Below are 901,877 nucleotides of genomic sequence, written 5' to 3' on the forward strand. Positions count from 1 at the left end.
GGTACCTTGTTTTTTTAGGAGTGGTTTGATCCATCTAGACCTTTCTACAGCGTAAAATTTACAGAAACATATCACATGCAGCGTAGATTGATCTGACGTATTATCGCACGGGCACTTACAAAGCGTTCTGGACCAATCGTTCACAGTGGGAAATGTAATTAGGCGAAAAAATACATCAAATCTAAATCTTGTCAGTAAATATCTGTCAAAGCCCTTCAGACACCAAATTAAATAAGGTTGAATTGTAAACGAGGCTAGGGTGAGTTGATGTTGCAGTACGTTTTTTTTATTTAGTTCTACTCCTAGCCTTAGTGTTTCTAGATGGTTCCAGCAGAGCAGCTTTAAGTCCTTCCTCGTTATGTTACTCAGGGATTCTGGATGATAAAAAAACTCGGGTCTCCCCAGGTCATTTGTAAACTTATAAATATAAGACAGCCATGGTATCCTAGTGGCCTTATCCATACCCAAAGAATCATTAATGATATCTCTATTTAATACAAGGTCGGGCAAAGTCCAGGCTCTATGCCATAGCAATAGAGGTTGCATACTGATCAGGTCGCTGACGTACCGAATGGCCAGCTCCGAATGACAGTTAAAAACAGATGAGCTTTGAGGAATGGCTAGAATAAATCTTAAAAAAGCATTTTCTACCTTTTGAATAGGTGAAGAGTCGTGGATTCCCCAGACGCATGCCCCGTAAATGGCTGTACTTATGCACTTAGCCTGATAAATTTTTAACAGTATTTCAGGTGGTCTTTTCCCCATTTTTTTGGCAAATATCATAAGTGTAGCCGTTGCTCTTTTAAACATCAGTGACCTACTTCTGATGGCTGGACTCCAAGAACCTGTTTCTTCTAATACGATACCCAGGTAAGAGAAAGTTTTTGTTGACGCAATTTTCTCTTTCCCAGCGAACAGAGGACAATCTCTGTTCTTTCGTCTTCCACAGGTGATAACAAATGTTTTAGTTACATTAAGTTTCAGGCCCCTGTTATCCATTAAATGTATATATGTATCTAGTGCCGTTTGTAGGCCTATTTGGGTTCTTGCCATTATCACGGCATCATCGGCATACAGGAGCAACACAATCTGTTTATGGTTTACCTGCGGAGAATCACGGACCTTGGCCACCAGTTCTTTTTCCAGATCGTTGGTATATAAGGTAAAAAGAAAAGGGGCGAGTACACAGCCTTGCCTTACTCCCCGCTTCACATGAAACGGCTTAGTGCATTCTCCATTGAGGCCGAATCTCACTTTGGCCCTGGCGCCTGCATAAAGTTGTCTTAAGAAAGATATTAACACCTCATCCACCTTCATATCTATTAGAATCTGCCATAATCGGCTATGAATTACACAGTTGAAAGCAGCGCTTAAATCGACAAACGCTGCATACAATTTGCTGTCCTTTGCCTGCGTATATTTTCCTAATAACAAGGAAAAATTTAAAACCTGCTCTAATGTACCCCAACCCTCCCTGAACCCATATTGTACCGGAGATAATATATTTTTATCTTCCGTCCATTGCTGCAGACGATTCAATATAACCCTACCCGTGACTTTCATAGAGGAGTCTAAAAGGGATATTGGGCGATAGCAAGAGGGGTTTTCCCGATCCCCTTTTTTGAATATAGGGATGATTACTGAATCAGAGCAGGTTTTAATGAAACCCAATTTACAGCTTGCCTCAAGCACTCGAGTAAGAAGTGGGGACCATAATTCAATCGAGTGCTTAAATAAATCAATCGGGGTGCTATCCGGGCCCGGAGCTTAACCTCCCTTGCTTTGTTTGATGGCTTCTGTAATTTCCTTATTACTGATAATTATATTAATTTGCACAAATTTATTTGGGCCCTCCTGGGTTAACCTCCCCATGTCTACGATTTTATTAACCCCTCCAGGATTATAGACTTCTGCAAAGAAGTCTATCCAAGCATCTTCTGTTATCGCCACCTCAATTCACGCCATACCCCCTGGGCTAAAAAAAGGTGCCTTGACTGCTCCCCAGAAAAAGGAACTGTCCCTTTTTAACGAGGCCTCATATAAATTAGTCCAACCCTCGTTTTTAATTTACGCTTGCAGGTCTTTCTTGCTATGTTATATTCCTTCCTCCTTTTTTTTTACTTCTTCATGGTTTCTCGTGGTGTTATGCAGGGCCCTTTTCAATTGTACGTGAGCCTTTGTACAGGTCGAATCAAACCAGCTATTTTTACAAGTTTTAAAGTCTCTATTGGGGCGCTGTACATTTTCTTGTATTATCCTAGTAATATCCGCAAAGGAGTCTAATATGTCTGAGTGTGGAACCTCCTCCTGCAGACACTTAGTAATCGGTATTATCGCCTCCTTTATTATTTTCATGTTGGTGACCTCCGGGTCACTCTGCGCCCATCTAACGGCATATCCGTTTTGCCTGCCCAGTGCACATCCTTTGGTCCAGGCTAATCTTTCTACCAGTGAGCAGTCCTTATCCTGGGGGAGTAAAATACTAAAGCTAAGTGGGAGATGATCACTAATTCCTATTGTGTGAGTTACAAAGTCAGCTATCCAGGTTGCGTGGCTATTGGAGATAGCAATAAAGTCAATCAGGGTACTGTGACCTCTCCCCACAAAAGTGGGACTAAAATCTACAGTAGGTGAGCATAACATATTGACAAAACCCAGGTTGTAAGTGGCCATCAACTCATTAAAAGAGTCGCCCCCGTTGTGATGGGCGAAATGGGGCTGGTGGTCGGTATCATCTACCTCATAGTCGCCACATCCGCTCAGGAACTGTTGGCAGAGGTTATGATTAAAGTCACCGCCCCATATGAGAATGGAATCCCTCCCTGAATTATCAATCATGCTCTTAACATCCTCGTTGAGGGCACGCACCATATCACTTACTTGGCCCTTTTCTAAATTATTATACATATTAATAATTATTAACTCAACCTTAGAAGACGCATTCATAACAATAATTTGATAGTGACTACACGTCCTCACCATTTTAGTCGTTACTGCCCCCATAAGATTTGTAACATAGACACAAAGCCCCCCTTTATGCCTCCCATGGCTAGAATGGCCTGCTGAAACATGATATGTTTTAAAACCATCAATGTGAATTTCCTCCAGAGACCATGTCTCTTGCAGACATAAAATGTCTATATTTTTAATGAAATTTGCCCAGATTGGGTTATTTATCTGGGAGCGAAGCCCCGATATATTCCAAAATGTAACCCTACCCCATCCCTTAGCACATATGCCTTGAGTTCTATGGGAATCCATTAAATCCAGCTGATTACCTGGGCTAACTACCATAGTGTGTTCTAGGTTAGGTGACTGTTTATCACTAGGAATATCCCCGATAACCTGTGTGGGAAGTCAATCGACTCCTTCCATTCCGCACAGCATAGAAAAACGGTTAAGGGTGGGGATACTAAAACCAAGGTGGGCAGTACTAGGGCCGCAAGGGGCAAGGGAATTAGGAGAATAATCCAACATTGATTGTGGGTAAAAATAGCTTAGGTCGTGTGTTGCAATTTCGTCCCTGCCTCCCACGGTGTACCAACGTTGATATATCTCACAGCACCACGGTCCCTAAAATTGACTAGGATAATGTCCCCTCTTATGTCCTTTGGTCTCTTCCCCACCCATGCTACTCTCCTTACATTAAGGATTTCACCATTAATGCTTGCCGGTAATGGTCTATTTGTGCACAACCAATAGATTACTTTATTCTTTAGCTTTTGATAATCCTCAACTTTTCCCTCCGTTAATTCTGGCACCCCAGTTATGACCACTACGTAGGGTACCGCCTTGGGAGGAAGATCTATCCTATCTTGATTTTTTCTGCTACGCTTTTTAGGGGAGAACCCAATGACAGTTGTCTCAGAGGTTCCCTGTTTACAGGCCTGCGCTTCTTTTCTCTCCCCTCTAATGACAGCAGGGCCTTTGTCTATATTTTGGGGGACCAAATTAATTTGTCCTTGTGCGGGGCTAGTGTCCCTATATTGTATCTCAGTAGCTAATATCTGCCCTGATATAGTGTCCTGACTAGGTGCTATGTGTTTGCTTTGTCCTATGTCACCAATCAATTTTGAGTGTTTTACCGTTTCCTTCTCAATACGTCCCAATTGATCACTCATTCTTTTGACTCTTTCTAACAACGGGAGTATCAGTGACTTAAACAGCTGCTCCATGCTCCCCATTAGCTCTTTAATGGTGACTGTGGACGGGAGAAACTGTTCAGGGATTGTCTTTTTTATAGAAGAGCGTATATTCCCTGCAGGACTATGGGATATTTTTGATAATTTTGCACATCTATCACCCTTATTACCCTTCCCACGCTTTCTTTTTTTTATAGTGGCACCTGTGTCTTTGGATTTACTGTGTGTTTTGCCTTTCGGGTGAGCTCTATCGGGGGTTACCAGTGGTTCTGTCTCGAATGAGGTTTCCAATGATGTTTCTACAATCAAATCATTTTCATGTGCCTCATTTGAGAATATTTGGATTTGTTGGGTACTTAACGAACCTTGGGGCTGCTCGAGATCAATTGACCCTGTAGTATGATCATTATCTATCCTAGTTCTCGGGGGGTAACTGCTAATCTGATGGCGCCCATCGAGGATCACTTTTTGTGTGCGAGTTCCAGGGAAATGCGCTTTTCTGTCAAGACTATTTCCTTTTTCAGCACCGATGTTGCCCTGGTAATAAAGCCATCTAAAGTTCCCCTAACTGAACCTCCCACCAACGATATCTTCCCTAGAGTATTGCGTTGACTCATGGTCCCGCCGTGGATTCAATCGTTAAACAATACTGCTAGAACAACAATTAAACAGGTTCTAGCAGGGCGTTACTGCTTAAGGATAATACTTGTAGCACTATGTGCGTAGGCTGAGTATAGAGCTGCTATAACAGTGTTAGACAGTGCAGTTTATACTCACAATCTTTTTGCGTTGTATGTCCCGGATCCAAATGTTAGTGGGGTGGCCCAGTCCAGCCTCGGCCACCCCCGGACGGCCACAGACGGTCCCGCCCTTGTCCCAGGCTTCGCCCGGGCTAGTCCCGCGCGCGTCCCGCGATGCGCGCTGGGACCTTGATTTAATAGGACTGGGGAGAAACGAGACACAAGGCAGGCAGGCGGCGGGCAATCAGGGGAAGAGGCACCAGCTGTAAAAGAACAGAGGAAGCTGGACCTCGCAGTCCCCCGCGCCCGTGTCCGCACAACAGTAGTCCCAGTTCACCGTCCGTCTCCACCGGAGGCAAAAGCAAAGCAGTCCCAGCATGATTCCAGAGTTTGAACAGCAATGGGCAATCACAAGCTGTCTGCGAACAGCATCCGCGAAGCGGGGGCCGTGAGAGGTTTTAAAGAGGCAGGCAGGCAGGCAGGTGGCGGGCAATCAGGGGAAGAGGCACCAGCTGTAAAAGAACAGAGGATGCTGGACCTCGCAGTCCCCTGCGCCCGTGTCCCCACAACAGTAGTTCCGGATCACCGTCCGTCTCCACCGGAGGCAAAAGCAAAGCAGTCCTAGCACGATTCCAGAGTTTTAACAGCAATGGGCAATCACAAGCTGTCTGCGAACGGCACCCGCGAAGCAGGGGCTGTGAGAGGTTTTAAAGAGGCAGGCAGGCAGGCGGCGGGCAATCAGGGGAAGAGGCACCAGCTGTAAAAGAACAGAGGATGCTGGACCTCGCAGTCCCCCGCGCCCGTGTCCGCACAACAGTAGTCCCGGATCACCGTCCGTCTCCACCAGAGGCAAAAGCAAAGCATTTACTAACAAACCTCTATACATATCAAATCACAGCCCCACATAGGAGCTGAGATACTTATTCAGATATCTATTGGCCAACTTAAAGTTTCAAGTCTATCATGCAGAGAAGTAGGGCTTGGATTATGCCTCGGGCTTGCTATACTTGAGCCTGTCATGCAGTTTTACTGCTGGGCAAACCATCACCTTTAATAGTCCTACAAAAGGCATGAACTTCTCTTCTACTGTTATGTTTCATATAGGTACCCTAATATAGGCCCGGGTAACATCATATCCCTTCACCTACATTACCTCCCCTACACTTTAATGAGCCTTTTAGGATTGAATCTTTACCTAGTTCTAGTCCTGGGTGCAGAAGGAGGGTTTCTCCTAAACAATAAAGTCCTATAAGGGTCTTTGAAACCAGGCTGGGGCTACCCCACCTTCCTCCCCATATCTACGTACACGGTTCCTCCCATATGTCATCCGCAACTCCAACAATGGCTAATACAAGCAACAAGGGACAAAGGAGCCCTAGATACTTTCTGTATAACTATGGCACCTCTTGCTAATGTTAGTTAGAGGGAACCGAGACTTCTAGGCCGACACACTTACCAGAGGCACTGAGGCTCCTGCATGCAGAAGCTCCAGCTGACAGTGGTCTGAACATCCCTCATGGGGTGTCCAACTGGAGACCAAGAAGGGCTTCTACATTCTCACACTTCAGGTAATGGGGTTCGACTAAATCCTAGGAGGATTCTTGGCTTTTCACCTACTCACATGCTAGGTACACTTAGGTACATCTACATAGGCATCGTAGGAGTACCCACACTTTTATCATGCGTTTTATATTCATGTATTTATTCATGCTTATTGCAAAATGGTAGAACTGTACTATCCTTTTATATTCACTGGACTACTAATAATATATCTCTGCTACAGTCTAATGGTTATTGCAGCTCATATATTTTACACAACAATAACAACTGTTCAATACACCCTTATTGAAACGCCCAGACTGTTTATTCTGTGTATCTCTGAGATACACTAAAATGAGCATGAGTGACTGAGGGAAAAGTAGTATATTGTTTTCACGATCTTGAGGGATCAGGGCTGTCATGTTCCGAGGTTGCCAGAAACTAATCTCTCCCCGATAAGAGGAGACACTAGTGGCACTGTGAGGTAGCTAAATGCAAATAGGCTAACATTTCTCGGTGGGGGTATATGGAAACAATCTGCCACCAATCCCACAGTTTATGTTATCCAAACATGCAGGTCCTGTATGGGTAGTATAGGAACTACACAACATGGCACCACCAACGTTGGTTGGGTACTTATTTAACCGTAGTGTCACGGTCCAACGGCTCCTCGGAATCAGGGTGATGCTAATAGGGGTCCACCTCCAGCTTTCCCCGCACTCTGAATATAATAACTTACAGAGCACGGTAGTAAGCAGGTGAGGGAAAAAACGCCGGGGCGGGAACCGCTGAAGAAGGGATGCCTGCAAAAACAAAGTGCCATATATTAATACAAGGCCCTCACACTTCTCTGCCTTATAACTCTATAGACTCAACCCCTACCTGATAAGTCTCAGACTTAAACCCCCTCTTTTAACCGAAGTGATAGGACGAGATGTCTTCTCTCGTGTATGGAACAAGATTCCTAAAAATACAAAAACACCTGTTATCCCTATTCTTCCTTACTGGTTCCTAGTAAAACCCCTATGCCACTTCTACATACCATATGGTCTCGCCCCTGGAATTCTGACCGTCTAACCAACAGGATAGGTTTTTTCCGACTGATAAACAAGAAGTAGTTAAACAAAGTAAATAGTTCAAGTGTAAAATTCTAGTTAGTGGAATTTGACTGTAACTACACCCAGACAATAAGCCCTTCAAAAATTGGCTCGTATTATATCATTGTATCATTCCAAAATCATGATGAACGAGGTTCTCTTACCAAAGACAGAAGTTGAAGTTCCCTCTGTTGCAACTCGTATCACGGGAGGGTGCAATCCTGCGTCTCCCGCACCAGAATCTGACCCAAGGTATTCTCAGGGGACTTGAAAAAAGGGGCTCAAATCACGAGAGGGTGCACTCCTGCGTCTCTCATCTCAACTCAAAGCCCTTGTATCCGCGGAACAGAAAACCAGCCGAGAGGGTGCAATCCGGCGTCTCTCGCACCGATTCCCACACGCTCCCACGCTAGAGGGTGCAATCCGGCGTCTCTCGCACCGGGTCACACACGTTCCGACGTGAGAGGGGGAAAATCCTGCGTCTCTCACCTCAGCGCCGCCAAGACTCCTGAAAATCGGCCTCGGAAGGAAAATGGCTCCAAACGTCTCCTTCACCGACCACTAACACCCTCGCACTCGCACTGCACACAGGCAGAAACTCCAACAATTGTAATCCCACAGCCGCGGGATTACCTCTACAAAAGGTACAGTTCCTCTCAACCAAAACAGGAAAAAACACGGAGGACCAAGACGTACGTGTAACTCAATGTCCCAGCAAGACAAAAATCATGTGCACCGCACCCAGCGCCTTCCCTGGCTATATGGCCTCTCCCCACTCCTGTAGTCCGCAGGAATTCTGGGAGATGTAGTTCACGAATTTCGACATTGGGTAGGCACACGTCGGACCCTGACACGTAGAATCTGAGTAGTTCAGTCATGCTAATTCTCAGAGACCCCTACTCACAAAACACCAGAGAAGTTTGGAGTGGGTGGACACAAACTATGCCACTGCTGAGTGGGTGAAATATCCTATTTATTGGCTGCTGGTTAATCAAGCTTGAAGGATATGGAGTTCCTAAACTGTGCATAACACCTTATCTTAGTTCCCTCGAACAAACTTCTTCATTTCAAAATGACTGAGAGCAAAAATAAAACAATATTAGAGTGACGCCTCTCAGCGGAAGATGAAGAATTAGATGGAATACTCATTCCACCTACATTCAGACTTACTATAACCCTAAAACTACTAGAAAATGGTTTATCAGCAAGGGGTGGCTTAGTAGCCTTTGTGATTGAGGCACACAAATCAACAAAACAGAGGTATTCTATTCATCGGTTACATTCCCAGAAGCAGATGCTAAAACACATAAATTTCACTCTTCCACGGAGGGAGATGCACCAGCGGAAAATGGTCCTTGCGAGGACATAGAAGTTCTAATCACGTACCAGAAACCTTTTTACTTGTTTAAAGGTGCCCTACCCCACTTAAGACACACAGTAGGATTAGGCCGGCAGTGAGGATGAAACGGGGCAACATGGCCAATATTAGTGGCCTACACACCACATCCTTCCTGACATTGAATCAATGCCACAATCTGACTTACTCATACAACACAAAGATTTTATTAGAATCTACAGAAACCTGACACAATTCATCATGCTGACTTTCACAGTCCAACCAACAACAGTTGAAACAAATGGAACTCAATCTCAGGGTACAGCAACTAAAATAACTCAACAAACATTATACGAGGTAATGGGCAAAATGCCCATGAAACATGAACAAATACCATTCTGGGTAGCTCAGAAAATAACTCAGCTCGAGGTGGTATTCCCAAATACTACCACATTTGAAAAACACAGAATGTTAACAATCTGTTTGCCCATGGGGATAACACCACAATTAGAGGATTGCACCTCTTGGAGAACAGTCTTTGCTGCCATATATACCAGAACACATGGTATTCCTTCATTAGCGGTGATACCTGATGTATTAAGACAAATACAGAACGAGTAGGGAGCAGAGCCTGCTCTGAACTTGGGGATGAAGTTAATAAATAACTATGACCAGGTATCAGCCATAATACTAGCTAATGATAAAAGGGAATCAATACGCCAACGCCTAAGGGAGTTCGGTCCATTGGATCAACAACACGAACTACTCAAAATAATTGAAACTGCATATGCAGAATTAGGCAGGGACAGTTCGGGGGGATGCTTTAAAACCACAACTGATGGGCAGTCCTAAAAAGGACACTTCTAAGCAGACAACTGCTTCTTCTAAAAAGAAGTGGGATAATGAAAAACAACAAAACTCACAGAAGAAAATCTCAATCCCGAGGTAGATCTCCTCCACAGGAGCCCTCTGAAAAGAGGTATAATCTCAGGAAGAGGGATAAGATTAGGAAACCTGACAGGTATCAGGATACTGATACACGTTCCTCTCATTCCTTTTCAGGACTCGACAAAAACCTCCCAGACAGAAGGACGGTCGGAACACAAAGTAGAGCGTACAAAGTCCAGAGACAAGCAGCACACTCACGACTATACTTCCCAAAAAAAAGACAAGCCAAAACTAAAAACCTCAATTTAAGAAAAAGAAAGTTGCAGTTCTGAAGATCAGACATGCCCAGAATTCTGAGGATGCAGCTTCTGAACAGGGAATGGCCGCATACGATGCTAGACAGTGTGGCAGAAGTAACACTAGCTCGCCAGAACCTTATGGAATTTCTGGTGACAGCCGACTTGAATGATTACATCATGATGGAAACACCAGACACAAGGGTGAGTGTCCAACATAAGTTACACAAGGTAACACTCCAAATGGAGGGGGACAAGCCCAGGAAAGTTAAGGGTCTCTTTTGGGAAAATCTGTCATATGGGTATGACATCCTATTAGCAGAACAAGATTGCCCGCCAGCATTCGTTATGGAGTGCGCCAGGGGGGAAACATAATTTTTCCAGCATTCTCCGACCTCATTCCTATACATCTTAAAGATGCATATGCATGGGAGTGGGCAGTTGCCCTAGCTCCAGCATTGTATAAAAATCATGCAGGGTGGGATGAGGAGTCAACCCACCATGTGATCCTGTTAAAAGTTTCACCAAATGCTCAGAGGCAATACCCTATAAAGCAAGAAGCTAAACAAACAGGTCAGGGAAATCTTAGATCAACTTGATACCAAGGGGTGATCGAAAATTGTACCTCACCAATGAACAACCCTTTGTTTCCCGTATCAAAACTGGATAATTCATGCCATCTAGTTTTAAATTACAGATATTTAAACACTTGCAGAAAGACATTCGCTGTCCAAAACGCACACAGTGCCGCATTAATGAATAACATTGTGCAGAAAAAATACAAAACTACACTTGATATCTCAAATGGATTTTTCTGCCAAAATATAGCTCCTGAAAGCAGTATTTGACCGCATTCTCTGCGTTATGGTCCCAGCGACAATTTTGCTGTCTACCCCAGGGATAAAAGAACAGCCTGAGGGTATTCTCAACAAGAGTAACTGAGTTACTCCAAATTATTGATGAGGAAGCGTTTTCCTATGTGGATGATATTTATCTGATGGACAACGACTTAGAGAGGCACTTGCCCAGGGTGAGCACCATTATTATGGGATTCGCCTCTGAGGGCTACAAATGTTACTTTGAAAAATCAACACTAGCCCACCTCTGTCCTGTTTCTAGGATATGAGCTTTCAAGTGAAGGGAAAAGCCTGGCAGCTAACTTTTTAGAAAAATGGGCACTGCTCCAACCTCCAAAAACATTAAAAAACCTACAATCAATTTTGGGATTCCTAAATTTCGGCACAACATACATTTTGGATTACGCAGAAAGAGTAAAACCTTTCTATGACTTAATAAAACCTGACTTTTCAGGTAGACATTGGACACAGGAACATTTGAATATCCTACGTTCATTACAAGAAGACATGATTGCTTCCAAACACCTATAGACATGCGTAAATGTAAGCAACTTTGTAATCCGTGTAATAGAGGGTCATTGCGGGTATGCTTAGTTAACCTCCAATGAAGGTGAAACAGTACCATTCGCCTACAAAACACACCTGTACACAAACGCAGAAATGCATATCACTTCAGCAGAAAAAATCTTGACAGCAGTTGAGACCGCTGTGACAAGAGAAAGAGCACTGGCTCAGGGGAACACATAATTGTCATAACCCCGGTACTGGCTTTAGAAGCTGTTACAAAGGCTAGCATTCCAAATGCTAAAGCTTTACATCCGAGATGGATACAATGGGTTAATTTTCTCACTGCAACAGACGTTGAATACAGATTTGATCACAGTCAAAAAACACAAGCATTCCTGCACTATGAACAAGAATATCCTCTACCAAATGAACTCTTGCTTCTAGATCAGTATGAATATATTACACTGACGGATCTGCTCAACCTGCCATAGGGAGTAACCAATATACAACACGGCATATGTAATCGTTAAAGGTCGCATGCAGGATGGAAAGTTCTATCCAAGTTGCACCAAAACGCAATCTCGAGGAGACTGCACTGCTCAGTTGGCAGAACTAAAAGCACTGTTACTGGCACTCGTAAATACGGATCACAAATTCCCCACACTAATTGTGTGTGATTCCTTTTACTGTGTACAGTTGTACAATGAGTACTTACATCAATGGGAACTAAACGGGTTTAAAAATGCGAAACGTGGCACAGTTAAGCATAAAATGCTATGGGAACCGGTAGTAGAGTTGAAACATGAATTACCACGGGCGCACGTGATACACACATTGAGTCATTAGCGTGATGGCGTTCAAGTTGAAGGGAATTCATTGGCTGATGAAGCCGCAAAGGGGGCTGTATGCACGGCTTCCGTAGCTGCAATCACTCACTCTAAAACGAGAATCAATGGTGATATAATGGTGGCTGTCATTGCTTCATGCAAGTGCAGCTCAGCAGTACCTAAAGAATGTCCACTCAAGTACTCCAACAAGTTAGATGCACACAACATTCCATATGCTCAGATTCCTGGAGTGGGGGATAGGGTAATACCAAATGTGGATCGTAGGCAAGGTGTATTACTGGCAGCAAACAAGGGTTTGGGCTCTGCGCATACAGGCGTTACAGCGACTATTTTATTATTGAAACAGCACTATTGGTGGCCAGGACTAACAAAACAAACTAAGGACTATGTCTTGAAATGTGACATCTGTCAGCAGATGAAAGGATCCACCATAACAAGCCCAGCACAAACACCACTATTAAAATCAGACAAACCTCTCACATGTGTGTATTTGGACCACTGCAGCCCCATACAATCTGAAGGGGCTTACAAGTATATCTTGGTGGCAGTGGATTCATGCTCAAGATTCCTATGGGTATGGGTGTAGCCTCAGCGCTCGGCTGACGCTCGATCTGTTAACAAAGATTTGCAAGTCATTCTAGGGACATACGCAGTTGGCACGTTACATTCGGATCGTGTCCCTGCAATTAGCTCTCGGGCTTACAAAGAGGCCATGTAAAGTATGGGTGTAGCATTGCGGTACTCCTCTCCATACCATCCTGAGATAAATTTGGTTGTGGAGAGAAAAAACACGGGCCTTAAAGCAATCTTTAACAGCTAGGGTATTAGGCAAAGGCAGTAGTTGGGTAAATCACTTAAATGAGGTAAAGAAAGCCCTCAATTAAGCCAAGAAGTTCTCTAGGGGGTGTCACTCCATATGAGGTCCTATTTGGGACAAGAATGTGGGTAACAGATCTTGAATGTGAAGGCGCAGTGGCAGATGGGAAACCATTTGATATCTATGATCGTTTGGCTGTTTTACAGGATCTAAATGGCTCCAGGACAAGACAAAGTAACGTCCACACAAAACAGGCCGCCACTGGGGAAGTCAAGGCAGTCACGGCAAGACCTGTCTGGATCCCAAAAGTCAGGCATCTGGTCAGTAAAAAAATAGCAGAGAAGAAAGAATTCGGGCCATCCTTGTCATACCCTCTACACCCTGTAAACCGACTGTCATACCCTCTACACCCTGTAAACCCTGTAAGCATTATCAGTGTCTAGCTATACTCTATGGAAATACTTCCAGCTTATGCTCAGTTGTGTTTTTCTTCTATGCTGCGCACTAGCACTAGCTTCTAGAGACACTATGTTGTGACTAATTACTTTTATGTCGTCTGTTAACTTATTAATGCCATAATGGTCGAGTTACTGACTTCTTAATACACATTTCTAATAAACATTTCTGCTAGCTTTTATAGTTTCTTCTTTTGAACAGCTGTTTGTTTTTCAGTTCAACTCGTTGCACATAAACACTAATTATGACCCTCGGCTGCCGCCATAATTCTTCTGAGACTATTTATAGGGACCACGCCCTGCTGCTCCTTGCAGATTATTCTGGCAGCTTGCAGGACGAGTTCTCTGCTTTCATCCATGCACTTCACAGTGCGTGCGCCTCACCGGTAATGTTCGTTTCAGCCCGGTACGGTTTCCTGTTTGACTTCTTTCAGAGGCACGTTCCTGGCAGGTAGGAGACTTCGATTTAAAAGTGCTCCTCTGCTTTGCCAAGATTCAAACACTCCCAAGTGTTTTCATTTTCTTTGAGCTTTCCACTTTATAAATTACTGTGTTTCCAATCCTGACACACAAAAGGTTATTTATAGACTGATTCTGAGAGCTTGCATACTCTGACTTGGTGGCATATTGTTAACAGTTATTTTAGTGAACCTGTGGGAGCTCCTATTCTTTGGTTAAGCAGCATATTTTTAAATGTCTTTCTCAGTCAAAAACTTTATTTATCTTTGTGAACATGTGAGATTAGAGGGAGCAATTACATTATGACAATAATATTTTTTTATTTTTTTATTTGTAAAGCGCGATATTCATCCTATTGGGATATCACAGCGCTGGGTGTAGCAGAGAAGTGGTGAGACAAATTGTGATTAATAGGGCAGCCGTAGACGGTAGTGTTAGGGAAATAGATTTGTTTTGAGTTTCTTCCTGAACGTCATGTGTTCATCGGTTAGTCGTAACTCCAGTTGAAGCTCATTCCAATGAAGTGCTGCAAGGTGCGAAAAAGAGCGTCCTCCTGTCCTTCTCTTACTGATTATTTTGGTCTCAGCTAATGCTAAGGAGCTTGACCTTAGGCATCTGGGTGGAACATAACATTTTATTCTGTTCTGGAGAATCTTGGGGCCTGTGTGATGAAGTGCCCGATGGGCGTGCCCTAGGAGTTTAAAACGCGCTCTTTGGTGCATGGGCAGCCAGTGAAGCTGTTTCAGACATTTTGTCGCGGAGCTGTATCTGCTCTTATTGCACACCAGTCTAGCTGCTTCACTCTGTATGACCTGCAGACATTTAAAAAGATAATCTGGCATGCCGATAAAAAGTGCATTTCCGTAATCCAACCTGCTGACAAGCAGTGCCTGCGTAATGGTCCTCCTGCTTTCCAGAGGGACCCACGGAAATAGTCTTATTAGGAGCTTCAGGGTGGCGAAGCTTCTGCCATACAGGATTTGCTCGTGATCTTTCATCGATAAGGTATTGTCAATGGTGATGCCCAGGTTTTTGACACACTGTTTTGGTGCTGGCGCCAGGCCCAATGAGTGGGGCCACCAGGATGAATGGTTATTGTCAGTTGGGTGTTGTCCGCATAGGAGCAGATTCCGAAGCCCCATTTCATGCCAATCTTTGCCAAAGATGAAACATAGGCGTTGAATAATGTTGAGCTTAGGAATGCTCCCTGAGGGACTCCACAGTTGAGTTTTTTTTGGGTGGATGAAAAGGTACCCAACTGTACAGTTTTAATTCTATTACATAGAAATGAGCTCAGCCATTGAAGAGCCTTAGCGTGTATCCCTTTTTCATACAATCTTTCCTGTAAAAGTTGGTGGGAGACCGTGTCGAAAGCCACCGACAGGTCTAACAGGATCAGGGCTACAGCCTTTCCCTGATCCAACAGTAATCTTACATCGTCTAAGACAGCCAGGAGAGTTGCCTCCATGCTGTTGGTAGCCCTGAAACCTGTTTGTGTGGGGTCCAACAGCTCCTTTGATTCTAGATAGTTAATAAGCTGTCTATTGACAATTTTCTCCAAAACCTTGCAGAGGTAGGGAAGCTGTGAAATTGGCCTGTAGTTGGCTGGATTGTTTACATCAGATCCTACCTTTTTCAGTAACGGAGTTACTAAGGCTTGTTTCCAGACCTCTGGAAAGTCCGCTGTTTCCAGTGGTTAAACAGCTGTGTGATGTAAGGGCACAGAATAGGTATGAGTTGTGAAAAGATAAAGTGCGGACATGGGTCGAGAAGGGATCCTGATTTGACTTCCCCTGTTGCTTTGGCAATCTCGTTTTCTGTAAAAGGGGCGAAGTTATCTAATTGCGCAGGGCTGTCCGGGTGAGGGTCATTGTTTTCCCAGTTGACGGTATTTACTGGGGAGATGTTGTTAAATGACGAGTAGATCATGTCTATTTTGTCCTTGAAGAAATTACTAATTGAATGTTGAATACATGCCTTAAATTATATGTGAGATTTGAAGAACTGTATAATTAATGAGCATGTGAACCTATATTTGTGAACATTACCAAGTAGCGCATGCAGAAGGAATTAACAGCCGCAAGACTAGAAACAGCAACCTTGGCCAGTCGAGTGTCACAAATACAGAATCAGCTTCTGGCAAGTCGTACTACCACAACTGGGATGGTATCCGCTGGTCCTACTCCAACAGTTTCAGTAACTGTTCCATCTACTGTACCTCTTGCTTCACCGTAAAGATTCTCAGGAGACCCAAGTAAACTCCAAACCTTCTTGATACAAATTAAATTACACTTTATGGTTAAACCGTCGTCCTTTCTAGATGCGCAATCACGTATAGCCTTTCTAATTTCACACCTTAGTGGTGATGTGGCAATGTGGGCTGTGCCCTTGGTGAATATAGGTGATCCTCTACTATATAACTAGTCAGCCATCAAAACTGAGTTTGAAAAGGTTTTTGATAGGTGTACAATTACTGGTTCAGCTGACCGTGAACTCCTTGAACTCAAACAAGGGAATAAAGACTTAATTAGCTATTTGACACAATTCAATCGACTCATTGCTGAAACCAATTGGCCTGAGGAAAAGAGAACAGCACTCTTCTATCAAGGTTTAAAGGATGACCTTAAAGACCTAATTGCTCCAATAGATCCTCAGCCTCGGGATTGTGCAGAACTTATATCACTAACTTTACGTTTGGATCATCGATTAGCGGAGAGAAAGGGTGATAGAAGGAAGTTGGAGTTTAAGTGTTCAATACGCCCTAGAGAAACAGTAAATCCACCAGTCTCTGACCACAGTGAACCAATGGAAATAGGAGGTTTAAGAAAACCACTTTCTCAAGAAGAAAGGGATGCAGGACGCAAGTCAGGTGTGTGCCTCTATTGTGGCAAAAAGGGACACTTTGTTAGGGAGTGCCCAATAAAACCCAAAGGAGTTAAGTCAATAACAACAGCTGTTTCCGAACAGGAAAACTAGGAGGCTCGAGGAACAACCAGGGGAATTCCTCGAGTAGGTTTCATGATTCCTCTGATCAAGTGATAGCTAACACTCTTCAAATAGCTGCTCCATATCTGAATCTAAACATCTCATTCGTAATACCAGGTGTTCTTGAAACAGAAGCCATGGTAATGGTGAACTCAGGGGCCACAGGATATTTTACTGATGTAACCTTCTGTTCTAAACTACAAATACCGACCATCAAGAAAAATAAACCAGAATCTGTACTCGCAGTCGATGGTACAGTCCTTACTTCAGGATTAATCACACATACCACTGTTACGTTAACCATGATTATTCACTCAATTGAACATAATCATACAGAGGATCTTCATTTTGATTTAATTGATGCACCACAGTTTGGCGTAATTCTAGGGATGCCCTGGTTGACTCAACAAAACCCCACCATAGATTGGGCCAAAAGGAGTATTACCTTCAATTCAGAGTGGTGTCATCAAGAATGTCTTTCATCCTCAACAAGTCTGAAAAAAGAAATCTTAACTACACAAGAAAAACTACCGGAGCACATTATATAGCCACTGCAGCTGAGCAAGACATGGAATTGCCTTTTCAATACACCTCTTTTTATGATGTTTTCTGTGAGAAAAGCGCAGAAATCCTATAATAACATCATGACACAGACTGTGAAATAGAATTGATTCCTGCAGCAAAAATACTATGCAGTAGGATATATGCTCTTACAGAAGTAGAAAATCAACACCTGTGAGAGTATCTAGATAAATTCCTGGAAAATGGATATATCAGACCTTCTAGATCACCCGCTGCTTCCCCTCTCTTCTTTGTACCAAAGGCGAATGGTGATCTTTGCACTTGCAGAGATTATAGAGCACTGAACAACATCACGGTGAAAAATAGGTATCCCCTACCGCTTATTCCGGTACTCCTTGATCATGTACGAACTGCACACATTTATACCAAATTAGACTTAATAGGGGGTTACCATTTAGTTAGGGTTCGTCCTGGAGATGAGTGGAAAATGGCCTTCCCTACGAGGTATGATCTTTTTGAATATTGTGTAATGCCATTCGGGTTATGCAATGCCCCCGCGGCCTTTCAGTTCTTTTTAAATGATGTCTTCAGAGAATGTTTTGACAGATGCGTAATAGTTTACATCGACGACATACTTATTTACTCTAACTCACATTCTGAATATGAGCTCCATGTTAAAACTATCTTGACCACCCTGAGAAAACGTGGTCTTTATTGTAAACTCTCTAAATGTGAGTTTCATATTTCGAAAGTGGAATTCCTAGGTTTTATCATCTCTTCCCAAGGAATCACCATGGCATACCGAAAGGTACAAGCTATTCAGGAGTGGCCAGAACCAAAATCTATCAAGGATGTACAAAGGTTTGGGGTTTTTGCCAATTTTTACCAGTGGTTTATTCAAGGTTTTTCCACCAGGGCAACCCCATTAACAAAATTATTGCAAAAAGGACACACTTTTCAATGGAACTCCAAAGCAAACAAAGCTTTCCAAAATTTAAAACTGGCCTTCATGACAGCCCCAGTCTTGAAACATCCAGATTTGTGAAAGCCTTTCATTGTGGAAGCTGATGCTTCGAATACTGCTATTGGAGCTATACTATCGCAACGAGAAGAAGGAACCAAACATCTCCATCCAGTCGCTTTCTTGTTAAAAAAGTACCTATCGGCAGAAATAAATCATACTATAGCGGAAAAGGAATTATTGGCCATACGATTAGACATTTAAAGAATGGCAACATTATTTGTTAGGAGTACATCATCCTATTACAGTATTTACAGATCATCGTAATTTACAGTTTTTACGCTGTGCAAAAGTCTTAACCCCTCGACAGTTACGATGGACTCTTTTCTTTGCTGAGTTTGACTTTACCATCTCACAAGAAATGGAACCAACATAGATCCCGTCAAGCTGCACAGCCAAACCTTATTTCGAATCCAATGAATCAAATTCATCTGTATTCTCTGTTTTTCTCCTCTTTTTCACCAGTCTTTTTCAATCACTTTAAACTTTTAGTTTCAATTCATTATATTCAATCTCTATGTATCGTCGTTGTTCAAAAAAGCGCAGGAGTCCTCAATACGTTCCACATGCCATGTTTTTATTCCAACAACCCAATGCATTTCGGGAATAAAATCCCTTCATCACGGGTATCTATAATTACAAGCATACATATTAGTTTTAACTGTCTTGAATGACATCGTACAACAATGTATATTTTTTATCTCAATATAAAACCCATTACTGATCAGTTGTACACCAAATTTTATATTACGAATAAACAAAGCTTTTGACAATGCTGATTATGCCTAAAAAATTACCTCCAGCTTGCTACTTTCTAATCTTACTCCAGCCTCGTATTTCACACATTCATAATGGCGCATCAGTTGCAAACTGCAATCTCCCTTCCCTAGTTTTGTATGTATAATAAGGATAGTTACACTACATCAACCAACACTAACACTGGCAAACTTCTCTATGCTTACCTTGGCATGCTCATCCCTATAACTTCTTAAAAACATAGTGTCAAAATTCCACATCCATTATGGCAATGCGCGGCAAATTTCATATGGCAAATCATTTTGTTTCCGTCTGTGACCCGTATTCAATGCCAAGTGAAATGTTAGAAACTTACTCCTGTGCGTTCCCGCCCTTTTTAGCTATTCCCTAACATAAGGTACAAGCTATTTTTGAATGAGATTCGCAATGTCATGCCAATTCATAAAGTATTGTCTTGGAAAGAATTAGATAAAAAAAGGTCAATGATTGATGGGCTTCCATTTCAAGGTCATTTGCTTTATGTCCCAATGAAAAAATTACAGAAAAAAGTTTGACTTTGGTGCAATACCCACCCATTAGCAGGTCATCCTGGATGCACTAAAACCTTTGATTTGGTAAGTAGAAACTTCTGGTGGCCTACTTGGAAAAAATATGTCATCACTTATGTACAAAAATGTGAAGCTTGCATAAGAGCCAAGACAGACCACTCACCCAAGAAAGGTCTTCTGTTACCTTTACCAACACCAACCCATGTGTGGGAAGACATCACTTCATCACTAATCTACCAAAAGATCATGAAAAACCAGTTATCTTAGTCATAGTTGATCGTTTATCTAAAATGGCGCATTTCGTAGCATGTGATAAATTACCAACAGATGCAGCTCTAGTGGACTTGTTATTATATCACATAGTAAGGCTTCACGGACTACCACAATCTATAACAACCGATCCTGTTTCTCAATTCACTTCCAAATTATGGAAAGAATGGTGTAATGCCTCGCAAATTCAACGCAATTTATCCACAAGTTTCCACCCTGAATCAGATGGACAAACCGAACGAATTAATCAAATACTTAAACAATATCTTCGGTGTTATTTAGCTCACACACAGGCCTCTTGGGTGGACCTATTATGGGAAGCTGAGTTTGCAGTATAACAATCTAATGCATACTTCAACTAAAATGTCACCAACCTTTGCCACCCATGGATGGAATCCAAGAGCTTTGCCTCTACTAAATCAAACTACTACTCGAATTCCTCATGTAACATCCAAACTACAACAAATGAAGAAACTGATATTGTCACTTCAACAGCATGTAAATAAGGCCAAACTTAGTTACAAGAAATTTGCTGACAGAAAAAGATGGCCTAGCGAGCTATATGCGCACTTTCACACCCAAATGCTCACTTATCGATCATCCGAACAAACAGACATAAACATTAAAATGAATAAAGTAATGTTAGCAATAGTGTAATAATAGAGCTGTTTATGTTCGTACTACATATTGAAAAGCTTAATATACTTCTTTTTTTTTTCTTTCCAGACATTGATTTCTTGTTAAATACTGACAGTTACAATGCAAAAAAAGTCAGAGAAGAAGGAACCAGAAACAAGGATACAATGTCCAAAAGGGTCAAAATATGGAGAAAGTGGTAAAAGAGAAAGGAGCTGCTGATAAGAGGACAAAGACATTTCTGAAAATTGTATGTCATCAACTTGAAAAAGTACAACATCAAGTAATTAAAAAAGAAAGTGTATGACCAAGTAAGAATGGAGAAAAAGTCTATGAAATTTAAGGGAATAAGAGTTAGAATGTTCCACAGTAGAGCAATTCCTAATTTATCAAAAAGTATGAAGGAGTATAGAAGAAGAGAAGCAGCTATACAAAAGGAACGTGTTGGGGCTGTAGTCCAAAAGGCATTTGCTCTCAATGTGGTGCAAGGCTTTACAAGTGACGCATCTCGCTAGATGCCTCACTTTGTAAATGGGCTGCAACCTGGCGCATTGTTTACGTTGCCGCTGCGTCATTGAAAAGTGACGCAAAGGTAGCACAAATGTGTTGCAAGGGGCTTTTAAATATTCCCCCAGGTGTTTTATTTTTTACCCAGACATAAAACATTTTCTGGTAGTGATGTTGTCTTCAGTACAAAAAGGCAGCCAACACGTGTACCGTCCAAAGGCTTTCTCAAGGCTGCAAAATGAGATTTATAATAACTTATACAAATGAATGGATGACATAGGGTGCAGTAGAATATCATTGTGGTGACCATCCCCAACAGGAATTATATGCCATACCGAAGTGTAATCAAGGAAAAAGATATGGAGAGCCAGAAAAATAATTAATATAGAGTGGTATCCCAGCACCTATGTCCATCAGTGCAGTGTGGGGAAAATAGAACACATGGAGATTCTGGCAATGTGATGTTTAGATTTAGCCAATACAAGTTTATAGTGAGGCCATTATAAAAATATACCTGTAAAAAAATATTTGCAGGCAAAATTGAAGGTGTCCAGTTCAAGAGCAAAGAAAAGTTTCACTGTAATATAGAAGCATACTATAAAACATCTCAAAAGAGTAGACCCATATACTAATTCAGGACGGTAAGGAATGCTATGCACTATTAGAGAGGCATGAGCAATTAAATTGACAGCATAGTGCGAATGGTATTTTGCATCTAAGGCAGCATTGCGCAGCACACCAGGCCAACAGTAGAGACTAATATAAATCAACCATATAATCACTAGAAAAATTGCCAAACCGGGGAGCATCAACCACTAGGAAGTGTTCAAAAGTGGACATCATGTCATGTACATTTAAAAATACTCATTCATTAAGAAATAGGCAAGCCATGACTGTATGACACATAAAGTCGGTGGAAAAATACAAAATGTGAAGATAGCATGTGCGTACCTCGGAAACACCCGTACCACATGTAGCAGATGACAAGCAGGGTAGAGAAGTGTGGACCTTGATAAAGATCAGAAAAGAAACGTTATATGAGGTAAGTATACCTCATAAACATGACATTAAAAAAACACACCTTAGATTGACTTGTAGGAGACTCGAGGAAAAATAAAACCACAGAGTGGGTGCATGACTGACACATTGTAACATTCTACCAAATATGGAGGCAAAAAGGGTCTGTATACTTACGGATGTATTAAATACTCAAAAACGGCTCAAGAATATACCTCAATAATATCCAAAGAAAATAGGTTACCAAACATCATATGGGAAGTTGAATATGGCAGCGCAGGACCTTGATAAGCCTAGATCACAACAAAGGAACATAGTTACGAAGAAACCTATATGTAAACCGGCAAAGCGGTTGCATGCAATAAATTCTTTTTGATAGCACGGAAAAAGACTACCTTGTAACTTGAAGAAGCCTCCCCGGTGTTTGTGCCAGGTTTGAGATGTGATGCAGGCCCAGCTGTTTGACTCTAATAGAGTCACAGATAGTGAAAACGGACTAAAGCAGGTCCCAGGAGTTGGGCAGCAAGATGAAGGTCACCATCTTAGAAGGTCGGCCTGTGTAGAAAATGTCATTCTCTATTGCAGGCCTCCTAAATATATATTGCAAGAGTAGCACAAATCAGAGCAGAAGAAAAAATAGGGTAAGAGGAGAGCCATTGTTAGCGGAAAGAAAGTACACATGTGTAAAGATACTTAAAATGTTCAGAATTTGTGCAAGAACCCCAAGATGTATAAGACAACGGAAGAGTCTCTTAACGAGTTAGAGCAGAAAAAGAGGAAAAACAAGTATGTGCATTGATAAACAACTTGTGTCACGTTACTTAGTGGTAACTGTTAGCTAGGGTCATAGTGAGAAAAGTGAACATTCTACCTGATTCATATCCTATACATATAAGCGAGTGGTTCACATGACAATATATATGTTCATCCATTGCGAACAGTTATGAAAATGAAGACCAAAGTAACCAATCATGAATCGCAGACAGACAGCTACTAAACATGCACCATTATTTACATAGATGATGACTGTCAATGGGTTCAGTGCCCTCATGGGATAGAATGTTACATTCTATAGATATTAATATACTCAGAATGACAATTTGGACACAGGTGAAATAATTTTATTACTACAAAAATACATGAAGATCCCTATCTGCATTGAGAACCTCATCCAATGCCCGGAGTTAAGTGATCCACCTATTCTCCAGACATCTTAAAGTGCGGGTCCTATCTCCAGCCCTGGGCAAGGTTCCAACCACATCTATACCATGGAACCTCATTTGCAATATTTCTTTATCTCTATGTATTGTGTTGTAATGTACTGCCAATGGAAAGTACTTGTTATTGTTCCTTATGGGCCATACATGTTCTTGAATACGTTCTCTCAGGGTTCTAATGGTAATCCCAATATTATCAGGCCACATTCACAGATAATGCACTATACATCATATCTGCTATTACAATTGATACCACTAGTAATCCGGTGTGTCCTCTTTGTATTATATTGGAAGGTGGTTGTCGTATTCATAGCATAACAACAGATGTTACAGTGAGCACACTTATGAAAAACCTCTGTAGTTCCAGTTACCAAGTATGTAGTGTGTTGGGTTGGAAATAACTGTGGCATAATGTGTCTCTTAATGTACATTCCTTGCTACACGTTAAGGCAGGTCAAGTAGTGATTGCCTCTTTTAAGGTGTGGTCATCATGCAAAAAATGCTAATGGTTTTTCATGAGCCTGTAAATTTGTGGTGCAAATACATTGCAAGGCACGATGATGGATTGTTTTTAGTGTTTACGTGGCCCAAATTGACCTGTACATAAAAAGGGTGATAGGGAAAGCCCATCTAATTACAGACCAATATCACTCCTAGATTCACTAGTGAAAATTGCAGGCAGAGTGGTTTTGACTAAACTACAGGATTGGGCAGAAGAAAAGAATATCCTAACGCCAGTACAATACGGATTTTGACCAGGGATGGGCACAGTGGAGCAAGTTTTACATTTTGTCCTATTACAGGGGAAATATACTAGAGCTAAAGAGGGATGTTTCTACGCAATTTTCGTCGACCTTTCGTCGGCGTTTGACTGCGTAATACACAACAAATTATGGGAAACATTAGAGGGGATGAAAGTGGACCCAGCTATTGTTCTCTTTTTGAGACAATTATACTCGAATGCTACTGCCAGAGTAAGGTTTGGGCTGATGGGGGAATGCACTAGGTCTTTCCGCATACAGAAGGGGGTGAGGCAAGGATGCGTGCTGGCCCCATTCCTTTTCTCATTATATACTAACAGCTTGGAGAAGGAATTGGGTGCCAGCAGCATTGATTCCCCAAAGGTTGGGAATAGACAGATCATCTCCCTTTTGTATGCGGACGACGCTGTGCTGATGGCAAGAACAAAGGTTGGTGGCCAAAGAGCTTTAAATAAATACGTAGACTACATGGAGGAGAGGGGCCTTAAACTTAACGCTAAAAAGTCCTTTGTGATGGGATCCGGAAAAGGTGGAGCAAGATATAAGCAACTTAGCGTGGCAGATCTTCAATTACAAGCTACAAAAACATTCCCATACATAGGAGTCACAATAGAGTCAACAGGGGCTTGGGGCCCCGAGGTGAAAAATAGATCTCTAGCCTTTAAACGCTCGGTTGCGGCTGTGAAGCATTTTGCTAGTAAATTGGGGAAAAAACAACCAGAAATAATGCTCAGCATATATGTGGCTAAGTGTAGAAGCATTGCCCTGTATGGAGCGGGAATATGGGGATACCAGGACGCTACAGCTCTCCAAATTATTGAAAACAACTTTTTCCGATATCTCCTGTCCCTTCCGAAAAGTATATCAGTCTACAACTGCCACATGGAACTAGGAATGGAATATTTGACAGACCTGATTAAAATCCAGCCAATTTTGCTCTGGAGGAGAATCTGGGTGACGCCAGAATTGGGCCTAAATCGAAAAGTAATTAATGACGTCATGGCCCTGGACAATGTAAAAAGCATCAAATGGCTTGAGTACGTGAGGAAAGTTCTCATGGACATTGGAAGGCCAGAATGGTACTACTAAGCATGGGCGTAAAATCCGCTCCGATCGCGAATTTTTCGGATTTTCGGCAAATTCGCAATCCGCGAACGCTCGCGAATTTGTCGAAAATCCGTGAATCCGCTCGCGGCGGATTTTTTGCTTGGTTGCAGCGCGCGGCGTGGTGCACGGCGTTCACTTTCCGTCATTTAGCGTTTGCCGAGTTGTTTTTCTTTGCGAGTGACGCGCCATTTTAGATCTTGCTGCGTGTTCCCGCGGGAGTTTGGCGCCCGCGAATACGTAATCGCGGCTTGCCACCTTGCACAGCACACCTCGCGAGAGTTCGCAATTGCGAACACGTAGTTGCGGCGGAAAGGAACAATCTCGCACTTGCGAAATAGAGATTTTGCAATTTCGCACAAGAAAATCACCAGCAAACAGGATAAACCTTCAGAAAATTATGATTTTTATCAGAATCACTCCTCAGGTTGACATTTGCATGGCCTTTTTTTTTGCAAGGAGTCCATTTTGGGGGGGGGGGGGGAGGAAGGAAGTGCCCCACAGTCTCCAACTTCCTGTTCCTGTCCAGCAGGCTCCTCCCAGTGCTTTGTCCATCTCCTGGTCACTTTCATTTGGATCTGGAGCTGGAAGGATTACTTTTTGTGGGTGCTGCTGGATATTTGGATTTGAGGCCTTTTTGACTGTCTTTGGATCACTTTTGGATTAGAAATCAACTTTCACAAGTAAGTTTGTTTGGGGCATTACAGTTGCTGCAAGTAAAATTTTGGAACTTTTTCAGAACATTAAATAAATTATATTGTGGGTAGCCACAGTATCCAGTAGGACCAGGGTTGGTTAGGGGTGCATGATACAACTGTTTTGTTGAATTTAAACACCATTGAGGCCATGGATGGGCTGGGATTGTGCTGATTTTTGTCCTTTTTTTGGGCCTGCTGGTGTGGCCCTTTGCCCAGGGGTGGTGAGTGTTGCATGGGCCTAGTCTTTCTGTGGGGTGTCTTCTTGAATTTAAACATAATTGAGGCCATGGATGGGCTGGGATTGTGCTTATTTTATTGTTTTTGTCGTTTTTGGGGGGCTGCTGGTGTGGCCTTTTGCCCAGGGGTGGTGGTGCATGGACTGAGTGTGCCTGTGGTGTGGTCTCACTCTCTTTAATGTAAACATCATGGATGGCATTGGATTGTGGTGATTTCTGGCTGTTTTTCTGTTTTTTGGGGGTGTACTGTTGATGTGGACTGGCCATGTGGGTGGTGGTGGTGGCCATCTTGAGTGCTGGCTGGTACAGGCAACATGTGCTTTGGGTGTAAGGGGCCATTTTGAGGAGAGGCAGTGTCTGAGGCCTGCACTTATTTTGCCTACTTTTCATCCATTATGCCCAGGGGTAGTGAGTGTTGCATGGGCCTAGTGTTTCTGAGGGGTGTCTTCTTGAATTTAAACAGCATTGAGGCCATGGATGGGCTGGGATTGTGCTGATTTTATTGTTTTTTGTCGGTTTTTTGGGCCTGCTGGTGGGGCCCTTTGCCCAGGGGTGGTGAGTGTTGCATGGGCCTAGTCTTTCTGTGGGGTGTCTTCTTGAATGTAAACATAATTGAGGCCATGGATGGGCTGGGATTGTGCTTATTTTATTGTTTTTTGTCGTTTTTGGGGGGCTGCTGGTGTGGCCTTTTGCCCAGGGGTGGTGGTGCATGGACTGAGTGTGCCTGTGGTGTGGTCTCACTCTCTTTAATGTAAACATCATGGATGGCATTGGATTGTGGTGATTTCTCGCTGTTTTTCTGTTTTTTGGGGGTGTACTGTTGATGTGGACTGGCCATGTGGGTGGTGGTGGTGGCCATCTTGAGTGCTGGCTGGTACAGGCAACATGTGCTTGGGGTGTAAGGGGCCATTTTGAGGAGAGGCAGTGTCTGAGGCCTGCACTTATTTTGCCTACTTTTCATCCATTATGCCCAGGGGTAGTGAGTGTTGCATGGGCCTAGTGTTTCTGAGGGGTGTCTTCTTGAATTTAAACACCATTGAGGCCATGGATGGGCTGGGATTGTGCTGATTTTATTGTTTTTTGTTGTTTTTTTGGGCCTGCTGGTGGGGCCCTTTGCCCAGGGGTGGTGAGTGTTGCATGGGCCTAGTCTTTCTGTGGGGTGTCTTCTTGAATGTAAACATAATTGAGGCCATGGATGGGCTGGGATTGTGCTTATTTTATTGTTTTTTGTCGTTTTTGGGGGGCTGCTGGTGTGGCCTTTTGCCCAGGGGTGGTGGTGCATGGACTGAGTGTGCCTGTGGTGTGGTCTCACTCTCTTTAATGTAAACATCATGGATGGCATTGGATTGTGGTGATTTCTGGCTGTTTTTCTGTTTTTTGGGGGTGTACTGTTGATGTGGACTGGCCATGTGGGTGGTGGTGGTGGCCATCTTGAGTGCTGGCTGGTACAGGCAACATGTGCTTGGGGTGTAAGGGGCCATTTTGAGGAGAGGCAGTGTCTGAGGCCTGCACTTATTTTGCCTACTTTTCATCCATTATGCCCAGGGGTAGTGAGTGTTGCATGGGCCTAGTGTTTCTGAGGGGTGTCTTCTTGAATTTAAACACCATTGAGGCCATGGATGGGCTGGGATTGTGCTGATTTTATTGTTTTTTGTCGTTTTTTTGGGCCTGCTGGTGGGGCCCTTTGCCCAGGGGTGGTGAGTGTTGCATGGGCCTAGTCTTTCTGTGGGGTGTCTTCTTGAATTTAAACATAATTGAGGCCATGGATGGGCTGGGATTGTGCTTATTTTATTGTTTTTTGTCGTTTTTGGGGGGCTGCTGGTGTGGCCTTTTGCCCAGGGGTGGTGGTGCATGGACTGAGTGTGCCTGTGGTGTGGTCTCACTCTCTTTAATGTAAACATCATGGATGGCATTGGATTGTGGTGATTTCTGGCTGTTTTTCTGTTTTTTGGGGGTGTACTGTTGATGTGGACTGGCCATGTGGGTGGTGGTGGTGGCCATCTTGAGTGCTGGCTGGTACAGGCAACATGTGCTTGGGGTGTAAGGGGCCATTTTGAGGAGAGGCAGTGTCTGAGGCCTGCACTTATTTTGCCTACTTTTCATCCATTATGCCCAGGGGTAGTGAGTGTTGCATGGGCCTAGTGTTTCTGAGGGGTGTCTTCTTGAATTTAAACACCATTGAGGCCATGGATGGGCTGGGATTGTGCTGATTTTATTGTTTTTTGTCGTTTTTTTGGGCCTGCTGGTGGAGCCCTTTGCCCAGGGGTGGTGAGTGTTGCATGGGCCTAGTCTTTCTGTGGGGTGTCTTCTTGAATTTAAACATAATTGAGGCCATGGATGGGCTGGGATTGTGCTTATTTTATTGTTTTTTGTCGTTTTTGGGGGGCTGCTGGTGTGGCCTTTTGCCCAGGGGTGGTGGTGCATGGACTGAGTGTGCCTGTGGTGTGGTCTCACTCTCTTTAATGTAAACATCATGGATGGCATTGGATTGTGGTGATTTCTGGCTGTTTTTCTGTTTTTTGGGGGTGTACTGTTGATGTGGACTGGCCATGTGGGTGGTGGTGGTGGCCATCTTGAGTGCTGGCTGGTACAGGCAACATGTGCTTGGGGTGTAAGGGGCCATTTTGAGGAGAGGCAGTGTCTGAGGCCTGCACTTATTTTGCCTACTTTTCATCCATTATGCCCAGGGGTAGTGAGTGTTGCATGGGCCTAGTGTTTCTGAGGGGTGTCTTCTTGAATTTAAACACCATTGAGGCCATGGATGGGCTGGGATTGTGCTGATTTTATTGTTTTTTGTCGTTTTTTTGGGCCTGCTGGTGGGGCCCTTTGCCCAGGGGTGGTGAGTGTTGCATGGGCCTAGTCTTTCTGTGGGGTGTCTTCTTGAATTTAAACATAATTGAGGCCATGGATGGGCTGGGATTGTGCTTATTTTATTGTTTTTTGTCGTTTTTGGGGGGCTGCTGGTGTGGCCTTTTGCCCAGGGGTGGTGGTGCATGGACTGAGTGTGCCTGTGGTGTGGTCTCACTCTCTTTAATGTAAACATCATGGATGGCATTGGATTGTGGTGATTTCTGGCTGTTTTTCTGTTTTTTGGGGGTGTACTGTTGATGTGGACTGGCCATGTGGGTGGTGGTGGTGGCCATCTTGAGTGCTGGCTGGTACAGGCAACATGTGCTTGGGGTGTAAGGGGCCATTTTGAGGAGAGGCAGTGTCTGAGGCCTGCACTTATTTTGCCTACTTTTCATCCATTATGCCCAGGGGTAGTGAGTGTTGCATGGGCCTAGTGTTTCTGAGGGGTGTCTTCTTGAATTTAAACACCATTGAGGCCATGGATGGGCTGGGATTGTGCTGATTTTATTGTTTTTTGTCGTTTTTTTGGGCCTGCTGGTGGAGCCCTTTGCCCAGGGGTGGTGAGTGTTGCATGGGCCTAGTCTTTCTGTGGGGTGTCTTCTTGAATTTAAACATAATTGAGGCCATGGATGGGCTGGGATTGTGCTTATTTTATTGTTTTTTGTCGTTTTTGGGGGGCTGCTGGTGTGGCCTTTTGCCCAGGGGTGGTGGTGCATGGACTGAGTGTGCCTGTGGTGTGGTCTCACTCTCTTTAATGTAAACATCATGGATGGCATTGGATTGTGGTGATTTCTGGCTGTTTAGGTCGAGCTGATGTTGCATTCATGCGAAGCATGAATGCATCAGCTCGACAACTTATGCTGCCCGTATTTAGGAGAGTGGACAGCTACCAGACGAGCGCTTTGACGAGGTCGGATTTCACCTCGGGAGCGAGCGTCTGATAGCTGCGCATGCGTGGTGCAAGCCCTGGCTCTCACACAGACACAGACAGCCCCCACCCCTCTGCATGCACGCACGCACACACACACACAGGCGCGCGCATGCACACGCAGGCATACGGCACACATACAGGCACACATACAGGCACACTATCCCCTACCTCGCATTCTCTCTCAATCACACACAGTCACGCATGCGCACACACTTTCCTTCGCGCACACACGCACACACGCGCACACACACTCCCACCTCCCCACCCCCCCAGGCATACACAGAGGCACGCACGCACTTCACATCAGCCCTGGGCCCCACTCACCGACTGCGCTCTTCCGGCGGGGCTCCTCACGGCGCGGCGCGTCTCATCCTCTAAATCGGGTCTCCCTCAGGTCAGAGGAGCCCCGCAACAGGCGCCACACTCCTCCTTTTCCCCGGCCCCCTCCTGGGGACCCGGGCTACCCCGGACGTCAGGGCGCTCCATGCGCCGGTAGCTCGCAGCTCGCGGACCTCGGGAGGCGGGACTTCCGGTCGGCCGCGAGTGGATTGGCCGGCCGGGCAAGAGCTTCCGGGTCGCCGCAAGATCAGCTTTCAGCGGCGCCGGCACACGGAGCTCGCTTCTCCAGGCTCGGACTGCCCCTGTGACTTGGATTTTGCCCACCAGGACCGTCCGAGGGAAGGCGGTGAGGACTCGTTTTTAAAGGTAGTTGTATTTGTGATGAAATGCAGGCTGTGAAGACAAAAGTTCCACAATCGGGTGCCTGAATCTGAATGTCTCACTCCACATGTGCAAGTATTAAAGCAACCGGATAGCAAACACAATCACAGTCATATGAAAACGAAGGAAGTACTTCAGAACATGGGTAACAAAAATATTTTTTTTTTGATCCATTTCACGGTGAAGCCTGCAACACATCTTCCTGCCAGCAGGTCTCCCAGCCTGTTCCCAACCCGTAGTTATCTGTCAGCCCTTCTCCCAGCGCACAGCTCTCCGAGCCCATACCGTTTCCTGGCCGCACAGTTCCCTTTCCCTGTTTCTGCCCACATGTCTCGGTCTGCACCCCTCCATGCCTGTACCTCTCCCCGGCTGCTCCGCTCCATCAACCTTCGCAGCCCATTGCTCTTCCTGCCCACACATCGCCATACATTTTCCCAGCCGGTTCTGCCCTTTCTTCCCTCCTCCTCCTTTCCCCCCTTCACCTCTACCCTGTGCTGTCCTAACCTACTCCCTTTTGTACCTCAGCCCCAATGCCTGCTACTCCCAGCTCCATTCACCGCGCCTTTTCGCCTCCTTCCTCAGGTAATAATAACTCCTGCGTCACATAGCGCTTCATAAAGCGCCGCTGCCATATCTAAGCCCATGAAATAAGAGAAGGTAAGAGATGGTACTATCAGTGAGTGCTACTCTCCGGTTTACTTTGAAAACATGGTCACACAACTCGGGGGTTTCCTGCAGCTTGTGTTGGGGTCCTCCAGCCTCAGTGATGTGTGGGCGCCCTTCACTGGAGCAGGCTCCCAGGGTCACACACTGAAGCAGCGCTTGCACTGCTGCGGGCACCGAGGGTGCTGCACTGACTGTGGTGGTGGGCCTGGGCCAGGCCAAAAAATAGCCGAGCTTGAGTTGTGTACTTCCCTCAGATTCATCCAGTGTTTTTTTAATGACCTTTGAATCCTCCTGGCATGCGGCTTCCTGTGTTTCAGGGGGAGGAAGAGGGAACAATGGTGGCTGCGGTGCTCTTACCTCACTTTTTCTCAGAGATAGAGGCTCAGCTTTATCTCGTGGGCTAGGTGGAAAGTCTTCCCCAGAGAAGGCTCCGGGGACCGGCCTCTCAGACACACACTGGCTGGTGGTGGTGGAGTTACTCTACGCCCAGAGTCTAGCCTCTCAGACAGAGTCAAACACGGCCTCTGTGGTGGGGTTACCCGGCCTCTCGGACACAGCCTTAGTAGTGGGGTTAGCCGTCCTCACGCACAGTGACTGTGGGTTCTCTAGTGAGAGACAGTGCTGCGGCACTGCGAGTCCTCTAGTGAGAGTGCTGCAGCAGTGACTGAGTGCACCAGTGAGAGAGAGTGCTGCAGCACTGTGAGTGCTCTAGTGAGTGCTGCAGCAGTGACTGCGTGCTACAGTGAGAGAGAGTGCTGCAGCAGCGACTGCGTGCTACAGTGAGAGAGAGGGATGCAGCAGTGAATGATTGCTCCAGTGAGAGAGAGTGCTGCGGCACTGCGAGTGCTCTTGTGAGAGTGCTGCAGCAGTGACTGTGTGCTCCAGTGAGAGAGAGGGATGCAGCACTGTGAGTGCTCTAGTGAGTGCTGCAGCAGTAACTGCGTGCTACAGTGAGAGGGAGTGCTACAGCAGTGAATGAGTGCTACAGCAGTGAATGAGTGCTAACGTGAGAGAGAGTGCTACAGCAGTGAATGAGTGCTCCAGTGAGAGGGAGTGCTGCGGCACTGCGAGTGCTCTTGTGAGAGTGCTGCAGCAGTGACTGAGTGCTCCAGTGAGAGAGAGTGATGCAGCACTGTGAGTGCTATAGTGAGAGAGAGTGCTACAGCAGTGAATGAGTGCTACAGTGAGAGAGAGTGCTACAGCAGTGAATGATTGCTCCAGTGAGAGGGAGTGCTGCGGCACTGCGAGTGCTCTAGTGAGAGGGAGTGCTGCGGCACTGCGAGTGCTCTAGTGAGAGTGCTGCAGCAATTACTGAGTGCTAGTTTTAGTTAGTCATACACCATATGAATGTTACAGTCTCTTAAAGTGAAACTCCCCCCAAAAGGAGTGTTATCTTCACAATATTGAGATTACAGGGGTATCCTAATAAACATAATATTGGCTGGTGATCAGGAGCGATCTGCTTCTACTCTTGCCCTTCCGGAGCAGCTATGCCAGGCTGTCTAGGGTATCTCTTTTCCAGTTTCCTAAAGTGTGTATATCTAAGATGTCTTTTATATTTGAGTTTTATTTATACCATTATTTGCCGCATTATTGACAAATATATATGATTTAGTATCCTGAAGGCATGCCTTACTTCACTTCCCATTTAATAGGCTGTTCAAATACACTGAACATAATCTTCACAAAAGTTATTTACAAAAGTTTAATCTATTGCCATTATAAATTACAATAACTTTTATTTAAGTATTAATAAAAAAAATTTAAAAGCCATTGTTATTTTTAATATCAATACATCTAAGTCACGTAAATACAACACATTGCATTACAAATGCTATAGGTATCACATTTGCGAAAGTTAAAACTATTAGCATTGTAAATGACAAAGCTATTAATTTCGCTATTTTCAAAACCAACACATAAGTAAAACATTTGTCATTTACAAGACCAATAGCTCAAACTTTCCTAATGCGAGACCTATTGCATTGCAAATGCTTGTTTTCTGTTTGTTTTTTGGGGGTGTACTGTTGATGTGGACTGGCCATGTGGGTGGTGGTGGTGGCCATCTTGAGTGCTGGCTGGTACAGGCAACATGTGCTTGGGGTGTAAGGGGCCATTTTGAAGAGAGGCAGTGTCTGAGGCATGCACTTATTTTGCCTACTTTTCATCCATTATGCCCAGGGGTAGTGAGTGTTGCATACTTGCATGTCCCTAGTCTTTCTGTGGGGTGTCTTCAATGTAAACATCATGGATGGCATGGGATTGTGCTCATTTTTCTGTGTTTTGTCAATTTTTTGGGGTGTATAACTGAACTGATGTTCCTCTGTCTTCCATTGCTTTTAGGTGCACAAGAAGACTCAAGAGAACCACCAGTGCCAGGAAGAAGTCCTGCAGCGGTGTGTGTGTGCAGCATAACGTCACGCGATGTCACGTCTGGACACAGAACCCTCTGCAACTCGTGCAACTGCTGCCTGCTGACCTGCTCTGAAGAAGATGGCCCCAAAAAAAGTAACCCGTAGCTCCTCTAGCAAGAAAGGTGCCAGTAAGGAGCAGAAGAAGCAAGTTACCAAGGACACTGGTGTGCCGCCCGCCCCTTTTTTTGGGAGTAAAAAAAAAAGTATGCCTGCAGCAGCAGCGGGATCTGCTGGGGACCAAGCTGGCAGCAGCACCCCCGCTCCATTGGGCTCAGTGCCACCACCACCACCACTCCAACTTAAGTCCAAGCCCTTGAGTGCTGCAGAGGCAGCCAGTATAGTTCTTCAATCACCATCGACCAGTGATGTTGGCTCATCGCAAGAAAGCAGCAGCAATGTCCCTCAATCAACACAGGTTGTTGTAGCTCATCTGACGAGTGTTGAACAACCACAGCCGCAACAACAATCACATGTGCAAGTACAAGCCCAAGTACATGTGGAAGGAGAGGCAGCGCAAGGAGATGCGCAAGCAGAGGTGCATGGAGGGTCACAAGTGGCCACAATAGTTGTTCCTCCCGAAGTAGGGGCACATCAGGAAATCGACAATCAAGGCGAGGTATCATTTGAGGAAGCCACTCCTCCTGATGATCCTTCATTGTCTTCCACACCCCTAGCAAGGAAGAGATCAAGGGGGGTGTCTACATCTTCTTCAAGCACACCTCCTTCTGATGATACGGATCAAACTTGGGAACCAGCACCACAGCCGTCTGAGAGTGAGGCACACCATGATCCGACAAAGGTAGTTAAGCGTAAAAGGAAGCTCGTCCAAAGTCTCAGAGTTATGGAGTGTGATGAGGCTCAACAAGAAGTGGCGGATACTGCTGCTGATGAAGACTCTGCCAACGACGACCCAGTCATCATAAAGGTCACTGCAGCCCCAGCGGGCATGCAGCAAACAGACATTTTGACCCTAGCCCGAAGAGCTGCTGAGCGTGATGATGATGATGATGTTGTCGATGAGGAGGCAGTGGAAACACCACAATCATTGGAGTTAAGTAGTACACCAACTCGTCCCGCTTCCATATTTCTTTCTGGCAAGAAGAGACCTCCGTCAACCTCGACCTTAATTAGTGGCGGTGAAAGTGCAAAACGTACAAAAGTTGGGCAATCCAGATCCTCCACTTCATCTGGCATTAGCTTCATGACCACCACCACCAGTATCGCCGCCTCCTCCATGTCCCACAGACACTTCAAGTCCCCAGTTTGGGACTTCTTTACTGTTTGTCCAAAAAATCCAAAGTTTGCCATTTGTACCATTTGTAAGCAAGCAGTTAGTCGTGGTAAGCCAGGTACCAACTATGGTACCGGAGGCCAGAGAGGTCATCTTAGGAGACAGCACACTGTCAAATGGTTTGCGCACCTAGATGCGATCAAGAAAGGCCGAATTCAAGGAAACGTTGATGTTTCATTTGATGATGACGAGGAGGAAGAAGACGTGTCAAACACTTCCCTTACACCCAGTACCCCTGTCAGCAGCACACCCAATGTGAGGCACACTAAGAGTGTTGGAGCGACTGAGACACCAACGCACAAAAGTTCACCAGCGAGCAAAATTGGGTCAACGAAGTCATTATCAGCCCGTAAATGCTTGGTCCAGGGCAACATTAGAACAATGCTTACTTCAGACGTGCCATATGAACGCAACCACCCACTGACGCGTCTGTATAACACTAAGCTGGCTAAAATGCTAGCTGTGGACCTTCTCCCTTTTTCTTTTGTAGAAGCGGTAGGTTTTCTAGAATTAGTGGCAACGCTCTGCCCTAAATGGAAGGTTCCTAGCCGGTTCTATTTTGCCAGAGTTGCGGTTCCAGCACTATATGAAGATGTGCTGGAGGCGATTGGGGCAGCTTTGCAGAAGAGTGCTGTTCACACAATACATCTGACAACAGACATGTGGACCAGTGGCGCAGGCGCTGATTACATGTGCATCACTGCACACTGGGTCTCTTTTTCAGGTGTTAAAGCAAAGCTAAACGCAGGTGTTGACCCGGACCAAGTTTTTAAAGCTGCTCGGAAACATGCAACACTAGCCATGTTTGGCTTGGAGAAAAGTCACACAGCAGAAAACCTTTTGGAAGAGTTTAACAAAAAGGTCTTGAAAATGCTATCCCCCCAAAAACGCATGATTGGTTATGTTTCCACGGATAATGGCGCCAATGTAGTTAAGGCCATGTGGCAGGGTGACTATTTTAGAGTGCCGTGTTTGGCGCACTGTATCAACCTGGTAGTTCAAAAATTCTTGAGTGATAAACACAGTCCAGCGTTCGAGGTAATGGCCACCTGCCGCAAAAAGTGCAACCATTTCAGCCATTCTTTTAAGGCCCGGAAGCATCTGAGGAGACTGCTACTTGAACGTCAAATGCCAGTGAAAGCACTCATCCAGGAGGTGGCAACACGTTGGAACTCAACCTTCTACATGCTTGAGCGTCTGTATGAGCAGTATACGGTACTCGATCACTATTTCTTCACAGAGGGTACATCTCAGAAGGAGGACATGCGGTTGGGTGCGGCGCAATGGGACATAGTTAAAAGCCTGACAGACATGCTTCGTCCTTTATTTATTTATTTATTTATTTATTTATTGGGACATTTATTGAGCGCTGCGCTTACGCACACCGGCGTGTCCACGCGCTGAGAGTGGGAGTAGACAGATGACAGGGAGCAAAAACATCACGGGCCCTTATTTGCTATAAAGATAGGTTTTTAATTTTGCCCGGAATCTGGCCTCATCTAGTTCCAGACGCAGGTCCGTTGGCAGTTTGTTCCAGTAAGTTGCCGCCAAATATCTGAAAGACCTGCCTCCCATGCGGGCCTTCTTGATTCTTGGGGTCCTCAGTAAGCCACCCCCTGTTGATCTAAGTGCCCGTGTTGGTATGTAGGCTTCGATCAAATTCGTCAGGGGGACGGGTGCCCTGCCATTCAAAATACGGTGACAGGTACATAGGGCTTTATACTCCACTCTTCTCCTTACAGGGAGCCAGTGTAGCTGCTGGAGGGCCGCCTTAGAGTGCGCCCTTTTTGGCAGTCTGAGTATCAGCCGTGCAGCCGCATTCTGCAGCACTTGCAGCCGGGCCATGCTTTTTTCTGGCGCTCCCAGGTACAGCAGGTTCCCATAGTCCGCCCGAGCTGTTACCAGGGCATGAACCAGGGTTTGACGTGCTTCCAGCGGGAGTAAGTCCAGGACCTTTCTCAGCTTCTTCAGAATCCCGAAGCAGACTCCCACCACCCGATTAATCTGGGGGCCAAAGGTGAGCCCTACGTCAAACCACACCCCCAAATTGCGCGCCTCTAGGCACGGGGTAGGGGTGGGGCCAAGGCAGGAGGGCCACCATGCCGGCGACCAGGCAGACTGGGCTCTCCCTACCACCAGCACCTCTGTCTTGCTGCCGTTCAGCTTCAAGCAATTGTTGGCCATCCATTCGGCAAGATCTTTCATACACGAACGGAAGCCATCGGCAGCAAGACAGGGCGCCTGCGACAGGGAGATTACCAGCTGCGTGTCGTCGGCATAAGAGACTAGTTGGAGGCCATGACTCTCCACGATCGATGCAACAGGCGCGACGTACAAATTAAAAAGGGTAGGGCTCAAGGACGAGCCCTGCGGCACGCCTTGGCCCAAAGGCACCCCCCTAGAATAGCAGTCTCCCTGCCTGACTTGAAAACTTCTCTCATTGAGGAAGTCTTGGATCCATCTCAGCGCGGTGCCAGAGATGCCACCTCTGTTCAGACACTGTAGCAAGATGTTGTGTGCTACAGTGTCGAACGCCGCGCTGAGATCCAACAAGATCAGAGCCATAGTTTGGCCTGCATCCACGCCCTCTCTCAGATGTTCCGTTGCCATGAGGAGGGCGGACTCAGTGGAATGACGTGGCCTGAAACCAAACTGCGTCGCATGGAGCAGTCCCCTTTCCTCTACGTGCTTCATAATTTGGATATTAACCACCTTTTCCGCCACTTTTGACAGAAAAGGCAGGAGGGAGATGGGCCTCAGATTTTCTAATACCTCGAAGCCTAAATGTGGTTTCTTCCTGAGCGGGAGCACCACCGCCTGTTTCCATCCGACCGGCAGCTTCCCTGACCCGAAAGATACACCGAGGATATGCCTTATATAAGGCTCCAGGACTACCAGACTGTCTGCCAAGCGTTTAGGCGACACCGGGTCCCACGGGGAACCTGTTTTTACAGAGCGGCACACCACTAATAATTCCTCAGGAGGAGGGGTGCAAAAGCGTGTAATATGCCCTGCCGTCTCTGTGTGCCCTATTGCTTCCTCTAGGTCCAGCCCTATAGGCCGAATAGGGAAAGTTGAATAAATCTTCTCTACTTTAGCGGAGAAGTAGTTTGCAATTCGGTCACAAGACTCCGTAGAGCAGCTCTCCGGCTCTGTAGATGCCTGCACCGACGTCAAGGATTTATAGATGCCAAAAAGTTCCTTGGCAGAGTTTTCCGCCCCCTGAATTTGTTCCGCAAAATAGGCTGCCTTAGACTTTTTTATCAGCCTGTGGTGAATGCGCCTTTTTTCCAGAAATAGATCCCTGGCCTGGTTGTCATAAGACACCCTCCAGACTTTTTCTGCCCGCCTACAGTCTGCCTTTGTCAGTCTCAACTCAGCACTGAACCAAGGAGCTGAGCGATCTTTCCGAGCGCCTGTAGTAGTAGGGCGGCAGAGTGGGGCTGTCTGGTCAAGCGCTGCCGTAATGCGCTGATTCAGATTGAGGACAGCTGTTTCTATGTCCTCACCCCCTGGCAAACCGTCCCTAGTTAGGGCTTGGTTAAAAGCTGCCACCGAGAATTTGGCCCACTTCCTCCTAAGATAGTTAGCGGGTACCTGGCTGGTTTTGTTGGAGTTTCTACTCTGTATGGAGAATGCCACCAGGAAGTGGTCGGTCCAGGGAAAGGGTTCAACACCTGACACTTCCACACCTTCCCAATTAGCATAGACCGGGTCCAGGAGGTGTCCCAGTCGATGCGTAGGCGACTTAAGTTTCAGGTCCAGTTGCAGGGCAAGCATGTCCCGACCAAAATCCTCAACCCCGATAGCCTCAGGGCAGTTGAGGTGCAGGTTGAGATCTCCTAAAAGGAGAAATTTATCCCTGCGCAGGGTCGCCTCCATGAGGCTTTCTAACAGGCTCTCCCTAAACTTAGTGCAGGCCCCTGGGGGCCGATATACCAGACATCCATTAAGCGTCATGGCCCCATTAATTTTAATCGAGAAGAGACCCGCCTCACTCTCCATGATCGGCGTGCGTTCTAAGCAGCAACCCAAAGTGTCCTTAAAAATAATCGCAATCCCCCCTCCCACCCCCTCAGGCCTATCTTGCCTGACCCAGGAGTAATTCTCCGGTGTAGCTTCAATAATGTCAGAGTCGGAAAACTGATCTAACCATGTTTCAGTTAGAAACAGTAAATCAAGTTTTTTTTCCGTAATCAGCTCGAACACATCGAGCCTGTGTTTACGTAACGACCTGACATTCAGGAGGCCGCAGGACAGTGCCTGCTCCGTAGTGTCCCGCGGCATAGTAGTCATGCGAAAGCTGCAATGAGGGCATACCCTGTCGCTGCTCATCATCCCGTGCATACAGGAGGAGGCAGTGTGGGGGCGGAAACCAAGTAGTTGTTCCCTAGTCCAGTAGATCTTTCGACCAGGGGTAGTAGCCCTAGGCCGCAGTCGGCCGCGGACGGGCGCAGACGGGCTTAACTCTGGCGCGACTCCGGCGCGCCACCGACGTGCCCGCTGCGCTCGTCCGCTGCGCTGACGCATGGGGAGATGTTTAAATAGGCTGATGACCAGGGTGGGCGGAGTCAGCAGGGCAGGTTGGGAGGGGTTTTTAAAAAGAGAGTAGCGTCCAGCGCTCGTAATCAGCAGGACGGCGAGGCTGGGCTGGGCTGCTTGTAGTCAGCGATGGAGAGACAAAGGTATTTTTAAAATCAAAAGTCAAATGCCACCCGCGAGCAAGTCCTCTGCCACAGGACTGCTCGAGTACAGTGGCGAAAAAGGGGGCGGAGCCTAAATAGGCTGATGACCAGGGTGGGCGGAGTCAGCAGGGCAGGTTGGGAGGGGTTTTTAAAAAGAGAGTAGCGTCCAGCGCTCGTCATCAGCAGTCCTTTTGAGTTCTTCACGCGTGCAGTCAGCCAGGAGGACTGTAATTTGGGAAAAGCTATCCCATTGTTGTGCATGCTGGAGCACCAACTGATGGTGGTGTCTTTTGAGTTTGAAAAAGATGAAAAAAAAAAGACCATTTTATTTTGTCTGAGAAATTATTAGAGCGCCTACGTGGTGATGAACGTCTTAAAAACATCAAGTCAGAACAGCATTACATTTGTGCTACTATTCTGGATCCACGCTACAAAAAGGCACTGGCAGGCGAAGCATTCTTTCCTTTTGCTGATGCAGATGTTCAAAAGTACAAACATTGGTTAGCCTTGTCAGCCAAGAGGTTTGAAAAAGAACGGCAGGTTATTGAAGGAGAAGACAGTACATCAGCATCAGCATCAGCAGGCCATCCCCAGTCACAAGAATCCACTTCTGCACCTGTGGCTGGGGCACAAGTGACCTCTCAGCCGTTAAAGGCAACTGGATCATCTGCACCACACACAACAGTATCAGTGGCTGTTGTAGAGGATTGGCTAAGTTTGCTTGGGTATGGTTCTCGAAAAAATGTCAAAGGCACAGCAAAAAGTAAGCAAAGTGGAGGAACCGTTGATGACCTTGAGCCGATGGTGCAGGACTATATGAATGACTCAACAGAGGTCTTTCTTAATGATGAGCCATTGCAGTATTGGCATGGCAAAAAACAATTGTGGCCACAGCTCTCCAACCTGGCTATAAACTATTTGTCTTGCCCACTCGCAAGTGTGTCTTCTGAACGTGTTTTCAGTGCTGCTGGTGGCATTGTAACTCCCAAACGGAGCCGCCTCTCGCCCAAAAATGTGGAGCGGCTGACAATGATCAAGATGAATCAGCACCTCATACCACCAGATTACAAAGTACGAGAAAGCACGCCGCATGAAGACGAGGAGGACGGCAACGTAGATGAGGGGATTTGTTCTCTGTTCGGTGGCACTGACCTCATCCAGCCTGAATTCGCAGAGTATGATGACGAAATCTTCTTCTTATTCCCTGACACCGAGCCCTGAAAATGAGACAATGAATAAAGAACTTTCTTTTTCGTCCTTATTCACTTTTATTCCTGTTTGTCTCTCTTTCTTTGGTTTGCACAGTTAATTTAATTCAAACTTTAATCACCTAATCCCAAAAACAAGACCATCAGCAGAACTGTCTTCACTTGTTTGCTTATTGATTTGAAGGTGCCGCAGTCTACATTCCTCAGGTTCACAAGTTCTGAAGAACATGCTCCTCTATCCTCCTCCTCCAGACTGCGATTTCCCTCAAAGCAGAGTGCTGGATTACGCCCAATGAAGAAAGACTCAGCACTTGTGGGGGTGTTGTACTTCTTTGCGGGTGAGTTGACGGATTTGGGCCCATTGCTGTGAAGCTCTAATAATGGACAAAAGTGTTTTGGACCAAATATGAGGTGGAAATTTCTTGCCGTTTTTGCTGACTTGCTTGCCTTTGGGGTGCTCTTTGGCGGGGTTCCGGGTGTTTGTGGGTGATTTTTGGTGTCTGGGAGCACTGCTGCGACAATCTAATCTTGATTGCATTTGCTTTTCAGGAAATCCGTGGTGGAAAACAGGAGTTATGATGATTGATGATGATGACCTAGCTGCACAGCGCCGCGTTTGGACCGAAGGCCGAGAGATATTGTAAGTATGAGATTTAGCTTTTTCGCTGTTTGGGGGTGTTGTCGGGTGGTTTTTTCCGGGTGGGTTGGTTGGCGGGTCTTGCCTGGGGCATTCCTGGGAAGGTCTAATACCGGATAGAAGTGTTTTGGACAAAATCCTTAAGGAACAGCCTTTTTTTTGCTATTTCTTCTGTCATCTTGCTCAATGTAGCGTTTTGGGGGGCTTCCTGCTGTTCGTGGGTGGGTTGCGGCCGGGGTCTCTGTCGAAGCACTGCTGCGACAATCTAATCTTGATTGCATTTGCTTTTCAGGAAATCCGTGGTGGAAAACAGGAGTTATGATGATTGATGATGATGACCTAGCTGCACAGCGCCGCGTTTGGACCGAAGGCCGAGAGATATTGTAAGTATGAGATTTAGCTTTTTCGCTGTTTGGGGGTGTTGTCGGGTGGTTTTTTCCGGGTGGGTTGGTTGGCGGGTCTTGCCTGGGGCATTCCTGGGAAGGTCTAATACCGGATAGAAGTGTTTTGGACAAAATCCTGAAGGAAACACCAGTTTTGGCACTTTTTGTAAGTTAGGGTTCGTTAGGGTTAGCCCTAGCAGCAGGATTGCATGTGTTTCGGGGGGTTCTATTGCAACGCAGTTCTGGTGTTGTAGAGCACTGTTGGAGCGATGCTGGCTATGGATACTTTTGCTTGCTTGCAAGTGGTTTGAATACAATCCACGGTCTGTATTTGGGCCTACTGTTACTTTCAAAGTACGTTTTGTAACCATTTTTCTGCTAGGCATCGTTTTTGGAGATCTGATTGGGGTTCTTCTACATTTTTGCGACTGGCTTTAGTAAGGGTCTTGGTGGGAGCATTGCTGGGAAGGTCAAATTTTGTTCTAAAACACAGTTTACAGTACACCTACCTTGAGGGGAAAGATCCGCTATAATATTTTGGCCATACTTATTTATCCTTAAAAAGGTGACTCAGACAGAGCACGCAATTTCAAAAATATTGTACTGTCTATTAGGGAAATCAAAGTGTCACTTTTTGAACCACACAGCGTACATACCTTTTATTTATTTATCAGTGGTATTGTAATAGCACTTCCTGTTTTCCGTTCAATAATTACAGGCCGGGTTTCAGTCAACATCCGCCAGGCAGGCAGTGGACAGGGTGTCTTCTGTCAGTGGTCACCAACATTGATGGACGAAGCGTCAGCTGGAATGGAGGAGTGCCGCCAATAAGAGGAATTGTTTGCTGCATGCAACTTACTTACCAAATTCAACAGGACAACTCCAACAACATACGCAATACAGATACAGTATCCATTGTTTTATTCTATGAGTGTGACTGCATGTGCTTAGCTTTAGTTTGTAACCAAAGATTGTCTTTATCTTCAATTATTGTTTGTCCATGCTCTGCTTTTTTTCTTCTTCTCTCAACAAAACCTACCCAAAAAGAAACCCCCATTCCCATCCATTTTACAAACCCTAACCCTCTTCCCCCGGGCTGTGTTGTTTTGCTTGATGTCTGACTAAAATGACATCAATAATTCCACACACTTGCTGGGGAGGATAAGGTCATAGCAACAGGCTGGTGAAGGAATACAAGGATATATTCTAGACTTACTCAGCTTCAGTACTATATCTTCTAGTAGTAGTAGCCAATGTCAAATAAATTCAACGCAAGTACTAGTTATACTTGCAAGCAAATACTTTACCATTTGTTAGGCTACATTATGGCACTGTTCTGTCTGTCACCTGCTATATTCTCGATCGTACCGTAACCGTTGTAATGCTACAGTAAGGACAAACAAGGTTTCGTTTTCTTTTTTTCCATAGGCATGCAACTGCCACTGTGTCACACCACTAGTACCACCGCAATGAGGAAATGTCACCCGCCCAGGATTGACAACGTTAATCCCCATTTCACGTGGAGCCAGCCCTGGGCCTAGCCCTAATTTCTAACACAAATTACAGGTAAGATAAGCGTTTGGTGGGAGGTAGTATAATGGAGTATTATTTCGGAGTAGACAAGAGATTGACGGTTGTACTACTAAAGTCCTACGACTGTTCAGGAAAACAAAGTTACTGTTACACCCCCGCCCCCCACCCACCAGACTGAAAAGCAGTAAAAAACAGGTATGGTCAGATAAAGTTTAAAAATATATTTATGTAGCCCTAACAAAATAATCTCCCTCACCCACCCTAACCCCAACGATTGTCTTTGAAACGTCCCAAAACGATCCCAACTCCCAAATCCCACCCCCCAAAAGTCTATAAAAAAAGGGCAAGGGACACTCCACTACTGGAGGGTGCTGGTGCTGGTGCATTTTGCGGCATGGGCATCATACTCCTTGCGGAGGGTGGCAAGCTCGGAGCGGAGGCCCTTAACCAAGTTCTTATACTTCAGGACCTCCTGCTCCAGGTTGGACATTCGGACTCGTAGGCGGCGTTGGCGTTCCTTGCAGCTCCTGTGGGGGGCAGCTGGTATTTCTGTTGCTTGGCGGTGGCGGTTGTCTTTGTTAGCCCGGCTCGGTCCCGCTGGCTTAGTTACGGAGGAGGATGCAGCGGTCCCAGTCGAGGATGTTGTTGTTGCCCCGCTCGACTGCGTGTCCTCCTCCTCCTCCAGGGCCACCAGCCGCCGATATTCGGCGACAGTGGCCTCCAGCCTCCGTTGCCGGGCCATTCTAGCCTGCTCCCTCCGTGTTGTTGATTTGGAAGGAGCAACTATATGAAGAAAGAAAGACATAGTCTGTAACCAATGCTCCTTAGCATTAATAACACAAAGTGATTGAGCCGAAAGTTGGGTCACAGTACAAGTAGCAAATTGAAAGCACAGTACATAACTATTGAGGACAGTATCTATGTAACCTCCCACTTCTGCATCCTTGCTCTAACATTAGTGGTAGTTTAATGAACAAATTCTACGACCACTATGGACTTCCATTACAGTCGACTATGACAGTACACCAGTCTTATTCTTCTTCTTCTCTCTTGTTTAGGGAAATTGGTACGTTATCTTATGCAAGCCGGCAGAATGACATGGACAGCACAGTGAACTTGCACCCGAGAAAAAAAGTTGCACACCATGATGAGTGAGACAGACTTGCGTTACTGTACCGGTCCAGTACATGCAGGTGGTGAAGCTATTACTTTTCTATTACGGGTGTCACTGAGAATACTCTGTTACAAGGGCTACTGCTTAATTAATTTACCTTTCACCCTACAGTGCAAATGAGTACTAGAAAAGGAAAATGAAGAAGCTAACTAATTTGATTATCTATCACTTCACATGGGACGTATTTGATGACATATGGGATGACTTTAGGTGCTTTGCTTAATATTGAGTGAACAGTGATACACCCACACATGAATGACGTACTACAAGTAAACTAAAGTTATTAAGAGAGGTACGGAGTGTCCACCGTAATAACCAGATATATGCTGTGATTGCAGACGCAATACAAAGTACTGCTACTATTCATGGTAGTATTGGACACATTTACAATTTCTTTTCCTTGCCTTCCCTGCACTGGAACGGACGTGCGGGTGCGGTGGTACATGCTCTTCAAGGTAACACTTAGTTCATCTGGCGACCATCTACTCTCTCTAGATACACATGTGCTATCTAAGAGTCAGAGAATACCATGCTCCAGGCATCCATTCAGTCAAAGTATACGCACACATACAGTTTCTGTTTCACCCACCCAGGCTGCTGTCCTTCCACCCATCCTTGCTTCATCATTGACCCAGCCATGCACCATACCATATTCTTTCCTTCCCAGCCACCTCGGGGGCCAAGCAAACACATATCGTTCTTCTTTGCCAGCCATTATACAAGTTCGCGTCCCACTTACTTACACCCTTCTTTCGCTTTTCGTTCATCCCATCCATCACGTTCGTCTAAGAACTTATTGGGATTCTTCTCACCAAAAACTTCACAGCTAAGTCGAAGTACATTTCGAGGAGGCTACTACCTGGTTGATTTGTAATACACCCGTGCAGAAAGCACACTATGCAGTCTTCAATCTCAATAAGTAAGGAATATATGGCTTACCTGTTTCCGCCACCACCGTTTGAACCCCCACAGGACCGTCCGCCGGCTCTTGCACCGCCTCCTCCCCAGAGTCCTCCGAGTCCTCGCCCAACACAGCCACCTCCGCGCTGGCCCCGTCACCAGATGTTACACCTACAAAGTACATTTAAGAATGTTAGAATACACCACTCACTACTATATAATATTTGGTCTAGGAGAAATGTTAAAAAAACTGAATACAAATAATAATTTGTGACTGTCTACTCCAAAGTAAAAATGTCCCTTTTTCCAGGGAAGGCTGTTGTCTTGCTGCACTTTTATGCACAACTGATGAATGCTTGCTTTTGATTTTTAACACGCACCACTTTTTCTCCTAACAGACAGAAGCTTGACTCCTAAGAACACGACCAGGATCAAGTTCAAACCAGGTGAGAGCTCGGCTCGACCACAAGAAATGTGTCCAATTAATCGTCAGCACTAAACACTTTTCCGTTTTCAGTTAAATAGTTTTATGACAAAGTAGATTTTAATAAATGTGTTTACTTTTAATAAAGCTTTTAAACTTAAATAGACTCTGTGGTTTTTGTTCCTCCACACTAGAGTGGATGAGCTAAAGGTTTTGGAATTTTTGCAAGCATGAGTGCCTCTGACACTTCTTGACTGTGCTGTGACTCCGTACTCTCTTGTCCTGCGTACGATAATCTAGAGATCATTGGGGATCAATAATCGGTGACTTCGGGAGCTGAATGACTCTGCCACACTATCTAGTCAGTAAGGAGACAGTGCATAAAGCTATTGCTGAATAGAATGGGAGTCCAATGGAATTGCCAAATGTCCAATCTTAGTTAGCTACACAGACAGACTAATAAGAATAGTCTAGTAATACCACAGGGAGTCATATTCGAGGCAGGATAAGAATTTATATCCAGTCTACAAGAAGATCAAAGACGATTTAGAAAAAATCGAATGAGGAACGCTAGGAAAAAATAGGTACTCTTTATTAAAATGTAAACTTACTGGGGCCAGCAAAGGAGCCCTCGCCTGCCCGATCCTGGCCTGCATCCTCAGCACCCTCCTCCTGTGTCCTCTTGCCCTTGGGGGGAGCTGATGTACAACATGAAAGAAAGAAAGACCAGAAAACATGGATGAGATTTTTCAACCAAATCAAACATTTCAAAAGAACAATAACAAAATATTTTGGAGAAATAGCAAATAGATAGACAACTATTCCACGGGATCTATCTCATGTGGTATACTACGTTATTCGTATTGCCTGATTTGCGGAACGTTGACTTAGAAAGTTCCTATGTAACTCAATAAACAGACTACTAAAGAGGTTTGCCTAGGCCTGGCACTGCAGGCAGCAGTCCGCAGCACGCGAAGTGACAGACAAAGTCCATCCTGCTTGCAGATCAGTGAATACTCAAACTATCAATCCACCCACCACCGCCACTATTTCTTCTTATAGCCATGTGTCTAAAGGAAGGACTGGACTTCAGTCTGTTGGGGCTGATTTAGAAGTCCCTTGTGGCTCATTTTCCTCCATTGTTGCGTGCCTTTTGTGACGCAGCGGCAGAACAAAAGACTCGCCATGGTGTTGGTGCGGCGTATATATAAAAAAAAAAACACATATGGGCATATGGGCGATGCATCACGTTGTAAAGCCCTGCGCCATCAGGGGGCGTTCCGGCGCAAGGGAGGGCGTACCTGCGCAGGAACGAATCCTAAAAGTGGCTGAGGGAAATGTACAAGATGTCAATCAGTCACTTTTAGGACAATGATGCATGACTCAAACCCTGCGCGCTTGAAGCCGACGTACGGCTTGATGCAGCATTGGGGAGATAGGGTACCCCAGAGCATTGCTGGAGCTGCGCCATCGTTGGCACGCAACTCCAGCAATGCGCTGCCTTTACGGCACAGATGCGTAAGGCTTCTGTGACGTTTTGGGCCAATGGGTGGTGGTGGCATGGCACACAATTACTGACGCATCCCTGCTACTTTGCAGGGATGCGCCGGTAATTGAAAATATGACCCTTAGTGTCTAGAATTACGCAGTTCTTATCTTTACACTACACTCATACATAATTTCTCAGGCCAATGAAATGCTTCTGAACACAACATACAAAACAAAGAAGCATAGTAGCAAGCAAGGCTACTGAGAAGGAGAGCAGTGCACCTGAAATGCATAGAAGATTTTGAAATATAATTTACCTCAATGTAATCGGCAGCATTATTGCTCTTGGTAAAGAACAAAGATTTGCAAATAACAGAGCCGGATAAAACAGAGTAGTAAATGAATAGCTACTACTACTCACCAAGCCCGGGGACCTCTACGCCGAGCGCGTCCAGCAAGTCCCGTTCCCGGTCCATGACATCGGTCCAGCGGTGGGTGGCCTGGTTATATGTGCGCCGGACCCCAGAGAGCTTATACATGGCCCGGCACACCTTCTCCCACCGCTTGCGGCGCTCCCGGATGCCATAGCCAGTCGCGATCTTGCCGCCTCCCAGGATCGTCTTGGGGAGGCGGCGCTGGACGTGGAAGATGAGTGCCGCCACTTCCTCCGCGCTGAAGATCTCCCGCGGCACCACTTGCTCCCCCCTCAAACGCCCGCACGGGAGCCGGGCACGGGGTGCGGGACCCTTCCCCTTCTCAGGGTGCTTCCCGGCTCCCTTTACCATGGTCTGGGCAGAAATACAGTTAAATGATAAACAAGAAATAGAATAGTGAAGAAGAAAATAAAAGAGTTTAAAAAAGTAGTTTAAAAGTAACTAAAAGCAGCAGAAAACACAGAAATATAGAGCTAGAAAAATAGAGGGATAGATAATAAGTAAAATTAGATCAAATAAACTTCAAACAAGCAAAGGATGGCAGAGATTGAGAGAGGATAGAGAAAGCATGCCCAGAACCATAGCAATGAATGAGAAACAAGATGGCCGCGCCCGTTCACGACCGCGTGGGTAAGTTCGCGCGAGATTTTCCTCGCGAGCACGCGCGAAATTGTACTAGCGAGCAGCACACTTTGCGAGATTACACATAGCGGCCGGAAACGGAATTACGTCACGCAAACAAGATGGCCGCGCCCGTGTACGACCGATAGGGTAACTTGGCAAACGTATAGCTAGAAGCGCCTCGCGAACACGCGCAAGATCACGCGAACATACACGTCGCAAAAAAAACAATTTTGTATTCGCACGCATTCGCGGCTTCCGAAATCGATCTCGCACGGATTCGCGCCCCAAAAAACACGCGAAATTGCAGAAAAAACGATTTTAGCTAAACTGAAAGCAATGAGCAGGTGCAAAAGTTCAAACTTAACATTAGTAACATTCAAGGTAGTGCTTCCTGAGGGGCCCCTCCAGAGTTTGCACCTATTCTATGACCCTGCTATGACCCAAACAGCAGGCTCATAGAATAGCTACAAGTAAAAGTAAAAGTAAAGTCCACATTTGTAAAGCGCACAATCACCCGTAAGGGTCTCTAGGCGCTGGGGGGCCGTCGGGAAGATTAAGCGAGCTATTGCCCAGAGTCACATGGTGCTGGGCTAACCTGCCGCCGGAGCCGGGGATCGAACCGTGGTCCCCAGATTCCAGCGTCAGTCGCCCTGGCCGCGGCGCCACACCTCTCCCTAAGTAGACCATAAAGGTCCTGTGAAAAAAAATTTCACTGCAACAAAAAGCAAATTACAGATAAGGAAGGAAGCAGGTGCCAGCCAGACTGGAAGTTTCAAAATTACTGACACATTAATGACCCACAAATTAATTGATGGCAGTTGAAGAAGGGCAGGTGTGCTTGCTTTTTTCAACCACCATAATCTACAGTGATAAATAAACCTAATGGGTGGCAGTGAGGATGTACCAGAGGGTGGCATGGGTGTCCCAGAGGGTGGCAGTGGTGAAACAGAGGGTGCTGTGAACCTGTGATGATAAACCAGATGTAGAAACAACATAGTCGCGGCCGTTGCGAGCCGAAAAGTAAGTTTGCAATTGCGAACTTGTCCCAAAATCGGCGCGAACGCGCGCCAACACAAAAAACGGGAAAATCCGCAAATCCGCTAGAGTTCGCGTATCTTCGCGGATTGCGAATCCGTAAATCCGCAATTTCGCGTACGCGAGATCCGCTAGATCCGCCCATGCTTAGGTACTACAAACCTGAACTAATTGGGAAAACCCCCAAGAAAGCTTTAAGAAACTTATGTATGGAGCACTTCAACATCCTAAGGCTTGGGAGTGAGGTCAGTAAAAGATCTGTGCTCGAACATCAGCCGTTACTAACTACGTATAAAATACAACCATACTTAACCATCGTGACTTTGGGGTTTGAACGCTTTGTCCTGACTAGATTCAGGTTCAACATTTTTCACCACTTGGTTTCATATCCGGATAAAAATGACTGGAATAGAATTTTGGCCCCCTGTCCTTGTGACAATGTATCCGTCCAGTCCACCTTCCATCTTGTATTACTATGCAAATTGCATAAGAAAGAGCGTGCTAGATGGTTGAAACAATATTTGAGAGGTGGGGCATGGCGGCAATGTAGGCCAGCTTATTTGAATCTGCAACAACTAGGAAACCCTCTGTGTATTAGGACTATGTCGATGTTCTTAATAAGTGTGTTGAAACAATGGAACTCACTATGCACTAATGACTAATCGATCGATCACCTCAATTGATTTAATACTTTTTTAAATTATTTATTATGTGTATTTGTAATGTGATACCTTTTGTATGAAATGCTTTTATGATTTTTAAAAAAGGTGAAAATCGAATAAAGCTCTAAAATTGAATTGAAATTGAAATTGAATTGACCTGTACCTCTGAGAAGAGTATCCCTTTTAACCCTACCGATCTAATTTCTTGCCTCCTTGAGTGTTCTCACAGAGTAACCTTTAGTTACAAAAATGTTTTCTATTTTCTGCAATACAGCTCTGAAAGTGGAATCAGAGCTGCAGTTCTGTCTTGCCCTTATCAATTCGCCATATGGAATTGCCTTTATTTGAGATGGGGGTGTGAACTGGTGGCAAGCAATATGGCATTGCAAGCAGTTGGTTTCCTGAATAGTTTAGAGCATATCTGGTTCCTCACTATGTACAAGGTGACATCCAGGTAATCAATACTAGTAGCACTATGCTGGTGAGTAAACCTGATGTTATAGACATTGGACCCAATTCACAAAAGTAAACTGAGACAAAAGTCTAACTTTTTGACTTTTGCTATTCACAAAGGGCATTTACTACTTGTGAATGCCCTTTGTGAATACTAAAAGTTGAACTTTACAAGTTTCAATATTCACAAAGGGAATTTAATATGTACCTATATTCCATGTCAGTTAAGAGACACCGTTCCCTCCAATACTTTACCCTCTCTGCAATTTTGATGTTAGTATCATGGAAAAAGGCAAGTGAAGTTTTTTGGTATGCCATGTCATCTACTAACTGTCAGTCAATTTCTGCAATATAGTCACATGTATTCATAACAACAATGTTCCCACCTTTATCAGCCACTTTGTAGGTAATCTCATGGTATTTTGACAGTGTCAAGAGTGTTTGTCTCTCTTCCTTGGTGATGTTGGGTTTTTATGTGCTTATGTTCTTTAGTTCTTTCGTTATCTGTTTGTAAAAGATGTATATAAGACCTTCTAAAGGAAAAGGAGGCAAGAATTTAGAGTTGGTCTTAATGCCGCTGCCTGTATCTAGATTGGGAATAATGCCAGATCCTCTAAAATGTGTGCACGTGAGGGAGTATTGCCAGATGTGTGTTCCAGGGATAATAGGATCTGTATATCTTGTAAATCCTTGATAGTCATGTCATGGTCTCTGGTAATTGATTGTACCAGAACGTCAGAAATCCCTTTTACTTTCAAGAATTTATGAAGTTTTAACTTCTGAACAAATTTGAAAAGATTGATATGAATGACTGTAAAATTTCTACTCGTAAATGCTCTTCGTGAATACCAAAAGTTGAACTCCACGAGTTTTAGTCTTCACAAAGGGCATTTACCGAAAGTCATAATGTTAGACTTTTGTCTCATTTTACCTTTGTGAAGCAGGCCCATTGTCAATGAGATATTGTGTAAAAAATGACAATGACTGTATATCTCCAGTCCAGACCAGAACATGAGCACATCATCTATGTATTGTCCCCAGTAGACTACGTGTTCTGCCAACTCGGGTGGGCATGGATTCCAAATATGTTTTCTTAAAACAAAAATGTATAGATTCGCAATGGATGGATATAATTTTGCCCCCATGGCAACTCCTTTAGTCTGTCGATACCACTCTCCTTTGTGAGTGTAGATATTATTTTCTAAAAGAGTCGTGATTAGGTCAATTTAACATTTCTAAGTGTTCTAGCAAGTTGGCATCTCTAGTGTCAAGAAAGTGTTGAACAGCGTCAATCCCCTCTCTTTTTGGGATACTAGTATATAATGAACATACATATAACATGACCAACAAGTTGCCCTTGATACACTAAAAGCCTGATATCTTACTCAAAAAGTCCTTATTGTCCCTTATTTAGGAAGGCAAATTGCAATCAAAGGGTTGTAAATATAGGTAAATAAATTCTGAAAGCTTCTCTGTCTGTGACCCAAAATCAGATATTATGGGTCATCCAGGTGGAAAGGCACCCTGTTCGTGTATTTTTGGGAGAATATAACTTCTGGATAACTTGGGCATAGGATTTAATATATACCTATATTCCATGTCAGTTAAGAGACACCGTTCCCTCCAATACGTTCACCTCTCTGCAATTTTGATATTGGTATCATTGAAAAAGGCAAGTTAAGTTTTTTAGCCATGTCATCTACTAACTGTCGGTCAGTCTCTGCAAAGTAGTCACATGTATTCATAACAACAACATTTGCACCTTTATCAGCCTCTTTGTTGGTAATGTCATGTGTTTTAACAGTGTCAAGAGTGCTTGTCTCTATTCCTTGGTGAAGTTGGGTTTTTATGTGCTTCTGTCCTGAGGCGTAATCATCCTACAATTTATATAGTTGTTTCGTTATCACCTTGTAAAAGATGTCTATAAGACCCTCTGAAGGAAAAGACTGCAAGAATTTAGAGTTGGTCTTAAAGAACTGTCTGTATCTAGATATGGACTAATACTCAGATGCCCTAGGATATGTGAAAGTGAGGGACTATTTGGCAGGAATAATAGCATCTGTATATCCTGTAAATCCTTGATAGTCATGTCACAGTCTATGATAACTGATAGTACCGAAGCCTCAAATATCCTTTTTACTTTAAAGAATTTATGAAGTGTTAACTTCCAAACAAATTTGAAAATATTGACATGTATTATGACTATAAAGTGGGGTAATGAAGTAGGGGCAAAAGCCAATATCTTTGCTTCAGATTTTTATCTGCTGCTCATTAAGACTTACATCAGAAAGATTAACAGCTGTCACATCATTACAAACTGTTTTACTGCGCTGTATGTCAACTATTCATTTGTCTAAGTTATTATAAATATCTTTTTGAAGCCTTGAGAAAGCCTTTGGGCGAAACATGTGTCAGCTGCCTGTTTGTACTGAAGCGTGAACCAACAAAGAGTTTGGCTTATCTGCTGTAAGGCCAAGCTTTAGAATTAAGAAACAACAACCAGATGCCAGTACTGCAAACTACTTCTGTCACAACTTTGTTCTGAAGAGCAGAATTAAACTAGTTCTTCAAAACACCTGTTCGTTTGAATCAATCCATTTATTTCAGATTATAAATCAAAACCACATTTGTAAACATCACATTTTTCTTTTTATCAAAAAAGTCATATTAAATACACAGGAGAGAGAAAAAAAGGGGGGGAAGCACCCTACCTAAAAGTGTTTATATTTTCTTGTGTAACGCATTCTTGCACTCATTCGCTCGTGTGTCCGCATTCATACTCATATATACAATTTCCAAGCAACATGGATATAGTGTTTGGGAAAGAGAAAAAGGGAAAGGAGGGGGAGAAATTCTCCAAAAATCAGTAGCTCGATTCTGCAAGCTAATGTTAGACAAATAATATCAATAGAATCATATTATCAGGAGAAACATTTGAAATTTAAACTTTGCACACTGGCCATCTAAACCATTAGACACACTTCACAAATGATTTATTCTGAATTAACACCGATTGGCCTAACACAATGATGGCCGACGCGTTTCAAGTTCCCTGTGTGAGGAACTCTCTTCAGGACCTCAGATGGTTCTGAAAAATAATAATAAGAAACTTTGTCTTACTGAGTTGTAAGAGGAAATAGTGTCCATACCCACTCCCGTCCGGGAGCAATGGCTCTCTTACCTTAGCTAATTCTCATGTGTATGATAGCTTCCATAGTGACATTCATTCACTAGAAAATATTCTAATAAAATAAAATAAACAACATAAGAATCTTATCTGAATGTCTGCACTGTCTGTGAATGTCAATTACAAGTATCAATGTCAGTCCTTACTTTTGAATGCTCTCTGCTGGATCGCAATGGAGGTTTCAGCTGTCCCAAAGGCTAGTCCTGGGAAAAGCCTGTAACAACAAATAAAACACGTCTTGTTTAGGATTTGTTCCTGTTACTGTCGTGGCATCAGGGCAGGTCCAGTTTTAGCTTGCATACCTAGAAAGTCGCTCTTCTTCGGGAGTTGTGCCGAATATCTTGTTGATTTTTGGAGCCAATCTGCAAAAGTGAGCAAAAAACGGGGGTTCATGTGAAGTGCGCAATTATCGGCGGTCAGTTATCATGAGCTAAATGTAATCACAAGCAAGTTGGAAATTGTGTCAGAGGCTTGTGACCTAATCTGTGGTTTCTACGTGACCTTTGGGGAAAAGCCGATAAAGTGGCGGAGGCTTGTAACACGATCTATGCTTGCTGCGTGACCTTTGAGAAACGCCGGTGTTTCGAATATTCAGCCACCCTCCTGTCCTGATTTATCCATGCATTCTTAGACTAAATTGCAAGCATCACAGGTACGGGTCTGGCGGTTGTGTGTGCGCGATTTACCTCAAGCGTAGCCAGGGCTTTAAGTGGTGAAAAAAAACTGGGGGTGCTCTAAGAGGGGCGGGGCAAACCTCAAAGGGGTGTGCTCTGACATGATAAAAGTCCACATTTGTAAAGCGCACAATCACCCGTAAGGGTCTCTAGGCGCTGGGGGCCGTCGGGAAGATTAAGCGAGCTATTGCCCAGAGTCACATGGTGCTGGGCTAACCTGCCGCCGGAGCCGGGGATCGAACCGTGGTCCCCAGATTCCAGCGTCAGTCGCCCTGGCCGCGGCGCTACACCTCTCTGGCCTATCTAAGTAGGGGTGTGGTCTAAATAAATATAACTAGTGTAGCAGTACCCCTGCTCTGACAAACCGTCAGCTCTAGGACTCCTCAGTGTCATCAGATTTGGAATTACCCGCTCAGGCTCGCTATCTCCCCTCCTTATTACAGCAAGGCTATGTATGGATAACGCCATACACCCTCCCCAGTACCCCAAGACCTGTGCTGTCAGCCTGGGAAATGCCCAGACAGACACCTCCTGTATAGGGCACCTTCACGTGAGGCTGAGTGTACTAGAAGCACTGCTCCCAGAAGGCAACGCGGCTTCGCAGGGGTGAGTTTTAACAAAGCCACCACCCCTGTCAAAACATGCCACAGAGTCCTCATACAACGTGGCTCACCTGGCATGACATCATGCCTTGATCTCCACTACTCAGTAGTGAGAAAAATGAGCATGCGCACATCGATGTACATGCTCTCACTGCAGTCCAAGAAAAAAAAAGGATAACTGACTACCTCTGAGAGGCCCGAAAATAGAGCCTGATTCGAGGCACCCTAAAAATAACTGCCAGTGCTCAGACAGACCCGGGCCAATTAAAGCCCTTAGTAGTGCCATCTACTACCATGTTACTCCGAACTCCTTATGTAATTTACTTCACTCTATTTTAAAGCACTCTGACAACTGTGGGTAAAGTACGCGCTTTATAAAAACACATAAATAGGAGGCATCAACCTAGCAGTCGCGAAAAGATTCGACTTGTTCGTGAGATCGGGGGTAGTTCGGAGCGCAGCCATTCATAGCCCTGCCGAGTGCATGCATATCAGTTAAATGAGAATATATGTTACTAATTTCCTCTGATCCCCCACAAGCATTGCAAATTGCCATGCACATGTTGGTTGCCGTTAAGCAAAAAAAGCTGATAGAGTCGCTACTGCCATCTCTTCTTTGGTTGATAACAGGTGAGTGGCTATGGGCTGGGTTATGACTGAACTGATTAATGTCAAGGCAGAGGCTCAAGTAAGGGCGACGAAGTGGGCACTAATTCTAGCACAGGAAAGTGGCTCCTGTGTAAAACGTCACTTGTTAAATGTATTCCAAGCGATGCTGTAAAAATGAACTTGCTTATAAAAGTAATAAACGCACCAGCTTTACCCCCCCCCCACCCCCGCCCCATCGTGAGTGTCAGCACATGATGATCAGCTTCCCGGGCGCACACACACAGATGTACCCGAGCGAGTCCTTCACGGGTCTTTAAAATACCATTTACTTACTAACAGAGGCTTTGTTGTTCTTCGCGACCCTTCTTAGAGCCCCTGCATCTCCACTCTGACTTTCACTGGCACTAGTTGCACCTCTGCCAGCAACCTGAGCAAGCTCCTAACTTCAATTGCTGAGGAGGGAAACATTTTCGTTCATACATTCGGATTCTCTATTCTAGAATGGTGACGTTAAATAAAACACATCGGTCTTTAAGAATAATAATACAGAATGAGACTATATACTGAATGATACCCATAGGAAATAAAACAATGAATGCAAATATATTCATGTTTAAGCGTAAAAATAATGCAACTAAAGCTACCTATTACTTAATGCCCATTGGAAACAACACAGGACCACAAACATACCCTCACGCGTAATCGCTCAACCTTGATGGTATCTTCCGGTGATGTGCACTCCTTCCCAGATCCACTCGTTCTGTCATTCAGACCTGCTTACCAGCCAACGGTGCCTGCTGTTCTAAATCAGCATATTGTACATCACAAGAAGATTCTTTCCGTATTAAGCTCGAGTCCAGACGCACTCGCCACTTTTTCTCAGATTCACCACATTACTTACGTTCCATCGCTTCCTATCTTCCAACACAGCTGTAAACCTTCCAGTTCTACTCACTGTAGTCCAAGAAAAAAAAAAGATAACGGTCTGCCTCTGTGAGGGCCGAAAATAGAGCCCGATAGAGACCCCTCTTGAGGCACCCTAAAAATAACTGCCGGTGCTCAGACCCGGACAGACCCGGCCCACTTAAAGCCCTGAGCGTAGCTCCTTGTTGTATCTCTCTCTGGCTGGCGTCTTCGCAAACCGTCTGTGCTCCACTGCGGAAAATCTCGTTCTATTATGCCGCGAGACGTTTCTTTGGAGCTTCTGGGATTTGTAGTTTTGCTAAGGACGCCCGTGTGTGTTTGTGGGCGTTGTCAATAAAGTTCTGGTTATATTCGCATATGCAAATTCCTATTGTCGCTGTTCCGAAATAAAGTTCACCTTTCGACTGACTGATACCTTATTAGTATGGCTGCTAATTGGATTGGTTTATCGAGGATTATTTTCTAGTTCTTTCAAAAAGATGTAACTTGGTGTGCGGTATGGCCGCTTCTAAATTTATTGTGCAGGTATATCTGGGAGTGCTTTAATGAAAATGTGCACTTCAGTGCAGTGATTAAAACGTTATTTAATTTTGACGGATGAGGTTTGGGCCGTTTTTAGGTCTCGCCTCTCAATGCGCATGCGCATTGAGCAGAGCGAGACTATAGGGGCTTAAATAAGCTTTACCTAGACTGGCGATTGACTGGCGATTTGATGCTGTGCCCGTGCGCTTTTAGGTCAATGCGCAAGCGCATTGACCTAAAATGCGCGTGCACATCATCAAATCGCCAGTCAATCACCAGCAGCACTCCTCCCACACCTTTGAAGTGAAGCTTAGCTTCACTTCAAAGGCCCCTGCTGCTTCACACCCTCATCGCTGCTCTCCCCGCTCTGCCCCCTCCCCTGCCCGCCGTGTCGCATTTCTCCTCCCCCCTCCCCTTCTCTGCCTTCTCTCGTCTTGTTCAAACAAATATGCTTTTGTTTCACCTTTTCCTGTAAGAATACTTTGATTAGTGGTAGTAGATTTCTTGTACTTTTTATTTCCTGCAAATTAACTGGAGTGATAAGATCTCATTGAAGCAAGTGATCGCGCTATAGCAGTCTGTCATTGCATTTCTCCTCCCCCCTCCCCTTCTCTGCCTTCCCTCCGTCTTGTTTTTTTTACCCGCTCTGCCCCCTCCCCTGCCCGCCGTGTCGCATTTCTCCTCCCCCCTCCCCTTCTCTGCCTTCCCTCCGTCTTGTTTTTTAAACGCAGCGCTTACAAACATAGACAGCATACACAAAAGCTTTCTCAAAATACAGCATGAGAGAATTCTTCACACACACAGACACACACGCACGCACTCACACACAGACACACACACGCATGCACTTGCAAACAGACTCACATGCATGCACTCACATACACACACCCACATGCACACTCAGACACACACACACATGCATGCACACACACTCACATGAATACTCCAACTCAGACACACACGCACACAACTAGCACAACTAGCGGCATCCTCCCCTGCCCGCCGTGTCGCATTTCTCCTGCCCCGTCCCCTTCTCTGCCTTCCCTCCGTCTTGTTTTTTAAACGCAGCGCTTACAAACATAGACAGCATACACAAAAGCTTCTTCAAAATACAGCATGAGAGAATTCTTCACACACACAGACACACACACACACGCATGCACTTGCAAACAGACTCACATGCATGCACTCACATACACACACCCACATGCACACGCAGACACACACACACACACACATGCACACACACTCACACTCACATGAATACTCCCACTCAGACACACACGCACACAACTAGCACAACTAGCGGCATCCAAGGAGTGTTATGTTTTCCCATCCCAAGGAAAGCATGTGCAGCACATTTTCTGCCACATACGAGAAATATCACAAACTCTTGCGTAGGATGTATTTTTATGTAATTTTGTATGCTAAAGTACTCAGAGAATAGAAGAGTAATTAAATACTTAGTTCCCCTAGAGCTTTGACAAGGACATTCTCTGCCTTTTCCAGGAGCAGTTAAATGTGTTTCTTCTTTGCCGCTATGCAACCACACAAATGACCAAATAGCTGATGCCGATTCACAATTAATTTGAAAAAAAAACGTCTCCGTAAGTCAGGAGACAGGCAGGAAAGGCTACAAAAAGAAGGTAGCAAGCCTCGCCTGGCAGCATTGTATTAAGGGGAGCTATTTTTGGTTCATTAAAATGAGCGATCACGCACTAGTGGCCCGTGACCAGTTCTTTGCCTGGCTAACCTTGATCCAGCTTTTGCCCATGACCAGGATTATGATGCATCAACCGTCTTGTTATTTTGCCACTAACTTTACCAAGAAGTGGGCTACACTATGGTAACATCACTCTGTGCTTTATGTTATCTTGGATTTCAGAGAAACGACAGCCTTCCCCCTTTTAAACCAGCTGGCTTCATTGCCAAGCTTGTTTCCTTAGTATTGTGACAGCGGAGGTTCCTAAGTATTGAGGACTCCCCAAGGCTTTATGCAGCTCGGTTTGATGTAAGATGAGCGAGTGAGTGAATACTCCCACTCAGACACACACGCACACAACTAGCACAACTAGCGGCAGGCTGAAACACAAAGTAAATAATAAATAAAAAACAACATGTAATCTTTGACAGGGATTACACTGCCACTGACAAAGGTAAACAAAAGTTAGCTCAGGATCTGCAACACTGCATGTTCTTCTCTTCGCTCAAGTTTGACTTGCAACTGTGGGGAGGGGGCGGTGTATTCGCCAGAGCACTTCCACCTCATAATCTGGAAGCATAAATCACCACGCCCTCCCTCTCCCCATTGTTCGGCTCCCATTTCCTGTAAAGTTCAATTCACAGTTTCTGTATTTTGTCGTCGCCTTTACATAGTGCATTACACAGTGAGTTACAGCCCTCAGTTCACGACAGGCGACACTGTTTCAAGCTGTTTTCAAGCTTTCAAGCTTTATTACAAATCACAAAAAAGAAGTTTATATTTCATTTCTGTTCTTGGATTTTCGTCACAATAAAAAACACTGAATATAATCTTCACAAAAGTTATTTACAAAAGTTTAAGCTATTGCCATTACAAATTAAATAAATTATTGAACAATTAATTTAACAAAAAAAATAAAAGCCATTGTTATTTGTAATATTAATACATCTAAGTCACGTAAATAAAAAACATGTTGCATTACAAATGTTATAGGTGTCACATTTGCGAAAGTTATAACTATTGGCATTGTAAATGACAGAGCTATTAATTTAGCTATTTTAACAAACACATAAATAAAAAAGAATTTAATTTAAAAGACCAATAGCTCAAACTTTCCTAATGCGAGACCTATTGCATTTCCAATGCTTGTTTGTGCTTGCATCCTGAGCGCTGTTCATGACTCCATGTTTCTCAGTTCACATTCACATTCTAGATGTTTGTTAAGACAACTTGCATGAATTGTGCGGGCAGGTATTAGAGATTAAAAATCTCTGATAATTAATTCAGTCCTTCTGTGGCTGTGTTAAATTTGATGATTAGCATCGCTTCTTGTTTCGATAGCTTGGCCTCCAGGTCACCTCCTCTAGCAAATGTGGTTTTGATTTATAATCTGAAATAAATGGATTGATTCAAACGAACAGGTGTTTTGAAGAACTAGTTTAATTCTGCTCTTCAGAACAAAGTTGTGACAGAAGTAGTTTGCAGTACTGGCATCTGTTTGTACTGAAGGCATCTCTACCAGATGTGCAAAGAATAAAAATAGCTAGTACATAAACCTCAAGTCTGGAATAAGGAGATCATTATTTTGGATTGTGTACTTTAATACTGGACTTCTTAGTGTGCTTCGAATTTCGTTCATTGTTTATTGCCTACCAGGGGATCCTGTGTTCTGGCTACTACACTGTATGTAGCAGAGTTTGTATACTAACAAAGCACCATATCAATATTGTTTTTACTATTTGGATTGTCATTCCCTAACTTATCCGTATAGTTTTTGATGTGCGGGGTTCTTTTGTCATAGCCACCACTGCTTTGTTCATTGCTTAACTTTTGCAAAGTTTTTAGTGGTGAATGGTTACATACTTCCAGTACTGAGCCTTTCTTTAATGAAGAAAGCTACTTGCAAGAAAACAAATTAGTTCATGCAGTTGACTAATGTGGACGACTTTATGAGGTGAAAGACAGTTGTCCTATTAAGAAAGAGGTACTGGTACCTAGAAATGTAGAGGAAGTCATTCCTGAAGCAGTGCAGGGAAGGTGTAGGGAGGCCCCTGTATATAAAGGGAACTGTAGCAGTGTTTGTAGTGTTCAGCAGTAATCTATTGATATGTTGAGAAATTTCCTATATATGTTTCCCAGCAGAAGTCTGAAGCAGAAAATAGCTACTTAGTAAGGATTAGATGCATGCAAGTTTAGGAACTATACTAATTTACAAGGCCATTCACTAGCATGTCTATCAAATACAGTGTGCAGAAGCACGTTTCATAACTTTAGAATGTTAGCTATTCACACTCTAAAATCCGAAAACTAGTTAGGAGGCATTACTATGTTAAAAGTCCTGCCCTATGTTTAGGATAAATTAATACAGCTCTTTTGCATGGTACAGTAGCAGAGGGAGAACATTTTTGTGATGATGTTGAGTTTAGTTTTTTTGGTCCTGAAGAGCAGTGTAAGGAAAATGAGTACTTGGTATGTGCAGTAATTACTGTTGATAACTTCCAAGAAGAGATTAGAAATCTTAACAGTGTTTCTTCAGAGATACCAAACTCTGTTTGCATTAGATGTAAACGCACTCACTAGAAAAATCTACCTTAGAAGGTCCATTTGTATGTAATTAGTGAAAAAGAGAACAATGATAAGTGACAAGGATTTGTAGCTTACTTGTTTGTATGGGTTCGCTTTGACTGACAAATTATAGGTAAGCACTGTTATAATAAGATAGAGGATAATAAAATGCCAGCTAGAGCAGTCCATAACAAGTTAGAACTAGTTTCAATTCACCAGAACTTCAAGATCTAAATGTGCATGAAATAACTCTTATCCAATGTATACATCCATTCCAGCTATAGTTTGTAGGGAGTCAAAGACAGGGAAGTTACCTCCAACTGAGCTCCAGAAACATCTCAAGGGTAGAGTTGTGTACTTGCCATTAGAATGCAAGCAGAATATTGAAATTGCAGGGCTATAGAGAGATTTGGAAGAAGCACTAGCAATTCTAGTGAATGGTGTTCCTACTAATAGCTAAACGATGTCGCAAGAGCAGGTGGGTGTTACTAAAGTGAAAAATGCAACATTATATCTGGTACAAAATAATATTTATTATACAGATACAGATGTTCTTTAAAATGTAGGACATATGCAAGATGAAACATCATCATCAAAAGGTCAGATTGAAAACGTAGCTCAATCTGGATCAGAATACATTTGTGAATACTATAGCATTCACCCTCTTCATTCTGAAAAGATCATTGGTGATGCTACTGATCTCTTTCAAATGAAAGAAGCAAGAGGAGCTACCTTCAATGCGTGGGGGAGAGAAGTTTAGAATCTCAGTATTTTCCGCATCTGTTTCCTACTGGAGTAGGTTGTAGAAAGGATGACCTACCTGTATGAATACCAGTAGCTTAGTACAGATCAACTAGACTATAAACAGCGAATCCTAGATGTTGCCAGCGGATTCCCTATATAGTCATTAGACTTCTGACCATTAGCAGTGACATGAGCCATTGGTTTAATATATAGAAGCCGAACCCACGCACAGAATCTTGGCCCAAAGCCCAGGTGATGGAGCACTGCGAACAAAAAGGGCAATTCTACCATGTCGAATGCCATCTGTGCATCCAGGGACAGCACCACCGCCGGTTCCTCTAGGTAGCTCGCACGGGCAAGAACTCAGTGCAAGCGCCTCAAATTGAGGGCCGTATTCCTGCCTGGCATGAAACTAGACTGATCTGGATGTATGATTGCCGATAAGTTGGGCGTTAGCCTAGTCGCCAATAGTTTGGCGAGGATCTTAGCCTCTGCATTAATCAATGATATAGGGCGGTAGGAGGTGCACCTATCAGCTGGTTTTCCCGGTTTCGGTATAACCACAATGGTGGCCACGCGCTGATCCAGCGGGAGTTCACCCACTCCTCGGCTGTCAGTAAACATATTGAGCAAATGAGGGGCAATGATTCCAGCCATTCTCTTATAGAGTTCAACGGGTATACCGTTTGGCCCCACGGCTTTCCCGACTGCAGTGCCGCCTGTAGTTCTTCAACTGTGAGATCTGCCTCGAGTTCGTCCGCTGCCTTAAGGGTGAGCCTGGGCATATCTAGATCTTTCACATAAGTCAACGCCTCCTCTATTGTCATGTTAGAGGTTGACGACTAGACAGCCTGAAAGTGGCGCGCCAGTGTATGCACTATCATTCGCGGAGTCAGTTGTTACTTGACCCTCATCCAAACTCAGCTGCGCTACCCATCTGTCACCCTTGTCTCTTCTGTCCAACCAAGCCAGCAATTTCCCAGCTTTATCACCGACGTTGTAGATCTTGTGTCATGTGGCTTCTATCAGTTGTTTGGTCAACTCTGTCAGGTGTTCTCTATGTCCCCTCTGCATGATATGCAGGTTGCGGGATGTGTCAGGGGTTGGGTTATTGGCATGTTGGACCTCTGCGGCTTGCAACTCTAGGTCTAATGAGTGTAGCTCTAGCTGTTTCTCCCGTTTATGTGCTGCAATTGAAGCGATGGCCTGTCCCCTAAGAACAGTTTTATATGCTTCCCACAGGATAACCGGGGAATCAACTGACGTAGCGTTTTCTTGAAATAAAAGCCTGTCACTTTTGTGACTGCCTTCCTAATCTTGGGGACTTGCAGATAGCCAGGGCGTATCGGTTAGATGCGGCGTCTCGTCTGTTGGTAGTGTGTATACTGCAGGAGTATCGGGGAGTGGTCAGCGATCCCTCTGGGCCTAATCTCTATGCTGTCTATGCTCTTAAGACTACCCGCTGACCCCAGGAAGTAATCTATTCTTTTTAAACTATTGTGTACCCCAGAATGGTATGTGAATTGCTGCACTGTTGGGTGGTGCCGTCGCCACACATCCGTGAGCCCAAGCGCATCCATAAAACTCCCAAGACGGGACACTCCCGTGCTACCCACTCGCGCAGGATATCTGTTAATTGCCATGTCCATAATGGTATTGAAGTCCCCTCCAAGGAGCAGCTCTCCCTCCTGTAAATCCAACAAAAACTCACTGAGGTCTGGAAGCGCCACTGTGTGTAGTAAAGGAGGAATGTAAACAGAGACTATGTTAAGAGGCCTCCACTCCCTTTGGGTGATTATTGCTGCGAACCACCCCGACTCACCAGTTTTGGTTTTACGTATTATTATTGGGAATTGTTTCCGCACCAGTATTCCCACCCCCCTGGACCCCGAAAGAGCATTCTGAATGTACCACCATCTATCCAACACCTTGCTCATGGTGCCGGTGAGGTGTGTCTCTTGCTACAATACTACCGCCGGGGCTCTCCTCTCGATACATCGCAGGACCAGAACCCATTTCATTTTGTCCCCCAGGCCATGCAAATTCCATGTAAGCAGTGATAGAGGTGGCACCAAAGTTAATGGACTTGCCTCAGACGCCATACAGCCTATATCACTCACTGACATGTCCGGCAGGGCTATTAAAGGGCGTTACGGATTTGCAGGTGTGAGTCATGCACCCTGTTGTGTGTGCTTATACTGCATAACCAAAAACTGTTTCCAAACTTAACCTAAGACCTTGGAAAGAAAAACATTCAAACAATCCCATTCCCCCAACCCCCTCCCTGGTTCCCTGCCATGCGGACTCAAAACTGCCCCCCACCCCAACTCAGCATAGCGCTCAGTACCCCAACCCTTAAACATTACTTGCATGTGCGGGAGCGGGAAGTTAGAGGAAGTCCGTGTACCTCCCCTGCCCCAGAGTTCATAGATCCTGAAAGGTCCATTGTCGCTTCTCAGCTGAGACAAGTCCTAGTAGGTGTCTACTTATGTTACCCGTGCGTAGTGCAGAATAATCACATAGTGTCTCACTCGCTGGCCTCCTCCTGTAGCTGTCCACCCTCCTCCGTCCGCCGCTCATGTACCTTGAGGTCTTCCTCCACTCCAGGACGTCGACGCCGCTCGTTGGAGCGACCGGAACTCTTCACCTGCCTGCATCCCTCGAGCCAATCATGGGCCTCATCCAGTGTCTCGAAGAACCACATTTTCCCATCTGCTACTACCCAGAGCCTCGCTGGAAATAACATGGCATACGGCAGTTTGCGGGCTCTCAACTTCTTCTTGACTTCCAGGAAGCTCCTCTGACGCGCTGAAACCGCCGCCGTGTAGTCCAGGAAGAAGGATATCGTTGAATTCTGCACTCGTAGGGGAGGCACCAAGCAGGCTGTTTGCAAAATGGCATCTCTGGCGTGAAAATTAAAAATGCGAGCCAGTACTGGTCGGGGAGGGGCTCCAGGTTTGGGCCTACCCCCGGGCACCCTATAAGCACGTTCTACTGAAAAGAAAGTGGAGAGCCCTCTAGGCTGTAGTCTAGTTTTTATCAGTTCCTCCACATAAAGGTCCATAGCGGGGCTCCCCTCACTTTCAGGAATTCCCGTAATTCTAACATTGTTCCGACGGGAACGCCCTTCTTGATCATCCACCTTCGCTGCCATACGTTTGTTTTCAGTCTCCAACTGTGACACTCTCTGAATTAGAGTGGTAGTGTCCCTCGTCAGAGATGCAGTTGCTTGCTCTACCTCCGTGACCCTGGCAGACATTTTCTGGAAATCTGCCCTGAGGAACGTCACATCTGCAGAGATTGACCCCACTGTTGTCTGCACATTAGTTAGGGTGGCCATTATGTCTTCCAGCGTCACTGTGGGTGCCCCCGCCTCCTCCGAGGTTTTATCTGTGCGCCGAGTCAATTCTGGCAAAGGGGGAAAGTCTTTACTGTACGCAAATTTGTCTAATTTTCCCTGCTGGGTCCCGGGGTTCCCTTTGCCACTCATCCTCAGTCGGGCAAGCGCTCCCTCCAGCCACTACTCCGTTCTGCGGACCGTATACCTGGCCGGGGGCCACTGCAGAGAAGTCCCTGGCTCACCACACAATACTGCAGCTTTCAATCCCCTGACCACTGTCCGGAGTGCAGGGGGGCCTACCGCTGTCCACCTGTCACATTCAACACCTGTGGCCACCTATCTCCAGCTGGGACCACTCATATTGGTAGCACGGGGGGCCCTCACGGCTCCCCAGTCCAACTTCATGCAATCGGCCTATTTATTTAATATTGGGTGCCACCCGCCGCCGTGATCCATACCCCGGTGCAGGCGCCCACATTCTTGTACCTGCGTGTGTACCAGCTCCCCTCGGCAGCACCAGCCGGGGCCAAGACCAGCCCCCTCGTCACACAAGTCCCACACTTGCCAGGTTAGCCGGTTCAGCTCTTGGAAGAGGCCCCCCAGGCACCTCGCCAGGGGCGCCACACACAATCCAGGGCACAGTCCCCAGGAGCTCCGATACCGCCGATTCATGAGCGCCAGAACCGTCACTCGCCCCCCTTCTCCGGTGTTCGCCGGATTAAGACGCCAGCAGTCTGGAGCACCCGCTCACAGGAGCGCCTGGTTGTAATGAGTCGCGCGTGCCGGCCCACCCGGTGGGTGTCTTTGATTCGCCTTTCGCACGGCCGCCGACCTTCTTCGGGAGCAGCCGCAGGCCATGCACGCAGTACTTGAGCCGCGTCATGAAAATGTAGTCCCCGGCTGCAGCTGTCCTTGTAGGCCCTCCCTCGCGGCACGGTCTTTGCGATGTTACGACCGGCGAGGAGATACCGAAGACAGCTCAGTCTTTGCAGCTCACTCTCCGCTGCATGTTGGTGACCTCTGGTTACGTTTTTAATTGCGGATCAGTGTGCGGATGATAGAGGAGTCGGCCTCACCCTCGGAGCCCCGTTAGCCTGCGGCCATCTTGCTCGGTAGCAAGCCTTGAATATTTGATTTCCTGGTAAGTCCCTAGAAAAGTGAACCTAGTGTTCCAGGGCCTGTAAATCTAATGCTACTAGCGGGCCTGCAGCACTGATTCTGCCACCCACGTGAGTAGCCCCGAAAAGGTAACTCAGACCCGCCATTGTGGAGTCTGCGCGCAGTTTGTAACTATCATGTCGACTTGGCCAGTGCACACACTTGCCAGTCCCTCGCCTTCCCTTTTCTTACATGTCAGTCACCCCTAAGGAAGACCCAAAGTACCCCTGTGGGCCAGGTGCAGTGTATGTGAAAGGTAGGGCATGCCCTGGTGTGTGTGGTATGTCCTGATAACGGATTACGGCCAATTTCGTTTTCGCTATTGCAAGGCTCCCTGTTCCCCATAGGACAGAATGGGGAGTTTGTTTATAATGTCTTATGAATATAACTGGCCCGGGAATTAGGTAGGAAAATAAAGTTTAGTATGCCTGAACTCAGAATCTAAAGATGCATCTTTTATTGAAGGGGATTTTTACATTCTATGATTGAACATACCACTTTTAGAAAGTAGGTATTTTCTTGCTCAGTCATCCCGTGTGCCTCTGCTGGAATGTGGATTGCCTGTCTGGGTTTTGGATGACAGAAGGCTGGGGAGCAGGAGTGGCTCCACATAGTCTAGGTGGGTCAGGAAAGGGCTGAATAGACCTGGGCAGCAATTGGGGAAGGGGGAGGAGATTTCCTTGCACCTCAAAGGGCCTGGTCTGCTTCTGACAATGCCGTCTCCACCTCCTGCCAGGAAGTCACACCAGAGATGCCTGGGCACAGACACTCTCTGCCTAAAAGATCAAAAGATTTTGGGATATAAATATTGGGGCCCAGACCCTGAACTTTAGAACTCTTTTGGACCAAGAAAACTGTCAAGAAGAAGAGCTGGAGAAGCTGTGAGGAGGATCTACCACTTTGCTGTGTGCTTTGCTGTGTTGGCCTGCAGCGGCTGCTTCTGTCTTGGGCAGTGAAAGTACTGGACTGAACTTTCTGCAATCTACGTTTGCGAGTTTCTCCAAGGGCTTGAGGTATAGCTTGCCCCCTGTTCAAGAAGTCTCAGGAACAGCAAAGACTTCAAGCTCTTCTGCTCTCAGCACTGGGAACTGTTTGTGTTGTCCTGCAACAGAAGAAAAAGCAATCATACGCCGCTGCCGACTGTGTCCTGATGGCACCACAGAGGGCACTGCCCCAACGCCGCACCGTGACCCTGGTCTCACCAACGATGCCTGCTTATGCCGCCACTGAGCCGCTGCTCGCACCGCGACCTGTGGGCACCGCACTCCACACTGCCTTCCTTTACGACGATGCCTTGTTATCCACAACAATGACGCTCCAGGCTGAAATCTACGCCGCTGTTTGCACCGAGGTTGGAGGATTGCTTGTAAGGTTACACGATGCACTGCTCTCATCCCACCTACCGATGCCAGCGCCATCGACTCCAGTTCGTCAGGCGACAACAGCACTTCAGCAACAATGATGCCATTGCTTGCGCCGTAACCTGCCAGCACCGCGATGAGTACCGCATTCACTGCGACCCTTATCTCACCGACAACGCCATCTGATGCTGCCTCTGAGCCGCTGCTCGCACCGCAACCTGAGGGCACCACACGCAGCAGCACTGCACTTCGCACCGCAGCACCCGACGCCTGCCGACACCAGTGCATCTGACTTCAACAGAGAGGAGTTCGATCTGCAACGCGTGTGACTTCGTCGACCCCAATGACTCCCACACCGACCTCCGGAATTGACGCCTGCGGACGCAGTGCTTTCGGATGCTCAACGAGAGGTGGCCGGTGCCCTAAAAGGTATCGTTTGTGGGTCTTCCGGACACAGTAAAAGGCCTGCAATGCCGCGGTCAGCCAGAACTGTTTGGATTTGTTTGCTCACAACGCTGTGATAGCCCCGGACGGAGCTATCGACATCAAGGAACTGTTTTTTCAAGCATAATTTGATAATTGAAGATTTATGAGTACTGTATTGTCGATTTGTATAGTTTTTGGTGTTGTGTTAAGTATATAAAAATATTGGATATTTTTCTAAACTGGTGTGGTGTCCTTTTGTAGTGCTTACACTTTATTAATGTTGGTTATGTGCAACTGCTTTAAACACTGCCTCTAAGATAAGACTGACCGCTCCTGCCAAGCTACCAAGGGGGTGGGCAGGGGTTATTTTAGGAGTGTAACTCCCTCTTCCTGACTAGAGTGGTGGTTTCTGCCTGGCTTTAGCACATGCCCTAGCCTACCAAAAATCCAATTTCTAACAATCTGCCACAAAACAGATCCTCCTCTCAGTGATGTTACTTATATCTTTTGGCGTAAAGAGAACCAAGCTAGATGTAGTCCACATATTCACATGCTGCTATGGGTAAAGGATGCCCCAAAGTTTGGAAGAGATGTTGATGAATCTGCCTTGTCATTTGTACAACAGTATGTGACATGTGCCATCTCAAAATATACTGCTGACAAGGGTTTGAGACAACAGGTTTAACAATTTAAAGACAATAGTTGTGGGAAATACTGTCATTGAAGATGTCGTTTTGGATTCCCACAACCTGTGATCTCAGAAAGAAGAGTGAACAGTTTTTTGTTCTGTAGACAGGCACACCATTATAGGCAAATCACAGAAAAATACATACAACCTGAGAAGAACTGAAGCTTCAAAACATATCAATTATAGAATACTGCTACAGTTAATCTGAAGATGTGGAATATAAATACATATCTGCTATTTGTTGCTGACAACTCCATTGCTGTTGCACGCCACGTGACTTCTTATATAACAAAGTCAGAGATGAAAGATGTGGGAGGAGATTTCAGCAGAATAGTGTTTTACCAAGAAATTGAATAATTTCAGCTTGAAAATGCTTTCCACCAGAGGAATCGGGTTGCATGAATGCTCGGACAGGTTAAGCTCAGATAGTTTATTCTCCAGGTTTAGAGGAATCCCGTGTTTAAGTCTAGGCCTTGCAAGTAGTCGTAACAGAGTATTACATTTTTTTCCAGAAATAATATCTTGCAGAATTGGAACCCAAGAGTTCAGACATTCTGAAGACCCACAAGCTGGATACATACTACCAAAGTAGGAGTCCTCATCTTGAAAACATGAATCTCTATGAAGCAGTTCAGCACTATACATATAGTAGTAATCTAACTGAAAATATAGAACAAGGAAGATATGCAGTCCTTCAATGTGATGGTTGTTTAGTGAGACACAGCAAAGGAAATCTAATTGACCACAGAAAACATAGTAGTCAAACTTCAGAGAAAATAGAGTTTTTCTACTTGGCACATTTGTAGTTGTTCAAACCATGGCATGCAGAATCATAATTACTTGGACACTATGACTGTTATGAAGACTCTTTCAATGCTGTGAAGGACAACATTGAATGTTCAGTATTTCCAACCCTTCCAAATGTTGAAAGATGAGATTGAACAGGAAGAAAACACCGCTGCTGAGATAGCCAAGGTGTGTTCTTAAAGCAGCCAGAGTTCGGTACCAGTAAGTCAAGATTCTCTTGGAGAGCTAATAATTAAAAATGAAGCAGCAATAGCTATGAATGATGTGGAGAATCCGATGCAGCAAGCGAAAGAGGAAACTGTAGATTTTGAACAGTTAGTACAACAACTGAATAATGAACAGAAAGAAATGTTTAACAAAGTTAAAGATAAAATAGAGCATGGATTCCTGCATGAGAAAAACAGTGTAAATGTTACTCATTTAAACCAGTTCTACTGGAGATAAGTGGTCAAGCTGGCACTGGAAAACGTTTCTTGATTAAAGTACTCACTGGTTTGTCTTCAGAAGACTAGAGATTCAAATTTGTCATTGTTAAAAATGGGGTTTCTGGTTGGCTAGGGTATTCACCTAAGTCATGCAGAACCCACCGTTCTAGCCAGGATAAGGGAGTTCCGCACCCAGGATAATCCCTGCTCACCCACTTGGTAGCTTGGCAGAGCAGTCAGGCTTATCCCAGAGGCAATGTGTAAAGCGTTTTCACAAAACACACACACAAGTGACAGACTAGGCACACCACAAAAGAGACTTCACACAACGTTCTACAAAAATGTATTATTATAGGTAAAACACATTAGACCACAAACCACATAATCAATTCGCATTTTGCGATGCAGGGCGTGCAACAAAATTAGTTTATTTAATGTAATTGTTTACTTACCTGCAATCATCCCTATTCCGGTGTTTACCACCCCCCACACTGCCCCTCCCCCGCCTGTCTGCCCCACGGATCTCCCTCCACGGGCCGTGGCTGTTCACCTTTAGAACCAAAGGGGAAAAACACAGCTCTGTAGTACACCAGAGCCCACCTTGCTCCTGCACCAATAAAGCACACAGACAGCTTGAAGAGCAAAGCACAAAAGACTACGTGAAACTGAAGCCTGCAGTACAAAGAACACAGAAACGTTGTTGTCCCTGAGTTTCCCAGAACAGGAGGCCAGCACACACAGGCCTTTGGAGAGTACATCACAAGCAGGATACCACAACAGGGCCAAACGAGTCAGTCCTTCTCCTGCACCACAGACAGAAGCAGCAAGTGCAGGCCAGCCCATCCCTCACCTAGATAAGGCAGTGCTCCTCACACAGTCCTTCCACTCTTCTTTTTGGCAAGGTCCTATTGTTTCTTGAAGTAACAAAGTCCTGGGGTTTTAGGTGTAATACTTATACCCTATTTTGTCATTGTTCTCTTTGTGGCAAGGGTCTCTGAACCCAGTATAAACCAGTCTTTTCCTCACTGGTGCAGCATGACCACAGGGGGCGGAGACAGTATTGTGAAAAAGGAGACACAGCCCATTCAGGTGCAACCAAAAACTCCTCCCACCACTCTAAATGCAGACCAAGTCTATTCAGACCAGCGATGAGTCACCCAGGCAAGGCAGGGAACACCTCAACCCTCCCCAGTGACTGTCTAGAGAGAATGCACATTCCAGCTCCTGTCACTCAAACACCAGACACTGAATACACCAACAGCGAGAGGTACACAGAATGGTAAAGTAAGAAAATGACCACTTTCTAAAAGTGGCATTTACAAACACAGAATTTAAAAACCACCTTCACAAAAAGGTGTGTTAATAAATTCTAAGTTCAGAGCGCCTAAACTCCATTTTTCAATCTTGTCCCAAATGTAAGTTACACATGTAAAAAATGTACAGTACAAGCCCAATGATAAGCCTATGGGACAGATAGCCGTTCAATAGTGGAAAAACTAAAAACACAGTATTTCACTTTCAAGACATGTCACACACACCAGTACATGACCTACTTTTCACATACACTGCACCCTGCCCATGGGGGTACATTGGGCCTACCTTAGGGGGTGACTTACATGTAAGAAAAGGGAAGGTTTGAGCCTGAAAAACATTTACAGGGCTAGTCATGTAGGTGGCGCAACCAGTGCTGCAAGCCCACTAGTAGCATTTGATTGACAGGCTCTGGCACACACCATGCACTTTACTAGGGACTTAACAGTAATTCAACTTATGACGATCATGGATAACCAATCACATAATAATTGATACAGAGAGCATATGCACTGTAGCACTGATCAGCAGTGGTAAAGTGCCCAGAATCCAATAGCCAACGAAAACAGGGTCAGACAAATGGGAGGCAAAAGGCAAAACTTTGTGGATAAACCTGTCAAAAGGGTCAGGTCTAACAGTCATGTGTAGTTACTGCAACAACAGGATTAGCTGCACATAACATTAAAGGAATTACTCTTCATCGACTATTAATGCTACATGTGTAACATGACAATAAACTAGAATAAGAGACATTATCTGGTGATACTTGTCATGAGGTAGCAAGAGTATTGAAAAAACTGAAACTTTTAAATATTGATGAGGTGAGTATGATTTCAAACCTAATTCTTGCTTGCATACATTTAAGAATTCAGCAGATATTAAGAACAAACTATGATGTACTGTTTGGTGGGAAACATGTAATGGTATTTGGGGACCTCCCACAACTAACCCCTGTTAAATGACAACCTGTTTTCAAAACACTTCTAGATAATGAAACAAGAAATTCTCTAGGAAGTATTGGCAACATGAATATTTGACACATTTTTTAATACAAAGAATTAGTGGGAAATATGCATCAGGCATCAAATGTTGAATATGGATATATAATGAAAGACATTAGAGAATTAATTCTCACAAAAGAAGGGAAACATGCTTTAAAAACTTGCTTTATTAGGAAACTAGTTCCATCTAATATTACAGCAGCAGAACTAATGTATAATTTCATCAATGAAGAGAAGTCTACAGTGTGTTTAATGCCACCCCTTCAAGAGTGCTCCAAATTCAATGAAGAATTCCTGCAACTGGAGAAAAAACATATTTTGGAAATTACGGCTACTGATAAAATGGAACATCAGGGAGTAACAATACTACTCACAGATAAATACAAGCAAAATTGGATTCTTTGGAGAAGTCTGTATCAAAAACGGCATGGTTAGAGAAGTGGTTATGTGTCTGCAAAAACTTTTGCATAATTTTGGGAAGAAATGTAAATGTTGAAGAAGAGTTAGTAAATGGTGCTTTAGGTAAAGTTATACATTTCATTAATTACCCAAATAGAGATTAAATGGAATACTAGGTCATACAATTTGATATAGTTGATGGTGTCAAGCAGATTGGTTGATGCATTGTACGTCTTTTGCTTGTGAAAGAGTTATATGTTCAGCGAAAGCAGTTACCGCTGGCTCTAGTCAATGCTGTAACCATTCACAAATCGCAAGGTTTAGGTGTAAATGCAGCTTTTGTTAATAAAGGAACTACCCTATTCAAAGAAGGAATGTAATATGCATCATTGTCATGAATTAGAAAATTGTCGTTTATTTCTTGAATTGGTTTGATGTGAGGAAACATAGGGGCATATTACCAACAACTAGCGATAATTTTTGTCTCTAACTTGTTTAGAGACAAAAATTATCGCCGCACATCGGCGATTTTTATCGCAGATAAACCTTGCTATTAGCAAGGTTTATCGCAAATGCGATAAAAAACGGCCGCAATGCATGAATATCGCTGAAAAGTCAGCGATATTCATGCATTATCGAGCAAATGCTCTTAGCCATGTTATCCACCTCCCATTGGATAACATGGTGAAGAACTGCTCAGGGCAGGTGTTAGCTTTTGGAGATATTCGCGCTTAGCGCGAATATCTCCAAAAGTTGGTAATAGGAGATAGCGATGTTAGTGACTGTTTCCAGTCGCTAACATCTTGGCACGCCCACTTTGCATATCATTAGTGATAAATATCACTGACATGCAAAGCGGGGCCCAAGATGGTCGCTATCTCCTGTTAGCTGTCACTAACTGGTGTTAGCGACAGCTTGGTAATAGGGAGATAATTTTATCTCCGCTTTCTTGGCTTTTAAAGCCAAAAAAGCGGAGATAAACCCCCTTGATAATATGCCCCTTAGTGCTGATGCAAGTTGTGTAAGGGAATACAATTGGTTCAATCAATCAATCAGGGTTTTTAAAGTGCGGCTACTCACCCGTGAGGGTCTCAAAGCGTAGAGAGGAGGGGATGGGTGCTGCTGTTTTGTCTAAGTGCAGGGGTTCAGTCGAAGAGCTTCCTGAATTGGGTCAGAGATGGAGATTGTTTGAGGTGGAGAGGCAGGTCTTGGTGGCGAGGTGGGAGAAGTATAGTCCTCCGGTTTTAGTCTTGTGGATCCAAGGGACTGTGGCAAGGGATAGCTGGGTGGAATGGAGGTGTCAGGTTGGTACATGGAATGAGAGGCGGTGGTTCAGGTATTCTGGTCCTGCATCATGGGGGGCTTTGTAAGCAGGCATGATGAGCTTGAAGGTGATTCTTTTTGTGGACTGGGAGCCAGTGGAGTTCTGGGAGGTATTCAGTGATATGGCTGTGGTGGGGGATGTTGTGGACCAGTCTGGCTGCAGCATTTTGGACATTCAGTAGTTTCCTGGGGAGTTTCTGGGTGATGCCGGTGTAGAGTGTGTTGCCGTACTCGAGATTACTGCTGATGAGTGCGTGGTCAACTGTTTTTGGGGATTCGGTTGGGATCCATCTGAATGTCTTTCAAAGCAGGTGAAGCATGTGGAAGTATGACGAGGAGACGGCATTGATCTGTCGGTTCCTGGTGAGCGAGGATTCCAGTATGATGCCAAGGTTTCGTACATGGTCCGTGGGAGTGGGTGGGGTTCCCAATGTGGAAGGCCACCTCTAGGGGTGGGCGGAATTTGCGTAATTGCGTTATGCAAATCTCAGCGAAACTGTAAAAAATCTCCACAAACACGCAGAAATTCCGCGAACACGCGGAATTGCTTGTTCGCAATGCTTTTTTTCTGTCCGCAATCGCTGTTTGCGTGCTCAGGGAGAAATATCTCGCAAACATGCATTTTCAGAACGCGAAGAAGCAAAAAACTTTGGACAATTTCGCGTTCTCCGTTGAACGCGAAATTACCCAAATTCCGCAAATTCCACAAGCGGAACGGAATTTACCACCCAGGCCTAGCCACCAGGAGTCATCTCAAGCTGAGGGAGCGCATCCCAGGACGAGGACTTCGGTCTTGTCCGAGTTGATTTTGAGGCAACTGTTTTTCATCCAGGTGGCAACGGCCTTCGTCCTGCTTTGGAAGTTGTTTCTGGTGATTGTGGGTTCATTGGTGAGAGAGAGGATCAGTTAGGTGTCATCGGAGTAAGAGACGATGTTGAGTCCCTAGTTCCAACGGTGGCCGCAAGAGGGGCCGGGTAGATGTTGAAGAGGGTGGGGTCATGGAGGAGCCCTGGGGGACTCAGCAGCTGATCTCCTTAGGTTCAGGGAGAAACGGAGGTAGTCTGACTCACTTTGTTCAACCAGTGGGGAAGGAGTGGATTCAGTCCAGGGCGTTGTGGAGACACGTGATTAGGGTGCTGTGGGAGTCGGTGTTGAGCCAAGAGGTTCCGAAGGATGAGGGCTGCAGTTTTTGCCTGGCTGAGGAGAGAGCAGATCTTGTCAGTGGCTGCGAGAAGTGCAGTCTCTGTGCTGTGGTTGCTTCTGAAGCTGGATTGGGAGATGTCCAAGACATGGCTGCCTTAGACTTTTTTATCAGCCTGTGGTGAATGCGCCTTTTTTCCAGAAATAGATCCCTGGCCTGGTTGTCATAAGACACCCTCCAGACTTTTTCTGCCCGCCTACAGTCTGCCTTTGTCAGTCTCAACTCAGCACTGAACCAAGGAGCTGAGCGATCTTTCCGAGCGCCTGTAGTAGTAGGGCGGCAGAGTGGGGCTGTCTGGTCAAGCGCTGCCGTAATGCGCTGATTCAGATTGAGGACAGCTGTTTCTATGTCCTCACCCCCTGGCAAACCGTCCCTAGTTAGGGCTTGGTTAAAAGCTGCCACCGAGAATTTGGCCCACTTCCTCCTAAGATAGTTAGCGGGTACCTGGCTGGTTTTGTTGGAGTTTCTACTCTGTATGGAGAATGCCACCAGGAAGTGGTCGGTCCAGGGAAAGGGTTCAACACCTGACACTTCCACACCTTCCCAATTAGCATAGACCGGGTCCAGGAGGTGTCCCAGTCGATGCGTAGGCGACTTAAGTTTCAGGTCCAGTTGCAGGGCAAGCATGTCCCGACCAAAATCCTCAACCCCGATAGCCTCAGGGCAGTTGAGGTGCAGGTTGAGATCTCCTAAAAGGAGAAATTTATCCCTGCGCAGGGTCGCCTCCATGAGGCTTTCTAACAGGCTCTCCCTAAACTTAGTGCAGGCCCCTGGGGGCCGATATACCAGACATCCATTAAGCGTCATGGCCCCATTAATTTTAATCGAGAAGAGACCCGCCTCACTCTCCATGATCGGCGTGCGTTCTAAGCAGCAACCCAAAGTGTCCTTAAAAATAATCGCAATCCCCCCTCCCACCCCCTCAGGCCTATCTTGCCTGACCCAGGAGTAATTCTCCGGTGTAGCTTCAATAATGTCAGAGTCGGAAAACTGATCTAACCATGTTTCAGTTAGAAACAGTAAATCAAGTTTTTTTTCCGTAATCAGCTCGAACACATCGAGCCTGTGTTTACGTAACGACCTGACATTCAGGAGGCCGCAGGACAGTGCCTGCTCCGTAGTGTCCCGCGGCATAGTAGTCATGCGAAAGCTGCAATGAGGGCATACCCTGTCGCTGCTCATCATCCCGTGCATACAGGAGGAGGCAGTGTGGGGGCGGAAACCAAGTAGTTGTTCCCTAGTCCAGTAGATCTTTCGACCAGGGGTAGTAGCCCTAGGCCGCAGTCGGCCGCGGACGGGCGCAGACGGGCTTAACTCTGGCGCGACTCCGGCGCGCCACCGACGCGCCCGCTGCGCTCGTCCGCTGCGCTGACGCATGGGGAGATGTTTAAATAGGCTGATGACCAGGGTGGGCGGAGTCAGCAGGGCAGGTTGGGAGGGGTTTTTAAAAAGAGAGTAGCGTCCAGCGCTCGTAATCAGCAGGACGGCGAGGCTGGGCTGGGCTGCTTGTAGTCAGCGATGGAGAGACAAAGGTATTTTTAAAATCAAAAGTCAAATGCCACCTGCGAGCAAGTCCTCTGCCACAGGACTGCTCGAGTACAGTGGCGAAAAAGGGGGCGGAGCCTAAATAGGCTGATGACCAGGGTGGGCGGAGTCAGCAGGGCAGGTTGGGAGGGGTTTTTAAAAAGAGAGTAGCGTCCAGCGCTCGTAATCAGCAGTCCTTTTGAGTTCTTCACGCGTGCAGTCAGCCAGGAGGACTGTAATTTGGGAAAAGCTATCCCATTGTTGTGCATGCTGGAGCACCAACTGATGGTGGTGTCTTTTGAGTTTGAAAAAGATGAAAAAAAAAAGACCATTTTATTTTGTCTGAGAAATTATTAGAGCGCCTACGTGGTGATGAACGTCTTAAAAACATCAAGTCAGAACAGCATTACATTTGTGCTACTATTCTGGATCCACGCTACAAAAAGGCACTGGCAGGCGAAGCATTCTTTCCTTTTGCTGATGCAGATGTTCAAAAGTACAAACATTGGTTAGCCTTGTCAGCCAAGAGGTTTGAAAAAGAACGGCAGGTTATTGAAGGAGAAGACAGTACATCAGCATCAGCATCAGCAGGCCATCCCCAGTCACAAGAATCCACTTCTGCACCTGTGGCTGGGGCACAAGTGACCTCTCAGCCGTTAAAGGCAACTGGATCATCTGCACCACACACAACAGTATCAGTGGCTGTTGTAGAGGATTGGCTAAGTTTGCTTGGGTATGGTTCTCGAAAAAATGTCAAAGGCACAGCAAAAAGTAAGCAAAGTGGAGGAACCGTTGATGACCTTGAGCCGATGGTGCAGGACTATATGAATGACTCAACAGAGGTCTTTCTTAATGATGAGCCATTGCAGTATTGGCATGGCAAAAAACAATTGTGGCCACAGCTCTCCAACCTGGCTATAAACTATTTGTCTTGCCCACTCGCAAGTGTGTCTTCTGAACGTGTTTTCAGTGCTGCTGGTGGCATTGTAACTCCCAAACGGAGCCGCCTCTCGCCCAAAAATGTGGAGCGGCTGACAATGATCAAGATGAATCAGCACCTCATACCACCAGATTACAAAGTACGAGAAAGCACGCCGCATGAAGACGAGGAGGACGGCAACGTAGATGAGGGGATTTGTTCTCTGTTCGGTGGCACTGACCTCATCCAGCCTGAATTCGCAGAGTATGATGACGAAATCTTCTTCTTATTCCCTGACACCGAGCCCTGAAAATGAGACAATGAATAAAGAACTTTCTTTTTCGTCCTTATTCACTTTTATTCCTGTTTGTCTCTCTTTCTTTGGTTTGCACAGTTAATTTAATTCAAACTTTAATCACCTAATCCCAAAAACAAGACCATCAGCAGAACTGTCTTCACTTGTTTGCTTATTGATTTGAAGGTGCCGCAGTCTACATTCCTCAGGTTCACAAGTTCTGAAGAACATGCTCCTCTATCCTCCTCCTCCAGACTGCGATTTCCCTCAAAGCAGAGTGCTGGATTACGCCCAATGAAGAAAGACTCAGCACTTGTGGGGGTGTTGTACTTCTTTGCGGGTGAGTTGACGGATTTGGGCCCATTGCTGTGAAGCTCTAATAATGGACAAAAGTGTTTTGGACCAAATATGAGGTGGAAATTTCTTGCCGTTTTTGCTGACTTGCTTGCCTTTGGGGTGCTCTTTGGCGGGGTTCCGGGTGTTTGTGGGTGATTTTTGGTGTCTGGGAGCACTGCTGCGACAATCTAATCTTGATTGCATTTGCTTTTCAGGAAATCCGTGGTGGAAAACAGGAGTTATGATGATTGATGATGATGACCTAGCTGCACAGCGCCGCGTTTGGACCGAAGGCCGAGAGATATTGTAAGTATGAGATTTAGCTTTTTCGCTGTTTGGGGGTGTTGTCGGGTGGTTTTTTCCGGGTGGGTTGGTTGGCGGGTCTTGCCTGGGGCATTCCTGGGAAGGTCTAATACCGGATAGAAGTGTTTTGGACAAAATCCTTAAGGAACAGCCTTTTTTTTGCTATTTCTTCTGTCATCTTGCTCAATGTAGCGTTTTGGGGGGCTTCCTGCTGTTCGTGGGTGGGTTGCGGCCGGGGTCTCTGTCGAAGCACTGCTGCGACAATCTAATCTTGATTGCATTTGCTTTTCAGGAAATCCGTGGTGGAAAACAGGAGTTATGATGATTGATGATGATGACCTAGCTGCACAGCGCCGCGTTTGGACCGAAGGCCGAGAGATATTGTAAGTATGAGATTTAGCTTTTTCGCTGTTTGGGGGTGTTGTCGGGTGGTTTTTTCCGGGTGGGTTGGTTGGCGGGTCTTGCCTGGGGCATTCCTGGGAAGGTCTAATACCGGATAGAAGTGTTTTGGACAAAATCCTTAAGGAACAGCCTTTTTTTTGCTATTTCTTCTGTCATCTTGCTCAATGTAGCGTTTTGGGGGGCTTCCTGCTGTTCGTGGGTGGGTTGCGGCCGGGGTCCCTGTCGAAGCACTGCTGCGACAATCTAATCTTGATTGCATTTGCTTTTCAGGAAATCCGTGGTGGAAAACAGGAGTTATGATGATTGATGATGATGACCTAGCTGCACAGCGCCGCGTTTGGACCGAAGGCCGAGAGATATTGTAAGTATGAGATTTAGCTTTTTCGCTGTTTGGGGGTGTTGTCGGGTGGTTTTTTCCGGGTGGGTTGGTTGGCGGGTCTTGCCTGGGGCATTCCTGGGAAGGTCTAATACCGGATAGAAGTGTTTTGGACAAAATCCTGAAGGAAACACCAGTTTTGGCACTTTTTGTAAGTTAGGGTTCGTTAGGGTTAGCCCTAGCAGCAGGATTGCATGTGTTTCGGGGGGTTCTATTGCAACGCAGTTCTGGTGTTGTAGAGCACTGTTGGAGCGATGCTGGCTATGGATACTTTTGCTTGCTTGCAAGTGGTTTGAATACAATCCACGGTCTGTATTTGGGCCTACTGTTACTTTCAAAGTACGTTTTGTAACCATTTTTCTGCTAGGCATCGTTTTTGGAGATCTGATTGGGGTTCTTCTACATTTTTGCGACTGGCTTTAGTAAGGGTCTTGGTGGGAGCATTGCTGGGAAGGTCAAATTTTGTTCTAAAACACAGTTTACAGTACACCTACCTTGAGGGGAAAGATCCGCTATAATATTTTGGCCATACTTATTTATCCTTAAAAAGGTGACTCAGACAGAGCACGCAATTTCAAAAATATTGTACTGTCTATTAGGGAAATCAAAGTGTCACTTTTTGAACCACACAGCGTACATACCTTTTATTTATTTATCAGTGGTATTGTAATAGCACTTCCTGTTTTCCGTTCAATAATTACAGGCCGGGTTTCAGTCAACATCCGCCAGGCAGGCAGTGGACAGGGTGTCTTCTGTCAGTGGTCACCAACATTGATGGACGAAGCGTCAGCTGGAATGGAGGAGTGCCGCCAATAAGAGGAATTGTTTGCTGCATGCAACTTACTTACCAAATTCAACAGGACAACTCCAACAACATACGCAATACAGATACAGTATCCATTGTTTTATTCTATGAGTGTGACTGCATGTGCTTAGCTTTAGTTTGTAACCAAAGATTGTCTTTATCTTCAATTATTGTTTGTCCATGCTCTGCTTTTTTTCTTCTTCTCTCAACAAAACCTACCCAAAAAGAAACCCCCATTCCCATCCATTTTACAAACCCTAACCCTCTTCCCCCGGGCTGTGTTGTTTTGCTTGATGTCTGACTAAAATGACATCAATAATTCCACACACTTGCTGGGGAGGATAAGGTCATAGCAACAGGCTGGTGAAGGAATACAAGGATATATTCTAGACTTACTCAGCTTCAGTACTATATCTTCTAGTAGTAGTAGCCAATGTCAAATAAATTCAACGCAAGTACTAGTTATACTTGCAAGCAAATACTTTACCATTTGTTAGGCTACATTATGGCACTGTTCTGTCTGTCACCTGCTATATTCTCGATCGTACCGTAACCGTTGTAATGCTACAGTAAGGACAAACAAGGTTTCGTTTTCTTTTTTTCCATAGGCATGCAACTGCCACTGTGTCACACCACTAGTACCACCGCAATGAGGAAATGTCACCCGCCCAGGATTGACAACGTTAATCCCCATTTCACGTGGAGCCAGCCCTGGGCCTAGCCCTAATTTCTAACACAAATTACAGGTAAGATAAGCGTTTGGTGGGAGGTAGTATAATGGAGTATTATTTCGGAGTAGACAAGAGATTGACGGTTGTACTACTAAAGTCCTACGACTGTTCAGGAAAACAAAGTTACTGTTACACCCCCGCCCCCCACCCACCAGACTGAAAAGCAGTAAAAAACAGGTATGGTCAGATAAAGTTTAAAAATATATTTATGTAGCCCTAACAAAATAATCTCCCTCACCCACCCTAACCCCAACGATTGTCTTTGAAACGTCCCAAAACGATCCCAACTCCCAAATCCCACCCCCCAAAAGTCTATAAAAAAAGGGCAAGGGACACTCCACTACTGGAGGGTGCTGGTGCTGGTGCATTTTGCGGCATGGGCATCATACTCCTTGCGGAGGGTGGCAAGCTCGGAGCGGAGGCCCTTAACCAAGTTCTTATACTTCAGGACCTCCTGCTCCAGGTTGGACATTCGGACTCGTAGGCGGCGTTGGCGTTCCTTGCAGCTCCTGTGGGGGGCAGCTGGTATTTCTGTTGCTTGGCGGTGGCGGTTGTCTTTGTTAGCCCGGCTCGGTCCCGCTGGCTTAGTTACGGAGGAGGATGCAGCGGTCCCAGTCGAGGATGTTGTTGTTGCCCCGCTCGACTGCGTGTCCTCCTCCTCCTCCAGGGCCACCAGCCGCCGATATTCGGCGACAGTGGCCTCCAGCCTCCGTTGCCGGGCCATTCTAGCCTGCTCCCTCCGTGTTGTTGATTTGGAAGGAGCAACTATATGAAGAAAGAAAGACATAGTCTGTAACCAATGCTCCTTAGCATTAATAACACAAAGTGATTGAGCCGAAAGTTGGGTCACAGTACAAGTAGCAAATTGAAAGCACAGTACATAACTATTGAGGACAGTATCTATGTAACCTCCCACTTCTGCATCCTTGCTCTAACATTAGTGGTAGTTTAATGAACAAATTCTACGACCACTATGGACTTCCATTACAGTCGACTATGACAGTACACCAGTCTTATTCTTCTTCTTCTCTCTTGTTTAGGGAAATTGGTACGTTATCTTATGCAAGCCGGCAGAATGACATGGACAGCACAGTGAACTTGCACCCGAGAAAAAAAGTTGCACACCATGATGAGTGAGACAGACTTGCGTTACTGTACCGGTCCAGTACATGCAGGTGGTGAAGCTATTACTTTTCTATTACGGGTGTCACTGAGAATACTCTGTTACAAGGGCTACTGCTTAATTAATTTACCTTTCACCCTACAGTGCAAATGAGTACTAGAAAAGGAAAATGAAGAAGCTAACTAATTTGATTATCTATCACTTCACATGGGACGTATTTGATGACATATGGGATGACTTTAGGTGCTTTGCTTAATATTGAGTGAACAGTGATACACCCACACATGAATGACGTACTACAAGTAAACTAAAGTTATTAAGAGAGGTACGGAGTGTCCACCGTAATAACCAGATATATGCTGTGATTGCAGACGCAATACAAAGTACTGCTACTATTCATGGTAGTATTGGACACATTTACAATTTCTTTTCCTTGCCTTCCCTGCACTGGAACGGACGTGCGGGTGCGGTGGTACATGCTCTTCAAGGTAACACTTAGTTCATCTGGCGACCATCTACTCTCTCTAGATACACATGTGCTATCTAAGAGTCAGAGAATACCATGCTCCAGGCATCCATTCAGTCAAAGTATACGCACACATACAGTTTCTGTTTCACCCACCCAGGCTGCTGTCCTTCCACCCATCCTTGCTTCATCATTGACCCAGCCATGCACCATACCATATTCTTTCCTTCCCAGCCACCTCGGGGGCCAAGCAAACACATATCGTTCTTCTTTGCCAGCCATTATACAAGTTCGCGTCCCACTTACTTACACCCTTCTTTCGCTTTTCGTTCATCCCATCCATCACGTTCGTCTAAGAACTTATTGGGATTCTTCTCACCAAAAACTTCACAGCTAAGTCGAAGTACATTTCGAGGAGGCTACTACCTGGTTGATTTGTAATACACCCGTGCAGAAAGCACACTATGCAGTCTTCAATCTCAATAAGTAAGGAATATATGGCTTACCTGTTTCCGCCACCACCGTTTGAACCCCCACAGGACCGTCCGCCGGCTCTTGCACCGCCTCCTCCCCAGAGTCCTCCGAGTCCTCGCCCAACACAGCCACCTCCGCGCTGGCCCCGTCACCAGATGTTACACCTACAAAGTACATTTAAGAATGTTAGAATACACCACTCACTACTATATAATATTTGGTCTAGGAGAAATGTTAAAAAAACTGAATACAAATAATAATTTGTGACTGTCTACTCCAAAGTAAAAATGTCCCTTTTTCCAGGGAAGGCTGTTGTCTTGCTGCACTTTTATGCACAACTGATGAATGCTTGCTTTTGATTTTTAACACGCACCACTTTTTCTCCTAACAGACAGAAGCTTGACTCCTAAGAACACGACCAGGATCAAGTTCAAACCAGGTGAGAGCTCGGCTCGACCACAAGAAATGTGTCCAATTAATCGTCAGCACTAAACACTTTTCCGTTTTCAGTTAAATAGTTTTATGACAAAGTAGATTTTAATAAATGTGTTTACTTTTAATAAAGCTTTTAAACTTAAATAGACTCTGTGGTTTTTGTTCCTCCAGACTAGAGTGGATGAGCTAAAGGTTTTGGAATTTTTGCAAGCATGAGTGCCTCTGACACTTCTTGACTGTGCTGTGACTCCGTACTCTCTTGTCCTGCGTACGATAATCTAGAGATCATTGGGGATCAATAATCGGTGACTTCGGGAGCTGAATGACTCTGCCACACTATCTAGTCAGTAAGGAGACAGTGCATAAAGCTATTGCTGAATAGAATGGGAGTCCAATGGAATTGCCAAATGTCCAATCTTAGTTAGCTACACAGACAGACTAATAAGAATAGTCTAGTAATACCACAGGGAGTCATATTCGAGGCAGGATAAGAATTTATATCCAGTCTACAAGAAGATCAAAGACGATTTAGAAAAAATCGAATGAGGAACGCTAGGAAAAAATAGGTACTCTTTATTAAAATGTAAACTTACTGGGGCCAGCAAAGGAGCCCTCGCCTGCCCGATCCTGGCCTGCATCCTCAGCACCCTCCTCCTGTGTCCTCTTGCCCTTGGGGGGAGCTGATGTACAACATGAAAGAAAGAAAGACCAGAAAACATGGATGAGATTTTTCAACCAAATCAAACATTTCAAAAGAACAATAACAAAATATTTTGGAGAAATAGCAAATAGATATACAACTATTCCACGGGATCTATCTCATGTGGTATACTACGTTATTCGTATTGCCTGATTTGCGGAACGTTGACTTAGAAAGTTCCTATGTAACTCAATAAACAGACTACTAAAGAGGTTTGCCTAGGCCTGGCACTGCAGGCAGCAGTCCGCAGCACGCGAAGTGACAGACAAAGTCCATCCTGCTTGCAGATCAGTGAATACTCAAACTATCAATCCACCCACCACCGCCACTATTTCTTCTTATAGCCATGTGTCTAAAGGAAGGACTGGACTTCAGTCTGTTGGGGCTGATTTAGAAGTCCCTTGTGGCTCATTTTCCTCCATTGTTGCGTGCCTTTTGTGACGCAGCGGCAGAACAAAAGACTCGCCATGGTGTTGGTGCGGCGTATATATAAAAAAAAAAACACATATGGGCATATGGGCGATGCATCACGTTGTAAAGCCCTGCGCCATCAGGGGGCGTTCCGGCGCAAGGGAGGGCGTACCTGCGCAGGAACGAATCCTAAAAGTGGCTGAGGGAAATGTACAAGATGTCAATCAGTCACTTTTAGGACAATGATGCATGACTCAAACCCTGCGCGCTTGAAGCCGACGTACGGCTTGATGCAGCATTGGGGAGATAGGGTACCCCAGAGCATTGCTGGAGCTGCGCCATCGTTGGCACGCAACTCCAGCAATGCGCTGCCTTTACGGCACAGATGCGTAAGGCTTCTGTGACGTTTTGGGCCAATGGGTGGTGGTGGCATGGCACACAATTACTGACGCATCCCTGCTACTTTGCAGGGATGCGCCGGTAATTGAAAATATGACCCTTAGTGTCTAGAATTACGCAGTTCTTATCTTTACACTACACTCATACATAATTTCTCAGGCCAATGAAATGCTTCTGAACACAACATACAAAACAAAGAAGCATAGTAGCAAGCAAGGCTACTGAGAAGGAGAGCAGTGCACCTGAAATGCATAGAAGATTTTGAAATATAATTTACCTCAATGTAATCGGCAGCATTATTGCTCTTGGTAAAGAACAAAGATTTGCAAATAACAGAGCCGGATAAAACAGAGAAGTAAATGAATAGCTACTACTACTCACCAAGCCCGGGGACCTCTACGCCGAGCGCGTCCAGCAAGTCCCGTTCCCGGTCCATGACATCGGTCCAGCGGTGGGTGGCCTGGTTATATGTGCGCCGGACCCCAGAGAGCTTATACATGGCCCGGCACACCTTCTCCCACCGCTTGCGGCGCTCCCGGATGCCATAGCCAGTCGCGATCTTGCCGCCTCCCAGGATCGTCTTGGGGAGGCGGCGCTGGACGTGGAAGATGAGTGCCGCCACTTCCTCCGCGCTGAAGATCTCCCGCGGCACCACTTGCTCCCCCCTCAAACGCCCGCACGGGAGCCGGGCACGGGGTGCGGGACCCTTCCCCTTCTCAGGGTGCTTCCCGGCTCCCTTTACCATGGTCTGGGCAGAAATACAGTTAAATGATAAACAAGAAATAGAATAGTGAAGAAGAAAATAAAAGAGTTTAAAAAAGTAGTTTAAAAGTAACTAAAAGCAGCAGAAAACACAGAAATATAGAGCTAGAAAAATAGAGGGATAGATAATAAGTAAAATTAGATCAAATAAACTTCAAACAAGCAAAGGATGGCAGAGATTGAGAGAGGATAGAGAAAGCATGCCCAGAACCATAGCAATGAATGAGAAACAAGATGGCCGCGCCCGTTCACGACCGCGTGGGTAAGTTCGCGCGAGATTTTCCTCGCGAGCACGCGCGAAATTGTACTAGCGAGCAGCACACTTTGCGAGATTACACATAGCGGCCGGAAACGGAATTACGTCACGCAAACAAGATGGCCGCGCCCGTGTACGACCGATAGGGTAACTTGGCAAACGTATAGCTAGAAGCGCCTCGCGAACACGCGCAAGATCACGCGAACATACACGTCGCAAAAAAAACAATTTTGTATTCGCACGCATTCGCGGCTTCCGAAATCGATCTCGCACGGATTCGCGCCCCAAAAAACACGCGAAATTGCAGAAAAAACGATTTTAGCTAAACTGAAAGCAATGAGCAGGTGCAAAAGTTCAAACTTAACATTAGTAACATTCAAGGTAGTGCTTCCTGAGGGGCCCCTCCAGAGTTTGCAACTATTCTATGACCCTGCTATGACCCAAACAGCAGGCTCATAGAATAGCTACAAGTAAAAGTAAAAGTAAAGTCCACATTTGTAAAGCGCACAATCACCCGTAAGGGTCTCTAGGCGCTGGGGGGCCGTCGGGAAGATTAAGCGAGCTATTGCCCAGAGTCACATGGTGCTGGGCTAACCTGCCGCCGGAGCCGGGGATCGAACCGTGGTCCCCAGATTCCAGCGTCAGTCGCCCTGGCCGCGGCGCCACACCTCTCCCTAAGTAGACCATAAAGGTCCTGTGAAAAAAAATTTCACTGCAACAAAAAGCAAATTACAGATAAGGAAGGAAGCAGGTGCCAGCCAGACTGGAAGTTTCAAAATTACTGACACATTAATGACCCACAAATTAATTGATGGCAGTTGAAGAAGGGCAGGTGTGCTTGCTTTTTTCAACCACCATAATCTACAGTGATAAATAAACCTAATGGGTGGCAGTGAGGATGTACCAGAGGGTGGCATGGGTGTCCCAGAGGGTGGCAGTGGTGAAACAGAGGGTGCTGTGAACCTGTGATGATAAACCAGATGTAGAAACAACATAGTCGCGGCCGTTGCGAGCCGAAAAGTAAGTTTGCAATTGCGAACTTGTCCCAAAATCGGCGCGAACGCGCGCCAACACAAAAAACGGGAAAATCCGCAAATCCGCTAGAGTTCGCGTATCTTCGCGGATTGCGAATCCGTAAATCCGCAATTTCGCGTACGCGAGATCCGCTAGATCCGCCCATGCTTAGGTACTACAAACCTGAACTAATTGGGAAAACCCCCAAGAAAGCTTTAAGAAACTTATGTATGGAGCACTTCAACATCCTAAGGCTTGGGAGTGAGGTCAGTAAAAGATCTGTGCTCGAACATCAGCCGTTACTAACTACGTATAAAATACAACCATACTTAACCATCGTGACTTTGGGGTTTGAACGCTTTGTCCTGACTAGATTCAGGTTCAACATTTTTCACCACTTGGTTTCATATCCGGATAAAAATGACTGGAATAGAATTTTGGCCCCCTGTCCTTGTGACAATGTATCCGTCCAGTCCACCTTCCATCTTGTATTACTATGCAAATTGCATAAGAAAGAGCGTGCTAGATGGTTGAAACAATATTTGAGAGGTGGGGCATGGCGGCAATGTAGGCCAGCTTATTTGAATCTGCAACAACTAGGAAACCCTCTGTGTATTAGGACTATGTCGATGTTCTTAATAAGTGTGTTGAAACAATGGAACTCACTATGCACTAATGACTAATCGATCGATCACCTCAATTGATTTAATACTTTTTTAAATTATTTATTATGTGTATTTGTATTTAAAAATCATAAAAGCATTTCATACAAAAGGTATCACAATACCTTTTGTATGAAATGCTTTTATGATTTTTAAAAAAGGTGAAAATCGAATAAAGCTCTAAAATTGAATTGAAATTGAAATTGAATTGACCTGTACCTCTGAGAAGAGTATCCCTTTTAACCCTACCGATCTAATTTCTTGCCTCCTTGAGTGTTCTCACAGAGTAACCTTTAGTTACAAAAATGTTTTCTATTTTCTGCAATACAGCTCTGAAAGTGGAATCAGAGCTGCAGTTCTGTCTTGCCCTTATCAATTCGCCATATGGAATTGCCTTTATTTGAGATGGGGGTGTGAACTGGTGGCAAGCAATATGGCATTGCAAGCAGTTGGTTTCCTGAATAGTTTAGAGCATATCTGGTTCCTCACTATGTACAAGGTGACATCCAGGTAATCAATACTAGTAGCACTATGCTGGTGAGTAAACCTGATGTTATAGACATTGGACCCAATTCACAAAAGTAAACTGAGACAAAAGTCTAACTTTTTGACTTTTGCTATTCACAAAGGGCATTTACTACTTGTGAATGCCCTTTGTGAATACTAAAAGTTGAACTTTACAAGTTTCAATATTCACAAAGGGAATTTAATATGTACCTATATTCCATGTCAGTTAAGAGACACCGTTCCCTCCAATACTTTACCCTCTCTGCAATTTTGATGTTAGTATCATGGAAAAAGGCAAGTGAAGTTTTTTGGTATGCCATGTCATCTACTAACTGTCAGTCAATTTCTGCAATATAGTCACATGTATTCATAACAACAATGTTCCCACCTTTATCAGCCACTTTGTAGGTAATCTCATGGTATTTTGACAGTGTCAAGAGTGTTTGTCTCTCTTCCTTGGTGATGTTGGGTTTTTATGTGCTTATGTTCTTTAGTTCTTTCGTTATCTGTTTGTAAAAGATGTATATAAGACCTTCTAAAGGAAAAGGAGGCAAGAATTTAGAGTTGGTCTTAATGCCGCTGCCTGTATCTAGATTGGGAATAATGCCAGATCCTCTAAAATGTGTGCACGTGAGGGAGTATTGCCAGATGTGTGTTCCAGGGATAATAGGATCTGTATATCTTGTAAATCCTTGATAGTCATGTCATGGTCTCTGGTAATTGATTGTACCAGAACGTCAGAAATCCCTTTTACTTTCAAGAATTTATGAAGTTTTAACTTCTGAACAAATTTGAAAAGATTGATATGAATGACTGTAAAATTTCTACTCGTCAATGCTCTTCGTGAATACCAAAAGTTGAACTCCACGAGTTTTAGTCTTCACAAAGGGCATTTACCGAAAGTCATAATGTTAGACTTTTGTCTCATTTTACCTTTGTGAAGCAGGCCCATTGTCAATGAGATATTGTGTAAAAAATGACAATGACTGTATATCTCCAGTCCAGACCAGAACATGAGCACATCATCTATGTATTGTCCCCAGTAGACTACGTGTTCTGCCAACTCGGGTGGGCATGGATTCCAAATATGTTTTCTTAAAACAAAAATGTATAGATTCGCAATGGATGGATATAATTTTGCCCCCATGGCAACTCCTTTAGTCTGTCGATACCACTCTCCTTTGTGAGTGTAGATATTATTTTCTAAAAGAGTCGTGATTAGGTCAATTTAACATTTCTAAGTGTTCTAGCAAGTTGGCATCTCTAGTGTCAAGAAAGTGTTGAACAGCGTCAATCCCCTCTCTTTTTGGGATACTAGTATATAATGAACATACATATAACATGACCAACAAGTTGCCCTTGATACACTAAAAGCCTGATATCTTACTCAAAAAGTCCTTATTGTCCCTTATTTAGGAAGGCAAATTGCAATCAAAGGGTTGTAAATATAGGTAAATAAATTCTGAAAGCTTCTCTGTCTGTGACCCAAAATCAGATATTATGGGTCATCCAGGTGGAAAGGCACCCTGTTCGTGTATTTTTGGGAGAATATAACTTCTGGATAACTTGGGCATAGGATTTAATATATACCTATATTCCATGTCAGTTAAGAGACACCGTTCCCTCCAATACGTTCACCTCTCTGCAATTTTGATATTGGTATCATTGAAAAAGGCAAGTTAAGTTTTTTAGCCATGTCATCTACTAACTGTCGGTCAGTCTCTGCAAAGTAGTCACATGTATTCATAACAACAACATTTGCACCTTTATCAGCCTCTTTGTTGGTAATGTCATGTGTTTTAACAGTGTCAAGAGTGCTTGTCTCTATTCCTTGGTGAAGTTGGGTTTTTATGTGCTTCTGTCCTGAGGCGTAATCATCCTACAATTTATATAGTTGTTTCGTTATCACCTTGTAAAAGATGTCTATAAGACCCTCTGAAGGAAAAGACTGCAAGAATTTAGAGTTGGTCTTAAAGAACTGTCTGTATCTAGATATGGACTAATACTCAGATGCCCTAGGATATGTGAAAGTGAGGGACTATTTGGCAGGAATAATAGCATCTGTATATCCTGTAAATCCTTGATAGTCATGTCACAGTCTATGATAACTGATAGTACCGAAGCCTCAAATATCCTTTTTACTTTAAAGAATTTATGAAGTGTTAACTTCCAAACAAATTTGAAAATATTGACATGTATTATGACTATAAAGTGGGGTAATGAAGTAGGGGCAAAAGCCAATATCTTTGCTTCAGATTTTTATCTGCTGCTCATTAAGACTTACATCAGAAAGATTAACAGCTGTCACATCATTACAAACTGTTTTACTGCGCTGTATGTCAACTATTCATTTGTCTAAGTTATTATAAATATCTTTTTGAAGCCTTGAGAAAGCCTTTGGGCGAAACATGTGTCAGCTGCCTGTTTGTACTGAAGCGTGAACCAACAAAGAGTTTGGCTTATCTGCTGTAAGGCCAAGCTTTAGAATTAAGAAACAACAACCAGATGCCAGTACTGCAAACTACTTCTGTCACAACTTTGTTCTGAAGAGCAGAATTAAACTAGTTCTTCAAAACACCTGTTCGTTTGAATCAATCCATTTATTTCAGATTATAAATCAAAACCACATTTGTAAACATCACATTTTTCTTTTTATCAAAAAAGTCATATTAAATACACAGGAGAGAGAAAAAAAGGGGGGGAAGCACCCTACCTAAAAGTGTTTATATTTTCTTGTGTAACGCATTCTTGCACTCATTCGCTCGTGTGTCCGCATTCATACTCATATATACAATTTCCAAGCAACATGGATATAGTGTTTGGGAAAGAGAAAAAGGGAAAGGAGGGGGAGAAATTCTCCAAAAATCAGTAGCTCGATTCTGCAAGCTAATGTTAGACAAATAATATCAATAGAATCATATTATCAGGAGAAACATTTGAAATTTAAACTTTGCACACTGGCCATCTAAACCATTAGACACACTTCACAAATGATTTATTCTGAATTAACACCGATTGGCCTAACACAATGATGGCCGACGCGTTTCAAGTTCCCTGTGTGAGGAACTCTCTTCAGGACCTCAGATGGTTCTGAAAAATAATAATAAGAAACTTTGTCTTACTGAGTTGTAAGAGGAAATAGTGTCCATACCCACTCCCGTCCGGGAGCAATGGCTCTCTTACCTTAGCTAATTCTCATGTGTATGATAGCTTCCATAGTGACATTCATTCACTAGAAAATATTCTAATAAAATAAAATAAACAACATAAGAATCTTATCTGAATGTCTGCACTGTCTGTGAATGTCAATTACAAGTATCAATGTCAGTCCTTACTTTTGAATGCTCTCTGCTGGATCGCAATGGAGGTTTCAGCTGTCCCAAAGGCTAGTCCTGGGAAAAGCCTGTAACAACAAATAAAACACGTCTTGTTTAGGATTTGTTCCTGTTACTGTCGTGGCATCAGGGCAGGTCCAGTTTTAGCTTGCATACCTAGAAAGTCGCTCTTCTTCGGGAGTTGTGCCGAATATCTTGTTGATTTTTGGAGCCAATCTGCAAAAGTGAGCAAAAAACGGGGGTTCATGTGAAGTGCGCAATTATCGGCGGTCAGTTATCATGAGCTAAATGTAATCACAAGCAAGTTGGAAATTGTGTCAGAGGCTTGTGACCTAATCTGTGGTTTCTACGTGACCTTTGGGGAAAAGCCGATAAAGTGGCGGAGGCTTGTAACACGATCTATGCTTGCTGCGTGACCTTTGAGAAACGCCGGTGTTTCGAATATTCAGCCACCCTCCTGTCCTGATTTATCCATGCATTCTTAGACTAAATTGCAAGCATCACAGGTACGGGTCTGGCGGTTGTGTGTGCGCGATTTACCTCAAGCGTAGCCAGGGCTTTAAGTGGTGAAAAAAAACTGGGGGTGCTCTAAGAGGGGCGGGGCAAACCTCAAAGGGGTGTGCTCTGACATGATAAAAGTCCACATTTGTAAAGCGCACAATCACCCGTAAGGGTCTCTAGGCGCTGGGGGCCGTCGGGAAGATTAAGCGAGCTATTGCCCAGAGTCACATGGTGCTGGGCTAACCTGCCGCCGGAGCCGGGGATCGAACCGTGGTCCCCAGATTCCAGCGTCAGTCGCCCTGGCCGCGGCGCTACACCTCTCTGGCCTATCTAAGTAGGGGTGTGGTCTAAATAAATATAACTAGTGTAGCAGTACCCCTGCTCTGACAAACCGTCAGCTCTAGGACTCCTCAGTGTCATCAGATTTGGAATTACCCGCTCAGGCTCGCTATCTCCCCTCCTTATTACAGCAAGGCTATGTATGGATAACGCCATACACCCTCCCCAGTACCCCAAGACCTGTGCTGTCAGCCTGGGAAATGCCCAGACAGACACCTCCTGTATAGGGCACCTTCACGTGAGGCTGAGTGTACTAGAAGCACTGCTCCCAGAAGGCAACGCGGCTTCGCAGGGGTGAGTTTTAACAAAGCCACCACCCCTGTCAAAACATGCCACAGAGTCCTCATACAACGTGGCTCACCTGGCATGACATCATGCCTTGATCTCCACTACTCAGTAGTGAGAAAAATGAGCATGCGCACATCGATGTACATGCTCTCACTGCAGTCCAAGAAAAAAAAAGGATAACTGACTACCTCTGAGAGGCCCGAAAATAGAGCCTGATTCGAGGCACCCTAAAAATAACTGCCAGTGCTCAGACAGACCCGGGCCAATTAAAGCCCTTAGTAGTGCCATCTACTACCATGTTACTCCGAACTCCTTATGTAATTTACTTCACTCTATTTTAAAGCACTCTGACACCTGTGGGTAAAGTACGCGCTTTATAAAAACACATAAATAGGAGGCATCAACCTAGCAGTCGCGAAAAGATTCGACTTGTTCGTGAGATCGGGGGTAGTTCGGAGCGCAGCCATTCATAGCCCTGCCGAGTGCATGCATATCAGTTAAATGAGAATATATGTTACTAATTTCCTCTGATCCCCCACAAGCATTGCAAATTGCCATGCACATGTTGGTTGCCGTTAAGCAAAAAAAGCTGATAGAGTCGCTACTGCCATCTCTTCTTTGGTTGATAACAGGTGAGTGGCTATGGGCTGGGTTATGACTGAACTGATTAATGTCAAGGCAGAGGCTCAAGTAAGGGCGACGAAGTGGGCACTAATTCTAGCACAGGAAAGTGGCTCCTGTGTAAAACGTCACTTGTTAAATGTATTCCAAGCGATGCTGTAAAAATGAACTTGCTTATAAAAGTAATAAACGCACCAGCTTTAACCCCCCCCCCACCCCCGCCCCATCGTGAGTGTCAGCACATGATGATCAGCTTCCCGGGCGCACACACACAGATGTACCCGAGCGAGTCCTTCACGGGTCTTTAAAATACCATTTACTTACTAACAGAGGCTTTGTTGTTCTTCGCGACCCTTCTTAGAGCCCCTGCATCTCCACTCTGACTTTCACTGGCACTAGTTGCACCTCTGCCAGCAACCTGAGCAAGCTCCTAACTTCAATTGCTGAGGAGGGAAACATTTTCGTTCATACATTCGGATTCTCTATTCTAGAATGGTGACGTTAAATAAAACACATCGGTCTTTAAGAATAATAATACAGAATGAGACTATATACTGAATGATACCCATAGGAAATAAAACAATGAATGCAAATATATTCATGTTTAAGCGTAAAAATAATGCAACTAAAGCTACCTATTACTTAATGCCCATTGGAAACAACACAGGACCACAAACATACCCTCACGCGTAATCGCTCAACCTTGATGGTATCTTCCGGTGATGTGCACTCCTTCCCAGATCCACTCGTTCTGTCATTCAGACCTGCTTACCAGCCAACGGTGCCTGCTGTTCTAAATCAGCATATTGTACATCACAAGAAGATTCTTTCCGTATTAAGCTCGAGTCCAGACGCACTCGCCACTTTTTCTCAGATTCACCACATTACTTACGTTCCATCGCTTCCTATCTTCCAACACAGCTGTAAACCTTCCAGTTCTACTCACTGTAGTCCAAGAAAAAAAAAAGATAACGGTCTGCCTCTGTGAGGGCCGAAAATAGAGCCCGATAGAGACCCCTCTTGAGGCACCCTAAAAATAACTGCCGGTGCTCAGACCCGGACAGACCCGGCCCACTTAAAGCCCTGAGCGTAGCTCCTTGTTGTATCTCTCTCTGGCTGGCGTCTTCGCAAACCGTCTGTGCTCCACTGCGGAAAATCTCGTTCTATTATGCCGCGAGACGTTTCTTTGGAGCTTCTGGGATTTGTAGTTTTGCTAAGGACGCCCGTGTGTGTTTGTGGGCGTTGTCAATAAAGTTCTGGTTATATTCGCATATGCAAATTCCTATTGTCGCTGTTCCGAAATAAAGTTCACCTTTCGACTGACTGATACCTTATTAGTATGGCTGCTAATTGGATTGGTTTATCGAGGATTATTTTCTAGTTCTTTCAAAAAGATGTAACTTGGTGTGCGGTATGGCCGCTTCTAAATTTATTGTGCAGGTATATCTGGGAGTGCTTTAATGAAAATGTGCACTTCAGTGCAGTGATTAAAACGTTATTTAATTTTGACGGATGAGGTTTGGGCCGTTTTTAGGTCTCGCCTCTCAATGCGCATGCGCATTGAGCAGAGCGAGACTATAGGGGCTTAAATAAGCTTTACCTAGACTGGCGATTGACTGGCGATTTGATGCTGTGCCCATGCGCTTTTAGGTCAATGCGCAAGCGCATTGACCTAAAATGCGCGTGCACATCATCAAATCGCCAGTCAATCACCAGCAGCACTCCTCCCACACCTTTGAAGTGAAGCTTAGCTTCACTTCAAAGGCCCCTGCTGCTTCACACCCTCATCGCTGCTCTCCCCGCTCTGCCCCCTCCCCTGCCCGCCGTGTCGCATTTCTCCTCCCCCCTCCCCTTCTCTGCCTTCTCTCGTCTTGTTCAAACAAATATGCTTTTGTTTCACCTTTTCCTGTAAGAATACTTTGATTAGTGGTAGTAGATTTCTTGTACTTTTTATTTCCTGCAAATTAACTGGAGTGATAAGATCTCATTGAAGCAAGTGATCGCGCTATAGCAGTCTGTCATTGCATTTCTCCTCCCCCCTCCCCTTCTCTGCCTTCCCTCCGTCTTGTTTTTTTTACCCGCTCTGCCCCCTCCCCTGCCCGCCGTGTCGCATTTCTCCTCCCCCCTCCCCTTCTCTGCCTTCCCTCCGTCTTGTTTTTTAAACGCAGCGCTTACAAACATAGACAGCATACACAAAAGCTTTCTCAAAATACAGCATGAGAGAATTCTTCACACACACAGACACACACGCACGCACTCACACACAGACACACACACGCATGCACTTGCAAACAGACTCACATGCATGCACTCACATACACACACCCACATGCACACTCAGACACACACACACATGCATGCACACACACTCACATGAATACTCCAACTCAGACACACACGCACACAACTAGCACAACTAGCGGCATCCTCCCCTGCCCGCCGTGTCGCATTTCTCCTGCCCCGTCCCCTTCTCTGCCTTCCCTCCGTCTTGTTTTTTAAACGCAGCGCTTACAAACATAGACAGCATACACAAAAGCTTCTTCAAAATACAGCATGAGAGAATTCTTCACACACACAGACACACACACACACGCATGCACTTGCAAACAGACTCACATGCATGCACTCACATACACACACCCACATGCACACGCAGACACACACACACACACACATGCACACACACTCACATGAATACTCCCACTCAGACACACACGCACACAACTAGCACAACTAGCGGCATCCAAGGAGTGTTATGTTTTCCCATCCCAAGGAAAGCATGTGCAGCACATTTTCTGCCACATACGAGAAATATCACAAACTCTTGCGTAGGATGTATTTTTATGTAATTTTGTATGCTAAAGTACTCAGAGAATAGAAGAGTAATTAAATACTTAGTTCCCCTAGAGCTTTGACAAGGACATTCTCTGCCTTTTCCAGGAGCAGTTAAATGTGTTTCTTCTTTGCCGCTATGCAACCACACAAATGACCAAATAGCTGATGCCGATTCACAATTAATTTGAAAAAAAAACGTCTCCGTAAGTCAGGAGACAGGCAGGAAAGGCTACAAAAAGAAGGTAGCAAGCCTCGCCTGGCAGCATTGTATTAAGGGGAGCTATTTTTGGTTCATTAAAATGAGCGATCACGCACTAGTGGCCCGTGACCAGTTCTTTGCCTGGCTAACCTTGATCCAGCTTTTGCCCATGACCAGGATTATGATGCATCAACCGTCTTGTTATTTTGCCACTAACTTTACCAAGAAGTGGGCTACACTATGGTAACATCACTCTGTGCTTTATGTTATCTTGGATTTCAGAGAAACGACAGCCTTCCCCCTTTTAAACCAGCTGGCTTCATTGCCAAGCTTGTTTCCTTAGTATTGTGACAGCGGAGGTTCCTAAGTATTGAGGACTCCCCAAGGCTTTATGCAGCTCGGTTTGATGTAAGATGAGCGAGTGAGTGAATACTCCCACTCAGACACACACGCACACAACTAGCACAACTAGCGGCAGGCTGAAACACAAAGTAAATAATAAATAAAAAACAACATGTAATCTTTGACAGGGATTACACTGCCACTGACAAAGGTAAACAAAAGTTAGCTCAGGATCTGCAACACTGCATGTTCTTCTCTTCGCTCAAGTTTGACTTGCAACTGTGGGGAGGGGGCGGTGTATTCGCCAGAGCACTTCCACCTCATAATCTGGAAGCATAAATCACCACGCCCTCCCTCTCCCCATTGTTCGGCTCCCATTTCCTGTAAAGTTCAATTCACAGTTTCTGTATTTTGTCGTCGCCTTTACATAGTGCATTACACAGTGAGTTACAGCCCTCAGTTCACGACAGGCGACACTGTTTCAAGCTGTTTTCAAGCTTTCAAGCTTTATTACAAATCACAAAAAAGAAGTTTATATTTCATTTCTGTTCTTGGATTTTCGTCACTATAAAAAACACTGAATATAATCTTCACAAAAGTTATTTACAAAAGTTTAAGCTATTGCCATTACAAATTAAATAAATTATTGAACAATTAATTTAACAAAAAAAATAAAAGCCATTGTTATTTGTAATATTAATACATCTAAGTCACGTAAATAAAAAACATGTTGCATTACAAATGTTATAGGTGTCACATTTGCGAAAGTTATAACTATTGGCATTGTAAATGACAGAGCTATTAATTTAGCTATTTTAACAAACACATAAATAAAAAAGAATTTAATTTAAAAGACCAATAGCTCAAACTTTCCTAATGCGAGACCTATTGCATTTCCAATGCTTGTTTGTGCTTGCATCCTGAGCGCTGTTCATGACTCCATGTTTCTCAGTTCACATTCACATTCTAGATGTTTGTTAAGACAACTTGCATGAATTGTGCGGGCAGGTATTAGAGATTAAAAATCTCTGATAATTAATTCAGTCCTTCTGTGGCTGTGTTAAATTTGATGATTAGCATCGCTTCTTGTTTCGATAGCTTGGCCTCCAGGTCACCTCCTCTAGCAAATGTGGTTTTGATTTATAATCTGAAATAAATGGATTGATTCAAACGAACAGGTGTTTTGAAGAACTAGTTTAATTCTGCTCTTCAGAACAAAGTTGTGACAGAAGTAGTTTGCAGTACTGGCATCTGTTTGTACTGAAGGCATCTCTACCAGATGTGCAAAGAATAAAAATAGCTAGTACATAAACCTCAAGTCTGGAATAAGGAGATCATTATTTTGGATTGTGTACTTTAATACTGGACTTCTTAGTGTGCTTCGAATTTCGTTCATTGTTTATTGCCTACCAGGGGATCCTGTGTTCTGGCTACTACACTGTATGTAGCAGAGTTTGTATACTAACAAAGCACCATATCAATATTGTTTTTACTATTTGGATTGTCATTCCCTAACTTATCCGTATAGTTTTTGATGTGCGGGGTTCTTTTGTCATAGCCACCACTGCTTTGTTCATTGCTTAACTTTTGCAAAGTTTTTAGTGGTGAATGGTTACATACTTCCAGTACTGAGCCTTTCTTTAATGAAGAAAGCTACTTGCAAGAAAACAAATTAGTTCATGCAGTTGACTAATGTGGACGACTTTATGAGGTGAAAGACAGTTGTCCTATTAAGAAAGAGGTACTGGTACCTAGAAATGTAGAGGAAGTCATTCCTGAAGCAGTGCAGGGAAGGTGTAGGGAGGCCCCTGTATATAAAGGGAACTGTAGCAGTGTTTGTAGTGTTCAGCAGTAATCTATTGATATGTTGAGAAATTTCCTATATATGTTTCCCAGCAGAAGTCTGAAGCAGAAAATAGCTACTTAGTAAGGATTAGATGCATGCAAGTTTAGGAACTATACTAATTTACAAGGCCATTCACTAGCATGTCTATCAAATACAGTGTGCAGAAGCACGTTTCATAACTTTAGAATGTTAGCTATTCACACTCTAAAATCCGAAAACTAGTTAGGAGGCATTACTATGTTAAAAGTCCTGCCCTATGTTTAGGATAAATTAATACAGCTCTTTTGCATGGTACAGTAGCAGAGGGAGAACATTTTTGTGATGATGTTGAGTTTAGTTTTTTTGGTCCTGAAGAGCAGTGTAAGGAAAATGAGTACTTGGTATGTGCAGTAATTACTGTTGATAACTTCCAAGAAGAGATTAGAAATCTTAACAGTGTTTCTTCAGAGATACCAAACTCTGTTTGCATTAGATGTAAACGCACTCACTAGAAAAGTCTACCTTAGAAGGTCCATTTGTATGTAATTAGTGAAAAAGAGAACAATGATAAGTGACAAGGATTTGTAGCTTACTTGTTTGTATGGGTTCGCTTTGACTGACAAATTATAGGTAAGCACTGTTATAATAAGATAGAGGATAATAAAATGCCAGCTAGAGCAGTCCATAACAAGTTAGAACTAGTTTCAATTCACCAGAACTTCAAGATCTAAATGTGCATGAAATAACTCTTATCCAATGTATACATCCATTCCAGCTATAGTTTGTAGGGAGTCAAAGACAGGGAAGTTACCTCCAACTGAGCTCCAGAAACATCTCAAGGGTAGAGTTGTGTACTTGCCATTAGAATGCAAGCAGAATATTGAAATTGCAGGGCTATAGAGAGATTTGGAAGAAGCACTAGCAATTCTAGTGAATGGTGTTCCTACTAATAGCTAAACGATGTCGCAAGAGCAGGTGGGTGTTACTAAAGTGAAAAATGCAACATTATATCTGGTACAAAATAATATTTATTATACAGATACAGATGTTCTTTAAAATGTAGGACATATGCAAGATGAAACATCATCATCAAAAGGTCAGATTGAAAACGTAGCTCAATCTGGATCAGAATACATTTGTGAATACTATAGCATTCACCCTCTTCATTCTGAAAAGATCATTGGTGATGCTACTGATCTCTTTCAAATGAAAGAAGCAAGAGGAGCTACCTTCAATGCGTGGGGGAGAGAAGTTTAGAATCTCAGTATTTTCCGCATCTGTTTCCTACTGGAGTAGGTTGTAGAAAGGATGACCTACCTGTATGAATACCAGTAGCTTAGTACAGATCAACTAGACTATAAACAGCGAATCCTAGATGTTGCCAGCGGATTCCCTATATAGTCATTAGACTTCTGACCATTAGCAGTGACATGAGCCATTGGTTTAATATATAGAAGCCGAACCCACGCACAGAATCTTGGCCCAAAGCCCAGGTGATGGAGCACTGCGAACAAAAAGGGCAATTCTACCATGTCGAATGCCATCTGTGCATCCAGGGACAGCACCACCGCCGGTTCCTCTAGGTAGCTCGCACGGGCAAGAACTCAGTGCAAGCGCCTCAAATTGAGGGCCGTATTCCTGCCTGGCATGAAACTAGACTGATCTGGATGTATGATTGCCGATAAGTTGGGCGTTAGCCTAGTCGCCAATAGTTTGGCGAGGATCTTAGCCTCTGCATTAATCAATGATATAGGGCGGTAGGAGGTGCACCTATCAGCTGGTTTTCCCGGTTTCGGTATAACCACAATGGTGGCCACGCGCTGATCCAGCGGGAGTTCACCCACTCCTCGGCTGTCAGTAAACATATTGAGCAAATGAGGGGCAATGATTCCAGCCATTCTCTTATAGAGTTCAACGGGTATACCGTTTGGCCCCACGGCTTTCCCGACTGCAGTGCCGCCTGTAGTTCTTCAACTGTGAGATCTGCCTCGAGTTCGTCCGCTGCCTTAAGGGTGAGCCTGGGCATATCTAGATCTTTCACATAAGTCAACGCCTCCTCTATTGTCATGTTAGAGGTTGACGACTAGACAGCCTGAAAGTGGCGCGCCAGTGTATGCACTATCATTCGCGGAGTCAGTTGTTACTTGACCCTCATCCAAACTCAGCTGCGCTACCCATCTGTCACCCTTGTCTCTTCTGTCCAACCAAGCCAGCAATTTCCCAGCTTTATCACCGACGTTGTAGATCTTGTGTCATGTGGCTTCTATCAGTTGTTTGGTCAACTCTGTCAGGTGTTCTCTATGTCCCCTCTGCATGATATGCAGGTTGCGGGATGTGTCAGGGGTTGGGTTATTGGCATGTTGGACCTCTGCGGCTTGCAACTCTAGGTCTAATGAGTGTAGCTCTAGCTGTTTCTCCCGTTTATGTGCTGCAATTGAAGCGATGGCCTGTCCCCTAAGAACAGTTTTATATGCTTCCCACAGGATAACCGGGGAATCAACTGACGTAGCGTTTTCTTGAAATAAAAGCCTGTCACTTTTGTGACTGCCTTCCTAATCTTGGGGACTTGCAGATAGCCAGGGCGTATCGGTTAGATGCGGCGTCTCGTCTGTTGGTAGTGTGTATACTGCAGGAGTATCGGGGAGTGGTCAGCGATCCCTCTGGGCCTAATCTCTATGCTGTCTATGCTCTTAAGACTACCCGCTGACCCCAGGAAGTAATCTATTCTTTTTAAACTATTGTGTACCCCAGAATGGTATGTGAATTGCTGCACTGTTGGGTGGTGCCGTCGCCACACATCCGTGAGCCCAAGCGCATCCATAAAACTCCCAAGACGGGACACTCCCGTGCTACCCACTCGCGCAGGATATCTGTTAATTGCCATGTCCATAATGGTATTGAAGTCCCCTCCAAGGAGCAGCTCTCCCTCCTGTAAATCCAACAAAAACTCACTGAGGTCTGGAAGCGCCACTGTGTGTAGTAAAGGAGGAATGTAAACAGAGACTATGTTAAGAGGCCTCCACTCCCTTTGGGTGATTATTGCTGCGAACCACCCCGACTCACCAGTTTTGGTTTTACGTATTATTATTGGGAATTGTTTCCGCACCAGTATTCCCACCCCCCTGGACCCCGAAAGAGCATTCTGAATGTACCACCATCTATCCAACACCTTGCTCGTGGTGCCGGTGAGGTGTGTCTCTTGCTACAATACTACCGCCGGGGCTCTCCTCTCGATACATCGCAGGACCAGAACCCATTTCATTTTGTCCCCCAGGCCATGCAAATTCCATGTAAGCAGTGATAGAGGTGGCACCAAAGTTAATGGACTTGCCTCAGACGCCATACAGCCTATATCACTCACTGACATGTCCGGCAGGGCTATTAAAGGGCGTTACGGATTTGCAGGTGTGAGTCATGCACCCTGTTGTGTGTGCTTATACTGCATAACCAAAAACTGTTTCCAAACTTAACCTAAGACCTTGGAAAGAAAAACATTCAAACAATCCCATTCCCCCAACCCCCTCCCTGGTTCCCTGCCATGCGGACTCAAAACTGCCCCCCACCCCAACTCAGCATAGCGCTCAGTACCCCAACCCTTAAACATTACTTGCATGTGCGGGAGCGGGAAGTTAGAGGAAGTCCGTGTACCTCCCCTGCCCCAGAGTTCATAGATCCTGAAAGGTCCATTGTCGCTTCTCAGCTGAGACAAGTCCTAGTAGGTGTCTACTTATGTTACCCGTGCGTAGTGCAGAATAATCACATAGTGTCTCACTCGCTGGCCTCCTCCTGTAGCTGTCCACCCTCCTCCGTCCGCCGCTCATGTACCTTGAGGTCTTCCTCCACTCCAGGACGTCGACGCCGCTCGTTGGAGCGACCGGAACTCTTCACCTGCCTGCATCCCTCGAGCCAATCATGGGCCTCATCCAGTGTCTCGAAGAACCACATTTTCCCATCTGCTACTACCCAGAGCCTCGCTGGAAATAACATGGCATACGGCAGTTTGCGGGCTCTCAACTTCTTCTTGACTTCCAGGAAGCTCCTCTGACGCGCTGAAACCGCCGCCGTGTAGTCCAGGAAGAAGGATATCGTTGAATTCTGCACTCGTAGGGGAGGCACCAAGCAGGCTGTTTGCAAAATGGCATCTCTGGCGTGAAAATTAAAAATGCGAGCCAGTACTGGTCGGGGAGGGGCTCCAGGTTTGGGCCTACCCCCGGGCACCCTATAAGCACGTTCTACTGAAAAGAAAGTGGAGAGCCCTCTAGGCTGTAGTCTAGTTTTTATCAGTTCCTCCACATAAAGGTCCATAGCGGGGCTCCCCTCACTTTCAGGAATTCCCGTAATTCTAACATTGTTCCGACGGGAACGCCCTTCTTGATCATCCACCTTCGCTGCCATACGTTTGTTTTCAGTCTCCAACTGTGACACTCTCTGAATTAGAGTGGTAGTGTCCCTCGTCAGAGATGCAGTTGCTTGCTCTACCTCCGTGACCCTGGCAGACATTTTCTGGAAATCTGCCCTGAGGAACGTCACATCTGCAGAGATTGACCCCACTGTTGTCTGCACATTAGTTAGGGTGGCCATTATGTCTTCCAGCGTCACTGTGGGTGCCCCCGCCTCCTCCGAGGTTTTATCTGTGCGCCGAGTCGATTCTGGCAAAGGGGGAAAGTCTTTACTGTACGCAAATTTGTCTAATTTTCCCTGCTGGGTCCCGCGGTTCCCTTTGCCACTCATCCTCAGTCGGGCAAGCGCTCCCTCCAGCCACTACTCCGTTCTGCGGACCGTATACCTGGCCGGGGGCCACTGCAGAGAAGTCCCTGGCTCACCACACAATACTGCAGCTTTCAATCCCCTGACCACTGTCCGGAGTGCAGGGGGGCCTACCGCTGTCCACCTGTCACATTCAACACCTGTGGCCACCTATCTCCAGCTGGGACCACTCATATTGGTAGCACGGGGGGCCCTCACGGCTCCCCAGTCCAACTTCATGCAATCGGCCTATTTATTTAATATTGGGTGCCACCCGCCGCCGTGATCCATACCCCGGTGCAGGCGCCCACATTCTTGTACCTGCGTGTGTACCAGCTCCCCTCGGCAGCACCAGCCGGGGCCAAGACCAGCCCCCTCGTCACACAAGTCCCACACTTGCCAGGTTAGCCGGTTCAGCTCTTGGAAGAGGCCCCCCAGGCACCTCGCCAGGGGCGCCACACACAATCCAGGGCACAGTCCCCAGGAGCTCCGATACCGCCGATTCATGAGCGCCAGAACCGTCACTCGCCCCCCTTCTCCGGTGTTCGCCGGATTAAGACGCCAGCAGTCTGGAGCACCCGCTCACAGGAGCGCCTGGTTGTAATGAGTCGCGCGTGCCGGCCCACCCGGTGGGTGTCTTTGATTCGCCTTTCGCACGGCCGCCGACCTTCTTCGGGAGCAGCCGCAGGCCATGCACGCAGTACTTGAGCCGCGTCATGAAAATGTAGTCCCCGGCTGCAGCTGTCCTTGTAGGCCCTCCCTCGCGGCACGGTCTTTGCGATGTTACGACCGGCGAGGAGATACCGAAGACAGCTCAGTCTTTGCAGCTCACTCTCCGCTGCATGTTGGTGACCTCTGGTTACGTTTTTAATTGCGGATCAGTGTGCGGATGATAGAGGAGTCGGCCTCACCCTCGGAGCCCCGTTAGCCTGCGGCCATCTTGCTCGGTAGCAAGCCTTGAATATTTGATTTCCTGGTAAGTCCCTAGAAAAGTGAACCTAGTGTTCCAGGGCCTGTAAATCTAATGCTACTAGCGGGCCTGCAGCACTGATTCTGCCACCCACGTGAGTAGCCCCGAAAAGGTAACTCAGACCCGCCATTGTGGAGTCTGCGCGCAGTTTGTAACTATCATGTCGACTTGGCCAGTGCACACACTTGCCAGTCCCTCGCCTTCCCTTTTCTTACATGTCAGTCACCCCTAAGGAAGACCCAAAGTACCCCTGTGGGCCAGGTGCAGTGTATGTGAAAGGTAGGGCATGCCCTGGTGTGTGTGGTATGTCCTGATAACGGATTACGGCCAATTTCGTTTTCGCTATTGCAAGGCTCCCTGTTCCCCATAGGACAGAATGGGGAGTTTGTTTATAATGTCTTATGAATATAACTGGCCCGGGAATTAGGTAGGAAAATAAAGTTTAGTATGCCTGAACTCAGAATCTAAAGATGCATCTTTTATTGAAGGGGATTTTTACATTCTATGATTGAACATACCACTTTTAGAAAGTAGGTATTTTCTTGCTCAGTCATCCCGTGTGCCTCTGCTGGAATGTGGATTGCCTGTCTGGGTTTTGGATGACAGAAGGCTGGGGAGCAGGAGTGGCTCCACATAGTCTAGGTGGGTCAGGAAAGGGCTGAATAGACCTGGGCAGCAATTGGGGAAGGGGGAGGAGATTTCCTTGCACCTCAAAGGGCCTGGTCTGCTTCTGACAATGCCGTCTCCACCTCCTGCCAGGAAGTCACACCAGAGATGCCTGGGCACAGACACTCTCTGCCTAAAAGATCAAAAGATTTTGGGATATAAATATTGGGGCCCAGACCCTGAACTTTAGAACTCTTTTGGACCAAGAAAACTGTCAAGAAGAAGAGCTGGAGAAGCTGTGAGGAGGATCTACCACTTTGCTGTGTGCTTTGCTGTGTTGGCCTGCAGCGGCTGCTTCTGTCTTGGGCAGTGAAAGTACTGGACTGAACTTTCTGCAATCTACGTTTGCGAGTTTCTCCAAGGGCTTGAGGTATAGCTTGCCCCCTGTTCAAGAAGTCTCAGGAACAGCAAAGACTTCAAGCTCTTCTGCTCTCAGCACTGGGAACTGTTTGTGTTGTCCTGCAACAGAAGAAAAAGCAATCATACGCCGCTGCCGACTGTGTCCTGATGGCACCACAGAGGGCACTGCCCCAACGCCGCACCGTGACCCTGGTCTCACCAACGATGCCTGCTTATGCCGCCACTGAGCCGCTGCTCGCACCGCGACCTGTGGGCACCGCACTCCACACTGCCTTCCTTTACGACGATGCCTTGTTATCCACAACAATGACGCTCCAGGCTGAAATCTACGCCGCTGTTTGCACCGAGGTTGGAGGATTGCTTGTAAGGTTACACGATGCACTGCTCTCATCCCACCTACCGATGCCAGCGCCATCGACTCTAGTTCGTCAGGCGACAACAGCACTTCAGCAACAATGATGCCATTGCTTGCGCCGTAACCTGCCAGCACCGCGATGAGTACCGCATTCACTGCGACCCTTATCTCACCGACAACGCCATCTGATGCTGCCTCTGAGCCGCTGCTCGCCCCGCAACCTGAGGGCACCACACGCAGCAGCACTGCACTTCGCACCGCAGCACCCGACGCCTGCCGACACCAGTGCATCTGACTTCAACAGAGAGGAGTTCGATCTGCAACGCGTGTGACTTCGTCGACCCCAATGACTCCCACACCGACCTCCGGAATTGACGCCTGCGGACGCAGTGCTTTCGGATGCTCAACGAGAGGTGGCCGGTGCCCTAAAAGGTATCGTTTGTGGGTCTTCCGGACACAGTAAAAGGCCTGCAATGCCGCGGTCAGCCAGAACTGTTTGGATTTGTTTGCTCACAACGCTGTGATAGCCCCGGACGGAGCTATCGACATCAAGGAACTGTTTTTTCAAGCATAATTTGATAATTGAAGATTTATGAGTACTGTATTGTCGATTTGTATAGTTTTTGGTGTTGTGTTAAGTATATAAAAATATTGGATATTTTTCTAAACTGGTGTGGTGTCCTTTTGTAGTGCTTACACTTTATTAATGTTGGTTATGTGCAACTGCTTTAAACACTGCCTCTAAGATAAGACTGACCGCTCCTGCCAAGCTACCAAGGGGGTGGGCAGGGGTTATTTTAGGAGTGTAACTCCCTCTTCCTGACTAGAGTGGTGGTTTCTGCCTGGCTTTAGCACATGCCCTAGCCTACCAAAAATCCAATTTCTAACAATCTGCCACAAAACAGATCCTCCTCTCAGTGATGTTACTTATATCTTTTGGCGTAAAGAGAACCAAGCTAGATGTAGTCCACATATTCACATGCTGCTATGGGTAAAGGATGCCCCAAAGTTTGGAAGAGATGTTGATGAATCTGCCTTGTCATTTGTACAACAGTATGTGACATGTGCCATCTCAAAATATACTGCTGACAAGGGTTTGAGACAACAGGTTTAACAATTTAAAGACAATAGTTGTGGGAAATACTGTCATTGAAGATGTCGTTTTGGATTCCCACAACCTGTGATCTCAGAAAGAAGAGTGAACAGTTTTTTGTTCTGTAGACAGGCACACCATTATAGGCAAATCACAGAAAAATACATACAACCTGAGAAGAACTGAAGCTTCAAAACATATCAATTATAGAATACTGCTACAGTTAATCTGAAGATGTGGAATATAAATACATATCTGCTATTTGTTGCTGACAACTCCATTGCTGTTGCACGCCACGTGACTTCTTATATAACAAAGTCAGAGATGAAAGATGTGGGAGGAGATTTCAGCAGAATAGTGTTTTACCAAGAAATTGAATAATTTCAGCTTGAAAATGCTTTCCACCAGAGGAATCGGGTTGCATGAATGCTCGGACAGGTTAAGCTCAGATAGTTTATTCTCCAGGTTTAGAGGAATCCCGTGTTTAAGTCTAGGCCTTGCAAGTAGTCGTAACAGAGTATTACATTTTTTTCCAGAAATAATATCTTGCAGAATTGGAACCCAAGAGTTCAGACATTCTGAAGACCCACAAGCTGGATACATACTACCAAAGTAGGAGTCCTCATCTTGAAAACATGAATCTCTATGAAGCAGTTCAGCACTATACATATAGTAGTAATCTAACTGAAAATATAGAACAAGGAAGATATGCAGTCCTTCAATGTGATGGTTGTTTAGTGAGACACAGCAAAGGAAATCTAATTGACCACAGAAAACATAGTAGTCAAACTTCAGAGAAAATAGAGTTTTTCTACTTGGCACATTTGTAGTTGTTCAAACCATGGCATGCAGAATCATAATTACTTGGACACTATGACTGTTATGAAGACTCTTTCAATGCTGTGAAGGACAACATTGAATGTTCAGTATTTCCAACCCTTCCAAATGTTGAAAGATGAGATTGAACAGGAAGAAAACACCGCTGCTGAGATAGCCAAGGTGTGTTCTTAAAGCAGCCAGAGTTCGGTACCAGTAAGTCAAGATTCTCTTGGAGAGCTAATAATTCAAAATGAAGCAGCAATAGCTATGAATGATGTGGAGAATCCGATGCAGCAAGCGAAAGAGGAAACTGTAGATTTTGAACAGTTAGTACAACAACTGAATAATGAACAGAAAGAAATGTTTAACAAAGTTAAAGATAAAATAGAGCATGGATTCCTGCATGAGAAAAACAGTGTAAATGTTACTCATTTAAACCAGTTCTACTGGAGATAAGTGGTCAAGCTGGCACTGGAAAACGTTTCTTGATTAAAGTACTCACTGGTTTGTCTTCAGAAGACTAGAGATTCAAATTTGTCATTGTTAAAAATGGGGTTTCTGGTTGGCTAGGGTATTCACCTAAGTCATGCAGAACCCACCGTTCTAGCCAGGATAAGGGAGTTCCGCACCCAGGATAATCCCTGCTCACCCACTTGGTAGCTTGGCAGAGCAGTCAGGCTTATCCCAGAGGCAATGTGTAAAGCGTTTTCACAAAACACACACACAAGTGACAGACTAGGCACACCACAAAAGAGACTTCACACAACGTTCTACAAAAATGTATTATTATAGGTAAAACACATTAGACCACAAACCACATAATCAATTCGCATTTTGCGATGCAGGGCGTGCAACAAAATTAGTTTATTTAATGTAATTGTTTACTTACCTGCAATCATCCCTATTCCGGTGTTTACCACCCCCCACACTGCCCCTCCCCCGCCTGTCTGCCCCACGGATCTCCCTCCACGGGCCGTGGCTGTTCACCTTTAGAACCAAAGGGGAAAAACACAGCTCTGTAGTACACCAGAGCCCACCTTGCTCCTGCACCAATAAAGCACACAGACAGCTTGAAGAGCAAAGCACAAAAGACTACGTGAAACTGAAGCCTGCAGTACAAAGAACACAGAAACGTTGTTGTCCCTGAGTTTCCCAGAACAGGAGGCCAGCACACACAGGCCTTTGGAGAGTACATCACAAGCAGGATACCACAACAGGGCCAAACGAGTCAGTCCTTCTCCTGCACCACAGACAGAAGCAGCAAGTGCAGGCCAGCCCATCCCTCACCTAGATAAGGCAGTGCTCCTCACACAGTCCTTCCACTCTTCTTTTTGGCAAGGTCCTATTGTTTCTTGAAGTAACAAAGTCCTGGGGTTTTAGGTGTAATACTTATACCCTATTTTGTCATTGTTCTCTTTGTGGCAAGGGTCTCTGAACCCAGTATAAACCAGTCTTTTCCTCACTGGTGCAGCATGACCACAGGGGGCGGAGACAGTATTGTGAAAAAGGAGACACAGCCCATTCAGGTGCAACCAAAAACTCCTCCCACCACTCTAAATGCAGACCAAGTCTATTCAGACCAGCGATGAGTCACCCAGGCAAGGCAGGGAACACCTCAACCCTCCCCAGTGACTGTCTAGAGAGAATGCACATTCCAGCTCCTGTCACTCAAACACCAGACACTGAATACACCAACAGCGAGAGGTACACAGAATGGTAAAGTAAGAAAATGACCACTTTCTAAAAGTGGCATTTACAAACACAGAATTTAAAAACCACCTTCACAAAAAGGTGTGTTAATAAATTCTAAGTTCAGAGCGCCTAAACTCCATTTTTCAATCTTGTCCCAAATGTAAGTTACACATGTAAAAAATGTACAGTACAAGCCCAATGATAAGCCTATGGGACAGATAGCCGTTCAATAGTGGAAAAACTAAAAACACAGTATTTCACTTTCAAGACATGTCACACACACCAGTACATGACCTACTTTTCACATACACTGCACCCTGCCCATGGGGGTACATTGGGCCTACCTTAGGGGGTGACTTACATGTAAGAAAAGGGAAGGTTTGAGCCTGAAAAACATTTACAGGGCTAGTCATGTAGGTGGCGCAACCAGTGCTGCAAGCCCACTAGTAGCATTTGATTGACAGGCTCTGGCACACACCATGCACTTTACTAGGGACTTAACAGTAATTCAACTTATGACGATCATGGATAACCAATCACATAATAATTGATACAGAGAGCATATGCACTGTAGCACTGATCAGCAGTGGTAAAGTGCCCAGAATCCAATAGCCAACGAAAACAGGGTCAGACAAATGGGAGGCAAAAGGCAAAACGTTTGTGGATAAACCTGTCAAAAGGGTCAGGTCTAACAGTCATGTGTAGTTACTGCAACAACAGGATTAGCTGCACATAACATTAAAGGAATTACTCTTCATCGACTATTAATGCTACATGTGTAACATGACAATAAACTAGAATAAGAGACATTATCTGGTGATACTTGTCATGAGGTAGCAAGAGTATTGAAAAAACTGAAACTTTTAAATATTGATGAGGTGAGTATGATTTCAAACCTAATTCTTGCTTGCATACATTTAAGAATTCAGCAGATATTAAGAACAAACTATGATGTACTGTTTGGTGGGAAACATGTAATGGTATTTGGGGACCTCCCACAACTAACCCCTGTTAAATGACAACCTGTTTTCAAAACACTTCTAGATAATGAAACAAGAAATTCTCTAGGAAGTATTGGCAACATGAATATTTGACACATTTTTTAATACAAAGAATTAGTGGGAAATATGCATCAGGCATCAAATGTTGAATATGGATATATAATGAAAGACATTAGAGAATTAATTCTCACAAAAGAAGGGAAACATGCTTTAAAAACTTGCTTTATTAGGAAACTAGTTCCATCTAATATTACAGCAGCAGAACTAATGTATAATTTCATCAATGAAGAGAAGTCTACAGTGTGTTTAATGCCACCCCTTCAAGAGTGCTCCAAATTCAATGAAGAATTCCTGCAACTGGAGAAAAAACATATTTTGGAAATTACGGCTACTGATAAAATGGAACATCAGGGAGTAACAATACTACTCACAGATAAATACAAGAAAAATTGGATTCTTTGGAGAAGTCTGTATCAAAAACGGCATGGTTAGAGAAGTGGTTATGTGTCTGCAAAAACTTTTGCATAATTTTGGGAAGAAATGTAAATGTTGAAGAAGAGTTAGTAAATGGTGCTTTAGGTAAAGTTATACATTTCATTAATTACCCAAATAGAGATTAAATGGAATACTAGGTCATACAATTTGATATAGTTGATGGTGTCAAGCAGATTGGTTGATGCATTGTACGTCTTTTGCTTGTGAAAGAGTTATATGTTCAGCGAAAGCAGTTACCGCTGGCTCTAGTCAATGCTGTAACCATTCACAAATCGCAAGGTTTAGGTGTAAATGCAGCTTTTGTTAATAAAGGAACTACCCTATTCAAAGAAGGAATGTAATATGCATCATTGTCATGAATTAGAAAATTGTCGTTTATTTCTTGAATTGGTTTGATGTGAGGAAACATAGGGGCATATTACCAACAACTAGCGATAATTTTTGTCTCTAACTTGTTTAGAGACAAAAATTATCGCCGCACATCGGCGATTTTTATCGCAGATAAACCTTGCTATTAGCAAGGTTTATCGCAAATGCGATAAAAAACGGCCGCAATGCATGAATATCGCTGAAAAGTCAGCGATATTCATGCATTATCGAGCAAATGCTCTTAGCCATGTTATCCACCTCCCATTGGATAACATGGTGAAGAACTGCTCAGGGCAGGTGTTAGCTTTTGGAGATATTCGCGCTTAGCGCGAATATCTCCAAAAGTTGGTAATAGGAGATAGCGATGTTAGTGACTGTTTCCAGTCGCTAACATCTTGGCACGCCCCTTTGCATATCATTAGTGATAAATATCACTGACATGCAAAGCGGGGCCCAAGATGGTCGCTATCTCCTGTTAGCTGTCACTAACTGGTGTTAGCGACAGCTTGGTAATAGGGAGATAATTTTATCTCCGCTTTCTTGGCTTTTAAAGCCAAAAAAGCGGAGATAAACCCCCTTGATAATATGCCCCTTAGTGCTGATGCAAGTTGTGTAAGGGAATACAATTGGTTCAATCAATCAATCAGGGTTTTTAAAGTGCGGCTACTCACCCGTGAGGGTCTCAAAGCGTAGAGAGGAGGGGATGGGTGCTGCTGTTTTGTCTAAGTGCAGGGGTTCAGTCGAAGAGCTTCCTGAATTGGGTCAGAGATGGAGATTGTTTGAGGTGGAGAGGCAGGTCTTGGTGGCGAGGTGGGAGAAGTATAGTCCTCCGGTTTTAGTCTTGTGGATCCAAGGGACTGTGGCAAGGGATAGCTGGGTGGAATGGAGGTGTCAGGTTGGTACATGGAATGAGAGGCGGTGGTTCAGGTATTCTGGTCCTGCATCATGGGGGGCTTTGTAAGCAGGCATGATGAGCTTGAAGGTGATTCTTTTTGTGGACTGGGAGCCAGTGGAGTTCTGGGAGGTATTCAGTGATATGGCTGTGGTGGGGGATGTTGTGGACCAGTCTGGCTGCAGCATTTTGGACATTCAGTAGTTTCCTGGGGAGTTTCTGGGTGATGCCGGTGTAGAGTGTGTTGCCGTACTCGAGATTACTGCTGATGAGTGCGTGGTCAACTGTTTTTTGGGATTCGGTTGGGATCCATCTGAATGTCTTTCAAAGCAGGTGAAGCATGTGGAAGTATGACGAGGAGACGGCATTGATCTGTCGGTTCCTGGTGAGCGAGGATTCCAGTATGATGCCAAGGTTTCGTACATGGTCCGTGGGAGTGGGTGGGGTTCCCAATGTGGAAGGCCACCTCTAGGGGTGGGCGGAATTTGCGTAATTGCGTTATGCAAATCTCAGCGAAACTGTAAAAAATCTCCACAAACACGCAGAAATTCCGCGAACACGCGGAATTGCTTGTTCGCAATGCTTTTTTTCTGTCCGCAATCGCTGTTTGCGTGCTCAGGGAGAAATATCTCGCAAACATGCATTTTCAGAACGCGAAGAAGCAAAAAACTTTGGACAATTTCGCGTTCTCCGTTGAACGCGAAATTACCCAAATTCCGCAAATTCCACAAGCGGAACGGAATTTACCACCCAGGCCTAGCCACCAGGAGTCATCTCAAGCTGAGGGAGCGCATCCCAGGACGAGGACTTCGGTCTTGTCCGAGTTGATTTTGAGGCAACTGTTTTTCATCCAGGTGGCAACGGCCTTCGTCCTGCTTTGGAAGTTGTTTCTGGTGATTGTGGGTTCATTGGTGAGAGAGAGGATCAGTTAGGTGTCATCGGAGTAAGAGACGATGTTGAGTCCCTAGTTCCAACGGTGGCCGCAAGAGGGGCCGGGTAGATGTTGAAGAGGGTGGGGTCATGGAGGAGCCCTGGGGGACTCAGCAGCTGATCTCCTTAGGTTCAGGGAGAAACGGAGGTAGTCTGACTCACTTTGTTCAACCAGTGGGGAAGGAGTGGATTCAGTCCAGGGCGTTGTGGAGACACGTGATTAGGGTGCTGTGGGAGTCGGTGTTGAGCCAAGAGGTTCCGAAGGATGAGGGCTGCAGTTTTTGCCTGGCTGAGGAGAGAGCAGATCTTGTCAGTGGCTGCGAGAAGTGCAGTCTCTGTGCTGTGGTTGCTTCTGAAGCTGGATTGGGAGATGTCCAAGACATGGTTTGCTTTGGTGAACTCAGACAGTTGGGCGTTGATGGCCTTCTTGATGGCCTTGGCTGGGAAGGGGAGCATGGAGATCAGTTTGAAGTTCTTGAGGTGTGTCAGGTCCATGGATAGTTTCTTTAGCAGAGGGTTTTTCTTGATATGTTTTCAGTCATCGGGGAAGGTGGCGGTCTCAATGGAGCAGTTGATAGTGCAGAGGAGCTCGGTGATGGCGGTGGCTGCTCTATGAATGATGTGATGCTAGCATGGGTACGAGGGCCTCCGGAGTGGATGCTCTTCATTAACTTCAGAGTGTCGTCTGTGGTGAGCAGGGTCCAGTTGAGCAGGATCTGTTGGGGTGTGGCATGGTTGGTTGTGGTAGTGTCGGAGATGGTGGGAGGTCCTTCGGTGTCAAAGTCGTCATAGATCTGCCTGATCATGAGGTCGAAGAAGGCGCCAAGTTTGTCACCAAGGTCTCAAAAGGGTAGAACATCCATGGTCTCGTTGTTGGGCAAGGCAAAGTCCTTAACTGTGGTGAATAGTTCTTTACTGGTTAGTCCAGGAGCAGAGAAGTAACGCTCTACCAATAAACCACTAGGGATTAGGGGGTAAAAGCAGTAAAGGCAGATGAAAGCAGGGACAAAGGCAGATAGAAAAACAGAAGAAAAGAGACAGAGGGTAGTCAAGCAGCAGGGCAGTGATGCTCTACCACTAGACCACCAGGGAAGAGGTGCAGGCGGGTACCTGCGGGTGAAGGAGGGCCTCAAACCACTGACCCTATGGTCAGTAGATCAGCAGAAGGGAGCTCGGGGCAGCAGCTAGAGGCAGAGCTGTGCAACAAAGGGAGCAATCCACTAAAGCTCTGTGGACTGCCCTTAAGAAGTCTATATGCTCCAATTTTAGGCCAGTACCCTGTTGATGAGAAACTGTTAATCTGTCCAAAGCAGAAGATTAAAAAACAGTGTATGGATGCTCCAGAAATGAAAGTACACAAGTAGAATCCAGAAGGATTAAAGAAGAGAAAATTGGTAAATGATGGAGAAGTTGTAGGTTTGCAGATTGAAAACAGTTTAGGGGTCAACTGCTATGCAAATGTTCTTTTGAACGTACTGTTCCATTTATCACATGTAGTAAGCCAAATTGAGCAAAAAAGTAACCCTGGGTGGAGTATGCAGAGTGGCACTCCGCAGAGTTAAAAAAAAGCTCCATGGAACACCACTCTGCCCCAGTCCCACCTACAATTTATAAAAAGCTGAAAAAAACACTTAGCTGCTCACTGGTGGTGTTTGCGGTCCATCTTCCACTTCGCTGTGGTGTCTCTTCTCCTTGCCGCCATCCTCCTTATCATTGTCGATCGTAACCCCCTACGTTTTTCGTCTTGCATGAAAATATAGGGGTTTGCAGCTGCAGCAACGAGGAGGTGGCGGCGAGGTGGAGAGACACCACGGCGAAGTGGAAGATGGCGATGTGGAGGATGGTCCTGCAGACACCACCAGAGATCAGCTAAGTGGTTTTTGTTGTCTTTTTTTGGGTGCAGGGGCAGAGGGGCGTACTCCACTCCGCCACGGAGTTGTAGTTTTGCATCTACTCCACGTTCCCAGGGGAGCGCGGAGTTGGTAAAACTCAGCCAACTCCACTGGCGGAGCGGAGTATGCCACCCGGGCTTACAAAAATGAGATAATAAAATCTGTTCTGCACTTTATAATTTGCTCCAACATTTACTGAGTGACAGAAGTGCAATAGATTCTGTTTCAGGTATCCGAGATATTATAGATATATGTACCATATCAGTGGTGTTTTCTCTAAATATTCAGCAAGACGCACAAGAATTTATAATGGTAATACTAGGAGTGTTAGAGCAAGAAAAAGTAAATATTAGTGAGTTATTTGGATTGAGTTACAAATAGAATCATGACCTCGAAGATTGTGGATCCACTGCCACCAGTGTAATTAATTCTGAATGATTCCTCTACTTGGAGTTAACAGATACTAAAAACATGACTTTCTCTATCTCTTCCTTTCTCTCTCACACACTCTTTCTCTGTCTCTTCCTCTCTCTCCCATTCTTTCTCTTTCACTCTCTCTTCCTCTCTGTCTCACTCTTTCTCTCTCTCTCTCTTCCTCTCTCTCACACTGCTACTCCCTTTCTCTCTCTCTTCCTTGTATCTCACTCTTTCTCTCTTTCTCTGTCTTCTTCTCTCACTCTTTCTTTCTTTCTCTCTCTAGGCAGTGGGAGTGGATGGGGTACAGCAGCCTGGGTGCGCAGAGGCTGGCAGACACCTCTGGGCGGGGGCAGTCGATGGGGTGCAGCAGCCTGGGCGCCCAGGGGCAAAACAGAGAATTAGGCGTGTGCAGCTGTATGTACTCTGCCATTACCGATTCTATACTATGTTTCAGATGACTAAACTTGAGGGCTGCACTATGTCCCGGCACATGGTTGTAGATACACTGGTGGCAGAAAGGTGAGCTGTGAGGATTTTCTCCAGTGTCAACACTCACTCTCCCTCTCCATCTCTTCCTTTCTGTCACTCACACTCTTTCTCTTTCCCTCTCTCTCACTCTCTATCTCTTCCTTTCTCTCTCACACTCTTTCTTTGTCTCTTCCTCTCTCTCTCATTCTTTCTCTCTCTTCCTCTCTGTCTCACTCTTTCAATCTCTCTCTTCCTCTCTCTCTCACACTGTTTCTCACTTTCTCTCTCTCTTTCTTGTATCTCACTCTTTCTCTCTTTCTGTCTTCCTCTCTCACTCTTTCTCTGTCTTCCTCTCACTCTCACTCTTTCTTTCTTTCTTTCTTTCTCTCTCTCTTCCGCTCTCCCACTCTTTCTCTCTTTCTCTCTCTCTCTCTCTCCTTTGATGGACGCCTGACGCACAATCTTATTTTGCTTTTTGTCTTGCAGGCTGTGATTCACAAATGGTCCAGGGATGACACGCCATGGCTGTACATCGTTTTATTTGTTGTTGTTTTGTTTAAATAAAATGTTTTATATGTAAATCCATACATGACTGTGATTCTTATTTGTCCACCCTCACATGCATCTTCCTAATTATAATTGTGCAACATCATACAATTTGTTATGTTCCACATTTCCTAAGGTTGCTGTCACATTTGTTTGTGGGCCGGTGAGGGGGGGATGGCGGACAAGAGGCTGGCGGCGGGGGGTGGCGGAGCGGTGTTGGGTGTCCGAGCTGCATGATCGTTGGTGCCATTGCATCTGTTGTCATTCAGGTGTGGCTCTGGGCTGGGATCCTTTTCATGTTGCAGGTTGTAGTCCAACTTTACACCAGCTAAGAGCAGCTGTAAACTTCCTGATACTAACTCACTATCACCTGTTTTGTACTCTCTTCGCCAAGCTTGCTGGTGGTTAAGAAACTTGCGAAGTGATGTGTTTGCTGCTTTTTGCACATGAACACCTACTCTACATCTTATTGGCAATATTTGCCAGGGTCATCTGTGACAATGCTTTTTGAGGCTGCTATAGCTGGTAAACTGGTGATATGGGCTGTTTGCTCTAGCTTGTGAATGGTGCGTTAAATTTATCAGCATTTTAGTTGTGATAAAGTGCTGTTAACTCAGCAATGTGTCCTTGAGAATATACCCCTCTGTGTTTGAAAGACTTAAGAAGTACTCGGGTGCCGCGATCACCTTGGCTTTCACATGAGGGGCCGCGCTGAAAGCCGCAACACCATTTAATTCTTTTTTTTTTTAAGTCCCCGTTCACTAATTTACATTCGCCTCGGGGACCCCATCCCCCGAAGCATTCCGACATGTTCATTATTTTTTTAAAACAGCGCGGCTCCCGCCCTGCCATAGCAAACAGCAGTGTCCCAGGAGTGGGCACTCCGGGACACTGCAGGAGCTGGCCCTTGGGGGTGGCGGTCCCCAGGGCAATGGAGGGCTCCTGGAGGGGGGCGGCGTGATCCCCTCCCAACATGAGTGAGGTCCCGGGGAGGTTGTGGTCCCCGGAGCTGCGGGGGCCCCAGTGGGCCCCGCTATTATTTTTTAAGAAATGCCCATGGGACCTAGCCCACCCGGGGGCCTCATTAAAATAAAACACAGGAACCTGCGCTTCATTGTTTTTAAACAAATTCGGAGGAATTCGCGACCCCAGCATGTATTGCTCCCTAATTAAAAAAATAAAATCTTTTTTGGGCCCTGGGAGTCTTCCTGGGACCCCCTGAACAGGCCTCTGGGGGTCAGGGTGTTTCTACCCTGCCCCCTTCTCTTGTTTTATATCTTTGTTTCTCTGTTTTCTTGTTACTTGCTTCTACCGAGTCACAAGATGGCTGCCAATACTTCCTGGTTTGGAGTGTTGGCAGCCAATCACAGTAAAGCTCGTGCTCGGGGTTAGGCTCCACCCAGATATCAAAACTTTTATTTTTTGACTTTCCCAGCAACTACTGAACGGATTTATACCATTTAAAAAAAGTTCACTTACTGATCCAAGCACTACCTTTCTGCCAAATATGGTGTAATTCCATTCAGTAGTTTCGGCTGTAGCCTTGCCCAAAGCTTCCCAACGGAAATATATTTTTTGACTCTTATTTTTTGAATTTCTCAAAAACTACATTATTCTATACAACATCTACTCACCTGGTACTCTGGATGTGCAATTAGATCTGTATACCACTGCCACGACACTTTGATTGTATACTTATTAAATGTAATAAAGTACAGTGGGGGGAATGTATAACATTGTTCTGCATTCTGTCCATCAACTGTTGTTTTTGCATTTGTCACCCCGAGTGGGACGGGTATGCTCAGACGTGAGTCCCGTGCTCTCCATGCCACTGGAATCAAGCTATCCTGGCTGATGAGGGCTAGGAAAGTTACAAGATATGAGTCTGATATTTGAAAGCATATGTGGCAAATATACCACTACACATTTAATACAGTGTTAATCATAATACGTGAGCCAAACAAAAAAAGACTCTTCTGTCCTACAATATTTTAAATAGTGCTGGGACCTACTCTATTTCAATCCTTATAGATAGATATTTTCTAGGTCCTAGAGGGGTCAGAGTACTGGTCAAAAACTCTATGTCTGTGCTTATCTAATCAAGCCCAAACATTACAAACATATGTGTATTGATTCCTTTTAGGGTACTCTTGGCGTCAATATAAAACTGCCAATGCATTTCAACCTTCAAACAGGGACCAAAAGAACATTTTTAGGTGAAGGTCTTCATCAGGGTGAAGCAGAGATCATGTAAGACTCTGCAAGGTTCCGGATGTTGCCGTCTTACTGAAGCAATAAAGGCATGAGCCATGTGGTGTGGTCAACCCACCTTCATCAAATGAATATATTCTTTGCACTTTGAGAAGCCTCAAGGGTCGTGATGTTTTGATGCTGGCGGGAATGTCTTCATTTCGTTAGTCTCGATGTATCCTCCGGAGCGTGGAGTGGCTCAGTGTTCAGCTGGTTCCCATGGCTACTTCTTCTAAATAATGGTGCAGTCTTCTGTAATCCCAGCAGCAGAGCAGTGTGCAAATCAATTTAATATTATTAATATTTTATTGTCCATTGTGGTCGCATGTCGAAATCCCCCCCCCACCGGGCCCCACAACCCCACTGATTTTACCTGCACGGACCGCAGCTGGCTGGGGAGCCAAAATGTATGGCTGGATTCTAGGGCGATGTAGCATTTGAGCAAATGTACGCCCTGGACTTTCACCCTCCCCATACCTCCTCACAACTGCGTTTTTTTCCCCACAAAGCTTTTTTCTCTGTCTTCTGCTTTGTGATATTCTGTCATTAATTCAGCCAGCTGCTGAAGATACGACGGCTGAGGGTGTGGTGCTTGATCTAGCTCTAATAACTGTTTCTCTAATTGAGATAGCGTGCATCGCAGGTCTGTCAGGATTCCAGCGTGTTTGGATATGCAGATTCCGCTTATGTAGACCTTGAAGGATTGAGAGACGCGAGTCCCGTGCTCTCCATCTCTACTGGGGTGACTGTATGACATTGTTCTGCATTCTGTCCATCAACTGTTGTTTTTGCATTTGTCACCCCGAGTGGGACGGGTATGCTCAGACGTGAGTCAAGTGCTCTCCATGCCACTGGAATCAGCTGTACTGGCTGATGAGGGGTGAAAGCCCGAAACCGGTCCTAGGATGCTTGTTTCCAGTCCAGGGAGGACCTGGCTTGGTAGTTCGGGCTGAACTGTTCCCATGGGGCACAGGGTCAAGACTGATTTGCATATGGCTAGGTTCATACTGGAATGGCATGGTGAGCAAAAGAACAATGGATTTAGACCCAGATCTCTGTACTGGGGTGAGTGTATGACATTGTTCTGCATTATTCCCATCAACTGTTGTTTTTGAATTTGTCACCCCGAGTGGGACAGGTATGCTCAGATGTGAGTCCTGTGCTCTCCATGCCACTGTAATCAAGCTATCCTGGCTGATGAGGGCTGAAAGCCCGAAACCGGTCCTAGGATGCTTGTTTCCAGTCAAGGGAGGACGTGGCTTGGCAGTTCAAGCTGGACTGTCCCCATGGGGCACAGGGTCAAGACTGACTTGCATATGGCTAGGTTCAAACTGAAATGGCATGGTGAGCAAAAAACGATGGATTTAGGCCCTGATCTCTGTACTGGGGTGAATGTATGACATTGTTCTGCATTCTGTCCATCAACTGTTGTTTTCCCATAATGTGGGTCATGAGTTCACAGTTACCTCATTTAACTCGAAGTATTCTACGATTGCCTGTCTTAGTTCAGATCTGAACACTTTATCCCTTAGGGCCATTTCGGGAATCTCCATTGTCTCTCTACTGCTCCTTCCCCAGGAATACACAGTTTCACCAGTACCTGCTAGTGATCCGAGAAGGTGCATGGTAAATGATGTATGGTATACCCGGAGCAAGGAGCCAGTAGTCCAAGTGGGTCTTTGTGTTGTGATATGCCGAGTAATGCGTATATATTGCTGCCTGTGTGGGATGTTGGTGGCTTCATGAGTCATATAAATGGTAGGCTTCCTTAAGGACTCGTAACTTACACCTGGATCTAGGTTTTGTGTCAGGTGTGTTTGCCGTGCTATCTTGTTTCGGGTCGAGCAAAATGTTCAAATCACCACCAATGCACACCTGTGTTACCTCCATGTGGTCAATTTGGGTTAAAAGGTTGAGGTAAAATTCTGGATTGTAAGTGTTTGGTGCGCATACATTGAGTAACGATATGGGGTTTTCTAGTATGTACCTAGCAGGTAACATCCCTCGGTGTCCACTCGCACAGCCTTCAGGCAGAACAGAACGTGTTTCTGAATCAACATAGAGATGCCCCTTGCGTATGTGCTAAAGCTCGCGAAGTAGGATTAGATCCCCATATGTCAGAAACGTTTCCCCTTTGGGTCAACTTATCACACAACAACAGTTATTGTCCACACACTACCAAACATAAATGTCGCTATAGACAACAGACAGGAACACATAAGGAGTATAGGTGATTAGTGTTTACCAAAAAATGTACATTTTATTTCAAATAATTAAAAACACATGATGAATCAATAAAAACAATTAGTACATGTCAAATTAAAACAAACTATGGGAAATATACAAAAAGGAAAAATGGTTCCAATTAAAAGAGTGATGAAACACGCAAGTTTAAGGGCACTTAATCAAACTCCAATTTGTTGTATAATCATGAAAGGAGTAGTTCCGTCCATTCACTTTGCATGTCAAAACTCAATATAAGCATCGACGCGTTTCGGTTTTGGCCCTTGAATTTTATAGCCAGCACCTTCTTCAGGATAAAAATGATAATTTCCCACACAATATATACAAATCTGAAACACAAAAATATACATATACATGATTATCTAGAACATATTTAAAGCAGTTTTTTCTCAACACCTATAGTCCAACATATATTACACAAATACATCAAAACATTCCTGTTATGTATCACATACATATGGTAAAAATCAGTTAACATTATAAACGTCACACTAAAATAAGGAATAACACTTTAGTTTTTTAACAATCAAATACAGTAAAGCCGTTTATAGATTAGTATGCTCTCGACGTTTTTAAGTAAATTAAAGAATGTTTAGACTAGCAGATTGTTATGTCCAGTTCCAAACACTTGCTCTACTGATCAACTCATTATTTTTAGTCAGTTACTAGAGGATATCTATCAATGGGAAGTATATATTGTGGCATAATTGCCATGTTATTTACCTCATAAGGGGTTACAAACGACCCTCAGAATGGTTCTCAGCTATATGAGTATACATTCTCATACAGTGTCATCGGCGAGAAAACAATAGCCACATCAGTACCTCGGCTTTCTATAACGAGAATAAGAATATTCAAAATTTTCAATAGATCCTAAGTCAAGAAGGGTGGTGATAATCTGCCTTATAAATTCTTTACACCGAAAAGAATCCCAAATATTATCGGTGCCATTTCATAAACATATATCAAAAATTGTTTTCCGTAGAGGCACCTAAATAATCATATAATGGGAAAGTGAATGTGAATATGCCATTATTGGATGAGGGCATTTTGCACGATATACCTATTACTGTATATCACACAAACTTTTTATTTAAAGATTGAAGACACGCTATAACATACTGGTCCAAAAGAGCACAGGCTTCAAAAATTAGCGGTCTATCCCCAAAACACGAGTACTATCAACCCCACAATAATACGGGAAAATCACAAAAACACTTTTTGTTTATACCTGATAATGGTTAGGTTCACTGCATCAGCTTTAACGATAAAATTTGTAAATAAGAGTCACAAACGTGCTTCTTAAGCTGTTTCGGTTCAAGGCTCTTAGGCTATCATAGCCCCCTTTCAGCTAGACCGCCTGCAGCCTGAAGATTAAAAGAACATAAAAAGGGGATCGTAAATAGAGACCTCAATGTCTATTTACTTCTATTCAAAGTCGTAGCCCCTTGCTCCCAACATACCTGCTGTTCAATAAGACCATGAGTACCCGTCACCGAATCTTGTATCAGAATGCCGACTAGTGAGATTCTACAGCGTTCTGTTTATATAGTTTAGGTCTCCCGCGCTTAGGGATGCGACAGCAGGAAAGCCTCAATTTACTTCCGGAAAACACTAACTATTTCCGGTTCGCGGCTCTCCTCAAACCATCAACATAGACATAGGACATGTGTTAAAACCTGAGTCGGGTCGTGGACAATCGATATTTGCCCGGCGGTATTGCCTCTGTGACCCTCTAGTTATTTAATCAATGAAGAGGCAGGCGCTGGAGACTGGAAAGCAGGAAACAAGATTTTTATTTTCTCCGGAGGAGAACACAACGAAACGGACAGAAGGTATCGTTCTGAGGTGCTCTAGATACATTTCTGAGGCCTGGCCTCTTATACACTGTTTTATGACTTTATTGTAGATTACACATTCATGTTAAAGCTTTGATGTATGGAAAAGACATTCCCGGAACTCCCCTTTGAGCCCGTTCCCACACACATTTACAGTTGAAGTCCCCACCCTAGTCGCAACAGGTGATGAGTATCACGCAGCTGGATATTCCGCCGATTCACGGAATGTGGGGGATTTGATCGGATCTCATGGAGTGGGGGCTTTGAACAACCCGGGGATCCTTTGATGGGGGAAGCTTTCTATTGTACGGGGAGGGGCAAGGAATGGTATCGGCAGAGCTGGGTGTCGGCCTGGGAACGGGGAAGACAAAACGGGCACACGGGGAAAAAGGGGGTTTGCATCTAAGGGCCGGAGATCATGAAAGGGAAGCAGGGAGGTTTCGCGCTGGGAACAGGATGAGGGCCTGGGGCGGTTCCTATATGCATACCGTACGTGTGCGTCGTAAATGAGGTTTACATCAGTTATAAAAATATAATACATCGTACATTTGTAATCAACATTTGTAACGGGGATCCTTTCATACTGTTCGTCGAGTGAGTTCTCCTTGTCTTTTCTAGCCAAGTGTACAAAGGATCATATAAAATCTCAGAACATCAAGTTTATATTAGTGCGAAGGAACACCACAAGGTGTTCGTAAGTTCCGATTGATACCAGCGCCATTTTGGGCGGGGCCGGCTCAGTCCGGAAGCAGCATCAGGGGGAAATGTTTCCCATTACTGGCAGTTTGGACCAGAGTCCTTTTCGGCAGTTCTAGAATTCATGCTAACAGAAGGAGTGGCAATGTCATGTTTGCTTCGTTGGCGACCAAGGCAGCCGTCCCTTATCGGAAGCCTGCAAAGGCCGAAGGTTCCGCCGGGGACCTTTGTAGGATCTTCAAGGCTGCGGAGATGCTGTCGGAGATGGGGGCTCGTGCTCCAGGGGGCAAATGTTCGAGTTATATTGCCGGTCAAAGTTACTCTAGTGGCCGGGGCCCGCCTTCCAGCGGACCCAGACGCCATTTTGAGGCCCTACAGGGGCCACTCTCGTCGAGTTTGCAAGAGTGGGAGAGATCCTTCGGAGTGAAAGGAAGAGGTCCCTGTTGTGTGAAAGCGGGACGTTCAGCTGGGGTGCAGCTGTGATGCCCCCACCTGGGGGGGGGGCGAGGGAGACTCGTTCGCATCGTCTCCTTCTCCCGGTGCACTCCATGCCGCTCCTTTTCATCGCCCCGCATGAAGGTCTCTCCACATCCGGTGTTTCCCAAGTCCTGTGCTCAGTGCTGAGGGAGTATGGTCACCTGTGGCGCGCATTCGGCGCGGCACGAGTATCAGTGCAGTCATTGCAGGTTCGGTGTTCCGAAAATATGGCCACCATTGCACGTTCGGTGCTGCGCAAGTACTGGGGTGCCACCATGGTGTGTTCGGTGCTGTGGAAGTATTGGCACCATCGCCTGACTGGGGGTGTTCGGCGTCGGGCCGGGGGCTGGGAGACCTCCTATCGGTGGAGGTGGGAGAGGCTCGTCCGCGTCGCCTCTCCCTCCCAGCCCAACTTGGACAAATTGTTGTGGAGGCACGTGCAGGACATCCCGCCGTCCAGAGCTGCTGCGGCTGTTACGGAAGAGAAAAGGAAGAGGTGCCTCGTTCTTCTCTGGACATGTGGCGGGACTACTTAAGTCTATCCAGGCCCGTTGCGGCTGGCTGAGGAGACATGTGGCGGGACTACCTACAACTGCCCCGGCTGCTGGCTCCTGCCTCTCCTCCGGCTCCCCCATACGTTAAGATTTCCTGACCAAGAGTTGGCGGCCGGGCCCGCCTTATATGGGTTGCCGTTGGTTGGGCGTAGCCGTAACCCTGCCCTACTTTGGAAGGTTCCAGAATGGGGGGGGGGCGAATGTTCTGTTTGACTTTCATTTTCTACAGTTTACCGTTATCATTCCTTGTTTGTTGTGCTAAATTAAAAGTTCAAGTTCATTAATGGTCTACGGATTTTGTTTTACCATTTCTTTCTTTCCAGGTTGCTTTTATGCTAAGTTTCTGCTAACAGAGGTTGAGTAACACGGAAACACGTGTAGAGGGATGACGCAGATTTGTACATTACATACACACAAACTCAGACGGGGGACAGTACAAGTACGACATACAAAGACCCAAGACGAATATAAAACAGTTATTGGTCATAATTATCTCTTTCCGTCTGTGAATTTGAAACGAGGCTGGGTTCCCGTCTTGACGTTGCCCGACCTAGGAGAACTTGAGCATGCCGCTGAAATTGTCCTGGCGAAATCTGTGCCATCGGGCATAATCAAACGTGGTGGTTCTGTCTGGTCTGTCTATGTAAGTCGGGTTCTTCTTTGTCTCGCGCTTTTTCTCGTACTGCCGGTCTGTCGTTCCTGTCGGCCCTTTGCCTTTACTCACGCTCAGTAGAGTCGGGCATTGGGCTTTCCAGTGTCCGACATACCTACAAAAAGCACATTGGTCTGGCCCTAAGTCTGGTCGTCTTTTGCATAGTGTCGGGGGATAAGTTGTGGGTAGCGATGTCCTGGGGTTGTCCTGTCGGTATATTTCTCTACTTGGTTTGTCCTCGTCTTTTCTCTGTCGTTGCATAGCCTCTCTGCGCCACATACCGAGACTGTCGAGCATAATTGGCGTTGTCTTATTATTTCGAAGGGCTATTTCTAACGTTTCTATTTTATCAAGGTCAAAGGATCCTGCCAGTGGCCACTGTTTGTCTTGACTCTCTTCGGTATACCTGTGCCACAATTTATTATAGGCTATGGTGACTAATCCATAGTTTATGAACATGTCCTTATTAGGGGTGCCTTCTAGTGGAGCTATATGGTCCACCTCTAATAAACGGTCCGGGCTAAACAGGCTATTAATCAGTGGGGAGAAGACAGACATGACGGCTCGTAACGAGGGACTAAAAAGTCAGCACTGCCTATCTTATCACTAGGTGCAAAGACTGGACAGAATATTTCTATTCAACGTTGTTTGCAGGCAGTGAATACCTCATGGATCAAAAAATAACAAAAAGACCAATAAATAACAATGGGGAGAATGAGTAGGTCCGCAAAGATCTGCGTTACCTACCCTTTTCACTATCTGCAAAAAGGGTGGTCTCTTCCCTGTTTGCAGACAGGGAATCTCCAGGAAACAATAGTTTTGCGAACAACAGTTCAGTTTCAAGTAATTATTGAGTGGGGGAGAAAAAAATAAGCACGGCTGCTGCCCTACCTATCCTCCACTGCTTGCAAAGAGAGAGCCCGTTGTTTCTCCGTTTGTAGACAGTGAATCTCCAAATAAATAAAGAGCAATACTAGTATTTTTAAACAATCAAACAATCAAGCACTCATTTCGCAACTTGTCGTGATTACACGACCTTACCCGGACCATGTGGACAGTTTCTTGTCTTCCGAATCCAGCGCCCGATCGTCCTCTTTTTCTCGTATTTCTCACGGCACTCCTGATGGTCCCCAGTCAGGACCGTAGATCACTCGAGAGAGGTCTGTTCGGAACTAGTGAAGTTCGGATGATCGGCTGCCAGACGAGGGTCTATTGGGCAAGAGCTCTCCCGATCGTTGCAGTCGTTCACTCTGTCGTCGGGACCTCTCCCACTGGATCCACGAGTCGCTGATGGGCCCCACGCTTGGGACGCCAATTGTTAAAACCTGAGTCGGGTCGTGGACAATCGATATTTGCCCGGCGGTATTGCCTCTGTGACCCTCTAGTTATTTAATCAATGAAGAGGCAGGCGCTGGAGACTGGAAAGCAGGAAACAAGATTTTTATTTTCTCCGGAGGAGAACACAACGAAACGGACAGAAGGTATCGTTCTGAGGTGCTCTAGATACATTTCTGAGGCCTGGCCTCTTATACACTGTTTTATGACTTTATTGTAGATTACACATTCATGTTAAAGCTTTGATGTATGGAAAAGACATTCCCGGAACTCCCCTTTGAGCCCGTTCCCACACACATTTACAGTTGAAGTCCCCACCCTAGTCGCAACAGGTGATGAGTATCACGCAGCTGGATATTCCGCCGATTCACGGAATGTGGGGGATTTGATCGGATCTCATGGAGTGGGGGCTTTGAACAACCCGGGGATCCTTTGATGGGGGAAGCTTTCTATTGTACGGGGAGGGGCAAGGAATGGTATCGGCAGAGCTGGGTGTCGGCCTGGGAACGGGGAAGACAAAACGGGCACACGGGGAAAAAGGGGGTTTGCATCTAAGGGCCGGAGATCATGAAAGGGAAGCAGGGAGGTGTCGCGCTGGGAACAGGATGAGGGCCTGGGGCAGAGCAGCGCCGAAGAGGGGTTTATGACTCAAGGCAGGTGCAAGCAGGGGGTGGTCTTAGTGAAGGCGAAGGGCTATGTCAGGGGCCAGCGGCATGCAAATGGGTTCGTTCTGCTCGGGGCATCTTAAAAAAATGGCGGGCGCGCACGACAAAAGTGTGGCATCAGGGGAAGAGGCAAGATGGCGCAGATAATGTTCACCAAAACGTACTAATTTTCAACACATGTCAACTCCTCCATGTACGTAGAGGTATATCGGGCCCGCTTACAATCAACCCATCATGGCCCCGGTCCTAGTCAGTAAATTACGAGCGTATTCCTATGCATTTCATATCAAAAACAAAGTTTTGACATAGTTTAACGCAACAATCAGAAAGCATATATTTATGCAATGGAATCATTTTCACTAAAGTCATCCTATACAGAAAGTTGATATTTATTTCATTAATTAACAGAAACCGGCATATCTTCATCTCAGTAATTAAAAGTTAATGTTTGGCAGACAAATTATAGTGCCTAAAAATTATCACCAATTTACATCAGTAACATATTTAGTAAAAATAATAAGTTCAATACTCAGATTGGTTTAACATCATTTTCTCAGGTAACAACATATACTAAGTCTATTGCGGAGAAGGACTAATAGTCACCAGTCATTAATCATTCCTTGAATTACAAATTCAATACATAATGAACATCACAGTGCATTTTCATATTATATAGACTCACAATGTCATAGTGTCAATATCATAATATTTAGCAGACATGAGACAGCTATACATTACTGTTAAATTTCAGTGCATCACACTCTACTGCAAATCTCAGCGAAGACAGCTTCTAATGCACTCACAAAGTATAACCGTATCTACTCACATAATGAGTTTCCATAGTTCTACTACTGTTCTTTTGTATTCAGACCATTCCTAACAGTGTCAAGATATGAAATGTACCACTGTTCACGTGCTTTACGTTTGGAGATTGCATTGCCACCTCTTTTACCTATTTTAATTTTTTCCAGGATAAACCACGAGAACTCATTCTCATTGTGGCCAGCTTCCAAAAAATGTCCTACTAGAGGTGCTGTAACCTTTTTTGTCTTTATGGCTGATCTATGCTCTTGAAATCTGGTTCTTGCCTCTCTCCCTGTTTCCCCCACATATCCACGGCCACAGGGACAAAGGAGAAGATATACAATGTTGTTACTCCTACAGTTACTAAGGCTCTTAGATTTTAATGTCTTATTGTTGTACTTCAATTCATTTGTCTGTAGGCATTGAGGACAGATATTACAGCCTCCACATCTGAAATTACCTAATACTACACTGTTGTCCAATGTTCTTTGAGTGGGATGACTTTCCTCTCTATATGTATGGACCAACAAGTCTCGAAGATTTTTATTCTTTTTGAATGCAAATATTGGTTTTTCCAGTTTGGTTGTTTCATCGTGATTACGGATGTGCCAATTCCTATTGACTACATTCTTAATCTGATTGCTCAGAGTAGAAAATTGGCTAACAAACACCATTTTCTTAAAAGGCTCTTTTTCACGCACTTCTTTATTCACCAAAGCTTCACGGTCATAAAACCTAGCCCTTTTCATGGAGTGAGAGAGAAGTTTTTTTGGATATCCCCTATCCTTAAATTTATTTTTCAAGATTTCCGAATGTCTATAAAAGTCCTCAAGTTCCGTACAATTCCTCCTCAGTCGGAGGAACTGATCCCCAGCCCGTGGCAAAAGCAGGCAGTGTGCTTTGTGATAAATCTGTCTCCTGTATAAAGGCGATATCTACTTGATGTCGCTGTAAATAGTGAATGACCTCTTTGCCTTTACATTTGTTATGTAGCCCCCGTATATTCCAGGATGCTAACATGACATTGGTGAAAGGGCAAAACCCTGTCCTTATTACTCAATCTTGCAATAAAAAGTTAGGGAGCAATACTGTACTTGTTGCTGCACAGCATTAGTAATTTTATCAGAAAGAAGTATTTGTGGTACCAACTGAACGTTCCCTACTATACCCTTCGGATGTATGACGTTATAACGCATACTATTACTCCGCAGACCATTACAACGCGACTTTTACTCCGCATACCGTTACAACGCATAGCGCCTTGGGGCGCTGGATAGTGGTAAGTATAATTTACTATTCTAACTCCAGTCCCCGTGGACCCTAGGGAAGGTGTTGGATAGTAAATTATACTTATTCCCTATCCTAGAGCGCCCCCCAGCGCAATGCGTTGTAATGGTATGCGGAGTAAAAGTCGCGTTGTAATGGTAGTGCGGAGTAAAAGATCCGTTGTAACGGGTGTATACCATACCCTTCCCCTCCCATCTCTGTACCATTGACAAGGGGGAAAATCCAAGCTTTACTTTAATCAAACCTGATAGTTTCCCAACTTGTGTAACAAAATAGTGTGAATACATTTGGGAGGTGCTGATGCCATGCCGGATAACCGATTACTGCATAGTTTGCTATATGATAGTCTGCATTTCATGCATAATATGTTTTGAAGTCAGGTGCGCAGTGCAATATGCCTCTCCCTAGTGGCCTGATGCAGTCTTACTAGCGTCTTTGCTATGCGCCATGTGTAGCTCAGCTGGAGGAAAAAGGGTCTGTGCTGGCCCAAGCTGAAATCTGGTGGCGATCTTGCAGGGGAGACCATCTGGCTTGCATCGTTGGCCTTAGACAGAGTCGAACAAAAGTCTTGCTGGTGTGTCAAAGTTCCACGATATGTTGTTCACATCTACACTCATGAATGCAGGGTACAGCATCCCATCTTTCAGACTGAGGTGCCATAACATAACATAAACAGCATACTTTTGGTGGCCATCCTGGACCATTAATGTGAAGTCCAGGTAAAGGGACACCAACGAGCCCTGCCAGCTTAGGGGGCCTTTTTCCCTCGCCAGACTCAACACCTTACGTATCCCTATCCCCGAAGTTGAGCAGACAGGCAATTATCGAGCAGGGTGGGAACTCGGGGTCCAGGTGAGACCCCAGAGTATGGTGAACTCTTTCCACTAAAAATGCAAGAAAGAAGGACTCACAGCCAAACAGATCAGTGAATAGTTGTTCGACAAATCCATTAAGGCGTCCAGTGTTGGTGAACTCCGGTATTCCTAGTATGCAAGCATTGTTACGCCTGGTTCTAGCTTCAAGGTCTTCATTCTTCACGGCCACTGTTTTAGGAGCTTTTCTATGCATTCCAGTCTTTCGTTGTTTGAGCTGCTCCATCTTCCAAGTCAGAGATCCTTCCTTCCGCTGTGTCGAGCCGTCCCTCATGTTCATCTAGGTACATCTCCATCGTATCCAAGCATTTATCGAGTGCATCAAACCGGGTGTCCAGGGCCTTGAATCCTACCCTAAGCTCCAAATCCTGGACGCACAGCTGTGTTAGTTTCTGGTGCACCTTCACCCTCCGCCATATCCCGGCCAGTCGTTTGCCCAGCACCTTTGTTATTGTCAAAGTTTAATTTGCGTTGGTTTGGGTCGCCATGGACCATCAATCCGGGCGGTGTGCATGGCCCGCCGCAGGTGCAGAGTGAGCAACAGAGGGAGGGTCTTCCGTGAGACTCACATGCAGACAAGCGCTAGTGATGCCCTAGTAAAGCAAGGCCAAGGGGCATCTTTTTGCGTGCCCAATGGGTGCTCTTGGACAGGATTGTTGTGGCTAACGCTTTCCCTGATCTCCTTCCACTACTTCCTGAACCAACCTGGCGATAGGAACCAGCAGTCCATGAGAGGTGAGCCAGCAGGGGGCTCAAGGCCCAGCACTTCAGTTCCAGCCCGCGGGCAGCTGCAGGCCACTACTATTGCTTCTGTGTGGGTGGGAGGCTTGCTGTGTCCACCCAGTCTGGCCTCAGATTCAGCGGAGACCCAGGCAGGAAAGCAACCAGAAGGAGGCCCCCCAGCCCCAAGCGGCCCTGCGCAGCCCGGCTGCTGGCCCCCAGGTTCACCCGTGAACCCTGTCACAATGGGGGCTCCAGGGGCAAAGTGGGAACAGCCTTACCTTATTCCTGTGGCGGGGGTGTGGGCTGCCTCCGGCACCTCCAAAGGCTGCATTCACCATGTCAGCCACATGCATCAGGCCTTGCCGGCCCATTCTCCGGGGTCAGACTGCTGCATTTCCAGCGTCTCTCCTCCACACTGTTCTGGCAGCCAGTTAGTGTATGGTGGGGCGGTGCAACCTCTTGCGGTCTGCAATCAACATACGCCTCAGGGTGAAAATGTCCCTCAAGCGCAGCTGCGCACCTCACCATGAGGCCCTAGCCGGTGTCCTTTTCCCTGGCAGTGAAGGGCTGCCATGAACTGGCCGGCAGATTTTCAATCCCTGCTGTATTTCTGTTCACTGCTGCACCTTCTGCGGCTTCAACACCCAGGCCAGGATGTGCCTCCTCTCACACACACTGAAGTCCCCCAGCCTGATAGATTTAGGAGAAACCTTGAGCATATTTTCAGATGTTGCATCTCTATTCCAGGCACCAACCGCCCAGCCGCCTCCTCACAAAATGTCTGGCCACCTGTCTGTTGCCTCAGCTCCCAGAGCAGTATACTAGGGCTGACCACTTGATGAGCAGCAAGACGCCCTCTGCGCCTCTGCTCTGTAGTGGAAGGGGTGATGGAGACGGTTTCAGAGCCTCTTGGCTGACTTGACACAAGATCACAGATAACTCCTTGGGTTCAGAGGCTACCTTGTTTGTAATTGGGCCTCTGAGGCAACATTTTCATAACCAGCAGCGATATGTGGGCCATCCTAGACCAGCAGCCCATGCACCAAATGCTCCAGCTCAGAGAGGGTTCTACTAATACAACAGATACACAGTAAGGCCCAGCCTTACGTCAATAAAAGTAGCTGGAAAATAAAGAACAAATATGCTATTTATGCCATGAGTGCACAATGTACTCTGCTTTAAACAGCTATCTTTGTCGGCCCTTAGCAATCTTCCTCTATTTCTAATGTTTATGACATTCAGTGAACATAATGTGACGCAGAAGTATGAGACTGCAATTACACACAAATTACTATGCATTAGGAGTTTTTCTTTAGATAACAAAACAGGTCTTTACAAATAGGTAGCAAAAAAGGATGTACTAAAACACTGAAGTTCCTTACACTTTGAACAGCACTCAGATATGACCATGGATGGATATACAAAGTTCTTTACTATGAGGAAGGGAACCACCATATGTGCTTGAAACTATTTGCCCTGGGGGATGGGGCTGAATGCTTACCATAGCTTCATAGATCTCCGTGCGGCTTCTGCACTTCGGGGTGGCGTTACGAGGTCCTAGCTTCATTTACCCGTCTTTGAGGGAGGCAGGGGCGGATTCTCCATTAGAGCTTAGGGGCTGTGCCCCTCTGAAATTCCTACAGATTTTCATAAAAACATATTAAACAGATCGATTTTTTTAGATATACGATCATATCTCTAAATAAATCGATGTATTTAAATCTGGTCTGGGCTGTCTGTTTCGAGTTGCCTGCCCTGCCTCTCTTTGAAGCAGGAGACCGTAGCCAGGCAGTAAATCTACTTTCGGAACTGTGATGCAGGACACAGGGTTTCTGTTTTAAAGCCCTTTGTTGCCATTGTGGTCTATGGTTGTATGTACTCTATAGGCCAGTGATGCAATCAGCATCAGAGTTTCAGGCATTATTTCAGATGTCCGTCATTCAATAGCATAGATCCCACCATTTCATCATACGTGAGAGTGGATGTAAGCACGTCTGATCTGGTGCCTTGTTGTAGGTAATGTTAAGTGTTTGCAATTAAATGTTGTGTTATGTATATTGTGCAGATATCCATCGTCATGCTTACCTCCCCCACTGTGACACCCCAGACTCTCGCTACAGATTGCTGGCTCCATTAGAAGTGAAGCTGCTGTATTTGTTCCCCTGCAAAATGGATCCAAATTACGAGCAGGGTTTTTGTTCGCTTGCGAAGTTGACCCAAATATCCGGGTCAAGAAAGGTGAGACATATGTGTTTACAGTGGACAGTTCTCTGATGTATGACATTAAAACTGGCTGTGTCTTCATACCCCTAAGGTAATACTGATGCCAAAAACATGGATTGACTTGCATACAAAGAATGTTAAAAAGATTACGGGAATGTATTTCAGCTATTTAGTTCCCCTCTTATTTCACATGATTAATATTGCATTCCCCAAGAGTTATCTATTTTATATTTTTGTTGTTTATCTGTATTTTCTTCTGGGCCTACTTTTTAGGCTTCAGCTTTTTAAGGGGCTTTGTTTAAGCGTGCAGGCACTAAGGCTGTAGCCAAACAAAGTATGTGTGTCTGTGGGTTGGCCTCTCTGCATAGCACACAGAACAAATGTTTTATATTCCATTTGTAACTGAAATTCTGTGAATATGTGCTTAAAGGGGATACAATGAAGTCAAAATATTTGCATGGCAAAAGTAAGAGAAAATAAAGTGCTTAAATTTGAGGGAATGCAGTTCATGCTTGGAGGTGGTGAAGTGACAGAGATGTGAGGATGTGCATTCAGGGAAAAGTGAAAAGAGGATGCTGAAGAGGAAAGAGAGATGGTTGAAGATGTGCAGACGAACAACATATGCAGAAAAAAAGAAAATAGATATCTTTTTTTTATTTTTATTTATTTTATTAGCGGTACATGAGTATACAGCTTACAGAAGGAAACATAGAACATAATACAATTACATGGTTTACATGCGTCATAGTCTTTGAACAAAATGAAGCCAAGTCCATCTAATACATACATTTCCATGTTAGGTCGGCCGCTACTGATAAAGCCCAGTATTCGTACATAAAGCTTCAATATATGCAACAAAAGAGTAAAAAAAGGAGAAAAAAAAAAGAAACCACGGAAAAAGAAGTATTACAATTCCACATCCAAATAAGATAACACTGGGCCCCAGATTTGCAGGCCCAGCTTCCGCTTATGTCCGCCTTTTAGAGCATACAGACTGTACTCCGAATTGATTTTTGCCAAAAGCCTAGCCCTCCATGCATCAAAGGATGGGGGGTCCTTTTGCAACCAACTTGAAGCTATGCATAGCCTTAACACTGCTGTAACTAAGAAAATCAAATATATAGCATTCCTGGGTACTTTACCTTTATTTGCACCCATCTCTACACCCAGCAGAATCTGCATAGGGGACAAATCTGTAGGCGACCCCATAATGGCCGTTAAAAATTTATCGACATGCTCCAATAGTTCTTTTAATTGTGGACAAGTACAAAAGATATGCAGAACATCTGCATCAGGGTTATCACATCGAAAACATGTACCCTCTTGTCCGACACCCCATTTAGCAATCTCATGTGTTGTCAAATATAGATAAAAGATAGTTTCGTAATATTGGGCGGACAGGTTGGCGGCCATAAAGAATCAACGGGCTAAGTTAATAGAGGTCTCCAAGGAAATAACAGAACATCCTAATCTACTCTCCCACTTGCGATTATGTTCTTCCAAATCATTGGGTTTTGCTTCTAGCATACAAGTGTACAGTACCCCAATTCTTACTGCCTTCCGAATGGCTTCTATAAAGGGATTACTCCGAATATTCCAGCGAGCAGGGAGCAAATGATTTCTGATTTGTAAGTATTTAAAAAAATCTGCCCGGGGAATCTGATATTGCTCCCTGATCTGATCAAATGATTTCAAACCCGCTTCCGTGTACAAATCCCCAACTATTTTTATACCCTTACTCCGCCAGTTCTGCACTGTCCCACCCCAGAATATGCTCGGGAAACATACAGTAGCTGTTAATGGGGTGTACCAAGAGACCTTCTCAAAAACATACATTTTCTTAATAGCTTTCCACACTTTCCAAGCTGCTACTACTATCTTGAATCTTGTACGCTTGTAATAGCTTCCATCTAGGCGTATAAACAAACAGTTTTTAGCATCTTACCCCAGCAGCATCTGATATATGGAAGGAGATTCAGCGGCCTCCATTGGTCCTACGACTGTAAGGAGTATATTCATATGTTGGAGCATGCAAGCATAATAGTACAGTGTGAAATCCGGTACTGACCACCCCCCAACTCCTTTAGGTAGTACCATGTAACGAGGTGCTCTACGGGCTTTCCCGCGTGCCCATATACAATTCATGCATATAGTCTGTAGTTGCGCCAAATAGGTGCGTGGGACTTCTAGTGGAACACATCTAAAGAAATACAACATTTTGGCAAAAACATCATTTTCAACACGTTGCATCTACCAACTAATGATAGATGCAAGCATTCACACTGATCAAGTTGTCTGCGGGGCCCCTTGTAGAAGCCTTCCCCAATTAGCGTCAATTAGAGCTGAATATGTTACTTCCGGTAATACCCTTGGATCATTAAAGTTCTTCACATTATGGCATAAAATCTGCGTTTTGGCTGTCTTTAATTTATACCCTGAAACTGACCCATATTCTGCCGCAAGCTGTTCTACCGCCAGTATTGCGGCCGCAGGTTTAGAATAGACCACAGCCACGTCATCTGCATAGGCCAAGACGCGGTATTGTTGCTGCTGAATAATTATGGATTGTATCTGTGGGCTAGACTCAAGCATTTTCAAAAAAGGATCAATATATAACGAAAATAATAATGGGGAACAGGGACAGCCCTGTCTAGTACCACGCAGAATTACTACAGCTTTTGACTCAAGGCCCAAGATATATATCTTAGCAACAGGTTGGGAGTATAGCGTTTGTATAGCACCTATATATTGCTGCCCGAAGCCCAGACACCGCATTACTTCCCATAAAAAACACCATGACACTCGATCGAAAGCCTTCTCGGCATCTAACAAAATAAGGCTCAATGGGTCGCCAGTGCTATTGGCGTGGTCTAATAATGCAAATACTCTGCTAACATGGTTTGTTGTGCCCCGCTTGGGAATAAATCCATGTTGTCTTATAGAGACAAGAGACGATATTACCGTGGCTAGCCGAGTAGCCAGAATTTTGGAATAGATTTTGCCATCCGTATTTAATAAAGATATAGGTCGGTACGATGCTGGAAACTCCGCCGGTTTGTCTTTTTTCCGAAACACGACAATGCTGGCTTCGGCCCATGATTTCGGGGACAATCCACCTTGGGCTCTTCTGACTGTTGATAACATATCATCTTTTAAAGACTCAAAAAAAGCTTTATATACTTCCAGTGGTAATTTATCCGGGCCCGCAGCCTTACCTACTGCGAGTTCATTTATAGACTGTTCAAGTTCCAGCATTGTAATCGGGCATCTAATCTCATTGCATCCTCCTCCCCCATATCCCGCTCACACTGTTGAGATATCCATTCCCTAACTTTTTGAAAATCATGATGATCGTCCGTGTATAATGTCTCGTAAAAACTTCTAAAGACTTCCAATATACCATTCTCAATCTCAACCCGCCGGCCACTACCATCCAGAATATAGTTAATTCTCTCCGCTGCTGCCTTCATCCTTAGTTTTTGTGCCAGATACCTACCACTAGCTTCCCCATATTCGTAATTAAGATGCTGCCTAACTACATATTTTTTAGCTGCCTCTTGGCTCCATTGGAGATTTATTTTCGCCTTGGTAATTGGTAATTGCCACTTCGGCTACTATTGCCCCAATATCTACACCGGCATGATTTCCCTGCGCTAGAGTCTCTTCAGTTCTTGCCAAGCCCTGATATAACTCCTGCAGTTTTAACGCCTGTTGCTTTTGGTTGTACAATCCGTAACTAAAAGTTTCTCCCCTAAAGGCGGCCTTGAATGCGTCCCATACAAACTCTGGGTCGGTACTACCCCGGTTGATGCGAAAAATTCGGGGATCCAGGTCTTCATGTCTATGATAAACTTTTCATCCAGGAAAAGCTTCCGGTCAAAAGAAAACACCCTGGTTTTGTTCACAACTTCAAAACCTGGAATGGTGATTACCACAGGGCCATGATCAGAAGTGACCCTGGGGTAAACCTGTATGTAGGCTTTATTCAAAAAAAATTGCGGGGCAAAGAAATAGTCAAGCCTCACCAGCTTTTTATGTGGTCCTGAGAAAAAAGTGTATCCCGGCTCAGGACCCCTCAAATGTGCCCAGACATCCACCCACCCATGAGCTGCTATTAATGAAGATAGTGCCTTGAATACTCTAGTTTTCCGGCCCTGATACCTCAAATTGTTCCTTAGTGCATCTGATTGCACATGTATGTTCAGGTCACTGCATGTAATCAACGGGGTAGGCCATGTTGCTAATTCCACATTTAAATGCTCCAGAATTGCTGCTTCATCTAAATTAGACCCATATATGGAGCATAATGTCACTATCTTTGCCCCAACCTTAAGCTCTACAATCACCCACCTCCCTAAACCATCCATCGCTACCCGACCAGTGTTCCCAATATATTTTTTTGCTAGAACTGCAACCCCCCTGGAGGTACATGTTTGTTTAGTTCATGCTACAAGTTCAAAGCCCAATTCATTTAACATTTTTCTTTTAGACCACGGTATGTGGGTCTCTTAGAGAGAAATGACATTACACTGGAGTATCTGGAGCTCCTTAAAACCTGCTGCCTTTTATTAAGCGGTACAAAAGGGGGTGGTGATGGACGGAGCATCTGAACCAATCAAACACTCACTCCCAGTCAACAGATCTGGGTTTGATCCATCACCGTTCTTTAGCCCACTCTACCACCCCAGTTCAGACATGGCCATATGCAAATCAGTCTGACCCTGTGCCTCATGGGAACAGTCCAGCCTGAACTGCCAAGCCATGCCTTCCCTGGACCGGAAACAAGCTTCCTAGGACCGGTTTCTGGCATTTCAGCCGTCTTCAGCCAGGCTTGCTTGAATCCAGTGGCAAAGTGAGCAAGGGACTCACGTCTGAGCATACCCTGCCAACTTATGGCGGACAAAGCGGTACAAAAAAGGGTGGTGATGGACGGAGCATCTGAACCAATCAAACACTCACACCCAGTCAACAGATCTGGGTTTGATCCATCACCGTTCTTTAGCCCACTCTACCACCCCAGTTCAGACATGGCCATATGCAAATCAGTCTGACCCTGTGCCTCATGGGAACAGTCCAGCCCGAACTGCCAAGCCATGCCTTCCCTGGACCGGAAACAAGCTTCCTAGGACCGGCTTCTGGCATTTCTGCCGTCTTCAGCCAGGCTTGCTTGAATCCAGTGGCAAAGTGAGCAAGGGACTCATGTCTGAGCATACCCTGCCAACTTATGGCGGACAAAGCGGTACAAAAGGGGGTGGTGATGGACGGAGCATCTGAACCAATCAAACACTCACACCCAGTCAACAGATCTGGGTTTGATCCATCACCGTTCTTTAGCCCACTCTACCACCCCAGTTCAGACATGGACATATGCAAATCAGTCTGACCCTGTGCCTCATGAGAACAGTCCAGCCCGTACTGCCAAGCCATGCCTTCCCTGGACCGGAAACAAGCTTCCTAGGACCGGTTTCTGGCATTTCAGCCGTCTTCAGCCTGGCTTGCTTGAATCCAGTGGCAAAGTGAGCAAGGGACTCACGTCTGATCATACCCTGCCAACTTATGGCAAACAAAGCGGTACAAAAGGGGGTGGTGATGGACGGAGCATCTGAACCAATCAAACACTCACACCCAGTCAACAGATCTGGGTTTGATCCATCACCGTTCTTTAGCCCACTCTACCACCCCAGTTCAGACATGGACATATGCAAATCAGTCTGACCCTGTGCCTCATGAGAACAGTCCAGCCCGTACTGCCAAGCCATGCCTTCCCTGGACCGGAAACAAGCTTCCTAGGACCGGTTTCTGGCATTTCAGCCGTCTTCAGCCAGGCTTGCTTAAATCCAGTGGCAAAGTGAGCAAGGGACTCACGTCTTAGCATACCCTGCCAACTTATGGCGGACAAAGCGGTACAAAAGGGGGTGGTGACGGACGGAGCATCTGAACCAATCAAACACTCACACCCAGTCAACAGACCCGGGTTTTATCCATCACCGTTCTTTAGCCCACTCTACCACCCCAGTTCAGACAGGCCATATGCAAATCAGTCTGACCCTGTGCCTCATGGGAACAGTACAGCCCAAACTACCAAGCCATGCCTTCCCTGGACCGGAAACAAGCTTCCTAGGACCGGTTTCTGGCATTTCAGCCATCTTCAGCCAGGCTTGCTTGAATCCATTGGCAAAGTGAGCAAGGGACTCACGTCTGAGCATACCCTGCCAACTTATGGCGGACAAAGTGGTACAAAAGGGGGTGGTGATGGACGGAGCATCTGAACTTATCAAACACTCACACCCAGTCAACAGATCTGGGTTTGATCCATCACCGTTCTTTAGCCCACTCTACCACCCCAGTTCAGACATGGCCATATGCAAATCAGTCTGACCCTGTGCCTCATGGGAACAGTCCAGCCCGAACTGCCAAGCCAGGCATGGGGTGGCAGAATGGGCTAAAGAATGGTGATGGATTAAACCCAGATCTGTTGACTGGGTGTGAGTGTTTGATTGGTTCAGATGCTCCGTCCATCACCACCCCCTTTTGTACCGCCTTTTATTGAGAGCATTCAAACCCCTAACGTTAAATGTACCCAATCTAATAGCCTTAACCGACATCGAAACCAGAGTTACCACCCTGAAAAGGACACATAAACCACTTTAAAAAAACTGCCAATACTGCTGTAAGCTGAACTCATGCACCACTTTTATTTTTATTTTAACCCCCACACCCTCTACCCCTCCCTCCTGCGACCCCTCCCTCCCCAAGCCTGACCCCTCCCCACCCCCGCACCCCCACCACCCAAACTGAGGCTTAAGGACCATGTCCTCTGTGATAAAAAAGTGATATGTGCAATGCCCCCCCCCCCCTTGGTCCCCCCACCACCCAAACCCTCTCTCTTCCAGAGCATCCTGCTGAGGTACATTTTTATATACCCATATTAAAAATCATATGGTAGCGAGCGGGCCTCTCCCGCATACCCCGGATATTAAAGAATCGTCAATAAAGAATAAATAGAAGCACAAAAAAAGTCCAAGAGAAAGAAAAAAAACAGAAAAAAGAAGAAGAGAAAAACCATCCCTGGGAGAGAGTGAACTTTCACTATACTTTCATTATACAGTGATATGCAAGAGAGCAGGCATTTAACATTTTTACCCCTTGTCCATATCATTTAAAAAGTCCTGTGCAGTAATCTCCGATGTAAAGTATCTTGTTTGTCCCTTAAAGATGATCTTTAGTTTTGCAGGATGAAGAAGGAATACCTGGTCCACTTTCGCTTGCAAAGGTATAATTAGCTTCCGAAGTTGCCAACGTTGATGTACCGTTGCCGGACATAAATCAAGGCGCACAAAAAACTCACACCCCATTCCAACCCGTTTCTTCTCAGGTCGTGCCAAATCATAAATTGCCTCCCGCAACAGATAGTTATTTAAGCAGATTAAAATTGCCCTAGGGTATGTGTTTTGATCTGGTTGGCGCCCATTCCTTCGCTGCCGCACTACAAATGGAAACCTGTGCGCCCTGATCACCTCGGTTTCCCAACTCTAGTCCTTGAGCTCAGGGAAGGCTTCCTTGAAAAGTTGAACAATAAATTTCCTTGGGTCTGCCCCTTCCTTTGACTCTGCTATGTAAATGTAAATGTTGTTGTAAATGTAAATGTTTTTGTACTTGTATAGCGCACAGCTACCCAACAAGGGTCTCCTGGCGCTTGTACTCCTACCGCTGAGGAACCATTCCTGGCTTTCCTTGTGAAGTGTCCACTCCTGGACACCCCCATGGTGAAACCAGGCATCCCCAGCGCTGTTGGGGGCCGTTGTGGAGATTAAGCAAGCTATTGCCCAGAGTTGAAGCGTGGGGCCCATGACTAGAATAGGCGCTGAGGCGAGAATATCAGGTCAGAGGAATTTATGAGCCCGAGACCCGCCGAGGCAGGAATCGAACCCTGGTCCTGGGCCTGAGCTCTGCATCAAGGTCTGCCGCTCTAACCATTTGAGCCACACTTCTCCGCTATGCCCAAGACGCGCAATTTTTTCCGCCGCGAGCGGTTTTCTAGATCCGTAAGCTTCCAATCCACATCCATTTTATACTTTTGCAAAGTCTCTATAGCTGATTCCTGTTTCACTAGGCAGTCCTCGGCCGAAGAAACCCGTTCTTCAACCTCAACCACCCGAGTGGAAACCTCTGCGCAAGTCTTAACCAAGCGCAGCACTGTGTTTTGGAGCTTCCTCACTGCCCGTTGCGCGCGCAGACCCTCTGCCATAGTCTCTGGCCGATGGGCCATAATGCTCTTATAAATCATACCAAGGGTGATAGTATCTTCCTCAGGATCATCATCCAAGTTTGGCTAAGCATACGGTAGGCTCTGCTCGTGTAGTGGCCCATCCCCGGTTTCAAAAAGCTTCCTCACTGTCTCGTGAGATAATGTTTGCTCTAAATCATCACCTTCCTCTTCGTCTGGAGCGTCCCCCCAGTCTCCTGCATTACTAAAGCTATCATTATCCTCATCTTCATCATTCTCTTTACCAGGAGCCGTTGATAGATCCGACATGGATAAAACTTGCCTTCGGACCCAGCATACTCCACATCGCTACCCTTGTCCGTTGCTGGTATAGTAGGAGCTGAACTCAGCCCTGCCAGAGGACCACTAACACCTGCGGTTGATGCAACAGAAACTACTGACTCATCAATCACTAAGATGCTTGCATTGCATGGTGAGCTTGCTGATGCAGTTGCCTCCGGAACACCTCCTACACTAGAGTCTGTTTCATCATTAGCGGTCCCAGTTAGAGCCCCGGGAGCAGCCTGATCACTAATGACAACCTCTGTGCCAGTTTTCGCTTTCAGACCCTGTTTTTTGTTGAAGATTGTTGGGACAGTCCGAAGTTTTACTGGATTATCCTGCTTCTGTGATACCGCCTGTGAGCTATGGGCAGTCGCTGACTCCTGTTGCACCTTGGCACCTCCAGCGGGGTTCTGGGTGCCCCCTGTTTTATGCAATGTCATAGCTACATTACTGTTAAGGCTGGCGTTACCGCCCCCGGTATCTCTGCTTTCACTTCTGGGCGTGCCAATGAGCCCCGCACTCTCTACTTCCCCACTGTGACCCAGGGCTATGCTGCCTCCCTCCGTCCCCGTACCTGCAGCTGTATTTGCCGCTGTATTTGCCGCTGTGCCGCCACGGGCCCTTGCACCACCTCTGCCCTTTGGTGCCATTCGATTCAATCGGCCGCTCCCGTTAAGTCCGAGTCTAGTGTGACTCTTCTACAGGTTGCCGCGCTCCACTCCCCCTCCGCACAGCGCTGACTGCTGCTCTCGGTATTCCTCCAGCTCCTCACACTGCACACACCTCCGTTTCTTGCTGCCGCGCTCTCTGTGAGCCGGAGCCCAAGCCTGCAATACGCTGCAGTCCCAATCTGCTACAGGTGAGGAGACCGCTCCAGCTGCTCCGCATACGCCTCTCCTCGTCCGGTGTCTCACCCGATTCCACGTCCTCCGCGACCTCCACACCTGCAGCCTTCAAGCCGGCATAGAAAACGACAGAGAACAGCGCTGCCACCAAGCTCCGGTACGTCGTCGGTACTCCGCCGATTTCCGAGCCTCCTGCTCTCGAGCAATTCACCCACCAGTCAAGGGTTTAGAGAGAACCCTTGAGACCATGCACACACCACCTCACATGGCCACTACTGCGGCTGCCATCTTGCCCCGAGTGAGTAAATAGATATCTAACATGAAGCAAACATAACTGAAGGCCAAAACTCATTCCACAGGCCTCAATGCTATTTAAGTCACAGACTCACAGTTTTAGAATTAAAATATTATCAAAGTTAATTATGTATAACATATTGTTGTTACTCATTTATCTTAAACAGCTAACACCTATTGACAAAGCCAATCGTACTGACAGGCATTAGGTGTATGTCAGTTGATGTGTAATTTTTTTGACCACAATTACTTATCAGAGAGAAACCAAAATACCGGTCAGGTTGCACACTATGGGAATCACAGAAATGTATTTGAAATGTTCCTTTATAGAGAGCCCCCACTTTTTTCATCCCACTTACACACCTGCCTGTACCCCTTTCTATATGACTGGTTGCAGCCAGCAACTGTGAGTGGTTCTCGAAGTAGGTTTAGAGCATATTTTTCCAAAGTTAATGCTGCATGCAGTGCAAGACACTAGGCAAGCATACATTTTAAAGGGCTAAAGTTGTCATGCTGTAAAATTTGCACATTACAGTAACTGTTGAACACATTAATGCAGGAAGATATGGAGCAGTTTTTAATGTGTTTAATATTTCAAGACTATACATTCCCACTGCTTTATAAGCCTTGCTTTATCACTAAATTCAATTTGCTTTAAAATGCACCGTTTGCCAATCTTTTTTTCTTTTTTTTCATGGGAGAGGGGCTCACCCCTGACTCCAGGTTTGTCCAATGAGCTTGTTCACATTGCTCGCTATATCAAAGTCATGCCCAACGTTTACACCCCCTACCACTTTCAAATGTCACCAGCCGCCACTGGAAGGAGGCTTGGCATTTCGGAACACTGTGGCATTCGGAATATGCCAGCGTTTGGCTTTTTCCAGTCACAGAGCTGCAATTGTGAAAAAAACATCCAACACTTCCTCAGTCAAAAGGCCAAAAAAAGACCTTGACTCTCCCTCAAAAGTACCTTTGCATCTGGCGCTGCACAATGTCACAGAGGAGCTATGAGCACTACAACCTAATATGATGGATACCAGTGCTTCATTTCAACGTGTTGAGGAGAAATGGTATGTGCATGAACAACGTATCTCTAACAAAGAGTTAGCATCCTAGAAGATTTCCCTCCTTTTAATCCTCAAATCTTTCCGTATGTAGTACAATTTAAAAACTTCTTTAGAAAAAAAATCGCCCTTACAAAGAATGCAATTCACGTATCACATAGTGTCAAAGATAATAATCCTAAATACAGCTATTAACCGCACATGGGAAAGTGAAAGATCTCCGTTATGGGTTTCTGAATGGGTTTTGCTCAAGTGGGACACAAAATGCAGTCTAGTCTAATATGGACTCAAGACTCTGCTATTTAGAGCTGACATTTTTAACCTAAAGAACAGTAAATGTGACATCGCTTATCTGTCAGAGGCAAGCTCAGAACGTATAGCTAATCTCCATGCAGATCCAGATTGTTCTGCCTTGCAAATGTTTTTCAGTGTCAGATTGCTTTTCTCCTCTCGTCTCTCAGGCAGTACACCTCCAATCGCCCTACTGGCGCAAAGCAGTAGGGTAGAACCGCTTCTATGTGGGCTCTGCTTACTCCCAGCTTTGGAGGTGGGATGAGGCTGGGATAGCAACTCTAGTGTCCGGGTATAGCCTTATAGCTGCTGTCGAGGGCTATAACGATGGAGAGGGTCTTTAACAACTGGTATAGCCTGAGGCAGAAGGGCTATAAGGCTATTAGAATAATCCAACTACCAAGGGTAGAATATTCTAAATTAAAAGGGGAGAAACATGAAGACACATATTAGAATGTTGAAGCTCCAGGCTTATACCAGCCATTCCAAGCCAGGAGCTAACCCATTGTCTTCAATGGTATTTACACAAGGCTTCAGGGAGGTGCATTTTGAAAATGATGGGCCAGGTCCTGCAAGCAGGGCTAGCTTGATAAGATGTGGCGGCAGAGGTGATCAGGCAATCAAACTAGATGAAAGTTGTTTCTTTTGAAGCCAAGTTCTGGGTTGACAGGATAAAGTGCAGATTCTTTAACCTGTATAAGGCAGGTTCCAGGGCTTGTGAGATGGAATCTTTATCAGGGGTGTCACATTCACGAAGGCCAAAAGGCAGAGAAATTCCATTGTGTCTTACAGCATCCTTGTCCTCCCTCTACACAGTACATGGGAACAGTTTCACTTTGAGAAATAGAAAGCTCCCCCCTTAGGGTGTTGATATCCATTTTTTGTTTCCACAACTATGGTAGTAAAATATGAATTCACTCGATTGGGATTCGGAAAGAGCAGGGGACACCCAGTTTACTCCTTTTCCTACAGAACCGTAACAGTTGGAATATGTACACTATGAGTCTGAAAGCCATTTCTGCTTTCCTACTCGCAATGTACTCTTACCACATTGCAATATGCCTTTTAGCTGTCGCAAAGCTTGTGATTTTGCACATCGCAGGCTTTGCAACCACAAAAGAGGCTTTGTACATAAGACCATATGTGGCACATGAATGAAGGAGACCTCTATGTCAGATTGTTTTAAGCCATGCAAGTCCACTTTGCATGACTCTGAGTGGCTTCAAAAATCTGGAGAAACGCACCGCAGCGCAAATTACTGCATTGCATTACTCTGCCCTGGGAAGGCCTTGCATGGGTATTGTGTGGGTGTTTCCATGCAGCTCCCATAGATTTGAATGCTTTCCCAGATTTACAAAAACTTGTAAACCTAGGGATGCACCAAAATCTTACATCTTCCAAGGGGAGGCGTAAAGAGGAGAAATATCTCTGTATCTCCTCGTTTTCTTCTGTTTCTAGCTGTGCTGCATTCTGTAATACACATAGAAAGAGGAATATGCCTCCGAGGAGTGTTTTTGTGCAGGAAGGTGCCCCTTCATGCATTAAAATGATCCTGCATGCAGCTCAGAGACCCTTGAACGTGGTGCAAGGGTACCTGCATTGGTACTAAGGTGCCAGAAGGGTGCCAGCACAAGAAAAAAGACAGGAATGCACCCTATTGACTTAAATAGGGCTCATTCCTGCCCTTTCCCTGTCTCGCAGTGCAGCGCAGAAATGTGACTTGCTGAAATGCACTGTGTCACAAGCTCATAACTGACCCCATAAAAGTTCCATCAGTGTGCGCAACTGTCCACTGAGCTTGTCAATTACCTTTTTGCGTTCCTTTGTTCTTTTCGGGTGCGCAAAAAAGCACAAACGCAGTTTGACATTTCCGCCAAGTGAAAAATCTAGTGCGGAAAGATGAATTCCCATGCGGTAAGAAGCTAAAGGGAAACCACTGTAGGCTAGAGGGCAGTGTGCTGCACTCAAGGGTGGGTGTGCTGTGGGATCCTGAACCCATCCAACCCTAGGGGCAGCCCTGATACATGCATTGCTGCTGCAGAGATATAGGGGCAGATTTACAAGCCCTGTACACCACATTTGCTGCAGCGCCATGCTGACGCATCTAGGGAGATGCCTCACGTTGTAAAGTCCTGCGCCACATGTGGGCATTCCGGCGCAGGGGGAGGCGTTCTGGCACAAGAACACCTCCTAAAAGTGGCTGAGTGAAATCTACAAGATTTCACTCAGTCACTTTTACGGCCATGCTGCGTCAAAACCCTGCGCCTGCTTGAAGCAGGCGTAAGGATTAACGCAGGATGTTAGGCATAGGGGCACCCGAGCCTTGCTGGAGCTGTGTCACGCTTGCGACGCAACTCCAGCAATGCGTCACCTTTACGGCAGCAGATGTGTCACACATCTGTCTATTTTTGCCCCATGGTGCGCCGCATTGTAAATGCAGCGCAAGAGGTGTCTGCCGTGATGCACAATACCTGGCGCATCCCTGCTGATATGCAGGGATGCGCCAGTTATTGTAAATCTACCCCATAGTCTTTATGAGTACTATGCCAGCCCCTAGAAGATTATTGGGACTTTTCACAAGTTATTCGGCAGATCTGTAGTATTTTAGCCAATACATTTGGCAAAGTCAACCGAAAAGTGGGCTGTTTTTTAAACTACTTTTATAAGCAGAGGACTCTTCCAAACTCTCCTGCTCGCTGAGGTCATTCGCTCAGTACAATATGGAGCTGCAGTTAAATATGCTCAGAGCTGCTTTTGCATCACAGTCCAGCCTCGATGGGTGACAGTCACTAGACTAAGTGTAACTCTCTGAACCTTCACTCTTCTTTCACTTGTTTCAGTTAGGTGTGTGTGTGTGTGTGTGTGTGTGTGTGTGTGTGTGTATGTGTGCGCGCGCATGCGTGCTTGCGTGTATGTGATGGAACGAAAAAGGAAGGAAGATAACTGTCAATGTCCAACTTACTTGTCAACCAGAATTCGACATCTGAGCAGCCAATAATCTCCATTATATCAAGGTTCGTACTGATCTATAGGCAATCAGGCAGTGCCAGAATGGCTGCTTTGGCAGATCAGAGTGTAGGCCACTATTTTGGCTGTTTTTGGGCTTGTTTAATGTCTGGTGGGTGGCTTTTAAATATTGATTTTCAAGATATTACCACAAACATTGCCTGAAGCAAGCACATATTTATGCAAACCACCGGTACAGCTCTTTTTCAAAAGTTCCCAAACTGCCCGCTTTGCAAATATGGGCCACAGTTTTAGCAATTTGATTGGCTATTGGAGGACAGTTTTATTTTGGTGTCCAAGCTTATTTCCTAGCCCGACTCTGAGGTTGTCACATCAAAGGTGCTGCGCGTGTTGAACTTGCTTTACGGTGGCAATCGTAAATCCCTTTAAACCCATTGCCTGGTAACGGTACTTGCAAAATCCCTCTGCTAACACGGCCAAGGCACACTTTTATCTTGCGCATGCACTTTACCCCATATAAACGAAATACCCTCTGTTACTTGTTCCTTCTGTCGAAGTTAATCCTACTTAATAAAAGTAAAACTTTAACTTGGCAAGGCAGCGAAATCTTATATAATCTAGGAAAGAATCATTTCGACGACCTGCCGCAACTTGGGAGTGGAAACCGCTGCCTCCCTCCTTCTCAACCGAACATCTCCCCAGTCCGGAGAGTAAGCGCGGGCCATTCCTCCATAGAAGGCCCGGACACGAGCAGCTTTGGCTTGGACCGCGCTGGGCATCTGAAGGCAGAAGAGGAAAAGCAGGGCAAATTCCAGCAATTCCAAGCCAACTCGGGGAGCAAGGTTAAATCAAGGACCAGCCTGTCTGGAACTAGGAGCAACTCTAGCCTTCAACAGACTTGAGACAAGCACCGTCTGCTAATAATAAAGACACTCCTGGTTTCAGTATATCTGTACTTTTGTATATTAAAGGCATACATAAGTATTCTGTTATCCCCTACAAGTTGATTTTGGGGGAGCATAATTTCCCAAACCTACCTCAGATTAAACTCGCTTGCTGTGTTCCTGCGTGGGCCACCATGGCATTTGGAGATCTCCTTGACCAGGTCGGCGGCATGGGCCGCTTTCAGTATATTCAGGTCACCTTGCTAGCCATCCCCATCCTGATGATGGCCAGCCACAACCTGCTCCAGAACTTCACGGCCGCCTTCCCAGAATATCACTGCCAGATCCATGCCACAGAAAATGACACCACCTGGGCCAACGTGACCGAGAAGTTGGGCTCTACCGAGGCCCTGAGAGCTTTCATCCCATTGGATGAGAATCAAAGACCTGAGAAGTGCCTGCGGTTCACCAAAGCCCAGTGGAGGTTGGTGAACCCCAACATCACACGCGACAACACTACAAGAGCAGACACGGAGTCCTGCTTGGATGGATGGATTTATGACCGGAGTGAATTTGCTTCCACAATCATCACGGAGGTAAGAGATCAAAGCAATTGCACTCATGAGACAACAGCATGTATTGAGTTTGTCCATGATCTCTGTTTTGAAGATTCCTCTACTTATGCTGTCGTTTTCAGTTTACCTTTTGCCCAAACCAGGGCAAAAGTAACAGCACATTGCTTTCAAGAGGAGCCCTCATCTTTCTTCTAGGTACAACAATGTATTCATATTCAAGCCCCCCCCCCCTTGATATTTACATAAGGCCACCTGGTCAATAGGAGCACTGGGCTACTGTTTACTAGACTCAGCACTAACAATTAAAAGATGTTAAATAGGCTGCCATTTATTTCAAGGTTAATTAGTGTCACAGAAAGAAAGTTACTAGAGAGTCCTGGGCTTAATTTCAGAAACACCTTTTTTTTTTTGGTTAGTTTAAAGAGCTTTATTGAAGTAAATTAGGAAAAGGTACAATACACAACAATATTAATAGGAAAATGGGCCTAAAACAGCACACTAAATCTTGCTGCTTAAAAATATGACAGTGTCTTCAAAATTCAAAACGTGTATTTAATTAATATGCAAAACCTTTCACCTTAATTTGATTGATTATATATCAGTACATTGAAAAGTAAAAGTGAGTTTTCAAACATGAACTGAGAAACATTCATTCTTCCCCCTACCCTGACAACAATTCGAATAGTGAACTAACGAGGCAAGTCAGTTGCTATGTGCACTCTTTGGGTGGCTTTGGTTACTATTATACAGGAACAACACAATGTTTTTAACACAGAAGCAGTTTCGTACAGAGCACACACCGAAATAATGAATTTCGGGGTCCTTTTGTATGTGATTATGAAGATAAAGTAGGGAAAGTGAAATTAAACAATTGCCTAGGATCACAGAATTTGGTAAAGCGGGGAAGCCGGGATTAATGCCAGGTTTTCTGGTTTCACATTGTTCCATTCAGACACTAGATGTATATTGCTCCCTTTGCCTACACCCACCTTACCTTCAATCTTCCTACCCCCTCGCCTCACCACTACCCTCTTGGCATCAATGGCCCCAAGGACACATCACAGACCAAACTTTTTTGTGCCTGGGGAAATGTTTGCAAGTACCCAAACAATAACCAGTAGTTGCTGAATCCGACTAAGTTAATTGATACATCTTGGGGCAATGAAGAACCCTTTGTCTTTTAATGAAGTTTGTACATGTTGGCAGGGAGTGAAGTCGTCATCGCTAGCAAACTCAATATGTAATAATCTAGCGTCTAAAGATGCTTCAGCCAAAATTGTGGGACAAAGGAAATTATATTATGTTCTTTGTTTAACTCTGTACCCTATGACTGCACGGAATGTTGGCATCAAAACGGTGAAATTACAGATTGCACGTTTGTGTGCATACAGTCGTGCATCATTTACGAATTGCCTAGATTACTGCGGCCTACTTTGTACTGACATTTGTACATTCATTTGTGCACAAAATCGACGATTTTACGATTGATTAGTGTAGGAACTGCATTTTGTAAGCTCACCCGGTCCCAATGTTCAAGCAAATTTGTACAGGCAGCAGTACAATTAATGTACTTTTGTGTTGTTGCCCATGTGAATCAATGCAATTATTGTAAATCCCCTGGTGTTGGTACTATCATAATATAACACATTAAATGGATAAACAAATGGACAATAAATACATGAATGATAATAATAGAGATACATTTAAGTCTTGTTTTGAATGTGTGAATGTGCGTTCTTTGTGATTAACTTACTTCACCAACAGCATCAGTCTGATGTATGCTTCTGAAGACAACATATTTCATGAGTTGAACCTTCCCTCAGTTATCACAGGCACCAATGCCCACCCAGTAATAAAAACTGAGTTACCAAGATTCAAATCTTGTCATCTTTTTGCTGCCGGACAATTAATGCCAGAATGCAACCATTTTGACATGAAAGAACCACGTGACATGAGAAGGCTAAAGATCTGGGGTAGCCAAGCTCTAAAATGCAACATCACAGACGTCCACATGACAGAAACGTTGCAAACATGTCACTGAGATCAGGCTGTTGCTATGATATGTATTTAAAACGTGTTTCCTGATTTCTATCCATCTCAGTGGTTTGCTAAAAGATTTACAAAGTGCGACAATTTTGTAATTGCAAGAAAGCAAATGCTGCAAAATGCATGGCAGTTCAAAAATGTTCTGCCTCATCACATTTTCAGTAGAACAGAGTTTCTGTCCTCAGTAACGAGGACATTGTAAATGCAGAAGCAAGTGCAAACATTTCTCTAGTGCCATAGGAAACGCATTTGGACCGTAAACCGCCTGGGATAAAATAAATAAATTATACCAGCCCACATTCTAATATTACACTAAATGAGCGACCTTGCCATTACCAGTGGTGATCAGGATGTTCTTCGTTCCACATGAACACCTTTAGAAAACAAGCATTGCAAGGTCAGTGGCTGTTTTCTCGTTGACCTACTGGGTTTGCCAATGTTTTCTGCCAATGCTCTGCAGCATCGGCCAAAAAAGAAACAAAGTGCGATGATATAAGTACGCTCATATCTCTCCTTCATGCGCGCACCAGTGGAATGACACAGGCGCCAGTTTTTTTTACAATTTGTCAAACCAGGATAGCAAACACCACAGGGATTAGAAAATATAAAAATTTATATTCTTTTGTGGAAAAGGGTGTTTTTTGTAATTCAGCGTGATCTGGCAGCAAATGGTAGTTGCCAAGTCTAACAATAAAACAATATATTTAATGGACTGCGAGGATGGGGGAGCAATGGAGGAGCAGGTGAGAAGCAACCGGAATTGGACGGGGGCAAAGAGCAACATAAATGTAAAAAACACCACACCGTGGAGCAGCCTGACAGTAAATAGCAAAAAGAACATGTGATGGAAAGAATGTGAACAATGTCAAACATTAACCCCAGTACAGAGATCTGAGCCTACATAAATCATTTTTTTTGCTCCCCAATCCATTCCAGCTTAAATCCAGCCATATGCAATTCCATTTTGACACAGTCCGGCCGAAGTGCCAGGCCAGGTTTTCCCTGGACTGGAAAACAAACATCCTAGGTCTGTTCACTGGACTGGAAAACAAACATCCTAGGTCTGGTTTCTCAGGGTTTCAGCCCTCATCAGCCAGGCTAGTTTGACTCCAGTGGCATAGAGCGCACAGGACCCACATCTGGGCACCTGTCCCCCTAGAGGTGACAAATGCAAAAAGAACGTGTCATGGACAGAATGTTGAACAATGTCAAACATTCACCCCAGTACAAACATCTGAGCCTAAATCCATTGTTTGTTTGCTCCCCATGCCATTCCAGTTTACGCCCAGCCATATGCAAATCAGTCTTGACCCTATGTCTCATGGGAACAGTCCAGCCCAAACTGCCAGGCCACGTCCTCCCTGGACTGAAAACAAGCATCCTAGGAACCGTTTTGGGGTTTTACCCCTCATCAGCAGACTAGCTTGACTCAAGTGGCATGGAGAGCACAGGACCAACGTCTGAGCATAGCCCTCCCTCTTGGAGTGACAAAAAAAAAAAGAGAACAGTCCAGCCCGAACTGCCAGGCCAGAATTTCCCTGGACTGGAAAACAAGTATCCTTGGACCGGTTTTGGGGTTTCACCCCTCATCAGCCAGGTTAGCTTGACTCCAGTGGCATGTAGGGCAGCTGCCGGACCTGCAACAAAAACAACAAAAAAACATTTGCCTTGACTGTGAGGAGTAGGGGAGCAACATAATAGAGAATAGGAAGGATGAAGGAGAAGCAATGTAGAATAGGTTTGGCCTTCTCTTTTGCTTTTGTGAATGAAAGGGATGCATGTGAGTGAAAGAGATTGAGTATAGTTGTCTGATGGATGATAGACGTTAAGGCAGTGGTTGAAATAGGCAGGTTCACCTTTTTCAAGTGCTTCGTAGACGTGGAGGAGTATCCTGAATGTGCAGCTTTTGCACATTCAGAGTGTCGTTCTCAGAGTGTAGTTCTCTGAGGTGGGGAGTGATGTGTTTGGGATCTCTAGGATAAGTCTGGTGGCAGAGTTTTGTATGGCCTGGAGTCTTTTTGTGATTGGTTGGAGAGGCCGGCATAGAGTGCATTGCTGTAGTCCAGTCTGCTGGTCATGAGAGCCTGGGTGTCTGTGCATCTCATGTTGGCTCTTGAAGATCTTGCATAGCATTCATAGTAGGAGGAAGCAGAAAGAGGTAACTGTGTTCACCTGTTAGGTTATCATATGTGTTTTGTCTAGGATGAATCAGAGTTTTTTGGCGTGGTCTGTAGAGTTGGGCGTGGGTCAGAATTTGTCTGGCCACCAAGAGGAGTCCCATGGAGAGCTCTTGTACCCAAAGTTCAGGACTTCTGTTTCCTCCATGTTGAGTTTTAGGCAGCTCTCTTTCATCCAGTTTGCCATAATGGTCATGCAAGTTGTGAAGCTGGTCCTAGTGGTGTTGTTATCATCTGCGAGGGAAAGAATGAGCTGAGTCTCATCAGCAGTCAAGACAATTTTGAATCTATGAGCACTTATGACCAGGATGAGAGGCATATGTATATGTTAAAAAGGGTTGAGCTGAGGAAAGATCCTTCTGGGACTCCACAGACAGGGTTTTTGGGTTCAGCGGTGTAAGGTGGGACTCTGACGTGCAGGGTTGTAATGGAGAGGAAGGAGGTGATCTGTCTCTGGGCAGCTTCTTGTATCCCAGAGTTGTGGAATCATGAGATGATGGTGCTGTGGGATATGGTATCAAAAGCTGTGGAGAGGTTGAGGAGGATGAGATCTGCAGTTTCTCCTCTACGCTGGTGTTATTCTAGATGGTTGGACTGTTGCCAGTTGATTGTGTTCTCCGTGGCTTTGGAAGGGAAGGACAGGAGTGAGATTGGTCTGTAGTTACTGAGTTGTTTCAGGTCTGACAAGGGTTTTTTCTGGAAGGTTTTGACCAAGGCATGTTTCCAGTTGCCTGAAAATGTTGCGCTGTGGATGGAGGTGTTGATGATGGTGTAAAGTACACGCAGATCAAGGTTCCTCCCAAGTTGTAGATATGGTGTGAGCTGGGGTAGATGAGGGCTCCTGAGAAGATAGATTTCATAATTTCATTGGTGATTTATGTGGTGAGGGGGGTCCAGTCCATTAGTTGATGGTTCTTCTTGGTGGGGGTGGGCAATAGTCTGATAGGGTCTTCTTAAGTGTGTCGGGATTCAAAGTTACTGTACATCTTTCAGTATTTTGTTGTGATAAAAGTAGGTGAGTTTGTTGCAGAGGTACTGTGATGGGGTGATGGTGGTGGTGGCTGCTGAGAGGTCGGAGAATTCTCTGATGATGTTGAAGATTTCTATGCAGTTATTGGAGCTGGTTCCCACTCCAGGCTGCTCTGATCTGGGCGTGGGATCTTTTAAGTGTGGATTTGTAGGTGTTCTTTTTGTTGGCATCTCATCAGCTTCTCCAACTTCCCTCCAGCTGTTTGCAGTAATATTTGAAGTCTCTCAGGTCTTTTGTATACCTGCAGACTTGAGTGCTGGTTCTTGTTTGTCTGGCTTCCTTCAAAGGGGGGGTGGGGGGGTAGTGTGTTAGAGCAGCCTGTGATCAAGTTGCTGAAAATCCTTTTCTTGCTCCACTAGCATCTGAAGTTGCTGGCTGGCCTTGGTATTATGGAGAAGGGTACATTGATGTGGAGTGTACAGTGTAGTGGTCCGTCAAGGTGAGCGATGGTGAGATGGCTGAAGGTAACTTTTTGAATAGCTGTGAAGGTAGGGTCGTGAGTGTATCCTGCGTTGTGTGTCAGCCCTTAGATGGTAATGAGGCTATGCTCCAAACGAGGGATGGACACAAGAAGAGGAAGGCAACCCATCAAATAAGAAGCAAGCAAATGATAGTGACAACTAAGCTAATGAATGGTAGGCAACGGGCGGTCTCTAATTCAACTGTAAGTGGTATAGTCCATAGTAGGTCGTTCACAAACACCATAGGTAAGAGCTGTCTTTAGGGAAGACCTAAAAATGGCACCAAATAATGAATTTAAGGCATAATATTTCATATACATTGGCTTAAAACACTGTAGGGTCATACCACATAAAGTAAGCACTGGAAGTGCTAATTCAAGGCCTTGCCTCTGCTAATGTTTTGATCTGAAAGTTGTCTTGAATTAGTAGAGGAGCTTCAGCAGCATTTTACCACACTAGACTATTACAGAGCATAGCAGAACACATCATATTAAAACACAAAGCAGAATAGCACCTCAACAAATACAAAGCAGTACACAACACAACAAAATAACCATAGCAAAATGCAACATGACAAATATGTAGAAGAATTTTTCTTACACATTAGATTTTGAACGTTCTAGTTATCTGGAGCCCTATACATTTATTATTACTATTTTTCTGGATGGGGAACTATACTTTCACTTCAGGGTGGCTACATTTACTCATAATATGGGCCTTAAATGATAGATTGTTTTGCCCTGTTTGTAATGCTACTGTTGAATATCTGGCCCATGGTTTATATAAGATAAATCACGAAGAAGATGGATCGAGCCTATTTGTAAGCATCTGGGCACACGTTGCTGTATAGCTCTTAAATTTCTGAGATCTGACCCTCGCCCATTATATTCTAGCTCTATTGCCACATTTTTGGGCTATATGTGGAAAATAAAAAGAAGGGCTGATAATTCTGAAAATTGATGGGGGTGTGGGTTGATTGTTTGCCAACCCTATTATACAAGACGTATAGGGAACCAGTTACCTACCCTGTATAAATATAGGGGTATATTATCAAGAAATTGCAATAAATATCGCAAAGCCCGCTCATCGCTGTTTTACTTATCGCCGGCTATCACTGGATTCCATCGCCGAGTTAGCGCGTTATCATCAGCGCTTATATCCAATGCGATACAAAATCCAGCAACAGCGGCAAAATGTGTGCATATCGCTGTAAATCCAGCGATAAAACCTCAGTGATAGGGAAATCCTTGATAATACACCATGTTGGACTTAGCCTGACAATCCACCTCCCATTGACGAGATGGCTAAGTCAGATTTTTTGAGGGGTTAAAATCTGTCAAAAACTGTGGTTAGCAGGACTTTTTTCATCGCTACGAGGTTGCGGGCCGCGTTGTAAATACTGCGATGTTGTGCTACCGACCTTTCTCATGTTGTTACAGGATGGCACGCCTACTTTGCATCTTATTAGCGATGTATATCGCTAAGATGCATAGCGCTAGAAATTCGGCTGCTAACATGTGCTAATGTATGTTAGCGCCGCCTTGTTAATAGGCCGATAAGAATATCACCGCTTTAGCGTCAAAAAGTGCCGCTAAATCACCGATACTGCCCTTGATAATATGCCCCATAGTGTTGTATTGTGTGCCTCCTTCAGGACTTGGATTTTTTAGGATGTTTTTGAATGAGTTTAATTGCATGTCTATCATGTTTATGACTTGCCTCTTTCTTGCATCTATCATGTAATTTTAATATTTGATTATTTTAACATGACTGTTTTATTGTAGCATTGTATCTGCTTTTCTTGCCGGAAAAAAGTTTATTGATTGATTTATTGTAACACATTACCACCACCACAACTCTGTTTTCATAATTATCTGGTAATAAATAGATGTTTGTTCCAGGCACTGCCTTAGTTACTACCAAATATATACAACAACATCTAGCAAAAATGTTCCGATCTGGCCCATAACCTTTAACAACAGTTCCGAAATGGAACTTGCAAAACATTCCAGATCGTTTCCATAGCTTCTCAGTCTGTCATAGTGCCCAGTATTTTTCAAAAGAGTCGATTGATGTACGAGAATAGGTGGAAATGGCATGGGCAGTACAAAATACATCCGAAGCACATTTGCCAAGTGTGCCCCACAAATAAATTTCTACTATAAAATCTAACGTTAACCGAGTATTAAACAATGCGTCACGACTTAATGTCCACCACTGACCATGTGCCTGTTAATAACCCAAACAAATACATGCACCGGAATCTATCATGTGAGTGCCGCTTTCTAGTGCCTGAGTACTCCCTTTATATATGTGAATATTGCTCAAATAAGATGTAGACATTTATACTGTAGTACTACTCTAGTATTTTAATGTGTTGCCTATAATGTTATGATAATTTGTCAGCCGGTCTGGGATGCCTCTCGTATATGCTACAGCACTGCTCAATACACCAGCCAGACAAGGGTGACTACTGGGGCACAAACAGGTCAGGGCGGCCCACTGTGTGAGTGAGGTGCTTACCAGGGCACAGAATGCTCTACTGTGTCAAGGAGCTGTTCATGGTGCCAGGGCTGCAGCTCGATGTGCTAGGAACGGTCATGTTACTTATTACCTCCAGAATAAGGTCACTACAGGCTCAGTTCCAAAGCAGTAGACTTCCATTAAATTACACTTATCGCCATGATGTCAGAGACCACACTGTCCTGCAACAGAAAGCAAAATTGTTCAGTCATACAAAGTACATATTGAAGTACCAGTTTTTACACAATTCCGCAGTAAAAATGAAAGCACTATGGACAAGCCAGCATCCACACTGCCCCCAGTATGTTAAGCAACACTGCCTAGTCAGTTTGGAAAATACACACAGTATGGAGGGCTCGTGGAACCAGGGGTATGTAGGTACATTTAAAAGGTAAAAGAACCGCGCCAGCAAAGTAGTCCCTTGTGGGCGTGTCTGCATTGAGCTGTGGGCGTGTGCTGTGGGCGTGACAAACGCTGGGGGCGTGTGGTGTGTTCCGCCCTTCATGCCATGTCTCATATCGTGTGCTAATCCCACCCTGCTCCCTTTAAATACCCCTGCACCCCATAATCATAACCCACCCTTACTTAAAATACCCCAACACCCTTAAACACTAACCCATCTTAACCCTATAAATATACCCTGTACCCCAAAACCCAAACCTATCCCTAAACCCTAAAAATACCCCTGTACCCCAAAACCCAAACCTAGCCCTGAACCCTATAAATACCCCTGTACCTCAAAACCCAACCCTACCCCTGAACCCTAAAAATACCCCTGTACCCCAAAACCCAAACCTATCACTAAACCCTAAAACTACCCCTGTACCCCATAACCCAAAACTATATCTGAACCCTTAAAATACCCAAACACTCCAAAACATATACCTCAGTTCCCGCAAAAAATATACCCCTATACCCATACTTGCCTTATCCAAACATTAAAAAGAAACATGCTTTTACCATTCATGCATTTACAACGAATTTAGTTGTAAATGTATGCATGGTAAAAGCATATAAAATGTAATGCCATGCGTTATAATGGCATTGCGGAGTTGTTGTAGCTTACAACATGAGGCGGAAACACAGTGAAGGTTCAAACTTTTATTCAAGTACAGCAACACAACATCAGCGCCGCCCGCCGCATTCAGCCAGCAGATCGTCAGTGAGCTGTCAGCGTGCGGCACTCGACTTCGAACCTTCACATTCCCAACATTCCACCGTGACGCGTGAAGCAGCACCACGGTGTGAATCACGTTACAACATACCCCCCTTTCCTCTACACGCAGGTAGGGAATAAAGTTATGGAAAAGGACAACAAGAGGGCAGGGCAGGTAGGGAGCAGAAACATAGAATATAAACAATGAATCATCCTACAATGAAATCGTGCAAATTTTGTGGAAGTCTCCTGGCCCGAAAGGGTCTCTGACAAGATTGAGCACTATGAAAATCATGAGGCACATCATTTGAATTAATAGCTCTTTGACCAGTGCTCAAGTTGTCCCCACCAGGGCCTGGCGCCCTCACCTCTGTGCCTGTGTGAGCACTGTCAAGCAATTGACGATCATGGGCCAACATGTAACCTGAACATGAATTCTTGGTGACAGCATTACTAATCAAGGTTTTAGGAGAATGGTCGCGTGAGCAGTACTCTACGTAGGTTCCATTTTCCCCCATTTTCCAACACAACATAGGAGGGGTACACTTTCTTTACCTTGAAGGGTCCACGAAACTTACATAGACCTCTGACCCATCGTCCAGAACGGACTTTGACCCAGTCACCTACAAGTATGTTGGACAAGTTCTTTTTCTCGTCGTGCACTCCCCTGGAAGCATGTACAGGAATGCTCACATCGCAACCACCACCCTTTTTCCCCTCAACCAATTCTCGGATCCAAGGAGGCACTAGTTTTGAAGCTGGTTTTCTGCCCCGCATGGCCATAAAGGGAACCACTCCAGTAGTGGAATTCTCAGTCGTGCGATAGGCCCACACCAGTTCACTCAAAGTCTCTTCTATGTCAAGATTATTAGTGAGTGCCAGACTTATCGCGCCCTTAATCATGCGATTAGCTCTCTCAACAATCCCATTGGATTGTGGGTTGTACAAGGTGGTGAACGAATGTTTAATACCACACTCACTCAAAAATTCTCTCATCTCATTGGAAGATAACTGGGTGCCATTGTCCGTAATAAGGACTGAGGGATAACCCTCCTCTTTGAAAATCATGCGCAAAACTTTAATAGTAACTCGGGTGGTTATTTCTGGGAGTAGGTAAGCAATGAGCCTTCGAGTATGGACATCCATAACCACCAAACCGAATCTTTTGCTGGGGTGAACGCCCGGCATAGGCCCGATAAAATCGAGGCATATGCTGTGCCACACTACACCGGGGTCATGGATGGAACTAGGGACGGATTGGGGTCCCACCTTAAGTCTCTTCTCACATTCACAGCACTCACTGCACCTCTCCACCCAAATTACCCCATCACCGTCCATTCCAGGCCACCAAAATTCATTTCTCAACCGTTTTCTTGTAATAGTTTGGCCCAAATGCCCTTCATGCGCCAAATCAAAGAGTCTTTTACGAATGTCAAATGGGGGAATTATCTTATCACCACGCATGATGACCTGATCAGCGACAATAGATAACTCATCAATGACTGCATTAAACGGTCTAACGCTGATTGGCAAGGTGCTTTCCCTACGTCTACCCTTAGATATGAGGTTCTTAACGTTTTTCAAAACTTCATCATGAGACATGGCTTCTGCCCACTCTTTTTTACTGACTGCGCCACAACTCTACTGAATCACATCCTCGACGCAAGAGATAGCTCCTTCTCTCTCTTTCTTTGACACTCCTGTCTTGTCTACATCTTCCCAGTTCAAGGATAAACGTGACATACAATCAGCCTGTACATTACGCCAGCCCGAAATGAATTCAACATTGAAATTGTACTCCTGTAGTCTGGTGGCTAACCTGGCCAGTCTGGCTCACCCCTTTCCTGTTCCTCTAGGCGAGAGTATTTTCAACAAAGGCTTATGGTCAGTGCGAAGTTTAAACCTACAACCCATACATACATCCTGAAATACTCCACACCCCAAGCAGCTGCCAAGGTTTCCTTTTCTATAACAGAATAACAGCGCTCAGTGGTAGTCAGGGTACAAGATGAAAATGCCACGGTTTTCTCACTATTGCCATCACACTGCGATAACACAGCCCCTATGCCAGTATCACTTGCATCAACAGTGATAATAGTCTTCCCTTGTACATCAAAAGGAACCAAAATGCCTGCATTACATATCTCCATTTTAATGTCATCAAAGCACTTTTCCTGATCATCCCCCCAACAGAACTTGACTCCTTTCCTCAAGAGCACCTTCAGTGGTTCAGTTTTACTCGCAAAGTTCTTCACAAACTTTGAGTAATACTCAATTAGCCCTATGAATGAGCGTACTTGATCTCTATTGGTGGGAACAGGAGCCAATTTTATGGAAGCCAGTAGGTCTCTCTTTGGTTTCACACCATCAGACGAGATGGAATGCCCCAGATATTCCACCTCCGTTGCCAAAAATGAACACTTTTCCTTGCGCAATGTCAAACCAGATTCTAAAATCCTCGCAAGAGCATCTTGCAAGGCAGAGTTATGGTCACTCACACTCTCACCAAACACCAAAATGTCATCTTGGAAATAAATAACATTCTTTACACCTTTGAAAATCTCTGTGACCATCCTCTGACCATCCTCTGAAACACACTTGCAGCTGAACATAGCCCAAAGGGCATCCTCTTAAATTGAAATATCCCTTCGTTGGTGATGAAGGCTGTCAAGCGTTTCGAAGATTCATGCAAACATATCTGATGGTAAGCATGACGAAGGTCGAGTTTCGAAAAGTACTTTGCACCTTTAAGCAATACCATCATTTCGTTTATGTTAGGTAGGGGAAAAGTGTCAGGGATTACATTTTGGTTCAAACTCCTGAGATCAACACAGAAACGAAAATTTCCGTCAGCCTTCTGCGAAATTACAACAGGGGAAATCCATGATGAGCACTCAATTGGCTCTATGACTCCATTGGACAGCATCTCATCCAACATTCTTTTCATCTCACCTCTTACCATGATGGGAACCTTTCTCAGTTTGTGTTGTACAGGGACAGCATTACTTTTGAGCTTTATTGTGTGTACATATCCCTCTAGATTGCCCAGCTGATCTCTGAAAACACCTTTACCTCCCTCCAAGATGTCTTCCACTGATAGGTCATCCACCACCATAACCTGTTCAACAGCGTGTGGGTCAATTCTGATATGTAGGTCAAATTGGTGATACCACCCTAAAATAGGGGGCCCAGATTCCGCTACATACACTTTACCCCTCAAAGATCTTCCTTTAAACACAATATCTGTTGCCATGTAACCTAGTAAGTTTATCTGCTCACCTTGATACCCCCCAGGGTTTATATCTTTGGGCATTAGTTTTTTGTTAGGCCACTCCCGCTTGTAAATTATTTTTGGTATGATAGTATATAGTGACCCTGAGTCAACCATCATTGTGAATCACGTTACAACAGGAGTCATGGTACTTTCGTAAGGAAAGTATGCGGAGTGATTGTATGCGGAAAGAAAGTTGCGGAATAATGGGTGTTTACCCACCCCCGTTAAGTACATTGGTGGCACGGCGGCCCACATCTCCAGCAACATACTCATATTTTTTCACCACCCATTTGAAAAATGCACAGGTCTCTCTCATTGATGGCCAGCACCGACATACCCTTTTAGACACACCTCCCGCCACAAGTTTTAGAATTGCGAACTTTAGAGCTAGGGAGCTACGTTCGAATCTCGGCATCAGCTCAACATCCTGTGATTCTAGGCAAATCGCTTTGTCTCCCCGTGCCTACCACAAATGAATGTGTTCTTCTGTAATGTAAATTGTGCTCATGCCATGTTGTCGAGTTCGCGCTATATAATATTGCAAGGAAAAATAAAGTAGGGAAACTCGAGTTCACACACTACTGAACGCGCACTCTTAAGTGCATCAGCAGTGCACTGTGAATCGGAGTGTTTCACAGGCCCGTCACAGATAAGAAATGCTATCTAAACGAAATCCTACAAAACAGTATACTACTGGCCGGCAGCAATTCATACCCGGACGTCGGGACGGGCTGCTAGTACTACATAAAGGTTTGAACATAAGTGTTACAATCCCTTACAACATTTCTTTTTAGTTTTTTTAGTGTAGTTGACTTATAATGTTTTATAAAAGGCAACACATAAATATTGACAGACCTTTTCATAAATATATACAAAACGTATAAAGTGTCAATGCATAAATTCATGGCAACAGGGGCGTACCGAAGTATTGATTAGATTACTAAAACAAAAGGGCAAGGCCCTGATGCGATAAAACCCAAGTGGGTAAAATCTATATCAACCCTCAATAAATCCATAAATATTGATATTAAAAACCATATCAAAATGCCAAAATAAACCACATGTAACATATGCTCAAAAAAGCGTGTAAAACCAGTGCAAAATAAATGATATAAGAGACCAAACTCCATTAAAAAAAAAGAGGTTAAAAACACATTTAGTTGGTTTTGAAAAAGAAAAACCACACTGACATAGTGCAACAAACAAGGGCTGGCACCTGTAGACTACCCTTTGTCAAGATGTACAAATGACGGGGGAATTTGCTTAAAACTCATTGTTAATTTTACAATCTACTAAGGTGCAATGGTGGAGAGGTGAGGTGGAGACTATAAACATGTATAGAAATCCTCACTCGCGTTGAGGCCCAGAGGAGACTTACAGTCAAGCTCCACAATGTACCTTGTTTTCAATGATCGTAAGATGGCTTCCCGATTCCCTCCCCTTCTCAGTGGGGAACTGCATCTATAACAAAATACTTTAACAGCTGACTGTTATTGCCGTGACAGTCCTTAAAGTGGCGTGCGACAGGGTAAGCGGCATCACTGGTGTTGATGGCCCTTATGTGCTGGAGTATCCGCTTGTGGACCTGCAGCTTGGTACTACCAACATATTGCAGGCCAAACGGACACTCCAGCACATATACCGCAAACTCTGTTCTGCACGCCAGCTGACTGTGGATAATCCGGGGGTGTCAGAGAAAGGTGTAACATATTCTGTACGACTCACCCCATGTTTGCAAGCCTTGCATGTTGAGCACTTCTGGAAACCCTGACTAGCCTGTAACAATGTGACATTGGTAACTACCTCAGGACTAGATTTAACTAGAGCATCACTCATAGAGCGTGCATTTCTGAAGGCAATGTCAGGCTTCTTAGACATCAAACTGCCAATGATGGGATCGTGACAGACCAAGTTCCAATTCTTGTTAACAATTTTACGGAGAGCTTGGTGCTGTCGGTTAGACGTCAGAATGAGTCTAACCGGTTGCTTAGTTTCCGTGGGTATCACTGCTCGAGATTTTTTGTAGAGCAAGGCCTCCTTCCTCGGAACAGAATTGGCTTTCCGGATAGCCCTGTCTATCGCTATCTTAGTATAAGCCCTAGCTAAGAAGCGCTCTCTGCATGCTAGGTGGGCTTGTTTACAATGGGACTCAGTGCTGCAGATGCGTCTGATACGCAGCATCTCCCCCTAGGGGATACTGCGTATCAGATGCGCCGGATGATGACTTTTGGCGTGCAGCACCGTGTTCCCAGCTGTGGGCTTCCTGTAATGAACAGTCTCCAAGTGATTGTTGCTCACCACTACCTCCACATCACGAAAACAAACCCGGTTTTGACTGATGTTAGATGTAAAATGTAAATTAAATGCATTATTGTTGATGCTATCAATGAAATCTGTCGCCTGTTGTCTGGAACCACGCCATATAAAGAAAATATCATCAATATAGCGGAACCAGTGTACCATATGTTCAGCACAAATGTCATGGAAAACGCCATGGAGGACCTGATCCTCCCAGTAGCCCATATGCAGACAGGCATAACTGGGAGAAAAGCAGGCCCCCATGGCCACCCCTCTGATTTGTTGAAAATATTGATTGTAGAACATGAAAAAATTGTTGTGTAGGCAAAAAGAAATCATGGCAATCAACATTTTGTTATGTTCATGCATTTGAATTTGTCTGGTGCCCAAATAAATTTTTATGGCTCTCAACCCGTCATTATGCTGAATGCTAGTATACAAGGCTGAAACGTCCAATGTCACTAACCAGCATTGAGAATACCAAACTACATTGTCCAATTTTCTAAGGAAATCACCAGAATCTTGTAAATAAGATGGCAAACATTTAACAAAATCCTGGAGAAAAGAGTAAATGTAAATGGTAGTATTTTCCAGCCGTCCACTTATGGCAGAGATGATGGGCCTGCCAGGGGGGTTTGAAGGTTTTTATGGACTTTAGTGATCAAATAAAAAACTGGCATAACCGGATGATCTTGTTTGAGGAATTTGAATTCCTCCAGGCTCAACAGGCCTGCACTCCTCCATCCCATCAGGACCGTGTAGAATTCAGCCTGAACTGTTTTCACAGTAGCCACATCACAACGTTTATAGCATAAACCATCATTCAATTGAAGGTATGCCTCTTCCAAATAGAGAGACCGAGGCCAGAGCACGACATTGCCCCCTTGTCGGATTGGCAAACAATGATGGTATTATCCGCCTGCAATTTCTTGACCAAGTTATTGTAGCTGTTGTTCTGAGCCCAGTATTTCTGTTTCTCTTTTAACATTGTGGTACACAATTTCTTTATCCCAGAGATCGTTAGTTCATGAAAAATATTGATATTGTCATGCAGCATCAGCGGTGTAAAGGTAGATTTAGATTTAAAGCGCGTGTGACTTGGTGAGTCCAAAACCAACTGCTCTTGTGATGACCCCGAGCTCGGCACTTCATTACGCAAAGACGTCTCATCTTGTAATACTCCAAGTCATTCACTGCCAAACCAGGTGAAGAATCAGCTACTACAATACCGGGCATTTTAGGTTGGAATTTGTTGCTCAAAAAGTATTTCTTCAGTTTCAACTTACGCATGTATTTATACAAATCCACTCGAGTCTTGGCGTAGTTGAAATCGCAAGCCGGACTGTAAATTAATCCCAATGATAGAATGGCCATGTCAGATTAGGTAAGAGCAACCTGCGTAAGATTGAGGATAGAAGAGTCGCCTGTGGTTTGATGGCTAGCATTGTGTGTTGACATTAACTCTTTTGATTCCATCTCTTTTTGGGATAGTACTTCTTTTTGGGGTTTTCTTGGAGCTGCTTGGCGTCGTTGTTGCCGCTTTTTGTTGTTTCTTTCATTATGGGCAGATTGGGTTTCCTCCTGGGTCGTAGGGTGTCTCGCCTGTCTTGCCGCAGACAGTCCACCTCCTGCGCCAGCGAGAACCGGGTAAACCCCAATCGCGGAACGTTCCTAGCTGCTTCTGTGTCCGACTCACTGTCGGGCACTGAACTAATGTCAGATGCAGAGGATAACATATCCGATGTTGGCCATTTAGCACAACAATACTATAACAGAGCCGTGCCTTATAATTTGGCTTGGAATAAGTTACAACTGAAATGGGCTGATCTCTTCTAGCACCTCTCACAGAATATAGGAGTGAGCATCGGAGGTGGCAGCAGATTGACTTCTTCTCTGGCAGTGCATGCAGTGCTGTTGAAGCTGCTGTGGCTAAAGTAATTACCTCAAGGCTATAATCTACCTGTTTAACTTTAAAACCAGACGCTAGAGGGCGTCCCTCTGGTGTTCCAGCTGCACAGCCCGTCCTTGCACGTGGAAGCAGCTGTGGAGGAAAAAAAGGCATTTCTTGGTGGGTCCAAGTGCGGTGCCAGTAGACGACAGTGCCGAGCGCTGTGGATTGCACACGAGCTGATTCAGCTACATCAACCTGCATAACATGCAACGCACTCTACCAAAGTCATATTTGTTTACCTTTTGGAGGCACTGGCATGTTGATAGTTATCTGATTTCCTTGTGACCCAGTCTTCTTTCGATACCAGGATTAACATTTTATTTCCAAGTCTGGACACTTGTTGTCTAATTTACAAGAAACTGGTGCATCGCTGGGTTGAAAGTGGATGTAGAATGTACATATGTAGTTTGGTGTTTCCCTAGGGGAGATTTGACTTTTACTGAATCATAAAATAACACAATGGCGCACTTGAAGAACAGAAAAAGACAGAAATAGAAAATAGCGACACAAGAAATGCTCCAACACTTTCTTTTACAGAAGCACAACAGTGGGCCACAAAACAAAACAAGATAACACAACAAAGCAGAAAAAAACACAACACAATAAAACAAAAGCTTGACACCAGAATCACAATATAATCTTACACCAATGTAGGAGAGTGGATTATTAGTTGGGCTGCATGGTGGTGCACTACAACTAATAATCTCATTATTTCTGGGGAAACAGACATAACATTGCATGTGTTACATCGCATGCTTTTACAACGCGGTCGTTACATCGCAAGTTGTTTCAACGACTTGCTGTAGGGGGCGCATTGGTGTTCGTTTTAAAATCCAACACCTTCCCTGCTGTTGCACATCTGGAGTAGGAATAGTAAATTATACTATTCCTAAATCCAGCCCGCACCCCTACAAAAAGTCGTTGAAACATCTTGCGATGCAATAGTTTGCATTGTAACAACACCATCGTTGTAATGACAGCGTTGTAAAGGCATACGATGTAACACATGTGATGCAAAGGTATATATTCCTGTTCCTGAGCATCTAGTAAAGTTTTCAGTAACTTAAAACTGAGCTCAACAACTGGTACTTGTAAAACAGAGCAGAAAGGCTTAACTTAAGAAAATAGGCAAAGCATTTATAAGTACCAAAACAGAAAAAAATCACAAAACACATGATAAAAATCACACTCCAATTTGCAAAAATAGAGAATATATTAATTGCAAAATGACACCAAAATGACAAAAGTTAAATGCTAGGGAACCAGAGATTTGAATGTTTGAACTTTTCAATAAAAATAGCACTAGAAATTACAAAGTGCCAACTGGGGGCAACTAGTCACCCCTATCCGAGATACAGTCAAAAGTTAAGGGCAATTGCGATGGATTGCCAGTTGAATACTGGGAACCTGGTTCATCTTGGTGGACAGTTTACCTTCTGACCCTGAGAACTTTGATAAGAAATAATTGTTGTCAACAAGTCATAGGCAAGGGAAGCTGCAAGCTGGATCTGAAGCAGGGTTCGACAATGACAGGTTGCTGAAGGATGGGGTCCTGGTGTGTTATTGATGAAGACTGGAAAGCTCTGAGTGAGTCCAAAGTGTGTGCGCAGGAAGACCTCAATGCCAATCGAATGCTGCTCAGTGTTGGTCCCGGTGAAGCCATCAATGTTCAAAATTCGAAAGGTCTAATCTCCTCCAGTGGGACATGCTGCCAAGTTGAAGGTTTCGCCTTGTCATTTGATGGGTGCGGCTTTGAAGGCAACCCTGGTCTTCGATGGTTGTCCAGGCAGAAAGTTGGCAAAATGTTTTTAAGTTCCACTTCCTGCAGTTTGAGGACAGGCGAGTAAACTATAACACCAGTCAATAGTCCAAGACATGGGGAGACACCACATGGGGGTTAGGACTACAGAAACACCAGCAGGGTCAAGGGCAGGTCCAGTAGAAACTGGTCAGCTGGGCTCTTCCAAGAAAAACTCACTCTGAAATCCTTTTCTTTGTCCTGGGTACAAATGGAAGCAGCCCTTGTGGTTATCGCATGTCTCAACAGCAGGTGCAGTCCTTCTTCTGTCTCTCACCAGTCCATGGGCCTTCTAAAGAGTGTTCCCAGGCATTCCATATTTGTGCCTGGCACTACCCTATGGGTGGAGGCGACACCTGGCCCTGCCTTAACCGAGAGGGCAGAGCTCATGTGCCCACACTAGAAGTGTGACCAAGGAAATGAGCAACCACAACTTTGTGGTCACTCAAAATGGGTTCTGGGTGCAGCTACTCTCCCACCAGGATTGGAGCTTGTTTGACTACTGAGAGCATCAGGTCTGAGATACATCTAGCAGTAACAGGGTATGCATGCATTGAAGAAGTTAATTGTGTTCCTAGACCCAGGGCAGATGATCATCTTGTCAGAGGAGCAAAACAGCTCTCTACACCCACAGCCTCTGCCTCAGCTCTGGAATCCACTTCACACCACGTCAAGGAGCTATTGGGCTACTGGGGGACAGTTGGAAGCTCATGCCAAAGGACATCAAGAATATATATATATATATATATTTTTTTTTTATTCCTTATATACCATGATGGGCATTCCTAATGGGAATCCACAACCTCTCTCTACTGATCCCCCGATTCCGGCCCTGATGTTCGAGACCCGTACAACGAGAGAGGTGTGTAACCCTCAAGCGACTTCTGCTTTCTTAGTCCACTCCATTTCATGCTACCATGGTGACCCAACGTAACTTTCGAGGAAAAGAGCCAGTAGAGCCGGGTGGAATCATTGGAATATCCGTTACCTATTCCGCCATGCAACAAGAGCTGCCCAAACCCTATCATGACTCATACTGTCACACACCATATCAGATTCACTTATAAGAATTATGTGTTTCAGACACTCTGAGAAAGTAGGGACCTTTATATCCTTCCAGGACCTACATATCTCTCGCCTTGCTAGGATAATTACGTAAAAAATAAATTTGGACGATAGGTCATTAAGATGATAATCTGAACTTTGCCCAAAGAGGATTGTTCCCGGAGTTACCACCAGTTGTTTGTGGAGTACATCTACCAGAAATTCCTGTACTTCGATCCAGTAACTTAATATTGCCGGGCAATCTACAAACATGTGAAAGTCATCGGCTGCAAGATGTTTGCACCTAGGGCAGTAATACTCTAAACCAGTGATCTTTACACATTTTTTGGGTGATATATATGCCCTATGCATGGTATAAAGATGACTTCTTTTAAGTGGGGCAGGTTTAACCACTGCATGAAGCATCGCAAAGGAGTCCCTCCACATATCCTTGATGTTGTTAGGATTTAGACTAGAAACATTACACCAAAGTTTTTGAAATTCGGGATCTGTCACCCCCACTGTATCGAGCATAGCCCAGTACCAATACGACACCTCCTGCTTCCATCTGCTCTTCCTTGCTATCAATCAATCAATCAATCAATATATTTGTAGAGCACGCTATTTACCCGTGAGGGTCTCAAGGCGCTGAGGGGAGGGATGGGGGGGGGAAGCTTCGCTACTGTTCGAAGAGCCAGGTCTTGAGGAGTCTTCTGAAGGCAAGTAGGTCTTCGGTCCGCCGTAGGTGGGTAGGAAGGGTGTTCCAGGCCTTGGCGGCGAGGTAGGAGAAGGATCTGCCGCCTGAGGTTGTTTGTTGTATTGGGGGGGACGGCGGCGAGGGCGAGGCTGGCGGAGCAGAGCTGGCAGCGAGGGGTGTGGAAGCTGAGTCTGCTGTTCAGGTAGGCTGGTCCGGTGTTGTGGAGTGCTTTGTGTGCGTGGGTGAGGAGTTTGAAGGTGATCCTCTTGTCGACGGGGAGCCAGTGTAGGTTTCTCCGGTGGGGGGTGATGTGGCTGTGGCAGGGGACGTTGATGATCAGTCGGGAAGTGGCATTTTGGATGCGCGGTAGTCGTCGTAGGTGTTTGGCTGGGATTCCGGCGTAGAGTGCGTTGCCTCAGTCCAGCCTGCTGCTGATGAGGGCCTGTGTCACCGTTCTTCTTGTTTCGGTCGGGATCCACTTGTAGATCCTGCGCAGCATGCGGAGGGTGTTGTAGCAGGAGGAGGAGACAGCGCTGACCTGTTTGGACATGGAGAGGGAGGAGTCGAGGATGAATCCAAGATTGCGTGCGTGGTCGGTGGGTGTGGGTGCTGTCCCCAGAGTGGTTGGCCAGCAGAAATCGTCCCAGGCTGAGGGGTTGGGTCCGAGGATGAGGACCTCCGTCTTGTCTGAGTTCAGTTTCAGATGGCTGCTCCTGAGTCGAACTTTGGATTGGATACATCAAAGCCCCAGGATTTGATATTTTTTGTATACAGGAGACCCACCTTCCTTGGGTAAAAAGAAATCTGATGAAGTTTAGGGGTTTGAAATCCTAGCTTGCTCATCTCAAACGTCAACAATCAGAGGTGTGGCCATTTTAGCTAAACCCTTTGTAGGGGGAGCTAAGCGTCACAAAGCTGATAGCGTAGGGAGATGGGTGATAGTGGAACTTAATTTAGGCTATACATTATGTGTGATATACGGTTAAAATCAGGATGATCCTGAAATTTTTGACTTTTTGGAAGGGGAACTAGCTAATTTGCCAACGCCCATAATGCTTTGTGGGGATTTAAATATCTCAGTAGATTGGAATAAATCAGATGACTACTCTGGGCGGAAACCCAAAGTGTTCCGAGCACTCTATTCTCTTATGAAGTCACATGGTCTCAAGGATGTGTGGGCGGTAAAGGAACCCTTAGATCCAGGTTACACCTATTTTTCTAGCCCCAATCTGACATATACCAAATTAGACTACTTTTTGATTTCCTCTATGGAGTTGAATAAGGTGCGAATCAAGAAACTCCCAAAGTCAATATCAGACCATAATCCTCTAGTGTTGCATTATGATATGCCTAAAATGGAAAGGAAACAAACCAGCTGGTCTTTTGAGAGAAAACTATTGTTAGATACCAGATTTGTGGAACATCTTAAAAAATGGGCTGTGAAGTTTTATGATACTAACAGATATAGCACGTCTCGGAACAGCGTGTGGGATGCCTTTAAGGCCTCTTTACGGGCAGAGACGATAAGCTGCTCTGCTAGGATCAGGAAAGATGATAAGAGAGAGATCGAGAAGCTTATAGATATGCTAGCGGTAGCTGAAGAACAGCATATTAAGGACATAGGCCAGGGACGGGAGGGACGGGAGAGTTTAAAGAGAATAACTGTTATTAAAGCTGACCTGCAGAAAATAGTTATTCAGAAAGAAACTAGCGAGTACCAGGTGTCTAAGGCAAGACGATATGAAACAGGGGAACAGACGGGTAGGACACTGGCTCTGCAGATAAGGCAAGAGAGGACTAATAACTTAATCTCCCTTATACAGGACGAAGATAAGGAGTATACGGAGCCCAAAGACATTTTAAGAGTCTTTCAGAATTTTTATCAAAAGTTGTATAATGAAGAGGGCGATATTGGTGAGCAGGTTTTAGATCTTGGTTATGCGGATGGTGGTCCGGGTTTAGATGTACAGTCCAGAGAAGAGCTTGACAGAGACCTAGATATGCTGGAATTAACTAAGGCCCTACAGGAATTAGCCGCAGGTAAGGCAGCAGGCCCTGACGGAATCCCCCTCGAGGTCTATAAATGTTTAGAAAAGGAGATCGCTCCAATTTTACTTGATCTATTTAATGGGGTCTTGTGGTCAGTTATAATACCTGAGTCCTGGAAGGAGACTAACATCGTTATCTTCCATAAGAAGGGGAAACCTAAGGAACTACCGGGGTCTTACCGCCCAATATCGTTAATTAATGCTGACACAAAATTATATTCTAAGGTCTGGGCTGGCAGGTTGGGGGGGTCATTGGTCGTCTCGTTTCCCCGTGGCAGCATGGGTTCATACCTGGGAGAGGCACTACGGAACATACTAGAAGAGCAATAGCGCTATTTGATGCCCATGGTGCCACGGGGGGGGAGATGGCCATGATCCTCCTCGATGCGGAGAAAGCCTTCGACCGAGTGGTCTGGGACTTTCTCTGGGGCATTCTGGCCGGTAGAGGCTTTGGTAATAACTTCCTGAGGGCAATTAAGGCTATGTACCTTGACCCGGTTGCTCGTGTTATTGTTATGGGGGAAAGGTCTGATAAAATAGTGATTAAGAGAGGGACACGCCAGGGTTGCCCTTGCTCCCCGATCCTGTTTTCCCTATATATAGATCCTTTCATACAAAAAACTTTAGCCTCTCGCCAAATTAGTCCTGTAGTGTTTAATGGCTTCACTACAAAATTGCTTGCCTATGCCGACGACTTGGCGATAACTACGTCTGACCCACACCAAGCAATGCCTGCATTGGTACAACTGGCTAACGAATTTGGGCTTCGCTCTGGCTATCGGTTAAATGAGGGGAAAAGTAAACGCAGATTATATGTTTCAAAAATATTCTGAAGACAGATTATAGATTTGTAAACTCAGCCGTATATCTTGGGGTCAGAATTAATGCAGCAGTTGAGAAGATGGTTGGAGAGAATTATCTTCCCCTTATTAATTCAATCGAAAAAGATTTGAAAAGAATTGACGTGCTACACTTATCTTTGATTGGTAGAGTGAATGTTTTAAAAATGACTATGTTCCCCAAAGTTTTATATCTGTTTAGAGCTATCCCACTGTTGCTAGAGGAAAGTGTGTTGAGGAAAATTGAATCCATATTCGTTAGGTTTGTTTGGCAGAATGGTAAAATTAGACGCTCAATTAATCATATGTCACTACCCTGGGATAGGGGAGGCCGGGCAATGCCGAACCTTAGATTATATCATCTGGTATGCCTCCTCACACAGATGAACATACTGAGTCAATCGGATCCCCTACCATCTGAAGGTCAAATTGAGAGTCAGGACCCTCCCTCTATTTTCGAGCTATTATTGGGGAGGAAGGCCTATGGGTTACTGCAGTGTGAGGTGGATCGAAGGTACTATAGGAAGGCAAGGTATAAGATTATTGAAGGGGTCTGGGGAACCTGGAAAGCTATTAGTAAAATTATGAAGATCCCCAAAATAAACACCAATATAAATCTCTGGAAATCTAACCTATTTCCACATTTGGGCCAAAGCGCGTATTGTACAGTATGGAGAGAGCATGGGATAAGATGCCTGGGTGATATCATGAAAGGCGGTACTGTCCTTAGCTTTGATGAGCTACAGAAGAAATATGGGATCCCCGGTAGCCACTGGATTTTATATGGACAAATTGCTCAAACACTATCCACATATAGACCAAACATTCTGCTAACCCCAGATAGTCAATTGGTTGAATATTTAAAGAAAGGGGGAAAGAAGATAGGTACAGCCTACAATCTCTCGCTGCCTGGCCTCCCAGATGATCTGGAAAAAACAGAGGCCACTTGGGCGCAAAAATTGGGGGATCCGGATGTTGATATAGACCTAGCTCTAATTTTACGTAAGAAAGTATTTCGAGCATCAAATTTGAGGTCTCAACATTATAAGACTCTGTTTAACCTCTACTATACCCCAGCAAAATTGTATGGGTGGGGACTTAGAGACGACGATAAATGTCCTAAATGCAATAGAGGTCCAGCAGATCTACTGCATATGTTTTATCACTGTCCTAATCTGGTTTTAATACGTAGTGAGATAACTCTGTTTTTGGAGGGGCTGCTAGGTATTAACATCAACCTATCCCCTACCCTGCTTCTCACAGGGACAGACAATAAACATAATGTCGGGAGAGATACCCAAGCGTTATTATTCATCGCAGTAGCGGTATTACGAATCCTTATCTCTGCTGGGTGGAAGGATACCATAGCCCCCACGTTTCATATGTGGCTGTCCAGATTGTTAGGTATGCATAATTTAGAGGCATGTCTATACGAATTTAAGGGGAGGATAGCGCGAGAATTTGGCAGGAATATCTGGGAGCCTCTTAAGAAATGGAGGAACTTACAAAAAGACAGGTTTTATGAATATATTATCTATGAATGTTTTAAGCTGATCAATGTTTTTATATTAGAAATATGAATTTCCCATGAAATATGAATGTATTTATATTGTTATCGAATTATGCTGACTAATTTATTGCACATTCTGAATTTTATATCTTTATAATGTATCAATTGAATATGTATTGGACTTTAATTGAATTACACCTTATCTCTCAATAAAAAAAATTAAAAAAAGAAGTCCCAGGATTTAGTTGCCCGCCATCCAGACAGCTGGTAATATTTAAATCTGGTCAAGGTCCCGCCTATCATGCTGGATAGTGACTCCCAGTCCAGGAGCTGCGAGTCTTTCTGTAAGTCCTGCCAGCGCATTAGAACTGCCATTTTAAGGGGGCGGGATAGTTGATCATTAAGGCAATCTGGAGTACCTGGAGAATCCCAGATCAGGGCCTGGGATGCATAATATGGAATTCTTAAAGTTTTTCTGATATACAGCCAGTTCTTAAGGGCGCATCTAGGATCTTTAGCCTGACCTTCTTATAAAACTTTCGATCACCATATTTAAAAAGGAAATATTCTTGCCCTTGAGGTATACCGTGTAACAAGGCTTGGAACAATAAACCTAGGGAAGTTGCATCTGTATTATCGGCCAACATTCAAAATTTTTTAAAGTGAAATGAGTGGCAGTAAGTAAATAAGCCTGGTAAGGCTAAGCCTCCCGTTCTTAGACTCCTCCTTAGCTTTTTCCAAGAAATTCTTGGTGACTTGGTGTTCCAAATAAAGGAGCCAATTTTCCCTTGCAGTTTGGCGATATCTAAAGTCTTAAAGGTTAGAGGAATTGAGTTAAATAAAAATGTTATTTTGGGTAGTATGATCATTTTAATTAGATTTACCCTTCCAAAGATATTTAAAGGGAGGCCAGACCATCGTTGCAACAAACCACAAACATCCTTATAAACTCTGGTCAAATTTAACTTCAATATTTCTGAAATATTTTGAGCCAGATATACTCCCAGATACCTCATTTGTTACTTAGTCCCTGCTGTCCCCACCTCCTGGTTCCACTGCATGATCTCGGTTTTATCCTTATTTATTTTGTACCCCGAAATTACTCCAAATGATTCTGCCTGATCGAATAGTCTGGGAATAGCTTCAGTAGGATTGGAAGTAAACATAAGGAGATCATCGGCATATAGCGCAAATTTTAGTTCCAGATCTGCAATTATAAAGGGTTTGATCAAGGGGTCAGATCTTAAATGGCAGACAAAGGGTTCAATGTAAAGGTTGAACATAAGGGGTGATAGGGGACACCCTTGCCTGGTTCCACGAGAGATTGAGAACCAATCTGTGAGGAGTCCGTTAACCAAGATTTTAGCTCGGGGATTAACATAAAGAGATCGGATTGCTGACACAAAATTAACAGGGAAACCAAATCTATTTAGAGCTGTCCACAGATACGACCAGTTCCCTTGGTCGAAAGCCTTAGTGGCATCAATGGCTACAAGGGTCAAAGGGGTCTTCTTATCTATAGCGACATCTATTGCCGCAATAGCCTGAAAAGTTAACTCATTCAGCTGCCTCTCGGGGATGAAGCCTTTCTGATCCTGGTGTACAATTGTTTTGATGACTCTCACCAATCTTGTAGCTAAGACCCCTGCAAAAATGTTATAATCTGTGCTTAACAGCGAAATCGGTCGATACGACTCGATTTTAAGGGGATCTTTATTAGGCTTCAGGATCAGAGTTACTGTGGCTTCTGACTAGGTTTTTGGGGTAGATTCGCCCGATAGATAAATTCTGTTAAACAAGGTCGTTAAGACAGAAACTATTTTTTCTAACCCTATCAGGAAGAGTTCTATTGGTAGCCCGTCTGGACCGGCTGCCTTGACTTTGCTCATTTTTTTTATCTGTGTTTGGATTTCACCTTCTTTTATATTTGAGCACAAGAATGTCCTATCTGCTTCTGATAGCTGAGGCAACCCTAGCTGGTTCAACCAATCTTCTGCTGTTTGAGTCGAAAACAGGGTATCTTCTTTATATAAATTTTGCATGAACAGTTTGGTCTCCTCCCGAATCTTGTCATTATCATGTGTGATGACACCTGTGCTATGCAGAGATAGATTTTTAATCTGGTTTCTGACCCTGTCTGTCCTGGTTTTCCAGGCAAGAAGTTGTCCGCATTTTTCCCCGTAGGAAAAACTTTGTAATATACTAGCGTCCCACCTATCCTTTAGAATTTTATCTAGACTTGCCTGGTATTCTGCACGTAGGCTATCTAGCTCTCCTTGTATACGCGGTATATTGTTGTGTTGATTGGCCGATGCCATCTGGAGCTGCTGTTCTTTTAACTTGATCTTACAGAGGCTTTCTACTTCCGTATTCCTTCTCGAATTGATTCTCCTGATCATCTGAGTGGTCAGAAATCCCCTAATAAAGGCCTTAAATGCCTCCCACACAACTTGATCATTTGCAGTACCAGAATTGAGTCTGAAGTATTCCACTATCTCCGACCTTATATTATCCTTAACCTCCTCTTTTAATAGTAAAGACCTATCCAATGTCCACCTTCTCTCTCTTCTCTTTTCCTGCTTAAGCTTTATTAGCAATTCCACCATAGAGTGGTCAGAGAGTAGGGCCGGAACGTAGGCTATAGAGACTACTGCTGGAAAGAGGACCTGATCTAATAGAAAAAAATCAATTCTAGAATGGTGCCTATACTTGCGGCTATAATAGGAGAAGTCCTTTTTATTGCCGTTTTTCACCCACCAGATATCTATTAGATTGAAGTCTTTAATGATATTTTTTAGCTCAATTTGTGATTTACGAGGAGGGGTATATTTAGCCCGGGAGGTACGATCCAAAGTTTCATCCAAGATCAGATTAAAGTCCCCTCCTATGATAATTGGTATTGCCAGAGCTGAAAGACTGGCTTTTAGGCTTAACAGAGCCCCTGGGTAGTCTTGATTAGGCCCGTAGTATACTGCACATGCTAATGGTAAGCTTTCCACTGATAATAATACAACCAACCATCTCCCCGAATGATCAGTCTCGAACTTCTCTACCCTGATCCCAGCATTAGTACGAATTATGATTGCCACTCCCCTTGTATTGACATTCTGATTGGAACAGAAAAGATCTTGGACCCACCTATGTTTACCAAATGCTACCTTGCACTCATGGGGCTCTAAGTGGGTCTCCTCAAGTAAGCAGATATGGGCACCAGATTTATTCAGAAATTCGCAGACTCTAGATAATTTCCTACTGTCCCTTAATCCATTGACATTCCAGCTGACAATTTTTATTCTGTTAAGAATACTGCTCATCTAAGGGTTTTCAGAGTAGACTAAGTTTTGTTGCAACTCTATTCCCACCCTGGAATTGGACCTTGTCCTTGTCCTTGTCCTTGTTTTTATGGCTATAAGTGGAATAATTTTTCCCTTTTTTTCCCCTCCACCCCTGCACCCACCCACCGCCCTTGAGGAACCCCTCCCTTGTGACTTTGGTGATCTTGTCGCCTGTTGGGAACCCTCTTGTCCGACTCAGGATAAACCCCTATGTGTGCTGTACTGTTTAAAGAACTATGACCCTCTTAATAGAAAGTGCAATGTTTTTCATTTTATTTTATATATTATATATAAGATTTTTTTTTTATTTGCTTGTGCCTCATGGCCCCCTCTGAACATTTTATTTTTTTATTTTTTTATTTTTACCCCATAGTGCCCCGCCCCACTTTATTTTGTGTAGACAATTATAGATGCCAATGTAAGTGCAAGTGCAGGTCGTATAACGGGGTCATTAATAATGTGTTTATCACTAGTATATCACCAGTTCAGATTCAGGCTTAGAATAAAAACAGGTATCTAAGCATTAAGAAGGATGAAGGGAGGAAGTCATTCTAGCTTTGAGAATATTTAGGTAGATTTTTTTTTGCAGTTGTTTAAAGCATAAATTCAACCTCAAGTTATTGGGGCACTTTACATGTGCGCTAGTTACATTACACAAGGTCACATACATTTTTTTAGTACATAAAGATTAAGCAATTTGCCTTGAATCACAGAATGATGAGTCAATGCTGAGACTGAAACCTAGCTTTCACGTTCCAAACTCTGTAGCTCTGGCAGTAACGCCACATCCTCAGGTTAAAGAATATTTTTTTAAAGTACCTTTGGCAAAACATTTGCTACAAATACAACTTTACCAATGATTTGGATTTGTAATAAATATTTTAAAAAGTCCAAGAATTAACTTTTTTGATCTGGTCCCTAGGTGGAGATTATTTAGGTTTAATATTAACTAACAATGTTATTCATTGGAACAGCTAAACCTGATACAGTGAAAATAGCAATTGGGGCCTTGTAAGGACATGTTGTAGATTAACTTTACACATCCTGCTTTTAAATGCCATGCCCCTTATATTACATGGGCACTAAGGCCCACTTAAGGGTAACATAATAATATTTAAAAGGAGACAAGTCGAATTTGCAATTCAAATCTGCACACAGGTACTGGTGGAAACCCTGCAGTCACACTTTGAATTGCCACTTTAATGGTGGAACAATATGTGTTGCAGTCCACTAGTGACATTTAACTTACAGGCCCTGGGTACACTTTATACCACATACTAGAGACACATAGGTATGTAAATTTGGCAATTAAAAATTCCAGCATGTTTTAAAGTCAGAGCACATGCACTGGGCTAGGCAGACAGAGTCCCAGTGTGAAGAGTAAAACAAATAAATAGAATAAGTCTATTAAAATTGGGGTGATCTTGCCAAAAGGAGCATTTTCTTACAACAACACAACTGAAATTTTTTGTTTTTGTTATCTTTATTACTACGTATTAGGAGGCTGTGTTACAGGTGATTTGTTGTAGTGTTGATCTGTATTGTTACCACAGTTCCATCTAGGCTGCACATCTGTGTGGTCATCCTGCTTCCCTCTTCATTCTGTGATGAAAGACATTATCAACACACTCTCGTGTTCACAAGTCATTAAACATAATGATGAAAGTAGTGACATTATCACCCTTTTGTATGCGTGACATAAATTCTCTCTCAGCCTGTTCCCTTTGGTTTGAAGCACAAAATGTAACTAGAGAGACTAAGTCAGGAAATTGATTGCAAAATGGCATGTTTCAAAAGCTGTGCAAACAAGAATCCAGTTTACAAGTCTTCCGTTCTAGGTTTGTTAGCAAGCTTTCCTGACTGCCCGAGAATGGCGCTGTTGACCTGGACATAAGCTTCTCCATAATAACGAAGAAAAGGCATACTGCTGTCTTCATGGTTTCTGATAGGCCAGGAAATGCTGGGAAAGAATGTGCCCAAAAGCATGCATATCTCCACAGTTTGAAGAAACATTTGCTAGGACCTCTGCCTGCGCCTATCATAGATAGTTAACATCTCTCTGCATTATATCAGAAAATCAACGTTGACATTAATTAACGCATGTTGGAAATGACCATCATTGTGTGATGTACCCTCAGATGTTTGACCTATCAGTTTAGCTGACTTTGGAACTCTGTGTACTTTACCCCAATTAACCAGAAGTAAAGAGCCTGTGCTCACCCGTTTATTTATGGTTTCATTGGCCTACTTCTAATTAGTATACTTAACATGCTTGTAAGTGCCTAGTACACGGTACGAAATGCACCCAGTCCTAGAAGATACATGCCTTTTTTGACAGCAGTACCTATTAAGCAATGCACAGTATCATCTGTGCCAACATGTCTTCAGGCATACTACATAACCTGACTATCAGTTCAAAAAATCCACTGCGAATCGTCGTAATAAACCCTTTTTGACAGGTAAAAAATGTCACCCCTATGCAGGCCTAGTAGCCCACACGGTGAGGTGCCTGGTATTTAAATGTAAGTCATGTAGAAATTTAAAGCTGCATGTTCTTACCATGAGGAGCCCCCAAATAGTATTTGCACAGTACGAAAACTGGCTGGCAGTTAGAGATACACTGGGGAGCGACATTAAATAAAAATGATACTATCTCAGGGCAGGGGCCAGCTAGTGAAATGATTCAGCCACTTTTCTTAATATTTAATAAAAACGCAACATAATGATGAGGTTGGATTTTTTTATTATGAAATGTAAAGGCAAAGTTACCTTTAGAAAGTTACTTTTCCCCTGCAAGAACCTCCTGGAGACTAATATAAATGGGACTTCAACATGTCACACAGCTGGTGAATGGAACTGACTGAGGCCCAGCAACATAATTTATTTGAAAGAGGCCTCCTATTTCACAAGCAGATGCAATACGACACCTGGACAGACGGCTTCTTTTCAGGCAGCAAACACAGTAAAGAGAGACCTGTCCCTTGAACTGCTTTAGTGGGATCACAAAGGAGGGACTACTCATTTCTCTGTGCACACCTATAGGTGGACACACAGGCTTAGCACAAGGAGGAAAGGGTTTCACCATTTTGAATTTTAGAAGTGAGGAACACTGTGATATTGTTTGCAGTAGAGCAGACATGAACTGCTGCAAAAAAGGGTAGTGTTACCCTTTGGAAAATGTACCTTATTGGTCAGGGATGGGGCAGAAGTCGCACCACCCACAAGCTAGGGCATAGCATACCTGTGGCACCTCAAGACACCCCCTTAAGAACTGCTGGAAGAACAGAGGAGGGCTGGAACTGCTGTCTCTGAACTAACTCTGAAGTAATGGTCCTGCTCTCTATTCTACCCAGGTCAAATAAGTCATTTGGCTGGATTTTTGTTTAGCTACAGGCCACAAAAGCCTTTTCATGCAACTTCCAGCTGACCAGAACCAACAAGGCCTTACCTGGAAGAACCCCGTGGCTTCTGCTGGAGTGAATGTATGACGTTACTACGTCATCCATTACCCCGCAGTATGTTAAAACGTGGACGTTACATCGTCTGCGTTATTACCACGCATGGCTTCACATCGCAAGTCGTGTCTACGACTTGCGCTAGATTGTGCCCTGGATTTAGAAATAGTATAAATTACTATTCCTACTCCAGTTAGTACAATAGCAGGAAAGGTGTTGGATTTAAAATCCAACACATTCCCTGCGAGCCATCTAATGAAGTCGTAGAAACGACTTGCGATGTAATGCCATGTGTGTTAACAATGCAGACGATGTAATGTCTGCATTGTAACCTACCCGCGTGGTATTATCAGCGCTGTGAACGCTGTTTCCCGCTGGAGTGAGTCCTGACCCCCAAGTGCTGTTCCTGAATTTATGGAACCCTTGGCTCTGCTTGGATGGACTTTTTTTTACCACCCCTGAAAACCTAGAATTTGGAAAATCTTTTAGACTTCAAGTTCTCCACAGCGGACTAGAACCAACCTGCCATGCCAATACACCCAACATGCTTTCCTGCTGTTTTGAAGAAACAGGTTTCTACCGCTTGGAGCTTCTCCACAGCAGCATATCTGATTCAGCAGGCATTTGGTGAAAAAGTATCCAACCTTGTGGATCTCGTGTTGGATGTAGCACACAGCTTCGCCCCACTGGAGGATTCCTAGTTAAAAAATGAGATTAAGGAAGTACTGGACTTGACCCGATCTCTGAGATCAACTCCAATCATTTTGCCTTTGCTCCACCTATTTTTCTGAATTCACTTTTGTTGGCTTTAGGACTCGGTGTACTTTACCATTGCTAACCTGTGCTAAAGTTCTTTTGCCCTCTTCTTTAAACATGGTAAAATTGCCCTACACCCAATTCGCAAATTTACTTTACTTGTAAGTCCCTAGGAAAGTGTTACTATGGGTACCCAGGGCCTCTAAAATGAATGCTACTAGAAGGCCTGGAGCCTTATTGTATCACCCACTTAGCCTTTTTAAACATGTCCCAAATCTGCCATTGCAGCCGGCTGGGAATTTTAAATTGTCAATTTGACTTTGCAAAATAACCCCCCTGACAAATCTAAACCTCCCTAATATTACATTAATGTCACCTCTAAGGTAGGCCCTAGACAGCTCCTAGGGTAGGGTGCAATGTAATAGAAAAGTTAGATATGCACTTGTCCTGGAGGGAAAAAAGACAAATTCATTTTTCACTACTGTGAGGTCTACCTGTCCCATAGGATAACATTGGATTACCTTATTACATTTAGTAAGTAATACAATTTATTGGGCGCAAGTAGGAAAGTCATGTTTGGTGTCTGTAATTTTAAATCCTCTTCAATGGAAAAGTCAGATTTTAATCCTGAAAATGCCACTTTCATAAAGTTGCAATTGAGGAGACAAGGGCCACCCTGCTCAAATGGAACTAGAGTATCTATTGTGTAGCAAGGAACAGTGGATCCTGTGGACAAGGTACTCCCAATCCTATTTTAATCACTTCATCACATCTATACAGTTCTGGCCCCACACCCGCACTTCACCAAACGGCAGTTGGATAGAAGATCTCCGGTAAAGTGCCCCTCTGTGAGGTGAGCCCGTTGGGTATTGCACCGCCGACCCAATGAGGAGCAGCCCAAATGATGAAGCATGACACCTGAAAGGGTGTTTGAGGGCATTAAGATCCAGCATATGGATCCCCAACTATATCCTTCTTGGATATAGTGGGACCAAGTTACCTGTGACTCCAGCAGCTGTGACTCCAGCAGCTAATTGACACTGAGGAACAGCACAATCCCCTTTTTATTTGTTTATGTCAGAGAGGGACACAACAACCATATACAACAAGACACTGCTGAATGTAAGTTACTTATATAAATGTGTTTTTTAAATTGATTAATACAAGTGCATGGTGTCCCAAATGAACATCGAACCTACAAACACATTGGTGACAATTGTGACATACAAATAGATTTCAAATATTTACAAAGCGACCAAAAACAGGGCTATTCAATATTTGGTAGCTGCCTTCTAGTCCAATGGTAGTGGCTGACAAATGGTTCACTTTTGAATTTTGTCGACAGCGTTTTGACCCCTTCGTCAATAGGGGGTCTCTTCAGGACCTAACATAAAGTGACACCTGAAAGATGATAATCAATAGATAAGTAAAAGACCAAGGGAGAGAGCACAGCAAGGTGGCTGTGTGGGCTGGTAGTGGTACCTGGGTTAAAGAATCCACTGTCAAGGTCAGGGGTGTGCACCACAGGGACATGTAAATAAAGAAGAGGGACTCACACGGGGCCCAGCCGGGCACTGGTTTGGGAAGGACAAAATAAAGAATAACATGTGAGCTACATTCTGGTGCTGCGAGGAGCAGTGATATAGTTTTGATACTATAAAAGACTTACCCCAGTGAGGGGAGAGCTGACAGTGTATTGGCATACTTGTGGTTAAATCACAGTATCCATGGAGTAAGAACAGGGCAATCCGTGTTGATTAGAGGTAACTCTAGGATAAAAACAGTTTGGATATACAATTTAGCAGACAGAAAAAAAATACAAGGAAAAACAGCTGATTGCTTGGATTGCTTGTGCTGTCTTACCCGATCTTTGTGAATAATAGCAGGCGTGAGGCCACCGTAGTAGACCACGCATCTGATCTTCAGTAAGAGGATTGAAAGCGAGAAGCACTGTAGTCTGTCTCAGCTTGGAAATGACATGGTGTGTGTAGCCGCGGTGTATTAATGGTGAGAATACACACCCTAGTGGCCACACGTTCTCTTACGAGGCAGACATGGCTTCCTGTTCATGGAACCCGGCACAGGATTGTGTTCATTTACTCATATACTCACAAGATGCAAAACACGTTCATAAAGAATGTGGATTACTCACCGCAAATTGTACAATATGGCTGTGAAAAAAAAGACTTCCATTCAGCAGTGACTTGTATATGGTTGTCGTGTCCCTCTCTGACATCTCTTTACCCATGTGTGTTGCCATTTTGCTATAGAATACTAATTATTATTTACATTGTCCACAGGAACCAATGTTCCTTGTTCCTTGCTACACTTCCATAAAGTTGGCATTTTCTTGTCCTTAACATTTGGTACCTGCAGCCTGTTCCTGATTCAAAAGACTATGGGGCAGATTTATCATTCTTTCACACAGCTCAGCAAGCCACTAAGTATGTGTGCCAAATCCGTTCCGCTCAAGGAATTTGCAGATTTTCGGCAATTTTGCGATCCACGAATCTCACGAAATTGCCGAAAAATCAGCAAATCCGCTGGCGATCGGATTTTTTTTTTTGCACATGCCTGAGTTGAAGCTCAAATTCAGTAACGTTCAGCGAAAAACGTTCCGCCCAAAAAATTAGTGAGCACGGTCGAGGCTAGGCAGGTGTGCTTCCTCCCTATATCTACCGCCTACAATTAGATGTAATCCTTGATGGAGGTCTTTGCATCCACAAGTTTCTCGAGCGCAATCCCCGTGTACTTCCTGTGACCAGGAGGCTGCTTCCTTCTCATCTGCTGCTCTGATCGGTCTCTGACTCTTTATAAACAAGAGGCATGTGAACTCGCATGGAAGCCCCACCCATTTGGCCCGGCCCCACACACACTAGGGTATGCAGCGTCTTCCTGCCCTTTCCTCACTATGATGGACAGCTCACTCGAGGGACCTCGGCGCCTTTCGGCGCGGTGGCAAAATTACAGACACACGTGGTCACTGGAGACAACTCTTCTGGCCCTTTACGCAGCTGTAGTGTAGCAAAAGCACTATACATTTACCCAACGAGGTAGCACTTACTGATTAGCCAGTAGAAAGTACTCCAGTTGGGTAGAGGTCTGGCACAACGCGGTGGCATCTTCGTGGATAAATATGCAGGCAGGATTCATTCTGGCACGATGCTCCTGTCACAAAAATTAAACCTCAACAGGAAGCACTTATAGATATAAATAAAGCAGGTGCCCGAGTTGAAGCTCAAATTCAGGCACACATTATAATCAGCCCAAACAACTAGTGAGCACGGTCTAGGCTAGACAGGTGTGCTTCCTCCCCATATCTACCACCTACAATTAGATGTAATCCTTGATGGAGGTCTTTGCATCCACGAGTTTCTCGAGCGCAATCCCCGTGTACTTCCTGTGACCAGCCCAAACAACTAGTGAGCATGGTGGCAGGTGTGCTTCCTCCCCATATCTACCGCCTACAATTAGATGTAATCCTTGACGGAGGTCTTTTCATCCATGAGTATCTCGAGCGCAATTCCCGTGTACTTGCAGTGACCAGGAGGCTGCTTTCTTCTCATCTGCTGCTCTGATCAGTCTCTGACCCTTTATAAACAAAAGGCATGTGAACTCGCATGGAAGCCCAGCAGGTTTGGCCCCGCCCCACACACACTAGGGTATGCAATGTCTTTGCGCCCTTTCCTCTCTATGATGGACAGCTCACTCGAGGGACCTTGGCGCCTTTCGGCACGGTGACAAAGTTACAGACACATGTGGTGACATATATTTGTGCAAATCCGCGAGTTCGTGGATTTTCCCGCAAACTCGTGGATTTTTTTGCAATTTCACGAGATTTCGCGGACCGCAAATCCGCAAAATTCACCCATACTTACAAGCCACCTCGCTGCACTGCAAGAAAGGGAAAGGGCAGGAATGCACCATATTTACCATTATACAGCATAGTCCTGTCCTCTCCTTGCGCTGGCACACTTTTGGCTACGTAGCGTCAACGTAGGCACCAGTGCTCCATAGTGATGGGGTGACTGCCTTGTAGGCAGGGTTGTCCTTATGAAGGGAAGGACTCTTTTTTGAACAATAACAATCCTGAGAGCCATGTTCTTCTTTTTATGAGTGCTGCAAAATGCAGCACTCGTAGAAAGAGAGAAAAAAAACTAGGTGAAATAAAGATATGTCTCTATATGACTCCTCTCCTGGGGGAGGCGCAGCATTTTTAAGCATTCCCATGTCTACTACTAATGGTAAAATCCATGGGTGGGTGCGTGGCAACACCCACCCTCCACCCTTGGAATGCCTTCTTGCTGCAGAGTAAGGCAAGGCAGCGATTTGCACTGTCTTGTGTTGCCCTGCTACCTGAGGAAGAAGGACTGGACCTGCACCTTGGACCCAGGACAAAGAGAGAGGCTCCAAGGGCTGGTTGGCTGGCCTCCTGTTCTGAGCTACAGGGACATAAGAAGCTCAAACACTACTTAACCCTGCACCTGGACTCTACGTCCTGTGAGTCCTAAACCATTAAAATTCCATAACACTGGCTCTACTAATTGGATTTGTATTGTTATGATTTCAAATAATTTATTAAAGTTTACTCTATTATTCTAAATTGGTGCGGAATCTTTCTTGTGTTGTATTTTCACATTATTACTGTTTCTGTGCTGGATTAATCAGTTACAAATTCCTTCTAAGTTATGCCTGACTGCTTTGGTTAAACACAGGTTAATTTAGTTACTTTTTGTGGTTCACTCTGGCAAGCATTGTGGCTGTTGCTTTAGTAGGATTTCACCCTCCTCAACCAACAACACAATCCCTTACAGTCCGTAAGTAGACGTCTGACCCTAGGGAGCTTGTGCAATTGTGCAACTGGAGCTAGATCTTCCCTGAGCATGAACTTTGAATTTTCCTACTTGGTGATTTTACGCCTAAACAATCAGCTTCACTGAGCCATTTTTCACTCGCTATCTGACATTGTAGAACCCATCACAGATATAGCATGTGGCATTGGCCCGCTGAAAGATTTTGACTGCAGTTTTCTCTCAACATAACAAGACCTTTTATTTTTTAAATCCCGAAGTGGGATTGTTATTTTAAATAAAAAAGATAATTGCTCCCCGCCATGTGCGTTTTCTGCCATGGCGAGGAGAGAGAAAACAGACTATCTAAATTAGGTTCGCGGAATTAGAGGTATGCCTCTGACAACCCTTACTCCACAGGGCCATCGGAGACGTTAAGTCTAAGCAGAGACGGGGTGGTCTTCGCTGTGATTAAACATAAGGTCTGCCCGGAAATACATTATTATGTCTCAAAATCTGACCGGGTTGAACCTGTGTTTGTGTTACCAACCTGCCCTCCATTGCAGTCGATCTGAAATCATGCTTGAATCCAGGTCTAATGTATCCAGTTTTGGTGTAATTTTACTAATTAAATTTGACTCTCTATTTCTAGTTTTGTTTTGGATTTTTATTGTTTGATGTTTTGACTTTATTAATGTTTTACTACTGCATAAATACTTTACAAGTTTTCCTAAGTTAAGCCTGCCTGCTCTATACCATAGCTACCAGGGAAATGAGCATGAGTTAATTCAGTGACGTTGAATGGTCACCAATCCCAAATAATAACATTTCTTACAATGTGTTATTGTTCTAAGCTAATTATTTCCACTAGAGTAACCTTCATTTGGAAATCTCTGGCCATGCTTGCTTCTAAAACATCTTTTACACATTTGAAATGTTGTTATGAGCTACCAAAGCAGGACAACAATGCCCTTTAATATCTGGTACTTGTATTGCAAAGCTGATGAGGATGAAAAGTGGAGCGTACATTGACACATGTCTAGCCTGTGATGCTCACAATCTGAACTAGTTTGCTATCTCAGATAATTTGACAAGTAACAGTCAGAATACAGATAACCCTACAGGTACAGGAAGGAATGGGCTAGAACTTGCTTTAGTCAAATGTTAGGCCTAGTGAGCATTGCTATCCAGCACTGTGATTGCTAGATATGTTATCACTTTCCAAAGTGTGAAAGGCCAGGCCATACTTACCAAGATTCAAATATGAAATCTGAGCCTAGTAGGCTACACACACTTCAGTGGAGTACTTGGCTTGAGCTACTTTTCAAGCATTAACAAAGCTGCATGAGGAGCTGATTCCTTTCCATTGAGCAACCTGATAGGATGCCTTAACAGATGGTACTTCTAGTTATAGTAAAACAAATTTGGAGTGTCAATAGACTATACCAGTTTTTTCACAAACTGTGGTCCTATGACCCCCAGGGGTCCATGACACATTCGCAAGGGATCAGCAGGCAGTCGTTTTAAAAGCATTGAAAAGTTCCTTGTATAATTAGCAGTTTTCGAGCAACAATAAAAGTGTCAAGATAAAGGCAGTTATTAATGTACCTGCTGGAGAGAGATGAGAGTTTTGTCTGGGGGCAGCTTTAACTTATCTAATGTAGTACCAAGGGTTAACATGCCAACTGCAAAGAACGTGTACCATGCATTTAAAAAAAATATATATATTAGGTGCATAGGTCAGTGGGTTACTGCTTTTGTCACAGAGATTCTTTCGTTACTGTACTGTTCAGTTCATAAGTGACAATCGTAATCTAGCACATTGACTTATAAACTGTCATCAAAGAGCTGCTTGCAAACTGCATGGTACAATTTAGTAACTTATGGTTTTTCCCAGTCTTTCATTATCCTGATGCTGCTAATAATGTTTATTAGGGTAGAAATGCATTTTCATTGTTAAAGTCATTGCTAACAAATGTGTTATGTCTTGAATCCTGAGTGTGTGCTTCTACAGACCAAGCACTCTTTAAAAATGCCCACCAACATGAATGACGTGAATCCTACACTTTGTAGGTCCCTTTGCCTTATGCAATATTTTCTACACACTGATTTACATGCATGATTCATTGTCTCTATATGTGTGTGATGTAAAGTGCTCTGACTTCCTACAATGGCATGAGAGATGCTATAAAACAAATGAAATTCATGTTACAGAAGGGCTATGGAGAGATGAGAGGCAATGTTGGATGGTGATAATAAGGGAATCATTGAAGAACCCCAAAAAAGATTGTCATATCCTGGTGCATAGTAAGGTCTTCATTTACTATTCTTGAAAAGCGAATACAATTCAATATATAATGATAGATGTGTTGTAGACTGCACCACTGTTTCCTAAATTTCTTTAGGGGGAGAACCTCCCAAAGCCCCCATCTGTAGTGGTTAGGCTCACTCACTGCTCTTGGTGTGCATCGTAAGGATACTGTTCTGAAAACATTTGCCAGGGCTGCTTTGGGTTTCCAGTCTGGCCTTGGCAGGAGCAGGAGCCTCATACTTTGTAATAAAGCCAACCATTTCAAAGTTAGTCACGGGGATGCAGCACCAACCTTCCCATTAAAATTGTACGTTTTTTGCTAATTCTTTCAATATAAAATACTAAGGGGGATATTTACAACAGAAGTGGCAGGTGTGTTGTTAGCTTTCTTGGTTTAACAACACAATCTGCCACTGCAGAAACGCAGGGCTGCACCATGTGTACAAGACTATGGTGCAGCCTGGGGATACACTTAGCAGTGTAGCGCCAACGCAGGCACCCTCGCACCATAGTGCAAGGGTGTCTGCGTACAGGGGAAGATTGCTTATGTACAGGAAAGTCCCCCTTCCTGCACATAAAAAATCTTGAAATGCTGTTTAGTCACTTCTTTGTGTGCTGCTTAATACAGCACACATGGAAGTTACAAAATGTCATTTTTTTTTAAAGAATATGTGCAGGAAAGGTCACCTTCCTGAACATAAATAATCCAAGGGGTTTTGCTTATGCAAAATGGAGGTGAAATAAAGCATTTCTCCTGGTTTTGTCAAGTTAAGACCAGGTTTTCCCTAGTCTTAATTTTTGTGCTGCCTCCTTTTTACAATGCCCTTGTAAATAGTGGGCTGTGTCAAAATCAATGGGTGCTGCAGTGGAACCCCCTCAGCAACACACACTGCTCACCCCTTTCACACTAAGCATTGCGTGAAAGGGGGCCTTATTTACAAGGCAGCGTTAAGCCACGTTAAGTAGCTTAACGCTGCCTTGTAAATAAGGCGAAGCCCCTATCGCCACAGGAACATCACAAAAAGTGACGCTCCCATAGTGATAAGGTTTGTTAATATGCCCCTAAAATCCTTAGTAATTCAAGTATTTGTTTTGTGTGCACATGTGTGTTTATTTTTTTTCTAATTGCTGTTTTATTCTTTGAAATTTAAATCCTACAAATTGCTCAGGAGTCCCTGGCTTCCAGTGGTGACTCAATGGGGTTCCTCAGGAGTCAAAAGTTTGGAACCACTGAACTACACTGTCTGCAGATTAGAAAAGGAGAACCGTGGAGAGGGTGACAAGTTTAGAACATGTTTACCTCTGGCAAACCTCTAAAGCTGGGTGAAGTTAGCAACACTGCAGAATTTGTAGTAGTCCTACTTACATTTGCAGAAGCCCCTGCTATTTCATTTCTCAAGGAGAGTTAAAGCCAGTCCTGATGACATCATTGCAAGATAAACAATTCTGTTTCCATATCCAGAGAATAGGGAGTTCTCAAGACAGATTAGAGTGTCTCCTCCAGGTCTAATAATAGGGGTGGGCATACAACTCCGTTCTGCTCACGGAATGTGTGGAAATTTGCCCCTTCCGCCTTCCGCGATCTTGTTCGGAGAAATAGGGCAAATATCCGCACACTCAGGCGGAACGGAGTTTGCCTTCCGCCCGCTGTATTAAACTTTCCAAAACATTATAATACCAATTTAAATCACCTTACCTTATCGGGGGCATCCCCGGGCTTTCTTCATCTCCATCGCGCCTTCTTCTGGGAAACTACGCATGCGTGGGCGCAGTTTCCTAGAAGAAGACGCGATGGAGGCAGGGTGAAGCCCGGGGCCGCCGCCAATAAGGTAAGGTGATTTAAATTGTTATTTGTAATGTTTTGGAAAGTTTTAATATGGCGTGCGGCAGGTGAGCAGGAGGCGGGGGGCGCGTAACGGAGCTATGCGGAGAGTGCGGATATTGGTTCCATCTCCGTGACTCTCCACGTAGACCCCTATGCGACGTACACCCACCCTTATCTAATAGTTCGGCTTTACAACTACAAATCCATAACTAAAAGAAGCCCAATGTCTAACAATGTGAGATGTGTGGCTGCACTCTAGCTGCAGAAAAATAAACACAGAGAGAATTAAGAGTCTATGATGCGAGCACCAGAGGCAAGATGGCGCCTGTACGACAGGCGTTTGTGTGAGGTGCTCCGTTTGGGCGTTTCGTATGAAGGCAAGGAAAAAAAAGCCGGCGCGAAACAGTGCGCTCCGTTGTTTCAGAGATTCACTGCCTGCCTGCCGCTCCTAGATGAGATGAGACGCCGCTGAGACGCCGGGGAGAGAGGAGGCGTGGAGGCGAGGAGGCGAGGAGGCGAGAGGAGGTGAGCTGGACGAGCAGAAAGAAAATGCTGGGCGAGATGGGCGGCTGCTACAACGACTACGGCCACGACAGTGCTTAGAAATATTTAGAGGTTACATCAACAGCGTTTGGAAACAGTCTGACAAACTTGTTAGAACACGCCAGACTTAAGGTACGAACTTGCGAGAGTGACTTGCGAGAGTGACTTGAAATAGAGTTGGCGTATAGATAGATAGCAAACAAACAACAAGTAGTTAAACCAAACAAACAAACTTATATAGACTGGAGGATACTATAGCGCTATTCTCTACCGACCATTAGTGAACTTGAAATCTGGAATCTGGCAATTGAAGGTGTGTCGAAAACCAGGGCTGGTGTAATAGTTGAAATAGCTGAAATAAAACTGCTGTAATACTGCCAATACAGACTAACGTTTTGGAATTGGGCATTGTGATATAAAGCTGCCCTCCATATTCTGGCCGGGTTCTACAGAGTGAAAGATTGAACCCTGTTGTGTGTTTAGTAATTTATTTATCATGGCCCCCAAAACAGCCCGTGGTGGGAAAACAAGACCCAGTGGTGAGAGCCAGATTGGAACTCGGGCTGCCCTGGCCCTGGCGGCAAAATCAAAACAAAATGGGAATAATGATGAAGTTGATGCTAATCAAATAGGTACTCCGAAAATACCACAAATGTTCAATACAAAAGCGAAAACCCCAATGGTAAACACTCTGTCAGCTGGAGTCGGAGGTGGAGGGGGAAATAAAGTCATTGATGATCAGGTGATATTAGATGTAGAAAATGAGCCAGATAAGACTTTGGTGGAGGCACTTGAACAACTAATAGTCTCACCGGTAGTCTCTCCAGCTGTTTCACCAACTATAGTACAAAAAACTGTGGCTAAATAATAATAATAATAAATAATAAAGAGCTTGTAAAGCGCACAGTAATGCCATCACGGCATGTCCCCGCGCTAGAACTAGCCGTGAGCCAGCAGGAGAGAGATCCAGAGGACTATGCTGTGTATAAGTGAGTTTTCAGCAAGGCCCTAAACCGCGCTTCACTACTCTCCAGTCTCAAGGCCAAGGGAAGTTTGTTCCACTGTTGAGCTGCATGGAGCGCAAAAGAACGACCACCTATTCTGGCCTTCCTCGTCCTGGGAACTGTCAGCAGTCCGGTCCCCTCCGAGCGAAGGGTCCTGGAGGGTTCATACCGGCTGACTAGATCCTTTAAATAAGCGGGCGACCTCTCCCAGACGATCCGATGACAGAAGAGTAGACACTTAAAATGCACCCTTTTCTTCACAGGCAGCCAATGAAGCGCATCCAGCGCCTTCTGCGAATTGGCCCTCCTGGGTCTTCTCAACACCAACCTGGCGGCGGAGTTCTGGATGACTTGGAGGCGGCCCAGGCTACCCTCGGTCGCCCCCAGAAACAGTACATTTCCATAGTCCAACCGCGAGGTCACCAGTGCCTGTGTTAGAGTCCTTCTGGCCGCAAGGGGCAGGAGGTCTAACGTTTTATTTAGGGTCTTTAAAACTCCAAAACATTTGCCCACAAGACGCCTAATGTGGCCATCATACGAGAGGGAGGGATTCATCCAGATTCCCAAGTTCTTTGCTTCCTCACAGGGGGTAGGAGTAGGACCCAAGCATGAAGGCCACCACTCAGCTGACCAATTATCGCTCTTTCCCCCAACCACCAGCACCTCTGTTTTAGAACCATTGAGTTTTAAACAGTGGGAGTCCATCCATTCTCCCAGTGCCTGCATGCAAGATTTAAAGTTAGTTGGAGTGTTGGAGGAGTTCTGCGATAGAGAGATCAGCAGCTGGGTGTCGTCGGCGTACGACACCAATTCCACCCCAAAAGATTGTACCACTTTTGCCAGGGAGGCCATATAAAGATTAAAAAGAGTGGGGCTAAGAGCCGAGCCCTGAGGCACTCCCTGATCTAATGGCAGCTCTGCTGAGCGACAGGTCCCTTGCTGAACCTGAAAGCATCTCTCTGAGAGGAATGACTGTAGCCAACACAGCGCTTGACCAGCCACCCCAGCTTCCTTCAGACACCGCAGCAAGATGGAATGTGCTACGGTGTCGAAAGCTGCACTCAGGTCGAGCATAATTAGGGCCATTGTGTGACCTGCATCATGATCCCATTACTGATGTTGTCGCTTGTGCCGATACTGATACTGATCCTGATCTTGAAGTAGATCCCTTTAGGATTGAAGCGGCAGAAGGGGCGGAAGGAGTGGTAGAAGGAGTGGAAGGCGATCCAATTAGTAGCAAGGATAGTGAATTTTACTCACTTTCAGAACACTCTGAGGGCTCTGATTTGGAGGGCGGCTTAGAGGATGAAGTGGAGACTTCCTCCCTGGAAAACACAGCTAATTTACAAATAGATAGCAATTGGAGTGAGGAAATATCTAATGGTGATATGACTGCAATAGACCTGGATCAATGCCGCCAGGGAGATCAAGCAAATGCTACTGAACAAAATAGCTTTAGCCCTGGAACTTCAAACCAAACTCCGGTAGACATTATTTTGAAAGCCATCTCTGACCGACGCCTGGAGGCTAAAGCTGAACATTTGAAAACACACAATGCCTGCAAAAAACTTCAAAACACTGTGCGACGGCTGGCGAAATCATGTAACGATTTTACTGATAGAATGGTAGAAGCGGAAGGTCGTATTTCTTTACTAGAAGATCAGGTAACACTTAATAGAACTGACATCGATGGAATGAAAGCTCAGAAAGACGACGTGAATATAAAATTGGTGGATTTGGAGAATCGGCTACGCCGAAACAACCTGCGAGTTTTGGGTGTACCTGAAGGACACGAGGGACAGGACATCCGAAAGTTTGTGGCCGAACATTTTGAAGAAGCTTTCCCGGAGGTTAAAGATTGGCAGTGGTCTCAAGAGATTCAAAGGGCACATCACTTTCCATTTCGCAAGCAAACAACACGGGGCAATCAAAGTCATCAATACCCTCGTGCAATTCTGATATCTTTAAATAACTTTTTGGCAAGACAAAAATTATATGATCTTGCAAGACCAGATAAAAAACGCTCTGGGAAGGGTATTGAATTCTTTGTACGCCCTGATTACTGCCATGCTACCGTAGAAAACCACTGGAGAATGCGCCAGTTAATTGTTCCATTTCAAAAGAAGGGCGCTCAAGCCTTTCTCCTTCAACCTTCTACACTAAAAACGATATATAAAGGACAGAGTCGGTTTTTCACAGCTGAGGCTCCAGCGAAGGAATATCTAAACTCTTTAGCATGAGGGAAAATTATTGACTTTGAATATTCATTTGTTTACATGGTCTACTCCTCATGCTATTCTTGTATAGGTTAACGGATACGCCCAAACTCGAGAGACGATCTCACACCCATCAACGGGGCGATAGGCCCCTTTGCCTTAGTGTTGGGGGAGGGTCACCGGGGGTGGGGGGGGGGCTTTGGTGGGGGGGCGGGTTTGGGGGGGCACGTGGGGTGTGCTGGGGAGAAAAAGGGGAAAAAAATTCAGTCAAAGCCGTAGAATGTTTAGACTAAATATACTGGTTTTTTTGGGGTGTAAATATGTAAGGTACCTATTCAACAGCCATGACTAGCTGCAATCTTCGTATATGTTCATTTAATGTATGTGGCCTTAATAACATTCAGAAGCGAAAACGAGTGATGCATGAGATACGTTTGATTCAACCAGCTATAATATGTCTCCAAGAAACCCATATACCATGGTCAAATAGAAAAGTTTTGAATGATCTTGGGTATACAGTATTTGCGGCTTCTCAGCAATCTACTATGAATCGAGGAGTGGCAATATTGGGGCGAAAATCTATAGCCACGACAGGTAAAATTAAAGTGGATAGTCTGGGGCGTTGGGCAATCGTTGAATGTGTCATAGGGAACGTTGTGGCTACTATATGTACGGTATATGGATCTAACATTGATGACACTGCAGTGATAGAATTTTTGAATGTAGAATTGGCTTTATGGGGCACTCCACTATTTCTACTTGGTGATTTTAATATTCATGGCGAGCTGAATACGTGGGACTGGGGGTTTAGTAGTCGATACTTAGGTAGGAAGCCTAAAGTATTTAAAGAATTACGGCAACTACTATATCAACATGGTTTGATTGATGGGTGCCCCTTAGCTAATCCGAGAGATCCTGGATTTACTTTTTTTTCCTCACCTCACAAGAAATGTGTGCGTCTTGATTACATTTTTCTACCCCGCTATATGGCAGAAGGATCTAGAATGTCTGCAATGCCACGTATCACATCTGATCATGCCCCTATTGTGATAGACATCCCCTTGCTTAAAATCCAGCGTATAATAAGGTCTTTTACATTCAATAAGAAACTGCTTTCAGACGAAACTTATTTGCAACAAGTTTTAGTATGGGCTCAGCAGTTTTTTTATCTTAATAGGGGTTCTACCTCCTATGCAATGGTTTGGGATTGCTTTAAGGCAGGCTTACGTGGCGAAACTTGTAGCTATGGCTGGAGTCTTCAGCAGGAAGGGAAAAGAAAAATGGCACAACTTTTGAAGGATTTAACAAATGCAGAGCGTGATTTAATACATGAAATAAGCCTACACCAAGATAGCAGTTTAGCACAAGACAAAGTTGCTAAATGTAAAGCTAAGATAAATGGGGTGTGGAGTCAGGATATAGCACGCCAACATAAATGTTAACGTGCTGAAAGATATGAATATGGGGAAAATGTGGGAAGATGTCTAGCCCAAAGAATGCGGGGGCGCCAGACAGCACAGCGGATACATTCTATAGAAGATAGCCACGGTACTTTAGTAGAGTCACCAAAAGGTATTCTTCAGGTATTTCATGACTAATATACAGATTTATATACCCAAGAAAAATTTTCTATTGATTTAATTGATCAATATATAGATAGACTTGACTTAACTCAGCTAGACTCCATGAATAAAGAAGATTTAGAGTTGCCAATTACAATACAAGAACTTGAAAGCGCCCTTAAAGAACTGGCGCTTGGGAAGGCCACCGGCCCCGATAGACTTCCTTTAGAGATATACCATATACTGTTTCCTATTATTAAAGACGATATGCTGGCAACGTTCTTAGATGCCCAAAATGGAAATCCCCCTCCATCATAGGACGATGCTAGTATAATTGTATTTAAAAAGAAAGATAAACCGCCACATCTTCCTGGGTCATATCGACCCATTTCTCTTATTAATGTAGATGCGAAACTCTACTCTAAAATTCTTGCGAATCGGCTGATTCAAGTTGTTCCGGTACTTGTCTCCAATCAACAACGTGACTTCCTTCCCGGGCGGGGCACGATTAATCACATACATCGTGTCATTGCAACTCTAGATTATGCAACTGCAAAACGTACAAACGTTGGTTTGGTGTTTTTAGACGCTGAAAAAGCGTTTGTTCGCGTTGCATGGGTATTTTTATGGGCAATCTTGGGAAAAATGGGGTTTGGGCCACGATTTATATACGCTCTACAAGTGATGTATAGACACGCTAGGGCCAAGATATGTTTGTCAGGTCAAGAATCAACAGCAGTTAACATCACTCGGGGGACACGCCAGGGGTGCCCATGCTCACCATTACTATTTGCCATGTACATAAACCCACTTTTAAAAATGCTGATGACATCTCCACATATACAATCTATGGTTTTACCCGGGGGCAATATACGTGTGTTAGCTTACGCTGATGATGTAGCAATTATAACATCTGGGGCCCGATGTAGGTAAATGTCATTTACCGATTTTAAAATCCGATTTTTACCGAATCGGTATTCTGAAATCGGAAAATAATATGTTGATAAAAATAATCGGAAAAATACCGAATCGGTAACATTCGGTATCGTGTTTCGACACTTACCGAATCGGTATTTACCGAATCGGGAAATACCGAATCGGGAAATACCGAATCGGTAGATACCGAATCGGTAATGGCAATACAACCGTATGGGCCAAAAGGCCCATAGGAATGCATTGGCAAAACCGATTCGGTATTTACCGAATCGTTATTTCCAGATTCGGTATTTCCCGAATCGGTAAATACCGATTCGGTAAATACCGAATCGGTAAACACGTGATCGGCAAACAAGGAAGTGAAACTAATGAAAGCAGCCAATGAGGTGGAAGCTCCCTCCCCCACCCTAGCAGGGAGTGGCAACCCAGCAGGTGCAACTCATCAGAACTTTCTTGAGAGGCAGCCAGAGCTGAGCAGTGAGAGTGAGCAGCAGAGAGAGTTTTAGGAGATCTGTGAACACAGTGGAAATGGCAAGCAGCTCTGAGAGCCAGAAGGCTGACAGAAAGCGCAAGGTCAAGTTCAGCAGCATGGAGCTGCAAGTATTGGTGGAGGAGGTGGTGAGGGTCCACAGGCAGCTGTATGGGAGGCTGTCCCTCACAGTCCCTGAGTCAACAAAGAGGAAACTGTGGAGTGCCATCAGTGAGAGGGTCAATGCTGTTGGTGTGACTGCCAGGAACATGGATGACCTCAAGAAGAGGTTCTATGATATCAGGAGCCTCACCAAGAGGAAATTGGCGTAGATCAACAAGCAGGCAGGACTGACCGGTGGCGGCAGGAACCCCGCGCCCCCCCTCACTGAACTGGAGGAACTGGTGTCCACAACGATTGAGAGGGAGAGTGTGGTTGGAGTTGGGGACATGGACAGCTCAGCCAGAGCCAAAGCTAAAGGTAAGAAGCATGCACAGCATGACACACCCTACCAGACACCTCCCCATTGGCCCCCATGTACAGCCAAACCCCAGTCCAGTACAGCTAGCAAAATAAATGAGCAATGCATGATGGGAAATGTAGACAGCTAATGTAGGAACATTTAACAGTGCACATAAAACTGAAATGCACCTTACGAAAAAATCAGAGTAATGAAAATGAAATGTGCAATGCATTTATTGTAGTGACAGGAAGACATTTCCACTCAGTTGACAAATGCTACTTTATTCCTAGGGGCGCCATCAGGTAGTGGAGCAGCAGCTGCACAAGTGTCAGCTCCAGCAACAGCGGACAGTGCGGTGGCAGGGCCAAGCTGCATGGATGACTCGCAGGAGGTGGAGGACAGCAGTGCCATGGCTAATGAGGATGACTCAGGACATGCCCTCTTAGTTCCCCACTCCCCCCAATTGTCACAATCCCCACCATTGCAGTTCTCACCAGAGAACTCACCCACACGGTCCCAGCCAGCACCTGCCACAGCTCCAGCCAGGAGGAGTATTGTGGCCCCATTGTCCATCATGGAGGGAGCAGCGGATCAGGCACCAGCACCCGCACCAGCACCCACACCTGTGACACCTGTGGCACAGCAGGCCACCCAGCAGACCAGCACCGATCGGCCCCCTCCATGCATTTCCAGCAGTGCAATTCCATCACGGGAGGGCAGTGTCTTCCAAGGGCTTGAGGGGAGCATGGTCCTGTAGTGTAGTTCCTATCATCCCAATAGGCTCTGCGCATTGGAATAATACCTACAGCAGTAAAGGCCTAGACCAGACGTTAACTAGGTCTACTACTGTCGATACTAGACTTAAAGTTTTGGGTTTGCCAGCTAGCTCAGAGTTCACTAGAAACTTTCTCGAATGTTCAGGAAGGACTTAACTTCCCTGATTAGACAAGAAGGGATTTAGTTTCTGACAACCATAGAACATGACAACTTTGATCTCCCCTAATCAAGAGTATATCTCGAGAGTCGTGTGAACAAAAGGCAATTTATTTTACTCAGTCAGTACGTGCATTCTTAGTCTCATCAGATTGTAGAGAAAAGGAAGAGACGGGCGTGTTCAATAAAAAGGTGTTATTTATTGATCAGTCTCTTTTCTCATACAAGAGAAATGGATCGATATTATTGCAATACTTATAGCTAAGTAAAGTGCATACATTAAAAGCAATAGTATAAAATAATACTGTAAAAACATTGATATGGTTTCTAAGCCATAAGATGTTTTAAAATGAATAAAATATATTACATACACATATACATTTGACTAAACGTACTCAACTGGTGTTTCTAAATACGCCTACCCCGTGTACCTGACCTAAGCCTAATACGTGGGCGGGAATAGAAAGTTACAGTTTAAGTTAAGTTTGTTTTTGCCAAGTGAATAACTAAAGAATTCTCTGTGAGGGGTTATTCAGTTCTGTACCTGGAATCTAGGTTGAATGAGGGATGGTATCTCTCGTCTCTGGTCTCGATATTCCAGGCTGCCTGCGAGGGCTACCCAGAAACGCCGGTGCTGGATTTCTCGGCAGGAGAAAACAGCTTCTCTCAGCGCGTCAGGAAGGCGGGGCTGCGCCAGCGGGGTCTGCTCTGCTCTGGGCTTCGGCAAGTATGGCTGCTCCGTCTCGTCACCACCGCGTGTGTTTGCATAGGGCAATATCGGTAATATTTATACCTTTAAGGTGCCGAGATTGACGTAAGGATGGACATAGATACGTCAATAAGGATGTCATACGACTTGCTCGTTGGCACATTCTTTTACTGAAGTTCTCGGTGAAATCAAAACAATGACCGCAGGGTTTTGCCCAGGTTGTCATAGGTTTGATTTGTTATGAGAACTCCGTATGCCTTATCAGGGGCTGGAGGAATATCGCTTGTCTAATTAGATCGCAAGCGTTATGACCTAATCAGATAACACGTTCCTGTGCCGTAGTGTGACTGCGTCAGATAACGGTATCTGCATCATGGGGGTTTTCTGCCTCATGGGCTGACTGTTAGTTAACTTGTTGGTTTGTTTAACCAGAATAGGGTCAGGAATAGGGGGATCGATTCAGAACCTATAGGAATACATCACACCCACTCCACGCTAACTATGGTCATATTTACTAATCTATGCATAGTAAAACATAGTACAACATACTATAGAGTATTGTGTATACCTTACCACCCCAAAATACATAAATGCATTTTGAAATTTTCAAATATACGGAAAAGTTGCAATCATATGTATTGTATGCACTCAAGCTGTATAATAATGCTAAGGTAATCACGCATTTGTATACATTATTGCTTATTTGGTATATGAGAATTTACACATGAAATGGCTCTTAATACAGAAAAAAAGTTCGAGACCATTCCATCACAGAATAAGATATTTATGAACATACCAGCGGGCAGCTAATGTCTATAAGCTATCTAAAATTTAGAAACCTTAGTTCTTTAAGAATAGTTCTTACTTTAAGCAGAAGATAGTGTCCCGAAAAATATGAAAAAATATTTTGGGGCTGCTGAAAAATTGCTCTCCGTGAACTGGAGGAAAGATTGTTCATGTGACTTTATTTTTAAAGTTGAAGGCCGAATTCAGGGAACGCCGTGTGCGAGCTTGTTCAAAAGTCTCTATTTCTGCTCTGGTGAGAACATCATATCATTTAGGCTTTCGAAAAAACTGTCAACAGCTTCCTGGGAAAGTTCCACTAACTCGGAAATAGGTGTAATCATGCATTCGTGCGCATGATTGTTTCCATTGACATTCTGATTTGCATTGCTGACAGAAGGTCGTACCTGATCGATGCTGCTTTCATCTTGAACTTCACTACCCATCAATCGTAGTGGTGAAGCTTCCACGAATGCCGTCATCAGGATTGGTAGCCTTTGAGGGCAGCACAAAGCATGAACCTTGATCGGGCTCAACAATGTTTCTGCATCCATTGGCGCATCCGATTGTAGCGTCAGACAGGTGTCTAACACGCATTCTTCTCCGCATAGCAGACACCTTAATACAGGTAAAACACATCTTTGCCACATTGGTCGAAATGATAGAAACCAAGTCATGTTCAGGTCTCTAAGCCGGGAGAGTCCCAGGATTTTTGATATCCGGTCCCGGTATCCAATGGCTAGGATTGTTTCTTCCCTTGTCGCAAGAGTTTTGTCTGTGACATGGGTTGCCATACCGAAAAATAAGGACCAAGAATAGGATTCCTGCAATTAGTCCCAAGATCAGGGGAAGTCCGCCAAAAATCGAATGGACGAAATCTGGAAAAATACCGAGTATGGCTTTGAATAGTGTTAATGCCATCGAAAATACTGTCTTAAATACCTTTGAGACCCCATTGGTATCAGAAATATTTAAGATTTCGTTTAGTATTTCTGCGAAATGTATGGGGGAATTAGTTGATAACAATGAATGTATCTCTGCAGTCGTCCTTGCGACTTGTAGATCATACGTTTCTTTTGATGACGTGAGCCTTGTAGGCGTCTGAAGAAGCACTGTTTTCATTCTGCTTAAAGTATCTATTCGAATAGAAGTAATTTTCAAATTGGGCCATGCCCTTGCCTCCCTGTCTGGAAAGGAGCTGGGGAACAATGAGCGTCCACAGCACTTGACCTTCGCAGTCGTAGTGACTAGATAAGGAGTCCCGGGCATAAGACTACAACATCTGCGGTCTACAATTAGAATGTAACTCCCATTATAGAGTCTTTGAAAGAATGGTTCTATTTCTGTTGCAGGTGCGCCTTGCTGGTGACATGAAAGGTTGTATGAATTCCCTTCACAGGCTCCATGCAAACTAATTCCGTTACACAGAAGCGTGCCGCTTAGTGACATCGCACAATTATTGCCACTAAGAAACACTTTCTGTCCTTTATTACTGACACATGCATGTGAATAGGGCAGGTTCCATGATGTTTTAATGTACCCCTTTCCCAATTTCTCGTACATGCCAGCCTGTATATATTTTTGGCAGTATTGAAACCTGAAGGTTGAGATTGGAATATTTATTATCCCATGTATTATCCATTCACTGACAGGTCGTTCTGACATTGTCACTGGTAATCTTTCGAGTTTTTCAATGCTCAAGATTGTATAATCAGCACCCTTTTGTGCCATACTGATTTGTCTATCAGTAAGGTTAAAGATTTGGAATAGTGACGTTGTGTTGATTAAACGCCAAGGCACATAGCCTGAACGCAGATTTTGTAACGTCCAGCCAAGCTGTACAATAGAGCGCAATTGGGACTGACCGTGTTGTAATAACAGTAAGTCTTGCGACAATATGTCGATTGCTGAAGACACAATGCTGTCCAAAGAAAAAATTCTGGAGGACAGAGTCATTAACCCATTGTCTACTACAGAAAGTGATTTTTCCAAATTAATACGGTCAATTTCCCGTATTCTCTCTGCTGTTTCAATTTGAGTAACCTTCCAGGCCTCATTGTATGCTGCATATACAGAGGCTGCTATGAAACGTTTTTGACGCTGTTTGCGCGGTCCCATAATGAAATCACGCAAGTCAGCACCATCAGTAAGTAAAGTTAGGTGTTGTTTAATTTCTGCCAGTGTGGAAGTTTGTAGCCATTGAAGGCATAATTTGCCCACACTGTAGGTGGTTATTATCCCTGGGTGATGTCTTTGGGGATATCTAGGGTCTGCCCTGGTCATTTTGATGTGTTCTGTTTTGGTTTAATACATAATTTACGTCTATCTCTTCATCTGTAGAGCTATTGCTGAACATTGTTGGCTTTGGAATAGACGGTTTATTTAAGTCTTTGATTTTGGCTAGGCCAAGACAGGTGGTTTGTTGAACAGTGTCATTTAAAAATATCATTTGTTCTGGGATCATGCAGGCTCTAAACATAGATTCTATGCCCTGCACTTGCCATTCTTTTGTACCCCAAACACTTTTCAATTCAACATTCTTGTCCCAATAATCAAAACCAAAAGTATTCATTTTTTCAAAGAATGAGTCTGAATATATCAATTTTGTGTTGGTTATCATGGTCTTTGTCCCTGTCTTGTTTGACAATTTAAAATAGAATGCTTCAGCATTACTTGTGTTAAAACCTGAAAAGTATGAATATTTGTCATAGAAGGTCCTTGAGCTTCCTTTTGGAGGGGTTGCACAATGTTCCCATTGATTATAATTTAAAACATTTCTAGGTTGTGCAGATCTATGTAAAAAATGGTTACCATAGTGGTTATAACAGTACATACTATCATAATTTGTAGAACCCTGCAAATAATCATGTTTGGTAAATTTAGCAGACATTACTAAGTCAGACATCATATTATTAATGCTTTCGAAGTCCCAATCATCAGCAAATGAGCTTGGTTTTGCAAAGTCACTCAATGAGATCTTAATTTGGTGTGGATATTTCAGGATTTCGACCGGACCATAAATTTCATAGTCAGTGTTGTCCCAGGCTACCCCACCCGGTATCGGATTGGCTGTGAAGTTGACTGAAGAAAGTTCTCTTTTCTCGACGTGTGAAGATGTGTGTGGTTTGAGGATCAAGTTGATTTTCTGACTTGCTGTGTCCATTTTAGCATATTTTCCCTCAATGAAGCGTCCCAAAGTAAGTACCATGATGAGCCAAAGTATGAGGATAAATGCACCAAAACCCACCCAAAATTCAATCCATGGAGAAATCAGATATGTTTCTTTCAGTTGTTTCAAAAGTTCTTTAGCTTTATCTTTAAAGGTTTTTGATGATGGCTGTGTCTTTGATTCACTGAAGCCTTCAGAGGAATCATCGAAGTTTATGAAGTAGCCGGATGCAGTTCTGTCAATTGTTCCAATTGGTTCAGGATTTCTGTTTCTTGCATTTTCACTTGGTACTTCATTATAGATTGGTGTGTCTCTGCTAAATGTTTTTATTTGGGTTTTCAGAGGTCTGAGTTCTATTGCATTGTTGCATAGTCCTTGTTGTTCTTCTGTAGGCGTTTCGAATGTGATGAGCCTCTTCGTTAGGACCTCTGTACTGGTAGCAAACCTTGGTGTTCTGCTACTTATTGGGAGTCCACTTGGCCTACTGTTTGTTATCGGCCACATGTTGTGGTTTTACCAGGTCCATGGATACAACTCGGTTCTCCTTTTTTCCAGCAAGTGGCGGTAGTACAACTGATCTTGTCCCGTTGACAGACAAGACAGGAACTGCTTTTCTGTAAGAAGGCCCAAATTCCTTCTTTACCGCGATCTTTTCCCTGACTAGATCCCCGACTTTTGGAATCCAGACAGGTCTTGCTGGGACAGGTGGTGGTTCTTCAGTGGTTGTTGGCTGTTGTTTCAATTTTATGTTGCTCAGGTCTTTTCTTGTTTTGTTTAAGTCCTGCAAAATAGCCAAACGGTCTTTGATATCAAAGCTTTTTTCTTTCACCACTGAAGTCTGACTATCAATGTCAGAGATCAACATCCTAGTTCCAAATAATAATTTGTACGCACTGAATCCCTTCAGAGAATTTCTTGGCAAGTTATTTAGACTACGTTGGACACTTATTAGATGTTTGACCCACCCAGCTCCCGAACCTAATATCCTTTCCGTTATAGATTGCTTTATGCCTTGGTTTTTTCTTTACACCATCCCGTATCCCTCAGGAAGGAAGTGAGAAGATTCCCGCTGGGCTATGCTCATTTGGTCATGTTTCCCCTCAGGCTGGAGGGCTAGAGTGAAAACAATGGTCAAACGTAGCATGCTCTTAGCGTATATGCCATTTAGACTCGCAAATCTTTGTATAACAGTCCAGACGTCAGCCGAGTGCTGGTGATCTACATTATAAGTGGAAACTAGCCTGTATATGTTAATCGCAAGCCTTCCTTTTTACTCTTGATTTTTTCTGGAGTAAAACGACGAGGTATTAAACTGTTTCTCTCCCCACTGCGATCTCTGTTGCAGTTTGGGCAGTTTTTTTACAAACATGGTGTGACGCAGGCTCATGCCTGGCCACCAGTACCGTGATTGTAATTCTTCCAGAGAATCTTTTAGTTTTAGGTGTCTGAGACCCTCACCCATATGTGCGTCTGCGATTAACAAGTTTCTCCTGTCCATGTTTGGAATCACTCTATCCCCCACTCCAGGGATTCGAGCAAAAGGGACGGAGTTTGGATCGATTATGTATGTATAATTGAGTGGATAGTTGATCGGTAACGCTGAGCAGTCGCCTTTTGATGACGTTTTCACCGCCAGTACTGTTTCACCGTCAATGTATTTTAATGTACGCTTTTTTCGAACTACGGGAGCCGATTTAGTGGCTGCCGCTGTGGCTGTCTCAGCCAATGAATTCCCTGCAACGTGAACGCCATCACGCTGATGACTCAGTGAGTGTGTCACGTGAGTCTTTGGTAGCTCTTTTTGTAAAAGAGCTATTTGTTCCCAAAGCATTTTCTGCTTTATTGTTGCATCTGTGTCATCTTTGTAACCGTTTTGAATCCATGTCTGCAAATCCTTGTTATATGATTTGACGCAGTAATAGGAATCTGACACTATAAGTGTCGGGAATTCACGATCCGCATTATCTAGCGCCATTTTCAATGCCATTATTTCAGTCTGTTGTTCTGAATTAGTTTCTACTGAGTGTGTTTTTGTTAATAGAGGTTTTAGTTTACCTCCGCGCCACACTTCTTTTGTAATCCCACATGTGGGGTTGTATGCCTGTTCTCCCCAAACGGGGGGTTGAGCATGTCCGTCTGTATAAATTACACAGGCGTAATGTCGTAAAGGCAGAATGTCGATTGGCAGAGGGAATGTTCTTTCATATTCTAGATTTTTTAATTCTTCTAGTTCTGGATCAAAGTAATAGTATACTTTGTCCGTTGTGATTGAATTCACCCATTGTATCCATTCCGGATTCAATGTTGTTGTTGGTAAATTACACGGTGTTGTTAGTGCCTCAAAGGCTGATTCAGCTGTTCTGACTGTGATATGTCTACCGTCAGCTTGATCTTTTTCTCTAGCTATTGCGGTTTGAACTGCATGAACAATTTTTTCTTTGTTGCTGAAATTCTGTTCAGCTTCTGTGTACAAGTGTGATTTGAATGCAATTGGTACCTTTTCTCCCTCATTAGAGGTCAGGTATGTGAATCCGCATCTCCCTGGGATGACTCGAATCACAAGATTGCGTGTGTTATCACGTGTTTCTAATTTTGTTTTAATTAGCATGTCTGTTTGTAGGGATCTCAAAATTTCTGTGTGTATTTGAGTCCAATTGGATCTTTTAAAATCGGGTTTTATCAGATCATAAAGGGGTTTGACCCTTTCTGCGTAATTTGCAATGTATGTTCTTCCGAAATTTAGGAAGCCTAGAATTGACTGTAAGTTTTTTAGTGTTCTAGGTGCTTGGAGTACGGCACATTTCTCTAGGAAATTGTCAGCCAGGCTTTTGCCTTCACTTGATAATTCATATCCTAAGAACAGGACTGTCAGATGGGCAATTCTGGATTTTTTAAAGTTGAATTTGTAACCCTCTGCTGCGAACCCAAGTATTATGGTGTTCACTCTTTTCAAGTGAGTCTCCAAGTCATCATCTGTTAAGTATATGTCATCGACATAAGATAATGCTTCATCATCATATAGTTGTAGTAATTCTGTTACTCTCGCTGAGAATACCCCCGGGCTGTTCTTGTACCCCTGGGCTAACCGACAGAATTGTTTTTGAGTGCCATTTATTGAGAATGCAGTTAAATATCTGCTCTCTGGTGCTATGTTTTGACAAAAGAATCCATTAGAAATGTCTAATGTTGTTTTGTATTTTTTGCGCACTATGTTATTCATTAGTGCAGCACTATGTGAGTTTTGCACTGCAAAAGTTTTGCAACATGTGTTAAGGTGTCGGTAATCCAAAACTAGACGGTATGAATTGTCTGGTTTGGAGACCGGAAACAAAGGGTTGTTCATTTGTGAGGTGCAAGTTTCAATCACCCCCTGGTATTCTAGCTGATCTAGTATTTCATTTACCTGTTTTTTAGCTTCTTGCTTAATTGGGTACTGCCTTTGTGCAGTTGGTTGTGATTTTAACTGGATTTTGTGAGGAGGAGAGTCCTCATCCCATCCCACGTGATTTTTATATAAAGCAGGAGCTAGAGCCACTGCCCACTTTCTAGCAAGTGTGTATTTTTTATGAATAGGAATTTGATTTGAGAAGGCAGGCATAATTACTTCTTCGCCATGAGGGCACTCCCTGACAAACTCTGGTGGCCAGTCTTTTTCAGCTAGAAGGATATCATAGCCCTTGGAGAGATTATCCCAAAATAGTCCCCTTATTTTTCTAGTCTTATCCCCCTCTATACGCAATGTTATTTCGTATATTTTGTGAGGTTTGCTAACTCTGGTGTCCGCAGTTTCCACTTGAAGATATTCATTCGTGTCCACTGTCTCCAGATGATTCATAAGGACTTTGCGAGCTATGCTCACTTCTGCTGCGCTGTCTAGCATTGTCTGAGCCCATTCTCCGTTTTTCAGTTGTGTCCTCAGTATTCTCGGCATTGTTAACTACCTTGATACTGGCTACCTTCTTTTTTGTAAATTGTAATTTCTTTTTTAGCTGAGCAGGTTCCTTGTCTTTGGACTTGGCGTGCTCTTCTCTTTGTTCTGATCGTCCTCTTCTTTCCGATTTCTGCGAGGAAGTCTGAAAAGATTGAGAGGGACGTGTATCAATGTCTTGATATCTATCAGGCTTTTTTATATTATCCCTATGTCTAAGGTTATATCTTTTCCCAGAGGGGTCACTCTGAGGTGACCTGTGTCTTTGGTTCGGAGATTTTTCTCTTCGCCTAGGAGACCTTCCTCGGGACTGGAATTTCTTTTCTTTAGGATTGGATTGTTTGTTTCCATCCCAGTTCTTTTTTGGTGATGTAGAATTATTATTAAAAAATATTTTTTCAGGACTTTCAATTAGTTGCGGTTTTACTGGTATTCCACCTAAACTATCTCTCCCTAGTTCCTCATAGGATTTTTCTATGATTCTGGCAATTTCAGCTGGTTGGTCTGCTATATCTGTCTCTTTTAACCTCTGGCGGATCGCCACGTTTGCTGCTTCACCTTTTATGTTGGCTAATAATATAGCCGAGACCTGCTTGAAGTCTTTCAGTAATTTCATACCAAGAGTTAAAGCGGGTTCTGGACCATATTCATCTTGAATTTGTTTTAGCACATCTGGTATTACCGAAATGGATGGAACACCGTGCGTTTTTGTGTAGATGGAAGCAAAGACTGTACCCCAAGTGTCACAGTCCTCAATGTGTGGTGCGATTCCCATTGGAAGACAGATAGTCAGAATCCTGTGCTTTTCTAGCGGGGTAGTGTCTGGAAACACCGCCTCTATTTGGGTGATTTTCTGCGCTAGCCAGAATGGTATTTGTTCCCGTTTAGCCGGTACTTTACCTAGGCAGGACTGGATGTTCTGTGGTGTAATTTTATTTGTGTTCCCCTGGTGAGGGGTCAGCTGTGGGAGTTTAATCGCTGGCTGAATTGTTGAAGTCCGCATCACATACTGGACTAATTGTCTATGTATTTTTATTAATTGTTTTAGCTGTGTTAACAGGTTAGCTGCAGACATCCCGTCGATGTCTGGATGTGGTGTGTATCCGGCTAGGACCGGCCACGTTGCTCCTGGTCTACCTAAAGGACCGAGCCTGGTGATGTGATTATTATGTTTTAGGGCGCCATCAAATAAGAGCAAATGCTCTTGAAATTTGAGTGGTACTTCCACCTCCTCGAAAGGAGTGTACGTTTCAGGAGGTTCCTCTATTTTGTAATAGTGACAGTACTTTGTTACAGGATTTGCTGCTGGAAAGTTTATCCATGAATAGTATACCTCTGTCTGCGGATATTCGTGTGCCTCAATTACGAATATGACTGTACCACCTCTAGGTGTCAGTCCATTTTCTATAAGTTTTAAAGTTATAGATTTTCTTTTAATGACCGGGATGAGTATTATATCCGGGTCTGCTTCCTGCATGGTAGCATCAGCTGCTGCGAGTTCAGTTGCTAATCTAACTGCCTCTCTTTCTTCATCACTGTCTCCCATTTTACTGACAGGATGGTTATTTTTTTGTTTGTTTGCAGATCAGGTTTCTTATGGAAACAAAGATTAGATGCACAATATTTTGGAACAGTGTATCCTTCAACGTTGACTATACCAAGAACCATACATAGGAGTTCCCTCCTGCGAGGTCTGGCGGATATAACCTTTCACCCACTCCAGACGTCTTTGGAGTATTATGGGAAAAGGGGTCTGAGTGAGAAAGCACGACTGAGTTACTCTAAATGTCTTACGTTAGTTTTATCGCCCTTTCCAAACGCGTTGGGCGCCATGTAGTGTAGTTCCTATCATCCCAATAGGCTCTGCGCATTGGAATAATACCTACAGCAGTAAAGGCCTAGACCAGATGTTATCTAGGTCTACTACTGTCGATACTAGACTTAAAGTTTTGGGTTTGCCAGCTAGCTCAGAGTTCACTAGAAACTTTCTCGAATGTTCAGGAAGGACTTAACTTCCCTGATTAGACAAGAAGGGATTTAGTTTCTGACAACCATAGAACATGACAACTTTGCTCTCCCCTAATCAAGAGTATATCTCGAGAGTCGTGTGAACAAAAGGCAATTTATTTTACTCAGTCAGTACGTGCATTCTTAGTCTCATCAGATTGTAGAGAAAAGGAAGAGACGGGCGTGTTCAATAAAAAGGTGTTATTTATTGATCAGTCTCTTTTCTCATACAAGAGAAATGGATCGATATTATTGCAATACTTATAGCTAAGTAAAGTGCATACATTAAAAGCAATAGTATAAAATAATACTGTAAAAACATTGATATGGTTTCTAAGCCATAAGATGTTTTAAAATGAATAAAATATATTACATACACATATACATTTGACTAAACGTACTCAACTGGTGTTTCTAAATACGCCTACCCCGTGTACCTGACCTAAGCCTAATACGTGGGCGGGAATAGAAAGTTACAGTTTAAGTTAAGTTTGTTTTTGCCAAGTGAATAACTAAAGAATTCTCTGTGAGGGGTTATTCAGTTCTGTACCTGGAATCTAGGTTGAATGAGGGATGGTATCTCTCGTCTCTGGTCTCGATATTTCAGGCTGCCTGCGAGGGCTACCCAGAAACGCCGGTGCTGGATTTCTCGGCAGGAGAAAACAGCTTCTCTCAGCGCGTCAGGAAGGCGGGGCTGCGCCAGCGGGGTCTGCTCTGCTCTGGGCTTCGGCAAGTATGGCTGCTCCGTCTCGTCACCACCGCGTGTGTTTGCATAGGGCAATATCGGTAATATTTATACCTTTAAGGTGCCGAGATTGACGTAAGGATGGACATAGATACGTCAATAAGGATGTCATACGACTTGCTCGTTAGCACATTCTTTTGCTGAAGTTCTCGGTGAAATCAAAACAATGGCCGCAGGGTTTTGCCCAGGTTGTCATAGGTTTGATTTGTTATGAGAACTCCGTATGCCTTATCAGGGGCTGGAGGAATATCGCTTGTCTAATTAGATCGCAAGCGTTATGACCTAATCAGATAACACGTTCCTGTGCCGTAGTGTGACTGCGTCAGATAACGGTATCTGCATCATGGGGGTTTTCTGCCTCATGGGCTGACTGTTAGTTCACTTGTTGGTTTGTTTAACCAGAATAGGGTCAGGAATAGGGGGATCGATTCAGAACCTATAGGAATACATCACAGTCCGAATACAGCGGATGCAGGCCAAGTCCATCCTCGCTTGCCACCGCCAATTGCGTCAACATAACCTGCAGATGGGGGAGTTGACAAAGGGTATAGTTGATTTAGTGGCAAGTAACCGGGAAATTGCTACAGGGATGGGTCGAATGACAACTGCCATGACACAGCTGTGTGGCAAGATGGACCAGCATGAGCACACAAGGCGCAGGGATGCCAGAGTACAAAACTGGGCAATTAACCGGCTTGCCGCAGCAACAGCCCTGCTATGCCGCAGAGGTGCAAATATGGAAGAGTGCCTCACTCAAAACACTGCGGAGGTGACCAGGGGCATGGCCCGCATCACCAGTGCCATGGAGACACTCATAATTTCAAACGCAGTGGTGAATCCTGCCCTGGACGTGGCCGAGGCTGGGGACAGCAGCAGCCGCAGCAGTCCGGCCAGCGCAGTGTCCGAGCCGCGCCGGAGCTCAAGGCGCTCTGCAGAGGCAGCCGGACATGCAGAAGGGGGGGAGCTGCATCCCAGTGGGTGTGCAAAGCGCAGCAGGAAATGACACTGCCAGTGTGGGTGAGGCAACCCGGCCCTTTTCCTGTCCCCACATTATAGTTTATCTTTTCATTTGTTGCACATCAGTGCTGTAACGTTGTACCAAAAATTAAACATAGCTTTTCTTCACATACATAACGTGTCTGTGCATCTGTACTCACTCAGAAATAGTTGTCTGTTATCTCCTCACGTCTGAACCTGCCATCACTTGGTGTAGACACTCCAGCAGGTTGTGTTTGTGGCACAGCAATGTCATCGTCAGGGTCCTCGTAGTCAGACAACTCTACCTCTGTGCCCTTCTTGACCGCAAGGTTGTGCAACATTGCACTGACAGCAATTATCTTGCAGCAGGTGATGGGGGTATATTGCCTTGCACCTCCGCTCTTGTGCAAGCATCTGAACCTGCTTTTCCAGATGCCGAAGTTCCGTTCGACTACATTCCTTGTGCTTTTGTGCGCACGGTTATACTTCCTTTGGCTGGGTGTTGAGGGGTTGAGGTAGGGGGTGAGAATGAATGAGCGGAGGGCATATGCACTGTCGCCTAGAAGGAAAAGGGGTGACATTACTCACATGCATACATGTACTTCACACTGCTATTGAGGTTTTGGGGGTCTGACACTGTGTCTTACCTAGGAGGTATCCTTCACCGAATTCCCCTGCCGTTAGCCGTGCATAAATTCCGCTATTTTGAAAGATGTAGGAGTCATGGGTACTCCCTGGAAATTTTGCTACCACGTCAGTGATGACACACTTCGCGTTACAAATCACCTGCACATTTATGGTGTGCCGTGACTTCCGATTGCGGTATACGTATTCCGTTTCAGCAGGGGGGCAAATCGGAATGTGTGTGCCATCTATGCAGCCAATGATGTGGGGGAATCCTGCCATCTGGTAGAAGTCTGCTTTTGTCTGTACCAGTTCTGCATGGGTTGCAGGGAAGGAAATGTATTGGTCCATCCTTTGTATCATGGCATTAAGGAACTTGTGGAAGAACCTTGACAGGCTGCTCTGGGTCACCCCTCCTGCCACAGCAACTACACTTTGATAGCTGCCAGACGCAAGCAGGTGTAGGCTGTATAGCACCTGCACGTGCACTGGGATTGCGTGTGCCCTTGGGGTGGGGTGCTGCAACAGGGGTTGGAGGTCCCTAATGAGCTCTAAGATGGTCTCTGAGTCCAGCCTGTACCTCTGTAGGATCTCTGCATCTGTCAGCATGACCAGGGTGATCCGCTGTCTATACACCTGCTCCTGTCTCAGCCATTCCCTCTCTCCTTCCTGCTGTAGCCGTAGCCATCTTGCAATGACATAAATGCCGCCATGGTGCAAGAAGAATTGCATTTTGGGTCCATTTTTATAGGTTGCACCTGGTTACCACCTGATTCCAATCTATGGTAACTACCGATTCTTAAATACCGAATTTGACGCTAATTCGGTATTTCAGAGCTTTCCTATATCTCAATCTTCAGTTTTTCACACAGAATCGGATTTATACCGATTCGGTAATTTTACCGATTCGATGACTTTACTGATTCTGTGTTTTTTTCCGATTCGGTATTCTACCGAATCGAATCGGTGATTTTTCCGATTCCCTATTTTTACCGAATCGATTTGTTACCGATTCGGTATATTTACTGAATCTGTGTAATATCCAATTCTGTATTCTAATGAATCGGTAACTTTTCCGATTCGGTATTTTCCCCGATTTGGGCGGTTTTCGGACTGCTACATCCCGATTGCTTGATACCGATCGGTAAGGGCCGAAAATACCGATTTTCGGCCGTTACCGACCGACCTACATCGGGCCCCTGATCCGGAATCTGCATTACACGAGATCGAAAACCTGACTCGTGAATTTGGTAATGTGTCGGGGTATAAACTCAATATCCAGAAAACTCAGGTTATATGCTCATCAGGACTCTGCCCTAATGACAATCGGGTTACTACAGAGGCTAAATATCTTGGCATTAAAATTAGATTGTCGCTTCAAGAGTTAGTCACGGTGAATTGGTCAGATATATTACAATCAATTAGAAATCAACTTGAGAAAATTGAATGCTTACACTTGTCATTGGTTGGGAGACGCAATGTTCTAAAAATGCTATTTTGCCTAAAGTTTTATATTACTTTCGATCAGTACCATTGTAGATACCTGTATTACAACAGAGGAAACTACAATCTATAGCTGATAGATTTCTATGGGGTTGGAAACCGGCACGTAGGGCGTCCAAATTTATGACACTATCAATATTACGTGGGGGTTGGGGAGTTCCAAATTTTGCATTATATTATTTGGCGTGTCTTACGCAGAATATTAAGTACTATGCGATTGGAGGAACTCCCCCTATATTTGAGAGCCCGGATATTTTTTCTCTTTTACTTGGCTCACAATCCCAGCAAATGCTACTTCGTTTTTTAGAACCCAGCTATTATAAAAGAACTAGATTTAAATTGGTGATGGCTGCATTTAAAGGATGGCGGTCCATACGGAAGCTTATCTCCCTTGGGCGTATTAATTTTTATACTCCATGTGATTCTATAGAATTGCTTCCGTCAATATTCTGGGACTATACTATGGGTATATGGGGACAGAAAGGTATGCTAACTATAGGCAATATGGTTAAAGATGGTACAATCGCCTCTTTTCAGGAGTTAAAAGATATCTATAGTCTTTCCCAACATGACTTTTTTAAGTACTTACAAATACGGGATTTTATCTTTAAACACCCAAATGCTTTATCCTTTTGTCATAATTATTTCATCGATATGCTCAAAAAACCCTTTCGTATTGGGACTATATACAATCATTTGGTGAAACTACAACAAGATGATTTGGGATCACAGGAATCCAAATGGTGTAATAGAATGGGCACACTGGCTGTTCCCTTTCATGAATCAATTTATATAGCTGATAAAATTATCTTGTCTGCCAATTTATACTCACAACACTATAAAACTTTATTTAACCTTTATCATACGCCATTTAAAATGATGAAATGGGGTAATGCTAACAACGGGAAATGTTATAGATGCCAATCTGATCAAGCAGATATTGTACATATATTTTCAGATTGTCCAGTGTTAAAATCTTTTTTTATATCTATAGAAATATTTCTAACTTATATCACAAAGTGTGATGTCGCAATTTCAAGAGAGATGATTATTTTCAGTTTATCTAATGATAATAACTTGTTTTCAGGATATCAAAATCATAGATATGTTATATTTATGGCTATGGCGGTTGCTCGCCTATGTATATCTTCAATGTGGTTGAAGCCAGAAGCTCCTATATATGAAATGTGGCGAGCAAAGTTTTACAATGTTTTTTACTTAGAATTTAACCTTTATCGGATTAAATCTGCTAGCAAAATGCACAAAGGGTATAAAATTTGGCAGGCATTGATTGATCATTTGGATTCATAAAAAAAAAAATGACCGCTCTCTCTATTTTTTTTTTTTGTTAAATACGATCATTCCGTTGTTTATATATCATGTTTTTGATATTGTCTTTTTATATTTGAATATTTTTGATTGTATAATTGCTATATAAAACTGTCTGTTTTATGAAAGGCTTTGAACGGAATCAATAAAAAATAAAATAAAAAAAAAGAGAGAATTAAGAGTCTACCTCTCCCTTGCTGGAGTGTGGCACAGTTTCATCAAGACAGCGAACATTTGAACATTTTCAATTGTATAAGGCTTATTAAGGTTGTTGAATCTTATTGTACTATGCATAGGCCAACCTCTTGTTTATCCACAATGAACTTAAGCTGCTAAATGTTGCTTTATTACAGTTTGAGCTGGAGCTTTAGGTAGCACAATGCCTCACAGCATGGTGCAGGATGTGACTTCTTTAGAGGTGACCAGGCCGGCAAATTCATAGGCTAGAGTCATAATAGCCAAGGCATGAAACAAACCATTGAAATATTTGGCATGTAAACCATGAAAAATAGGACACTGACTCTTTAAAATAAAAAAAAGGTTAGTTCATCACTATAACACATTAGATTAGATCACTAGTGTGACATTAATTGAAAGTAATAGTTTCTAAACATAAAGTTAGACACCTTAGAGAATATCTTTATGCCATGACAATCTTTTCATTAGTCAACCAACAAAAGTATTGTTTTGTCATGTACCCTATGTATGTGACAAATGTTCTTCTTATCTGTGAAACAACATTATTGCCTAATAAACCAGAAAGGAGACACATTTGATATTTTCTGTACTATATTTCTTTATAATGCTCTCAAATTGGTCACAGAGGGAAAGTGACCTTTCTGACCTCCATGGTCCTTTGTGCTTCCTCCTGACTATGACACTGGACCTTCATATTTAGCTTGCTAACCCTCCCTCCCTCCTGACTGCCCTCTGTTGTCCATTTGTGTGTCTCTGACTTTTCCAGCATACTCTCTGTGGTTATCTTGCTGCCCCTTCCTGTGCCTGCTTCCCCTCCATGGTTAGCATGCTGCCACTACCACCCCTCTCACTGCCCTAGATAATCGATGAGCGTGATCCTGCCCCTCCCATCCTCCCTCCATTGTCCGTTATGTTGCCCATGCCCTTCCACATTTGCCCTGACTATTCGTTTGGCCTGCTACTCCTGCCACCTCTGTTCTACCTTCCATGGTCAGCTATCTGTCCCTGATCGTGCCGTCCTGCTCTCTGTGGTCAGCTTCCTTCCCCTGACCCCTGCCACCTGCCGTCCATTCTCTATCTGTGTGCCTCTAACCCCTCCTGCCAGCCTTTCCTTGGTAAGCTTGCTGCCCTTGCCGGGGCCAGCCTGCTCTCGATGGTTGCCTTACTGCCCCCCCTCACCTGCCCTCTGTTTGCCATCTATGTGCCAACTGCCAGCCCTTCATGGTTAGCTAGCTTCCCCTGCTGGTCTGCTCTCCGTAGTCACCTCGCTGCCCCTGACCTATCCCCTGCAATCCATTTTCTGTGTGCATGCCCCTACTCTCTCCCTCCGGTCCTTTGTAGGCACATTGTAGTGGCACTGCCCACCCGGCCTGCCCTCTGTGGTCAGCTTGCTGCCCCTGCCGCTCACTCTGTTCTCTCATTTGAATACCTCTGGCCGCTCCTCCCTGCCCTTTGTGGTCAGCTTGCTACCCCGTACCTTCTGGCGGTGGTCAGCTTGCTACCCCGTCCCTGCCCTCTTCCCTTGCTCTCCATTCTCCTTTTATGTGGCCATGCCTCCTCTCATTTGTCCTCTGCTGTCCGCTGTTCTGTCACTGCACCATATGCCTGTTGTGGGTGGTACCTTGGTTCCCTTGTGCTACTCCACCTTGATGTCTATTTTCCGTGTACGTACCTCTGCTCTGCCCTCCACTCCTACCCTCTACTGTCCTAGTGCTGCACTGCCCTTTCAGCCTGTACTGCCTGGTAACCTTGTTTTCCGTGCATCCATCCTCTCTGTTGCCTGTGTGCATGCCACTGTTAACTCACTCCTAACATCCATGGTCTGTTGTACTGCTACTGCCCCTGCCTGGCCTGTTTATCTTTCTGCCCTGCCACCATACCAGCTGTTATCCATGTTAATTCCCCTACCCCTATCTTCGGGCCATCCACTGGCTGTTGTGCTGTAACTGCCCCTGCCACATGCCCTGCCTGCTAAAGCTGCTGAACTGCCCTGCCTCCTCGCCGATGCACTCAGTTGCCCATGTGTGTGCTCGTGTCCCCTTCCTGTAGCCCTCAACAGTCCTCGGTGCTACCACTGTCCCTGCCGCTTGTATTGCCTTTTCAACTTGCTAGCCCTGCCTCCTTGCCTTCCAATGTCAGTGTCCCTCTCCATGCCCCCCTCCTGTCCTCCATCATCTGTTGGGCTGCCATTGCCCCTGCTGAATGCCCTTTATTGGCAGCTTACTACCCACTCCCTCTCAAGCCCTCCGTTGTTCATGTGCTTGCCTTTATCACCTGCCTTCCGTGATCCTTTAAGGTGCCACTGCCACATGCTTGCCTTGGACAGTTAGCTGCCCCTACCCCCTTCAGTACGTTGTCCATATGTGTTCACTCCCCTTCCCACTACACCCTATGGTCTGCTGAGATTGTCCCTGTTGCCTGACCGGCCTGCTCAGCTTGCTTCCTTTCTGTCTCCCCACTGCCCTCTATTGTCTGTGTGATTGCCCCTGCCTCTTTGTCCCTGCCCTTCGCAATTCTTTATGCAGCCACTGCCCTACCACCTGCCCAGCCTGGTGAACTTTCTGCCCTGTCCCTCCGTGTACCTTCCCTGTTGTCCCTGTGTGGGCCCCTTCCCCCTTCTTCCTGCCCGCCGCTATCCATTGTGCTGTCATTGCCCCTGCTGTCTACCCTCCCTGGTTAGCTTGCTGCCCTTGACTCTTCCCTCTGCCCTGTATATAGAGAGAGAGAGATAGAGAGAGAGAGAGAGAGAGAGAGAGAAAGAGCGAGCGAAAGAGAGAGTGTGTGTGTGTGTGTGTGTGTAAGTTTGTTTGCGTGTGTGTGCGCCCCCGCTCCCTACATTCCTGCCCTCCACAGTCCGTAGTAACACCACTGCTCCTGGCATCTGTTTATTCTCATGTTAGCTTTCTAGAGCACTAACCATACTTACGATGATAATGTTTTAAGTTGCCCAGCTCGAAAGGCTTCGGGGGCTATAAATCTGCAGCGTTCGCGGCCGCTGCGCAGCAGATGCGCCGCTGCCAAGCCCGTCTGCGCCGGTCCGCGCCTGAACGCTGCCGGCTGCCAGGAGATGCTGCCCATTTGTGACCTGGCCCATCCTGCCTGCAGGTTAGTATATTCAAGGGAGAGACTGATGCAATTGGGACAGACGGCCCCTCGTATTTGGGAAGGAGGCACACGCCGCACATAATAGAGTCTCTCATAGGAAGATACTGTCCTTATTGCAGCCGCCCATTAGCTGACAGGGCCCATTTGGCAGGTACTCTGGAGTATGACCAGACAGGACACCAAATGGTCTAAGTCCAGGCTGTGGAGAGGGGGAAGCAGACAGGAGGGAAATCATCAGCCCCCCTGAAGGGACTCTATCTTACTGTGCGATCTCTTCCCAAACACGTGGCTGAAATTTGGGAGCTATTGGATGACACCAATCCGGATCCGGACACGGAAACTTGACTAAATAATGAGGCTACTCCCACACTAGCAATGGCAATTCCGGCAGACTATTCTGTTGTGCGTTTAGACAAAGTAGGTAAGAGAAGTGGAGGTCTGGCTATTGCAATACGCCCTCCATACCAGTGCAGCAAGCAAACTGAATTGAAATCGGCACTAGTCTACCATCCTCCGGGAGGTAATAAAAGAGAATTCTGCATATCTCTTTTAGAAAGGTTGGCCCCTTTCATACTGCAGGCAACTACATTTTTATTAGTAGGGGATTTTAACCACCATTTGAAGGCTCTTACAAACAATGAATCGGCAAGTTTGCATGCAGCCATGGAATTTTGGAGCTTTTCTCCAGAGTAACCAGCCCAACCCACCAGGCAGGCCATGTATTGGATACTATCTTTTCTAAAATGTCAGACCTAAGACTAGACCCCCCATTGGAGGTAGATTGGACAGACCACTTAGCACTACATTTCTATTGGACTCTGCTGAAGTCATTTGTGCGTCCGCAACTTTGCACAGAGGTACGTAGAGCCTGGAAAGTGGTAACAGCGTTCAGTAGGCTCTATACCCTTCCTGGATCGCTGAGCAAGAGTGACTGTAATTTGGCCTGTTATTTGAGGCCTCGATCACAGATGCTCTTGATGTGATTGCACCTGTGAAGATGGTGAGAATGCAGGCCAGAGTAGCCCCTGCCCCATGGTACATAGCCACACTAAAAAAAGGGAAGGCCTTATGTAGATCACTAGAAAGAAGGTGGAGAAATTCCAAATCGTTACCAGATGAAATTTGTTATCGTGAAACCCATAGAACTTATCTAAACAGCTGCAATGTAGCCAGGAGAGCTCATCTAGGCACCCGGATTATGGAGGCCAAAAACACATCATTGGAGCTTTTTGCAATTCTAAGAGAGTTCACAAGCCCGTGGGCCAATTACCCGCTCCCGCCAGCAACCCAGGAGTTCTGTGATCATCTAGAGTCCCATTTTACCAATAAGATTGACACCATATATTGCTCCTCTGGGGCAGTAGAGGATTCAAATGAGAGTCGGACTCTTAAGGCAATCTCTGGTTCGCCGAGCCTAGAAGAATTTTCCATCATCACGGGAGAACAGGTGGGTGCCTTATTGGCCAAGGCTAAATCAGGATCGATTTTAGACTCTTTACCACCAAGGGCCATGAATGAGCTTGCCGCCATCCTGACAGATACTCTGGCAGAAATATGCAACATTTCCCTAACTACAGACACTTTTCCACGTAACTGGAAAGTAGCGCATATTAAACCTCTGTTGAAAAAGGCACTAGCAGATCCGACGGATGCACAAAATTATAGACCCATCTCTCTTCTCCTGCACTGGTCCAAAATCATGCAAACAATAATAAATCAACACCTCTCAAATTACTTAGAACAGAATAAGATCCTGGACCCCTCTCATTCAGGCTTTCGGGTAAGTATGGGTGAAATTTGCGAATTCGCGGTCCGCGAATACATGCGAAATTGCAAAAAAAGTCCGCGAGTTTGCGAATTTCACCGCGAACTCGTGGATTTTTGTGCCATTTGCACAAATATGTGACAACGTGTGCCTGTAACTTTGCCAGCGTGCCAAAAGGCACCAAGGTCCCTTGAGTGAGCTGGCCATTATAGTGGGGACGGGCAGGAAGACGTTTCATACCGCTAGTGTGTGGTGGATGGGGCCAAACGGACGGGGCTTCTATGCGAGTTCACATGCATTTTCTTTATAAAGGGTCAGAGACCGAGCAGAGCAGCAGATGAGGAGAAAGCAGCCTCCTGGTCACAGGAGCTACACGAGGATGGCGCTCGGGAAACTCATGAATGCAAAAATACGTTTGGCACAGGACCCCAGAATCCTTCAGATGTCCAAGATAGCTCTGCTGCGCGTGTTGGTACAAAGCCATTCTGATCCTGCTCAGTGGGTTCAGGCGCATGCAGCTGCTGCTGCTGGACAATGTCCCATCTAATACTAAACTGCCCCGTACAGGCATATTCTGGCGCTGGGCAGTAGGGTGCAGTGGCATGCGGGTGCTCCACGCCTGGTACATACGCATACCGGTGCCAGGGGGATACATGTTTATTGGTGCTATGTAGCAAGTTATGACTTTACATTTTGACTGCACCAGACTGTGGTACCACCTACACGGAGAGCATCCAGGCACCAGACTTCATGATGCAAGAGCATAATGGTGCTGTGCAGTACGGGTATATATGTATTGGGGGCAGAGGGACACTTAGCACAATGTGTGCTCACACCCAGAGGCCTCCCAGGCATTTGAGCACGAATGATTTTCACACTGAGAGGGCTCCGGGGCAGTTCATCAGCACGGGGGCTCACACCCACTGGGCCCGGGGCAGTTCAGTAGCATGTGGTCTCACAACCCCTGGGCAGCTCAGCAGCGCAGGGGCTCACACTCACAGGGCTCCCTGGCAGTTTAGCAGCGCCACCCTCTGGTTCATCACTGCCACCCTCTGGTTCACCACTGTCACCCTCTGGTTCATCACTGCCACCCTCTGGTTCATCACAGCACCCTCTGGTTCACCACTGCCACCCTCTGGTTCATCACTGTCTCCCTCTGGTTCATCACTGCCACCCTCTGGTTAATCACAGCACCCTCTGGTTCACCAATGCCACCCTCTGGTTCATCACTGCCACCCTCTGGTTCACACCTGCCACCCTCTGGTTCACCACTGTCACCCTCTGGTTCATCACTGTCACCCTCTGGTTCATCATGGCCACCCTCTGGTTCATCACATCACCCTCTGGTTCACCACTGCTACCCTCTGGTTCATCACTGTCACCCTCTGGTTCATCACTGCCACCCTCTGGTTCATCACAGAACCCTCTGGTTCACCACTGCTACCCTCTGGTTCATCACTGTCACCCTCTGGTTCATCACTGCCACCCTCTGGTTCATCACAGCACCCTCTGGTTCACCACTGCCACCCTCTGGTTCATCACTGCCACCCTCTGGTTCATCACTGTCACCCTCTGGTTCATCACTGCCACCCTCTGGTTCACCACTGCCACCCTCTGATTCATCACTGCCACCCTCTGGTTCATCACTGCCACCCTCTGGTTCACCACTGCCACCCTCTGGTTCACCACTGCCACCCTCTGGTTCATCACTGTCACCCTCTAGTTCATCACTGCCACCCTCTGGTTCACCACTGCCACCCTCTGGTTCATCACTGTCACCCTCTGGTTCATCACTGCCACCCTCTGGTTCATCACAGCACCCTCTGGTTCACCACTTCCACCCTCTGGTTCATCGCTGCCACCCTTTGGTTCATCACTGCCACCACCTGGTTTGCCACTGCCACCCTCTGGATCATCACTGTTACCCTCTGGTTCATCACTGCCACCCTCTGGTTCATCACAGCACCCTTTGGTTCACCAGTGCCACCCTCTGGTTCATCACTGCCACCCTCTGGTTCATCACTGCCACCCTCTGGTTCACGACTGCCACCCTCTGGTTGTTCACTGACATCCTCTGGTTCATCACAGCACCCTCTGTTCACCACTGCCACCCTCTGGTTCATCACTGCCACCCTCTAGTTCATCACTGCAGCCCTCTGGTTAACCACTGCCACCCTCTGGATCATCACTGTCACCCTCTGGTTCATCACTGCCACCCTCTGGTTCACCACTGCCACCCTCTGGTTCACCACTGCCACCCTTTGGTTCATCACTGCCACCCTCTGGTTCATCACAGCACCCTCTGGTTCACCCCTGCCACCCTCTGGTTCATCACTACCACCCTCTGGTTCAACACTGCCACTCTATGGTTCACCACTGCCACCCTCTGGTTCATCACAGCACCCTCTGGTTCAACACTGCCACCCTCTGGTTTGCCACTGACACACTCTGGTTCACCCTGCCACCATCTGGTTCATCACAGAACCCTCTGGTTCACCACTGCCACGCTCTGGTTCACCACTGTCACCCTCTGGTTCATCACTGCCACCCTCTGGCTCACCACTGCCACCCTCTGGTTCACCCTGCCACCCTCTGGTTCATCACTGCCACCCTCTGGTTCATCACTGCCACCCTCTGGTTCACCACTGCCACCCTCTGGTTCACCACTGCCACCCTCTGGTTCACCCCTGCCACCATCTGGTTCATCACTGCCACCCTCTGGTTTATCACTGCCACCCTCTGGTTCATCACTGCCACCCTCTGTTTCATCATGTCACCCTCTGGTTCACCACTGCCACACACTGGTTCATCACTGCCACCCTCTGGTTCACCACTGCCACCCTCTGGTTCATCACTGACACCCTCTGGTTCATCACTGCCACCCTTTGGTTCATCCCAGCACCCTCTGGTACACCACTGACACCCTCTGGTTCACCACTGACACCCTCTGGTTCACCAATGCCACCCTCTGGTTCACCACTGCCAACCTCTGGTTCACCACTGCTGCCCTCTGGTTCATCACAGCACCCTCTGGTTCACAACTGCACCTTCTGGTTCATCACAGCACCCTCTGGTTCACCACTGTAGATTGTGGGGAGAAAGCACACCTGCCCAGCCTCAACCGGGGGCTGGTTAATGTGTTACTGAATTTGAGCTTCAAGTCTGGCACCTGCTTCCTTATCTGTAAGTGCTTCCTGTTGTGGTTTAATTTTTGTGACAGCCCGGAGCATTGTGCCATACTTGTAACTATTCTCTGACCCTGCTTCAAGGGTCAGAGCAGGGTCAGAGAACAGTTGCAAATAGGCAACAACTCTGGAGGCGCCGCTCAGGAAGCACTTACAGGGTTACAGCAGGTGCCCAAGTTGAAGTTAATTTCTTTATAACCATTTTGTAAATGGTTACAAAGAAAGTAGCTTCAACTTGGACACCTGCTGTAACCCTGTAAGTGCTTCATGTACTTCAGTTTTTGAAAATCCGTCCCGAACGCGATTTCGTGGATTTTTCTGCAATTTCGCAAGATTCGCGGACCGCGAAATTGCAGAAAATCCACAAATTCCGTGAACGGAACGGATTTTACGCCCATGCTTACTTTCGGGCATCTTATAGCATGGAGGCTGCCTTGCTTGAAGTTACGGATACGCTTAGGATGTCGCTCGACCGGGATGCTCCAGTCATGCTAGTGCTGCTGGACCTGTCGGCAGCTTTCGACACCATCTCCCACCACATTCTGTTTAGCAGGCTGCTAGAGATTGGAGTCGGAGGCTTAGTCTTTAAATGGATTCAAAGTTATCTCTCTGATAGGACCCAATCTGTTCAGCTCGATGCCTATGTATCATCTACAGCTTCAGTGGACAAGGGGGTACCGCAGGGCTCTATATTGAGTCCTACGTTATTCAATTTATATGTTGCCTCCTTGGTCTCAATCAACAGAAACTGTGGGTTTGAAACCATATCCTATGCCGATGATATGCAGATGATTGTACAGAAGGATCCTGCCAAAACGAAAGCTAAGTTTTTAAGATGCATGATCAACATAGCAGATTGGATGAAGAGGAACTTTTTACAACTAAATTCCTCAAAAACAGAGATTCTCCTGCTTGGCAAGGCTGTTGACCTGTGGTCCTCAGACTAGTGGCCATCAGAATTGGGAGAGGCCCCTCCCCGAGAAGTTGGGCGAAGAATCTTGGGATAAAGATTGATAATCAGCTTTCAATGGAGGAGCAGCTGAAGACGCTTGCAGGCTCCTGCTTCGGGACCATGAGGATGTTGAGAAAGATCTTCCCCTGTATCCCAACTCAGCGCCGGGAAGACTCTTATTCAGGTGCTATTAATTAGTCGCCTTGACTACTGTAATTCCTTGCTGGTAGGAATTAGGGAGGACCTATTATCCAAACTACAGGTCGTGCAAAATACAGCTGCCTGCCTTGCCCTTGATAAACCAGCCCTAACCCCTTCTTTGCCTCTACTACGCCAATTACATTGGCTTCCAGTCAAGAAACAGGCCACCTTTAAGATATTGTGCCTGGTCTTTAGGTCCTTGCATGGATTGGGACCGGCTTGTCTGACTAATCAACTAAAATGGTATCATCCTGCACATCAGCTCAGATCCAGTAATCGTAAGCTGCTGTGATGCCATAGAATTAAGGTAAAAATGGGATTTCATGCCTTCTCCTATTTGGCACCTAAACTCTGGAACAACCTCCCTGAACAAATTCGGGAATGCCCGAATCTGTCCCAACTTTAAAAATTGCTCAATACCTGGCTCTTTTAATTCGCTCCTCACAGACTGCCTGTCTTTCTCAGGCGCCGAGAGATCCCCTTGGGGATGATGATTTGTGCGCGATATAAATGACCTAAATAAATAAAATAAACAGCAGTGATTCCATTGAGACGGTTACAGTTATGCCACGCAATTGTCATAAATAAAAAATTTAGCTCTCTACTTCTTTATTAGAGCACTGTGGTATCAATTGATATACTGCTGCTGTTGTTTAAAGTACAATATTTTAGTCTGCATGTAGAATCTTTTACTAACACGGATTAGAACTACATTAGAGAACTCATAGAAAATTAGTCCTCATGTTAGCTTACTATAGCATTAACCATAAATTCCATGACAAAATAAACCCCCTCATTTTGTTTATTTATAAAACAAATGTTACAAGTTTTACATCTTTGTTTCCATTTAGATAGTGGCAGGTGTATCACAATTTTGTCATGAATACAAATATAAGCGCTCTATTTGTTTATTAGATCAATGCGGAAGGCTGCAAAACACTCGAGAATCAACTGAAAGGCTGCTGTTTCTGTTGGAAGAGTGTTTTACTCTGAATATCAAAGTCACATGGGTGAGGAAGATAGTGTGAATTTATAGAGATTGTGCTCTCTTTTTATCTCTCTTATAGAGCACCATACAATACCTCTATGAGAAAATCATGAGAAAACACTGTTTTCTCTAAAACTTGGCTAGTCAAATCTCTGTAGAGAATTAGCATTTTTCACCACAGGTACGAAAATGCATATTAGAGACTAAAATCTGCTACCACCCCTTTATGTGCCCATTCTTGTGACCCTCAAAACCCGCTATTACCTACCATGCATTTCATTGGGGACCATGACCAGAGTCCTGTAATAGTTGCCACTATATGTTGTCCATGTGCGGCCAGTCAATCAAGGGAGGTCCCTTTGGGATGCCCCCCCAAAATACCCCTAGGCTTCAGGGTATGTTCAATCTGTCCCCTTTTATATTTTGTAATTCATTTTCAGGACGCCATTTTTCCTGTATCACTTTCTAAAATTGTCTATGAGAATTAACATCAGAAATCAATGTTTTGGGACCTCCCCTTTTTTCTTGAATCCCACTTGAAGGATCTCCTCAGAAAACATTCCAGGAATACGCTTATGTGGATTAGTATAATATATTTGTTTAAAGTGTCATGAAGATTAATAAAGATTCATCAAACAGAGCAAAAGGCAATAGCAGAACAAGAAACGCTCTTCATATGAAAACTCCGACCTATCTATAACTACAAAAGTGAGACTGAAACTGTGTAGTATATACATCAGTGTTTTATGCTACTATCACTGCTTTTCCTGGACTTAAGAACAACAGCTGTCACCCAACAGCTCAATTATAAAATTTTGATAACAAATGTTCCTTTCCAAGGCCGGTAGTCCAGTTTTCAAAATATGCAGTATGGTTTATAAGTATATTGCCACCTGTTCTGCAGATGAACTTCCATAACTCTTTAATTAGTTGTGATATTTTAAGTAACCCTTGGCGAAGCACTACGCTATGCTCGTGTAGTTTGCGCAACTTCGCACTACGCAAACTGCACGTAGCACAGTGCAAACATGAGTAGCGCAGCGTAGCGTAGTGCAGCAGTCATTTTTTGCTTGCTCGCGGTCCTCAACGTCAAGTTGGCGACCGCGATCAAGCAAAATGACATCCCCGCGAGCCTTTTTCCTTGTTCGCGATCAGCAACATCAAATTGCCAATCGCGAGCATGGAAAATAAACGTCCTGGCGAGATTCTCAATGCGGGGAGGTCAGGTTTCTCATTGCCAGTGGTCACGCATTCTAGCGACCGCTCGCAATGAGAATCTACCAGTCCGCGTTGAGAAAGCTGCAGCTCAAGTAAAAATATACTCGAGCAGCAGAAAAGAGCAGCTCGCACTGTGCAAGATGCTGTTTTCAATGATTGCACAGTGCCAGATGCTTGTCCACACTGTGCAATCATTGAAAACGACATCTTGCACAGTGGGAACATGCTACTATGCAGTTCACGTAGTGCTACAAGAAGCTCGCGCAGTGCGAAGAGCACTTCGCATAGCTACGCGTAGCACTACTTCGCAAACTACACCCACCCCTAGTTTTAATTCAAGGCCATTTATGCAATTTCAGATTTCAATGAAGAGAAAGAGACATGGCTGGTGAGAACGGAGAAGTGCCCTGATAGTAGGCTTGGGGAAGAGATGAGGTGAAGGGGCGGTAGGTTGTAGTTTGCGTTGCATCCATGGTTGAATATCCAACTTGCTCTGAATTTCAACCATTTCCTATTTCACACTTCCAATATTTTTCAGGTAATAATGCAGAATTGTTTTTCTCCCTCACCTTTCTCCTCCTGCCCCATTTAAGATTATGTCTCGCTTGAAGCACAAGAAGAAAACTTATTAGAGGGAACATTGGCCGATGCTATGTTTTTGTTCTGTTTCTTTTCCATTTTGATGGTGCGTTGATAATTATTTGGTGTTGTTTATGGTTGCAATATTGTTTTGGTACATTTACTATATTGTAGTTATTAATATATATTATTGTAATATGGTGATGTGTCGTTGTACGCCACCTGACTTATTTCTGCTTCAGTTTACACAAATATTCATGCCACACACTTTCACCCCCTCAAAACTGCTTTTACAATAACGTGGTAAAATGTGTTTGCAACAAAGACATGTAATAGCGCCACCCAAAAATGTGGGGCTATCTGCTAAAAAGTGTAGAGAAATGATAGATAAATTCAGAGCGATCAAGATTAGACAGTCTTGACATTCAGCAACAAGGGCGTTCGACAATGCTGGTGTCTGATCCCTAAGGAACTTTTCGAACCCCTGCACTTATTATTAGTATTTTTATTAACATTGGGCCAGATGTAGGTGGCCAAATACCAATCGCTAACACTGAAATTCGCAGAATTTCAGCATTTGCGATCGGTATTTGGCTGAGAGCAATGTAGGTGAGTTTAAATCTACTAGCAAAATAAGGCATCCCAAAATTTGCGATTCCTTATTTTGCTCTTGCATTTAAGGAACCGCATTGCAATGTAGGTAGCACAAAAGAAAGTGCACTTTAGGCTGAAGAAATCGCTAATTACCACCAACTTCAAGTTGGTGGTAATTAGCGATTTCCTGTAAAAAAATCACTTTTTTGCTTTTTTTAAAGTGCCATGTGGCACACATTCATGCCCTTAGGACATGTATGTGCGCTACATGTGCACACATGCACATTTCAGGGGTGCAACAGCTATTTGCTATTCTTTAATAGCGAATCACAAATTGTGAATATCTTCCCATTCATTCCAATGGACCTCCTAGACCATAGGAAGGAATGGGTAGGTATTCCTTATTAACCAATCTCAATTTGCAATTCGTTATTAAGGAATATTAAGGAATCGCTAATATTTGAGCGATTCCTACCTACATTCAAATTTGAGTCCTTAATAGTGAATCGGTAAAATTCGCTATTAAGGACTCGCAAATTTGATATTACCTCCATCTGGCCCATTATTTTTTGCATGTTACGCTGTTTCTCACAGCACTTTTACCAAAAGTGATGCCAAAAATTGAGGTTAGCAATAAGTAGTACGCTTAGTGAAGGAGTAGGATTGGGAAAACATCAATGGTTGTAGAAAATAATGTAAGAGGGGCAGGCTCCACAAAGGAATATGTTTTAGACAATTGTTGAAAAATATCAAAGAAAGAGGATATTAGGACAAGCAGTGGCGAAGCTAATACGGCTAAGCTCCAAAAGGCTGGTCTACTGACTTTGCCAATGCTTTTCACCATTGGCATGCAAACGTATGGGTCAAGAGGCAATCGTCTGCAGACTGGTAACCTTAACATTTTAAGTTAGCTCATTTTAATATAACTGTCAAAGCACACAAGTGTTGTGATATGTGCGTATGTATGTGTCATTACACATGTCAGCCATTTTTCATTTACCGTTTTAACATGGTGGACAGCTATGTTCAAACAGTAAATTAAACAGTTTATAAAGAAAACAGGTGCAGGCCAAAAACAGAAGTGTGTGCCCAAGTAGAACTTTGCAGTTTCCATGCCCGCAAAAAGAAACAAATAAATACATAAATATATACGAGGTAACATGGGGAGAGGGATGGGGACAAAGATGAGTATCTTCGGGCAGTGGGGGAGTTAAAAAAGACAATTTGGGGCGGGACAAAAGCAGCAGGAGATATCAAGAAAACACATGCACTCCCAAGGAGTGGTCAGGGCTTTAAGTGGGCCGGGTCTCACCGGTGCTGAGCACCGGCAGTTTTTTAAAGGGGACTTTGAAACGGGTCTCTATCTGGCTCTGTTTTGTGCCCTTTTTCCGGACTGCAGTGACACCAGACTGCTGTCACTAGAGTCAGGAAAAAAATGGACCGCCTGTGCCAGGGCACAAAACAGTACCCGATAGAGACCCGCTTTGAGACAGCAGCACATCGATGTGCAGGTGACCACACTGCTCACTTCCCAGGAGTGGAAAAGTTACGGCATGATGTCATGCCAGGTGAGCATTGTCGGGGAAATGAAATCCTTTAAAGAGAGTAATTTTCTCTCTGAATTTCCCTTCTCTTTTTGAAACTCAGGAGCAGCAACATTGTGGTGTCACCAGGGCTTTAAGTGGAAGCTTTTTCAATATTATATATAAGCCATAGTTGCTGCTTTTTATTTTATGCAAATAACAACCAATGACAAAGCCAATTGTGTAGTGTCTTGTGCTTTTAGTTGGCTTGTGCAGTCCTGGTTTACAACCATTGTCGGTGTAGAACTCTGCCAGGCCCGGACTGGTCATAGCGGGCACCGGGCAATCCCCCAGTGCGCCGCATGGGTGGGGGCTGGTTTTGGACCCCTGGGGGCCATTTTTGTTACAGGGCCGTTTTTGCAGCATAGCTGCAAAATCGGCCCTGTAACAAAATCGGCAGAAAACCGGCCCGGCAAAGTGCTCGGCCGGCCCCCCTTCCCCCTCCCCTCAGAGTGGCGTGGGGGGTGGGGGTGGCCGAGCACTTTGCCACGGTCGGTTGTGGTTCCCAGTCCGGCCCTGAACTCTGCCTCTGTTTGAGTTCTGCACCGGTCGTTAGGCGAGAAACAGTTTGCCAGGAGACTGCGTTCCTAACGCTCTGCCTGATGGCCCAGATTAAATAAATCTAATTTCTTCTGCAACTTGCCTCCTGTAGTCGGATCACCACATCTTTCTTGGCGACATGACTGGGCCATCGAGAAGAACCTGTGTGCTTGCGTCTGTCAATCAGAACATGCTGTCAGCAGAATCAAATTCAATACTAGAATTGGTCGGAGCTGCAGCAGTGGTGACAAAGCGGAGAAGTGATTTCATGAGGCAGAGCAGAGACAGAGCGACATTTTCATCGATCTGTAAAAGTTAGCAGTGAAACGCATGGCTGGATCTGCGTTTCAGTGAGGTAGTGTCATGTTAGTGCTCAGCACGTGATGACGTCGATGCAGTGAGCGAATTCTTTGTCAGTGGAACACAAGTCAGCGGCTCAAAGCCTTTGTCAGTTTCAGTTTTCTAAGACAGAAGTGCCGTGTTGAAAGGGATTGTGACGTCAGTTTTTTCTTGTCCTCTGGTAGTTTTATTAAGGCACAAAGGATTTTGTATGTGGGATTATTTTACCAATAGTATATTGGAACCACAGTGAAGAGACAAGCTTGTTTTTACTATTTGTTTTTCATTTTAAGTGCTATGTATCATTTAATGTGCATTTTTATTAGGGAGAATTAACACATCCATATACTGTACTGTACCCACAAACTTTATTAATAAAAAAACAAAAAAAACTGCAGTTATCATGCAGTCAGTGTCACCTCCTCCAGCATTTTTAGAAATGCCAGGTGATCCACCGATTAAATGAAAACAATGGTATGATGGTTTTGAAAATTATCTTGGTGCAATAGGAGAGGTACGTTTCAGAACGGAAAGGAAGAGATATCTTCTTTTGCACTCCTTAGGCTATGAAGGAAGAGAGATTTTGAAACATCTTCCTCCGCCTGTTGTTGCAGATGGAGAAGTACTTGATGAATATCAAGAGACTTTAAAGAAGTTACAAAACAGATTTGATGTACAACCCAGTTTGGTGGTTTGGCGACACAAGTTTTTTTTATGTGTCCAAAAACCGGGGGAAAATGTTGACACATATATCACTGCCTTAAGGAGGTTAGTTTCTGAGTGCCAGTTTGAGAACCTTGCAGATCAATTAGTTTGTGATCAATTCATCTGTCACTGCACGGATAAAATGATAAAACAGAAACTGCTTTCTATGGTAAATCTAACGTTGGAAGAAACCATTAAGTTGGTGAAAAGCATAGAAACATCACAGTTGTCTGCCAAAGAACTTGAACCTAAGGCTAGTGAGAGTGTCTCAGCTGTCAAAGTTAAAAATCTGAAAGATTCTAGTCAAAATGAGAAATCTGGTGTCATTTCTGGTGAAAAATTTCATCCTTTTTCCAATCAACCATGGGCGTCCGCAGGGGGGGGCAAGGAGGGGCGCTTGCCCCCCCCTGGAGCAACTCTCCTTGCCCCCTGTCAGGGCTGGCTCTAGGCTGGTGTGACCAACTTAATTATGATTTAAAAGCACCTGCTGCACGTTCCTTTCCTCCTGCAATTACGGGGCCTCACAAAAATGTCAAGATAAATCCTGTGATTAATGTTCTTCCTAGCCAGAGATCAGAGCTTTGTGTAGTTGAGTTTTTGAAGTATGTGAAGGTAGTACAGAGGGTTAATATGCCTGCTGCAAAGAACGTGTGCCAAGTAGATTAAAGAGTGCATTTAATGTAAATAAATCAGCAGGTTACTGCTTTTAAAAGAGCCATCCTCTTCTTACTTGCAATTTATAACTTAAAGTCCTAATATAAAATAGTGAGGTAATAACTTTTATCATAGAAGTGCATACACTCTGCGAAGTATAGAACATTGATTAATGTTGCAAAAAGGGTTAATTTGGGTAGAAATGGAGTCTTATTATTAAAGAAAACTCCCAACTATGCTGTTTCTTTTTCAACTCTGTGTTTGTGCTTCTCCACACCAAGCACTCCTAAACTATACTGCCTACCAGTATGGATGACATGTGACTCCTACACTTTTAGGGGCATATCATCAATGGCCAGTGATAATTATCACTGGCTGTGTGTAGCGTTCAAAAAATTAATGCCACATATCACCGGATTCTATCGCCTGGTGAGCGCACTATCAGCAAGGCGCATCGCGCAGGCGATAGAAATCCAGGCAAACGCGGCGGAAAGAGTCGAAATCGCCGGAATTCCAGCGATAGAAAACCGCGGTAGGGAAAATCTAATCTATAATGGGAGACGTAGACTCAGCATTACAATCCATCTCCCATTATAGATATGGCTTAGTAAGGAAAATAGCAGGCGTTACAAAGCGGCGAAAAACCCGGTTTGCGCTGATTATAATATCGCTATGTGTGTTAGCGATACACTTGAAAATAGAGAGAATCAGGGTTAGTGATGATATCCCATGTTGTTTCACTGGACACACCTCCTTTGCATCTCATTAGCGATGCAATGCGATGCAATGTTGAAACCAGCGCTAATCCCATTGAACACGCGTTAGCGTGCTCTTGTAAATAAAGCAATATTTTTATCGTCGCATTTCATCCGAAAACGGACGCAAACGTGGCGAGAAAAATATCGCTAGGCTTTGATAATATGCCCCTTTGTCCTTTGACTTTTGTAACATTTCCTATACACTGATTTACACAAGTATGATTGATTGTCTGCGTAACGTGTGTGCGTGATGCAAAGTGCTCTGACATACTTTAATGGTATGAGTAGTGCTACATAATGAATTCAATGCATCTGAGAGAGAGTTGTTATGGAGTCTTGGTCACTGTTAAAGGGTGCTAGTGAGAGAATCCGTGGTGGAAGTGTTCATTGGGGGCGCCAACTAACATTTTCACACTGGGTGCCACCAGCGCTAAAGCTGGCCCTGCCCCCTGGGGACGCCCATGCCACTATGCATTACACATGGTGCTCCAGCCACGGTTCCTCTCCAGCTCGCACTCTCTGTTCTATTCCGAAGCTCCTCTGCATTTCAGGGCTCAGTAGGACAAGACACAGGCTTCATTTTCCTGCACCGTCCCTTTGGCACTCTCTTCTAGGTGAACTCCTGTGCATCTCATCGCACGTCACATCTAGACAACACCTGGAGACTCTACTCTTTTCTAGATCCTTCTGAGTACCCTCTGCCCCCCTCCCCTTCTATCTTATAATTTAGTCAGAAGCGCCAGGAGACCTCGGACTTTATAGCACGCTCTGACACATACCAAGATTGAGGCAAAGTCTTTTCAAATAATTATTGGATTATAGTGATGGACTGCCTAGAACAGTTGCTGTTAAGTAAATTACTAAGCAGAAAGAATAGTCACATTTGAATAAAAGAGTAGCGTCTGCCTCTTGCTCTGGTGTTGTTTTTGTCCTCGGGCTGCTCCCCGCCCGGTCTCATCTCTCTGAGAGCCAGTGCCCCCTTTGACTCTCTACCTGCTGCCCACCCCTTCCCTGCCTCTTTTCCAGGTTCACACCTTGGTGCTTTCACACTTAACGTCACCTCCAGCTCGCATTTTCAGAGAGGGCCCCGGGCTCCCTATCACCGACATGAGGAGGAGGAAGAGAGAGGGGGGACAGAGGAAAACTTGGTGGGGTCGGGGACATGGATACGGTGGGGGTGAGAGTGAAAGAGGAGGGGGAGAGAAAGATAGAGAGAAGCAATGGGGAAAGAGAGACTGAGAAGTAGGGAGGAAGGAAGATGAGAGAGCAAGTGGAGGAGGAGTGGGGGGTCTGGGTGAGGGAGAGCAGCTTCAGAGAAGTGAGACCTGTGTTCTAACTCTGCCAGTGAAGACAGCGGGTTCAAAGGAGAAAGAACCAGGCCAGACAGAGTAGGTCCAGGAAGTGTGCACGGAGGCAGGCTCGGTGGGTCCGGAAGAGGGACAGGGCAAGCAGAACAGCTCCAGAGAAGGGCGAGCAGAACTGGACCAGGGCGAGCTGATCGGACCAGCAGATCCTCCCTGAACAGGGAGACGGCGCGATACACAATCAGAATGTAGTGTTCAGCTTTTGTGGTGCTAGGGGGTAACTTGAGAGTTCAGGGTGGGTGTGGGTTTTAAGGTAGTCAGGAAGTAATTTTAAGGTTCACAGCGGGTTAGGGATTGGGGTGCCAGGTGGATAATTTTAGGGTTCAGGGTGGGTATGGGTTTTGGGGTGCCAGGGGAGTAATTTTAGGGTTCAGGGCGGGTACGGGGTTTGGGGTGCAAGGGGGACAATTTTAGGGGTCAGGGCGATATGGGTTATGGGGTGCCAGGGGGTAATTTTAGGGTTCAGTGGGTATGAGTTTTGGGGTGCCAGGGGGACAATGGGGTCAGGGTGTGTATGGGTTATGCCAGGGGGGTAATTTTAGGGTTCAGGGCAGGTATGAGTTTTGGGTATAGGGGTAATTTTAAGGTTCAGGGTGGGTAAAGTTAGGGTTCAGGGTGGGTATGGGTTTTGGGGTGCCAGGGGCATAATTTTAGGATTCAGGGAGGGTATGAGGTTTGGTGGGGTGGGGTAATTTTAGGGTTTTAGGGTTCAGGGTGGGTATGAGTTTTGGGGTGCTAGGGAGTAAGAGATGGCTGTGGCAAAACAACCCTATGGTGTATGAGATCATATGCAGCCTGCTTCCTCCCCGCTCATGGCTCCTCCTGCGCCCCAGTGTTTCTTGTGCCACACCTGGCACACATCATGTCGGAGGATGGTGATGACGTTAACATTTTGCCCCCCCCTGGAAAAATTTCTGCGGACGCCCATGCAATCAACCTAACATTTGTTACAGGTGTGGATACAGAGTCTACACGTAAGGTAGCACGTGTCCTGCTAGATTTGTTACTTGCAGGTTGTGCAACAGACAGGGACACTTTGTGAAGGTGTGTCAAGCAGCTAAAAATAAACAACCTACTACAGTCAAATGAGTGCAAGATGAGGTGCACAACAATGATGATGATTCTGTCAATAGAGAGTTAAAAGATAGGGTTGTTGTTGTTCATGATGAAACAGTCAAGGTGGGAAATCCTGAACTTCGCGTTGACCCCTACGTTGAAGTCGAAGTTGGAGATAAAGAGTTAAAACTTTTGCTGGACTCTGGGGCTTGCATTTCCATTATCACGTAGAATATTTTTGAGGAGATCTGGCCTAATAGACTTTTGTTGCCATCGGATCGCAAAGCAGTCTTATATGAAGGCCGGGAAATCGATATCTCTGGTTACATTGAAGACATCTTAGAGTTTAGAGGGAGGAAAATTGCGGGGAAAGTGTATGTTGCTCACAAAGGATTGAACATTTTAAGGTGGCTCCATGGAACTCAGGCCTGGTGCCAGTAAGCAAGTTCGAGTTGTGCGAGACAATGGAGATGTGGAGGAAATTATTAATACATTTCCTCATGTGTTTTCTGGTGAGCTTGGAAAAATCAGTGACTACCAACACACCATCATTGTGAATGATGGCACCAGACCTGTAAAACACAAGCTCAGGAATGTTCCTTTCAGCATTAGACAAGATCTTGAGAATGAGTTATCTTCCTTGTGTAGGAAAGGGATTATTAATCCAGTGGACCCTTCTCTTTGGCTTTCTCCACTGGTTGTAGCTCGTAAACAGAATGGGGAACTGAGAGTGTGTGTGGATCTCCGCTGTCTTAACAAAGAAATTTGGGTAGATTCACACTCTCTCCCAAATATTAATGAGGTACTTGTGGAACTGAAGGATGCTAAGGTGTTTTCCAAGTTGGACTTAGCCTCCGCTTATAACCAAGTGGAACTTGCTCCATAATCCAGACATCTCACTGTATTTGTTTCTCCATTTGGTACTTACCAGTATGTTTGCATGCTGTTTGGCCTGGCGTCTGCGGCATCAGTCTTCCAGCGTCTGATGAATAACATGATCAAGGGAATTGATGGGTTGTCTGTATTTCAGGCTGATGTTTTGGTTTATGCTCCTGATCACACTAACTATAATGCCATTCTCCAAGAAGTGTTGTCTAGGTTTCAGTCCAAGGGTGTAGTTTTGCGCAGAGACAAGTGTGTTTTCTTGGCTGAAGAGGTTGATTACTTAGGACATATCATCACTAAGCAGGGTATTCTTCCTAAGTCTAGATTAGTAGAGTCCATTGTGAAAGCCAAACCACCTTCTGACAAGACCACACGCAAATCCTTTTTAGGGCTTTGTGAGTTTTATTCATGCTTTGTACAAAATTTTGCTACGAAGTTAAGACCTCTTTCTCAGATGCTCATGAAGGGTTTGGGTTTGAATGGACACATGAATTCCAGAAGGTATTTGAGTGGGTCAAAGAACAACTTGTTTCACCCAGAGTTTTAGAACATTGTGACACTGATCTTCCCTGCACTGTAACTGTGGATGCCAGCAATGTTGGTGTGGGTGCTGTGTTGAGTCAAGTAAAAGATGGCGAGGTTAAGACCAATGGTTTTGCCTTAAGAGTGTTGTCAACCTGCTGAGAAAAAGTATTCGGTAATTGAAAAGGAAATATTAGCTTATTGGGGGGCAGTTATGAAGTTCAGAAATTACATTTGTGGAAGAAGGTTTTGTCTCCCAACTGATCATAAGCTGTTGATTTTCATTATAAGTGGAAAGAACGTTAGAGGGTTTACACCTCATATTGCTTGCTTATCATCTAAATTGTTGCAGTTCGATTACTCTCCAGAGTACATTCCTGGCAACAAAAATAATTGTGCGGATTATCTGTCACGATCCTCAGACATTTTTGAAGATCCTAAGATTATGCACGAGGAGGACAAAGAAGATTATATTGTTGCTGCTGCTGATCTTCCACAATTATGTGCCATTATGGAGAATGATTGGTGGAGTGCTCTTGCAAAAGATGTTTCATTATTGTCTGTTATGAAGCATGTGGAGACAGGTTGGCCTAGGGAGAGAAACTTTTTGATCTCAAAACTTATGTTCAAGTAGCTGATGAGTTCACCATAGAGGATGGTCTACTTATGAGATTTGACAAACTTGTTCCACCTGTGTGTTTGAGAGCGGTTATCTTTGCCCATGCCCATGAAGGACATCTGGGCTCCACGATGACTAAAAAAAGAGTGAGACTATCCTACTGGTGGCCCATGATGGACAAAGAGGTAGAGAATGTTGTCAAGTCTTGTGTTGTTTGCTCAAGTTGTGACAATACTGCTAAGTTGTCAACTCCTCCCCTTTCTCCCATTGAGTTACCTTCTGCACCTAGGGTGAAGTTGGGTATTGATATTATTGGTCCTTTCCATGTGCTTGATTCATCTTGCAAATTTGCTTTGGTTTTGATGGATTATTACACCAAATGGCATGAAGTCAGGTTTGTGAGGGAGGTTACTTCCTCATCCGTTGTTGAATTTCTTCAAGACATTTTTTTGAAAGAGGGTTTCCCTGAATTTTTGGTATCTGATAATGAGCCCCAATTTTTAGCTAGTGAAGCTGAAGAATTGTTAGTCAGTAGTGGTGTTAAGCATCTCAAAAGTTCACATTTCTACCCACAGACCAATGGTCTTGTGGAACACATGAACACGGTATTGGGAGAACGCATTCAGTGGGCCTTAGCGAACAAGTGTTCTTTTTGTAACGCATGCTCTGGTTTTATCGCACAACTCCACACTCCTCTACAGGAGTGTCTCCTTTTGAGTTGTTGCACGGACGCAGGGCTGCCGCGACTTTTTCGCCATGCTGGATGTGTAGATGGGTCAAAGGTGGAAATTGGTTGGATACATGTGTCAGGAGACGTGTGTGTCTCTCTCAAGAAAAACAAAAGAGTTATTTTGACAACAGGAAAAGAGTCAAGGAACTTAGGTTGCTTGTTGGTGATAGTGTGCATGTTAAAAAACCTGTTCATGTGTGAAAGGGTGGACCCAAATGTGGTCCTTCTTTCACTATTACTCAGGTGAAAGGAAATTCTGTTAAATTGGAGAATGGGCAGTGGTGGAATAAGTGTTTCTTGGTAAAGTAAAACATGTCTGATGTTTTATTTGGTGGGTCAGATTCTTGTGATCATAGTAAGTCAACTAGTCATGCACAAGTTGTTGTGAAGCGTAGTTCTAGGTCTAGGAACATTCCTGCACATTATAGAACTTAGTTTGTTTTTGTTGTGACTTTTCCTTCCACAGGATCTTGTTCTTCATTTACTGTTAGTAGTAATGTATGTTAACTTTTCTTTTTACAGGTTTTGGACTTTTATGCTTTACTTATGTATTTATTCATTCCGTATTACTGTGTTTCTTTTGCACGTATCTCTTGTAGGTTACTTTATGCCTAATGTGTTTTCTTCTTTTCATCTTTCTTCTTCACTCTTCTTAAGCTCTTGTTTTTTTCTCTTCTTTTGCATTTTGGGGAAGACCCATGTAGTGTCTCATGCTTTTAGTGGGATTGTGCAGTCCTGGTTCACAACCATTGTAGGTGTAGAACTCTGCCTGTGTTTGAGTTCTGCACCGATCGTTAGGCAAGAAACAGTTTGCCAGGAGGCAGCGCTCCTACCGCTCTACCTGATGGCCCAGATTAAATACATCTAAATTCTCCTGCAACTTGCCTCCTTTCGTAGGATCCCCACAAATTGTCCTGACTTGTTGTAGATGTAATGTTACTTGTTGTATCATATATCTGGATGCAATGACAGACACAGCAAAATACAAGTCGGTTGGCACACTAAGCTAACCACAGATTTTTAGCTTACGTGTTTCTAAGCCAAGCCCTTAAATAAATTGGTCACGCACCTTTGAGAGACCCCACAGTTTGTTCATCCCACTTAAAGCCCTGGGAGTGGTCATTAGCAAATTTTTTAAACGAGAATCTAAGCATACAATGAAAGGAAACACTTCATCCAATCAGGAGACTAAAATGCTCCTGGTCAGGCCAAACACAAAAAGATCGAGAAAAGCTGTCAAATCAAGAACAGACAACTGAGATAGACAGCAACATGATACAGTTATGAGCAAGAGGGCAAGCTCTCATGCACTCTAAATCTGTTTTTGAAAACCTTAAATTTTGTCAACGCACAGCTAAAGCTGTCCATAGTGGATACCTAAATTTGATAGTGAAATAGTGGAAATGTGTAAAAAATGGTGGCATCGCAAAAGATCCTAGAAATATGTTTCAGTGAATTTAATCTTTACTGCTTCCATCTGCTGTACTATGCATTCCAAGTCCAGGCAAAACTAACATAACCTTTCCTCCTTTTCAGTTGAGGACAAAAAGGTGAACAGTAAACTGATATGACTGGGATTAAAGAGGTGAAACAAAAAGTATGGCATTTAAGAAGAGCATGAACTGTGATCATTTAGCATTTAGCTAAGCATTTGATAGGATTCTCTGTTGCTGATTGTCCTTAGAGAACTCTGAAGTTTTCCTTACCAAGAAGTGAAATTTTCAACCACTCCAACAGCTTTGTTACAAGTGCCTGAGTAATCCTGAAAGGAGGGCGCAACAGAGGTTACTTGCAGGATCAGAATTACAAGATTCCCATTAAAAGTGCAAGTCATGAACATACGGGAGCCATTGTAAAAGCACCTCCTCTTTCTTACACGTTATTTGCCCAAAACATGTAATCAGGAGTATTTCTATGTCCCAGAATTACTGATGCCCATTCCTTTTGTAACTCTATATGGACAGTATCAGGCGGTTTTATGGCCCACTTGTAATGGGCCCGCCATGGTTTTATCTCACATCACTTTGTTTTCTTGCACTTGTTTTACCTTTTCTCCACACTAATGCATGACAACAAACATTAGTTTTCAAGCCACTGGTGGGCAACTTATGGCTTCTGGATTCCTCCACACCATTTAACAGCTAAATCATATCCTTAGTGCACAGTCTTGGGTAGCTTGGGCTCACATTCGACTCAGATTTTGATGATGCCTAAATTTAGCTCAAGGTTGATGCCTCTAACAAGTATTTTATTAAATTCTTCAATTGACTCAACACTATTTAAAAATCGATCAGAGGATGCGGGTTAAAGTTCTACAACCAACTGCCTGCAGCCTTTCTATTAGCGCCCAGACATCTCCTCACCCTGTACCACACTAAGCTTCTCCTCTTTAACCACTCTCCTACCATAGTTAACTATACCAAATCCGGAGGAGGCATCAAGACACTGGCTCTATCAATGATTATCAAGGCAGATCCAACACCAAAGCAGCCAGCTTTCACCTCTTGCAGAATCCTAAATACAAACAGCTTCCACTGAGCAGTGGTGTGCACCCTAATAAGCTCCCAAAGTAGGCACTACTTATACCCCCATGTGGAGCTCTTCATCTGACTAGATCTCGAAATGGCCAAAACGAGTCTGTCCCACAGCCTCAAAACGAGAGATTTCTAGACTGCTCTCCTTCCAAATGATACTTTGGAAGTCCATCAAAGCATGAACAAACATGATAGTTCTCTGTCTAGTCTGCAAATACTTTGCAAGCACCATATTGCTCTTAAATGCACCAGTACAACAATCTTACATATGTGTTGCTGCAGTTTGCGAAGTAGCGCTACGTGAAGCTACGCAAAGTGCACTTCGCACTACGCGAGCTACGCATAGCACTACGCGAAATGCGTAGTACCCTGTTCACACTGTGCAAGATGCCGTTTTCAATGATTGCACAGTGCGGACAAGCATCCGGCACTGTGCAATCATTGAAAACGGCATCTTGCATAGTGCGAGCTATAGTTTTCTGCCGCTCGAGTAGATTTTTTCATCGAGCGGCAGCTTTCTCAACGCGGACTGGTAGTTTCTCATCGCGAGCGGTCGCGAGCATACGCGACCAGTCGCAATCAGAAACCTGACCTCCCCATGTTGAGAATCTCGCCGGGAGGTTTATTTTCCACACTCGCGATTGGCAACTTGATGTTGCTGATCGCGAATGAGGAAAAAGTCTCGCCGTGATGTCATTTTGCTTGCTCACGGTCACCAACTTGACGTTGAGGACTGCGAGCAAGCAAAGAATAACTGCTGCACTACGCTACGCTACGTGTGTTTGCACTGTGCTACGTGCAGTTTGCGTAGTGCGAAGTAGTGCAAAGTTCGCAAACTACGCGAGTGTAGCGTAGTGCTTTGCCCAGGGTTAGTTGTTACATGCGAAATGGCTAACATGTCGAAGCCGCTATTATTAAACCAGTTTGATGTTATTTTCCTCAAATCCTGGTCTATTTTCTGGTCATATTTCAACGGCCTTGAAACTGTATATGTGCCTGGAAATACCAGGCTACTTATAGTGCTATTTGGGGTAAAAGCAGGGTTTGTTAGCTAAAATCGTGACTTCTAGCCCTCTCGGAAAAGGGCCCCAAGAGGGTGTACACATTTCAACCTGGCATTAAGACAATAACATACATACCAATATGCTATAGGTTTCCCAAAGAAGCTAAATAAACTACAAGAAAGTAAACAAAGGTAAACATCTAGTAACCACCTGGACCAGCTTTAGATGACTGCCTCCAAAGCAGGAAGTTAAATCCCTTGGTGTCTGTGCTGCTTGATCGTGTCCCTGTATGCTGATATTGACTCTCTTGACCACTCTGCTCTCTCTTCCCACAGTGGAACTTGGTGTGTGATTCCCGCCGGATGCAACAGATGGCACAATCGATATATATGGCGGGAGTGCTGTTGGGAGCAGTGGTGTTTGGAGGATTGTCAGACAGGTAAATTTCATTTCACTACGATGCATAAAAAAAATCTAAGTAATTGTCCTTTCATTGTTTGATCGTAGCCAGAAAGGCTCTTCACCACACTTTCATAATCAAGTGTCAACTGATATAGGCAACTATCTGTTAAAATAGAAACTAGTCTTGTGTTTCCGCCACAGTGCATTACTCGTTCTTGTATGAGCAATTATGAAGTACTACTTTGAGTGGAATGAAAAAGGAGGCAGGAGGATCATTAAAAGGGGTGTGGCCAGGGTAACCAGGAATTATTTACAAGAGGTGTGTCCTATACAATTATGGGTGTGTCAAACACATGAAAATCAGAATTCATGTTTAAAGTTAAAAACTGAATGTGATTGTTGAATGCCTGCTTTTCTTTTGCGATTTCGCGGATTTCAAAGATTTAAAAAAATAATAATTTGACAAGAAAGAACATGAACAAAATATTAGCCTTTTGGGTAGCTCCGACAAGAGCCTGTGTGATGAGAGTGTGTATAAGACAGCTTCAGATAAAACTGTATGCAGAGTATCAGGTTGCTTAGAAATACCCTGTTCCCTTTCTCTGTAGAGTGAACTCCATCACTTATATATATTTCTTGTACATCAAATGCAGATTGTTGTTACAGATAGAGCCCATATTATGTTCTCTGAGGAAAGCAGAAACAGTTTTATTAACAGGTTTCCTGGCTTTGTCAATCTATGGACAGAACTTATTTGACCACTTCCATTTCTGTCAATGGAATATTTTGGATCACTGACATTATATCGACCACAAAAATATCGAGATACAACAATATCGAGGATAAAATATCGAGGGACAAAATATTGACTGCCTATCTTCAAACAGGTAAGTACTAAAATATCGACTCAAAAATATCGAGTTACAAAAATATAGACTGTCAAAATATCGTTTTTAAATTAAGTTAAAACTAATATAATAATAAATATATTTAATATAAACGTATTTAAAATTATTAAATAAATGTAATATTAATAAATAATTAATGTAAATTAAAAAAATATATAACAAAAATAATACATATATATATATATATATATATATATTCCACAAAACCGCCGTCTCAATCAGTTTGTAAAGACAACAAGTCGAGGCCCATACTGCTTTTTGAAGTGAAATTTATTCGACGATTACACCCAACGCGTTTCGCAGCCTCAGCCGCTTGCTCACGAGTGAAGAGTGGTATTAAACAATAAAGTTATATACAAAAATAAAAAGGAAACATTGTCATGTGACTAAAGTAAACAGTGAAACCAGACTCTCCCAGTTTCAACACTTCTTCATAACTAACGATACAATTCACTCCTTGTATCATAGTCTGAATAATCACATATTGCACATTTGCATTCCAATAATCAATGTAAATTAACTGCTTTGATCACACAATTATTCGTGACATTCTATTCATCAGGACTACTAGTCCCACAACACCTTGTTTTACTGCCGGTTTTTGTTTCAATTCGACAAATTCCTTAGCAGCGTTCAGAGCCACACTTATATTTTAGTTGTAAATAGTTTGTTACCATCAACTTCGATGGTTGCATTATATACATCTTTTATCGAGCTTCCATGTGCTTAATATTCTTATCCCCTTTCAAAGGATTTATACATCCATTCCTTACACAGGCATTCTATACTTTGCCCCTAACATCATTAAACTATGCGGGCATTACACTGACAATTCAGCCCCAGTGGGCTTTTATATTTAACAATGTCCTTGAGAACATACGATCATACATTTCTATTAGCTAGGGACATCTATTGTCTCCACTCTTAAGCTCAAGTGAGCTTATATATCCTTATTCGACAAATAATAAAAACTTATGCCAACATTTGCAAAGATTAGAGCCTGAATAATTGTACGGGGATTTCACGGCATATCCGTTCAATTTTGCCCCAGTGGGCATAATATTCAAAAGTAGTCTTGTTGTGCACAATATCTTCATTCACACGACTAGGTGGCTCTGAAGAACGTATTTCTAACATTGTGGAATGCACATTTCTTGAGTTATCTGAAAATGAGAGAGTATACCCATTAAAATTGGTAGTGATATTCGTTCATAAAACCTTACATTTTATCATTGTTTCATCTTTTCCATATATACATTGTAAACAGCGTATTTTAGTTTTAAAACTGATTAGTACCTGCACATTCCTATCCAAGATGGACTGCTAACCCCTCATCCGCATTATGGCCTGATGGGTATAGTGTTTGGAATTTGATTATAAATCTTGATTCCAGTCTCCTCAATTCCTTGACACGATCTCCGTCTCTCACCCTCTTGGGTACACAATCCAGTACCATAAAGGATAAGAGACTGGTATTTTGTTTGTGTTCTTTATAGAAATGACGCGCAATGGGATGTTGTTTTTCATTGTGGTTGATTGCCCTCAGGTGCTCCATCACTCTCTTTTTGGCTTTATGAATTGTGCTGCCAATGTAATAAAGATTGCATGGGCACCTGAGGGCATACACTGCATATTCCGTCTCACACGTCAAATGCTTTTGAATTTTGAATGGACAACAGCCGGTTGATAATTTTACTGATTTACAGTTTGCACTATATTTGCAGGCTTTACATCTCCCGCAGACATAGAACCCTTGTACTGGATTCCCTGTTGTTGATCCTAGTTTCGGTAGTAAAGCTGGACTGACTAGGTCTTTAAATGACCTCCCCTTCCTAAAGGTAATCTGTGGTGATTCACTGACCGCTTTTTCCAAGTCAGGATCTGTTCCCAATATGCTCCAGTGTCTATCTAGGCATTTTCTCATTTCATAAGCCTTGTTGCTGTATGTTGTTACAAATCTCACTTTCTCATTAGTCTGTGGCCTTTCTTTAATCTTTAACAGATCTTCTCTATTTTTTGATTCAACTTTCGTACACGCCGTCGCTATACATTGATCACTGTAGCCCCTTTCCTTGAAGCGTTTGATCATGATAGCACATTCCTTCTCATATCCCTCAACTGTGCTACAATTTTTTTTCGCACGTAGTAGTTCTCCATAGGGGATACTTTGGATCAGGCTATTTGGGTGACAGCTACGCGCATGCAACATGCTATTTCCCGCTGTGCTTTTACGGTGTAAAGATGTCTCAATTTTACCATTCTTTACCTCCATCATGACATCTAGAAATTCCATTTTTTCTGAACTGATTTGGTGGGTGATCTTCAGATTTAGCTCATTTTTATTTAAGCTTTCTACAAATGTGTCAGCTTCTTCTTTTGTACCCTCCCAAACACAGAAAACATCGTCTATAAATCTTGCCCATTTTTTGACGTGCTTGATGTATAGTTCATGGGTTTGGACCACCTGCTCCTCCCACCAGCCAAGGTAGAGACACGCAAAGCTGGGGGCGAAGCAGGTGCCCATCGCTGTGCCAATCAATTGTCTATACACTTGGTTATCAAAGGTAAAGTAATTCTCCGTCAAACATCTTGATATCATGATAATCAACATTTCAGTGTGCCTTAAGTAAGAGACTGATCTTTCACCAAAGTAATGTCTGCATGCCCTTATACCTAATTCATGAGGAATACTAGTATATAGGCTAGTAACATCTAGACTTAGCATTAGATACCTGTCATTCCATTCCAATTCTTTGATCATTCGTAGAAAGTCCCCCGTATCCTTAATAAAGGATGGTAATCTTTTCACAAAAGGCTGCAGAAAATAATCCGCATACCTAGAGGTATTTTCTAAGCCCGACCCCCTAGATGATACAATTGGTCGTCCAGGCGGGTTGTCCCTATCCTTGTGGACTTTAGGTAATAGGTATAATACCGGTAATTTGGGGAACTTACAATCTAGGTAATCATATTCGTTCTGTTCCAGCCACCCCTTGTCCTTCCATTCTTGCAATTTATCTCGGTATTCTTTGTTGGATGTTTCGTAATTACTTTTAGAGCTTTTCTCATACTGACCCACATCATTCAACTGTCTAAGACCTTCCTTCACATATCTCTCTCTCCCCCACACCACCACATTGCCCCCTTTATCGGATTTTTTAATCACTATAGTAGGATCTTTTTATAGTGTTTGGATAGCTATTTTTTGCTGAGATGTTACATTTCTTTGGGCCCGGGATGGAGTGTTTGCCAATTTCTTAAAGCCATTTTTCACTCCTCTCTCAAACACATCCAAAGCTTCATTCTGAATCTGCGGTATAAATATAGATGTGGGCTTAAAGTGACTTTTATAGCTGAGATCTATTGCAACATTGTCATTGACCAAATTTAGAATCGGATCAGGATTAAAATCCACTTGATCACCTAACTCATTCAACAAATGCAATGTATCAATGTCATTTATGCAAATGTTACTGACCTCATCTTCACATACATCCTCTCTTCCTATATTTACTTTCGTATTAAACCATTTCTTTAGTCTCAATTTTCTTGTGAAGTAAAATAGGTCGATTCTTGCTTGTGTATAGTCAAATTCATTTGTAGGAACAAATGTAAGCCCCTTTGCCAAAACATCAATCTCATCATTGGTCAACATCCGATCAGATAAATTCAAAACTGTTCGTTCATTTAATTCTGTTTGTTTCATTCTCTGGTCTTTTTTTGCCACCGGGTGCGGGATCCCACTGGGCTCTCCGTTACTCCTTTTGGCGTTTCTTGTAGCCTTTCTACGCCTCTTCCTCCGCGACCACGCCCTTGTCCTCTTTGGTTGCTTGTTCCTGGATTCCCCTGTACTGTTAGCCTTTCCTGGGCCATCAGGGAAAATTCTTTTAAAATTTTGTCTTTTACCGATAGATTTTGTATTGAAGCGCTCTCACTGGTAGTGGCCACAGATTTTGGAGTTGTATTTACATCAATTGTATCTTTATCTCCATTGATTGTTTTCGGTGCCGCTGCCATCACATTGGCCGCTTGTCCTCTCAAACGATCAAACTTTTTCGCAAAAGTTAAAATCTGACCTTTTTCATAATCAATGAAATCTCTCATGAATTTGCGTTGTTTCTTTTCTTTAATCTCCTTTTCAATCCGCTCCAGTTTCGTTTCAATCTTAGCCATATCTCGGTCGAACTCATCTGCTTCACACATTGTTTTTAATCGTGATATAACATATTCAATCACTTCTGTTAATTTTTCACAATCACGACTCGCATACTTGACCAGTAGCTTCAACATTACCATAGAGCAGTGGTGATTGTTTTCCGCCCATTCCTCAATTAAATCTGGGTCCGGGTCGCTAAACATTGGAGTGATGAAGATACGAAGTACTCGGGGCACTCGACCAGCCTCTATATATTTTTGCAGTGTAGTGGATTCCCACCATTTATTCTGTTCCAATTTCAGGTATTTCCATAGACGATCCCACTGGGCTTTTTTAGATGTGTCTTTGCCCATCGTCAAATCAATTACGCTTCCATCTTTTGGTGCTAGTACTGAAGTTTCAAACATTCTGTTTGCCGCTTCGCACTGTTTTTCATTTCTTGAAGTCGCCATTGTGTTACTTCGCACTTCGTGCGTGTTCACCTCCTTCTGCTGACCGCCGGTTGATCCTTACATTCACCGGCGTGTCTCCATTGCCCGGTAGTCAATCAGCTTCTGTTCGTGCACGTAATACGTGTTTATCCAGCAGCTCAGTTGTTCGTAACTCACTCGTACTGTGCTTCCGAGTGTGTTTACTGTGTTTCCTGCTCACGAATGCTGCACGGGCGGGCGCCGGCTTTTTAACCAAAACACCATTCTATTTGACGAAGATAAGCCCGCGCCTCTTCTGATGGCGGGCCTCGACGGGGTTTCGTCTTACCCCAAGTAATTCCACAAAACCGCCGTCTCAATCAGTTTGTAAAGACAACAAGTCGAGGCCAATACTGCTTTTTGAAGTGAAATTTATTCGACGATTACACCCAACGCGTTTCGCAGCCTCAGCCGCTTGCTCACGAGTGAAGAGTGGTATTAAACAATAAAGTTATATACAAAAATAAAAAGGAAACATTGTCATGTGACTAAAGTAAACAGTGAAACCAGACTCTCCCAGTTTCAACACTTCTTCATAACTAACGATACAATTCACTCCTTGTATCATAGTCTGAATAATCACATATTGCACATTTGCATTCCAATAATCAATGTAAATTAACTGCTTTGATCACACAATTATTCGTGACATTCTATTCATCAGGACTACTAGTCCCACAACACCTTGTTTTACTGCCGGTTTTTGTTTCAATTCGACAAATTACTTAGCAGCGTTCAGAGCCACACTTATATTTTAGTTGTAAATAGTTTGTTACCATCAACTTCGATAGTTGCATTATATACATCTTTTATCGAGCTTCCATGTGCTTAATATTCTTATCCCCTTTCAAAGGAATTATACATCCATTCCTTACACAGGCATTCTATACTTTGCCCCTAACATCGTTAAACTATGCGGGCATTACACTGACAATTCAGCCCCAGTGGGCTTTTATATTTAACAATGTCCTCGAGAACATACGATCATACATTTCTATTAGCTAGGGACATCTATTGACTCCACTCTTAAGCTCAAGTGAGCTTATATATCCTTATTCGACAAATAATAAAAACTTATACCAACATTTGCAAAGATTAGAGCCTGAATAATTTTACGGGGATTTCACGGCATATCCGTTCAATTTCGCCCCAGTGGGCATAATATTCAAAAGTAGTCTTGTTGTGCACAATATCTTCATTCACACGACTAGTTGGCTCTGAAGAACGTATTTCTAACATTGTGGAATGCACATTTCTTGAGTTATCTGAAAATGAGAGAGTATACCCATTAAAATTGGTAGTGATATTCGTTCATAAAACCTTACATTTTATCATTGTTTCATCTTTTCCATATATACATTGTAAACAGCGTATTTTAGTTTTAAAACTGATTAGTACCTGCACATTCCTATCGAAGATAGACTGCTAACCCCTCATCCGCATTATGGCCTGATGGGTATAGTGTTTGGAATTTGATTATAAATCTTGATTCCAGTCTCCTCAATTCCTTGACACAATCACCGCCTCTCACCCTCTTGGGTACGCAATCCAGTACCATAAAGGATAAGAGACTGGTATTTTGTTTGTGTTCTTTATAGAAATGACGCGCAATGGGATATTGTTTGTCATTGTGGTTGATTGCCCTCAGGTGCTCCATCACTCTCTTTTTGGCTTTATGAATTGTGCTGCCAATGTAATAAAGATTGCATGGGCACCTGAGGAATATGCAGTATATGCCATCTTGGATAGGAATGTGCAGGTACGATGTTAGGGGCAAAGTATAGAATGCCGGTGTAAGGAATGGATGTATAATTCCTTTGAAAGGGGATAAGAATATTAAGCACATGGAAGCTCGATAAAAGATGTATATAATGCAACTATCGAAGTTGATGGTGACAAACTATTTACAACTAAAATATAAGTGTGGCTCTGAACGCTGCTAAGGAATTTGTCGAACTGAAACAAAAACCGGCAGTAAAACAAGGTGTTGTGGGACTAGTAGTCCTGATGAATAGAATGTCACGAATAATTGTGTGATCAAAGCAGTTAATTTACATTGATTATTGGAATGCAAATGTGCAATATGTGATTATTCAGACTATGATACAAGGAGTGAATTGTATCGTTAGTTATGAAGAAGTGTTGAAACTGGGAGAGTCTGGTTTCACTGTTTACTTTAGTCACATGACAATGTTTCCTTTTTATTTTTGTATATAACTTTATTGTTTAATACCACTCTTCACTCGTGAGCAAGCGGCTGAGGCTGCGAAACGCGTTGGGTGTAATCATCGAATAAATTTCACTTCAAAAAGCAGTATGGGCCTCGACTTGTTGTCTTTACAAACTGATTGAGACGGCGGTTTTGTGGAATTACTTGGGGTAAGACGAAACCCCGTCGAGGCCCGCCATCAGAAGAGGCGCGGGCTTATCTTCGTCAAATAGAATGATATATATATATATATATATATGAAGAACCGCTCCAAAGAATACCACAAGCTGCAGCACCCTCGCGGAGAAAAACGGACAACAACTCAGGTAGCGATTGCAGTGTCTCTTATTTTATTTCTTTTGATAAGTGCAGCGGAAGTGCCATAGACCGGACGCGTTTCGGCGACCCTGTCGCCTTGTTCACCGGAATAAAAGAGTATTTGCCATTACACACCAAACTTGTTTAAAAAACGGCAAATCACCAGTCTCAGCACTTTACTCTATACCACGTGACCACATTGTGTAACTTGATGAACATGGTAGACAGACTATCTTAGTACATGGTAATTCGACATATATGACAAAAATATTTGCAATTAGTTATATCTGTTCTAATACTGTTTTGCAAATGCCAATTTAATAATTGTCATCAGAAGACCGCATGATTGAGACCATTGTAAATGCGAGTAATGTTCAGAGAACATGCATTATAACAGTACAAATACATTGATAAATCGCCATGGACACCACGGTTACCAGAAACATGTCTATACCCATGGTCAAAAGTCCCCATCAGCTATAGAAAGAAAACACATATGTATCCTCACTGGTTAAAATCAGAAAGAAAGTGCTGTAGTGCCTATAAAGTGCAAAGTGTAAAGTGAATAACTTCTATGTGCAAAATACAATAAATTCCCCAGCCGGGGAATCTAATACGGGAAAGAACTAGCAAAGTTTGAGAACAAAATAGCATTACAGAAATTGTACATAATTAGTTGCAATGTCCAATTGGCTAAAGTGACTAGTGCCTAATCAATACCTGACATCAAAAAAGTATCTTTAAAAAGATGTATATAGAAAAATGTAAATGTATTGCAGGTCATGTCGTAATAACTACCAGATGTTTAGTAAAATCGGATAAAAGCATAAATTCATAATAAATTCACGTTAAAATCCGTATTCCCCAAACATCAACAATAACCAATCTTAATATCAATAGCAATTTCATGATATGAAATTTCATATATATACATATTTCTCGATCATTGCAAAGCAAACTTAGTCAGATAAACACATGTCAAGAGTGATGTGATCAGAGATAATGATACAGATCTTCACAAATATTGAGGCCCTTTGGAATCTTGGTATCTAACTCTAAAATATATTTAGTCTCCAACCGCCTGAGTGACTTGTCTCTATCACCGTCCCTTTTGGTTGCTGGCACACTGTCAATTACAAAATAGGACAAGACATTAAGATTGCCCCCATGTTCTGTCTTGACATGTCTTGCCACTGGATACGAATGGTCAGAATTGACAGTGGCTCTCAGGTGTTGGAGAATGCGAGCCTGAACTGGCAATTTGGTGCTCCCTACATAACGGAGTCCGCATATGCAAGATAAAACATAAACTGCGAACTCCGTTTTGCAGTTGAAATTGCCTTTAATCTTGATCTCCTTATCATCAAAGGCACACCGGTATGTTTTGGTATTGGCACCGAATTTACAGGCTCTACAACTGCTGCATTTAAAAAAAACATATTTAGAGGACACCCAATAGTCTTTATTGATTATCTCCGGACTATTGTTGACTAAATCAGACCTCATCGAGTAAGCTTTGCGGTAAGTGATGTCTGGTTTAACAGGCAAGATACTTTTTAAAACACCATCAGTTAAGGCTATGGGCCACTGGGAATTCAGGATTTTTCTAATTGCTTGTGACTGTTTGCTGTATGTAGTGATGAATCTACATGAGGCTGTCACTGTAGAACTTTCCACAGTCGTGGAAGTACCAGAAATCATAACTGTCTCTTCACCAACAACTGGTGAATTTGGTTGTAGCAAACTGTTTCTGTCGATAGAATTTACTTTCGACAATGCTACATCCAAATTGTGCTGTTTATAGCATCTGGCTAACAGTCTTTTTCTAGCAGTTTCCCGTGACTCTGTCCAGGCCTGGTCTGTACTGCATGCGCGTTTTATTCTTAAAAATTCACCGTAAGGCAAGCTGTCAATGGTGTGACGCGGGTGAAAGCTAGTCGCATGCAGGAGCGTGTTACCAGCTGTTGGCTTTTGATATAGACTAGTGGTAATGACCCCTTCTTGTGCTGTGATTTTGATATTGAGAAAGTTTACCGTGTGTGCACTGATGTCGCTAGTGAAGGCTAGATTGAGCTCATTGTCATTGATACTGTGGACAAAATCCAAAGCCTGCTCTCTATTCCCTTTCCACACGATAAAAATATCATCAATATAGCGCCACATGTGAGCTACATGGGTTTCATATAGGGCCTTATGTTGGCTTCTGAGGACATGCTCCTCCCACCAGCCTACATGAAGACATGCATAGCTGGGGGAGAAGCATGCCCCCCATTGCCACTCCACGTTTTTGTCTGTAAATCTTGGTGTCAAATAAAAACACATTGTTAGTCAGACATCGTCTAATCATTTCAATCAACATTTTGTTGTGCTGGTACATGCCAATGTTTCTTTGGTCCAGATAGTACTGCACTGCATGTATACCGTCCTCATGTTCTATACAAGTATAGAGTGCAGTAATGTCCAGAGTCATAAATAGCATATCCTGCGTCCATTCGATGGCATTGAGTTTTAATAAAAGTCTCTTGAGTCCTGTAAATAGGTAGGCAAACTTGTAACAAATTCCTGCAGATAATGGTCGACATATTTGGACGTATTATCAAAACAACTGTTTATGGCAGAGATGATAGGTCTGCCTTGTAGAGGGTCTAGGCCTTTATGGACTTTTGGAATGAGATAGAATAGGGGCAATACAGGATGTTCATTATGTAAAAACTTAAATTCCTCTTTTGTGATTAGCCCCTCTCATTGCCATTGTGATAACACGATTTTATAATCACTGCTGATTCTGCGCACAGAGATACCATCGCTGCGCTCATAGCACATATTGTCTCCCAATTGTCTAAAAGCCTCTGCTCGGTACTTTGTTTTGTCCCACAGCACAATATTGCCCCCTTTGTCCGCATTGTTGATGACAACATTTTTCTTTTCTTTCAGTTTTTTCATTAATTGAAAATATTCCCTTGTTGTTCCACTAGCTTTGGTTTTGGATCTGCAGGAATTTCTATACAGATGTTTCAATTCATCATTCACCCTCTCATGAAAGATGTCCAGGGCGTCTCGAGGCATGATGGTGCTTTGAAAGGGCTTTTCCCTGGTAGTGAGATGTTAATGTCTTCTTCCTGCGCCACATTCTGGGAACACATAGTATTGTCCTGATCGTTTCTTAGCGCTAGAAGTGTTGCCAAGGCTGGCATTGATCCTGCTGCCAAACTTGTGCTGGCGTGTGGGACTGGTTGTGCAGTGGTGGTGAGAGTACGTCCGTGGTTTTTAATCAGAAAAAACTTTTGTAATTTTAGTTTTCTAATAAACTTGTATATATCCACACGTGTCTGGACATAGTCAAAGTTGCTCTCTGGACAAAAACTGAGACCTAAGGATAGAAGCTGGGTCTCCGCAGCGTTAAGTTCAATGTCTGTTAGATTGATGATAGTTGGGGGATTAGTTGACTCATTTAATTGCGCCACGTTTTCTTTTTCTGGCGCCCCCTTCCTCCGCCGTTTTGCGCATTTGCGCCTCTGTTTCCGCCGTCTGTTTTTGGTTTGCCTGATAATTGACTGGCTCTCGGTCGAAGGGTCTGAAGACGTTGTTCCCTGATAAAAGCCAGTTCTTCTGCAAAACTAACCGGCCCCAACAGAGTAAAAGAGGAAGTTGACCCTCCCGAACTGCCATCTGAATCACAGTCTGGGCCCTGGCCAGTAGTGCCTGTCTCCAAGTTGAAATTTGCACCCCCTTCAGCATTTGTAGCTGTTGATATATTTGCCTGAGCTCCTACTGTCTGTCCCATAGATCGTGTAAGGGCTTTTTGTTTTTTGACATTGTCATATTTACGAGAGAAGGTGAAAACTTGACCTCTCTCATAATCATTTTTGTCTCTTGCAAAACTTCCAGACCTTGCGCGTTTTTATTGTTTCTTCCTGCTTGTTTTTACGGTCGTGCATTTCCTTCAATAGTTTATCCACCATGTCCTTGTTGTCATTAGTAGTGAGTTTTTCCAAATCCTCCGTTAGTTTTTGTATTGCTTGTAAGTCTACCTCACGATCTACTTTGGCAAACTTAATTAGTAGGCAGACATTGCGCATAGATGCATCTAAATTATTCTCTGCCCATTGTTTTAACAGTTCAGGATTTGGATTCTCAAAATTTGGCGCCAGCAGTATACGTAAACCTCTTGGTACTCGTCCTGCTTCGCGATATTTATCAAGCGATTTGATTTCCCACCATTTCATCAAAAACATATTATTAAATAAACATATATATAATATTTTTTACCGCAGCATAGCAAAATGGTTACAATTTATTGTAACAACTCTAGTGAGTTCAACAGTAGCAAAAGCATTGGATAGCGTAGGGGTAAAATTTACTATTCCCAATCCAGTGGGTGCAACAGTAGGGAAAGTGTTGGATAGCGTAGGGGTGAAAATTACTATTTCAACTCCAAAGAGTGCAACAGTAGGGAAAGCGTTGGATAGCGTAGGGGTAACAATTACTATTCCCACTCCAGTGGGAGCAACAGTAGGGAAAGCGTTGGATAGCGTAGGGGTAAAAATTACTATTCTGACTCCAGTGGGTGCAACAGTAGGGAAAGCGCTGGATAGCGTAGGGGTAAAAATTGCTATTCCCACTCCAGTGGGTGCAACAGTAGGGAAAGCGTTGGATAGCGTAGGGGTTAAAATTACTATTCCCACTCCAGTGGGTGCAACAGTAGGGAAAGCGCTGGATAGCGTAGGGGTAAAAATTACTATTCCCACTCCAGTGGGTGCAACAGTAGGGAAAGCGCTGGAGAGCGCAGGGGTTAAAATTACTATCCCCACTCCAGTGGGTGCAACAGTAGGGAAAGCGCTGGATAGCGTAGGGGTTAAAATTACTATTCCCACTCCAGTGGGTGCAACAGTAGGGAAAGCGCTGGATAGCGTAGGGGTTAAAATTACTACTCCCACTCCAGTGGGTGCAACAGTAGGGAAAGCGCTGGATAGCGTAGGGGTAAAAATTACTATTCCCACTCCAGTGGGTGCAACAGTAGGGATAGCATTGGATAGCGTAGGGGTTAAAATTACTATTACCACTCCAGTGGGTGCAACAGTAGGGAAAGCGTTGGATAGCGTAGGGGTAAAAATTACTATTCCCACTCCAAAGAGTGCAACAGTAGGGAAAGCGTTGGATAGCGTAGGGGTAAAAATTTCTATTCCCACTCCAGTGGGTGCAACAGTAGGGAAAGCGTTGGATAGCGTTTTGGTAAAAATTACTATTCCCACACCAGTGGGTGCAACAGTAGGGAAAACGATGGATAGCATTGGGGTAAAAATTACTATTCCCACTCCAGTGAGTGCAACAGTAGAAAAAGTAAAAACTTCATAAATAAATATAATTAATAGAAATATTATTACCAATTAAATTTAATTTCCAATACCAATTACTTTTACTTACCAATTACATTTTATTTAATGGACAATTATTAATTAATTAACAATTTTTATTAATGTACATAATTAATTAATTATTTTTAAATTACTTCCCACCCTATCCCCCTATAAACTCACAACCCACTACAGAAAATAATTTACTAAATATTAATTATTTATCAATTAAATATTTATAATTAATTACCAGTTATATTTTAATTCATTACCAATTAATAATTAATTAACAATTATTATTAATTTACAGATTTAATTAATTATAATTAAATTACTTCCCACCCTATTCCCCTATAAACCCACAACCCACTACAGAAAATAATTTACTAAAAATGTATTATTTATCAATTAATCAATTATTATTAATTACCAATTATATTTTAATTAATTACCAATTAATAATTAATTAACAATTATTATTTTACATAATTAATTCATTATATTTAAATTACTTTACCACCCTATTCCCCTATAAACCCACAACCCGCTACAGAAAATAATTTACTAGAAAATTATGATTTATCAATTATTCAATTATAATTATTTACCAATTAAATTTTAATTATTTACCAATTAATAATTAATTAACAATTATAATTATTTTACAGATTTAATTAATTATAATTAAATTACTTCCCACCCTATTCCCCTATAAACCCACAACCCGCTACAGAAAATAATTTACTAAAAATGAATTATTGATCAATTAATCAATTATTATTAATTACCAATTATATTTTAATTAATTAACAATTAATAATTAATTAACAATTACAATTATATTACAGATTTAATTAATTATAATTAAATTACTTCCCACCCTATTCCCCTATAAACTCACAACCCGCTACAGATTTATATTACACAATTATTACAAATTATTAAAAACTTACCTTATTTTCGATTTTGTTGTTGTCTATATTCTATCTAGTCGATATTATGTCTAGTCTATATTTTTGATTCGATATTTTGGCTATTAATATCGATATTACTCAATATTTTTGTAGTCTATATTATGTCTGGTCGATATTTTGTCTAGTCTATATTTTTACCTCGATATTATGTCCAGTCGATATTTTGGAATCGATATTATGTCTGTTTACCGAATATTTTAGAGTACACAAAGACAGTGTTAGGAAAAGTCGACATCAGTTCTGCAACATTATCTTTTTATTAGGATATCCAGCCCTTCCCCAGTCAATGTGCCCAGGTCTTTGCCACCACAGTGCACAATCATGAGGTGAGGAGCTTGGCAATCCACAATGGATTTAACCAAAGACAGCAACTGATTAAACTTTAACCCTCTCTGGCCAAACCAGGTAATCTCTCCATTTGCCAACCCCAAGTCCCAGACAACACCTCTGTTTTTTGCAGTGTCTTTAGCCCAATAGCCATAGCTATTGCGAACAATCCACACTCTAAGCATTTTGAAGTGAAGGAGCAATAGCAGTCAGGAGAAGGCTGGAGCTGAAGGAGGTAGTTTTCCAAATGAAAAGCAGTTAAAATGGAGGTGCTTTTATTTTATTTTTAAAAGATATATTTAATTGGATGCTGTTAGCATGAAAAGGAATACAATTAGGTAGTGTGTTGGATGCCTTAGCAAGAAGTCCTATTGTTGGCTCTTGTTTAAAAAAAGAAATGTAATACAGACATGGATATGCTTTTGAATCTGTTGAGTAAGCCACACCTCCTTTATATAATTTGGAAGTTGCATGTTCCTTCTAGAATGTGCTGTGAACTTGTGACCTACTGGTTCCACTGGTGTGCTAGGTACACTGAACTAAGAGTGTATTGGGGAAGGGTGTTAAAGAGACAAATGTTTTTTAAAAGTTGAGGAGTTATGACACAATTTAATTAATGGCAAACTTTATTTTCCAACTTAGGACTATGTAACAAACTGCTGTTCAGTATTTCAATTTAAAGAAACATTGGCTAAATATTGGTTTGGGCTAGTTAGACAGGAACCTCATTTTGAAAGAGAAGGAAAGGGTTACCAGATGCCAACCATTCACAAGTGGATATAAAGTAGTCTAAAATGAAAGACATGATTTTATTTGCTGCCTTCCTCGTGATCATAGAGTGGAAAGTTGATGAGGTTGCCATTTTATAGTTGCTTTTTGTGAGAGTGGTGTGCCATTCTTGTGCTTAGTTTTTACAAATCTTAACAGTGTCGAAACAATCCAGAAACAGCTAAAAAAAACATATAATCTTCAAACTCAATTCACTCGTATGTATATAACTTTTTAAGTATAAAGAAATGTACATTAGAAATGCAGATGTATATGGGAATTTCATTAAAAAGAGTATCACAGTGATGTGAAAAAAAATATATCAGATGAACTGTATCTGGCAGCTGGTATGTCTTTAAGACGTTAGTACGGTTAAAAATTACCATGAGCAATGCCTTAAAAATGACAATGTTTTAAATATCTAAGCATTATATGCAGAATAGATACATCTTTATTATTTGCATTCTGGGAGTTGTGGTAGTTTTAGTCCCAATATTAAACAGGAGTAGTGTATTCAGAAATAAAAGATAAGAAAATGTGTTGTGTCTGTATATGAATTATAAAGTGGTGATACTTATTAGGTATGTATTAGGAAGTGTTTGTCAATGTGGTTTTAACTTATATGATCTGTTTGCAAATACTTAGATGGTGACATGTGGCTGTTGTGGTGCAGATAGTTATATGTACGGTGAGACTTTTGAGTTTACCTAAAGATGCAGAGAACTAAATATTTTTGGAAAGATGACCTGAATGTGTATACTATTACGAAATAACATATATATTTCGACATGGTGATCTATGTTCTTTAAGGCTGTTGAAAATGTCAAGTATATGGTGAGGGTGGTTTATTTCTGTAAACATGCTATGTTTAAAATTGAGGAGAGTTAATTTTACAGATTATTCTACTAGCTTCACTTGGCCTGTAACTTTTCTTTGAGAAATGCTGAATATATGTTTTAAATACACAAGAACTATTTGCGAAATGCTGTAGTTGTGCCTTAAAGAAAAGGTTTTGTGCTTTGAAAAAGTAAGAATTGGTTTCAGTTTTAGAAACGTACTGATTCATGTGCATGCTGAGTAACAGAGCAGTGTATGCTTTTAGAGAGCCATGTTTGCAATTACATATCAAGTGTGATATCTTGACTTTTTCAATCACCCATGCACTACACATGTACTCTTCCAATCATGCAGGCACTAATTATGTACTCATTGAACTACGCAGGCAACACCCGTGCATTCTCCTGATTACCCTGATAGTAGCAATATAGTCATGTGAATACACAGGCACTAACTATAGCCCCTTCGACGCTCATGACGAGCTCATCTCGTCATGAGGTGCGCCTCTCGTACGCTCATGACGAGCTGAGCTCGCCATGAACCGCGGGTTTTTGCGAAAGTCAGCGCACGGCGGGAAAATGCACCGCACGCATGGGGATAGAGATATTAAACCATCGATGTAGTTCTTACATACTTAGGGAATGATGCAGGCACTACCTAAGCACTCATCTAATGATCCAGGGAGTATTGTTATACTCAACCATAAACACATGTATTTACAAGTTTTAGTGAGGAATATGTACTCTTCTAGAACCATCTGGTAAATTATATATGTAACCTGTCACACATTTTTGCTTGTACTCTGAAGAATTACTTAGCTATATGCTGTGATAGAGATGAATGAGCAGACTTTTATATGCAGTGTTTTTCGAAATTTTAATCTGACACATCTAAGAAGAAAAGTATTGAATCTGAGGTTCCGTGATTTCGAACCAGACTTCATTTTGTTTGAGTTGTTCAAGACGCCATTTTTGTGTTGCCCTCACGTAGGCCGTGGAGGTAACCGAACGAATAAAGTTGCATGGGCCTCATTGTTCATGTATGCATTAACAGGCCCTTTTCTGATTTGTGAGTGAATTGCAGAGAAACTGAGCTCTTCACCTGAAACTGACCACGCAAAACCAATTTCCCTTAAGTTTGATTCTTGTCTAAAATTGCTAATCAATGTTCAGGATATCGTTAACTTTTAGTTTCCTTGCACATATCTTATCCTAATCAGCATCTGAATTGTTTCTTTCCTTACGACTTTTCATTACATGGGTAGTGCTTTCAATTATGGGTTTGTCCGGCTTGTGGAAATTGAATTTGGGACAGTCCTAATAATTAACTTTTGGGTTGTGTTACTGTAAATTGGGTTTTTGTTAATGTGATACTCAGTTAGAAAATGTGTCCTATTGGTCAGAATTTTGCGCAGTAGGTGTACATTTATAATGAGAACATGGTGTATAAAAAGCGATGTTTTGCTCTATGAAAATTGAGCAGTTTCCTGAGTTGTACACCGTGTTGTATTGCTTGGTTTACTGTTACTAGCTGCAGCTAATAAATGTGATCTTTGACGCCATCCAGAAGTATTCCGTGTCTCTGTATTCCAAGACAGGAGAATCCGAAGACTTCGGGTGTGTCCCTGGCACTGCTGGGTTCTAAGAAAACCCGGTTCTTCAGTTGGCGCCCACGTGGGGCGACTTCAGCGGTACCGTTCCAAGCCTAAGGATCGTGAGGAGCCACGTGAGGAAATTCTGGAGGAAGGCCGCCACTTCTTTGACCCTTGCATGTCGACGTGGACCGAAAGTCTTTTCTGCGAGGCTTCCCGCTTTCCGACGGCTACGAAGGACTGCTGCCCTGACTGTCGCCCTGTCTTGGACCCTTGATTGATCCTTTCTAAAGCGAGACGATAGACGGTCTTCTGGTGGCGTGACAGATATTTTGCTTAAGTATAAGTGGGTCGCTCCCACAATTTTGTTTTTGTTCTTGGTTTTGTTTGATTCGGTTGCTGCAACAATCGAAGCCGAGGGGCTCGTATATTTGCGAGTGTATCGATAGTTGATAACCCCTTGAAGTTTGAAGCTAGATTAGTGAGCTATAAGATGCCTGGTCTTAGCAAAATTAGGAAATGGTTTAGTTGTGGTTGCAACAGGGATTCCCGATTGGAGGATTTGTGTCCCATACCTGCGGTTGGAACTCCGACTTATGAGCTCTATTCAAAACACGGAGTGGGTCCTATTACTTATAATGAAGTATGGGTCCACTATACAAGGAAAGATGGTGTTTTACGATGGCCCCAACATGGTAGTTTCGAATTAAATATTTTAGATAATCTGGAAGTTGCGCTATTTAAGAAGAAAGCCCGGCCGGCAATGTTTGACTCTTTCCGCCTCTGGCGTAAGGAAGCCAAACAGCGAGAAATTAAGCAAGCAAAGAGAGATAGGAAAGATAAGAATATGTCAGTACTACAAGCTGCTAGGCAGTTTAAGGAAGATGGAGAAGAGCGTGCGAGTGAAGTCTCAGATAGACAACGTTGCATGGCCATAGATAAATGTTATCCGGCGTTGCCGCCTTCTCCTCCGAAAGTAATTGAGGATCTTGAAAAAGATCCTTTGATCTCACATTTACTGAGATTGCCACCCCCTTATGTGCAGGGTGCTACTGCGCCTCCATTACCCCTGGTTGTTCCACCCTTTGTTGTTCAACCTCCTGCTGTTGTTCAGGCACCCGGTGCTCCACAGATGGTTTTGCCTCCTACTGCGCAACCCACTCTAGAGTCGCCAGCTTTGGTACCAGCTTTGCCTCAAACTCTTTTGCCTTCTACTTCTGTATCTTTGACTCCTACTGTTCTTGTTCCTACACCTCTTTTGCCTTCAAATACTTATTCTCCTGTTCTTATGTCTGCTTAAAACGAATGACTGAGACTGTTGTTAATCTGTTGTCTCCATTGTTTGGGTCACTGAATATGACCCCTGCTTCAGAACGTAAGCAGAGTCGTAGTCAGCTTCCTAGTTCCGAGGAACGGACAGTGTTGGATTTGTTGGCTCGTAGATGGATTTTAAATGCTTCCAGGTATAATTTGCCAGCGGTTATGGATGTTTTTTTTCAGTGGGAGCCGCCTAAGCAAAGGTATGTTTTTGATGTAATGTGTTCTTTTCTTCGTCAGGAATGGGAAAATAACGAGTTGGGTTTAATTCCGCACTACTTGATGTTCAGTCCGAATTTGCTAAAGGGACGATAGTAGAATCTAATGTTATCGATGGCATGGAGACGATACATGTTTTTAGATCTCAACTTCCGCCTCAGACATTGTATGAACCTGATTCCTTCGTTAGGAGGAAAGTGAAGCAGTATCCTGTGAGAGAAGTTCCTCCCGTATGGAGAGACGCAGTTCAGGCTAATTTAAATTTGGGTATTGTGGCCGCACTGGCTCATTTTCAGCGAGTATGGGTACATGTCCCTTGGAAGAGAGCAGAGGTCTTGGCTCTTAAGCAGACCTTACCTGACCCTCGTAAGAATCCTGCTGGTTATTACAAGGAGTTGTCCCAGACAGTTGATGCGTGTATTATGAATTTAGCTGACATAGATATGTTAATGGGTAATGTAGTTCCTCAACCTTTGTGGGCGAAGATTCGTCATGAGAATCATGCGCAAGAATTAGGAGATACGTGGGCTAATATTGTTGCTGCAGATGGTCGGCAAGTAGGAGGTGCCAAACCTGAGCCCTTAGTTGCAGAATTACCTGGTAGGATTATTAATTTAATGAAAACTATGATGCCTCCTTTACGAGTGAATTGGGACAAGTTAGCAGCATGCAAGCAAAAGAAAGATGAGAATGTGTCTGATTTCTTCACAAGGTTTGAGGAAACGTTTATTGATCATAGTGGTCAGGACATGAGTACGGAAGGTGGTCAAAGGTTGTTCGTGGACAAATTTGTCTTTAATTTGCTTCCTGAACTTTTTAATAAGTTAAAGGACTCTGAGAGTTCATGGGCTGTTTCTTCGTCGGCCCAGATATTGGCCACTGCACAATATTATGAGAATAGGGATAAAGATGAGAAGGATAAAGCAGAGAAGAAAACTAAAGATTTAAAGACGAAAGTTTTTGCGCAGCAAGCTTATCCGCCTCATCAGAATCAGTTTCAGCAACCTCCACAGTTTCAGAGATTGTTACAGAAGCCTGAGCCTTATGCTCCGCGATTCTTTCCTGGTCCTAATCAGTGTGCTTATTGCAGAGAGGAAAGTCATTTCAAGAATAGTTGCCCGGCTTTGTTACAGCGTGCAAATGGTGTATCTGGTCAGAGAGGTCGTGGTGGTTTCCAACAAGCTCCTAGGGGTAGGGGATGTGGCGTGTTACCCCAGAATGAACGTTCCTCTTCCCTTCAGAATTCTGCGAATTATTTTGACAGACTGAATGTTCCGAGTGGTCAGTCTACACAGTACTATGTTGATGATTATTATGTCGAGAGTGAGAGTGCTGGTTATAATGATAGTTAGGACAGCCATGGGCAAAGAGAGGGAGTAATGTCAGTTCCAGTAGACCAGAGTGGACCTTATGTTGAAGTGATTACATCAGGTGTGGCAGAACCTTTTCTTTTGGATACTGGTGTGACGAAGAGTTCTATTATGCACTCTAAACTTCCTGGCGCACCTTTGTCTGGCTTGACCAACGTTTCCGGAGGATTTTCAGGCGCCCCAGTTCGTAATCCGGTTTCTAGTCCTTTGTCCCTTTCTATTGGTCCTTGTGAATTGGAAGCTCCACTTATTCTAATGACTGGTTGTAGTGAGAATCTGTTGGGTTTGGACTTGCTGAAAAGACTGCATGCGACATTACATTGCTCTCCTTCGGGAGTACATCTTACCTTGAGTAAGAAAGTGATTTCTCCGATGTATTTGTCTAAAGATTGTCTTCCACTGGAATTGCGTTCTCTTCCTGATACACTTTGGGCTACAGGTCCCAATGATGTTGGTCTTTTGCAGATTCCACCCTATGTTGTTACCCTTAAGTCGAATGCTAGGCTACCTCGTATTCCCCAATATAAAATATCGAGCGATGGCGAGAGAGCTCTTTTGGCGATCATTTATGATTTGGTTGAGAAGGGTGTAATTGAGGAAACGAGAGGTAATGTGTGTAACAGTCCTGTTCTGCCTGTCCTTAAGCGTACTGATGCTTCTCAGCTACCTGTGTACCGGCTTGTGATCGAACTTCGAGAAGTGAATACGATTGTGGTGCCACAGTTTCCTGTTGTCCCTGATATCACTGCTTTGTTGACTTTGATTCCTGCTTCAGCAGCCTGGTTTTCAGTTATCGACCTGAAGAATGCTTTCTTCAGTATTCCAATTGCTGAGGAAAGTAGAGATATGTTTGGCTTCTCTTTAGGAGGCCGAAGCTTCTGGTTTAAGAGAGCTCCCCAAGGTTATTGGAAAAGTCCCTCCATCTATAGTCAGGCTTTGAAAACTCAGCTTGATGATTTTGTGTTGCCTGCTGGTGCTAATCTTATCCAGTATGTTGATGATTTGCTGGTTGCTGCTGATAACGAAGAGATTTGTAAAGAGGCTACTCTTTCTTTGTTACGACATTTGTCTGACCTTCATCATAAAGTGTCACCTTCCAAGTTACAGTATTGCCGACAAGAAGTAACCTATTTAGGTCATCTCTTGGCAAAGGAGGGAAGAAGGTTAACCCCAGAACGAATTCAAGCGATTGCTCAAATGAGTGTGCGATCCACACAGAGAGAAGTGCGTGCTTTTTTAGGTATCACCTCGTATTGTAGGCAATAGATCCCCAATTTTTCCTTGCTAGCGAAACCTCTGTTGGCGCTGACTCTTAAAGATACTCCATATCCTCTACCTTGGTCTGATGATTGTCAGAAAAGCTTTTCTGAATTACGTGATGCATTGTGTTCGACTCCAGTATTGGGTACTCCTTTCACGTTGAATGTTCACGAGAGAGAAGGTTGTGCATTGTCAGTATTGACTCAACAATTTGGAGACAAGCAGCGCCCATGTGCGTATTTTTCAGCTATGTTAGATCCGGTAGCTAAAGCATTGCCGAGCTGTTTGAGAGCTACAGCGGCAGCGGCTGTTTCTATCCGACAGTCTGCTGGTTTGGTATTGGATAATACGTTGATTGTGATGGTCCCACATGCAGTGGATACTTTATTAAACAAGACCAAGACACAGCACCTTACTAGTGCACGTCTTTCAGGTTAAGAGTTGACACTGTTGGCTAGCCATGTTCACATTAAACGATGTAATGTGTTGAATCCAGCTACATTGTTGCCGATCTCTACAGAGACGGATGCTCAAGAACAGCATGATTGTTTTCTTCGTACAGAGGAAGAAACGAAAGCTAGAGTTGACTTAAGGGAGACTCCTCTCACGAATGTTGATGGTACCTTATGGGTAGATGGTTCGTGTTTCAAGCTTCCGAATGGTGAGATGACTGCGGCATATGCTATCACAACTTTACATACAGTTGTTGAAACAGCACGCATAGCACAGAATTCAGCGCAAGCAGCAGAGTTGATTGCATTGACTAGAGCGTGTGTGTTGTCAGAGGGAAAACGAGTGAATGTCTATACTGATAGCCAGTATGCGTTTGGTGTTGCCCATAGTTTTGGATGTTTGTGGAGAGAAAGAGGATTTCTTACTTCCCATGGAACTAAAATACAGCATGGGCAGTTGGTGAATGAACTTTTGGAATCACTTACTCTCCCAAAGCAGATTGCAATTGTGAAGTGTAGCGCGCATAAGAGAGTTGTGGATGATGTAGGTCGAGGGAATGCGTTTGCGGATGAAGTTGCGAAGGAAACAGCGAAAGACATGATGAGCCGTATGTATGTTGCAGGCCCTGCTAATTGGGTTATGGCTGGTGGAATGTGTGAAGACACCATAGAATGTGTGAAGTCAATTCAGGCTGAAGCTATAGAAAAGGAAGTGAGTGCGTGGAGAGAAAGTACGGGTATGTTTGATTCGACAGGTTGTTGGGTCGAGTTGTCGGAGCACCAGAGATAGTTGTTGGCTGATGCGTATGTGCTCCCAGTGGTTACTATGGCTCATGGAATGGCTCACATTAGCTCGAAAGGAATATGCAAGTTGTTGGCTCCGGTATGGCAGAATGCTGGAATTCCTAAATGTGCTGAGAATTTGGTGAAGCATTGTATGATTTCCTTGATGCATAATCCTGGCAAGGGAACCCAACTCCAGCTGGTCATTTTGCTCCCCCAACTTATCCGTTTGAAGTGATACAGCTAGATTACATTCACATGGAGAGATGCAACAATTTTAAGTATGTCCGTGTGGTTGTTTGTGCCTTTTCCAGATGGATAGAGGCCTACCCCCTAAAGGATAATACTGCCTTGTCTACAGCCAAGGTTTTGCTCAAAGAGTATTTCCCCAGATTTGGTTTGCCGAGAATTGTATGGTCGGACAATGGGAGTGAATTCGTGGGTCAAATCATGAAGAAAGTATGCGTTGGTGTGGGTATCAGGCAGAATTTCCACGCAGCGAATCACCCCCAGTCTGCTGGACTTGTTGAATGTTACAATGGTACCTTGAAGCTGAAATAAGTTAAGGTACAAGCGAGCACTGGTCTTACATGGCCGGATGCTTTGCCGTTGGCTCTTTTGTCAACAAGGAGGACAGTGCATTCTTGTGTGGGACTTAGCCCATACAAAATAGTTTTTGGTCGTCCAGCGAATGTTTGGGGTGTGCCTCGTCCCAAGGAATACAGCAATATTGAGTACCCTATGTTGGTGGATTACTTACATGACTTCACTGCTAAATTACGTGTTCTCCACCAGCAGGTCTATGACATTTTGCCGACAGCTACTGCAGATCCAGGCCATACGATGCAACCTGGAAACTATATTCTGACCAAGAATTTTCAGCGCACCAAGAATTTGAAACCAAGATGGACTGGTCCCTACTTAGTTCTTCTGGTCACTAGAACTGCTGTTAGAGTAGCTGGCAAAAAGAACTGGGTGCATGCCACCCACTGTAAAAAAGTTCCTTTGCTCTTATCGTATGATCAGTGGGTGAGGGATGGAATAGCTGACTTAGATTGTGAGAGAGTTCCTAGATTTGTGCCTTTTAGTGATGCTCATTGGACATGGACACGATCAGAGCGCGAGGATGATGATGTTCTGCAAGCTGCTGTGCCTCCTCATCTAAAGATCGACACCACCAATCCGGAACTTTTATTTAAGGATCCAACTGTACCTGGTAAAGAACGCTACGATTTGAAGTCAAGAAAGCCTATTGCTATCGACAAATAAAGATTGGAATTTTTTATGTAGTGAATTACACCTTGTCAGATCAAGAGACTTTTTTTCTTTTTTCTTTTTTGAGTCACCATCCAGACTCAGCTGCAGGGTCACGGTACAGCCTTAAGCGGTGAGCCGCGTATTTACATAAGGTCTGTGGTTCAGGGTCGTTAGTGCGATCTTGGCGCACACTTAAGTGAAGAAGATAATAGCCGTGAGCAGCACATTAGAGAATGGAGTCTTTTGGGTCTGTTGAAGGTGTTAAGAGAGTTGATCCTAAAATGAAAATGTGTATATTGATTCGTAGCAAATGTTTTTTGATATTGTGTTTTCTAATGCTTTTGAATATTACGTTAGCTTGTGTGGGTTGGATTGTCTATGTTACGCAACAGACGCTTGTATCAACGTCCCAACCTACTCTTTCTTTCTCTACTGTTTCCCCACATGAGTTTCATACGTTGCCTGAACATGAACAGACACTAAGATCAGAATTTGTAAACAATTCGTTTATACAGATGTTGCATCAGCATCAGCTAGTGGTAAATACCACGAATTGTTGGGTTTGTGGTCTTATGCCACATACGACAGATAAGGGAATGCATATTTGGTTTTGCCTTTTTCGCCCAATGGGTCAGTATGGGCACTCCAAGCAATGTTTATCTATACGAATGAAGCATCTCCTGTACGTTCCGTTAAAGATAATGCGAGTAATAATGCCTTGATACAGGGGATAGTAGATATAATCAGAGATATTGATGCGTATAATGCTATCCCTAAAGATGAGGTACGAGCATATGTTGGTTGGAACAAGACGAGATATAGTAGTAGTCTGACAGAAAAGGAGAGACAGAAAAGGTCTCCTCCTATTTGGATTGTACCCCACTGAGGTCAATTTTGTCTGCAAGGTAATGGTCAGAATCCAAGAGCTCAGCTTGGTAAGAGTGTGTGCGTTCACACCTATGTCTATACATCCCAGAAATCTCCACCGTTGGTGCCAGCTAAAGGCACTTATTTTGTTTGTCACGACAGAACATATACATGGTTGCCTCCTGATTTCTCAGGCACATGTTATGTGGCATTTTTGCTTCCCCCTACATACACAGCTGCTTTCAATTACCATAAGACAAGATATGGTAGAGGTGTTATCGATGCGAAAGATACTGTCGCACAAGAAGTTGGAGGCTTCTTTAAGGGTGTTCTGCCCTTTTGGGGTCCTATGGCTAATGGTAGAAATATTTGTCAGCTTACGAGAGTGGTCGAGGCCACTATAAATGAGACTGCAGGTGCCCTTAGCAATATTACAGCTGAGCTTCAAGCGGATCGCCTTATGACATTACAGAACCGCTTTGTTTTAGATATTATACTTGCAGATAGAGGTGGGGTATGTAAATTGATCGGGTCTAGTTGCTGTGTTTTCATACCAGATAACGCCCGACAGTGTACCAAGCCATCTTGAGGTTACATAAGTTCGCTGAGTCTATACATGTAGACTAAGGGAACTGGTCATTGATAGAATGGTTTTGGGAACTGCTGTCCAAATGGGGATGGAAGATTCTGATGTTTCTTGGTATGGCTTTAGCAATCCTTTTCTCGTGTTGCTTATGCATCCAGTGTGGTCCCGCCATTTGTAGTCTTTGTGCTACGATCTGTGTGAGTAGACCAGTCTCGAGAGAAGTGAAGGATAATAAGATGATGTTACAGCAACACCTTGACGACCTGATGAGAATAGATATAGACCTGGATTCAGATTGACGTGAGTTTAGGTTATTGCCTACGTAATGGCAAAAGGAGGGTCTGAGGTTCCGTGATTTCGAAACAGACTCCATTTTGTTTGAGTTGTTCAAGACGCCATGTTTGTGTTTTCTCACGTAGGCCGTGGAGGTAACCGAACGAACAAAGTTGCATGGACCTCATTGTTCATGTATACATTAACAGGACCTTTTCTGATTTGTGAGTGAATTGCAGAGAAACTGACCTCTTCACCTGAAACTGACCTCGCAAAACCAATTTCCCTTAAGTTTGATTCTTGTCTAAAATTGCTAATCAATGTTCAGGATATCGTTAACTTTTAGTTTCCTTGCACATATCGTATCCTAATCAGCATCTGAATTGTTTCTTTCCTTATGACTTTTCATTACATGGGTAGTGCATTCAATTATGGGTTTGTCCGGCTTGTGAAAATTGAATTTGGGACAGTCCTAATAATTAACTTTTGGGTTGGGTTACTGTAAATTGGGTTTTTGTTAATGTGATACTCAGTTGGAAAATGTGTCCTATTGGTCAGAATTTTGAGCAGTGGGTGTACATTTATAATGAGAATATGGTGTATAAAAAGCGATGTCTTGCTCTATGAAAATTGAGCAGTTTCCTGAGTTGTACACCGTGTTATATTGCTTGGTTTACTGTTACTAGCTGCAGCTAATAAATGTGATCGTTGACGCCATCCAGAAGTATTCCGTGTCTCTGTATTCCAAGACAGGAGAATCCGAAGACTTCGGGTGTGTCCCTGGCACCGCTGGGTTCTAACAAAACCCGGTTCTTCAGAACATGAAATGACACAGAGACACAGTGGTATAGAGACACATAAATAGCTCTTATGTTGTGTTTTTGGATTTACAGGATTGAGACATTGTATGTACTTTTAAGCCTAAGTTGATGTCTATTTAAAAATTGAGTACATAAGGAAAAAAGCACTCTTTTAGTGTGTATTTGTGAGGACTGAGATATGGCGCAGCTATGCTGTAGGAGAGGGTGCTATAATATTAAAAGGTAACTAATAAATTACGTCTTGTGTTTTGGTTTGAGTTTTGGTACATTGAAGTTAGTACTTATGTAGGTAGGGTCATTTGTAGATTCAAAACTGCAACATAACATAAAAACTGTTTTTATATTATGCGTAGGCCAGAAGTAAAGTAGGTGGTACATTGGCTAGAAAATGAATTAAACAGACTTTTACAGAACAATATTAGCTTAATTAATGACAGAATACCTACAAAATTTCAGAGGGAAAAGGAGCAGAAGCACCTACAGTATCGATGCAGAACTGAGACTCAAAAGGGGCAAAATAAAGAAAAAGTGTAGAAAAAAGATCTACTTGTAAGAGGACAAACAGCCAGATTCATCATAGTAAAATCGGCTCGCAAAGGGCAAGATTCTGAGAAACTGGCCCTTTGCGAGCGCTATTTTTGCATTTGGGATTCATCATCCCAAATGCAAAAATCGCAAATCTAGAACTCGCTAAATTGCAATGAATTGCATTTAAGGAATCTCAATTTGCGATTCCTTAAATGCAATTCATGAAACATTTGAAAATTGCGAATTCGCAATCTGGGGCCGCTATTTACCGCGAAGTGTAACTACGTGGTAAATAGCAAAAACTTAGAAAAATGCACTTTAGTGCATTTTTCTAAGTTGTATGTTACACACACACATGTCCTTTGGACATGTGTGTGCGCAACACCAGTGTACATGACCATTTCAGGGGTGCTGCAGGGTGTCCTTTGGACACCCTGGCACCCTTGAAATCGCTTCCTTATTTGCTATTCGCTAATTGCTAATCGCAAATAAGGAATGACTCCCCATTCAAAAGGCCCATAGGAATGAATGGGATAGCCATTCCTTATTTGCGATTAGCAATTAGCGAATCGCAAATAAGGAAGCAGTAGAAATCGCAAAAAAATTTGCGATTACTACATGCATCCCGTTTTGCGAGTCTTTAATAGCGATTCCTTAAAAATCGCTATTAAGGACTCGCAAAACGGGACATTGATGAATCTGGGGGAAAGTCAATTCTTAAAAATATATGTGGATATTTCCAAAGATTATGAAATAATGAAAATAAAATTCAAACTATGAGAGAGATTAACTGTGGACAAAATCTATATAACAAGAACAGGGAAGAATGTAACAAAGGTTGTTTCATAGTAGAGTAGTTATAAATTTACAGAGAAATAAGTGGGGAAGACGGAGAAATTCACTGAAACAGAAAGTACACGTTGAGAGAGTAGTTGATAAGGTCTTTGCTGTGACGGTCAAGCCTTTTATTTTGATTATAAAAAGAATGAAGACTCTTAACAAAATGGTGTTGTGCATGAGGAGACAAAACCAGAAAAATTATTAGTGAATAGAAGTAACTTTTGTACAGTTTTTATTGGAGAATGCATACATGATTCTAGTACAGAGTCTTTCTGTAATGAAGAAAGCTTTCTCTAGTACAATAGATTAGTTCATACTATTGATTACACAGGACGATATTATGAAATTAAAAATGTCACTTCTATAGTGAAAGAGGTGATGGTACCTAAAAATGTAGAACAAGTTATTGGAGAACAGGTACAAGGAAGGCGGAGTCAGGCATCTGTGTAGAAATGGAATTGTAGTAGTGTTTGTAGTATTGAATAGCAATCCATTGATATATTAAGGACATTTCTACATATATTTCCAAGGCAAAGTTTAAAAAGAAAATAACTACTTTGCAAGGATTGGATCCTTGCAAGATTAGAAAGTATACAAATTTGCAGGGATGTTCACTAGCTTGTCTATCAAACTACAGGGCAAATTTATGAGGAAGTGGTGGAGCTTAACGCCATGCTCCGCCACTTCTGAAAAACAGGGCTGCACCCTATTTACAGCAATAGGGTGCAGCCCTGCGTTTACCCCTACTCTGCCTAGTGCCAATGCAGACACTGCGTTATAGGGGAAAATTGTTTATGTGCAGTAAGGTGTCCCTTCCTGAACATAAACTATCTTTAAATGGAGTTTTCTAACTTCTATGTGTGCTGCTTAATGCAGCAAACATAGAAGTTGTAAAACGCCATTTTTTAAAATGATTATTCATGTACAGAAAGGGACTCTTTCCTGCACATAAACTATCAATGCTATTTTGCTGTTTCCATGTGTGCTGCACAACGCAGCATAGGTTTTAATGTTTTCCAGTGCATGCTATGAAGGAGAAATACGACCTGCTCTTTTAACCACGTGGCAATTTTTAAAAAAAACAGAGAGATTCTCCTGTAATCAAGACTCGCCTAAGCAGAAACATGTTGGGACAGTGAGCCTTTTGCCTGCATATCTTCATGTGAATAAAACCACATTTACCACCACAGCCTGAGCCGGTGCACTTCTTGTCAAGAGAAGATAAAGAAGGGAGTTTGGTGATACATTCTCAGGAAGGTCAGGGGCTCTTTACGAAGCACATGTGTGGTGGATATATATATATATATATATATTCACTGAAAAAACCATAGGTTATAGACCATATATAGTTAGGAATTAGCATTTAAAAAACCTTATTTTACTCACACAAAACCATTGAAATTCCATATATAGTTAGTTGCACTAACTATATATCGCGCACCTGCAATCCACTGCTGATGATGTCACATATTACATCATTCATGACATGGTCAGTGACATCACTGATGACATCACTGATGACATCTCAAATGACATCACTGATGACATCTCACTTGACATCAATGATCACATCACTGATGATATCATTCATGTGACAATACAATGCATCTCCTCACATTTTAATATAACCTCTGTTTCACCCAGTGTTAAAAACAGAGTATAATTTTTGAAACCATTGACACACCAATACTAGTTACTACATACGTACTCACTGATTCCTACGTCTACACACACATTCACTCATTCACCCATACAATCATTCATACATACAATCACTCATGTTTACAACACAATCATATGCACTCATACACCTATACAGACACTCACACTCTGCCACTCATCCATGGAGTTACTCACACACCTAGTCAGTCCTGTAAAGAATCAATCACACTTCCATTTTCTACTCTATACAGTTAAACATAGAGCACCTTACGTTTTCAACCATATACTAACACATACTTACTCTCTTATACAATCATTGATACAAGTACACATTGATCTGTACAGAGTCACACACCTCCCATCCAGCCACACACACACTCAGTCTCCCATGCAAATACTTGGGCAATCAATCAATAACCCATATAGTTAATCATATAGCTACTGATCAAAACATGCAGCAGTTTACAGAACAACAGACATAATGATGCACAAATTAAGACACTTTAGTCACTAACCCATGCACTCAGTGAGACACATTTAATCACTCACTCATGCATTCAGTCATGCACCTACTAAATCCTTTGTCCAGACACTTATACTTCCACTCATTCTTCAATATGTAAGACACATTTTAACTTTACAGAAACATACAGTCACTGGATGTTGTCATCAGTGATGTCATCAGTGATGTCATTTGAGATGTCATCAGTGATGTCATCAGTGATGTCACTGACCATGTCATGAATGATGTAATATGTGACATCATCAGCAGTGGATTGCAGGTGCGCGATATATAGTTAGTGCAACTAACTATATATGGAATTTCAATGGTTTTGTGTGAGTAAAATAAGGTTTTTTAAATGCTAATTCCTAACTATATATGGTCTATAACCTATGGTTTTTTCAGTGAATTTTCAAGGTTTTGTAAATGCTAATTCCTAACTATATATGGTCTATAACCTATGGTTTTTTCAGTGAATTTCAATGGTTTTTTAATAGCAAATATCATAAGCTGTCGAATGTCAAGTACGTGGTAAGTGAAAACATTTTCGTGTTTATGCACACTGATCTGCTTTGAATGGTGCCCCCCCCCCTCATTTCTATTAGGAGTACTCTCTCTTTGCAGATAGTGAAAGGTAGTTAACGCAGGTCTTTGCCCCCATTGTAATCCGTCGTGCCTGCTTCTCTCTCCATTTGATTCATTGTTATCCAAGTATTTACTGTTTTAGAATTAGTTCTCTTTGGTTCATTCTCTATTTACAAACAAACACAGAGTCGCAATACTCTGTTTAGTCTTTGCAGATAACGAAAAATCGTGTAAAAAAAAAGAAAAGGAATCGAGCAAAATCAGTAGGCCACTAATGGGATCTCTTTTTGACCTCGCTAAAATAGAAACATTAGGAACAACCCCTCATGACAAATACAAAACTAGTGAGATGAACTGAACTCCACACAATGATGGCTGCAAAACAGCTCTGCTCCGCCACCCACCCCGCCCAAAATAACGATAAAGAACGGCTGCCATGATTGGTTGCGGAATGACCACGACGGAGCTACGAAATGGTGCTGCTCTCATGCTAACCCCAGCTTCGGTCTGAAACATCCAGAAACACTGTAGACTACCAATTCGATCAGTTCCGATACCGCCCCAATGTAACCCGGTAGAGAAGAACTAGCCCTCCCCTCTTTGACTAATAGTTCTTGTTGCCTGTCCCTTCTGTTGTCATTTAACAGAACTATTTAGCCTGCTGAAAGGGGTTGTGTTCCGACCGCTGGTTGGTGGAGACATTTTGACTATATTCTGTACCTGCGTTGTCGCGTAATGCGTCATATGACGCGCCGCGTTAGCGCATCCGGAAGTCATCCGGGGCGCGCAGCGCGTAACGTAAGCATAACAAGTCATGTGACTTGTTAATAAAACTTTTCATTGGTTCATTTTACTTTTCTTATTGTAATGATGAAAGGCTTGGTCATATGACCTAAAAATTACGCTTTTCATTACTTCCGAACATTATTTTTTCTTAAATATATGTTATAATGTTCCAGGCTAATGTACTTTCCCGGAAATTTTACAACTGTCCTGCAAGTAAAATATATTCTTTTTTCGAGAAAAAGAGCGTTTCTTCGTCCCATGACGGAGCCGTTGAGCAAAAGAGGGTCGACCTGCTGTCTTAGTCGCCGATACGCCTGAATATGAGATTCTTATCGATCACTTTATGTTGCAGGAATAGAAAACACAACAGCCCTTGACCATTTATCTTTACTGCGTTCCTTCGTATTATACCTTTTACCCTTCATGTAATTGGTCTGCTTTATTTCACTTGCCTTTTAATGATTCTAAAACAGTCACTATTATTAAAAACTTTACCAATGTATATACTACTACCATGTTTTCTTTTAAAAACCTTTATTGTGAAAATTTCATTATAAAAATACGAGCCTATAACCACGTGGGCCTGCCACGGAGCAAACTGTAATCGTATATGATAAATAGACATTTACACTGTAGAGGAACATAACGGGCGGGCCATTAGGTTGCAAGAACTAAGGTGTCTAACAGTTACGGAATCGGTGGACGTACATTTTATAATTAAAATACGACAGGGCCAGTTACAATAAAATTATCTAGATATACATTTGCGGGCAAGTACCATGGGTGACGTTAATTCGAACTTTCAACAGTACAGTAATCAATAACACATCAGAACTTAATATCAATAGGGATGTCGAAATATTCAATCAATTCTCGTCCCCGCCCGCCATATGCTTCAAAACTGCATACGTATCTCGTGATTTCAAGGTTCTGCAACCAGTACACAACAAGGAGTTACGAGTCCCATTTATTCCGGCGCCATTTTGGGCGAGGACGGGCAGGTCCAGGATATAGTCAAAATGTCTCTACCAACCATCGACTATGATGATGTTCATATGCTGTATTTATTAGAGTAACACTCAGATGTCCACATGAAATAAATTTACCACAATCTAAACATGTCATTTTAATCTTTCCAAAGTTCTTCTAAATATTTGGGACCGTTTCCCTTGCCTCTGAAGCTCTCAGTGCCACTTCTTTGATGAATGTACTAGCAGGTCAGGGGTTCTCCTCCAAATCTCTCTTTTATGCAGCACTATAATTAATTGGTGCCACCTCTCCATATGACGATGCATGGTATAGTTACCACAACTATATTTTTTTTCGGTTCCTCTAGAGAGTTCATCGTGGCAGATGAAGCGTGTAACGTACCGGGCATTTACCTTTTTTTGCATGTACAGGAAAGGAAAAAAAAATCGAGCGTCCGAGTTCTAAGGTGTCCCAGGGCCATTTTAGTGGACCAGGCCCAAATCCAAAGAACAGGCCGCCATTTTGAGAGTCCTGTTGCAGCCGCCTGTCGCTGTAGCATCAAGAGCAGCCGAAACTCAGCTGAATGGCAACTGAAACGGTAAAGGGGCGCCCCACTACAGCAGACGAGCCAGGCCCAAATCCAAAGAACTGCTATCTCACAGGCTAATGGGGCGACCCACGCCGAGTTTCAGCATTGTAGGATGACCACACAAGTACAGCAACTTGCTAGACATCACCTCGGTGCCATCCGGATCTCGGCGCCCCACTGCAGATGAAGTGCCTCTCAACTATGAAACCACCACGGTGACATCCGGATCTTGGCGCGTTGTGCTGCCTTCGGCCTATTCGCACATCGGTCCGCTACTGACGCCATCTCACAGGCTAATGGGGCGACCCACGCCGAGTTTCAGCATTGTAGGATGACCACACCAGTACAGCAACTTGCTAGACATCACCTCGGTGCCATCCGGATCTCGGCGCCCCACTGCAGATGAAGTGCCTCTCAACTATGAAACCACCACGGTGACATCCGGATCTTGGCGCGTTGTGCTGCCTTCGGCCTATTCGCACATCGGTCCGCTACTGACGCCATCTCACAGGCTAATGGGGCGACCCACGCCGAGTTTCAGCATTGTAGGATGACCACACCAGTACAGCAACTTGCTAGACATCACCTCGGTGCCATCCGGATCTCGGCGCCCCACTGCAGATGAAGTGCCTCTCAACTATGAAACCACCACGGTGACATCCGGATCTTGGCGCGTTGTGCTGCCTTCGGCCTATTCGCACATCGGTCCGCTACTGACGCCATCTCACAGGCTAATGGGGTGACCCACGCCGAGTTTCAGCATTGTAGGATGACCACACCAACTTGCTAGACATCACCTCAGTGCCATCCGAATCTTGGCATCTCAACGCCTAGTGGTATCTTGCATACAAAAAATATTGTTACGCTGCCTTTGGCCCCATTCGCACATCAGTCCGCAACTTAGACATCACCTCGGTGCCATCCGGATCTTGGCATCTCAGCGCCTTGTGGTGTCAGTCAGAAAATATTGTTGTGCTGCCTTCGGCCTATTCGCACATCGGTCCGCTACTGACGCCATCTCACAGGCCAACAGGGCGCCCCACGCCGACTTTCAGCATTGTAGGATGGCCACACCAGTACCACAACTTGCAAGACACCACCTCGGTGCCATCCGGATCTTGGCATCTCAGCGCCTTGTGGTCTCTTCTACACCGGAAATATAGTAGAAAATATTGTTGCGCTGCCTTTGGCCCCATTCACACATCAGTCCGCTACTGACACCATCTCACAGGCCAACGGGGCGCCCCACGCCGACTTTCAACATTGTAGGATGGCCACAGAAGTGCGACAACTTACTAGACACCACCTCGGTGCCATCCGGATCTTGGCGCGTTGTGCTGCCTTCGGCCTATTCGCACATCGGTCCGCTACTGACGCAAACTCACAGGCCAACGGGGCGCCCCACGCCGACTTTCAGCATTGTAGGATGGCCACACCAGTGCGGCAACTTCCTACACACCACCTCGGTGCCATCCGGATCTTGGCGCGTAGTTAAGCTGCAGCAGCTGCAAATAAGCTTCAGACAGTGTTACAACCGCTGCTCAGAACTCTCAACTATGACACCACCTCGATGCCATCCGGATCTTGGCGCGTTGTATTGCCTTCGGCCTATTCGCACATCGGTCCGCTACTGACGCCGCCTCACGTGCCAACGTATTTTCTCCGCATTTTATACCCTATGCCGCATAACAGGTCATGTGACTTGTTTATAAAACTTTTCATTGGTTCATTTTACTTTTGGTTTCCTAATGATGGAAGGCTTGATCATATGACCTAAAAACAACACTTTTCATTGGATGAAAACTTTTTTTCCCCCCCAAACGATGAAAGCCCCACCTTGTTTCTGGATGTTTCAGACTGAAGCTGGCGTCACCATGAGAGCACCACCATCTCGTAGCTCCGTCGTGGTCATTCCGCGAGCAATCATGGCAGCCGCTCCCCACCAGAAGCCTGCAGGAGTCGGGGACCCCAAAACTTTTGATGAATTCTCAAGGCGGAGGGGACGCTTTCGAGAATGGGGTCCAAGACCTAGCAGACAAGCGTCCGATTTCCAAGGTGTCCCAGGGCCATTTCAGTGGACCAGGCCCAAAAAGGAAACAGCCTGCCGCCATTTTGAGAGTCCTGTGGCAGCCGCCTATCGCTGCACCGCAAGAGTGGGCGCAACTCAGCTGAATGGCGGATTTTGACACAGTGGACCAAAAGCGGACGGAATGGCAACTGAAACGGTAAAGGGGCGCCCCACTACAACAGACGAGACTCCACCTGGAGAGGCCCGTTCACGCCGCCTCCCCCGGGGCGCTCCACGCCGTTATTCGGAGCAGCATTGTAGGATACCAAAACCAGTGCGGCAACTTACTGGACATCACCTTGGTGCCATCGTTCTGCTGCCTTGGAACTATTCGCACAACAGTTTGCTACTGATGACCCACCCCCCGCGACGCCCCACGCCGTTATTTGCTGGGTGGCAACTTACTAGACATCACTTTTGTGTCATCTTGATTTCGGCGCGTTCTGCTGCCTTGGAACTATTCGCACAACAGTTTGCTACTGATCACCCACCCCCCGCGACGCCCCACGCCGGAAATCTGGACGTTGTGCTGCGTTGGGACTATTCGCACAGCCGACCGCTACTTCGTTGTTTTTCTCTAAAAATGTTTATATGTTATTACTATTTTTGTTTTCTTGTATATATTTATAAATTATTAAAGTTTTATAATCTTACTACTTTGTCGGAGTGCTATATATTTTTAATGTGACACATAATTGTAAAAACTTTGATGTACAAAGAGTCATCCCTGGAATCTTCCGCTTCAGGCTCGGTCCCCTCCCCAATCACAATACAGGATGGTTTTCAGATAATAGCAACGCTTCTGCTGTGACGGATCTCATCGAGTGTGGGCCTTGATCTACTATAACTCCTTTGAAGAGGGGTGATTCTTTACAGCTGTGGCCATAAACTACATCTGCAGGGCTAGCTGATACCCTAGGACCAGCCTGGACAATCGGACACAGAGGAAAAGGAGTGTCAGAGGGTGCGGTAGTGAATAGGGCGAAAGGGAGGTGTCGGGCGGGCACAGGGTGTGATTCTCAGGGAAGAACAGCGCAGATGGGGGGAGGTTTATTACCCATGCATAAAACAGAGAGCGGGGGTGACCACTGCCTGGGGGAGATGCTTGCGAGGGTGGGGAGCCATGCTAAGGATCGACAGCGTTCACAGAGTGGATCTGGTCAAGGCATCTAAAATGGCTGCCGTGCACGACAAAAGTGTGGCATTTGAAAAAAGACAAGATGGCGCACACAATGTTTTTCAACAATTCCTGATTTCCTTCGAATCGAACGTTAACAGACGTTGGGGCATATTACCAAAGTTAAGCGATATTTATCCCTAACGATGCATTGCAAAGATTTTTTTACCGTCAGAAATTATCGCAGATAAACCTTGCTATTATCAAGGTTTATCGCAAATACGATAAAAAACGAGCGCAATGCATTAATGTCGCTGAAAACTCCGCGATATTCATGCATTACCGAGCTAATGCTCTTAGCCATGTTATCCACCTCCCATTGGATAACATGGCTAAGAACTGCTCAGGGCAGCTGTTACTTTTTGGAGATATTCGCGCTTATCTCGAATATTTCCAAAAGTTGATAATAGGAGATAGCGATGTTAGCGACTGTTTCCAGTCGCTAACATCTTGGCATGCCCACTTTGCATGTCATTAGTGATAAATATCACTCACATGCAAAGTGGGACCCAAGATGGTCGCTATCTCCTACTAGCCGTCGCTAACTGGTGTTAGCAACAGCTAGGTAATACACATATAATTTTATCTCCGCGAAGCGGAGCGCTGTTACAGATATATATCTTGTTTTTGAACGTTAATTTCTCAAAATGCACTGAAGCACATATATTGAGACATAGCAAAGGCACATCGGGCTACCAGTCCCTAATATTTTGCCAAGTTTCGTGCAAATCCATTCAGCCGTTCGATTATTGACATTTAGATACGTCTACAGCCTGAATGGCTGAACGGAATTACACCAAACTTGGCAAAATGGTACATCAAACCTAAGAGGTCAGGGAGGATCTACTATGCCCCCTTATGGTCATTTGCCCCTTCGCTTTGGCCTCCTCTTGTCTCTCGATCCTACCGAGAGACAAGATGGCGGCCGCTACGTACTGTTTGGAATGTTTACAGACACCGGAGAGCCAATCAGCTTCGCTTCGCAAAGCTCCGTAACGCGAAAAGTACGCGAAGCGGTGCGCTGTTACAGATATATATCTTTTTTTGAACGTTAATTTCTCAAAATCCACTGAAGCACATATATTGAGACCTAGCAAAGGCACATCGGGCTACCAGTCCCTACAATTTTGCCAAGTTTCGTGCAAATCCATTCAGCCGTTCGATTATTATTATTATTATTTTTTTTTGCCCCGCGGGGCCCTTTTAAAACCTCCACATCAAACCTAGGGGGTCAGCGAGGATCTACTATGCCCCCTTATAGTTATTTCCCCCTTTGTTTTGACCTCCTCTTGTCTCTCGATCCTACCGAGAGACAAGATGGCGGCCGCTACGGACTGTTTGGAATGTTGACAGACGCCGGAGAACCAATCAGCTTCGCTTCACAAAGCTCCGTTGCGCGAAAAGTACGCGTAGCGGAGCGCTAACCGGTCCGCTGTTACAGATATATATCTTTTTTTAAACGTTAATTTCTCAAAATCCACTGGAGCACATATATTGAGACCTACAAAAGGCACATCGGGCTACCAGTCCCTACAATTTTGCCAAGTTTCGTGCAAATCCATTCAGCCGTTCGGGCTAAAAGTGAGGCCAACCGCCCTATGGAAAACTCAATGTTAAAAACACGTTTTGGGACCCCCCTTTTTTCTCGGCCCCCACTGGACGAACCCCCCCCAAATTTTCAAGGACTGCTCAGAAACAAAATGTGCCATTTTCCTGAAAATTTCAGCCAATTCCGTCCACAAACGCCAAAGTTATTAGACATAGAATTTTCAAAAAACCCATAGAGAAAAAATCCTAACTATATATACCTACTGGCGACCGCCAGTAGGTAATACTAGCAGCCCGTCCCGACGTTGTCTGGGTATGAATTGCTACCGGCCAGTAGTATATTGTTTTGTAGGATTTCGTTTTGATAGCATTTCTTATCTGTGACAGGCCTGTGAAACACTCCGATTCACAGTGCACTGCTGATGCACTTAAGAGTGCGCGTTCAGTAGTGTGTGAACTCGAGTTTCCCTACTTTATTTTTCCTTGCAATATTATATAGCGCAAACTCGACAACATGGCATGAGCACAATTTACATTACAGAAGAACACATTCATTTGTGGTAGGTACGGGGAGACAAAGCGATTTGCCTGGAATCACAGGATGTTGAGCTGATGCCGAGATTCGAACGTAGCTCCCCAGCTCTAAAGTTCGCAATTCTAGAACTTGTGGCGGGAGGTGTGTCTAAAAGTGTATGTCGGTGCTGGCCATCAATGAAGCGACCTGTGCATTTTTCAAATCGGTGGTAAAAAAATATGAGTATGTTGCTTGGAGATGTGGGCCGCCGTGCCACCAATGTACATCCCGGGGGAGGGTAAACACCCATTATTTCGCAACTTTCTTTCCGCATACCATCACTCCGCATACTTTCATTACGAAAGTACCATGACTCCGCAATGCCATTATAACGCATGGCATTATATTTTATATGCTTTTACCACTCATACATTTACAACGAAATTCGTTGTAAATGCATGAATGGTAAAAGCATGTTTTTTGTAATGTTTGGATAAGTTAAGTATGGGTATAGGGGTATATGTTTTGGGGTACTGAGGTATATGTTTTGGGGTGTTTGGGTATTTTAAGGGTTCAGATTTAGTTTTGGGTTATAGGGTACAGGGGTAGTTTTAGAGTTTAGGGATAGGTGTGGGTTTTGGGGTACAGGGGTATTTTTAGGGTTCAGGGGTAGGTTTGGGTTTTGGGGTACAGGAGTATTTTAAGGGTTCAGGGCTAGGTTTGGGTTTTGGGGTACAGGGGTATTTTTAGGGTTCAGGGCTAGGTTTGGGTTTTGGGGTACAGGGGTATTTTATGGTTCAGGGGTTTGTTTGCGTTTTGGGGTACAGGGTTATTTTATGGTTCAGGGCTAGGTTTGGGTTTTGGGGTACAGGGGTATTTTTTGGGGTTCATGGGTAGGGTTGGGTTTTTGGGTACAGGGGTATTTTAAGGGTTCAGGGCTAGGTTTGGGTTTTGGGGTACAGGGGTATTTTAGGGTTCAGGGGTAGGTTTGGGTTTTGGGGTACAGGGGTATTTTTAGGGTTCAGAGCTAGGTTTGGGTTTTGGGGTACAGGGGTATTTTTAGGGTTCAGGGATAGGTTTGGGTTTTGGGGTACAGGGTATATTTATACTGTTAAGATGGGTCAGTGTTTAAGGATGTTGGGGTATTTTAAGGAGTAAGGGTGGGTTATGATTATGGGGTGCAGGGGTATTTAAAGGGAGCAGGGTGGACACCCGGTGCTGGAATGTACAGAACCTGGGAAGAAAAAACAATCAAATATTGGGCACAACGCTCGCTTTTTTTTGCGTAATCCCACGCCCTGCATAGCCCACGCCCCCAGCACACGACCACAGCACACGATATGAGATATGGCATGAAGGGCGGAACGTACCACACGCCCCCAGCGTTTGTCACGCCCCCATCACACGCCCCCAGCACAACGCAGACACACCCACAAGGGACTACTTTTCTGGCACAGTTCTTTTACCTTTTAAATGTATATGGTGGGTGTCTGCATAGCCTATGTCCTTCTGCTGCAACTGCCCTTTCCAACGCTGTATTGGATGTTGTGATTGGTGCTGTGGTTCCTGAGATTACCCGCCTCAAAGGTTTGGGCTCTCTCTTTATTATATTAGTATAGATACATATATATATCCATAGCGTCCTTTGCCTGGATACCAATGCGCATGCGCGGGCGGCCGCGCATGCGCATTTCTCCCGAGAAATGCGCATGCGCGGCCGCCCGCGCATGCGCATTGGTATCCAGGCAAAGGACGCTATTCAAAGATGAAGACCCGGACGAGCCCCGGACAAGGTAAGTGCTTTTAAGTTGTTTTAATCCGTGTAAATGCTTAAATAAAGTATCTAGTGGAGGGCGGGAGGGAGGCGGGTGGCGGCCGACTCGGCTACGCTCACGGAGTGGGCGTAGTGTTGCCGGCTACGCTGTCTACGCAAAATGCGTAGAAGGCAACACTACGCCTACTCCGTGGGCGTAGCTGATTCGGACGCCCACCCTTAGTCGAAAAGCCTTACGCGTTTCAAAGCAGATTGCTTCTTCCTCAGAGGCTCGACTGATGCAAAAGGACACACCCACAGTTTTAACACATCCCACGCCCATCTCGGGGCAAAGCATTCTGGGTCCTGTAGTGTGTCCTGAAAAATAACACCCACAATTAGGTACATCAATGTTCACTTGCTGCCCTTTACAGTCTTTATAAGAGCCCGCAGATGGGCCCCAGCGTGGCGATGCCCATGCGATACCAACCAAGTCCCACATGTTAGGACATATCAAGTCAGCCCGTGGCCCACGGTTTTAGTGGTGGTGCGTTCCCCGCAGCAAGGACTGCCGCGTATTAAATTCCAGCTCCAGGTGTCCCTTTCTTGGAAACGCACTCGCAAAGGTTGGTGTCACAATCCTTTATTAGGAACAAACATCTCCCAACGCTGTAGGGATTACAGCATGTCGAAAAGCCTTACGTGTTTCAAAGCAGATTGCTTCTTCCTCAGAGGCTCGACTGATGCAAAAGGACACACCCACAGTTTTAACACATCCCACGCCCATCTCGGGGCAAAGCATTCTGGGTCCTGTAGTGTGTCCTGAAAAATAACACCCACAATTAGGTACATCAATGTTCACTTGCTGCCCTTTACAGTCTTTATAAGAGCCCGCAGATGGGCCCCAGCGTGGCGATGCCCATGCGATACCAACCAAGTCCCACATGTTAGGACATATCAAGTCAGCCCGTGGCCCACGGTTTTAGTGGTGGTGCGTTCCCCGCAGCAAGTACTGCCGCGTATTAAATTCCAGCTCCAGGTGTCCCTTTCTTGGAAACGCACTCGCAAAGGTTGGTGTCACAATCCTTTATTAGGAACAAACATCTCCCAACGCTGTAGGGATTACAGCATGTCGAAAAGCCTTACGCGTTTCAAAGCAGATTGCTTCTTCCTCAGAGGCTCGACTGATGCAAAAGGACACACCCACAGTTTTAACACATCCCACGCCCATCTCGGGGCAAAGCATTCTGGGTCCTGTAGTGTGTCCTGAAAAATAACACCCACAATTAGGTACATCAATGTTCACTTGCTGCCCTTTATAGTCTTTATAAGAGCCCGCAGATGGGCCCCAGCGTGGCGATGCCCATGCGATACCAACCAAGTCCCACATGTTAGGACATATCAAGTCAGCCCGTGGCCCACGGTTTTAGTGGTGGTGCGTTCCCCGCAGCAAGGACTGCCGCGTATTAAATTCCAGCTCCAGGTGTCCCTTTCTTGGAAACGCACTCGCAAAGGTTGGTGTCACAATCCTTTATTAGGAACAAACATCTCCCAACGCTGTAGGGATTACAGCATGTCGAAAAGCCTTACGTGTTTCAAAGCAGATTGCTTCTTCCTCAGAGGCTCGACTGATGCAAAAGGACACACCCACAGTTTTAACACATCCCATGCCCATCTCGGGGCAAAGCATTCTGGGTCCTGTAGTGTGTCCTGAAAAATAACACCCACAATTAGGTACATCAATGTTCACTTGCTGCCCTTTACAGTCTTTATAAGAGCCTGCAGATGGGCCCCAGCGTGGCGATGCCCATGCGATACCAACCAAGTCCCACATGTTAGGACATATCAAGTCAGCCCGTGGCCCACGGTTTTAGTGGTGGTGCGTTCCCCAATATATATATATATATATTTTTTTTTTCCTAAAGTTCGAAATCAACACAGCAAAGCTCACGCTGAAGACGAAAAGCGAGTAAAGCCACAAACTCCGTGCTTTCGTTTCAGTGCATTTTATTCGTGAAGAATAACAGCCCACCAGTCACCATGACGCGTTTCACCTCAGCCGAGGCTTGATCACATGTATATATATATATATATATATATATATATATATATTTCAGCTTCCAAAACACCAAGGCGCCGCACTCCCAGGCGGGTGCTTCCGTTACGAGGGTGCACTCGCAAGTCAAATACTGCTCCTCCTCCCAGTAGCGTGTCTCCCGCAGAAGAAAGGAAAGCACTCACGGAGGTACTTTTTCAAATTTTATTTGAGCACAGCAAACTGACGCGTTTCGGTCGGAACCTTTGTCAAAGTTTACCGAACCGACAGAGGCGTTGACTTTTAATGCATCCGGGTCAAAGAAATAAACAAAGGACATACCTTTTGGGAAATGGAGAAAGGAAAGAAAGGAAGGGAACATAAGCGCCATATTGCAGTGTGTACCAAATACAACGATAAAGCTGGCACTGTAAAAGGCATGTACGTTATACAATACAATCAACCTATACATAATTAATATAGAAATCAAAATTGAAATAATATGGCGTGCCCCTTCATAACATTAACTCCAATTAATGTACAAATGTATAAAAATCTGTGGAAATCCACTTTGTTCACCATATTCCCACAATAATCCATTAGTGATAAATCACATGCGAGGAAAAAAGATGCAATCAAGCCCTGGATGGGCTGGTCCCTTGATATTATGGCTATATAAGCCAAGGAGGACCCTTACTCCATATTCAAGCATAACTAAAAAGCAAAAGCAAACCAGACATAAACAACAGGCCTCGAAACCTATCATAAAAATCCAAAGCATATGCAGCAAGATATAAGTCACAGGAATACTCTAATCCCTGAAATCTAAAATTATAGATGATCAGATACAAATATAATATCAGATGTCCATGATCATATAAGCTATTCGAATGAAAATACCCAAGTTGTCATATTTACAGTTTTTCTTTCATTACTCAATTCATAGTGTAAAAACAAGGGACGATTAAATGCAGAAGAGTGGCAAAGCACCCAACTCAATCAGAAAATCAAAAAATCAAAAAATCAAAAAATCAAAAAATCACAAAATCCTACTACTCAAGCAATCCAACAAGCAAACTAGCATCATATATCCCCTAGCACCATCTAAGTGTATCTGCAAGATTATAAAGTCGTAAGAGGTTGCAATTTTCCATTTAACACTCGACTGGCGATACATAAGGTGGCAATTCTGAGAGGAATAAAGATGATTACTCTCCTAAATGGGATGACAGCTCTTCATGTATGTTCATCCCCATTGGCATTTTTGTTTGCATGTCAATTATGTACCTTGACTCGAGTCGACGGAGTCGGACAAGCCTGTCCCCTCCTCTCGGGTTCAAAGGTACATGATCCAGACCAGAGAAACTTAACAGATCCCTATTGCGGTTGTGTGCTAGATCGAAGTGGCGTGCCACTGGGTACGCCTCATCGAAGTTGGCTATCGCACGCATGTGCTCCAAGACTCTCAGCTTAAGGGGGTTTACCGTGCTGCCAATGTATCGTAGCCCACAGGGGCATACCAGGCAGTAAACACAGTACGGGGTCGAGCAAGTTATAAATTTGTTGATCCTACGTTGTATCCCAGTGTTAGGGATAGTGTAAGACCGAACTCTCTTACTAAACTTGCACGCCTTGCATTTCCCACAAGGGGAAAAACCACAGATTTCACCGAAGGCGTTGGTCTTAGGGGGTTCTGTCTGATGGCTCTGTACCAGATCGTTCTTGATGGAACGAGCCTTCCGATACGTGATCTGAGGATTAGCTGGTAAATCATCCTTGAGAAGATGGTCAGTCTGTAGGATATGCCAACTTTTCTTGATGGTTTTACTCAGAAAAGCCGCATCCTGGGAGAAGGTAGTTATTAATCTGAATTTCCCCCCATTCTTCTCTCTAGTTTTTTTGCTCTTGCATTTGAACAGATCTTCTCTCTGTGTCGAGTTGGCTCTTTTATAGGCATCATTGAGGATTTCCTCCCCATACCCTCTCGACTTGAACCGGTCCATACATTGTTTGGCTGCCATTTGAAATTCCTTAATGTCCGTGCAGTTACGCCTCATCCTTAACAACTCCCCATAGGGGATACTTTTCACAAGGCTAGCAGGGTGACTGCTGGTGGCTCTCAGGACACTATTCCCTGCTGTGGGTTTACGAAAAAGTTTGCTTTTTAGTGTGTCACCATCTACATAGATGGTTACATCGAGGTAATTCACAGTTGTTTGACTCACCTCACCTGAGAATTTCAAATTCACATTATTTTCGTTCAATACCCCCATATATTGTTCAGCAGACTCAGTGGTACCGTTCCAGACAATAAATAAATCGTCTATGAAACGATACCAGCTGATCAAATTGTGGGTCCATGATACATTCTCAGCCCCCCAGGCCACCTGCTCCTCCCACCAGCCCACGAACAAGTTCGCGTAGCTGGGGGCGAAGCAGGTTCCCATCGCAGTCCCTGACAACTGCCGGAATAAAGCTTTTGGAAAAGGAAAATGTTATTTGTTAGGCAAAATTGGATAAACTCCATCAACATTTGACTATGCCTCATAAATTTCAAAGGTCTCTGGTCTAAGTAGTATTTCATGGCCAGCAGACCATCACCATGGTCAATAGCGGTGTAGAGGCTGGTGATATCCAACACCATCAGGGTATAGCCTTCCTTCCATTCAATTTTACTGAGTTTTTCAAGAAAATCCGTAGTGTCACGAATATGTGACTTCAAAGTCAGAACAAAAGGTAACAGAAAATAATCCACAAACATAGATAAATGTTCAGTGAGACTCCCCTGTGACGCAACAGTCGGTCTCCCCGGAGGTGCAGTAGGGTTCTTGTGCACCTTCGGGAGGTGATCAAATGTAGGGATAACAGGGTTAAGCCGTCTCAAAAACATGAATTCTTCCATTTCTAGGAGGCCTTCGTTGTGCCATTTAGTAATAAGCACATGATAGTCATTGACACTTTTCTGATATTCTTTCTCATTGATCATTTGGTACGTAGATTTACACCCCAATTGTCTGGCCGCCTCTGTATTATAACTCTCTCTTGTTTGAAGCACAATGTTCCCGCCTTTGTCTGCAGGTTTATACACTACATTCTTGTCATTACATAATGATCTTAGTGCCAGTTTCTGTGCATTAGAGAAATTGCCATCCCCATCCGTTTTGACAAAATGCTGTTTCTTTCGAAATGTCTTCAGGTCTTTTATAACGGCATCTGAGAACACATCGATGGCATCATATACCAGTTGGGGGTTGAAGGTAGATACAGGTTTAAACGGGGTGGTATCACCCTCTTGTACCACTCCTGTGACGGATACTTGTTGAGAGACCCTCAGATCAGTGTGATTCTCCGTCTCAGTTCCATCACACAGGTCCTCCATAACCATCAATGCACCCAAATCTTTGATCATGAGACTGTCTGTCTCCAAAGTTCTCCTAGTTTTTCTCTTATGTGTCGTGGATTGAATTTTAGTCTTAAAAAACGTATGCAGCTTCAGCTTGCGGGTGAACTTGTACAGATCAATCCGTGTTTGTGCAAATTCCAGATGTCTACGCGGGCAAAAATTCAAACCTAACTGCAGGACTGATTCCTCCGTCTCAGTCAGAATTTTATTCGTTAGGTTCACAATGGTTTGCCTTTCCTCTTCCATTACTGCCGTTTGTTGAACCCCCTCTTTTTGCTCCGTGTTACAGGGGGTGAGGTTGATTTTGTTGCGCCTCCTCTGCCCCCGCCTCGTTTTCCTCCTGCTCCTTTCTCCGGGGGTTTGCCTGCCCCCCCGCTTCTCCATGATTGGCGGATCAACTTGAACTCCTCGTGAAAAGGAGTACGCACAAGTCCTGATCGTAGACGTCCCGATAAATCCTCATCTGAGGAATTCTCTGCCGCAGACGATTCTGAGGTTGCAGATACCTCAGGTTGTGCTGGTGGGGCAGTTGACGCTTTCTTTAATAACTCTTTGCGTGGTGCATCATATTTCTTCGCAAATGTTAGCACCCTACCCAGAGCATAATCCTCCTCATCTCTGTCGAATTTGCTTTCTTTCCGCAGCTTGATTTTTTCTTCATACGCCTTTAATCGTATTTTCATCTGGTCCTTAAGTTCTGTTACTTTGTTTTGATCTTCTTCCTTGGATAATTCATCCTCTAAGACTTTAATATCTGCTAGCGCTTTATCTCTATCGCTCCATGCGAATTTAACTAACAGTCTTAAGCTCCCCTTACAGGCTTCCGCCGTGTGTTCAGCCCACGCATCCAGAAGCAATGGGTCTGGGGACTCGTATGCGGGCACTGTGTAAATCCTGAGGCCCCTCGGGACCCTGTTCACATCGATATAACTTTGAAGCGACGTGCCCTCCCACCATTTCCTGATTTCGCGCTCGCACATATATGTGTATATATATATATATATATATATATATATATATATATATATATTCCCACGTTATAGTTAGTTGGACTCACTATAGTTCGCGCGCCCACAATCCACTGCTGATGATGTCACATATTACATCATTCATGACATGGTCAGTGACATCACTGATGACATCACTGATGACATCTCAAATGACATCACTGATGACATCACTGATGACATCATCCATGTGATAATACGATGCACCTCCTCACACTCTAATCTAACTTTTGATACACCCAGTGTTAAATACAAACTACCATTCCTGAAATTATTGACACACCAATACCCGTAACTACATACGCACTCACTGATTCCTAGGTCTACACACACATCCACTCATTCACCCATACAATCACTCATACATACAGTCACTCATCAATAGAACACTATCATATCCACTCATACACCTATACAGACACTTACATGCTGACACTCATCCACAAAGTTACTCAAACACCTAGTCAGTTATGCAAAGAATCAATCACACTCCCATTTCCTCAACTACAAAGTTATACACACTAAACCTTACTTATTCAAACATATACTAACACATACTTACTCTCTTTTACAATCACTGATACAAGTACACATTGATCCATACAGTCACTTACGCAATCACAGGCTCTCATGTTTAGTCATTTATATATGCCAACTCTCACATGCACTGTGTTTTACATATGCACTTACTTGGACATGGAGCAATGAGATTGCTATTCACTCACCAACACACCCATGCAGACAGTCAACCACCCATACAGCTCTTTCCACATGCACTGTAGAACCCATATACCAAGTGAATCAACTGCTCACACATATATGCACAGAGTCACACACCTCCCAGCCACCCACACACACACTCACCCTCACATACAAATACTTGGACAACCAATCAATAACCCATATAGCCACTCATATAGCTACTGATCAACACATGCAGCAGGTTACACAACAACAGACATAATGATGCACACATTCAGACAGTTCAGTCACTAACCCATGCATTCAGTAAGACACATTTAATCTCCAACTCATACAGTCAGTCACGCACCTACTAAATCCATTATCCAAACACTCATACATACACTCATTCTACAATATGTTAAACACATTTTTAATTTTTAATTTACAGGAACACACATTTACTGGATGATGTCATCAGTGATGTCATCAGTGATGTCATTTGAGATGTCATGAGTGATGTCATCAGTGATGTCACTGACCATGTCATGAATGATGTAATATGTGGCATCATCAGCAGTGGATTGCGGGCCCGCGAGTTATAGTGAGTCCAACTAACTATAACGTGGGAATTTCAATGGTTTTGTATGAGTAAAATGTTCAGCTAACTTTAACTGGTGTGAAACCTATGGTTTTTCAGTGAATTTCAAAGGTTTTTTAAATGCTAATTCCTAACTATAACGAGTGTGAAACCTATGGTTTTTTCAGTGGATTTCAATGGTTTTTTAAATGCTAATTCCTAACTATAACAATTGTGAAACCTATGTTTTTTTTAGTGAATTTCAAAGGTTTTTTAAAAGTTAATTCCTTACTATAACGTTTGTCAAACCTATGGTTTTTTCAGTGAATTTTATAGTTTTTTTAAAAGCTAATTCCTTTGTATATCAACTTTATAACCTACAATTTTTTTTATTAGCTGTTTTTTACAACAATTAATTATATATATATATTTTTAATTATTTGTTCAATGTATATATTGTATACACTGTTTTTCCCCGTGGTGCGCTCAGGGTATGCGTTCCGGAGCGTGCACCTGGGAGCGCACCCAGCGCTTACCCCGTGAATTTTTCCTTCAGGATCCTTCTAGGCCCCCCTCAGAAAACCTAGGGGCTCAGGGAATGTCTACCCTGCCCCCTTTTAAATATCGAGACACAAGATGGCGGACTCTCCGGACTGTTTAGAATGTTGGCAGACACCCGACAGCCAATCAGCTTTCCGCTCGCGCACGCCCGTTGCACGCCGGGTGCGCTCCCCGGTACGCGTACCTGTAAGCGCTCGAAGCGCGCATATAGATATATATGTGTCTTTGAAGTTAATTTTCAAAAAAACCACTGGAGCAATTTTCAGCAAACATAGCAAAGGCACATCTGCGTACCAGTCCCTACAATTTTGCCAAGTTTGGCGTAATTCCGTTCAGCGGTTCGGGCTGTAGACTCGTCAGACCGTCCTATGGAAATTAACATGGGGAAAACACGCTTTGGGACCCCACTTTTTTCTCAGCCCCCGCTCCACGAAACCCCCCGAAACTTCCAGGGAAGGAGCGGAGCGGAGCTGGCCAAAATTTTGGAAAATTACATGCAAATTCCTCAAGCGGTGCCAGAGTTATTCCCAATAGAATGTTGCGGATTTCCTATGGTAGCCAATCCTAACTATAACTACCTACTGGCGACCGCCAGTAGGTAATATATATATATATACACACACACACACTTGGACACTGATGAAGGCTAAAGGAAAAGCCGCAATGCATTCGCCAAGTTAATAAAAGGGCTTCCAAAGGTTTTCCCCCTGTGTGGCCGCTGCTCTCTCTCAGGAAGGAGTTTTTTGGATGTGATTTCGCATCAGCCAGAGACACGAAACAGAGGCCCCCACTTTGTAAGATGGCCTGGACTTCACTGGCTCTGCTGTAGCAGCTTCTCTCATGTTCCAAGGTATTGGATGGTCCAGGCCCGCCTCGGATTTTGGGAAGAGATTAGGCGGTTGTGAGGGTATTAACCTCATGCTAGGTGGTGTGCACTGTCACTGCTGCCCCCGCCATATGGAATCCTGACTTTTGGGACTGAAGCGGTTAGGGGACCGGAGGAGGCGTTTTTTATGAACTTACAAGCAGGAAATTGGGTTTTTAAATTGCACGCATCAGACCCTGCGCCCCACACAACCACATGGTGTTAACCTCACCCCCTCCCACCACTTACCTGGATCCACAACAATGGATTCTGGGTGTTGGAGTTCACTTGAGCATCGTGAACTGAAACAGGTGAGCGGACAATCAAGGGGTGGGGCGGACTCTAATCAACAAAAGGGAGACATGACTTACTATCAGCTTGCAGCAAACCTCCTACATATGGCGGCAGACACTCTATCCACTCACATCAAGGACAAACACTGTTGACCACAGATGGTATTTCATGAAATATGATTTATTGCTAACGTCAAACAAGGACCCAATGCGTTTTGGCTCATAACCTCCAGTTTTGCTTACAGATGGGCGTTGTTTCTCCACAAACAGCTTTTGAAGTTTAAAGAGAAAGTGCTTCTGTGCTTACAAAGTTCAAAAACAAAGACAAAATACTAGATACTTTACTTAATTCATGTACGGGATAGATATGACACAGCAGGGCAAGAAGCTGACTAAAGACTGGTGGGATGTGACGTCTGCTGATTTCCCTCTTATCTCCCTACAGCAGGATGAGTGGGACTTTTCCTTTAATCCCACACATGAGGAATCAGAGTAAGATTTGTACAGTATCTTTAAGTGGGGCATCGAATCTGAGGGTACCGCCCACAATGATGAAGTCCCAATAGCAGGACCATCAAGAGTGCTGGGAACCAGGAAGGGGGTGTGTGTCATCACCGGAGCGAGAGAGGACAAGGAGTTGGAAGAGGATGCGCGTGGAGAGGAGAGAAGACAGCCGAGTGGAAGTTGCAGAGCAGAACCGCCGAAGGACCACAGAAAGCCAGGAGGCCAACGTCCCGCAGTTCAAGCAGCCAAGCTCCAGGAGGAGCGTGGCTCTCTCAGGTACGAGAGAGGTTTGCAGGTTTTGGTTGATCGGAGAAAGAGACCCGATGAATAGGGCAGCAACCTCCCTACCGGTTCCCAACGGGTTACCCCATCCTATGCACTTCACTGTCCCGATGCGGTAACCACTGGTGATCCTTCACACCGTCTTTTGTATCCTTGTTCTTTTGTTTGATGGACTATACTTCGGAACCCTTGTGCCTGCGAGACCCGACGGAGGTGGATGCGAAAGAGTTGGGGAGAATCCGTAGATCAGGATCACCGGGATAAGACGCCATTATCCCCAATGCTCAACAAAAGACTGACTACTCAACGGAGACGTGTCTTTCATAAAATAAAACCTTCCTTACCCGACCTGGTCCTCTGCCCCCTCATTTTGACCCGCTACAATTCCTTAGTTTCTCATTATTCAAAAGTTAGAAATAAGAATAGGGTTACTTGCAAGTCAACAAATGATAAATACAAATACTAATGCGATATAGAGGGACAATTGGGTTCACTGTTATTATCTCAATTTTATGCATGAAAAGAATTTCAAAATGAAAATGAATAAAATTAAAATATACATTTATTCCACATTATTCTTACCTAGTACATGGTGATCCGACTTCCCAGCATTCCCTTAATATATTAGAGCCCTTGTGGGCACAGTAAATCATTCTTATAATCAAGCAAAGGAAATCTAAACCTCCGGTGTTACAAAAAAGATTGAATTGGATGGATCTATAAAGATAATAATGCAAGAAAATATATGTCAAAAAGCCACAAAAAAATAAATCAACAGTGAAAATGTGACAAAGTGACATTAAAACCTCAAACCGAACAGGAAGACTTGCCAGCTCATCAGGTGGAACTTCAATGGTGAGCTTCTAGGTTATATTTCTAAACATGGGGTTAATTTCTTACTTCTATTCAACCTTCACGGCTCAACTGTTTCCAGATTGATAATGTACTTTGATTTCAATCTGCATAATCTGAGTCATCGATCTCACCCTCGCTGATGTTTTTTCTTTCTTTATCAAGACGAAAGAATGTCATTAATGTCCAGTCCCACCTATGTTTTTCTTGGAAACGTTGTACCATAGGATTTTTGGAATCATTATTTGTGATTTCCCTAGTGTGTTCAAAGTTACGTTTCTTTACTTGGATAAAATTACCTCCAATGTATCTTTTTGGGCAGGGACACTCAATACAATACACAACATGGTCTGTATTACATGTTTTGTGTTTCCAAATTTCATAGGGTTTTTCCAGAAATGGGACAAAGTATGTTGTTCTACTGGGAGTGTATACAAATTTGCATTTGTGTGAAATTATCATTTCTTTTGACAATGCCACATTTTGTATGTCTTATGTTTATGGATATTAACGTTATCCAAAATATATTTTCATGTACAGTTTTCCACTACATAATCAACCCCTTCTCTGCTATGCCGTTTCCACGCTGTGCTAAGCTTTTTTGGCGATTTGGGGTTCTTTGAGCTTAGGCCTCCATAGCTTTTTGTCCACATATGGTATCCATGCCAAGTTTGCGCCCTTTTTTTCCAACATCGTTGAAATTCTAAAGGTACCCAGGGTTTGTATATTGTTCTTGAGAGGAGTGAGAAATTAGCCAAAATACTGTTAAATTGTGGATTTGTTTGAGAAAAATGGGAAAAAAGGGTTGCAGTGCTAAAATAACCATCTTCCCAGCTTTCAAAAACAGGCAGACTTGAATTAAAAAATACATTTTTCAACACTGTTTTGGCATTTTACTGGAAGATAGCCATTTTATTTGTTTGTGCTTTCAAACATTGTCAGTTAGTGAGGGTAACAGGTGTGAAACCAGTGGTGGATCCCGGAAAGCTACACATTTCTGAAAAATAGACAGCATTCTGAATTCAGCAAGGAGTCCTTTGTGTAGAACCTTCATGGTTTTCCTATAAAAAGTAAGAGCTGAAATAGTAAAATATTGAAATTGAGTTAAAAAAAACAGCCAGTTGTGTCTGGGGTTTACATCTGTAACTTCTTCTTACTACGGCAAATTTTCAAAAGCAATATACCGTTACATCAGCTGGACCCTTATGGTTGAGGGATAGATAGGTCTTGTAGGTTCTTTAAGAACCGGAGATACCCAGAGCCAACAACCGATGTGCATCTTACAATGGTTATTCATTGTGTACTGCCAATACAGCAATTTAAATGGTAAATTATAAAGAATGGAAAAAGGGTATGAAGGAAAACACTGTATTTCTGAAGTGTATACCAGAAACTGCATTTAGGAGTAGGGGTTGTTTGTACATCTCTGAATTTATGAGTGCCCTTACAGACATGTGTTTCAGAGAGCTTTTTTGTAAATTTTCTTCTATGTTAGACACTTGCTTACATTTGAAATGTGCAAATGTAGAGATATTCAATTGGTAATAACAAATGTTCTATTATTTCGTATTCCCAGATGACCCAGTAGAATGCATTTTTTTATAAGATGGCTACCTATGGATTTTGGGCCCAAGCTCGGCCAGCACTGAGGAAAACCTACCAAACTAGCTCCTTTTTGAAAGAGCCACCAGGGAAAATCTAGGGTCGGGGTGAATTTTGAGGCTCTCACTATGCTTTTTTTCCCAGAATCCCATGCAAATCTCAAACTTTGCCTAAATAAGACATTTTCCTTGCATTTCCATGAGGAAAGTCCTGGAATCTGCAGGCAATCACTATTTTCCTACCACCCAGCATGTCCCTAAGGCTCCCAAAAACAACAGTGCACTACTTGTGTTGGTAGGCCAAGTGCCAGTGACACCAAATAACGCCAAAAACAGCATAGGCAAATCAAATTTTTCCACTGAAAAACAATGGTGTTTTTGCAATGTGGGTATCTTGGGATTTTGGGCCCCAGTTCATCGGGAACCCAAGAAAACCTACCATATCAACACATTTTTGAAGACTTGACATCCCGGAGAGTCCAGGGTGGTGTGACTTGCTTGGCTCTCACCAATTTTTTTTCCAACCCAGAGTCAAGCTCAAACTTAGCATAAAAACACATTTTCCTAGTATTTCTGCAAGGAAAAGTGCTGGCATCTGCAGACATTCACCTATTTCCTGCTACTCAGCATTCCCCCAAGCCTCCCAATAAAAACCGTGCCTCACTTGTATGTGTAGGCAACGTGCCAGCTACATGGAAGGGTGCCAAACACAACCTAGGAACATTGCATTTTTCCACTTAAAAATGATGTGTTTTTGTAATCTGGGTAGCTGTGGATTTTGGGCCTCAGGTCAGCTGGCACATAGTGAAACCTACAAAACAACCACATATTTTAACACTTTACACCAGGGGGAGCCCAGGTTGTGGTGACTTGAGTGGTTCCCACCAGGATTTTTTACCCAGAATCCTTTGCAAATCTCAAACTGTGCCAAAAACCACACTTTCCTTGCACTTCTGTGAGACATAGTCCTGGAATCTGCATGCAGCCACAAATTTCCTACCACCCAGCACTCTCCCAAGTCTCCTGAGAAAGACAGTGCCTCACTTGTGTGGGAGGCCATGTGCCGGTGACACAAAAGGACGCCAAATGCAGGCACATCGCATTTTTCCACTAAAAACGAGGTATTTTTTACAAACTGGGTCGCAGGGGATTTTGAACCCTATCTCAACCAGCACCTAAGGAAACCTACCAAACCATTAAATTTTTTAAAACTAGACTTCTGTCTTGCTTCGCCTTTCAGATAATACAGCATCTCCCACATGGTGGCTCAAACACGGCGAAGCAGGAGACATAAAACACAACAACCTAGAAAAAGTTTTTATTCTACAAAATGTAAAGACTCTTTCTTTTTAGAATAAGGCATGGGGTTTTTATTTATGCAATGCTCTCTAACAGAAAGGCTTTCCCAGATGCCAAAATGAATCACATTCAAACACACATAGAGATATATATTTATAATCATGCAATAATAAAACACTTGATAAATGCAACAGTTAAATAGATGAATAATACTAATAAATGAACAAGCAGCAAATATTATCAGGTAATACTCAAGCAACTGTACCGGACGTCCTACAAGAGATAAGCTAGATTATATATATATATACGCACCTCCAGCAAGCGCGCCATTGCATGCCCGCAAGAGAACCCTTTTTGTTGTACAGCGGAAGCGAATAAGGGCAGACAGGTGACGCCAAAGACTGTCTTTGGCATGGACCTCGGTAAGCCTCGAAAATGGGCTATCCTGGGGCACAACGGACTTTACATTTTCAAATTAAAGCGCAAAACAATTTTTCAATATCACCCAATGAAGGGTAAAAAGAAAGGAAGCAGGAGTGAACCACGAGCACCATAGAGGCTTCAACGTGGAAGTAGAAAGTGGTGGTACGGAGTTAGCGTGGCTGCACAGGAGAGAACTTGAGAGAAATTCAATAGGTCCTGTTCGGGCTCACGCTACCGGAGCATGGTTTCTGCTACTAAGACGGGACAGATGGACAAAATTATTTTAAACCCTTAGATGTGAAACACAGTTGCCATTACGATAGAAGGAAGTGCAGTTGAAAAGCTACGCCCCAATTCATGTGCTTAGCCTCTACTCCCGACAATTAATTGGGAATTATACATAATAATAGGTGCAGCATATTTGTTATGTATATACAAAAGGCCTAGTCCTGATGAGGCCCGCAAGTTAATGGGCTGAAACGCGTCGACAACCTTGGATACGGACACCCTATGATTTGAGATTTATTGACAAATATTAATCAGCAGTCTAAAGAATAAGGATCAAACACTGTTCTCTCAAATACTGCAATGTCATAGTCGTAGTCATAGGTTCTTGTATAGCGCACGATTCACCAAAAAGGTCTCAAGGCGCTTAGCAGAGAGAGACGAAAACCATGAGTTCAGGAGAGGTAACACAGATTAGTTGGGAAAGAGCCATGTATTCAGACCCTTCCGAAAGGCCAGATGGTTGGATAGGGACAACAGATGGAGGGGCAGCTTGTTCCAGAGTAGGGGGGCTATATAGGAAAAAGCCTGGCAACCATTTCTCGAAGTCCTGGCCCGTGGCTGGACCAGGAGGGATTTGGAGCTGGATCTTAGGACTCTGGGGGGGTTGTACCAAACCAGTTTCTTCGCTAAGTAGGAGGGCCCTGTACCGGAAAGGAGCTTGTGGACGATACTGAGTATCTTGAAATGACTTCTTTGGCGCACCGGGAGCCAGTGTAGCTCCTTGAGACTGGGCAGAGAGGGAGACCTAGGGGACAGCCCAAGCACCAAACGAGCTGCGGTGTTCTGAAGGGTTTGTAGCTTGGTCAGCAGACACTCACTAATGGAGGCAAACAGGGCATTGCCGTAGTCTAAACGGCTGATGATGAGCCCCTGAATCAAGGGCTTCCTAGACTCAAGGGGAAGCCATTTAAATATTTTACGCAATTTGCGCAAGATACCATAGCAGGTGCGAGAGACTTGATTGACGTGGGATTTCATAGAAAAGGTGGGTTCAATCATAATTCCCAGATCGCGTACCACTTCTTTGAGCTCTGGGCAGGGTCCCAGTTCTTGGGGCCACCAATCTTGTGTCCATATCAGCTTGGCCTTACCAAACAGCATTATTTCTGTCTTGCTGTAATTGAGTTGAAGTTTGTTGGCATTCATCCAGTCCCTGATCGAGATCATGCATTTCTGAAATCTGGAACGGGTGTCAAGAAAATCTAAGCTGCAGGTAATCAACACCTGAGTATCGTCCGCGTAACACACAGTGGAGAAGCCGTGTGATTTTATAATATTGGCCAGGGGGGTGAGATACAAATTAAAAAGCAGGGGACTTAGAATAGATCCCTGTGGAACTCCTACGGAAAGGGGGATCTTACAGGATTCCAGGGTGTTTACCTTTACGTAAGTGTGCCGGTCTGCTAGATAACTCTCAAACCAAGCACAGGATTTGCCTCTGACATCAATCTCCCACAGTCGTTAGTAAAGAATGCTGTGAGAGACGGTGTCAAAGACTGCCGACAGATCCAATAGGATAAGGACAGCAGACTCGCCTCTATCAAGAGTGAGACGGATGTTGTCCACTATCTCCATTACTGCAGTCTCCGTCCCGTGGGCGGCACGGAACCCCAACTGCGAGGGATCAAGGAGCCCCTGTTCTTCAATGAAGGTTGAGACTCGCTTGTTAACAAGATGTTCCAATACTTTTCCAAAGTAGGGCAGAAGCGAGATCGGCCTGTAATTGGACAGGATAGTGGGGTCGCTGGTAGGTTTCTTAAGAATAGGTTTAACCTGAGCCACCTTCCAGCAACTGGGGAACGAGGCATTAAAGATGTTTGTGAGAGAGCTGGCCAATGACGGGAAGCGCTTGCTACACTTGCGCGGAACCAGAGAAGCTGTAGGGGAGCCCGATTTCACCTTCATAAGGGTTTCTAACACTTCCGCTGTTGTAGTGGGTTTAAATTCCAAAATGGAAGGGGACTTGGTATGAGCTGGGGTAGAGAGGTAGCAGGGGGGGCCTCTCCGGTTTGAGGGATATCTGGTTTAGGGGCAATAAATGTGGAATAAATCATCTTGATTTTGTTGTCGAAATGAGCTACGAGTGAGTTAACCCACTGTACAGTGGGGACAAAGGCTGACTGCTCCACCTGCGGGGAGGTGAACTCATTTACTATTTTGTAAAGTTCTTTGCTCGAGTGAGCGGCTGTATTGATCTTGTGGGTGAGGTAGGTGGATTTTGCAGCCCTTATATTTTTCAGGTAATTGGAATGAACCCGTTTATAGTTCAGGCTATTTTCTGACGTTCCAGTCTTTCTCCACAGCCTTTCCGCCGATCTACTGGCGGATTTCTCGGCTTTAAGCTCCTCCGTAAACCATGGGGATGCTATTGTTTTAACCTTGACTGTGGTTTCGGGTATGACTGTGTCCAGAGTGCCCCTAATGGATGCTTCTAGCTGGACTGCCGTTAAATCGATGTTAATGATACGGTGATTGAGGGGTATAAAAGCAGTCGAGAATGCTTCCGGGGTCAGCTTGCGCCAGGGCCATATTAGTTTAGTATCTCAGCAATTAAGGGTCCTGGACTCAGTATGTTTGCAAAAGCTAAACTTTACAAGATAGTGATCTGTCCAAGTCATGGGTAGTGGAGGTTCGCAGTTAAGGCTGGACAGGTTGGTGAAAATTAAATCAAGGGTGTGCCCTGCCTGATGTGTGGGTCCTACCACTCTTTGCGATAATGATAAGGTTTCCAAAGTTGAAAAATAAGTGGCAGGTGTCATCATCATGGGCGAGTTCCGCATGGTAATTGAAGTCTCCTACCAAGATAAAGTTATCTGTGGCCAACACATGAGAGACTATGGTGTCATGGAGAACGTTAACAAACTTAGCTTTGTCTCTCGGAGGTCTGTAGACTAAGGCGGCCCTCCCCAGTGACGTTTTATTATACATGATGTTAACTATTGTTATTTCAAGCAAGGGGTTAACGAAATATTCGAGCAGGGTAATGGAGATGGGGGATCTTACCCGCCACAGCCACACCACCGCCTCTCCTACCTTCTCTGTCTTGCCTGATAAGATGGTATTCCTGAGTAAGGCAATAGCTACATCGGGCGAGGCTTGGCTATGTAGCCATGTTTCAGTGAAGAAACAAATGTCAGGTTGCTCAGTGTCTAAAAGGCTCCATACCTCCAGGGCATGCCTGGGGATAGATCTAGTGTTGAGATATAGAGCTGATATCTGAATAGAACCTGTGGTCGCACCAGAGTTCTTAAGTGCAAGGCGATCATGGCCAGGTAAGGACACAGTGGAGGCAGTGGTGTTACTGGACCTATTCTTCTCTATGCATGATGTAACATGAGTATAGTGAGAGTTAGACGAGTGTTTAGGATTGAGAGCGATTAGTTCCTCCTGAGAGTAACAGAACATGATGGCTAGTAATGGTAACCTTACCGCTAATACAGCTGTGGATTTGGCATGGGTTCAAGGCAACAGGCGGAGTCCTGGCGCGGACCTTATTCCCCTCCACAGCGCGTCCGCGCTGTGGAGGGGAATATGTAAGAGGAAGGGGCGGGGGCAGTTCTGATGACGCTGCCTCGTGTTCCGTTGCTTAATGTCCCTCCGCAACAATCGGCACAAGCCGTGGGGGACCGGGCACCAGCAGGAGGAGCACAGAGGGGGTAAAAGTACTTACGTTAGTATTCACCGCAATTACAGAGATAAAAAACAGTATTTTAAAATAAGCTAATTTATTTAAAGACCATGTAAATCAAGTTGCCGGTACCTGCTTTCGGGCTATCGGGATGTTAAGACGAGTCTTCCCCTACATACCGGACCATCACAGGAAAACGCTTGTACAGGCTCTTGTCATCAGCAGGTTGGATTACTGCAACGGTTTGCTCCTCAGAGCTAACGAGGAACAACTTAATAAACTGCAGGTAATCCAAAATACAGCAGCAAGGATTGTCTTTTTAATTTAAATTTTTTTTTTTTTAATTTTTAATTTAATTAAAAAAAATTTTTTAATTAATTCATATAAAGAATAGGGGCAGTATGAAATAATGAGTGAATGTTTAACCTATTATTTCCAATGCTTTATAGAAGTTTTTGTATGTTGACTTTATTGGTCTGTAAATAGTGTAATTTATATGTTTATAGTATAAAAATGAACGAGAAAAATGAATATACAAAATATTTGAATAAATAAAACAAAGTTTCAAAAGAGAAAGACATATCCGGTGGATGTAATTGATTGATTGAGGTAATGACTGGTAACTGACATAAAAAAATCTTACAGATTTATTCTAACAAGGAGTACTAAGGTCGGATGGGTAATTGATAAACCTGTTTGAACATTTATTTGAATGAATTGGTCCCACATCATCACTTTTTGTGTTCATGTCCACGAGCACCATAAGGCACTGCAAACTCACAGTGGGCGTTCCACCAGGGGGCTAACATTTGAAACAGAGGGCATTTCCTGTTGGTTCACTATCATTTGAGCAGATATCAGCGGCGCACCTTTGAATAAGTTCTGAGCAGAACGAAACATGCCAGTACTGCCGACTGCTTCACTAATCAAAGAATGTAAGCTTCGTTGTGGTGTGCGGCTAATCTCCCTCTGTAAGGAGGATGTCTGGGGAATATATATATATAGTCTTGTGTCTAGTAGCCCCGAGGTAGCTGCAGCTTCATGGCTTAGTGGAAGCAAAGGATTTTTGAGATGCTCTATTTGTAAAGCATGTAAACACGGTATTAGCAAAACAGAGGTTACTACTCCTCTCTCTCCCTTTCCTATTAAAATCAGACAGAAATTAAACTGCAAATCTGAGTTTGTAGTTTACGTCCTGGAATGCCAATGCGGGTTGAGGTATGTGGGAAGTACTCGACCGCAAGTGCATAAGCGAATACTACAGCATTTGCGAGCTATCACCCACGCAGATGTGACATACCCTGTAGCCAGGCATTTTGAAAGTAAACATGGAAAGGATGCATCCCTACTAAAGTACTTTGCGATAGATTGTGTTCCTCCCCAAAGGAGAGGTGGTGATAGGGAGTCTCTTCTGGGCAAATTGGAGACTCGCTACATAATACTACTAGATACCAAGGCACCGCAAGGTCTCAATACTGGGGAGGACTGCCACACTTATCTCTAAATACTATTTTTAACCTCATGTTATCTAGACTATGCAATGTATCTCTTCCTTTGTCCACACTATGTATTCTTGTAATAAGTTTTTACCTTTACTATTGTAATGAGACTCATGAAATTCCATTTGAATGTTAAACATGTCCCTGAAAATCTCCATGGACCATTTTAAATTCACTAACAATTTGTTAATCTTATCACAATTTTGGGAGCACTTTTGTTGCCATCACTATGTTTACACATGTAGCGATTTTTTGCACATGTACAGTAACTACAACTGGCTTTCAAATAAGCAGCCCACTTGGGCATTACTGCAAGTAATTAGGAGTTCATGACAACGTAACCTTAATTTGCAATTTGCTTTGTACAGAGTTTGGTGTTTTTAATGGTTATATTTTATCTGTATATAACTATTTAATTGGCTTTTATCTTTTATATTATTTTAAAAGTTGGATATAGCCGTTGCCATGTTGACTCTTGTAAGTATATGCCTAGTTGTTGTAGATGGTACGTTCTGGTTAATGATATCTGTACATACTAAACCAGTAGTGACTATTATTGTCTTGGGAATATGTGCAATTCGGACATTTATGTCGAAATGTAAAAGTTGTAACAACATGGAAACACTAATAGTATGTTTTCTGTTTCCATTGCATGTGATGGCACCTTTGCACTTTAAAAGGGTGATCAGCCCTCTTGACGCTTGTCATGTGATCAAGGCTATCTCTAGCCGAAACGCGTCATGGCGGACTGGTGCTGGGCTAAAATACAATAAAAACATTTGCACCTTCTCTGGGTCTCGCTGTTCCTGTTTGCTGTCTGACAGTGATTGCTGTTGCTGTCCATTTGCATCGCGGGAACACCACGTACCTCATATATATATATATATATATATATATATATATTTTTTTTTTTTTTAACTCAGAGCCAAGGAATCACGGTACATTATAGAACTCCAAAGTATGAGTCCGGCTGGACTCAACAATGATGAGGAACTTTGGACACACCTTGAATAAACAGTGGCAGTATGATATACATAACATGCAGTTAAATTGTTGGTCAATTGGTATAATATGTGTATAAAAACTGTAAGAATACTGTAAATTAATGCCATGCATGTGAAGACACATTTATTCCATGAACATCGCACATTCCTTATTTTCCACATGGGAATTGGAAGAGATAGGAATATCCTATGACAACAATTCTTGTTAGACATGTCTACGTGAGATATAGCCCATACAGGGCATAATTATGCTAACGTAGTAGGTTGAGTAACATGGGAATTAGATCTAATGTTTACTTATCAGGTGGATATCTCTTGATCTCCCTTTTACCTACTATGATCAAAATTTGAGACAGGCGAAGTATAATGCAGATAATGTAATTGTTCTGCTTACAAAAGTACATTTGTCTCAAGATATGTCTCTTTTTTAATCCAAATATTTTGGTTTATATATTTCGTTAAACCTTGTTGCACTTGCACTTTACAAAATGAAATTGTTAATGCATTTTTTAACCTCCTACAAGATGGCTCCCATACAAAATGTTATTGTTGGTCTTGGGTTAAGAGTCCATCTTTTGTTTTCATGGCTATGATGACGTTTTTGGAGGGTTCAAAATGGTTGATACACTAAATGTTACTCGACATTGAGAAAGCCGCGAGGCGAAACGCGTCTGTCGAAGGGGATTCGGGGGAGAGGACCTATGCACCAAATAAAGCGTCTTTAGCTTTACAACGAGCTCCGTGTGTGCTTTTCATTGCAGCAAAATCCGAACTGTTTTTGCGTTGTGAAGGAAATATATATTATATATATATATATATATATATATATATATATATATATATATATATATATATATATATATATATATATATATATATATATATATATATATATATATTATAAATGTATGCATCGGAGAAAAGTCCGTTCAAACCAAAATCCACATTCTATCCTCCTATGCCCAGAGACAATATTGACATCTTTGCTGATAAAGTGATCTCTGATCTCAAGGAATTAGCTCTCTCAAGCAGCAAGAATGTCAAACAAAAATATCAACATCCAAAGAAAGGAATACGACAAGTTAATGGAAAAATTGAAACAAAGACCGGACATTGTAATACGCAACGCTGACAAGGGAGGCAATGTAGTACTATGGCCTTTTGAGATGTATGACAAAGAGGCCATGCTTCAATTGCAGGACAGAGAATGCTACATTAGAACCAGTAGCACAAACATTTACAACATCAAGGAGAGATACCACGCCAGCCTCTACGATTGGAGAGGGAAGGACCTCATCTCTAAACAAGAACTAGAATTCCTGAAAAATGACTACCCAATCACTCCCCAAATGTATTTGATCCCCAAAGTCCACAAGAACCCGAACTGTCCACCTGGGAGGCCGATAATTTCTGCTATAGGTAGTCTATTTGAGAACACTAGTAAATACATTGACCACTTCCTGCAACCAATAGTGAGAACTTTGCCAGCTTTCCTTCAAGACACCGGGGATTTTTTGAATTGTATAAATGATTTTGCTTGGACTGAAGATCTTAATTTTGTGACCTTAGATGTCCAGAGCTTGTATACAAGCATCAGACATAGGGATGGTTTAAGGGCAATGCAACACTTCCTGGGTAACAGAAATATAACTTTGTTGCAACACACACTGATGCTGTTACACATGGCAGAATGGTGCCTGGAGAACAACACCTTCACGTACAACAAGCTACTGTACAAGCAAACACAGGGGACGGCCATGGGTACTTGCTTCGCCCCCAGCTATGCTAATTTGCATATGGGCTGGTGGGAGGAGCAAGTACTCATGACCCAACATCTTGACGCCTTCACTAACAACATTGTCTTGTACAGGCGATACATAGATGATGTCTTCATCTTGTGGAGGGGTACAGAAGATAGAGCCCTCCAATTCTCCAAGGCCATAAACAATAACAATCTAAATCTTAAATTCACTTGTACGGCCAGTAAAGAAAAAAAATCACCTTCTTAGATGTTGAGGTTTTCCATGAGGGAGGGAAAATACAGACCCGCACCCACAGAAAAGAGACTGCAGGGAACACCATCTTACACTCAACAAGCTTCCACCCCGCAAGCCTCAAAGATAGCATCCCATATGCTGAATGCATAAGGATGAAGAGAAATTGCAGCTTACAGAAAGACCTCCACTCCTGCACAGACAACCTCTGTGCCAGACTCAAGGAAAGAGCTTACAGCTCTACCACCCTCAATAAAGCAAGACTTAAAAGTGACCATCTAGACAGGTCGGTCTTACTCCAAAAAAAGCCCAAAGCTATGAATGACATCAGAACAACTGTCATCAACAATATGCCCAGACTTATTACAGGATACAATATGCACCATAAGAACATTAGGAAAATCCTGTACAGACACTGGCCACTGATCAAAAGTGACACAGTCATTGGTCAGAGTTGTGCCAAACTCCCACAGTTGACCTTTAGAAGAGCAACTTCAATGAGCCAAGAATTGGTTAATTATGCACCATCTGCTCCGACCCGAAAGATCTGGTTACATTACCAACCTGGCTTCTACAAGTGCACTAAGTGCAAAGCTTGCCAACATGGTGTTAACACGAAATCGGTCGCATTCCCATTTAGGAAATCCCCTTTCAAAATCAGACAACACTGCACTTGCAAAACAGACTTCGCAGTGTACGTGTTAAAATGCTCCTGCAATTTAACCTATGTGGGGAGCACCATACATCCAGCCCATGTGAGGATCCTCCAACACCTTAGGGCAATTGTCAATGACGATCCAGCGTACCCTGTGGCTCGTCACATCAATGCTTACCACAGCGGTAAAAGCGAGGAACTCACTTATTTTGTGTTGGACAGTGTAGCACCCAACATCAGGGGAGGGAACAGACTACAGAAACTGAGACGACTTGAATCCAAATACATCATAGAGCTCAACAGTAAGATCCCCTTTGGGCTCAATGCTGATGAGGCACTTAGTGTACATCTATGACATGTCACCAGCTTATCGTGTGAACATCCCTACTCACCTTTCCTGAGATAAACCCAACTACTGATTAACATCTAGTTTCACCATCCTAGGACTTGGTCCTTTTTTAACTCACTTAGTACACCTATTATTCCTTTTTTATTAACTTCTTTTCCACCTTTATCACACACACTCACCACTAATTACAACAACCATGTAGCTCTAAACATGCTCAGTAGCCACTATGACCTCCTAGTCCCCCCCCGCCCCCCTTTTTTAATCAAGTGACACATGCCTGTCCCGCCATTAATGACACCCGCTACATTTATCAGATTCATCAACCTCATATCGTGATACATCTAGGCATTTCGTCAATGAGACGTGAGCCAAAGCCCACTTGGGCAGGACTCCAAACTTGCCGATTATCACCACCTTAAATTTCACGCACAGCGTATTAACAAACCTTGAGGTCCCCTAAAATAAATGTATAACACCTCTAGTTAAACTGCACGCAATTCGCGCAGGCCCGTCTTCTACACGTGCACTTGCACCTTTTCACAGTTTGTACCTGAAATAGTTAATTGGCGGCGCGCGGACAGGGAGAATGCACTGGCATGCCCTGGAGTTCATCGTGCATATCACATTGTACACGGTGCCCTCACGGCCCCCTAAACAGGAAGAATATGAGGGGGTAGCGTACATACAGAGCCCAATTAATTTCCCTCGGGACACCGAGGATTCCGTGCCCCTGAAGGTCGATTTGACACTAAAATCAAACAGGCCTGCGCGCTCGACACACACCTTCAGACGCGCGCGAACAGGGATGCACCAAACACACGTCGTGCAGGGACAGTGATTCAGCAAAAGAGGTTACAGACTACTGAGCGGCCACAAACATATAAACGTGGAGTTAGGAACTCTTCCATGTCTAAACCGGCATGGAACAGACAATAGTCATTTAGGTTATTTTGATTAACCTTGTCCAGACAATGTGTTTAAAATTATTTCTACAGGTAATGCATACACAGTGACATGAACCGCTAATTGTAAAGATTTATTTACAATGATTTACGAAGTTTATGTTTGATGTGTCACAATGACTTGCATGTTTTACAGTGCAATTAACTCTTCTATGTTTACAGTCAAACGCCTAAATATGTCACATGGTTGTTCCAACACCTATCAAAAATGCACTAGTATAAATAAGGCTCACTAACTTGGTGTAAAGCAGATGAAGTGAACAAGGCGGACTTGTCCGCCGAAACGCGTCTGATCGTATGTATTGGTGAATAAAAACCTTTGATTTGACCCACGGAGTCGGTGCCTGTTCTTCTGAAGCCTAAGTCAGGATTGAGAATATATATATATATATATATGTGTATATGTATATATATATTACGAACAAGTTGCTTGAAAGCAAAAGACGCACTCAGGAATACTGCGCATAAAGGGTTTATTGCCCAGCTGACACGCTTCTTTTTTTTTTTTTACTACAGCATAAAGGGTTTATTGCCCAGCTGATACGCTACGCGTTTCGACAATAATACTTGTCTTGATCACACGTGAAAAACCCCTGCCGGTCACAGTATGATATACACATTTTGTACATATTCATGAACAAAGAAGAGGGTTACCCCTGACCTCCACAGCTAAATCTAATGTTAGATCGTGTGGCTGGCCGCCATCTTAGAGTGGCATATCTTTTGTATACTTTCAGAGCGTGATGGACGATAATTGCTTCAAAATCAACTCATATTCACATCCAAGACCACATTATGGTTATTTACACATTACAGGGTTCTTTTCGTACTGTAAGCATGCAAATACTTTCGGTCTAGTGCCAGAACTGTGAGCGCTTATAAAGTGGATGTGAAATAAACGGGTGCCAAAACGACATGTCCGTGCATCGGAGTCAATTAAATAGAACGATTGTATAGGTCTAGTGCCCATAATCAATCCTCCATATGGGGATCCTCAGTTCAAAACAAAATTGCCGTACCAATACATATGTCCTGCAGGGAACGGTGCAACGAAAGTTATAGAGTGAAAAATCTTCTATCATACATGTGCTTTGTGTCTCTCATCCACAATTCAAACTGGTCCAAGGACCGTGAAATAGACGTGACAGGAGTGAGAAAGATCTTTCAATCCTCCTAAAAAACATAAAACTTACAGTTAAAATATGCATTAAAATCAGTTGAACATTTTAACTTCTTCATTACACACAGTTTCTTCGTTTCTTTTCTATTCTAATTGTATATAATCCATCGTTATCACATCCTGGGCACACAAGTCTCTTGTAGGTATCTAATCCTCATGAAGGTGAGTTGCAAGCTCTTCATCCCAATTATGCCCCCCAGGGAACTTGGTTTCGAGTTCCATGATCCAGCATGATTCTTTCTTCCTCAACGCTAGTTCACGGTTCCCCCCTCTTCTACCAATATTTACCTGCTCAATTGCAAAGTATCTCAAGAGGTAGTTGTCAGAGTTATGGTGTTCCTGGAAGTGTCTAGCAATGGGATAATGGCTATCTACATGTGGAATGGCCCTGAGGTGTTCTTGTATCCTCTTCTTAGCCATACATGTAGTGCTGCCCACATAGCTCTTTTTACACGGACACACAAGTACATAAATGACAAAGGTGGTAGTGCATGTCAAAAATTGTTTGATCATTTTGGGTTCCTTTCTGCCTGGTATGTCAATGTGCTTGACCACAATGCTAGTTATACAGGCTTTACAGTGCCTGCAGGGGTAAAACCCCTTTAGGCCTTGTAGATGACGTTTATTTTCAGTAATGTCCCCCTTGATCAACATATCCCTGAGATTCCTGCCTCGTCTATAGGTAATCTGAGGTCTATCTTTGAGACTTGGGCCCACTATGTTGTCTATCTTAAGAATATTCCAATTACTGGCCAGGATTTTACGGATCTTATCTGATTGCTGGTTAAAGGTAGTTATGACACAAGTGCCTCTCTCAGTATCAGTATCAACCTCGGCAGCTATCGGATTCAATGTATCACTATGATTTATAAGTGACACTTTTTTGACTGCTTTAATATGGACCCCCTCTGGGTACCCTCTTTCCCTGAACCTTTTCAACATATTTTCTTGCTCGGCAGCAAAGCTAACCTCATTGCTGCAATTTCTTTTTGCCCTCAGTAACTCACCGAACGGGATACTCCATTTCAGAGGGTCCGGATGAGCACTGAGGGCATGGAGTAGGGTGTTTCCTGCCGTGTCTTTCCTATGTAATTTAGAAGTGAGATTACCATCAATCACTTCTATTACAGTATCAAGGAATTCTACACATTTCTCATTGATGTTATATGTCAGATGTATATTATAGATGTTAATATTGAGTTTCTCAATGAACAGGATTGCTTTCTCACGTGTGCCCTGCATATGACGAACAGGTCGTCGATATATCTGACCCAACACCGCGCCGGGAACGGGAATGGCGTGGGTCTTAAAGCGACGGCTTGGCAGACCGAAGGGACGATACACACCGTAAAGGAGCACTGACTCGAGCAATTATGTTTGATGAAGAGGCACGGCTGGAGGCAGCCTCAGAAATGTTTAAAGGCGCAGGTACACAGGCACGTGGAGATAAAAGTGGCGCAAGCAATCGGAAAACAGGTGGTGCTTCACTGAAGGATCTCTTTGTAAGGTTGGAGAGACTCTGTGAGCGGGAGATCCGCAAATGGTGGGAGGCAACCTCCCTCCAAAAATATGTGGAATGTGATCGAGTGCCACGAGGTCTAAGGATCTATACAATTCCCGCCTACGAAAATCCCAATCCGCAATTATTAAAAGAATGAGCAGAACTTTCGGCGCACTCATACAAGGGAATGCTGAAGCTACTCATCAAGTTTGCTTGGTGTGATAGAGATGTAACACTACGGGAAATAGCAGAATTGGAAGATGAAATCACCAAGGACACAGACAAAGAGAGGCAGAAGGAGCTGCGTGAGGCAATGAAAAAACACCTCCAGGCATATGAACAAAAAATAAAACAAGGTAAACAGGATAAATTCGAGAGAGACAAGAGGGATTATTTACAAGGTCGCATCCTCACATTCGCGAAAAAGTACGATCAGCCAAGGAAAAGGATCTTGAGCCATAAAAGTATGAAAACCACACAACGGAAAGAGACTTCGGAATCTGAGGTTACAGAGAATGAGCAAAGTGAAGATGAGAGGGAAGGTGGAGCTTCTGGGTCAGCGAGCAATGTGGCATCTGCATCTGTATCTGCACCGGCCCCTTGTTTAGATGAGTTTCAGGTGATCCGAGAAACGAGAAGTACAGGGGGCGAGGAAAATCGGTGGAACCAAAGCCACAGAGAAAGCAAAAAGTAAACGTAGGACAAGGCGGGGCGGGTGGAGCAAACGCCGGCAACGCCTCACCAAGGATCACAAGAAGCAAGAAATTCTGGAATCGTTGATAGGTACCGAAACCCTAACAGTTGTAAATCTTACCTCTAAGGTGTTATCTAAAACTGAAGAAGAGGTATTACAACTGGGACTTAGCTTCTGCCCGAGCAAAGACTCTGAATATATGCAACTCAGAATCGATCTCCTCAAATTCTGCAGAAAATTTAAACTGTTGAAGTATTTCAAAGGCAAAGCACGCTCTGAGATACCAAAGTTTCCTGGCGAAGAACAAATTAATCTTACTGCTGGTGATATTGAAACACTGACTGTCATGATGGACTTGGCAGAAGAGGGCATTCCTATGACGTTGATACCACCTTCAGCCCACAGTAGGACTTGGGCGGGAGTGGCGCAAGTGAGACCGGGAAGTCCTTTTAAACCGAAATCACGATTCTGCCCCATGATGCCTGCTGATGCAATTGACACATTCGCGGATGCTATGGAGCAATAATGGATTTGAAGAACGATGAAAAAATTGTATGTAAACCATCAGACAAAGGTGGAAACGTTGTTCTGATGACAAAGGATTTCTATGTAAAGGAAGCTCTAACCCAATTGAACGATCAAAAGAATTACATGAAAGTAACGAAAAGGACATTTGATGATAGTGTTCTTGCATACCGCTCTCTGTTGAATAAGTGGTACCACAAGGGAATGCTTAGCAAGGAGGAATTTGCCTACTTGGAATGCAAACAACCAAGGGTACCGACATTTTACCATCTGCCTAAGCTGCATAAGCTTACAACTGGTCCACCGGGACGTCCAATTGTTTCGTCCGTGGGAAGCCTGACTGAACAGATGTCGAGGTTTGTGGACTATTTTCTCTTTGACTTTGTGAAATTGCTAAAGTCGTACATAAAGGACACAAAAGACTTTCTGCTTAAAATTGATGACCTGAACTGGAATGATGACATGGTAATGATGACACTTGACATTTCGAGCCTATATACGAGTATAGACCATCTCCAAGGGGTAGAAGTGGTGAGACGGTACTTGGAGACCTGGCCCATGAACTTAGCTGCACACAATGAAATGTTATAGGAATTCATAACTTTCTGTTTGAGTAACAATATATTTTTGTTCCAGGATCAAATTTTCAAACAGCTGTGTGGCATGGCTATGGGCACCTGCTTCGCCCCCAGCTACGCAAACCTTTTCGTGGGCTGGAGGGAGGAGCAGGTGGCCTGGACGGAAGAGAATGCCAAATGGACACAGAGAGTAGTATCCTGGAGCAGGTACATAGATGATTTATTTATCATCTATCGAGGTACCGAGGAGTCAGCTAGGGCATGTGTTGATGTACTCAACAAGAATGATTTGAATCTTAGGTTTACGGGCGAAATTAGCACAGTGACAGTTAATTTTTTGGACCTTAGGGTGTTCATTGCTGAAGGAAAAATCTGTACTGCATTACACAGAAAACCGACAGCAGGAAACTCTGTACTTCACGCCAGCAGTTGCCATCCAGGGAAAACAGTATCGAGTATACCATATGGTGAAGTCCTAAGAATTAAAAGAAATTGTACATGACAATGTGATTATGAAACAGCGGCCAGAGAGAGTATAATAAGGTTACAGTGAATTGGTACTTGCTGAGGCTAAATTGAAAGCTGACAGGAAGCCAAGATCAGAACTAGTATCTAAAGTAAGTCCTATGATTTCCCAGAAGAAAAGGAAGGGCAAGAACAGCATGAGATTGATCGTGGAGTATTCTAGCGATGCTCAGGAAATCAGGCAGAAGTGCGTTAAGAACTGGCACATACTTAGATTGGATCCCATCATTGGTAAAGATCTACCGAGGTCTCCTCTTATTACATATAGGAGAGCAAGGTCACTGAGATCTAGTGTTGTTCAAAGTCACTGTGGGAGAGATGAGAAAAGCTCGCCATTTGGTAAATTGGCGGGATTTTACCCATGCCTCAAGTGCAAAGCGTGTAGAAACAGCAGAAAGGTGTCTAGTTACCTAGTACCAGGGATGAAGGAACCTAAGAAGATCAAAAGTTTAATGAACTGTAACACAAGCCACACGGTATACTGTCATGTATGTCCGTGTGGCTTGCGGTACATTGGGAGTACTACACATCCTACTAAGATTAGGATTTTGGAACATCTCAGGGCCATTCAGAATAAGGACCCCACATACCCAGTGGCGAGGCATTTTGAGGTGTTTCACCAAAGCAACAGAGATCATCTCAGTTTCTACTGTATGGACCAGGTGCCTGCAGATATAAGAGGTGGGAACAGGTTACTCAAGTTACGAAGGTTGGAATCGCTACACATAATTGAGAACCAAACCAAAAGACCAGGAGGTTTGAACAGCGGAGAGGAGTTAGCTGTCCATTTATGAGTCTCTGTATAATTTAGTGTACCATGGTGCGTAACTGACATATTCTGGGGTAAGCCCATCCAGCTCTGAATTGTTTTGAAAATGTATATATTTTTAATAGCTTGCATTGTTATTTGTGTTAGCCCATCCAGGGCGTAATATCAGACAGTGTACTTTAACTGCATTTGTACCACTTAGTAATGGTGGTTTTTTGATGCAAGTAATGTGTCCTTTCTTTATGTTTATGAACGGATGTACTTAAACTCTGACTAATGGTGGCGCCGGCCTCTAATTGACGAATATTGGACTCGTCCCTGCAAGTGCTGCGTACTTTCTGTACTAATAGCTTTGGTCTGCAAGGGACCAGCGTGGTGTCCGTCACCCCGCCCAAGCAGCACCCGGTCGCGAGTGAGGGGGAGCTGACGGAAAACATTCCTGCAATATATATATATAGATATATATATTCCCCAGACAGCCTCCTTACATATGGTTTTTTCAGTGAATTTCAAAGGTTTTTTAAATGTTAATTTCATACTTTAATATTTATAAAACCTATATTTTAAGAAAATATATTTTAGAACTCTATTATACTTCTTTTTTTTAACTTTAAAAATTATGTAATGTTTTATATCTTCCCCAAAAATATTTATATCATACCGGTGTGTACCAGGCTCCATCACCACGCAAATCCAACCACGATATAACTCTAAACTCGTAAATGATGCGCATTTCGTATCCGACAGATTCAAGGCACCGTGTCCCGCATAACATCATATACATATGAGGTCGCGCCAGCTGCTAGTTGGGTATGCCAAGCCCCGCATTACGTCATGTACGTATGGGGTCCCACCCACTGTGCATTGCATATGCAATAAGTGCACGCTGCCAGGCCCCGTCTTAGGTCGTAGACGTATGTTGTCGCGCCAGGTACGCCATTCCCTCATTTTTTTTTTATGTCTCAAAAGTATATGTAAATAACTTTAAACTGTATATGAGAGAAAGCGATAATCTAAAATATTTTAAACATTTATATATTTCTAACTGTAATAAACTTATATTATAGTAAATATATTGTCTCAAAATTGTGTCGGGTGCGGACTCCTTGGGCGCTGAGTGCCCGATTGCCATGTGACCTTAAAAAAAGCATTTAATTAGTTCATAACATTTCCCATTGTAGCAGTTGCCAAACATCACCCATTTTAGTCATTCTATCTACAGCATTTTATGATACACATCTCTTCTGCTTAGAGAGCTTTTTTGAAACTTTTTGCTATATACACATATCTTACTCTACATACAACATACAACCACCATCTTCATCAATATTCATCGTCTGTAAAGTAACCTAACACCTGTGAGAGCCATACACCTAAAAGTTACATAACCGAAGTTTTCCCCACTGGCAAAGGTAACATGGTTGCATACGCTGTCCACAGCACAATCTAATGTAGTACGGCTCAGGGGCAGTATCATGCATAGATAATGAACACACGGACACAGATAGATAGCGGAAGTGGGTACGGGCACGTGCGCTTGACACCTTTTTATTACCAGGGTCACATATCCAGTGAAGTCTGTGGTGGATGCGTGTGGAGTGAGTGTAAACCAGCCTTCAGGGAATGGTTGCTGCTATCAACATCTACAACAGTAATCATGGGATCACTTACAGACATTCAATAATGAAAGAATCAATAGTTTGTGCTGAAGTAAGATAGGGACAGTAGATGTTAAATAAGACACAAAAATATTCTATTGTAAAAGAAATACAACGTGTGGTATACTGAGACACAATCAATAGATCTGAAATAATACTCAAAAATATGTTATCATAAAGGGTCCATCAGTTCTAGTGCACTCAGATAGCCACATCAAAAGCTTTCAGCATTTGCACAGCCAGCGATGATGCGTGTTACGGGCGGGCCGTACTAGGAGTAATATCTGTTGCCATCAACAAGGCATCATCTGCAATAGCGACTCGATCTGAATTGTGAACACTGGTGTCTGCAGTGACGGTCAGAAAGAGCGATCAGCAAGAGCCCACAGCTACATAAAGTGGACTTGAGCTGCCCAGTTTGTCATACGGGAAGCAAGAAAAAGAGCGTGTGTAGCCTGCGAGGATGCCTATGCGTGGTGCAGACACAGAGCACTGCAGCAATTTCTTTTCCTACAGGACTACCTCATCTGCAATACTGACTCAATCTGAATTGTGAGCACTGCTGTCAGCAGTGTTAAATAAAGGCAGTACTCACACAGACATCCATGAATATTTTTACTCACTTCCTCTTCACAAAATACAACACAAATTACAAAAAACTCTGCAATAAATAAATCAAAACAATTCGAATTGCGATTTGTGCTGTCCACAGTGTAGACTATTCAGCATTCCTTTGGACGTGCAAGATACATTTGGTCACTGTAGTAAACCTATAAGTCATCTAAAAAAAATTCTTCAACCAAGTATACTAAAAGGATATTGTGTATATTTCAATAGACGTTCTATTTACTTGACTACTGGATTCTGTAATTAAACAATCACCACTCGATCTAAATTGTGAGCCCTGCTGACCACAGTGTAGGACAAAGGCACTATTCATTAACCCCTCATAGCCACGTACTGTTGAATTCGAAAGCATGGAGTTGGTTGCACCAGATCAGAGGGGGTACACAGAAATAATCACAGACTTGAACTTCTGACATCCTCAATCATAGAATCAAGACCCTGTTTCACTGTTAGGACCTGCTGTACCGCAGTGTACTCCACCCACTGGTGTCAACCAAGCACAACATTCATGTGCAGCATTTAGCTACGTAAGCACAGTGTCTGATGTACCTCAACGGATGGAGTTCTATGAAAACCAAGCAGCTAGTAATGTCGGTCAACTTCCATTGTGGGCTCAAGACCCCGTTCCACTGTTGTGACCTAGAGTAGGTTGCACCTCGTTGAAGGGAGTACCTTCATCTCCACTCTCAGATGAAGTTCTAACATCATCCATTGTGGTACCAAGACACCGTTCCACTGTTGGGACCTAGAGTTTTTGCACCTGATTGGAGGTGGTACACAGAAATAATGACAGACTTTAACTTCTGACATTCTCAATCATAGAATCAAGACCCCGTTTCACTGTTAGGACCTGGTGTACCACGGTGTACTCCACCGACTGGTGTCAACAAAGCACAATAATCATGTGCAACAGTTAGCTACGGCAGCTGAGAGTCTGAAGCACCTCAACAGAGAGGTTCTATGAACACAGAGCAACAGGTAATATCGGACATCTTCCATTGTGGGATCAAGACACCGTTCCACTGTTGGGACCTGGAGTTGCTTGCACCTGGTTGGAGGTCGTACACTGAAATAATCACAGACTTTAACTTCTGACATCCTCAATCATAAAATCAAGACCCCGTTTCAGTGTTTGGACATGCTGTACCGCAGTTTATTCCACCGACTACAGTCAATCAAGCCCAATAATCCTGTACAGCAGTTAGCTACGTAAGCACAGACTGTGATGCACCTCAACAGAGGGAGTTCTGTGAAAAGCAAGAAGCAGGTAATATCGGACATCATCCATTGTGGGATCAAGACACTGTTCCACTGTTTTAGGCCTAGAGTAGGTTGCACATGGACGAAGGGAGTACCTTCATCTCCACTCTGAAATGTATTTCTAACATCGTCCATTGTGGGATCAAGACACGGTTCCACTGTTGGGACCTACAGTTCTTTGCACCTGGTCAGAGGGGGTACACAGAAATGATCACTGACTTTACCTTCTGACATCCTCAACCATAAAATCAAGACCCCGTTTCACTGTTCAGACCTTGTGTACCGCACTGTAGTCCAGCAACTACAATCAATCAGGCCCAATAATCCTGTGCAGCAGTTACCTACGGAAGCACAGAGTCTGATGCACCTCAACGGAGGGAGTTCTATGAAAAGCAAGCAGCAGGTAATTTCGGACATCGTCCATTTTGGGACCAAGACTCCGTTTCACTATTGGAACCTAGAGTTGATTGCACCCGGTCAAAGGGAGTACCTTCATCTCCACTCTCAGATTTAGTTCTAACATCGTCCATTGTGCGATCAAGACGCCATTCCACTGTTGGGACCTAGAGTTGATTGCACCTGGTCAGAGGGGTACACAGAAATTATCACAGACTTTAACTTCAGACATCCTCAATCATAGAATCAAGACCCCGTTTCAATGTTCGGACCTGCTGTACCGTATTGCAATTTCAACTTCATGCATAGCAATCACTGCTTCATTTTCCAGTATTGGCTGTCCTAGAGGATCTTCACTACATGGACCACTATTTTGACTGTCTTGAGAACTTTCATGAGATATTTCAGCTGTAATAATCTTTTCCTGTTCAACTTCATCATTCAACATATTTAAATATATAGGAAAAATTGTACATGCATTGCTATCTTTACAAGCATTAAAACAATCTTCTTGGCAGTCAAAGTCTCCAAGTAATTCTCTTTCGCTATTCCATGGTTTAAACAGTTGCAGAAGTGCTAAATAGTAAAATTCTCGCTTATCTGAAGTTTCACAACTAAGGGGCATATTATCAAGAACGGGTGTTACATTATCGCCGCTTTTATCGGCAGGAAACTGCAGATAAAGCGGCAATAATGTGCTTGATAATATGCTCTATGAATTCCAATCGAAGCCCATGTAAGATGTGAAGACATCTAACATGGGCTTCGATTGGAATTCATAGAGCATATTATCAAGCACATTATCGCCGCTTTATCGGCAGTTTCCTGCCGATAAAAGCGGTGATAATGTAACACCCGTTCTTTATAATATGCCCCTAAGTTTCTTGTGGTTTATGACATTACCCTTTGCATGTTTTACTAAACAACCATGACATACAACTACTGCACATTTTCCTTCTTTTAAATTCTGTTTAACATTTCTTTTTAAGCTGTAATGTTGAAGTACTTCATACAGACATAGCTGTTCCAGATCCCGACTCCTCTTCGGACAGTATGTGTCCAACATATTAGTTTTAAGAATTTCTGTACTGTCAGGTTCATTTTCTGCTAATTCTTTAATTTCTTCAAATGATTTTAACACTCTATTTTGTTTGCAGGCAAGACTTAAACTTACCCAAATGATTCCTCGTGGCTTTGAATATAAACTTGAAGAGCACAAGTGGTCTGAACATTCATACAATCCAATTTCTCTGTGGAAAAGCATTTTCAAAGTAAAGCTGTACAATTTTTTACTAAGGCTTTTCTCTTGTGCAATTTCTTTCCACATTTGATGCATCTCTCTTTTTTCTGATTTTGTTATGTACGATGTAACTTAACTTGCAACAGCAATTGAGTTATCTGCAACATACTGAATGTCCATGTTCACATTCCACATTTTTAATATGACAGGATTGTAATCATTGATGTACTTTGACACTTCTGTTCTTTTTAGGTTGTAGGTATGCTTTGGAGATTTTCGAATTATTGTGTACCTTACAGAAGAAAAAAATGAATTTACTCTTCCTTTACAAATGACTGCACAGGGAAAACCAAACCAACATTTGGTGTAAAATTTTCCTTTAGACTTGTAGTTTCTTCTTCAATACTTTCCACAATGGTGACTTTGGAAATGTACAACTTGCTGTCTCAAACTTCTATCTCCTTCTTCTCAATCTCGCATGTCACATAATGTTCCATGAAACAACAATACTGTTTCATCAGAATCATTTCCAAATTTAAGTGCATCCTTGATCCATAGTAGCCTATGTATATGCGGTGCACCTCTTGCTTGATACTCCTTTCTCCAAAAGAAATCGGTAACTTCTCCAAGAGGTGCATTCTTTTTATTGCACATAAAATACATCATAGCCTGAAACCTATCATTAAAATATCTGCACACATTTACAGGATCCAATGAGCACAGTTAACCAGGAGTATTTATTTCAACATTTTTTATATTGGAATTCGCTTCTCTTAAAAACTCAAGCAAATCTTCCCGTGCATACTCTGCACAGCTCAGTGTGCCAAACAAAGTTGGTGTACCTAAGCTCGGTAACATACACTTGAGTTCTCCATGACGACAATACTAATACTCATTTGTTCCACGTTGACATGTCATCAAACTGATTAACTGTGCTTCTAAATTTTCATCTGTTTCTTGAACTTTCTCCATAAATTCTTTCACAGAAATAAGAGTTTGATGAACTCCAGCTTTAAGTATGTGAATCACTCTATACGACAGAGAAGACATATCACTTTCAAACAAAAGGTGAAATATGTATGGAATGCACTGTCAAAATCTAGGATATTCAGAATATAATCTTGTTGACCAATATTCTGAAGCTACAATCTGTACAGGTTGATCTTCATACCTTCCACCTTCTCCAGTAGGAAGCAGCTCTGGAAAACAATGACCTTCCAAGCTTTTCTCCCATACACTCATTGGAGTTCCCTGTGCTTTTTTCATTTCAAATAAGTCAATGTTGCTTCCTATTACTTCTTTTGAATGCAAAGGACGTATTGTGTAATGTTCATAAATCTCTTCAGTCCTTGACTTGTCCACTTTCTGTATTTGATCACTCGAAATTTCAGATTCACAGCACTCTCTCTGCAACCCAACGCAGACAACTTTATAGATAGTATTTTTAAAAATTGTAATCTATGTATTTACGATGATATTATCAACCAAACGGCACACACAAAAAATACCATTATTAGCCTAACAATTTTATCTACAACTTCACAAACATAACACTACACCCAGGGCTTTAATTGGAGGGGAAGGGGCTGTCTGTGGGGGTCTGAATACCAGCACTTAATTTTTAGGGGCCTTGAAACTGGTCTTTATGGGGCTCTATTTCCGGGCCTCGCAAAGGTAGTCAGTTTTTTTTTATTGCACTGCGGTGAGACTGTAAGAGCATGCACATTGCTCACTACTGAGAAGTGCTGACATTATGCCAGGTGAGTCGCATTGTAGGAGAAGGGAAATCCTTTAAAGGAAGCCATTTTTTCCGAGGATTTCCCTTCTCTTTTTGCAACGCAGGAGCAACATCATCATAGGGTGATTAGCAGACAGACCACCAGGCGCGCAATGCCCATTGCCCCGGACTCTCTGAGACAGTTTCCCGGGCGCATACACAGAGCCGCACCCGAGTACTTCACAGGTCTTCAAAAGACCATTTTTTTGTAAATGAGACTCTGTTCTTTTTCACCCCTTTTTACAGACCCTACATCCCCAATCTGCCTATTGCTGAAAGAATTAGGCTCCCCTGAAATTTCGCTCTGGATGCGCCTCTGCAAACGACCACAAGCAGGCAACTCCAGCACGACCCTACTCTAACCTTACATACTGTCTTGTTTTAGTGCTACAAAAACACACGTTTGCCTGACTCACTTAGTTCTCACACCCCCTATTTAATATGAAAATAAAAGCTTTGCAATTCATATTATATTCCTATACTGTGCTTCACATGGAAATATAGAACTGCAGGTTCTCACTAACCCAAATTAGCTCTCTGGTATACTCTCTCAAATGTAAGAAGTACAGGTATTCATTATCTGTGAGTCACAGCCACTTTAAAGCAGTGTTCCTATATATAACTGGACAAAATGTTATGTTTCTAAATTAACGTCTAACACTAAAAAGCTTCTTTACATTTCTTTCGCTAGATGAACCTTTGTTTAAAAGACCACCAGAGAAGGGTGGTGAACTATGGTCCATAAAGAGCAACTCAAAGCTTTGTTGTTCTTTATAAGAAACATCTGCCTGTCAATGCTTATCGCTAGCCTTTTAGACCCCTTAAGAGGCTGGGTGGATGAGTATAACACGCCGCATTTAGGATCGGGTGGAGGCTGCACGGAAATAAGAGTGTATAGTTGAATAAGGAACGAGTGGATGCAGGGCCAGATGGATGAATGGATGAATGTATCAATGTATGGATGGACGGATAAATGAATGCATGGACCAGTACTTAGGATAGACGGGTGGGCTGATAGATGCTTAGGATTGGATCTGGGACAGATGCATCTACGGATATACGGCGTATGGCTGCATGGATGGCACAGTGCTTACCATAGGCGAGTGGGCTCATAGATGCTTAAGATAAGTGCAGAAACAGATGCATGTATGTATGTATATAAGTAGGAATGTATGCATCAATTAAACTATGGTTGGATAGCACAGTGCTTAGGATGGATGGATGCTGGGCTTTAATTAGGCCATCTGAGGACCGGCATTTATTTTCAGGGAGCCTCCAAACAGGTCTCTATCAGGCTCTATTTTCAGCCCTCACAAAGATAGTCAATATTTTTTTGTTTTTATTACACTGCAGTGAGAGCATGCACATTGATGTACGCATGCTCATTTTGCTCACTACTGAGAACTGGAGACATCATGCTAAGTAAGCCACGTGGTAGAAGGAAGGGAAATCATTTAAAGAATGTTTTTTCCAAACATAGGATAATTGGAGGGGATTTTCTAAAGCACCCAGTGCTACTTTTCTTGATTTAGACCACACCCCTACTTGCATACCCCACACCCCTTTAAGAGGTTTGCCCCCCCTTTTAAAGCATCCTTACTTTTTTCCCACTTAAAACCGTGACTACACCATAGTAACAAAGAAATAGTCTAAGCTTCCATTGAAATCTTCAATGGCACCAAGATTCATAATTTGCCATCAATGCTGGATTTGTTATCCACAGAAATGTTGTGTAATTTGTGTAGCTGTCTGCTGGAGCACTCATTACCAAAAGGTATGAAAACATGGGAATGTGCCAGAAAAACATATACCATACCATAAAGCGATTCATAAATGGGCACACTGCCACTACACCACCCTCTTCCCCATCCTTCCTTAACCTTACAAAATCAAAGAAAGAGCCCCAGCAAACCTAGTAGAGCCACTATAGCAATACAGGAACTTAATTTCAACAACTGTCTGCCGAAACGCTCATCAGCAAAGCGTATTAAAACATTCACATGTGCGGGTAAAACCTATACCATGCCATAGGGTGCCTAGCGGTACTACCTCACCTTTAGTAGCTCGACATCTGCGTGTTACTAAATTCTGTGTTTTAATGACCAACATACCCACCTCCCCCACACCCACCCCTGCACTTGCTTAACGTACGAAATCAAACAGAAATCCCCACAATTGCTATTAGCGCCACTATACCCATAAACAGGGTTAATCTTAACAGGTGTGTGCCGAACACTTATCAACAAAAAGCATTCAAACATGCAAATTGGCGGGTAAAACATAAACCATCCCATAGCACGGTTTATAAACGGGCCCAGTGGCACTAGATTACCTTTACTACCTACACATGTCCATGTTACAAATATTCGTGTTATAATCAGCAACATACCAACCTCCCCCATCCCATGCCCTTGCTTATCCTTACAAAATCAAAAAACGAGCCCGAGCACTCTCGTTAGCGCCACTATAGACGTACATAGCCTTAATGTCAACAGGTGTCTGCCGGAACGCTCATCAGCAAAAGCTATTATAACCTGCAATTTTGCAACTAAAACATACACCATAGCATGACACGGTTTATAAATAGTCGCAGTAACACTACACCACCTCCACACCCACCCTTGCTTAACTTTACGCAATAAAAGAAAGAGCCCCAGCAAACGTAGAAGCCCCACTATAGTCATACAGAGGCTTAATTTCAACAGATGTCTCCCGAAATGCTCATCAGCAAAACGTATTAGAACATGCAAATTTGCAGGTAAAACACATTCCATAGGGTGCTTTATAAGTGCTCCCCCTGGTACTACATCACCGTTAGTAGCTCGACATCTGCACATTACTAAATTCTGTGTTTTAATCACCAACATACCCACCTCCTCCACACCAACCCCCGCCCTTGCTTAACCGTACAAAATCAAACAGAAACCCCCCCATTCCTAGTAGCACCACTATACCCATACACAGGGTTAATTTTATCAGGTGTCTGCGGGAACACTTATCAGCAAAAAGTATTCAAACATGCAAATTGGCCGGTAAAACATAAACCATCCCATAGCACAGTTTATAAATGGGCCCAGTGGAACTACATTACCTTTACTTGCTACACATGTCCACGTTACAAATGTCCATGTTATAATCAGCAACATACTCACCTCCCTCAACCCCGCCCATGCCCTTGCTTAACCTAACGAAATCAAACAACGAGCCCCAGCATCCAGTTACGGCCACTATAGCCATATATAGACTTAATGTCAACAGGTGTCTGCCGGAAAGCTCATCAGCAAAACGTATTAAGACATGAATATTTGCTGGTAAAACATATACCATGCCATAGGACGCTTTATAAGTGCTTACAGTGGTACTACAGCACCTTTAGTAGCTCAACATCTGCACGTTACTAAATTCTGTGTTTTAATCTCCAACATACCCACCTCCCCCACACCCACCCCAGCCCTTGTTTAACCGTACAAAATCAACCAGAAACCCCCACCATTCCCAGTAGCGCCACTCTACCCATATACAACGTTAATTTTAAAAGGTGTCTGCCCGAACCCTTATCGGCAAAAAGTAATCAAACATACAAATTGGCGGGTAAAACGTAAACCATTCCCATAGCACGGTTATAAATGGGCCCAGTGGAACTACACCACCTTTACTAGCTAGACATCTATATGTTACTAAAGTCATTTAAACACTCTGTAGAGTGTATAGCAGGGGATGGGGAGAGTGTCTCAAAAGGGATAGTGAAGCTGAGCAACGGTAAAACCCGGACCACTTCAACACCTACGTATATCTACCACAGGGACACAGCCTAACAAATAGTATCACTTACAGGCACATGTAGTTCTCTAATGTCAACAAAGTCATACAGAAAATATTCCGCACATTTTCATTTCTTTTTTATCTCTCACACATTTATAAAATATCTACTCTAAAGAAGCACTCCCCAACCACTTCTATTCCATAAGAACAGACACTCATTAATAAGTTTACTACCATATATTTTAGTAAATCTACCTTTTTATTATTCACTAGTCAGAAACTACGAAAACTATTAACTATACCCAAATGCAAACCAGAAACCATGTTCATATATCTCAACCTATCATCAAACAATTCAATCTACGTACATATAAACGGAACGTATCACTTTCACTATCTCCTTCTCCTCTCCTTATAATCTCCAAACACTCTAGACGGCCTCACAGTACAACAACCTACCTCGACTTACATTAGGATCTGCCTCTCAGTGTCAAAATTGAGAGCACAACCTGCCCACATAACATTTCTGGGTTTCTTTTTATCGCTTTTAACTTAATAACACATGCATCTCCTACCAACATCCCCCACCCCACTATTTTCACAAAAAATATAATTTGCAAACGTGCGAAATTTCGTTTATCTTGCCCAAATACATTTCAAGCCCAAATTAATGCTGTACCTCATTTTCTAATCCATACATTCCTTTAAAGATGACAAACTACACTTCTTCTTTGTGAAACATTCCTAAACATATATAAAGTACTTATTTAACAACAGGTCAAACTTTATGCATATTTATAACCAATATCAAACAACACACTTTACTAACACTATATTATTTTGAAATAAAAAATACTTTCAAACTTAAAAACATCACCTCAAATACTTAAACACTACTACAGAACACAAAACACACCTTGTTCATTTCTAACTCACCTTTGTAGTTGGTATGCAGATTTCAAATGTCACACACGTGTACAATTCTTTCTTTGTCACATAGTACATGTAAAGCACCGATTTCATCAAGAAAGGAACCAGTAAAGGCACAATTTTTCTGTCACCCCTCACATAAATATATGTAAAGAACAAATCAGAATGCTTCTTTCCTTCAACGACATTCTAAAACTTATCTCCATTGGTTAATTTTGAATTTTACATACGTAAACTACTTAATATTCCGTCTCACATACAGGTCACAAGTTCAGTCTCTTTTATCACCACACTTTCTGGAACATTCTACGACACCTGCAGGTTAAAGTTCATCATTTTTTTAAACCTAACGATATAGTTTTGCAACATTTTATCGAACATTTAACGGCACGTGCAGGTTAAAAGTTCACTATAGGGGTCAGTAGTTCATCAGCTTTATCCCCAACTGCACCTCAACTTACGCCCCCAGCGCCATAATATCCGTAGAAGTCAGTGCTTTCCACTTTAGAAATACCGAATTCATTTGATACGTGCAAATTTACCTTTGCACTCCCTATATAACACCCCCTAAGCACCATACACAAGTTACACTGTTCGAAACAAAAGTTTCTCTGAGTAGGTATAACTACATGCTGACACTACTTGGACAGATGCGGCACAGCGGAAAGAGCACATGACTTCATAGCATATGACACACAAATTGGGCTCACTCTTTCATCCCCGAGTCTGGCAGCACCTCACCTTAGCAGCATGAGACTCTAGACAGTACCTCATATATTTTCCGTACCCCAAAACTTTCAGACTAGTAAGAGTCAGTAGTTCGTCCTAGTAGGTACAAACACATGCTGACACTACTTCCACAGCTGTAGGGCAGCAGCCACAGCACATGACTTCACAGCATAAGACACACAGTTTGGACTCACGATTTAATCCCTGAATCCAGCACCACCTCACCTTACGAGCATCAGACTCTACACAATACCTCACTAAATTTCCATAGCCCAGCACTTTCACACCGATAGAGGTGAATACTTTGCTTCGCACCCCCTCCATACAACAACCTAAACATGCCACAGAGGATACAGTTCTCCTACCCTCCTCTTTCCCTCTTTTTTTGCCCTTTTTTCCCCTTACTCGCTTTAACGGAATCACAAAATGGTGGCCAACACTTCCTAGTTGCATGAGACTCTAGACAATACCTCACATATTTTCCGTACCCCAGGACTTTCAGACCAGTACGGGTCAGTAATTTATCCTAGTAGGTAAAAACACATGCTGACACTACTTCCACAGCTGTAGTGCAGCGGCCACGGCACGTGACTTCACAGCAAAAGACACACAGTTTGGGTTCACGCTTTAATCCCCGAGTCCCTCACCACCTCACCTTACCAGCATCAGACTCTACGCAACACCTCACAAAATTTCCGTAGCCCAGCACTTTTACACCGGTACGCCACAGAGGTTACAGTGCTCCTACCCTCCTCTTTCCCACTTTTTTTCCCACTTTTTTTCCCTTACTCTCTTCAACAGAATCACAATATGGCGGCCAACATTTCCTAGTTGCATGAGACTCAAGACAATACCGCACATATTTCCGTACCCCGGACTTTCAGACCAGTACGGGTCAATAGTTCATCCTAGTAGGTATAAACACATGCTGACACTACTTCCACAGCTGCAGTGCAGCGGCCACGGCACATGACTTCACAGCATAAGACACACAGTTTGGGCTCACGCTTTAATCGCCGAGTCCCGCACCACCTCACCTTACCAGCATCAGACTCTACGCAATACCTCACTACATTTCCGTAGTCCAGCACTTTCACATCGGTAGGGGTGAATACTTTGCTTTGCACCCCTGCTATACAACACCCTAAACACACCACAGAGGTTACAGTGCTCCTACTCTCCTCTTTCCTACTTTTTTCACCCTTTTTACCCCTTACTCCCTTCAATGGAATCACAAAATGGCGGCCAAAACTTCCTAGTTGCAACCACTCGCAGAGCTCGCAGCCAATCAGCACCAAGCTTGTGCTTGTAACGCCTCAGCCAATCAGATGGCAGAATCCCAAATATCGATATCTGTAAATTTCGATATTTCTCAAAAACTACTAAACGGATTTACACCAAAAAACTTAAGGATGCTTTCTAGACCAAGACCCTTCTCCCTGCCAAATGTGGGGTAATTCCATTCACCCTTTTTTCTTGGCCCCCCCTTGACGAATCACCCCCAAACTTTCAACATAGGAGCTGGTATCAACAAAGAATTAGTTTTGAGAATTTCATGAAGATTCATCGAACTACTTGAAAGTTATGAGCAAAAAAAAAATACTCTTCCTATGGAAACTACCTACTGGCGGGGCCATGTGATCGAGGCAGGAATCTGCCGAAACGCGTCATGATGGTGGCTGGTGGTGTTTTTGAATAAATTATAATAGCTCCAAACCTGGGTCTACGCTCGTCTTTTTGCAGTTCAGAAGTAGCTGTGCGAGGTACGAGGTTTGTGGCAAATATATATATATATATATATATATATATATATACATACATATATATATATATATACATATATCCACGAGAATGATATCCAGTCCCCGTGATGCATTCTGGAATGTATAGTCCAGTAAGGCGCTTGAGGGAACCATAACCTGCCTGTATGGCTATTTTCTGTATGGGCATGTCACTCCCCTGCGCATTTAAATGAATATTCACTGTCCTTTTTCAGTACTTCCTTAAGAGGTCCCTCGTCCAGCTACAGGACTTTCCTGCACATGCCACTAGAGCTGGTCATATGGTAACAACTCCAACAGTATAGATACCAACAGCGGTAAACTCATTCCTGCATGGCGGTGCAATTGCCGATATCAAATACCGCTCCAAAGTTCACCATCAAGGCAATCCTCGCACTCTTGTGGACGGGTGCAGCCAGTATGGCGGTGACCCATACGTAAATTAAAGCTCCAGTTTCAACAAAGAAGAAACGCCGGACTCACAGGGCCCCATCAGAATGCTTTAATTAACAAGGAACGCGTTTTCGGCGTGCTGCCTTCATCAGCTTGTTAAAAGTATAACTGCGTATTCTGACAAGATGTCACTTTAAACCATAAAATCATTTATGGTTGGATGTAGCAGTTTCAACAGTGAAAAAGGTCTGCATCCACGAGAATGATATCCAGTCCCTGTGATGGTGGATGCAGTCCTTTTTCACTTCTGAAACTGCTACATTCAATCATAAATGATTTTACGGTTTAAGGTGACATCTTGTCAGAATACGCAGTGATACTTTTAAAAGCTGATGAAGGCAGCACGCCGAAAACGCGTTCCTTGTTAATTAAAGCACTTCTGATGGGGCCCTGTGAGTGCGGCGTTTCTTCTTTGTTGAAACTGGAGCTTTAATATATACATACATATACATAAATACTGAATACTTCAGATGGTTTCTTTGGATGTGCACCCTGACTCATTTACACATCACAAAAAAAGCTCCTCAAATGATTAAAGCCACTGGCCACACATCACTATAATCAAAACTCAAACACCTCACCTGGTGTAAACACTGCATTTTAGCCCACTCCTGACCAGGGGATTCAACAGCCGGGGAAAAGAGCCTCAGCAACCCGGGTTCCGCTGTACCGAAGCAGACGCATCCATCCCCATTTGGATTCCAAAATCCCAGTTTCTAAGTCATCAACCCTGAACTTTATAACGTCAAAACACACACTAGAAGGTTCGAAAGTCTACCTCCCAGCACATGGAAACTTACCAGGACTGGCCCGCTTCCAGGGCCAAGCAAGTACTCTATGGCAGAAAGGAGTTCCTATGTCCCCTCTACATTCTCACATGTTCCAGCTTTTATCTTAATGAAGCTCACGAAAGCCTTCCTGGGTACATTAAACAATCTCTCACAAAAACAATCCTTGAACGTGATTAACCCAAACAACTTGCAAGCGTGTCTGTGAACGCAGTAAAAGCTCAAGCCAGGCAGAGTCAGAATTCAGGATGACATGAGGCCATGTCAAAGCCAATAGTAAGAAATTAATAATACTACCAATGTACAACACAGTGCACATTTGTGCACCACTGCATATAGCATCACATACTTTATCTATCAATGTACAACACAGTGCACATTTGTGCACCACTGCTCATAACACTGCACTTCGAGAACAAAAAGAACATTCCACACCTCACTCTTTCTCATGCTTTCAAATGCACATCCCACACGTTCTGTTATTGGCAAGGCTGTTCTACTCTGTGACAGCTCCCAATGAAAGACTGCAAGATTACAAGAAAGAAACCTTTAAGAGAAGAAAAGTATAAGCAGGACGTCGTACATTCAGGCTAGGATTAAATAACACACCAAAGTCAATTAAAATAATGGTAGTCAAAGATCATAATAGCGTGTCAGAACACAAGAGTGCCTCTAGCACTACAACCCCCTATGTAGACCAGAGTGAGGTGTCTTGCGTGCCTCTCCTCAGATATTTTTTATCACAAATCACCTGCAAAGCTCAAACTTTGCCTAAAAACACATTTTCCTTGCATTTCTGTGAGGAAAAGTACTGGAATCTTGAGGCAGCCGCAAATTTCCTAACACCCAAAGTTACCCCATGTCTCCCATTAAAAATGCTACCTCAGCAGGGACCAGAATGATTCTTGTAGGGAATATATGGGATGCGATGATTAATAGACAGAAACAGATAAAAGTTACAATGAGTACTAACATAGATAATAAAACAAAGAGCTCCATCATCATGTTGAGACAGATTAGATATGCATACATATAAAAGATTATAACAAGTGTGTGTACCCCTACGATGCTACTCCGTGTCTAGGGTGTAAATGTATGGGTTGCCAAGAAAACCATGTCTGGATGATCCGACTCTTTTATCTGTTTGGTGAGAGTGTATAACCCTGTCTTGGTCAATAACTAAACACCGGAGATGCCGGTCAGCTGCTAGGCAAAAGCTTCTGCAAGACCCCTCGAAATCAGAAAAAGTGTCTCCTCTTTTTATGTTAGAAACAAAAGGCTACATATAGAAAATGGCTTACTAGCCTCGGGTTGAGACTGTGATTGGGCGATCATTGTTTGTGTTATACAGATAGCTGTGTTGCCATATGGATGTAATAATAAAATATATTTGTTTTACGCATGTAAGAGGCCTTGCACCAAATGCCAAGGCAGTGTTATAGGATTCTCACTAAGTCTTCTGTGTCAGCAAGGTTGGTGTTTCTACAAAACCAATCTAAGCATCACAAATGCAAAATGTGTGTCAAAGGTAATGTGGCAAAGAGAAGGCACTTTTAGTAAAAAGGATTTGTGTAAATGCAAGAATGATACTAATTGCTACAGGGCCTAACTTGGGCACATGACACCCACTCCTCCTTCATACAAAGTCGGTGAAAGCTATTAAAAGCAAGAGAATCACCCGTTAGTTTAAACAAAGTTGCTAACAACTGTGCATTGTAAAATTGCTTCAAATCATATTTAAAAATAAGCACTTATGCTATTTGAAAGGCCCAAAGCACAAAGAAAGCCAAACATATATATACAAAATATAAAAGCACTTAAAACAAAGGCAATTTGAAAACAAATTTGGAAGTAAAACAGGCCAAATAAAAAGTTTCCACCACATGGGAAGTCAAATGTTTACATGTTCCACGTGGTAGACAAAACATAGCTGTTCCCACTGTCCACAAAGGATGTTCCCAAAGGCAAATCTCGGAGTAAATCAATAGAGTAAATATGTTCCCATCCAGCCCCCACAGCAGCCGCTGAGGGAGGAAAAACAGCTACCTGATGTTTCATTTAAACGGAGCTCAGATCCAAACCACTAGGTGCAGAGGCAACCCAGGGAAGCTAATAGAATGTGACAAGGAGCAGAAGTATTCTCAGGGGACAGCTGTACAGATGGGCCTCCAGCAGGTCCAACAGAATGTGTATTTTCCAAGGTTCATCTAACTGCGATCCCAAGCACAGGTCCAGGACACACTCGTAAGTGCACAAGAAGGCAGCGAAACACAGGCTGTAAACAATTAAGCCATACAGGTTGGAAAGACAGAAACCAATGCTCATCCAGTTCTTGAAGCAGAGGTATGCCAAAGAAATGCAATATGCATTCCCAGCACGACAGGATGTGAGGCAGTGTCAGCTCAAGTTGTTCCCGAACTGGGACATCGATTGCCGAGAAAAAAAGAATAAAACCAGTAGCCCTGCAACTAGGATCTGGACCAGCAGAAGACTCCCAAAGATGCCTCCCAAGACGGAGTGGATTAAGGATGGAATAATTCCAAACACCTTCTGGAAGGTTCTGACCAACCCAGAACCTATGCTCTTGAAAAACCCTACAATTCCAGTTGTATGAGACGTATAAAAAATATGATGGACCAGCTCTCCAAAATGTAGTGGGAAGTTAGTACAGAGAAGCGACTGTATCTCCGAAGAGGGACATGCCACCTAAAGATCAAACGTCTCCTTGACTGAAGTTAAGGCCACATTTTTCTGAAACAATAAGGCTTTCAGTTTGCTCAGGGATTCAAAATGCATGGTGGTAAGAATAATTGAAGGCCACACCGTGTTCTCCCTGACTACACAGGTAGGAGGAAACAGGCCTTGTGTGAGACATGCTACAATAGAGGATGTGGTCACCACATTGGCATCCCCTGGCTTCATTCCACAACAACCCTGATTGTTCAAAATCAGGTAACTTCCATTCGAGGAGAGTCTGAAAGTTGAACATACCACAGCTGTCGGAGAACCTTTTAAGTGACAAGAAAGATTCACCACAGATGCATTGCATGCCCTGTGCAACAAATTGTCCTTGCACACTAGGGACCTACTTAAAGTAATCTTGCAGTCTAAACCGCTGAGAAAAACTTCAGTGTCCTTATTCCTACACCAGAAAGTGAAATATTGTTCCAATTGTTCTTGTTTGAAACCTTCACCTAACACTTCACACATGCTCATTTTATGGTGTTGTAGACAGTACTGAAAGTGAAAAGTGGAGATCGGCAGTGTAATGTACCCATGGATTATCCTATCAAAGAATGCTACCTCTGCAACAGTAAAAGGTAATCTGTATAGCTTTTCAATCTGTAACACTGTGTATTTAGCATCCTTCCATGCCTTAGTTATCTGTTATTCTGAAAGATGGTAAGGTGAAAGGTTTGTGACGTTAACGTGTCACCAGGGCATGTGGCCAGAACATAATATTTGCAATGCCCATCTCAACAATAGAATCGACCTAAGTAAGGTCTGCTCATGTTGTAATGCAGATAAGTCTTACTGAAGCACTTCTATTGTGGATGAAACAATGTTACCCAGGAAATAGATTCCCAAATGATAATGTAGTCATGCCGTTGTCCACAACCGCAAGAGATTGTTCTAAATTAACCCTGTCACTCTCACATAGCCTTTCTGCAGCTTCTTGTCTGCAATATTTTCCATATCTCGTTATAGACAGCGTGAAGGAAGTGCTTTTGATATGGTTTACAAGGACACACTTAAAAAGTCTCAATAAACCAGTTCATCAGATAAAAGGGATAAGTACTGCTTTACCTAGGACAGTGTGAAGGATTTTAGCCAATCAATGCAGAACGTCCCAACCCTATAAGTAGTCACCACACTTGAATGTTCACTCAACAGATATCATGTCAGGCCTATATGCTATAAATCAATTGATGTTATCTAGGAATCTGTCTTGACATTTGTCAATGTCTAATAGCCTTACTAACCATCACTTCCAATTGGGATCTGATTAGTTATGTCAGCTTTTACGCAGTATAGTATCAATAGTGTGTTCATTGTATTTGCTACCAGTTGTCATATCGTGTAATAGTGGAAACCCGTGGTGAGTACACACCTGAGTTCCCACTCTTACACGCTTCAACAACTGGTAGCAATCCATCACTTTTGCAGCTTCATCAGCCAATGAATTCACTGCAACGTGTACACCAACAAGTTGATGACTCAATGTATGGATAAAATGACATAACACACATGAGCACTCAAGTCTATCAAGAGAGAGAAAAAGACAAAAGAGGCTGACTATATAGAAGGTGTCTCTTTAAAGGACAGCTTTCCTCACCCACCAGAAGTGGCATGCTTCATCATTAGGAATCCTCCTCACACCATGAAGCCTAGTCATGGTGTGGGATACAACCCCTTGCTGTGAGGGAGAAGCTTAGCGATATTTTATGTGTGAGAAAGGGGTTATTACCGAAACCCAGGGCGAGCTAACAAAGTGTAGTGAGGGGTGCAGTGTCAGTGGTGAAGTGGATTAACTAACTACATGGTTTGCCACATACTTTTTACTCTGGCTACCTTGAGCTAGGATTAAAAACAGAAGGTACGACAGGAGATATTAGATCCAATCCTACTTAGCTTAGACTGACAAGTTTCAGCAAGTGACCTAGAGAGTATTGTGGCTTTCTTCAGGGTCTTAAGTGAGCTACTGCTGTGAAAGTGATGTCTAAAATATATGAATACATTGTTTATAACAAGGCAAATAAGCCAGTATACTGAATTTGATACAGAACCAGTGACCTAAGGGTAGCAAGATGGTGAATTCACTGGTGATACTTTCACGTTGATGGTCGTAATACACAGTTTAGTCTCCGCTTTTTAATTGCAATTTTAACTTACATTTTGGTGAGGCTATTGGATCGAAAATAGGATGCTTTGCTTACATTGCACTATTGTCATACATGTAACACTGTATTTTTGCACCATACGCACTTGCACCTTTATGTAATCCTATAGGGGTCCCAATCTATGAGCACTCTTTTGCTAGTTTAGTCTCCGCATCTTAATTGCAAATTTAATTATCTATATTAAGCTGGTACTTCTTGATCTCTTAGTTATCTTTGTTTCTATAATGAACTACTGTAAAGCTTGTATTATAGAACTCCTTGTACTATATACACTTGCTCTTTGATGGTCGTAATGACTGAATAAAGTTTCTGACTGAGAGGATTCACCAGTAAGGGGACAAAAAACAAAATTTAGAGCACTTTATGGATTGGTAACAGCTTAAGACAAGTCAGTCAATTTGTCACTTTCAGAAATCACATAGTCTGACAAGAAATTTTTTTCATGAATATGTGTTGAAAAGGCAAGGGAATCCCAGCAACACCCACCAAATTGTCACTCACAACTGGTGTTGCGCAGTTTCTAATAGCTCATAAGACACCATGAGACAATGTCTAAAAATATGAAGCACTCACCTGTAGAAGTCTAGCACAGTGCCCCAGCTGTCCTTAGCATAAGTGCCTAAGGTGCATACGCGATTCCAACCTGTTTGAGAAAGGTTGCAACGTTAATGTCATATCTAGAATCAGAGGTTTGTGGCAACAAGCATGATAAAAAGCAGAGAAAAAGTCAACTCAATGTGTACTAAGAAAATCTCAGATGAAAGAAGTCAACCCTCCCTTTGTGTTTGTGTTATCCCAAGTAAAGAGAGTATGCCTTAGTGTGTCTATTGCCAAAAAATGCAAGTATATTACAATTATTATGATAATCACTGAGTGCCTTCCTTCCCAAAGCGGTGCGGCTAACATACTTACAAAGCACCCCTGTAGAGGCGCGAGTATATTGCTAGGTCAGGAGGCTACATAAACTGCGGTTCTAGTCTGGTTACAAAAGATATAGTTGTGGTGTACTGCCTGCAGGTGCAGACAGTAAACAGCATATATTACATGCCGTGAAGTGCATATGCTAATACCACAGCAGGACACATGGGACCCATCTGAACAAGAGGGCGGGATAAAGGGTTTAAATTGGCAAAATAGGAAGGTTTCAGTATATTTAAGGCTCCCGGTGTTCCGTTTAAACGGATTTTTACATATAAATACAGCCGGAACACTTTTGGTTTTTCTCTGTATTTATATATAAAACGGGACAATACTTATAAAACAAATGCTTCTCCTGCATCTGTGCTCCTCTGTAAAATCCGAGTCAGAGGTGCACAGGGGCGGGCAAAGGAAACGGGAAACTGCTGACTTAACACTGCTCCAGAGATGGGGGAACTGGGATCACTGTGTCTGCAGAGACACTCCAGCACCTCTCACAGTGGTAGTTTTCACAAGATAATTGCTGGAGCAGTGCAAGCAGCCGATGTCCATTGAGAGGTGTAAAAACACCCCAGGACATTCGGCTGCTGCTCCAGCAACCTTTTGTTTCTTGTTGTATGAGAGGGTGATGGAGGTTGAAGTGGCGGGAGGGGGGGGGGCAGAAATGCCTCCAACAACTATTAGCATAAAGCCTGGCTGCATCTCTCTGTGACTATGCACGCTGTTGGGCACTGAGGCTGAGTGAGAGGTGAGCAAGTCAGTTAGCATGACTTAATTTTTCTATTTAAAATGTATTTACGTGCAACTTAAAAATAAAAAAATAAACAAGAAGAGAAATGACTGTTGCACCACCTGTGCTCTACATTTTCTCCATTGTGTCCATATCAAAGCACTATTCTGTAAAGATGAAGATACAGGATTCTTTAGATATTTTGGCGATTTACAATGCCTCATGGGGTAGGACATCTTCTAGTGCACACTAAGAATGATCCGATATTCTAAGAGCAGACACTCTCTGAGATGGCTGATTAGATGTGAGTAAAAGAGGCAATAATGCGTTGACATTTTGCAAGACAGCTGCCCAAATGAGAGCTTATGAAAAATCACTAATTCACTCATCTTTTCTTAGAGGACAGGGAAGAAATTTGCTCCCAATATGTAAAGTGCACTTGGTGTAGGCTCCAATTTACAAAAAAACAGCTATAACAAACTGGTGCAAGTGTGCATGTCAATTTAAATAAATGTAGAAAGATACTAGCTTTAGCGTTTTTTTTTCTTGCGTCAAAAATAAACGTGGTTAAATACCGACAAAATGACCAAAAAATAAATATGGATAAATACAGACGGAAATGTGAAAAAAATAAATACCATAAAGCCTGGAGCCCTAAATATATTTTATGCAATAGTATACATTCGGTATACAACTGAATCTGCAATGTGATACAGTTTCTTGTGCCACTAAACTCATGATGTTCCCATGAGTCAGGACAAAGGGATTTAACTCCCGCCATGAATAGAATTATAAACAGTTAGGTGTAATGATCATTGCCGGGACACTCCACTATGTGAACATACAAAAAATGTACCAAAAACTGGAGTCGGAATGACTCGCTGGGATCAGGAAGGATTACAGTTTACGTCGAGGTGACCAATCATGGACCTAGCTTGGGTAATTCGAAACGTAAAACTGAACCTATTGTGGTGCCCGAACATAACCGTGACCCACCGCATTCTAGTGTAACAGACACTTAAAGTGCCAAACCACTCCATTGCATAAATGAACATATTGCCGGAGTGAAAGAAAAGTGGCACATAAAATATGAAAAGACGTGCATCCTGAATCTGTGGATTAAGGAAGCAACAGTAATAAGGAAGTCCAAACTAATGCCCGCCGTACATGAAAATGCACCAAAACACGCCACAGTTTGGAAACTGTTGAGTTAATCAAAGAGACAAATAGGCAAAAAGACAAAGGGGTAGATGTATCAAGCCTTTTGCGATTCGCAAAGGCCGAAATTCGAATCGCAAAAGGCTTTTTTGCATTTTTTCACATGTATCAAAAAATCCAAAAATAAGGAATCGCTATAATTTGCGATTCCTTATTTTGCCTAAGCATTTCAGGAATCGCAAATTTTGCGATTCCTTAAATGCGATGTATGTATCTTTTAGAGATTGCGAATTTGAGTAAAGAAATCGCAAATACCACCAACTTGTAGTTGGTGGTAATTTGCGATTTCTTTTAAAAATGCCCTATTTGGCATTTGTGAAGGTGGCATGTGACGCACATGTACATTTCAGGGGAGCAGCAGGGTGTCTTTGAGACACCCCTGCACCCTTGAAATAATTCTCACTTTGCGAATAGCAAATTGCGAATTAGCAATTTGAGAATTATTTCACAATCATTCCTATGGGCCTCCTGGCCCATAGGAAAGCATGGGAAATTATTCCTTAATTGCGAATTCGCAAAATGTGAATTCGCAAATAAGGAAGATTAAGAAATCGCTCAAAAAATGCAATTTTCTACATACATTCCATTTTGCGATTTCTAAATAGCGATTCCTTCAAAATCGCTATTTAGAAATCGCAAAATGAAATCTTGATACATCTACCCCAAAAAGAGTGGAATGCTATGGTGTTCGGAACAAGGCCGTGACCTATCCCATTGCGAAAACACTGACACCAGGAGGTGCCAAGCAGAACCAGATTTTTTAAGCATTCTCTAGCCCAAGGCCAAGAAAAAAGTAGCCCAAAGTGGCCCAATATTGCTACTTTAAGGAAGGAGGGGCAGGAACAGCGTGAAGCAGGCAGTGAATGTACTGGAATTTATGTTACAGCAGGCTGCCAAGTAAATATTTGTCTAATAAAGCGCTTTAACATACTTCTTTGCTGGAGCGCTGTATATATATATATTTAAAATCTGGCAACTAGCACAATCCAAAATTTTACCGCACAATCGGGAGAAATATTGCCCAATTGTGTTTGATCTAGCTCAATCTGGCAACACTGGTGCCAAGCCGCTCTACTGTATGAATAAGCACATTACGGGAGTGAAAGGAGCGGCACGTGGAGCTCATTAAAAACCTACCTCTTGGATCATAAAGTGTATGCTAAAGAAGCAAATGACAATCCGGGTAGTCAATAAATTGATTACAATCATGCACGAAGACACGTCTTAATAGGGAAAAAATTTATGTATGATCTACAGGATTGTGAATCCTAGTCAGACCAAATAAGTTGCAGTGGTGCAAGAAGTTATGCCGTAGTACGCCACATGTAAAGAAACTCAAGCAAGGTAATAGAGGCGGCTTATTGAGTGTCCCATGGTTAACTCACCTCTCTAGTTCAGGTTGGCCCCTTTTGCGCGTTACCGGGGTACCGGAATGCCGTTTGATATGGGATCCTGCTAAGCATTCTTAATGCAGGTTGAACCAATTCCAGTCTGCTTCCTGGTTGAAGTGCAGAGGCTGCCAGAGTTGGTAGTCAGCCTGTCCTAAGCGACCGTGCTAACATAAGGTGCCTCCCACGTAGTATGTCCGGAATATGAGTCCCTGCTTGAGGACAATTGCCTGTCAGACAATTATTTACCAATAAAGGATATTGAAAAAAGTAAATAATGCGAAAAGAGTAAGTAAATCGTATATTAGCAATTCTGGGTGTCATGTGAACATTGTCCCATATGAAAGTTGAAGAGTAAATAAAACAAATCATAGCAGTTTTTGCAATCATGTTTGTGGACTGATCGTAGTACAAGAGAGTTCATCGAAGAAATGAGAAGGAGGGTGGTGTGTTTTTTCCCCTTACTTGTATGTACCAAGAAGTAGTTAAGGTCATGGACCATCATAGTAATTTAGTAGATGGTACCATCTCGTAAGTGTGGTGCATTCCATGGCAGAGAGGAAGACTGCAGGTGTATCATGCATGCCAATGTACATCATCAAGTCCATTTTGTACTGTGCCCAGCCTAAATACCCATCTCTGCTCAACTCTTGATAGAGTTTTCGAGGTCTCGACTATGCAGGGCGCATGAACTGCATAGGAGGACCTTTAGATGTCGCTCTACTCTTTTTGGAAGCACAAACTCGTGCTTGTTGCGGCATTTACCTTTTGGGAGCGAGCATGGTCATGCCACAAGCACGAGTGTACTGCTAGAAAATGAGCAGACCGCACGCGCATGCATGCACCACTCACGGGCTTGTTCCTGCCTTGCAGTTACCAGCAACACTAGCGCGTGCACACGCACCACTCCCTGCAGGGCTTGTCCTTTCTTGCGGCTGTCTTCTACTTTCTCTTTCCCTCTGTATCTCCCCATCTCTCTTTCCATATATTTCTTTCCTCCAAGTGTTCACACTTTTTCTCTTCCTCCTCTTCCAATCCTTTCCTCTCTCTCCGCACGCTCGCTCTATTTCTCCCTCTTCAGTTTCTCGTGTCGCTCTCTCACCCCTCGCGCATACTGCCCTCAATCAGTACTCAGTTGGCACCTAATCTACTTGGTCACCTTTCCTCCTAAGAACGAATATTTACCCAACTTTCAGTCAGTACTGAACGTTTTCTGTGCGCTTCCTGCCTGAACAGAATCCTGAGTGCTCCTTTGACCTGGGGTGACGGGCTGTGCCTGCCTTTGACAAATACTGGAATGCGCAGCATTTTTTACCTCTTGATTATTACACAGAGGAACAAAAGGGGTTTGCTGAAGAGCCACGTATTGGCTGGATTTTACACAAGGGCAAAATGGTGCAAAACGAACAAGCGCTTTGCTCCCAGCTTACATAATTATATTGAGGCAAACCGGTATTTTGTCAGACACAATGTTTGTTGCACATGGGGAAAAAGAGAGCAAGTCTGCATCCTGTACCTCTCTCCCTCCTGTTCTCACCTCTCCCTGCATCTCTTGTATCCCGCATTTCCTACCGTTTCATTGCTGCCCTCCTCCCCGTTTCTGTGCCTGGGCGTCCTTCTCCCACCACCTCTCTCCCCACAAATCTCCTTCAAACCCTCCTGCATCTCTGTGCTCCCCCCCACACCTGCCTCTGGGCAGGCTCCCTGCCATCTCTCGCTCTCTCCAGGCTCTCTTCTCTCTTGTCTCGACCCGTGAGGTTTCTTCCTCTGTGTGACCCTCTACCCCCTAAAACTCCCTTGCCCCACCCTCCTCCTTCCCTCGACCACTACTGCCCCCGTTTTCATTCTCACGCCCCGTCCCTGATCTCGTCTCATCCCGAGTTCTCCTTTCCACTTCCTGCATCCTCATGTGTCTCTCTCTCTTAATCTCTCTCTCTAAATCTCTCTCTCTCTAAATCTCTCTCTCGCTAAATCTCACACTCTCTCTCTAAATCTCTCTCTCTCTCTCTCTCTAAATCTCTCCCTTTCTCTAAATCTCTATCTCACTCTGGTCGGTTGACATGCTAGCTGTCTATTTAGGAGTAGGACGTAGCTGATACTCAACAGTTTCTATGTAAGAAACATTCGTATAGCCAATAGGTCTTGCTTTTGGGACCTTATAAGTATTTAGTTATGCAGAGCAATATCCTTGGTGCAACAACATCAACCGTTGCATGGCAAAACACTTATAAGGTCCCCAAGGCAAGACCTATTGGCTATGCCAATGCTGGTTTTAAACTGGGTGCTGTACATGACAATTGGGTTTATCCAGGTCTGTCCACCTCAGATCCTCTGCATTGTGGTTCTTCTCCAAGAAGTGTTGTGTAAGTTTGGTTGCTTGTTTTTTGCATGTGATGGTGCTTTTGTGTTCCAGTATTCGGATTTTAACTTTACGCGTTGTCATGCCCACATACCTTAGATTGCAAGGGCAAGTAATCAGATATATGAGTCTCTCGTTGTTACAGTTTGAATGCTGTTTTAGTACCCAAGGCTTGTCTGTACCCATGTCAATGGTCTTAGTAACAGAAGTCTGTTTGCATACCCACATGAGTCACACAGGTTGTACCACACTTGATTAGTTTATACAGTATTTCAACCCATGAGCTCACAACAAAGGTAACAAATGACCATATTTGTCCTAGGACAGAAGGCCTTCTCTCTAGCAGTTACGCAAACAAATTGAATGTCCGCCATCGAGGAAGAAGCATAGTATTTGGGAGACCCCAACACATTGCTGCACATATTGGCCTCCATTTAGTTGCAAAGTCCAATGGCATGGCAACCCTTGTTCCATGGCCAGGATCGTCCATAGCCTGTGATACCACTGTAACAATGATGGGGTATCCCTTTTTTCAAATGAAAGGCTATTGTTAGCAATAGCTGCTCCCAAGCACTGGAAAACCATAAAGCATTCAGTTTTAGACATCCCTTCCAAAGTGGGGGGCTTCAAACCAAGCTGTAGAATATCCGGCATGAAAGGCCGTGGGTGTCCCTGGACCTTTGCTAGCAAAGCTGCTACTCTTCCGAAAAGGGGTCTACCAGATGACACGCCCACTAAATGTGCAGAGCATTGCCTCTAGCTCTACAGCCCCTCCAACAGTTATGGTTGGAATTTGGAAACAATCTGTGCACATGGGAAGGGGTATAATGTCACAGATTTAGACGGCAATTAGATATCCCTGCCCATCTGTTCCCACTATTTTGGTGATACCTGAAGATTTAGGACTCATTCCCAGTCTTTATTATGGAGATGTCTCTGGGGATTCTCTCGAGCAAGCCCTGCATTATCTAGGAGTCTCCTGAAAAGCTCACCGGCAAACCATTAAAGTATGGACTACCAATTACCCAAATGAGAGGCGTAACAATCCGACCACCTCCAGACAGTCGGAAGCACTCTCCAGAAACATCCAATGAGGTCTGCGCTAGAAAATGCTGCTTAGATGAAGGGCCTGAACACATGGAGCCAGTGTGGGATGGCCCAAGAGTAGGAGACCATGGGCCCTGCCCACCGATGTGACCAGGTCCTCAGCACAGGCTGCCAGGCCCCGCTCATCACTGCTTCAGGTACTACCATGCCCTGTGGCAGCCACTGCTTTTCTCGACCTCGCTGCAGTTCTCAGTACCTACCACCTCAGTGCACTGCTGCTGCGGAACATCCAACCAGAACGAAGGTGGGCCTCTCCCCATCTAGTCTTTCATCAACTGAGCACAGCATCTAGGGCATAATTGAAGGCCATGTCCCGACTCGCATAGCGGGAAACTAGCGGAGAACGGCACCGGCTCAGCTGGTCATCCTCCTGAACTGCCCTGGTAGAAGGTATACAATGGGCATTGTGTGGACAATCACAAAAGGGGCTTGTGTGTGGCATGTCCCCACCATCACTGAAAAAGTGCGTGTTACTGCAGAACTGTCTGCTTATCGGTCACGCAAAATCCAGAATGACCAATCATGACAGTGACTGCACTACTTTGGGTCATCTTTGTTTAAGTTGCCGAAACATGGGTCGAACTGGGCGGGTGGTTATTCGCACACCCAACAAAAGCCCGGTGTAAGCGGTGAGCTCCCCATTGTCAGCTGAGCTGCTTCACGATGGCGCCGGCACTGGTAGGAGTCGGAGTCGGAGCGTGTCCTGCCGAGCTGTGGTATCATGATACTGACAATTAGTAATTGAAATCCGTTCTGATCGCCATTGGACCGGTCTCCACTGTAGAAATGGGGAAGTTGGGAATTCAGACAAGAGGCAAACAGGTCTATCCGACATGTGCCTCGATTTCCAGGCCGCCCCTATGTTGTCTTTGTCTGGGATGTTTCTGCCAGTACTGTGATCTTCTGCGCTAGGCAGAAGTGCCAGAACTCTTGAGCAATGTTGGCTAACGGACAAGATCTCGTACCTCCTAGGCAATTTATGTATCTCATCGCTGACACATTGTCCATCCAGAGGAGGATGCAACAATTGCTCTTTATTAGGTAGATTGACTTGATGGCAAACAAGCACGCCAACTGCTCCAAACATTTGATGTGTAATTTCAGTTCTTCTGCTGACCAGCGGCCGCCAGTAACTAAGTCTCTGCATCTTGCCCCCCAACCCCAGCGACTGGCTTCTGATTCAACACCAACATCGGGAGACACTCCGAAAATGGCCTTGCCATTCCAGGCTTCCATATGTGTTAACCACCATAGAAGTTCCTCCTGTGCTTCGGATGACAGAGCAATCATGTGATTGTAGCCTAACTTTTGTTGAAGATAGTGAATCTTTAGGCGTGGCAGCGCTCTGAAGTGGAGAGGACCGGGAAATATTGCTTGAATCGAGGATGCCAGAAGGCCAACAATCCTCGCTAGGGACCTCAAAGAAACCATCTATTTTAACAATATCGATTTGATTTCCCTATTGATGGACTTGATATTGGATGGATGGAGGAGCAATTGAGCTGATACTGGTTGATCTGAAATCTCAGAAAGTCCACTTGTTCAGAGGGAGTCTTCATGGACTTTTTGGGATTTATTACAAGACCCAAATTCTGTAGAAGAGACATGGTCCACTGAAGATTTGTGATCAGTTGAGTCTAATCTTGTGCCAACAGATGCATGTCGTCTAAGTAGATGATCATGTGAACTCCCATCTCTTGCAGGTGAGTAACCACTGGTTTCAATAACTTGGTGAATACCCAAGGAGCTGAGGAAAGGCAGAACAGGAAGGATTGGTATCAAAACAACTGTCCTTTCCATTGAAATTGGGGACATCGTTGATGCGGGTAAAAATTGAAATTATCAGATAGGCATCTTTTAGGTCTAATCGGACCATCCAATCATTTTCTAACAACAGATCCCTTAATAGATGGATACCTTCCATCTTGAAATGTCAGTAAATGACAAAAGGGTTGAACTCTCTGAGATTTAATACTAATCTCTGGACTCCTCTCTTCTTTTGTACCAAGAAGACGTTACTGCAAAAACCCTCCAACATGAGGGTTCCTGCAGCAATAGCCTGCTTTGTCAAACGTCCTAGCAGTTCGGAGGCTTTAAAAGACTGTTCTTGTAAGGAAAAATTGAGAGGAGGGGTGGGCCTGCTGGAAAGGAAGACACACCAATTCTATTTGATATCCCTGAACACTGGTCAGGATCCTTGCATCTGAAGTACTCTTTGCCCAATTTTGTAAAAAATGCATCAATCTGCCCCCCAAGGGAATCGAAGAGAGAAAGAGAGGAAGTGTTACCTGAGGATTTGTCGTTAATTTTTCTGGAAGCCTCGATAACGTTCACAGATACCATGTGATCTAGTGGGATAGAATCCGGCCTGGTTCAGCTCCTGACTATATCCTCTGCGTCTGGGAGCAAAGCCACGTTGACGACCTTGTTGGTTGTAACGGTTGGTCGAACATCCTCTGCCACGACTGCCCCTACCAGAGAGGGGATGTAACACCTTTTTGAGGGAGGACTGAAATTTGTCCAGGGATGTGAAGGTATTTACGAATTTGGCAATGTCTTTCACAAAACGATCACCAAAGAGTTGACCTTCAGCTAATGGGCCCAGTTCGGTGGAGGCCAATTCCGCCAGTTGCGGATCAATCCTCAATAGAAATGATTTACATCTCTCGGAGGAAAGGGTACAGTTCGCATTGCCGAGGAGGCATATTGCTTTCTGAGTCTATCCAGCTAGGACTTCCGGTTGGTTAGCTGCCCCCGTTTCGTGAGCCTGAAGGGCCAATTCCCGGAATAAGGCTTCTCTGGCGAATTATAAAAAAATGATCACCGAGGCGAAAAGAAATTATTTCAGCACCCAAATTGAGACCGCAAAAAACTCAAATAAACAACTATTCGAGGTTGTTAAACAATTAACCGGGAATACACCTGATCTGGCTCCGCCCCCGTCCCAATTGTTCTGTGACGCATTGGCCGACTTCTTTTATACTAAAGTTAGTGACATCTATGAAGCTTTTGCTGCCAAGGAGGATCCTCTTACTCTTCCCACTCGTCTCATACCATCTGAAAGCTTTCTCTCCCAATTCAAAGAAATAACTGAGCAACAAACCATGGATGTCATTAAATCTATAAAAACAGGATCGGCCTTAGACCCTTGTCCTCCTAAAGTTCTTCAACCCGTACTGGACTTAATACTTCCTATAGTCACGCAACTCTGTACAAGGATGTTTGACTAAGGGAGCTATCCTAAAGCTCTGAAGAACACTCTCATAAAGCCACTTTTAAAAAAGCAGCATTTGGCCATAGACGAGCCGAACATTTTTAGACCAATAGCCAGTCTCCCGTTTTTGGCCAAGGTAGCTGAGAAAGCGATAAATCAGCAGCTGTCCGAGTACCTGGAGGAACATCAACTATTGGACAACACCCAGTTTGGCTTTCGAAAATACCATGGAACAGAAACTGCCCTTATTAAAGCCGTTGATGACATCAGGGTCATTAGAGACCAAGGGGGCACAGCAGTACTTGTACTGCTGGATCTCTCTGCGGCTTTCGACAAGGTCGATCATTCCATCTTGATCGACCGTGTCGGAAGGATGGGCATTCAATCGAGAGCCTTAAGCCTTGACAAAGGGAGATTGGAAGCCCTTTGATTAGTTGTCACCTGTGGTCGCGAGGTGCCAAAGTACCGCTTCACTGAGAACCAAGGAAGAAAGATGTGAGACACCGAAGAGTCATGTTGAAGTGGCAATTTATTTGCTAAGTTAAAACACATCAATAAATGCATATCATTTCTCTATCTAAGCAAAAGCCATTAAGAAGCCTGACTTCACTCTGTCAGGATAAAAGCCACATTCTTATTTCTATAATACTGAAAAGTTTGCAAAACAGACTTGAATAAAACTGGCGTAAATAATGAACAATTGGGAAAAATGGCGCAATTAGAACCAGTCAAAGAATCAAAAAGGTACTAACACACAATGAAATTCTAGTGCCTAGAAGCAAACCATTCTAAAGTAAAAATAGACATTTAATATACATGTATATATCTATATTCTAAGAGGCCTTAAAGATGCAAGGAAATGGGTGTAGATGAAAATACTGCAACTAGTCAGAGAGAGAGAGAGCTAAAAAGCAAAAGGTTATCTGGATTGGGAGTTACAACCTGAGAGATAGGCGTGATGTCCCAAGTCAGATAAGAATCACCGGCCGGGAGGACAACGCTGTGCAGAGCACTCGTCGAAGTGTCCTGAGCTCTGGGCAGAGTGTCGGGCCTGTTATACTTATTCTGCAAAAAAATGGTCAGACCGCACTGACGTAGGTAATGGCGCAGGTGCTTGACCGCACGCCTACAGCATGACCACACGCCTACAGTGTCGGCGCTAAGGTTCTGAGAACCTCGAAGTGGCAGGCCAGGATGTCAAGAGTTTGGGCGGGTGGTCTATTGTGCCTGACCGCAGAACATAAACAAAGGTTATACGAAGCGTACCTGTCTCCAAAAATACATGTGAGACCGGAACTTGAAGGCAGGCGTTGCCATCACAGGACGCTGCTGCGGTCTCCTCTACGAGGCTTGGAACATTGCATATGTATAAAAAATGAAGCGAACAATATGTGTGAAATGTCAAGGGCGTAGCAGCTGGGCCCCCGTTTGTGTGGGTGCACCTGTACTTGTAACTGTGGAAAGTTTCTGTGGTTTTGTGGTAGCCTAAGCTGTATCGCTGTGTTGTGCAGAAAAAGAAATATATTTTCCCTGCAGTTATTTTCATGAGCAACGGGCCTAGTAGAGTATATCGTAAAGAGTACCTTGAGGCAGTGGGCCTTGGCCTGGGCCTATACACAGGGATTCCGGGAGGGGGGGTGTATGTGCTACTCCTGGTTGACTGGGCATGGTGGGGATGGTCAAGCCACCTCTGGACATTAAAACCCTCCAACATTCCCCTCCTCTTGTTCATTCTTTGAACACACTCCTTACGGAGTATCTTGGAGATCTCTTGGCTGGGATGGGGGGCAGGGTGTGTCATTAACGTAACACTCTAGCCCGCACTGCTTTCCTTCCTTTAGTTCGACATACTCTCCGTCTGATTCACTGAGTATTTCGGCATATTCCCCACCTGGCCTATTAATCAGACGTTACTATCTAACAGATACAGGGCCCCCACGTGGGGTGTTTCTACTAGGGGAAAGTGGGGGAGCTGTGTGTATCTTGTTAGTGGGAGGTAGATGTTGCTCGCTCACTCATATCTAATTGTATCCCAGTCCCCTCCCAATGAACACCGTCTTTGTCCTCATACTCAGCTAACTGTAAATCCCTATGCTAGTGTAGTTTGTCCCTACTATCTTGGTGCTAACTTTCTTTTCCTACAATGGCACTCATCTGCGGGAGGCAACACAAAAAGAAACAGCAAAAAATAAAAACATTTTAGAACTGCCACAAACGTATCCAGTCAAAGTTCAACAAATCAGTGGCTATCTCCTATGACACCTCCTCCAGCAATCCATTTCTTTTCTATCTTGTTCAAGTTGTTGATTGAATTGGTCAGTCGAGCCATTTTCTTCGTTGTTGGAAATGTACAGCTCACTCCTTATCCAAAGGCATACTCTCCTCTCGGTATTCCGAAGCCAGAGTCCTTCTGCCTTGGTCTGGGGCATCACAATGATGGTAAAGGGAAAAGAACTGGACTCTGCTCAACCGGCAAACCTCCTTTGGTTGGACTTTGAACACTGTCCACCCTTAGAACTGAGCACACTGCTCTTGTCCGTGGTGCCAGATAACAGAGCCAGAGATGGGCATCGATGTTGGACATATTTGCTGTTGGAACCATCATGGTGACTTTGTGCAATGTTCTAGTGAGCTCAGGCTGCTCCTTCGTAAGGGCTGTTGGTTATTCATCCATTCTCTGCAGGCCCAGTAAAATTCAATTTGGATAGGGTGTCATATTTATTGTCCGGAAAAAACTGTGCTGTTTGCTGTGTGCCGTCCCACAGGTAACATGCCATTCTAGAAAACAGAGAACACGTGTCTTTTAGTTTGAAATTAGTTCATACTTTTGCACATTTTTATTTTATAAACCCTAAGTAGACAATCTGTCTATCTTAACTTTTAATCCTAGTCTACCCTATGTTGCCCTAATAGCTCTTCTTTATACCTTAACTAACCTTGGGCACTCAATTTTGCCATGGGTGTAACTTCGTGCGAATAACAACACCACCGTTCTAATCTGTCATGGGCAATGGAGAGTGTGGGGGATGTAGCAATGATAGTCTAACAGAGAACCTTCTATCATAATCCCATTGATGTTGCAAAAACCTACACTATGGGCCATATCATGAACAGTCATCTAGCCTTGTTGCCTTCACTTTTATTCTGCATGTGTCAGTGATGACCTCATGCATCATAGAGGTAGAGGGGTAGTCCCTTCCTGTTCTATGTATAAACACTTTAGAGACAGTGGCCTCAATAATCTGACATTAGTTTGTGTATCCTGCAGGATGTGTTCTATAGTCTGTCGTCGTATCTGCCTAGGTGAGAACATCTATCTGTTCTCCCTGCATGGGGAGTGTATGAGTCATGTAACAGTGCGTTTTAGTCTTCTGTCTACCTATTGTTGTCGTCTGACAGTATCTCATACTGTGTAGAGAATCGTGAGTAGGATGTTGTCTAGCTGCTTGGGAACTATTTCTTATTATTGCATTAGTGCTTCCATCAGTGGAGGGCGATGAAGACACATGTTACAATTATTCTGGGGTGCCAACTGCGCTGGTAGAGGGACTGTTCAACCTTTCTGCATTCCTGCAAGGGCCATTTACTCCATGTGCTAACAGATCTATTGGAGGTGACTTTGTTGCTATAGGCAACTTCAAAAATGTGAGCAATACAAGTCTTCCTATTAACACAATGAGACAAAACCAATTCAATCTACCTAATGCCACTTCTGCCAGTATTGCAAAATATTATAATACAAAATACATAACTTTAGATAAGACACTTCTGGGCGTCAGGTGTTGTGGCTACGTCTGAATCCATAAACGACCAAGCTGTCACCGCCTTCTTCCTTTTGGACAGTCAAATGGAACCAAGTTAATCTTCTCTAATTTGCAGTGTTGACCATGAAGCCTGTTCTGTCATTTCTTTCCTCTTGGCAATGGCGACAGCTGCTTGTTAGTAGTCTATTATTTCCAAAAGTCTTTGGGCCAAGATCTGTATTCCATTATTGATATGTCAAAGGCCAGAACTGATGTGGCCCTATTTCCTGGAAACCTGACTTTGAAAGAAACTTCGCAGTGCATGTTAGTGTATACAAATATTTTTCATTATTTCAGAAGACTTTTCACTTGTGTTAATGCATAAATAATAATTTTGTGAAACCTTGGAACATCCATTAACTTTTAACAAAATGCACTATGCACCAAAAACATGATACTGTCATAATTCCAATGGTATGCAAACTTTTAAAGCAGGTAAAAAATATACACAACCATCTGAAGTCTACAACTGTACTTCAACCGGCCTGACAATAGTAGTGCTTATTTACTGCTGTATGCTGTATGTTGCTAAAGCATTTCACTAAACTACTTGAATTAGGTACGTACCATTTCTTTGCAACTTAAAAATAAACAGGCCTTGCCAAATCCAGTAGGCCTCAAATATTTTGTTAACCTTTTGGCTTTTTCAATGCACATACAGTATTGTAGTCCCTGGCTTATGTACTGCTTAAAAAAAAAAGCATTTTAGTACACTCACCTTCCAATATGAGTACACACTATTCCCTGCAATTTTGAAGAACTTTTAAATTTATCAATATGCCCATACATTCTACTTCTGCTCTGTATACACATATATATACTTTTACATATATGTATATATGTATATTTCTCATTCAGTTTCATCCTGCGATCTGTTCTTCAACTGCCTAGAACCTGTCGTTACAAACCACAGGAAATGTATTTCCTGTCTGGCTCAACGCCCAGAATCTGTGGTTGGCAGGGCAGCCCGAGAGAAAAACTGCTAACTCTTCTGATTATTGTAACATCTAAAAACATGTGTAGTTTAGTTATATGCTATGCCTACCATAATATTTAATATCACATCAAACACATCCTAATCTTGTGCACCAAAGGGCCTATACATGCTAGTGTATTCCATTCCACTATTTTATCCCCCTATTCTCCCACTATTTCTTTCCATAAGAAATTGTGGGATATTCTTTTATTTTATTATTATCTGCTCCGATATCTACTTTGCTCTAAAGCCAGTGGCATCATTCAACTTGAACGCGAGCCAAAATTCCAAAAACCCTATTTTGTAATGGCGAACAACAACTGTCAGTGCCCTGTTGTAACACCCTCCCCGATCTGTTCCTGCATTCGGACCATTGCTTGCCTACCTAAGCTGGTACTGAATTTGGATGCTGGTAAGAACAAATTATTTTGTACTTAGTACCTGGGTGCTGCAGTTATCTTTCTTTTTGGGGCATAATTTTGTATATAGGTGTCTGTTGTTGCTGTTGCATTGGAACGTGCATTCACAGGAGCTATTGTTGGACTTGGGCCACATTCATAGGGTCTTAGTCCTTGTTGGGTGGGACTCATAAATTTCTGGCCTTGGTCTTGAAGTCTAATGCGGCACTGTCTTTGCATGTGACCTATTCTGTAGCAATAATAACAGGTGCGTTGTGCTGGCTGTAATTGGACCCTCAGTTCTACCATTCCATTCACTCTTCCCTGTATACCCCATTTTCTGGTGGCATTCTTTCTGTTATTTATATAATAATTTTGTTGGTCATTTCTGTAGGCAGGTTGTGCTGGTATGTATTGTACTGGGGGCTGCTGTTGGACATACTGCACGGCAGGTTGTGGTTGAGCTTGCACATATTGCACGGCTTGTTGGGGTGGGGACTGCACATATTGTATGGCTGGCTGTATTTGCTGCTGGGGCAGTGTTTGCATCTGCTGAGGGACAGGCTGTGTGTTAGGTGCCAGTGCGTTCTGGGCGGCCTGTGGGAACGTGGTAACTGCTGTCATCTGACTGGCAGGTGCAGCCAGCATGAGAGTGTCTAGGGTGTCTTTTCTCCTATTAAGTTTCTGTTGAACCAATTTGGCAGCTGCGTTCTCTATGGCTAACTGTCTGCTCTTTTCCTGTTCTATTTTCTTTTTGCAAAAATGTATGATGTGGTCTTGGATCTCAGGCCACGGTTTAGACTCCATGGCTACTACTCCATCTAATCTTTCATGGACATCTTCCGGCAGCCCTCTCTTGACCATATGGTAGAAAAGTCGGCTATTCCGAATGTTGGAGGGGCGTCGCCATAATGAGATACCTGAACGTGTAAATGCAGGAATGGTCTATTAATGGGGGATGGTGTTGCCGTGTACACCTCCCTAAAGATCTGATACGAGTTCACCTCCTACCCCCTCAAGGACACGGACATATATATCTTCTTGTAATTTGTGTTCCTGTGTAGGAGTACAGCCCGGGAACTGAAGCTGGCCGCCAAAGCAGGCGTCCGCTATTTCGGACTGGAGCGGGTTCCTGGGAAAAAGACTTGATAGTATTGTCGGGCCTTCCCAACTTTCAAGTTGTAAGATAAAATATATGTGAAAGCCAGTAGTTGTTTTATATACAGTAGAACTCAGTATCCTATTCATAGGGACACTAGCATATATGCCATGCACTAAGTCTTGGGGCCAAGAGGAAGTAAGTGCGGTGAGTATTTCTAAGCCTAGGGGTAATAGGCGGATATGTATGTGGATACAATCTGGTGGTTTTTGCACGGGGGTGTAGTAGGAGATACTATTATTTCTCTTTGTTGTGCTTTGAGGTCCCCGTTCGGGATGTGCGGGGGTAAGAGAATGCTGGTGCTATTGAGAGCCTTATTTGACGGGTACGACTGTAGTCAATGCCCAATGTCTGCAAAATTGTGATCAAAACAGCACTTGTTAAGGGTGTTACGTAAATAAAGCATGAAGGGTGACCGTCAGAGATACCCACGACGTTGTTGTTGAGTAAATATATCGTGAGTTGGGGTGGGTTTTGCCTATTAGAGTTTTCGTTCATAACCTTCGTGAGTTAGAGCAATGAGGTCGGCTGGCAAGGGCGCGCGGGGATGCGGAGTCCGCAGAGTCTGGTGACCAGTCGTGCAGTAGTGCTCTCAAGAGGGGTGTTGGGTGGTCTTGAGAATGTGGGTGAAAAAAATAGGAGTCGGAGTCAGTGGGTGTGGGAGAACGTGGAGCGTCGGGGTATGTGGGGGAGTATGAGGCTGCTGCGGATGAAGACACTGAGTGGGTGGACTGGGTGGAATCCAGTGAAGATTCCTCGTTGGTGACAAGGATAGGGGAGGAGGAAGCAGACTGGCGGGGGTCACCTAGGGATTCAAGAGACTCAGACCGGGGAATAGATAAGGCGGGAGAGCTAGGTGTACTGTCAGGCGTAAGTAGGTGGGGGCAGGTGGTGTCAGGAGATGGTGGGGTGAGAGATATATGTGGGAGGATGTTGTATCTGTCGGTCAAGGAAAGTGCAGATATGCGAAGTTGGGTATAGGGCGTGAAAGTGACCCCCAGGACTTCCCAGGCTTTGTCTAGGATATCTCGGAGGTCGTCAGAAAGGGGCGTTAATTCGCTAATAGTGGTATTATGGACAGCAGAAGGAGTGTCGTACACAAAATGGATGGTGCAATTGACAATATGCGGGGGGCGTTGGACATCCCGGGTGTGGGGCGCGGTGGGGTCTACGAGGTACGGGATGCGTGATCGTGTATTGCGAGGGGTGGGGTTGGAGTCTTTCTTACCCTTCCCTTTTGGCTAGCAGTTGCCTGGGCAGATGGTAGACAAAAGGAACAAAGAGAGTCGGTACCTACCTAGCAGGGCTGCAGTAAGTGGAGAGGGAACACCAGGATGCAACCCGGACACCAGGCCTACCTAGCAGGGCTGCAGTAAGTGGAGAGGGGACACAGGAATGCAACCCGGACACCAGGGAAATGGCAGGCCAGGCGCTCAGGTGATGCGTGCAGAAGCGGGGATCCCCAAGAGGTAGGTGTGGGGTGTGGGGCCAGGGCAAATCCGGTGAAGGCAAATATGCCTTGTGTTAATAGAATGCACAAGAGCCAAGACAGAAGCACAGCAGGCCATAAAGCAAGGCAGCAGGCAAGGAAACAAGGCACACGAAAAACACATATCAAACATGACATATTAGTGTCAAATAAATAATAACACAATACATAGGATGCATCTGTACAAAATGCAAAGTACGGTAGACAGACCTAGTTATGAAATCTCACTAAAAAAGAAAACCCAGGGAATGGGCAGCGCACTGTGGAAACAATCTTAGATCAAAAACTTGGGAGAGGCGTGACCAGAAATGAAAAGAGAATGAATATGGAACGAGAGAATAAAAGGTAAATATATATGTATTGTATGGTGTCGCACCCAGTCCTTGCAAGATGATGTCTACGAAGGAGGAGATGAAAACAGGGGAAGGTGTGAAAGGGAGGGGGGGATGGACCCATGTGTGTGACAGCACAGGCACGACGCAAGTGGCAGAAGGCAGAGAGAGAACCGTAACCCCGTGTAGCAAGATACAGAGGAACAGTACTGTAGACAAATTAGTGCAAGCGAAGTGTGGAGGGCACTCAAACCCCGTAATACAACGCAGTGGAAACACGCATCAGTGAATGAACTATGGGACCATAACCCACAATAGAAAGAAAAGGCCTTAGCGCCCATGCGCCAGAGAGAGGAAATCCGCCACCTCTCCTACAAACCAGGGGGGGGGCAGGGGACTCAAACCCCTCCTCCCATACAAACCAGAGGCCACCTCTCCTACAAACCAGGGGGGGGCAGGGGACTCAAACCCCTCCTCCCATACAAACCAGAGGGGGGACTCGAACCCCTCCTCCCATACAGACCAGGGGGGGACTCAAACCCCACCTGGGGGTACCCTAGGACGTACCTCCGGACTAAGCCATAGAGAAAATACTAAAACCTCAAGACTCACAAACCCAGTATGAACCACAAAACCTAGAACCAGCCAACCTAGTACCCGGAAAGAGGAAGAGAGGGCTCATCCTGGCCAGACAGACTGCCTACAGCGAGTCGGGAGCCAGCCAGAAAGGCCCCAGAGACCCCACCTCACAATCAGACACCAAGGGCAATTCAAGGAAAAAAAATGTATCCTTGACTTACCCCGCGGTGGTCAGTAGAGGAGACAGGACTCTCTGGGACAGTCCGCTGGGGAACTCCAGAACCACCGCAGACACGAGCAGTCGTGGCAGGAGGACTTCGTGGTTGCCACCTGACAAAGGGAGATTGGAAGCCCTTTGATTAGTTGTCACCTGTGGTCGCGAGCTGCCAAAGTACCGCTTCACTGAGAACCAAGGAAGAAAGATGTGAGACACCGAAGAGTCATGTTGAAGTGGCAATTTATTTGCTAAGTTAAAACACATCAATAAATGCATATCATTTCTCTATCTAAGCAAAAGCCATTAAGAAGCCTGACTTCACTCTGTCAGGATAAAAGCCACATTCTTATTTCTATAATACTGAAAAGTTTGCAAAACAGACTTGAATAAAACTGGCGTAAATAATGAACAATTGGGAAAAATGGCGCAATTAGAACCAGTCAAAGAATCAAAAAGGTACTAACACACAATGAAATTCTAGTGCCTAGAGGCAAACCATTCTAAAGTAAAAATAGACATTTAATATACATGTATATATCTATATTCTAAGAGGCCTTAAAGATGCAAGGAAATGGGTGTAGATGAAAATACTGCAACTAGTCAGAGAGAGAGAGAGCTAAAAAGCAAAAGGTTATCTGGATTGGGAGTTACAACCTGAGAGATAGGCGTGATGTCCCAAGTCAGATAAGAATCACCGGCCGGGAGGACAACGCTGTGCAGAGCACTCGTCGAAGTGTCCTGAGCTCTGGGCAGAGTGTCGGGCCTGTTATACTTATTCTGCTAAAAAATGGTCAGACCGCACTGACGTAGGTAATGGCGCAGGTGCTTGACCGCACGCCTACAGCATGACCACACGCCTACAGTGTCGGCGCTAAGGTTCTGAGAACCTCGAAGTGGCAGGCCAGGATGTCAAGAGTTTGGGCGGGTGGTCTATTGTGCCTGACCGCAGAACATAAACAAAGGATATACGAAGCGTACCTGTCTCCAAAAATACATGTGAGACCGGAACTTGAAGGCAGGCGTTGCCATCACAGGGCGCTGCTGCGGTCTCCTCTACGAGGCTTGGAACATTGCATATGTATAAAAAATGAAGCGAACAATATGTGTGAAATGTCAAGGGCGTAGCAGCTGGGCCCCCGTTTGTGTGGGTGCACCTGTACTTGTAACTGTGGAAAGTTTCTGTGGTTTTGTGGTAGCCTAAGCTGTATCGCTGTGTTGTGCAGAAAAAGAAATATATTTTCCCTGCAGTTATTTTCATGAGCAACGGGCCTAGTAGAGTATATCGTAAAGAGTACCTTGAGGCAGTGGGCCTTGGCCTGGGCCTATACACAGGGATTCCGGGGGGGGGGGGTGTATGTGCTACTCCTGGTTGACTGGGCATGGTGGGGATGGTCAAGCCACCTCTGGACATTAAAACCCTCCAACAGCCTACTAGCATCTTTTTTGTCCGGCAGAACTCAGACAGTTACGCTTGGGCCATTTCAATCAGCTGAGTTGACATTACCTTGCAGGGTTCCACAAGGCTCATCCCTGAGTCCGACACTTTTTAATATCTATGTGTCGGACCTAGCTGGAGTCATCAAGCATTATGGGATGGGCCTTACCTCTTATGCTGATGACACCCAGCTAGTCCTCACCATTAACAACGACGGGGAAGAGGTAGCGGAGCGTTTTCAGCAGGGTCTGAAAGCAATAGGAGAATGGATTTCCTCAAGCTGTTTGAAATTGAACTCTGAGAAGACCGAGGTGGTTATCTTCGGAAAACTTGCCCCTCGCTGGTCTTCCGTTTGGTGGCCTGCATCATTTGGAACCTTGCCCAACCCTGTCTCAAAGGTCAGAAATTTGGGAGTTATGTTTGACGAACATCTCAACTTTTCCGCTCATGCTAACCAGACAGCAGCTACAGCTTTCTACAAATTAAAAATGATAAAAAAAATTCTGCCATTCCTGCCTGATAATGCAGGCAAAACTTTGGTTAGCACTTTGGTACTATCCTCACTTGACTACTGCAACGGGCTTTTTGCCAATGCTCAAGTGAGGGTAGTTAACAAAATGCAATCAATTCAAAACGCTGCAGCGAGAGTATTATCCAAAACACCCAAATTCAATTCTATTGCTCACATCATTCGGAACTACCACTGGCTACCAATAAAAAAGCGTATAAAATTCAAAACATTATGTCTGGTGTTTAAAGCACTGCATCAACCTGGCCCGCAGTTTCTTAGGAGTCAATTCCAACTTTATCTCCCGGCAAGGCAATTAAGATCTGCGACCTTGCTCCAATTAACGGTGCCGCGTACCAGGACTGTCAACTGGGGTGACAGACGTTTCCCAGTCGCGGCAGCTAGACTGTGGAACTCACTCCTGCTTCCAATCAGACAAAGCAATCCCTCTACGCATTTCGGAAAGATGTGAAGACTTGGCTATTTGCCCAGTAAATCCTGTTGTAACCACATGGGAAGAGATATGAGTTAAGTTTTTAGCGCCAAGACGACCTCGGGCAAACGTTCGCGCTTAATAAATTGCAAAAATAAATAAATAAATAAATTACAGTATCTTTGCCAGTGAGCCAGAGACATCGAAGAGCTTATCTTGTCAGGCTCTAAGAGTTCTATCTATGCCTTTATGGGGTCTTTTTGGTATTTTTTGAGAAATGTTTGCATAGAGGTATCTATTTTTGGAGTAAGGGCTGTTTTCTTCGGATGATCTGAACGGGGGCATTCTGATCTGTGTCGGGAGCTGAATTCTTTATCAAAGCTTTTACGCAGATTGTTCTGGATATATTCTGCCAACACAGGGGACCATTCAGAGGATTAAGGGTGGATTATACTAGAAGGGCCAAAGGTGAAGGGAGATGGATTAACTGGGGACAAAGAATGTTTGCCTTTCTTAGTGCGTTTGCTAGGGCACGACTCCTGGGAAGAGTCCGTATCAGTATCCCTGTCGGTGTGAGGGGGGTTGGAGAGGAAAGGTGGTGTCGAAGGGGCCAGTGGATCCACATTGTAATCATGATCTTTGCTTTTTGTGTAACCTTGGTGTAAATCTTAACATGGGGCCAAGAAGGGGCCTGAGGTTCAAAGGGGGGAGGGGGGAGAGGGTACTACCTACCAATTGGTCCAAGCATTGAGATATATGCAGAAGTGCCAAGGACAGGGCCTTATCCAATTTGTTATCTAACGTGTTAACAATGAGGGTCTCCATATTCCCATATTCTCATCATAGTAATAGTCTTCATCTTCTGAAGGACCAAATGCAGCTAGCTCCTGTTCATAGACTATGCTGTCCGACATCTTTAAGGAATATGAATATTCTTATCAAAATTCCACAGTGGGAAGCTAATTATTCAACTCTGACCAGCTTAGGAAGCAGGGTGTCAGAAGGGAGCAAAAAGCTGGAGCAGTGAGGCCCACAGGTACCAAAACAACTGTGACTGCAGGATTTATGGGGAGCTGAAAGCCCCTGTTGCCTAAGATCACCATGAAGAGTTTCCAATAATGGAAGCTATATATAGCAATAATATGTTAAATAAGCTTTTGACTATGGAGAAACAACTGCCCAGAAAATAATATCAAGCGAAGGCCAGGCACTGGCACACCACTGTCAGGCTGTAAGCCATCCGTTGTGCAAGCCCAGGGTGAAGCGTCATCCAGCGTGTGTCGGGAGTCTGCTCCGTGTGCACTAACACGTGCAGGCTCCCGAGAGGATACGCGCTATCAGCCCAATTGGGCTCTCTAGCGGTAGCGCGAGGAGCGTGCACCGCGGCGGCACAGCGTCTCGGGCAGTAGAAGGCAATAAGCCTAATTATGAGGAGGAACACAAGGACGAAACATCGCACCACGCACTGAGGAGATCAGGGAGAAAAGTTTCTATTGAACAAAAATGGGAGAAGCGCACGTCGCAGCCACAGTATCGATACAATATCATCATTAAAACATAATCTTGAGCAATAACTCCATAAGCACATATAACCAGCAAGAACAACATTCTAAAATAACAAGGCAATTATCTTGACTGCGGAGCAGCGAAGAAAGAAGCAGTAAGATGGTGCCTCTCTATTTTGTAGACAAGGGACTGTTCTGATTGGTGATTGAAGGAGGCGTGGTTTAACGCCTCATGGGATTTGTAGTGTTTTAATATTTTACAGTTTTTTTATTGGCTGCTGTAAAATGAGTAGGAAAGATTGAGAACCATAATCTGAGCCTCCGGTCCTGCCATAGAATCGCCTATTCAAGTGCGACAGACTCACTGCATCTCGCACGCTGTCTCCATAGTAGCCATTGGGCACTCATAGTAAGTGACCCCCAGTGACGTTAGACACTGTGTGGTGTTGGGTGTGCACTGTACAGTAACAGCCTCAAGCCTGCCTGGAGCAGAGCACACTACGCCCTGCCACTGCAACTTTCAGTATTCAGACAGCACTGTATAGCAGCTATCAGCTTGACAGCTGAGTGGTGCCATAATGCATGATTTTGCATTGCATTGCAGTGATGCAGACCACCACACTGAAATGCATTACTCTAACGCCTGAATCGTAGTACTTGGCAGGGCCTCAGGGACTCGTACTCACATGTAGAGCATCAGGGCAGAACTAAATTGCCACATAATCATTACCCATGCAGATCTTCCATCACAGGGACTGGCCAACCATCAGCAAGAGGCCACGGGTACATCAGGGCAAAATCAGAAAGAAGAGGCAAAGTCCTAAGCTGAGACAAAAAGCATCCAGCAAGTCCGCCATATTGGCCACAACACCACACATTGCTTATTTATGACCATTCTAAAATTGTGCTGAAGATATTAATCGATATAGCAAGCATCTTTCGTTTCCAGATTAGGTGTTGCTGCTTCCAGGACACACAAGGTAACTCTCGCTAGGCATGCCATTAGGCTGAGACCCTGCATAACACACAGTACAGGTACGTTTGCTACTTTGTGCAGCACATGAATTATGTGTATTTAATAATGTTTTTAACACAATACCATTTAATATTATTAGAGCTTGGTGGTTTGTGTTTGAGATGGGCAAAATAGGATGCAGGGTCTCGTGGCTTTTTGGCCCACCGCCTTCTCGTACTGGGGACATTTTGCTATGCAGTCAATATTTCATTTTAAATCTGAACAGTTGGCCAGTTATTCTCTCACATAAATGTATTTACCCATTACATTGCACAATACAAATGTATAAATTCACTGTCTTTACATTGATTTTTTGACAAATTTTAGCAAAGAAGGCATACAGCTTTTGAGACATTTATATGGCTTATAGGCGGCAGGTCCCTGGACGCCACACACGGTATAAGACACCAAATTAGGAACATATTGGGCATGTCATGTGATGGATCTGCCTCAGGATAGGAAGCACATATGCTCTTTGACAGTTTGTCCAAATTTTACACAGGGGCAACTATCACAGTCTATAATGAGTTTGCTCTCATATAACAACCTGCATAAGTTTTTCTAAGTTCCATTGAAGCCTAATTGGAGTCTTTATCTATGGTGAGCTACGTTACTTGACATTTTACACGCTGCTCTTGGGTCTATTTTGCTACAGTGCATTGTTGCATGGCCTACAAATTTGGGATATGCAATACCTTGGCCTTAAGACATGACAAGCTGATTGCACTTTTGATACTAATATTGCACCAAGGGTAAACCTTCAACACTGTTACAGTTTCTTTAATGACAAACATATGCTACACACATATTTGTCTTACTATATCCTTAGCACATTATGGCCCTTTTACCAATGAAGTACAGTGGAGTTGAACACTGGTGATAAAGAGATACTGGAGAACTCTTCCTTAACCCCTTCGACGCTCATGACGAGCTGGGCTCGTCATGAAGTAGCCTCCCAGCACGCTCATGACGAGCCCAGCTCGTCATGAATAATGGGTTTTTGTAAATCCCAGCGCAGCAGCAGAATATGATGAGCTTCCATGGGGTTAAGAAACTAGAAGACTCCAACACAATGTTTTCATGATTGTGGCTCTGGTGAAGAACATTAAGGTGGGGTCAAATTCTTCTGAGACAACAAGCTGGAGAAAAGGGTATGGATCCATGCTGGCTACAGACGATGGCTAGCTGAAGAGGTGGACTCAATAAAAAATCAATGTCTTCAATTCACTTGAGGTAATTCAACACCATGGTTGGCCCAATAAGCTGATCAAGACCCAAGGGCATTTGTAGCAATATAAATAGCATAACATTTTACTGTGGATTCATCTCAAAATAACATTTGCACACATACAGATTTATAAACCATCCAGAAATGATGATCAATGATTATAGCATTTTAAATCCACCAACCAAATAGTTGAGTTATAAAATATATTCACTTTATATAATGCATTGTAGCTGAAAATGTGAGTGCGCTGTACAGTGATCACATGAATTAACAAAATGCGAGTCTATGTCTTTGCAGAAATTCAATGGTGTTTTGACCTCTATAGTTAGTGGGAGGAATGATTCTACTTTGCCTCAATGTGGGGTATGCCATCTGGTATTGGTCATCACAAATGTGGAGACTCTGGGGCCAGTAAATTCATCTCCATTACCAATGTGTTCTATTGCCAAAATAAGACATGATCTCCAGTTTTTTCAATAACTGCAACTATAAAAATATTCTACACTGCATTAGGTGCTCATGCTACCTGCTGTATTTTGCACAGGCATCACTGAAAGTCAAAACACGCATAAGCCAACATGGGGATAAGATTACATGTAGAGTTCAGAATACTCCATTGTAGAACATTAAACTTCTTCTAATCGCAGTGAAAACGATATCCATTGGCAAGTGATTGACACTATGAAAATAACCCAAATGGGGAGATGTTGGACTTTGCCTTCTCTGCAGGGTCACCCCAAAACTTTTTGCCTTCACTCCTCCAGTTTTCCGAACCTGTTTTTGTTGGCTTTTAGGACTCTATACACTTTACCACTGCTAACCAGTACAAAACTGCTTGTGCTCCCTCCTGGTAAAATTATCTTACACCAATTGGCACATTTAATTTACTTATATATCCCTTGTAAAGTGGTACTACATGTACCCAGGGCATGTAAATTAAATGCTACTAGTGGGACTGCAATACGTATTGTCCCACCCAGTTAAGTAGCATTTTAAAACATGTCTCAAGCCTGCCATTGCAGCTTGTGTGCAGTTTTAAACTGCTAATTTAACGTGGCAAAATAAACCTTTTGCCTGGCATAAACATTTCTTTTTTATACCTATCGCTTACCCCTAGGGTAGACCCTAAACAGTCCATAGGGTAGGGTGCATTGTATTTAAAAAGTTGGTTGTGTACTTTTAAGATTTACTTGTCCTAGTAGTGAAAAAATCTTACATTAGTGTTTTCAATACTGAAAGCCCTACCTCTTCTATAGGATAACATTGGGTTACCTTATCACATTTAAAAAGTGGGAATGTTTTTTTGGGAACAGGTACAAATATCATGTTTGACCTCTAATGAGCTGTAATTTAAAACTTCTTTAATGGTAAAGCTGTTTAAGTTACAATTCTGAAAATGCCACTTTTAGAAAGTTAGCATTTGTTTTCTCTAATCATTAGGCACCTGCATCCTGTGCTCTGGGTCACATGACTAGATGTAGTTGGCAGCTGACCTTTGTGTATTCCTCCCAGACAGTATCACAAAGGAGGACTGGGCGTTGGTAGGATGTGCAATCCTGACCTGATGGGAGGAGCAGAACTGTCACCTACAACACTTGCACATTAAAGAAGATCCCTTAGCACACACACAAAGAACTTCACACTGGCCTTTTGTGACCCCAGGCACACTGGAACTCGGGCAGCTGAAAGAAGGAAATTCCAGAATCAGATGTGGGTGGAAGTCTAGAAGCTTCCCCCACTTTAAAACTGCCACCAGATATAAGTATTGGACTTTCAGAACAACTCTTTAGTACTCTCGTGGACCTATGGAAGACTACAGAAAGACTGCCTTAAAATACGGAGTTCTGCCCTGCTGCTTCAGGTCTGCCTTTTTTCTCAGAAGACTGTCCTGCTGCTTGTGGTCTGCCTTGTTCCTCAGAGGACTACCCTGCTGCTCGAGGCATGCCTAGTGTCTCAGAGGACTGCCTGGCTGCTACCAGAGGACTACTCTGCTACTTGAGGCCTGCCATGTTCTTCAGAGGACTACCCTGCTGCTTAAGGCATGCGTTGTACCACAGAACTCTGCCCTGCTGCTCGAGGCCTTCCTTGCTGCTTGAGGAAGTTAGGACCATCTCCTTGAACCTAGGACTACCACAGTGACTCCAAGGGCCAGTGGGTGGCCTCCAATTCTAAACTACATGGTCACAACAAGTTCCAGTGATCTTCCTGGAACTGTCCAGTTGGCCTGCTGTAACTGACCCAGCCTGGACCTCCAACCGAACCTGACTCGGTCTGCAACTGGACTTACCAGAGCCCTGTTGGCCTTTGTTAGAAGGAGTGTCTGAGCCCCAGTTTATACAATTTTACAATTGTGCATTTTTACATATGTACCTATCATATAAATCCTTCTTGGTATTATTTTGACACACTTCAACCCCGCCTGAGGCTACTCCTGCAGCTACTATTATGATGTTTCAAAAATGATTGTCCACCATTGGACCATACATCAAGTTTCAGCTAGTAGAAGATAATGTCAGTGCCTATTGACTCTACTATCCGTCTCAGTGGGATTATGTAATTGTAGATCAATGTTGCTCTGAATCATGATATATAACTGTTTATTGTGCAACCAGAAATCATCAAGGTGCTATTACATGAAATGTTCTGCCACTATTGCAAAATAATAATTTTCAAATCTTTGTTTTTAACATGATGTTTAATCATTTATTGCACACAGGTACGTCATATCGGAGGTATTATACAGTAGTAACTGCTCCCACTGTTGCTATTATATTGATTGAAATTATTTAACACAACATAAATTGGAACAAACCTAATGTTGAACATTTTTCATTTTAAACCCTTTGGTATTCTGTGAATCAGACCGGGTAAAGTTATTCCTTCAAATTGGGACACTTACACTGCACAGGCAGTACAAGTCGTAACTGTAGCGTACTACTTGGCACAGTGTAGCAGACCCATACTGCTGCTACCTATGCATTGCCACGTGATCTCGCAATGTGTCAAAAAATAATTATGTCACTCCCCCTTTGTACATGGTCCCTAGCACTGCTATTTTGGCAGTTTGCGCAACATTGGTGAAGTCAGCTTCTTGTAAATTATTCCAGTTTTTACATTTATTGGAACACTTATATATATCCTTCAAAAATTTTTGAGTTCTTGATTGAGTAGAAATCTTTGCAACCTAACAACATATTGGATTCTGGCCACGATAGTTAGACTCCATACTCGACTGTTTGCCTTCGCCCTGTCATTGTTTTGACCTTGCAGACATCATACATGCCAACTACATATATTTTTCAGATTTTAAGATTTTTGGACCATCATTGTTAGCTTTACCTCTATCACGTGGCCTCTTTAGCTCATCTTTCATTATTCCTATGTGGAACCACTACACTATTCTTCTATATGTGAGTGTAGCATGTTTTCCGTGCATTGGTCCCTCTCACTCTGCATTTTATCCTTCTGACGCCCTCTTTCTGCTTATTTCTCATGCAGAATCACCACTCTACTCAACATGATTTACTTATTCGTATGTTTGGTGTAAGTAAATTACTCCGTTCAATCTCTTCCCCCACACCACCTCTCCTGTCTTTCGGCAATTCAATTATTTACCTATACCCTTTTTTCCCTGCTTATACCACGCAAATTACTAGGCCCACAACATCAGTTTAATCTTCAGCATCCTAGTGTGATATGCCTTGTCCTCAATTTTCCGATTACGGGTGCGTCCGTAACATTTCCATACACAAACAAATAATGGTCTCAAGCTGCGCAACTGTTGCATGGCATATCACACTGGGATATTGTGTAAACAGACTAGGAGAATATTGTGCTCTGAGAAACTCTATCTTCATAACTATGGTTTGTGCAGCCTTCATTGATTTTGATACCTGATGAAGTCGTGCTTACGACAAAACACGTGGTGGTTTAATGCACAATGGAATAAAGCACTCGTAAAGAGCAAGATTGAACACAACTGAAGACTGAGCGGGGGATTTACGTTTCCTGGCGCTTCCCTGCAAATCAGCAGGGATGCGCCAGGAAAGATGCGTGACGCAAGTTTACCCTTGCGCCATGATGCGCTGCATTATAAATGCAGCGCATCATGGCGCAAGGATAAATAGATGCGTGTCGCATCTGCCGGCGTAAGGTTGAGGCAGTGCTGGAGTTGTGTCGCGGGCGCGACGCAACTCCAGCACTGTTCCAACCCTGCCTTTGTACAACATGCTGCGTCAAGTCTTACGCCTGCTTCAAGCAGGCGCAAGGTTCTGACGCAGTGTCGTCGGAAAAGTGACTGAGTGAAATCTTTTAGATTTCACTGATGCACTTTTCCGAGGCGTTCCTAAGAAGGAACAACCCCCCCCCCCCCGCGCCGGAACACCCACATGAAACCTGACACAGGTTTCATGTGGTGCAGGACTTTACAACATGACGCATCTCCCTGGATGCGTCACGCTGTAAATAGGGCGCAACGTGGCGCATGGTTTACGCCACCGCTGCGTCACAGAAGTGACCCAACGGCTGCGCAAATGAGGCGCAAGGAGCTTGTAAATCTGCCCCCCAATGTTTGTCCAGTTCTGCTGCTTACACATGCGTGTTAGAAAACCCTTTCTATTTCCGGATTCTGTAAATCATTGGGCGGGCAATCCTGGAGCAGGAAATGGAAATATACAGGTTCCGCAATTGCTGATAGGTACCTTGGAGAGCAGTCATGGGAGTGTTGGGGAGGATGTGAGGTGGCTACTTCAAGAGTGGGTTGCTGCACCCTGCTGGCAATTGGGGGTGGGCAGGAATAATGTGGCAATGCTCCCGGGAACAATGTGCAGGTTTAGGGCAGGGGACCACTAAGACCCCAGATTCTGGACCTCCAAGTTGGCAAGGGATAAACAGCAGCCACAAGGTGCCACTAATTTAGTCCCCCCGCCATGTCCCTGAGTGGTCCAAATAATTATTTTAACTGGATACTAATTGTATCTACATATAGTTCGAAACAAGCACAGGCAAAGCTAACAGGCCTGATTTGCATTTTGAGTAAAAACTAAAAGTCAGACACATTTTCTTTGCAATTGCTTGTTAGTAGCGACCCTGTATCAGGATCTGTTGGATACACTTTACATTAACAGAAGCGCACTCTAAAACTGCTGCATAAGCGGGTGCACTGAAAGACGGCAGTGGCCATGCTGGAGATCGGATGGCCTGATCTCATGAAGTACTTACAAAGTGTTCCAAGATCATGCATTTTGTTGAGGCTCTTGGAAGACTTCAGCCATCCTGAAGTCCGGCTAACTCAATATGACTCAATATGAACAAACACATGCCAGCGGGGCAGCCATTTTGAATGAAGGCTAATATTTAAGTACTGGCTAAAGGGTGAGAAAAATAGTTGTAATAGTAAAGAAAACTGAAAACAATTGGTTGATGTATAAAATGTATGTGTGAAATACATTTCTGACTGATGAAAAGTGTAATGATTGAGTGTACTTTCGCCAAGTAAAATAGTATTTCATACTCTCGAGCAGAAGCACTGGAAGATGAAGAATACATCCTAATATCAAGCAGCAAGATGTTGAAATTCAAACACATTTCTGTACTGTGCCAATGTGAATAACAATGTCTCAAACGAATGGAGAAGGGGCTGATGCAAGCAAGCCAAGGTTTTAAAGGAGACCAAAGCCCAGCCCTGGTTCATTAATTTAAACAGGCCTGGCAATGGATTTACCGGACCTAAATATGGTGGTGAATTGTATGTCAAGAGGCTACATACCTTTCCAATGCTCTACTTGTGACCTGCTTTTGTTACAGTACCTATTAAGTGTTCACAAAAACGTAGCCATTGGTGAGCATTATGTCAAACTACAAACCCCCTACAGCGCTGCATTGGTTAAGATCTAAACCTCACAAATGTAGGGTGATAACAGATATTGTATAGTGTTTAGGTACGGACACTTATTTCATTACTGTACAGTGTCTAACTTGAGCTTTAACTCCTAGTTGATATCCACATGAAATTGCTGTTCTCTTAAAGATGTTACAGGTTCATTCCATCTTTATTGTGTTTATGGTGCATCTTGTGTTGTGTTGTGAGTTGTGCTTTCCGTTAGTTTGATTACTATTTTGCTGTAAATATGCTGTGTCCTTATGAAATAATATTAAAGCACAATTTAATAACAGTATGACACTGTTCCTAGTATTGCCATTGCCCTGTAAGTTAAGCCTTGCAGTTGTTAGCTGCACTCACCCAGAGAGTCAAGGTGGCTTAGGTGAGGCCAATTTCTGCTTTGGACCCAGATTTACAAAAGGCTTGATTTGCCCTTGCGTCACTTAAGCCAGATTTACTAAGCCACGCAATGCCACCTTGTATAAATCTTGAGCAAACGCAGCGTAAATCACTGCCTTGCGTTACTCTGCGTTGGAAAAAGTGCTCCATGGGTGGAGTATGGCTGTTCTCATGCATCCACCCGGGGGTTTTGGCAAATTCCCATATATACTAAGAATAGTAAACCTGTGAATGCGCCAAAATGCTAGGCCATCCCAACAGAGGTGTAATGAAGACAAATATGTCTATTTCTCCTTGTTATTTCCTCTTTCTACATTCTGCAGCACACATAGATAGAGGAAAATTCTTCTTGAGATAGTTTTTCTGCAGGAAGGTGTCCCTTAATTCACAAATACAGGCACCCTTGCAACATGGCACAAGGGTGCCTGCACTGGCACGAAGCAGCACTCAGCGCACCAGTGCACAGAGAGAGCAGGAATACACCATATCTTAGTGAGTATGGAGCATTCCTGCTCTCCATTTGAAGCAGTGCAGCAAGCTGTCTTGCAGCGTTGCGCCAAATGTTGGTTAATCTGGGCGATGGTATCTTTTCTCTCTTTCAATAAGTGCAGTGACCCTTTGTTGGGCCTGGCCCTGTGTGGAGTCCATTTTGTGGTGTGCTTAGTGTGTTGCTGCGGTTGTGTGTCTGTTGCGCAAACGCTTTACACATTTCCTCCGGGTTAGGCCTGACTGCTCGTGCCAAGCTACCAAGGGGGTGAGCTGGGGTATCTTGGCGTGTAACTCCCTTGCCATGACTAGAGTGGTGGTCTATTCTGGCTTTGGCGCAAGCCTTAGCCAACCAGAGATTCCATTTCTAACACCCTTCCAAATGCCTGCTCTAGAGTACTCAACCTGATAGAGCCACAACATAATTGTGTGAGATGTAATACATGATTATGTGTCAAATTTATGTTTTGCCTTCCTGCAACTGTGCCCTTGTAAAAAAAAGATTCAGAGTATACCCCTCAGATATCTACTTATGTGGGTCACTGAGGCAGTGTAAGACTCACACTGAGTGTTTCCAGGTCCTTGGTGACAAGAATAGAGGCACCATGTATCTTTGGGTATGGTGATAAAATATGGCCATGAATTACATGTTGCACTTCCTAGACCTGAAACTCAGTCCTGTGCTGATCAATGCTAATACAGACAGAAACACTGGGAAGGGCATTTATTACATTTGTAGGGAAAGCAGGGCTACACAATTTACCTCAATGCAAATGCATAGTAGAAGTGTACATCTCCAGTTTTTGTATAGCACTTAATGCTTGCTTGTTGCTTCTTATTATATCAGATAAGACAATTGTGGCACACCTAGATACAAATAATTCTCATGCTCACTCAATGTTGTAAAGCAGAGAAGCTGGGATGAGAATACAGGGTTTCTAGGTCCATGGTCAACAAAGTAGCCTATAGACCACGGGGCAGATTTATGTTAACTGGCGCATCCCCAGGCATGCGCCAGTTAATGTGCGCCACAGTGCGCCACAGCTCCGCCACCCATGGTGCGCCGCATTTACAATGCGGCGCACCATGGTGCAAGGCAGGGAAGATGCGTGACGCATCTTTCGGCGTACGGGCGGGGCATTGCTGGATTCATGTCACAAGTGCGACATGACTCCTGCAATGCACAGGGGTCACTCCTACAATGCATGGTGCGTCACCCTTACGCCTGCTTCAAGGAAAGGAATTGACGTAGAAAGTGACTGAGTGAAATCTCATAGATTTCACTCAGCCACTTTTAGGAGGCGTTCCTGCGCAGGAACGCCCCCCCCCCTGCACAGGAACGCCTCCTTATGGCGCAGGGATTTCCATCTCCTAGATGCGTCACGTTGTAAATAGGGCGCATTGTTTGCGCCGCCGTTGCGTCAAATTAAGTGACGCAATAGAGGCGCAAGGGCCTCATAAATCTGCCACCACATCTCTACGTACAGAGAGGCAATATCTGAATGTGGTGCACTGGACGATTATAGAAGGTCGCTGCAGAAGTTGATTAGCACGCAAGCAGAGACAGGATCACTGACATCTAAACTAGAAGAGCACTGATTGTACCTATAAATACGGCATGATGTCAAAAACGCCTAGCATGCTCCACAGTCCACAACCCCTGATTTTTGTGTGTGCTCCTTGCCTCAACAGATATGGGCGGCGGGCTCTTCTCATCTGGTCCTACTTGCAAATGGCGGTGGCCGGGTCAGCTGCTGCTTTCTCACCAAATTACATCTCCTACTGCATCTTCCGCTTTTTAACCGGATTGGCATTGTCTGGGATAGTTCTGAACTGCGTAAGTCTGAGTAAGTAACAGTGACGTGCTGGGGTGAAATGAATTAAAGGTAAGGAGCTAAACGGGAGAGGTTTGTAACTACCAACATTTTCCACAGTAGGATTCCTTTGATTTAACGTCGTCGGTAGCAAACATTTTCTAAGTTGTTAAATCGTAGATTTATAGTCACAAGTACAATATGATTGATAATGTAACTGTGGTAGTAGAGGACAAATGTAAAATAAATGTACCACTTTTGTATAAATTCTGGGGATATTGAGGGATTTCCTTTGGGATGTGGGATGGATAACTGTTTGCTTGGTTAGTTTACAGCAGCTCTATGTGGTTAAAGAGAAGAATTTTCCATATTCTTTGTGAAAAATAATTGGAATACATTTTTCGAAAATTGTGTGCATTTAGGCTCCAGTTAGACAGATGTAAGGTGAATTACCGCTTGTGTGGCCTGCCCGATCTAATTTTGAGCTGGGTTACTGTGTTAACAGTCTATTTCCCCAAAGGGGATCTCACCCCATTGGCAAAAGTGTTTTGGACAAAAGAAAACAGGCGACGTTGTGTTCACCATGCCATGGTGAACCTATTCGTACAGACAGGCCCTCAAAGGAGGGATCTGTCAGTGGGGAGGAAAAATTATATTAATGTCCCATAAGAGCTTTTTCCTTAGAGCACTGTATACATTTGTGCAATTTTCTGTAGCGGCTGCACATTTTTCATAGTGAAAGCAGACAGGAAATGTGCCAGTGGGAATGGCGTTATAATGGCGCCAGCTAAACTGAGCAGCGCTTCCTACACCATGTACACCTATGGATGCATTGTCAAAAAAACCTTTCACGATAATTAAGATGTTAGTAACTCAAAAAAATCATATTTCCCCCACTTTTATTAGAGGTGGGGAAATCTAGAGGTGAGCAATTAGGAAATATGATGTTTTTGCCGAACTTCACAATACTTACAGTTCACCTCTGATTGAGGCCCTAGTTTGACTCCATTCACTGTAAAATGTCCTGACTGGTACTGGCCACATCAACCTTCTGTCATGTTGAAAGCTGCTAGCAATCTCTAGTGGTACAGTGTGTGCTCGTTGACGTGTATCTCTGTGCCAGCGTCAAACTTACCTCAGAGCTGCCCCACTACTTTGTTCCAGGTGTGCTTTATTCAAATGTTCCAGTCAAGAGTGCTCCACAGGGCAAAAACCCACAAGTCCACTCTTTTCAAGGAGGCTGAACCCCATAATCTCATCATACAATTGGTGCGATATAATTTCGAACCCCATAACCTCATTATACAATTGGTGCGATATAATATGGAATAGCCGTGGAGTATCCTTCAGCGCACGATGGTACTTATTGATAAAGCCCAGAGTGCGCCTCTCTACAAGACAGGCAGGGGCATATTCTCAAGGACTTATCGCAGAGTTAGCAGCACTTTATCGCAGCCAAAGTAGCGATAAATATATTGCCCTATTCACAAGCTGGTGCTAACAGCCGATATCACCAGTTTTCCTCCGATAGCAGCAGCAAAAAACATCGCCACAGATGACCTCGGCAACTAACGCTAATGAGATGCAGAGTAGGCGTTCCCGTGCGAAAAGCCACAAAAACACTACTTTGCAACATTCTCAACGACCAGCCAGATCAGCGATAAGATCCTAAAACACGCGATAAGGCACGTTAGCAGCAGGGATTTAACACCTGCTCCTACCTGGTGTAAAGTCAGACAACAACCTGCACCATAAAAGGGAGCCCAGCCCAGAGCCACACCTGAAGAACAACATGGCACCCCCCCAGACAAAGATATGTTACATCAACTTTACTAAATCATGAACAAAACAATTCAGCTAATATCGGACAATTACAACACTTAACATTCATGTGTGGTCAGAAAAAGGAGAATCATTCATTCACTTTAGAATTTCCAAGCAAATCGTTTTATTCAAATTAAACTCAAAATAACTATTTGGAAGAGTCATGGTGGTTCTTCTCAGGACAATCTGTAAGTCACAGCCTGCAAGACAAAATTCAAGATAAGAAGGTGTGTCATGCGTTCATCACGGGACAGAGAGAGAGAGAACGATCAAAGAAAGAAAGGGAGAGAGAGAAAGAGAGTGAAAGGAGGAGAGGGAGAGAGAGAGAGAGAGAGAGAGAGAGAGAAAGAGAGAGAAAAAGAGAGAGAAAGAGAGGGAGAGAGAGAGAGAGCGAGAGAGAAAGAGAGAGAAAGAGAGAGAAAGAGAGGGGGAGAGAGAGAGAGAGCGAAAGAGAGGGAGAGAAAGAGACAGTGAAAGGAAGAAAGGGAGAGGCAGAGGGGAAGAGAGAGAGAGAAAAAGAGAGAGAAAGAGAGTTAGAGAAAGAGACAGTGAAAGGAAGAAAGGGAGAGAGAGTGCCTACACTGCGGACCCAGGCGTCACTGCTCACCTTCTGCCACTGGTGTGTCTCCAACCATGTGCCGGTATACACTGCAGCCCACCAGGTCTCTTATCTGAAACAGAGTTCAGATTCATGAATGGCAGAGTCCATACAATTGCACATGCCATCCTCGCTTGCCCGCCCCTGCGCACACAGGCTGCTGCAGCCCAGCCCCTCCTGTCGCCCAGCGGTGATTGCCCGCCCCTGCACACCCAGGCATCAGTGCTCACCTTCCACCACCGGCGTGTCTCCAACAGGGCCCACCACGTGCTGGTGCGAGCTCCAAGCTCGGGGCCCACAACCTTGGCAGCCTCCCATCATGCAGCCTCCCACAGCGGGCCACCAGGTCACACATTTGATTCTGGGTCTTGATTTCGCAAGGGTAGAGATCATATCAGCGCACACAGCATCATAGCAGGCTGCACACCCGCTCAGCTCTTTAGGTGCCACTAACTCTGTGAACCGCAAGGCAACACCACGTGGCGGTAGGCCTGGGCTGCCCGCTGGTTCATGCCTGCACTGCGGTAAATGCCTTCTGGCGCTTTCTACGTTTTACCACTATGCTATTTTATTCTGCATTACTCACTGCCCCTCCTTATTACACATAAACCTGTCCCACCACACCCCCACGTCCTGATGAAGACCCCGTTTTAAGGTCCTATGGTTACCTAACTTTATGCTTGGGGTCGAAACCTCGACAGACCTAACCCCGTACCAGCATGCAAAACCAGTATCCAGGATATTCACACTAGCGCATGCAGCATGGTTTTCGACCAAATTAAGCTATGAACATTGATTGTATCTTTCTTTAAACTGGCTCTTTGGTGATGCCAGAGTGGAATAATTCATTCATGTACTTTCATGTTTAGGACCAGCATTTTGCACTGTGTTTAATCTCGCACATTCCCCTTGTCTCACTTAACACCCCATCCCACCCATCCAATCCCTGGAGCACTAATGTACTCTTATTATGAAAATGTAATGTATGCATTCTCAGGCACATTGTGATTAAATAACAGTGTGCTAACTTGATATATATATGCATTTGTGTTTCTATATTTACATATAAATCATATTGGTATTCTCTGTTTTAACTAGACACTAAGTACTGGGACCTGTCAGAACCGTAAAGGATACACTGGTTCGGCCCCCTCAGGAACAGACGCTAATTCCTCAGTCCCCTTCTAGCCAAGACCCAAGACCGCTTAGATATACAGTCTTCAGTCCTCACCAGCAAGGGAAAGGGGAAGTGGACAGACAAAACAAGAGAGACTTCTTCCTCGTCAGGTTTGCTCGACAGCCCTCAGGTTGGACTCGCTGCAAAGGAAAAGACAATTCTTTAGCCCTCTCTACTTAACAAATTTTAGTTACTCTGTCTTATTATTATTATGCCCTCTATGTCTTACCTAAGCAAACTAGGAAGATAGCCACTCTCTATAAGTGATGTCTGGAGAATTACTACTGGTTCACTGGAAGAATGAACTCTGGTCTTTGGAATTTTCGTGACTAGAACAATGCTTCAATGCACTCTGTGATCTGTGAAACTCAAGTCTATAACTCTGAAGGTACAGTCTTTCGACTCTGAGAATATTTCAGAAAACTCCACAGGAAGTAGTCTTTCATCTCATGTTTTTTCTCTCTGGACACGTTTTTGGAAATTCACGTTCTTAATCAAAATCTTTCTCCTCAAGATGTCTCAGTAAGGCTCTTGACGCAATGCTCATCAGCTTCTTTGCCAAAGTGAGTCCTAAAGCGTCTTTAGTTCATTGCCTGGAGACTTCTCTCAGATAACTCAAAAATAATACTCTTACTTGAAGGTCTTTGAGGGAACTTCTCTTGACTGAAGTTTTTCCCCAGCTCTGACTCCGCCACACAATTTCTCTCCTGAACTCCGACAACGGGATTCTTCCAGCTTTGACAATACTGAAGGGAAAAAGGCGAATTAGGAAAAGTCTTTTTCTATAATACAAAGCGTAATGTGTTACTTTCCTTAAGGTTTCAGTTCAGCCGCCTTGTACACAAAAACTCTGGTCAAAAGAACTTTCTCTGAAGAGAGCGTGAGGTAAGCACGCGTCTCCGGTATTTTCCTCAGTTGAAGTGCGCAGCGCGAATTGCGCGCGTGCGCGATATGCAGACACTCTCGAATCAACTGCAAAGTAAACCGCCACGCAGGAAACGGAATGACTTCCGCACTCCCAAGATGGCGGACCTCCGCAGCGCTGTCACTAGGAATCTCAATGAAGTTTTCCAACAAGGGTTTTTTAGCTTGCACCTTCTGCTCGATCCACCCTTCTGGCGAGGGGGTGGACGGATCCTGACAGTACCTCCCACCAAGGATGCTCTCCCCAGCCGGGCTTTAGAAGGATGAAGTTTATGGAAGTCTCTGAGCAACTTGGGGGCATGGATATTGTCACTTGGCTCCCAAGATCTTTCCTCTGGACCAAAATTCTTCCAGTCAACCAGATAGTATAGTGTGCCTCTTCTGAACCTTGAATCTAGGATTTTGTGTACTTCAAACTCTTCCTCACCATCTACCTGCACTGACTTAGGAGTTAAGCTTACTCTCAAATGCTCTGGGCTTTTCTTAATTAAAGAGACATGAAAGGTGGGGTGAATTTTCAGAGAAGAGGGCAGGTGTAGCCTAACCGTTACTGGTCCTAACATTTTCTCCACTGTAAAGGGCCCTAAAAAACGGGGTTGGAATTTTCGATTAGCTTTTAATCTCAAATTTTTTGTGGACAACCACACCTTTTCTCCAGGGCAAAAAACCGGATCTTCTCTCCTCCCTTTATCTGCATGTTTTTTTATAAGATTCCTTGGCCTTGGACAGGTTTTCTTTAACTTGGGCAAGGGACCTCTGCACTCTAGAGACTATATCATCCACTGCAGGGACTGAACTCTCTTCTTTTTCTACAATCAAAGTAGGGTGTCTACCATAATTTATATAGAAAGGCGAATAACCAGTGGAAGAGTGAACAGAGTTATTATAAGCAAACTCTGCAGCCCACACCATCTCAGACCATTCCATCTTTTGATCCAATAGGTATAGTCGCAAGTACTGCTCCAATTCCTGATTCACTCTTTCCGTTTGGCCATCCGTTTCTGGATGGTAGCTTGTAGAAAATCGAGTGTCTATTCCTAATCTGTGGGTAAAGGCCTTCCAGAAATGCGAAACAAACTGAGTTCCCTTATCCGAAACCAGGACCTTGGGAATTCCATGCAACCGCACAACATGTTGGGAAAAAAGCTGTGCCAAAGTGGGTGCATTTGGAACCTTCTTCAAAGGGATAAAATGTGCCATTTTAGAGAATACATCGACAAACACTAAAACTACGGTGTAGCCTAAACTAGAGGGTAGTTCCACTATCAAATCCATTGATACCGTATGCCAGGGGTGAGGTGGCACCGGTAGTGGTCTTAACTTCCCCTGAGGTGATCTCCTATCTGCTTTTCCTCGCAAACACCTCTCACAAGAAGTTACATATTGCCGGATTTGCGGTTTCATGTCAGGCCACCAAAAATTCCTCTCCACCAATTCTGTGGTCTTGAGAATTCCTTTATGTCCTGCCAATAGATGATCATGACAAGATTCTAACGCCTTTTCTCTGAGCTCTGATGTCGGTAGAAACAAACGCTGATCCTGATATGGCAACCCATCTCTGATTTCTCGACCCTGCTCTTCCTGAGACCAGTCTTGCATTTCTTGAATGGACATACTTTCCTGCACCTTGTCCCGCAGATCACTTGCCGTGGTTACCATAACAATCTTTTCCTCCGGAATGATGCTCTGTTCCTCTCTTCCAGTTTTCTCTGAGGTGGCTGAATCTATCCTTGACAACGCATCCGCCTTGGCATTACTCTTTCCAGGGCGAAAGGTAAGGACGAAATCAAAATCCGCAAAAAACAATGACCATCGTAATTGTCTGGCAGTTAAGGTTCGTGCTGACTTGAGGAACTGTAAATTTCTGTGATCCGTAAATACAGTTACTTTATGTCTCGCTCCCATCAAATAATGGCGCCATTCCACAAAGGCGCTCTTTACAGCCAAAAGCTCCTTGTCAGCGATTGAATAATTACACTCAGGAGGATTGAGCTTGCGAGAATAATACGCCACCGGATGTAACTGACCAGTATCAGGATGCCGCTGTGACAAAATTCCTCCAATGGCAAGATCAGAAGCATCTGCTTCTACATAGAAGGGGTCTTCGGTTCGCGGATGCAACAGTATGGGAGCTTGAGTAAATGAATCCTTCAGAAATTGAAAAGCCTCCTCTGCTTCTTCCTTCCATTCAAACTTGACTCCCTTTTTTAAGAGTCGAGTAATGGGGGTCACCTTCTGTGAAAAATCTGAGATAAATCTCCTGTAAAAGTTCGAGAATCCCAAAAAACTCTGCACTTCTTTTACCGACTTGGGAGAGGGCCAGTCCTGGACTGCTTTGATCTTCGTGACATCCATGCTCACTCCTTCAGGGGATAACACAAAACCCAAAAACTCTACTCTGGTGACATGGAAGGCACACTTTTCCAGCTTGACGTAAAGGTGATTCTCCAATAACTTACTCAAGATTGCTCTTACATGAGGAATGTGCTCTTCCATACTGTTGGAGAAGATCAAAATGTCATCAATGTAAACCACTGCCACTCGATCCAAAAACTCCCCCAACACGTCATTCACGAAATGTTGGAAGGCAGCAGGAGCATTACAAAGGCCATATGGCATCACCTGATATTCGAATAATCCATATCGAGTCCGAAACGCTGTCTTCCACTCATCTCCTGAAGCCACTCTAATAAGATGGTATGCTCCCCTAAGGTCCAACTTGGTATAGACCTTAGCATTCTTGACCTGGTCCAACAGCACTGAGATTAAGGGGAGCGGGTATCGATTCTTGACAGTTACTTGATTTAAGGCTCGGTAGTCAATACAAGCCCGCAGATCTCCATCCCGTTTCGGAATAAAAAAAAGAGGCGAGGAGACCGGGGACTGTGAGGGTCGGATAAATCCATTGGTCAAATATTTGTCTAGATATTCCTTCAGGAAACGATTCTCCGTCTCTGTGAGCGCATAGATTCGACTGCAGGGCAAAATTGCTCCAGGCTCGATGTCAATCTTGCAGTCGTAGGGTCGATGCGGAGGAAGGGTTTCTGCTTTCTTTTTATCGAACACCGTTGCTAAGTCTTGATACTCAGCTGGAATTGACTTAACTTCCACTGCACAGATTTGGGCCGGATGAACAGAGGCTAAAATCTTGACCTGTGACTCCTCTTCTGGAACCTTCTCCTTACCAAAGCAATATTCGACACAATAAGGTGAAGTCATTTCAATTGTTCTTCGACTCCAATCAATTCTTGGATTGTGTTCTGTTAGCCAAGGAAGTCCCAATATCAACTGGAACTGTGGTGCGTCAATCAAGTTAAAGGTGATGTACTCTGAATGCCCTTGTAAACCTGTTAATCGAAGTAGCTCTGTTTCATGAGTGATAGGCCCCGAGGACAAGTTGGTGCCATCCACTGCTCGCACAGGTTCTGGAGTAACCTTCTTTACAAACTGAATGCCATGCCGTCTGGCATACTTTAAATCACAAAAATTGCCTGTTGCTCCTGAGTCAATCATGACAGACACCTCTTTGATTTCTTGATCTCGAAATTTCACCACAAAAGTCGCAATTAAATGTGGAGCAGCCGACTGGAGGGTATTCATAATATGCTGAGATTTTTTAGTTGACTTTTCTGACGCTTCGACCCGTGCAACTCTCTCTACGGGCGAAGCCGATCTTTTACTGGCTGCGATGTCTTTAATCTTTTCGGACACTCTCTGACAAAATGCCCAGAACCTCCACAATAAATACACAACAGGGAGTTCCTCCGTCTCTCCTTTTCTTCCTTTGACAACGGACCTCGAACGGATCCAATTTGCATGGGCTCTTCTGCGGACGTTGTCTCAGAACTCTTTTGAGAATCACTTCTCATTCGATCGAATCGAGGAGGTATGGGTCGAAAGTCCTTCCTTTTTTCATGTTTCCGCTCATTTAATCTGTGATCCAATTGCAACACCAAGTCTATGAGAGCGGAAACCTCTGTGGGACGCTGTGGTATTTGAGCAAGAGCATCTTTCAACTCGTCTCGAAGGCCTCTGTAAAAAATTGCAGCTCTTTTCTCCTCTGGCCAATTAGTTTCCACTACCAACTTATTAAAGTTAGCCAAATATCCCACCAAATCTCGATTTCCTTGCTTAAGGTCCAACAGCTCATTATCAGTGGATTGAGCAAAAGATCGTCGATCGAAAATTCGAGCAAACTCCACCTTGAAGTTTTCGTAATTGGTTAGGATCGGATCTTTTTTGGTGACCAATGACATTGACCAAGCAGCCGCATCTCCCGTCAAATAAGACAATATGAATGCTACCTTAGCCTGATCGTCTGTGAACATTACAGGGCGACACAAAAAGTGTAGGGAACACTGCGTCAGAAAAATTTGGGCCTTCATCGGATCCCCCCCATACCTCTCTGGGGCTGCCAAAGGAATGACTGGGGAAATAGAGTGAATTACTTGAGTCGAAACCCCCGACGAGGATGACTGCTGTGGTGTAGCGGTTCTAGGTAACGGCCCTGTCGTTGCTAGACCTTCTAACCTCTGACGAATTTGCATGGTTTCTAAACTAGATCTTTTAACTTCCTCTCTTAAAGATTTATTCTCCTCTAAGGCACTATTTAACTGTACCTGCATACTTCCTAAAACTTCACTCAAGGTTTTTAAATCGAAGCCTTCCGTCATTCTGTCCGGGAGGGGACCTGATTCCTCAATAGAGGCAGGCACTTCAATCTGGCAGAACCGTAAAGGATACACTGGTTCGGCCCCCTCAGGAACAGACGCTAATTCCTCAGTCCCCTTCTAGCCAAGACCCAAGACCGCTTAGATATACAGTCTTCAGTCCTCACCAGCAAGGGAAAGGGGAAGTGGACAGACAAAACAAGAGAGACTTCTTCCTCGTCAGGTTTGCTCGACAGCCCTCAGGTTGGACTCGCTGCAAAGGAAAAGACAATTCTTTAGCCCTCTCTACTTAACAAATTTTAGTTACTCTGTCTTATTATTATTATGCCCTCTATGTCTTACCTAAGCAAACTAGGAAGATAGCCACTCTCTATAAGTGATGTCTGGAGAATTACTACTGGTTCACTGGAAGAATGAACTCTGGTCTTTGGAATTTTCGTGACTAGAACAATGCTTCAATGCACTCTGTGATCTGTGAAACTCAAGTCTATAACTCTGAAGGTACAGTCTTTCGACTCTGAGAATATTTCAGAAAACTCCACAGGAAGTAGTCTTTCATCTCATGTTTTTTCTCTCTGGACACGTTTTTGGAAATTCACGTTCTTAATCAAAATCTTTCTCCTCAAGATGTCTCAGTAAGGCTCTTGACGCAATGCTCATCAGCTTCTTTGCCAAAGTGAGTCCTAAAGCGTCTTTAGTTCATTGCCTGGAGACTTCTCTCAGATAACTCAAAAATAATACTCTTACTTGAAGGTCTTTGAGGGAACTTCTCTTGACTGAAGTTTTTCCCCAGCTCTGACTCCGCCACACAATTTCTCTCCTGAACTCCGACAACGGGATTCTTCCAGCTTTGACAATACTGAAGGGAAAAAGGCGAATTAGGAAAAGTCTTTTTCTATAATACAAAGCGTAATGTGTTACTTTCCTTAAGGTTTCAGTTCAGCCGCCTTGTACACAAAAACTCTGGTCAAAAGAACTTTCTCTGAAGAGAGCGTGAGGTAAGCACGCGTCTCCGGTATTTTCCTCAGTTGAAGTGCGCAGCGCGAATTGCGCGCGTGCGCGATATGCAGACACTCTCGAATCAACTGCAAAGTAAACCGCCACGCAGGAAACAGAATGACTTCCGCACTCCCAAGATGGCGGACCTCCGCAGCGCTGTCACTAGGAATCTCAATGAAGTTTTCCAACAAGGGTTTTTTAGCTTGCACCTTCTGCTCGATCCACCCTTCTGGCGAGGGGGTGGACGGATCCTGACAGGACCACACTCTTTATGTACCATATTGCACCCAGGTCCCAGCGACTTTAATGGGTATACCCCCTTTTCTGTAACATATTCTGAGCAGGTGCACACCTGCAAAGTATTCCTATCTTGATTAATTCTAGCCTTGACCATGGTGGAGAACGAACTACTTTCATATACGGAGGATTATATAAATCAACTCATACAAAACCCTTCCAATATCTCTCTTTCAGCCACTACCCCTAACATAGATTTCATGCTCAATGACAAGGTCTCACGCTTAGAACGCTTAGAAAAGAAATTGATATGCACTCGCCTTCATGGGCATTTGTTAACTAAATATTTACAGCAGAACATCATACCTGTAGGCCTATAGATTAAGATCGAACCAGCCATTTTTGTCGATGTCCCCAAGTTTAAGGAGGGTTTTAGTTTTGTGGCCAACAACTGCTCCCGGCACTGGATGGTGCTGGGGGTAGAGACTGCAGCAAACTAAGAAACTTGAAAAGCTGGCACGTGATGTACGCCTCTTCGACAAAAAGAACGTCTACCCGTACCTACACATGGACTATTATAAACAGGACAACCAAGGCCATTTCACAAATCGGAGCAGAGGTGGCTACAGAGGACGACGCAACTTCACCACTTTTTCAGAATCATCATGTAGCTCGGGAAGTGACTCCAAACTACCAGGTCCCAGTTCAGCCTACAACTACCAGTACCAGGATTTCGGATATCCACTGCAACAGTCTTTTTTAGGCCAAGGCCAATGGAGACCCCAACGGGCCGCAGCAACAACTGGGCCAGAGGACAATCACGGGGCCAGCAACCAAACAATACGAACTGGGACGGGGGAAGGGGCCGGGCCCAGAAACAAGTCACCTTTCGACCAGAGAATCACGGAGAGATATCCACCAGACGGAAAGTATACCGGTGGTAACCAATCCAGCAATGACTACTCCAACTAATCCGGTGGTTAACATTTCAAAATACATCCTGCAGGAAGATGAGATCAAAATTCTCAGTAGGGGCCTATCTTACGTCCCCAATGCAACGCCACACAAATTTGCCTTGAAGAGAGAACTGTATAGTTTCGTCAGAAAAATCCGCTTATGCTACTATTTCAAGAACTCCACAACCCAACAGAGAACATCGGTGACAGGATTAAAAGTACCCTCTACATTTTTTCCACCAACATATGCAATGACCAGCAACATTTTAGCATACGAGAATGTAGTCTCATGTGATGTGGATAAACTTTTGCATGAACCCAAGTACACTAAACTCAACCTCAGCAGAGTTAAAAAGGCTGCCCTCAACGCCCATAAAGACAACAAGGAAGTGGTGATAAAACCTGCAGACATGGGAGGGGCGATCGTGGTGCTCGATGTTGATAAATACAAGGAAGAAATCTACAGACAACTGACGGATGGGGTCAGTTACCAAAAACATCTGATGGATCCCTCTAAGACCCTAGCACTTGAGATCCTACAGGTTACCCAAAGAGGTCACGACCAAGGTTTCCTTTCAGACCAGGAATTTTGATTTCTCAATGAGAGCTATCCAAGACTCCCCACGATCTACACTCTTCCAAAGGTGCATAAGAACATGGCAAATCCCCCTGGAAGCCCGATTGTTTCTGGGTGCAGGGTCAATGCTTAAACCCCTGTGCCAATATATCGACTACTTCCTCAAACCGATTGCCGAGAACACCCAGGCATATCTACGGGACACAACACAAACAATTAACTTGGTGGATCAGCGGCCTTTTGATCCCACACGACAACTACTAGTCACATGCGACATTGTGTCGCTCTACACCAGTATACCGCAACTAGATGCCTTGGAGGTCATTGAGAAAGCTCTCAACCAGAGAACGGCACCTGTACCGGTCCCAACGGACTTCATCATTGATCTTCGAAAAATCGCCATGATGAAAAACTTTTTTATTTTTCAGAATTAATTTTTTCTCCAAACAAAGGGAGTGACAATGGGGGGCAACTTTTGCCCCAGATCTGGCGATTATTTTCATGGATGACTTTGAGAGGAGGTTCATCTTCAGTGTTCAGAATCCATATAGTGACAACATGGGCGTATGGGTTCGGTATATAGATGATGTCCTTTTAATCTGGACTGGAAACAAAACTAACCTAACATGCTTTCATACCTGGCTGAATGAAAGGAGACCTGATATCCAGTTCATTCTACAATCGAGCCAAGAACAGATTGATTTCCTGGATATCACAATCTTTACAGAGAATAACTTGCTCCACACAACCATATACAGAAAAACGGCTGAACGGAACTCTCTCCTGCAATATGATAGCCACCATTGTAGGGGATTAAGAGATAATTTACCAGTTGGGCAGTTCCTGCGCATCCGCAGGAACTGCTCAAAGAAGCAAGACTACATGGCAGAGTCTCAAGACCTTACAGATCGCCTTCTGGAACGGGGTTACCCAGTTAGGCTGATTAAGCGAGCGCGCAAACGAGCATGATATAAACCACGTGAGAGCCTCTTACAACCAAGGGACAGAAGCGACTCAAGCTTTGAACGGATGATATGTGTGACAACATTTTCCACAAGAAGCAACGCTATCAAGAAGATTATAAACAAATATTGGAACACTGCAGCCGGATACACTGTGAGGTACTCTGTGCACCCCTGGTGGAGCACTGCAAAAGACTTGGGCACACCCCTGACAGTCTGAAATGGATTGCTCTAGAAAAAGTTTCACTTGATCCAAGGGGTGGAGATATAACCATGATTTTGAACATTCATGAGTCTAATTGGATTACAATATTTGACTCCATCAATAATGGACTGAATGAATTGGATAGCAGTCATGCCCAACTGGCAACACTGAACCGATATTTCTTGCACTTGTATTCCTAAGTGTACAGCCTGTTTCAGTATTCCCAACTAGCAACACTGGGCAGATAGTACTTATACCTGTATCCTTAAGTGTTCAGCCGCTTTGCAGTATTATGCACGAATTCCCAGTCACACAAAGAAACACATCTATATTAGTATGTATTCATGTGATACACGGTGGACAAATTTACCCTCGTGCCTGTGAGGAATTTGTTTAGCCTTACACATGTTCATGAACACGTACTGCGACCTGACGCTATCCTAGGACTCTTTAATGTGCATAACTACATTTGTACTGAGTGCCTTCACCCCTGTGTTGTTGAGGTGCGCGCTCCAATTATAAGGCGAATATACCTGGCATTCGTCACAATTATATTCTCTCTGAAGGCTCCCTTCTTCAATGCTTTTACGGTACATAAATTGCAAAGTTGGTAATATCATTTTCGCATATAACGCCTTCACCCTCGTGTCAGAGAGGTGCGCGTTATTATTATCAATACAATTCTTTATTTTGGGACATACTCTCAGTCTCTTTCATTTGTTAAGACAATGTGTGGGTATTGTCACAGTTATAATCTCTCTGAATGCCCTTTTCTACAATTCTTGACCGTATCGTTTTATAGTGCACATGTATTGGAACTGTAGATACTTTTAGTAACATATTTAACGCCTTCACCCTCGTGTCAGAAAGGTGCGTATTATCATTATCAATGTAATTTTTCATTGTGGGGCAGACACTCAGTCACTTTCATTTCATTTTGATATGACACACTTAGTCTTTCCACTATGGCCCCTCACGCATCGCGCGTGAGCTGACGTCAACGTGCGTTTCTTCATAACCCTTGAGGCTCGCGGCCCGTGTGACTGCTGATGCTTCGGCGATAACACAGGACCCTTGAAGAATCCCTGGTGGCTCCTTTCAGAAGTACGCAGTATTTGGTGTGTGTATCTTAATGGTAAAGTGCGTTTGACTGTGACTACAAGTTTAGGCTGTACAACGCACTCCAACCCTCTTGCCCATCTCCTTTCAGACTCTACCGACCGCTGTAGCGGCTTTCCTTTTCCTTACGGTGTTGAGAATACGAATACGTCGTGCAACGTAAGTAATTTCCAGCGGTGATAATAACACGGTATTTCACCCACGCCACACCCTGTTAATCGTTATTGTGGCCTCCTCCATTTTGTATCTACCAATCCCATTTCTATCTATCAATCTCTTTTAGTAACTCGCTGACCCAGATGGCGGCATGGTTTACGATGAGAACCAAGCTCTCTTGATCACGATATCGCCCCGATCCAAGTGAGTTTTTATTACCATACCACTGTGCAAAATAATTAATCAGTTACACAGACGTTCCATGACCATATACTGGCCCACCCCCCTTTTTACTATGTTTTGTAGGTTACCTTGCGTTCTTCATTTTGGAGCCGGCTGGCCCAATTATTGATGGCACTTTCCATGGTAAATGCCTTCTGGCGCTTTCTACATGATATCACTATGCTATTTTATTCTACATTACTCACTGCACCTCATTATTACAGATAAACCTGCCCCGCCACACCCCCCACTTCCTGATGAAGACCCAGTTTTAAGGTCCTATGGTTACCTAACTTTATGCTTGGGGTCGAAACGTCGACAGACCTAACCCTGTAACAGCTTGCGCAACCAGTATCCAGAATATTCACACAAGCGCATGCAGCATGGTTTTCGACCAAATTAAGCTATGAACATTGATTGTCTCTTTCTTTAAACTGGCTCTTTGGTGAAGCCAGGGTGGAATCATTTATTCATGTACTTTCATGTTTAGGACCAGCATTTTGCAATGTGTTTAATCTCGCACATTCCCCTTGTCTCACTACACACCCCATCCCTCCCTCCAATCCCTGGGGCACTAATGTACTCTTATTATGAAAATGTAATGTATGCCTTCTCAGGCACATTGTGATTAAATAACAGTGTGCTAACTTGATATATATATGCATTTGTGTTTCTATATATTTACATATAAATTGTATTGTCATGCTCTGTTTTAACTAGACACCACGTACTGGGGCCATTCTCTTTATGTACCATATTGCACCCAGGTCCCAGCGACTTTAATGGGTATACTCCCTTTTTAGTAACATACACTGCAGTCCAGCAGGGCTCACACAAATCCTTACCCATCAGGACTGCCAGGACGGGGCATAATCGCAGGCTGCACACCTGCTCAGCACTCAAGGTGCCCCTACCTCAGTGCACCGAAAGTCACCGTCCTGTGGTGGTCAGCCCGTGCCAGCCGCAGTGTATCCAGTCCCGGCAAGTCTGTGCAACGCAAGTCATGGACCCTTTATGATTGAGTCTTGTGGTGCAGACGCCATCATGTCACCTCCAGCAGTGGGGAATGTGATGTGGTAGGGCCCTAGGGCCTCATGCATAAATAAAGCCACACGGAAACACCCAGATAGAGAGTGGAAATGATGTCCAGCAGGTGCGCCCAGCCCTTTTTATTGGCAGGGTCACATGTCCTGTAACACGTGTGCTGGATGGATGTGGTGTGGGTGTAAACCAATTAATTAAAAAAGACAAGGGGACCCAGCGGGTAGCCATGGACCATGGGTATCAGTTAATTTCAATCAAACAAAGGTCCAAAGCAAATTAGGTATAATCAGACAATGTTCTATAGACCACAATAGGCTCTATATATTTCTAGTCCTTGTCCAGCCGGACAGGGAATTTATTAATCAAAATACTTAGAATCATATTTCAATTGTCTTAGAACAACAACACATCATTGTCGTGAAGCACACTCCTGTGCTGTACTGTGGAAGGAAGGATAGAGGAGAAAAAGGGTGTTTCAGGCAAAGGAAAGGCCTGCCTGCTGCAGGGTACTGTTTAGAGTCACAGATTACCAGTATCGCCTGAAGTGGTACATACACATACAAATATATAATGAATCACTGTATGCCCACTCAAAGGAGTCGACGTTTCGATCCCGGGCTCGGATTTAAACAAGGGATCATCTTCAGGACCAATTTAATTTAATTTAATTTAATTTAAAACCGGGCAAAATAATTAAATTGGTCCTGAACCAAGGTGACTGTCGCAGGGTGCATCTGGGGACAGTGGTAGGTGATGATGCGGAGGGCAGAACCAAGCAGAAACAGGTCATATGGCGGAGATGAATGCTACAGCGTCCTTCTTTCCACTGAGGCAGAATCTTCTTCATCTTGGTCCTTTGATGTATCATGTGCCTCACATGTGGGGGTGTTGTTTTGTCTGCATCACTGTGTGGCAGTGACACATCAGGGGTCAGAGGTGGAATATCTGCGGCACTGTGTGGCACTGACACTTCAAGGGGCGGAGATGTGGATGGAGTGGTAGCAGCGGCATTCATCCGCGCCAGGCCTTGTTTCAGCAATGCCATGAGGAGGGTCTGCAGGGCATGGAATAACCCAGCTGCCTCTCGCTGGTGTGCAGCCGTGGCATTCGTTCTTTCCGCCTGCGTCTGCTCCATGTTCTCAATGATCTTCCTCTGCATGTATCCCAACTCCCAGATGACATCTCTGAAGCCACTCTGACTAGACAGTTGTTCTTGTCTCAGAGTCATGACTCCAGCAACATCAGCCATGGATCGTTGGAGAGCATGGAGCTGAGTGTTGGTGTCCGTTAGGGACTGTGAGTGGTCCCTGATGGGACTTAGACACCCACATATGGCATCTAATTTGGATGCCATGAGGTCGAACCCCACCCACACCTGTTCAGCCATCTTCTCCTGGCACCCCAACACATGGCGTTTGAAGGCCATGTGTTGTTCGTGGGGGTCCTGGGAGACAGCTGTGATGGTGGGTGCTTCCTGCTGTGTGGTCTCTGCAGGGGCTGGGGTTTCCTCGATGTATCTAGGCTGCCCTGCTCCTGGAGGTGGGGTGCCGAAGCTGTCTATGAGCTCTTGGAGAGTGTGGGTATTGAAGATGGGGAGATCCTCTTCGTGATCAGTGAAGAGTTGTTGGGTCTGCTCTGCAGGAGGTGTTGATTCTCCCTCTGCAATGTGAAGGGGAGATGCAGTTTAACATTGTGTTCACATGTATGTTGACGCATTGTACATGTTTACATACAGACAGACTGCATGACAGTGTACATTGTGACTGTTTGGAAGGAGCTGCCTATTTGATGCGGGACAGTGGACATTTCGACAACATCATGGATGGATGTTTGTCTTTGTTCATTATCAACTCACATTTCCCTGTTATGCCAAATGTGATTGCCCATTTTCTACACACAAAAGGCACCAGTCTTGTCTTCTGTTCTGTTGTGAACGTGTTGCAGTTCGTACCACATTGTTGTCAATGTTGATGTGCTCTGAATTTTGTATGTGTGTGCTGCATTTCAAGAGCGTCACCTCTGCAGCTCTGATTTTGCTGCCCCTTATCCCTTTCATGGGGTGTACCTTTGACTTCTGTGCATATACAGTGCTGAGATGTTGCATACTTGGGTACATTGGGCTCTTGGTTGGAGTTGGGAGTCTGGGGCATGGTTTGTCCGCAGATGTGTTGTTGACGTCAGAGGTGGTTTGTGCAAGAGGATGTTTCAAAGTGTGACCTGCTCCTTCACGGATGTGGTGCACACTCAGCCACCTCAGTGTCATGGCGTGCAACATTTCATGATATATTGACAGCAGCAGTGCTATTCGTCATGCAGTGTCACTTGCATTGTCATTGTTGCTCACAGACACTCCGCTTTGCTGGGTTTAGCACATGTGCATGGGTTGGTTGTGAGATTGGTGGTGTGTGGGAGGCCCCCCTCTGGGCACATAGTCGACGGGGGCCTACTTGCTGTTTCTAGGTGTTCTGCAGTGTGCCAAGGGGGTCAGGGACATGATCCAGAGTCATTGTGGGTGTGCACTGTGCTATACTTAATTGTGCATATGTGTCATTGGTCCCATTCCCCCCGTCCCCCCAGTCCCTGGTTGTTACTCACCGTGTTGCTAGTGTGACAGGTCATGTTGAGCAGTGTCAGGTCCCCCAACTCCTGCCACCGTCTTCACACTGATGACTGTAGACACCATTTCCTCCATCCCATCCAGCTCCTCCTGTGGTGCTGGACTTCCACCTCCAGTCTGCATTGCTGCCTTCTGGTTGTTGCTGAGTTTCTGCTTGTTTTTGCGCTTCACATCATTCCAGCACCTAGTCTTGACCTCTTCCATTGTCCTCCTCAGCACTCCGACTGCATTCACCTTGTCCACGATGGACTACCATATTCCACTTTTTGTTACCAATGACACAGTGGAAGTGAGGAACAGTAGTTAATGGTGTTCTATCACCTCTGTTATCAGGATCCTGTTTTCCTGCGTACTGAACTGCGTCTTCCTCTTCTTCTTGTCCTTGCCCTTCCCTGACCCCGAGGTTCCAGGCTGTTCCTCCGTGGGGCTTGTGGGGTTCTGGTTGTCCTTTGTACTTGCTCTGGCTACCTCCATTGTGCTTCGCAGTTGTTTTGGTTTTGTTTGTGGGGTTTTTCCTACTTTTAGAGTGATTTTTCCCACCTGACGCGTGTGAATTGCAGGCCTGGCAAAGATTATTGCTGATCTTTTTTATCGCGGTTGGGCCCAATGCAAATTTTTTCACGTTCGGGTTTAGATTTGTATTGCCGTCCCGGTGACTTTCTCGCGTACATTTGACGAGTTATCTGGAAACTATCACATGTTACCTGCGTGTTGTTGTGAATAGGACGTTAACACAGAGTTATTTTCCTGTGATAGATGGCGATATGAAACATTGCCTTAACCTGTTTTGGCGATGGTTATCACACATTCTTGAGAATATACCCCCAGGACTCTTGCAAGCAAATCATCACAAATTACATGATAAATCGGAACCCATCACTATAACATAACTTGTCCTTCAAATTAGCAATATTCAAAGTGAAGGTTCTAAAGATGGAAGGATCAGAACGTGATGCTATACCTCATTGACTTTAATTACACTGTGAATAGTAACTTATACAATTGACAAATCCCACTATTTTGAAACCTATGGGTAGTGGCACCAGACCACCAGCCAGAATGAGTCACTGTATTTGAGGGATGAAAGGGCATCAAAAGTATTCAGAGAATTGAAGCCATGAATTTCTTTTCCGCTATACCTCAGACATGTGAAACACTTACTGGCTGTAAAGTTGCTGCTTAGGACTTTAGTCAGGCAGGATAAAATCAGAGGCCAAGTTTCCAATCGGTGAGGTCTCATGCTGTCCTCATGCGATGCCTTCAAATTTTGATGTTCCAGAGTATCAAACATGGGCTAAAACAACCTTAGACGAGGATTATAAATCAAAAGGCCAAAAGGGACTACTCTTATGTAGCTTCTCATGGGGCTTTTGTCTACTTGTTTTAAACATGTACCACTAACATTGGCATTCACATAGTAATGATAACATTGTCTCCAGTGAACAGAACCTCCACACAACATGATGCCTCGTCTTATGTCCCTCACATTGATGCCCTTGGCACAGGTATTATGCCCCAGCCAATGCAATGTTGTATCTTTTTTTTGGCTTAGAGCTGGGCACAGCGCACATGTGAGGACAGCAGCAAATGGAATTCCTGTAGTATAAGCAATAGATCAGTACTTTTTTTTTAATCTGGAAAACGTCTTCTTCCCATCACTGAGCCCCGACCCCAAGTTTGAATATTTAAACCAGTGTTGTTTGTACCTGTAAAGTAAATTGCAAATAATATTAAGAAGCCCTAGAGGTATTGATGTATTAAACACAGCTAATCTCCTCTCCGATGCATCACATTTGCCAAGTATGGTAATGAGATGGCAATAACAAAAGTCAAAGAGGAAAGTTCTAATAGATACAACTAAGGGTCCAATCAGGTACCATCACTTACCTGAACATCTCAACTTCTTTGTTTGCCTTGCTTGGCACCCAAGGTCACTAGTGTACCTTTGGGAACGGGGATTGCTGTCAGCCTGTGGATTCCACAGCTAGTGGAGATGAAGAACCTGTATAGAAAGTTCAGCACCTGCAATTTTCTTGTAGAGAACTCTAACTGCTTTGGACAAGAAGCTTTCAATCAAAGCTTCCCTTACTGTTTTTATTGTTTAAAATCGCTTTCAGTGAGAAATATGCTTTCTTCTGTGCCATTTTTACCACTGCTTGTTGAGTGAAAGTTCAAACATGTGGTACTGATGATGCCACAGATAGAGTACACTATCAATAACAATAGTAGGCATATAAATGAAAAGGAGGTGTCAGAAATCATTCGGGGGCATCAATGTAAATAAGGGTTAAAGGGCCTCAAACTTGGTGGTTGGGGTTATTTGCCACTGGTGTTCTGGAGTCCAAACTATGGCGATGCAAACTGAACAAAGCGCATCCCACTGTAAGGGTAGTGAGGAAGAACAGCCAGCATGTCTCAGGAAAGTAGGTGGGGGTAGAGTTTCAGAGATCAAGTGAATAAACAATAGGGGCCATACACAAATGTACAGCTCAGACCTTTTCTTTTAAGAAAAACGAAGTGCTTTAATCTCACCAAACCATAAAATGGTACATAAAAAAGCAGCACTTCTGCCTAGCACTCTACAGATTCTACAGGGATCTAGGCAGGAAAACAGAAAATCTGAGACCTAGGCACACATACAGAGACTATGGCAAGGTAGAGCAGTTTTCCTGTAATCTAGTAATCTGTGACCCATAGATCAGTCTGTAATCCTTGACAGTGGCCAAGGGTATGCCCAAACGTTGGCCCCTTGCTCGCCGAGATCTGTGACTGGGGCTGAGTGGTTGAAAAGTTTCAGCACTCTGTCCATCACCTTGTTGTGTTTGCTATGTTCTCCCTAAGTGGCCAAGGGGATGCCCAGACGTGGGTCCCTTGCTCGCTGTGCCACTGGATTGAAGCTAGCCTGGTTGATGAGGGTTAATACCCCGAAACTGGTACCAAGATGCTTGTTTCTGGTACAGGGAGGTGATCCAGCGCGGGTCCAAACTAAACCTCCAAACCATCACTATATCCCCTCGGATCTACCACACACTACTCGTCGGTGGGGCCCATAACACCGCGAGTCACTCATTCACACAAAATCACCCTGCTCCCAGGAGCAGTGAAAACTAGAGGAAGAGATACTGGATTTTAGTGGAGTGTCATTTCATTCGCTAATATTTTATACACTATATACATCTGCAGTTTATCAATATTACCATGGTTTTATCCTTAAGAAACATTAAACACCCCACCATTTGGTCAATGGATCAGCTAGTAAAAGTTAACTAATGGACAACAAGACCAGCTTAATTCTCCATTTATTATATTTTTATTTAGAGACTTACTCTCCTAGCATGACCTTATTTTATTTAGCCGTAATTCAGTAATCACTAAAACATTTAATAACCTGGAGAAAAAGAAAAGTTACATTCAAAGCAGTTTACATTTATTAGCAGAATAGTTAAAAAAAACATAAGTCAAAACAATATTACCAAGATTTCAGTAAATGGACATCAGGGTTAGGCAGTTCCCAAAAACCGCCTCTCTATTCTGTCTTGATGTTCACCTCCCACCCGGACTCTGCACCCATTAAAAGTTAAAGTCAAGAAAAATATCAAAGTCTTTGCACCATAGGAAAGTTCATCAGTCCGACAGCATGTTGTGTGCTAAAATAAAATCAAACGCAAGTCTCCTTTCTTACTTCCAAATGTCCTCTTTTATACCCTTTTTCCCCTAACTTATCTATCTAAGATTTGAAACTTTTACGGTCCTCGATTACTCTCATTGGTCCGTGTAAGGGGTGGATGAGCATAACCTCATCTCCTAATTGTCCATATTTCCGCCAAGTCATCGTTATAATCAAAAAGAGGTTTTGATTGTTCTTTAACAGTTTTTTCACTTGTGTCCTTTAAATTGTCACTTTGGGATTAATTTCCAGGCTCACGAAAGGGTCATACAGATTTTTGGCACTCTTCTACACTTCCAGGCCACGCTGACCTTGACCCATGCTGTACAGGCACAGACTGCTTGCACATCTCTCGAGCATAGTCGCGCATGCGTAGATCACCACAGTTTCAGAGTCTCGCAAACCTCCATTTTCTAGTAGGCCGCATGGGCCATAATGGGAACTATTATAGAAACAAACACAATTAAACGTTAGATTTCGGAGTATAGCCCTTCTGTTTACCTCCCCCCATTCTAAGGTAATCCTGTTAGTTATTAACAAGAAATTTAGCGACATTTGTGCATTGTTTTCTTACCATTCTACCTCATTTCTGCCACAATAAGACATACAAAAAGCATACATACACAGGTTTTTGTTAGATTATGACATTTGCGTACCATGTTAGTATAACAATTTCACTCAATTAGTATATTAAAATTCGCAACACAAGCAAATTAGTATCCCACGTGTATTTATGAGTGTGCATTCTATTCTACGTTGGTTAATTTCAGAACCACACTATTAATACATATTACTGTTATGGGAAAGAGATTTCGAGAGGGGTATACAAAACATTTTGTTTTCACCCTCGCTCCATCAACTCCCTCCTTTGGTGATTTATCGCCAAATAACACCCCAAAATTTTGTTAATTTTATCATGACATGTTTCAAATTCTTTTAATTAGTATGTGTTATACTCTAGTTTCTTTCAGTTTCTTTCTATCTTGATAAAGTTTCTCTTTGAACTCTTCCATTTCAATGTCACCCTTTTCACGTTATCTTTCTTGTCTCTCTTCAAATTCCTTTTTTATAGACTTTTTAAGATTTCTTCTTTTTCTAAGTTTACAACCTAATCTAAACCCAGATCTGTGATGGGGCATGAATGGCTGAAAAGTTTCAGCACTCCGTCCATCATCTTGTGGGGTTTGCTGTAATCCTTGACAATTCAGAAAAGGGGGGCCGACAACGGCTGAAATGCCAGAAACCGGTCCCCGGAAGCTTGTTTCCTTCCCAGTATAAGAATTGGCTTGGTAGTTTAGTTTGCCCTGTTCCCATCATGCACTGGGACAGGAACAGACTAATTTGCATGTAGCCAGGTTCTGAGCTGGGATGGTGCAGTGAGCTAAAAAACGGTGATGGATCAAGCCCTGATCTTTGGACTGGGTAAGAGTGGTCTGCTTAATTCAGACACTCTGTTCATCACCACCCCCTTTTCGTAATCCTTGACAAGGCAGCTCGTGTATGGCAGCTAGAGTTATTGTGCAGGTGTTATCCTCAATGGTCAGCCAAGCTCATTCTGGTGGCCTGCCTCTTTCCCTTCATGTCAACCTTTGATGACTCCTTTGTTTTGGTGAAAACACATCAGATATTAGTTCCAGCTATTATGGTGGGGAATCCTTTTCCTCTAGTCCTTGGTCGTGGAGCAAGATCCTTAGATCTACAAAGGGAGAGAGAGCACAGGTTCTCTTTTTTCACTATGACTGTCAATGGAGTGGATTGTCAGTTATGAAATTGGGGTAAGACATACTTTTACAATGGTCGCAAAAATTAGTTGCAATTTGCAACCAGTAATTTTTGCGAACTGGGCTTTTTACTAATAGATTGATGTGCAAAATTCAGATTCAGACTGAGTCGCACTCCAACCTACCTAATTAATATTCATTAAGTAGTTTTCAAATTGTGACTCAATTTTATCGTCCACAATCATAGGGATATGGAACGTCAAGACTCAACAAACCTCCATGTCTCTGATAGTTTTTAAATAAAATATGTTTTTCAAACGCAGCTTCTTTTGCTTTAAGGAAAAAAAACAGTTTTAAGAAAAAATAATAGCTTTTTAAAAGAGGTTCTCTCAGAGTTTTTCATGAGCCATAGACACTGCATAGTCCCCTAGTTACGTTTTTCACAATTCCCGAAAGGGAAATGGATCCAAAGTGACCCCTGCACTTTTGTGACTGTGTTACTACCCTAACTTGGAAGTCAGTACGGTTTAATGGTTTAGGCCCTTAATCCTGGTCACTACCATTGGTATCTATGTTATCGATTCACAATTTGGAAGACATTCCCCCAATCAATCAATCAATCAAAGATACTTGTATAGCGCACTACTCACCCGGAAGGGTCTCAAGGCGCTTGGGGGAAGGGGGCCGCTACTGCTCGAACAGCCAGGTCTTGAGTTGTCTCCTGAAGGCGAGGTGGTCCTGGGTCAGCCTAAGGTGGATTGGGAGGGAGTTCCATGTCTTGGCCGCCAGGTAGGAAGAAGGATCTGCCTCCGGCGGTGGCTCTTCGGATGCGCGGTACGGCGGCGAAGGCGAGGCTAGTAGACCGTAGCTGGCGGGTGGGCGTGTAGAAGGTCAGGCGGTCGTTGAGGTACTTGGGGCCCAGGTCGTGGAGGGACTTGTGTGCGTAGGTGAGGAGCCTGAACGTGATCCTCTTGTTGACAGGGAGCCAGTGCAGGTCCCTCAGGTGGCCGGAGATGTGGCTGCGTCGGGGGATGTCCAGGATGAGTCGGGTGGAGGCGTTCTGGATGCGTTGGAGTCTTTTCTGTAGCTTGGCTGTGGTTCCGGCGTAGAGGGTGTTTCCGTAGTCCAGTCGGCTGGTGACGAGGGCCTGGGTGACCGTCTTCCTGGTTTCGGTCGGGATCCATCTGAAGATCTTGCGAAGCATGCGTAGGGTGTGAAAGCATGATGAGGAGACTGTGTTGACTTGTCTGGTCATCGAGAGGGAGGAGTCCAGGATGAAGCCTAGGTTGCGTGCGTGGTCTGTTGGCTTGGGAGCGGTGCCCAGGGCTGGGGGCCACCAGGAGTCGTCCCAGGCGGAGGGCGATGGTCCCAGGATGAGGACTTCCGTCTTGTCTGAATTCAGTTTCAGGTGGCTGTTCTTCATCCACTCGGCGACGTCTTTCATCCCTTCGTGCAGGCTGGCTCTGGCGGTGTCGGGGTCTCTGGTGAGGGAGAGGATCAGCTGGGTGTCGTCGGCGTAGGAGATGATGTTGAGGTTGTGTTGGCGTGCGATGGCAGCAAGAGGGCTCATGTAGATGTTGAAGAGGGTGGGGCTGAGAGATGATCCTTGCGGAATGCCGCAGATGACTTCGGTGGCCTCGGATCGAAACGGGGGAGGCGGACTCTCTGTGTTCTACCGGTGAGGAACGAAATGATCCACTCCAGTGCCTTCTCTTGGATGCCGATGTTGCTGAGGCGTTGAACTAGGGTGTGGTGGCAGACAGTGTCGAATGCTGCCAAGAGGTCCAGGAGGATGAGTGCCGCTGGTTCCCCGTTGTCGAGCAGGGCTCAGATGTCGTCGGTGGCTGCGATGAGGGCGGTCTCTGTGCTGTGGTTGGCTCTGAAACCGGACTGCGAGGGGTCGAGGGATCCGTTTGTCTCGAGGAAGGCGGCAAGCTGTCTGTTGACGATCTTCTCGATGACTTTGGCGGGAAAAGGGAGGAGCTAGATGGGGCGGATGTTTTTGAGGTCGGTGGGGTCCGCTGTTGGTTTCTTCAGTAGCGCGCTGAGCTCAGCATGCTTCCAGCTCTCCGGGAAGGTGGCGGTGTTGAGGGAGGTGTTGATGACGTCCCGGAGTTGGGGTGCGATGGTAGAGTGGGCCTTGTTGAAGACGTGGTGGGGGCAGGGGTCGGTCGGAGATCCGGAGTGGATGGTGTTCATCGTGCGGGCTGTGTCTTCGGTGGTCACCGTGGTCCAGGTGCGGAGGGTGGCGGTGGGGGGCGTTGGTTCGACGGTTGGGTGCGTGGATGGTACGCTGAAACTGTTGTGGATGTCGGCAATCTTGCGGTGGAAGAACGAGGCGAGAGAGTCGCAGAGATCCCCCTTCCAAATTGCAAACTGTTCGCATTCCCATTTTAGCAGCTGGTAAAAGTTTACCAACTCCTAAAAAGGCATTGGTACATAGGAGAACCTGTTTTGCAGTTACAAATGTTCCTATTGAGAGAAGCAGAGCATTTGGGACCACAGAATAGATTAATACATCTGGGTCTTGGTTTCTTGGTTAGGCAAAGAGTTTGAGAGACCCTCGGGTTCATGAAGGGTGGCTCCAGACACACACCCATAGATATCTGCCTCATCCCTGAGTAGGCAGCTGGGGTTCACCTCCTCAAGCTGACTACTCCTGTGGGAGAAGGTGTCCCCTTCTTTCCTCTCAACAGTAAGACAGAGCACAGGTTTTCCAGCAGTGTGAAGATTACAGGTGATGCCCCCTCATCTCAGGTTGACCCTTTGAGGGTGGGTCTGTGGAGTGCCTTGGTCCTTTATAAGTTAAGCAGCTTGGTCTTGGAGCAAAGTGGAATGGTCCAGGACCCCCTTTTATCTTTAGTTCCCCTTTGGGGATGTGGATACACTGTGTACAGTGTGGGTACACGTTTTCCCTCCCGTCTCCCATATGGCAGTGCTCAGGAAGGACTTATCAGAAATCCTCTCCTAAATAGGTCACAAGAAATGTCTAAAGGTAGCTCTTTTTCCTCCCATTCTACACTTCAGTGTCTGAAGCTACAACCTTCAGCTCAGGAATGCAGGCAATAGACTTCTAACATGTGGTGAGACAGTATCAACAGCTCAACCTTGTGCCATGTCAAAACTAGAGACACTCCAACATGGATCCCACTGGCTACAACATACATACTCTCACAAACAACATAAAGTGCTTCTAGCTGGCATGGTACAAACAACATGCAGTCGCAAGAAACATGAGGATGTCAGCATAGGTTCTGGGCATGACACACAAGCGGAAATTCAATGAACAAGCCGGTAGGCATTTCGCTCTTTCGTAGAACAGGAAAAAAGGCTGGTCCAAACAATATTCATTCAAAAACAGCATGCTGTCTCCACATGTTCCAGTGACAAAGGCAGTATTCTTATGTCAGTTAAGCCTACTCTTTTGGCATTCGCACCTGGCTTAAGAGTCGAACTCTTGTAAATTTTGAGCCTAGGCATTGTTACACCCACAGAATTGTATGGGCGGGGGCCAAAACAAAGTCAGAATACCAGATCAAATTCTGTTGGTTAACTCAGGGAAGGGCTTAATGAGGTCCACCAAGCAGGGGACATTCCCATCTCAACATGAAGAAACAAAGAAAGAAAAGAACTGGTAAGCAGAATTCCTGATAGCTTAAGAGGCATGCTTAGATCAACGCACTCAACCTTTTGAGGCAGTCCCTCTAACACCAAGCAGCTCGAGACACCATGGCTTCCAAGGAGTTATTATTTTCCTCATGAAAAGCTATGGTAGTAAAAGGTCTAGGCAAGTGAGCAGTTATTACTTAATTTAAAATAAGGCAGAACCTCCTTAGATGGATGTCTGGCTGCCACTGAGGTGGTGGTGAGGGGGGACTGACAGAATCAGATGAGAGGGGGACTATGGGAAATGGAATCCCACGTTTAGCCTCCCATCTCGTTGGCATACAGTCAGTCCTTCAGGAGATTTTCCATAATTAAAATGTTTTACATCAATATCAACATTAACATATACACAGAAATGTATTGAGAATGTATATTTCAAGATAGCTTAAGCATATTGTTGAACATTGCCCTTTCTGAAGGGTCATACTCAAACCTTTTGCCTTCACTCCTCCATTTTTTCTGAACTCGTTTACCACTTCTAACCATTGCTAATGTGTTTGTGCTCTCTCCTTAAAACATGTGAGATTGTTTTACACCCAATTAAGTTACTTATAAGTCCCTAGCAAAGTGGCACTCCATGTCACCTGGGCCTGTAAATTAAATGCTACTAGTGGACTTGCAATAGGTAATTGGGCAACTCAATTAACCCTTGTGTGCTTGGGTAGAGAAGCTGTAAGGTAAAGATACCTACAAGGAATTTATTAGAAAACAAAATTGAAATAGTTTTTCAAAAAGTATTACTAATTAGTGATAACTAATAACTCTAACAGGAACAGATCAAAGAATTACTTTAAATTAAATTAGTAAATAAATTGCGGCAATCGGATTGTAGATGATACAAAAGTATATTTTAAAAAAGAAGTCATAAAAAGATACACATATCATAATGCTCACAAAACTAGTATACATGTGAAAGAGGTAGGCCTTGATGCAGTCAAAAACTATCAAGAGTTTTTCACTACCAGGATATGTAAAACTTAAAAGTCATGCCCCACTTTTAAAATACACTGCACCCTTCCCTCTGGGAGACTTATATGCATTAAAAAGGAAGGTTCAGGCCTAGAAAAAGGTTTACTTTACTAGGGTGAAATGGCAGTTTAAAACTGAGCACACACATGCTGTAATGGGAGGCATGAGATATGTTTAAAGTGCTACTTAAGTGAATGGCACAATCAGTGCTGCAAGTCCACTAGTTGTAAGGTAAAGATGCTTACAAGGGATTTATTGGAAAACAACATTTAAATAGTTTTTCAAAAAATATTATTAACTAGTGATACCTAATAACACTAAAAGAAGGAACAAATCCAAAAGTTACTTTCAATTATATTAGTAAATAAATTGTAGCAACCGGGTTGTAGATGATACAAAAGTATATTTAAAAAAAGATGTCATAAAAAGATATACATATTATAAGGTAGAGACAAGAGGGGAGGAAAGGCCCAGTGTTGCCCGAATACAGGAAGGAGATCATTTACACCCCAACTGCAAGTAGCAATGCCCTGCAACGGGCCGGAGACTATGCAGGGGGTGCCCATCACACTGCCTGAAGATTGACTCGCCCATTGACCAATTACAGGCTCGAGGAGAATCACAAGGCCCTGGTGGCAAACTGCCACCACAGCAACAAGAAGAGCAGAAGACACCCTGTCCAACAGACAGGACTGGACTCCGAGAGGTCCATGATGGGAGAAGATGCACAGTGCTATGAACAGGACAGGACCGCAAGAGAGCAATGTGAAGAGAACCAAAGACATGTGGTCTGGTGCGACCTCACACAAGAAAAAAGAATAGAACATGTGCAACGTGTGGCACAAGCAAGAACTGAGAAAGGAGAGAGTGTGCCACCAGGCCTGTCATACTGTAGAAGAGTGTGTGGCCAGACCTGTCACACTGAAGAACCTGCCAACTACAGATGTGCAGAAGTGATCAAAGGTGACAAGACCGAGGACTCATGTCACTACTGGACAGTGTACCCATTGATACAAGCAAGCCACCGAGGGGCAGTGGCGTCCCTGGTGACAACCCAGTGGGAGTGCTGAAAGTAAGCCATCTGCAGGGAAGAACCGCGTGTTTGCCCCACGCTTCCCAGGTCAACCGCCCAGCCACCACCAGTGGCTGCTGGATGTAGATAGCATCCCTGCTAGCAACCGCACATGCCGAAGGAGAAGAACAGCACCAGCAAACATACCAAGCTACTGGTATGCTAGGTACCTCAAGTCATCTTCACTCCTTTTAAGTTCTAATCACCTGCTGTACAAGTCATCTAATGGCAAGAACAACAGGAACGAGTCTTACACCCACGAACCACCAAGAGACGAAGGAGGCACTCCTGGCACTGTGAGGGACCAATTTTCCAGTGACAATATCTGCTAGAACCATCCGCACCTGGATCCTGTTGGCAAGCACATCTGACCATGTGTCACCCACCCTTGCGGTTGCACGAATGGCTTGGCCATGGTTTCTGTCAGTGATCATACAGCCCATGTGCAGCACTGCACAGTCCACATGATCCAATGGCAACCCATCAGAAAGGGCCTCGAGGGAATCCCCATTGGGTAGATGGTCTGGAAGCTGCTCAACCGACAGGTACTAGGAGGGACTGGGTCTTCAGAAGAATTTAATGGAGTGAGGACGCTCCCAAAGAAAACTCTTCAGTGCATTTTGCCAGTGTTTATAATGCACCCCAGTTTGAACTTTTGACATTAATCACACCACCGCAAAGGCAAGTGGGACAGGCCAACATTGTGTGAGAGGACTTTGACCTAACTGACATGCTGTTGAATGATCCGGACTAATTCTACACCCTGTTTGTGGCCAGAGTCATCTAGGTGATCCCCAGCTGCATCTATCCATCTGCCCAGTCTTATCCTTTGGACTGCCGCTCGAGACTTAGAGGCTCAGCGGTGTCTAGTTTGCTTTATTTATTCCCACAGGTTGGACTTGTTTTTATTTTCAATTTAGTTTGGGAGGAATGTAGTGTCCTTCAGGACACAGACGTGTGTTCTAGCTCATTACTGTTTCGCATAAACTTCCTGAGGGCTGGCTTTCACACACACACATCAAACACAATCATCACTGGTCAGGTGACCCTGTCAATAAAAGGTCCTGAGTGCACGTGCTCATGGCCAGTTCTAGTACTGTTACTCTGATGCAGTAGCGGCCCTCGCAGGTAAGAGCGGTGTGAGGGTTTGGCCGGGTGGGGGGTATTTTGACAGATGATTGAATTTTCCCTTGTGGTCGTCTGTCGAATCCCCAACCCAGCCCCACCGCCCTACCATGCACGAGGCGCTACTGCTCTTGTGTCTGTGTCCATTATTGATCTAGGCTGTAGGCCTAGGGCCCACAATTTTACAGTCACTACCAAATGTCGTGTCCATGTGCTTTGACTTACCTGATCATGATGTTGAGAATGACCTTAGCACAAAGTGAACGTGCTAGTGCACGAAAACACATACCAAACTGTAGTGTGATGACACATACTCCTCCAGTGATCAGTACTGGTGAAGCCATCAAGCATTTTGGTGCAGCATAGCATCGCGTCTACTACATCAAGAGCCCTCCTCCTCGTCCGAGCCATCACAATTGAGGTTTTAAGCCTCCTAAATAGAGACAGGATTAAAAAATTGGAAATGCTAACTAACCCCATCCACTTTAGCTGGGAGCTATAAGACCAGCATTCCATGAGCACTTCTCTTTTTTGTTCCCTGTGGATGATCCATGCATGCCAATAAACCTAATTCAGGTGGGAGGCTCCCAATTTTGTTTTAGCCAAAAATGAATTTATTTTTGATGTCTCCTGCCTGAAATTGCATCTGCTTCGATAGAAGTCAATAGAAGAAATACATTATCCCCAATAGTTTTTTCTTTTTTAAATCTCGCAATTTCCCTTTTCGAAAATGTTATCATGTATGATGATCATGAGATGGGACAATGGAATGCTGAAGTGCGGAGTGGGCAAGTGCTTCCATCATAAAAGTGAGTTTTCTCCCCCTGCTGGGCATATGTTAGAGGCTTGTGTTGATCAGATGAGGGGAGGCTAGCTTGTCGTTCCTACCTCCTACTGCTGCTAATGGATGTAATTTTGATCTGTGTCTTTACTGGGAAGTGCAGTTCATTATGGTGGGACAGGCTGTATGTGGACTGATTTGCGATGGTGTTCAGTACATGCGCATGACTCTCAGTTTGTTTTTGGGTGAGTGGTCTAGTTGTTTCATGTACATCACGCTCCCGGAAGCAGGGTAGCACTCATGAGTGATGCAAATTATTCAAGCTTTTCATTTGAAAAGGAAAGCTGTGCAGGAAAATGGGGTTGTGTGTCGTGGTTTTGATTTGAGATTCCAGTCTGAGACAGTGAGTTGATTGCAGCTTTCTGGAATTATTGTCTTTCTTTTGCTGCACTTTGGGGAAACATTCATCAAAGTAAAGGCATGATTTGCTCTCTATCTCATCTTCCTCCTCCTCTTTGCCTGGAGCTTCCAGGTCTTGTTCTCCTTTATCTAAGAGACCTAAGAGGAAGGAGTTGGAAGGAGAGAAAATAAAGAGACTCATTTGAGAAATGTTGGCTTCTTTGTGGTCAAAAAAGGACAAGGATAAAGACCCAACAGATTCTGCTGTATATGCATATGTTTCTGATGACTCAGATGACTCTGTATTGCCAGGATCCAGACTAAAAAAAGAAAGTATATTCCAAGAGATATGTAAGCATAAGTGATAAATTATGTTAAGGAAAATATGGGGTTTCCCATTGGATGAAGTCCATAGTACGTCCAAAGAGTCAGTTTTGAGGCAATTCAAGAAACTGACGTGTGTCTGTATGCCCATTCATGATTATATGATGGAATTGATCCTTATGAATTGAAAGATACAAATAAGATTAATCTGCAGGAATTCACAGCACAGTTATATCCCTTTGATGAAATGGAAGATGTTCTACCAGTCTCAATATATGCTGATTCAGTAGTCACACGTCTTGTTTGCAGATCCTCCATGGCAGAAGAAAATATCCTAAAGGATCCTAGAAAAAAGAAGGTAGAGGGAGCTCTCAAAAAATGTCTATTCAGGAGCACATTCGGCCATAAGAGAAGGGATTCGTACTGCATATCCTTCCCAATCTATAATAAAAGACTGTAAAGCTCTTGTTAAAGCTGTTCAAGAAAACCACGATGTTTCAGTGTTGCAGGAGGAAATTGAGAATCAGGTGTAGCTACTTTCAGACATCTCCTTTGATTTCGTGAGAGGCTCCTCACTCCTCATTGTTTGATCTTTTCTGGACTTTGAAATGTGATGGCTAATACTCCTGAGCCTTTGGAAATATTAGAGTAAACATCTTAATGGCTGATTCTGACAGTAAACTAGTGCCCGATCTGAGGACAGCTCTCTCATGTCTTCAGCAGCATTTGTCTGTAAGTGTATGTTATTAATATACTGTTTTGCTTTGGAACAGTTTGCATCAGCTTCTGATCATTAAGTTGAACGTGTTGAAAACACTTTGCATAAACACATTTTTTTAGATAAAACATCATCACATACTTAGGATTTCATTAGGCAAAAGGCAGATGTTCCAGCCATATTCGTAGATGAACCAGGCATGCAGAGATTAAAGTAGTACCAGACTTTTGACAGTTATTTGATTGCCATCAATGGTACTAGTTTTGACCCTTTGAGGAAAAACGTAATGATATACAATTGCTTAGGAATAGAGGGTCAGAGTATCTTCAATCATTTACCTATGTTGGGACCTCCACCTCAAGATGTTAAGGTGAGTTTGTGTAAGCAGTGAATAGAATAGAAAAATACTTAATATACAAGTATAATAGTGAAGAGTTAAAGAGTTTTTCCTCCACTGCAAAATTAACGAGTCGATTGATGGGTTCTCAGCAGATTTAAAAAACCCTAATTCCACGTGTGAGTTTAACAGGACACTACATAGTTACTTAAGGGATCAGATTGTAGTTAAGTGTTTTGATGGAAGAACAGCATCCAAAAATTGAACATTGACTTCCGTTACTCTTTTTAAATGATCATATCTCTGTTTGTTTCTCGTTTGCGTTTCCTTCGCTCTCCGGCATACATAATTCACACCCGGAATCCTATAACAAACACTTCTCCTCTGTTGGACCTGGCCCTTTTGGCAGGTTCACCCCGAAACTTTTTGCTTTTTCCTAGCCAATTTCTGTAACCTGGTGTTGGTGATCAGCGGTGAGGATTAGGACTTGTGTTTGCGCAGTACCACAGCGACAACTGGCTACATTACAAAACTCTGCATTTTAGATAGTCACATGTTGGGGATTATTGTTTATGATTTTGTTTTTCCTCAAGAGTGTCATTTTCAAATGGTGTTCCTGTGCTTTTATGTTTAGTGGCACACGAGAGAAAATGACAGAGTGGGACGCCAGTAGAGGGGGAGGTTCCCTTAGATAAGGAATCCCTTGCTGGGTCCAGTGCCCAATCCCTGTTCCTATCCCCAGAGGTGTGGGTAGATAGGAAAGAGGGGGAGTGGAGGAGAAATGGCTCGCTCAGTAGGGTGGTTATCCCCTGAGTGTAGTGTGTCTGGATTCCCCAGAATGGTAGGATCCAGTGGTGGCAGCTAAAATGTGTCGAGTGCCTGAAGTCCCATTCCCAGTTCCCAGAGTATGGTGCCTGGTGCTCAGTAAGAGGGGTACAGGTTGAGAGTCAGGGGCAGTGAGAAACTGTCTCACCAGTCTGGAGGGGGAGTGTGTGGATGAATGGTGTGTTGAACTGGAGGAGTTGGCGTGAGGTTTTTTGGTGATTAAAGTAGCTTGCACAGGAGGTGTACCTCTGGTGGTGTGCAGGAGGTCCTGCAGAGGCACTGGTCGAGAAGGTGGACATCTGGCAGCGAGTTAGATGTCTTGCAGAGGCATTGGGGAGTGATTCCAAAAGGAGTGGCTTGTATATCTGATGATCCTGTGTAGGGGAAGAGGTTCATGTGTAGCCCAACTGGGTCCCAGTAGAATGAGGAGGGTGTAGGGACTCACGTCCTGCCTTAATGGAGGCGGCGTGAGTGTGGGACGGCGTGTCCCACGGTGGCCCAAAACCCTGTGTCAGGGCCTGGAGGGTTCCCTAAGGGAGCACCAGGTAAGTGTCCGAGGGAGCCTAGGGGGGGAGAGAGGCAGACTCAGAGCGGCCCCGTCAGACAGCGGGCCGCTCCAACGTGTGGCCCCATGCCCTCGAGAGCCTAGAGGGCTCCAACGCTGGTTCCGAGCCTACGTGGCTCCAACGATGGGGCAATGTTGGCTAAAGGGCCCCGAGGGGCCCGCGCCCCTACCAGTGCAGGCACAGTTGGCGAGAGGGTCTAATGGCTTCAAGGAGCCCCTGAGAGCCCCGTGTTGTCCCCCGTGGGATTCCTCCATGCTGGGGACAAGTTCGTCCTCAGTATTTTGGGGGACATCATGATGATCTTCAGAGCCCGTGCGTGGCTCCACCAGTGGGGGCACTAATTATGTTGAGAGCCTGTGAGGCTCTGGTGATGGTCCCCAGTTGTCCTTTTCAAGTCCCAGAGCAGGAGTCCGGCAGTGGAGCCAGGCTTATTTGAAAGGCCCCAGAGGGGCCTGTGCTGATCCCGTGGGATACCTATCTAAGGAGCCAGGGTGCTCCTGGGGCACAGTTGAGTTCTGAGCCAGATGGCTCCAGCGCCCCCATGCTTCCTTCCCGAGCCTAGTGGACTCCCCCATGTTTGACGCAGTTTTGTCCTGAGGGGCTAGTGAGAGCCCCAGTCGCAGTTTGAGTTTACAGCTGCACAGCAAGTAGTGGGCAGCTGCACCGTTTAGGCGCAATTGAGAGAGAGTCCCTGAGAGGGACAGAAGTGGCACAGAGGTGCCAGGCTTTCTACAGCTGCGCAGCACTTTGTGCCAGCTGCAACGTTTAGGCCCTCTTGTGGTCCTCAGCTGGCCAGCAAGTAGTGGGTAGCTGCAACGTTTAGGTTTGCGCCGGTGGCGCACCCTTGACTGGCGCTACATTGGCAGCGCGCCCTGACATTCTGGACACAGGGCTTTTGAGTCCACTTATTGGATGGCCAGTTGGCCAGGGGGGGCTGGTATGTGGATAGGGCGCAAGGCCCTAATGTGATTTTTGCACAATGTGATTACTTACTAGGTTTGTGATGATAATTGCCTAATGTGATTCATGTGCTTTAAATGTGGTGCTAGGAAATGCAATGCATCTAGTATGTTTTGCGCACCCTGTGTCAGTACCTCTAGAGATGGTTTTACCTGTGGAGGTTTGTGTTAGTGATATTGTGCTTCACTATGATTTACGCCCCTAAAGGTGAGTTATGCTTAGGGGGTAGGGTCTAATGTGTTTAGACTAGTGAGGAGATTGCCTACTGTATTTATACTAGTTAGGCCTAATGTGAATTATGCATAATGTGCAATGCCTTTAGGCCTGTGATACCTCTAAAGGTGCTCATGCTTAGAAGTATGCTTTGCCTAGTATGTTATACTAGTGAGTTTGTGTACCTGCGTGATCTAGGCCTATGGTTATTAGTATTGCGTAGTGTGTACCTACCTTTACCAGTGGTTACTGGTTGTGTTCTACAATTGTTATTTGGTGCTACAATTGTTCTATGTTCTAAGTGCTAGTTCTACCAAGTGCTTATTCCTTGACAGTGGTCCATGTGGCCCTGTCCCATGTAAATAATCCCTTGTGAATATTGCCCGTGCCAGTTGGCACAATGTATATGGTATGATTACTATCTGATGTGTTTTGAAAATACAAAAGTTATTTTTATATAACCTTGTGTGGAGTTCCTTTTGTAGTGTGCCTGGGATGTTGTTGCTGTGTGCATGCGCAAATGCTTTACACATTGCCTCCAGGATAAGCCTGTCTGCTCGTGCCAAGCTACCAAGGGGGTGAGCAGGGGTTATCTTGGCGTGTGACTCCCTTGCCCTGACTAGAATGGTGGTTTCTGCCTGGCTTTGGCGTAAGCCTTAGCCAACCAGAAATCCCAGTTCTAACATCCTCCAAGACCCCATTTTGCAATAAATTGTTGGACGAGTGCCAATAACACGAAAGGAGCCACTCTTATGGTGGAATGAGAAATGTTATGATAACTCCACCATGTGTCGGAGCCCACATCAGTGACATTTGAACCAAATAGTAGTCCCAATTGAATGATTACCTTCAACATGTGAATCACCCTCTACACTGTTCCATTAACCTGAAGTATGTACAAAGACACACAACAATGATTAATGCCAGAAGAAGACAAAAAGGTCTCCATGGACTCTGACTTTTTCTGTCACTAAAAATGCCAAGACTGCTTCCCTCTGAAATAGTTATTTGAAAAAACAAATGACAGCACTGGTGTATTCTCTCATAAAACGTGCATTCAACCCACTTGGAATGGTAATCAACTATAATTAGACCACACCTCTCATTTTCCTCTCAATGTATCAACCAGAGACAAAGGGGTATTTAAGTGAGTAAATATTTATTTTCCTCTCTGCATTATATACACCCATCTATAAATAACTCCACATTTGCGTCCATACCAGTCCGCCATTGGTTCATGAGGAGCTTTCTGTCAAACCAACATGCCCGATGTGTGCACATTTTATCCACTAGGGAAATCAGCAAATTACCTCTAAAACAGATCCTTCTTTAATGGTTAGTTCACGTCTGACCTTGGCATACAACTTCACTTCTCTCTCCAAACTATTTTCCCTGAGACAAACTGGAGCAATCAATTTCTTTAGTAACATTTGACAGGTAACTTTTTCAGAAAAACGTACCCATTTATCTTGAAAGAGATGGCCTCTAACATCAAAACCCCATCTATCAACCCTACTCCGTATTTCATGTCTTTCGTGGCATGATTATCTGAAACTGTTTCCAAGTTTTATACCAGGAGCTATGTACTTCGTCCCCCGCTCTGAAATTCCCTGGTAATCCCTTGATTTATATATAAACAAAAGGGAGGACGAGAATGGACTATGTTTAAAGGGGTCCAGTGTACTTGTCCAGAGAGCAAGAAGCAAAGTTGTACACAGTTCCCCTAGGGGTAGACAGGTAATAAGGTCTCTCTCCCAGGTTGCTGAGAGCAAGCAAGGGGGTGTTATATGCTAGAAGGTCAGCAAGTTCCTTGACGGAACTAAGGAAGCCTCACACAACTGATGAGCTGGATGACATGTCTCATTCAGCCTACTTGGGATGTTGTTTAAATCATCGGCTTCCTGCTCCTACGTCAGGCCGGCGCTGCAATGCCTGACGGGTAACAACAGGTGTCACTCCTTTACGGAGATCTTTTGTTCCTTGCCGTGATATGTAGAAATGTGTGAGGCTAGAAAAAGTGAGGTAGTGAGCAAAAAGTGAGTTATTTAAAAAAAAGTTGGATAGTCCACGAGGTAATCTTTATTCATGTGGCTAACCACTTTGTTAAAAAGTGCAGAGAGGGGTATTGAGGACCAGAGTAACCATTAGTGTGGCCTCATTTCAACCCTCCAACTTGGTCAACATGTGCTACAGGATGTTAGTAATACAACCTGATAGGTCTAGGTCTATAGCGGGCGAGGAGTCCTGCATCACCGTCAGACCAAGGCGAGCCCACTGGCAGTCGGCCGCCATTAAGAAACGGGCCCCGTTTCTTAATGGCGGCCGTGCCCCAGGACCCCACCGGCTGTTCCGCGTGCATTGACACGCCGTTTGTGTGGGGGTAGGTTGTACCGGCGCAGTCTCCTCGCCGCTAAGGGTTAGGTCCTTAGCGCAGTCCCCACAGGAACTAGCCGCGCAGACTGCCAGTGGGCTCGCCTTGGTCTGACGGTGATGCAGGACTCCTCGCCCGCTATAGACCTAGACCTATCAGGTTGTATTACTAACATCCTGTAGCTCATTTTTTTGGGCACCCAACGAGTATATGAGCACACCGGTCCTGAAGAATTGCCCCTTTGGGCATGAAACATGTTGACCAAGTTGGAGGGTTGAAATGAGGCCACACTAATGGTTACTCTGGTCCTCAATACCCCTCTCTGCACTTTTTAACAAAGTGGTTAGCCACATGAATAAAGATTACCTCGTGGACTATCCAACTTTTTTTAAAACAACTCACTTTTTGCTCACTACCTCACTTTTTCTAGCCTCACACATTTCTACATATCACGGCAAGGAACAAAAGATCTCCGTAAAAGAGTGACACCTGTTGTTACCCGTCAGGCATTGCAGCGCCGGCCTGACGTAGGAGCAGGAAGCCGATGATTTAAACAACATCCCAAGTAGGCTGAATGAGACATGTCATCCAGCTCATCAGTTGTGTGAGGCTTCCTTAGTTCCGTCAAGGAACTTGCTGACCTTCTAGCATATAACACCCCTTTGCTTGCTCTCAGCAACCTGGGAGAGAGACCTTATTACCTGTCTACCCCTAGGGGAACTGTGTACAACTTTGCTTCTTAATCCCTTGATTTAACCAGAGGTCATTTCTTGATATGCGTCCATAAACCATTACCTGGAAGGCCAACACCTTGGGGGCATCTGCAATAAGGTAACAACAATCTGCACCCATTACAGCCAAGTAGCCTCAAACTCATGTTAGCTAATATTGGTAGAACGTGTCCACCTGCCAATTCATCCTCAAGCTGTACTGGAAATAGAACAGGTAAACAAACAGACTAAGAAGTGTTTGAAGCTGGAGGGGATGAGGAGGAGGGCCTAGGTATTAAAATAGAAGAAAGTCTATTTGGAGCACTTTGCTAAGTCTGTCATTGTGTGAGGCTCACCACTCAAAGGTAAGGACTGGGAGGAGGAAGGCAGGTGAGATGGTAATGAAGCACTTCAAGGCAAAAAGGTCATACCATTTGGGAAAAATTTTGACCAATTTAGTGACAGTGAGATGCCTATTTAAAGGGGATTGCTAATTTACCCTTTTATCGTTTTCTTTTCTTGACTACCTCAGCTCTGGAATGGATCCCCACTAATGTCCGCACCATCACCGGAACCATGAACGGGTACTGCTACTCCGTTGGACAGCTGATCCTCGTGGCTGTGGCCTATGGAATCAGAGACTGGCGCTGGCTGCAACTTGCTGTCTCACTGCCTTTTTTTATATTCTTCCTTTACTCCTGGTACGTTTCCATGACTTTAACTACAAAAACAATAGCTTATTACTCTCCAGCTCGTATATTGCCCCTTACACTTTGCTAATGCATCACAGTCAGTAGATCTGTCTCAAAGTTATTATATTTGACAGTGGGATAATCACCTGTCACGTGAAACGCATGTCTGTCATTGAACATTCTCACTGTCACACAATAGGTATTTCTGCCTTTGGGGTACTCACCCTGTCACACACTCAACAAATTTAAAACTGGGTTGCTTTCCCTCCTATATGGAGAATAATATATCTTACATTCAATCATTCTCACTGTATTAAAATAAGTAACTCTCATGCTGGAGTACAATCACACTAAAAATATATCAAAAACTGAGGTCCTCTATCAGTCAGAAGATCAAATAAATGTACAACTTGGATACCCTTTTGAGATGCGGTTTGCTTGTGCTATTGCAGGTGGTTTGCAGAGTCAGCCCGCTGGCAGATTCTAGCAGGAAAACAAGAAGCCGCTGTTCAGGCACTGAAGCGAGTGGCAAGGATAAATGGCAAAAAGGAAGAAGCGGAAAAGATTACATTGGAGGTATGGAGAAGCAAGAGGTATAGGCAACAATATGATGTTCCTCCTGTTTCAAAATGAGCAATTTATTGCAACCTACGGTTCAGCTCCATCATCTATACCTTAATTTGTTTTATGAATCTGAGAAGCTAGTGGTCTCTGAATACAGGGAAGAAGCCAGGCTTTTCAAGGATCTCAAATAGTACACGTTGAAGCCTGTTCTTCAAATACTTTGAATAAAATGAGATAGCTTTTAAAGACAGATCAGCATCCCTATTTGAACAGCCAAGACAGCTGGTTTCTAGTGTAGTGCTATAGTCAAGTCCTATCGCACCTGGTATTTGTGATAGCTGTATAAGTGTTTTTCTATCAGTTGTGCCCATCTACCTTCTATACATAGTTTGTCATTCTTCTTTCTTCCTCTTACATTCCCTTTCCTCGCTTTCCTACCTTTTTCTATCATTCTTTCCCTACTTATAGCATCTTCTACATCCCCTTTTCTCTCTTTCCTCAACTCCATCCATGTCCCATTTTCCTGTACTCTTTCTTCTTTTCTCCACTGTTTCCTTCTCTAGACAGTTCAGTGAGGAAAGTGGTGTATGATATTGTGTGGTTGTGGGATCTCACTGTGTTGCACACTCATGATGCCAACTTGAGCTCCGTCAGGCTAGTTTTATAAACCTTAGCTCATCCCTGGGTAGCTGTGGCTTTGAGCAGTCAAGCTTAAACAAAGGAACAAGTGCAAAACATTTAGAAGTACCAAACATATGAAATAAGAAATTCACACAACAAAAAATACATCTGACAACAATTTATAAAAATAGATATTATTTCTATAACTTTTAGGCACCTAAATGAACAAAATGAACAGAAAGCTCCAACGATATAGATTTTTAAGTAGATCGAAAACACTGTTAACTTTTAAAGCATTGTGGGCCTCATTTAGGAAAACTTTTGCATTGCTGCATGAAAACAGCGATGCATCAGTTGTTACTGCGGCCTCTTGCAACACAATGGATGCGCAATGTTTAATGTACGGCACTCCTTGTCGCACGGAGCAGATAAGTCAGTATTTCTGATGTATCTGTAGGCGCAGTAATGACGCATTGCTGGAGTGTGTCGCAAAAGGGACACAACTCCAGCAATATGTCATTACACATGGGTAAGTCCCATGTTAAATGTGTCCGCAGCAGTCTTAGGCCTGCTGTGAGGCGGGAGCAAGATTTTGACACAGTGGCATCCCAGAAGTAGCGCAGTGAAATCTGATAGATTTCACTGTTACCTCTACAAGGCTTTCTACGGGGGAATGCTTACCCTGCAGACATTCTACCTGATGCACATATAATGGAGCGCAGGGCTTCACAAAGTGACGCACCTACTTAGATGCGTCACTTTGTAGATAGGGAGCAACATGGCCCATTTTGTGGACCGCTGGTTCATCACAAAAAGTGACCCAAGGGTGGTGCAACAGTTTTGCAAGGCCTCATAAATAAGGCTGTGTTTGCTTACTCTGGCCCACTTTGGGTGACCAACTCCAGCAGGAGGGAAGGGCAAGATGGTCCTGAGGTGTTGTAGGACAGTTACCTTGCCATCAAAGCCATCCGCAGTCCAGTTCCAGCTTCTATGGATGAACTGATATAGACTTTTAACAAAAGTAGTCCTGATGCTGGGGATACAGGATCCTGAAGATGTTGAGGATGCAGTGTGGTCGACATAGGTCTTTCTGAAGCTACTCCTTGTTCCTCAGTGGAAGGTGGGGTGAATTTGGCCGCAAGGGATGATGGCTGTCTAAGTCCTCTTTGGTCTGGCAAAAGTCCACTTAGCACTGGGCTATTGGTCTCCAGTCACAGCAAAGCCAGTGGTTCCCTTTAATAAAAGCTAGTGTCCGTCTTGTTCTGTAAAATTGCACTCCAACAACCCTCTTGCAGACTTGAGTGCAACTTTTGAAAGATGGGACTGTGCATCGGTGGTTAGTGGTGAACAGGCAATTGTGGCTTCTGACAAGCCAGGACGGGCTTCTTCAGCTTTTGTGGCCTTGATGCTGTAACAGGAAGTCAGCCAACTAACTTTTGGAGTACACCGCTTCTGCCCGAGGCTCATGAGTGATTTTTTCACAACCCAGGCACCACAGACACAGTCTTCTCTTTGGTAGCTCAAGGATCAGCAGGTGCAGTCCAGTGCTTGGTGCAGCCTTTCTTGCCAATGCCAGGGAACTAGAGGGAAGTCTTTCTTTGGTCCTCTCTCTAATCCAGATGTGATGTGAGGTCAGGGTGTCACAGGTACCACATTAATACCCAGAAAGATTCCTTGTGGCTAAAGCCTGCAATAACCTCCCTGTTGACCTGAGGTAGTGCCCATCGGAGACTCTGTTTCAGAAAAAAACTTAAAACGTGGCTATTCCGCCTTCCCCCGGATGGCCGGAAATAGGCCATAGGTAGTTGTTCCATGGGGGGGGGGCTATGGTTACAGGGTGGGGGTGGGTCATGGGCGCAGTTGCTATGTACTCAACTGGTGTTTTAGCACATGGACGCTCCTTAGGAGTCACCAGCCGCTCTAAAAGCTGTATAATAATAATCATAAAGAGCCCTCGGGGATTAGGTAGTTACTAGCCATTGGGCTAATAGGACTCTCCCAGCCTGATGACGACTACTTCCTGAAATGTGTGGCATCTACCTATCTCAGTGTGAACTAATATTCCCACTCCCAAGATGGTAGACCCCTTGAGCTTGAGCCCACCCTTGAAGTGTGGCTACCTGGGGTTACATGCCCGGGTACAACTTGTTTGGCAACTGGTTTCCCCCCGGACTAGTTATATCGCCATCTTTATTCTGGTAACCGTTCATGAATCACAAACGGAAAAGACACTTTCCATCAGCTTCAGTGTCTGTTTCAACTCTGAGTGACAATGCCCTCCGGGTCTAGAAGCAGTAGCATCCGGGAGGGCGTAAGCTGAGTTGAGGGATTGAGGAACCTGTCTAGTCTGCTCACCAGTCAACAGTTGACAAGGGAGTGGCAGGCAACATCTCCGGTAGTCTTGCCTTTTGTTCCCCTTCTCAGCCGTGTTACTATAGACACTTAGTCGGTGCTGCTAGGTGGCCCGTTCTTCTGTTGCGGAAGATGTCACTTCCAGTTATAAATCCATCTCTGGAGGCGTGTGTGTTGCCATGACAATACAATGCTATTTGACACAAGATGGCGTCGGACTGTCCACTGTCCGTACGTACGCGTGCATGTTAGCTTGGGCTGAATGGTGAGAGCAGCCATCTTTGTCCATCCCTATGCGTGCATGGAAAGCTTTGGGAGAATCGATATCAAAAGGCACTTAAATGGCGAGGGCAGCGCATGCGCGCTGCTAACGCCAGACGAGACCTAACAATAGGAAACGGTTGAGCATGAGAGCTAGCACTCAGGCTGAGGGAAACAGGAATAGGAATGGATGGGCTCAACTGGCTCTCTTATTTTTTTAAAGAAAGGTGCTTTCATGTTTATTAACCTTCCTGCTTCTAGGAGATTGTTCCTTTGAAGTGTGGAGTCCCACAGGGATCCTCACTAAGCCCCACACTCTTTAATATATATGTAAAACCACTAGCAGCCATTATTCAGGAGTTTTGGGTGTCACTGTTTTCTTATGCTGACAACACGCAATTGGTAGCTTCTCTTGCCCCTGGGAGACCTTCCCTGAAAAGTGCTCTTCAGTCAGCCTATATCCCTAACAGGAGGTTACGATCTTCTAATGTAGGTCTCCTGAGGATGCCGTGTGTTCACAGATCCAGATGGGGTGGCTGATCATTCTCCGATCTGTCATCAAAATTATGGAATTCTCTGCCAAGGGAATCAAGAACAGAAGCTAATGAGACTTATGGGCCGATTATGATTGCGGTTTTTCCGCATCCTCCGGGCCGGCGGAAGCCACCGCCAGCCCTGAGGATGCAGAAAATCCGCTGCAGAGCCTCCAAAGACCCACCGCCATATTAGGATGGCTGGTGGGTCTGGAATTCCGTCCGCAGCTTTTCCGCCGCAGTCGCCTTCCGACCGCGGCGGAAAAGCTCTAACATGGCTGGCGGTGTCTATCAGACACCGCCAGCCATATTAGGATGGTGTGAAAGACATGCTTTTCCGCGGCAGCTTTTCCGCCGTGGAAAAGCATATGGACTTTCACTTGGACTTGCAGCTTGAAGCTGCACCCGCCGCAATTTTAAAGATAGAGGATGTGACCGCCACCCTGGCCCACGCCGGCGTAATGACATCAGTTCCCTTTTGTCCGCGTCATCGACGCTAAAGGTTTCGAGGGATCCTCTGTAGCTGTTAGTAACTTTGTTGCTGTTTGTTTCTTTTCGGTGTCCTCTTGCTTCTTTGTGTCGAGATGTCCACGAAGAAGACTGGATTCAAGCGGTGCGGAGAGTGCGGCAAGATGATGTCAATTACGGATCCGCTCAAGTGCTGCGTGTTCGGACCATGACGTTGAGGAATGTTCTTCCTGTAAGAAGATGAATCCCAAGGCTCTCTGTGAGAGGGAGGCAAAGCTCCTTGTTGCCAAGTTGAAGAGCAGGAAGGATAAGAATAGGTCGAGGTCACAGACTTGACGGTCGAGGTCAAGGTCTCGCTCGAAGTCGCACTCGAGGTCGTCTTCAGCGCATGCTCCGAAGTCGTCGAGGAAGAAGCACAAGAAGAGATCTCATAAGTCTCGCCATCACTCTGGGGAGGACTCGAGCTCGAGACCAAAGTCGCAGGTGAAGTTGCTTCGCAAGGATGTGGAGACTCCGACTCCGGAGGTTCAAGTCTCCGAGGGTGAGGCTTCGCCTGTGAATTCACCTGTTCATTCACCAAAGCTGTTGTCGAGTTCTTCTCCGGCTCCGACTCATTCTTCTGACCAAGAGGGGGAAGGAGAAGAAGAGGAAGAGGGAGAAAATGAGGTTTTGTGGCCTGCGGGTTTGTCGACCCCGGTGCACCAACCTGAGGTAGAGGTCGAAGTCGAGAAGACTCCGCTCCCTCGAGAGCAACCTATGGGCTCTTATCCAGCATTTCCGGCTTCCGGTCAGGACCCTACTCAGTTCCTGAATGTACCCCTCTGGTGCACCGGTTGGTCCCATGGGTCCATTAGCATACAATCTGGGTATCCCCCAGACTTACGCTCCTGCGCCTTTTATGCCATTCATGCTGGCTCCGACGCCGCCTTGGCTTTTCTCGGCGCAGCCGAAGACTTTGACGCCAAAGCCTTCGACACCAAGACCTTCGACGTCGACACCCTCGACGCCGATGCCGAGTCCGATCCGACCTCATGTTGAGCGGTCTAGTCCTCCGGCTTCGGGCTCGACGCCAGCTCTGGCGAAGTCGATTCCGGATCCGTCGACTTCATTCCTGAAGGAGGGGTCGAGGCGTGAGGCACAGAGACTTCTGGAAGAGCAGAGGTACCGTGATGCAGAAGCGGAAGAGGGTGAGCTGCAGGATTCAGAGGATCTTTTCGACGATCTGAGAGAGGCTAGAGGTCTTGAGCTGTCTCCTGATTGGGATTTGGCCTCTGTTTCTGACGGCCCTTCTAAGGATGTGACACCTTATCACGTGGCTATAAGAAAGGCTGCAATCTTGTTGAATATAACACTTCCTACTGCAGAGTATAAAGCTAATATACTGACTGGGGTCCTCTGTGGTTGAGCCTATGCTCCCTTTCAATGATGCTTTGGCGGAGCCTATATCTGAGGTTTGGAAAAGACCGCTTACAGCCCCTGCTGTTTCGAGGGCGGTTGCGAGAAGGTACAGGGTGGCGCCTGGTGACCCGGACTTTTTATCCACGCACCCCTTGCCAGAGAGCTTGGTTGTGCAGGTGGCCTGCTCGAAAAAATCTGCGGGCGCTTTTCACAGGTTCCTGGGTGGATAAGGAATCGAAGAAGCAGGACCAGGCTGCGAAAAACTATTTTCCTCGGCAAGCATGGCGCTCAAATCAACTAATGCTACTTGTCTTATGGGACGCTATATCCATGCATTGATGGATTCAGTCATACAGCTGGTGGAGGATAGGAAGGATTTCCAAGAAGTGATTACTGACACTCAGGCTGCTGCTAGACTGGTCATCCAGAGTGGTCTGGACACTGCTGACTCGGTGGCAAGCGTGATGGGTTCTTCAGTGGCCACAAGAAGAGCGGCATGGCTTAAATCCTCTGAATTCTCTGCGGATGTCCAGGCTGCCTTGATGGATTTGCCCTCTGATGGGTCAGGGTTGTTTGGAAAGAAGGCTGATGCTGCTTTAGAAAGGTTCAAGAACAGCAGAGCGACAGCGAGATCTTTGGGCCTACAGTCCAGAGGTACTGCGGGGAAGAGGTTCAGAGGTTTTGGCAGGTCTTCCTTTCGGACCTACAGGCAGCCACAACAGCAGCAGCACAAGTCGTAAAAGTCGTACAGAGGCAGGCAAAGAGCTCATCCTAGAGAACGTCAGGCCTCCTCCTCCTCCTCTACCTCTTCCCAACCCCCTGCCACCACAGCAAAGCAGCCCTAGATCCGCCATTCTGGATCATGTGGGCCCAGTGGGGGGCCGGCTTACCCGTTTTCTACGAGATTGGGAATTGATTACATCGGATCTTTGGGGTTCTCAATCTCGTGGAGATTGGGTATGCTCTTCCCTTTGGGAATTTCCCCCCATTACCCTCCTTGCCAAGGATTGTGTGCGGAGGACCACCTGCTGCTCTTGCAGGAAGAAGTCCTGGCTCTGTTCAGAAAGGGTGCGGTAGAGGTGGTTCCAGAGCAGGAGAGGGGTCAGGGGTGCTACTCCCGGTATTTCCTGATCCCCAAAAACGATGACAGACTTCGTTCAATCCTGGATCTCAGGATCTTGAACCTTTACCTGAAGCAGGAGAAGTTCAAGGAGAAGTTGAAGATGCTCACCCTTGCGCAGGTTCTTCAAGCGCTGCTGGAAGATGACTGGATGGTGTCGATTGACTTGCAGGATGCATATTTCCACATCCCCATTCTGAAGTCGCACAGGAAGTATCTCCGTTTTACGGTGGGATCGCAGCACTACCAGTTTGCGGTCCTTCCGTTTGGTCTTACTACTACGCCTCGAGTCTTCACCAAGGTGATGACAGTAGTGGCTGCACATCTCAGAAGGTATGAGGTTCCGGTATTCCCTTATCTGGATGATTGGCTGATCAAAGCAGAATCTCCGGAGAAAGTGCTCTATCATCTGCAGGTCACAACTCAGTTGTTGTACAGGTTTGTTTTTTCAATAAATGTACCCAAATCTGACCTGGTACCCTCCCAGCGCAACCTGTTCATAGGTGGAGTACTGGATACAACTGTATGTCAGGCATTCCCTCCACCTCAAAGAATTCGCGACATACAGGAAATGATTCCTTTATTTCACAATGGAGTGGTCGTTCCAGTCCTGAAGGTCCTTCGTCTGCTCGGTCTGATGGCTTCCTGCATTCTGTTGGTCAACCATGCACGCTGGCTTATGAGGGCACTCCAGTGGTGCCTCCGCAGGCAGTGGTATCAACACAACAGAGATCTCAGGGAGTCCATCAGGATCTCCAGAGAAACTGCAGCAGATCTGTCTTGGTGGAGTGTGGAGGGCAATCTGTCTCAAGGAAATCCTTTCCAACTTCCTACAGCGGTGGCCACAGTGATGACGGATGCATCCACCCTAAGGGTGGGGTGCTCATCTGGGGGATCTGGAGATCAAGGGTCTATGGTCTCCAGAGGAAAGGTTGCTTCACATCAACCTTCTGAAATTTCGGGTGATATGTCTGGCGCTCAAGGCCTTCCTCCCTTCCCTTCGCGGGCGGTCGGTTCAGGTCTTGACGGACAACACCACCGCGATGTGGTATGTAAACAAGCAGGGAGGAGTAGGGTCGCAGTGTCTCTGCAGAGAGGCTCTGCGTCTCTGGTCCTGGGTTCAGGATCATCAGATTTGTCTGATGGCAAATCATCTGGCCGGAGTTCTGAACGTGCGTGCAGACAGTCTCAGTCGGCAGTTCTCAGCCGACCACGAGTGGAGGCTTCATCCAGAGGTAGTTCGTCACGTCTTTTGGACGTGGGGGACTCCTCAGGTTGACCTGTTCACCACTCGCGAAAATGCTCACTGCCCGTCATTCTGCAGCCTCCAGTTTCCTATGCAGGGAGCCTTGGGGGGCGCGTTTCAGTTGAGATGGGACTCGCAACTCCTTTACGCGTTTCCTCCCATACCCTTGATTCCTCGGGTTCTGAGGAAGATTCGCCAAGACCGGGCCCAAGTTACATTGATCGCCCCGGATTGGCCAAGAAGGGTGTGGTACACAGATCTTCTCCACCTCTCCTTGTGCCCGCCGCTCCGTCTCCCTCTCAGGGCAGACCTCCTCTCTCAGATGGAGGGGCAGGTTCTACACCCCCACCTCCAGACCTTACACCTTCATGCCTGGAGATTTAACGGGGCAACCTGAATTCCTTTTCTCTCCCACATATTGTGGTGGATGTCATTCTATCGGCCAGGCGTGTCTCCACCAAGTCTATCTATTCATACAGATGGTCTAAATTTGTGATTTTGTGTGGGGAGAAGACGGCTGATAGCCAGAAACCGGTCCTAGGATGCTTGATTCCGGTCCAGGAAAGACATGGCTTGGCAGTTCGGGCTGGACTGTTCCCATGAGGCACAGGGTCAAGGCTGATTTGCATATGGCCATGTCTGAACTGGGGTGGTGTGGAGTGCAAAAAAACGATGAATTTAGGCCCAGATCTCTGTACTCGGGTGAATGTATGACATTGTTCAGCATTCTGTATGAAAAAAAGGAAAGGGGTATCCCCGACTAGAGTTCCTAATTTCGGGATATATAACCGTGTGTCAATACAATAATTAGGAACAAGGTTATAAGGCGGACATTTACTGACAGGAAAATAGGAACACTAAATCATAAACAGAGTGCACGGTACAGATAAGGTTTGTGCATTTTTATTGAACAATAATTTATAAAAGAAAGGAAAAAACAGTATTTTTTACATTTATTATATTTTGATCTCCTTTATATTATACATTCTGCAACGGCATGAGATTGTCCGTATTTGTTTCTCTATGCAGATTATTTATACTTTACAGTTTTGATACTGTATAGATGATTATATTAAAAAACATGGCTAAAGATTTGATTACTATTACTACGCGCGTTTCGGCTGTTTAGCCTTCATCAGGAAGCCATGATGAATTGTTCTGAAGTACCTATGTAACCACAAAAAAGAAATAATGAAAAAACATATATATGAGAAAAAGGTTCCTATCAGTGTCAGTATAGTATCCTAATAATATTTACAATACAAAGTCTAAAAACATCACATCTATACAAAATAGGATGAAAGCTAAAAGGAAAACAGTACTGAGGTAGATTACACCACATTAATTCTATTTAGTGCACATATTTACAACTATTTATATACTTTTCTGTACAAATTTTTATATACATATTTTCACATATTCAGGATGGTAACTTTCTTAATGCTTCAACATGGATTATTACACATGCAATGGCAACAATATCTTTTCTATACATTTGTATACATTTGAAACAAGGTGGCCTCTGTAATTGGCATGCCTTCAGGGATGGTGATTGTGATGGCATATGCTCTCACATAATGAAGACCAAACAGATGGACAAAGGTGATCTGCTTGTATAAAACAGATACCAGTTTTGAATTGGAAGATAATGACATAGAAAACTGGAATGAAACCCCAAGAGGCAACTAAGTAAAAAATATATATAGAAAAAATGGAGAGATAGAAAGAAAAGAGTGCTCACCAGAGACTGATAGATGTAGCGTCCTGCGATGTTGACACAGGAGTGGTGAGTAAGATGTTTTAGGTTGCCAGTGGTGAAAAGTAGTACTCTAGTGGAATGATACAATGGGTTATTTATTATGGTTGGAACATGGGATGAAAACACAGTAAAAATGTATGACTGTGAGATATAATAACGAGGAGTACCTATATGTGGACAGGATCGATGGTGACCATTAGTGATATGGTTGTAAGTAAATGACCATCGTCGCAATAGGCATGGAACTATGGAAGGCATGGGAAATTAAAATGCATGATTAAAAATTCTTGAACAATACAGTCACATTTATGGACAAAAAGTGTGCTAGGAATGAAAAGGGGGGGACAATATTGGGGTCCAAATATGTACCGATGGTGGAATGCATTGTATAGTTACTTAAAAAGATTCGCAATACCTATCTATAGGTTGCGCTGCATCCTCCAATGAAAGAGTCTCTGGGTCTTAAGTTCTGAGGATGGTCGGGTGGCGGTGATGGAGCTAGTCAGCTATTTCTCTGAAAATGAGAAATGGTGCCCGATCAAGATGACCAAGAATTGAAAAGAGAGACTAGTGATGTTATTGGTAGGGACAAAACGGAACGGGCATACCTCTTGCTGAAGTCCGATATATGCCCCAATGACGGATTCTGTCTACTTGCGGTGGGTTGATTCGTAGCATGGGATCCAAGACTCTCGTGGAGTTAATCTGGGGGCAGGATGGAACAGTTAGAGTTAACCAACCACAAAGAGAGAGAGGTTCTATGCGGATGGATAAGGGGCTGGGATGAATGAGAACCACGGATATGTACCTGATAAGGCGGTCCGGCGTGCTTCCCAATCGCGGGTGCTGGCTAGTTCGCGTGCCGGCCGCTAATCAAGGAAAGAGGAAAAAGGGCCATTACAGGTTGTTCTATTGGTGCACCGAATGTGTGCGCACAAATCAACGGATGTGTACCTGGTCAAGGAGTCTGGCGTGCCTTCCAATCGTGGCTTCTGGCAGGTTCGCGTCCCGGTTGCTGTTCGAGAAGGGAAACCGCAATTCCAGGTTGTTCCTTTTGTATACGAGTTGCGCGCGCATAAAGGCGGAAGGTCAAAGCGAGCAGAATTTGAACCCGGAACTACAAAGAGTTCTCTTTGAAGGGTTCGAAGTAACGTGGCGGCCATATTGGAGAGGGATATAAGTGCTTGTAGTTTTATAGAGATGAGAACGGCAATGTGCTCTTGTTCTCTATGCGGCGATCATTGTAACGTTACGGCCAAGTTAGAAAGAGTTGTGAATACTAATTATATGGCGAATAATAAAATTGACACTGTGTTATTGTGTGTCTATATGACGGATGATGTGTATAATAAAAACAAGTAATGTATATGAAAAAACATTGAGCATAACTGTTATGTCGATGTGTCGACCCAAATTGCTGAAAAATGTCAGTAAAAGGTCACAGCGACCAATGTTGGAAGATTGTAAAACATGATAGCCAATATGGATGACTTAGGAGTGCCAACTGTTAGGGATGGGATAAACAATATTTTGTCTTTTTCCTATTGAAATTCTTGGTTCTATGGTGCAGTTATGATTCCCTGGGTTGACATGGCTATCTATGTGGTCCACAACATATTTTCAGAATGTGGACTGAATGTGTTCCACATCATAATATAGTGGTGTCGATATACAGATGTTGAGGGAACCCCGATAGATACATTAACCATAATTGTATTTGAGTACCTGTTCCCAAGGTATTTCGTTATTTAACCCTTTTGTATAGATGTCCAGAGAAAAAATCCAGTACACTTCTCTGCATTTGCGTATCTGAGTACTCAAAGTGCCTGAGGATTTACGTATTTTTTCCAAGATATACCACCGTATGTCACTGGGGTGGTGTTGGGCCTCTTTGAAATGTTTAACTAGAGGTGCTTGGATTTTCCCCATGCGTATGGCCGATCTGTGTTCAGATAGACGGGTGGACATCATGCGGGCGGTTTCCTCCACATAGCCCAGGTTGCATGGACAGAGCAGTAAGTAAACCACATTTGTGGTTTTACAGTTCGTCATGGTTTGGGACGTGAGAGTTCTGGTGTTGAAAGTCCACTGTTTAGTTTCAATGGCTGAGTCACATGCAATACATGTGGAGCATTTGAAATTGTCCACAACCGGTTTCATATCGCTAATAGATCTTTGTACGGGTTCGGTGTTTTTTTGTTCCATTCTTGACCGTACGATCTTTTTTCTATAGGCGAAAACTGGTTTGGGTAGCTGATATTCCTTGGGTTTTGTGGCATTCAATATATGCCAGTTGGAAAAAACTATGTGCTGGAGTTTTGCGTTCATAGTGGAATGCCTAGTGACAAAAACCATTTTAGGACTAGGTTCTTTGATCTGTGGTGTTAAAAGATGTTGTCTGTCAAAGAACCTAGCCCTTTTGTAGGATTCACGAATTAGGCGCTTGGGGTAGCCTCGCGATATGAATTTGCTTTTCATTTCTTCTGCTCTAGTGTCAAAGTCTGTGAGTGAGGTACAGTTCCTTCGAACTCGAAGGAATTGCCCAAATGGAATGCTTGATTTTTGAGCCAGCGGATGATAGCTGGTATAATGTAGTAATGTATTGCGAGCGGTAGGCTTCACAAACAGATCTACAGTTAGTTGGCAGTCCTTGCTAGAGATGCTGATGTCCAGGAATTCTACACATGTTTGGCTGGTTGTAGCTGTGAAGAGAATGTTCTGATCACAGAGGTTTAGCCATGACACAAAAGTATGAACGGATTCTATTTCTGAGGACCAAATGAAAAAGACATCATCAATAAAGCGAGACCATGATGTAACAGACTCGCTAAAAGGGGCAACATCATTATAGATGAATTTGGATTCATATGAGGCCATGTATATATTCGCCACAGTGGGCGCACATGAAGCCCCCATGCTTACACCCTTCGTTTGTTGGTATAGAGAGCCGTTGAAGTCAAAGGTGTTTTCCGATAGGACTATTTTAAGGCAATCTATAATGAATGTTTTAGAGCATTCTACCTCATATGTATCTATAAACCAGGATACAGCTGTGATTGCTCCTGATTGCGGGATGTTCGAATATAGAGCCTCAATGTCCATGGTGACCAGCCATTGTGTTTCTGAGTTGAAGGGCAATTTTTCTACTGTGTTAATGATGTCCCTCGTGTCTTTTATGTAGGACGGAATCCTCGAGATGTACGGTCTTAAAATGGTATCCAGGTATTTGGACAAGGGTTCCGTACTAGACCCAATGGTGGTGACTATGGGTCTATAGGGTGGATCCGTGCTGTTTTTATGAATCTTGGGGACTCCATATATCGCAGCCATCTTGGGTTGATTTACATTAAGGAATTGCCATTCCTTATCACAAATGATGTCATCATTGAGTGCTTTCGTAGTCAAGTCTAGAATCATAGACTGCACTCGTTTAGTCGGATCTTTTTTGATCGCGATGTAGTGCCTCTCATCATGTAGTAACTTCTCCATGTTCTGGACATATAGATCGGTGTCTAACACCACAATGCCGCCTCCTTTATCACAGCATTTGATGGTGATATCTTTGTTAGTTTTAAGTGCTGTTAAGGCTTGATGTTCATCATGTGTGCATCATTGTTCAGCATTCTGTCCATCAACTGTTGTTTTGCGAGAAGTCCATTGACCCTTTGAGGGCTCGCTTGTCAGATATACTTCTGTTTGCGCTTTCTTTAGCGCAGCAGGGTTTGCTGTGACTACAGTTAAAGGTTATCTATCGGCTTCGTCTGCTTTTCTCTGCCTGCCGGATCAGCCGTCCTTATTTAAATCTCCTATTGTTTTAAGATTTCTGAAGGGCCTTACAAATAAATTTCCTCCTACTCCTTTTATTGTGCCTGAATGGGACTTGAATCTGGTGCTTACTTTTCTAATGGGTTCCCCATTTGAACCTTTACATAATTGTCCCTTGAGGTTGTTGTCCTATAAAACGGTTTTCCTAGTTGCAATTACCTCGGCAAGGAGGGTAAGTGAGCTTCAAGCTCTTAGTTCAAAGCCCCCATTCTTGACCATTCATGCTGAACGATTGGTTCTTAGGACCAGGGCTGCTTTTCTGCCTAAGGTGGTAACTCCCTTCCATCTAGGACAGTCTATTACCCTTCCTACCTTCTATCCTCCCCCTCACCCTTCCAAGGAGGAGGAGCGGCTTCACCGTCTGGACCCTAAGAGGGCGGTGAGCTTTTATCTTGATAGGACAAAGGACTATCGAGTTGACGACCAGCTGTTTGTTGGATTTGCTGGCTGCAGAAAAGGAAGAGCTGTGAATAAGCGCACACTTTCGAGATGAATGATTCTATGCATCAAGATCTGCTACGCCCTGGCTGGTAAGGAACCTCCAGAGGGTATAAGAGCCCACTCTACTAGAGCAAAGTCTTCAACATCTGCCTTGTCTAGGAGTGTACCTGTTGAGGACATTTGTAGAGCGGCAACTTGGGCCTCCCTCCACACTTTCGCGAAGCATTACTGCTTGGATACCGAGGTGAGGAGGGACGGCCATTTTGCGCGTTCTCTCCTTCAGGACTTTCTGGTATAGGGGAGTGGACACCCTCCTCCAGGAGTGGGGACTGCTGTCTGACTCTTTTCACAAGGTGAGGAATCCACTGGCAGATGTATCCATCAGAAGAACAAGTTACTTACCTTCGGTAACGCTTTTTCTGGTGCATACGGTATCTGCCTGTGGATTCCTCACTGACCCACCCGCCTCCCCGTTGTCCACTCTTCTATACCTGAGTAACTGTGATGTTAATATGTTTTTATTGTTGAAGGAAAAGTTTTATTTCAATTGCTTTTCTGCATTGTTTTCACACTATCTGTGTTATCTTGACATTTGTGTACTGTGTATACTGTGTATATATCTACTGATGTCGGTCTGTCCGTGTGCCTCGAAGGCACGAAAAAAGGGCGGAACTGATGTCATCATGCCGGTGTGGGCCTATTATGGAGTCGGTGGCGTCGGTGGAGTCGCACGCGGTGTCGTGCCTCTGTGACGTCGTCCACGTCGGCGCGAAGCTACAAAAAGAATTTCCGAATGTTGCTGACGCAAGGGGATTTTTCACAAGGTGAGGAATCCACAGGCAGATACTGTATCAACCAGAAAAAGCGTTACCGACGGTAAGTTACTTGTTCATCAGTGAAAAGTGACTCTGCAGTGTCTTTGGACAACTAGGCGAATGTCCTCATTAATATGAAGTTACACTTTCATTTTCTTGAGTCCTCCTCAGCCATTTAACAACCAGGGGAACTGACTCACAATTTCAGACTAAGCATTGATGTTGTAGTTGAGAGATATCAGTCCAATGTCAGCAGAAGTAGTGGCAAAGCTAAGTAGGCATGCACACAATGAAGTTCCTTGCAGAACTTGAATCGGCCACCGCACTGTTGTAGTTTTATGTCTCATGGTTGCTGTAAATTAACCTTGACTCTGTAACGGTTTGGAAGCAGCCCACATGTATACTTTCATGTTTGACAGGGTAAAGCGTGGCACAGGAGATAAGTTATAAACTTTTCTACTGGCATGATATTATATGATGTACTACTGTCTATAATAAAGGCTATGAGGCAACCATTCACGTTTAATGCAATTTTGGGAAAGTTGCCAAGTTAATTTTGTCGCACTGTTAGGTGATCCTTCTTTGTCTTTTGATCTTCTTTTGAAGAAGCTAATTCTACATGTGCATGTCGTTCCTTAGTAGATGTCATCAACGCTTATCTGCCTTCTTCGTTGGCACTGGATAATGACATTAAACAGCCTTTATATGATGGAATTGACAACAATCGACTTTGCTTGGTATCTACTTGTCGTAACTCATGTCGCCTTTCTGCCTTGCGGGCATAGTGAGACTGCCTCTGGAACCTTCTAGCATCCATTTTCTCTTCTCGCAGTGATTTGCTCTCCCGCAGCCTTTGCATATCTGTCTTATGGCTGGACATTTCGCTTCTTAGGGAAATGAAAACCCACTTTGGTGACATAACCTTTTCTCCTTCAGAGACGTCGACTTGTGTGCATCTATTTTGTGTCTATGTTAGTATTTCATGGTCAATGCCGACTCATTGTGCACTGTTCCTGCTTCCTTATCAGTAGCTTGTTGATCTGCTTGTTCTTCTGCTCTTGCAGCCATTAGTATTGTTTCTAAACTGAGTGCCTATGTCAGCATGTGTCTTCTGAAAGAGTCTAAAAGACAACCATCGATGAATCTGAGGCGCATGGATGCTTCATCTTTGAAGTCTCAGAGATTACAGTGTATTAAGTCTCTCATTGAATTCATCCATCATTTTGCTAGTCAGTTGAAAATGTACCTTTCATAGTCGACATTTTGCTATGTATTGAACTTGGCTTCCAATGCTTCTTTTAACTTTTGGTACAGCCTTGCATCAGTTTGTGAGACTTTATTTAGCACTTATTTCACACCATCACCAGCAAGGTTTTTCAAATACATAATAATTTTCTTATCTCTTTCTAGCATATCTAAGAAATCATCTAACGTATTGATCCATGCTGCCCATCTGGCACCAATGTTCAGGATATTTGCTGTGTTGAATGACGGTGGTGGTTTCAGAAACACAGTAGCACTATATTTCGAGCTCCCTTCTGTCATCTTTGAGCACATGTGCTGTTCAAACAGTGCTCTTCCTGCGAAGCGGGACTGGGAACCACTCCACGCACTACCCCCATGCTTGAGCCCGGTTGTCCTGTCCGATTAAAGGTCGTGCGGCGCCTTAATTGCCAGGGCCAGTAATTACATTTCTGCGCTGCGGCTTTGACTCCATACGCACCACCCACAGACTGCTTTGCATCGATTCGGGCGTACTTGGCACACGTGACAAGTTTTCTGTAATGTTGCAAACTCTCAGGGAGAACAGCCTTGTTTCTTAGGGGGAACTTACCCGTACTTATAGCTGTTGTAGTGTCTACCCCAGACCAGAAGCACGCACATGAACACGCCACACATGGAGCTCTGCAACTGACGTCTTTATTCTTCAGCATACAATCACACACTGCATGTTTTGCATTCAAGTTTTTATATCCACACCTTAACATCTCCCTCCTGTTTAGTGTCCTCCAAGTACCACATGGGTCCTAGCGTATAATCTCAAGACACTACACTACCCTTGCAGAACTTATTCTGTGTGTGAAGAAAGCTTGAATTTCTACTACCCTGTGCCGTACCTGTTTGTGTTTAGGAAGGCTTGTACTGCTACTCTCAGAAAGTAAACAGCCATAATGTAAAGCTATCAAAATACATTTACAAAATATTTTACACTGATAAAATTAGAATGGTTGATCATTCTTATGAGACAATTATTTCTAGTGTTCAGGGTCAGACTGGGACAGAAATTATACCTGTACACCAAAATAAAAGCGGTCTCCATTAGCGGATAAAATGATAAAGAAAGTGCACCACATTTACGAATTGGGACTGTTTTGAACTTGTAAAGACACACTGTAAAGGTGTTTTCCAAGGTATCGGACACTGCATGCATTACTGTTTGCAGCAGGCAATGTCTGTTGTAATTTCAGGGAAATCAACAGTAAACACCAGTCCACAAGACCATAAACCGTCCCACAAACAGCCAAAATAGTGCCCCACACACTGTCCTGGCAGTCCAGCATTCTGCCACTGCTAGATTGCCCTACAGGCAGTGTCTGCTCCTCTGTTAAGGCAGGGGAGTGTCGCCCCACCTGCTGTGAGCACAGCAGGCCTACACATTAATAAAATGGTAATAATACCATTTTATTTCGGATGCAGGCTCATGTAGTTACAACGTGAGTGCAAGGGATGAGGCTGATTTGTGCAATTGCACTATTACTGCAGCCCCTGCCAATTTGCATGTCAGATTGGCTGGCTGCCTTCAGCCGGCCAATCTGACATGCGCACTTCAGCCTACAATCCCAGGGCTGAGAAACAGCAGAGGGATTGCAGCAACAGGGCCCCAGCTGCAAAATGAGGGCTGGGTTAGCTCGCTTCTCAGCCAATCCTGAAGCTGCTCTGCAGCTCCAGGATTGGTTGGAATCATGTTGCACACGGGAAGAAGTCCTTTCATCGCTGCCTGCTGGAATCACAGCTGAGGAGAGAGACACCAGACGTGGCTCTGTGCAACATATATGGTAACTTTATTTTGGCATCATGCTTCACCATAGTTTAATGTTGCCAGCCACCACTGCCTACAGACCAGTCTGATCCTTAAAAAGCAGCACACAATATATAAAAGGGTGGAAAAATTCAGAATACAACATAGAAAACAGCAAGTTTTGGGTACTAGGCACTATGCATCAACAGGGCAACCCTTTTCTGTCTGTGTCTCCACGTGTATGTGACAAAGCAAGAAACAGCAAATACAATTGATTGAGTTGTGTCTGTCTTAAGTATCCTAGTTGCATTTTTGTAGTCCCTGATGACCAGATTGGGTCACAACAGCAAAATCTATTTACTTCTATGCATATAATATTGCGCGCCGAAATACAGGACGTGGTCTACAGTTTCCTTAACCGCAGGACAAAAAGGACAGCTCAGGTCAGGTTCAGCTTCGGCACGGAGATGTTGCCACTTCGCATGTAAATGAACGAAGCAGTAAGGCCCCAATGCGGAACTTAATATAAAAAGCTCTTGCAGCCGGGGGCTCAATGGTATCAAAACACTCTTCCAGGCAATAGGTGCATTTAAATTCCGGAAAACACGATGTCAGGGTAACTCCTCCCCCCCCCCCCCCCACCCCCCCACCCCCACCAGTCCTGTGGGATTTACCATCTAAAACAACAATAAAAAACAGGCCCACCAGACCATAAAACATGTCACTTTGTGAGCTGATTTTTGCTTATTTGAAGGCCTGCCTGATCAACCCCTCTAGTGTTGCCACATTGCACCATTTACCAGTTCAACCCTGTTTGCTACTGTCTGATGTTTCCTCTGCTCTGCATTGTGTGTGAAAGAGATGGCAGCTGTTGCTTGATCTCCACTTCCCTTCTGCGTGTAAGCACATTTCTCCACCATGGGATCTTCACTTACCTTTGTGAACACAGAATTACTCTGCACGTGAGCAGGCTACTGTAACACTATGTAAAAGCAAAAAAACCTCTCTCTTGGACTGCCTAAGAAATTAGCAAATCAGACTCTGGTACATCTCCTTGGCTTTTTATGACCTTACCTTACTTATTATATTCCCATGATGCACCTCAAAAAACAGAAATAAAAATGGAATTCCTCACAACTTATATGTCTTGTAAATGTGACATGCACTATAACCCTTGAATATATCACTGAGTTGATACGATAACCTACTTCATATTTAACTGGTTGGTGAATGAACCCCAGATAATATTGTTAGCAATTTGCACTCCCTACTGCAACACTTGCCATTATTAATGGCAACTTACATTTCATGTATGTTCCCACTGCCAGCCCACTTGTATTAAAAACTAGGAGGTTCGAGTCTCCATTCCGGGATTAGCAATGCGAAGGCGAGTGGCCACTGTTGCCGCAAAGCATAATTCAATACCTGACAGTTAAGTATGAGCATCTGATTCAGACATTGTGGTAGGAAGATTACATTGAAAATCCATTTGTTATACACAATTCAATGTACAGGTTATAGCAGCCCAGAATGTACTCAGTTTATTTACAAAGAGCAAACAAATATGTGCGGATTCTCGGCTTTGAGTTGCCGCACCTTGGGTAGTTGGGATTGGTTTTTGCATTTCCAAATAAATCGGCTAGAGGGTGGCTAATAATTTGTCTTCACACTTCTGTAGTACTGGAGCTGTAAATTAGCAGCTATGGTAATCTTTGAACTCTACGGAAGCTTCCTAATACACTATCACAGTAATGTTTAGGTCGAGCCTTTCGTCAGCACGCATGCACTGCTCTGTGAGACATGCAGTATCTCCTCTATGGACATTAATCATGCCTCTGGCTTCCCATTGGTTCTATGTGTGCTTTTAGAAATTCCCTTCTTTTCAGTGGCTAATTTTATAATTTGTCCCGCTTTAAGGTGGGTGGTTCCCATCCCTGGCGAATGTCCCTGTTATGTGTAGTATTGCACTTTAGTTTTATTTCATTATGTTTTGTGGTACTTCTTTTTCTGTTTCTTTGTTTCTAATTCTGAACAGCTCTTCATGCATTTTTGTGCATTTCCCTTAATTAGCGAGGCCCCCTAACTCATCTTTAAAATGCACAGCATGTTTGAGGGAACAATGCGAGCACAGTGTGCATGAGACTGCGCTGATAATTCTGAATGGAAGTTGGTATATTGGTTCAATCGATCACACGCACGCTTGTAAGTAAAAATATAATTTCAGTTGTGCTACCTGTCCATAATTTTGATAGTACCGAGAAGCATGCTCACCTCGCTGCTCTTATGATCATTGTTACTTATGCTTTCTGCACCTTAATCTAGGCGCTATCGTACTGCATGGGTAATGTACATCAGTGAATGAGAATGTCTTTTGTAAATGGATGGAGGAGTGCCCGTTTTATCCTTACTTCGATGTCTGACAGTCCCGGCCGGGTTAGATAGCGGTAACAAGCAGAGGTGTTTGGTTATTGTAGACCGCAGCCGAGCTGCCGTAGTCCCTGACGCGACAGATAGGGGTACACCTTGCTCACGAGGCACCACTCCATTCCTCTTCATTTTCTTATCCTGCCATGCTTTATTTGCACAAGAGCTATGAGGCAGAATAACCATTCCAGCCAGCTATGTGTTCTGTGTACACTCCATGATAGGCATATCAATGTAACCAGATCTCAACTATCCGAATTTTTCATGGGCTGTTGTTCAGTACTCTTGCAGTTGCACACAGAATGATATAGGGCTGTTGACTTCAAACGAGGCACTTGTCTTTTTGTCTGAGTGTTAAACAGCCTTGTTTTTATTGCAGCTCTTTCTCTTCGCTCCCCTCCTTGTAGTTATTTGAAGCTTTAATAATGTATTTACTATGAAGTAATGATGGTGCTGTTGTGTTTAAGTTGATTTATATATATGTTTATTTAGTTATTTTGGCTGCCAACATGTTGTACTTTATCATCTTCAGAGGGTTTGAAACAGTGTAAGCAGACTGAATCGCCTGAGAACTCTGCACCATCTCACCATCAGCACCGCACCACCTTCCCATCAGTGTACCACAACCAGCGCAGCCCCACCTCAGGACAATGGCATCCCCATCTCAGCAGCAACTTAGCACCAATGCAGCACCACTCCAACACCCGCATAGCACCACCTCAGCATCAGCTCTGCATCACATCAGCACAGAAGCAACACAGCATCACTCAATACCACCTGAGCACAAGCTCAGCACTACCTACGCACCAGCACAGCACAACCACCTCAGCATTACTCTGCACCACCTCAGTATGACTCAGCACCACTTCAGCATCACTCAGCACCACCACATCGCCACTTTAGCACCACCGCAGCATCAGCACAGCACCACATCAGCATCAGTGCAGCACTACCACAGCACCACTGCAACACCACCTCAGCATTACTCAGCCCCAGCACAGCACCACCTCAGCACCAGTGCAGCACCATCTCACTACCAGTGGAGCATTACCTCAGCATCAGTGCTCCAATTACCACCTTAGCATCAGGCCTTATCATCAGAGGAGCACCACCACAGCACCACTCAGAGTCACCACAGCATCACTCAGCACCACCTCATCTCCTCAGGATCACTAAACACAACCACAGCACCACCTCAGGTTTAGCACAGCATGACCTCCGCATCTGTGCACCACCACCAGCGAAGTACCAGCGCAGCCCTACCACAGCATCAGTGCAGCAGCACCTCAGCACTAATGCAGCATCACTTCAGCATTAGCACCACACCTCCTCAGCGTAAGTGCAGCATCACCTGAGCACCAACTCAGTCCACCTAAGCACCAGCACAGCATCAATCTAGCACCACCTCAGCATCACTCAGCACAACCTGAGTACCACCTCCGTACAAGCACACCACTACCTCAGCACCACGTCAGTATAACTCAGCACTCAGCATCCCCTGAGCACCACCACAGCACTACCTTGGCATCTGCACAGCACCACCTCAGCATCAGCCAGCACCACCTCAGTTTTAGCACAGCTTGACCTACACATAAGTGCACCACCACCAGCGAAATACCAGCAAAGCCCTACCAAGCATCAGTGCAGCAGCACCTCAGCACCAATGAAGCATCACTTCAGCATTAGCACGGCACCACCTCAGCATAAGTGCAGCATCACCTGAGCACCAACTCAGACCACCTAAGCATCAGCACAGCATCACTCAAGCACCACCTCAGCATCACTCAGCACCACCTGAGTACCACCTCCGGACAAGCACACCACTATCTCATCATCACGTCAGTATAACTCAGAACTCAGCATCCCCTGTGCACTACCACAGCACCACCTCGGCTTCTGCACAGCACCACCTCAGCATCAGCCAGCACCACCTCCTCATCAATGCACCATCACCACCAGTGCAGCACCAACTCAGAATCAATGCAGCACGAGCGGAGCACCACCTCAACATCAGCACAACACCATCTCAGCATTAGCACAGCACCACTTCCACATCAGTGCACCAACACCAGCACAGACCCATCTCAGTAGCAATTCAGCACTGCCACAGCCCCACTGTAGCATCAGTGCAGCATCTTCTCAGCATCAGCGCAGCATCACCACAGCACAGCACCAACTCATTATCACTCGGCACCAGATCAGCACTCCCTGAGCACCAGCGTAGTACCACCACCGTAGCACTACTCAGAACCACTCAGCCGCTCCTCAGTATCACTCACCATCACCTAATCATCACCTCCACACCAGCAAACCACCACCTCAGCATCACCGCAGTCTGACTCAGAGTCTGGCATCTGTTGAATCTCCCCTAGGGTCCGTCCACTGCTCGTGTTGTAATTCAGATACTATTTCCCAAACTCCACCCTACCGTTGTTGAGGTCCTCCCATAACAAAGAAAAACTATAAAAAACAAGCATTAGAACAGCAGGAAGACGTCGCAAGCATTGCAAGAACAGAAAAACCAGAAGACATTGTATATGTTAATTCCTTTTTAGGTCTTGCATAGCGTTGCGTCGCTTTGCGAGGCATGCAGTATACACTATAGCTGGGGGAAGCTCCGCCCACTTTCTATCCATCATTTACATAAATTCAGCATTGTGATTGTTTTTAGCTTCTTAGTCCCATCTCCTGACGGTCATGTCGTCAGTTTTGTTCTTCCGAGACTATCAACCCCTTTACTTTAGAAAACGTTTTGTTCTCCTGCCTCTCCCCGTACCCTCCCGCAGCCCGTTATTTTTTTCACCACAACCGGCCCCCATTCTCTTCCATTCGTGCCTTCTTTAATGACCGCAATTCTGTTTAAAATGCAAAAGGGCTCGCGTAAATACGAGTCAAGTTGCATTTTCAGTGCTTGTTTATTTTATGATTGGTGGCTGATTTTGCACTCTTTGACAAAACAGTGGCATTTTTCCAATTCACTGTCACTGTGGGAGGCAGAGACAGCACAGGCAGTGAAGTGGCAGCCGGCCTGGCCAGTCACCGGTCGGCGCTCCTTGTTTGTGTTTGAAACTAATATTTGTGGCTCACTTGCTTGCAGTCATGGTGGAATATCCTTTTAAGTCAAAGGCTGATTGTCCACTAGATCCGTCTGTTGAGAGGGACAGTGTAGAGGAGAAGGGGCGCAGTGGCGGTGTGGCAACACTTCTCAGTTTTACAGGGTCTTCCGCCATCTCAGTGTCTTTTCAGCAGCAGGAGGGGACATCTTCCAATGACATACTCTCCTGTCATGTAGCCAAGCTCCCCAGTAAGCCCGACGATGTTTATGGACGAGAGGCCCACTAACTTCCCACGCACCTCTAGGGAGTTCTTTACTACACGCACTATTATGCAGTGTATTTTTGGCACCTCATCTGTAACCCGGCTCAGAACTTGTAAACCATCCACGTACCACTCAAACGAGCCCACTCCCGCAAACAAGCACAAGCATAGGCAAAACTGAAATTTCACGCACTGGGGTGCACACGGCACGGCGCATGTTTTAGTATTTAATCCCGTCTTGAATCAGAGGTAAGTACATATTTATGCGCACATTTATTTATTTGCTCAGTACTCACGCTTGTAGTAGCAACTCAACCTTAAACACAAACTGCAGGCAAGGTGGCCGAGCCTGCACATCCCTCCTTGGTTAGGAGTCTATATTTGATTTCACAGAGAGCTGAAAAGGGGTTTACTTATCTTTACAAACCTGACAACTGAAATTGAAATATAGCAAAGCCACGCCCCCACATTTACCCAGACGACCCATCTCTTCGAGTCAATTAGAGAGTCCTGTGCATTTTCTTTTACTGATTTGTAATCAAAAGCAAGCAGGGCAGTCTGTCTTTCCCTTGTGTTGCTTAGGTAATAGCTAGTACCTTAAGTTGGATGAAAAATAAGTTGGGGAAGTCTTTAGAGCAGTGGTATTCAAACTTTTTAATGCACCCCCACCCCCGATAATTGGGCATCCCTCAGATTTTTTCACAATTATTCTATTACAACAACAATGTTTAAAAATGTTTAGACTTATTTGAACATTACAGTGAAGTTCAGTTACCGTTTTAGAAATGCAATTTAATACATGATTGCTAAACACACTATTCTGGTCAGGCAGGCCTTACACATTTTTAAAAGTATCCACAGTGTGATTAATAGAAATGGGGGTGGGGTTTTGAAGAATATTTGGAGTCCCCTCCCTTTTGACACCTTCTCCCAGCCAGGATATCAATGACAAAAGATGTTACTGATGGTACGTTACAGAGCAACTTTCTGCCCCCCATTTTTTTGCTTAAAACAAAGCATGTTATCAGCATAATGCTTCTTTTAGCCAGAGCCTTGTGCCCCACCCCCGGAACACTTGAGGCCCCTTAGCGGGGCCCGCCCCCTAGTTTGAAGACCCCTGCTCTAGAAGGAGCATGGCCAAGGAAGCGTGCCCAGAAAATCTACCATGGGCATGAACAATTCAATTAAGGGCGGAGCTTTAAATAAGTAAACTAAAATGCTGTGCTTCACACAGCTACAGCAGTTGGCTTTGCCAATGCTTGTTAGATGTATTAGATACATAAACAATGATTTTGTTGTCAAGGATTGGAATTGAAATTGTTTCAATTCTGAAAATACAAGCCCCAGACTTAAACATGTACTAAGCTGTATAGAAACCGGTGTGACCTACAGAGTGTTTCAAACTCTCAAGTTATCACCACTTTGTTCAACAGTCTTTCACTCTGCTATGCTTAGGCCCCTTTTCTCACCACATTTTTCTCAAATCCTTCATCTGCATATCTCATACTTTCCCAGGAGTACAACTAGCACTTGTTGGACCATGGCTCTGGTGCTAATGCAGAGAGGCCTAGCACTGGATGTGCATGGAGATGAAACACTTTTATGAGCCGCTTATAGGCAGTGCGAGAGACTCACACTACCAGGTCTAGCTCAGGTGAAACTCTGCTTTACTGACATCGTGTTTGCTGAGCAGTTCAATGAAATCCAGTAAAGCAAAGGAAAAACAGAGACAAGCTGACCCCCATGTTTAGGAGATTCTGCCTGCCTTGTCAGCGAGGATTAAATTGAGTGTGTACAGGTAATGATGCAACCTGCTTCCCAAGGTGATCCAGAAGTAATGGAAGATTAGGTTTAGATTCTGTTAGTGATTCCCTTTACGGCCAGGAAAAATGTATGCCCTTTTCTGTTTCAATTGTCAGTAGCACACACACCTCTGGAACCGTTACCTCTGTTAGCACCGAACCCCGACAGAACATCTCTGAAGAGACTTCATCTGGCGATTTGAAGCTTAAGAGGTTGCAGCTTCATGCTTTAAGTTGTTCGGAGGATGTGGCTGTTGCGATTTAAGATTCTAGGCACCTGGCAACCTTAAAGGTTTCTGCTAGCCATTGGAGATCATTCTCTATATGCTATTTCTTATCACCTAGGAATTATGACCCGATAAAGATTCTTTAATTCATAATAGATGGGCTTGCAGTTTCAAAACTGTGTAGCCAATGGGCAGCCATGAGAGCCTTTAGTAAACCAGAAGCGGAGAAATTAGATCAATGGATTGCCAGGCTATTCAGAGGATATTGTCTTAAGAGCCCAGTGATTGATTGTCCTCTTCCTACTTTGAAACTTCCAAAGGTTTTAAGAGCGTTCAATTGGCTCCTTTTGAGTGATTGAAGATAGTGAAACTCCAGTTTCTCTCTTTTAAGGTTCTTTCCTGGTGGCTATTTGTTCAGGGTGAAGAGGTGGCGAGTTAGAAGCATTGTTTTGTTTTGACTCTTTTCTTCGTCTCCTTACAGACAAGGTTATCTTGAAACCGAAGCGGTCCTTTGTGCCTAAAGTTTCAATGGACTTTTATGTATCACAAGGCCTGGTTCTTCCATTGTATTCTCCTAACCCACCCACACCTGAAAAAGTTAACTTAAATATTCTTGATTTGCATCAGTTTATGTTACGAGGTCAGCATCTTTTAATAAAGCGCAGTCTGATTTTGGCACATTTGGTTTGTCTTGCCACGGGTTGCAAGCTTCTTTAGTTGTGCTTGGCAGATGGTTGAAAAAAATGATTATCCTTGCATTTAAAATCTCTGACATGGCATTGCCAGGCCCAGTTCAAGAAAGGTTTTCAAGAGGCATGAAGGGTTCTTTAGCTATGGTAAAGTGAGCTTCCATAAAAGACATTTGCAAGACAGCCCTTGTTAAAGTCCCTCCCCTTTGGCTAGGGGCTTTAACGCGGGAGTGGTCCTTTAATAGCTGGTATAGCCCGCTACGGCGGGCTATAAGGCTATAGTATATACTTATATGGGTATGTACTTTCTGGGCTCTGGAGATCAGCGCTAGGACTTGTCTGCTTCCACATAGGGACTTGTTTTTCTGTTCAACTGCCTCTATTTAACTGTCTTGATAGAAAACGACCAGAAGAGGTCGGTAAAATACCAAAATTGCTATCTGCTGAGGGACTGTCTTTTTTTAATTTTTCTGGCAACTGCCTCTATTTAACTTTCTTGATTGAACACGACCAGCAGGGGTTAGTAAAATACCAGAATCACTTTAGCATTCTCTAGATTCCAGTCCATAGAAATTGTCTTCCACAAGCACCCATAGACAATAATATTTTTTTCAAATCTTGTATTTTCAGTGTATTGACCAACGAAGGCCCTGCTTTTATATTAAAAACAGAGATTTGGACTACCATTTCCCATTGAAAGGCAATATTTCTCTCCATGTGTTCCCATACCTGGCGTGTCACGCAATTTGGTGCTTACTTTTCCTCCATGTTAAAGAACAGTAGATGTTTCAGCACCCAGGCTAATGTGCTGCATAGCTAAATACATATAAGGTCCCAAAGGCGAGACGGATTGCATTGCAAATGCTTGTTTAATAGGGTCGTTCATTTGGACATAATGTCTACTTGGTTATATATAAAATTAAAAAAATGCTTTATAACACTTTATTATAACTTCTCAACATGTGCCACAGCAGCTCCACTGCTCCACAACATAGCTTAAAGACATTGGCAAAGCCAATAGCTCTGGATAAACACTTATAAGGTCCCGAAGGTGAGACCTATTGGCTTTGCCAATGCTTGTTAGCTTATTTGACCAGGTGCGAGCTATATCCACATTCGTATCAACCATATATTAAAAAAAAACAAAGCATATATTTTTCTATACTCACACAGCTTGGCCCTCATCCCAAAATGTGCATCAGTGGAATATTTTCAACATTTATGTCAGTGTTGTTTACTATCAGTAAAAACCTCTGATCCCCAAATACTTAAACACAGATCCATTGGCAAAGCAAATTTGGCATGGATATCTATTCAAAGTGCTCAGAGCCCCACCCTGAAACAACTAACCCAAGCTAGTAAGGCTATGTCATGCCTGGTTACTGCCACATCTGTCCTTAAATATATGGCTTGTGATATTTTATGACAAAGTGGCATATACCGATGAATTTTAGAAACTTCAAATATCATGCAACAAGCCAACGACGAATGCACTCCAGTCTTAACTGCTTGGAGAATTGATACCATCAGTTGCTCTGTTCGAAATACAATTGAAATCTCTAAACAGCATGTAAGGCTCATCCCAGTTGCATTCTAATGCTAATGAGTTGAAGATTTTTGAATAATTTCTCCTGCAGCCATATACCGAACAGATAATAAATTATCTAAATTATATTTTATTCGAGCAATCGAACTTTGCCATCGGGTGTTCGCTAGCGTAAGAGCTACTTGTATGATCCTATAACTCACTTAGATTGCAACTCCTGTTAAAGCACTAGTGTGTTCTGTACATAGAGGTATTTTCATCGTAGGCTGTATCAGCTTATTGTAATATTATTGTTCTAAACATTTTCTACTTTCTGAGTTATTCCCCGAAACCTTGGGGCTTCCCCTAAGCCTCCCTTCCAAAGGACGTCCTTCTTACTTAAGTTATACCTTACTCCTTGCCGATCAGCAGTGACAGGTTTGCTCCCTTCTATAATAACTCACATAAGACATCTGGTAAGTTATTAAATGGTTTATTGTCAGAGCATATAAATCAGCTTCCTGACACTAGTCATCTCCAATCTTCAACTGCCCTGTAATGTATTGAAGCCCCCCAACCTTCCAGAGTAGAACACCATTCCTATATCATTCCTAGAATACATCACAATGTCAGCATGTGATCATTACATCACATCATTACACCTTCTTGCTGGATATGCTATTATGCATACAACAGGTACAACGCTCCTAAAGGTCAGATAGATCACTGTGTCTTTAAATGCTGCACATCAAGTAGAAATTTTACAAGGGGACTAATGTATCTCATCTGGTGCCATCTTTCATTAACTTTCTAAATGCCTGTGCCTCCTCGATCTCTTGCATGATTTTAAATTCTCTTTTCCATAAGACTCTCAGATTGGATTGCTGGGCGATTTGTGCCTGTCCGTCAAGGGCTTTCATCTCTAAACATATGTCAGGAAATTCTGAAAGAGAATCCAGAAATTGATTTGAATACCTGTTTGCTTCCTGCCTTAACCATATATCTAATCTTTCACTTTCAGTTAGAAAAATAAGTAATGTTTGTGGCTGTGGACTCAATTTGGGTTTATGAAATATAACATGAGTGACATATGTTTAAGGCTCTTACACTGGCCTATGGTGCCCTCTACAAGGCAGGCCCTCAGTATCTTAGGAGACCCTTCATGTTCTATGTGCCACCCAGACATTTGCGCTCCACAGGCTAATGCCTCGCTGTCGTACCTAGGTACCACTTGGCTAGAATGGGCGGCTGCTCCCTTTCTGTTAGAGCGGCCATTGCCTGGAATGCCTTACCCTTTGAACTTCACAACTTTTGTGACCTCAGGCTGTTTAAAAAACATTTAAAAACTCTGTTATTCAAGTAATCTTTCAGCCGGGTCCGTTCCCTTCTGACTCCATCTTTTGACTTCCGCGCCGGGACACTTCCGAGTAGCCATGCACACTATAATTGAGGTTAACATAACATACCATACTAGACAGATCACATTCCTGAGTGGTAAATGTTTTTAACAAATCATTCAGTGCCTGACCCATGTACTTTTGGTCTTCAAAATCTTCAGAAAGACCCAAAAATCTTAAGCTGGCTTTTCCTGAGCAAATCTTTGCTCTTTTGTTTTAATTACATTTAAGCATTTTCATGCCCAGATTTACAAGTGCAATCTAATCCAATACAATAGAATTTGTAAAGCGCGCAGCAGCTTCCGAGGAAGCGTTCCGTTGTGAGTAGAACGAGTGTGAAACAAACAAGAACTAACAGAACCCACATACAGAAAAACTACGCATCACAAGAAGTCTACAATCGTTTATGAAGAACAGTGTCAGGAGGAGCAAAACGCAGGGCAGTCGGCAGGGAGTTCCAGAGTCTGCCATTCAGAACTGAGAAGGAATGGCCCCCTCTTCTTGTCTTGCAAACCATGGGAACGCGCAGGAGCTTTAGAGCATTGGATTGCAGCGGTCTGCCCCGATGATAGGCTGGCAAGCTTCTTCTTAAATAGTGAGGGCCTTTTTGTTCAAAGGCTCTTCAGGCAAAGATTAATGCCTTGAATTTATTGTGTTTGGCAATTGTCTGCCAAAGAAGACTGCGTAAGGAGTCTCACACAGATTAACGAACCAGGATCTTTAAAATTAGATGTGCTGCTGCATTTTGAATGATCTGCAAATGGTGTAGCAAGTAAGACGGTGGACCTAGGTACAAGCTATTTGTTTGTTTAACTGGTAAATAACTAAGGCTAGAATGAGGATCTTACGATTATCCTCAGGAACCCGATGGAGCGTCTTCCTGAGAGATTATAAAGTAAGAAAGCACATAGCTGAAACAGCTCTGAGCTGCGGTTTGATAATCAGTATATAGAAAATTTTCAAGATAACCTTCAGACAGTCCTTGAATACATCCAAGGCATCCACATCCATCTCCCGAAAGGAAAGCATCAACTGGGTGTCATCGGTATACAAAATCATCTTCATACCCCATGCATCAAAAAGACTAGCCAAGGGGGCCAGATAGACATAGAAAAGGGTCAAACTCATAGCAGAGCCCTGAGAGAGCCCACAATAAAGTGGTTTGGCGGATTACTTGAATTGGGGAAAAATACCATTTGTGATCTGTCTTTCTGATAGAATATAAGCCAGGCCTGCCCATGGACACTCACGCTTCACAACCTTTTCAGCAGAATAGAGTGGAAGACCATGTCGAAAGACACCGACAGATCTAAAAGGACAACCATAGCTGGTGCATTTGATCAAGATTGCCCTTAATGAATTCAGACACCTCCAATAGAGCTGATTCTGTGCTGTGGCCTAATCGAAAGCCTGATTGTGTGTCATGTAGGGAAGGGCAGAACTTGTGGAGTTGTACTCCATGGAATTCCACGGAGTAACATAAAACCTCAGCAGAATTCTGCAGAATTCCGCCCAGATCTGCAACAGCATGAGCTTCATACAAGGAACCGGAAAGTACTGGCTACATCCCACACACAAAAAACAGGCACTGAATTTACTGGGATCTGTACTGAGGTAACATCATTTGCCTTCGAGTTTGTGGTTATGCTTGAAAGGGCTTTGGGTTGACCTCATGAGTCACTGTGACACCACAAAATGAACGCCATACCTTTTTTTGTGTAGGGTTTCACTCCATTTTCCAAGCACCATCCAGTGCTATCTCGAGTGACTTAACTCAGAATTTGCTGTGTCAGAAGAAATGGGCACAATTTATAGATAGTCGCAAAAAAGCACTGGGCCTCTGTCCAGCCTGACTCCGGTCAGAACTGGTCGCTCCTCTCGCAGCTCGCCCCAGCCATTTGTGCCAGCGACCTGCATCCTGCCCTGCCATCTGTGCCAGCGACCCGCATTGTACCCTGCCATAGTGCCTGGTATCGTTGCCTGCATTGACATCTATTGTGCCAGCTGATTGTGCCTGCGACCGGATTTTATTTTGTGCCAGCTAATTGTGCCTGCGACCGCATTCTGTGCCCTTGACTGTGCCAGCGATTGTTTGTCTTGTGCCCACGACCTCCCAGCATTGTTGTTGTGCCTTTAGCCCATCCACGCCGCCGCTGCTCCCCCGCGGCCCCACCCCGCTCCCTCCAGCTCCTACTGACCATCCTACCCCGCCCCCCGCCTCCCAGCTGCCCCTCCCTCCCACAAACATACCTTAAGCTGATAGCGCGAGACTAGGAGCTGTGTCCAGCCTGACTCCGGTCAGAACTGGTCGCTCCTCTCGCAGCTCGCCCCAGCCATTTGTGCCAGCGACCTGCATCCTGCCCTGCCATCTGTGCCAGCGACCCGCATTGTACCCTGCCATAGTGCCTGGTATCGTTGCCTGCATTGACATCTATTGTGCCAGCTGATTGTGCCTGCGACCGCACTTTATTTTGTGCCAGCTAATTGTGCCTGCGACCGCATTCTGTGCCCTTGACTGTGCCAGCGATTGTTTGTCTTGTGCCCACGACCTCCCAGCATTGTTGTTGTGCCTTTAGCCCGTCCACGCCGCCGCTGCTCCCCTGCGGCCCCACCCCCGCTCCCTCCAGCTCCTACTGACCATCCTACCCCGCCCCCGCCTCCCAGCTGCCCCTCCCTCCCACAAACATACCTTAAGCTGATAGCGCGAGACTAGGAGCTGTGTCCAGCCTGACTCCGGTCAGAACTGGTCGCTACTCTCGCAGCTCGCCCCAGCCATTTGTGCCAGCGACCTGCATCCTGCCTTGCCATCTGTGCCAGCGACCCGCATTGTACCCTGCCATAGTGCCTGGTATCGTTGCCTGCATTGACATCTATTGTGCCAGCTGATTGTGCCTGCGACCGCATTTTATTTTGTGCCAGCTAATTGTGCCTGCGACCGCATTCTGTGACCTTGATTGTGCCAGCGATTGTTTGTCTTGTGCCCACGACCTCCCAGCATTGTTGTTGTGCCTTTAGCCCGTCCACGCCGCCGCTGCTCCCCCGCGGCCCCAGCCCCGCTCCCTCCAGCTCCTACTGACCATCCTACCCCGCCCCCGCCTCCCAGCTGCCCCTCCCTCGCTCCGCCCCCCTCCACTCTCCATTTATGACAGATGGACCTTCGCGCAGCGTCCACGCGCAGCGGCCGCGCCCCATGCGTGCGAAGGCGCGCCAAAGGTAAGCCCGTCTTCGCCCGTCCGCGCCTGGACCGCGCCCAGTGCCAGTCCCCCTGGTCCACGCAAACCCCACTCCACCCGCACAACGTACGACGCCGCTACCCTCTCTGCCCTTAACCCCGGACGCACACCACAATGCTGCAAAGCTGCCCCAGGACACACCCATGGACCCTTCACCTGTCACTCCTGCAAGTTCGCCTGCATCAAGACCTACACCAAATCCACTAATTCCAAACACAGTTCCGACTCTAACAACCTGAAGTGCATTCTGCTGAACACCCGCTCGGTCCACAGACACGCCACTGAACTTTGGGACCTACTCGACACGGCCTCTCCGGATGTCGCCTTCCTTACAGAAACCTGGATGAACACCTCATCAGCGCCCGACATCGCCATAGCCATCCCGGACGCTTACAAGATCATCCGAAAAGACCGCACCAACCAAACAGGAGGAGGCATCGCCATCGTCCATAAGAACACCATCCGAATCACGACCAGCTCCGACGATAACATCGCTACCGCCGAACACCTCCACTTCCAGATCCACACCGACCCCAGGACCACACTCAGAGGCACCCTCATCTATAGACCACCAGGAACCCGCACTCAATTCAACGAAGACATCACTGACTTCATCAGCCCACATGCCCTCAACTCCGAAAACTACATCCTACTGGGAGACCTCAACTTCCACCTGGAAAAGAAAAACAACAGCAACACCACCACCCTTCTGGACAACCTGGCCAACCTCGGACTCAAACAACTTGTTGACACCCCCACCCACCTGGCCGGACACATGCTCGACCCCATCTTCACCGCCACCAAGCACATCTCCTTCGACCACACCACAACTCTCCATTGGACGGACCACAGCGGCGTTCACTTCAGCTACAAAAAGACCTTGACCCTCAACCCCCCACAACCTGTTCCTCGAAGAAACTGGAACAAAATCACCGCCGAACAACTCTTCACATCGCTTAACCCAAACCCTCCTGCCATATCATCGAATCCAAACCAAGATGCCTCCAAATTCACACAATGGATCACCCACAGCGCTGACGAACTAGCACCCTTGAAAAAACACCAAATCAAACTAGGTAGCAAAAAGGCCCCCTGGTTCAACGATGACCTTAAGAAATCCAAGAAGTTATGTCGTACTCTCGAGAAAACCTGGAGAAAAAACCCAACCTCTAACAGCCTGACCACCCTCAAGGCCGCCACCCGCAAACACCACCAATTGATCCGATCCACCAAGAAATCAGCATTCAAGGACCGACTCGACAAAAACGCCCACAACAGCAAGGAACTATTCAATATCGTCAAAGAATTTACCAACCCCACCGCCGGCACGAACGACATCACTCCCTCCAAAGACCTCTGCGACTCCTTATCCTCTTTCTTCCACAACAAAATCGCCGACATTCATAACAGCTTTGAAAACCAGTCCGAGGAACAGTCCTCTCCACCCACCCCCGAACCAAAACAGAACTCTCACAACCTTCGCGCCTGGAACCCAATCACTACTGAAGACACCATCCGCCTGATGAACTCCATCCACTCAGGATCGCCAACCGACCCATGTCCCCACTACATCTTCAACAAAGCAGACTCCATCATCGCACCCCATCTCCGCGATGTCATCAACTGCTCCTTCAACTCTGCTACCTTCCCAGAAAGCTGGAAACATGCCGAACTCAGCGCCCTCCTGAAGAAACCCACAGCAGACCCCTCTGAACGTAAGAACTACCGCCCCATCTCACTCCTCCCATTCCCTGCCAAAGTCATTGAGAAAGCCGTCAACAGTCAGCTCGCCGCCTTCCTTGAATCCAACAATTCCCTCGACACCTCACAGTCCGGCTTCCGAGCCAAACACAGCACCGAAACCGCACTCATCTCAACTACAGACGACATCCGAACGCTACTGGACAACGGAGAAACAGTTGCCCTCATCCTTCTTGACCTCTCCGCCGCATTCGACACAGTCTGTCACAGCACTCTCATTCAACGCCTCAGCAACGTCGGAATACATGGAAAAGCATTGGACTGGATCATCTCGTTCCTCTCCGGGAGAACCCAGAGAGTCCGCCTCCCCCCATTGAAATCAGAGGCCACCGAAGTCATCTGCGGAGTACCACAAGGATCATCACTCAGTCCCACCCTCTTCAACGTTTACATGAGTCCCCTAGCATCCATCGCGCGACAACACAACCTCAACATCATCTCCTACGCAGACGACACCCAGCTGATCCTCTCCCTCACCAAAGACCCTAACACCGCCAAAACCAATCTACACGAAGGAATGAAAGAAGTAGCCGAATGGATGAAGAACAGCCGCTTAAAACTAAACTCGGACAAAACGGAAGTCCTCATCTTAGGATCATCCCCATCTGCCTGGGACGACTCATGGTGGCCACCGGCCCTAGGTACAGCACCCATACCTACAGACCACGCACGTAACCTGGGCTTCATCCTAGATTCCTCCCTCTCGATGACCAAACAAGTCAACGCCGTCTCATCCTCATGCTTCAACGTACTCCGCATGCTCAAAAAAATCTTCCGTTGGATCCCCACCGAAACAAGAAAGACAGTCACCCACGCACTGGTCACTAGCCGACTGGACTACGGAAACACCCTCTACGCCGGAACCACAGCCAAACTAAAGAAAAAACTCCAACGCATCCAAAACGCCTCAGCCAGACTCATACTAGACAGCCCTCGTCAAGCTCACATTTCCGGCCACTTGAAAGACCTCCACTGGCTCCCCGTCAACAAGAGAATAACGTTCTGTCTCCTCACCCACGCACACAAGGCCCTCTATGACCTAGGACCCGAATGCCTCAACACACGTCTGTCCTTCTACACACCCACCTGCCAACTACGATCATCCAATCAAGCCCTCGCCGCAATTCCGCGCATCCACATATCCACCATGGGAGGAAGATCCTTCTCCTATTTAGCGGCCAAAACCTGGAATTCTCTCCCCACTCACCTCCGCCTTACACAGAACCACCTTTCCTTCAGAAAACAGCTTAAAACCTGGCTATTTGATAAGTAATGTACAACCCTCCCCAAGCGCCTTGAGACCCTCTGGGTGAGTAGTGCGCTATACAAATTCCTGAACTTGAACTTGAACTCTTCCCTACATACCGCATAGCAGCGTTAACCACAATAATCTGAGTAGAATAAATGTTAATAACTATGGTACCAATTCACAAAAGTAATCTGAGACAAAATCCTAACTTTATGACTTTGACTATTCACAAAGGGGATTTAGGCGTAGTAAAGTTAGGATTTCTAACTTTACTACCCTTAAACTGAGACAAAATCCTAACTTTATGACTTTGGGTATTCACAAAAGGCATTTAGGAGTAGTAATGTACTACTCCTTTTGTGAATACGGAAAGTCGTAAAGTTAGGATTTTGTCTCAGATTACTTTTGTGAATCGGGCCCATTGTGTATCTCAAACTGGCCATGAAGCATAACAAGCTTTTAAAACTATCACAGTTTTTCGGACAGCTGGCCGAGCCCAACGTTGACAAAGTGTACTAGCCCAGAGCTCATTAAAGCAGCAAATGTCCATGCCTTCTGCCTGAGACACAGGCCCCGGTTGACCCCCAGAAGCAGCGAGAGACATAGAGTATGCAGAAAACAAAGCCCTAATCAGCCTTTCAGTCAGGAGCACAAACAGAAGGTGTTCACTTTACTATAAACTAAGACGCTAAAATTTGCACTGTACCTTATCCTTATTTAATCATTCGCTGTAAATGAGGTCAATATGTCTGGAAGGATGGTGGTTTGGGCGCCGATGGTGGAGGCGGCGTGAGCAGCTAGCTCCATGCCCGATCCCACCGATAATCCTGAAAACTGCCTGGGCTACGGCTGTACTTAAGGGAACAAGCGTCGGAACGACTAAGAAAGCTCTCCTGCTCACCAGCGTGATGTCCGGAGGCTCCAGGGTGCCCCTGCCACGAAGTTTGTTCCCGGAGGAGCTGGAGATGGAGCGGCAAAATGGCGGCGGCGCTTGGCTGGGGAAACTGGGCTGAGCCGACCTACTCGCTCTATGGTGGCACACGCGTCCGAAGCGGGAGCGCCGAGGGGGCGCAGAGCACAGACTACTGTTCCGCTTCCCCGATCGACGCTCTTGATGGAGGCAGCGGCTAGCGGTACAGCACGGACGATGAGCCGACGAGGGGCTCGGTACAACTAACAGGGCGCCCGAACAGAAAGCTGATTGCGTTGCACCGCATCTATAGTGTCGCCCGATGACGGCGACCACAGCGGGGGTGAGGCGACGTCCGGGCGATTAAAAGTGGCCCTTGCATGCCGATGCGCTACTGGTGGCTCACAAGTGGCGGAAGCGCTGAGAAACCGAAGTGTTTAGAGCGGATGGCGCGCACCCACTAAGGAGCTGGCTGAGTGGCTCTGTGACCCGGCGGGTGTTGTGTAGCGGGACGAGCGCTGCGAGGCCCACAGAACAGACTGGAGGTCGTGTGGCGGACGGCGGACTCTTCCTGGGACCTCTGGTGAGTGGGGTGGTGCGGGCCTGGTCCCGGCGCTGCGGAGGTGGGGGCGGGGGCAGGCCGGTAGCGCCGCACAGCCGGGGATCGTGGGTGCTCGGCCAGGGGAGCTGAGTGGTGGGAGCGACCACAACACCGCCTGATAGCAGGACACAGTGGACTCCGAGGCCCAGCCTGATATGCCTTGATCGCTGGTACAGAGGGAGCGCAGGGGGCAGACAACGGCCAGCCGGGACATACCCTGCTATTGTTTTGTGGGCGGCGATGGGAGTTCGGGCATGTGGAAGTCACTGAGTGCTTGCCCGGAGGTCCAAATACCTTAGAGGGGGTATCGTACGAACTGTGTCAGGAGAGGTGCAGCGGCTGGCAGGGAGCGTGATAACGGGTAGGGTGCTGGGGCCTACGGAAACACCATAAGGAGCGATGATGAGCCAGCACGCCTGAAGATACCCTGACATTTGTTGTGGATTGAGGTGGGAGGACAGACGTTGCTCTTTGCTGTAAACGCGACCTATGCAGGGCTGCGGACCTAGGGTGCGATAAGCCGTGTGATTTTTGGATCTAATTGGTTGCGCACAACTCAAACGTTTGTCCGCGCAGACAGTGGTGGAGGTGTTATTGCGCAGGACGAGGTCAGTTTGCGGAGCAGTAGACCACTTCATCACTTACAATGAAACCCAAAAGTAAGAAAGACGACACTGTGGAGCACGAAGACGCCCATGATGAAGGGGATGACAATGAGGGCACGCTTTCGGAGCGGAGGCTGAATAAACGCCTAGATCAAATCCTGGACGCCATAGCGACGACGAAGGACTCCCTTCATCAGGACATAACACAAGTCGCGACGGGGCTGGGACTCCTGAGGGCGGACCACTCAAAGTTGTCTGACAGGGTCAAAGAGACTGAATCGGTCATTCAAGATTTGAAACCGGCGGTGGTAACGGTGGAACGCAAACTGGAAAATGCGTTGAAGCGCCTGGCGACACTAGAGAAAAAGGCCAAAGATTCTGAAAGCCGTAATAGACGTAACAACGTGCGGGTGGTAGGCCTGCCGGAAAAAATAGAGGGAACAGACATGATAGCCTATTTGGAAAACTGGTTCAAAACTCAGGTTGCCCCGGAGGGTCTCTCCTCCTTCTTCACACTTGAGAGAGCACATAGGGTCCCATCCAAACCGCCTTTGCCGGGCCGCCCTCCCCGACTTGTAGTGGCCAGAGTCCTTCATTATAAGGATAGGGATCTGCTGATTCGGAATGCACGCTCAACAGGGCCTGTCAAGGTGGAGAACTGTACTGTCACGATTTTCCCGGACTATACTCAAGAGATACAAAGACGCAGGGCCTCGTACTTGGCTGTTAAAAAAGAGCTTAGAGATGAGGGGATCCAATATTCGCTGCTGTTCCCGGCCAAATTAGGAGTGAACATGGATGGTTCGACACAGTTTTTCCTGTCGCCCGAGGAAGCTTGGTCCTGGCTCGAATCGTACAGGACAGACACAGATCGTAGGGGCAAGGAAGACAGAGGACAGTCTAAACCACCGCGGATGCGCCTATCACAACGTCGCCGCAAGAAACGCAGAACCCAACAAGCCTTACAGCTCACACAAGTAGCGGCTGACAAACAAGGAGCTCTGGCGGCAACGGCGGCGATAACGGGATCGCAGAAGGAGGACTCGACTAGGAGAACGGATTCCGATGAGGACAAGAGACACTCGGGCACTGAGGTATCGGACGAAAACAGCACCAAGGGCCCGGAAGTGACTCCCATTGCCCTTAAGGCAGCCTGTAGTGACTACTGAAGGATAGTACTGTGTGATCTGTTGAGGAAGTTTGGATGGGGACTGATAATGTGTTATTGGGTCCTGTTCTGGGGGGGAGGGTCATGGGTGTTATTCAGGAAGTTGAGAGTTCGGGGTTCGATGGTTCTGGTGTGGGCTGGCGAAATCTGGGGCAGGAGACATTGAGGGAATCTTGCAATGGGGACATTACCTGAATTGAAATGTGTTACATGGAACGTACGTGGATTGCATACTATGTCCAGGCGCCACAAGGTGCATGCATATTTGGTGCGCCGTGGAATCCAGATAGCAATGCTTCAAGAGACCCATCTTAACAAGCAGGAGTGCACTGCGTTGCAGAAGCGATGGCGGGGCCAGGTGTTTGGCACTGCCTACTCTGCGTTTGCCAGGGAAGTCTTGGTGTGGGTGAGAGCGGGGATTCCTTTCCAAGCCACAGATAGTGTTATTGACCCGGATGGCAGATATGTGGCGGTTGAAGGGAGATTGTATGGAAGGAATGTGGTGCTCTGCAGCATTTATGCCCCGAACACGGATCAGCCCCGATTCTGAGACAACATTTCGGGAACATTGGCACATTTTTTGGCGGGTCAGGTGATAATGGGGGGTGATTTTAATTCGATCACTGATATAACATTGGACAGGTCACATCATCCACCACTCGTTGATTCCCTGGTCCGCAGGATTGCGAAGCAGAGGGCGGATTGGCAAGATAGGTGGGGGTTGACTGACATATGGAGGGGGCACCACCCCGAGGATAGGATTATTCTTTCTTTTCCGCGCTCCATGAACTGCATGTTAGAATTGACACTGTCTTATGTAGCCACTCATTAGCATCTTTGGCAACACGCTCTGAATATTTGGCCAGGACCATATCCGATCATAATCCTCAGCTGGTGTCCTTTCAGTGGCAGCGTATGAGGGCCGCGATCCCCACTTGGCGATTACGTCCGGACACCCTGGAAGATCAGGTCTTTAGCTCCGAAATTCAAGATGGCATTGAAAGCTATTTCACTGTAAATAAAGAGTCGGCATCTACTAGAGGTATAGAATGGGACGCATTTAAGGTAGTGTTGAGAGGGTTGTGCATTAGTAAATACTCAGGTGAACGAACGGTGGTACTAGCTGATGTTAAAAACGCGGGAGATAGAGAGGCAGAGACCAGAGCAAAAGGAACTGCAGGAGCGGCTCTTAGCAGCTAAAGAACTAGTGGCGGCAGAAACAGAGAGATTGCGGAGCTGTGATTATAGACAATATATGGTGAAGGTTCATGCTGAAGGGACAAGGCGGGCACGCTTCTAGCGAGACTAGCAAACCCGGTGTCAGGAGGGTGCCCGGTTTTGAGCGTGCGTACGGAGTCGGGAGAAATGGTCTATTCCCAGACTGCGATCCTCTTGCGCTTCTTGAGCTACTACACAACACTCTATCAAAGTCACTTGGAAGCGGAAACGCTGGACATAGAGGGCTACCTGATGGGGATTCAGCTCCCACAGTTAGAAGAAGAGGATGCTGAGACTCTGGGTCAGGCTATAACCTTGGCCGAGGTAAGGGGAGCGATCAAGCAGATGGCCCGGAACATGACCCCAGGAGTGGATGGCCTCCCCATAGAATTACATGTAAAATACATTGACATCCTGGCACCCCACTTGTTGGAGGTTTATAACGAAGTGGTAGAGCAGGGTCACCTACCACAGTCCATGAGAGAAGCGCTGGTCGTCCCCTTGTTGAAGCCTGGGAGGGAGAGTAGTGATATGACCTCTTATAGACCGCTTTCTATGTTGACGGTGGACTATAAAATATTGAGCATACTGGCCACGAGGCTACTACCCCATATGACTGCATTAATCCATGAGGATCAAGCAGTGTTTATTCCAGCTAGGAATACCTCGATAAATATCCGCCGCCTCACACGAGTGTTGGGGAGCGACCTGGGTGTGGATATGATGCCAGCACTGTTGTCCGTAGAGATCGTAAAGACGTTCGATAGCCTGGAATGGGAGTACCTCGATAGGGTGCTGGAGAGATTCGGCTTAGGCGTGCAATTTCGACGTTGGACGACGGTCTTGTACTCCTTAGCAACTGCCAGGGTGCGATTGGGTTCAGTAATACCCTCAGAATATCCGGTACGGAGAGGAACGAGGCAGGGGTGTTCACTTTCGCCCCTGCTGTTCGTACTGGCGATTGAGCCACTGGCGGTCCCCACTAGGACGGGGATAACGTATGGAGGCCTTGTATGTGGTGGAATTCCGCACTACATTTCATTGTATGCAGATGATCTGCTGTTGTTCCTGGAGGACACGAATGTGGCAGTAAGAGGGGCGGTGGGCATGCTATAAGAATTTGGGACACTGTCGGGCCTTAGAGTTAATTGGAATAAGACATGCATTTTCCCTCTGAGGGCGGACATATCCCAGCTGCAACTAGCCGCTGATCTGATCTGGGAGCGATCGTGCTTCACCTACTTAGGAGTTCGGATCTATCATGGTGCTGATAGCCTGTTGGAGGAGAACATAGGACGCTGTATAAGAGCCCTGAGTGGCTGTATGGCATTTTGGGCAACTCTTCCCCTCTCGGTGGTGGGGAGAGTGGCACTGCTCAAAATGGTGTCTTTGCCCCGCTTGCTCTACTACTTCCGTACGCTGCCACTATGGATACCTCCACGTTTTTTTCGAAAGTTACGAACGCTCACCATTGACTTTCTATGGGGACACGGGAGGCGACGAGTGGCGCTGGATACGTTGTTGAGACCGAAATCGGAAGGGGGGCTGGCAGTCCCTAACTTCGAACTTTATTATCTAGCGGCGCAGCTGCAGATCCTTACACAGAATGTTTCTCTTTTCCTCATTTCCTGCTGCCCTACCTGAGGATTCCTATCTCGACGTGCAGCGGCCGGGCTTGGCTCCGCCAGAATCTCGCCAGGATACCGACCGGCCGGGCTTGGCTCCGCCGGCCGGACTACAGCCCCCAGCATCCACAGGGGGGCTGTAACGACGCAAACGACCAGCGCGCCAGGCGGCGCATCATCATAAAGCGCCAGCAGGGGCCGAGTTCCTCGTTTCTCTTTTCCTCATTTCCTGCTGCCCTACCTGAGGATTCCTATCTCGACGTGCAGCGGCCGGGCTTGGCTCCGCCAGAATCTCGCCAGGATACCGACCGGCCCGGCTTGGCTCCGCCGGCCGGACTACAGCCCCCAGCATCCCTAGGGGGGCTGTAACGACGCAAACGACCAGCGCGCCAGGCGGCGCATCATCATAAAGCGCCAGCAGGGGCCGAGTTCCTCATTTCTCTTTTCCTCATTTCCTGCTGCCCTACCTGAGGATTCCTATCTCGACGTGCAGCGGCCGGGCTTGGCTCCGCCAGAATCTCGCCAGGATACCGACCGGCCGGGCTTGGCTCCTCCGGCCGGACTACAGCTCCCAGCATCCCTAGGGGGGCTGTAACGACGCAAACGACCAGCGCGCCAGGCGGCGCATCATCATAAAGCGCCAGCAGGGGCCGAGTTCCTCGTTTCTCTTTTCCTCATTTCCTGCTGCCCTACCTGAGGATTCCTATCTCGACGTGCAGCGGCCGGGCTTGGCTCCGCCAGAATCTCGCCAGGATACCGACCGGTCGGGCTTGGCTCCGCTGGCCGGACTACAGCCCCCAGCATCCCTAGGGGGGCTGTAACGACGCAAACGACCAGCGCGCCAGGCGGCGCATCATCATAAAGCGCCAGCAGGTCCCTCGTACCGTGAGGGCGCGCGCGGGACGCGCCGGGCTAAGCCCGGTCAAAGGGCGGGCCCTCTGTGGCCCTCGGTGACTGAGGTAGGCTGGGCTGGGCCAAGTTATTGACATTGAAAATTGAACATTCAAAGTTATATGTTTTGTAGTTGCACCTTATATCGTTTAAACTGACAGGTTTGACATTATCTCCGGCAGGATTTCATCTCCAGACACACCTTCACTGTTTTAGTATTCCTATGGACTAATCTTAATTTTACATTTTGTGTGGTGTTAAAGTCTCAACTGCTCATCTCGGCTTTTGTTAAGGATGACGGCAAAGAAACTTCGATCTGGAAGATTATTGGGGGGAAGGACTTGTGTAAAGACAATATCCAACCCCCTGAGAAATAAGTCTACTAATAACTTTCTATTGAAGGGACAAAGCCAGCTATTGAAATTGTGGGAAAAACCCATTGATAGGGTTTTGCCAGCAGATGGAACTGTAGACTCTGATATTGTTCTATCTGTGGATCCTGCAGGGGTGGAAGATAAAATAGATTCCTTTGTGGTTGTGATGGACTCTACCCATGCAGGGCCTGCTGTGAAGAATTGCCTTGTGTACTCTGAAACGAATATTGATAGTAGGCACTCTGTACCAAACTCTGAGGGAGAGCAATATAATAATATGACATCAGCTCTTAAAGCTACTGTGCCTAATATTCCGATTGAAGGTCTGCGTCCTGTGGTGGGTACTAAGGGTGATTCCTCTATGTCAAGTATTGACCTAGAGCTTTGTGGGCGCTATTTGGATGGTGGTAGTCTGAAACTACCAGAGGATATTAAGTCCCGAGTAGGAGCTACTCCCTCTGGTCTATTGTTGTACAGTAGTACTCCTTCTATAAACTCTCAAGATATGCCTTCCATACTTAATGTCTCCAGGAGCCATATGCTTAATTTGTCGGCATTTGTTCTCTTGCTCCTTCTGGGTATCATAAAGATGAAAAACCTATTTCTGAATCCTTGATTGCACTGGAACACTTATTGGCTTCTATACTGTCATTATTGGGCACATTTGTTGGAAGCTCTGATTGCATTCTGGATTCAGTTACAAAAATATTGCATGCTATGTTGCTAAAAATCCCCGAAAAAGTTTCTGATCCTGCTTGTGAGGCGGATCCACACGGGGCAATGGAGGGTGGTAAAGCTTCAGTGGGAAATGTAGGCATAAATATTCCAGTGGTAGTTCAAGAAAATGAGCCTACTGGAATACCTACTGGAATACCTACTTCTTCCGCATTCAATTGTGTAAAGGTTTCTGACCTCGAAATAGAGGATGAAAGTATGATTGTTCCAAACGCAAAAGCTGGAAATGAGTTATTTCCAATTTTTGCGCTGGAAAAAAAAGGGCCTCAGGACGAAGATAAAGTGAAAGAAAATAATAAAAAAGAAAGCGAAAGTCCTAAAAAGAACAAAGGAAAAAAAAGGAAACCTGTGCGTAAATATAGGAAGAAAAGACAGAGGCAAATCATTTTTCAAGATCCTATTGCTTTAGCTGGTAACGATGAAATTGTTATTGAGTCCATAAATGGGTCCCTGGGTCCGGATGTTGTTACTCTCGCCTCTGCCTTTGGAGATGAGGTCCCTTCTAATGGATCTCCCGCTTCTATAGGAGTCCATTCCCCTGACAATGGAGGAAGGTTGATTTTTCCACCAACAACAGAGATAATAGGACTTATTCCGGTGGTATCAAGGTCTCTTAACCCTCGAGCTTCTCCTTTCTTGTTACCAGAAGATTTTGTTGTACGTTCCCGAGATTCGCTGACAAATGAATCAAAAAGCTATGTTGATACCCTAATTGTGGACTTTTTTCCATTATTTGATTCTGACCTGCATTTAAATAGGTCATGGTTGCTCAATTGTTTCAAAGATTTTGAGACCTTAAAACGTATTCAATCGAGCGATATTGATTTGGTTACCCTGTTAGGCGGTGACAATGTGTCTAGTATAAGGGTGAAATTCTATTCTAAAATTATTGTAAACCTTATACTACAACAGGTCGAGAACTTTCAATGTAGAGGAATTGATGTCTTACCTATCTTCTTTTCAGGAAAGGCTACTCTACCCCAAAATGGGTTTGTTCAACAGGGCAATGGGCAAGATGGGACCCTTCCTTCTTTCAATGACCTAAAGATCTGGGTTTCAAAGGGCAAACGTTTGGTTTCCCAGGTTTTGCCTCCTCCGTTAAATCAGAATGCGCTCCTTGCAGAGGACAATCAACGGTGGAATTGGCTACCTGGTGCCTTGTCTAATAAAATCACAGACAACCCCAAACTGTTTCAACATCTTTAACAATAAATTGAAAATTATATCTTGGAATGCAGCAGGGATACATAATAGCCCAGAGAAACTAGAGTTTTTGTTTTCTCTGGAGGCAAATGTGATTTGCATCCAAGAAACATGGTGTGTCAATAAACTATGTGCAGGGAAAGACTACTTTGTGCTTGAGGCTGCGGCCTCCCCTTCAAAGAAAGGGCACGCAAAAGGGGGAATTGCTTGTTTCTTGTCTAATAGATTGCAGTGGAAATTTTCCCATTATGTAGATCCAAGTAATCTTTTTCAAGCAATTACAATAGATAATTTTGATAGTATTGGTAATAAGCATTCTGTTGTAATTATTTATGCTTACATTCCCCCCGAAGAATGTTTTAATATTTTATTGAAGCAAGTGTTTCTTTATATTAAACAGATTAAAGAGGTTTATCCACCCCCTGAAATTATATTAGTTGGGGATTTGAATTGTAAAGTTTCTAATTCAAGTATGGATTTATTTAGAAATATACCTAAAGAAGAGGCCTACCTCATTCCACAATTACTATTCCCAGATAAAATAAAAACTAACAAAAGAGGGAAGATATTGTTGGAAGAACTGTTTGCGGCGGAGGGGCTTATCCTAAACGGTAGGCTCCCCTCTGATTTTCCTGCTAAATTTACCCATAGGTCCTCTCATAGCGAGTCAATTCTGGACTATGCGATTTCTGATTATGGTTTTTTCTCGCTAGTCCAGGATCTGATGGTATGTCCAACAGCATTGAGTTACCACAATGTAATTAGTATAAGCATCTCTTTACACCCGCCTCCCACTGATTCCTGGTCATTTTATAATAAAGGAGTGAATTTCCATAAAATCTCGGGTAGATGCTTTTGGAATCCAAGTGCCAAGAAGGGTGTGCAGTTTATTCTCCATAAAACCATACTAGAATTAAGTGATTGGCTGGGTTTTGAAATTATTTACTTTGAAAAATTTATGAGGGAGATCACCTCAGTTGCAAAAAATTCTAGTCTACCAAGGAAAAAGTTTTATTATCCTAGTGCAATGCTCCGCCTGAATAAAGAAATAAATAAATTAGTGCGGGAGCAATTTTTATGTAGATCTAGTGAATTAGCAAATAAAATATCTCTGCTGAAAAGAAGAAGTAGACTAAGAATAAAACTTAAAAAAGAAAAAGAGGACTCACTGTGGATAAGTCTAAGGGAGGCCGTTGTACATGGTAAGGCTAGAGAATTTTGGTCCATAATTGGTAAGGAGTGTGGAGTAAGAGCTAGCCCCCTTCCTATCCCCATTTCTGAAGAGGTATGGACCTCTTTTATTTCAAAGCTATATGAGGTGAATGGCACAATGTCAGAGGATAGTAGTTTTGGGCGAGAAGTTGAGTTGCTATTGATTCCCCCTCGGAGAAAACTATTGAAATGGCTATTAAAAACATGCGCTCCTCGGGAGCTATGGGACCTGATGAGTTACCCATATCTGTTCTGAAGCAGGATCCGACTCTATGGAGCAAGATACTTTTTCCATTGTTTAGATCTTGCTTCATTTCCAAAGTGGTGCCTGCTTCATGGAGGGGAAGCATACTGGTCCCACTATTTAAGAAGGGAGATAGGGATAAACCTATGAATTACCGTTTGATAGCCCTTCTTGATTCAATCGGAAAAGTTTTTGCAAAGTGTCTTTTAATATTAATTAATGATTGGGTTGAAATAAATAACATTCTACCATTGGAACAGACTGGCTTCCGCAAAGGGCACGGCACACTAGATAACCTCACCGCCCTTCAGGTGATCTCGGATAAATACATACATGTTCGAGGGGGGGGGGGGGTTTGATGCTTTTATTGATTTCTCCACAGCGTTCGACAAAGTAGATCGTCTTACGCTGTGGAGAAAATTAGCAGCATTGGGTATGCCGTCTCACTTATTGGATCTTGTACGGTCTTTACATACGGATACCTGGTGTCGTGTGCTGCAAGGTGGAGAGAGGGGTCTCTCACAACCTATTCCATCCTTAAATGGACTTAAACAGGGTTGCCTTTTAGCCCCACTATTGTTCTCTCTATACATTGCTGACCTTCCAGCTTCTTTGTCTGCTTGTGCGGGCATTGCCCCGGTTGTGGGGGGCTCTTCTATCTCCTGTTTGATGTATGCAGATGATATCCTCATACTTGATCTAACTCCCAAGGGTTTGGGTAATCGTCTGCAGGCTTTACATCTATTCGCTGAGTCCCATTTTATGAGGATAAATGCGTCAAAAAGTAAAATTATGTGCATTTCAGGAAAGAAGAAATCTAGGTCAGAAAATGTTGGATGGACCATTGGTGGTCAGAAATTAGAGGTAGTGAAATCTTACACTTTTTTGGGTAAAATAATTTCGGCCAATTTGAGCGAGAAGCCCCACATTGATTATAACTCTCGTAAAGCCCTTGCACATGGCAAGGGCTTGTGTTCCCTTTACTTTGCTACAGGGAAAAGACATTTTGCATGCTTATTGGAGGTATTTAAGGCAAAAATTCCTGCAACGCTACTTTATGGAATAGAACTTGTAGAGCTGAAGCATTGGGGCTTCTGTCACACAGTTGAAGGAAAAGTATTGAGATCTCTATCTACTCTTAACACAGCCTGTTCGCTGGCCGCATGTAGGCTTGAATTCGGTCTTAGGAGTAGCTGGGTTCAGGGATTATGTGCTTTAGTTAGATGGGTGGCCAGTTTGGCCAGAGGAGAACCGGGATCATTGAGAGCTCTCCTTAAAGGAGAATTGTTGGGCAACTTTAAAGAGTTTTCACAAATAGTTAGGAATTTTAGAAAAGCTGTGACACTCCTAGAGTTGGAGGAAAGTACTCTTTTCTCAAATTCCCCGTCTCAGCTAAAATCCGTGCTGAAACAGGCTTCATGGAAACTCTGTTTTAAATTAGATAAGAACGCCCTTCAAGAAAAGAGGGGATGAGATCTTCTTCTTAATACTTTTTCTATAAAGCTTGCTCAACCGTATGTGACATGGAATATTCCACAAGGAGTTCAAAGACTATGGTTTCTTTTAAGACATGATTTATTACCTTTAAATCTCCTTTTATCAAAATGGTATGGATCGTCTTCGTCATGTGACCTATACAATATGGCCGTACAGGAACAAACTCATGTATTATTCTTATGCCCTGCACTGTGCTCTTTGCGATTGAAATGGTTAAGGTCGATTTGCCTTCAACTGGGTATCCTTAACGTGAATATCTTTTTGCAGGCTTTGTATTTCCCCCCTAATGAAATGTTTTGCTTCCAAATTTTTAACTTTTTTAAAGGTTTTTTAGCTATTTATTAATGAAATATGGAGGTGTTTGCTGCTGATTATCTTGTCTGTTGTTAATTGTTGTAATACTGTCTTTGGATCTTCTATGTATTCAAATATACTTTCATTTATGTATTTCTATTATGTATTTTATGTGGCCCTCTTTTGAGAGCCAAAAACATAATAAATAAATTGATTGATTGATTACACAGAATGTTGCACGAGAATTTAGGGGCCCGGACCAGACCCATGGGACGGGAATACAGAGACATGTTCTCTCGTATATCATCATGCAGCAACAGCTTGAGGTGCGGGACTTGACCCTAGAGGAGAAGACCCTGAGGTTGTGCTGGAATAAAAGTCAGAAGTGGGCGGGAGTGGCACACCCATAGGCACCCGAAATCCCTCTGGGCATGTTGACAGTACTGCCACACGGAGGGGACTGGTCCCCATTCATGGAGTGGCAAGAAATGGGGCTTCATATGATAGGCGACCTATATGCTGATGGCGAGTTGTTACCCTTCCGGGCGGTGCAGGACCTATTTGGCCTCCCTGACGGGAATTTCCTCTTGCACATGGCTGTAACGACGGCGATACGGAAGCATTGGAAGACTGGGCAATCAGAACCAAAAACCACGATGTCTTGCCAATATGTGGTGATGGCGACAGGCTCGTTTAAGGCGGTCACTTGCCTACATTCTCGAATGTTACATGAGGGTTTGGAACCATTGACAGTTCTCAAACAAAAATGGGAGACGACTGTTGGGAAGCCCATCCTGGACACAGCGTGGGGTCATATCCTGAGGAGGACGTGGAAAGAGTGCAGGAATGCTCGGTTTCAGCAAGTGCACTTTTTTATAGTGCACAGAGCTTACCTTATCCCGGGGAGGATCCGGAAATATTTCCAAGTACACAATGCGTGGTACCCTAGATGCTTGATGCCCGATGTGGAACTAGATCACATGATGTGGGACTGTCCGAAACTAGGGCTCTATTGGTCTGAAGTGGGGGCTCTTCTTAACGAAGTTACTGATAGGCAGGTAGATTATGACATGGCGACTTGTCTGTTGCTCTGGTTTCCTCACACGAAAAAACCAAAATTACTAGTAAATTCATTGATCTAGGTCTCATATTAGCCCAGAGAGAGATTACCTGGCATTGGAAATCGAAGGAGGGTCCATCAAGTAAAAGATGGGCGAGCGAATTCCATAAATGGGCCCGTAGTGAAGGTACTGTTAGACTTCGACAGGCAGCCCGTACAGCTAATGAGAAGAGTCTGGAGATGGCACGAGCATGGGAGGAACTAGTACGAACACTAAGTAACAGTCAGGCACAGGAAGAGGACTAGGGAGGGAGGGTTCTGAATGCAGTTCCATGGGATACACAGATGGATGAGTATAGATCCTGCAGGTTTCTTCCTTTTAGGAGTCGATATAAATGAACCAGGCTCACACCAGTAGCGGTTAAGGGGGAGGGTATGGGTGGGGTAGTTGGGGATCCTAATGTTGGTATAGGAGGGGACTGACCATTATGGGCCGCGTGTGTTGATCTTTGTGTGGTACGATTGATCAAGTATTTCCCTACTTAGGGGATGGTACACTGTGTTTAGTTTTCATGAGACGATTAATCAAGGGGGCAAGATGGTTGGAGGTGGGCCACCAAGTTATACTTGCAGTAACTACCAGTAATTACCATTTGAGCTATAGGACTGGTTATTTGTTGGGACCAGGGGATGGGGATATAAAGAAAACCAGATACTAGATGATCCTGCAGAGCAGATGTCATTGTTTCTTTTGTGCTTTTCCATGCTTATCACCTTTTGGCTCTAACCGTCCGGCCTCCGGGATGTGGGCTAAATGGCTGTGTGATGCTTAATTCACGATATCTGCGGGACATTTGTAAGTGACGGGACAGTTGGAACAAATGATTGTATGTTTTCTAAATCTGCAATAAAAACACAGTTTGAAAAAATAAAAATAAAAAAATGAGGTCAATATGTCTGGTTCATAAACAGTATAAGCCTATTCCAAGAATCCAGTGAGGTGGTAAATTATCGTGAAGCCAACACTGTAGGCACACCTCATTGAGATATATATCTGCACATGTAAAAACAGGCAAAAAGCATAAAAAGTGCAATAAAATACTGCCTTGACTTTGTATCTCCCACTGCTCTTGTATATCTGCAATGTGTAAAGTGTTGTGCTTCTTTAATGCACCTTCTCGCCTCCTACTGCCACCTTTTGTGTGATACACGGTGTGTTGATATTAATTGTGCCCTTTACTTATCATCGATCACTTTGATTTTATTTTTAAAAAGTCTTCAAGCTCCGCACACAAATTGGCCAATGGAGTCAAGTAATATTGCAAAGCACTGGGAGACCAACAAAAAATCACAACCCTGACAAGTTTATGAGTATGGAAAGCATTTTCAAGTTTTTTCTCTGTCTCCGCAAGTTTCCGTTAGATTTCCATTCGTCCATTTTGTCATCTACGTCTTTAAATCTTGTTCGTTTCTGACTCACTTCTTGCCTTATTCACAGATGACACTGATTAGATGCTTTAATTGAGTCAAGAATCTGGTGCGGAGTTGCTTCTAAACCTGATCGTTTTTCAGAGTGCACCTTAGATATAATATTTGATTTGATTTTTAATATCTGAATCAAGACGAGATATTTATTGTGTGTCCTTTTTAGGCTGATCACACTCAAAGCTAATATTATCTTCAAAATCAATAACATATGACCTAATTTAGGGATTGGCAGATGAATCTCTGTCCATTAAGGTGGTGGAGGCATTACTTCTGCAATCCTGATGGATTACGGTTGGTTTTGATGACCATCCACAAACTTTTCACATTTTATTATTTTTCAGATACAAACTCATAGAGCAGGAGTTTGTTTCTGAAAAACGAAACATATTAGTTGTACATTCTTTACCTTAGAATTTTCGCCAGGTGTCAGTCTTGATCCGGATAATTTTCAACAGCAGTAGCACTGCATGTCAGTAGATGGCTTCAGTCTGCTCCACATCCGTCGTCGGGGTCGTGGGCGCCATGATGACATTGAGAGACCTATATAAATGCCACCTATGCGCACTGATGTCAGTTCTTAACACAACTACCACACCAGAAGTGCAGAGCCATGAAAGATACTGACCACTGGTGTGTCAAAACTAGAGCCTTTTAGAAGAGTCCCTATCCCTAGAAATGAGTTCGCAGAGCGGGGAGGGTGGGTGGGGCGGTAAGGAATCTGAAGCTAATATATGTCTCTACCAGATACATCGTTACAGAAGGTAAGCAAAGTGTTCACCTGATAGAGACTATTTATAGATTCATTCCTTTAGAATACACACCCCAGCAATACCAACCACGGAGGAGGGTCTGCAAACCAAGATTACTCCAGGAAGTTCTGGAGGACCAAACGGGCAAAAAACGCATACCTCCCGACTTGGCTATCCAGGCAGTAGCGTCTGATAAATGTGTGCATGGATTCCCATGCCGCTGTCTGACAGATAACGCAGCTGTTGCTCTACTGGAGTGAGCACGCAACCCCACAGGAGGCTCCTTCTTCGCCAATGCATTGAATATTTTAATGCAGAGGACAACCCATTGAGAGAAGGTAGTTTTTGCGCAGCCCGACCTTTTTGGGTGTCCACACAGCCAATGAAGAGTTGATCATCAACCTGGAAGTCTTTAGTATGATCAAGATAAAAAGGCAACACAAGTTTTGGGTCCAGACAGTGAAGTCTCCCCTCATTCTTGGAGGGATGCGGGGGAGGGTAAATGGTAGGGAGAGTGATGGAGTGTTTCACATGAAAGGGTGTGACCCCTTTAAGGAGGAATGAAGCCTTTGTTTTTAGCACCCCTTTATCTGGATGGAGAGAAAAAATAGAAGCTTGGGAGACAAAGCCTGAAGCTCTGCGAGCAGAGGTTATGGCAGCAAGGAAACCGTTTTATGAGTAAGAAGCCTGATAGAGCAACTATGAAGAGGCTCAAAGTGAGCACACATAAGAAAGGTCAAAACCAAATTTAAATCCCATTGGGGCATTATGAAAGGAGATGGGTAAACAAATGAGTAAGGCCCTTAAAGAACCTATTTACAATGATAGACTTCAACAAGGAAGGCTGATCTGGAAGTCTCAAAAAGACAGAGATAGCTGTAAGATAGCATTTAAGGGTGCCCAAGGCAGAGCCCTGCTAGGCAAAGAAAGTGTGTACAAGAGGACCTCTGAAAGAGAAGTGGAAACGGGATCAACAGGCTTTGCTGTGCACCATGCCACAAACGTGTTCCATCTACAGTTATATACCGATTTGGTGGAGGGACGCCTGGCTGCCAAAATGACTTCACAGATGTGGGGTGGCAGGTTGAAAGCTGCCTTCTGCCACCGCTCAATCTCCACCTAAAGAGCTGGAGGCTGGACAAGTTTGGGTGAAGAACCTTCCCCTGCTGCAGTGACAAAAGATCCTCCCGAAGCGGCAGTCTGATCGGAGGAACAATGGACATGCTCAGAAGGTTGAAATACCAGACTCTTCATGCCCAATCTGGAGCCACAAGAATTACTTAAGCCTGGTCATGTTTGATCTTTTTAAGCACTCTGGGCAGAAGTGGTATAGGTGGAAAGGTGTAGAGAGGGCTGTAGCTCCACTTGCGACGAAAACCATCTCTGAGCGAGCACCACCTTGAAACTCCAACACACAATATTGCTGACATTGCGTATTCTCTTCAGAGGCGAACAGATCTAAACAATGCTCTCTCCATCACTGAAAGAGACATTGCACCACCTCCGGATGGAGACACCATTCGTAATTGATCAGGCACCGACGGCTGAGTTCGTCTGCTTCGGTGTTCAGTGAACCTGCCAGGTGTTGAACTACCAGGGTTATGCCCCTATATATTCCAGCCATGCTCAGAGAGAGTGAGCCTCCTGACAACAGGTCCATGACCCCACCCCACCCTGTGTAGTTGTAGTACCACATGCGGTGGTGTTGTCCGTGAACACCTGCACCACTTTCCCATTGAGAATGGGAAGGAATGCCTTCAGTGCCCGTCTAATCACCTGGAGCTCCAGAAGGTTGATATGGAGACCGGACCCTGCCAGGCGCCAGTTATCTCGCCGAGGTGGCCGCCCCATCCCAGAGACGATGCATCTGTCACCACTGTTCGATGTGGTTGGGGAAAGAAGAGGGATCTACCTCTGACCCAATCTTGGTTCATTAGGCACCACTGCAGTTGTTATGCAGTTCCCTCCAGGATCTGGATGTAGTCAGAAATATTCTTCTGATGCTGCACACACTGGAACTTCAGGTCCCACTGCAGAGCCTGCATATGCCACCTGGCATGATCCAGCAGCATGATACAGGAAGCCATGAGACCCAGCAGCCTCAGAGTCATTCTCACTGAAATCCGGGGCAGAGCCTGACACATCAGTATCATAACCTGAATATCCCGGACTTGCTGCTCTCAGGAAGATAGGCCCAGAACTGCACTGTGTCCAGAACAGCCCAATGAAAGGGAGCATCTGAGAGGGAGTTAGATGTGACTTTTGCATGTTGATAGTGAACGCCAGCGAGTGTTGGATGTTTGCCATGGATGTATGTCATCATAACGCATGCCTTTACAACGCAGGTTTTACAACGCAAGTCGTTACAACGACTTGCGTTGGGGGGGCGCTGGATAGTGGAATAGTTTAACTTACTATTCCAACTCCAGTCCCCGTGGATAGTAGGGAAGGTTTTGGATAGTAAATTAAACTATTCCCTATCCCGCAGCGCCCCCCAGCGCAATTCGTTGTAATGACTTTCATTGTAAAACCTGCGTTGTAAAGGTACTGCGTAGTGAAAGTTGCGTCGTAAAGGATGTTTCCCGTGTGCCATAGTCTAGAGGTGGAAAACGACTACCAGGGGCTAGCTCACCTTCAACAGCCAGTTGTTGAGATAGGGGGAAACTGGTACCTCTGATCTGCACAGAGCTGCGACCTCTGCCATCCCCTTCATGAACACCCGAGGGGCACTGGTAAGGCCAAAGTGGAGCACAGTAAATATAAGGTGCTCATGAACCGCAAGTAACATCTGTGGGCAGGCTGCACTGGGATATGGAAACACATCCTGCAAGTCCAATGCTACCATTCAGTCTCCTGGGTCTAGGGCAGAATGGACCTAGGTCAAAGTGAGGATCTTGAACTTCTCCTTTCAGAAGAAGCTGAGGGTTCGGAGGTCTAAGATAGGAGGTAGGCCTTTGTTCTTCTTGGGTACCAGAAAGTAGCAGGAATAACAACCACATCCAACTTCTGACACAGGGACCCTCTCTATATCCCTCTTGACTAAAAGAGATCCACCTTCCTTGTGGAGAACCGCTGAAAGATCCTCTGACATTCAGTCGTAGGAGGGTGGCCTAGCTGGAGGGGTAGTCTCAAAGAGGAGGGAGTAGCTCCTTCAGATGATCTCCGAAACCCACCTGTTCGACGTGGTGAATTGCCAGTAGAGGATGTGATGGAGAATCCTGCCTCCGACTGTCTATTGATGGGCCTGAAACATCAGACTAGGAAGGTTTGGAGGTGGTGTTAACCCTAACTGGTAGACTGGCCAGCCCTCTGACTCCTTGACCCTTGAGAACACTTGATCCCACGTCTATGGCCACGCAGAGGCTGGACAGCTTGCATGACTCAGTGGCTGGGCTGAATAGGATGTCGCTGGATGTCCCTTCCGTAGCCACAAAAGGGACGAAAGGCAGACTGAATTGGACGAAGGCAGCCGTGAGGCCCAAGGATATGGCCGTAGCTCTAGATCCCTGAAACACTCAAGCGCTGAGTCTGCCTTGTTGCCAAAAATGTGAGTGCCATCAAAGGGCATGTCATTCAAAGTAGATTGGACAATCCACTGAGAAGCCAGAAATTCTCAACCAGGCGTCTGAGTGCTACAGACGAGGCAACCATTCTGCCCAGTGAATTGGTGGTGTACAGTTCACAATGTGTAGTGAATTTAGCTGCGCTTCTCCCATCCACCACGGCCTGGGGGAGAACAGCCAGGGCTTCCTCTGGTCACTGAGGCAGCACCTACGCAACCATATCCCAGATGGTATGGAAGGCATGTGGTATTATCCGACTTCAATATCAAGCTGGAGGAAGAAAACATACTCTTCCCAAGATGGTCCAGCTTCTTGGATTCCTATCTGGGTGTGCAGAAGGGAATGCCCCCCCTGAAGATGAGGCTTGGATAACCAATCTCTCAGGGGAGGGATGTTGCCTGAGGAACGTTGGGTCACCCGGAGCAGGTCGGTGGCAGCGGGTGATTTTACTATCCTTAGAAGCCCCTGGGCTGGGCTTGGACCAAGTGCCCAGAAGGACATCGCTGAGGGCTGCATTGAAGGGCAAGAGGGGTTCTGAAGATGCAGCCGCAGGCTGAAGCACCTCTGTCAGAAGATCAGTCCTGATTGCCATCGAAGGGAGCGCAAGGCGAAGGACCTCAGCCGCCCTTCTCGCCACCACGATGAAGGAAGCTCTCTCCTCTGTAGCCACGGTAAGGGGAGAAAGCAAGCCAGTGTCAGTGGAGGTTTCCAAACAACTCGCCTCAATCAAGTTCGATCATCAGTCCATAGATTCTTCAAGCTGGTCAGTTAAAGGGTCCAGCTGCCCCTCCCCTTCCTCTCCCCCACCTCCTGGCACAAAATCCAGACCAGGAATTAACACAGGGACAAACGTCCCTTCCAGTGTCGGAATTGATGCTGAACGAAGTTGGTCTGTCTCCGTGTCCACGTCGGGGATAAGGATGGATCAACACTGACCAGGGGCACAGTCAATGTAGGGAGCATCATCGCCCAGGCCGACCTCGGGGAAGGTTGAGTTAAATCATCCAGAGTCGGTCTGGATACCCGAACGGATCCACGGGGGCCCTCCATCAAAGGCCTAGGGCCCCCAACCAACTCCACAGGTCCCAAGGCGCACCAGTGGAGCCAGAGCTGACCACAAATGAGTTAGAGGGCCTCATAGCACCTTTAAATTTGGGCATTAGTTGTCCCAGCTTCTGGAAAAGCGGAGGCGTGGAGTCATCTCAGAAGGATTCTCCGGGGACAGAGCTTTCAAGTGATGACACTTAGATTCCTGAGTCATGTCAGCTGACCAATGGGGTGAAGCTGAACAATGCCTGTGCTTCTTGGACATATTCTTGTGCTTACCTGACCTCCCCAATGACTTGGAATGTGATGAGGAGTGTGGGCTCTGCGACCGTTCTTGAGACCTTCCTCTAAAACGAGAACGGGAGCGACTTGGAGCCAAACGCCAGGACTGCTCCTGCAAAGCCTTCGGATTCATGGCCTAGCACTCGGTGCACAACTTTGATTCATGTTCCGGCTCCAGGCACCAGAGGCACACGAGGTGTGGATCTGACACAGAGATCATCCAGTGGCAGGAGTCGCAAGGCTTGAAGCCGTTCCTGTGCTGGGACATACTCAACGCCCCAGGAGTCCAAGACTCAAAAAAGAAGTCGACAAAAAGTTGAAAAAGTCTAGCCAAAAAAGGGTTGCTCTCTCCGGATCGGCATTTAGGTTGGTGCGGTAAAAGAAGGAACTGACTTCAAAGCCCATCGGCAGCATGTATATAGGTCCCGCAACATCATCCGGTTGCCCACAATGCCGATGATGGACTTGCAGCTGACCGATGACACCCACTGATACGCAGGGGTTGCTTTTGAAAATTCTCCAGAAACAGACCTGGGGGAAATTCTGAGGTAAGGAATCTACAACTAATAGTCTCTGTCAGATCCTCAAGACTAACTATTTCCTGACACAATGGTTAGCTGTTCTAAGGGTGTATAAAAGATATTCAGGTCAACTTCAGGAGCAATGATAACAAGTGTCAGAGTTGTGGAAAGTAAGGTCGCTCAGCCTTTCTGCCACTTGCTTGCTCTGATACCTGAAGAGATTAACATTTCTTAGTGGCTGTTGGACCTGGCCCTCTATGCAGGGTCACTCCACAAACATTTTGCCTTTTTCCCCCTTCACCTCATGCTGAATTCATTTTTGTTAACCTTAGGACTCTAGCACTGGTTAGCAGTGATAACGTGCACAAAGTGCTTGTGCTCACTTCCCAAAACATGGTCTGATTGGCATGTACCTCATTGGAGTATTTAGTTTACTTGTAAGGGTCCTGTAGAGTGGTATTCCATAAACCCAGGGCCTGTAAGTTAAATGCTACCAGTGGCCTGCAGCAGTTGTTGTGCCATCCAAAGTAGCCATCTAATACTTGTCCGAGGCCTACCTTTGCAGCCTGAATGCCATGTCGACTTGACATTTAAATCCCTCTTGCCAAGCCTTAAACTCCCACTGTATTACATATAAGTCACCCCTAAGTTATGCCCAAGGTAGCCCACAGGACAGGACGATGTGTGATTAAAATGTAGGACATGTACTTTTAAGCTTTACATGCTCTGGTAGTGAAAATCTCCCAAATATGTTTTTTACTACTGTGAGGCCAACCACTCCCATAGGATAACATTGAGTACTCCTTATTACATTAAATATGATTTAATTCCTAGTTGAGAGGAGGTGATATGTCAGGTTTGATACCTATAGAATTGTTATGACAAACTTTTTTTAATGGTGAAATTGATTTATCATTACAATTCTGAAAATGCCACTTTTAGAAAGTTGAGAACCAAAAGGGGATAGGTCCATAAACATGTAGTGGGGGCTATACCTTATATTTAAATTGCAAAAACACACAGTGCCCACACCACAATAACTCATTCAATATTCAAGAAGGGTAAGAAACCAGTTTATTGTAACCACCCTTAGACAGCATTACTCAGTGTCTATCATTTTATGCTTTTTTTCAAATTTTCAAAAAATCATAACAGAATAAAGGACTACGTATTCGAATATTTACAAGACTAAATACACTTTGTACATACATCAAAAAACAAACATTATTTACACACTAAAAAACGTTTCTGCATCAAACATTACAAAAAATTAAAATAGTTACATCACAACCAACAAATATTACAATAAAATACATGAAGAAAAATGATTTCCAAGGGGTATAAGCAACTTAATAGCTTGTAAACGCGTAAATACTGGACCAGCCGGTCCTAGTGTCGTGAAGTTGACAATTTATTCCACCCAAGAAAGACTGCCGACGCGTTTCAAGAACCAGGCACAAAGTCACTGGTCTATCATCAGGACTGTTTATTCTTTGTATCAAAATTGTTTAAAGAGGGGCGTGATGGTTAATCTTCTTGTGGTCCAACTCGCTAGTTATTGTGGTGGCCAGACAGAGATGTCTTATTTTTTCGTGAACTGCCGTAGCACGGCAAATTTTGCTTGTACGACGTCACCATCAAGGTGTAATTCTTACTGAAGTATCTTGTTCTTAAAGATTTAAAGGGAGAAACCGCAGTCACCGTCCTGCTCCTCTGCCACAGCACACCCGTGCTTGAGTCTGCTTTCTTTCAATTCAATGATAGACACTGAGTAATGCTGTCTAAGGGTGGTTACAATAAACTGGTTTCTTACCCTTCTTGAATATTGAATGAGTAATTGTGGTGTGGGCACTGTGTGTTTTTGCAACTTTTAGAAAGTTGTCATTTTACTGCCTTTGTGCCAGTATCTTGTCTGTTGTGAGATGACAGCATGTAGCTGACAGTTAAGCTTTGTGAATTCCTCCTAGACAATTGCACAATAGTGGGATTAGGTGGGCCTTAATGGGGCATCGACTGGCAGGATGGGCAGCAGAGTGAGCACAGCTCCAATGCAGCTGAATAGGCTGTACCCTGTCTCGTTCACAATAGGCTTAACAACTCTGTATTGTCACTGCAGCCTGATTGGAGCCAGGGTAGGGGAAGGTCAGGGAATTCCATTCAATTCAAAGAGCCTTTCTATAAACTGCTCTCACATTCTATAAGAAGGGCATCAGGGTATATGAATATGACCTTCAGACCCAGTCTTCAGTTCGCTACTGGACCTGTGGAACAACTCTCAGAGGACTGCCTGCCGCTGTGACCTGCTGCGCACTCTACTAGACTGCTGCTGTACCTGGAAAGACTGCTTTGCTACCTGGAGTCTGCTTTGAACCCTCGGAGGTCTGCCCTGCTGCTAAGGCCTGCATCTGCACCTGCACCAAGGACTACCAGAAGTGACCCCAAGAGCTAGTTTGCTGGTCTCCTGTTCAGAGCCACAGGGACACACCATCATGAATCCGCACCTGGATCATGCCTGAGTGACTCATGAACTCCCAAAAGGTCTCCATCCACTCCTGGACCCTTGGCTGTGGTGCTAAAAGTGCCCAGATGGCCAATTTTCCAAACGGATGACAGAAATGTTGGCCAAATTGTGCTCTGACAACCAGGTGCAGATTGAGCTCAACCTACTCACCTATTTGCCCGATGTGCATCGCCGGTCAGATTGACTTCACAGCTTCTCCCGCTACATTCTTCTACACAGCAGCAAATCAGTCTCAGCTGTCATTCGCTAAAGGGGTATCTGACCTCGTGGAACTGTCTTTGGCTACAGCCCTCTGCTTCGTCCCACTGGAGATTTTTGACTTCCATTTCGGTGACTGAGTTTAAAGGTAAAAATCTTCAGCACTGCTTAGCTTCAAGGCCATCTGACGGATATGCTTCCTTCTCGGACATGCCTGCAGCCTTTCCCTGCTGAACTTCTACCTTTATAGAGAAATGTTTATGTTCAAAGGTAAGTACTGACCGGGCACAATCTACATCTGTACCCAAACCATGGACCATCAAGGTCAGCCTTAACCTTTGACTTTGAGCTGGTCTTGCGCAACCAGATGGTCGCATTTGGAGCCTTGAGCGTTTAGACACTAGATTTCACTCAAAACTTTAAAAACTCATGACTCTAGTACCACTGATTGGATTTTTGTTGTTTTGGTATCAATAACTCATTAAAATCTACTCTATTTTTCTAAATTTGTTTGGGATTTTTCTTGTGTTTTGTTTTCACATTATTACTGTTTGTGTGCGGCGTAAATACTTTACACATTGCCTCTAAGTTAAGCCTGACTAATTTATGTGCTATGCTACCCATGGCCAAGCACAGGTTAATTTAGTGACTTTTGCGGTTTACTCTGCAAGGGCTTGTGGCTGTTGCTTGACCAGGGCTTACACCCCAGTCAACCAACAACCCAATTTCTCACAGTGGCATAAGGGGTATATTAGTTCAATGGTTCTTTCCCTGAGGAATCACTTCCAATTGGGTGCCTAATGAGTTTAATACATTCCACTTGTGAGTAATCCCGTCTGCAGCCACTTTAATGTGGCAATTTGTTTCTCTGTTGGCATAGGTTTGTGAGAAAATCATCTTTTCTTTGATTGGGGTATCATTAGGAGTACATTTAAAAATGATGTAGATGATTCACTCTCTTTGCATGTCGCTTCTAATTTTTCATTAGGTTAACTGCTTTTCTCCTGGTCTCCGTCACTTGCTTTTTGTAAATTATCACCTAAGCAGGGGGCGTGTGAGCTGGTTGTATTAACTTGTGATTGCAATGGGGAGCTTTGCAGTTATTTTCTTAGTGAGCTTTATAAGATGACAGGTTGCAAGAATGGCATCATGCATAAGTTAATTATCATGGCATTCTCTTTAAGGTTTTTGTATTTTATCTACATCTGCATAGCCCTATCAACAACATGGGTTTGGTGTTTGCTTAATCTGCCTACCTCCCTTTTCACTCAAGCAGACCTCCTCCATTCATTTGTCAATTTGATGTTAACCCCACCCATTTTGTAGTAATTACTCCTCATGTTCCCACCAGTCCACTAGTCACTACAACATTTACTACAAAAACGTATACCTATGTGTGAATATATCTCTGCCACCATAGTGGAGATCTTCGAACAGAAAAGAAAGGAAAGGCGGAGGTAGAAATGTCCACCAGTAGGTTTATGAATTGCATTTTGCAGCAAGAAAATAGTACTAATCAAGCACTACTTTACAGAGAAGAATCGGTCCCAATTTTTCCAGTTCTGTCTTTTTTCATCATTGAAATATCAGCCAAATAGGTTCAATGAAAACAACCCATGACTGCGATGCACAGAAAAACATAGGGGGCCTCATTTATGAGGCCCCTTGTGCCATCGTAACGTCACTTTTTGTGACGTTCCGTGGCTCAGAATCCTGCGTGATATTTATCAGGCAGCACTAAGCCACTTCTTTTGTCTTAATGCTGCCTGATAAATATCAGTCCCTTTAACGCAGTGTTCTGCGTTAAAGGGACGTGCAATGGGTGTTGCTGGGGCGTTCCCAGCAACATCCACGGCCTTTTGACACTGCCCCAGATTTACCAGAAATCATAAACCTGAGGCAGTGCCAAAAGCTTACGCCTCCCCAGGGGAGGTGTAAGGGAGGCGCAACGGGGAGAAATATCTTTATTTCTCCTCGTTTTTCCTTTTTCTATGTGCGCTGCATTCTGCAGCACACATAAAAAGAGGAAAAGCCTCTTATGATTATTTTTGTACAGAGAGGTTTCCCTTACTGTACAAAAATAATCATCCCCGCAACGCAGGCCCCCTTGCACCATTGTGCAAAGGTGCCTGCTTTGGCACTCGGCAGCCCACTGTGCGCCGGCGCTGGGGAAAGGGACAGAACTGCACCGTATCTTATAGATACGGCGCATTCCTGCCCTTTTTTTTGCCGTAGGGAAGCGCAGCAGGAAGACCTGCTGCGCTTCCCTACGGCAAAACCTCATAAATGATGCCCTAGGTTGTCAAATGAAAACCCAGAACATAAAATATTATGTGCTGATAAAATGGGGCTTAATATGGGCTGGTGCCATCCCATCATCTATGTTGTAGAATGGATGCTCACAGTGATGTATTTTGCTATTTGCCTCCAATTTAGATCGTAAACTGCAGCATGCAGAGGGATGCGACTTCTACCAAATCTACATTCACGGCCACCGATCTAGTCCGCACGCCCACGATCCGCAGAATCACTGTCTGTCTCGCCTTGGTTTGGTAAGAATTTAAACTACATCAATCTAGGTAGATGTGGGGGGGGCAGAAAGAGTGAAGCTGGATAGCCAGACCACCAAGAAGAACCTTTGCACTAGTACCATTGTTGGGACTTGGGTGATACCCAGGGCAATGTAGAGGGTCTAATATCAATTACCTATCTAGAGTTGAGAAAATATTGTTTGTGCATGGGCCATATACTTGGATTCTATTCCGTCCTGGAGCCTCATTAATCTTTGCCTGGCATGGCTTCAGGAGAGGTGAGGAATAAGCTACTTCTCCGGAATTAAGGGAGGAGAGGAGGGAACAGGGACGATGGTATAGACACAAGGAACATTCTTATTTCAGGGTTTCGTGCAATATTGGAATGTCACTTGGCTTCTGAAATAACAAGTTGTGGTGTTAAATAAGTTGATAAGCATAATTAAAGGCTGGTGGAGAGACACCTATATGGCTGCAATTGAAAGATCTCTCTTATGAGAGCATTAGTGTGAGATAACTTGTAAAAGAGGTGAAGGAATATACATTTATGGGAATAGGCCAAAACAACCAAGGATAATGGGTGTCTCAGATGTCTGAGAGCGTCACTGTGCTACAACTCTTGACTGAGGTTATCACTGCTTTTAATATGAAGATGGGAATGTTGTCAGCCTTCATGAAGGCCTTTCAATCAAATATATTTGAAAAAAAAGCTCTTTACAGAACAGATCTATGGGGGGGGGGGTGCTAGCAATAAGGCATTTCTTAGCCCTCAGGACAACAATTTGCAAAACATCTTTGAGAAATGAGCATTTTGATTCTTATTGAAAACCATCAGACCAATCAGTGGTTCCCATAGCTGGGGTATTCTTATTGACACTTTGAGATTTGATGGCTCATGATAATTCAGCCCATATTTCTGGGTTCACACACATAAGAGATTCCTTACTAGACAACGATGTGGATCTTCTTTGTCTCTTGGTAAATTCCAGATAATGGGATACATTTATTTGTGACCATATCAATGTAATCTACAGATATGCTGTTGGACCTACATATATGTATATGAAAATGGTCCATTGGTGCAACCTTTACCTGGACCTATAACTTATGCTTTAAGAGAACTATATTTATAAGATTTCCCTTTTGCATAATTTTATGGGTGAATGGGTCCAAGTACGCCCCACCGTTTGCTCCATTTGTAATATCATTATTGAAGATGAGACACATTGTCACCTATCTGTGAGAGGGGTTTGACGCTAGAGTCAGCCACTGAACAGCCCTATGCATTTAAAATGATATTCTTTTTTATTTGAGCTCTTTCACTGTAAGGGGGAATATGATAGAGCCAATCTACGTCTTGCATGTCTTTCAGAAGAGCCATATGTGTTATATTGAAGCTCCTGCCCTTCACGCCCATTTCTGGGTTTGTGGGCAGTTGTTCTATAACACTTCATGCATCTCCTTTTTCTTGATGGAGCGTGTCACATGGGGTTTCTTTTTGTCCAGACCAAACTTGGCATGGTAATCTTGCTGTAAAAACTCCTCCCTCATAATGCAGCTTTGTGAACTGAAGGATGGGTATCAGTCTTCCGCTGTGTGAATGGGGCAGTCATTTGAGTTGCTAATTCACTTCATCTTTGGTATTGCCACGTCCCTCCTTCTGCCTCTCTCTAGTCTGGCAGCGAAGATCTGTTAAGCATCGACTTCTTGTCTTTGATTGTGTGTTCCTCCGTATTGGTTTGGATGTCAGTTGTTTCCTTCAGAGACAGAGGGCCAGCCTCCCTCGTTTGCAAAGTGGTGTGGGAGGGTTATCTCGGTAAGTTCTTGGGCCTCTGCACTCAATGTTCTCTGCCCGTCACTGCCTGAAACTAGGAGTCAAAGGACACCTGTATAGTTTCTGGAGGCCCTTGGAAGTGAAGATTCATTCTTGTTGTTGCCTGGCTGAATGTGTGCAAGACTCCAATGTGTGGGTGGATTTCAGGGGACCCTTTTTTGACAGATGGTCTTTCTCAATAGATCATTACGTCTGCTCCACGATATATAGGTAGAGGAGAAAGGCTTCTCTAATGCCGTGCTGTAGCCAGATTTTATACGAGTGGCTTAGTGTGGCAAGTCTCACCTCCAACATCTTTTTATACTTCAGTGCAGCTGTTTGTTTCTCGCATTTCAACCTTCCATCTACCTTCTACAGTTTTATTTAATGTTGCATAGCCATGAGACCATATGGGGCTTATTTTGCTTTCTTGCCATACAGCACTGATGAACTCTTGACTTGGTTCTATGCTGCATGTCGGTTCATGCTTTTTTGTGGCAGCTGTTTTCATGAAGTGGTTAGCCACCTGCAGGTTTTTATAGCGGTGGTGTCAGTTTCTGTTCCTACTACAGCTGGCCGTCTAAAAGCTCAGACTTTGCAGCATTGCTCATAATTCCCATTGGTTTTCCTAGGGATGTGTAGCTAATTTGTCTGTTGATTGTGATTAATTCTTTCTCTTATTGACTCTCAGACACTTGCTCCCAGTCATGTTCTCTAGACTGTGCTGTTCTACTATTACTCATGTGGCCTTCTGGTTCCGACCCTGGCCGCTCTATCTGAAGGACATTGTAGGTTTGTTTCCACTGTCTCCAGTGCTATGCTTCAGCGTGTGTCTCTGTTCACACCTCAATTAGTCCAACATGTCTTATACATACATTTCCCATGTTTCTTATGTTTAAACTCTTCCTCCATCTCCTGCAAGACTTGATTACTTCAATTCCATCTGATTATTGGTTGTTTCCACCTGCTTCTGTTTCTCATCTACCTGTCTGTGTTGTTTCCAGAGCATCTTTGTTACTAGGGGGGGTGTAGTAGTTTTGGAGTTTCGGCCATCCACTTCCATGGCTTGTGTGCTCTTTGCCCTACTGACCTATCCCTCTTTGTCTGCTTTGCTGCCTGTCAGGCTGTATTACCTTACTTAGTTTATGACTGATTGCTGTGATGTTGGTATGCTGATAGAGCCCCTCGCTACGACCATGAAAATCTGATCTGACATTGGCACAATGGGATCTTGATACTTGAGTTGTTGGCACATTATGCGTTCTTCGGGATTCCTTCCATTGAGTTTCTTTTACCTGGGTCACCACCTTCCTTTCAGTGTTGTGCTCCAGACAGGCTTCTGTGTTTCCTTGTGTCCACCTCTCTGTGGTTGTGGTCTCATACTTCCTTTGAGTCTTGTAGTGCAATGGTTTTGCAGGACTTTCCCATTGCGAACTACATTTTAGTGTTCCAGGTGTCACAGTTGATTCCCATCTTTTCCTGGTCCAATCTCCATTTGTACCTGAATCTGTATTTGCCCCATTTTTTGGCATGGAACTCCTGCTCTTCATGGGATCACCTTTCTCCTTTTACACGCTGCTGGAGCTGTCCTATGAACACTTGTGGTCCACTCCTTGGTTTTGTGCTTTAGGCCTTCTCTATGCCCTGGACAGGAGTTCTCCATCAATAGCTGGACAGCTCCAGCTCATCACGGTGTTGTGCTTGTCACTCCTAATGCTGATCTCATGTCCCATTGGGAGGAGGCTTGTTCTCTGGCCTTTGGACTTATATTTTGGAGGCTGGGTCCTTCTGAAGGTTGGTTAACTGCCATTTTCCAGGATATGCCTGAGTTAGTGTCGTCTTTTGTAGATACATTGTCGTGGTGTTGACGCCCAGCACTGTCCCCTTTCTCTGTATGATCCCTTTCCTGTTAAACACTTTTCAATACATTTTCACTCTGTTCCTGCCTCCCTTTGCTAGTTGTTGCCTATTCTCTTTCCTATTGATGGCCTAGTTCTGAGGGCCAGCCAACCACCCTAGAGGCACAACACAGTACAGAGAGGGTTGATCAGGAAACTTTACCGCCTAACCCTGTGGGTTTTATGGTATATCTAGAGCAGATGCTGAGATCCCTAATTCTACCTTTGTTGGAAAGAATAAAAGTTCTTACTTACAAAATAGGGAATCTGGAAAAGTCCGCCTTAAGTAATTCGGATTTATTGAAACATCTTAAAATAAATGGTTTAAGAGGGGATAAACCTAGCCAAGGTGTAACTATAACCACACCCAGTAGTGTCCCAAAGCCATCCAAAAAGACACCAACAATAGTGAGGAAAGGTAATAGCCGCCCAGGTCAGTATCCTTTACCTTCAGGGAACAAAGCGCAGGCTACGAAAGACACTGCAAGAAAGACGGTGGAAAGGGAGATCACCACAGATAAATTAGGGGTAGAACATAACCGGGATAATACTGTTAGAGAAGTAGGAAAGATCAGTACTGATATACAGAAGGCCAGATGTCCACGTATTGATTTGCCACCGGAGTCTATGCCTTATACTGTGGTACTGACGGGGGTCCCGGAACTGAAAAATGACAGAGGGGAATCTTACTCAGATTTGAGGAATAAGGTAGTCTATTGGTTGAACACCCACAGACCTCTCCCAGGGCACGTACAAGCAGAAATTATACATGTTCGCAGAGTGGGCTGGGTTGGACACACACAAAAAAACCTATCTGGGGACTGTATAATAGTCAATTTTAGAGATAGACGCGCTGTCAGACACATCTGTGGGTGGAACAATTACAGTATGATCAGTGGGATTCAAACCCTGGACTTGTCTAATTTCTACCCATTGAAGCTCCCCAGTGTGTTTACACCAAATTCTCACCGACAAGGCGAGGTCTGGGACAGAAATGGGCCCAGGTACAATATACCAACATCTAACCACTTTGCCACATTGCAGGGAATGGAGGACGTTGATTGACTTCCCTCAGATATATCTTCCATAAGCCCCAGAACATCTATGACCCCATGTGGTATAAAGTCTGTTTCTGATAAATTAGATGTAATTGTGACTAAGGAAAAGGATGGGGCAGGGCCCAAAGACCCCATGAAAAAGGAGCAGGTCTTATGGAAGGATACCATCCCAGTTGAAGACCCACCTCTAGGTGTTAATTTGGACCCCAAGTGTACTGTGGACACGTTGGCCAGTATTAGGAATAAGGACACATGGTCATTCGCTAGTTGGAATATTGCTGGTTTAAGGTCAAAACTGGGAAATGAGAACTGGATAAACCTACTGAATGATCATGATGTAGTCAGTCTCCAAGAAACTTGGACCATGGCTCCGGACCATGTCAACGGTTACAGGACTTACTTTTCCCCAGCAATCAGCTCGGCCCATGGTAGGGCAAAAGGGGGTTTATGCACATACATGTCCAATATGTTGTTATGTACCAAAATTGAATTTGCATTTAGCAACACGTATTATCATATTCTCAGGATTATTATTGATAGTATGTTTTCCTTGGTTGTGATAAATTTTCATAATAATGTCCCGTGCGAGGATGTGGACAATATTTTTAGATCTTTAGGGGGTAACATAAAATTAATGGTGGAATTAAGTTCTAGAGAGGTTTGTGTCATCTGGACAGGAGACTTTAATTGCTCCTTATGTGCGAGAGGTGAAAAGGGAACATGTGGTGTCACGCTCGATAAAGATACTAGACTGACCCACTTTGAACACACTATATGTGGGGATTATTTAAACAAGGTTATTTTCGGGTGTGATATGGGTTTTGCAAATAGATTGGTTAGCCCAGAATGTCCATTTTCACCCACCTATTGCGGCAGAGGGGCTACCTCTACGATTGATTTTATAATTGTGACTGAAAGATATAGGGGCATGATCCAGACATTTAATACTCTGGAGAACTCACTGAGTGATCATTTTCCCCTTAGTTTAGTACTACAAAGTAGATCTAGCTCATTACGCGAAAGAGGTACGCCTAATGTACGAGTAGACAACATTTTTCAAGCTAGGAAAAATGGCTACTCACTAAAATGGACTAAAATAGTCCCTGAAGATTTTCTCAAAAAATTAGTAAGGTGTACCTTGCCCCAGTTCCAAGCTTGTACGGATGTGCACACCGAAGGTGGTGATGTTATAAATAACTTTCAATTAATTATTTCACAAATCAAGAAGTTACTTTGGGTTGACACGAAAGGTCCCAAAAAGAGCCAAACCAGCTGGTTTGACACAGTCTGCACTAAGGCATACTCAAACCTAAAATATGCACTACACGCTACAGTTAAAGACAGGACCCTAATTAAGGACTGTAGACACGTTTATAAGCAGGCTCTAAAAAACAGGAAAGACACTATAAAGAAGGAAACCTGGGATACTTTATGCAAGGCATCGCTAAGTCGAGACTCAGCAGCATTCTGGAAAGCTGTTAACGCCCCTTTCTTGAATTATAATATCTCATCTACAATAGAAGTAGCAATAACTGAAAAGGAGTGGGTGAAGCACTTCTCAGATTTATACTCTGTTGAAAGCCAAGAGGTAGATTCTTTACCCCATGCAAATTTAAATGGAGATTATTGTCACCCAAAGAACATTTTGTTACATGATTTTACTGTTGCAGAAGTAGGGGCTAGCATCAATGCAAGTCTGGGGGGCAAGCCACCTGGCCCTGACGGGGTCCCGGTAGATCTGTATAAAGGTAACACTGATTTATGGGCTCCGATTTCTCGCTAGAGTTTTTAATTCCACATTTCGAAATGGTCTTCTACCATCATGGCGCAAATCACTGATAGTACCCATTTTTAAAAAAGGGGACAGAGTTAGTTGTCAATGCTATCGTCCGATATCACTTCTGGACTCCACCATTAAAGTCTTTGGAGGGGTAATTTTAAACAGGCTCCAATCATGGGCTGACGCAAACGCGATAATCAGCGACCTACTATATGGGTTTAGAAAAGGGCTTAGTACAATTGACCAGTGCCTGAATTTACATATATTATCAGAAAAATATACAAAAGCCAAGGAGGGTCGAATGTTTTTAACTTTTATAGCTCTAACCTCTGCATCCGACTGTGTCTCACACAGTAAACTTTGGCTGGTTATGGATAAACTGGGGGTAGACACATCAATTATTAACTTTTTACGGGAACTGTATGAGGATGCATCTGCTAGATTTAGATTTGGTAAAAACGGCGAATGTACCGAATCCTTTGGCATTGCTAGGGGTGTACGACAAGGCTGCGTCTTGGCTCCATTTCTCTTCACACTTTACATCAATGACGTGGAGAATACCTTATTGAAGGAGTGCAGGGATATGCCAATGGTGGGGGAAAGATCTGTGCCTGCACTGTTGTACGTCGATGACGCAGTATTAATGGCCAGAACCCCACTGGCCATGCAAGATCTAGTTACCCCCTTTGCAGGTTTTATGACAGGGTTAAACCTAAAGATTAACTGCTCAAAGACCTTCACCATGACTTGTGGTTTAGGAGCACACAAAAAAAGAAAAGCAGTTTTTATTGGTTCATCCCCAGTGGATTTTACTTCAACCTTCTCTTATCTAGAAGTTTTGTTTGATTATTCTGGTCAATGGAATACTACGATTAAGACAAGAAAGTTATTGTACTGCAAATCCATAATGGCCTTAAAAAATGTTAGCCTTAAAATGGGCAGGAGGCCTACAGAGGAAATGTTAACTGTGTATAAGGCTACCTGTGTAGCAATAGTGACATATGGCACAGGCTTGTGGGGGCATGCTACTGTAACATCTCTACAGGTGGTGGAAAACCTTTTTATGAAATACTTTTTAGCTGTCCCAAAATGTGTCTCCACATATGTGTGCCACGCAGAACTAGGGGAACCATATCTGGAAGATATCATAAAAACAGCCCCGGTAGTGCTATGGCACAGAGTCTGGACAACTAATGAATGTGGGTTAAACCGCTTGATTCTGAATATCGTGCTAGGCCTCGAAAAGAGGGGTAAAATTGATTGGCTGTCGTACGTGAAGAGATTCTTTGCGGATTTGGGTAGTGCATATTATTTTAACGACCCACACTCTTTGTGCAACATTTCAAGGAAAGCTCTAAAGGAAAAGTGTATGACCTACCTGCACGAACGTAGAACGTTAATAGAAATAAAAAAGATAACGGTGGTTGCCCATGAGCAAATTGTGATTTCAAGTAAAATGCAGCCATATGTTAAATTACCTATGAGTGATTATGAGAGGTTTTTATTAACTCGTTTTTAGATCTAACCTATTGTTTAGGTTATTCAGTTTCCCCAACATGAATGACTGGTTGAAAATTTTGATTAAGTGTCCTTGTGAAGATTTGTCAGAACAATCAGATATGCACATTTCTTTTGTAAATTTTATACAAGCCCCAGACTAAGGTGGGTCATTCCGCTTTTGAAGATTATGGATGTAAATCGCTGACGCCCTGCCTTTTTTGCTGTACAGTAACTTGACAACATTTTAACCATTGTATTTATTTCCTCGTTTAAAAAAAATGCTTTTAAATCACGTAAATCAATTGTATCTTGAACTATGATGAACTGACTGTGATGCTTATGATGTATTTGTTATTGATTGTGATTTTACTTGATCTTTTATGGCTATTGTGTTTTAATAACCGAATAAAGAATTTGACTTTGACAGTGACTTTGATGGCCTAGTTGGAATGGGACTGACTCTCTCCACCTATTGTTTGCTGTCATTTAAATTTGCTTGTTCTGCGTCAGGTGACACTGGAGCTTCTGATGCATATTCTTGGTATGGGTGGTCTAGGTTACTGCTTCTCTGCCCACTGCAATATTATACTTAACATGCCTGCTACTAATAAACCTTGTGCATAATGGCCCATAGGCTGGCACAAGCCCTAAACAAGCATTGGCAATGCCAGTAGATCTTGCTTTTGATGGTCGTTCAAAACATCTATTGGCTTTGCAAAAGCTTGGGCACCTCTGGGCAGCAATATGGTAAAAAACAACTTGGGAAAAAATAATTGACTGATAGCAGTGCATGCATGTATATGCACGGATGGCCATAATAACATGTTGTTTTGCAATATTTGATAACTGCTTATTATTGTCAGATGGCCAGAGACCAATTTGAGATGTTAAAGTAATAATAGAGTATGGGAAAAAATATATTAAAATGGCAGCTCACAGTTAAAGGGCAGTGAGGGAAGAGAGCTGCATGGTAGTAATAGTGTGTGGGAGGGAAAATCCAGTGCCCTAACCAAAAAAATTGCAAATTTGTAGGCTGTACAATAAAAACACAGTAAAATTAAGGAGCTAAAAGGAAAAATTGTCCAGAAGTGAAGGCACTATAGTGCACAGTATTTTGAAGGCAGAAGTGCACATGGTAGGCAGAAAAATGCTATCACGTAGACTTCATGGTAGAAGAACATATATTGTAATTGTATTTATATAAAGCTTACTATGCCTGCTGAGGTGTTTAGGCGTTTTTTGGTAAGTAGCATGCAATTCCAGAATCCAGGTTTAGAGTTATTTATTTAGTGGATTAGTATTTTTTTTCTCCTTCTTGAGGATTAGTTGTGGACATTTCGTTGAGCAATTGCACCTTAATAGTATAATTTTGAAGGGATAGATTGGTTTTGGTGGATTATTGAATAAGATAAGAGGAATAAAAGAGGGAAGAGTTTAGAAAGGGATTTGGGAGTCCATACTGGTGGGAGTGGTTTGGGGTGGGTCAGAGAGTGAAGGTAGGACCATGGTTTGAAAGTGGTTTAAGATAAGTTAGAGAGTAGAACTATGGGCAGAGCAAAGGTTATTTTTGTTTGTTTTCCTCCGCAGTTGGTGGAAAATATCTAAATATATAGATACACACCCACACAAAGATTGTGCACATACTGAGAAATGTTATTCATTATTTTGCATATGTGTAATATGTTGAGTATAAGCTTGTTTACTATCGAAAGACTAATATGTACATGCATGCATAAATATTTTAAACCTCTCACATTCCAATGTTATAGTTGATAAATAAAGTTTACCATGACCCCCAATATTTTAATAGTTAAGCACTTATAGACAGATTTCCTATAATCATATTTGCACATTGTGAGAGATAGGTTTTATCATTGAGAAATAAAAGCAAAAGTATACACTGACCAACTTATGTGTTATCTATATATCGGCCTACTAATATATAGGCTTTCCTGTTTTCAGTTTCTATTTTTGGTAAATTCTGTTGGAGTTTTATTAGTGTTTTCCAGTGATTTCAATACCTTTAAAAACAGTGATTATCAGTGGTTACACATTTTCGTGCCATTAAGAAACAACCAAAACAGTGTTTTTCCTGTGCCTGTGGAATTTTTTGCTTTTATTATTGCTTGCTTTCAGCACTGACAGTGCATGGTATGATGACAGTGTACATACTGTGTATATGTGTCCAAATACATTTTTACAAATCAAACTTATTGTAGCACACCATGCGATACTTCTTTAGTGAGTGTTTGGTCATGAGCGCTTGCTCTTTCCTTCCCACGTACACTTTTATCTGTGAAAAGGCCTTCCACACCAAAATAGCCAGTATACAAATTAAAGTAATAGTCATCTCTTGTTTTTATTTGTTGCTTCTCTCCTTTCATACAGTTCAGATCTTCAACCCTTTTATCTCTTTGTGGCTGGGCCATTGCAGTGCTCAGTATCTCAGACTTACAGATTGTTCCCTTCATTCTCTTTAGCTGGTCCAAAACTCTGCGGCCAGAATGGTGTTAGGCCCATTCAGACAAGACCATGCAACTCATGCCTTAACTTCACTCCACTGGTTCACTGTTAAATAATGAGTATTTTTCAAACCCACGTGCTTGGTACATGAAAACGTAAATGTTATGTTCCATGCTCCCCTCCTATTGTGAGTAACCAAATACCACTACCCTTGAGCTCCCAAGTCATTAAAATCAATGTATCCTCTAAATATTAAAGGTGAGGATAGAATTGCTAGGTGGCTGGCCCTTCTCAGTGATGGCAACTTCCCACTGGTGTAAGACCAAGTTTCTGTACTTTCCTAAAGCACAAAAGACCTTGCTGTATCTTGTTAAGGGTAGCAAATATTTTGACCTCCTAGGACCATGATGCCTTCTGGTAATACAGCTCTTTACAAATACGTAAACACAAATACATATTCGAGACTCTTATAGGAGTCTTAGAAAACAATAAACTAATTTGTATTAATACAATTGATGGCAATAGTATTACAAAAGCAAAGTTAAATCTCAGGGCCTCTGTGAAGTAGAGGCTGAAAATTAGCTGCCAAGGTGGGACTAGGTGCCTATTATCTGCTGCCACATTTCATGTTTCTAGTGGTAAAACATTTTCATAGAGGGCTGGGCTGACAGGGATTAATGCATAACTCTAGAAATATTTAGGCTTCAGGTTCTTTTATTATTTAATGGCTGATGGAGAACAAAATTTGAAGAGAAAGGAATAGTGTGGAAGTAAAACTGATGCTTGGTCTCTCCACTGCATGATATAATAATTAATTATTCTTGCCCATCCAACCCGTGCGCTCTTTTGAGTGATCACGCCCTGGTAGCAATGAAAACTGCCTGTCCCATTATTGGCTTATTTCAGTGTTGTGCATTCTGAATGCCCATGCCATCTTTCAATTATTTGCTGTAATAATAGACATGTATCACTACAGTTCACAACTAGCATCACTCTGGCACGAACACATTTCACATCAAAGGTATTGAGATAGTTCCTTGTTCACTAAACATGTATCCAATCCTGGGATTTACGTTTTTGTAAACCAAGTTTATTAAGTGTATTATTCTGGTGCAGTCACATTAAGCGAACCAAATCTGCAGCTTTGATCCCAGTTTGGAGGTACTAATGGTTGTAATACCATTTCCAAACCATAGCAGATCAGTTTTGGCACCCCAGTATTTCTTCAGTGACAAAGGTGAATAACGTACTCTAATAGTCAAAATAACGTACTACAATAGTCTCTTCGCCTCTCCCAGAGTATTCTTTTTGTTTGCACAATTTCCTAGTGGTAAGACCTAGTGTGAAAAGCATGTGCAAAAGTCATCATTCAGGGAAAGCTATTTCGATTCATCGGGTTTCGTGCACTGTTGGAGATGGCCCTTTTTGCAGAGTTATCCCTAAACCTTCCTCCTATTCTTTCCTTACCTGTTGTTGTTGGTTTTAGGCCTCTGGGCACTTTACCACTGCTATTCAGTGCTAATGTTCATAGGTTCTCTATGAAATTTGTATTATTGGTGTTTTCATGATTGGCATATTTGATTTACAAGTCAGTCCCTAGAACAGTGCACTGTGTGTGCCCAGGGCCTGTATATCAAATGCTATTAGTGGGCCTGCAGCACAGATTGTGCCACCCACATGAGTAGCTCTGAAAAGGTAACTCAGACCTGCCACTGCGGAGTCGGCGCACATTTTGTAACTTGCATGTAGACCTGGCAAGTGCACCCACTTGCCAGGCACTAATCTCCCTTTTTCTTACATATTAGTCACCCCTGATGTAGGCCCAAGGTACACCTAAGGACAGTGCGCAGTGTATGTGAAAGGTAGGACATGCCTTGATGTTTGTGGCATGGCCTGATAGTAAAAAAACTGCAGATTTTGTTTTTCACTATTGAAAGGCTATCTGTTGATTTATAACTTCTTAAAATTATAACTTCTCATAGAGACTAGATAGGAGAAGAACGTTTAGTATGCCTGAATTCAGAATGTTTAAATGCATCTTTTAGTAAAGGTGACTTTTTACATTCTGAGTTTGAAAATACCACTTTTAGAAAGTGGGTGTTAGAAATGGAGATCCCCAGTTGGCAGTGGCTGGTGCCGAGGTCAAAATAGGGATCCATCGTCCTAAGTCAGAATAAGAGGGCTACACCCTTGATTAACCCCTGCTCAACCCTGTGGTAATGTAGCACGAGCAGACAGGCCTATCTCACAGGCAGTATGTGAAGCATGTATGACAATACTCAATAACGCAGTGAAGACACTACAAAGGGACACCACACAAGTAACTATAGAAAAAAAAAGTATCTTTAAATAGGATTAACACAAGGCTCAAAAGCGATCAAGAAACCACAATGCACATAATTACAGATTCACTTCAAAAGCAATTGAGGACTCGACAAGCGTGTGGAACGAACTTAGTTCGAGGCCGGGGTCCTCGCGACCCGGTGATGCACAATGTTATGTTATGTTATGTTATGTTAAGGGGGTGCTTATAAAGCGCACTGTCACCGTGAGTTTCATGGCGCTGATTGGGTGCTGAAGAGAATAGAGAGACTATTAGCTAGATTGTGGGAAGAGCCAGGTTTTTAGTGATTTACGGAATTGGATGAGAGTGTTAGAGAGCCTAACTGGGGGAGGAAGGGAGTTCCAAAGTTTGGGGCCAAGGTAGGCGAATCTCCGACCACCGGATCTACAAAGTTTAATGGGGGGGACAACCAGGAGGTGTAAGTGAGATGATCTGAGGTTACGTGAAGGACAATAGGACCGAATGAGGGATTTCAAAAAAGCAGGGCAGGAGCCAGAGAGAGACTTAAAAATAAGGCAGCCAAGCTTTAAAGCGGCCCTTAGGCTGACAGGGAGCCAGTGCAATTTGATAAGGAGGGGTTTGGCAGACTGCCATTTCGGTATCCCGAGGGCCGCCTGGTTTTGAATGATTTGCAGCCTATAGATGGAACATTTAGGTAAACCATAATAGATGGAATTCGAAAAATCCAGGCGGGAGAGAACGAGGGCCATGATAACTTGCAGCAGAGCATCGGGGGTGAGGAGGTAAGCCACCTTCCTAATCCTGCGCAGTTGGAACATGCAGGAGGAGACCACCGTCCCCACCTGCGGCCCGAGAGAAAGCCCAGCGTCAATGGTGACCCCGAGGCTTTTCACCGAGGCCACCGGGATAGATGGGGAGCCAAGCTCTGCCGGCCAGAAATGTGGACCCCAATGGATGGCGCTCTTACCAGGCAGGAGGAGCTCCGTCTTTCCTGGGTTCAATTTAAGCTGGTTCTGGCACATCCACTGAAAGATATGGGACATAACTGCCTGGAAATTGGGAATAGCAGAGGGGGAGTTTACAGAAAAGATGAGTTGCAGGTCGTCCGCGTAATTAAAGACGGTGACGTCCCACTGCCTCAGAGAAAAAAGAAGGGGGCGAAGATAGAGATTAAAGAGAAGAGGGGATAGAGAAGAGCCCTGGGGGACCCCACAGGGCAGATGCTCCCTGGGAGCCCTGAATGTACCAAGGCTGAGGGTCTGAGATCTCCCAGTGAGGAAGGATTTGACCCATGCCAACGCCAGGCCCTGGATGCCGGCCTGTTCGACACGGTGGAGAAGGATGTTATGGTCCACCGTGTCGAAGGCGGCCGACAGATCTAGTAATACCAAGGCCTGGGGGGTACCCTTGTCAGCTCCGTCTCTCAAGGTGTCCAGGACGGCCAGGATCACAGTCTCCGTAGAGTGACCAGGTCGAAAACCGGCCTGGTTAACTTCGAGAAAGTTAGAACTCTCGATAAACCTAGAGAGACAGGCGGTGACATGGGCTTCCAAGATTTTAGAAAAGAAAGGTAGAAGAGAGATAGGACGATAGTTCGCCGGGACGGCAGGATCGGCTCCAGGCTTCTTCAACAGAGGCACCAGAACGGCCTCCTTGAAGGAGCTGGGTACCGTCCCGGAAAGAAGAGAAGAGTTAAGCAAGGGGAGGATACAGTCAGGTAAAGAGTGGCAGATGTCCCGTAGTATCAAGGGCGGACAGCGGTCGTCAGGAGAACCAGACTTAATGCGAGCGGCCAGAGTGGCTAGAGATGTAGGATCTAAGGGGGGAAGCTGAGTGATGGAAAGAGCATTATGGGGGGGGTAACAGAATCAGCGCCCGATGAGGTGACCGGAATAGTGTCCTTAATCAAAACAATCTTCTGTATACAAAAAGTGCTGAGTGCATTGCAGGATTCCTGTGTAGGGGTCTGGGTCGGGAGCGTTCTGGGATCGGAAGTGAATTCATCCAAGACTCTAAAGATCTCCTTCGACTTGCAGGGGGCTAATAAGATTCTCTCTGAGGCATAGGCTTTTTTTGCTGCAGAGATGGCAGATTTGTACTTATTGCGGACTGCCACATAAGTATCTCTGCTTGACAGACAGTAATCTCTTCTCCACTTACGTTCTGATTGGCGGAGTTCCAGCTGTATGGCTTTTAGATGGGGAGTAAACCATTTATGAGAATTGCTGTGTCGAGATCGAGGGAACTTAATTAGAGGGGCGAAGGTGTCGCTAGCTGACAGGAGCCAGTTGGAAACCTGGCCATCTAGCTCGTTGATGTCAATATTGTTAAGGATTGGAGGGCGTGTGTGAGACAAATGAGATAGCAGTTTGGAGGAATCAACAGCCTTCCACTTACGAGCCATGCCACCCTCCCGCGGGAGAATCCTGGTCTGGCCAGCCACCAAAATGGTGGTGTCAATAAGGAAATGATCAGACCACACACAAGGTGTGGTAAGCGGGAGGGTGGGCTTCACCCCATGGACCCAGATGTGGTCCAGTATGTGACCGCCACTGTGAGTGGGAGAGGTGACCAATTGGCTGAAGTTCAAGCTCGAGAGACCTTCAAACAGTTCAGTGGCATGAGGACCAGCATCCTTATGCTGGAACCAGTAGTTAAAGTCCCCAACAATAGCTATACGTGGGGAAGAAGTAGCTAGACTGGCAAGCTGTTCAATGAAGGATGCAGGAAAAGAGGGCATAGGCTGGGGAGGGCGATAGAGTACGATAAGGGTAACTGCGCCTACCTCAGTCCCAAGGCTGAAAACCAGATTATCCACTTCCGGAAGAGACATAGAAGTGGAGGCAATAACCTTGATGTTCTTACGTATTACCGCTGCGACCCCCCCCGGGGCGGCCCCCTTGGCGGTTGGTGTTAAGCAGATAATAATCTGGAGGTAACGCTGCCAGTATGTCCGGGAGGGAGTCGTCCGTGAGCCAGGTCTCGGAAATGTACCTGGGATTTAAAAGGGCATGGCACGCAGCCTCACAATAAAGCCACAGGGATGACAGGCGGACTTGCAGCGGCCACAGCTCCCAGCTGTAGCGGTCCATGGCGTGCACTCACTGGACGGGACTTAAAGGCGGGCACCCACGGCACACGCAGGTGATTACAAGATCCTCCAAGTGGTGACTAGTGCGGGCACTCAGGGACACATCTCCTCAGCTGCAGCAGCTTACAATAGCGGTTGCGATGATTCTAGTAGGACAGTAAATGCGGGCACTCAGCGGCACAGCTTCTCAGCTGCAGCGGCCCACAATAGCGATAGCGATGATTCTCATAGGACGGCAAAGGCGGGCACTCAGCGGCACAGCTCCTCAGCTGCAGAGGCCCACAATAGCGATAGCAATGATTTTCGTAGCACAGCGAATGCGGGCACTCAGCGGCTCAGCTCTTCAGCTGTAGTGGCCCACACTAGTGATAGCGATGATCCTTGTAGCACAGCAAATTAGGGCACTCAGCGGCACAGCTCTTCAGCCGCAGCAACCCAACCTAGCGAAAGCGATGATTCTCGTACCACAGCAAATGTGGGCACTCAGTGGCACAGCTCCACAGCTGCAGTGGTCAACAATGGCGATGATCTTGTAGCACAGCAAATGCGGGCACTCAGCAGCACAGCTCCTCAGCTGCAGCGGCCCACAATGGCGATAGCCATGATTCTTGTAGCACAGGAAATGCAGGCATCAGCGGCACAGCTCTTCAACTGCAGCGGACCACAATGGCGATAGCCATGATTCTCAGTCTGCGTTCCCCGCAGTAGAACCAGAGACTCTGGAATTCTCAACAGAGGCCTCACCTGCGAGTAGAATCTCCCTCAGATAGGATTTCAGACGGCTGATAGGTGAAGTCTAATGTCCCTGAGACTTCAGCAGGAGGCAAGTTCAAATCAGGCCCTTGGGCAGTTGCTTCAGCAAGATGGATGAAAGTTTGAAAGTCCTTTCCCTCTAGTTACACGAACAGAGGTTCGTCTTGACATCCAGAAGTAACACACCATCCAGGGGTTTTAGCACAGATCTTTGTGCAACAAAAGTCTTTGTTCTCAGACAAGTCACAAATCACTGAACCCAGCCAGCACCAGTTTGGTGTCGTCCTGGAGCACTTTATTTACGAGGCTGCATCCTGCCTTTCACGGAGAGGGGGGAAACCCTCAGATGCACAGTGGGAGGTGGAGCCATCATTCACCTTGCCAGGCACAGCGCTGCTCAGATCAAATGGTCACCCCTCCCCATACTCCAACTTCAGATCTCTCCATTTAATCCAGGTCGGTCTCACCCTGCCATGACCTTTCAAAACCAGACAGCCAATACACATAACAGTAGAGCAAATGGGAAGGCTTAGGTAAGAAACTACCTACATCCCCAAAGTAGTAGTTTTAAACACAGTATATAAAAACAATCGTCCCGCCAAACTAAATTCGGCCTTCCAATCATGTTCCTTGTATCAATTAGGATTATACCAGTTCATACAGCCAATTTACAATAGGGAGCATTCGCGCTGTGGCACTGAATGGCAGTGGCACAGTGCCCAGAGCATCTAACACCAGCCAACACTGAGGAGACAAAAGCGGAAAATGGAAGGGAGACCCACGCCAATGGTGCCAGGTCTAACAGTGGGTATTTTCTTGCTTGGCCATCCTGTGTGCCTCTGCTAGGATGCGTATTGACTGTCTGGCTTTAAAGTGATAGGGGCTTGGGATGTGCAGTGGCTCCAGAGAGTCTGGATGAGTCAGGGCTGGGCCGAATAGGCCTGAGCTGCATTCAGAGTAGTGGGAGGAGTTTTCCCTAGCATCTGAATAGGCCAGACCTGCATTTAGAGTGGTGGGAGGAGATTTCCCTTGCAGCTGAGTAGGCCCTGTCTGCCTTTGACAATGTGTTCTCCACCTCCTGCTGGGAAGCTGGCCCAGAGAGGACTTAACTGGTTTGGACTAAGCACACACACTCTCTGCTTGAGAGCACAAGGAAATTTGGAGCATAAATATTGGAGCCCAGAGTCCTGAACTGTAGAACTCTTTAGGACCAAGAAGACTGCCAAAAAAGAGGTGCTGTAGAAGCTGTGAGGAGGTACTACCACTTTGCTGAGTCCTTTGCTGTGTTGGCCTGCAGTGGCTGCTACTGTCTTGGGCAGTGAAGAGACTGGACTGAACTTTCTGCCACTTCTTTATTAAGTTTCTCCAAGGGCGTTAAATAGAGCTTGCCTCCTGTTCTGAAGTCTCGGGGACTGCAAAGACTTCACCAACCTCTAGGTACTGCTTCTGGAACCGCTGTTGCAGCTGTCAATGAGTAGGGAAATGCATTGACTCCATCACAGATTCTGTCGCTGGCTCTGTGTTCTGACGGCACCCCAGACCGCGCTGTCGCATGTCGCACCGCAACCCTGGTCTCACCAACGACGACGACTGACAACACCGCCACAGAGTCCGCTGCTTGCACCGGGACCTGTGGGCACCACACTCTTCACCACCTCAATTCACTTCGCCATCCTGGTCTCAACTACGCCGTCGCTGCTGCTGCTGGTTTAACACCTGTGACCGCATCATGGCTTGGGGCACCGCTCATAAGTTTCACAATGCACCGCTTTGTCCCACACAGCTCTCTGGGCCGACCGACGCCAGCTCCTGCTAACAGGCTCTGTCGCCGGCACCGCAACCTGCCAGCACCGTATCGAGCACTGCCTCGGCCTGCACTGTAAGCCTTGGTTTCACTGATGCCATCTGGACGATCGTCACTGAGCAGCTGCCTGCACCACATTGAGAGGACACCGCACACAGCACCGCTTCAATTTTGCACCACAACTGTTGCCAAGACCGGCTTGCATCACCGTGTCAGCTGCAAAGAGAAAGGTACTGTTACCGAGTCTGTTCACACTTTTGCTGGCCCATACCGACGCGGTTGGCTGGAACTGTTAGATTCTGTTGTTTTCAGCATCGCAGTAACCCCGGATGGAGCTACCGACTGGTACGAACTGTGTTTTTCAAGTATTCTTGCAAGATATATCTTTTTAAGTACTGTATTGTGGATTTGTATTGTTTTGGTCTTGTTTTAAGTATATAAAATATTTTTCTGAAACTGGTGCGGTGTCATTTTGTAAGGTTTTAACTTTATTACTGTTGGTTATGTGAAAATGCTTGACACACTGCATCTAAGATAAGCCTGACTGCTCGTGCCAAGCTACCAAGGGGGTGAGCAGGGGTTATTTTAGGAGTGTCACTCCCTTATCCTGACTAGAAGGAAAGATCCCTACTTGGACAAAGGTGTAAACTCTTGCCAACTGGAGACCCCCATGTCTAACATGCACAAAGTGAAAAGATAGATGCAGAAATTATCTCTGGACTATTTTTTCACTTTTGGACCCAGGGCTGGCTTTTGGCATGGCATGGGCGAGCTGGGCCGAGGCACCAATCTTCAGAGGGGTGAAAAAAACTATTTGCATAAAGGTCCTACACACAGCAATCCCCACTACCCTTGATGAAATATCAGTGAAATAGTCAAAAGGACATGGTTGGAGAGTATGTTAACACACCATTTGAGACACCTGCTTTGGACTCTCGGGGGAAGGGGGGCTCTCAGGTCTCAGCCCCCCACAACCCTGCCTGCTGGGAGGTAGGGCCACTGCTGCAGCACTGGCTGGGCACGACAAAACACATTGCATCAGCGCAGGGAAAACGTTGTGGATTCTCAGTCTGTTTTGTACTGCTTTGCTCCCTCAAGTGGCCAAGCAATGCAACAAATGTGAAAAATCAGTGACACTCGCTTTAAACTGGGTCTGCTGATTTTCATCCCGTAGGGTACTGTAGGGCACAATCAGGTTAACCGATTTCTGGACAGCCTACGTATATATGATAAGGATAAATTATAAATATATACAAATAATAATAATTGTTTTTCCTCCAGTATGTAATTTTTTTTAAGTATATAGACTCGTACCTGTTATTAAAATATACAGATATAATGTATGCATAGTTACATATTATACTTATGGAATTTTTATGTACTATTGGAGATAATCGTACTTTATAAACATGCATATGTAGAAGCTGAGGCATTCACATTTTAGCTGTGTATAAAATACTAGCAGCCCGTCCCGACGTTGTCCGGGTATGAATTGCTGCCAGCCAGTAGTATATTGTTTTGTAGGATTTCGTTTTGATAGCATTTCTTATCTGTGGCAGGCCTGTGAAACGCTCCGATTCACAGTGCACTGCTGATGCTTAAGTGTGCGTTCAGTAGTGTGTGAACTCGAGTTTCCCTACTTTATTTTTCCTTGCTATATTATATAGCGCAAACTCGACAACATAGCATGAGCACAATTTACATTAATGAAGAACACATTCATTTGTGGTAGGCACCGGGAGACAAAGCGTTTTGCCTGGAATCACAGGATGTTGAGCTGATGCTGAGATTCGAACGTAGCTCCCCAGCTCTAAAGTTCGCAATTCTAGAACTTGTGGCGGGAGGTGTGTCTAAAAGTGTATGTGGGTGCTGGCCATCAATGAGAGAGATATGTGCATTTTTCAAATCGGTGGTGAAAAAATATGAGTATGTTGCTGGAGATGTGGGCGACGTGCCACCAATGTACTTACCGGGGGAGGGTAAACACCCATTATTCCGCAACTTTCTTTCCGCATACCATCACTCCACATACTTTCATTACCAAAGTACCATGACTCCGCAATGCCATTATAACGCATGGCATTACATTTTATAGGCTTTTTAAGCATGTTTTTTTTTAAATGTTTGGATAAGGTAAGTATGGGTATAGGGGTATATGTTTTGGGGTACTGAGGTATATGTTTTGGGGTGTTTGGGTATTTTAAGGGTTCAGATATCGTTTTGGGTTATGGGGTACAGGGGTCGTTTTAGGGTTTAGGGATAGGTATGGGTTTTGGGGTACGGGGTATTTTTAGGGTTCAGGGCTACGTTTGGGTTTTGGGTTATAGGGGTATTTTTAGGGTTCAGGGATAGGTTTGGGTTTTGGGGTACAGGGGTATTTTAAGGGTTCAGGGCAAGGTTTGGGTTTTGGGGAACAGGGGTATTTTTAGGGTTCAGGGCTAGGTTTGGAGTGCAGGGGTATTTTAGGGTTCAGGGGTAGGTTTGGCTTTTGGGGTACAGGGTTATTTTTAGGGTTCAGGGCTAGGTTTGGGTTTTGGGGTACAAGGGTACTTTTAGGGTTCAGGGGTAGGTTTGGGTTTTGGGGTACAGGGGTATTTTTAGGGTTCAGGGGTAGGTTTGGGTTTTGAGGTACAGGGGTATTTTAGGGTTCAGGGGTGGTTTGGGGTTTTAGGGTACAGGGTATTTTTAGGGTTTAGGGATAGGTTTGGGTTTTGGGGTACAGGGTATATTTATAGGGTTAAGATGGGTTAGTGTTTAAGGGTGTTGGGGTATTTTAAGGAGTAAGGGTGGGTTATGATTATGGGGTGCAGGGGTATTTAAAGGGAGCAGGGTGGGATTAGCACACAATATGAGACATGGCATGAAGGGCAGAACGTACCACACGCCCCCAGCGTTTGTCACGCCCCCAGCACACGCCCACAGCACAACGCAGACACGCCCACAAGGGATTACTTTGCTGGCACGGTTCTTTTACCTTTTAAATGTATATGGTGGGCATCTGCATAGCCTATGTCCTTCTGCTACAACTGCCCTTTCCAACGCTGTATTGGGTGTTGTGATTGGTGCTGTGGTTCCTGAGATTACCCGCCTCAAGGGTTTGGGCTCTCTCTTTATTATATTAGGATAGATAGATAATTTATTTTTGTGTTAAGTGTAATGATAGTTAAACTTTTACATATACCTTCCTTATAATCATATTTATAACTTTTGATAGATATGTGTTATCATAATAAAACACAAACCCATAAACATACAGTCAAATACTTATATATTATGTGTTTTGTTATGTTTGCAATGACCTTTATACATGTTACTCAGAAAATCATAAGGGGCGACCATATTGTCCTAGAAACCTGGCCAGCTAACCAAACCCCTGGTCGGACCGCACAACAGATTAAGAGTATAACTCATGTGTGGAGAGCTTTTCTTTTTACGTTCCCATGGTAGTGCCTCTGAAAATGGGCACCTCAATGGGAACGCCAAAAAGAGTTTCTGCACGGCAGACTGTAAATTCGATGTCATGCAGGAATCGTGGTGCATGCACACAAGGGGGCACATGTTATGATCCTCTGATATGCTTAGTGGGACCGCCATATTGTGGCCTCAGGACCGCCAGGGAATGAAGGTACACTGGCAACTGCTACAGGGCACTGGCAGTAAGACCGCCCTAATCGTAATGGGGTGGTCAGAAGACCGCCACCTCTGCACCCCCGCAAGTCTGTGGTTCGTGGACTGCCAGACTCATAACCAGGCCCTCTCTGACAACATAAGTCAGCTGGTGAGGCTGAAGTAACACCAGCACAGAGCAACACCATGCCATTGCATACAACTGCGGTGTAACATGAGGTCTGCTCATAAGAGGTTTGGCTGGTCTTGCTGAAGAGAAAGCTAGCTGAGGTACCATTAGCTGCATGCCACAGTATGTGCATGCATTTTCATGCATGGTTGCTGATGCACATGTGGACATGTTGCGATCACCTGATACACATACCCGGGACTTTAAAATGAACAGGTATATGTGCTCTATGGACAAGCAGTTGTTCATCCCAACCCTTCACTTCTTCAACGGCTTCACAACAGATCTTGCTAACCAGCCCTCGCACAAGGTCTGTCCATATGGCAAACAGTGATAAACCACAGAGTACACCAGCAAAAAATAAGGAGCCATAAATATCTCTAAAACATACACTCTCATCGTTTAAAAGGGGCGTGGTTGCTAATGACATATTTAGCAGGTGTATGCGACTATTAAGGTCCTATTACTTTGACTCTTTTCCGTCTATATTATTCAACACACATTAATGCCTCTAATAAACCTTAACTTTGATAAGCCCTTAACACCCTCTATACACAGTAAAACAAAGACATTTGACAGCTGGAATGACCAAAAACAACAATGTATATTGCTAGACCTGACCCTTTATGCAGGGTCAGCCCTATAAGTTTTGCATTCTCCTCTCTGTTTTGCTGAATTCGTTTTTGTGGGCTTTAGGACTCTATCCCAGTAATAGAGCAAAGAAATGTGACAGTGGGAATGGCCAAAAACAGCAATCTTTATTGTTAGACTTAAACAGCAATCTTTATTGTTGGACTTGACCTTTTCTGCAGGGTTAGCCCTAACATTTTTGCATTCTCACCTTCTGTTTTGCTGAATTCGTTTTTGTTGGCCTTAGGACTCTGTCCCAGTAATAGAGCCTTATCAAAGAAATATGACAGCTGGAATGACCAAAAACAGCAATCTTTTTTATTGAACTTGACCATTTCAGCAGGGTTAGCCCTAAAATGTTTTCATTCTCCCCACCTGTTCTGCTGAATTTGTTTTTGTTGGCCTAGGACTGCTCTTTACGACTGCTAAACAGGGCTAACGTTTTTTGCTCGAACCCTACAACATGGTAAAATTGGCTTACCTGACTGGCATATTTAATTTACTTGTAAGTCTCCTGTAAAGTGGTATACCACATACCCAGGCTGATAAATTGAATGCTACTAGTGGGCGTGTAGCACTATTTTTGCCACTCACTTAAGTAGCTCCTTGCAGCATGTCTCAGGCCTACCATTACAACCTGTATGCAGTTTTAAAATGCCAATTCGACCTCGCAAATTAAATCCCTTGCCAGGCCTAAAACTTGTTTATTGTAGTAAATACTTCTGAGACTCCAGTGCAGTGCAATAAGTTTATTGCGCAGTGAAACAGTTAAGACATCATCATAAGGAGCTGGCCAGGCACAAACTGACTCGACCTAGAATCCCAGGAAGAGTTCAGAGCCACACTTTCTGGAACACAATGAGGTAAGGGAATAATGGAAACAGAGATAGGAATAATGTACAACATTTATCAGTACATATGTCGCCCCTAAGATAGGCCCTAGATGACCCTAGGGCAGGGTGCATTGCATGTGTGTGCTTTTAAGCTTTATATGTCCTAGGAGTGAAGAATGCACAAACATGTTTTTCACTACTGTGAGGCCTACCTCTGCCCTACGTTAACATCTGGTTGCATTGTGTCATTTAATAAGTGGTAAATATTGTTTGAGAACATGTGGACATGTCATGTTCGGTGTATAGGGAATTGCAATTTAAAATCCTCTCTAATGGTAAAGTCGGATGATTTTGATAAACAAATCTGAAAATGACACTTTTAGAATATTGGCATTGTCTTGTCCTTGGTTACTTGGTGCCTACAGTCTGTTTCCTGGGTCACATGACTAGGTGTGGTTGACAGTTTGCCTTTGTGTATTCCCCCCAGACAGCCACACAATACAGGGAATGGGTGATGGGCCATCTGAGCAGGGTCGCAGAGCTGTGCACAGCCCTAATTGCACTTTAAGGACCATGCCTCAGATCACATACAAAGAACTTCACACTAGCCTATAATGCCCACAACAGACCGGGACCAGGGAATGGAGGTAGGAAATTCCAGACACTTTTGTAGTGGGGTAAACTCCAGATGTTTCTTTCACTTTAAATCTGGCTTCAAGTACAAAAATCGGACCCTCAGGCCTACTCTTTAGTTTACTTCTGGACATGCAGAAGGACTCTCAAAGGACTGACTAGCTTTTTGTGGCTTGCTGTGTACTTCTGTGAGCTGCCCTGCTATACCAAGAAGACTGTACTGCTGTCTGAGTCCTGCCCTGTGCCCCTCAGCGGACTTCCCAGTTCCTGGAAACCTGCATTCCCGCTTGAAATCAAAACTCCCAGAGTGACACCAAGATCTAGTTGGATGGTCTTCTGATCAGAGCTTAAAGGACGGAAAAGGCTTTAACTATCTCAAACACGCACCTGGACCCTGCCCGAGTGTGCCCTGGTCCTCCCAATGGTGCCTCACTAGTCATGGACCCTTGGATTGGGGCTATCCCGGCATCTTTAGCACAATATCAAAACTTGGGACTTAGAAGATGTTCTGCGAAAAAGGGCTCGGAGAACTGAAAGGAGACTGGGGCCGACCTGCTCGCTGATCTGCTTAAGGTGCATCACCAGTCGGCCTGACTTTGTGCCTGATTTCCACTATGTTCTTCGCACCAGCAAATCCTGTTCAGCATCTACTTGCAGAAGGGGTAGCCGGACTCGTAGACCCTTCGTTGGCTACAGCCCTCAGCTTTGTCCCGCTAGAGAATTTCAGCTTCCATAAAAGAGACTAAGTCCAAACGTAGAATTCTTCCCTGCAAATGTTCCCATCGGCTTCATTACAATGCCTCCTCCTTGGACACCGGTGGCTGGCTTGACCTGCTAAACTTTACCTCCTCAGACAATTTTCTTGTAAAATTCTTCTAATTCCGAAGGTAAGCAAAGACCAGGCTCAATCAATTTTGGGAGTCTGAGCCATGCTACATCACAGTAGGCCATAATTTTCAACTTTGCCCTGGTCTCGCATGACTGGATGTCCACAGTTAGCGCTTTGATCTTTTGGATGCTGTTTTACACTTTTAATCTTTAAAAAATTCATAACTCCAGTCTACTGATGGAATTTCTGTCATTTTGGTGTTAAATCATTTATTAAAATGTACTATCTTTCCAAATTAGTGAGGGATTTTTCTTGTAATCTATTTTTACTTTATTACTATGTAAGTGCTGCATGTATACTTTACACTTTGTCTCTAAGTTAAGTATGACTGCTTTTGTGCCAAGCTACCAGAGGGTGAAGCACAGGTTAATTTAGTGACTTTTTGTCGTTCACCCTGCCAAAGGTTGCATCTGGTACTTGAGTAGAGTTTCACCCCCTTAACTACGACCCAATTTATTCCATCTAATATAATTATTTCGGTTTAGGAGGGGCATTATATGGGTGAAAGGCTAAAGGAACTTTTGATTGCTATGATTTAGATGAAGAAAAAAAATATGTTTCACACATTTTCTGAAGGTGAAATTTTAATCATTATACAAATATGTATATGTCTACTAAAAACATATTTTTATTTTAACAAAACACTGAACATATACACATTTTATGATGAGTCTCCACTATATGTATAATGTTTGCTTGCTTTTGCCAAGTGATATTGTCCTTTAGACAGTGATTTCACCGTCCTTTGATCAGAAGATACATTTAGGTCGTAATTCCTCAAGTATACAGGAATACCACTCAATTCAAAACAACAGCTTAAAATGTACGCAGGTGATTTTATCGCCCGTAAAATCTGAGTGGGTTTCCATGTGTGAATATTTAGCATGACATTTTACCAATCAATGTTTTCATGTGTGATTTATCTGCATTCAGAAAAGACTTTCAAATCTGAGGGTATGAAATAGACACATACGACCATGAAGTATTTTCACCCGGACTGAATCATAATTTGTGAAATAGTGTAGTAAATGGTGCTGTGTGCACCTATTTCGCATTCTGGCTGTAAATGCCTCCTCGTTGTGTTAGGAGAAACCAGTGCAGTGTGAACAGATTTCATGCTCTAGAATGCCTCCTCATAGTGTGAGGAGAAAGCACAAATGTTCTCCTCTGCAGATGCCCTCCCTAGCGGTGTGCAGTCTAAATATCGAGTTTTTATTTTCGACTGGACATAATATCGACTCCAGAATATCGAGATGGCATTAATGTCGAGGTAAGTAATATCAATGTATTTTTTATCGAATTTCATGTATGTTAACAAATATCGATTGAAAAAATATCGAGTAAGTAATATCGATAGTAAAAAATATCGTTATTTCTAGTAGTTTAAAAATATCGAAAGTCAAAATATCGGTTTTAAGAATATCGAAAGTTGTGTTATCGACAGTCATGATTAAATATATGTTATTTTTTTATTTATTTATATTGAAAATAAATTTATAAAAAATTAATAAATATAAAAATTAATTCAAATAGTATAATAATTTCTAGGAGCGGGTAGTGGGTTTTTAGGGGAATAGGATGGGAAGTAATTTAATTATAATTAATTAATTATGTAAATTTATTAATTGTTAGTAATATTCAATTAATTGTTAATTAAATAATATTTTTTATTTATATAAAATTTAATTGCTAATTAATTTAATTTAATTGATTAATTGCTAATTATGCTAATTTAAATAATTTATGTAATGTAGTGGGTTGTGGGTTTTTAGGGGAATAGGGTGGGAAGTAATTTAATTATAATTAATTAAATATGTAAATTTATTATTTGGTAGTAATATTTAAATAATTTTTAATTAAATAATAGTTTTCAAATATATAAAATTTAATTGGTAATTAATTTAATTTAATTGATTAATTGCTAATTATGCTAATTTAAATAATTTATGTCATGTAGCGGGTTGTGGGTTTATAGGGGAATAGGGTGGGAAGTAATTTAATTATAATTAATAAAATATGTAAATTTATGATTTGGTAGTAAGATTTATTTAATTGTTAATTAAATAATATTTTTTAATTATATAAAATTTATTTTGTAAATAACTTAATTAAATTGATTAATTGGTAATTATGTTAATTTAATAATTTATGTCATGTAGTGGGTTGTGGGTTTATAGGGGAATAGGGTGGGAAGTAATTTAATTATAAATCATTAAATATGTAAATGTATTATTTGTTAGTAATATTTAATTAATTGTTAATTAAAAAATATTTGTTGATTATTTAAAATTTCATTGGTAATTAATTTAATTTAATTGATTACTTGCTAATTATGTTAAATTAAATGTTTTATTTCCTGTAGCGGGTTGTGGGTTTATAGGGGAATAGAGTGGGAAGTAATTTAATAATAAAGAAGGGAATAATAATATTTATTAAAGGTATACAACGTTTACGACGCAACTTTTACAACGCACTACCATTACAACTAAACTTTTACAACGCAAATACCATTATAACGCATGTATTTACAACGAATGTTTTTACCACACAGGTACTTTTACAACGCATACCATTACAACGTAAGTATTTGTAAGTATATAATTATATTCAAAATGTTATAGGTTTGGGTTTTTGGGTAAAGGGGTATTTTTAGGGTTCAGGGTCAGTTTTGGGTTTTTGGGTAAAGGGGTATTTTTAGGGTTCAGGGTCAGTTTTCAGTTTTTGGGTAAAGGGGTATTTTTAGGGTTCTGGGTCAGTTTTCAGTTTTTGGGTAAAGGGGTATTTTTAGGGTTCAGGGTCAGTTTTCAGTTTTTGGGTAAAGGGGTATTTTTAGGGATCAGGGTCAGTTTTCAGTTTTTGGGTAAAGGGGTATTTTTAGTGTTCAGGGTCAGTTTTCAGGTTTTGGGTAATGGGGTATTTTTAGGGTTCAGGGTCAGTTTTCAGTTTTTGGGTAAAGGGGTATTTTAAGGGTTCAGGGTCAGTTTTCAGTTTTTGGGTAAAGGGGTATTTTTAGGGTTCAGGGTCAGTTTTCGGGTAAAGGGGTATTTTTAGGGTTCATGGTCAGTTTTCAGTTTTTGGGTAATGGGGTATTTTTAGGGTTCAGGGTCAGTTTTCAGTTTTTGGATAAAGGGGTATTTTTAGGGTTCAGGGTCAGTTTTCAGTTTTTGGGTAAAGGGGTATTTTTAGGGTTCAGGTTCAGTTTTCAGTTTTTGGGTAAAGAGGTATTTTTAGGGTTCAGGGTAAGTTTTCAGTTTTTGGGTAAAGGGGTATTTTTAGGGTTCAGGGTCAGTTTGGGGTTTTTGGGTACAGGGGTACAGGGTAAAAATTACGTTTATACTTGGTGTGGTTGGAATAGTAATTTGTATGGGTTCAGTGTCCAGCACCTTCCCTGATGTTATACTTGGTGGAGTGGGAATAGTAATTAGTATGGGTTCAGTGTCCAGCACCTTCCATGAGTTTACAATTGGTGAAGTGGGAATTGTAATTTGTATGGTTTTAATGTGTAGTATGGTTTTGTGAGTTTATAATTGGTGCAGTGGAAATAAGAAAAAAAAATTTATACAAATAATTATTATTGGTAGGATACTATAATAAAGTTTTAAAATTACATAGAAAAATGTTGTATTAATTATAATTATTGTTATTGTAGTAGTTAAAAGATAAATACATGTTTAAATTTATTAAAATTAAAAATGCATTTTTAAATAGAATATTTCATATGTAATTAATATTCATATAGAATAATAAAGAAGGAAACATACACAGGGTTAAATGGAATGAATGAAAAACAGTTTATTAACATATAAAAAATAAATTGTAAGTAGAGATGTATTTTTTATTTCTATTGAAAATTGTAAGTAAACAGTTTTTATTATCCAACAAAATATATGAAGTGCATATATATGTTTTTAACAAATAAATGATATTTAAATAATTATATGTTTATTCACATATATTGTAATTTAATTAGTTAAAGAAACAAATTGGTAATATGTACTTTTCATTTAATAACAATTATTTTATTCACATAGACATTTAATATATTGTCATAGATAAATATGTATCTTTGTTTTATAACAGTAACATTTTTGTTTTTTACAAAGTAATCATATTTTTTTTTACAAATTAATATTATGAATATTTAACATATTTATAATATTAATTTTTACATAGATAAACACACAAATACATTTTTATATACATACATAATGTTTAAACTAATATGAGCTATTTTTATAAACAAATTATTTGTAACAAGGTTATATATTCACATTTGTTTAACATATAGATTATTTTCAAAATGTATATATAAATAATAAAATATTATTTAAAGTAACAGATAACAGTTGAATAATTATTTGAAAGTAATGAATATTTAAGAAATAATTTTCTACAATTTAAATAATTATTTACACTTAATATAATACTCAGTGTATTTTTTTAAAGTGTTGGAATATAGAAATTAAAGAGGTTTTTGCTGTATACAGGGACTACTTTTTAACCGCGTAATGTTATTTAGGCTTATTTGGTGCTTCAACAGATCGCGGTTGGATGCTGCTTCGCGTTAGAGAGGGTAAGTTTGTTTTTATTGTATTTTAGAAGTTAATGAAGTTAGTGTTAGTGTATGTGTGGTGTGTTTAAGTTTATGTACATAGGGTTATTAAGAGAAGATTGTGTTTTCGGTGTTAGGTAGAGTGTACAATATTTCATTTTTACCGCGTTTTAGTTGTAGGTGTGTGACGTGAGCTAATATGTTTAAATGTTACAAAGATAATATGTTTGGTGTATAAATATGTCTTTTTATATATGTATGGGTGTTTTTGTGTGGGTGGGTATGTATTTTATTTTTTCCAGGTTATCGTCGCGTTTTACTGTTTTTGAGGAGGTCCTTCTTTTTCGAGCAGAGTTGTGTGACGAGTAGTATATACTCTTATTTTTGCACACAAATATTTTGGTTTTCACGTTTTCCAGGAGCGTTTTTTTGTAAAAATTACTATTTTCGGGTTTTCAATGGTATATCGTGTGTATTACATTGGAGAGGAGTCGCTAGGATTTGCTTGTATTTTTGCATTTTTTTTTGGGCTTCCATGGATTGTATGGATTTTTGCTATGGTGTCGTATGGATTGCTTGGAATTGGATTACGTTTGAAGGTGCAACATAAAGGTCAGTATTTACAAAACTTTTTATGGGTGGGGAAACTGTTTTAATTTTTGCTTTAGTTACGTTGTATGTAACATTTTGTAAATACATTATCTAAATACATTTTATATATGTTAATATTATGTATTTGATAATTTAATTGCAAATTGTTACATGTAAAAATTAAGGAATTTAAAAAAAAAATGCTTAATGTAACGTGTATAGTTATGTTATGTTTTAAAGAATAGTTTTTGCAATCATTGATAGATAGTCTAGTCCTTTGCTAGTTGGATAGAGGGTAACTTGACTTTGGAGTGTGTTATAAATTTTTTTCCTTTCTTTGGTGAGTTTAGGTCCGATCAAAGTTACTGATTGCTCCATTCGGAGCTCCTGGTAACTCTGTTCTTTTTGTAAGGATTGTATTAATTTGTGAAGGGTAGGTGTTCCTCGGCCTGTAGTTGCTTGGAAGGCATTGTGCCATCCTTCAACTGCATTGTTTGTTTTTGCTTCCTTATTTAGTGTGCTAAGGTAGACATTCCACCAAGCTATTTGGTATTTGGGTTGTCTTCTATGGCCTGATCTGTGTAGCCTTCCTACCCATGTGTCTTCGAAGTAGTCAAGCATAGGGCTTAGTCTTTCTTCGTTTCTTTTATAGTAGGGGCTGTCTATTAACAAGTTATAGTGCTCAGTTACATCTGTCAGTGGAACATAGGCTAGGGCGATGAGTTTTTTTATTTGATAAGCAAAAGTGCTATCAGTGGCGTATTGGATACTCAAGGTAGATTGTTGTAGCTGTCGGCAGATACATTGGTTAAAATGGTAATAGCAACCTTGTATTGCTGTGTGTGGGTATGTTTTAAGGATGCTGTTTATCATTGCTTTTTCAAAGTCAATGATAATTTTTTGTGGAAATAGTTGTTAGTATGTTGCTTGACTTCAGTTAGTATTTCTTGATAGGTAGCTTGCTGTTTGTTTGGTAGAAGGGCATAAAGGAATGGAATATTAGCATTTTGGAAATGACCATGGATAGTGTATAATTGATAAAAAGGTTTGGGGCATACAGAAAAAGTACCGTCCATCATCCAAGTTTGGCATTGGGTAAGTTTAGTCATGTTGTTTGCTGTGGCAAACAGTATAATTCTTTTATCTTTACATTTGTTGTCATAGAGTATAAAATCATCTTTATTGTGAGTTACAGAGAGTTCAGGGGGAATTTGCACTTCTTCAAAAGTTTTTGGTGTGGGAGGAGTAGTGCATGTTGCTCTTTTTTTGTCTAGCTATAGTTTTTTTTAGGGATTCGATAGATGGTAATTGGCTAGAAGCATGTTGGGGAAGTACACTTAAATGGTGTTTCAGAATAGCAGTTGTTGGTTGATCAGTACTAGTACTAGCTTCTTTAAGGGAATCTAGCATTTGTCTAATCTTTATTTCTGTTACATTGGGTGGGTGATTAGGTTCCTTAGTATAAGTAACAGTAGTTTCCTGAGTTATAGCTCTACCATAACATTTGTTGGCATAATATTTCGTACACTTCCAAAAAACTTTCAAATCTTTTTGTTTCTCTTGAGTGTAGACATATCCCATGTAACAAAGAAGCATTTTCCCTTTTTGTGAATAAATGAATTTAGCTCCTTCAGTCATGCTTGTATTGTAGTGCTAGGAGGTAATTAAAAGAGAATGTCATTACATTTTTTGATAAAATAATGTTGTATTCTAATAATACAGTTTAACACATTTCTGATTTACCTGTAAATCTTTTTATGATTTCAAGTAGTTCTTTTCAGGTGTTGATGTTCTTCAAACTGTAATTTTCTGTGTATATATTTTTGTACCTGTGGAAGTTGAGAAAATGTGTACAAATATTTTATAACTATTTATGATATTTTGGTAGAGGTTTTTAGCTAGTTTCTATTTAGTTACCTATCTATTAAATGTCGAAGTTACATTTAAATTATATACTTACTTATTATATTTAACTTTTGATGTCCAGGTGTTGTCTAGGTCTTCTGTATTTTCTTTTTGTCTGTAGGATAAATAGTAAAAAAAAAACATATATTTTGGAAAGGGGCGACCGCTCGGTCCCCCCGAACGTATGGATGGGTGCCCCGAACCCCCCGGGAAACCAGTTTTGGCGGGGTGGGCGTAGCCCGGCTGGTATGCCCAAAGCGGCGTAGCCGGGGCGCGCCTCCCCCGCCCAAGAGGGGTTGTCCTAGACACCTCGATGGAAGACCACGCCCAGTAGGCGTATCGGGGACGGGTACATGCCCTCCCGCAGAAGGATAAAGGAGCGGGAATCCAGAAGATCGTCCTCTTGTTCCTCGGATCGGAAGGCTGCACCCACTCGTTGCTCGTGAGCCCTCGACGGAACAAGCAGCAATTTTGAATGTGGTAATCTTGTTTTTTCTCTTTCAGTTTCGAGGGCCCACAGATTTCAGGACCTCGTGGATCGACCAAGGGCGGAAGACTCGAAACCATGCCTAGCAAAAAAGCAGGAAAGGGTTCCGAGACAGAGAGGATGTTACGCCTGTTGTCGAATCGGATGGCTTGTATGGACCGAAAGCTCGGACAAGTCCAATCGCTCGGGAGAGGTTTAGCGGAGGTAAAGAAGCAATTGGCCGCATTGAACGACCCAGGTCAGCCGAAAAAGGTTATAGGCCCGGCTTTGCCGGGAATAGTCCCCGGGGGAAGAGGGAAGCGGGTCAAGGAATGGGCGGTTTCGGGGGGGGTCCCAGTTCCAGAGGTACCTCTCATTGCTCCCCTCGTACCGGTCGATAACCCGGTTCAGAACCCAGATGTAGGCCAGCCTATCCCGGTGGTGATCACCTCTGTCGAGGACGATGAAATACCCCCAGAATTGGCCGCATAGTTGACGGCATGGCTCAAAACAAAGGTGGGGGGCACAGCGACCCCGGGAGATCCGGCCGAAGAAGCCAGAGTGTTAATAAAGCAGTTGCGGCAATCGAGAGATGTCGCGAAGGCGAGTGTTCCTCTTGTTCCCCCAAAGGTGGCGCCGGGAGTACCAGCAGCTGGTCAAGAAAAGACGGCGGCAACAACAGCCGATCCGGGTAAGCTCGCATTGCCGATGGTGGGGGAGGGCTCGATACCCTCAAGGCGGGAAAAGGTTGCACAGCACATTCCCTTGGCCACGAAAGAGTTAATATGGGGAGACAAGTATGTCAACATGTTTTCATTGTTAACGGACCATCGTGAGATGGAGTATGCTAAAACGCAGAAAGATTTGTGGCACCCTAGTGTCTGGCGCGCCAAGATGGCCGAGTTCAGGGTGGAAGAGACAGTGACGAACTGGGTTAAGGCCTTCTCTATATTTACCGCAGTTATGGGGGAACGTAAACCTGAGGTTATGACTGAGTTGGTTTGCTATCAGAATCGCATTATGGATTTTTATTCAATGTATGAGGGGGAAGAATGAAAAGGCTATGACATGAAGTTCCGTAAAGCAAAAGAATATGATGCTTCTTTGTCTTGGGATTGTTTGGACTCGGTGTCATGGCACAAGCAACTCCTGCCAGGGGCGACAGGTACGTCCTCGCCAGGCGGGAGCGGGTCCGGAGTGGTCCGCCAAAAGCCCGGGGTGCCCTTTCGAGCAGGCACAGGTGGGGGCTATCAGCCTAGAGTTGGCGGGAATGGCGGAAAAGGAGGGGTCTGTTGGGGCTTCAATCGAGGCAATTGTAACAGACCGCAGGGGACATGCAAGTTTAAGCATGTGTGTGCCGGCTGTGGGAATTCCTCACACCCGGAAAGTGCATGTGGATCGAAAAATGGCGGGACGGGAGGAAAAGGTGGGCCTAAGCAGGAGTGAGGTAGACCTTTGTAACCGATTGCCTACACCCGTTGATCTCATGGTTATGATTCCGTGGTTAAACAAATACCCTGATCATGTATCCGCTGGGGTGTTGAGGAAGGGATTCTTACATGGCTTCCACATCCCGGCGGGGGAAGTTCGGGGGAACTCCTTTTGTAGAAACCAGTTATCGGTACGACACAACCCAGGCGTGGCAGAAAAGAGAATAGCAAAAGAGGTCAGTTTAGGACAAGTGGCTGGCCCCTTTTCCTGCCCCCCGGTGGCCGAGTTCATCTGTTCCCCGTTAGGGGTTGTCCCGAAGAAAGATCCGGGGGAGTTTAGACTCATACATAACCTTTCTGCTCCTAGGGGTTCCTCGGTGAATGATGCCATTGACCCAGACGTTTGTTCGGTACGATACGCATCGTTCGACGATGCCGTGGCCATATTGAACCACCTAGGCCCTGGGGCGCTGATGGCGAAATGTGATATCGAATCAGCATTCCGGTTGCTTCCGGTGCACCCGCAGGATCAGCGCCTGCTAGGTTTTGCATTTCAGGGAAGTTATTACATGGATAAATGCATGCCCATGGGTTGCTCCATTTCATGTGCATATTTTGAGATGTTTAGCTGTTTTTTGGAATGGGCATTTACCGAGGCTACAGGGCATAGACATGTTATGCATTATCTGGATGACTTTCTGTTTTTGGGGGCAGCCGGTGATACGAACTGCGCACAGGCGCTGTATGATTTCTGCATCCTCATGAATGAATTTGGTGTCCCATTGGCACCAGGTAAGACGGTCGGACCATCTACTTCACTGGAGTTTCTGGGAATTGAGCTCGATTCTGTGGAGGGGTGTTTTCGACTACCAGTAGACAAAGTGATCAAGTTCCAGGCCTCCTTGATGCAATGCCTGGGTGGGGAGAAAGTGACCCTGCACCAGTTACAACAAACAGTGGGTCAGCTTAATTTTGCCTTGAGGGTGATTCCTATGGCCCGCCCGTTTTCGCGCTCTATCGCGCAAGCTATGGGTGGTCTCAAAGAGGCTCACCACCGTACGAGACTGTCTGGAGAGGTTCGCCAGGATATGTGAATTTGGTTGGCATTTCTGGTGGACTTCAACGGTCGAGTCGTCTGGAGCTCCCCGCCAGAGTCTTCGGAGGAATTAGGTCTATGGACCGACTCGGCAGGGAGCGTGGGTTTTGGCGCCATCTTAGGTGATCGATGGTCGGCACAAACATGGCCAACATGGTGGCACTCCAACGGTCTCACAGGTAACATTGGGTTCCTCGAGTTATTCCCCATCTGGGTTGCTCTGATGACATGGGCTGACGACTTCAGGGGCCGCTCAGTGGTTTTTTGGTCCGACAATATGACTGTTGTTGATTGCATTAACCAACAGGCAGCACGCTGCAAAATGATCTTGAGATTGTTGAAAGAGATAGTGCTGCTTTGCATGAGATTAAATGTACTGGTCAGGGCGAAACATGTGCCAGGTGTACTGAATCATGCGGCTGATGCACTCTCTCGTTCACATATACAGGCATTCAGGGGTTATCTGCCCACAGCAGACTTAGAGGCAGCACCATTCCCAGAAGCAATGTGGCTAATCGGTGCCTCGGATTACAAGACCTCGTGGCAGCGAGTCTAGCCCCCAGGACAAGGAAAGCATACGAAGGAGCGTTTCGTTCCTATTGCACATATTTAGGTCCCACGGGGAGTCAGAATTGGGGTCAGGAGGAATCCTTCCTGGGGTACCTGGTTGCACTACACAGGGAGGGCCGATCAGTGGCAACGGCCGGTAGGCATAGGGCGGCCATTTCCTTCATGGCCCAGGTACACGGCATAAAAGACCCTACAGGTTCTTTTTTGGTGAAGAAAGCCCTTCGCGGCTGGCAGCGCCTTGAGGGTTGCAAGAAAGATACGAGGCACCCGATTGGCTTAGACAGACTGTCTCTGCTTTTAGCAAAGCTGGATGAGACGTGTTCCTCCCATTACGAAGCAGTTCTGTTCCGGGCAGCGTTCACATTGGCATTCCATGGGGCCATGAGGGTGAGCGAACTTGTCGCAAGGAACAAGAGAGATATGGAGGGAGGCTTGTGCAGGGATCACATCCAAATAAGGGGTGATTCAATGGTAATCACGATAGCCAGGTCCAAGACTGACCAGGGGGCTATGGGAGATAGTGTTGTCGTGCAGCGCAGACGTGGGTCCCCCGTTTGCCCGTTGAGGGGTGTGGAAGACTATTTGGCGCTGAGAGCGGCCGCATGGGGGGGGAGTTTGCTCCGACACAAGGATGGCACCCCACTGACGAGATTTCAGTTTCAGAGGGTGCTAGCACTGGCAATCGCTGATGCGGGCATGGACCCGTGCGATTTTGGGACCCACTCCTTTAGGATAGCGGCTGCTACTGAGGCTACAGCCAGGGGTCAGAGTGCTGAGGAAGTGAAACAATTGGGCCGTTGGTCCTCGAATTGCTTCAAGAGGTATGTGCGCTTGCACATGTTGTAAGTGATCAATTGACATGCACTCACGTTTTCTGTCTTTTGTTTACTTTGCAGTTTCGCGAGCCTGCCACGCAGGGCGGAATTGGAGGTCGACCCTGCATCAAGAGACCAGCGGTCAGAGGTCACCGACTGGAGAGAGGATGGTATGGGTCGTGGGCCACTCATACGTGAGGCGCGCCGGTGACGTATTCAAGGAAGGTGACGCGATTCACGCACCTGGGGAATACGGGTTGAGAGTGGCCTTCCATGGGAAAGGTGGGCTCGTTTTTGACAAATTTGAGTCATTTTTCGAGGGACTTTTAGGGCGGCATAGGTCAGCGCCATCTGTAGTCATAGTACACCTGGGAGGCAACGACTTGGTGGCACTGGGTAGACGAGTGTTACTTGAACGAGTCTTGTCGGCTGTTAGCTGGTTGGCTAAAAGAGTCCCGGGGTGCACGATTGCCTGGTCCCACATGATTCCTAGAAGGAGGTGGCAGGGGGGCCTTTCGGTGTCAGCTCTGAACCATTCGGTTAAACGGGTCAATAATAAGATTGGTAAATTGTTCCGTTCTGCACAGTTGCATGTCATTCCTCATGGGTGTATCCGGGGTGACCATATGTATCTGAACGATGGGGTTCACCTGTCCAGGGAGGGGAATGATTTACTCATAGGAGACTTTGTTGCATGGCTAAGAGGTTTGAGGAAGCATGACCTATAGGAGGAGTTGGGGGGGACCGGATCGTCGGTCAACTATCCGGTCTGTGGCGGTAAGGTCATGATCGGTGAGCAGTAATTTCAAGGTCCCTAGAGTGGGGCGCCACCCACAATGGATGGGAGCGCCCGGGGGAAGACGGCCATTGGCCCCTTCCACGGGGAGGCGGCACCCACTAACGATGGGGCGCCTAGGGGGAGATGGCCATGGGCCCCTCCCAGGGGGGGAGGCGGTTATATGCCCCTCCTTACTAATTTCCCGGGGGCCGGATATCCGCGACGGCGGATAGAGAGTGTGGGGTTGGGGGGGAGAGTCCACGCTGTCCTTCCTACAGAGACCTCATACGGGAACTCGGACGACCCTTAAGATGGCGTCGAGTAGAAAGGGGGCCCCCACCACGACAAGGGAAGTTACAGTTGGCAATGAGGGTAGAGCCCTCTGCGCATGCGCCGCTCACACAGTGAGGGCGGGAGTTTGGTAGTAGGGATCTGACACCGGTTTAAGACCTTGCCGTTGGCCCTTAATGCTAGGATGTACAATTTGAATTAGAGTATATGCATTTTCAGGATGTTAGCCAAAAGTACATGACTGCATCGAAATGTAATAAAATGACAAATTGTACTTAATGCATAATGATGAAACTTTTATTTAATGTTTTAAATTTGTTTCATATTTTAATAAATACGGCCGGGAGGGTGACTCCCTCCCGTCTTCCAAAAGTTCAACTATTGTCCGACTTCCCATCCGTGGGGATATGTGTTGGGAGGGGGTGGCGGGCATCCCGGCCATATAGGTATTTGGCTTTTAAACTAACCCTGGGCGTAGTGGGGCGTAGTGGGGCTCCGCGGAGCTACGCGGAGAGGGCGAGAAGCTACGCCCACTCCCGCACTCCGCGTAGCCCCACTACGCACCTCCCTCCCGCTCTCCCCTACATACTTTATTTAAGCATTTACACGGATTAACACAAGTTAAAAGCACTTACCTTGTCCGGGGCTCGTCCGGGTCTTCATCTTTGAATAGCGTCCTTTGCCTGGATACCAATGCGCATGCGCGGGCGGCCGCGCATGCGCATTTCTCCCGAGAAATGCACATGCGCGGCCGCCCGCGCATGCGCATTGGTATCCAGGCAAAGGACGCTATTCAAAGATGAAGACCCGGACGAGCCCCGGACAAGGTAAGTGCTTTTAACTTGTTTTTATCCGTGTAAATGTTTAAATAAAGTATCTAGTGGAGGGCGGGAGGGAGGCGGGTGGCGGCCGACTCGGCTACGCTCACGGAGTGGGCGTAGTGTTGCCGGCTACGCTGTCTACGCAAAATGCGTAGAAGGCAACACTACGCCTACTCCGTGGGCGTAGCCGATTCGGACGCCCACCCTTATTTTAAACATAGGTGTGAGGTTTGAGAGTTACATTTTCGATGGAAAATATTGTAGTAGTACTTACTTTATATAGGTGTAGCTGTCTTTATGTTGAAGTCAATACGTTTTCTTTCAGAAATCCTGCAGAGTTTCGTCTTCCTTTAGTTAGGAGATTTAGGCTGCATTTTTAGTTTGCTGTAATCTTGTTTATATAGTATTAGTCTAATAGTTTCTGAAGTAGGATTGGTTGTTTAAATTGATAGTCTGTTTTAATTCGTGGATTTGAATTTTTTAACCTGTTATGCTAATTGCTTTCCTTATATGGGTGACGCCAATTAACGTTTATTTAATGTGTAAGGCCTTATTTTGTATAGGTAATGTTATCTTTATATTTTTAAAGTGGAGGAATATATATAATTTGCAGTAAGAAATGTTTAGTTGTTCGAAACATTGTTTATGTATTATAAAATGTATGTTTGTATTTATTTTGTGTTATAAATGTTAGGAAAATATATAGTATGCTTTATAGCTTTTTAGAAACAATTAGTGAATAAATATGAATAGTATGACTACATTTTAAGATAATACAGTGATTTATTCAAGGATGTAGTAATTTCGATATTTTAAAAAAACGATAAATTTGCTATCTATATTTTTGTATTCGATATTTTGTCAGTTTTTCATTTAAAGATGTGATAATCGATGTTTTAGAAATCGATAATGTTGTTAGTCGATATTGTTGTAGTCGTTGTTTTTTTTAGTCGATAATGTGGTTTCGATATTTTTGTGTTTTGTTGTTTAAGTATAGGCAATCGATAATTTTGTAGTCGATAATTTTTCATCGATATTTTGTACAGTCGATATTCGGTCTGTCGAGGTTATGTCAGTGATCCCTCCCTAGCATAATTAAAAGCAGTACAATGTGCAAAAATTCTCTTTACGACATATAGAGTTTTCTTGATGCTTCTGTCCAGTGTCAAGGTATGAAAAATATGATAACTTGGGACACTTCAAGTTTTGATAAAATTGCTTGCCTTTTTGCAGAAAGGTAATAGTAAACAAGAAAAATGACCATGGTCCAAATTCAAACTTAAAGCCAAAAAGAGAGCAAATGGCATGCCTATTATGTACCAGAGGATAGTCTTTCAAATGAAATTAAGCTCTCACATTACAATAAAAATATTTTTCTTGTTTGTAAGCCATATTACCCTTTTGTCTGCTATGGCTAAGAACATGGTATGCATAGTCACATGTCAATTTTCTAAGTATCTGGAAGATTCTGTAATCTCAGACAATGCTCAATAGGGCATTTCTGATTTCTGATAGGAGCACTGAATCCACACCTCTGGCAGTCAGTAATGATCTTTGAATGGCTGCGGACAGCAACTGCACCAGAGTATTGATCGTCTTAGTTCTGCCAGCAGCATTCCATACTACAGATATCAATCTACTAAGATCAAGACTATCAGAATCTGGTATTAAAGGTAAGAATCTAGCCTTGATGTCCCCTTTTCCTTTCAAATAGATCCCACAGGTTATGATTCATGATTTTCTCTTCAAGGGTGTCTGGAGTCAATCTAGGATCTTCTCGTTCACCCTGCTTGTTATGACATTTGTGTCCTTCTTCTAACCTAATTATTTTAGGGGCTGTGGGTGTAATTTTATACTTAAGGTGTTGTTTTACACTGCAGGTTATTCAGATTTCCAACCCTTGCTATCAATATACAGTGGTCTGATCGAATGTCCACCCCAATAAACATATAAATGGACTCCAGTTGGCTGAGCAGATATAAATATATATGATCTCGGAGGGAATCTGTGTCGACTTTGAAGATTTCATCCAAACTGTAAACAACAACACATATAATCTCTCTTTCATGTCTGCTATCAGTGCGTCCAATGCAGCTTCCTGGACTTAGAAGTCTTCACCAAAATCACAAAACTTAGTTCGAAGATGCACAGGAAACCAACCTCATGCAATAGCATTCTCCATGCTAAGAGTGGGCATCCACGGATTTCAAAATTGAGCATACCCTATGGAGAAATGCTTAGGGCTTAGAGGAACTGCTCAGAAACCACTGATGTAGAAGTTCAGTTAGATGAGATGAGTAATCGTTTCCTGGAAAGGGGATATCCACTGAAATTCATTGAGACTGCAAGAACTAAAGTGGAATTCAAAATGAGAAAAGATCTTATGACTAAACGTCAGGACGTTCCAGAGTAAATCAAAACAAGTACACCATACCTCGACTAATGATTGATTTTTAACAACCAAAACTAAGAATTGTGAGAAATCATATGAAGGAATTGGAAAATACTTCTGCTAGATGAAACCTTACAAACAACTCTTCCCTTGCATGCAATGATAACATATAGAGAAAAAAGCGTCTCTGGGTGACATCCTGACACATAGTCATCTAATGACAAAACAACCTACTATCTCCACTTGGCTCAAATCTAAATTTCATCTCAAGTCTAAATTTGGGGTTTCTGTACTACAGTGTCCCTGTAAAAAATATGTTGGAAGCACGAATAATAAATTGAAATTGAGGATTTTGCAACATCTGCGGACCATTAAAAATGAGGACTTCACCTACCCTATGGCCAAACATTTTTATGACTTCCACTGTAATGATAGCCAACAACTGAAATATTTTGGCATCTACATTTTTAAGCAAAAAGAAAGGGGGGGACAGGACACTGAATCTAAGAAGAGCAGAATCACAACTCATTTTGGCTATAGGCACTAAGAGTCCACGTGGGCATAATCTGGGTGCAAAATTATATATACATCTATAGTAATCAGACATGATCCATCAAACTGTATAAAATATCTGAAAGAAACAGGTTAGTATTAGATTCCTTACCTTAGAATATCCCCAGGCGTCAGACTGGATCTGGAAACTTTTGCGTAGCTGTACCCTTGCGCGTCGGTAGGCGTCGTCTGCGGCTCTGCGTCCGTCGCCGGGATGACGTCGCCGGAGTACTGGGACGCCCACCTCGTGCGCTGACATCAGTTCTTCTTTTTTCCGCGTCAGCAAGCGCCGATCCGGAAAAAGTGGTACTCTTTAGTCAATTTTTGACTAAACTTTTTTGATCCTTTTTGATCCTTTTTGATGTCTACACAACTCCGACGGTGCCGGTAGGGATGCCCGGGTTTAAACCTTGCGGAGACTGTGACCGACTGATGTCGGTTACCAACCCCCATCGCCGGTGCCTTCACTGTCTGGGCTTCGACCATGACGACAAGGCCTGGCCTGACTGCCGAGCCCTGACGTCCAAAGCTAGTGGGGAGCAGTCTCGCAAGTGGCTCAAGCTCCGGCAGTCGGCGGGGTCGGAGCCACCATAGCTCTGAGAGTCGTCATCGGTATTCGGGCTTGAGGTCCTCAGGTAAGCACAAGAAGTCAAAGAGGCATCATTGCTCTTCCGAATCCCCCGACGCTCGCACGATGCGGCCGGGGGTTCGGGTGACACCGCCCACGTGGCTCCGTTGGAGTTGCGGGCATCGCAGCCTGCTTCATACACACCGGTCCCTGGGCAGACCGCGACGCCTGAGGAGATCGAGCGCTTCCTCATGGCCATGAGGTCGCTCTCTCCTCCGTCGGGTTCCATGGTGCCTTCGGGCCAAGCGGCCCCATCTGGGGGCCCTGCGGGTCGGGTGCTTCGAGCCAGATGCCGTCAGGTGCTTCGGCCCCGGCGCCGCCGGCAACCTCGGTTCCGGCGCCGCAGGGCCCCACTGGATCCGGTTCCGGATCCGGGCCGTCGCCGGTCCACCTGATGACCTCACCGGCGCCGACCCCCAGGGTGTCACCCCCTGCGCCGCCTATAGGCGACGCCGTCCCCGATGCCTCCCTCGATTCGGTTCCGGCGCCGGAGCGGCTCCGCTGGGCGCCACTCTCGATGTCGCTTGGAGATTTCTACTTCAATGAGCCGGCCCCATCCTTTGACACCCTGACCATCAGGAGATGGGTGACGAGGAGTATTGGGAGGGGTCTGAGGACCCTCTGACACGAGAGTGTCAGTCTCAGCAGGACTGGCTAGGGGAGCTTGAGGAGGCCAGTGGTCTGGACACTTCGCCAGACACTGGTTTTGTCTCCCCTCCTACCGTGGCTTCGGAGGAGGGGGATACCTACAGTGTGGTGCTGATGTGGGTGGCCAAGGCCTTGGGCCTTGAGCTCCCCATCATGGCCGTGAGGACTAACCTCCTCACTGAGGTCCTTAAACTGCAGTCAAGCTCGACTGAGCCTCTACTGCCGTTTAATGAGGCCTTCACGGATGTTCTTTTGGGCACTTGGTCCAGGCCCGCTACAGGTCAGCCTGTAGATAGGAACGTGGCCAGACGCCACCGCCCGGCTCTGGGTGACCCTTGCTTCCTGTCCTCCCACCCTACCCCGAGAGTCTGGTCATCCAGGCCTCTAACTCCCAGACCGCATTCCCGACGGCTGCGCCCGATCCTGAATCCAAGAGGTATGAGCAATACGGTAAAAAGGTATTCTCCTCCCTGAGTTTGGGACTGCGGTCAGCCAACACCGCATGCCTCTTGGGCCGCTACACCCACTCTCTGTGGGACACGGTTGGGGACGTGCTGCCACAATGTCCGGTGGAGGTCAGGACTAAACTCGCCCAAGCCCTTGCGGAGGGTCGATATGCGGCACGATGTTCTATCCAGTGTGAGCTGGATACCATGGACACACTGGGCAGAGCGATGGCAACGACGGTGGCGATTCGTTGCCACGCCTGGTTGAGGTCTGCCAACTTTTCGGCTGATGTCCAAAACACCCTTATAGACATGCCGTTTGATGGCAGTCGCCTCTTTGGTGACAAGGCAGACCATGCGCTTGACCGCTTTAAGGACTCCAGGGCTACGGACAAGTCCTTGGGCCTCTCAGCCCCGCGCCAGCAAACGGGTGCCTTTTGCTCCTTTCGTGGCCAAGGAAGGGGTGCCCCCACACGTGCTGCCAGCCACGCATCCCAGACTAACATCCAGCACGGTGGCGGCCGTGGAAACCGCTGTGGCGGCGGTCGGGGACAACGGCGAGGCCAGTCCACACCTTCCCCTGCAGCATCCGCCTCTAAGCCCTCCTAGTCGGTGCTTTCAGGTCCATGTGACGCCAGTGGGAGGCAGGGTTTGCCATCACCACTTCCACTGGCGCGCTGTCACTTCGGACAGGTGGGTGCTGCAAATCGTCCGAAGGGGCTACTCCCTCCCCTTCGAGACGACCCCTCCAGCCATGCCACCGCAATACCACCGCGTGTCGGGGGATCACTTGAAACTTCTACAAGAGGAAGTTACGGCCCTCTTGGCAAAGGGGGCCATTGAGCGCGTTCCTGGGCCAGAAGTAGGGTGTGGTTGTTACTTCCACTACTTTCTGGTACCCAAGAAGGGCAAAGGGGGCCTACGCCCTATATTGGACCTACGGAACGTCAACGGCTTCCTCCGGAAAGAAAAGTTCAAGATGCTGACACTGGCTCAGGTCTTAGCTGCCCTGGACCCTAGAGACTGGATGGTAGCGTTGGACTTGCAGGACGCTTATTTCCACATCCCCGTCCTGCTGGCCCACCGGCGCTACCTGTGGTTTACGGTAGGCCACGAGCACTTTCAGTTTACTGTGCTCCCCTTCGGCCTTACCAGCACCCCACGGGTGTTCACGAAGGTGATGGCGGTGGTCGCAGCTCATCTGCGCAGGTTAGGGGTTTCAGTCTTCCCCTACCTCGATGACTGGTTGTTGAAGGCGGGCTCGCGCAAGACAGTCGTCAGCCACCTCCAGACGATGGCAGACCTTCAGCACCAGCTGGGGTTTTCCATCTATATGCCAAAGTCACACCTGTGTCCCTCTCTGAAGCTCCTCTTTATCGGAGCGGGTCTCGACTCGGCGCAGTTTCGGGTTTATCCTCCCGAACAGCGGGTTCAGGATCTTCAGGCTCTGATTCCACTCTTTCAGTCTTTATCCCGGGTCTCGGTCAGGTTGACGTTGCGGCTTCTGGGGCTGATGGTCTCCTGCATCTTTCTGGTGCATCACGCCCGGTGGCGGATGTGGGCTCTACAGTGGGACCTGAAGTTTCAGTGGGCCCAGCATCAGGGCAACCTGTCCGGCCATGTCCTGATCTCGGAGGGCACTACGAGTCAGCTGCAGTGGTGGCTCACGGACCGTGATTGGGTCAGCGGCAGATCCCTCTCCCTACCCCAACCGGAGCATGTAGTTGTGACGAACGCGCCCCCCCTCGGTTGGGGAGGCCACATGGGAGAGGCGGAGATCAGAGGCCTCTGGTCTCCATATCAACCTTCTGGAGCTGAGGGCGATTCTTCTAGCACTGAAGGCATTCCTCCCCTCTCTCCGGGGGAGTGTAGTGCAGGTGTTCACGGACAACACCACCGCCATGTGGTACTGCAACAAACAGGGCGGGTGGGGTCGTGGACCCTCTGCCAGGAGGCTCTGCGCCTCTGGTAGTGGCTGGAACATCAGGGCGTGACCCTGGGGGTTCAACTCCTGGCAGGTTCTCTGAACGCCAGGGCGGACGAACTCAGCCGACGGTGCATGATGGATCACGAATGTCGTCTGAACTCGGATGTGGCGCAAGGCCTCTTTCTGCAGTGGGGAGAGCCTTGGTTAGATCTATTCGCCACCGAAGAGAACGCGCAATGTCATCAGTTGTGCACGTTGGAATTTCCAAGGCGGCACTCGCTCGTAGACGCTTTTCGGCGCGAGTGGAGTTGCGGACTGTTGTACGCCTTTCCACCTATACCACTTCTGCCCAGAGTGCTGAAGAAGAGCAAGTGCGACCGGACCCAAGTAATCCTTGTAGCTCCGGACTGGGCACGAAGGTACTGGTATCCCGAGCTACTCAGTATGTCTGTTGATCCCCCAATTCGTCTGCCTCTTCAGGAGGACCTTCTGTCGCAGCAGCAGGGGACGGTCCTCCACCCGAACCTGTCCAGTCTCCACCTCCATGCTTGGAGATTGAGCGGCGACAGTTGAGGCCATTTGACTTGCCTCCTGAAGTTTGTACTGTGATTCTGGCAGCCAGGCGTCCCTCCAAAAAGTTGGTATACGCCTGCAGGTGGAACAGATTTGTGGCATGGTGCAAAGCAAAGGCTGTGGTTCCTCTCTCTGCCCTCTTTCTGAGGTTCTCTGTCTTCCTTATTTCTCTTGCCCAGCAGGGCTCTGCTCTGGGCACTATCAAGGGCTACCTTTCTGCCCTTTCAGCCTTTTAAAGGCTACCTGATCAGCCATGTTTGTTCAAGTCCCCAATTGTAAATAGGTTTTTGAAGGGCATCACACACATGTTCTCTCCTGTTCCATTCGTGATGCCTTAGTGGGACTTGAACCTTGTACTTACTTATCTGATGTGCACTCCCTTTGAGCCACTTCATAACTGTCCTCTCCGCCTTCTTACTCTGAAGACTGCTTTCCTGGTTGCCATCACTTCTGCCAGGAGAGTGAGTGAGCTCCAGGCTCTTTCTTCCAAACCTCCTTTCCTTTCTGTCCATCCGGACAAGGTTGTGTTGCGTACAAGACCTTCTTTCCTGCCCAAGGTAGTCACAGCCTTCCACATCGGGCAGTCCATCACCTTGCCCACCTTCTTTCCGCCTCCGCATCCCTCAAAGGAGGAAGAGCGGCTCCACCGTCTGGACCCAAAACGTGCGCTCTCGTTTTATCTGGATCGCACACGCCAGTTCCGGGTGGATGACCAACTCTTTGTTGGTTACGTGGGCACTAAGAAGGGATGGGCGGTGCACAAGCGGACCATCTCTCGATCGGTCGTGTTGTGTATCAAGGCATGCTACTCCTTGGCTAAGAAGGAACCTCCTGTTGGGCTGAGGGCCCATTCCACTCGGGCCACTGCGGCTTCCACTGCCCTGGGCCGGGGAGTCCCCTTGCAGGACATCTGTCAGGCAGCTACGTGGGCCTCGCTGCACACGTTCGCAAGACACTACTGCCTGGACAGCCAAGTCCGGAGGGATGGCTTCTTTGGCCATTCCGTCCTCCAGGACTTTCTGGTGTAATTATTGGTTCGCAGACCCACCGTATTGCTGGGGTATCTATTCTAAGGTAAGGAATCTAATACTAACCTGTTTCTTTCAGATGAACAAGTTACTTACCTTCGGTAACGATATATCTGTAAGAAACAGTAGTTAGTATTAGATTCCTTACCGCCCCACCCATCCTCTAAGGTCATCCCCTTTCAGGGCCCTAGTTTCAATGGCACCAGTGTTGGTTTTTTAACATGGCTCTGCGTTTCTGGCACGGAAAAGCTGTGTATAAGAGCGGCGTCTAAGTACTCCGGCGACATCATCCCGGCGCCAACGACGCCGACGACGGATGCGGAGCCGCAGACGACGCCTACCGACCCGCAAGGGTACTGCTACGCAAAAGTTTCCGGATCCAGTCTGACGCCTGGGGATATTCTAAGGTAAGGAATCTAATACTAACTACCGTTTCTCACAGATATATCGTTACCGAAGCTAAGTAACCTGTTCATCAGCTATAGATGTACCAATCTTCCTGGTTAATTTCAGCTCCAGATTACCTTAATCCAACATTCTCGTGCCATGAGAGATGCTCCAGTGTCATTTTATAGTTTGAACTTTGTGCTTGGACTGAATCCGTACATATACAATTCTTCACATAAACATTTTATATATATTTTGATTTGACTTGCAGTAAGAAAGAAATCAACATGTCAGTTTATGCACTCAATATGAATATAATGTAGATTTGAATAAGTCTACGTGTTTAGAATAATATAGGTATCGATGACTGTACATTAGAATATATTGCTCAGTTAGAGGTATGCTGTAACAGTAACCACACAGGATTCAATTCAATGGTTGTTAGAGTCCAGAGATCTTATAGCAAAATGCCCATGTCAATAGTACTTTACTGAAACTATTTCCTTGTACTGGCAGTTTATTCATAGCTACTCATACACCTAGGGTCTGACTGTCCATCATCAGTTAGCTGCAGTTCATTGAGCTTAGGTCTCCTTGTGGGATTCCAGGATGGAAGAGTAATGTCATCCATACTAGATGAATGTTGTGACAGTGTATTCATCACTCTCTCTCCCTCTGTCTTTAGTGTTCTGGACTGAATGACGAATACATTTATGTAATGGGCTCAATTTTGAGATCTATTTCACTCTAAATTGATTTTTAAACCATTATGCACTTATGCATTAGTCACTTTATTACCACATCTCTAGGCACTTCACATTCTCTTAAATATTTTTTACCATTGGTTCTTTTCACCTCCTTGTTGATCCTATCGGACCAATCATGGGACCCTTTTGTTGTTTGCACTTTTCCATATGAATTTGTATCACTGCATGTTGTATTCACACCTGCACTGTCTTTTGAGGTTATCAACTGTACTTCACAGTGATGTGTGAAAGTAAAAATATAAAAAAATATAGAAAACGAAAAAATGTATTATAGAAATTGCATAATATATCCTAAAAATTGGTAATACCGAAAAGAACATGGATTAGGAAACATTATGCACTAATTGAATGTTTGTATTGTTATAATAATCAGTTGCAAATGTTGATATTTGAAAATCACCTATATATGGGAATGAACAGTCTAGCTGCTCTAGAGCTGTAGAAAATTCAGAGGGATCTAGCACTTGTGCACATTAAGAGACGCTCTAGACGGTGGGACTCTATGGTCCAGTAGAAGGCTGGGAAGCCGAAACGCGTAGACCTTCCTTTTAATGTTAATGTCCATCATTTCTTTAGACTTGCCTGCAGCCCAAACTGCTGGATAGAATTACACCACATTTTGGGGAAAGGTAGATTTTGTTCCACAGATCATGTTTTTGTTATTTGGTGCACATCCATTCAGTAGTTGTCGAGAGATTAAAATAATTCCAAATCTAATAACGTGAAGCCTTTGTGAATAATGATGAGGTTGTGCAGAGATCTGCAGTGCTACGTTTGGCTTCCAAAACGTCAACCAGGAACTGTTGGCAGCCATTTTGGGATTGTGCTTCAGCCAAGTACCCCCCAAAAAAAGCACAAAAAGAAAGGGGGGGCAGGGTGTGAATATCGTAACAATCTAGCCTTGGTCTAGGGGTCCCCTTGGGACCCAACAAGGGCAAAAAGCATTTAGTTTTTTTAAATCACAGCACCTTTTGTGAATATTCGTGAATATTGATGTGAATTTAAAGCAAGAGCAGTCTCCATGCTTGTTATAATTGTAGACCCTGGGGAGGGCCAAGTCTGGGGAATTGAAGAGTTTGTCTTAAAAAATGGAGGGAGGCACATGGGGCCACCCTCCAAGGACATAATAGGACCCTTGGGAGCACCATCTCCCTGGGGCTACTCTCAAATTAAGCTGGGGGGACTGAGCAGACACCCCTGGTGCCTGGGAACTACAACATCCCCTTGGCTCTAAAATAAAAAAATTATATAGTGGAGCTACGCGGACCTCCCAGGCCCTGGGGTACACCACCTCCCCTGGGTTAAAATAAGAATTAGAGAGTGGGTCTGCATGGACCCTTGGCCTGGGGACCACCACCTCACTGGGGTCAATTACTTTTTTTAAAGGACGGAGAGGCGTGAACCCCCTCAGGGCTATTTACGGCTCCAAGGACCACCACCTCCCCAGGGCTAGCCCATACTGAACAAAGGAGGGGGGCTGGCGGCCCCCTCGTGGAGCCATATATGGTCCTGGGGACAGCCACCCCACACAAGGTGGGTTTCTGCTATCTCCCACATTGCCCACCATCAGGACATCCGCAAAGCAAAAGTGAACACTCCTCTTCCAGCAAGCGGAAGCTGTCAAAATGCTCCTGCTGGCTGTAAGCAGAGGTTTCATCTCTTTTCTCGCCTGCAGATATATGGGTAGGGAAAGAGATGAAAGTATTGCACCCGCATACAGGGACCTGCATTTCCGGCAGCTCCCTGTGTGTGGAGCAATGCTGGCTCCTGGATGCCTTGAAGCTCCCCCCGCAACCCCCAACATATACACTGGGTGCTCTGCGTATGGTTAGGGCACATAGAGAGACATAGCCAAGCCCTGGGGTCTTTGGGCTAAAATAAGCCAAAATAGGGGCCACGCGGTCCCCCTTTCCTTCTAATAATTGGACAGGCCTCCCAATCCACCTTTGTAGAATGCATAGGTCTTCCTGCCTTTTGCCAGAATAATGGACAGCTTACCAAAGCCCCCCCCCCAGCACAATTCCTGCCAATTTTGGTAATGAGTTCTTCAAGCCAAGGCTCCACTAAACAAAGATGCACTTACTTGCCATAGCTAAGAGGAAGTACCCTTGTTTGAAGGAGATTTACCTCTTTGTAATCTTGTTGTCATATCTAAAGAAGAATTCATGTTATCATAGTTTTCTGTATAAAGACACACAAGGAACAATCACTTTGCTGCAATGCACACAAGGTCACTAAAGGCAGTTCCCTGTGGTCCATTACACAGATGCAGTGTAGAATTCGCATGGGACATTTACCCAGCAAGGTAACAGTTACAAATTAACCAGAAGAAAGTACTCCACCTAAGTAGATATTTTGTGAAAAACTGTTGACTTTCGTAGGATAAAGGGACAGGTGCATTTCTGTTGTGGCCAGGTCACTCACACAGCTAGTGAGACAGCAACACAGACACAGCAACCCACTCAAACACTAAGGCACTTGTGCACCCACTGATAGACCCACTCAGACACTGAAATACCCATTCAGAGACTCACACACCCACTCACAGATACACTTGCACACCCACTCACAGACCTACTCAGATACTCTAAAATACACTCATAGACCCACTCAGGCACTCATCCACCCACTTACAAACCCACTCAAGCACTCATGCACCCACTCACAGACCCACTCAGATACTCTCACAGGTACTCACAGACCCATTCAAACACTCATGCACCCACTCATTGACCCGCTCAGACATGTACACTCACTCAGAGACCCAATCATTCAAGCACCCACTTACAGAACCAATCATACTCTCTAACACCCACTCACAGACCTACACAGCGACTCATGCACCAACTCACAGACCCACTCAGACACTCACAAACCCACTCGCAAACCCATACAGCCACTCACACACCCACTCACAGATCCCTAGAGCCACTTACATCCACAAAACTACTCATACATCCAGTCACAGACCCATAGATTCACTCAGTGACCTATACAGCCACTCACACACACACACTCTCAAAGGTTACATGTTGCAGTCAGGAAATACAAGTATAAAAAACCTTCTAAATTCACTACAGGAAAACAAAGGTTACAGGTATTTTATTGTTTGACTCAGATTTCACTCGAACAAAACCACAGAAATTCAGCAGTTTGTTTACCTGAGCATACTATAAATTATGCCCCCGCAATGCACGGCTTATGATCTCACATAATACATCAATTATGACAAGGTCAGTGACATCACTGATGACTTCTCAAATGACATCACTGATGACTTCTCAAATGACATCACTGATGACATCATCCACAGAACCACTCACACTCCCATACAGTCTCTCAGACTCACTCACACACCCAAAGAACCATTCACATACCTATTCACAGATTCATACAACTAGTGACAGATCCACTCACTCATCTATGCAGTCACTCACATACCCATTCACTCACCCACACCACTACTCACACAACCACTCACTCATACAGCTATTCATACAACCAGTTACCCATACAACAACGTATACAGCCATGCAATCACCCATTGAGCTACTCACACACACACTTAACCAATCATGCCATTGCTCAGACAGTCAGTCACTCTTCCATACAGTATATCAATAGACCTGTTGACACACACATACATCTCAAATTTGATTGGCTGCCCACACTTCAACCAGGAAGTGCTGGCTGCCATCTTGAGACTCGGCTTGAAGTCGGGTTCCACAAAAAAGTAGAAAATAAAGAAAAGGGGCAGGGTAGGAATACACTGCCACTCAAATATGGTGGGGGTCCCACAGGGACCATCCTAGGGTTTAAAAGCGTTAAATAAAAATGTTGTCACATATTCCCAGGTAGACCCGCAAATCTGCGGCAAAATAACATAAAAAGACGTGCAAGTTCCATGCATTTTTTATGTGATGCCCATCGATTGGCCAAATACAGGGGGCATGTGGCACCCCGTGCCTTAGGTACCACCACATCCCAGGGGCAAACAAGTAAGCTGATGCAGGAGGCCCACATGATCCCCCTGCATGCCCATGGACCACCACCTCCCTAGGGCTTTATCTTTTATTAATTGGGGGCCATTCAGAGCCCAAGCAGCCCCGAAGACAACGACCTCTCTGGGTTAATTATCATAGAAATGCAGGGGGGCCCTTGACCCCTCACAGTTCTGGGGTCTGCACCCTCACGGGGCTCAAATGATATATTGGAGGGGTCTGTTGCGGCCCCTGGCCCCAGGGACCACCACCTCCTGAGGGCTAAATGAAACACAGAAGGGGGGCCGCAGACAAAATGCTCTTACTTACTTGAAGCAGAGCAGAATTGCTTTTGGACAGACAGAGCTGCTCCCTCTGTGCAAAAGCAATGTCAGCTCCCACAGGACCTGGAGCGCCAGCAGAGACCGCTGGAGCCTATAGGCTCCCCCGCGGTCCCCAACAAAGTGTCTTGGTGCCGGCACCCAGACTAGAGGAAAAAAGGGGCAGGCCCTGGGGGGTGCCTAGCCCCCTCCCTCCAAATGATAAAAGAAAAAGAAAAGACCAGGCCCCCGGGGATAAGTCCTTGGGTCTGAAATTTGCCCGGGGAGGGGGGCCGCTGCCCACTTCCCTTAAAAGAAGTAAACAAAAAAACTCTGGAAAGTTCCCTGAGGTCATGCCCACTTCACCACCAGTGCACTGCCAGTTGGGGGATTAAGTCCCCTTGAGTCCAGAGGAGCCTTAGGGGCCAACAAGCCATCTTTTTACTTCCAGTAAGTCCCACACAGCTTGATTGCTGAGAAGACTTAGGAGGCCACGTCCCCTTTCTCCAGCACGCTTCAAATGCCCCTCCTGGCACACTGTTGGCTGGGAGATGAAGTCCTCTTCGTTCCAGAGGGTCCTTGGGGGCTAACAAGCCCTCTTGCTACTTCCAGTAAGTCCCACAGAGCATGATTGCTGTAAGGACTTCTGATGCCGTACCCCCTAGCTTCACCACTCTGCAAATGCTCCTTTTGGTGCCCTGCTGCTTGGGGGATGAAGTCCTCTTAGCTGTTGAGGGACCTTGGGGACCAAGAAGCACCCCTGTTACCACTAGTAAGTCCCTTTTTGTAGGAATAATGAAAGCTAGTTGGAAGTCCTGCCCCTTTCTCCTCCACTCTGCAAACACAACTACTAGTTAAACAACCATAGACATTTTCCTTAAAAACCAAAGGTTATAGAGACATTATAGTTAGGAAATAGAATTTGAAAAACGTTAGATATTCACTGAAAAAAAACAAAGGTCACAGGGACGTTATAGTTAGGCTGAGGATTTGCATGTACAACACCAGTGGAATTCAGCAGTTAAAGTTACCTGAGCTAACTATAACTTGTGCAGCCACAATGCACTGCTTATGATGTCACATATCACCTCACTAATGACAAGGTCAGTAACATCACTGATGACACCACTCAAATGACATCACTGATGACATCACCCAGAGAACCACTTACACACCGACTCATACCCTAATAGAACATCTTGTTTGCCCACTGACACACCCACACAACCACTCACATACCCATTCACAGACCCATTCTAGTATTCATATACCTATTTACTCTTCCATAGAGGCAGTTACATACCCACTCACTTGTACAGCAATTCATACAACCATTCACTAGCACATATAGCCACTCATACAACGAGTCACTCATCCATATAGAGACTCACATAGCCACACACTCACTCATACAGCAACTGACAAACCTACTTATTTGCTATACAGCCTATACAGTTACTTGCACACCCACTCACTCACCTATGCAGCCTCTCAACACAGCTACTAATTCATCCATGCAAACACATACCCATGCATACATCCATACAAGTACTCACAGATCTGCTCACTCACCCATACAGTCATCCACATACACTCCAATACAGCCACTCATACACTAATGTAGTTAACCAAACACCCAGTCAAACAGCCACTCACTCACCCACAGAGCCACGTACACACTCAGTCATTCACACATACAGCCATTCAGATGCCCACTAACTCATCCATACAGTCACTACACACCACTTACCCATCCATAGAGCCACTCATGCCACCACTTACTGACTCATACAGCCACTGACACACCAACTTATCAATAGTACCAAACACACAGCATGCCACTCACCCATACAGCTACTCAGACACTCACTTATACACCCATACTGCCACTTATACACCCATACACACAAGGATACAGTCACACAACCACTCACATAATTTACATTAGAAGTAGTATCAATTAGTAGTAGTGCACCTAGTATACTAATTTAACTTTTTTAGTATGTTAGTATATAGTTTTAACACCCATAAACTCTTGAAAACACTTACACTCACTTGATGATGTCATCAGTGATGTCATTAGAGATGTCATGAGTGATGTCACTGACCATGTCATGAGTGTTGTAATGTGTGAGGTCAAAAGCACTGCATTGCATGGACGGAAGTTATAGTTAGCTCATGTAACTCTAACTGCTGAAAATCACTGGCTTTGTACAAATGAAATCTCAGGCTATGTATAATGGTATAAAGACCCTGCAACCTTTGTTTTTTTCAGTGAAAAAATATATCTATATATATATATGCATATATCTGTATATGCATATGCATTTATGTATCTATATTATTGAAAAAACAAAAATTAAAGTGACGCTATAGAGTTACGTGAAAATATCAGTTGAAAAGTAACTTGTGTCCCGGCCAAGCACTTCTTATGACCTCACATATTACATCACTCATGACATGTTAAATGAAATCATTGATGACATCTCAAATGACATCATTGATGACATCATCCTATGAATATGACAGTTTTCAAATACATTTATCATTGTTTAAGGTATTTAGCGAACTACATATTGACCACATTTCCTATAGCCTTTGTACTGTTAATGACCATAAGCTTTTACAACATGCTTGGCCACATAATGGGTCTTGAGTGCCTGTAGGGTGTGAGTTCTGTATAAATAGTTGTGCACAGGTGAACACTGTGGTTCAGCAGAAAGTTGCCATCCTGTTTCTCATTGATTGCCACAAGAGGTTTAGTACCTCTGCTGTGTAATTGGGGCTGGTCTACTTATTGGGGTTTAGGTGTCTTGAGTGAGTGAGCTCTCCAATAAGGGCTGTACACAGGACGAACACTGTGCACAGCTGCTACTAGCCCGCCCGTGTGTGGTTGGTTGGTTACAAGAGGTTGAATGCTTGCAGAGAATTTGGTAAAGGTGAAAGCCGTGTATAGCAGGGGCTTGGCCAACTAATGGGGCTTGTGTGTCTGGAGGGACTGGGGTCTCTGTGAAGAGCTGTACACAGGCCGAAAGCTGTACGTAGTATGGGTTATGCCACCTAATATCATGCTTGTGTGTCTGGATGGAGTGGCTCATTGTGAAGAGTTGTGCACAGAGTGAAGGCTGTACATAGTAGTGGCTTGTCCAAATAATAGGGTTGGCTCTCTAGAGAGAGAGAGGGCTCCATGGAAAGTTGTGTACACTGTAAAGGCTGTATGTTGTAGGTGTTTGCTCATGTAAGGGGGCTAGGATATGTAGAGGGAGTGACAGAGTATAATGTTTTAGATATGAATTTTTATATATGCTCATGTGTTTATACTTTACATGATTCTGTGTGATTTATTACTTATTTACATATTTGGAAGGCTACATTTGTTGGGAGGTGGATGATGTCATCATTGATGTCATCAACTTTGTAATTTGAGATGCCATCAGTGAAGTCCACTAGTTGTCATTGAACATGTCTTGAGCGATGTAATAGGTGAGGTCATAAGTAGTGCATGGTGAGGGCGCAAGTTATAGTTATTTCACTTAATTATAGCTGATGAATCTCAGCGTTTTTTAGTTCTAAATCTTACTTTTTAACTGATATTTTCACCTGACCATAATATCATTTTAACCTTTGTTTTCTTTCATGAATTTCTGGGGATTTTGTAGTGTAAAGTAAGATATTATTACCAGACATAACTATAATGTCACTTTATCCTTTGTTTTTTTCAGTGAATTCCCAGTTTTTTCTAATGTCAAGTATCATTCTATTACCACACAACTATAACGTCAATCATCATTCTAACATTTAGTTTTTCAGTGAATTTCCATGTTTTTTTTAACATAAAGGAAGATATTCTCACCAGATCTAACTATAAAGTATTATTAACATTTGTGTTCTTTGGGCGAATGTCAGTTTTTTTTTTGGTTTCTTTTTAAACATAAAGTAAGATCTGATTACCTTACCTAAGTATACCGTGACATTAAACTTTGATTTTTCAGTGAGTTTCTTTTTTATTAAAGTCGGTATTAAATTATTACCACCTTTAACGATACCGTCACTCTAACTTTTTGTTTAAGTGAATTTCAAGTATTTGTCTTCTCATAAAATACAATAACTGTACCATAGGTGTGCAGCTCTACCATAGATTGGTATTTCCTAGGGCATGTAAACCAATTTTAGTATATCTCGAGAGTGGGCTTTTTGAGCTATGCTAAGAGGTCAGACTTTGTGTAGTAATGGCTGGCCCACCCACTTGATCCTCAATGTCAGGAGAGAATAGACTTTATGCACAGTCTGTGCCCAAAGCAAGCACAGACTGTGCATTGTAGGGCTTGCCCTCCTACTGAAGCTTAGACTCTTGGATCTATTTGGCTGTGTTCACTGTCTGTATGAAGAGTGTACATTGTGTGTACTATGAGCCTGCTCATCTAACCTGGCTTTGGTATTTCAAGAGAGTGTGCTCTATGCAAAGTCTTCAAACAGAAAGCAGACGGTACATAGTAGGGGCCAGCACACATAATGGGGCTAAAGTTTCTGGAGGAAGTGGATTTATGCACAGTGTTCACACTAAGAACAGTGTGAACATAGTAGTGACTTGTCCACCTAATAGAGCTTGGATATCTAGAAGGCGTGGGCTTTCTTTGAAGAAATATACAGTAGTGAAGCTTTTTTCATTGTATGTTAAGTAAGTTTGCATTGACTTTTTTCTTTAAACTAACTTAAAATGAAATTATAAATGTTATAAAATGGATTGCTATTTTCATCTTCAGGATACTGAGTATTTTTTTAAAGTAATTGTTAAGTGTAGTAATAGTTATATATATCTATATATGTGTGTGTGTGTGTGTGTGTGTGTATATATGTGTGTGTATATATATAATTTTATATATATATATATATATATATATATATATATATATATATATATATATATATATATATATAATATATATATATATATATATATATAAATAGAATCACAAAACACGACAACAAACAGGTTAAAAATGTGCAAATTAGAGAGTCATAATAAAACTAAAGCAGAATATAATATATACAGCGATCTTTAGATTCATAAAAAATTCATTCATGGAGATCGTAAAAACTCAGGGATTGGAATCATTTGACGTGCTTGGGCTGCAATTCTCAAAATAGTGCCTGTGCGAAAAACCAACTCTTGGGCATGTGCTTTTCAAAATACGGAGTTAAAAGCCACTTAATATACTTTAAATAGTATTTACAGAAAAAGAAAAAAGTGCAGAATAGTTTGGTCACACTGGTCATCACATGGGCAGGGAATGCAATCAAGGTCAGAATGGTAGCCAAGGGGAAAACATAATACAAATGTAATAGAGCCAGCCCATAACCCCTTGTACGCTCATGACGAGCTCAGCTTGTCATGAGTTACGCCTGTCGTACGCTCATGACGAGCTGAGCTCGTCATGTAACGCGGGTTTCCGCAAAAGTCAGCGCACAGCGGGAAAACCGCTAGCGCGCAAGGGGTTAAACGAAACACAAGGCTCCTCACCCAGTGGCTCATTGGCAGGGTAATGTAATTAGCCAGCGGGTGTGCAGAATTTCCAATGGCCATGTAGCTATAAACAAGGGATTTTTAGCATTCCTTTTCGAACCTTTCTACTCTATATAATGAATAGAGCGCACTCCTTAGCTCACTTTTCATCGTGGCCATTGCTGTGCTAGGATCTTTATAAATACTTCCCTTATTAAGTCTACAGAGCCTCTGATACACCCCTGACTGCCATGGTATGTCTTTCCCTTTCGCACATCCTATATAGTCACTAATGATCTCTCTTGTTAGGGATGTGGCCGGGTTTTTCCAGACCTATAACCAGAAAAGGGCAGGGCGAGCCCTAATGAACTCTTCGATAAAATGTAGGTTGAGTTCATTGTGGCAGGTATATTGGGGTGTGAAATTTGGGACGCCTAATAATTTCCTGCAAAATCTATTCTCTTCCTGTTGGATGCAGGTACTATTGACGAAGCCCCAAACCTCAGTGCCATACGTAGCTGTTGGCACACATTGGGACTTAAAAAAGTTTTAAATGGCTAAAGTGGCACCTGTTCTCTTTGGGCATGGGAAGCTGAGGATCGAGATGGAGGCCTTTGAGAACTTGCTTCTAGCGTGCGCCATATGCTCACTCCAGGAGCCGTTCGCAGCAAAGACCACCCCAAGATAAAGAAAGGTGCTAGTACTCATCAGCTTCTGGTTGCCCACAGATATGGAATTAAGTTGACGTTTCTTTGGAACACCCACATTATAAAAGAGTTTTTAAAATTAGTTCATAAGTCCAGGCTATCCATATGGTTGATAAAGCCCTGCACTACCATACGTAATCAATTCGGAGTGCGGCCCATTAGGACCGCATCATCCGCATAGAGTAGTACGGGGAGTGGTTTCCCATTAATTTTTGCGACATCTTGGGTTAATGATTTTAAAGTTTCATTCAGTCCATTGATGTAGATAATAAAAAGAAGGGGGGCCAGAACGCAACCCTCTCTGACCCTCCTACCCACATCGATGGCTTTGGAAACCTCACCCCCGCAACCAATCCTCACCCGGACTTTAAGGTCTTTGTGCAGGTGTGCCAAGAAATACACCAGGGGCTCATCCAATCCATATATCAGTAGGATAGACAAGATAGACAAGAGCTTTGACCTATTAACAAGGTCAAAAGCTCAGGTCAAGTCCATAAAGGTCAGATAGATTGGAGAGACCTGCACAATGGTGTATTTGCCCATGATTAAATTAGGATTGAGGCATTATTCGTTGGCGCACACCTTACTTCGGAAGTCCAGTTGACAAGGATCTAAAATTCCATTTTCCTCAGACCACTCTAAAATCCTATTGTATAGGACTCTACCTACATTTTTTAAAGTATTGTCAATTAGGGAGATAGGCATATAATATTTAGGTTAAGAAAGATCCCCTTTTTAAAAAATCGGAACGATAGAGCTTGTGCGCCAGGAGCTGGGTAATTGAGCGTGCATTAGGTTGTTAAAAACATTTAAAAGTAGGGTCGCCCAAAAATCTGTCTTGTATTTAATAAGATCGAAGGTTAGACCATCTGGTCCAGGGGCTTTATTACCCACGCTCTGATGGATTGCTTCTTCCACCTAAGGTAGGGTCATCTGTATTCTGGTTAGTGGCCCCAGCTCAAAGAGGTCTGCCTCTTGTGTGGGTGCAGCATAAATTTATGTAAAGTGCTTTTCCCAGGACTTGCTCATGATGGTGCAGCTTGTGGGATGGTGAGAAGCTGCCCCATAGATCGCAAGTCCCTCACAGCTGAGCAGAATGTATCACTTTTTTAGTGTTTGCCACTACCACTAAAGCCTCCCAACATTTTTTTTTAAATTCCCCTTTCTGATTGGAAATTGCCGTTTCATACCTCCGCTTGGCCAATTTCACTTCAGAAATACACCTTGGATCAGATGATAAGGCTCTGCGCAATTGTTTGTTGGCCTCTGAGCACTCGTGATCGAAGCATCAGGGGTCATGCTTCACACGGGAGGGCGGTCTTGACAAAAGCATTTTTACAGCTGAGCAGAGTTTATTAAAGTCATGAACAGCTTCAGGGAATGAGTCTTGGGCTGATAAACATGAGTTTGTAAAGTGCATGTTTTTCCTTTACCACCGTCTGAAACAGATCATTATTATCTATGCCCCTCCATATTAGTCTCAAGTTATCGTTGGAGTGTGTCAGATTCCTGGCCCCACATTCAGAGGTGAACATGTGCCGTGAGGCTAGACTCAGCCCTATCCTAATGGGATTAGGATCTCCTTGGCTCGTGGTAATAACTTCAGCTTCCATTAAGTGGTTGGCGAATATAAAAAAGAAATCTATGGTAGAGAAACACCCCCTTCTCCTAAATGTTGGCACAGGGTGATTATTTGCATGATTTGCTCCAACAATGTCCATGACATTGGTAAAATTGTGCATGCTCAAAAACGTGGCCAACTCGCCGCCCCTACGACAGGTAGAGCTAGAGTTATAAGAACCTGAGCAGTTTAGTCTATTCATTAATTTCGCATTGAAATCACCCCCAAAAGAATACCAGTGATTTTTGCTGATTCTTGCTGGGAATCGAGATGGGAGATGAAATCAAAGTGCTCAATGAAATTCCTTTTGGGTATAGAGTTAAAATCATTTTTATAAAAATTAACTAAATAAAAAGAGGCTCTTCTTTTATATAATAAAACTTGGAAGTTACGACTGTTAGTAGGCAGAACCTTGATGCTGCCTCCAGCAGCAATAATGATCCCAACAAATAGGCCCCTGAGGGGCGACTAAATTTGGAAATGGGGGCTAAAATATTGTGACAATGAAACCCATTAATGTGTAGATCTTGGGTAGCTTAGGTCTCCGGAAACATGACTATGTCCTGATCCTCAATCAGGCATAGGTAGTCCAGGTCACCAAGCTGCTGTTGAAGGCTGGCAATGTTCCAGCTCAAAATACCTAAGTCTGTATCGGCCTTATCTTTAAGTGTGGAAATCTGATTCAGAACGCTTCTTTACTGTTAGTTGGTACAGTAAAGTACTACCGTTCCGGCTGGAAGAGGTTGGTTCAAGTCATGGCCCCTAAACAGCAAAGGTCGCCGAAGGAGCACAGGCAGCACCGGGATGCGCGTGATAAAAGGGACGAAGATGAGGATGTTACTTCCAGTGATCCTGGGGCACCGGGGACTAATCTAAGGGCAAGGATGAGGACAAAAGCGCAGATGCGCAGAGATGCGGCGAAGGAATTAAAAGCCCAAAAGTTAAAAGAGAAGGAAATTGATCTGGAAAAAAGGAAAGCATTCACGGCTAGAAAAGGCACTAGGGAGCAAAGTAGCACTTACGGTCTCAGCGGTGAGAGAGGCAGTTCTTCGTCAGCCCACCATAGTCGAGTCTTTCTCTCCTCTCCCAGCCTCAGCTTTGATACCGACCCCGATTCTGACCCCATTATGTGTGGTGAAAACGCCGGATCACACGCAGACTCACCCGCATCCGACGCAAGCATCCACGAGTAATGAAGTTACAGAGGCGGCAGATCCCGGAGCTTTTTGGAGTGAGCCGTGCTGTGAGGGCGGGGCTGCAAGCGATGCGCAGCCGTCCACTACGCAGCCTGCGATGTTGATCTCTGAGAGAGAGATGCAGGGAGCGGACGCGGGGGTGAAGCCGAGTGGTCTGGATTTGGCTGCAGGTGTGGGTGGCGCGGTGGCTACGGCTGTGGACACAGCAAGGAACGCATTAGAGGATATTGGCAAGGATCTCCCTGCTACCTTACAGGTATGTGGTGGTGGCATGGTGCAACCCTCGACTGACAGTGGGGTACCAGGTCCTAATGAGCAAAGTTTTGGGCAACACATTTTCATAACGAGTGATGCTCCCTTCGATGCTGGGCTCAGCACAAATAATGACATAAACAATTATATCATTAGCACACCAAGCATTGAAAGTGGATTACAGTCTGCTGAGAAGACTCCTTATGCTGGGGGAGAGGTTATGCTTGCAACACAGGAGGTGGATGCAACACTAGGAGTAGCTATATCGGCAGAACCAAATGCAGAAACGCTTGATATAGATATTATAGACAATGGGCGAGTACAGGCTGAAAACGCCCCCACAAGCCCTGTGCGCAATATACAGGAGGCAAAAACTTCCATGTTAGCCATGGCCTCACCTAGTGACGAATGTTTTTATACTGGGAATGATGAAGCCGATGAAGGAGAAGATGATGAGGGGGAGGAGGAGAGATCAGCTACAGACGCGGTGACTAGTGAAGGCTCTGATACAGAATCAGACACCACCACCTCACCCACTCCTGAGAGTCATAATGAGGATTCACCTCGAGAAGTTTCTGAAACAGAGCAAGAAACTGTGCACAGAGGGCGTGCAAAGAGGACCGATAAGAATAAAAGTAAACTACGCAGCAGTGCTTAGAGCTTCCGAAGCTCTCCCCAATCATTCATTGCCAAGAGGCTTGACTGGGACTATTCGACCACCTCACAGTTGCACCAAGATGGAGCCAGCGGCCCACAGCACTCCAAACAAGAGGCAAGGGGGAGAGGTGGTGATTATAACTTTTATTTACTATTCTCGACTTTAAAGCAAATCCAGAGTGAAGCCAGGGCTGAGAGTCGAAGGGCAAAACACGCTAATAAAAAATACAGGGCACGCTCCAAAAGGTGAATAAGATGTATGCAGAGGTGGTTGCTAGAGTCTCAGAGGTGGAGGAAAGGACTGGGAAGCTCGAAGATGACGTGGTGAACCTACAGGAAACTAAGCAGGAACAATACAAGGCATCCTCAGATGTGCTCTGGAAACTAGAAGAATTTGAAAATAGACAGAGACGCAACAATATAAGACTACTTGGGGTGGAGGAAGGGACGGAGGGGGAAGATGTGCGGGCATTTGTGGTTGAATTACTGAAAGGGGCATTTCCGGAAATGGACCGATGGGACTGGGGAAGTGAGGTGCAGCGTGCCCATAGGTTCCCAATGATGCAGAAAAGGGGTAATACGCCTAGAAAACCCCGTGCAATTCTGGTGTATGTAGGTAATTTCTTACTACGAGAGGAAATAATGAGCAAGGCGAAACCACAATCTAAGCGTATATATAAGGATATATCCTTTTTTGCCCGCCCTGACTTCTGCCACACCACCGTCGAGAGGAGGTGGCGCATGAGGCAGTTTATAACTCCGTTTCAGAATGTAGGCTGCGAGGCTTATTTAATGTTTCCAGCACGCCTCAAAGTAGGGCTTAATGGGTATTTCAGAGTTTTTTACTCTGAAATTATGGCTCAGGAGTATCTCAGTTCTCTTAGAGAGAATAGGGAGCAGAACAAGCAAATGGCTGTAGTGAGGGAGGTACCCCGGAAGAGATAGTAAGGTGTAGCAATATGTATTGGAAACATACTGGATTCTGGATCAAAGATATGGGAAAAAATGTTGCAGAATTTGATAGTGTATATCATTTCTCTTTTTTTCATAATAGGTTTGGGGGTCCGGGATAAAAAAAAGTGGTGTAAGATGGGAGAGGGGGGAGGCGAGACAAACCTAGGGGCCTTGGCTGTCAGACATAGGTCTGTTGGACCTATTTGCCAGTATGGGGGGAGGGTGCTCAGGGGCGGGGTGTCTGGGGAGGGGGGGGAAGGGTAGGGGTACAGGGCACAGTATAATGGAAAAATATAAGGGTGATATAGGAGACTGTGGTGAACAGGAGAACAAGTGTTGGGTAGGAGACAGTGATAGTTTGTATCAAATTAAAACAAATGAGGAGAGTTCAGAAATAAAATGGTCTATAAGTTTCTGTTTGGATTTCTTAGCTAGGAAAATTAGTGAAAATCTTTTATGGGTACTAGATTTCTAACCTGGAATGTCTGCGGGTTGAACGATTATCAGAAGAGACAAAGGGTTTCAATTGCACTAAGACAAATGAATGTAGATTTAGTATTCTTGCAAGAAACACACATCATGTCTTCACAAATCTACCTGCTGGAACAGCTGGGCTTTCATATATTAGTATATTCTAGGCAAGGTACCAAAACCAGAGGGGTAGCTATAATGTCAAGGAATAAGAGTGTGGTAATCAGAAAGAAATTGGAAGATCAGTGGGGGAGGTGGGCAATGGTTGAATGTTTGATTGAGGGGGAGTGGACAACCTTGGGGGTTGTATATGGATCAACAGAGGATGACCCAGAGATTCTAGAATTTCTGGATGTGGAACTTGCTGGTTGGGCCCCTCGTATTATTATGGCTGGGGATTTCAATATCAACGGGGCAGATGGATTAGGGTTAGGCTCTTTTGGTAGATATCAAGGTAGGAAAAAAAGGGTATATAAAGCCCTACTTAATTTACTATTGAACAATGTTCTGTCAGACGTGTGGGGGAAAACCAGACCAGATAAAAAAGGATTTACTTATTATTCGGCTCCACACAGAATCTGTGTAAGGCTTGATTACTTTTTTGTATCGAATGCACTGCTTTCTAGTCTAAAGATATAGGCTGCCACGGATTCTCAGTGATCATAACCCCCTCATTCTAACATTGAAAGCGACAGCAGGAATCAGAACTCTGAGGGCATGGACCTTTGAAAGAGGGCTTTTGCAGGACGACAAGTATATATACCATATGTCAAAGTGGATAAAATACTTTTTTGAGAGTAACAGAGGAAGTGCGGCTGCAGGGGTGGTGTGGGATGCCTTTAAGGCAGGTGTTCGCGGAGAGACTATCAGCATCAGTGCATTTAAGCGCAAACAGGAGCAGCTCAGGAACAGTGAACTAGTCAGGAGAGCCATAGATGCGGAGGAGGAGTTACATCAATGTGTATTAGCAGGGGTATCAATGGAACAAGCACTTATTAAGGTAATGAAAGCAAAAAGTGAAGCAGAAGAAGATATTGCGAACAAAGCAGCCAAGAATTTTATGATTAAAAGGGAGAGATGCCATGAATTCAGTGAGAAAGTGGGACGCACCTTAGCCATACGTACTAGACAAATAGCAGCATCAGGAGTGATGAGGGAAATCAGGGATACAACTGGCGGATTACATTCGGATCCGGAGGAAATACGAGAAGTATTTAGGAAATTTTATGAGGTGCTGTACGATGACCAGCAGTCTATCGACCCTGGGGAAATAACCGATTATTTACAGGATATTCCGCTGGAAAGGCTTACAGAAGAGGAGGCAGAAGGGTTAGAAGAACCTTTGGATTTAGTAGAGATCAAAGCAGCTATAGCAAGTCTCCCTTCAGGAAAAGCTGCTGGGCCTGACCAGCTCCCAATGGAATTTTATAAAATGTTTTGGGAGATACTTGGAGAGGATTTGGTTACAACAATACAGATAGCCCAAACAGGGGAATCTATCCTAGGGTCATGGGGGGGAGCGGATATTGTGTTAATATTAAAAAAGGGGAAGCCTGCCACTGAGCCGGGATCTTATAGGCCGATTACTTTAATGAATACTGATACTAAAATGTATTCTAAGGCATTGGCAACAAGATTTGCTAGAACAATAGGAAACCTTGTAAGTAGTAATCAGCATGGGTTTATCCCTGGAAGGGGCACCACTCATCATACGCGCAAGGTTATCACTTTGTTTGATGCCACGGAGGTCACAGGAGACCCGATGGCGGTTATGTTACTAGATGCCGAAAAGTGTTTTGATCGGGTCTCCTGGGGCTATTTGTGGCATGTTTTAATGAAGGCAGGGGTTAAAGAAGGGTATGTTAAAGCATTACGGACATTATACACCGACCCAGTCGCTTCTATAAGAGTAAACGCAGGTTCTACTCGGCAAATTTCAGATTAAGCAGGGCACGAGGCAGGGATGCCCGTGTTCCCCGCTCCTCTTCGCAATCTATATGGACCCACTAATCCGCAGGATAGAGATGTGTGAGAGAATCACCTCTTTGTCGACACATCTGGGGCAATGCAAGATTCTTGCATACGCCGATGATGTGGCGGTGATTACCCCAAACCCCACGGAGGCTATTGGGCAGATAGAGATAGAGGCATGGAGGTTTGGACGTATCTCTGGATATGCGTTAAACACATCCAAGACGCAGATAATTAAAAACTCTCACGCGCATTGCAATGATATTCCGGTGGTCCAAACAGGGGTGTACCTTGGAGTGACTATTACTGCTGACCTCGATACTTTAGTGGAAAAGAACATTGCCCCTATAATTACTAAAGTAAGGAAGGAATTAGATATATTAGACAATTTACATCTTTCAATCGTCGGACGCACTAATATTGTGAAAATGACGGTTTTACCAAAATTTTTGTATATATTCAGAGCTATTCCACTATTTTTTGAAAATAAGTGGTTTAAGATTAGTGAACATATGATTAATCGGTTTATTTGGGCAAAGGGGAAGACAAGGAGAGCGCTCCGATTTATGACACTCCCACGTGAAAAGGGAGGATGGGCGCTACCAGACTTAAAGCTATATTATTGGGCAGCAGCATTACAATATATGGCGGGCCTGTTGGGAGGTGCAGAAGTAGAAGGGCAGGATGAGCTTGGTACATTAGCTATTTACGGATTGGTTATGGGGGCGGAGGCGGAAAATTTATTTTTGAAATCTACAGATGCAAGTTACTTCAAAAGGACAAGATTTAAGACTATCCTAGCAGCATATAATATTTGGAAAGCACATGCTAAGAGGTTTGGTATAGGGAAGTACAATGCCTATACAAGAATAGATGGTAATTATACTCTCCCTGGTGAGATCTTTTCTGGTGCAGCTTTTAATGAGTGGGGGAGGCAAGGAATTAGGAAGTTTGGTGATATTCTAGGTCCACAAGGTATGATGCAATTTTCGGAGTTACAGACAAGCTATGGTTTAGACACGAGACAATTCTTTAAATATCTTCAAGTAAGGAGTTTTATTAGTAAAAAAAAAGGGGGGTGATGCGGGCTTTACTAAGAACCCAATAATGGAGGTTATACAAACAGGCACAGACAATACGATTAAGAGGTTCCATCTAGAATTGTTAAAGTCGAAGAAAGACGACTTAGAAAAATGGGCGGACAAGTGGGCAACTGCTTTAGATATAGGCTGAGATCAGTTTTCTCTGTCACTGGATATGGGGCAGAAATTGTTGTGCTCAGCTTCAGTACAGGCCCAACATTACAAAGTTTTGTATCATCTATATTATACACCAGCTAAAATTGCTCAATGGGGAGGCTTATCTGGCATTAGATGTTTTAGATGTGGTAGCTTAGAAGCTGATTTAGTACATGTTTTTGCATCATGCCCCCACCTGGAAACAACTAAGAAGGATATAGAGAGATTTCTAAATAATGCATTAGGAATTGAGATTGTATTAACTCCATCAATAATACTACTAGGAGTTGATGCAGAGGGGCAGATACGGGGCGGAAGCTGTATATTCTTAGCAATGGCAGTTCTGAGATTATGTATAGCTTCGGCATGGCTTGATCCCCTCCCCCCGACGTACCATCAGTGGTTAGATAAATTATTGTGAAAGAAAACAAAAGAACAACCCTGCCCTTGATATATTAAGGTCCCAGGTGGGATCCAATTGATATTGGAGGAGTGGAGTATCTAGGAATCAGCACTGCACAGAATATGAGGCAAGTCAATATACATATACATCAGGAGAGTTTAGGCTTTTTAGTATGTATATTATTTATTAGTTTATTTTGATTTTACGTATCGAATTGGCAATATACAAAAAGCTATTTACATTTTTTTTGAATACACATAGTATATACATCATCAGATATACCTGATAAAAAGGAAAAGATAAAATGGAGACAGTGGTTTCCGGTTTGCAGTTGGTTCGCGGATCGGCGCCGACGGAACCCCAAAGGAGGACGAATATCGGACACCCTCAGGGTCCCCGTACCAACCTTTTCTTATACAGCCGAGGCTCGTCTAAACTGCCGCCCTCCACTTGAAAAATAATTGGATCTATGCCCGGGTTTTCTTTTCTGACTACTTAAAAAATTACCAGGAAGCCACCGTATCTGATCCACAGTGACCTTGGAAGGGAAGGTGATCCTCTCCCGATGCCTTAGACAATTATCGGAAAAATACCCAGTATTGAAACCCAGTACACCATCACCTTCCTTAGAAGATTACTGGAAACAGTGCCTTTGGAAAACCATAAATTCTACTAATAAAATCAGATGGTGCCTTTAGCCTACCACACGGATTAATTTGGAAATGACCTTGCGCCTACAACGATAGATTCTGTACCTGTCCCCCTCCCAGCAAAAAAAAACCCTCTGCCCTGACGAAGGTGTGGCCACCTGGCCTGACACCGAAACGCGCGTCGGCTTTTGTGGCTCACGCATCCAGGAAAACGACAGATCTATAAACATCAGGATTTCCCCATATCCATCAGGATCTCCTTTACTGTCGTTAGTTCCTGGAAACATTACTAAGGCCCATGGAATAAACCTAACGTCTCCATGTTGTAAATATTAGGAACCTCGCCATGTTGTAAATATTAGGACTATATTAGTAAATGAAAGCTGTATGTAAGAATGTGGGAATGAACACCATGACTTGAATGAATCTGAAAGAATGAATGTTGTATAACACTTTGCTGGGTAGGACGTGTTACAGGTTAAGAAATTTGTTTCTCCATTTTATCTTTTCCTTTTTATCAGGTATATCTGATGATGTATATACTATGTGTATTAAAAAAAAATGTAAATAGCTTTTTGTATATTGCCAATTCGATACGTAAAATCAAAATAAACTAATAAATAATATACATACTAAAAAGCCTAAACTCTCCTGATGTATATGTATATTGACTTGCCTCATATTCTGTGCAGTGCTGATTCCTAGATACTCCACTCCTCCAATATCAATTGGATCCCACCTGGGACCTTAATATATCAAGGGCAGGGTTGTTCTTTTGTTTTCTTTCACAGTTGTTTCTCCCCCTCTGCCTGCCCATATCACTAAAACCCTTCGGGGAACCCCCTTCTTTCCACAGTTAGCTAAATTATTGTCAACCCATAAGTTAGAATCTGCGATATATGCTAGGAAGGGGAAAAAGGGAAGAAAATTGGGCATTCAAATTTGGGAACTGATTACTCGTTGGAAAGAAGGAACTATCACTTAATAGACATTTTTCCTTTTTTTTTCCTTCTTTTTTTTCTCTGTTTTCTATTCTTGTACTTTTCTTTTCTCCTCTTTTTGCTACTCGGTTCTTCTCTTTTTTTATGTCTCTATTCTGTGTCTCATACTATAGTTAGGGGAATCTGTTCTCAAGCAAGTAAGGATTTATTTAAGAATGTTATGTTATGTAGATAATTGCATTATTTGTAATGATTGGCTGTATATATGTATTTTTTGTATAACTCTACCTTTACTGTGCCCTGTACATGTTATAAAAATGGGGAAAAAATCGCCAAAAAATACTTAAAAAAAAAATTAATTGCTTTAAGTGTGGTAGGCTGATCATCTGGAATATCAGTAGGGGGGAAGGTAGCAAGATCCTGCCGATTTTCCAGGGGCCAAGGGCGGTATTCCACTGGGTATATTTGTCAATATTGTGTGTCCAAATCTGACAAGGCCTGGAATCTATTGGATACAGAAGTTACGTTAAAGACATCATCTGTGGGCCTAAATTGTGGTTTGTAAAAAAAATCCAAGGGGAGAGCACAAATTCTCGAACCTGAATGTTTGTTCACAAAATCTTAAAATACAACAAACCAAATGAGGCCTGAGAAAGTTAATCACAATGCAGTCCGCATCAATGTTTTTTGGGAGATTGACCAATCCACCCTACTTGGCGGACCATAATATTTTTTTTTTTTTTTTTCCATTTGTATGGCGCTCAGCTACCCAACAAGGGTTTCCCGGCGCCTATGACATTAAGTTGATTTGAAGGAATATGCTGAGTTGTATTTTAGCACAGTTGTTTCTGGAAAAGCCAGGTTTTTACATAAGGATCTCGTTCATGCAGAATAAGTGGAAACTTTTGTGGTTAGTTAGCCAATCCACAGTCTTGTTACAGATATCAGCCCAAGATTCCCTCTGACCCTCTAATAGAACCGGTACACCAGCCAGAACCATTACATAAGGGCAGGTGGCTGGAGGTAAGTTTAAAACATCTGCATTGGGTCTTGGGCGTTTGCTCCTCACGCTGTCTGTTATGTCACGACTTAAGACAGGTAGTGTGGATAGTATGTTGCCAGAAGCTAAACATTTAGGCTGACTGCTGCACAGGCCTGAAGTTCTCCTAGTAGGCTCCCCATGTAGGTACTGTGAGTTTCCTTGCTCAAGGATAGATTTTGGCTCAAGGGGTACTTTGGATTTACGGCAGATGGTACGAGGATTGGCAAATGTGGATGCTTCATGCATATTGGAACTTGAGACTGGCGGATTCAATCTTGAGTTCGCATCTACCAGCGTTTAAAAATCCACCCCGCATTATCAACCGGTTTTGGGCTCTCATTAGAACCATCATTATTTAAAGTGTCCATGGCAGTGACCAGATGTTCCAACTTTTCCTGGAGGGGGGTAAGATTCCTATCAAGCTGATCTTTTAAGTGGCTAGTGCTTTTCCCAATGCTTTTTCCAAAATGCTCTCTACAACAGTGGAAAGTACGACATCCCCAATAGTATCTTTCGTTGTTGCTGGTAAAACAGCAGAGGTCTGTGTACTAACAGAGTTAGTTGATGTTGTGACATGGCTTGGTGCATGGGTCGCAGGCTTGGCAGATCTAGGGCCTTTTGTGCTTTTGGATTATTGGTTGGCGACACCCCACTTCCTTTTGACTGGTGGTGCTCTCGCCTTAGTCTTGTCACTGGGTTTTGCGACCCGTCCTCTAGTAATTTTGCTAGGTCCGTTAGGGGTTGCAGTTGGTGCTACATCAGGGCTTGACAGAGGGGACTTCTGAAGCAGAGTTGGGGGCGTGGATGGAAGGAGCAATTGGGGGCTGCCAACTGAGTTAGAAATGCCTAGAGAAAAATGACTATGTAATGTCTTGGGGTCTAGAGAGAGTTGTCTTTCAGTCATTTCTATTTTGTGGGTTAAGTTAAGTGATTCAGCTTTCACAGTAAATGCATCTAGGATCCCTGCTACTCCTTTGCACCTGCTCATGATGGCGGTTGTGTATGGGCAGGACCAAGTTCAACACAAATACAGTCTAAGAGCTGGAATAGAAATATGCACGACAGTACCTGAGGGTTGGGTGAGATTCTCTTGTGCTGGTGACTGGGAGTCAGATGTCAGAGGGGGGCCCAGCCAAGCCTCTTCTGGGCTCTAACGGGCAGGCCAAGTGCTGGGTCGGGCTTCGCCCCGGCATGGGCCAGGCACGCCTGCACGCTTCCTGCACTGTGGGAGCCCGCCGCCAACTTTAAAGCACCTTCGGGAGCAAAACAGGAGCATCACTGCCACCCCGTGTGCTGCTGGGACAGTTAGTTCCTGGCGGTTCCCCTCACTGCAGAGTGTCTCGGGGTTCCGCAGCCAAATTTAACGCACCCCTAGGTGCGAAACAGGAGCGTCACTGCCGCCCCGTGTGCTGCTGGGACAGTTAGTTCCTGACCATTCCCCTCACGGCAGAGTGTCTCAGGCTTCCCGCGCTGCGGGAGCCCGCCGCCAACTTTAACACGCCTTCGGGCACGAAACAGGAGCGTTGCTGCCGCCCCGTGTGCTGCTCGAACAGTTAGTTCCTGGCCATTCCCGTCACAGCAGAGTGTCTCGGGCATATATATATATATATATATTCCATGTGATGGACTTTGACGCGTTTCGGCGGACGAGACCGCCTTTCTCACAACATCTGTCCACACAGAAGTAAAGTACATTAAATACGTGACTTGCTTGGTAACAGTGAAAGTGAGTTGTCATGGAAACTGTCTCCACAACAAAGGACATAGAAGAGTTGCATTCCGTGAAAAGGTGATTAGTCATAGTAAGTCACAAAGTGTTTCTTTTACACAATAGTATACTTATAAATGAAAACAATCATATCGGCACAACCCCAATTTATAATGCAACATAAATGTGTACCAGTTATATAAAACCAATAAAACACGGGTGAAAAAAGTGTATAATATATACATTCAGAAACAAATGTTGGAATGAAACCTAGTTTCAACATTATAGTTGGTGATTGTTAGTGCGTGTTTTTAAGTTCGTGTCACAAGGTGTTCAGTTTCTCTGGGCCATGAAGCACATGTGTGCATCTGTACAGAGGTATACAGGTGTAACTGTTGGTCATCCGCTAGTGCGGTACCGTGGCTGTATATATAATTCTGTCTGCTCTGCGACCCTGTCTGGACACACATAAATATCTGATGTATGGATTGATGCCCTAGTGGGCTTGAAATCACACTTGTGACCATTGTTGAAACGTTGAGTATTTCTGGAGTAGGAAAAGCAGTAATAATAGTTAAAAAGTTCTGTGGGTGTAGAGATAGTGTAGTGTGCCCTCATCAGAAAAGAAAAACACAAAAATGCCTGACCACCATTATTTTTACACAAAATTCAAAAGGTCAAAAACACTATTTGTCTAATTTGACCAGGTATTTTTATTTATACCAATTATTTGTATCTATTTTTAAATTTTTTATGAAAACATTTTTTCAGCAAATAAGACACCTGTACATCCACATATTTACACCAATATACAATGGAATTTACAAACAAATAATGACATTACAAAGAACTTTAAATCAAATGAATACCAACATCCTACATAAAACACAAGACTATTAAACAAGACCATACATCATATAATCATGTGCCTTGAAAGATGACGCTACAATCAATTCAAAATCAAAAGGAGTTTAGTCAGTAAATCACGACTATTTGGACCAGCAATTGCTGGTTTGATGCTTTGAATAACCAAAAGTCCTCCTTATTAAATGCCGACGCATTTCGATTCAGGACAAAGTTCCTGGGATCTCTTCAGGGCGTTGTCATTGTATCTATGGAAGATGCAGAGAAAACAATAAAGTTTTATTCACAACATTCCAGACTCGTCCCTATTCTAGTGAAGCTCAGTTGTTGTGACTTTTTTGAGGACCTACCAGATCATTTGGAAAGGAATGGGAGCTGAGGGATTCATTCTATTGCTTCCACAAACCTTGTCACATGGAAGTGCAACCTTTTAAGTTTTCCTTGTCTGTTTGATGATTGCCTCCGTATTAGACCAAGCAAGTGAATTAAGTAGAGAGGTGTAAGAAGAAAATGTGGGTCAGTTGTTTAGGGGAGGGGGTCTGGGAAAGAGGAGGTAGCTATTACAGTAAGGTTCAGTTATTCAAAGTCAGGTTTAGAGGTGCACACTCATTGCTTCATCAGCATTCAGACCATTGGGAGCCTTGGATATATATTCCAACCTTGATTCCTCCAGCAGTTTTCAAAGAATCGTTCAAGCCCAAATTTTGATTTGCAGCGTGATAATTTATTTAAGACATGCAAGCAAATAACACGCCCGACGCGTTTCTCTGCTAAGCACCTTGGTCACAGGTCAAGAACTGTTTGAAAATTCACTTTACATATAGTGCAGACAATTCATGGAAAATAAAGTAGGACTACTTATCTCTACACTCCGTTTTTGACGGCCATTTTGTAAAGGTGTTTTGTATACATCCAACAATAGCACAGTAGTTTCAATAAAGTTTGTTGAGAGAAAACTAAACTCACAAGTGCTAAATAGTACATCGGTATATTGATATCCATACACATTTAACACGGAATAATACCGCAACGAAAGAGTGATTACGGTTCGAAGATGACAGGCGTTCATAGTAGGATGTGGCAAGAAACTGGTCTCTGTTCAGACAGCTTCCCGGGGCAAGGGGTGGGCATAGTAGGGTGTCTCGAGGGATTGGTCTCTCCATCCAAACCGCTTCCCAGGGTCACAATTGTGTGTTGTATGGTGTGACAAGGCACTGATCTCTCCGGTCAGACCATTTTCCAGGGTGACAGGCATGTATAGTGAGGTGTGGCAAGGGACTGGCCTCTCTCATCAAACCACTTCACAGGGTGATGGGTGTGCCTTGTAGGGGATAGCAATAGACTGGCCTCTCTGTCCTTACAGCTTATTAGGGTGACAGGCGTGCGCAGTAAGGTGTGGCAAGGGGCTGGCCTCTCATGTCAGATCACTTCCTAGGGCAACTGGTGTGCATAGTATGGTGTGACAAGGGACAGGTCTCTCTGGCCATGCTGCTTCCTAGAGTGATAGTCATGCATTGTAGGATGTGACAAGGCACAGACCTCTCAGGCCAGACCGCTTAACATGATGTGTGTGCATTGATGGGTGTAGCGCCAGACTGGCATCTCAGATCTGACAGCCTCTTAGGGCAATAGTCTTGCTTAGCAGGGCCTCTGTGTTAAGACTGATTCTTTGGGTGACAGGCATGCCTAGTAGGGTGTGGTGAGAGGCTGGCCTCGCCAGTCAGACCGCTTCCCAGGGTGGCAGTCATTCACAGTAGAGTGTAGCGAGAGGCTGACATCTCCGGTCAGACTACTACATAGGGTGATGGGTATGTGTAGTAGGGTGTAGCAAGAGACTGGAAAGTGGTCCGAGCAGGGAGGTCAGTCTCTCATGTCAGTACCTCACAACACCATCCTATACACGCCTTGTCGACCTTGGAAGTTTTCTGATCAGAGAGACCAGAGTGAAGGGTCCACTGAAGGGTGTATCAAGGGGGAGACCTCTTCTGTCAGACCATTTCCCAGGGCAATGGGTGTGTGTAGTAGTGTATGGCTCGGGACTGACCTCTTCGATCACACCGCTTTCCAGGGTGGTAGGCAAACACAGTAGGTGTGGATTGGGACTGGTCTTTTGGGTCAGGCCTCTTTCCAGGACAACAGGGCAATGGGTATGCATTGCAGGGTACGGCGAGAGACTGGCCTCTCTGCTCTCACAGCTTCACAGGGTGAACTGGAAAAATGGGCTTATATAGTAGAATGTCACAAGATACTGGCGTCTCTGGTCAGACTACTTCCCAGGGCAGCAGGCATGTGCAGTAGGGTGTGGCGAGGGCTTGTCTCTGGTCAGACCGCTTCGCAGGGTGAAAGTCATGCATAGTAGGGCGTGACGAGGGACTGATCTCTCCAGTCAGTCTGCTTCACAGGGCAATATGAATGCACTATAGTGTGTGGCATGGGACTGGCTTCTCTGGTCAGACTGCTTCACAACGTGATGGGTGTGCATAGCAGGGTGCGGCAAGTGACTGGCTTCTCAAATCAGACTGCTTCAAATGTCAACGGGCGTGCATAATAGGGTGTTATGAGGTACTGACCATTTCCCAGGAAAACGCAAGGGACTGGCTTCTTTGATCAGACCACTCCTCTGAGATGGCTGTGCGTAGTAGGGTGTAGCGAGGGACTGGACTCTTCATTCAGAGCAATTACCAGAAGCAACAGGTGTGTGCAGTAGGGTGTGGCAAGGGACTGGCCTCTCCAGTCAGATTGTTGCCCAGGAAAACTGTGTGCACATAGAACATATATTTTATATGCTCAGCACATAGAACGTATATTTTTATATGCTACAGATTTTTTTTTAATACTTATTTATTTTATTCCTAAAAAAATAAAAGTCTGGTGGGACAGCTTAAGCTATGTTAAAGAACATACCAAAAACACTTGGGGCATATTTCCAAGCCCCTATCGCCACAGGAATGTCACTTTTTGCAACGTTCCTGTGGCGGTAGGGGCTTTGCCTTATTTACAAGGCAGGGTTAAGCCACTTAATGTGATTTAACACCGCCTTGTAAATACGGCCCCTTTTCATGCTAGACTTAGCTTGAAAGGGGTGGGCAATGGGTGTTGCAGTAGGCGTTCCGCTGCAAAAAACATTGATTTTGACCCTGCCCCCATTTACAAGGGTGTCGTAAATAGGAGGCAGCTCTAAAATTAAGACCAGGGCCAACCTGGTCTTAACATGGCGAAACAAGGAGAAATGCTTATTTCTAATCGGTTTTGCCCTTTCTATGTGTGCTGCATTGTGCAGCACACGTAGAAACGGCAAATTGCCATGAATGATTGTTTATGTGCAGGAAGGTGTCCCTTCCTACTATTAAACAATCCTTAAAAAGTGACGATTTGCAACTTCTATGTGCGCTGCACAATAGAGCACACATAAGAGTTTCTATTCTGCATTCTGGATTCTGTGGAGGAAGGGGCACCTTCCTGCACATAAACAATAATTCCCTCAACGCAGGCACCCTTGCCCGATGGTGCAAGGGTGCTTGCGTTGGTGCCAGGCATCTGAATTTAGCGCCAGCACAGGGAGAAACGCTGGAGTGTGCCATATTTTTGTAAATACGTGCCTCCCTACATTCCTAATGTATGATGACTCGCGCTCCGCCACTTTCTTGTAAATATGCCCATGTTCCAAGCAATTTAGAGTGAACACGGGAGTACATGTAAAGAATAACATATATAGCTGTAAATAGTTCAATCATTTCAATATTATGTCAAATTCAACATATGAATATACCTGCTAAGCAACGAAACATGAAGAAAGGAATGCAGAGCTTCTTATAAAATGCTATTTATTCTTATGCTGTCATATTTCACGTTTTGAAATCCTAAAGTCAACATAGTGAATGGCATATGAAATAAAAGTTTACATCTTTTCTACATTAGAACGTATGAAATGCTGCCGGAGAGTTATGAATGTGTCATTGTTTAGTGCCTAATTTTGTCAGCATATTTGAATTAATGAGTCTTGATTGCTGATCTGTTCGTGTAATGAATCCAAACCTCTCCTAAATCAATCATAAACAATTCATATTTACCTGATCGAAAGTTTAGCTCGTCAGTCTTAATCTGGGAAAACAGGAGCTCAATTGATGTTGCTTTATCAGCTAAACCTATTAACTAATTTGACTTCAAAATGGCGCTTGGCTTTAATAAACCTCCTCTGAGCTTTATATAGCAAGTCACCTAGAAACATATTTATTCGCAGAACCCTGACATTGTCCAGTCGTTTAATAAAAACTAAAAGTGATCTTAGTTTCAGAGATTAAAAAACACTGCTTCAGCTCATGATGGTTTTGCCCGTTTTACCTATACTAAAAGAAATGCGGAACTTCATCCAAACTCTCCATTTCCTTCATGAATGCCTCTTGGGAGACCTCTAAGACCTGTAACTTTACAGATGATTAACTCTCAACACTTCTCTAACCTCATTTTCACTCATATCAGCCTCCAGACTTTGAGCTACTTCCTAGTAATACTTGGAAAGGGTATTTGATAAAAAAAAGACTCACGTTTGTCCTCTGTCTTCAAACAGTCAACGTTATAAAAGTTCATGAAGGAGGCTTGGAAAAACAGCCCTTTTCTCTAGGTGCCTGTAGTGTCGTCCTGCCTGACCTCTGTATGGGACAGGACAGGCGGCAGGAAAAGGAAGTGAGTCATAGGGAGGAGTTTAGTCTGTAAGCCAGTGTGAGGCTGGCAGGGAATAAAGCAAGACGTATACTTCCTACCTCTGCCTCGGTGTGTTAATTTGCAAGGAGCGCAAGCGCTGCGACAATGGCGACGAAGGTGGGATGGTTCTAAACCCCACAAGCAGCTCGCTCAGCCACCCAACGTGGCCGACCACCGAACCCTGCGGCAGAGAGGAAACCCGCCGAAGGCCGAGAAACACTCGACTGCAGCCGGTGAGAAGTGCTCGCCGATACAGCCCTGGGAGGAGAGGCGCGAAGAATCCAGAGCGCGGGTGCTCAGAAAACACCCCAGACACCCGACTGCCGCACTAGGAGGTAGGCGCGTATGCCAGAGCGCGACCTCCGCGTGTGCCAGAAGTGAGCAGCCGAGCGTGGAGCGCTGGAGAGCAGCACCCGATTCCAGGCGCGAGCAAGGAGAGAAGAACCAGAACGGGACACAGCGTGAGGAGCGCCGGTGAGTTCAAACCCGACCGCCCCCTTCACGTGTGCTGTCTGCCGGGTCCTGGGACAGAGACACGAGGTCTACTGTCCCGCGCGGCGGCCATTTTAAAGTCAGGCGCCGCCTCTTAACAGACCCACACGCTCTCCCTGGCGGCCATCTTAAAGTCAGGCGCTTTTACTAAAGAGACATTACCAGTCCACAGAGGCGCCTGAGGAACAACATTGCTCCATAAGAGAATATGAGATAATACATGAACATTGCGTGCAACTCATAAGCACCGGATAAACGTTTCTACAGGGCGCAGATGTCCAATCCGGGCCCCGACAGCTCATCAGACACTGCCACCGCAGCATCGAGTGCATCAAGCACAGCAAGCTCAGGAAGCCCTGCTCCCAGCACAGGAAGCCCAGCTCCCAGCACCAGAGGCCCTGCTCCCACTGCACCGGCAATGGCGAACAACCCAGTGGGTGCCTCCTTCATGCGCCAACCTCAGCCTCTACCGCTGACGCCAGGCAACACCATGGGCCCCTCGTGGAAAACATGGAGTGAAGACTTCGAGGACTATATGGTCGGATCCCTAGTACAAGACGATAAGCAGAAACTTGTGGCTCTAAGGAATCTGATTGGTCCGGACATTGCACAAATCATCAAAGAGCTACCCAATGCTGCAACAGCCACCTATGATGAAACCAAAGCTGCACTCGACAGGCGCTTCCTCCACAAACGCAATGTGGATTATGAGCGACACACGTTCAACCTCGCCACGCAGGAGAAAGACGAATGTATGAGTGATTTCATCATGCGCATACGGAGACTCGCACGATACTGCGACTTTGATAACTTCAAAACGGAAGATGCCCTGAGGCTTCGCATCATTGACGGCTGCTCGTCTGAAGCCCTGCGCCGGAGGCTCCTAAAGAAACCATACACATTAGAGGAAATCGAGGAACTGACAAGAATCAATGACCAGGCAGAGGACTATGCGAAGCGGATGGGGACGCAGAAACCATCGGATCACAAAGACCACGCTTTGCGCATTCGCGCACACCAGTCTTCCAAGTCCGTCAAGCCCACCTCCAAGTCCTACAGGTCTCAACCGTCACGTCGAAGCTCGCGACACGCAAGACCCTCAAAAGCATCGCCCACCTGCTACAGGTGCGGTCAGGACTACCCACACTCAGGACAGTGCCCAGCCATCGGGCAACGATGCCACCGCTGTGGAAGAGACAATCACTTCGAGGTCGCATGCCAAGCCAAGCAACCTAGTCACCGGTCATCGACCAAGGGGCATGAGTCACGCCATCATGCCCGAGCCATAAAAGACAAAGGACACAGGTCCTCCAGCTCATCCGACTCTAGTGTCCAGTCAGCATACTCACAACAGTCAAGAGGTCGTTCCGGAAGCAGCCATCGCTCTAGACGCCATGTGACGGACTCCTATCGGTCCCGCAGAAACACGTCCAGTGAGTCACCATCGCGCACCCTCACGTCACAAGACAGTGATGAATACCTATGCAGGGTAACTACGCTGGAACGTGACGAGTACATATGCATGGTCGCTGATCCAGATCGTCTGAAGCGATATCCAAAGCTCGACATCCTGATAGGCGACCATCCAGCCAAATTCGTCCTGGACTCTGGAGCTTCTTTAAACTACATCTGTGCGCTAGAACACCAATCCATGAAACACAAGCCTAAACTGGAACCTGCTGCTGTCCGTGTCTTCACATGGATGTCACGCAAACCACTGCCTTGTCTAGGCCGCTTCCGTACCACTCTCACATTCAAAGACCGGACAATTGATGCCTACATTCATGTTGTGGAGGGACCAGATCTAGCGGATTGTCTCCTCAGTCTCCCCACAGCAGAAAGACTCAAACTAGTAGAACTCCTCTACATGACGGAGGACACTCCTGACATCGTTGCCAAATTTCCCAACTTATTCAAAGGGCTCGGGAAACTCAATCATTTCAAAGTAAAGCTCCACATCAATGAGAACGTGACACCGATTGCCCAACACCATAGGAAGGTGCCATTCCATCTGCAAAAGGCCGTTGATGATGAGCTCCAAGATCTCCTTCGCACAGACATCATAGAACGTACGACGGGTCCCACTCCGTGGGTATCGCCAGTTGTAGTAGTTCCGAAACGAGGAGAAGACAACAAGGTCAGGCTGTGCGTTGACATGCGCGCGCCCAACACTGCCATCGAGCGGGAACGCCATCCTGGGCCACATATCAGTGACATGATTACCAAGCTGAATGGTGCCACAGTATTCTCCAAGCTCGACCTTAATAAAGGCTATCACCAGCTGGAGCTCCATGACAAATCGAGGTATATCACAACTTTCACCACTCACCAAGGCCTGTTTCGTTACAAACGCCTGAACTTTGGCATCTCTTCGGCTGCCGAGATATTCCAGGAAGCCATCAGACGTGTCATCCAAGGCATCCCTAATGCCTTCAACTACAGTGACGACCTGCTGGTGTTTGGGAAGGACAGAACAGAACACGACACGGCCCTGGACAGGGTCTGCCATGCGCTGATGTCGGCAAATCTCACACTCAACGCGAGCAAGTGTGAATTCCACAAAGACACCTTAAAGTTCTACGGACACATTTTCTCAAAGGAGGGCATGAGACCAGACCCTGAGAAAGTGGCAGCCCTGGCCGACACTCAGAAACCCCGTGATGTCACTGACCTCCGCTCGTTCCTTGGCATGGCAAGCTACTGCGCGAGGTACATCCGCGACTACGCCACGATCAGCTACCCCTTGCGAGAACTCACCCGCCAAGGTCAGCCTTTCGACTGGACGGAAGCGTGTCAACATGCTTTCTCTATCATCAAACATGCCGTGGGGTCTGCCATCAATCTGGCGTACTTCGACACGAAAAAGAAAACTGAAATCACTGTGGATGCCAGTCCTGTGGGCCTGGGTGCCATTTTGGCCCAATACCGAGAGGACTCAGATCAGCGTCACATCATCGCCTACGCTAGTCGCAGTCTGACTGATACAGAAAAAGCATACTCCCAGCCGGAGAAGGAAAGCCTGGCCGTGGTATGGGCCTGCGAACACTTCCACCTATTCGTGTATGGCAAACATTTCACGATCATCACGGACCATCAGGCACTCATTACCATCTTTGGCAACCCCAATGCGAAAATGCCACCACGCATTGAGCGGTGGGGCCTACGCCTCCAAGACTACGTCTTCTCCATCATCCATAAGCCTGGGAAAGCTGAAAACCCAGCTGATTTCATGTCACGACACCCACTGGCCGGTGCCAGTTCCGCGCTCTCTGTGGCTGACGAATATCTCCATTTTGCTGTTGACGCTGCGTGCCCTCCCACAGTTCCCCTCGAAGCCATCCAAGAGGCGTCTGCACTCGACCCCCTTGTCCAAGCAGTGATGGCCCGAATCCGCTCCAACTCCTGGAGGGACACGAAGCAGTCTTCCCCCGAGTCTGCTCAACTCCAACAGGACCTGACCGCATTCCAACGAGTGCGTGAAGAACTCTCAATCAGTGACAACGGTCTCCTTTTGAGAGGGGGGAGGATTGTAATTCCTCTCAAATTACGCCAAGGAGTTATCAACTTGGCACATGAAGGACACAGAGGCATCAATGCAACTAAGAAAGCCCTGAGGGAACGTGTTTGGTTCCCCACCCTTGACCACATGGTCGAGACAACTCTGAAGGACTGTGTCACGTGCCAAGTAGTCAGTAAGGAAGAACCACCGGCACCATTACAAATGTCAGAGCTACCAGACGGAGTATGGCAACAGATAGCGGTCGACTTTTTTGGCCCACTACAATCAGGACAGTATATCATTGTTGTCATGGATGAATACTCCCGTTTTCCCTTTGCACAATTGATATCATCAACTCGAGCAACGACAGTAATCCCAGTACTTGATGAGATATTCGCAGCCTGGGGCATCCCACTGCGAGTAAAAACAGACAATGGACCTCCTTTCAACGGTCATGATTTCACGAACTTTGCGACTCACCTCAACTTCAAGCACCAGAAAATTACCCCGCTATGGCCACAGGCCAATGGCATGGTGGAACGTTTTATGGGGACACTGAAAAGAGCAATCCAGCAGGCAGAACTGACCCACCGAGACGTCCAGCAGACACTAAATGAAGTATTGAGAGCTTATCGGAACACGCCGCACAACACTACAGCCCAGTGCCCAGCAACCGTAATGCTAGGAAGGACACCCAGGACAAGACTGCCCATGGTAAACGACGGTCTACAACAACGGACAGTCACCGTTGATCACAACACCCTTGTGGACATTGATCATACCCGGAAACATCAAATGAAAACATATGCCGATCAACGTAGACATGCCAAAGACTCCAACATACAAGAAGGAGACTGGGTAATAGTGCGAAGTGATCAGCGATCCAAAGCGGATAGTCGATACCTCGACATTCCCATGCAGGTCACCAAGAAGAAAGGGACCATGGTCACAGCCAAAGCTGACCACAAACAAGTGACACGAAACATCTCGCACTTCAGGAAATATAATCGACGTGGCGGCCATTATGCCACGCCAAACCCGTTCTCAAGTGACTCGTCCAACCAGAGTGACAACAGTGACCCAAACCATCACAGCCCCATGCGAATGGTGGAAACTACACATCAACACAGCCCTCATAGCCACGGTCCTGTAACAAGACACAGAGAACGACCGCAACGTTTAATCAGGAAGCCTCGACGTTTGGTCGAAGAGATATAGACGGAGTTAGACTCTGCAAAACAGGGGAGATGTAGTGTCGTCCTGCCTGACCTCTGTATGGGACAGGACAGGCGGCAGGAAAAGGAAGTGAGTCATAGGGAGGAGTTTAGTCTGTAAGCCAGTGTGAGGCTGGCAGGGAATAAAGCAAGACGTATACTTCCTACCTCTGCCTCGGTGTGTTAATTTGCAAGGAGCGCAAGCGCTGCGACAGTGCCAACTAGAAGAAATGACAGAAGTAGAATTCTTAATTTTGAGAATTGTTATACCACAAAACATATTGGCAGCATGTATGCGAGATGTGTACTATAATGTAAGTAGAGATGAATTAATAGTTGTAATATTTCACAAAATGTATAACTGTTTCAGTAGTGAGCAGTGATGTGATGTCATAATTGTTTAAAACATCAGCAATAAAGATCATTAAAAAATGAATGTTTAACTACTAGCATGATGGCCTTGGTTTGAATAGATTTCACTGCATCTCCTATTTGACTCTTTTTTTTAAGTCTGGACCTGCCGTTTTTTTCTTGTCTTCTCTCCCTTCAAGTTAAGTTATTTTCAGCTCATCCTTTGCCATCTGTACTCTTGGGTAACTCAGACCTGCTGATATAAAGTTATATTCCAGCACTTACATTCTCTATTACTAAAGGATTGAAGAATAATTTAGTAAGAAATATCCACCTTTTTCTCTGGGACACGGTAGATTTAAAGTCAGCATAACCCCTCGTGATAAGAGAAGTGCATTGGGTGCAAGCTCCGAATGCTCTATTCTCTCAACTGAGGCCTTGATTGCTAGATAACTATCAATCCTAGTGTGATGGCAGTAATTTCCTGAATCAGAGAAGCCTCATTCACTATTATACCTAATTCTCCATATGTCAGCTTTATTAAACTCTAGCTAGAGATGTTTATTTGCTATACAGACATGTGATGGCCTCAAACGGGAATTGGAAGAGGCTATCAAGTTTAATGGTCAGTATCCCACTAACATTACCAGCTTATAAAACAGGTCAGGGAAGTAAACCAGACATTTGAACTGTTCATTCATTCACACGAAGGCCCTTTACAAGCTACCCATTATTCTTAGTTGGTAATTCCACGCACAGCATCACTGATGCCAAGGTGTCAGTAAAACCAGTTCTATATCACCACTTGTTCAGAATGAGATATCTAAATGGCCCTATGGAATGGGGCATAAGATGCAAAAACTGACATCACTGTACTAATTTCTGCTCTGAGCCCATGATTCAAGAAATGTATTAAGAACAATGTCCCTCAATATGACCTGGAAGGTATATCTCAAGTAAAGAATGTGGATATGTTGCATCTGGGAATATCAGGTGTGAAAAAAATGACTACCACTTCTATCCAAGTTTCAGCCGAAAAGAAAACTCCAGTTTTTGGTCGTAACAGTTGTGGCAAGCCACCTCTAATGAGAGACTTAATCTCATCACTGTTTGAGCCATAGATCAAGGCACCGGCTTATTGATTGTGATCCAGCGCCCCTATAGGAAATATGCCATAAGCAACGCTACCCAACTTCACAATACTCACCATTAATCATAAATCATTCACAAGGCCCATAAACTAACATGACATATTTTGAGCAACTGAATCATGTGACCTAATTAACAAACCTATTCACACATTATATTTACACATTTATATACATCTGAAATAAATTGTTCTCATCTTGTTTTATAAAGCCCTTTAGTATAATTAAGCCACATAGGCAAATGGATCTGCTAATGGTAACCTAAAACATATGAAATAACAAGGCCAGCTTGTATTTCAAAAATCTTATTTATTAACTATTTATTCAAAGAAAATGCATTAGATTCTTTTTATTCAAGCATTATTAATTGAGGTTTTAGCAACAAGGTTATGACAGTGTCAAGCAAAATCAAAGCATATTTCAAAGGAATAAACAGTTTCCCATCACCTAGACCCTAACGTCCCTGTCTAAAACTTGCTTCATCAAAAATAAGGGAAAAGTCATTTAGCCCTATTGATTCTTATGTGCTCCAAGAAAAGTCCGTCAGCACGTCACGCCCAACTGGTCTCAGGAGAAGATGAGCAGCAAGCGCGCCCTCCCTCCCAAGGGGTCAGTTTTTATACCTTTCTATCTAGTCTAAAGTAACAGTATTGATAGTTTTTTTCGAAAAGCTGAACTCCCAATTGGCCAAACCACATCGGCCCACCATTAGGTCATTGTCCCTTGACCAAGTCCGGGGCTTCATCACAGCCTATATTGTTCATAGTTTTACCATCCTCTTTGCTTCCTCAAAAAGTTACATTTCCCGAGGAGGAACTCTCGTCTCTTAATCTTGGCAGGTTCTGCCGCATCCTGTCCTTGACAAGGACACCAAGAGCACATTTCGACTCGACCATGTCTGATATTGTTTAAACGTCTGTTCAGCAGAAAGATGACTTTTTTCATCAGCGCGACTGCGCATGGCTGAATTTTCACTCTGGTCAAGTTTTCACAAGCTGCAAAACCCGCCATCCATTTTTGTCAGGCCCATTCGTAAAACTAATGCATAAACAAACACAAAACATCGATTAACGTGAGAAATAAAGTTTGTTCTGTTACCCACCCACCTTTGCTAATAATTACCCATTAATCTATGTTACCTAGCAGAAGCAAATGAAGCAACAAACAGATTCATGCAACATTAAAGACAGAAAAACAAAACATAAGCACACAGAAATAAGCACATGCCATTAATAAAACAGACGCATTTAATTCTGACATGACAATAGACAAGATTAATTCATTATTTTTCACAAACATGCAAATGCAACATAAAGCACATATAAGAGCACATATATTTAGTATCCCGCCTGTACTGATTTTGCAAGTTTATTCTAGGTTGATTCATATTTATCACTGCACACTTTATTAGTATTATTACTTTGTTATGGGAGTTTAACTTTGCGAGCTGAAACAAATTTATTTCCAAATCTCGCTCCATCAACTCCCTCATCTGGTGATTTAAAAATCACCACACCCAAAAATTTAGCAAATTTTATCTTATAGATGAACATGATTTGATTTCACTATGTTAGTATTTCTAAAGACTTGTCTCAGCTGTCTGTCTGCAACTTTCATATTGAGTTTTACGAAACTCTTCCAGTTCCATCTCTCTCTACTGTTCCTTTCTGATTTTGTAAATTCTCTTCTGTTCCCTCAGGTATTTCTTTCTCTTGTGTAACATGCAACTGATCTTCAACAAAAGTATCACAAAAATTATTACAAATAAAGGTGTCAGAATCTTGCCAAGAATTAAGTTTAAGTTTCAGTTTAAAATATTTATCAAGCGCAACGTACACCTGGGCGGTTTCTTGGCGCTAAAGTAGCAGGCAGCCAGCTGGGCAAGAACAGTCGCTAAGACGTCGACTGAAAAGGCAGGCAGAGCTTACGAAAGAAGAGCCTGAGAAAATTAAAAGGTCTTCAGAGCTTTGCGAAAATTGGAATACTGGGTGAGGGACCTAAGATGGAAGGGGAGAGAGTTCCAGAACATGGGGGCAAGAGTGGAAAATTTTGAGCCACCCTGTTTTTTTTTCCTGTAGCGAGGTACTGCTAAAAGAAGTTGTGCCGAGGAACGGAGGTCTCTGCCCGGGACATAAGCCTTGATGGCAGAAGATATGAAAAGGGGGGCCAGTCCTGGCCTGAAACGCCATGCAGCCTAATTTAAACAAGGCGCGTTCCCGCACAGGGAGCCAGTGGAGGGTTTTCAAAAGGGGGGAGGTATGGTGGAATTTGGGAAGACCGAAGGCAAGGCGGGCAGCCTGGTTCTGCACTAGTTGCAGTTTACGCAGGCTGTACTGAGGGATGCCATTGAACAAGATGTCCCCGTAGTCCAGGCGGGACAGGACCAGTGCGGACATAATCAGTTTAAGTGCAGAGGAAGAAAAGAAACGAGAGATAGAGCGGATAGTACGGAGAGTAAGAAAGCAGGAAGAAACCACCGAACCAATCTGGGAGTGCATAGTGAGTTTATCATTTAGCTTGATGCCAAGAGTCTTAACAGAGGGAACAGGGGTAGGAGGAGAACCAAAGGAGGGGGGCCAAAAAAGAGAATTCCAGGGACTGGAGCAACCACCCGTCACCACAAGTTCCGTTTTATCGGGATTGAGTTTCAGGTGGTGGAAATTCATCCAGTCCCTGATGAAAGATAGGATAGATTGGAAATTAGAGATAGAGTCAGGGGTAGAAGACAGATTGAAGATGAGCTGGAGGTCATCGGCATAGTTATATACCGTGACCTCCAGCTGCTGTAGGGCAAAGATAAGAGGAGCGATATAAAGATTAAACAGTAGAGGAGAGAGAGAAGAGCCCTGGGGAACACCGCACTGGACCTGGCAGGGGGTAGCTGAAAACTCCCCAAGGTGAACCGCCTGGGTCCGGTCCCTCAAAAAGGACGAAAGCCAGATAAGGGCTGAGCCTCCTATGCCCGCCGCCTTGACACGGGAAAGCAAGATGGAATGATCCACCGTGTCAAAAGCGGCGGACAAGTCAAGGAGGACCAGCGCCTGAGATCTGCCTACGTCCATACCCTCTCTGAGGGTGTCTAATACTGACACCACCACTGACTCTGTCGAGTGCTTGGGCCGAAACCCAGCCTGACACGGAGCCAGCCTCCCATTCTCCTCGGCAAAGGAGCTGAGCGCAGATGTAACATGTCGCTCAAGCACCTTTGCCAGAAAGGGGAGAAGGGAGATGGGGCGATAATTGGCCATCACAGAGGGGTCGGCTCCTGGCTTTTTCAAGATGGGGACGATGGAAGCAGCTTTTAACGATGGAGTGACAACCCCTCGGGCCAGTGAGTCGTTGAGGAAACCCAGAGGAGGCAGAGAACAGACAGTATAAATCTGCCGTAAGATATGTGCCGGGCATATGTCAGAAGGGGAACCGGATTTAATTTTGGGGAGAAGGGACAGGAAAAGTTCTTCAGAGAGAGGAGGGAAGGAATTGAAAAAGGCTGGGGCGGGGGGAGGCAGGGGGTCAACAAAAAAAGAGGAGGGAGGGGGGATGTTGGATTTAATTGTCGAAATTTTTTCGACAAAGTAAAGATTCAGCGAATCACAAAGTTTCTGGGAAGGGGGGGGTTTAAGTGAGGTCCTGTCGGAGAAAGCCAGATCGTGCGTAATGGCAAAGATCTCCTTTGGTTGGTTCTCGGCCGCCAAAATTTTGGCCGAGAAATAGGCTTTCTTGGCCTCAGTGATGTTTTGCTTATAGATCCCTAGGAGATGGACGTAACGGGTCCTGGAATTGGGGGAGTAGTCCAGTTTCCATTTGCGTTCTGCCCTTCGAACCGTGAGCTTCAGTTCTTTCAGCTCGTTGTTAAACCACCGATTGGCGTCTTTAGGGCGCCTAATCGAGGTGCGCCGGAGAGGAGCCAAGCAGTCGCTTCCTTCCATGAGCCATGAGTCAATGGCTTTGGCTTGGGCTGCGGAATCCAGTCCCGAGGGGGAGAGGAGGCCAGGAGTGAGGTCGAGAGATCAGACCGGTTGACCTTACCCCAATTACGGGCCCATGAGTTTTTGGTGTGGATAGGGGTCTTGGTCAGACAGAGGCTAAGGGAAAACGAAATTAAAAAGTGATCGGACCAAGTGCAAGGGACAACAGACAGTGCAGACAGGGAACAGTTAAGAGACCAGACCTGGTCTAGGATGTGACCGTGAATGTGGGTAGGGGTGTGAACAAAAGAGGTGAAATTAAGAGAGAGGAGGGTTTCTGAGAATTCCTTTGATGAGGCGCATTCCTTGGGGTCCGAGGGCCAATAGTTAAAGTCCCCGAGGACTAGAGCCGAGGCATAGTTGACCGCCAGGGTGCCAAGAAGATCTTGAAAGGCCGGGAGGAAAGATGGAGTTGGTTGGGGAGGGCGGTAGATGAGCACAGTGGCTAAGTGGGGGGAAAGGGAGGTAGAGCGGGCCACCAAATAGTCAATTCCTCCCAGGGAGGGTGAAGGGAGGACTTGGAACTGGAGATCAGAACGGGCAATGAGAGCAACGCCTCCACCCGCTTTCCCGCCAGGACGGTCGGCGCGGATAGCATAGTAAGTCGAGGGGAGGGCAGGCAATAGGGATGGAAGGGAAGCTTCAGAAAACCATGTTTCCGTCAGCAGCAGGAGATCGGGTTTGTCAGTGTCTAAGAGGATGAAAAGTTCCTGATAGTGTTTGATGGCTGACCTAGTATTAAGTAAAATGATAGATAAGGGGGGAGAATAGGAATCAGCGATGGTAGATGAGACAGGGGCCGACAGAGACGCGAGAGGAGGAGGGCAACCAAATGGGCAAGCATGACAAGGAGAATTACAGCCCAAAAGGGTAATCCGATGAATAGTACGAGGATCAAGGGGCCAATGGCCTTGAAGTAGTGTCAAGTCAGCGGAAGAATATTGGGTAAGAGGACCAGGGGTGATGGCCCCTGGCCCCGGTCTGCCGCGGACGGGCGCAGACGGGCTTAACTCTGGCGCTACTCCGGCGCGCCTACGTCGCGCGCGCTGCGCTCGTCCGCTGCGCTGACGCATGAGGGACGTCTATATAGGCTGTGACGCGGTGGTGGGAGGAGTCAGGAGGGCGGGAGGGGGGGAGTGAATTAAAAAAGAAGATTACCGTTCGCCGCTCGTACTCAGCGGGACGGTGAAGGCAATAAGCTGCTAGCAATCAGCAGAGCGAGTTAAGAAAGTTTTAAAAGGTAAAAATCAATTTCCAGCACTCAGCGCGCAAGCCCTCTGCCCTCTGCCACAGGGCTCCAGACTACGCGCGAGGGGAAGTGGGCGGAGCCTATGTAGGCTGAGACGCGGTGGTGGGAGGAGTCAGGAGGGCGGGAGGGGGGGAGTGAATTAAAAAAGAAGATTACCGTTCGCCGCTCGTACTCAGCGGGACGGTAAAGGCAATAAGCTGCTAGCAATCAGCAGAGCGAGTTAAGCAAGTTTTAAAAGGTAAAAATCAATTTCCAGCGCTCAGCGCGCAAGCCCTCTGCCCTCTGCCACAGGGCTTCAGACTACGCGCGAGGGGAAGTGGGCGGAGCCTATGCAGGCTGAGACGCGGTGGTGGGAGGAGTCAGGAGGGCGGGAGGGGGGAGTGAATTAAAAAAGAAGATTAACGTTCGCCGCTCGTACTCAGCGGGACGGTGAAGGCAATAAGCTGCTAGCAATCAGCAGAGCGAGTTAAGCAAGTTTTAAAAGGTAAAAATCAATTTCCAGCGCTCAGCGCGCAAGCCCTCTGCCCTCTGCCACAGGGCTTCAGACTACGCGCGAGGGGAAGTGGGCGGAGCCTATGTAGGCTGAGACGCGGTGGTGGGAGGAGTCAGGCGGGCGGGAGGGGGGAGTGAATTAAAAAAGAAGATTACCGTTCGCCGCTCGTACTCAGCGGGACGGTGAAGGCAATAAGCTGCTAGCAATCAGCAGAGCGAGTTAAGCAAGTTTTAAAAGGTAAAAATCAATTTCCAGCGCTCAGCGCGCAAGCCCTCTGCCCTCTGCCACAGGGCTTCAGACTACGCGCGAGGGGAAGTGGGCGGAGCCTATGTAGGCTGAGATGCGGTGGTGGGAGGAGTCAGGAGGGCGGGAGGGGGGGGAGTGAATTAAAAAAGAAGATTACCGTTCGCCGCTCGTACTCAGCGGGACGGTGAAGGCAATAAGCTGCTAGCAATCAGCAGAGCGAGTTAAGCAAGTTTTAAAAGGTAAAAATCAATTTCCAGCGCTCAGCGCGCAAGCCCTCTGCCCTCTGCCACAGGGCTTCAGACTACGCGCGAGGGGAAGTGGGCGGAGCCTATGTAGGCTGAGACGCGGTGGTGGGAGGAGTCAGGAGGGCGGGAGGGGGGGAGTGAATTAAAAAAGAAGATTACCGTTCGCCACTCGTACTCAGCGGGACGGTGAAGGCAATAAGCTGCTAGCAATCAGCAGAGCGAGTTAAGCAAGTTTTAAAAGGTAAAAATCAATTTCCAGCGCTCAGCGCGCAAGCCCTCTGCCCTCTGCCACAGGGCTTCAGACTAAGAATTGAACCACCAATCTCTTGAAACCAGGTTTTGATTGCCTTAAATCTTTTGGACAAACGTTCAGAAAAATCATCCTCTTCTAAGGGAATAATTTCTGAATGCAACTCGGTGATATTTTTGATGTACATCTCAATGTTCCTACTCTCATCTGGAATATAGGTGCAACAGTGTTGAACATGTAAAATGCCACAAACTCCTCCCTCTTTTGCTAGGAGAATGTCTAAGGCAAGACGGTTTTGCATTACCATAGATCGTATTGCAATAACCTCAGTATCCACTAATTGAAAACCAATAGCTGTGTCAGTTGACAATCTGTCAACAATTGTGGACAACTTTCTGATTCTACCTGCATTCAGGGTTATACCCACCAAAGGTAGCTGCTTCAAAAATGTCTCCCAAAATTTCTGAGAAACTTTCTCTTTTGAAAATATTTACATGATTACTGATTTCAAATGAGCCTTCTGCATTTCTGTCAACATGAAATATTTTTGGAAAAACAAGACCAACAAAACACGTCCCATACCAGTGATCAGGGAGATTATAGTAGGCCTTGTCTCCACAAACAAAATAAATTCCAGGAAAAATTGGGTCTTTACCACCTTTGAATCCCCAACCCCCCATGATTTGAAAGTGTCCTCACAATTGCTAGCTCCAACAAAATAATTATCAAATAACGTAATATCTCTCCTGATACAAAGCTTGCCACTAATTGGTTTGTCTATGTGAATTGCAACATTGTCAAAAGATTTGCCATTACATTTTTCATCATCCTTCTGCCAAAATTTGGATTTAGTCTGCTTGATCATCTCATTTCTTTTATAGATCGCCCTTCTTTCCTCAACAAGGTTCAGGAAAGTCTTTTCCTCAGTTCTCAATTTGCATGTCAAATTATTTCTGAAAGCATACTCATAGGTGAGTTCGTTAGTCACAATAAAGAATTCCCTCATCTGTTTAGCTTGCTTGTGTTTATTTAAGCTTTTCTCAATTTTCAGATTTGCAAAGATTTCGTCATAATTAGAGTAATAATACTCTAAACGACCAGTCTGATAAAATAAGCTAGCTATCACACTACAGGTTATACCGTAAGTAAGAGGAAGCATGTTGTATGTCACTCCCTCCGAAACAGAAGCAGGCAATTTCACACAGATGTAACAGTCCTTGACCTCCATGACCTTTACATACTCAGCCAGGAGTCTTGAAAAAGTATTGCTAGAGAAGTTGCCAACAGACCTATCTTGATGAGTCTCTGGTCTGTGATCTATAACTTTGTTAGTTTTGCCTGTTGCACTATGTTTGTCTTGTTTAACTGAAGCTTTGCTTGTCATATTGACCTTGTACATCTCCTTATCGATCCCGAAAGGAAAAATGACAGCTAAAACTAACCAGAGCAGAATTATCAAGAGCACACAAATCAGAGACATCTTACAGCATCTCTCAAGGATGGAGCATCTTGAGCTGTTGTTTACAAAAACATAAGGCATTTTCACTAAGTTTTGCAAAGGAAAAAGAAAACAAAAATAGAAATTTAAAAATGTCAAAATTAAAAATTTCTAACACCCCCCTTTTTCAATTTTTTTTTTTTTAAACCTTCAACCCTCTAACAGCTTTTCTTCGACCTTGCTTCACAAATTGTTTTCCAGCTAACACAATTTCTTCGACCTTGTGTCACCTAACACAATTTCTTCAGCCTTACGCCAAAAACTAGAATTCCCAATTTCAATAGGTAAGTATTTCAATCATTGTCACTATTGTCTTCAATCTCTTCCTGACTACTACTGTTCACCTCCACCACAGGTGGAATGATGATATAAGTCCACTCTGGAGACTTATATTTCTGATTTGGCTTAAGAACTCTCTTTGTTTTTCCACTAACAACTTCTATTTTCTTTCCCGTCTCACTTTTCTTCTCAGGATCTTTTTGACTTGAAATTTCGTAGACTTGTTCTTTTGATTTCTTTATCAATTTGAATTTTAGACCTTCATTTTCACTTGGCCAGTTATCACCTTTTCTCAGTAGTTTCTTCTTTGGCTCGGTCACGTTACATTCTGTTCTCCAAGCTCTTTTTCTGAATTTTCTTATCTGTGATTCTTCATCACTGTCTTCAGTTTCGCTGTCAGAAATTTGAATCCTTGACTCAGGCACTTCTTTACTCGGCCACTTCACTCAGTTAGGAACTCTATCTTCATAACTGGTACTCGGTAATTCTTCTTCTTCTTCTTCAATCACCTCCAACTTCCTAGTTTCGGATTTTCCGTTCCTGCTTTCAGAGCTACTTTTCTGCTTTTCAATACTCTCCTGGTCTTGAATCACAATTTGATCAGACTCTTCTTCTGCTTCTTTTTCTAGCAGATCTTCATCATTTTCAGAGTCTACAACTATGATTTTCAAATCTTTTTCCCTCAACTTTCCATTCACAGTTGAATTTTCCAGTTGTCGATCTGCTTGTCGATCTTCAGGATCTGGATTTCTTTCAGGTTCTTCTTCTGAATCTGAATCAGCTGTGGTGTCACTTTCTTCATCAGAGTTTTCAGGTGTAGGCACATGAATGGTGTGGCTAGCATGATTCCATCTCTTCAGGCCTTTACACTTCACTGCATTTGTTGTGACAAGAATAACTTGCCTCGCTTTCTGCCACCTCGGTACTAGACAATTTTTTCTTCGATGTATTTTTGTCCTAACCCAGTCACCAGGTAGCAGATCATGTGCTTGCTCTTTTTCTCTTGTCTGTATTTCAGTTCCCACCTGATTGGACACAGAAGTCACAACGTCAGATAGATTCCTACAATACTCCAAAATGACGCTATCATTAATAGTCATCAATTTTCCTACTGGTATGAATGCCTGTCTCATGACTCTGCCCATAAGAATATCATGTGGGCTTAGACCTGTCTTTTTATCAGGTGTACTTCTCAGAGTCATCAAAACAAGTGGAAGAGCATCTGTCCACTTCATACCTGTGGCTAAACACATTTTTGCAATCCTGTTCTTAATTGTTCCGTTTATTTGCTCAACAACTCCAGATGCTTCTGGTCTGTATGCACAATGTAACTTCTGCTCTATGTGTAAAGCCTCACAAATCAATTGTAACAGTCTGTTTTCAAAATGTCTACCACGATCACTCTCCACAGTCACCGGGAAACCGTATCTAGGTATAATCTCCCTCAAAAGTAATTTTGCAACAGTAATTGCATCATTGTGACGTGTGGGAAACGATTCAACCCATCTTGAAAACACCAAAACATAACGCAATTTGTTATGTTGCGGCATTTCAATGAAATCCATCTGTAGTCTTGTGCATGGACCACCCTCCCGTCCTATGGTTCCCATTCCCACAAATGTTTTCCTGATTGGGTTCATTTCCTGGCAAGTCAAACCCCTCTGACAAAGAGATTCTGCAATGGTCCTGAACTTTGTATTGAACCAAGTTTCTCTAAAGAGCCTAACCATAGAATCTCTTCCAATATGACCCAGACCATGATACATCCTGGCCATATCAGCAATCATGCAGTTTGGTAAAACTACTCTGCCATCTTTGTATGTCCAAATTCCATCCTCATCTCGCTGTCTACATTCTGCTTTCAACCATGTGTTTTTCTCTTCATCATCAGTTTCGTCCTGTAAATCTTTGACTCCCTGCCATGTTTCGACTACTGATGTTAGCATTAGTGAGCTCAAGGCATGTTCATCATTCTTTTCCCGATTAATTGCAAAATTGTTCCTCGCACAGTATTTTGCTATCTCATCTGCATAGGCATTTCCTTTGGTAATGAAATCATCTCCTTTTTTATGTGCTGCACATTTCACGACAGCAATCTTTTCTGGTAACTGAATGCTATCAATCAATCTTTTAATTAATGTTGCATTTCTAATAGGTGAACCTGCAGATGTTAAATAGCCCCTTTGAGACCAGAGCTGTCCATAATCATGCACAACCCCGTTCCCATACTGGCTGTCAGTTATTATGGTAATTTTCAAATGTATTGCTCTCTCACATGCACGAATTAAAGCAATCAATTCCGCCACTTGAGCTGAACGTATTTCTTCAAGACATGATGCTTCAACAACATCAGCAACTGTGCAGACAGAATATGGTGCTCTCAAAAAGCCTTCCTCTGTTCTCAAACAAGAACCATCAACAAAGTAGACATAGTCTGACTCAGGCAGAGGAACATCTTTAATGTCCTGCCTCGGCTTGGTGCAATATTCCAAGACATCCAAGCATTCATGATCAACGTCAATCTCATTTCTGATTTCAGTTACAGTACCATCAGGCAATAATGTGGAAGGATTTAAATTCACACATCTTGCTGTCGAGACATTATCTGATCCCAGAATAACTTTCTCGTATTTAGTAAGTCTGTTACTTGTTAAGTGCTGCGTTTTGCTTCTAGTAAGAAGAATCTCAACTGAATGGGGAACATAGATTTTTACAGGAAATCCCATTATAATTCCCTCACTTTGCTCAAGGTTCACACTTGTTGCAGCTACTGCTTTTAAGCAGCCTGGTAATGCTTTTGCAACTGGATCAAGCACTGTTGAAAAGTATGCAATTGGTTTTCTCAGTTTTCCATGTCTCTGTATTAACACAGACAATGCACACCCTTCTCTTTCACTGCAGTACAGTTCAAAATCTTTTTCGTAGTCTGGCATGCCTAGAGCTGGAGCTTCACACAAGCTTCTTTTTAGCTTTTCAAAAGCTTCCATCTCAATTTCTGTGAGAACAATTGGATCCTTTATATCTGATTTTGTTAATCTCTGCAGTGGTTTTGCAATTACAGAAAATCCACTAATCCATTGACAACAATAGCCAACCATTCCTAGAAACATTCTGACCTGTCTCTGTGTTTTTGGAGGTTGCATTCCCTGAATCATTTTGATTCTCTCAATTGTCACTTGTCTGATTCCCTTTGCAATTCTGTGACCAAGATATTTTACTTCTTGTTTGCAAAACTGTAATTTTGCAGGTGACACTTTATGTCCCTCATCTGCCAAATGATTCATAAGAGTAATTGTATCTGTGACACAGTTATCTCGTGTTCTTGCTGCAACGAGCAAGTCATCAATATACTGGACCAATGTTGATCTTCCAGGTAAATTTAGATTCTCCAATGATTTCTTCAACAATTCATTAAAGATAGAAGGACTCTCTGTATACCCTTGAGGGATTTGACTCCATTCTAATGTGCGACCTTGGAACCTGAACGCAAAGATTTCCTGGCTTTCTGGATGCAATGGAACAGTAAAGAACGTATTGCAAAGGTCAATGACAGTGTACCATTCTGCATCATGCGGAATTTGGTAAAGAATCACTGCTGGATTTGGAACAACTGGGCAACATGGAGCGACTATTTGGTTAACCTTTCTCAGATCCTGAACTATCCTGTACGTTCCGTTTGGCTTTTTGATCCCCATAATCGGTGAATTACGAGGACTGCTCTCAATTTCTTTTAAAACACCTTGCTTTATGAATTTTTCAATCACAGGAATTACACCTTCGATTGTTTCTGCCTTCATCTTGTACTGCGGAATGTTTGGAAATTCTATTCCCTGCTTCACTGTAATTTTGACTGGATCAACATGTTTCATCAAACCCATCTCATTTCCTGATAAATCCCAAATTTCAGCCTTGACTGTCTTTTTTAGTTCTTCAGGCAAATTTTCTTTGTCAAAAACATGGAATAATCTGTTTTTCTCTGCTTCAACCATTAACATTGTTAATTTATAAAGCCCATCCTCCTCAAATGTTTGCAACTCAATACCTTCCGGTGAGCAATATATTTTGCAATTCATTTTGCAAAGTATATCCCTCCCTAGCAGGTTTACAGGACTGCTGTCACAAACTACAAATCTGTGTTTGTCTTTGAACTTGCCTATCTCAATTTTTACAGGCTCAGTTAGACTTGTTTTAATCTGCTGATTTGCTACACCAACTACTTGGATGGAATCACCAGAGAGATGGAGGTTTTCTATTTCCACTGATCTAACAGTAGAACGGGTAGCACCAGTGTCCACAAGAAAAGTGATATCAACATCATTCACTTTGCCATTAACAAATGGACCAGACTGGTCAACCTCAAGAGTGGCTCCAATCACACACTCTTCCCCCTCTCTCAGGCACATAAGTAATCCTCTGAATCACTTCCTCGATTTTCTGTCATCAAAAATTGTCCAGAAAAATTTGGCACATTAGCTGTTTGTGTTCTTATTACCTGATCACCTCCGCTGAATCCTGTTTCCGAATTATACCTCTGACCACCTCCACTGTTTGGAAGAGGAGCCTGTGGAATTTGACTCTGCTGATTCGCTAACTGTCGCTGTAGCTGTTGCTGAAGATTCAGCTCGTTTAATTGCCGCTGTAGCTGTTGCTGCAGATTTACATCGTTCTGCATCTGTGGATTTAATGATGCATTTTTTAAATTTCTGGGCGGATTTTTACACTCGCGCTTCCAGTGTCCAATTTCGCCACAATTAAAACAAGGCCATTTTTGCTTCAGTTTCTCAATATTAACATTACATTTTGGTTTGTTGTAATTACCCTTACATTTTCCTTGACCCTGATTATGGTTGTAATTTAAATTTTTATTCTCCAAATTTGCTATTTGCTGTTCTGCCACTTTCACCTGTGCCCACATTGCTTTCTCTTTCAATTTCTTTTGTTTGGCATCTAACTCATCACTGCAGTATTTTGCCTTTCTCAAAATATCATCAACTGAGAGTGATTGCCACCCAACAATTCCATTCCTGATCATTTCACCAATTTCAGGTCTCAGACCATACACAAATCTGTAAATGAAGTGGCTCATGTCCTTTTCACTTAATTTCTCATAGCCACTGTACTGTTTGAAAACCAACAGTAATCTTTCATAGAATGAGTGAACTGACTCCTTTTGCTCCTGGTTTGTTCTGTCTATTTTTACCCAAACTATTTCCTTTGGGGGAATCTTTTCTTTTAACCACTGAATCACTTTGTCATATAATCTCATGACTTCTGATGATGGAGCACCTGTCTCTTTATCTCAAGCTGGTTCTACCTTGGGCCAACTCACAGTAATTTTGCATTCTGTCCAAAGATCCGATGGGACAACAATGTCAAAGAATCCATCAAGATCAATCCACAGAACCTTCGATACTTTAATGAATCTGTTCACCTGTCGATACCATTCTACAGGCTTTTCTCCCAGCCTAGGGAAATAATTTGTGAACAACAAAATGTCCTGTCTAGACCAGGGAACATGGCCATATCTACCACCTACAATTTCTCTCATTGGGTACTGATTAGCCAATCTTTCTCTCCTCTCTTCCTCCTTCTTCTTGGTCCACTTCACCCTCCATTTGCTCAAGTCACCCAATTTTTTAATGTACACAATCAAATCTTTAATATGCATAATTCTTCCCATTGCATTGAAATTCCCAATGTCTTTTTCAGTAAAATCCAATCTGTAATGCTTTCCCAAATTTTTCTGTTTACTCAAATCAATTTCTAAATTCTGCAGCTAATTCTTCCAATTGATCATATTTATTCTTTGTTTTCCATTGTATTCTCTTGCAAATGAACAACAGTTCATCATCTTGATAATGCTTCAAACTGTCAGGACCAATCGTGCCAATTATTAATTCCTCTAAATATGCTTTTAGTCTTGCAACATCAAGCTTTGAGGATGAATCTGATTTTTCAACACTCTTTTCTGGGGATTCAGTATCTGACTCAGCACCCATTGGTGATCTGCATAATGAACCTGGATTAAAAGTTAAATCAGGCATCATTGTTTTTTCTCAATGTATTTCAGTTAATTCTGAATAAAAAATTTCAGCCACTTTCTGAATTTCTGCATTTAATGGAATTGTCAAACCTGGTTGCCTAATCTCTCCTTGATCAAAAACAGGCTGGACAGGACCAATCGTTACTGGAACTGTCACTGCTTCCATGCCTTTAGTTAACTGACGAATTAATTCTTCTTTTGATCGTAAATATTCTGAAGCATTTGCAACTTCCTCATCACTACCAACTCCTGGTGAATTTCTAGGAGCTTCTCTTCCCATTGGGGTTTCAGGAAAATTTCTGCTTTCACCATAAACGCTAGAATTTGTTCTTGTTTCTAACCTTTCAGGAGTTTCAAAAGATTCAGAATTATTCGGGTACAATCTGGGTGATCCTTCATTTAATGGAGGTGCACTTGGTGTGGGTCCTGTAGAAACCATCGGGGTAGACCATGAACAAGCTGGTTTTAAAGGAGTCTGTCTTTTGTTAGTCAAATACATTTCTTCTAAAACTAGGTCTTCTGATTCACCTTCTACAACAGCATTATTTTTCTTTTGGGTTTTCTTTTGACCTGGTACTTCTGTAATCATTTCTCTCACTGTATAGAGACCATCACACATGTCTGCCTGTCTCCACCGACGCACTCTATCTTCATGCGTTTCTCATTTAAAATTTGATGATTTTGGAGGTCTCATCATACCACTTGCTTCCCGCTGAAGCTGAAACATCTCATCCTCCCATTCAACTAAAGCCTCAAATTGTGTTGGTCTAGGCTTCGGCACAAGAGCTGTCATCTTTTCTCTTAAATTTTTCAAAATCCTCATATTAAATGAACCATCTTCCGGCCAGGCCAAAACACCATCATCCTTAGTGTAATGCATCGACACATCAAACCAAAGGCAAGTATGATAACCATATTCACCTTCCATATAGGCTGCGGGTGTTTTGTACTTATGAAGTAATTTTCCACCTCGCGTTTCAATTTTCTTATCAGGTGAATTGAAATTTTTAAATTTCTGAAAAATTTAAGATTTTTCTCCTCTTTTTTATAAAAATAACTCATGTTTTAATCAAATCCGCTAAATTTAAAATGATCGTAAATGTTTCCTGTTTGTTCCGCGAAACCAGCCAATCCGTGCGCGAGACACACCAACAATCCAATCAGGTTAAGCCACGTCACCACCTTGCTCAACCAATAGAATCACTGCTTTCTCAAAGAAATAATCAGCTAACAGCTCGTCAGAGTCACGTGAACCAATCAGTGCTCTAGCTGTGACGTATGTTAGCCAATCACAGCGCGGACCCTGTGACGTTCACAGCCGCTGCAGCTTCTCGTCTCTAACTCCTAGAACTCACCCCTCCTTCACAAAATCTTTTCACAGCGCCATTTTAAGAACACTTTTTCAATGAATTTCAGTTAATAACAACAGAAAAACAAACCATGTGTCTGTTTCGCTAAAATAAAGTGACAGTTTTTTCAGAAATTCAAGTATTCTTTTGCGTGGAATAGACGGCGCTACTCTCACAGAATATTCATTCATTGATAAAGTATGACTAATTTACCCTTCTAACAGGTAATACCGAACGCGTTTCCCTCTGAATGCACATAAAGTAGCAATTCAAATTTTGACTCAGACGGAATTACAAAATCATTTACGCACTTTCAAACGGAAAGTTTCCCTAACCATACATACATGAAATCCAGGCAAGACTTTAACCAGCCATAGAAATCCACATTTGCCAGTAAAATAGACGACTCTACGTTACCCTTCACACAAGCTCAGATTTAATTCCACTACTGTTGTCGCAATGAGTTTTATAACGGGCTCTTTGTCCCTATACTCAAAGCTACAATTTCATAGACAATCCTCACTATACATTCTACCTAACATACCTAGAATCCCTAAATTCGTGCTGTACGACCACAACACTAGTGATAACAATACCACTATTTTGAAACAGAACAAATGCACTGTGTTACTTCACTCATCACACCACTCTGTACCGGTACAACTAGGAATTTTCACACTGCTTGAAAAACCCTTTCGACTACATGTAACAAATGAACAAACTCAACATATGTTAAACGTGGATCCTATGTAATTACCATGTAGCATGTTGGTTACCATAGCAACCGTAACTCTGCTACCAGGAAATTGATCCAGCGCCCCTATAGGAAATATGCCAAAAGCAACGCTACCCAACTTCACAATACTCACCATTAATCATAAATCATTCACAAGGCCCATAAACTAACATGACATGTTTTGAGCAACTGAATCATGTGACCTAATTAACAAACCTATTCACACATTATATTTACACATTTATATACATCTGAAATAAATTGTTCTCATCTTGTTTTATAAAGCCCTTTAGTATAATTAAGCCACATAGGCAAACGGATCTGCTAATGGTAACCTAAAACATATGAAATAACAAGGCCTGCTTGTATTTCAAAAATCTTATTTATTAACTATTTATTCAAAGAAAGTGCATTAGATTCTTTTTATTCAAGCATTATTATTTGAGGTTTTAGCAAAAAGGTTATGACAGTGTCAAGCAAGATCAAAGCATATTTCAAAGGAATAAACAGTTTCCCATCACCCAGACCCTAACGTCCCTGTCTAAAACTTGCTTCATCAAAAATAAGGGAAAAGTCATTTAGCCCTATTGATTCTTACGTGCTCCAAGAAAAGTCCGTCAGCACGTCACGCCCAACTGGTGTCAGGAGAAGATTAGCAGCAAGCGCGCCCTCCCTCCCAAGGGGTCGGTTTTTATACCTTTCTATCTAGTCTAAAGTAACATTATCAAAGTTTTTTTCGAAAAGCTGAACTCCCAATTGGCCAAACCACATCGGCCCACCATTAGGTCATTGTCCCTTGACCAAGTCCGGGGCTTCATCACAGCCTTTATTGTTCATAGTTTTACCATCCTCTTTGCTTCCTCAAAAAGTTAAATTTCCCGAGGAGGAACTCTCGTCTCTTAATCTTGGCAGGTTCCCCTGCATCCTGTCCTTGACAAGGACACCAAGAGCACATTTCGACTCGACCATGTCTGACATTGTTTAAACGTTGTCTGTTCAGCAGAAAGATGACTTTTTTCATCAGTGCGACTGCGCATGGCTGAATTTTTACTCTGGTCAAGTTTTCACAAGCTGCAAAACCCGCCATCCATTTTTGTCAGGCCCATTCGTAAAACTAATGCATAAACAAACACAAAACATTGATTAATGTGAGAAATAAAGTTCGTTCTGTTACCCACCCACCATTGCTAATAATTACCCATTAATCTATGTTACCTAGCAGAAGGAAATGAAGCAACAAACAGATTCATGCAACATTAAAGACAGAAAAACAAAACATAAGCACACAGAAATAAGCACATGCCATTAATAAAACAGCCGCATTTAATTCTGACATGACAATAGACAATATTAATTCATTATTTTTCACAAACATGCAAATGCAGCATAAAGCACTTATAAGAGCACATATATTTAGTATCCCACGTGTACTGATTTTGCAAGTTTATTCTAGGTTGATTAATACTTATCACTGCACACTTTATTAGTATTATTACTTTGTTATGGGAGTTTAACTTTGCGAGCTGAAACAAATTTATTTCCAAATCTCGCTCCATCAATTGTCATGATTCTCCATCCGTAATGTATCACACAGAACATTAGTTCTCCCCTGCCCCCAAGGTAATACTTCATACTTGAAGTAATTCATATAAATTTGTTTGACCTCAAAAATACACCCCAAAAGACCATAAAACAATACCCACTAATTGATTATTCTAAAAAAAAATCATTGTAATCAATATAATTCATTCACAATACAACATAATAGTAATTGGATAGAAAAATACATCATATATCGATTAAAACCCCCACCAACATCCTACTGTAGTAAACCAAAAAAGTGATGAAGATGGAATACACATCATTAACTGTCCATCAAAAAGTGCATCAACGTTTTTTACTTCCACTGTTCTGTGTCTTGAAAGTTAAAACTAAAAATTCTGTGAACTTCCAACTTGTTCTAGGATAGAGCTTGTCCAACAGGCAGCATTATTGTGATTTGGACTGTACTGCAGAAAATGTATATATGGGGGGGTTTCAAAATTATGATTCTAATAGCAAACTAACCTACACTGAGGAAAGTGCATACATTTAGAAGGTGAGATGTACTATTTTAACTCCAAGATAACAAGCAGAGTTAGGACAGTACATCTAACTCTCTAAAAGTAAACATTTTCCGCAGTGTTGCTTAGATTGGAGTTAGAATCATAAAGCTGAACCCCCCCCCTCCACCCATCAGTGTGCACTTTCCCTAATGTTGGTTAGACTGGAGTTAAAATACTAAACCTATCCCCAGTATATTCCCTTCCCAATGTTTTCTCTTATACTGAAGTTAGAATAAGAAATTTGAGTCAAGTGGATACATTGGGGACAGTCACATTAAATAATCAAACTGTAATCAAACAAACACTGGTGACAATGCATACGTTAGTGGGGTCAAATTTAGTATTCAAACTGCATTCTACTTGAGATGGGGAAGTCAGATTTACTATTCTAACTCACATCTTCTATATAAATCTATTTACCTCGATCCTTCACTGACACCAATATGACAGACTGGTTATGAAAATTCTAGATGAAAAGACCTTACTGTTAATCAAACTTTAAAAGCAAAACTTTTAAGCCTTCGTTAATTTCTCTGCAAAATATTCAGATCTCCATTCAGGACATTAGGTACTCCCAAATCTATGTTCTTTTCATGTTCTGCCCTTTACCGTAACCATAAAACTTGGCAGAAACCTTTCCATTCTTACTTCTCCTATAGGAATCAGCAAAGAATGAGTCTGTTGTACCAGGGTCCCATTTTTTTGTTTTTGTGATTTGATCAGTTAAATATAATAATTGCATACTATAAAATGTGTCTACGAGCATAAAAGTGCAATAGATGCCACCTGTTAAAATGACTTATGTACTTGTATAACTCTGTGACTATATATGACAATAAAAAATTGATAGAAAAAAAGAGTTTACCTTTCTGTTAAAGAAGACATCTGAATTAGGAAATAACCAAGATACCTGTATAATAGGATCATTGGTTACCACTCCCTCAACAACTCTGACTTTTGGAGAAACAATCACTTCTACTGCAAATAACGTGGTAACATCAAATCCGATTCCTGTTAGGGTTTGGCTTCCACAGAGAAATATCCAAGGGGCTTGACTCTATTGCAGTAAAAAAAATTCATTTTGCACTTCAAGGCCCTTTATCACAGGAAAACAAAAAGGCTTTTCTTTCATCGACTAATATATTGCAAGCCTTCAGTCCTATTTAATATATGACAATAAAAGAAGCAATTAACCTGCAAGTCCTTTCTTTCCACGGCAAGAGGCCCCCAAAGGACTACCACCATGTTTGACTTTTGGGTCATTACTAGAAACAAAATTCTGGTAGAAATTCACTTCTAGAGTAGATAGAACTCTCCTAAATTCTAGGTATGTGTGTTGGGAAACGTATTCAGTAATTGAAGCTTTTGAGAATGGCCATGTTGAGTTCTTATCCTTTGAAGTTATTGTGTCAGTTTCTGATAATTGTGGGCATTTCTGGATTTGCATACATTACCCAGAGTTTAACTGGCAAGAAGTAAAACTTAAATTATCCACTGAATACTGATTGAGGAACAACATGAAGAAACAACACACTCTATTGTGGAATACAGCACAAAGCAAATAAGAGGAAACCTGCATGTCGGAGGTTTACACATTCTTCCAAGAAGTCTTTAGTAAAAAGACAGCAAATGAACTGCAACCCATAATATTTATGGCTGCTCAATTGATCTTATCCCAAATGCAAAGATTTAACATGGCTGAACATTTCTCTGTACACCAAAATGTTTTTAATACAGCATTGTCTTTTTCCTGCTGGCACACCTATGTGTGAATTCTATCACCTGATGGATAGTACAGACCTTGCATGGATTATAGGGAGTTGTGTGCTGGCGGTGTCTAATAGACACCGCCACCATATTAAACGTTTTCTGCCGCGGTCGCCTTGCGACCAGGGCGGAAAAGCGGCGGACGGTCTTTCCATCCGCCGCCCTCCCGCCATCCTAATATGGCGGGGGGAATTTATGTGCGGATGGCGGGCAGATTGCCCCGCCAGGCTGACAGTGGCTACCGCCAGCCTGGCGGGGGCAATCCGCCCGCTATCCTAATGGGCCCCTTAGTTCTGCCTTGCAGATTGCTTAATGTCTCAGCTGCTTTCTAGCACTTTGTCAATAATGCCTTGAGCAATATATTTGGCACAGTTATAGTGATTCACCTAAATGAAATCTTGGTCTTTTCAGAGACTTTAGAACAACATCATCAGCATGCAAAGGAAGTTCAAAGCAGGCTTAGACAACATTTATTGTGCAAAAAGGCAGAAACATTATTTTTACACCAATCATTTATCTTTCCTGGGATTCTCCAATCAGGCTTGGACTTCCTTTCCTTCAACGTAACTCATAGACCCATATATGTCATAGGTACAAATCTAAAGACCTTTGCTGGGTCAGAATTAAGGTCTCATTTAAAGTCTGGCGGCAGGCTCGCATTCAGAGAAACCATAGGTGCTGCAACTCTACAGAGGGCACCAATTCTTTGCAGAGTGGGCCCATGTTTGATACCCAGCCTCTGAAAAGTATTTAGCAAGAACAAACTCCTAAAGCTAGAGATTGTACTCAAAGAGCAAAACTATTATAAGCTAGTCTTACTGTAAACTTACTTTAATTGCACTGGGGCAATTACATTATTTTCCTCCACCATTTCGCAAAAGGCAGTCCCAGGGAGACGAAATTACTAATGTTTGCTTCACTGTAAATAGGTTGGGTACCGATCGCTGTGGTCTGACACCCCAGAGCCAGATCACAAGTTAGGTCAAAAGTATCCAAATGGGAAGCCGGCAGGGGCTCTGCTGTCAAAAACCCTGGTGTTCTCCCACGCCTAAATGGGGCTGAGGAACAGTGAGCTTAATGGAAGAGGCATCAGTCATTTTATAGGAAGTGCGTAAGTCTTCCAAATTCTTAAGGACAAACATAGCCACAACAGCAATTAAAATGTTAGTTTAATGAACTTCTACTTCCAATTTTTCTGAAGATCAAGGCCCAAAGGACATCTCTTTTTAGGTCCACCAATTCAATCTAGAGATTTGGGCACCAGTTTTACTGCACTATTTTCAGGCTGGATTTCCTGTTTGCTAGGGGAACAATCCTCATTCTACCTTAAAAAGAGAAAATAACATCTTTTATTTAGACCAAAGTCATAAAATAATATATATATATATATTTCCATCAATTTAAAACCATATAAAAAATAGAATCCCATCAACTAATTACTTCTTATAGGAAACTACCCAGCGAATACATGACATAAAAAATATTCCATTTTTATTTACAGCAGCCTAATTGCTTCTCTTGTATGCCTTGTTCCACACTTCAAGATCGTTTTTTTTAAAAATCAAGTGTCTCATTGATAACAAGCATTTACAATGCAATGGTTTCGCCTTTGGAAAAGTTAGAGCTATTGGCATTGCTCATGACATTTTTTTTTTTTTTTACTTATAAATAGATGGCATTGTTATTTACATTGCCAACAGCTCTGAGAGAGAAACATTGAACATAGGGGGGTGGAAATTTTGTGGGGATCACACTGGGGACAGAAGAAAAGAGCTGATAAACCTATGCACTCTCACGGAGTACAATCCGAGACAAAAAAAGTCATCGAATAAGAAGCAAATAAATGAGATTGACAATAAACACAACCAATGGTAAGCAATGGACAGGTTGTAGGCACACAGTAGGCCTTTTGCAATCAGACAAGTTAAACTACGTGGGCTGGACCACAAAAAGTAATGTGTTCACGCTGTGTCAAAATGTCAGGAAGTTAAGAAACATGCATGGCCAGTACAAATAAGTATGACCTTAATGGGCTGCACTATCAAAGACACACTCATCACTCTGAACTCACACTAGCACTGTTCATCCCCTGCACTTGTAATTGTGGTTTGGCTGTATGTATGTAGTAGTGTATGGATGGATGGATGGATGGAGTTTATGGGATGGATGGATAGTATGGATGTCTGGATGTAGTGTTACATGTTTGGAATGTAATGTATGGATGGAGTGGCAAAAGGATGTATGCTTTGGGATGTATTGTTGGATGTAGTGGGATGGATGGATGGATGTATGGTGTGGTGTTATGAATGAATGTAGTGTGGTGATGGATATATGGATGGATTAGGGGATGGCTGGCAGAATGGAGTGGATGTTTTGTATGGATGGAATGGAGGGAGGCTATGGATGGATGGAGTGGTGGATGTAAATAGGGATTTAGTGGGATGGATTGTGATGGATGGAGTGTGATGGTTGGATGCAGTGGGGGGATGTATGGATGGAGTGGTGGGATGGATGGATAGAGTGGGATGGATGTATGTCTGTTGTGAGGGTATGAATGAATGTAGTGGACTTTGAAGCTGCGGATCCAGGTTCGAGTCTGGTTAGAGGCTCAACATCAGTGTGATTCTGGGCAAACCACTTATTCTACCCGTGCCTAAAAAACACATGAATGTGTCCCTCCATAATGCATCTGGCGCTCATGTAAAGCGCTCCGATATCTTGGGGTCGCGTTCAAGCAGTATAAAAACTGCAACAACAAAAAAAGATAATAAGTGGCTGAGGTGGGATTCGAACCCATGCAGCTAGAGTAAAAGGCTCATACAGGTCACTGGCATGCAAAAATACAAGGGCTGAATATACGGTGCTCAACTACTAGGAGTGGCCCGGCTATGCCTCAAGAGGGTGTGGCTTAACGGCCAATTCGGCCGACTTTGAAGCTGCGGATCCAGGTTCGAGTCTGGCTAGAGCTCAACATCAGTGTGATTCTGGGCAAACCACTTAATCTACCCGTGCCTAAAAACACATGAATGTGTCTTTCCATAATGCAACTGGCGCTCATGTAAACCGCTCCGACATCTTGGGGTCGAGTTCAAGCAGTATAAAAACTGCAACAACAAAAAAAGATTATAAGTGGCTGAGGTGGGATTCGAACCCATGCAGCTAGAGTAAAAAGGTCACTGGCGTGCAAAAATACAAGGGCTGAATATACGGTGCTCAACAACTAGGAGTGGCCCGGCTATGCCTCAAGAGGGTGTGGCTTAACCGCCAGATCGGCCGACTTTGAAGCTGCGGATCCAGGTTCGAGTCTGGCTAGAGGCTCAACATCAGTGTGATTCTGGGCAAACCACTTATTCTACCCGTGCCTAAAAAACACATGAATGTGTCCCTCCATAATGCAACTGGCGCTCATGTAAAGCGCTCCGATATCTTGGGGTCGAGTTCAAGCAGTATAACAAGTCAGGTCCCGGGCCGGCCAGCCAATCACAGCGCGGCCCGGGGAATGACGTCACGGGGGTGTCCCGGGCCGGCAGCCAATCACAGCGCGGCCCAGGACAAAGGGGCGGGACTTAAAAAAAGACCGAGAAACGCCCCCGAATTGCGTTTTCACAGGGAAAGCGTGATTGACAGCCAATCTCTTCCAATGGCTAGCCTCCATTTATGGAGCTAGCCAATGGAAGAAGGGGCGGTTTCAAGTCCCCACTATTGAGATAACATTAGATTTCGCCCTGGGCGGAGCAACTGCTACGCAGTTGCTACGGCCAGGGCGAAACCTAAAAATGATAAACAATTGAACACTAAATGAACATTAACATTTTCACTAATTAGTCCACTTGTACATTGACCATCCTCATCCGATCTACACAGAGTACCAGCGCTTATATACAGAAGACTTAAAGCAGTGCTAAATTTCAATAATACCATCTGCATGAGTTGATTGAGTAATTCTGATCAGTATGGGTAAAGTGAGTTAGCCTGCCATGATTCAATTAACTAGCAATTACATTTCTTTGTGGCAAAGACTCTATCGCACAATTTCATTTAGTTATTTTTTTTTAAAGAGTGGGTCTCCCTCCCTTAAAATCCCCAAATTCAGAATTTCTGTAACACCTAACAATTGGGCTCTTGACTTTTTTGCCCATTGCAGCCCACTATTGCAGATTTCCATAGTACAGAGGGTAGAAATTTAGATTTGGGTTAGAAGCACAAAGCAATTTATACTAGTAATGCAATGTTAGTTTGTGTGTCACAAAAATTCCAAGATTGCAAAATGGATTCTATTGTTACTGCATGAACCATTACCCTTTTATGAAGATTGAACAATGTTTTTTTAAACATTTCCCTTCATTCTTTTCACACTTATGGTTTGCACCCAGGCATAAGTGTTGCACCCCAAATAGCCATTGCAGAGGGACCATTGGCCATAGGCTGTATTTAACGAAGACAGAGAAGGACCTCTAAACTATTTTCTGAACTTTGATAGTGTTCCTATTGTTGATAAAGCCCGAGATTCTGAAGCTTCCAGCTGCTCGTTCCAGGTTAGATTTTTAAATGTCATGCTCATATACTTATATGAGGGAGCTACTTCCACAAGTAACCAGGTGAAGGACTTGTTCTTCTGCTCAAAATTTATGATTCTGTTGTTTTCCATACTGATAGTTAAATCGTTAGCCACACAATACATGCTAAAAATGCCAAGTTTCCTTTTCATACCTACCTGTGTCAAATCAGCAATTGCCAAACCATTTTCATATAGGAGACAGAGTACATGCCTTCCCCCCACTTCTGGGGGGCAGGCATGGTCCTCCCTCAGACTAGTTGGAAGATCCATAAGATATAAGGAAAATAAACGTACTTTTGTCTAAAGCCATTCTCTATTGGGATCCTAGAGACCCACTCATATACAATTCCACCACTGCACAATTTTCCCTGTGGAGTTATTTTAGGATAACCAGGTAACAAACTAGGATTTCCCATATTCCTGAATTTCACCCGGAAGGCGGAGCAAAAATCTACAAAAAAACAGAAAAGGTTACCTGTGGTTTCTATGGCTTTCCGAGCCATTGCCCACACTCTGAAGTAGAATGACTCTCTTTAAAGCCTCCCTGTTCAATGGGGACAGGGTCATTTTGACTTAGCCAGTCCTTCATATACAGAAAAATTGCTTTAGGATACAGTTTAAATTTATTACTGCACCGTTCCAGTTGTATAGAAAGGTTCTGGTTTTGGCTGATGCAATGAAAATCCTTGAGAAGAAGCTTGCCCACCAGTGGGAGTTAGTCTTTTATAGTAAATGCGGGTAAATTATTTGGGGCAGCTACCCGCGTCAAATTGAGGGTAGATATCATTCTTTTCATAAAATTTTCCTCCAAATGCCTTATCAAGAACTCATTGGCGTGAACCCAAGCACCTCTACATGGGTTATAATATATCTTATAAGTATTGGTTAGATTGACTACCAAATCTTCCTCTGGGACCATGCAACTGATTACTCCAATTTCTTTCTTACTCCTTGTCTGTACTAATTTCCGGAATTTTTCATGTCTTTTGCAGATAACATTCTTAATATTTTATTTCAATTTGTTCTATAGTAACCATTTTTCTTTTCCTTTATCAATACTGTATATTCCTTTTAGGTCTAACAAAAGATTTCTTCCACCTCTGGGCAATTTAAGACTCCCTTTTTCTGTCTTAATTTGCATATGTTCGTTTAAAGAACCTTATACTGTGAATCGTTTCAGGGCCTACTTTGTACAGATGGAAGCTCTATTCGCTGAATAATTACATTGCACTTCTTAACTAGTGGTGTCAAATAGTTTACTATCTCTGTTAAGATCTGACGGTACCACATCTGAACATCCTCATCATTTACCAGTCTATTAGTGGATACCTCGGTGGCTTGATACTGGGTCAATAATCCAACATAGTCATCATCAATCTGGATTATCCTATGTTTGGGAAAATACATTCCAATAAAGTTCACAGTTTGCCATTGAAAGAGGTCAAAGCAAAGAACTGCTCTTAATGCCCAATGGATGCTCTCACTGATGTTCATCACAAAAAACTGCTACACAGTTCGAAGAACCATGTTCGAATAAATATATAGTCTATTACGCACTTCTGATGACCATGTATAAATGTTTTGTGCCGCCAGGGTCTCTCCACTAAAGTTAGCATACAAAACATACAAACTAGCTTCAGCTAAACACTTTAACAGAGACCGTGCCTTTCCCTATACTGGACTATTTGGGAATATTGCCTGCAGTATTTTATATGCCGCACGGATTTCCGATTAATTTTCATCAAATGAAGCTGTGGAAATCCTCAAATTAAAATCAACCAAAATTACAATGGTAGAGGTTTGGAACAGATCTCCCAAATTTGACAAATCTTTGCTAAGAAACTGAATTTGCTTAGCGTTATAAACATCCAAGCTGAGGGTCACATACACATTTATCAAAATTAATGCATTAATGGCTGAGGTACCTTTATACAAATTTACCAGACACACCAGCACCCAATCTCAACAAGTCCTTATTACCTTGGCATCTTTGCCACACTTTGTTTGAATTAGTGTTAAGAGGCCCCCTGATAATCAACCTGAACCAATTTTAATTGCATCTTTTTTGAATAGTAAACACCCATATAGCTTCAGGTTTTCACCAGCCAATCAGGTATCCTGGTAACAAATAATCACATTTGTGTCCAACACCTTAGTGAGACCAGCTATCTTTACCAACCATTTTACTCCATGTACGCTCCAGGAAAACGTATCCACATTTTCCTGGTGCACCTAAAACCTAGTCCATGGAAGACAGCAATGAGCAATCGTACTCTTTGACAGAGCGTAGGCATGCAAAATGGTTAATGGCAGGTCGTCTCTTGTTTGTCTAATATTTTGTTTGCTGGATACAATTATTTCTAAACTTCCTCAGTTCTATCCCACAAACCTCTTTCGAGGTCATCCAGATTCATCAATCAGTGTTGATCTTATTAATTGTTTGCTCAGCCCTGCATGACTATTTAGGATGTTTTTTATCTCTGGCTCTTCAGCCTCCTTTTCTAGATGGAGTCTTAATTCTATTCTGGTAAGCTGCTATACTTCATTCTGAATTATGTTTACAACCATACGGGATAACATTCAGACTGTGGTAACTTCCCTGCCACTCTTACTTTTCTGAAAGGCCACTTGCTTTATATCCCTTGTTAAGATACACTTAGGGAGGGTCAATTTCCGACAACCTTCAACAGCTTTGACCTTATAAAAGAATTCTATTATTTAATTGATTCCTCTCCCATCTGACATCTCGATAGATGTAAGTATTAATTGGTTCTAACCATTGAGATTTGGTCAACCCATTTCAATCTTGTTCGGGATGCATTCCATTTGATTTGATATCTTCTCCACTTTAGCTTTCCCTTTGGGTTTCGCTCCCTTCTTACATTCTAGGAGGCATATTAGCAAGGACTTGCGATATTTATCGCAAAACGTGCCTAGCATGGTTTTTTTTATCGCTGCCTATCGCTGGATATGTTAGCGGATAAAACATGCTATTAGCTAAGTTTTTCTCCATTGTGCTAAAATATCGAGCGATAGCGACAAAATGCGTGAATATCGCTGGAAATCCAGTGATATTCGCGCATTAACGCCAATGGGGGCTTAACCTGACAATCCACCTCCCATTGAATACACAGATAAGTCATCCTATTAGCAGGCGTTAGATTCTAGCGATAATCGCGCTTAGAGCGACTTTTTTTATCGCTAAGCCTGCTTGCTAATAGGCGATAGGTGTGTTAGCGACTACTTTCAGTTGCTAACAGTTTGGGTACGCCCACTTTGCATGTCATTAGCGATAGATATCGCTGACATGCAAACCGGGCCCCAAACCAGTTGCTATCGCCTAAAAGCTGTCGCTAACTGCTGTTAGCGACAGCTTGCTGATAGGGCGATAAAAATATTGCCGCTTTAGCAGGAAAAAGTCCCGCTAAAGCGGCGATATGCCCTCCGGTCTTTTACAGATTGCAGCCCCTTGTACCCAGTACTTGTGTCCTTCTGTTAATTCAACTCCTTGCTTTAGTTCTGCCACCTGCAGGACTTGACCCACTAGTTTTTACTGTATGAGCATTGTTCCGTGTAGGGGCTTTCACACTCTTCCATTTTTCCACAAGCTTCCCTTGCCTACGGTAACACGGGTGCCAATTGTAAGCATATGAATTATATTTTCTTTTTACCAACATTGGGCACCTTGAAACATAAACAGATAAGGACTACACCCCTTCGCTCTCTTTTACATTTTTACCATCAATAACCCCTCCCTCTGGGTTCTGTATAGGCCTGACTAAGGTGGGCATACACTGGTTGATCGATTTCAAATCCTGAGCTATTTCTTATAGTAAGCCTGGCGGATACTGTCATTTGTCAGTGCTGTTACTTCAAGGATTCTGTGCAGAGTTTTTTGCTTTAAAAGGAGGACAGCCAGAATAGGCGGCAGACCAGAAAGCTAAAGTCTCCAATTTAGAAGATAAGAGGATGCTCTCTTGTTGAACAGTTTTAGAAGTTTTCACCTTCTTCAGGGTATTACCACTTTCCAGCAACCTGCTAATATTAATATTTACCTTTAGGAAAGAGTCATTCAGCAAGGCAGATGCACCCCCACTTCCAAGGGTGTGAGCATTTTCACTCAGCTGTTGAAAAAAGCTAATTTGTGCAGACTGAGAAAAACACGGCAAGGAGGATAGTCGAGGAGCCCCCAAAACAATAACTTCAAATCATCATAATCTTGTCCCACATGCTCTTTCACTAGCATATCCAACTGTGGTGATTAAGACACATTAGGGGCCTGCCACATAAAGAAAGTAAGCGACTCACACACATTTTTATTTTTTAAGTGTTTGCCCATTAAATCCTTTATTGAGGATGCTAAGGATACAATTGCTATGCGAGCTCGGGTGCGAGAATGGGGGGAACTTCATTCTGATGAACATCAGTGCCACTGCGGGAGCTCTCCAAGCTCTGAATACTCTCATCTTTTCTGGGATCTGTGGATAAAGATGCTGTTCAACTTATTGGTACCTAATTTCCATTTCCTCCGGGCCCTTGCAGCTTTCTGAGTCTTTTTTTTAGAAGGCATCTATGGCCGGCTTCTCCACCAGCACGATAAAATACTGTGACACCAAGAACTCCTTAGTTCCCTTATCTATCTAGCAAAGCCAATTTGTTACAAAATCACCACCATACAAAAGACAAAATTATGCACTGTAAAACACTTAGCTCATCTTGGACAGCTGCTACGTCTGAACCTCCACCCTTTATCTACTTAATCTCAAGAATTAGAAACAAGCATTGTCATAGGCAATAAGTCTCGCTTTTGGGACCTTATAAGTGTTTAGTTATCCACCGCAATATCCTTGGTGCAACAATTCAAACTGTTGCATGGCTAAACACTTATGAGGTCCCAAAGGCGAGACCTATTGAGGGCTCCGAAGCTGATAGGGCTTCTCTAGCGCTGGTCACCCACCTCGGTGACAAGTGTCTCAGCATAGCAGGAGATGGAGATTGTTTGGCACAAATAGATGATGTCCCACCTCCTGGGCTGTGCCCGGTTTTCCAGGAAAGGAAGGAACTTTTAAGGGATAAAAGTGACCTAAAGAGGGCAGTGTCCTGAAGAAGAGTAGTTAAGGCCTTACTGAGATGGCAGCAAAAGGAAAGAGAAGTCCAGTGTCATGGACTCCCATCACTCAACAGCAGACTAAAAACAGAGTAACAAGTTGGTGGGATTCTAAGGGAGGACAGAGCTTGATGTTTCCAATGCATACACCCAGTAACATTTCCTGACAAAGCACATAATATTTAACATAAAGATTCACATGCTCAATTGCATCCCCCATATTTTGCTCAATCCCTCATGGAAGAGCATTGAGATGCATCAAATGAAGATGTGTCAGGTCATGGAAAGTCATCCTTGTAGGATAATTACTGCCCCACTCCTTCCGCGATGTAAGTCCATGAGAGGCTCTGAGTGGCTGGTAAGTGCGGTCATTGACTTTGGGGGAAGGAGGAAGAGGACAAAGGTGGGTTACATGGGGGATTAGACCCCATCCTTCTGGTGGTGATGCCCCGAGAGGTAACAAGCCAAGGTGTATATGAAGCTTATGTGCGGTGGGGAGCCACAGCCCTCATCCTTCTACAAAGAAAACTAATGAGGCCTTCCACATTAACTTTTTGTGGAGGGCAGATCACAAGATGCCCACCTGGAGCAGCCTTTGAGGAAAAGAGACCCTCACAGAGAGGCCACTCCACCACGAGGGAGTGCCCTTTCCAGAGCAATCAAGAAGGGAGAGGCCACCTGCAGAGGGACTGTGGGTTGAGGGCTTGGGGTCGGACCATGAGGGTGGTGCGGCTGATGGTAGGGGGCTCATGTTGGGGAGAGTCATCCTTGAGATTGCGGGTGTTGCAGCCTGAGGGACCATGGAGGGGAAGGGACCGGTGCCTGAGCAGGGGCAATGACAGAGGAGGCTGGAGGGGCGCAGATGTGAACAATTCAACCTGGAGAGGGCTCTAGTCGAGACAGTCGAGAAGGACAACAGGGGGCAGAGCTGTTCCCTGGTGGGTACCATGGAGGTGGCAGAGAGGCCTTGGGGATGGATTTATATATATATATATACACCCGGTGAAAGGGGCCATGGAGAAGAGCAGAACCTTGGGGACCGGCTGGGGAGAGGAAAGGATAGAAGGTGCCACACTGTGAGGAAAATACTGTCCTGGTCAGAGAAGCCTGCACGAGGAAGATGGATAGAAACGCACTCCACACACTCCACGCAGTAGTGGGCGGGGAGGAGGAAGTGAAGCGGTGGGGGGGTTGTTGCGACAGCTAGAAGTGGGAAGAGAGGGTGGGAGGGAACTCACAGGGAATTGTGAGGAGGGTGAAAAATATACGGAGAGAGACCAGTGTAAAGGCAGTGACACACAGCACTACAGAAACCGGGGAGAGGAGAGGAATGAAGCGTGGGAGAGGCGGGTGAATCGTGAGGAGGACAAATAGGAAATAGAGAGTACTTGGGCATTAGGGAGGCAATGACAGACACCAAGGAGTGAGTAGGGGCCCGGAGAAAACAGAAGGAAAGGGGCGGGGAAGTGAGGGGTGGAAAGGGGGAGATGGAAGCCTCAGCGCACCACGAGCGTAGGAAGTAGCACCGAGAGGAGTGTGGGCAGAGAGGAGGGGCTTGGGAGAGAAATGGTACAGTGAGGTGAGAGGAAAGAGGGGTCAAGAGATTGGGAGGAAGGATGCCGAGGGAGGCGGGGCTGTTAGATGCAAGCCAGAAGGAGTGAGGAGCAGAATGGGGGCCAAGACATGCGCTGCTGTGGTCGTGAAAGGGGGCAGAGGGGACGTACAGTGCCACCAGATAGAACCAGAGGGTGGGGGGTAAAGTCAGCAGGAGTGGAGGGAGCAGGGAAAGAGAGATGGTGGAATTAAGTCAGACACAGAAGTGCTCGTGTGAAGGAGTATTTGGGGTGTAAGAGAAGAGACCGTGGAAGGGAAAATATTTGTATGAAGAAGGCTGAGAGAAGAAGAAATAAAGAGATACGGGTAAGAAATGTGACAGGAAAGGGAGGGGCGCATGTGCTAGCAGAGAAGGATAACGTGAGAACCGGCACTGCAATCATGATTGCTGGCCCGGGAGTGGTGCGTGCGTGTATGCGTGCACGCACAGTCTGATCTTTTTCGCAGCACATACTCGTGCTTGTGGCGCGCCCCTGCTCACTCCTGCAAGGTGAATGCCGCCACAAGCACGAGTATGTGCTTTGAAAAGGACCAGAACGATGGCTAAAGCTCCTCCTAAGCGTGTTTGTATCGGAGACTGACACAGGGTTTGAGGGCTCCCCTTGCGGGATTGCACATTAAATGGGCGGCAGATTTGGGAGTGGCTACAGAATAGAAGCCCTGGGAAATGTTAATGGAACAGGCATGGAAGTGCTCCCGCAACGCGAGATTTCAACGTATCCAATTCTATGTATTTCATCGGGCGTACCTCACACCTCACAAAATTAACGAGTTTTTAGGCTCCCGCACTGCCTGTCCGAGATGCAGACTGGAGGATGCGGCGTTCTTGCATATGCTCTGGGGTTGCCCAATGCTCCAGGGGTACTGGGGAGAGGTCCTGGCTAAACTGACAGAGGTGACGGATCGGGAGCTGCAGCATACCCCGGGGGTGTGCTTGTTGCATTGGTTCCCCCACACTACCCGTAACAAAACCACCAGTAAATTCCTAGATTTGGGGTTAGTCCTAGCCAAACGTGAAATCACTAGTCATTGGAAGACGGTCACAGCACCCAGTGTTGCACGCTGGTTACGGGACTCTATAAAGTGGGCAGACTGCGAGGGGGTCCTCTGACTTCAGCTAGCTCAGAGAACTGACAGCGACAAAATGCGGGACACGGCAAGAGCTTGGGTGGCGATGATGGGCCAGCTTAAAAATACAGATGACGATGAGGACTGATCCTTTAGGTCCTGTATGACCTCTTTGCGATATGAGACCACATCCACAGAGCGTAGGATGAGGGAGGGCTGGGGGGGACTGCTGCCATGGGTGCATAGTCCCGGGTGAGACTTGGAACACTGACATAGAGGATCTGTTGGAGAGTGCGATGTGCATACTGTGCAACAGAGGCATTGTTCAGGAAGCGACATGTCTGAGGGGAGGAGGGTGGGGGGATTATGGGAGGGTTTAGGTAGTGGGGATGGTTGAGGGGGGTAGCGTTCCTTGTTATATGTATTGTTGCGTGGATGTGGGCAAGACCCGCATATGTATGGGGGCGCAAGACTCAGCTTTCTGGGACCATGTTGCTTACAGGTTAGAATGTGATCTGTACATTAAGAGGGGAAACAAAGGATAAGGTGTTTCAGACAAACTAGCGGGTTGTGAGTCCTTGCCGTATGGGGGTCACACGATGTCTATTCAATTCTGCTGGGATAATGATGTCTTTAAGTGGATATGTATAACGCGCTTGAGATGACATTGAAAACTCAATAAAGTTTGTACGATGCGGTTGTCTCACAGAAGCAAATCCAGCCCAATCAGTGGCCCGCCAATCGGCAAAACTGACTGAAGGCAAATTGGCAATGATTTATTATCTGCATTCTGCTCAGAGTCTCAGCAACATACTTCATCAGGGACACGGGAGATAGAGTGAGTGTAACACTGTAGCCGATTATTTTTGTGTGACACATGACACAACATGCAGCCGTTGATGTGAGTTGACACTCAGGTGTAGATCCGGCTCTGACAAATAAGTGCCAGTGCTAGGCACAGGAAAACACAGGCACAAATTAAGCACTGCTCTAATCTACACATCGCCACCCCAGTCTACCCCACTCCAATCTACCGTCCCAATCTGCCCAACCCCCATGCCAATCTACCTCACTCCTTCCCACTCCAATCTATCCTTATCCACCCCACTCCATTCTTCCCCACTCTACCCCACTTCACTCTATGCCAATTTACTCTGCTCCACTCTAACCCTATCTACCCCATCCAATCTACCCCAATCTACCCCCACTCCAATCTACCCCAACCCACGCCACACCACCAACTTTTAGCCACGCTGAACAGCAGCCATAATGGTGTACAATATGGCAATAACACTTTGCCAAAGCCAATAGCTCTCACACAGACGAGACCTTTTGGATTTTCCAATGCTTGCTTAGGTTAGCCTCCTGCCTACTTGACTCTCTTTTTCTCACACTACGTTGTCTTGACTGCTCACTTCGCTCACTCACTGCTCACTGCCCGAGTAGGCACTGAACGTCACCTAACATGCGAACACTCAAATGCCATAAATGCTGTGCAGACGGCGGCTGGAGATAATGATACTGTTACACCACAATCACGGATTAAAGGATCGAGCCTCTTGGAGACTGTTTGAAGCTTTGCCTAATTTGGATTGCATTGCTTTGCTTTTGTCACTGCCCTATAGCCATTCTTACACATGTACCTGTGTCGGCATCCAGGCACTTGAAGGCACTTCCTTTTTCCATGCTTGGCTATGTAAATGTAAATGTAAATGTAGTGTATTTTGTAAAGCGCACAGCTGCCCCAACGGGGCGTCCTGGCGCTGTATAACGCTGTGAAACCCTTCCTGGCTCTCCCTGTGAGAAGCCCCTCCTGGGCACCCCCAAGGTGAAGCCAGGCATCCCAGTGTTTTAGGGGCCGTTGTGGAGATTAAGCAAGCTATTGCCCAGAGTTGCAGCGTGGGACCCATGATTAGAGTAGGCGCCGAGGCGAGAATTATCCGTCCGCGGACATTGAGCTCAAGACCCTGCCGCGTCGGGACTTGAACCCTGGTCCCGGGCCTGTTCTCTGCTTCAGAGTCTGCCGCTCTAACCAGTGAGCCACACTACTCCTATGGGTATCTGTTCCTTCAACACTGCACTGCACCGCAAGGAGCTGGGGTGCAGGTGATGGGCCAGGTGCAGGGCACTGTGACTTCTCATCCTTAGCTACCTGTCGAATCAAAATGAAGCCTTGAAACTTGATCTTGGCGGAAAAGGGAAGTGGACGATTTTAGTTCTCGCCTACACATCGCCTTGATCCGACCCGCGGAGGTGACCACATAATGGCAGGGGGGAAAGACCTGCGGCTCCTCCAGCCCTTTTTTCCAATGCTTGCGCACAGCCGCCGTCACCGCTGCATGCAGAAGAAAGTCTTGTGCAGGCAGTTCATGTCTTTCCATGAGGTCCTGGAATGGTAGAAGGGTACCATCTTCATAGAGATCTCCAATGGTTGAGATCCCCAGCTCCTCCAATTCATTCAGACGCTGCCAGTCGCCTCCGTGCGGCAGCTCTCCGCAAAACCATAACGGGATCTCAGGTGCGTATGCCGGACTTACTTTATTGCGTCTCAGTGCCCTATACCAGCATTGCCGCAACACCCAAAACTCTCTGGGCACTTCCCTTTCACGCATCGGGAGCTGCAACAAAATCCTAATCAAGTGGCGAAGCCCTTGATCCCTGCCTCTCTGATCGACCTCGACCCCCAGTTTACCTGTCATCTGTTGCGCGAGCCATTGGAACTGAGCCGGCCTACTACCGCATGGTAGTAGTCCTCGAAATCAGGCGCTGCAAGGCCCCCTTTTTGGCGTGGGCGCATCACAGTAGGCAGCGCCACTCTTCGTCGCCCTGAGCCCCACAGGAAGCTCGAGACCATGGAGTTTGAGATGGGCAAAACACCTCCCAGGCACCCAGAGCGGCAGTGTGACAAAATAATACAGCAGGCGGGGTAGGGTTATCATTTTTAGTAGTGCCACTCGGCCCGCAACCGACAAAGGCAGAGACCCCCAAAAATCAAGATTACTCTTGGTGGTTCGCAGAGCCCACCCTATGTTACCCTCAAATAAGTCTGTAGCTTCATGGTAAATTCGTACCCACAAGTAGGGCAAACAACTGCCCTCCCATCTTACTTCAATCCCCTCAGGAGGATCACCTCGCCCCCGTGCAACGGGAACAAACAGGTCTTGGCCCAATTGACTTTGAGCCCTGCTACTCGCCCCAGGTTCTCCAGTAAGTCCCAGGCTCCACACAAGTCATCAGTGGCATTGGCAAGGAACATCAGCAGGTCGTCAGCATATAAGGCAATATAGTGCCTCTGTCCCATCCCCTCCAGACCCCTGTAGTGTCTCCCTGTCCGTGCATGAACCGCTAACGGCTCCATTGCCAGGGCGAACAGGAGGGGTGACAGCGGGCAACCCTGTCTCGCCCCCCTACCCACATCACAAGCAGCCGAAATTACCCACCATCCGAACCCTGGCAGTCGAGCGAGAATAGAGGAGCCCTGTCCAGGCCACAAACCCCTCTCCTAGGCCAAAGGCCCTCAGGACCCGGAACAGATATGGCCACTCTAGGCTATCAAAGGCCTTTTCAATGTCTAATGATAGCACACACGCCTCGTCATCACCCGCCGCCGCCTCATGCATCAGTTGGCATAACCGCCGAATATTCATGGCCGTGTTCCGGGTAGGGATGAACCCAGACTGGTCTCTATGCACCAGGGTGGTCATATGCATCATCAGGCGATTTGCCAAGATACCACTCAGGATCTTGTAGTCAATGTTTAACAGTGTCAGGGGGCGATATGCTGTTCGGTCCCACTCCGGCTTACCTGGCTTAAGGAGCGGTACATTCACTGCCTCCCTCGTCGAGGCAGGTAAGTAGCCCACCTGTTTCGAGCGATTGTATAGGGAGACCAACTGCAGAGCCAGCACATCCACATAAGTGACGTAGAATTCCGAAGGTAACCCATCCGTACCTGGGGTTTTGTTCTTGGCCAGATGCTTGAGAGCTCGCTGGACCTCACCCAGTTCTACCGGTCGGCCCAGTCTCTCCACCTCTTCCGCATCGACCTGCGGGAGCTCCACCTCAAAGAAGTCCCCTCCGTCTAGTTCCTCAGGGTCCAGTTTGCTACAATAGAGGGTGGAGTAGTATTCTAGGAACTGCGTGTTAATGACCTGCTGACCGTAATGAATCGTTCCCCCCTCTTCCCGCAGCTCGAGAATCGGTGTGCCCCTGCACACAGGATTCGCTAGCCATGCTAGGAGCGCCCCAGACTTATCTCGCTCAGCGTGCGCCCTCACCATGTAAGCCCTGTAATCAAAGGATCTCAACCTCTCTACCTCTGTTGCCAACTCCTCCTTCGCCCTCAGGAGCCCTTCTTGTGCATCTACCCATCCTGGCCTCTCCTTTTCTTTCTCTCGGCTCCGCTTCTCCGCCTGCTGTACCTTAGTCACCAGAGTCCTTCGAACTCCCACAGTTTCCCCAATACATCGACCGCGTATCACTGCCTTAAATGCGTACCATTCGTTATGCAGACTGGAAGAGGTGCCCACGTTATGCGGGAAATAATCCTCTATAGCAGTACCTATAGTGGTATGGAAGACCTGGTCCTCCAAGACCTCCGGCCGGAGCCGCCAATTAGGAATCATCGTTCGGAGTCGAACCCAGTTCAGGACCACAAAAAGGGGGTTATGATCAGAAGTTGTCCTAGCCAAACATTCACTCACCGTAATCAAGGTGTGGACTTCAGGGGAACACAACACAGCATCCAACCTGACATGTAACTCATGAACTGCTGAAAAGTAAGAGTAGTCACGGTCCCTAGGGTGATGAGCCCTCCAGGTGTCCGTGAGCCCCCATCCCTGCGGCCAGGCCAGCCTAACGTCTGCAAATCTATGGGTAGGGGCATCGGGGAGAGGTGGGTGGGAACGGCCCATGTCCACATCCGTCACACAGTTAAAGTCCCCCCCCAGGAGAACAGGGCCCGTCAGTTCCCCCGCCAAGGTCTGAGAGAGCAGCGCAAAGAAGGCAGACTGCTCGACATTAGGAGCATAGACGCTCCCTAGGGTAATATCCAGCCCGTCTAGCCGTCCCATGACCACAGTGAACCTGCCTTCTGGATCAATCACCTGCCTCACACTTTGAAATGGTACGCCTGCCCGCACCCAAATCAGTGTCCCCCTGGCGTAAGCTGAGTAAGAAGTGTGAAATACCTGTCCTCTCGAACTACGTTGTAACGCCACCCCCTCCGCCTTTGTCAGGTGAGTTTCTTGAAGTAGTGCAATTTGCACTCCCCACCGCACTAAGTAGGCATGTATTTTGTGTCGCCGACACATGGTGTGCATCCCCCTAACATTCCAAGACATGATCTTAAGACCTACGGAGGTGCCCATGGTTCCAATGTATGTACTTGCTCATGTAAACCCGCCCCAGTGACATGTCAGACCCTCCCCCTTCCCCCAATCCTCAAACTTCCCCCAACTCCCACATCCCAGGACAGGCACACAGAAACACGTTCCCATCCAAACCAAACTGCTCATGAAAAGAGCCATAACTAAGAGGTGGTGTGCGACTCTCGCCAATGCCCCCAGAATTCCCCCGAGGCCCCCCCTTCTTTGGTGTAGAATCTGCAGAGCCAGCTGGATCCCCGGCAGACTTGAAGATGCACCCGCTGCGGCCCCACCCCACAGCAGTCCGGCTCCCCGGATCAGGAATTGCACTAACCCTTATTGCAAGTGCCCCGCATAACCCCGAAGCCACGTCACCCAAACATTCCATCAGCTGTCTGCGGGGTAACAACCGGCATCTCCGTGTCCGAGAGTCCTTGGATGCTGCCAGATCTTGGGCTCTCTGTCCCACTCTTCTCCGTGTCGGTGTCATTACTCACTGGACTGGGCACTCCCCGACTGATGGCTGCCACCGCTCTTACCGCACTGACCCGCTCCTGACGATGATCCCTCGGGGAAGTGGGCCCCCCCTTCGGCAGAGTAGGTTCTTGTCGCTCCCTCAGCGAGGTCCACCGTAACTCTACGTCCAGTCCCATGTCGCCTGGGGGGTAAGAAAGAAGTGGGTCTCCTTGCCTGCCGTCACCCACAGGAGTGCCGGGAATAGCATCGTGTAGGGGAGATGGAGCTGGCGCAACTTTCTCTTGACAGCCAGTAAGGAGGACCGCTGACGCTGGACCTCCCTTGTATAATCCGGGGAGGTCAGCACCCTACTATTTCCTATTTGCAGGTTCTGTTGTTCTCGAGCCCTCTGCAAGATGAAGTCCCGATCACGGTAATGCAACAGTCTCGCCACCATGGGCCGTGGTGGAGCCCCAGGTTTAGGCGGGCGAGTCGGGACCCTGTGCGCCCGCTCCAACGCATAAAACGGGGATAGGCCTTCCGGCACCACCTCTGTCCGCAACCAACTCTCCAGGAACCGGACCGCATCTGCCCCCTCCTCTCGCTCCGGAATTCCTACTATGCAAAGGTTGTAGCGCCGGGAGCGACCCTCACTGTCCTCTGCCCGCACCTCCAGTACTTTGACTCTGCGTGTTACTTCATCTAGAGAGTGGTGCAGGGCCGCTACCGTGTCCGGGATATGCTTCATGGCAGTCTCATGAGTCGCCACCTTCTCCTTAAGCTTCCTATGATCATCCTTTGGTAAGGTGAGGTCTGACCCAATTGCGTCCATCCGTTTCTCGAGTGCCTCCCGTGAGGCCACAATTGCCTCCATAATTTCGCCCAAGGTGGGATCCCCAGGCCGCCCTGGCCTCCGTCTCCCTCCCTCAACTTCCTCCTCATCCGTATGTTGTTCCGGGTCATCCATGCGTAAGACTTCAAAGCCCTTCTTCTTTGACACTCGGCCCATGTTAATTGTCCGGCACTACTGAGAGTAGCAGCCCCAGGAGAACCCACAGTCCCGCTTCGAACCAGCATGACACAGTGGCCCCTCGTAGCCCGCACCAGGTCTCCCAGCCCCACGCTCCACTCCGGACTTGTGTAGAACCAGCTCGGCTGTCACCAGCTCGCCACCGCAGCTCCGCCTGCCACTAATCGTCGTCGCCTCCTTGTCAGAAAAGACCATCCGAGGGGAGGCAAAGCGTCGGTCCGCCTTATCGCAGATAAAGAGATTCCAGGCAACTTCGTCGATGGCGCAGCCGCTGCAAGGTGGCCCAGCATGCCATCCGCTCGGCCTCTCAACAAGACTGTAGGGGTCCTGCTGTCTCGGGGCTCACAGGTGCTCGCAGGCGTCCTACAAATTTGCCTTCTAAGGTCGCCAGTGATTCAGTCTCCCAGCCTGGAGTACCATCTATCTCCTCAGCAACCCAAGCCAGCCGCCGGGTAGTTCATGGAGGCCCACCTGCGTGTCCAGTCACCCCTTGCAATGGCAAACTCAGGGGGGAGCTCAGTCACCACCGCTAGGACAAGGATCGCCTCAAGGCCACACTTATCTCCTTCCAGCGAAGAGGGTCACGCTGCCTCAAGGAAAAGACCAAGGTCCCAGGATACACCCTCCAGGACTTCCTTGGGTTGCGCACAATGGACATCTAGGCCGCCGTGGCAGCCAACACCGCACATGTAATGATGGGGGTCCCAACTCATGCGCTCCGACCCCTCTCCGCAGTTCTGATCCACCTCATGGGCCGCTCCTGGACACTCCAGTCAATATACCCTCCAGTGGCACCCTGCAATACGATTGCAGGACCTCCGCAACCTCACCCAAGAGCTGTGCAGGGCTAATGGTAGGGAGAGAACCGGCATTTATCCCCAAATGGCGCCCTGTCCGTCCCGGGCGCCACCATGTTAGGGCCAGGCACACATGTCCTCCCAGCCGAGATGATTCTGCCTCCGCCAGCCGTCTGGTGCCACCTCCTCACCGTCAGGGTATCAGGGAAGCCAGACCTCCCCTCTGGTGTCTCCAATGCGGCCGCAACACTCGCCAGGCGCCCGCCGGTCACCGAAACCGTCATCGTGGTCAGGCACCAGCTCTGCTGCACACGGCCGCCATCTTGTCCTCTGCAGCGTCGGGCCACAGCTCCGGGGAAAATTAGTGCTCTCCTGCCTCACATCGCCCCCAGCGCCATCCGGAATTCAGCGCGCGGAGGGCACCAGGTGATCGGCAACTCAATACGGTGCCGCGGTCCGAGTCAGCAGGACAGGATCATTGGGTTCAAGGGGCAGCCGCGGAGGAGCTCTGGAGTCTGCCTCTTCCTACATCGGTGCTCAAGCCACGCCCCCTTCAGTTCAACGTTGATGGCACTATTTGAAGCAGCCAGCGTGTTGTGCTGTGTTTAATAAAGGCAGTCATATAACTACCCAGTTAATAATCAATTCTGCTTTTTCTTGAGCATGATAGCCATAGTGTTTTGGGGTGAGCGTATTCAGCTGGGTGAATGTCCTGCACTGGCCATAGGTCCACCATTCCTGAGGTATTCCTGGAGTTCAGTCCGCGTTTGTTAGTGAGCTGTAGCAGCCGGAAAGCAGAGCAGACCCGGAGAGCTGAGAGTAGAGAGCAGAGAGTGGGTTCGGAGCATTTTCTGAGCTCGGAAAACGCGTCGCGGCTGTCACTGGTTGCTCAGGTTGCTCAGGGTTGCTCAAGTCCGGGGGCTGGGGGCCGTGACCCGAGGAGGCAACTGGCCCCCCATTCCAATTCTTACTCAGATCTCCTTTGCCTGAGGACTACCCGAGGACTACTTATGAACGGTTCAGTCTGGCGGTGAAAGGAGCCCGCCTTCCTGCAGCCCGCCTGCCTGCCTTCCGGCCTGCCTTCCTGCCGACCTGTATGCCTGTGAGCACCACGGAGCATCACGGACAATTAACTGGAAAAAACATTTAACAGGAAAAACGCGGCAGAGTGCAGATCCGCACCAAAGACAGAAAGACAAAAACACAAGAGTGTAACAGAGCAAGAGCAACCCCCAAAAAGCTCCACCAAAAGCATCACTGTAGCAGATAGCTGAGGAGCTGAGGTAGCGCTGAGGTAGCGCGGGTTTACCCACGGACCGCAGAGCATTGGAGCCAACACTGGAGCGAGCACTGGAGTCAGCAGTGGAGACTAGCATACCTCAAGGCGGAAACTGGAGGCAAGAGGTAAAAAGGGCAGGGGAGTGCGATAGCTTGAAGTCTACTGAGCACGCTGTAACAGCCGCCCTCCAGGCAGCGCGCTTTGCCACCCACCCTTGCTCTCCTAAACCACCCCAGCTGCCACACCGCTCACTGTTACTTGCCTCCCAGCAAGAAACTAGTGCCCCCCGCTTCCTTCCAGTGCCTCCCAGAGCCTTCCGTGCCTCCCAGCACCCAAGGACTGAGATTGAGGCTGAGACTGTGTTTCTGCCACGCCAGACTGGGGTGGCCAGCCATAATCCCTATATCCTCAATCTGCTAACCTCTCCAATCTTTGTCTTTCGTCTCAGTGACCTCTCCAAGAGGGTTGATCAGGACGTGATCAAGACGTTAATGAACTCCAAAGCACTGGGTAAGGTACTGAGGCCCCAACAGCTATTACATTGCCATTATTAATATCAATTACATCACTAATACTCAAGGACCAATATTAAAGGACCAAAGATCTGGGTTGTAGTCGGGTTAAGCTAGAAGCCCCGAGCTAGACCCTGTCAAGGGAGAAGCCGCAAGCTAGTCCCTGTCAAGAGGGGTCTTGCAGAGGGGAGTTACCTCAAGCCTCAAGCACCAAATCAAACACACTTAACCCAATTACAAAAAAAAGGTCCACAAAACCAATACACAGGAGCTATGAGTACCAGAAGAGTTAGGTAACCCCTACTCAAACCAAAATCCAACTATAAGTCCAAGTCGAGGAAAAGTAAACTTGAGCCAACTATGTCATCACACTTAGCCAATCCTCAGAAAGTAAACCCCAATGTCCATAACATACACAAAGAAGGACCCATCACGGCAACCTCAACCTCAACTGCAACTTCAACTTTAATTTCAACTGCAACTTCAATTGAAAACGAAAACAAAAAGGAAAACGTACCACCGATGGCAAATGCCTCCACCTCAAGTCCAACTATGGCTCACCAGCAGTCATCGAGACCACTGACTTCACCTAAGATATTACAGCCAATCCCACAGCTATTATCGCCTCCTACACCAAAGCCATCCTCAAAGGACCTAAACGACATTATAACCATTGAAGGAATGCCAGTGAGGAAAAAGATATGCACCCACCAACCAAAGATATATACAAAGTTTTCCTTCCCAAAAGACCCTGGAACAGCCATTTATTTAAGACTGGGAACATAAAAAAAGGACTGCAAACACCACTTCTATCAAGCAAAACCGATTGCAACCGTACCCACAACAATCTAGCCGATCTGTCATGGCTCGCCGGGGGTCATAACCACTCCATCGCTTTGGCAACATCTGTAACACTAACAATTAATCATCCTGAGCCATAGGAGTGGCTGAATCCACCTATTCGGTAGGTAATGGAGCTAACAGCCATAACAGCCAAAGCTGGGACAACTCGGACCTGGCACGTTCCAGAAAAAGGATCGCTAATGACAACTTACGGAGTCCATCAAAGGCGGTTGAGTCTGCCGAGATAGCGATCCACTCGAATTCAGCCAGTCGAGTTGAGACACATCCAAGTCAAGTTAGCACACTGCACCTAGAAAACCTAGACTCACCAGACAAAACCAAGATTCAGATTCACAATGGCAGAAAAGGACAAGATTAATTTCTTCCCCAACTGTATAGCAGTTCACCAATTGCAATGAAGGCAATCCGAGTAATACAGACAGAACAACCAACAACAACTACAGAACAGGAATGCAGGGAAGAAAAAACGCAAAATGACTTCTCCCAACCAACTAACAGTTTTCCTACTCAAACTAGGACACCTCAAACAACCAAAGCAGACACCTGGGAACAAATAGCAACACATAGCAGACCAGCAGCACATATGCCCACAGTGCGTCGCACTTCACTACCATACAATGATTCCCATTCCATGAACAATGACATGACCTTTATAGCTACGAAGGAATGGGAAGAACTAGTTGCTTCATACAACTTTAAACCAGCTCATGTCAATTCACCCAACGAAGTAAACAATCTCCCAAGATTGGAGAAAAGTAACAATACTGTAACTCAGTTCCCGGAATCTGTATGGACAACAATCCTAAATACTTTGCAAGACTCAGCCACAGCCCTAGAATTTCAATCACACACACAAATTGGACTTGCAGCTCTTGGTCCTACAGACAATGGCCAACTCTATTTCAGGAATTGACGGGAAGTTATCAGAAATAAACGGTCTCATAAAGAGGGGCCAAGAAGCGGCATACGTGGTCCAAACGATACCATCACCATGCCCCTGCGAATCGATATAGACAAATTATCAACCCTACCATCCATGTTAGGGGACCTGATATGCGACCTAAGATCAGCAGTTCCACAAACCTCAGACTTTAGCACAGAACTGCCTGCAACATCAGCAATGCTAGTGACTCAGCCAGCAGCCAAGCAGACTGCAACTAGCAATCCATCCCCAGAGGGCAGAGAAGTTCTACCATATCCGTCAGAGGACACGGAAACTGAACTTATGAACTACACTGCAATCGCAGTTGATTCGGTATTAGTTAACGCCCAGGCCTCCTGCAAGACTCACAGTAAAAAAAGGAAAGGAAGAAACAGGCTTCTAACTGACGCAAGATCTCGTAGAGAAATGCAATTAAATCCATCTTTAGCAGTAACCACCTGTTGCCAAAAAGTCGTAGACATTGAACAACTTCGACTCTTACGCCTGCAAGAGGATTTAAAGAGTCCTCCTGCATCACCTACTGTCGTCCCCCTTGCAGCTCTGACAAAACCACCTGGTGACGTCACCCAGAAACTCCGACCTAGCAAAAAAGGCTTTCCCAAGCACAAACTGCTCAACCTGCACACAACATTGACCTAACAATGTCTGAACACACTCCAAAAATAGAAATCCAGGACAATGCCAAGATTAGTAACACGGAGCCACCCCAGCAACTAACATGAGGTTCAACTAACAACACAAGAGAACAAGGGAGAGATAGCGATCAAAGTGCGCAACCAACCTGCCTAGTCATTTGCAGCCCAAGCCGTTCCTCCCAGTACAGTCATCTTGGCCGTGAGGGACCACCAACAAAGCCAACAACAGTGCATTACCAGGACAGTCCGACCATCATCCTCTTCACTCCAGAATACACGTCCCGAGGTAGGGACGACATACTGAACAGGGAAAACATACTAAGGGGCAGATTTACAAGCTCCTTGCGCCACTTTTGCGTCACTTTTAACATGGGAAAAGTGATGCAAAAGTGGCGCAAGGGGCTTGTAAATCTGCCCCTAAGACTTTTGCATTCGATTACAAGCCTAGGAAACATCAGCTCCTCTGGCCTTCTCCAAATAGAGTTTCTGTTATGCAATGATTCACAATGCTCAGAAACAACTAAAGCAACCTGGAACTCCACCGAGATAGCCAAGAAAATTTTGGAGAAAGAAGCAACGTTCAAACAATGGGGGATTAATCTGAGATTCGAAAAGCAACCTCCCTATCCGACACCTTTTTTACCAACTCAGTATTAAAAGAAGCAAGGAGTACCTCTCCAAGAGTGCACCCCCAAGACACAAAAACTTTCTTCTCTGGACAAGAACCAAGGCGCGGTGGTCACGCTTCGCCGGCCACCCTCCCGAACTCGAAGTCGATCCAACGCACCATCAACACAGTCAACCATACAAATTGACAAAGGGGAAAGAACTTCAATCATCCCTTAGAAAAGCCCAGGCAAATCAACGCATGCACTTGGAACATCAATGGCCTAGCTAGCAAAAGCAACGACCCTGAGTTTCTACAATATTTAAACTCATTTGACCTGCTATTGCTCCAAGAAACCTGGGAGGAAAAGGCATTTGAGCTGCAAGGGTTTGCATCTTGTTGTCTTCCAGCAAACAAAAGCTCCATCTTCGGTCGCAGATCAGGGGGTCTAATGATTTTTGCCTCAATAGCAACAATAGGCGATATTAAGACAATAGAAACCCAAATAGCTCTCCAAGGGCAATACAGGTGACAAATATCTCCCTCCGGTTACATAACCAGCCTCAGGATGTAATAATAATCAATACTTACATCCACCCTAAACAGAAACGACAAGCTGCCAACGAACTGATAAAAGCCTTGGTAGAAATAATGGATGAAGAGGATTCTGATTTAATCATCCTGGCAGGGGACTTTAGCATGTTTCTCATCAGTTCGAATCCAGATGATGACCGTAACCAAGAATTTAGCGCTGTATGGGGAGTGCCAAGACAGGGCTCCGCAAAAATTAACAAAACTACAAATTGCTCAAAAAATCTTCTTCAACAACTAGAACATCTTAATTTAAGAGCCTTGAATGGACGCTACGTGGAGGATGATCCACCGCACGCAACTTTTCATTCCAACAAGCAATCCTCCCACCTGGACTACACATTTACATCTCTAAATATGCATGGCAGGGTAACGGTGTTCAAAATAGGGATGAGTGACCTTAGCGACCACCTGCCCCAAGACGCCAAAATAAAAGTCAGTTCACTTCTGGATACTGAACTACACACAGGTATTGACATTGAAGTGACTTCAAATTTAAGGCGGCTTCGGTGCAATCCCTTCAACATCGACTCCATAAGCCTTACAGTGAAAACTCTTTTCACTGAAACGGCAAGCTCCACAATAAAGTTGTCAGAAGTATGTCAAAACTTTATTCTAGACATAAGTGTGAAATTGTTGAAAGAACCGCCAAACAGTTTATGCCAAGGACAGGGAATATCAACCAAATTACAACTCACCCCAGAAATGAAAAAACAAAAACGGTTAATAAAACGTACATTGAGACAGATGCAAAAGGATCCAACAAATAACAGCTTGCAAACAATCCTACGGAAAGCAAAACAACTGTTAAAACAGAAGAAATGGGAAAAACAGAAACAAAAAAATGATGAGCTATGGGCGAAGCTTCTCTATGAAGTAAAACGGAAAAATAGTTCAAGGTTCTGGCAAATGATCAAAAGAATAAAAAACCCAGACCATCTCGGCATAAACTCAAACATAACGGAGGAAGTATGGACAAAATACCTACCAAAGCACTTTATCAATGAGGACAGCCTTGAAGAGGTGGTGACAAAAAAGCTAGGCAAAGAAGCTCAAAGGGAAAAAATAGACAATTACCACACAACGGCCATGACCCAAAAAAAATACACAAATGGAGTCATGCTACCATCTCGAACGGATAAATCAATGCCTGATCCTAGTTTTTCTCTCCACACCGAGTCTGGACATCTGGCCATCATGCCAGCCGACGTCAAAAGGCAAATAGCGTGGGGCAGACTGACAGGAGCCCCTGGACCAATTGGCATTCCACCAATGCTGTACAAATCAGATGCAGAATTTTGGAGCGCAGCGCTAACACCGATATTCAACAACATAAAGAACACCCAGACTCTTCCTGAGTCCTGGCATGGGTCAATAATCAGCCCAATCTTCAAACATGGCAATGAGAAACATCCAAATAATTATCGGCTTATTGCCCTCGTAGACGTGGAGTTTAAGTATTTTGCAGAACCATACTGGAGGAGCTAACGTTATGAGCATCTGAAAACTCAGTAATTCCGATCAACCAAACAGGGTTCTGCAGGGGTCAAGGAACCACAACCAACATCATGGCACTGACCCTGCTGATGGAAGCAGCAAAAGAGATCAAAAATCCCCTATTCCTCTCCTTCATTGATTACACTGCTGCATTCGACCACGTGGATCGCAACAAACTCTGGCAGAAATTGGACAACTTGGAATACCAAACCATCTCCTAGACATGCTGATATTACTCCACTGAAACATCTGGATTAAAGTTAAACTAGGAGCGGGCACACACCTCTCCAAACCCATTCCAACAACAAAAGGGTTAAAACAGGGCTGTGTGCTAGCACCGATTTTATTTAACCTTTTTCTTGCTGACCTGCCAGGGGAACTTGATGAATGCCTCTGTCACGCACTGAAACTAGGGAAAATCCCACTGTTCAATCTGCTGTACGTGGACAATTTGGTACTGATAAGCCGGACACCAATAGGCCTCCAGCACATTCTAAATGCAGCCCACTCCTTCTCAGAAAGGAATGCCCTTCAAATAAGTTTCAACAAATCTAAGGTCATGGCAGTTGGCACATAAACGGAGAAGGGCTGGACGTGGTAACCACTTCCAAATATTTGGGAGTAATTCTGGACTCCAAGAACTCGTTTAAACCTCAATTGGACTCCTTTTTTAATTTATTTTTATTTTTTAACAACTCCATTACAATTGAATATATACTTATCAAAAAAAAGATAAACAACAAAAAAAGTAAGTATACATATAAACAATGAGATGAGAGATAAATTCAAACACACCATAATACATTCATACTGAAACAAAACTTGATTTGGGGGATCATAATTTGTTACAAAATCAAGAGTCTTAGATATTCAGTTAGAGGTGACTGAAACACTCCAGGCTATGATGGGGGACCAGATCTTTTCCCCTCGTTGTTTCGACTTGACCCCCCTGGTGGTATAAATTCCTGTCTCATGATTGTACACGCCCAGGAATCAGGTTAGCCACATTTGGAAACTTGGAGAATCGTCCTCCTTCCATCGTGCGGCCAGTATAATACGGTATACAGCGGCTCGATTGAAAAGAATCGCTTCCTCATTATGGTTCAAATTTAGCGTGCAATCGTACCCAAGCATACAAATAGTAGGCGACTCGGGGAGTTCACGCCCGAAAACCTCCTCCCAGAATTCCCAAATAATTTTTTTCAGTAGTGTCAGCTTATCACAGTCATAAAACATATGCAATAGTGTTGCTGGTCCCCGTTTACATCTAGGACAGTGATCATTACTTCTTTTCCCCCATGCATGCAATTTCTCAGAGGTATAGTTGAGATTGTATATTGTTTTGTAGAGTTGTGCTCTTAAACTGGTGGAGAGTAACAATTGGGAGCCCAATGCCAAAACCTTATCTATATCTATGTCAGGGTTATCAAGTCTATTTGCCCATGCCACTTCGGTGTGTTCCATATCATCTTGTGATTTTTCAGGAAGAGTGGTATAAAGTAAACCAATTCTGGTTGAGAGCCTATGGATATCTTCAATTAAAGGTATTCTATTCCAGGTTATTGTGGGTAGCATGGGTGTTATACTTGATCTTATTTGGTAGAATTTAAGATAATCGATTCCAGGTATGTTGAACTGAGTTTGAAGGGTACTAAAGCTAATCTTCTTGTCTATACCTAGGAGGTTAAAAAGGGAAATGATTCCCCGTCTCTCCCAATTACCGGAGGTCCTGTCGTTTACATTTTGTGGAAGTATAAACGAATGCCAGATTGGAGTATATCGACTTAATTTTGGGATTTGCATATGTTTTACGATTTTTTACCACACTTTCCATGCCCCTGTGATAATTTTAAACTTAACTTTCTTGTAATAGTTGGGCTCAGTTTGTCTTAGAAGTATTCCTCTAGCTTTAGAGCCAAGGGCTAGTTTGTATATTGATGGAATGCCCACCTCTTCATCGTTACGTAGTGGATTTACCATTGGAGCGAATTGTTGTAAGTAGGCTGCCCAAAAGTATACCAATAATTGAGGTATTGCAAGCCCCCCTCTATCGGGCGGCAGGGACAGGAATTTTAGGGATCTCCTAATCTTGCCATATTGCCAGACAAATTTAGAGATCTGGGAGTCAAGGATTTTAATAAAATTGTCTTCGACTAGTAAGAGTATCGCTCGGAATAAGTACAGTATCTTAGGAAAGATAGTCATTTTGATATAATTCCCCTCCCTATAATAGAAAGATGGAGACTGTTTACTCTTGTTAGGTCATGTTTGATTGAGTTGATGAGGGGTTCGTAATTAATTTTGATGGTATCTTGAGTTTCAGCAGATATATAAACCCCTAAATATGTCGCCTTTTCCGTCCTTCTGAGATCAATACAATGTGTATTTCCTGTACATAGTATAAATGTTTTGCTTTTATTTAGAGAGTAGCCTGAGTAGGACCCAAATTGATACGTGATTTCCTCTATCTCAGTTATAGCTACATCAGGATCTGGTGTTAAGATGGCGATGTCGTCAGCATAGGCTAACACGTTTGTTTTTTGAATACACCTGTCACCACTGGTTGGATTCTGGTGTTGGATGGAATTTTTTATATCAAAGGATTGATATAGAGGGCGAACAGAATCGGGGAGCACGGGCATCCCTGCCGCGTGCCTCTTGAGATGTTAATGCTACCCGATTCGCACCCCATAATTTGCAGTTTGGCTTTCGGATCGGTGTACATTGCTTTGATTGATTTAATAAATATGTGCCCAAAATTATAATGTTCTAAAATGGTCCTCATAAATTCCCATGACACCCGGTCAAATGCCTTCTCGGCGTCAAGAAGAATCATTGACATCCGGCTGCCCGTAGCTCACATAATATCAAACAATGAGATTGCTCTGCGAGTATGATCGGTAGTGCCCTTCCCAGGGATGAAACCATGCTGCCACGGACTGGCCAGATGCGCAACGACACCCCTTAACCAATTGGCTAATACCTTAGCATATAATTTTTAACCTGAATTAATCAGTGATATTGGACGGTATGATGAGGTGGAGTCGGTAGGTTTTCCCTTTTTTGCAAAGATGATAATATTAGTGTCTTTCCAAGATTCAGGTGTATTTCCGCTCCATTGTATCCCGAGAAAGAGATCTAAGAGCAGTGGTAGTATAGCTTTGCTTAGAATTTGATATAACTCCAGCGGGATCTTATCGGGCCTGCCGCTTTCCCCGAGGCTAATTCTGAAAGTGTGAATTCTATTTCTGCAAATGTTATCTCTTTCTCCAGATCATTTTTAGTGGTATTGTCTAAACTTCTGTCTGGGCAAGTTAGAAAATCATTGAGAAACTTTCTAATAACTTCATTACTGTGGATAATGTCGTTCGGATATAGATTCTGATAATATCTTTGAAATACTTCCAGTATATCCTCTGTTTGAGTGTATTCTAAGTTGTTAACTTTAATAGAGGATATTGTGTTGAGGGAGGCCCTTTGTCTAGTTCGTAAGGCTAGTTGTCTACCTACTTTTTTCTCATTCTCATACAGGTTTCTTTGGTGAGTTCTAAAGGTTTCGGCGGACTTTTGAGTTAATCCTTTGTTAAGGTCGGTTTTGAGGTTAAGATCTGACGAAGTATATGTGATCCATCGGTTTTCTCTGCAATTGATGTTGTATGTGCCGCTTCCAATTTAGCTAGTTCTCCTAGTTTCTTAGAATAATCAGATGCCTGTTGCTTCTTGAGTCTAGCTACATAACTGAGGGTTTCTCCCCTCAGTGCAGCTTTGAAGCTATCCCATACGGTGTTTCTGGGAGCACTGTAGCAATTAATATCAAAGTAGCCCTGTGTCCAGTTTCAAATATAGTTAATATAGTCATTATTGACCAATAATTTCCTATCAAATGTCCAGTTGAAGGGTTTACGTGTCGTAGGGATTACACTAACAGTGAGAGCCAGGGCGTTATGATCCGAGATCAGCTTAGGGTATTTGATGATAGTTGCGTGACTCGAGATGTCTCTGGTGGTAAAAATATAGTAAATTCTGGTATATTTATTATGGGGATGAGAGAAAAATGTGTAACCTGGGTCGTCTTGGTGTTTAAGGGGCCAGATATCGACATGGTTGTGACTAGTTATGAGAGCGCTAATTGCCTTACATACATTACGACCAGAGTACTTATGTTTAGCTAGGTAGTTAGAATTGGACCCAAGTATGACATTAAAATCTCCAGCGAAGATTAACGGGCTGGGCCATCCTGCCAGTTCTAGTTCTAGGGTCACGAACATAGATGGATCGTCCAAGTTAGAGCCATATACTGAACATATGGTTAAGCCAAGAGCAAGTTCGACAATTACCCATCTGCCATGTGGATCTAGGGCCTTGCGTAGCGGCTTCCCTATGTAATTTTTACCTAGTATGGCTACCCCCCGAGTATTAGTTGTGTGGGTTGGGGTTGCTAGAACATTGTATCCCTGAATTTGAAGTAGGCTCCGCTTAGCCCAAGATAGATGGGTTTCTTGCAGACATATAATGTCTGGCAAATCACGCTTAATTGCCTCAGATAGCCGCCCCCGCTTATCTCTATCATGTAGCCCAGCTACATTCCAGCTTCAGATAGTTATCCTCCCCATGGAACCAGATGGTTTGATCCCTTATTTATTTCGATATTTGTGTTTGTTTTATAAAAAATAGTTTTGTGATTTAAGACTTTAGTTCGATTCTTTTGGTATGGAGTTGTCTGCATTTTTGGTATTTTTTTCCCTTCCCACCCGGCCTCCCCCTTATCCGCCCACCCATTCCCACCCCCCTTGCTCCCAGATTAAGGCAAAAAGACTCCATTGGAGTCTAAAAAAAATGATGAAGGGGCTACACGCTGTCAGGTCCCAACCGATATGCTAAAAAATAAAAAATAAATGGAAAGGACCGTAAAGAGTTCATCTATGGAAAGATAAGAAAATAAAAATAAAAACTCATGTATAATGGTACATAGTGGTACATAATACCAGTGCTAACAGTCGGAATGCCATTTCTCCGTGCATGTGACCCACACTCTGTGATTTATTTATTTTCTCCACTTCCCCCCCTCCGCCTTTTTATACGATGCCCACTCACCCCACACTATGTCAACATTATTACAATGTTATTACATTACTCGGCGATGGAGGGTGGCTATATAGTTCACCAATCTCAAGTAGTTGAAGTTAAAACACCACTTCATCCAAAATTCAAGCCTGCCTCTATTTGTAAGATCATTTCTATATTATTTTAAGCTATCAAGGTATTCCTGCGCGATGATCTCGGAGACAAAAAACTTAGTCTGCCCCCGTATATAACCTTAAGTCGTGCGGGGTTATTAAGGTACACAGTTGCTTTTTTGTCCTGAAAAGGTTTTATGAGTTGGCGCAGCCTCCACCTTCTTTCGACGGTAGTGTGACAGAAATCGGGTCTTGAAAAATAAGTGATGTCCTTGGAGGTGCGCTTAGCTTCAGGCCTAGCCTTTTCAAACACAGCCTGTCTCAGTAAAAAGTTTCCGAAGTAGACTAGAATGGCCCTTGGATATGCACCGGGTTTAGCGGGGGACCTTAATGGGAGTGGCATACGATGGGCTCGCTGTATCTCAATGCCCCAGTTCCAGTCAGAAAGCTATGGGAGAGAGTCACGAAGTAGGTTTAACACGAAGGTACGAGTGTCCTCTCCCTCGGTTTTTTCAGGTACTCCCAAAATACGCAAGTTGTTTCTGCGCTAGCGGTTTTCGAAGTCCTCCAATTTCCATCTGATGTCCCCTATCTGGGCTTTGTTTGACTCGACACGCTCTCTAATGGCAACAACTTCAGTCTCGTTTACGTGGGTTCTGGACTCTACCTCCGTCAATCGATCCCCAAATGAGCCACACGTTTTAACCAACTTTCGCACTACACCTTGAACCCTGCGGAGCGCGGCTTGTGCTCTGCGCCCATCCTGAGAGGTCTCTTCGCGATGAGCCGCTATCGCCTGCAAGACCACATCTATATACGCAGGAGCTGGTGCTGAAGTGGTTTCAGAGCTTGGCGCCCCTGGGGTAAGCTGTTCAGTGTGTGTGTGGTCCCAATCTAGACCAGCCCCGTGGGATTTATTGCCCCGCTTCCCAGCAGCTTTTTGCCTCGGTTTAACAGTAAGGGTAAGAGCCTCCACACCTATGTCAGACAGACTATCAGACTCATCAGTTAGATATGAAGTGTCCCCCCATTCCTCTTCCAGATCAGCCTCATCGGAAAAGGAAAAAACTTCACTGGCTTCCTTTTCAGGGTCTCTTTCAGAATCCTTTTGGATAATGCCAACTTTGTCGTGGTCGCAGAGAGGCTGTAATGAGGTACCTCCCGCTGCATTAGTCGAATCTTGGTCATTGGTTAGTCTGGGGCTAGGGTTGATAGTTGTATTGCTATCTTGAGCCATTGCGCCATGATTAACTTGTAGCAATGTTTGATCGTTATTTGCTCCACATATTGTACCCTTGCCTGTGTGAGTGACAGCAACCACAGTATCCTCCAAGCAAGGATTTAATTCTGCTACAGTAGGTGCCACATTGTCATATATTGCCACAATGTTACTATGCATGTCAAGTATTGCAGTGGCTCTCACCTCTAAAAGCGCGGATGTTTGTGGTGGGTCCGAGCCGCCTGTGACTCTGCCAGCTTCATTAGCACTTTCGGTCTCAGCATTCTCTGTGTTTTCACTCCCATTTGGCAACGTTATTGACCATGAGCTGTTCTGGTCGTTCTGGCTGCCTGTGGAGCTCAGAGAAGGACTGTGAGTGCTGCCTGCAAGCGATACCTGGCGCTGCTTCCCCTGGCCCGGAAGCACATTCGAGCCTCTCCGCATCAGCTCAACCACAGAAGGTCTCGCGGGGTCTTTGCGTGCGTCTTTCTTCCAGGTCCCGGCCACCGGCCCAGCCGAGCCGAGTGCTGCCGACCCCTCAGCTCTGAATGTTCACGCGGGTGTCTCTATGGGTAAGGCTGCCTTCTCCTCTGCGGCCATCTGTCTCTCTGCACCCCGGCGCTCTGCTGCCTCACGTTGAGCCTGTCTTGCGGCCCTCGCTCGGGCAGCTGCTGATGGAATGGGTGGAACAGCAACCTTGGGAGCCATCTCTGCTGGAACTGGAGTTTGATCGGAGAATTCTGAGACGGGGGATCCACATCCAACCATCGGTGTTCGACGTACCCCCTGTGTGGTGAGTGCTGCAGGCGCTACAGGCAGAATAGTTTGCCAGATTTACAGGACTTCGAAGAAAATGTCTTAAAACTGCCCGGCCAATGTAGGAGTAAAATATCCAAACTGGATGCGTGGAGGGGCTGAAATCCATTCAAGTGTGTCTGGCTGTGGTGGTCCGTGTCCCTTACATATCCTAATGCTCAGGCGGTAGCCCAAAAGTTGTATAGCATGTTTCTGATTGCTCTAGCCCCTCGGCCACTAGATCCGCACTTTTCTTTGTAGAAGAAACCATCAGTATTTAGCACTATCAGATTGCATTCCGGAGCTCATCCTGCTGCATGACCGGTCGGGAACCTGGAACGTGAGCACTGCGATCCGTGTCAGATCGCCATCTTGCCTTCCTACTTTACTCAACTATAAACCTCAATTGGACTCCTTACGAGGAAAGGGAACTGTGACTTACCTGGCCATAAAATATCTAAAGGCCAAATTACCCGACCTAAAGCTTAACCCTCTTCTTCAGAATCTGCGCGCTAAGCTACAGCCGACTCTCACATATGGGAGTGAACCCCTTCAAGGGAAGGATGCCGCACTACTGGACATAGTAATAGCTAACTTATACAGGGCTATCTTTAACCTGCCAAGATACGTCTGCCTGCACAAATCCGGTTAGAATTCGGTATTCTGAAACAAAACACTAGAAAGGCGGAGTGCGTATGTTACCGCCTGGCACAAGATTCGCAGCGCTGAGGTTAGTTCTCTAAACTCCAATGTATGGGAAGAGCTGCTTCGGCATCATAAATCCTCAGCTAGAGATTATCCATTTGATTCACTTCAAGTCCTGGGTCTGTCCTACCTTTGGGGCACCCCAAGAGATTTCTTGTCTTTCAAAAAAGTTGAGAAAAAATCAGCACGAATCATCTCTTCTATTGAGAACAAGGGGGCATTAACAAAAAGAGCGCACGGTTGGATCACGCTCAGTGACTATGGAAGAATGCAGCCACAAGCATATCTCAACAGAGGAATGAATCTAAAAACAAAAGAAACGTTTTTAAAATTACCCCTTGGAGTAATTCCGATAATCCCACATTTACCAACCTGGGTAAGAAAAAACCTCTCGCAGCAGTGCCCCATGTGTAAAGCTGACACGAAGACATCGTCCATGCGATGTGTATTTGTCTCAAACTAAAGGACTTGAGGAACAATTCATTACGACCTTCCTTCAAATTACATGGCACCCGGACATGCAGGCAGGCTGTTAAACTGTGCTTTAACCCCACTAAAACAAAATTAAACTGTCAGGTTGTAAAGTTTTTTGATTTAGTAGAAGAAAGGCACAAGAACGCTTGATGACCGTCAAAACATTTTATGGAAAATTATGAACTGATATTAATTAAACTTGTAAAACCGAGGAAATCGCACACAATGAACTTTTAACAATTTTTATCAAAGTTTTACTGTTTTATACAAATTTTAATTAATCATGTACAAATAAACAAAATTACTTAATTACAAAGGTCCAAGGGCCTTTAACCGTCTGTCTTGAGAATGCCTTAAACTGTGTGGGACAATAGAACCCCCCAATCTGGAAGAAAGCAAGCAAGAGTCAGCGCGAGGACCCTGGGCAACAAACTGATGAAGTGCACTTGCAAAATGCTGGGTAACAGCCCAGTTAATATCACTCATTAACGCATTCTTTAATGATTGCATGAGATTTCAGGTTTCACTACAGAAGTTTGATGTCTTCAGTCAACCATGTAAATTTACTTAGCCCACTTAACCCCTTCCACGCTCATGACGAGCTCAGCTCGTCATGAGGTACGCCTGTCGTACGCTCATGACGAGCTGAGCTCGTCATGTAACGCGGTATTTGCGATTCTTTAGCGCACCGCGGTAAAACGCTTAGCGCGGAAGGGGTTAAGTACTTCCATATTTTCTGTCATCAACCTCTACTTTGATCGGTTGGGCTAGTGGGTTACTGCACCTGCTGCAAATAAATTGGCTCAGTTTACTAAACTGAGTAGCTCCCAGTGTGGAAATAGCAACTGCTGTAAATTACAGTAACACTATAATTAGCATGTTTATTATTTAATTTCCGCTTCCGGGTTAAACAAACAGCACCCACTGAGATTAGTAAATTGCAGACTCTGAAGTCACATTACTGGTTTCATTTTTTCGTGGTTTGCTGCTTATTTTAGCAACATGCTTTAGTTGTTACTGTTTTGAAAAATCCGTTAGATGACAACTTTCGAAGATGCTATAATCATTACTATGATTTTTTCAACAGCATTTTTTGTTCTAATGCCTTTGTTCTGATCACCACTATCGCTAGCGTCGAGATCTCCATTATAAGCAGTAGTGCAAGTGCTGCCATTGGTATTATTGTTGTTAATAATGACCGCAGCTCATTTTATCAGTGTTACTATTGTTGGGGCTCGCTATAATGTCTGTTCCGTTTTGCTGATGTTATCGTGACTGCTTCTAGTAGTGCAAGACCCTTGTTTTACTTGTTTTCTAGGAACTGCTCCTAATGTTGCCCACCCCTTAATTTTCTGGTGTTATCTTGACTGCTCCCAATAGTTACAGACCCTTGTTTTACTGGTGTTCTCATGACTGCTCCTAATAGTTCCATACCCTTGTATTACTAGTGTTTTTGGGACTGCTTTCAGAAGTGGCAGACCCTTGTTTTGCTGGTCAGGCCTGGGTGCTTATGTGTGACACTTTCATGCTTTCTGGCCTGGGTGCTTATGTGTGACATTTCCATGCTTTTTGCCCTGAGGGCTTATGTGTGACATTTCCACGGCTTATGGCGAAGGAACCTTGTTATATCCTAAGGTTTACATGTATATGTGAATCAGCCTAGGTCCTCCTAGCTTCTCAGCCAGAGTGAGAGATGGTGACGGAATGTTGGTGTAACTGTGATGCGTTGAAAGCCTGGGTGCCTGTGAAGATGAGTGGTGAGAGTTGGAGATGGGCTGAGCAGTTAGGCAAGCTGCTCCTGTTGGGGCTGGCGTAGGAGATATGGGAGCTGGGCTAAGAGCTGTTACATGGCTGATCCTTGTTTGATACCACTTGACATGGATTAATACAGAAGACTTCAAGAACTTACAACCTGGCTTCCAGTGTCTTCCTATACAAAGTACACCATCTTTATGGCGACGAGCGGACCTGGACCCAAGTGTACTTATGGATTAAACCGAAATCCAGAGACTACATAGAAACCAGCGCAGCTACAAAGAAAAAAGAAAGGAAAATATAAGTAGCAGAATGGAGTAAAAGGCAAGCCAGCCCCACCAGTGTCCTGTCATCGGATGGCCCCAACCTGTGTCCTGCCTGATCTTGCTCCATGGACTTGACCACAGGTATGGTCTGTATGTTAGGGTATGAATGATTTAAGATTCACCCTACCACTTCCTTTAGTATCTGCTGTATTGATGTATCTACAGCGTGAATGAATAGTGGCTGCTCAAATGAGAGTTATAGACTAAACTCTGTGAAGGATTTCACATGTACCACTGAAGCTGTGGGTTAAAGTCTAAATGCTGTGAATGATTTCATGTGTGCCACACAGGTGCGGTGTGGTTCTGTCAAGATTGGTGTCAAGGTGACACGTGGGAAGCACTACTGAAGATTTTCTCTTCAAATGTATGGAGGTGTACAAGTACTGTGTTTGACCTGCATCTACTGGTATCTACAATCTGCTGCAGTTTCTGTTCAAATGCAGAAGATGTAAGGTAATTCAAATGGAGAGAGCCTATATCATTGACAGAGCGAGAATGTGCTTGGGGTTGTTCACGTTCTAAATTGGTTCAACACGCAGCGGTAGTGAATCACAGCACTCCTGGGAGTTCGCATTTACACGTTTCACTTCTTAAGGATGTATTTTTATTAATCTTGTGGCAAGCAAAGGTGGTTCCTGTCATCTGTGTACCTGCTGTGCACAACTGTTCAATTGTGGGGTGAGATACTGCACTCATAGATGTTTATTTCTGAAAGATGTGCCACATATGAGCAACAGCTTGATTTTTCAATAAAGAAAGACACACCCGGGAGAAGCAATGAGGCCATCGTTTTCAGCTAATTTGCCTGTTTCGAGGTACAAAGGTTTATTGACTTTTCTTATTTGGGCATCTTTGGTATTGGGCATAGTTCCATTAAACTGACGCACACCCTTTCAAAAGAGGCACGAGTCACGAGGAGCTTTGAAAATGATGCGCGTGTCTTACTCTGCGCGCGTCAGCTGACCTGATCATCTCTGGAATCCTCTCTGCTCCTACTGTATTCTAGCCTGCTTGTGGACGCACCCCTGCATGTACAGATGCACTGCAAGCCATCCGGCTCACCGTCATGTACGTGCAACCATCTTTGGATTGCATGCCACATCTTTCTCACATTGTTATGCCAACCACGAGTCCCAGCACTATTTGAAGGTATACGGATTTATTTCTTCGTGGTCTGCTTCATACCAACAATGCCACATCGAATTTGGACTTCTGGAAAAGGATGCTGTTATATATTCATGATTTTACATTTCCTTTCTGTATCCTTTATAAATGCTAAGAGTCTCGTGGTTGCAACCATGAGACTAGTTCTATGTTCGTGTTCTCGAATGCCGCCTTTCAGTCGTGAAGATTCTCCAAACGTCATTCTGGACGTTGGCCTCTTCACAACTGGACGGCACTGGTTGTGGGTGTATTGGATTTCTACATTTAACAAATAAACCTACGATTGAATCACCTCAAGTCTCCGGTGCCTCACTATACATATTGGCGACGATTGGGATCTCTCCTGCACCCACCACCAAGAAGACAAGCTCCTTCAAAATCGGTCAGACTCACCGAGACACTGCCGTTTTCCCTCCTCACTTGTCCTACCTTCGGATCAACTCTCCGCTTTCAACTTCGCTGTCAGGTCATATTTTGTGAAGTATGATGGGCAATGTGAGCGGATCGTATTACAGTTTGTCTTTCCCACGCGCATGAAAGCCTCCAGTTCAACAGCCTCTTGCTCGCGCTACATCACGCGCGTCACGTCACAGTATAATAATTCAAGCCTACCGCCTGTCGAGTGTTACGCTGAACTGTAACCCTGACAACGGCATCGGTCGGCCATTTTAAAGCCTCCGTTCACACTCTACAGCGATAGGCACGCTTTACTGCCTATCATGTTTATTTACAATGCAGCGAAGCATTTATAAATGCAAAGCTTCTTTACAGTGATAGGCACGCTTTACTGCCTACCATGTTTATTTACTCTACAGCAAAGCATTCATAAATGCAGAGCTTCTATTCAGCGATAGGCACGCTTTACTGTCTACCTTGATCTACCATCTTACAACAAAGCATTTATAAATGCAAATTTTATCTTCTCAACGATAGGCACGCTTTATTGCCTACCACGTCTGCCTATATCTCAACTGAGCATTTTCATATTCAAGCTTTTCTTCAGCGATAGGCACGCTTTAATTTTTCACTTGCTTGTCACTAATTTTTCTTCAACTGTTTTCATTATTTTTCTTCTGGTTTTCATTACAATTCACCCCCAGAGTTACAACCTTAGATACAAAGTCTAAGTTCTTTTCACCATGGCTTCTTCTCAGCAGTTTCAAATGCCAGCTCCATTTTTGCAGACTCCAGGCAAGCCTCTTCTTATTTGGCGCAACTGGCTAAAAGGTTTTGAGAACTATTTGGTAGCCATTGACGCCACTAAATTTGACCCTCCTCGCAAGGTTGCCATTCTTTATGGTTGTCTAGGAGTTGCTGCTCAACAAGTTTTTGAGAATCTTCCTCACATTCCTTCTCCTTCTGGTGATTCTGGTGACAATTGGAACGCTTATCAAGAAGCCATTGCTCGACTCAATAAACAATATGACGATGAACCCAGTATTGTTTTGGAACGTCATAATTTTTTCAAACGGAAACAAAGTATAGATGAAGACTATATTGCTCAACTCAGAATTCTGGCCTCTACCTGTGATTTTGGCGCAAGTACAGATGCTTCTATCAGAGACCAGTTCATTTTTGCTTGTTTTTCAAAAAAAATTCAGGAACGTTTGCTGAGTTGTAAAAACCCCTCCTTGTCTGAAACAATTGATATTGCAAAAGGGATTGAACGAGCAACTAATTCCTCTAAAATTTTGCAAGAAAGCATTTCTCAACCTTGTATTCATATGGTTGATCAAGCTTCAACTTTCGGCTCCATTGACCTTGTCAACAATTCTTCAAGGAATTCTTCAAGGCAACAGTATAAGAAACCCGTCATTTGCTACAGATGCGGTTCAAGAGATCATCTTGGCAATTCGCCTACTTGTCCTGCATCTGGAAAAAAATCTTCTTCATACAAAAAAATTGGACATTTTCCATCTGTGTGCAGGGGTCGCAAAAAATTTACTAGAGTCAATAGTATTGAATTTCAGGAAAGTTTAGAATCTTGCTCAACCAGACTTAATGATGTCATGTTATCTATTGAATGTGATTCCGTTGAATTTCCTAGCATTAAGGGTCCCTGGTGCGAGTTAGTGGTTGGTACTGTGCCAATTAAAGTCAAAGCTGATTCTGGTTCACGTATCATCATTTTATCAGACCTCACATTTTATGCCAATTGGGGTAAAAAAGTTGTTCTTTGCAAATCTGACGTCAATCCTAAAGCTTTTGGCGAGAAGGACATCGAAATGCTAGGTTTCTTTTATTCGAACATTGCATGTCTTGGTAGATACACCTTCACAAAAGTTTATGTCGCTCTTAAGGGCAGAGATATTTTGGGTTGGTTTGATCAAGCCAGAATGGGTTTGATTCTCAGACCCAGTTCAGATCAACCTATTGCTTTGGGTGATATTCCTCATGATTACTACACCAGTCATGATTCTGGGAACTTTAATGTTTCAGATCTGTCTTTTCCTAATTTCAAAATGGATAACTTAGTCAGTTCTTTTCAAACCTATTTCAGGATAAGGTTGGTACAGTTCTGGGTTTTAAGCATGAAATTCGACTTAAATCCAATGCTCAGCCTGTTATTCACAAGGTTCGTTCTCTTCCTTTGAGTGCAAGAGATGAACTGAAAAAGGTTTTAAAAAATGTATGTGATGAGGGAATCATTGCACCCTGTGATTCATCAGAATGGGTTTCCCCAATAGTTTTAGTTCGCAAAAAATCTGGGGAGGTGAGATTGTGTGCTGATTTACGCTCACTGAATAATAACATAATTGTGGATTGCCATCCGCTACCCAAAATTCATGACCTTTTGGCTAATTTGGGCGGGGCTAAATTTTTCTCCCTCCTGGACCTTAGGTCTGCCTATCACCAAATTCCTTTATCCCTTAATTCTCAAGAATTAACAACTTTTATTACACCCTTTGGTGCTTTCAAGTACCTTAGGCTTCCCTTTGGTTTGGCTTCGGCAGTCAGCATTTTTCAAAAACTGATGGACAACTTATTGCAAAATATTCCTGGGGTGCAAGCATATCAGGACGATATTCTGATTTATGCGAACGATATTGGTCAACATAATCACACTCTTAACACTGTTTTACAAGTGTTGGAAAAAGCTGGTATGACTGTCAGACATGATAAATGTAAGTTTGGGGTTCAAGAATTGGATTCCTTGGGCCATTCACTCTCTCCCAATGGCATTAAATCCAAGTTCTCTTTAATAAAAGCAATCAGAGATGCCATACCTCCTAAAGATAGAGATGCCCTTCGCTCATTTCTGGGTTTATCAGAATATTATGCAAGGTTTGTGCATGGCTATGCGCAGATTGTTGAGCCGTTGAGAGCGCTCTTAAGAAAGGGAGTGAAGTTTTCCTGGTCAGAAGACTTGCAAAAAGTTGAGCAAGTTAAAAAAATTATTGAGGATTCACCAGTTTTGCATCCTTTTTCGGATGGTTCGAAGTGTTTTATCACCGTTGATGCCAGTCTTACTGGTTTGGGTGCCGTTTTGGGTCAATGGGTTGAAGGCAAAGAAAAAACGGTTGCCTTTGCATCCAGAACACTTCTTTCTGCCGAAACTATATACAGTACAATCGAAAGAGAAGCCTTAGCTTGTGTTTGGGCTATACAAAAATTCAAATCTTACATTTGGGGTCGTGAGTTTGAGATTTACACGGATCACAAGCCCCTATGCACATGCTTTCCAACAGTACTTCCAATAGGACTTCTGCTAGACTGGTTCGTCTTCTCTCAAAACTTCATGAATTTCATTTCGTCATTAAACATATCTCCGGCGGCAAGAATTTCAGGGCAGATTGTCTTTCAAGAATGCCTTTAGTTGATAATTCTGTTGTTGATGATGACATTGAGTGTGTTGTTGCTACAATTGATGCAATTGCCGAATGTCAACCCATTTCTGAAGTTCAATGGAATTCAGCCTATAAAAGTGATGTTACACTCTCTAAGGTCAAAGAATTTATTGTTAACAAATGGCCTGAGCGCAGAACCCTGTCTTCTGACTGAAAGGGTTTCGCAAATGTGTCTGAGGAACTTTCTTTAGTCAATGACATGGTTATGCGTAATGATTTATTCGTTCCACCTCAGTCAGTACGAGACCATATCATTCGTTCTGCTCATCAAGGACACCTTGGTACTGTAAAAACTTGTCAACGCATCAAACAATTTTACTGGTGGCCTTCCATGGATTCTCACATTAGGAGAATGATTGATAGTTGTACTCAATGTATACTCTCTGACAAACATTGGAAAACACTTTCCACTCCTTTATGTCCTGTTCCCCTTCCGGCAGGCCCATGGGACAAAGTGGGTTTGGATTTTTCTGGTCCGTATGATGTTTTACCAATTGAAAATAAGTATCTGATTCTTTTAGTTGATTACTATACCAAATGGTTGTATTACTCTTTTTGCAATTCGGCATCAACTGAAAATGCTGTAAAATTTTTACAATCTGTGTTTGATGTTGAAGGTTTTCCAAAAACCATTGTTACCGACAATGGTACTCATTTTGTTTCCCAAAAAATGTGCTCTTATCTTAAAAGTCATGATATTTCTCACTACAAAGTTGCTTTGTATTCACCCTCCTCCAATGGTTTGGTTGAGAGGTGTAATCGTATAATCAAGGAGGGTATACAAACTGCAATTTCCTCTAGACTAGATCCTTTGCCTTTTGTTCATGACAAAGTGTGGGCATACAATACCTCTCCTCACTCTACAACTGGTTCTGCACCATTTACTTTACTTAGAAAAAGGAAAGTTTATTCATTTCTCAATCCCAGTTGGTTACATAAGGATTGTAATTTGTCTGATAACTTTTACTCCATTCAAGAACATGTGAAGGCTAAACAACATTCTATGAAATTACGTTTTGACGAAGGCAAACATTCGTTGATCAACCCTTGCAAAAAGGGGATATGGTGCTCATTAAAAACCCCAAAAGAGTTTTGAAAGGTAGATCTAAATTTTCTTCTCCAAATTTGGTTAGACAAGTCAGTAAAGCTTCAGCTCTTCTTGATGACAAGGGATGGTGGAACAAGCGGGTTCTTGTTAAAATATCTACACTTCAGGCCCATGTTATCAAAGAACATGCCACTTCAGAGTCAGAGCACTGTGATTGGTTTGATTTAACTTATGAACAACCTTCTTCTTTTTGTCCTGTCTTCGAAACTCCCTTGGTTTCACAACCTGTGGTCTCTGACCATTTGTCTTTACCTTCGGAAGAGATTTCTGGAACATCTGTATCTTCACAGTTGGTTGTCTCAGACAATTTGATATCACCGTCAGATACAGTTGTGGAGGAGTCTCCTGAAGTGGTAACCAAAAGAGCTTTACGTTTAAAACAGTTGTCTTGTAGATTGAGAGACTATGTTTTGGAGTAGTTTTATAATTTGCAAATGTATGTTTTCTTTGTTACCCTTTCAAGAGGGGAAGATGTTATATATTCATGATTTTACATTTCCTTTCTGTATCCTTTATAAATGCTAAGAGTCTCGTGGTTGCAACCACAAGACTAGTTCTATGTTCGTGTTCTCGAATGCCGCCTTTCAGTCGTGAAGATTCCCCAAACGTCATTCTGGACGTTGGCCTCTTCACGACTGGACGGCACTGGTTGTGGGTGTATTGGATTTCTACATTTAACAAATACACCTACGATTGAATCACCTCAAGTCTCCAGTGCCTCACTCTACAGACGCGTACATTTCCCATCACATCGGAATGAACTTATGGTGATATTTTATATTACAATGCCATCTAGTGGTAATTTTCGTATTTTACAATTCTATTAACATTTCATTAATTTTACTTTTGTGCATCTTATGCTCCATTATTCATCTATCTGGAACTTTCCAAAGTATTTTCTTTGTACCTCATCACGCTGCGAGCCAAGGCTGCTTATTTTCGAATGTAAACAGCTGTACTTCAAACCTCTGAACCTATGAACAATACACAGCGTCGGACTCATCTGTGGGTGCCACCATGTTTCATGTGAATTGTCTTTTGCATGGAGGTTGTTATTTAACACAACTGTATTAGATTTTTCCATCAAGATGTTGCTTGTGTACTTACACTCAACATGGTGAGGATTTGTTTGTAACAACTCGTAACATGGTACATTTCTATCATGCAAGTATAAGTTACTATCTCTGCCATGTTTTGCTTTATGTGTATCATTATTTTTAGGCATTTGCTCTATTTAGTTCCCTTACGCAGGGGTGTTTGTTTCCTGACTCAACTCGGGTGAGAGTTTGCCCACCAGCGTAGGGGACAGTCTAATGTTTTCTAGTAGATGGAAGTTTATTAGCATTACCTAAAATTTCATATTTTGTGATGTAACAGTTTTTACGCTATTTTTAGCTTGGGACATCCTAGTCTCCTGGAGGGTGGACATCACATGTTATTCCCACTTGAGGGTGGTTCTGGTCTTGGTGGGTGGTTCCCTTCTTCTTATGTTGTGTTGGTAAGTCGACTTGCAGCTGCACTTCTTATATGTTTGTATGTGTGTAAGTCGCCCTGCGCCTCACATGTTGTCCTGTGTAAGTCGCCCTGCGCTTCAGATGTTGTTGTGTGTAAGTCACCCTGCGCCTCACGTGTTGTCCTGTGTATGTCGTCCTGCGCTTCAGGTGTTGTTGTGTGTAAGTCGCCCTGCACGTCACATGTTGTCCTGTGTAAGTCGCCTCGCGCTTCAGATGTTGTTGTGTGTAAGTCGCCCTGTGCCTCACTGTGTGTACCCTCTATGTGGTCCATATTGTGGTACACGTGTATTTGTAGTGTTTGTTCACCCTTGTTGTCTGTTTATGGTCTCAGGTGTAAGTTGTGGGGTGTGTGCACCTTTCACTACATTATTTTCTTTTGTGTTTTTGGGAAAGGTTAGGGTTATTGCTAGTTTAAATGTAATATTGCTTGACTGTGTTTTTTCCTTCCCAATTTGATTTTGTTTGATGGTTTCAAATCTGATTATTCTTAATAATTTTCATGAGGGAGGATGGGGGATTTTGATGCATGTTTTTAATATGTCGTTTTTCTGCCCATCTTTTCTTGTTTGCTTTGTTCACTCTTTGGTGATGTTTTGAATTCATTCTCATCCCTTAGTTATGAACATTATCACCTTTTTGTGTATAGTTCTTTTCTTTTAAAATTGTAAGTTTTGTTTTCATTTTAAAAGGAAAGGGATAATGTTATATCCTAAGGTTTACATGTATATGTGAATCAGCCTAGGTCCTCCTAGCTTCTCACCCAGAGTGATAGATGGTGACAGAATGATGGTGTGACTGTGATGCGTGGAATGCCTGGGTGCCTGTGCAGATGAGTGGTGAGAGTTGGAGATGGGCTGAGCAGCTAGGCAGGCTGCTCCTGATGGGGTTGGCGTAGGAGATATGGGAGCTGGGTTAAGAGCTGTTATATGGCTGATCCTTGTTTGATACCACTTGACATGGATTAATAAAGAAGACTTTAAGAACTTACAACCTGGCTACCAGTGTCTTCCTAAACAAAGTACAACAAACCTCCTTTCAAAACCTTACTTGAAGAAGGCTCCTTGCTGAAATTAATATCATGTATTACATCTGACTTTCAGCAGTACCAGTTGAGTATGTGGTTGGAGCCAATAGAGTAAGTGGGTGGAGCTAGTGGAGGGAGTTGGAAAAAGTGGGTGTGGGCTCTGACAAACATTTGAGCACCTGGACTTCATATTTTACAAATTATGCACTGGATTGGAGTTGAGTCATCAGTCATAGATTGGAGTGTGGTAGATTGGAGTAGGGTAGATCTCAGTAGATTGGGGTTGAGTGAAGAGGGATATATTGGGGTAGATTGGATTGGAGTGGGGTAGATTGAGGAAGAGTGGAGTGGGGTGAATTGGGGTACATTGGAGTGGAACGGAGTAGGTAAGTGGAATTGGGTAGGGTGGGGTGGATATGAGTGGATTGGTATATAGTAGACTGGAGGGAGTGGTGTAGATTGGATTGGTGTGGGGTAGATTGGGATGAGGTGGGGTGGACTGAAGTGTGTAGAGTGGAGTTGATTGGAGTGGAATATATTGGAATGGAGTAGATTTGGGTAGATTGAAGAAGGGTAGGCTGGATTGGAGGGCTGTGGTAAATTGAATTGGGGTAGATTCAGGATGAGTCGATTAGATTGGGGTGGAGTGGGGTAGATTGGAGGGTCGTGGGCGGAGTGGGATGGGGAAGATTGGAATGAAGTAGGGTGGATTGAAGTGGAGTGGGGTAGATTGGATTGAGATAGATAACAGTGGATAGTTTGGTGTGGGTAGATTGGGGTAGAGTGGAGTAGGGTAGATTGGAGTGAAGTTGGTTAGAGTGGAGTTGGTTAGGGTGGTGGGGTAGATTGGGATGGGGTGGAGTAGATTGGAGTTGTGTAGATTGTAGTGGTGTAGATTGTAGTAGAGTAGATTGGAGTGGGGTAGAGTGGAGTTGGGCAAAGTTTGGGATGCGATAGTATGGATTGGGTGGATTAGGGTGGATGTGGTTAAATTGGACTACAGTGAGGTAGATTTGAGTAGGATGTTGTAGATTTTAGTTGTGGGGTTGGGTAGATTAGGACAAGTGGAATGGAGTTGATTAGGTGGATTGGAGTGAGTAGATTGGGTGGCTTAGACCAGGGTAGATTGGAATGGAGGGGGTATACTAGAGTGGGCTAGAGTGGATAGAGTAGATTGGGGTGAGGTGGAGTGGGGTGAAGTAGGGTAGATTGGGATAGATTGGGGAAGATTGCTATTGTGCCTTGTTGGACACATGAATATCCATATCAAAGCACCAGTATGATCCATTAGAGTACATCATGGTAAATATAAAGAATGGTGTGACTCAGACATTATACTCGAATGCCAGTGTAGTTGGGACTAAAAATTGGATGCATAAACAACACAATTCCAGTTTAGAACAAAGATTTTAGTTCAACTCATTCTACATTTGGTACGTCTTGCTCTTCACAAATGAGCTGAATACTACTGTGCCCAAAAACCCTCATGATCTGTGCCGTGAACGTGGACTTTTCCAAGGTTGTTGACTGTGTGGATCATCCACAATTGTGGAACAAATTGTTGAGGAATGCAATACCGAAAAGAAATGTTACTTTCTTAAAATAATAGCTCTTCACTATTGGTATTCTCAATTCTGAATTCATTAAAGGTAACATCTTTGCCCATGTGCGATATCCCAGAACTTAGAGTTTGTCTTTTTTCTACCAATTAGTCACAATATGGGCAACATGTGCATCTAGCTAAAATACCACTCTGGGCAGTGTTATTTGAGCAAAAAAAGAAAACAGGTTCACATTGAAGAGATAGGCATGTCTTATCTTTCTATGTGCGGAATCATTAACTTAATACTGAAATAATTTTTTGTGAACTCCCAAACAAATGTAAAGTTACAAAAAGAAATTTCAGTTTACCTTTGTGAATCAGGCACATAATGAATAAAACCCTGCTCCTTTAAAGCCTTAACAGCTGCAGCAATTCCCCTGCTGTGCGGGCGTTCTAAATGGTGGGCGGGGTTGCGACGTCCAACGGTCGTTCGCAGCACCAGGGAGGGAGTGCTCCCGTCAGCCACTGGCCAACGGGAGCCCGGAAGTGGTTAAGAATAAAAGGAAAACTGTAATATCCCATATTGCACAGCTGGGTATTAGTTAGGCAGCTTGTTTTCTGGAGCAAAGGAAAGATATAAATGTACAGACACCAGTTCAGAGTCTGTGACCCTAAAAGCAAGGAAGTAGATGGTGATCTTATGAATACAGGAAAAACCCATGGTAAAAAACTATGAGTGCAAGTGATTGATTGATTGATAGCTTTATTTCGATATGCGTATATCATAAAAGCATTACACAGAAATATATAAAAACGACACATCAGAAACTCATAGACTGTACATAACATCAAATAGTAAAAGCAGAATAAATAAGTTATTTTTTTTTAAAAAGCATTAAATCGATAAAGACAGTCTTTTAAGACGTATCAACCAGGCCCATTTAAAAAATTTAGACACAGCACAGACAATAGGGGGGGCAGTGTTAGTCAATAAATTGCGTAGAGCCACAGAATGCTTGCGGATACCCATCTCATTACAAAGCGGTTTAAGCCAAAAAGATCTTGGGCGCGCATAGTCTGGACAGTCAAGGAGAAATTCGCCACAGTTTCGCAACAGTCAGAACAGAGGGCACAGAAGCGTGATACCTGCTTTTGCGAGTTCCATCTGGAAAGGAGGTCAGCTAGGGGTAGAGTTCCTAGTCTGAACTTGATGTACAGAGCCCGGTCCATTGGAATGGTGATAATGTCCAAAAAGGGTTCAAAGGCAGTGACATCTTTAATCCTTAAATATACTGCGGTGGAATTGCAGTGGTGTTGGTTGCTCATGAGTTTTGTGGACACCCAACCCCAGTATATTTTTTTCTGGATCTCCTTTGGGGGAGCTGAAAGAGTAAGCCAGCAGGAGTCCAGACCTAGTTCCCCGAGCAGGTATTTAATGTCCCTGAGCCACTTAATCTTTGGCCAGCCAACCGAATGCATTATCTCTGCCAGCCCGTCTGCATAGGATTTTAGTTCCGGGACTCTCCAGAGTCGGGCCCACAGTAGGAGGGGCCGAAGGCGGGCCAGGTCTTTAATTGGTTTACAACCTGCGTCCATGAGCATCGGTACAGTCGGGGTGCTCATCGGGACTGCCATTAAATCTTTAATAAATTTGTTCTCTGCTTTAGACAAAGACTCCATGCCGCCCAGACCCCATAACTCTGCTCCATATAGCGATGCCGGTACCGCTCTAGCCTTGTATATATCAATGATTGGTGATACGCAATGTTTCGATGATGTGCTGTACTCCTTAAGCAAGGCTCCCCCCACCCTTTTGTGAACCAGTGTCATTTTAGTGGTATGGGGTACCCAACTCATGCTGTCGCTCAGCCGAATTCCCAAATAGTCGAATTCTGCAACTTTTTCCAGCGGGATCGAATTCAGGATAGGGGGGCACCCCAATTTTCTGGGGGGATTCATGACTAAATATTTAGTTTTTTGTACATTTATGACGAGACCTCTCATTACACAAAAATCCTGGAACCGGTTCAAGAGTTTTTGAAGGCCCTGGGGAGTTTTCGAGATGAGAAGGGTGTCGTCAGCAAACAACAAAGTTGGAATCTTAACATTACAGAGTGTGGGGGCGTCTGCTGGGTCTTCAAGCAAGTAGTCAACCACCCCATTCACGTAAAGCGAGAAGAGGGTGGGTGCTAGGATGCAGCCCTGCCGTACACCCCTCTCTACCTTGATCTTGTCAGTCTTCTCCCCATTCAAGCCCCATCTGACCTGGGCATAGTTAGCTTTATGCAATTTCATTAGGAGGTCCACGATGTATGGGGGCATCCCAAGACCGTACAGCACCCTCCAGAGTTCCTCCCGGGGGACAAGGTCAAAGGCAGTGTTTAGGTCTATAAAGGCCAGATAAAGGCTGCCCTTGCCCAGTACCACCACCTTCCAATACAGTAACAGGAGTCTGAAGACTTGTTCAATTGTTCCTGTGCCTGTGCGGAACCCGGCCTGCATCTCGGATAGTATATGGTTTTCGTCTACCCAAGAGAGGATCCTACCCAAAATTGCTTTTCCCGCCACCTTCTGGGTCGAGTCTATCAGGCTTATGGGCCTATAGTTTCCCGGTAGATCACGATTTCCATTTTTAAATATTGGGATTACCTCGGCCCCTTTCCAGGACTCTGGAACAGACCCTCCCTCCATGATGGCATTGAGGAGAGCGGAGATCAACACCCCCCAGTCGCCTGGATATGCACGAAGAAGATCCCATGGTAGCCCATCCGGACCTGCTGCTTTTAGTGGAGTAAGGGTTTTAATTAAATTCGTAACTTCTTGGGCTGAAAAAAGAACCATATCTCTATCCATAGGATAGGAGGGGAGAGTGAATTGGTCGTTAAGTGGGCCTTCAATAGCACAGTAGAGACCCGAAAAGTGATCAAACCATGCCTTGGCTGTGATAGTGCACGTCCTCAAGGTGTCATCAGGACGCTTCCTACTACCCACCAAGTTCCAAAAACTTCTTGCATCTCTCCCGCGACTAGCCTTCAGGAGTTCCTGCCAGAAGTTGTCTTCCCACACCTTCTTTGCGACTTTTTGGCAAAGTGAATATGACCTTCTGGCCTCCCTAATCCTTATTTGGGATTTAGATTTAACTGCATCAACAAGCAGAGTCTTCGCCTCTCTGCACGTGCGGTTAAACCAGCCTTGTCTGGCCCAAGAACCTGGTCTCTTTCCCTTGGTGCTACCTGGGACAGTAAAAAGGTCACCAAGAGCCAGGGTTAATTTACAAAATCTTGCGAAAACATCCCCCACCCCACTCCCCAGAGGATCAAGGTTACCTACAGCTGCCGCTAGGATCTGTGATATGGAAAATAGTTTCTCAGTTGAGAGTGACAGCTTGGCCCATTTTAGCCGACGACCGCAATTCGAAACTACTGACATATCCGGGACTGAGGAGCACAGATTTTTTCTGCCAGAATCATCTAAACACCTGTTGGACAAGGTGAGTGAAAGGAGACTGTGGTCACTTTCTACGGTGGGTATAATGACCATATCCTTAACGAAACTCCATAAATGGATATGGAGAAAAAGATAATATATTCTGGAGGAATGCGCAGGCCTGTTATAGGTATGAGCTCCCTTTTTGTCAGAGTTGGTCCTACCATTGAGTGCCCTCAGGTCAAACTCAGATGTTATAGAGTTGACCTGGAGCACCACTTCCGACCATTTCTTAATTGGTCTAAGCTCTAGAGCCGGTATGCCCCACCCATTGTCAACAACCTCTTGATCCTCTAAAACTTCAAGGCCAAGAGGCTCAAAAGTGCAATTAAAATCACCACCCACCAGGGTGCAGTGCTTGAATGGCGAGGATCGAAGCAAGGCTTCCAACCGTGCTATAATGGGGGATTCTCTGCCTCCCTTTACACCTCGGGCATAGATGTTAAATATATTGAGGATAACCTGGCCCTTAGGATTTTTTAGTGTGATATTAAGAAGGTCGGGACATTGAGTATCGTGCTCGACCACCCTACAATTGAGTGCGGTAGCTACCCATACAAAGAGGCCTCCCGAAGGGCGGCCTCGACAACACTCAGTTTGTACCGCTGGTACATGGTGGGACGAATATCCCGTCTTATGAGAAGGCTCCCTACACCAGGTTTCCTGGAACAGACATATGGAGTAGTCCTCCACCAGGGCGTTCCAATCAGGCATTGACAGTTTCCTATCCAGCCCGGCCACATTCCAACTGAGAACCCTAATAAGTTGATCCGTCACAGTCGGGATGCTACCGGCCTCGATGGTATTCGCCAGATGTATAACTCCCACCAAGGGACAAGCGTTCGCGGGCTCAGTGGGAATCGGCACTATCCCTGGTTCCCTTGTGCCATCTAATACCATATGCTCCCTAAAAGCGAACGGTGAGTTGGATTCTACAGAAGAATTTAAATTTCCGCAGTTAGGGGTACCAGTCACTCTGTTGGGTATTGGGCTCCTATTATTAACCTGGCAATCAGGATATTGTCACCGTCCCTTCCCTAAATCGTTCCACCCGCCCACAACAGAGGTGAGCGGGGTGGTAGGGTAGATAAGATTCTGTGAGGAAGGGGCTGCTATCCCTGGCCACGGGCAATTTCCGGGGCCATTCACCTCATCGATCAAAGAGGTTAAAACACTAGAGGGGCGTGGGTAGAAAAATGTAAGGTCAACAATGCCAATACCTCCCTTGCCCGTGCACCAGCCCTGTCTCGTTATCCACCCCACCACCCTTGGATCTTGAAAATTGATCACAATACAGTCCCCCCCAGGTTTTTAATGGTGGAACCTATCCAATCTATTCGCCTCACTCCCAGAATGAGTCCATCGACTTCCCCAGGTAGAGGCCGATTCACCCTTAACCAGTGCATGGCTTTGTTTTTAAGCATCTGGAAGGTTTCTCTCTGTCCAGGTGGAAGTGGTGGGACATTTATCAGGACTGCTACATAGGGGAAGGAGTCAGGGGTGAGGTTCATGGGGGGTTTCTTGTATGGAGGCTTTTTCAAGGGTGGTAAGGGCGGTCTGGGGACAGAGGGGGCAGGGCGGGGTATCGATTTGTTCGTTGATGACTGGTTTCCGATTCCAGGGGCAGGTGATACGGCAGTACCCTTTTTGGTGCCCTCCGCTCCTCCTCCCACTGCAATACCCAACCGATTAGTGCTAGGCATCGGCTGTTGCACAACAGACTGGCCAGTTAATGCAATAATGGGGGCATTTGCGACAGTCCCCAGTGGTGCCGAATTAAGCGACTTAGGGGGTCTCTTTACCGCTCCACTGTTTTGCAGACAGGGGAGAGTTGGGATGTTCCCTTTGTCCCTTAGCATGTGGTGGAGCTTCGGCAGTGGTCATGCAGTTGCTGTTGCCATCCTGCCTTGACTGTGTTTTCATTAATGCCTTAGTCGAGAAGAAATTGTCAAGTGTAGCCTGCTCGAAGTGGTTTAGGCGGTCAGTAAGCTTGGTAATGCGTTCCTCTAATGGAAGCAATAGGGACCGTAATATCCGTTCTACTTCGGGAAGCAAGCTAGTCAGCCACGGCTGTGTGTCAACTGTTACTGTCCCTGTATCTATAGAAGTGGGTGGACTGGGATCTGTATTGCCAGAAGGTGTAGTTGCCCCCTCTTGCGTAGGTTCACCCCCTCGACTCTCTACAGTAGCTGCCTTGCTAAGATAGATGCTTTTATTGACTTTCCTGAGTTTATGGGGTGGTTTAGGGGGAAGGCTTTTCCTAGATGTATTGTTACTTTTCCTTTTAAGGCCCGGTTTTGAGTTGGTCAGTGGAGCACACACCACAGGTAGGGAGGTTGGGGTTGTGATGGGACTTGCACGGGGGAGGATCAAATCACCCACAGTACCCTGGTTGGCCCCATTCATACTTGCATCATGACCGAGATTGCAGAAGTCAGGTAGTTGGAGTGAGGACAATGGTGTTACTAAAGCGGGATAAATTTGGCCAGAGCGCTTGTCCCCCGAGTTCTTTAGCAGTTCAATTGATAGTCTGCGCTCAGCGTGCCTCTCAGCCAGCGATAGCTCTTTGTCAATAGGGTTGGCGGGGCGATTGAAAAACTTATCCAAAGGACCGACCACAGATTGGCCAGCATCGGCCGTTGGAGACCTCAGGACTGAACCATTGGGGTGGTCCGGCATACTGAAACGTTGGGAACCCACTTAGCTGCTAACTAATAGATGTATGCGAATGTCAGCGGAATGGCCCAGCCCGGCCTCCAGAGGCCCCGGACGGCCACAGACGGTCCCGCCCTTGTCCCGGGCTTCTCCCGGGACGCTCCCGCGTAGCGGAAGCTCTGCGAACCTAAGTACAGTGGTCCCGTTTGGTCGTTGGCTGATAGGCAAGGGGGCGTGGCCAGCGGGGAGAGCAGCCCAGGTGTTGCAGGTTGGGCGCGCAGGGGCTCCTGGACGCTGGAGTCCCTGCCTTACAGCTCGCAGCCCCGCTGGTCCCAACACCACTCCCGCGCTCCTCCCAACAGTCGTCTGCAGCCAACAGCCTCCTCGGACACAGACGCGCTGCGGGACCCGCGAAGCGGGTCCGGCGAGTCGTCAGGGAAGCCGCTTCAGCCCAGCAGAGGCACACCAGGTCACAGTGTGCAGCGTGGAATCCGGTAAGAGCAAACAATTATCCAACGAGGGTCCCAGCTAGTTGCGAGTGAATGCCGCTTATCACTCCGTCGGCAGGGGGGCGTGGCCAGCGGGGAGAGCAGCCCAGGTGTTGCAGGTTGGGCGCGCAGGGGCTCCTGGATGCTGGAGTCCCTGCCTTACAGCTCGCAGCCCCGCTGGTCCCAACACCACTCCCGCGCTCCTCCCAACAGTCACCTGCAGCCAACAGCCTCCTCGGACACAGACGCGCTGCGGGACCCGCGAAGCGGGTCCGGCGAGTCGTCAGGGAAGCCGCTTCAACCCAGCAGAGGCACACCAGGCCACAGTGTGCAGCGTGGAATCCGGTAAGAGCAAACAATTATCCAACGAGGGTCCCAGCTAGTTGCGAGTGAATGCCGCTTATCACTCCGTCGGCAGGGGGGCGTGGCCAGCGGGGAGAGCAGCCCAGGTGTTGCAGGTTGGGCGCGCAGGGGCTCCTGGACGCTGGAGTCCCTGCCTTACAGCTCGCAGCCCCGCTGGTCCCAACACCACTCCCGCGCTCCTCCCAACAGTCACCTGCAGCCAACAGCCTCCTCGGACACAGACGCGCTGCGGGACCCGCGAAGCGGGTCCGGCGAGTCGTCAGGGAAGCCGCTTCAGCCCAGCAGAGGCACACCAGGTCACAGTGTGCAGCGTGGAATCCGGTAAGAGCAAACAATTATCCAACGAGGGTCCCAGCTAGTTGCGAGTGAATGCCGCTTATCACTCCGTCGGCAGGGGGGCGTGGCCAGCGGGGAGAGCAGCCCAGGTGTTGCAGGTTGGGCGCGCAGGGGCTCCTGGACGCTGGAGTCCCTGCCTTACAGCTCGCAGCCCCGCTGGTCCCAACACCACTCCCGCGCTCCTCCCAACAGTCACCTGCAGCCAACAGCCTCCTCGGACACAGACGCGCTGCGGGACCCGCGAAGCGGGTCCGGCGAGTCGTCAGGGAAGCCGCTTCAGCCCAGCAGAGGCACACCAGGTCACAGTGTGCAGCATGGAGTCCCGTAAGAGCAAACAATTATCCAACGAGGGTCCCAGCTAGTTGCGAGTGAATGCCGCTTATCACTCCGTCGGCAGGGGGGGCGTGGCCAGCGGGGAGAGCAGCCCAGGTGTTGCAGGTTGGGCGCGCAGGGGCTCCTGGACGCTGGAGTCCCTGCCTTACAGCTCGCAGCCCCGCTGGTCCCAACACCACTCCCGCGCTCCTCCCAACAGTCACCTGCAGCCAACAGCCTCCTCGGACACAGACGCGCTGCGGGACCCGCGAAGCGGGTCCGGCGAGTCGTCAGGGAAGCCGCTTCAGCCCAGCAGAGGCACACCAGGTCACAGTGTGCAGCATGGAGTCCGGTAAGAGCAAACAATTATCCAACGAGGGTCCCAGCTAGTTGCGAGTGAATGCCGCTTATCACTCCGTCGGCAGGGGGGGCGTGGCCAGCGGGGAGAGCAGCCCAGGTGTTGCAGGTTGGGCGCGCAGGGGCTCCTGGACGCTGGAGTCCCTGCCTTACAGCTCGCAGCCCCGCTGGTCCCAACACCACTCCCGCGCTCCTCCCAACAGTCACCTGCAGCCAACAGCCTCCTCGGACACAGACGCGCTGCGGGACCCGCGAAGCGGGTCCGGCGAGTCGTCAGGGAAGCCGCTTCAGCCCAGCAGAGGCACACCAGGTCACAGTGTGCAGCGTGGAATCCGGTAAGAGCAAACAATTATCCAATGAGTGCAAGTAAGTAACCTTTCCTTTTTAACTGTGGGATTCCCTCTGATATTTAAAAAAAGGAAGAATATATTTGGGTTAGGCTTCAACTCCAAATGTGATCAGGCCACAAAACTGAATTCTTAGGCAAATAAATTACAAAGAGAAGCCTGGTCCACTAAGGTATCTGTCTTGGAATCTGAGTTCGGACAAAAACATTTAGCAAACTTATGAACTGAACTCAGAGTGGCAGCCTTACAAATGTTAGGAATACGGACGCTTCTCATCAGAGCTGCAGTAGCTTCCTATCCTTCTTCTGTAATGGGTCCTAGGCTTACTAGGTGGAGCCCTATGAGCTATTCGTATAAAAAGTAACAATAAAAAAGCTATCCACTCAGCTATGGTATGTTTAGAGGACACTAAACCTGTCCACACAGCATCATAATTGATAAGGAGCTGTTTCAGTTTAAATGTTTCTTTAGTGTCATCTAAATAATGAAGTAGAGCTCTCTACACATCAAGGGTAAGTGAAGCCCTCTCTGCCAAGTGATGTTGAATTTCAGAAAAAAATAAGCAAGAAAATAGTCAGATTAGTGCGAAAATCTAAAACAATTTATGTCAGTTTTTAATGACACTTCGAAGAATATTGTGTACAGTTGATCAGTAAACATAGCATGATGCTCACTCACCCTTCTGGCATTTTTAACAGCAACTAACAAAGCAATCTGCCATGAAAGTTTCTGGGAATTTTCATTGTACATTGGCTCCAAAGGGGTGTCATATCCTACTAAATCAGACACACTGCATTGAACTCAGAGGAAAAAGTAACCCTTGTATCTGGAGGAAACATTTTTTAAGACCCTCCAGAAATCCTTTATCATGATAGCAGCCAAAAGCATACTGATAGAAGAGTATTGCAAGCCAGATTTTTCAAAACATCATGAAGACGAGGTGATGGCATCTTCTTCTCACATGCTCTGGAGTCCAAGTGCTCTTGAGACACCAGAAGCATAACCTATTCAACTTGTATGCATATGAAGATCTCATTAATGAAGGCTTCACCCTTCCTCGGGTTGGTCATGCTGTCATGAGGGAACTTCAGATGTCACAACTGCAAGATCTCAGGAACTAGGCAGTCAAGTTCAGAGGTGGAAGGCTGAGATAGAAGATGCCACACGACATTCAAAGGAGCAGATCCAGTCTTAAAGGCACCCTTATGTGCTGTAGTAGGAACATCTGAAGAATATATTGCTACCATCACTGGCATGGTCAATCCAGAGTGATGAGAATCACCTTTGCCTTGCTGAGTCCCAACGTGGTGATAGCCTTGCTGAGTCCCAACTTGGTGATAACCTCATGAAAAGAATTGGAAGAAAACTGTAGAGAAATCATTTGACCAACTTATCAAACGTGTATTCCTCAAGAACTGCAGGTAGGGCATAAACAGGACATTTTGTATATTCTTTAACAGTGAAAATTTCAATTTTGGATTGCCCCCAAAAACAAAAGTCCTCCGCTAGCCATTTTGATAATTTGACTGCTCTGCCAAGTGGTGACTGAGCTCATCTACATTTGTATTTTGCAACCCTGCAAGGTGCATCACAGTCACCAGAATAACTATTTCCAAATTTCAGTGCCAAATTGCAACAGTTTTCTAAGAAAACACCCTGGACCTTGTACCCAAATGCTTATTCATATAGGACACAAGTGACATATTGTAGGTCTTAAGCAGAAGACAATTCTGCTGAATTATCGGCAGAAATACTTCATTGCCGAGTGAACTGCTCTTAATTCATTGTTGATGTACTACCTACTACTCTGCAGTCTGAGTAATCAGATTGTCCCTATGGTCTCCACCACCTCGCTAGAGAAGCATCCTATTACAGTCTGTGGTGGCAGAAGAGCACATGAGGTAAAACTGAATGTCTTCTCCTTGCATCACCACTGCAAGTACTGCAGGGCCTGTGATGATAGTTTCAGTTTGTCATCTCAATTTCCTGAGATGTATGAAGCCATTGAACCCAGAAGCAATGAATCTGATGAACCTAAGGATACTCAAGAAGTTGTAGTTCAAAGCACTTCTGACATATTGAAAGAAACTTGTCTTGTGAAAGAGGTAGTCTTCCCTTTTCTATATTCGGGTATTTTCCTAAGTCCAGAATTGTTTGTGTAGAAAGTAAAGATTATTGCTTTATATTTAGTTGAAGACCCAACTTTGGAAAGATGGTCTTTAAAGGGTCTTTGGCAAGTGAGTTGTTTGATCAACTAATTGGACAGGTATCCATAAATCAACATAACTCTTCTATGTAGGTACATGGGAACTACTGCCACAACCTTTGCAACAGCTCTGCCATCAGGCCAAAAGGTGGAACCTTGAACTAGTAATGGTTCTTGCAAAGTTTTAATCATAGCAACAATCTAAGACCATTGCATATGGTTACTTGATAATAGGTGATGTGTAAGTACAGAGCACACAACCAGTAACCTTGTTGAAAATATGGGGACAATTTGCTGAGGAGTCAACATTATGAATATTTCTCTCTTCACCCATCTGTTCACCTCGCTTAGTTCTAATACGAGATGGAAATCTAGATTAGCAACCTTTCTTCTCGATGAAATAAGAAAAAAACAGGCTCCCTTTCCCCATTGATGTAATTCCACTGGTTTTATTGAGCTTTTCACTTGATGTGTTAGTGACTCCTGAACCATCCAGTCCAGAACTGCAAGATTCAAACCCTTAAGGAATCTTTGAGGAAGAGATAGAAAATGTTTTGTTCCCATTCTGCATAATATCTAGCACCCACCAACTTTTCGTAATGTCCTACAGTGCAGGGAAACGATTGGAAATATTACCTCTATGGAGGTGCTTCTCAGCTGGTTTTTGGTACTTAACCTGGTGCAATTGAAGGCGGCTGACCATTGCCTATCCCCAGGAAGATTTTTGTTGTGAAAAGAATGCTGCCGATTTTTCTGGTCCTGGCTATTATGTTAGCAAAATGGAATTTGTGAGTGCTGTTTGGCTCTACCGCATAATTTAAACTGTACCTGTTAAAACTCCTCTTTCTTAAATTAGTTTTGATTTGTTCATCCACTTGAGGGCCAAAAAGAGATGCTCGGTTAAAAGCCAACTCTAACATATTTTGCTGAGCATGAGGTGGCAAACAAAAAAACTATTCCATGAGGAATCGCTCACTAAAATACCATGACAAATTTCTGCTGAAGCTAGGCCACCTGGGTTTTGTGCTAAACAGATCAACTTGCCTAAAGTCAAAGTTCCTTCTTTCACTATTCCCAAAATATTATCTATTTGTTTCCTCTTGAAAGACAATCCAGGAATTGTTTCACTGAGTCACACAGGGAGCAGTCATAGCAGCTCAAAAGTGCAGACGACATGACTGCTTACACTATATTACACAAAGAGCCAGATTTACAAAGGTAAACTTGAGTTCCAAGTTAACTGATATAAATTTCTTCTCCAGACAGCATGACTAGAAAATGAATTTACAAATCTATCTATCATGGACCCTCAACAGTTTAAGCCTAGGAACAACTAAAACTGAAGGATGAGCCTGTGGTCTTGTTTGGATCATATAGAAAAAAACTGGGGTGTAGGTGAAAACTCTCACAGCTCTGGTCACAAGATTATGAAAAAACACCAGATTGTCAATGAAACAAACTGCACAGACACTGCTTAAATATGTTGCCCATCAAAAGATAACCCATCAGAATCTGTATCCTGAGATGATGACCTGTGCCATCTCTCTCTTCTTGAACGGGAATACTCATTTTAGGAGACAGTATGACATCTGTATCTGCCAGAATCATTCACATTGCAACTTTAGTAAAATCCGTCTTTAGCTTCTAACAACAGCCAACATGTTGCCACTGGTTGACTAGTCTCTGGTTACAGCAGTCATCCCTAAGTGAGTGTCTCTGTATTGATTGAGTACCAGGGTCCTCTTCAATGATGGCCATGGGTACCCGTCAGGCAGGTCAGTGTAGGTCCCCTGCAGGAAAGTTGGCATCTAGCGGCAGCAAAGGTGATCTTGGGAAGCTGGGCTCTCACAAGTGCAGCCTTCCATCAGCATTTGTGGCCCTGCAGTTGCAACAGGGAGTTGGCCAACTTACTTTTGGAGTCACTTGTTCTGGTCTGGCGTACATGGGCAACTTTTCCACGAGTGGGCACCGCAGCCTCAGTCCTCTCTGTTTGTGGTCTTTGGGTTCAGCAGGTGCAGTCCAGTCTCTGCTGGGTTCAGAGAGAAGCAGGCAGTCCTTCTTCAGTCTTACTTCCAGTCCAGTAATGGTGTGAAGTCTGTGGTTCTAGAAAGCCACTTTTATGCCATCTTCTCGTTTGTGTGAGGGGAGTATTTGATAGCCAATAGGGCAGCAGTTCCCACAAGGCTATCAATCCCACTTCCCACTATCAATCCGACTTTACATCACTGCCTGGGGTTTGGTCCCCAAACAAACCCAGGATGCCCCTCTCTACCCTAAACTGAGATGGCAAAAGCCATTTTCCCCTGTGAGGAGCTCTGGGGCACACCCCTGAAGGTGGTACCCAGTATAAAGAGACACTCCTCCTGGAAAACTGGTTCTGCATCAGGTTTTCCCCCTCTGAAGGTGATGCCAGTCTCTCTACCTACACACACGATCAGACAGGTGAAGGTGTGATTGCCATTGGTCTCTCATTTTTAGATCATGGGGTATCTATATCCCCCTTGATCACTTGTGATAGCTGTCACAGCTTTTTTAGCTGCCATGTGCAGCCTCAAGCTCCTGGACTTCGGTCTTCCCCAAGTCCTGGCACTCTTTTCACTGGCTTCTGGCTTTTTCCAATATCTCCGGTTATGTGCATCTCCATTGCTACTTCTATGGCACCCTTCAGGTTCTTCTGGGCTTACGTAACAAACCTCTATGGGAATGCTCAAAAGGGGCAGATACCAGCCTGGAGGGCCCTTTCTCTTGCCGTCATTGCAAGACCCAGTTTCAAACTCAATCGGAGGACAGTGACCCTGCGGGTGATCCGCTTCATACACATATCAAGGGCAGTGATCTTGCTGATTGCCACCATACTGTGACTAAAAGGGTGGGTGCTAATGTATCACTTGGGAGTAAGAACCTTCTTTGCAACATTAGATCGCTATCGAAACACTCAACTGAGGTATGGGAACTAATTTCATCTGAAGAGCCTGATCTATGTTTTCTGACGGAAACATGGCTAAAACCCCACTCGGTTCCGGCCATAACTTTAGGTATTCCGATGGGATATCAAATTGTCAGACTAGACCGCCCCATTAAGGCAGGGGGAGGGATTGCAATAGTCCATAAACAAGAACTAAATATATCTGTCCTAGACGAACTATGCACCCCAGAACTAGAACTGTTGATTTTTAAAACTAATGCTGCACCCAAAGGTAGCCAAAAAGGGGCTTTGGTCTATCGCCCTCCTGGGCCTTGTGCCAACTTCTCCATCACACTAGTGGAAGCATTGGCCCCCCCATGTAAGCAAAGACAGCGATTTCTTACTTGTGGGAGACTTCAACGTTCATAGCGAAATAAAAGAGCGCATTGGGGAACAATCCCTACTGACGGATCTGTCCTTACTGGGCCTAAAACAAGCTAATAGTGGTTCAACACACCAGGCAGGACACACTCTGGATTTAATCCTGTCCAACTCCCCATCAATCAACTGCCTACCTCCAACACAAGTAAAATGGACCGATCATTTCATTGTAGAATTTTACACACCTCGCATTAGTACTCTTCCCTCAGGCCCGATTGCCTTGCCGAGTAAACGGAGGCAATGGCACAAAATGACCCAAGCTTCTTTTAAAGAGAGATTTGTAGAACCCTCCCTCACGCCCACTGAAGACATTGATGTGGCCTTGACTACATTTTAAGGGGCGCTTGTGACAGCAGTGAATGATATTGCCCCCTTGAAACTGTTTAAATCACGCCCAGCACATAAACAAGAAGTCTGGTTCTCAGAGCAATTAAGGTCCCTAAAAAAAAACAGCAGGAAACTTGAAAAGAAATGGAGATTGTCCCATTTGGCTGATGACAAGAGCCGCTACTGGGAATCCCTCTCCACATACCATAAAGCCATTTGCATGGCGCGCAAAAACCATATTGCATCCCAACTCGCAGCTGCTGGAAATACTCCAAGGGTATTATACCAAATCCTGCAGTCATTCGTTAAACCGGTGGCCTGCGAGAGCTCAGAGTTAGCGTCTCAGCAACTGTGTGATGACATCTCACAGTTTTTCACCAAAAAATAGATGGGATCTATGAGAAAATCATTAGCTCCAACATGTCCTTTTGTGGAGATAATTCCCAACCACAAATTAAGGAAGAACCTAACCCTACCTCACACACCCTAGGCATATTTCCTCCTATCTCATTAGAAGAGATTGTATCTTTAACCACGCAAATCAAGAGCGGGTGTCCAGATGACACTATCCCAGCAAGAATTATGCCTATGCTTGGTAAAGAACTAGGTCCTGGAATTCAGAGATTGGTAAATCTTTCCCTGAGCACAGGTGAGGTCCCCAGGGGGTGGAAAAAGGCTCTGGTGAGACCCGTTAGGAAAAACTCCACACTTCCATGGACAGACCTGTCCAATCTTAGATCGATATCCCTGCTACCTTTCCTAGGAAAACTCACGGAAAAACATGTGATTCGCCACTTATCCATCTATATTGAACAGGCAGAAGGGCTGGATTACTCACAATCCGGCTTTAGGCCTAAACACAGCACAGAGTCAACCCTGATGTCAGTCACAGACGACCTACATATGTATCAGGATAGAGGCCACTCAGTCATCCTGGTACTACTAGACCTGTCGGCGGCGTTCGACACTGTGTCACACAACATCTTGACAAGTCGACTGGCAAACATCGGTCTAGAGAACAAGGCTCTTACCTGGCTAAGGAGCTTCTTATCCAACCGCACCCAATGCGTCACCATGGGTGCCTATCGCTCGGTGGAGGAAGAGATCTCTAAAGGGGTGCCACAGGGCTCTTGTTTGTGCCCAACTCTCTTTAACATCTATGTGGCACCCCTGGCTGGAATTATGTGAGCATATGGTTTCATCCCTGTGTCTTACGCGGATGACACACAGCTCCTTTTTCCCTTTAAATCTCTCACCACCGAGGTTAAAAACTCCTTTTCTCAGGGCATGAAAGCTGTGGCTCAGTGGATGTCATCAAACTGCCTGCAATGTAATGTAAGCAAGACCGAAGTCATGTTGTTCGGGGAGGCAAAAATCCTCTGGACCCCAGATTGGTGACCACATGATCTGGGACCAGTCCCCGAACCCAAATAGATCGTACAGAACTTAGGAGTCCGCCTAGATCAGGAGCTTTCATTTAAACAACATAGCAATTATATTGTGGGCTCTTGCTTCCACGTGATAAGCCTACTACGCAAAGTCTTCCCTATACTTCCAGACTCCACTAGGAAAACATTGGTACAGGCTCTTGTCCTTAGCCGCATTGATTACTGTAACGGCTTGCTACTATCTGTAAACGAGGGAGTATTAGCCAAACTCCAAGTGATCCAGAACACTGCGGCCCGCCTGGTCTTGAACGCCCCCCCCCCGAACCGCGTCCAAACCTCTCCTGGACAAACTGCATTGGCTGTCGGTCCGGCAGAGGACGAAGTTTAAGACATGTTGTCTAATTCACAAGAGCTTAAACGGACTAGGTCCTGCATATCTCAAAAATAAATGTATACCCCACTCCCCTGCACGTTCCCTTAGGTCAAGCAATCAATTCCTATTATGTGTGCCCCGTGCGAAGAAGGCTAGGCACGGAGGCAGAGCTCTTTCTGTGGTTGGGCCACTGCTTTGGAACAAGCTCCCTCTAGCTCTCAGACAGTGCTCAGAACATCTGCTGTTTAGAAAGCAACTCAAAACCTTTCTGTTTCAAAACGAGTTCATTTTCGTCTGGTTCCCCTCTGACTGTGTCTTGCTGTGTTCCTAGGGCGCAGAGATACTCCTCCGGGAGTCGATTCGAGCGCGATACAAACCCGCAAATAAATAAATAAATAAATATGGTGAATACAAACAGTGACTTGTTATTGAGTCAAAAATGTAGTCTGAATGGGTATCTCTTATAAGTCTCTAATATATCATTCTAGTGGTACCAATGTATTGGGCAATAAAGTGGGACCTCTGGCTTTCACCACTGGTGGTGCCACCCTGAGTGACACAGATAAACTACTAACAGCAGGCCTGCCACTGCAGACTACAGGAGCAGTGCAAACTGCTCAAACTCAACCTGGCTCTCACCATGTGTGGCAATGTGTGACCGTCGACTAAGGTAGTAGTCCCTGAGACGGAAAGCCGGAGACTTAGGCTTACATTTTAGCTTTACTGTCCTTGGTGCTGCCATAAAGAATAACATCTATGTGTTTGCACCACCTGTTCCTAAAAACGTAATTTAAAAAAAAAGATCTCTAATTTTAATTCTACTTACTGTTCCTATTCTTGGTGGGACAAGCTCATCCAGGCTGCCGATTTAGGGCTCCTGGACGCGAGATTTTACCGCGGGCGCCATTTTGGGTGAGGGAGGTCGGCGTGCTAGTCTCTCGCCAGCCCACTCAACCCAACCTACAAAAGTACCCAGATTGCCACGACCGTCGACTAAGGTAGTAGTCCCTTAGGCGGAAAGCCGGGGACTTAGGCTTACATTTTATCTTTACTGTCCTTGGTGTTGCCATAAAGAATAACATCTATGTGTTTGCACCACCTGTTCCTAAAAACTTAATTAAAAAAAAAACAATCTCTAATTTTAATTCTACTTACTGCTTCTATTCTTGGTGGGACAAGCTCATCCAGGCTGCCGATTTAGGGCTCCTGGACGCGAGATTTTACAGCGGGCGCCATTTTGGGTGAGGGAGGTCGGCGTGCTAGTTTCTCGCCAGCCCACTCAACCCAACCTATAAAATGCAACACCCCTTTCAAACGCGCCAGAGGCAAGCCCGTCTGCCCCCGTCTGCGCAAGACCGGGCCCAGGACCCAGCACCATTTCCAACAGTGCCGCACATTCAGCTGTATACGCAAGGGAGGCTCTTGTCCGACTTAGACAGACCCCCCAGTTGAGCTGCTCCCACATAATCACATTGTTGAATTCGCCCTCACACTGCCCATCATGTCCCTTCCAACTTCAGGGACCCGAGCACCGTCTTCCCACATGGGCCCCAGTCAACATGGCCCTACTTAACTGCCGTTCGCTGCCCAAACACGCTCCAGAAATAAATATGCTGTTACAAGACCACCACCTGGAGGTCTTGTTTCTCACAGACACATGGCTTACAGCTGATTGCAACCCAGATATTGCGCAAGCCTTGCCTCTGGGTTATTCGATACAGCGCCTTGACAGACCAGCAGGGAAGGGAGGTGGAATTGCCTTGATATATCAAGACCACTTCTCCTGTCGCATCACCGACAGCCCCATTTTTGATTGTGAAAATGCTTTGTTCTCGATCCAAATTTCCCCTGGGAAATCTCTCTCAGGCCTCCTGGTATATAGACCACCGGGCCCCCAAGGTCGCTTTTCAAGCTCTCTTCTGGAAGCCGCTCTGGCATTAGCCAGCACTTCTCCAATTTCATCATATTGGGTGACTTAAACCTCCACTTCGACAACCCCAATGATAAAGGAGCTTCAGAATTACAACTTGATCTTGCAGCCTACCAACTCCACCTTCTCAGTGACCAACCCACTCATAATAAGGGTCATCTCTTAGACCCCCTATTCTCGAACACTCCCAATTTAAAAATTCAAAACCCGATACCCTTACCTTGGACAGACCATTTTTTAATCTGCTTTAGTTGGCACCTGCCAGTTCCATATCGGCCAAAACTACCCCCCTTCTGTCTCAAATGTCGTTGGTCGAAACTGGATACAGAAGAATGGAGGCACTTCCTGGAACGCTCTAAGCCACCTAATGACTCCCTCACCCACGCAGCAGACACCAAGTCCTCTGCTTGGATTGAAAATCCCCTCGATTTAACCCTCCCCAAGACCCCAGTCCAGATCGCTAGGGGTAAGCCGCAATCCCCATGGTTCAACCATGAGCTCCGCTTACTAAATAAACTATGCAAAAAACATGAAAGAGCTTGGAGGAAAGAATCTACGCCCCAAAAAAAGAAAGACTATAGCTGGGCAATCTTTACCTATAAAAAAGCTCTTAAATCCGCTCAAGCAGCTTTCTTTGAGGAAAAAATTAGAACTTCCTCAAACCCAGCCAAAGAAACGTTTCGCATAATCAATAAACTTTTAAAAACACCAGACCCTCCCCCACCTGATGACCCGCTCAAGGACCGTTGTAATGAATTCGCTGAATCCTTCAACGTAAAAATTCAAAATATATTAAAATCTCTACCCCCCCTCACAGATGACACTCCCCCTGATCCTCTGCCCCTCACCCATTTGCAATCCGGCTCCGGTCTGAACGCCTTTTCCCCGCCACAGAAGAAAACCTTCTCCCTATTTTTTCATCCATCAAAAGTGGTACTCCACGTGACCCAGCCCCACCCCATATTCTTAAATCAGTTATATCAACTATCCTCACACCTCTGGTCCAACTCATAAACACTTCCCTTACTCAAGGCATTGTGCCCCCAAGCTGGAAAAAGTCCATTGTGAAGCCCCTTTTGAAAAAGTCACATCTCAACCCAACAGATCTGGGTAACTACCGCCCCATCTCCCTTCTGCCTATTGTGAGCAAAACAGCTGAAAAATTTGTTAACAAGCAGCTCTCAACCTACTTTGAAAATAACAACCGCCTCCTCCCTTCCCAAACGGGCTTCCGCCCAGGTCAGGGCACGGAGACGGCCATATTGGCTGTCGTGGAAGAAGCGCGCAAAATCTTGGACTCAGGAGGATCAGTGGCAGTGATCCTTCGGGATCTAAGCGCGGCGTTCGACACCGTGAACCATCACATTCTGATCCATAGGCTAAGGGCATTAGGTATCTCAGGGCCTCCATTAGCCTGGTTGGAATCCTTCCTCCACAACCGATCCTTCCAAATTTGGGAGGGATCCTCTAAATCTCACTCCACTCCCTTATCCTGTGGCGTTCCTCAGGGCTCCTCTCTGAGCTCTACCCTTTTCAATGCTTACATGTCACCCCTCCAGGAAATAGTGTCCCCTCATGGACTCAAGCTAGTGACGTATGCGGACGACACGCAGCTTGTAGTATCTCTCAGCCAACCCGACCGCTCACCCGACAATCTCCATTCTTGCCTTTGTGACATCTCACGCTGGATGGACCGTTCCCATCTGAGGCTTAACAACGAGAAAACGGAGATCATGGTACTAGGTAACCCAGCCCACTTTAGGCCAAACTCCCTGTGGCCTCCCTGTATGGGTCCAGCCCCGACCCCTAAATCTTCTATTAAAAGTTTGGGCATATGGCTAGACAAGGACCTCTCGTTCACAACCCAAGCTCGGAAATGTGCCGGAGCATGCTACGGTATCCGTAGGACTACTCGTAAAATCTTGCCTTTGCTTCCTCAAGACACTAGGAAACTCATTATTCAGAGTCTTTTAATACCTAGACTCGACTACGGGAATGCCCTGTATCTTGGCGCCCCAAAAAAAGTAATTGCCAAACTTCAGGGCATACAGAACGCGGCAGCAAGGCTGCTAACAGGCACTACCCGTAGGAGCTCGGCAAAACCAGCCCTAAGGCTACTTCACTGGCTCCCAGTGCAGGAGCGGGTCAACTTCAAGACACTCTGTTTGACCCATAAAATCCTCCACAATAACGGCCCATCCATCCTCAAACACTGGATTAGACATCATGATACTAAAAGAAACCTGCGCTCCGCTTATCTTCACCTAGCACATGTACCTAGGATTAAAAAGGCCCGCTCAGGAGGTCGTCTTTTCTCCTTCATCGCTCCCAAACTGTGGAACTCTCTCCCCCTCACCCTGCGAGCAGAACCCAACCATCTAACGTTCCGCAAGGGACTGAAAACTTGGCTCTTCCCCTGATTTCCCTCCTCTGCCACTACCTGTCATTAGCGCTGGGACGCTCAAAGGCAGCCATGCGCTTTATCAATCTCTATAAAAAAAATCTATAAAAGTCAATGCACTATTTTTAATATATATGAGTCACCCCTAAGGAAGGCATCCTAAAGCCCAGGAGGTAGAGTGCATTAAGTTTAAGGTGTGGACATCTAAGTGCAAGCGTATATGACCCATAGTGCCCTTAAACATTAAAGGACACTACCAGTGATAGATGGTTCATGGGATTGCATGTACGGGAACGCGGGCAAACCTGAGATTGTCAGCTCCATTATAGTATCGCCTAAATATGTTATGTTTATTTTTTAACAATGTGCCTTTTCAGCCTGCCCCTGACACGAATCTCGTGCCAGTAGCAATGTGTCATGCACCCAGGTGGCTACTTTAGTATTCTCCCCCTGTTTCCTATGCTCTGGCTGACAGCCCTAGAATGCTGCTGCCAAGACAGGATTCTGATCTCCTGTCAGGCAGTGTGAACACTCCCAGGAGTCAGGAACAAAGGCTTGGGCAGGTAGGAGGTCGCTCTCAACCCTCCCATGCAGGCTAGTGAAGTGGGACATCAAGCCAGTTAGCTTCAAAGGCTGCACTTCCAATAATATGCATCCATGCTGCATCCCCATGGAAGGAACAGCCATCCCCCTCCCCCCAGGCACATGTTCACTCAAGCAGGTGGGAATTTAGATAATCAGGAGGCGAACACCTCCAGAAGGATAGCCACACCTCCATAGAGGGCTACCTGGTCTGTTCAGCCAAGAAAGACTTCTGCCATTTTTAAGGGTGGTAGAAATAGTGGTTTCTGGGTTGAAAAGTTGACCTACACCCCCGGATGTAGTCACTTCAGAGGCGGTTTTGCTACTGAGGCTAAATGTCCATTGCCCACTGTACCCACACCCCTAAATCTAGGATATAGGGGCTACCCCTGACACCAGAACCTCAGTTCTGAGCATTCTGCATCGAACAGGACATGGAAGGTGGCGAATACAGGACTTGCACGAAAGCAAAAGAGGGATACTCTGTCCCTGTAGCAACACTCCTAGAAATTCCTAATCGAGAATCGTCCTAGGCTATCTCTCAGTTCTCCCAGGTAGAGAGACCCCCGTGGAAGCCTGAATTGCCCTCAGAATCCCCTGGACTAGTGGCTCTAGTCACTGCAAACTGCAGCTAAAACAGTGCTCCGGCTCCAAAAAATTGCTGGCCATCAGGCCGACAAGCGATCACCCAAATCTAAGTGGTCCGGTGCATTATGGGAACTGTGATCCTGCCTTCCACAAAGTTACAGACAGCTACCCCATTCCCCTGGACCACCGGACATTGCCATAACTTTCTGCTCCACTTTCCGCTGCCAAGGCTTGTTGGTCACCAGTCTGGCAACCAACCTCTGCTTTCGACGCTACACCTAGAGGGGAATCTATCCGACATTCACCCAACATCAGCAGTGGCCCAGGCATGCTTTTGCATCTTTTTCCCTCATAGGATAATTTCAGCAGTAAAAGCAGCTGTCCCGCAGCTCCCGTTCAGCACCAGAGACAGCCAGGACAACTCTGTACCGGGCCTCCACGGGCAAGGTAAAATTGTACTGACTGTCGTGGCTTGATTCTGTGAACTGCAACACCTATAAACTGCAAGAGTTCCACGCAACTTGGTCTAAAAGTGCCCAATTATCATTAGTGGGTTTTCCAATTTCCCATTGACTGCAATTATCTATTTTCACTGTATTATTTTGCACTGATTTTATTTTGCTTCAAAAATGTATAACTCTGCTAATATGTATTATTATTATTATTATTATTATTAATTGTGTTTTGTTAAGCACAAACAACCCGGAGGCCTCGTAGCGCTATATTGTCTGACCGAAGAGGGCTAAGAGAGCCAAGTTAAATGAAAAGGAGAGTTTTCAGGTCCTTCCGAAATTTCAGCAAGTTAGATTCACTGCGAAGGGTACTAGGCAGGGAATTCCAGACCTTGGCAGCGTTCCAGGAGAAGGATCGCCCGCCACATCTGGCACGTTTGATTTTGTTTATTGTGGCTAGGAAAGCTGTGCTAGATCTCAAGGATCTATGAGGAAGATAGGGGGTCGCCAAAGAACAAATCATAGATGGAGTGGTAATCCACATTGCCTTGTGCATGATGCACATAGATTTGAACAGTACTCTGGCCTTAATGGGAAGCCAGTGAAGTTTCTTCAAGGCTGCTGTGCCAGATTCTCGCCGGTTAAGGCCTAGCAGAAGGCGAGCTGCCGCATTTTGGGTAGTCTGGAGCTTCCTTATAGTAGAGACAGGAGCCCCCAGATATAAGGAATTCCCGTAGTCTAGGCGAGATAGAATAATGGCTTGCACCATTATTTTGCGAGCTTGGAAGGGAAGGAGTGGCAACACCTTCCTAAGCATACGCATCAGGCCGAAACAGGTGGCGGACAAGACGGTTGTTTGTTGTTTAAAGTTTAGGCTATTGCATTCATTTTGTTGCCTACGTTAAGTTAACAATCTGCTTTATTATTATAAAATGGTGTCAGATTTCTTTCGAGTTGTGTCAATTACTTATCATTTATGTTGGTACTCTGAAATGCTTTATAAAAGGTTTCTCTAGTAACGCCTGACTGCTCTTTGCCACACTAGTAGGACTGATCTACAGATTTATTAGTGTGAATCCAGAAATCATGTTTGGGGTTTGTGATAGTATTGCATGGTCAAGCCTAACCAACATTACCACATACTACTCCACCTTCTGACAAAGAGGATCATACCTCGAAACATGTGTTGGCTGTTGTGTGAAGCTCTGATAAAGACTGATTTTACTAAAGTTTGGATCTAAATGTAAGTGATTTTGTTATAATAAAAAAACATTTAAAGCGTGTGGAAATTACTTAGAAATTCATTCACCACCAAATAGGTTGATACAAGTTTTTGGGAACTCAGGCAGCGGGGTATCATCTTGGAGGTATTTGCACCAGGCCTGTGATTCTTTAACCCCATTCTTCCTGTTTAGTATAATATCAAACATGTACTACATTTACTCAGGGCACAAGTCCTAAAAAGAAATGGGGGGACTAACCAAGAAGCAGTCTGCAAGTGGCAGCGCAGTGCATGACATTGTGTGTGGCATCACAGAGAGTGACATCACAACCTCACAAGAAGTGACATCAGCTCTCGAGACCTCACACATATGTTTAGTAGATCGAATATGAGAACATTTGAGAGCATTCTAAGATTTAACAAATGAAAGCTGAATAGTGCTTAAGTCTGAGGCTTGAGTTCCCTGTCTGAAGAAATTAACCACCAAAATATGGATGAGTTTGGTGACTGACTATCTACAGTAGGCAAGCCATCAAGTTCTACAGACTGGGCATACAAAACTTGGTATCAAGAGCAAAGCACATTTTATGCATTGCATGGACAATGCTAGAATCTGTAACTGTGAATATAAGAACTGTAAAATGTATTAGCCTACCAAACATACCGCCATTATATACACTGACACACAGCATTTGGTGTTCTGAGCATGGCAAATGATATTCCCTAAGAAAGATACAGTTATAACTAGATATTCCGCACACATATTAATTCAGACAACGGAGACTGTGAGAAATGAAATTGTTGGTTGAATGAGGTAGGTGGAAGTTCTTCTCACGCAACAGCCATTTTTAGGGGGAACTGCAAAAGTCACTAAATCAACCTGTGCATAACCCTCTGGTAGTTTGGCATAAAATGTTTTCCTGCTTAACGTAGAGGTAATGTGTAAAGTATTTATGCAGCACAAAAACAGTAATAAAGAAAAAGCACACACAAGGAACATCGCACACCAATTTCAAAAAATATATTTTGCAATGGGATGTGGTGAATTCTGGCTGGGGTACTAGTACTTACCAAGAGCTGGAATGAAGGCCTGGATAGAACTGACTCCTCTCCACCTGCAATCCCCATCTGGCTTCTTTCCTCCTCTTTCTGTCCATGTGCAGAGTCTGCTCCAGCTTCAATGGAATGTAAGGGTCAGGGTGACTAAGGAAGGTGCATAGGGTGAAGGAACAAGAATACCACATTCTGGCTTTTGAATTGACGTACAACAATAGTGGGGTGACCTACTGAAAGCTCGAGCTAGTCTCAAGCAGGTGGCTGGTTCTGGCTCTTGAGGTCTTCTTGTTTAAAAGTTCATGTTTAAAACACATCACTTTTAATCAATGCAGTGATATAATTTGATGTACTAAGGTGAAACGCTTCCCCCTGCTAAATACACTTCATTGAATGTTGAAGAGACCGTAACATATTAAAACATATTGTTTGTTGCATGATTTACTTGCCAAACTGACTAATTGAAGGTCTCTCCCCTGAGGCGAAAAGCCGGGGGTTCACTGTCACGTTTTAAAAGTGTGCATTATTTTTAATTTACTTTTCATTTCAAACTTGTGTGCTAATTTTTAATCAGAACCTGCCTGGTACAAACGCCGCTTTACATGCTGCTCTTAGCGCTGCAGATTACTTCTTGACGCCGGGAGGACAGGTGGAGCAGGCACCATATTGGGGGTAAGAAGGGTGGCGTACCAGTAGCTGGCCGCCGCCTGCCCTCTGTGTCTATAAAAGCACCAACTTAGCACGAACGCGCTGACTAATTGAAGGTCTCTCCCCTGAGGCGAAAAGCCGGGGGTTCACTGTCACGTTTTAAAAGTGTGCATCATTTTTAATTTACTTTTCATTTCAAACTTGTGTGCTAATTTTTAATCAGAACCTGCCTGGTACAAACGCCGCTTTACATGCTGCTCTTAGCGCTGCAGATTACTTGTTGACGCCGGGAGGACAGGTGGAGCAGGCGCCATATTGGGGGTAAGAAGGGTGGCGTACCAGTAGCTGGCCGCCGCCCACCCTCATTAGCACTGGATAAAAGGGGATGGTCATTCCGTCCGCGCAGCGGGCGGGCGCAGCGGGCGCGCCGGCGGCGCGCCGATGGCGTGCCAAAGGCAAGCCCGTCTGCGCCCGTCCGCGCCGGATCCGCGCCTAGCACCACACCCCCTGGGTCTGGCACCACAGGGAGGATTGTATATGCTCCAAGCGAGATTATGCAGCTAAAGCCAGCAGTTGAGGAGGCCTGTCTACAACGTAACCTAGATTCCATCAGCGAAAGAACGAGTATTTGCCCCAATTGTAAGTCGTCTATCCCGTCAATTACACCCAAAGCGAGGACATTAAACACGCATAAAGTCAAATCTGAGAAAGTTATTATATCACTTATTAATGCCCGATCTCTGGCCAGTCACAGGCAGGAGATAGCAGATCTAATTTTGGATATGAAAATAGATATCCTTTTTATCACAGAGACATGGATGGATGAAGCATCTGGCCCGGATCTACTGGTGGCAGTACCGCAGAGTTATACGGTACATCGGTTAGATAGACAGGGGAAAAAAGGAGGAGGTTTAGCAATCATCTCTCGGAATATTTTTCCGGTCAGAATGCTCCCTATATCATCACCGACATGTGAAGCTTTACATTTTACTATCCAGTTGTCTTCTAAATATAGTCTTAAAGGAGTCCTTATTTACAGACCGCCAGGTACACGATCAGATTTCCTGTCCTCCTTTATGTCTCTCTTGGAACCATTGGCAATTAATGACACCTTTATAGCCTTGGGAGACCTAAATTTTCTTCTACACAAAATGGAGGATCCGGAAACGGCATCATTATTGGCCGACTGTGAATCGCTGGGCTTAAATCAGCTCATTACTGTACCCACTCATGAGGCCGGGCATATCTTGGACGGCCTATTTTCTAATATTAAGGAGTTAGTAATTCAAGCTGTACTACCCCTTACGTGGTCTGACCATTATGCAATCGTATTTCATGTTCCTATTATCCAGACCCCTAGTCCAAAAAGAAACCCCTTAATACAGGAATCATTTAAAGTCTGGAAGGACATTGATTACGAGGTTTTCAGAAACACACTGATTAAAACCTGTCCCATTATATCGGAAGACCCTAATACTGCAGTGGATCAGTACTGCACTTGGTTGGATAATGTGGTGGAAGCCCATGTCCTTGTTAAAACTATCTCAAAAAACAGGAAGCTGCCCTCAGCCCCATGGTTCACTGAAGACTTAAGAAAGCAAAAGCAGTGCTGTAGGAATCAAGAAAGAAAGTGGCGAAAGACTTATGATAGTGATGGCAAACTTAAGTATAAAGAAACATTGGCTGTCTATAAGAGAATGATTTACGAAGGAAAAAAGAAATACTTTGAGGAACAAATTGAAAACTCTAAAAACTCATCTAGGCAACTATATGAGGTGGTCAAAACATTGGCGGGGAAATCGGAAGACTTAGGTCCTCCTCTCTCGCAGGAATTCTGTGAAGCCCTGGCCAACTTTTTCTTTTCCAAGGTACACAATATTTATGCTGAGTTTTCAGCAACAAAATCGACATGTACATCTTTGGCTAAAATCCACACATGCTCATTCTCCCAATTTAGAGAGATACAAGAGCTTAGCTAGGGTTATTAAAAGCTACCAGATGAGCCTCACCACATATGCCGATGATACCCAGTTGGTATTGGCCATCAAGAACGATGGGGAAGAGGTGGCAGCTCGATTTCAGAAAGGCATGCTGGCAATCAAAGAGTGGATGGCAGGAAACTGCCTACGTCTAAACTCTGAGAAGACCGAGGTAATCATCTTTGGAAAATTATCTCCTCTGTGGTCTTCCGTTTGGTGGCCTTCGTCATTAGGAGCCACACCGACCCCGGTTCATAAGGTTAGGAACCTAGGGATAATCTTTGACGAAAAGCTGAACTTCACCAATCATGCTAATCAGATAACATCGGCGGCATTTCATAAACTTAGACTCCTCAGAAAAATCATACCATTTCTCCCAGATAATGCGAAGAAAACTGTGGTCAGTGCCTTGATACTATCATCACTGGATTACTGCAACGGTTTATTTATGAATGCTCAATCTAAGGTGGTGGCCAAACTACAACTCATTCAGAATGCAGCAGCAAGGCTGCTGTCAGGCACCCCTAAATTCAAATCCGTTAAGCATGTAATAAGGAGTTACCACTGGCTCACAGTGAGAAACCGGATTAAATTCAAAACCTTATGCCTTACTTTTAAAGCATTACAAGGTCTTGGACCGGCGTTTCTCAGACAGAGGCTCACCTTATATCATCCTAGGAGATCCCTTAGATCCGAACATTTGTACCAACTAACAGTGTTCCGGACTAGGACGGTCACTTGGGGAGATAGATGCTTTACCAACACCGCGGCCAAACTCTGGAACACTTTGCCGATGGTGATAAGGTCGACATCGTCACTGTGGCAATTCAGAAAGCTCATGAAGACTTGGTTGTTCGACCAATGATTCTTTTCCTCAGCATATCTCTTTAAAACCTGACAATGATCTGACTGAGACAATAAGATGAGTTACAGCGCCAAGACACCTATGGGTATACGCCGCGCTTTACAAATCGCTAAAATAAATAAATAAATAAATAAACCTTTCCAGGGCTTGGCTCATGCACAGGCCCTTACAGCCAAGCCAGACTGTTTGCTCGACTCTGGCTTGGCTCTACCTGTTAATTTCTTGGCTTACCTATGTCTATGGGAAACACAAGTTGAAGGGGTCACCAGGGGCAGAATCATGGGTAACAGTCAGAGAGTCAACTTTAAATCTTTAAAAAAAAACTCTGCCACAAACAAATTGGCAACAAGGAGAAATGTGACAGTAAAACTGTTCTGGTTAAACTGGTTGCAAATGCCACATTTTAAAATATATTATGGGGTTAAAGCATCAGCTGCAGAGATCTTTGTGTGCCCTAGTAAAAGTCAAGGAATAATAATAGTGGTAAGATAACTATGGTGATTAAAGCATGTGCTGGAGATATCTGTGTTTTGTCTGATCACAATTTTGGCTCAAAGTAGCATAAACGGTTATTATGACTCCTGCAAAGCACATCATGCAACATGTAAATTACATATTTTTATTTTAAGTAGAAGGGTGAGTGGGTTACTGATTTTAACACAGAGATCCTTTTGATAATTGCAGTTCACAAATTATAATACTTTTAATCTAGCACAGTGAGGACAACGTAAGACTCCTATACATTGGAACCCTCATTCAGGTCGACTGGAATTATGTGATGCTACACTTCCTGTATTTTTCTCATAATTATGGATTTGCCTCATTTGCCATATAATCCATTGTTTGCTGCAAAATCTGCAGATTTCAACAACAATATTTGTTTCTAGCTCAAACTGAAAGCACAGTAACATGAAGTCACACAGTGGAAGGCCATTGCAAAGGTTAATTGGTCACCTTTCTGTTCCTTATTTCTGTGTTTGGGTGTCAAAGTGGTACTAATGAGATGAAACCTTTCCCCAGATAATGTCAACATGTGTATACATTTCAATATAATGAGGTAATACTAGCACTAGATGTATTGCATTATGCTGCATAATTTGACTTTTTTTGCCACATATTTTAGTCAATCCTGCTGCAAACTTTGGACTGTCCCTGACACATAATTCAAGTGGCCCTGTCATCATTGTATCATGAAACACATCCTGTACATTGATTTATACACTTGTATGATTTATTTTCAATGCAAAATGTGAGCATGTGATGTAAAGCGCTTTGACACCCTACACCAGGAGTGCTACTATAAAAGAATTCAATGTAAGAATTTAATTGCCACATTTTTTATTCATGTAAATACTCATACATATCAATATATCTTAAATTCCAGTGCATTCATATCTGTTTTATGTATGATTGAACAAAATCAACAGCTTGCTTCCTTATCGTGGTTTCTGTTTAGGACTTAAATGAGGCATATAAAGCTGTGCTCCTTCGTTTCCCATAGCTCTTGCATCTAGGTGTTAGGCTCCAGATAGCTCACAGTCGGGATGCTACTCGAACCAATGGAGGGCTTGATAGCCTCTTCAATTAGGCTGTTTTCTGTGGCCCAGCTGGGGTTGAAAGTAAGAAAGTCCCTCCACCGCCTGCATGTTGCTGCTCGGAAGGGAAAGCAGACAAGGAGCAGGCGCTGCTGACTTTGCCCTGGTGTCCGAATATTGCACTGGGACATGTTTGGCATATTATATGAAGCCCAACTTCTTGAGGGAGAGATAGAGTCCACCCGGTGAAAATAGTGGGTGGATGTCATCCACCTGTGTCTACCTACAACTTGTGCCTTCCATTTACTGATGAATTTGGGCTTCAGTGTCGTAGTATGCTTATCGGTTTGATTGTAACTCTTTCTGGGTTACAATAACTTGTACACCCTTTTTCTAGCAGGGTGTACACCACTGTTAGAAGAAACAAAAGCTTTTGCATTGACTCCTATAATTGTTTCAATATACAGAATGAACAAGTTACTTACATTTGTAAATAGCTTATCTGGTGAATAAGGTATCTGCCTGTGGATTCTTCACCTTTTGAATGACCCCTATGTGCAGCATTCTACGGAAACCTTTCTCCATAGCTCTCCTACGTCGATGAGAACATCACAATATGTCGGCTCTGCAAGCAACTACGCATGAGGTCATCTTATCTATAAGAGGACTTCGTTGGCGTGCTGACATTAGTTCCACCCATTTATTCCATGCCTTCGAGGTGAACGGGTGAACCATTAATAATTCCACAAGTATATATAGTACACAGTACAAAACAGAATAAGGAAATACAAACATGCAGTAGAATTTTCAAATCAAAGCATCCTCATGATTTAAATGGAAAATCTCATAGGAAACATTCATATGAAAGATATGTACAAATATATTTTATGGTATAAGCTGACAGGCAATGGAGAGGCAGGTGGGTCAGTGAGGAATCCACAGGCATATACTGTATCCGCTACAAAAAAGTTCCTGAAAGTAGTTAACTTATTCTTTTGATAGATACATCTGCCTGAGGATGCCTTACCTTTTCAATAGGGTCCCCAAGCAGTCCTTCACTCAATGGTGGGTGCCTGCCTACCTATACCAAAACATCCTGTAACACAGAACAAGCAAAAAGGCTGTCCCTCCTCACTTCCGAATCCAAACAATAATGCTTTGCAAAAGTATGGAGGGAGGCCCAAGTTGCTGCTTTGCAGGCATCGATCACAGGGACACGTCCAGCAGAAGAAGAGGATTTAGCTCTGGCAGAATACTTTCAGGTAGTTCCTTCTTAGCCATGGCATAGCAAATCTTGATACACAGGTTTATCCACCTGGATAAAGTTAATTTGTGGACAGCCTTGCCCTTCATCTTGCTCACATAACAGATGAACATCTGGTCGTCTAGTCTGAACTCTCTTGTTCTATCCAAGTACAAGCTCACTGCCCTCTTCGGGTCCAAAGAATGGAATCTCTCCTCCTCCTTAGATGGATGTGCGGAAGGTTACAAATAATAGGCAAGGTAATCGACTGCCCCAAGTGGAACGGAGTGACCACCTTAGGCAGGAAAGCATCTATGGTCCTAAGAACTATCTTATCTGCATGGAATGATGTAAAAGGAGGCTTGGAGCTACACACCTGAAATCCACTCACCCTTCTAGCAGATGCAATTGCGACTCAAAATATAGTTCTGAAAATGAGAAACCTTAACTGGCAAATATGCAAGGGTTCAAAAGGTGAACCAATAAGAAACGTAAGAACAAGATTAAGATCCCACTGAGGCATAATAAACGGAGTGGGAGAAAACCTATTAGTGAATCCCTTAATAAATCTCATAACTATAGGAGAATAAGGCTAGTCCGGCAAACAAAGACATGCCAACAAGGCAGACAGACATCCTTTAACAGTTGCAACCGTGCAACATTGCTGCGCCAAGAATAGCGCAAAACTTAGAACCTTTGATGAATGGGCTTTCAAAGGGTATATTGACTTCGCTCTACACCATTTAATGAATTTGGCCCACCCGCCAGCATAGACAGTCTTGGTGGAGTGTCTTCTGGCTGATAAAATAAAGCCCACCACATCAGGAAGGAGATAAAAAGAACTTAGGTTGCCCCGTTCAAAATCCAGGCATGAAGGTGAAGGCTCTGGAGGTGTGGGGTGTAGAACCTACCCCTTAGATTGCAAGAGGAGGTCTGCCCTGAGAGGGAGATGGAGCAGAGGGCACAAAGAGAGGTAATGAAGGTCTGTGTACCAAACCCTTCTATTCTATTCTCTATTCCAATCTGGGGCTATCATTAAGACTTGGGCCCGTTCTTGGTAAACCTTCCCATGAACTTGAGGAATAAAGGGCATGGGAGCAATGCATAAAGAAGCTGGGAGCCCCAATCTAACTTTAATGCACCCCCAATGCCCCCTGCATCGGATACTGGAGACTGTAGAACAACGGGCAGTGCATGTTCTCGTGAGTAGCAAACAGGTCCAACCGAGTAAACCCTCACACCTCGAAAATGTGATGCACCACATCCGTATGGAGACGCCACTCTTTATCAGCTAAATACTGCAGACTGAGACTGTCTGCACGTACATTCAAAACACCAGCCAAGTGATTTGCAAAGACGCAAATCTGATGGTCCTGAGCCCAGAACCAAAGTCACACAGCTTCTCCTCAGAGAAGATACAACACTACTCCTCCCTGTTTATTGGTATACCACATTGCAGTACTGTTGTCTGTTAAGACCTGAACTGACTGACCACAAAGAAAAGGGAAGAAGGCCTTGAGAGCAAGATGTATCACTGCAATTCCAAAAGATTGATGTGCAACAACCTTTCCCCCGGACACCAAAGACCTTTGACTTCCAGATCCCCCAGATGAGCTCCCCACCCTAGAGTGGATGCTTCCATTTTCACTGTGGCACAGGGGGATAAAACGGCTTCCCTTGAGATAGGTTGCCTGAAACATTCCACCATTGCAGTGCTGGCACATTACCTCTGGATATTTTTGCTAACTCCTCGAGATCTCCATTGTGTTGAAACCACTGCCTGCAAAGGCACCGCTAAAGTCCTCATATGTCAGCGCGCATGGTTGACCTACAGAATGCTGGAAAAAACAGACCTAGCATGCGCAGGACCTTTAGGACTGGAGCAAATGCTCCTTTCTGAAACAGTGGAATCATAGCCTGAATTTCCTGAATCCTCCGTGGAGGCGGGAAGGCATGACTCACTGTAGTGTCCAGTACTGCACCTATGAACAGGTTGTGCTGAGAGGGCTCCAGGTGAGATTTGAGTATATATTTTTTTGAAACTATCAAGCGGAACAAAAGTAAAGTTGTCAGCTGCAAATGGTGGAACACCATCTCTGCCAACTTTGCTTTGAGCAGCCAGTCATCTAGATACAGGAAGACTGGAATTCCAACCCTACTGAGATGTGCAGCCACCACCGTCATCACCTTTGTGAAGACCCAAGATGCTGAAGTAAGGCCGAACGGAAGGATCAAACTGAGAATGCTGAGACCCCACCATAAAACAAAGATACTTCTGATGCGACTTCAGAATAAATCGATCAATACCATCCAGTCTTCCTTCTCCAGGCAAGGAGAACTTGTGTCAGCGTCAACAATTTGAATATTCCCTGTTTGAGGTAGGAATTCAAAATCCCGAGGTCGAGGTCAACCATAACCGACCTTCCTTTTTGGTAGTCCGGAAATACCACGAATAACACCCCTGATCTCTTTCCTGCTCCGGAACCAACTCTATTGCACCCTTTTAAAGTAGCGATTGCACCACCCGATCGAGAAGCAGAAGATGGTCTTTCGAACAAAGGCCTTGTCAGGGAGGAAAAGGAGGGGGAAACTCTTGGAAGGGTAGGGCATACCCTTTCTCCACGATGCCTAAGTCCCAAAGGTCTGTAGTGAGGCAGAAAATAGACATAAGGTTGTGGAGCTAGAGCTACTTTCCTGCAACAGCGGCTGAAGAGGAGGAGACTTGCTGACTGGCAGAAAACCACAGACGGACTCTGCCCCTTCCCTTTGTAGGTCTTATAAAGGGGATTTGTGCCCTGCTGCTGTTGTTGCTGCCAACGTCTTCTCCAGAGAACAGGTTCCTCGAAAATCTGTGAAACCTGTGAAATTGTCTATAATCCCTAGGCTGGAGCGCAGAATCAGCCTTGGCCTCAAACAAAAGAGTTCTATCGAATGGTAAGTCCAAAAGAGTAGCCCTGCCATCAAGTGAAAAAAAGATTGAACCCCTCAACCAGGCATGACGTGTAGTAGCCACAGAAAAACCCATGGCCCGTGCCACTGAGTCGGCAGTGTCCAGCCCTGATTGTACAACTTGGCGGACAACTGCCCTAGCATCCGAGAACAGTTCAGAAAAATGACCCTGAAGATCCGTTGGCAACTTTTCGATGACCTCCTTTGCGGAGTTCAACAAGGCATGAATATAATGCCCCAATAGAGAAGTAGTATTAGTAGACTTCAGGGCCATGGTTCCAGAAGAAAAGATCTTTTCGGTCGACTGCTCCATCCTTTTGGACTCTCTATCTGTATCTGCAGGCATGGTAGGGAAAGAGGCTGCCAACAACTTGGAGGAGCAAGAAGCATTAACCACTAGACTCTTAGGCGAAGGGTAAGATGACAAAAACGCTGGGTCTCCAGAAGCTGCTTTATAACTTCTGGTCACTGACCTATAAATTGCAGCAGAGGTCATAGGCTTTTGCCAGATCTCTAAGTTAGGCTCTGTTAACGCCTCACTGGATGGCAATAATGGCTCTGAAGAAGAGGCCGCTGAATAAAGTACCTCTGTAAGGATATTATACTTCAATTTGGCAGATGGAAGAGGCAAGACCAGTTATTCTGTAGTTTTTCTTATCACTGCACGATAAGACATCACTTCTGGAGTTGGCAAACCCTTAGGCGACACTAACCCCCACTCAGGGGAGGTATTCAATCTACTCGCCTCCTCTAGGCCTTCAAAAACAGGATCTAAATCCACAACCTTCTTCAGCACCTTCATGCTCTTCATGATATCTTTCCTCTTCCAACAGCCTCTGAGCCTCTCTATGGGCATCTGATTCTCAGCGGTGCCAGAGGTGGTGCCGGTAACTTTGGTACTGGCATCATAGGACAATCCAAAGGCAGAGCCCTCTGACCTTCAGGTAAGGGAACTCTGCTCTCCCCTCGCACAGCTCCGTCATTGTGCCTCTGCCCCCAGCACCTCTCTGGTCTCAGGTAGGTGTTCGAAGCACTCCACTACCCCCAGGTTCCTGCCTGCGCCTCATCCCAAGTGATCCAGTGGGAGAGCCTTGCTCTTCTGCTGGTCCGCTCTGCCATTTGTCTATCTTTTCTGTCCCCTGCTTTTCTGCCCAGTTCTGTCTTTATGTCTATCTGTGCATTGTGCTTCTGCCTTTTTTGTGCTTATACTTTGTCTTTTTGTCTGTATGTGTCCATTTCTTTTTTGGCTCATAATGTGCCCTCTTTTCTCTCTCCTCTTGCTGCTTTCCTGCCGCTGCTGCCCCCGCGGATCCCGCCCCCCTGCCAGTTCCCGCTCCTACCTCCTACCTGCACTCCCTTCCCTCTTCCCTACTTAATGCAGGTCGCGCGCAGCAGGCTAAAGGTGCGCCAAAAGTAAGCTTGTCTTTGCCCGTCCACGGCCAGACCGCAACCATCGCCAGATACTCTGGTTCCCCGTCCTCTCACTGCTACAACTCAGCCACCCTCCAAGCACCCAACCCCGAAAGAAACATCAACTGCCAGCTGTTGACACTGAACACCACCCATGGCCACTCCTCCTGCTGACACTGCCACTACACCTTCACCCACCTCTGGACCCCAATGGCTACCGGCCCCACACTGGACAGCAGCATGTCCAAACCCCTGAGCTGCATCCTCCTCAATGTACGCTCCCTGCACAGACATGCGGTAGAAATCTGAGACCTTCTCAACACCCTTTCACCCGACGTCACTTTCCTCACAGAAACCTGGACCAATGCCACCTCCACCCCTGACATCGCCACCGCCATCCCCGACGGATACAAGATCCAGAGGAAGGACCGCCGCAACCACCTAGGAGGAGGACTCACCATCGAACACAAGAACTCCCTCAGGCTCACCACATCCAGCACAAACGACTCCTCAGCCCCCATATAACATCTCCATTTTCAGATCCGAGCCAACCCCAGAACGACTCTACACTGCACCCTTGCCTACGGACCTCCCGGACCACGAACTACATTTGCCACAACCCATCACCGACCTCATTGCCCCCTACACCATCGCGTCCATGGACTACATGCTGCTCAGAGACCTGAACTTCCACCTCGACAACCTCAACGACCCCAACTCCACCACCCTCCTGGACAACCTTGCCAACATCAGACTAAAGCAGCTCGTCATCACCCCCACCCAAAAGGCAAGCCACACCCTTGACCCCATCTTCACTGGACCGAACAACATCCCCTTCAGCCACTCTATGCAACCCTTCTGGACAGACCTTCACTGCTTACACTTCTCCTTCTCTAAACTCACCTCAAACAAACCTACACCATGCAGGAATTGGATCAAGGTCACTGAAAAGCACCTCAACTCCACTCTCAGCCTCAGGTCCCTTCCTGCCCGACCAACGTCAACTCTGCAGACCACGGACTCCACAGATGGATCAGTGACTGCACGGAGAAGCTCGCCCCCCCACCGGAACTCCAACAAACAGCTCCTTATGAAAGCCGCCTGGTTTACCACTAACCTCAGAGAATCCAGACGCACCTGCAGACGCCTCGAGAAAGTCTGAAAGAACAGCGAAACCCCGGAAGCACGTACCAGCTACAAGAACACCATGACAGAATACCACCAACACATGAGATCCACCAAAAAGAACTTCATCCAGGATGAGATCTTCGCCAACTCCAGCAACGCCGAGGAAACCCCCCAGCGAAGCCTCGGACATCACGCCCTCCCAGGACCTTTGCAACAAACTCAGCTTCTATTTCCATCTCAAGATCAAGACCCTCTTTGACAATTTCAATGAACAGATACCAAACTCCGAAACCACACCAATCTCCAGCAACAGCAGCCAGCCTACCATCTCCGCTTGGACCCCAGGCACTACAGAAGACACCGCAACAAACATGAAGAGCATTCACTCAAAAGCCCCCACTGACCCCTGCCCACCACACATCTTCCACAGAGCTACCACCACCATATCACCCGAACTACGATGCACCATTAACTCCACCTTCAAAACCTGAACATTCCCCGATGACTGGAAACGTGTAGAAGTTAAGCCCCTCATCAAGAAGCCCTCCGCTGACCCGACTGACCTCGAAAACTACAGACTCATCTCTCTCCTCCCCTTCGCAGCTAAAGTTACTGAGAGATCGTCAACATCCAGCTCATGAGCTTCATCGAAGCTAACTCATCCTTAACTCCTCCCAATCCAGATTCCGCAGCAACCACAGCACTGAGACTGCCCTCCTAGCCCCCACAGAAGACATCCGCAATCTCCACATCCTATTAAACCTCTCTGCTGCCTTCAACTCCATCTTCCACTGCATATTTTGTGCCAGAATTCACGACGCCGGCATACAGGGAACCGTCCTCGAATGGATCCGCTCTTTCCTCACCGACCGAACCCAAAGAATCAGACTCCCATCCTTCTTCGCCGAACCCAAGGAGATCAGCTGTGAGTACCCCAAGGATCATTGCTCAGCCCCATGCTCTTCAACATCTACATGGGGCCTCTAGCTGCCATCGTCACACAGCATGGACTCAGCATAGTATCCTACACCCAGCTCATCTTCTCCCTCACAAAGGAACCCGATACTACTAGACTCAGCTTCCAGGAAGGAATGAAAGACGTTGCTTCCTAGATAAGAAGCAGCTGCTTAAAGCTCCCTTGGCTCCCCGTCGAAAAGAGAGTAACCTTTGAGCTACTCACACATGGTTACAAATCACTCCACAACACGGGACCCCAGTACCTTAATGAAAGAGTCTCCTTCTACACACCCAAAAGAAGCATCCACTCTGCTGACCTTGCCCTTGCCGAAACCCCTCGCATCCAACTCCTACATCCCGTCTCTGACCTGAAACGAACTCCCGCTCAGCATCAGACGTTCCCCCACTCTGCATTTCTCAGGAGGAGCCTCAAGACCTGGCTCTTTGGGTAATATGTAGCAGCATGATTCCCCCCAGCACCTTGAGACCCTTGCGGGTGAGTAGTGCGCTTCACAAATCCCTGATTGATTGATTGATTGAGAGTCATTGGAACCCATTGGGGATGAACCATGCCGGTTTGGATCCAGACGGAGCTGGAGATAGCTCATTCAAGAAAGGCAAAACACACAATATGATGGACGGAATGTTGCACAATGGCAAAACATTCACCCCCAGTCACAGATCTGGGTTGAATCCATTGTTATTTTGCTCACCAAGCCACCCCAGTTCAGACATATGCAAATCAGTCTTGACCCTGTGCCTCATGGGAACAGTCCAGCCCGAACTGCCAAGCCATGTCTTCCCTGGACCGGAATCAAGCATCCTAGGACCGGTTTATGGCTATAAGCCATCTTCAGCCAGGATAGATTGACTCCAGTGGCTCAGTGAGTACGGACCCACGTCTGGGCATACCCTTCCCACATAGGGTGAACAGCAAAACACACAAAATGATGGACGGAATTTTGCACAATGGCAAAACATTCAACCCCAGTCACAGATCTAGGTTGAATCCATCGTTATTTTGCTCACCAAGCCACCCCAGTTCAGACATGGCCATATGCAAATCAGTCTTGACCCTGTGCCTCATGGGAACAGTCCAGCCCGAACTGCCAAGCCTTGTCTTCCCTGGACCGGAATCAAGCATGATGGAGTCACAACCCTCGGAAAAATGCTAAACATAGCATTAAGAAAGTTGGATGGATCTGAGCCCGGGGTCGGGAACATTGGATACACCAGATCTTGGTTCGAGAGTACGAGGGGCGAACAAACCTGTCTCCGTCTCGTCCCCAGTGCAGAAGGTGGAGTCACAGGCTTCTATGCCGGAGGTGGAGTGACATCTTCAAAAGCTACAAAGTTGAAGCAAGAGATACGGAAAAAAATCTCCCAGAAATGGAGAGCCTGGAAAAACTATTACGTGTCGATGCCGCAGAAAAAAGTGAACTGACGTCAGCACACCGACGAGGTCCTATTATGGCTCCAATTATGTCACCCATAGTAACGTGCTGAGCTGATACATTGTGAGGTCCTCCTCAACGTGAGAGAACTATGAAGAATCCAGATGCAGATGTAGCCATCAGAACCTAACTATATAGTTTTTTGTGAATTTGTGATTATTTGATACCAATGCTACCTAAATGTGTTGTTTCCACTTTAAGACAAAGGAAGCATTAATGAAAATGGCTGGATAACAAGACCTGATAGTTTTCAGAGGATCTACACTTGTCCTTTCACAGTATGTTTCTGCCTTGAGACTTGCAAAGAAGAAATCCCTGATAATCTTGCCAGATTTTTTGAGAGCTCGACAGATACTATATAGGAGGGGGTACCCATTCAGACTATATTTTTGACCCAATAACGAGCCAGTGTCTGTATCCACCAGATAAGAAGCAATGGAGATCCACAAATTGACAGGATATCCAGTGGCATTGAAAAAAGCTAGAAGCCAGTGAGGAAGAGTGCCCAGATTGGGGCAGACAGAAGCCCAGAAGTGTGAGGCGACACAAGGTGGACAAAAAAGCAATGACAGTTGTCACAAGTCATCAAGGGGCATATAGATATTCCCAGATCGTAAGATGAGGTTCAAAATGGCAACCATACCTTCACCTGCCGAGGATTTTGTGTAGGTAGACAGGCTCACATCAACCCCAGATGGAGAAAACCCACTGTAGAACTGGCTTTCCAGGAGGAGTGGCTCATTATACTTGGTACCCCCTTCTGGGGTGTGCCCAGGTTACTCACGAGGAAGAAGGCTTGCACCATCTCAGTTTAGGGTAGAGAGGTGTATTCTGGGATTGTTTAAGGACCAAACCCCAGGAAGTGATGAAATGTCAGCTGGGTTGCCTCGTGGGAACTCTTCCCCTTTTGGCTAGCAAATCCTCCTCTCCTACAAATTAGAAGGATGCATGAAAGTTCCATCCCGGACCCACAGTCCTCAGACCACTACGGGACTGGAAAGAAGACTGAAGTAGGACTGCTCTTCTTCAGCCTGTACCCAGCAAAGAGAGGTTACACCAAAAACTGGACTATTCCTGCTGAACCAGAGGACCATAAATAAAGAGGAATGAGGCTGTGGTGCCCACTCGTGAAAAAATTGCTCACATATGGCAGACCAGAACAAGCAACACCAAGAATCAGTTGGCTGACTCCCTGTGTCAACTACCGGGTGACAAAAGCTGAAGAAAGGCTGCAAATGTGAGAACCCAGCTTCCCTGGATCACCTTCACCGCCACGGGTGGCCAACCTGCCTGTTGGGAGACCAAGTCCTGACCTGCCTGAGGTATATCTAAGTCCCTGGAACCCTTGCCCAATCATGGACCTTGGTCCTTCTGCAAGACAGAGACGCTTACCTGTGGATGACCACTGAGGAACGCTGTAACTAGAGGCTAGTCAGCTAGTGACAACTGGACCTCCAGTGGGCTTCTCTTCAACCTCAGGATATGATCTTCCACTCTGCCCCAGTGGACCCCTGAAGTTCAGGTACTTCTAGGTACACTCACTCCATCTTTTACAATGCTCCAGCATCTTCAGATTCCTTGGCATCTTCTCAGCATCCTTCATCCTCAGCATCAGGACTTCTTGGCTGGAACCGTAAATCCACTTAAATCTTTTCTGAGAACTCTAAAACTGCTGGACTCGACAATTAACTGTTTCTCCGGATCTAAATGGTCCCTGTGATTGGCTCCCAATCTGTTGGACCAGTCCAAGAGAGGATTAGTAGTTGTGCCACCTGACGCCAATTACAAACATTTGTTAGAACTTAAAATAATTTACTAACCTTTGAAAAAAACATTTCTTCAGTTCACCTCAATAGATTATTGCCATTTTGCTAAAAAGACACTTTATTTTTATAAATTGATGTTGGATTTTTATTGTGTTGTGTATCTTGCTTACTTGTTGTTTGAGACTTCTAAATGCTTACCACTTGTTTCTTTGACAAAGACTTCTCCATGCCACAGCTACCCAAGAATAAACTGGAGGTTTTGTTAAAGAAACCTAACTGGACCCCATGGAGACTGTGACATTATAATATGGTGAAGTCTTACAATCACACACCACATAAAAATCCACTTTCCTGTAGTCTGGATCTTGATTTGGTGACTAGCTTCAAAAACATCCATAAGTACCTAACACAAAGCAAATACTTAAAACATAATGGTGTGACGGTACTATTAGCATTATTGGCAGTGTCCAATAATTGATGGAGGGTTCCTACATGTACATTTGGTGGAAATGTCAACAAATCAATTTTTGTGAGGAAGGTCAGGCTCTACATTAGAAATATCAGTATCAAACTAAAAAGACCAATAAGTACTCCAACCAAGACTGCCAAACTGCTGGGGAGGTTGAAGTACCGCCTTGCCCTGCCCACCTGCTATATTTCAAGACCTTTGTCATTCTGGTGGGGCATTTTCACAGAAAAATGCACTTGTCAACACGAATGGAGAACCTTCTGCAGAAATGTAATAATAGGAGCACCATTACATTGTATTTCATATCGGTGACCACTAAGTTCATCAAACATCAAAAAGTCTGTGTAGAAAGTCCTGTTTTAAAAGGTGAGGCTCTCTAATGCACTGTAGCTGGCAGCCATGTGGTGGATGGTCCGCCTGCTACAGGTTTGTTACAGTAGAGTCAGTTGAGGCTCCACTGTCATAAACTACGGTTTACTGCAGATGTTCTGCTTTCACCAAATTCTGAAAGACCCCCTTATAATCCGACAAAGGGTTGTGTGTCAGCCTAAAATCCTGTGATTCCTGGAAAAAGGCCTAACTCTGGAGTGGAGAGGCCAGGGATGATCTACTTACTTTACAACACTTTGCTTATTGTGTTAAAAATCACACCTTTCGAATTTCCTCTGGATTTAGCAGTGCCTCCACAAAACAGAGGTTTCTGATAAACACTCTAAGCAGGTAGTTACATGAAATCTTTCTGTGTTATTGAGGAATCAAAAGATATTCCATTTCAGAATCTTAGCATAAATTGGAATTTCTCATCAATTAAAAAGCGAGGGATTTAAAAGTCAATTATGAGCTGTAAAGGTATGATATTTGTTTAGATTGCATTTGTAATATTTTTTAGATTGATGTTCAATAACATGACCCTAGGTCTAGAGTGGTCCATTTTGATATTATCCCTCTGACTAAATGTGGATTGTAATACAATATGTAATAACGCTTTTGTTTTGTATTCTTGCTCTACGTTTGTACATTTAATTTGACCAGTTCACACCTGGCAGCTTAAAATCACACAATCAATTAAGTATTAATAATTTAGACAAAAAGTAGTACCTTATACTTGCAGGACTACGACATGGCAAAATTATGGTATCAAGAATTATATAAATTAAAAAAACATTTTTAATATGTTGCACCTAAAATATACTTGATTATTTTAGATTTATAATTCTGCTAGTTCGCCTTTCAACACAATGGCATTACATTTGAGAATTGGTGGTAGCTTTTGATATTCTGCCTTGAGAAATTTTCGATTAATTCAGTTTAAAAAAAAAGAAATCCAGTAAGGAATAAAAGCCTAGGTTTGCCTGCACTCTTATTTTCTTGACAACACTTTTCTGGTTATCTGTCTCTGCTCCGGTCATACTGGTCTTTTGGATGCACCTCCTATACCATAATCAACCCAGTTTCTCTTTTTTTTTAGTAAACTAAATTGTATTATTTTGAGCAAATAACCAGTGTAGCATAACCAAGCAGTTTGATGTGGTAATGATCTTGGAGTTTCACAGTACAAACATTGCTGTGTTAGTGCATTTTAAAACATCCCACAATATGCTATCCACTTCCCTAGTATTTTTCATGTTTCCTGGTGCAGCCCCGGGATATATAGATAGCTTTTTCCAGCATGGCACCACAGTCCATCGCCCTTTTCCAAGGAGCCAATGGGAAAGAGGGAGCCACCATCCAGAATCTGACAATGTCTCTTTTTGCTAGTGCAGCCCAGATACCCATCAGGGTTCTATCCCCAACTGTGTCACTGATTGCATCTAGGACTCCCAATAGTGTGGTGTACGGTGGAGAGGTCTATGGTTTGGTGAAGATTGTTTGCCAGTCATAGGAAATTTAGGGGCACTCCTATACTAGCTGATAGAGATGAATTTGTGGCTTTGAGCATCTCCAACATGTTGGAGATTGTATTGTATTGTATTGTATTGTAATTGAATTTATATAGAGCTTACTACCCCTGACGAGGCGTCAAAGTGCTTTTTCGGCGGGTAGCACGCTACTCCGGGGCCCATAGAGGATTAGTGTTGAATTAGTATAGTGAAACATGCAAGTACATTTTAAGTGGTGGATACGTTAGTCAGTTATTTCGATTTGGAATGATAGCAGAAGGATAGAGGAGGACAAAGGTTTGTATTTATTTATTGCTCGCTTGTTGACGCACGCTATTCAGGAAGCCTATAAAGGATTAGTGGTGAATTAATATGGTGAAATATAAGGTAATTTCAGTGGTGGATATTAGTCTGTTACTTGGAGTGAGAAGGATAGCGGGGGGATAAAAGGGGAAGAAAGATTTGCATTCATATAGCACTTGTTACCCCTGATGGGTGTTGAAGCGCTTTTCTGGCGAGTAGTACGCCACTCTGGAACCCATAAAAGATTAGTGTTGAAAATGAGTAAAGTATAAATATGAAGTAATTTGAGTAGTAGATATGTTATTCAGTTATTTGGGCAGTATATTAGTATAGTTGAATATGGAATATGGAATTTGAGAAGTGAACATGCTAGTCTGTTAATTTTGATTGAAAAGGATAGTGAGGGCTAAAAGAGTGAAGGATTTTTTTTGTTTTTGTTTTTTAGGTCTTAGCAGTAGGAAGAGGGTTTTGGATGAGTAAAAAGGAGTTTTGGAGGAAAGGAGTCAGAGGGGAGAGTTTAGAAAGGTTTGTTTTAAGGGATCGGTGTAGTAAAAAGAGGTGTCAGATGATGCAAGGAGGGGTAGAGCAGGAGAGAGTCTAGAAAGGGTTATTTTGGCGATCATAGTAGTGTTATGGGGTTTGGGATAAATGATAGAGTGGATGTAGAGGATATATTGATAGATGTACAGGATGAGCGATAGGGTAGTGCATTTGAAGGAGTAGTAGAAAGAAGTTTGAGAGGAGTCAGAAGGTTGGGCTAGAAGATATATTGAGCGAAGTATAGGCTGAGAAATAGGCTAGTGCATTGGAAATGCTAAATTAGAAGAACGTGATAAATATATAGATCCATAAGTACATTGAAAGTATATAGATACATAAAGGAAGTAAGTATATTTAGATTAAATATATTGATAGAGGCACAGAGACACTTCCTGGACTCTGCTCACTGCAATCTGGGGCACATGTAGGCTGCAACTCACAAGATGGAGGAGAATGATTTGGGGTGCACCCAGCAATGCCTTAAGGGGCCTGGGCAGGTGTGAGAGGAGGGCTCAGACTTGCCTGGTAGCTGAATAGCCAATGGTCTGCTGGCCTGGGGGTGGGGTCTGGGCAGCTGCTTCTCCTGTTCAGAATCTCATAGGAGACAGACAGGTTCAATCCACAACTTTGGACTTCTGCAGGTAAAGGCTTCACTAACTCGAAATCTAACAATACTGTTTGAATAAAGCTTTACTCCCCCTGCTGGCCGAAAAACAAAGTGCACAGGCCCCAGTAAATACAGGTTAAATAGCTCACAGAAGCACCCTCTGATGTAGAAAATCCCTGTTGCTGGGGGGGGGAGGCAGGGGGGCTGGCTTCACTGGCTTGTGAAGACAAAATGGTGGCTGAGGGTTCACTGTTTTCGCACACAGGTCTAAGCACAGAGCAAAGGAGAAATTTGGAGGGACAACAGATTTGTCACCAAGGAATGAGAGGGACAAACTACAAAGGTTGGACTGCAAATCCCACAATTCAACACACTAAATGGATTCAATCATGGGCAGGAAAAACCACAAATTTAAAACACAACACAGGTGATAAAATATGCAATTACAGGCAGGCTAAAACTACAATTTTTAACTGTAACAACCACAGGCATAGACTGTAAACACAGAAGGTGAAAATCGTTTTTTAAACAACTTTTTGTGTTGGGAAGAGACAGCACTAGTCTGTCTCCTTACCACTTCCTGAACTCTGCTCACTGCAATCTGGGGCACATGTAGGCTGCAACTCACAAGATGCCATGCCAGAGCTGCTAGAGTCAAGTAAGTCATATGCAGAAAGTCAAGTTGAAAGAGTCTAAGCCTCGAGGATATGACCTGCACCCTGGTTGGCATGCAGGCGTCTCTCCAGTCTGAGTCATATAAAGGGACCACCCTCCATTGAGTCCACAAGGGTATGGACATGTAGGGGGAGTTAAATATGATGTATTTGCAAATTCGAGTGATCCCCTTTCTTTCAATAGATCCATAAGGGTTTGGGACTCCAGGGAGCTGTATTCATGAATGGTTTTAAGAGAATCTTGGCATAATCACTCCATTTTCTTAAAGGTCACTCTGACTCTGAAGCCATTGTCATCCTGATACACTGTCATCTCTTACATCCTCATACTCTAGGTTCTCAACAAGTTTTTCCTACTATGGCCTGAGCATGGACCTCCAGAACTTTGGCGTCAGCATCTACCTCATACAAGTCGTCTTTGGGGTAGTTGACATCCCGGCCAAGTTCTTTGGTGTTCTGGTTATGAGCTACATTGGTCGAAGAGTGACCCAGGGTGGATCCCTCTGCTTAGCTGGACTTGCTATCCTCGCCAACATCTTTGTGCCTCCAGGTAGGAGAGACCACCAATTCTGGGCACGAACAGAAAGTATTGCAAAAAATAGATGAATGTCAAAGAAAAATCTGAAGTGAGCCCTGAGGAAGATATGACTCTGTTCTGCCCAACATGGTTGCATATTTCCAACCTCTGTTCAAGAAGATGGCATATTCCCAAATGACCCTCTCCTTATCCTTTTTAAAGTAGAAATTCTGCTAGTGGTTTTAATTTCAGTGAGCGTAAAGAGTTTTCTTCAAGAGTGAATGTTGTGCCTTTCAAGAGAATTTAGCAACGCATCCAGTTCAGCCAAACAGGCACATTAATTTCAGGACCTCTATATTTATGCAAGAAACATTTACTGAATATAACCACGTAATGTCTCAGCAAATTATCTCTGTTCTGCATAATACTGCACAGAAGAATGCTGCACTGTTGTAAATCCTAAATTCCATTCACTAGGCCTTCGGCTGGGGTCCTAGTCTGTTCTTTGCTACAATTGTAGTGTAGCCTTAGGCAGATCTCTCATAACACATGGGAGAGAGAAGATGGCCAATTCCTACAAAGTGTAAAAATATCACTGGATTTAATTATTTAGCTTTGGCACCTGCAAGACGTGAAATACCTATGAACTGGAAGGTGCCCACGCTCCCTAGTTTAGCAAAATGGAAAGTGGAGTTGGTACGTTGGGCGGGGAATGAGTATGCAGTATTGTATAGTGATATGAGGAAAATAAGAGGAACATTTGAAAATGTTTGTGCATGAGATCATTTATTAGCTTCCTTTAAAGATTTTGAAAAGAGTGATGATTCTGGGGAAGAAAATGGGTTAAAATGTAATTTGCTAAATAAATATGTGTTGTATACATACTGTGATGGGGACTGGACTTAAGGGAGGGTGGTGGTAGTGGGGCTAAGTTGTTTAATATTGTTATGCATGTCTTATTATAAATGCTAATAAAAATGTGTTTACAAAAAAAAGACACATGGGGAGAGAAGCAGCGCCACATCAAAGGACAAAATGTGCTCTGGCATGAGGACGGCAATTACTATTAAGTTACATTTATTCTGTTATGCTGCATGACCACAAGTCTGAATCCTAACTAGAATGAATGGCATCTGTTTTTTTTTTCAAGAACTGCAGACTCTGCGCACATCACTGGCTGTAATAGGTAAAGGTTGCCTCGCAGCCTCCTTCAACTGTGCCTTCTTGTACACCGGAGAGCTGTACCCCACGGTGATAAGGTAGGTTAAAGCCAAACTGGCAATTACTTTTCTGCCTTTTAATTTTTATCACTCAGCAATGATCTGTGATAAGGCCAATAGCCTTGTATTTCAGTGCTGCCATGAAATTCTCGCTGTTATTCAACCTTCAGATGCCGTTGTTGTGGTATATGGGGGACGTGCACACCGTGAACCTATACTTGAGGCAGTTAGGGTAGGTTCTGCCTCCTTTAGATCTTCCATGTTTAGAGACTCTGGGCTGGATTTAAATTGCAATGGGCATCGGCTTGGGGGAGAACAGATATGATCATTTTACTGATATATCCATATATATAAAAACGAAAGTATGTCCGTTTGTCCTTTATGCATTACTACACCATTCATCCGATCGACATGAAACTTTGGGAAGTTGTTGAGTACACTCCCGTGAAGGTTTCTGGCAAAAAAATGTTTTTTTAAATAAAATTGTTAATAGTTGTTGAGTACACTTCCGCGAAGGTTTCTGGCAAAAACAAAAAAATAAAATAAATACATTGTTAAATTTCGGCCTCCCGGCCCCCCAGGGCCCTCATAATCTTTCCAATACTGAACGTTTACAGTTTCCCGTGCAACTTGCTTTTGCAATGACCATCAACAAAGCACAAGGACAATCGCTGCAAGTGTGTGGACTACATTTGGAGAATCCGTGCTTCTCAGATGGACAACTGTATGTGGACAGCTCACGCGTCGGAAAGCCTTCTGATTTATTTTTGTACGCGCCAGAAGGAAAACCAAAAAATACCGTGTATCTACAAGCACTCGAATAAATAAGCAGAATTAAAACAACACTTTAAAATGTTTTCCATATTAAAATGAATAAGTTTCAATAAGAATGGCACAATGTAAATTGAATGTTATCATAACAAGTTTCCTTAAATTTCCTTTCTTCTGAGATCGTAGCAACGCGCGACGGGTAAGCTAATATATATATATATATATATATATATATATATATATATATATATATGAAATACTTCAGACTCTCTGCACTTCCATGTCGCGCTGGCGAACGGAGACACAGACCCAATGATGTGAGGCTAGATATTTATTTTTCGTAAGAACCTCGAAACAGACGCGTTTCGGGTACCTAGTACCCTTGCTCACAAGTCAAGTGAGAAACTTTATTTGCCATTTTAAATGCAAAACTGTGCTGTAGTACTGAAACCACGTGATTAATAAACATAAACAAAACACTGACAATCTTTTTTGAAAGCACTAGCAAGTCTGTTTTCCAAACATTTTAAACATCTCAAAATTCAGCCACTTGAGGGGCACTATTATGAACACATGAGCCAAAACATTCCTGCATAAATGCGCAAATGAATATCGCGATGATGAATTCTAAATATAAGGTCATGATTGTTCTTTATCATAATAACTTAAATATTTAAAAATTCATAAAAATACTTATAGCCATAAAAGACAGTTGCACAATCATCTTCTCCACATAAAACCACTACATAATAAATTCATGAGACATACAATTGATATGAGATAAAAACATGAAAATCATAGTGCAGGTAAAAGATGTATGGCTGTGCAAATCGCAATAATTCAATGTAAACAATATACGTTTATGGCTCCTGTCTATTTCAAATAACAGAAACAATCTGTATTAGACTTCTAGCTTAAATGCTTAAAGTGAACCCGTTTTAATAATCAGGCTGAGATGTGCAAAATTGCAAAAGAAAGTGCCAGAATATCCCATAAGTGCTCTAAAGATCTAAATAGATCATCATAAAGTGCCAATGCCAATTATATTCCAATAAATATACAACAGTAAAACCACACAGTAATTTAGTAATATTCCTACTTAACAAATCTATATAATATATATAAAAATACATACACAGATAGAGAAGGAGGGGAAGAGCGTCTTGTTTTAACTTTCTTATTGTATCTATATTCATAGTGTGATGTTTGAATACTGCTTTACATGTACGCACTAGTATTACATTTGCCAAAGATACTGGGCCAGATGTACAAAGCAGTTCACTGGTCACAAACGTCCCATTGGGCAGTTTGTGTCCGATAAAATGCTTTTTGTCATGTACCAACCCTATTTTGCGAGTCTGTAACCTATTATCAACTCATTATTAAAATTGGGTTTGTGAGTCACTATTAGGAAACGGCATGTTAACCCCTTCCCTGCTGGGCACATTCCCCCGCTGTGCTGGGCGGAGGGGAGGCGCACGCAGCGCCCAGGTGCTCATGACGAGCTCAGCTCGTCATGCAGCACAGTGCTCGTGTGCTCATGACGAACTGAGCTCGTCATGACCACACCCGTTTCTTTAGAACGTTCGCACAGCAGGGGAATTAGTTCAGCATGCGACCGTTCTAAAGGCCATGACAAGCTCAGCTCGTCATGAGCACTGGAGCACCATGGCTCATGACAAGCTGAGTTCGTCATGAGCATGCAAGGGGTTAAGAGCATCCTTCTTCTGGTAGTTTCTCAATGCAAAACCCTCATGCTACCTCTAATTTACCGCTCAAAAGGTGTTGGGCCCTTCACACCATGTATTACCTTCAGGAGACTTAAATAATCATGAACAGTCAAAAATGCAATTATTATTTTACGCCAATAAAGAGAGTTGTTGAGTATTTAAAGGGTTTTATTTTCTAGTCAAAAGTTAAGTTTTGCTCTGACCCTTTATTCATTAGTAAAATATCAATCAGGTTACAGAATTTGGAGAACAGGAAAAATAGCATTAATACAGAACACATTACAGTCTGCATATAAGCATTACATGTAGTTATGAAAATGTGGCGCAAAAGTCATAAAGAGTTTCTAAGAAAAATAGTCTTGCAAAGCTAATCAATAATTAAATAGTTTGCAAAAAATCTCCCATTCAGAGAAATAAATGCATAAATCAAATAAATCTTTTTAGACCTAATTAATTAGTCAAAGCATAAACTTAAAGTTTAGCATCTAATTCTATCCTGATCCACTGCACTCTCTGTCTGTCTGTGTCTAAAGAGGAAAGCAGCCCCTCCTTCACAGGCCTCAAAGGAATGTGGCCTGAAGTGCCAAGATATGACGTGGAAGCAAGAAACCTCCCCCTGACGCTCCTCGGACGCACCTCCCCTTCAGCAATCTCCCGGGACGTTTCTCGTACCTAACCCATAGAAGCCAGCTGAGCTGAGAAAAGCCAGCCCCCATCCAGAGAGGACATTATTTTATACCCTAATTATTGGCAGACTACACAAAGATGTAGCATCTTTCAGGAAAACCTGTACGTGATTGGTCAGTCATGATGGCATGAGTTCACAATACCCTGACTCATTCTAAAAACCTGACTTCACCAGTTTTAGCAAAAGAAGCATACATGAATAACTACATTTATAAACATTTGCAACATTTACTAGGAAAAATGTTTCATTCTAGTTCTCCTTCTTCCACAGTGTAGTCAGATGGACACTTTTAACTAACACTTGTACATTGGCAGAATCACAAGAATGTACAAAGTTCAAAGTGTCCTTGACTCCTTTAGGAAAGCTGGTACAGTCTGTGCATGCTCTCTTCTCTTTAATGCAAGCCATAGCCTTGCTGGATTCACAGGCAGCCATGTTTTGTGTAGGCCCCAAAAATAAAACAAACACAAAGATAATATTAATTTCATGTAAATCAGCCCATTATGTTTCCCAACTCCATACTAATACCCCTTATAAATGTTTACCTAGCCAAGCTATTAGTATAAAGCTGCTTTTCTCTTATTTATGACAAGATGCAAAATAAATGTGAAATGTGCAAAATAGCATTTTCATGCTTTTAGTGTAACATTTAAAAGCACACACAGTTAATATAGCGCACACAGTTAATACAGCACACACAACAACATGCTTTAATGTTTTAGATAGGTTTTCATGCAAACAAGCATTTAGTCCCTTGTGTCGTGTTTGGTGCATTATTAATTCACACACATTATAAAAAGAGGTGTTATTAACTGAAAATGTTTATCAAAATATGCAACAAGTCAAAGTCTTTTAAGACAGAAATAGTGGATTTAGATTGAAAGGATGAGCTGGGAAGAGAGAAACACATTCTATTAATCTTCAAAGGTAAAAGGCCACTTTTCTCTACATTGCAAAAAAACACATGTTAATTCAGCAAAAGCATTTTCAGACTGAATAGGCCTCACTTTCATGTTTTTCATTTGCCATGTTTTTAACCTGCACCAAAATGTGCGTGGCAATTTAAATGCAGCCTGTCTGAAGCACAAAAAATAAAACAATGCATGACTGCAGATGAAATCTGCTCCATCAATCCACCCTTCTGATGATTCAAATCATAATAACATGATTTATAACTCATCACACATATTTAATTTCACTAGTGACATTTCTTATTGCAAAAGCTGAGCATACAACAATGTTACTTCTGTTTCTAAGGCAAACACAAGTTTGGTCTGTAATCAGATCATATGTAGCCAAGCTCAAATGTTTTAGTGCAGAGATCTGTAAGTAGCTTCTTGGAACAGTTAGTCTTCTTTAAAATAAGTAACTGAAATAATAAAAAAGGAATTCAACAGGACAGTTTCAGCATTTCTTTGCTCATTGTCATCAGCTTGCCATCAGAATGTCTCATAAAGTGTGGCATTCTGTACTTTTTCCATGCCAATTAGACTACTTAGGTGCTGAGAAACTCTGACAGAGCACCATCAATCCTTTGCACTTTTTCAACCAAGGCCTTTCACTCTTATTTTCACTTTGATCAGATTCAGATATTTCACCACAGCATCTCTCAGATCAAAGCCGTTGCACCAACCATTATACAGATCTTGTGTAGCAGCTGCAATCTGGTGAGAAACTGCACACTGTACATCAACCAGACCTACACAGCAATGGCTGGTGTTCTCCTCAGTGTTTTCCACAAGTGCATTTGCATATGCATTTTCAAGCCACTTTAGTGATGCTGAAACACAGTCTTTTGCAAAAGGTAACTTAGTGCTGCCATTGTGTTGCTTTATTATGCTTGACACTTCAGGCAGATAGCTGCAATCCATTCCTTGTCCAACCTGTTGTTCTGCACTCATTATCTTTGAGACCACATTATGATCTGATTTCAGAGAAACTGGCAATCTGTACCTGGGCATCAGTCTTTGCAATAACACTTTTGCCACTTTGCAGTTGTCATTTCTCTCAAAAACAGTTCTGATACAACCCTGTTGTTCTGCTTCAAAAACATTTTCTTCAGCCTCTTTTAATTCAACTGTGAAGATTCCATTGAATGTATATGCTAACAGAACACAAATGTGTGCAATTGAATTAGCATTCCTCTCTCCCATGACAACAGTGACTCCCAATTGAGCAGATATACTGCATGTTATGGTAAGGGGAATCAATTTCGAATTTTGGGCTGAGGTAACTACTGAAAGCCATAAAGCTTTGACAACATCATGTATAAGGAGCACAGCATGTGCTGCTTTTAATGTGTCACCTTTCAAACATGGGCCATCTAGAAAATGGACACTGTTGGGCTGACTCAGACATTCATCCTTAAAGTCTGAATTTGGCTTTATGCATATTTTCATGATATTTAGACACTCATATTCATTTTCATCATAATCCAATTCATTTGCTGACATTTCTGTGAAGTTTGGGTCAAAGGTCATTGGGCAATACATCACAGACCTTTGAATACAGTCATCTTTTTCAATAGACAATGAGAGAGCGCAGCCCTCCCTCTCAATGCAAATTAGTGTATTTTCTTTCAAATAAACTTTCATTCCTAGTGCTGGGGCGTGACATTTCTTTTCTTTCAACTCTAGGAATGCTTTTGTGCAATTGTTGTCCAATGGAAGCGGATCAGACACACCTGAGTGTGTCAGCCTCAGTAAAGGCTTAGCCACTAGGGAACTGTTTATTAACCACTCTCTACGGTAGCTAACCATTCCCAAAAATGTCCTGACTTCTTTCTGAATTTGAGGTGGAGTCATCTTGGAAATTATTTCCACCCTCTCTGGTGACACCTTTCTACCTCCCTTTCCAATTTTGTGTCCCAGACATTCATCTTCTTTTTGACAGTACTCCTGACTATTCTCTTGCAATGGCACTGTGACATGAACTTGGCAAAAATCAATAAATGTAAGCCATTCTTCAGCACATGGAATGTGAAAAAATATATTGGCTGGATTCGGTACCACAGGACAACATGGAAAAAATATGCTTTTAATCTCCTGCACTATTCTGTTATTTTCATTTATTTTCTGTGAACCTATGACCAGAAAGTTACACAAACTTCTAATCAATTCCATCAAAAATCCTTTTATTGGTAAAATTCCTGCAACTGATTGTGTTCCTGAATACATGTCATCTGGTTCAAATTTTAATAAGACATGTTCTGCACATTTTATTAACCTGGCATCCTTCTCTGTGAACTCTCTTATTTCTGTGTTTATTATTTTTTCCAAAGCAGAAGGTAATTTTTCAACTGTCTTTTCTGAAAATAATGCTACAGCTGTCTCTTGTTGGGCCATTTTAAAATGTACATCCTCATCAGGAATCTGAAAAATAACATTATCTGGTGTACAGTAATCTGTACTGCTTAATTTGCAAAATAATTGTTTTCCTGCTAGGCCAGAGTCACAGACAATAGTTTTGCAATTTTCCTCAAATGGGCCTAATTTTGGTGCAAATTCTTCTAACACTGTGTTTGTAATTTCTCTGTTTAAAACTCCTGCAACTAAATCTGGACTTTCCACTGCCTTCACAATGGAATTGGTAAATTCAGAATTGTGAGTGTTAAAACTCTCATTTGCAAACAGAGCAACCTGTTGGACTGGGTTCTGTTTTTGTCTCTGGAAATAATTCACATTTACTCTGGGCAACTTATTTAAATTAATTTTAGCATTTTCCATATTTTGTGGGACCATCTGTGCTTGAAAGATTTCTGCCATTGGTACCTGTTTCTGAACTGACATTTGCATTTGCTTAACTGGCATAATTTGCATCTGCATTTCTCCATGTTTTTGTGCATCATGTTTAAGTTTATTTTTCTTCTTCCAATGCTCAAATCTGTTATAAAGATGGCAAATGGACACGTTTTTCAGCAGTACAACATCCATAACTAAATTTGCACAAACCAAAACACCTTTACTTCCATCCTGTGCTCTTTTAATCTGTACCAAATCAACATCCTTTGCTGGCATCTGCCCTTCAGGAAAATAATCACTGCTATATTTTCCTCCATAACAACAGAAAATGATGGTGCATTCCTGCAAACCCTTTTCACTGTCTCCTCACCTGGCCCTTGAACAACAACTTTAGATTCAAACCACAATTTAGTCCGCATGGCAATATAAAAGAACATTTCCAAATTAATGCACAACTCTTTCAATATGTCAACAAATCCATCAACTTGTGGGTACCACAGCATAAATGTGTCTCTCAATTGTGGGATTGTGTTCAGAAATGCTGCAAGTTCACTTTTATTCTGTGGCATATGCACATACATTTCTCCCACCTTTTCTCTCAATGAGTAAGCAAAAGCTTCTCCCTCATTCTGCTTATTATTTTTCTCAACTAAATCTGGTGGCTTTTTTTCCTTATCCATTTTCATTGCTAGGTCTGGTGGTTTCTTTTTCTTCTCATGTTTTCTTGCCCACTTGTCTCCTAATTTCTCAAACCCATTGCATTTAAGAATATATTTTATTTCTGCAATGTGCAATTGCATTCCTGAAGAACACATTTTGTCATTTGCTTCCTCATCCATGTGTACCCTAAAACTTTTCTGAAATGGAAAACTTCCTGAAACATCATTTTCATATTTTTGAGCCAACTCTGTCAGTCCATTATGTGTAGTTAATGCACATGCAGCTGTTTCCATACTCAGGGAAATTAATTCTTTTTCCTGACACTGGTTCACATTTTCATTATTTAAACAGTAAGGACTGTTATTTTCCCCATGTTCAAATGCTGAATTTAAAACACTAAGCTGTTTCTCTTTTTCAGGGCCTGTGTTAATATGTTCTCCCATGTTCTCTATCTTTTTAATTACTGCTGCTTCCTCAAAGCAGGTTCGAAAAATCCCATTTTCAATTACATTTATTTTATCCTGGGCTGCAGAAGTTGTAAAGGCCATTTGTCCCTCACCTTTCAGTGCTTGGGGTAATTTCTGTTCAATAATCTGTGTATTCTGAGTTTCTGAAATAAACCCTTCCATAATCACTTCTTCTGCAGCTCTTTCAACCTTTTCAGTAGGGACCATATTAATTGGGACAGTCATAATTTTTCTAGGCACTATCTGTGCATCTGCAGTTTGCAATTCTTGGACTGAATCAGGCACATTTAAAGCAGTAACACCTGGAGGTATCACTGTCAGTTCTGAATCAACAGGTAATGGTTCAGTCTGAAATGTCTGCACAGTTCTCTCAGTCTGTATTTCTCTCTGTTCAACAGAAGCAGTAGCCCCTGTAGTATTTACTCGTGCACCATTTTCAGTATTTTTCACGGGAACCACATAAAGCGGTGGACACTCAGTTAACAATGCATCCATTATTTCATCCCCTGAATTATTATTTATTAGAAGCTCTTTGTCAGCCTTAATTCCCTTCTCCTGTATCTGGTGCTTTACCTTTTTATCCTCACTTGCTTTTTCTCTTGCTGTCTTTTCCCACATGCTTAAGGCCTCAAATTGTGCAGCTTTAGATGGCGTCTTTATTTCACATAACACTTCCCTTAATTTGTCAATAATTTGCAATTCAAAAGTACCATCTTTTGGAAACCTTAAAGCACCTTCTTTTTCAGTAATCTTGCACCATTGGTGAACCCACATACATGTATTTTGTCCCAAACTGGTAGACATAAAATGCACAGGTGTTCCTTCAGGAGCATCACCAATAAAAAACACATTTTTCACTTTACCTCCTAACAGCTTCTTTAAACCTTCAAACAATTTCATTTTTGCAATAGTTCAATGCAATTTCTTTTCTCCAAAGCTGTCAGTCTTAATTTTAGTCAGTTTTACTCCTACCACTGAACCTCCACAAAATCTTACTGCAATATTTCTCTTAATCAATAACTCTGTTAGTAACAACATAAATACATTCGCTACTCTGTCTGTTGTGCTAAATAAAGGATAGATTTATATTCACTGCGAGTAACACATTCCGCTTACCCTTCACAAAGTAAGACTTTCCGTTTACTCTTCAAACACTACAGGTAAATCCCTTCCGCTTACCTTTCACTCAAGCTCAGAAGAACCTGCTACTCCTTTGGACTTATCCTTCAGGATATATCTTAGTCCAAAGTTTCACCAGCGAACCCTTTTGCTGTCAATCAAGCTCAGAAGAACCTGCTACTCCTTTGGTGTGACCCTTTCTAGGTGATATCAGACCAAAGTTTCACCAGCGAACACTTTGCTATTAATCACTCACACAGAAAATAGTCCCTAATTTAACACTGCCAGCCCTACTTAGCTTCTCTGTGTTATTCCAACAGACGAGTAACCTCAGTGCAGTGTGGCTTCCATTTACCACCCGCTATTCCTTCCCGGGATTCCACAGGTGTGCATACCTGCGTGTTCCAGACAACATAGAACAAGACACTAACTTAACATGAAGAGTTAAAACATGTAATCAATAACCAAAAAATTATGTCCTATGAAATTACCAATATAATCAATAACACCATCAATTCAAAATGAGCAAAATTTCACCAACAATAAAAAAAACGTAATATTTTCAACACTTCAAAAATACATGCTAGCATATTAACAACATTTCACAACCCTATTGATACTCACACCACTTCTTGCATCACCTGCCAGTACTGCTTTGCCAGTCTTCAGGTTCTGAGCATTGGAGTCAGGAATCAGGACTTGGACATTTATCTAACTTGGGCAATTATTTTATTTCCCTTCTAAGGTCAATGATCCATTAGTTTAGTAGTTGATGGTGAAATCAATAATCACTAATCACCAAACTAATCAATAATGACCATCCTCTGATTACCAAAAACTGATGGAGCGGTAATTTCTTCTGGTAGTTTCTCAATGCAAAACCCTCATGCTACCTCTAATTTACCGCTCAAAAGGTGTTGGGCCCTTCACACCATGTATTACCTTCAGGAGACTTAAATAATCATGAACAGTCAAAAATGCTATTATTATTTTAAGCCAATAAAGAGAGTTGTTGAGTATTTAAAGGGTTTTATTTTCTAGTCAAAAGTTAAGTTTTTCTCTGACCCTTTATTCATTAGTAAAATATCAATCAGGTTACAGAATTTGGAGAACAGGAAAAATAGCATTAATACAGAACACATTACAGTCTGCATATAAGCATTACATGTAGTTATGAAAATGTGGCGCAAAAGTCATAAAGAGTTTCTAAGAAAAATAGTCTTGCAAAGCTAATCAATAATTAAATAGTTTGCAAAAAATCTCCCATTAAGAGAAATAAATGCATAAATCAAATAAATCTTTTTAGACCTAATTAATTAGTCAAAGCATAAACTTAAAGTTTAGCATCTAATTCTATCCTGATCCACTGCACTCTCTGTCTGTCTGTGTTTAAAGAGGAAAGCAGCCCCTCCTTCACAGGCCTCAAAGGAATGTGGCCTGAAGTGCCAAGATATGACGTGGAAGCAAGAAACCTCCCCCTGACGCTCCTCGGACGCACCTCCCCTTCAGCAATCTCCCGGGACGTTTCTCGTACCTAACCCATAGAAGCCAGCTGAGCTGAGAAAAGCCAGCCCCCATCCAGAGAGGACATTATTTTATACCCTAATTATTGGCAGACTACACAAAGATGTAGCATCTTTCAGGAAAACCTGTACGTGATTGGTCAGTCATGATGGCATGAGTTCACAATACCCTGACTCATTCTAAAAACCTGCAGTTTTAGCAAAAGAAGCATACATGAATAACTACATTTATAAACATTTGCAACATTTACTAGGAAAAATGTTTCATTCTAGTTCTCTTCCTTCCACAGTGTGGTCAGATGGACACTTTTAACTAACACTTGTACATTGGCAGAATCACAAGAATGTACAAAGTTCAAAGTGTCCTTGACTCCTTTAGGAAAGCTGGTACAGTCTGCGCATGCTCTCTTCTCTTTAATGCAAGCCATAGCCTTGCTGGATTCACAGGCAGACATGTTTTGTGTAGGCCCCAAAAATAAAACAAACACAAAGATAATATTAATTTCATGTAAATCAGCCCATTATGTTTCCCAACTCCATACTAATACCCCTTATAAATGTTTACCTAGCCAAGCTATTAGTATAAAGCTGCTTTTCTATTATTTATGACAAGATGCAAAATAAATGTGAAATGTGCAAAATAGCATTTTCATGCTTTTAGTGTAACATTTAAAAGCACACACAGTTAATATAGCGCACACAGTTAATACAGCACACACAACAACATGCTTTAATGTTTTAGATAGCTTTTCATGCAAACAAGCATTTAGTCCCTTGTGTCGTGTTTGGTGCATTATTAATTCACACACATTATAAAAAGAGGTGTTATTAACTGAAAATGTTTATCAAAATATGCAACAAGTCAAAGTCTTTTAAGACAGAAATAGTGGATTTAGATTGAAAGGATGAGCTGGGAAGAGAGAAATACATTCCATTAATCTTCAAAGGTAAAAGGCCACTTTTCTCTACATTGCAAAAAAAACACATGTTAATTCAGCAAAAGCATTTTCAGACTGAATAGGCCTCACTTTCATGTTTTTCATGTGCCATGTTTTTAACCTGCACCAAAATGTGCGTGGCGATTTAAATGCAGCCTGTCTGAAGCACAAAAAATAAAACAATGCATGACTGCAGATGAAATCTGCTCCATCACTTTCCTAATACCAAGTTGCACTGCTATGCTGTTTGTGCCTGGGAATGCGGTCACAACACATTCACAGTCACCACCAACTTCAAGCTGGTGGTAACTCATTCGCAAACGAGAAGAGGTTCCAAAAGGACCACTACCCTTTTGGGAATGTGGGCGTCAATATTTTTTAAGAGCAAGCAGTGGCCCTACAAACCACTGCCCACTCTGACCCAGCAGGCCTCCATCCCTTTGAGTGCCGGCCATTCCCAATGGGTCCCAAAGCAAAACCTACCTCATGAATATTAACAAGGTGGGGCAATTTGCGACTTACTGGGATTTGCAAAATGTGTCTAAGACGCATTTGTTCATGGGTGTTTGCGCTTTCCAAATAGAAAATTGCAAAAAATTGTAATTAGGAATTCGCAAACTGACTTCTTTGTACATCTGGACCACAATTTCTGTCATATTTAGTTGAATGGTAAAATATTTGCTTGCAGTGTAACCGACTGTTTTCCCCACACCCTTTCGGCCAAATATATATTGAGTTCAAAAACTTACGATTCTGTGCTGCTATGACCAAAGGAGAATGCAACCAAATGTTTTACTACACAAGGATATTACGAGGAAAAGGCTACACTTTGCCTATGCTATAATGTAATTGTTAAGTTGTAGTACCTCAGTTTGTACCAGACTCAAGGAACCTTGGAAATCTAGGTGGGTGGACTGGACACGACAGATTAGAGGAAAATGTCTGACATCCCTTTAGAGGTACTATATTGTATGCGAAACACCAGACAACTGTGGTGAGTTATGGGATAACTGATAAATTGGGTTTTTGTTAAAACCTTGCGGTTAACAACACGTAAAAAATGAGCGAACGGAAATGGTTATGGTGGAGGACAGGACACAGCTCACTTGATGACCTCAAACGCTTAGTACCTCACATCTGCCAATTGCATGTTTGCAAACACACAGAGAAATTCTAGGCTCTCATTTCCGACCTGATAGAAATGTCTGTCTGTGGTTCTGGCGTGCTTGCCTAGGTTTTAATTGGTCCTGAAAATGAAAGGTGTACATGTTAATACTGGGTGTGGGTGACACTGATATCAATGAAATATTATAAATTGAACTCAAAGTGTGCCTCATGAGGGCTGAAAGCTTTTTTAAGCTATGTGTATGCTTGGTGCGCAAGATAACATGCTCTACAATAACAAATGTGGACTGGTTATACTGTGTTATTTCCATATTAATGAAGCGCATGCTCTCCAGGCTTCCTATAATAACACAGCATTTGAACAAGGATATATACACAGACCCTGCTCCTCAATGATTTTTGTTTGAATATATTTTATTGTTTTCACAAAAACATGAACCGTGCATCATTCATTGACTTATGCCATAACAGTGTGTGGTATCTCGACGAGTCTATTCATAAAATACATTGTTACATCATATTTAGGACATCATCAGAGTCATACCTCATGTAGGCTGGGTGTAATGGCACATGGGTGGTCACAATAGTCTTGCAGTGTGTGAAGTACTGTGGTCCCTGCTCCCAATGACTGCCTCCAGGTAGCATCCACTGGGGGGACCCATCCTGTGACGTGTGACTCAACCCTGGTGTCGCGGCTTTGCGTGTCAGCGCAGCGGTAGCTGCGGGGCTAGGTGGCGGGACTGATGTACCGTCCTCACGCCTCGGGGTGGGTAGGGAGGCCCGTCGCCGCCGTATCTCGGCACTAAACCCGGTTGCCCAGTGTGTCCAATGTCATGCCAGATGCGTTAGTGTGCATCTCCCCCACTCAGGTAATCCAATGTATATACATCACTGTGTGGGCGCGGTCGAGTGAGACGGTCACGTCGTAGACACGTGTGCTGAAGCCTGATTATCAGACCAGAGTGCCTGTTGGCGGATCCGCCTCAGCTCTCAGACCCTGCTCCTCAATGATAAGCAAGAAGGATATGAGTGATTGTTGTTTCACAACCACTGTGGACACATTTCATGTCGATTGATTATGATGTTGAACTTCACAGCCCATGTATTGCCTTTATGAAAAGCTCATGAACATGGTATGAGGAACCTGTACCAGACAAGCTGGCCTAGATTGAAGAATGGTGTCCCTCGGACAGGTCTATCTTATTATGTGCAGAGTTCTCTGCCCTGGCTGCGGAATCTCTGCACTCGTAAATAAAATGCAGTTTTGTGAATACTGAAAAATCATAAACTTACACAAATGTGCAAGTTTACTGTTGTGAATCGGGCCCTTTGAGTTCTGATGTGGAAGGATGGGGGGTAGATAAATATTAGCCACTGGGAGTATAGGGGAATAAGCCATCTAGCCAATCGCATCAGCAGACTCACAGTGTACAAAAAAGTAGTTAGCAAACTGGGTGTTGCCACCTTCATAACTGGGAAGGTGAGCGGGAGGAAGCCCCATACCAGAACAATGCAAAGTGGACATGTGCTGCAGAAAGTACAGTTTAAAGTCTAGAGCAAAGAATCCCCTCTACCTATATTGAAGTGCCAGTGAATCTCAACTCACTCTGGTCTGAATCCTGCCAATAACTGTTGTTCATCAAAGACCTACATTTCTCAAAGCAACACATGTCTCTTTATGAACATAAACAAAAGCATAACAGCTTGGGTAGAAAATTTATTTTCACAAAGCCAATGTGACCTGCCAAGGAGAGACGCAGTTTAATCCAGTGATAAACAATATCTGATATTCCAGCACACAAAATACCTGAACGCTACATCCATAACAAAATGTACCTGGACTCCCAAACAATTTCCATTTTCATGGGAAATCAAGAATACAGCAGGCTAGGCCCTGCAGCAATGGGATTCATAGCCTTATTCCCAAAAAATCCCACAAAGTAAATTACTTCATGCAAAATGCGGAAAGAAAAAGAGTTGGATAGCACGCCTAGTGCCAGTGCTTAATTTGAGCCAGTGGTTGTGGGTGTACAACAACGACACTCATTTTTGGGGACCAGCACTTATTTTTCCTTATCAGAAATTAACCGCAAGCAAGAAAGGGAAAACACACAAAGGAGAAAGAAGTAGGAAGAGTTAGACGAAAAAACTGTGACATAGGGAGGAAGCAAGAACCTACACCGGTGATATAAATCGGAAGGGAGTGTCTGATAGTGGATAGAAGAGCCATGAGGTTGATTCAAGAGTATGCAGCCTTAGTGTTAGGTGTGCCGACGTTTAAAAATGCATGTCGCTCTCACAGGGGTGAATGTATGACATTGTTCGGCATTCTGTCCATCACCTGTTGTTTTTGCTTTTGTCACCCCGAGTGGGACGGGTATGCTCAGACGTGAGTCCCGTGCTCTCCATGCCACTGGAATCAAGCTATCCAGGCTGATGAGGACTGAAAGCCCGAAACCGGTCCTTGGATGCTTCGTTTCCAGTCCAGGGAGGACCTGGCTTGGCAGTACGGGCTGGACTGTTCCCATGGGGCACAGGGTCAAGACTGATTTGCATATAGCTGGGTTCAATCTGGAATGGCATGGTGAGCAACAAAACGATGGATGTAGGCCCAGATCACTGTACTGGGGTGAATGTATGACATTGTTCTGCATTCTGTCCATCACCTGTTGTTTTTGCTTTTGTCACCCCGAGTGGGACGGGTATGTTCAGACGTGAGTCCCGTGCTCTCCATGCCACTTGCATCAAGCTATCCAGGCTGATGAGGGCTGAAAGCCCGAAACCGGTCCTTGGATGCTTGTTTCCAGTCCAGGGAGGACCTGGCTTGGCAGTTCGGGCTGGACTGTTCCCATGGGGCACAGGGTCAAGACTGATTTGCATATAGCTGGGTTCAAACTGGAAAGGCATGGTGAGCAAAAAAACGATGGATTTAGGCCCAGATCACTGTACTGGGGTGAATGTATGACATTGTTCTGCATTCTGTCCATCACCTGTTGTTTTTGCTTTTGTCACCCCGAGTGGTACGGGTATGCTCAGACGTGAGTCCCGTGCTCTCCATGCCACTGGAATCAAGCTATCCAGGCTGATGAGGGCTGAAAGCCCGAAACCGGTCCTTGGATGCTTGTTTCCAGTCCAGGGAGGACCTGGCTTGGCAGTTCGGGCTGGACTGTTCCCATGGGGCACAGGGTCAAGACTGATTTGCATATAGCTGGGTTCAAACTGGAATGGCATGGTGAGCAAAAAAACGATGGATTTAGGCCCAGATCACTGTACTGGGGTGAATGTATGACATTGTTCTGCATTCTGTCCATCACCTGTTGTTTTTGCTTTTGTCACCCCGAGTGGGACGGGTATGCTCAGACGTGAGTCCCGTGCTCTCCATGCCACTGGAATCAAGCTATCCAGGCTGATGAGGGCTGAAAGCCCGAAACCGGTCCTTGGATGCTTGTTTCCAGTCCAGGGAGGACCTGGCTTGGCAGTTCGGGCTGGACTGTTCCCATGAGGCACAGGGTCAAGACTGATTTGCATATAGCTGGGTTCAAACTGGAAAGGCATGGTGAGCAAAAAAACGATGGATTTAGGCCCAGATCACTGTACTGGGGTGAATGTATGACATTGTTCTCCATTCTGTCCATCACCTGTTGTTTTTGCTTTTGTCACCCCGAGTGGGACGGGTATGCTCAGACGTGAGTCCCGTGCTCTCCATGCCACTGGAATCAAGCTATCCAGGCTGATGAGGGCTGAAAGCCCGAAACCGGTCCTTGGATGCTTGTTTCCAGTCCAGGGAGGACCTGGCTTGGCAGTTCGGGCTGGACTGTTCCCATGGGGCACAGGGTCAAGACTGATTTGCATATAGCTGGGTTCAAACTGAAAGGGCATGGTGGATTTAGGCCCAGATCACTGTACTGGGATGAATGTATGACATTGTTCTGCATTCTGTCCATCACCTGTTGTTTTTGCTCTCACCGATTAGGCACTGCTTATAGCGTATGTGTATATGAGGAGAGCAAAATCTGCTTTCCTGTAAAGCAATATCCCTGTGGTATCCCACTGTGCACAAAAAAGGAAATGCTGGCACTTGAGCTAGTATATCTTCTGTCATCTTACATTGAGGTGATCTTAGGGTAGATTTTTTAGTGGTAGAAGAAAATGGTGGGGAATATTTGACTAATTCCACAAACCGCTTTAATTTTATATTCTTGAGAACACATTTTTCTGATATGATATTTACCTAATTACTCTTTCACTGGGCTATTCTCTGTTCCATGAAGTCGCCAAGGTGGGGTGGGAACTGGAGCAGTCATGCCTGATTATGCTGTAGGATTCGTGACTCAGGTCCTTTTGTGTTTGGTATATGGGAAGGACTTAAGTTTAACGGACCCCCAGATATGTGCAGATTTCCATTTTAACCTCTTCGATGCTCATGGCGGCTCCCCGCCGTCATGAGTCACGGTGGGCGTGTGCTGATGACAGCCGGGAGCCGTCATGACCACGCCCGCGATTGGAATGTTCAGCACTGCGGCGGAATTCGCGCCGCAGTGATGAGGTTGAGGTATTACTTTGGCTTTCAGAATAGATGTAAAGCTTTCTAAACTTCAGGGTCTCTACCTCGGGAAACCTGTTAAGTAAACTTTCTTCTTTCAGGCAGGGCTCCCTCATCTTGTGCGGCATCGTACGTTTTTTCGATTAGAGGGTGCCACCAACTCAAGGAGCCAAAAGGTCCAAACAGTACTGCATAATCAAAATTCGATGTTCATACTAAACATAATCCTGAGTACTTTAACCATGCTTGCTGCCTCAACACTTCTCTACCGCACATATGGTGAATCCTTCATGCTGGCTCTGAATTCCTGCTATTGGTCTTGCATTAAAAACAGGATGACCCATGACATCTTATCTCAAAAATCTGTGTTAAATTCTGTTATGCCTGCTTGGCTTCTTGATCCAGTATGCCTAAGAGACCCTGAGACAGAAGGCAGGGTTTTTCTACTGGAACAGGGTCAAGACTGATTTGTATATAGAGTTTAAACTGAGGTGGCGTGGTGAGCAAACAAACAATGGGTTTGAATGCTACCTCAAGCAATTGACAGTGTTTAGACTTAATGCAAGTATTGCACTCATCACCTTTTATGTGTTTCAAAGAAGGTTTCTAGACATGGAACTCACCACTGGGGTAACACCTGCTTACCATAAGCTTGCTGCTCACTACACCAGTCACACATAGAACTTTTTGTTAGACAGTGGTTGAAGCTATAATATTAAAATAGATATAATCTAGGACTACTCACCCAAAACACTACTATAGAGAAAGACATCAGATATACTTAAATTAAGTGTTATTCCTTATACTGTTGCACCATACATTTGCACACTTCTTAGAATAGCTAAACACAGGGGCTTGCATGCCCACTGAGCCATTATTGTCTTTCAGTTTCACTGTGCTCCTCCTGGACAGAAACGTCATTACGGATCTGCCTCTATTAGTTTTGGTTGATGACTTATGCCTCAGACTCTTTTCCCCATTAGTATAACATAAACTGAGTTTTATCATGGTTTCTTTATATTTTTAAAGATATTGCTTTGTGAGGTTTTTTATACACTTGCATAGATGGGGCGTATGTGCTTGTGTGTAGCTATAAGTCGAGTTATGTTTTTATACTTACACTTACACAGTTCACACATTATTTTCACATCACCAATTCCATTTGCACTAACACACTGCCTTATTCAGAAGGTCCTCTGAAGGATGCAAAGACTGTTAAAAAGTTTTTGTATACAACCAAATGCCTTAAACTACCCCATGATGCAGCTGCAGGCTAAAAAGGACTGTTCTATGCTGCGAAGCACTGAGTAAATGGCAATGGAGCCAAAAGTCGACTGACTTTAATGTCTGACAACGCTAGGGCTGTGCTTATTTCAGAATCATTAAATGAAAAGTATTGCATGATTTGGGTACGTTCCGACAAATTGGCAGCACATAAAATAGAGGTTTCTGTAATCAATTTCTTAATGCTTGAGGTATATTCTTTGCATCCACTTATGCTAGCATGTTAATTATCATTGCTAGCACTGATATTCACTTTTCATACTTTTTGTTAATGAATATTAAGGACTTTAACTACACCACAGTTTTATTTTACGGCTTCTCAGGACCACGTGGAGGCCAACACCAAACAAATCAACCTATTAGGTTATATGTCAGGTCTCGAGCAGGCTTCATACTGAGCCATTTATGTGGCAAGTTACTGTGGGTAGCAGTGAGACCCTGTATCTTTTGGCATACCTGGGCTAATTCTAAACAGCACTGTGGTTGCACTAACTAGACTGGTATTTGTGGTGTCCTGAGTGGAATGTCTCCCCAGCTTTAGCTTGTGGACTTTGGCATTATTATGTCAAAGATCCACATGCACAATCGTGTTTCGAAAACGTTGTCAGTTGGAGTTCGCTGTGAACCACCAGCAGTTTGCTGTTGCATAACTGGACATATATCTACTTAAATCCTTACCTTCAGTCTGTCTTCCTTAGCACAACAGACTTATTGCTATGATTACTTTAGGTAATCCCCATTACTCTTAGTCCTACTCATCCGTGACCCAGTCATCACACATGAGGTATTCCACAAGACAGGAAACAAAACAGGAAACACTTTTTAGACTCCACCCACCCTCCTGTCAGGTGCTATAACATACCTCACCACCAGAAGCACATTATGATATACCAAGCACCAAAGGCCTGGAAAGGGAGGGCGGGCGGGAAGTATGACTGGGTCGAGGACGAGTAGGACTAAGAGTATTGGGGATTACCTAAAGTAATCATAGCATTACCTCTACGTCCCTCGTCCTCCATCCAGGCATCACACATGAGGCATACCAAGGCAACTACCCACAAAGGCCTTTGGCATTCCACAAACTGAAACAGACCAGACACCAAGGAGTGCAGCAGGTGAAATTTTTAATAACAAACAGAATCAGACAGAGGGGGGAACCCCCACAGCTTGCAACACACCAGAACCAAAAATTGTCCGACCAGACAGAGCACAATTCAAGCGATAATGCTTCACAAAGGTGGACTCGGACGCCCAAGTCCCCGCCCAACAAATCTCCTCAAGGGGAACCCCATGGAAAGCAGCCCACTAAGCAGATACACCCCTGGTAGACCTCGCCTGAACCCCCGAGGGGCATGGCAAATCAGAGCCTTGATAGGCCAACGAGATCACAGCTTTAATCCAGCGACCCAAAGTGAGACGGGAGGCAGCCTTACTCCTACCAGCCAAACCAAAGGTCACAAAGAGGGAGTCAGAAGACCCAAACTGAGCAGAACGAGCAACATAAACAGACAAGGCACTCCTCACATCCAAAGAATGTAGCAAGAGGCCAGAAGGCGAGGAAGGAGATGGACAGAGAGAAGGAAGAACCAACTCCTGAGAAGAATGGAAACGAGAACGAATCTTAGGCAAAAACCCGGGATCCAAAGAGAGGACCACCGCGTCGTCCAGAAAACGCAAAAATGGGGGAGAGCAACGCAAGGCCGTAAGCTCGCCCAACCTCCTCGCAGAAGTAACAGCAACCAAAAATGCCACTTTGAAAGACAGGAACTTGAGGTCCAGACTCCAAAGGCTCAAAAGGAGGGGACTGCAAAGCACCCAAAACCAAAGAAAGATCCCAAGGAGGAACCGGGGAGCAGACAGAAGGAGCAGAACAAGACAGACGGGAAACCAACAACCCATCCGAAGGCAGAAGAGGAGCCGGATCCCAAAAAGCCCGAATAGCTCAGCGCAATTGCTTGTTCGCGATGCTTTTTTACTGTTCGCAATTGCTGTTTGCATGCTCGGGGGTAAATATATTGCGAACACGCATTTGAGAATGCGAACAAGCAAACAATTTTGCGGAGTCGCAGAACGCAGAATTTTGGGCAATTTTGCGTTCTCCGCGGAACGCAAAATTACCCAAATTCCGCAAGCGTAACGGAATTTACCGCCCAGGTCTAGCCGTGTGGCCCATCTGCAGGGGCCTTCTGCACGTGCTATGAGCCGTGCATTTCTGTGTGATGCGGGCTCACAGTAAAGTCAACCCCAGTTGGGACTGCTGGAGCCGTAGGAGACGGAGCGCGTGGCAATCGGGATTCTCGGCGCTAGTGCAGTCAGCCAGGCTGGTGCATATGGGCCTAGCAGGTAACACTGAAATTACGTGTCCTCACATTGGTAGTAAGTACCAGCATGGGCTCAGCAATGAGAAGTCGTGCTCTCCTTTATTTATACCCCTGGCACGTCTGGCCACGGGGAATACGTGCACATCACCAAGGTGGTCAAAGGTCCTTCCAAGTGGGCCGGGTGGCTCACTACACACTCGTTTTTTTTTAAGATGTCTCCCTAAGGCACACTCAATTCCAAACGTGGAGATTCATTTTCTTTTTATCAGAGTTTTAGAACAATGTTTTCACCAATACAGTCTCGGTAATGTGGTACTTTCCTGAAAGGTCCGTAACAATGTTGTCATAACTTGTAAAAGAATGAAAAGGTAATGGCATGTAATGAAAGAAGGGTAAGCTTTGAGCCTTTTGAAGGTAACGTGCCTGCATGACAGACACCCTTGGCATGTCTTCACTCTGAGACGTGGAAATGCAATTCGTATGAAAACTGGGGACTAAAGTAGGAAATACATAGGCTGTTTTTTACTGATATACAGGCAGTTTCACAAGAAGTGATTGATATAAATAACTTTATGCTGACTTTTGTTCACTCATGCAAGAACTCGGACACTGCTTTAAGTGGATGAAAAAGAGAAGAGGATCTAAAAGGCCTGAAAGCATATTTTTAAAAAACATCCAAAAGAAGCATGTCCTGTGTAACTAGGATCACAGCTCATACATTTCAAATATAAACATGTGCATGACGAATTTATAAATATAGACTTATTGGAGAAAGAAAACCTAAATTAAGAATGCTACAAGATATTTAACATTTTTTATTGCACCAATTTCCTGAACTATTAACAATAAAACAATTGGCAGAAATAATTAAAAGTAAGAGGCACCTTATCTGCGTGTTATTGCTACTCTTGTAGAGAAAGATGTTCAAAAGGGATAATTTGGATGCTGAACTGAAATGAAATAGTATCTTGGGCCCAATTAAAACCAACTCTAGACAACAGGATCCATCAGGTTGATTTGTCACCGTGTCACGAAAGGGACATGTGGTGGCGTTGTAAAGAACGTACCATCAGGAACTGGATGTATACTTCTTTAGCCAGTGAAAGATGAAATCAGAGTGTCTTAATGTGGCCCTGGTTCAATATGTTGTGTTTTATTTTATTTGCTTTGGCAGCCTTCTGTCCATATGACGCTTTCCCACTTAAAGCACTCAGCACCATCTTCATTCTTTAGCCAAGATGCCTGAGGTGCTCACAGTTGATTCACTAGAGTGAATAATAATTTTCAGTACACTGGATCCCTCATGCTGCACCTATAAAGAGGCTTTTTTTTTTTTTAAGTTTGAAGTTTATTGAAGTATAAAGAAGCAATGACAGAAAATGAAGAAACAGTCATAAGTTACGAAAAACAAGAAATCTCTCTTACAAAATGGCAGAACTGATTAAAATAACTGTACAGAAAAATAGGATATATAATAATGCTCATAAGCATAAGGAAGTGAAGGAACAATTTGATTAATAAAACGCATAAGTGATATGAAATAAGCAGTAAATGTACTTAAAAACATTGAAAGTAATTAAGAAAAAATGCAATCACGGTGGTTTTTGAACTTCAACATTACGTATTGGAGAAGTGGGAGGGAGTCTGGTGATTCTGGATAGATATTCAGTAAGGGGGATCCATAAGAGATCACGCTTAATTGCTAGAGAAATGGGGGAAACAAAATTAGTGTCTAGACGATGGTTAAAACAAACTGCGTTCCACCAAGCGTTAAAGGAAACATCGTTAGCCTGTTTCCAATGTGACGTAATATGGTGTAAAGCAATGGCAATCAAAAGATCAAATAATTTATGTTTGTGTGATGAATCAATGAAAACAGGGGAAAGAGAACCTAGGAAAACATGGACAATGGAAAAGGAAAAACTAAAGTTGAAAATCTTTTGAAATTGGGACCAAACCAACTGCCAGAAACGCAAAATGGGAGGACATTCGAATAGCATATGTTTCAGATCAGCCAAAGGGCATGGACAGGACCAACAAGTGGAGGGAGTGTCTGAGGAGAAAGATGACATAAGTAATGGAGTAAATAGTGTACGGTTGTAAACAAAAAATAAAGTTTGGGTAGTGTTAGCAGCTCTGGATGTACTGTGAAGCTTAGACCAAAGTTTATCCCACAACGTGAAGGGCCATGTGTGAGACAAGTCTTTTTCCCAAGCCAACTCAACTTTAGATTTAGTACGATCCGTAGAAGATTGCATAGATTTATAGAGAAAAGAAGCAGAGAGTGAATGGTCGAGGGCATTAGAAACAGAAAGATGTGTGATAGGGATAGAGTTGGTGGGAGGTAGTGAAGAAAGCTATTGAGTAAGGGAGGGAATCAGTGATAAATATTGTTTACGGGAAGATGAAGGCAACGAAAATTGAGTTTGGAGATGTTGGAAAGGGAGAGGTTGAGTACCAGAAAGAAGTTGAGAGACCCATTTTAAGCCAAGAGAATGCCAGGATTTCCAATATACTGAGCGATTACGGATTTTAAGGTGCTTATTATGCCAGATAGGTTGGGTGTGAGTAGAGGATGTAGAAGGATAGGAAGATAATAAATATGGTTGAAGAAGAGCTCGGGAGTGAGAGATAATGGGGGAACGGAGAGACGTTACATTAGAGGAGAAGGAAAGAACCTCACTAAATTCATAAGGGTAAAGGAAAGAAGATTCTAATGTTAACCATAGAGGAGGATAAGAAGGAAGATCTGAAGAGAGCCAACGTAGTGCTTGTTTTAAGGAAAAAGCGTTATGGTAAAGTTTAAAATTAGGAAATTTGACTCCACCTAGGGATTTATCTTTTTTCAAAGCAGAGAGGGCTATTCGAGATTTCTTTCCCTTCCACAGAAATTTTAGCAGAATAGAATCTATGGATTTGAAGTAGAAGTCTGGGATACGAATGGGAATCATGGAAATGGAGTAAAGGACTAGAGGTGCTAGCATCATTTTGATGGAGTCAAGACGACCCCACCAAGAAAGAAAAAGAGGGTTCCACCGATTGATAGATGCAGTAAGCTTATTGGTAAGGGCTTCGAAGTTAAACTTAAGAGTGTCGGAGAGGCGAGGAGCGAACCACAGACCTAGATATTTAATCTTAGAGGGTTGCAAAGAAAAGCCAGAGGCATCAAAGAGATGTTTGTGACAGAGAGGATTTAAAGGCAGGATTTCGCATTTGTCAGTGTTGAGACGATAGCCAGAGACAGTAGAGAAGGAGGAAACTTGGTTGAGAAAGGAAGGTAAGGTAGTTTGAGGATTTGAACAATAGAATAAAATATCATCCGCATATACCGATAATTTGACTTGTTGCTGAGAACCAAAGTGAAAACCCGAAATATTCTCATCAAGTCTAATCTTAGTTAAAAAGGGTTCTAAAGCTATAATAAACAAAAGAGGAGATAGAGGGCATCCCTGGCGGACACCTCTCTTAAGGGGAAAATAAGCGGAAGTCATACCATTTGCAAAGATTGAAGCATGGGGGCTAGAATAAAGTAAAGAAATAAGGGATATGAATTTAGATGAGAAACCGAACCAACGAAGAGCTTGAAACATAAAGTCCCATCCTATTCTGTCAAAAGCCTTCTCGGCGTCAAGAGAGATGGCAGCTAGTGGAGTAGAAAGGGAGGGGGCTTTACTCAAAATGTTAAATAAAACACGAGAGTTATCTGATGATAAACGACCTTTAACAAAACCGGATTGCTCAGGGCCTATGAGTTCTGGTAATAGAGGGTCTAATCTAAGAGCTATAATTTTGGCGAAAATTTTATAATCTGTATTTACCAGGGAGATGGGGCGATAGTTTTTACATAAAGTATGATCTTTGTCTGGTTTGGGAATTAAACAAATTAGTGCTTCTTGGAAAGTTCCCTGAGAAGATCCAGAATCCGCAAAGGATTGAAATAACAAGAGTAGTTTAGGTAGGAGAAGGGAGGAAAAATGGTTGTAGAACTCGATGGTGAAGCCATCAGGCCCAGGCGCTTTACCACGACGAAGGATTGAAACAGCATGAGAGATTTCAGAGAGGGAGATATCTAAATCTAGTGAATTAAAGTCAATATGAGAGGATTGAGGGGAGGGGATATCCTGAAAATAGGCAAAAAGATCAATAGGATCAGGACTAGATTCAGGAGTATATAAAGTTTGGTAAAAGGAAACAAATTGAGATAAGATGTCCTTGTCTTTAAACAGAGAAATTCCAGCCGGACCTTGTAAAGATTCAATTTTGGTCCTTTCCTTTCGTATCTTGAGATAATTGGCTAGAAGTTTACCCATTTTGTTTTGACCACCATAATAGCGAGAGTTGCATTTCAGGAGAGAGTTTGAGGCTGCATTGGTGGTAAATGTATTAAAATCAAATTTGGCAGTAATAAGTTCGCGAAGAGAAGAGTCAGAATTAGAATTATAATAAGCATATTCCAATTTCTTAATTTTATCCAAAAGTTGAGTTGATTTAGAAACAGACTGCTTTTTCTTTTGAGAAACGAAATTAATGATAAAGCCCCTAGCAGCCGCTTTAAAAGAATCCCATACCATGACAAAGGGAGACTCAGGAAGGTGATTGAGTGTAAAGAATTCAGTGGTAAAGGCTGTAAATTGAGTGCAGAAATTGGGGTCGAGGAGTAGAGAGTTATTAAATCGCCAACGTCCTGAGTGAGGAGAGAAGGGGATAAGGTCAATATCCACAAATACGGGAGCGTGGTCTGAAATTAAAATGGAACCGATGTCTGAGTGAATGGCAAGCTGTGCTAGGGGTTTACTGAGGAAGAGGTAATCAATACGAGATTGGGAATGATGGGTGGGGGAATAAAATGTATACTCTCGAAGGTCAGGATTACATAATCTCCAAATGTCAACTAAAGCATTATTTCGAATAGACGTAGTAAATTGAGAATGCATCTTAGAGGGAACAAACTTAACTCTGGAATTCCTATCCATAAAGGGGTCTAGGACTTGATTGCAATCACCACCGAAAATAACATATTGTTCATTGAGTGTAACCAATTTGTCAGAAATAGAAGGCCAAAACAATTTATCAATACCTGTGGGAGCATAAACGTTGAAAATAACTATAGGTATTTTATCAATAAGAAGGTTAACAAGAACCCAACAACCATTAACATCGCATTCTTGAGATATAACTGAAACTGTTAACTTTTTATGACACAAAATAACGGTACCATTTTTCTCACCCAAAGCTGGAGAATGAAAAACATGTCCCACCCAGCAACGTTTGAGTTTTATAGCCCCCTTTTCCGAAAGGTGGGATTCCTGGAGGAGGGCAACATCAGCTTTAAGCCTAGTCAAATGCGTTAGAATTCTTTGACGTTTAATGGGGTTATTTAACCCCTTAACATTCCAAGTAACTACACGGAATATAAGTCATCAATAGAATGATATGAAAGAAAGAATGGAGCAAAAAGTGAGTTGAGAAATAAGAATAGTAGTAATAAGAAATATAAAATAAAGTATGTAAGAGAAAGAAGTCATGAGAAAATACTGAGAGCGTAAGAAGAGAAAAGGATAGGAGGAAGTAAAGAAAGAAAATAGTAAAAGAGAACAGTAGAAAAAATAGAAAGAAGTGAGAAGATTGTAGAGACATACCAATAAAGATAAAACAAATAAGACAGAGGGGTGACGACGCCAGAAGAAAACGACATCGACAACGGAAACTCACGCCACCGAACATCTGAGGAACCAGCAGAGGACCAAATTGAAGGGAAGCAGGAATACACCGGGATGAAGAAACATGGGAAGAGGAACTGCAAGAAGAGAAAATGTAAAAGGGATGTTAAAGGGACATATGAAACAACAAAATATATAAACTACAAATTACTAGGACAAGATCAAACAAGGCAAGAGATACTCATCAGGATGTAGGATACAAAAACAAGATACAAGATACGGCAGGGTAACAGAAAGACAAATCAAATTAGTTAAACATGGTTGATTAAACAACTCTTGCGGTGTCCATGCTGCAGGCTTCATGACGGTGCAGAAACTCTTGAAGGACTAGTGGATCTTCGAAAGTTGTAGTCTTGTCGCTATATGTCACGTTGAAGAGACATGGGTGAAGTAATCCAAATCTGGCACCAAGAGCTCGTAGTCGTGGTCTCAAATCAAGGAACTGTTTCCGACGGTCTGCTGTCACTTTAGCTACATCCTGAGAAAGATATAATCGATGACCCTCCCATACAACTTGTTTTTTAGCTTTTGCCGCTGAAAGTACTTGAAGGAGGTCAGTATATTGTAGGAATAGCATGATGACGCCGCGGGGTTTGGTGGAAACTTTAGGACCCAGTCTATGTGCTCGTTGAATGTTAAGTGAGGATGAAGGAGGAAGATCCAAAATTTTTGGTAAAAAGGTTTGGAAAAAGGCAGTTGGATCGGATCCTTCCAAAAGTTCAGGAAGACCATAAAGGCGTAGGTTATTTCTACGATTTCGATTTTCCAACTCCTCTGTCTGCCGTCTTAGGAGAGAGACATCTTTCTCCAACATTGAAATTTTAGCACAAGATGTTTGAAGAGACTCCGTAGATTGTTCCACTAGAAGAACCCGTGATTCAAGAGTAGACCACTTGTCGTGAAGAAATTGCAAAGTTTTAGTAGTTTCAGCCATGAAGGGTTTGAGCGCACGAAGCTCCTCAAGGATAAGATCCATAGCTGCTGATTGCGACGAGGAACCTGGTGAGGGAGGGTCTTTTTTCAGCCGCTTCGTCGAACCAGGTTGTAGAAGCTTACTTGAGGGAGTAGCTTTAGGAATAGCCCCAGGGGTGACATCCGACTTGAGAGAAACAGGGTTATCCATGGTCTGCGTCGTGGAGTCAGAATCTGAAGAATGACGTTGTTTGGCCTTGGAAGCGGTAAGCTTGAGGGTACGTAGTTTCCCCATAAAAAGCAAGGGAGAAAAAATAGCAGTGCCACCACAGATTCCAGGAGAATTGTTTTATAAAGAATTAGCAAGGGATACACCCTGTGATGTGATACTCCAGAAAGCGTACATTAAAATGCGCCCATCAATACTGCAATAAAGACAAATTATGTAGAAAGGTAGATGAACCACACACTGCTCTGCCGCTGGAGAACCTTCAAAAGATATGTAATGCGCCAATAGTATGTCACCGCATGTCAAGGAACAGTTAGTCAAATCACACGGGCAAGGGCAGCAAGTGAGAGATTACGCAGTACAATTAGAAAGTTAATAGGACACATGAGTCAAATGTTCGTGAAGAAAATTACTTCAGTGGTCCTGCGTAATAAGAATCTCTGTAGGAGACCTGCAAGTCTCGTGGACATGAAAAACTGCGGTGAAAAAGAGCGCCCTTCAGAATGATGCAGCGTGAAGCGCTGGGGCAGCGTGAAGGAAAATGGTGCGTGCAGTTCAAAAAAATAAAAAATAAAAAAATAAAAATAAAAGGCTGCAACTATTAGAGAGGCATTATGCAAGTGTGCATATCAGTGAGGCAAAAGGTTGAGGGTAGAAAGTTCTGCATAGTAGACATTGAGGCAGAAAAGCGCCGTTTGCCGTTTGAGGAGAGATCACGGCAGAATGTGATAAGATGGCGGCCGCCGAAATAGCGAACCTCGTCACTAACGAAATGAACTCATGTCGCTGGAGTTAAGGAAAGCGGCTTACGTCTGCCTGCTCACCTCACATTCCGACAGCAAATTATTCGAATGGAGTCAGCAAAAGCCCGGTGTCTGCGGAGATATTCGCTGGTTCCGGTGCTCGAGTAGCGGAGCTCCGGTATCAAGCTGCCATCTTGTGCGGCGCTCAAGCCACGCCCCATAAAGAGGCTTTTTGAAAAAATATTCTAACAGAAGTAAAGTAATGCACCAAGACATAAGAGGTATTATGCTGATCACAACAGCAGAAAATAATTAGGCCGGCTGGTGATCATTTTTAGGTTGCGCCTGCACAGAGCTTGCGCTGTCTTGCAATATCTTTTGCATAAAAAAATCTCGAAAGGGCCTCAAAGCCCAACCATTACTTATCATTGACTGGCTTCCACGTGGCTCCTACATCACCCTTGTTTCCTTTCTTACTATTGGTCAGCACCTCCTCTTCGCCTCCGTATTCCTCCTGGGCTTTCAGTCATAGAGTCTTCCTCTTGATATGGAGCCTGGACCAAGTACTGCTTCCAATGGCAAGTAACCTTCCACTGGCTGCCCTCTTGCAGAGATACTTTTGTTTTTAATTTTACACTAGTACTCAGTGGAAGTGCATGTGTTTGCAACCACTCTCTGACACTTCCAACCCCTCCCATCCTTGTTGCTTGCCCTGCATCTCCCACTCTCTCCAGCATTGTTGTTTCTTTAATGTCCTTTCTACCCCCTCCTGCTTTGTCATTGCTTCCCTTGTCCCTCTGTAGTGCCCGACAACTAACCCCGAAGTCTTCTAGGCACGCTCTTCGCAAGATTCCATGCTACACACATGCTTACATTTCTGATAACTTGTTGACATAAATTCATGTGTATCTGCAGCTCAAGTATAGGGAAGCATGTCAAGGACTTTTGGGGCAAGGGGCCAGACAATATGGCCGCTGCTGGCATAACATCATCTGTTGACACCAGGCTGTGGATCCTGCACCTGCCAACATATACACAACATGCTGTTCCTCCCTGGTGTTACTCCCTAACAGAAAATACAAATAAGGAATGCGCTTCTCAAATGCATGGAACTTTCTGTTGAAGGTGAAAAGAAGATCTCTGAGCCTGCTCTACCCCATCTTCCTCATTTCCAAACCCAAGCCCATCACATGACAGTGTTTCCTGCAGGCAACCTGAAGGGCATTCTTTTTGAATTTTTAAACCACCCACAGAAGAATCTGGAACGAATAAAAAGGGAAATAAAAAAAGAAGTTATTGTATTGCATATGTGGAACTTTATACAATTCCTAGGGCTCACGATCCTGTAAAAATAAAAAATAAAAATCTTATTTTTTAATTTTCTCTTACATTCCTAAGGAAATGCATTAGTCACCAAAAACAAAGTAGTTAATGATTAATCTAAAAACATTTAAGGTTTTGTAACCTTGCATGATTTCAATGAAGTTCCGGATCTAGAAAAGTCCTCTAGGTGTGTTCCTTGCTGGATTCCAAGCTTACCACATGTTTACATTCTTGCTGACCGATTTACACTTCGCTGTTAAGGAGTTACCAGGGTTGAAAGTTGAAAATTGAATCAGCTTGTATCCATAAGCATTATTTGGAGACTGTTTCTATGTTATGCCTCTATCTCAATCTGCACAATGTTGTCTCATCCACCTTAAGCCAACCCATCATATATGGCCGCTGCAGGAGGCAGATGGGCTCTGGACTGTTGTATACATAGGCATGGGAGTTAAAAGCCTGTTTATATGCCGTGACATGCACTCTGACAGTGGGTCCCTCTACACAGAGGCCACTCAGTAGAGTTGGCATCAAGCACTGGCAAAACCAATAGATTGCACCTATGCGAAATCGATTAGCTTTGGCAATATTTTTTTTTCATTTTGCACAGCACAGACAAAAAAAGCACTAAGACGTGGCAGTATTGACAAAGTCAATAGATTATGCAAATTCAAAACCTATTGGTTGTGCCAATGCTTGTTCATTGAATGATTACAGGTAAAACTATACAGACACACCATCTGGCGACTGCAGCTCTTCTCTCAGAACTTTGTTCTTTATATCCCATTTCAGGCAAACTGGGATGGGATTCAGTAGCACCGTTGCCCGTGTGGGCGGCATTGTGGCTCCTCTTGTGCAGATGACCAGTGATTACTTCCGGTTCCTGCCTCTGATGATTTATGGGGGTGCTGCTTTTCTTTCTGGGATTGGAGCTTACTTCCTGCCGGAAACAATCAACCTTCCACTGCCAGACACAATAGAAGACATGGAGAGGTATGTAGGATGGTGATGTTTACTTTCTCTTTGAGTTAAACTGTGCAACATATGCTGAGTTCTGATTTTAGTTTTTTTTTGCATTTCCCTTTTATTTACACTGCCCTTTACAAGAACACTGAAAACATCATAAACCAGTTAATATATATTCAGATTTAAAAAAAATTCAATTGATAGTTTAACACTCGTTTACATAGAGCTAAACAGCAAAACAAAGACCTTAACCTTAACTCAGAGGAAACTGTAGTTTATATCTGGGTAATAAATGGTGAGTAATATGGAAGATTGCCAAAACAAACCAAAAATAACGGAGACAAGGAATGCATCACTTACAAATCACAGCAACGTTCATAGTTAGAGAAACATAGGTATCTCACGCATACATATAAATATACAGAGTAGAAAATAAGCTATTCAGTGACTAGAGAGGCGTACCCTTACATTGAGATGGAGGGGGATCATGCTGACCTTGAAACACAATCACTGAGAGAAAGATGACTATCTCTCACAAATTAAAACACTACATGCATAACAAAATAGATGAGTTTAAATTATCCTAGATGAGTATGACAGTAAGAGAGAGATACACCAATATTCGCTATTCTAAGAAAGTCTTGTATATAAACTAAATTGAATAAGCATTTTTCACACAGCTGGACTTACCATTTGAGAAAGCCTGACCACCAGAAATAGGAAGCAAAATATTCAGGCAGATTTGGAAGACCTATTTAGAATATCACCGGATAAAACCCTCTTCCTATAAGATCCAGGTTTATATTTAGATAGTTGCTATTTAGCCAGTCGAAGGGTAGATTGTGACTAGTTTATGCTATTTACTTGGACTCTGGTAAACAGTAGAAATTAATTATTATTTGGCCAGTGGCCTTTCCTTGAAAACAGCAGGAGAACTTCACAATTTAGCCTGAGGAGAGGTAAATAGCGGAAATGCTGAATTGTTTGTCCATCAGCCGTCAAAAAAAAGTACATAATGATGAGTACTTGTGTGGGCACAAACCCTGTGATTTTGGGATATGCGACCATTGGTACTAAAGCTGGATTAGATGCAAGCATTTATAGGTAATTCTGTGCACTTTTTTTTATTACGCTGGAGTAATCGGAGTAATTTTGGTAACTCTGAATTACTCTTGTGATGCAAAATTATAAAAAAATTAGGCAACCCCAACTGCACGTGAAATTAAAGCAATTTCCCTGCAGATGCATGGGAACAACAAACTTAACAAGTGTGAGTGGCTACTGCCTAGTGCTATTCCTGTTCTGTTGCTGTTTCTTAACTCATAATGCTTCCCTGGGTCTAAATGTTGGGTTATGCAGCTGTAGTAAACCCAAATAATTTTGAGGCAATTTCAAAGCTACACTACAGTAAATTACTCCCATCCGTACATATAGATCTAAAGGTTCCAAATGTTCTAATGTTTCCAAGTTATTTTGACAGACATGGCACAGAATGCAATATGATTATACCATTAGCCAACACGCATCGACTTGGGGGGCTCTTTATGAAGCTGTCTCATGAGGCATAACACGCCTTTAGGTATTAGTTGCGCTCTACAAATAAATAAGTAAATAAATGACTAGCACATGATCCTAATCCTTTTAGTTTTATATAAATAGTTGAAGCCATTTCTCTTCCACAGTTATGTGCTCGCTCTTGCTCACAAAGACATGGGAATGTTCCCGGCCCAGAAACACCATCACGACAAGGCTCCAGGCTATTACATCAGATCGGTCGTGAAGTAAATCATTGTATTATGGAGTTCATATTTCTGGTGCAGTTCAATTATATAAATCAGACTAAAACACCTGAAAACAATGATTTGTAAAAGCAAAGGCCAGAGCTGGAAATGCTGTATCCCAGTGACATACTGCCATCTGATATTTAAGGTGAAATTATCAAAATAGAAGCAATTGTAAAAGTCCCCTTATGAAGTCACCAACAGAGAATAGTTGAGAGACTTCATTCCAATCTCATGATGAGAGGATGAAAAACTATGGCCCTGATTTAGAGTTTGGGGTTATGGAGTTATTTCTGTCTGGTCTGTGGACAAATCTCTACATTGAAGGAACTGCCTTTCTATGCAGGAAAAGTTTGACAAACATGACTAGCCAGCAAAATGTTCCTTTTTTTTTTTTTAAATGAACTCCCACCGTGGGAGTTTGCTTTTGGAAAAAAAAACGAATCGCCCACAATGCCAGGAGTTTTCTCCCAGGATGTTGAGGTAAATTGTTTTTCCCCTTGTGCCTTACAGGGAAGTTTTACCCCAAATATGGTGGACTGTGTAAAGTCAGCCCTCCAACGAACCCATCTCTGTTGGACCACCAAAGGAAGTATTCCATCAGGGAACCACGCGAAAAGGAATGGGGCTATAATTAATTGAAGTGAATGTCAATAAAATATGAATGAATATTACACGTAAATACGAGAAAGAAATATAGGCATAAAAGAAACAGAGGAAAATAAACTCACAGAGTATTTGTGATCATTGACTAATATATCTTACAATATTAGTAATAGACTCTGAATAAACAAAGGCATTTTGTTACGTCCATTCTTGTGGCCTGTGGATTTATCATTTCAAAGTTTCCCTATTATACTCACTTTCCAGACAAAAGATTGTAATCCACTAATGAGTTGTCAGAAGTTATTTGGGGTGATTCTCTTTCAAATGTCATTTTCTGGCTGTAGCTCATACATAGGCTGTGTGCTAGGTGATCGTTCTCACAGTAGTAGCAAACATGCTGGTTCCAAGCAGTGGTATCTAGGCAGTTCTTTTTGATAAATATGTATCTAAAATAAGCACACAATAAAGTGTGAGATATCAACCCCTTGTTGTCTGTCATCAGCCTTCCTGAAGAGTCAAAAGGCACAGATTACAGGGCAGCCCTGCATAGAAATGTTGTCTCCTTTAACAAGAGAAATCTCTGAACTGCCCCTTATTCCTAACATCTACCCTACATCGTTACTCAATAAGAACCAATGCTAATAAGGCCTCACAAAATTTCTGTTGTAGGCATTTTATCCATCTTTCCTCACTTCAATGTCTGAGTCGCTATCCACCAGCCACATGGGTGCAGTCAAGGCTCTTCCACTGTCTAGGGAAGCTTTATGTCCTCTCCATCACGTCATGGACCAGTGGGGTCCATTTACTTACACTTTCACCGTCCACACAGTCTCCACACTTGCTACATATCCCTTGCACATACATACACATGGACTACTTGACTGGTTTAACACTCATTTCCCCACTGCTGGCCGTCCAAACACTTCCACTACATATGTATCTCCACCACTCTTCATCTACCCCCTAGAGTTTCACAGACCACTGGTCTGGTGCTGGATTTATCACTGCTGGTCTTTGTTCCCAGTTCTATCAAAGCTGGCGATCAGATCTCTTTGTTACTTAGAATCCATCCTTGAGGCATCTGAAATGATCTATCTGGAAACTCCCTCGCCACCTCATCTGCTCATCTGAGCCTTCTTATGACTCTGAGCTACCCCTTTTGTTAGCTGTTAGCCATTTTTGCTGACTTCAGCCATTTGTTTTTCAAACCCTTTCTACTATTATTAACAGACCATAGTCCTTTTCACTCATATAACTTTAGACCCCTCTGACAAGTTCCAGTCTTGTGCCAGAACAACCAGGTTAGGTAGACAAGAATCCAGCTAACCAGCTGGATCAGGGTTAGGATCACTAGTACCAGTGTCTTCTAGGTATGTACACATGTCCTGGTTCTCCCTATTAGGTTCTCTTGGGCTGGGCCTGTTTATTTTGGTCCTGTCCTATTGGTCCTTGTGGTTCAGGTCGCCCCTGTTCCCCATATCTTCATCAGCCTGTAAAAAATGAGAGGATAGTAGTGTTCCCGAGGGAAATGTCCGCACTATTCTATGGGCCACAAATATGTATCTTGAAATAGTACACGAAGAGTTAGAAAAAAGCAATAGAAACAGTAATGGTATCTTGGGTGCTAAAGAAAATCTATGCACCTACTATCCAGAGGTGCTATAGGCAAACACCGAAATGTAAGCCTGAGTCAGTGTATATGGGGAAATTCTAATTACAGCACTCCAAATTGGTAAAAATCAACAACGAGCTCTAGTATATTGCCCTCAGCACTCAAGCTTTTATACACAGGAGTGCTCAGACAAGCAAACACAGATGCAGTTCAAAGGAGCAATTTCTTTATATATACTACGGGATCAATAGTTGTGACGCCAATATAATTTGAGATCCAAGTCTGTATTCTTCAAGGTTTCTTTATTCAAAATTTCATAAGGATTTTTCCAGCAATATGCTTGAGTGCTGAGGGCTATATACTAGAGCTCGTTGTTGATTTTTACCAATTTGGAGTGCTGTAATTAGAATTTCCCCATATACTCTTCATCAGCCTGTTCCTGATACCCTATTAACTGATCCTCCTCCTCTACTTGATACGTCTTGTCCAGGCCACTTTGGTTGTGACCCCTATGGTCCTCCTAGCCCTGTTACGGGCAATGCTAATTCTGATCCCTCTAGTCCAACTAAATCCTCCTCCTCTGTTCCCTGGCCTCAATGGCCATAGACCACCAGCTCCTAACTTGAACAGTTCTCTTGACCCACCTCAAACTTTTTCTGAATATTCGTGGCCCTGGTCTTTTGCTCATTGTCATATGTTTCTGCAATAACGTGTCCACTCAGTCTTGATTTCCATTCACTCTCCTACCTGGCGGCCAAGACGTGGAACTCCCTCCCCGCCCACCTACGTCTTATCCAGGACCACCTCACATTCAGGAAACACCTCCAGACCTTGCTCTACGAGCAGTAGCGGCACTCCCCCCCCCCCCGCGCCTTGAGACCCTCACGGGTAAGTAGCGCGCTCTGCAAGTGTATTGATAAATTGATCCTCCTTGTTCTGGCCTTTCTTTTCTTAGCCACCTGGTGGCTTATTCATCCTTGCTGTTATAATCCTGGCCCTTCTAGTTCTTGTTCTCCTTTTTCTCCTTGTTCTGTTCCTCCTTGAACTGATCGGTCAGGCCCTGTACTCCTAGGCCTCTGTGACTTGACCTTCGTTTTCCCTATGGCTGTGGTCCATCTGGTCCTCCTTGCCCTGGTACTCTTTGCTCTTGTTCTATTGGCTCTGGTTGCCAGGCCATCTCCTTCTGATTCTACAGGTCTTGTTCTGCTGTTCTTCCTTAAGCTCACACTGGTTTGCCTAACCCATTATCCTAATCCTTTTAGTTTATCTGCAGTGATGGCTAGTGATAAAGATGATTAGAAACTTTACAAAACTAGTTGAAGCTGTTTCCTCTTGTACAGCTATGTACTCATTCTTACTCACAAAGTCATGGGTATGTACCAGGGTCAGAAATAGAATTAGCAATAGGCTCTGTGTTATCAGAACTAAGTATGGGCGAAATTTGCGAATTCGCAGTCCGCGAATTCGTGCGAAATGGCAAAAAAATCTGCGAGTTCGCGAATTTTCCAGCGAACTCGCGGATTTTTGTGCCATTTGCACAAATATGTGACCACGTGTGCCTGTAACTTTGCCAGCCGCCAAAAGGCGCCGAGGTCCCTTGAGTGACCTGGCCATTATAGTGGGGACGGGCGGGAAGACGTTTCATACCGCTAGTGTGTGGTGGATGAGGCCAAACGGGCGAGGCTTCTATGCAAGTTCACATGCATCTTGTTTATAAAGGGTCAGAGACCGAGCAGAGCAGCAGATGAGGAGAAAGCAGCCTCCTGGTCACAGGAGCTACCCAGGGATGGCGCTCGGGAAACTCATGGATGCAAAAATACGTTTGGCACAGGACCCCAGAACCCTTCAGATGTCCAAAATGGTAAACAGAGATAATATCGATTCCAAAATATCGACTGGACATAATATCGAGTTAAAAATATAGACTAGACAAAATATCGACTAGACATAATATAGACTACAAAAATATCGAGTTATATCGATATTAATAGCCAAAATATCGAATCAAAAATATAGACTAGACATAATATCGACTAGATAGAATATAGACAAAAAAAAAATCGAAAATAAGGTACGTTTTTAATAATTTGTAATAATTGTGTAATATAAATCTGTAGCGGGTTGTGGGTTTATAGGGGAATAGGGTGGGAAGTAATTAAATATAATGAATTAATTATGTAAATTAATAATAATTGTTAATTAATTATTAATTGGTAATTAATTAAAATATTATTGGTAATTAATAATAATTGATTAATTGATAAATAATTAATTTTTAGTAAATTATTTTCTGTAGCGGGTTGCGGGTTTATAGGGGAATAGGGTGGGAAGTAATTTAAATAAAATTAATTAATTATGTAAATTAATAAGAATTGTTAATTAATTATTAATTGGTAATAATTTAAAATATAATTGGTAATTAATAATAATTGATTAATTGATAAATAATTAATTTTTAGAAAATTATTTTCTGTAGCGGGTTGCGGGTTTATAGGGGAATAGGGTGGGAAGTAATTTAAATAAAATTAATTAATTATGTATATTAATAAGAATTGTTAATTAATTATTAATTGGTAATTAATTAAAATATAATTGGTAATTAATAATTGATTATTTGATAAATAATTATTTTTTAGTAAATTATTTTCTGTAGCGGGTTGTGGGTTTATAGGGGAATAGGGTGGGAAGTAATTTAATTATAATTAATTAATTAATAATAATTTTTTAATAATAATTAATTGGTAATTAATTAAAATATAATTGGTAATTAATAATAATTGATTAATTGATAAATAATTAATTTCTAGTAAATTATTTTCTGTAGTGGGTTGTGGGTTTCTAGGGGAATAGGGTGGGAAGTAATTTAATTATAATTAATTAATTATGTAAATTAATAATTGTTAATTAATTAATAATTGTCCATTAATTAAATTTTAATTGGTAAATAAAAGTAATTGGTATAGGAAATTAAATTTACTTGGTAATAATATTTCTATTAATTATATTTATTTATGAAGTTTTTACTTTTTCTACTGTTGCACTCACTGGAGTGGGAATAGTAATTTTTACCTCTACGCTATCCAACGCTTTCCCTACTGTTGCACCCACTGGAGTGGGAATAGTAATTTTAACCCCTACGCTATCCAACGCTTTCCCTACTATTGCACCGACTGGAGTGGGAATAGTAATCTTTACCGCTACGCTATCCAGCGCTTTCCCTACTGTTGTACCCACTGGAGTGGGAATAGTAATTGTAACCCCTACGCTATCCAGCGCTTTCCCTACTGTTGCACCCACTGGAGTGGGAATAGTAATTTTAACCCCTACGCTATCCAGCGCTTTCCCTACTGTGGCACCCACTGGAGTAGGAATAGTAATTTTAACCCCTGCGCTATCCAGCACTTTCCCTACTGTTGCACTCTTTGGAGTGGGAATAGTAATTTTTACCCCTACGCTATCCAACGCTTTTCCTACTGTTGCACCCACTGGAGTGGGAATAGTAATTTTAACCCCTACGCTATCCAACGCTTTCCCTACTGTTGCACCCACTGGAGTGGGAATAGTAATCTTTACCCCTACGCTATCCAGCGCTTTCCCTACTGTTGCACCCACTGGAGTGGGAATAGTAAGTTTTACCCCTACGCTATCCAGCGCTTTCCCTAATGTTGCACCCACTGGAGTGGGAATAGTAATTTTAACCCCTACGCTATCCAGCGCTTTCCCTACTGTTGCACCCACTGGAGTGGGAATAGTAATTTTAACCCCTTCGCTATCCAGCGCTTTCCCTACTGTTGCACCCACTGGAGTGGGAATAGTAATTTTAACCCTTACGCTATCCAGCCCTTTCCCTACTGTTGCACCCACTGGAGTGGGAATAGTAATTTTAACCCCTACGCTATCCAGCGCTTTCCCTACTGTTGCACTCTTTGGAGTGGGAATAGTAATTTTTACCCCTACGCTATCCAACGCTTTCCCTACTGTTGCACCCACTGGAGTGGGAATAGTAATTTTAACCCCTACGCTATCCAACGCTTTCCCTACTGTTGCACCCACTGGAGTGGGAATAGTAATTTTTACCCCTACGCTATCCAGCGTTTCCCTACTGTTGCACCCACTGGAGTGGGAATAGTAATTTTAACCCCTACGCTATCCAGCGCTTTCCCTACTGTTGCACCCACTGGAGTGGGAATAGTAATTTTAACCCCTACGCTATCCAGCGCTTTCCCTACTGTTGCACCCACTGGAGTGGGAATAGTAATTTTAACCCCTACGCTATCCAGCGCTTTCCCTACTGTTGCACCCACTGGAGTGGGAATAGTAATTTTAACCCCTACGCTATCCAGCGCTTTCCCTACTGTTGCACCCACTGGAGTGGGAATAGTAATTTTAACCCCTACGCTATCCAGCGCTTTCCCTACTGTTGCACCCACTGGAGTGGGAATAGTAATTTTTACCCCTACGCTATCCAACGCTTTCCCTACTGTTGCACCCACTGGAGTGGGAATAGTAAATTTTACCCCTACGCTATCCAACGCTTTTGCTACTGTTGAACTCACTAGAGTTGTTACAATAAATTTTAACCATTTTGCTATGCTACGGTAAAAATATTATATATGTTTATTTAATAATATGTTTTTATATATATATCTATATATATATGTATTATTTTTGTTATATTTTTTTTAATTTACATTAATTATTTATTTATATTACATTTATTTAATAATTTTAACTAAGTTTATAATAAATATATTTATTATTATATTAGTTTTAACTTAATTTAAAGACATTTAAAAAAAACGATATTTTGACAGTCTATATTTTTGTAACTCGATATTTTTGAGTCGATATTTTAGTACTTACCTGTTTGAAGATAGCCAGTCGATATTTTGTCCCTCGATATTTTATCATCGATATTATTGTATCTCGATATTTATGTGGTCGATATAATTTCAGTGATCCGTCCAAAGTAGCTCTGCTGCGCGTGTTGGTACAAAGCCATTCTGATCCTGCTCAGTGGGTTTAGGTGCATGCAGCTGCTGCTGCTGGACAATTTCCCATCTCTTACTAAACTGCCCCGTATAGACATATGCTGGCGCTGGGCAGTAGGGTGCAGTGGCATGCGGGTGTTCCACGCCTGGTACATGCGCATACCGGTGCCAAGGGGGACACATGTTTATTGGTGCTGTGTAGCAAGTGATGACTTTACATTTTGACTGCACCAGACGGTGGTACCACCTACACAGATCAGGAGCATCCAGGCACCAGACTTCATGGTGCAAGAGCATAATGGTGCTGTGCGGTACGGATATATATGTACTGGGGGCAGGGGGGCACTTAGCACAAAGTGTGCTCACACCCAGAAGGCTCCCAGGCAATTGAGCACGAATGATTTTCACACTGAGAGGGCTACGGGGCAGTTCAGCAGCATGGGCTCACACCCACTGGGCCCCGGGCAGTTCAGTAGCGCGTGGGCTCACAACCCCTGGGCAGCTCAGCAGCGCGGGGGCTCACACCCACAGGGCTCCCAGGCAGTTTAGCAGCGCCACCATCTGGTTCATCACTGCCACCCTCTGGTTCATCACTGCCACCTTCTGGTTCACCACTGCCACCCTCTGGTTCACCACTGTCACCCTCTGGTTCATCACTGCCACCCTCTGGTTCACCACTGCCACCCTCTGGTTCATCACTGTCACCCTCTGGTTCATCACTGCCACCCTCTGATTCATCACTGCACCCTCTGGTTCATCACTGCCACCCTCTGGTTCATCACTGCCACCCTCTGGTTCGCCACTGCCACCCTCTGGATCATCACTGTCACCCTCTGGTACATCACTGCCACCCTCTGGTTCACCAGTGCCACCCTCTGGTTCATCACTGCCACCCTCTGGTTCATCACTGCCACCCTCTGGTTCACCACTGCCACCCTCTGGTTGATCACTGTCATCCTCTCGTTCATCACAGCACCCTCTGGTTCACCACTGCCACCCTTTGGTTCATAACTGAAACCCTCTGTTTCATCACAGCTCGCTCTGGTTCACCACTGCCACCCTCTGGTTCATCGCTGCCACCCTCTTGTTAATCACAGCACCCTCTGGTTCACCACTGCCACCCTCTGGTTCATCACTGCCACCCTCTGGTTCATCACTGCCACCCTCTGGTTCACCACTACCACCCTCTGGTTCACCACTGCCACCCTCTGGTTCACCCCTGCCACCCTCTGGTTCATCACTGCCAGCCTCTGGTTCATCACTGCCACCCTCTGGTTCATCACTGCCACCCTCTGGTTCATCACTAGCACCCTCTGGTTCACCACTGCCACCCTCTGGTTCACCACTGCCACCCTCTGGTTCATCACAGCCACCCTCTGGCTCACCACTGCCACCCTCTGGTTCCTCCCTGTCACCCTCTGGTTCACCACTGCCACCCTCTGGTTTATCACTGCCACCCTCTGGTTCATCACTGCCGCCCTCTGGTTCATCACTGCCACCCTCTGGTTCATCACTGCCACCCTCTGGTTCATCACAGCACCCTCTGGTTCACCACTGCCACCCCCTGGTTCACCACTGCCACCCTCTGGTTCATCACAGCACCCTCTGGTTCACAACTGCACCTTCTGGTTCATCACAGCACCCTCTGGTTCACCACTGTAGATGATGGGGAGAAAGCACACCTGCCCAGCCTCAACCGGGGGCTGGTTAATGTGTTACTGAATTTGAGCTTCAAGTTCGGCACCTGCTTCCTTATCTGTAAGTGCTTCCTGTTGTGGTTTTTTTTGGGCCAGCCTGGAGCATTGTGGCATACTTGTAACTATTCTCTGACCCTGGGTCAGAGAATAGTTGCAAGTAGGCAACAACTCTGGAGGCGCCGCTCAGGAAGCACTTACAGGGTTACAGCAGGTGCCCAAGTTGAAGTTAATTTCTTTGTAACCATTTTGTGAATGGTTACAAAGAAATTAGCTTCAACTTGGGCACCTGCTGTAACCCTGTAAGTGCTTCATGTACTTCTGTTTTGAAAAACCGTCCCGCACGCAATTTCGCGGATTTTTCTGCAATTTCGCGAGATTCGCGGACCGCGAAATTGCAGAAAATCCGCAAATTCCGCGAACGGAACGGATTTTACGCCCAGGTTTAATCAGAACACATCTTTTCTGCAGCGGATTGGTATATTATGCAATTATTAATTCTGCTTCAGCTCAATTAAATAGATCAAGATACATAACCTGAAAACAATGATTTGTAAAAGCAAAGACCGGAACTGCAAATGTTGTATCCCAGTGACATAATGTCACCCTAAATATCAGATGACACTATCAAAATAGAAACAATTTCAAAGAACCCTCCCCATAATGTCACCAACACAGTATAATTGATTCATTCCAATCTCATGATGGAGGAACTATGTCCCTATGAATTAGGTTTTGCCTAATTGTTCTTCCCATTCCTGGTCCTTACAGTCTTTGTTCTTTCCACGATTCCGTGCCCACTAGCTTTGGTACTTTTGTTTCTGGTCCTCCTTTTGTGGCTCTTTGTATGTCTAATCCTCTTGATTATGGTCCTCCTGGTCCTTCAATGCCTCATTCTCCTAGTGCTTTACTTCTGCTCCTCTTGACCATTGTCATTCTGATCTTTCTCACACTGCTCAATCTATTCATTATATATTAGTTCCTGGTCCTGCTGTTCCCTTCAGTCCACCTGGCCTCTCATGAACTAGTCTTTTTAGGCTTTTCATTCTTAGCACTTGACTTCCAGGTTGAGATCATCCTGGTCCTCCAGGCCGAGTGCCTTGTTCTCATGATCCTTCTGGCATTGAACCATATGGTCTATGCCCTGTTAGTTCAGGTAAGCCTTATCTGCACCCTTCTAAGCCCTGTTATTTTGGTGCTGGTTCTCATGGACATCCAGGCCCGAGTCCCTTCATCTTCCTGGCTCTTGCTGTTCTGGTCCTTCTGATCTTCCACACCATGGTCCTGCTACCCCCAAGGTCCTGGTTTTTTTACTCAATGTAGTACCCTAAGCCCAGGTCCCATAGTGTAGATCCCCCTGGCACTACTAAGCCTGTTCCTGATCCTCTTGGCGCGTATCCCTCTAATCCTCAATGATCTGGTCCTCATGGCTCTGTTCCTCTTGGTACCCTCAGTACTGACCCCCTCGTCTTCCTTCTTCCACCTCTTCTGGTCTCCTGGTCCTGTTGACTGTAATACTTCTGCTCCTAATCGTTCTAATTTTACAAGATCTGCTGCTGATCCTCCTCCTCCTTGACCCCATGCTTCTACACCAACTGATTATGGTCTCTCTTGATCTGGTCCTCCTGGGCCTGACAACCCTGTCCGGTCCTGATATCTCGGATCCTTCTTTACCTCTTCACAATGGTCTTCCTGTTCCTGGTACTCAAGGCCCTGACTAGGCCTGAGTGGTGAACTTCACTCCACCTGTAGAGTTTGTGAAGTTTTGCCATGCCATTCTTTGCTTGGATCCCGAAGATCAGGGAAATTTCCACCAGTGGAGCATAGTTTACCATCCCTACATTTAATATTGAAACACATTATTTTGTGGGTGGTGCTTGTGGGAGCTTGTTTTGTCATGTTATTGGTGTCTGGATTGCCTAAGTTAGTCAGTTCAGCGCTGCTCGGTGCTGATTATCAAGCTAGTGTGCACTGCAGGCCGCTTTACTGTTTGTTTGTTGATTCCACCTAAACCGGCCTGGCTGAAACAACTTTCGGCAGACGAAACACACATAGTAGACCAGGAGGTTAATGCGTGTGCTGTAGGAATCTGTATTCAAAATACAATTAACATGACCAAATCCTATAGGCGTAGACTCGGCTTTCATTCTTCTAAAAGTTGTGGATCGGCGCGCCAGGACATTTTCCAGTGCGCTCCTCAATCAGTCCCACTTTCTGACTCCAGACAGACAATTGTGCGCATGCGCACACACGTTCTTCTTTTTTCATTCTCGTTCAGGCTCTCTCTTTCCCTTACGCTCACATTTTCAATTCTGTCTCTTTCTCTTTTTAAACACTAGCATACCAACTACACAAAAAGAGTACCCAGATTAAACAAGCATTAGCATAGCCAATAGGTCTCGCCATTGGGACCTTATAAGTGTTTAGCCATGCAATAGTTAATGTTGTTGCACCAAAGATGTTGTACTGCATCACTAAATACTTATAAGGTTCCAAAAGCGAGACCTATTGGCTATGCCAATGCTTGTTGTCTCTTGCGTACCACCATCCCACTAATGCTGAGACCAGCGCAACACATATCCCCGAGTTCTCCTCTTTGACTACACTGGGAGTTTTTGGACGTGGCAGTATTCACCAAGGTACGTTTTGTCTTTACTTTCCGTGTCTTAACAGTTATAGGCATTTATGCGTATAAGGATATCTCTACCAAATGCTTTCTCGCAGCCGGATATACACGAGTATTATTTTCAACGTTGCCTTCATTCTGTGATTTCTTGCCCGCTTGCGCCACCTTTTGATATAGAGATAGATTGGGTAGATTTTTGTTATCAAAAGTCAAGTAAAGTTATGTTCTCTGACAGTTTTTTTCGGGAATATAATATCTGCTCATGGAACTCCGCGGACTTTGGTGGAGTTTTTCAGTAACTCTGTGAGCTCCACCCAGGCCTAGTACTGACCAACTAGTCAACTGTTTTTTGTTCGTCTTAGGCAACCAGAACCAGATTTTCATATTACTTGTCCTTCTTGATATTATGTGTCCATTGCCCCTTATCCTCTTGGTTCTGGTTGTCATAATTTGGCTTCTCCTGGGCCTAGTTACCATGAACCTGGTCCACGAGCCATCCTAGTCTTGATCTCCTTGGACCTGGTCGTCCTGGTCTTTCTTGTCCTATTGTCCTTGTTAACACAAACCTTGTCTTTGGGCCATCCTGGCTTATCTTAGGTACCTCAGTATTTCTTCACCTGGGTCTGTTCCTTTCTTGTCCTCTTGGTGCTAGACATCTTCTCCTGGTACTCTTAGTCTTTGCCCTTCTGGTTTGGGTACTCCTGGTCCTCTTGGATCTGGTCCTTGCCTTCTTAGTCTTACTGGTACTGCAGCTGTTGATCATGGTCCTCTCGATACAGGTTCTCCTTGTTCTGTTCCACCTGAGCCTATACATTTTAGTACTGGTCCTCCTAGCCACCGCTGGCCAATCCACTTGGTCTTCCAGATTCTGATTGGCCATCTAACATCTGATTCTCCTCACCCTGGCTGTGCTACCTGTAATGATTGCTCTGCATCACTTGGTAATCTGAGTCCTGGTTGCCTAGGTCCTGATCTTCCTGCCCCTCTTAGCCCAGTTTCCTGTCCTCCTTGTCATCATCCTTTTATTTTACCAATGTCCTCCATGCTCCTTTCTTATGGATGTCCTTGGTACTGGTCCCTCTGGTAATACCAGTGTTTGTCCTCCAGGTCTTGATATTCATAGTCCTCATCACTGTGGTCCTGATCCTTCTGTCCCAAGTCCTCCTGCTCCTTGCCCTCATGGTTCCACCATAGATTATCATAGTCTTGGCTAGTTCTGATGTTCCTTGACCCTTGGTTCATGCTAGGCTTAGAACATCCTGGTCCAGTACTTCTGGGTCGTTCTGATTGTCATTCCCATGTACTCTTGCACCTGGTGTAGATCCTAAGTCTCTTGTTTCACCTTTTCATCCCCCTCACCCAAATTCTTGTTCATGTGTCCTCCCCTTGTTTATGTACTCTCTTGGTGTGCCTGTTACTAATCCTTCTGCTCTTGGTCCATGTAGACCTAGTATTGCTAGTCTTTGCCTTGTTCCCCTTTGTCTGGTCCTCATGTATTGGGTCTATTAGTGCTGATACCACTATCTTTGGTTTCCTGAGTCCTCGTAGTCTCCCAATCATCCTGCCTTATCCTAGTCATACACGTCCTGCTGATGTCCTTGTTTGCTGTTTTATCTTGTTCTTGTCTATCTGTCCCTGGTCCTCCCTATCATGGTCCTCTTTGTAATGGTACTCCTGGGCCTGGTCTTCCTCATCCTTCTAGCACTGGTCCTCCTAGCACTCATGTTGCAGCTCACCCTGGTTCATTTAGTTCTTGTCACCCTGGTTTAGGATACCCCTGAGTCTGACCCTCATGGACCTCCTAGGATTTCTTGGTAGCTCTTTTGGTCATGATCTTCCCTGTAAATTCGCTTCTGGCCCCTTGGTCCTCCTTTATCTGATTTCTGTGGATTTGGACCTCCCATCTTTGGTTCTTCTTTCCATTGGTCTCCTGGTATTGGTACTGGTACTCTTTGCTCTCCCTATTGGGATATGCTTTTTCTTGCCCTGGTTGTCCTTGTCCCTCTGGTCCTGGTTGCAGCGCTCAGGCCTCCGTATCATTATAGTCCATGGCCTTCTTGTCTTTCTACCCCTGGTCCTTCTGTTCCTTTGTACCTTTGTCTATGGTTCTACATGCCTCTTTTTCACATCTTCCTGATCCTTCTCACCCTGGCTCTTGTACTCCTAGGACCTCTAGTCCAGTCTTTCTTTGCCCTGTTGTTCCTCTTCTATTTCTTCCTGGCCCCCACTATCATTGGTAACTGGGGTTCTTGTAGATTAGGTCACTCTGGGCCTGGTTCTTCTTGACTTTCTCCTTGTCGCTCTGGTCATCGTAGCCCTCTGGTACTCTACCTCCTAGCCCTTGTTCTCCTACTTGTCATCATTCTTTCCTACCGGTCCTACTCCTTCCTTCCTCAGCCCACCTTCACAATGTCTTTAGTCAGGCACAGCCTCCAAGCCTGTCACTCAGATCTCTTTTTATTTCTTTTGTTCAAACAGCACTGTGAAGGATAGAAATGAGGGCTCGATAAAGATAAGACAATTGTCCACTTACAATACTGCTTAGCATGTTCAAAACAAAACTACCATTCCCAAGATACACTGGGTGGGTGACTAAAATGTCAGTTTTGCTGAAATGGCCACTCATGATTGGGGACCAATAAGCATCTATTTCTGAAACCCACTCTGCTTGGTAAATATTATTATAAAGTGTGTTTATTCACAGGTAGCTGAGTAAACTCCTGTAAATTACCCAGATGTATTATTTACTCTTTCAAGTGTCCCAAAGCACTGTGCCACCAAGCTACTATTTGCTACTGAATGAGTTTCTCCCTCAGTGTCTCAGAGGCCACCGATCTCTCTGAATTATGTATTTCTCATGTGCTCCTGCCTGTCAACTGCTGTTCTATTGCCCATTTGAAATACCAATCAAGCACAATCCTCCTTAAAAAAAACCAATATCTAGTGCAAGGCCTTCCATAAGCAGCCCAAAATGAGCTCAGCCTGTCAAACATCATCAAAGGGAGTTCACGAAAGTTACAAAATATAATGTACTCCCATGTTTTTACATACGAGCGACTCCTAATTTACAGGCCCTAGGGACCCCTGGTGCTACCTGCTTATATGTTAGCTTATGTCAATTGGGGATACGTCAATTAAACATACACCTTTTATGGGTTAGAGCATATGCACTGAAGCCTGGTCAGCATAGTCAAGTGCATCACAAAGTCGTTTAGCCAGCATAAAATTCAGAAACAGTAAGGCAAAATGTGGTGGTTAGAACCTGCAAAAAGGGCATTTCCTCACACGTAGGAGCAAGCGCTACATTTTAACAATCAACATGTAAATCATAAATACAGAAAATAGTAACAACTAAAAAAGCTATTTAAAAGGAAAGACATGGGAAAAAGAACAATTCGGGGTCTATGGCGTCCGCCCACCACCGTAACGGCAAAAGGGACCGCCCGATATATGTGTGGCGGTCCCGAGATGCAGATTAGGATGCGCCCCCCACACAGGCGGGCACATCCAGCATTTTTTACATTGCAGTGGGCGGTGCTTTCAGCAGCACCTGCCGCAATGTAAAAAAGGCATGTTGCACATTTGCATGCACAACGTGGCAGGCACTGCGTGGTGCCTGCCATGTTGTGCATGCAAATGCAAGGGGGTACCATAGATACCCCCATGTGCACCCCCCACCCCACCCAACACCCTGGGGGCCCGCAATCAGCCCCCACATGCAGACACTGCATGCCTTTCTATGCGGGAAGCCAAATCCCCACAGGCAAATCTCCGCCTGCAAATCCCCGCCTGCATTATAATATAGATGGCGGTGTCTTGCAGACACTGCCACCCTATTATACCCCTTTTCCGCCCGGTCGAGTAGTCGACAGGCTGAAAACCGTCAGACGGTCTTTCCATTCGCCGGGGTTCTTCCCGCCATCGTAATATGGTAGGGGGGAAATGGTAGGCGGGTGGGGAGGAATGGCGGGCAGATCGCCACCGCCATACAGGCAGTGGCGATTCTCCCGCTATAGTAATAGACCCCTTAATGTAGAGTTAATGAGATCTCAAATAAGTTGATAATTTTTAAAGATCCACAAACTCTGTGCAATGTACACTGCAAAACTGTGCACAATGCCCTTAGTGCATAAAAGGTGGGTCTAATTGAAAGATGGGTACTCATCCAGCTGTGACCTGTGTCTTAGAATATGCCACTTTAGTTTTAGAAGTCTCACAGATGGGGGACTTGAAGAAACAGGAGTCCACAACAGTTATGATTCCTCACAAATTAAGGCATTTAGTGAATAATAAGTATATTCTGCAGAAGACAGGAAATGCCAATCAGATCAAGAATAGCAAGGGAAGAAGGAAAAACGTCTATTAAAAAGTGTTTCTCCTAGACCCTTACAGATGATTGGCGCCCTGGTTCGAGATCAAAAACAGCCCGACTCTTCAGGACCTATTGCCCAAGGTTCAGGACAACAACATCAAATTAACATCGGGCTTGGGACAAGATGCACCAACCCTTTCATACAAATCCTTTTTCTACCAAAACACAGCTCCATGAACTAGAGTAGGAATAGGAAACACCTGCATTTATAACATTTATGCCTTCACCAGGCACTGTTACTTTGAATAAAGGGAGAATTTGCAAGGAAATAGCATACAAATAATGTAAGCTTATGCTCTTAGTTAGAGCAATGCTTCAACTTTTTGAAGCACTGAACTCTAAGAGTAGACCAAAGAGTCACTACACACCAGCTTACAGCTGGCATAGTTCATGTAACTTGCATACTGAACTGTCTTGAAGAAGCATGTAACATAAACTCTTCCAAACAGGAAGTCACCTCTCTTAAAGATAGCCTTTTGAGCAGAAAGCTCCTCCTTAAAGGCCAGTAAAGCAAGGGAACCTCCCCGAGTAAATAAAATCTTTACACAAGTAAAAGAAAAAATGGAACTGAAGTTATAATTATCGCTTATCACCGGAGTACACAAGGTAGTACTGTCACCCAAACCAGGACATGTACAGCATCAGAGCAAGGCTACACTTTGCCTAACAAAACATAATCCCCACTTAGGGACAAGCAAAGAAAACAGTGAAATAAATGCATGACTATTACTCTGTCCCCATGGCAAGACCAGGGGCAGAGTCCAGACCACTGGCCTTAAAAGATCTGAGAGCCAGCTCTCTTGAATTTGAAACACATCAGTGTCTAGAATGGGCTGAAAAGGTTCTGCCCCAGGTGGACCTCTTGATGCTTCTCCATGAAGAGGAGCCACAAACTGAATGAGTCCTTCCAGGTGCATAGGTGTTTCCACCCCCGATGTCATAGGACAGCGAAGTGGTGCCAACACAATGTTGACAGGTAAATGAGAGGCAACTTCGAATGGCGCCGCCGAAGTCAAAGTCAGACTCGGTTGGTCAGTGACCGGCGTTGGAGGCAAAGAGCCTGAAGGGCTGTGAGCCTACACCAAGACAACATTATCCGATGTCAGTCGACGCCGATCCGTCGACTCTGATGGCCTAACAATCACTGAGGAAGAGTCCTAGGACGGTGCCCCACTCACTTCCTTGGGGCCTTGAGGTGCGCCAGATGGGGTCACAAAGATGAGATGTAGGGAATCAAAATATTCCCTCATCTGAGCCATCAACGCCCCAGCTCCTGGAAACTCAGGGAGATGCGGGGGTAGAGTCGCGAATAGCTTCCTCAACTATCCAGTGGGAGGAGCCCTGGAGATGGATTCCCCCCGAGGTGAAGTCAGAGAATGCGACTTCAACCACCTCTTACCTTTAGACTTCCTCAGAGAACAACATCCTCTAGACCTGCTTTGGCTTGTAGATAGACCCCTCTTCTCTTCCCGGGACGAAGAAGTCCGAGGCTGTGAAGCCTCCAAGGATCGCGAAACACGCGCCGGCATCAATTTACCACTGTTTCTTCAACGACTTTGGATTTAACTTCTGGCAGGAACCACAATCCTTGGTGTTGTGGTGTTCACCTAAACACCACAAACAAGTTGTATTTGGGTCCGTCACCGACATCTGTCGGATGAAAGACTCACACGGTTTAAAACCTTACGACATCAGTCAAGGCACACTGTTCCACCGACACCAGGTGTCGAAGTAGGTCTGTCAAAACAATTACCTGAGGAACCGCTTCTCCGGATCCGTGGTACAGTGTTGGAAAGAAAAAACTGATGTCCGTGCGCCGGAGGGGACTTATATACAGGCCTGGGCATAGTTTAAGGAGTTTCACTGCGAGGTACTCCGCAAAGAGCCCAAGAAACTCAGTGGGGTTCCGCGAGTGGCAGAGTACAGTGTGAACTGCTGTTCGCGATGACCTTCCTGCCACTCTGGTAGAAATGCTACTCGAGCCGCAGCTCGTGATCACCAACTTACCATTCACGTGCTCGAGCGAGGAAACAACTCTACTGCACTACATCGAGTTTTCTGGACTCAGCAGAGAGCAGAAAACTCCACAAACATAGCGGAATTCACCTCCCAGGCCTATTATGTAGCTCCACCGATGTCATACCTGGAGACAACATCACTGCTGAGCCATACAACGCTGAATCCCGGCGCACAGAGGTACTGCTGAAATTTTCCAGATACAGACTTGCGCCTGGGGAGAATTCAAAGTTAAGGAATCTGCGGCTTGATGTCTCTATCAGATATTAAAGTTACTGTATTCTAGCCAGTCTAAACTTGAATTCCTAAATGTTTGAAGTGTAAAGTATACAGAAAAGCGGAGAAGAAGACATTTCGTAAATTGTGTTCTTGGATAGTACACCCATTATGCACTGCTAAATGTCCCGTCAGTACTTAGAGAAAACAATTTATTGACAGAAAAAATACAGGCCATGACGTTGCCCTGAAAATTTGTGTGTAGAGAGGAGGCCCTAAACAATCATGCCTGTGAACATGGCCTAAATTAACTACACAGCAAGGATATATTTCTTTGTTGTGTTTGTCACTATATAGTGTGCTGTGTGCTTCGGGTCTCTAAAAGCCATGAGAAAGTTCTTCCCGTATCTGCCATCATCAGCTAGAGAGTCGGTTGCTAGAGCTTTAATTTTATCTAGGCTCGACTATGCCAACTCTCTTTTTAGCGGCACTCCAGCTTTTTTAGTTGCCCGACTGCAGATTATCCAAAATGCGACAGCACGGCTGCTGTATAACATTCCCAGCAGAGAAAGCGTGCGAGCACACCTTAAGGAACTTCATTGGATGCCGATTGCTCAAAGGATAACTTTTAAAATTCTCACTTTAGCATTTAAGGCAGTCCACGACATGGGACCATCCTATCTAAGAAAAAGATTCAGCCGCTATGTCCCCACACGGCCGCTACGTTCAGCCGGCTGCAACCTCTTGAGTGTGCCCCGCTTCCAGCGAGTACGACTAGGAGGCTACTCGCTTGCTGTTGTCGCAGCCAGGACTTGGAACGCCCTTCCTCTCTCCCTGAGATCGACTGAAAATTTTGTTTCATTTAAGAAAGCACTAAAAACTCATCTTTTTAGAACAGCCTATTAGTGTCATGTTTCCTTTAGATGGCCACTTGCTTGTTTTTCCTTTTTCGCGCCAGGATACTCTGGAGTAATGGAGCGCGTTATAGAACAGCAAATAATAATAATAAATAATAATAGTGAATAAAACTATATTTTAGAGAGTATCTTTCTGCCATACTTTGTCAATGAAGCAAGGTCAAGAAGAAGACCATTTGAAAGTCTGTTGGACTCATTCCAGATGTTCACAGTGAAGCAGTGCATAATTACATTGTGCCATATAAGAGTCAGTGCTTCATTATGGTGAATCATATTGACAACCCCTTCTTGTAGTGGAGAGTTTTGGGTGGGAGGCTTAGCTTTTTCCACATCCTACTACATATTCAATTACAGAAAAGCCATAGTGACAAAAGAACAAAACTCATCCCCTTTGGATCCAGACAAGGAAAACACATGGAATAGCAGACTTTTCCAGAGAATTACTCTCATGATATCCAAGGACAATGGCCAAAACAAAAACAGTGGATCCTTACCTGTGAGAATTCATGTTTTTTCTCTTTGTCAGCTTTTGAGGACTCCTATTTATAATTTATTTCCTTTCTACACCTATTTGAGACAGTGGATGCCAGGATGGGGGCTGTAAGTTATGAGAGTTCAGGCACCCTTTGTAGAGCCTGAAGTATTGACCATCAGATTGAATATCCCTGATTGGAGGGATTTCCCTAAGGTTGAAACGAGCTAGTTATTGCTTGAAATGTCAGCTTGCCGCCCCATGATGCTAACAGTAGTTTACATCAGGTCTAAAGACTTTGAAAGGTATCTGAAACAGCAGCAACTGCTAGATCCTGTCTTCTTTCACTCATCATGCTTTGCGAAGAAAACTAGATGGAAAAATTGCATTTCTTTTTCTCATGCGTACCACAATAAGATAAGGGTTTCACTAGAACTCTGAAGAAATTGCAGTCTATTGATATTCATTGGGGAGAGTACAGGAATAGGCATAGTCACCAGAGCCTGACGCTGTAAAGTTTGTATCTCTTAAAAGTCAACAGTCTCAGATGATGCACATGTGTAGAATGCTACCACTCCAGCCTAAACAAGGGCCTAATATGGGGGACATATGTACAAGGCAATGAAAGCCACGCAGGGTGGCTTTACTTGGCCTTGTAAATAAGTAGCGGCTGGTGTCGGGGAAAAGTGGTCGGCTACATTAATGTGCCGCAGGGGTGTTGATAATATTCCCCTGAATCTTATTCATGGCACAATGTATTGTAATATAATTAGATATGGTGAGCTTAGGGTTATGGAAACTGACACATTTTCTGATTAATTAGATCACAGGTATCCTCATAGGTGAAGACATGGACACAACTAAGGCAACAGAGGGTCATTCCACTGACCATCAAGACACACACATTTTAATTACAAAGGAAGAAAAAACAGTATGCATGCAAGCACAAAATAGTTGACTATCATTTACCAAATAGGACACATAAAACATTGCTAAATCGATATTCAGAAACATCTTTCTTATTGGTTAATGCACAATTAACACTGGTAGCCCTACTCAGAACAAGGGAGCTGATTTTGACTGCTCAGGTGTTTATTAAAGAGGCTTTCCTCACAAACCCATTCTTTAAACTTGTTGGCCCTTTTATGGTTCCTAACTTTCTATGCTAGGTTTATGCAAGGATTTTGCTCTAAGAGGTTAGAACAAATACCATCAACTAAAATATCAATCCACAATCAAAACTTTTTAACAAATAAAGGGCATGTTTAATACTAATGTAATTTTTATGATGTTTAGTAATGTCACTTTGGACTTCTTATCTCTAGATGATGATTAAAAATTGCCTAATAGGGATTCACACTTCTGAAATTGGAACCATCCTAGCCAAGTCCTCTATATGCCCAGACATGAAAGCTCTGTTTAAGACATGTGTTCAGTAATGTTGTGGATCACTGCTACCTGTCCACGAAGAGCATCCATACTTACATACACCCATATTTTATGAGAAAACAGAGAAGACAAGCATGAATAAATTAGCTTAGGGCAAATTAGGATGTCTGACATGCAACACATTATGTGTGCCCATTTAATATTCATGATATTTCAGTTCCTCTAAGCTAAGGTTGTTTATTACATCACATGTATGTGCATTAGATTTTATTTGCATTTGATTTCATTTCGATCTTTTGCCTTCTTCTCATTTCCATCATTTTTAAACACACAGTAAAACCAAAGTGAATGATGAGGAACAAAAAGAAACAATACTTCTGAAGAGCACAGAGATGGAGAAGACAAACCCAGCCGGATAACTAGAATGAAAAAAGAGATTCTTCAAATGAGGAGGATTCGTTAAGAAGGGGACAGGCCTCAGAGGGGTTGCCTGCAACAGTTCAATGCCAGCGAATTGTGATGATGTCCAATATATTTACAATCCACACGATGTCTTCATGGAAATTCGCTCTATTTTAAAATGGCTGGCCTCTGATTCCTGGATTCAAGTGTGTGCAAAAGAACCAGATTTACATGTGTAATCAGTCAGATATAATGTTTTTGAGTTGACAATTCTCCAGACACAGAATAGGGCCGATGTGTCTACAGAATAGTATTCAGAGGCAAGTTTTAATTCCCACTATAGATATTCACTTTCCCCATCAGTCACTCAAAAGTTCCCCTACCATTTTTTGTCAACATATTACTGCACAATGTGTGCTACTTTCTCACTTCTTTCAATGAACCTACACATGACCCTGAATTTTGCTGTGTTTTCTGAGTCTGGATACATTGTTAACTGTGTAATCTTAATGGTATAAAGCCTTTCTGCCCACCCATAAACCTATACCTCCAGTTAGGAAAGTAATTGAGGGGATCCCTTCAAGAGGGAAATTATCTATCTGGAAGCGAAAATAGAGGGACATGGTATAGGTTTCGCATACTTAGGACACCGTACAAGTTCTGTGACAGAAGGGCACCCAACAAACCTATTTGACAACAACTATTAAACGCCCCTCTTCAATTTCTCCACACCTACTTTAGGTGTTGGAATATCCAAACCACTTTATTAGAAACGTCCTTGCATCTAAGCTACAGATGTAAAGTAATAAATCCATTTTCTAACCTGGCATTTTACCTGTTCCATTCTATTTAAATTATAACTGCTTGTTGTGGCAGGATTCCTTGTTGATTATCATTGAGTGTAACAAATATGCATGTGTGTTTTAGGCATTTCAGCAAAGAAATTATTTTTGTAAAGCATGTGTTACAAATGTGTTTGGATTTCTTAGTAACGTCATAAAAAACAAGACTGCAGCTTGAGATGTCTATCTGATATCAGTCAGACCAGCTCAGTGAAAAATGTTCCTTTATTCACAATTACCCGACTATGATTCTGTTTCTCTAATGATCTGTGCTTGTCTAGAAGGACTGGCAGTGTTCATTCTAATTTTCTAATGGATCATAAGGCAATTCCTGGGGCGATGGCTGATGTAAGAGGAACAGCTTTTTCTGTGGCCAAAGGGAATCTGCCTAAAACTTTCAGAATCCCTCACCGCTTGTGTGAGCATAAGGTTTTTTTTAGGGATAAAGTGTATTAAGTTATTACACAAGTACAATAAATTAAAATACTGGCATTTACATTAAGTAGATAATTACATTAGAAAGTTATAAAAAAAACTTTACATTTTTAGAAAATATTTGTAAGATCAGGAAGTTAGAAAGAGAGCAAAAGAAAAAGTATATTAATGTGTTACTCTATCTCTCTGTCGAGAATAAAATAGCAACCACAAAATAAAATTAATAGAATCAAAGAGCAAAAAAAAATTGGCAAGAATATTTAACAATTAATAATAATGATATTCAAAAAATCATGAAGGTTTAGGCACTTCTTCAATTCAACTATTATTTAAACGTGTATTGCTTGCAGAAAAATCTAGAAAATGTATTACAGATAACCAAAGAAGGCCTATTTTGATGGCAAGGGTAACAGGGTGGACACATGTTTTGTTCAGCCTAAGAGTATACCAGGCTCCATACCACCATGCCTGAAAAGTTATGGCAGTAGAATCCTTCCATTCCTTGTTGTTCTGTTGGAATACAGCTGCAATTAGTAAATCAATTATGTGAATATCATCAGAGTGAGATGACCAATCATCAGTAAAACTCCCCAAGAAAGTATTAGCAAAAAATAATTGTACCTTGCATGTGAATAATATCATTGATCTGTTGGCAAATTTATATGCAAACTAACAAGAAGAGGGGAGAGTTGGGTCAACCTTATGTAGTGTAAAAGCAGTAACCAATAGTCTATTAAAGATCAAAAATAGAGTTTTAATGACGTTAGCTGCTCTAGATGATTTCCTCATTTTAGTCGCAATTGTATTCCATAGGGGAATTGAAAAAAAGGTTTGTAGGTCAGGTTCCCATTGGAGTTCCACCTCCATTTCATCTCGGTCCTTAGGTAAAGAAGTTAGATTCTTATATATTTGGAATGCAGAAGGGGAATTTTATAGAGATTAGGTTACACAAGGTTCTAGATAAGTATCTGTATGCTTATGTAGGAGTTGATTATAGGAAAATTGAACCAAAGAGATTAAAGATATGATTTTAGTTTGATATGAAGATGGAAAGGAGAAGCGTGATTCAGTTAATGTGAAAAGAATACAAACATCATTGTGAAAGAGTTGACAAATTCATTTAAGTCCTTTTGCATGCCAAGCTCTCCAAAAGAGAGTTTTGTTGTTTATTTTAATATATTTATCAAACCAAATTGATGACTGTAGAAATTGTTCTTTAGTGTTCTGATGAGAAATAAGAATAGTTTCTAGAATTTTAAATCTATTTCTGTATGTGTTGAGGGATGATAGAGATTTTGTGCAAAAGATACAAATTCTGAAAAAGAAAATGGTGGAAAAAAGGATTTTTGAGGTCAACACATAAGAGAGAACTTAGGAAATCATTATCAAGTAAAGAAGATGTGTGTTTAAGAAAGAAAGCACATGTTGTGCCCCCCACACATCCATACAACATGTGACAGGCACCACATTGTGCGCATCCATGCACCGTGTGCCAGACACAAAGTACTTGTTTTCAATGCAGCTTTTGCTGCAGTCCTTTTCCTGGGCCACAGCACAAGCCGCAGTGGAAATAGGCACTTGTCCGCCAGCCAGCCCAGCGGGCAGATCGACATGCAGATGGCAGTCCAATCACCCTATTACAGTTGGTTTCCTGACCAACCTGATAGCTGGTGGCAGTACGACTGCCTGACATAATGATTAGGACCATAGTTTCTTTGATGGAAGCTTTAAACCATAGACCAAGATATTTAATTTTATTCGGATTGCAATTAAAGGAAAAGTTGAAATCTGCATTGAAAAATGTGAATGATTTAGAGGAAGAATTATACACTTATCCACATTTAATTAAGAACCAGAAATGGATTCAAACTTTTCCACATCTGTTAGAAAAGCTGGCAAATAAGGCTGTGGTTGTGAGATAAAATGTAAAATATCATCAGCATAGAAGGGCTTTAGGGCAAGAATGAACAAAAGAGAAAAAAGAGGGCAGCCTTGTCAAACACCCCAGTAAAAGGAAAACAATAAAGAGATGAGGTCATTGGCTAAGGTGGGGGCTTCAGAAGAAGAACATAACAAGGAAATGTAATTAATAAATGTTGTACCAAAGCCGAACCAGAAAACAGTGGAACGAATAAAAGGCCAACTTGAACGTTTTTTCGTCATCCAAAGTAATAGCTGCTAAATAATGCTTGCATGAGTTGGATTTACTTAGGACATTTAAAAATAATCTAGTGTTGTCTGAAATATACCTTTAATTAAACCACATTGTTCCTTTCCAATCAACTGAATTAACAGGATATCCAGACTAAGGGCAAGGATTTTTGCAAATATTTTATAATCTAAATTAATATTATTATTATTATAATTAATTTTATAAAGCGCTCAGCTACCCGTAGGTTTCCCGGCGCTAAAACCAAAACGATGAGAGGGGAGAGGCAGAAGAGGATTATTTGATGTTAAATAACCAAGTTTTTACCTGTCTACGAAATCTAAGATAATTGGGTTCAGTACGTAACTGAAGGGGAAGGGAATTCCAGAGAGAGGGGGCAAGCCAAGTGAAAGAGCGGCCACCCATTCTGGCCTTTTTAATTCTCGGGACTGAAAATAGGTGTTGGCCGGATGATCGCAGAGTGCGAGAGGGACAATATTGCTGTACCAAAGAGTTAAGGTAAGGTGGGGCTAGGCCGGTGTTTATTCTGTGCATGATGCAGAGGGCCTTGAATTTTGTCCGGTTTTCAATCCGAAGCCAATGCAGAGTACGGATGGAGTTGGAAGTAGGGGATGTAGCCGGGAGTTTGCACAGTAGTCGTGCTGCCATATTCTGGACAGTCTGCAGCTTGCGGATCACCTCTTTACCGGCTCCCAGGAGAAGGATGTTCCCGTAGTCCAGTCTCGATGTAATTAAGGCCTGGACCACGGTTTTCTGAGTGTCCAGGGGAAGCATCCATATGATCTTGCGTAACCATTTAAAGATGGTGATACAGATGGAGGAGGTTTTGATCACATGGTTCTTCATAGTTAGTTGGTCGTCGAAAATGACGCCGAGGTTGCGTGCAGTTTTAGACGGGGTGGGTAAAGTGCCCATTTGAGAGGGCCAGTGTTGGGGTCCCCAGAGGGTGGTGTTATGACCAAACAAAAGGAGTTCTGTTTTTCCCCCGTTCAGTTGCAATTTATTGTCCAACATCCAGGCTGCGATGTTGTTCAGACCTGTGCAAAGGGAAGAGGAAGAGGAGTGAGAGTCAGAGGAGAGAGAGTAGATGATCTGGGTATCATCGGCGTATGAGTAGATAGTGAGCCCGGCTTGTTCCGCAATAGTCGCTAGAGGTCTGACATATAAATTGAAGAGCAAGGGGCTCAAGATGGAACCTTGCGGAACACCATACGGGAAATGAGTTTCTAATTTTTACCTAATGTTGGGTTTTTGCTTTCCTTGGAGCGATGACAAATTAAAGCTTCTTGAAATGAGCCCCCAGAATCATCAGAAGATATAAAATAAAAAAGCAATTGATATCATTTAGGAATGAGAAGTTTGGAAAAATGTGACTAAAGCTCCATAGTGAAACCACCAGGTTTGATACAAGATAAGTATTTAACCGCATGCGCGCTAGCGGTTTTCCCGCTGCGCGCTGCGATTTAAAAAAACCCGCGTTACGTGACGAGCTCAGCTTGTCATCCGCGTAGCGCAGGTTACGCCCATGAAGAGCTGAGCTCGTCATGAGCGTAGAAGGGGTTAAAGATATATTCTTGATTGGTTTGGAATTCTGGAGTGTATAGGGTCTGAAAGAAATTAGTCAGAAGAAGAGAGTCCCTGTTAGGGTGTGGCAGACTAGGATTGCTGGAGAAAAAACTTAGGGGAGGTTGGAAAGTGTAACTTCTATAAGATATATCACAAAGCAATGTGATATATCTTATAGAAGTTACACTTTCCAACCTCCCCTAAGTTTTTTCTCCAGCAATCCTAGTCTGCCACACCCTAACAGGGACTCTCTTCTTCTGACTGAATTTCCCCCTCCCTGTAATATATTTCTTTGGGGAACCTCCATTTACTTTGATGGCTGAAAGAAATTAGTAAATTGCAAAAGGATATCTTCATTCTATGAACAGTGCAATTAGTAGAGGTCAAGAGAAAGTAGACTTTGGTATGCTCTTTTTAAGTTACAAAGTTGTTAGAGAGAAGTTTGCCAGCCTTATTTTGACATCCATAATATTTGACACTGGACTTAAGTAAATATAATTGGCAAACAAAAAGTAAATTGGGGGCTGGGAAGAGTGTACAGGAGAGAAAAAAGATATTCTTGAATGTTGGATTACATAATCCCCACTCTTTGACAAGGGATCTTTGTTGTATAGTGGATGCAAATTGGGAATGTATATGTGAGGGAATACATCTAGATTTAGAGTGCTGATCCATAACGGGGATAAATACCATATAACAATTTCTAACTACTAATAAATAGTCATCAGTCTAAGACATCAATTTAGACAATATCTCAGGCCAGAAAGATTTGTCTGGAGTAGTGGATGCATAAAGAATAAAAATAGTCATAGATATTTTTTTAACATACAGCGAGACAAAAACCTACCTACCCAATAGTATCAGAATCCTAAGAATTACATACCCAGCATTTATGACTATAAAAGCCACACCATTATGTTTCCCTGTAGCGAGAGAAGCAAACACATGGCCAAACCATTGTCTAATAAGTTTAGAAGGTAGAATAGAAAAAGAGGTAAAGAAAAGGAGATAAGAATGCAATAAACTAGAGAAGATAATAGAACGATATAGCTATATGAAAAGAAGGAAAACTTGAATAATAAAAATAGAGAGTAGAGAATAAAGATGTAACACACAAAAAGAGATAACATAAGGAACATGCCAACACAACAAACAAAAAGTTGAGGGTGGTGGAACCAATGAAAAGGGATGATAACTGAAACTCCGCACGATAAGCAAACAAAAGAAGATGAAAGCACATGAAACACTATAATTATGAAATCTCAATGAGACATGCGGTATACCTAAAAGAAAAGGCACACACATATGAATAATAGTACAAATAGGCCAATATGTAGGAAACCATTAATTATCAGTTTTTATACTTAAATATATTTCAAGATAAAATCAATAGGGCTACTGAAAGCGGAAATTAAAATTAGTTAGTTTAGATATGTTCATGTCCTCTCCTCTGCAGGAAACAAAACAATTCTGCAATAGAGATGTATAGGTATCTTCATAAGTTGTAGTCTTTTTATTACAAGTTACTTTAATTAAACATGGATGGAATAAACAAAATCTTGCACAGAGAGAGCAAAGAGATGGTCTCATTTCCAGAAAGGTTTTCCTTCTGTCTGCTGTGGCCTTGGCAAAGTCCTGCACACAAACTAGGGTGGAACCAGAACATGAAATGTGACCCTTGGCTAAAGCTGTTTTGATGACTTTAAGAAGATTCAGATATTCCAAAGAATAAAGAATTACTCATCTGGGTTTCCTTGAGGATGAGGCTGGCCAGGAGAAGGTGGCAAATCCAAAAGCTTGGGGAGAAAAGTTTGAAAGAAAGCTGTGTCATCTGGAGAATATGCGATGTTACATCGCATGCAATACAGCGCATGCCATTACAACGCAGTTGTTATAACAACCGCGTTGTTACATTCCATACCATTACAATGCAAGTTGTTCGAACGACTTGATGTAGTGGGCGCTGAATGTTGGAATAGTATAATTTACTATTCCAACTACCGTCTGTACAACCGTAGGGAAGGTGTTGGATTTTAAATCCTACACCTTCTGCCCCTACCGCAAGTCGTTGTAAAGACTTGCGTTGTAATGGTTTGCGATGTAACAACACGGTTGTTGTAATGACCATGTTGTGATGGCATGCGATGTATCGCATGTGATGTAAAGGATGTCTCTCGATCAGGACAATCCAATCATACAGCAAGATGATAGATGTGCAAATTGTTCCTCTTATTTCCATATCTTTGACATGCTTCCTTAAGGATAAGATTTCAGACTGTAATGATTTTACTGTTTGTGCTGTATCCTCAAGTAACTTAACCCTGTGTTCTATCTGAGGGACCCGATCATTCACTTGTAACCATTTTTTATCCAAATTTTGTAGTTTTTTATTGGTGTCCTCCATGCAAGGTTTAAGTTCTTAAATTTCTTCCAATAATAAATCCATTGAAATTGCATGATTGGATTTTATGGGAGAATGAAGACTCTTTTTTCACTTGTTTATTGGTTGAAACATTAGATGTTGTTGGTAGCTTGGAAGATATTTTAGTTTTGGAGGTAGGGTGAGTGTCATATTTTTAAGGGGAATTCCGGCAAACTTTCCCAGTATCTTCCATGTTTTCCAGAACAAAAAAAGATTAGTGATGATGGATTTATTCAAGCTCAAATGCAAATTCCTTGCCCTGCCCATATTTTAGACAATGGGGCAAATAAGGGTCAGTAGTTCAAATTAAAAGGCAGCCACGGAAGGAATGTCAAATGATGAAAAATTCTCTGTTTGCAATTTTGTAAATAAATTTTAACTCCACACAGCATTAAAGCATCAAGCTTAGAGCAGTGAGAATATCATAAGCTGCGCATTATGATGAGAGGAGAGATAAAATAGTAAGAGCAACTTTCTGCTCAGTGCAACCATCGTCTAATAGTAGAAATACCAGTAAAAAGGCATTTGCAATGGAATGGAGGAGGAGCAAAAGGGTAAAGCTGCTAGCCAGACTTACTGTAAGTTTGAAAGCTCTCACACTGGAATACAGAAACCAGCATGAAAACCGACTTCTATGGAGAGTGACATCATTATGAGGAGAAAGTCAGCAAGCAACAAAATCGGGGGCGTGACTTACTGCTTGGCGCTTCTGCCGCACGTTTCCAAAATATGTGGAGAAGAAGGCAGGAAATAAGCTGGTGACCGTAACTATTGGAGCCAAAGAAGTTCTGACTTCGAAATATGATGGGCCGGCATGAAAGCAGCGGTTTGACAAGAACGCAGTTTGATTCTCCAGTGTGTCGTCATGGAGCTCCAGTGAAGGCGGCCCGCCTCAGTCAGAACCGAATTATTTACAACAAGGGGTGGTGATGGACAGAGTCTCTGAATTAAGCAGAATACTCTCACCCAGTCAAAAGATCAGGGCTAGATCCAACACCGTTTTTTAGCTCATTGCACCATCCCAGTTTCAGAACCTGGCTGTATGCAAATTAGTCTGTCCCTGGCCCAGTGCATCATGGGAACAGGGCAGACCAGACTACAAAAGCCAATTCTTACACTGGGAAGGAAACAAGCTTCCGGGGACCGGTTTCTGGCATTTCAGCCGTCTTCGGCCCGGCTTGCTTGGATCCTGATGGTGCAATGAGCAAGGGACTCACATCTGAGTATACCCTTCCACGCTTAGGGTGGACAAAATTATTTACAACAAGGGGTGGTGATGGACAGAGTCTCTGAATTAAGCAGAATACTCTCACCCAGTCAAAAGATCAGGGCTAGATCCAACACGTTTTTTAGCTCATTGCACCATCCCAGTTTCAGAACCTGGCTGTATGCAAATTAGTCTGTCCCTGGCCCAGTGCATCATGGGAACAGGGCAGACCAGACTACAAAAGCCAATTCCTACACCGGGAAGGAAACAAGCTTCCGGGGACCGGTTTCTGGCATTTCAGCCGTCTTCGGCCCGGCTTGCTTGGATCCTGATGGTGCAATGAGCAAGGGACTCACATCTGAGTATACCCTTCCACGCTTAGGGTGGACAAAATTATTTACAACAGGGGGTGGTGATGGACAGAGTCTCTGAATTAAGCAGAATACTCTCACCCAGTCAAAAGATCAGGGCTAGATCCAACACCGTTTTTTAGCTCATTGCACCATCCCAGTTTCAGAACCTGGCTGTATGCAAATTAGTCTGTCCCTGGCCCAGTGCATCATGGGAACAGGGCAGACCAGACTACAAAAGCCAATTCTTACACTGGGAAGGAAACAAGCTTCCGTGGACCGGTTTCTGGCATTTCAGCCGTCTTCGGCCCGGCTTGCTTGGATCCTGATGGTGCAATGAGCAAGGGACTCACATCTGAGTATACCCTTCCACGCTTAGGGTGGACAAAATTATTTACAACAAGGGGTGGTGATGCACAGAGTCTCTGAATTAAGCAGAATACTCTCACCCAGTCAAAAGATCAGGGCTAGATCCAACACCATTTTTTAGCTCATTGCACCATCCCAGTTTCAGAACCTGGCTGTATGCAAATTAGTCTGTCCCTGGCCCAGTGCATCATGGGAACAGGGCAGACCAGACTACAAAAGCCAATTCTTACACTGGGAAGGAAACAAGTTTCCGGGGACCGGTTTCTGGCATTTCAGCCGTCTTCGGCCCGGCTTGCTTGGATCCTGATGGTGCAATGAGCAAGGGACTCACATCTGAGTATACCCTTCCACACTTAGGGTGGACAAAATTATTTACAACAAGGGGTGGTGATGGACAGAGTCTCTGAATTAAGCAGAATACTCTCACCCAGTCAAAAGATCAGGGCTAGATCCAACACCGTTTTTTAGCTCATTGCACCATCCCAGTTTCAGAACCTGGCTGTATGCAAATTAGTCTGTCCCTGGCCCAGTGCATCATGGGAACAGGGCAGACCAGACTACAAAAGCCAATTCTTACACTGGGAAGGAAACAAGCTTCCGGGGACCGGTTTCTGGCATTTCAGCCGTCTTCGGCCTGGCTTGCTTGGATCCTGATGGTGCAATGAGCAAGGGACTCACATCTGAGTATACCCTTCCACGCTTAGGGTGTACAAAATTATTTACAACAAGGGGTGGTGATGGAAAGAGTCTCTGAATTAAGCAGAATACTCTCACCCAGTCAAAAGATCAGGGCTAGATCCAAAAGTGAGATAAATAACGGTGATGGATCAAGCCCTGATCTTTGGACTGGGTAAGAGTGGTCTGCTTAATTCAGACACTCTGTTCATCACCACCCCCTTTTCTGAATCGTTTTTGGCCACTATAGGTGTGGCAGGGTATACTCAGACATGAGTCCCTTTCTCACTGCTCCATCAGGATTCAAGCAAGCCGGGCCGAAGAGGCTGAAATGCCAGAAACCGGTCCCCGGTAGCTTGTCTCCTTTCTGGTGAAGAATTGGCTTGGTAGTTTGGTCTGCCCTGTTCCCATGATGCACTGGGCCAGGGACAGACTAATTTGCATATAGCCAGGTTCTGAGCTGGGATGGGGCAGTGAGATAAATAACGGTGATGGATCAAGCCCTGATCTTTGGACTGGGTAAGAGTGGTCTGCTTAATTCAGACACTCTGTTCATCACCACCCCCTTTTCTGAATCGTTTTTGGCCACTATAGGTGTGGCAGGGTATACTCAGACATGAGTCCCTTTCTCACTGCTCCATCAGGATTCAAGCAAGCCGGGCCGAAGAGGCTGAAATGCCAGAAACCGGTCCCCGGTAGCTTGTCTCCTTTCTGGTGAAGAATTGGCTTGGTAGTTTGGTCTGCCCTGTTCCCATGATGCACTGGGCCAGGGACAGACTAATTTGCATATAGCCAGGTTCTGAGCTGGGATGGGGCAGTGAGATAAATAACGGTGATGGATCAAGCCCTGATCTTTGGACTGGGTAAGAGTGGTCTGCTTAATTCAGACACTCTGTTCATCACCACCCCCTTTTCTGAATCGTTTTTGGCCACTATAGGTGTGGCAGGGTATACTCAGACATGAGTCCCTTTCTCACTGCTCCATCAGGATTCAAGCAAGCCGGGCCGAAGAGGCTGAAATGCCAGAAACCGGTCCCCGGTAGCTTGTCTCCTTTCTGGTGAAGAATTGGCTTGGTAGTTTGGTCTGCCCTGTTCCCATGATGCACTGGGCCAGGGACAGACTAATTTGCATATAGCCAGGTTCTGAGCTGGGATGGGGCAGTGAGATAAATAACGGTGATGGATCAAGCCCTGATCTTTGGACTGGGTAAGAGTGGTCTGCTTAATTCAGACACTCTGTTCATCACCACCCCCTTTTCTGAATCGTTTTTGGCCACTATAGGTGTGGCAGGGTATACTCAGACATGAGTCCCTTTCTCACTGCTCCATCAGGATTCAAGCAAGCCGGGCCGAAGAGGCTGAAATGCCAGAAACCGGTCCCCGGTAGCTTGTCTCCTTTCTGGTGAAGAATTGGCTTGGTAGTTTGGTCTGCCCTGTTCCCATGATGCACTGGGCCAGGGACAGACTCATTTGCATATAGCCAGGTTCTGAGCTGGGATGGGGCAGTGAGATAAATAACGGTGATGGATCAAGCCCTGATCTTTGGACTGGGTAAGAGTGGTCTGCTTAATTCAGACACTCTGTTCATCACCACCCCCTTTTCTGAATCGTTTTTGGCCACTATAGGTGTGGCAGGGTATACTCAGACATGAGTCCCTTTCTCACTGCTCCATCAGGATTCAAGCAAGCCGGGCCGAAGAGGCTGAAATGCCAGAAACCGGTCCCCGGTAGCTTGTCTCCTTTCTGGTGAAGAATTGGCTTGGTAGTTTGGTCTGCCCTGTTCCCATGATGCACTGGGCCAGGGACAGACTAATTTGCATATAGCCAGGTTCTGAGCTGGGATGGGGCAGTGAGATAAATAACGGTGATGGATCAAGCCCTGATCTTTGGACTGGGTAAGAGTGGTCTGCTTAATTCAGACACTCTGTTCATCACCACCCCCTTTTCTGAATCGTTTTTGGCCACTATAGGTGTGGCAGGGTATACTCAGACATGAGTCCCTTTCTCACTGCTCCATCAGGATTCAAGCAAGCCGGGCCGAAGAGGCTGAAATGCCAGAAACCGGTCCCCGGTAGCTTGTCTCCTTTCTGGTGAAGAATTGGCTTGGTAGTTTGGTCTGCCCTGTTCCCATGATGCACTGGGCCAGGGACAGACTAATTTGCATATAGCCAGGTTCTGAGCTGGGATGGGGCAGTGAGATAAATAACGGTGATGGATCAAGCCCTGATCTTTGGACTGGGTAAGAGTGGTCTGCTTAATTCAGACACTCTGTTCATCACCACCCCCTTTTCTGAATCGTTTTTGGCCACTATAGGTGTGGCAGGGTATACTCAGACATGAGTCCCTTTCTCACTGCTCCATCAGGATTCAAGCAAGCCGGGCCGAAGAGGCTGAAATGCCAGAAACCGGTCCCCGGTAGCTTGTCTCCTTTCTGGTGAAGAATTGGCTTGGTAGTTTGGTCTGCCCTGTTCCCATGATGCACTGGGCCAGGGACAGACTAATTTGCATATAGCCAGGTTCTGAGCTGGGATGGGGCAGTGAGATAAATAATGGTGATGGATCAAGCCCTGATCTTTGGACTGGGTAAGAGTGGTCTGCTTAATTCAGACACTCTGTTCATCACCACCCCCTTTTCTGAATCGTTTTTGGCCACTATAGGTGTGGCAGGGTATACTCAGACATGAGTCCCTTTCTCACTGCTCCATCAGGATTCAAGCAAGCCGGGCCGAAGAGGCTGAAATGCCAGAAACCGGTCCCCGGTAGCTTGTCTCCTTTCTGGTGAAGAATTGGCTTGGTAGTTTGGTCTGCCCTGTTCCCATGATGCACTGGGCCAGGGACAGACTAATTTGCATATAGCCAGGTTCTGAGCTGGGATGGGGCAGTGAGATAAATAACGGTGATGGATCAAGCCCTGATCTTTGGACTGGGTAAGAGTGGTCTGCTTAATTCAGACACTCTGTTCATCACCACCCCCTTTTCTGAATCGTTTTTGGCCACTATAGGTGTGGCAGGGTATACTCAGACATGAGTCCCTTTCTCACTGCTCCATCAGGATTCAAGCAAGCCGGGCCGAAGTGAGGTTCCGTAAAACTTATTACGACGTTCTGGGCATTACCGAATATGGACGAGTTTGGTATCTACGAACCGTAAATGACGAGTTCGGCAAGTGTGTGCATTTTCGCTACGCTACCTGCCAGGGTTCGTCTAATATTACGTGTTCTTCATCTGAACCCTTGGGTTCCATTTTAGATACGGCATCCATTTTGTTTCTTGCCCTCACGTAGTCAGCGAGCAGGTAACTGTTCGCCCCTTGACCCTCTAGTTCCCAAGCCTTGCGGAAGACGCATATTCCTTTCATGCGTCTTTATGGCCGGAGGAATGACACAGCAAAGGCAGATGGCTCAGCTTGAGGGTAATCTGGTCGTGCCGGCCTATTGTGACAGCCGTGCAGGAGATGGGATCCAACTCTTTGATCCTACGATCATGCTTCCGATATTACCCCCACACTCTTTTCTCTACACAGGTCTGTCTTCCTTGCAGCTGCTCTTGTCTTTTCTCCTGGTCATTTACAACTCTAATGGGTGTGCCTAATGGTGGGAAGATGTACTTTTACAGTTGGGAACCGGCATTGCTACTGTAATTATGTTGCGGGATTCTGAACACATGAAAGCGACCCTTTTGAAGTTTTACTGTGGGAACTGAATTGTAATCTTTTGTCCACATGTTGTGCAATGGCAACATTTTGTATAAAAGAGAGCGACCTACATATGCAATTTGAAGCAGACTCGCAGAACCTACATGTCCATGTACTTCTTATGACTCTTGTTTCCCTGCAGTAATAAACGCTGATCTTTGACGCCGAAGGAAGTGTCCCGTGTCTCTGTAGTTTGTGCGCCGAAATAGGTATCCCATGAAGGTTATAGGTGTTGTTCCCTGGCACCGCTGGTACTGTTAAAAGTCCAGTCCTTCAGTTGGCGCCCAACGTGGGGCGACTTCAGCGGTACCGGTCCAAAGCCTGATGATCGTGAGGAACTTCGTGTGAAATCTCCGAGGGAAGGTGCACCCCGCTTCATCGATCCTGTTGTCGAAATAAGTGGCCCGACGATTTTCCCTGCGAAGATTCCCGCCTCCTGACGGCTGCGACGGACCGATGCCCTGACTGTCGACCTGTCTTCGACGCCCGGTGCAGACCTTACGTACAAGCGAGACGACAGACGGGCCTTCCTGGTGACGCCATTGAAGTTCTGAGTTAAGTATTTGTGGGTCGCTCCCAGTCCTTAGTGGTTGTTCTAGCTTTTTGAAAGCTTTGTTGTAGCCTTTAAGGCTTTGTTGTAATAGCTCACCGAGCTTTGTAATAGCCTCCTCAGGCTTTGTGGTTAGCTCTCCGAGCTTTGTGATAGCCTTGAGGCTTTGTTGTATTGCATGGTTCCATTGCATTTGTGGTTCTTAGTATTGGTTCTTAGTATTATTTGACAGTTGCAATTGCCAAAAACCGAGGGTTTTGACTTACACGAGGTTTAATTGCTTCGGTAATCCTTGAAGTTTGATACTAGGTTAGTGTGCACGATGCCTAGCCATAGTGGTTTGTTTCGTATTTTCAAATGTTGCGCAATGGATTCCCGGTTGGAGGACTCGTGTCCGATACCTCCAGTTGGAACTCCGATACATGACCTTTATAGTCGACATGGGGTGGGTCCTATAATATATAATGATTACTGGATCCGCTATACAAAGAAAGACGGTGACCTTAGATGGCCACCACATGGAACTTTTGAACTTTCGATTTTAGACAATCTTGAGGCTAAATTATTTTTAAAGAAAGCTAGGCCAGCTATGTTTGATTCCTTTCGGATATGGCGTAAAAAGGCCAAGCAGAAAGAAATCAAACAACTTAAAAAGGATCAAAAACAAGGGTTCGTTCCGATAATGCAAACTATACGAGAATGTAAACAAGAAAAAGAAGAAAAGGAAATGGAAATCTCTACTAGATTGCATCACATGAAAATAGATAAATGTTACCCGGTTTTACCGAATAGTCTAGAGAAGAAAGAAGAAGATTTGAAGGAGGATTCCTTGTTATCGTATTTGATGAAATCCCCACCTCCTTATGTACAGGGTGCTACTGCTCCTGTAGCTGCTCCTGTAGCTCCTCCTGTAGTACCTCTTGTTGCTCCAGCGGCTGCGGGTCAGCCCGCTGTTAACCCTACGTATGTTCTACCACCTGTCCTTGTTCCTACTGCCCCTGTACTTGTACCTTCGCAGACTGTTGTTTCTGCTACTCCGACTATCTTGTCCGTTCCTACTATGCCTTCCTTCACCTCCAGTGTTGTTGCCCCTGTTTTTCTTTCCCCTTCTGTTCGTAAGCGTGTTCCTAACTCTGTTGCTACCCTTTATTCACCACTTTCTGGTCCGTTATTCTCGTCTGATTTATCTGAAACTCCTCAGAGACGGAGTCAGATCCCTAGTGGTAGGGAGAAAGAGACGTTAGTAACCATGGCACATAGGTGGATAAGACATCCTGCTAATTACACTCCACGTGTGGTCTTCGACACGTTTTCTCAGTTTAATGAGCCTACGCAGAGATTCGTGTTTGAAGAGATGTGTAACTTTTTGAGGGAAGAATGGTATAACGATGATGTAGATAATGTACCGCTCGACATAATTGAACTTCAGAGTCACTTTTCGAACGGTATGATTATAGGTGAAGATGTACGACGTGCCGTGGAACGCTTATTAGCGTTCAGATCCACAGCACATTCTCGGGTGTCATTAGATGATACCACTGAGAATTGGAAAGCGGTTCCTGGTCAGTATCCCATGAGAGAGGTTCCGCCACTTTGGGTGCCTGGTGACCCTGGTGCTGCCCCTCCAATTCTACCGCATTTTCGAAGGGTATGGATACACCTTCCATGGAAACGATCGGAAGTTTTGCAAGTGAAGCAATCCTTGCCCGATCCGCGTAAAAATCCGGCTGGTTATTATAAGGAGTTATCACAACTGGTGGAAGCTTCTATAATGAACCTTGCCGACATCGACATGTTGTTCGGTAATGTTGTACCGCAACCAGTTTGGGCTAAAATTCGTCAAGCCGATCACGCAGTTGAATTAGGGGGTGATTGGGCTGCATTGATAACGGCTGATGGACTACAAGTTGGTGGGGCTAAGCCTGACCAGCTGATCTTGGATTTGCCTCAGAAAATAATTACGCTCATGAAAACTCTCATGCCAGCGATGAAGGTGAACTGGGACAAGTTATCAGCTTGTAAGCAAAAGAAAGACGAGAGTGTCTCGGATTTCTTCACGAGGTTTGAGGACGCGTTTGTCGACCACAGCGGCCAGGACATGGGCGCTGAGGGAGGCCAGCGGTTATTTGTTGACAAGTTCGTGTCGAATTTGTTGCCTGAGCTAAGCAACAAATTGAAGAATTCAGAGAGTGCGTGGGCAGTTTCAAGCCCTGCGCAAATACTAGCAACGGCCCAGTATTATGAGAATAGGGAAAAGGAAGAAAGTGATCGTGTAGAAAAGAAAACGAAGGAGCTCAAAACGAAGGTTTTGTTGCAGCAAGCATATCCTCCACGATCAAACCAAAATGATTCACACCAGCAGTATCGACCACGAGCACAGCCCGATAGGATGCAGCAGCGCTCTGACAACTTTGATTATAGATCTTCACTTGGGTATAATCAGTGCGCATATTGTAGGAAAGAGGGACACCTAAAATATGATTGTCTTGCCTTACGGGACCGTCTGAATGGTGTGTCGACACGAGGAAACCGTGGTGGTGGTCCTCAACAGGCATCACGAGGTAGAGGTCGTGGTTCATCCCACAATCAGATTGATCGTCATCAAAATCAATCGGATGCGAATAATTGTTTTGACCAGCGAAACGCGGGGTCAGTTCGATCTGCACAGTATAATGTGGACGATTATTACGTAGAGCATGAGACTGTTGCAAACGACCATTACTAGGACAGCCAACGACAAAGAGAGGGAGTAGTGTCAGTTCCGGTCGATCAGAGTGGGCCTTACGTTGCAGTGGCTACATCGGGCGTAGTTGAGCCTTTTCTGTTAGACACTGGTGCGACGAAAAGTTCCATCATGCATTCGAAACTCCCTGGCGCACCTTTGTCTGGCTTAACGAACGTTTCCGTTGGATTCTCCGGCGCCCCTGTTAGTAACCCAGTCTCTAGTCCTTTGCCTCTTATGATTGGACCTCGTGAGCTAACGGCTCCACTGATTCTATCTACAGGTTGTGGTGAGAATCTTTTGGGCCTGGATTTATTAAAACGATTATATGCAACTTTGTATTGTTCCCCCGAAGGAGTGGAGCTTACATTGGGACGGAGAGTGATCTCTCCCATGTATTTATCGGTCGATGAATTCCCACCGGAATTGAGTTCCCTCCCTGCGTCCTTATGGGCCACAGGTCCCAATGATGTGGGCCTGTTAGACATTCCACCCTATGTGATTCAATTGAAACCTAATGCGCGGTTACCACGTTTACCTCAATATCGTATTTCTCTTGAGGGCGAACGAGCGCTGTTAGCAATCGTTCATGATCTCATTGGAAAAGGTGTTGTTGAAGAAACTCGTGGAAACGTGTGTAATAGCCCTGTATTGCCAATTCTGAAACGAACTGACCCAACTAAACCTCCTGTATATCGTTTCGTAATAGATTTAAGAGAGGTGAACAAAATAGTGGTTCCACAATTTCCTGTGGTTCCCGACATTACGGCCTTACTAACAATGATTCCGGCATCTGCCTCCTGGTTCACGGTGATCGATCTAAAGAATGCTTTCTTTAGCATTCCGATTGCAGAGGAGAGCAGAGACCTATTCGGATTCTCATTAAGTGGTCGCAGTTTTAGGCTAAAACGCGCTCCACAGGGCTACTGTGAGAGTCCGTCAATCTACAGCCAAGCACTTAAAGGTCAACTTGATGCCTTTGTTTTACCGACAGGTGCGGCTTTGATTCAATACGTTGATGATCTTTTAGTGGCAGCTGATACAGAAGCTATTTGCAAAACGGCTACGGTATCATTATTGCACTATCTACATGACTTACACCACAAGGTATCGCCTTCCAAGCTACAGTATTGTTGTCAAGAAGTTACCTATCTAGGTCACTTATTGTCAAAAGAAGGGAGAAGGTTGACCCCAGAAAGAATCGCAGCAATTTCCCGAATGACTGTGCCTAAGACCCAAAGAGATGTTCGTGCCTTTTTAGGTATTACGTCCTATTGTAGACAATGGATTCCAAATTTTTCATCGTTGGCGAAACCATTGATAGCTCTTACGTGCAAAGATGTTCCATCCCCATTGCCTTGGTCTGAAGAGTGTCAGAAAAGTTTTTCTGAATTACGTGATGCGTTGTGTTCGGCTCCTGTGTTGGGCACTCCTGACTACAGTAAGCCGTTTACACTATACGTTCACGAGAGGGATGGTTGCGCGTTGAGTGTTCTGACACAACCTTTTGGCGGCAAGCAACGCCCATGCGCCTATTTTTCTTCAACTTTAGACCCAGTAGCCAGAGCCTTGCCGAGTTGTTTAAGGGCAACAGCGGCAGCTGCGGCGTCCATTCGACAGTCCGCAGGTCTAGTCATGGATAATATGCTTACGGTGATGGTTCCGCATGCAGTTGACACTCTATTGAATAGAACGAAAACTCAACATCTGACGAGCGCAGGGTTGTCTGGATATGAGTTGACGTTGCTGGCCAGTCATATACGGATAAAACGATGTAATGTGTTGAATCCAGCAACATTGCTGCCGATCGACACAGAATCAAGTGGTGAAGCAGTACATGACTGCTATCTCAGAACTGAGGAGGAGACCAAGGGTCGTATTGACCTAAAAGATACTCCATTGACAGATCCCGATGGTACTTTATATGTGGATGGTTCCTGTTTTAAGTTGCCGAACGGTGATGTGACGACTGCGTATGCTGTAGTAACATTGAGAACGATTGTGGAAAGAGCAAGATTAAGTCAGAATTCGGCTCAGGCTGCTGAGTTGATCGCATTGACGAGAGCATGTGTGTTGTCTAAAAATAAACGGGTGAATGTGTTTACAGATAGCCAGTATGCATTTGGTGTGGCACATAGTTTTGGACGACTGTGGAGAGAGAGAGGATTCCTTACGTCGCATGGCACGAAGATTCAACATGGTCAGCTTGTAAATGATCTTTTAGATGCACTCACATTGCCTAAACAGGTGGCCATAGTCAAATGTAGCGCACATCAGAAAGTAATGGACGATGTGGGTCGTGGTAATGCGTTTGCGGATGAAACGGCTAAAGAGACGGCTAAAGATTTGACGAACAGAATGTATGTTACGAACTCAGTGAGATGGCCAACAGAGATTGGTATGTGTGAAGACACATTTGAAAGTGTGAAAGGAATACAGAATGAAGCCACTGAGACGGAAAGGACTAAATGGAGAGAGAGCACGGGAAGATTGGATGAGAATGGATGTTGGGTTGATTTATCAGAGAAGCAGAGATGGATGTTACCGGATGCGTATGTGCTCGCTGTTGTTACAATGGCTCATGGTATGGCGCACATCAACACGAAAGGCATATACAAGTTGTTGTCTCATGTATGGAAGAATGATGGGATAACTAAGTGTGCAGAGAGAGTGGTTAAGAATTGTATGGTATGTTTGATGCACAATCCTGGTAAGGGCACTCCCACTCCGCCTGGCCATTTTGCCCCTCCTACATACCCTTTCGAAGTCATCCAGTTGGACTTTATCCACATGGACCGATGTAATAACTTGAAGTATGTGTTGGTTGTGGTGTGTGCATTCTCTAGGTGGATTGAGGCCTACCCCCTTAAGGATAATACGGCTTTATCCACGGCAAAAATTTTGCTCAAAGAGTATTTTCCCCGCTACGGAATGCCTCGGGTCGTATGGTCGGACAACGGAAGTGAGTTTGTTGGGAGTGTGATGAAGAGTGTGTGTCGCGGTTTAGGGATCGTGCAAAAATTTCATAGTGCAAACCATCCACAATCAGCAGGCTTGGTGGAAGGATATAATGGCACCCTAAAACTGAAATTGGCTAAAATTCAGGCAACGACTAGTTTATCATGGCCCGACGCTTTGCCTCTAGCTCTCCTGTCGACCAGGGCAACTGTACACTCTCGAGTAGGGCTCAGCCCATACGAGATTGTGTTCGGCCGCCCTGCTAATGTATGGGGAGTCCCAAGACCTAAAGAATTTGATAGAGTTGAATACCCTATGTTGATCGATTATCTCTATGATCTGACTGCTAAATTGAGTTTGATTCACCAACAGGTCTTTGAGGCTCTGCCGTCACAAACAGAAGGTCCTGGTCATCGGCTCCAACCAGGAGATTGGATTCTTGTCCGAAACTTCGGACGAAAGCGAAATCTTGAGCCGAGATTCGTGGGACCGTTCCAGGTACAGCTAGCAACGAGAACGGCAGTTCGGCTGGAAGGCCGGAAAAACTGGGTACACGCTACCCACACCAACAGAGTCCCGCTTCCTTTGCCGTCGGACACCTGGATGAAAAGAGGTTTTTCTTCTTGTGAAACAGACACTCCACAACACTTTGTTCCGTTCAGCGAAGCTCAGTCCATAGCTGACACCCCTCGAACAATTTCTTTGCCATCGCCATTGGAGAACTCTGAAAAATTGCCTGAACAATTGAACACTCATTTGCCATCCAAACCACTGTTTGAAGATCAGACTCACCCTGGAAGCAGCCGATACTTTCTTCGTTCACGAACGAGCCACAAATAAAAAGATTTTTGTTTCTAGGTTCTACATTTGGTCTGAAAACAGTGGACATAATATATTGTGTATCTTTTTCCTTTTTTCGTACAGCCAAGAACATTATTTAGCTAGAACCTACCATCCAGGTTGACCGTAAGGCCGTGCGGGTACTTCTTTCTGTTTAGCAGCTATCGACACAAGGTCGGTTTCTTTTATCGATTTCTGGGAACTCCTGGGAATTGGTAATCGCTACTCAGAACGAAGTGCGTCAAGAACGTTGCGGACGGTCGTTAGGGGATGGAATCATCATTGTCTGAGCTGTCGAAAAGAGAGGAAATGTTGGCGCAAAGATCTGCATTGCATAAAATGTTTCATACGAAATGGTTTTTCTCACAAGTGATCATACTGTTCCTCACCATATCTATGTTACTGGTAGGGGGAGTATATTATGGGTTCCAGTTCTTATTGTCTTCTGCTACACCTACTCTTCCATCTCATGATCTATATTTCGTTTCTACTGTCTCTCCACATTCCTTTTATCTTCTGCCTCAACACGAACAAGTCAGACGTGCGGAATTCAGAAACAACTCTTTTATCCAACTCTTGCATCAGCATCAGTTAGTGGTAAACACTACCAATTGTTGGGTGTGCGGGTTAATGCCACATACCATGGATAAGGGTATTCCGTACTTAGTTCTGCCTTATAGTGCACAAGGGTCAGCTCGAGCATTACAAACTATGTTCCGTAGCGCACTAGATTCCTACCCCCATCGAGAACCACGCTCAGCAAATTCTGGTCCTGGCCCGTACCACAAGACTCTGGCGAGAGCTATTGCAGACTTAGATAGAGATATTTTTGACGCATCGCTCATCCCAGAGGAAGAGGTGCGAGCATATAAGGAACTAAGTGAGGCTGAGTACAGCTTATCAGTGGGTGAGAGGCAGCTTAAAAGCTCGTCACCGATATGGATTGTACCTCACCTTGGTAATTTCTGCTTGAAAGGTCTTGGTCGAAATCCGAGAGCTCAGTTTGGGGAGAGTGCTTGTACCGAGACGTATGTCTTACCGACGCTCTCCTCCCCTGTCTTCCTGCCTGCCAAGGGTACCTACTTTGTATGTTATGATCGAGCCTATACGTGGTTACCTCATGACTTCTCGGGTACCTGCTATATTGCGAATCTTTTGCCTCCGACTTTCACTGTGGCCTCTGATTACCACAGAACTAGAATTGTGAGAGGTGTGGTTAGCAAAGAAGATACTTCCGGACAAGAAGCGGGAGACTTCTTTAAGGGTTTCCTACCGTTCTGGGGACCGATGGTTAATAGCAGGAACCTAAGGCAGTTAACTCGTGTAGTAGAATCAACTGCCAACATAACTGCAAATGCCCTTGGTAATTTGACAGCCGAACTCCAGGCGGATAGACTAATGACGTTGCAGAACCGTATGGTTCTAGATATCGTTCTAGCAGATAGAGGTGGGGTTTGTAAAGTCATCCATTCGAGCTGCTGCGTATTCATACCTGATAACGCTCCAACGGTTTATCAAGCCATCTCTAAGTTGCACAAAATTTCGGAGTCCATACACGTGGACGAAGGAAATTGGACGCTTCTGGGATGGTTTTGGGGTCTGATGTCGACTTGGGGTTGGAAGATTCTGATGATCATAGGGGTTGTTGTGACATTTCTGTTCTCATGTTGTCTTTGTGTGCAATGTGGTCCTGCCTTATGTGGCCTTTGTGCTACGACGTGTATAAGACAGCCCGTTGTCACCAAAGAGGCATTGAAGGATAGAATAATGCATCAGCGACATCTAAATGATCTGATGAGTATCGAAATCGATTATGATTCCGACTAGTGCTTGCCTACATGAGGGCAAAAGGACCGTCTGAGGTTCCGTAAAAATTATTACGACGTTCTGGGCATTACCGAATATGGACGAGTTTGGTATTTACGAACCGTAAATGACGAGTTCGGCAAGTGTGTGTATTTTCGCTACGCTACCTGCCAGGGTTCGTCTAATATTACGTGTTCTTCATCTGAACCCTCGGGTTCCATTTTAGATACGGCATCCATTTTGTTTCTTGCTCTCACGTAGTCAGCGAGCAGGTAACTGTCCGCCCCTTGACCCTCTAGTTCCCAAGCCTTGCGGAAGACGCATATTCCTTTCATGCGTCTTTATGGCCGGAGGAATGACACAGCAAAGGCAGATGGCTCAGCTTGAGGGTAATCTGGTCGTGCCGGCCTATTGTGACAGCCGTGCAGGAGATGGGATCCAACTCTTTGATCCTACGATCATGCTTCCGATATTACCCCCACACTCTTTTCTCTACACAGGTCTGTCTTCCTTGCAGCTGCTCTTGTCTTTTCTCCTGGTCATTTACAACTCTAATGGGTGTGCCTAATGGTGGGAAGATGTACTTTTACAGTTGGGAACCGGCATTGCTACTGTAATTATGTTGCGGGATTCTGAACACATGAAAGCGACCCTTTTGAAGTTTTACTGTGGGAACTGAATTGTAATCTTTTGTCCACATGTTGTGCAATGGCAACATTTTGTATAAAAGAGAGCGACCTACATATGCAATTTGAAGCAGACTCGCAGAACCTACATGTCCATGTACTTCTTATGACTCTTGTTTCCCTGCAGTAATAAACGCTGATCTTTGACGCCGAAGGAAGTGTCCCGTGTCTCTGTAGTTTGTGCGCCGAAACAGGTATCCCATGAAGGTTATAGGTGTTGTTCCCTGGCACCGCTGGTACTGTTAAAAGTCCAGTCCTTCAGAAGAGGCTGAAATGCCAGAAACCGGTCCCCGGTAGCTTGTCTCCTTTCTGGTGAAGAATTGGCTTGGTAGTTTGGTCTGCCCTGTTCCCATGATGCACTGGGCCAGGGACAGACTAATTTGCATATAGCCAGGTTCTGAGCTGGGATGGGGCAGTGAGATAAATAACGGTGATGGATCAAGCCCTGATCTTTGGACTGGGTAAGAGTGGTCTGCTTAATTCAGACACTCTGTTCATCACCACCCCCTTTTCTGAATCGTTTTTGGCCACTATAGGTGTGGCAGGGTATACTCAGACATGAGTCCCTTTCTCACTGCTCCATCAGGATTCAAGCAAGCCGGGCCGAAGAGGCTGAAATGCCAGAAACCGGTCCCCGGTAGCTTGTCTCCTTTCTGGTGAAGAATTGGCTTGGTAGTTTGGTCTGCCCTGTTCCCATGATGCACTGGGCCAGGGACAGACTCATTTGCATATAGCCAGGTTCTGAGCTGGGATGGGGCAGTGAGATAAATAACGGTGATGGATCAAGCCCTGATCTTTGGACTGGGTAAGAGTGGTCTGCTTAATTCAGACACTCTGTTCATCACCACCCCCTTTTCTGAATCGTTTTTGGCCACTATAGGTGTGGCAGGGTATACTCAGACATGAGTCCCTTTCTCACTGCTCCATCAGGATTCAAGCAAGCCGGGCCGAAGAGGCTGAAATGCCAGAAACCGGTCCCCGGTAGCTTGTCTCCTTTCTGGTGAAGAATTGGCTTGGTAGTTTGGTCTGCCCTGTTCCCATGATGCACTGGGCCAGGGACAGACTCATTTGCATATAGCCAGGTTCTGAGCTGGGATGGGGCAGTGAGATAAATAACGGTGATGGATCAAGCCCTGATCTTTGGACTGGGTAAGAGTGGTCTGCTTAATTCAGACACTCTGTTCATCACCACCCCCTTTTCTGAATCGTTTTTGGCCACTATAGGTGTGGCAGGGTATACTCAGACATGAGTCCCTTTCTCACTGCTCCATCAGGATTCAAGCAAGCCGGGCCGAAGAGGCTGAAATGCCAGAAACCGGTCCCCGGTAGCTTGTCTCCTTTCTGGTGAAGAATTGGCTTGGTAGTTTGGTCTGCCCTGTTCCCATGATGCACTGGGCCAGGGACAGACTAATTTGCATATAGCCAGGTTCTGAGCTGGGATGGGGCAGTGAGATAAATAACGGTGATGGATCAAGCCCTGATCTTTGGACTGGGTAAGAGTGGTCTGCTTAATTCAGACACTCTGTTCATCACCACCCCCTTTTCTGAATCGTTTTTGGCCACTATAGGTGTGGCAGGGTATACTCAGACATGAGTCCCTTTCTCACTGCTCCATCAGGATTCAAGCAAGCCGGGCCGAAGAGGCTGAAATGCCAGAAACCGGTCCCCGGTAGCTTGTCTCCTTTCTGGTGAAGAATTGGCTTGGTAGTTTGGTCTGCCCTGTTCCCATGATGCACTGGGCCAGGGACAGACTAATTTGCATATAGCCAGGTTCTGAGCTGGGATGGGGCAGTGAGATAAATAACGGTGATGGATCAAGCCCTGATCTTTGGACTGGGTAAGAGTGGTCTGCTTAATTCAGAAACTCTGTTCATCACCACCCCCTTTTCTGAATCGTTTTTGGCCACTATAGGTGTGGCAGGGTATACTCAGACATGAGTCCCTTTCTCACTGCTCCATCAGGATTCAAGCAAGCCGGGCCGAAGAGGCTGAAATGCCAGAAACCGGTCCCCGGTAGCTTGTCTCCTTTCTGGTGAAGAATTGGCTTGGTAGTTTGGTCTGCCCTGTTCCCATGATGCACTGGGCCAGGGACAGACTAATTTGCATATAGCCAGGTTCTGAGCTGGGATGGAGCAGTGAGATAAATAACGGTGATGGATCAAGCCCTGATCTTTGGACTGGGTAAGAGTGGTCTGCTTAATTCAGACACTCTGTTCATCACCACCCCCTTTTCTGAATCAGTCAGAACCGAGTCATGCCTCCGTGTGAGCGTGAGGTTGATGATGCCTCAACACGAAGAAGAGCAAGATTTAAGATCAGGACGTTTCTCTTTCTGGGCAGACAGGATTTAAATCTTTGACCACAGATGGATGTGTGAAAGCGAAGCTTATTGCTGCTGAAACCCAACTGAGCTTTAAGAGGCTCAACAAGTCAGTCAAAACTGTTCTGTGGGCTTCGGTGCAAGCAGGGGTTATGAGACTGCAACCAAGGTGGTTGAGACTTTTACAGATAATGTCCTGGGATCTAAACTACTCTGGTTACTGAAAACAGAGCACCAAGTACATGCCTTTCATCCCCTCTCGACTATAATGCCAGTGAGGCAAGGAAATCACCGCTTCTCAGAGAGGTATTGTGGGAGTATAAACTGAGAACCTAACAATCACATAGGAGAGCTCAATGGTAACTCTCCAGCTTAGTGTTTTAGCTTTATGAAAAAAGAAAAGTGATTTATTACACTTAACCAAAATATAAATCAATTTCTGACTGGTTACTCCTTCACAACGGTGACGGATGTCCCATCCGGCAAAATATAGATTCCATTAATACTATGGGATTGACATTTCTGCGGATGGGAGTAACCCATCCGCTGAAATATTAATCAGGCCGTTAGTAACAGATCACAGATAATGTATTCAACTGTGCACACGGTTCTATCAAGGTGCTATAGGTAAGCCAATAGGTGAAACAACCATTACAACGCAGTCATTATAACACAATACATTTACAACACAGTCATTACAATACAACTGCCTTTACATCACATGCCATTACAATGCATGCCATTACAACGCATGCCATTACAATGCATGTCACTTCAACCCATGTCATTACAACGCATTATAAGGTAAGTAATGGGGAATACCCCTACATTACTCTTACCCTACTGTTGCACTCACTGGAGTGGGAATAGTAATTTTTACCCCTAAACTATCCAACACTTACCCTACTGTAGCACTCACGGGAGTGGGAATAGTAATTTTTACCCCTACACTATCCAACACTTACCCTACTGTTGCCCTAAAAATGTTATGCATTGTAATGGTATGCGTTGTAATGGAATGTGTTGTGAATGTAGATTCTAAAAATGCGTTGGATTGGCATGCGTTGTAAAATTATGTGTTGTAATGGATGTTGAGAAGTAAAACCGCGTTGTAAAGGCATGTGTTGTATATGTTTGCGTTGTAACGTGTCCTATTCAGGCAATAGTGATCTATGTAGGGAGATCGCAGGAGCATGATCACAGTGGGTAGTGCGAGCAGGTCACTATGACTATGACACGCAGATCAGTCACTTAATCGTACCCCTTTTCGTAATGGTTAGAAATTAGGCCCACAGTTTCAGTTCTAAGTCACATCTGACTGTTGTGTTTAGCTCTGGTTTAGGTTTTACTGTCACTGGTGCAGCAGGATCCCAAAGCAACATCCTCACTATGTGTGCTGAATGTATGGGACCCCACTTTCTCAGAACTGCAGGTGGAGTTGCAGATTTCAAGGGTATTCAGCAGGGCAGCTGCAATCTCTGGTTCAAAGGTTCAAAAAATGGGTAGGTACACTTCTAAAGGTGGAATACTAGTGGGGAAGTTATGAGGGGCTATGAGAAGGGGGTATCAAGAGGTCGAAAAAGAGGTCACAAACGTTGTCATAGGCACAGATGTGTGGGAGATCAGAAATCCCTGTTAGTGTTTATTGTACCACCATGACCATTTTTTGTGCAGCTTGGTTCCCACTGTATTCATTTCTCCAGGGTCTATCTATCTTTCAGATGATTAGTGCAAGCTTCCCTACGTTTCTCTTGGCATCATATTCCCTGACATTTCTGGCCTAAGAATACTCCCAAAGGGTGTGCTAGTTATATTCTGAGGAAGAGCCTCACTAATTGTGCATATTTATGCACTAAACATGGCAATTTCTTCAACCTGCAAAGGATCATATCACATTTGGAAGCTTTGAGATGATGTAAGTGTTTATATTTTGGGGGAAAAGTCTTCTGTGCTTCTTCTCCCATCTGAGAACACTGGAGATGCTGCTCCTCTTGTACATATCTCTTTAAAGAGACAGATTGAATACTCACTCAATCGCTCTGCAACCATATAGATTTGACCCTTTCATCTTGCTGTTTTCCTTCCAAATGTCCCCCCTTCACCACAAACTCAGGCTAATCATTCCTCATTCTTCACTCACTCACTTATTGTAGTCCTCCACGCCATAGGCCTGGCAAGAACCAACATGAACAAGAAGTATGTTAGCAAGCAGATTTAAAGCCTCCCTCTGCCTTATGGTCATACTGCTTCCCTCTATTAGTGCTACTTGGCAACTGCAGCATAATAGTGGGATTGAGAAGAAGGCACTGCTATGCCAATAATTTCCTCCCATGCTTACTTTGGTCTAAGACGGTCACAGGTTGCCACTTTGATCTGGCCTCTAACATATGATCTTTAGCAGAGTTCTAAAACTGCCAACCTGTACAAGGCTAAGACTTTTACCACTTGAAGGCCACACATAGGAGCAACACCCGAATGTTTTTTGTTTGAACTGTTTATTAGTGTTTTTTCATGAAACATTTACATTCAGTAAGTTAACATTGACTCAGTACAGGGGTGTTCTTGAATCGTTGTACATTATCAGCATCCGTTAATGCTAGCATTGACTAATCAGTTATTCTTCACCTTGATACATGCTCTGAATGGTGTATGCAACGCATAGACTGTATAGATATTCTACATAAAGGAGCCCTATATGTAAGGTAAACCACGATAATCGCTATATTTCCGCACCCCACACAGACACCCTCCAGCACCCTTGTGAATTGTAGAGCCACGAGTTTCCATATTAAACAGTAGTAAATGACTTATCATCATGTGGTCCTGATCAGATAATGTAGTCCAAGGTTAATAACAAAAGGGTAACCAACATAAGGAAAGAGGGGAAGGTTCATTGTTGCTCCATGCAGTTTTGAGTCGATATATAACGAATACTATTATTGCCTTGGTTTTCTAGTGTGCCTCTCCTTTTGTAACGTATTGTACACCTTCGGGATCAATATGACTATAGGGTCCCTGGAATGTGGGTGTGCTCCGATTTATTCGCAAATTACATTTTGCCACTATTATGAGTATCCTCTTCAGAACTCAATGCCTATTGCAGGACCACCAATGTTGCATCCCAATTGGATGAGATTGGGAATGTAAGCAAGCCCAAAGTGTCCTCCCTGTGTAGAGATACTCCTTCCGCCCTAGCACAGTTGAGTATTGAGTAGGAGCAGGACTGTAGATATGGGGGTTTGCCAGATTTTCAGCATCTTGGGATGAGATGCTTGGCTACCACTAGGCCAAGGTCCAAAAATCTAGTGCTGGTTCTATTTCTTCCCTCTTGTGAACCTGTCCAGTACACAGACCTCCCATGAGCTTGAGAGTACTCCATCAGCGCACTTGGACAGGTACAGAGTCAGCCCCACCCAGTAGCAGCACAGTGCGGGGCACAACAATTGCATATGTAGGATATCAGCACCACAAAGACTGCATCGGGGACAACATGCATCTTGTCTGAGAAAATACTGATGAAATCTGTCTGGTGTAAGATACGCCCTGTGCAATAAGTAATACTGGATCAATCAGAAGCTTGTGTTGCGAAGGGTGAATGTGGGACTTGCTAGTATTGTGTCCTATTCCCTGGGTGTGCATGGGTGGGCCAAATCTGTTTCCCAGCGGGACTCCAGGGGTGCCAAGTCTACTATCACCTGTGTACGGAGTGCTTCAGAGAACCATCTAGTAAGATGTCTCCCTTCTCCCAAGACTTGTACATATTCCATTATGAGATGTGTTTGTAGCTCTTATGCAATGTCTGCCCAGTGTTGTTGCAATGTGTTTATCCAGGATGCGTGACTAATAAAAAGGCCTGGAGATATTCCGTCTTCCTCCACTAAGAAATAGTATGTCATAAGCATACAGTCGCGGTGGAGGTCGCCTTTGGTGTAAATGTCCAGCTTATGCCAGTTCATGAGTTCGGCCTACATTGTCCTCCTGCTACCTTTAGGCATTCCCAGTAATGCAAGGGCTGGTGCATATGGTGTGATGTGCTTGCTAAGAAACAGACAGCGACAGAAGGAGCGGTGGGCCACCTGTACTAGTAACAGAAGCTACTTGGGTGGCCTGACGCATGGGTGGAAAAGCTAAAGCATTTCGTTTAGGGTGTAGGGAGGACCATTCTCTGCTGTGTCTGACAGGTGTAATTCCTCTACCCACCTGCCCACCTACTTTATCTGGGACTCTAAATAATGGTGCTCTAGTTTGGGTACCGATAGTCCACCCTGAGCCGAGGGTTAATATAATTTCGCTAGCTCCACTCTACAGCACAATGTATGCCATATTAGATCATGGTGAATACGTTCTAGTGGATGAAAAAAGGATGGAGGTAGATAGAGTGGTTGGGTGGCAAAGTGATATAGTAAATGCGGGAGCACCACCATTTTAATAAGTGCCACTCTACCTGCAACTGAAAGATTACGCATTTTCCAAAATGATATCTGTGACGTCAAGGAGGTGAGCGCTCTGGTAAGATTGCCATCTATTAGATTTTGATTGGTATGATAGATCTGAATTCCTAAGTATTGGAACATGATCGTCTGCCATGTGACTGAGGTATTGAATATAGTGAGGGCTGGATCTGGTGTCTGGGAGGCAAATCGAAACAAACATGATTTCCCCCAATTAATACACAACCTGAAAAGGTTGGCGAAGATATACACAATGTTGGGTATGTCGTCTTGGACTAAACCAATGTCCTTGATATATAATAAGATGTCATCCGCATTCAGGCATTTAGGTCTGCTCCCAATGGAATACCCCACTGGCCTGCAGAAGCACGTATAGCCATCCCTAATGGTTCAATAGCCAATGAAAAGATAAGTGGAGATGGGGCAGCCTTATCTGGTGCCCCTTCATACTCTAATGAGAGTCGAAATTATGTTCCCAGTCCGAACCTGTATGCTTGGTTCGTCACATAAAAGTTTAACCAACTGGAGAAAGTACGGGCCAATCCCATATCTCGGCAATACCTTGAAAAGGAACGACCAATCAACGTTGTCAAAAAATATTTCCAAGTTAAGTACTAAGCACGCCGATCTGGGCCAAGCATGAGGAGTGCATCTCATTACGCAAAATAGCCTACGTAAATTAAGACTGATGTTGCGTTCCGGAACAAAACCCATTCTGATCCCAGTGTATCAGTTGTGTTGTCAATAATGTCAAACTCCACGCTTGTACTCCAGCCACTATCTTATAATCTGCATTTAGTAGTGCCAGTGGGCGATATGATCCTAGTTGTGTGGGGTCAAGTGACCTGTGTAGCTTCATTGAGGGAGTTGTGTAAATGTATGGATTGTAGTGCCTCTTTATACACCCAGTGTAGTTGTGGGGATAAGACATCTGTGTATGCTTTGCAGACTTCAAATGGTAAGCCATTCGTGCCTGGTACTTTCCCGGGAGCTAAAGTGTGCATTGAGCCTTGTATCTCGGTAAGTGTGAGGGGGGTTTCTAATTCCGTTGATCTGGAGTCAGCATGGGGATAGTAAGATTGTCTAGAAAACAGCTTATGTCCAAGTCTGACTCTTCTAGCGTCAATTGATGTAATTTCATGAAATGGAGGACCATCTCTCCATGTATTTCATGCTGCATGTTTCGCATCGCGCTGTCAGGAGTTGACAGTGCAGTGTTGGGTCCAGCCGGCTGTTCCTGCCTGATCAGTCAGGCAAGAAGGGTACCTGAACGATTGGCCGTCATGCATGTTCTTGCTGAGTGTGCCATATAATTCAAGCATCTCAATCGTTTGGTTAGTGTCGCTTGAGTTTTATGTGCATCTGTTACTGTCAGGGCACAGGAATACTTGGCGGCATCGCGTGTCTCAACTGTTAGTAGGGTAGGCTCCATGTCCATGTCCAATAGGTCTGCCTCCACTTGCTTCCTCATACCACAGCCCATCCCCAGACAGCGCCCCCGCAGGGTAACTTTTAAGGAATCCCATTCCACCAAGGTGGCCGTAGCTGTGCCTGTGTTATGTGCAAAATAGTCTGTGATGGCTGTATTCAGGGAATCCCGGAAGGGGTGGTCTTCCAGCATGGTCGGCTGTGAATGATGGGTGGGGACCGGGGGAACACCTGTCTCCCATGCAATTATTATATATTATGGATTGTGATCGGAGTGGGTGCGTCCTAAATAATCACTTTCCACAAAAGAGGGAAGCAAGTTGGATGTGCCTAATGTTCTATCTAACCAGACAAGAAATGCATGGGGTGGTGAGTAAAAGGAATACATTCGCGACTTAGGGTTGCAGTGTCTTCATATGTGTATAAGTCCCCATTGCTGTGCCCAATTCCTTAGAGTGGACGCATTGGTGGAATCAGCTGTGCAGTGAAGAGGGAGAAAGCTCTATCCAAGCCAGTGTCCAAGACACTGTTAAAATCCCCATGTGTCAGCCATGGTATACCACACCATCCAGAGTGCACTGATGACAACGACCGCACAAAGAGGCCCTGCTCTACATTCAGAACATAGATGTTACCCAACAGGAGGTTCTGGCCATCCGATCTTCCCTTTATGAAGACATATCTACCCTCTGTGTCTGTCTCCACCTCCTCCACTGAAGAGGGGGTTCCTGGGCAAATCCCAATCAGTGCTCCTCGGGCATATGAAGAGAAATTTGTATCAAATACTTGGCCCCTCTACATACTCTGTAGTTTGGACACTTCAGCATGCATCATGTGCATTTCTTGTTGGAGGGCAATTTGGGCAATATGCCTTTTAAGGTAGTAGTATACTGAATTGCGTCGGGAGGGTGTGTGTAAGGCAAGCGCATTCCAAGTGAAGATTCATTGGTTTGTCATGATACAACTAAGTAATGAATTGCAACACTCCCTGGGTCAGGGCATATACCTGAATACCTAATTAAACCATAGCCCAAACCCGCAAGGAACACCTACAGTGTAACCTATATAACCTGGTCTGAAACCTAAGTACCCACTTGCTGATGCAGCAATACTAAAAGAGCGGTACTTACAAATGGTAGGTGCTGCCCTAACTATTACTCAAACTTTGTATGGGCAACAAAACCCCCAAGTAGTGTGGGTGAGAGGGCGTGGAGCCTCGCGGAGGACTCACGGTTAACATCCCCCAACATTACCAGCAGATAAAGGGCCTTGGGAACAATACACCTTTGAGTGAAAATCGGAGGAAGGCAGCCCCCACAGTTCACCCCCGTTCAAAGGCCATTGTGGCACACAACTGCTCCCAACTTAATGTACCCCACTCAGTATAGCAACAGCATATCAGATCTATTATACATGCAGAGCAAAAAAGTGGAGTGACAAAAGAGGGCAGATAATATATATTAGCAGATTGCACATCAAATAATAGCATCGGATGTCTGTGGTGTAATGTCTGGTAGGTTTAGCAAGTTGGAGTCTGACGGGCAAATCAGCGATGATTCCTCATCTCCAGAAGATCGGGCGGATGCTATGTCCTTCTCAAAGCCATTGGAGTGTTCACTATGTGTTCTGCCTCGTGAACTGCCTGCTGCCACTCTCTAATGATTTGTTCCTGGTCCAAAACTGCAGTCAGTTTGGGTGAACGTTGTCTGCTCTGCCGCGGCGTGGTCCAGGGGCCCCCTTCGTGGTGTTCCAGTCTCCACCTCTGCCACCTGGGCGAGGACCTGAGAACTGTCCGGTGGTTTCTAATCAGTCCCATACATACAGCAGCGTATCAAAGAATCTTGCCTTGTCGCCAGACACCACTCGGTGCAGCGCAGGAAACACCAGGGAGTATTGAATGTCCAGCTACCAGAGTTTCTGATTCACTTACAAGAAGGAGCCATGTTTGCATTGTACCCCAACGGTGTAGTACTGAAAGAACATCACACAGGCATTCTCTAGGTGTATCTCCTGTAACTTCTGCATCTATTGTAATATAGCGTCCCTGTCTCGAAAATGAAGAACCTTGAAAATGAATGGGCGGGGTCCTGATCCAGGTGTCAGCCTCCTGGAAGGGATGTGGTGTGCTCGCTAAATCGTGAAGTATGAAGACAGGGAAGAAGCAGGTATTAGCTTCTTAATCCACCTCTCCACAAAGGACACTGCATCTTGCCCCTGTGGCCCCTCCGGTAGTCCAATAAGGCAGACATTATGGCACCTTGAGCAGCCCTCCGCATCTTCCACCGTTTCTCCCAGATGTTGAGCTCTGGCCTCGCAATCTGTTTGTTGTTTTTCCACCATCTCCGATACATGTTGTAGTGGTCGGACAGCTTTCTGTGTGAAGTAGTGTGAGGTCTGCTGCTACTCTATCAATTTTAGATTCCATCAAGACACAGGATTGCTCTATATCAATCAGTATAGTTTCCAGTCTATCCCCAGGAAGAGGGGGAAGATCTTGGGAGTCCAGCTGTTCTGATTCCATTAGGGAAGAGGAGTGTGAGGAGGTTCTAGATTAACCTCCTTGTGTACGTCCCATTCCAGTGACTCCTGGTGTGTGCCAGCTGCAATGAGCGGTGTCTCTTCGTCTCCAGTTGACTGACCAAATTAACCAGCGAGTGACCCTGAGAAGAATAGAAGGATGGCGTGCTCCAGCCTGTTGTGCTACAATGTCATAGTGTGCCCCAAGGAGTGTTTTCATCGTGCCCTAGTAACCTTGAGTTACCTCTAGGGCAATCTGTCCAGTTATGAGTGATATTCTGAGGAGTCTCCTGGCACCACCCTGGAAGCGAGGCCCAATGAATCAGCAGGGAAAGGAGAGCTGCCGCACCACAGATAGAGGCTGTCTTTCTTCAATGCAATTTCATATGTGCCCCCAATAGATTGAAGCACCAATGCCTCTGCTCACAAAGCCTTGATTTACCAGCGAGAGGCTGCCTTGTTTGATTTAACACCGCTCAGAGTGTCCCATGTGGCAGCAGGACACCTTCAGTAATTAACAACACGATTACTGCACCCCCAGTGGTCGGCTATGGGGGCCCCTTCTCCAGCTGTGTACCCTTGATCAGCCTCCCTCAGGCCGTGTCTACGGGTTTCAGCAGCACATAACTGCCGGCTTCCCCTAAGCCAGCCCGTGTGATGCCCAGCAGTGCAGCTTCAATGGTGTCTTCTGATCTCAGTTTCAGCAAGCGTCCTACTCCCAGTCCTGTGAGTTCAGCGTGGTGAGCTGGTGGGGGAAGGGATCGGACGCTGCTTCTCAGTTCCCCACCACTAGGCCCCAGCTTTGGCCTCCTCCTGCAAGTTTTAGTCCCAGCTCCCCCAGGGGCCCGCAGGGTCACTTTCCAAAGTCAGGGCTCAGACAGTCTCTTAGTACACACTGCCGCTGCGCCTTACCTCAGCCCCGCATCCCACGGCAATTATGTGGTGTGCCATTCGAGCCTCTCGTCCGCAGTTCTGGACTCTGTAATATCGTGATGCAGTCTAGTGGTTGGGGTGGAGCTAGGGAGAGGAACAGGAACAGGAGGAGCTAAGGGGACGAGCTTAGGGCAGTTAGAGTAGGGACAGGGACACAGAAGGAAGTATACAATAAAGCTCCGATATAAATATTCATAGAACTGTCTGTCGTTATTTCATAGACACGACAACTGGCGACGAGGATGGGATTGGTATGCCTACCACCCACAGAACCCTGCAGGAGCGTCCCGTCCCGAGCAGCGTCCAGAAAGAAAAGAGCTGCTGTGCAAAGTGAAGCTGCCGTCTGAGATGAGAGGCCAGCAGCAGGCGGCCCTATTCCCCAGTCCAGTGACTGCGAGGGAACCAAGAGGGGCCGAAGTAACGAGCGCCGAGACGCTCGAGCAAAGAAGAACCCATTCGCGCCAAAACCGCGACTCACGCCTAATGCGTGCAAGTTGGCACGTACTGAAAGAGAAGAAGTCGGGAGTCCACTCCGACTCTGCCAGCCACCCAAAGTAATCCGGGATTGTCCCGACAGCGAGCGTCGCCCCTAGAAGGCCAGCGGTACCTGTCTGCAGCTCCGTGGCTGGAAACCACGTGGAGCGCGATCGTGAAAGCGCTGTCGAGCGCTGAGCCCGGGTGCTCGCTCCCTGATGCGTGGTCGTGCGGCGAGTGAAGTAAGGAAGTCGGGAGCCCACCCCGGTCCTACCTGCAGCAGAGAACACTCCTGGGTGAATAGCGTCGCCACCGGACGGCTGAGGGAGATTTCCAGGCCCGCATAGTGCGCGACTACCGAGTGAGTGCCTGAGTGAAAAGTGAAACTAAAGAAGAGCCAAGTCTCGTGAAGCATGAGAGTTTGGGAGTGGCGGCCATCTTGAAGTCAGGCAGTTTGCTCCAATCCCCTGTCAGGGATCCAGGGAGGCCATCTTGAGGTCAGGCAAGCAGAGTTCAGCAACAAGCCTTGACAAACATAAGAAACAAGCACTGGTAGATGGAAACAAACAAACATTGATAAGTACAAAGTTGCAGCAATCCAACAAGCATTGGCAAATGCAAGAGACGGATAAAGGCAATAGTAAAGCCACAACACAACAAGCACAAGCAAGTGCAAGGGTTCACAATAAATAAGCACGAGCAAATGTAAAGGGAAGACAAGCACAAGCCAATGCAAGAGGCTAAACAAGTAAATAAGCACGAGCTAGCACAAGTAACAAACAAAGACGACCTCGAGCACAATCGAGCACTGATACAAGCAACAAGGAGTGTGATGAATCGAAGTCGTTCTAGCAACAAGCACTGGCAAAGGTAAATGAACGAACATTGACAAACGTGAAGGAACAAGCATTGATGAATGTAGATGAACAAGCTGTGACAAATGTACAGGAACACGCATTAGCAAATGCAAGAATTGCAACGAAACAAGTACAAGCAAATGTAAGGACCAAACCAAGGCAACGATTGAGACTAAATAAACACAGGTAACTGCAAGGCCTGAAATAGACGAGCCCGAGCAGAAACAAGCGTCAGATGTAAAAAAGCACAAGGAAACGTAAGGCGCGACTACAAAGAACGCAGGTAAACACACAAGCCAATACTAAGCGCGAATGCAACAAGCACCAGCCCAAGCCTCAGATGCAACAAGCCCGAGCAAATGCAAGCCTGGAATGCAACAGGCACGAACGAACCCAGGTCTCAAAGTAAGTTCCAACGCTAAATGAAAGTAAGCAATTAAAATCAAAGAGGACACAATTGTACGTAAGACCTCGACTGCAGAGAGTTATAGAATAACGCGGATAGCACAAGTGAACAGTCTTGCGACAGTAGCATACTAGGACTCTCCTCCGCCATGTCGGTGAGAAAAGGAAAAAAAAAATCCAATCCCTGCATTGAAGTACCACCCCCAGTGACACAGACTGACAGTCAGAGTTTGGGTCCCAAGTGGAACCGGTGGCTGGAATCACTGGACGATTTTCTTGACGCAATCGGTGAACGAAGAGATAAAAAATGTCTAATGCTACTCCTCCAACTGGTAGGTCATGAGGGCCGACGCTTAGTCAGAACATTTCCTGAAAAGGACACAGAGACCTATGAGAGACTCCAAGAGAAGCTACGTGCCCATTTCCATGCACAGGTAGACGTGGATCATGCTCGCATCGCCTTCACCACAGCCCGGCAGGAACCAGGAGAACCATTGCCAAATTTCATCGCCCGGTTACAAAGCTTGGTACCATGCTACTACTTCAATACATTTACAAATGAAGAAGCAGTTCGGCTCTGGATAATCGAAGGCTGATCAAATGCAGACACGAAGCGCAAGATTCTTCAGGGGCAGTGGTCGCTAAAGAGAATCATCAGAGGGGCCGAGGTTGGAGTGCGGGTCAAAGTAGGAGACATTTCAAAAGACGTGCACTCGAATGCAAGACACAAAGATGTCTGGAAATAAACATCCCTCGTGTTTGGGGGCAAGGCCCAGGAAACAAATAAAACCAGAAAGAGGGAGGGTGAAGGCAGATCAGAGCCAAGACAAAACAAGGGACAAAGCGTCATGAAATACTCCGAGTCAACAACACAAAAGACCAGGATGAATCAGGATTGCGATAGCGGCACTGATACAACCTTAAGGAGTTATTCAACCTCAAGGAGTTATTCAACCTCAAGGAGTTATTCAACCTCAAGGAGTCAGTCAACAGATGGTGCAAACGGTTCTGAAGCAGATGAAGTGTCAAGTGGGACAGATCGCACCAATGGACCAGATGACAGTCTGTCCAACAAACGCGCAAGAAAGGCAAAATATAGAAGACTGAACCAATCAAGTCAACGCTGGAAATCGGTGCACGACCACACACAAGCACCTCACTGTTCGAGAGATGAGTCTGAGGAGACGTCAAACAGGAGAACACACCACACCGGTAATACAGATGTCAGTACACCAAACAAGTGTGAAGAGGAAGTGAACTGCATAAGATGGACTGATTCACCCAGGCAACGAAAGGGGGAAGACAAACGCGTTCAGGACATCCAAAATAATGTGGAAACTGAGAGGAGGCCATTATCACTACACGAGAGAGGCAGAGACGAAGTACCCGGGGATCAAACACAAGAAATAAACATGTGGTTATCAAACAACCTCTCCAGTGAGATGGCACCAAAGCCACTTCGAGAAAGGTACCCGGAGAAATATCCCAAAGAGAACTCCGACTCTAGGAGCAGCCCGTCACGGCCTACCTGTGTCAGAAATCTACCATTCAAGACACACCCAAAGGAACGTTCTCGAAGGAAATCAGCAAAAGACTCCTCCGAATCAGAAAGCATGTCTGTTCGATCCCTTGGGTCGACCGAGTCATGGTTCCGACAACGTCCATGGCATCAATCACCCGAACGCATCATCGAACCAAGGAACATTCTTCCCATCAAGAGCAACCTATCTCACACCAATGTCTCTGAATACCCAATCACCCCACAAGACAACCTGTCATGTCAGTTGCAGGTATGTCAAGACATAAAGAATATACCATCACCCCTGATGGGGTCAGCGAGGCTGACTCAAAGGACCTACCGAATGGAAACCGATGTAAGGGACATTACACACCGGATGAGAAAGGACTATTCAGTCACTCTGCAAGGAAAACCTGACGTGTTGACAGAGACAAATCATCATCAAATGAGAGGGAAACATGCACTTGCTCAGATAGTCAAAGGGTTCACCAGTCCCAAACGCGAGTGGTAGTGGGTGAGACAACCAGCGGCAGCAAATGAGTCTCCGAACCAAACTAGGATGATCGTTCCAAATGGTGCATCACCGTCTGGTATGCATGACGTTGAACAGGAAGACAGTGCTGCCCTCGACTGAACAAGACAAAAGGAAGTAAAAGTATATGCCGGTGCTCGGAAGAGAACAAGAACAACATCCTCTCATGAAGGAGATCAAGCGTCAATCGAACAAGAGCCACAAAGGAAGACAGACTGCCGCCATCACGCTGAGCCCTTCACGGTCACCTCACAGGGGGCAATCATGATCGCCTCGGAGACTGAGGATGAGTGGATAACCCAGAAGCCTGTTGGAAACCGCCATGAATCTGGGAACAAGAAGATCACACGAGACATTTCGCAATTTCAAAGATGCACTCCTGTAGTCAAGGAGACTTTCGTCAAGATCAGAGAAAGCCACACCTTGGAACTGGATATGTGTCTTTATAGCTTAAACGGGCGGCCTGCAGACCCGTGTGGCTGATTGAGGAACTATAGATATGGTGGACGCTAAGTTAATTTTGTTAACAAAGGGGGAGATGTAATATCGTGATGCAGTCTAGTGGTTGGGGTGGAGCTAGGGAGAGGAACAGGAGGAGCTAAGGGGACGAGCTTAGGGCAGTTAGAGTAGGGACAGGGAAACAGAAGGAAGTATACAATAAAGCTCCGATATAAATATACATAGAACTGTCTGTCGTTATTTCATAGACACAACAGACTCTACTACCAGGCCGGCCCCAAGTCCTCCATCTATATCTGCATTGATCTCGGTGCTGATTTTTTCAGTTTTTTCTTACACCGATATATTACAGTGAGAACAGGCAAGACGCCCTCACGCCATGTGTCACAGGATGCCGCTCCGTGGTGCGATAATGGGCTGGGTAAGGGAGATATGTATCTGTGATATCCTGCTGCTCAGCCAGAATGACTGCTTGATGGAATGTTAGTGTTTGGAATGTGTGCGTGAGTGAATCAGTTGGATGAAGGGCTGAGCAGCAGTGAAGCTGCTCATGGTGGGGCTCCTACTAAGACTCTGACTTTACCTGTCTATGTATCTAATTTACCACTTAAATAAATCTACGTGGTAAACTACCTATCTTGGAGCGTCTTTTCTTCAGTACTACATTTTGGTACCAGGAGTGTTGGACTTCAGTCTGGGAAATAACCCACTTCAAGCATCAAGCCACCGTTCAACTTCAAGAAGCTGTTGAAACATGCAGCCCACGCTCAAGGTAAAGAATTCTCTACATATTTAGGCTGAACTTTTCAAAGATTACTGGCACCCGAGCCCCACCAGTGACCTCCCACCGGTCGCCCTCTTCACCTGATGTGCCAGCCTCTGCTTGATTTTCTCTTCTACTGCTTCTATTTACAGCCACTACGAGTCAGGAATCAAACCTGTTTTAGTAAATGCAGCTGCGTTTTTACAGCATTTCATCAGCCCTTTCCATGACAAACAGTGATTTCTGACTAACTGGCAAATTGCTGAACAGTGATTGCTCTTTGTGCTACTTTATGACATGTTTTTTTTCATTGTGGAGGAGTTGTGGTCTACAATTTACCTGTTAATGTCGTTTGGATTGGGACTTTAAACCTTAGATATTTACATCTTGTGCATGAAACCTGCTCCTGCATTTAAACCAGCCTTGTGCATCTTTGAGGAACTGTCATGTTTTGTTATTTACAACATCGCTGAGGCTGCATTTTTGGTGTGCTGTGATACCGTACACACAAGTGCTTAGAGTTATTCTGCTATGCTGTGCGCCTCTGCCAGCCACGCTTCTCATTTCTGTGGTGCACTTCAGTTACACTGCCTCCATCCTTCTCGTCTGAGAAACTTAATTTTTCAGGGGGTATTATTATTATGTCTGGCACCTCCGGAGCATTTTTGACTTTCTACAATCTTCTGGCCAATTGGTTGGACCACAATTTGTTATCGTCAAAGCACTGTGAGTACAGCATTTACAGTTCTATTAACTAGGTAACATCGCCACCTAGCGGTCAACCACCATCACGGCACCTTTGCAATGAAAACTGAAGTCCACTCGTTTTTGGCACAATTTCTTATTATTGGCAAAAGTCACAAGTATTTAGTTTACACCACGCTGTGTTTTTGAAAAATAAGCTACAACAGTGCCATCTACTGGCTTTCCAGCACCACCGCATCTGAACATTCGATATAATTTTAAATACATCGGAGCACTGGTAAGAGATTGCTGTGCTTCTCAGCAGGTACATGCTGTCTCTCTATTGCTCTTCGGATCAAGTCTTCTCTACCACTTAACCAGTTACTGTTGAGTTTTCATTTTCATCTTTCCTGCCATCCAAACTGTGACAAATTTGTTCTTAATTACACAATTTAAACAGTTCTACAAGTTCTTCATTGGAACTGTCCTGTACTCGTGTGAAAATTCACTAGGGGCAAAGAGTAATGTCGCACCTGCTTCACTAAGTGTACTTACTTCAACCTGCTGCGCTACAAGGCTTCAACCTGCTGCGCTACAAGGCTTCAACCTCCTGCACTACAAGGATTATTCATTTTATTTAATTTTCTGATGTCTTGAGCTGTTTATATTTACATGCTACATGTTTTCGTTTCCTTTTAGGGAACCTTTCTTTGAGTGATTTGTATTTCTGCAAACGCCATGTGCTATTGTGCTTCTTTGATTTGCATTTTGTTTTATGCCGTGTGGTCTTTCTCCACACATTTGAAACGGTGTGGTCTTACTCCACACATTTTACACGGTGTGGTCTTTCTCCACATATTTTACATGGTGTGGGCTTTCTCCACACATTTGACACGGTGTGGTCTGTCTCCACACATTTGACATGGTGTGGGCTTTCTCCACACATTTGACACGGTGTGGTTTTGCTCCACACATTTTACACGGTGTGGTCTTTCACACGTTTTATACAGTGTGGTATTTATCCATACATTTTATACTGTGTGGGTATCTCCCCCAACATTTCACCCAACCTGCTTTGGGGAAGTTTTGTAGTGTAGCTCACCTTTCCATTTCACCCTTTCCTTATTTGTGAGCTTAACATACTATTTTTCTTACTGTGTTTCATACCACCACTGTATACTGCTTGTGTGAAGGACAGCCATCATTTCCTTTTTTCTGTCTTTGGCTGACTTCCACTATGTCACTGTTATCTGTACTTATTTCGTCATTTCACTTTTTCAATTTCTTTCTAACACCCTGTACTATCTTGTTTGCCTGGCCAGCAAACAATCTTTGTACTTGGTTTCCTCTTGAGTCTGTTGTACAGTTCAGTATTTATTTTTGTGTTTATGTGGAAAGGAAGATGGTCTAATAGTTGTTTGTACTTTTCTTTTCTCTCACTTCCTATCCACTTTACTTCTTCTGCTTGCTATTTCCATATTTCATTTTACGCTTTCTTTCACTGTACCATTCACTACATTTAATTCTTTGATTAATATGCCTCTTTTTGATGACTTTTAAAATGTCCTTCCTTTGGGTTGTAAAGCGGGGAGATATGCGATATCCTGCTGCTCAGCCAGAATGACTGCTGATGGAATGTTAGTGTTTGGAATGTGTGGGTGCGTGAATCAGTTGGATGAAGGGCTGAGCAGCAGTGAAGCTGCTCCTGGTGGGGCTCCTACTAAGACTCTGACTTGACCTGTCTATGTATCTAATTTACCACTCAAATAAATCTACGTGGTAAACTACCTGGTTTGGAGATTCCTTTCTTCAATACTACAGTATCGAAGCGGAGCTAAAAAACTTCTGCCATCTTGCCCCCTCCGGCCACGCCCCCTATGGGGACACCACCCACATTTAGCAGGGTGTCAAATTACCTGCAGTCATCTTCTATACAGAACCTGGGTGTTCGTGGGAATTGATTGCTACTGACTGAGACTGGGTGTTTAAAGCCCCAGTGCCAGGCCAGGCTAGCCACTCCATCCTGCCTCCTGTTGCAGTGGGCGTGATGCAGGCCTAATGAAGCAAATGCCTGGCTCTGCCCTTTTCTGCCTTTTAAAAAATTCAACATATCTATCTTCTGATTGCACCAAATAAAGGGAGTTTTACCAGCTCCAAACTTTACCCATCTTTTCATGAGTCAGAGCTAATGCTAGGCCTATATTCCGAGTCAACCACACAGGCACCATCCACTCGATTTCAGAGATCAGCTCACACCAAAATGAATAAGCATTGGTAAATGCATTAGGTTTCGCCTATTTGATTAATAATAAGCTGATTGTGCAGGCGAAACCTAAAAACAAAGATTTCCGACTTGATATCTGAGTTCACTACCAGTACTCAGTTCAGTACCCGAGCAACAAAAAACCTTAAGAGAAAATATATGCAGAGCAATTTTCTATATTCAATTCAAAAATTATGAGTAGATGACAGAGTTGTTCAGTTACTCCAATATGGGGAGAGAGTAACTGAGATTGTCAAACGGGTTTGTGCAGCCACAGTAATATAACTGCCCAAAACAAAGTCATGAAATGGAATTCAAGCACTGAAGCACAGATAATATTTAAAGTGTGATTAAATGAACACATCCTCTGTGCCATCACGATTAAAAGACCAGGAATATAACACAGCTGTTTCAATGCATTCAGCCTAGGAAAGTAAACCAAAAAAGGGGCCACATTACAGTGAATGGACACAATATATCTTAAAAGGGAGCTCCTATCAGTTCCTGTTGCCGAATTACTAAATACAAGAGATTTAACAAGCACAGCTCAAGCTCTGTGCAGGCGAAACCTAGAAAGGAATGAGAGTAGTGGGGTAAAGTCGAAGTGGGATAGTGGGAGAATGGCAGTAACATACTATAAGATCAGATACTATTATAAACAGATGAGAGTTCAGTTGCAGTTCATGTTACATCTCCTCCTCTCATCCACTCATCTTTCTGGTCTCTTCTATGGAACAGGTATACTCATCTTCTTTTGACACTAATAGAATGGGTCACAGACAGTAATTTTCGAGTGTGCAACTTTGTGTTATTAGTCTGAACTATATGAGGATTTTTATGATCAGGACATATTTTCCAACAAATGAGACTACGTCGCTAACCTTATTATAAAGCAAATGGTATGTTAGCTGACAATTGACTGTAGAAATCGAAACATCTACAGTAACGGGGGAACATTATTTGCATGACTTTATCCTATGGAAATATATCAAGGATGTTTAAAAGAGGTTTTAAACTAATTAAGTTTATATGCTGCATTCTTTGTGTGATTAATCTTCATAATTCCACTAAACAATAAATTCCACACAAGTAGAAAGATTTTGCAGTGATGCAAAACATTTATTTCATGAAACATGATCATTAGAAAATCAAGAATGAAACATGTTATGCGTGATTCAGCACATTTTAGTCAAACTACATTCTGAGCAATGCTTCTTTAAACAGTTCCAAGGCTTAGTACAGCTACCTACTACATTTGTGCACATGTTTAACAGCATTTTGTTCATTTAAGTCTGCACGTTGATATTTCGCATTTATTTTAACTATATTATTCTGCTTCTTGCCAAAAATGCTTTGCCGCAGTTCAACTCATCTCCACTCTCATTACTCTTCCACATCTTGCTCAACTATTTCCTAATTTGTTTTGATGTCTCACTGCCTCTTCTTGGTTTTCGAGTTTATATTCATTGCATGTCTTATTGTTACTTTTGTGGGATTTCTTTATAATTTAGACTTCTGTCGCCGCTGTATGTTAAAATGTAAAACACAATAATACCTTTGTGGAAGAGTGGTGCTAATGAACTAAGTAAACGAAAATAAATACTAAATGTGCTGGTTTAATGGTGGTTCATCAACAAGGAGAAAGGGCAACACTTACACAAGGAGATATTGGACAGGGCGCTGAAAGTTTTCAGACACTCATCTCCAGTCACAGATCTGGGTTGAATCTATCATCATTCTTTAGCTCACTTCGCTACCCCAGTTCATACCCAGCCATATGCAAATTCGTCTTGACCCTGTTACGCATGGGAACAGTCCAGGCTGAACTGCCATGCCAGGCCTTCCCTGGACCGAAAGCAAGTATCCTGGGATCGGTTTTGGCATAAAAACTCACATCTGCCAGTCTACCTTGAATCCAGGGGCAAAGTAAACAAGGGACTCAAGTCTGGGGATACCCTGCCAAGTGAGGGCGAACAAAGTAAACACAAGATGATAGACGGAGCGCTGAAACTTTTCAGACACTCATCCCCAGTCAGAGATCTGGGTTGAATCCATCATCATTCTTTAGCTCACTTCACCACCCCAGTTCAGACCCAACCATATGCACATCAGTCTCAACCCTGTTCCTCATGGGAGCAGTCAAGCCTGGACTGCGCACCAGGTCCTCCCTCGACCGGAAACACGCATTCTGGTACTGGTTTCAGGATAACACCCCTCATCAGCCAGGTTAGCTTGAATCCAGTGGCAAATTGAGCCAGGGACCCATGTCTGGGCATAGCCTGCCAACTTATGGTGAATAAAGAAATAGAAGGAGATGATGGACAGAGCGCTGAAACTTTTCAGACACTCACCCCAGTCACAGATCTGGGTTGAATCCATCATCGTTCTTTAGCTCAATGCAACACATCAGTTCCAACCCATCCATATGCAAATAAGCCTTGACGCTGTTCCTCTTGTGAACAGTCTAGCCCAAACTGCTAAGCCAAGTCTTCCCTGGACCGGAAGACAGCATCCTGGGACCTGTTTTGAGGTAACACCCCTCATCATTCAGGCTAGCATGAATCTAGTGGCAAACTGAGCAAGGAACTCACATCTTGACATACCCTGCCAACTTAGGGCAAACAAAGCAAGCACAAAATGATGGATGGAGCGCTGGAACTTTTTAGATACTCACCCCCAGTCACAGATCTGGTTGAATCCATCATCATTCTTTAGCTCACTTCGACACCCCAGTTCAGACCCAGCCATATGGTAATCAGTCTAGACCCTGTTCCTCATGTGAACAATCAAGCCTAAACTGCCAACCAAGTCATCCCTCGACTGGACTGGTTTCAGGGTTCCACCCCTCATCAGCCATGTTAGCTTGAATCCAGTGACAAAGTGAGCAAGGGACTCACGCACGTCATACCCTTCCAACTATGGGTGAACAAATCAAACACAAGGAGATGATGGACGGAGCGCTGAAACTTTTTAGACACCCATCCCAGTCACAGATCTGGGTTGAATCCATCATCATTCTTTAGCCCACTTTGCCACCCCACTTCATACCCAGCTATATGCAAAGTAGTCTTGACCCTGTTCTGCATGGCAACTGTCTAGCCCAAACTGCCAAGCCAGGTCTTCCCTGGACCAGAAACCAGCATCCTGGGATGGGTTTCGGGGGTAACACCACTCATCAGGCAGGCCAGCTAGGATGCCGTGGCAAATTGAGCAAGGCGGCCACGTCTGAGCATAACGTGCCACCTTAGAGCGAACAAAGAAACAGAAGGAGATGATGGACAGAGCACTGAAACTTTTCAGACACTCATGCCTAGTCACCAATCTGGGTTGAATCCATCATCGCTCTTTAGCTCACCTCGACACCCCAGTTCAGACCCAGCCATATGCAAATCAGTCTTGCCCTTGTTTCGCATGCGAACAATCTAGCCGAACTGCGAGGCCAGGACTTTCCTGAACTGTAAACCAGCATCCTGGGACCTATTTTGGGATAACACCACTCATCAGCCTGACTAGCTTGAATCCAGTGGCACACTGAGCAAGAAACCCACGTCTGGGCATACGCTGCCAACTTAGGGCAATTAAAGCAAACAAAAGAAGAGGATTGACGGAGGGCTGAACCTTTCCAGACACTCACCCCCACTCAAATATCTTAGTTGAATCTATCATAATTCTATAGCTCACTTCACCACCTCAGTTTTATTTGTTAACAGCATTGTATGGCTATTGCTCTTCGAGGATGGCTCATATTTCTAATAATGCCTCTCTCTTGTATCGCTCATTAACCTAGCGATAGGTGGCAATAATCCTCTGCTGAGCAGCCTAATTGGGAAACTGACAAAGACGGTGTTCGCCCAAGCCCGCATTTCTGCAATAACAGTAACAGATACCCAGCATGATGGGCCACATTTAACCCATACCAGCACAGGATATGGACCACTCTGAGATAATTGGTTCCTGACTGCCCAGATGAAGGGGAGCTAATATCAGAGACCATGAAGCCGGAAGAAAGCATAAGTTAGTTCCTGAATATAGTGAGAGCATGATGGGGTCAATAATCAAGACAGCCATGGACAGATATGGGCCCACAAGTCACATTCCTCTACAACATTCTTAAAAGAGGCTAACAACCGAGATACAGAGTGGGCAGGACAGCATAGTGGGTTTAGATACCAAACCCTGGTGGGGGTATAGAGATTCACATCTCAAAAATAATCACAAAAAGATAGAGAAAAACAGGAGCATGCCTAAAGAGACTCTACAAAACTGGTTCAACACAAGTTGAAAAAGTCTGCCCTCAAGAGGGCATTGATGGCCGCAACAGTGAAGCTGGCACCAGTCTCAAAGGGGGTTCCACTGCAAAACCCCACAGGGTTCCAAACAGGATATGGTAGTAGAGGCAAGGGAGGTTGGCAGCATCCAGAGTTTAGAAAGTGCTTCTAGTGCTATAGGCCGGGGCATCTGGCAGAGAGGTGCTGGTTAAATTAATGTTACGAGCAGCAACAGCAGCAGAGACCAATGAACCAGGGCCAGCCACCACAAAACTCCATGAATGTTCCTTCTCAGCATCAACCACATAGGAATCAAAATGCACCCTACGCCCAGTCAAAGGGAGGCCTGCTGGTCACTGCACTACCCCAACAGGGACACAGCCATTGGGCAAGCATGTGGTAAAAGCAGCCACAGACAGGAAATCCAAAGCAACAGGGGCTGGGGCCTGAACACCCTCGGGGAGGGGTGACACTGTGGGACGTTAGCGTCTCACTCAAACACAGAACCAAACTTTGCAGTAAATGTTTAAATCCTCCAGCACAAGTAGGAATTACCTATATAACTGAAAACCCAGTTGGTAATATCGGACAGCGATTCACCCTCTTCCCCCAACTACCACAAGATCAAAAAAGACAAATAGACAACAATGGGAGTTCAACATTTTTTACTTGCATCCAGAAATCCTGAGTGGCTGAGACTTGTGTCAACAGGGGACTTGCACCATGTCCGTCATCAGGGGGTTGTCTCAAGGGGCCCCACTCTGCTGCTGCTCATCCAGGGTGGGGGTGGCCGACCACGCCCCAGGTGCTGACAAGTCTGACGAGGGGAAATGGCCAAGAACTGTTTAAAAAGAGCCACCCAGGTCCGCATCCAAAGTCAAAAGGGGTGCTTTCCGATGATCAAGTCAAAAAGGTCCACATTCTAAGGCACCATGTCTGGGGCTAATGTTTCCTTTATGGCATGTAGTCCCAACAACTTCTCCAAAAGCTAGAAGCTTCTGTTATGGCGGGATTTCGGATCTATTGCTATAGATCTAGATCCCAACTCAGGTCGACTGAACCGTTGATACCTGTCATAGAGTAAAAGGCAATCCACTACTAGGTCAATCAGTTAAGGACTTACACCACTCTAAAGAACCACTTATTACGAATAAGTTTTAAAAGTTTATTATAAAGCCAAAGTTAACTGGAGATACAAACATCTCAAAATAAGGTTCAAAAGATATACTGGTATCAATACAAACATAAATTTTCTAAATGCTCTTAGTCGGCAGAAGAATATCACCAAAACCAATTCAAAAATCATCAGAGTTGCAAGAATAGACACAAGCTGTAACTTGTGAGTCATTTACAGAAAGGAAGAAAATCCAGATTAGACTGTCCCTACACTAGACTAAGTGACATCCCTACTTAGTAAAATCTTAACCTAAAAAGGTGTCAGCCGTGGTGACTTCCAAAGAAGATCACTCACTTCCCTTAGTCTTCGTTGTGAATCGGTGTCTCGCAGTTATCCTATCTGCCTACCCATCCGCTCTCTTAGGTTCCTCAGACCATCTGCCCTAACTCCACCCAGGGGTGCTGTCCCTAATACAAAAATCACATTTACAATAGAAACGCCCTTTAGAGACGCCCCTCACGTGGTGTCAGTTCTGGCATTTTCCATGCTGATACTCCTCTGGGCCCATCGTTAGCGTTGACCTTGCTTCTCAGGCTCTTCTCCGGCAGGACGGTACCCCCCAGGAAATTCCTGAAGCCTCCTCCAGGCCTGTGCCTGGCTCCCTGAACAAACTCTATTCATCACTCTCTTGATTGGAACCTCCTCGCACCTGCAAACAGACACTTGTACAGTGGGCCCCAAATTCCGACCTCCACCGTATCTTCTAAGCCGTAAACCTTCGAGCAGGCTCCGCAATTTATGCTTAACATGACCTTCCTCTAACTAACACATGCAGATCAAAAGAAATGACCTTATCTATTCAGGCCTATTAGAATTACATGAAACGGGCCTGTGCACTCTGTAAACCTTTAATTTCTTAGTCTAAACAGTATTCTAACTTATTGCACACAATGGTTATATGAAACACTTCTATAAAACATATATTTCAGTTCTATGATCAATAATACTTTGAATTACAACAACATTAAAAATCCATATCATGTGAGAGTGTAACAGCACCTTTCATTCTCTGTGAACTGCCATGTGGCCTACACATTTCTACGTTTAGCAGCATTACATTCTCCTCTACAACAGCCACATAAGATGGGATTTCAACATCATTCTAACATCTCTACACACTTCTACATTAGCTTTTCACACTGATATATGCATTCTATTTTAATTAAACACTCTTATGTATTTTCACTCTATAAATTCGACACTCTTATGTAATCTTTACTAAACTGATGCAACGTGCTTGTAAATATGGTGCACTTCTATTTTTTTTCTCGATTTGCGCTCTCTCAGTTCCCCTTTGATGACTTTTAGTAGTCATCACCATCACAACACCATCCCTGAGGTATGAACTGAATCAAACAGAACTCGTTGCAGTACTCTCTCGTTTCATCATCTCTAGAGCCCTCAGACTCCTATACTGATTATCCTGCATCGCAGCTAATCTCCTCTCCTGCTCTCTCATGGATCTCTGCAACCTATTTGATCTATACCATTGGTACAGCCGCACCAATCCCCACAAGGTGATTATACAAATCACTATTATGATGATAGGTTTCAGTATGTACCAAATGAAACCCTTTCCTAGGTTGGCAAACCAACCTCCAACTTTACCCATTCCATGACCTACTTTTTCCCACACATTTACCTGTGTCAAATCCTCAATCTCATGATGAATTTCAGTGATGTTCCGTATATACTTTTCTAGAGGTTTTGAATTGTCTGGAATGTAAGTACAACATTCCTGAACCTTCAAAGCCTTACAGACTCCTCCCTCTTTGGCTAACAGAACGTCTAGAGCAAGTCGGTTCTGAAGAACCATTGCCCTTATCGATTGCATCTCTCCCTCCACCAGCATTAATGATCTAGCAGTACTGGCGGACAACCTATCTACAACTGTTGCCAATCTTCTAATCTTGACATCATTCAGTACTATCCCTAAAAGAGGAAACATAGCACCAAATACGTCTCCAACGACCTCCTCATAGCTTACATCCCTTCTTCCTCTAGCTTGAGTTCCTCCCTCTATAATTTCTAAATCCTTAGCATGGTATATTTTGGGGAAGACAATTGCTAAATAACATGATCCATACCAATTATCCGGTAGTTTCACGTATGCATTTCTTCCACAAACAAAATATACATTCGGGATCACCTGCATTCCCTTCAAGAAATCCTTTGTATAATATTCTAATTGGAAAGCATGTTCACAATTTACTTCTCCCACAAACACATTCTCATAATAGGTTTTACCCCTATATATACACAGTTTCCCTTTTTGCTCTCGATCTAAAGCTATTGGACCATTACTATCCTTTCTTTTGTGTGACCTTTCTTCCTCGGTCCAATCTGTTTTCCATTGGCCGGAAGCCTTTAAGATCTTCTGTCTCCTATACCGATCATCCACCTGTCCTATAAACCTTTTCTCAATTTCTGACACTTTACAAGTCAAATTATTTCTTCGGGCATGTGAAGTATCCAACGTTTTCCAAGGAATGAAACATTTCTTTAATCTATCTTCACTCTTATAATAATCCCACTTGTTCATGTGCTTGTAGTTTGGAACTTCTGGTAAAACAGCATCAAAATGTGAAAAATAATACTCAAAACCATCACGTTCCTACAATATACTAAGCAACAAACTACATGTGATTCCATAAGTCAATGGAAGATGATGATATCTAATACCTTTGTCTACAGAGGCTGGCAATTGCATGCACACATAGCAATCCTTTGCCTCCATAGCATCAATATATTCATAAAGCAATTTAGCATATGCATTTGATTTGAAATTTCCCTGTGATTCATCCACATGCAACCTACGAGTCTCTGCTGCTAGTAAAGCTTTATCTTTCTCTGTATTGTCCCCCCTTTGACCAGCAGTAGTAGGTTTCTGTATCGATACAATTTTTGCTTCCTTTGTTGCCTTCTCTTCATTTTCATGTCCCACTACATATGATATAGTAACTACTAAAACTATAAGAAAAATTACTCCCACTAAAAGTGTGCCTACTATGCATTTTGTCTTGCGGTTTGGGTTGCCGGCCTCCATGATCTCAAGACAGCGTAGTTCTGATTTTCTTTCACAACACAAAGTCTCTTTTCTTTGCTTATTCAGCCTTTCCGAACCACACCTGGAAGCTGATATTCCCTTCTGCAAGATCAGTCTTTGAGTTCTATAGCAACAGACAACCCTAGCCCTTCTCCGTCCACTAAATGGGAAGTCCCTAAATTTCTTCTTCTTCCACTTGGCGCTAGGTTATCTTTCAATCTGTTTATTTACAAAGTCTTTAGCAATCTGGAATCATACGTGTTCCAGCGGCTCTAATCACGTATTCTAATATTTCTAAACGAAGAATGATCTCCTCGAGTGTTGGCATCGTTGAACAAAAAGTCGGAAATTCTATTCTGTTTAAAACCAGTTCTCTTATCCTGCTCAGATAAGGAGGATTGGGGATAGTGAGTGTCAGCAACCCTTCGACCTCCACTCCTGGTACCAACAACACTACTTCCAATGTTATGATTGGGTCAGTACTGGTCACTGTCACTTCCCTCACCCTCCCGGATCTCCGTGCACTGGACATCTGCTGCTAGGTATCTTCTGCAGGGCACTCGCACCCTCCTCGATCTTCTCGGACCTTCCTGTTCCTGTTTTTGTGCACCTTCGTCCAGATCCGAGTCTTCAGATATAGGAGCAAGAGTTCTCTCTGGAGTTGGCTTCAAGCTCGGCCTCTTCTTTCTTTCAGGCCAACTAGCTTCTCCACGCCTTGTTCTCCTATTTCTTGTCCTCACACTCGGTTCTTGATCACTCTTGTCTTGATCCGTGTCTGAGCCGTATTCACAGCAACTTTCTCCTTCGGTGGCAACTTCAGTTTCACTGTCGTCCTGTCTTTCTTCTGCTGGATCTGTAGCACTCCCAACTTCTTTCGACACCCCCACAGCTTGACTGATCCCCTCTAGTGGTTCGCTGTCCACAGCTGGATTTTCATCTGTGAGAGGAGCTGTTTCTTCTAAGGGTGCTGGAACCCTTCGAGTATGGGAAGCATGAATCCAGTTTGGCAGCCCTCCACACTTTACAGTAGTATTCGTTGTCAGGATTATTTGGTAGGGCCCCTTCCAACGCACGTCTAGGCAGTTCTTCCGGACGTGTTTTTTCACAAGCACCCAATCACCAGGGCACAAGTCGTGACATAGGTCTCTTGAAGATGGAACTTCAGCAGCCTGCACCTGAAGAGACACAGAATGAATTACATCAGAAAGTCCCTTGCAGTAATCCATGATCAGGTCATCTGTAATATTCAACAAAGCTGTAGTTGGAACAGATGGAAGTCTCATTGCCCTCCCCATTAAAACCTCATGTGGAGAGAGACCTGTCCTCCTGTCTGGTGTGCTACGCATACTCATGAGTACCAAGGGCAGAGCATCAGGCCAGCTTAAGGACGTCGATGAACATACTTTGGCTATTCGGGACTTTAGAGTTCCGTTTATCTGCTCCACGATACCTGAAGCCACTGGTCGATAGCTACAGTGCAATTTCTGATCAATGTTTAATGCAGAGCAAAGCATCTTCACAACTTCACTGTTGAAATGAGTTCCTCTATCTGATTCCAAGGAGGTCGGCACCCCAAAGCGCGGGATCAACTCTCTAAGCAACAACTTTGCTACTGTGAGGGTATCGCACCTGCGTGTAGGGTATGCTTCGACCCATCTGGAAAATATGCATACAACCACCAGAACATACCTGAGGCGGTTGATTTTTGGCATCTCAATAAAATCTAATTGCATTCGGTTGAAAGGCCCCCCAGACCTCCCAATGTGACTCATTGTAACTGGTGTTCTTTTCCCTACGTTCAATTGTTGACATGTGACACATCTTCGACACACTGCTTCTGCTGCAATCCTAAACTTTGGATTATACCAAGTCTGCCTAAATAACCTCAGCATGGCATCTCTTCCTAAGTGTACTGGACCATGTATCTGTCGTGCCATTGGACTCACTAATTCATCAGGTAATACTGCCCTTCCATCTGCTGAAACCCACAAATCCATTTCACTTTTCACACAACCTGCTGTTTCCCATGCCTTTTTCTCAGAATCAGGTGCGTTCTCTTGCATGTCTTTTAAATCCTGCCAAGTATCAACTGTTTCTAGCATCATGTTTAACTCTGTCTTTTCCTGAGTCCCACCTACTTCCACTTCCGTGAAAGAATATCCTTGCTCCGCACAATATCGAGCAACTTCGTCTGCATATCGATTACCTTGCGATACAAAATCTGTATTTTTGGTGTGGGCTACACATTTAACGATCGCAATTCTCGCTGGACCTTGTAATGCTTCTAACAACAGTCGCACAAATTCCCCATTTCGAATAGGCGAACCAGAGGAGGTCATGTAACCTCTCTGAGACCACAATTGCCCAAAATCATGAACTACACCGAAACCATATTGGCTATCGGTATAAATGGTGACTCTAATTTTGCTACCTGCTAAACAGGCACGTGTCAATGCAATGATTTCGGCTACCTGAGCGGAGTGTACTCCTTCCAGGCAAGCGGCTTCCACAACTCCAGTAATGGTGCAAACAGCATAAGCTGCTCTCAACCGACCAGTATCGTCTCTTAAACATGAGCCATCAACAAAGAAAATTTCATCAGGGTCAGTCAACGGCTCATCCACAATATCTGGTCTTGGCTTGGTGCATAGTTCTGTTACATCAAGGCAATCGTGATCTTCACATTCTTCGCCTTCTATATCATTAGGAAGTGGCATCAATGTAGCAGGATTCAAAACAGAGCACCTCTTAAGGGTCACGTTCTCCGCAGCACGAATAACTTGCTCGTAGCGCGTGAGCCTATTATTGGTTAAGTGCTGTGTCTTGGTCCTGGTCATTAACAGTTCTACAGAATGAGGTACATACACCACTAATTGGTGTCCCATTACTATATTTTCACACCTTTCAATGCTGACACCTGTTGCAGCAACGGATTTGAGACATCCGGGCAACGCTGCGGCTACCGGATCTAAAGTAGCCGAAAAGTATGCAACTGGTCTACGGGCATTTCCATGAGTTTGTACTAAAACTGACAAAGCACAACCCTCTCTTTCGCAGCAGTAAAAGTGAAAATGGTTTTTCGTAATCAGGCATCCCCAAAGCTGGAGCACGGCACAAGTCCTCTCTCAGCTGTAGGAACGACATCAAACAATCCTTGTCCCATGGTACCGGATCACTCACCTCCTTGTGCGTCAGTTTTTGTAAGGGTTTTGCTTTCAGGGAAAAGTTAGCTATCCACTGTCGGCAATAACCGACCATTCCTAGGAACATCCTGACTTCTCTCTGTGTCGTAGGCGAGTTCATCTTCATTATCGCCTCTATCCTATCTGGTGACACCTTGCGCTTTCCTTTTTCTATCCGGTGACCCAAGTACTGTACTTCTGTCAGACAGTACTGCAATTTGCTCGGAGATACCTTATGCCCATTTTCAGCTAAATGGTTCAGCAAGGCGATGGTATCTATCTTACAAGCTTCTTCCGTTCCTGACGCAACAAGTAGGTCGTCTATGTACTGGACCAGAACCGAGTTCTGTGGCAGTACTAGACTTTCAAGATTTTTCTTCAATAGCTGGTTGAAAATTGATGGGCTTTCTGTATACCCCTGTGGGATTCGACACCATGTTAGGACACGATTTTCCAGCTTAAAAGCGAAAAGAAACTGGCTCTCCTCATCTAATGGAATTGAAAAGAAAGCCTGACAAAGATCTATCACTGTGAACCACTCAGTTTGGAATGGTATCTGAAACAATATCACTGATGGATTCTGTACCACTGGACAACATGAAACAACTATGTTATTAATCCTTCGAAGATCTTGTACTATTCTAAATTTCCCACTAGGTTTCTGCAAACCCATAATCGGGGAGTTGCATGGACTACCCACGATTTCCTTCAGTATTCCCTGTTGAATCATAGAGCCGATTACGGGTTTTATTCCTGCAATCGTCTCCGGGGTCAATTTGTATTGAGGCGTTCTTGGATATTCAACATTTGGTTTTACCATGATCTTCACTGGTTCTACTCCTTTGATCAATCCTATCTCTTCTCCAGTATAATCCCATACCTCTGATGACACTGTATCTCGTAAGTCCCAAGGAAGCTCCTCCACAGTCAGGGTAGGATACAGTTCTACGCATACTCTCGAGTTTGCAACTTTAAAGGTAGCATCATCGTCTGTAGTCTGTACCTCCACTCCCTGAGGTGTGCAGTATATTGTGCAGTTCAGTTTGCACAATAAGTCTCTTCCTAACAGACACACAGGACTAGAATCACATACTACAAACTGATGTTCATCGGTGTAGTTTCCTATTCTCACTAGCACTGGTTCCGTCAAAGGGTTAGTCATTCTCCTATTTGCAACTCCTACCACTTGAATTGTTTCCCCCGACATTGGTAGATCTGGAACCACTGCCGATCTCAAAGTTGATCGAGTAGCTCCGGTATCTACTAAGAATGTTGTAGGACACCCTGCCACTTCAGCCTCAACAAACGGTCCTCTTTGATCCACCTCTAGAACTGCCCCGAGGGTACAGTCCTCCTCTCTACTTACACGTCGTCCCGTCAATGGATTAACGTAGTAACACTCTTCTTCGTCTATAAAAAGAGGCATTTGTCTATAGATCTTTCCGCCTGTCGTAATCTTGGGTGGCTGCGGGAACTGAGCTCGTGGAGCCGAAGTCCCCCCTTTGGCCACCTTACTCTTTGGCACTGTCACCCCTTGAACTGGAACTTCTTGAACTTCCTCCTCCTCTACTTCTAGGTCTCCGTTTTCAGGGTTATAGGGACACTCGCGTTTCCAATGTCCCACCTGGTGACACTGGTGACACTTTGTCGTTTTTTTCAATGTAGCAACGTCTATTCTAGGTCTCGGGTTTTCCTCGCTGTCCTTATTCTGACTATTTGATTTCCGTCCCATTGTCCCTGTTCCCTGTTGCTGCTGTCCACCCTTTCCAGCCGACTGCATCTGCACCATCATCAGTTTCTCCTTTAGTTTCTTTGCTTTGGAATCTATTTCATCACTGCAATACCTTGCGTATCTCAAAATTTCATCCAATGGTTTGTTTTGCCAACAAATTAAATGTTGCTGAATCATCAAACAAATATCAGGTCTCAACCCCAAAACGAACTTCGATACAAACTGTCCTATCTCCTTGGGATCCATTACATCTAATCCACTGTATTGTTTGAACGTTTTCAGCAATCGCTCATAAAACTCATGAACTGTCTCCTTCGGTTCCTGTCTTGTTCGGTCTATTTTTACCCAATCTATATCTTGTGGTGGCACCTTCTCCTTCAGCCATGTCATCACCTTTTCATATTTTAACATTACTCTTTCTGACGGTCCATTAGTACGAGCATCCCTTTCTGGTTCTGCAGTTGGCCATTCGACACTAACCTTGCATGCTATCCAAAAGTCTCCTGGGACCACAATGTCGAATAAGGTGTTTAAATCAATCCACAATACTTTCGAAATCTTGACAAACCTCTCTACCTGCTTGTACCACTCTACGGGACTTTCCCTTAACTTCGGAAATGAGTTGGTAAATGCAGCCAAATCTCCCCTACTCCAGGGCACGTGTACATAACTCCCATTCGCTATTTCTCGCAAAGGGAATGCCTCCATCTGCAGTAGCCTTCCCTCCGGAGACATCACATTCGCGCTCCGCCTAACAGTTCCCTTTTTGGACCACCTCTCTTCCCATTTGTCCAGATCTCTCCATGCTCTTATTCCTGTGATCAGTTCCCTTATGTGTGTTTTTAATCCAGTTGTCTTCCTCTCTTCTAAGTCCTGATCTGAATAATGCAACCTATGGTTACCCTGCAATGCCTTTGTTCTGGACAAATCTACCATATACTTGTCTGCCAGTTCAGACAGTTTCTCATGAGTTGCTCTTGCCTTTCGAGTAATATCCTTTGCTATAAACAGCATCTCATCTTGTTCGTACATGTCAATCCTTTCTAAAGGCAACGCACCATCTATTATCTCGTCCAGGTCAGATTTTAAGCTGGTCACATCGAGTCTTTTGGCTTTCATCACAGCTTTCAGTATGCTATCTCTAGAGAGTCCATTTACATCTCTCCCATCACAGCTCTGAGTTCTACGTCTGGGCTCAGGCATGTTATGGGGAGTCCTCCCATGCTCCGATCTCTCCAGGTCCCATGCAGTTCCTTCCTCTCTGGGTGTATAGTGAAACACTTCTCTATTTCTCATAGTCCCACATTTCCCATTCTGCCTGGTTTCTCTAGGTGCATGGTAAGACATTCCATTATTCCCCATGCCTTCGCAATTTGCCTGTGATCTCTGATCACTCGACGCATGGCAAGATCCTTCGCGGTTCCCCATGTTCCCACGATTCCAGTGCTGTACGTTATCATCAGGTGCGTGGAGAGTGCACTTAAACCTATCCCTGTACACTTGTGTCCTTTGGTCTCCCTCACTTTGAATGAGACGAGACGTCTCTCCACACTCCGTACTTCTACCTTTTCGCTCCTGCCCATTTCCACCGTCAATATGACGTGTAACTCCTCTACTCTCCTGACTTTTACCGTCCCACTCCTGACTGCTTTCGCTAGCCCCGCAGTGAGATAATGTCCCGTTGCCTCGACTTCCCCATTCAGCTTCTGCTCTTGACCTGTTGCTCGGTGCTTCTGTGGACCTATCCCATTCCTTCAAGTCAGCCCTCAACTCTTTATAGGATTTCGGCCGTGGTCCCCTCAGGTCCATCGGTCCTCTCTGACCCCCCTGTTCTGTTACGGGATCCACTGCTGAATCCAATGGGGTGCTCCACGTTATCGGTCCTGGCAATTGCCTCCAGGCATTTGTCGTGTTATTCCTTCTTTCCATCTCAACTCTTTCTCTGTCTAGCCGTACCTGTTCTTCCTCTCTCCCTTTCTCTGGGTGATAAACCGACACTATAGGACCTATGGTAACGGGTACTTGAAGAGCATCTGGCAATCCATAAGACTCAACCCTCTCTGTTGCTGGCATCTTCTGCACCACAACCCTTCCGACTACTCTCTGTACAGGACTATGTTGAGGTGTCTCCTCACCTTTGGTAGGTACCCAATTCGTTATAGGGAGTGGCCTATTCCCTTCTATGTCAACCCTATCTTCCCTTGGGAGCTCAGTACCTTCTATCTCCCTATTGTCCGGAGGCGGTCTATCTATCAACAACCTATTTATTAGGCCATCCTCCGACTCGCTCTCGTCATCCTCTTCTATGGGTCTCTTTTCTCCTGTAACCTCTCTCACTGGGTACAACTTATCCACTTCAATAGTCTGTACCCTCCATTTCTTGGCTTCCGCATCCCATTTGGCATCTTGCACTGCCCTTACTGATCGCCTTACCCTTTCTTGGCGTCTGTTCTGATTCCTGTCGTGCGCCGCCCTAATCCACGCATTAAGGGCCTCAAACTGTGTTGGTCTAGGCAAAGGTCCCAATGAGGACATAACTGCTTTCAGCTGATGCAACACTTCTAGTCTAAACGTTCCGTATTTCGGAAAAGTCAGTTCCTCATTCCCTTCTGTAATCTTACTCCAAGTATCAAGCCACAGTATAGTATGCAACCCAACATTCGTTGCCATATAGTGAGCTGGTGTACCCTCTGGCGGTGCCTCTTCCCCGTAATAAGATTCCCTTCTTTTTCTCTTAAAGATCGCTCTCAAACATTTAAAACACTTCATGTTCAAAATCTACAAAATTTCTATTTTCTCCGCGTTCGTTTACTTCCTGATGACAATCCACCAATCCCAGCGCGGTTCTCGCTAACCGGCCTATCACAGCGCGGCTTCACACCAACCGGCCTATCACAGCACGGCTTCACACCAACCGGCCTATCACAGCGCGGCTTCACACCAACCGGCCTATCACAGCGCGGCTCTCGCTGACGTCACTCGTCTCCCCTTCGCAGCAGTTCCCCTCCTTTCTCAGCTCGTCTCCCGGTCATGCATGCGTCCCATTCATACTCTGAAAAAGGATTACTTCCGACCAAGCGATCACTTTCCTTGACTGTACGCCCACAGTCTAACTGTAATTGTCACCTTAACTGACGAAATGTCTTTCCGTGTACGTCCAGACAATCGCCTTAACTGATAGGTTACTTACACACGGTAACTTTCGACCTGCGTCCGTTACCCACACACTCACTCTTGCGTTCCCCCTATCTCGGTCCTGCGGGCGATCAGTGGTACCTCATGACCCGCTTTACTCTGGTCGACAACTACTCTGGATGTTCGATACACCCGAACCACTTAAGCTCTTCTCCGAACTTAAGATTTTCACCAGTTCACCGGTTCACCAGTTTGCCAGTTTGCCAGGTTGCGCGCGCTCACAACCCTCTCTGAATCACATTACAGGCATTCAACTCCGCATGACATTACAATACAGATACAACACAAAACACCGCAATCTGTCAACGCATGACCCTTGTTATACTCACTCTCGTCCGACCCTGCTGCTTTTCTCTCGCACCGTCAGCACCTTCTTTGGCAGGCGATTCTTCCGCTGCTCATCTCTCGATCTCTAGGGACCTTGGGGTAATCTTAACCTAGTCTAGATCACCTTCCTCTAGAAGGTAACTATCCTTCTCTGCTACCAACTGTTACGGCGGGATTTCGGATCTATTGCTATAGATCTAGATCCCAACTCAGGTCGACTGAACCGTTGATACCTGTCATAGAGTAAAAGGCAATCCACTACTAGGTCAATCAGTTAAGGACTTACACCACTCTAAAGAACCACTTATTACGAATAAGTTTTAAAAGTTTATTATAAAGCCAAAGTTAACTGGAGATACAAACATCTCAAAATAAGGTTCAAAAGATATACTGGTATCAATACAAACATAAATTTTCTAAATGCTCTTAGTCGGCAGAAGAATATCACCAAAACCAATTCAAAAATCATCAGAGTTGCAAGAATAGACACAAGCTGTAACTTGTGAGTCATTTACAGAAAGGAAGAAAATCCAGATTAGACTGTCCCTACACTAGACTAAGTGACATCCCTACTTAGTAAAATCTTAACCTAAAAAGGTGTCAGCCGTGGTGACTTCCAAAGAAGATCACTCACTTCCCTTAGTCTTCGTTGTGAATCGGTGTCTCGCAGTTATCCTATCTGCCTACCCATCCGCTCTCTTAGGTTCCTCAGACCATCTGCCCTAACTCCACCCAGGGGTGCTGTCCCTAATACAAAAATCACATTTACAATAGAAACGCCCTTTAGAGACGCCCCTCACGTGGTGTCAGTTCTGGCATTTTCCATGCTGATACTCCTCTGGGCCCATCGTTAGCGTTGACCTTGCTTCTCAGGCTCTTCTCCGGCAGGACGGTACCCCCCAGGAAATTCCTGAAGCCTCCTCCAGGCCTGTGCCTGGCTCCCTGAACAAACTCTATTCATCACTCTCTTGATTGGAACCTCCTCGCACCTGCAAACAGACACTTGTACAGTGGGCCCCAAATTCCGACCTCCACCGTATCTTCTAAGACGTAAACCTTCGAGCAGGCTCCGCAATTTATGCTTAACATGACCTTCCTCTAACTAACACATGCAGATCAAAAGAAATGACCTTATCTATTCAGGCCTATTAGAATTACATGAAACGGGCCTGTGCACTCTGTAAACCTTTAATTTCTTAGTCTAAACAGTATTCTAACTTATTACACACAATGGTTATATGAAACACTTCTATAAAACATATATTTCAGTTCTATGATCAATAATACTTTGAATTACAACAACATTAAAAATCCATATCATGTGAGAGTGTAACAGCACCTTTCATTCTCTGTGAACTGCCATGTGGCCACACATTTCTACGTTTAGCAGCATTACATTCTCCTCTACAACAGCCACATAACATGGGATTTCAACATCATTCTAACATCTCTACACACTTCTACATTAGCTTTTCACACTGATATATGCATTCTATTTTAATTAAACACTCTTATGTATTTTCACTCTATAAATTCGACACTCTTATGTAATCTTTACTAAACTGATGCAACGTGCTTGTAAATATGGTGCACTTCTATTTTTTTTCTCGATTTGCGCTCTCTCACTTCCACACCAATTGAGGCCCTCTTTCAGTTCTAAAATAAATCTGTTCTTAGATGCGGGAACCAGGATTCCTGTGCGCTTGGGACAGTAAAACACCAAAAGACTCCACAGCACACACCCAAGGAGCAAATACATTTGAGGCCTCAGTATGATGTTGAGCCCAAGCCTCCGGTTGGGGTAGGTTCACCAGGGAGACCTGGCATCCGATATTTACGGAGATAGTCCAGGTTTTTCATCTTCACCTGGCAGAACTTTGGCAGTTTTTTGGTTAAAAGACTTGGGGTTTACGGTTTTGTTGTTACAAGGCAGCTAGCTTAGCCAGCTGTTTTCTATGCTCTGTGAAATGTCCCATTCTTTGATTTCTGAAGTCCGGCTACCTTGCCACACCCTTCACAAATACAACAAGAGATGCACCAGTTCATTGGGCAGCACACAACCGTAAAGACTTCAGCCAAAAGCTAGGGAAAGCGGGCCCACTAATATGCTCAGAGATAGAAGGGGGTGCCTGGGAGCGGGGATCCTAAATCTCCACTCGGCTCCAGGCGAGCGTAGGGCACTGGGTGCGCTCACCACTATATTAACCATATGGAACAGCACTCCAACTTTGAAGGCTCCATGCAGGGAAACAGGTCGCCCGACTCCGTACATCACAAGGCGGCATGGATCGGAGAAAATGGTGCCACGGAACAGGCTGCAACCCTCACGCCCGTATGACTAGTGAAGTAATAGATCACGTGAGATTTAGGGAACCTAAGAAGACAAAAGAAAAACCACCCCTAGCTAGCTCAAAAGAAGATTCCATATACATAGGCGGGGTCAAGATCAGCCAAAGCCCGGTTCCTGGAAGACATGACAGAGGACCAGGCCACATTGTGCACAATGTGCCAGGAATAATGAGGTGCACACACCAAAACATGCTCACGGCATGAGGCAGACATTAGCAACTCCAGCTGCAATACAGCCTCTCATCTCACATGTTTAACTCACCTATATCTAATCTAAGTTACACAGGGCATTCCAAATGCAACTTAGGGTAGCTTCAAAAGATATACAGCCTGATTCATGAACGGGCCGTTTTGCGAGCCCCTAATAGCGATTCATAGCGAATCGCTATTGAAGACTCGCAAAACGGTATTCATGTAGGAATTGCTAAATAAATAGCGATTCCTACACATTCCTTATTTGCGAGTAGCAAATTGCTACTCGCAAATAAGGAATAACTCCCCATTCATTCCTATGGGCCAAAAGGCCCATAGGAATGAATGGGGTGTATCCCTTATTTGCGAGTAGCAATTTGCTACTCGCAAATAAGATAGCGATTTTAAGGGTGCCAGGGGTGTCCAAAGGACACCCTGTAGCACCCCTTAAATGCACATTTGAACAGGTGTTGTGCACACACATGTCCAAAGGACATGTGTGTGTGCAACATGCAACTTAGAAAAATGCTTTTAATAGCATTTTTCTAAGTTTTTGCTATTTACCGAGAGGTCTGACCTCTCGGTAAATAGCGGCCCAAAATAGCAAATTCGCAATTTTTAAAAGTGTCATGAATAGCATTTAAGGAATCTCTAATAGAGATTCCTTAAATGCTAATCCTCGCATATTTGCTAATTCTTTATTAGCGATTTTTGCATTTGGGATTGTGAATCCCAAATGCCAAAATTGCACTCGCAAAAGGCAAGATTCTGAGAATCTTGCCCTTTGCGAGTGCAATTTAGCTTCATGAATCAGGCTGATAGCCCCACGCAAGAAAATAACTATTGAAAGGGAAGGTACAGCACCCACCATCAGACTATGACTCAAAAATACAATTCTATCCATCCCTATGTTCATGGGATCACCCCACAAACATATTTTGCACCAATCTAAGCATCCAATTAGGATTTAAGGCAAAGCAGGGGAGCTTAATGGCTTATAAAAAGATTTGAACCTTCTAAATAACTAATAATCACCATTACACTCTGAAAGTACTAAACTATGCCCAACAGGGGGTCCCCTTCTGGTGTCCCACTAGATTACCACTAGTGAAGTGGTAATCCTACCCCTAGGGTAAAAATACAGGGATTCTGAAAAATATTAATTAAAGAGCATATGCAATGTTTCTAAGTTAACAACCAACAAAGTTCTTTCAAAACCAGATAACAGAGAAGACAACAAAGTGCACCAATGTGGCGTGCCTTCAACATTCACTAAGCAAGAAAGAGAAAAAGGACAGTTTCTGCACTTACTCCAATGGAAGGAGGAAACCTCCTTAGCCTGCTTAACACCCGAGTCAGTGCACCAGTCCTTTGCCATGGAAAGGCTCGACCACACAATGACATAAACTTTGCAATTTTTTTCAAATTGGCCAGAAGAAACACAGCCACCAGAAGAGCACAGATTGCTCTGAAGTGAATCTCTTCTTGAACAACCATATCTCAACAAAAGAATATATATATTTATGTGCATATGTACCCTCTGTCTGCTATGGGTAATCCCACACTTACCAATGAAGAATTGCCAAGTCATTAGAGAGCCACTGATGGGAAAATGCAGCGCCCTCGTAGTGACCTTTCGTATGTCACCTATAATTACACTAAGCCGAACACCAGCATCCTGCATGCACAACATAGCGCCCTCTTTTATAACTCTTGGTACCAACACATGACTTCAGTCGGCTCACAAGCATCAGACAGGTCATGTTATGTCTGTTCACTGATACCACACATGGTAGGCGCAGATAGACTTTACTTTTTTGGTGGCTACTTTTTGGGAAAGGTAAAGTGTCTTATTCACCCTTCCTTATGTAGGATAAGGACTACGGTCTAGCCCAATAAGTTATAACCTTACAGGGTAGTTGTAAACTTGACCCAATACGACACACACCCAACAGCATTATAGCGCTTCACTGAGTCCAATTATAGTATCCAAACTGAGCTGGACAGGCTGCTTAGAATGGCCACCATAGGGGAGGAGACTGTTTGACCCCAAGACTTCCTAGAGAAGAGATTCTTGGAGGTAGCAAAACCCCAATGCACAAACACGTCCACTTCTGCATCCATCTGTGGACCGAGGATGGCCCTTAGCATATCTATGGTAGTCTTCTTTAACAACATTGACTTTCTGTTTAGGGTCATCCAGACTTAGGGATAAAAAAAAGAAATGAGTTGCATGGGGAAGGGTTCAGGGAAAGTATGGCTAACCCATGTTAGAAGATTTGGGACACCGAGTTGGATGGATACACTTGACTAGAAGTGAAAGATCAACCCATTAATTGTACGGAAATGTACACTGTTTTCCTTATGTTTCAGAGGAAAAGGAACACTTCCCATGGGCACGTAGGACAATTGCAGCGTGATATTGCACATTCTAGATGTACAATGGGGCACCTCCAAGCTTATTGATTTCTACTGGCAGTGTTGCACTCCTACCCCCAACTGATTCCAAGTTGGAGGGGACTATGCTCCCTGGTGACTGAACACCCGAACCATGTTCATTCCCGGAGAAGGACTAACAGAGTACTACCAGCAGCAGTAAAATAAAAAGATAACCTTTCTGTGCCAAGCTTGCAAAAAGAGAGCAGTGGCCTATTTTGGCTGGGATCATTTCAAGGACATCCCAGTGGACTGTTCACAGAGGAACAGCTGGGGGCAGGGGGTCTATACCCTTCTTCTTCTTACAGACAAAAGCAAATGCCTGCTGTTTGCTGATAACTAGTTAGGAAATGCTCAAGACAATGAACAGCACTGAGCTTGGCCTCAATTTGGTCAAGGAAGAAATGCGAGCCATCCGCCTCCTGGTAACTCAGCTTCAGTACCTGCTGGTTAACCCCGTTAATCCTGCCCCTCTCCCCACCAGTGCTGAACTGTTCTTTGGCTATTTTGGTAGTTGGCGTTTAGGCCCCTGTAAATGTTTGACCACATAAGGTATCCATGTCAAATCTGTGTCATTTTCTTCCAACAACCTAAGGATTCTGAGGGTATCCAGGGATTGTGGATTTGCCTGGAGGGGACCCAGTAATTTTGACAAAATACAGCTAAATTTTGGGTTTTGGGTGAAAAATTGGAAAAAAGTGCTGAAGAAGAAAACGTCTGTTTTTTCCCTGCAAATGGTATCAATAAAGTGTTTCTGGTGATAAAATCACAATTTTCCCAGCTTTCAGGAACAGGCAGACTTTTATTCGAAAACCAACATTTTTTACACCGTTTTGTCATTTTAGTGGGACATAGCTCATCCTATTTTTAAAAATGTTTGTGCTTTCAACCACCTTTCAGTTAGTGCTATAAATTGATGTAAAACCAATAATGGATCCCATAAAGCTATAGATTTGTGTGAATCCTTCAAGGTTTCCATATACAAAGTAACAGTTCAAATTAAAACATATTAAAAAGGAGTTGAAAAGAACAACCATTTGTGTCTGCGTTTTCACCAGTAACTTTTTCCAAGTATAGCAGATTTTTACAAGCAATATACCATTATGTCCACTGGAGCCCTATGGTTGCAGGGGTATATAGGACTTGTAGTTTCACCTAGAACCTGAAGCGCCCAGAGCCAATGACTGAGCTGCGCTTTGCTATGGTTTTTTTATTGCATACCTGGTATACAGCAATTCACTTGGTAAAATATAAAGAGTGCAAGATAGGTATCAAGGAAAACTATGTATTTCTGAAATGGGAACAACATATGGAGTTTAGAAGCAGTGGTTATTTGCACAACTATGAATATGTGGTACCTTTACCAGCATGTGAATTTGAGGGCATTTTTGAAAATTAATTATTTTTTTACACACTGTCTTACATTTGAAAGGGATAAATGCATATAAAGTCAATTGGGAATAACACTTGTTCTACTATTTTGTATTACCCTAGATCTCCCAATAAAAATGGTACCTCACTTGTGTGGGTAGGCATGGTGCCAGTGACAGGACACAGCCCAAAACGCAACGTGGACATATCACATTTTTCCAGCGAAAACTGACCTTTTTTGGCAAATCGTCTAGATATGGCTTTTGAACCGTATCACAGCCGGCACCTAGGGAAACCTAGCAAACTTATACATTTGTGAAAACTAGACACCAAAGGTAATTCAGGATGGGGTGACTTGTGTGGCTTTCACAAGGCTCTGTTACCAAGATTCCCATGCAAACCTCAAACTTAGCCAAAAAAAACACATTTTCCCTACATTTCTGTGATGGAAAGTTCTGAAATATGTGGGGAACCACAAACTTCCAGCCACCTAGCATTTCCCAAAGTTTAGTAGGCATAGTGCCCGTGACAAAAATCGGGTCAAAATGCAAAGTGGACACACCACATTTTTACAGAGAAACTGGCCCATTTTCTGTAAAGTGCCTAGCTGTGGATTTCGAACCCTAGCTCTGCAAGCACCTAGGGAAATCTAGCAAACCCAGACATGTTTTAAAAGTAGATAACCAGGGGAATCCAGGATTGGGTGACTTGTGTGGCTCTCACCAGATTATGTTACCCAGAATCCCTTGCAAACCTCAAACCATTTAAAAAAACATTTACCTCACATTCCTGTGATGAAAAGTTCAAGAATCTGGTGGATTCATAAACTTCCATGGCCCCTGCATTCCCAAAGTCTCCTGATAAAAATGGTACCTCACTTGTGTGGGTAGGTCTAGTGCCCATGACAGGAAACAACCCACAACGCAACGTGGACACATCACATTTTTCCAGCGAAAACTGACCTTTTATTGCAAATTGTCTAGCTGTATATTTTTTTAACCGTATCTCAGCCGGCACATAGAGAAACCTAGCAAACCTATACATTTGTGAAAACTTGACACCAAAGGTAATTCAGGATGGGGTGACTTGTGTGGCTTTCACAAGGTTCTGTTACCAAGAATCCTGTGAAAACCTCAAACTTTACAAAAAAAACACATTTTCCTCACATTTCTGTGATGGAAAGTTTTGACATCTGTGGGGAGCCACAAACATCTACCCACCTAGCATTTTTCAAAGTCTAGAAGGCATAGTGCCCGTGACAGAAACCGGGTCAAAACGCAAAGTGGACACACCACATTTTTACAGTGAAAACTGGCCCATTTTTTGCAAAGGGTCTAGCTGTGGATTTTGAACCCTAGCTCTGCAAGCACCTAGGGAAACCTAGACATTTTTTTAAAGTAGATAACCAGGGGAATCTAGGATTGGGTGACTTGTGTGGCTCTCACCAGATTCTGTTACCCAGAATCCCTTGCAAACCTCAAGCCTTCTAAAAAAAACATTTACCTCACATTCCTGTGATGAAAAGTTCAAGAATCTGTGTGGATCCACAAACTTCCATGCCCCCTGCATTCCCAAAGTCTCCTGATAAAAATGGTACCTCACTTGTGTGGCTAGGTCTAGTGCCCATGGCAGGAAACAACGCACAACGCAACGTGGACACATCACCTTTTTCCAGGGAAAACTGACCTTTTTTTTTAAATTGTCTAGCTGTGGAGTTTGAACCCTATCTCAGTGGCACCTAGGTAAACCTAGCAAACCTATACATTTTTGAAAACCAGACACCAAATGGGAATCCAGAATGGGGTGACTTGTATGGCTTTCACCAGGTTCTGTTACCCCAAATCCCTTACAAACCTCAAACTTTCAAAAAAAAAAAAAATCCTCACATTTCTACGATGGAAAGTTCTGGAATCTGCGTGGATCCACAAACTTTCACCCACTCCGTATTCCCCCAAGTCTCCCAATAAAAACGGTACCTCACTTGTGTGGGTAGGCTTAGTGCCCATGATAGGACACAGAACACAACGCAACTTGGACACATCACATTTTTCCAGTGAAAACTGACCTTTTTTTTGCAAATTGTCCAGCTGTGGATTTTGAACCATAGCTCAGCCAGCACCTAAGGAAACCTAGCAAACCTATACATTTTTTTAACTAGACACCCAAGGAAATCTAGGATGGGGTGACTTGTGTGGCTGTCACTAGGTTCTGTTACTGAGAATCCCTTGCAAACCTCAAACTTTCTAAAAGAAAAAACACATTTTTTTCACATTTCTGTAATGGAAAGTTCTGAAATCTGCGTGGATACACAAACTTTAACCCACCTGCATTTCCCAAAGTCTCCCAGTAAAAATATAGCCCACTTTGTGGGTAGGCCTAGCGCCCGTGACAGAAAATGGCCCACAACGCAACGTGAACACATTAAATTTTTCCCGTGAAAACTGACTTTTTTTTGCAAATTGTCTAGCTGTGGATTTTGAACCATAGCTCAGCTGGGAACCCAGCAAACCTATATATTTTTGATAACTAGACACCCATGGGATTCCAGGATGGGGTGACGTGTCTGGCTCTCACCGGGTTCTGGTACCCAGAATCCCTTGCGAACCTCAAACTATCTAAAAGAAAACTCATTTTCCTCACATTTCTGTGACAGAAAGTCTGCAATCTGCGTGGATCCATAAAATTCCACCCACCCCGCATTTTCCAAAGTCTCCTGATAAAAATGGTACCTCGATTGTGTGGGTGGGTGAAGTGCCTGTGACAGGCAAGGGCCCAAAACACATTGTGGAGACATCAACATTATCTCTCACAAAACAACCTGGTTTTGCAAGGGGGTCACCTGGATTTTTGCCCCCGGGCTCGGCGGCCATCTAGGGAAACCTACCAGAGATACACATTCCTGAAAACTAGACCCACGTGAAGTCCAGGGAGGTATGGCTTGCATGCCCCCCCAACGTTTTCCTAACCATAATCCCCTGCAAACCTCAAATTTAGCTGACAAAATGGCATATTCCACATATTTCTGTGTGGGATAACCATGCCGGCACAAATGTCCTACCGCACTGCATTCCCCTCAGTCTCCTGATTAAAAGGATACGTAAAAAAGTTTTCCAAAATGTTTAATGAGTTAAGCAAACAATAAGAAACTGGTATTTGGAAAAGGCATGTTTAGGGTGTCCTTTCCAAATACCGAATCCTTATGGTATGTATAAATGTTAAATGACGAAAATCCGGTCACAAAACAGACATATTTTATAAACAGCCTTTCACACAAGGCAAAGGGTCTCTGGGGGACCTCTTCCCCTTTGTGAATGTTGACACAATTATCTTTTTAGTGGAACTTTTGTTTATAAACGCATCCGCTTTCTTTTTGGAAAAACAGGCTGCATTGAATAAACACATTGTTTTATTTAAAAGCTATCACAGATATGAAGATCTTCTGACCCCAGCAGGCCCCCATCCCTGTGATTGTGGCCAAACATAGTGTGTTGCAATTTACATAATTCCTCATGCATAATAACGAGGTAGGTTGAAGTGCAACCTATTACGATTCAATATTTTGAGAAATGACCTATTAGTACATAGGTCGGTTAGCAAAAAAACAATGCATTTGTTAGAAGTTGTTGCACAAATGGCGACCACTTTTACTAAATCCACTTTAGTACATGCCAAATAAGAAATCACAAATTGCTAATCAATATTAGTCACAATTTACAATTTCCTTTTTCTAATCTAAGGACATAAGGCCCTCAATTCTTTCCACAAGACCTGGCAACTTCACATTAGGTCTGTCAGTACTAATATTATCATTCCTCTAGTAACAAAAAATGAAATATTTGCAGACTGCTTTTTTTGTATGGTTGTATATACACATATCTATATCTCAGGTTTTGTGTGCATCAGAGGTGAAACTAGGCATTAACGTCTATTGGGGCTAACATGGTAAACAAAAGAATGTGGCTAACATGTTAATCAATGCTAATCATTGGGGGCGTAGCTAACATGGTAGACATTGAGGATTGGGTAATGCTCAGGCAAAGCTGCAAAAACTTTGTGACAGATTCTGCATTTGAAGCTGGACAACAATTAATGCACACATTTTTGGTAATAGAGTGTACAGAAAATTGGATACAAAGTCCACTTCTATATATTGTTTTACAAAGCACTTTAGGAACACAAAAGAACCAATGTTCACAATGCCATTTCAAGGTGACAACCCTTTTTTGCCATTTCACTAACAATTGCTTCTATAGGAAGGACAATTTGCTGGCGACATGTTTATAATTGCAAGTCCAGAGAGTTGTTCTTGCCCCATTGTTGAACAAAAATAGGTTTTTGGCCTCAGAACTGCATCCCCAGAATGGTGCTTTAGTTGTATTCGCAAAGGCAAAGTGGCAAATAATTTTAACAGGCAGTGAAGGTTGAGATAGAAGTAAAAAATATATCCATTATGTTCCCTGACCTTTCTTCAATAGTTACCTTTAGCTTTAGTTTACCTTTATGTCATGTTCAATTTTGAGATCCTTGTGTGTACCAAGTAAATTGTCCTCATATAATTAGAGAGCATCCTTCAAGTTTTTAAAGGACACCTGGTTGACATACCCTGGTACCAGATACTGCATCCTGTATGCCTTTTTCACATGCAAGCAGAATCTTTCTCACAATTCATTCAATAAATTGCCTATAAATTGTAAAAATATTGAAATCCTACAGAGACCCTAAGGGTCGCTAATCTTTTAGTGAGTCTGTTATGTTTGCCTGATAGTAAGGAGAGGCATGGTCAGATTTTCCGCTGCAGTGGCTGGGGCTTTCACAAAAATTGAATGAAATGCTTCTTCAGCTTTGTCTCTTCTTTCTTGAATCACCTGTTTGACATTTTCACTCTGTCCTATGGACTCCAAAATATCTGCATTAGAATTTTGGAGTGCAGCTGAAACAAGAAGCAGTAGCCCTGAAAGTCATGCCAGGATCTCCAAAGCAACATGAAGTTATGGGAATGAACAGCTGCGAGAAACTGCTCAGCCTTGGCAGAGGCGTGATCTTGCAGTCTGAGATCTCAAGCGAAGAGTCAACCACAGCTGGGTACACAGAAAAAAACGAACACAAGATGCATTCCTTTTAATCCTACGGTGTCTCACATAAAACACTTAAGTTTCTTTTTTGTATCTGACAAAGTAGCAAATATCGCCTTTAGTATACGCATCCTTTTTGCAGAGCATCTTGCAAAATTTGTCACTTTAAGTGTTGAAATACAATTACGGATTTCACATATATCACATACATGTCCAATTACAAGGTTCAATAAATGACTGACACAATGTACATAAATTGACTTTGGCACATGCTCTTAAACTAGTGCTTGTGCACCTTTAACAGCACAACCATCATATGATTGCCCACGTATATGATCAACATTCAGGCCATATGTTTCTAAAAAAGTGAGAATTTTCTTTTCAGTTCCAACCCCTGTTCTATTCTGAAGCTCTTGAAAGCCAAAGAATTCTTCATACACAGATGTACCTTCTATAAAAAGAATTACTAGAACAAGTTGCTCTACAGTGGCATTGTCTGCTAACATGGCACAAAATCTGTCATTTTTTGCGTCTTCCACCACTCTATTTCTCATAAGAATGTTGCAAGCAGAGATAATATCATTCTGAATCTTTCAACTTGTGTAGGTTGCAGTGGAAGAAAGTGTTGCCAGATGCTTTGCCAAAACTTCATCACCAGCTAGAAGTCGTAGATAAAGAGCAGCACAGAAATTGCCATCATTCTCTTCAGGTTCCTTTGATGTAATGAGTTGTCCACTGTCTCAGAGTCCCCGATGTGCTATACCTTGTTTTGCACAATGTAGGAATGGTTGCACTATTGGCAAAAGTAGTTTTCTGTTTTCCGAAATTGTTTTCTTCCGGTTGCTCTTGTTCATAGTTGTAACAGCAACAGACTTCCCTTTGAAATCAGGTGAGAAGTTAGCTGCTGCTGTCATACTTTCTTTGTGATGCATGGAGGAAGCATGGGAATATAAAATCACTTAGAGTTTTAGCCCTACACAAAAAGGAAAAGCACACAAAAACACACAGATTTCCCCACAGCTTGATGAGAACCTCCTCCAACTTCTTTACAGACAAAGAGTACACACATCTTACAAAAGTCTTGAGACATCTGTTTCTTCCCATATCTAAGCTGTATTAACCTTTGACTGTTCAAACATGGACTAGTAGCTGTGGACGAGCCATTGGTTCTATGTGCAACAGACCCAGAATCAAGCAATGCTACATGTTCTTCTGGAGTATAGCCGGAAGATGTCAGGGCAGGTTGCTCATATATCTCAGCACATGCTGTCAAAGGGTCTTGTGTGGCTAGCCGATGAGTCAAACAAATCCTCTATCATTCACCGCTGAACACTGTGGGGCACGTTCCGCCCACCATCCCGTCGTACAAAGGGTCTGCCTGCCACAAGGGCGGGGATCCCATGGGTGCCAATAGGATGCGCCCGCCACTGTGGCGGGCGCATCCTCATTCTTAACATTGTGGCGGGTGGTGCACTCAGCACCGCCCTCCACAATGCCAGGAAGGCATGTTGTGCACTTCCATGCCACGCGGTGTCTGCCATGTTGTGCATGGAACTGCAGGTGGGTACCATAGGTATCCCCCATGTGCACCCCCCACCTCCCCAGCCTCCCTGGGTGCCCGGAACGGGCCCCCCAAGCAGACTCCGCATGCCTTTCAGTGGCGGCAATGTCGCCACTGAAAGGCATTTCAAAACCCACATTCTAATATGGCTGGCAGTGTCTGAAAGACACCGCCACCATACAGAACCCTTTTGCGCCAGGTTGAAATGTTGACCGGGTGGGAAAGCGGCAGATGGCCTTTCCGTCTGCTGCGGACCCCCCAGCCATTGTAATATGGCGGGGGGGCATTTCTGCACGGATGGCGGGTGGACCGCCCCCGCCGGGCCGGCGGTGACTACCGCCGGTCGGGCGCGGGTGATCCGCCCGCCATTCTAAAGGGGCCCTTTGTATCTTTGACTAGAGTCGGGCATCCTACTGTGTGGATAGGGATGTCTAGTTAAATGTACAAAACAACAGCTAAAAATCCCACCGATTCTATCTTACACCATGGAATATACACAAATTAAAACATGGCAATCGGTAAAAGTAAAGGAATCTTCTTTGGAATCTTTTAAAAGTATCCCAATCAGTCCCCATACAAGCCTTATGCCTCGAGATCTCTCTAACGAGCACATTTGCTCAAGTGGTCTCCAATATCATAAGGTGGGCCTTTAATCTCTTTCATGCAGTTCCTAGCTCATTAGGATATATATTAAAAGTGGAGACTTTTAGAGATGATGCGTCTTGGTACACCTTCAATAGGAACCTTATAAAAGCCCTTGAGGTGTCACAATGCACTTGTGCACTTCTGCAGGCCTGGTCTCCAGGGCATCTGAAGCTCTTTTTAGAAAATATGTTACAGAGAATGAGCTCCGAAATGTACAAAGAATATTGTATCCAACTAAAGCATTATAATATTTTTGGGGAAAACATTGTATATAAATCGTTCAAACTCTATCTACAGTTACAGTTAGAGCACAGTGTATGGTGCTGTATCCTTTTTCTGCGATTAGGTATTCTCCCTTTAAAAGCATATTTCACCAGATGGGATGCTTCAAATAATTCTTTAGGCAAATGTCATTTGTGCAATGGCAGATCACTAGGGGCCATATGTATCAACATTCCGTTTTGCGAATCCTAATTAGCGATTTTTAAGGAATCGCTATTTAGAAATCGCAAAATGGTATGTATGTAGAAAATCGCTTCTTTTTAGCGATTCCTTAGAATTCCCTAATTGCGATTAGCAAATTGCTAATCGCAATTAAGGAATAATTTCCCATTCATTTCTATGGGCCAGGAGGCCCATAGGAATGAAGGGGAAATGTGCGATTAGCAATTTGCTAATCGCAAATTGAGAATATTTTCAAGGGTGCAGGGGTGTCCAAAGGACACCCTGCTGCACCCCTGAAAATGACATGTGTGCGCATATGGCGCACATACATGCCCTAAGGGCATGTATGAGCGTCACGTGGCACCTTTTGATTTTCAAAAAAATGCTTTTTTAAAAGAATTCGCAACTTACCACCAACTAGAAGTTGGTGCTAATTTGCGATTCCTTAAGGGCATTTTGGTATTTTTTTTTTCCTTGATTCATTGCATTTAAGGAATCGCAAAATTTGCAATTCCTTAAATGCAATCGCAAAATAAGGAAAGGCAAATTTTGCGATTCCTTATTTTGCACCAAAATTGTTTCATACATACCATTTAGCGAAAATGGGTTCGCTATGCCGGAATTCTGCGAATTTCGGCATTTGCGAACCCATTTGGGCTTGATACATATGGCCCTAGATCTCTATCACGTATTACAAATTTGTCCTAATCCGATATTGGTAGAGGCTGGTAGTCGATTCATAAAGCCAATCCGTTTAAGACACAACGATATTTTAGCTCAAGATCTAATCACGGTGTGTAAGACTCCCTCCAATGAATTTGTTTGCTATAACTTGTTTAATTTTTCATAGAGTTGCTTAAAGCTATTTTTAAAAAAAGTGCAAAAATCTAGTAGTTTTAACTATTGCATGTTGTTCATGGGAACCACTAACTATTTTAACCTTTTTTGTCTTATAATGAGTTTTCTAGAATTACTTTAAAAAATATAATCTAACATATTTTTTTAATGCAATTGTATTTGTTGACCTCAGTTGAGGTTTGAATCAATCAAATAAAATTAATATTGAATATTCCCCAAAAATACAAAAGTACTCAGGTCAATTACTCCATCATTACAAAAACAAAATTGGGGGAAATATAGAATACTGTAATTTTCTCCGATAAAGCAACACAAAAAAGCCAAGAAATACAATTAAACATCCAGTATCTCTCGAAATGACCCAAAGCTATTTAAAGAAGTACATTTAACATGCCACACACTTTTCAGATATCTAAAACAAACAGCAGGAATGTTTTATAATATGAAAATGTCCAATGCAAATTAGCCCCAAACAATTGCCCAAAACCATCTGGCAATATAATTAGAAGATTAGTTTCCAATGTTCGACACAAAGACTTCTGCCCTTTGGCATTCAATATATGCATGTCAATGACTAAAAAAGGAACTGACTTCAAAAATACTTAGGCCCAGAGTTACTAAATGTTTTTGCACCACAACGGCGCAGAAATGTGCCATATTTACAAAAATATGACACATTTCTGCTGTATCCCTCGACTGGCACCCTGAGTGCTGCGTAGTGCCAATGTAGACACCATGGTGCAACTGTGCCTGCGTTATGTGCAGGAATATTTGGGGGGAAGGAAGGGATATCTGAATGCAGCACAAAAGGAAAAAGAAAATAAGAATAAATAAAGATATTTCTCCTCATTATGCCTCTATCTGGGAGCTGCACCACTTGGTCACAATCCCAGGCTTACTGGCCATAGTAATTGTGGAAATGCATCAAATTCTATGGATGAATGTGTAGGAATGCCCTAGCTCTACCCATGGAACGACTTCTCAACACAAGGTAACTCAAAGCAGCGCTATGCGTTCTCTCCCGTTACTTTAGATTTACTAAACCACGCAAAGCCATACAAGGTGGCTTTGTGTGGTTTAGTAAATTCCAGTTAAGTGGTTAAAATGATGGCAGTGTAAAAGGAGATTGAAGTGGATGGATGGATGGATCTGAGGGTGAAATGATACCGAGTAAATGGAAATCTGAGAGAATGGATAGGTTGGTGAAAGGATGGTAGAGTTAATAGACATCTGAGAGGATAGTTAAATGGGTGGGGCAGAGTAAATGGAAATCAAAAAGGATGGATGAATGTATTGAAGGCTGAACGTTATCAGAGCAAATGGAAATCTGAAAGGATGGGTGGGTGGGTGAGAGGATGGCAGAGTAAATGGAAATATAAGAGGATGGGTGGATGAATTGCATAGTAAATGGAAATCTGAGAGGATGAATGGATGGAAAAAAGGATAAATTGATAAATGGAACACTATTGATGCATGGGTAAGTCGAATAATGGATGTATGGGTGGATGGATGATGTATGCAAGCACAGGTAATGGATGTGAGAAAGGGTGGGTAGATGAAATGGCCAATCAATGGATGAGATTGTGAAAGATTGAATGATGGATTAATGTATGGGTGGATAGAAGTTTGCATGGAAGAGAAAGGGGAGCTGTTCTAGGGAGGTTCAAGCTTGCTTTCTTCGTATGCTTGGTGCCATCAGAGCTTTTGTTCCAAGTAGGGGCATTTTAATTTTCCGGCTACACCCTGTGGGACACCCATAGCAATATACTGACACAGGCATAGTAGATGTAGTTTGAGATGTAGCATGGCATAACTGTTGCATGGCATAACTGGCACAATACTGAAATCCATGGCAAAATGCTGACACTGGCAAAGCAGAGGTATTTCTTGTCATGTGCTTCATTTGTGGAATAATGAGGGTGCTGATCTACCGGAGGGAATTCTTGGCATGAAGCACACCTTTGAGAAAATGCTTGTGATAGCACATTAGAGGTTGTTCTTTGCATATGGTAGATTAAGATATGCATATTAGATAGAAGCAACTATGACAAAATACTAGCCCTGATATACCAGGTGTGCTGGCTTCCTGTTTTGGGCGCCAACGATTCTGTGGCTTGCTGTATGCTAGTATAGTGAATGTAAACTGTAACGAAATCAAGCTACCAGTTGGCAGAAAAGTGGTGCCAGGCATGTGTCCAGACTAAATGTGTTCTGTTACTTTCCACCTCAGACTAATTATTAATTTGGCCCTGAGTCATAGAACCACTGACAAGAGCCACAGGCTCATTTCAAGTTCCTCCTCTTGGGATCTTTCGCCACAGTGAGGTAAACTTTCAGATGAGGAGGTGGGGCCTAGTTGGTAGAGCTACCGACTCATAAACCTGGGAACCAGACCCAAACCCAGTTGTGGCTTAGCATACTTGGAACAAAACTGTGTAGTCCTAGGCAAATAATTAATTTCACAGTTTTTCTACTGTATCATATATGAGAGCACTTGATCTAATCCACAGCAGTAATTCAACACACTGATGAAATATGGAAATGATTGGGTGCATTCCCTTCATTTGTACTAAAGCAGTGATGGTGGAGCAATTTTCAGAGTGGAAGTAGACATTGATATGTGATGGGTGTTTATTGAAAGAGAAGATTTGTGCAAGTGAAGTGAATATGTACACAATTGTGAGGAGTATATACATTGTTTGTCTATCATTGTATTGTATTGTATTGTAATTGCATTTATATAGCGCTTAGTACCCCTGACGAGGCGTCAAAGCACTTTTTCGGCAAGTAGCACGCTACTCCGGGACCCATAGAGGATTATTGCTGAATTAGTATAGTGAAACATGCAAGTACATTTTAAGTGGTGGATAGGTTAGTCAGTTATTTGGATTTGGAATGATAGCAGAAGGATAGAGGAGGATACATATTTGTATTTATATAGCGCTTGTTGATGCACGCTATTAAGGAAGCCTACAAAGGATTAGTGGTGAATTAATATGGTGAAATACGAAGTAATTTCAGTGGTGGATATTAGTCAGTTACTTGGAGTGAGAAGGATAGTGGAGGGATAAAAGGGGAAGAAAGATTTGCATTCATATAGCACTTGTTACCCCTGATGGGTGTTGAAGCGTTTTTCTGGCGAGTAGCACGCCACTCCAGAACCCATAAAAGATTACTATTGAAAATTAGTATAGTAAAAAAAAAATATGAAGTAATTTGAGTAGTGGATATGTTATTCAGTTATTTGGGTGGTATATTAGTATAGTTTAATATGGAATTTGAGAAGTGAACATGTGAGTCTGTTAATTTCGATTGAAAAGGATAGTGGAGGGATAAAAGAGTGAAAGATTTGTTTATTTTAGGTCTTAGCAATAGGAGGAGGCTTTTGGATGAGTAAAAAGGAGTTTGGGGTATTACTAAATGAGAAAAAGGGCAGCATTTCTGGCCCTAGTACCGACCAGTCTCGAACAATCAATCAATCAATCAATCATAGCATTTGTATAGCGCACTACTCACCCGGGAGGGTCTCAAGGCGCTTGGGGGCATCTACTGCTCGAACAGCCAGGTCTTGAGTTGTCTCCTGAAGGCGAGATGGTCTTGGGTCAGCCGAAGGTGGATGGGGAGGGAGTTCCATGTCTTGGCCGCCAGGTAGGAGAAGGATCTTCCTCCGGCGGTGGCTCTTCGGATGCGTGGTACGGCGGCGAGGGCGAGGCTAGTGGATCGTAGCTGGCGGGTGGGCGTGTAGAAGGTCAGGCGGTCGTTGAGGTACCCAGGTCGTGGAGAGACTTGTGTGCGTGGGTGAGGAGCCAGAATGTGATCCTCTTGTAGACGGGGAGCCAGTGAAGGTCCCTCAGGTGGCCGGAGATGTGGCTGCGTCGGGGGATGTCCAGGATGAGTCGGAGTCTTTTCTGTAGCTTGGCTGTGGTGCCGGCGTAGAGGGTGTTTCCGTAGTCCAGTCGGCTGGTGACTAGTGCCTGGGTGATCGTCTTCCTGGTTTCGGTCGGGATCCATCGGAAGATCTTGCGGAGCATGCGTTGGGTGTGAAAGCATGATGAGGAGACGGCGTTGACTTGTCTGGTCATCGAGAGGGAGGAGTCCAGGATGAAGCCCAGGTTGCGTGCGTGGTCTGTCGGCTTGGGAGTGGTGCCCTGGGCGGGGGGCCACCAGGAGTCGTCCCAGGCGGAGGGTGATGATCCCAGGATGAGGACTGCCGTCTTGTCAGTTCAGGTTGCTGTTCTTCATCCACTCGGCGACGTCTTTCATCCCTTCGTGTAGGCTGGTTCTGGCGGTGTCGAGGTCCCTGGTGAGGGAGAGGATCAGCTGGGTGTCGTCGGCGTAGGAGATGATGTTGAGGTTGTGTTGGCGTGCGATGGCGTCAAGAGGTCTCATGTAGACGTTGAAGAGGGTGGGGCTGATTTATGATCCTTGCGGTACGCCGCAGATGACTTCGGTGGCCTCGGATCGAAACGGAGGGGGGGCGGACTCTCTGTGTTCTTCCGGTGAGGAACGAGATGATCCACTCCAGTGCCTTCTCTTGGATGCCGGAGTTGCTGAGGCGTTGAACTAGGGTGCGGTGGCAGACAGTGTCGAACGCTGCAGAGAGGTCCAGGAGGATGAGTGCCGCTGTTTCTCCGTTGTCGAGCAGGGCTCGGATGTCGTCGGTGGCTGCGATGAGGGCGGTCTCGGTGCTGTGGTTGGCTCTGAAACCGGACTGCAAGGGGTCGAGGGATCCGTTCGTCTCGAGGAAGGCGGCAAGCTGTCTGTTGACGATCTTCTCGATGACTTTAGCAGGAAAAGGGAGGAGCGAGATGGGGCGGAAGTTCTTGAGGTCGGTGGGGTCCGCTGTTGGTTTCTTCAGTAGGGCGCTGAGCTCAGCGTGCTTCCAGCTCTCCGGGAAGGTGGCGGTGTTGAAGGAGGTGTTGATGATGTTCCGGAGTTGGGGTGCGATGGTGGAGTCGGCCTTGTTGAAGGCGTGGTGGGGGCAGGGGTCGCTTGGTGATCCGGAGTGGATGGTGTTCATCGTGCGGGCTGTGTCTTCGGTGGTCACCGTGGTCCAGGTGCGGAGGGTGGCAGTGGGGGGCGTTGGTTCGACGGTTGGGTGAGAGGATGGCGCGCCGAAGCTGTTGTGGATGTCTGCGATCTTGCGGTGGAAGAAGGAGGCGAGGGAGTCGCAGAGGTCTTGTGAAGGAGTGATGTCGTTGTTGCCGGTGCTGGGGTTGGAGAACTCCTTGACGATACTGAAGAGTTCCTTGCTGTCGTGGGCGTTATTGTCGAGTCGTTCCTTCAGTGATTTCTTTTTGGTGGTGCGGATAAGCTGGTGGTGCTTGCGGGTGGCGTGTTTGAGGACGGTCATGTTGTCTGTGGTCTGGTCCCGGAGCCAGGCTTTCTCGAGGGTGCGGCAGTTATTCTTGGAGTCCTTGAGTTCTTTGGTGAAACAGGAGGCCTTCTTGCTTCTGGGTCTGCTGGGAGGGTTCTTCAGTGGTGCGAGGTCGTCGGCGCAGGCGGTCAGCCACTGCGTGAAGTTGCTGGCTGCTTCGTTGGGGTCCGTTGTGCTGGTGGGTGGGTTCTGGCTGAGGGAGATGGTGAGCTGCTCCGCGGTGATCTTGCTCCAGCTTCTGTGGGACCTGTTGCGGGTGGTGGTGGGACGTGGTTCTTCTGAAGCTGAAGTGGACGCAGCTGTGGTCAGTCCAGAGGAGTCCGGTGGAGTGGCTGAAGGTGATGTGCTTGCTGAGAAGACGGGATCAAGCGTGTGGCCGGCGAGGTGGGTGGGGGTGTTGACCAGTTGCTTGAGTCCGAGGTTGGCGAGGTTGTCCAGCAGGGCGGCGGTGTTGCGGTCCTTGTTGTTCTCCAGGTGGAAGTTGAGGTCCCCTAGGAGGATGTAGTCGGCGGAGGGGAGGGCGTGCGGGCTGATGAAGTCTGTGATGTCTTCGCTGAATTGTGTGCGTGGTCCCGGAGGTCTGTAGACGAGGGTGCCTCTGAGGGTCATCTTTGGGTCTGTGTGTATCTGGAAGTGGAGGTGCTCGGCGGCTGCAAAGGTGTCGTTGGAGTCGGTCGTGATGCGGATGGTGTTCTTGTGTACGATGGCGAAGCCTCCTCCGGTCTGGTTGACGCGGTCCCTTCTGATGATCTTGTACCCGTCCGGGATGGCGATGGCGATGTCGGGGGCTGAGGAGGCGTTCATCCAGGTTTCCGTGAGGAAGGCGATGTCTGGTGATGTTGTGTCGAGGAGGTTCCAGAGTTCCATGGCGTGTCTGTGGACGGAGCGGGGGTTGAGTAGGATGCACTTCAGGTGGTTGCTGCTTGTGCTCGGCTTGACGGGTGCGGTGCAAGTCCGGGTGCAGGAGAACTTGCAGGATTGGCAGGTGAAGGGTCCGTGGGTGCGTTTCGGGGTGGCCCGGCAGCAAGCGGGGTTCCGGCCGGCATTGAGTGCGTTGAGGGCGGCGGCGTCGTAGGTCCGTCGGATCGTCTTGCATCGGCGGGGGCCAGGCGTCCTGGCACTGGGCGCGGTCCAGGCGCGGACAGGCGTAGACGGGCTTGCCTTTGGCGCACAATCGGCGCACCCGCTGCGCGTGACCGCTGCGCGTCCGCACGGTCGCCATTTAAGGCTAAGTGGGAGGGAGGAGCAGCTGGGAGGCGGGAGCGGGGAGGACATGGAACAAAAGGGGGCGTGGCCGCGTGAACGGTGGCGGGAAGCGGGGAGCGGGGCGGGCAGGCACAGGGGGAAATACACTAAATCCAACCATTAATAGCAGTAAGGCACAAGATACAAAATACAACAACTTGGGACGAAAAAACGGCGAGACAGCTGGGGAAAGGTACAGTGAGGCAGGCAGCTAGGGAGGCAGGCAGACGGCACAACAAGGCTGCGAGTAGCAGCGAGGGGCACACACACAACTGGGGGCCGTGCGGCGCAGGGGTGTCCTGAGAACAGGTCACACTCACCTGCTCCGCGCGGTCGCCATTTAAGGACAAGTGGGAGGGAGGAGCAGCTGGGAGGCGGGAGCGGGGAGGACACGGAACAAAAGGGGGCCTGGCCGCGTGAACGGCGGCGGGAAGCGGGGAGCGTAGCGGGCCGGCACAGGGGGAAATACACTAAATCCAACCACTAATAGCAGTAAGGCACAAGATACAAAATACAACAACTTGGGACGAAAATACGGCGAGACAGCTGGGGAAAGGTACAGTGAGGCAGGCAGCTAGGGAGGCAGGCAGACGGCACAAAGAGGCTGCGAGCAGCAGCGAGGGGCACACACACAGCTGGGGGCCGTGCGGCACGGGCGTGTCCTGAGAACAGGTCACACTCACCTGCGCCGCGCGGTCGCCATTTAAGGACAAGTGGGAGGGAGGAGCAGCTGGGAGGCGGGAGCGGGAGGACACGGAACAAAAGGGGGCGTGGCCGCGTGAACTGCGGCGGGGAGCGGGGCGGGCAGGCACAGGGGGAAATACACTAAATCCAACCACTAATAGCAGTAAGGCACAAGATACAAAATACAACAACTTGGGACGAAAATACGGCGAGACAGCTGGCGAAAGGTACAGTGAGGCAGGCAGGCTGACGGCACAACGAGGCTGCGAGCAGCAGCAAGGGGCACACACACAGCTGGTGGCCGTGCGGCATGGGGTTGTCCTGAGAACAGGCTCTAACAGGCAACTGCCCTTGTCCTCTCTGCCCTTACCCTTATAGCCCTAGTAATCAGGCGACCCCTTCAGCCAATGGGAACCCTAGCCCTAACACTATCCAATCACAACACTAGCCCTAAAATCTAGAACCAAATAGAGACCAGGACCTTACAGCCAACCTTAGCCCTAGTCCAAGCACCCAACCAGTTCAAAAACCCTGATCTCTACGTCCAATAAAGGCCCTAGCCCTACCAGTAGTCCCAAACAAGTCCATGCAACCAATGGCACAGGTAGCCCTAGTCCCTACTTCCAATAAAAAGCCTAACCCTACTCTAAGTCTCACACCTAGTCCAGCAACCAATCACACCAGAAGCCCTAATCGCTGGCCCTAGTCCCACCCTACTCCCAACAACCAATAACATAGGAAGCCCTAGTCCCTACTTCCAATAGAAATCCTAACCCTAGCCCTAGTTCCAATCCTACAATGATTGAATCACAGACCCAGAAACCAATCAGAACCCTCAAATACCCAACCAATGAGGACATTAACCCTAATCCAATAGAAACACCAGATAGAACCACCAATCAGTGTACACATGTACCAACCACTAGCAGACCATATAAGGTCCCGGTAGTGAGTCACACAGTCCAACATACTCAGGCCATCAACTTGGCAACGTGGCCGAACAGAGTCTACAGAGTCTATGCAAGGGGGAATAGCAAGGTGACATCATAGCTGGCTCCGTGTGTGGAGTTGGTATGGTGGCCTGCCACCAGCTCCTCCCCTGAGGATTCTCGGACGGCCTCTGGTGCGTTTGTTAGGAGCTGCACTTGCTCCTGGGTCAGTGGTGTTTGAGGACTCCCTCTTCTCCTGCGCAGCCCTCTCTGTGTCTATGGCTGATTCGTTGATCTGCCTGGTAGGCATGCCGCTGGAAGGGGGTTTGATCTGCACTTGTGCCTGGGAGCACGTCCCTCAGCACACCCACTAGCTGTCCAACAATGTCGACCAGTTGGCCTATCCGTGTGTCCATGGACTGCTCCAGCATGCGGCTCTCATGCATGTCCCCTGCAAGCTGGCACATTACTCCATGATTCTCCGGGTAGGAACCAAGGACTCTTGCGATGGTGACCAGAGATTCAGGGTCACTGTCCTCCCATGTCTCTACAGCATGTCTCCTCCCACCTGCCCTCCTGTCATGTCGCTGTGGCATTGTCCCACGGCGCACTGGCACGCTCTCCCTATCATGATGTGAATACGCGGTGGTGTTGGTAAGCATCATGGCAGGGCGATTGTTACAGCCAGTAGTGGTGATGGGGTAGTTGGAGGCCACACAGGTCGTGGTGGCAGGTCGCAGGCCAGTTATAGTAGCCGTGGTGGAGAGGATGTTGGTGGATGCCACACAGGTTGTGGTGGCAGGTCCCAGGCCAGTTGTTGATGCCTTGGTGGTGGTGAGGGTGAGGGCTTGAGTCATGTTATTCCCTGGCACACCAGAGGGGCCATCTTTAGATTCCAGGTCCGAGAATATGAGTGAATCTGCATCTGAGTGCTCACGTTGTGTTGGTGGGGACTGGCTCTGCATGTTGTCATCATCCTGTGTAGTTTTTTTTCGTTCTCCTGTTGGATAGAGGTCATATGGACATTGAGTTGCACGGTACAAGGTTGATGTTACACTGATATTTGTGACATGTGATGCAACAGATGATTGACAATGGCATGGCTTTGCATATCTGCAAGAAGACAGTGCACCATGAGATGATTTTGAGGTACATACCTTACTACTCCATGGTGTCTGTAGTGAATTTTGACTTGGTGCACTGTACACACGGTGTGACAACACAGACATGTCGTCATGTACATGATTTGGATTGCTGTTGTGTGCATGTGGCAACATGCATTTGGAAAAGCTGGACATGCTGCACATGGTTACTACCTACCTGTAAGTTTCACTATAGCAATTTGAGAAGTTCCCCATGCTTGGTGGTGTGGGGAGTGCTACGTCCTGCTCAGCTGTGGGACAAGGGGGCCTGGTGGGATTTGTAGTGCAGGCCTCCCAACACAAGGTAGCGCTCCCAGGCAAGATAGCTACCTACCTGTTTGGTGAAGGTGAACTGTGCAATGGCTTCCAGATGCTTCTGGGTGGGGTGGGGTGCTACATTCTGCTTATGGGTAGGACAGGGGGCATGGTGGAAGTAGTAGTGCAGGCCTCACTCCACCCAAACAGCCCTCCCAGGCAATATGGCTACCTACCTGTTTGGTGAAGGTGAACTGTGCAATGGCTTCCAGGTGCTTCTGGGTGGGGTGCTATATTCTGCTTAGGGGTGGGACAGAGGGCATGCTGGGAGTAGTAGTGCAGGCCCCCCTCCACCCAAACAGTCCTCCCAGGCAAGATGGCTACCTACCTGTAAGTTTGATGAGGGTGATGCAATGGCTTCCAGGTGCTCCTGGGTGAGGTGGGGTGCTACATCCTGCTTAGGGGTGGGACAGGGGCATGGTGGGAGTAGTAGTGCAGGCCTCCCTCCACCCAAACAGCCCTCTCAGGCAAGATGGCTACCTACCTTTTTGGTGAAGGTGGACAAATGCAATGGCTGCCACATGCTTATGGGGTAGTGCTACATCCTACTCAGCTGTGGTACAAGGGGGCCTGGTGGGAATTGTACTGTAGGCTGCCTGTACATGTGTCACCAATAAAAGACTGCTAGGATATTTGTGCTGAATGAGAGGGCGTTGATGTGGGATCTGTGGGACCTGTTTGAGCGGAGTGTTTGGGACATGATGAGATTTGGGCCTGGGAACAGTTGCTTTACAGTTGTGCAAGATGCTACATTGCAGGGTTATGGCAGTATTGTGTTGGTACTTACCAGACTCTAATCCACCCTCAATTCCAGTGCAACTTTCTGGATGCAGTATACTCAGCACCTTCTCCTCCCATGGGTTGAATGTTCTTGGTGGGATGGGAGGTCCACTGCCAGTACTATTGGCCAGCTCACGGCTCTTGCTGTTCTTCTCCTTGACCTTGCTCTTGAGGTCAGTCCACCTGTTCTTGATCTCCTTCCTGTTGCGTGGAACTTGTCCTACAGCATTGACACTGTCCACTATCTTTTGCCACATTTTACTTTGCCTGGCTGTTGGGGTCTGTTATACCCTGCTTCCTAAGATGTATGGCTCTACTCTTATGATCTCATCCACCATGACTGACAACTCACCATCAGTGAATTTTGGGATTTTATGTGCCATGGTGTGTGATGTGCTGAGTGGTTGTGAGGGCAGTTGTGGGTGGGGGTGATGATGATGTGTGGGGTGTGGGTGTGTTTGTGATTGTGTGATGTGTTGAGGTCTGTCTTTTGTTTGTGTGATGAGGTTGGGCCCTTCGCTTCTGGAGTTTTGATGGGGAATGTGGATTAGGCAGGGTCTGCTTTTATGCTCAGCTATGTGGGTATGTTTTCAGGTGTATATTCATTTCAGGTGTGTTGTCGGTGTTGAGCTGGGATTAGTAGTTCATGTGTTTCAGGGGTATCAGTCAATGGGATGTGTTACTTGTTTCTATTGGCTGAGCCAGTTGCACTTCCACAATAGTAGGTTTTTTGCTAAAGTAGCCTTGGACCGCCATTACTATTTCCGAAGTACTGCCGTGGTCGTACCGTGGTGGTCCGGTCTCCGTGGCTCACATTCATCATTGTTGGCATTCGGGGCAGTCGGTAACACGCGGTCGTTACGCAGGCACCGCGGTGCCATCATAATTGAACTGGCGGAAATTCCGCTGCTGTATCGGCGGTTTGTGGGCTTGCCGTGGCGAATAGGACCGCGGTGGATGGTGTTTCGGCTTTTCCACAAGTGCACGGCGGTGCTTCATGGATTCCTACTGCGGCGGGTGTATTTTCCCCGTGGTGCATCGTAATGGGACTGGCGTTGCCGCCGCGAACAATAGGGGCGGTCTTTTCACATTACCATGAAGGTACGGACGGTGTTCCGCCCGCCATCAAAATCGGTCCCCAAGAGAGGTCTTGTCCCTTAACTCCCCTGGCCCCCAGTCAATAAGGCAGCTGGGAGTTTGAGGCTAAGGAGAACTAGCTAGAGAGTGGTTCCGAAGAGAGGAGAGGTGGACAGGGGTAATGTGTGAAGAGACATTAAAGCGCAAAGTATAAGAACTTGAGCTTGAACCTAAACCCTAACTGAGTTGAGCTTTAATTTGGCAAATACTATTTGACCAATGCACGGAGCCTGGGAATTTAAGAGCTAAAAACTCTGCTTAACAAGCCTGTCCACACCCTCTCTGTGAATCACTGACAAAATATCGACTACCACAATATCGAGGTACAAAAATATTGTGAGAAAAATATCGAAGTCAAGAATATTCACAGCCTTTCTACATCATCGTAAGTACAAAAGTATTGGGGAAAAAAATATCGTTGTCAAAAATATTGTTGTTAAAAATATCGTTTTTATATGTTAAAAAAATATAAAATAAAGTAAATAATACATGCAATTAAAAGAAACAGTTATAAATATTTTAAAATGTTTAAAAATCATAACATACATATAGGGGTCAATTCTGATTCGGGAAAAAAAAAAGTCCGACGAATCGTATTGGTAGCCGTTTCCTTGCAATTCGTACAAATCCGTCCTAATCGCGTAGTACGATCCGTTTCCGAAATATACGTCTGAATGCCTCCGAACCGTTCGAAAAACGACGAAGCTCCGTACGACGCGGACTCAGGAATTGAACTGTACGATTTGTAAACATGCCATATGACCCGCAAAGTACGATCCAGACCGGGTACCCAGAACGCGATTCGTACGGGAAAACAACATCGCGTATGAACTGAGATTTGTACGGAAAACATCGCGAATGAGAGAAACGCACTATCAAATACAAAACGAACCCCCCACAACGAAGCGCACGCGTACCCCGTAAAAACGTCATGTCAGAGAGAGCTACACAGTAAATCACGAAACGAACCCCCACAACCAAGCGCACGCGTACCCCGCAAAAACGTCGCGTTAGAGAGAGCTACACAGTAAATCACGAAACGAACCCCCACAACCAAGCGCACGCGTACCCCGCAAAAACATCGCGTTAGAGAGAGCTACACAGTAAATCACGAAATGAACCCCCCCAACCAAGCGCATGCGTACCCCGCAAAAACGTCACATTAGAGAGAGCTACACAGTAAATCATGAAACAAACCCCCCCAACAAAGTGCACGTGTACCCCATAAACAGCACAAGGAAGGTGCAAAGTAGTCGCACAACACTCCAAACCATCTCTCATAAGTACTAACCATTGCAAAACAATGTCCTGTCCAGATCAAAACTGCCAAACAGAGGGCCCAACTCAGACCCACCCCATATAACCAACCCACCAAAAATTCTAAATAAGCCACACCCACAAATGGACCAATAAAAAGAGACCACACACACAAACCAGCATCCTTTGCAACATCCACATTTTACAACAGAGACTGACAACACACCAACAACTGCACACATCCACCTTCACACATAAATGTAAATGTATTGCGACTTATATAGCGCACGTATCACCCGAAGGCATCAAGGCGCTTGCCTTGGGAACCCGTCCTGGCTTTTTCCCTGTGAGATAACCCCTACTGGGTATCCCCAGGGTGAAAGCCAGGCATCCCACAGCGGGTGGGCCGCCGTAGTGGAGATTAAGCAACTATTGCTCAGAGTTGCAGCGTGGGACCCCATGATTAGAATAGGCACCGAGGCGAGAATTATCGAGTCCCTGGACATTTTGGGCTCAGGACCCTGCCGCGTCGGGAATTGAACCCTGGTCCCGGGCCAGACCTCTGCATCAGGGTCTGCCGCTCTAATCAGTGAGCCACACTCCTCCACCATATGGAGACCCACACACCCCTTTCACACTCAGACCCACACACCCTCATCCATACACACCTTCACCCCCCAATCACAATCACCCCACAACATGTCTGCACCAAAGAATCCAAAGTTCACAAACCAGGATATGGAGATCCTTGTAGATGAGGTCATCAGAGTGGAGCCACAGCTGTTTGGCGCATTGGTCAGACAGACCAGTATAGCTGACAAAACACACCTGTGGGAGAGCATCGTCAATAGGGTCAATGCTGTTGCACCCATCCGGCGCACCAGGTCGGTTTGCCAGGCCAGGTGGTACGATCTGCGGAGGATGGTGAAGCGCAAGATGGACGAGAACTACGCCCAGAGCGAGTCCACTGGAGGTGGTGGTCCCCGCAGACCAGTACAGTACCATCCCTGGGAGGAGAAGGTCATGGCCCTGCTATCACCGGTGGTAGTACATGGAATTGAAGGAGTCGTAGAGCCTGGTGAGTATACCAACAACTCATGCAACATGGGGGACTCCCAGCAGTGGCCACACATATGGGGGGTGGGTGGATATGACTCCCAGCAGAGGCCAGACATAAGAGGGGTGGGTGGATATGACTCCCAGCAGAGGCCAGACATACGAGGAGTGGGTGGATATGACTCCTAGCAGTGGCCAACAGTATGGGGGTGGGTGGATATGACTCCCAGCAGTGCCCAACAGTATAGGGGTGGGTGGATATGACTTACAGCAGTGGCCAACAGTATGGGGGTGGGTGGATATGACTACCAGCAGTGCCCAGACATAGGAGGGGTGGGTGCATAGGACTCCCAGCAGAGGCCACACATAGGAGGGGTGGGAGGATATGACTCCCAGCAGAGGCCAGACATAAGAGGGGTGGGTGGATATGACTCCCAGTAGAGGCCAGACATAAGAGGGGTGGGAGGATATGACTCCCAGCAGTGGCCAACAGTATGGGGGTGGGTGGATATGACTCCCAGCAGTGCCAAGACATAGGAGAGGTGGGTGCACAGGACTCCCAGCAGAGGCCAGACATAGGAGGGGTGGGTAGATATGATTCCCAGCAGTTCCCAGACATAGGAGGGGTGGGTGGATATGACTCCCAGCAGAGGCCAGACATAAGAGGGGTGGGTGGATATGACTCCCAGCAGAGGCCAGACATAAGAGGGGTGGGTGGATATGACTCCCAGCAGAGACCAGACATAAAAGGGGTGGGTGGATATGACTCTCAGCAGTGGCCAACAGTATGGGGGTGGGTGGATATGACTCCCAGCAGTGCCCAACAGTATGGGGGTGGCTGGATATGACTTACAGCAGTGGCCAACAGTATGGGGGTGGGTGGATATGACTCCCAGCAGTGGCCAACAGAATGGGGATGGGTGCAAGGGGCAGGGCCTGAAGGCTGCAAGGGGGAGACTGATAAGGGAGCAAGTGGGAGTGTGGCGGGGTGCAAGGGGGATTGTGAATAATCTAAAAAGTTGCTACCCCATCAACAATACTGTGTACATCCATGCACAATTGCACTCATCCCATATGGCCCAGGTACAGGTACACACCAATGCCTCATGCTCAATGTACAGGGAGTCTGAAAGTACTCACAACATAGCTGATGCTGGGCCCTGGTGTAGGCAGCACAAGGCCCTCCAGTGACCACTGCAAATACCAACACCAGGACAACAAGGACAGATATCTTGAACAGGAACTCTCAACCACTGTCATGGCAGCATGCCCTATGGGGGAACAGCCACACCACGAGGGACGCCCAGTTGCATTCCTGACTCAAACTACCAGCACAGCCTGTCACTCACACCCCTTACATATACTTAGCCACCTAGGACAGGCAATGGAGTGCCCCACTGTCACAATCGTCATGTAACACAACAAATACAGATCTGATGAAGCATCCAAGCAAAACATGCACAGTGCTGATGCACAAGTACCTTGCGCTGATACCACAACACCGTAGATTCACCTCAGTGAGACAGTGGATGCACAAAATCGTGCCATGGTGCTGGGTAATGTCAAGGTGATGCACCTTGGAGATGTGCCACGTAGTAAAGCCCAGCGCCAGAAGACGGTGTACTGGTTGTGTTTGTGGTGTGCGGTGTTTGCCTGTCATGGCGCAGTTGGTATGGTGGCCTGCCACCAGCTCCTCCCCTGAGGATTCTCGGACGGCCTCTGGTGCGTTTGTTAGGAGCTGCACTTGCTCCTGGGTCAGTGGTGTTTGAGGACTCCCTCTTCTCCTGCGCAGCCCTCTCTGTGTCTATGGCTGATTCGTTGATCTGCCTGGTAGGCATGCCGCTGGAAGGGGGTTTGATCTGCACTTGTGCCTGGGAGCACGTCCCTCAGCACACCCACTAGCTGTCCAACAATGTCGACCAGTTGGCCTATCATTCACCATTCACCATTCATTTTGATGGTGTTTATGTACCATAAAGTTGATGTATGAAAGATTGGCAGTATGATATCCCCCCTGAGTATGTGGTAATGTGAGTGAGAGTGATACGGTTTGTGTGGGACACGGTCTGCTTTATGTTTGTATTCTTTAACAATTTTAATATGATGTATGTTTTTGTAATTTTATATTTGAAACCCTAGTGTACGAACTCTTTGAAAATGTCATATCATGTGTTGATATATGTATATTTATCTATTATGAATTAAGAATAAAATAAATGACTAATCAATAAAATAAAAAAGTATAAATCCTATGAAAAGAGTAATGGTTTGGCTCTGATCAGTAGGTCGGTTGCTTTGTGTATTTGCTAGGATCCTGGCCTGGGACCGTACTTGAAAAAAATCCGGCAGGGTAGTTTTTCTTTCAGTTTACCTCTGGTTCCCAAACCCATGCAGCAGCTGGATCAGGGTCATCTGTGCCAACCACCATACCCGTTCCTGCCACATCCCAGCAGGCAGCTCGGAGGCCTGCCCACGATCCACAACTGAGCCAGTCTGACAATGAGGGACAAGGTTCGCTGGACACCGAGGAGGTGGGAGACAACACCACCACTGTCAACCCTCAGGGGTCCCGGCGACCCGATGTGCCCACTACAGCCGGCCAGGCTCGTGTGGGCAGGGGTGGTGGGAGTGGTACAAGGCGGAGAAACTGACCAGCAAGCTGCAGGGCCCGGTATATCTGAACTGAGAAACATCATGGAGGTATACCGGCGGGACACCAGGGAGTTCAGCCAGGGAGTGGGGGCCCTCATTGAATAAAAAAACCAGCAGGCCGAGCAATATGCCAGTCAACGACGACACCAAGGACGGATGGAGGCAAAACTGGCTGAGCTCTTGGCGGTGCATAGGGACATAAGCCACTCATTCCGTCGGATTGCTGACAACATGCAGCAGCCTCCCTGTGTCACCAGGCCAGAAACATCAAGGCAAAGACTGACAACAGGCACAGGGAGTGAGGAGGAGGCGGAATTGTCCGATGGAGCGTCCCAGGCATCGTCACGGCCTGCATATGAGGGTCCCCCAAGGAAGGTGGGTCGTCCACAGAGAAGACGTTGAGAGGCAGTGGGCCATGCGCATCTCCTAGGTCACCTGGTCTGGCATCTTACCTTTCTTTGCAACAGCATCACCTTATTGACCTTCCAACTCTCCCACATGGCTTTGCTGGTCACAGTGTGACCAATGATGCCAAGAAATGTGTGCTGGACTCTGTTGCTCAAACTGCAAGGCATCACATCTCCCTTTGTGAACTTTGGATTCCCAACGTTTTTGTACAGCACCTACCACCTACTCACATTTCACGCACAAGATGGTCAAATAAATTTGACAACCACTACACGTATTGATGTACTAATTATTTTTCCCAGCCTTAACAACCTACGTGTGGGGATATGTCAAAGTATGCCAGAGTGTAGAACAAACTAAAGCCATCCATACACTGGAGTCTGAGTCCGGTTGCGGACACACATAGGTCACAATGTATCATCAACTACATACATGGAGGGCAATACTCACCTGTGATAGTTAATATCTACTGAGGGGGGAGGTGGCTTGCCATACTGCTATGACAGACAGTTATGGAACAGTCCCATGAATATGTAGCGGTCATGTGTAATGTGTAGGTGTCCAGGGAGGGAGTACCAGGTCTGTTTTTTTAGGTGGGATAACTATCACCCACATGCAGTTGTATTGTGGATGTGATGAATGGTCCCCAGGGCAGCGGTGGCTGGACGGGCTTTGGGCAACGGGGTGTAGGTTGGCAGACGTACATATTTCAGCTACTATTGTTTTGGGTTGTGTAGTGCCTACTGAGTGTGGCAGAGGAGTATGAAGGTGTACCTGCAGTTGACTGTGGGACTATTGTACGTATCTAAGGTGGACGGTCATGTGGCTGTGGCAGGGGAAGTTGAGGATGATGTGTGCGCATGCACCCTGTATGTGCACAAGTACTGCTGGAGTATGGCTCCTGTTCCTGCATAGATGTTGTTGCTGTAGTACAGCTGCCTGGTGTCGTGGACCTGGGTGGCTCTCTGTCTTGACTAGGAGTGGATCTATCTGAAGATCATTTCCTGCATGTGGAGGGAATTGCAGCATGAGGTAGTGATGGTGTTGTCTTGGGGAATTGGATGCAAACGTTGACGTACCAATGCTGGATGTTGGTGTGCATCTCATCCAGCCAGGACTTGCTCTACCCCTGACCCATGTAGTCTGTGTAGGTGCGGACCTGTGTGCTGATGTAGTACTCCAATGTCTGAGGAGCAATCAGTTGTGTTGATTCCAAGCTCAGTAGTCTTAGATTTTGACACAATTAATGGTGAAGCCTCTCTGCTCGATTAGCAGATGTGTCAGTCCAGTTCCTCTATGGACCCTATGCCCGCAAAGCAATACAACATCCTTGCTAAGATTCCCAAACACCATTTGTACACCTTTGTAACCTGTACCTCAGATTGGCCACTAATCCGATGCTTGCAGACCCCGTTACTCCTGCCCATCTTGAGTAAAGGCTAGAACAGCCCGTCGTGTTAAATGTGCGCCCAATTAATGACTATTAATATGATACTAGAGGGCTTAGCAGATATGTGGGTGTAGGCTTGGAGAGCTGTTGATGGTAGTTACACTGAGGGTGGGCCGGGTGTTGGTGTGAAAGGTGAAGTTCAGAAGTTTGACAATACGGAGTGTGTCCTTGGTGTTGTATTTGACTCAGAGGGTGTACCTCGTAGAGTATGGCAAATCATACTCCTGGAATCTTGTTCTGGTCCCTGTGGTTGATCCACTATCTGGCTCTGATGGCAATGTTGAAGAACTGTGCTGAGGTTGTGGACAAACAGGTCACCTGAATGAAGGCGATGTGTGTGGCTGTTGTGTTGGTGAGGTGACAGATAACAATGGGCTGGTGGTGGAATTAGCGTGTTTGCAGTATGAGGCACAGGACCTCGTTGTACGGACATGCACTGTTATGTGATGCAGCGTGATGTTGGCAGTATGAGTCGCACACACAGCCTGCAAAGATGTCATGTGTGCACCTAGGGGTTGCCTGATCACAGGTGGATGAATGTGTGGCCTACACTGTGTGGAGGGTGGCTGGAGCATGAGTCTGTTGTGTTACCTGCGTCATGGAAGGCCCAGAGGGTCCTGCATTGTGCACGCTGCATGCGCTGATGGTCCTGCCTTTTGCACGTAGTTGGTGCAACAGTGGCATAGACAAGTTGTGGAATGCCTTAAGAATGGATGGCTGGAGGGACATCTTGGAGGCGTGTGTGTTGCAGAATCAGGGCACTCGGTGTTGTGGTGTTGCTGGTGAGGCAGCAGCATGAATGACTGAACACATGACGGCAGAAGGGTTGACACACCATGAACAACTAGTACACAAAGAGAAGGATTATTGCAAGGCACCCTGTAACATGTGTATGCAAAGGAAGGAGTGTGTGGTTACTCATGGGTCACTGCACAAAATGTGTTGAACACTCACAAATTATGATGGACACAGGATCAGGCACCAAAAGGACAAGGGGGTCACAGGACACACAGCGTAATCTGGTGTTGCCTTCCCATTGTGGGTAGCCAGCTAAACAAGATATACCCAACCATGTACGTCATGCACTATATGGACCATTAGCCATTTAAAAAACAGCATGCATGTTGCCACATTACACATATATTCAAAAAAGGGGTGGTGATGGACAGAGTATCTGAATTAAGCAGAACACTCCTACCCAGTCAAAAGATCAGGGCTTGATCCATCACAGTTTTTTTGCTCACTGCACCATCCCAGTTCAGAACCTGGCTACATGCAAATTAGTCTGACCCTGGCCCAGTGCATCATGGGAACAGGGCAGACCAAACTACCACGCCAATTCTTTACTGGAAAGGAAACAAGCTTCCGGGGACCGGTTTCTGGCATTACAGCTGTCTTCGGCCCGGCTTGCTTGAATCCTGATGGTGCAGTGAGCAAGGGACTCACATCTGAGCATACCCTTCCACACTTGTGGTGGCCAAAACTATTCAAAAAGGGGGCGGTGATGGACAGAGTATCTGAATTAAGCAGAACACTCCTACCCAGTCAAAAGATCAGGGCTTGATCCATCACAGTTTTTTTGCTCACTGCACCATCCCAGTTCAGAACCTGGCTACATGCAAATTAGTCTTACCCTGGCCCAGTGCATCATGGGAACAGGGCAGACCAAACTACCAAGCCAATTCTTTACTGGAAAGGAAACAAGCTTCCGGGGACCGGTTTCTGGCATTACAGCCGTCTTCGGCCCGGCTTGCTTGAATCCTGATGGTGCAGTGAGCAAGGGACTCACATCTGAGCATACCCTTCCACACTTGTGGTGGCCAAAACTATTCAAAAAGGGGGTGGTGATGGACAGAGTATCTGAATTAAGCAGAACACTCCTACCCAGTCAAAAGATCAGGACTTGATCCATCACAGTTTTTTTTTTTTTTGCTCACTGCACCATCCCAGTTCAGAACCTGGCTACATGCAAATTAGTCTGACCCTGGCCCAGTGCATCATGGGAACAGGGCAGACCAAACTACCAAGCCAATTCTTTACTGGAAAGGAAACAAGCTTGCGGGGACTTGTTTCTGGCGTTACAGCCGTCTTCGGCCCGGCTTGCTTGAATCCTGATGGTGCAGTGAGCAAGGGACTCACATCTGAGCATACCCTTCCACACTTGTGGTGGCCAAAACTATTCAAAAAGGGGGTGGTGATGGACAGAGTATCTGAATTAAGCAGAACACTCCTACCCAGTCAAAAGATCAGGGCTTGATCCATCACAGTTTTTTTGCTCACTGCACCATCCCAGTTCAGAACCTGGCTACATGCAAATTAGTCTGACCCTGGCCCAGTGCATCATAGGAACAGGGCAGACCAAACTACCAAGCCAATTCTTTACTGGAAAGGAAACAAGCTTCCGGGGACCGGTTTCTGGCATTACAGCCGTCTTCGGCCCGGCTTGCTTGAATCCTGATGGTGCAGTGAGCAAGGGACTCACATCTGAGCATACCCTTCCACACTTGTGGTGGCCAAAACTAGTCAAAAAGGGGTTGGTGATGGACAGAGTATCTGAATTAAGCAGAACACTCCTACCCAGTCAAAAGATCAGGGCTTGATCCATCACAGTTTTTTTTTCTCACTGCACCATCCCAGTTCAGAACCTGGCTACATGCAAATTAGTCTGACCCTGGCCCAGTGCATCATGGGAACAGGGCAGACCAAACTACCAAGCCAATTCTTTACTGGAAAGGAAACAAGCTTCCGGGGACCGGTTTCTGGCATTACAGCCGTCTTCGGCCCGGCTTGCTTGAATCCTGATGGTGCAGTGAGCAAGGGACTCACATCTGAGCATACCCTTCCACACTTGTGGTGGCCAAAACTATTCAAAAAGGGGGTGGTGATGGACAGAGTATCTGAATTAAGCAGAACACTCCTACCCAGTCAAAAGATCAGGGCTTGATGTGGAAGGGTATGCTCAGACATAAGTCCCTTGCTCACTGCACCATCAGGATTCAAGCAAGCTGGGCCGAAGACGGCTGTAATGCCAGAAACCGGTCCCCGGAAGCTTGTTTCCTTTCCAGTGAAGAATTGGCTTGGTAGTTTGGTCTGCCCTGTTCCCATGATGCACTGGGCCAGGGACAGACTAATTTGCATGTAGCCAGGTTCTGAACTGGGATGGTGCAGTGAGCTAAACAACGGTGATGGATCAAGCCCTGATCTGTTGACTGGGTAGGAGTGTTCTGATTAACTCAGATACTCTGTCCATCACCACCCCCTTTTTGAAATTATTTTGGCCACCATAAGTGTGGAAAGGTATGCTCAGACATGAGTCCCTTGCTCACTGCACCATCAGGATTCAAGCAAGCCGGGCCGAAGATGGCTGTAATGCCAGAAACCGGTCCCCGGAAGCTTGTTTCCTTTCCAGTGAAGAATTGGCTTGGTAGTTTGGTCTGCCCTGTTCCCATGATGCACTGGGCCAGGGACAGACTAATTTGCATGTAGCCAGGTTCTGAACTGGGATGGTGCAGTGAGCTAAAAAACGGTGATGGATCAAGCCCTGATCTGTTGACTGGGTAGGAGTGTTCTGATTAACTCAGATACTCTGTCCATCACCACCCCCTTTTTGAAATTATTTTGGCCACATTACACATAACCACATATATACAAACATTGTAAATAAAAACATAGATGACGCATGGAAACTTGCTGAAGATCTACGGTTACAGTAATGATGCACAACGTACTGTGGGTAACACATTCACTACACAAAAATATCACGTTTGCTATGAGGCCATGCTGCTTTGCACAATGTACATGGTCAGTGGCATTGCTCGGATGAAGATAACAGACATGCAATGTTACCTGTAATGCTGTTAAACCAATAGCCACATGACTGCCAGGGACTGTTGGTACCTTTGGGCCTCAGCGTTGTGCGATGCTGAAAGGGGTCCATCTCCCAATAGCCCCTTGGTCTGAGCATAAATGACAGACACAAAAGGGTGATCAGGCGAGTGAAGGGGAGGATGGGAAAAGCAGGGAGTGAGATCTAAAACAAAGGTAAAGAAGCATAAGCATTCCACACTTCTTGTTACAGATTTACTGAATACCTCTGGACCTATACTGTAACATTTACACATGTGAAGTATGATCACAGCCACTGTATCCTAATTGGATCACATATTTGGAAATGATACAAGATCAGTACATTGAACACGGACACATAAAAGGTAGCAGAGTTTGTGACCTAAATAAAGGGGGTGTAACGCTCACCAGGACAGCATCAATGCAATGAGATCCATGCGCTCATCTATTGATTCACAGTGTATGAATGAGGCTCAAACTTACAGTGAATATAATGTCTGTCAGTGCTACTCACACAAAGCCAACAATCTGTAGTCATCCCGGGGAATCAGTGAAGGTCATGAAGGCAAATGACACATCATCCGCAAGAGCCCTAAGAAGCTCAACCTACGAGGAAGGGAATTGTCTTAACACAAGGTAGCCCCGCAAGAGCCTGTCATTGGCTCGTCCAACTGTGCCTTACGACGCCTAACATGACAAGCAGGTCGCAACAAAGTACAGAGAGAGAAATGATTAACAAATCAAATAAACCGCCCATACCGTGACCAGGATATGCAGCACAGCACAAAAGAATCCTGGGATTGACGTCACCCGACTGGTGCCACGGAAGTGTAAACATTAGCCACAGCACAACATTGTGACGTCATCAGTGCTACATACCTGCCATCATGGGAATAGAAAGTTAACATTAACTTACAGAGAAGGCTTGCAAAGCAGTGTTCTCCACCGGCACAGGGGTAGCGACATGACTGTGACATGACATACGGGCACAGGGGGCAATGCATCCCTACGAGCAGACTCACAGGACAGTTGACAGACCATGTGGGACATACACTGTCCCACAACTTCACATCATGGTTGTTTGCAGATCAAACTGTACTGGCACACAGGATAAAGGGGATGAGTCAGACACATCCTGCTGCACATAGTGAGGCTGCAATTCCACACAGAGCCTGTTGTTGAGATGTCCCACACTATGTCAACCGGTGTCAGCCGCAATGTGTCTGGGGTAAGGTATACACACATTGATGCATTCACCAGAGTCAAAAGTCCACAACAGATGACTGTCAAGAAGGGTGACTGTTCTGTCATTGGAGTGGTGCAACATGCAATTTGATCCATGGGAATGGGATATGTAGGTATGGTTCAACAACCTGCACAGAAACAGTTCACACACATTCGAAAACCATACCAACACAATACAGCCTGTTTGTATTTCTTACCAGAACTGACATTTCCGTATGTCTGTGCATGGCACTCTGATTCGGCACACGTTGCAATCATCATGGAGAATAGCAGGAGGACTAAGATGACACGAACAGACAACAGGCAGAGCAACCTGCAAATAACAGGCACACAAGGCTTTACATTGAGAACCAATATCCTACAGGCATGGTCATGTAAAATACACCAACAATGTGGTACACATTTCACGATCACTCATTGTGTATATGTGTGTGGCAGAACATCAGCACTTGTGTGACACATCACAACATAAATCAAAGCGACTTTCCATAGAGTCGGCTAGACACACAGTTTCCAACACATGCCACTCTATGCTACAAGCCTGTGCAATAATTCACAGTGCCTCACCATTAAGAGAAGAAGTTGCGTATGAGCTGACTCCGGATATCATCCTCCTCCTCATCACTTTCATCATGGCCAAGGCCCTTGTCCTCAACGGATGGATGTTCCAGCTCGTCAGGATCCAGAATGAGTGGCACAGCCTCCTCAACTGCCATGTTGTGCAGCATGCAGCACAAGATGAAGATGTTACACACCTTTTGTGGGGCGTATGGGAGGGATCTACCGGTCTTATCAAGGCACCGGAATCGACTCTTCAGGAGTCCAAAAGCCCGCTCTATCACTCGCCTGGTCTGCCCATGTGCATTGTTGTACCACTGGTCTGCAGCTGTTCTGGGATTGCGGAGCGGTGTCATGAGCCACGCCATGTTGGGATATCCCACGTCTCCTACAAGTAAACATCATGCAAAAAAGTGTGTAATGAGATGCCGTCATACATAATACATAAATGAGACATACAGGACAAACATAGTTTACCCATCAACAAGACATGCCCACTCGTTGTACAGCTGCAGCATCATCAGTGGTACCCTGTTACGCCTCATGATGAATGCATCATGGCACGATCCTGGAAAACATGCAAAACATGCAAAACATGGGAAATCAGCATGTTAGCAAGACACACAACCAGGGCATTTATTGAGTGGTAATGTTTCCTGTTGCAGAAGGCCTGCTCCTGAGCCTGTGGTGGCACCAAAGCCACATGTGTACCATCAATGGACCCAATGACACGTGGCATCCCTCCCAGGGCATAGAAGTCACCCTTGACATCTGTCAACTCTTGTGCAGTTGGAAATTTTATGAACTCATCAATGTGCTGCAACATAGCAGCTAACACATCACGTAGAACACGGCTGAACATGGTTTGTGACATCCCTCCAACATCAGCTATGGTAAATTGAAACGTACCTGTAGCAAAGAAATTTAGTGCTGCCATCACTTTTAGCTTGGGTGTCAGCGCAGTCGGATACCTGTGTCGCGGTTGGAGATATGGTTCCAGCCTGACCGTCAAGTTCTGAATCAACTCTCGAGTGAATCGGTAACGTCGATGCAATCATGTTACCTCATGGTCTCCCAGTCAGGAAAAGGCCTTGGTAGAGGCGGTGCCCTGCAGGACATATTTGGTAAGAATTGAGCACAACTGTCAGCCAACAACGATATCAATGTACATAGCACATGCAACACTGCAACTACACATCAAGTCACTATGGGGTCTGGCGTGTGCAAGACATCCAGGACACATATGGCATCTTGCTGGCACTCCAACATTTCATATCGGACAAATTGAAAATGAGGTGTGCATGTGTTAAAGCAACAACACAGCCATTGTCACAATGCAGACATGTATGCCTGGGGATAAATGATGTATGATGCCATCGGACACCAAATCCTTCGAAAAGCACATGTGGCATGGTGTGCGTACATGGACAACCATGTCAATCACAACACAGACGCATGAGAGATGCACCAACAGCATATGCAGTTAATGCAACACAAACAGCTATTGCAACTCTTACCATGACACACACATAACATTGTCAGATAGTGTCATGCTGAGCGTCAAGATGTCAAGTGAGAATGGGCCCCGGTCACTGGCATAATGAGACAGCTGCCCATAGTGGTGACTGTGCCATCCCAGTGTTGATGTGCATGAGTAAATGCGCATAATGATACATAGGGAGCAAGTGTTAAGGTGATATGTTACACTTACTGACCAATCACACATGACAGGTGTCAACAGGTCGTCACACTGATTGAGGAAAGGGTCAGATGCCCTTTGCTATGTCACAGCCTGCTACACCTAGGCACTGCTCATGTAAGTATGCAATGACAAAAACCTGATATACATCCTGGTCTGAACCGTACACAAACATTGGTGCCATGTGTGCACCTTGTAACACTGATGTAATGTTGCAGTAAGTGAGCGTGTGCAACGCACCGTACCCCTGCCTTCAGCACAGCGGGTGTAACAAACCGTACCCCGACCTGACATGCGTGTGTGCACCTCGTTTCACTATTGTCATCGTGCCATACGTGAGCGAACCTTACCCCAACCTGACATGCGTGTGTGCGCCTCGTTTCACTACTACAATGGTGCCATACGTGAGCGAACCATACCCCGACCTGACGTGCGCGTGTGCGCCTCGTTTCACTACTACAATGGTGCCATACGCGAGCGATCCGTACACCGACCTGACGTGCGTGTGTGTGCCTTGTTTCACTATTGTCATCATGCCATACGTGAGCGAACCGTACCCCGACTTGACGTGCGGGCGTGTGCCTCGTTTCACTACTACAATGGTGCCATACGTGAGCGAACTGTACCCCAACCTGACGTGCGTGTGTGTGCCTCGTTTCACTACTACAATGTTGCCATACGCGAGCGAACCGTACCCCAACCTGACGTGCGTGTGTGCGCCTCGTTTCACTACTACAATGGTGCCATACGCGAGCGAATCGTACCCTGACCTGACGTGCGTGTGTGCGCCTTGTTTCACTAGTACAATGGTGCCATACGCGATGTGGAAAGCACCGTAGACGTGTGTTGATCTCGGAAACTAGCTAGGGTACACCTATGGGGCAAATAATGGGCCCTGAATGCAGCTTGGTTGTCATGGATACTGAGATTTGAGTGTGTTCTACAGGTGTCCTGCAAAAGTCAGTTGGGCAGAAATATACAATGTTGCAATTAGTATTTTGAGCTGAAGCACAAATTTTAAAGCATGCAAATGTGAGTCAAGGATGAAACATAGGATGCAAAGTATTCTGGCCTATAACACTGTACTCCAGAAACAGAAAGCCCCTCAGCAGCACAGATTTAAGGCTGCATGTGTCTGTAAGTGAGCACATGCCTGCACAACATTGGAGTGGACCACACTGCTGCTGTCTCTGCATTCCCTGGACTCTGAATTTGCTGGCCATGGAGAGGGCACCTGCATTCAGCGAGGAGGAGAACCAGGCCCTGCTGAATGCCCTCCTACCAAACTACAGCAAGCTGTATGGGAGACCAGGGGAGCAGGTGAGTGATGACTGCACTTGCTTTGACTGTGCACCTGTTGTGTGAGTGGCACTACGGCCATTGTGTATTTGTGGAATAGACATGCAATGTGGTTTGGCAGTGAGTCCCGGGTGTGTACATTGTGCTGTCTCCCATGCAGAGCATGTTGAAGTTAAAGTGTGTTTCCTCCTTACTTGCATTATGCTAACTGTGACATTCAATGCATATGATTTACACATTCTGCTGTGCCACACCTTGCAGGTCTTTTCCCATTAATTTACTGAGCTGTAATAGTGTTCAGTCCCGGAGTGACAGCTGAATGTACTCACTGATGTTTATGTTTTTGTGGACCTGTGGTGATGTTGTACAAATGCTGTGTTTGAACTCATGGACATTGAAGTGTGAATGTTCCTTGTCACCTGGCTGAGTGTGTATGTGAAGTTTTGCACCACAGCTGCATGGCATATGCAGCAGCTGTAGCCATCTGATGTGACAAGTATGCTATGTTGTGTGCCTGACTTGCACAGTTAGCACAACACCTGTGGCACCTCTTTGTCAAGTGAGACATGTGCCAAATTAAGGTTTTATACACTGTTGACACTGACAGGCGAGTGATCTGTGCCAGGGTGTGTCTGTCTGGTCTGCTAAGGGTTCTTAAGTCGAGTAGGATATGTGACAGGTTGTCATGTGCTGTCCCACAACCTGCATTTGCATGTGTTGTAGAGTGTGTTGTGGTACTGAAAATTCTGGACCCGTGCCATGAACATCGTCGTATCATGACGATGTTGATACCAGCAGACCAAGAATGACTAGTATATCATACACAAGCATTTTCGGCATATTCGAGTGACGAAATCACCATTTAATTCGAGATTCCGTCCTGAACCCTCAGGTTCCATTTTGTATACGGCAGCCATTTTGTGATTGCCCTCACATAGGCCGGTGACTAAGGCCAAAAATGAGTCTGAAGGACACGCACACCTTTGCTGACTTCTGCACGACCTGGGCAAGCTGACTCCACTGCCCGGGGCCAAACCTGTTCGGTCAGTTCCTCTCCCAGTGGCCGATCAAGATTAGTATCAAGGCACAACACGCCATAAACCTTTCATCGCACACAAACCATGCCTAATCTTACACACACACGTCTCTGCTCCTTACTTTATGACCTGCTTTACGAGGAGGAGGTGCCCGAATTTATTAGGGGTCCGTCGATATCTGATGAAAATGTTGGGCCTTGCCGGGTGATTGACTGTGGGTTTGGACAAACTGAAAATAAGCTTGTCATCATGATGCTGCTTTTTCTTTGTAGTGAAAATATGTGAATGGTCAACTGTAAAACAAGGAATGTTTGCCTGAAGCATAATATTCTGTATAAAAAAAGAAGGCTGGCTTTGTAAGTTTGAGCAGTCTCCTGAGAATATACACCGTGTTGTACTTCTAGGATACCTGTTACTGGCTGCAGCCAATAAATTCGATCTTTGACTTCACCAAGAAGACTCTGTGTTTCTGTAGTCTAGGACAGGAAGGACTCGAAGTCTTAGGGTGTGTTCCCTGGCACCGCTGGGTTCTTAAAAACCCAGTACTTCAGTGTGCCATGATCAGTGAGTGTGTTGCACCCCTTATGCCATATGTTGACTTTCAAAGGCATGTGGTGTGTTGGGGTTTGCCCATATGCCTAATTCACATGGACAATAATGCAAGTCCTGTCAGCATCCTATGCCCTACTCACATTATCAATGGTTTGCAAGTGTGTGTCTCTGGGACATGGAGCAGATGTACTGATGTTGATTCACTTGTTCTTCCTGACAGGTATCTGCCTATGAGGAGGAAGAGATCTGGATGGAGATCGTTACAGCTGTCAGGAGTGTGGGGGGCCATCGCCGGCGGCTGAGGAATGTCAGGAAGAGGTGGCAAGACATCCGGTGCTGGACCTGGCGTATCGCCCGGGTCCAGCTGAAGATGGAGGCCCCACGCCGGCACGGTGGAAGCCGCCACCTCACCCCCCAAATGCTCCGGGTCCTGGCAGTGGTCTTTCCAGACCTTCATAGGCAGTTGCAGGAGGGACAGCAGCAAGGAGGGTGTAGGTACATGGCTGTTTGTAGTGTTGTGTGTCAGCTGCTACTTGAGGTGCTCTAAATTCTGGAAACACTCCCACAGTTGGGGTGTCTGGTCAGACAGGCTATTTGTGCATTGTATTTTCAATTCCACATATTCAGCTGGTGCTCTTTTTCATCCCTTCCCCTCCTCCACAGGTGTCCCCTGGTCTGTGTGTTTTCACATTTGCACATGTTCCTCTAGGGTGCAAGGTAATTAGACTGCACATTGATTAGCACATCATGTGTGAGGGACGTTTGTGACATATGTTGGTACCTTGCCTGTGCCCTGACCTGTGCACTGTGTTTGGCCTTCACATGTGTTTGCACTGATGATGAGTCTCAACATAGGAGTGTGTGGTTTAAAATGCACACACTTGCAGCATGCATGACCCATGTTGCATTCTCAGACATCATTTGTGAGATATGCATATTGTCATGAGGGGTAATCCTGAGACAGTCAGCATTTTCTAGACCCATGGATCTGTGTGCCCACTACAGTCCCCTGAGACACCCTGGTATCCAAATCATGTGTTTCATGCAACACTGTGCCCATTCTATGTGTGTTCAGGATGGGTCAGCGTCTGTGGGATTGGTGCCTTGCATAGTTTGTATTTATCATGTGTCTGCTACATATGCACACTGGCCATGGATACAAGATTTGGCTTGTGCATGCTCACACTGGCCAGTGCCTGTGTGCCTATTCAGAACAATCTGTTGTTGGTTGGTTGTGACTAATATGTATTGCCAGCCCCACAAGGTGACCTTGGTGTAATTTTTGTTACCCTGATTCTGAGTTCTCACTTCTTGGGCTGTATCAATCACTTTGACTGAGTGATGTGGGTGTTGTGCTGGAGTGGTGTAATGGGCCTGCCGGTTTGGCCCTTGGCAGTTTTGACCTGTGGATGTAAATTGTGTCTTGGAATTTTAAACTAGCCACTTCCCCTGTGATGGTGGACAGTGCTCTCATTAGGGGCTTTACAGGCTATGTCATTTGCTTCCAGATATGATTGTGCCTCAATCTTTTTAGCCATATGTATGTACTTCTGGTGCAACGCTGTTTTGTCTTGGTGTGCACACTAAGGCGTTGACATTTAGAATGTGGATAAGGGTATGTCCACGATGCAGCGATGGTTTTAGACTACACAATTGCAGGGACATTAGCTTAGGTATTGTCCTGATTTGGGACATGTGGGCCACTTCACATGACACCCAGTGGGTGTTATGTGCTAGCAACTGTATGATCTGGTGATAGATGCCCCTGTGTGGACTGACACATTAGAAGTTATCTCACATTGAGGTTTGTACTTTGGCAATCCCAACACGTGTTATGAGTTGTTCATGTTTTGAATGTGTTCATATGACATATTGTGTAGGTAACACTTATGTGTCTGCATTATAGTTGTTTCACAAGGTAGGCCACACCAAAAAACATTTGCAATGTTTTGGATTAGCAGGCAGCTTTTGGAGGAGGCCAGTGTTCGTGATTGATGGTGTGCCTTGATCTACATAGACATGTCCACACAGTGTTCTGGAGTGCTTGAGAGTCCTTTGTTGTCAATTGCCAAGACTAATGCGTGTCAAGCCATCAAGACCTCCGTTGGAGCATGTATATGGTACATGGTCCACGCCATTTGTTTGTGGCAGTGTTTCATTGAAAGGTGTGTCAGCTGTTTCAATGAATGTGTCTATGTAATTGGTGTGCATTTCGTTGTGAGAGATCTTTCATGCAGGCACCTACGTGTTATGTTCACAAGATAGCAAATTTACACATGCAATGCATGTTGAATGTGTGAAGTATGGTGAGTCCCAAGATGCCAACAATTTGTGACATTAGTTTTCACCAAAATGTACTTACAGGGCTCAGAGTGTGGTGTCACTTTGGTGAGTGAGGTGTGTTAGTTTGCCCTGAGGGGCAACACAACTGTTTATTTCTTTGTGACCTTGAGTTGGCATCACTTCATTGTATAGCTCTGCTCTCCCGTAAACAAACAGAAGCTACTCACTGTGACTCTCATTCAAGTTGTGGCCTGGTCTGTTCTTTGGATCCTTGTGTCCAAGTAGAATTGCGTCTATACCAACTGGGCAGTACTAGTATAAATTCTGTGCTGGGCTATCTGGCTATTACTCATGATGCCTACCATGATTTGCAGTGTGACCAACAGATTTTGTGCTCATGTGTCAGATGTGTACAGGTGACAGATGCATTTTTGTTTCTTCTCCTTGCCCACAGCATCATCAATCGACACAGGACCAGGAGGAGGAACCCAGCTGCAGTGCCACCAGAGCAGAGGAGTTGGAGGGAGCTAGTGGCACGGAGGGTGAGGGGAGTCAGACGTCCAGACCTTTGGAGTGCGACACCTCTTACCATGCGGACGGCTCGGCTTCTGACTCCCAGGAGGAGGGGAGTAGGCGGCAACAGCAGCTACCATCAATGTGTCCGTCCCCACCTCCTCCAGACCCATCTCCACCCTCCCAGTTGCTCCAGTCCCTTCTGTCCGTGCTGCCCCCATGTCTCCTTCGCCCCTGGCACCGCAGCCCCTGCCCCTGTCTCCCCTGCTGCCCTCAGTGCCGAGTCTGTGGACCTACTCCAGCAGATTCATGTTGGTCAGACATCAATGCTGACTGTCCTCCATGCCCACACTGCTATTCTGACACAGTTTTTGTCATTCATGGAGGGCATGTCAGCTGCGATGTCTCACCAACGTCAGATACTAGCGTCCATGGACTCCTCACTGACAGAAGCAGTTTCACTCCTGCAGCGGTCTGTCCCCCCTCCTTCTGACCCATCCAAACTCCCCTCTCCCATACCTGTCCCAAGCACACTCCGACGCACAAGATCACGCACGCCAGCACCCACAACCAGCACACCACCACCACCTAAGTGTAAGCGCAGATCTTCTGGTACACAATCTCAGAGGGATGCAGGCACACCCACAGGGCCAGGGGTCAGACGGCAGACTCGCAGCCACAGAGACAGTATGCCTGACTCACAGCCCTCTACCTCCACTCCCATTGTGTCCCCGGGTGCAGGTGGTGGTCTGGCGGAACTGGCAGCAGTGTGCAGCGCTGAATTTATTTCCACCTTTGGTGCTGCACAAGCCACAGAGGAGGATTCCTCCCCCCCTGCACCCACAACACCTACCCGTCCCTCAACTGTCCCTGCGGTGCCAGACCCTGACCCTCATGATGCCCCCCACGGGTCAACCCATCTTTAGCTCCAGAATGTGCAGGCAAGTTGGGTCGACAGCCTCCTCAACGTCCCCCAAACAGATTTGAAAATGGACTGGCCATGGGCCTTGTTGGAGACAGGACTAATTTTTAAATTACTTTTACTTTGGAGCTGAATAAAGCATTTTCTTTTTCATTCTAAACTATTGCATTTCAGGTACTTGCTTTAGGTGCTGTGCGCCTAGGAGTTGATGTCATGTTCATGTTTTGAGATTGTGAAATATGTATATTTTATGATGTTAATGAGGTGGACCATGGTATCTTTGTGCCATCTCAAAGTAGCAGCAATTAATCTTTGGTTGTGTGTGTTCAGTTTGCCTACAGACATTGTCCCAAGGAGTGCCCATTCCTCAGTTATGCAATGAGAAGTTCACTACAGACAGTTGCATCATGGTTGTGCTGACATGTGTGCATAGTCCCTATGTTGTTGAACTCATCAATGGCCATGCCTGCTCACAGATGACTACTGATCATGGCTGTGTGCCATCCATGCGACACACTGTACTTGTATTTAGAGTATGTAGAAATGCCTTCATGGACACATTCACCCTTTTTTCCAATATGCAGATGTATAATCACAGCCTTACCCTTATGTTTGATTTGGTTCTTCAGGGTATTTGTGTGCATGAATCACAATGTTGTGCATTGTATCTAAGGTCTTTCAACCGTATTCCTTCCATGACCAAGTACATGTTGGTGGTCTGACCAGTACCTGGACATCCATATCTGCCCAGGGATGTACATGACAGTGTGTGTTCCCTTTGCTGTCTTTGTTTGTTTGGCTGTTACATGACTATACACTATTGTGTCATGATGGTAGGGTGTGTAGGTTGCCTGCAACCTCCATGGGTGGATATGCATGTGGGATCTGGCATCACACCCACATGTGGTGTGTCACGCTGTGTGTGACAGATATCCATCCTCCGTGTAGTGTGACACTGCTGTAAGTGATGTGTTGCTATGGCACTATCAGGACTCTATGAGAAAAAGGAGTTGGGGACTGGGAGCCAAGTATTTAAGCAGGTCCTGCACACGTGGCCCCAATAGAGTGGGGAACAGGAGCGAGGGTAGGCAAACAGCAAGTTGCCGCCACCCAGCCGAGTGGTGCAACACTGTGCTCCACCGCACCCCTGTCAGGCTGTAGTTCCTGTCTCTCAGGTCACCAAAGTGCCCAGTACAGGACTACTATGGCCCCAAGGCAGGTTACCTTCCACCATTCCGGAACCTGCCTCTATTAGTCACCGCTCTTACTATAGGTCCTGAAGAAGTGCCACTTGATTCCTTCTGGAACACCAGGGCACCTCTCACTAACGCTCGTCCACCGGGAACATTAGATCCTAACAGGATATCCGCGTTCTCTTTTTTACTTAGGCAGGCACTACCGTGAACATTAAAGCTTTGCACAGGACTGTGCCTTACCTATTTTAAATCACCACCTCAGTGCACACACAATTTCCCTGCCCCCACACCCGCATGCACCCTACGGCTTCTTAAAAAGATCTCCGATAAAGAGCCCCGGAAACGGTGAGCCCGTCGAGCATTGCAGCGCCAGCCAGACAAGGAGCAAGGCCCATTGATGAAGCATGACACCTCTCGGGGAGTGTCAGGGCAACATGACAAAGGATTTGTCTTTCCCATCCCCTCCCTACCTTAGGAACTGCACTCCTCCTATGTTTTCACTATCAGGACTCTCACAGGTTAGGGTTGTAAACATAGCCAAATGTAGTAGTGGTATGATGATGACAATGGCCCCCCTATAACTGTGCCCTGCTGGGAGTCCCCTGCACCCACCCCTCCTATGTCTGGGCACTGTTGGGAGTCATGTCCACCCACCCCCATACTGTTGGGCACTGCTGGGAGTCCTGTGCACCCACCCCTCCTATGTCTGGGCACTGCTGGGAGTCCTGTGCACCCACCCCTCCTATGTCTGGGCACTGCTGGGGGTCATATCCACCCACCCCTCCTATGTCTGGGCACTGCTGGGAGTCATATCCACCCACCCCTCCTATGTCTTGGCACTGCTGGGAGTCCTGTGCACCCACCACTCCTATGTCTGGGCACTGCTGGGAGTCCTCTGCACCCACCCCTCTTATGTCTGGGCACTGCTGGGGGTCTTATCCACCCACCCCTCCTATGTCTGGGCACTGCTGGGAGTCCTTTGCACCCACCCGTCCTATGTCTGGGCACTGCTGGGAGTCCTCTGCACCCACCCCTCTTATGTCTGGGCACTGCTGGGAGTCCTGTGCACCTACCCCTCCTATGTCTGGGCACTGCTGGGAGTAATATCCACCCACCCCCATACTGTTGGGCACTGCTGGGAGTCATATCCACCCACCCCCATACAGTTGGCCACTGCTGGGAGTCATATCCACCTACCCCTCTTATGTCTGGCCTCTGCTGGGAGTCATATCTAACCACCCCTCCTATGTCTGGGCACTGCTGGGAGTCATATCCACCCACCCCTCCTATGTCTGGGCACTGCTGGGTGTCCTGTGCACCTACCCCTCATATGTATGGGCATGGCTGGGAGTCCTCTGCACCCACCCCTCTTATGTCTGGGCAGTGCTGGGAGTCCTGTGCACCCACCCCTCCTATGTATGGGCAATGCTGGGAGTCATATCCACCCACCCCTCCAATGTCTGGGCACTGCTGGGAGTCCTCTGCACCCACCCCTCTTATGTCTGGGCACTGGTGGGGGTCATATCCACCCACCCCTCCTATGTCTGGGCACTGCTGGGAGTCATATCCACCCACCCTTCCTATGTCAGGGCACTGCTGGGAGTCCTGTGCACCCACCACTCCTATGTCTGGGCACTGCTGGGAGTCCTCTGCACCCACCCCTCTTATGTCTGGGCACTGCTGGGAGTCCTTTGCACCCACCCCTCCTATGACTGGGCACTGCATGTAGCCATATACACCCACCCCTCTCATGTCTGGGCACTGCTGGGAGTCCTGTGCACCCACCCCTCCTATGTCTGGGCACCGCTGGAAGTCATATCCACCCCCCCCATACTGTTGGGCACTGCTGGGAGTCATATCCACCGACCCCCATAATGTTGGGCACTGCTGGGAGTCATATCCACCCACCCCCATACTGTTGGCCACTGCAGGGAGTCATATCCACCCACCCCTCTTATGTCTGGCCTCTGCTGGGAGTCATATCCACCCTCCCCTCCTATGTATGGGCACTGCTGGGATTCATATCCAACCACCCCTCCTATGTCTAGGCACTGCTGGGAGTCCTGTGCACCCACCCTTCCTATGTCTGGACACTGCTGGGAGTCCTCTGCACCCACCCCTCTTATGTCTGGACACTGCTGGGAGTCCTGTGCACCCACACCTCCTATCTCTGGGCAATGCTGGGAGTCATATCCACCCACCCCTCCTATGTCCGGGCACTGCTGGGAGTCATATCCACCCACCCCTCCTATGTCTGGGCACTGCTGGGAGTTATATATACCCACCTCTCTCATGTCTGGGCACTGCTGGGAGTCCTGTCCTCCCAGCCCTCCTATGTCTGGGCACTGCTGGGAGTCATATCCACCCACCTCCATACTGTTGGGCACTGCTGGGAGTCATATCCACCCACCCCCATACTGTTGGCCACTGCTGGGAGTCATATCCACCCACCCCTCTTATGTCTGGCCTCTGCTGGGAATCATATCCACCCACCCCCCTCCTATGTCTGGGCACTGCTGGGAGTCATATCCACCCACCCCTCCTATGTCTGGGCACTGCTGAGAGTCCTTTGCACCCACCCCTCCTATGTCTGGGCACGGCTTGGAGTCCTCTGCACCCACCCCTCTTATGTCTGGGCACTGCTGGGAGTCATGTGCACCCACCCCTCCTATGTCTGGGCAATGATGGGAGTCATATCCACCCACCCCTCCTATGTCTGGGCAATGCTGGGAGTCATATCCACCCACCCCTCCTATGTCTGGGCACTGCTGGGAGTCCTCTGCACCCACCCCACTTATATCTGGGCACTGCTGGGGGGCATATCCACCCACCCCTCCTATGTCTGGGCACTCCTGGGAGTCATATCCACCCACCCCTCCTATGTCTAAGCACTGCTGGGAGTCCTGGGCACCCACCCCTCCTATGTCTGGACACTGCTGGGAGTCCTCTGCACCCACCCCTCTTATGTCTGGGCACTGCTGGGAGTCCTGTGCACCTACCCCTCCTTTGTCTGGGCAATGCTTGGAGTCATATCCACCCACCCCTCCTATGTCTTGGCACTGCTGGGAGTCCTGTGCACCCAGCTCTCCTATGTCTGGGCACTGCTGGGAGTCCTCTGCACCCCACCCCTCTTGTGTCTGGGCACTGCTGGGGGTCTTATCCACCCACCCCTCCTATGTCTGGGCACTGTTGGGAGTCATGTCCACCCACCCCCATACTGTTGGGCACTGCTGGGAGTCCTGGGCAACCACCCCTCCTATGTCTGGGCACTGCTGGGGGTCATATCCACCCACCCCTCCTATGTCTGGGCACTGCTGGGAGTCATATCCACCCACCCCTCCTATGTCTTGGCACTGCTGGGAGTCCTGTGCACCCACCACTCCTATGTCTGGGCACTGCTGGGAGTCCTCTGCACCCACCCCTCTTATGTCTGGGCACTGCTGGGGTCTTATCCACCCACCCCTCCTATGTCTGGGCACTGCTGGGAGTCCTTTGCACCCACCCGTCCTATGTCTGGGCACTGCTGGGTGTCTTCTGCACCCACCCCTCTTATGTCTGGGCACTGCTGGGAGTCCCGTGCACCCACCCCTCCTATGTCTGGGCACTGCTGGGAGTAATATCCACCCACCCCCATACTGTTGGGCACTGCTGGGAGTCATATCCACCCACCCCCATACAGTTGGCCACTGCTGGGAGTCATATCCACCTACCCCTCTTATGTCTGGCCTCTGCTGGGAGTCATATCTAACCACCCCTCCTATGTCTGGGCACTGCTGGGAGTCATATCCACCCACCCCTCCTATGTCTGGGCACTGCTGGGAGTCCTGTGCACCTACCCCTCCTATGTATGGGCATGGCTGGGAGTCCTCTGCATCCACCCCTCTTATATCTGGGCAGTGCTGAGAGTCCTGTGCACCCACCCCTCTTATGTATGGGCAATGCTGGGAGTCATATCCACCCACCCCTCTTATGTCTGGGCACTGGTGGGGGTCATATCCACCCACCCCTCCTATGTCTGGGCACTGCTGGGAGTCATATCCACCCACCCCTCCTATGTCAGGGCACTGCTGGGAGTCCTGTGCACCCACCACTCCTATGTCTGGGCACTGCTGGGAGTCCTCTGCACCCACCCCTCTTATGTCTGGGCACTGCTGGGAGTCCTGTGCACCCACCCCTCCTATGTCTGGGCACTGCATGTAGCCATATACACCCACCCCTCTCATGTCTGGGCACTGCTGGGAGTCCTGTGCATCCACCCCTCCTATGTCTGGGCACTGCTGGAAGTCATATCCACCCCCCCATACTGTTGGGCACTGCTGGGAGTCATATCCACCGACCCCCATAATGTTGGGCACTGCTGGGAGTCATATCCTCCCACCCCCATACTGTTGGCCACTGCAGGGAGTCATATCCACCCACCCCTCTTATGTCTGGCCTCTGCTGGGAGTCATATCCACCCTCCCCTCCTATGTCTGGGCACTGCTGGGAGTCATATCCAACCACCCCTCCTATGTCTGGGCACTGCTGGGAGTCCTGTGCACCCACCCTTCCTATGTCTGGACACTGCTGGGAGTCCTCTGCACCCACCCCTCTTATGTCTGGGCACTGCTGGGAGTCCTGTGCACCCACACCTCCTATCTCTGGGCAATGCTGGGAGTCATATCCACCCACCCCTCCTATTCCGGGCACTGCTGGGAGTCATATCCACCCACCCCTTCTATGTCTGGGCACTGCTGGGAGTCATATACACCCACCTCTCTCATGTCTGGGCACTGCTGGGAGTCCTGTCCTCCCAGCCCTCCTATGTCTGGGCACTGCTGGGAGTCATATCCACCCACCTCCATACTGTTGGGCACTGCTGGGAGTCATATCCACCCACCCCCATACTGTTGGCCACTGCTGGGAGTCATATCCACCCACCCCTCTTATGTCTGGCCTCTGCTGGGAATCATATCCACCCACCCCCCTCCTATGTCTGGGCACTGCTGGGAGTCATATCCACCCACCCCTCCTATGTCTGGGCACTGCTGAGAGTCCTTTGCACCCACCCCTCCTATGTCTGGGCACGGCTTGGAGTCCTCTGCAACCACCCCTCTTATGTCTGGGCACTGCTGGGAGTCATGTGCACCCACCCCTCCTATGTCTGGGCAATGATGGGAGTCATATCCACCCACCCCTCCTATGTCTGGGCAATGCTGGGAGTCATATCCACCCACCCCTCCTATGTCTGGGCACTGCTGGGAGTCCTCTGCACCCACCCCTCTTATATCTGGGCACTGCTGGGGGGCATATCCACCCACCCCTCCTATGTCTGGGCACTCCTGGGAGTCATATCCACCCACCCCTCCTATGTCTAAGCACTGCTGGGAGTCCTGGGCACCCACCCCTCCTATGTCTGGACACTGCTGGGAGTCCTCTGCACCCACCCCTCTTATGTCTGGGCACTGCTGGGAGTCCTGTGCACCTACCCCTCCTTTGTCTGGGCAATGCTGGGTCATATCCACCCACCCCTCCTATGTCTGGGCAATGCTGGGAGTCATATCCACCCACCCCTCCTATGTCTTGGCACTGCTGGGAGTCCTGTGCACCCAGCTCTCCTATGTCTGGGCACTGCTGGGAGTCCTCTGCACCCCACCCCTCTTGTGTCTGGGCACTGCTGGGAGTCCTGTGCACCCACCCCTCCTATGTCTGGGCACTGCTGGGAGTCATATCCACCCACCCCTCTTATGTCTGGGCACTGATGGGAGTCAAATACACCCACCTTTCTCATGTCTGGGCACTGCTGGGAGTCCTGTGCACCCACCCCTCCTATGTCTGGGAATTGCTGGCAGTCATATCCACCCCCCCATACTGTTGGGCACTGCTGGCAGTCATATCCACCCACCCCCATACTGTTGGCCACTGCTGGGAGTCATATCCACCCACCCCTCTTATGTCTGGCCTCTGCTGGGAGTCATATCCACCCACCCCTCCTATGTCTGGGCACTGCTGGGAGTCATATCCACCCACCCCTTCCTATGTCTGGGCATTGTTGGGAGTCTTGTGCACCCACCCCTCCTATGTCTGGGCACTGCTGGGAGTCCAATGCTCCCACCCCTCCTATGTCTGAGCACTGCTGGGAGTCCTGTGCACCCACCCCTCCTATGTCTGGGCAATGCTGGGAGTCATATCCACCCACCCCTCCTATGTCTGGGCAATGCTGAGAGTCATATCCACCCACCCCTCCTATGTCTGGGCACTGCTGGGAGTCATATCTACCACACACTCAGATGTTACGCATCGTACCCCAACAATATTGACGTCTGTGCGGCTCGTGTCACTATTGCACTGGTGCCATACGTGAGCGTGTGACGCACCGTACCCCTACATTGATGTCGTCTGTGTGGCTCTTATCACTACTGCAATGATGCCGCACCTGAGCGTGTGACACACCGTACCCCAACATTAGGGACGTCTGTGTGGCTCTTATCACTACTGCAATGATGCTGTACGCGAGCTTGTGATGCACCGTACAGGTACACTTCCGTTATTGAGGTACGTTGTACTCACCGTATGCGCCGTCGTCGATTTCTATGCACCAGGTCGTAGGCATACAGGAGTGGGATGACACAGCCGAGGGGGTTCATGGCATGTCTGTCGCATATGGGCCGTACTCTGCTTTTACAGCCGTTTTCAACTCCCGTAGCTGAAGGGTCGTACGGAGTGTCATCAACACGGACCGTACTTGCTGGGCTGGAAACTGCTGGCTGTTTCCGTACGGACGGCGCGCACAGTGTGACCCGGTTATGAATCGTATGTATTTTTGTGTCGTATGGTGTTTGGTACGATTCGTATGTAGATATGCTTTGGGATAGGATCGTACTTCATTGTACGTACGGGGACGTTGTAGGTGTACGAATCGTATGGGAAAGACGCTCCGTACAGCGAATCGTGGGGGATTTTACAGGATCGGAATTGGCCCCATAATGTTAAAAAAAGTAAACATATACATATAAAATATAATATATACTTACTTAATAATATTCATAAATTATTATTTCATTAATTTATAATTTCATAAAAACATTTTATACATTTTAAATACATATATGCACATACAAAAATAATATAAAGAAAAATATCAAAAATGTATATAACAAATTAAAAATTACAATATTTGTACTCTTTTCAAAATAAATAATACACAACATTAACTAAAACAATACAGAAAAATATTGGATAGCCATAGAGAATAAAATAACTATTTTCACTCCAGAGAGTGCAACAGTAGGGAACGTGTTGGATAGCGGAGGGGTAAACATTACTATTCCCACTCCAGTGAGTGCAACAGAAGGGAAAGTGTTGGATAGCGAAAGGGTTGAAATTACTATTCCCACTCCAGTGAGTGCAACAGTAGGGAAAGTGTTGGATAGTAAAGGGGTAAAGATTACTATTCCCACTCCAGAGAGTGCAACAGTAGGGAAAGTGTTGGTTAGCATAGAGGTAAAAAATACTATTCCCACTCCAGAGAGTGCAACAGTAGGGAAAGTGTTGGATAGCGAAAGGGTTCAAATTACTATTCCCACTCCAGTGAGTGCAACAGTAGGGAAAGTGTTGGATAGCGTAGAGGTTAAAATTACTATTATAACTCCAGAGAGTGCAACAGTAGGGAAAGTGTTGGATAGCATAGGGGTAAAAATTACTATTCCTACTCCAGATAGTGCAACAGTAGGGACAGTGTTGGACAGCGTCAGGGTAAAAATTACTATTCCCACTCCAGTGAGTGCAACATTAGGGAAAGTGTTGGATAGCGTAGGGGTAAAAATGACATACTTATCAATTAAATATTTTTTTAATTAAATAATGAATTAATAATAAATAAACAATCATTTAATTATAAATACCAATATATTACAATTTATAATTACTTGAATAACATTAGATTACTTCCCATCCTATTCCCCTATACACCCACAACCCGTTCAGCATAAAAATGAACACAATTAATATAATTATTAATTAATCAATTAATACAAATTAATTTTCAATTAAAAATTAATTAGTAATAAAATAATTATCAATACCAATGCATTAAAAAGAATAATTACTTAATTATAATAAATTACTCCCCCCCTATTCCCCTATAAACACACAACCCGCTCCTAAACTTAAGTAACACAATCAATATATTTATCAATGAATCAATTCATAAAAAATAATTACCAATTAAAAAGTAATAAACACAATCAATTACCAATTAATAATTAATAATCAATACATTAATTATCAATACTAACAAATAAGAATTATTAAATAATGTATTACAATTATTTACTTCCACCCTTTCACCTATAAACCCACAACCCCATCAAATAAAAAATTAGCACAATTAATATAATTATCAATTAATCAAAAATGATTACCAATCAATAATTAATTAACAGTAAATTAATTATCAATACCAATAAATAACAATTAATAATTACTTAATTACAATTAAATTACTTCCCACCTTTGTCCCTTATAAACCCACAACCCGCTACGGTACTAAAACACAAAATTTACTTTACACAAATTAATAACTTATAAACATTTAATACGTATATTTAAAAAATACAAAACATAAAAAACGTGGAACACATACATATAAAATACATACTAAAATAATAACACTAACATAAACATTGATATTATTAACAACGATATTTTTGCTAACGAAATTACTAACTATGATATTAACAAAAACAATATTTCTTACCTTCTGGTCAATATTCTGGTCACTGATATTCTTGATGTCGATATTCTATCCCTACGAAATTTAAAACTCAATATTTCTGTAGGTCGGGAAAAAACCTCAATATTGTCTCTGCACCCCTCTCTGTCCATCATTTTATTCTTGCTCCCCTTCTTTCCCTTTATATAGCTGTGCAGTCTGGTTGGTTGGATGGTCTAGTGGAATAGTAGAACAACTGCCGTTAAGATTAGTCCTCCAACATATATTATTTCTATTTCTATTTACTTCTAGTTACAGAGCATAGCAGAGCAGCGTGTACTTTGTTCACAAATCTTCACTACTAAATGTAATTTCCATTGGCTGAATAATCAAAATGTTGCTTTTTCTGCAGGAGCAGAACCTGCCGGATTTAGGTTGGTGTGGCTTGCCCCAGCGGTGGACAGGTTATCCTTCTCTTGTTCTAGCTCTTAGTTCCTATCTCTGACTTGCAGGACTAGGAGGCGACCATCTGCTAGAGTTGAACAGTAATCATCAGGAAGAGCTGAAGAGTTAAGTGGGAGCCCAAGAATTCAATCCAATAGACCAATTTCTCCTTGTCCCGGGTAATAGAGTACTATTGCCTGGTTGAAATTGGATTCTTATTATCCTATTCTAGGTGGAAATTAAAGAAACAGCACAGGACTAGTGACAGAGGGCAGCCAAGGATGGAGACTTGACTGCCAAAACACTGCTTTCAGGAAAATTGGGTTCACAAGAGCTTGCAAAACAAACCAAAGCCAACCCTCTAAGGAACATGTTGATACAGATAAATACGCGAAATGGTTTTAATGCCATTTCCACCTTCTTCTCTAAAAGAGAGACAGGGATAAACAAAGGGGCTGCTCAGGATAATAAGGCTAAATCACTCCCCGGAAAGGTCGAGGCAGAAAAAAAAAAAAAATCTCGAGCCAAATCTTAACGATTATCCACCTGGAAGGAGAGCAACCCAGTCCGTGGCTGAATCAAGCCCTTACTCCAGAGAAGAAGGCCTTCCACTGGAAGACTTTACTCTTCCAGATTTCATCTGAATCTTGTTCCAAATGACCCTCTGACATCTAAACCTCTTCTTAAGGCAGTAATGTCATTTACAATCCTATTGGGAATACACCTGAGGGAGACAGCCAGGCTAGTCACACGTTGTCAGCACCTCTCTCTTTAGAATTTCCTTTAATTTTTGATCATGAGTTGGGTATGAATATGTCTTTCCTATTGGGCTATTTTGCTGATATTCCTGGCCTCCAAAAGGTTCAGAGCAGTGACCTTGCCTTGGTTCAAGTCCTGAAACACGGCAACTATGGGGAGGCTAGATTGACCTTCTGCTCTAAGGTTATTTCCAATCTAATAATCTTAAATAGCAATCGATTGCGATGCCACTTTAACAATGTTCTTGTTCCCCAAAAGGAGAGGGCTTTTAAAAAAGTTATACATAACGGCAGGTCATCCCCCATTCAGATCTCTCTCCACGAAAAGTCCCTTACTTACAGAGAGAAAGTACAATGCAGGTCTCACTCGGAAAAGGTAGAAGAAGAGTTTCCCTGCTTGTTGAGAGAGAGAATAATCAAATATTGACTACAGATGAGGAAAATAAGAAATTGAGTTGGGTTGTGGGGGCTCTTAATACAAATAACTTTTTAGGGCTAAGGTACAGTAATAATCCTAGTAAGGGTCTTGTCATGTCCTTTAGGCTACTCCTGTCATGTTTACCCCTTTCTATATGCATAGTCCCATCCACACAACAATAACGGTTCTGAAACAGGTGACCTCTTACCTAGTAGCTTGCTCCTGTCTCTTCCTCACCAGGCTCTAAATATTATATCCTAATCCCTGTACCTGATGTACATAAACATGTCCTTAGGCATGGCATAATTACTCTGTATAAGGGTCACCACTTTTTTTCATCCTTGGCCAACAGCCAGCTGTGCATAATCACATTTGGTTGGAGAAACATTATGATTGTTTTCAAAACATATTGATTCTAGAAGAAACCCTGGAATGACTACTCTAATATATAAGACCCTTATTCCCCCTGCAAATCAGAGGAGAATTCCTTCCACAATGACACAGGGTCCTGCATGCTGAGTCTTTGACATGCAGCGGTCTGACATCCCTTGCAGGTGCATCCTCGAAGCAGAGTTGGGGTCCTTCATTCTCAACCATCAGGTGAAGGGCATGGTTCTTTCCTGATTGCCCTCTTGTGTACTTTCTGAGAATAAGTAAGCACGAGTGACAGAGAAAAAAGTACTGTACTGGTTTCCACGATCCCTGAGGAATAAGGGTTGTCACGTTCAGTGGTTGCCAGAAACTTACTACACCATTGTAGGATACAGTGAGGTGGTAGCGGTACTGTAAAGCTAGCTGGTCTAACAGCTGACATACCCTGTGGGGGTGTCTGGAAGCGGTTTGAACACCAAGCCCTCAATTTAGGTCATATAAAACGAGCAGGTCCTGGGGATTTCTAGGAACTACATGACATGGCACCGCCAACGTTGGTTTGGTTCTTATATTAATAGTTAAAATCGGAGTTGTTCAATCGTGCTTTTTCAGAAAGCCCTACTCACACTTTTCAGCTACTTCTGAAGTGGGCAGGGGGATCTGCCTCAGCTGAGTAGATATACCCTGTTTATTGGCTGAAGGTTACCCTAGCACTTAACTTTGTCTCTTCTCCTTTATAACTGACTGACCCTGCGAGCAGCAGTGGAGTTTCGGGGGAAGACGAATTTGCAAATGCTCTTAATTATACAGAAAACTACAGGAATGCAGTAACTATGAAATTGTTTGACCACGGTGCACCAGGAACAGGTGACTGTGTTACCCTCATGATTGAGGCACACGATGTGTTCGAATCGAAGGTATTCTATTGGAGGGTTCAGTTCCCACCTGCAAATCGGCAGACTAAATTGTTCCACACATACATTGTAGTTGAACCACCAGCTGAATACATTCAATGCGAAGACATGAAAGTCCTGTTAACTTTCCAGCAACACAAAAACTGGTTTAAAGGTGCTCTCCCAGACACAACATCTGTTGTGATACTCAGTCCACTCAGGATAAAAGGAGCGACCTGTACGGTCTTAGCGATAAACACTCCACACCCTGAGATAGATACACTACCAGTGGATGAAGTCCGTACAATATACAAAGATATAGTCAGGTTGTACAGACACATTGCCCAGTTTGTCATGCCAGCACCTGTAAGAAATGCTCCAGCTGGTTCACATCAAGCAACACCAACAATTAGCCCACAGACACTGAAATAAGTAATAGGGACAATACCTCCCAAACGGGAGCAAATTCCATTCTGGATAGCACAAAAAATTACACAGCTGTAAGAAGTATTTCACCATACGGGTCCACAGGAAAAACATAGAATGCTAACCATTTGCTTGCCAATGGGGATGGTTCCCTCGAATGAGGATTGTACCACTTGGGGAACAATATTTTCTGCCGTTTACATTAGAGTACACAGTACCCCTTTCATAGCAGTCATTCCTAATGTTTCGAAACAGATACAGAATGAGTACAGGGCAGGAACTGCCCTGGACTTGGGGATGAAACCGACGGGTAATTTTTCCCACGTCTCTGCAAACATGCTGAGCAACATAGAGGGGGAGGCAGCAGCAGTGGCCATACACAGTCACCTAAGGGAAATTGCACCTATAAATAAAGAGCAAGAGTTACCACAATTTATCGAAGAAACCTATGCTGCATTAGGTAGAGATCATTTGGGAGCCAAATCAGGGAAGCCCCAGGTAGTCCTGATAAGGACAACTCGAAGCAAGCACCCTCATCTTCTAAAAAGGAGTGGGATAACAAACAATCCAAAAATAACAAGACAGAAAATAATTCAAAATCAAGGGGGGGTACCCCCCACGGGAGTCCTCTAAAAAGAGGTATAACCTTAGGAATCGTGATAACATTAAGAAACCTGATAGGTATCAAGAAACTGATACACGTTCCTTTTGTTCCTTCCAGGGTTCATCAAAAAACTCAGAGAGGGACAGGCGATCAGAACAAAAGACTGAAGATCGACCAAAGACAAAAAGGGAAACACATCATACCTCAGATTAGATTATCAAGCAGGAAGAACAGCCTAAGACAAAACCTCAATTCAAAAAGAAGAAAGTAGCTGGCTTGAAAATGTTACATGCCCAAGTTACTGAGGACTCAGCTTCTGAATGGGAAATGGGCTCTGACGATGCTAGACAGCATGGAAGAAGTAATATTAGTTCGCTAGAACCTGAAGGATTTTTTGGTGACAGCAGTATTGATTGAACATATCACGGGGGAAACACCTAATACTAGAGTTAGTGTCCCGCATAGACTGTATCAAATTACAATACAAATAGAGGGGGACATCGCAAGAAAAGTTAAAGGTCTCTTTTGGGAGAACTAAACATATGGATATGACATCCTGTTTGCAGAAAAAAGATTGGCCACCTGAGTTTGTGATGGATTGCCAAAATGGGAAAGTGTAATTTTGCCTACTTTTTCCGAACTCATTCCAGAATCTTTAAAACATTCATATGTGCAGAAGTGGGCGCGAGCACCAGCTCTGGCATTATACCGAAGCATGTAGGGTGGGACATGGAGTCTACTCACCACGGAATCCCATTAAAATCTTCTCCAAAACCACAGACACAGTACCCTATTAAAAAAGATGCAAAAAACAGATCAAAGAAATTTTAGACCAACTTGAATACCAAAGTGTGATTGAGAATTGCACGTCCCCAATGAACATTCCTTTGTTTCCCGTAATGAAACCTGACAACTCAGTTTCAGTTTCAAAATGCTTTATTCGGTATATATATATATATATATATATATATATATAACCATATAGCAGACAAGGCATAAAAGTTTACAGTACATATAGAAAATAAAATACAGTGCCTAAGCATAAAGCAATTTTTCCGAAAAAATAGACAGGTATGAAGTTGGATATAAAAAAAACACAGTACTATTTGTGAGCAGAGCAGGCCACATAAAGAGCAATTTTCTTTATGACACTAGTGCAAAACTCGCAATGATAAAGTGACACGTGCCAATTGCCGAGAAGTATATACATACAATTTCATTTGAGACACATGTGCAAGACTCGCAGTAATAAAGTGATTCGTGCCAACCGGGAAATTAATACATACGATTTCCTTTAAAACACTTGTGCAAGACTCGCAATAGTAAAGTGCAGTTACCTTAATAAAAATACATGTGCAAAAATTGCAATGTTAAAGTGGCTCATGCTAATAAGCGGCACATACTAAAATTAAAAGAAGACATTTCTCGAAATAAAGATAACATAAGATCGAGCTTGATGCCACATATTCATATAATAATTGATTTCCTTACAGACACACATCCTAAAATATAAGTAGCTACATAAAAACATACATCCACACTTCCAAGTTCAAACATTATCTGCATTGCAGCCTTGGTAGTTCTTATTTTATACTTTAAAAGAATGGGTTTTAAATATAATTTCCTTAAAAAAATATAGAATTTACAAAAAAGCATAAAATGACGACAACTCTGTTTGGATATACCGTCACAGGGACAATGGGAGGTACTATTCCGTCTAGTATAAGGGAAAGCCACAGGATGGTGCACAGTGCCTAATCTTAAACGCGTCAGTGAAAAACGATGAGAATTTCTTGTGACTTCTGTCATATATGGCTGGAAACCTTCGCTTACATTGTGCTCCTGGTAAAAAGCAAAGGTACGTTGTTTCGCATATTCAACAGCCCTGATATTCCCTGTATGTTCTAAAAAAGGATTCCTTAAGCTCTTTTTTGGATATGGATACACCATGTTCCATTTCCCGGAAAGGATCCAGATCAAAAAGGAGCTTGTATCAAAACTGAATATGTCTAAGCCATGGGATGCACATACAGTATTTAAGCTTTAGACAATCGTTAATTACGCTTTGTGTAAATTTGGTTTCGGTTTTGGACCATATAGACCGCCATAAAGTCAGCGGACGCAGGGCTGTTAAATCCTTAATATGATGTAAAGCTATTTCCCTATGAATTAGCTCGATGGAGGCAAATGCAGGGGCACACAGCAGGCGTTTCAGAAAAAGATTTTCCTCATGTTGGATTAGCTTGCCACTGTGAATATGATGCCCCCATACACCTGCCCCATATAGTGCAGATGACAGACACCTTGTATTATAAATAAAAACCATGTCCTTTATTCTGCGGCTCCCCAATTTGGCGGCAAATCTAAAAACGCTATTAGAGTTCCTAACCATTTTTAGCCGTACACTCTCTTGTTCATTGGTCCACCTCCCGTCTCCAGAAAATGTAATGCCAAGGTAACAAACTTTTTTAACAGTTTCTAACTTTACATTCTCTAAACAAAAAGTATTTTTTTGCTTAATCTTCTTCCCACATGACATTACAAAAGTTTTTTCTTTGTTAATTAACAATTTCCTACTGACTATAAACGTCTGGAATTTATCAATGAGGCGTTGGAGACCGATTTGGGTGCGTGATAGGAGGACCGCATTATCTGCATACAACAGAATTGGGATAGGCTTGCCATCAATCAGGGGGCGTCTGCTTCGGTCATTCTAAGAGTTGTATCAATCTGATTAATAAATAGAGAGAATAAAAGCGGTGCTAAAACACCGCCTTGCCTAATGCCTCTATTGACCTTGAAAAACGGGGTGCACTCGCCGGCAGGGCCGAAGCGCACTTTGCTCGAAAGTCTTTCGTAAATTCTTGCCAGGAAATATATAGCCTCCTTTGGTGCACCCATTTCCAATAAAATAGGCCATAAAAGGGAATGTTCAACTAAATCAAAAGCAGAACTTAAATCCGCAAAACATAAAAATAGGTTTCCTTCTTTTACTGTAGAATATTTATTAATAATAAGATCAAGGTTTATACATTGCTCCATTGTGCCCATCCCCCTTCTGAACCCGAACTGTACGGGCGATAAGATGGTATTCTCCTCTGCCCATGTTTCTAATCTGTCTAAGAGGATTCTACTTAGTACTTAATCGACGAGTCCAGAAGGGAGATGGGAAGGTAATTGCTTGCCTCTGACCTGGAGCCTTTTTTAAAAAGGGGGATAATGATGGATTTGCCCCAAGTCAATGGAAGATTCACTTCAATTGCAGCATTGAAAAAACGTGTTAAGATGGGTGCCAATAAATTCATCTCATGCTTATATAGATCCACGGGCACACCATCAGGGCCCGGGGCTTTACCACCATTGCTCTTTACTAAACCCTCCTGAACCTCATCCAAACTAATAAATAGCGGAAAAATAGGCCACTTAGAATTATAATCCATTATGGAATCTAAAATCAACCCATCCGAATTAAAAATCTTTGAAAAATGATCTATCCAGGCATTGCAGTTAACATGGGAGGTTATTTCGGGTATGTTATCATTATTTAAAAAGGGGCAGTTGATAGTCTCCCAAAATAATTTATTATTTTTTGTGGTCGCAGCCAAATCCAAATTAGACGAGGTCTCATTTTGGAGTTCTTTTTTCCGTGCCTCTAAAGAGATCTTATAATTGTGGCGCTCATCCCTAATATGCACCATATCTCTTGGTTTGGCCGCTAAAGCCGATTTATTTTGGCCAGAGCTTGAGTGCAGTCTTTGTCAAACCATCCGGCTTGTGTAGTCCTCTGTTTTCGGCTCCTGCCTGTCAGTAGGCCCTCTATTATCGTATTTATCTTACAAAACAAAGAGAGCACAGTGGCCGGGATCACCTCATCACTTATGCAGTAACTTATTTCTGCTCCGCATTTGACTTTAACATCCGCCAGGAGTTTGTCTGGATTAACACTGACCCACTTAATTCTCGGTCCATTTAGTCTAGCTGCCGTAATATCCCGAATTGGACTACCGTAAACGTAAGATTTACTTCCCCAGCCCAATAATGTCAAAGAAATGCTATTGTGATCACTCACGGCCTGCTCAACTATCCATAAATTAGAATAGGCCGTACCACAAGAAACGAGGATATGATCAATATTAGAATGAGCGTCCCTTCCTTTGAAGGTTGGGCACTTAATATTACCCCTTTTTTTAGTGCAGTCCAGTAATTCTAAATCCAGTTTGGCTGCTAAACTATTCAACGCTGTTCCATATGTATTATGTGGAAAATGATTAGATGTTATGCTACCTCTACAGTCATCGTCAGCCATAATGCCACAAATCCCCTTTTGGACATCTCTGCAGGCCTGTATATTAAAATCTCCTGCCCAGAGGATAACCGGTGGATCTTTATATTGTGCCAGGGTTTCATCTATCGCCCTTCCTATATCCTGTACTATAGATCCCCTGCTGGTGTCAAAGATGTTATTATAGAAATTGATTATGACCAGGTCCTTGCCTTTATGATGCTCCACGCATAATAGCTGCGTATGGGGCGACCTTGAGGCACCTTTTTGTTTTAACTTCTGTTAACCTGGTTGATATCAAAATCAGAAGACCACCTTTTGCCCTAGCCGCAGCAGAGTTCACCGCATCTACACAATAGGATGTGTAGCCCTCGACATGGATTGAGTCTCTATACCATGTCTCTTGGAGACAAATTATGTCATGCCCTTGTGTGGTAAAATCCTTCCAGAAAGGAGTAAGCAATTTCCCATTTATGCCCACTATATTCCAAGTGATGATGTTAAGGCCTTCTTCAGTATTATCATATGAAAGGTATTGGAATTGTGATGTTATTAAGTTATCGGGTAAACTGATGTCAGCTGGTGGTGTGTTATTATGTTGTACCAAGCCTGCAACCTTCCGTGTATCATTATCTAGGGCCGCACCACGGTGTTTACTACCTATACTGTTGGAAATATCCGCATTAAGATTAATTTCAGTGCTAAATGGTGAAAATGACTCCATGGGATTAAGTATGCAAGCTTGATCCTCAGGTCCCCTTACCGGGTTTCTGGTGTTAGTGGTGTGCTTTTGGGCAATATGACCCATGAGTCAATCATTATCCTCCATTGATCCAACGAGCTGATATCTATTAAACGTTGGAATAGAAAAACAGTCTTGAAATTTTGATGGGGCAAACAAGTTATAGGCATTAGTGTGGTGAGTTACTCCAGGATAGTCATTTGTTCGTACATTAATTTGTTTACCTAGCTGCTGTCTATAGAAAAAATCTAATGGGAATTGAGTTGTATTGTACTCCCATTTGGAAGGTAGAGGTGCATTCATGATGGAATCCCTTGCCCAATCTGATGTTCTAAAATTGATAATTACACAATCGCCCTCCATTTTCTTTTCAAGGGGGCCCAACCAGCCTACACTCTGGGTCATAATTATCTGATTAGCCCCATACATGGGGAACCCACAATACCTAGAAAGCCAGTGCAGGGTTTTGTTTTTAAGCATTTCATGGTTTTCGATTTGTGTGGGCTTTAATTTTGGGACGTTCGCAAGAACAGCGACGTAAGCGCCGCATTCTGGAGGTAAATTGATCACGGCAGGGATTACATTCTGGTTTCGGCCAACGGGCTCTGGTCTACCTGCATTCTTAGATTCTAAATTACCTTGCTTATTGCGTTCCTGTAACGCTATCTGCCCTATAACGGTGGTGGAACCATTGAAAGGTAGTTTTTCTGGGATGGAGTCTATGCTAATTGTCCCTAAGCTGCTAATACCCCAGGATTCCCTACAGGCCGTATCTTTTTTTGAGCTTTCCTTGGGGGTAGGATGATGGGTAATCGGCTGACTAGGTGCACTCATACTACTCTGGTGCTCCATAACTGGTATATTATCCCTATTTTGATTTAGCTTAAGGGCATCCAGGTGGGCTACAGTATCTGATTTCTCTATCTGGTTTCTAAGTGTATGTACCTCCCTAGCCATATTGTCGATTTTATCATGTATGGGTTTCATTAATTCAATTAGTTTACCATAGATGGCCTCAAGATCAATGCTACTTGAGGATGCCAAACTAGTGAGTTTTGACCTTGTTGTGACCATATTACCTTGATGGGGGTTGCTAGTAACCGTGTTCACACTCGCACTTTTCGAGCCCCCTCTTTTTTGACACTTTGATTTTCTTGTGACAACAGGCACAACCGTAATAACAGGGGTATTATCTGATACTAGAATGAAGGTCCTTGAAATGCGAGAACACTCGTCTTCCGAACCCATTTCTCTGTCTGAAGCTGCAACAGGGCTTACTCTCAGAAGGGGACTTAGCTCAATTTGCTCATTTGGTGTTGTACTTAACCCCAATGAGAGACGCCTTTCGGTTCGATCAATTTCCTCGGCCAAGACACTCACAGCTTTCACTAAATATTTGTCTATAGTATTACATGTGTCTACATGAATTAGCTGTATTTTCTTTTTCCCCATTTTTAACCGTAAGGCAAATAAATAATTACTGAGTACAGTAACAAGAGTACAGATACACGCAAAGGGGGAAACCAAATCCTGCTCAACAGTCTTACCACAAAGTCCGCTGAGGTTAGGGTGTTCAAATGAATGTTTATAAGTCCAATGGGCTCGGGGCACAACTAAAGAGGAGGGGCCCAGCCCAGCCCTGTCCTGCCCCGGACGGCCACAGACGGCCCGCCCTTTGCCCGGGCTTAGCCCGGCGCAGTCCCGCACGCGGTCCCGGACGCAGGGGCTGTGCTCCTTCTCCTGGCGCGAGAAATGCCGGTGGCTTCCACCGCGGAGGAGTCTGGGGATTGTACTCTGGAGGTCCCCCTCCACACTGCGGCCGCTAGGGGATGTGGACTGCGGCGGCGGGAGGGAGACAGGCAGCAGCTATGGCGGTCAAGGGGGGCAGTTCACGGTGTTCCTGAAGGTATGCCCCCTAAACAAAGAAGTCGCCCCAGACAACTCATACCGTCTAGTTTTGCATTACTGACATTTAAACACATGCACATGAACATTTGCAGTACAAAACTCACACAGTGCCGTATTAATGAATAACATTGTGTGGAAAAAATACAAAACAACATTAGATATCTCAAATGGATTCTTCTGCCAAAATATAGCTCAAGAAAGCGGATATTTGACAGCAATTCCTGCCCTTGGCACTCAGCGTCACTTCTGTCATTTGCCGGAGGGGTATAAGAACAGCTCGGAGCTATTCTCAGCGAGAGTGTCAGAAATATTACAAACATGCGATGAGTAGGCATTGTTCTATGTAGATGACATCTCTCTGACGGACAATGAGTTACGTGAACACTTGTGCAGGGTGAACAACATAATTGTGGAATTTGCCAATTTGGGCTACAAGTTTAATTTCAAGAAATCACAAATTGCCCATCTCATTGTCCTATTTTTGGGATTTGAGCTATCAAGTGAAGGCAAGAGCCTGGCAGCCCACTTTTTAGAAAAGTGTGCGCTGCTCCATCCTCCAAAGAATCTAAAGGCTTTGCAATTCATTTTAGGATTTCTAAATTTTGGCAGACATACATTCTTGATAACGCAGAAAAAGTAAAAACTTTCTATGACTTAATCAGACCTGATATCACAGCACATCAGTGGACACAGGAGCATACAGATATACTACGTTCAGTTCAGGCTGACATGATAGCATCGAAACATTTGCACACACATGTGAATTCTACAAACTTGGTGATCCGGGTAGTTCCGGGTTTATCAGGATATATATACATCACTTTCAAGTAAGGTGATACAGTCCCAATTGCATACAAATCACATTTATACACAAATGCTGAAATGCGATTTGAAGCAACAGAAAAAATACTGACAGCAGTACACCTACTGTAGTGAGTGAGAGAGCACTAGCACAGGGGAAACACATTATCGTTGTAACCCCGGTACCAACTTTAGAAGCTGTTACCAAAGCGAGCATTCCAAATGTGAAACACCGCATCCACGATCAATATATTGGGCTAGTTCTCTCACTGTAGATGTAGATTACAAAAACAATCCTACAATAAAAGCACAAGCGTTCCTGCAGTACGAACAAGAATACCCTCCCATGAATAAAATTATGCCTCTAGAAAAATATGAATACATTATTTATATTGATGGATCTGCTGCTCAGCAGGCCATTGGAAGTAAACTGAAGTATAGCGCAGCACGTGCCATAGTGAAAGTCTCTATGCGGGACGGTAAATTCCATCCCAGCAATATGACTGCACAATCTCTAGGGGATTGTACAGCGCAGCTGGCAGAACTAAAAGCCCTGATACTGGCACTACAGTATAGGGATCGGGAATTCCCCACACTGATAGTGTGCGATTAATTTTACTGTGTGCATTCCTACAATTAATATCTTCATTACTGGGGCCAAAATGGGTTTACAGATTCCAATGGTTGCACAATTAAGCATACATTGTTATGGGAACAAGTGGCAAAGCTGAAAGCATGACTGCCACAGTCTCAAGTAAGTAAGTAAGTAAAAGATTTTATTGCACAATTATTTAAAATCATTGCAATATGCACATATAAAAAAATGACTGTTTAAGCAAAAAAGAATTCAAATCTGTTAAAATAGGCTGTCGGATTGATGGGTAGGGAAAAGGGAAGGGAAAACAGAAAAACCAAAGAAATATCACTTAACGGGGCTTAAAATTCAAGCTTAATCAAATGGTTGAGTCCAGGATTTAATTTCTATACAAGAATGACTGTTTAAATAAAGAGAGAGTTCCAGACTATTAAAAGAAGCTATAGGATTAATGGGTAGGGAGAAAGGAAGGGAGGGCAGAAAGGCCACAGGAATGTCATTTAGAGGGGATTGAAATTCAAGCTTGATCAGATGGTAGAGTCAAGGAGTTGATTTCTGTGATGAATTTTACAAAGCGATTCGCCATCTGTGGCATGTCCTGACTCCTAGAAGAAGCCAAATTGGTCTCAGCCAGAATATTCTTTGTACTCGAAGGCGATGACAAATACACAAAACGTGGATCCGGCTTTCCTTTCCCTGATTGCAGAAACGGCACTGACAAGAAGCTTCTTTCAAATATCCTTGGCCAAACTTGTATGCCTTCAGCGGAATTAAGCCGAAACGAAATCTCATTAACTGATGCTTAATATACAGCTTCATTGCTGATGCGAGGTAAGATGGTAGGGTTTTCGGGGCATACAGTTTGGCAGCCCAAGTACCATGAGAGAGCTGAAGTACACGTTGCGTATCCGATTCATTTGATAGAATTTTAGCTTGCTTAGTTAGAAGCTTTGATTTCGTTTCGTTGGACAAAGGAGAGGACCAAATATCCTCCGCTTCGAGGGATTTGAGGCAGAATGTCAGATATTTATTCCATGATGTAGTTGGATTACTGAGCAGGAGCCATATGCAGCTCTTTAGCGTATGAGGTTCGGCTTGTTTCGCTTTTAGGCAATATGAGACGTATCTTGCGCCCATAATCCAGTGCATGGAGGATAAAGAAAACTCTTTCCGGATCTGGGCGTGGGAAGTCGAGTTTGGCAATCGAAAAACTCTACGATAGCACGATGATTGTGCTCTATCTAGCCAGTTATTCATTTTATCTTTGAAGATGATTGCTCCAAAGGAAATTGTAGGGAGAAATTTTGCGTTGATCAATTTTATCACTGGGACAAAGTCCTGGGAATGCAGAGTGCTCTTCGATCGCATGAAGGCCCCCTCTAGGCTTCGAGCCACTGCCTGCATCTCAGTTGTATGCACCGAGCATCTCCCTTTATGATCAATCCAGACGCCCAGATACTTATATGCAGCGACAGTCTCCAGTGGTTTCCCTTCTATGAACCACGTGATCTTTTTTGTTTTAGCGGATGAGATTGCCATCGCTTTGGTTTTACTAACGTTTATCTCAAGCATATTGTTGTTACAGTACTGAGCCGGGGAATTGAGCAGTCTTTGCAGCCCCACCTGAGTTTGATCTAAAAGAATGGTATCATCTGCGTATTGCAGGATTTGGATTTTTCTTTGACCGATTCCTGGGGGAAAAGCTCTGGATCGGAACAACCATTCTGGTAGGTCTGCGAGGTATAGGTTAAACAGTAGTGGTGCAAGAATGCACCCCTGCTTTAGGCCTCTATTTGTATAGATTTTATTGGAGGTAGACCATTTCGATGTTACTCTGACTTTAACCCAGGTGTCCGTGTGTAGGGCTATTAGTGCATTTAGTAGCACCCGTGAAATACCCCATGTAGCCAGTTTTTCCAACAATTCTGGTCGGCTGACGCTGTGGAAGGCTTTACGAAAATCGATGAATCCCATGTACATTGACTTGCCTTTTGCAGCAAGGGTTGTTTCCATCAGGTGGACTATGGAAATCAAGTTGTCCTCGATGTGGCAGCCTTTTCGAAAATCAGTTTGGGTGGAGGGGATTAAGTTTTCCGCTTCCACCCATTTTTTAAGTTCTTTTAAAAGTATACTTGCGTAAGCCTTCCCATCCACATCAAGTAAGGCTATCATCCGATAATTATCGGGGTTGGAACGCGAGCCATTTTTGTGGAAAGGGACTAGGAGGGAACCTTGCCAGGAGGTCGGGATGGTGTGTCCAAGTATTGCATCCTCAAAAAGAGGGGTCAGTATCAGAGCCCATTTTTGTACGCAGGCTTTGAGCACCTGAGTGGGGATACCATTGGGTCCAGGAGCACCACCGGAGCGCATTTTCTTTATGACTCCTACTATTTCTTCTGGTGTTATCTTGATGGTGGAGGTTGTGTCATCCTCAGTGGTTAGCTGGTCAAATGTAAGTCGGGAGCTGCTGCTACTATTTAATGTATACGATGCTGTGTAGAGTGTTTTAACATAGTTCTCCCAGGCAGCGGGGGAGATATTAGTTGCGATAGGTGGTTTAATGGCTTTGGTTGCCTCATTTATCCACTTCCAAAATTTCCTTTTGTCCTTAGTTTTGATTATCTCAAAGACTGTCGCCCAACGGCGCTCTTCTTCCTGTCTTTTTAAGGTGAATCTGGCCTTCCTGTAGTCTTTTCTGGCAGCTGATATATCATTCTTAAAGGATTTAAATTCGCTTTCGTTGTTCGCATGGGCACGTAGCAGCTTATTTAGTTTACTCTTTGCGGAAATTATAAGTTGTTTTTGCTCTAGCAAAGTAGTTGGGACCGGGGGGGCCTTCGGAGGGTTATTTGTTAGTTTTAATATTAGTTGGTCTCTAAATTCGATTAGTGTTGCTTCCCAGGAGAATCCTGTCGCGTAATCAGTACCAACCGGATGCCGTTTGAAGAGAAGTTTATCAACTTCCGCTTCTATCATTTCACGATTCCCTTCAGACCATCTCAGTTTTCTTACATTCTGGAGGTTAGATTCCCTTCCAATCAAGGGAGTTATCGGGCGATGATTCTGCCTGAGGGTAATCTTGCATGCAAGAATGGCGTGGTCGCTGTCTAAAGTTGGGATTATCGAGAGCTGGCGCACCAGGTGAAAGGCAGTAAGAGATATCTATATATAATCTAAGGTAGCCATACGGGATGGAGATATATGGGTGTATGCAGCTGGTTAATCAGAGGCTAACCTTCCGTTCAAAGTACGCAAGCTAAATTGATTTAATTTGTTGCCAATTTTATTCCATTGGCTTTCTTCCGTTGGTACTGGGATTTAATCTCCGGGATTGCCCACTCGTCTTCCGTCGAATTTTTACGGGATGTAGGTAGACACAGCCGAGAATGATTTTTTGCTTTGATTTTCCCTAGTTGTAGCTCTCGGTCTCAACACTGATAAAAATGTAGTCACCTTCGCCGTTATAAAGTGTTTCTAATTTTACAACCAATGTATTCTTTACAGCGATCAACACCCCCCCAGATGCATGACCACCTACTGTGGACGGAGTAGCAAGGGATTCGACTACAATAAAATCTTCCCAGGTGGTATTCTCCAGGGCCCAGGTCTCTTGAATGGCGAAGACGTCATCTGACTTCCGGGAGACCGTAGTTAATCGACCTATTTTCTCTTTTGTTAGTCCCCTGATGTTCCAGGAACAGACATTTAAGCAGCAGGCTGTGTCATACTTTGATTTGCTATCCTGCTGGATTATCTGTACATTACCCTAAGGCCTTGGAAAGCCACGACCAATCTTGAGATTTATTTGATTTAAATACGCATTTACGTGGACCACCTGTTGTTGTGGCAATCACTTGAAGCGGAGTATCGATCCATGGTGCGGCCTTTGCCTCCTGTCTATGGCCGCGTAGCAACAGGGGGAGCTGCCGTTTGCTCCCTTCCAAATTTAAATCGGAACTAATGTTGTTGTTGGTCAGTGGGATTTCAGGGATGTTTTTTAGATAGGTCGGATAATTGATGGTGGTATAAAAGCTAGCATGAATGCCCCATTCACTCAATTGCTTTGCGTTCTTCAATAGTGTGGCGGCCAGATCTGGGTTGGAAAAAGTTACCAGGGTTGACTCATTTTTCTGGCCCGAAACAGGGTCCTTAAAGGCCACTGTTTCAATGTCCGCTGAGTTGACACTTTCTAAGCCAGAGAGGTGTTGACATAGCTTTAGAATGTTTCCCCTATTTAGAATATCCCATTTACCCTGAGATTCATATTCCGGGTTTAATAATACTTTTTTTGTGTGTTTTTTGTGGCTGTGTACGTCGATATTCTTGGTTGTTAGTATTGTCTTTGCGTGAGTGTGCCTGGTTGGGGCTACAGAATAGAAGATCTGTCAGGGGCTTTTCGATGCCTAAGTGCTCTAGGTTTTCTTGAGTAGTAGACTTTAAAGTCGAAGCGCGGTTACTTGTTGGCAGATTGCTCGTAACAAGTTCTTGGGTGAGGGGTGTCTTATTGTCGGAACCAGCGTCCTCTATTGTAACCCCATTGTCGGTTAATTTTCCGTCAGTTCTTGGTAATACCATTTCTACAATAGCAGTTCTTTTTATTTGTCCTAGGTCTTCGATAGTAGATGTGCTTTTTGCACTAGCGACAGCAGAGGGGCTTTTAGTTGCTAATTCAATACATTTCTGGTTTTGAATTGGATGATTACTACAAGATTTTTTATTATTACTGCTGTTTGTAACTACTTTGTTCTCTCTTGGGGCTAATAATTTCTGCGGGGGATTTGGAGGGGATTTCATGTATTCATTGGTGTCTTTTCGCAAGTCTCTTGATTTTTTGGCTCCTCCGCCCGGTTTGTAGGGGGGCCCCTCGTGTTTGTTCCAAGCCATTGCAGTAATGCGTTGCTCTTTTTTTTTTGCTTTATTTAGTTTCTTCAGTTTTTTCTTGTTCTTTCTGGACATCGAGGTTCCTTCCTTTAGAATTTGTTTGGTCTCAATTAAAGGCATGGAAGAGCTTATTGTGGTAGATGGTTGATTAAGATGGGTATTTATTGTGGATTAAGTCGTTGTTGGTTCAGTTTTAAGGTATTATATTTATCACTAGGGCTGATTGAATTGTTGAGGTTTAATTTTGCTGTACGTGAGGTTTCTTGGGTTTGGAGTTGAGTTGGAGAGCTTGTTTTCTGTGGTATAGTTTGAGACTTTATCTTTAATTCTTCTATTAAAGTAGACATTATTTCGGGCAAGGATTCAAGTTTTTTTATTAAAGGCTCACAGATACAGTTTGTCTGAGCATGATTAGGATGCGAGGTTGTACTTGCAGACAGTTCCTGACTTGAATGTACTGCGGGGTTGTAATTTTGTCCGGCATTTTTTTGAGCTCGTCGTATCAGTGAGTTTAGCTGTTCCAGTTTAGAGTCTATACACGTTATGGAGTCTGCTAATAATTGCAAAATGATTATCTGTGTCTCCAATTTATCCGCGTTCATATGGGCAGCATTAGCCATAGAGTTCAGAGCTTGGTTAGTGGCTGCGAGAAGCATTTCAACTTTAGACGTTCCTGGACTAACTTGAGAAGACCCTTGTCTAAGGTCTGCCCGGTAGGGATTGTTTTCAATGGGATGATTACAGGCGAAAGACAAATTGATAGAGAAGTGAGTTTGGTCTTTTTCAAGATTTTTGTTAGGGTCGTAATTGAGACAGTAGTCTTTAATTCCGGTTTTAGCGTTGTTAAAGATTGCAGGTGAAGCTATAGAAGGACTTGCTTTGATCGACGCCTCGGGTGGGGCAGTGTTGCTGAAGGGAGAGAAATGAGGTACCCCATTAGGATTGGGGGTAGATGTTTGTGATAGAAAGTCAAAGCTAAGTTCTTGAATGCAGTCATTTGGTACGCCCTTTGGCAAATTTGTCATATTTTCATGCGGTAATAAACTTTGCTGGGTTAAGATCTTTGATGATTGAGTCGAGGAGTGTGATGATGAAATCCAAATTATAGAATCAACTGGGGTACGTGCCATGGTTTTGACATTATCTTTCTCTTTTCCCGGCTGAGAGAATGAGTTTTCTTTCTCTATGTCAGAAGCGATAACGAGGCCATTAACGTGCGATGGGACGGGAAAAGCAGACATTGACATGGGTGATGACGCATCAGACGGTTTGCTTATACTTGATTGGAGACAATATTCTTCTGAGGGAGGGGGAGGAAGGGATAGTGGTAACGAAAGTAGGGGTTGACTACCCGGTGGGTTAGCTTGTGCATTCACTGGTATGGTAACAGAGTCAGAGACTATAGTCTTGCGGCAAATGGTTATTTCTGGGTAGAGAGACATCGGATTAACGGACATTGAGGAGTTTATAAATTGTTGTTGTCTCAAATTATTCACACCTTGAGTCACCAGCGTTTTGGAGTACACGTTGAAGGGAATTCACTGCTGATGAAGCCGCCAAGGTGACAGTGCAAACTGCTGCTGTTGCTGCAATCACTTGTTCTAGCACAAGGATAGACAGAGACATATTGATAGCTATAAACGCCTCAAAGAACTGTTCTGCCATACCGAAGAGCTTTAAACTCAAATATTCCTATAGATTAAATGTGCATAACACACTGTGTACTCAAATTCCAGGAGTGGGAGATATACCAAACATGGAACGCAGATTAGGTTTAACATTAGCTGCACACGAATGTCTTGGCTCAGCATACGCAGGAGTCACTGCTACAATTTAATTACTGAAGTGGAGATTCTGGTGGCCACGTTTTTCTAAACAAACAAAGGCTTATGTCTTGAAGTGCAACATCTGCCAGCAGATGAAAGGTTCCATCGTAGCACAGCCACAACAAACACCATTACTCATTTCAGACAGACCACTTGCATGTGTCTATTTGGGTCACTGCGGCCCCTTAAATTCCGATGGGGCTTACAGGTACATCTTGGTGGCAGTTGACTCATGCTCTAGATTTCTATGGGTTTGGCCTCAGAGCTTGGCTGACACTCTTATATGGTTCTTAGGTTATTATATGGCGCCTGGGGACATTGTCAACAGTGATAAGTTAGCATGAGCTTCGCTGCCATGATGCTGCTTTTGCACAAGTTAGTACATGACTTTGTTTTTGCAAGAATCTTTTTATGCCTTTCACATGAGAACGGGCGGCTTTTGCATTCTCTGCCTTTACTGGATTTTAGTCTGAACACGATGTGCAAGGTCAATCAACAATGCTCCTTGTTATTCTGTTCTGGTCAGTCCCTAGCACCTAGACATAACATGCTACTCACAGCTGCCGTACTGAGGACTCGTGCTTTGATATTACACTGTTACATGTTGTTTTTACACACTTGGAAAAGCCATTCCATGGAGAAGAGCTCTGCTGTTCATATGATGTAAACCTTACATCCAGGCTTTAAGGTATGGGGTCTGCTGTCAAAGCCCAGAGATCGTCCTTTTTTATAAAATCAGCTTCTTTTAGGCAAGTGGAGGGTGTTTAGTACTAAGGCCCTTATTTCCACAGTCTTTATATAAAATGACATCTCCCTTTGTATTCTATGGAATTGTAACAATGCTAACTGTGCTGAGTTTATGCATTTAGCTGATAGTAGTGGCTCTTATAATGTATTTGTAGAGCAAAATAGTTAAACTCGTTTTTTAACTATTTCAGTGACTGCATATTCTCATTGTGGACAAGTACGAGTGAGTGAGCTAAAGAGTACGCCTTGCTCCCGCGATTCCTGAGAGAGTCTGGAGTGTTGTGTTCTGGGTTGTCAAATCATTTGTAGCTCCATGATATTTGGAGGAGGAGGAGAGACACTATAGCTAGTCGGTTAGGGATTTTGGGTACTAATGTGGTAGGTTGGTACACCTCTATTCACTGAGGTCCTTTTTCCTGCGCATAGTCCTGTGTATGTGCAGAATCCCTGCAACAATGCTCGAACTGTTATAAAGGATTTGCAAGTCTTTATCAGGTCATACGCAATTGGCACATTACATTTGGACTGGGGCCCTGCGTTTAGCTCTCTGTCTTACAAGGAAGCTATGGAAAGTATGGGCATGGCCTTTCAGTACTCCTCCCCTACCATTGCGTGGGAAATTCGGTGGCGGAAAGGTAAAACTGGGACCTAAATCAATCATTAATAGCAAGGGTATTAGGTGCGGGAAGTACTTGGGTCAATCACCTATAGCGGTCCAGAGGGTACTAAACAACATGCCAAGAAGTTCATTGGCAGGACGTACCCCCTATGAGATCCTGTTTGGGACAATAATGTGAGTAAAAAATGTTGTGAGGAAGGGCACTCCTGATTCAATATCTCTACTTATTTATATGGGAAATATGTTCAAAGCGTGCTGCGGAGGTGCGCGCAATGTCCTGATTGCGCCTGAAACTTGAAATTATAACCAAGTGTACCCGCTTGTCCTCTGCGCACTGTTGCTCCTCCCAGTTGGGTATACAAAAAGTTCAACAAATATGTATCAAAAGATTCCACACATAGTTCGATTGCGATTTCAATCAGTATATTTTTTACTTCAATTGTTTACTGAACGTTGATACAAATCATATGTTTATGGTTTCTTTAACACCACATTCTAAGCACAAGAATGAGTTTGAGTAATGTATTTAGGATGTTTGACACTGCAACCTATGTCATTGAAAATTCGATGAGTTGAGTAAAAGTATTATTTTCATTATTTTTTTAGGTATAGCCCCTGATGAAGGGCCGTGGGGCCCGAAATGCATTGGGCATTTAAGCATCCCTTGTAAAAAATTAAAACATTGGACTTCCAAAAATGAATGCAATGCACATGTATATCGGATATTATGAATTTGAATAATATTCTAATGGATTATCAACGTTCAGTAAACAATTGAAGTAAAAAATATACTGGTTGAAATCGCAATCGAACTATGTGTGGATTCTTTTGATACATATTTGTTGAACTTTTTGTATACCCAACTGGGAGGAGCAACAGTGCGCAGAGGACAAGCGGGTACGCTTGGTTATAATTACAATAATGTGGGTACCTGATCTCGATTGTGCCAGCACAGTGGCGGATTTAAAACTATTTGAATTGAATGATCGTTTGGCTGTTTTACAGGAACTCAATGAATTCCAGGCCTTACAAAGAAACTTCCAAGCAAAATGCAGCGCCACCGAGCAAATGAAACCGGTTCCGGCAAGACCTGCCTGGATCCTGAAGGTTCAGGACCTGGTCAGAGAAAAGATCATGGACAAGAAGGAGTTTGGGCCATCTTACAGAACACATGTACCTGTCCTGGTGGTTCAAGGAGCAAGAACAGTGCTTCTTCCGCCTCTTGCTGGCAAAAAAGAAAAAATATGTGTCTCCATTGATCTGATCAAACCACACTATGTGGCTGCTTCCCAACAGCAGGCCAAGTGGAATTCTGAGCAGCCGCAGATGTCCTCTCGCTACTATATAGGAGGTTCAGATGGAAAGACTAATAACGTTTCAAGACTCCTCTGTGCAAGATGCAGAAGTATCAAATAACATAGTATGAATTACACCAGCTGAAGATGAAAAACACCCAAATACAAATGAAACGCAAGAAGCAACTGCCAGTTCTACGAACACTACTGAGCTACTAAAGGCGGATCGAACTGCGTCTGGCTACTTCATCAACTTCAATGACTTTTCTTCAGATCCAAGTGAACCTAAACAATCGCCACTTATTTCCCAAAAAGAAAAATTTTGACAATTCTATCTCTTGCTGAAAATGACTTACTTGATGTACCCTTGGTTGCATCTATGGTTTGCATTAGGGATCCTGTTCCTGTTTATTTAGATTGGTATAGTAACTATATTTTTCCTACTATTGAACGTATATTACCTCCCACAACGCTCTGCGGTACAACCTGTGCACCTGGTTTTGAAACCTCATACGTCATCACACCATGAAAAGAGCGACCTGTCCCTAGTGAACATTTCAGCAATTCTAGTACCAGATTGTTTCGGTTGGGATAGGGTTTCATATGATGTATTCGGTCCTTCTGAACATTTGAAAATTCCAGATGTATTTAAAATTTCATTGAATGATTTCATTACCCAGAGTACAATTTCTGATTATTGGGACATTGAGACTGTAAATAGTATGTTCGCAGTTTTAGAACAATCTGCTGCATTTCTTTACGGGGAATTGTATGAAGATACACCTGACTTTGACAGTATGTATTGTTACCAACATTTATGGTTATTACTTTTTGAATAGAGCAAGTGTCCCACGCACTGTTAACACTTACCATCAATGGGAACATTGCCCGATACTATCAAAAGGTAGTTCTGCCACATTCGCAAAGAAATTTGCATACTTTTCAGAGTTCAATACACCAGACCCAATGTCATATTACTATAAGCTAGTACCGACAAATGCAACTGTGAAGAAAATGATGCTGACAAACACCAACCTCATATATTCAGCACCTTTTATCTCCCAACTGTGTATACAAGGTTTCGCCTATTGGAGGGACAAGATAGACACAAAATTAATCTGGGGAACGAAAGATTGGCAAGTTCAAGGAACAGAGGCTTTATTTAGGGCTTGTACTGTAGTTCCTATATTCCCAATAGGCTCTTCGCATTGGAATAATATATCCTATTGATTTGACGTAGGACTTAAGTCAATAGGTCTCTATCGAATATACTAAACTTAATTGTGTGTGTGCCAGCTAACTCAGAGGTCACTAGAATTTTTCTTGAGTACACAAGAAGGGATTAGTTTCTGACAACAGCATAAACATGACAACTTTGTTTCCCAAGAAGAAGAATATATCTCTCAGGGTCGCGGAAACAATAGATAACTATTTTACTCAGTCAATCGTGCATGCTTCGTTTCTACAGAGTTGCAGAGAAATAGAGAGGCTGGCGTTTTCAATAAAAGGTTTATTGAAAAGTCTTCTTTCTCATGCAAGAGAGGTGAACTGCTACAATCGTTAGACAGAATGCAAAGTATAATGCGTACAGTGAGAATAGTATTATGAAAATAATACTGTTGGAGCATTGTATGGTTTCTAAGCCATACAAAAATACATACATGAATACACAGGCTAAAATACTCAACTGGTGCTTCTAAAATATGCTACCCTAATGTACCTAACCTAAGTCTAGTATGTGGGAAGAGGTAAGTATGGCTTTTTGCTTAGGTTTAGTTTTGCCAAGAATCTACCAAAGGTTTCTCTAGGTTCTTATCAGCTCCATACCTTGTTAGAATGAAGGAGGTCTGGTATTTCTTTCTCGGGACTCGATTTCCCAACACCCCGCAAGGGGAGTCAGAAACACTGGAGCTGGATTTCTCAGCAGAGGAGGGCAGCTTCCTGATCAGTGCGTCAACTGGAGAGTCGGCTTCCTTCGGCACTTGCTGTAGCGAGCTGCGTCGGGCAAGTAGGTCACCGAACTGCTCTGAACCACCGTATCTTGCTATAGCAAGTGAAGGTATATTTATACCTTGAAGGTGTTTAGGAATGCCATGTTTGACATAAAGTCGGGCATATGAACGTCATGAATAAACCCCTGGGGAATAGTTGTTCATTGTAAAACTAACTGAGTTCTTGGTGAAATCAATATTCAAGCAAGGGGAAGTCCCTAACGGCTTCAGCTGGTTTTCCTCGAAATCGTTGTGACGTTTGGTGAACGGATGGAAGTAGCCATGCCTGTATTTGGGTAGCATGGGCTATGCCTAAATAAGGGCTTAATTTCTATGCTTATATACGGGCAACGTGGATTGTACCTATATAAGAGCATGAATCAGGAAAATTCTATCGGAACCTAAAACGCCACACAACACCCACTCCACTTTCTCATGTACGACTTCTACTGAATTCTAAAGACATTAAACATATCTAAACATGATGTGTAAAAACCACCTAAAATACATAAAAATGCATTGGTACTGGTGGTACACGAAAAGAGCATTTGTGCTGTACCCATTTAAAGCAATATTTCATTCAAAACATATAGTTTGACATTTGAAAATGCTATCCGAATGAATCATGAAAATACATTAATGAAATGGCTTGTAAATACAGAAGAAAAAAGGCCGAAACCATCTCATGTCAGATTACATAAAACTGTCTGTGTATATGGACAAAGTCAAATATTGTCTCTGGAAGTTTTTCAAAGAATTCTAGTTCTCTATGACTAGTTCTACTTTAATAAGATTACTTTGTGCCAAAAAGAAAAAAATACAAATTTGGAAAACAAAAATTAATCATAGGAAAAAGATTTCCAAAGTTAGAACTTTGTTTTGTAAAAATGAAGGTCGAATTCAGAGTCTCTCAGAACACTGTGTGCCAAATCAAAAGTCAGTGTTATTGGTTGGAGAAAACATAAAATCTTCTAAGTCTGTAAAGAATTAGTCTACCATTGTAGGTGAGAGTGGGAGTACCTCGTTAAGAAGATCAACTGCACATAGATGTGAAGCATCGCCGTCAGCATTGGTCGCATTAGCAATGTTCAGATGGTACCTGTGTGCATGCCGCTTCTCGTACCTTACCGTCAGCATTTTGCGTCTGTGTAATCTCAATTAATGCCGTCATCAGAATTGGTAGCCGCTGGGGACCACACAGTGCATGAGCCGTCACTGGTCCAAGCAAAGTATCAACATCCGTTGGCATGACTGATGGGAGTGTCAGACATGTGTCTAGCACGCATTTTTCTCCACATAGCAAGCAGCGCAGAACTGGTAGGATGCAATCTTGGCAAATTGGTCTGAATGATAGAAACCATGTGGTATTCAATTCTCTTAGACAAGGTAGTCCCAAAATGTGGACGATGCGCTCACGACACTTCATCGCCAGTAGAGTTGTCTCCACGGTGAACTGGGTGTCGCTTGTGGATTGGCTTGCCATATCAAAGCAGTAGGAGCAAAAATAGTATCCCTGCAGCGAGTCCCAAAATGAGAGGCAATCCGCCAAACAAAGAGTGCACGAAGTTACTAAGACTGCTTCAAAGGGTGCTAACAGTCCCGAAAAAATTGTCTTAAATACATGTACAATACCACTCGTATCAGACATGTTTAAGATACGACTTAACATTTCTGAGAAATGTATAGGGCAATTTGTGGTTAAAAGGGCATGTATCTCTGCAGAAGTCCTTGTGACTTGCAGATCATAGGTCTCTTTGGCCGAGGTTAGTGGCACAGTTTTCTATAAAAGATCGGCTTTCATTTTGCCTAAAGTATCAATTCGTATAGAAGAGATGTTCAGTGGAGGCCATAACGGCGACTCCCGGTCTGTCTTGGTTTTTGGAAACAATACTTGCATACAGCAAGTGACCCTGGCTGACACAGCTACTAGATAGGGTAAACTTGGCAACATGCCACAGCAGCTGTGATCGTTCAACATGAGGTAACTTCCATTGGATCAATCACCGCAGCTGGTGAACCTTGCAAGTGGCAGGATAAGTTGTTAGAGGAACCATCGCAGGCCCGTGTAAATTAATACCCCGACAAAGGAGAGAACCGCTTAGTGCGTTTTCACAATTTTTACCACTAAGAAACACTTCTTTCCCCCCACTCCAATATCTGTGCGTAGATGGTAATTCCCAGGATGTCTTGATGTATTCTTTTCCCAACCTTTCATATATGCCTGCTGGTATATGTTTTAAGCAATATTGAAAATGGAAAATTGTAACAGGCAGAGTAATTGTTCCGTGTATAATCCATTCTGTGGCTGGTCTTTCGGCGACAGTTAATGGCAATCTTTCCAGTTTTTCAATGCTCAGCACCGTATAGTCTGCTCCCCTCTGTGCCAGTTTGATCTGTTTATCAGTGAGATTGAATTCTGAAAACAGTGACGTGGTATTGATTAAACGCCAAGGCACATAGCCTGAACGAAGGTTTTGAAACGTCCAGCCTAATAGCATGATAGAACGTAATTGTGACTGACCATGTTGCAACATGACCAAGTCCTGTTCCATCATGTCTATGGCAGAAGATACTATGTTGTCCAAAGAATATATCCTGGACAACAGAGTCGTTAACCCATTGTCAACTACAGAGAGAGATTTCTCTAAGTTAATACAATCAATTTCTCGTATACGTTCTGCAGTCTCTGCTTGCGCAATCTTCCATGCTTCATTTTCCATAGCATTGATACCGGCGCATATAAAACATTTATGACGCGGTTTTCTCGGTCCTAGCAAGAATTCCGTAAGATCAGCGCCATCTTTAAGTAAAGATAAGTGTTGTTTTACATCCTTAAGTGTAGATCTATGTAACCATTCAAGGCACAGTTTCCCTACACTGCGTATTGTTACTATTTCTGAACATATCTTGGATCTGGCCTAGTGAATGTCAACCCTGTGTTTTATTCAAGAATCTATCTTGACAGTTGTTTTTGTCTGTGTGCCAGATTAACCATTTTTTCCAATCTGGATCTGTTCTGGTGCAATGCAAAATAGTATGGATGTCAACCTCCCCCTCTGACGTGTTACTGCTATCAGGTGTAGGTGTAGGTATGGATGGATTACTTAAATCTTTTATCTTGGCTAACCCAAGACAAGATGTCTGTTGGACAGTGTCATTCAAAAACATAATTTGCTCTGGGATGATGCAGGCTCTAAACAAAGCTTCTATCCCCGGCACTTGCCAGTTTTTTGTGCCCCAGACAGTTTTCGTCTCAATGTTGTCTTTCCAAAAGTCAAAACCTAATGTAGACAGCTGAGCATAAAAGGCTGCTGAATAAATTTGCTAGGTATTTGTCAACATACTTTTCATTCCTGTCTTATTAACATTTTTAAAGTAAAACGATTCTGGATTGGAAATATTAAAACCTGAAAAGTATGGAAATTTGCCATAAAATGTTTTTGAGCTACCCTTTGGTGGCGTCGGACAATGTTCCCATTGGTTATACATCAATACATTTCTAGGGTTTGCAGATTTATGCAAGAAATGATGACCATAGTGATTATAACAATACATTTGTTCATAATCCGATGAACCTTCTAAGTATTCATGATTTGTAAAAACAGCAGACTTTTCTAAGTCTAACATCATAGTATTAACAGTCTCGAAGTCCCAATCATCAGAAAAGGTACTAGATGAAACAAAGTCATTCAAGGAAATCTTGAACTGGTGTGGAATCTTCAACAGCTCAGCTCTGCCGGGCCAAAAATGTCATAATCAGTTCTGTCCCAAGCTTTACCAGCAGGTATAGGAAGATGACAAGTCTTTTTGTTCACGATGAGATGATTTGTGTGGCTTGAGTAGTAAGTTGATGTTCTTACTTGCTGTGTCCTTTTTAACATATCTTACATTTATCAGCATTCCCAAAGTTATTATCAGAGTCAACCAAAGTAGATGAAAAAGCACACCCAACACAATCCAAAGTTCAATCCATGGTGAAACCAGATAAGTATTTTCCAGATGATGAAAAAGTTATGTTGCTTGTTCTTTCAAAGTTCTTTTTACTGGCGTCGTTTCAAGTTTGCTGGGATCCTCGGAAAACGTATCAAAGTTAATGAAATATCCAGAGGCAGTTCTGTCAATTGTAAGGATTGCATCAGGATTCGTTGAAATCGCTGGAACCACTTGATCACTTGTTACATTTGTATAGTCAGATGCTATTTCATTGTAGACCGGCGTTTCTTGACGGACTGTTATTTGGGTTTCAAGAGGTACAAGTTACATAGCTTTGTTGCTTAGTCCTTAATTTCGCACTGCAGATTCTTCAAAGGTGATGAGTCTCTCAGTTTGAAACTCTTGGATAGTAGCCATATGTGGCCTACTGCTTTTGATCGGCCACATGATGTGGTTTGACCTTGTCGATTGACAAAACCTGTTCTCCTTCTTTTCAGCAAGGGGCGGCAGTAATACTGTTCTTGATCCGTGGATTGCTAGGACAGGTACTGGTTGTCTGTAAGAAGGCCCCCATTCCTTCTTGTCCGCGATCTCTTCTGTGACTAGATCCCCAATCTTTGGAACCCAGACAGGCCTTGCTGGGACGGTCGGTTTCTCTTCAGTGGTAGTTGGCTTCAGGAACACGTTACTTTGTTTTGTTCTTTGTTCATTTAAGTCCTGCAAAACAGTCAAACGATCTCTGATATCAAAGGGTTTTTGTTCTACCACTGAAGTCTGACAATCAAGGTCCGATACTATTGTTCTGGTCCCAAAAAGAATTACATATGGAGTGATACCCCCTAGAGAACTTATTGGCAGATTATTAAGACTACGTTGGAAACTTATTAGATGTTTGACCCACCCGTCACCCGCGCCTAATACCCTAGCTGGTATAGATTGCTTTATGTCCCTTTTTTTCACTCCAGTACCGAATTTCCCTCAGGATGGAATGGACTAGAGTATTGCAATGCAACGCACAGTTGGCCATGGCCTCCTTGTAAGCTCGAGAGCTAAACGCAGGACCCTGGTCAAAATGTAGCATGCCGACTGCGTATGTACCGATAAAGACTTGCACATTTTTTATAACAGTTCGAGAGTCGGCTGAGCGCTGAGGCCACATCCAAATGAATCTTGAACACGATTCCACTGTGACCATGATATATTTATAGTTGCCATCCCTCTGTAAGGGACCGCAGTGGTCCAGGTAAACGCAAGCCAATGGTTTATCTGAAATTAACAGGGGCGTCTGCGCAGGACGTTTCACAGTAGAGACTTTCATCTTTTGGCAGATTTCACATTCCAAAACATAGTTTCTGGTCTGTTTCCTCATGCGCGGCCACCAGTATCTCTGTTTTAATAATGACACTCTGGCGGAAACACCTGTGTGTGCAGAGGCAAGCATTTCATGTGCTGCTAAGATTAGTCCTAATCTATGTTCCATGTTTGGAATTACCCTATCCCCCACTCCAGAGATTTGAGCAAACGGAACATTATTTGATTCAGTTATGTATGAGTATTTGAGTGGAAACCCTTTTGGTAAAGTTTTACTACTGTCTTTGCCTGAAGCATTGACAGCTAGCATTATTTTGCTGTCTATTTTTGTTTTTGAACGAGTGATTGCAGCTACAGAATCCATTTGCACAGCTGCCTTCGCGGCTTCATCAGCCAATGAATTCCCTGCAACGTGAACACCATCACGTTGATGACTCAGTTTATTTATTTATTTATTTATAGTGTTTTATATAGCGCGGACATGACCCGTGGGTATCAGAGCGCTTAACATATGGAAAACAGATTGACATAGTGATAACATTTATAACAGCAAGACATATATAGGGGTAGGGCAGTCTGCTTAGCAAAGGGATTACCTAAAGACATAGAAGAATTAAACAGTTGACATTATAATAGCAATTATAGCAGCAAAAACAAATCAGATGTGAGAGGTAGTGTGCTGTCTACGGTGCTTAAAGTAAGATATATTCCTAAGGTCTAAGTTGTTAGTATTAGGATGTGACTATGTTTAGGTACGGTCATAGTCATGCAGTCAGGTTCTATGAGGTAGTATGGTATATTATTAACAAGTCAATATCGGCGTAATAAGCCATAAGAAAAGTATGGGAATCGTTGGGTGCATCGAACATAAATATTAACAGGATCAGGTATGGGTGATATCTTCCGGTGAGCGGTATGGAATAGATATCACCTAATAATGAGGTAGCAATAGGTTGTAAAGCCGATGCTTGAGTGGCATCAGTCGTTTGTCTACTTGGTCTTCCAAGAGTTCGTGGTGACTCCAGTCCTTTTTGGCAGAAATGTTCGTATCACAAGTCTGTGGTCATCTCAATATAGGGTATTTACTCATCATGTGACTTTTCAGTTCCCTTTTAAAAGCTACGATATTTTGAATCCTCCTGATGTAAGGAGGGAGTGAATTCCAGACTCTGGGGGCCGCTCCTGAAAAAGCTCGGTCATAAGTCTTTTTTTTCTGGAAGAATGCCGGCCGCAATAGCAGCTCTTTGGAGCTTCTTGTTGTTCTATTACCTCCCGATATCTTAATTTTCTTGGCGAGATATCTCGGCGTGTTGTAGTGAACCGCTTTATGTGTGATGCAGGCCATCTTCATTTTAATTCTAGCATCATAAGGTAACCAGTTTAGGGCCTTCAGGTGCGGAGATATGTGGTCGAATTTCCTAGATCCTGTGATGAGTCTTGCCGCTGCGTTGAGACAGGCTTTTAGTGGTGCGGTGGATGTTTTTGGTAGGCCAGCTAATGTGGTGCAGCCATATTCGATCCTCGAGATAACTAACGATTGGATGGCAAGTTTTAGGTCTGCTTCGGAGATAAAGGGCTTCAGTTTCCTTAGGTAGTTTAAATGGAAGCGGGCGCCCTTGGCCATCAGGTTGATGTGTTCTTTCATGTCTAGGTTCTTGTCTAGTGTAATTCCTAATGATTTGGCTGAATTAACTAGGGTCGGGGTGCAGTTCAGCGCAGTCACCAGTTTCGCCCATTCCTTTGCCTCTGTGTAACTCCTTGTCGGTGAGATTAACAGGAATTCAGTTTTATTGGCATTCAGTTTCAGGTGGTTGGCTGTAAGCCACTGCAATGCTCTTTTTAGCATTTCATTCATCAGATCAATGTCTTCACTGCAGGCAATCTTCATGTATATTTGGGTGTCGTCTGCGTACATGTGATAAGATATCTGTGAGGTCCGAAGAATCTCTGTGAGAGGTTCTACGTACAGGTTGAATAGATCTGGGGATAGCGTTGAGCCTTGAGGGACCCCTATTGTGTTAGGGCATGGGGAAGAGGTTGCTTCGTTGACCCTGAATAGCTGAGTCCTGTTCTGCAGGAAGGAGTTAAACCACTTCAGAACGTTACCGGATAAACCCATCCTGTCATGAAGTCTGGTCATCAGAATCGCATGATTTACCGTGTCGAATGCCGATGATAAGTCCAGTAGTATCAGTAGGCACGCCTGATTTTGGTCAAGGGCTTGTAAAGCGTCATCAACAATGTGTAATATCGCAGTTTCCGTGCTGTGACCTGTTCTGAAACCTGATTGGCAGTCGTCTAGTAGTGAGAACTTAGCGATATGTTGACTCAGTTGATCTTGTACACATTTCTCAAGAAGTTTGGCCAGTAGAGGGATGTTGGTCACTGGTCGATAATTGTTCGGGTCTGTTGCATCAGCTGTCGGTTTTTTGATAATGGGAACTACCTGCCCCGTTTTTAGGCAGTCAGGCAGGGTCCCTTGTATTAGTGAAGCATTTATTATCTCCGTCCAGATTGGAACTAGAGTGTGACTGATTTCTCTTACACATTTTGCGGGTAGCGGGTCTTGGTAGTGATTGTTAGGTTTAAGTTTCGCTAGCGTTTTGGCGATCATTTCCTGGGTGTATAGTTCAAATGTGTCCCAGCTTGCCTTGTTTTTTGAGAAAAAATCCATCGATGCCGCATTCGTCTCCTTTTTTGAAGGGGGCGGGGTCGAGATGTTAGCCGCTGATTTTGTGAGCTCCGCTTCTAGCAATTTAGATTTGTCCGTGAAAAATGCGGAAAATTTCTCACAGCTTATAGGGTTTTTTGGGTTCTCTTGGGCGGTTTTAGTTAGTTTGTTTGACTGTTGTTTTAGGATCTCGAAGAGTTTTCGGGGTCTGTTTGTGGCATTGTCAAGTTCAGCCCTTATAAATTCTTTTTTGGCGTTGGTTATCTTTAAGTTATATTGTTTCCTCGTTTTTCTAAGGTCCTTCAATTCGGGGGAGGCGGGATGTTGTCTCCATTTCCTTTCAGCCATTCTCAATTTTCGCCTGTCCTCGTTCAGAGCCTCATTAAACCAAGGATTTTGGTGTATGTATCACGTGTTTTGTAGTTGTCGTAACTGAACTACTTGTTCCCAAAGCAACTTATGCTTGATTGTGCCTCCTTTTGCATCTTTGAAACCTTTTTGAATCCAGTTCTGCAAGTATTCATTGTAAGATTGAACACAGTAATACAAATCGCACACTATGAGTGTGAGGAATTCGTGATGAATATTCTCAAGCGCCATCTTAAATGCTGGTAGTTCAGCTCGCTGAGCTGTACAATCTCCTAGAGATTGTGTTTTAGTGACCATTGGTCTGAATTTGCCATCGCGCCAACGACCTTTAATGATCGTGCATGCAGCAGTATAAGCTTGTTTATCCCCCTTAGCGGGCTGTGCTGATGCGTCAGTATAAATTACATATTCATATTTTTCTAGAGGCAGAATTTCAGTAGGCAGAGGACATTCTTGTTCGTATTGTAGAAATTCCTGTGTTTTTGGATATGGATCAAAAACGTATTCAAAGTCTGTTGCAGCAAGAGAATGAACCCATTGAATCCATCTCGAATGTAAAGCTTTAGCATTTGGAATGCTCACTTTTGTCGCTGCCTCTAAGGCAGGTACAGGTGTAACAACCATGATGCGTTTACCCTGTGCGAGGGCTCTCTCTTTTGCTACTGCAGTTTGAACCACTGTCAGAATTTTTTCTGTGGAAGTGAATTTCATTTCTGCTTGTGTGTACAAGTGTGATTTGTAAGCTATTGGTACTTTTTCTCCTTCGTTAAAGGTTAAGTATGTGAATCCCCATCGTCCTGGAATGATTCGGATCACTAAGTTGCGTGTGTTTAGGAGTGTTTGCAAATGTTTTGTCGCTAACATGTCTGTTTGCAATGAACGCAAACTTTCTGTATGTATATGTGTCCAATTAACTGTTTTAAAATCAGGTTTGATTAATTCGTAAAGAGGTTTAACCCTTTCTGCGTAGTTTAGAATGTAAGTTCTTCCGAAGTTTAGGAAATCTAGAATTGACTGTAAGTTTTTCAGCGTTTTTGGACATTGGAGCAGCGCACACTTTTCTAAAAAGTTGGCTGCCAGGCTTTTGCCTTCACTTGATAACTCGTATCCTAGAAACAGGACTTTCAGATGGGCAATTCTCATGAATTTGTACCCTTCAGAGGCGAAGCCCAGTATAATGGTATTCACCCTGTTCAAGTGCCTATCCAAGTCATCGTCTGTTAGATAGATGTCATCCACATATGATAATGCTTCATTATCATAGGTTTGTAGTAACTCTGTTACTCTTGCTGAGAATAACCCAGGACTATTCTTGAATCCCTGTGGGAGACGCAGAAGTGACGCTGTGTCCCCATAATTGAGAAAGCGGTCAAGTACCTACTTTCTGGTGCAATGTTTCGACAGAAGAAACTGTTAGAAATATCTAATGTGGTTTTATATTTTTTACGCACAATATTATTCATTAGTACTGCACTGTGTGCATTTTGTACTGTAAATGTTTTGCAACAAGAATTTAGATGTCTGTAATCCAATACTAGACGATATGTTTTGTCTGTTTGGAGACAGGAAACAAAGGATTGTTCATTGACGAGGTGCATGTTTCAATCACCCCTTGGTATTCAAGTTGATCTACTATCTCCCTGACCTGTTTTTTAGGTTCTTGCTTAACTGGATACTGCCTTTGTGCATTTGGTTGATTTTCTAACTGGATTTTATAGTGAGGGGAATCCTCATCCCATGCTGCATGATTTTTATATAATGCAGGAGCCTGGGCTACTGCCCATTTCCTGGCATAGGTATATTTTAAATGAATTTGAATGTGGTTGGAGAAAGCTGGCATAATGATGTCTTTTCCATCTGGGCACTCCCTGACAAATGGTGGTGGCCCGTCTTGTTCAGCGAGAAAAATGTCATAACCCTTAGAGAGTCGCTCCCAAAAGAGTGCTCTCACTTTTCTTGGTATGTCCCCCTCCATCCAGAGTGTTATGTCATATAACCTATGTGGACAACTAACCCTGGTATCTGCAGTTTCAACTTGAATGTATTCATTCAGGTCCACTGTCTCCAGATGATCCTTCAAATTCTTGCGAGCTATGGTGACTTCTGCTGCGCTGTCCAACATTGTCTGAGCCCATTCCCCGTTCTTGAGTTGTGTCCTCAAGATCCTCGGCATGTCTGATTTTTAGACTTGCTACCATCTTTTTGGTGAATTGAGGTTTCTTGTTTGTCTGAACGTGTTGATTGTCTTTGGACTTCACGCTTTCTTCCTTGTTTTCTGACCGTCCTTTTCTTTCGGATTTCTGTGACGAAGGCTGAAAGGTACGAGAGGAACGTATATCAGTATCTTGTTATCTATCAGGCTTTCTCAAATTATCCCTATTCCTGAGGTTATACCTCCTTTCAGAGGGCTCCTTTTGAGGAGACCTACAAAGGGATTGAGAACGCTTCTCTTTAGAAGTTTGTTTGGTGTTCTCCCACTTCTTTTTAGGAACAGTAGGAGTGTTTTTATTACACACCTTTTCAGGACTTTCTGACAGTTGGGGTTTAAGTGGTTTCCCACCCAAGCTGTCTCTGTCTAATTCTTCATAGGATTTTTCTATTATTCTGGCCAGTTCTTGTGGTTGCTCAGTTACATCAAATTCCCTTAACATTTGGCGGATCACCACGGATGCTGCTTCACCTTTAATATTAGCTAATATTATTGTCCAGACCTGTTCGAAATCTTTCAGTAGTTTCATACCTAAATTTAAAGCAGGCTCTGCCTCTTAATCATTTTGAATCGGTTTCAGGACGTCTGGTATTACCGCCATAGACAGAACACCATGTGTTTTAGTGTAAATTGCAGCAAAGACTGTACTCCAAGTGTCGCAGTCCTCCAGATGTGGTGCAATCCCCATTGGTAAACAGATTGTTAAAATTTTGTGTTTCTCATGAGGGGTAGTATTTGGAAATACTGCCTCGATTTGAGTAATTTTTTGAGCTATCCAGAATGGAATTTGTTCCCGTTTTGTGGGTAATTTACCGACGACTGAGTGCAAAGTCTGTGGTGTAATTTTATTTGTGTTCCCCTGGTGGGGGGGGGATGCTGTGAAATCATTATTGCTGGTTGGACTGTAAGCGTCCGCATGACATATTGAACCAATTGTCTATAGATTTTGTTTAGCTCTTTTAGTTGAGGTCGTAGTTACACATCTGTCATTTCTTCGATGCCAGGATGTGGTGTATAGCTGGCTAAGACCGGACATGTTGCTCCTGGTCTACCTAGTGGACCGAGCCTGGTAATGTGATTTATATGTTTTAGGGCGCCTTTAAACCAGAGCGCATGCTCTTGGTATGTTAGTGGAAGTTCAATATCTTCGAAAGGAGTATATTTCATTGGTGGATCATCTTCTTTGTAGAAGTGAAACACTGGTGTTCTTGGATCTGCTTCAGGGAAGATTATCCATGAAAAAAATACCTCTTTCTTTAAAGCTTGTACGGTGTTGTCGCTTGTAGCTCCATCAGCCTCGATATTATTATCGAGGGACATTTTGTTGACTGAAAGTTTGCAGAGCAAGTTTCAAGGAAACAAAGATAAGGTGCACAATATTTTGGAACACTGTATCCTTCAATGTTAAACAAACAAAAAAGCTAATACATAGGATTTTCGTCCTACTCAGCTATGGTGGTTATTTTATCCTTTTACCCACTCCAGACGTCTATTGGATTATTTACGGAAAAAAGGGTCTCTGAGAAAAAGCACGACTGAGTTACTTTAATATCTAGCGTTAAATTAGTGCCTTACCAAACGTTGGTCGCCATGTAGTGTAGTTCCTATATTCCCAATAGGCTCTGCGCATTTAAATAATATATCTTATAGATTTGACGTAGGACTTAAGTCAATAGGTCTCTATCGAATATACTAAACTTAATTGTGTGCCAGCTAAGTTAGAGGTCACTAGAAACTTTCTTGAGTACACAAGAAGGGATTAGTTTCTGACAACCGCATAAACATGACAACTTTGTTTCCCAAGAATAAGAATATATCTCTCAGAGTCGCGGAACAGAGTTGCAGAGAAATAGAGAGATGGGCGTTTTCAATAAGAGGTTTATTGAACAGTCTTCTTTCTCATGCAAGAGAGGTGAACTGCTGCAATTGTTAGACAGAATGCAAAGTATAATGTGTACAGCGAGAATAGTATTATGAAAATAATGCTGTAAGAACATTGTATGGTTTTTAAGCCATTTAAAAATACATACATAAATACACAGCTCAACTGGTGCTTCTGAAATATGCCTACCCCAATGTACCTAACCTAGGTCTAGTACGTGGGAAGAGGTAAGTATGGTCTTTTGCTTAGGTTTAGTTTTGCCAATAATCTACCAAAGGTTTCTCTAGGTTCTTATCAGCTCCATACCTTGTTAGAATGAAGGAGGTCTGGTATCTCTTTCTCGGGACTCGATTTCCCAACACCCCGCAAGGGGACTCAGAAACACTGGAGCTGGATTTCTCAGCAGAGGAGTGCAGCTTCCTTATCAGTGCATCAACTGGAGAGTCGGCTTCCTTCGCCACTTGGTGTAGCTAGCTGCGGTGGGCAAGTAGGTCGTCGAACTGCTCTGAACCACAGTATCTTGCTATAGCAAGTGAAGGTATATTTATACCTTGAAGGTGTTTAGGAATGCCATGTTTGATATAAAGTCGGGCACATGAACATCATGAATGAACCACTGGGGAATAGTTGTTCATTGTAAAACTTGGAGAAATCAATGTATTCAAGCAAGGGGAAGTCCCTAACGGCTTAAGCTGGTTTTCCAAGAAATCGTTGTGATGTTTGGTGAACGGATGGAAGTAGCCATGCCAGTATTTGGTTAGCATGGACTATGCCTAAATAACGGCTTGATTTCTATGCCTATATAAGGGCAACGTGGATTGTACCTATAGAAGGGCATGAATTGGAAAAATTCAATCGGAACCTAAAACGCCACACAACAAGCTTGCCTCATACCATTACAGATAATATTCCTGAACAGACCAGTGCAACAGACTACCTGCTACGAGTTTGCAAAAATAAAAGATCTGAAAAGACCACGCATTCCGCTTTCCTACACCTATTGGAGGTATTTTAAATGACACACTTATAAGTGAGAAGATGCTAGGTGCAATGATACAGAATGGTACTGTGAGGAGGGCGACATGACATTGGCTGGTACCCTACCGTACCTGTCCCTCCGTCTTCCAGTCTCCAGTGCCTGCGACTCAGACCTAGGGGAGAGGAATGGTTTAACATTAACCAATGCCTCCCCCTCACAGGAAGAAGGAGGTCCGGCAGGATGACGAATAGACGGCATCGACAAGACCATAAGAGGAGGAGCCTTCAGGTCATAAGGGGAGAGAAGCCAAGAAGCCGGAGGAGGGAACCCAGAAGACGCTGAGTGTTTGGTGAGTCCAGCTGAGACAGAGAATGAAGAAGGCAAGCTGGAGGAAGGGGCGAGCCCAGCCGACGCTAGGAGAGAGGACAATGACGAGGACGGCACCTCCGACGACTGGTGCGAAGATTGCTGGACACTCCCGGGGATTGTTTTCAAGCCATAGCAACTCAGGAGAGTTGCAGCAATTGTGGTAGGTGACTCGGGCGGGGGAGGGAACCTGCGGGTCAGTTCCACTGTAGCCACAACAGGGGAGGAGAGGGGTCACAAAGGGGCACATCACTGATACAGTGAACTACCGCAATCTTTCCCTCAAGCCTAGATTTTAGCCATAGCCTCTGGAGAGGGAGGCTGATACACGTTTGGGGAAAAGGGTGCTATAATAACTTATTGAGGCCACATAATTTGGTCTGTTCTTCCTCAGGGCAGGGCACATGACCTATTCCCTGGGAATAATTGATAGGCGGGAGGGGGAGGGAGGAGAAAAGCAAACACGATATTCTTTGTTTTTCTGGCCAGCCCGTTCATAGCCCTTTATCACTCCTATATCCCAGCACTCTTGGGTGTGGTGACGGAACCTTTACTAGAAGCCCCAACCACAGGACCATCATACTTACCTCTACTTTCTTCTTTTTATGGGACTCTTGACAGCCTGAAAGAAGATACCTGGAGAGGAAAAAGAAAGAGAGGAATGTCCATTTAGAATCTCAGGAAATACTTCTACCTTTTCTGTTCTGGAGTGTTTCTTTATGTGAATATAATACAACTATGCCAAGAGTGATCCGCGCATCAAGCCTCCGAGATTCTGTTTCTCCCGTCCTTCCCACACGTACATACAATTCCTCAGCTCCCAATTGGAAGGGATGGTTGGTTTGGCCTATCAACACAAATAGGTGTCAATGAAGATTAAAGGGTACCACTGGAATGGTTTAGTATCCATAGGCCTGACCCACGCTATGTACACACAGACAACCTAGGGGTAGTGACTTCTTACAGTGTTGGGAAATTGTGCCTTGAATGGCTAAAAACTTCAACAATATTACAGATGAAACAACACTTGTCCCTTCTATCTGACAACATGAATCTTAGGGTTTTTCTTGCTAGGTACCAAGAAACCACATAAAAAATGCTTCTTATATGCCATCTACAATGAACTGTGGAAAGTCTCCCAACAGGACGCTGATGAGAGATTATGTGTGTTTGATAGAATTAACCTAGAAAAGGCCTTGGCTGTGATGGACAATGGTATGACCACACTTTCTTTATGTATTTATTCACTAGGCAACATTGTGTCATCAGCTATTGACATATGGAACAGGATTTGTCCATTTTACAACATGATCAGACATAAACAAAGGTGGACATGCACTACGGATTTGCACAGTTTAAGCGTTTGTATCATGCCAGTAGGGGTTTCACTCTCTGGTCAAAGAGTGTACTGAAAATTGCGATGAATAGCGTCCCCTGATTAGGGGATGTCCCCATGGGTGCTGCGTGAGACCCTAATTGGATTGAGAAGTTAAAATAAATGTCATGTACACTGTTTTTTTGCTTCTGATGATGATGGCCATGTATTGTGTTTATTGGATGTTTCAGTATTGTAAATTCATATCAGAACCATGTTCCAAACACAGTATTAACGAAATCCATCAAAGCCTTGAAGAAAATATATAATTCTCAATGCATTTCGGTCCATAACAGACCTTCATCAGGGGACATGCTCTACAATAAATACAAGATGATAATGAGGAGCCATTTCTGGAAGAGTGTCTAAGACATGTAAAACATAATGTGAAACATCCAATTATGGGTACATTAAAGTATAGTGATATCAGAATCAAGAAATTGTAAACAATAACAGTTGGATCAAGAAAATACAAATGAAAGTGTTTAAATAAAAAAAACAAGATACCAACTGTTAAGTTGGAAAAAGAAAATAGGAGGTGATGTATGAGCTGGAATGAGGCTAAGTCAACTCGAAAGTATAAATGATGGGAAATGTATGAGGATGAGAGTCAAGAGGTGAAGGAAAGGAATTACAGATAGCACATGAATTCAATACAATAATTTAGACCATTGGGATAAGACAGTTTAAAAATTGAATCCAGTGGTTTTCTCATTGTCGAAAACTTGGATACCACTACCATCCAGTTTTGTGTAGGTTTTTGAGCCTTGGTAAGTAACTCTGTTTGAATCTTTGTAGCTCTGCAGGCTTTAGCTTGTTCCGAGTAGTAATTCGGAAGTCCTTTAGAAATCAGGTTCCATTGGTATTATGGGACAGTATTTTTTTATAGTTTTTTTTAAAAGATCATGCATTGTAGAAAACTTAGATACCACTTCCCGCAGCGCTACAAAGACTCAAGCAGAATTACTTACCTAGACTTAACAACCTATACAAAACTGGAAGAGCCCGCACCACTACAAAGACTCAAACAGAGTTACTTACCAAGACTTCAAAACCTACACAAAACCGGTGGTAGTGGTATCCAAGTTTTCTATAATGAGTGATCGTTTTTAAAAAGCTATCAACAAATACTGGCCCATAATCGCAATGGAACCTGATTTCAAAGGACTCTTATCGGAAAAACCCATCTTTGAGTTCAACAGAGGCTGAAATGTGAAGGATTTACTAACTACACCCATCAGTGATTTCTATCTCACCACATACAATGGCATCATACCGTGCAACAATTGCAGTAATTGCAATAACATCATAAGAGAATCATAGATGTCTCATCCCATGAGGGGCACAAGAATCAACTTAAAAGTTAATGCTAAATGTGATACAATAAATGTTATATACCTCTTAAAATGCCCTTGCAGACTTGTGTACGTGGGCAAGACGGAAAGAAAAGCAAAGGCCAGAATTCTAGAACATAAGAGTAACATCAGAACAAAAAATATGAAATCAGTGGTGGCTGCCCACTTTTCAGAACATCAACATACCATCAGCCAGGTAAAATTCTTGATTTTGGAAACTGTAGAGAAGATCAAAGGAAGAGACAATAACAACTGTGTACTTCAACGAGAAATCCACTGGATTACATTTTTGAACTGTCTCAAACCCAATGGTCTAAATGATCATAATGAATTTATGTGGTATCTGTAATTTTCTCTAATTTTCTTTTTCCACCTTGACAGTTGTTACTTTGTTTTTTGATTTAAACACTTTTATTTGTATTCTCTTGATCCACCTGGTATTGTTTACAATTTCTTGATTCTGATAGCACTATACTTTAGTGTACCCAAAATTGGACATTTCACAATATGTTTTACATGTCTTAGACACTCGCCAAAATGGCGACCTGTTATCATCTCATTTCACTTTCTTTGGTGATAGTCGTTTATTTGTTTTTATTTCAAAGTATTTTATTACATTTTTATAATCAAGTACATTAGCATTTCTGTTACGAGGTTCCAGCCAAACATAGTTTGTGCTGCAGTAATTAAAGGGTACTTTGGTAACATGTTTAGCTAAACCCCTCTACATTGACTTGCTAAGAAATTAGACAAAGGATGATAGAAAGTGAGAGAATAGGAAAGAAAGTGTGGAGATAGGATACAAGAAGGGTTCTATAGCAGTGAGCCTAGTCTGGGTTTGTAGCCTTGTGTCAAACCGACACCCCCCTAGGGAGCCCGACTGACCTCACGGGGGTTCTTAGGAGTCTAGATACGTGTCGAGTGACTTCCACATCCCCCTGGTAGCTGGTCTCCAGGGTGAGTTTTGCAGGGCAATGCTATCTGCGCCTCTGAGGTACGTCACCCAGTTGACCCAGCCTTTGTATGAGGTCTTAGCTGTGTCCTTCCAGTTGGACAGGACCAGTTTCCCTGCCGCGGTCAATAGGAGGTCGAGCAGATCCCTGTCATTCAGTGAAGCAAGACATGTGGTTATAAATGCGGTGGTGAGGGAAGAGAATTCAGGAGTTAGTGTGCACCTCAGAGCCTTTTTTATGAAATCAAATATTTTCTCCCAGAAAGTTTTTAGTTTTTTTGGCAGTAGAAGATAAGATGTGCTAGATCCCCCTTCTCCTGCTCCTGCTAAACTGCCGATCCATGTTGAAGCACTCCACAGAAATAAGGCTGATATTGGAAGGAATGGATCCTGATGTTTTGTTCCTCACGGAAACGTGGCCCAACAATTGGTCAGATCCAGTGGTCATCCAGACTCTGCCGCTAGGCTACAGCATACAAAGACAAGACCGCCCATTAACTAGAGGAGGAGGTATTGCCATTATATTCAAGGACACACTTAGCTGTCACGTTATTGAGGGACTGATTCGTGACTGTGAGAGCCTTGTTTTCACCATCGGGTTCTCACAGACATGCACGTTTTCAGGAGCCTTAATCTATCGCCCTCCAGGAGCCTTTGGAAATTCTATCTCTGATCTTCCTGAAAACGTAGCCACCTTAGTAAGCTCCCGCTCCAATTTTTCTATATTAGGAGATCTGAACACTCACTTTGACGAAGTCTCCTCTCCGGCCACCCAGGAAATAGTGGATAACCTAGGAGCCCTTGCGCTTAACCTTATAGTAAGCGGTGCCACCCACCTTAACCCGTTGGCTGCTTCCGCAATTTCGCGGCAGTGCGGCTGTTTTAAAAAACGTGCGCGGCCGCGTCGGCCATTGGCCGACGGCAGCAACAGCGAGGTAGTGCTGCCGTCGGCCAATGGCCGACGGCAGCATGGAAGGGGTTAAAGGGCACTTACGTGATCCTATTTTTACTAACACCAATCTCATAGTGGACAGTCCTATCCCCTTACCTTGGACTGACCACTACCTAGTATCCTTCTCCTGGTCAATACCTACTAATAAACAACCCGAAATGCCCCAAAAAAAAGCTTGAACGTAACTGGACTAGGATCCCTTTGGAATCTTGGTCCGAGATCCTGAATAACACCCGACCTCCATTAAAGGGAGACACTGAATCAGCCAATCAGGAGGTCAATGACTGGCTGGAAGCCTCTCTTGATGTGGTGGCCCCAAAAAAACTCAGGAAAGTTAGGACAGGTTTAAAGAAAATAGCTTGGTATACCCCCACCTCAGAGAACTTAAACTTAAATGCAAACAAACAGAGAGGCAATGGAGGAAAGACTTCTCAAAAGAAAAGAAGCAAATCTACAGGGAATCGATAAAAACAAACAAACAGGAAATCTGCAAAGCCCAAGCTAAATATTACGATATAAAAATTTCCAGCCGTCAATGCCCCGCGTGAAATGTTTAAAATCTTTAAAAACATTACAACCTTCGCACCACCTGCGCCCCCCACAAACAATCAATCAATCAATCAATCAAGGCATTTATATAGCGCACTACTCACCCAGAGGGTCTCAAGGCGCTTGGGGGGTGGGGGGGTCCGCTACTGTTCGAACAGCCAGGTCTTGAGCTGCTTCCTGAAGGAGAGGTGGTCCTGGGTGAGGCGAAGGTGGGTGGGAAGAGAGGTCCATGTCTTGGCTGCCAGGTAGGAGAAGGACCTTCCTCCTGTGGTGGCTCTTCGGACGCGGGGGACGGCGGCGAGGGCGTGGTTGGTCGATCGGAGCTGGCGAGTCGGAGTGTAGAAGTTGAGTCGATTGTTGAGGTATCCTGGGCCTTGGTTGTGCAGGGCTTTGTGTGCGTGGGTGAGGAGTCGGAACGTGATTCTCTTGTTGATCGGGAGCCAGTGCAGGTCTCTCAGGTGTCCGGAGATGTGGCTGTGTCTGGGGATGTCCAGGATGAGTCTTGCTGAGGCGTTCTGGATCCCCTGGAGTCTCTTCTGGAGTTTGGCAGTGGTTCCGGCGTAGAGGGAGTTGCCGTAGTCCAGTCGGCTGGTGACGAGGGCCTGGGTGACCGTCTTCCTAGTCTCGGTGGGGATCCACCGGTAGATCTTGCATTGCATGCGCAGGGTGTTGAAGCATGACGAGAAGATGGTGTTGACTTGTCTGGTCATTGAGAGGGAGGAGTCCAGGATGAAGCCCAGGTTTCGTGCGTGGTCCGTTGGTTTGGGTGCGCTGCCCAGGGCGAGGGGCCACCAGGAGTCGTCCCAGGCGGAGGGCGAAGATCCCAGGATAAGGACTTCCGTCTTGTCTGAGTTCAGTTTCAGGCGGCTGTTCATCATCCACTCGGCTACGTCTTTCATCCCTTCGTGTAGGTTGGCTCTGGCGGTGTCGGGGTCGTTGGTGAGGGAGAGGATCAGCTGGGTGTCGTCGGCGTAAGAGACGATGTTGAGGTTGTGCTGGCGTGCGATGGCCGCAAGGGGGCTCATGTAGACATTGAAGAGGGTGGGGCTGAGCGATGAACCCTGGGGGACTCCGTAGATGACTTTGGTGACCTCTGATTTGAACGGGGGAGGCGGACTCTCTGTGTCCTTCCTGCGAGGAAGGAGGTGACCCATTCTAGTGCCTTCTCTTGGATTCCGACGTTGCTGAGGCGCTGTATTAGGGTGCGGTGGCAGACGGTGTCGAATGCAGCTGAGAAGTCCAGGAGGATGAGGGCCGCTGTTTCCCCGTTGTCGAGCAGGGCTCGGATGTCGTCAGTGGCGGCAATGAGGGCGGTCTCGGTGCTGTGGTTGGCCCGGAAGCCAGACTGCGAGGGGTCGAGGGATCCATTTGTCTCGAGGAAGGCGGCCAGCTGCTTGTTGACGGTCTTCTCGATGACTTTGGCCGGAAACGGGAGAAGCGAGATGGGGCGTTAGTTTTTGAGTTCGGTGGGGTCCGCTGATGGTTTCTTCAGTAGAGCGCTGAGTTCGGCGTGCTTCCAGCTCTCCGGGAAGGTTGCGGTGGCGAAGGAGCTGTTGATGATGTCCCGTAGGTGGGGTGCGATGATGGAGTCGGCCTTGTTGAAGACATGGTGAGGGCAGGGGTCGGTTGGAGATCCGGAGTGGATGGAGTTCATCGTGCGAAGGGTTTCTTCGGTGTTGATCGGGGTCCAGGCGCGGAGGGTGGTGGTGGAGAGAGCAGGTGCGGTCGTGGGGAGCGTTGACTGTGTGCTGAAGCTGTTGTGTATATCTGCGATCTTGTTGTGGAAGTAGGAGGCGAGGGAGTTGCAGAGGTCTTGCGATGGAGTGATGTCGTTGTTTCCGGCGCTGGGGTTGGAGAGCTCTTTGACGATTTTGAAGAGTTCTTTGCTGTTGTGTGCGTTGTTGTCTAGTCGTTCCTTGAACGCGGTTTTCTTGGTGGTGTGGATCAGTTGGTGTTGTTTTCGGGTGGCGAGCTTGAGGGTGGTCATGTTGTCTGGTGTTGGGTCTCTGCGCCAGGCTCTCTCTCGAGGGTTCGGCAGTTCTTCTTGGAGCTCTTGAGTTCGTCGGTGAACCATGGTGCTTTCTTACTGCCGAGTCTGCTGGGCGGGGTCCTCAGTGGGGCGAGGTTGTCTGCGCACCCTCAAACGCTGTAATGACATCGCGGAATACTTCCATACTAAAATTCAGTCGATCTATCAAAGTTTCCCTTTACCCACTCTTTCACAAAATCCCCCTCTGATAAACTCTGTCAAGGACCCGTCAGGAACAGTTCTAGAGAGCTTTCCCCCAATGAGCCTGGAATCCTTAAAACTCCATCTTAATAAACGAAAATCAGGCTCTCCAGAAGACATGGCCTCCCCCAATGTCCTCAATCCGTTGGCACATACAATCACTCCTACCATCCTAGATCTTATAAACTCATCCTTAAATACCGGCGTGGTTCCATCTGCTTGGAAGCAAGCAATTGTTAGAGCACTTCTAAAAAAAGCAGGAGCTGACCCAGAGGTCCTTTACAACTATCGTCCCTTCTCTTTGCTGCCCGGAATAGCCAAGATCACAGAAAAACATATGAATGCTATACTCTCTAAACATCTTGAGGATAATGGCTGCCTGCACCCGACACAAACTTTAGACCTCATCAGGGCACAGAAACAGCCCTGATTGCGGTCACTGATGAAGCCAGGAAAATCATGGACTCCTGGGGATTAGCTGCCATTCTCCCTCTAGATCTGAGTGCAGCTTTCGGTACTGTGACCCACCATTTGCTTATCTCCAGGATCAGAGTGGCAGGAGTATCAGGGGTTGCACTGAGATGGCTGCAATCCTTCCTTGAAGGGAGGTCATTTCAAGTATTCGAGGAGAACTGTACCTCCAAGAGCATGCCTTTGAGTTGTGGGGTGCCTCAGGGCTCATCCTTGAGCCCCACCCTTTTTAATATTTATATGAACCCTTTGGCAAAAATAGTTGAACCATTTGGAATCCAAATCGTCACTTATTCTGACGATACCCAACTGATAGTATCTCTCAACCAACCAGGACAAAACCCAGACAATCTACCCAATTCCCTCAAAGCTATCTCTATGTGGATGGAAGGCTCTTTCCTCCAGCTCAATGGAGATAAAAATGAACTGATGCTTTTGGGTAAACCATTCCCAGAAGGAGCCACTGCCTTGTGGCCTAATTGCCTAGGAAACGCTCCTCTCCCCAAAGATACAATAAAAATTCTGGGAGTATGGCTGGATAACAAACTAAATATGAAAGTCCACGCACAGAAAGTGGCAAGTTGCTGCTTTGGACTTTTTAAAATGATGAGAAAAGTTTTTCCTATTCTATCTAGGGAGACAAAAAAGCTAGTAGTCCAAGCAATGATTCTCTCCCGCCTGGACTACGCCAATGCTCTTTATATTGGATCTTCAAAATCCACTATCAGGAGACTTCAGATGGTCCAAAACTGTGCAGCGAGACTGCTTCTCGCATTCCACGCAGAGAATCAGCCCAAGGTCCTCGAGCCTCTCTCCACTGGCTGCCTGTTGCAGAGAGGATCCAGTTCAAGGCCCTCTGCGTCACCCGCAAGATCATGACCTCCAATTCCCCGCAAATACTTTAGTCAATCATTACCCCTTATCAGCCCAACAGAACACTTCCGTCTGGAAACAAACGTCTGGCAACCATTCCGAGAATCCGTAAAACCAGGACTAGAGGACAACGATTCTCTTATGTGGCCTCCAAAAAATGGAACACCCTTCCAGACCAGATTCGTCTGGAAGATAACCACTTGGTCTTCCGCAAGCAGCTGAAAAAACTGCTATTTCCATCTAGCTAAGCAGGCACTTACCAATCTGTTCACCAGCACTGGGAGGCCTCTTGGTAGCCATGCGCTTTACAAATACCTTACCAATTCCAATTCCTTGCCACAGTTCCAGCATTGATCGTTTTCCCTGAGGCCTAGCGAGGCTAACCAAGCGGGGGTCCAGAAAGCCTTGTGGAGTAGCCAAAATTTTGTTTGTGATAGTACCGGGGAGATTTTATTACGTGAGGGAGAAGTCCAAAACAAAGCTAGCTCTTTAAGTGAGATATTGCCTTGTTTTACCCAGTAGTTAGTTTACTTATCGTTAAGTTTAGTGGAGTTTGGGCGTAGAAGTTTGTAGAGGTGAGATACCTGATGACATAGTCTGTTGATTTTCGCAATCTACTGTATAATTGACGGGTTGGTTGGTGATAGTTTGGTTTTGGTTAGGCTGTTTTGATTTTTAGGAAGTTGTAGAACTCAATGTCCGGTAGTTTATGTTTATCTTTCAATATGGCAAACGTGATGGGGTGACCCTCTTCCTCTAGTTGGGCTGGGTAGGAGATGCCTTTCTCCATCCATGTGTCAAGGGTTAGGCATTTCCCCTTGTATTTGATCTTGCTGTTGGCCTCCAGTTTCGAGTCCTTTACACTGTTCTCCATTTTCTTGTCTATTTTAAGTAGGACAATTTTTGTGTATTTGAAGATTGGGCTGGAGGCGTGAGTGTGTTTGTTAGCAGCACCAGCGGGTAAAAGTGAGTGCAAAATCCGCTCTGATCGCGGATTTTGCGGGTTTTCGTCAATTTCTCGATCCGCGAATCGCGCGAAATTGCCGAAAAATCCGCAAATCCGCTCGAGGGTGGATTTTTTAGCATTTTCGTGGATAATGGAGGCAGGATTCATTCTGGCACGATGCTCCTTTCACAAAAATTAAACCTCAACAGGAAGCACATACAGAATGATATAAATAAAGCAGGTGCCTGAGTTGAAGCTCAAATTCAGTCACGCATTATAATCAGCCCAAACAACTAGTGAGCACGGTCAAGGCTAGGCAGGTGTGCTTCCTCCCCATATCTACCGCCTACAATTAGATGTAATCCTTGATGGAGGTCTTTGCATCCACAAATTTCTCTAGCGCAATCCCCGTGTACTTCCTGTGACCAGGAGGCTGCTTCCTTCTCATCTCTGCTCTGATCGGTCTCTGACCCTTAAAGAGGCATGTGAACTCGCATGGAAGCCCTGTCTTTTTGGCCCCGCCACACACACACTAGGGTATGCAAAGTCTTCGCACCCTTTCCTCACAATGATGGATAGCTCACTCGAGGGACCTCGGCGCCCAAACAACTAGTGAGCACGGTCGCGGCTAGGCAGGTGTGCTTCCTCCCCATATCTACTGCCTACAATTAGATGTAATCCTTGATGGAGGTCTTTGCATCCACGAGTTTCTCAAGCGCAATCCTCGTGTACTTCCTGTGACCAGGAGGCTGCTTCCTTCTCATCTGCTGCTCTGATCGGTCTCTGACCCTTAAAGAGGCATGGGAACTCGCATGGAAGCCCCACCCGTTTTGCCCCGCCACACACACACTAGGGAATGCAACGTCTTCCCGCCCTTTCCTCACTATGATGGACAGCTCACTCAAGGGAACTCGGCGCCTTTCGGCGGAGGGCAAAGTTACAGACACACTTGTGACAAATGGCAAAAGAATCCGCGAGTTTGCGGGAAAATCCATGAACTTGCGGGTTTTTTTGCCATTTTGTGCGAATTCGCAGACCGCGAATCCGCAAAATTCGCCCACACTTACCAGTGGGTTGAGGTTGTTTAGTAAGGCTCTCTCGACTAGTAGCCAAACCGGCGTGTACCCTTGAGGGGGTGATATCCAGCAGGCCCCTTGTTTTGCTAGTAATGTGGTTTGGAAGGTTCTAAAGTATGCTAGATTTAACCCTCCCAGTTTTTTATCCAGCCTTAGTTTTTTTATACTTATTTGTGCCTTCTTTCCACGCCATAGGAATTTACTAATCAGGTTATCCACTTTGCTGTTGAAGTCATCTGTAAGTAGTAGTGGTAGCATGCTCAACAGGTAATTGATCATTGGGGTGATCATCATCTTGATCGTTTCTATTTTGCCTCACCAGGGTATACATTTGGGGGACCAGGACTCCAAGAGTTTCTTTATTTTTTCTATCAACAGCTTCTCATTTTGGTCTAGTGTGGTCATGAGGTCATTACCAAAGTGGATACCTAGATATTTGATGAACCCTGTTTGCCAGGCCAGGCCCGAACCCCCCAGGGTGTCCCTAGTGCTGTGGATGTTGAGGGGTTTGCATTCTGATTTGTCCCTGTTGTGCTTATATCCTGAGTGTCCTGAGTATATCTCTATGGTTTCTATCAGGACCTCAATCGAGTTCTTAGGTTGCTCTGTCACAATAAGAATGTCATCCGCGTAAGCGGGCAGTTTTATTTCCACGTCATTAATATTGACCCCCTTTATTTTCGTGTTAGCCTTGATGTCGCTAATCAGGGGCTCCAATGCTAGCAGAAAGAGTGAGCGACAGAGTGGGCAACCCTGTCGAGTGCCTCGTTGTAGTGTGAGTGGTTCGGAGAGTGATCCATTAATGACAATGTGTGCTCTTGGGTCTCCGAACAGTGCCATCACCTTCCGTATGTAGCCTTCCCCTAGGTTGAATGAATGCCTGCATTGCTCCAGGAAGGTCCATGACACTCTGTTGAAGGCCTTCTCGGCATCAAGGGTGATAGCCACAGCTGGCTCTGCTAGTTTAGCGGTATGTTCTAGTTTGTGGTAGAGGAGTCTGGTATTGTCATTAGACATACGGGTCTTTAGGAAACCTACTTGTGAGTTGCTTATTAGATTGGGTAGGATGGGGATTAGTCTTGTAACCAGGATTTTTGCTTATATTTTGCAGTCCACATTAATTAAGGATATGGGCCTGTAATTCTTGGGTAGCAGCTGATCCTTGCCTTTCTTTGGGATGACAATTATGTTGGCCTCAGACATGGATTGTGATACCAAACCCATTCTCCGCACAGTGGTTGAACATCCTTTTCATGGTGGGTTTCAGGTGCTCAAGAAAGGACTTGTAAAAGGTGGCTGTGTACCCATCTGGGCCTGGGGATTTGTTGTCCATCATAGACTTGACCGCCATTTCGATCTCGGCCGTACTGATTTCTTGCCCTAATCTCTGTGCTTCTACATTGGTTAGCTGTGGGAGGGTGAGTCTGTTAAGGTATTTTATGCACGCCTCCAGGTCTACGGTCTGGTCATTTTTATAGAGTTCCTATAAAACTCTTGAAAGGTTTTTAAGATGTCTTTGTGTCTTGTATAGGTTTTGTTGTGTGAGTCTGGGATGGATGAGATGGTAAATGTTTATGTTTGTGTTTTAGGTAGGAGGCTAGGAGTTTCCCCGCTTTATTAGCCTCACAAAGGTTAATGGCCTTTTATTTGTTGATTCACAGTCCAGCACTCTCACTCGAGATTTTTTTATATTCATACTTTTTTCTGGTTAGGTCCGTTAGGGTTCTAGTATCGTGCGTGGCCCTGGTATGGGCAGTTTCTAGGTTTTTGATGTCCTGCTCGAGCTGGACCAGGTGTAGGTTTGTGTTCTTGTTAATTTTAGATTTCATTCCAATTATTGTGCCTCCTACTGTAGCCTTGAGTGCGTCCCATAAGGTAGTGGGGCTGGTCTCCGGTGTATCATTGTGTCTATTTTATTCTTTTATGGCCTCCTCAATCTTTTTTTTGTTTTCAGGGTCAGCCAAGACGTCACTGTTAAAACGCCACCGCCGGGGGATGTCTTCGTTGTGGAATCCGCTCAGTTTTAGGATGATGCATGAGTGGTCTGACACTAGCCTAGGCGCTATGTCAGTATGTTCAATCAATCAATCAATCAATAGATCAAGAGTATTTGTAAAGTGCGCTACTCACCCGCTAGGGTCTCAAGGCGCTGGGGGAGGGGGGGCTGCTACTGCTCGAAAAGCCAGGTCTTGAGTTGCTTCCTGAAGGAGAGATGGTCCTGGGTGAGTCGTAGGTGGGTGGGGAGAGTGTTCCAGGTCTTGGCCGCCAGGTAGGTGAAGGATCTTCCTCCGGTGGTGGTTCTGCGGATCCGTGGGACAGTGGTGAGGGCGAGGTTGGCGGAGCGGAGCTGGCGGGTTGGCGTGTAGAACGTGAGGCGGTTGTTGAGGTATTCGGGGCCCAAGTCGTGGAGAGCCTTGTGTGCATGGGTGAGAAGTCTGAACGTGATCCTCTTGCTGATGGGGAGCCAGTGCAGGTCCCTCAGGTGGGCGGAGATGTGGCTGTGTCGGGGGATGTCCAAGACGAGTCGTACTGAGGCGTTCTGGATGCGCTGGAGTCTTTTCTGTAGTTTGGCGGTGGTCCCAGCGTAGAGGGCGTTCCCGTAGTCCAGATGGCTGGTGACGAGGGCCTGGGTGACCGTTTTCCTGGTTCCAGTGGGGATCCAGCAGAAGATCTTATGGAGCATGCGGAGTGTGTTGAAGCAGGAGGTGTGTGTGAGGGCCTGTGATTAATATTTAATCTATCCTGCTGTACGAATTGTGCGGGTTAGAGTAGAAGGTGTAGTCTCTAGTGTCCGGGTGCTGGAGTCGCCATGGGTCCTTAAGGTTGAATTTGGAGCAGATGTTCTTTAGCGTGGAATGTGCACTTGTGGGTAGGGAGTGGCAGTGTGATTGTCTGTCCAGTATGTGGTCCGGAGATACGTTAAAGTCTCCCGCCACCAATGTAAGGTCGTCCTGTGGGAGGCTATCAAGTCTGTGTGATACCCCCTCCCAGAAGGTGGGGTCGTCTATGTTTGGGCCATATATGTTGGCAACATGAATGAGCTCCTTCCCCCTTCTCAAGTTCTCAAGTGTGTTATCAAGAGTCTTCCTACCTTGTCGTGATATTGTGATTCTATTGTTAGGTTGGAGTTTTTGGATATCAGTGTAATTACCCCCGGTTCCTTCTTTTCTGCCGGTGAACACGTCACCTGTAATATCCAGTTACCTTTCACTAGTTTGACATCATCCTGGGACAGTTTGGTTTCTTGAAGCAGGACCACATCTCCCTTACTTTTAGCAAGGTAATCTTGTATTTTCTTGCGTTTGATGGGCTGGTTGAGCCCCTTGGCATTGAGGGATACTATCTTTAGATCAGATGCTAGGTTGAGCTTGTTGGTGGGAGGTATTATCTATGGTGAGTCATGTCTGGTAAGCCTAATCTGTGCCCTCAGCTCTCATTTGTTGTATTTCCTCCCCTACCACTAGTCCCAGCCATCTGGTGTAGGACGGGTGTCTGTCCCATGCAAGCCACAGTGTTAGGTCTCTCAGTTCTGAGTGTTACACGGGTCAGAGTGTACCTTCTTGTAAAGAAATGTGAGAATGAAGAAGTGAAAATAGAAAAGACGACAGCGACAAGAGAAAAAGAGGAAATCAGTGCCTCCTCAACCCCTACATAAAAACATTGTATACTGAACGTGCAACGACAGGGTCATCGTTCCGTCTCCCTGGGAGTTGTTTGTTATTGTTCTGTGTTTCGCCTATCCCAAGAGTGCGTCCTTACAGTCTCTTTACCATGCAAAAGACTGTGTTAGGATTCCCCCAGCCCTCTTGCGCTGCCATGGCAGATTAGGCAAAAAGGATATGGTGATAAAGACAGTGTGCCAGTTATGCCGCTTGCTCTTTAGAACTTCAAGTGTCTGTTGCCCTGGGCACGGTCACGTCGTGGTAGTGTGCAGAGGTCTCTAGCAAGGTAGTTAAGGTTGTAACCGCGATCTGTAGATGAGGGGCATTTGGGCAGGGTTGAGTCATTGTTCGCCTGTGCGGTGTGCTGCAAATCTTCCCTCTTTGCTAAGTCATTGGTCGGGGGTTGTAAGATAACACCAGCAGTCCGTTGTAGGTCAACGGGCTTGAGGTGGATGGTCGGTTCTTTGCCGTAGAAGGGGTAAGCCAGTTTGTGCTTGGGCTACAGGGACTTTGGTGGGACTTGATGGTGCTTTGTGCAGTTTTGTGTCGCTTGCAGTATCTTGAGGTAGGTAGTGCGTGTTAGTTATTGAGGTAGATATGATTGCTTTAATAGTTTGTTACGAGGCCTTTTACAGGTTTTGTCTCACTCTGCCCTCAGCTCTGGTGAAGCTCTTCTCTAACTGGTGCTTGCTTAGGAGGTCTCCATTTCTTGGGCAGCTGTGCCATCCAGGTATCTGCCTAGCTCTCTCGGGTCATCGAAGACCTGAGAGCGACCATTGTCGCTTACCTGGAATTTTGCAGGACCGATAAATGAGAACAGTATGTTTTTCTTCCTCATTTTGTCTCGTAGGGACAGGAAGCCCTTCCTAGTGTCCACCGTGGGTTTGGAGTAGTCCTGCGTGAGGATTATCTTCTGCCCATTCCACGTGATCTGGTGGTTTTTCTGTGCGAAATTGAATATGGCTTCTGTGTGTTGTGTTCTCAGAGGTTTGCAGATTATTGGGTGAACCTCGCTGTTTGTTGCATATCTGAAGATAGGAATAGCTCTATCCAACTCAAAAATATGGTCGAATTTTAGGTCGGTGATTTTTGGGATCATGTCTTCAAGGAAGGTCAGGCACAACCCTGCCTTTTCTTCTACCCCCTCCGGGACACCTAGGATTCTCATGTTCCACCTTCTATTTCGATCTTCCAGCTCCGCCGTTTGCTTCTGGAGTGTTGCTGTAACTTTGGTTAAAACATTTTGTTCTTTGTTTACTTGCAGGTCTGCAGCCTCAGTGTCGCTTATTCTTTGCTCTGCTGTGGTTAGTCTGTTGATCGCTGCGTGCATGTCTGCCCTAACTGCTGCTAGCTCCAGCTGTATTGCGTCTGTGGTCTGTTTTGTAGTCTTGGCCAGATCATGAACATCCGCCAGCTTTTTTAGGATCATCTCTAGTGTGCTGTTGATGTCTGGTTTCTGCTTGATGAGTCTGTTAACGTGGGGTCGACCTTGTTTTTTTTTTATTGTTGCTGAAGTCTTGCCTCGCTCCCCGCCATGTTTGCTAGACCTCTATGCTCCTGGTGTAGGTCAAATCTCCCTTTTCTTCTTGGCACTACGTCCAGCGTTCTGTGATCTCGAGTTGTCTTCCTTTGTGTCTGTTGGGGTTGTTTAGGCTCCACAGTCTGTTTGCTGGCTGCTTCTCTTGCTGTGGTAGGGGGGTCTGTTCTCGTTCTATTGGTCCTCCTGGGTTGTGTAGGGAATCCCTTTGTGGTCCTAGCGAGGGTTCCTGTTTGGCGACCCACTTTACACCTTCCTCAACTCCTTGGTCAGTCGACCCCACGTGCCCTCTATCTTACGCCGAGACCCCTCCTCTTGCAGTCATATCGCACCGTGGTACTGTCCCCCCCTCTTGCCGCTTCCCCCCTCTCACCTCTGGCAGGCCCGCTTGTGTTCCTGTTTGCAGGCGGGTGGCTTTGATGAACGTCTCGTAGGGCCTGGTCAAGTTCGACCCCTCTTGGGCTAGCTGGGGAGGTTACCCCTCTCGGGTTGCTGTCATCTCTTCTCCTTCCGCTCACAGTCTGCTGATCACCGCACCTAGTTTCATTAGCAGCACCGGTGCAGTTATTCTCCTGGTATTAGACCTTGTTGTAGGCTTGAGTCTATTTGACTGTAAGCATTTATTTATGTTTTGTGCACCTAGAGACTAGCACAACTCGCCAGGCCCGAAGTTGATGCTCTCCCTTGTCATCAGTATCTCGCATATAGCTCACGCTGCATGTGCCATTGCTCTCTGTGTGCCGTGCTTATTCCATTCTGCTCCGTTGCGCCTCTTCGAGCCACTTGTGAGGTGCCCTCACACACTTCCGTCTCCAGTATGGTCTTGCCCCTGGGCCACCCCCCGGTTACTGCTGTGCCGCGCCTGATTTGGAGGGCGCTTCCAGGGTAGGCTTGGTGCTTCTCTCCCCACTCACACTGAAGTCGCACTCGCACTGAAGACCGGCTTTTTGCTACACCCTGGCCCCCCTTCTTAAACTCCCTGTGTTGCACTCAAGCGGTGTGTGCCTCCGCGAGCAGTGAATCGGCTGCAGGAGCTGCAGGGGCTGTTGTCTGTGGTATCTTCAGTCGGCTAACCTGATCGCTGACCACTGAGCACCTCTCCTGGATCTCCGTTTTCCTCCTGTTAAAGTGGTGGCACTCCTCGAGTGAGGGCTTGGTTCACGGTTCTCTTTCTGCTCCTCGGTTATATAGGCGCCCTGCACTTCTCATGCGCTCGAGCTCTCTGTCTTCTCCTCCGCGATGGCGATGGTGATGGCGATGGTGGTGGGTCGGTCAGCCCTGCTCCTCCCCTAAGATGGCGGTGTTGTTGTTTACGGCAAGTCTGCTGGGTTTCAGTTTCGGGTTGTAGCTACGGGTTGTGCGCCATTTTCCTCCTTGTACCTCCACGTCTACAATCACTTATTCAGCTTGTCTGTGATGGTGGTGCCGGTGCTTTTCACCTCTTCTGGTGCTCGATGGTGGCACCCCTCTCTCGTGCTGGTCGGCTTGGTCCGATACACTCCTCTTGTCTTCAACTGGCACCGTGCCTGCGCGTGCCTTCGTGTGCCTGCGTGTGCCACTCCCTCATCCATCACCACCGATCCTTTCCCTGGATCATGCTTTGTTCTTACCCAGCACCACTCTACTGCATCCACCCGCTATAGGCCCTCAAATCTGCTTAGTCTGGCGCGTGGTCAGATATCCTCATCTCTGCACCCCTCTCAGGCTCACTGCCGGGCAGCTTTTACCACTTTCCCCATCTGAACATTGAGGCAGCCCTTTCTGCCTTGTCTCTGCTTCTCCCCTTCTCGCTTTACGCCTCTATCTTGCAATCAGCGCAGTGGGGTGGGGTGGTGTGGCATGGCAGTGCGAGTGTGTGATGGGTGTGATGAAGTCGCTCAGCTTCCCTCCGTCCCGGGCTCACTGTGCTTTGGTTTCAGTTTTGTTTTTGCGGGTGCCATTGCTCGTTGCGGTGGGATCTTGAAAACACAGCAAGTATTCTTTTTCACTTTTGGTTACGAGTTCTATGGTCATCTTCGGTTTGATTACCTCAATGACACCATCTTCGGCATCTGCTTAATTTTTTATGTTCGCCACGCATTAGAGAGCTGTTTATTTCCACTGCAAGTATGTGTTTCTATTTCCTGCTCATGTACTCTTTTTCACTTGGTTTACCCGCCCTATGGTTCACTTCAGCCTCTTCACTTTTAATGTCACCACTTTCAGGATCTGCTTAAACCCAATTAGGGTCTCACACAGCGCCCAGGGGAAAGTCCCCTAATTGGGGACTACTACTCATCGCATTTTACAACTTGAGCAATCTCAATTGTGCTCCATTTTGCTTTTGAGCTGCATGCTACAGTCATTGTGTACAGGCCATGGCGGTACACTAACGGCACAAATTTGTTCTCGCCTTATAATCTGACCGACAGACAATTGACCATGGCATGCAGAGATACAAAGTACACCATGCAGCTCATTTAAAAATTAGAGAACTTACCAATTACAGTAGCAGAGTCACCGTCTACAGAATGGTTAATTCATGGCTTTATCACAATGCTAAGCACAACATTCCAGTTCCAATACTGCCTTAGATACATCCAAGCAGGCAGGTATGAAGTGTTAGGTGTAGGTTAGATACAGGAAAGCTTGGAGTTACTGTATAGATATAGGTGCAGCAATAAGGGCACAGAAGTTTTTTAAGTGGTACAGAGTCCGGGAAGGCTTTAAGTGGGTCTTTAGTGTTCAAAGAAGTGTTGCTTCATGGAGTGTGTAATGTGTCAAAAGCGAACTTACCTTGCTACTTGAAAGGCTCCCCAGCTTCAGTGATTCATCCAGTTTTTGAGTTGCTCTCGAATGAGAATTATTTCATGCAGAATTATCAAGGCTGTTGCGGGGTGGTGCCAAGCATCTCATATCTAGTCATAGTAAACGTCAGGGTTGTTTGCTGGAAGCAAGTATAGTTTCCCCTGGCTCACACAGTTAGGAAGGCACCATTGTGGTCTTCATTGAATGTTTCCAGTATAAGGTTTGATTTGCTGAGCAGACTGAAAGCCATGTTGCTTCAACAAAATGTGGCCTTAACTTCAGCCCAAGAGACTTTTGATCACCAGGTTGCAAGGTCTTCAGCAGAGGCCCTGGTCCGTACGAACTTCCCAATCCTTTTCAGAGAAATGGTTTATCATATCTTTAACATGTCTGATACGAGTGGGATCGTACACTTATTTAAGGGTCCTGGATCAGGTCTCTTAACCACCTTTCAGACCATCTTCGGAGTAATTCTAGCTTTCATATACTTCATACTCTGAAGCGTTTTTGGAGGGCTACCTTTGGTCCTGCTATTAGTAGCAGGGATCTTGATTTTAATCCTATTGCTTCGCAATGGAAATCTCAATCCCTTAAGACATAGAGAGAACACTGCTAGAACGACGCTGTCTGTCGTGAGCGTATGGTGTTATACCTGGGTACACTATGGCTTCAAGAGCTGAGCGAGCACTGGTTCATGTCTTTTAGAGTGGTCTGTCTAGACTGTGTCCTGCCTGCGTTCCATTGCCTCTTCTGCAGATTTGGCTGCATGTTGGAGCTGTCTGACACTTCCAACGGTTGCGCAGCTGGAGATAGAAGTGCTCCTGGAGCCCTTGCAGGCCCACGTGTACAGTTGCCCACAGTATATTCCCCTGTTGATGACGGTATTTCTAGAACCTCCAAGGGATGCTCCTGCTCCTGTTGGAAGGGATATTGGCTCTGCTCCAGAGGTACAGGCATTGGTTCAAGGCGTGCAGGCATCTAATTCTTCCCCTGCAGCTGCTGTTGGAACCGGAGATTACCATCTTTGTTCACGAGACATGATGCTGGACGTTCTGGAGGGATAGCCACCTGCGGATATGATGTTCAGCGATGTTGAGTCTTCAGCGCAGGATTCATAAACAATCGGGCCTCTCCTGTGCTGGGAACTGTTTGGCAAATTTTTAAACATTTACTAAATTGAAGGTCGAAACAGACTGTTTTATTTTTTCTTCTCTGCTCTAACTGAGCATAGTGGCTTTCAAGGTGCTCAGTGTAATAACAACCACATATACAAGATTAGAGGACATTTTTAACGCTTTTAAGGAAAATAGCTTTTCTCTTATGGACATTTTAAGCAGGCTTGTAAAGACATGCTTTTTTAGTATCTTAGTTATAAATGTTTTTATGCTTTTTTTAGCTTTAGCTTTATTATCCTTTAGCTGACCCTGTTGACCTTTTGATGAGGAGTAGATGTCATGTCCTTTAGCCTAGTCCTGTCATGTATACCCCTTTTTACATACATTGTCCCATCCACACAACAATAACGGTTCTGAAACAGGTGATCTTTAACCTAGCAGCTTGCTCCTGTCTCTCCAACATCAGGCACTTTGTATTCTATCCTAATCCCTGTACCTCTTGTACATAAACATATCCTTAGGCACGGCATAATTACTCTACATAAGGGTCACCACTTTTTTTCATCCTTGACCAACAGCCAACTGTGCATGATCGCATTTGTTTGGAAAAACATTTATGATTGTTTTCAAAACAGTTATGACTGTTTTCAAAACATATAGATTCTAGAAGAAACCCTAGAGTGACCACTCTAGTAGGTAAGACCCTTATTGTCCTCCTGCAAATTAGAGGAGAATCCCTTCCACGCTCATACAGGGTCCTGCATGCTGAATATTCGACATGCAGTGGTCTGATATCAATTGCAGCGTGACATCCTCGAAGCAGAGACGGGCCCTTAATTCTCAACCATCAGGTGAGGGGTATGGTTCTTCCCTAAGGGATTCTTGGCTAGATACATACATATATATCTACACGCCTATACATGCTACAACTACATATCTAGGTTAGGTACTCTTTGGCAAAATACTTAGGGCGCGCATTATAAGATTATGCAAATACCACCGTTTTTTCTGAACTGTATATGTTCATCTTTTTAGCAGTATGGTATTAATGGATAAAGCATTTACCATATTATTACTTGCAATTTCTTTCAGATGATTCTGTTTCCTGATTGTCGCAGCAAATATGTTTTACAGAAGACCAACGCTGGACTAATAAATACCTATTGAAACATCCTGATTGCCCTCTTGTGTACTTTCTGAGAATAAGTAGGCACGAGTGACTGAGAGAAAAGTACTGTGCTGTTTTACACGATCCCTGAGAATCAGGGTTGTCATGTTCAGTGGTTGCCAGAAACTACCTACACCATTGTAGGATACAGGGTGGTAGTGGCACCGTAGAGCAAGCTGGTCTAACGGTGACATATCCTAGGGAGGTGTCCGGAAGCGGTTTGGACACCAAGCCCTCAGTTTAGGCCATCCAAAATGCGCAGGTCCTGGGGATTCCTAGGAACTGCACGATAGTCTCAAACTAATTTCTTGGAACGTAGCCGACTTAAGCACTAATAAAAACAAATTGCTATTTTTGAAAGAACAGAAAGCAGACATAATCTGCATAAAGAGTCTTGGATCGTAAAGAATAAGTCCATTGAATAATACATTGTGCTAAGCCACCCTGCGCTTCCAGTGAATAGAGGACATGCTAAAAGAGACATTGCCATACTGCTTAGAACTAGTTCTAGGTGGGTGTATAAAGATATCCTCCACGTCTCTAACCTCATTCAGGCAGTCAAGTTAGATTTTAAGGTCGAGCATGAAAGTTTAGGCACTCTGCTTAACAGAAAGGTTTGAATCCCCCCTGACTCATCCTACACTTAATTACTAAAATACCTATTTGTTTGTAATCTCTACTACCATGGAAAGAGAAGATTATAGGCATTTAATGCTGGTTGATGACTTGAACTCCAAAGTTTCTACCCACAGTAAACGTTTATTTGCCAATGCCCCAAAAGACTAAGCTCTAAAAATCCCCCCTGCTTTGTTTCAGAATAATAGTCGGCAAAAAGAGGCATGACTTTACTTGAAGACTAGAGAAATTCAGACCTATTAATTGCCAATGGGAAATTAGGAAATTATATTCCAGCGAAACTTACATGTAAAGGGGTCAATTACGATGTCGTTGAGAAAGCCTCCGAATCGGATCTGGATCTCCCTAATCGGATTCGGAAGCCTCGTTCCCGATTTAGCCTTGTTTCCGACCAAATCGTAAACCTTTCCAAATAAGCAATTACGGTGTTTGGATGTTCCGAATTGGTTCAGAATCTGAACTGAACGGCATTCGGAAAGTCCAAGTCGTTCGGAGCCAGATTGTGTGTGACTACAGGCCGCAATTCTGAACGACTCGGAAGCTTTTCGACCGAGGGATTACGATGACAGATTCGGACAGCCCTTCTTAATTGGTAGTCGGAACCTGACTTTGAGGGCCTGTAGCAGGCCCCCTTCACTCAGGGTCTTCCGGATCGGTCCCATAGGAGTACCCATAGGGACCCCCCTTTCCCACCATGCACAGTGTGGCAGGCACCAAGGGGTGCCCGCCACAGGGTGCACGATTTTCCCCAGCCACCCATTTCTTCAATGGGAGCCTGTGAATCCGTTCAGAACACAGGCTCTCATTGAAGTCAATGTGATTCCGACCTGATTGTATCTGGAAGCATCCGGATGCATTGTAATTGGTTGGTCAGACTCCCCGGATCCGATTTGGTCAGAAACCATACCGAGACCAATTTGGTCAGAATGCTTTCCAACCGACATTGTAACTAATCCCAAAATGTCTTCTGTTAGGACCATTATCGATTACTTAATTGTTTCAGCAGATATTTTCAATAAGCTCTCTTAGATGGAAGTACTGGAAAATTCTTATAGTGAGCATATGGTGATCTCCTGTAAATATGAGATGACCCCATCTGAAGTAGACTTATGGAATTTTAAGGATAAATCTGTAAGGTTAAAAAACAAATAGCAGAATATATTGGAAAATCAAAGCTGCCTCAAAACTAAAAGAGACAATAACAATTTTGATAGGAGATCAGCAGCACACAGTATTAGGAGATCAACAATCTCCTCAGCCAGATCCACTGGTATCTTATGTTCACAGTATAAGCACCCTGGTTACCACATGTAAAATTAATCCTTTACTAATCAAGCAGAGTCCGCATTCTAATCTGCTACTACATATGAATAGGCACATAAATAAATTAGTGAGGGCCCAATTAATGAACTTCTCCATTGAACAAAGTAAATTAATTAACCTGCTAAGGAGGAAAAGACCCATGAAAAAACACTCCCTAAGGCAAGGAAAGGAAGACTACTAGTGGGTCCAGTTAAAAGAGTTGGCTTAAGAAAACGATGACAAAAGATATTGGGAAATAATCTCAGATTGCTGTGGCACTAAGGTAAAATCCCTACCAATTCCTATAAAAGAAGAAGACTGAAAACTCTAGCTCACAGAACTTTATACTCCAAATTCAAATCAGTCTCGGTCTTCCAGTATTTTAACTAATTATCCTAATATCTTTCAATCCAGCTATGCCCCTACAAGGAGCAAGGTTGTAGGACTCATTAAAAGAATGAGAGCTTCAGAAGCAATGGGTCCTGATGACAATCCTGGGACAATAATCAAAAAAGAGCTTCTGGTGTGGGCTATATGTCTTAATCCTCTTTTTAATTACTGCTAATTGCAAGGGAAGACTCCCCCTTCCTGGTCTGGTTGTATTTTAATTCCACTAGTTAAAAAGGGTCTCAGACACCTTCCAGGTAACTACCGGCAAATAGCTCTACTAGATGCAGTAGGGAAAATATTTGCACATAGTATTTTGCACCATCTCACTGACTGGGTGGTGGAGGAGAAAATTCTCTCCATAGAACAAGCAGTTAGGAAAGAACATTCCACCATGGATAATATTTGTATGCTGAAATGAATAGAGGAGAAGTATACTTTATCTTGTGGGTCTAAAGTACATAAGGCATTTATAGATTTTTCAATGGCTTTTGATAAGGTAGACCGGCCAATACTTTGGAAAAAACTGCAAAAAATGGGAGTGCCTGCACCCTCCTGCTATCGTTAATTATTGCCTTGCACTCCCACACGTGGTGCCAGGTGCTATTAGGGGGAGATCAGGGCCTTTCGGCCGTAATACCCACTTTTCTCTTTGTATGTAGCAGGTGTACCTGAATGCTTCTCTCCAATAGAAGGAGATGCGCCAAAGATAGGCAGACAACATTTTTTATGTCTCATGTATGCAGATGATATTGCAATTATGGATTTAAATCCTATTGGGCTGAATAAGAAGCGAGAGATCCGCTATGTCTGACGAAAACAATTATTGAAGCATATATCCGGTCTTCACCTGGTTGGGCTCAGCGTGTGCAATTTTTATCGGTGTGCCTCACTTGGTCATATCCATGGGGAAGTTCGAAGAGTTTTCCCTCTAAAATACGTTTTTGCAATCCACTGGCATCGGGACTGCCGCACCTCACTCCCTTTTGAACAACCGCTCCCCCGAATATACAGTCTACAGAGTCTGACTATTCTTCGCCCTCTTCTATGTCAGCTGCCATCTACTGAGGGGAGTTGCCGTTTTGCGCCCTGAAGGGTTTGATGCTGTTCTTTCTTCTGATACGCGGTGATATGCTGTGGTTTGCCCAGAAACCTTGGAATTGAGCTAAATTTCATCTCTTTGATAAATTGGAGGACTTTGATGGCCACACATAATTGAATGACTGGCGCCCTGATGAAGGAACTCCCCACTGTGGCATTTTCCGAAACGGGCGTCGGCGCTTTCTTTTGTCTGTCTGCTGAGAATGTGTTTATAGTTGATGGTATTTTGATGAATGTGGTTATTTTTGGATGTGTGTATGCTTAAGGGTATGAGTGACTTATGTATATAAAATGTTTTTATTGTACCTTGATGTTCTGGGCTGACATTATATGAATTATATATGTCAATATAGTCTTTGAAATTATGGAGTTTTTTTATACATATATATATACATGACAATAAAATGATTTAATATCACCAGCTTCTCTGTGGGCAATTGTCTATTTTGCAACCTATTGGTCCTTTAGAGTAATGGGAACTTCCCTTTCATGTTGTTACATTTACTGAATAAGAAGTTGACATCACTGCAGAAATATACGATTGCACAGTATTTGTAGATAAACGTCTCAAAAAGTAAAGTCTTTATTTTGAAATGTAGAAGGAGCTGAAACTTTTGTAACTTCAGATGGAGAATTGGCTCTGAAAACCTCGAGACAGTAGATTCTTATCTCTATTTGAGGAAATGAATAGCATGTAATACAAAGAATAAGCACCACATTAACAAAGCTCCTGTAAAGCTGCTTTACATGCAAATGGTCTACATATATTTTATAGCGTAATGAGTCGAAGACACTTCGTAAACTTGTTACCTGTTTTTAAAGCAAAAATCCCCCAACACTATTATATGCTATTGAAAGCCTTCCAGTAGAAGACTGGAATTTCCTGGATAAGATAGAAGGCCAAATTTTACGTAAACTCCGTAATTTTAATACACTGGTTCAGACACCCGCTAGTAGATTGGTATTTGGTCTGGTAAGCTAATTTGTTCAAGGCTTAGCCTGGGTAATTGGCTGGGGATACCAGTTGAAGAATAGGTATTTGTACACCATAAGGGGTTTCCTATGTCAAAAAATCATCTTTGGAGAAAAAGCAGATAAATACTCCTATGGCGTTGAATTCTTTTGACACACAGGAATTGAAATCTTTTTTAAAACGCACTAGCTGTATTGTTAGTTTTCAGAGAGATTTCAATTATTGTAGATTAAAGCAAAGATTTGAGATAATAGCCACGTCAAGAACCCCAAGAGTGGCTCAGAAATATTTATACTGGGATTTAGACCATGGTATCGGCCGTTGGCTAACTCTATTTCGCAAGAATCTTTTACCGCTCAATGATTTAACAGTAAATTGGTCCCCCGCAATGAAAGATTAAGAACCTTAATCACACTCTGCTTGTTTGGCCAGCCTTGTTACCATATCGTCTTCTGTGGCTTCGGTTGATATTTATACAGCATAACATCAAAAGCATAGCATCAGCTCACACGTTTTTCTTCTATCCAAAGAATAAAATAGTATGTACAAAATTATTCAATTTTTTAAGGAGTTTTTGAACTTATTGTAGTTCTTACTGTACTACCACTCGAGAGCAAGGAGTTCATTTCTGTAGGACTTCCTTCAGTAGTGTATACTATATCTTAGTCCTTATGGATAGATAGGAGGCCCACTATACGAGTTATTAAACCCAAACTTAACTACTGTTACATATTGGGACCTATGGCACCTCTCATGACCAGTAACTTAAGCACTGGGTCATGTGTATATTCTTATAAAGGCTACCAGTGTTTTATACTCGCTGGGATACATTTTGCACTCAACTATTGCTGCTTGGGGGGAGTGAAGTTTTAGCTATAAATGCTCCGATCTTTCTCGTTTAAAAATGTGCACATAAATCTTTATTACTTCTTGGTTGCTCTTCGCACAAAATCGGAATACATTTTGCACTCAACAATTGCTGCTAGGGCGAAGTGAAATTTTAGTTATAAATGCTTTCGATCTTTCTCTCTTAAAATATTTTGCACATAAATCCCTGCTGCTACATGACTGTTCTTTGCACAAAATTGGATTTTCTATGAATCTGTTACTGTATGGACGCTTAATACTACCAAATTGCATATGTACATCACAACTTTTCTTTGCGGTAAATTCATGTACATAACTCTTTGCTGCTAAAGGGAAAAACTATATTTGGTCATAAAGGGTATTGATCTCTCATTTACATTGAATACTTGGCATATAGCCTCTGCTGCTATGCAGTTATGTTTTTTGTTCTATAGCGAAACTGTAACTTATATGAATTGCTTTTATAATGAAGTTTTATAATGACAAATTGTCTATGTATTCAACTTATTCACTGCGGTAAAGAACTGAATATGTAACTATAATCTGACTATTTTGTAATAAGAGTGATTATTTTCTATATATTCTTTCCTATTATCTGTGTGGACCTCATTGGAGATTTAAATCTTAATAAACTAATGATTAATTGGAATAGAAGCTTTTCATGTCGCTAATTTTGTTGTCGGTCTAGAACAGCATTCCCAAATGAACGCAGATCACAAAATACGTACCAAGCCTAAGGTCCCAAAAATATTAAGACTAACCTGTGAACGACTCATCAGTCTTGTTATGTGTGGGCCTCAGGCCCACATGGTGAGGACAACATCATGATGTTTACCACTCAGTTCACCTCTTTCCCAGTCTTTGTTTTTTGGAAACTAAA

At 44.5% G+C, this 901,877-nt stretch overlaps 1 protein-coding gene across 1 annotated transcript; it reads left to right on the forward strand.

Moving 5' to 3' along the window:
• Nucleotides 1-148,068: 148,068 nt before the first annotated feature.
• Nucleotides 148,069-721,162, forward strand: LOC144781544 (solute carrier family 22 member 6-A-like). Its single transcript, XM_078660449.1, has 10 exons — nt 148,069-148,748; nt 240,366-240,469; nt 366,379-366,533; nt 405,744-405,912; nt 406,356-406,479; nt 468,393-468,508; nt 665,038-665,252; nt 666,370-666,478; nt 697,068-697,268; nt 720,268-721,162. The coding sequence occupies exons 1-10, from the start codon at nt 148,347-148,349 to the stop codon at nt 720,350-720,352; spliced, it is 1,680 nt and encodes a 559-aa protein (XP_078516575.1). The 5' UTR covers nt 148,069-148,346; the 3' UTR covers nt 720,353-721,162.
• The last annotated feature ends 180,715 nt before the right edge of the window (nt 721,163-901,877 follow it).

The sequence above is a fragment of the Lissotriton helveticus genome, chromosome 9 (assembly GCF_964261635.1).
Source record: "Lissotriton helveticus chromosome 9, aLisHel1.1, whole genome shotgun sequence".
Taxonomy (NCBI): Eukaryota; Metazoa; Chordata; class Amphibia; order Caudata; family Salamandridae; genus Lissotriton; species Lissotriton helveticus.

Excerpts from the sequence above, each read along its gene's own strand:
- LOC144781544 (XM_078660449.1), top strand. The coding sequence starts at position 148,347 with ATGGCATTTGGAGATCTCCTTGACCAGGTCGGCGGCATGGGCCGCTTT. Across the intron at positions 148,749-240,365 it reads CTTCCACAATCATCACGGAG|TGGAACTTGGTGTGTGATTC; the intron begins GTAAGAGATCAA and ends CTCTTCCCACAG. Across the intron at positions 468,509-665,037 it reads GTCTGTCTCGCCTTGGTTTG|GTTCTCAACAAGTTTTTCCT; the intron begins GTAAGAATTTAA and ends CTCATACTCTAG.